General features: G+C 43.1%; 8 protein-coding genes across 33 annotated transcripts; 5 read left to right on the top strand and 3 right to left on the bottom strand.

The window, feature by feature from the left end:
• The first annotated feature begins 6,559 nt into the window (after positions 1-6,559).
• On the top strand, positions 6,560-71,373 carry FAM13B (family with sequence similarity 13 member B). 5 transcript variants are annotated; one of them, XM_019740217.2, is made up of 24 exons: positions 6,560-6,895; positions 19,909-20,075; positions 21,342-21,533; positions 21,959-22,171; positions 26,647-26,824; positions 27,123-27,264; positions 30,074-30,234; positions 36,071-36,112; positions 36,791-36,946; positions 38,834-38,966; positions 48,005-48,069; positions 52,074-52,122; positions 52,542-52,689; positions 55,440-55,505; positions 56,899-57,109; positions 57,722-57,851; positions 58,521-58,602; positions 60,141-60,370; positions 62,407-62,490; positions 62,721-62,816; positions 66,277-66,360; positions 66,459-66,622; positions 67,163-67,264; positions 68,994-71,373. In XM_019740217.2, the coding sequence occupies exons 3-24, from the start codon at positions 21,377-21,379 to the stop codon at positions 69,115-69,117; spliced, it is 2,817 nt and encodes a 938-aa protein (XP_019595776.2). In that variant the 5' UTR covers positions 6,560-6,895; positions 19,909-20,075; positions 21,342-21,376; the 3' UTR covers positions 69,118-71,373. The 5 variants fall into 5 exon arrangements, with proteins under 5 accessions (XP_019595776.2, XP_019595778.2, XP_019595779.2 ...); XM_019740219.2 differs by lacking the exon at positions 36,071-36,112 and having other exon boundaries at positions 6,576-6,895; XM_019740220.2 differs by lacking the exon at positions 55,440-55,505 and having other exon boundaries at positions 6,576-6,895.
• A 1,257-nt stretch (positions 71,374-72,630) lies between these two features.
• PKD2L2 (polycystin 2 like 2, transient receptor potential cation channel) lies at positions 72,631-103,994 on the bottom strand. Its single transcript, XM_019740238.2, has 14 exons — positions 103,814-103,994; positions 103,019-103,120; positions 101,305-101,438; positions 100,076-100,332; positions 97,249-97,470; positions 94,348-94,576; positions 92,834-93,004; positions 92,447-92,628; positions 85,418-85,538; positions 84,291-84,392; positions 82,711-82,775; positions 82,063-82,117; positions 73,168-73,280; positions 72,631-72,727 (listed from the first exon to the last, which is right to left on the bottom strand). Exons 1-14 carry the CDS (start codon positions 103,842-103,844, stop codon positions 72,631-72,633), a joined length of 1,881 nt encoding a protein of 626 aa, XP_019595797.2. The 5' UTR covers positions 103,845-103,994.
• A 24-nt stretch (positions 103,995-104,018) lies between these two features.
• On the top strand, positions 104,019-364,616 carry KLHL3 (kelch like family member 3). Of its 21 annotated transcripts, XM_074313560.1 has the most exons (19): positions 120,624-120,757; positions 127,794-127,945; positions 166,416-166,529; positions 186,996-187,071; positions 266,796-266,915; positions 280,334-280,440; positions 289,811-289,932; positions 299,124-299,286; positions 311,043-311,152; positions 325,557-325,673; positions 329,792-329,941; positions 336,674-336,730; positions 343,896-344,013; positions 344,414-344,611; positions 346,133-346,234; positions 349,468-349,596; positions 353,492-353,632; positions 355,722-355,865; positions 359,711-364,616. In XM_074313560.1, the coding sequence occupies exons 4-19, from the start codon at positions 187,061-187,063 to the stop codon at positions 359,737-359,739; spliced, it is 1,818 nt and encodes a 605-aa protein (XP_074169661.1). In that variant the 5' UTR covers positions 120,624-120,757; positions 127,794-127,945; positions 166,416-166,529; positions 186,996-187,060; the 3' UTR covers positions 359,740-364,616. The 21 variants fall into 21 exon arrangements, with proteins under 21 accessions (XP_074169660.1, XP_074169664.1, XP_074169659.1 ...); XM_074313565.1 differs by lacking the exons at positions 166,416-166,529; positions 186,996-187,071 and adding an exon at positions 263,049-263,195; XM_074313562.1 differs by lacking the exon at positions 166,416-166,529.
• Positions 105,451-120,697, bottom strand: MYOT (myotilin). 2 transcript variants are annotated; one of them, XM_019740232.2, is made up of 10 exons: positions 120,571-120,697; positions 117,432-117,995; positions 113,354-113,528; positions 112,447-112,551; positions 110,072-110,121; positions 109,351-109,483; positions 108,537-108,744; positions 106,840-107,005; positions 106,284-106,417; positions 105,451-106,080 (listed from the first exon to the last, which is right to left on the bottom strand). In XM_019740232.2, exons 2-10 carry the CDS (start codon positions 117,785-117,787, stop codon positions 105,908-105,910), a joined length of 1,500 nt encoding a protein of 499 aa, XP_019595791.2. In that variant the 5' UTR covers positions 117,788-117,995; positions 120,571-120,697; the 3' UTR covers positions 105,451-105,907. The 2 variants fall into 2 exon arrangements, with proteins under 2 accessions (XP_019595791.2, XP_019595792.2); XM_019740233.2 differs by having other exon boundaries at positions 110,072-110,118.
• LOC109451765 (neuropeptide Y receptor type 6) lies at positions 176,093-183,837 on the bottom strand. Its single transcript, XM_019740234.2, is given in 4 exon segments — positions 176,093-177,874; positions 177,876-178,044; positions 180,676-180,839; positions 182,989-183,837. Coding segments are annotated over 3 exon segments (1,377 nt in total). The 5' UTR covers positions 180,756-180,839; positions 182,989-183,837; the 3' UTR covers positions 176,093-176,746.
• Positions 221,691-224,776, top strand: HNRNPA0 (heterogeneous nuclear ribonucleoprotein A0). Its single transcript, XM_019740235.2, has one exon. The coding sequence runs from the start codon at positions 222,312-222,314 to the stop codon at positions 223,233-223,235; it is 924 nt and encodes a 307-aa protein (XP_019595794.1). The 5' UTR covers positions 221,691-222,311; the 3' UTR covers positions 223,236-224,776.
• LOC109451767 (large ribosomal subunit protein eL42) lies at positions 269,416-269,798 on the top strand. The gene has a single exon (XM_019740236.2). It carries the CDS (start codon positions 269,457-269,459, stop codon positions 269,751-269,753), a length of 297 nt encoding a protein of 98 aa, XP_019595795.2. The 5' UTR covers positions 269,416-269,456; the 3' UTR covers positions 269,754-269,798.
• Positions 364,617-457,088: 92,472 nt separating the features above from the next.
• SPOCK1 (SPARC (osteonectin), cwcv and kazal like domains proteoglycan 1) lies at positions 457,089-931,192 on the top strand. Its single transcript, XM_019740366.2, has 11 exons — positions 457,089-457,260; positions 457,911-458,096; positions 671,231-671,276; positions 785,064-785,178; positions 807,122-807,248; positions 849,407-849,521; positions 910,515-910,631; positions 914,269-914,490; positions 919,799-919,861; positions 927,002-927,139; positions 927,637-931,192. The coding sequence occupies exons 2-11, from the start codon at positions 457,911-457,913 to the stop codon at positions 927,825-927,827; spliced, it is 1,320 nt and encodes a 439-aa protein (XP_019595925.2). The 5' UTR covers positions 457,089-457,260; the 3' UTR covers positions 927,828-931,192.
• The last annotated feature ends 191,616 nt before the right edge of the window (positions 931,193-1,122,808 follow it).

Here is a 1,122,808-nt window from a genome sequence, read left to right as displayed (position 1 = left end):
AAGGCCCATGGTTTTGTGAAAGTCATAATCTCATTGAATCTCTGTGCATTTTTTTCTTTCCCTCATATGGATACAGGGAGAGGGAAGAGGAGAACAGGGTATCTATTCTTTTTTCTCTTTTAAACAATAAAAGCTCTGGTTGTGGAAAAAAATATCTAGTTGACTATGGGAATTTAATTAAGAAGCCAAAACAACTTAGTCTTGTAGCCAATGATCTCACTGGCTTACATTATATTATTGTCATACACTGAATTTTGACTTATCAGGCCAAAAATGTGGACTTGGCAAAGATGACAGTTACTGTCAATTGTTCCAGCTCCCCCAACTGGATGGCATCAGTGGCTGTGTGAGTGAACACAGAAGCTGAAATCAACATGATGTTAACTTTGATTCTATCCCAAAAATATTTGTATTCCAGAGAAATGTATGATGAAGCTTTCTCAGGGCAGAGATCATGATTACATCCCCTAACACAGTGCCTGGCAAATAATAGTTGCACTAGAACTATGTGTTGAATAAATAAATGGCATCAAGGTCACTTTGGGTTGCTAAGAGCAGAACAGTATTTGCCATTATTTTGGATGTTGGCATGGGACTTGTACACCCTGGAACAGTCTCCTCTCTTTGCAGTTAGTAATATTTTTTTTGTTTATGAAGAACATGCATTCTTGCACACTGGCACGACGATCCTCGGGCAAGGGGCACAGATTTCCGTGGCGTTCCTTAGGAGAGCCAGCAGTGCTACTCTTTAATGGGGAGTTGCTTCCTTATCAGAAGATTTACATTTCGTTGGCCTTTCAGTCCTTTCTTTTACCTGGTAGAGATGAGTACTTCAAGAAAGAAAAAATTAATTACTGAGTTTGATTGAATTTGACAGCATTTTATGGCTCAGCGGGAGTCAGAGTCCTTACAATCTTATCTCCCTGTGCAGTAGTTTTTCCTGCCCAAAAAACTGCATATATTTCCCATCCCTGTAGACACTTATGTCTTATTCTATAAGTGGGCAGTGTAAATATGCTTCTAATTAGGGAGGAGGTATGCTTGTATTTATTGTAATTCACAAGGTTCAGAAGATCTTAAAAACAGCATCAAGAGTTTGGGGGTTCTTGGTTCTTGTTTAAAAATAAATGGACAAGTATTTAGGAACTTCTGCCAAGAAAGGTTTCTATATGGGTTTCATCACTAGCAATAAAAACCCAGATATGGTGGCAAAACATTTCCAGAGATTTCTTTAAGCCTCTGAAAGAGTATAGGAGGAGTGAAAATAATTGTAGTATTATGGCTTTTATTTTTAAATTAGTTTCATGTGTACAAAACAATGTAATAGTTAAACATTTATACCCCTCACAAAGTGATAACCCCTCTCCCCCAATCTACTATCCCTCTGACATCGTATATAGCTGTTACAGTTCCATTGACTCTATTCCCTATGCTGTACTCCATATCTTGTGAATGTGTACATATATACATATATATGTGTGTGTATATATATATATATATATATATATATATATATATATATATATAAAATTATGGTTGACATTCATTATTATTCAGCTTCAGGTGTACACTGCAGTGGTAAGGCATCTACACCGTCCATGAAGTGGGCTCCCTAATAAGACAAGTGTCCATCGGATACCCTACAAAATCTTTACATTATTGATTATATTCCCCAAAATGTCTTTTGTATCCCTGTGGTAATCTTGTGGTTACCAATTTGTGCTTTCTAATCCCCTCACCTTCTCCCTCATCTCCACCCGTAGTATTATGGCTTATAAAACACTTTTTTGCATACCAATTCATTTTGGCATTATTTTCTTATTTTTATCAATGAGGAACCTAAGGTGTATTTAGGTTAAATACCTTGACCAGAGTCACATGGCTAGTAAGTGACAGGGCTGAAACTCAAGTGCATGTTCTTATTACAAGTTCTTATTATTATAAGTTCAGTGTTCTTATTTCAAGTTCGACATTTGTAAGTATTGAATGTTTGTTGTGTCTAATTTACTTTTTAAGTGATGATAGAATTGGTGAGGATGGGATATGTCTTTTTTGGCTCTTTCTGGCTACTGTGGCTCGTTTCTTGTAAACATTACATTAAAAAAGATAATAGCAGCCTTGACTGAACAAAAGTTAATAATATGTTTGTACGCAAATATCCTTGGTTAGAGATGAGATCAGTAAGGGTGAGGACACTTGAGTAATGCAAGTTTCCTTATTGATGGCACAAGAGATGGGCTCAAACATCCTGCTACATCTGGAAGAACTGAATTCAATCAAACTAATCTATGGTGGGGAGTAGGGGGAAAAGCCCACTTGCATTCACTTTGAATAATAAGGGTATTAGTTGTAAAGCGACTAGAGAGACAGAGCTACTCCCTGACTTCAAGTTCATCCAGTGACACTGGTGACCTTGAGCAGACAGGCATGCTGAAGTCCTCCCTGGCATCTAGGACATGGTCTGGGGTTGCACCAAATACATATTCCTTCTATAGTGATTTGACTTATGACTTTACTTTCTGAGAGGCATAAGTTTCTTTTCAGATAAGTTGGGTAAAATGTTTGTTTCCCTGGGCTGTAAAAGTCATCTTGTAAAGAAATAACTGAAAACAAAACAAAAGAAAAAAACCTCACCTCAAGTAACAATCTTCCTGGCAGGCCTCACTTCCAGAGGAAGTCTTAGAATTACACCAGTCACTCTTCATCCTGGACACACAGCTATGTTTTTGGCACTAGTTGTATATTAGAATGTGACCTTTACATCTACAGGTAAAACATTTGTAGGAAAAAGGAAGAAAATGTGATGCAATTTTGAGGTATTCTCATAGGGACTGCCAAGTACAGAAATTCCATTTTGTTACAAGATGGTAAATCGGAAGTTACATTTTCAGCTAGAAATTCTTTGTTGTAGGGAAAGCTGTCTTGTGCGTTGCAGGATGTTTAGCAGCATCCTTGAGCTCTACCCATGAGGTGCTATTAGCACCTCCCCAGTTTTGACAACCAAAAATGTCTCCAGACATGACCAAAAAAAAAAAAAAAAAAAAAATCCTTGTTTGAGAACTGTTTTAACCAGAGCACCAAGGTATTACCAAAAAAACCCTAACAATTTCCCCCCCAAAAAAAACCTTCATTACAGTGAGTTCTGAAATGGACTCCCCCTAGAAATGAGAGGATTTAGACAAAATTAGGTCAAGAACTCTAAATTCTCATAGCAAGTTATAAAAGGTCAAGTGAGAATTATTGAGGAGTATTTTTTTGGAGCCTGTTGCTGGTATGCTGTGATTCTTACTCGCATGCCTGCTTGCCTCTTACCTCACGCTGAGTTAGAGGGACCTAAAATGGAACTACTTGGAGTACTTGAGATGTGTCTTGCAGTGGACCTGTGTCTGATTCCTGCCAGGAACATAGAGAGGACAAGAGGAATGCTGGCAGCTGTTTGGGCAGAAGAGCAGAGGAATGATGAAGCTGCACTGGGATTGGCCTATACTCCCAAGTTAGTTTGGGCAAGCAGTGCGTGAGAGCTTCGTGTGGACCAGGTGTGGCCCATACAGAGCTGCCACTAAACAGCACCATCAGAAAAATGTTCTCCTTCCTACAGAAACTTCACTTCCATCTCTTGGAAAATAGTCACACTAATTTAGTTTGGACGAAACACTTTACTGCCACCTCCTGGAAAACTGTCAAAAAAAATACATGAATCTTCAACGAGGATGATGTGAATGGACTCTCTAGGGCATGGAGTGCACAACCTTGCACAGCCATATGAGGTGGCCCAGGGCCACTTGCAAATGCGCAGTGTGAGAGCTGTCTTAGATCCTATCTGACAGGACCCTGACGGAGAAAAACAGTTTCAACAGACAAGAAGTTGGAGGTGGTCCACCAGATTTTTAGGGGCTGAAAGAGGGAGTAAAGAACTGCCAAAAAACAGAGTGCTTTTGCTGTGATCAAGGGAACTATGGGTGGGAAACCACTTCAGAATGGGGATGGTGGTAGTTTCTGAACTAACCATTAAAGTATCTATCGGGAAAACAAGGCAACTTGAAACATCTACAGGCCCAGAGTGTAAGCCATCACATGGAAGTGGAAGTTAAGAACTTTCCTGTTCCCCTTCTTTTCCTCTCTCCTGCCTTTGGCTCTGGTTGTTAAACTAGGAGAGAACTAGGAAGACCAGGCATGATGCCTTTCCACGGCAAGCAGTGAGCCAGCTGTCCCCAGCTGGAGAAGCGGGAAAAGTTTCACTCTGTGACTCAGTGACCATAGGACTTTCTATTCTAAGAGGGACCACAGAACTCATGGAACCTGCCTGAATCAGGTGTATGCCTGATCTACTCCCATTGCACAGGTTTAAAGGGATGGCAAAAGATAAAATGTTTTTTATTTTTGTTTTGTTTTGTCTTTTAAAATTACATCCCTGAATCCTGCATGTTGAACATACTGGTTACCTATTAAAAAGTAGGATCTGGAAAGGGTATCTTCCAAGGACATGTTCTTGAGTTTTACAAGAAAAATGGTCATTAAATCAATTCAGTTGTTTTTTAAGAGCCCCTGCTTTGGCAGTAGGGCACATAAATGCAAGGGAGCCCCTGTCCTCTGGGAGCTTACAGTACTGGGTTTCATACTCAGAGTAATGTACCTATTATAGTCAGTTATGTGAACACGAGCCTATGTTGCATAGGTGGGGCAGGTTCTGGAGGATTTTCACTCTCACGGTTTACTCTTATGATTTTTACTAGCTTATAATTAAGCCTTAGAAGCAATCATTTTGGCCCTGTTCTTCAAGCATGGAATCACAGGTAAAGCTTTCATTTAGAGGGTTTAAAGAGAGATGCAGGGCTGACTGCATAGGCTACATCTTGACTGGGCTGCTACGAAACCAGAGTCTGTCTGGTCATCAGTTTGGCAGAGTCAGAAACTTACATTTCATTTCACTCAAACTTAATCAGGCTCTGAGAAATCAATTTGGATAAAACAGCTCTATAATTCAACCCAATGAACAGAAACTGACTTAGAAACCATGATACAAATTTATTAATTGAGAAAGACTATATAGATAGTATAACTAGTACCAGTCATGTGCCTTGGACAGTTGTTTCTTACTGGGTGTGTTGATTTACTCAAAACACCTTGAGTGATGGGAAGGCTACTTGATGAATATGGAATCAGAGCAAGGGCCTGTGTATGTTCCTAAAAGATACACAGAATTTAAGTTTGCTAGGATATAAACTCAGTAAAGTCAGGGATCGTATTTGCTGATGTATCCCAAGAGACTAAACCATAGTAAGCATTCAATAATTATTTGTTGACTCAAGACTGAATCTGAATTTTTTTTTTTTAAACTCTCCTGATAATGAAAATTGATCCTGGTCATTAGAATCAATAACCTCTCTCCTGGACAGAGTGGGAGCCCACACTACATCCTTATTCAGATTCTGCTGGTTCTAGATTCTTTATGGACCCCACCCTTCTTTTATGACAGCATCAACTGGGCATGTGACACTTAGGTTACAGATGATTTATTTTACTTTCTTTGATGAAATTTGGGAGCCACCCTGGCTTCTCTAACACATTTACAGATCATCTCATGGGGTGACTTTTTTTTTTTTTTTTTTAAATCTTTCCCAAATTCTATGAGGGTTCTTGTTTTACATTTTCCAGGTTACTGATTTCCAGCTAAGGCAGGTAGGGGACAACGGAATCATGGTGGTTTATATTTTCAGATACCCAGAGTTCTTGGTGCAGCTGTGGATCTACCCGCCGTCACGGAGTTCTAAGGCAGAACACTGCGTTTTACTCAGTGGAAGATCTCAAAGCCCTTAACAGAGTAAAGCAAAGCAGAGATTGGCCGAATATTCATACGCTGTGAGCTTGAGGGAGCTGCAGGGTCGGTCTGAGTGGCTATGCAAGCAAGTACAGACTCCCTAGGCTCCGAGAGAGCTCCTCATTCTTTCTGCCTTTTGGCTTTGCCTCTCAAACTCTGCTGGAGTATAGGAAGCTCCCTCTGAGCATGTTACTTACCGACTTTCACATTCCCAGACGCTCTGGGAACCAGAGGCATCTATGTTCTCTCTGGAGTCTAGGGCATGTACTTAAGTAAAGTGACAAAGTGGGGGGCGGGCAGGGTCCCGGATCTTATCCCCATCACTAGGAATAGGAATGTGAGTCACCGCCTTGGTCAGCCCGGCGGTTTTCTGTCTCCGAGCTCCTCACCTGGATAAGGGCACCTCGATTAGTCTGGTCTCTGCAGGGGACACGGCCCTTTCTGCAGAGACCAGGAGCGACGTCGGTTTTCCGGATTTGTCCTTTATACCTCCTGCGTCCCCTCCCCAGTTTTTTCTCTTTTCTTTCCAACCTCCCCACGTGAAGGACTCCCAGACACCTCCCTCAGGCCCGTGCCTGGCTTCTCGCACCCTAACTCAGGGCCCAAATTTGGAAGAAGCACAGCATTTCTAAAGCCCCTACTCTCCAAGCCGAGGGCCTGACGCTGTGGAGTACCCCCGCCCTCGCAGCGTGCTCGCTCCGCCCCCGTCAGGGGCCCGCCCCGCCCCCTCCCACGCACGTCACATCCGGCCCGGCCCCTGCCCGCCCTCCGCCCTCCGCCCTCCGCTCTCCTCCCGCTCGCCGTTAGGGAGGCTCTGCGCTTCAGCCGCTGCCTCTGTCGCCGCTCCCGCCCCCTCTTCCGCGTCTCCGCCGCTGCCACCGCCGGGGACATCCGGGGGTCGCTTATCGGGCTGGCCCCGTGCCTCAGCCGTCCCTTCAGCCTCCTGCCAGCTGCCGCCGCAGGAAGAGGCTCGCCGGCCGCGGAGCCTCCCGGGGCCTCAGTTCTCGCCGTTTTTTCGTCGCCGGGGGTCCTGGAGAAGCGGCCGCGGCCGGGGAACAGGACGTCGCGGTTCCAACGGTAGGCGAACGGGCGGGTACCCATATCTGCGCATGCGCGGGTCGCCCGTTGCCGCGGCCCTCCCCCCTCAGCTGCCCCCCAGCGCGGTGTCCCACCCGCGCAAGGCTCAAGGGCGTTGCACGTCGGGGTGCTGGGGATCCTGGGCAGTGCCCTGCAGGTGGGGCATGTCATTGAGAGGGCCCCCTTTCTCCTCGAGTGAGAGGAGATGAAGCCGTTCCTCTGGCTGTCGGGGGGTGTGGCAGTCTTCGATTTTTCAGCCGCTGCAGTGCGCGTGAGCTGGTGTGCCTTCTCACTTCCTAGCTCCCCCAAAGTGGATGGCACAGCAACCCACGCTTGTTTGCTAGCCTCTCCTGCACACCGGACCTGCGCCATCTCCCTGCCCACTTCCTTCATGCTGGGCAGTGAAGTTGATGCAGAAAAAAAGTGTGGTTTGTTCCGGGCTCAACTGCGCCCTTTTTTAAGATCACGTGAGATGAGTGGTTACTGACTTCCTTAAATTTCTCAGCGAATATAGCCAAAATTGGGCCGTTGGTGCTCAGGGGACGTGTCTAGAATGCACTCTGCATAGGTCAGACCAGAGAGGGTACAGCATTAAGTTTCAGATGGGGCGCCTGTTTCCGAGATAAGGTTGTAAGAAATTGAGTCGGTTGGCATACTTGCCCAGTGGGAAACTGGTAAACTTTTGTTTGTAATCAATTAAAAATCAAACTAACTTTTAGGCAGTTGCAGAATTTCATTCGGTTCCCCATTATGCCGTCTAATCAATGAAAAAAGGACCTAAAGTGTTGGATATTTACCTTACTTTCAAATTGCTGATAATCTGAAAATGGCAACCGGAACCACAGTATTGCCGATTGTGAACATTAAATAACTGGGGTAAATAATTACTTTTAAAGGCAGACATTAAAGGATAGTTTTGAATTACTGACTTTCTGGGTTATTGTGAGGCTGTCTTGTCAACTTTCCTTTCTGTAACCTTTTTGCAAAATTTGCAAAACCTTGATGGCCTGGCTTTCTCACAGATACTATGCATTTAGTAAGTACTTGTTGAATGGTATTGAATGAACTGGCCATTTTTTGTATGCCCATCAAGAACCCTTCTTAATCTGTGCTGCTTTTAAAATCGAGGCAGTCTTTTCTCCAATTTAATTGTGTCACCAATTAGGGATCTGACACAGCTTACTTAAATCCTTGGAAAGATGTAGAAAGGCATGTCGTAAAATTCTTTATTGGCTGAAGTAAATCTTTTTTTTTTTATAACTATGCCATTGTTTTAGGATAGAGAAAATGGCTGAAATTAATGCATTGCGACTTGTAATTTTTTCTCCACCACTAAAATGACAACTACTTTTATTATGTATGAATAATCAGTCTGTGCAATCAGTCTTTTATTGTACACTAACTTGAAATTGGGGAAATAGTAGTATAAATTGCTGTACCTATACTTTGAAAAAAACTGTGGTTAATATACATAACATAAAATTTACCATTTTAACCATTTTTAAGTGTGCAATTCAGTTGGCATTAAGAACATTTACATTGTTGTGCAACCATTACCGCTATCCATTTCCAGAACTTTTTCATTATCCTAAACAGAAACTCTCTAGACAGTAATTCCCCATATCCTCTGCCCCTTAGCTGGTAACCTCTGTTCTACTTTCTGTCTCTATAGTTTGCCTATTCTGTGTACCTCATATAAGTGGAATCGTATAACCTTTGTCCTTTTGTGTCTGACTCATTTCATTTAGTATGTCTTCAAGATCCATCCATGTTGTAGTGTGTATCAGAATTTCCTTTCTTTTTAAAGCTGAATAATATATTCTGTTGTATATATATAATATTTTGTTTATCTGTTCATCTGTTGATGGATGTTTGGATTGTTAACCACATTTTAGCTTTTGTGAAGCCAAAAGTAATGCTTCACATAGTAATACTGCTATGAATATTGGTGTACAAGTAAGTGTCTGAGTCCCTGCTTTCGATTCTTCTGGGTATATACTTAGGAGTGGAATTTGGGGTATATATATACCTAGTGTAGTTGACCCTTGAACACCAGAGTTTGAACTGTGCAGGCCCACTTATACATGGATTTTTTTCAATAAATACTGTAAATGTATTTTCTCTTCATGATTTTCTTAATAACATTTTCTATTCTCTAGCTTTATTGTAAGAATACAGTACATAATAAATATATAAAATGTTTTAATCAGCCTGTATGTTATTGGTAAGGCTTCTGGTTAACAGTAAGCTATTAATAGTTACGTTTTTGGGGAGTCAAAAGTTATATGCAGATTTTCAACCGCACAGGTGTCAGCACCACTAACCTCATGTTGTTCAAGGGTCAACTTTATATATCTTGAGTTTATATTGGATCGTCTGGTAATTCTGTGTTTAACTTTTTGAGGACTGTCCAAACTGTTTTCCAAACCTGCTGCATCTTTTACATTCCCATTTAGCAGTGCACAAGGGTTCTAATTTCTGCACATCCTCTCCTCCTCTCCAACAGTTGTTACTTTCCTTTTTTGTTTGTTTGTTGGTTTATTTGTTTAATAATAGCCATCCTAATGGGGGTGGAGTGGGGTGGGTTGAACTGGCATTTCATTGTGGTTTTGATTTGCCTGTCAGTCAGAGACAGTGACATTAAACTTCTTTTCATTTGTATCTTCTTGGAGAAATGTCTTTTCAAGCCTTTTGCTAAGTTTTGAATTGGTTTTGTTTCTTTGTTGTTGAGTTACTTTTAAAACAAGATTATTTAAAAATAATTTTTTCATGTTATTTTGTACATAAGTTAAATCTTTATCTGAAAATCTTCTGGTTCTTAAAATGAATGAAAAAATACCTGTACTGAAATTTTTAAAATAGAAATTTTCTGTTTTATAGATGGATAAACAGCAAAGAGATTGATTTTATATCTGAAAAAGGTTTCCAATTATTTATTAAGACACCCTATATTTAGCTCTCAACTAGATATCTATCAGTACCAAGAACTTATTTCATATATCACTTCAGTATTACAAAGTTGCACTCGTTAAATGAAGACCTTTTCCCCACCAATGAGTAAGAGTACTACTCTTGAACTTTCCTTTGTTTATAAAGTGTTTTGTTAATATGGTTAGGAGCCGATTAAGGGATTACTTGTTAGAGAAAAAGGGAGTGTAGTATGTACACATGAACATGACGTGAGTCAGTGTTCCCCAAGCAAGGCCTAATATGTGAGTAGGTTCACTTTGGGGCCATACAGAAGAGCTGACTTTGCTTGGAAATGGAAATAATGAAGGATGTTTGGAATGTAATGTAATAAAGGCAGTTTTAATGCACCAACTCATAACCATGTAGTACACTAAATAGATATTATTAGTAGTAATGGATTTTAAGGGTAACTCATTGTATTCATTCACTATGTTTATTTCTCTCTAAATGTCAGAAATACATCGAGGAGCAAAACCCAAGCAGTCACTTGGTGATGGTTGCATAACTGTAAATTTAGTAGACATCATTGAATTGAACACTTGAAACTGTAGATTTTCTGGTATGTAAATTATACCTAAATAAAGCTTTTTTTCTAAAGTTTTTTTCTTAAACAAAACAGTGTACTTCAAGAAACTTACATTCTCTTGTGAGAAACACATTAAACAAACAGAAAGGAATATATAATAAAACTTGTGATGTTGTTTTGGGGCCAAGGAATGATATTCCTTAAGAGAAATTAATAGGGGAGATCATTAGATTGAGTGGTTGGAGATAGCACCTTCAAGAATGGGGCTTGAGAGCTGAAGATGAGTAGAAGAAAGTAGGGGAGAGTGTTTTACTTGGATGAACCAGCAAGTATAAAAGTCTCAGGTTGAGGAAAATGTAGTGGGTTGACAAGATAATTTACTGAAATCTACTGGATTTCTACAAGAGAAGGAAATAACCCAAATCTTTTCTGTCAAATTATTACTTAGCTCTAGTGTATATTTTCTTTTCCTTGTGTATATGATGTATAATAATTCTTCTCTCTTTATTTTTAAACACTTTTCAGAGAGATGTCTGTCATGTTTCTATTGTCCTCTTTAGGAGTAGAAAAATAGAAAAAGTTGAGTTATTTATTCTTAAACTATTTATTTTTGCTTTTGTGTATAAAGCTGTTGTTACATACAATTGAAAAATAAAAATAAAATAAAAAACCAGTTGTTGATTGATGTATAGTGGGTGCTTAATATTTTTGCGGGGAGGGTAGACGGAGGTGCTTTGTGGTCCTAATTTGAAACAAACACCAGTTACAGTGGATTACAAATTTGGAAAGGCAAAGGAGCTCAAATTTAGGATCAGATGAGAATTTTTATTAGAAAAGCAGACCATATTATGGTTGGATATAGAATCACTTGAAACTAATTTTAAAAGATGCATTTTTTTTCTGTTAAGGAGTATTCTAGTGGTTGAATAATGGTTTTTGACTAGCAAGTACAAATATTTTTTTTATGAATTACCTTCTGTGTGGCTTTATACATTTCAATGAAATTTTAAACAATGATTGTAGTCATTGTTGCCTGGAAGAGAATGCATCTTAAAGACAGCAGAGTTAGAATTTTAGTCTCTAATTCGGTGACTTTGAACCAGTGTCTTCAGCTCTCTGAGAATTTTTTTGTTCCTCTTCTGAGAAAGGGAATAATCTTCCTGCTTATCTCACAGGGGATGGTTGTAAGGATTCAGTTGGATAGTGATCTTGAAAGTACCCCAGAAGTGATTGAATCAGTTTAGATAATGGGGTTCTGCTATTGTTCAGTGTTCATAACTGGGGAAACAAAGATGAAATTGTATTTTTGCTCTCAGTTCACGCTCTAGTAGAGAAGACAGATATAAAAATAAGTATAATCAGTGCTTTTTTTGTTCATGTTCCAGCTTCCTTTTTTTCCCCCAGACCAGTTTTTATACAAGTCTGTGAAAAGAGAAATGTTTTGATTTCAAGAGATCCATTTAGCTAGAGCAAGTTGTGGAATTACCTTTAATACCCCTTACGTGAAAAAATGAAGTGTGTTGTAGTTTTGTATTAATGAGCAATAAGAAGTGATAAGCTAGTCTTCTCAAGGCCTTACTCATTAGTCTAAGGTAGATGCTGCGTGTGCATGCTTTCAATGGAGAAGAGGTTGTTAAGAGTAGAGGAGTCTTGAAGAGTTCAACATTTGTCAAAATTGAGATTATAAGCACACACATATCTGACTAGAATGTGTTCTCTATTATGCATATATGCTTTCTCAGATATTTTGTATTACCTTCTAAATCATAGTTCTTTTTTTAAAGGATCAGTCATTGTGCTAATTAATACTTAGTGGGAAGAGGTAATTTAGCAGATACTCTCTTTGTCTTAATAGACAATCATTCTGCATTTAGCGGACCAGTGACATTGAAGTGCATCTTGCTCCCGCACATCATTGGCTTAACCTTTCATCAGGAGATAGTATTTAAAGTGTCACCTTTCTTCATACTTTTATAAGTAGGATTAAACATACTTCTATCATTCTTTCCTTTTTTTTGTTTTTTAATGTACTGATGTGTGAACCATGTATCTGACTGACAGATATTTCAAAAGGTCATTCTTTGGGGAAATTTCTTTTTTTTAAAAAAGATTTTATTGGGGAAGGGGAACAGGACTTTATTGGGGAACAGTGTGTACTTCCAGGCCTTTTTTCCAAGCCAAGTTGTTGTCCTTTCAGTCTTAGTTGTGGAGGGCGCAGCTCAGCTCCAGGTCCAGTTGCCGTTGTTAGTTGCAAGGGGCGCAGCCCACCATCCCTTGCGGGAGTTGAACCGGCAACCTTTGTGTTTGAGAGGATGCTCTCCAACCAACTGAGCCATCAGGGAGCTCAGCAGCAGCTCAGCTGAAGGTGCCTGTTCAATTTTAGTTGCAGGGGGTGTAGCCCACCATCCCTTGTGGGAATCGAGGAATCGAACTGCCAGCCTTGTGGTTGAGAGCCCACTGGCCCATGTGGGAATCAAACCGGCAGCCTTTGGAGTTAGGAGCATGGAGCTCTAACGCCTGAGCCACTGGGCCGGCCCGGAAATTTCTTTATCTAACCTTGCAGACTAACTTCAAGTACCTCATGGTCTCCTTGGCTTTTTCAATGAGAACTCTGGCTGGTTTCTAAGTAAATGTGAGAGTAAATCCTTTGCCTTTGTAATAGTGCTCATTTATTGTTCCGGTTTCTTAAGACTTAAATAGCTTTCATTAGATATTTAGAAATACACATACATATGTGTATATTTATTTATTTTTCTGATCAGAAAATTTGGAGTCCAGGGCTCTAGGCAGAAGAAAACAAATGAGGAATTTTTTGCAGGGGAGTTCAAGTTAGATTTTAGTATTGAGATCAGTGAGAATAGATGAGGGGACTTAGTCACAGGGAATTTTATCTCCCTCTGGCTTTATTATATTTGTCTTGATTTGAATAGCTTGAAATCATGATTGGAGGTTATAAAATAATTGACCGTGGCCATGAAACCCTTTTGAGAATTTGTGAAAATTAGCCAGGCTATTTACCAATAGATTATCTCTTGGAGTAGCCAATTTTTGCCTGAATTCTTTGAATAAGAGAGGAATAATGAGCTGTCTTGAGGTGCAATGTTTTATATTTAGTGAGTTGCAGCCTGTGAAATATATGGTAATTTGGCAAGTGTAGTCCTACAAAGTATGCTTGAGTCCGTTGTTCATTGTAGTGTTGTGGAATTCCATCGGAGGAGGATGGTCCCCTTAAGAAGTGTGCTGAAGTGCACACAGATGAACAAATCCTCAGGCACAGGGGGATAATCAGTTGAAGAAATCCTTTATACTTTTTTTGTTTTTGTTTTGTTTTTTTAAAGCAAAGAAGTTCATAAACTTTTGAGTGTTAGAGCTCTCTTTAATTTAAAAACTTTGGGTGGTGAGCACACAATGTGATATATAGATATTGTAGAATTGTACACTTGAAACCCATGTAATTTTACTAACCATTGTCATCCCAATAAATTTAATGAAAAAAAGTTTTTAGTCCTAAATTCTTAGTAATACTTTGATAGCAATTACGTAAGGGCAAAGTCAGTATGAATTTAATGACTTTTCCTGATCAAATAGCATCTATGAACACTTGACCGACAAATTTATGTGCTTTTCAGACCTGTGTTCAGCCTTTGTTTTCTTGGTGTACTGTTAAGGATCTCAGACAAATTAATGCCTTGTCAGTTTCTCAGGCCAGGAAGGAACCTCTGATTTAGTATATTGGCAGCTTTTGCAGTACCACCCTTGTTTGGTTAGAATGAAAGAGGTGCCTTTCCTTTGCTTCGGTGAATTGTTTATTGTTCACTAATAAAAAACTGAATGTATGGAACAGGGGTGAATTTATTTTCCTTAAGCTTTGGTTCATTGACGTAGAGTCAGACACAGCAATTGTGTACAAACTTAAATCTCTGTTCCCAAAGTTACCTTCTTTATTGAGACCTAGCTCCATCTTGACTTTTCTCTGTATACTAGTGATAGGGATTTTTTTTGGGGGGGTAGCTTGAGCAATTATTGAGGTATCTCGTTTAAACTTCTCTGTGTGAATTGTATCCTATTTTGTCAAAAGCATTTTGAACAAAAGCAGCTTTTCTTGTTTATTTCTATTTAGTTTGAAGGTAGAACTATTTCACACAAAGATAATAATTTGGCAGATACTGCTGTTACCACAGGTTGCTTTATTTATAAAATAATAAAACTTTCATTAGTATATAGCAGATCTGATCTTATTACTATTACCGTGTTTTGTTAAATTATTTGCTTTGAAAAGACAACTGCTGTCTAATATTTATAATGTTTTCAGTGCAACTTTATGCTGTTTTTCTTAGTTATGTTATATAGAAAATCATATACTAATTTTTGGATATGCTAGATAGCATAGAGGGGCCAAACAGGATTGGTTCTTGAAATATGGTTAAAAGAAATCTTTTATTTTTCTTTTATGGTTGGAAAAGTATACTTTAAAGATATGATATTCTGTATTGAAAATAGTTTGATATTAGTTTATTAAAGTGATGCTATGTCTTTATTTGTGCCTTTTTTCAGCTTTCTTGAAATACAACTTATATACAATAGCATTCAGCAATTTAAAATGTTCAGTTCAACAAGCTTTGAAAAGTGTATGTTGTATGTAGCCCACCACGACCACAATCGTGACATAGACCATTTCCATCATCCCATGAAGTTCTCAGTGCTTTTAAGTTTACTCATCAGTGAAATGGGCATAATGAGAGGTATCTACCTCTATAGGATTGTTGTAAAGGTTAAGTGAGTTAATATATTTAAAGCCCTTAATGGGGGCCGGCCCGGTGGCTCAGGCGGTTGGAGCTCCGTGCTCCTAACTCCGAGGGCTGCCAGTTCGATTCCCACATGGGCCAGTGGGCTCTCGACCGCAGGGTTGCTGGTTCAATTCCTCGAGTCCCGCAGGGGATGGTGGGCAGCGCCCCCTGCAACTGAAAAATTGAACACGGCACCTTGAGCTGAGCTGCCGCTGAGCTCCTGGATGGCTCAGTTGGTTTGAGCCTGTCTTCTCAACCACAAGGTTGCCGGTTCGACTCCCGCAAGGGATGGTGGGCTGTGCCCTCTGCAACTAGCAACGGCAACTGGACCTGGAGCTGAGCTGCGCCCTCCACAACTAGGACTGGAAGAACCAGAACTTGAAGCTGAACCCCCCACAGCTAGGATTGAAAGGACAACAATGTGACCATTGTTCCCCAATAAAGTCCTGTTCCCCTTCCCCAATAAAATCTTTAAAAAAAAGAAAAAATTTTTAAAGCCCTTAAAATAGTTCCTAGCATATTATTAAAGAGCTCAGTTAATACTATTGGCTGTTATCCATAGTATTGATGATGGAGTCCTATCCTTTTTTTTTCTTTCTAATTTTAAATTTTATTTTATTGGGGACTATTGGGGAACAGTGTGTTTCTCCAGGGCCTATCAGCTCCAAGTCCTTCTTCAGTCTAGTTGTGGAGGGTGCAGCTCAGCTCCAAGTCCAGTTGCTGTTTTCAGTCTTTAGTTGCAGGGGGCGCAGCCCACGATCCCATGCAGGAATTGAACCGGCAACCTTGTTGTTGAGAACTCATGCTCTTAACCAGCTGAACCATCTGGCCACCCCTCCGGAAGCTTAACGGTAGCTTGTTGTCCTCAATCTAGTTGTTGAGGGTACAGCTCAATGGCCTATGTGGGAATCGAACTGGCAACCCTATTGTTAAGAGCTCGCACTCTAACCAATTGAGCCATCTGGCTGCCCCGGAGTTCTACCCTTTGTGAAAACGCCCTCACTACTAATTTTATTAGGTATTTAAAACTTAGATTCTGTGCTAAGAAGAAAAGTGTGTTTGTTGCTATCAGACATATGTATATATAAATGGAACTGAATGGAGTGCAAAAGTACTTTGAGCCTTAGAATTCAGGTTGATAGCTTGTATATGAAGGTACACTTTCCTCAATGTACCCATCAGCTAGCGTTATTGATAATTGGTGTTTAATTGCATAATGTCAGTCTTAACTCATGGTAAAGTATGTGATACAAAATTCAAAGTTATTTCTTATTCATTTGCCAATACCAGGTGCTAGGCAACTGTCACATATTTAAAATGATTTTTAAAAAAATTTTATTGGGGAATATTGGGGAACAGTGTGTTTTAACAGGGCCCATCAGCTCCAAGTCGTTGTCCTTCAATCTAGTTGTGGAGGGCTCGGCTCAGCTCCAAGTCCAGTCACCGTTTTCAGTCTTTCGTTGCAGAGGGCACAGCCCACCTCCCTCCCATGTGGGAATTGAACTGGCCACCTTGTTGTTGAGAGCTCGCGCCGCTCTAACCATCTGAGCCATCTGGCTGCCCCTGATTTTGCTATTTTGAGTCATTATAAAATTATCCTTTTGGAAATCTTCAGTTATTTTGAAAGCCTACACATTGTATTCTCTGTGTCAAGCCTTTTATTTGATAACATTTTTGCATTATATCGATCCAATCTGCTAAGATATTTCATCAGATTTCTTTGGGACATTTTTCTGTGGTACCTGCTTTTACCACGTTTCCCCGGAAATAAGATCTAGCCAGACCATCAGCTCTAATGAGTCTTTTGGAGCAAAAATTAATATAAGACCCGGTCTTATTTTAATATGATACTTTCAGGGAAACACGATATTTTCTTTTCCTTGAGAATTGGATATTTAGTTTAGGTGTTCCATTTGTTTTCTAGGGCTTCCATGACAAATTACTACAAATGGGGTGACTTTAAAACAGTCTCTTACTGATCAAAAGGCCAGAAGTCTAAAGTCAAGGAGTGGGCAGGGTCATTGTTCCCTTTGAAGGTTCTAGGGGGGAATCCTTCCTTGCCCCGTTCAGCTTCCGGTTGCTCTAGACATTTCTTATCTTGTGAGAGCATAACTTCCAGGTTTTTTCTCCATCTTCATCTAGCCTTCTTACACATTATGTGTCCTGCCCTTTTATAAGGACACCAATCACTGGATTTAGGACTCACCCTAAATCTAGGGTGATTTCATTTTGAGATCCTTACCTGATTACATATGCAAGGATCCTGTTTCCAAATCAGGTCACCTACTGAGGTTTCAGGCAGACATGAATTTTTGGGGGACACTATTCAACTCACTACAGATATGAAGGGAATGTTTACATGATTTAAGCTCTGAAAAGAGGGCAGGAAGGAGGACTAAATAATGTCAAAAACTACTTTGCAGTTAGCAGAAATGTTATTTTGGGCCACTCCAGTCTGAATGCCCTCAGCAGTGTGCTCTAGATAGAGGTCTCAAGTGAATAATCATTGGCTAGTAGGGCTTGGAACGTAGGCCTGCCCTCATTAAGTATCTTTTAGCAAGCGAGGAATAAATGACCTCCTGAAATGTATATAAGACTGGTCAGTTTGAGTGATTAAATGTGAGATTCTATGGTACTTTAAATTGTGAAAATTTGCATAGAACAACAGTATAGTATAGTGATAAAGAGCAGAGAGTTCAGATTCTGCCTCTGATCCTTACTAGCTGAGTGGACTCTAGGTAAGTTGGTGAACCTCTATGCAATGTCCCATGAAGGGTTAAAATAATACCTTATCAACACATGTAAAGTGCATGAACTACCTGGCATGTAACTGCTCATTTATGTTAGCTGCTGCTATTTTCATCGTCATCATTTGTGCTCTGCTTCAGGAGAAAAATTTAACACGTGAAAGATTTTTGCCTTTGTTTTTCTAGTAGTAAGGATGAATTTGTACTGATGAATTCATAGATTCCTACCCAGTGTTGCCTTAGGAAAGATGCTTTCAGATTGTCTAGTTAGAGTAGGAAGGAATACAGGATGAGATAACAGGTTCCTGGTTTAACTAACAAGACACACTCAACACTGAGTAGCCATTTTCGTGATGTGCAGAACTTGCCTCTGACATACTCTTCCAGCCAGCCTTCATTTATTTGCTTCATTTATCAAGCAAATCCCCCGTTTCTTATGTCATGAGGTGTCAACCTGAATTGTAATGTAACTTCATTAAACATCTTGTCCCTGTAGTTAACCTCTCTAAAGGATCTTATACAGTCAGCTCTCTGTATCTGTGGATTCCACATCCACGGGTCCACCATCTGTGGATTTAACTAACCGTGGATTGAAAATATTTGGGAAAAAAAACTTGTTGCTAACATGTACTATGTAGTTAGGCCTATGATAGTTGGTACTGAACATATGAGTATACAGTTTTTTTCTTGTCATTATTCCCTAAATAATACAGTATAACTATATACATAGCATTTACATTGTATTAGGTATTGTAAATAACCTAGAGATGATTTAAAGCATATGAGAGGATGCATGCAGGTTATATGCAAATACTGTGCCATTTTATATAAGGGACTTGAGCACCCGTGGATTTGATACATGAGGTGGGTCCTATAACCAATACCCTGTGGATACTGAGGGTGCGACGACTAACTTTGAGGTGTTTTCAGATGAACGGACTGCATGTTTTAGCAGGCATTTCAGGATGTTTTAGAAGTAATCATCTACTAAAGATTTGTTGTGGGAATGTGCTTTTCCTTCCCCTCAGTTTTTAATGTTTGTCCTAGAGGTATATGTTGCTAATAAGACTTTAAAAAACTACACTGAATGATAATGCTCTTTTGCTTACCTGAACCCTCTTATGCAGAATACTGCAGTGTGGTTTAAAAGATTTTTTAATAGATTATGAGAATTCACAGAGGATGATGAGACTACTAGAATTCACAGAAGATTAAACACATTGCCAAACAGGTTTTGCCCTTCCTTCTCTCTCCAGCTTATTTGTTGATCTGTTAGCATTATACAAAGAAGAGAATGGAAACTGATTCTCTGTGTATTACGTGCATATATTATCTCAGTTAAACTTAGCAGGCGTGTAAGTATTCTTATTTTATATAAGAAAACCAAGGTTAGAGACATGGAAGTTTTTCAGGGTCATGTACAGAACAGTGGAGTTGATACTTGAATGCACACCCTTGTGGTTCTGTTAACTGCTCTTTTCTAATATGTGCTGTCACCTCTGCAAATCAAAAAGCTCAGACAGCTAGTTCTTGCTAACAAAATATTTGTTGTATACAAAGAAAAGAATAAAATACGTAAGTGCAATTCCAAGCTTAAAATTGTATCTGCCATTTTTTGATCTGAAAATGCTTCCGTGTTCTGAATATAGGAGGATGAAATGGAACTGGGTGGGGTGTGTATTAATGCAAATAAAGGGTCCATTGAGGAAAATGGATTATTTGAATGGTATAATCCCCAAAGATCCATACTGTCAGAGATTCGCTTGTGCAATTTCTTTATTTTTAGCAGAAAGATCTTACCCTGGTTAGCCATCATAATTTGAAACTTTGTCAGATTTTGCCTCTAACTAGGTCACAGATTTTTTTTTTTGAGGCAGAAGAATGCTTTTCGATATAGGCACCTTTCTAAATGAATCTCACTACTTATTCTAGTCTCTTCTCACAAAGTTGTGGAAAATTAAAAGGATTGTTTTTTTCTTCTAGATTAACTGCTGAAGTACTGATCGAGTTCTGCGTTTCTTCAATGAGGAACTACAGGCTGATCTTCTGCCATAATCTCAAACAGCCATAAATGACAAAAGAATGCTTGCTCAGTGAGGGTAGCTGGTGCAGAATCCGTTTTTTAAACTTAGGTGTTTAAGTACTCAAAGGTAAGTTTTCAAAATGGTAACTATCCTACGCTGTATAAATCCATAGAGATTTTGGAGTTTACGTCCTGTTACTGCTGTTTGATTATTAATTGGAGGTTGTGTAATCATTAGCTGGCACCAGATGTGTTGAAAAATGGATCTTGCTCGTCTAAAACTATTTAAATTTATGACGTTTTGCTATCCTTAAGTTAATTTCTACTGTTTCTGTAAGTTGGATGGATTTGTTTCCTAGTCATGTTGTGACACTCTCTTGATCCAGTGGGTACATATATTCTATATATGGATCTTATTTTTGTAAACTTTAGAATACTGAGCAGATAAATTTTTTTGCTCTGTTATCTTTGTCTTATAGTGCGAAAGGAATTGTTTGTCTGGGGTGATGAAAAAAGCACAATTTGTGTCATTTTGTTTATTATCAACTTTTGAAAAGTTTCTGTTTTTTAAAAAAATACTCCTTTCCCACATAAAATAATATATGTGTATTTTAGAAAATAAAATTTTATTGGGACTACTTGTTTTTTGAGGCTTTAGTTAGTGGAAACATTATTTTTTTCCCCCCCATTGCCTTTTTATAATTCCTACAAAGTTGACAAACACCTTATTTCTTCTGAACTAGTCTGTTTGTGAAGATTTTTTTTGAATAATTATGAAACAGGATTGATAAAAGAACTTTCTCTTTGAAAGTTGGTGTCTAGAACTGAAAAAACCCCTTTGTTTATAAAAATATACTATGTGTGCTCTGTTACATAGAAATAAGAACTGGTTAACCTTGTTCTTATTAGCCTATCGTTTATAAAAAGTGATTATTAACCTGTCACTTTGTGACTCTCTCCTGTTTGTGTGTTTATGAATGGAGAGATTAGATGAGTTTCGTTTAGCAGAATCCAGAAATGATTGGGTTTGGCTTTTTACCTGCATCATTAATAAGCTTGGTCAGTAAGGGTCCTCTTGGAGCCAGATTTGCCCCTTAATTTGTCTTTGGGACACTTAATTTCCTTTGCTAAATTTAATGATCAATTTTGCCATTGTTTGATAAATATACAAATGCTAAAGGGAGTATTCAGAACTAACCCGAGGTAGTAGAGAAAATGTCTTAGCTGATTGTATTGAGCTTTATTTATAGAACACGCTATGGGTCTGATAACTGGAACATAGTTAATAGATGAGAACACACTGTGGTGTAATGCCTTTTTCTTTAATGCATATTAGTCATATTGCCACCTGTTAATCATTGTAGTCTTTTTGTTGTTGTTTTTCATTTGGCAGAAAAGACAGCTTTGATTTCTGGCTGCAAAAAAGATATGAGGAAGAGCTCCTCCCCTTCCTTGAGTAACTGCAACTCCGTTCTTGCTAACAAAATATTTGGAATTCCACTTGATGAGCTGCAGCAGGGAGGACATCCAGACAATGAGGTTCCGTTCATAGTCCGCCACGTTGTGGACTATATTGAGGAACATGGTATACATTTCCTTACTTTGAGGGCTAGCTTTTGTTTAATAAACACAACTTATCCCTCTTTGACCTTGGAGTTTTCTTTTGTTTTTTTTTGGCATGGAAAGTCCATAATATAGTGAGGAAAAACAATAGAAGTTCTTTTTTATGTTTTAGTGTGTTTATACTTAGAAATGCCCAGCCTAGAGTAGATTTTAATGGGGGGGTGGAGTAATAGGAATATATTTAATGAATAACTGGGGGGGGAATAAAATAGCGAATCCCTCAGGACAGAGTTAGTATGTTTCTAGATGTCTAATTTGAAGGTGTTTAGCCCAGTCAGGGGAGCCAAAAATGCCTTTCCAAAAGTATGAATATTTTAAGTTGATTGGAGAATGAATATATGACCAAGTAGTTGAAGTTTATTTAAATTTTGCTTTGAACTCATGTAGGAGGTCTGGAGCAACAAGGACTTTTTCAAGTCAATGGGAATGCTGAGACAGTGGAGTGGCTTCGGCAGAGATACGATAGTGGAGAAGAGGTGGATTTGGTTAAGGAAGCAGATGTTCCCTCAGCTATTAGTCTTCTTAGGTTTTTCCTTCAAGAACTTCCTGAACCTGTTATCCCTGGCAGTTTGCATATTCACCTGATGCAGCTTTCTCAAGGTAACAAAATTTGATTCTTACCAATCAGTCATTTAACATTAATTTCAAATCTTTACCTTTTAGAAATCTGGACATCTAAACAGTAATTATAGTAGTTCTGAGATTAATTTCTTATGTTCTCATTTGGGGACTTTTGCTCTTTCGGGTTGTGTAGTCTAGTCAAGGGAATGGCAACTTCTTAGATTCCTGCAGTACTGTTTACTTTTATAATTGGTCTTAGGAAGCCGAAGATAAAGGGTGAGACGGAGGAAAGGCAGGAGGCATGAACAAGGAGTAGGAGGGTAGGGAGAAAGAAAAAAAATATAAGGCAATATATGTGGCAAAATGACCAATAATAACCAATGGTGCTGCTTAATGGTGATGTTACTCTAGGATATTTATCCCTGGTTTGATAGAACTTCCTAGAAAAAACCAGAAGACAACTTGAATTCTAGGTTTAAAATGTACCTGAAATTTGTTGTTGGACACCTATCTGAAGGAAATAAAATATCAAATTGGACATCAGGCCCTAAGCAAAATAAAGGAAAAATAATGTATTTGTCCTTGTTGGGTTAGTTTTTTGGTGGTGACAGAAAGTAGGCCTTAGCTGGAATGGAATAGGGACAAGAAAAGTAGAGGTAAGCAGAAAGGTAAAAGAACCAAAAAGTGAGGAAATGCTTCATGTATGTATAATGGACTAACATGTTTCATTATACAGGAATCTATCGAGTCAGCATATAACATTAAATATTTCTTGACTTTTTATTTTTTTCTGGCTTTTCTTTTTATTATGGAATCTCTTTATTTAATTTTTTGAATTGGGGCTTCTGGAGAAATTCTGTGATGTTGAGAAATTATAAGACACTTCCTTAATGCCTATCACTGTCATAGTGGGGCAGTTTATAATGTTTGTGTGTATTCTTAAGCATTATGCAGTCAGAAAAGGTGGATTTCCTTTTGGGAGTAGCTGTCCATCTTACATTTTAAACACCTATGAACCTAAATTAGTGGAGACCTCTGATTGATGTGTAAAGGTCATTACTGTGATATTTTACGACCCTCTTACATATTTTCTTCTGTACAGCTAGATGGTAGGGCTCACTTTGAACTTGCTATATTCAGGAATGAATAGCTGATAGAATGTTGTTGTTCTACTGTGACACCTGGGTCAAGAAACTTTGAAAATGAAGTGTCATCAATAATGTCACCATTTTTCAAAGTGTAACTTTATTTTTTTCCCCCAACAAATATTATATTTTTGGTTTTGAATTTGTGAATTCATTACTTGTAGGAATTTTCAAAAAATGTTTATATTGTCATCTAATAAGCATTTTGCATCATTAAATATGTTAATGAAATTGGTGTGTTAAGAGTTTTGTGAGTCCTTCTTTAATGACTAGAGCCATTCTTTTGGTTTTATAGTGATAGGGTTCCATGTTCCCTGTATTAGCTGAATTGTAGTCAAGTCTTTCAAGTTCCAAGAATCAGATAATCTTTCAGTCTTGAATGAAAATTTATAAACGAATAGTTGGAATAAGATTTAATGGTACTAAAGTCACTGACTCATTGAGACTCTCAGAAGCTGTTTTGTCATTAGGATTGTTACTTTGATTGGTATTCATTTAAAAGTATGACAGCATCATGTACTATGTTACCATTCATGGAATTACGGTATGCATCTGACTATTCTTATTTTAACATTCACTTTTGAAGGAATTTTAGGCATGCAGAATGCTTGTGGCCGGTAAGTCCTTCAGTATTAAAATATGAGAAACCCACCATTTCCTTCCATTTCCCACTTACATAATTAGCATGTGTATGTATGCTTGCATACACACCCACATACACCCATTTCTTTAATAGTTATGCAGATAGGTGTGGCAGTACTTGAGATGATGTTTGCATTTCTGTTGTAAAATAATCTGTTTTATTGTGTTTATCCATCCTTTAATTATTCTTTTGGGGAATGTGTTTAGATCTTGGGACTAAGATTCCTCTCTCCATTTATTGTGGATAAATATTATGTTAGTATTTCAATTGACATTCACAAATCCATGAGAGTATTATTGCTTTTAAGATCATGAGGGGCGCATTATTGCAGTTGCATTTGAGTTAAATGTTTTCAAAAAGTGGTTTTCATTTTCTGTGGTAGCAGGACACTGCAATGTGGCATTTCTGGTATGATTAGATCTTTTATTTAAACCAGGATTTCACAACCTTGGCACTGTTGATATTTTGGGGCTGGATAAGTCTTTATTACAGGAGGGCTGTTCTGTGAATTGGAGGATGCCAGTCTACCCACTAGATGCCACCGGCACTCCATTCCCCCAAGTTATGACAACCATTCCATTGATCATCAAATGTTGTCAACCACTGGTTTAGACTGTGATGGTTTGTCCAACTCCTTATATATTGTGTTTTGGTAGAGAAAACAGTTCCCAGTTGTATTTAAAAGAATTGCTGGTCAGGGAAAACTTCTTTGATATATACATATATTCTTCTAGGATATGACTTAACTGGGAAGTAGGCTCAAAAGGAAAGAAATTTTAGCAGACGTGTAGTGTGTGTGTGTATGTGTATTATTCTTATTCTTATTCTTCTTATTATTTTTGAAATGCTTCTCTGCTGTATTTGAAGAGTTTAGAAGCAGCCTGGTAGGTGTAAATGTTTTTGTGTAGTACAAACGTTCACAAACAAAAGTAGAGCAACATGGACTGTATTTCAAGTAAAAACAGTATTGCCCACACTCTTACCACCCCACGAAGTCAAATGTTTCAGTAGTCCAGCATCTTTTTTTTTTTTGGTTGTTGTGTACTCAGCTTATTCAGCCAATTTCTTGAATACCCGCTGTATACTAGGAACTGTTCCAGGTTCTGGGAATGCAGCAGTGAACAAAACTGAATAAAAATGTCTGCCATCATAGAGCTAACATTCTGAAGGGCGTAAGGGGAGATAGAGGAGAAATAGATGGTAAACAAAAGAAATATATGGGTACATTAGATGATAAATACTATAGAACTAGAGAGGGTGTTATGTAGAATTTGTCAGTGTTACTTTAGTCATCATACTGATAATATTAATTGCTTGCATGTCTTTTTTGAGTTGATGTATTTGATTTTCTTAAATAAGCCTTTGCAGCTAAATGCTTTGGTTAAAAATTTCCACCAATTATATTAAGGCGTGGTGGTTTAAAAAACATTAATCCAGGGACTGTTCCATCCGATTATAAAATCAAAGTACCTGGTGTGTTTGAATGGGGACAGTGGCAATATTACAAAATATAGAAGAATTGTTACTGGTTGCATTTTAAATTATACGTAAAACTCATGGGACTATAGCCTTTCTTGGTAAACTTTTTAGATGTGTGTTATTTTGCAAAGATGTCTAATGTGACCATAACTTGTTATTAAGATTTTTTTTTTTACCAAGAATTAATTTTTAAATTAATTTTAACCTGGAGAAAAATATAACATGAAAAAAACTTGGGGGTGGCCGGATGGCTCAGTTGGTTAGAACGGGAGCTCTGAACAACAGGGTTGCTGGTTCGATTCCCACATGGGCAAGTGAGCTGCGCCCTCCACAACTAGATTGAAGGACAACGACTTGGAGCTGATGGGCCCTGGAGAAACACGCTGTTCCCCAATTAAAAAAAAATTGGGTTTCTTTTCATTATTGAAGCAATAAATTTCTTCATTATTTCTAAGAGGAGCCCTCACCAATCAATGGGGTTAATACAGGCCTAGGTTTTTTATTTTATTTTTTTTAAGGAGGGCACAGCTCACAGTGGCCCACGTGGGGATCAAACAATATAGGCCTAGTTTCTGTTAATGAACACTCATTGACATGGTAAACACAGGGCCTAGCTTCTGCTAGGTGAGAATTCACTTTCATAACAGAAATGAACACTAGTTTAGAGAAGAAAAACAAAGAGGAGAAGTGGAATTCCTTTTTATTTATTTCTCTGAACTGATATTGTTGAAATTAATTGTTCTTTTCAGGATTTCAAGAGAAGAAGAAAGTCACTCTCACCCTCTTCCTTTCTTGTTTTCCCACTCATCTAAGTGGAAAAGTATTTCTGATACTATGAGCAGGTTAAATTGCTTCTCTTCTCTGCTCACTGGTAGTTGGTGTTGACTGGTATTCGCCAGTGCCTTTTGACTTTTTATGGTTGATACTAATTTGGAAGTACTGGTACCATCTTACAAGAGAGTATGGTGAGAATTAAAAAAAATAAATTAGGGAATTGGGGCCAATGAGTAATAGATGAGGAAAACATCCTCCAGCAATTAGAGATTGAATTCCTTCTCTCCAACTCTCCTTTTTCAATTACATGAAATGAAAACCCTAAGGCATTTGGCATGTAGTAGAGGAAGTGAAGAGGTTTTGCATTGTTACAGCAAAAAGGTGATGTGGGTGGAGTAATGTGAACCTGGCAAAATATCTGAGCTTTGCTTTTTTACTTCATTAAAAAAAATACCTGTCATTATGTTTTATAGATTATAATAACGAAGATGAATTTGGAAGAAAGTTGAGGTTCCTCTTGCAACAGCTTCCTCCTGTTAATTACAGTTTGTTAAAGTTTCTGTGTAGATTTTTAGCCAATGTAGCTTCACATCATGAAGAAATTTGGTCTGCAAACTCTTTGGCTGCTGTCTTTGGTCCAGATGTCTTCCAGTAAGTTTTTAAATAAATTTTTGTTCAATTAAAAAAAACGAATTTGTGAAATAGAATCATTGTGCTGTCTCCCAAGGATCATAAGTTGCTTATGAATCATTATTTTTTTATAGTAGATCTGGTTACTCCTAGCATTTTTCGAAGGGTACAGATTAGTTAGGCTTTACAGATGGGAAAGCTGAGGCAGAGAATGATGTCATAAATTGCACAGGTTTATAAAGTGACTCATTGGTTGTCTTCTAACTTAAACTGTGATTGATTTAAGAACTATCAATTCAATTTGGACTTTTATTTTTAGCATTTACACAGATGTGGAAGATCTGAAAGAGCAAGAAGTAGTGAGCAGGATAATGGCTGGACTTCTGGAAAATTACTATGAGTTTTTTGAGAATGAAGAGGAAGATTTTTCATCTAATGACTTGAGTTCAATTACTGAACAGGTGAGAATATTTTAAATATTCTGCTTGGATGGAGAATTGAAAAAAAAAATGCTCTTAAAGGCTTCACACAAACTTTGGTGGAACTTTTAAGTACTAAACTGGAAGAAATTCTGTTGGTTGTTGTATGTTATCTACATCTATGTAATATATGAGTGTGATATTTTTTCTGAGTAACTTCTTATCCTCAATTTGGGTAATATGGGAAAAGCATTAAGACCAGAGTATATGGTGGAGATTTTGTGGGTTTATTTGTCTTTTTCCATCTGTTAACTTAAACATTGTTTATTTTATAAGAATAGTGTGCTTTTTTGTTTTTGCAAAGAAACTGCTAGCATAGAGGAATGTAGGCAAAGGGCGAGAAATAGAAGGGTATGTTCAACACAAAGTTCACACAAACTCTGAAATGTGAAGTTCTTCTTGATTAAAGTAGCAAATCAACATAGCAGTGCAGTAATTGACATTAATGGGAAGCATCAGGAGAGTAACAGTTCAGGTTGCAGATAATTTTTTTTACCCCTTGTGATTCTTGACTATTGAAATCTATTTCTCAGGCTACGTTACATTTTGTTGCTGTTGTTATGCTTCGATGGTTGAGATTGTACAAGTATCCTAGTTAACTATCTCCTTTATGAAATAAGAATATTAATGCTGAGTATTGTAATTTATTGTAAAGGCACATTAATTCAGTCTTAGGTAATTTGTGATTTAGGTCTATGTGGAAGTTTTTCTTTTGCATGTCAGTGAAATGATTTGTCAGTGAAGTTATATTTTGGTTGTGGGGTAGGGCTGCTACATATTTTAAATGAATAATAAGCCTTTATTAATCAGCCATGGTAATTCCTGTTTTATACTTCTGAAAACAGTATTTTCTTGCTAGTTTTTTTCTTGCTTGTGTTACCAGATACATATTAAGTACATTTTTGACATGCACTAATTTATTAAATACATAGATGGAAAAATAGGATAATTTTCCATTTAGTCCAGTTTAAAAACTGATCTATCATTTGAAAATTTCACCTTTGTGTATAAATCTTACATCTCAGTTAATAACCACTTAGGCCAATGATTTTTAGTCTTTTTTATCACTATTATACGTAAGTGATACATGAGATGTGGCATTTACATGCACGCAAATTTACCAGAATCTGCTGCACATGCTTTATGTATAAAGTAAATGGCTCACAAATTGAGGTCATTAACTATTTTTAATAATGAATTTTTAGTGACTCATCCGACTAGTGACCTTGATAGACCAGTGGTTGAGACCTCCTGATTTAGGTAGTTTGGATGACAGACACTCTCTTCATTTCTTATAAAAGGTGAATGTTATTTGTAGAAACTAGGATCTATGCTATATAGAAATAAGGTAATTCCAGTTATAGTGATAGCTATTACTTATTGCTTATTATGTATAGACACTGCTGAAGGGTTTACATGTATTATTTAATCCTTTTAACTAGCCCTGTAAGGTAGGTAGTATAGTATCTCCATTTTATACATAGGCCTGGGGAAGTTAAGTAAGTTGCCAGAGACAGTTAAGGGCACATAGGGATGTGAACATAGATCTTCCTGCCTACAAACCTTGGCTTTTAAGTATGTCATGTGTTACACTTGAAAGCAGGCAATCTGTACTTGTGGATTAGGAATGTGGTAGAGTATCACACTGTATTTACATTTCTTCTGGTTGAAATTTTACTTTCTGAGAATATTCAAGCAACTATATTTTCCTGTCCATCAGGAAAAATACCACTGGTACCTTTAATGGTAAATTTATTCTAGGTATTTCCAGGGCACTTGGCTAAATTGGACGAAAGTATCCTTTTACTCAATTTTTGTAACAACTAGTATTAATTTATAAAAGACGTTAAGACCACTTATGGCTAGCTTATTCTTTGGGATATCTTAAAAAATATTTCTCATTTAAAAATGTTTTGTTGGTTTTTTTTCTGTAATATTACAGTCTTTTTTTTTTTTTTTTTTTTTAACTGTTTATTTAAGTGTGTTTTTCCAGGACTCATCAGCTCCAAGTCAAGTAGTTGTTTCAATCTAATTGTGGAGGGCGCAGCTTGGAGTGGCCCATGTGGGGATCGAACCGGCAACCATGTTGTTAAGAGCACCACGCTCTAACCAACTGAGCTAACCAGCCACCCCCCACTCTTTTTATTTAGAGTGATTATTTACTTATGTAGCCAGTTTGATAATGGAAGATGTTTTATAGCCTTTGTCAGAAAGAGAATTAAAACCTTGAGTTGTGCTTACTGGTCAGAACAGAGTTTCCCTCTGTTGTTAGGTCCAATCTCTTCTTGAAAAATTTAATCTGAATCATTTAGGAAGTTAGCTGACGTTTTGTAAAACAGATAACACCTAAGGCAAAATTTGTGTGCTCTCCTCCCCCACCACACACTTATTCTGTTAAAATCACTTTTTTAATGAACTTGGAAATTGGAAAGATCAGTTAGTCTTTGTAAATATTAGATTTGTAAAACTGATTAGTTAGGAAATGAAACTTTCTTAATGTTAACTAACTACAGTGTGCAGGCTTTTTCAGAGTTTGCAGTCTTACACATATTCCTAGTGGTATACTAATATAATCATTACCTCCTGCTTTAAAATGTCATGTTTGTCTGGTTTGTGATTTTATCCTAATATGGAAAAGTTGCCAATTACTTACTGTATAAGAGAAACTGGTCCTAGGAAATGAAGTGAAAAATGAGTTGTGTTTAAAATTTTCTTAGAATAGTTTATCTTAGATAATGTCAATTAACAGTTTCATTAAATTTTAATTCTTAATTTCCTTTTATTTATATAGGTCAATGAACTTTCTGAGGAAGAAGAGGAAGATGAAAAGCTGGAACATATAGAAGAACTTCCAGAAGAGGGTGCAGAAAAATCAACTGACATGCCAGAGGTGGTACAATTAAGGATGACTGAAAACATCCTGGAACCAAATAGTGTTACAGCATCAACAAGGTAGTATTTCAGTTGAAAGAACTTCAGCTTTTGAGTATGTCATTCTAGATGTGTAGATGCACTCAAGCACTAAATCACACAAATTACAATGGTTTGAGAAAGATTGGTTTGTGTGTGAAAAAGAGCAACAAGAAAAATTGAAAGAAGCAACTTTGCTGAGAAATTTTCAGTTATTAGTATATATACACCATTCTTAAAGACTATAACCTCTTACATATATTTCTTAAAGTTTGTTTTTGTATTATTAGTTTGTTAGTTGGGTTGGGTAAACTTTCAGATCCTTTGGAAGTAGAATTGGTAGAAAAAGATAAAGTGATTAATTGACTTGTATATCCAACTTCCAAGCTAGAAGTAGGTTGAACTACGCTGTAAGGAGAGAACTCTGTGATCCATTAAGATAGTGCTTTCCAACTCTTTCATATATAAAATGATAATTTATATGGCATATTGGGCAAACTTAGTAAAAGAGGTGGTAGGCTAGAGGCACTGTCCTAACATAGCTGGGACCATTGGACACACTATTTAGGAAGCTTTGGAGAATTCAAGAACTCCCACACATAACTCTAGGTTTGCTAAATTCTCTGCTAGTTCTCTGTAATGCTCCATGGTTTACTAATCTTTTCGAATTAGGGGAATAGCTATATACGTATTTAGGCCACTAGATATTTTTCATTAAATTTGTTTTCAATAGAATGGTGGTTAAAAAGCAGAGGAAATAGGGGTGGCTGATTAGCTTAGTTGATTAGAGCGTGGTGCTGATAACACCAAGGTTGCCGGTTCAATCCCCACATGGGCCACTGTGAGCTTGCCCTCCTTAAAAAAAAAAAAAAAAAAAAGAGAAAAAGGAAAAAAAAAAAGAGGAACTAAGAGTCAGAAAGCAAAATGTCATTTAAAAATAACGTAATGTCTAGGGGAGTATCTGTCCAGTGTCATTGAGAAAAATTATAAAGTAATTTAAAATGTATACTGTAAATACAACTATTACATTTCTCTGTGGGTTTCTAGATCTTTATATTATGTATAGTTTCTTCAAACATGATTGTAATTGTGATATATTAACCTATTTCTTCACTCTTTGCCCCTGATTTAACCTTTTGTTTGTGGTTTTCTGTTTACATGACCTTCTAATTTATTTTTTGATAGCCACTTAACTGTATTTTAATTATATATTAAGGTATTTGTGAACTATATGTTAAAGTATTTAATTATATCTTAATTAAAAGTACTGTTATTCTTTCTGGACATTTTGAGTTATTTCAGCTAGCTTGTCAGTGCTATACTGTGACTAAACAACTTTTGTTCTTAGGCCCTTTTTTCCTTCTTTTGAATTATTTGGATAAATTTATTAGGCTCAAAGAGTAAACTTTTCTATGGCTTTTGATAAATATTTCCAGATTATTTACAAGATTTGGCCCAATTTACATTGTCATTAGCAATATTTTCTTGAGGACCTGAATACAGTAGATTTAAGTGGGTGCATGTGTCTAATAAACCAATTAAGATTAAATGAAATTTTAAAATCACATCCACAATTGTGTAACATTTGAAGTACTCAGTAGCCATGTGTGGTTAGTGGGTACCATATTGGACAGAGCAGATACAGAACATTTGTATTATAGAAAAAATCTTTTTTGGATAGAACTGATTTAGAGGGATGAATTCGTTAAGCATTTTTAATTAGCAGCAAGGTTAAATATTGTTTCAAATGTATGCTAGTAATAGTTTCTTCTCTTTGATCATCTGTCTAATTTTGTAGAGAATCCTCCTTCCCTCCAAAACAGTCATTGTTAGATGGATCCATTGGAAATTTAGTGGTTGTCAGGATTTCTTAATTGCAAGTCATAGAAACAGACCTTATTTGAAGGAAAGAAAAAAGGCAGTTTATTAGAAGAATGCTGGATAGGTCACAGAGTCAAAAGAACAAACAAATAAGAACATGGGTAGCTCTGGAGAATTTAGTAACAAAGGGTCTTTAGCATGTGGCTGTTGCTGTGAGAGTTAACTATCTCCTTCTGTCTGTCATTCTGCTCAAGATCTGATTTCTGTGGGGTGGCAGGGGAGAGAATCTGGCCTAACTTGGGCCAAGTGTCCAGCCCCAAGGCCAGGGTAGAGCTGGTCACTATAATATATGCATCTACCAAGACCATTGGTTAGAGGGAGCAGCTAGTTTGCTACGGAAAAATGGGCCTATTACTAAAAGGGGTAGGGATATCAGGCAGCAAAAACAGGTGTGCCTACCACAGTGGTCTTCTAGATTTAGTGATGATATTTTAAATGCGTTAACCTTTCATTTTAGTTTTGACTGATTAATTGCATAAAGGTAAAAAATATGTTCTTTAATTATCCACATTCGATGAAAGAAACGAAGGGGAGAAATATCCCTGGAATACACAGGACCTAGCATATAGGGAGCTTTAATAAATTTGTTTTAGGGAATGAGTGGATACTGTATTGCATGAAACCGAAGACTGACCTTTTGGGATTCGAATTTTTCATCTTTTTGCCTTTTTCTATGAGGTAGTTTGCAAACTATGTGGTAGTTTGCAAACGCTTACTGGAAGTATTACGGAGCCTACTTTGTATTTCTCTTCAGAAGGGATACAAACATTTAGTGACGGTTTAAAATAGTTCTGAAACTTTTTGGTCTCAAACAGTTATACTCTTAAAAATTATTGAGGACTACAAAGATCTTTCTTGATTATACCTATTGGCATTTATGATATTATAAATTACAATGGCATATTTAAGCTGCTGGGGGTGTTTCTTTGTTGCACTTTGGAAGGTGCTTATATTTATAGCTGAAATGTAGCTATTTACAGTCTAACTTTTTTCTTAACTGATTAATTCCTCCTCTGTTAGTTTTAAGTCAGTGATTCGTTTTGATCTAATGACCCTGTTACGTACTTAAAAATTATTGAGGATCCCAAACTTTTATTTCTGTGGGTTACAGCTATTGGTATTTGCTATATTAGGAATTAAAACTGAGAAACTTACTGTTTTAAAGTCTCAATAAACCCATTACAGGTTAATGTAAAAGTTTTTAATCAAAAGAAACTAGGTTTTCCAAAATCTCCAAAACATTTTTAGTGAGAAATTTTTTAGTGGCATTGTTTTTGTATTTTTGAGAATTTTGTTAATGTTTGGCTTAATAGATGACAGCTGGATCCTCACATTTTCTTCTACATTTAATTTGTTGCCCTCCGCCTTTTTTTTTTTTTTTTGGTTGAAGTATGTGAAGAAAATCTGGCGTCACTCCAGTATGTAGTTGGATGGAAAAAGGAGAATTTTAATAGCCTTTTCAGATAATTGTGGATATTCTTATTTGACAGCACACCAAAAAACTAGATAAGCGGTAGTTTCTTAAAGGTTATTTGTAATGTGAAACCGTATCTGAATTTTTTGCACTGTAATCCATTGGTCTATCTTGTAGTTTGAGAGAATCTTTATCCATGCTTGGTTTGTAACATGGTATATTGGTCATTTGGACTTATTTCAATCCTCCAAATAAGGATATATTTTGTTACATAATATCAAAAGTTCATATTCTTTAGTATCCCCACTGATTGTATTAAAAACATCTTTAAGTGTTTGGAAGCTATTGAGCTTATTGTGGAGAATACAAGTTTTCAAGAATTCTAATTTTTACTTGAAATACCAGATTTTATCAGCACTCTCAGTTGTTTTTCTTGACATGACAGTCTTACATGTTTTTGAGAAAATGCCTGCCAGATATTTAAGTTGGAATAACCATAGTTTTATTAGTCTATCTTTCAAGTAAAAATGGTGTTCCATGATAAAAGTTTAGCTCTCAACTCAAGATAAGCATTATACTAAGCTGTGCAGCCAAGGTGCTTCATGTGTACTTCCCATTTTGTCACATAAAGTATTACAAAGAAGTGTACTCAAGGGCTGAGATAAAATTAATAATTTTCACTGCTTCATCAAGGACTGGCCTCTTTAAAAAAATTTGCAAGTGAGTGGTGATGAAGAATGTAATGGCCACGATACAGTTTGGTACCACTTACTTTGGATTTATGTTAAGACCCTAAACTGTTTTTACTGCCATTGATTTTTGTATCATCATGCAAATATCAACACAATGAAAAAGGCAAATATGAAAACAGTTTTGATCTTTTGGTTCACAGACCACCCTTTGAAAACCAGTGGTTTAAATATTTGTGTATGAGTTATATTGATTGGTCTATTTATGCATCTATTATTTCTATATATTGTTTGCCATTAGTCATATTTTGTTATGATTTGAGCTGAGTTCAGAGTGGAAAAATGGTAGGTTTAGGGTATGGGTACCTTAGGGTGCACAAAAAGCAGGAGTTTAAGTTACTTCTGAGCCTCAACTTATCCATGAAGTCGGTGGAAATCTAAAGATTGTTTCTAAAATGCCTTGTATCTTTAGATTAAAAAAATGTTGCTTTATATCCGCATATGTATCTGTAATTTAGCTTTGTTATTTAAATATACAAATTTACCTTTATAAAACTTAAAGAGTTCTTAACTTTTCCCCCCATGCTTCATAATCTTTTTCCTATGTTGTATTGCAAAGGTTTATTTTGGCTTGAGGTTTAGGTAATTTTAATTTAAACTCATGCTTATAGAACCACACATCAAAAAACAGTTAATTGGCATTATTATAAAGTTCATTTAAAGTTGTGCTTTTAATGCCTTGCTAAGACTTGGAATTTAGAAAGAATGAAAAATTTTATATTCTCTTTTTGGGCTGTTGATGCTAGGGCTTCATTTTTCTGAGTTTCTTGGTTTCTGCTGGTTCAGTTTTAAGTGTGATGCATGAAAGGATGTAGTGATTGAGGAAGAGCTCTGAGTTAAGAGTTTAGAGATTGGTCTCCATGTCATTCTGTGGATGCCTTATTGTTGAGGAAATGTGCCTTCAGGTAAATACAGGGGTGTGAGAAATGGAATACAGTAGTCCCCCCCTCCCCAATCCCCAGTTTCGCTTTCCGTGGTTTCAGTTACCCAGGGTCAGTGTGGTCTAAAAATACTAAATTTTCCACAACCATTGACGTATCTGCCTCTGACATCCAACCATTGACATCATCATGGCTTGATGATCCAGGATTACCCGAAGCAGGTGGTCGTCTTTCTGACAAATCATCAGAAGGTCAGTAGTAGCCTAACACTATGTCACAGTGCCTACCTCACTTCGTCTCATCACATAGGCATGTGATCATCTCAGGCTATTACCTAAATTTTTATAGGAATCAGTAGATCACATTGTGCAATACTTGCGAGGAAAATCTTACTAGCACAATGAATGAGGTGGTCTGAATTTAGTATCTATTTTGCCTTTTTGCTTGAGAAAATCCTCTGAGTAGTAGCATATGCTGTTACTTCTGGCAGGGAGTGTAGAGCCAGGATTGAGGCCGCCATACTATCCTAGATGGGGTGCTTTTGTTGCGCCGGTAGTCAATTTTTTTTCCTTAAGACTTGGAATAGGTCAGTGTTTTGCCAAGTGAGCACCAGGTGAAGTAGTTGGCTACACACACACACACACACACAGAGAGAGAGAGAGAGAGAGAGAGAGAGAGAGAGAGAGAGAGAGAGAGAGATGGGGGGAGAAAGATAGAGAGAGGAGGGAGAAGGAGGTAGGGAGGCAGGGGGAGAAAATGTAGTTAAGGGTCTTTTTGTGTGGAGAGATAATTTCTTTAGAAAATTAGAATCATCCCTCTCCTGGAGATGAGCATAAAACTCAGTGCATGCTCTCCTGGGTGTGTTAAGGTTGTGCAAATGTGGCAGTTTTCAGCACATTTTTTAGTCATTTAGTATTGAAGAATTTATAGCTACTTTCTTTCTTTGATTACAGTGCCCATATATCTCCCATCAGCATCTTACCAGCCTCTGCAGAGTAAGTAGTATACTTATAGAAGACAATTAAAAAAATAAATTTAGATATTACTAAACAGTAGAAATGAAACTCATATATTTATTGTGCTTACTTTAGAGGAAGGATTGTACATAAGATAGTGAAACTAGTTAGTATTTCATGTACTGCAGTAGGAACAAAAGAAGAAGGAATGCATTACACTAACATACAAAGTAAAGATGAACTTCAGATGATTTTTTTGATCTTTTGAAATGATTGAAAAATGTTAGAACTTTTTTATTGTTTTCTTTCAGAAGTAGACTTCATGTAAAAATACGAACAATACCCTTACTGTTTGTTTCTTTTATTTTAGCTGAGCATTGGTAAATTATTTTGTTTCATAAACATAGCTTTGAAAAGTCTATTTAAGTCGCTTTCTATATATAGTAGTGAAGATGAATTATGGGGACAACTGGTTCTTCCCATCTCAGTAGTAATGACATTATAATTGATTTATATAATGTCTACTTGAGCAAATTTCATTTTAAAATTGAAGCCAGTATCATGTATTCCTTTTATGTATTTCTTTTTACACTCTAGCTTATCATTTAAATACCATAATAATTTGTTTACTAGTCATAGGTTTTAACATTTGTGTTTATGTGGTCAAATACCCGGTTAGGGTGACTGCTTCTCACTAAATTTTGTTCTGTTTTGTAGCATTTTAGAAAGAACAATTAGAGCTGCTGTGGAACAGCACCTTTTTGATCTGCAGAGCAGCATAGATCATGATCTTAAGAATTTACAACAGCAAAGTCTGGTGTGTAATAATGAAGCAGGAAGTATTAGTTGTGATGGAGAAGGATCTAATAACCAGTAAGAAACTTTTAAAACATTTTACTGTTATTAGGAGTTACAAAATTGTTTTGTTATCTTTAAAACACATATTTTTACTTAAATAATGGGGTCCCATCTTACTTGGGGATTTCTGAAAGTCAGTGTGAAAAGTGACTTTGTATGTACTTGTATATAAGTTATATATACTTAATGTAACATTGAAAATCTCATTATTCATTAAGTCTAACACAGCCAGATTTTTCTCTGAACACCAGATAAAGTAGTTAGCTTACTTTTATAGACTTTGTTTTATGAAAAATAACTTAAAAAAAAATTAGACCTATGCTTTGTGCAATAGATGGTCACACCAGGAGAGACGAGCAGAGAGCTAGACAGCTTCCAGGGGAAGCAGGTTGACATCTCTCTGGGTGCATGTGGTCACTGAGTGAAATAGCAGAATCACCTTTGATCCCTTGCTACCAGCCTCTGCCCTCCCTACGTTCTTTTAGGGTAGCTGTCAATAGTTGAATTTGTATAAGTTAAAAATACCTCTATGTACTGTGTGATATGTGATGTTACTCTACTCTTCATCTGACCTGTTACCTTTAAATGGACAAAAGCCTCATCTCCTTTCCTATTTACTTCAGCTCTGCACTTGAGGATGTATATAGGTACCTTCCTCTGAGACCACAGGCAATGATTTCATAGTTTTCATTTATCAGTATTTGTTTGGGGGACAGAGGAGAAAGATGTATCCAAATTTGGAGGATTCATTGAAAGGTAAAAAAATACAGATGATTGGGTAGAGTGCTTTTTATTTTTTTTAACTTTTATTTATTTTAAGTGTGTTTTCCCAGGACCCATTAGCTCCAAGTCAAGTAGTTGTTTCAGTCTAGTTGTGGAGGGAGCAGCTCACTCTGGCCCATGCGGGAATGGAACTGGCAACCCTGTGTTATGAGCATTGTGCTTTAACCAACTGAGCTAACTGGCCTCCCCTAGAGTGCTTTTTTTTTTTTTTTTTTTTTTTTTTTAAGAAATAGATTTTTAAAAGGCCCAATATGTCTAGTACACTAGAATGCTATTAAATATGAAGTGAAACAAAATATTGATATGAAAACCAATGGTTCGAATATGTTTATGTTAGGATTATCATATTGGACAACTGAGGTGTGCCTGCACAGCTCTGTGGGATGGCCCTGGTTTCTGTGCTTTGAAAGCATGATTAGAACTGATACAGCTGGATCTATAGGGAATAATCAGGCTAAAGATGAAGGAAAAAGCAGTATTTAAAAGTTGTAAAAAGTGGGAAAATATTTCAAAGGATATAACATAAGCAGATTCCTTGAAGTTTGCCTTTAGCTTAGCTAGAAATCTTGAAAAACTGTGCCCATGCTCAGACAATATTCATATTTTTACCATTGGGGAAATAACTCATGTTTTGTTACTGGTAGTGGTTTTGCCTTTGTAAACAAAAACCTGCAATGTTTTGCATATTTCATGTTATGTAAGATGGGAGATCTGCAGTAGGAAGCTATTCCTGTTGTACTTGATAAGGTGTTGGATGCTGTGGTGTCTAGTGCTAGACTTGTATTTTAATCAAATAAACAGGTCATTATTATGATCCAGAGTATGCATTTGTAAGGGAGATTATTATTTTGGCACATAAATTATTGTTAAAGCCATGCATTTGTTTTTGAAAATTTTCAAAGCGGATAACAAGGTAGATTCCTTATTGCATCCCATGGAGAGACAAAAATAAACTTAGTGCATTTACTAATCTAACTTGGCAAGATAAAGAAAGTGTGGATTTTTATGAAAAGGACACTTTTTCTTTAACAAGTAGAAGTTTTAGATCATTGTTGATATTTATTTTGAAGGCATTACATATTCAGCATTTGGCCTGATTTGATTTTTTAATCTTTATAGGGTTGATATTGCTGATGATGATATTAATGCCAGTGAAAGTAACAGAGACTGTTCAGAACCTGTGGCTAGCACTAATTTAGGCAATGAAGTTATGCAGCAAGATTTTGTATTTGAGGATGAAGAAAATAACCAGGTAAGAAATGCAAAGATAAACATCTCTGTGTTAGGTGTGCTAGATGTACAACTCTGATTGCTTCATGTGCTTTTTAATTTTTCCCCCTCTTCTTCCGCCTCCACCCCCCCACTCTGGTTCAAACCGTTGTTTCTCAGTCTAGTTGTGTAGGACACAGCTCCCTGGTCCATGCTGGTATTACGAGCCTTGTGCTCCCCCAGCTGAGGCAGTGGGTCGCTGATAGTCGGTCCGTTCACAGCAGCCGGCCGTTCACGCTGGCTGCTGGCCGCTCATGGCAGCACACGGTAGCCCATGGCAGCACACAGCCGCTCACACTGGCTGCCGTCCACTCACTCTGGCCGCTGGCTGCTCATGGCAGCACATCGTAGCACAGCAGCCCATGGCAGCCCACGGCAGCTCATGCCAACCTCATCACCCATGTTAGAGGATTATGATAAATATCAAAAGAAGTAAAGTATAAAATTATTTTGTAAATGAAAACATTTCACAGAAGTTAAGCTGCTGTTGTTACTTTCACTGACTGGACTTGTATATTGCTTGTGTATTAATGCTATTACTTCTACTGGTATATTAGATTAATCCCTTTTCATGTATTCATGGTTATTGCTTCTGTGGTTGTCTCCTTGCCCATTCCTGGACTACCAATTTCTGCCTGTCTACTGGATCATTCTCATTAGTGTAAAATATTTATAGTTATTTTTCCCATGTTTAGTAGGAAAAAGCCTTCTCTTTGCCTTTCATCTCTCTCCAGCTACACCCCTATTTCTCTGCTTCCCTTTATAATAAAATTACTTGAATGAATTGTCTGTGTCTGTTTTCTTTAATACGCTTCTCCCATTCCCTCGTGAACCCACCCTCGGCCACCTTTTGCTCTGCCATTCCTCTGAAACTGCTCTTGCACGTCACCAGTGATGTCTGTTGCACCTTTTACTTGACCTAAGAGCACAGTTTTATTCAATTAATTTCTTCCACTACCCTGGTACATTTTCCTTCTTGGTTTTCAGGATATCTCCCTCCTCTAGGCTTTTTTGTACTTGACTGGCTGCTCTCTATCCCTTTGCTGATTGCTTTTTATGTTTTGAACCTCTGAAATTTTGAATGGCCCAGATCCCAGTTCTCAGATCGTTTTCATTAACTCTTTGATAATCTCCTTTAATCTAATGAGATAAAGTACATAAAGGTTTCCAAATTTATATCTCTAAATCCAGACCTCTCTCTTAAACTTTAAATTCTTAGATGTAGCTGTTTATACTCAACATTTCCATTTGGATATTTCATAAGCATCTTAAGCTTAACATGCACCAAACTGAATTTGTAATCTTGTCAGCACATCTGCTCTTCCATTTGACTTTAAAAAATCTAATTAAAGGGCAATTTTTGCTTCCATATTCAAAGGCCAAAAGCCTTGGGTCATTCTTGATTTCTTTCTCACTTACATCCAGTCTTTTCCAAAGTCCTGTTGTCTGTACCTTCAAAGTTTATCTAGAGTCTGACCACTTTTTACAGCTTCCATTTTCACCATGCAGGTGCAAGCCAACACCATTTCCCCTAGATGAATATAGCCTCCTAACCGATCTCATCTTTGTTTCCCTATGCTCTGTTCTCAGTGCAGCAGCCAGAGTGATGCTTTTAAAGTGAAAATTACATAATGGCAGTTCTTTTCTCAGAACCTTCCAATGCCATCTAGGTATAAAAATATAGCAATAGGCTCTAAGGAAACACTGACAGCTCAATTTTAAGGTTCTGTCTGGATTGCTTTTTGCCCAGATATCCCCATGGCTTGCTTCCTCCAGTGACCCTGGAGATCTTTCTGCAGTTTTACCACCTCAGAGACTGTGGCCAAATCTCCTCATCACTCTATGTATTAGCAGGCCCTCCCACTGACCCACCCCCATCCAGTTTCTGAACTTTTCTCCTTCCCTGCCCCTCTCCTTTTTGATACTGTTACCACCATTGCACATTTTAATTATTGATTTCTTGTCTTTCTCCCACCATTAGACTATAAACTTCATGAGGGCTGAGATTTTCATCTGTTTTGTTCATTTTTACATCCCCGTTATCTAGAACCCATAGTAGGTATTCATTAAGTATTTGTGGAATATACTACCAAACAAATGAATAGCATCTGGCACATAGTAGGCAGCTCAGGAAATTTGTTGAATGAAATTGGTGTATCAGCTACTTTGTTAAGAAAGTAGTTCTTTTTATTTTTTTAAGACTTTAGTTTTTAGAGCAGTTTTAGGTTTACAACAGAATTCAGAGTGAGGTACAGAGATTTCCAATATGGTCCTTTCCCTCTCACATGCAGACTCTTTCATTATAGTATATATATGGTATATTCACCAGAATGGTATATTTTTTTGACCAAGGATAAACCTACATTGGGACATCATAATCACTCAGAGTCTTGTTTACCTCAGGGTATATTCTTGGTGTTGTACATTGCATGGATTTGTTCAAATGTGTAATGACATATATTCATCATTATAATATACCAGGTTTTTTAACTGCCCCCTAAATTCTCTGTACTCTACCTGGTCATTCTCCCCTCCCCCACTGCCCCGCAACCACTGATCTTATAGTTTGCCTTTTCCAGAATGTAATATAGTTGGAATCATACAGTATGTAGCCTTTTCAGATTGCCTTCTTTCACTCAGTAATATACACTTAAGGCTCCTCCATGTTTTTTCATGGCTTGATAGAGTATTTCTTTTTATCGTTATGCCATTCTCTGGATATACCACAGTTTATCTATTCACCTATTGAAGGATATCTTGTTTGCTTCCAAATTTTGGCAGTAATGAATAACACTGGTACAAACATCTGTTTGTGTGTAGACATGAGTTTTTACCTCCTTTGGGGGGTACCTCCACAGCTGAGATATCCTTCCTGACTTTTAATGGTCACATGCTGGTATGAGACCAGCCTGTCTCACATTTCTGCCCCTCCTACTAGTCGCAATGTGGCTGCTTCTGTATGTCCATAGTTATAGGTCTTTGGTTGGCAAGACTTCAGGCAATTCTCAATAATGGTTGTTTTGTGGTTTGGTTGTAATTCATGTGGTCTTGAGAGGAGGTGAGCACAGAATTTACCTACTCCACCATCTTGACCAGAAATCTGTGTTGATTACTGTTGCTTTTATAGTAAGTTTTGAAGTCCTCCAGCTTTGTTCTTCTCCTTCAATGTTGTATTGGCTCTTCTGCATCTTTTGCCTCTCCATATAACTTTAGAACAGTTTGTTGATATCCATGAATAACTTGCTGGGATTTTGATTGCGATTGCACTGAATTGATACATCAAATTGGGAAGAACTGACATCCTTACAAGGTTGAGTCTTCCTATTTATTCACCTGGAATGTCTCTCCATTTATTTCTTTTTAAATTTTGTTCATCAGAGTTCTGTAGTTTTCCTCATATAGATTTTGTACATATTTTGTTAGACTTGTACCCAAATATTTCATTTTTGGGGTGCTAATGTAAACAGTATTACAGTTTTAATTTCAAAATCCACTTGTTCATTGTTGATATATAAGAAAGCAATTTACTGTTTTTGGTTAAACTTATTTATTTCAATTTTATTAGGGAATATTGGGGAACAGTGTGTTTCTCCAGGGCCCATCAGTTACAAGTCATTGTCCTTTAATCTAGTTGTGGAGGGCACAGCTCAACTCGACGTACGGTTGCCATTTTCAATCTTTAGTTGCAGGGGGCGCAGCCCACCATCCCATGTGGAAATTGGACTGGCAACCTTGTTGTTGAGAGCTCGCCAACTGAGCCATCCGGCCAACCACTTTTTTATTTATTTAAGTGTTTTTCCAGGATCCATGAGCTCCAAGTCAAGTAGTTGTTTCACTCTAGTTGTGGAGGGCGCAGCTCAGAGTGGCTCATGTGGGGATCGAACCAGCAACCTTGTTGTTAAGAGCACTGCGCTCTAACCAACTGAGCTAACCGGTTGCCCCAAGCAATTGACTTGTTTATTAGCCTTGTATCCTGCAACTTTGCTTAATAATCACTTATTAGCTCCAGGAGTTTTTTTGTCATTTCTTTTAGATTTTCTACATAGATCATCATGTCATATATGAACAAAGACCGTTTTATGTCTTCCTTCCCGATCTGTATACCTTTTATTTCCTTCTCTTGTGTTATTGCATTTGCCAGGACTTCTGGTACAGTGTTGAAAGGAGTGGTGACAGGGGACATCCTGTCCTTGTACGTGATCTTAGTGGGAAAGCTTCAAGTTTCTCACTGTTAAGTATGATGTTAGCTATAGGTTTTTTGTGGACAGTTTTTATCAAGTTGAAAATGTTCCCTTTTATTTTTAGTTTACTGAGTTTTTATCATGGCTGGGTATTAGATTTTGTCAGATGCTTTCCTGCATTTATTGGTAACATCATGTGATTTTTCTTTTTCAGTTTGTTGATGAGTTCATTAACTGATTTTCAAATGTTGAACTTAGCTTTGCATACCTGGGATAAATCCTACTTGGTTGTTGTGTATAATTATTTTTATACTTTTCTGGATTCTATTAGCTAATATTTTATTGAGGATTTTTGCATCTATGTTCATGAGACATATTGATCTATAGTTTTCTTGTAATGTCTTTGTTTTTGGTGTTAGGATAATACTGGCTTCATAGAATGAGTTAGGAAGTATTCCCTCTTCTGTCCTCTGAAAGAGATTGTAGAAAATTGGTATAATTTCTGCTTTAAATGTTTGGTAGCATTCACCAGTGAACCCACCTGGTCCTGGTGCTTTCTGTTTTAGAAGGTTATTAGTTATTGATTCAAGTTACTTAATAATATGGGTTTATTCAGATTGTCTATTTTTTGTGTGAGTTTTTGCAGATTGTAACCTTAAAGGAATTGGCCCGTTTCATCTACCTTATCAAATTTGTGGGCATAGATTTGTTCATAGTGTTCCTTTACTGTCCTTTTAATCTCCATAGAATCAATCTGTAGTGGTGTCCCCTCTTTCATTTGTGATATTAGTAATTTGTGTCCTCTCATTTTTTTAAATCTAGCTTGTCTAGAGGCTTATTGGTCTTCTCCAAGAACCAGCATTGGGTTTCATTGCTTTTTTTCTATTGATTTCCTGTTTTCAGTTTCAGTGATTTCTGCTCTAATTCTTATTATTTCGTTACTTTGGATCTAATTTGCTCTTCTTCTAGTTTCCTGAGATAGAAATTTAGATTATTGATTTCAGATGTTTCTTTTCTAAATATAGGTTATAAATGCTATAAATGTCCCTCTAAGCATTGATTTGCTGCATCCCACAAATTTTGATATGTTGTGTTTTCATTTTCATATAGTTCAAAATATTTTGAAATTCTCTTGAGATTTATTCTTTGACCCCCATGTATTATTTAGAAGTATGTTGGTTGTTTAATCTCCACATACTTTTGGATTTTTCAGTTATCTTTCTGTTAATTGCTTTCTAGTTTATTGTGGCCTAGAATTAATTCTGTTTAAAATTGGTTTTAGGAAAACTATGGATGTTGGTTTGTTGGCCTTGAAAGCCAGCTGATATGCAGACTGATATTGAATAAGTCAGTTCAATTGAGTATATGTATATTTAATGCAATGTGTAATACCTGGTTACTTGGAAATACAACCAGGAAAACACCAGCTTTAAGTTTTCATTGACTTGATAATCTAGATTATAATATATAGTTTATCATACAGAACATTAATGATAGGTAGAAATGAAGCTTCTGTAGTTTTGCAGAAGAGAGGAAAGAACTTCTGGTCATGGAAATTATGGAGGGCTTCTTGGCTGAGGGGTGCCTTTTAGTGGGTTAGATTTTGTTAGGGATTTGTGGAAGAGACTAAATAAAGGAACAGTATGAATAAAACTTAAGGGAAATGTTGGATGTTAGTGAAACAGTGCCAGTCATAGTGTTCAGGGTATTTGGGGAGAGTATGTTGTGGAAGGTAATTCTGGAAACTTTAATAGATTTGTCATGTGTAAAGACTAGAACACAACCTTAATTAAGAATTATGAATTTTCTAAGTAGAAGGAAATTACAGAAAACTTTAAAGCAAAGGGAATGTATAGTCAGATTTGTAATTTAGGAAGATTATAGGGAAGATTGGAGGTAAGGACAACAATCATTAGGCTTTTTGCACTTACAAACAGTCTGCACTGTGGGCACAAGTAAAGGGAGGGAGAATTCCACAGGTGAAAATCGTTTAGCTATACACTTGGGTAAGAAAGGCATTAGCGGAGTAGACAAGAGGTCAGATATCAATGTGGGTGTGACAGTAGAAATTTGGGTCTTGAGCTTTGCCTGGTGGGGGGCTCATTTTTGCTGTGAGTGAATGGAACTGCCAAAGAAGTCACTAGAACAAGAGAGGAAAGAGGATTGAGGGAAGTCTTGGGACCATCTGTATTCTAGAACTTTGGAAGAAAAGGCAGCCAGTGCCGTAGAAGTTGGGAATGTCAGAAAGGGTGTTTCTTTCTTCTTTTTCCCCTAAATCTGAAATTCTGTCAAAATAGTAAAATAAAAGGATGGGAGGTAAATGTGCAGAAATAAAATAGCAAGAGTATGTTTAATTTTCGTTCATTTGCTTGCTACGGGGTTAAAAGTCTAATGAAACATTGCCCTCCCCCCCTTTGCCTTACTGGTGAACAAAAAAATTTAAAAATACCCAGGAATGATGTTTAATGCTGGTAGGGGTAAGATAGGTGGTCTTGTACACAGACATTGGGAATATAAACTACTACAAACTTCCTGGAAAACATGTGGACAGTAATTACAAAAAATCCTTAAAACCTTTTACGTAGAAATTTCAAAATCTAGGACTGTGTCCTAAGAAAATACACACAAATCAGAGATGCATACAAAGATTTGTCTACTAGAATTCTTATTGGGGGATTATTTACAGTAGAAAAAACGGGAACCTTTAAAAATTTTCATTAACTGGGTGGGGTCAGATAAATCATGGTATGTCCATATAATGGAGTATTGTTGAGGCATTAAAAATTATGTTTTAAAGGCCTGAATAATAGTCCTGATGTAAAGTTATATTGAAAAAATTCCAATGTAGATTGCTGGAACTAATTCAGACCCAATTTGTGTGATACTGATGCATCGTCCAACGACTAAGAAGAAATGAAAGAAAATATTTACACTGGCCATCTGTGGCTGATAGGATTAAGAGTGATTTTACTTTTCTTCAGTGTACTCTGTTACATTTAGGTTTCTGACTATTTCTGTTGATTTTTTAATTAAATACTTAAAAAAATTCCAATTAAAGAAAATTCATTGGATTTAGTGATAGAAATTATTGGTAAAACAAGATTTAGTAGCATAGTGGATTTCAAGGAAGAAGGTTGATATTAAGGGTTGGAGAAGAGTATCAAATGAGCAGGTACAGAGGTAGCAAAGTGAAATACCACTTTTCCCCAAAAATAAGACCTAACTGGCAATCAACTCTATGCGTCTTTTGGAGCAAAAATTAATATAAGGCCCGGTCTTATTTTACTATAAGGCCCAGCCTTATGTAATATAATGTAATGTAATATAACATAATACCGGGTCTTATGTTAATTTTTGCTCCAAAAGACGCATTAGAGCTGATTGTCTGGCTAGCTCTTATTTTCAGGTAAATGCCTTTTGGACAAGTTTTTGCATTGAAAATAAAAGTGAACAATTGAGGCAGTCTGGTTTTGGAAGAGTTTTTATGTTGTTTTGTGTGTTTTTCTTTGTATAGGAAGGAGATTTGAACATGTTGATTGGAAGGATGATAATCAGTTACTGATAGGGAGAGGTTGAAAAATGTCGGAAAAACAGGGTAATTACCTGAAACATTGCATAGAGAGAGGGTGGGGATAGGAGATGGAAGGAAGATGATTCAGGGCATAGGTTATTCCTACATAGGAAAAGCTACTTTTAATTTTTAATTGAAGGGGGAGATACAGAATATTTTTGAAGTAAGAGGAGTTTCGGGGGACTTACTCCAGATAGTTTTGACCATTTTAAAATGAAATGCCTTGTACTTAGGAGGAGGAGACAGGAATAGGGTTTGGGTTTGGAAAAACTGGTTCAAGTTTTGTAAGAGCCTCCATGGCGAGAAATAATAAGCTCACTCCAGGTAACATAAATAAGGTTGCTTTTTTTTTTTCTTAATAAAAAGCAGCTACTTAAATTTTTTTATTTTGAGGGGTGGCATGGTTTTTCCCTACTTATAAATATTGTTAATTTTCTGTCTGACTTAATAGAAGTCAGCTGGATTCTCATATCTGCTGCATTTAGTTTGTTGCTATAGGTTCTTTTGTTTGAATTGCATGAAAGCAATTCAGCTTCACAGAGATACATAGTTGGAAAAGGGAGAAGTATTTTAATAGCTTTTTTCAGATAATTATGGGTTGTCATATTAAAACCAGACCAGTGGTAGTTTCTTAAGAATCTAAGAAGAATTGAACCTTTTGTTGATTTCAGAGGTGGTGAGCAAAAACACTAAAAGTTTACATAATTTGTAGTAATGCACAGGACATTTGTGTTAGACTTAGTAGGTATTTATTTTGGGGAGGAAGGAATAGGGATAAGATGGTGTCACTAGGAAATGGAGGAACGTTCTTACCTGTTTTTGAGATTCAAATATGTGTAATAAAGGGATCTGGTGAACTACTCTTCTGTTACCTGCTGGGAAGTTACCAACTTCTGTAGTTGTGGCTGAGGAGGAGGAGAAGCAGCAGCTGGCGAGTAGGACCACATGACCCATCATTTTTGGAGGAGAGAATTCTAAAGAAGGAAAAGGAATGTGATAGTAGTAGCAGTACCTGTTACCTAATAGGGTAATGAGAAATGCAGGATCCCCCATTACACACACACACACACACACACACACACACACACACACACGACTCAGGTTTTGAGGAAGTAAATTAATTCTTTGTAAAATGCCAACACAGACTATTATAAATAATTAAAGAGGAACATTTGACTAACTTGTAATCTACTATTGTAATTTAGACTAGAAACTTCTCATGTATGAGTGTTTGGAGCTACATTAATACAGTGGTGTTCTTTTTGTCAGTCTGTAGATATACTGTTAGAGCCATGCGGTGACCATGGTGATAGTGAAGATGGCTTTCTTGAGAGGTAAGCATTTTCTCTTGTGGCTACTAATAATTTTGAAATTTGGAGCTCTTACAGTTTTGGGTGAATTTTTTAGGTGACTATTATAACATATGAAGTGTGATCAAAACATAGGGCGAATGTTTAAATAAAAAAAAAAATTTATCATAGGTCCGGCCTGGTGGCTCAGGCGGTTGGAGCCACGTGCTCCTAACTCCGAAGGCTGCCGGTTCGATTCCCACATGGGCCAGTGGGCTCTCAACCACAAGGTTGCCAGTTCAACTCCTCAAGTCCCGCAAGGGATGGTGGGCTCCACCCCCTGCAACTAAGATTGAACAGGCACCTTGAGGTGAGCTGCCTCCCGAATGGCTCAGTTGGTTGGAGCACGTCCTCTCAACCACAAGGTTGCCGGTTCGACTCCCGCAAGTGATGGTGGGCTACGCCCCCTGCAACTAGCAATGGCAACTGGACCTGGAGCTGAGCTGCGCCCTCCACAACTAAGATTGAAAGGACAACAACTTGACTTGGAAAAAAGGCCTGGAAGTACACACTGTTCCCCAATAAAAGTCCTGTTCCCCTTCCCCCCCCCCCAAAAAAAAAATTATCATAGTAAAAGGCAGTTTCCACTAGTCCCCTTCAAAATACTTCCCCTTGCTTTGAACACACTTATATCCCGTTGTTCTTGCCACTTTCTGAGGCAGTTCTGGAAGTCCTCTTTCGTGAGTGTCTTTAGTTGTGTTGTCGTGGCTGCCTCGATGTCCTGAATCATTTTGACTTTGGGGAAGAGCCAGAACTCTCATGGTGCCAGATCTGGTGAATAAGGTGGATGAGGACATACTGTCATGTTTTTATTTGACAGAAATTGCCATGTACCAGAAGTGATGTGTGACATGGAACCTTTCCGTTGTGATCACAAAATGCAGTGAATGCTGCTGCTGAGTGCCATCCAGTGGAAAGGCAGGGATCTTCACTACTGGAAGCAGCAAGTCGAACCTTAGTAACAGTGTATGATAAGTTTCAACTTGTTTGGTGTAGTCAGTCGGATGTGAGCTACGGTTGAGAAAAGGTGTGTTTTAAAGTGTGCCATAAATCATCCTCCGTCATGACAGCACTCCATACCCCATGTGGCTTCTGGTATATGGCAATTTCTGTCAAAAACATTTATAGTGTGTCCTAATCCACCTTATTCACTGGATCTGGCTCCGTGTGACTTCTGGCTCTTCCCCAAAGTCAAAATGATTCAGGACATAGAGGCAGCCACGACAGCGCAACTAAAGACACTCATGGAAGAGGACTTCCAGGAACTGCTTCAGAAAGTGGCAAGAATGATGGGGTGAGTGTGTTCGAAGCGAGGGGAGAGTATTTTGAAGGGGATTAATGGCAATGTGTCTTTTACTGTAATATATATTTTTTTCATTTAAATATTCACCGTGTTGTTTGATCACACTTTGTATATTCTAGATAATCTAAAGAACCAAGCCTCTTATTTTAATGGTAAGCAGAAAGCATATTAAATGTCCGTAAGAATTGAGAGAAGGTACAGTTTCAGACAGACGGACAGACAGATGGAAAACTTGGAAAACATTCAGAGGGAAGAACACAACCTTGTTGGAGACACTTAAAACTTTCAGTTGATTTGTAAAACAATTGGGAAATTACTGATATTGTAAATACACCATTCAGTGCGTTAATTCATAGTCTCGGAACTGTGGATAACTGAAAGATTGTAATATAGTTGCTTCAACAAATATGTACAGGGTGTGTTTGTTCTTCTCCTTGGTGTGTCCCAGTACTGTCTTCTTTTTACAAAAAATAAATTTAGTGAGGTAACATTATATAAATTTGAGGTATACAGCATTATAATTCGATATCTGTATGCTCTATTGTGTGCTCACCACACAGTCTAGATTCCTTTCATTACCTTATATTTGACCCCCTTTACCTAATTTGCCCTCCCCCATCTCCCCCTTCCCTTCTGGTTACCACCATTCTGTTATCTGTATCTATGAGTTTGTTTTTGTTTATATTGTTAGTTCGTTACTTTTTGTTTTATTTTCCACATATGGGTGAAATCATAAGGCCATAAGGCTTTTGTCCTTTCCATCTGACTTATTTCACTTAGCATAACCATCTTATGTAGTTGGTGCTTTTTTAATCTCCTTGGCCAGCAGTAATGGGAGGGGATACCTGAGGCAATGAATATTTCAGCCGTTTGTAGTCTCCATAGATAGTTGATAGAAGCTTTCTAGAATGTTTAAGTCACTGTGTAGGTATTGGTTTTTGTTTCCCTTTTTATGATTCTTTAAGATGTTGCTAAGAAGTGTATTGTAACTTTCTTATGAAAGATAATTGATATTCTGAAAAACAAGTCAGTAATGTTGCAGACTAGGTAGTAAATACTGAGAAATCCCAAACAGTATTACTAATTTGGTCATAGCCTTTTGGCAAGGGTAAACTTGTGTTAATGCCATTGTCTTTTTTAATAGTGAGTAGGAAACCTGTTCTCTGAGGGTAAGTAAATTCTTTGGAGCCATGTCTCTGGAGCGTCCCCATACTCTGAAGGTCCACAGATTTCCTGCTTACAGCAGTTCCTTGTGCTTCCTTTCAGGAGGCAGGAATGATCCTCTTCCAGCCCAGGGAGTATTGGAGCTATGGGCTGAAGATATAAGATTAACAGCATTTAACAGGCATCCCCAGAATGATGACATCTGGATTTGGTAGAACAATAAGGATCCATTTAGTGAGGACTCAATCTTTTTGGAAAAAGCCCTTTCCTCTTCAACTTGTGTATAGGTTAGCAAACTTATTTTTAGATCCAAAGAATTTCTTGGTTAGATGGATTACATTTTGTATGTTTAACACTCATGTTTCTTGATTTAGGGGATTAGGTCTTTTGTAGTCTGTTAGAGTAGAATTTAGCTCATCCCACCATTTGCTCCCACTCTAAGCAAAGGAAGGCCTTTCAGCTTGCCAGGGAAAGTTGTTTCTCATGCTCAGCAGGAATAAGGTAATTATGTACATGAGGAGAGGCCTTGCCAAATTTCGATTAAGACCTGTGTTCTGTGAGTACATACTCCGTTACAGCAGGGTAGAAGCAGGACCTGCTGTATCACTGTAAATTGCCACAGGGTCTTTGCGAAGAACTTTCCCACTGTCGGCATATTGATAACTCACTATGATACTATGTAGATGCTCTGTTGACTGGTCATATAGGTAGAGATCATTTGTGACAGCTTGCTGTAACACTTGTTCTAAATAGGGGTTAGTTTTTATGTGGAAATCGGAGTGAATTGAAATTTTAAAAAATTTCCTGTTTACGTTACAATTATGTTTGTTTGTTTTTTTAAATTTTTATTTATTTTAAGTGTGTTTTTCCAGGACCCATCAGCTCCAAGTCAGGTAGTTGTTTCAATCTAGTTATGGAGGGCACAGCTCACAATGGCCCATGTGGGGATTGAACTGGCAACCTTGTTAAGAGCACTGTGCCCTAACCAACTGAGCTAACCGGCCGCCCACCATTATGTTTTGAGGAAGGAGAAGTTTAGAAGTAGTAACCTTGTTTTAATTGTAATAGAACACAATTAGATTTAAAATACAGGACATAGCTATACCTTTCAAATACCATATTTAAAAGAAAAAAATACCCCAGAGTGGTGGAGTGTAAAGCTATTTGGTTAAAACTAATATTTACTTTGCAAAGTCTTTTCCATTATACATTCAATCCTTTTAGTTTCTATTTATTATGGATCTTACTTTTCCTTTTAAGATGCTTTTCTTTTTTGGTGCGATCGTGTGGGTGGTGGTGAATGTTACTTAATTTTTCTAAACCTGAAGTGATTCTGTGGATCTTTTCAGTAGTGTGTGATTTTCAGATATAGGGCTCCAAAGAATGGGCGTATGTCCGGTTGTCATTTTCTTCTCTCACATTATAAATGCTAACTAGATGGGGGAGAGAGGAATCTAGGTAAGAAATATGCAGTAATAGTAACTTATTCTTAAAAGACTGATAACTTTATTTGTATTTTTAGGAAAGAATATTTGTCATTTGACAGTGATAAATTGTCACACTTGATTCTGGTAAGAATTATTTTTCTCTTATGATTCTTAAAATTTTGACTAGATTTAATCTACCAGTTATTATATCTGGCCTTTAACCCTTGGGTTGAATAGGTTCCAAGGAGATTTAAATATAGGTACTCTTACCAAATGTTCTGTAGTTAAGCAGCAACTTAATTTGCCCCTTTTAGTTGCAAGAAACTTGGTGATGAAAACACTTTCCTAAACTTGGGATCCAAACTTTGTCTCCTAGTAAGACATATTATAAAACTGCAAATTTATATTTGAAAATAGTTTGGATGGTGGTAGTGGGGAGTAGCCTCTATACATAGGCACAGTAAACTAATGAAGACTACACAAGGATATAAGCTGGTTGTCTTTTTAAGCTGGGTATGAAAAGCTTCATGATTGTGAAATGTATTCTTTATTTTAAAATTCAGGATTCTAGTAGCAAGATATGTGATTTGAATGCCAATACTGAATCAGAAGTCCCAGGAGATCAAAGTGTTGGTGTTCAAGGAGAAGCAGCATGTGTCCAAATTCCATATTTAGATCTGAAGAATGTTTCTGATGGTGATAAATGGGAAGGTAATTTTACCCACACATACTATTTTCCTGATAATATTCTTTGTAACTGAAATAACCTAAAGCAGTAATGAGATAACTGCCTTTTTCTGGACAATCTTTTTCATTTTGATTTTCTGTTCTCTTTTTCATGTAAGAAGAGTGAGTGAATGTTTTTACTCAAATGCACTAATGAGATTATGGGGCAACTATCTTGTATGAACTGGAAGTTCTTATCTGATTCATTAGCTTTGAAGATGGATGTTAGAACTGATGAAAAAGAAAAGTCACCCAGGATAGACTTTGGTTAAGTGTTAAACCAGGTGATACCTCCCACTCTCTGAAAGGCTTAGGGATCTCACCACTTTAAAGAGAGGCCTGTATATAGCTACGTCTTCTTTATGATCATCAGGAGTACTTTTTTTTTTTTAAATGATCTTCAAGGGCATTTCTAAACAGATACTGTACCATATCCCTGTATTAGGTTAGGTTATGAAAGTATGGGAACAGGGTTCTAGCAGTTTTTACAAAGGAGAGTTTGAATTTAAATTTCAAAAGCAAGCCACCTGTGTATACTTGTATGTCTTTGTCAAAACTCAGCAGATGTATACTCAAAACTTATATTTCATTAAAATGGAAGTTTTTCTTTTTTATCAAAAGATGCAAAAACTAAATAAATATTGAACTCCAGTGAATGATTTGCATGCAGAAGTGTTTATGGGGAAGTATACTGACATCTGCATTTTACTTTGAAATTCATGAAGAAAATAAGATGGTTAATGGCATAGATAAACATTATAAAGCAAGTATAGTAAAATGTTAATGGTAGAATCTCGGTGATTGATATGTGGATGTTCACTGTAAAATTTTTTAAACTTCGCTGTATAATTTGTAAACTTTAAAATGTTGGAGGTGGGCAGTGGAAGCAAGCAACGAATTTGCATCCAGGAGTCCTTCTGGATCATACACTTTCCTTGGTAAAGACACAATGAGACAACTGAGGAATCTTAAATAAAGTTACATACTTGTTCAGTTGGATGTAGATCCCTTGGTTATCTCTCCTTTGGCAAGTTAGCTGATGACATACAGTGGCAATAACAAGAGGAATTGGCAATCCCAACACCACGGACTCCTTTTGTCACCTCAAGTCTACTCACCTGATCAAAGTTGGAGTGTTTTTATTCATTGATTGATAAGATAATAGCCAACTTTTAAAAAGCCCCAGCCAAGTCATTGTCCGTGCCAACCTTTACTGCTGTCTCTCCGTCCCCTCCTTTTTTTTTTTCTCTTTCTTTCTTTTTTTTTTTTTTGGTTTAGATGTTTGACATGCCAGTGGCATATTATGTGCCTTAATTTTGACTGAATCAGGAAGCTTTCTTTCATTTGCTTTGTTCAGGACATTTGAAATTTATGAAGATGCTCCCAGAGTTAGGGGATATGTTAGTATCCTGGTGGCAGTGAAGATAAATGTCCCTTTTAGTGATGTATTCTGGCACCGTCTCAGAAAAGGAGTGGTTGTCAACAGAGCATCCCTGAAGCCGCAGTAGGAAAGGAGTCTCTGAAAGATGAAGCTGGGACTCTAACAAAGGACTTCTGTTTCTTTTTGTTGGAGGATGCAGATAAATAGCCCTTCACAGTCCTGAAGGTCCTCATCTTAAGTTTGAAGCATAAAAAAGAGCAAATGTTTCTCATTGTCTGAGGGGGCAGGTCATCTCTGTGTAGCTTCAGCTCTCTGGAGACTTCCTGAAAAAGAGCCTACTGCTGGGCTCTCTTTTGTTTCTCTGTCAGAATCTACCCCGTAACAGCTTGTGGTAGGGAGGGAAATAACTATGAACTACTAATTTCCAGTGCCTGAGCTGCCCTGTTAACCCACCTGGCTCAACAGCCTTGACAAAAGTCCACGTAGGCCTCCTTCTGACTCTTACAGGAGTAGGGGTCAGTGACTTTCAGAGACCAAGGGTAGTAGACATCTGAGTGAACTTCTCAGCCATAAATCCTGTATGTACTTGGGAGAGTAGCTGTTAGACCATGTTGTTCCTTCTAATTTTGCCACCAATACAGAGATTGATTTGCTATAAGTAGGAGTTAAGAAATTCTAAATAAAAGTCTTCCTTAAGAGACCGAATTACTTTAGCCCCTAGACACTGTGGAATCAGAGAATACCTGCTTTGAATGTGACTCTTAATTGAGAATGGGGTGACTCTAAATAGAGGCCCACCTCACTCTTCCGACGTGTGGGTTTTCTTTCTGGTATTGCTCAGAGTATAGTCAGCCATGCAGTAGGCAGCAGATAGCACATATCTACGACCAGTATGAATTTGTAGCAGCTGTTCAAAAGATCTTGGCTTTTAAGGGAAGTGGACATCTTCCCTTCAGATTCTCTCCTGCTAACTCTTGAATGAAAAACAGGGATCTGTTCAAAGAGCAAACAATCTAAATGAGATATTTTTCTGTCAAATCAATTATACTGCAAAGCTTCAAACAGTACCTGGTTAAGAGTTTCCATTTCTTTAGTTTTACATTTGAGTTTTAATAAAACAGTACTACTTTGATTTTTTTGCCTTGCTTGCTGAAATGGAAATGTATGTTTGTGTTTGTTTTTAAAGTTTGGTTAGTAGTAATTTCTTTGAATAAAGTTTTTGAGCTGAATGCCTAACTGGTTTTAGGGAAATGTTTTTGGTATCTTTGGCTTTGTGTTAGTTATGTGTATGGTTTGTTCTGACTGTGCTGTGTGTTCACTTTAGTATTTTTTGCCATTTTTTCCATTTTATTAGCGTCATGCCCTATCACTTTTCCCCTCATTGATTTCAAAACAATGCATCTGCAGAGAGATGGGGAGGGTAAGTATGGTTCACCATAGTTTAGTTTTTTTTCCGTTTTATGGTTCACTTTGATTGCCTTTCTAATAGCCCTTCTCCTGCTGTCCCCATATACTAGGAAAACTGTTCTGGGTTAAAAATGATACCCAGAAAAGATTGTTCTTGTTACTTCTCTCTTTTCTTAATACAGGAGATTCCTTGTAAAATGTTTATTACCAGTTAGTTATTTGCTGGGAAGCAGGTACAAGGGTTGCTTTGAAAATCACTTTATTGCTGGGCTTATTGTGGGATTGCACGCTTCTTACCCAATTTTTAGTTGTCAGATTTGAGCCTTAAAAATTAACTAAATTATGTTTTTATTACCCTTAAAAATGTAATGCTTTAAGTAGCTAATGCATAAATTTAAACTAAGTTACTAAAGTAGCATTCCTTACCTATTGTGTGAAGAAAAAGAAAACATCATTCTTGATTTTTGACACTGTCAAGCCAGCTTTGCATTTAAAAGCTAATTTTTGTTATTGTTACTAGCCATAGCATCAACGTTTTAAATTGTAGTTATAAATACAATTAATGTATAGATGGAAAAGTGAAAACTGTCTCCTCTCCCCTCCCAGACTCCAGTGATACTAGGAGCATAGTTGTAGACTGTGATTATCTGTATGTGTTCTGTGTGTAATCAGAGCACACATGGGTAAAGACATCAAATATGTTAACTTGGTTTCATTGGAGAACATACAGGATAACCAATAAAAATAATGCACTTAAGAAGGACAAGTGCTATTAAATTGTGTTGATCATGGTGGGTGTTTCATTATTAAAATATATGTTCACAGGAATCCTGTAACAGAAAATAACCACCACAGTTTAATGTTAGAGCCCAAGTGCTGTCAGGTGAGTTAGCTACGTGTTGGAAAATATTAGAATTCTTTTGGAGTCAGAGAGCTCCATTTGGGCATGGGGAATGGCTTCCACCACTTTTTAACATAGCCACTTACAGTGAGGGACAATTTATTCACCTGGCAGCATTGAGCTAAGTTAAATTCCTAGCTATGGACTTCTGAGTGTTCACTGTTTCTAAATGAAGACATTCCCTACTTGAAAAATAGCACTTGATATATTTTAAAGAGCTTGACAGTGTCCTTTCTTGCTTTGAGACTGGGTTCAGAAATTTAAGGTATAATTTCTTATATGAAAATGGAACTTAGGGCTAAAAAAATGTAGCTCAGGAAATTTAAATTATAGTAGACTTTGTGAAGATCCTAGTATCCCTTGTTTTTTTAAAAAATGAATTGTAAATATTATATGAACCACTACATAATGATATGATTTAAAGAACATATAGCTGATATTGTGTGACTTTTTTCCATGTGGAACCAAGAGACCCATGGCACTATTCTTTGTGTGTGTTTTCCAGAGCCATTTCCTGCTTTTAAGTCTTGGCAGGAAGACTCTGAGTCTGGAGAAGCTCAGCTCTCTCCACAAGCTGGAAGAATGAATCATCACCCCCTGGAAGAGGACTGTCCGCCAGTATTATCACATCGTAGTTTAGATTTTGGGCAAAGCCAGCGTTTCCTACATGATCCAGAAACGTTGGATTCCTCATCTAAAGCACTTTCTTTTGCTAGGTATATGATTTTTTTATGTACTTATGAGAGGTGATTCCTGTTATGTACCCAGGTCCTTGAAGAGATTTAATCCTCTAGACCCCGTAGTTCAAAGCTTTCCCCCTATTTCATGAAGCATGTTTTTGTAAGTTTAAATTTTTGAGGTCTCTAAATTCTGAGTTTATTGAGGAGTAGTGTTTGGGATTTGCTCTCTAATAGACATTTTCTCACAGTGTATTTATTCATTTAATCATTCATGGTTGAAATACAGAACTCGGGAAGGGAAGCAGAAAGTGGAGCTCACCAATCACTGTTGTTTTTACTGTCAAAACTTTAAATTGATTCTGAACGTTAAAACCTTTCATTTGCAGTTTGAACACCAAAAGAGCTCTGAGCTGCCTACGTATATCCTTTGCCTAAACAACTTTTGAATGATTCCAAATTGTTTTTCATCAACACTTGTGTTAGCTAATTTTGTGATCTGTAGCACTATAGCGTAAGTTTTTTCTATTTGTGTTTTAGTGTTAAGAATATGCTTCTTGGTAATAGTATCATGTTATATCAGGGCAATAAGAGATACGGTGTTGATAACTTGAAAATTTAACACAGTGTTCGCCTCTTGTTTTAATTCAGGATTCGAAGAGCATCCTTTAGTTCAAAAGATGAAAAAAGAGAAGATAGAACACCGTATCAGTTGGTCAAAAAACTTCAGAAAAAAATCAGACAATTTGAGGAACAGTTTGAAAGGGAAAGGAATAGCAAGGTAAGTTTGTAGCATTGCCCAGAGTGAGGTAGATCTGTTGGAACTGGGAGAGGGTTCTTTGTCGAACAATAGTCCATCTTTCCTGGGAGAATGAATCTGAGATGCCCAGAGAAGTAATGCTCGTATAGATCAGAGATTATGTAGATCCTTAGCCTCCCAATTCTAGGACAGTGTGCTTGCCATTGCATCTTTATATTTCTGTTGTCAAAAGAGCTTGTAGGATTTTTAAAGTAAATGCAAGTTACGTTAATGCTATATCTGAGTAGTACCAAGGGTGGCAGGTGGAGAAAGTTTAATAATTTTTAATAATAAATAATATTAAATAAATTTAATAATAAATACATTTATAATGTAATAACTTAATAAATAATTTAAATTTAATAATAATAATAAATAATAAATCTAATAATTTAATAGAGCATGTGAAGTGGAAAGAGTCTTATATATGGAGTCAGAAAACCCATTTTCAAATCTGGCTTCTGCCAGTTTCTAGATCATGTTCTGACAGCTTTACTTAATATCCTGCCCTATCTATTTAAAATAAGGTAAGATGAAATGAGAATTGAGTGAAATCTCTGCTGTGGGAACTAGAAAATATTACTTTGGCATAAATTAACATAACCATTACTTACCACATAGATGTCATGATTCTTTTCCTTAATTTTTCAGCCTTCCTACAGTGATATTGCAGCCAATCCAAAGGTATTAAAATGGATGACAGAACTTACCAAATTGCGGAAGCAAATTAAAGGTATAAAATGTGCCATTTTTGTAATACATTTGCATTTTTGTAATATTCATAATGTCTATGAGAATTATAGTTACTATTTTGATCATTTTAAATCTTTGATACTGTTCACCAAAAGTAAAAGTTCTCTTTTTTTTTCTTTCTTACTAGTTATGGTCAAAGTTGCAATACTATATCATAGCCTTCCAATTGCTTTTCTTGTATTTTAATTAGTATTCTTTTGAAAGGTGCCCTAAATTATATATTCATGTGATATTATAAAGTTTATCTGAAATATATTTCAGATATTAAGCAATTTTGGTTTTGGTAGGTATTTCATCTAAGACTAAGACTATCTAATCATAATGAACTGTTTATACTACAAAGACTAAATTGTAAGTCTTCTTGAAACAAAAGCTAGGTCTTAGTGTTACTGGGTGTCAGCTCAGTACAGCAGTTGCTAAAGTATATTTACTTTGTGGATGTTTTAGTGAGCATGTTTTAAAATAATTGTTAATACTTAAAAAAGGATCTGAACCAAGTACGGGTTTATAATCTGGAGCATCACATTTTGGTTTATTCACTTGAATTCACTCAACCAAATTTTTAGTATCTTTAAGTACCAAGTACTTAACTATAACTTTGAGGCTATAACAGTGAACAAAACAGACATTGTCCCTGCTGTCATTGGGTTTACATTCTTGTGGTTAAGTTCTCTTAACTCTTTAGAATTGTTTCCTACAACTCTGTTAAGCATTTCCTTGTTTAATGCCAGTTTCCAACCAAACTCATGAAACAAGGAACATTAGTTTCCAACTAATTTTTAAATTTTCTTTTACTTTTATTGCCCTATCGTCCATTCTCCTCTTAGCAGCCAGAATTACCTTTTTAAAAACTATGTTACTGTCTCGTTCAAAGCCCTTCAGTGGGCTTCCCTTTCCACTTAGCATAAAGTCCAAATTCCTTGCCATGGCTTTCAAGGCCTTGCATACTTTGCTGTTAGCCCATTTTAACACTGTCCTCTCTCATTTGCTTAAACATGGGACGCTTTAGGGCCTGTTCACTGGCTATTGCCTTAATCGGGGGAAATGGTCTTCCTCTAAATCTTCTATACTTTGTTATCTCCTTACTTCATGTCAAGTAGGATGTCACTATCTCAGAAAGGCCCTCTGTGTTAATCCTATCCAATGTAGTTGCTCTTCTGAAAAACACATCCCTTTTAGCACTTGATACCATCCTGTTTTTAGCTTTACAGCGCTTAGCACTCTGAAATTATGTTACGAATTTGATTACTTGGTTTTTGTTTTTATTTCCCTGAGTATATGCTCCACGAAAACAGGGACCATAACTTTATAGTAGGCTTTCTATGAGTATTGGCTGAAAGAATGAATAGTATAGTTATCTTATATACATATAATTAGATATTTCATGTGACGTTGAAATATCTGAGCCTCTGTACTGTTAATGTATGTTTATATCTTGTTCACTGCTTACTCTTTGACCTAGTTGCATTTTAACTAAAATCAGTATTACTAATCTGTCTTCTTGGTTCTGAAATATAGATGCAAAACACAAAAACTCTGATGGAGAATTTGTACCTCAGACACGTCCACGTAGTAACACTCTTCCAAAAAGCTTTGGCTCTTCTCTAGACCATGAAGATGAAGAGAATGAAGATGAATCCAGGGTTATTCAGAAGGAAAAGAAGCCATCCAAGGAAGCAACACTTGAGCTTATTCTGAAACGACTGAAAGAAAAACGTGTTGAAAGATGTCTTCCAGATGATATCAAAGTAATCTTGAGCTATGATGTTTGACCAGAGTAGCCTTTAGAGTCCCTAAAACAAAATAATTGCCACAGTGACATAGAGATGTCTAGGTAGTCTGACTGGCCTGAGTCTGCTCACAAGTTTGCAGATACAGAAACATGTTTTAATCAGCCCACCAAAAGTGCCCTGTAATGAGACTAAAAAACTAGAATGCGGATCTGTTCATTTATATTGGAGGCAGTTGGTAAGATGAGTGTGTGAAGAGCATGAAACAACTTGAGTTTGAGTCTTGGCTTTGTATTTTAGTAGTTATGTGTATTGAGCTCTTAGCTTATGCCTGACCCTGACTAGTTATATTCTGTGCATTCTGCCGCTGAGTCCCTTCGACAACCCTATGGCTTATATGGATGTGATTGTGTCCATTAAAATATGAACACAATGTGGTTTGTTATGAGGATTAAATTAATGAATTTTTTTGAAGAACCGTTTCTCACTAAAGCCCGTGCCTAGGTCAGATTTGGCAACCCGAATCATTTATCAGATGAGATTTGCTGAGAGAGTACAGAGGTATTTGGTCTCAGTTGAGCCTTTGTCCAGGCAACGATGAGTCCTGATGTGAAGTCCTATCTTGACAACAGAGTACATCTCTCTCCTGGTCTAAATATTAGAGTCTTTCTCTCTTTTGAACTGAGCTGGATTAGAAATTCTAATTGCTCTCCTCCTCCAACTTTTGTGTTTAGATTTTGTATTAGACCAACTTCCTTTCCCTCTTCTTCTAGATGATTTTGATTGGATTAGCTTTATTCACATTCATTATCCTAGGTTTAAGGTTCAAGCTTGAGTTTGAAATCACAATGTTTTACAGAGTCTACACCCAGCGGTCCTCTATTGAATGTATATAATCTAAAGTGGTATTTGTTATAAGAAGATACTATTCAGTGAATTTTTTTTAGCCTTTAATTTTACTCTGGTGAGAAGCAGGGAGGTATTTTCTAGTCTTGGGATTAAGTAGAGTTGATTTGGTTTAGTGTTAAAGGGTGATGTGTGGGATATCATTGAGATATTATAAGGTCCTATGGAGCTAAGAGGGAAGGTTTATGGGCAAATAAATTTGGCGAGTTCTGCCTACTCTAGTACCATTTAGAGGATCTAGTACCATATAGAGTAAAAGTTGTGAGTAGAGTATTGCAGTGTAAAGAAAGTGCCAGATGAAGGGAAACTGAGGTCATAGAGTAGGAGTCTAAGGTCACAAAATGAAGTGTTTTTTTTCAGGGTCTTTCGACTCTATTGTTGCCAGATTTTCTTCATAGTTTAGGAGAAATATTGGATTATAAAACCGATGCTGTGTATGCGTGTGTATTTTGTGTGGGTATGTGTACACACACAAAATTAATAGCTATGTCAATAAAAGACTGCAAAATTAAATAATAGGCATTTACGTGTGCTTACTGTGTGCTAGGTAGGCACTGTTGTAAATGCCTTTACAAAATATTAACTTAGTCCTTATTAGAGCCCTATGAGGTAAGGTGAAGTATCCCCATTTTATAGATTAGGGTATTGAACAAAAAGAGGTTAAGTAACCTATGTAAGGTCACTAAGCTGGTATTCATAACTTATTCAGATAAAATACAGAGGATGCCAAAAAAATGTATACATATTTTAAGACAGGAAAAAACTATTAAAATTATGCTGATGGTAACTACTTTGAGCACCTCTTGTAATTACAGAAGTCAAACATGACTTGTCATCTTTTGTTATAGGTATATATTGAGTATTACAATTTTAATACATTTTTTTCCTTTCTTAAAATGTGTATACATTTTTTTTGGCACCCTCTGTATAAATCAAGCCACCTAAGAGGATTGACAACTACTTATTAGAAGGTCAGATTCTATAGAAGACTGAAAAATGCTGCCTGTAAATCCACAAGTAAAGGATGTGTTCTTACTAGCTTTAGGCTAGGGTGGTGATTGGCTGCCCTTTCAACCTAATGATTTACATTGTGGGGATGAGGACAATAATGATGGTGCCAATGGGAGTTGTTCTTTTCCCCCCTCTAGAAAATGACAAAAGATCATTTGGTAGAAGAGAAAACTTCGCTCCAGAAAAGTCTTCTTTACTATGAAAGTCAACATGGAAAGCCGGTAATACCTCTCGCTGAAAAAAAAAAAATTTGATTTTCTATTTTAAAGAGGACAAATCAGTTCTGTGACTCATATCTTCAGAGCTGTTTTACAGAGTATTGTTTCCTACATTTGGGAGATTGCCTACTTATTTAAAATAACTGTTTAGAAATTGGGGGGGGAAGTCATAGTGCTTAATGTTTCAAACATTTTAGATTTCTGGTTACTAGGTAATTTCCATTTTTCTTCAGGTGACCAGGGAAGAAAGGCACATTGTCAAACCTCTCTATGATAGATACAGACTTGTGAAACAGATGTTGACAAGAGCTAGCATCACTCCTGTCCTTGTAAGTAAAACATGCAAATATTTATCTAGTTAATTTTACCAAGACCTACTCTTAAAAAAATTATAATGCTGGTATATGGGAGAATGACACAGCCAAGGTAGCAGGAATTGTGAGGTTACTGCTTTTAAAAAGAATAGGAAATAAATAAGTGCCTACTACTATCTTTATAAGCATTTTAATGTATAAGGATGTCATGAAATCCTAACGAGTTAAGTCACGACAGGTCACAAGTGATCACCTCATTTCACAGATGCTGAAGCTGAGGCTCAGGAGTGATGCGTCCAGGGTCACCTACATTATGGAATAAAATAACCTGTATTTCAGACCCTTGCCTGATTTCTTTTCATTTAAATTCATGTCTTTGAAAATACATTAGTTTTATGATGGCTGTCATGATGATGTTCACTTAGTGCCATACTTTATAAACTGATTTTTTTTTCAAGTTCATCTTTTTATTTGAACTACTTAAAAAACAACGTTTTTTTAATTGGGGAATATTGGGGAACAGTGTGTTTCTCTGGCGCCCATTAGCTCCAAGTCGTTGTCCTTCAATCTGGTTGTGGAGGGCGCAGCTCAACTCCAACCAAGTTCAGTTGCCATTATCAGTCTTTAGTTGCAGGGGGCGCAGCCCACCATCCCCTGCGGGAATTGAACCAGCAACCTTGTTAAGAGCTTGCGCTCTAACCAACTGAGCCATCCAGCCACCCCATCAAGTTCATCTTTTTAAATGAAGAAGTCTGTTAAAATAATGCTTATTCATATTGCTGTACATTTTTAGAGAAAAGGGAAAACTCTAATACTTACATGCAAATTAAGTGCTATCCCCAGATTAACAGATAGTATGGCTCTAGATATTTCTCAGGCTCAAGTAGAAAACAGCCTGTAGCCCAATTTGAATGATCTCATAGGAATTAATTTACTGGAGCTTATGGTTCACTCAGGCTTGCAGGCCATTTTTATGTCGATAGCCACTTGCATAGGGGTTTCCTTCATGCTTTGACCACCTGACTAATTAGAAAGTTCACGTTGGCCTTCTAAGCATGTTTTATTTAGCCCTCAGATAAACTGATTCTTTTTTTTAAGGAGGGCGCAGCTCACAGTGTCCCATGTGGGGATCGAACCGGCAACCTTGGTGTTATTAGCACCACACTCTAGCCAACTGAGCTAACCGGCCACCCAAGCATCCTTCTTTTTTTTTTTTTTTTTTAAGATTTTATTGGGGAAGGGGAACAGGACTTTATTGCGGGAACAGTGTGTACTTCCATGACTTTTTTTCCAAGTCAAGTTGTTGTCCTTTCAATCTTAGTTGTGGAGGGTGCCGTTCAGCTTCAAGTTGTTGTCCTTTCAGTCTTAGTTGCGGAGGGCGCAGCTCAGGTCCAGGTCCAGTTGCGGTTGCTAGTTGCAGGGGGCGCAGCCCACCATCCCTTGCGGGAGTCGAGGAGTTGAACCGGCAGCCTTGTGGTTGAGAGCCCACTGGCCTGTGTGGGAATCGAACCGGCAGCCTTCGGAGTTAGGATCACGGAGCTCTAACCACCTAAGCCACTGGGCCAGCCATGATTCTTTTTTAATTGGCCGCTTTTTTAGTTGTTCATCTCAACACTATTTTATAGTCAGTTTTCTTTGAACAAGGGGAAAAAATCCTGTATGGTTTATATTCTTTGTATATAAGAGTTTATTCAGATTTTATTTTCTGGTTCCAAGGTGTCAGCGACATTTTCATAATTCCATAATAGTATACTCTTTGAATTTCTTTATGAAAACTGTTTTAGAACTCCACAAGTTTGTTTTTAAAAACAGAGTCTATAGGAAGCATTTTTAGATCTTATGGCCTCCTAAACATGACTACCATAAAGAGAAATTTGAGAAACAGTAGTTTTTTCAACAAATGGTGCTTGGACAACTTGATATCCACTTGCAAAAAAGGATGAATTTAGACTCTTACTTCTCACAAAATTTGTCTTAAAATAGACTATAGTCCTAAATGTAAAAGCTAAAACTAAAACTCTTAGGAAATAGAGGAATAAATTTTTGTGACCTTGGATTAGACAATATTTTCTTAGATATGACACCAAAAACACAGTGACAAAAGAAAAGGTAAATTGAACTTCATGAAAATTAAAAACTTTTGTGCATCAAAGGATTCTTAAGAAAGTGATAAGACAACCCACAGGTTGGGAGAAAATGTTTACAAGTCATGTATCTGATAAGGGACTTAATATCCAAAATATATGAAGAGCTCTTCAATAATAAATAGCTGAATAACTCAAATAAAAAATGGGCAAAGTATTTGAATAGACATTTCTCCAGAGAAGATACATAAATGGCTATTAGGCAAATGAAAAGATGTTCATCATCATTAGTCATTAGGAAAAGCAAATAACCATATTTAGTAGCACTTTATACCACTAGTGTATTAAAAAAGACAGATAAAAACATTGTTGGTGAGGATATGGAGACATTTGAACCCTTACGCACTGCTGGTTGGAATGTAAAATGGTGCAGCCACTTTGTAAAAACAGTGGCAGTTTCTCAAAAGGTTAGACACAGAGTTACCATGTGATCTATCAGTTCTCCTCTTACATATGCCCATGAGAATTGAAAACGTGTCTACACAAAAAATTGTACACAAATGTTTATAGCAGCATTATTCATAACAGCAAAAATGAGGAAACAACCCTAATGTCCAGCAACTGATGAATAAATAAATGTGGTATATCCATATAGTGGAATATTATTCAGCCATTAAAAGAAACGAAGTACTCATATATGCTACAACATGAATGAACCTTGAAAACATTATGCTGAGTGAAAGAAGCCAGATACAAAAGGCCACATATTGTTTGATTCCATTTATATGAAATGTCTAGAATAGGCCAGCCCATAGATACAGAAAGTTTTGTTTGCTAGGGGCTGGGGAGAGAGGGCACATGAAGAACAGCTGATGAGTACAGGGTTTTTATGGGGGGTCAGGGATGAAATGTTCTGGAATTAGATAATGGTAATGGTTGTACAACTTGTGGATATACTGGAAACCATTAAATTGTGCACTTTAAAAGAGTGCATTTTATGGTATGTGAATTATATCTCAGTGAAGCTGTTATTTTTTTCAAAAGGAGTATAAGGGGGTACTTTATCAAATTGGTTGATAGCAGTTGTTAAAAAGAAAAATGCTCTCAATTAAATTATATGTCATGCTTTCTTTTATCATTTAGAATTTTAAAAATATTTACTGAATGAACTCTTAGAATTATCTAGACGTAAACTATCATTTATCACTTTTATGCATACATAAGAAAATACATATTATAAAAAATATTTTACCAAGGAATTCCTAAAAAATGAAAAGCAATTGGTTAGGATTTTGGAACTAAAGTTTAATATCTATTCTATAGTGAAATGAAGCTTCTATGAACACTTTAAATACTTAAATTGTAAACCATCGATATGTTGATTGTTACAGGGGTCTCCATCTACCAAGCGAAGGGGTCAGATGTTACAGCCAATTATAGAAGGAGAAACTGCACACTTTTTTGAAGAAATCAAGGTAGTCCTTAAGAGAAATCATTACATGATCTCTCTCTTTTCTAAAGGAAAAATTGAAAGTCATGGCCTGTTTGCTTCTCTGTTTGGATATCTTTTTAGGAAGAAGAAGAAGATGGTATTAGTCTGTCCTCTGAGTTAACTGATATCTTGAAAACTGCTGTACAGGCACAGTCTTCATTGGAGAACTCAGAATCTGATGTTGAAGAAAATCAAGAAAAACTGGCTCTGGATCATCGATTGTCAAGTACTCGAGCAGCTTCTATGTATGTATGCTGATTTGTGATTTTAGCCTATTTGTATGATAAAATTTATATGCCCAGAAATTCAAGGTTAAATAATTGAGCACTTAGAGGGAATTAATACAACGCTCGAGAGAGACCCTTTTTTAAAAATGTGATCTACAAAATATGTTGTCATTCACATTTTTTAAATTAAACATTAGTGTGTTTTAAAAATTTTAAAAAATAAAATCCTGCATTTGCTGCATAACAAAATTCAGGCACCAGCTGAGAGTTATCTGTTCGTATGTTCTCCGTCAGCTTCTTTACTTGACATGGTATCTGACTGGTCCTCAGCCCTGGCTTCACTTCAGGATCATTTGGGAAGATTTTTTTTTTTTTCAAGTACCACTGCAGAGACCTTCCTGCAGCTATTCTGATTTTGTTGGTCCGGGGTAGAGCATTGGTATATTCTGAAAGCTCCCCAGCTGACTTTAGTTTGCAGCCAGGGTTCCAACCACTGTTAAGAACATAATGAATCAACAGTACCCTTTCAATAATGTTGTTTTCCCATTTCAATTTTAGGCCTGAGTTACTGGAACAACTTTGGAAAGCCAGAGCTGAAAAAAAGAAACTACGTAAAACATTACGGGAATTTGAAGAAACATTTTATCAACAAAATGGAAGGTTTGTTGAGCATCACAGAATCGCGTCTTCTTTCTCCTTAAACTCACAAATGCCCATATGTTAAAGAAATATATAGGAATAGAAATAAATTGTGCATGTAAGGATATTAGCATTGAAAATAAAACTAAAAATAATTCCTTTATACCAGGGGTATCCAAACTTTTCAACGTTTTTTACCAAGGGCCATATGCGGTAAAATACACAAACAGCTGGGCCACTCATTCGAGGTGAAATACGTATTACATCACCTGGTTTATTTAAGTAAACTAAATATATTTTTGGAATTTGCTGCGGGCCAATTAAAAATGGATTGCGGGCCGCAGTTTGGACACCCCTGCTTTATACTATCAAGCTCTGCTATTAATGGCAAGAAAAAGTCAGAGCTGGAGTAAACAACATCTGATAAAATATTTCGAGGTTGTCTTGGGGGGGGGGCAACTATTTTATGTTCTTTAGTGCTACATCCTCATCCTTTTGGAAGCGTTTGTGGAATGAGATGTTTGTCCTTTTAGAAAGGGTCCCATAACATGAGTGGTATCTTCAATTAGTTTGAATTCTTATACTGAGATCATTGCTGCTTAAGCTGCATATTGGTCATTCCAGACTGTCGATTTCCAAGGAGTGTAATGGTGGCAGTCATGTGGCTCCTATAATCTAATATGGCAAGTTGCTGTTATCTCACTGGTTAATGCACAGTTGACTCAGTGAAGCTCTTAAAAGTACCGTGTTTCCCCAAAAATAAGACCTAGCCGGACAATCAGCTCTAATGTGTCTTTTGGAGCAAAAATTAATATAGGACCCGGTCTTAAGTTACTATAATATAAATAAGACCAGGTCTTATATAAGACGGGTAATATAATATAATATAATATAATATAATATAATATATAATATAATAATACCAGGTCTTATATAAGACTGGATCTTATATTAATTTTGCTCCAAAAGATACATTAGAGCTGATTGTCCAGCTAGGTCTTATTTTCGGGGAAACACGGTAAGAAAAATACGTTCTAATTCAAATGGTGGCCAGAAGTGAGGGCTATCTCAGGTCTCTGAAAAGTTTTTCCATGTAACTGGGTAGTCTTACCAAGCCAATGGCTATGTTACAAATTCCAAAATGTGTTTACTTTAAATTAACTTGAGAGTCTTCTATATAGGTTGGCAAAATGGTTTAAAAAATATCTCAAGTGCAAGAACGCGTTTTCCAAATATCTTCTAATTCTTTGTCTTATTGGAAGGAAACTTTGCTTATGATTATACTTAGGATGGTTTGAGCTTTACCTAGTGATTAAACTGGATTGCATTGGGTCATTAATATAAAGTGAGGAAACTGCTTTTTTGCTACAGGTAAGGTGTTTTATATCTCAGTTCACTGAAGCCACAGTTAATGTATAAAATGAGTCATTGTAGCCCTCCAGCACTTAGTATGTACTCACAGACCTGACATAGTCTAGCAGTGTATGTCTTATTAAAATAGTACCTCTAGTTATTTGTATTGATCATTGATAAGTGCATGATTTAATCTGTCAGTAGAGAAATCTATCAAAAATAGAAATATTTTAGGAATGTTCTTTGGGGATGGGGGAATTGGCCTGATATTTTTTTCTTGCAGTTTTTTTATTTGAACTTATATTTGGTAACATTGTGTCTCACATTAGGACAACTTCTGGGACTTTATTTTCCAGATGATCTCTAGAATATTATAGATTTTTATTTTCTCCCCTAGGAATGCCCAGAAAGAGGATCGAGTTCCAGTGCTTGAGGAATACAGGGAGTACAAGAAAATTAAAGCCAAGCTTAGGCTTCTTGAAGTTCTTATCAGCAAACAAGATTCTTCAAAATCCATATAAAACATGCTCCTTGAAAACAGCATAAAATCAATTGTATTCTCTGAAGCTGTCATCGTGTATACTTGGCTGGTTCTTGAGTTCATGTTGTCAGGCACTCAGAGCGTCTCATTTTGTAACTTGGTTGTGGTGCCACTAGAGAAATGATGGGGGAGGTGATAGGCCCTCTCTAGGGAGCACAGTGTTCCATATTAACCACAGACTGTCCTCTTTAGCAAACATCCAGTTTTCTTCATTGTTTTGTACTACAGATACATCCATCCTGTTAGCAAAAGACTAGTATTTTATCCTTTCAACTTCAAGAACTTTGGAAATACAAGCTTTTTGTTATTACCAAGTTTATTATTTTTTTCATTACTGAAGAAAATTGAGAGGAAAATCTTCACATTGAATTCTTCACTTGCCTTTTTCTTACAGAATGACTGAAAATTTGAAAGAAAAGCCTATAAATGTGCACATATGCAACTGTGTTCTATGTTTTCCTAGAAAACCAAAATCAACTGAAATTTCAAGTCCTGTGGAACACATTTCTGTTTAATTCCCAAAGTGACACTTTTTCACAGGTAGTATGTTAGCAAAATTTTGCAATTCAGTGGTCACACAGCTCCTGGATGAAGATAACAGAGGGTAGACCAAAAAGTGACCTTGCTTATTATAGGATAGTGAAAACACATCACACATCACACACAGAACTGAATCATATCACATGCTGCCTATGGGACTTAAGTTACTGTTTTTTTCCTCAGTTACTGTTTCTCAGCTGGTGATGATGTAATTTGTCTGGATCAGATCCTACATCCCCCCACCCCCCCACCCCCTTCAGATAATGTGAGCAAATAGCCATGTCAGTATGTAGGAATTCAGATGGTGCTCAGATTTGTGAGTTGAAACAAATGGGCCTAAATTGGCAAAAGAATCATTATGCCTGAAGTAAATCTGTTCTTAACAAGGGCTATACCACTGCATTTTTACATGTACCTTCGGGGGGTTGTATCCTTTTTTCCCCTCTTAATCAGCAAAATCCATAAAGAAAACATACTCTATAAGGACGACCTTTGCTCAGTCACATGCTGTTTAAACAGCTGGTTGGTTACAAGATGTGTAGTGGCATGCCCCTTGTCATATACTCTAAGCATATCTTTTCTTTGGCTTTCCATAGCTTTTCTTCAGGTACTCTCCTTGTATCATTCTGCTAATCATTTTCACAGGATAGTGACTTAATTTGTGCTAACAATGTAACAGTCATTAACAGCATATTCCGGTCAGGCTTAATCTAAAGTGTTAATTTTTTTCTTAGTGCTTTTTTGGATTGATGAGTGTCTCACTTTGATTGTGCCCATGTTTTGCATGCAGTGACTCATGCATGGTTTTCTTAACTAGGTAATATTAACAATTTGTTCCATATGAAAATGGACTTTTGCAACATCCTTTAGTAAGATGAGGGAAGCATGAACCTCAGACTTCTGGCACTATTACATAGTAAGCACATGAAGTAGTTTGATAATACGTAGTGTTTTTAGTACTTCACATTTCACCTGTGTGTGCAATGCCTTGTTTGCAGGGAGGGAATATTCATTGGTAGTGAACATGTAGTTGGGGAATAAAGCACTAAATCCAGCCCTTTTTGTGTGGTTTCCTTTTGATACAGCTAGGTTATTCATAATGTATACCTAGAAAAGTGAAATTGAAAATGCCAAAAGATCATTTTGATTTGAATCCATCATGCAGTGTACATTTAATTAATTTCTTTCAGTCTCCAGACAGGAGTATATCCAAACATCTAATTTAATGTGCACTGTGTATTGTTTTATATGAATGTTTTATTTTATATACCACATGCAAAAATGTCCATATGCACTATTTAAATGTTTTAAATAATATATTCCTTCTTTATAATGCTAAATCTATATGAGTACCATATTTTTATAAGTCAGTGGCCTGACTGGTTTCATTTTAGAATTAACAGCTGCTTCATGATGTTGGTTATTCACTGTTAATGTTTGGCTGCAAGTAGAGTAGATAAAAGTGGCATGGCAGCACTTATGCTATGTGACAGTATTGTGTGTCGTAGTTGAGCAGTAGGTGGTAGAAATAGGCAGTCTGTGATAGTTTTACTTTGGTATAAGTAAAAACTATATATCTATATACAAATAATATATAGATATATATGACCACCGGTATAATTGCATTGCTGTGTCTGGCACTTCATTGTATAGACTTTTGTAATAAAAGAACTTTAATGTTCTAAGTGATTGTAAATGTGTGTGTTTGTTTGTTTTTTCACTAGATGTTGAAAAAGGAAAAATAGAGACCTCAAGTATTCCCATGTCTTACTGTTCTCCATGCTTTGTTTGAATTACCCCAACCTGGGCCCATATGGGGGGACAGCAGGGTTAGTAACCACCTCACTGACTGCATCTCTAGGGAGTGGTAAGACAGGGAAAGATCATGTTGTTGATTGCCTTGTGGAAATGGAGGGAGAAGATGCAGAGAGGATAGTTAGCAGTTCTTGTTGCAGTGAATTCTCCTATTAAGAAAATGATGTACAATCTCTAAGAGAAGCACTTAGTCCGAGGAAGGTGGGTAGGTTTAAAAATTCCTTTATTCCAGTTTTAAAATCCAGGGGCCGTATTGAGCGCCCCTGTGGAAGTTGAGTACTATGTTCAAATGCTATTGCTTGGGCTAAGAACATAGTTCTTCTGGGAGGGTTTTCCAATTTCCAAAATGCCAGTCATATAGAAGTTTTCCAACCATCCAAATAGTTTTTGCAGCACCCTCATTTACACTTTTCAAATACAACTTGACTTTTTGTAACCTGGATACGCCTACCTTGCTCTTTATTTTTTAAAATGTATTTTGCTTTTAAAGTGGTCGAGGAAGCACTTTTGCGAAACTTTAGATGCGTTACGTCAGAAACTCTAGATGAATTTCCAGTGTGAAGATATTAATGAAGTTTCTGTAGGTGGTTGGGTAGTTTGTTCTTTTACACTTTAGCTTTATAGGAGACTTAAAATTGGGAAGAATGGAGGTGAGATTATTTTACTTGGGGTATTATATGATAGTTTTACAGACTCCTAAGCATTTATCTATGGTCTGAGGAAGTTGGAACATGGTACATGATGAGAACACCAACAGTTACACTTTGTGGAACACCGAGAAAACTGTTTTTACCTATTGTCCCATGAACAGCATTATTTTGTACTTTCCCTTCATATTCCTAGGATTTAATAATAATTCATTATAAAGTTCTCTGTGTGAATTGGTGCATATACTCTGGAGGCATGTTCTAATGGATTATACAGGCGTGGATTATACAGTGAGTCCCATTCAGGGGCACGTCGTTCCTTGAAATCGTTTGATGATGATTATTGACCCTGACGATAGTTTGATGATAGGTGGTTTAGTGCTTTTTAAAGTGTACCTGAAATGGGACAAGTTTAGGAAATAACTCAATACAGGGATAAATCTTTGTTAGGCATATTCAATGATTGCATCAGTTTCTCACCTCCACTCGACTCAGTAGGGTAGAGCGGAAACCTTTCTCATCACTCGGTTTAGTTTTAAACTGATGTAGTGTAATTCTTTCTCCAGCTCCACGGTGTATAAAAAGAGGCTAGAGGATAATTGAAAAGAGAATGAGTCAGTGACATACTTTTTTGCATCAAGAGACAGCAGGTTCTTAGTGTCGATTGTGAAATGCTTAGATTGGGAAGACAGTGTTTTAAGCTCCTGAAACAGGCTTAATGTGACCAGTTATGGGTCTAATCTAAAGCCGTGTGGAGAACGGTATCTGCTACACATATCAAGTATAAATGGTAGTTCTATTATTTAGGGATGTAAGGATGAAAGCAATTGGTCTCACTCTCACCTTATATTTAAACAAATGGAGCCTGTGCTTTCAGTTTAAAGTTGGGTAAAAAAAAATTTTTTTTTTTTGAAGTGGCATCTTAGCAGAATGAGGTTCTGGGTTCAGGAAAATAATGTGTGTAACTCATGTCCCCAGTCCCCATATCACGATAATCCCCCGGTCCCCTGGTTAGAGCCAATGCTTACTCTCGAAATTCTCGTTGAGTGACGGGTTGGTAGTCATCTTGAGTTTCTGTAGAATAATACTTTTTCTCAAGTCTCTCTTTCCATTTTTTCATCTGCTCTGCACTTTGAATCTCCTGGCAAGTTAGAGGAAAAGCATAAGCTGCAATCTCAATTTTTTTCTATCGTAAGTATTTGGCACACAAGCTTCACAGGGTCGAGAACCTGCACCTCTGCTCTCCGGGGCTGTGATGTTGAGCCCCACTGGCTCCCCCCCCCCCCCCCCCCAGTGCCCAGTGTTTAGGTTGCCGCAGAGTCACTTCAGAGGAACTGGTGTTAGAACTGGTGGGCAGAATTAGGGGGTTTTTAAAATTGTAATTATTCTTGTATGCCTCTTGCCCTCTCCATCTCCAGCTGACTTCCTTCTTGCTTTTCACTTGGCCAAAGCTGAGATGTTCTTTTCCGTACCCGTGTTCTTTACTGAAGCAGATGTCCTTCAAAGTACATCTGTGGATATTTGCTCTCCCAGCTGCTTCTCAGCCAGACTCCTGCGGTCTTACCTAACCACCCCAACCCCCACTTATAATTACTGCACCAATCTGTTCATTCTAATGTGTGCACATACCCCAAATAAACTCCTCGTACCAGAAAATTCCTGTGGCTGCATCCTTCTCTGATCCCATGGAGTCTTTCCTGTGCTTTGTCCTAACTGTCACCCACATTCTTTTTGGTGTCCCAATACCTTTGTCCCAACTTTAGAAAAGATGCTCCGTACATTGTGGAAAATAGGGACAGCTCTAGAAAAGGAGGGGAGACATTGCACCCAGATGTGACTCCTCTCTGAGTATGATTCTTGCCCTGCTCCAGCACTAACACTAGTAGCAAAGTGGATTCCTGTGTAAGGTTCTGATTACCTTCCTCAGAGAGGATGGTGATGCCTAAGTTAATACACTGTTTACCTGGTAAATGTGTGCTGTTCTGGTCACAGAAACTCTTTTACCAGACAGTGTTTGTCTTTAACCGATGTATCTAAAGTAGGATAAGATGGCTCTCAATCTTTCCAGTTTTCTCTTGGCTACATTACAGCACCTGCATTTTGACATATTTACTAATGCTTTTAATATCCTGTTAAAAAAGTGGTTGACCCCACAACTGTTTCTGAATGACCAGGCCTATTATAATATGGAAGCGTTCGTAATATGGATATGAATAGATTATGCCTGATAAACTTAACTCATCCTTCAAAAATCCCATCTCAACCACCACTTTTCCTGTGAAGCTTTCTTTGATACTCACCGGAAAGTGGTAGGCAGAGCATAGGCAGAGCAGCAGCTCTTTGGGGGCATTTCCTCCAAGCTTCTAGGTTCTAGTTAGCCCACCTCTTCTCTGTAGGTGGTAGCTGCCTTTTACAGTTGTCTCTGGATTAATTTAGTGTTCCACTTTGGCTCTTACAGTAAACCTCCTCCTTTTGAACTAACTACCTAGTGTGTTTTTTTTTTAGATTTTTTTTTTATCGGGGAAGGGGAACAGGACTTTATTGGGGAACAGTGTGTACTTCCAGGATTTTTTTCCAAGTCGAGTTGTTCTTTCAATCTTTGTTGTGGAGGGTGCCGTTCAGCTTCAAGTTGTTGTCCTTTCAGTCTTAGTTGCAGGGGGCGCAGCCCACGATCCCTTGCGGGAGTCGAACCGGCAACCTTGTGGTTGAGAGGACACGCTCCAACCAACTGAGCCATCCGGGAGTTCAGCTCAAGGTGCCGTGTTCAATCTTAGTTGCAGGGGGCGCTGCCCACCATCCCTTGTGGGACTCGAGGAGTTGAACCAGCAACCTTGTGGTTGAGAGCCCACTGGCCCATGTGGGAATCGAACCGGCAGCCTTCAGAGTTAGGAGCTTGGAACTCCAATCTGCCTGAGCCACTGAGCCACTGAGCCGGCCCTACCTAGTGTGGTTTTGTTTTTCTGACTGGACCCTAACTGATGAGTACTTGGTAGCAGGGGAAGTCCAAAGAAACAAAACCTCATAGAGAGATGCTTCCACCAAGGGATACAACAATTGACTTAATATATGGTGATGGAAGGAGAACTGACTCTGGGTGATGAACACACAATGGGATTTATAGATGATGTAATACAGAATTGTACACCTGAAATCTATGTAATTTTACTAACAATTGTCACCCCAATAAATTTAATTAAAAAAAAAAAAAAAAAAAAAGAAGAATTTGAGACAACCACCTTGCCATTTGGGATTCCTCAGGCTACCGAACCAGCAGGCAAAGATTCAACTGAGGTGATTGGTCCCAATTACCAAGAGGAAATTGGTTGCTGCTACAAAATGGGTGCTATGGTCAGAGGGCTATAATTGGAACCTGGGAATTCTTGAGGAGGGTCAGGGTGTGCCTCTTAAATACTTCCATGTCCAAAAGTAAACTTTGTAATTTAAACATTAACTTCTTAAGGAATTATGATTTGAGTAGAAGAGGTCTTAAGATCACCCAGAGATGGATACAATTACTATTGGAACTTTGCTTCTCCCTTTTTGAGGATAGGGTAGGAGTGCCTTCATTTATATAAAGGATAGTTCCATCTTATTAGATGGAAGCTTAAAATAGTTACGGTTGTTTTATGAAAGTTCAAATGTGTACTAAACGCCAAAAGGGTGAACTGGGCCGACTATTTAGCTAATGTCTCTCAACTCACAATTTACCCTCTTATACTCTCCTATGTGATGCTGGGTCTCAGGCTTTGAAAACTCATTCATCAGACTCTTGCTACTGGCTTTGTTAGGTTCTGCCTTATTGGTGGATGGAGGGGACAGGGTTTTGTTTTTTTCTATCAGTATTGCTTCTGGCTCTAGCAACAATGGCGGGCTTCTTTTGGCATACACAGAATCAGACTCATCACACTCCCGCGAAAGTATCAGCCCCAGTGTGGGTGGGCTAGGGGGTGCTCTCAGAGGTCTAAGAAAGAGCTCCACAGGGCCCTCCTCTCAGATACTAGGTTCTGATAACCTCCCCTTTCACAATCTTAACCCTGGGAGTGGTAGCATCTTCCTACAGGTGTTATTTATGAGTTGCCTCAATGTTTTTACTTTTTCTGCCTTCCAATACTTAAATAACCAATTCCCTGTAGTAATTTTTTTGTTTGAAATACATGTGGTTTCCATTTTCCTGATGGAAATACATCAGGAAACTGATGACATACATTGTAGTAAGTATATTTTGACTGATACATTGTAGTAAGTATATTTTCTCACTTGGTTGAATGCATTTTTGTGTCTTTTACAGAAAGTTTAAAATTTTTCTTAATCTTGGTTTTAAACGTTTTTTTATTAATCCCTGGGCATTTTCTACTTGGTCGCTTTTATAAATAGAATCTTCTATAATTTTTAATGAACTGGTTATTTGTATATGTGACATTGTATTTATGTAAATTATTTTTTCCTATTGCTTTATGAATTCTCTTTTGTCATTTTTTCAGTTCATCGTATACCTAGAAAACTTAAGGGAATCATATCTCAAATAGAGGTCTTTACAATTTCTTTCTTGATTCTTTTACTTCTAATTTATTTCTCTTAATTGTTTCGGCTGATCCCTCCAGTGTATCCTTGTCTTGTTTCTGACATATCCAGTGTTTCCCTATTAAGTAAGGTGATAGATTAGGGGTGAGATAAATGTTTTTATCATATCAAAGAAGTATCCATTGATTCCTATTTTGATTTGTTTTCCCCTCAAGATTGAATGTTGAATCTTATCAAATATCCAGCATCTATGGAAAATGATCATGTAATTTTCCTCTTTGGACCTATTAATAGAATGAATTATGTTAGTTGATTATCCAATTTTGAACCATCTTTCCATTTTTAGAATGAACCCTATCCGAATCATGATATATTATTTTGTTCTGTTAGATTCTGTTTGCTAAAGTTATTTAGGTTTTTGCTTCCAGATTGATAAGTGATACTTTCTTTTTCTTAATCTTCTGTTTAATTTATTTTTGATACAATCTTTGCCAGGTTTTAGAATCACTGTATAGTCACTTTGTAAAAATAATTTGGAAAATTTCCATTTTCTCTTCTCTGGAATAGCTTGAAATTATTCCTTAAAAATCTGGTAAAATTCCCTTGTGAAACCAACTGGGCCTGATTTATTTTGAAGGTTGTTCTTTGATGAGTTTATTTCTTCTACAGAATTGATTTGTTTAGGCTTTTAAAAATGTCTGTGCTCAGTTTTGATAAATTTTCTTTTCATAGAAAAATTCATCACCTTCAGTTTTTCAAACGTTATTTGCATAGAGTTATGCAAAAAATCTTTTAGTGATTTTTTTTCAGGTGTACAACATAATGATTTGATATATGTATATGTTGCAAAATGATCACCACAGTAAATTTAGTTAACATCCATCACCATATGGTTACAGATTCCTTTTCTTGTGATGAGAACTTTTAAGATCTACTCTCTTAGCAACTTTCAAATATGCAATACAGTATATTAACTATAGTCACCATGTTGTACGTTACATCCCCATGTCTTATTTAGTTTAAAACTGGAAGTTTGTACCTTTTGACCACATTGACCCATTTTTCAACCCTCCCTCACCGTACCTCTGGCAACCACCAATCTGTTCTCTGTATCTATGAATTCATTTTTTAAAAGATTCCACATATAAGTGAGACCATACAATATTTGTTTTGTCTGACTTATTTCACTTAACATAATGCTCTCAAGTTCTATCCATGTTGTTACAAATGGCAGGATTTCCCTTTTTGTGGCTGCATAATATTTCATTGTGTATATAAAGAACTGTTTATACCATATTTCTTTATCCATTTATCCATTGATGTACACTTCTTTGTATTGGCTGTTGTAAATAATGCTGCAATGAACATGGGAGTGCAGATATCTTTTTGAGTTAGTGTTTTTGTTTTCTTCAGGTAAAAACCAGAAGTAGAGTTGCTGGATCATATGGCAGTTCTATTTTTAATGTTTTGAGGAACCTCCATACTGTTTTCCATAGTGGCTGCACCAATTTACATTCCCACCAACACAGTACAAGGGTTCCCTTTTCTCCACATCCTTACCAACTCTTACTTCTTTTCTTTTTTATGACAGCCATTCTAACAGGTATGAGGTGCTAGCTCACTGTGGTTTTAATTTGCATTTACCTCCTGATTATTGATGTTGAGCACCTTTTCATGTACCTGTTGACCATCTGTATGTGTTCTTTGGAAAAATGTCTATTCAGGTCCTTTGCCCATTTATTAATTGGATTTTGTTGTTGTTACTGAGTGGGCTGAGTTCTGTATATGTTTTAGATATTAACCTCTTACCAGATAGATGATTTGCAAAAATTTCTCCCACGCTATGGTTACCTTTTCATTTTGTTGATGGTTTCCTTTGCTGTGCAGAAGCTTTTTAGTTTCATGTAGCCCCACTTGTTTATTTTTGCTTTTGTTGCCTTTGCTTCTGGTGTCAAATACAAAAAATCATCACGAAGACTGATGTTAAAGAGTTTACTACCTATGTTTTCTTTCAGGAGTTAAATGGTTTCAGGTTTTATGTTCAAGTCTTTAATCTATTTTGAGTTATTGTGTGTGGTGTAAGACAATAGTCCAGTTTCATTCTTTTGCATGTGGTTCCCAGCACCATTTATTTTAGAGACTGTCTTTTCCCTATTGTATATTCTTGGCTCTTTTGTCATAAATTAATTGACCATATATGCGTGGGTTTATTTCTGGGTTCTCATTTCTAATCCATTGGTCTATTTGCTTTTATGCCAATACCATACTGTTTTGATTACAATAACTTTGTAATATAGTTTGAAATCAGGGAGTATGATGCCTCCAGCTTTGTTCTTTCTCAAGGTTGATTTGGCTATTTTGGGTCTTTTTTGGTTTCATACAAAATTTTAAGAGTTTGTTCTATTTCTGTGATAAGTGCTATTGGAGTTTTGACATGGATTGCATTGAATCTGTATGTTGGTTTGGGTGGTATGGACATTTTAACAGTATTAATTCTTCCGATCCATGAGCACAGAATATCTTTCCATTTGTTTGTGTCTTCAATTTCTTTTAGTGATATTTCAAAATTTCTCCTTTCCTGATTATTTTTCCCACTGTAATTTTCTACTTTGTATGTTTCTCTCCCTCTTATTCCATTTGTTGGCTAATGGTGTCTTTTCAAAGAACCAGCCCTTTTATTTATTTATACTAATTTTTGGTTGTAGTTCAATTCTGCTTTTATCTTTATTTCTTGTTTCTGTTTTCTCTTTATTCTTTTCTAACTTTTTGAGTCACATACTAAAATTACTTTCTTTTCTGTCTTTGATTTTTGTTTATAAATTTAAGGCTATTAATTTTCCTCTGGGTATTCTTTGATTTTATCTCATAGATTCTACTATATAATGTTTTTATCATTTTGTTTTCTGGGATTCTGTGATTTCATTTTGTATTTTCTCTTTGATTCAAGAATTGTTTAATAGACAATTCTTTAGAAATTCAAAAATTTCTTGGTTAAAATGTTTTAAAAATTTCATTAATTATATATTTTAATTAGTTTCAGGTGTAAAAATCAATGTAACAGTTAGACATTTACACCCCTCACAAAGTGATAACCCGCCTCCCAATAATATATTTGTATTATGTCGTTTACAGGTAATATTTTTTCTATGTTAACTACATTTTGGAATTTATTGAGGTTTTCTTTATGGTCCAGTGTATGATCAATTTTAATGAATGTTTTTTTTCTTTTTAAAGATTTTATTGGGGAAGGGGAACAGCACTTTATTGGGAACAGTGTGTACTTCCAGACCTTTTTTTTTCCCCCCAAGTCAAGTTGTTGTCCTTTCAATCTTAGTTGTGGAGGGCGCAGCTCAGCTTCAGATCCAGTTGCCATTGCTAGTTGCAGGGGGCGCAGCCCACCATCCCTTGCAACCTTGTGGTTGAGAGGACGCACTCCAACCAACTGAGCCATCCGGGAGCTCAGCGGCAGCTCAGCTCAAGGTGCCGTGTTCAATTTTAGTTGCAGGGGGCGCGACCCACCATCGCTTGCAGGAGTCGAGGAATTGAACTGGCAACCTTGTGGTTGAGAGCCCCCTGGCCCATGTGGAAATCGAACCGGCAGCCTTCAGAGTTAGGAGCATGGAGCTCTAACTGCCCGAGCCACCAATGAATGGGTTTTTGAAAACTGAGTGTATCTTCAGAGAGTACAGAGTTTAATACATAACTGTAAGACTGCCTATTCAAAATATACATATTTTTTATCCTTTGATTTTTCCTGATCTGTCTCTTTTTGTGTGTGTGTGTGTGCTTGTGTATTTCTCCTAAGTCCAGTAGTCTTATGGAAGTTGGTGCTGTGTTATTTGGTACATAGATCATCATAATTATTAGATTTGATCTTAGCCTCATAAAGTGCCCTTTATCTCATTTAGAGCCTTTTGTCTAGAATTCTACCTTGACTTATATTAAGTTGTCCCCTGAGGTGTTTTGCTTCCCTATTATACCTTTGCTCATGCTTTTATATTTAACTTTTCTGAATCACTTTGTTTTAGGTATATATTTTAGGATACATGTTTTTCGTAATTCGATTTGAAAATATTTCCTTTTTAAGTAAATTATCCTAATTTGTCATTACTGACATATTAGATATATCTGGTCACAGTTATGTCATATTGTCTTATGGTTGTATTTTAAGTGTTTTATCATGCGGTATATTTTCTGTTCTTTTTTGATTTGGTGCTTTTGCCATTTAGGAATGTATGTGTTTTTGTTTTGAAGCAAATGTACTTCAAAGTACATCTGTGGGTATTCTTTGCCCTCCCAGGAAAACAAAACAAAAAAAGAAATGGTTTGTTTTTATTCATGTATCTTTTTATACACTCTGAGTCTTCCCTTTCTTGCTTTGGTTCCCTCAACAAAGAACCAAACAAGTTCAACAAGAAAATTAGCTTATAATTTCTTCCTCCTCATCTCCTTCCCTTCTACCACCCAATTATATTTTCAATCATCTTACCATATATCCTTGTATCTGAGAGGTGGAGTCTGTTGTAAGACATACCATTATTTTATGTACCGCTTAGGAAAAATTGCTGCCAATTAAAGTATGACACACTGTCAACCATAAGGTATATTTTGATTCCAGAGATGTTAAAATTTGAAAAAAGTGTTTTAAAACCTAGAAAACAATCTTTTTATTTACTATTGTACTCTCAAATATGCTAAAGTTTTTTCTTCTTGGTTATTAACTCTTAATCATAATTCTTTAACTTTTAGCTATTATATGACCCAATCAGTCAGGTTTTTCTACTTTATACCTTCTCTCTCCCTCCTTTTCCCAAAATTTCTCCAATCATCTCTGAGTTGGTTGAAGTTGATCCTCTTGTAGAACTCTCAGGAATATAACAGTATTCCCTGAGTTCTTGCATGTTCAAAACTGGACTTTATATTTGAAGCACAGCTTTGCTAGATATAAAAATCCTTGGCTTACATTTTCTTTCCTTGCATATATTGTGTGCTTTATCATTACTTCTTAAACACGTATATATAGAGTCGTTTATTGAATATATGTCATAAATTTGAAATATAAAAAATCATTAAAGTGATATCTCACATTAATGATTACAAGAGAAAAATTATGTAATTGTCTCAGTAGACTATACTCACTAACCCTGTGTGATTATCCCAGTGAGTGTACAGTTGAAGGACCAGGGTATCTGGCTGAGAACACCCAAAAGGGGCAGTATCTGGAATCCAAACAATTTGACCTAAACAAGAAAGGATCTAGAAACTGGGAGAAGTATTTGGAGGTGGCAAACAACTACTGCTTTGAAAAAAAACCCAAATCATTTCAATTCTTAATCAGAACTTTTTTGTAAGCTTATTTCTAATAAAGCCATTACTTCTTTATGAGAAAATTAAAATCTTACATTTTCATCAAAGCCTTCTCTTCTGGCTCGTTCAGCCAAATCTCCACCTTTCATACTGAGAATATAAAATAAAAATTAGAGGCATTTGATAGTAAAAAGGGAAATGCCAACAAAATATAATCAGATCTATAGTAAGGATCTGAATTGCATTTCTGTTCTTTCTGATAACACTAAGTACTTGGAAAATGTGGTCATTAATAAGTTCCCCAGAGTACCACATCTCTAGCTATAAAAAAAGTTTATATTATGTCCCATTGTCTGGGTTTGGGAAACATTTCGACAACAAATTGATTCAATAAATGTAAGTGTATTCTTAATTTGTGTAAAAATGTTTTTATTTTGATAGCTAAATAAATGCACTTAATGTAGACTGAAATTGCTTCCTACCTTTTTAGAGGGATTTTACTGTCCCGTCCAGCTTCTGTTAAGCCTTTTTTCAGTGGCATATCATGCCTTACATTACTTTTAAAGTAGCTTAGAGTTTCATGACATGCTCAGAAATTAGGAGGCACATTACTGGATATATTGACAACACATTTAGAATCAGCACTTTGGATAGTGGTGGTTTTGCAATCAAAACCTTTTATTGTAAATTTCTCATAATATAGAGCTTTAAAATGGTAAATTAAAAGTTTAAAGTCATCTTACTTTTTGCTGTTTTCATCTGTTTGAGGTTTCTTTAGTTTGAGTTTTTCAAGAACATCGTTGTAACTCTGGGCATAATTAAAAATAGTTTTAAAAAGTTCATCAAAATGTATCCTGTATTGTCAATTTTTGATCAATGTATAGGAAATATGGAATGCCTATCTCTAGGGACTGCTACTCTAAAGAAATGTAGAGGCAAATGCTATGATTATCCTTCTTGCACCTTGTCAGCACTTATGGTTTCTGACTGCTGGTGAAAATAAAAAGGGGGTTCTCTTGTGGGCATCACGCCTGAACGTGAAAAAAAAAAAAAAAACCACCTTGAAAAAGTATTAGTAACATTTATTGTATTAAAGATAACACTTTAATGCACATAACTAACATCATCATCAAGAAGTAAAAGATGAAGAGAACCACAATTAAGCTCACTGGGGGACATATTAATAGTTTTCTTTTACAGTTAAGTTCTTGGACAGCTTTTAAACCCCATTAACCCTAAAGTGATTAGGATCTTTTCTATGTGAAGTGCTATGGTTAGAGCTGTGGGTATGCAAAGATGGGCACATGTGACTCTGGTACAGCTCTAAGTGAGGTAGGTGTCAAGAGAACAGACGATTCTGCTCTGTCAGGGAGAATAGAGTGTCAGTGAGAGAGTGTAGGGAATATACCTGGGGTCAGAGAAGGACATGAGCAGGGGCCCAGAGGAGGGAGAGAGCACAAGTGTGGTTAGGCACTGTGCTCAAAACTGGGCTATAAATGGCCGCATAGAAAGTAGAAATTTTATAGTTAAATGAGAATGAGTAAGGATATGTTGGGACTGTGAGACTTTAGAAGGGCATTAGAATGTTTGAGTAAAGAATTTGGACTTATTTTGACAGGCTCAGGGAAACTCTGAAGACTTTTGAGCAGAGAAGTAATAAGATCAGAGCTGGCCTGGCACAGGAAAGAGACTAGAACAGGTGAGAAGATGTGATTACACAGAATTACATCTGGGTGAAAAGTCCTGAGGCCCCTAATCTGGCGGTGGTAAATGTGAGCAAAAACTGTAGAGATTAATTTTACACACAAGCCTTGGCAGAAGATCAAATGAGGGACAAAGAAATACAAAGTGCAAGGTTTTTGAGTTGGGGTGACTGAGAAAAAACTGCTGCCATGAACAGAAACAGGAAAGTGAGGAAGATAAGGTATACTGAGTTTTGAGTTTAGATTGTTTACAGAAATTTGCATCTAAATTGAAAACTTTTAGAGGGAAGAGTTACTTTTATTATAATATCCAACAGTGCTTTGTATTTAGTAAATAGCTTAATTACTGTTTAATACGTTGAACTCTGAAGTAATTTTGGCCACATTTTTAAAGCCAGAGAGCATATTTCAGTGTCCTGGTAGTGAAATCATACAAATATGAGTAACACTGAGCCAAAAACCAAAAAAACAACAACACCCCCCTAAAACCCCCAAACCCACCACCACTTGGGTTTAAGTGTTATTCACACTACAAGAGTATATAAACTGAATAAGATTTGTCTTAGAATTCTAATTAAGAAAAGACTGAAAAAAAAAAAAGAGAAGAGACTTTGACGTACCTTTTTAATCATTTTACCAAGTTCAAAATCTGGTCGTCTGCCTAGTGAATAATCAGCTTTCACTTCAAAATAGGTATTATTAATTATTGCCAAGAACATGTTCTGGGGAGAAATATTCAAATAATTATTTCAATAAAAATTTAGTTCAAATGTTAGTGATTTTGATAGGTGCTGGGATTTGTAAAACGATTTAAATTTAAAAAGTAACTCATGCTTAAAAACAAATGGCCATGAAGACTAATATAGTAGAATGGGAAATGTGTAGTGTGTGAATCCAGGCAAATATGTGGTAAATGAGAAAAACGGAATTTAAAGTAGTGCATACGAACTGGTTACTTACATATACATTAATTTATCAGTATTGCATGTTAATCTGTTGCTTAGATTAATGTCATTCTATGTTCATAAAGGGAGGTTTTGGTTTTTAAAACGTCTATAAAACTGTTTAATGGCACAATCCTACTAAGGCTTTTATGACTACTGATATCTAGATAACGCAAACAGAATTGTGGAGAGGGTATTCCTTAGCCCTAGCCCACCTCTCCACCTTTTACTGTGGCTCAGCTCTGTTACTGCGAGGATTCGTGGCCATCACCAGGGATTAATTGCTATGCATGATAGAAAAAAAATGTTTTTGTGGAGGACAGACAGTAGCAGTGCCTTGACTATCAGGGCACGGTTGCTTGATTAGGAAGGCCAAACAGATTAGCCCTGAGCACATACGAGACCCATCCTGGGGACTCCTAAAAATCATCAGGGTGTGAGCTTTCAGCTGTGAGGGCCAAAAGCCATCACCATATGGATAGGATATTAATGGCCTAATTCATACCTATTGTCACAGGCTGGAGAGACCTGGGATGTTCAAATTATATGTGTAAAAGATTTACCACATTTCTGGCACACAATTAACACCCAGATGGTAACTACTGTGATCACATTCTCCATTGGACAACTTGTTTAGACACTGGACTAGAGAACCTCGATTACTAGGAATCCACACCATTCTTAATAAATGTAAAGTGTTCTGACAGCTAAGCAATGATACCGTAGTTTCTTCTAAATTGTTAGTTTCATTTTTCATTCTGAAAAATGTAAGCAAAAAAGGGGACATATATAGTCATTCTTACCAGGAGGATAAAGAACACGAAAAAGATGAAGGTGATGAAGTAAATGGGTCCCAAGATACGATTGGCTTGCTGAATACCAGCAAAATTAAAATCCCCAAGAACAATTCGAAATTGTGAAAATCTTTGATGGGAAGAAAGAAAAGCAGTATAAAATATTATATTCCTTCATACATACATGACAACTGGTGGGGTTAATGTGTCTAAGAAAGTAGTTAGCAGCATATGGCATATGTTCTCTGGCTTTAGTTATGTTAGCACAGAGTTTTATAAAACTGGATGTAGAAAATTCCCCTAAAGGCAAGACTTTGAGGTATCTCAATAGCTGAACAGGTAGTCCAGAAAATAATAGGCTTCAATTTATTTAAACCAATGTGAACCCAATGTTTACCTACAATATTTGAATCTTGAGATACCTGCTTACTGGTTGCTCTTAGCAGTGGCCTCCTTAGCTATTCCTGTGCCCTTCTAAAGCTTAGAATATTTTGACCTTGTCCAATAAGTAATTTTCAACTTGTACCTAGACCCAGGAGCCCTGAAATTTCTGTATCAATGACATGTTTAATGTTTGCACCTCTTTTGTTAAAATAAGGATGCCAACCATTTGTCACTTGCCGAGTCTCAAACAAGTGCTCGTAATGATCTTTAAATATTATCCCGAGGTTTATTTTATTCATTTCAATGACTATAGAAGCTTGGTTTTGATGTTAAATAACATTTAAAATATTACAGATCTTCATTTTCTTAATTTTAAAGATGGAATATTAAGAAATTAAAGCATTCAATAAGTATGATAGTAGCAGAGGTAGAATTAAAAATTTCTTAACCTGAAGTCTTATTTTATTTTCTCATCAATAATTTGCAATGGCATTGCCAGACACACCAGGAATATGTTATAAGTTAAATGAGTTCTTTATTTTAAGGGGAAATCTGGGAAGGAATTTTTTTTTAAGGAGGGCACAGCTCATAGGAGCCCATGCAGGGATCGAACCGGCAACCTTGGTGTTATTACCACCACATTCTAACCAACTGAGCTAACTGGCCACCCCTGGAAAGGAATTTTTAATACTATGTAGATACTTTGCATGATTGCCAGTCAGTCAAAAGGGAGAAATGCTTCTTGTTCTTTGATGCTTTTGCCACTCACAGAAAGGGGGCATAGGGCATCTACAATGAAGGAAGAAAATGTAGTCAAAGAAATCGGCTACTTGGAATTAATCCTAGGGCTCAGAGTTATCTGAAACTTTATCCCCAGTACCTAAGACCTGATTAAATCATACTTAAAGTATTTATCCAGGTTTTAATACTGGTCTGTAATGCTCTTCGACAAAGATAGAGAAATGCTGAATTGCAAGACCAAAATTTCTCAACGTATCAAATCTTTTTTCCTCTCTGGTATACAAGAATAAGAGGTTCTGTTTTAGTGTTTCTAACTTGATCTTTTATCCTTGAGTTGTGTTTATATAAGAAAAGATAAGTGAAAGGCATCATTTCTCCTTTCCAGAAATTAGCTCATTAACTAAAGCTTCCATTCAGCCTTTTCTATCAGGGAAGTGACCGGATATCTCTGCTGTGTAAATAATAATGTGAATAACAAAACCTAAGCAATTTACTGAATAGTTAGAATCAGATAGGAACTGGAGAGAAATGGCTATGAAGACTAATATAGTAGAATGGGAAATGTGTAGTGTGTGAATATGGGCAAATATGTGGTAAATTAAGACGAACAAAATTTAAAATAGTGCATATGAACTATATATATATATATATATATATATATATATATATATATATACACACAACAATTTATCAATATTGCATATTAATCTTTTACTTTAATTAATGTAATCCAAATACAGTGTATTTGTTACTTTTCTCTTAATTGAAACTTAGTTTATCCTTTTTGGCTTTTTTCAAGCTAAAAGGAACACCATGATTCCTCCGCATCGGTTATACAGCGTTATACTGAATGAAAATACTGCTTTGTAACTTCTTGATACCCCTGCTAACTTTTTAGTTCTCTCTTGTTGAATTAAAATAGCTAACAGACTGTTTCATAATAATGTACCGTTTGTGGTTAATATCACTTCCCAGTTTCTGAGTTGGTGGCACAATTGGGTGAAAGCTATTCCTAAGCATTTTTTAAATATGACCTCTATTTCACTGTCTTCTTCTGTAATTCAGGTTAAATATATATTAAGCCTTCTCATTCTTTCCTTTATGTCTCATACTCTCTCCCAACATTTTTTCTTTTAATTGGGGAATGTTGGGGAACAGTGTGCTTTTCCAGGGCCCATCAGCTCCAAGTCGTTGTCCTTTAATCTAGTTGTGGAGCGCACAGCTCAGCTCCAAGTCCAGTCACCGTTTTCATTCTTTAGTTGCAGGGGGCGCAGCCCACCATCCCATACAGGAATCAAACCGGCAACCGTTTCAGAGCTCGCACTCCCAACCAAGTGAGACATCCGGTCGCCCCCCAACATTTTTTCTATGTTACGTTTTTGATAGTTTTTTCCTGACCTATTTTTCACTTTACTCCTTCTCTTTTCATCTATGTCTTATTTTGCTGTCAAACCTGTCAACTGGGTTTTTAATCTCAGTTGCTATAATTTTCAGTTCTAGAATTCTGTTTGATGCTTTTTCAAATATGTCTCTTTTTATACTATCCTGTTCTCTCAAGATACTGACTTGTGTTCTATTTCTCTAAATATAATAAGTATTGCTTGGTTATTCTATTATAATATCTGAAATCTCCGAGTCTGTTTCTGTTTCCTCTTGTATCTTCTGGTTCTTGCTCATGATTTTTTTCCCCCTTATGTACCAAATTATCTTTGACTATGAACAGTAAATTAGATTTGAAAAATTACTTGTAGAAGTAATTTGAGGACTAGGATGAAGACATCTTCCTTCAGAGAGGTTTTTTTGTTGGAGTCTGCAGGTTTATACAGGCCTGGGACCACCTTTAATTCAAGTTCAAGACATGAGATTCCTTGGACCTCTGAGTGATTAAACCCAGGCTTCAGGTCACTATGAGGGATACACTTTTAGTTTGAGGCTATAGCACTGCTTGATGTGTGGAGAGGTGATCAGACTATCCACCCTTGCCTTCCACCCCTGCAACACAAACACACATGCAGGCCCTGAGATTTGCTATTTGTCTTCTCCCTAGAGGTGGCCAGAAACACAGTTTCTCAGCTGTTTCCTCTGGATCAGCAAAAATGCCTTCAAGGTGGAGATTTTGGGATGATGGTGGAGTAAGAAGCACTAGGAATTGATGCCTCCCCACCTAGACAACAGTCACATTGGCAACTGTCTGATGTAATTATTTTGGAACGCTGGAGTCTATTGAAGGCTTGCCAACTTCCAGGGAAAGGTTTAAACAATTTTGGTCAATTTCAGCTTTTAGTTTGGCAGCAGCTACCCGTCTCCCACCCTCCATCCAATGGCAGGCCGTTGTGTGTGTGTTCCTGGAGCAGTTTGCCCGCAGTTTGTGGGAGCCAGGATGGGCAATAAGTTCACTGTTCTCCAAACATCAGGGGTCTGTGTTCTGACTGCTGATTGTTGCTTCTGATCACAGAAGTACAGACACAGAGGTGGGCGTGTTTGCCACCTTTGTTGCAAGGCCCTCCCCCTCTGGCTGAAGCAATGTCCTTGGGATTTAAAGGGCCAGTGCCCTTCCCTCCCCTTTCATTTTTCTCTTTTTCCTCTTTTGGGAGATACTAAAGACGAGGGTGTTCAAAAGCATATATGGAGGAAATTAGAAAGTCACTGTGCATGCCCCTGAGAAGGCACAGGCTTAGAAAATATCTGAGAAGACCTTAGATTTATGCCTTAGGCTGATCCTCAGCATGGAGACAGTCTACAACAATAAAAAACAAAACAGCAAACCCTGGGGAAGGGAAAGAGTCTGATTTCAATAGTTATCACAGTATTCCATCCAAATGTCCAGTTTTCAACAATAAATGACAAGACATACAGAGAAACAGGGAAATATGACCCATTCAAAGGAAAAAAATAAACCAACAGAAACTATCCCTGAGAAAGACCAGATGGCAGGCCTACTAGACAATGACTTTAAAACGACCATCTTAAAGATGTTCAAAGAACTAAGAAGACATGGAGAAAGTCAAGAAAACACTGTATGTATGAACAAAATGGAACCATCAATAAAAAGAAACTCTAGAGCTGCAGTAACTGAAGTGAAGTACAGTCACTGAAATGAAAATTCACTAGAGGGATTCAAAGGCAGATTTCAACAGACAGAAGAAAAAAATTAGCGAACTTGAAGATAAAGCAGTGGAAATTGTTGCGTCTGAGAAACAGAAAGAAAAAGTTGAAAAAAAATGAAAGAGCTAAGGGACCTATCAGGCACTATCAGGTTCGCCTACGCTATGAGAAGATGCTTAGTACCACTCATCATTAGGGGAAGTGCAAATCAAAACCACAATGAAATATCTCACACCCATTAGGATGACTACTACCAAAAAACAAAACAAAACCTAAAACCCCCCAGAAAATATAAAAAGTGTAGACAACGACGTGGAGTAATTGAAACCCTTGTGCACACTGTTAGAGGGAATGTAAAATAATGCAGCCACTGTGGAAAACAATTTGGCAGTTCTTCAAAAATTCAAAATAGAATTAGCATATGATCTAGCAGTTACACCTCTGGGTATATACCCAAAAGAATTGAAAGCAGGGTCTTCAAGAGATATTTGTACCTCCATGTTCTCAATAGCTAAAACATGGAAGCAACTCAAGTGTCCATTGACAGATGAATGGATGAACAAAATATGATATGGACGTACAATGGGATGTTATTCAGCCTAAAAAAGGAAGGAAATTCTGACATTCTACAACATTGTTGAATCTTGAAAACATGCTAAGTGGAATAAATCAGTCACAAAAAGACAACTACTGTATAATTCCACTAGGTAACTAGAGTAATCAAAATCATAGAGGCAAAAAGTAGAATGGTGATTGCCAGGGGCTGCAATAAGGGGAGAAATAGAGAGTTCTTGTTTACTGGGTATAGAGTTACAGTTTGCAAGATGCTTGCACAACATGAATTTACTTAATATCACTGAACTTTCCACTTAGACATGGTTAAGATGGTAAATTTGTTATGTGTATTGTACCACAACAAAAAAAATCCTTATTCTCTTGGCTACATGAGGAGATAGAGAGAAGGTGGCTGTCAACAAGCCAGGAAGTGGGCTCTCATCAGAACTTGACCATACTGGCATCCTGACTCTCAGTCTCCAGAACTGTGGGAAATAAATATTTGCTGTTTAAGTCAGTTAACCTAGGGTATCTTGGTAAAGCTGCCTAAACTGACCACGGTATCTTCTGAACACAATTTAAACGAAAATATTGGTATTTAGACTGTGTGATCTATTTATAAGGTATGAGGATATATACTATTTAGAGTAGGCTATTATAAAGTGATAAGAGCTAAATTATAAAGTTTAAGTACTAAAAATAAATCTTTATCCACTTAAAAAGGCTTCAGGGCAAAGGTAGCACTGTGTGTTGGGCCTGTTGGATGCTTTCCTTCTGATTTTGGCCTAGTTATTACTCACTTTTTGGTTGGTTTTGTAGAATTTCAATGTTTTCTATATTTAATCCAGTGTTTTAAATTGTCCTGAAGAGGAGGTTGATATGAATAACCTAGCACATCAGTACCACCAGCAAAAAATCCCCTCAATTCATTCCAAAATTCTCTGTTTATTCTGTGCCTTAGACTTCCTTTTCTCCCACTAGCGAAGGTGAGACAAATTTCCAAATTTCTGTAAATTACTATATTTATATTCAATAGCCAATACTACTTAAGTTTTATTAATTAATACTTGAATTAAGATCCTAGGAAAGGACCAAGAAGTTGTTGGAACTGCAAACATTATTCACTCAGGATAAGCTAATTAGACTTCTCAGGTTATAGGTCATTTCAAGTTGGGAAGGTATCTGAGAGTGATTTGGTTAGCCCCTTCATTTACAGATAAAGAAATTAAGGTCTAGAAATCTTAAATAGCTAATGGCAGAATTGGAAAAGTAGAATTATATCCTCTTGGTTCCTAGTCCACTCTTCTTTCCACTACTGACTTAATACAGGGTTATTTCAGAAAAATGTTACTAAATTTCATACTATTGGTACTTCAATAACTTACATGTGATGGTGAAAAGAGGGCAATCTAAGACATTTTTTTAGACCAGAGTTTCCCCAAAGTCAACTAAAAGGGTCATGGACAAGTAAGCTTGGAGAATTCTTAACTAAAGTTAAGAACGTTTTTGTGTTTTTTTTCCTCAGAGCCATGTGTTGCTATGCACTGCTAATTTCCTAAAGAGTGATGCAAAATTTCCCAAATTTAGTTAAGTATGAAGCTGTTTCCCCCCAATTTTGGTCTAAATTCCACAGAATACATTTTGACAATTGATATTTTAGGCTATCATAATTTTCTTTTATGGACAGAACTTGCTTTACCTACCCTAAAAGGGGGAGTAAATTTATTAAAATTATTCACTTTTAAAGAAAAGCCTGAATATGTTTCTAGGGATTCTAATCAGCTTCATAAGTTTTTTACCTGCTGATTGGTTTATGCTTATAAAGCTGTTTTTAAAATACAGCTTTGCCAGATCAGCAAAAGACAATCAGACCAATACCAATAAAAGGATTCTAAAGATGGAGCCCTCTAAAGTAAACACTTAAGATTTCTTTTGTCCAGGGAATAAATATTACAAAGACATGGAGCCAATTTCTTTTATCTTAGGTAAAATTTCCACTCTTACTGGGAAATCAAAATTATTTTACCAACTTGACCTGGTAACACTTAGAAAGCTGATATCATCACCCCCTTGGGTCTTTCAATGCAAACCATACTTTGAGTTAGGCATTGAGTGGGACAGATATTTAGCCATCAGTGAAAATATCAAACCAACTTTAAACTAATTAAAACTTATGTTACTACTTATCATAGACCTTTCCATGACTTTTTTGTTATAAATGGAAAATATAATTACATTTATACAAGAGCTTACATGGAATTTTGAAAAGTGGAAAAGTCATCAACCTGTGATCCAAAAAGAAGAAATCCTAACTGGGCGTAAGCAAAGAATATTATAAAAAACATGATGGCAAATCCTACTATGTCTTTGATACAGCGGGACAAGGTTGATGACAGCTGAGACATTGTCTTATTAACGCTTATGAACTTGAATATCTGAAAAAGAAACAGAATTAATTGAAATAGAATACTAAAGATTGTAATTACTTTTAGAATAAGTTTAATTTCACAAGAAACCTGCTTCAAATTAAAGGAGGTGCTTAACGATAGGGTGTTTTCTGTAATTTAAGTTCCCATTTTGATATCTAGTAAAATGAAATATATGTATTCTGTTGTGTGTAAAATAATAAAATATAAATACCTTTATCCATGCAAAAAAGATGGTAATGGCAATTATATTGTTGTAGTAAATGTTCCAATAGGCAAGAAAATAGAAGTCTGAATATTTTTCAGTATTTTTTAACAGCTGTCCAAGTAAGAGAAAAACTTGTATATTACAGTATAAGTTGAAGAAAACGGCCACAAAACACAACTATATAGGAGAAAAAGAAGGGTTAAATTAGAGACTATTTCTACCTCTAAATCTCCTGCAGTCTATGAAGAAGCACATCAAAAAGTTCATCAAAAGTTCAACAAGAAAGGAGGGAGAGATAGGACACAGGATTTTATATAAATGTAAGTAAGTTTTAGTTTACAGAAGTTTAAGGTTGCATAATCATCATAAAGACAGAAAAAGAATCATTACCTGGCCAACCTAATCTATTTGCCTGTTTGGTTTTTTTGAGTCATAAAGCACAAATGTATAAAAGGATTGTATAATTCTGACTAGACTATAAGGATTTCTGTTCCTTGTAACCACATTACCTAAAAGTTTAATATTTCTACCGTGTAACACTATAAGGAAAAAATTTTACAGTTCTTAAATAAGTAAATAAAGTCTTTTAGAGCCTTTTAACAACTATCTTAGAAGAGGATTTTAGAACCAGGTTATCTTAGGTATCAGAGCTTTATAACTGTCACAGAAATTTTCTTTTGATTTCCTTTGCCTGAAATACTCTGACAGTTAAACATTTAATGCTATGCCTGCCCTATGTTAAACATTGGGGATACCAGAAAGGTAGATGGCACACTTTCTGACTGAGAAACTTTCAATCTGGTTTTGGGAAAGAGGGCTTATATACTAAATTGGCTATAACTAAGTTACTAAGTAGTAACTAAGAGCCAATAGGATGAAAGAGCAGATTGTATAAGCCAGAAATATTTGTTCATTGTTCCTAAAACCAAGCTCTTGCCATTTGTCCTACCCTGCCTACATCTCTGTTTATTTTAGTATGTTCTAGTAATAGGAACTGGCAGTCTCTGGAGTTTCTTTCAGAGACTCTTCCCCCATCCTGGTGTCCTGTGTCCACAAGCTTACCCTCTGGCTATTGAAACCTCCTCCCTTCAGGATTCTGTCTTTTGCCTATTTTTTCAAAATTCAGCGTGAGGAGGAAAGCAGATTTTGGCAATATAGAAGAATACATTTTAAAGGACCTTGCCCCAGAAGATTTGTAATTTTCAACACAAAGCCCTGTAATGAGTATGTTTTTGAGTTGGAGTAGGGGAGACCTTTGTGTATATCAAATCATAATATCTATGGAATCACCTATTCCTCTAAGTCTCTCCTCCCAAGAAGCAAACCAGAAAAATAAAAAAAAAAGACTTCTCCCTCTTAGAGGCACACCATTAGTATGTACTGTAACAGTTAATTTTATGACTGTTACTTGCAACTTTTAAAATAAGTCCTGATGAATAGAAACTTCTGCCTTTTACACCTCTCTCATTGGTGGGTTCATATGTGATTTCCTTCAATCATACATGTGAATATATACTTACCACTAAAAGTAGTAATTCTAGCCAGTTCCAAATACTTTTGAAATAGGCAGACTTAAATTCTTTTATTTTTTTGGCTTCTTGTATTGTGAAGACAATAAGAAAAATACAAAATGTGATTTCACAGGAAGCAATAAAATAATCATAGTAGGTAACGTATCTGAGGAGCTTCACTGTGTAAAACTGCCATGAAGTAAGTATTCCTCCAGTTGCTGGGAATTCTGCCACCAATCTGTAAAATTAGATTTGTGAAAGTAACTTTACACGTCAAGCATTTATATTTTATTTGTTTATTTATTTATTGCGCCCCCCCCCGGTTTTTAAGCCGTTGTTTCTCAGTCTAGTTGTGTAGGACGCAGCTCCCTGGCCCATGCTGGTATTAGGAGCCTTGCATCCCCCGCCACCCCAGGCAGTGGGTCACCGGTCATTGGTTGGCCGCTCACAGCAGCATTTATATTTTAATACCTAACTCAAAGTGAAATTTCTAATCAGTGACGATGTGTAATTTAATGATAATCAGTTATTTTGCATAAAATATGTTTTCTTGGGGTAATAGGTTCAATTTGAAAAATTTGTAGTGACTTTACTTATTTTGTAATGGCTCCACTCTTTTTTGTACTTTGAATATTCACAGTGGTCAAACACCAATGTAAATGAGAAAGGAAGCTGTGATTTTAGCCAGACATTCATACTATTTTGTGTTTAGATTGCTTGTTCATAACTGAGAATACTAATTTATCTCCACAGGAGAATAAGATGATGTTTAAGAAAATGCTATACTGTTAGTTACTGTTATTAGTCAGGACTCCCCCAAAATACATAATTCTTGAATACTTCAGAAGAGGGAAATACACTCTCTCCCTTTAGCTTATCAGACATATTTCTTGCTTCTAAATGTCAATATAACATATTCTACTACAGCAAATGTTTTCTGTTTACTTTAGGCACTGGATATTGGATACAAAGATCTATATGCAAACAGAAGTATAACAATTTATTCTAACACTAAGTTGTTCTCTACAGCTTCAGGTAATTAAGAATTGGCAGTACTTGGAGGAACAAGCATCTCTACCACATTGTCACAATGTAATTATTCCCACATAAAGATATTAGCAAATCTTATTGGTACTGGAATAAGGTGCTGCCAAAAAACAAACAAACAACCTCCCCCAAAACAACAAAAAACAACCACTTAACAAATGGAAAACAGAGCTGTTTGTTTTACTTCGTACAATAGGTGTGCAATGTTGGATAAGTGAGTGAAGTGAAAGACACTCAGTTTTTTTTTTTTTTATGTAAAGTGTAGACAAATTAATAAAAAGGGAAAAACAGCATTCAGTGTAGTTTGCCAGATACGTGTATAAAAAGGAAAACAAGTGGATGAGGTCTTAGTGTAAGCAATATGCTTTCGTACAACTACTGATTAGATGTACTCCCAGATAAAAGTTTCAAAATATGCTGATGTTTCTAAAAAATAACATTTTAAAAGGTAACACAGAGTAAGCATAAAACCTAGAGAAAGGAAATCTGGAATGAATCTAGTATTACAAGGATTTCTTCGTATGACTCTAAGCCAGTGACCCCAATGTTTCTGCTATTATTTAGGACATAGAAATGATTTGTAGTCTTCACTTTATCCGGATAAGGACTATTGGGAAGGATGAACAATATGGGTAAGCAGCTCTGATTCCTTGAACGAGAAGAACTATAAAGTAAGAGGTATAATATCCATTGACTGCTTAAGGTAATTCACTTGTTTTATTCAGTTTTACAAATTGTAAAGGCCATCGTTGTGTTTCACCATAGCTATTGCACAAGGGCAAAATCCCCTAATCAGAGTAAACACCAATTCCAAAATCCATTCAGAGCAAAAATGTAAGACTCATGAGAGAAAAGTGGCTCACCCAGATTATAGTGGACATTATTGTTTGCCTGTCTAGTGGTCATTGTCCCGTTCCTCCTTTCTAGCAGAACTGTGATTATATCAGGCATCACCCATTCCCAGATCACTTAGAGAAAGCTGACTCAATCCCCAGACAGATCAAAATCAGGGCAATCCCATTTCCTTTGTCAGTGTTGGATTCCAGAACCCAGGCCAATTAGCACGGTCCAGATGAACTAAGGTAGTCAAACTAATGAAAAGAATTATTTCTCTTTGGTTGGTTCTCTCTCCTGCTCCTCCCCATGAGAAGATGTCTCTCAACCTCCTCCTGGGTCCACGTTGGCCCAGGCATATCCTTTTCATGCAACAGCAGAGGTGCAAGAGAACAAGTTTTAATGTACAAACTCATTTCAAGCTTCTGCTAACATTCCATTGATCGAAGCAAGTCACGTGGTTGAGCCCAGCTCCAAGGACTGGGGCAGTGCACCTTGCCTTGGGTGGCAGGGCACTTGTGAGGTTACATGGCAAAGATGTGAAGACTTGGGGCCATGTTTTCCAATCACCATAGGCTCTAATCACTTCTAGGATGCTGGCAATTGTTACATTATTGTTTGACATTTAAGTGGTTCATTCTTGAGACAAAAATTAATCACTAAATAAAGCTCATTCTGAAAGGAAATCAACAAATTTGTATGATGTGATTTAGAGGAAGAAATCATGAAGACTAAATGTTAGATCTGTGCAACTGCAAAATGACAAGAAATAAAACTATATATCTTTTAGTAATATAAAACCAGCATATTATATGTAGTTCTCCATGTTCTTGAATATATTCTGAAATAATGAAACTGAATATGATGTCACTTCACTGTCTTTTTCATTATTGGCAGAACTACATTCTATTTATTTTGAGGCTTATGATTTTAATCTCAGTACAGACATGTACAAACTGGAAACCCTAATGAGGGCTCTGGATGCTTTTTAAATGCAATATACTAATAAAGAGGTTTTGAGTCACTCACCTGATGATGCAAAACAGGTTTACATTAGCATTGTATAACGAAAAGTCAATAAAAATAACTCGAGTCCCTCTTGTAATCCAGCTGTTCAGTCGAAGGTTAACGAACTTGTTTTGGGTTTCAGATTTTGATTTTGATAAAGTGAAAATATATCCACCACTTTGGTAAACACCAGCAAATCCCCAGTGCACAGGAGTGCTGATACTGGGAGAAGAGAACTTCCATCTGTTGGATGTAAAGAGAAAAATGGAGAGATGAGAAGCCTGACTGAGAAATATTCTAAGAATTTAAGCTAACCTCTGATTCAAAGTAGTAGTTAAAAAAAATAGTACTAAGTTCATAAATATTACAGTAATTTTTGAAGCAAGACAATGAGTTAGGATAAAGCTAAAAGAATTAAGATTTACTATGTTTTCATTTTTTAGTGCTTAGTGTGGGCAAGACACTGGAATAGCTGCTATGAGAAAAAAAAATTAAATCCATTTGTTGTCTCAGCGACCTTAAAAAATCTAGAAAATAATGACTGATTTTGTTCTTGAACATATTGTGTCTGTTGTTTGATCAGATCTTAAGTCTTTGAGTAGAACAAGAATACCAAAGGTTTTGATTCAGAAATATGTCTCAGCTTGGGGAAAAAAGATGCTTCATAGTCTATCTTCTAAAAGTCATATACTTTTAAAAAAAATTCCCAGTAAATAAAAAACTTGTTGCAGTGTCTATATTGTTATATAGGTATCTTATTTTAATGAAAGTACATAAATCAAAGTAAAATGTAACTAAATTTTATTTCCATTTTTTCTACTTTTAACTTAATTGTGGGATATCAAAGAAATAAAGCCTTGATTCCTCATTTTAGTCATTCCGTCTCCCCAAAACAGATCCAAATGATTATCCAAAGATGCACTGCTTAAACTTGTTTTTCTATTAATAATGTTTGTTTTCAGTAGTGGGGGAAAAAGTGGTATCACTTAGAAAAAAATACTCATGTTTAAAGAAAATTCCGTAGTTGTATTTTTTCAATTACAGTTGATATTCAATATTTATGTTAGTTTCAGGTGTACAACATAGTTGTTAGACATTTATATAATTTCCATTGTTGTATTTTTGAGTGTTTTTATAATGATTGTTATACTGAAACAAGAACATTTGTTATAACAGCCCTCTCCTACTTCCAGTTTTTTGTGTTTTTAATTAATGAATGTTACATTTTAGATAAGCACAAACTGGTTCTTATTTTGGTTTTAGGGAATGAAAGGTATTACAATTCCAAATCAATAGTGTTGATTTTGGTATTTAAATTCTTTGTCCTTGTTATAAGAATTTGGAATAATAGAATACCTAACAGATCAGTCTTGAAATTCCAATTTAAAATGTGTAGTTAAATAATTGATTTATCTGGGGCGCCAGATGGCTCAGTTGGTTAGACCGCAAGCTCTGAACAACAAGGTTGCCGGTTCAATCTATGGGATGGTGTGCTAAAGATTGAAAATGACGACTGGACTTAGAGCTGAGCTGTGCTCTCCACAGCTAGATTGAAGGACAATGACTTGGAGCTGATGGGCCCTGGAGAACACACTGTTCTCCAATATTCCCCAATTAAAAAAATTTTTTGATTTATCATGTAATTTTTCATTGAAAGGGAAAGAATGTATAGTAGTGTATTTAAGATGTCTCACCATATTTATGAATTTATTAGATTTATAAGAATTATACAAGTACTTTTTTGCTTTCAAGAATGCTCAGAAACTCATGAAAAAATAAGTCAACAAAAGCCACAAAGCAATATGGGTGTAATCCTGGGTGGGCATAGGGGAGGTTGTTGAAGGAGATGTAAGCATTGTTAATATTTATAATATAAACACTGGGTAATAATTAACAATAATTATGGTATAACTACAGACTAAGAAGAACAAGAAGAGCGTGTATAGAGGGAGTGGCATAAGAGGGAGAGGTGACAGACACCTTCTATGATAGATAATAGGTATATAAAACTGTAAAATCAAGTAATAGCAGTGTAAGCATATTCTTTAGAAAAAGGAAGTATATACCTGAAGAAACAACTAAAGGAGCTAGAAGTGGCTGCTTCTGAATTTTGAGTAGGAAGGGGTGGACCTTTGTAAATATTTTTATCACTTTGATAAATATTAAAATTTAAAGAAGATTTATCATCTACCTCTTAAGATTTTCATAGGACCCTAAAAGCAATGATACCCACGGCTTCTGCATTAAGGGGAGGTAGCGTCGGTGGCTTTGGGCTTTCACGTTGTCAATATAAAGTGTATAGAGGAGGCTATACCAGAAGTAAGCTTAGCTACTTTGGAGAACAATGGCTATGATATCTTTGGCGGGCGTCATCAGATGTAGTGCCTAGAGAGCTAACTGCCCCTTTTCAGTACTGGCAACAATAGAGAAGAGATCACTGAAGTAAGCCAGAGTGAGATAGGAGGAAAGCGGCCCAAGACACCTAAGATACTCCTTAAGGATCCCAAGAAGCATTTGGGGTATGTTGGAGGTCAGCCCAACCAGAGCCAGAAGAGCGCGTTGAGTATTGTAAAAGCAAAATTGGATGCTCTCCTTGTGTCCAATATAACTTAGCACTTCATATACCACAGTCAGAAAAAAAGAAAACACTTTATGTCATTTGGTAAGCAAACAAAAATAACAGGTTCACTCTTCCCTTTCTAAACGCTGCATCTGAGTCTTCCTTTGATACTATTACTGAAACATGATCCCCGATGGTATTTGGAAAATACACATATTTTCACAATTGTTTAAAGATACCTAATGGTAAGCTGCTAGAAAAAGTTACGTGTAATTTTATACTACTTACTCAGTACTAAGTTTAAGGCCAAAATCAGACATGTCTTCATTTTCAGACGTGTATTTGGCGTAACATTCACTCATCAAAGACTGAAAGGATGAATAGACCTTGCATGTGTTGTTGCGGACTTTTAGCTGACGGACTCTGGGGACTCCTAAAAGTATGTTCTCATAGTAGATGCGACTGCTGTTCTTTAAATTATACAACTTCTGGTTATTGTACCATGAGTCCCAGTATAGACCTTCCAAAAGGGGTCCTTCCATAAACTTCACATAGAAAGATAAATGTTATGGGAAAAAAAGTTTCATGTCAACTGTGTAACAATCTATATTCATAATGTTATCCATAAGAGTATAAAAATCAGTGATTTTGAGGATGAGTATAAAAACAAAATTATTGACCAAGCCAACATTAATATTAATGGTTGTCTCCTTGATAAGTTTCAAATTCCTAGCATGGCATACATGATTTGACCTCCGTCAAATTCATAGTTTGGTCTTTCCCACCTCATCTTTTATATGCCTATAATGCCAAACATAGCTCCATATGTAGAATTATTTATAGTACATATTGTTTATTCTTCCTAGAATGCCTTTCCATTACTTATCCTTTGAAACTCAACTGGTCATCATTTCTGGAAAGCCTTCCCTATCTCTTCTTGTATGTCCCAATGTTTGGGATATGTGAAGCTGCTGTTCCTTTAATTGTTCTTTCCTCATAATATGAACATCTCGCTAAGTGTATTGGAAAAAACAAGTCTGTTCCAATGCTGAAGGAATGATTCTCTTATGCAATTAGAAACACTATGAAATTATATTTTGTATATATATTCTTTATTATATACTGAACATTACTGTAACAGTACAGGGTTGTGTGGTATACCCAAATCACATATATTTCACTTGATGGGCAATTTGAGCAATTTTTAAGAATAATTTTCACTATACACAATTATAGACTGACTGGATCCTAACCCCCATATAAGAAGTTTCCTGTTTTCCAAATGGAATAATGTTAAAAAAATAAGCATTATTTTTTTAGTTATAAGAACTCTATCACACTTAGAACACAGGTTCTCAATAAACACTTACTGGCTAGTTCATTCTAACAGTTTAAAGAAATAATATTTATTTTCACTCATTCCTTCAACAAATATGTACAGAATGCCTACTACGTGTGAGGAGTTTGTTTATACAATACCTAAAGCTACTTTATCCGCAGTCACACGATAACCTTACCTTCCAAAAATCAGTTACGCTGTGAATAGACTTAAAGTTGGTTCTTTCATCACCAGGCACAGAAGTGTCCAAAAACAGAGATGACATAACTTTGTTTAAGTAATACATATGTGGGTTTACCATCCCAAAAGTCACTAAGGAGAAGAATTATTTTGTTTAAAAATTTATGTTTAAAAACGGAATTTATCAGGATTAAAAATGTACTTACAATTTGTTCCCAATTTTAGTTTGAAAATTCAATTTTATTGTCTAAATATAAAAGTGACAATAAACTGAAAAAGAAATATACAAAACACGAAGTTTCCTGTAATTCCACTGCTTGAGTTAGATTTGGCATATATTCTTCAGGTTTTTCTATATGCATACACATTCATAAAGAAGTTTATTTTTTACAAAAATGAGATCACATTATACATACTATTCTGCAAATTGGCTTTTTCTTCATAGTGAGCATAGGTAATGTAATGTGGGTAGTTAAGGCTATGTATGGACTTTCAATACAAATACAATGGTTTGAGTCCTACCGCTTGGATAATCTCTCTTACTTCATAGTTTTATTAGCAGTGAGATAATGCATGTGAAAGGAACATTTAAAACTATGTTATGGCATATGGTAAGAATTTTAACAAGTACTAACCAGTATTTCTTATTCTCTTTTTTGGGGTGGGTGGGTGGTTTTAGAGTGGGGTATAGACTAGGTATGTATTTTCTTTTTTCTTTTTTTTTGCTGGAAGCCCTTTGGTTTTTAGAAACCGTGTATCTTCAACATCATTCCATGGCTCGCATTAGCCTATGCCATTCTTTAATGTTACATTATGGGATTGTATATACCAAAATGTTAAACAAATCCTGTTGATGGAGATTTGTTTTCAAGTCTTCCCAATTTCAAAAAGTATTTTTAACACCCGAATAATGGGGTTATGAATGATCTTTTTAGTTTTCCATTCCCCAAATGTTCTATAATAAGTATTTAAAAACCAGTCTAAGACATCTTAATGTATAAGATGGGCTATAGTTGTCTTTTTAATCAAGATCTGACTCAAATGTACCCCTATAATACCAATTCATTAGTTAATTGATATTTGATTTCCAATGTATAGTCCATATAAAATGAGGTAAGTCTGGACAGTTAGCTTACATCTACTGTATGTTGGATGCTCTAAAGACAAAATGCTCTTTAATACTGATTAAGTTAATGCTATTGACTCACAGATAGGAGGAATTCAGGTTGAGTTTTCCCAGTCCTTAAAGATTTGCATTGATTCATACCTTTTGTGGCTTAGCACAAGCATATTTTACTATTAACAGTGCAACGAACAGAGAAAAGAAAGACACTAAGACTAACTTCTTTGGTCTCAGTTGTAGTTTGACCTATGAAACTGAGCCAACTCAAGGGAATAATTTCACCTGATGGGCAATTTGAGGCCAACCAAATTGCACTTGGTTGGCAATTTGAACTGCCAACCAAAAGGAATAATTAATTCAATGTAAACTATGACACATTTTCACTACATTTGTGATCTAAAGTTTTGCCCCTTAATTAGAAACACTGTCAATCTAAATGAATTCAAGATAATGCCTAAAATGTGTCACTATTTTTTGAGAAGGTTTAGTAATCTGAGAAAGCCTATGGTTTTATACAGTCCATGTTTTATTTCTCATCTCCATATAACTTCTTAGTTCAAACAGGGTCTTCATCTACATGTGTACTTACATATGCATAGGTTTACTAAAAAAATAAAGTAGAGTAATAACTCCTGAAGTGTGGGTCTAATTTCTACTTCCTTTCTGAAATGCTGCTCATGTTTTGGAGTCCCTGTGAGATAAAACAAAAATTTCCTTACATTATTATGTAATTCATGATGTATAAAAATACAATGATGGGAAAAACAGCCACTTTAGCGTTACACTGTGGGAAGGAACGCGCCAATGGCTTCTGGTTATTTTTTTATTCTCACTTTATGAGGGAGAAATAATTACTAACGTTTCCCCATGGGGTTAAATGGGCAGTCATTTCACGTTTGTATACTAACGAATCTTATAATAGGGATGGACAGGGCAGGACCAGTAATATCTTAAAATGGAAAAGCAAAATACAAAACAACCCCCCCACAACTGTCCCTAATCGTTTTCTCCAGCCATCGGTACTGCTTCTTGGGAAGGATGGCTTCTGCTGGAGGCAGAAAAGGACTCGACCTGTGGTTCTGTTAAGGTCGCGACTCCCTAAAGCGACAAAGGACTTCGGACACTGGCCTAGCGACGGTCATTGCACAGCAAATGACAGCGCCCAGCTCGAGCGTCAGGCGAGTGCCATGTCCCATTACTAAGGGCTTCAGTTTTCCTGTGTGAAATGGGACCATCGTTCCTCTCCGCTTAAGAGGAGGCCGTGAGGGCTAAACATGCTATAGGTCATGTGTCTCACATGATACAGGGCAACACAGTTCCTTCCAGGGTATCTGGAATCGCCAATTCCGCCCTGCTCCACCCACTCCCTAGGAGTACCCCTCACCGCCTTGGTGCCAACGGGACGCCTCAGCCATTGCGGACCTGAAAGAGACGCCCGTTCGACCACCCCAGGTCTGCCGCGCCTGCGCGAACCGCCTCGTTCAAGCGCCTGCCTAGTTCATGCGCCTGCGCGAGCCCTCGCTCCTTGAGGGGCTCGAGGAGCGCTACAGGTTGCAAACGCGCGTGCGCACCGAGGACCTTCTGGAAGAGCTTCGCCTGAGGCGGGGCTGGAGATTGCGGCGTTTGTCTCCTGCGGAGGCCCGGCTTCTAAAGCAAAACCTGGCTTTGGGCTTGAGGTTAATCATAAAAATTATAGTAATTAATTATAACGGGCTACTTTTTTTTTTGAATACTTTTAACATTTATTGGCTTTTTTGGTCTTCACACTCCCCTGCTTTGGAAAGGTAGGTGTTTTGTCCTCATTTTAGGTCTGAAGAAAGCTAGGGTGCTGAAAGGGTAAATAATTTACCTAAGACCACGGCTTGTTGGGGGCAAGGTCCGCTGGATGCCAAAGCCCAAATGCCTGTCCAAGACCCCACCCTACTTGCTGAAACTGGTTATTATTAACTGAGAGCTGTTGCTAGAAATAGCTTCCATTCTCCTTTCCACCTAGTATAGCGAAAGGGAACGTTAAAATAGGTTTGGAAAAAAAAAAAAAATCCGGCTCTGCAGTGTTATGTAAAACGGTAGGCCAAAGCAGTAGTCCTTAGGAGCCCAGACTCACATCTGGTTCCGAAGCTTTGCAAAGATGTAAAGGAGGTTTCTAACCCAGCTGTAGAAAAGACCAAACAAATTTGGCTGTAAATGAAGGCATCCGATGCCCGCCAGAATGTGAGACAGGAGGAATCCTCATGTTGATAGAAAGGAAAATAAAAATCAGTCGAAAGGCCCTAGAACATCCACCAAAGAAAACCATCAAGCTGTTTTGAAAATAAAAAATAAAGCCACTTTTGTTACGTCCCTGAAAGAGATGTAGACTGATGTTGATAAATGCTGTTTTATGTGCAGATGAAAAGCAAAACTAGGCCACAGCAGGGAGGGTCAAAGGCTACCAATGATAAAAGAAACAGGAGAGGCCTAGCAAAAGGCCGACAGCCAGTGGACAAGAGGCCTGAGAAAAAGAAAAGGCTACTCTCCTAGCTTAAGAATAGTTTAATAAAAGGATGTGCCCTTTCTTTACTTGGACTCTCAGATGCTTACAGAATTAGGCTTTCTAGTGTAATAGGTTACCTGAATTTGAAATGGAGGGAAAAAACCCCCAAAATACAGGTATTCAAATTTACATTAAATATGAAGAAGCGCGTGAGTCTACAGACTATTATGCCATTGAGCTCAGTGGTAGTCTCAAGGATCTTGAAGAATTAGAGACCTATTTGGTTTAAACAAAATTTCTATTTCAGGAGAGATTGCATCATGATTTAAGTTACAAATGGTTGCCTTTGAAGTGCAAACCATGGAAAGTCTAGCTCACTTTCCAGAGGAATTGACTGAACTGTGAGTTTCACCAAGACACACAGTTCTAGAATATAATATTGTTGCTCTTCTGGAACTTGTTATGCATAGGTTTTGCTGAGTTGTTTAATATATAAAAACCAAAAGTTTTATCTTAAAGATCTAGACTTTTGTGAAGAGGAGACAGTCTGTTTTAAATAGTTGAAATTTTATTCTCTTTTGACATAAAACTATGGAACACTCAGATAATCTATACCATGTTAGTATTCCTATAAGAGAAAACAGGTAAAACAATATTTAGAAAGCAGTAACAGTACTCTTATTACAAGCATTAGATGTTTTTAAAATGTTGATACTACTTTATAATTCATAACCTGTAATTGTTAAATGTATATGACAGATGTTAAAACCCCACATTTTGAGATAGTCTTTTACAATTAAAAACCCATATACCCAAATTTCCTGTAGGCTTCACAAACCAAAGAAGTAGATACAATGTTCAAGAGTCAAAGGATAAATAATATAAGTGCATATTAATTATATTACCTAAGTAACGCCATCATCTATTAATACAGTTATGGATTTATTTCAGAAATTCAATTGAATATATTATTGATGATGTAATTTTCCAGTTTTGGTAAAGTTATTAGAGTTCTTCACTTTCATAGAGTCCAGATTGAGCTGCCAGACGCTGAAACTCTCCTTCAGGATTAAAAGCTTGTTTCACATCCAGACCTTTTCCGTTAAGTGCTAAATATTTGCTGAAAGTTGGCCTAACACGTAACTGCTTAGGAGGTGGAAGAGTTTGGTTTGGACGGGCTGAAATAGATAAAATAAAAATTAATTCAGAAAATCTGTTCTAAACAAATGGATTGCACTAGGTATTCATTATCAGACAGGAACAGGAAAAAGAATCGTAACTGATTATGTGGAAAATCCCTCAGATTTTATACTATGCTGAGATTTGTGTTTCTTATTAATTATTCCTGGTTAAGGCATGTGTAACACTTGACGTGACATACCTGTAACATCTAATCTTGTGTTACATGTGGTCACTCCAGCTTCATTAACTGCAGATACAGTATACCACCCAGCATCTTTCTTGTTTACATCTTTTATCAGTAAAGTAATTCTTCCAGAATTATCATGATATAAGCTGAAAAGAAATAAAAAAAAGTATAGGAATTAATTTTCCTGTCAAAGTTTATTTATGATGCCTCTGGTTTACAGTCAGACTAATAAGAAAAAGAAGCATATGGAAATTCTGAGGCTATATCTAGACATTGCCAAATAGCTATTGGTTTTCTTGTATTAAATACCCCCCATAATCTTGTTTATATCATCGATTTCCTCGAGCCATCTTTGTTTATTGTTAGTACAAAGGTAAATCCTAGGCTACTTTATGCCTTTAATTTGTGATTAGTGGAATCTGGCTTAATGAAATTTATTATATTTCTATATATGTTTTAAATACGAGACAAAATGAGATCACAAATGCATGCCATTTATAATGCATTTCAAAGTATAACTGGATTCACCCACGTAAGCTAGAGTTAAGTCTAGAAATACTTATCCTACCTTATTCGATCAGTGTTGAATTGTACCATTTCATTATTTCTTTTCCAGAAAAGTTTTGGTGGAGGTACAGCTGAGATTTGGCATTCTAGCTTCACTGAGTCTCCCTCAAAAACTTTTTTGCTCTGTGGTTTATAGATAAACATTGGTGCTCTTCTATGTTCTTTAGCTACATATTAATAAAAAGATCAAGTATTTGAAATATTATAAAAAGATATTAAGTCAAACCAAAGTATTATGAATTTTGTATGTTGATATAAAAGTTTTTAAAAGTACTAATAACAGGATTGAAAGCTTTATGTTTTAGCTTTAGTTAAAATAATATGCAATACTATTGTATTATACCATTTAGGGTTCTAAAGCAGTAATGTAATGATGCATTGAATTTATAGTCATGTTTCATTCAAAGAATTTAAGTCATATTCTCATTTATCATGTCATCTATAGGGAGGCAGCATGAGTGGTTGAAAGAGTACCAGACAACTTGGATTCAAATTCTCTATTTGCCCTACTAGCCATGCTAAACTGGGGGAAAAAAACCAGTTTTATCTACTGTAAAATAATACAATACCCAAATAATAGTGACTGCTGTGCCTACCATAGAAAATTATTGTGAGGATTAATTGAGATAATGAAGAATCACTCTGTAAACCATAAAATATTATACAAATGTCAGTAAATATTATGTCTTTAGTTTTCTTCAAATACCTGAGGGAAAGGAGGAAATGGTGCTATAATACTATAACCCTAGCTTTTCTGAAGGAGAAATGAGAAGACCGGACAGATGACTGCCAATGTCTCTTCCAGCTCTAACATTATAGTATTTCTGGAGCTGTTGGCACAAAAAGGATTTGCCTAAAGCTTAATTACTTGAATTTTATTTTATTTTATTTCCAGATCACTAGTTTTCCCCTTAGACTTAAGAATAATCTTAAGATTTTTCCTTGATCTGGGTAGAATACAAACTCAAGAAAATTTTCCAACTCGGTCAAGCTTTTGTATAATAAACAGTGAATTATATAGAAAAGTATGTCTTATGCAACATACCATGGCTTAAACCATTATAAATGTGATATATTTAAAGCACTGAAATTATTTTAAAACAACATCAGTTTTATGAGAACTTCCTTACAAAGACAAATTTGAGATATGAATTTTGCCATACTTGTGTTCTAAAGCATACTTTTGCCATACTTGTTTTTCTTGTCATAATTAGAGACTAGTTTCCTAGTAAAGGGAACATAATCTAAGGCTAAAAGTTGACATTTATTCTTCAGTTTTAAACTATACATGATCATGACAATTCTGTGAAAATGTGAGTCAGATTGATTATTTTCGATTGTAGACCAGATAAATGATTAGACTAAAATTTGTGACTTTAAAGCCGTTTAAGTTACATCTAGAAATGCTTATACTACTTTATGTGGTCTGTCTGAAATTGTACCGTTTTTTAATTTCCTTTCCAGAAAAGCTTTGTTGGTAGATCTGTCATTCTAGTTTCACTGAGTTTCCCTCAAGAACACCGTTCTCCTCTGCACCCCACCATCGGTGGCTTTTACGTATAAACTGGTGTTCTACTGGGTTGTATAGTACAGACATTAGCTTTAACTATGAAGTCCTCTGGGATTTTCTTTTTTAATGCTTTCTTTTTTAATACTGCAGGATTAAAGATACTCTAGGATCTCTCTTGGAAGGCTTACCCAAGACATCCAGCTTTACAGTAAAGGTGGCTTCTCCTGCTCTATTCTTGGCAACACATACATAAGCCCCTGCATCTGAAGTTCTGACCACTTCAAAGATGAGTGAATGAAAACCCTTCTCAGACACTATCATTTTGTGCAAGTCATCTGATTGAACTGGTCTTCCATTTAGGTACCATGACACATCAGGCGCTGGCAGTCCGCTTACCTAGAAATGAAAATACAAGGAGATGACAGGATTTTAAATTATAGTATCACTGGAACCCATTTGTCTATTTATGAATTTTAACAATTCCAGTATCTGAGTGGGTTTGTGATTGAAAATGCAAAGCAAGAGCTTAAAAAGATATTGGCTTTCAATAATTTTGAACAAAACAATGGAAATGAAAACTCTTGAATTTAATATTTTCAGACTATCTCAAACCATATCTAGCTCTTTCATATAACCTTTAAGGTCTCTTAATTCCTATATTTAGAACATTATATTTATTAGGTGGTAAGCACTATTGTGAGTACCTTATACCTGTTTCTCAGTTAATCCTCAAACAATTGTAGGCGGTAGGTACATTTATTATGCTCATTTTACAGATGAGACAAAGCACAGAGGTTAAGTGACTTATCTAAGGTTCCATAGCTGAAAGGTGGCAGAGCCAGGATTCAAACCCAGGTAAGCTTGGCTCCAGAATTTGTTTTTATCCACTACACATACTGCTTCTCAAGCTGTGTAGCAAGCTATGAAGAGGAAGAGGACATTGTTCAAAACTTAGTATCCCATTGTTCATTTTCCTTTAATATTTTTAAACTCTTTTCTTACTTTGAAGTCCATTCTGCAGAATCTTCCTTCTTCAATTGACATGTTCTCTGGCACTTGAATGAAACGAGGCGGGTAATATTTCTCCTGGATTGCATCCTGATCATTCACACCTCCCCTTGAAGATGATCGACTTCTACAAAAATATTTTAGTAATCACTATGCAGAAAAGTTGTCATTGCCCTTCCTTTCACACAAATACAGGTTAGCCATCAAATTGGAAACCCCAGAGGCTATACTATTTGATCTGATAGTGTAGTAACAATGGAGAGAGGGCTTAGGGCTGCCTTTAGCTGTGGCATATTTGATAACTGTTAGAAGTGGTAGCAATTTTAAACATCTGGTACAAATTACACATCTGTGTTTCTTTTTTTACAGTGCCATGAATTGATGAAGAAACTGACCTATTAAAATGCAGAGTACCCCATGGACAATTCTTAATCACATGCAAAGATTGTATAATTAGAATTGGGTTTCTATTATCATGAGAAAGTTGTTTATTATGGAAATGTGGTCCTGGCTTATTTGACCTAAACATTTAAAAACACTTCTTCTAAGATAGTTCTAATAATTAACAGATAAAAATTGTGATCATCTCTGACATTAGAAAATTCACATTGTTTTTTATAAAAGGTATATAGGAAGCTTACAGGATTTATAAATATATTTTTAAGCTGAAAGCAGGTAGCAAAATATATATTTTTAAAATTAAATTTTTTTTTACCTTACTTGTGATGTAGGAACTTGCAACCGTGCATGTTCTGAATTGTGCTGCTTGGAATTAAAACAAAGTGATAATGTTAACATTCACATTTTAGCTTGAAATGAAGTTGAACTAAGTACGTGTAGTTGTAGTTGAAAGGAACATTTCTATGTTGGCTGCATTTGTATGGTCATGGTTAGTTCTATACATTTAGCTTTTAAGCATTTAAGATATAGTGCACTAACCTTCTAATAGTCCAGCAAGAAATGCCACAGACATGATTTACGAAAATTAGATAGACTTTGAATTGATAGTGGTTCATTTTTCAGATGACTATTTTGTGACAGAGGATATGTCCCTCCTGTGTATTTGAAATGGGAGGACATAGTACAGATTGTCCTTTAGTAAAACAGGAATAGACATGAAGTCACTTGCGTTGGCAGTAGGTAACGGAGTATGATGCCTGCTGCTCAAAAGTGGCACCAACAGCAGTAAACATATTAGACTGGAAAATACTTCTCTTTTTATAGCTCATGACACAAAATCCTGATGGACAACATAGAAGGTATGTGTAGGCCATGAAAAGGCTTTGAAAAACAACATTAATTACTTCCTGATTAATAAAGGTGTGTTTAAGCAGACATCTTTAGGATTTATATTTGAGCACCAGAAAATTATTTCTGTTTGAGAATAAAATCAGGAATTGATGAAAATTATAATAGAATTAATAAACTGATCAGATATTTAGTCCCTGTTTTGTGTATTTCACTGTGCTTGGCATAGTGGGATGCAAAGAAGTGGAAAATATATTCCCTACCCAAATACCTTAAAAACATCTCTATAATAACACAGCAATTCAGTACAAATAATTTATTTTTGGATGAATATGTTTAATGTATTTTGTCTTTTTAAAACAAAATTCTTAAAATTCCGTAACAATTTTTGGCTAGCCTTAAGGTTTTCTAAGCAAAATGTCGAAACAACAATTCAGTGATCAAACAAATCAACTAATTTTTTGGTAAAAAAATAAAAATCCAGTTAAACTGAAAATATCCAAATTAAGTTTTTTACTTTTTTCCTTAGTGGTGGTTTGAATATGTATATATTGTATTCATAGATGTGACACTTCAGTTATACATAGTTTGCTGACATTTTGTATTATTTAGGTAGAATGCTTGAAGTGTACAAAAAATGTAAGATTTTTCTTTCCTGATTTCATAATGATATATTTTGCTGCTATCCCTTTTCCTGTTACCATCACCTTCCTTTTAAAGTTTGTAAAGAATGAATGAGAAAAACAATATATCCTTGCCCTTGAAATCATAATTTATAAGTTAAGCCATCATCAATGTAACATTACTTTGAGTTACTTCTAATAGAGGTAGAATTGTGTCTTATTGCTGTAATCTCCTGTACCACCACAGTAGGTGTTCCATATAAATTAGTTGAATGAATGAATGTATGAACTGTTCAAGAGCCAAAAAGAGATTTAAATTCTGTTTTCAGTTTCTAGTTACTTGTTTTGTTAGACCCTGCTCCATCCTTCTTAGTAGTACTATGCTATTTAACAGAAACAAAAATCTTATTTTCAGCTACTTATACGTAGACGCTTGGTATTTTCAAATGCCCAGTTTCATCCCTTTGGCTCCCAGTTTCTTGTGGACCTTTGGGGCAGGAATGAAAGGTAGCTATAGAAGGAAGACACAGCAGTCACAGTTTAGTCTGCCCCTCGAACTGTACATTTCTATTCAGGGTTAAGTTTACTTGTTAAAATGAAGTTGGTCACGCACAAGCCTGTGAGATGGATGTTCACTTTATACTCTCCATAAAGTTAATCCCTTTTTGGAAAGGATGTTTTTGTTCATCTTGGAGCCATTTACTCACAAGCAGTTTTTTGTTTTTGTTTTGTTTTTTTTGGTTGGTTGATGGTTTTTAATAAGTGTTTGTGAATACAGGAATATGACAAAAGGAATTGGATGTTTCATTGTGCCATGAGTATATTTTAAAACATTGAAATGAGTTTATGGGAAAAGGTTCTAATTACTTTGGTTTAGAGTTTCAACTTCTGTCATACTGAAGACTTACAACTCATAAATTCTCTGTCCATGCAGATAATTGTAGAAAGTCCTAGGTTTAACTGACCCATGAATGTCCAGATGAAAAGTGACTCTTTAGCTTCCTGGTTTTTTGTCTTTGTGATATTTTCTTGTGCGGATATTAGAACCACCAGAAAAATGGGGTAAAATTGAAACTATATATATTTCAGCCCATCACGGCCTCTCCCATGGAAGTGATTGACTTTTGCTTCAAATGCTATTTATAAACATTTAGAAAAGAAGACTAAAAATCACACACACAAAAAACGCTCTGGTTAGATACAGATTGTTTTAATTTACCTGTGGTGAATTTTGTGCCTCACTGTCATTTTCAGCTTGAAACACAGCAGCTGCATTCTGTGGTCCTAGCAATCTGCGAGCCATCTTCTCCTCATATGTTAGCCGCTTTAACGATCGAAGTCATTAAGGAGACAGTAATGAGAGTTAATAAAAGTTATTTGTACAGCTTTATCTTAAAGCCATCAAAAATTCTACCAAAGAAGTATAATTCTGTCTATTGAATTATAGATAGATACTGTATTTTTAAGAAGACCTTTTCTTTTATTCAAAGCATTTCCTTCCATTTTAGTGCCACTTCCCACATCTGTAATACTTCCATTTTCTTTTTGCACCTAGGAAAGGCAGGTACAATCACCCTTAGATAAGGTTATCCCAAGTAAAGGGAGAGTCTTTCCCTTCCTCCTTGTGTGCTTGTCCTATTTGGCTCTGTCTTCGAATATAGTACTGCATGTCTTCACATTGAGAAATTACTTTCATTAAATGAACACTGAATATCTGACTTACTACTGGCTGAAAGCAGTGCAACAGGTATGTTACATGTATTTGGATTAAAGGCATATAGTACTGTTTCAAAGACAGATGACTCATACAATGTGCACAGTAAGTTACCAATTAAAAATTATAGCTGTTTGTTCATCAATAATATACACCAAAATACATGAAGAAGTCACATTGATAGTATTTCCTATTAGTTATTTAGTCATCAGATGTATTTTATGAGAAGGTAATGCCTAAAAGAAAATATTAAATCATTCAGATTGATTTTTCGTTTGCTTCATTTTGCTACTGAAAACCAAGAGGTGATTTTATTGTATAGTCATAGATCTCTGAGACAGAAAGAACTTTCTTACTCAGATTAGATTTTATAGTTTAATTGGCTTTAGTACAGAAGAGAGATCTTGCTCACTTGATTTCCATTATGAAGAAGGCTGTCCTTGCATTTTAGCTTTCTCTCCAAATCTTGAATCAGAGCTTCTTTTGATCCTTGTATTTCATGGTCAGGAGTACTTGGGGTGGGCTTAGCGTTTGCACTTTGGTATGGCTTAGCATTTACAGGTTGGCCAACTGAGGGTTGTTGACAGCTTTAAAAAGAAAAAAATATTTTTTTAAAAAAGACCTTTAGAGTAAGATATGTATGTAAAAGAGATCTGGCCTTGTTTTGTCAATTACTTTTAGCTTAGGTTGAATCTATAACTTAGTAGTACTAGTGTTACTAAAACCACCAATTTTCCTAATAACAGCCAAGAATGATTTTGTAAGAATGGTTACCAGCTTTTTTTTCTTTTGGTCTTGGCAAATGCAACTTAAGTGGCGGGAGGAACAATTTATATAAGATATAAGGAGGATGTCCTTCCTTGAAGATCTTCCCTAAGGAAGTAAGAGGAAGTCTAGTTACTGGCAGCTTGCTAGCTCTTCTAAGCTTACACCTGAATTTCAGAAGTTTGATTGCTAAGTGAATAATTAAGCAGTGGTATGCTGGAGGTGACTCATACGGGCTCAGGAGAGCTGATTTTTAGCATGTCTACGCAGCTTCCTATGATTTCATGTTGACAATTTGAAATTGGTGGTGGTGGGAGTATCTACACCAGGAAAATTGGTAAATACCACAAATCGCTCCTTCCTCCAGCTGACTGTTAAACATTTACCGGTATAACTGTTGGTATTTAGCGAATATTCTATTGCTTTGAATAGAGTTTACAGGCTTACATTGGTCTCTGGCTTTTCTGTTATTTTCCCGTTCCTATTAATTTCATATTCTGGAATATCCAAGTATGGCACTATATAACAGATAGCTTCTATAATAATGGCAGTTTCTTTAACATTGTTAATGTGATTTTTTTGGAGAAAGAATGATTAGAAGAGGAGGGAGAAAGAAATGTAAACTAAAAAAAGGGGGAAGGGTTGGAAAAAAAGGGAGCAAATTTGAACAGTAGTTGAAATCCTTATTTCAAGTTCTGGTCCTAAATTTTCTTCTGAGATGTTCCTGTCCCTTCCAGAGTTTCCCTGTTGATTCCAATAGAGGGGGGCAGGGGTCATATTTAGGGATTCCTGTATTATTAGATCTGTTAGGTAGCTCACAATTTTCACAGTGCTTTGTTCAGATTTCATAGTTTATTCGTTTAGGGCACTACAGGTGCTAGCTTATATCTGTTTAATGTGAGAAAACTGACCACTACCCTCAATATTTTACCATTATAATAAATGTTTTCCACTTATCCAGATGAAGCAACATTGGTCTGTTCTGTGACATGTTCCTGTTCAGATATTCTCAAGGATCATTAAAATAACTTGTAAGCTACGTGGAGATACTTCTCTGAATGCAGCCAGAGTTTTTATTTTTGTAGGCTTTGGAGACTTTGTTAGTATTCTCTAGATGGTAAACATACTGAGAAAAATGTCTTATTCCTCACCATAATATCATTTATATCCACTGACACAGCGCTCGGATATAGGTGATTCTGTCAGTTGGATGAATGTTTTTCACTGTATTCAAGATGCTCTGTATTCAAAGTTGATGATACACATTTCTCCTCCTTACATTTCAGATCTTCAGGATTGTCTATATTTTTAACTAAAGTATGATTTGTTCTGTTAAGTAAATAATCAAATGTTTAAATAAATAGTTTTTGTTTTGTTTTGTTCATTTGCTTGTTTTAAGAGTGAATTCCCAGCTCAAAGTGGTAAAATTCCTTTGGTCTTACAGATATTTTTCTCCAACTGTATGAAGTTATAGTAACTTTTAAAAAATTTATTGTAGCTAGCCTACCATCTTTGTAGAAGTCACACATTTCTTAAAGTGAACTAGCATTAAATACTTCTGTTTTCAGGCTGTCATAATATAATGTAATGTATCTGAGAAATCTTGAGGGATTATCAAAACCAAGACTGAGAATCACTGATGTATATGTAACCTCAGTCACTTTATTCACGTAATACACCCATTATTACCAGGTTAGATGGCTTAAGTTTTAGATCTTGATATCTACTCATATTTATAAACTAATATTATACTTGCACATTGCCGTATAGGTCTTTTTTTCCCTATCATTAATCACCCAAATCCCTAATTTTGTTACAGATCAGAAAACTGAATCACCGAGCAGGTAAGGTAAAGTTGCTGAATATCACACGCGAGGTTTTTGAAAGGAATAATTGGAATTAAAGAGTTCTCTCAATTTCCAATCTGTGGTTTGATCAACTGAATAGAACGTTTGCTTAAGGGTTTCCTACTGATGAAAAGCTAAATAAAGCTTTCAAACTTCTCTGGGTCAGAATCCAAGGGATTATTTTAGCAGACATGGCAAACTTAAGCCCTTCATAACAATTGAGGGAGTTGTGCACAAATGTTCAAAGGGCCAGAGCTTTCCACCCTGTGCAGCTGGGCACTGAGTGGGTATCAAGTGGCTGCGGGAAGATTAAAAGTGTTATCTGTGGTTGCTGAAAATAGAACAGCTAAAGCTAGATCTTTGATCTCTTGTTTGGGGACCTCCTATGTTTTATTTTTTCTTCATTTTTGCCTTCTTATTCTGTGCACAGAGCTAGGCATATGGTTGAGGTTCAGTAATATTTATTTGATGGCTTTATTTTCTGGACAGTAATTTGGAGTAGGATTGAAAGACTTGACTAAGAAAAATAGAAAGGTTATTTTAGATTTAAAAATGCTCATATAGGAAATTTGGAAATAATTGAAAGTTAGGTGGAAAAAGATCATCTGGGTAAAATGTGACCAAGGAAAATCTCCCTTGTGTGATAATGGGAATAATGGGAATTTGGAGAGAAGAGAGAGGGCTCTTAATTATTCAAGGAACTTTAAAAAATACTAGACCAAATCTATAAGAATGCCATTTTTGGCTGTCAGCCATTTCAAATGGTTCAACCTAATATTGATAGGATTCTAACAAATATTTTTGGCTTTCCTGGTTTTTATTAAAGATATTGAAAAAGTTTCTTTGCAAGTTGAATTGCTATAATTTAACTAGGTTTCCAGAGTTGTCACCAACAATAGGAATCTCTAGAAAAAAATTAGCCTCTAGAGAAGACGGAGAGAAATTAGCAAGAATTTCAGCAAATCTGTCAATAAGCCCGCAACAAACAAAACACATTCCATCGGACAATTTTTTTCAGATGTCTTTGATTTAATTCTCTGATGTTCTAGCCAGCTAGGGAACAGGAAAACTGATAGCCCTAACTTTGCATAAGCACAAAGTATTCAGTTCACGTTTTAAAAAAAGCACAACCACTGTGTCCTTCGTATCATGTTCTCCTAGGACAGTTTTAGGGCTGGGAAAAGAGTACATGCTTGCATAAGGCTGCAGGTATTCTTCCCTGTATTTAGATCAGCCTAACCAATTTGAAAAAGTGTGGTTTTAATTACCGAAGGAAACCTTAAGGTCATAAACCTTTATTCAAGCTTTTCTTCTGATCATAGTAAGGAAAATTCATACTAACATTAGTGTCTGAATCACAGAGTTTCTCTTTAGCCAAGTGGATGTTCAAGATCGGAGGGGAAAATGGATAGGAAAAAAAAGACTGAAAAATTTAATAGCCTCTGCTTATGTGAGAGGAAATCCTACCTGAAGATGAGCAGACAGGTGTTCTTCATCTCAGCTAAGCCCAGAACTAGAGCGATTAAATTTATAGCTTGAGGAACTTAGCTTAGAACTGGGGGAATAGTTCACAGTTCTTGGGTATGTTAGAAAAATTTTTTTGAAGATGGAAAATAATAGGTAAATAATTGTATGGATAATAGATGATTTGGGTTCAGCTTGGCCTGGACATTGGAGAATGGGTCAGATGACCTCTTATTTCCAGTACCCTGGTTCAGGTGTTCTAGGAGAATTATGGAATGAGACGTTGAGGTCATGTAGCCTTTTTAGATAGTTAAGAATGGACTACTATCACCCCCCACCCCATCCTCATTTACAAGCTCGCTATGTATGCAATACATACCCATATGTATGTATGTATGTAAAAAATTCACTTACTTGGAGTCCACAGTGGAAGGGATTTTACTGCTACTGTAATCAGGATGTGATGGTAATATGGAGCTGAGAAAGCTGGCTGGTGACTGGTTGTAGGTGGCTGTAACCCTTTGGCCTGGGTTGGAGCCTGGAAGCTGCTGGGGAGAAGCAGGAAAAGCAGAGGAGGACATGGTGATGTGAGAGCTCATTGTTGAGGAAGCAGAAAATCTTTCCTCTGTGCACTGGCGGGGCTGGATGATAATGGAAGACTGTTTGTTCTGGCTAGAGTAGCTGGAGGTTTCTGGTCCGGGAGGCTGCAGTCTGGAGCCATATGGATTTTGGGACTGGATGAAGTGTTTTGGCCGTTCGTAGTTAAACATGCTTAGCTGGTATATGGAAGATGAAGGCAGTTTATTACTACAGTGATTTGCTCCTGGAGGGGTGGGATCCTGAATTTGGGGCTGCAAGCCTGGAATTACAGAAAGTCCCAAGGAGTCAGAAGCAGCCTTGGTGTGCCCCTTGTGGAGATCCTGGGAATGCTGTGCTCCTGGCTTTGATGGAGTGGCCTTCTCTTGAAGAATATCGTTCCTTCAAAAGGAGAAAATGATTCAGTTACAATATTTGTGTAAAAACAGTACTGTTTATTTAACATCCTTCCGGACTTAATGCGCTTTTTTTGAGCTTATATGCTTTCAAGGTCATCTCAAGGAGGAACTTTCTTGGCTTCTATACTTCCCCTTTATCTTTTATTTTGAACAAATGACTTTTCCCTTGAGAATAAGAAAAAAGGATTCATTAGTGTTTGCTCTGGGTAATTCTTAAAGCATGCCCATGGGCTTCCAGATGCAGGAGTGCAAAGTTTGTGTTTGTCAAGTGGTTATTTATGAAAAGATATTCTGTGATGTTGCTCAGTGTGGTAATTTTATGGTCTCATGATCAGCTTTTTCCCAGAGGCTGCAGTTTCATTAAGCACAGAGATTCAATGATTTAAAATTACGTATTAGCAGTTAAATATATAACATGTCAGCTTCTATTCAGTTTGAATCCTTCCCATTGCTCATCAAAAGCAATGAACAGCTCTTGTGATATACCAGTGTCCTAATGACCTGTGATGAATGATGTCATGGTAAATCAAGGGGAGCAATATGCTGCTTTTGTAAACATTATTTTAATATCCATATTTATTCCTTCACCCTTACGCAATTTCACAGAGTGAACATCTGTAATTCACTGTTGTCAACTTTGAGTGGATTTTGTTCACCTTACAATTTACTGCTTGTTTTTCTTCCCTTGATTCCAAATTTGATCAGAGTACTAAACTCGACTGTCATTCAAGAGTGACTGTGGGTTTGTGTCTCTCTGTGTGTATATAATATATGTTACTGACTGCATTCCAGAGCCATTTGTAAATTTTTTCTGTTATTTTTTTAGATTATGCTATCTAGCTATTGGTCTTGATGTTCTCTTAATTATTTAGTTTTACTTTTTATTATTTTTACCTGTTTAATATGTATTTTAGACTAATTTTGAAATTATTTCAGCCCCTCTCTTATTTTCTCTTTTGAAACAGCAAACAGGTTGTACAGAAGGAAGTAAGGCAACAACTATGAAGCCAGCCTAGATGTGACCAAGAAAAGATGGGTGCCATTTCTCTTACTTTTCTCTGCATTGATTTACCTGACTTCCTACAGTAGATCCCCATTTTTCTTTAGATGAATCATATGTCACTAAAATCACCTTAAGCAATTATATATCCCTCTGTTTCTTCCATTAGTGTAGTAAATCTAAGCAGGACTGTATACAGACATTATACACAAAGACTAGCCCTATAAATTGTTGTAGTATTGATTCTGTCTTTATTCAAAATATCAGGTAATTTAGTCCAAAATACATTTAGTTTGTTTCACATAGAGATACTCAGAACCAACACTGAGATAATGATAAATGAAACTTTTAGTTAACAAAATTAGCCAGTGTTTGTCATTATTGAAACAAAATCTTATAATTATTTGATTTCCTATCTTGAAGAAAGTATCATTTTTAATGAAAAATTTCTAGACAACTGCATTCTATGGTTGTGCATGTAGTTTAAATGAAAACTAGCAGCTTTAGGAAAGAACAAAAATGCAACTAAATAGCCAAGAGAAAGATTCTATTGAAAAGAACACTTAAAAAGTCATGTAATACTTTAATTTCAAGTTTATGATCACAAGTACATTCAACTAGAGTGCATTTTAGTAATTAACTAAATTAGGCCTTTAAATTGTTGGGGAAAAACATCCAGAAGGAGGCTTTAAATAGTTCTTAAAAAAAGACTCTATTTCAAGGCCAGTCGTTCTATAGTTAATTTCATTCCATTAAGAATTAAATCTAGTTTGGTTCCTAAATTCCTTTTTGGGCAGGCAAATGATTCAGATTCATTTCAAATAGCAAGGAATAAACTGTTTAACAAATAGCTAGCAGATATTTTCCCCAAAGTCCCCTATTTTTCTTCACAGATATTTCTAGAATGTCAACTATCTTGTTCATTTTGGTATTGGCCTACATAGTTAAAATTTACTGTTATTTTTTAAAGTTCAATTAAAAATATATTCTTTGAAAAATTTTATTTTGTTTTATCTTACCAAATTTTATACAGATATTCACACAGGTAACTCTGAATGTCTTTTCTTCATGGTTATAATTACTGTTCAACAATTCAGTTCTAGATTAGATTCTAGTACATTACAGTATCATTTCCTTCTAAATAATGTTAAATAAATTTAAAGATTTCATAAATAAAATACTATTCGGTCTCCTATTTAAAAAATCTTAACATTTTCCCCCATCTCTATTGTAGCACAGACTTGCACACAAAACTGATTGAGGATGTTTTGAAGCTGTAGGATATCACCACAATTACAGACAGACCAAGTGTCCCCTTTCAAGGAAAAACGATGACTTAAAAAATAATAACACATAACTATCTTTTCTTCTATGTTTTCTATAATGCCTTCCAGTTTCAATGGAATGAATAGATCAGTTTCTCTTCCAATCTTTGTATAATACCATTATGATGTTGTGGCTTTCAAACTCTATCTGAAGATCACTTCTGTACACACTCCGCTGATTTGGACAAAAAACAAAACAAAAAAACTGTAGCAGGAATAAAGAAGGGACTTACCGGTAGTTCCAGAGGGTGCCAGCTGGGTTTAACTCACTGTTGAAGGGAAGGAAGAGGCATCCCCTTCCCTCACAGACTAATCTAGTGGCTCTGTGCTTAATATTATAGCACCACTGACTTTTACCGGCTGCCAAACAGTGACATCTGATGTGCTTGCCTGTCTACCTACCTATGCTGGCATGTCAAAGTAAGAGTCCACAATCTAAACAATATCTCAGATGTCTTAGTGATATTTAAGGAGTGGGATTACATGAGCTTCTCTTGCAGGCCTTTTTATTTTAGATGTGAATTTTAACTATGAGCTTTAACAAGCTCTTGGGGGAAGAGCAGTGAATTGGGAAATGGGAAAAGGTATAAAGAAAACTCAATTTCTTTTATCATGGTGGGGGCTTTGACGTCCCTGTTGAAGAAAGAAGGACTATGAATCCCTTCATATATTCTACGACTGGTGGTGTATCTCATAAGACTCCTCCAGGAATTAGACCAGTGATGGATGGGGTCCAAATTGATTTGTATTGGAGAGTTGTTCATCTGAAGGCTTTTTCCCCCCCTTGCTAAACATGAGTGGGGGTGGAGCAGGGATCAAGCAGATTGTTTCAGGAAAGGGGGTGTGGTCTGGCTAAAGGCAGGAGAGCTGGGTGATTGACGGTGGTGTGTCACTGGGAAGGTGGGAGGGTGTGGAAAAATACGATTTGATATCTTTGGCAAGTTTTCTGAATCTATATGGCATTATGCTGCCTTGACCTTGTAATTTTATTCTAAAAGTTTCCGAAACACTTAAACTACCAAACAAATAATCTATACCACTAGGATTCTGTGCTGTCAACTCTCCTTTATCTCCCTTCCTTCTAGCAGGTATACATTTTCCTTTGTCATTTTACCAAGGAGACCATCGTGATACTTAGGTTTCCATTTTTTGTGCAGGGAAGTAAATACTTAAACAGAGGAAGAAAATTTTAAGTCAACGAAAGAGATGGTGGAGAAGATTAGGTGGCATGAGGATCAGGCCAGTTGAGTGGAATTATCCCCTTTTAGTGGCTTCAGTTTTGGTGTGGTTCTATTGTTTAAAGCATATGTATTTATTTCCTTCCCTCATGAGTACTCTAGTCTTGATTTGGTTACTGTGTACATTAGGGCCCAACAAATAGATGTTTGAGCACATATGAGCCACATAAAATTCTTCACAGCTGACTATGTAGGTGTATCTTCCTTTGGTGTTCAGAGAAAGTTTGGTAATTGATGCCTGGGCATGCAGCCATTACTTAGTAGAAAAAGCACACTAGACTTGATGTGTAGGTGTTTGCCTAGAAAGTCTTATTTCAGGAATTTCCCAAAATATTTCTCCACATCTGCTGATAATTCAGATTCCATTGACAGGGAAGAAGTCTTTTAATCCAAATTAGAAGGACTTAAAATGTAAATGCAAATGACAATAAAAATAAGAGTAACCACGTATAGCACTCACTATGAATCAGGCACTATTCTGGGCACTTCAAATGTGGTGTATGTCACGGATATTTGATTTCTTTCTGAGAGGTTTTGATTGGGGCAAGGGGGAGGAGACACTAGAGTCAGGTCTCTTAGTACCTAAAAGTTTGAGATATTCCCTACCAGCCAAATAGGGAAGACGCCCAGGATAAACTGTCAAATTTTACTCTTTAATCCTTTAAGGTTTGCCTCTTCTTTTCCCTAGGCCTTTGTAAGATATAACATTGGTTACAGTGTAGTAGTTCCATGGTATATCTAGGCTAAGGTTCTCATTGCAATGGGGGGTCAGGAAGTGATTTGGGAAAGGTAAGGAAGGTCCTCTTTGATGACTCCATTTGCAGACCATTAAATATAGGGGCTATACTTAGTAATCCATTATGAGTCTGTTTTTCTACTTTTTAATGTTTGGTTTGCTTTGTTGAATGTTGTTTTCTCACAAATGTGAATGGCTTATTTGAGAAAAATCATCCTAAACCTGAAAGAATCATTGAGATGTCAAATGGGTGAACCATGTTCCAACCTGCCTCCAAAGACAACTTTTTCCTGGTGCTTTCTCTAAATTATCAGTAAGAGCCTCTGGCAAGTCATTCTAATGCCCTAGAAAATGTAGGTAATTTCCTACTATCTCACTGAAACATTTCCTGCTGCATTTTAAGGGAATTCCTTTTTGTCCCATCATCAGTGGAAGGGTAGCTGTTTAACTGTCACTCATTCATTCCCTCTTCATTTATAGCCCTTGTTTTTTAAAATGTGAAGTATATATGCTATTGTAAAAAGGGTGCTGTGAGCTTCTTCTAAAGTCAGATGTGTGCGATGAAGGTAATTTCTGCTATATCAACTGAGAAGGGAAATGTCCCATTGAAGATGAAAGGACTAAAGAGTGAAGAACATTTTATTTTCAGGTTATGCTTAATGCACTGTGATTGCTGAAGTTCTGCATAGACATATAGTGAAAGGGAATCCCACTGTAGCACTTGTAATTTGAAATATCCATTCTAGCACTGACTCATAGTCTTCTCAAGCAAGAAATAATAATGGGTCTTCACTGGGTTTGGAGTCGAACGGTAAAAATGGTAGCATTAATTTGGTTAAGTTCCACAACTTTCTAGACACATTGATCTTTTTATTTTGGAGACTTGAGTCTTAGTGCCCACTGTACATACTTACTGTGTAATCTTAGACAGGTTGCTTAAACTCTCTGAGCTTTAATAATTAACCGAAAAACAAAGATAGCATCTCTTGTACTAACCTAAATCAGAGGGTTGCTGAGCGACTCAAATGAAACAGGAAATCATAATGGACTATTATGTGGCATAGTATGTCTCCTCAGTTAGGTTAACTTTTTTCCTGAGGAAGGGACTGTTTATTATTTATCTTGCCTAGTGCAGTGTAACTCATGGTAGACATTCCATAAAATCTTGTTAGCTTTTATGGAAATTTACCGTAATTTTCCCCCATAGAAGGTTTTATTAATGAAAAAGGTGGTAATCTCCTATGAAAGATATTATAAATTCAAAGTCTTTTTAAGTCTTAAAGGCTTACTGCTAAACACAGGTACTCATGGAGAAAAGTTTTAGATAATCAGTATTGGCCATCTTCCCAAGGCAAGTCCAGTAGAGAAACTGACAAACACATAGAATGTGCTTAATAAATGTTGAATAACTTGCAGTCTTATCTATTGTTCCACACTCCCGTTCTTCCTTGACCCCACGAGGAAACTTTATTTATAGGGGTAGCTACTGCTAAGGCAATTAGAGATCCCAGAAGCTAAAGGGGTTCCAGGAGACCAACCGAGAAATCACTGTTATTAGAGATAAACTGGTCCTGCTTAAAAAAAAAAAAAAATGCAGTGAAGTAATAGCTACTATCTATTGATTTCTATGACTACTATGTATGTCACATACATTGTTCCAGGTCTGTTGATCTTCAGGTCCAAACTCTTGCCCTCACTGTCTTCATTGCAAGAAATACTTGGAGAATTATCTATCCCAAGGTCAAGGAAGCATGAGGAACTAGCACTCAACGATATGAGCCAATCACCTACATTTTTTAGTCATTTGTAGAATGAGGAACTTCACATAGATGACCTCTGATTCCGTCTGTCTCTAACATGATATATTTCTCTCACTTAATAAACCCAAATATTACTCAAGAAATCTCTTCTTAAAAGAGATTCCAATATCTTTATTTTGTAATTAACAGAGGTTACACTTAGTTCTAGGTAGCTAGTCAAGAATGCTGATTTATTAAGTTATATTAAATGTGTATAACCTAAATTTAACCTAAAGGTAACTTTAGGCTGGTAAAATATTGAGTGGACTATGTTATTAAATACTGTTAAAACAATTTTTATATGACTTTTAGATTTTTTTAAAATCAATATTTTAGTTTGAGATTTGTGTTTAGGGAGTGAGGCTCGTGGTGCGTTGTATTGTTTTAAACATAGCCTGGTTGGCAGATTTACTTACTGAATTGCCTTTCCATTTATACATTTGTCCTCTGAATGCAAGGATAATTCTAAGACTGATCATGAAGAAACCTTTATCACAAAATGTTTTACATATTTATATTGAGATAGGACACTGAATTCTATTTTGGAAAAAGATTCCACTTCTTAAAAATCTTGTGCCATTTTGAGCATTGTTAATTTTTTTTTCTTCAGTAAATCCCTGTAATAAACCCTTAAATATGACTCTAAGCACCCGACTTACTGTTTCATCCTTGGTGAAATGCATGTAGGAGAACAAGAGAGAAATGACAGTTAATGTGATTCAGTTCAGAATGCAGGCTCCCTGAGGGCAGGAGACTTGTCAGGTTCACTATTCTATCTGCAGAACCAAGAATAGTTGTTGCATGAGTGAATGTTAGGTCTGTCTGCCCTTACCATTGTGGTTGTAGCCCAGAGGAATTTTCATTGATAGGGTAGAAATCCTCTTTTGGAATCTGGATCTCACGTTCAGTATGATTGGCTGGTTCAGGAATAGTTGGTTTGAGGTTTATTAGGGTGTTGTCTGGATTTTTGTCTTTTGTGTAGCTGTCACTGCTCCAGGGAAAGGAAGCTATTTTTGGAGAAAATTTCCTCTTGGGGAACTTCGGTGAACTCTCTGATTTCTCCATTTCTTTTCCTTCTGAAAAATACAATTAGTCACCAGTTCAGATAGAAACAGACACTCTTCCTCTTGGCTCAGGTTGAATTGGATGGAGCAGGGAGCTAGATCATGAAGAGTAATTACCTGGGGAAACTAAGAGTCTTGCTGTGGAGACTACAGTCCCGGCCTCATTTTTTGCAACGCACTTGAATTCCCCAGAGTCTTCAGGAAATGCTTCTGTGATAATCAAGGTGCAGACTTCCTCTGTAAAGGGAAGAGATTCAACATGACTAGAATATTTGGTGCCCTGAATTAGCAAACAAATAGTGTGGGAGGATGTCAGGGAGTGTTAGGTACTGGGAATAAATAGAGTATTCCTGAGATTTAAAAACAACAACATCTGATTAGATTTTTTGTCTTTGAATAGGCTTATGAAGATAAATCTTAAAAATACATCTTAAAACAACCAGCATGATCCCTATCACCTGCCTCTCAGACACGTTTTCTGTACTAGACTGAGTTCCTTGAAAACAGGAATCACACTTTATTCCTTCACTTCTAGATTTCTGTAGCATTAGTGCTTAGCATAAAGGTCCCATAGAAAGATTTTCTGAACTGACCTAAAAATGATCATTGCCATGGTAGTTAGACTTAATGTTAATACAGTGATGGGCTCTGTGTGATGGGCACCATACCTATTTCTTAGACCATCAGCAATTTGATGTTAGGTCACCTCTGTGTACAGCTCAAGAGGCACAAATACTATGCCAGGTGGAGTGCATGGAAGAATGCATGCTCGATGAGGGCAGGGGCTATGGGCAATAATGGAACCTGGCCTTAGTCTGTCCTCAGTAAATGCATGTTAAGTGAATGAATAGATAAATGCACTTAATAACACATTTTTTGTGGGAAATGAGTAAACTCGTCATATCGCCTCTAGTTGGAACCGGCAAAAATTTTGCAAAGTAAATAAATAGAGACCTCTTTTTAAACTAAAACACTGAAAGTTTCATAGAAAAATATCAAATAGATCGAAAGATATGAATACTTTACGGAAAGTCTAATTTTGGCGAGAAAATGTCAAAAAAGCCCTGCGTTACGACACGATTTGGCGGGAAAATGCCCGCTTACAAAGTGTTAAAGATCCCAGTTATCTTGTTTCTTGTGTGTGTTCAAGAGTTGGCATAGAGTAGCTCCAAAATGTTCATGAAGGCAAAAGTGATTTAGGAGACAAAGTCTTCTGATGCTAATTTTGATTTGATCATTTATTATCAAAACATTGAAAAATTCTGCTTACCAGGAATGGATGATAAACAAGCTTCTGAAAGAGAAAACAAGAGAACAGAGAATTTAAATCATGACAATCAGTTTAGTTGGGAGAAGGGGCCATGTGTATATGAGAAATAACTTGAAGCAAATACAAGGTTGACTGTAATCTGGAGTCACAGACCATAAATTCTGTAGAAACTCACAAAAGGAGCATAAAGGAACAAACACTGGGCAGGGTGCTAGAAGAACTGTATTTTAGTCCTGTTCTGCCACTACATTGCTCTGTGACTTTGAAAATTACTTTCCTTCTCTGGGCCTTTGTTCTTCATCTCTGAGATAATGTCTCTTCTCTGAGTGTGAACCATTACTGAAACACTAATCCTGAGGCAGCCTCTTTATCCCAAAAGAATCCTTTTCTTTTAATCTCTCTAATTAAAGTTGAATATTGCATTATAAAAATACTGTAGTAGTACTGTAGAAAAATTCACTAAAGGTGAATAATAATTGTTTCTGGGTAGTGAGAATATAGGTAATTTTAAATTTCTTTTTTATGTTATATATTTTTGAGATTTATTATAATTTGTATTACTGAGTTGCACAAAATGCAGTAAATGTTATGTTAAAAAGAAATATATTGCATAATGGAGATGTTTCTTCTTTAATGTGATGTGGAAATGTTCAGTTGTTTTGAATTCATATTTAAATGAATATATTTTCTTTACTTGGTGCCATACCTATCTTGGGCTTGAACTCTGCCTTCAGCATTTACTAGCTTTGTGACCTTGGGCAAGACATTTAAAGTTTCTGATTTTAGTTTTATTACTTATAAAATGAAGATAATAACACATACCTCAAAATATTGATGTGAGGATTAAATGAGAAATGATTTATAAAGTGTAAACTCAGTGTTTAGCATAAGAGATATCATATTTTTTACCCTTTCCTAAATTAGTTACTCGGTGGGACACACACAATAAAGTATTTAGAATGTTATGCATCAGTTTTCATTTGTTTTACTCTTTAAAAAATATATTCTCACATTTTTTTCTTGTTTGTATGCCAAGAACTCATTAGGATAGTTAAGATTAGTTTATGAAAATAGCCAGTCTTTTCACAGATATCAAAATTATTGTTTCATGAAAACAAAACAGCTGTCTTTAGTTTTTTTGTTGAGGAATCATTTGGATTTGAAATAACAATTAACAATACGAATATCTGAGTCTGGAACAAATCATCTGTTAAACTTTAAAACATGAATTATTAATAAATTTCAAAGTTAATTAGAATAAAAAGCAAATTGAGAAGTTTATCACGATACTTTTCCTCAGAATCCGGAAGTCCTCTGAGTCGGCTATCTGTTCTTTTTCTCTGTACCAGTGAACTTCAACTGTGGCTGTGGCCTGGACTCGGCATTCAAACACGACAAATTGACCTCTGGTTGTAGAGATGTCTTGAAGATGCTGAAGAACAAACAATTCACAGAATGGGAGAAACTGTTTCATGTACAATAATTTCGGACAAAAATTGAAGTAAGTGTGCAAGGTTTTTTATAATTATTGACTCACTGTATCTTAATCAAAACAAGGAGTTGCTGGGCATTTTTTTGTGCTTTATAGTGTGCTCTACAGTCAGGTATAAGTTATTTTTATCTTAATTTCATAGAGTTGTGTTTATGAGAAAGTTATTCACTCCTCCAAGAGCCATTTATCAAAATAGAAAACAGATTAGTTGAAAAATCTTCACTTTATTGTATTATTTTGTTGAGTACCTATATAGTCACAGATTTAATCTTTATTTTTGGTCAAGTAGCATGTGTAGTCTTGTAATTTGTTAAGGATTCTGAATCATGACTTAGAGGACTTTGGCCTCTCAACTCTGTCACCAGCTGGTTGAAGCTGATTATAGGACTTTTAACCCCTGTGGAACTCTGGCTTTGTACCTGTGAAATAGGGCTACCAAAATGCTCAGCCCACCTGGAGGGTTTGAGGCTCATTTCAGATAAATAATCTGAAAACTTTCTTTAAAGAATGAAGAGTTACATTGATACATAGAAAGTGTTTATTAACAATAACTAGTTTAGTCTCACAATGTGTACGTGAGCATTTGTGGTAAATTTTCTTCTTAAATCCTCATTTCCCCCCTGTCCTATTCCCAGCCCCAGGGCCCTCTAGAATCTAGAATTAACATTTCAGGTTATAAGTTGGCCCTGAGACCAGAGAGGGAATATCGGAGGTCCTTCTATCAGGTGAGAACTGGTTGAGACATAATGACCACCAGCCTAGGGCTGCATATCACAGGAAGGAATTCAGTAGGAGGGGACACTCGTGAGGTAATGGTATATGTGCCTGACAGTGTCTGTTGAAAGCAAGCTTCCAGCACTGATAGAAGTACTCCTTACTTTTAATGACATTGCTTCCTATGTCTCCCATTCTGTATCGGGTACAGGCTTAGTCCCTGCCCTGCTTCTCATATTTGGGTCAGCAATGGGCAGTGATTCCAGTTCTGTCAGGTTGGGAAATTGGTGGTGGTGTTGGGGGAGGGGGGGGCGGTTCGGGAGGGGGGGAATGAGCGAGCAGCGGTCAGAGAGCTCAGAGGATTTTCACCCTTAGTTTGGTTAAAGCCGATTGAATCCTGCTGTTTGCCGATGGGTGATAAAACAGCTTTCTCATTCCTGGTCTCTGAGTGTGACCAAAGCAGGAAATAGATATTGCTTTGCTCATTGCCTTCTTCAGAAGGGCATCTTGTAGCTCGTTGGGAGAATCTGATAAAACTTGAGGTCAGGCAAGAGCATAATCTGCTTGGAGAGGACAGTCTGAGCACTGCACTGCAGAACTGGAGGATTGACACAGAGCGAAAGTCTAAAGAGCATAGGATAAATCAGTCTGTGACAGGGGTTGCTCTGTGACAAAAACTCAGTTTTCTCCTTTACAAAATTATAAGCTCTGAGGTCCTTTCTAGTTTCCCCTTTCTTCCTCTTTATCCTTTCGATATGCCTGTAATGGATCTGTCAAATGCAAACTCCATCATGCAGTATGGATAGGTTACCTTGGTAAACACAGGGGCTGCAACACAAGTGGGTCCTGACAGGCTGCTGCAGGGACTCTGCATCTGGTTTAGGAAATAGAAGAGCTACTATAATCTGTATTGTCAAGGCCCTGAAACCTCGGTGCACCGTGGCCATGAACTAACTGGATCAGTTTCAGCTGCTACCAACCACACCCTGTTTCCATTTTGAAAAGAAAGATGCTTCTAATTTAAATGTCAGTTTGGATGTCTGCTCCAATGCCACCTTTTTTACTCTCCCCTCTAGCATTCCATCAGCTGAGATGGTGAAATAGAACACTGGGAAATTACAGTTGAGAAATGGGATTGTATATTAAAAGTTTCTAAATTTTACTGACTAGATTTCCCCCCCCCCATACAGTTGCTCTTGTATCTTTTTGGTTTTTGAAAAAGCATACCCCTCTCCCCCCTCCTTTTTAAATAGGGAACTAATTCCTTGCATAGTTGAAATACTCTGTTATGGGACTGAGCTCCTAGAAACAACTGTCCCCTTTGGACTGGCACACAGACAAATGGCAAACCCACAGAACTACCATGGAGTTATTTCTGAGACCCATGGCTTTTTTTGTTATTCTTCCTGAGGTCATGCAGCTGGAGACTCTCCTCATGTATACTACTTTTCAAGAAAGTTGCATTAATCAATGCAACTTCTCCTCTGGGCCTGTGCCTCCATTACTGGGACCCCTCAGAAGGCTTTTAAAGCCAAACCTACCCTCTGGGGGTCAATACACAATGGTTGAACTAAGGTAGAATAACTTGATCTGATGTTGGAGGTTTCATTAACGGGGGAATTGATGGTTAGCGAAACTCTGGCGGTTTTCTTCTTTATCCTGTGGGGGAAACAAAACCAAACACAATCCAGTGAAAGAAAGATTAGAGGCAGCTTTGATTGAAATGCCTAACTGTGTACATTTGAATGTATCACAATTGTTTACCTATAATCCTATTTTTCTTGTGATTTGCATAATTTCAGCTTTCTTTCTTTTTGACCAATTATTAGTAGATTATGTCTCCTAATAGTTTCACTTCAAACTTCCTTTGTCTTTCATAATCAGTGGGCTTTTACTAAACACTTACGTTGTGCATAAGAAGTCACTTATAAAAATAATCACTTTAAAGTTTGGGAATATTTTTGGTGCATTTTTTAAAAGTAGAATTTCCCCTATATTCATATACAACAAATGCACATTGACATGCACATTTTGTACTTACTCTGACATTTTTGTAGCATATTCCAAATCCTGAAGAAAATGTTTTCTTCCCTGGGTATCTAGAAAGGGAAAAAAGACATTTTTGTCTACATTTCACTGGAATTCAGTAAAATTTAGTTCAAGTATTCAAACCAGGACCAGCAAACTAGTTAGTTATAGACAGCAGGTCAACCCAGAACATATGAATTCTTGACTAAGATGGAACTACTTTAATATTCTCAGTTTAAAAACTCCAGATGTTTACCTTTACAGATCAATAGCACTTGCGCCCAGCAGGGGCACTCAGTCATTTCCCAAAAACATCATTTCAGAGGGCATCATTAGAGGGCATATATTCAGAGGGCAAGACCCCAGAAGCAAAATAAAGGAGTTTGCAGTTAGCTGACAAAGTGGCAATATATGAAAAGCTTAGTAGTGCAAAGATGTGTAATAATAATATAGGTACCTTCTGAAGTAATGCCATAAGACATCAGAAACTTTAATGTCATAAGATATTAAGTAGTGTCAGGTATGTAACAAGACAGCACATTGTCACCCACAGGCTGTTAGGAGCAAGTGTTAGGATTTCAGAGGAGACAGAAGCTTGAGTGGCTCAGGAAAGCTTCCTGCTCAGCGTGGACCTTCAACTGAACTTTGACAAATGTTAAAATTGAAAAGCATGAGGTGTGTGTGTGTGTGCATGTGAGTTGGAGATGGGCATTAGAGATGGGATGAATAGTGGTGGGGGATGGATAGAAAAAGGAACTAACATTTATGGAACACTAAACTGTGTGCCAGAGATGTGCTTATCCCTTTATCTCATATGTGGGGAAAGCATTCCATAACCATTCAGTGGTGTGGAATGCTCGGGTTAGATTGCCTGGATTTATACCATTTGTTAGGTATATTAGGTATCCCTCTAAGCCTCGGTTTCTTGATTTGCAAAATAGGTACAATAATAGTGTTTATTTCCAGAGTTGTTTGGAGGATTAAATGAGATAGCCCACCAAAGCACTTAAAACTCATACTGTGCCACATATCAAGCGCTCAATAACTATTAGCTACTATTATTGTTGTGATAGTGGTTGTTATATGTAGATCCAGGTGAAGTTCCACCTTTCCTCAGACGTTTCTAATCTAGCTCTCCTTGATTTTCTTCCCTTGTGAACTTATAACCTCTCTAATACACTTTTGTTTTTAGCTGCCGTGTTTCCCCGAAAATAAGACCTAGCTGGACAATCAGCTCTAACGCGTCTTTTGGAGCAAAAATTAATATAAGACCTGGTCTTATTTTATAATACAAGACCAGGTCTGTAGTATAATATAATATGATATGATATGATATGATATGATATGATATGATATGATATGATATGATATAATATAATATGTAATATAATACCGGGTCTTATATTAATGTTTGCTCCAAAAGATGCATGAGAGCTGATTGTCTGGCTAGTCTCATTTTCGGGGAAACAGGGTGTTTACCATTGTGTACTTTCATTTGGAAGCTCCTTAAGATCAGGGATCTTTCCATCTGTCTCCCATCCGCAAAATATGTAGCCCAGTGTCAAACACATAGTAGGTGTGGAGTTGATTAATTTTATAGATTGTTGCATAGGGAGAGGCTATTAATAGTTGTGCTAGAGGGTATGTGTTGCTTTGCGCTGTTTCCCTCAACTCCATCCCGCAAATAAAAGTAATTGATAAAAGAAAGATTCCTCCTCTTCTGACCTCGCCAGTAAGTCCTAACACCATACCGGTCATCTTGGGTGAAGTTAACCAGTTACAGAACTGCAGACCAAGAGAAGATATGGGAAATCTTCTTGTCTAACATCTTCAGACAATAAAACAATAAGGGTCAGAGAGATTGTATTATTTGTTCAAGGTTATGCAATCTGTTGGTAAGAGTCAGGATTATAATCCAAATCTCCTGACTTCTAGTACAATCCATAAAGGCCTCTAGCAAATGGACTATAGTGCTATCTGGTATCTGTAATACCAGATAAATTTAAAATTTAATAATTAAAAAAATTAGTCTGAGTAGTTGAGACTGGTGTTTTTTTTTCTTTTCTTTTTTCTTTTACCAGGATACTATGTATATATGGTTCTGAATTCATTGGGTGATGAAACAGTCCTTTTACTTTGCATGTGAGCACCATGAGGGCAGAGACATAGTCTGTTTTGTTCACTCTGGTATCATAATGCCTAGAAGAGTACCAGGCAGATACAAGATGTTCAGTGAGTTATTGTTGCATGAATGGATTTGCTTTGTTGGCAATAGTGGCTGAGACTTCAGTGGAGAATGTTTGTGGCTTCTAGAGAGTCTAACCTTTAAATATCAGACCCTGGAGAGAAACCCTATACACAGCAGGGAAACTGGCTGTGGCAGGAAGGTAAAAATGAAATGCTTCCCTCAGGGGAAGCGAAAGTTTAAGTGAGAGAGTGTGTATGAAACTTTTGGAACTTCTTGGAAAAAACATGCCTTACGAATAAATACAAGGCCAGTTGGTTCAAGAGGCTGTAATTTCCTCTAAGCCCCTTTGCATATCTCAAATAGAAGCCAGAAAACATCAGCAGAATAGTTTTGGTGGTGGATAAGATTCAGGTTTTTGCCCACCTTGAAATTGTTCCATGTCCCCAGGCTAATAAGAACAAAAAAGAGAAGATCCAAGCCTTATAAAGGGAAGGTAATACTAGGATCCCCTAATATTCCAGCTGTTTTCGAGTTCTAAACATGAACAATCAAACTTCATGGGCCAGGCTCTAGACAGCTCATGTTATCATTTAATCCATTACATGAGGAGGCTAAACAGGACTTCCCGTCTCCTATTCCTGATCTTCAACCAATGAAATGAGACAGTGATAATCGAACCAAGAAATGCCCTGCCTCTTACTTTGGGATATGCCACTGGTTAGCATGAGTTAAACAGTCTTTGTCTGAAGATTGTATAGAAATGGATAAAAATATAGAAAGGCCATCCATATAGTAGGGGAGAGAAAGCACTAGGTCAGGATTGAGGAAATATAGATTTGATTCTAGATCTGTCATTAATTAGTTATATGACCTTGGGCAAGACCGGGATCTTAGTGATCTCATATCTAATGACAAGTGAAATGGTCCCTAAGGTTTCTTTTAGGTCTGTTTGCTCTTTTTAAATATTTTTTAAACCTCAGGGTTTAATCATGCTTTAAAATCTCCGTTTTTCATAATTAGTAGAATAGATGAAATTTCATGAGAGGTTAAGAGAAAGAAAGATGAACATTGGAGCTAAAAGCAAACGCAGTCAGCACTTGGGACTGTGGCTTAGACTGCGACTCCAGATCACAGAGGTTTGAAAGATGAGCCGAGCTTTAGAATTACTTAAACAGTTTAAAATACTATTTATTTATGAAAAGAAATCTTTCAGAAATCATTTGGTAAGTGATAAAACCAAACATTCCAACCATTCCCCCTTTCATAAAAGGAATACTTTGTAAAAGAAAGCTCCCTCTTAAGTATTAAGTTCTCTTGCTAAAGCCACTGTAGTCTTTTTTTTTTTTTTTTAACTTTTAACCCACGCAAAATTTATTCTCTGGAAAATTAAACTGCCATTAAAACCTCCTTGGATTAATAATTTTAACAGTTTTTACGTTGTTTACACAGAGGTCAGTAATTTCTTTTTGTAATACAATTATACAAAAGGAAAAAGGCACTGAAGACAACCGGTATGTATAGATAATAAAAAAGATATGAGAATAAAATGCAACATACAGCACGTTTTCAATTACGTGAAATGATTAGATATATGATCATTCTGTAAAATGAGTTGTTTCACACACATATCTGTTTATATTTTTGACCAAAAATGCATACTGATATGTGACAATAATACAACACTGTTGCTAACCGTACAGACACTTGTATATTTTAATAAGATCCATTAATGGTGTAGAGTCACTGGAAAATATGTTGGAGACAATTTAAGACCAAGAGGAATGTTAATCAGCCAAGCATTTCTTCAGGTTCTTTAATAGAGTTTTGCTTACAGAGCATGTAAACGTCATCCCACTGTTATATCCATTATTAGAAAAATAAGTTAGAAAGTGCTGTAAATATTATGCTTAAGGAAGCTTCTTGCCTCAAAAAAAAAAAAGAAATGAAGGAAGGAAGAAAGGAAAAGAAGGGGAACGGAGGGAGGAGGAAGGATAGAGGGAGGGAGGAGGAAAGTAAGATTTTATTCAAACTTATATCGAGTAAAAGATTCCACTAATTGAGTTTTCCGTAAAATTACATTGTTTTGAGAAATAAAACACAATGCAAGAGCACTGAGCAGTAACAAACATCATGGTTTTAGAAAAAGGATTGATTCCCAACATTATCAAGACCCTTAAAACTCATATAATAACTGTTCTTCATCAAGACTAATTGAACTGAAAAGTAATATTGATACTTTCTTATTTCAAAATTCTAGTAAATAGCCAAAGTTTGGCTGTGACAGCTTTAAAGAGTCTTCAAAGTTGTTGCCAGTACATTATTTTCACCACAAAAACAAGTCATCTCAATAAATTTATGCAGAAACATTATAAATTAATGGAACTACTGGAAACTATTGGAAATTTTCTCTTAGTAAATTTATAGTAATGTTATAATTTCAAAACATTGTTTGTAGTATTACCATTACTTTCTAGCTGTGGGAAACCATTGTAGTCTTACATTTGATTTTCATGTATTTTCCTCTGGGAATAGAAAAGAAGGTTTTCAAAAGAAAAAAACCCTTTTGCTGGGCTGCTATGAAATACTAGCAAACGCCAGAGTATTAGGATGAAAATGTGGGTTCAGAATGTACGTAGGCTGTACATGTGACCTGTCCTGAAGTTCCTTCTTGATTTTAGGTAGCACTGGGGATGTCCTTGAGAGAAAAAATAGCCGGGGATTTTTCTCTGGTGATGAGTTACACTAGCAGGCTTCATCTCTCACGTAAATGGTAACCTTTGCTGAGTGTAACCCTAGCTCTTTGTAAAGAGAACAGAATTAGACTCCACCAAACGAAGAGTCCAAGACCTTGGCAATCTTACCCTGGAAAGATGACAAGATACATAGAGCTCATACAAATGAACAATGGTGATGCCTTTAGGACATTGCCTGAATAGCTAGGATGTTTGCAGAGTTATGCTAGCTACATGGGTATAGCGTAGGGGCAGTGGTCTGAAAAATAGAACATTAGATCTATTTAAAAGTGAACAACTGAAGAATTCGATAATAGCTACTACATTAAGCAAAAATTGGGGAAAGAGAAGTGAGATAAGGCAGATTAGCAACATATTTTTGAAATGTTTTAAAATGTCACATTAGTGAGAATACTTAGTGAAAATACACACAATAAGCTAAACTTGACGCACTCCATTTAAATTTTTACTTATTTGATTTGATGTAGAAGTTTATCGTGCTGTTCCAATTCATTTTCTTTTGTTTATTTTATGATTTTGTCTATTTTAGATTTATCTACTATTTGGTAACAGATGCCATATTAAGTAACCTTTATTCACAGAAAGATAATTAATTTGAAGTGTCCACAGAGCAACAGGTATTGTGAAAGATACTTGTTTTATTATTTTGTATTATACCTAACAAGAGCAAGAGGAAGAAGAAAAACTAGTTCAGGAAAGAGGTACATGAGTTAAGTTCGAAAAGGAGTTGTGAGTTGTGTGTCTTTGAACAAGTCCAGAGCTTCAGCTTTCTATGGCCCACTGGTCAGTTGCTGTAAAAATGAATGAATTTGACTTGTGAGCATTTTCAAGCTGTTTGAATAGAAGGTGATATTTGACATCCACTGAGTATTTTCATGATGGTTTTGAAAAGCAAGTGAGGAATTTTGGTGCGTGGGAAATTATAAACACTCACTTCACCATTTCTTCCCGCGTTTATCGAGACCATTTTCTAGCAACAGTGGGCTTTTATTTTTCCCGATCTCTTGATTTTTTTTTTTTTTTTTTTTAACCATACTGTCTTCATGTTTGGCTCTGTCTGTCTTTTGTTCTTCCTCTCTTGCTTTTCAGAAAAAGATATCACCTCTTTTTATTTTCAACACAGTAATGTGAAGGGCGAGCTATTGTTTTCTAGATAACTAGAAATTTTACTGATCATACTTAATGTTTGCCTCTTCCCCAGTGTTTTGTCCACTTTCTTGATTTTACACAGTGCCAAGGAGGAGATCTTTGCCTAGGAGATTATTAATCGTGTGCCTCCAGGGTCAATACTCACTGTCCTGATTCCTCCAATGGCTAAATGGTGTTTTAATATAAAACCACTTACTCCATTTTAAAACCTAACGACTACAGTCTAACTAGCATACAGATTTCTATTTGGATATTTAAGGGGCTCAACCCTTACTGTACTTGTTTTCCTGTTGTCAAGGTCCACATGTCCACGGCCTTTCTCAGACTGCTTCTCCATCAAAGGAAACGATGCCTGCTCATAAATTAGGAATATCACTACTTCCTCCCCCTGATGCTGAGGTCCTAGTAGCATGGAAACAACTGGGACATATCTTGAAACTCTTGCTCACTGAGGGGCTCCTTTGGAGCATATAATCTCTCCTGTGACTTGATGTTTTAGGTCAGGAATTTGAGAAGCATTAGCTGGGCGCTTCATCTCTGATCCACGTGTTGTCAACTGGGGCACCTGGGCCTAAAGAATGCATTTTTCCAAGGTGGTTTCTTTACTCACATGTCTGGCACCTTGGGACTACTTTGTGCCTGCCCGTCTGTCTGTCTGTCTCTCCATATGGTGTCTAATCCTCTAATGCCTCTCCGCGTGGCGTGGGCTGTTCCAAGCATGGTGACCTCAGAGTAGTTGGCTTTCTCACATGGAAGCTTAGGGCTCTAAGAGCGAGTGTTTCAAGAATCATCTCTCTTTTAAAGAAAAACTTCCCCCACTTTGTTTTTTAGTGATTTCTTGGGTCCTCAATTATGGCAGCATAGGAACTAATTTTAAAAGACTTCATTTGTAGAATTCTTCTAAATAAAAAATTCAGCCCTTAGGACTCAAATACTACGATAAACAGATGATTGGTTTGAGTTATGTGGCAAGCTACTTTTTACTTGTTATTGTTAGAGAACTTTTGAATTTAGCTAAAGATGGGGTTTAGGGTTTTTTTTTGTTTTTTTTCTTCCTTATTTGAGGATAAAATTTTGAAATTGAACCAGTCCTGGGGCAAAGAAGCCGTGGTGGCAGAGGCCCAGACTCCGGGAGAATAATCTACAGTACTTCCTGGTCTCATTCTCCAGCACCTGCTGTGACTGCTGATGACAGATGTCAGGAGAAAACTTGCCTGGAGTTAGGAGTCTTACTGTCTTGGAAGCAGTCAAGTTTCATCCAGCTTTTGGTGGAACTGCCCAATCGACAGTTTGTATTTTGCAAGCTCTCCCCCCTCTTTTGTCTGCTCCCTCCCCAGAACCTGTCCCTCACATTTAGTGTTTCCTTCCTTTAGATTTAGCCCTCCAGAGCTACCTCTTACTCAGGCCCACATCAAAGTTGATTTGTTTTATATTAATGCTCTGATAGACTGAGTCAGGCAAAGACATATTTATCCATCAGTACTTTCCACTTCTCCGTTTGTCTTTAAACAGGAAGAGCCATTACTTTAACCCAAATGACACTTCCTGTGGTGACACTTTGAAGCGGACAAGCCAATGATCATCATTTTGGAGGTGGGAGGTATTAATTTCCTTCTAAAGTCTTTCACATCCTGCTAAATTCAACAGAGACTGACATTCAACCCTAAAACAATGATTTCTTTTGATATGTAACCTAAAATAGAAAGGGGAAGTTTGTCCTTTTTGATGTCACTGGTGTGAGTACATAAGTTTTCATGACAGAAGATCATGCCCGGTTTTTAAAAAGAGGCTGTTCCATGTCGGCTTGCCCTGCACACACATGCAGTTATTGCATGAGGCATGCTGTGTGGGCAAGGACAGCTAGCACCACATACTGTCGTTAGCTGGGAGTCGGGTTACCCACCACATGGGCAGCGGCACGTGCGAGAGCTGTGTGTAACTAGAAGAGTCCTAGACAGGAGAGTCTGTAGCATTAAGCAGGCTTTGCAAATTAGAAATAAAGTAAAATACCAGGCACAAGCCTCTCTGAACTTGAATTTTAGCAGTTGTAAAATGAGGTTAAGGCACTGTACTAACCACTTCATATGCATTTTCTCATTCATTCTTCACAAAAATCCAAGATGTAGCGTTATTATTATTCTCCTTTTACTAATAAGGAAACAAACTTAGGGAGGTTACACAAATTGCCCAAAGTCACATAACTAGTAAGCAGTGGAGAGAGGAATAAATCCACACAGTCCATCTCTAGAGCAGAGAGCTCTTAACCTCTGCTGTAAGAAATACACTTCTTTGACCTTCTTGGGAATTAGGAGGAAAGGGGACGTAGGTCCTAAGGAAAAGCCTGAAATTCTACTTTATAAGTAGCCTTTGGGTTTGGAGGGGCCTTATAATGATATGAACAGAAATGTCCACCAAGACTGTTCTCATGCACAGGACACTGGGTCAGAAACTTAACTCTGACAGTGGTCTCTGCTTATTGCTTAGATGTACGAGAAAGTATATGTGGTGTTGAGATAAATTGAATTGGACAGTATGTGAAAATCTTTTGCACAATGTGAGAGAGATGTGTGGTAACTGTAATTATTCCATTTTGAGATGTGAAATAGCTTTAGGTCAAAGCTTAAAGACTCACACCAGAGGTCTTGGCAGAGGTAGAACTGAAAGTGTGTTCAGTAAATAAAATATTTAAGAGACCCAAAGGGTAAATTCTCACGAGGTCCTACCCCCTCACTGCAGAATGATACGCCACTTTAGTTCTTTCAAGAAAGTTACTAAATTACACAAGGGGAGGGGAAGAGGGTGATAATGGTAGGTTAGTAGGACATACTTCTTTCCTAACTTGCTTCTTTTAGCACAGTTTAGTTTAGCTCACTGTCACCTTGGCAGTGTTGGACTGTGTCAGAGACTGAGAAGCTGAGTACACAGCAGGGAGAGAAGTGTGGCAGTGACAAGCTCGTGAAGGCAAGGGGCAGTTTGAAGTGCCAGGGGGTTGGAGGGTGGTGTCATGATAGTAGACATGTGCAGAGCAGGAGCTTTTCAGGGAGGTTATAGAGAAGCTGGGCCTTAGAGAGAGCTGAGAGAGGAAGTCAGGTTTTGTAGCTTCGTGCTGAATCCCTGCTTCGTACAGTCACATCTGCGACAGTGCAGAAGTGATGTTCCCTAGAAGCATAAAAATGACCTTGGAGCCCGTCAAGTAAATTTAGCCCCTCAGGTTTGGTTTAAAGGGAATTTAGAGTGATTGTTTAAAAACAGTTTTGATATTCATGCCAGGCTATAGTATCACTTTATTTTGCATTTTTCTTTCCTGTTAGGAATCCTATCCATAAATGACCCTGTGTGTATATATCTCTTTGTGTTCGTGTGGGTACGATGTCTATGTTGGGCTTGGTTTGTCAGACAATAGAGTGAAGGAGGGTGATTTTGGCCACCCTTGAAGCTGCAGAACTTAAATTAGTCAATCTGTAGGTCTTTATTGGGCAGCCACTCAGTGTATTCCTTTGTTTCTGAGGGCTGGACAGTATATCTTAGGCACGTGATTTGGATAGACCTTTGCTTTCCAGGTGCTCACATGTTCTGGAGGGACATGCATCATGACAATAATAGCCCCTCCAGCAGCACGGAAAAGCATTTGCTGGTTTCACAGCTGTTCTTACAATTTAACATGCACAGGCGTCACCTGAAAGTCTCACTCAAATGCAGGTTCTGAACCTGTAGGTCCAGGTTGGGGCCTGAGGTCCTGCATTGCTCACAGGCTCCCAGAGGAAACTGATGCTGCTGGTCCCTGGACGAGGCTTTGACAAACAGCATGAGCAGTCTTCACACTGCTTCAAATGAGAGGCGTGCACAGGGAATAGCAAGTCAGTCAGTTTGGCAGGAGACAGAAGGTGGAAAAGATTGGTTAGGATCAGATCTCAAAGAGCCGTGAGCACCAGGGGAAGAATTTAAATGATATTATGTGTTAAGGAATCATTGCAGGTTTCTGTGCGGGTTATACAGTGACATGATAGGACCTGTACTTAAGGGGGATTTATCTGTCATCATGTATAGCACTGGTGGGGTTGAAGTTTCATATTAGGTATCAAGGAGTAGAGACACAACTCCTGGTCTTTAATGGCAAATGAGAAACATTTGCAGAAAGGAGAGAGGAGAGGACTGGCCACAAGGACGCTTTACATACTGGCCCTGGGCGGGGGGCTGGGAAGTTGTTTGGGTCATAAATCTCATTAGTCCATCCAAATTCCAAGATCCTTGCCATTCCCTTGTTTATTTAAGGATATAACCATAAACTATGTACTTGGTAAACTTTTCTGATAGATCCAGCTCAACAACATGTACTGAGTGCCAGGTGCAGCGCTTTGCTGTCTCAGGTCTCTGTGCATCTTCCAGAGTGGCTAAGACAGGGTCCTGCCCTTCAGATTCATTGTAATGTTAATGGGTGGATGAATTCTGCTTAACTCTCCTATTTTAACTTAGGATAAAATAATTCACCCTTGATTAGACTATTTAAAATGCTGGGACATAATAAATACAAAATATAGGATAGTGATTACAAAAGTTAGGGGAGGAAGACATATATAATGTGAGTTATTGGTATTGTGCTAGTTCTTGGGTTGAGTAATGGGATTTATTATTAAAAATAAATTAAATAAAGCAGTAACTAAAGTAAAGTAGAAGAGTGGCATACATATTAATTTATAATTTAATTCAAAATATGAATTATTATGTGTTATGCACCTGAGGTCCATTTTTAAAAAACTACATACATTTACATAGTCAAAAGTAATAATATACTAAAATTATATAAAGTAATAATATGCTTAATTATATTCCTTTAACATAATCATGGGGAATCCATCCTCTCTGTAGGGTCTGACAAAAGTAAGAGAAGGAAATGAAAATCACCACCTCAGCCTACATCTGTGTAGTATATCAAAATGCAGATAATTTGAGTAGTTATGTCTAGCCTGAGGCTTGGTGAGATCAGATGAGGCAGTAGCCCCAACAAAATAGACTGCTATTCTACTCTCTGATTTTCTGTTCATTTAGTAATTTACAGCATGCCTTCCCACCTCAGAACATGCTTGCCTGCCGTTTACTCAGTGTTACATCCTTGGATTCTTGAACCTGAGGTCAAAGTTCCCATTATGAATTTAATGTCCTCAGAGTATTGTCATGTTTCATAGTCTCCTGACATTAGATCTTATGATATTAAATCTTTTCAAATCATTAAAATGACACCAAAGTATGAAGATATATCCTGGAAGGTCAAATCCATTTTCAAAATAAAAGTGATAGATGAAAACAGTTCCCTTTTTGTTACATGTCCTAGTAAGTGAATGGAATTCTGGCCAATTCTACTGAACTATAGGAATTACCAATTTTCAAAGAATTACAATACTTAACAAAATATAGTCAATAGTAAAACTACTCTGAGTATAATTTAATTCTTTTGATTCATACGGTGCTTCTAGGTACTTGGGATGCTTTTTGCAAATGAATTTTCCAGAAAATTGAAATAAACCTATGAGTGCAAAAAGATTTTTAAAAAGCAAAAGTAGTAGATACTTAGGATGAAAATTAAAAGACTACGTAAAGTATAAAATGAAAAGTAAAAGTTGACCTTTTCCAGTCTCCAATTTCTACTATTAACTTTGTTTCTTAATATCCTTCAAGATATAATTATACATGCATACGATTATGTGTGTAGCTTTATTTTTTCATAAATGCAGTCATACTCTGTGTGTATATATATAATATATATAAAATATATGTTTTGTATATTATTTATATATATATTTTATGTATATATTATATATGTATATATACTATATATATCTTGCTTTCCACTTAATACATCTGTGTCATTTGATAACAGCACATAAACATCTAATTTATTCTTCTAAATTCCTACATAGTTTTTTTAATATGGTTTATAATAGTTTACTTAATCAGTTCTCTGTTGAAGAATATGTGGGTTGTTAAAAATGATACTCAAGTGAGCATCTTTATAAATATACCTCTGCATACTTTTCTAAGCATATCTGTAACAGTGGGATTACAGGGGGAAAAGCGCATGCATTTTAAATTTTAATAGTTATGGCCAAATTGCCCTTTTCTAAAGGGTACATTTTCAGTAGTTATTTGAGAATAGCTTCCTTATAATCCTTATAATATGATATCTCCTTGTTTTGTAGACTTGCATTTCTTTAATCATAAATGAGGTGCACATTTTTGTGTGTTTGTTGGTCACTTTTGCTTTCTTTTCTTGTAAAATGCCTGTTGAGAAATATGACCTTCCAAACTGAACAGAGAACATTCACAATGTAGTTTTATAGCTGCACTTTTACAATTAGACTCCATTCAAGGTGAGTATTTAACTAATAATCTTTAGAATTGTGAGATTATTCTTTGTTATTGTTATTTTTTTACACAATACATTGTCACACCCAACATCTAGCATCAAGATGATGACATTGGTCTTTCCTGTTTGATTTAATGAATAGTTGTATCTTACCCAGACTTCAGTCTAACTTGGTTGAGCCTCATGCAAATTTGGAAAATTCTGAAGTGGAAAACTCCAAAAAAAAAAAAAAAAAAAAAATTGGAGGAGGGTTGTGATAGTTGACATCACTCACTCTCTCTGTCAAAATAGTATATGCAACCCTCCCACCCCCCCAAAAAAAACCAGTGTATACTTTCTTCCCACTTCGGTCAGAAATAATCGTGGTAATAAATTTGTACCCAGGGGTATAATTCTATAAGTTTGGGGCTCATGCTTTTTTGGGGCATCTATACGGTATCTACCACATTGTGGCTGCTTAGGAACTGTCCAAGAGGAACAACATTGTTCTGGTACTTGGTTTGTCAGTGGCTCTGGGCGTCAGTGGAACATAGAGCTGATTCTTGCTGAGGAATATGATCCTCACTTGATTCTAATTTTGTCTTCGTTGTGCAGTTTTTAAATAGGAGGACAGCTGGCGTTGGATAAATCTGTCCTCACCAAGCTGTATGAGATTGAAATAAAATTAAATATTTGGGGTTAAATCCTAATGCAAAAATGTGGAAATGACTGATTAATCTTTTGATAGTTCGCTTTCTGCATCTTGGTGAAAAGGCACTCCCTGTTCATTGCGAATTCTAAGAATAGTCCAATTTGAAGTTTAAGATGAGCAGAATGTGTGCCCTAATTTAAGGTCTAGCATTTAATGAGATGTAAAGCAGAGTTCTTGCTTCTCCCTCCCTCCTTAACCCTACTGATAAAAATGACAGGCTATACATACCTGTTTTTGTTAGTGACCTCTCTTTTGTGTTTTTCTCCCTTGAATAAAAGATTGCTACTAATGAAATAGTGAGGCCCACACTTCTACTTGGGTTGGGATAATAATCCTGTGTTAACTCAGAAAGTTTATAAATGATGGGACTCCAAGCTCCTAGTAAATTTTCCCCCAGGTGACCAAATGTCTTGCCAATAGCTAAGGGATAAATAAGGGTGGTGAGCTCAGAGAACATCAGGTTGCTGGCTTTTCTTCAGCCGACTGGATTATTAAAGTAGAAAAACACTAAAAATAGACCAGGGCACCAATTCTCCTGCCAGCATTTGAGTATTGAGATAACTTGTCTTCTCGGCTGGTGTTGACATCATCCATTCTCCTAATGCATCGTGCAGATAGGAGCCAGAATGAGAAACGGATTTGGCCGTGGACTAGTGTCAGTAAAAGTCTGTAGCCCTGTCCTGATACATGGCTTCTTGTCAGGCTCAGTTAATTAGCCCCTCCAATTCCTCTAGGACATAGCTAAATACATCAAGGTGAGAACTCGAAACCAAACTCAGGGCCAATCTCAGGGGAAATCACTCGATCTCTTCTAGTTTCAAATATATCTTTCCTAGGACTCTTCCATGTCAGCTGAGTGTCAATGTTTCCCCCAAGGGGTCAGATACTACCAGAGTTGGAAAAGTGGGAAGACCTCTCAGGAACTCAGTTCTAGGACCTGATGATTTTACAATGATCCAAATAACCTACATGGTGTAAAGCTCTAAGGAGTTTAAATTCCTTTGCTGGATTTCTGTTTCTATTGTTGCTTCAGATGTCCCGAGCAGAGAGCCTTTGCCAGTCAGACTTAATCTATGGATCTCATTTGAACTAAAATGGAGGGGAACTCCATGCAAACCCATACCTTCTTTATATTTATCCCTTTTAGTTTTATAGAAAGTTGCCTTTAACTGGAATAATGCTACTTTACACTGATAAAGTGCTTGCTACTCACAAAACACTTTCACGTATTTATCTCGTGACCTTCAGAACAAGTCTGTAAGGAAGGCTGATGTTATCCCCTTGTTAACTGCTGGATTCAGAAAAGCCAATAGATCCAGACATTGGTGTTAAGAGCAATTGGTTTTAAGAGCTGTGGGAGCTCTGGGATTTCTTGGTCCACTCAGCAATGTCCAGTCTGACACAAAGCTCTCCAAGTCTGGAGGTTTATTCTATTTTGATAAAATAATTATTTAAATGTTGCAATAAAAAATTCATTCTTGTTATAGAAAATTTGTAAAATATGGCAGAGAAGTGAGAGGAAAAAATCAACCACAGACTCAGAACACAAAAACAAATTCCTTGGGCTTCCTTAGGTTTTTGACTGAATATAAGGGATAGAAGAAGAGATCAAACAGGTCTTCAGTAATGCTTATTCTGTCTCCACCTGTTTCCCTGCATTTACCGTAATGTACGTAATAGACGTTTTAATCTAGTCCCCAGGGATCCTTCACAGGTAGGTATTGGCTCTAGACTTTTTGAGCAGAGCTCTGAAAGGTGAGCCAATATCCCACCCCTGGTAGAGATCAGCTATTTATTGTTCTCCTTTCATGACTCTTTTTTTAACACAACTCTTTTCCTTTCATTCTGGCTATATTAGTACAATTTCTCATTATCTTTTCCTGATAGATAGTTGTCATTTCCAGTTTTAATGTTACCAGCAGCCCTTTTACTGATCTTTCTTCAAATTCTGCCTGGCTTCTGCAGTGTAGAGAGTCGAAAAGCCCAGATAACATTGAAGAGAATGAAAGAATAGCTCTTTCTCCAATCTCCCACACACCCAACATGGCACTTACAAGGTACATATGACTGGAGACGGGAGTGCTGCGAAGTGCAGGGGCTTTAGCAGCTCCAGAGGGTTGGAGCCAGGAAATACTGAGTTCCACTATATCTTTGAATCTCCTTTTGCATTTTCCTTAGTGCTTTAATAATAGATGTTAGATAAATGTTCATTGATGAGTGAGTGAGTGAGTGAGTGAATGAGTGAATGCATTTGGTCCTGAGAGTAGAGATGGGAAGCCACTAGACTAGCTTCCTATAAATTAAAAGCATCAGGACTGTATTCTCTGTCTTGTGCCCAATTAGGAACATTTGATTGTCCTCATTTGTAGGATCATTATGCTATGAGAAAACCCAGCCAACCAGCAGCCTTGGTTTCAAAGGTACTCACAGCTTCCACGTTGTCTGTCTGCTTTTCTGCTGTTGTCCCCACAAAGAGCCCCTTGAGGCTGGGTTTGTTTGAAGTAGATCACTGCTCTCCGGCAAGGAGGAGCATAAACTGCAATGACAGCTGTGTGCAAAGAGGCTAGGGTATCAACTAGAAAGGGTGGGGAAGGGTCTCCTCACTCCCCCACTCTGGTGCAGCCCCAGCTTTCAGTTAACCACACGTGGGGAGTGTGCATCCTCCCAACAGAAGGACAAAAAAATACGTAACCCTGAGTTAACCACTAATAATTATACATCAAATCTAAATGGAAACGAGATAAAAGGCAGGGCAGACGCCAAAGTCTCATGGTGAGCAAAACATTTTTAGCTGGAATGTAAAGAATTTTGGTATTGGTGTTTCAAGGAAATTCAAGCTGCTCTTTTAGTATAGGAGATAGGGGATAGTTATAGTTGCTTGGTCAGGATTACAACTTTACTGATTACAGAAATCTAGCATTAATTTTAGCATTGGCTTTGTTGGAGAATCTTTGTAGATTGTGAATCTTTATGGAGAGGTATGTGGACAGCTCATTTTTTTCTTGGAAGCTTAAGTCTTCTGTTTTACACACTGTTGGGAGATGTACTTTTGATTGTCCTGGATTGATCAGTACACCTAAATACAATAAAAAGACTTTAGGTCCATGGTGGTTACCAGAGGGGGAAGGGGGTTGGGGGAGGTTAAAGAGGGTAAAAGGTGTCAAATATATGGTGAGGAAGGAGATTAGATGTTGGGTGGTGAGCACACAATGCAATATACAGATGACGTATTATAGAATTGTACACTTGAAATATAATCTTATTAACCACTGTCACCTCAATAAATTTAATGAGAAAATTTAGGTCCAATAAATGAAGAAACTTCCTGTTATCATGGATAAACTGAAAATTTCCATGACAAGTATAACCTTCTACTCTCTGTAATAAATTACATGGTTAGCCCACATAAGAAAAACCTAAAGGAGTTCATTACCACCAAACCAGCATTACAAGAAATGTTAAAGGGACTTCTATAAGGAGAAGAAGAAGGAGGAGGAGGAAGGGGAGGAGAAGGAGGGGGAAGAGAGGGGGAGAGAGAGAAAGAGGGAAAGAAGGAGAAGGAGAAGGAGAAGAAGAAGAAGGATCAAAACTATGAATAATAAAATGGCAATAACTACATACCTATCAACAATTACTTTAAATGTAAATGGATGAATGCTCCAATCAAAAGACATAGGGTGGCTGAATGGATAAAGAAACAAGACACATACATATGCTACCTACAAGAGATGCACTTCAGGTCGAAAGGCACACACAGACTTGAAGGTAAAGGGATGGAAAAGATATTTCACGAAAGTGGAAACAAACACAAAAAGCTGGGGTAGCAATACTTATACCAGACAAAACAGACTTTAAAACAAAGGCTCTAACAAGAGACAAAGAAGGACCCAACAGTTCCACGTCTGGGTATTTATCTGAAGAAACTGAAAACACTAACTCAAAAAGACTCATGCAACCATATGTTCATTGCAGCATTATTTACAATAGCCAAGATATGGAAGCAACCTAAGTATCCATCGATAGATGAATGGATAAAGAAGAAGTGGTGCATATATACAATGGAATATTACTGAGCCATAAAAAGAATGAAATCTTGCCATCTTCAACAACATGGATGGATCTAGAGGGTATTATGGTAAGTGAAATAGGTCAGACATAGGAAGACAAATACCATATGATTTCACTTACATGTAGTATACAAGAAACAAACCAGGGCCAGCCCGGTGGCTCAGGCGGTTAGAGCTCCACGCTCCTAACTCCGAAGGCTGCTGGTTTGATTCCCACATGGGCCAATGGGCTCTCAACCACAAGGTTGCCAGTTCAACTCCTCGAGTCCTGCAAGGGATGGTGGGCTCTGCCCCCTGCAACTAAGATTGAACACGGCACCTTGAGCTGAGCTGCCTCCCGGATGGCTCAGTTGGTTGGAGCGCGGGCTCTCAACCACAAGGTTGCCAGTTCAATTCCTATAGTCCCACAAGGGATGGTGGGCAGCGCCCCCTGCAACTAAGATTGAACATGGCACCTTGAGCTGAGCTGCCGCTGAGCTCCCAGATGGCTCAGTTGGTTGGAGTGCGTCCTCTCAACCACAAGGTTGCCGATTCCCACAAGGGATGGTGGGCTGCACCCCCTGCAACTAGCAACAGCAACTGGACCTGGAGCTGAGCTGCGCCCTCCACATTAAGACTGAAAGGACAACAACTTGAAACTGAACGGCACCCTCCACAACTAAGATTGAAAGTGCAACAACTTGACTTGGAAAAAAAAAAAAGTCCTGGAAGTACACACTGTTCCCCAATAAAGTCCTGTTCCCCTCCCCGCCAAAACCCCCCCCCCAAAACAAACCAGAAACAAAGTCATAGATACAGAGAACATTTTGATGGTTGCCAGATGGGAGGGGGTGGTTGGGGTGTTGGGTGAAAATGGGGAAGGGATTAAGAAGTACAAATTGGTAGTTACAAAATAGTTATGGGGATGTAAAGTATAGCATAAGGAATATAATCAATATCGTAATAACTATGTATGGTGTCATATAGGTACTAGATTTACCAGGGCGATCACTTCATAAATTATATAAATGTCTAATCACTATGTGGTACACCTGAAACTAATATAATATTGTATGTCAACTCTAATTGAAAAAAAAGATTTAAAAAATTAAATGATATGATTAAACACCAAACTTTGATTGAAGATCTACTGTGTGCCCAGTATTTAGTTGCTGGAGAGTGCTATGGAAGAGCCAATAAAAGGAAGAAACATAAGTGTCATCCTACAGTTACAGTAAACTAAGTGTATCCTAAATGCAATCCTTAGTAATCTTTAGTTTTCCCGAGTAAGTTATTCCTTAAGTAAATAATACAGGATCATTACAATACAGTAAACTAAATGCAACTGATCACACTCTCTCCCTACCCCATGGTATAAAAATTTCAAAAGCCATTCAACTTAGCCAGTATTTTTTTGAGCATCTTATGTAGGCCAACTACTTTGTTTTGTTTCATAGCTCCAGACTTATTCTCTCTCTTGTTTCAGTCAGTTATTTGAATATTAAATGATGCTTATTGGTCATGACAGAAGCTGGGGAAATTCAGTATAATCCTATTTCCAGTAGTAGTGCAAAAAGGCAAATTGTCCTGGAATGATTCATTAGAAATATGGTCTCCCTCATCAAGGCATGGCATGCTTCATCAGAACAGAATTTATGTGATGTGATCATGAGTGCAGATGGCTGAAAGGGCTCTGTTACCTGTAGGAATCTGTGACTCAGCATCTGGCCTCTGGAAGCTGGTTCTTAACCAGGCTGTCAAAGATCAAGGCAAGCTTCAGGTCATCTAAGCCAACTCCTTAAATTTTTTTTTTAAACAGACAAGGACCTGAAGCCCAAAGAAGAGAAGCCATTTCACACAAATACACACACACACACACACACACACACACACACACGCAACTAGTTTTGCATCCATTAACAAATTCATTTCAGTATTTCTGGTTACCTCTTGAATCAGTTTTTAACATCTTACTGGTTCTGTCTTTAATTAATGAGTTACATAAAAACTTTGATTTGTATTTGTCTGAGTTATAATATACCGTAAAAATTTACCCTTTAACAGAAAGAAACCAGGATTTTTGTAAGTGCTCTCTGTTCCTTCCTTCACTGCGAATGGATATCTGTCCTGTTCACGTGGGTTTCTGATGGCTAAGTGATCAGCTGTAATTTTTTTCTCAACATTTTTGTATGTTTATAGGCCATGGGGATAACATCTTTTTAAAAAACTAATTTATAGAGATGAATTTCATGTAACATAAAATTAACCTTTTTAAAAAGAATGTTTCTTATAAACTAACCATTTTAAAGACAGTTCAGTGCTTTTAGTCCATTCACAATGTTGTACAACCTCTGTCTAGTTCCAAAACATTTCCGTCGTTCCAAAGTAAAACCCCTTGTCTATTAAGCAGTTTCTCCCTATTCCTCCCTCCCATACCCCCTGGCAGCCACCAGTCTGCATTCTGTGTCTATGGATTTACCTATTCGGGATATTTCATTTAAATGTAATCATACAATATGTGACCTTTTTTGGAGATCTGTTCATGATGTAGTACACGTCACTAAACCATTCCTTTTTATGGCTGAATAATATTCTGTTGCATGCATATACTACAATTTGTGTATCTTTTCATCGGTTGATGGACATTTGGTCTATTTCTTCCTCTTGGCTGTTTTGAGCAGTGCTGCTATGAACATGCATGCACATCTACTTGTTTAAGTACCTGTTTTTAGTTCTTCTGGTTATATATGTAGGAGGAGAATTGCAGCATCATACGGCAATTCTCATGTTTTACTTTTTGAGGTACTGCCAAATTGTTTTCCAGAGAGACTGACTGAGTTTTACATTCCCACCAGCAAAATTGGAGAGTTCCAATTTATCCACATCATTGCCAACCCTTGTTAGTTTTCATTTTTAAAATTATAGCTACCTTAGCAGGTGTGAAGTGGTCCGTCATTGTGGTTTTGATTTACGTTTCCCTAATAGGACTAAGGATGTTGGGTCCCTTTTTATGTGCTTGTTAAACATGTGGAATTTTGAGCAGTATATTACATTTTGAATATGCTAGGGAAACTGGCCATTGAAAAGAACTCAGTGATGGTTCCCATTATATTACAAGTGATTATCTCCTAATTTATGTTTCTTAATGTAAAAGTTTATACATTTAAGTTTTCTTAAATGATTCTATAGAGAAAGTTGTCTTTTTTGGACATAAACTGGAGAGGATTTTTTCTACCCCCTACATGACACTCTTTTCAAGGTATTTTCACAGACCATGCCTGAACCTTCCACAGTATCAAACACGTGCTATTAAGGAACTCAGAAAAATGTTGCTATGGTGATAATGTCTGTCCGTGTGAAACACTGCTGTGAGATCTGTTTTATGCACTAAAATATCGACTTGGAGCTTTCTCTTTGTAAGATTAATTTGCTGATTTGCTTTTTAAATGTGGATATATAATACATTTTAAATAATAACTGTAACAACAACTAACATGTGTTGAGTATTTATTAGATGCCAGACTCTATACGAGGTGTTTTATGTGGATGATATTCTTTAATCCTGGTAGAATGTTAGCTCCTAAAGGAAGGATCTTGTTCTTTTGGTCCATTGTTGTATCCCCAGCACCGAACACAGCACCTGCAACAGAGCAGGTGTTCAACAAATGTTGCCGAATGAATAGACAACCCTTTGAGGTAGGGTCTGTTACTGTCTTCATTTTGTAAATGAGGAAGCCAAGACTGAAAAATGTAAAGCTATTTTCCTAAGGTCATACAGATGGGCAGTGGGAGAGCCCAAATCAGAACTCAGGCAGCCTGTTCCATAGTCTATACCAAAAGCCATTTAAGCCATAGTGTTCAGAACTGCACTTTCACCTCTTCCTTCCACGTTCTACAGGGTGGCCAGGTAGTTGTCAAACAAAGAAGAAGCAATTAACTTCAGTTCAAGAAAGTGAAGTATTTATTCATGGCCATCTGTGTGCCCAGACATTTATTGGGTGTAACGTTGAGAACTAGGAGTTAGGAAAGATTCTATTATGGGATCTGACCCTGGCTGAGTGACCTTGAACAAATAATATATTCTCTCTGGACTTTGGACTCTCCATGTGTAAAATGGAAAAGTTGGACTAGATGATCTAAGTGTATTCCAGCCATAAAACATGATAACTGTAAGAAATGGCACTGAGAAGGCTCCAGTGAACTCGCTTGCTGGGAATACGGGTGGTGGGAATGTCATTGGTTTATATATCGTAATCCTTAATCTAGAAGGAAGGAAAAAGAGGAAAGGGCAAAAAGTGGTAAATATATGATGGCAGTGGTAGAGTGTATCATCCAGAAGAGAAAATAAACAGTTATCCAAGTAACAGCTCACCCTTAATTTCAAGAAATGAGATTTACTTCTATTCTGGCCCTTTGAGAAGTATAATCCCCTAAAGTTATTTAATTTTTTATAGTTTCTCATGCTTTCCTTTATGCTCTGTAACTATGCTGGGAAATAGTTAGGGATCCTAGTTGAAAAATCCAAGGGATTGGCCAAGGTTATGCAATTATCTAGTGATTCTCAATCTTGGTTTTTTGATACCCCAGGCTCTCTTATCCTGGCATTTGAAGAAAATGTGAGATTATTATTTTTTAATGTTGTGAGTTTTTCTTTTAAATTCACTTGATTAAAAAAAAATATGCCTCATGACAGTTTTTCCTTAGGTTTCTAGGAGTATAAGATATTGCCTAAGAAACAGTTAATAACAGGGTAGCAAAACTTCCAAAATAATGTGTTAACTTTTTAAGTAAAAAGATCTTATGAATAAAACATACTTTTAAAGGCTCACTTGTTTTATGCTTTAAATTGGGTTGAATGATTACATTTCTTATTCCACAAAGTTTAACCAATGATTGCTCTAAACACTCATCAGATGATTGGTGTGTACAAAGCATTGTGCTTGGATGCCTAAGATATTCGAAGATGACCCTTGGCCTCAATCCTGTAAAATTTATGAAACCTATACAACTAACCACAGCATATGTTAGAATTTTATGAGTGCCTCAAGTTAAATCTAAAGTGTTGTAGGAAATCAAGAAGATGCCCCTTGCAGCTATAGTGGTTGAGGAAAGTTTCATGGATGAGGAGGTACTGGAGCCAAGGTTTGGAGCTCTAGCTGTAGCTGTAGCTGTAGCTGTAGCTCTAGCTCTAGCTCTAGCTCTATCTATCTATCTATCATCTATCAAAGTTTAACAGGTGGAAGGAATAGTATGAACACTGGCTCAGGAGGAAGAATATTCAGGGTGTACTTGGGGGAACCATAAGTAGTTCATGGGAGTGTGGGAAAGTTTTAAGAAGATGAGGAGTGGGAAATAAGGAGAAAAATGAATTGGAAGCTGTGAACAAGTTTGTACTCCCTGACCAAAACTGTTGGAAAGATTCCTCTAACAAGTGGTTCTCTGTAGGCCTATCAGTGTTCCTTTTCTATTTGTACCCTACTCCAAAGAAAAAAAAAGAATAAACAATTCATTCATTCAACGAATATTTATTGAGTACCTGCTCTGTGCCAGGTGCTTTGGCAGCAACGTAAGCTATCACGATAAACTAGACACAAGTTTTTGTCCTCAAGGATCTCAGTCTGGTAGGTACGACCAACTTTTGGTTAGAAAAGGGGTGCATACAAAGTGCCCATTTTATTTGAAATGGGGCCACCTTGAAAAGAAGTATCTTGGCTGCACTGGGCTGATTGCCTATGCTCTGTTTTTAGTCCTTGGTAGCAACCTCAGGATGTGTGGCATACCAGAAGAACAGCTGCATACTATATTCTGAAATGATGAAAGTGGCACCTCTGTTTTTCCAGACCCTCAGCAATGACTGTCACTGGGAAGGAGAGCCAAACTCAATCTCTCCTGGCTTGTGCTGTTGGGCACATTGTTCCATAGAATTTGAGAGAGGAAGTTTCAGATTTTCCTGCTGTTGTCCTAAAGAAAGGAGATGAGAAGGAAGGGATAAGGGAATGATAAACTACAGAGTCCTTTCATTTAAAAAAAGTACAGAATTCATCTACTGATATTTCTTAGACACAGCATAAATAATAGCAAAAATGGCAGATACTATTTTTTTTTTTTTAAATTAAATTTATTGGGGTGACAATTGTTAGTAAAATTACATAGATTTCAGGTGTACAATTCTGTATTACATCATCTATAAATCCCATTGTGTGTTCATCACCCAGAGTCACTTCTTCCATCACCATATATTCGATCCCCCTTACCCTCACCTCCACCCCCACCCCCTTACCCTCTGGCAACCACTAAACTATTGTCCGTGTCTATGAGTTTCTGTTTCTCATTTGTTTGTCTTGTTCTTTTGTTGTTTTTGGTTTATATACCACATATCAGTGAAATCACATGGTTCTCTGCTTTTTCTGTCTGACTTGTTTCGCTCAGCATTACTCTCTCAAGATCCATCCATGTTGTCACAAATGTTCCTATATCATCTTTTCTCACTGCCGAATAGTATTCCATTGTGTATATGTACCACAACTTCTTTATCCATTCATCTATCGAAGGACATTTTGGTTGTTTCCATGTCTTGGCCACCGTAAACAAAGCTGCAATGAACATTGGCGCACACGTGTCTTTATCTCTAAATGTTTTCAGATTTTTTGGGTAGATACCCAGGAGAGGGATTGCTGGGTCATACGGCAATTCTATTCGTAATTCTTTGAGGAACCTCCACACTGCCTTCCATAACGGCTGCACCAGTCTGCATTCCCACCAACAGTGTATGAGGGTTCCTTTTTCTCCACAGCCTCTCCAACATTTGTTTCTATTTGTCTTGTTGATGATAGCCATTCTGACTGGGGTGAGGTGATATCTCATTGTGGTTTTGATTTGCATTTCTCTGATGATTAGTGATGTTGAGCAATTTTTCATATGTTTATTTGCCATTTGTATGTCCTCTTTGGAGAAATGTCTCTTCAAGTCCTCTGCCCATTTTTCAATTGGGTTGTTTGTTTTTTTGTTGTTGAGTTGCATGAGTTCCTTGTATATTCTGGATACTAGCCCCTTATCGGAGGCACTGTTTGCAAAAATCTTCTCCCATTCAGTTGGTGGCCTCTTTATTTTGTCAATGGTTTCTTTCGCTGTGCAGAAGCTTTTAAGTTTCATATAGTCCCATTCGTTTATTTTAGCTTTTACTTCCATTGCCTTTGGAGTCAAGTTCATAAAATGCTCTTTGAACCCAAGGTCCATAAGTTTAGTACCTATGTTTTCTTCTATGCAGTTTATTGTGTCAGGTCTTATGCTTAAGTCTTTGATCCATTTTGAATTAACTTTGGTACATGGTGACAAATAGCAGTCCAGTTTCATTCTTTTGCACGTGGCTATCCAATTCTCCCAGCACCATTTATTGAAGAGGCTGTCTTTGCTCCATTGTATGTTTTAACTTCTTTGTCAAAAATTATCTGTCCATATTTATGTGGTTTTATTTCTGGGTTCTCAATTCTATTCCATTGGTCTATGTGTCTGTTTTTCTGCCAATACCATGCTGTTTTGATTATTGTGGCCCTGTAGTACAGGCCAAAGTCAGGAAGTGTGATACCTCCATTATAGTTCTTTTTTCTTAAGATTGCTTTGGCTATTCGGGGTCTTTTGTGGTTCCAAACAAATCTGATGATTTTTTGTTCTATTTCTTTAAAATATACCATTGGGATTTTGATGGGGATTGCATTGAATCTGTATATTGCTTTGGGTAATATGGCCATTTTAACTATGTTGATTCTTCCAATCCATGAGCACGGAATGTCTTTCCATTTCTTTGTGTCTTCTTCAATTTCTTTCAAAAATGTCTTATAGTTTTCAGCATATAGGTCTTTCACATCCTTGGTTAAGTTTATTCCTAGGTATTTTATTCTTTTTGCTGCAATTGCAAAAGGAATTGTTTTTGTATTTCTTTTTCTGAGATTTCATTGTTAGTATATAGGAAGGCAATGGACTTTTGTGCGTTGATTTTGTAGCCAGCAACTTTACTGTATTCGTTGATTGTTTCTAATAGCTTTTTGGTGGAGTCTTTAGGGTTTTCTATATATAGCATCATGTCATCTGCAAAGAGTGATAATTTAACTTCTTCATTCCCAATTTGGATGCCTTTTATTTCTTTCTCTTGCCTGATTGCTCTGGCAAGGACTTCCAACACTATGTTGAAAAGCAGAGGTGATAGGGGACAGCCCTGTCGTGTTCCTCAGATACTATTTATTGAATGCTTACTTTGTGCCAAGACTATGATGAAGGCTTTAACACATAACACCCAATGTCACCAACCCAGAGGCCTGAAAATTAGCTACTGTTTTAGTCACCTTTTACAGATGAGGAAACTGAGGCTTAAAAAGGTTAAGTAACTTTCCCATGTCACATAGCTCATAAATGGATATAATGCAAAGTGTATTGGATGGGTTTTATATTTCATATTTTATAGAGAAAGCTGAAATAAGTGATTGGTCCATAGGTACAGTGCAGAATCACGTCAGAGTCAGATTTAGAACCCAGATCTCAATTTTATGTCTCTTTAAAATGTTTCATAATAGAAATTTTCAAATATGCGTATCACTCAGCTTCTAAATTACTCATTAATGATTGTATTTCATCTATACTGCTTCCTACCCGTCCCCTACCATATTAATTTTAAGCAAATACCAAACATATTATTTCATTTGTAAATAGACCAGAATGTTTCTCTAAAAGATGAGTCTTTTAAAAAACAATCGTAATACCATTATCCCACCTAAAATTGATAATAATTCCTTAATACCATCAACTAGTCTGAGTTCAAATTTCCAAATGTCTCATAATTATCATAATTTTTTCTTAAAGCTTGTTTACTTGAATCAGGATACAAATAAGGTTTACATGATAGGTAGATATATCGTTTATAGCTTTCCCGCCACCTTTTAAATTTCCTTGTAATTTAAATTGTTGAAAAAACTAGCGGTTCTTTGTACTGTAGAGTTTCCCGCAATTTTGATTATATCCCAGTGGTGTAGTTTAAGAAGTTCCTCTGTCTTCTTTATTTCCTGTAAATTGGTAGTTTGATCTACAGGCTTGGTCAGACCCAAGTTTGATGTATCCTTTTTTTTGCATGACTACTTCATGGATGATGTGTCGTCAGGAGCACATAATGTCTAGTTTTCTCACTTTTGAGATGTTAGCAATCATTGATGCTTAATGCCTAGATACATTCATTTATTTGGGGTTGCAAGGCCTTCCATTTCTAGCCATGATGGAGTATCAGGAAGAGAATTTACCCTCTCATCTTAAACAACTGAAAACCCCACTATATATAAAACAACAGTTTCCAGACATTTGGTAACTGGCATCACAATGAAGGGAAATGACATAATGTGTGGTATCGAATGAAAAATTACTGGATGTGCAAAGAAATCGGATCATACCATCATACCATGGAGAAAATTCAATTAACAGAGACAAAATCCAGACATGAGTGATCATAAAATTGTAGCTAAAGATATTAAAACAGCTATTATAAATATACTTCACTTGTTCAAAAGATAGAGGGAAATATGCGTATAGCAAGGAGAGAGAAATGGAAGATATAAAAAGACCCAAATCTAGAGATGAAAAAATACAATATGTGAGATGAAAAGTACATTGTATGGGATTAACAACAGATTAGACATAGTAGAGGAAAAGATTAGACACTGGAAGATATAACAATAGAAACTAAAATAAAGCACAAAAGAAAAAGACTGGAAAAAAAATGAACAGAGCATCACTGAGTCGTGAAACAATACCAAATTTTGTAACACGTAATTGGAATTTGAAAAGGGCAGGGACACCAGAAATGTATTTGAAGAAATAATGGCCAAAAAATTTCTAAACACCTTAAAGGACCTGGAGACCTCTTTTTCTGTTGTAATGAAAGACAAGATTTTTTCTCTGAAGATAAAGAGAATGGTTTCATGATGAGCAGGCAGAAAGCTGTAGTCTATAACCTTTTTAGACTACATGGTGGCCTTCAACATGATATGTTGTATTGCCTTTTCCTTAGGACCATCCTGGAAAATGGTTTGTCTTTTGTCTTAATCTTTTTCCCATCCTTGAATCTCTTATCCACTCTTAACATGATTCCTTTCCCTCCCCTACTGAATCACCCCAAGGTGCCCGTAGCTATCCAAGTAAGTTGTCCTGCTGCTGTTTCCTGAGCTGTCAGGCTCCTTCCATTCACATGTGCATTTACCCCAAGTCTCCCCAAATGAAATTTTGGCCCACTTTGGTCCTGCCAGCCCATCTTAGAGGCTTATCCTTGATAATCAATTCTAGTGGGTTCCAGTGGTTTAATGTACAACATTAATTGGTTACTATCTACATTTAAATGTCATCCAGAGGTACACTTTAATTCCTGTTTGTTTGTTTAAAGTACAGCTCAAATGTAATCTTCTTTATTCAATGATAGTATCTCTAGTGGTATCATGAATCATATACTGTGCTAGGTGCTAGGGCAGAATGAGTAAGACCTAGCTTCTGCCCTTTGGAGCCTCACAGACTTACAAACAAATACAAGTCGATGTCACATAAATACAGTAAAGGAGGTGTGAACCGAGGTCCTGAGCACTCAGTGGGGAACAGCTAGCAGGACCTGGGGCGCTCAAGAAAGGAGACCTTTGTGATGCCTCTAAAGGAGAAATAGGGGTAAAACAGTTTGAGAAGGTGAAAGGAATCTCAGGCAAAGAAAACAACATGATCAAAGGCACAGAGACAACTAACAATATACATTGCTATTTACTAAAATTTTTCTGTGTGCCAGGCACAAAGCTAGGTGCTTTGCATACATTACACCACTTGACTCTCAGAAGAACAACCTTTTAAAAAGAGTATTTCTATAATCTCTACAGATCAGGAAACTGAAGCTTGGGAAGTTCTGTGACTTGCCTAAGGTTACCTCATGTGTCAGAACTGGCATCAGCACCAAGATCTATCTGATTCCAACACCTAAACTCTTCATCCTTAAATTATGGAAGAAAGCATGTTCAGAACATGGTAGCGTGAGAGCAGGAAAAGTAGTAGCAGGAAAGAAGGCAGAGAAGGTTTGAAAAGGCCAGGGTTTTAGGTGTTATATATCCGTGAAATTGTTCTTTATCCACTTCTTTCCCCAGTCCCTTAAACCCCCAGCCAGAAGGAAATCTTGTTTTCCCTCTTGGCCCCCAATCACTTAATACGTATATCTCACATGTTATCTCCTTATTTCCCTCTGTTCACCACTAGGCAGCAAACTCTTAAAGGGATTATCATAGTGCTTTACGCATTTAGTGAATGTGTTCTACTTGTTTAGTGAATGAATGAATGAATGAAAGAATGAATGAATGAAACTAAAAGAATAGCTATGGTGGTGGAAGGTTCAGGCTTTGCAATTCTATATAAAAAAGTTGTGATTGCTTTGGAGAAATTGGAAATTCTCAGATGAATTTTAGGTCATTCCTGTATGCCAGTTTGTAAATTATATATAACTCCAGCATTGTCCCTTATTTCAGTGAGCATGACCTTATGGGACAAGCCAACTAGACTTCCCATCAAAACCTATAAAAATTATGGGATGAGCCACAAAATATTACGAGCTCTAACCCAGGGACAGAGCAGCACTCCTAGCAGTTCTTAATGATTTCTGGATGTTCTGGCTCCCTTGTCTGGGATCCATTTGGTTTTCAGCAGTTAGCTATAAATAAGTCTTGAGCCCCAATGAGTAGGCTGGGGTTGGGGAGCAGAGACAGGGAGAGCAGCTGGAGAAGCCTAGAAATGTTAACCAAGAATGTACAAAACAGGAAGGCAGGAATCCAGGCTTATCTGGATACAGTTTTCTGTAGACGGGCAGCCTGATTGTGGCCTGTGGCCGGGTGTGTCTGCAGAAACAATTGATTTTCCTTTTCCTAAGCCTCCCTCTCAAATTCCTAGGCCTAGAGCATACCTAAACCTCTTTCATCCCCACCTCTACCTAGTAGAGTGAGTGAATCACCTGATTTAGAGTCAGGAGTTGTGGGTTCAAGTCCTGAATGCCAGTTAGTAATTATGTAACCTTAGCCATGTCCTGTTGCCTGGGCTTTGGTTTCTTCTGGGGTAAAATGGAGTTACACCTCCTTCCCACCGCTCTGCAAAGTAGCTGGGAGAATGAAATGACATCACGGAGTTGAAAATGTCTTTTGAATTATCCAGCTCTGTAACTGTAAGGCTGGAGGAGGCTGTGGCCTGCGGGGGATTTGGACTGGGGGACCCAGGTGAAGGAAACCTTCTTTCTAAGCTGCCCAGTGTGCCACAAGGTGGCAGCAGGATCCTATCTTTGCTCCTGTGTTTAACAGAAAAAAAAATAAAAATGCTGCGTTGCTCTATTCTGCAAAGGTGAAGAGGATTTATTCCTTTACCACTACCTACATTTCTCCACCAAATTCTTCAACTCGATATCAAATGACTCACAGTCTTTTTTATACACTAATTAAAAATATGTTTTAATATAAATACCATTGCTTTAATTATGTATAACAATATAAAAATACATGTAAATAAATAGCTTCATATTATATTTGAATATGAAACTTCATAGGCAGGATCAAAGGTATTTTATTCAGTCAACTGATTTTCTTTTTGACATCCAATATTATTTTATGTTAAGTTCAGGTATATAGCATAGTGGTTAAACATTTATATGATTTAAGACATGATCCCCCTGACTAGTCTGGTACCCACCTGGCGCTATACATAGTTATAACCATATTATTGACTGTATTCCCTGTGCTTTACTTTACACCCTCATGACTATTTTGTAACTACCAATTTGTACTTCTTAATCCCTTCACCTTTTTCCCCTTGCTCCCAACCCCCTTCCCATCTAGCACCTCATAAATCTAGTACCCATCTGACACCATACATAATTATTTCAATATTATTGACTATATTCCTTATGCTATGCCATACATCCCCATGACTACTGTGTAACAACCAATTTGTACTTTTTAATCCCTTCCTCTTTTTCACCCACCTCCAACACCCCTTCCATCTGGCAACCATCAAAATGTTCTCTGTATCTATGACTTTGTTTCTGTTTCATTTGTTTATTTATTTTGTTCTTTAGATTCCACGCATAAGTGAAATCATATGACATTTGTCTTTCTCTGTCTGACTTACTACATTCAACACAATACCGTCTAGGTCCATCCATGTCATTGCAGATGGCAAGATTTCATTATTTTTTATGGCTGAGTAATATTCCATTGTACATATGTACTACTTCCTCTTTATCCATTCATCCATTTGGGGACACCCAGGTTGCCTCCATATCTTGGCTATTGTAGATAATGCTGCAGTGAACATATGGATGCACATGTCCCCTTGAAGTAGTGTTTTGGGTTTCTTTGGGTAAATACCCAGAAGTGGGGTTACTAGGTCCTTCTTTGTCTCCTGTTATAGCCTTTGTTTTAAAGTTTATTTTGTCTGTGGGGATGTGAAATACAGTATGGAGAATATAGTCAATAATGGTGTAAAGACTGAGTATGGTGTCAGATGGATACTAGACTTATTGGGGGATCACTTCATAAATTATATAAATGCCTAACCACAGCACTGAGCACCTGAAACTAACATAAAATAATATTGAATGTCAACTATAATTTAAAAATATAAATAGTCATGGGATGTAAAGTACAGTATAGGGAATATAGTCAATGGTATTGGAATAGCTATGTATGGTGTCAGAGGAATAGTAGACTTGGGGGGGGGTTATCACTTTGTGTGTAGTGTAAATGTCTAATCATCATGTTGCTTTGTACACCTGAAACTAATACAAAAAGAATGTGACTCACATGTAAAATGATACAACAAATGAAAAAAAAAAAAAAAAGAAACACACTTTGAGAAAAAAAAGTTTATTTTGTCTGGTATAAGTATTGCTACCCCAGCTTTTCCCCCCCATTTCAGTTTTCATGAAATACTGTTTTCTGTCCCTTTACTTTCAGTCTGTGTACATCTTTCTATCTGAAGTGAGTTTTTTATAGGCAGCATATGTATTGGTCTTGTTTTCTTATCCATTCAGCCACCCTAAGTCTTTTGATTGGAGCATTTAATCCACTTACATTTAAAGCAATTATTGATAGATATGTAGTTATTGTCCATTGATAGATATGTAGTTATTTCTTCAAATAGGTTTTCAGTTCCTTGCTCTCTCTCTCTTTCCCTTTTGGTACCCCTATGATGCAAACGTTGGTATGCTTGATGTTGTCCCAGAAGCCCCTTAAACTGTCTTCATTTTTTTGGATACTTTTTGCTGTTCTGATTGGGTGTTTTCTGCTACTTTATCTTCTAAATTGTTGATTTGATATTCAGCTTCACACAATCTACTGTTGATTCCTTCTAATGTACTCTTCATATGCTCTTTATTTCTGACTGGTTCTTTTTTATGTTTTCTATCTCCATTTTTATGTTTTCTATCTCTTTGTTGAAGTTCTCCCTGAGATCATTGAATATAACCAGTGTTTTGAACTCTGTGCTTGGTAGTTTGCTTGTCTCCATTTTGTTTAGTTCTTTTTCTGGAGCTTGTTCTGTTCTTTTATTTGGGACATGTTTCTTTGTTTCCTCATTTTGGCTGCCTCCCTGTGTTTGCTTCTATGTACTAGGTAGGGCTGCTATTCTCCTGGTCTTAGTAGAGTGGCTTTATGTACTACGTGTCCTGTGGGGCCCAGTGGTGCAGTCTCCCTGGTTACCAGAGCTGGGTGCTCCAGATGTGTCCCTTATGTGGGTTGTGTGTGCCCTCCTGTAGTAGTCGAGCCTTGGTTGCTGTTTGCAACTCAATGGGAGGGATTGACCCTTGGGCAGCTGGTTGATGATCTGGCTTGGTCTGAAGCTGGCCACTGGGTATGCCAGCCCTGGAGCCTCCTAGGAGGGGACCAGTGCAGGCCAAGTTCAGCTACAGCCTGTGTCCTGCTCGGGGCCACCTGGCATGAGCCACAAAGCAATCTATAGATGGCCGCCGCCTATGCTGTGCTTGGCGGTACCTGGAGAGACCAAGCCACAAACCAAGGCTGGCTGTCACTAGTGTTGAACTTAGGGCTGCTCAGCCAGAGGTACAGGACACGCCAAAGCCAGATGCTGCTTGTTTGGGTTTTGTGAACCTTTGAGAGATTTTAGGAAAGTCTGCAGCGTGAGCCAAGGCAGGCTGTTTGTACGGAAAAGCCACTGGAAACAGCTTGGGTGTGCCTGAAAGTTTGGTGGGGCAGAGTCTCAGAATCACCAGGGCAGGATGAACAAACAGTGTTAGCCAGGCTGATGGAGACTCAGATATGGTAGCCACCTGTGTCTGCATACTGGGAGGGGGAAGGCTCAACAAAGAAACAGTGACTTCCACCAGCTCCTCCGGCTGGAGAAATCTTCCCCTCCAGCCCTTGCCTTAAGCCAGACAACTCAGTTCCTCCCCATATATCCCTGGAGCCCTTCGAGCTGCTGCCCCAGTGCTGGAGCTCAGAGTGAGTGAGTTAGTCAGAGAGTAAGTCCATGCATGGGCCCTTCAAGAGGAGCACCTGAGACTGCAGCCGTTTTCCAGCTCACTCAGCCACAATCTCCACCGGTTTTCACAGCCAGAAGTTATGGGGACTTCTCTCTCTGGCACTGAAACCCTGGGCTGGGGAGCCTGGTGTGGGGCTGGGACCCCTTGCTCCTTTGGTGGTGATGTCTGCAGGTGAAATGTCCCTTCCAGTTTTTAATGGTCACACGCGGGTGTTGGACCAATGCATTCTGTATTTCTGCCCCTTCTACTAGTCTCAAGGTATCTTCTTCTGTATGTCTTTAGTTGTAGGGCTTCAGTTTAGCTAAACTTCAGATGATTCTCAATGATGGTTGTTTTGTAGTTAGTTGTAATTTTGATGTGGTCGTGAGAGGAGGTACGCATAATGTTTACCTACTCTACCATCTTGAACGGAAAATCAAAGGACTCAGATTCTTAAATTAGAATCCCAGGGCACTTTCTTTACTGTTGAAGTGAAACCAGCCCTGGCAGGTTTGGATTAATGGTTGCAAACCTGTTCTGGGCTTTGGGCTTTTATACAACCATTGCCCTCCTGGGATTTCATTGCTATCAACTCCAAACTCACTTTCATTTTTATCCTTGAATCAGAGCTCTAGTGGATCTGGCAAATCATCTAATCCAATTCTTCATTTTGCAGAAGAGGAAACTGAGGCAGAGAGAAGAAAAATAATTTGTCCAAGATTAAACAATCAGTTCATTAAGACTTTAATCCAGGTTTCTTCCTATGCGTTCAGTCCTTTGGCAAATGTGAGTATTTTCAAGGTGTTTGGGAGGCTTGAGGCAGCTTTGTTTTTCCCAGTGGTGAGAATTTTGAGGGCTTTCTGAGGCAGAAGGAAATAGGAGACCTCTCTGTATATTTGAAAAATCTTTTGAAGAAGAGATACCAGAAGCATCTGATCAGGATTCCCCAAGTATTTGAAAGGGAGGCCTTAGAAGGTCTCAGTATGCATGCTAGGAGAATTGCAACAGATAATGCCTCAGGAGAGATCAAGAATTGTTTTAAGGGTTGCATTTCAGTATATTGGCTTTTGTGTTAGGCTTGACTTCCCAATTATATTTTTCTCAGAGGTACAGGTTAAAATGAGACCATTCTCACTATACTGTGGCCTGTGGCAGAAGGCAAGAATGAGGGAAGCCAGCTTTAAACATTTACTAGCTTGTATAGGGCGTTCTCTGTACAGAAAATCCACATAAAGGTGGCAGAGTGGTAAAAAAAAGAATGTGGACTTGAGAGTTCAACAGATACTGATTGAAAGCCTGCCCCAGTTACTTACCTTTATAGGCAATTTTCCTAAGTCTCAGTTTTCTTATTTATAAAATGGGTATAATAGTATCTACCTTATTAGCTATGTAATCTTGGACAAGTTATTTAACCTCTGTGTATCTTGACAATATTGTCCATAAAATGAGGATAATAGTAAAATGAAAAGCCCTGCTTCATAGGTTTCATAGTGAATAATGTTATTAGCTAGAACCATGCATGATACACACCGTGTTTCCCTGAAAATAAGACCTAACCGGAAAATAAGCCCTAACATGATTTTTCAGGAGGACATCCCCTGAACATAAGCCCTAATGCATCTTTTGGAGCAAAAATTAATATAAGACCCGGTCTTATTTTTGGGGAAACACAGTAATAAGCACTTGGAAAGGATTAGTTATTTTTGTTGTTGTTATTATTGCTACCACCATACAGGGGTGTTGTGAGGATTAAATGAGACAGTATATATAGAGGATTTAAAGAGAATAGGTACTTAATATGATGGTACTTAATTTTTACTTATATGTAATTAATAACCACAATGATGTAAATAGTATTCACAGTAAATGAACCTGCTTATTTAATGATCTAGGTACAGGAGTTTTATTTAGGTATTTGTTTTATGCTTATTCTTATTCTATTATTTGTGGATAGTTATTGGCTTTTTGAATTATAGATTCATCTTCTTTTAGGTAATCTGAAGGCAATAATAATGACTAACAGTTATTGAGCCTTCACTATGTGCCAGACCCTATGCTTTATGTGTATCATCTTAGAAGGATTCAGTAACTTGTTTATGTCCATGCATCTAGCAAGTGGTAAACTGGGATTTGAACTCAGGCAGTCTGGTACCCGAGTCTGTTTTCTTGTCTATTTCTTACTATTCTGCCTGCCTTTAAAAATGTTTATCATATGGGGACTCCATTTCTTAGCAGTAGAATTACAATATCTTCGGGCCAAAAGGTGTTTAAGAATTCATCATGGATTTATAATATGTGTCAGGCATAATAAAAATGTTCAAAACCTTTGACCTGACAGATCCATTTTCAGGAATCTATTCTAAGGAAATAATCCAAAATACAGTCAAAGTTTTATTAAAGTGTCATTTATAATAATGGAAAACTTTAAAGCAATCTGAACATCTAACCACAGAAATCATGAGTTATTATTCAGATCTGAGCAATTGTAAACAGTGATGCTGTTCGTTGGCTTTGTAAGAAAAAAGGTGCTGTATGTAAACGCATGAGAAGATAAAGAATAAGTATTTTCATTTTCTTTCTTGAATACTAATCTTTAATTTCTTCACTCTGGCAAGATTAATAGGACAAAGGGATTGTCAGTCCTCTTATGTACCAGGATTTGAGGAATTGGGGTAATTTCTGAAGGTTGAATCTTCTCTAGCTGATAGAAAGTCTCTAGTTAATTTTTTCCTCACTCAGCCAGTAGATCTGGCCCCATGCTGGACTCTCAGGGAGAGTCAAGAGATGGAAGGGCCTGAATCTGTGGGTGATGTGCTAACAGTTTTGTTAGGGATAGGCTGTACTCTGCGTAGAATTAGAGAAAGGCTGGGCGGTAGGAATAGATGACTTTGTGCATATGCTGAGGGGGCCCGAAGACTGGGGGCTCCTGGCTGTGTGAACCAGTGCTGCTGTGGGAAGGCTCTTTAGGGGGCGTGAGTCTTGGACTAGACCTTGAAGGAAATTATGGATCAAAACTGGTTACTTTCCAGACCAGAGGAAGAGCACCATAGGAAAAGGCCTGGAAACCGCAGTGACCATATGCTATGGACAAAATAAATGACTGTCTTAATTGGAATGGAAGGGCCACCTTGGAAGATCAAGAGGTGAGCTTTGCTTTGCTTTTTTAAAATACAAGATCATTGAAATATACATAGCGTAGATCATTAAAACACATAATGGCTGATCATTTTGTCTTGGCTTTCTGGCCCAGACTCAAGAATAGTGAATTTTATTTCAGTCATCTTTTTCTTGACCATTTTTAGGAATGTGTGTGAGATGGGTGCTGTGCCAAGAAGGTAAGAGTCAGGACAAAATGAAGTAACTTAGGATGGAAAGAAGCCTTTTCATTGCGCTGGGAAGAAGCTGTAAAGTAATGCTTTTGTAAATTACTTAGCGCTTCTATGAGCCCCAAAGTTGGGGGTCGCCCAGGGCAAACTGGCGATTCATGAGAAGAGTCAAGGCTTCCTGTCAGCCAACCTGTCATCCTCAGAACTTCAGAAAATGAAAAATGACAGAATGATAATCAAATAATGATAGAATTGTAATTGTTTTCATTTAGAAAATGAAGAACAATAATCAGGAGATAGTATAAAGCCTTTTTAAATCCTTTGAACAAGATACAGGCTAACCCATCTGAATTAAGTTACCAGTAACCCCAGATCTGTTTGGTAGAAACTTCTGCTATTCACCCATATCTGGGCACACTGGAGGATTATATTTCTGCATCTCTAGCATTTTGGTGGGAATATGTGAATAACTAGCCAGAGAGCTGTGAGTGGAATTGATGTTCATGTCACTTTTAGACCAAAGCATTTCATTGCTGGTATGAGACTCTGGCTCTCCGTGTCCTTGCCTTAATAAGTGAGAAGGTCATGTAATCCAGATAGTATAACTACAAGATGGTGGAGCCTCATTATCTTGAGTCCCTGAGTGATTATATGAGCAGAACTCCCCCCTCATCCCAGACCTTGACCTGAGAGATTTGGTGTTGTTTGTAACCATAGCACATACTAGGCATTCCTGACAAATGCAGAGAGTGCCAAAAAAATGTATCAACATTTTAAGAAAGGAAAAAAACTATTAAAATTGTAATATTAAAGATATACCGATAACAAAAGATGCATACAACTCACGTTTGACTTCTGCAATTACAAGAGGTGTTCAAAGTGGTTACCATCAGCGCCCAGACACTTCTGATGACGGTGAACTACTGCTTGAGCAACTGTGGACCAAAGTGTCCACTTGTATCATTATTTTGGCTCCCCTGGTATATACACCCTGCTTCATTTCTCTCCTTATTCTTCACTCCTTTCTTGGGATTAGAAGAAGCTTGTATTCACCCCCAGGGAGTGGAGTGAATGAGTTGTAGGGGTAGACCTGGGAAGAGGGGATAAGTGAGAGTGTGGATTTAGCTGGCAGTAGTGACTATAGAATTGCTTCAAGGTGTGTGTCATAAAGCAGGAGAAGAAGGAAGAAGGAATAAACAGGTTGCTCATCATCTCTGTGGGTGTTATGCTCTGTCTTGGGGGGATCACGTGTTACAAACGCTGCTATCTGCTAAGATTTCTCTATGTCTACCCCTTGACCTGAGAATGCTGTGAGTGGTGACTTAGCAGAAGGAAAATTGATCTGGAAAGCTTGACAGTAAAATAAATCGACGGTCAGCAGTAGAGGCTGAGGTTCTAGTGGCTCTGATCCTGGTTGTCCCTAGAATTGCTTTGAAGACTCAGTATGGAGGAAAAAGTTAGCTCATCCAGCTCTGTTTTATGTGAAATCTCTGTGAATTTGAGAATCCTCAGTCATTAATTGCTAAATTCAGCTCAGAATAAATATTGTTATAATGTAATTTACTCCTAAAATATTTCTCAACAGGAGTCAGAAGCCAGCCTTCTTGATTTAGTTCTGCCACTGACTAGCTTTGTGGTGGATACCGTGTTTCCCCAAAAATAAGACCTAGCCAGACCATCAGCTCTAATGCGTTTTTTGGAGCAAAAATTAATATAAGACCCAGTCTTATTTTAATATAATGTAAGACTGGGTCTTATATAACATAATATAAAACCGGGTCTTATATTAATTTTTGTTCCAAAAGATGCGTTAGAGCTGATGGTCTGGCTAGGTCTTATTTTCGTGGAAACATAGTAGCAAGTCATTTTTCCCCTCTGAGCCTTAATACTCCATATAAACTGTTCCAGCGCTGATATTCTGAAGTTCTGAGATGAGAGAATGTAGAAAAATGTTCCTAATTTGGGGGTTGAGAATTCTCAGGGGGAGAGAGGGAAGAGAGTTCACACTGATCCATGCTGTACATTTTGGTTCCTCTCACTGTCAGAGCTTTTGGTGATCCCTCCCCCAGAGGATGGTGACAATGCAGTGTGTGCATGAAATTGCTTTAAAGCTTCTTCCCTGGAAGCTGAAAGCCTTGAGAACCTGTTTTGTCTGTCTCTGCCTCTCCTGTGTCTGGCGTAGTTCTTGCCAGAGAGTAGATGCTTGATAAATGTTTGTTGACTTGAGTTGGAGTGAATACTTTATGTTTCTTCTTAGAAAAAAAAAAGTTTGCAGCTTTATTGAGGTACAGGTATAGTGATGTACAATAAGCTGCACATATTTAAAGTGTGCAATTTGATAAGTTTTGACATACGTATACACGTGTGAAGCCATTACCACAATCAAGATAATTAACATATCCATCACCCCTAAAAGTTGTCTCATGTCCTTATGTAATACCTCCTTTCTGCCCTTCATCTTTAAACAACCACTGATTTGTTCTCTGTCACTATGGATTAATTTGCATTCTCTAGAATGTTATATAAATGGTATGAAGTACGTACTCTATCTCTCTTTTTCGGTCTGGTTTCTTTCAGTGTAATTTCTTTGAGAGTCATTCATATTTTAGCCTTTGTCAATAATAGTTCATTTATTTTTATTCCTGAATGGTATTCCATTATATAAATATACCATGGTTTGTTTATTCATTCTCCTGTTAATGGACATTGGATTGTTTTCTGGGGTTTGGCTATTAACAGCACATAAAGCTGTTGTGAACATTCATGTACAAGTCTTTGTATGGGCATATGTTTTTATTTCTATTAGGTGAACATCTTGAAGTGGAATAGCTAGATCAAATAGTTGTCTGTTTAACTTTTAAGTAACTGTCAAACTGTTTTCTAAAGTGGTTGTACCATTTTAGATCCCACCAGCAGCTAACGAGGGTTCAATTCCTCCACATCCTTGCCAACTCTTGGTATGTATCAGTCTTTTTAATTTTAGCCATTCTGACAGATGTGTACTAATTAGTATCTTGTGATTTTCATTTAGCTTTCCCTAATAGCTACTGTGTTTCCCTGAAAGTAAGACCTAGCTGGACCATCAGCTCTAATGTGTCTTTTGGAGAAAAAATTAATATAAGACCCAGTATTATATTATATTATATTATATTATATTATATTATATTATATTATATTATATTATACTGGGTCTTATACTATAGTAAAATAAGATCGGGTATTAATTTTTGCTCCAAAAGACACATTAGAGCTAATGGTCCGACTAGGTCTTATTTTCAGGGAAACAGGGTATTATCGTCCAGTTTGGCTTGGATTTCATTCTCTTATCAGTCTTTCATGAGCAGAAATTATAAATTTTGATGAAGTCCAGTTTATCACTTTGTTCTTTAAAAGACATTGAGTCTCTGAGGGGTTAAGTGTCATGCTTAGGGCTATAAAATAAGTCCTTGGAAAAGTTGGGATGAAGGCTCCTCGCTTCTAGGGATGTTGTTTGACAGTCCATGTCCCACCAACGCCAGAGACAATTTTATGGTAGGTTCGAATGGATGAGCGAGTGGATGCTCCTTGTGGCCTCTCAGAAGGATGAGTAAATATCTGATATCTGTGAACTGTTTCCCACCAGTTGCTTGTGGAGGAATTGAGGTCCCTCCGCACAATACTGTAAGTTAGGTTCCACTGAATTATCGACTTAATCAGCCATATTCCAGGCTCATTCTACTAAGCTAGGTGTTTTTATTACGCTCCCAAATGAGATTTAACATCTGTTTCTGAGAGCACCTTGGCCGAAGTTCTTCCAGGATCAACTCTGAAATCCTGATTTTGTACTTTTTTTAAAAAAATCAATTTCTGAAATCAGTGAGATAGGGTGTTTTTCAGAGACATATGGATAAAGGAGGGGTTTTGACTGAAAATTTTCATAAGTGTTCCATGGTTACGCCAGGCGTGTACCTCTCTCTCTCTCTAGGAGCCCACAATGCTACAGTTGAAGTTCCTCCTCAGTTAGGGCTGTCTGAGAGCATACTTATTCTGTGCAGTAGGGTGAATGGCTACCATTTGGATACCCCTTCCCCTGGAAGGTTTTCATCTGAACAGACTGGCAGGACTCAGTGCTTTAGCAGACAGAGCTGTTGGTCAGTGCCAGTCAGCTATGGCTTTGCAAATTTACTGATTTGTATAATTTTTGTCAGTGATCAGGTACCCTCAGGGTTTTCTGGAGGAGCTAGGGAATTCGATTCTGATGCAAAGGCATAGTTCCACTGTGCCTCTTTCTAAACACTTAACCATGTTGTAATTGCCTGGATTTCTTATAGTCCTCAAACAGTCCATTCCTCAAGGGCAGGGACCCAGTCTTACTGTTCTCTTTCTCTGCAATGTCTGGCAAAGAACTTGACAGGTATTCAGAAATGATAGTTGAATGGTGAGTGAAAGAGGATGGGCTTTTAAGCTGGACCAATCAGCACTAACAACTGTGTGACTTTAGGCAACTTGCTTAACTGTTTCCTCGTTTGTAAACTGGAGTAACATTATCTACCTATAAGAATATTTTTAGGATTAAGTGAGTTAATGAGTGGAGGGACAAGATGAGTGACAGATGGCTCTTTGGACTCTGATTCAGTAACACAGCTTAGAACACAGAATTAAAAAGAAGTTCAGAGCATAACCAGCCTCATCTCTGCCTGACTAAATCCTAATCATCTTTTGGATCTCAGTTTAAAAATTATTTCTTCCAGAAAGCTTCCCTTTCTACTTCCTGTGCCTGTTCTTCCCCCAAACAGGTTAATTTCTTCTGCTAAGTGCCTTCATAAAACATTATTCTTGATTATAGCACTTGTCCCAATTTACTTTTTAAAATAAGTATCATTTCTGATAGACTGTAAACTCCATGAGGGCAGGGAATTATGTCAAGCTTGCTCACTATTGTATTTAATCACATGGGCAGTGCTTAAAATACTTATTGAATGAGTGATGCATTTTACAGTAAGGAACTGGAAGCTTAGGAAGGATAATCAGTGTGCCCAAACTCTACGCCACACCGGGTCTCTTGACGTCTTGTACCACAGCTGCCTCATGGACGGGCACTTTAGAGTCTCAGTTTTCTTTCTTTCTTTTTTAAAGTTTTTATCTTTTTCTCACCCATTTGAAAAAATTATACAAATAATACACATTCCTAGTAGAATATTTAGAAAATACAGATAAGTAGGCAAAAAGAAAGACAGAGAAAGGGAAGTTAGAAGGCAAGATGGAACAAGGAAGAAAGAAATAGAGATAGGGTCACCCAAAAGTCACCTGGGGATAAACACTGTTAACATTGTGGAATATTTCCTTTCAGACATTTTTTAAGTGTTACGCAAAAACGTGTACACACACACGCACACACACACACGTCTTTGTTTTTAAAATGCAGCAAATACAAAGGTGTAAAACTTGAATCATGCAGGAGACTGCAGTGTGGTAACGGTGTCTAGGAGTCAAGGACTCGTGTTGCTGTGACCCCGGATCTTCTGGGATCCCAGGATGAGGAGTTTTCCAATCAATGACTCAACAACTTTTGCTTTACATTTTATGTTTCCTTAGTGGAGAAGAATTGGAAAAAGACAAAGTTCTTCCCTGCCGTGGCCTTTTATAGAGAGTCTGGTTTTGCTTCTAATAGAGTCATAATGTGACCCACTGTCCTGGAGGCTGTTTGCCCTGGAAGACTGGCCTTTCATTCCTAAAAGCTATTTGCTCCAAAAACCTGTCACCTTGATTAATTGGAGGTTAACGGAGCATTTTCTTCCAGTCCTAGGATCTTCCCGGTTAGCTGACTCTTATTAGCACAACTCTTATTGGCAAATAACATTTGAGCCATGAAAGTGCCCTTTGCCCTTGAGCCTACCCTGGGACCAAGGTGCGTTTGTGTTTGTCTTCCTGTCAGCGCCGATTTCCTGAGTGCTGACTGCAGGTGGAATTTGGCATTCTGCTTCTTCAGGTACTGAGTCCTAGGAGTTTAGGCCCCATTTACTATTCAGGTCCACACACCACTTCCAAGCAAAGATTTGTTATCCCAGATTTATTCTGCATCTACCGCTTGTAAATATTGCTTGAGCCCCCACTTTATGCCTGATGGTATACTTGGCACTGGAGCCATTACAGCGACTCAAGACCCAGTCCCTGCCTTTAAGGAGCTCATGTCTGGTAATAGGCTTTCGTGCTTTTACGTGGTAGGTGTACACGGGGTGCTATGAGAGCAGTGAGTAGGGGTTCCTAACAGCCCTGGGGGATCAGGAGAGGTTGTTCGGAAACATTGATACTGAGTCCTGAAGGACTCAGGATTTGGCAGCTTGTTGACATTACTATAATCTTTGTGTAATTAGGATTGTGTCTTTATACTGTCACTGGATAATTAATAAAACGTAGGTTTGAAAACATTCAGGCATTCAGTAAGTAATTACGGCCTAGCTTGTTTTTTTAAGAAATAACTTTTAAAATCTATATGTGTTAAATGGTTTTTCCTTGTCTAGTCCTATCTTAAATATTTTAAGGGGGCAATCGGGGGCTAGTATAGAAGGACTAAAAATTGTAGGTCATGGCTTCGGAAATTTCAGTCTAGTTGAGAAGAAGATATTTATCTACATAAAATAGAGAATAGCAGGAACCAGTCAACGACCACATGTAAGAGGCATGGTCCCATCACCAGCACCACATACCCTTTCACTTCTCCCACAGGGAAAGCACTATTCTAGCTTCAACAAGGAGTTTGATTTGGGCACGAAACAGGGGCCTTCCTTAGCCTACTGGAAGTATTCGTGGTCATCTCTCTCCAGTTTCTTGCAAGAGCACTTGTGTTGCATAGGTGACTTCAGGGAGGATTTCAGGAATTCCTGGGCATATCAGTCTTGAAATACTTCTTCCTAGCCCCTTCATCTAGTATATGTCCTACTCTCTTCCCCAGTATGTTGTCACTTATGGGTATAAAGATAAATTGAGTCCTCCTTTGATATTAACTCGGCCTTCAATTACTCACAACTTTCCTTTAGGCAGCTTTCAACCTAGCCAGAAGGAAAGCCTTCAAAACCCAGACATGGAATTACCCCTCTGGTGTATTGTAAACTCTTTAAAGCCTGTTACATTGTAAACTCTTTAAAGCTGTGCCTTACACTTTTCCGGTACCTAATAAGGTGTTAAGTACATAGTAAGAACTTAATATATTTTTCTTGATTTATTATTTTACAGAAAACAAAGCTTGCAGGAAGGGAGACTGCCTCTTCATTGGGCTGATGAACTATGCTGTTCCTGCTCAGTTGAGTCGGGTGCAGCTTCTTTGAGTTGAAGCCCGATGCATGTTGCTTTGTCAACTTATTTCTGCCTTTTTCAGAATGCCACATTTTTCATTGCAAAAAAATGGGAACCATACACATTGACACCATATTTGGGTATTGTTTATTTTGTATCATTTATGTTATTGATTCTGTTAGACGTTGTCTGGGTATTACTCCTGAGGGAGCCTCAGAAATAAGCAGAGAGAACACTTAAGGGACTTGTTGCAAGGCTGTGTTTAGCATTTCTCATCCAGCTCTGGTTCACTGGACAGACACATTCAGAATAGTTAATTTGTTGATTTTTGAGGGCATAAATATTTATTAATCTCACTAATAGTCTGGAAACTTTTGAAGATATGAGACATTACTCTCAAATCCAAAACGATTTGAGGTCAGGGGATAGAGGAGCAGACTTTTGAGGCACTGACTAGAAGAAACTGTGTTTCTAGGGCTATATGTCAAACATCATGAAGTTTTGATCTCAGATAGATTCCTAGAAGGGAGAATATAGGCCCACCTGGCAACTGGGCAGAGGCAAGTGAGACAATGAGGCCTTATTTCACTCACCAAGTGGCTCAACAGTAGACCATATTGGTGTGAACCATCCACAAGCACTGCAATAACAGGAAATCAGGTTGACTTCCCTTGTTTCCTCTCAAAAATGAGTTTTATCCCCCACTGGGTCCCCACAACACTTGGTTTGTATTTCCATTATACCTTCTTAAGTAATTTCGATTATACCTCCTGTGCTCTGCTGCTTGTCAGAATGTAAGCCCCTTAAGGATATAGACATTCATTGAAAAGTACATTTAATTCACTACTTTTTTGAGGTAAAAATAAACACAAGAACGACTGTTATTGATAGTTACATCATTAGTGACTTTTGTTTCACTAAAGCTCAAGAAAAGTTTAGAAGAAAAGATAAAACAGTTTTATAGTAGAAGGAAATAGCCCTTACCATGAAGCCAGAAAGAACACCGTAATATTTAATCATAGTTTGGAAATCTCTTCTGAATGTTTAGGATTGGGACCAGGGTTAGAGGAGACTGGGTGTATTTCTGGGGGTGAGGGGAAAAGGTGCTATTAGAGTTTGATGAAAGCCCTTTCCTGCTTTCAGTCACTTAATCAGAATCATTTTAGTAACGGAAACTAGAATCAATATATCTTTACCAAGTAAGTAAAATATTACATTGGTATTACTGGTCTTAATTACAGGGCTAATCACCATCTGTCAGAAGAGATAGGAAAAGTATCTAGGGAGTTGATTGCTTTCTGGGTGAAGGGGCTATAGTCCTGTACCTTTAGGATTTTAAACGGACACCATTTGAAATTGGTTTTTAGATAAAAGTTTTTATTTGCAGCTAATATGAGACTGTTACATTTTATTTCATTTTGGTATCTTGCAGTGCTTTTGTTGTTCATTTTCCCAAAATGATATAACAGAAAGAATAGAAATTCTGAAGAGAAGGAAAAGATGGAGGGAGGGAGGAAGAAAAGGAGGGTGGCAGAAAGAGAAGGAGAAGGAGAGAAAGAGATCTTTCAGGAGAGGAAAGCATGAGGGCTAATGTATAAGAAGAAACATAATAGAAAAATCACGGGTATTCAGAGAAACATTACCTTTTATTCAAAAGAAAGAAAGAAATACAGTTACATTTTAAACATACAAGTCAGCTGTAGTTCAAATTTAATAGTATAAGGGACATTTATTGGAAGAGATAAAGCTGGTCCTGATTTAGTAGAAGTCACTGAGCTAATGGCTATTTGAACAGTAGCTGAATATTCTTTATGAAAGCAGTCTATCTGATTCTTCTATATAAGAACTCTGTGAGGATGAAGAATAGTTTTTAAATGTTTAAGTCATAAGGTTTAAGAAAGGTTTTAAAAAATCTGGAAGTAATTATAAAAGTGCTATTGGTGGCATTTCTTAGACCCAATGATAGAGTCTTAATGACCTCTACTTAATATACATAAATAATTAAGGATAAAAAGGCATTTTGAAATGAAAGCTCTATCTACATTGGCCATTAACAAGATAATTAATGTGATTTCTAGTATAATCGGAGTGTAAAAGAATTTGTGGCCGTTTCTAGTGGTGCTAATAGCATTGTTAGTGAAGAAAATGTGCTGTTATCATAAACTAGAGAATCTGATTCAGGCATTGGAATTAGTTATAATTACAATAGTTACTTTAAATGTTAAGTTAAAACCATTCCTTTACCTTTCAATCCAAACTTACTTTGTTAGCTAATTAATAAATTATGGGGGGGAGCTTTCTGACTTTGCTAATTAATTGAATAGTTACGTTGTTGAATGTTTCAATATCCATATCTTCAAGTGAAATTGCTTCAACACTAAGGAGGTATAGCATTGTTTTTATTAGGCATATCATTAGCAATAACTTTTGTGGATGTTCCATTGAATAATAGTATCTGGGAACTTTGCTTCCCAGCCGTCAATGCTGCTTGCCTCCCTTGCTTTCTCACTGTCAAATGATGGCAACTAAGTGGTTTGAGTTAGTCTCCTAAGAAAAAAGAGGTGGTGTGTGTGTGTTTGCGCGCGCGTGTGTGTGTGTATGTGATATATGACTCAGACAGGTCTGTCCTAAAGCAAAACTGAGTAGCATAAAGTTGTTCTTTTTTTGGTTCTAGCTTCTTCATTATGCATCTTGCCCTATCCTCAGCCATACCTCTCCATCTCCCGTTCAGCAAAGGCTTTAATATTAAGCATTAACAATTTTTAGATGCCTGTTGATGTAGGAGCCAATCTTAATGATCCCTTGGATTCGTCTGTGTGTATAGTGGAGATGGCAATATTGTCATATCTTTCCCGAGATGTAAAGCACTGGCAGTGGTGAATAAGCACCACTAAGTCCTTCTGGAAGTTTTTGTTGAGAAAGCCATAAAAGAGAGGGTTTATACATGTGGAAACCATAGCAACCAAGTGGCAGACTACAAATACCAGGTCATGGTGGCAGCTCATCAGCACCTCGTGATACCAGTCAAAGATGACATTGAAGATGTTCAAGGGCAGCCAGCAGACCCCAAAGGTTACCACGATGGAGATCAACACCGTGTTGATCCTCTTGTTCTCATTGAGCCGGCTTTCACTTTCCCTCTTCCTGTCCACTTTTCCATTTCTCCTGCGGAGGCAGATGACAATCTTCAGGTAGCAGATGAGGATGAAGCTCAGAGGGACACAGTATTGGAGCATAAATAGGGACGTGGTAAAGAGGAGCTGGTTCATTTTGAAGGGCCAGTTCTCCACACAGGCCACGCGGTGGGTGTAGAGGTCAGTGGGAAGAGAGAGGTTGTGGAAGGGCTCATCGGTGAGGCGGTAGGACAGGAAGAAGGGAAGAGACAGCACAAGGGAAAAGAGCCAAATCAGTGTGATACCCCAGTAGGCGTGAGACGCATTGGGCTTCCAGCCACGAGGGTGTACAATCAGCTGATACCTTTCAACAGCAATTAACACAAGTGAGAATATAGACACAGAAATGGAGACACTCTGCACATAGGAGGTGAGTTTGCACATGATATCCCCAAATATCCAGTGGTCCATCAGAGTGTAGATGACAGTAAAAGGGATGCACATGACACATACCAAGATGTCAGAGAAAGAGAGATTGGCAATCAGTATGTTGGTGACATTCTGAGCTTCTCTCTGCTTCTTGAAGATGATAATGATGAGAGAGAGGTTTCCGACAAGGCCCACAATTAGGACCACAATATAGGCTATGAGTAATAGGAGCAAGGCTAGAGAAGGGGGTCGACAGGACTCAAAGTAGAAAAATGCAGAGTTGTTGCTGTTTGCATTGGTTTTGTTAGATGCTGGATGGTTTAGGGAAAGTTCCATTTTGTCAGGGTTGTAAGAAAGTTTTTCTAAGCTTACTTGTATTATGAATTGATATTTTGACCATCAGTTCTTGGGAAGTACTTTGCTCTGAGGCTTCCAATGAGTAATTAGTAGGGTTTAATCTTCCTTGATCTTTGTGCTTGATGGAAATGCATGAATGACTTGAATATGCTCTTGAAATCCTAAAAACATTAAACATAACCCAGAATATTAATGCAACTTCTTAAACCTGAACAGTTCTATAGTTGGAACACTGTGGACATAGAGAGATATCCAGAGGGTCTCTCTCTGTCCTTGCCGTCCTCCCAAGGTGCTATTTTTGTCCCATCAGCATAGAGCTAATGAGTAAGGAAATGGACACCATTCTGCTAACTGTGTAAGGCAGCCCATGTACACATTCCCATCCCCGTCACACTGTGTCTTGTGTGTGTGCTGTGCGGTGGAGGCCAGAAGTGCTGTTGGGAGTTGAGTTCCAGTTGGAGCACCACCACTTGACATCTGTATGACTTGGACATAAATCAGGTACCCTTTCTGCTCAGTTTTCTTATTTGTAAAATGGGGATAAACAATGTCTTTTCCAGTTGTTGTGAGGATTAAATGAGATTACGCAACTGAATCTGTCCCTCAGCCCCAACATAGAGCACATAGTAGGTGTTCAGGATATGTGTGCTGAATAAAATGTGTCAGCGCCACTGCCCAGAGGTAGTCTACAGCCTTCAGTCCGGGGGCTAGAATCACAGGTCATTCCTGCAGTGGAGTAGCTACGGCTCCTCTTTGTACTTCTTCCACTCCCGAGCTGAAGGCATATTCTGCTCAGGCAGTTTATGGGTACGTTGCTCAGATTCTGGAGATCAAGGCAAGGTAGCCAGGGCCTAGTGGGCTGTTACTCAGAATTAACTTTGTTTAGAAAGCGTTTTCCAACTCCCCCGCCCTCTGGGTCCCTTATTCTGACCTCCAAGAGAAAGGGAGGCCCTGGTCCTATTGCTCAGCATGGCTTAGGGTGGTCGTATTCAGTGGAATTATTCACACCGGGATATACAACAGGTACAATGAATCATTCCCCCGCCATTCTAAGTGCTGAGATTTCTGGCCCAAAGAGGACACGTTGAAAGAGGCAGAGGAAAAAAACACACCCCATTGTCTTGGTTTATTCTTTAGAAATTTGAGGAAAACAACATGAATAACATTGCTAAAGGAAGCTGAGCAATAGGAATGAAAGAGAACAAACGTTTATTTGCTGTTTGAAATTACCCTGGCCTGCTCTCACATTCTTCTGAGTTCAAAGGCTTAGCAAATTCTTATTGGAAAGAAATCACCTTAAGAATACCTGTTGATGTCTGTTGTGGTTTTAACAATAGATACCACAGTGAGGAACACCATAAAAATACTGCAGATGAATAGAAACTGTTGATAAAGACGGTATATTTTATAAAGAAAGACCCAAGGAACTGATCTGTAGCTTGGATGTGATGCAGTGGTAAGTAGAAAGAGCAAAATTTAAAAACGGTGGTATTTGCTGTGAAGGTTTAAGGCTTGGGTGATTCAGAGGTTCCACAGACCTAGAGTTCACAGGTTGAAGGGGAATGTCAAGGCAGACTTAATTTCTTTATGACAGTCAGTGGACTAGAGCTGTAAATAAGAAATAGAAAGCTTTGGTTGTTCAGTAGAGACCTTCTACCAAACAAACTTCAGTTGGAGGAAGAAAGGAATGAAAAGGAAATGGCAAGCACTACATATACAGGTTGGTAGGCTAGAATGAGCACCTGACTTTCTGTCAGAAGACATGTCCTGCTGCTAACTAGCTGTTTGATTTTGGGTAAGTCAGTCCCCTTCTCTAGGCCCCAATTTCTTCATCTTTAAAGTGAAATTTTTAAAATGGCCTCCCTATTTTATACCTCGGTATAAGCATCAATGAAATAATACATTTAAAACATCGTATAAATTGTTAAACACTGCAAATTCACGTGCTCATAGTGTTATTATCCTTGTTGAATGTTTCAGTCATTTGAACTGAATTCACCTAACCCCCAACCTCCAGAGAGCTATGAGTGCTTTCTTATCTGCTGCACTATTTATGTCTCCAACATCAAGTTTGCTGGAAAGAAGTGGGATTTTTTTTTTTTTTTTTTTTGCGTTTCGTAGACAAGAAACCAAAATACAGAAAGGTCCAAGAGCTAAGCTAAAAGCAAAACAAAACCGCAGAGTCTTATGCTTTTTTTCTTTCCTTGCTCTTATTGTCTACAAGAAAGAAAAGCTTCCTATGGCTCCTGCAAAGATAGATCTGAATAATGGTTTCCTCTTTACAGATGTGGAAATTCATACAGTTTTGCAGAGTTCCTAGCAGATTGGTAAGAGACATGGGAATAAACATCAGGAACCCTTGGTTGCCCATTCACAGTGATATGGGTTGTCTGGGCTCCGTGAATGGGATTCACTCACCATCCTGCAACAGCAGGTCTGCAACTTCCTAGAGACCCTTCCACTCTCCCCTGTGCTGACTAATAGCAAAGTACACATTAGCGCCCCAGTCTGTAAGTTGCTGTAGAGGTGTGAAGCTCAGAAAAGCCAGAAGGTCAGATGGGCCTCATCTGGGAGGGAATCAAAGGGGAATGCTGGAGTTACATTATCCAGTACAGAGAAGATTAACAGGAAAATCCCCAATAAAGGCTTTTACTGGCAATGTGGGATTTACATTTAGATAATTGGTAACTGTTAAGTTAAAATAGTAAATCCTGCCTATCTGGAAGTAAAATAATGTTAAGCCTTGATTAAAAAAAAATCTTAGGATACATTTCTATTTTAGGAAAGTTTACCTTTGGTTCTTTTGGTTGGAAATGAAGGACGTGAGATCTCGAATTACAAGTGATATTTTGCCCCCAAATATGATTAGCATATGGCAGAGACAGGCAGTCTTCAACCTTCAACTTGATTGTATCTAGCTCATGAGGCACATACCTTCAACTGGCTCCATTTATGCCTGTTAACGTAAAAGTAAAACATTACATTACACATTTTTTGATAGTTTTATGTTTAAAAGTTGCGAGATGAACAAAATAAGAGCATTACTCCACCAAAGTCTCTATATGCATGTTTATTTCTGTATCTGAATGTCTTTTTGTTAGTGCGTGTCCTTTTCTATGTCTCTATTCAAACAACTTTTTTTTGGTTGAGTATAGCGTTAGGGGTAGAGTTCATGTGTATCTTTCCTTTGGTGTCTGTGTTTTTTTCTTTACCTCTCATTGTCTTCCTCTCTTTTTGTCTATCTGTCTCATTCTCTTCTGTTTCTTCCTTTAATTGTCCATAACACAAAAAAGCTGCAGCATATTTTAGATTATCTTTTACATTTCATTTGGTGCTATGGTGTTTTGACCTGGAAGAGACTCTAGAGGTATTCTAATGTACCCTCTCATGTGACAGATGTTGTGGCTTTGAAGTTAATTACTGGCAGAACTGGGACCAGAATCCAAGTCTCCTGGCTCTCAGAGAGTTCCATGCTCTTTCTGCTCTTTTTCCTGCCTCCTGTTTTATATTTTTTGAATAAATTTCTGTGTTTCTTGCTCTTAGTATTAAAAGCATATGAGTAGAACATTTTCTGTTTCTTTTATATTAAAAAAAAAAACTTCAGGGAGTTTTATATTTTAAAAAAATCACCTCATGTAACTTCAGGGAGTCTGTGGCCTGTGCAAAGTGAAATTTTGTGTATCATCACTCCCCAAGTATGTATGTGAGGGTCCCAAAACAGGGCAGGACCACACTGAGAGCATCCCCCAGTAGAACCCTCACTTCTTTTCCTTAAACCTCTAGGAATATGGATTCTATGGCTGTGTTGAAACAACGTCTCACACTTGTTTAGGGCTTAATGGTTTTTAAAGTACTACCCCATTCATTAATTCACTCAAGAATTTAAATGCTGACAATGTGGGCTGTCTTACTTGATCTCTACAGCTGTCCTGTACTCTAGATAGGAATGAAACTTTTATTCTATCTAGAGTAGACAAATAAGTCACTGGCCACTAAGACCTACTGGCTTTTTCATTGTTGCGTCGTTGGTAGCAGAGCCAGGAATAAGACTTCTACTTTCTAAACAATATACAAAGTAATAGTTCTAGTATTTTTTATCATTTCATTAAAAAATCAGTTAAATTAATCATTTGTGCTTCATGAGAACAAATAGAACTAGAATCTCTGTAAAGATGCATCTTACAGCTTTCTGTGAGAACAAAGTAGTATGTTAAGTAACCATAAGAAGCATCAAAAAACAAAAGCCTCTTCTGTCAGTCTTATTAAAAAGTGTAATTGGCTTGGTTATTCCACGTCATGCAAATTCCTTACCCTATTCAACTATTCACCTATTTTGAAAAATAAAATTTCATGTCTATCTATTGCAGAAGTGTGTGCTGTCTTTCAAGATTTGAGTGTAACATTTGACTCATCTGTTCTTTTATGGCATGTACTTTGATTTTATCTGCTGCAGATGTTTATCTGTTTTTCCTTGAACGTGACAATTGCCTGAGACCATATAAAGTGTTAGTGGAAAATGTATACATTTCATCTCCCAAAATCTAATAGTTACTTTTAAAATCAAGCCAACACAGGTTGTCTGAATTGGCTTTAATTTTCTGTGAACGCTAATGACTGAGCTTGTCATTATAGGGATGTTGAGGTTTATAATTCTTTAAAATAACAACACCATAAATGTGTCAAGAATGGAGAGCTAAACTCTGCCAATGAAAATAAGTATACCAGATTTTTAAGTTTATTTACAAACAAATAAACAAAAAGTAATTAAAACCCCATTGTGCCAATACTAGCATTTGCTTATTTCTTTTGATAATTTACAACAGGGCGTTGTAAAACTACGGGGTGGTTTCACACATCACATAAGCAAGAAGACATCTGGTATAATTAGGCCTGAAAGCACCACAGCTTTAATTTTTAATAATCTTTACATATTTTCACTATGTTGTTTTGTACACCTGAAACCAATAATAAAAATAATAACTGAAAATAAAAAATAATCTTCGCATATTTTAAAACTGGATTATTTAACATGAAATAAACATTTGAAAAACACGTTTGCAAGATTTTTCTTTAGCATTTTAGAGGCTTGTTTCCCAGTTTCTTACCTGTTGGAAATTTTCTAGCTGTACTGCTGTTCTTTTCATCTACGTGTTTTCTTTCTTCATTTCCATGATTATTTTTTTAAGTTTATTTCTCTGTCTAAAGATGACATATTTGCCACCTCTCCAAGTCACAACATCCTCCTCTCCCTTTTTGGCCTATTTGTCCAACAAAAATCTATGGCATCATTTCAGAAGCTGTTCCTTAGAGTTGAAATTATCACGCAGAAGATTGAGGTCTGGAATCCAGTAGGATCTGAGGCCACTGAAGAGCCAGAAGGGAGGAGTCAGAAATTTCAGCAGCAGTGATATTAGATGGAGCTGTTTAAAAGATGTGTTCAAAATGTCACTTTCAGTCATCTTATAGCAACGGTAATAAGAGGGCATTTTGAAAATCTGGCATTTTCTGACACACATGTATATATATTTTACTTTTTAAAAAATTGCTTTGCCAAAATCAGACATTTGAGTTAATTATTCCTGTAAAATTATTAGTAAACATTAGTAATTGTTCTTAGAGAATTTATTATCAGTTAAAAGATGGATTTTATTCCTAATTTTGCTATAACTTATGATATTAATTAAATGATATTAAAATTAAAATTAACCCCAGGTTCCCCAGGAAAGTGTGGATTATTATATAAGATTTTCATCACCCACTTTGAAATTGACAACTGAGCTGCTTATATAAAAGTGGGAACTGAAAAGCCCTCCTCTGTATTTAAAAAATTTTTACAAGAAGGGGAATATTTCTCATTGTTACAAAAGACTGAAAAAGTGAGATTTAGGTTAAATATAAGAAATATTTCCTTATAGTGAAAATGTTTGAAGGCTTTGAGAAACAAGGTTGTAGAATATAAAGGGTGTTTGAAGATATGTTGGCATCACTTACTGGATAGCCTAATGACATTTTGGAATATTTCCTAGCCCAAGGATTCAGTGATGGAACCCCAGATTTTAGAACTAAGCCATGTGAATTAATTCTATTTCCTCACCCAATACACAAAACTCATAAAAACTCAAAATTCTCAGGCAGTCAACAACATTGAAATTACATATATGTATTTTATAGACCTTTGCTAGGCTGGGTAGAGTAGGTGGCAGGGCAGAAGGGGTTGTGGACTACAGGAGTGGCAGCCAATCTTCTCCTCTGTGGGAACTTGAAGAGTAAATGTGGTCAAAGGAGTTCAGGGACCATACCTCTTCTTAACCCAGTCACCTTGTAGTGTATCCCCATTACTTACCTGTTTGTACTTGAAGTATAGAGAGTAGCAAAATTTGGAAGACTACAGGGCTTATTGAAAAACAAATATTATTTCCATACATAAAATACTGGCGGACACTAGCGGTGGCCTCAGGATTGGTAGATACTAAGAGATCCTCTTAGTCCTCTGGGATGGTGGTGAAGATTTTGAGAGGGAGCCTAAGTCATGGCTCTGAACCCAGAGTCTCCCATATTGCCTCGCTGGGTCACCTTGAGCTTCTCTCTGAGCTTTTGATTCCTTTTTTTTTTTATAAGGTGAATATTGCCATCTATCTGGCAGGATTAATTTGAAGCTTAATGATGATAGCACATAGTCGATATTCAGTAAGTGGTAGTTATGTGTTTTTTTTTTATTTTCTGTTAGTAGAAGTATATAATCTAAGTTAACCAAAGATAGTCTAATGAGTATGAGAAATTGAGAAATGGTGAAATCAGAGTCGTTTTATAATTTTTTAGGGGATGTTTGGTATAATCCTGTGCTGTACTTACTGGTGATAAAAGTTAGCGAACATTGGGGTTTTGTTTGCTTCAGTTAGAATTCAGTGTTTTAATTGCAAAAGTTAGTTCATTGGCTAATAGGCTCAGATAGCAGACAATGTAGTTGATAAACGTATCCAAAGAAAGAACTAAGTTTGTGATTTCTCCCGTCTCTCCAGAGCCCTTGCAGCCTTGATATTTTCTCTCTCATTATATGCTTTATTTTTAATTGTATGTATTTTAGTTATAAACCACATTTGATCTGATATACCTTGATAAATGCAAACTAAAATATTAGGTGATTTTTTGAGCCCACACTTTTACCAATTTAGGGAAAATCAAGATTGAGGAGCATCTTGAAAAATTTTAGTAGTGTCCAAACTCAAAGTCCCAGTCATCCATGTGACAAGTGATAGACTATACCAGACGTTTGGTAAAGAAAGGCTTTCTATTTTTCTCTCACCCAGCTGCAGCTGTCTTTACCTCTGTAGGGGACTTTTGACTTTGTTAAATATCACTCTCATTATATGCATTTAAAAAAAGAAAAGCTGTTATGATTAACCTGCTTGAATTAATTGTTTTTTCCTTAGATATTAGTAGATCTTAGATGATCTATTCACATAATAAGCTTAGAGTGCCACCTTAAGACCTGGGCGAGAGGGGCCCCTACCTTGGATCCTGTACTTAGAGGACTCATATATCACAAACATTAAAAAAATGTGTCGGCCGGCTTGGTGGCTCAGTCGGTTAGAGCTCCATGCTCCTGACTCCGAAGGCTGCCGGTTCGATTCCCACATGGGCCAGTGGGCTCTCAACCACAAGGCTGCCAGTTCAACTCCTCGAGTCCCACAAGAAATGGTGGGCAGTGCCACCAGCAACTAAGATTGAACATGGCACCTTGAACTGAGCTGCCCCTGAGCTCCCAGATGGCTCAGTTGATTGGAGCGCGTCCTCTCAACTACAAGGTTGCCAGTTTGACTCCCGCAAGAGATGGTTGACTGCGCCCCCTGCAACTAGCAATGGCAGCTGGACCTGGAGCTGAGCTGCGCCCTCCACAACTCAGACTGAAAGGACAACAACTTGAAGCTGAACGGCACCCTCCACAACTAAGATTGAAAAGGACAACAACTTGACTTGGAAAAAAGTCCTGGAAGTACACACTGTTCCCCAATGAAGTCCTGTTCCCCTTCCCCAATAAAATCTTAAAAAAAAAAAATGTGTCTTTAGGGATCCAGCACTCCGTACTGGCAGACTCCAATTTGTAATCCAGATATTTAATGACTAACACTATTCAGGCCCCAGATACGCTTCTCTCCATCACTTGCTCTATCCCCTTGAAACAAAAGGTGATTATTTCTGAATGCCACAAAGGTTATTGGGCTGTTGATGTTGGTTATGGACATTGCTTTGGAATATGGAGAGGATTTGAATGGCAAAAGTTCTTAGGTGAGAGAAAAGACAAATGAATTAACTTAGCATAATTGCAATGGATTCTTCCATAATGAATTATTTCCCAGTACTGCTAACTATTTTCTTGTTTCTCTTTGTATTTCACTTTGTTGTTCTACTCAGAAATTAGGTTGGTGTTTGTAACAGTGTTCCATGACAACTGACGAATATTTTGCAGTATGAGACAATTCACGTTACTCTTAAATTTCATACATGAAGGCCCACATATACTGCATTTCCCTGAAAATAAGACCTAGCTGGACAATCAGCTCTAATGCATCTTTTGGAGCAAAAATTAATACAAGACCCGGTCTTATTTTACTATAATATAAGACTGGATCTTATAATATAACATAATATAATATAATATAATATAATATAATATAATATAATATAATACTGGCTCTTATATTAATTTTTGCTCCAAAAGACACTTCAGAGCTGATTGTCCGACTAGGTCTTATTTTCGAGGAAACTCGGTAACATATGTGATATCAGTTGTTGACATAGGCAATGGATGAATCTTTAACCCTAGAATTGTAAATAGCTCTATTTTTGTAAAAATATACAGTAGGATTTAGTTTTTTAAAAAATTACATGAGTCTCAACTTTATTGTAATAATTTTAGTTAAAATTTGGTGTTTGTTAATTATAATTTGTACATTGCTTTTCAATTTTAAAGATAATTTTGGGCAGTTTAGAAAACAGATGTGAAAATAATTTTAATTTTTGATTTTTCACATTTAGTGTATATTTTTTTCATGGCAGTATCTTCAAATTTTATACACTTTGAATAAATTACAATTTATTTTTAATCCTTTAGATCCTTACTGGCAATATAACTCAAATTATGAGGAAAGTTTGTTTAACAACATAACTGTGATTTTGATGAAGTCAAGGTAAGAAAGTAAATTTTATGGAACATATTGTAATTTATGAATTATGTATGTCTTCATTATTCATCCATACATTGCCAGCTCATCAACATTTGCTCCAGACATATGCAATAATAACAAATTCAATTGTCTATGATAGTTTAACTTTTAGTCATATAAATATCATAGCTTTACACGTATTTTTTATTTTGTCAAGTTATGTGGATTAAACATTTTATTTTAGATTGTTTTATGAATTTCACATTTTTAGAGATGGTATGGGCTTTTTTTTTAAATTAAAGTTTATTGGGGTGACAATTGTTAGTAAAGTTACAAAGATTTCAGGTGTACAATTCTGTGATACATCATCTATAAATCCCATTGTCTGTTTACCACCCAGAGTCAGTTCTCCTTCCATCACCATATATTTGAACCCCTTTACCCTCCTCTACCACCCTCCTCCCCCCGGTAACCACTAAACTATTGTCTGTGTCTATGCGTTTTTGTTTCTTATTTGTTTGTCTTGTTCTTTTCTTGTTTTTGGTTTATATACCACATATCAGTGAAATCATATGGTTCTCTGCTTTTTCTGTGTGACTTATTTCGCTTAGCATTATAATCTCAAAATCCATCCATGTTGTCACAAATGGTTCTATTTCATCTTTTCTAACCGCCGAATAGTATTCCATTGTGTGTATATACCACAACTTCTTTATCCATTCATCTATCGAAGGACATTTTGGTTGTTTCCATGTCTTGGCCACTGTAAATAAAGCTGCAGTGAACATTGGAGTACACGTGTCTTTAAGGATAAATGTTTTCAGATTATTTGGGTAGATATCCAGGAGAGGGATTGCTGGGTCATATGGTAATTCTATTCGTAATTTTTTGAGGAACCTCCACACTGCCTTCCATAACGGCTGCACCAGTCTGCATTCCCACCAACAGTGTATGAGGGTTCCTTTTTCTCCACAGCCTCTCCAACACTTGTTACTATTTGTCTTGTTGATGATAGCCATTCTGACTGGGGTGAGGTGATATCTCATTGTGGTTTTTATTTGCATTTCTCTGATGATTAGTGATGTTGAGCATTTTTTCATATGTCTATTTGCCATTTGTGTGTCCTCTTTGGAGAAATATCTCTTCAGGTCCTCTGCCCACTTTTCAATTGGGTTGTTTGTTTTTTTGTTGTTGAGTTGCATGAGTTCCTTGTATATTTTGGATATTAGCCCCTTATCGGAGGCACTGTTTGCAAAAATGTCCCATTCAGTTGGTTGCCTCTTTATTTTGTCGATGGTTTCTTTTGCTGTGCAGAAGCTTTTAAGTTTCACATAGTCTCATTCATTTATTTTAGCTTTTACTTCCCCTGCCTTTGGAGTCAAATTCATAAAATGCTCTTTGAACCCAAGGTCCATAAGCTTAGTACCTATGTTTTCTTCTATGCAGTTTATTGTTTCAGGTCTTATGCTTTAGTCTTTGATCCATTTTGAATTAATTTTGGTACATGGTGATAGATAGCAGTCCAGTTTCATTCTTTTGCACGTGGCTATCCAATTCTCCCAGCACCATTTATTGAAGAGGCTGTCTTTTCTCCATTGTATGTTTTTTGCTTCTTTGTCAAAAACTATCTGTCTATATTTCTGTGGTTTTATTTCTGAGTTCTCAATTCTATTCCATTGGTCTATGTGTCTGTTTTTCTGTCAATACCATGCTGTTTTGATTATTGTTGCCCTGTAGTACAAGCTAAAGTCAGGGAGTGTGATACCTCCAGCATTGTTCTTTTTTCTTAAGATTGCTTTGGCTATTCGGGGTCTTTTGTGGTTCCAAACAAATCTGATGATTTTTTGTTCTATTTCTTTAAAAAATGCCATTGGGATTTTTGATGGGAATTGCACTGAATCTGTATATTCCTTTGGGTAATATGGCCATTTTAACTATGTTGATTCTTCCAATCCATGAGCTCAGAATGTCTTACCATTTCTTTGTGTCTTCTTCAGTTTCTTTTAAAAATGTCTTATAGTTTTCAGCATATAGGTCTTTCACATCCTTGGTTAAGTTTATTCCTAGGTATTTTATTCTTTTTGCTGCAATTGCAAAAGGAATTGTTTTTTGTATTTCTTTTTCTGAGATTTCATTGTTAGTATATAGGAAGGAAATGGACTTTTGTGCGTTGATTTTGTAGCCAGCAACTTGACTGTATTCGTTGATTGTTTCTAATAGCTTTTTGGTGGAGTCTTTAAGGTTTTCTATATATAGCATCATGTCATCTGCAAAGAGTGACAGTTTAACTCCTCATTTCCAATTTGGATGCCTTTTATTTCTTTCTCTTGCCTGATTCCTCTGGCGATGACTTCCAACATTATGTTGAAGAGCAGAGGTGATAGGGGACAGCAGAGGTGATTGGGTTTTTGTTCTTCTTTTTCTAGTTCTTTAAGGTGTAATGTGAGGTTATTTATTTGGGGTTTTTCTTGTTTCTTGAGATAAGCCTGTAATAATATAAATTTCCCTTTTAAAACTGCTTTCGCTGCATCTCAAAAATTTTGGTAGGATGTATTTTCATTCTCATTTGTTTCTATGTATCTTTTGATCTCTCCTCTAATTTCTTCTTTGACCCAGTCGTTCTTTAAAAGTATGCTGTTTAATCTCCATGTATTTGTGGTTTTTCCTGCTTTCTTTTTGCAGTTGATATCCAATTTCAAAGCCTTGTGATCAGAGAATATGCTTGGTATGATTTCAATCTTCTTAAATTTGCTGAGGTTAGTTTTATGTCCCAATATATGGTCTATCCTTGAGAATGTTCCATGTACACTAGAAAAAATGCATAGTCTGATGTTTTAGGATAAAATGCTCTATAAATGTAAATTATGTCCATTTCATCTAATGTGTCATTTAGGGCTGCTATTTCATTATTTATTTTCTGTTTGGATGACCTATCCATAGCTGTCAATGATACATTTAGGACCCAAGTATAATTGTGTTTTGGTCAATTTCTCCTTTTAGTTTTGTTAGTAGTTGCTTGGTATATTTTGGTGCTCCCTGATTGGGGGCATAAATATTGATGACTGTTATGTCTTCTTGTTGTATAGTCCCCTTTACCATTATGAAACGTCCATCTTTGTCTCTTGTTACCTTTTTCACCCTGAAGTCTGTTTCATCTGATATCAGTATGGCTACACCTGATTTTCTCTGGATACCATTTGCTTGGAGTGTCAATTTCCACCCTTTGACTTTGAGTCTATGCTTATCTTTGTAGCTGAGATGTCTCTCTTGGAGACAGCATTTGGTTGGGTTTAGTTTTGATCCAGTCTGTTACTCTGTGCCTTTTTACTGGGGAGTTCAGTCCATTTACATTTAGGGTGATTATTGATATGTGAGGATTTCCTGTCATTCTATCTTTAGTTTTCTGGTAAGACTGTGTTTCCATTGTTTCTTTGCCTTTTTGTTGTTGTCTATTATTTCTATGTGGTGGTATTTTATGATGTTTCCCTTTTTTTTCTTCTTTTATTACAGTATATGTTTCAGTTCTGGATTTTTTTTTTTTTTTTTTTTGAGTGGTTACCCTTAAGTTTATGTAAAGGAAAGTTTGATATTTAGAGTATTCCATTTTCTTCAGCATGCCTACTTTTTCCATTCCCATATTCCGGTTCAGGCCTTTGCTCTCCCCCTTTTTATGTTTTAGTTGCCACAAATTGTCCCAGTTGATGGTGGTCGAATAGCCTCCTTTAGTATTACTTGTAGTGCAGGTCATGTATTAGAAAATTCCCTCCGTTTTTGTATGTCTGGAAAGGTCTTTATTCCTCCTTCATATCTAAAGGATATCTTTGCTGGGTATATTATTCTTCGCTCATAATTTCTCTCTTTCAATAGTTTGAATATTTGGTTCCATTCTCTCCTGGCTTGTAGAATATTTGGTTCCATTCTCTTTCTGCTGAGAAATCTGATGATAATTTAACGGGCTTTCCTTTGTAGGTTACCGTCTTCTTTTCCCTGGCTGCCTTGAGGATTCTTTCTTTGTCATTGATTTTTGACAGCTTCAATACAATGTGCCTTGGAGAAGGCCTGTTGGGGTTGAGGTAATTAGGTGTTCTATTTGCTTCTTGGATTTGAGGATCCAGTTGTTTCCACATGTTTGGGAAGTTCTCATAGACTATTTGTTTGAATATACTCTCTGTTCCCTTCTCTCTTTCTTCTCCATGTGGTAAGCCCATTATTCTTATATTGCTGTTTCTGATGGAATCAGAAAGTTCTTGTAGAGTTCTTTCATTTCTTTTAAGTCTCAAGTCTCTTTCTTCTTCCATCTGTGTAATTTCCAGGTTTCTATCTTCGATGTCACTGATTCTTTCCTCCATCTGGTCAACTCTAGACATCTACAGGAGTGGGTTCTGCAGCTGGTTGATAGGAAGAGGTCTTTCTTTTGTTTTCCAGTATGTGTTTATAGAATGTTTTATTTTCTCTCCGACTGCAGCATTTTTTTGTCTCACACTGTAGTGTTATGTTATCTCTGCACTATTCCAGCTTCTCACACAATGGGGAGATTCCCTGGTAGGCGGGCTTCTCCTCTGTTAACAGTTCACCTGGGTCATAGGGCACCACATCCCTGTGGGTATGTGGAGAGCTTTTGAAGTTCCAAAGCTCTTCCTGCACCAGATTCAGAGCCCGTATGTTTTCAGCAGTTCTGTTTACTCCTGCAGGGATCCGACCAGATAGGTGGCCCAGAGCAATGGCAGTGACCACCACCACAGCCGGTCCTGCTTCCACAGCTCCCTCCCCTTTGCTGGAGCTAGTTGGGCTGCAAATCTGTGTCTGCGGAACACAGTACTCAGAACTGCAAATATTCTGTTCTTTTGATCTGACACTGCCTCTGTTCCGCCTCCAGCACCGAGCAGGTGGGGGCGGGGCGAGCTCTGGGAGCGTGGCGGGGGGGGGGGGGGCGGCTAGTCTCAATGCCTAAGGCTTCCGTTCTCTGCTCAGCAGTGAGGGCTTAAACCACTGTTTTCAGCCTTCTTCCCTCAGTCTTTTCTCCGAGGTCTCTGCCGTGAGCGTTGGGTTCAGCCGTGTTATGTGCTGTCCCCTCAGCCCTGTGGGCCATAAGCGGAGCCCTAGCAGTCCGAGTTCTTCCCTCTCCTGCAGCTGCGTTCGTTCCGGGATGCAGCGAGCTCGGAGCACTGAGTTAGGTCTGTGTCCTGCGCCTGCCTGGGTGGCTCTGTATCCGCACTTCTTCCTTCCCTCCTCCCCTGCTCAAGTGATTCGCCCACCTTTAGGTGAATTCAGTAGTGGGCCTCTTCGTCTTGCCTGTCTGCTGTGCAGGGAGTCCTTTGTGGGTTTATTGTTTGATTAGTTGTAAATTCCAGGGGAGCTTTACAGAGGCTCACCTCATGCCGCCATTTTGATGACGTAAACTCTGTTTTTTTTCCTAATTAATGTTTATTGGGGGAGACAATTGTTAGTAAAGTTATATAGGTTTCAGGTGTGCAATTCTGTAATACATCATCTGTATATCACATTGTGTGTTCACCATTCCAGAGTCAGTTCTCCTTCCATCACCATATATTTGATCCCTTTTACCCTCATCTACCATTCCCCTTCCCCCAACCATCTGGTAACTGCTAAACTATTGTCTCTGTCTATGAGTTTTTGTTTTTTCATTTGTCTTGTTTCTTTGTTGTTTTCAGTTTTATATACCACATGTCAGTGAAATTATATGGTTCTCGACTTTTTCTGTCTGACTTATTTTGCTTAGCATAATAATCTCAAGATCCATCTATGTTGTCGCAAATGGCACTATATCATCTTTTCTTATTGCAGAATAGTATTTCATTGTGTATATATACCACATCTTCTTTATCCAATCATCTATCACTTTGATTATTTCCATGTCTTAGCCACTGTGAATAAAACTGCAATGAATATCGGAGCACATATATCTTTAAGGATGAATGTTTTCAGATTTTGGGGGTAGATACCCAGGAGAGGGATTGCTGGGTCATATGGTAATTCTATTCTTAATTTTTTGAGGAACCTCCACACTGCCTTCGATAGTAGCTCCACCAGTCTGCATTCCAACCAACAGTATATGAGGGTTCCTTTTTCTCCACAGCCTTTCCGACATTTGTTATTTGTCTTGTTGATGATAGCCATTCTAACTGGTGTGAGGTGATATCTCATTGTGTTTTTTATTTGTGTTTCTCTGATGATTAGTGATGTTGAGCATTTTTTCATGTCTATTGGCCGTTTGTATGTCCTTTTTGGAGAAATGTCTCTTCAGGTCCTCTTCCCGTTTTTCAGTTTGGTTGTTTGTTTTTTTGTTGTGAGTTGTATGAGTTCCTTATATATTTTGGAATTAGCCCCTTATTAGAGGTGTTGTTCGCAAAAATCTTCTCCCTTGGTTGGATGCCTCTTTATTTTGTCAATGGTTTCTTTTATTGTGCAGAAGCTTTTTATGTTGATATAGTCCTATTCATTTGTTTTAGTTTTTACTTCTCTTGCCTTTGAAGTCAAATTCATAAAATCCTCTTTGAACCCAAAGTCCATAAGTTTAGTACCTGTGTTTTCTTCTATGCATTTGATTGTTTCAGGTCTTAGGTTTAGGTCTTTGATTCATTTTGAGTTAATTTTGATACACAGTGATAGCAGTCTAGTTTCATTCTTTTGCCCGTGGCTTTCCAATTTTCACAACACCATTTATTGAAGAGGCTGTCTTTTCTCCATTTTATGTTTTTTGTGGGCTTTCATTTATATTCTTGCCCTGCAAATATTAGGCACCAGTCTGCTTAAATGTATCTTATTTTATTTGTTAATTTTAGTGTTTAATTATTTTAAAGTAAATGTTTTTTATTTCAAATCTAAGAACATTATTTTTAAGAACTTGGGAAATAGTATGAGGGGGGAAATAATCTTAATATCACCTCTGTAATATAATCAATTTTAGCATTTTAGAAAACGACCTTCTCCAAAATATGTCTTAAAAACATCCTTTTCTCTCTGTCACTATTCTGCCCATCCTAGTCCAAGCCGTCATCATTTCTCGCCAGGACTAAAGCAATAGTGTAGTTACTTGTTCCCTTACATTTTCTTTTACCTCCTCTTAATCATTTCTCCACGTTGTATCAGAGTGAATTTTGAGAAAATATAAATTACGTTATGTCACTTCTTTACCTAATGCCTTTTGACACTAATTGCAATTGTAACAAAATAAGAGTTCTTTACTATTGCTTACAAAGTCTTATATGATGTAGTTCCTGTCTGCCTCTTCAACTTTACCTCATATCTTTTCCCTTTCCCACAATCCAGCAAATTCTTCCCAACTCTAGTTTTAAGGAGAAGTTTTAATAGAGGACAGGGGTGTCTTCACTCCACAGGAAGAACTCTGTGAGCTAGTGGCTAGCTTGATTGTTAAATGGCAGCAAAAGTAATCCTTTATTTTTTGACGTGCCTACTTTTATACTTTTATTACAGGATCCCACCTTCTCCTGCCTCTCTTTGATGATAGCTGATCACGTTAGGAGGGGGAGGGTGAAAATAGGGGCGGGAATTGGTAACAAAAATCAGGAGATACTTCAAAGATACTACTCTTTTAGCAATAATAATGCGTTTTATGGATAGAGCATAATTTAACAAGTTTCCTATTGATAGTCTTCCCCACCCTTCATTACAAACAAAACCATATTATAAACAACCTTATTTGTGGCTAAACATTAGCCCACATTAATTTCTAGGAATTATCCTAAGGGAGTAACAGTCTGGGATGCCATGTTTGAATATATTGGCTGTATCCTCATATCCAGACCTAATTAGTATCCTATGATGCTTTGGCAGACAAATATGAGTGAGGTGTGACAATTAAGTTCGCGAACTCATCCTAGAAAAAGTGCTCCATGCCTCATTGCTGAATATCACTATGGTCACCTTTGAAGTACTCCCCTTGGGAAGCTATGCACTGATGACAGTGCCTAGTCCACCCTTTGGAGCAATTTTGGAACTCTTGAATGGCCATCAGAGCTGTTGTCATATTATCCTAGATGTCTTGAATGTCATCAAAATGTCTTCCTTTCAATATTTCCTTTATCTTTGGGTAAAGAAAGAAGTCATTGGGGGCCAGATCAGATGGGTAGGGAGGGTGTTCCAATACAGTTATTTGTTTACTGGCTAAAAACTCCCTCACAGACAGTGCCGTGTGAGCTGGTGTATTGTCGTGATGCAAGAGCCATGAATTGTTGGTGAAAAGTTCAGGTCGTTTTCATCTTTTTCACACAGCCTTTTCAGCTCTTCCAAATAGTAAACTTGGTTAACTGTCCAGTTGGTACAAATTCCTAATGAATAATCCGTGTGATATCAAAAAAGGTTAGCAACATCGTTTTGACTCTTGATTTGGACTGACGGAACTTTTTGATCGTGGAGCATTGGCTGGCTTCCATTGTGCACTTTGACACTTTGTTTCAGGGTCTTATTAATACACCCATGTTTCATCAACAGTGATAACATGGCCCAAAACATCGTCTTACCTCTCGAAAAGGTCTTGGCAAATTTCAACTCTCCTTTGCTTTTGTTCATCGGTGAGCTCCTTCGGGACCGTTTTTGCTCATACCTTTTATTTTTTTTATTTTTTAAAAATTTATTGACAATTGTTAGTAAAATTACATAGGTTTCAGGTGTACAATTTTGTATTACATCATCTATAAATCCTATTGTGTGTTCACCACCCAGAGTCAGTTCTCCTTCCATCACCATATATTTGATCCCCCTTACCCTCATGCACATACCTTTTTCATGCAAAGATTTTCAGTTAAGATTTTCCTAACTGTTTCTCTATCGATGTTTACTTGGTTGCTATGCTTCTCATAGTCAGTTGATGATTTTGACACACACTTTGATAAAGTTTTGTAATGTTTTCATCAGTTTTGCTCATTATTGGCTGCCCTGACTTCTCTTCATCAGTGGCGCATTCTTTCCCCTCAGAAAAGTGTTTAATCCATTTGTACATTGGCGTTTTCTTCATGGCATTTCCCCATAAACTTGGACTAACATGTCCTTGATTTCACTTTCACTCTTGCCAAGTTTAACAAGACATTTAATGTTTGTTTATTTCTCTCATTCAAGCTCAGACATTCTCGCGATGGCACACAAAAGCATGCAACAACAATAAACGCCACTCAGCAAGACAGTGTCACATGGCGACACACACACAGCTGTGAGACACTGATATACACAGGTTATGAAACCTTCCTGAGCTGTTTCTACAGTACAGCTAATGTCAGCGCATGGTGGCAAGTTTATGAACTTAATTGTCAGACCTCGTAATGGCAAAGCATAAAAATCTCCAAAAGAACCTTTTACTAGATTTTCATTGGAATGTTGGCATCAGTTAATTCTAAATATTCCTTTCATCTCTGTTATTCCTTGGGGATTCCTCAAAATGCAAGTCCCTCTAGGCATTGTACCCCTCCCACACCCACTTGCTTGTTTCATCTAGAGCTTCACATGGTGTTTCTCAGAGAACATATATATGTATGTTCAGTTCATCCTCAGTCAAGGAGTCCATATTTATGAATTCACTTTCTCATTAAATGTGTTTGTAACCCCCTAGTCTAAACTCACAGTGCTTTCAAGGTCATTTGAGGACATGCACATAGTGGTGAAAAATTTGAATCATCTGATGAGCACATTTCCAGTTGAGGTCAAACAAGGCAACTGTTTTACCTTCCTGTCTCATCTCTTGTACTGTAAACAAGTGTCTTTTGGTATGGTCTATTTAGTGCTATTATATTTTTCTAATTTTTGTGCTTTTTGTTTGCAATTTTACTGTTTAAAATAGTCACCCAAATGTAGTGCTGATGTGCTTTCTAATGTTCTTAAGTCTCAGAAGACTGTGCTATACCTTACAGAGAAAACATACATGTTAGATAAGCTTCATTCAGGCGTGATTTGTACTGCTGTTGCTGCGAGTATATTAAATAAGTTATCTTTAAACAGAAACACTCAAAACAGGTTATGTATTGATTCATTGATGAAAATATAGCTACAGGCTCACAGGAACCTAATACTATATTTCTCCTTAGGATCAATGTTTTAGTATTCACTAACTCAGTGTTTATGGCAACTTTCTAGAACGTAACTACCACAAATAATGAGAATTGGTTCTATCTATCTATCTATCTATCTATCTATCTATCTATCTATCTATCTATCTATCTATCTATCATCTATCTATCATCTATCTGTTTCTAGATCCCCATTGCTATTTCAGACCACTTCTTCTCCAACTTCGTGATGTTTCAGTCAATTTGGATCCAGTTCATTATCTTCTCTCTCACCCCTAATGTTCAACAAAGATTAATGTAGTTGAATGTATCAATCTTTAGTGCTTTTTGTGTCCAATTTAAGACATTCTTCACTATCCCGAGGTCATGAAGATATTCTGAAAGGTTTTCAGTCTTCACTTTCACATTTAGGTTTATAATCTACTTAGAATTGAATTTTTTATGGTTTAAGATAAAAGTACAATTTCGTTTTGTTCTCAGCTATATTTGATTGTCCCAGAATCATTTATTGCAAAGACAGTCTTACAGACAATAGTTTCGTGGTTACCAGAGGGTAAGGGAGGAGGGAGGTGGTAGATGAGGGTAAAGGGGATCCAATATATGGTGATGGAAAGAAAACTGACGCTGGGTGGTGAACACACAATGTGATATATAGATGATTTATTACAGAATTGTACACCTGAAATCTATGTAACTTTACTAACAATTGTCACCCCAATAAACTTAAAAAAAAAGTCTTTCCCCTACCACTTTGCAGTGCCATCGTCATTTATCAAGTGTCTATATATGCATAGGTCTATTTGTGGCTGTCTATTTTGTTCTGTTTGTCTTTTTGACCACTCTTGTGTCAATATCACACTATATTAATTACTATATTTTATTAATCTTGATATAAAATAAGTCTTCCCAGCTTATTCTTGCTTCTTCAAGAGTATCGTGGCTATTCTTTTTTTTTTAAGTTGCTTTTTTAAAAATTAAATTTATTGGGGTGACATTAATTAATAAGATAATATAAGTTTCAATTGTAAAATATTATAATACATCATCTGTATATTGCATTGTGTGCTCATCACCCAAAGTTTAGTCTCCTTCGGTCACCGTATATTTGACCCCCTTTAGCCTCTTCAGCCTCTCCCCACCCCTTTTCCCCTCTTGTAGCCACCATATTGTTGTCTGTGTCAATGAGTTGTTTGTTCGTTTGTTTTGTTCATTCATTTGTTGCTTTCAGTTTTATAACCCACATATGAGTGAAATCATGATTCTTGTCCTTTTCCTTCTGACTTTTTTCGCGTAGCATGATACTCTCAAGATCCATCTATGTTATTGCAAATGGCAGTATTTCATCTTTTCTTATGTCCGAGTGGTATTTCATTGTATATGTGTACCCCATCTTTATCCAATCATCCATCAAAAGACACTTGGGTAGTTTCCATGTCTTGGCCACCATGAATAATGCTGCAATAAACATAGGGATACATACATCTTTATGAATAAATGTTTTCACATTTTTCTGGTAGATACTGTTATGACTATTCTTGTTGATCTTTGTGTTTCCTTATAAATTTTAGCATCAGCTTCTTAAGTCTTATAAATAAACTACTAGTGATTTTTATTGGAGTTACACTGAATCTGTGATTCATTTTGGGAGAATTGAAGTGTTTCCAATGTTGAGTCTATTTGGGTATACCCCCTACCCTTGATAGATATCTCCATGTTTTCAGGTCTAAAAGTTCTCTCGTAAAGTTTACATTTTCTATATAGAGATTGGCATAGATTTAAAGATTTATTCTTAGATACTTCATATATGTTATGCTAGCATAGTCGGTATTTACATTTTTTCCCCATTTTTTAATTGTTGCTGATATATAGGAAACACACTTGATTTTGCAAATTCATTTTGGGATATTTCATTTGCTAGTATTTTGTTTAGGCTTTTTGTGTCTGTATTCACACAATGGTCTGTAGTTTTCTTTTTTTGTGTTACCATTACCAGATTTTGGTAGCAGGGTAATGTTGGCCTCATAAAATGAGTTAGGAAGTATTAGTGCATCTTCTTCAATCTTTTGGAAGAGGTTGAGGAGGTCAAGTATTAAATCATCGTTGAATGTTTGGTAGAATTCACTAGTGAAGCCATCTGGTCCTGAACTTTTGCTTTTTGAGGAACTTGTGGATGATTGTTTTAATTTCCTTACTGTTGGTCGGTCTATTTAAATTTTTCAGTTCTTTGTGATTCATTCTAGTAAGGTTATATATTTCTAAGAACTTGTCCATTTCTTCTAGGTTATTGAATTTGGTGACATATAGTCCTTCATAGTATTCTTGTATGATCCTTTGTATTTTTGTGGTGTCCGTGATAACTTCTCTTTCATTTCTGATTTTTGTTTATTTCTCTTTTTTCCTTAATGAGTCTAGCCAAGGGTTTGTCAATTTTTTAAATCTTTTAAAAGAACGAGCTCTTTGTTGCGTTAATTTTTTCTATTGTCTTTTTGTTCTCTATTTCATTTAAATCTGTTCTAATTTTTATCATTTACTTACTTCTGCTTACTTTGGGTTTCATTTGTTCTTTTTCTAGTTGTTTAAGATGTAGTGTTAGGTTGTGTATTTGGGGTTTTTCTTGTTTCTTGAGATAGGCCTGCAATGTATAAATTTCCCTCTTAATACTACTTTCACAGCATTCCAATAATTTTGATAATGATGTATTTTCATTCTCATTTGCATTTTGTTTTCAGCCATCTTGCTAAAATGTCTTACTAATTTAATAATTGATTCTTAAATATTCTTATGTTTTCCACATTTGTGATCTTTTCATCTGCAAATAATGATAGTTTTGTTTCTCTGTTTATAATCCCTATTCTTTTATTTCATATTCTTGCCTTACTGGGCTGGCTAGGGCCTCTGGTACAATGTTGAATAAAAAGTGGTTTCAACAGGCATCCTTTAAATGCAAAGCTTTAAATATTTCACTGTTAAGTCTGTTGTTTACTGTAAGTTTTTTGTACATACCTATTTCAAGCTAAGAAAATTCTTTTTTCAGTTCACTAAGATTTATTTTTTAAAAATCTTGCATAGGTATTAACTTTTATAAAATACATTTCCGTCAGTATTAGATGATCATTTTCCCCTCCTCTGTTCTGTGATTGTGGTTAATAATATTAATTGATATTCTAATGCTAATTGACTTTGTGTTATTTCAGTAAACATTAATTAATCATACATTATCGTCTTTATATGTTGCAGTTTTCTGTGTGCTAATATTTTGTTTAGGAAGTTTGCATGTATGTTCTTCAGTGAGCTTACCTGTAAATTCTCCTTTTTCTTACTGTCCTTAGTGAATTTTGTTATCAGAGTTATGCTAGTCTCCTAAAATGAGTTGGAGAAAATACTCCCTTTTTTAATTCTCTGAATGAATCTGGATAGTATTGGAATTATTTCTCCCTTGAATATTTATGGAACCTATTGGTGAAGCCATCTGGGCCTATAGTTTTCTTTGTGGGAAGATTTGGGAGAAATAGAATGATCTTTGTAGTGTGAGTTATTTATTGTTGGCTGCATTTGATAGATAAAATATGACAAGAAAGAGATGGGCTTAAAAAAGAATTGGCTGATTTACAAGCAGAAAAAGAATTGAATTCCTCATCTTGAAAGCAAAGTACGAGAGAAGAGAAATTTAGGACTTGCAGGTTTGGATGATGCGAGTGATTCTCGTCTCTATCAGGCAAAAGATAAAACTATCACATCAAGGATATGCGCTCATAGTTAAAAACCTGTGGCTGGATTAAAGTGATGTTTATCAAGCCTTTTTTAGTTCGATAAAATGATCAAGAAAAAGAGACAAAGGGTGTGTGTATCCCAACAGAAGCTTGACACGCTCAATTGCCTGAATGAACTCCAATGAGGCAGGATTGTCCTGAAAAGAATTGTGGGTATGGCTCTTAGTATAAGGAGCTGATTAAAATAAAATAAAGAAAGAATCAAGTATTTTTGGAGAAAGAATTATGCATCAAAAGTACCCACAGCCTGGATGAAAAGAGTCTGCAACTGTTGGCCCCAGTGTTCTATGGAAAGGAAACATGCAGAGAAAGCTCCTGAGTCCCCAAAGAGGGAATATTTTCCAATGACCTCTTCACAGTGACCAAGAATAATTGAAAAGGAACATCCTGCCAGAGAGCAGAACCAAGGGCCACGGTGAACAATAGATTAGGGAGTCACTCCTAAGGAGTGAAATCAAGACCTATTCAAGAAATAGTCCCCTTCCCCAGAGAGGAACCCTTGTAGTTATCTACCCAGTGGGAGTTTAGAATCGTGACTTCCGTCTTTCTACTTTACAAGTGGGAGTATTATTGTAATTTTCCTAACCCTATTTCACTATTTATATTGAATGGGGTGGAACAGATACTGTGTTTTATTAGTTCATATAGTGTCTAGGTTAAAATGAACATCATCTAGCCCTGATGTGGAGACGGACATATGTCACTCAGAAATCTTGGACTTTGAGCTCAAAGCAGGGACTGTGTGGGACTTTAGGGTTTTCCCCTTCAGGAGGAGGTAAGTGTATTTGTATGTGACAGGGAGTGGGAGCTGCATATTTAGTAATGAGAAGTCTATGATAGACTAATTATTATTCATGAAATTGGGTGCCCCATCAAGTACAAGAGAATTGTACTTGAAATGTGAGCAGAATGTGACATGTATTGCTTCCTGGTAGAAGATTTAAGAGTCAGCGTGTGTTTGGCCATACTTTTTTCCCCTTCACCAATGACAAGCATTGATATTTCAGATAATAGCTTATCTGTCATTGTTGGTCCCTCAGCAAAAAAGATGTGGATCAGTACTGCAGCTGACCCACAGTGAACATAAAGGGAAAGCAGAAAGCAAGTGCTTGTGGTTATAAGCCATTGGGATTTTGGACTCACTTATTATTGTCACATAACCTAGCATTCTGTGACTAATCCAACTAATGCAACGATATTTAAAGAAATAAAATACAAGCCTAAAAATATGTGCAGGGCGTAGGAAATTATAAAAAGGAGCAGAAAATATGTGAAAAAGAACCAAATAGAACTTCAAGAAATGATGAATAAGTAACCTAATAAAATTTCAGTTGAAGGGTTTGACAGAAGGTTGGGCAAAGCTAAAGAGAATTTAGTGAACTAGAGGATAGATTAGAAGATACAATCTAGAGAGACAAAAAGATGGAAAATATGGAAGTGAAATTAAGATGTGCGGTGGGTAGAGTAAGAGGATTTATCATTCATTTAATTGGGGTTACATAAGGAAAGGAGATAAAGAATGGGGCAGAGGCGTTATCTGGAGATGTAATGACTAAAAATATTTTAGAACAAATTAAAGAAGCTCAAGAATTCCAAATAGGATAAATAAAAAGAAACCCACCCAAGACACATCATAGAAATTACAACAAATAAGAGGCAAAGAAAAATCTCAGAAGCACCAGAGGAAAAGAGTAGATTACTTTCAGTGGAGCTACAGTTGGATTAATAGTTGGCTTCCTAACAGCAACAGTGGAAATCAGGTGACAGTGGAATGGTATCTTTAAAGGGCTGACATAAAGTATCTGCCAATCTAGAACTTACACTAAACAAAAATCTTTCACACCAAGAGTGAACCATAATGTAAACTATGGACTCTGGATATGATGATGTGTCATTGTAGGTTCATCAGTTGTATTAATAATAAATGCACCACTGTGGTGTGGGGTGTTAATAATGTGGGAGGCTGTGCATGGGAGTGGTGGGAAAAATCTGCACCTTCCTCCTCATTTTTCTGTGACCCTTCCCCTGCTCTAAAGAAATAAAGTCTTAATTTTTAAAACTGTAAATAACGAAAAAATCTTTCAAGAATGAGGGCAGAAGAAAAGACTTTCTCAGACAAACTAAAGCAAAGAGGGTTCATCTCCGGAAGATGATCACTGTAGGAAATTGTAAAGGAATTTCAGACAGAAGGAGAATGATTCCAGAGGGAAGATCTGAGATGCAAGAAGGAAAGATCAAAGAAGGTGGCAGATATACCGTGTTTCCCCGAAAATAAGACCGGGTCTTATATTAAGTTTTGCTCCAAAAGACGCATTAGGGCTTATGTTCAGGGGATGTCATCCTGAAAAATCATGCTAGGGCTTATTTTCTGGTTAGGTCTTATTCTCGGGGAAACAAGGTATAGATAAATCTAACCAAACCCTGATTGTGTAAAATAGCAATAATAATGACTCAGTAGGGTTAGAAAATTAAAATGTACAACAATGACAGCAACCATAATATAATCCAGGAGGGGGATAATGCATTTTAAATGATCCTCATGTCACCTAAGGATAGGATAAAAATATTCATTAACTTTAGGTTTGATAAATACTCGTATGCATGTGGTAATTTCTGGGATAACTACAAAAGAATAGAAACGGTGCATTATTTCCAAACCAGTATGGGAAGAAAAAGGGATTCTTTATAAGTTCAGGGTTATTGAAACAGCAAGGATGACCTGAAATTTCTGGTTTTGGCAATCAGCGTGATACTATTCTTAACTGCAATAAGGCACAGGAGGAAGAGCAAGTGTGGAAGACGGTCAGCTTAGTGTGGGACAAATTGAATTTGAGGTGCTTGAGGGACAACCAAGTGGGGACAGGAGGCAGCCAATAAGTTTCCTCACAGAGGTCAGGGCCAAGGTAATGGTTTTAGTTTTAAATTTTCTTTCTTTGTTTTTGGTAGCTTCTTTTAAAGCTAAAGTTGATTCTTAGTTCTTTCCAAACTTGTGAATTTGCCTAACTATTTTGAGTTCATCTTGACTACATTGTCTTGATATACATTTTTAACAAGTTTCCAAAATATCATTCAGAGAAAAATTGTAAAATTGATATCTCTGAAAACCTTTAAAAATAAGGTGCTTTTCTATTCTAAGATGTTTGGGTTTGCCTTCTATTCCGAGGGCTGGACTTCTCTAAAAAAAGGAGGTTTGGGAGGGTTTTTTTTTTTTTTTTTTTTTTGTATTTAGGAATTTGTTCTCTGTTCTTCTCTGCCATCTGGTGGCATGTAAATGGAACATTGCATTTGGAAGGAAAATAAGTAAGAATTTGAGCTGTTTTGAAATATGTAACTTACAAAAGAAAAGCAACATATAGTTGTGTTTGTGTGTGATTCCAAATTTGGAAACCACCAAATCACAGCAATAGTTTTAGGACACAGAAGCTTGTCTGTCTGTGGTATTTTTTGGATTTTTTATTCTCTTACCTCCCTTGTGCTGCTCCGACATCTGGCATTTCAACCTCATATGTAGTGCTAAGTAAACTGCGTAATCAAAGTTAAAAATTTCCTTCAGCACTTCTCTTAATTAAATCAGTGTTGGCTTTATGACCTGTACAAACATGTGGTCTCCTTTAACTCCCATCTGGGAACCTTCTCCTTTTTTATCTTGTGGTAGGCAGAGCCCCCAAAGGTGTCCATGTCCTAATTCCCAGACTTAATGAATGTGGCAAAACGGTACTTTATAGGTGTGATTAAGAAGGTTAAGGACCTTGAGATAGAACATTTTTGATTATCTAGGGGGTACAATCTAATCATATGAGCCCCTTTCTGGTTGCAGTCATAGGAAGAGAAAGAGAGACAGAGAGGGAGATGGAAAGATGGTACAATGAAAGAAGGGGCAGGAGGAGTTTGAAGTGTGAAAGGACCTAGATTTACTGTTGCTGACTTTGAAGATGGAGGACGGGGACCGTGAGCCAAGGAGAGTTAGTGGCCTCTAGAAAGAAACAGTTTCCCCTCTGCAGCCTCCAGAAAAGAATGCAGCCCAGCTGACACCTTAATTTTAGCCCAATGAAACCACTGTCAGACTTCTCACCTACAGTGTGTAAGATAATAAATTCATGTTGTTTTAAGCCACTAGATTTGAGGTAATTTGTTATGCAATGATCAAAAATAATACGAGCCTCCATTTGGGTAGAGTTGGGTCCGGAAACCCAGGTTGGGAGGAGTACAGAGCTAGCTTGAATTTGGGCTAGTGGAAAACCTAGAGAACTGGAGGTGGGGTGGTAGTAAACTAGTTTCTCTGGCAAATTTAGTGTCGCTCCTTTCTTTCCAGGTTCTGGGGTGAGCCTTCAAGTGCCCATCTACCCTCCTGTTTTCCAGGGTGTGTTGTGGCTTCTTTTCTCACCTCCCCCCTCCTCTTTTCTTGTCCAAAGGCAAGAGCTGATTAAATTATATTACAAATATTAATTGAATGCCTATCATACGAGGCATAGTTCACACAGTCCCTGACATTGAAAGGTTCTTCATTTATGGGGAAACAGACAAATAAACGAATTCTGCAAATCTGCCTGATGAAAGCAATAAAAGGGGAAACCATAAGATGCTGTAGGAGTATGTGATCGAGGCATCTAACTTAGCCAACGAATTCAAGGGCTGCACCATCCTCTAAATTCATTATCACCGGTCTTAAATGGGAATGTAAAGTTTCTTGGAAATCCTACTAAATTTTCCAGCGATCTTATATTCATTCTCTCACTCTCAGAAACAGGTATTTCTCATCTTCTCTCTCCACCAGCCTTCTCCATTCCTTCTTATGATGGTTTAAAATACGTCCACAAATTCTTTGATAATCTTCCTTTCAAGAGCTGGTTGTCAATTATACCTCAATGAAGTTAAAAAAAAAAAAAAAGAAGTGAGTGTGTATGACTTCTGAGTCATAAAAAGCATTGGGGCTTCCCTTCCTCTCCCCTCTCTTGGCTCACTCACTCCAGGGGAAGCCAACTGCCATGTCAGAGCATCTCTGTGGAGAGTGACGTGTGGCAGGGAATGAGGCCAGCTGCCAGAAGTCATGTGAGTGAGCTGTCTTGGAAGCAGATCCTCTGGCCCTGGCTGCCATCTTAATGACAACCCCTAGTGAGACCCTGAATCAAAGTCACCCAGCTGAAGTACTTTGCAAATTCCTGACTCAAAGAAAACTGTGAGATAAACATTTGTTGTTTCAAGCTGCTGCTAAGTTTGGGGGTAATTTGTCATAGGTAAATAATACAGATCTTGGTACTTGGAGATGGGATTTCTCTATAACAAAGACCTAAAAATGTGGGATTGGTTTTTGGAACCAAGCGGTCAACAGAAGCTGGTAGGACTTTGAGGAGAATGTGAGAGAAAAGTTGAAGAGTCTTGAAGAATCTATTAGAAGCCGCATGGCATTTCAGAAGACTGTGGGTGAAGGCTTAAAGGGAAATGAGGAAAATATTAGTGGAAACTGAAGGAAAGGGAGAGAGTACAGGCAGAGAGTTTAGCAACATTGTCTGTTGTATTAATGTAGAAAGTAGCAAATATACATAAAGAAGTGGGTGATTTCACTAAGGAAATTTCTAGGCTGAATGTTGAAGATGCCACCTGGATTCTTCTTGCTGCTTATAGTAAAATGTTGAGAGGAGAGAGAGATGTTACAGGAAAGATGGTTAAACACAAAGGATCCAGGACTTACTGGTTTTAAAAATTTCCGGGCTTTCCTAAAAGCAAATGATACTAAATTAAAGAACTGGCTTCTGGGCAGAGATCAAGTCCAGGAAACTGTGAAGAAAACATGATCTAATGAGCTAAGTTTTGGGGGTAACCTTATTATACAGCAATATAATTGATGAATCTTTTTGTCCTTATCCTAAGTTGATCACCTTGCTTCAGGCCTCATGGAAAAAACAGCAGCTCCTCCCTCGTTTCCCTAACACTATCTACAGCCTACTGACACCTGTGCCCTGGCTCTCTGCCTTCTCCTCTGTTGAAATGAATGCATGTCAGCCTTCCATTTATGCTTTTTAAACGTCTCCTTTTCAAGGACTTTGATTCAACAACGAACATTTTCTTTCATCATCAGTTTTTCCCTCCATATCAATTCATTCTTACCGAACATGCCCTGTTATCTCCCATCTTACCAAAAAATGACCCTCCCTTTATTCTCTGCAGTCATTACCCCACTTCTCTGCAACCCTTTAAAGTAATACTTCCTTGACTCTGCTTTCTCACTTCTCATGCCCTCTCAGTCCACCCTATTTGCCGACTGTCTCCATCACTCCACTAAACATCTGTGGGTCACCTTCACAAATGACCCAATTCAGTGGTCTCTATTCTAATCTTAGCTGATCTCTCAAAAGTATTTGTTTTAGGTGACCTCTCCCTTACTTGTTTAAATGGCTCTATTGAAATGTAATTTACATACCATGCTATTCACCTATTTCAATTGTATAACTCAGTGTTTTTAGTGTATTCACAGGGTTATGCGACCATCACCACAATCTAATATTAGAACATTTTCATGCCCCTCGAAAAGAAACCCTGTACCCATTAGCAGTCACTCCTCCTTTCCCCCTCTTTTCCTGTTCCAGCTATAGGCAACCTTTAATGTACTTTCTGTTTCTATAGATTTTGCCTATTCTGGACATTTCATGTAAATGGAATCATACAATATGTGGCCTTTTGTTTCTGACTTCTTTTACTTAGCAAAATGTTTTCAAGGTTCATCCATGTTGTACCATGTATCAGTACTTTGTTCCTTTTTATTGCCAAATAATATCCCATTGTATGAATATGCCACATTTTATGAATGGGTAACATTCATTGGTTGATAGACATTTAGGTTGTTTCCATTTTGGGGTTCTTATGAATAGTGCTGCTCTGAACATTTGTACTCAAGTTTTTATGTGGATATATGTTTTCATTTCTCTTGAATTTATACACGGGGTGGGATTTCTGGGTCATATGGTAACTCTATGCTTAACCTTTTAAAGAACAACCAGACTGTTTTCCAAAGTGGCCACACCATTTTACATTCCCACCAGCAATGTATGAAGGTTCCAATTTTTCCACATCTTCACTAATACTTGTTGCTTATCTTTTTTATTATATCAATTTGCTACCAACTGAACATTTTTGTCCTCCCCCAAATTCATATGCGGGAGCCTAACTTCCAGTGTGATAATGTTTGGTGGTGGGACCTTTGGGAGATAATTAGTGTTATATAGGTCATGAGAATGGAGCCCCCCTGGTGGAATTGGTGCCCTTGTAAGGGCATTAAGAGATCGGAGCTCTCTCTGTTTCAGCCATGTGAGGATACAGGGAAAAGGCTGTACACTAAGAAGAGGGCCTCACCCAACCATGCTGGCAGCCCGGTCTCCGACGTCTAGCCTCCAGAACTGTAAATAAACAATAAACAATATTTATTGTGTAAGCCACAGTTTAGAGTATTCTGTTATAGCAGCCCTCATTCTTTTTTTTTAAATTCAAGTTTATTGGGGTGACAATTGTTAGTGAAGTTACGTAGATTTCAGGTGTACAGTTCTGTAATACATCATCTATATGTCACATTAGGTGTTCACCACCCAGAGTCAGTTCTCCTTCCATCACCATATATTTGAACAGCCCTCATTCTTGAAACACTTGTTTGGTTTGACTTCCAAGACATCACACTCTCCTGGTTTTTCTTCTACCTCATTTGCTGCCCTTTCTCAGTCTTATTTGTGTGTTTACCTCATCTTCTTTCTCTTTATTCTCCTTTTCTTCCACTAACCTTCTAAATATTGGAGTACGTAGGGCTCTGTCTTAAGGTATCTTTTTCATCTGCACACTCTTGCTGTGTAATCTTGTCTCATGTCTACTGTGTGCAGATTACTTCCAAATTTTATTTTTAGCCCTGACCCTTCCCTGATCGTCAGACCCCTATATCCATTTGCTTAGTTAACTCTTGTCAGATATCTAATAGAGATTTCAGATATAAATGACAAAACCGAACTCATGATTTGCAACCCCAGCCCTGCCTCCTCCCACTCTCCCATATTTCAGTAAATGGAATTGCTATCCTACCAGTTGCTTAATCCAGGAACCTGTGAGCTGTTCTCGGTGACTTGTGTTTTCTTACACTCTAGACCATGGGTGTCCAAACTTTTTTCAACGTTTTTTACCAAGGGCCATATGCGGTAAAATACACAAACAACTGGGCCACTCACTCGAGGTGAAGTTCGTATTGCCTTACCTGGTTTATTTAAGTAAACTAAATATATTTTTGGAATTTGCTGCGGGCCAATTAACAATGGATTGCGGGCTGCAGTTTGGACACCCCTGCTCTAGACCAAATCTATCAGCACGTTACTTTTGACTCTGCTACCCCAATGTATTTGAATTCATCCACTTCTCATGTTTCCTACTACCAGACATGTCCCAGACGTTATCTTCTCCCTGGTCTACTACAGTAGACCCCTACTGGTTTTCCTGATTCTGTTCCTTGAGATTTGGAACAGGCCTGTGTCTGTCTTGTTCAGGACTGTATTTCTAGAACTTAGCAGGGTACCTGGTAGACACTCTGTAAACATTTTTTAAAAAAATTGTTTTATTGAAATAATTGACATATAACATTGTATTAGTTTTAGGAGTACAACATAATGATTTGGTATATGTATATATTGCAAAATGATTACCATAATAAGTTTAATTAACATCCATCACCACAGTTACATTTTTTTTCTTGTGATGAGAACTTTTAAGATCTACTCTCTTAGCAACTTTCAAATATGCAATATAATATTGTTAACTGTAGTCACCATGCTGTACATTACATCTCCAGGACTTATTATTTATCCTATGACTGGACAGTTGTACCTTCACCTGTTTCACCCACTCCCCCCGCCCACCCCAGCTCCCCATGTCAGGGAACCACTAATCTGTTCTATCTATGAGTTTGTTTTTTTCTTGTTAAATTCCACATATGAGTGAGATTATACAGTGTTTCTTTTTCTCTGTCTGACTTATTTCACTTAATATAATGCTCCCAGGGTCCATCTATGTTGTCTCAAGTGGCATGACTTTCTTCTTTTTTAATGGCTGAAAAATATTCCATTGTTTCCATATACCACACTTTCTTTATTCATTCATCCATTGACCTACAACTTAGTTTTCCATAGTGGCTGCACCAATGTACAATCCCACCAACAGTGCACAGGGGTTCTTTTTCTCCACGTTTTTGCCAACACTTGTTATTTTTTATCTTTTTGACAATAGACATCCTAATGGGTGTGAAGTGCTGTCTCCCTGTGGTTTTGATTTGCATTTTCCTGATGATTAGTGATGTAGAGCATCTTTATATACCTGATGCCCATCTGTATGTCTTCTTTGGAAGAATGTTTATACAGGTCCTCTGCCCATTTTAAAATTGGATTGCTTGGTTTTATTTTATTCCTATTGAGTTGTAAAGTATTTTATTTATTTTGGATATTAACCCCTTATCAGATACATGATTTTCCAATGTTTTCTTCTATTCCATAAGTTGCGTTTCTTTGTTGATGGTTTCCTTTTCTATGCAGAAGCTTTTTAGTTAGATGTAGTCCCTACTTGTTTATTTTTGCTTTTGGTCTCAAATTCCAAGAATCATTGCCAAGACTTATGTCAGGGAACTTACCCCTATGCTTTCTCCTAGGAGTTTTATCGTTTCAGGTCTTACGATCAGGTCTTTAATCCATTTTGAGTTAATTTTTTGTATGATGTAAGATAGTGGTCCAGTTTCATTCTTTGCATGTGGCTGTCCAGTTTTCTCAACACCATTTATTGAAGAAACTGTCCTTTCACTTTTGTATATTCTTGACTCCTTTGTCATAAATTAACTGACAATTTATGCATGAATTTATTTCTGGCCGCTCTGTTCCATTGATCTATGTGATTGTTTTTATGCCAATACCATACTGTTTTGATTACTATAGCTTTGTAATACAGTTTGAAATCAGGGAGCATGATGCCTCCAGCTTTTTTTCTTTTTTCTGAAGATTGCTTTGGCTATTCAGGGTCTTTTGTGGTTTAACATATATTTTAGGATTGTTTGTTGTATTTCTGTAACATATACCGTTGGAATTTTGCTAGGGATTTCATTAATTGTAGATTGCTTTGAGTGGTATGGATATTTTAGCAATATTAATTGTTCCAGTCAATGAGCATGGTATTTGTGTCTTTCAGTTTCTTTCATCAGTGGCTTATAGTTTTCAGTGTATACGTCTTTCACCTCCTTGGTTAAATTTATTCATAGATATTTTATTTTTTTGATGCAGTTGTAAATGAGATTATTTTCTTAATTTCTCTTTCTAAATATTTGTTAATTCAATGAATGAATGCATGAATGATTTTGAACTCACTTTCAAGCTGAATTCTGAATCAGGATAAGACTTATTTAGACAACGAGAGGAAGAAAAAGGAGCCAGAAGTATTCAAGCAATGTGTTTTAAACGGATTATAGGCATGCAGGAGCTGTTAATCCCCTCAGCCCTTGATGTACTCAGGTACAACCTGGGCATAGCACCAGGAGCATCCCCTTGCTGAAATCCTCAGAGGACATTCATAATGGGGCAGTGTGTGACCACAGCCCTGCAAATAGCAAATACTTTGAAGGATAGCTGGCATTTGCTGCTCCACCGCAAGGTGCTCAGTGCATCCCAAGTAAGTCATCTACCAGCTGGATGTCTGTTTTAGGAGCCAGCTGCTGCTTATTGAGGACAAGGGAGAGTGCGGTCAATGGGACACATAGAGATGCAGGCGCGCCATGAGTGTAGTGTATAACTGGTCTGGAGGATGAAGCAGAGGAGCTGGGCGGGACTTCTGGAGGGTACGTGTGGGCCAGTGGCTCTGTGTGTATACACACACACACACACACACACACACACACACAGACACACACACACACACACACACACAGGGCCAAAAAAATGTGTACACATTTTAAGAAAGGAAAACTGTATTAAAATTGTAATACTCAATATATACCAATAACAAAAGATGAATACAAGTCACGTTTGACTTCTGCAATTACAAGAGGTGCTCAGAGTGGTTACCATCAGCGTCCAGACACTTCTGATTGTGGTGAACTACTGCTTGAGCAACGTTGACCAAAGTGTGCACTTGTATACATTTTTTTGGCACCCCTAGTACATACATATATGTATATGATGTGTATGTGTGTGTGTGTATGTATATATATATATGTGTGTATGTATGTGTATATATGTATATACATATACCTATATATAAATATATATTATACATAATATATATTAGGTATTATATATAGTATATATACATACATATATGTGTATAAAACACTTCTGTTTCTGAAGCTGAGATACACTTTTGGTGGGATCTCAGGGTAACTAGAAGGTAACCATTATAGTATAGACTACAAATAAAACTTTTCATTATTTTAGAATTCTTGATAGTGAAAAGTTTGATTGAATTTGAAATCCTTTTACATTAGCACAGGAAATCTTCCCTGCCACTCTTCTCCTCTGTCAGCAGTCTCCACCCACTGGACTTCTTTCTTCCTTGGAACCTTTACACTAGCCGTTCCCTCTGCCTGGAATGCTTTCAATTGCCAATAAATGAAAAGGCAGAGGTATTAGATTCTTTAAGTATAATTTCAGTTGTGGTTCATTTTAGAATAGTTAGAAAAACTATTTAAAATTTTCCTTCTCCTACCCATGAATAAAGTTTCTTGAGGACGTGGATGTCAAAAGTTGAAGAGATTATCATTAAAAAACATCTTGATCAGGAATTGCATGGGGCCATTCCAATTATAAAACCGGTTTCTCCCTTCTTCCCTTCCTTCCTCCCTCCCTTCCAAAATAATGCAATCAAAAAACCATTAGGTAGGGCTGGGCAAGGTAGGTATCTGCATGGAAGTGTGGGGGTGGGGCAGGGGGGCAGGCTGCCTGGCGTGGGGTGGAGTGAGAGGGTGTCTGATAAGGGGAGGGTGGTAGCAGCCTGCATGGTTGTTGGGAGCCTGAGAGAGGTGAGGAGATTTTCTGTACAAGATGGTGATGACAGTGGCAGCCTGCCACGAGGTTGTTACAGCATGAGTGAGGTGAAGAGGGCGTCTAAGTTGGAAGTGGACTTGGTAGCTCAGTGATGAATGTTGGATCCTGCCGGTGAGGAGGGTGCTTGCTGGCCTGGACATGTCACAGCTTGATTGGGGTGGGGAAGGAATCTGTGCACAAGGCTTGTGCTGGCCTGGCATGGGGTACTAAAGCCCAGCTAGATGAGGAGGGCAGCTGTTAGACTGGTGCGAAAGTCATTGTGGGTTTTGCAATTATTTTTAAACTTTTCAACCACAGTGACTTTTGCACCAACCTAATACATGAGGGTCCTGTGGCAGCAGGGAAGGGCCAGCACTGTTTGAGGCTGAACAGAGGAAGGAGGACAACTTTGTGAGAAGGTGGTAGGCAGGACAGAAAATTGATTACACAGCATTGAACTAACAAGTAAATATATTGAGAATAATGGGAACCAGCTTCTTCACTGTCAAAGAAAAGAGTTATAAATATGGAAAAGGAAAAAAAAACTAGAATGAACTCTGTGGTATTGGATTGGAATTGGAGGTAGTGGTGTGAACTCATGGTTTGATAGACAGATGTAGAAATAAATGTAGATACAAATGCATGGATTATATAGATGTAATCTATGTGTTTACGTAATGTACCATTTGTATGTATACATACATATATTCTCTATCTCTGTCTGGGAGCAGCAATGGACACATCATAGCTCATATCTTGGTTTCTAAGTACCATTGTCCACTAAAAGGAACCAAGACTCCTTGGAAAAATAGCTGATTCCAAGGCAGGGCAGTGAAAGTCCAAGATGAGCCTGAAATACCTTGTTAGGTGGGAAAGTCAAAAGTGTTGAAAGAGTTATGGGGACATGTCAAAAGAACACAGAAGTAAGCTTGAATGAGTTCCCAGTGGCCAAATCTGGGATCGTCAGAGCATCAAAATAATGATAATAGCAGATTACAATCCATTGAGTAAAATAGGAGTTCCTGAGTCAATATTGACATAAAGAAATGAATAAATAATCGGGGGAAAGAGAATTAATAAAGATAGAAGGAATAATTGTTAGAAAATCACCATTTCAAAAACATCACAGTAATAATGAATTCAGCCACGAAGCATCAGTGAATATTAAAAACTAGTGGATAAAAGTGTGATGGGGAAAGAGATATTATAGTCTTAAAATACCTATGACAAAATAGTAGTTACAAGAGGAGAAAATCCAACTTTATAGTGGAGAAATCTAGTAGACACCACATTAATCAAGTGATCAAAGTTAACATAACCAGTAATGAGACAAATAGAAATTATGTGTCACCTGATAGGATGCAATGTCACTTTAGTGACATTCCTGCCAAAAGTACATAATTTTAATTTAATGATGAAGAAATGTCAGACAAATCCAAATTGAGGGATATTATACAAAAATAAACTGATCTTACAATCTTCAAAAGAGTCAAATTTATCAAAGTCAAGGAAAGACTGATGTACTATTATAGATTGAAGGAGACTAAAGAGACGTGACAACTAAATTCAATGTATGATCCTGGACCAGATCCTTTTGCGTTACTGGGATAACTGTCAAAACTTGAATAGGGTTAGTGGATTAGTTGATAGTAATGGATCAGTGTTAATTTCCTGATTGTGATGGCTGTATTGTGGTTATGTAGGAGAATATCCTTGCTTGTAGAAATTATACACTAAAGTTTTAGTGTGGGCACTGGGGCATCATGATGACAATTTACGCTCAACTGTTTCAGGAAAAAAAGTTACTTTGTCCACTAAAAGGAACCAAGATTCCTTGGAAAAATAGCTGATTCCAAGGCAGGGCAACTATTATTGTTGCAACTTTTTAGTTTGGAATTATTTTAAAATAGAAAGAAAATGTTATGTTTAAATGAGCAAACTCAAGTTTCTCATTAAAATGTTTTGGTAGCTTATTAAATATCTTTTCTATTGAATTTTTTTCAACAAGGCTCATACAGATAACCCCAAATTCTTTGCAGTTTATCCCTGTGTTTTGTACAAATATTTTTTGTTTGCACCATAATATGAAAAAGGCTATGAAACATTATTTTAGGCAGAGGGAGTCACATATGCAAAGGCCTGGAGCTCAGAAAGCATGACTTTTAGGAGAATTGCAAGCAGTGAAGCATGTCTGGAAAGTGTAGAATTAATGGTGAGGCAGCTGTCGAGGGAAAAGACATCCAACAACCTCAGCTGGATGATGGTGCCATTCACTGATGTAGGGGACATATGATAATTCACTTCTATGGTCCTGACACTGATAATCAAGAGCATAACATGAGCAAGGATGCTCCCCAACTGGTATAGACAATCATTTGTCTAGAAACTGCCCGAGGATGCTTCTTGACCTCAGAGTTCAATCAGAAATTGCCCTAAACTTGTGCCTGTAGGAGGCACTCCTTAGAAACGTGAAGAGGGATGGAGAAGGTGGCCTCTGTTATATCTACTTTCAAGTAATTTAGCAAAAAGGACACCTTACCACAGACACGTGATAGGATAATTTATTGAAATATTAATTTGCCTTTTCTTCTGTTTTCCTGCCCTATTCTAAGAATACATCTCTACTTTCTTTCCTTGAACCGTTGTTCAGCCAGGACCGAAGTAGTACAATGGCCTTTTATTTTTTTAAAGCCTAAAGTCACTGAAGGATTTCTATTAGGTGGTCCCATAGGAGAGGGGAAAGAGGCAAGAGCCCAGCAGGGAGAGTCTCCTATGGAGACCTCAGAGATTTTGGGGGGAGGGTGGGCTCCGTGGAGTTTGCAGGGACCAGGATCCAGTCCCTCTGTGCTTCTCCCTTGTACCCTCCTGGGGATGTGGCCTGTTCTGTGTGGAATGGCTTTGTGGTACAGTGGGAACTTGAATCTTTGGTGTTGGGCTTCCTAGCCATGGTAAAGAGCCCCAGCTCAAGCTGGGAGGTAAATTTCAGGAAGCAGCTGAGCCAGCTTTCTGCAAGGGACTCTGTGTCTTGGACAAAGAGCCTATAAACAGTGACAAATCTGGGCCAAAGATCAGAGGCCTGTCCCTGAATATCCTGGACTGTGTCAAACCTGAAGTCTTTGCCCTACAGGTGCAACTTGACCCCAGTATTGACTGAAGTTAAATTTTCATCAACCTGAATGGTGGTTCAGGATGAGATTTAATTTAGTAATAGAAAAAGAATATGACATTTCCTTCACCTAGAATTATGAAGTAACTTTCATACTCACCATCTACATTTATAGCTCTCAAGATAAGGAAGAAATTACTTACATATGAAAAAACTTTTTTTTAAGAAGAATTCAGCATATGTATTAAATTGTGCCTTTTCAGTGAAAACACTGAGATGTTTCAGTTTGATATATGCCTCCAGAAATTACTGCCAGATGAACTCAGGATGCCTCAACAAGCTTGGTTTTTCATTATTCTCTCTAACCCAGAAGTTGAACTGGTAGAAAGGAAGGGACAAGCTAGTCTGACATTTGGTAGACATAGGTACCTTTCTGTTCTCTCCCCTTTCCCAGTGCTCTATTAGCTGACTTGGGGCTGAGAGCAGGTCTAGGGTGAATACCAGTTTAATTCCAGTGTTCTTGCAGCTTTATCTTCTAGTTGCAAAATCTCATTCAAATACCCAAACCTCGTATTTCCTATCATCTCAATTTCAGCCATGAGAAATTGAGCCCTGAGCCTTAGTTTGTGAAAAGCTGTCAGTAGTCTTTGGATAAATGATGACTAAAAGGATAGAATGATGACCCAAGTCCTGTTTTAACAATGTTTTTTATTTTCTGTATAGGAAGCCTATACAGAAACTACATGAGCAGGAGTGTTATGGGCTAAGTCATGTGTAAGGTGGCTAGTTGATCACAGATTAGATAGAAGTTACTACTTGTGTGGGCCTAGGCATATCGTTTCAACTCTCTGGGCCATATCTGTCACATGCAAGTTTTGGACTGGATGACCAATAATGGGTCTCTCTATGCTCTATTCTTATGATTCTAGAATGCAGGGTAAGAAAATTATTTTTAAATTGAAATACAGGGTGATAAGGAGCCTTATCTACAGTAAATGCTTCAATATAAAGGGGCTTATTTTTGGTGGAACTTTGAATGTGCCAGTAAGGTCAATGCTATGATTTTACAAAACCATGCTCAAAACCTTGCAATAAAACTTAGAAAATGTATTAGTATATATTTTGGATGCAGTGGATAATCATATCAGAGCTTGGTGAAAAATAAATCTCCCCAAAACAATGATGGGAATTAGCAAATTATTAGAATTTGAACTGAATTATATACAATTTAATCCTTGAAAGAAACCCATTTAATTAATACTGATGAATGAAAAGTGCTTCATATATTATTTCAGCAGGTGGAAAATAGATCATATTTAGAATCATGGGCAGCAAAGTAAAATAGATGTTTGGTAAATTAGGGTGTTCACAAACCAACCCAAACAAATCACTGCTATATATACTGAGGGATTTCAGCCAGTGATTGATTATCTTATAGAACAGGTTCCTTACGGAGCATATGATTCTTGGTTTCATAGCTGCTTATCATCATTATTACACTGTTGCTCATACAAATCCTGGCTAATTTTCATTTTTTCCATTGTTTTTCTCCTAGTTTTAGTGGGAAAAAAGATGTGTGTAATTTTCTCTTTCTCTAATAATGTGCTGAAATTATGATAAAGATCATTTAACTAAACATGGTTAGATCCTGAATGATCCAGAAAGGCTTTATATATAATCTGAACTCCATGAACAACTACAACTAAATGCCACTCTTGCAGCTTACTGAGTAGACTAACCTGTTCTTTGCTCTGTTCAGTATGTACTTAGAAATGAAGAAGGACCAGATTCTTTTTTTTTTTAAATTAAAGTTTATAGGGGTGACAATTGTTAGTAAAGTTACATAGATTTCAGGTGTACAATTCTGTATTACATCATCTATAAATCACATTGTGTGTTCACACTCAGAGTCAGTTCTCCTTCCATCACCATATATTTGATCCCTTTTATCATCATCTACCACGCCAGGACCAGATTCTTAAGGACTCTAAGTGTATGTCGTAGCATGAATATTCATTGCTTCACTCACAGGTCTGAGTATAGAACACTTCACAAATGAAATCTCCCTCTGCGTTGCCACTCTTTAGGTTGATGGAAATTTGATCTCAATCAATGCAAATTATTTTCCTTTTCTGTATAAGTTAGGAAGAGAAGCTTTATAAGTTGTTATTCACATACCCAGCTATATTATAGGCTGAAACTAAAGTTGAAAATGGACTTAATAGATAAGATTAAAAAATTGATTTTCACATCGATCTAGCACATACCTCATGGAGAGGAAAATATTCAGTATAAAATTTGCTGAAGAAAATATTCAGAAATGTTTGAAGTTCTTACTGGACTGAGTAAAAACAATGCACTAAAATATAAATGTCTGGGTAATATAAGTAAAATCATAAAATTCAAAACCAAAACTTAAATAATTTATTTAACTTTAAGGAATATAATTCTGTAACCTTGTTATGGAATTTACAGGTAAATCACTAAATCTAGTGTAATCTTGCCTAGAGAAATCCAGGCAAGATGTGTATAGGCAGCTTTACACGTACAAATGAATGAGGTCTTATACCCCAAACATAGACACTGAAAACACGTCTTTTCTAGGTGGATATGTTAGGATATGTTAGATTGCTAGGACTGCCATAACAAAGTACCACAGACTGGGTGACTTAAACAACAGAAATTTATTTTCTGAGTTCAGGAGTCTCAGAGACCAAGATCAAGGTGGCAGCAGGGTTGGTTTCTTCTGAGATCTCGCTCCTTAGTTTGCAAATGGCCACCCTCTTGCTGTCTCTTCACATGGTCATCCCTCTATGTACATGTGCCCCTAGTGTTTCATCCTCTTCTTATAAGGACAGCAGTCCTATAGGATTAGGGCCACACCCTAATATTCTCTTTTTAAGTTAATCACCTCTTTAAAGATCTTATCTTCAATTATACTTAACATTCATTAGTACTGGGGGCTAGGGCTTCAACATATGAATTTTGGGGTTGGAGGAGACACAGTTCAGTCCATAATAGAACCCTACTGCAAAAAGACATTCATGGGTGTTATAAAAAGTTGACTTAAAAAGAAAATCAAAGTTGTTGCTTTCTGGAAATATAGTTGGCCATAGTTTTCCCTTTCTTTCTCAGTTTATTCTTTTCCCCTTTCTCCAGTTTTCTTTTTCTAGGTATAATTTAGGTACAATAAAATACACTCTTTTTAGTGTGCAGTTCTGTGAGTTGTTTAACCACCACATTCAATGAGGTTTTTGTAATCAAGCTTAAAGGAGGGATGGAAACCAAAGGTTGTCTAAATTTGTTATAGTAAAAAAAAAAAAATTTTTTTTTTTGAAGGCTGATGCACCTCTAAGCAAGGTAAAGCTAAGATACAAACTCAGGCAGTGATTTCAAATGTAAAGTAGAAAGAAAAAGTTTGTCTCCCTGAATGATCTGAGAGGTAGGAAATTGACTGCATCATTTAAGTATTTACATAACAACTCCTTATTCACCATCCCTACCTTTGCCAATCTCATCTCTTGAAAAGAGTCTAACACCCAATTATCTTACATTTATCCTGGCTTCTTGACTGTCTCTCAAACATGCTTGTGTTGTCTCCCATCATCCTACGCCCCTTCTATATGTCAGGATTATACCAGACATATGCCTCTATGAAGCTTGCCTAGTCAAAAGAAATTAAACTCATAATGGATTCCCAATTCGGTGGTATGATTATTTTAGAACAAGGTAGGAGAAAACTGTTACTTTAGAATTTACAGTTTAGATGGGAAAATAAGCCATGGTCTTATTCTCTTTCCTTCAGAAATTCATCATTTAATGTTTCATGGATGACTCTAAAATATATTTAAGGTCTAATCTCTCATATGAGCTATAGTCTTTGGGCATCCCAGAAAAACAGTTTCCCATGAATACCAGTGTCACCTTAAAAATTAACAACTATATTCATCATCTTCCCCACTCCCTCCAAAATAGTTTCTTAGATTTTTTAGTTCTACCATTGCTGCTATTTTAGGCTTCCAGATTTCAATCACTAGAATGCTTTTATTTCCCTCATTCTTATCATCAATCAGTTAGCAAATCCTAACTTACATGACTTGTTTCTTGCAACACGGTGATAACTTCCTGTTGTCTTCCACCCCTCCCCCCCAATCAATGGTACTTATCACTAACATTCCATGTTATCATGCTTATTTATTGTCTGCTTCTCCCCACTAGAATGCAGGCTCCATGATGGCAGAGATTTTTATCTATTGTTTATTGCCCTTTCCCTGGCACCTGGTATAGTATTTGTTGGATAAACTGAGCACTTACTATGTGCCAGGCCCTGTGTGCTGTATTTACATGCAGACTATCATTTAATTTTTACGACACCTGGGAGGTGATTTTATGGTTCTGATTTTCAGATAATAAAACTGATTAAGTTTTAAAAAAGATTAAGTGACTTGCCCAAAGTCACACAGTGAGTAGATGATAGAGCCAGACTCTGGTCTATAAACCTTGTAGCCTGCCTTTGGAATAATATTGAAACTTAATCTAAAATTGAAGACATTCCATAATATCAAAGACCCTCAACTGATCTTACCTCTTACTGTCTTCTATCAAAATTTTCCTGCACGGAACTGGTCCACTTACTGCCCCTTGAAACTTATGTAAGCTTTGTTTCCTCTGGCTTTTGTTCAGATAAACTCTATAGAAATCTTGTCTAGCTTTTGACCCTGAAGTTCAGTGCAACTTCCACCTCTTTCACGAATCACTCCTGAATGCTCCAGGACACAGTGAAGAACTCTTCTTCTTCAGTATTTACATGGTTTTGGGGGCTCTTGGTCACGTCATGTCTCATCCTGTGTCCCACTTCATGTATCTTGCTTGGCACAAAGATTCATTAAATGGGAGCCATTATAATTTTCTTGCATTCCCACCTGAGTGAGGGGCTGTAAGGCAGTTAACGGGTGCATGATATTTGTATATAATGTTCATGTGGTATCCAGTGCCTTTAAAAAGCTTTAAAGTTGGGAAGGAAACAACGCGTAGATATGTAAACTAAACATATAAATAGATGTGTTCACTGAGATAAAATGAAAATGTCTTCTGTCGGAGTGAGGGAAGGGAGGCTGAAAAGGACGTCGCCCGAGGGCTTCACGGGTGGCCCAAGGGATGGCCTCGGTCTTAAGCTCTGAAGCGCTTTTGGCGCACTGCTGTCCTCACGTTGCCTCTGGCTCGATTTTGCGCAGGGCCACGTGCCAGTGTTTTAGTTTAACCACGTCTCGGGCCCACTGTAAACGGCTAATAACCGCCGTCGCCGACTAGGCCTCTACCCTCCATCTTTGTGCGGACGGGAGGAGCGAGGACGCCAGGTGTAGCGGCCCGTTCGAAACGCGGCGGGTAAATCCAGGCCCCCAACCCCAACAGTCAAGTTTTCAAAAAGCCCGCGCGTGGCGCCCCAGGCCGCATCCGTTGGGAACGGGCCCCAGCGCGCCCCCGCTCACCCCCACCCCCAACTCAGGGCGGGAGGAGGCCGGGGGGTGGTAGGCAGGCTCCTGGCACACGGTGCGCCTGGGCCAGCGCGCTCCGGGGAGCGCGCCCGTCCAGCGGCTGCGGAAAACGGAAATGGGTGCCGGCGGATCGCAGTGATTGGCTAGACTGACATGTCTCTCAAGGGGCTGGCGCGAACGCCACTGCGGAGTTGGGCGAGGGGATACGGCAAGGGGAGGGGTAAAACCACTGGGAACAGCCGCGGTGCTGGGAGGAAGTGAATCGCGGAGGTGTGCAGAGGGCTGGGAGAATGTCTCGTCACGGCACGCTGCAGAGCCCGGGAGTGAAAGCGGGTCGGTAGAGACGGCGGCAGGAGCAGTGCAGGCCCAAGGCTTGACTAGGCCGCGGAGGGCGGCGAGGCCCTGACTGAGAGCGGCCCTGCGGCGCGGTAGGCGGGACTAAAGAGAGCGAGGCGGCGATTGGCGGGCAGCCTTGGGCTGCCGTACGTCGACGGTGACGCACGCCTCGGGGAGGGTGCGCGCGCGTTCAGCGGCCTCTTTGTGTGGTGCCCAGATACGGGAGCGGAGGTGGCGGTAGCGGTAGCGGTAGCGCTAGCGGCGGCCTTGGTTGTCTTCCAGTCTCCTCGGCTCGTCCTCTAGCCGGCACCTCTCCCCTTCCCTCCCCCTTCCTTTTTTCCTCCTTTCCTCCCCTTCCCTTTTTCCCTTCCCCGTCGGTAACCGGCGGTGACGGCTCCAGCAACGGCTGGGCCCAAGCTGTGAAGAGGCCTTAGCCTACGGTCACGGCGACGGCGAAACCTCGGAGCTCGCAGAGCGGGGGGAAGGCCCGGGCCGTAGAGATGGAGAATTCCCAGTTGTGTAAGCTGTTCATCGGCGGCCTCAATGTGCAGACGAGTGAGTCGGGCCTGCGCGGCCACTTTGAGGCCTTTGGGACTCTGACGGACTGCGTGGTGGTGGTGAACCCCCAGACCAAGCGCTCCCGTTGCTTTGGCTTCGTGACCTACTCCAATGTGGAGGAGGCCGATGCCGCCATGGCCGCCTCGCCTCATGCCGTGGACGGCAACACGGTGGAGCTGAAGCGGGCGGTGTCCCGGGAGGATTCGGCGCGGCCCGGTGCCCACGCCAAGGTTAAGAAGCTCTTTGTCGGGGGTCTAAAGGGAGATGTGGCTGAGGGCGACCTGATCGAGCACTTCTCGCAGTTTGGCACCGTGGAAAAGGCCGAGATTATTGCCGACAAGCAGTCCGGCAAGAAGCGTGGCTTCGGCTTCGTGTATTTTCAGAATCACGACGCGGCAGACAAGGCCGCGGTGGTCAAGTTCCATCCGATCCAAGGCCATCGCGTGGAGGTGAAGAAGGCCGTTCCTAAGGAGGATATCCACTCCGGTGGGGGTGGAGGCGGTTCCCGGTCTTCCCGGGGCGGCCGAGGCGGCCGGGGTCGCGGCGGTGGTCGTGATCAGAATGGCCTGTCTAAAGGCGGTGGCGGCGGCTACAACAGCTACGGTGGTTACGGCGGCGGTGGCGGCGGCGGCGGCTACAATGCCTACGGCGGCGGCGGAGGCGGTTCGTCCTACGGTGGAAGCGACTACGGTAACGGCTTCGGCGGTTTCGGCAGCTACAGCCAGCACCAGTCCTCCTATGGGCCCATGAAGAGCGGCGGCGGCGGCGGCGGTGGAGGAGGCAGCAGCTGGGGCGGTCGCAGTAACAGTGGACCTTACAGAGGCGGTTATGGTGGTGGGGGTGGTTACGGAGGCAGCTCCTTTTAAAAAAATTTTTTAAATGCCTGGGAGTGGCTATAGGGGTAGCTCTTTTCAACAGCCCAACTAGGGTCAACTCCTGAGTCCCTTCCTCTCCCGCTGCCTTCCCCATTTTGCCCTTGGGGGAGCCGCTTCTAAGGCTGCTTACCCTTGGGTGTGTTGCCCTATTTGCCTGCCACCTCTCTTGTCTCTCCCTCTGAAGATGGACTCGGCCCCACATACACATTTTTGTGTTACAGTCATTGATGGACTCTATTTTTTTATTATTACTTGGACTTTGGTCGTTTTTATACTAGCAAAACGTCTTGTTTTAATTTGTGTTTTTTTGGGGGGAGGGAGTGAACTTGCTGATTCTGTAGCAAAACCTGGGCGGGGGTTGGGGTGGGGGGTAGTTTACTTTGTTGTAAGGACTTGATACCTGGCTACAGCGTTTTCTATGAAATCTACTTGGATCCCATGCCTGAAATTTGGAAGCATATGTACAAAAATCATTTTTACGTTTTATTTTTAATAAATCATTGTGTTTGACCGTACATGTCTAACATCTTTTTTCTAGGATCCATTCCGTACCGTTTTAAGGGATATTAGTTGAAAATTTTTCGTGTTAATTAGTTTTTGACGTGTACTTAGAGAAACTTTTAAAAGGTCCTGTGGTTTTCTTTTCTGTTGCCCTGCTAGTGATGTTGAATTTTTATCCCTTCACAGGCAACTTTTGAAATGGTGGATGTGGCTTTTTAAAATCTTCAAAGTTTCTGTGCATCCATCTCTTGTACTAAGCGATTTGCTTATCATGACATGATTAGTCACTTCTATGAGAATTCAAAGTATGTACTGTATAGTTCTAAAGAAATAGTTTGTGTTAAGCATGTATTTTCATTCATATAAACTGTTTAAAAGCTTTCAGATGATCTAGTTTCATCCCTCTTATTGGTTTGTCTGTAATGAATCGTTACAAATAAGGGTTATATTTTACCCTCAAACTAAATGCATTTTTGTCTTTTCAGAGCAGGTTTAAATGTTTTTTCCCTATAGCTGAACTGTCCTCATGGAAATCCTTTCCCCAACCTTTGTAGCGCCATCTACTGGCAGAATGGCAGTATATGTGCAAAACAATTTGTTTAAAACTTGTTTTAGGACAATTTCATTAGATTAGAAGTTTTGCCATCAAAAATCTGTGCAGACTTTGGTTACACATTTACTTGTAACTAAGGTGGGCTTTACAGGAATATAATTAACAGTCCGTATCACAATTGCTCTTTCTATATGAGATTTGAACATGTAAACTGCTATGCATAGCTTGGGCAATGGCCCCAAATTGCTATGACAACTAATGAACCAGCTCGGTGTACTGGTATTTTAGGTGCAAGTTGTAAAGCAAACTATTTGTGTATTCTGCTTGGTTAAATGTATAGTTGTAGCCCTTTCATGCAATAGATTTCAAGTTGTTGTTTATAAAAAACGAAAACGATATAGGAGAAAATTGACTTCCTGGTTAGAAATACAGAATAGCAACGTTTATGGATATCACAAATAAAGAATTCAATTCTTTACATGATTGAGTGAGAGTATGTATAATCTGCTGGGTGGGTTCATAGTACCTATTAATCTAGTGTATTTAATGTTACCGTAAAATAATTTGACTTGAATCTTGCAGTTGAAAGCCATATTAAGAATCGTTCTGAAGAGATTATTGGGCTTTAACAGAATATTTTAACACTGACCCTTTTTTAGTTCTTGTCATATATTAATTAAGATTTTTTTTTTTTTTTTTTTCCTAATTGCCAGGACTCTACTTTCAAGAGATAGGAAATAAGGTCAAGATTGCTAGGCTAGATTATGTCTACTCAGTCACTTTGACAAAAGACAACTGATGGTATAAATATCTAAATATACCTCTGATAAATGGGATAGATGTTTTTGCACATGAATAAACAGTCAAATATTTTGCTCTCAAGTGGCTCTACAGTTTCCTTAATGTTTTATTTTTCACTTAGTGAAACATACATGTGGGCTTTTTCATTTGGTAATTTGGGGGCCCTTTGGGATACAGAAAATGATATGCTTAAATTTTTATGATTGTCATTCTGCTTGCCTTTTACTCAGTTTTAGTGGGGAGATCTAGTTCTTCTGGATCAATTGTAATACACCAATTGATAAAGTTGTCATTTTGTATTCCCAACATAGACTTCTAAGAAGTTAAATGAGTTATGTAAAAGTGTTTAGTCTTAATTAGAAAAGTGACTTAGTGTTCTATTCAAGGTATAGGAACATTTCATTGTCATGTATTTACCTTTACAAATTTCTGTAACTTGGACTGGTATTTAATGAATGCAAAGACATAGTGGTATTTACTCTTTCCAGAATTCCTCTTGTCGATTTTTATGCAAGCATTTTTGTCACGTGGGACATTTTTTGGCAACCAGTTGTATGTTTTGACTTATCACCTGTAGAATTATCTGAACATTTTTCAAATTTAAGAATTCATGGAGGTATATACAGTCTAGTCAGTATTGAATACAGTTTGCCCCCTGCTTAAATCTAATTTGAAAGATTAGCAAAATAAAAATGAACCTATTTTTTTTGTCTCCTGATTGTGAACTTTTGCATTGACAGTATTTTTAGTATAAACTCAGTGGAGATCATTAGTTAAAAGTGGTTTGAAAGGTCTTTCAAGATTGATGGTAATTTCAGATATTAAAAAGCTTGCAAATAATTGATGTTCATAGTGATAACTATCAAGTCAATGATAAACTGATTGTTTGCTCCTATAACAGTGATTTGGAATAGATTTCATATTTAAATCTACTTCACAATGAATTTTTGTTTTTAACCAAGGTTAAAGGATTGAGGATACTTGAGAATTTGGTATTTACGATTATTACCCTCACGACCAGAAGTGAGTGTTAATTTAAGTTACTTGAATTACAGGCTTATTTACCTTTTAAGTGCTTAATTTTCTCAAATTTGAGAATTTGCATTTAATGTTAAATTTTGTATGCTGATTGAAAGTGGGTGTTTGGATGTTGGATTGATTTGAGCAGATCCACATCTTAGACAATATGGGTCTTACCCAAAAAGACAACATTTGCAGTTAGGATAAGTCTCTTTCACTTTAACCAATTTACTGAGTCAGTGTAGGGTTTTGGTCACGGGGAAAAATTCCTTCTATTCCCTGTTTCAGAAGGCCCTATTTTGTTTCCTTCTGAAACGGCAATAAAGACTGTCTCTAAACCAAGGGAGGACAATGCTTTCTCCTAGTGTCTTACTGCAGGTTATTTTTTGATGTGCCTTTGTCTCAAGCTTTCTATTAAAAGTGAATATACATTGTAAATTTTTTTTCCAATAAAAAGTCCCTTGAAAGAATAGGTAAAGCCTAAGGAACATACTTTCTGCTGTATGTTACTTAAAATTACAGTATTGCACATAACATTTGGATTGTACTTGACAGAAAATACCAATATTACTAGGGAATAGAAAATACAGAAATCTTACTCTTGGGGCTGGTATATTTTTAAAAATAATTTTATTAGAATTAACTGCTTATAAACCAAACTAAACAAAAAGTAGGTGAAAACCCTTCTTATATGAGCAAACCCCCTTCTCAAGGATAATCGTATTTTTTAATAGGTACCGTATATATTCAGTTAGATCTTTTTTGTATGCACTTAATTTTAAAAAGTAGGGTTACATAGTTCTGTAGTTACTAACATTCTCACATTATCAAGACATAGACCGTCATTCTTTTTAATGCCTATATAATGTTCCGTAGTATAGCTGTATCATAAAACATTTCTTCTTGATGAATGAGTTTTCTTCCATTTCTTGCTGCTATGAATAACATGGTTATTATTCTTGCAGATGTTTTTGATCGTCAAATATACACTTAGTTGATGAGATGGCTACCTCAGAGTTAAATGTGCTAGAAAATGAGAAAGCAGTTTTCTGATCTATTTTTCAATTCTCATTATACATAGAAAAGTACATACTCATTGGTGGCTGTTTTAAAGCCTTGGGGTAAATTCAACTAAAACATTTTACTGGAAAATTTCAAAGCTAGAGTACACATGATAAAGTTAATAACTTATGAGTACCATTATATTAATGTCCCCTTTTGTTATCTTCAGTAGTTTTACTGGAGAAGTACTTGCCACTCTCCATATGATGTCTGCATATACCAAATAACTACTGTCTGATGAAATACAGTTAAGAAAAGTACTGTTTTGTGCCTTGTGCTGTTAAGTACTTTGTATGCATTTTATTTATTTTAGAATAATTTTGTGAGGAGATTTATTATCTGTTGCATTTTAACTACAGGCTTACCGAATTGAAATAATTTGCCTAAGATTATGTAGCTATTGAGAACAAGAAATAGGGATCTTTTTGCTTATATATTTAAATTACACATTGTAAAACTGAAAAAATAAATTGTTCACCCTGTTACCTCCTAGTACCCAGAGATAACATATGTTAAGTTTGTCTACTTCTAGATCTTTTTGTTTGCATGCCTGTGTGTGTGTGTGTGTGTGTATTTTAGAACAAGAATTGGATCAGTTTATATCTACATGGCTATGTATTTTAACTTCAAAGATGTCCTTCGATATCTGTACATATAACTAATATAACTATGTTACACTGTAGTATAGCTGCACCGTAATTTATTGATTATTAACATGTTTCCAGTTTTTCTGCTTATAATTCAGAACAACTTTTGCAGGGCTTGTTTTGCCACTTAGAACATATCAAAGATGAAAAAGTACAGGAGCCTGGCTGAAGCCATAGGTTATACTGGTGTCCAGACAGTTCGCTAAGAAATCTGCTAGAGCCCTGCAAGATATTGTTGGATATTCTGCAGTCTCAACATTTCAATTTTGCATTGTCATTTTTCCTCCCAAATTGTATTTTTATTCTTTATGAGAAAGACTTTATTTAAAAATACGTAACTCATCTCCATTAAAAGCCTTAGTGCCCTTTATATTCCAAAGGGAACACACACATATACATAGATACATACACACACATTGAGGTCTGGGATTTTTTAGCAATAAGTGCCATTTAACCCATTTAAAAAGTGATCTTTTTTGGTTTATCCTACTTAAAAACTTGCAGCATCATACTTGTTATGTGTTAATAGAGGTTTTTCACTAGAAACTGTCTTTAGTTGAATTTTAAATTATTTACTAAGTCATTAACTCGTGGGAAAGGGAAGAAAATAACAGACGAAAGGATTTCCTGGGAGAAGTTTGCTCTTCACCAGAGGTGTGGGCAATACCAAAAAATCTAAATTTCCAGTTGAAATAATGGATTCAGATTTTAGTATTTAACGTTGTTAAGTTAAATTATTTTCTTTGGACTTCATTTTCCTATGATTTAAAGACTGTAATTGTTTAAATCCTTTCCAATTTGATACTGTTAATTTTTTAGTCATATTTGGTAATTATTCAGTAACAGTCTTCAAGAAGAACTCTTAGACTAGTTCTTGTAATTCATTCAACCAAAATGTATTGAGCATGCCTTAACTAAATTAATAAGGATCAGTCCTTGCTCACAAGGTGCCCACAATTTAATTGGATGGTGGGAATTTAAACAAATCATTGTGATAGAGTGTGAGTATTTTAGTCAGAGATACATTATATATGAGCTATAGTGGTGACTTTCTATGTGGTTCAAGAAAAATGTTAAAAGGAGACATTTGGAGCTATCTTGACATTTGGATGGCAAAGGGCATCCATCCCACAGCTTACGCCAAAGCACAGAGCATGAAGTATTGGGCTCGTTTTTTTTTCTTAGATTGCTAAGCCACAAAGACCTTTAAAAGCACATCATTTGTATTTTATCATGTTTTGCATTCTTTTATGATTCATGATTTTTGCAAAGTTATTGATAGCAAAATCAGCTTAAGGGAGGCAGAAAATACTCAATGATAATACAAATTAGTTGAGGTCTTAAATGGGAAATGATTATAAATGAATCTTTTCGAAAGGATTCATATTTTGGAGAATACCTTTAGTATTTTTTTTACCCTTTAGTAAGCTGCTGTTAGCATTACGCTTGCCATTCTTGCATTTTCTTCTTAAGTCTTCACTATATTTTGACTTACTAGCTGATTTTAAAATACAATTTTGTTAGAAAATAACTTTTGGAGTAATTAAAGTAGTTACTGTTGAAAAGTGAATTTGCTGTAATTGAAAGGTTATATTTGCCCTAAATTTTATTTTTAAAATAAAGTTAATAGTTATATAATTTAGGGAAAGGTTGGATTACTTTGAAAAATAGTAAGTGGACATGAACTATTAGCCTCAAGTTGAATTTGAATTCAGCACATTATGAATGTTCTTGATGATTAAATTTATTCTTTTTTTTTTTTAATTTTTATTTTTATTTATTTTTTTTTTAAAAGATTTTATTGGGGAAGGGGAACAGGACTTTATTGGGGAACAGTGTGCACTTTCAGGACTTTTCTCCAAGTCAAGTTGTTGTCCTTTCAGTCTTAGTTGTGGAGGGCGCAGCTCAGCTCCAGGTCCAGTTGCCGTTGCTAGTTGCCGTTGCTAGTTGCCGTTGCTAGTTGCCGTTGCTAGTTGCAGGGGGCACAGCCCACCATCCCTTGCGGGAGTCGAGGAATTGAACTGGCAACCTTGTGGTTGGGAGCCCACTGGCCCATGTGGGAATCGAACTGGCAGCCTTCGGAGTTAGGAGCACGGAGCTCTAACCGCCTGAGCCACCGGGCCGGCCCCTAAAATTTATTCTTTTACTAAATACAATGTGTGGAAGTGTCTTACTGGGGAAACAGAATTTATTGCTCGTTTCAGAGAGAAGAACACAACTGGTTAGGGAAAATTAGTCTTTGGCATTGGAACCTGCCTTTGGGTGAATTTTGAATTCTCCCTAAATGAGAATTTAAATGTTACCAGATAAAACATTTATCATAAAGAGGAGATACTTGAAAGCTGCTTTTTAAAAAGGAATCCCAAAGAAGGAGGGATAAAAAGGGCAATTGAGTCTCTCATGTACTGACTTTTTCCACTTACTTTTTTACTTGCACTTGAAGTTAGAGGATTTAAATATTCAGAGAGGAAAAGGGTTCAAGAAGAGACCTTCCTAGGCTTTCATTCTTTTCCTAGCTGTGTGCTCCGTTTTCTATTCAGGCAGGTTTTCTTTGGCTCCTTTGATTCTTTTACCGGTTTGTATGATTTGCTTAAAAAAATTACCTGAAATAGGTTGGTGTCATCATCTCCTGCTGTAAAATTCTGTGATGTGAACTTGTACCATTTAAACAGTGTGCTTATTTCTCCATGTTTACCATTAATTTCTTCAGGTATTGATTTACCTTCTTTGTGCAAAACACATCTTGGATCTGGAGATACACAGCAGGGAGACAAACGTGGTTCCTGTCTTCAAATAACTTGCATTCTGGTTGGAATTTGGTTTCCTTTGAAATGATATACCCATTCCTTTTCAGCATTGTGGCACCATCTCTGATTGTTCACACCGTACAAACAAATTGGAGTTAGTCCCATTGTCATTTAGTGTATGTTCTCTGATTAAAATTAAAGCTTTGTTCCTTCATTATTATTTGGATACCATATGAAAGGTGCATTTTTTCTTGATTCTTATATTGCAAAGTAACTTGCCTCAGAATAGGCATCTGATTCAATATTTCATAGTTCTTAAGGACATAAATTTTGGCATCAAATAGACCAGGTTCCATTCCTGACTCTCACATTCTAGTTCTGTAACCTTAAACAAAATGGACTGAACCTCAATTTCCTTGTCTTTGAAAAAGAGATACTACTAGGAATAGTTGTCTAACAGGGTTGTTAAATAGATTCATTCAGTGAAACAATGCATGTAAAGGGCTCACTGTTGTCTCTGGTGCATAGTAATATTAATATTATGACCTCTGATAGGTGTGACTGACTACCAAAAGGTGTACCTTTATTTCACCCCCATCCCATTCGCATGGTATTTGCTCAGTTAATGAGGTGAATGACTAATTGTTTTGAAGGGTAGTGACATAGCAGATGTTGTCCATAGAGCACTTTCAGTGACTGAGTGTTTAACCTAGGCTTTGCCCTTGACTTGCTAGATGAGCTTGGACGTGGGAACTGCCTAAACCTCTGCTGCTTCAATTCTAGTAGGAGATACCAACCATACTAGCTGTCTGTAAGTACTTGGTACTCTAAGGAAGGTAGAAATGTGAGTGTTGAGAGGTGACTTCCAGGTAGGTAGAAAGATCAAGAAAAGCGTTGTGGAGAATACAGGATTTTGCCTAAAAAATTGGCCAGATAGAGAAGGTAGGGGGAGAAAGAGGCAGAAACATGGAGCAGATACAGAGAAGTAGGCCTACTGTGTGCTAAGCACAGTATGTACGACTGTTTCCCCGAAAGTAACACCTAGCTGGACTATCAGCTCTAAGGTGTCTTTTGGAGCAAAAATTAATAAGACCCGGTCTTATTTTACTCTCATATAAGACCGGGTCTTGTATTAATTTTTGCTCCAAAAGACGCCTTAGAGCTGATAGTCCGGCTAGGTCTTACTTTCGGGGAAACGCGGTAAGTACATTAACAAATGTTCTCATGGGTCCATTCAGTAACCTTCTGCTTCATAGATAAGGTAGCAGAAGCTTACCTTGGAAAGGTGAAGTAACTTTCCCAAGGCTACCCAGCCGATGAAGTGATTGAGCTGGGAGTTAAATCCAAGTCTGACGGATTCCAATGGTCATACTCTTTCCATTAACCTTCATTTACTTCCAAATACAAGTGGCTAATTTGTACTAAGAATAAAGGAGAGTTGTGGGAAATAAATTGGGAAAAGTTGGAACCACATGCCGAGGTTTTCTTGTTTTTTTTTGTTGTTTTTAAGGAGGGCACAACTCACAGTGGCCCGTATGGGGATCTAACTGGCAACCTTGGTGTTATTAGCACCACGTGCTAATCAACTGAGCTAACCTGCCGCCCCTGAGGTCTTGAGTATTTACAATTAATTTGGACTTTCTCTGGCAGGCAGTGGAAGACAATAGTGGTAGTGAGACTAATTTAGAAAGATTAATCCAGTAGCATTGAGTCTGAATGATGTTTCAGGTGGCAAGGCTGCTAAGACAGCTGATGTTAACCAGGTAAGAAAATGAGAGTATGAACAAAGAGGTAGCACTGGAAATAGACTGAAAGGGAATTTGAGGCAAGTTGTGCAAGTGTAATTGGCAAATGTGGGGAATCAGGAAGAGGGAGTAGATGAGTCAGAATTGCTGTGTGAGTAGGAGACTGGTGATGCCACTGGAATGGGAAGAGGTTTAGAAGGAAGGTTTGGACATAGTTGAGCACCTGGAAGCATTGTTACAAATGGTTACTCTGCTGAGTCTTCTCTCTTTGCCCTTCCTGAGCCACTTCTCCACCTTTCTCTTCTTTGCTCTGTTCTTAGGAGGTTGATTCTCAACTGCATACTCTCTTCTCGCTTCATATTTGGACAGTGGGAGAAACTAGCAGGAGACCTGGTGAGTGAGAGAAAGGTGAGGTGAAGGTATTTGTTCCCTGTCTCCCAAACACATGTTCAGACAGGTTATCAGTGGCCAGAGCTCTGCCGCAGTGGCTCTCACAGCCCTAGGTCTTTTCTGGCTTCTGGTAACCACTGCCTCCTATTGCTACTTCAGCCTCCCTGTTGCTGGCCCTAAGATGGTTCTCCAAATCTTGTTGGGTTTCCTTAACTGTGACCACACCTTTGTAAATAATTCTTTTTATTAAAACTCTTCAGTAACGTTGTTTGAATGCGCCATCTGTTTGCATTTCTTCAGTGAAAAATTTTAATCCCTTCCACCTTTTTAATGACTTGAACTCCCAGGCATAACCAAACTTGGAGAAGACCTAGCTGTTTGCACTAGGTTACTCTGTCCACCTGTCTGTCATAAGTTTTCCCACATTGTTTGAAATTCAGTGTCTCCTTGATCTCCTACTATGTCCGGTTAAATTTATGACCGTTCTGCTAAATGATTCAATTGGATCTAGAGTAGTGAACAAGAGAAAAATCCTTGCCCTCAATAGAGCTTATATTTTAGTGGGGAGAGATATAGACAATGAAACATAATACATTATACGGGGTGTTAGAAGATGATGAGTGGTATGGAAAAGTTAGGGTAAGGGGAGGGGAGAGCTGCAAGGCAGGGTGTTCGTGAAGGTAGTGCAATTTAAGATAGGGTGGTATGGATAGGTCTCTGATAAAGTGACATCTGAGCAAAGACGAGGAAATGTGGGGGTGAGCAGTGCAGATACTTAGGGGAACAGAGGTCCAGGTAGAGGATTAGGGGAGAGCAAAAGCTCCGAGGCAGGATTATGCCTGACCTTTTTGAGGAAAAGCAAGTTACTTAGGGTGGCTGGAGCTGAAGGAAGGGGAGCAGAGGCGTAGCTGACCAGGTCCGCTACTCCTTTGCAGGATTTCAGCTTCCCATTTCAGGGTTTTGAGCAGAGGCATGTCTTGATCTGCCTTAAATTTTAAAAGATTCTTCTGGTTTTCCCTTTCATAGATCAAAATTCCCATTTCTTTGGTATAGTTGCTTTCAATGAGGGTTTATGAGGAAAGTAATCAGAACAACTTGGATTAAAGTATAAAAGACCCACAACCTCTTTATTTCTGCTATAGGTATAGACTATTTATTTTTTTGAGAGACGTTATTTTTTACTGAAATGAATCTTTAATTGGTGGTGTGCTGTCTTCAGAGGGCCTGCTTGCTTTGTATGGGCAGTTGGATTTATGGAGTGTTTCCACGGTTCCCTGACTGGTAAGGGTTCACTGTCTAGACTGCAAGCAATATGATTTTTGTTAAACACCTGCCTTCTTTCTAGGAGTCTGGAATTTTGATACGAGTTAGGTAGTGAGTGCTTATAAAACCTCGAGTACTGAGTCCTTGGGCAGAAACATCACATACGAGTGTATTTTGTGTGACCCCTTGTGCCTCATGGCAGGGAGAGACCGTAAAGAGGCCTGCACGTGCATTCCTGCAGACTGCTGTGTCTTTCCCCCATATGATCTGACTGTATCTTTACTTTGAGGCTGTAATAAACTTCATCTTTGAGTACATCACTTAGTTCTGAGTTCTGTGAGTTCTTCTAACTAATTTCTGAATGTAGGGTTGGTCTTAGGAACCCCTGATAACTAACATTTTTTTAGTGTACGCAAGTTAACTCAAAAACATCAGGTTGTGGTAGAAGATGCAATTTTGGAAAGCCTATCGGATAGGTCAGCCAGCTCTGTGTCTGGTGGAGAGCTGTTCTGAGCAGTTTCTGCTTTCACTCCTTTACTTTCTCCAGAATCTCTAGGTCTTCTCATTCCAGCTTCTAGCAGTTTTGACCATGGGGAGAATCACTGCCATCATGTAAATTCTTTGTAAGCAAGTTTATGAAAAGGACTGTCTGTATAGGGCTGTAAAATGATCTAAGTGAAGGCAGTTGTTGACACAGGCATCATAAGTAATTCCTTAGGGAGAAAGGAAGTATAGCTACTTCATCTTCTAACAGTGGTAGGAGGTATGTCATTATGCTAGAAGGATCATATTTTGTTTGCTTGTAAACTCTGCAGTGAAATGCATAGCAAGCTGGTCTGATTTAACTGCTTCATACCACTCCCCTGAGAAGGAAGTTACTCTGTCCTGATCTTATAATAAGATTTTGTTATAGAGAAGATGAGACTTGGGTCACAGAAGGGAGGTTGTGGCAAAAATGCCCACGTGATATATCTCTTCTGAATTTCTACTGTATTCCTGACATCAGAGTCACAGACAGTTCCCCTCAAATCTCTGGATCCATATATCCATGAACTTGAAAGCTTTTATTTTCATTTGATAGAACTATCTGTTAATAGCCTCAAATGATTTTAATCACAGTTTTGTAGTTTTATAACTGAAATTGCAGACAGTAACTTCTCCATCAGGCTGGAAAAGATGATGAATGAGGAGGGTAAATAACTGATTTATTTAGGAAGAACCATTAAAGTATTCATACCCTTTGATTCTAGGACTGCAATACTAGGAATTTAACCTAAGAAAATCCAATGAAAGGAAAGCAGTATTTGCATAAAGGCAATCATTATAACATCTATAATAAGAGATTGGAAACTATAGATGTCAAACATTAGGGAAATGTTTACTAAGTTGTGCTCTGTGAAAAGGTGAAATGTAAAAAACCCAGTGTTCATCAACCAATGAATGGATAAACAAAATGTGGCGTATCCGTACAATGGAATGTTATTCAGCCATAAAAAGCAACGCAATTCTGATACATGCTACAACGTGGATGAACCTTGAAAACACGCTAAGTAAAATAAGCCAAATACAAAAGGACAAATATTGTATGATTGTACTTATATGAGGTATCTAGAATAGGCAAATACATGGAGAAAGTAGAATTGGAGGTTATCAAGGGCTTAGAGGAGGGGAGGATGGAAAGTTCCTTTTTAATGGGTACAGAGTTTCTTTGGGGGTGTTGAAAAAGTTCTGGAGATGGTGTTGGTGATGGTGCACAACACTGTGTATGTTCTTTTTCTTTTTTACTGTGAATGTTCTTAATGCCACTTCATTGTGCATTTAAAAACGGATAAAATGGTAAATTTTGAGCCGGCCCAGTGGCTCAGGAGGTTAGAGCTCCATGCTCCTAATGCCAAAGGCTGCCGGTTCAATTCCCACATGGGCCAGTGGGCTCTCAACCACAAGGTTGCCAGTTCAATTCCTCGAGTCCCGCAAGGGATGGTGGGCTCTGCCCCCTGCAACTAAGATTGAACACAGCACCTTGAGCTGAGCTCCCAGATGGCTCAGTTGGTTGGAGCACATCCTCTCAACCACAAGGTTTGACTCCTGCAAGGGATGGTGGGTTGTCCCCCTGCAACTAACAACGGCAACTGGACCTGGAGCTGAGCTGTGCCCTCCACAACCAAGATTGAAAGGACAATAGGTTGACCTGGAAAAAGTCCTGGAAGTACACACTGTTCCCCAATAAAGTTGTGTTCCCCTTCCCCAATAAAATCTTTAAAAAAAAAGGTAAATTTTATGTATATTCTACCACAGTAAAAAATTATAAAAATATGTAATAATAGTATGCTATTTAATGTAACACAATATGTAAGTACACTAAAGTAGTAGGATTAAACAATTAAACCTTTTCAATTATTTAAAACAATTTTAAAGTTATGAGAAATTGAAATTGCATAACAGCAACTATTTGTAATTATGAATACCCTTTTTAAAGCTCCACAGAATTATTTACCAAATTTGCAACTTTATTTTTATTCCTTGTATCCTACTCCCTCCCCCAAAATGGAAGCTCTCTCTTCCTCCACTGAGTTTCCATAGAACCTTTTCTTGAGTCTCTTGTTTTTTACTGTTATTTATATTTATCCCTGTGTAATTTCTCCAATTAGTTTGTAAGCTCTTTGGTATTCTATTCATGTAAGATGTATTAGGTTGGTACAAAAGTAATTGAGGTTTAAAAGGTTAAAAATAATTCCTGAAACCACGATGACTTTTGCACCAACCTAATATGTTGTAGCTCCCTGGTACATCCCATTGCACAGAGTATGATATTCAGTGAGATGAATTACAAGCATGCAGTTATATGAAGGTGGGGAGAAACCAGAATGTTTGAACAGATATGCTCATGGGTTTTACATTAAGCCTGTTCCTGCCTCGATTCTCAGTACCTGCTAGATGTGTGCACCTGACCTCACCCCCACACACATCGTATTCTTGACTTTGGGGCTCTGTCTCATCTACTTTTTACCTTTTCATGTAAAACAGCTCAGTTTTCTTTATACCCAGAAAGGAAAGAACCAGGAAGGTGAGGCAGAGGTAACAGATACAGGACCAGTGCAGTCAATTTAAACTTGCAAGTACCTATGAATAAGTTGTTAGTAAGAATGAATGCTTATTCTTGAGTAGAATGTTCTGTGAAGGAAGCCGACTTTTTCCCCCTTCTAAGCCATTGGTGTAATAATTAGATTTTACTATTTAAATGAAGAGATGCACATATTTACCAGCAGAGGGCACCAGTTGCAGGTTGAAGATTCGAGAGAGAGAAAGGAATGGGGAAGACCTTGAAGGACTGTTTGCAATGTATTGGCCTGTGTGAAGCACCCTGCTTGCTGCTATAGTTGGTCTGACTTTTCTTTCCCTTCCATGGGGTCTAGTGGTGTGCATCCAGCTTTCTCCAAGAGCAGTCTTTGGCTAGGCCTGGTTAGTACACTAAGGAACCAGAGGAGTCCAGAGGAAAGGACTTTATAGTAAGTGTTTGGAAGCCTGGCTGCCAGCCTGTATTAATATCTTTAAGGGTTCAAATGCTGTTGTTCCCCATCTACAGGTGAGGTGGAAAGGGGCATTAGGCCAGGCATCTGAAGATCTGGTTCCATACCCTGATTGGCTCCCAACTTCCCTGGGTGATTATTGAGCTTTCTTTCTCTCATCCTCGTTGACTTATCTCTAAAATGGAGGTAGTAAGATAGGGGTAGTGCCTGCAATGCATAGTAAATAGTGGGCTCTGAGGTCAGGCAGACAGACCTGTGTTCAAATGTATGGGACTGTGGTCAAGTCATTTAGCTCTCAGAATCTCAGTTTCCTCACATTTATTTATTTTTGTTCTAGTGGAGCGTATATTGTATTACATTTGAAAAATATTTTTTTTAACCTTTGACCCCCTTCACCCATGTTTCCCTCCCTTCACTCCCTGCCTCTGGCAACCATCAGTCTGTTCTCTGTATCTGTGAGCTTGTGGTTTTCTTTAGTGTTTAAAAATTTTCTTTTTTAGAGTCCACATATAAGAGATCATAGAGTGTTTCACTTAGCATAATGCCCTCAAGGTCATCCATGTTCTTTTTAATAGCTGAGTAATATTCTGTTGCAGTGTGTGTGAGTGTGTGTGTGTGTGTGTGTGTGTGTGTGTGTGTATCTATCTCAATTTCTTTATCCATTCATCCATCAGTGGACACTTAAGTTGCTTCCATATCTTGGCTATTGTAAATAATGTTGCAATGAACATGGGGGTGCATACGAGTATATCTTTTCAAGTAGTATTTTCATTTTGGATAGTACCCAGAAGTTGAATTGCTAGTTCTATTTTTAATGTTTTGAGGAGCCTCCATACTGTTTCCATAGTGGCTGCACCAATTTACATTCCCACCAGCAGCGCACATCCTTGCTAACACGTGTTATTTCTTGTCTTTTTGATAATAGCCATTCTAACAGGTGTGAGGTGATATCTCATGGTTTTGATTTGCATTAATCAAATGCAAATGATGATTCATGATGTTGAACATCTTTTCATGTACCTGTTGGCCATTTCATGTACCTGCTGAAATACCTTCTTTGGAAAAATGTCTAGTCAGGCCTTTTGCCCATTTCTTAATTGTATCACAGCTATTGAGTTACATGAGTTCTTTATGTATTTTGGATATTAGACCCTTATCAGATATATGATATGCAGATATTTTTCTCCCATTCAGTAGGTTGCCTTTTCATTTTGTTGATGGTTTTCTTTGCTGTGCAGAAATGTTTTAGTATGATGTCCCACTTATTTTTGCTTTTGTTGCTTTTGCTTTTGTTGTCAGATTGAACAATCATTGCCAAGACCTATGTCAAGAAGCTTACTGCCTATGTTTTCTTCTAGGCGATTTATGGTTTCAGGTTTTACATTCAAGTCTTTAATTCTTTTTGAGTTAATTTTTGTGTATGGTGTAAGATACGGATCCAGTTTCATTCTTTTGCATGTGGCTGTCCAGTTTTCCCAACATCATTTATTGAAGAGACTGACCTTCCCCCGTTGTATATTCTTGGCTACGTTGTCATAAATTAACTGACCATACATGTGTCGGTTTATTTCTGGACTGTACTCTTTTTCATTGATCTGTGTTTCTGTTTTTATGCCAATACTATACGGTTTAATTATTATAGCTTAGTAATATTGTTTGAAATCAGTGAATGTGATGCTTCCAGCTTTGTTCTTCTTTCTCAAGATTGTCTTGACTATTTGAAGTTTTTTTTTTTGTGGGTTCATACAAATTTTAAGATTATTTGTGTTATTTCTGTGAAAAACGCCACTGAAATTTTAAAAGGAATTGCATTAAGTCTATAGATTGTTTTGGGTAGTATGCACATTTTAATAATATTGATTTTTCCAATCCATGAGCATGGAATATCTTTCCATTTATTTGTGCCTTTATTATTTTTTTCCTTTAATGTCTTACAGTTTTCAATATATAGGTCTTTCACCTCCTTGGTTAAATTTATTTTTAAGTATTTTATTTTTAATGCAATTTTAAATGTGATACTTTTATTTCTCTTTCTGATAGTTTGTTATTAGTGTATGGAAACACAGCAGATTTTTGCATATTGATTTTGTATTTTGCAACTTCACTTGTTTATTAGTTCTAACAGAGGACGGAACTCTTCCAAACTCATTTTATGATGCCGGTATTACCCAAATACCAATACCAGACAAGGACACCACAAGAAAAGAAAATTACAGGCCAATATCCCTGATGAACAACTAAAATCCTCAACTAAATACTAGCAAACCAAATTCAGCAGCACATTAAAAGAGTCATTCACTGTGATCAAGTGGGATTTATCCCTGGGAAGCAGGATGGTTCAACATATGCAAATCAATCAATGTAATACATCACATTGACAAAATGAAGGATGAAAATCATTGGATCATCTCAATAGATGCAGAAAATCATTTGACAAAATTCAACATTCATGATAAAAACTCTCAACAAAGTGCATATAGAGGGAATGTACTTCAACATAATAAAACCCATATATATCAAGCCTACAGCTATGGTGTTTCCCCGAAAATAAGACCTAGCCAGACCATCAGCTCTAATGCATCTTTTAGAGCAAAAGTTAATAGAAGACCAGGTCTTAACTTACTATAAGACCAGGTCTTATATTAACATAACATAAGACCTGGTCTTCTATTAACTTTTGCTCTAAAAGACGCATTAGAGCTGATGGTCTGGTTAGGTCTTATTTTCCGGGAAACAGGGTAACATCATACTCAACGATGAAAAGCTGAAAGAGCCTTTCCTCTAAAATCAGGAACAAGACAAGGTTGCCACTCTTGCTACTTTATTCAACATCATATTGGAAGTCCTAGCCAGAGCAAGAAAAAGAAATAGAAGATACCCAAGTTTGAAAGGAAGAAGTTAAACTATCACTGTTTACAGATGACACAATATTATGCATAGACCCTAAAGACTTCATAAAAAAAACTGTTAGAACTAGTAAAGGAATTCAGTAAAGTTGCACAATACAAAAGAAATATGTAAAAATCTGTGGTATTTTCATATACCTCGCATTTAAAACAGAAATAATAGTCCCTTCTCATAGGGTTGTTGTGAGGATGAAAGAAGAGGGGTACGAGTCAAGTGTTGAGTACAGAGACGGACCCAGAGCACATAGAAAAGGGATGGGAGCTGTTATTGCTGTTGAAGGGGTATTGTCTTAAAGATGAGGGACGTGAAGCACTTTGTACGCTTTAAAGCACAACACAAATACCACGGGTGATTATTCTCTTGAATCTCCTCAGGGCATGGGTCCTTCCACCCTCAGAGGAGGAGTCCTGAGGGAAGCCAAGCATTACTCTGGATAAGGTGCTAGTCTGTGTACCGTTTGACTTTTGAGCCTCAAGTTCATGTTCAGTTTCTGCCTGGCTTCCTGGGCTGGGGGCACTCTAAGCAGCTATACGGAGAGTCTACCAAGCAGCTCTAGGAGAGCGGTCCAGAATCTGAGGGGAAGTTTTGGTGATACAGATGTGGGTGGGCCTTAATTCAGCTCTGGTTTTGCCTAGTCCTGGGTGACCTGTTGGTAATAGTGACTGCTGGAGATGTGGAAATGGCTCCATGGAGGCCCTCCTGGCACAAGTTACCCTGGTGACTTTCTTGTTTACCTCAGAATCAAGGACTCACAGAGCTATAGTTTGGTCGCATTGGCATAGGCAATGCAAATAATAGCTTCTAATGGTTACTGAGTACTTATTACAGGTCAGGCTCTCTGCTAAGTGCTTTTTTTTTTTTTTTTAAATTTATTGGGGTGACAATTGTTAGTAAAATTACATAGATTTCAGGTGTACAATTCTGTAGTACATCATCTATAAATCCCATTGTGTGTTCACCACCCAGAGTCAGTTCTCCTTCCATCACCATATATTTGATCCCCCTTACCCTCATCTCCCACCCCTTACCCCCCTTACCCTCTGGTAACCACTAAACTATTGTCTGTGTCTATGAGTTTTTGTTTCTCATTTGTTTGTCTTGTTCTTTTGTTGTTTTGGTTTATATACCACCTATCAGTGAAATCATATGGTTCTCTGCTTTTTCTGTCTGACTTATTTCGCTTAGCATCATACTCTCAAGATCCATCCATGTTGTCACAAATATTCCTATATCATCTTTTCTTACCTCCGAATAGTATTCCATTGTGTATATATACCACACGTTCTTTATCCATTCATCTATCAAAGGACATTTTGGTTGTTTCCATGTCTTGGCCACCGTAAACAAAGCTGCAATGAACATTGGAGCACATGTGTCTTTATGGATAAATGTTTTCAGATATTTTGGGTAGATATCCAGGAGAGGGATTGCTGGGTCATATGGTAATTCTATTCATAATTTTTTGAGGAACCGCCACACTGCCTTCCATAACGGCTGTACCAGTCTACATTCCCACCAACAGTGTATGAGGGTTCCTTTTTCTCCAAAGCCTGTCCAACACTTGTTACTATTTGTCTTGTTGATGATAGCCATTCTGACTGGGGTGAGGTGATATCTCATTGTGGTTTTTATTTGCATTTCTCTGATGATTAGTGATGTTGAGCATTTTTTCATATGTCTATTTGCCATTTGTATGTCCTCTTTGGAGAAATGTCTCTTCGGGTCCTCTGCCCATTTTTCAATTGGGTTGTTTGTTTTTTTGTTGTTGAGTTTCATGAGTTCCTTGTATATTAGCCCCTTATCGGACACACTGTTTGCAAAAATCTTCTCCCATTCAGTTGGTTGCCTCTTTATTTTGTCGATGGTTTCTTTTGCTGTGCAGAAGCTTTTAAGTTTCATATAGTCCCATTCATTTATTTTAGCTTTTACTTCCCTTGCCTTTGGAGTCAAATTCATAAAACACTCTTTGAACCCAAGGTCCATAAGTTTAGTACCTATGTTTTCTTCTATGCAGTTTATTGTGTCAGGTCTTATGCTGAAGTCTTTGATCCATTTTGAATTAATTTTGGTACATGGTGACAGATAGCAATCCAGTTTCATTCTTTTGCACGTGGCTATCCAATTCTCCCAGCACCATTTATTGAAGAGGCTGTCTTTTCTCCATTGTATGTTTTTAGCTTCTTTGTCAAAAATTATCTGTCCATATTTATGTGGTTTTATTTCTGGGTTCTCAATTCTATTCCATTGGCCTATGTGTCTGTTTTTCTGCCAGTACCATGCTGTTTTGATTATTATAGCCTTGTAGTACAAGCTAAAGTCAGGGAGTGTGATACCTCCAGTATTGTTCTTTTTTCTTAAGATTGCTTTGACTATTTGGGGTCTTTTGTGATTCCAAACAAATCTGATGATTTTTTGTTCTATTTCTTTAAAAAATGCCATTGGGATTTTGATGGGGATTGCATTAAATCTGTGTATTGCTTTGGGTAATATGGCCATTTTAACTATGTTGATTCTTCCAATCCATGAGCACGGAATGTCTTTCCATTTCTTGGTGTCTTCTTAAATTTCTTTCAAAAATGTCTTACAGTTTTCAGCATATAGGTCCTTCACATCCTTGGTTAGTTTATTCCTAGGTATTTTATTCTTTTTGCTGCAATTGCAAAAGGAATTGTTTTTTGTATTACTTTTTCTGAGATTTCACTGTTAGTATATAGGAATGCGATGGTTAGTATATGATACAATCAACTTTTGTACGTTGATTTTGTAGCCAGCAACTTTACTGTATTCGTTGGTTGTTTCTAATAGCTGTTTGGTGGAGTCTTTAGGGTTTTTATATATAGTATCATGTTATCTGCAAAGAGTGATAATTTAACTTCATTTCCAATTTAGATGCCTTTTATTTCTTTCCCTTGCCTGATTGCTCTGGAAAGGACTTCCAACACTATGTTGAAAAGCAGATGTGATAGGGGACAGCCCTGTCATGTTCCTGAACGTAGAGCAAAGGGCTTCAGTTTTTCACCATTAATTATGAGATTAGCTGAGGCCTTGTCATATATGGCCTTTATTATGTCACGGTATTTTCCTTCTATACCTATTTTATTAAGTGTTTTAATCATAAATGGATGTTGCATCTTGTCAAATGCTTTTTCTACATCAATTGATATAATCATATGATTGCTGTCCTTTATTTTGTTTATGTGATGTATCACATTGATGGATTTGCGGATGTTGGACCATCCTTGTGCCCCAGGGATGAACCCCACTTGGTCGTGATGAATAATCTTTTTAATGCATTGTTGTATTCAATTTGCTAGAATTTTGTTTAGGATTTTTGCATCTGTATTCATCAGAGATATTGGTCTGTAGTTTTATTTTTTTGTATTGTTCTTACCAGGTTTTGGTATCAGGGTAATGTTGGCCTCATAAAATGAGTTAGGGAGTACTGTCTCTTCTTCAATTTTGTGGAAGAGTTTGAGCAGGATTGGTATTAGATCCTCTTTGAAGGTTTGGTAGAATTCACTAGTGAAGCCATCTGGTCCCGGACTTTTGCTTTTGGGAAGGTTTTGGATGACTGATTCAATTTCGTTACTGGTGACCGGTCTATTTAGATTTTCCAGTTCTTCATGGTTCAGCCTTGGAAGGCTATATGTTTCTAAGAACTTGTCCATTTCTTCTAGGTTATTGAATTTGGTGGCATATAGTCCTTCATAGTATTCTTGGATGATCCTTTGTATTTCTGTGGTGTCCGTGATAACTTCCCCGTTTTCATTTCTGATTTTGTTAATTAGTGTCTTCTCTCTTTTTATCTTAGTGAGTCTAGCCAAGGGTTTGTCAATTTTGTTAATCTTTTCAAAGAACCAGCTCTTTGTCACATTAATTTTTTCTATTGTCTTTTTGTTCTCTATTTCATTTAGTTCTGCTCTGATTTTTGTTATTTCCTTTCTTCTGCTGACCTTGGGTTTCACTTGTTCTTCTTTTTCTAGTTCTTTAAGGTGTAACATGAGGTTATTTATTTGAGATTTTTCTTGTTTCTTGAGATAGGCGTGTAATGAGATAAATTTCCCTCTTAAAACTGCATTTGCTGCGTCCCAAAAATTTTGGTAGGATGTATTTTCATTGTCATTTGTTTCTATGTATCTTTTGATCTCTCCTCTAATTTCTTCTTTGACCCAGTCATTCTTTAAAAGTATGTTTTATAATCCCCACGTATTTGTGTTTTTTGCTGCTTTCATTTTGCAGTTGATATCCAATTTCAAAGCCTTGTGATCAGAGAATATGCTTGGTATGATTTCAATCTTCTTAAATTTGCTAAGGCTGATTTTATATCCCAATGTATGGTCTATCCTTGAGAATGTTCCGTGTACACTAGAAAAAAATATATAGTCTGATGTTTTAGGACGAAGTGCTCTCTATATGTCAATTATTTCCATTTCATCTAATGTGTCATTTAGGGCTGCTATTTCGTTATTTATTTTCTGTTTGGATGATCTATCCATAGCTGTCAATGATGTATTTAAGTCCCCTAGTACAATTGTGTTTTGGTCAATTTCTCCCTTTAGTTCTGTTAGTAGTTGCTTGGTATATTTTGGTGCTCCCTGATTGGGGGCATAAATATTGATGACTGTTATGTCTTCTTGTTGTATAGTCCCCTTTACCATTATGAAATGTCCATCTTTGTCTCTTGTTATCTTTTTCACCTGAAGTCTGTTTCATCTGATATCATTATGGCTACACCTGATTTTCTCTGGGTACCATTTGCTTGGAGTGTCAATTTCCACCCTTTCACTTTGAGTCTATGCTTGTCCTTGTAGCTGAGATGTGTCTCTTGGAGACAGCATATGGTTGGGTTTAGTTTTTGATCCAATCTGCTACTCTGTGCCTTTTTATTGGTGAGTTCAGTCCATTTACATTTAGGGTGATTATTGATATGTGAGGATTTTCTGTCATTCTATCTTTAGTTTTCTGGTAAGGCTGTGTCTCCATTGTTTCTTTGCCTTTTTGTTGTTGTCTATTATTTCTGTGTGGTGGTATCCTGTGATGTTTCCCTCTGTTTCTTGTTTTATTACAGTATATATTTCAGTTCTGGATTTTTTTTGAGTGGTTATCCTTAAGTTTATGTAAAAGAAAGTTTGGTATTTAGAGTATTCCAGTTTCTTCAGCACGCTTACTTTCTCCATTCCCATATTCCGGTTCAGGCCTTTGCTCTCCCCCTTCTTATGTTCTGGTTGCCACAAATTGTCCCAGTTGATGGTGGTCGAATAGCCTCCTTTAGTATTTCTTATAGTGTAGGTCAGGTCGTGTATTAGAAAATTCCCTCAGCTTCTGTATGTCTGGAAAGGTCTTTATTTCTCCTTCATATCTAAAGGATATCTTTGCTGGATATATTATTCTTGGCTCATAATTTCTCTCTTTCAATAGTTTGAATATTTGGTTCCACTCCCTCCTGGCTTGTAGAGTTTCTGCTGAAAAATCTGATGATAATCTAATGGGCTTTCCTTTGTAAGTTACCGTCTTCTTTTCCCTGGCTGCCTTGAGGATTCTTTCTTTGTTGTTGATTTTAGACAGCTTCAATACAATGTGCCTTGGAGAAGGCCTGTTGGGATTGAGGTAATTAGGTGTTCTATTTGCTTCTTGGATTCGAGGATCCAGTTCTGTCCACAAGTTTGGGAAGTTCTCATCAACAATTTGTTTGAATATATTCTCTGTTCCCTTCTCTCTTTCTTCTCCTTCTGGTATGCCCATTATTCTTATATTGCTCTTTCTGATGGAGTCAGAAAGTTCTTGTAGAGTTCTTTCATTTCTTTTAAGTCTCAAGTCTCTTTCTTCTTCCATCTGTGTAATTTCCAGGTTTCTATCTTCGATGTCACTGATTCTTTCCTCCATCTGGTCAACTCTACTACCTAAGCTGGTTATTTAATTCTTAATTTCTTCTATTGAGGTCTTAATCTCCAGAAATTCTTTTATTTGGTTCTTTTTTAAAATTTCAATCTGTTTCGTAAAATGCTCATGTTGTTCTTTGATTGTGTTTCTGAGTTCATTAAACTGCCTTTCTGTGTTTTCTTGCATCTCATTGAGTTTTTTCAGAACTGCAATCTTGAATTCTCTGTCATTTAAGTCACATATTGCCATATCTGTAAGTTCCTTTTCTGGTGACTTTTCACTTCCTTTCTGAGCTGTCTTGTTGCCTTGGTTATTCATAGCCATTACTGGTTTATTATTTTTCTTCCTAGACATCTACAGGAGTGGCTTCTGCAACAGGTTGATAGGAAGAGGTCTTTCTTTTGTTTTCCAGTACTTGTAGGTAGAATGTTTTATTTTCTCTCTGACTGCAGTCTTTTTTCTCTCTCACATGGTAGTGCTATGTTTTCTCTGCACTGTTCCAGCTTCTCGCACAATGGGGCGATTCCCTGGGAGACGGGCTTCTTCTCTGTTAATAGTTCACCTGGGTCACGGGGCGCAGTGTCCGTGTGGGTATGCGGAGAGCTTTTGAAGATCCAAAGCTCTTCCTGCACCAGATTTAGAGCCCGTATGTTTCAGCAGTTCTGTTTACTCCTGCAGGGATCCGCCCAGATTGGTGGGGCCAGGGGTGGGGTGAGTTGTGAGAGGTGGCACAGAGCAATGGCGGTGACCACCACCACAGCCGGTCCTGCTTCCACAGCTCCCTCCTCTTTGCCGGATCTAGTTGGGCTGCAAATCTGTGTCTGCGGTCCACTGTTCTCAGAACAGCAAATATTCTGTTCTTTTGATCTGACACTGCTACTGTTCCACTTCTAGCACCGGGCAGGTGGGGGCGGGGCGAGCTCTGGGAGGGTAGGGAGGGCGGCTAGTCTCAGTGCCTAAGGCTTCCATTCTCTGCTGCAGAGAGGGCTTAAACCACCGTTTTCAGCCTTCTTCCCTCAGTCTTTTCTCCGATGTCTCTGCCGTGAGCGTTGGGTTCAGCCGTGTTATATGCTGTCCCCTCAGCCCTGTGGAGCCCTGGCGGAGCCCTAGCAGTCCGAGTTCTTCCCTCTCCCACAGCTGCGGTAGTTCCGGGAAGCAGCGAGCTCGGAGCACTGAGCTAGGTCTGCGTCCTTCGCCCACGTGGCTCCGTCTCCGCACTTCTCCCTTCTCTCCTCCCCTGCTTGCGCGATTTGCCACCTTTAGGTGAATTCAGTAGTGGGCCTCTTCGTCTTGCCTGTCTGCTGTGCAGGGAGTCCTTTGTGGAGTTATTGTTGTTCGATTAGTCGTATTCCAGGGGAACTTTACAGAGGCTCACCTCACGCCGCCATTTTGATGACGTCCGGAGTTGCTAAGTGCTTTATATACTTTCATTGAAACCTAACAGCCCTGGGAGGTAGGTATTATTATTATCTCCTTTATACAGATGAGAAAATTGAGACTTGTAAAGTAACTTGTCTGGAGTCATATCTTGGACCTTGGTCTGCCTGATTCTAATAGATCTTTTCATTGTCCTAAGTGATCTTTGCATTTAGCCGTGCTTTAGAGTCACCTGTGAAGTTCATTCAAATTCTTGCTCTTTGGGCCTTAACTCCATAGGTGTGTGGTGGAGCATGGTCCTGTAGTGCATTTATTTCCCCAGATTTATTGAGGTATAATTTACATAAAATAAAATTCACCCACTTGAAGTGTCTAATTTGATGAAATGTAGTAGTTGTATATAATTGTGTATCACCACAGTCAAGATATGAAACATTTCCATAACCCTAAAGAGTTTCTTGTGCCTTTTGGTCCCCTGATGCCTACAGTATTTGTCAGCTGGGCAGAAGGTTCTGTTGCACAGCTAGGTGTAGGACCACTCTGCTGTGTTATGGTGCCTGCAAATATGAGGAACTGAAGTCCTGGAGGAGGAGGAGGAGGATAAGACCAAGAGAAGAAGGAAAAAGACACTTAAAAGGAAGAATGATTGGCCTGTCTCCAGATAAGCTATGCTGTACTAGCTACTTGTGGAGAGACGGAGGGTGGAGAGGAGAACTTTCTAGACCAAATCCACTTAAAAAAACAAACAACAGCAAAGATTCATCCCCTACCATGGTTTCTTCCTGAGCCACATAGACCTGAAGGATTCTGAACAAAGTTGATGTGGATGGCTGGGTATATTGCTTTGGGATGGAGTGGTGGGGCCACTGGGTACTATTGGTAAGCTGTGGGAGGGACCCTGGGTATGGGGAGGAGAGCTAGGAAGGGGGTAAGACACTATTGCTAGGCATCCCAACGATAGGACCTCTTCCTCCAAGCAGACACTACTGACTTGGGTTCCTTTGGCTTCCCTCTACTGCAAGAATCCAGTAGCAACTCTTCTTAATCTGAAATCCATTTAGAACAGTTAGCCTAGAGTAAACAGGTTCAGGCTGTGACCCAGAGAACATTTGGATAATAAGGTAGAGAATGTAAACCGTAGCTCTGAAACTAGAGAAGATTAGGATGGGAGCTTTGTGCCAAGAGTCTGGAGACTTTGATTCTTGGCTTAGCTCTGACCCTGATTTTATTAGATGGCCTTTTCTTGGTGCCCTTCTCTGAGTTGTCTCTGTTCTGTATACCTCTTGTGGATTGAGTGGTGAATAAAGTGTGCAGGTGGTGGTGGTGTCGTTCCAACACATATATTGTACTGAGGGCAAAAGCAGGTTGCAAAGGAAATTCTGTAAAATTTTAAACTGGCTCTTAATGGCTGTGTATTGAAACCTGAATATGCTCAGCCCTTAAGTATTTCCTTTCCTGGCCTTTTTTTTTCTTTTTTTTTTCTGGTTTGTTAGATGTAACATTTCCCCCTTTTCTTGTATGGTGGAGTTGTGAATGAGGGTATGAAGTTGTGAAAGAGACTCATCTAATTATGTCCCTTTTATGAATCACCCAGTTGTCTTCCTGGTGGGTGCCTGTACTCTCGCACAGTTCTGGGATTCGGTTTCCTTATTTGTGATGTTCAGCTTCTCCTGGTTGCTGTGATTCACCTCAAGAGGAAATATCTGGAGTAGAGCCACAGGCTGATTAGAGGAGGAAGGGGACAGAGAGGGCAAAGACATGAGGAGTATTGTTGTGAAAGGAAGAAGTGTTGACACAGGACTGGGGGTGGGGGGGAGGGCGAGCGGTAAAGAAAATCACCCAGGCCTCTTCTCACTTGAGAAAGAGTGAATTTGGGCAATGGCTGCATCTAAGAGGACACTGCGATGTAGGGAGATAATCTTTGAGAATGACACCCTCGCCAGTTTGAGTTCTGCTGGTTATAGAAAGGTTATAAAAAGTTTAAGTTTCTATTAACGTCAGTGTCCCTCCTTCCCCACTTGGTTGTAGGGATTTATAGCAGTGAAGAAACTTTAACAGCTCAAAATGATAACAATAGTAGATGTACTGAGCATTTCTTGTACTTTAATATGTGTCATGTTGTCCTACCTGAAGCCCCCCACAAAAATCTAGAGTCCAGTAACATTTTCTTCTTAAACAACCTTACAGATTACTCTAATGAGAAGAAAAATGGAGCATTGAAGACATTTTTAGAATCATGTTATTTTAGAGCTGAAGGGGACTCTAGAGGTTGTTTGGTTGGACCCTGTCTTGTGGATGAGGAACTGAGGTCCAGTGTAAGGAAAAGACTTGCCGAAAGTCACTCAGATAGCTCGGAGTAGCCCGCATGGGTCCTGATAAGCGCCGGTGTTTCCCGGAGGGTCCCAGCCTGGAGGTGCTCACGGATGATTTTCTGAGGCATCAGGGAAACTCCTAGACCCGTTTTTGTGGCTAACCTACCATCAGTGCTGATTGCCTGAACGGCTGCTAAGCCTCTTGGCTGTGGCGAGGAGACAGACTGGACTCTTGTCTTTCCTGAGATTAGGTATGAGAGTTCAGTTAGTGCAAATGGAGTCTCGACAGCTGGAGATTACAGGGTGTAAGAGATCTGCAGCTGGAAATGGGGGAATCAATGGGAGACTAACTAGTTAGAGACATACTTAAGTCAAATTTCAACAGGACAGACTTCAGGAAGATATTTTAGGTTTGTGCTATGGCATTGGTGGTGTTTCAGTGTGGCGGAGGAAGATAAATGTCTGCAGTATTCACTGGGATGGCTTTACGGCAATCGTCTTTGGTCTTGTGCCATAAAATCGGGTTTGTTTCAGTTGCACCTATTTTTACCAGTTTCCCCCCTTTTCTAATTTCTCTCTGCATTTTTCTCAGTTTAATCAGGCTCTTTCCCCCTAACTACTCTGTATCTATCAGATTCTCAGAGCTACTGCGGATTTTGGGAGGAGGAATTGGAACGTGAGCGGTGACCTACAAGTCAATTTCCCCAGGTGGATAAACTCCTCTGCAAGCCACAGAGGGGCCTCCTCATTCCAGCAATCCGGCGGGGCTGACAGACTCATTCGTGGCCTGTGGGGGCAGGGCAGGAGGTGGGGGCCAATGTTTCCTGGGCTAGTGAGGAGCTGCCAGAGCCTTTGCAGTCTAGGCAGAGGAGACAGGAGCCCCTGGGGTGGGCTAGTCGCCTGGACCGGGGATGCCTGCGCAGATGTGGAGGCAGCTGGAAAGGTGGCAGTGCACTGGGGTTGCGGGAGCTGCGCTGTTCCTAGGAGACGGAGGAGCAGCCAGCCTGCGGGGGAGGGGGAGCAAGTGGGTTGCTGCTTTTAGCAGCTGAAAGGGCTGCAGGGAGCTCTGGGTAAGACATTTTCTGCTGCTGCTGCTTCTGCGGTAGAAGCTGCCGCTAGTAAGTCAGAGGAAGGAGGATCGAGAGGGAGGAGGCTTCATTTGCAGCCATGCTGAATCACTGTTGCTGATCAGATCTCCCGCTGGTTGGCTGCCAGCCTGAGAGCAGAGCTAGGATCCCTGGGTGCATGCACAGTTCAGCAGCTGCCGCCCCCGCTGGGCCTCGCACAATGGAGGGTGAAAGGTATGTATGCATGTCTGTGTTGTGCTGTGTGTGAGTATGTGTGTAAGTAAATGTGTGCTCTCGGGGCAGCCACCAGCTTTTGTGTTTGCGTTGGCTAGGCAGGGTCTGAAGACCTGGCCACTGATGGATCCCAGTGGGCAGCAGAGTAGAGCCGGGAAGCCCCTTTCTCCAGAGACCTAGCTTCCGCAAAGGCAGGTCTGGGTTTGCTGGGCAGCGGAGCACCCTGAAAGAAGGGACTTCCTGGCTGGTGTTTGGTAATAGTTTCAGCACGGGCTGAATCAGGATTGCCTTTCTCAGGCTGTTTCAAGGAGGCGTTTCCCTTTCCTGGCTACTTTCCCGGGGTGTTTTTTCTTTGGTGGGGGGTTTTTTGATGTCATAGCAGGGCTGGCCTGGCATAGAGTGATTGCATTTTCACATCGAATTGCTCAAATCTTCAGCAATCATGCAATGCTGATGTCTTTCCTAAAAGTGTGTGCGTATGTGCGTGTGTACGTGTGTGTGCGTGCGTGTTCCTATATACACGCACAAGTTCAAGTAAGAAGGAGAGAAACCTGTCAGATGATACTTGCTTTAAACTGATTTCCATTTGCATTGGAAAGTTTATAAATGTTACTGGAAGGTATGTGCTAGAGAGGAACTCTTGCTTCTTCCACCAGGGGTTTCTTACGAAATAGGAATCAACAGAAGGGATTTTAAGTACTTTTGTCGAGCTGGATCTTACTAGCAAGGGTTTGTTTCCTGGCAGGCACATGCATGTAAATTTTAAACTATTATCTGAGGATCTGCTGTTTTCATTGTGAAGGTGCTCAGTACAGCGCAAGGGCAGGTCATTCCTCCGTCTTTGTGTTAAAACATCTCCTCATGTTGGGCCAGCCTCTTCATTCTGTGGGTCTGCGGCTGGGAAAGAACAAGGCTTGCCATTTTCCTTGAGGTGAGAAGAGAGCAGGGAGGGGTCAGGCCATGGAAGCCACCACTGGGAGGAGGGCGGCTGCTCTGAGCTGCCAGTCTGATGCAGATGGTAACCGGCTGGTTACATGATAACAGGTTTAACTAAATCAACACTGTCTGGAGAGAACCTCAGTAAACACTTGCCTTTGCGTGGATTGTCCCAACTCTTGCATCTCATGCTGCAGAATGACGTCATTAAACGTCTCTAGATCCCATTAGAACTGGTATGATTTTTGGGGCCCCAGGGACTGTGTTTCTTGATGTGACTCCCACAGGCAGAGTCTGGGACTTTTTAGACTGAGTGTGCTGCTGGTATATCCTCTCCCTGGGTGCTCTTTGTAGCAGGAGCTGTGTTGGACTCCATGTGGCCTGTTTCCTAGGCTTGGGGCAGACGTGGGCAGTGTCCTCACCTCCTATTGGCCTGGTAGCTAGCAGAAGGGCACGGGTGATGTGAATGGAGGTTTAGAGATTCTGGACCAGGCCTGTCTTCTTGACCCATGTTATAACAGGGCTACAAGATCCATATGAGACCAGCAGCAGCAGCAGATCCAAGGACTGCTTCCCACGCATTTTGGGCCCCAAATGTGTTCCCAGTACTGTGTTCAGAAATGTAATGAGTCCTTGCCCTCAAGAAGCTGTCTCGTTCTTCAGTGCTCTGGTGACTCAGCTGGGATGGCTGATGTCTTTGGCTTTATAACACCTGGTTTTTGCACACGTTCTTTTGCTTTTCCCTTTTGGAGACAGAGACTAGGAAAGAAATCCAAACGGAGCAACTTCCAACATTCAGCAGGTCATGCAGCTCACTGCATTTTGTTTCCTCTCCAAGTCTAGCTTACCGTGCCAGGCATTCGTCTTCTGAAGTCTGCCTCCAGTCTCCAATCCTCTCATAGGCTCACCCATACCCCACCAAGGGGTCTACTAGTCTCTTGTGGTCACCCATCCTGTATACAACTCCATCCAGCCGTAGATCCTTATCTTCCAGAGTTCCTTTTGCCTGCAATGCCTTTTCCTTCCTCTTTTCCAAAAGTTACCCATCTATCAAGTTTTAAAATTCTTTATCCAAGAAATCTCAGCATTTCTAGTCCTGGCTGGTGTTCATATGAATTTCAGTACCTCTAGTTTGTATCTCATAGTTGGATATTGAATAATAGGCCCACCCACAAGGTCTTTTTGTGCTTTTGTTTCATATATCGTGTAAGTCCCCAAACTTGGCGATAGGTCCTCAAGGACGATACCTGTACCTCTGAATAGTCCACATTGCCTACTGTGTGACTGCATGCACAGTAGGTGCTGGATAACTATTTGCTGATTAGCTGACAACTTCTGCGAGAAGCTCTGATAACTAAAAAGAAAGTTGGTGAGAGAGAAGATTGAAGCCTTTGGCCAATGGGTTCATCCTTGGATATCGGCCTTATTATCTCAGCACGGGTAATTGACCCCATGGAATGCTTTGACGTAGGGGGAGAACGGGGGAAGTAGTCTTGTTTTACAAGTTCCCTGGGAAACCCAGGGCCAGAGAAGCCGAGTGACTGGCCTAGGATCACATGTCAAACCTCCAGAGACTGGAGGGATCCTGAATCTGGGGCTTGTTCCACACTTAACCTGCTGAAGCTTAATCGGGGCTGTTTTTAAGCATTAAAATTTTTCAGCCAAGAGATTTCTAATGAACAATTTTCTTTCTTTGCCATGAGGGTATGAAAATAACTTCTACCTTGAAAGGCTATTAATTGAAATCATGGGCTTTGGAGTAACAGAGACCTTTCAGTGAGTCTACTTCATAAACTATATGACCTTGAGTGCGTCACATTTTTTTTTTTTTTTTCAGAAATACTTTTTCTTTTTGGTGCAAAGGGAGTAATAACAGTATCTATGCCTCATGGAGTTGTTGTGAAGATCAAATGAAGCAATATGTATGAAGTACCTAGTATAGTTTTTCTGGCACCGAATAAGTACTCAGGAAATGAGAGTTGCCGTTATCATTGATATTCATCTGTTGCCCTGTTGTACCCCAGGACTCATGCTGGGATACTAACCAACGCTTATTTTATGGCCTTCCTATAAGCAGGTTATACGGGGTCATTCATGAGAAAATTTGGGAGCGTTTATTGGGCCATCATATTGCTTCTACCTAAACTATCTTCTCAGAGTAAGATACCACACAGGGCTTGGTATTTCATCTTCTAGGTTTCATGAAGACCTACCTTAATCCTTTTAATAGACACCCTGAGGCTTCTGGATGCCTTGGTGGTTTGGAGCCATGAACTGGATACACCTTTGTTCAGGCCGAAATCTTTAGAACTTGTGAATTTGCACTCACCTTTGCTGTATCCTGCAAGCTCTCTAGCTCCCTACAGGACCTTCTGATGCTAAGTGTGTGTGTGTGTGTGTGTGTGTGTGTGTGTGTGTGTGTGTAGAGCAGATAGACATTGAAGATGGTAGTTGCTCCTGCTATTAGGATTTTGTTTCAGTTCTGGAAATCAGCCTTGTGAATGGATTAAAATAAATTTTCAACTTATGTGAGGTACCTGGAATAGTCAAATTCATAGAGACAGAAATTAGAATGGTGGTTGCCAGAGACTGGGAAGAAGGAGGAATGGTGAGTTATTGTTTAATGGGCGGAGTTTCATTTTGGGAAAATGAAAAAGTTCTGGAGATGGATGGTGGTGGTGGTTGCACAACAACATTCGTGTACTTACTGCTGCTAAACTGTTATACTTATAGATGGCTAAAATGGTACATTTCATGTTATGTAATATTTTACTACAATTTAAAAAAATTTCCCAGGCCTGCTTTCTGGCATATCTGCAAGAGTTGCAGAGAACCACAGCTTTTGGAAGAAGCATCATGAAAAGGGGAAGGTGGTTTTCCATTTTTCTTAAAACTGTGGTGGTTTTCTTTATCAGAAGCATCAGGATGCCCCTGCTTGAGGGGGACACCGTGTGCCCAGCATTATGCTGTGAATGTGTGAGCAGTCCCCAGACGGAGAGGGCCTGCTCCTGGGTCTCAGGGAGGGAGCTTCTTTTGGAGCTGGAAGAAGCTTATCTTTTTGCCCTTGATCTAGGAACAGATAGATCGTATTTTCTGAGAAGACATGACTTAGAAAGCCGATGCTCTCTAAATGCTGAGTTTTGCAGCAGGTGAAATGCTGGCAAAACCCAGGGAAGGGCAAGTGTTGAGTGCTCCAGCCTTTTCTCTCTTTCCCCAGCATGTTGCTGAGTCCTCTCCTACCCATAGACGTCACAGGTAGAAACTTCTAAAGACATTTTTGGGCATCACTACTGCCTGAAGCAGATGTACATTTCATCTATGATAATTGAAACCAAATTTTCCATTTTGGAAATACTTTTTGGCTAAGTAAGGTTTTCAGCTGCAAAAAAACAAAGTCAATGAAAGAAACCACTTATTTCCCCATACTCAGATTTGGGTGTTTTAGGATCTTGCGTGCTAGGTTTTAGGTTGTTATTATAAATCCAGACAAGAACATTTTGGGGTAAATTTTCTAGAGCAAGTGCATTATTTGATGAAATTTGGCTTTGTAGACACTGACCTAATTTTTTTTTTTCAATTGCTGGATGAACCCTAAAACTAGGTTAGACTGAAAAGAACATTAATAAACTATATTAAAAAATGAACATCTTTGTTTTTAGATTTTTTCCCCCCATTAAATAAATTCAGCGGTCTTCAAGCTAGAAATCTATGACTTTTTATAATTTGGAAGGGTTTTCAGAGCCAGAGCACAACTTTCCTGGATTTTCTTTTTAACTTTCATGAGTGTTGTAGCTTCTATCAAAACCACACACATGGGAAGAGCTCAGCTTCCTATTCAAACCAGTCAGAAGCTTGGATTCCCGAATGCCACATAAGGGATGTGTTTTCTTTTAGTCTTTTTCTCGCTTCGTCTAATTCTGCATGAACTCAAGCATTTATCTTGTTTTACATTTTTACACAGTCTCCTTCAGAGATTTCCCCCCTGGGTTTTGAAGGAAGCGATCTGTGAATTGGACTCTTAGGAATGCGATTAGTAACATACCTGTTGTTGAGCACATTAGAAGAATGGCTGCAGCTGCTGGTCAGCTTTGATGAGTCATGATGGGCTTGTGTGAAAATTCCAAATTCAGTACAATGGATAATACTGATTCCAGGACATGGCGCAGTTTCCCACAATCAGTGGGGTGAAGTAGTGTTGTGTATGTCACAGGTCCTGGAGGATTCAGGTGTTTTCCATTTGGCCTGGTTTGGCCACGCAGTAGAGAACCTCAGAGAGCAGGACCTGAGAGATGAGCCCCGCCTTGGCCTGATGGGCTGCGGTCGTTATCCCACATCAGTGGGCATTGCTGTGATGGGCATGGGCCCGGGGTCAGAGAGACCTGGGTTTGAGTGTTGCCTCTCCATGTAGTAGTTGTGTGGGACTTTTGGGTAAATTTTATCTCAGTGCCTCCGGGGATAATAATACCTTGCTCAGGGTTGTTCTGAAGATAAAATGAGACAGTGGAGAGGTGGGGACAGAGCCTCAGAGAGCAGTTTCCAGGCTCTCGGCCGCACATAGAAAGGTGCTGGCTCAGGTAGTAAATGGCCATCAACTGTGATTGCATGGCCATCAGCTGTGGCTAGTTGGCCGTCAGCTGTAACCAGTGAGCCATTGGCCACTAATATAACTGTCGTGGCTATGCTAGCAAAAAAATGGGGGCTAACAAGAGGATGGTGGCTGACCTAGCAAGCACGGATTGCAGTTAGGACGGCGGATTGCAGCTAGCAAGGGGAGTCAGTCAGTTGGCAGAAAAGCGGACAGCAGGTCACACGTTGTGTGAATCCAGCCACCAGCGAGAATATAGTGGTATGATTCCCCCATCTATGGCTCCATGGGTGTTCCTTTTTGGCCTCACCATGTCCTGCGTTCTCGTGTGGGGAGCGGGAGCAGAGACCCCGCAGGCCGCCCCGCACGACAGGAGGTAAAGTGCTGTAACATATCATCGGCTTTCAGTAAATGCTAACTTACTAGCTGCAGCCCAGGAGCTGTCGCTTCCGGATGTGTGTCCCCCCTGGACTGAGGCATGGCCTGAACGGGCACCACTGAAGGAGGATGCAGAATATGGGGCGTTCTGGCTGCCTGTGTGTAGGTGGTGTTTCCTGGTGGCAGGACTGCTGCACTATCAAGTCCTGAAACCTGCTGCCTGGACGGTTTCCAGTTGCCAGGTCCTTCCTGAATTCAGAAGGAGAAATATCAATTCGGTCATTTTAGTCTCGCACTTTTGGTTTGGGATACACACTAGATCTGCCAGTTCCCCAGAGCCCTGTAGGTTCTGAAAGCCTAGCTTGTCAGCGTCCCATTCCCGGCCAGACTTGGGAAGCAGTCATGCTAATGAACTCATCATGAGAACCTGAAGTACAACGGTCCGAAGGGCAGTTTGTTAATTTGCCATGAAAACTATTACTAGCAAGGTTTTCCTGAGGGCCTGCCACCGCTTTGTTGCTTCCTGAAGGAGAACCATGGGGGAGGCCAAAATGATCAAAAGACTTCATGGTAAGCTAGGGACTGAGTTATGACATTTGAGTTTTGGAGACTTTAAGCTCCACAACAGGGATCTGACCTGAGGCTGAACCAAATGACTATGTCTGATAATTAAATCATTTTCTTTCCTAGATAGTGGGAGATGAGTGGGACTGAGGGCTTTCTCTGTCCGAATCTTGTTTTTCGGTGTCCTGTTCTAAAAGATACTTTTTTGTTGAGGGATTTTAATGCATTTGGTATAGTCTTACTCCAACTCAGAGTGGTTTTGCCTTCTTCAGGTGACTGCCTTTCTTCTGTCTCATGTAGCTTGAACATAATGTTCCTGGGCTCTGTATGTGGTCCTGTATCAGCCCACCCTGCCTGAACGTTATTTGCATCTCTTGAAGCGTGTTAGAGGCGGTGCAGTTCAGTTTCCTTTCCTCTCCTCTCATCCCCGGCTGCTCCGGAGCGCCTCATCTGACAGAGCCCCAAACACGTCTGCACACTCAGCCTACCTAGAGGTTTTTCCTTCTCCTGCTTTGCTGACATGCTTTCCAGTATTCGTTTCTTTCCATTCATTGCCTGAATTTTCCTCAGCAGTGGAAAGAGCTTAAGAGCTGACACAGTAAGCAACCCTGGTTGCTGCTTCCTTCCCCCTTCTTCAGTTGATGCTGCCTTTGTCTTGCCTTCCCCCACCCCAATGCCCCTGATTCTTCATCGTGAATGCAGGGAACTGGACTGGCTAAGAAAGAACCCCCCTTCCGTGGAGGAGGAATGAGGGGAAGTTGAGAAGGACAAAGCCGCCATCATTTTAATACGGGGAAGTGAGGAAAGAGGGACTAGTTGGTAGTTATGCCTCATTTATTTACCTGTCCATTCATTTACTCAATAATCCTTTACTGAGCACCTGTCATATGCCAGAGGCTAATTGAGAGGGAAATAAGACACCATCCTGGCTCTCAACTCAGATTCTAGGGTGGGCAGTGCTGTGCTAGAACCAGCATTTACTCACTTCTAAGAGTTGCTTATTAAAAATTTCAGGAATTTTGTGAATCAGTTTTTAAATACAGCCCTTATTAAAATCAAATGATGTAACTTACCAATTAATTGTATTAAAAACAATGTAATAAACATTCAAAACTCATCACTTCCTAATTATTTTACTATGGTCTGGGCTTCTTAATTCTGTCTCTTGTTATCTCTGTGCAGTGGAAATACTCTCTGGTGGCATAATGACGTGCCCTTACACAACTCTTCCCAACTCCACATACTCAGTGACATTGCGTCTGGTAGCTTGAAATCTACCATGGTGGGAGTATTTACACCTTGGAAATTGGCAAATGTTACAAATGAGGGCTCCCTTCCTCCCAACCAACTGTTAAACATTTACCAGCACACACTGTGTGGGGGAGACAGAGAAGTAAGAGGTAATCGCATTATTATACAGAGGGAAGCACAGAGTACTGTGGGAACACAGAAGAAGGGAAATTAATCTAGTGGGCACCGGTGGGTGACAGGGAAGACGTCCAACAAGAAGCTTGAAGGACTGGTAGGAGCAAGCTAGACATATGGGAGAGTGGGTGGGGACAGGGCAAAAGAGCCCTGTATTTAGGCAATTTCAAGTATCTCAGTACTGCAGTAACAAGAAGTCTTCAGGGCAATGATGGGATTATGAAGGACCAGGCTAGATCTCTGAGATTTGTTCTGAGTGCAGTGAGGACCCAGTGAGAAGTTTCACTTAGAACTTGCCTTGCTCACACGGACATTCTGTGCAGACCACTCTGGAGTCTGGCAGGAGGTTATCGCAGTAATCCAGACGAGAGATCACGATGGCCTGGGCTGAGGTGGTGCAGTGACTGTGAGAGGGAACGAGTGGAGAGATACGAAAGGACATGGGCTTGATGGGACTCGTGGCTGTCTGCAGGGGATGTGAGAGAGGAGAGAGGGAAGAAGATGTCCAGGATGACATCCCAGTGTCTGCCTTGGGTAGGTGAGTGGGTTGGTTATACCTTGGAGATAGAAAATACAGAAAGAAGAGTCAGCTTGAGGGAGGGTGGGGGGCATTAATTTTGGATATATTGAGTATGAGTTACTATGCAAAACCTAAGTGGGGGAGTCAAGACATTGGGTAGGTGGATCTGGAATTTAGAGGATCAGGTAGGGCAGGAGAAAGGGCCTTGGGTGGTGTGCCAGGGGAAGAGGGCCTAATATTTAGAGCTTATATATTTTTATTTATGAACTCTATAATTAATATTTTATGGGTATTGATTTATAGTTCAACTCTGAAGGCCAACACTACTTGTGTTTTTTTAAGTTGTTTGGATTGGAGGCAGTGGTTGGGGCAGGCTATCCTACTCTGCTCTGCTATCACTGGTAAGGACAAGTGAAAGAGTTTCAGGTCAGAGTTTATTGATGACAAATATGTAGTGAGGGCCTGCTGTGGGTATGGCTCTAGGCTGCGCAGGCCAGGCCATACAGATAGTCCTCAGACCCATGGTCTTTGCCTACGAGGAATATTGAATCTAGTGTGAGAGGGACGGGTGGTAGGATGGGTTCCATGAAAAGGTAAGCAAACACAGGGCAATATTCTATGTGCCAATTGAGTTCTAGGCCAGAAATACTGTAAGAATTTAGGAAAGACAGAGATCACTTAGGACCGAAGGATTCAGTGGGTTTCATAGAGGAGATAAAGCTTAATTAGTCTTGGAAGAACAGGTATTTAGAGTTTGATACAGGAAGAGGGAGGGGGAATCCCCTGTAGTGGATGGTTCATCTGCTCCGTATAGAATAGGTATTCAGTAAATATTTAAATGAGTGCGAGGTAAGACTAGCATTTATATTCAGTCCAGGCCAAGGAGGGGCTTGGATAGTAGGCAAGAATCATGTCTTTACCCTGTAGACTGATGATTTTTCAGCTTTCTAGCTGTAGAATCCTGTGAAAGGCCATCTTACATGGGCACCATATATATATATATAGAGAGAGAACAAATGGGAGCAGAGGGCTATGACTGAGCCTCTAACTTATATGTAACTCTCATGGCCCCTAAGAGACCTATTGGCAGTGAGAATTTGAAAGATGTGATCAGAGTGACCTTTAAGAAGGATCACTTTGTCAGTGGTGTACAGGCAACATTTGGAAGGAGAGCAAGAATGGGGAAAACATACCTAAAACAAAGAAGGTTGAAAATTAAGGGATGAAGACAGTGCATGTAGCAGGCAAATGTGTACCAAAAGGAAACAGTGATGGGGGTAAAGAGACATGTAACATGATGACCAGAGCGCCTCTGATAAGCAGCGACATTAGGACCAACGAGAGTCTCCCATGAAGTTACCCGTGCTTCCAGTGAAGTCCCAGCCCTTACGAGTCTTTGGTAAACTTGGTGATCTCTTCTAATTTCTAAGACCAGCACAGACCATTTCTGAAGTTAAACCTGAACATTTAACACAACACGAAAACCAGGAAATTGACATTGCCACAGTGTGTGTGTGTGTGTAGTTCTGTCATTTTATCACATGTGTACAGGCATACCTCAGAGATATTGTGGGTTCAGTTCCAGACTGCCACAATAAAGTGAATATCTCAATTAAAAAAAAAAAGGAATGGGGAACAGCAGGTGAGAGGCCATGGTAATGGTCTAGGCCAAGGGGGAAAGAGGAGCAGAGAGCCCAGGAAGGAAGGGCCAATGTGTTCATCCTTCTTATGTCTGTGGGCCTCGACTATCTCACAGGTATGACTGCTTGAATGGCATCAGTGAGAGTGCAAACTATGTCTGAGCCAACTTCTAATACTCTCTTTCTGTGGGTTATTGGCCTTTTAACCTGCTGGGTTGGAGGAATTCCTCACTGCACCAGTTCACCATGGCACCAGTGGTGGTTCACATAAGTATGTTTAATAATAACAGGACAGTGTGTGAAATTAATTAAATTACTGAGCCAGATATGTGGTGGTTTGACAAAGTTGACTAGATGTGTTCTGATTCTGCTGCAGCCTGTGTGGGAAATTGCTTGGGTAACCCATTTCTGTATAATTCTATAGGAAAGAACTAGGATTCTGGCCGGCCCATACTTTCTCACCACATCTATTATCGGTGATTCATTTGAATCTTAAATATGGCTCAACTTAAATGTTACTGAAACTGTGGACATAATGAGCAGTGATGTCAGCAGCCTGAGCTTCAGGTCTGGTTGCGAGGGGGAGGGGGAGCACATATAAATCAACATCCGCTGTGGAGAGAATTTGGTAGGCTTTCATACCTCTTGCCAGATCATGAAACGCTGAAGACTAGATCACCTCAGTTGGGCTGGGTGGTAGTTCTTGAAGCTTGGTGTGGTTTTAATAGGGGCTGAGGCTTAAGGGTTGAAGCTGGAGCCAGTCTTTGCTCTTGGAGAAATTGACCACTTTGTGCTTAGAGTATTTACTGATAAAAACTTTTCAGCAGAAAACATATTGTAGCTGAGTCTGCCTACAGGTGTGGCGTGTGTGTGTGTGATTTTGGCTGGGTCTGGGTAGGCTAAAAAGCATGGTCTTAGACCTTGAACTTGGGCAAGAGAGGGAAATATACCTCATTGTGGTCTGTGTTTCACAGGTAGGGAGGGAAATCCACCAGCCTTGTCTGGGATCAAGAACTGAGCATGCTGGGGATGGGTCCTTGAGAGAGTGGGATTGGCTATCTGTTGGGGAGTAACTAAGTTAAGATCTCGTATGAATGGAGGGAGACAGCTTTAGGGGAGGGACTGTTGGGATCCAGCAGCTCTGCCTGAACATGTGATCCTAGGCTGAGGCATATCTACATATGTGTGTGTGTGTGTGTGTGTGTGCACGTGCATATATATGTACTTATATTGCTGAAGGATGTAGGCTGTTGGGAAACAGCTTGGGCTGATTCCAGTCAAGGACACCTAAGCTCAGATCCTATTGCTGCCGCTTATTATCTGTGTGACTTTGTACAAGATTCTTAACTTCTCTGAGCCCTCAGATCCTTTCTTTCCTTAACTTCCTGCTCTCTGGAAGGTCAGTGAGTTTCCATGAAGCTTGTATCATCTGGAAACCAGAGACCCCACTCCAGATTTCCCCCGTCTTCATAGCCAAGCAGAGCAAAGGAAGACAGAGATGTTGGGTTCCTTCTGATGTTAAGCCTTGCCTTTGCATCAAGGTTGGGAAGGACTCTGGATAGAAGGAGGAAGCCAGATGTCTTTTCCTTCACCAGCCTTGTGGTCATCACCTTGTTCTTTCAGGGAAGCTTTAGTGTGAATTGCATTTTGTTGAACTTTAATCCTCTGATAATAGGCAATCTATGTTTGAGATCTTTTGGTAAATACAACATTGTATTAACAGGGATTTATCATTATCTGACCATTCTGGAAGCGTGGAAAACGTCAAGAGCAACACACAAGGAAGAGCAAGCCTTTCTGATCACTAGTGACAGTGGATATTGTCGTCCGTGCTTCCAAGATGGGTCTGTTTGGTCTACATCTATTCCATGTATGTGAAATGGGACGAATAACGTCTGTCCATGGGGCTTTTATGAGCTCTAATCTTATTAGTTCCCTGTTAAAAACCTTTAATGGTTCCCTGATCAATATCAAATTATATTTTCTCTTTCTGGCTTTTAAGTCTTTATACAATTTAAAGACAACATTTATAATGAATATTTGTGCGTTGTTTTACAGTTTCTAGATTTATCCCAGGAATGCAAGTATGGTTTAGTATTAGAATATATATTAGTATCATTTACCCCATTAAAAGAATAAAGGGAAAAATCCATATGATCATCTCATTAGAGTCACAAAAACATTTGGTAAAATTCAGTATAACTTTATGATTAAAAAAACAATGTATGTAAGGAAATGTTCTCAATTTGATGAAGGGCATCTACAAAACTCCTTCAGTAAACATACACAATGGGGAAACATTAGAAACATCTTTAAAATCAGGAAGATGACAAGAATACGAGTATTCATTAGCATACTTTCTGTTCAACATTGTGTGGTTATCCTAGCCAATTTCTTTCAAAAAAGAAATTAGAGCCCTAAGAATTGGAAAGAAGGGAAAAGAAAACCTCTGGCTTTATATTCAGGTAAAATGATTGTTGGGTGGCTGGATGGCTCAGTTGATTAGAGCACGAGCTCTGAACAGCAGGGTTGCTGGTTCGATTTCCACATGGACCAGTGAGCTGCGCCCTCCACAACTAGATTGAAGGTAACGAGCTGCCGGAGGGGCAGCCTGATGGCTCAGCTGGTTAGAGCGTGAGCTCTCAACAACAAGGTTGACAGTTCAATTCCCGCATGGGATGGTGGGCTGCGCCCCCTGCAACTAAGATTGAAACGGCGACTGGACTTGGAGCTGAGCCACACCCTCCACAACTAGATTGTAGGACGACTTGGAGCTGATGGGCCCTGGAGAAATACACTGTTCCCCAATATTCCCCTCCCTGCCCCCCAAAATTTTTTAAAAAAATTAAAAAAGAAATGATAGTTTACATAGAACACCTCACTAGATCTTCAGACAAATAGAAATAATGGGAGCATTTGGTAAGGTGGTTGGATAAAAGATCAGTTTGCACAAATGAATTGTATTTTATAAACCATAATTAGAAAATATAATTTAAAAAAGACATCATTGCTATTATAAAATGGCAACAAAAACCATCAAATATGTAAGAATAAAATTTAATTTAAAATTTAAGAATTAAAGTTTAAACGTGTAAGGTCCTCATATGGAAAAAACACAAAAGTTTGAGTGACATTAAAGAGGACCTAAATAAATGAAGAGATATTCCATGTTCATGGATAGGAAGACATAATATCAGAACGATGTCAGTTCTCTCCAAATTGATCTATAAATCCAGTGCAGTTTCTATCAAAATCCCATGAGAGTCTTTCATGGAACTTGACAAGCTGATACTAAAAATTTGTATGAAAGAGTAAAGAGACTAGGACATTCATAACACCTCTGAAGCATAATGATAGGATTGGGACTTGCCCTCTCAGATATCAGGCCTTGTTATGAAGCTACAGAAATGTGTTACTAGTACAGAGACAGATAAACTGACCAAAGGAACAGGTTAGAGAGTCCAGAAATAGATCCCTGCATATTTGGAATGTTGATATGTGACCTAAAGTGTCATGATAGGTGAGTGGGGCAAATAAGAAGTATTCAATAAGTGGAATTTATGGGGAAAAATTAGATCTCTGTTTCACATTGTGACATAAAAATCAACATCAGATTACAAGAAGGACTTAAATTTATCAAAAGGAAAAATGTTAAGCTTTTAGTAGAATGTAGAAATCCATATCTTTCTAGCCTTGGAGTAGGAAAGGACACTAACTATAAAAGAAATTATGCTTGTGGGATTTCTTCCATGAAGTTTTTCATCTTTACTGGGTACTCCTCCTTATCACATTTTCTGTTTTGTGAGTTTCTTTACCTCTTTAAACACATGACTCTAATCAGCTGCCTTTGTGCATCTCTTTATATGTTTTTTGTCCTGTGCTCATCTAACTTCTTTGCACTTGGAATCCAAACAGTCCCAAAGTTCAAATGTCCATTGCTTACGTTTGTACGCTGAGCTGAGGTGTGGAAGGCAGCCAGAGGAGCAGTCTGTCCTGGTCAGATGAGCTGTGGGTCTGGCATGCCTGATTGTATTTGAAATTTACAAATCCCAGTGTGAGTGCTGTTGAGACTCTTAGATCTCTGGAACATTCTCTTAACCACAGCAGCTCCTTTCTCAAGCCAGTTTGCAAGGCTGAGTGATAGCATGGACAGAGGGAAAGGCAAAGGAAACTACTCTCATTGTCTTAGAGTTGGAGTGAACTGTGGGTCCCCAAATCTACACAAGTAGAGAAGGTTCTGTTTTCCGACTAGCAAAGCAAAGCTTAGCCTGGTCCAAACAGAGGTAACTCCACTTGATGACTGTGGAGCTGAATAGTTGCTTCCTTGCTCATTCTTTTGATTTTTTTCTTTCCCACCCCCATTAAATTGAGACATGTTGCTCAGGAGTAGTTGGGCATCTAGATGGCATCCCGTAAGGATTTGAATGTTTTGCCTTCAGTACAGAGGGTTCTGAGATTATGGGTGACGCTTGCTAGTTACCACCTGCTTATTTAGCTCACACAGGTAGACTTTCTTTTCATAACACATTGCAGCCCCTTGTCTTTTTATGGGATTGTGGTTTCCCAAAAGCTTTCACTTCTGTGCCACCGTTCTCCATAGCCAGTGTAATCTTTCCAAAGCACAGATGTGTTCACCTGCTTCCTGCCCCACTTCTCCACTTTTAGCCCTTTGATGGCTTCTCATGATTTCAGAATGAAATCCAAACTCCTTAGCTTTGCTTATATGACACGATGGTTTGGTCTTTTACCCTTGTCTCTTGATCCTCTTCTCTGGTTTGACTGAACTTCAGTACTTTCAACACACTTGACTCTCCAGGGCTTTGTGCATCCTGTTTCCTCTGCCAGAATGCTCTTCATCTTCCTTTGTACTGGGCTCATATCTATTCTTTCTCAGAAGTTTTCCTTAAAAGTTCCAGTGCTGGGGTCATTGCCCATCCTCCATGCTTCTGTAACTCCTATAGAATCTTGTACTTACGATGTCATGGTTAAATGTTTACTTGGTTTTCTTCTCCACTGAACTCTAAGCTTTGTGAAAGTGGGGTCTGTACCTTGTTTATTATTGTGTTTCCCTTAAATTTAAATACAGTGTCTGGCACTTAGTAGGCTCCATTAGGTGGTTGTTGAACGAACAAACATCTCCGTGAATTGAGTGCTTAGTGCTTAGCCTCCCCTAACCCTTTAGGGGATGGAGAAATGGAGGGTAAGGACCTTGTATAAAGTCACGAAAGTGCTTGGTGGGGAAAGCTGAGCTGGGACCTGACTTCCCCCAGAGGAATGCACTTTGCACTGGAAGATCCTGCAAGAATGCCTGACTCAGTGCATTCCTTCTCTGCTGGTCTGGGGTTAAGAGAACAGGCTGACAGAGATGCCCCTGGTGGGTGGGCAAATGCATGGACTTATGGCAGTTGGATGAATGGGTTTACCAACGTGTGATCTTCCTGTTCCCCTCTCACTCCCTTTCTGTTCACAGTATCAAGCTGAACTCCCAGCCTCCGGTACAGGCTGGGGATGACGAGAAGAACCAGAAGACGATCACTGTCAACCCTGCCCACATGGGGAAGGCGTTCAAGGTTATGAATGAACTGCGGAGGTACTTTTCCTATTTTGCCTGTGCTCTTTTGGAAGGAACTTGCTGGGTGAGCGTCCTCAGGGACTGAGACACCAGGGCACCACCTCCTAGTGAATCCTGACTCATCCCCATCCACTCTCAGACAGTCACTTGGCTTCCCCTTTCAGTCTCTGATCCAGACAGAACATCTTTCAGAGATCTCTCTCTTTCCTTTGTATGTAACACCTATCATTTTAGTGCTTAATCACAGGGCAAAAATCCATTATGGTTACAGAAGTTCTGTTCATAAACTTGATTTCCGACAGAACTAGCTGCTCCAAGTCCAATAATAGAATGATGGCAACACCTACACACAATTGCAGATTGAAGATTGTGGGTGCCATGCATTTGCTTTTGGCCTCCCTCTCAATTCTTGGTCTGAACTTAGTTTGTCAAGACAGCCACGTGAATGGAAGGATGCCTAGCTTCTAAAATGCAATTTAATTCCATAAAGAAATAAATAAAATGCAAATGTACTCATCCTCGCTGAGCTAAACGGTGATGGGTGTGCAGGCGATTTGTAAGGCCAGTGTGCATGTTTGATGAACTTGTTGCAAGACAGGTTCAGGGCCCTGAACATGTTTTTCTGTGGAAAGGCTGTGCTGACACACTCTCTTTCCAGACAGCTCACAAGCTTCCTCTGCCCCTGCCAGTATTTACTGTATACTGCATCCTACTTTGAGCTGTAATTGTTTATCTCTTCTTTTCTTTGTAGTTCATGAGTTCCCTGAGGGCAGGGGCAACTTCTGAATCATTTGATCTCTAGCACCTGGCACTTCCTAGGAACTTTGAGTCATTCACCAAAGATACACAGAGGCACTGGCTAGGCTCTGGGATGGGTGAGTGGGGATACAAGATAAAAAATTTAAATAGGTCAACGAAAATGATTTTCTACAGCAATGAAGGTATTTTACAAAGGGGGAACGCATCAAGTACTTGCCACGTGGTAGGTGTGCAGTAATTACTTGTTTCTTAAAGGGCGCTGTGGAGCAAAGTGTGTCCAACTGCAGCGTTGGAGAACACTTCCTAAAGGGGGTGATGCTTCAGCTAACTTTTGAAGGACAAATAGGAATTAAAGAAGTGAAAGTGGTGGGGTTAGGGGAAAATCCTCCAGGCAGAGAAAATGGCATGAGCAAAAGCGTGTATAGCCAAAGATGTGTTTGTTGACTAGGGGGTTGAATTACTTCTAAACAAAAGTTCTGTCTGACTCTGTATTTGTTTCTTCATTTCTACTTTCTTCAGGGCTCAGTGTTTAGCATGAAAATCAAGTTAAATTAAATTTGTTTTATGCCCTACTGCTCAATTTTTCTTAGGCTTCCTGCCAAATTTCCTGGAAGCTCTGTCCATGGTTGTATTAGGCAGCGTGCAGTGCTGATGTTCATGTCTGTGGATGTGGTTCTCTTGTCACTGAAGCATCGCTGTTGTGTGCTCTGGCCACTGTTGAAGTTCTCCATGTAGTTCCCTTGAGTATGGCTTGTGACCTTTGTCTGATTTAGGACTCCAGGTTGCCAAATAAACAACCTAACTTTACACCTCGTGGAATTAGAAAAATAAGAACAAACCAAGCCTAAAGTTAGCAGAAGGAAGGAAATAATAAGGATTAGAGCAGAGATAAATGAAATAGAGACTATAAAGATAATAGGAAAAAAAATCAATGAAACTTAAGAGTTGGTTTTTTTTGAAAACATAAACAAAATTGACAAACCTTTAGCTAGATTAACCAGGAAAATAGAGAGAGGGTTCAAAATTATAGATGAAAGCAGAGACTTTGCAACTGATGCCACAGAAATACAACTGATCATAAGAGGCCATTATGAACAATTATATGCCAAAAAATTGGATAACCTAGAAGAAATGGATACATTCTTGAAATACAGCCTTCTAAGACTGAATCAAGAAGAAGTAGAAAATCTGAGCAGAACAATAATGATTAAGGAGATTGAATCAGTAATCAAAAATCTTCCAACAAAGAAAAGCCTGTGACCAAATGATTTCACTGGTGAATTCTACCAAACATTCAAAGAAGAATTAATGCCAATCCTCCTCAAACTCTTCCAAAAACTTGAAGAAGAGGGAACAGTGTCAAACTCATTTTAACAAGTCCAGCATTACCCTGATACCAAAGCCAGATAAGGACACCACAAGAGAAGAAAACTACAGGGATGGCTGGTTAGCTCAGTTGGTTAGAGTGTGGTGCTAATAACACCAACATTGCCAGTTCGATCCCCACCAGGGCCACTGTGAGCTATGCCCTCCTTCAAAAAAGAAAACAAAACAACAACAAAAATACAGGCCGGTATTCCTGATGAATAGTGATGCAAAAATTCTTAACAAAATACTTGCAAACTGAATTCGACAGCACATTAAAAAGATCATATACCACGATCAAGTGGGATTTATCCCTGGGATGCAAGAATGGTTCAAGATATGCAAATCAATAAATGTGATATACCACATGAATAGAATGAAGGATAAAAATCATATGATCCTGCTTCTTTCCTCGCAGATAGCGCTCTCACAAACATGGTGAACGTTCCTAAAACCTGCTGGATTTTCTGTAAGAAGTGTGGCAAGCACCAGCCCCACAAAGTGACACAGTACAAGAAGGGCAAGGATTCACTGTATGCGCAGGGAAAGCGGAGTTATGACAGGAAGCAGAGTGGTTATAGTGGGCAGACTAAGCCAATTTTCCGCAAAAAGGCTAAAACTACAAAGAAGATTGTCCCGAGGCTTGAATGTGTTGAGCTCAACTGCAGATCTAAGAGAATGGTGGCTATTAAGAGATGCAAACATTTTGAACTGGGAGGAGATAAGAAGTGAAAGGGCCAAGTGATCCAATTCTAAGCTTCGTATTTTTATTCTGAAGACAAAATCTTGAGGATGTGTTTACTTCATGGGGTTGGTCTTTTGGGGAGGGAAATAAACTAGTGTCATTAATAAAATTTCCCTTGGGAAATTTAAAAAAAAAAATCATATGATCCTCTCAGTGGATGCAGAAAAAAGTGCTTGACAAGTTCAATACCCTTTCACGATAAAAAAATATCCCAATAAATTGGGTATGGAAGGAACATACCTCAAAATAATAAAAGCCATATACTTGTATGACACACAGCTAACATCATACTCAATAATGAAAGGTTGAAAGTTTTTCCTCTGAGGTCAGGAACAAGACGGGTACTCACTCTCACCATTCCTATTGAGCACAGTACTGGAAGTCCTAGCCAGAGCAGTTAGGCAAGAAAAAGAAATAAAAGGCATCCAAATCAGAAAGGAAGAAGTAAAATTGTCTCTGTTTGCAGATGACATGATCTGAATATAGAAAATAGAAAACTCTACCCCAAAACTGTTAGAACTAACAAACAAATTTGGTAAAGTTGCAGGATACAAAATCAGCATACAAAAGTCATTTGCATTTCTATACACTAAAAACAATCTAAAAAAGAAATAAAGAAAAACATCTCATTTACAATAGCATCAAAAACAATAAAATACTTAGGAATAAATTTAACCAAAGAGATAAACGATCTGTACACTGAAAACTGTCAAACATTGATGAAAGCAATGGAAGAAGACACACATAAATGGAAAGTTATTCTGTGTTCGTGGATCAGAAGAATTAGTATTGTTAAAATGTCTATACTACCCAAAGCCATCTATAGATTCAGTGTAATCCCTATCTAAATTCCAATGGCATTTTTCACAGAAATAGAAAAAACAATTCTAAAATTCATATGGAACCATAAAAGACCCTGAATAGCCAAAGCAATCTTGTAAAAGAAGAGCAAAGCTGGAGACATCACACTTCCTGATTTTAACTATATTACACCGTTATAGTAATCAAAACAGTACAATAGAAACACATAGACTAGTGGAACAGAAGAATTGAGAGCCCAGAAATAAACCCATGCTTATACAGTCAACAGATATTTGACAAAGGAGTCAAGAATACTCAATGGGGAAAAGATAGTCTCGTCAGTAAATGGTGTTAGGAAAACTGGACAGCCACATGCAAATGAATGAAATTGGAACTCACAAAAATTAACTCAAAATAGATTAGAGACTTAAGTATTAAGACCTGAACCCATAAAACTCCTAGAAGAAAGCAGGGGAAAAGCTCCTTGTCATTGGTCTTGGCAATGAGCTGTTGGATATGACACCCAAAACATAAGCAACAAAAGCAAAAATAAATAAGTGGAACTACATCAAACTAAAAAGCTTCTGCACAGCAAATAAACCATCAACAAAATAGAAAGGAAGCCTGCAGAATGAGAGAAAATACTGGCAAACCTTATAGCTGATTAATAGCCAACATATATATGGAACTCATGCAACTCAATAGCAAAATATAAATACTATGATTACAAATTGGGCAAAGGACCTGAATAGACATTTTCAGGTCCTTTGAATAGATAAGAAGACATCCAACTGGCCAACAGATAATGTGAAAAGGGGCTCACCATCCTCACCATCACTGATCATCAGGGAAGTGCAAATCAAAACCACAAGGAGATCTCACCTCATATTTGTTAGAATAGCTATTATAAAAAAGCCAAGATATATCTAGGGAATCACTTTATAAGTTATATAAATGTCTAATCACTAAGCAGAGTGGTATACACCTAAAACTAATATAACGTTGAATGTCAACTGTAATTGAAAAATAAAAAAAATTGAAAAAAAAAAGATGTGATAAATGCTGGCAAGGATGTGGAAAAAAGGGAACTCTCGTGTGCTGCTGGTGGGAATGTAAATTGGTGTAGCCACTATGGAAAACAGTAAAGTTCAAAAAATTAAAACTTTATCTTCCATATAATCTAGCAGTACTATTTCTGGGTATATATCTAAAGGAAAAAAAAAAAAAAGAAGGGAATCCTGCCATTTGCAACAACATTGATGAACCTTGGGGCATTATGCTAAGTGAAATCAGCCAGATAGAGAAAGACAAATACTGTACGATCTCATTGTATGTGGAATCTAAACAAGCTGACCTCATAGAAGCGGAGAGTAGAGTGGTGGTTTTCAGGGGGTGGGGGTGGGCGGTGGTGCAGGACGTGGGGAGATGTTGGTCAACCGGTACAAACTTCCAGTTATAAGATGAGTAAGTTCTGGGGATCATATGTACAATATGGTGACTGTAGTCAGCAATACTGTACTGTAGACTTGAAAGTTGCTTAGAGACTAGATCTTAAATGTTCTTACCACAAATAATAAGTAGTAACTGTGTGAGGTGATAGACGTGTTAACTAACTTTACTGTGGTAATCGTTTCACAATATGTATGTATATCAAATCATTTCATTGTATATCTTAAACTTATACAGTGTTATATGTCAGTTATATCTCAGTAAAACAGAAAAAAAAAAAAAAGACTTCAGGTCTCTCACCAGACCTTATTTTGCCTGGTGTAGCCAAATCCAGTAACTGTTGAAAGGGAGAGCTCAGGGAATAGACGTGCACACAGAATTCCCCCTGCCCCCATTTTCCTTTACTAGCATCTTTTTCTTTTTCTTTTTTGGTTTTTGTTTTTCGTTTTTTTCATTTTTTAAAATTTATTGGAGTGACAATTGTTAGTGAAATTACATAGATTCTTTTTCTTAAATAACTTAAAAAGGGAAGTCATCCCGCTACATCCTTAATTGCTTCTTTTGCAAGTTACCACATTTTTGCATCTTTCCCCAAAAGCATTGACTTGGATTTAACCTCTTTCAACAGTCCTGTTTCTTCTTTTCTTTTGTATAATCAACATTTGACAGTCTTTGCTGAGGCAGATTTCCGCAAGATTCTCTGTGGGAAAAAAGAGCTCTGTACCTAAATGAGTTTGAAAAATGCTGTATAAAACTGCTGTGCCCCACACTGAGATTCATAACGCATGTAGGCATATTAGAATCCCTGAGAAGTCCTGCAGCAAACTTGTCTAACTGACGGTTTCCCACACATGTTTGACTATAGAATCCCTTTTGGTTGTTGTTATGTATACACCGACTGTTTTGTGAAATTTGTTTTGGGAAACACTGGTTCTTTGCCAAATTTTAAGTGAATAACCTTTGTATTAGTCAGGGTTTTCCAGAAAAACAGAACCAATAAGATTGTGTGTGTGTGTGTGTGTGTATACATATTTTATAGATATAGATCTATCTATCTATCTCTATTTATATCTATAGATAGAGATATAGATAGAGAGAGGTAGAGAGAGAGAGAGATTCATTATAGGACTTGGCTTACGTGTTTATGGAGGCCAAGAATTTCCATAATCTGCTGTCTGCAAACTGGAGAACCAGGAAAGCCAGTATTATATAATTCAGTCTAAGTCTAAAGGCCTGAGAAACGAGCCACTGGTGTAAGTCGTGCAGTCCAAAGCCTGGGAACCAGTAGCTCTGATGTCTGAGGGCAGGAGAAGATGGACAGTCCAGCTCAAGAAGAGAAAGAGAGAATTCATTTGCTTTTTTGTTCTGTTCACGCCCTGTGTGGACTGGATGACGCCCACCTGCATTGGTGAAGGAGCTCTTCTTTTCTCAGTCTGCCGATTCAAATGCTAATATTTTCTGGAGAAACCTTCACACAAACCCCCAGAAATAATGTTTTACCAGCTCTCTGGGTATCCTTTAGCCCTGTCAAGTTGACACATAAAATTAACCATCACAATCTTGTTCTTTTTGTTTTTTTTCAAACAGATCACAGTCTGTATATGTTTTGGCTGGGGAAATTTTAGTTCAGGTTTAGGCATGGGTTTCTCTTTCATTTAAAAAAATTTTTTTTAATTAAAAATTTTTCTTTTGTTTTGGAAAAAGGAATATATTTATTATAGAACATTTAGAAAATATTCATCTATAATTTTGATACTCAGTGGTAACCATTGTTAACATTTTGGAGAATAGTTTTCTTTAAAATATATGTCTCAACCAGATTTTTTTCTCTTACCACTATATTGAACACGTTTTTCTATGTCACTAACTGTGCTACAATGTTATTTTTAGTGGAAGAATGATATTCTATCTTTGGTTTGTTTTTTTTAAACAGTTCCCTGTTGTTGGATGTCTAGGTTTTTCAATCCCTCTTATAAGTAACACCTACAGTGGTCATGTTTGGAGCAGTATTGCATAGTGGTTACAGGCATAGATAGGAGCCCGGTTTCCAATCTTGGCTCCAGTGCTTACTAGCTGTGAGACCCTGGACAAGTTAATTAATCTCCCTGACCTCACTGTTGTCAACCTTAAAATGAGGTTAATAACCGTTCCAGTCTTGCTGGCTTATTAAGAGGATTAATAAGTAAAGGGCTTAGAACAGTGATAGAACGTATGTCACTGTTGTTGAATATTCATGCACATTCATGATTATTAGCATAGAATTAATTCCGAGAAGTAGCGTGGCGATTTCAACTGCGTGCAGCATAATCATAACAATGCCTATTCCTTAGATATTGTTATGCGGCCCTGGCATATAGTAAGTGTTAGCTGTTATCCTGATGACTGCGGTGGTTTCCTAAGCGCTGTGCTCAGCTGCAGGAATGTGGCGGTAGATAAGTGAATTAAAGTGTTGCCCTCAAGGAAGCTTGCATTTGAATGTGTTCTATCACATTCTAAGGTATTTAAATGGCTAATTTGAAAAACCAGAGTGAAATGGGTGAGGCAGGAGGCCTGCATAGACCCTTGATTGATCTGGGTGAGTTTAATGGGAACTGGAGAGAGGCATATTTTGTTTTGATGAAGGCCTGGATAAAGCATCTTGCCATCCGGGGATTAAGCTACTGAAATGTTCTGTGTTACATGATATTCCAGGGACCTGGATTATTTCTTGCATTGTTTTCACATTCCCCTCCCTCAATTTTAAGCTATTTTAGTTCAAGCACACATGTTCTTTGCAATTTATGAATCACACAATTCATGAGTTTCCTATTCTTTTTACTTCCCTGATAGAGAAAGGGCTGTTGGCATGGTGACTACCTGGCCTTCCTCCTCCTTTTGCACTTCTTAGCTCTGTTCTGGTCAGACCAGCAGCTACTGCTGGGCAGCAGAGCCCTGTGAGCTCTCTGGCTCCTGACCAGCCAGCCAGCAAGTGGGGATGTGGTTCTTTTTGGAATAGCACACCCTGAAAAGGAGAGACAGTCTTTTTCTAGGTCATCTTGACAGTTTTAACCTCTCATTTCACAATTGCAAACAGTTCTCTGTCCTCATCTTTTGTTTTCTTTGGATAGTCTGCCACTGTGCCTTTTATTACTTGGAATAATCGTCTAAGCACATTGATTTCTTTTTCTTTCCTTTTTTTTTTTTTTGGTAACATCTCTATCAAGATATAATTCGTATGCCATACAAGTCACCCATTTAAAGTATACAATTTAATGGCTTTTAATATATTCACAGTCGTGCAACCAGCAGTTAATTTTAGAACATGTCCATCACCCCCCAAAAAATCCTGTACACTTTAGCAGTACTCTCCCTATTTTTCCCTATTGCTTCTTCCCCCCAGCCCTAGCCAACCACTATTCTACTTCCTGTCTCTATAAATTTGCCTATTTTGGAATCATACGATATGTGGTATTTGGTGACTGGCTTCTTTCACTGTGCGTATTGTTTTCAAGGTTAATCCGTGTTGTACCATATCTTAGTATTTTTTAAATTAAATTTATTGGGGTGACATTGGTTAGTAAAAGTATATAGATTTTAAGTGTACAGTTCTATAATACATCATCTATATATTGCATTGTGTCTTAGTATTTTATTTCTTTTTATTGCTGAATAATTTTTCATTATATGGATATACCACACTTGGCTTTTGGCTATTACAAATAATGATGCCATGAAAGTATCTGTGCAAGTGATTGTGTGGATGTATGCCTTCATCTCTCTTGGGTATGTACCTAAGAGTGGGATTCCTGGGTCATATAATAACTCTATGTATAACCTTTAGAGGAACCGTCAGACTGTTTTCTAAAAGCAGTGATACCATTTTACATTTCTTTCAGCAATGTAGGAAAGTTCCGATTTCACCATATCCTCACCAACACTTTGTTATTTTTTGTGTTTTTGATTACAGCCATCCTAGTATGTATGAGGTGGTATCTCACTGTGGTTTTTATTTACATTTCTCTGATGACTGATGTTGAGCATCTTTTCATGTGATCATTGGCCATTTCTTTATCTTATTTGTAGAAATGTTTATTCAGATCCTTTGCATATTTAAAAATTGTATTATATGTCTACTTATCATTGAGTTTTAAGGATTCAAATTCTTCATGTATTCTATATACATGCCTGCTATCAGGTATATATGATGTGTAAATTTTTTCTTTCATTCTGTGGGATTTTTCAGTTTCCTGATGTCTTAATCGTGTCCTTTGAAGCACAAAAGTTGTAAATTTTGATGTCAAATTTATTTATTTTATTTTTTTTAGTTTTGGTTTGTGTTTTTGGTATCATATCTAACAAACTGTTGCCTAATCCAAAGTCATAAAGATTTACCCCTGTGTTCTCTTCTAAGAGTTTTATAATTTTAGCTCTTAAATTGAGGTCTTTGACCCATTATGAGTTAATTTTTGTATATGATGTGAGGTAGGGGTTCAACTTCGTTCTTTTGCATGTGGTGATCCATTTGTCCCAGCACCATTGTCTTAAAGGCTATTCTTTCCCAATTGAATGGTCTTGGCATCCTTGTCAAAAATCAGTTTACTGTAAATGTGACTGTCTATTTCTGGTCTCTCAATTTTATTCTATTTATCTACTATATATATCCTTATGCTAGTACTACACTGTCTTTAGCTTTGTAGTAAGTTTTGAAATTGGGACGTGTGAGTCCTTCAATTTAGTTCTTTTTCAAGATTGCTTTGGCCATCCTAGGTCTCTTGCATTTTCATACAAATTTTAGGTTCAATTTGTCAATTTCTGCGAAGAACCCAGCTGGGATTTTGATGGAAATTGTGCTGAATCTGTAGAATAATTTGGGGAGTATTGCTATCATAGCTGTTAAATCTTTCAATCCATGAAAACTGGAGGTCTTCTCATTCATTTAGGTCTTCTTTAATTTATTTCAATTGTGTTTTGTAGTTTTAGAGCACAGGTTTTGTACTTTTTTTTTTTTGGTTAAATTTATTCCTAAGTGTTTTACTCCTTTTGATGCTATTGTAAATGGATTTTTTTCTTAATATCATTTTTGGGTTGTTCATTACAAGTGTGTAGATTTTGTTTGTCTGTTGATTTTTGTATGTCGATCTTATATTCTGCAACCTTCTTGAGCTCATTTATTTGTTCTAATAGTTCTTAGTGAATTCCTTAGGATTTTCTACTTACAAGATTAAGTCATTTGAGAACAGAAATGGTTTGATTTCTTTCTTTCCAATTTGGATGGCTTTAATTTTATTTTATTGCATAATTGCCCTATCTAGCCGCCCTAATCTTATCTTACTTATAAGTAGTAAATGATACAGTTGATCATTCCTTCCTCCTTGAAGCCCTGTCTTCACTTGGCTTCGTGGACACCACACTCTTCTGGTTTTTCTGTTATCCCATTGGCTGCTTCCTCATCTTTTTTGCCGGTTCTTCCTCTCCTTCCAACCTCCTAACCATCTCCCACCTCTGAACTCCAGACTTAGGTATCCACTTGCCTAGTGGATAACCCTGCGTAGATGTCCAGAAGGCAGCTCAGACTTAACATGTCCAAAATCTAACCTCTAATTTTAAATGAAGTCTCTTGTGGAAAAATGAAGAAAAGAAGTACGTTAACATTTACTGAATGTTTACTACTAGCACCATTCATTGTTTTGGTTGCCACACGTCTGAATTCTGATACTAAACAGACATGAATGCTGGTCAGTTTGATTCCACGGCCTGAGCTCCTTCCTAACAGCTACACTGTAATTCTCCAGAAATCATAACGTGTATAGCTCTCCTTTTCTCTCCTCAAGGTTGTCCTTTGGAGTAGTGGGGTAGCTCCAGAAACAAGGATCCCTTAGGACTAAACACTGGTGAGCCACGCAGCGTTTGGGAACTGCCCTCCCCTTTTGCATGCTGAGTGGGTGCACAGAGATGGCCGCAGTGTATAGCTAGGCTTTTCCACACCTAGGGCAAGCCTACCTGGAGTTTTTGGCAAGTTTCTCTTGGTCACTTTCCCAGGTTAGAGTTTCCCTGGCGTTGAGATACACTTCCCGCCCATCAAAACTGCTCTCATGCCTTCAAAACTGGATTCTCCGTCTTTATTCCTCATTCCTTCTTATCTTTTTCTCATTTGTTCATGAACTGTCCGCTCCTCTGGGTTTGTGCAAGATATCTTTCTCTGACATTTGCTTGTTCAGCACCTAGCACTGAAAATTTGCTCAATATTTCTGACCCATCTGTGTCAACACTTTCCTCATTAAAATACTGGTTATCAAAAAAAATTACGTGTACTTTTAAATAGCAGTGATTACTTTCTTGCTAAAATCTTGAACAGAAGTAAAAATGTCCAAGATGAGTCTATTCATGTTGGAATACATTTTTACAATAAATTTTTTCCAGGTTAAAAATGAATCTGTTCCCAGGTGGCATCTGCAATCTCATTTGGTCCCCTTGATGTATGACCCAAGGTAGCTAAGAAAGATGAGAAAACTGTGGCGAAGTCATTTGTCCTCATAGCCATTTAGGGGCAGAGCCAGTGATGTTCCCAGTTGAGCCGGCTTATTCTGATATTGTGTGTAGCGTGTGCTGTCCACTGCAGGGTGTGGTTCCACCCCCAGGTTTTGGTGCTCAGAGGTCTCAGTCTTCCCAGAAGCCCCCTCACTGATACGTTATGCCATATGCTGAACCTTTCCTGACCTCCTTTCCCTATAATGGAGCAGACCCATTTCTGTCTTATCCCCATTCTAAGTGTCAGCCAATCATGAGGCATCGTGGTACTTTATCAGGATTTAAGACTCGAGCTTCTGTCACTTTGGGCCACCTCTCTGAGCGTCACAGACCAGATAATCTCTAAGGGCATATGCAGCTCCAGCCTTCTCAGGCTTTATGATTCTGTTGCTCTGATAAGTGAACCTGGGCTAATAGCTTAATAGTTGGCAGGGGTTTAATATGGTACACCAGGGGTGGCAACTATGTAGCTTCTCTTCCATTTATCAACCATGACAGACTCATTACATTCATCTCATCCCTGTCACATGAAACCCAGTCATGACCGCAGACTTCCCAATCCAGTAGAGTTATTCTAAGTAACCACTACCAGTAGATCATTGTTGGAAAGTGTCCTCCCTGTTTCCCTCCCACTTACAGTGCTTCAGTCTAAAGGAGGAGTTAGTGGTGACAGGATACCATAGAAGTTAGGAGCATGGGTTCTGGGGCTCAGCTGCCTTCATTCAAATCCTTTCTCCTCTGCTCCCTTTCTGTGTGACCTTGGGAAAGTTACTTAGCTTCTGTGGACCTCAATTGCCTTGTTTCCTTGTATGGGGGGTAACAATAGCCCTACCTCATAAAGTTACAGAGAGGATTAAATAAAGTAATACGTGTAGAAAAGTGCTCAGACCAGTGCCTGGCACATACAGCTCCATAACTGTTACCATGATGTTAATAATAGGCATGACAAGAACTTGGAAGGTGGTAGAGGGCACAGCCTTGGGTCGACAGGGCCTTGCAGCATGCTTTCACTCTCCAGAGTTGTCAAAATACCCATCTGTCTATGAGTGTAGATGGATTCCATTTCAAAATTCATTCATTTATTTCGTAAAAATTTAGGGCCTGCTATGGGCTAGGCATGTAGCCAGGTGTCTAGGAGGTAATAGTAAATAAGGCAATCCATGTCAGAGTCCACAGTGCAGTGGGGTGACAAACGAGTAGAAAGGCAGGTACAGTATTCTTAGCAATTGCAGTGATGGCGGTGTGTGCAGGGTCTTTAGGGCTCATGGGGTGCAGGCAAGGCTTCTTGGTGATGGGGTTAGATCTGGGTGGGAGGAGAAATAGGCGAGTGCTCTCAGTCTGGCTGGCCTCTTACCAGTACTGCAAAGACAGGGGATCTCTTGGGGACTTGTTCATACTTCTTCTTGCTGGTGACACCCCTCAGTGCCATGATCATGCCCCTCGGCATTTGTTCAGTCACTTGATTGACAGCCCCAAGCTGTTCCCACCGCTCCCTGAGCTGCTGTCCCGCTGTCTCAGTCCGAGTTGATGGGATGGGGAGCAGAGAGGTGAAGACAAATGGAGGAGCTCTGAGTTTGCAGCCGCAGACTAGTTGGATCGCCCTGTGTGCCGTAGGAAAGCATGAATGTCAGGCTTGTCGGGGACTTGGACACGTTGATGAGTCCACTCTGCTGTCTAAAGATGGGGCAAGTCTCTACGACAGCCTTTTAGGGTGACAGTATGGAATCTGGGTGGGAGAAAAAAATACCTTGTATGGCCGGGGGTGTGCTGGTGCTGTGACCCATCTTGTCCCCTCACTGGTGTCTTACAGTAAGCAGCTGTTGTGTGACGTGATGATTGTGGCAGAAGACGTCGAGATAGAAGCCCACCGTGTGGTCCTGGCAGCCTGCAGCCCCTACTTCTGTGCGATGTTCACAGGTATGGCGAGGGGAAACAGTAGCCCAGTTAGGAGGCTGCAGCCCCCCTGGGAGGATATGAGGGTGGTGGCATGAAGGGAGGGTGGAAAGAGAGGCCGTGACACCCGCCGTGAGGAGCTTCTATGTGCCAGATGCTGTGCTTGGAGAACGTGAAGGACCCGTAGTCTCAGCCGGCCAGTCAGGCATGCAGCCCCTTGTCCGCCATGAGGCAGAAAGAGGTAGAATCCTGTAGTCATTAGTTCCCAAACCTGAGCATGCTTCTTTAACCATGTGGGGAGAGCGTGAGAAATGCAAATCATGGGGCACATCCCCGGGCCTTCTGGTCTCTCATTTTGCAGATTGGGGGACACTAAAGCTGAAAGAAGAGAAGGTCACATGCAGAATGAGTGGAACTTGGATTCTTGGTGGTTGGCCCAGTGCTCTGCTGGCTGACCCACATCTTGGCCTTTCCCAGCCCTTCCTTCCAGGCAGGGCTTGTGGGCCTCTTCTGGCCTTTACAGGCGTGTGGGAGAGGTGATAGTGGGGGCTGGGGTGGGGGAGAGTAAGACATAGGAATGTTCAGTTTCAGCACCTTTGCCAGCTTTCCAGGGAGTCCCTGTTCCCTGAGCATATACCTCATAGCCTTGGCCAACTGTTTCACATGTGTTACTTCTGAGAGAATTCCCTGAAACCCATGGGCTGAGGTTCCAGCCTGGAGAGCCTCACACCACCCGCCCTGAACCAGGCACATGCAGTGCCCTGCAAATCACTGCTGACTGAAGGCCAGCTGCGCTGGGGAGACCCCTCCACGTGCTCGCCGGTACCCTGGGCTTCTTCTGCGTGTGGCCGCTGTCACTTTGCGTTCTCCTCGCTTCCTGTGTCTGCAGTGCCTGTGCTCTGGCGTCCTGTATCGGCTGCTGCTTGTCCTGCCCTTTCCAGCTCCGATGTCTCCTCAGAGCGGCCTCCCCTGACCACCCTACCTATAGTTCCCCCCTAAGTCTCTCTTCTATTCCATAACTTGCCTATTTTTATTTCATAACATTTATCACTATCTGAAAATCATTTTGGTTGGTTGGTTTACATGGTTTTTCTCCCTGTCTCTCCTCACTAGAATATAAGCTCCATGAAGTCAGCCATCTTGTCGGACTTGTTTGTTACTGTACCCTGAGGACCTGGTACATAGAGGGACTCATAGTTTTTAAATGAATGAATGAAATGTCTCTGACACTTGATTGTGAGCTTTGGGCACTTGGGGACCATGTCTTGTCATTGTTAAAACCACACGGCTTGGTATTTAGGAGAGTAAATAAGACGGAAAGAATGAATGTGGGCTTGCTAAGAATGGTTGTGTGCAGGCACAGTTTTGTTTAAATAGGCTCTTACCTTTTCCGAATATAGTACACAGCCTCTGCTGGGCAAGAGTGGTTCCTGTTGGGGGAGACATGGCACATGTATTTTGAGGGTTCCTCTTGGCTCATCATACGAAGGAGCTGGTCTCAACTCAGAGCCTTGCCTCTCTAAGTGTGGACTAAGCCCCTCTGACCTCACTGCGAGCCTTGGGCCAGGGATTTCAGTGTCACCTGGAAAACCAGATAATTTCAGCTACCTAGAAATTTTGAGCCGCATTCTCTTTGGAGAAGTCTCAAACCCTAGTGGTAATATTTTTTTGTTCCTCCCCCCTCCCCCCCCCCATTTATCCATCTCTCTTTTTAGAAAAATAATTTATTTTGTTAGCAACTGTTATTTAGCTAAAATTTCAAAAAATATTTCTGCCAGTCATTCTTCTCTCTGTGTGTGGTTTGGAAAGTCCAGTGTTGAGAGAGGGGTTTGTTTGGAATCGCAATGACTTACTAGTGTTGCCTTTACATTTTGCTAATGAACTTCCTCTCCCGTAGTGGAAGAGCCTAAGCAAAATCAAGGTGATTTTACAAATGGAGAAAGAAGATGCTTTGGGGGCAAGTCTTGGATTCTAGAAATTGAAGGCAGGAGAGAATCAACAGAAAAAAACAATCTAATGTGATGCCCTGCCATAGCTTTCCATTGAATCTGGTTACTATCCATCCTTCTCCCATTCATCTGTCTGTCCGTCCATCCATCCACATATTCATCCAGTATTGACATATGTTCATTGCAGAAAAAAAAACAAAACTAGAAAATGTGGGCAAGCAAAACTTTAAAAATTACACGTAATACAACATCTAGATAAGATTATATTAGGTTGGTGCAAAAGTAATTGCGGTTTAAAAGGTTAAAAGTAATTGCAAAAACCACAGTTACTTTTGCACCAACCTAATAATTCATATCCTTTTAGATTTTGTATTTATAAATATATAGGTACAAAATATGTTTTTAACATAAAAAAGTTGATTTTATAAATACATAGTCAAATAGCCTTTTTCGATGTGTGTACTTAAAAAAATTGCTATCCATCTTCCTGGAATGTTCTTCAGGCCCTTCTCTTTGCCTGCCTAACGTCTGTTCATCCTTCGTTACTGCTTAAGCATCGTTTCTTCAGCAAGGCCCTCCATGACCTCCCTGGATTAGGTTTAATCCCTTTGCTATTTACTCTCCTGGTACCTTGTGCTTTTCTTTAGTATTACTACTTACTTATCTCATTACTTCTTCAATATCTGATTTCCCTGGTTCATCATAAGCTTAATGAGAGTAAGAACTGTACCTTTTTGATATACTACTATGTCCTCACTGCTTTCCATATAGTGGGTGCTCAATGAAAATTTGCTTAATTGAACTTAACAGGGTATTGTGAATATCTTCTCATGTCAATGAAATCACATCTACGTCATAATTTTAATGGCTTCATAAGAGTCCATCACACATATCCTAATTGAAGATCCATTTCTTTATTGGTTGAAAATTATAGTTCTTTCTAATATTTTGCTATTATAAATTATACTGTAATGGGTATCTTTGTATCTTAATCTTTATTTACATTCCTGATTATTTCCTTAGACTAGATCCTTAGACTAAGAAATATTTGGTTAAAGGGTATTCTGAAGGTGTGTGAGACACGTGCTACCACTCCACAGCTTAGAACAGTTGTAGCAGCTTATGCTTTCATCAGCAGTACATGAGATTGGTGTATTTTTCAGGCCCCTGGCCTTTGCTTACACCTTGGTAAACAGGTACATTGCAAAATTTTGTTCTAAGTATCAGGTTCAGCTTTAAAATGCATAAAATTAGTAATGGAAAGGCCCAGCTGACTCAGGTGAAGTCTGTTTCCATCACCATGTTTAAGGCCCAAAAGAAAACAAAATACACGTGACTTTCTTCTGACTTGAGGGATGTGATTACGATCTTTGACTCAGGCTTAAAATGTTTTTATTTATTTTTTCCCTCTGAGTTTATATTGCCCAAATGTCCTCTGCTGGTTCCAAATACCAGCTCCATTCCTCGACCATGTCCTGCTCACAATGATTTGGAATAAATGTCACACCAAGGCCTGAGTGCCCACAGGCAGCCGGCCCGTGAGAAGGTCTGGGCCGGGCGGGCAGCCTGCGGTTCTGTGTTCCGGGAGCGTAGTGAGCTCGAGGCCCAGCAGTGCTGTGTCCTGTGAGTGTGGAGGACTTAAGATCCCCCCACCCTCCCATCTAGCACCTCCATCCCAGGGGTGGCTCATTTCCCCAGAATAGCCTACTCAGTTGTTTCCTCTTTTTATCATGCCCTGTACTATGGGTTCTATGTACTGTAGTATTTATACTCCATATAGGTCCCTACATGTCTTCTAAATACTTTAAAAATAGCCCCATCTTATGGTAGTACAGGAACTGAGCTCTAAAGAATACGTAGCCTCAGGGTCTATGCCCGTCATCATGGCTGCAAGGCATTGGGCTTCCGTCCCAAAAGAAGCCCCTGGAGTGAGCTGGCCCACCCTTCTGGTTCTGTGTACTGTACGCAGAGGCTGATTGTAGATTGGTTTTGCTTTTCAAAGAAGAGTTATTGTCCAATTTTTATTAGATGTAGGCTAATGTTAAACTGGTGTCTTTGAACATGCGGTGAGTAGAAATAGGAGAGTCAGGACGTGCTGGGGTAAGAGGCGAGGGGCTTGGAATCTGAGTGGACTCAAGCCATCTGCTAAGCAGAACGACGAGGGCCCGACTCTCTTGCTCGCCTCCCAGGCATGCACACATTTCACGGGACCTTTGTCTCCACCCTTCTTCATGCCAACTGCCAGGCCCTGGTCCGTGTCTGCTTCTGAGTGTTTGCATGATGTATTGATGCTTTTGAAGATCTTTGCATAACATGCAGCTCAGCAAGACTTAATCCAAGGTAGTGGGGATGTGGGTGGGGGTGGGGAGGGAGCGCAGGAATTGAATCGTTTCTTGGGATGAAGAGGGCCTTAAGGAGGTTGTGGAGTAGTAGTAGTCGATAAGGGCTGGCTTCTGAGGGTTTTGCCCCTGTGGAGTCAGGGTTCGGGTAGAATAGTTCAGAAAACAGGGTTGGAAGCATCAGAGGCTGTTTGAGAGTAAGGGGGAATGGCCTCATCTTCCCTGTGACTGTCTTTTAGTGTCAGTTACCTCTGGGCTGAAGCTTACAGTGACATGGGGTTTCCTTTTCCTGTCCCTAGCACACCACATCAAAGTCAGGCATCTTTTCTGGCTTAGGAGACCCAGATTGGAGGACGAGGGGTGCAGTAGGCATATCTAAAAACATGTTCCTCTTGATGCAGAAATGGTGAGTGTTTTCAAGAACTGATTTAGATATAGTTCAACAGAGTCCTGTGTGGCGCCTGGGAAGAGGGACAGCTATTCACACACCTTCAGCCCCTGTTAAGGTGCAGCTGTTTGGAACAAGATGGTTGGGGTAGACTTGTTTGGGGTAGCTCAGCCTTGAAATTCAGATCACTGGAAAACTATCAATAAGGAATGGTTTATGAACGTTCACAGAGGAGGTGGGAATTGTTGATGCAGAGATTTCTTTGCTAAGGATTAAACGCAGGGTGGTAATGCCGCCTTGCATTGGGAGATGGCGTGGTGTCTTAGAAAGAGCTTTGGAGCCATAAGGACCCAGGTTCCTGACTTCAGCACCTAATACGTTTGTGGGGAATTCACGTAACCTCTGTGATCCTGTTTTCTTACCTGTGAGACTAGAATAGTAACCATAATCAGGGAGCAAATCTAGGTACTGGGAGTAAGGCACCCAAGACAGAATAGGTCATAAAGTTCACTCTTACGATGAGTTGAGCACATGATAGTTTACGAAGCTCCTGTGGATGGAGGGGTGGCCCTGGGCTCGATGGGAAACGACTGTGTGTCTGTCCAGGCTCCGTGTGCCCCAGCTGAGCAGGAAGACCCATCCAGGTGGAGGAAGGATGCGATTCCAGGGCGGGTGGGTGATGGCGTGACAGCCGTCCCTGCGCCCTGCTGAGGCCTGCTGGCACTCTCATTAGCTCTGATTCTCATACAACCTTGGGATAAAGGCAGGGCAGGAATGTCCTCATTTCACAGGAGACAGACGTCAGCCTTTTGTAGTTAAATGGCCTGCACTCACCTACAGGAGGGTTGTCCAAGATTCAGGGAAATGGCAGGTTAATGTGTGGCATAGGCCTCAGCTCTCGTCCGATGAGTTGGCATCTCAGATACTAGGATTTAGACAGAGGAGGATGGTTTAATAACTATCTTAACACTCATGAAAGATCACGTGCAACAGATAAGGATCTTCTGTTTCCTTTCTGCTCAGAACAGGAAACTAAATTGCAGCAGTAACTATTCAGGTTAGGAATGGGGAAGGATCCTGTAAGTTAAGGACTCCTCAGTACACTCTTGCTTCCCTTTGACATACAACTTTGTCAGGGTGCTTGGCGGCTTAGCGCTGCTTCCCCGGAGACCTGCCTGCCACTTACCATTCTTTCCTCATTCTTGAGGCTTCTTTTGCTGAATAATAGAGTGGGGTTATACCAATGACCTGGGAGGTGAGCCAGTGATTTTTCTAGACCTCCTGGATATCCTGCGACAGTGAGAGGTTTTCTCCTTTTGCTCCTCAAGTCTCACCTCCTCCGCCTTGTTCCCCTTTGACTGTCTTCCACCTTAAAGAGCTCAGCTGTGCCCGTGGAATGCTTGCTAGGATCGAGGATTATGAGTTGCACACATGTACCTGCTACAGGGTGGGATTTCTTGCTCTCCCGGACTCGCCATGGTTCTTGGAGACTTCTCGGTGCGAAGTCCAAAGACAGAGCCTGAGGAATTAAAGAAGTTCAAGACACAGTCCCTTAGTCCAGGCCACCATCATCTTTGAATGAATGAGCAAATACCTGGGTGATGTCCTCTGTGGAGGACCAGGGCACGCATGCTAACAGGTGACAGCAGAAGATGGAAGCGGCTGAAAAGATGTGTACCCAACAGACATTTTCTGGAAGTTCAGAGTCTGAGGCGGCTGTGCTGGGCTGTTGGGCCAAACCAGCAGAGGAGCAGGGCTCATGTTCTGTTTTCTAGAAACATTTTGTCAAAGTAGAGGTGAGTGAAGGAGCAGGAATGACCAAGACTTCGATGGTTTCTATCTTGCAGGAATTACTGGAGTCCATGGAATTATGAGATGTCACGGGAAAGCCTCTCTTTTCTCTTTCCTGCTCCAACAAGTATTTTTAAGTGCTCCTTATGGGCCACACACTTGGTTAGGTGTTGAGGATAGCTTGAAAAATCAGCTTGACGAGATCCCATCGCTCTTGGTTCTTGATTATAAGGCATTAAGTGCCTAGTTGTTCTCAGAATTTGGACCAAGGCCTTGTTTAGGAATATTTTTGTCAAGTTCATTAATTAGGGTCAGGTTTAAATTATAGAGGGAGGCATGAGAAATGACATGAAGTTTAGAGTTAGGTCAAGGTTCAAATCCCAGCCCTGCCTCTGACCAGCTATGTGCAAATACCTTCTGAAACGCCAATTCTACAATTTGTAAAATGGAAGTAATATCATCTACCTCCTGGGGTTGTTACAGGGATTAAATGAATTAGCAGAGGGCCTGGTACGTAGTAGCACCTATTATCACTACCACTTTCAGGGGCTATTCAGGCTGAGGTCTTAGTTCGGTACATCATTTCTGCTGCTCTGTGAGAGATAATAAGATTGGATTTTACAAGTCGGTAAAATTAGTAATTTCACAGTCATGTAAAGAAGCAGGAAAGAAATGTCTCCCCCGAAGTTTCATCATCTAGAAAACTGTCTTAATGTTTTCTGGACATTTGAGACTGATAAAAATGATTTGTCATCCCCCCCGAAAATTCAAGCGTTTGCCCATATATAAAAATATTTTCATACAATTTCAGGAATTTCCACTTGTTTACCTCAAAGTTACAAAACCCTAACTTTGACTCCCAAGCACACATTCCAGAGAGACAATCAGGCCAGGCTCTGTTTTCATACTCTCTAAGGGCTTCTGAATCTCTTGGTTCTTGCAGTCAGGTTGTTCTTCTTTTCAGTCTTTTTTCCTAAGGCACAAGTTCTTAAATTAAGAATTGGCTGTCTTTTATTATCTTTTGCAATATAATTACCAACTGGACTCTTATTAATGAACTTAATAGCTGTTTAGAGAAATGAGTTTAACTTCTGATTTCCTTGTGTGTGTGTTTTTGTTTGTGTGTTTTGGAGTATATGCAAGAGAGAGACTGTGAGAACCTATCTTATGGGTAGAGGAGAAACCCCCCATCTTTTCTTGTTTTGTCTTTGCCTCTGGGTCCTGCCTCAAGGCTCTTGGTGCTCAGGCCTTTTGTCTGGCTTCTGTTGGCTCTCAGAGAGAAGAGAGAACAGAGTGGAGGATCTCTGGTCTACCTAATCTGGCAGTGAAGGGGCGGGCAGGGTTTGGAATGGTTTTCCAGAGTCATTCATATCTAGAGCTGTGTCAGGACGGGGACTGTGGATTGGTGGAGGACTCATATGCAGTCCACGAGGCTTGGAGGTGGGCGTCTGCAGCCCACATGCTGTACTGAACTTACTTTCTTGGCTCCAGTGCACAAATTCCACAGAGAGAAAACAATCTCCCAGGCTGTTTTCACACTCACATACGGGCTTCTGAATCCCTGTTTCTTGCAGTCAGGTTGGCCTTTCTTTCAGTCTACAAAGACACATGTGTTGCCTGTCTTTTCCTTCTGAAATCAGCAGCCCCTGTTGGAGGAGCCTGGCTCTAGATAAACCTCTGCACTGTACAGAGAGGGCAGGCTGAAGTACGGGGCCTTCGGACTGCACATGTGGTGCTGCCGCCCTAGTTCACAGGCCTGCGTCCTCTTTCTTGGGTTATTATCAGGGCCTCCCAACTGTCCTCCCGGCCTCTGATTCAGCTTCTACCACACGCCTAAAATTTCCTTCAGAAATACCCATCTGTTGATGTCATTCCCATTTAAAACCTTTCAGTGGTGCTACTCTTAGCATAAAGTCCAAAGTCATTTGCATCACTTACAGGGTTCAGTAAGTCCTGTCCCCTACCTATCTCTTCAGCTTCCTTCCTCACTCACCCTGTGTACCAGTCATACCAGCCTCTCACTGGTCCCCATTTTTATCCTTTTGGCAGTTTCCTCTCTTTATACTTACGGTTTCTGCATCCAGCTCCTCTTTGCGCATCTTTGCTGCCTGTGGAACACTCCTTTATCCTCTAATACCCAGTTCCACTGTGACCTCCTACTAGGATGCCTCCCTTGGATCCCTAGGCAGAGTTTGTTGCTTTATTTTCTGCATTCTTGGGAATTAATATAGTGTATTGATTACAAGTGTGGGCTCTAGAGTCAGAATCCTTTGTATCAGTCCCCGTTTGGCTCCTTCCTAGATGTGTGACTGTGGGCAAAATGAATTACCTACCCCCTTGTGCCTCAGTTTCTTCATCTGTAAAATGGGGGAATAGTAATTAATAAACCACCGGTGGTTGTGAAGATTGAAAAAGGTAATGCTTTAAAGTGCTTAAGAGAGAGGTTGGCCATACTTAGCAATAAGTGGTACTTTCTATTATTGTTTTCATAGTACTTTGTGTATATCCCCACCAGCTCTTATCACCTCTATTTATAAATGTTTTTATGTGTCTGCCCTACTAGACTGTGTACTCCTTGAGGACAGGTGCATATCTTGTTCATATTTTCTGGCCCTCTGTGTAAAAGTTTACAGTAAATGTTGGTTGAATGAGTTATTGCACTCAGATTTGCCTTCACAATGGGAATGGACAACAGATAGAGTGGGGCACGCTTAAAACCAGGTTTGTGGAGGATCACACTCCCAAAGTGGATGTCACCTGGATGCCAGCTCGTTTATCCTTCTCCACGCCTGAGTGAATCCTTTCTGCGGCCTCCTGGAACATAGTCAGTCCTTTTATGTTGCCAAGACAAGGCGGAGACCACGCGAAAGTTAAGCATATGCTAGATGCCAGGTTCATGTCCATTTTGTTTTTGTTTTGAACCGTAGGTGACATGTCTGAGAGTAAAGCCAAGAAGATTGAAATCAAGGACGTGGATGGACGGACGCTGAGTAAGCTGATTGATTACATCTATACGGCTGAAATTGAGGTGACCGAAGAGAACGTCCAGGTAAACTCAGCCCCAGCTAAAAGCTCAGTGTATCGCACACTCAGGGCCCACTGCTTTATAGCATCATTTCATTTAACCCTCGCAACTTGCTCTGGGTCACATGGTCAGTAGGTGGGTAAACGACCCTCAGACTCACGCCTGTGTGACCGCAGCACCCATGCTCTTCACCACGTGGCCGTAATACCTTGGAAGGAGCTTGGGACACAGAACAGAAAGTCTTCAACTCATGTTGGTTCAAAATCTTGGTAGAGGAAAAACTAAAAGCCTCAGTGACCCTACTTCTCCCCATTCATCCTCTTATCTCAGAGGTTTGGAGCATGGGATTGTGAAGCTATTAAAAATGTGTTCCCATTTCAACATTAGTCCACTGAATGCCTCTGAGAACGTGGAGGTGCCAAGCACCAGGCCCGAGTCTCAGCAGGGCCGTGGGGGTGTGAACAGTGTTGTCGGTGCTTTTTTTCTCCTGCCACTGTCCTGCCCTCGTCTTCAGCCATCTGGAGCCTTGAAAAGAAGAGCAGTCGAAGATGCTGCTTCACGCAAAGGCATGCGTCTCCTGTGGGGACACGCGGCACTGGCAGCACGCCGCAGTCGGCGAGAACCCCACAAATCACCAGGCTGCACACAGACACGGGCACACTTGTTCTTGTCCTTAAGGACCTCGCTGTTTGTTTATTTCGAGTGCTGGAAAGTTCATGTGATGAGAAGGTTTTTTTTTTTTTTTTAAAGCACATTCCCACCTTTCTTGTTTATTGTGAAGCAGATACCTCCCTAGTGACCAAAGTACTGACTACCCTTGTCCAGACCATCACCCCCTTTTCCAGGAGCGAGGCATTTGGGAGGCCGAATTGATAATCATGGACTCATTCAATTCAGCCCTAATGTTTGAGTGCCTGTTATGTGCCAGCCACTTTGTTGGGCAGTGTGATTGTAACAGTGAGCAGTGGCGATTCCATTGCCTGTTTTCAGGGGGTTTGTGGTCTCAGGCTGAACACAGGTACTCCTCAAATAAGCACACAAGTGGGTCTATGCACAAATTGTGATAAGTCCTTTGAAGGAAAGGAACATGATATACAATGAGAGAGTGTGTCAAGGGGATTCAATTTAGATGGAGGAAGGGACCTGGAAGGCCTCTTCCAGGAGGTGAGATTTAAGCTGAAGCCTGGAAGTGACTGGGAGTTGGCTTGGTGTGAAGGGTACTGGTAAGTGGGTGAGGGGTCAGGGTGCAGGCAGCCCGGGGTCTGAGGTGTACTGCACTGGGCCTGCAGGGCCTGGCCCACAATAGAACCCGCCTTTGTTCCTGGCCCCTGGACAGACCCTTGGGTTGTGTAGTGATCTGGTCTGACCCTCCCTCCATCCTTTACATAAAATGTAAAATGAGGTATATTTTATACACAGTAAAATGCACAGCTATTCCATTTTGTTTCTGGTCTTTCCCATTTGGAATGGAGTGGGCAATGCAATGGTTACATCCTAGGTCTAGCAGCATAATTTAAACAGCTGAATGATTTTGGGGCAGTAACAGTAAATGCAAATAATGTAGTTATCACGCAGGGTGTCAGGCGGGGTCGCAGCTACCGCTCCCCACATAAGAACGCAGGACATGGTGAGGCCAAAAAGGAACACCCACGGAGCCATAGATACAGGAGTCATGCCACTATGTTCTCAATGGCGGCTGGGTTGGAGACACAGGAAGCAGGAACCACACGATCCGCAACCTGCCGTCCTAACTGCAATCTGCGCTTGCCAGCCACCATCTTGCTAGCCCCCATTTGCTCCTAGCATAGCCATGGCAGTTATATTCGTGGCCAGTGGCTCACTGGTTACAGCTGACGGCCAACTAGCCACAGCTGATGGCCATCCAATCACCATTGATGGCCATTTACTAGCTGAGCCAGCACCTTTCTATGTGAGGCCGAGAGCCTGGAAACTGCTCTCTGGGGCTCTGTCCCCACAGTAGTATACAATGAGTGTAGGGCATGTATTGAAAATTTTTTTTTAAATGAATGGTGGTTATATCAAATCACAATCACGTTTAAATAAATTCGTTTAGGCACTTGATATAAATATTGAGATTTACAAAATGCAAGAAATTACATTCTTTGTAACTCTTAACAAGAAATGCTAGATGTCAACCTAAGAACGTGCATAGGGTAAATAATTAAAAAAAAATCTCACATTAGGGCGTATCAGTCATTAAATAATCATATAGCATGGTAGGTGGAATAATGGCCCCCAAAGATGTCCCAACCCCTGGAATCAGTGAATATGTTAGGTTAAATGTCGAAGAGGAATTAACGTTGCAGATAGAATTAATGTTGCTGATCAGCTGAACATGCAGTGGGGCGATTACTTGGGGTTGCTCAGGTGGGCCTGATGTGATTGCAACGGCTCTTCAAGTGGAAGTGGGAGGCAGAATAGGAAGAACCAGGGAGACGTGACCGGATAAGAACTCAAGTCCATGTTTCTGGCTTTGAAGATGGGGAGGTGGGGCATGAGTCAAGGAATGTAGGTGGCCTCTAGAAGCTTGAAGGACAAAGAAACATCCTCCCTCAGAGCTTTTAGAAGGAACTCAGCCCTGCTGACACCTTCATTTTAGCCTGGTGAGGCCCATTTGGGACTTCTGACTTCTAGAACTATAAGACAATAAATTTGTGTTGTTTTAAGCTACTAAAACAAAACAAAACAAAACAAAAAACAAACCCCCAAAACAGTGTGTGTAGGGAGGAGGTCGTAGAATTGTATGACTGAAACCAGCTCTTTTCCTCCCTTTTCATCATATATTTATTTAATAATTTTTTTTTTTAAAGTACAAAGGGTTTACAAACTTGAGAATTAAAAGGTGTTCCACTCTGGATCCTTTTCACCTGGCTAGATATTTATCTTTGCAACTTTGGTCTAATCTAGTGGTGGTCTGTGTAACACCAGTTATCTTAAAGCAGGTAACAGCAGATGGGCTAATTAGAGGACTGGAGAAAGTGACTTGACCATTGGTTTTTAAAAAACTACTTTGTAGGGGTGGCAGCATGGGGCCACAGGTTCAGAGCACATGCAGAAGTAGAGATGAGGCAGCAACTGAGTTTGAATGGAGACTTGGGTCTGAGCCTCAGCTTTGCCACTAATTCTCAGAGTATGGTATCTTATTCTAGTCCTTTCCCACTGTAGGGTGTCAGTTTCCTGTCTGTAAAGTGAGGGCATGTAACTCAGTGCCCTATGGCCAGAGAAGACACTTGCTCAGCTACCTTCTGACTTGTTTTCTCCCCCTCCTACTAGAGCTTCTCTGAGGTCCACACTGACATCCTGCCTTAAGGATCAGTTTTCTCATCTGTAAAACAGGAGTCAAAATAGTACCTATTTTATTGGCTGGTCATGAGTCAGACTGCCTGCCTGTAAATCCTGGCTGTGCCATTTTCTAGCTGTGTGATCCTAAGCAAGTCAATTAACCTCTCTGTGCCTTAGTGTTTTCATCTGTAATATGTGCATAATATTAGTATGTGACCACATCGGGTTGGTGTGAGGATTAAATGAATGACTTTAGGTAAAGCACGTAGAAGAGCGCTACCCTGTGCCAGCAGACAGTATGAGCACAGAGAGGACTTGGGCACAGAAACCCTTTCACCAAGGACAACAGGGTCTGAAGCTGGAGACAGATGGCTAAGCATGGGTGCCCTCTAGTGTGGCAGGGGCCAGGGTGCAGATACCCAGGAAGCAGGGAATGGTCCTTACCACCTTGACAAGGATGGCCAGGGCAGGCCTCACTGAGGAAGTGTTGTTTGGGCCAGATTTCAAGGAAGACTGGGAGGTCAGGCCTGCCTCCTCTTCCTCCCGGCCTGTGTCCTCACGGTGCCTGCACCCCTGCTGGGCACATTGCTGTGTCCAGGGTGGAGAGGGGGCAGCGTTGTGCAGGGGCTCCACGGGAAGGCGCAATGTGGAACCTTGAGGGACCGGCGCGCTGGTTGGAATCAGGGAGATACACTGTTTTCCTTTTTCCTTCTCACTTTAAACTGTGGTTTGGTCAGGGGTGACCTTGAGGGAAAACAAAACAAAAAAGACTGAGACGAGAAAGCTGGATCAAAATGTGGCTGCTTTTTCCTACTGTTACATATCTGCGGAGGTAATCGCTCCCAAACTGCCGATGAAGACAGTATCTGTTGAGGGTTTGGTGCACCGAGGAGGTGAGCATGGAGGCCGGGCTCCTCTGCAAGCCTTAGACTAGAAACAAAGGTCGGAGATTTATGGCTTTGTTAAGTAGCTGGGAGAGCTACGCTCCTAATGTCATCCCAGCCACACATTCCTTGGAGAGACTGAGTTGCCCTTCTCTGGTGGAGGTAACAGGCGTCATAGCTGATGCTTGTTAGAACTCACTGTAAGCCAAGCACGTGTTGATCACTTGACATACATTATTTCATTTGTTTCTCATAATCACCAATGGAATGTTCGACTGCAATCCTTCTTTGACAGTTGAAGAAACTGATACTCGAAGGGGTTAGGTGGGTAGTACCCGCGGTCACATGGGTAGTAAGTGATAGAGTTGGGATTTGAATCCAGCTCTCTAAATCACTGTGTTCTATTTACGTGGGGAACGCGTTTCTTGTTGAATGATTAGAATCGACTTGAGCTCAGAATCATTAATAATAACTGATTTAACAGCACTCCCATGCGCCCAGCTCCATGTCAGCTGCTCTCAGTGTATTATCTCATTTGATCCTCACAGCAAGCCCTCAAGGCAGTGCCATTATTCCCTTCATTTCACTGTTGGGACAGAAGCACAGAGAAGTTAAGGAATTTGCCTTTAGTCCCATGACTGCCAGTGGAGAAAGCAAAATTCAAGTGACACTTTTAATCACATTGCTATTCTGCTAGCTCTCCTGTTGATACCCCTCCCTCCCTTTCTCCCCCTCTTTCACCTCTACCCCACTTTCTTCTCCCTCGCTTCCTCCCTCCTTCCTTCCCTCCCTCCCTCCCTCCCCTTTTCTTCTTTTTCTCAACAGATTTTTAATTTAGCACTGTTTCTATGCCAGGCCTCATGCCTGGTGCTGGCAGGGACAGACCAGCGGTGTGGCTGGGCAGACGCCTCAGGCAGCCCTGTCACCTGGCTCTCTGGCCGGTGCCCTCCCTTTGGACCTGGATGGCCCTGCCTTGCTGAAATTCCAGGAGTAGGTGCTTTGTGAGGCAGGGCATTTCCTTTTGTTTTTGTTAAAGGAAATAAACTCTGTGACGGGATATCCTCTGCTGTGTTTTCATGTTTTCCGAGGGAGAGAAAAAACAAAACGGGGCCTGCACATGAAAAATGGACAGGAGGCCACTAGCAAGCTAGAGAGGAACCTGTAAACTTTGCTGAGGGTCATTCCAGGGCCTGTTTTCCCAGACTTAATGCTGAGGTGGTTGAGAGGCAAGCAAAAAGCTTTTTCACTTAGGGCCCTTGTCCGTCCCTGCAGTGGTTCCAGCCAGCTACTTCTCCAGGTTCAGCCGCCTCCGTCCAGGGGCCGAGCAGTGCTGCCCTAGTGGTTCCGCCAGGACAGTCTTGCTTCAAAGCTGAGGACCCGAGCTTGGCCTTTTGTTCACAATCTTGTTACTGCTGCCACTTGAGGGAGTCGAGTTGCAGGCAAGATAAGGAAAGAGGAAATCCTCTGAAAGCTCTTGTTGATGTGGGAGAGGGAAGTGAAGACAGCCCCTCATGGGCATCTGCGCTGTTTTCTTTCACAGTCTCTGGGGGTTTGTGTGTGTTCCCATCATGTGCAGCCCCCAGATTCCCACTGGACCGGGCCCTGGTTTATCCCTGACACTCAGAGTTTGAGCAGTGATGTATCTCTCAGCCTCCAAACCTTCCCCCTCAGCATTCTGACTTCCTTTACGTTTCCTTCATGCCTTTCTGTACTAAGCAAGTAGTGGGAAGAAAAGGGCCATTGACTCATAGCTAATTGCAGAGTAAGATCAGAGAGGGAAGGAGCAGTTAGAGAAACCACCAGCCCCGTTCATTTTAGGAACTCAGCCTGGGACTGCTTCTGGGCGGGAGTAGACCCACACAAGCTGGGGCTACATGGGGAGATGGAAAGCCTTATAATTTTTTGCCTACTAAGTGGGTTTTGTGATCAGTAGGGAAGTTGAAAGCATTGCGGGTAGCTCTATACAGGGAGGTTTTAAACACTGAGAGTGATAACCTAAGACGTATGTTCAGGAAATATTTATTATTTCATTTCTTTGGCTGGTTGTCATGAGCGTGAGAGTTTAAGCACCAAACTGTGCCGCTGTCCTTGTGGTGAAGAAGAGGACGAGGGTGGGGTGGGGATATATGTCCCTGGTATGATCTCATCCTGGCTTGGCTGGGAACACAATCTGGGGGTGGTGAATTGGACTCTCAGAAGTCCTCCTCCTGGGGCTAGAGGGCTGCTGTCCCATTCCTGCCTCTAATCACCCCTGACCCTTTCGGGGCTTGCCGCACTCCTGAGGAGGGAGTGTGTGTGCTGGTCGTTTAATTCCTCCTCGCCACCAGGGCTGCTTAGGGTAACTGGTTAGAAGTTCCTTCTCCCTAGGTGAGCGACCGTCCCAGGTTGCCCAGTACTGAGGGGTCTCTTGGGACACAGGACTTTCAGTCTCAGCAAACCAGGGTGGTTGGTCAACCTATGGCCCTAACTGTAGGTCTTGTAGCTGGTGTTGGTAGGAGGGTGTCATGGAGTTCATTCGGGAGTTTGGAACACAGCTTTCCATTCCTGGTGTGTATTCAGCAGCAGTGGTTAATGGTTCTCCACTTAACTAGCAGGCAGAGACTAATCTGCTCCTGGAATCTGTTTGGCTAGGCCAAGCAAGCTCATAGGTTAATTGAGTTTCCCAGTTTATGGCCGCTTAGTGGGGATGGTGGCTGCCTAGTGAGGATGGAGCTCAGGTGGTCAGATTGGGAGGCTGGCTTTGTTCACTTACGGTTTAAAACTCAGGAGCGGGTGATTTTATCTTTTTCCTTCTCTGGAATGAATCAAGGTTCGGAAAATATCCAGGACACAATGTTAATTTACTGCTGTCCTGCTGGGGACATTGGAGAGTGGAAGAGAGAGGGTGGAGGAAGGAAGAGGAGCATGTTTTCAAGAACTCAGCCATTGTGAGGGAGAAGTCTCATAAGCTTGTGGCTTGGAAGAGCTTTCCTCGTTGAGAGCAAGCATTTATTTAGCTCAGGAGCAGGCCCACCGATAGTGGAAGCTCTTGGTGGTTTCTGATGTGGGCAGGGATGAGAAAGGGTGACCCACTGTCCAAGTGTGGGCAAACCTGGTCAGCTGGTTACCCTAGTGGAGGGACAAGGCCCAAGAATGAGCAGTAGGGCAGATTTTAGCCTGAGCACCTGGAGGTGAGCAGGGTCAGAGCTGAGGCTCGGAACTGTTTTGGGAGATGGTCAGGGTCCATATTTAAATCACCATAAACAAACAAACAAACAAACAAACATACAAACCACTGAAAAAAAGAGACTTTTGTAGTGCCCTGAGCCAATAACAGAAATGCATGCCTTTGAGGATGGGAACAACTGGAGTCTGGCTGGCCGCTCTCTGAGAGCAGCTGAGAACAAAGGCCCAGGACCTGGCGGTTATTTTGGGGTACTGTGGATGCTGGGGGCCCTGAGCTACGTGGCCTCAAGTCAAACTGTTGTGCTCTGTTATTTAAATTTCTTTTTCTGAATTTCTCTTTGGAAGGTCACTCTTACATTATTTACCCCCTCCATGGGATGGGGGTGAGGGGAAGCAGAGCTGAGGTCGCCTGGATTTGTGACCCAGAGGACAGGCCTCTCCAGCGGTGGGAAAGGCCGAGAGAAACTTGACAGGGTTTGGCAGTCTGAGAACCCATCTGGCCTGCTCAAGCCAGTCTTCTCTGGCTTTTAGGAAAAACACATGCAAACACACCTGAGCAGGAACTAGTATAAATCCAGGAAATAGTATAAATACTCATGTCCTATGACCTTTTGAAAGGAAAGTCAGCTCTCCTTTCTCTGAGAGTGTACATGAAGATGGTCTTTATTGTTTATCTGTTGGCTGGGAGAATCAAGTATGTTTGTCTGAGTCCTGAGGATTTGTTCCAGTAGATTATAAGCTACATTTAGAGCAGGGGTCTGGTTTATTGTGCTTATCACTGAATCTTAGAGTCTAGACCACTGCCTGACACACAGACACTCAGTAATTAAGAGGTGAGTCAGCTAGTGAACGACTCAGTAAGTACCTTTCTGTGTGAAGACAGTATGCTAAAGGCTGTAGGGCAGTGACTCTCAAACATGGCCAAACATTGGAAGCATCTGGGGAGCTTTAGAAACCTCTCCCTGTTAGGCCACACCCCCCATTCCTGTTAAGTTAAAATCTTTGGGGGTGAGACCCAGGCATCAGTATTTTAAAAAGTCTCTGGGTGATTTCAATGTGTAGCCAAGTAGAAGAATCAATCTATCTTAGTCTGCTTGGGCTGCCATAACAAAAGACCACAGATTGGGTGGCTTAAACAACAGAAATTTGCCTCGCAGTTTTGAAAGTTAGAAGTCCAGGGTTCCAGCTGATTCAATTTCTGGTGAGATTCTTTTCCTGGTTTGCAGAAGGTCATTTTCTTTCTGTGTCCTCACATTTGAGAGAGAGAGAGAGAGAGAGAGAGAGAGAGAGAGAGAGAGAGAGAGAGAGAAAACACTGGCATCTCTTTCTCTTCTTATAAGGGCACCAACCCTTTTAGATTAGGGCCTCACTCTTATGACTTCACTTAACCATTATCGCTTCCTCACAGGCCCTATCTCCAAATATAGTCACATTGGGGGTTAGGGCTTCAACATATATATTGGGGTGGGGCACAAGCATTAAGTCCGTAAGGGTCTTGTTCATCCAAGTGCAGTTCATGAACCAGCAGCTGCAACTTAACCTGGGTGCTGCTTAGAAATGCAGGCTTTCACATCCCACCCTAGACCTAGTCAATCAGAATCTACATTTTCATAAGATCCCCAGGGAATTCGTACACACATACAGAGAATCTGCTGGTTCTTAGGGTCCATGAAGTGGAGAGGAGTGGGAAATAAGCTTGGGGTGGCCCTCAGGGTCAGGCCAGGACGTTTGGGCTGATATGGACAGGCAGTGGGGAGCCACGTAAGGACCGCAGGCAGGGGAGTGGTATGGTTAGAACAGCGCTGCAGGGAGATGCGACCCTGCTGGAGGGGTCCGGTGTCTCAGTGTCACCTTCTCCTCCAGGTGCTGCTCCCAGCAGCCAGCTTGCTGCAGCTCATGGATGTTCGGCAGAACTGCTGTGATTTCCTGCAGTCTCAGTTGCATCCTACCAATTGCCTGGGCATCCGCGCGTTCGCAGATGTGCACACCTGCACCGACCTTCTGCAGCAGGCCAATGCTTACGCAGGTAATGGGAGCCGGGCTGCCACACCTCCTCCAGGCTGGTGACTTCATAACCTGGTCTGCTGGGGACTGCTCAAAGATGGTGAGAAGGGCACTCCACTGTGAAGCACTTACAACTTAGTCAGGGAGACAAGACACAGGTGAAAAGATCATTGACAACAGAAGAAGTCAGTTCATTGCCAAGTGTAATGTGATTAATTGCCAGATGGGTGGCACGCACCATAATTTTCGTGAGAGAAGAAGGAGATCTGAGAAGAATTCGTGGGGGAAGAGTAATTTGAGCTAGGTTTGAAATAAATCTTTTTTGTTGCTGTTTAAGAAAATTTCTATTTTGATCAAAGTGTTCTTTAAACAGGATTTTTAAAGTTAAATGCTACTGCAAGGCTTATCATGACAAACAGTCACCTGCTCTGCCTTTCCACAAGTCTTGCTCTCTAGAGCCACTCACTTTCAATTCTAACAGAATTAAAATGCGGGCTCTGATTCAGCTAAAAGCCGTTTCATTTACTATTTATGTCCATTTATCTAAATAATATGTTTACACCACTGTTTTACTGGTTTTGGATATTATCAGTTGACTTTCCACAGAAGAATAATGATTGAGATTTCATAGACTTTCCCCTTATATACGTACACTGTTCCCCTCTCTTTGTTCTCCTAATATCATTTCTACAACTGAGCTGTTATGTGTTATAGTTTTCTAATCTGACAACTTTTTTTTAATGAGAAAAGCAGTCAGTAATTGCCTTTTTCTTTTGCGTAGTGTCACTACCATTAATTCTTGTAAGACAGATACAACTGAACAGTCCTCTATACATCCGATAATCTGTTGATTCCATTTTATTTTTCTTGGAGACATTCTCCCTGCTAGAGCTTGTCATCCTGTTATTTTAGGATCCTGCTGTTTTAATAGGGTTTTGGGAGGGAGAAGAGATGAACATGAAAGTTCAGTGCAGGAAAGAAATTTTCCCTGATATTTATTTCAACTAGAGGACAAAAATCATGAGTGACCTAGGAAATGAGTCTAGTCATTTTAATCGATTCCATCACAGACACCTCCTCCCCTTGCAGTAAAGCATCTCATTCTTCTCCCTGCCCCAACACCGTCTGTGTTCTGTCTGCATCTCCTGTCTGCAGCCCACGCCTGCAAATTAGCTGAGGGCCTGCTGACTGCCTACCTGCCAGCTCCCCAGCTGCGTTAGCCCCTCGGTCCACAAGGCAGCCAGTGTTTGCTCCATTCCTTGGCATCTTCTTGTCCCTGATCAAGTCCCAGACCCCAGGAGCCTGCACCGACTCTCATTTCCCCCCAAAGTCTGTTTCTGAGGACACCAGTGGGGCCAGTTGTTAAGATGCTGCTGCTGCTGCTGCTGATTTTTGAGAAGGACATCCCCCAGACGCCCTAGTTCTGAATTCTGACTCTGCCCGGCTCAGAACCTTGATTCTCCTGTTTCTCTGCTGTCCGTCCCGTGTCCTCCTTTCCCTGTATATTCCCTACTCCCTTTCTGGTTTCCCCTCAGGGAGCCCTTTCTCCCCCTAGGCCAGCCTTTGAAGAGGCCACTTTCCTGAGGGATGTGCTCAGGCTTTGCTTCAGCAGGAGCCCAGAGCTTGGCCAAGGCCCAGGCCAGCCCGTGAACACCTGCTGGGGCAGTAGCAAAGGAGGAGCGCTGTGATGCCAGGGATTCTCGGCCTCTCTTCCCCTCTCCCGCCCCAGCCCTCCTTCTTCATAGCGTGTGTGTGCACGCAGCACATATGCCTTCCTTTTGTAGATGGTTGAGGCTTGGGGAGTACACTGAACCCCCACCTTTAACAAAGGCTCCCAGGTTCTGGCCTGGCTTTCCCCCACGTTTAAAACCTGTGTTTTCTCCCTCTGCCCCTTTCATTTTCTGATGGCGAGACTCACCTGTGGGAGAGTAAGGAGGATGCCTTTGGGAATACATTGTCATCTTGGTGCTCCCTGGTCCTGATGTTGTCATGGTGACGGGCTTCTGTCATCATTGTAGGTGTGTGTGCACATGTGTGTGTGCAGATACCCTGATGAATTAGTTTTAACTGGTGTTTATGGAGCTCTCCCTTTGGGTCATACCCTATGCTAAGCATTTTATGTGTGTCATCTCACTTAGTGCATATAACACCTAAGGAAACTAATGCACAGAGAGGTGAAGTAATTTGTTGAGGTCACACAGCTGGTAGAGACAGAAGCAGGATTTAAACCCAGACAGTGTTGACTCCAGAGCCAGTGTTTATAACTGTGACATTCTGTGGCTTCCAGGCCGTGTTTGGACATAAGGTGGCTCTGTGAATTGGAAATTGAGGAGTGTTGGTGGCTGGAGTTGGCATTTTCCATTGGAAGTGTGAGCCTGGAAGCCTGTGCCACAGTCACCAGATGCCAACAACCAGACGTTGTAGACAGGCGAGCAGCTGTCTCTGCTAGACACAGGGTGTTTAGTCATCTGAGAGTGGGGAAGCGAGACGTGGATGCCTTCTCTTTCCTGGTGGGAGGCTGCTCCTCACTGCCTGTGTGGGGCCCTCCCACTTTCCCTGGCTTGGCCAGTGCGACTTCAGGCTGAGCGCCTCCTCCCTGTCGCACAGGCCTTCTGTGGAGACTGTGACCCCCTCCTGTTGGAGCTTTCTTTGCAGTCTGCAGCAGAGAAGTCATGGTAATACAGAGGTTGATAAGCCCATGATGAGAAGACATTAGAAGAAGTAGTGTGAGGTAAGATTCTGCAGTGGAGAAGGAAGTACAAGATGGCTGTCTGCTTACTCCCTTGCATCCACCCACTGATGTGAGCCTGCTTTGTTTCTTTGTTCTTCTCTCCCTGACTTGAGATGGAATCTGGTGCTCTCTGCCATTGCTGCCTCTTGAGACCTAGCTGCTGCCTCATCCCACTGTAGGTGTGGAGGGCTGGGTATCCACTGGGGCCACATGAAAGGGACAGTGACGGCCTTTGTGGTCACTGGCTTCTCTGGCCCCATGCCTCGCGGTAGGAGGTGTTTTAAACCAACCAATTACAAGGAGACTCTCCAGATCAGAGCTAGGGATCAGATCACTTTGGAGCCGAGTGACCCAAGGCCTGTTTTCTCTGTGATGGGGGTAGTACATCTTGCCCTGTTTTCAGGACGGTTTGGGGTGGGGCAGGACAGGGAGGAGATTCTCCTGCAGAAGTAGGTGCCACCAAGGCCGTCTTCTGGAGCCTTCTTGCTAATGTGTCCTCCACAGTAAGTGTCTCAGAGCTGGGTCCTGGCAGGGAGGGGACTCCATGGGTCACTACCACCAAAGCATGTGCTTCGGGGGAGAGGACCATTTCCAGAGCTTCTGCTTTTGGTTTCGCTGCATCCAGATGCACAGGCAGGTATGTCCTGCTTCCCCACCCTCCCTAGTCTCTGGCCAGCTGGCTTCTGCTTCACTTGTCGGTGGCCCCAGCTTTGCCTCTGAATTCTGTTCTTTTTCCTTCTCCAAGACAAACTTTCTCTTGCTGGTATAATTCTTGCTGTTGTTATCGCTGTTAATCCCAAATCACATGTGATTATTACAGAAAAAGCAGACAGGCAGGAAGAGCAGAAAAGGTACCACAGTTCTACCCAGAGAGAACCGTGGGCAGCACCTTCATGTATAGCTTTCCCGATCATTTTTGTTGCCTGTGTATGTTTTCCAGCTTAAAAAAACTTTTTTTTTGCAGTATATTCTGAACATCCTTCTATGTTAGCAGATACATTCCTATGCCATTGTTTTAAAACTTTACAGAATGTATTAAAAAAAAATTCCAAAAAAAGCAAAACAAAACAAAAAATTCAAACAGTACACAAAGGTATAAAATGCGAATTCAGTCTTTTCCCAAACCCTCTCTGAAGCGCGCAGGGGCCCTACAGAAAAAAATGTATGTATCCTGCTTTTTAACTTACCCCAATAGAAACATTCTGTACTCATTGTACTTTTGTTTGACTTAATACAAAATCTTGGAGTTCTTTACAGACCCTTGTGTTTGGGTATGTATATCCTATTCTTTTGATCGTGGGTGAACTATAATTAATTTAACCTCAGTCCTGATTTATGGGCATAATGTTACTCGTCTTTTTCTTTTCTATAAAATGCTTGAGTGAGAAGTTTTCTACCTAATATTCTGGAGTACACTTGCTGGTATGTTTGTAATAGTGATTGTACCTGTAGGGTAACATCTTAGTACCATCAGGTAGCTCACAGAGTATATGCCTTTAAACAATTTTTGATAGATATTGCAAATTGCTCTCTAAAACATGGAACCATTTTTAAGGTCAGCTCCTGCCTTCTGAGAAGTCTTCAGCCCCCCTGGTGAAGGCCCCGAGAGGCAGACATATCTGCTGTGACGGGCTGGAGCACCACCTCTGGCCACCCAGCTGCCTCTTTGGTTTCCTGTTTAGAATGGCCCTGTCTCTTCCTGCTGTGGCAGTCCCTCCTGCTTCCTCTGGGGCAGATTTCCCCGCTCAAGGTTGTGCCTCCAGGTTTTTGCTGTGATAATGTCATTCTGGGGTAGGGGAGTGTGTGTCCCGTATTTAGAAGCTGACTGCTTAGACCCTTGGCCCCAGCTGATGCTGTCAGAGTCCTCCTGCGTAGCTAGTAGCTGGGAAAGGGACCCTGGTGTTTTGCACAGCTTGTTTCTTATACCTCATTATTGTTTCCAGGGACAGCTTAATCTTTAACCTCAGAGGCCAGGGCAGGTTTATGGGGACTTTGTTGTTTGGTAATTGGACGGCCATGCACAGGGCCATCAGCAGAGCCAGTTGGGAGGGACGTTAATGGGACCCTGTTAATGAAATGGCAATTAAAATTCTTTGGACATGTTGTTTACATCAGGCTGCCAAAGCCTAGCTAAAACCCTCCAGCCATGGGATGGAAAAGCCATCGGCTTTCAAGTGTTTGTGGAGAGAAATGGCCTTTTTTCGACTGATTGAGTCATTGGAGATCACAGAACAAAGTGATTCAACTAAGGGCAGCAACGAACTTTGACAAATCATTCAAACATAAACCTCTGACCCAGGGAGGGTTGTCTTGTAAATTGCTGCCTCCAACTTGGCATCATAAAATAATGAAGATGACAGTGATCCTCGTAGGGGTTTCAGTCATTTCTAAACACTTGCTAGATGCCCGGCCTGGTGCTGCACATGCCGTAGGCATTCCTTCCCTTTGGCGATGTAACTGGGAGAGGTAGTTGTTATTTTCCCAATTTACAGATGAAGAAATGGAAACTCCAGAAATGTTTAGTAACTTGCCCAAGACCACATAGTTTACACGTGGCAATGCCAAGATGCACGACGAGGCTGCCTGACTCCAGAGCCTGTGCTCTGAGCCCACTACTTCTTTTCGCATCCATCCCGGCCTCTCTCTCCGTGGTGGTGGCCTCCTGCCTCCCCCTGATTTTCGGCTGCTTGCTGGAGGTGGCAAATGAAGCAGTAGTGTAGACACAGGTAGTTTCTGTTGTTAGATGTTCTTCACGTTGGGATTTTAGGAAGCTTCTCTTATTCCCCCCATTCTCTGGGTAACAGGGAACTCTGGTGTTGAATCAATAATACTGATAAGTAGGCAGTTTGATATAGCCCTTGGCCGTGTGTGTGTGTGTGTGTGTGTGTGTGTGTGTGTGTATGTGTGTGTTAGAGAGAAAGGGGGAGGGACTACACATATATTAGTGGAATTAAGTCAATATGGAGGGTGGAGGTAGTAATATTTGGAGTCTGAGGGCCCACGGTCATGACCCTTGTGGAAAGAGGTTGAAGTAGGTCTCTGTTACTTCCCTGGGGGAGCTGAGCCTTCTCCTGGAGCAGGGAAACCCGGGGCCCCAAAAGCCAAATATTGATTCAAGGAAGCTTACCTCTGCCCTCAAAAAAATAGGGCAATAGGAGGTGAGAGAGAGAGGGAGAGAGAGGGAAAGAGAGAGATTTAAGACAGTTGTTTTATTTTTTTCCCTACTAAAATGTTTTGATTCTGTTTGTGTGTCCACCTGTGTCAGCCAGTTTTTCCTGGGGCGTATAACCGGTGGTTCAATTCAGAGCCACTCATACCTGTTCCCTGGGGCCACTGGCCCTGGAATAATGGGATTCATTTCATCTTTGCAGGTCAAAGAAGTCACAGATGGGTTTTTGGTTCCATTTGTTCTGGGCTTGTCATTTAGATGAGTCTGCTCAAAGGCTTGGGTTTATTTTATCCCATCAAGAGGGTGGAATGGACTTGGGGTTACCTTGAGCGATTGCCTGAGCCCTAGGCAGTCGTGAAGAACAGGCAAGGAAGAGCAATAATTATCTTAGAGCGGACGTGCTGGGCACTGAGGAGTCAGCTTCATGCAAGACAGACCCTGCCCTCCTGAGGCGCACAGCCCGGTATGAGAGAAACTCATCCGATGATAAAACAGGCTCATTAGGGCCACGGTAATTTTTATTTCCTGTTTTGGAGCCTTTGGGAACACAGAAGGGCATCACTTCACCTAGCCTGGTAGGGGGATTAGGGAAAGATCTCAATTCAGAGATTAGGTCTGAGATGTGAACATGTAAGACTGAGGCCAAAATGTTTAGAACACCACTATGCTGAGATGATTTTCTTTTGGAAGAAAGGTCATTAGATTCATATTCTTTTTGTCTCCGTATAGCACCCCTAACGGGGAATCTCAGGGTGCTCTGATGTCTGTTTTGAATTTTACTCCAATGGCCTGCTTAGGACAAGTTACTATCATCTTCGGACTAAAATACTCGTCAGAAGCTTGTTACTGTGATCAGACAGCCTTGGTTTCAAAACCTGGGCTGACCACTTACCGCTGTGTGATCCTAAGCACATGACTAAATAACTTTTTGAGCTTCCATTTCTCCATCTGTAAAATGGGGATATTGACATTCACTTCAGCAAGACTTTTGGGAGAAGTAAGTGACATAACACATGTAAAATGCCTGGTGTAGTGTTAGCTGCTATTAGGAAATACCCTCAGTTTTTCCCAGGCCTGCTTCCTTGAAAAGACCCAGCTCTGCCCCTAAAGCAAGCCCTATCCTGGGAAATGTGCCAGCCAAAGACATGTGCCATCCAAATGTTTTCATCTTTTCAAGGTTGGGAAGTTTTGTGTGGCTTGGTGTGGGGAAAGGACTTGAAGTTACTGAGGCCCCTCCCCTTCTCCATAATTTCTCAACCTAAGGGACAGGAACAGACACATGCTGTTTCCTTAATCAAAACTTGGAGCTTAAACAGTATTTGTTACTTATAGTAAAGCCTGGTTAATTAGGACTCTTAACCAGAACTCTTAATTGACTCCCCCCCCCGCCCCCGCCTCTGTTTTCATTTCTCTTTAAGGAAAAAGAAGCAAAAGGACAAGAAAAGGTAAAGTTTATTACTGGAGACTCCCCCTTCCAGGGGCTAGCCCGTGGTTAGAAGACCCTATGCCCCCTGCACACCCCACCTGTCCCCCAGATCGAGCCTTGCCTGCCTGTCCATTGCATCTCCCGGAGCCTGGCCCAGTTCCCCATACTTAGTGGGCGTTCACTGAACATTTGTTAGATGAATGAAGACGTAGCCTAGGCTCTAGCCAGACTGAGCCATTGCTGTTCTCTGCACATGCTCTGACTTCTCCTGCTTCTATTTCTATTTTCCTTTTATTTCTATTTGGAGTGTCTCTCCCAGTCATGGCCCTGGGGACTTCGGGTTGGAGTTACTGGTGCCTGGTCTCACCCCACTTATAAGCCAGCAGGTTCCTTGTAGGCATCAGCTGTGCTTTCTTTTTTTTTTTTTTTTTGGAGAAACACTGCATTTGGCACATGATACGTTAATAGTTACTGAGCACTTGCAGTGGCCTCGGTAAGTGTGTTAACTATATTTGCTCGTTTAACGCCTGTACATCGTGTGAGTTCGTATTATCATTAGCCCTATTTAATAGATGACAAAACCGCAGCCTTTAGACATTGAATAACATATCCCTAGAAAGTTTGCTGAACTCAGTGGCCTTTGAGGCCCGCAGCCTCGCCACAGGACCTGCCGCCCCAGTGGTGTCTCTGATGCTGTGGAAAAGCTCTGTTGCAGAGGACTGCTGCCCACAGAACTGAACTTTGTGAGGCAGGAACGTGGGCCGATAGTATTCATCTTTCATTTCTAAAGAGGTTTTTAAAGATCTTAAAATGGACTAACATTATTGTCTTTGAGCTTCAAAACAACCTTGAGACCTCGGTCAGGTATTATGGTCCCATCTTACGGATGATGACGCCAGAGTCTGGAAAGAGTTGCTGACTGTAAGAGGTGGAGCTAGGACTTGAACCCAGGTCTCTGACCCTTAGCCAGAGCTCTTCACTACGTGCTCCTTTAGTACATTAACAACAAAGCAAAACAAACACAGAAAAAATAGCCAAATCAACTAACCAACAAACAAGCGTTAAAGGTAGAAGCTGATTCTCAGGGAGGTATCTTCTGGGAGCAGAGTGGGTTCTTTGGGGGAAATGGCCAGGAAGAGGGCTAATTTGAGAACAAAGTCTTCTGGGGAACTCCTGTTTCCCAGGAAGTGCAGTTGGCTAGAGCATCCTCTTCCTGTTGTCTCTACCTCCTTGTTTCTTGAGTGTTGCTAACAGAAAGGGGACTCTGGTCCCCAGATTCTGGGGGCTCAGCCCTGTCTCCTCAGATTGATGGGAAGGGGTTTTCCTCTTTGTGCCCTCTCCTCGTCCCTTCTGCTCCTGCCCTACAAATCTCCTGGGTCCTGAGTGCTTTCTCTTTTTTTGGAGAAACACTGCATTTGGCACATGATACGTTAATAGTTACTGAGCACTTGCAGTGGCCTCGGTGAGAGCCCTGGGTGAGAAGCTGCTGCCCACTAACTCCCTTGTTGTCCCCACCCCACCAGACACGGTGTCACACGGGGTGGCCTGCGGGGTCTCTGCTCCCACTCCCCACATAAGAACGCAGGATGTGTCTAGGCCAAAAAGGAACACCCACGGAGCCATAGGTAGGGGAGTCACACCACTATATTCTCCCTGGCGGCTGGGTTCACACGATGTGTGACCTGCTGTCCGCTTTTCTGCCAACCGACCGACTCTCCTCCTCAACTCCCCTCGACTCCACTCCCCAGCGCAGCCGCGGCAGTTACATTAGTGGCCAATGGCTCAAAGGTTACAGCTGACGGCCAACTAGCCAAAGCTGATGGCCATCGAGTACCCGAGCCAGCACCTTCCCATGTGAGGCCGAGAGTCTGGAAACTGCTCTCTGGGGCTCTGTCCCCACACACGGCTTCCTGGGAGCCTTTTTGAAGGGACATCAGTGGGAGGTCCCATACGAGCAAAGCAGCAGCACACATGAGGAAGAAGGGACCTAGATTCATCCTGAGAGATGGGAAGGTGTCGGGGAGTTGACTACTTTCTGCCTCGAGTTATCGTTGAGAATTTCTGGTTTGTTCGCCAAGTCACCTAGAAGATGTGTCACCACCCTTCCGTATTCTTCCTTTTCAATATCCAAGTCCTTCTACTTTTAGCTTCATGAGCTGTGAGAAAGTGTTTTCCGCAACCCAGAGTTTTACTTTCTCACTTCCAGTTCTCTTCACTCTTTTCCTTCCTCCAAATGTAAGGTTTTTGGCCACAGAAGATAAAAGCGGGAAGGCTGAGTGTGGCTCTGGCCCCCAGGAATGGTAGCGGCAGTTCCCCTGACTCGCTTGCTTAGCTCTGCCTTGGTGGGCGTACTGCGTTGGTGCGCCGTGGTGTGGTGACTGCTTCTCTCTCTGCTGTTTCTTGGATGTGGCCAAGAGAAGGACGACTCTGGTCCAAAGACTGCTTGGACCAGAAAAGGCATGCAGGGGGAATCCTGTTAAACCCTCAGACCGGGAATGAGTTCTCATCATCCAAAGAAGATTGTTCATTTTCTTTTATTTAAAAATCTTTAGGAATGGACACTTTACAAATAATACTATCTAGGCTTAAATATTCCCATAGTTATGGAGGTTTTCTGCACATCTCACCTAAAATCTGAGCTTTAACTAACGGCTTTTTTGTGTTGACGTATAAGAGAAGCAAGACCAGCTTCTTACTTTATGACAGTTGCTTCCCTTCATAAAGGATCTGACATTTTTTAAAAATTTAATTTAATTTTATTATTAGTTTTAGGTGTACAAAACAACATAAAGGGTCTGACATTTAAATTTGCTTTGTTATGTACAAACATTCCTGAGCCTCAGGGTGGACAAGCTTTAGCTGCAGGCTCCGTGATGTTATTGAGCTGATGGGGAGTAAGTGGGAGCCCTTTTTGTCTAGTGAAAATGGAAGAGATTGTTTACAACTTAATCATTGAGGGTAAAACATTAACATTTAGGGAATCTAGATGAGGGGTATAGGAGAATTCTTTGGGTCTGAATTATTTCAACATAAAAGTTAAGAAGGAGTTTTTTGCAAGAAATGATTTAAATCTTCTTTGGTTTTTAAGAGGCTGATGCCTATGAGAGAGAGGCTTAGCATGCTCTGATTTTTCCCTTTCGTTATATAGCGACAACAGGATTGATACTGCAGCAGCCTCTGAGGGGCTGGCCAGACCAAGTGGGGTAGCCCTCTGTGGGCCTGGGAGGTACGGCCCTCTAGAATTATTCAGGAAGCTTCCAGGCCAGCGTAGGGCCACCAAAGAAGGAAGGGGGGAGTCCTGGAGCCTGGAGGGCAAGGAGCACAGCTGCCCCTTAAGGCGATGACTCAGGGCTGTGAGAGAACTGAGAAAGGAGCCAGGTCTAGGCCAAGTGACAAAGGATCCTGTCATCTCCGGGACCCCTTGGGCCAGTTCACCCTGACATAGCTTGCGAAACACTTCTACTGTTCCTTTCCCATCAGAGCACAAGAGGGAGGCAGGACAAGCGGTTTTTAATTCCCATTTCACAAATGAGGATGGTGAGGCCCAGGGAGGTGATGCCATTGGCTCATGGACACAACTTGCAAATGGCAAAGCCAGAATTTGAGTCTAGGTTCCTTCTTTCCAAAGTGCATGCTCTTTCACTGACATTTCACTGCCTCTGTAACAGCAGGATGGTGACCTGGGCAAATGTCAGAGTAGGAGTTGTCTTTGGCATGTCCCTTGTGTGGACCTCAGACCTGTCGGTTTTGTCTCGTTTTAGCTGTCCCCAGACTCCCCTCCATTTTAATGGCCTTTGCTGATTAGCTGTTGTGGATTCTTCCCAATTGTGGTGGGGCCAGCCGTGTTGTCACCACACCTGGCCCAGTGCTTAGCTGGGATTCCTTGTGAACTGGAGACTTGCTATGGTAGACTTGACTTTGGACAAGGAAGGATGATGCCTTCCGCTAACCTTTAATGTTGACTGTCTACCAGACCCTCCTGAGACTTCCAGCCACACAGCAGCTCTGACCCACTTTTGTTTGGCTGAACTGCAGGGGTCACTGTCTGCAACTCTGCCAGCTTGCGCTTTGAGGGGAAATGAGCTCAGTTAAGTAGGCAGGTCCCAGGGAGACTTTTCTGCAGTGCCAGATTAATCTCATGGAACATGGAAGAAATATAACCGCACATCTCTCTCTGCCCTGTTTTCATCTGTGTTGATGTTCAGGACAGGATCACACGGAAGGTTGGGGGGAAGGATGCCTTTGCTGCTGAATTAAAAGGCTAGTTTCTCTCCAGCCAGGACATGCTGTCTTTCTCTCTGCCTCTCCCTCTGCTTCCCACCTCCCCTCAAAACCTGAAGGACTCCACTCTAAATCCCGTTGTTATCATGGCCTTGGTTCATGGAAGGAAGGACAGGAGTGTTTTATAACTTTGTTCTCTGAACTTCTGCTTTTTTTTTCCTTTTTGAACAGAGCAGCACTTTCCAGAGGTGATGCTAGGGGAAGAATTTCTTAGCCTAAGCCTGGACCAGGTGTGCAGCTTGATATCCAGTGACAAGCTGACGGTTTCATCAGAAGAGAAGGTATGTATGGCATGGCCCTTTGGTGCAACAGGAGCCTCATGGTGTGAGGCCTTTTCTCATTTGCAGAGAAGAAAGAAGAGAGCTTATTTCTTGTCCTTTTAAATTAAAAAAAAAAAAAAAAAAGGCTTTCTGAGCCTTGACCACTACATTCACTTTCTAGACCCTTTAAAGAAGAAGTAATGGTGGTGATGATGGTGGCGACAAAGCTGCCTTCATTTGCTGGACGTTTACAGTTTGCAAGCACTCTGCTAAGTGGTTTTTGTTCTTCAGTTCACTGAACCTTCACCACAGCCTTGTGAAAACGCTTTGCTGTTGTCCCCACATTACAGATGAGGAAAAGGACTTGGGAGTTAATTAGCTTATCCAAGGTCACTCAGCTGGTCACTGCAGATCGGGGGCTACCTGTCACCTGGCCTTAACCACTGTCCCACGTGGCCTCCTGTGAGTATCACAGAGCATTTAAGCGAGAGCAGACCTTTCGGGAATATCTGTTCCGATAGGGGGATTGGAACTCTTACTGGTGACGAGGCTGAAGCACAGAGAGGAGATGGGACCTGCGAAAGGTCACACAGTCGGTCAGTGGCCGTGCCCCGGCAAGAACCCGGGGCTCTTGATACCCAGCCCTCTCCCTCCCTGATCACACGCCTCTTCCTTTGTGCTGGAAGCTTGACGTCTGCCCACTGCTTTAACTGACCTGTGACTGCTGAACTGTCCTACTTCCAGGCCTTCCCTCTCAGTGACCCTTTATCCCCCTTTCCATCTTCACCTGGTTGAATTCCAAACCAGTTCAGATTCTGCTGTTACCAGGGAGAATTCTTTACTCCAGGAGGTGTAGTCTGTCTACGGAACTGAAAATAACATGAGCTTTGGTGTTAGCCAGCAGGGTCCAAATCTCATCTCTGGTATTTACAAAGTGGTTGTGTGACCTTGGGCAAGATACTTTGCTTGTCCACCTGTTTCTTCATTTATAAAGTGAGTATACTAATAGTACATATTCCACAGGGTGGTTGTAGGAATTAAGTGGGATGAGGTTTGTACAATGCCTGGTATGGTAGTTGGTACCTACTAGGTGCTCCGTCAGTCAGTGTTAGTTGAGTTTCTTATCGATCTTACATCTGGCATTAAGTCCTTTCTCCTGTGTGTTCCAGGATAACATTCATCTTGTGCTGCTTTTTATTAGAGTGAGTTCTGAGCTGGTCTTACCTCCTTCACTCAATTGTGAGTTCCCTGATGGTAGGGATCACATCTCATTCATCTCTGTATCTTCAAGGAGGCTTCAGTAAGTGTTTCTTGAATTGTCCTGGTCCATTCTTAAGTGTCCAAGCTTGAGGTTATTTCCTGAGGGAATATTTAAGGAAAAGCCCTTGAAAAGGATTTTACATTGGAAATTAGACTGTGTCCAGAGGCACATGTCCAGACAATGGGGTGAAATTTACAAGCCCTGGCCTGTCCTCCAGCAGAAGTTTGATCAGGAGGAAGAGCCGTTGTTTATTGGCACCGTGGGCTGCCCTGAGGCTTCAGAGGGCTCCCCAGAAGGGGACTGGCACAGTAAGCTAGACTCTCCCTTGGGCTCAGGGAGGCCTCTGTTTCCATGAACTGACGTGGAACAGCATCTTCAGGGAAAAGAATGCGTCTGGCCAGGCCGAAGGCTCCTTCCTGCCCTGGCCTCAGCAATGGACAGGACTCCCGATCTTCTTGCCAAGCCTGTTTAATGTGTTCTCTTGTTTGTGCTACCAAATTGGCACAATTTGAAGGAATCGACTAGTCAGTTGATTGGCGGTGAATGTTGTGGTTGGTGTGTTTGGGGTCTGCCAGTGCGTGTCCTCAAGTGCAGTTTGAGAAAGGAAGCAGTCATAAAGCAGCAGGATTTAGATCAACTTGGGGGTGTTTGGGTTGAATTCATGCTGGCCCATCCTGTTCTGGGATCACAGTAAGCTTTCTTCAGGTGAGGACTTACCGATGTGTTCTGTGCCAGGGCAGGTGGCAGTGGGTTTAGTGTGGGTTTAGGGAGAGGCATTAGTGTGCCCTGGAAGTCACTTGAGCTTTAGACTCCGGCAGAGCTGCTTCCATGCTTGGCTTGATGCTGACTGGCTGTGTGACCTCGCAAAGTCACTGGTGACTTTGAACCTTGATTTCCTTACATGTGAGATAATGGGCATCAAATAGCAAATACAGTGTTTGGCAGGTGCTCAGTACATGGCAGCTGTCATTGTGGTCACCATAATACTCTGTTTTGAGCACCACTCATAACGGTAATGGTACTCAATTTTGCCATTGGTAATGGTAAAATAAGCCATGGAATTAATTACATCTTTCCAGAAACAAATACACATGACATTAAATCTATACACTTAAAAATTGTCTATAGTGGCCCTCATTTATTTGTTTGCTTACATATGAGTTGCTTGTTCTATATAATCAGAGTTTGGAGTGTAGGTGTTTTTCACATTAATGAAGTTGTGTGTCATATCTGGTTCTGAGAAGTTATGGTAACTTCAGTGTGATGCGATGCTTTTCAGAAAGTAGATTCCTCATGAGCTTCATCACTGTGGTACCTCTGAGGCTGACAGTACAGTTTTGAGGCTTATCAAAGTATAGTGGGGTTTGGCCTGCATTTTCTGTTTGGTGAAACCATAGTTTTGTTTCCCCTCAATTGGTCACATGTTGCTAGAAGTTAGATGTTCAGTTAGATGTTCGTCAGTTGAATGCGAACCCTTTAGGCTTTGAAAATTCTGTGATCTATTCCAGGAAATTTGGCCATTTCTACTCCCTTTCATTACATTGCACGCGATAGGCAATGTTGCATACACAGTATTTTTTCCTTCAGTACTGCATTATAGTGAACTTATTGGAATGTATTTGAAGGAATATCAGGGATCTTAATTTAAGCTAAAATTCAACTGCATTTGCAGAAAACTCAACTGAGTCAGTAATCAAATAACCTGTATTCAGCTACATCCACAGTTAAACAGCAATAGCAGTGATATGATGACTTAGTCCTTTGCCTACAGCCCCCAGGTTTCTTTCAAGATATATTTTAAAATGCAGACATTAAAATGGGAAAAAAAACTGTGCATCTTTAGATAGAGGAAATGTAGTATTTTAGTGTCAATGATGATTATAATTGACAATGGCTGCACCCAGGCAGTTTGCTTATTGAGAGTTTGAAAGTGTAGGTTCTGTAGTCAGAGTGGCTGTGTTCAGATCCTGGCTCTACTGCTATGACAAGCTGAGTGACCTTGGGCAAGTTATTTATCTACCACAAGAATATATGCACTATATACACTCATGGATTCTGTCTGTCTTAAGGTCCCCGCTGGAGTGGTATTGGGTTCATGGTAGACACACACAGAACTTTCTTGAATGAATGAATAAAAAAAAAACCACACACACAAAAAACAAAACCTCTCTAAGTCTCAGTTTTCTCATCTGTAAAAGGGGAGTAATGATAGTGTAGTATTTACCTTACAGAGTTGTGCTGAGCACGAATCACATGAGAAGTGCTTAGCACACAAACTGTGTTCATTACTGGGAGATACGATCATTGCTGCTGCTACTACAAGTAACTGTTGGCTGGGTTCTTTCTCAAGGAGAAGTTCTTCCCAGGGCCCATAGTCTGGGTGGTTAAATGGCCTTGTGCTTGGTGCCTGGCAGGGGGAAGAATGGTCATGGGCTCTGGGTCCCCAGCATCCCCAGCACTGTCAGCCCTGTCTGGGCTTCCCGGGGCCCAGAAACTGTCCTCCTACATCACCTGCTTTTGCCTATGCGTTACCTCCTCCGCTGTCCTCACACTCCTCGAGTACTGTGAAGGTACCTTAGCCACCTTTGTCACGTACAGTGCCTGACACAGAGCCCCTGCAAGCACCCGTGGGTGCTGAGCGGATATTCCCTGAGGGAATGAAGAGGCGGATTGGGGCTGGACTCTGCCCTGAGCCAGCTGAGGTTATGGGAATAATTTTTCCAGATAATCAGGACAAATGTACGAAGTAGAGGTCAGAGGGAGGGCACGGATCTTTGCTATTTTCTCTCCTGTTTTGCCTTCATGTCATTTTTGTTCTAAAATTCCTGTTATTTGAGAGAGGACAAAAGGATCTGGTCTGGTAGGAGTCACAGAATTACTATTTCTCTGAATAGACTCTTTCCCTGTACCTCACCCTCACCTCCACCCTCACCTGTCCCCCGAGAGAGAGCGAAGACCAAGGAGCAAGCCCCCCCAGTCACCCGATTCCTCTGCGTGGGAGGTGCTGCTGGGTCCGAGCTAAGCCTGTGAGCGGCCTGTTTCTTGTATTCCCATTTGAGACTCACCACGGACCACCTCAGTGACCCAGGGGCAGGGTGAGCAACCTCCGGGGACAAACACACTCTACGGAGAAGAGAGATGACTCCTGGGTTCTAGTGCAGCTCTGCCGCTGAAGTGCTGGCTACTGGACTTGCCTGACTCTTTGCTTTCTTAGCTGGTAAATATGTTTCTACTCCTCAAGAATTCCATATGAAACACTATTGAGATTTTCAGAGTGACTGCTAATGGGGAAACGGTCCACATTTTCAATACAGGTCAGGAGGAAATCGTTTAGGTCTCTTAAAAAGTTAGATCAGTGTCAAGCATGTGTTATATTGAGACCTATAGGTTAGTTTCTTTCTGCATGATCCCATTTTTAATGTGCTGTTCTCTCCTGAAACTGGAGAGAGGGACCACATTCTGGTATCTCCTAGATGGGATTGGTTCCTGTCTCCCAGGGTCATCAATGTGCGTCTCCTCCTGTCTGAACTTGCAGCCTCTCCAGCCAGCGGTAGGTGTGGAATACGGGGCTGGAGCTCCTTGGCCTGCAGCTTAAGTGCTTGCTGCCCAGGCACTATCCGGTGACTCAATGGGCATATCCTTGGCCTTGGCTCTGGCAGCTCTGCTTTTCTCTGAGGTCATCATGAGCGTTGCCAACTTCTTAGCCTGCAAACAATGATCAGGCCTGTGCCCCTGCCTCAGCGTTACTCTTTTCACTCTTCTCCTTTGGGGACCAGTAAGCAAATATGCGTAGAATACCACAGCACTAAATCCACCCTGACTGCCCACTGTTCTCCAGGTACATTTCATACATACCATTAAAAAAAAAAAGTGACGTTTGTATTAAAGTTAAGCTCAGGGACACGAACGAAGAAGAATTGCACAGCTCAACTTTTTACAAAGTGAAACACCCACATAACTAGCACCCAGATCAAGAAACAGAACCCCAGAACTTCCTTCCGGTCACGGTCCCCCACCCTGAGAAGCATAACTACTATTTTGACTTCTCATAGATCAGTTTTGCCAGTTTTTGAACTTTATATAAATGGAATCCTGGCATGCGTATGCTTTTATGCTGACTTCTTTTGCCCAACATACGTTTTCGCACATCATTTTCTAATTCTTACATCTTGCCAGGCAGAGGTTATTGTCTCCATTTGCAGAGGAGGAAACTAGGGCTTGTTAACAATAGAGAGCTCCCTGACTTGCAGCTGACTATGTCTGCCTCCCAGGCCCCAGCTCTTTATTAATCCATGCCCACCCCAATGGGAGACAGAGGGGAGTGGCACTTAGTCATTATTATTCAAGAGGCTGGTGGACAGACAGACCGAAAACATGTATCTATAACGTGTGGCCGAGAGAACTGGTGGCCTGTAATCAAAGTTCAAGGAAAACACTGTGGAATATTTTACTCCAGATTGTTGGGTGGGGAAGGACTCATAGAAAGGGGGCTATTTGAGCTAAAACGTGGAGAATGAGAGTAGAATTTTGGAAAGCCATTCAGGTTGAAGGAATTACAGGACTAGATATGGAAGTTTGCCATAACTTATTGTACTTTGGGGAAAAGTAACCTGTGTGATGAAAATCAAGGGTCTTTCGGGGAGGTGGAAGAGGAGGCTGGGAATGGCTCTGGGGTCTGTGGGGAGTTGGGAGCGAGGATTTTCATCTCTAGGTCAGTATTCACCCAACTGTGTCCTATAAAGCTACGTTGTTGTGAGATGTTTGTAGGAGTTCAGGTGAAGGAGAAAAAGTTCTCAGGTCAGATACGTTTAGGAGACAGTGGCTAAACAAAGGAACCAGGTTAAGAAACTGCAGTGCTTGTCAGAGCTTTTATATACTGGAGGTGCCAAATAAATGTGTACCAGTGGACACGTTCGTCAACATTGCTCAAGCAGTAGTTCGCTGTCATCAGAAATGTCTGGATGCTGATGGCAACCATTCTGAGCACGTCTTGTAATTGCAGAAATCAAATGTGACTTCTATTTATCTTTTGTTATCGGTATATATTATTACAATTTTAATACAGTTTTCCTTTCTTAAAATGTGTATACATTTTTTTGGCACCCTCTGTAGTAATGAGCTTTGTGAATCTCTAAGGGGACTTGAGTGTATTAATGATGTGTTCCCCAGGCTCATTTGGTCTCAGAACCCCTTTGGTCTCCTGCCCCTAGTATTTCCAGGAACACATTATGGAGAGTAGTCTTGAGGCTCTCTTTCTATGGTTGCCCCAAATGTTCTATGATTTATTGCATCTGTTTATTTTCCTTTTGGCAATTTGTTTCATTACTGATCTTTAATTTTTTATTGTGAGGCCATCTTCAGAGGGTGTTATGTTCATGGGAGTCTGGGTTGCCCTGAGCTGTGGAAGTGCCCTTATAGGGCAGGTTTACTGGTTTAGAAACAGATTTTATATTACTTTTTGTCTTGACTATCCCCTGTACTACCTGAATAGTGTCAGTTCAAACCCCACATCTACACAGATGTGTGGTGTGAGCCTGGTGTTTCAATTTCTTGACGATTAAGTTTTTATTCCCCAGATGAGTCTCCTTACCCCTTCCCGCAGCAGAGTGGTGGGGTCCATCGAGTCCTCGTTTTACAGCTGGGGCAGGACTGCCCACAAGGAGCCTGTGGCCCAGACACTCAATCTGATGGGACACCAGTTCTGAACCATTAAAGCCCATATCGGAACTGTACGGACCTGTGAGCCATTTGGCCTCAGCTTCCGTTCAGCTCCCAGAGTTGAATTTCTTTCATTTAAGGCACTTGGACATTTCCCTCTTGTTTTTGAGTATGGCTCAAATCTTTATTATTATTATTACTAATTTTTTGTAATAAGTCATTTTCACATGTTTGGAGCTTTGGGGAAGATTCCTTCCAAGCCAGCTCAGTCTCTCATATTGACTGGAAGACATTCTCCATCCCTGTGTCATGCTCTAATCATTTGTAGGATTAGGGCTACTGAGGAAATCTCTCAGCTTGCAGGCATTTCTGTCAACCCATCGTGCTTCAGTCCTTCTCCTTACCCTTTGCAGAAGGATAGTGAAAATGTTTTTACTGGCTGTAGGCAGTAGTGGAAAGCTGAAGAACAATTTCCAGGCCAGGCGATGTTACTGTGTTTTGTCGTCATTTTTGTTGTTTGTCTGAAGTCAGATATTTGGCAGTGTGCTGTTGTAGGAAGAGAACCACACACCCAGTCATTCCTGCTTTGGTTAACTTATTCATGCTCTCAATAAATATTTATTGAGTGCTTTCTGTGTGTCAGGCAGTGTGTTAGTCACAGGAGAGACATTGGTGAACAGAAAACACAAGAGCCCTGCCTTCGTGGAACTTAGAATCACATGAGGGAGACTGATTTTATGAAACGTGTACACAGATAAATAGATGGCTACAAACCGGGAAATGCGTTGTGGAGGAAATGTACAGGGTGCTGTGAAAGTGTAGATTGAAAGCCAGTGGTTCTAATGCTGCCCTGTCACCAGTTAGCTGGCTGACGTTGGGCAGCCCACTTTCCCATTCTCGGCCTCACTTTTCCCTTTTGTCAGTGACTCGAGCTGCTTCACGGGGCCCTGGCGGGTCTGAAATGAGGCAGCTACAAAGAAAGAGCTTTTATAAATGCTCTATAAAACCTTCAGATGACGATACTGTCAGAAAGGTAAGTGCAACTAGGTAGGCTTTCTGGAGTCCCGGGAGCTTTCAGACCAGGACATCTCCCAGCCAGCAGTGTGCTGGTAAATATTTAACAACTGGCTCTCCAAAAAAACTCTAAAAGCTCCGATTTGTTTGCTGATTCATTTGCTAATTTCCATGGTGTAAATATTTCCACTAAGCCTGATTTCAAACGACCAGTGTGATGTCACTTAAACACTGGGTTGGAAAGAAACACGCAGGATTTAACTCCAGCTCCAGCGCCCCTCTGCTCCCAGCTGTCTCCAGTGTTGTGTGTGACAGTGAGGTGGAGAATGAGTAATGTAACTCTTGCTAAGCTTTGGTTTAAGAAACAACAGAAATCTGACAGAATCCTTCTCACATCTAGAAGTGCTGTCTTCTTGATTTAAAATCATGGCAGTGGACTTGGCAAATGCTAATGGCTCAATCCCTGGGAAAGAAGAGGTTACCTAGCGGGGGTGTCCTGGGAGACTTGGAGGGTGTAATTAGGATTATGGGTTCAGGAATGTAGTTTTTCAACTCAACAGTCTGCCCAGGGTTTTCAACTAGTTGTGCGTCTGAGATGCAATACTGCATAATGTTAGAATTCAGGTTTTTGGAGTTAAAGGTGAATTCACATCCCAGATGCACTACTTCTGGCAGTGTGACCTTGGGCAAGTTGCTAACCTCTCTGAGGCAATTTTCTCAGCTGTAAAATGAGAACAGTGATCCCCACTGTCACTGAGGTTTTGGTGGATTAAACGAGATCATGCATGTAAACTATCTAGCACTGAGCCTGTTAATCATAAAGTTAGTCCTTCTTAAATCTTTTTTACCCTGCCCTTTCTTCCGCCTCCCGTCCCCCCCACTCCAGTTTTAGCGGTTGTTTCTCAGTCTAGTTGTGTAGGACACAACTCCCTGGCCCATGATGGTATTCTGAGCCTTGCCCCCACCCCCACCCCCAACCCCCGGCTGAGGCAGTCGGTCGCCAGTTGTTGGTCAGCCACTCACAGCAGCAGCTCACGGCAGCCCACAGCAGCCCAGGGCAGCACACTCCAACCTCCACAGCCCAGCTGCAGGGAGAGCTGTTGTTCACAGTCTTAGCTGTAGAGGGCACAGCTCACTGGCCCATGTGGGAATCGAACCAGCAACCTCGGTGTTAGGAGCACGGCCCTCCAACCACTTGAGCCAGCGGGCTGGCCCCCCGTTTTTTATTTTTAAGTAATACAATGGTTCAGTGTTTCTTCTGTTTGTTTTAATTAAATTTTTTTTTTATTGGGGAACAGTGTGCTTCTTCAGGGCCCATCAGCTCCAAGTCGTTGTCCTTCAATCTAGTTGTGGAGGGCGCAGCTCAGCTCCAAGTCCAGTCGCCATTTTCAATCTTAGTTGCAGGGGGCGCAACCCACCATCCCATGTGGGAATTGAACCGGCAACCTTGTTGTTGAGAGCTCGCGCTCTCACCAGCTGAGCCACCTGGCTGCCCCTCCGGCAGCTCAGTGGCAGCTCATTGTCTTCAATCTAGTTGTGGAGGGCGCAACTCACTGGCCCATGTGGGAATTGAACCAGCAACTCTATTACTCAGAGCTCTTGCTGTAACCAACTGAGCCATCCGTCCGCCCCCCTTCTTAAATCTTGAGTAACAAATTAGATCCACGTGTGGGAACCTAGTTTTTCCTGAGATTGTCAAAATTAGCTTCTTTCCCCCCATACTGTGTTTTGCTGAGAATCACCTTCAACTGAACCTTTTCCTTTGCCAAGTTACTACCCTGCCTATTTTAACTTAAGCCCCCCTTCTGGAGACTCAGAATGCATTTTGAAAGCAGGGCTACATTCCCCAGGGCTCCCTTTCCCCCCACTTTCCTCCAGGGTACAGGTACAGTCCAGGCTTGGCTGCCTGTATAACCAGAGGGGTGGAGTTAGGAAGGCCAGGTTCATCTGATGCTCTCTGGCCAAGGCTTGTGCCTACATCAGAAGTAGAGTAAGCAGAGGATGATAAAATCTGATTTTTTCCATCTCTTTCCACATAGCAACCTTGTAGCACTTAATAAATTGGTTTTGGAATGTGAAGCAGTAAGGAAATGATGCTATTTCTTTGTTTAAAAGTGAAACCCTAAGCGTGCCTTGTGGCAGCTGATTATCTCATTATGGGACCGATGAACAGTGTTTTCGTCTGAGTAGACATCACCTAGCCCATGATCGAAGCCACAGGGTCTCTGCTTCCAGACCAGATTTTACAGACCAGGAGTTGACATACTTCCTATAAAGGGGCAGATAGTAAATATTTTAGGTTTTGTGGACCATGGTCTCAATTCAACCTTCTGCTGTTCTCGTGTGAAAGCAGCTACAGACAGTACATAAACGAGTGAGAGTGGCTGTGTTCCAGTAAAATTTTATTTACGAAAACAGGTGGCTGGCTGATGTGGCCTGCCGGCTGTAGTCTGCCAACGCTGCTATAGACGGTTGAGAGGCAGCTGAGAACAACGGGTAAGAACATGAGCTTGGAGGTGGGTTCGTGTGGACCCCAGCCCTGCTGTTCTCTGCCTCTGGACTTGGGCGAGTCACTTACTAAGGGGCAGGAGTGTCTGCTTGCTGGGCTCTCATGCCGAATGGGGCGCAGGACTCTGCACGGGGTAAAACAAGCTGCTTTTACTTATTGCCCCCTTGCCTTGGTCAGCCCCTTGATGGGAGGAGCTTTTGAGAATGATTTCAGGCACACTGAAGGCTAATGCTAGTTGGAAGCTTATTTGCTTGTTTATTTTTCAAGCATGAAGTTAAATGAAAAAAATATGTGGCCTTCTCTCGCTGCTGAGAAGGTCACCGTTGTTGCCGAGTGCTGTGGCTTTCACAGCTGAGTAAGTAAACAGTGCAACTAAGCGGAACCAGTTGGACAAGTCAAGTCAAAAATAAAGATAAGGTTAAATATCGACTTCATTAGACTCAGCTTGCGTTTCAGCTTTTGTAACAAAAACTAAGCTGGTTGACGGGGAAGGGCGTGATCAGTAAATGCCACCTACGCAAGGACTGCGGTTCATTCTTCCGCAGAGCTTTCTCAGCCAGCTGCCTTCTCTGTGCCTGGCATGTACTCAGCGGTAGGAGGTGCTGAGACAGAGCAGATACACTTCTTCCCCCCCCCCCCAAGAGCTCACAGTCAATAAACGGGAGTAGAAGGAAGTGTGGATAACCACAATGCAAGGCAGGACGGGACAATAGCTGCCCACTGGCTAACACAGCAAAGTCAGACTTAGCCAGCATTGTGCGGTCTGTGGCCTGGCTCTGTTCTCCCCACCACGGTTCCAGTCCTGCTCTCTGCCGCGGCCTGGGCAGGCTCCACTGCCTCCTTACCTTCTCAGCTCATTTGTCCATTCATGCATTGGGAAAGTATTTGCATGTGTATTATGTGTCAGCAAATAAGACAAGGTCCCTGTTCTCACGGATCTTATGGGCAGGTTGAAAAATATACAGTTATTCACCAAATAATGCTATGAGGGTGAGGCGTATAGCTCTATGAGAGTTAATATTTTAAAACAATGAACTAGACAAAGAGGATTTCCATGATATGTGTGTGTGTGTGCAAACTATACATACATACTGTTCCTTTCCTTTTGTTCTATTCCCTTCCCTTTCTGATTGATTCCTTTCTGATTCCTTGCCCAATTCGAGTATACCCAGCCTGACTTAAGTGTATATGTAGGAAATAGGGCCAAGCACTTTAGGGGCAAAGCATCATTAACATACCAATACTCACAAAACATATAGTTAGGTTAAGAAGAATTGGAATTTTCCCTTCCCCACCCCAGGGGTGGGGGGGAGATATAGTTTGTTTTCATTTCAACTTCTTGCCATATCATAAATTTTGTTACAGTATTTTTCCTTTTCTCTTCAAATTTATTTTCATCTCGCATTTACTATTTTGAAAAATTTCAAACCTATGGGAAAGTTTGAAAGAGTGAACAGTCATGTATCCTAGATTCACCGGTTGTTAACATTTTGTTTCGTTTGCTTTCTCTCTCTCTCTCTCTCAACATATTTAATCTTTTATTTTGCTGAAACATTGCAGATAAATTGCAGATATCATGACACTTCATCGCTAAATATTTTATCATGCACCCCCAAAGAACAAGGAAGTTCTCTTTTCTAGACAGAAAACCATTACCACAACACGGAAAGCTAACGTGCATACAATAATATTATCTAATCTATAGTGGGTATTTACATTTCCTAATAGTTTCAAAAAAGTCCTTTATGACTGTTTCTTTTTAATCCATGACCTAATGAAGGATCATGCACTATATTTAGTCCTCCTGTCTCTAAATCCCCTTCTTCTAGAACTGTTTCCCTGCCCACCTTTCTTTGGTCTTTCATAATATTAACAGTTTTGAAGAATCCAGTCCATCTGTCTTGTAGAATGTTCCAAATATGGAGTTGTCTGTTTCCTCGCCAGAAGATTCAGGTTAAACATTTGAGGAAGAGTGTTACTAGGGGTTACTGTGTCCTTCCCATTAAATGACAATCAAGAATATTATTTGTCCTATTATTGGTAGTGCTAACTTTGATCTCTTGTTAAAGGTGGTATCTGTCAGATGTCCCCATTTGAGGCTGTCTTTCCCATCCCCATCTAATTTTATTAATATTTTTATTAATTTTATTAATTTTTTTTATAACCTGTGAGGTGATACTTTGAGAACTAGGAATATCTGGTTTCCCAACAGCTTTTCACCCAATGATTTCAGTATCCATGGATAATCTTTGCTGAATCAGATATTACATTGGTGGTTGCAAATGATGTTTTTCTTAATTCTCTCATTCCTTCTACTTTTATTAGGTGGCATTTTTCTGTGAAGAAGAGCCCTTCCCACAGTTTTTTTTTTTTTTTCTTCAGTATTCTTACGGACTCATGGATTCTTTTTTTATTCATTGTTATCATTCATTACTACCATTTTCTTTCAACTAGGAATATTTTTAATTGAGGTATGATTTACACACAGTGAAATGTATAGACATTAAGTGTGTCATTTGATTGGTTTTAACAAGTGCATGCGTCCATGTAAGGGCCACATATCTATCCATAGCCACAAAAGGTTTCCTTTGGCCCCTTTCTCAGTCCTCACTCCCACCATCATCTCATCCAAGCAGTGCTGATCTGAGTTCTTCATTATTCTCTTTGATTTTTAACTTGCTCCAAATGTTGGCAATGAAAACCCCATCTAGTAGCCTCTGTGTCCATTTGTTGTGTTCCCCTAACCTCCGAGTGCTTTCTTGCTTTCTGGCACACGCTATTTTGTTGTATTCTTTTTTAACAGCTGAAAATATCCTATGGTATGGATACTAGTTTAATAATTTCTCCATGAGTGGACTTTAGGTTGTTGCCTTTTTTATCCTGTTATAAAAACGTGCAGCACATATTCTTTTTTTAAATTAAATTTTATTGTGGGTGACAGTGGTCAACAAAGCTATATAGGTTTCAAGTGTACAGTTCTATAATACATCATCTATATATTGCATTATAGGAACACATATTCTTGTACCACTTTTGTGAGTATTTTTATAGGCTAGAGCTCTCGAAGTATTATTTTTGGGTCAAAGAGTATGCGCATTCAAATTTTTAATTGGTGTTACCAAATTCTCCATTTCTCTCTTAAAAAGCCATGCTAATGAAGTTTCCACAAACAGTGCAGATTTTCCCACAGCCTAACCGACGCTGAAGTTTATCTTTCTGTGTATACGATGGTGCAGAGTTCAAATTTGGACTGATACTTGAGTAAGGTAAACACTAAAACCATAGGTTTTTGGTGCCAAGCCCAGTTTTGTTTTTTTTCCCCCTAAACCTGTAGAGAATTTTTATAAGAGTTTATTTGAGCCAAACTGATGACATATGCTGGGGAGCAAGATATCAAATTTTCCCTTCAAGCCCAGTTTTGATTTATATAGAAATGAAATCTCTCCTCTAAGGAGAGGTTAAACCCAAGGAGAAATTTTTGCCATTCAGTGTTAGAAATTCTATGTCATTCAGTGTCACATTCATCATTACCACCAACTTTTGGCAGAGAATATTTTTATTGTTTTTATTCTGCATTAACTGAACATGGGAGATAAATAAGAAGGGTGTGTGTGAGGGGGGTGATGACATTGCCCGCAGGGCTTTTGGTCCTTTTGAGCAGTCTTTATAAAATTTGGTTCAGAGTTCTCTGTATTTCTACTCTTACATAACTATTGGAACTGATTTTTATTTTGCAATGAACCTTGACGATTCTACATTTGAGATAGTAGGTTTATTGCTTGTAAGGTACGTGTGTGTGATTGATCACTGTCGCACATCAGCTAGTAAACAAAGATTTTCTATCTTTGTTTTATTTTAAATATTGGACTTTTCTAAATTAAATACCTTCGTGGATGACTTTTAACTTATTTTTTCTTTTCTCCGGTTGAGGAACTTGTTTGAAAGCTATTGTCTCTGGTAATCTGGGTTGATTTTCTTTATAGGTATTCGAAGCTGTGATTTCGTGGATCAATTATGAGAAAGAAACCCGTTTAGAGCACATGGCAAAGCTGATGGAACATGTCCGTCTCCCTCTTCTACCTAGGGACTACCTAGTCCAGGTGAGTCCTGCGTGGAGAACCACGCTCTTCCCTACTTACCCAGGCCTCTGGGAGCAGTGTGGGCAACGCTGGTTGTATGGCGTGGTTGAGGCGTTTTCTGGGTCTTCTGTATGGGTTGCGGGCATCAATCCATTGGGTTAAGTACGAGGTGTGGGACTGTAAGGCTTAAGAGCATTGGTCTGAGAATAAGACACTTGGGTTCCAGTCCCTGCTCTACTGCTTGTTAGCTTGGAGTTTTTATTAAACCTCTCGAAGCTTCAGTTTCTTCTTCCGTAGAAGGGAGATTATAATAGAGCCCAGCGGAATTGTTATGGGGGCCAAAGGAGCTGTAAGTATGTAAGTCAGGTGTTTAGCGTGGAGCAGGGCAAAACAAATGTCCAATAAAAGTTACCTGCTTTTATTGTAGAGGACCAAACAAGAAGGGTCATTTCCAGAATGTTGCTATGTTCCCTCTTTGCCTTAGTTTTAGGCAGCTTGATGCCCAGCTTGGGGCTGTAAACCAACTCCTCACAGGTGCCTGGAATGTATGTTGCGTTGCATCTACCTCCTCTGGAAACATGGTGCCACGTGTTTCTCACTCAGTCCTTATCATAACCCGATGAGAAGAGATTACAACCCCTGTTTTACACATTCGGGCCTTGGGGCTTATGGAGGTTGGAATGTATCTGGAAGCACCAGCTGGTAAGAGGCAGGTTCAGGATTCAAATCCAAGTCTGTCTGGCTCCAAAGCACACACCTTGCACTAAGCAGGCTGCCACCTTTAATACTCTGTGTTCTCTTTATCCATTACATGACTTATTTTGTACAGTAAATCACATTACATACTCTTACCAGTAGGCAGAGGATAAAACTTAAATATATGGACAAAACAAAACACCGAGGCAGCAGGCTAGCCCTCAGCTATCCCTGACGTCTTAGGAAGAAATGCAGAGCGGAGGAAAGATGCGAGGAGGCTCAGCAGCCCCGCCGCCTAGCTCTGTCCCTCCCCAGCCGTCCACGTTGGGCAGATTCTCAGCCTTTCTAAACCTCAGTCTTTGCACCTGCCCGTATGGATTGCTTGGGGATAGAATGCAATAACCCATGTAAAGCCTGCTACTGTTGGCGCTACTAGCGGCCGAAGCAGTGTCCTCACTAGCTTGGAAGGTCCTCAGCTGGTGACATTGTTGTCCACAGGCCAAAGGGGTCATAGAGAAATGTTCTTTGAGTCTCTGAACCTCAGCCCCCTTCTCAGGGGCTGAGCCCTGCATTTGGTGCTTGGAATGGTGCCACTGCCACCTGGTGGCAGCATATCCTTCCTGTAGAAAATGTCCCCTAAGCCGAGACACTGCACCCGCCAGGCTTCCCATGTCAGAGTCTAACCTCCCACTGTCCTGTGGGAACCTGATCAAAGGTAGACGTGGACATCTGGCCTCCAGCAGTCGCTTCCACAGGGAGGAAGGGCGGCCTGTGGCCCTGGGTTCCAGAGAAAGTATCGGGGCCTTGGAGACTCCTAGTTGACCCTCCATCAGGTGTCCACAACCACAACTTAACAGAGACATTAGAAGATAATTCCTGGGTTATTATGGCCAAATAGGTTTACATTGGAGAAGAGGGTCAGAGGCAATGAGCGTGAAAAGTGTTGTGTGAGACCCTGTTTTAAAAAGGGCTTTTTTCAGAATACTTCATTAATAGTCATTTGACCTTGAACTTCAAACTGGTGTAACCCACTGGGGATGGCTGATGGGAGAGGAGGAGCAGGAGAAAGGGGAAGCCCTGGACAGACCTGTGCCAACACTGTCTGACTTCTGGGGAGGTGTCTCCTTGTGTTGGTTTTTTAAAATAGTTAATATTTATTAGGTTTTATTAAACATTTAAAAATATTGTACTAAGTGTGTAACATGCAATATCTTTAAAATAATTTTTATTGTGATATAATATATAACATAAACTTCATAATTTTAACCATTTTAAGTGTGTAATTCAGTGGTATTAATTGCATTCACCGTGCTGTACAACCATCACCATATCCATTTCTAAAACTTTTCCCTCCCCCCAAATTGAAACTCTGTACCCACGAAGCACTAACTCTCCAGGGGAGCTTTTCATTCAAGCTGAGTGAGTTCTTTGGGAGAAGTAGTTTTTCATGCATTTCTCTTTCCTCCCAAGCAGTTGTAGAGATCCTCTCTCACCCTTTTAATTTTTTCTTTTTTTACGATTTTATTGGGGAAGGGGAACAGGACTTTACTGGAGAACAGTGTGTACTTCCAGGATTTTTTCCAAGTCAAGTTGTTGTCCTTTCAATCTTAGTTGTGGAGGGCGCAGCTCAGCTCCAGGGCCAGTTGCTGTTGTTAGTTACAGGGGGCGCAGCCCACCATCCCTTGCGGGAGTTTAACCGGCAACCTTGTGGTTGAGAGGACACGTTCCAACCAACTGAGCCATCCGGGAGCTTAGCAGCAGCTCAGCTCAAGGTGCCGTGTTCAATCTTAGTTGCAGGGGGCAGAGCCCACCATCCTTTGTGGGAGTCGAGGAGTCTAACCGGCAACCCTGTGGTTGAGAGCCCCCTGGCCTACGTGGGAATTGAACTGGCAGCCTTCTGCGTTAGCACGGAGCTCCAACCGCCTGAGCCACCGTGCTGGCCCCTAATTTTTTTAACTGACCCTAAAAGTTTATGATTTGTCCCAACCTACCTGAGTCCCTCAGTGGGACTGAGAGAAACAGAGTGTTCTTGGGAACCGTCTCTGGGGAAGGAAGTGCCCAGCGGTGACAGAGGCCCTGTCTCACCAATCCTTTCCCTGCCAGCTCCAACACTGCCCTGGCTGCGTTTCATTCCTAGTTACAGGCAGGGACCAAGGAGATGCTCCCAGGCCTTGTTTCTGACCAACTTGAGGGCTGAGGTCATTGAGGTGGGGAGGCCCTTCTCATTCTCTAACTGGGCTTGAGTGCTACAGGGTCAGAACCCTGTCTTGTTCATCACTGTCTTCCTGCTGTCCAGCCCTGGGCTGCCCAACCAGGAGACATTCCATCGTTGTTAGCTATTGAATGGAATTGACCTTTCCCAATAAATCCTAAACTGCCGCAAAGGAGGTGGCCTCTGGAGATCATACTACCCGTTACAGATATGCCACATAGCAATCTGACCTGGAGCACAGGATGGAGATTTGAGAGAGCACCAGAATGTTTCATCCTTGGCCTTGCTCAGGAAACATTTAGGCTTACCCTTGCTGAGCACCTACTTAGATCAATGGCTCCGGGATAAGAGGTGAGGAAGCCCTCATCCCAGCTTAGATGAGGTTCAAGGTGAGGTCAGCAGGTAGGACTTTTGTGCAGGACATTTCTCTGATGTCATCCCTCAGTTAGAGAGTGCCTGACTGGCTAGTTTTCTGTGAGGATTTCACTTAAGAACATGGATACGAGTTCTTCTTGACCATCACCTTGTTTTATTTCATGCCTCCAAAGGTTGGCTGATGGATCCTGCCCTCTTCCTCTCCCTTTCCTCTTTTCAAATATCTGACCATTTGCCCTGAATGTTACAATGCATTCAAACCAGGAGGAACGTGGGAAAAGACTTTCAGGACAACTCATTGTCTTTGTTTTGCATAGTCTCATTTAAGCCTCAAAACAAACAAATGAACACACACAGTCAATGAGGTTGTGGGTAACTTTAATGTGCCCATTTAAAAAAAAAAAAAATTATTTAAGTGTGGTTTTCCCGGACCCATCAGCTCCAAGTCAAGTAGTTGTTTCAGTTGTGGAGGGTGCAGCTCACAGGGGCCCATGTGGGGATTGAACCGGCAACCTTGTTGTTAAGAGCACTGTGCTCTAACCAACTGAGCTAACCAGCTGCCCTATAGGCCCATTTTACAGATGAGAAAACTGAGGGTCAGAGGAGTTAAGTAGTAGAGCTGGGATTTGCGTCCCTGTCCAATGCCAGAGCTTAATCATTTACTCTTTGACTCTCTTGCAATGCAGAAGGTGACCACCAAGTTGTAACTGTGGACCTTTCTCTTGAGGTCTGAGATGACGTGTTGTGGGAATGAATGAATGAGTGTGGGCGTGCAGGAATGACTCATCCCAGGTGACAGCCTGGCTAGTGTGGCTGAGCTCTGCTCTTGGGATCACCTGTGGGTTATTACCTCTAGACGGTTGAAGAAGAAGCTTTGATAAAGAATAACAACACCTGTAAGGACTTCCTCATCGAAGCCATGAAATACCATCTGCTCCCTCTGGATCAGAGGCTCTTGATTAAGAACCCAAGGACCAAGCCCAGGACGCCAGTCAGTCTGCCCAAGGTAAGCCCCAGCCCAGTCGCTGCCAAGAGTCAGGACTGTCCTGGGAAAGTGGCCTTCCACTCCTGCCTCCAAGTCTTTGCTCACCCATGGCTGTCCTGCATCTTGGTTGCATTTCGACCTAAGAGATGGAGTCTGCTGGTTCCTCTTGAATCTGCTGCTACCTCTCTCTTCCGGGCTCCTCCTTTCTTAAGAGTTTGAAGGTAATCTGCAGTGTCACCAGAGCGGAGTGAGAGTAACTGAGTGTTCTTCCCTCCCCCTTCTTGTTACACACTGTGCTTCGAGCTGTATTGCTGTTGGGAGCTAAAGGATGACTGTGTGGGCTTAGGTCAGTGATGGCCATAGCAATCCTCTTTCTAGGCCATTCTTTGAGTCAGAGCCATCCTAATCTGCCTGCTTCCCTCACCACAGAGCCATAAAGGACAGTTAGGGCTGCCAGAAAAGAGAAGGGGCCTTAAGCAGTCTGACAGGCAATGAGGCAGGGGACAGAAATGGGGAACTGTGGCCTTGTGAGGGGGCAGCCAGGGGAAGGGAAGGATGAGCATGGGCGGGGACCCTGTGATCTATGCTGGGTACTGGCTGCTTTGGTTCCCTGCAGGTCCCCTCCCCTCTCTGGTCCGCAGTCCCTCATCTGCAGAATAAAAGATGCTGCACAAGACCATCTCCAAGTCCTTTCTGGCTTGGCGTTCGAGTAGCCTTTGTAGGCTCCTGACATACGGCGCTGTGTGGGAAGGTCCCAGCCAGCCCTGGAGGAGAGGTGGGAGGAGAGGAGTGAATTGTGCTGGCAGCACCGGGAATTCCTGAAGCCTTTGCTTCTCCTCCTCTTCCTTCCGGCTGGCTGCCCTACCCATCACCGGCTGCTTCCAGGAAGGGTTTCAAAGGGCTAGGGAAGTATGTTGTCCAAGACCAAATGTTTGGCTTCTCCGAGGTTTGCAGTTCCTTTTCTCCACTCTGCTCTGTGACCCTGGATCGCGGAGAATAGAGTGGTTGCAACGTAAACAAAGGCTACAAAGGTCCCATATAATAACACAGGCAGCTGACCTCTCCTGAGTGCTTAGTGCGTGCCAAGCAGTGAGCTGAAGGTATGGCACATCCAGCTCATTTTATCCTCTCAACAGCTGTATAAGGCAGAGGCAGTTATCCTCGGTTTATAGCGAGGGAACTGAGGGTCAAAGAGATGAAGTGACTCGGTCAAGGTGAGCACAGCTGATATGGTGGAACCAGTGTTTGCTTGACTCTTTCTCACCCTCCAAACCTGATCCCTGAACCCGCGCCTTGCTTCACCTTGGCAAACCTCAGAGTACATACTTATCTGTCTGCCTTCTGTTGCCCAGTGCTGGAAAAAAGGGGCAGCCGCAGGGCAAGGGTCTTGGTCTGACGGGGTCACTTGCTTTAGTACATGTTGACAGACTTTTGTTTTATTTTGTTGCAATATCGCACTGAAACTTCTTCATATTTTTCAACATTAAAATAATGGTTTTCTTTAATTATAAAAACATGTGCTCCTTATAGATTATTAAAAGGATGCTGTAATTTTGAAATAAAGTAAAAAAAAAATCACCTGAAATTCCTCCACCCAGGGGCAATCACTGCAGTCATTTTGGTGAATTTTCTTCCAGACATATCTCTGTGCACAAATAGATAAAAATGTACTCTTATAGATAAATGGAATCTTGCTGCATAGATTGTAATCGTTTTTTCTCCTTCTCAACCATATGCTACAGACTGCTTTCAGTGTTACCAGTTTGGTGAAATCTGCATTTAAATTGTAATAGGCACATGGTATTTAATTAAATTTATGTACCATTATTTATTTAACTGTCCTCTATTGGTGGGTTTGACATAATTTCTATTTTTTAATATATAAACATTTCTGTGTCAAACATCCTTTATTTTAGTTGGCATTTCTTTAAGTGTGGGTAAGATTTAATCTTGGTTTCGTATGATTATTGGCATTTGTATTTCTTGTTTTTGGAATTCTCGTTCATGTTCTTTGTGCATTTTTCTATTGGATTGTACATTTTTTTATCAAGGGTTTTTAAGGGCTCTCTTTGTGTAAAGAGGTTAGGCCTTTGTATTTAAAGCATTGTTTTCTTAGTTTGTAATTTGCCTGGAAACTTACTACATTTTTTTGAATCCCCCAAAATAGTTTTTTAAGTAGTCAAATTGATCTGTTTTTGTTTTATAGCTTAGGTTTTGCATCGTGCTTAGAAATGTTTTCCTTACTCTGAGATGAAAAGAAAATACTCCCATGTTTTCTTTAAGTACTTTTATGATTTCTGCTTTACATTTGAATCTTTGATACACTTAGAATTTATTTTGGTATAAGGAGTGAGGGTAGGAATCCAGCTTTATCAGTATTGCAAATCATGACCCAGTTGCCCTAAAGTTATTTTATTAAATAATCTCTCTCTCTCTCCCATCAATTTGAATACCACTTGCAATTATTATCTAAATTTCCACAAGGTTTCTGTCTTGAGATTATTGATTCTAAGGTGCACTGTTGTTTTATAGGAGGAGGCTTTTTCTATCCCGGAGTTTCAGCTGGGCCTTGTTGCGTGCCTGTACTTTTCTCTTTGGAAACTGAAGTTCCCATCCTATATGATATCAGGTTAAGGACATCTTTTCCTGGGGAGTGTATTCTGGAGCTAAGGAAATGGTGCAGAGCTGGCCCAGTTTCTTTGTGTGGAGACCATACCCAGTGACCTCTCCTTTTTTAGATTCCACATCTAGCTTTTACCACATGTACCCAAAAACAGACAGTTTTAAAAATCAAAGCTGAGTTTGTGTCTGAGCCTCCACTAAGCATGCTAAGACCCCTGCCTCCCCACCCTCCATATTGAGTCTATAGTTGAGAAGAGTCTGCTCCTTGTTTCAGGAGACCAAAGTTGGCCCCCCGTGGCCGCTACTCCTCAGAAACCATTTATTTTCAGAATGAAAATGTTTAGATTCCTGGGCACATAGCCTTCTGTGAGCACCTGGGACATCTTTTGAATCTGTCGGAGGAATTAAAAAAAAAAAAAAAAAGGCATTGCTACTCTTTGCCTCACTGTTCCCCCAATTTTAATCCTTGAATGATTTAAGGATAGATTGTCCAAGCTGCTTCTCAGACTCTACTCCTGTCACCATTGTTTGGGCACTTAAATTAGTGAGGGGGATCCCCATGTGGGTTTGAGGAATAGGGTGTGCTGGGGGAGACTAATGCTTTGAGGGTTATCAGGTTGTACGTTATTTCATTACATCATCACAATGATAGGCGAGTACGGTTCATACCCCTACTTTACTGGGTTTACTCAGAGAGGTTAAGTTGCTTGTACAGTTACGTAGCTAGTCAGTGCAGAGCTGGGATGCAGACTAAGGTCTATTCCACTCCAAAGTCTGGGCGTGCTTTTTCTTATACCAGACTGCCTCCCAGGGACAAGTTTTCAGGTTTTAGTGACTGATGAAAAGGATTATTTTCTTTTTTTAAATTATCAAAGTCTCCTTTATTTAAAACATAGCATCCCATTCATCTCATTAATAGATGGCATTTCCAATACATTTACTTCATTTTTAAAAATGAAGACTTTATATTTTTTTAGCAGTTTTAGGTTCATAGCAAAACTGCGGGGAAGGTACAGAGATTTTCCATATACCTCTGCCCTGACACATGCAGTTTTCCCTTATTATCAACATCCCCTATTATTTACTTTAAAACTCAGATTAATCAGGTACAATAATTTATACACCAAAAAGAGTAAAAATTCACTCTTTTTAGGAATGCAATTTGATGAATTTTGACAAATGCATTGTGTCATATAGCCACCATCCTAATAAAAATATAGAATATTTTAATCACTCCAAAAAGTTTCTTTGTGCTGCTTTGTAGTCAAGCTCCCTCTTCCACACCCCAACCCTTGGCAACTATTTTTGATTTCTGTCCTTGTACCTTTGTCTTTTCTAGAATGTCATTAAAATGGAATTATGGCATATCTAGCCTTTTGAACGTCTTTCTCTTAGAATAATGCTTTTGAGATTCATCTATGTTTTTGCATGTCTCAGGAGTTTATTTCTTTTTATTGCTAAGTAATATTCCATTGTATGGGTGTACTATAATTTGTTTATTCATTTACCAGTTGATGGACATTTGAGTGTCCAGTTTTTGGCTAATACAAATACAGCTGCTTTGAACATTCATTTACTGATCTTTGTGTGGACATATGATGTCTGACAATTAAGTTTGCGAACTTGTTGCCCCGATGTTGCTAACCTTTTTTGATATCAGAGGGATTATTATTATGAATTTGTACCAGCTGGACAGTTAACCAAGTTTACTATATAGAAGTGCTGAAAAGGCTGCGTGAAAAAGTTAGATGACCTGAACTTTTCACCAACAATTCATGGCTCTTGCATCACGACCATGCACCAGCTCACACAGCACTGTCTGTGAGGGAGTTTTTAGCCAGTAAACAAATAACTGTATTGGAACACCCTCCCTACTCACCTGATCTGGCCCCCAATGACTTCTTTCTTTATCCGAAGACAAAGGAAATATTGAAAGGAAGACATTTTGATGACATTCAGGACATCAACGGTAATATGACGACAGCTCTGATGGCCATTCCAGAAAAAGAGTTCAAAAATTGCTTTGAAGGGTGGGCTAGGCACTAGCATCAGTGCATAGCTTCCCAAGGTGACCATAGTGATATTCAGCAATGAGGTATGTGGCACTTTTTCTAGGATGAGTTCGCAAACTTAATTGTCCGACTTCATATATGTTAATTTCTCTTGGATAAATAATTTAGGAGTAGGATTGCTGGGTTGTATGGTAAGTATATGTTTAATTTTACAAGAAATTGCTAAACTGTTTTTCAAAATGGCTATACCATTATACATTTCCATCAGCAATTTAGGAGAGTTCCAGTTACTCCACAGTCTTTCCACTACTTCTATTATCTATTTTCAAAAATTTTGGTCATTCTAGTAGGTATGTGGTAGCATCTCACTGTGGTTTTGATTTGTGTTTCTCTCATGACTGATATTGAACATCTTTTCACATGCTTATTGGCCATTTGTATATCTTCTTTGGTAAAATCTCTGTTCAAATCTTTCCCCCACCTTAAAAATTGTATTATTCTTATTGAGTGGTAAGAATTCTTTATATATTATAGATACAAGTCTTTTATCAGATAACTATTTTGCAGATATTTTCTTCTAACCTGTGTCTTATCTTTTCATTTCCTTAACAGTATCTTTGGGAGAGCAGAAGTTTTAAATTTTATCAATTGTTTTTCTGTTATGATTTATGCCTTTTGTGTCCTAGGTAAAAAATCTTTGCCTAATCTAACACCACAAAGATTTTCTCCTATGTGTTCTCCTAGAAATTTTAAAGTTTTAGGTTGTACATTTAGGTCTATAATCCATTTTGAGATTTTTGTTTTAATATGGTATGTGAGGTAAGGGGTCAAGGTCCATTTATTTTGTATTTGAATGTCCAGTTTTTCCACAGCATTCATTGGAAAGATTCTCCTTTCTTTATTGAATTACTTTGGCACCTTTGTTGTAAATAATTGACTATCCACTCGTATGTGTTGGTCTATTTCCTTACTCTGTTCTGTTCCTTGTATCTGTTTGTCTATCTTTACACCAATACCATGTTGCCTTGATAACTAGCTTTATAGTAAATCTTGAAATCAGGTAGTGTGAGTCCTCCAATTGTGTACCTCAAAGCTGTTTTGGTTAGTCTAAGTTATTTGCATGTCCATATACGTTTTAGAATCAGCTTGCCTATCTCTGCAGAAAAGCCTGTGGAGATTTTGGTAGGGATTATGTTGAATTTTTAGATCAATTAGGGGAACTGACATTAGCAATACTAAATCTTCTCTGATCCATGAACACAGTGTGTGTGTGTGTGTGTGTGTGTGTGTGTGTGTGTGTGTGTGTATTAGGCCTTCTTTAATATCTCTTAGCAATGTTTTACAGTTTTCAGTATATGGGTCTTGCATGTCTTTTGTTAGATTTATTCCTAGGTATTTCTTAGTTTTTGATGCTATTGTAAATGTTTTCTATTAAAATTCTAATTTCTAATAGTTTATTGCTAACATGTAGAAATAAAATTGATGAGAAAGCTTACTTAATGGAGAAGGAGAGGTCAAGTTGGTGATGGCTTCACTGATTGCTGCAAAACATGGACGGGATTACTGAGCACCTCACTTCAGGGAGGCATTTAGAGTTCTAGAGCTAACTGGTTCCAGTTAAATGGCTGGCATTCTTCGTTTGTGTCCTTGGCACACAGCCTAGATTCTGACACAGGGTGGGAGACAGTAAAAGTTTCATGAATGAAAGCAATATATTTTTAAGGAAGAAACAACCTATGGAGATTTAATAGTGACCATTTCTGTTACCTCTAGTTGTTTTCCAATGCTTTTCAGCATCCGTACATGTGTTTTTGCCTAGTTATAGTGAGGATTTCTGTCCTACTTCATACCTTCTTTTGGTCACTAATGTGGATTGACCCTAGAATGTTTGGTTCAGCCCACAAATCCAATATTGAATGAATCCAGTTGTCATTCCTGGTGGTGAGATGGGCTGTGAAACACTTAGATTAAAAAGAAAAAAACACTGGCAATAAACTGTCATGCATGCATCGATTCATTAATTTATTAACTTACTCATCCAACACACTTCACTAATTGCTAGGCACTGGGCTCGGTGCTGCAGCCACAAAGACTCATATGAGCTGGTCTCTTCCCCAAGGTGCTCCAGACTACGCAGAGGGGAGACAAATGTAAAAGGACAATTACAATGGACTATGTAAGTGCCACAGTGGAGGTCTGGGCAAGACCCTCTATGAGCAGAGTTGGGGAAAGCTCTCTGCAGGAGCCGAGGCCTGAGCTGCCTCCAAGGTCAAATGCAAGTAGTCTATGAGAATGAACACCCAGAAACTGGCTCAGGACTGGCTCGCACAGCTCATGGCCCTTCAGTAATTTTACCTTGTGCTCTGTTGTTTCCCAGGTCATTGTCCTTAGCACCAAAAGGCATTGATAACGATTCAGCAGAATTGTTTCAATACACTTCCTTGTGTTTTAGACAAAGCACTTTATCTACGTTGTCTTATGTTATCTTCATAACAACTCTGGAAGTTCTAATTTTGGAGAAAACTGAGATTTGGTGAGATTGAATGACGTGCCCAGGCTTACACAGCCCAGTGGCAATGCAAGGGGTGGGTGTAGGTCTCACCAACTCAGAGCTGCGCTTCTGAGCACGGCACAGCACTAACCCCACAATGATGCTGATAACAGATCTCAGTGGCTGAGCATTCATCACGTGCCAAGCACTAGGCTGACATACGTTTTTCATCAAATGGGATTTTCAAAATTGTAATTATCCCCATTTTACACACGAGGAAATTGGATCTTGGGTTGTGTCACCTACTCATTATGTATTAGTTACCAATTTCTGAATTACAGATTACACTCACCAGGGTGGTTTAGCACAATAGATGTTTATTATTTCACACTTTCTGTGGGCAGGAATCCCACAGTAGCTGAGCTGGGTCATCCTGGCCCAGGGCCTCTTATAATTGAGCAGTTGGTTGGGGGCTGCAGTCACCTCAAGGTGAGTCTCAGCCCACTCTCATGGTTGCTTATGGGCCTCAGTTCCACACCTGATCGCCTCTCTTTAGGCTGCTTGAGTGCCTTCATGACATGGCAGCTGGCTTCCCCCAGAGTGAGTGATTCCACAGCAAGACGGGAGAGCACGCCTAAGACAGAAGCTGTAGTCTTTTGTAACCTCCTCTCAGAGTGACGTCCCATCACTTCTGCTGTATTTCACTTGCCAGGTGCAAGTCAGTAAATCTAGCCCACACACTCGAGGTTGAGGGGAATTAAGTTACATGTCTTGAGTGGAGGAGCATCAAAGAATCTTTAAAGCACAATGAGTAAGTAGCTGAGCTGAGAGTTAAGCCAAGGGTGAGTGACTCCAGACCTGGTGCTTTGGACTGTTGTATTATGTTATACTGCCTCCAGATTTCACAAACGCATCGTAGTGGGGTACTGTGTGGAAGGAAACCTGATTCCTACCCTCTGGGGACTTTTCATTTTAAGAGGTCCCTCTAAGAAAGTAAGATAGAGATATATAAGTGGCCAAATAAGTGAAGAAGAGGAGCAGTTAGGAGATAATTGGCCTAGTTGGAGGAGCAGCCACAGGAATTTCAAGGGCAGGCTAGTTTGGGCTTTCATAATTTCAGTCCAGATAGGCTTGCTGACAGAGCCGATTTTGAGAAACAGAGTGGTGGAGAGAGGTTTGGCCTATTCTCAGCAATTTTCAGCAGTGAACCTATTTGCCAGCCAGGCCGCCTCCCTGGGAAAAATAGGACTCTGCCTTGAGATGGCTGCAGAGGCTAATAAGGGTGTTTTTTCTGAGCCTTATATGCACAGATCATACTGACACATTCGAGCAGGAACAGCTAATAGCATCATCTGGGCTCCCACACGTTCACCACCCAGCACTTTCCCAGAGGCTGGGTTGCCATGGACGACCAGAGGCTGTCTCCCAGCTGCTGGAAACACTCCTTAGTTACCCTGTTCCACAGATGGCAGTAGAGAAATGAGGTTCCAGGAAGATGCAAATGAAGCCCTTGGAAATGTACTGAGCCTGGCACTTTCCAGGCATTTTAGTTCAGTTCGCATCTCTGTTCAACTCGTTCTAAATGACACCAAAAAGCCATTTGGGCTAAAAGTGGGTGGCTTCCTCCTGACTTGGGCTAAAAGTGGGTGGCTCCCTCCTGGGCTGTCCTGCTTTCAGCAGACGGTGTTGGGAACAAGGCGGCTGGCACGGCGGGTAGGATGACTTCTCACCTGTGCCAGGCCCCTGCTCGTCTTCCATCTTGGCCCTTGAAATGTACCCAGGCCACCCCTGGGAAACACCCCTCATCACTCCTGGAATTGGTGGTGCTCACTCTCCCAGTCACAGACTCTAAGTGTCCCTTTCTGTCATTTGTTGAGAGTCTGTTTTTTGACAATTGCTGTAATAGTGGCGGCAATAGTAATGATGTTGGTTTTGATCTAATAATAGACGCTAACATTTCGTGGGTGCTATTTACCAAACACGGTGCTAAGTGCTTGACACCATTTAAACCTCCTGACACCCCTGGAAGAAACACCCTATTACCCTGATACTACAGGTAACGAAAGTAAGGCTGAGCAAGAGTAAGTGCCTTGCCCATGGTCACACAGCTGTTTAGCGACTGGGCTGATATTTCGAGCCAGGTGTGCCTGACTCCAAAGCCCATTTTCCCACTGCTTTCCTCCCCGGGTCTTGCTCTCACATCGCTGGCTCGCTGACCCCCGTTGTCTCTGCACCTTGGCTGTCAGTCCTTGCCTGGAGCACCTGTTGCTCAGGGACCTGCTGGGACAAGACTTCTGCCTCGACCTCGACATGCTCCTTCGGACAAGTTTTTGGTGTTAGCCCTGCGGCCCCACGCACCAGGGTAAGAGAGAGTCTCACTTCCTGCCCTGGCCCGAGGGACCGACTGGCTGGGCCTGCCTTCTGCCCAGCTCACCCGTCATGGAAGAGAGTTTGGACACACAGTCTGCTCTTGCCTGATGAAAAACATGTGCCGAGTCCTGGTTGCTCTCTTACCCTACTGGAGAGTGTGACGACTTACGGGTTAGGGACGCGATCCACAGCCATCGGAAAGCTCTGCTATGCTCACCTGCTGCTCCTTTGCCTGGCTTGTCTCTGGTACCCGATGGCTCTCAGACACGGAGTAGCTGTCATATCGTGAGGAGGGACCAACATGCCTTCAATGCCACAGTCATACTGGTAGAGTCAGAATCATCTGTCTGAAAGAGAAAACATTATGTAATTGTTTAAAAACCATCATGTTATGCTGGGAGTGAAGTTTCCTTCCTAAGAAATGAGGTAGTGTTTCCAGGGTCTCACTAATCTCCCTCAAGTGAACGAGCAAATTGTTTTCTTGGGAATTGTCCAATAACCATCCCCTCCCCCGCTTCACCCCCCACACACTTGAGTCTGGCTCACCTGTATTCTGTCACCCAGAACTCTCCATTCGCCAGAACTTATGCAGTTTTCAACACAGTGACGACCAAGACTTGGGGCCAGGTCCCTGAGGTGCCCGCAAGATTCCCAGTACATTGCAGTTCTTGAGTGTGATTAAATCACGTTCAGTCTCGCGCAGTTGTTATCCTGGAACCGGCTCTTTGGTTTATTGTGATTCCCGTGTGACCACTGGTAGTTCTTACTCAGGGTCACCTTGCAGGATAAATGTTAAAAACAGTGATCAGCTGATTTGACTAGTAATTGCTACTAAAGACATCACAGATCTTTAGGTAAATTGGGATTTCAGTGTGTTGGGGAGGGAAAAAACACGCCTTTTGAACTCCTTGGGCCTGAGTTTTTCTGGAAATGTAAAATGAGGGTTTGTAGGAGAGAATGGTTCAGATCTCTTCTTGCCCTGACATCCTGTGGTCTCTAGTACTAGAGGTTTATAATTTTAGAGATGTAATACATGTTGACTTTGGGGAATGCTCATTTTTGTCTAATTGATTGCTAAGATCGAGTACCTATGAAAACCATCTGTTGGTATTCAAGCTAGGAAATCACACGATCATGAGTGTATTTTTCTTTGTATGATGCCTTCTTGCAAGAACTGCCATGGAAACTGGATTTCTCATGCCTGGGAGAGAAGCAGAAAGTACACCTACCTCCTCCCTCTGCCTTAGCTCCCTCCACATTTTTAGAAGCTGATCACCAGATCCCACAAAACCTCATAATTACTCCTCCCAGATCATTGTACAAGTTTTGACTATTAAAAGTGTTCTCTCACCAGTGCTTTTATAAACTCGAATGCAAGTTTATTTTGAGAACCTTGTCCTGTGTTATTTTTGTGTTTCTACTCATGTTTTACTTGAACATTAACATTTTTGCATTTCTATAATTCTGTTACTGTAAAACTCAGAGATGGGTGCTAGATTTTCTTCAAGGTAAATGTACCTCCTGGTACTCCTGGTGGAAAATTTTTCTGGGGACGGTGAGCTTCCCTGAAAGCTTCGATTTATTTTATTTACAGAAGAAGCCTGATAGCTTGTGTAAAGAATAAGAAGCCTTTCTTCTGGTACTTGAGTCAGAGGATGGGAAAAACTCTCTCTCTGTTTGTTTGTTTTCCTCAGCATCCCCAGAATTGTAATCTGGTGTCCAACATATCTTAACCCAAGAACGTGACATTCTGGCCTGTGTATTTTTTCCATTTAACTCTTTGTGCATGCTATTTACTATTCATTCATTCTTTATTCCAAATAAATATTTGAGTCCTCAGTTTTATCTAGCACCATAAGGCCCTAGGCTTATCTTGGTGACTGAGATGGATAAATTTTCTGTCCTGGCAGGGCTTACTGTCTAAGAGGAGAGACAAAATCGCCAGTGTTAAAGTATAATGCGGGGGCAGTTTTAATGGGAGCACACAGTGCATGTGTGATCTCAGAGAAGGGACATGTCACTCAGAATCGGAGGTCAGAGAGGTCCTCTTGGAGGAAGTGACATGTAAACTGAGACCTGAGGAAAAGCAGATGTTAAAGCAGAGGGATCACAAAGGGGGAAGAATGTTTCCAGGAGAGGGAACAGCATGTGTGAGGATGTTGGGTGCCTGAGGTCACTGCAGAAAGAAAACTAAAAACTGGTTTTATTTTTATTCAGCCCCCAAAACTGGATTTCAGAGAAAATCCTTGCAATAGTTAGACTTCATTTTAGCTTGACCAAGTCGAAACCGGAAGGACAATGCGTGTTCTAGATATGTTTGTGAATGCAGGGCAAGTCGTCTGGCCCTGGAGCCGTGAGTTGGGCACTGTCTGGAGTTGGCTGAGAGGCTGAGTTCGTTAACACTCCCCTTAAACTGTCCATGGATGCCTGTCTAGGCAAAGAATTACAGAATGGAAGGAATGCGGAGTCAGCTTCTCTCTGAAAGGGCTGCTGTTGGCACAGAGCAGTGGGCCATCAGAGCCGAGGCAGGAAGGGAAGTCAGATGGAGAACATTTATTTCCAGCAGCAGCAGCAGCATCCCTAAGCCTGGACTATGTGTCCTGGGTTCCTCTGGGATGTTCCAGAAGTCAGAACTGAATTCTGAGTTGAACATTGATCACCCATATGGCTGCAGACAGCTGTGGACTCACTCTGATGACTAGTGATGACCCACATGGGCAGTGGGTGAGCCTGAATCTGGAATCTCGGGCCCTACATGGTTGTCAGCCCTGGTTCCGCCTCCTCGTACTGTAGATAACGTCCACCTGAGGGATGTACTTCTGTGAGGTATGCAGATTCTTATAATCCCTCTTGTTCCCAGAACTACATGGTGGGGAAGGAAAGAAACTACAGTAAGTCATAACGGCAGGAATTGTTAATGGCGCATCATCAGGAAATCCCTGTGGTCTGTGGGTTAAAACAGTGGTTATCGAAATATGAGTCTGGAACAGCAGCATCAGCCTGCACCGGGAACTTGTTAGAAATGCATGTTCTCAGTTCCACCCCAGACCTCCCGAATTAGAAACTCGGGCCCAGCAATTTGTGTTTTAAGTCCTCAAGGCGGTTCTGCTGCACGCTGAAGCTGGAGAACCCCGGGGTAAATAATAAGATGGGCTACAGGTGATAAGATCCTGTGACTTGTATTAACTGGCTGCCTGTGACTTCCACCCCTTTCTGTCCACTTAAGGAGAGAGAAAACGTCCTGGATTGCCAGTGAGTGAGAGTGATATCGTTATGGGGACAGCGATGAATTTGCACAAGTTTATTAAAATATGTAAACTATTGTTAACTTTGGCACCTTAATTTTTATTTATTAATAGCATGTGACAAAGTGACAACAGCAGTGCTACCACAGTTAAGTACTGCATTTCCATTACCACAGCCAGAAGACTGGCTTGTATATATTTATGTATGTATGTGCTCGCATGTACGTATGTTTAAATTGCTATCTAGGAGACACATATATGTGTGTATAACCAGAAAAAATATTTTATACTATATTTTATGTGCTGTTCTATTAAAAGTCTGCTGGTTGCAATCCATTAAATTGATCTTATGACCCACTAATGAAATGTGACGTGCAGTTTGAAGACCATGGATGTAGTGAGCTGTCTTTGCATGGACCCTGTTTCTAGAGCAGGAGAGTGGTGGGGCTGGCCTCATTTCTCTGTCAGGTAGACTTGGCTTTCGGTCTCTATTTGGCCACTCTTCGCTGTGTGACTTTGGGCAACTTACCTATGTTCTCTGAGCTTTACTTTCTTTATCTGTCAATGGAGTTGATCATACCTACTCGCAGAGTCGTGACAAGCACATGACAACATACTTCACACAGTGACTAGCAGTGGTAGCTACCACCTTACTTGTGGAAATAGTATTGTTAGTACTATTTTCCAGAACATATCAGTTACATACATTTCTGTGGTAACCACCACAAAGGAGTGTTTCACAAAAGTTTTACCCTACTGCAATGAATAAGTACCCCCTGTAGTCTATGAATTCAGAAATACTTTTGAAGTAATTTTTCTTAAAAATGCATCCAAATTCTGTACTCTATTCTAAAATATTGATCTATTCAAATTTTGATACTTATTTGGGAATGTTTTGTTTTGATATGAAATTTAGTCCCCCTTCCCCAAATCTTTGAGGGCATTGAAATTGCAGAAGATGCCCTGAGTATCTCCATGCACCCTGAACATAGCCCTGGGCAGGGCTATTTGGGAAGCGTAGGCCTTATGATTGTGTTTCTGTGGGAAGGTGCTCATTAGCCTTTTCTCGAACATTCGTGTCTGTTGATGATCAGGGGCAGCATCTTCATGTACGTAGCTCTGTAAACTGGCATCTCGGGTCATCCCTGGACCCTGGGCAGTTAGCATGTGGAAGTACCGGGGATCGTCACCAGATATTGGAGAGACCCAGCTAATGTCCACTTGTCTTTCTGGAGGTCATGATCGTGGTTGGTGGCCAGGCGCCCAAGGCCATCCGCAGTGTGGAATGCTATGATTTTGAGGAGGACCGATGGGACCAGATTGCTGAGCTTCCATCTAGGAGATGCAGGGCAGGTGAGTAGCACTGTCTCACTTTGCAGGCTGCCTTTCCCTGGCTTGTCTGTCCTTGGCGCTGGAGGTCATGCATTGCTTCTTGTTTCCCCAAACGTCTGCACATGACAGACGCCCTTTCTTCCTCTTCCTCACCTGCCCAGTGTCTGGCTATGCCTCATGTGCTTAGGGATGTCAAGCTAAAATCCAAGTATGCGAATTTGCTTGAATTGAACCAAACTGGAAAAGCAAATGTGGAAAAAAAATCCAGTGAGGCCCATAATGACTTCCAAATGTCTAAAGTTGGAGATCACCTTCGGTGGCCAATTATTCACATGCCTGCCTTGCTCCCCCATTGTCACTCATCCATGTGAGTAATTAATTGCCTGAGGTGACGTGGGTGCGTTGGTTTCCTGTACCTCAGGTGTGGTGTTCATGGCTGGCCATGTGTATGCAGTGGGTGGGTTTAACGGCTCCCTCCGTGTGCGGACAGTGGACGTCTATGACGGTGTCAAGAACCAGTGGACATCGATCGCCAGCATGCAGGAACGCCGCAGCACGCTGGGTGCAGCCGTGCTCAATGACCTGCTCTATGCCGTGGGGGGCTTTGACGGCAGTACTGGTAGGTCCTGGACTCGGTCCCCACCAGTCCCAGCCTGGAACACACCCTCCATGCAACCCTGGTTTGCTCAACCAGCTCTGGGGCCAACCTTCTGCTCATCCATAGCTTCCTCCCCAAGAACATACCCATCCTTCCTCCTCTCCCAGCTTGGGTGCCAGAGCCAAGCCTTCCTACACAAAGAATATGTAACAAAGAATATGGACCCCAAAGTTAGAAGAGGCCCTTTTCTCTTTCCAGTGGCTGGGAACCCATTTACTCAGAAGATGAGACTTAGAAAGGGAGTGTGCTTAGTTGGAGGGTGTCTCAGGACAGTGGTCTGAACCCCATGTTGGACAGATGAGGGAGCTAAGGGTCAGCCATAGGAAGAGACCAGGGTCAGGCCACGCAGTGTTTGTCCATTGCCCTTTGTACTGCTCCACTGAATCTTTGCAAGGCTGTGTCACTGCAGGAGCGCCCCCTTGCTCCCGGTTTTTATCTAGCTTCAAAGAATCAAAGTATTAATGGCTGTGGACTTGGAGAGCCTATTTCATCTCGCCTCATGTCTTCAGGTGATGTCTCTTTAGACACTAACTCTATTCAACTAAAATGACATCTTTTGGTCCCCAAGGACATGAAAACAATAGCTTTTACTTCTATGAAGTTTCATTTGTGCCTTCACAAATTGGTAACCTTTTCCCAGCTTTCTCTTTGCCTCCATTCATATAACTCCAGGTCTTTAGCTCCTCTAGGGGCTGCCTCTAGTAACAGGACCTGGGGGTAAAGAGAACAAAAGGGTTGTGGGAGATTGTTTCTTTTTACAATTCTTTTAGGATTTGCTTTCGGCTGTAATTAGAAAAACCAACTAAACCTTGGCTTAAACAAATGAGAAATTTTGTTTTACTCATGAAACAAGAAGTCCAGATGTTTGCAGTTGCTGACCTGGTCAGATTAATCAAAAATATTGGGAGTCTCTTGGCCTTATCCTCATGATCACAAGATGGCTGTTACAGTTCCAGCCAACATATTTGTGTACCAGGTACAAAAGCAGGAAGGGGGGGTACTTATATCAGAAAAGCAAAGGCTATTTCAGAAATCCTCATCAGACTTCTGGGTAGGTCGCATTGACTTAGTCCCTCCTAGCTGCAAGGGAGTCTGGGAAAGCAAGTTTTCAGCTTTCTAGCTTCCAAGATAGAGGAAGACAAGGGAAGGGAGGGTTGCAATAGGTATTCAGTGAAGCAACCTTAGATATCTATTCCATTCTGTAGGTTTTAACAATTTATGTTTGCAGGGCAGTTCAGTTATAACCCCTGTCCTCTCACAACCCACCCTCTGAGTCAGGTCTTAGTGGTCCCCTCAGGTAGTCACAGTGCAGATGTGTTGCAGGCAGGTACCATGGGTCACATGGTGAGGCAGAGGTGGTGCTGAGCCGTACATGCAGGTTCCCAGTCCCCAGGTCTGCGCTCTTTCCCATCCCCACTGTTTCTCGGCACAGCAGGGTGAGGCCTAGTGCCGTAGAAATCTCACGAGTCTCTTATCTCCCAGGCCTAGCATCGGTGGAAGCCTACAGCTACAAGACCAACGAGTGGTTCTTCGTGGCACCAATGAATACACGGCGGAGCAGTGTGGGTGTAGGTGTCGTGGAGGGTAAGGAGCAGCAGTGGGTGGGGCCTGTCTTAGCCCCAGCCCATGGGCCTTTTCCTGGTTCCCTGGCTCTATTCCTTGCATCTGCTCTGAGTCAGGTACTAGTGTCTTGATTTCAGAGAAGAGGAAAGTTGAGACTCAGAGGTAAAGCTACTGCCCCAGGGGAATGACTGTCCGCATGCTAATTTCATCCAAAGATGTCCTACACTCATGAGCTGTCCCCCAAGGCAAATAAGCAGTGAGCTAGAAGGAGCCTAGAGGGCTAACACTGGCGTGTCACTTTGGCCACTTGTCAATAACTTTAGGACAGGTTGGGGAGGGGAGAAGAGTGGGCATTTCAGAGTCAATGTGTAACCCAGGAATGTAATGTGGAGGGGTGAGAGTTAATTGTTTAATTAATTTTGTTCTCATGTTCACATGTTGAACATAACAGAGCCCTGCCTGAGGTGGGTACCTCTCCCCCAGTCTGACTAGTGCCCTCAGGGCAGGTGGTGGTAGAGCCCTGCTCTAGTCAGGAAGGGTGTGTGGGGTGAGGTCTGGGGCCTGGTTAGACAGTGCACTGTAGTTTATAAATGGCTTTCACATCCAATTCCTCATTTTGTTCCCAAAACTATTCTGAGGAGATAGGCAGGGTTTAGAGTTTGCTCCATTCTCCCGAAGGGGAAACTGAGTCCCAGAGGGGTGAGTGATATGCCCCATGTTAGTAAGTGGCACAGTCAGCCCTTGAACCCAGGTCTAACTCCTAACCCCATACTCTTTCTACCGTGCTACACTCCTTCAGACCATTAGAAATTGCTAATGTGAAATTTTATAAATATGTGGGACTTCAATGTGTTAAAGCAGATAGAATATTATTTGTACTAAAACACTCTACTTTGCAGAACAACACTGATTGATTAAGCTGTCCTAGGTGGGAATTTAGCTGGAATATCTGTGCATTCAGACACGTACGTACACAGGCGTTCTCTCTTTGGTGTGCGTACACAAGAACACACACTAGTGCTTTGGGGAGAATGTAATGTGCAGGGAGTTAGACATTAATAGAAGGATTCTCTTTTCTCACTGCATTTCTTGGTCTGCACCAGTGTTGTGTAGTTTACATTTTCATTTAAAAGTATATTATTCTAACTTCTGACAAGTCATCTTAGTGAATGCAAGGATTTTGCCCTCCTACAAAGATAAATTGTTTCTTGCAATCTCATCCTCCTGGTGGAACAGAAATTGATTTGTCTGGCAAATGTAAGTGCTTTGTCTAGCCACCTTCCCATCCCACCCCCTCCCTTGTTCCTTAGCCAGGAATATCAAACAATAGAGTAGGGGTTAAAAATAGCATATCCATGTTAATAGAAACCTGAGCGGGTACTTTTTCAGCTGACACAGGCTTGGAATGGTTGATGAGGGTACCTTCATGGTAGTTATTTGAAATGCTTCCCTTGACCAACGGCTTCTGTGAATGGTTCTATGTGTAGAAGAAATGCTATCTTGTAGCATGCCCGATTGGCACGGAGGATGGACTGGGAGTTTATCTTATCCATCCTGAATTTGCCTGCGGGTCATCCTGGGGCAGCAGAGAGGCCAATTTACAGCTTTGGTGAGAATGTTGAGGGAAGGCTCTCAGGTGGACGCTGCTTCCCTTTAGTGGCTTTGTAGGTACAGCCCTCCACATCATTGCCACGTGACTCTCCCTCATCCTCTCCTTCCCATGGCTGTATAGTCTGAATGGCACGGGAAACAAAAAGAATGGAAATCAGAACCCTTTGCTACTGGCTGCCTAGAAGGATCCCTACTTAGGAAAAGGGACAGTGAGGGTCGGAGATTAGGCTGAAGCTCCCACTAGCAGAGATCGTGTGTTACAGGGAATGAGGTTTCTAGTCTGCTGGGGTTGCCGTGAGGAGCCTCTTGTTGCCACCACACCCAGCCTTGCTCCTCCCCTAGCGGCTCAGGCTTTGACGAGTGCCAGGCAGCCAGGGGAGCAGGTTGTTGCATCTGAGCAACGGACCCTGGAGGAGCTGCTGAGTCAGGATTTTCCTCTGACTTAGGTGAGGACAACTGGGGAGGAGAAGTTCCTTTCTTTTAGAAGGGCCGGTTGGGAGGACTAGAGCAGAAAAGAAAACCAGGCTCAAGGATGGAAGAAGAAATAATTTTACATTTGACACGGTAATAGTCCTGATGATAGAGCATAGTTTTGAGCCTGAGAATATCTTTCTAATTTAAAATAATTGTAGGTTTTTACATACTAGCTGTGGGGGTACTCTGGGTATTTCTCCATTAAGAAAACACATAGTGACATTTTGTTTGTTTGTTTGTTTGTTTGTTTAAGTAACCCTGTTAAGTAGATTTGCATCTGGAGGTCTTTATTTAGTCTATAGGTAGTGTTCCAGATCTTTGTTATAACTTCATGGTCCCCCATAGGTCTGAGGGCCACGGGTAAGGTAAGACTCCCCCGACACACATACATACACACGCATGCACGTGCACACACACGCATGCATGCATACACGATCCTCCCACTGCATTCTAAGATTACATGTTAAACCCAAAATGTTTGAATCCCTGTTTTGGAAGAACTCAAATTACAATTTCCTGCCCCCTTGCCCAACCTCACTTCCAGCCCCAGGCAGAAATGGTGCGCTTAGAGAACAGCTTCTGGTATTTTTATTTTAAAAATCAGTGATGGTGCTTTAGGCTCTTGTGCGTGGCTCAGAGATCACAGGGGCTCTGCTGATCAGTTCCAGCCCTGCCAGCCCAGAGTGCACACGGAACCCTCCACTCACATGCAGGAGTTGTGGACGGAGCATAAGCCATGGTTACGACAGTATTTGGGTTCTCGCTGAAGAACGTTTCCCCACATTTGTTCTGTCTGCTAGTGTGAGCTTTTAGCCAGAAAGTCAGCTGGGCTGCCTGGAGCTGGTGCCCTCTAGCTTTCCATCTCATGGTGCTGTTTTCTGGAAAGATCTAACAGTTCACTAGCAAGAGCACACTGAGCCCAAGCAGTGCCAGGCTATAGCTTTGCACTGGGTATTTGGGGTGCTTGTATAGAAAGAGGTTCAGAACTGCTTCAAGAAGCCCAGGATGAAAGAGGAAGTAGAAGACTGAGATGTGAGGGGTGCTTCTCCTGGTTGGGGAGAACTCAATGAGGCCAGGGTGCCTTTGTGGGATAAAGGTGGAGATACAGCTGTGCTCCAGTTCCTTGTTGGTGTCCCAGCCACCATCCTCAGTCACTTTGTCTGTTCCAGGGAAGCTGTATGCTGTTGGGGGCTACGATGGGGCTTCCCGCCAGTGCCTGAGCACTGTGGAGCAGTACAACCCAGCAACCAATGAGTGGACCTACGTGGCTGACATGAGCACCCGTCGCAGTGGTGCAGGTATGGGGGTGGGGTGTGGGGGGGTGGGGCTCAGGATGCAAGCTCGTCTATCCGCTCACAAGTGGGGTGGGGTGGGGCTCAGGATGCAAGCTCGTCTATCTGCTCACAAGTGGGGTGGGGTGGGGCTCACGATGCAGGCTTGTCTATCTGCTCACAGCTGGGGCCTGAGACCAGCAGCTAGCATTCTGCCTTCCCCTCCCTCTTCTTCCCTCTTCTTTCCTTGTAATGTAGTGTAATCCCTAGCACCCTGGCAGCTCCACACAAGCACTTATAAGTTCCTCTTTCCCTGGGGATCACTTTGCTAGAAAACGGATGAGATTATATTATCATCATCATCCCTTTTGTGTCTGTGGAGGTATTTGCATCTCTTGAAAGTGAAGGTTTGCTGTGTGCCAGGTGCTGTCCTAATAAAGCATTTTCTGTGACCAAATTTATTTAATCCTCACCATAGCCCTAAAAGGTAAATACAATATTACTGTGTTTTCCCGAAAATAAGACTGGGTCTTATACCATATGTCCCTGAAAGGGTCTTATATTAATTTTTGCTCCAAAAGACACATGAGTGTGTATTTTTCAGGGGATGTCGTATTTTTTCATGTACAACAATCTACATTTATTCAAATACAGTCATGTCATCTTCTTCTGGCACATTGTCATAATGTACTAAATGCATCCGTCTGGCTGACAATCTTAACTGGGGCTTATTTTTGGGGTAGGTTTTATTTTCGGGGAAACACGGTAATTCCACTTAGCAGATTTAGAAAGTAAGTCGACCAGAGGTTGAATAATTTGCCCAAGGTTGTATCATTGGTAACTGGCAGAGTCAGGATTCTTGCTCAGGTCTGTCTCGCTTCAAAGTTAGCTTTTTTGACTCCCAAATTATTGGCACCTCATTCTTACGAAGTAATAGGATAAGCATGGCTGTCCTACTCGCCAGTGGAAAAGCTAAAGCTTGCCTGTCTAGAGTCTCTGTCTTGGGGTTTGAAAGTCAAGCTATTAGTGTTCATATTTGGAGACAAATTTATGTCTCCCCCCATCACTTTGCCCACTTCACCCTCCTCACCTACATGGGAAGAGAATGACTTCCCAAATGTAGCCCACTTTTGCTTCCTGTGGGAAGATTAGGAGCTGTGTGGTCCTTTGGGATTTTTCTAGGAAGCAGAGCAACAGCCCCTTCTTCCTTGCCCTGTCTTTCCCCATCATCTAGAGGCCCAGAGGAATGAATCTGAGAGGCACTGGAGACTGGGCATTGACTCTGTTTCATTTCCCGTGGAGGTTGGTGATTGATGACCAACCTGGGCCTGGCGGGAAAGCTGTGTGACTTCTGGAAAGGGAAGCCACAACTGGGAGCTTTCCCCCACAATTTTGTTCCTTTCTCTGTTTTGTATCTTTGAAGATTGAGTTGTGATTTCATTTTATAGTACTAAGCACATGACCACTTCCTCGGCATTCCTTAAAAATTATGCTCTTTTAATATTTTTTTAAGAACCTTTGTGTGCTCACTGGTTAGAAAAGAAAAAGCTGTATGATTCCATTTAAGAAGCATTGGTGTCTGGAATGTAGTTTTTAGGGAGCTTGTCTCTGGCACTTTCTGAACAGGCAGCAAATACATGGAGATCAGGAGGCCTGGACCTTAATGCTGGCTCTGCTTGAACTTACCATGTGACCTTGGGCAAGTCCTTTCCCCCTTTCTGGCCTCTGATTCCTGTGACATGAAATGAGGGGGTTGCAGTAGATGTTCCCTTGGAGTCCATTCAATTCACAGATCCCACGGTTCTCCCCTCACAGAGGTCTTTTAGTAATTTTGGTTTATAGAGCCTTGGTAGTCTTCTTTATACTTCTGAGAAATGCTATGTGACTTGAAGTGTGAGAGCAAGTGTTTAAAGCCCAAGGATGTAGGGACCGCTCAGCAGGAGTGGAACAGCAAATACTGAGATGTGTGGCTGCTTCTAGAAACATCCCAAGCAGAAAGTGTAGGAGGGCCGCCCTGTGTGGAGCCACGAGCACAGAGCTGCCTTAGAAAGTTTAGCCTTTGGAGGCCACTTTACTCTGTCTGCCAGGCTGCCCAGGGGTCATTGCTGAGTGGAGGTCATTTTGGCTGCTCCTGACTCTCCCTTGGGCTAGAGGCCCTGGACAGGGAAAATTCTGTCTGTCCCGAGGAGGCACCATGACCTCGATTTAGGGAACGGTCTTGCTCCCAGAGGTGGGTTCTTTCCTCAGGTTACTCTTAGAGCCCTGGCCCGGGCTCCAAGGTCAGCCCTTCATCAGAGCCTCACATCCGTAACATCCGGGTAGCCTCACCTCTGGAGTTGGGGACCCACATACTTGTCATGGTGAGTGCTCTTTGGTGGCTGAAGACCCAGGGGCCCTGGCCTCTGGTTGCCTGAGACTGTTTGAGGTGCCAGGAGCCCCTGTGGTTGTAGGAAACCTCTGTGTGAATGTTTGTGGGGGAGGCTGCAAAAGGGCAGTGGTGCCTGTGTGTGGCGGGAAGGCTGCCTGCTTCCTCAGCAGATGGTTGTGGGGAAGAGGCCATCTCTGGGTCCCAGCGTGTGCTTGTTCCTGCTGTGCGTGGAGGAAGGGAAGGTGAGGTAGCTTTGGAACACGACTGAATTTTATTATCCCGAGCCCATTAGATAGCCATTGTTGATTCAACACCACCATCTGCTGTTGGTTTAGGGCAACGGCGAAGAACCACCGGCATAATCGCTGGTGAGATTTTACATATTTTGTCATTCAGACAATATTTGTTGAGAACCTCCTCCCCACCTTCAGGTACAGGGAAACAGATGCGATAAGACAGACATGGTCTTTGTCCATGTGAAGTTTATACTCTAGAAATTGAGTGTTTGGGTCTGAAACCTGGCTGTGCAGCCCAATTACAGGAGATGCTTTTCCTGATTCCCAGCCAGTGTCTCTGGGAGTGAGGCCCGGAACTGCCTTTTCAAAACGCTCCTCAGCTGATGGACATGCAGCCTGTCCACGGAGGAGTCCGTGGTCCACTGAACTACAGATCTAGTCCCGCCCCCTCACTTACAGGGGGAAAACTGAGGTCCAGAAAGGGGGAAGTTAGAGACGCAGGTCCTGAGCCAGGTGTCCAGGCCACCAGGTCAGTTGCTCTCCCGGTGCCACTCTCCTCCTTTCTGGCTTTTATTCCTTTGATTTGTATTAAAGGATTTTTACAGGTTACGTAAAACTTGTAAATGATGTACTTCTAGCACTGAGCTGAGGCTCATCAACACTGAGTGACTTAATGCCCCTCAGCCATCTAGGAGGAGAACAGGTGGGTGCGTGGAAGGAACAGCTTCTGCTTAAAGAGAGGAATGATCTCAGCACATCTGCTGTGTGGCTCATTTATATTTTTAACTCTTTCTACTCAACTAATATAAGGCTGAGTAATGAAAGGAATAGAACAGCGAAGGAGAACTAGGCAATACAGCAAGATAAAAAGGAGAGCAATGTAATTTTACCACTCACAAATAACTACTTTTAATGTTGTGGTTGAGTTCTTTCAATCATTTTTTTTCTTTGTATATGACTGACCCCCCATTTATGTGTGTGTGTGTGTGTGTGTGTGTATTATATATATGTATACACATTATGTATACACACACATATATGTATACATATGTATGTAATATATTTGTATCTTCTACGTATCTTTAAGTAGAAATGGGGTCATATTTGCTTTTCATTTTGAGGTTTTCAGGTTGACAATCTTATGAGGTGGCGGGTGTCATTGTATTTGTTTTACAGATGAGGACACTGAGGTCCAGGGTGAAAACAGCGCTCGCCATGTCACCCTGCTGGTGATGGCGTCCAGGCCTGGAGACCAGGCCTCCTGGTTTCTGGTCAATATAGCCAGCCTGAGGCTGGGACACTGTGCTCTGCTTTTCAGGGGTTGGGGTCCTCAGTGGACAGCTGTACGCCACCGGTGGGCACGATGGGCCCTTGGTGAGGAAGAGTGTTGAGGTTTACGATCCAGGAACAAACACCTGGAAGCAGGTGGCAGACATGAACATGTGCCGCCGCAATGCAGGTAATGTGACAGCTCTCTCCATCTCCCTTGGGGGTGGGGTCGTGGGTCTTTTCCCTGCAAATGCAAACTCTGAAAGGGAAGAAACTCCCAGGGCCCAGGGCTGAGTCTGCACCCTGAACAGGGAGGGTCCATTTTCTGGGCAGGCTCTGGGCTAGGGGTGGGGAGCACTTGGGACCCTGAAATCTAGCCACAGGGTCCCCCACTTGCAGGGGCTTCCTTCCCTCCTAGTCAAGGGTGATGAGTTTCACTGCACATAGATGGACACAGACCCAGCAAAGCCGACTGATGGCCGTCAGTGCCCCTGCCCACCACTGACTTTGTTGGACGCAGGGCTGGATGGACATGGCTACACAGTGACATTTGGTTTTGTCTTTTCTTTGCCAGTTCCTGTCTATGAGAACCTCTCACTTCCCACCTGAAACCCATCTCCTTCCTTGCAGGGGTGCCTGTGAAAGGATTTATGACTCATTCTTCTGACTCCTCACTGATTCATTCTCCAGTAGAACCACTTTCCTTATTCCCTTTTTTGTACTTCCTGTCTCTCCTTCCCTTCCCTTCCCCTTTTTCTTCTTGTAGGAATGATTTACCTTAGAGTGTTTAGGTTTTTATTCCTGGAGCCTGATACCCCTGTTTTGTTGTAGAACTCTGCCCTGTGGGCCATGTCCTATTTGGTATATCTTGTTTTATGCCTCCTTCCTCTGGGAATACATTGGCTTAGCCCAGCTTCCCAGGCTGGAAAGACAAACCAGGTGACTTGCAGGTTGATTTATATCCTTTATATCCTTCAAATTACCTGTTTGCTAAACCCATTTGTAGCTGACTTGTTGAACTATAAACAGAGGAGAGTTTATTAATTTGCTCATTGTCTAAGCCTGCTGTGATGTAACTTGTGATTTAAACCACATGAGTGAGGAATTACAGAACCCTCAAGACAGCTAGTCTATCTGGAGTCTGAGAATTAAGTTTAGATATAAATGTATATGTATACATACATTCACATATAGATATTTCTATTTTTTGTAACGAAAAAACTCACTCTGTAATACTGTTTTATAACCTGCCTTTTTAATCCACTTTACAATCTTTTATGAATGTCTTATTATAACACTAAATATGTTTACATGATATTATTTTAAATGCCTGTATCATAATAAATAACTAATCTGTTAGACATTTTAGGTTATTTCCATTTTTTTGATAAATAATGCTTTGGTTATTATAAATGGTCCTTATAGTTAATCGATGCATGCGTCTAAAATTATTTTTTCTAGAATAAAAGGCCAGAAGTGGAATTTTTGAGTCAGAGGGAGCATATATGCTTTTAACACTATCTGGGAAAGTTGGTGCATTTTACACTCTCACCAGTATTTGGCAGTATCTTTACTAACACTGATAATTACTGCTTTCTGAGCATTCTCAATCTCTTAATCTAATTTTGAAAAAAGTACACAGTATATGACACTATGGCCCTTTAACGTTTTGATGAGCAGTAATTACATTTTCCTGTTCTTGAGTCCCTGCTGATGACAACTCGCCCCCAGACTAGCTCGCTCTGCGATCAGGGTGGACCCATCCCTGGGAACTGTGTGTGGATTTAGACCCAGGCTGTGTGAAGGGATCAGAGACACTGCCGTGGGTGCCACACAGTGTGGCTACAGTAGGCTTTATCAGGGAAACACTTACTAGCAGGATAGTAGTAGCATACATGAAATGTCTCACTCCATAGCTCAGGCTGGGCATGGGAGGTCAGAGCACACCGGTGGGTAATGCCCCCAGTAGAGAGGGGCACGTACCCATAATGCTCTACATATTTTTAGGGCCAGGGCAGGGGACATACATAGGACCACGTAGTAGTGAAAGCTCCCTGGTAAGAGAAGTGACTTTGTTAGAAAGGGGCTCCTTGGAGCCCAGCGCCTGTTGTCAGTATGTACTTTCGCTGAGCAAACTCAGACCTGTGCAGCAAGTTCTCTTTTGTGCGACCGCGAAGGGGAGGAAAAGAGCCTCCAGGGAACCCGGGTTTGTCTCTGTCTGCTCTGATCCCTGGGTGCTCCTGCTGTACTGTCGCCTGTGGCTTCTGTTTGATTCCCAGGGGTCTGTGCAGTGAATGGGCTCCTGTATGTGGTTGGAGGGGATGACGGATCCTGCAACTTGGCTTCGGTGGAGTATTACAATCCTGTCACTGACAAGTGGACGCTGTTGCCAACCAACATGAGCACGGGGAGGAGCTATGCAGGTCAGTGTGCTGTCCCCACCCCCACCCCTACATCACTGGGGGTGCCGGCTGGGTGGGGTGGGCAGCTTGCTTAGCTTGGGACTGAGTGCCTCCTCCAGGGGTGGCAGATCATCATCACACGTCACCATTCCTTCCCTCTCTGCCCAGGACGGATCTACATAATTAGCACTGTTTCCTCTGCGAACCTGAATGTAGCCTCAAAATTCTAAACAGTGTTCCAGGGACCCACTTCCAATTTACCTAAGTGGTCATAAGAGGCTTTAGAATTTCATTGCCGTTCCTGGTTGGTTTTGTGTCAGGCTCCTAGGTGAAATAAGATACAGTTCTTGCTTTCCAGACCTCGCATGTCTAAATTGGAAAGATAAGACCTGCCTACACAAAATAGGAAATACAAGATGATGTACATGTAAGTTCTAAGTGGAATGCTCTATAGAGGCTTTAGGACATGGCAGGTGAGAACTGGCAGTCAGGGAACACTTCCTGGAGGAGGTGGGGCTTGATTAAACTTTGAGGGTGGATTGCAGTCACACAGAAAGCTGTCCTTTGCTGGTGCCTCCCGCCCTCCTCCTCCCATGCCACAGGGCAGTGTGTAGGTATTTGCTTGCATCTTTTCAACAATGCTTTGGTTGAATGGGACCATCCATTTATGTTCCAGATGATGAAACTAAGATTTGGAGGGGTTTGAGTAAACTGCCCAAAGCCACGTAGCTAAAAAACAAACAAACAAAAAAATGGCAAAGTCAGAATTCTAACCCAGGTCTGACTCCTAAGTCCATGCTCTTTGTACCACTCTAGCTCAGGGCTAGGGGAAAAAGCATTCCAAGCAAGAGGCTGGTGTACAGGCTTATTCCTGGGGAGTGCGTGATGCGTTTGGTGAGGTGTGGGGTCAGGATCAGAGCTGGTGCTGCTGTGGTTGGGGGTCTACAGGGAGACAAGCAAGCGTATCCATCACGTAGCCCAGCTCCTTGTATCTGGTTTTCCAGAAACTGGAATAATCCAAATTTATATTTATTTATTGAGCACATACAATGTGCCAGGCATAATCCTACATATTTTACAACCATTATTTCATCTGATCTATACGACAAAGACCTGATGGTATTCTTATTCCCATTTTGTGTTGGAAAGGTCAGTCATTCCTTCCTGTTTAGATTTCATTGCAAAGGAAGATTGTGCCTCAAAGGCTCAAGGGGGTTTATGTCACCTTCCACATTTTGTCGCCCAAGGCTTCAATTGCCATGAATTTATTTCACTTTTATTCCCTCGTGTATGATTTTTCTCGACTACACATAAGAGATTTTAGAGGCATTTTGGTCCTAGAGTGAGTCTCTTCTCATGGTTAATTATTAAAGCCAGCACTGTCATTTTTGAAGTTGTGATGGGAAGAGCAGGGCATTTTCTAGTAGGAGGTAATGAGACCAGTGAGGGACCGCTCCATGCATGCCTTAACGAGAGGGGAAGACTTGGTGTGAGTGATTAGAATTCCGTATATGTGCCGGATAGTTCATGTCCATTTCTTTATTGTCTGCCCACTCCACAAGTATGGTGATTCCCCGAAAATAAGTCCTAGCCAGACCATCAGCTCTAATGCGTCTTTTGGAGCAAACATTAATATAAGATCCGGGTTATATTACTATATTATGCTATATTACATTATATTATATTATACCCAGTCTTATATTATAGTAAAATAAGACCGGGTCTTATATTAATTTTTGCTCCAAAAGATGCAGTAGAGCTGATGGTCCGGCTAGGTCTTACTTTCGGAGAAACACGGTAGGTGGGAAGGAGACAAGCGAATTATGTCCAAACCCATTGACTGAGTGAATCTGTTATCTTAGAATCTAAAGAAATGGCCTGAAACACAAAGATTTATGGACAAAGTTATTTATTGGAGCCCTGTTTATAACAGCAAAAAAACAGACCTACTTAAAGTCTGACGTGAGGGAAATGCTTAAATAACTGGAATGTTGATACAGTGAAAGTGTTTTTAATGTCATGAGAAAATGTTTGTGACAGACTGTTAGGGTGAAAAAGGGGGGGGGGCAAAATATATGCAGCATGTGAGCTCAGTCCTGTAGTCCTGGGGTTTGAACAGCTGCCGTTTAGGGAAGTGAATTTGAATTCCCGCTCTGCCACTAGCCCTGGGACTCTGGGCAATGTAATCAATCTGACTGAATCTTTGTTTTCTCATTTGTAAAGTGAGAATAAAACTGTACCAAACCTCTTAATGCTGTTGTGTGGTTGAAATGCGATTATAGTTGAAAAGTGCTTAGCACGACGCCTGCCTGGCTCGTAGAAACCACTCAGAAAATGATTGTGATTGTTACTAGAAGCTAGGAAATATTCCAAAGAGATAATGCTGATTCTCTTTGTGTGAGGGTACTAAAAATTTTTTATTCTGTGTTCCTCTTCATTTTCCAAAATGAGAGTATTTTACTTCTATAATAAAAAGAGAAAGTTTATATTAAAAAACTTTTTATTGTTTTCTTGTTTTTGTTTTTCAAACTACCTTGTGAAAGGGAAGCCCGAGGTGCAGGCATGATGTTCTCAAGGTCAGGCTTTTATGTCTGTATGTTTATCCAGGAATTAACATGAAATGGATTTCTTAGCAGAATCTCACCATTGGGGTGTCCTGGGGTTTCTTTTAGCAAGGTTCTCTTAATTTTATCTTCAACCAGAAGATTTTACTGTGGGACTATATTAAATTAAGGCTCCCCTTACCATTTTATCTGTAGACTCTACCTGTAAGTAAGGATTTTGTTCAGCTGTGGGTACCAGAAAAACTCACAGGTACTTGCTCAAATACGAAAGGAGTGTATTTGTCTCAGGCAGAAAGAAGTTCAGGGCTGGCCTGGTGGCTCAGACTGTCATGGAAGAACCAGGTTTCTCCCCTCCTTTCGTTCTGACAGCTTTGTCAATAGCTTCTGCTGCCCCTTGGGCCTTGCGTGAGCACTCTGGGCAGATTGAGGGACAAAGTGTGCACTGCCAGGCTTGCATTTACCACCATGTTGGCCAGGACTGGGTCACATGGCACTTGCAGCAGTAAGGAAGTCTGGGAAGCTGAGATCATTACTTGCTGGTCTCCATAGTAGAGGCCAGCGAGGAGAAGGGACGCTGCCTGAACCCACCCACAATGTCTGCCACGTTGCCCCAGTCCAATGTAGTGGGATTTCAGGATCGTACCTGGATTTACACAGTTAGCTCTTCAGTGTGGTTCAACTTGGCCACAACCCTGACACATCCAGACATGTCTGGAGCATTTATCCAAGTATAGAACTTAGCACTGGAGTGGTCTTTCAGTTGGATGACATTGAATAATATGGGAACTGAGCCTAAATAGGTAATGAGGCTACAGTGTGGCTTGACTGGTCGTGGAGGTAGGATTGGAATTCAGTTTTTCAGTTAGTCTACTGTTCTTTCCAGTTCATTCCAGTGTCTTCTGAGAGCAGACATGAATCACTCATCACTTCTCGTAAAGTGATACAAACGTAGAGCTGTGGCGCTGCCACTGGGTGTCCAGTGAGGGTGCAGCGTGTCGTTCCGCTGAGTGCTAGGGTTGGGAAGAGGCGACATTGCAACAGGAGATGATGCAGGGTGAGACCACTCACCTGTGGTGTTGAGACTGTGCTCGTGGCTTCAAATGTCTTGGGGGGACTTGGCTGCCAGAGTGGGCAGCAGCCAGCTGCTGGCAGCCTGAGTCCACAGGCCCTTCAATGTTTGGATACAGATTGTGCCCTATTTCGTTGGCTGCAGCTTAGGATGTCTTGGATTCATGGACTCCTTGGGATGCTGGATAACTTTGGAGAAGATAAGGTGATAACTTTCTCCCCCTTTCGTCTTAGGTGTTGCTGTGATTCACAAGCCCTTGTGACCCCAACTCCCACTGCCAGGAGGCGGGGGACGGGAGGGGTGCTGCCTGGGACTCAGAACAGCGGGACCATGATGGCTGGATCCCACTCACTGGCAGAGTCTGCAGCGGAGCAAGAACAGCCTTCCTTGGACTTGGCAGAGTAGTGTCCGGAGCGAAGACTGGGTCCCACCTCCTGCTCCCCTGAGGGGTTTGAGCTCTGGGCAGTGGGTTCCTGATAGCTTCGGGTGGCACCTCTGGGCTTCTCTTGTGTTTCTACAGGGACTCGTGTGTGTGTGTGTGTGTGTGTGTGTGTGTGTGTGTAACATGGGGTCTCCCTAAGTTGGGTGGGCTGTGACAGTCTACTGGATTTCTGTACTACTGATCCTTCAGCTATGCTAAAAATCAAACCACAGAAACCTTTCTTCTGGATTTGCCCCATGGGCATCCTGAGACTACTAAAGCTGCTGTCTGTTGGAGGTCCAGTTGGACAGGGATGTCCAGAAGTGACCGGCGAGAGGGACAGTGCTCTGGCTACGCCCACGCAGGCTTTGACTGTGGGCACTGTGTGCAGAAGAGCTGGACGTCCTCTGAGCTGCACTGCGTCCTCCGTGTGCTATGATTAGGAACAGATGGGTTCCGCGGCCCTTTAGCGTGCTGCTCGTCCGTGGGCTCTCCTCCAGGAAGCACACGAGAACTGCCCGTTCTGCTGACCACTGGTCTTTGATGTCATGGATTCCAGGTTTTGGAGATTTATGTGTCTTCAGCTGAAAAACTAGATTTTCAGAGAAGCCCTGAATAACACACTGGGGGATAAAATACATGGAAAACAAAAAGAAGAACAAAAAAACCAGAGTGGAGGTCAGCTGGTTAGCTCAGTTGGTTAGAGCACGAGCTCTGAATACCAGGGTTGCTGGTCGATTCCCACATGGGCCAGTGAGCTGCGCCCTCCACAACTAGATTGAACACAACTAGATTGAAGACAACGAGCTGCCGCTGAGCTTCCAGAGGGGCGGCCTGATGGCTCAGCTGGTTAGACTGTGGGCTCTTAACAACAAGGTTGCTGGGTCAGTTCCCGCATGGGATGGTGGGCTGCGCCCCCTACAACTAAGATTGAAAATGACAACTGGACTTGGAACTGAGCTGCGCCCTCCACAACTAGATTGAAGCACAACGACTTGGAGCTGATGGGCCCTGGAGAAACACACTGTTCCCCAGTATTCCCCAATAAGATTAAAAACAAAAAACAAAAGAAAATAAACCCCAGAGTGGAAAGGCTTTGGTCCCTGCCGATAATGGTCTCGGAGAGGATCCTACTTCTGGATTTCCCAGGATATGAAAGTCCCCGTTATACTTATTATCCAGGCTTAATGATTCACAACATCCCACTTACCCTTGAAAGTGTCCTGATTTGGAGGAAAAGTAAAAGGTCACCCTACCTCCAAAACCAAAGATAGGTTTGTCCCTGCGTTGTTTGGGGTCATGAGTTATTCAGATGAACATGGATGCCTTCAAAGGAATGTTCTGGCTGGGGCTGGCCCTCAGCCCTCTGTGATACCCTTGTCTTTCTTTCCTTGTGCCCCCCCTTATTCCAGGGCCTGTACCCTCTCTCCAACCCCCCTCTTCCTTCTCGCTTCTCCTGGGGATAGGCCCTGGATGTGTGATCTCTCTCAGGAGTACTTGGATTTTAAGAGAGGAGCTAATGAGAACTATGCTAATTTTCAGGTAAAAATTAATAGTGACAGAACTTTAAGCATCTGGAAGGAGGGGGGTATTTGATGGCTCACAGAGTAACTTGCATTGAAAAAAGAGGAGCTTAAAGCCAAGCTGTGCTGTTCCTAAACTAGCAAGTTGCTAATGTTAGAATTTCTGGCATAAGAAAGGGAGGTCTTGTGTCTAGAGAACAGTCTTACAGCTTGGGGCTGGGGTTTAACCCTCCATGACGTGAAGGTCCACCTACAGGGAGACGGAGGCTCTATGAACCCTGATACTGGACTTGTTCTCCCAAGCATTTATTGCAGGAGCCTGGCCTTCCTCCCACCACACTTCCGCAGTGAGAAACCCAGGACCCTCCACAGCTAGTTGGCCCCTTTGTGTATTTACTGTATATTTATTGTGCACTAAACACTGAACTCTCTTGAGGAGGAAACTTCATGTTGAGCAGATGTTATTTCAGTGAGACATTTGGAGAGAACCAAGGCACCCAGAATTTTTAGTAGCCTTGGGAAGAGGCGAAAATAGCCAGGTTTGGTGTACCTGGAAGAGATGTCTCTAAAGGAATTAAGACGTGCTTTCAGTTGGGTGCTGTGCTCTCACCCAGCCCTGGAGATGACTGTGGTTTCAGAGCTCTGCCTGGCTCTAGATTGGAGGCTGATGGAATGGGCTTTTGGTTCCAAATGTTCTTCCTCCTCCTCTGAGGAAGATTTGGGACTGTGTGTGTGTGGGGGTGGGTGGGGAGTGGGGGGGACTGAGTTGGGGGTCTGATGTGTGCTATTCACACAGCTGCTGATTTCAGATGAAAGGTGAATTCCCATCCCGTCCCCTAACACATAGGAGTTAGACTTTCACGCTTATGTGGGGGAAGGTTATTGTTTGTGTGTCATCTTCACAGAAGGCTCCCTTCCCTGAAAGCTAGCCAGCCGTGTTTTCTGCTTTTGGATTTTTGCTATTGATTCCATCTCACGTCTCCCTTCCCATGAAGCACCGCCCCTGCTGGTTGTGCTGCTGAGGCCATGTTCATTTCATCCTCCTGTGTCCTTTCTCATGGGGACGACAACACTGGTATGTCATCACCGAAAAGCCACACTGCTCTAGCTGCCCACAGATGCCATCCAAAACCTGCTGTTTCTTTATCACCAGGTACTATTCTCTCTCCACAGTGGGCACAACAGACTTATTTTCAAGTCTATGCTGGTTACGTGGTAGATGAACCCCCTCACCCCCCCCATCCAGGCCGCAAGTAGTTGTGAATGCGGCTTTGCCAGTGGTGTCTCTGAAATCTGATCACAGTGGTGAAATGGAATTGCAGCCCAAGGTTAGAAGCAGTGTAGATGCTGCTTGGATGCTGATTTGAACAAGAGTCAGACTCTGAATTCCAAAGTTATTTCTCATATATAACCAATGGCATCGCTCCATCTAAAAAAGTTGCAGTATTATGCAAATGAAAGTGACCTCCTTTCCTGCTATGCAAGAAGAATACCTAATTCTATTTCATGACAAACCAGTGGCAACATCCCCTAAGATGCTTTTTGAGCTGTCTTACTTTGATACCTGTTGTGTAATGTTTGTATATTCCTGAGCCAGATCCTTTTAAAGATTGTCTTTTTATAAAATTGAAGCGATAGATTTCAGGCTAAAAATTTTAATGTTGATATTTTTATAAGATAATTTTTCAGGATATTTGAATTGCTTTTTATTGTCCATGATAATGAAATGTTATGTTGTGTATGTCATTCATTCTCAAACATAGTTCATGCCTGTACCTATCCTCCCTTTGTTATTTACCCTCTAAAAACTGATTTTTCAGTGGCTCCAGGTAGAAATGTCTGGAAAACACAATCACTGGTGTCTCTTTAATCACTTAGGGAGAAATATTAAGCCAGACTCAGCACTTACCCAACTCGATTGTGTGTCTGCTATTTTGGAGTCTGTTTCCTGCAGGGGTGAGGCTGGTTGGCCCATCTCTTGGTGGCTTTCTCTGCCTGGCACTGGGCCTGGCCTGTTGTGGCGTGAAAAAGCTGCAGGAAAAGGCCTGCTCTCCAGCACATGCTCCCAGCAGTGTCCTATGTCCAGCAGACCAGTCCTCGTTCTCTTCTGTCTCCTTATTCTCCTAAGGCTTCCGACCGCTTAAGGCCTTTGCTGTCACGTGATGTTCCTTTTGGAAGCATGTTGTCTGTGAACTTGAAAAGACGGGTCACTGCTCGTGATCCCTGTTAAGAATGCATCAAGCATGTGCTTCACAGATAACCACACCACACTTACAAAATTACTTGTTTTTTGAGCTGTGTCCACACTCCAGGTTCTATTTTGTATATTAATCTATCATTAGCCTCGTTAAAAAAACTCGATTTTTATTATTATTGGGATAGGTGCCATTTGAATGGCCTCCAAGCTCCCCATTTGCACCTTGAATCAAGTTGGGAGGTTGAACAAACTCATATTCCGGTGAGCTGGACTTGTCAAGGCTCTGTTTGCCTGGAGGAGCAAGGAGGTTGGAATGTATTTTTTTTTTCAGTGTTTGCACTACTTAGAGTCCTAAGCCTCTCACGCTCAGCTGTGCCGTGTACCTACTGACCAAGCAGGAGAGCTGGCGGCGCTGCCGGCGTTTGGGAATGGAAGAGGCCTCTTCTGTAGTGGACGTAATCACAACCTCATAGTCCCGTGCAGCCTGTGTCACGGGACTCAGTGGCACATGGGTCAGCCACGGCAGGAACATATGGGACTGGGGCATTCGGGGGAACAAACTGCTCTGTGCTTCGTTCTTGCCTTTGGTTATGACGTTTCAGATTATTTCCCCCATTTTCAGTGGCAATAAATGGCCCTTGTTGGACTTCTTTAATTTGTAGATGATGATGTGTAAAATACTTTCTTTGAAAGCAAACCCGTGACACTGACTGTGTGTGTCTCTGTGGGTGCTCTGTCTGTGTGGCTGTCCACAGGCAGGCAGGCTCAATCCCTGACACCCTACAGCACACTGCGTGGGGAGGGCCATCGATCTGGTGTTCTCCGCTTGGACACCAGGGGCTGTGTTTCTGCTAAACGAACACTTGCCACATGCTCGATCAGTTACAGTGCTAGCTGACGAAGCAGTTCCTCCAGTGTATTACTTTGCCAGGAATCGTGTCCTAGTTCCCCATACTTTGTTACTTACATTTTAATAAAACCTGAACTGTGAGAACCTTTTTCAGTCTCTCATTTCTATAGTCCAGCCTCTCCGTTATGTCTCAAACGTGAAAAGGACAGACACATTCCTGCGTATCTTCCGATTAAAAAAATGTTCTCTCTTAAGATTTGCTGGCAGGGTCTGGGTTCCTTTGGTCTCTGTCCTCTGGCCCCAGCACAGCCCGACCCACAGAGACCTTCTTCAGGCCAGTTCCTCCAGTCGGCATTTGGAGGGGGGGCAACTGCCTGTTAACACTGGGAGGTGGGCGTGCTGGTCTCGGGCGTGGGGAGGAGGAGACAGATGCAGCTGTAAATAAATACTGATTTTAAAAAGTTTGTTACAAGACTTAGAGGTTTTATAGGTATTTTGTTATGGTTTTATTATGAAATATACAAATACTACATTTTATTAAATGTATACAACTATTGACTTGGTTTATGAGGTTTCCACATATATGAAATAATAATAATAGCTAACATTTATTGAGTATTTACTATGTGCCAGGCACTTTTCGAAGTGCTTTACTTACTATCAATGCATTTAATCTTCACCACAGCCTTCTGAGTTATTATTATCTTCATTTTACAGATGAAGATACGAAAGGCGGAGAGGTTAAACCACTTGCCTAAGGTAGCAATGGAAGCAAAAGGATGGAGCCACTCCAGAATCTGTGTCCTTAACCCTGTGTCACTTCAGCCTTGAGGTGATAAGGGGAGAAAGGCGTGCTGAGAAGCACCAAGGAGAGGAAGGCACCAAGGGTCCCTGGGAAGTGCAAACATGGCTCAAGAAAAACACTGAAGCCCAAGTTTTCAGGCCAGTTGGACTAACAGTGTCCCCATCCTCTATTGATGGTAAATAATCGTATTTGTTACTGTGACGATAGCAGCAGTAGACACTGCTTCCTGTGTACTTACTTTTTGCCAGACCCCCTGCTAAATGCCCTGTATAACTCGGCTTGTTATCTACAACCTCCGAGGGAGGTGGCACTGCCCCTTTGCAGGCTGGCTGTTTCCTATTGGCTGCACTGCTCCCTTTCTGGACTCCTCCTTTCGAATACCTGAGGGCACCGGGAGTCTGACCTGGGTAGTAAGATGCCCGGCTAAGCTGGGCTTCACCGTGTCGGGGGTGAGCCTCCTATGACATGAGCCTGGAGGTTTGGCTGGGCTGCGATTCTCAAACCAACTCAGTGGCCTGGGCTCCCACTCTGGCTAACAAACTGGACGGTTGCAGTCCCCTTCAGGACGTTGGTGGCTGTGTCCTGTTCCAGGTGACAGGTGGACAGCAGAGAGGGGTCAGGCTCAGCTTCCAGCTTCCAGCCGGAGAGACCCAAGGAATGAGTGGGGCCTCTTGGCCAGATCCCTCCCCACATTCGAAAAAGGAAATTTTGAGCTTCGGGAGGGCGTGGCCTGCTTGACCCGCGGTGCCTGGCACTCAGTGGGCACTCAGTGGGCACTCAGAAGGCAGAAGGCATGTGAGGAGGGCTCGGCCAGCGGTGCAGTCACCGCCCCACCTACTCCCCACCCTTGGGCTGGCCTCCAGCTATAGCCTCTGGTCTTTTGTCCCCGCAGTGAGTGGAGAGAGGGACGCCATCTGCAGAACACTTAGCTTTCTCAGAGTGATGAGGGCAGGCCTCTTTGAGCTCCACAACCGCCCTGTGGGCAGCAGGCAGGCAGGCAGACAGGGAGGAATTCGTGTCTCCCAGGGCAGGAGGAGGCCCAGAGAGGGGAATCCAATTATCTGAGGGTGAACCGTAGTGAGCAGAGGAGCAGACCCAGATGGAAACCTCTTGCTTTTTTGACCCACACAGTCTGAGAACCAGCCTGAGGAGAGGGCTCAGGCTGCATGTTTCAGTGATGCTAGTAGCTGGCATTTACTGTGCATTTGCTGTGTGCTAGGCCCTGTGTTCAGCACTGTAATCTAGCTAATCCCCTCAACGTGTCATTGAGGCAGGCGATGCCCACTGCACAGGATTCCGGGTTCATTAGCTGGCCCAAGGTCACATAGGACCTGGAGAGGAGGTGCAGCTCCCATCCTCCTGTTGAGGCTGCTTGCTGAGTTGTCATTCTCACATCTCAGAGGGCTGTACCCGATGGGCCGGCAGTGAGGCCGAGCCCAGAGCCAGGCTGGAGACAGGCTCTGCCGCCAACCTGCTGCGGGCCCACCTGCTCTGGGCCCTGCCACCGCCTGGGAGGGGGTCCTGGGGAGGGGCTGATGAGCCAGTGAGTGCTTGTGTGAGCACACACGCCTTCCCCTCCTCTTCACCCTGTTGGCCTGGTTTCCCTTTACTCAGGAGATGTTCCAGAGGGAAATCGTATTTGGCAGTTTTTCTACCAATGTATTTTCCTACTGTGTACAAACAGGGTCTTTTGACCCTAATTAGCTAGTTTATTTTCATACAAAACGTTCTGCTTCTGCCTCGGGATTTGCACTAAGCAGTTGGCATCCCCCACTGGCTGTCCTTTTCTGTCCAGGCAGCTTTTGCCACAAAGCTCTAGGTCAGGACCCATGGGAAGGGCCACCTTGTTGAAACTTCAGACATCATCCAGTTCAGCCCGTGTTTGCAGCTGGGGGCCTAGGCCCTGGAGCTGCAGAAAGGCAGCTGGCTGTTGTTCATGGGCAGTTCCTGACAGGCCTCGTTTTGCCTGAGGTGGAACCAGCTCCCCTGTGATCCCAGTGGAGGCTCGGGGCCCAGGCCTGCCTGCCTGCCACTCTGGGGCAGAGGAAAGGCAGTGACTGCAGGCCTGAGGCCACAGCTCTTTCTGGGCTGGAACAGAGAGGAGGGGTGGGCCTGTCATGGTGGGCCTGGTCCCTTAGACCCCTGTCCTGTGGTCACTGCTCCAAGCTCTAAGCTCCAATCTCCAGGTGGCTGGAGGCCCTGACTCCTCAGGTGTCAGAGTCCTCCATTGCCTCGGGCGGAAGGAGGCTGTGTGACCTGCAGGGGGCCACTTCCCTTCTCTGAGACTCAGGTTCTCACCTGTACACTGAGGGCTCTTGTGTCCTTATGATCATTTACTCCACTTGTGAGGTCCTATTCTTGCCCTCACTGGGCTGGTGAGGGGATGAGGCTCAGAGAGCCAAGCAGCAGTGAACACACGTCTTCTGTAGAAGTAATTTTTGACGACCATGCCACAGATGTTTTTAAGCCCTTAGGCCACTGGGCCCTGCCTGTAAACATGCGTGATGCAGATGATTTGACAAATCCTCTGTGAGGACTGGACAAGTTGGCTTTAGACCCAGTTCCCGGCTGCCCCTAAGACAGACCCCACTGTTTTTCCCAGTGTTGGAGGTCTTTCATTTTTCCTTCACAGTATGTTTGACAAACAGTTATTCATTGAACAACAATACATTCCACATCTATGCTGTACACTGTGCTAGGGGCTTGCGATGCAACTGCCAGCAAAGCAGATGGTCCCTGTGGACATGGAGGTTAGAGTTTCGTAAGGGACACAGTTGGTGAACAGCAGGTACAGTGTGGTGTGTAGTGGGGCAGGCTGGGGGAGGGGAGGTGGACATGCATCCAGAGAGAGAGGGGCAAACTCACAGAGACCTGGGGAAAAGCAAGTGACAGTCACACAAAGCAAGAGAGACAGAGGCCAAGAGAAAGAGACTGAGACTCAGAGAAACAGGGAGAGGGAAACAAAATGAGAAAGAGATACACATACACACGTGTGCACACACACAGCCGGAGAAGAGCTACCTCTCATACAGAAACACGGGCAGAGACCAGGCTGAGAGCCAGTCAGTCCTTAAGGGGGCAGAAGACAGGTCAGCCTGGTGCTTCAGCTCTGAAGCTGGCGTCAGGAGACTGGTTCAGATGGGACCTCTGGTCAGGTGATCGTGAGGCTTTGAGCCAGTCTCTGCACCTCAGCGCCAGTGCCCTCAACTGTAAAATAGGGACAATAACACCAGTTTTGTGAGCTAATGGAGAAGGTGACACGAGAAGGCCCTGTAACAGAAGACGGTCACTCTAGGCCTCAGGGAGGCTGGGCTGGGCGGAGCCGCCTCTGGGATGAGTGACGGGGTCTCCCGCAGTGGCAGACAGCGCCGAGAACATCCTGACAGCATGCAGGTTCCCACAAGCTAGGAGTGTGAGTGGAGGGCCGGAGGACACAGAAAGGAGACAAGCTCTCTGTCCCAGCACCTTGTCTGGGCTGGGGATACACCTACACACCAAGGGTCAAGTGAAGGAGGCCCCTGAGAGAAGTCATGCGGAAGGGACTTGGTTTCACCCTATAGGCACAACTCATGGCACAACTGTATTCAAATCCCCTTTGTTTCTTCTTTCCCTCTGGAGGGGCTGGGGGCATGCCTCTGGAGTGTACTTACTGCCCCAGGAGTCGGGCATTTTCCAGGCTTCAATCCCACTGATTCCAGGGAACGTGGGATTTAGTAGACGTGTGTAGCTCTGTTACCCAAGTGGTCCCATTTGGTTCTCAAAAAAGTCCAGTGAGGTAGCCAAGGCAGGTTTTGTTTTGTGCAGTATGTCTCTGCCTATTGTGTACGATGGTCACTTTCTCAGTGCGGTGGGCGGTGCATGCAAAACTCTGCACGGTGCCTGCACATAGTGGGTGATTTATTAGTGGCAGTGAATATCACTCTCATCATTTCATTTATACATATGGGGTAACAGGCTAGAAACAGCTTAAGCAACTCATTTAAATCCCCAGAGTCAGTAAGAACTTGAGCTTTATCACCCAGGATTGTGTTTGGCTCCTGTGACAGCAAAATGACACTAATGGCTTAACCAAAGAGTGGGTTATTTTGTCCATATAACCACAAGTCCAGAGGTAGGCATTACAGGGCTGGCACAGCGGTTGCATGATGTCCCTGGGATCCCGAGTCCTTCTGTCTTTCTCCTCTTCCACCCTAAGTATGCTATGAGATAGACGATCCACAACTATTTTCACATCTGCAAAAGAGCATGAACAAGAGAGGGGAAGGTGGAAGAGCCAGGGCCTGTAACAGGAAATTAAAACCCTTCCAGAAATTCCTAGTAGAATACCACTTACATAGCTTACAGCATCCCTAGCTGCAAGGGAGTCTGGGGAATGGATCCTTTTTACGGGGCACACCGCTGCTCCGAACAGAGTTCTGCCTGAAAGAGAGAAGGGGAGAATGGACATGGGGTTGGCAGCTTGTGATGTTGGCCAGTCGGGGCTCCTGTTAGCCTCCAGACTCTGAGTGCTGTGTGGCTCCCTCTCTACCAGTCAGCTTGGACTTTGCCTTCTTGGATCCAAAATCCACAGCCTTTTGGTCCACTGTCCAGCATATGCCCCTGCAGTTACTTTGGCTGGACACTGACCATTTATAAGGCCCCTTGTCCTAGAGGGCGCTTGGCATCTGTTGAGGGGATACAGAGGTGTGGACCCCGGGACAGGGCTGGGCAGGGAAGGCCTCTCAGAGCCCCACTCAGCCATATTCCTGGCTGTATTGGCATCAAGGGTGGATGCCCCTCTTGCAGGATGAGCGAGAAATCCTAAGATGTGGAGACCTTTCAGAGCCTGTCGCTGAGGTTTTAGGGACAGCTCATTTATCAGCCACACACATTCTCCTGAAGCGCTGATGGAGGAGGCCTGTCAGCTGCAAGATCTATAACCTTTCTCTCAAGAATGGCCCAGGTGTGCTGCATCATCAATCTCTCTGAGCCGCCAAGTGGGAGGTGGAGGCAGGTGAGATTTGACGTTGGTGTTGTTGAGGCTGTTTCCCCAACTCCCTTGTCCTCCTGTCCTCCAGGACGTCCTCACGTTTGATGGTGGTCCATCGAGCGCGTCTGAGCTGTGCAGAACTAAAGGAGGTCACGGAAATGCTGTTCACAGTCTGGGTGCCACGGGGCTGCCTTAGGGCTGCTCTTCCCAGGTGAGGCTGCAACTCCAGCCTGGGCCATGGAGTGATGGGGGATGATTTGAGCTGGAGAGCAGGGTGCACGGGATGGGTGGCAGCATGGGGAGGGGCGAGGGGGAACCGACCAGAAGATCTAGTCTCAAAGTATGTTTTGACAACATAGCATAATGGTTAGGAGCTCAGGCTCTGAGTTGGACAGTTACGGGTTTCAACTCCTGCCCACCAATTACTAGCAGCCGTCTCCTGGTCAGCACAGGCAGAGCACTACAGCGGGGAGGGAACCTGTGCTCTGAGGAGCTAACAGCCCTCTCGGGGACCTTGTTCCTGGTTCTGGGCCTGACCTTCGCCTTCAAGCTGCAGCCTGAATCTGAGGTGAGGGGACCCAGTGGGGAAAGGCCGAGGCTACAGAGATCATTCCAAATGTATTTTCAGCCACAGATCCATCATTTTAATGTAACCTGGCCTCCCATTTGAATGATTAACTGGGGAACGGTCTGTGCTGGTGCCTGCGACTTCTGCAGAGCCCCGATAACGGAACCCATAAAACCATCACCAGGCAGCCTGTCGTGCGGTTTCAACTCCTGCCCACCAATTACTAGCAGCCGTCCCCTGGTTAGCACGGGCAGAGCACTACAGCGGGGAGGGAACCTGTGCTCTGAGGAGCTAACAGCTCTCTCGGGGACCTTGTTCCTGGTTCTGGGCCTGACCTTTGCCTTCAAGCTGCAGCCTGAATCTGAGGTGAGGGGACCCAGTGGGGAAAGGCCGAGGCTACAGAGATCATTCCAAATGTATTTTCAGCCACAGATCCATCATTTTAATGTAATCTGGCCTCCCATTTGAATGATTAACTGGGGAACGGTCTGTGCTGGTGCCTGCGACTTCTGCAGAGCCCCGATAAGGGAACCCATAAAACCATCACCAGGCAGCCAGATGAGGTTTATGCATGTCCCAGAAAGGGCGTTTTGATTTCTAGCAGCTTCTAGTAGAAATTTTCTACCGGTGGGGGTGGGCGGGATGAATGAGAGACCGGGGCTTCGCTGTGGTGCTGACTGCACAGCATGGGGGTGCCAAAGTGGGCTCCAGACTCTGGGGTGGCGTCAGTGGAGGCCTCCCTGCTGGCCTGGGTGGCTCCTGTGCACAGGGAAGCCCTGTGCAGGAGTCCCCAGTTAGTCACTGCCTTCTCGGGGCTACCTCTGTACTTTGTACGTACTCAGTGCGTATCAGCTCATTCAGTACATGCTTACTGAGCTCTTTCTGGATGTCAGGCTCTGCACCAGCTCTAGAGACGTGATGTAAACGAGAGGGTCTCGATCCTTGTGGGGTTCATGTTGAGTTGTGCAGACAAAGTAATAGAGAAGGAATTATAATACAACATGGTAAGCATAAGAAGGGGGGAAGTAAAGGGGTGGGAATGCACACGGAAAGGTCAGGGAAGGTATCCTGTCGGGAGGGATGATTAGCTAAGACCCCACTTTGAATAGATGATGGGTGTTAGCCAGGTGAAGAGATAGAGGTGTTGGGAGAAGGGAAGAAGAAATAGCAAGTAGAGAGGCCCAGAGACTAGAGAGATGGCCTTTTTTTGAAAATTCAATATGGCTGGGTCATAGTGCTCTTAGCAATGATACCCATGAAGGAGAGAGGGAAGCGGGTGGGGCAGAGGGAGAGGTTGAACTGTCATTGTGGGGACAGAGCCCTAGAAAGCAGTTTCCAGGCTCACGGCCTCACATAGAAAGGTGCTGGCGCAGATAGTAGATGGTCATCAGCTGTGGCTAGTTGGCCCTCGGCTGTTATCGGTTAGCCATTAGCCACTGATATAACTGCTGTGGCTAAGCTAGCAAGGTGGTGGTGTGGCATGGCGTGGTGTGACATGACATGACGTCACATGACGTGGCATGGAGGAGTGTGGATTACGGATTGCAGAGAGGCGGATTACAGTTAGCAAGTGAGGTTGGTTTGCAGAGACAAGTGGATGGCAGATTGCGGATCGTGTGGCTCCTGCCTCCTGTGTCTGCAACCCAACTGCCAGTGAGACTATAGTGGTATGACTCCCCCATCTATGGCTCCGTGGGTGTTCCTTTTTGGCCTTACCATATCCTGCGTTCCTATGTGGGGAGCGGGACCAGAGACCCCACCTGACACCCTGTATGACAGTGGTGCAGTTGCAACAGAAGCCTCAGCCTGGGGAGCTCGAGCTGAGATGGCCTTTCAGTACGGTCCTGAATTGACACAATGGGGACCACCTTTTGTATCTCTGCAGAAATCAGTCATTGACAAAATGTAGGTAAATTGGGCTTCATTAAAAGTAAAAACTTTTGTTGTTCAAATGATACCCTGAAGAAAATGAAAAGAAAAACCCATAGAATAGGAAAAAATATTTGCAAATCATACATGTGATAAAGATCTAACATGCATAATATACAAAAAATTCTTACAACATAACAATAAAAGATAAATAAACCAATTTAAAAATGGGCAAAGGATTTGAATATACAATTTTTCAAAAAGTTATACAAATGGCTAATAAGCACATGAAAAGATACTCAACATCATCAGCCATCAGGGAAATGCAAATCAAAACTACAGTGAGATACCACTTCACACCCACTAGCATGGCTATAATAAAAAAGACAATAACAAGTATTGACCAGGATGTGGAGAAATTAGAGCCCTCATACATTGTTGGTGGGAATGTAAAATGCAGCTTCTTTTTAAAACGGTCTGGTAGTTCTTCAAAAAGTTAAACATAGAGTTACCATATGACACAGCAATTCTACCCAAAAGAATTGAAAGCATATGTCTGCACAAAAACTTGTACATAAATGTTCATAGCAGCATTTATTCCTAATAGCTGAAAAGTGGAAACCTAAATGTCCTATAGCTGATGAATGGATAAACATAATAAGGAATGGAGTATTGACACATGCTACAACATAAATGAACCTTGGAAACATTATGCTAAGTGAAAGAAGCCAGACAGAAAAGGCCACACTTTGTACGGTTTCACTTATATGAAACGTGTAGAACAGGCAATTCCAGAGAGACAGAAAATAGATTAGTGGTTGCAAGAGGCTGGGGGACAGGGGAGTGGGGAGTGACTGCTAATGGGCACAAGGTATCTGGAGTATTTGGGGGGGGTGATGAAATGTTCTGGAATTAGTGATGATGGTTATACATCTTTGTGAATATATCACCTCCCCCCCGAATTTAAAAGACCCCCTTTTAAAAGGTCTTTATAGAATGTGAATTATAACTCAATAAAAAGGTCATTTTATATGCATGCCCCTACCTCCCACCCCCACGGGTCATGTCACATTGGGTGAGACAGCTTCTTTTCGCAGACAGCAATTTCTGGGGAGGGGTTCAGCTGGGAGCCATTAGCAGACGACACTCTAGGAGGCTGGGGGAATGAGTGCCTTCTGGGTCCGGGCTGCACACCACAGCATCCATTGCCGAAGGCTGTGAAGGCAGAAGTGGCACAGAGTTTTACCTTAGCGTGTAGCCTTCCTGACAACCCTAAGAGCAGGCATTGTTATCCCCCCTTTTCAGATGAGTGAACTGAAGCTGAAAGAGGTTAAACAACTTGTACAGGGTCTCTCCATAGGTAGTGGGAATTTGAACAGGTATGTGAACTCATGTCTATCTGAGGCTGAAGGCCATGTTTTTTGCTAAGATTCTATGCTGTTTTGTGCTTGCTCATTCATGGATTTGTTTTCCCTGAAAAATTAATTGGTTTGAAGGCAGGGACCATGTCTGAATGTATCCTTAGCACCGAGTACAGGGCATAAAGAGGGTGCTCAAAAGTGTTTGTTAAACTGAAGTAAGAAGTTCCCTTTCCAGCCACTGAAGACATGGTGCGACTGCTAACATTCAGCAAAGGTCGTTTTCTTCGTGTCACAAGAAAAAATTAATGGAATGTATAGAATATACTCATTTCTAATCCTATTTTTTGATACAAATTTTATACTTTGACAATTTGTTCTAAAACCTAGTATCAGAAGGCATCTTATTTATCAAAAAAATTGTAGACTTCATCAATATTTCAGTTTCCCGTCAGCTGCTCCCACACCTAAACACATGCCCTTGAAGACATGGGAGAGTTACGGATTTCACGAAAACTGAAGTCAGGGCTGACGGAGATGCAGTTTGCTTGCTGTTTTCCCCAGGTTTCCCGTGAAGCTGCTTCCTTGAGGCTGATGGAGGACCATCCCTGACATACTTGCGACCTACTCCCCCTGTCAGGTGTGCTAATTCAAGGCTCCAACTTGCTGCCTCTTGGATACACCCTGGCTGGGGTGGCAGGGGCCTCTGGGCTGCCTTGGTGGATCTTCTCCCTGTGGGGAGATTGGGAGCAGGCGCAGGGGTGGTGGGGTGTGACGTGGGAGACAGAGTGAGTACCTAGAAAGGCACTTTTCAGGCCAGGTGACTGTAGGGGGATTTTCTAGAATCCAGGAAGGACCCACACATGTCACTCATCTCACTTGAGTCTGAAGCGTCAGCCTTAGAGCTCAAAGCGGAGCTTGATGCTAGTAAAGTAATCACACCCCACCTGTCAAAGTTAGCAGCCTCAACAGTTATTCCTATCTGAGCATGAGTGCCAAATCCAGTTTTGAAAGCGAAGGGCACTGGGGACCTGAATGGTGGCCAAGAGGGCAGGGAGGGGAAAGCTGGGGGCAGAACAGCATAGAGGTGAGGCAGCCAGGGACACGCTCTGGGACGCAGTCCTGGCCCTGCTGCTTATGGGCTGTGTGACCCTGAGCACAGTCTCTCCAAGTCTGTCCCTCATCTTTGAAATGGGGGCAATAATAGTCCTCGACTCGTAGGGTTGTTGGAAGGAATAAATGAGCTAATACATAATGGCAGGCATAGATGGAAACAGAGTCATATGAACAGAGAACATGCAGCTTCGGTTTCTCTAATAGTGCTCTGATTTTCCTCTGGAATCTCCCACTAGCTGGCTAAAATTGAGGGAAAAACCCTTCCATTTTAGTCCAATCTGGTAATTTTAGTCTTATTTAAAAATTCAAACAATTCCTTTAGGTAGTTCTCAACCTCTCACATTTGTCTGGTTCTCCTTTCTCCTACCCAGGCTGGCCTCTACGAATGTGAGGGGTGGACCAGTGAGAATTTGTCCTTGTCTAGACAAGTGTTCAGTGGCAGAGAGAGGGCTGTAGAGCAGGATGCTTATTGGCTCATGAAAGCATTACGAGAGGTAAAGAAACAGGCGCAGGGCTGCTATGGCTCTCAAAGCTGTGCTGCAGAGCCAGGCTGCTGGAGCGGTGCTGTCTGTGCCCCAGGCAGGAAGCTGCAGATTCAGAATCATCCAGCACAGCTCCTGGCCGTATGCTTGTCACCTCTGCCACAATCCACACCAGGGACATGGGCGTACCCTCCTTCCCCCTCACATCCTTGGAGGCCAATCCCTGTTCTGCTTCAGTGCATCTTGTTAGCAGAACCTAATTCCCATCCAGAAAGCCTAGCTGCAAATGAATCTGGGAAATGGAGTGTTTAGCTTTTCAGTCTCTGCACTATAAAGGGGACTTGAGTTATTAGCCCTCATTATCTGCAACATTCCTTCCATTTGTCTACTCAACATCCATAAGCACCCTTCTTCCCAGATGTTTAAGCAACCACGGCCAATAACTCGCTCCTTTCTGACCTAATGCAACTACTCTCTGCAAAAGTTTAAAATGTGCTTACCCCCCTTTTTCCTGAAGGGGAAGCGCCAAATTTCATCAGTCACTGAATCTCTAGGGGATATTATTCCTCTTCTAGTTCAGTGACAATTCTGCTCTGATATCCTATAGCCTGAAGGCTAAACAGTTAACCATAGTATATACTAAAGCCTATATTAAAGTAGGAAAAAAAAGGTAATTGGGGTATCCTGTATGTATGCATGTGTGTTATGTAACATGCATATACATATACTCGTGTATGCATATATGCATCGCACACACACATACATACACACACACACGTTAGTTTTTGCTTCATAACAAAGGACTTTAAAACGTATAGTAGCTTAAAACAATCACCATTTGTTATTTCTCGCCATTCTGTGGATTGGCCAGGCATTCTGGTCCAGTGTGGTTTGGTTGGTCTCGGCTGGGATAGCTCATGCATCTGTGGTCAGCTGGCAGGTCAGCTGGTAGCTGGATGTCCTAGGATGGCCTCACTCAACTATCTGGTGGTTGTCAGGCTGCTGGGGGCTGTCTCACCTTCCAGCAGGCTACCTCAGGCTTCTCCACATGGTAGTCTCAGCGTTTCAGGCACAGTGAGAGGTCAAGCCCCAAGTGGCAAACCCTTCTCATGTGCTTGCTTATGTCACATTTGCTAATGTCTTATTGGCCAAAACAAGTCAGCCACATGCCAACCCTGACTCAAGGGATGGAGAAGTAGAGTCTACCTTTTGCTGGGCCTTTTTTCTTTCTTTTTTTTGCCATCTTCTATAATATATATGTACATGTATATATGTGTATGTATATCTATGTATATGTGTATATATATATATATATATATATATATATATATATATATATATGCCATAGATGAGACCATATGCAGGCCATTACAAGTCCCAATAAATTTAAAATGAATTGAAATCATACAGAGTACATTCTCTGATTGCAATGGAATTAAGTTGGAAATCAATAACAACAGCATACACAGGGGAAAAAAACACACCCAAATATGTGGATATTGAACCAAAGGTCCTTATCAGGCTTAGAAGAGGCTGACAGGAGCCTGTCTTCACTTTTCTCCATCTCCTTCTGGTCTTAATTTTCCCACAAGAATGGCAGAGATTTGGGAAATTTGTCAGCTAATGGCTCTTTATGCTCTGGGGCACGACCTGTTGCCACATTTGCAGATTTTTCTTCCTTCAAGTTTTCTAAGGATGACTGTGAGCAAACAGCTTTTTGTTAAGATATATTAGAATTCTCCAGAGAAACAGAACCAGCATCTTATATATATAAAATTTATATAAATATATGTATTTTTTAAATTTATCATAGGAATTGGCTAATGTGGATCTGGAGGCTGAGGAGTCCCACAATTGTATTCAATTGTGGGTGTATTTCAGTCCTATTCCTAAGATATGAGAATCGGGGGGGTCTATGGTGTAAATCCCAGTCTGGGTCCAAAAGTCGAAAACCAGGAGTGCCAAAGTCCAAGGGCTGGAGAGGATGGATGTCTCTGCTCAAGGCAAGAGCGAATCCTTCCTTTCCCACCTTTTTGTTCTCCTCGGGCCCTCAGGGGATTGGATGACATCCACCCACATTGGTGAGTGTGATCTTCTTACTGAGTCCACCAATTCAAATACTAATCCCTTCCAGAGACACCCTGACAGACACACCCAGAAATTGTGCTTTACCAGCTGTCTGGGCATCCCTTAGCCTAGTCAAGCTAATGCATAACATTAACCATCACAGATGCCTCTCGTCATGTCCCAATTGTCCAAGCGTGGTTCTGCCTCCTCCTGAACTGTGCATTTGCATGAAGCACTAAGCATTAGATCACCATCTTCCTGAGCAGCGCCTCTCCTCAGGTCACCCTCCCTACTTTAGCAACTTTTGGGCAGAATCTGGTCATTATTCTCAGTCTTCCTAAGTAGCTGGGAAATTAGCAGACTCTAGTCATATTAAAAACATCATGGGAGCCCTTAGTTATCCTATTCTGAGCCCAAAGCAGACATCACTAATCAGTTATGACACTGTCATACTGCCCCTGCAGGACAAGGTACCAGGCAGGCTCTGCTAATCAATCTGAGTCGGCACCAGAGATGAACCTGATTTGTCATCTCAGTTTTAAGCACTTGTCCTTATGTTCCTTTGCCTGGGCAACCCGAAAATATTGTCCTGATATCTAGGTATGGGGCAGGAGGCAGAAAATCGTGTCTTAGAAATATGCTGCATTTGACAAACGTGCATAAATTGGCTATATAAGAAAGTGAAACAAGTCATGGCTCCTTTCCCTCCCTGTAACTGTAAATTTGCAATGTTTTTCAAATTGGAAGAATTTCTTAAAATTACCAAAGGCAGTGTTATGTGGGGGAGACTTAACACCAAGCTGTCTGTGCCTTCCCCACATCTTTTTTCCCCATAAAACACTGTCTTCAGCTCTTAATCCCACATCTTAGATCCTAGAAACTTTTCCCTTTGTGTGTGGAGGATCTCAAAGATTTTAAGTCAGCTCTGTCCTACAACTTGAGAAAATACCTCACTTGCCCACTAGAGGCCCCTCTTTGATTTAGAAATACAAATAATTTAACAGCTGCCAGCTCCTGAGTTTCTTCTGCATGCCCGGCATTCCCCTGAATGATTTGTCTACACCAGCTCGTTTGCCCCTCACAACAGTCCTGAGAGCCTCGTGTGAGTGTGCCTATTGTACTGACGATGGAATGGCTCATAGTGGTCAAGTCATGTGTCCAAAATTGCACAGCTAGGAAATGGCAGACGTAGGATTCAAAGCCAGGTGGGTCTGGCATCAAAGCCTTAACTAACACTTTGCCTGGCTGCTCTCATAGGGAGTGTGGGCCTCTTGGTTTTGAGGCTTATGCCTTTCTTCTTGATTTTCACTTACCTTCTTTTTCTCAAATTAAGTTGCTTTTCTTTCTTTCTTTTTTTTTTTTTTTAATTTCCATGCTAGTTGGAAATTTTTCTCGCCCCCCCCTTCTTCTGCCTCCCCTGTCCTGACTCCAGTTCAAGCCATTATTTTTCTCAGTCTAGTTGTGTAGGACACAGCTCCCTGGCCCACGCTGGTGTTATGAGCCTTGCGCTCCCCCCACCCTCTCCTGGCTGAGGCAGTCGGTTGCTGGTTGTCAGTCGGCGCTCACAGCAGCTCATGGCAGCTGTCGCAGGCCGCCGGCCGCTCATGATGGCTGCCGGCCACTCATGCTGGCTGCTGGCCATTCATGCTGGCTGCTGGCCACTCATGGCAGCACAGCAGCCCGCAGCAGCACACAGCAGCCAGCTAAGATTGTTCACAATCTTAGCTGTGGAGGGCTCAGCTCACTGCCCCATGTGGGAATCGAACTGGCAACCCTCAGCATTAGGAGCATGATGCTCCAACCACCTGAGCCACCGGGCCGACCCATAAGTCACTTTTCAACATCTCTTTGTTTCTCTCTTCTTCCTCCTTCCTCCCCTCTTTCTAATCCTTCCCTCTTCTGTTAGACTGTAAAAGCTGGATATTCCTCAAATAGGGACATTAGGGACAGTGCCTTTCATCCCAGAGACCCAGCTTAAAATGCAGGCATCCCAGGGCAGCGAAAATGGCCTGAGAGCTACGTAAGTGATGGCATCAGGCTTTTTGGGAAAGCAGAATTTGAGGCAGGAGGAAACTCAATAGGGGAGGAATGGGAATGGAGGAATCTGAGTGGCAAAGTCAAGTTTGCCTCTTTATGTTAACCTCACAGACTTCAGGCCTTAAACCTAGAGATTTATTCATTGTTTATCCAGTCCCCAAGCCGTCCCTAGAGCACCCATTTGTGTGCCAAGCCCTGCTGGGGTAGGAAGGGCAGGCGGGGGCCAGATGCTGTTGGCGTCAGCTCTTACCTGCACTTTAGGCCACGCTCTACGTCTTTCCTCTCTGCTCTCTGGCTAGTTATGAAGACCAACCAGCCTCCCTTTGAGGCTCAGGTGAACCATTAAACACCATGGAATAAATTCCTGGTGCTACTCACTGCCTGGTAAGAAACTGCCCATCCCAAGCCAAACCCTGCAGGCCAGGCCCTCCGAGTTGGAGACTTTTGGTTTAGGACCCGCACTGAACATTCCTATTTATTTTCTCTGCCTATAGTGTCTTCATATGTATGCAAATATTTCACCTGAGGGCTTGCGTGTCAATAGTTGCACTTTGGAGGAGGAGGAGGAGGGGAGAGATTGAATATATCCTTTTGGTGCTTTTAAAGTGACTAGTGTGGGACTCTGTGTTTTAAGTGACAGTATCTCAAACATACGTTAAATATAAGGAAAAAAATATCTCCAGCCTTTTTGCTTCGCTAAGACAGAAACTAAATTTTCTTTCCAGACATACCTCGTTTTTTTTTTTTTTTTTCTTTATTGACTTCCCTGATGTTACGTTTTTTTAACAAACTAAAGGCAAGACCATCCACCAGCACAATGACGACAGCTCGCTTTATTGCAGTGGTCTGGAACTGAACCCGCAATTCCAGCTATGCCCATATGTATGGACTTAAAGACATTCTCTGTCCAGTTCCTTTCACGGTAACCTTTGGAGGAGCCTTGTAAATGGTTGGCTCAAATCCCTGGTTCCAGCAGAATTCAATTCTGGGGCACCCTGTGGGCTGCCTCCCTGCTTCCCTCACAAGCCCCATCTCCTGCCTTTCTCTGCTCTCAGCCCACTGGGGTCCAGTCATTCATAGATTTGCCCCTGGGCCCACTGCATGCAGGGATCCCAAACCTAATGGGGAAGCTTCAGCCCACTGAATGCCACCCCGCTGGTAAGGACAAAGCAGTGGCTGCCACTTCTTGTGACACTGGTTGTTCTGAATTTGTCCAGGCCGGACACAGCTGGTTTTGACTTCCTTGGCGTTGGCCAGGCTCTCTTTGTTCTCCTATTGTGTGTGCACTTGCTTGGCACTTAATCGTACACCTGGTCCCTGTGTTAAAACTGATGGCAGGACCGGGCCATGTGGGCCTCTGCCTCCCCCCATGCCTCCGCCTCCCATGTAAACGCTGTGCTGAGAATTCCAGCACCATTTTTTTTTTTTTTTTTTTTTGCAGAAGTGCTGTCTCAAAATGGCAGGAGAGAGGCAGGATGCTCCCAAGGTCTCAGCATAATTTGGTTTTATTACAAGCGTTTTCATTTTGATGGCAACATTATTCTTTTCACGGAAGAAATTATCTTCAAATTATTTAATCTCACTCTTTTATCTCTGGGGATACTTTGGGGTATATTGCTGCTGTCTTGACAGATTGCCAGAAAATAGTGGGACTGTCTACCATTTTAATCATTATCACAGGCCCGCGTTTGGAGAGGGAGAAGGGATCTTGTTACCACAAAGACAATTGGTCCCTGAAATAATCCTGAAATATCTGTGCTTTCCGGAGTAGAATCACTCAGGTTTTTTTTTTTTTTTTAATCACTCCAAAGGAAAATATTAGCAGCCTATAAAGAGCTCAAGTTTCCTGTCAAGGAAGGTTCTGAGGGAGATAGACTCAACTCTCTTTCTTGGCATAATGTGTTATCATGAACTGCAGATTCTGGGCAGAACATTCACTTTAATTCAAAAACACCTTTTTTGGGGCCTGGAATGTAGTAAGCGTTAAAAAAGAGTAGTAGTTGTTCTTGATAATAATAAAGCGGCTGAATAACGTGGCTCCGTGAAGCCTGTAGAAGCCCCTGGAGCTGGGAGCGGGAGAGGCCTCCCGAGTGAGTGGCATGGCTCAGCCTGGCCTCACCGTGGCCTCACCAGCACAGGTATGACCATGGTCCCCAGGTCCCACCCAGAAGTAGCCATGGAAGAAGATACGAGACAAGGGTTTCAGGTGGAGCCTCATTGGCTCAGGAGATGCTGAGCATTCTGGAGCCACTGTGACCGCCTAGAGCAGGGGTGTCCAAACTTTTTTCAATGTTTTCCACCAAGGGCCATATGTGGTAAAATACAGAAACAGCTGGGCCACTCACTCGAGGTGAAGTACGTGTTACCTCACCTGGTTTATTTAAGTAAACGAAATATATTTTTGGAACTTGCTGCGGGCCAATTAACAATGGATCATGGGCCGCAGTTGGCCCGCCGGCCGCAGTTTGGACACCCCTGGCCTAGAGGGCAGCCACACTTATTGGGTACTGTGCCTACTGGCTGGAGGAGTGTTAGGTGGCCTGAGAAGAGAGCTGGGATAGCTGCTGGGGACTCCTAGGAGAAGGGACTAGGACCCCACACAGACACAGAGAGACAGGAACACAAAGTGTAGGTGGCCATTCCAGGGTCAGGCCCTTGAAGTAGCTCAGGTCTGGATTGTTTTCCCCAGCCCCACTTGTCTACTTGGCTGTGGTGTCTCTCCTCCCAGCAGCCTTTGCTTTCTATCCTCCTCTCCCCAGCAGGGTTGATTGCTACCTCCTGTGTGTTCCTCATGGACCTTGTGCAGACACTTGGCAAGATACCTTCACCAGGAATGGCAGTCACCTGTTTGCACTGGCACACTCATCTTTGAGGGCAGAGCCTAGTACAGGGTCGGGCTCAGAATACACTCTCAATAAACGAACGGTCAGATACTCATTGGCATGCTTTGTATAGGGATATACAAAGGGAAGATGTGAAACGATGGAGCGCACACGGGATCAGGGTTCAGTTCTTCCTGGAGCAGTGCTCACTGGCTGTGTAGCCTTGGGTAAGTGACTTTGCCTCTCTGAGTCTCCGTTTCCACGTGGGTTGCATAGAAAGGGTGATTGCAAAGGGCTCTGGTGACGCTCCAATGGACTCACGATTGTGCTGGTCAGGTGGAGGGCTGGTGCTTAGCCTTGTTCTCCTCTGTGTGAGCACAACCCACATCCAGAAAGGCTTCTCGGTCAGTGTCATTCTCACCAGATGGATGAGCCCTTTCCCAGGGTAGAAGGTGTGTGCCAGGCTTTACCTGCATTGTTTCATCCAGTTCTAGCAGCACCCCCATGCAGTGCCATGATTGTCATTCCCATTTTGCAGATGGGAAAACTGTGGCTCAGACAGGGCCAGTGGTCTCAGGGTTCCCAGGACTGGAATCCCAGTGGTCTGCCTCCAGGGCCTTGCTCTTAACCACCATGCTCCACTAGCTCTTTGTGCCTTGCAGGAACCTGCAGTCAGTGGAATGATGACAGGTCAGACCTTGTTGCCAAAGGCCCAGATGGGTAATGGTTTCAGCTCTGGAGAAAGCTGGAGATGTGGCTGGAAGAGCCATCAGCCTCAGCCCTGGATTCTGGGTTCCAGGGCTGTTCCTTCCGAGAGCTGCACTCCAATAGCCTCACACTGCCTAGTGCCCAGGCCCTTGGATTTCACCTCTGAGGTTGTTTCTCCTTGTTTCAGCTCAGCAGGCAATGGGGGGCTCGATGTCTGGCAGAACACAGGGTAAGGACTATCATTCCCATTCTCATTGCAGAAGAGGACACTGCCAGCCTTCCCTCCATTCCCCGGGTCCCTGGCTGACTTAGGCAAAAGTTTCTTGAGTGGTGGCCAAGGAAGGTTTAGCATAGTGGTTACGGGTGGCTCAGAAGTCAGACAGACCTGGGGTTTGAGTCCTAGTTAAGTCACTTAGGAGTTTCTTAACCTTTCTGAGTCTCAGATTCATCATTTGTGTAACTAGATAACACTACTTATCTGAAACGTTGGTCTGGTTCCCAATAGATACTCCAGAAATTGTAGCTATTATTGTCATTAGTAGGTGATGATGGAACCCACAACCCTGGGGTGGGTGTTGGGGGAGAGACAACAGGGAGCTGCTCTGTGAGCTATTGGTGGAGATGGGCTTGGGGCTGGTCCAAAAGTGGGGACCAGCCCCTTTTGTCAGCCTGGCCCCTGGCTCTGCTAGGCACGGTACCTCCCTGGATGGCGTTACCATCCCTTTTCTTCTTCCTGGATTCAAGCATTGGATAAGAGCAAATGTATCTGCTGGTCCTCCCTAGAAAAGCTGAGATGAGATAATGGATAGCATTTAGAAATGACTGGGTATATATTGCTAATAGTATCGGGATTTTTCTTTGATTAGAAAGCATTTATTTGGAGTTTGGGCTGGGTTTGGGTTGGGTTTCCTGCCTCTTGATAGCTTAAGTTTCTCCCTTCTGTGACACCTACTGGAGACAGACTTCTTTTTCCCTCTGCAGAGCAGGTAAGTTTGCTTTTCATCTGTTTTCCTCTCAGGAGTGCCACCTCCTTCCACCTGCCCCAGGAGCCCTGGCTGTGGACCACCAATTAGCTCACTGTGAGGAGGGGTCCAACATGAGGGAGAAAGCTGGGGGAGAGGGAGCAGGTGCCTGGAGCTTTCCTTGGCTTTCTTCAAATGTGAGGGAGTGGAGTTTGAAGAGGCTGAGACCTCAGGTACCCCCTACTCCCATTCCTAGGACTTACTGTTGGGCCATTGCCCCTGGAGCTGCTGCAAGGTTTAGGTGGGAAGGTAGTGGCCTTCAGTTCTTCTCAGTCTTATTCATAACCCCCCATCCCAATCCCTTCCAAAATGTCACCTGGCTCAGTGCATAACTCATCACCTCAATCTGCCACCCTCTCCGGGCCACCTTTCACTCTTACCTGGATGACATTAGCCTCATAACCAATCTTCTTGCCTCCAGCTTCCCCAAGTCCCCATGTATGTTCTGCACCACAGCCAGTGTGGCTTTTTCAGAATGGGAAACTGACCTTGTCTGTTGCCAGCTTAGTGACTTCCCATGGTGCTTGCAACATAGTGAGACACCCTGAGCACGGTCCCCGGAGCTCTGGGTGAAGCCCTGCTGGCCCATCTCTGCTTGCTCACCTTATCACAATTTTCCACACCAGCCTTTCTTCAGCTCCTCAGACTTCAGGGCTTTGCATATGCTGTTCCCTCATCCTGTAATGCTTTTCCCACCTCTACACTCCCTTGGTTTAACGAATTTCTATTTATTTTTCATGCTCCTGCTTAAGTGTCTTCAGTTAAGCCTGCCACCATGCCACCAAACCAAATCAAATTGCTCTATTAAATAATCTCATAATTCACTTTTCCTTCGTGGCACCCATCATAGTCGTTAATTCCATAAATTTGAAGTTGCTCTGTTCAGGGTTTCTCCCACTGTGGGTTCTGTGAGGATAGACTTGCCTAGAGGCTGGTGCATAGTAGGTACTCAAAATTGTTTGCTGAGTGAATGAGTGGGAACTTCTCCCTTTTCCCTATGTTGGGCTTCCCCCATCCCTTTCCCCCTCAAGGCCTTCTCCGGAGATGACTCCCTTGTCTTTTTTGGAAACGTGTGAATTTTAACGGTACAGTGAATGGACAGACACTCAGGAAAAGAAAAGCTCACATGAGCGTAAACACCATGCCCAACCTCCCCTGTCCCCATTCCCTTCCCACCTCTGGCAAGCGCCTGGCTCTGGCCCGTTTCCTGGCGCTGTGTGCAGGGCTTCGCTTGCGGCCTGTCCCCGGACCCGTGTGAGTCTCCTCCAGTGCCCAGGCGCTCTCTTCTTGAAGGGCTCCCTGTCCTTCCACCATCTGGACATGCTCGCCTTTCAGCAGGCGCGTGGGGAGCACCAGGCACAGTGCCAGGCCCTGGGGGGGGCACGAAGAGTGCAAGCTGTGGGGTCAGAACGACGAGGTCTGACCCCACAGCCCTTCCCTTCCTAGCGCTGTGACTTTAGGCCTGTTATTTAACCTCTGAGCCTGTTTTCTGAGCTGTAAGGCAGGGATGACAGCACGGTCCTCAGCACAGCTGTGGAAAGCACTTGGGGCCGTGCGTGGCGAGAGGGAAGGGTGTGCAGCTGGCAGCAGCTGCTGTTGTTAGGATCAGGAAAGGAAGTGCACCTGGCTCGGGCCAGACGCTTCCACACAGCTCTGCGCAGTGTGATTGGGCCTCTGGTGGTGAGGGGGGCGGGCCCAGGCAGGTGGGCTGTGGGAGGTGGCTCCCTGGGGCTCCCAGGAAGTTTGTTCTGGTTGTGTGTGTGGGGGCTTCCCACTCAGCATATGGGGCTGCTGGGAGCCCATTTCCTTGGGAATCTGTCTGCTAGTGGGTCTGCGCTGTGCGCTGAGACCTGCAGGGATGTTTTACCTGGAGGAGGACCAAAGAAACTTGCGTTGGGTTACTTGCTTCTCAGAGGACACCTCTCCATTTCTGGCCTGGGAGGGCTTCAGACAATGGGGGTGGGCCCCCGCACACCAAGTAGAGAGTGGCTGGTGACGGTGGTAGAGATAGAGGTAAGCATGGAAGATATGCCTCAAGTGTTCTCCACTGCGTGCTGGAGGTGGCTTGTTCACTGGGAATCACAGATTCTTCAAGATGGAAGGGACCTTAGCGATTGGCAAGTTCAGTTCGACAATTTTGTTGATGAGGAAACTGAAATCCATGCAAGTCATTTTGCTTTGCTATGACCCAGTTTCCTCATCTGTAAAATGGGGACAATAACATCTCCTTTGCAGAGCAGGTGTGAGGATTTGGTATATGCAGTGGTCCCAGCATAGTTCTTGGCTCACAAGCCAAGTAGGTGCTCAACAAATTTAATTTCCTTAACTTAGTGCAAGCCAGTCCTTTTTCTGATAGATTTCTCTTATTGAATTGAGGTGATAGGGAATTTTCGGGGGGATTTCTAATTGTGTGTGTGTGTGTGTGTGTGTGTGTGTGTGTAACAAAGAGCTTTAGTACCAGAACCACAAAATCTGAATTTGAATCTTTGCCATTACTATTGGGACAAAAAACACCTTGGACACATCACAGAAACTGTTGGGAACTCAGCTCCCTCACCTGTCACTCAGGAATACCTGTTCACCGACCTCACAGAGCTGGTACAAAGCTTGAGTAAAACGTTGTGCGCTAAGGGTTTCACAATGTATAAAATGCCCAGCAAGTGGCAGGCACCAGCTCTCCCTCTGCTCTTGTTGTGTCTTGTATGCCCTACAGTGGATTTTTCTGCTAGAAGAATGAGGTCGTAGGGAATGAGCAATGAGTAGGATTATGAGTTGGAGTTGAGTGTGGTCCTTTGAGTGAATCTCAGAATATGCAAAGGCCATGAGCTGGTCTAATTGATTACTACCTGCAGATTTCCCCCCCTTTCTCTTCCCCCTCCCCTATTTGTGCTGAAAGTCAGTCCTTTCCCCCTATATTTTAATTCTGGCAATGATCTATATAACCAAGAGTGAGCAGCTTCTGAATTGGCTGGAGATAATTCCAGACTTACCAGGCGAGAATGTTACAATCTGATCCTGATTCATAAGAGCCAAGGGCTGAATTCCATTACAGAGGAGGGAGGCCTCTGGTTTACTTGCAGGAAAAAGGGGAAAATTTAATCTGATGCATGTCATGAGGTTCTTCTGAAAAACAGCATTAGCAATTGTATCTTTCTCATATACAGTCAATCTTTTAATATTTTTCCTCTAATGGATTTCATTCTTATATCTTCCAGGCGCCCTTGGTAAATTCGTGTCTTCTTTCTTATTAACGTGTTCATTAATCATCAGACATTTATTGTCCTTCCTTAATCAGGTTAGAGAATTAACAAAAGGTAAGATTTTGAGCAATTAAAGTTATAGGCAGGTCAGATTCATGAAATAGAGAAGAATTTCCATTTGCTGATGGCTTCATTGCCCAGCCTGGATTTTGAGGATGGTGAAGCTGAGTGTGAAGGGCAATTTGAGTTCAGTTTCCTTCCTGGGTGTTGGGGCTCTCAGCCCAGCCCCTGGGACACTGGGGGTATGGGAGGTATATTCTTGCTGGCTTCAAATCATGTTTGTCCTAAGAAGCATATCCCTGATGAAAGTAATCATCTCAGGTCCATATGAGGGTTTAGAATTCTAAAGCAATTATTTTAAAATTGTATTCTCTTGTCAGGTCCTCTTAAAACTAATACCTAGTTTCTTCACACCTAAGAGGAAAATGTTAGTGAATGACATGCGTCATTATAATGAGAATTCTCATTTGTTAAATATTTACTGTGAGCCAGACTCTGGGTTAGGCACTTCACATAAATTATCTCATTTGGTCCTCGTGTGAACTCAAAGAGAGAGGGGCTAATTATGTCCCCATTCAACAGATGAGGAAATTGGGGCACCGAGAAGGTAATTAGCTCACTCATGGACACAGTGCGTGGGAGAGCTGCAGAGACCATATGTACCAGAATAGGCAGCACTTTGCAATCAGGCACTTGGTTGGGTTCAGCCTCGATGACTCACTCACTCTGTGACCTTGGAAGTCCTCCAGCCTCTCTGGGTTTCAGGGTTTCATTGTTGTTTGCTTGTAAAAGAGAATGTTGGAAAACATGGAATTTATTTAATCCCTTGTTATCTCTGACAATCTGGAATACTGAGAAATTATACTGAGAATAAAAAGGGCCATCAAAATGGGCTGAATAGAATTATCTCCCATGCAGAACACTCCAGCTGGCCTTGGTTTTAGCTGTGACCCCTCTGCACCTCTGCTGGTGCCTGCGATTGCTTTGCAGAGAAATCCTTACCAGGCTCTGAGCAGTTCTCAGCCATTTCACACTCCACGCCCCTTGAACACTGCCCTCAATTTTTCTGTTCCTCCTCATGTGCCCCAAAGCCCAGATAATGTGTAAAAAACCAGACCAAGAACAATCATTCCGCTTCTTGGTATTGAGGAGTGTATCAATTTTCTGTAATTCCTTGTAGCAGAGTGAGCATACATTATAGAGTTCAAGTGTTTTGAAAATAATTTGAAGAATTATTATCTGATGAAAGAACTGGCAGTGTGTCAGTTTTCAGCAGCTGAGTGGCTGAGTGTGTTTTCTGTGGTGTGTGCTGTCAGTGCTGGTCTCACAGCGGTATGTAGGGGCAGAGGAGGAGGGGGACAGAGAGGGGTACCCCTCAACCTCTCAGGGAAGTAATTTAGTTGTTGCAGAGGTGGCAGGACTTTCACAAGAACTTGAAAGAAGCTATGTAAATTGTGACACACAGGTCTCAGTTTACATCAAGATGTAAAATAGAAACAAAGAAAATCATAGACACTCTGGAACAGTACAACTCACCAGGAACTTATTTACTTGTTTCAACACCAGTAAATCTCAGCATCACTTAGTACCCTTGATAAGTTTCCTCCGTTCCTTCAGTAAGTTTGTAATTTATATTTCAGCTATGGGTGGTCATGGCTTCTTGGTAGCTACAATTTTTTTGAAAAATAAAACAGAAGCCTTCCCTTTTTCAATTGGCTAATTAATCTTTCATAGCGATCTCTGATTTTGCCATTGTCTTTGTTTGTTTTCCCTCTCTCTTTCCTTTCTCTCTCACCACTGCCTCTTCCCTCATTTTTAAAAAGAATTCTTGGAAGAGGTTGCTCAGTGATTACCACTGTCACAGGTTAGGAGAAAAAACTACGGCAAGCAGGATCAGCACCATGGATAGCACCCACCCAGGCCCATCTCCAGGTCCCTTGTTCTTTTCAATTAAAATGCGTTTTTATGAATAGAATTACCATATAGCCCAGCAATCTCTCTCCTGGGTATCTACCCCAAAAATCTGAAAACATTTATACATAAAGACAAGTGTGCTCCAATGTTTATTGCAACTTTATTTACAGTGGCCAAGACATGGAAACAACCAAAATGTTCTTTGATAGATGAATGGATAAAGAAGTTGTGGTATATATACACAATGGAATACTATTCAGTGGTAAGAAAAGATGAAATAGGACCATTTGTGACAACATGGATGGATCTTGAGAGTATGATGCTAAGCAAAATAAGTCAGACAAAAAAAGCAGAGAACCATATGATTTCACTGATATGTGGTATATAAGCCAAAACAACAAAAGAACAAGACAAACAAATGAGACAAAAACTCATAGACACAGAGAATAGTTTAGTGGTTATCACAGGGTAAGGGGGTGGGGGTTGGTAGATGAGGGTAAAGGGGATTAAATGTATGGTGGTAGAAGGAGAACTGACTCTGGGTGGTGAACACACAATGGGATTTATAGATGATGTAATACAGAATTGTACACCTGAAATCTATGTAACTTTACTACCAATTGTCACCTCAATAAACTTTAATTTAAAAAATGCATTTAACAGTATCATCTTTTAACAGGCAAGATTGAAACTTGTAGAAAAAAATGTATGTATTCATTTAGAAACTACAGAGTTGAACATGGACTATTATGTCCCCTGTTGTTCTAGGACATGTAACATTTTTATTTTGGCCCCAGCCGAAATCTGTAGCAGGAAGTTAATTGTTGCTCACTTGGAACAGGGAGGGTGGTTGTGACACCTGGTGAGATTGAAAGAGAAGAAAAAGCCAGAGTTGACTTTGACCAGAGGTTGTGAGGCTGGAGTTGGGGCTGTGTCATCCTTGGTGGAGGGTGGTTTAACTACGGGTCTTGGTCCGCCTGCCTGAGAAGGAGACATGGGAGCATTTATAGCAGTAATGGGTAGGAAACTGCTGTACATTTTGTTTTCATAGGAATAGAGCATCAAATGACATGCAAATTGGCTGCTATCCTTTCACTGCTATTAGCCCATGTTGTTTATGGAGTGTGTCACAGGGCTGGGAGAACAATAACCTGAATATCAAAAAGAGATAGAGAACCTTTTCCTAAGCAGCCAAGATTAGGGGAGACCCTCTGTTGAGGGGCAAAGGCTGAGATGCTTTACTGCCCAGTGGAACCGGTCCTAGGTTGGGCACTGAGGTACAGAGAGGGTCAGGGATAGTATGAGGACCACGTAGCATCAGAGATTCAAACACATTTAAATACTAACTATTTTACTTATTTTTTGAATAGGTACATGCAAAAGATGTGGTGTTTTCATTGTCATACAGGGTCATTTAACTTTTGGGTATTTGAATTTGTCAACTTGTACTTTTATGATATCTGGGTTTTTGTGTCATATTTTTAAAAGGCTTTGACTGTAAGATTATAAAAATTATAAAATTAAAATTACAATAATATATATGGTCATATATTTTATCAAGCAATTTTATGGTTTTATTTTTTTAAATGTTATGAAAATTTCAAGTCAGTCTCTCTTTTTCCTGTCTCACAGTCATCCACTTCTCCTACCCAGAGGCAAACATGATTATCAATTTCTTGTGAATCCTTCATTAGATATTCTACGCACACAAAAGTATATACCTATCGTACTCTCTTCCTCTTTAAACAAAAGTTAGCTTACTGTACACATTATAATGTTTTTTATAATTGCTTTTTTAATTAATAAAATGTCTTGGAGGTAGTTTCATATGAGTATACATCAAGTTGCCTCATTCTTTACAGATTTCAAAGATCTTTAGGAGATGAGGTTGTATTTAAGCTCTGTATCTGCTCTGGGAGGTAAGTGGGCAGATGCACCTGTGATCCAGGTGAGGAACAGTTATGAAGAGGTTCTGTGATTATCCAATTTCCACCCCCCCAATAGTAATAGGACCAGGATTTAAGTTCAGGTCTGGTGGTTCAAGTGCTAAAGTTCTTCTATTATACATAAAAGCTGTCTCATATACCAGATATTCCCCAAAAAGCTCCCTGTCACTTTATTCCATTAGAGATAAATTCTCTCAGTTTCCATGTGTCTATTTTTTTCAACTCTAGATTGGTCATAATTTTCTTTCAGTACATTTTACATATAATTCCTTTATATTCAAACCTCTATTGTCGCTACTGGTAAAGCAGCTGTTGTTTTTACTCGTTCCTCTGCCATTTTCCTGGGTGTCTTTATGGTTTTTTTGTCTCCCTCTTTATCTTTGGCATTCTGTGGTTTGACTGGACCATATATTAGATGATTTCTTTTTTTACTTTTCATTCTTGAGATTTATTGGGCCTATGGATTGGTATCTTTTACATGTTCTGGAAAATCTTCAAATGTAGCCTCTGACCCATTTTCTCTTTTCTCTTACTTTTGGAACTCTGATTAAACTTGTTTGACCTTTTCACTTTATCCCCGTCTCTTTGTTTTAGTAAAGTTTTATTGAGATATAGTTCACATATATTCACCAATTTAAAGTATGTAAATTAAGAGTTTCTTAGTGTGCCCACAGAATTGTGAAGCTATCACTAAGTCAATTTTAGAACCTTTAATCACCTCAAAAAGAAAGCCCTTGCCCTTTAGGTGTCATCTTCCAATACCTTATTCCTCTAGTTATGTACTGAATGTTTGGGTCTCCCCCAAATTCGTATGCTGAAATCTAAGCTTCAGTGTGATGGTATTTAGAGCTGGGGACTTTAGCCACATGAATGGAATTAGTGACCTTATTAATAAGAAACCAGAAGCTAGCTCTCTCCTTTTTCAGCCATATGAGAATACAACAAAAAGTCAGTAGGCGGCAAACCAGAAAAGGTCCCTCACCAGAACCTGAAAATGCTGGCACCCCAACCTCAGACTTCCAGCTCCAGAACTGTGAGAAATACATTTCTGTTGTTTATGAGCCACCTGGTCTATGGTCCTTTGTGATAGCAGCCTGAACTTACTACGACAACACCCAACCATAAGCAACCACTAATCTACTTTCTGTCTCAGTATGTTTGCCTGTTCTGACATAACACATAGAATTGCATAATATGTGGTCTTCTGTGAGTGGCTTCTTTCACTTTGGCCTAATGTCTTCAAGGTGCACCCGTGGTGCAGTAGGTTCATACTTCATTCTTCTTTATGGCTGAATAATATTCCGTTGTGTAGACATTCCACGTTTTGTGTATCCATTCATCAACTGAAGGACATTTGGGTTGTTTCCACCCTTGACTATTATGAGCAATGCTACTGTAAACATTCACGTACAAGTTTTTGTGTTGATACGTGTTTTCATTTCTCTTGGGTGTATTTTTAGGAGTGGAATTGATGGGTCAAATGGTAAGTCTATGTACAACTTTTTATAAAACTTCTACGTTGTTTTCCCAAGTGGCTGTGCCATTTTGCATTCCCACCAGCAATGTATGAGACTTCCAGTTTCTCTATATCCTTATCAATACTTGTTATTATCTGACTTTTTGATTACAGCCACTCACTGGATATGAAGTGATATCTCCTTGGTTTCAATTTGCATTTCCCTGATACTAATAATGTTGAACATCTTTTTAATGTGCTTACTGGCCATTCACATCTTCCTTGGAGAAATGTCTATTCATATTTTTTGAGCTTTTTTTTGTTATATCTATTTTTTTAATTAAAGTTTATTGGGGTGACAATTCTTAGCAAAGTTACATAGGTTTCAGGTGTACAATTTTGTAATACATCATCTATATCTCACATTATGTGTTCACCACCCAGAGTCAGTTCTTCCATCACCATATATTTGATCCCTTTTGCCCTCATCTACTACCCCCTCCCTCTTTACCCTCTGGTAACCACTAAACTTTTGTCAGTGTCTATGAGTTTTTGTTTCTTCAGTTGTTTGTTTTGTTCCTTTGTTGTTTTCAGTTTCATATACGACATATCAGTGAAATCATATGGTTCTCTACTTTTTCTGACTTATTTCGCTTAGCGTAATAATTTCAAGATCCATCCACGTTGTCACAAATGGCATTATTTCATCTTTTCTTATGGCAGAATAGTATTCCATTGTGTATATATACCACACCTTCTTTATCCAATCAGTTATCATTTTTGACCATATTTAAATTGAGTTACCTGTCTTTTTATTGAGTACAGTGTTTTTATATATTTTAGGTACAAGTCTATAATCAGCTATGGTTAGTAACCATTTTCTACCATTTTGTGGGTTGTTTTTCATTTTATTGATAATGTCCTTTGAGGCAAAATAATTTTTAATTTTGATGAAGTCCAATTTATCTATTTTTGTTATTGTTATTTGTACATTTGGTGTTATGTCTAAGAATCTATAAGCTAATCCAAGGTCATGAAGATTTGCTCCTATATTTTCATATAAAAATCTTATAGTTTTGGCTCTTACATTTAGGTCTTTGATTTATTTTGAGTTATTTTTTTGTCTATGGTATAAGGTAAGAGTCCAGCTCCATTCTTTTGCACTAGCAATCCAGTTGTCCCAGTACCATTTGTTGAAAAGACTATTCTTTCCCCATTAATGATCTTAGATCCTGTTGAAAAATCAATTGACCATAAATAGATTTACTGTGGACTCTCGGTTCTAATCCATTGATCTGGACGTCTATCCTTATGCTAGTGCTACATGGGCTTGATTACTGCAGATTTGTAGTAAGTTTTGTGAAATATCTAAGTAATTTACTCTTTGACACTGTTATAAATGCAATTGTGTTCTTCATTTCATGTCAGGTTGTTTATTGCTAGTGTGTAGAAATACAATTGATTTTTTTGTATATTGATCTAATATTCTGCAACCTTGCTGAACTCATTTATTAGTTCTAGTACAGTTTTTTAGTGGATTCCTTAGGCTTTTCTATATATAAGATCACGTCATCTGTGAATAGACATAGTTTTACTCCTTTCTTTCCAATCTGGGTCTTTTATTGATTTCATTTTCTTGTCGAATTGCCCTGGCTAGACTCTCTGGTACAATGTTCAATAAAAGCAGTAGAGTGGACGTCCTTCTCTTGTTCGTGATATTAGGGGGAACACATTCAGTTTTGGTACCATTAAGTATGATGTTAACTGTGGGTGTTTTTTGTAGATACTCTTTGTCATGTTGAGAAAATTCCCTTCTATCCCTAGTTTGTTGAGGTTTTTATCATGAAAGGGTGTTGGATTTTATCAAATGACTTTTTTGCATCTTTTGAGATATTCATGTGGTTTTTGTTTTTTTATTGTATTGATATGGTATATTTATAGTCATTGACTTCCAGATGTTAAATATCCTTTTGGTCTCTTGTCTATAATTTACACCTTATTATAACACTTGCATTTTATCAAAGCCTGTATCTCCCCACTAGAATATAAGCCTAATAAAAGTAGAGACTGCATCTTACAACAGATTTTAGGAAGGAGATCTTTGTGGATCCTGAAATATGTGACCCCCACCCCCCGCCCACTATGAAATACCACTGCAGAAAAAGGACAGGAAAACTAAGTTGAACTGAGGTGTGTATTCTGGATAGTCACTGGGGCCCAGTGACAGGGAAGTGTCTTTTTGTTACATACCAGTCTTTAAGCAAGTAATTCAGATTTGTGCCTCAGAAAAATAACAAACCATGGACCTTGAGGATCACTCTGAAATAGAATAAACATGCAGTGCTACATTGCTTAGGGCCACAGACCACTGGTGTTCATCCCCATAGTGCCTGGCACGTAGTGGGAGGACAAAGAAATGTTTGTTCATTTTATTATGACCGCATACCCTGTGGTTGGCGCTGGATTAGGGGCCGAGGTTATAGAAATGCATGAAATATGATCCTTATCTCAAAGAGCTCAGAGTCAACGGTGGTAGAGAGACAATTAAAATATAGAGTGAAAGTGCTATGGTGGTGTAAGCACAGGGGAGGGGAGAGGATGGGGCTTCCTGTGGCAAGTGAGGTCTGAGCTTTTCTCTCACCACCTCCACTGTCATCCCCTGGTCCGAGTCACCATCACCTCTCTCCTAGAATAATGTCGGAGCCTCCTGACTGACCTGTCAGCTTCTACCTTGCTACCCTTGCCGTTCATTCTCAGTACACTGTCGGAGTGCCCCCTTAAAAAGCCTAAGTATACTAGTCTCTCTCTTCTACTCACAGCCCACACTGACTGCCTATCTTTCCAGAGGTAAAGCCCAAGGTGCCACATGGTTCACCAGTTCCAACTGACCTGGCCTTCCACTATCTCTCTGACCTCTTCTCCTGCTTTCACTCTTGATAACACCACTGCACACACTTCTCATCTGCCTGCTGGGCTTCCAATGCATCAGACTCATTCTGCTCCCACTTGGGGCCTTGTATTTACAGTTTCCTGTTCCCGGAATGCTCTTAGCAGATATCACTCCCTCACTCTCTTCAGGCCTCTGCTCCAAGCCTTTGGGAGCAAGGCTTTCTCCGATTACTCTGCAGAAACTGGGATCCTCCCTCTTCCCTGCTCCCTCTCCACCCAAACCTGCTTCATTTTGCCCTGTACCACTCACGCATTTGTTTGTTGTTTGTCTTCTCTGACTAGAATGTAAGTTCCGTGAAGTCAGAGAAGTTTTTCCCACTTGGTTCAGTGCTGTTCCTCCCATTGCCCAGCATGCTTCCTGGCACATAGTAGGTTCTCACTGCATATTTGCTGACCCGATTAATATACTGCCATTCTGGAGGATGATTGGGACTGACTTAGAAAGAAGAAATAATCTGGGATATGAGTTAGGGTGTTTATTGAATTGAATGACTTAATTTCCCCGTATGTGGGGTTTGGGTTTTATACTACATGGTTGCTGGCGCCCATTTTCATCCAATTATATCTGAACTAACATAACAAAAGGGAAATTTGGGAGCCCAGAGTGGACTAAGAGTCTCTGTGAAGGATTCTGACAGCTTTTAACAATCTGAGGGCAGAGGGGTGAATGGTGGTGGCACCGAAACCATCACCGGGCAGTGAAGATGGTTTCCTGAGGGCATAGCTGAATCAAGGACGCTACCCAGCACTATTTCGGCAGGCACCCGATCCTCTCACCCCAAGAACAGCCCCTGTACCAAACCCCGAAGCTTCAAGTTTACAGAGGCATCCCCAGCAGAATATGTAATTATACGTTCTAATTATAGTTAATAGCTGTTATTTCTCAAGTGCTCCCTTTGTGCCCTGCCCAGTGCTGGGAGCTGTACAATGTCCTCTCATAATCCTCTGAGAGAGGCCTGTTGTCATCTCCATTTTATAGATAAAAAACAAAACAGGTGCTCAGAAAAGTTCGTGATTTGCCTCAGGCCGTGTGGCTGGGAGGCGACTAAGCCAGTAGATTTGAACTCCAATCTGATGAGTCTTGAAACCCGGGTTCTTGGCCATACTGTATGGCCTCCGGATCGTTCTCCTGCAACAGACATTTTGCCTCTGAGAGCAAGAATACATCCCTCCAATTCTCTCCTTTTCTGCTTTTGGAATTGAGGTTTGAGATGTTCCAGAAGTTGCAGGTGGGTGTTTGTCCAACAGCTTTGATGGGAGAAAGGCAGAGAAGGTCAGTGCAGGCCAGGACCTGCTCTACCATAGTTGTTAAGGCTTAACATACAGTATCGTCAAGACTCCATTAGGAAAGCCATCAGGACTGCAAAGGACAAGGCAGACGAAGATGTTGCTTCTTAGAATACATACATTCTGGCCTAGGAAATGCATTTTCTGGAATCACTTGGGAGTCCAGGTTTCATAGCTTTTTTGAAAGAAGCCATATATATTTGGGAGAGAGTTTGGAATAGCACAAGTTCCCTTAGGGAAGGAGCAGGGAGGTGTGTGCTGAAGTGTGACTGAGTTTCCTGTAATTCTCTGATAGAGAATTAGGGGGCTACATAGGAGGATGTGAGCTTCAGAAAGAGAAATGCAGACCACAGGCTTTTCAGAGTGCTTACAGACATTGTTCACAGGTCAGATAATAATGGGATTCTTCTTTTTGGGGTCTGGTGGTTCTTTTCATGGGCAGCTGAGGATGGGAGCCTGGGCCACAAAGATTGTTTTGGGGATTGAGGAACCAGGTATTTTCAGCAGAAGCACTGGTGCAGCTTCTGGATTACAGCCTGGGCAATGCTGTGACATCCTTGGAATATGTCAAGGGACAGTGTTGCGACACCCCTAGATTATATCATGGGCAGTGGTGCGACAGCCCTTGGTTTTCGGCCCACTGTGAAGAATTGTGGAAAGAGTTGTGGCATTTTGAGTTTGACAAAGCATTCGTGGGGGCCAAGCTTGTCTTAGACCAGGCGAAAGCCCTCTAGTATATTGTCCTATGATAACACCCAACCGGGGGGGGGGGTCCCCAGAGTCTTGGCTGAGGCTGGAGGGGAGCCGTGGGCACATTGTGAAAGCTGCACCATTGTCCAGCCTTCAAGGAGTTGCCACTGATCTTTAAGGCATAAAATCTGCTCAGGATTGTCATGAGGCTAAAATGAGTTTTGTAGTCTATTAAGTCAGTTGTCAACAAGTTCAACAAAGTGTGGGTGTGTGAAGAGAGGCATGACGTTTTGGTCTCTGTTTCAGACTCTTAGTCTTCTCTGTTGGGCTGGGGCTGTGCCCAGCCAGCCATGCACATTCCAAGGCGAGTCTGAGTCTGGTCAGCTCAGGCTCATGAGCTTTGTCAGTAACCTGTTTCCTGGGGTAAATGTGTGTGTGTGTATGTGTGTGGGGTCTGGTGTGTGTGTGTGTGTGTGTGTGTGGTGTGTGGTGTGTGGGGTGTGTGTGTGTGTGTGTGTGTGGTGTGTATGGTGTGTGTATGTGTATGTGTGTATGTGTGTGTGGGGTGTGTGTGTATGTGTGTGTGTGTGTGTGTATGTGTGTGGTGTGTGTAGTGTGTGTGTGTGGTGTGTGGTGTGTGTGTGTGTGTGTGTGTGTGTGTTTAGAAGGCAGTGGGGAAGAGTCAAGGCCCATGACTGTGAGACCGCCACACTGCCTCCACATGGCATAGGTGTGTGTACCCCCGACAGGGGAACTTGGTCTTCATTCTGGCCGCTGGCTTTAACAGTCCCCTAACCCACCACACATCCCAGCCCTGGCTGTCCACTCTACAGGTTCATCTTTACACATTCCTTTATTTGAACTTGAGTTTGGTTCCTATATTCAGTGTCTTAATTGAGTTCCCCTATGAGTGATTTCCTTGCGCCATCGGACTTTAACTGTCAAAGCCAGCTTATCTGACATACCATTAATACTGCTTGATGCTCAGGGTTCTTCTAACAGGGTATTTACGGAGACAAGTCCTCACGTCATGGAATAACTCGAAAGATGGCTACTGTAGTCACTGGGCAGGCCAGTGGTTCCTTGAGAGGAAGATCTGGTTGGTGGAGTCATGGGAATAGGAGGGAAGAAATAGGGAGTGGGAAGGAGAAAAACTCCATTACGTGGGAGCTGTGGGAGATGGCTGGAGAGAACGCGATTGTGCAGGAGATGTTGGACTTTGTGTATGTATCACAGCTAATTAGGAGAACAGATTAAGCTGTTTCAGTGTCAAAATAGCTGTGGGGAAAACAACCTTAATAGCAGGTTGCAGATGAAAGAAAATGAAATGAGAAAGAAATGAGGAGCATTTAAAAGAAAACAATCAGGCTGGAGGGAATAGAGAGATGAGGATAAAGCAGAGCATTTAACAAATTTAAGAAGTTGGCATAGGGTGGCATATGCATTTCTGATGAGCAACAGGGGAAGAGAGCCTAGTCCCACATTTCCTCAGCCTCAGTGCTTGTCATGTGTAAAGCACCAGGATTCCTAGGGGACAGGAGACAGGAGCAGGGAGGTGGCAAGCAACTTTTGGGGGGCACTCAGGTGGGGCAGCTTCAGGAGGCCAGGCTGTGCTCTGCCCCTGATCAGTCTGAGGTCTGCTACTCCCTGTGGTTCTGCCCTCTGTTTCCTTCTTCTCATTCCTCATAGTGAGATCCCTGGTCCTTTCATCCCTCTCAGGGCTTCCATCACCACCCCTGAGTGGATGGCTCTCAAATCCAGGTCTTCGCCCAGATGGATGTCCTGAGTTCTCTTGCTGCTCTTCACCCCATCCTGCATTACCTCACCTAACATGTCTAAAATGGACTCACTCCTCTCCCCATGCCAGCCATACATGCTTCTCCTCCAAACGTCCCCATCTCAGCACAGGTGCTACCATTCACCCAGTTACCCGAGCCAGAAACCTGGGACTCCGTCTTGACTCCCCTCTCGCCAGTCGGTCACTGTATTCTGTTGACTCTACCTTCTGCATATATCACAAATCAGCTCAACATTTCTCTTTATCTTACTGCCACTGTCTTGGCCATCACTTACCTATACAACTGCAGTAGCCCGAGTCGTTCTGCTCCATTCTCCCCACTTCCCAATCCATTCCCTACATAGCAGTCCAAGGGCTTTTTCCAGAATGAATGTAATCCTGTCACTCTCCTTCCTATAAACCTTAAATGCTTCTTTGCTGTTATGGTTATCTATTGCTTGATATAAATACTACTCCAAAATTTAGTGGCTTAAAGCAACAACCATTTTATTTTATTTTTTATTATTAGTTTCAGGTGTACAAAACAATATAATAGTTAGACATTTACACCCCTCACAAAGTGATAACCCCTCTCCTCCAATCTACTACCCCTCTGACATTGTATATAGCTCTATTCCTTATGCTGTACTCCACATCCTGTGACTATATATGTATATTAAATTATAACAACCATTTTATTATTATCTCAAGTTGTAGGTCAGGAATTCAGGCAGAACTCAGCTGGGTGATTATTCTGTTCCACGGGGCATCAACAGAAGTCATGTGGTGATATTCAGCTGGTAATGGGCTGGTCTTAAGTCCAAGATAGCTAAGCTCACATATATGGCACTTCGGTGAGAAGGGCTGGAAGGCTGGGCTTAGGTGGGCCTGTCAGCGGGAGCACCTACATATGGCCCCTCTTGCCTGGTGGTCTTAGGGTAGTTGGTCTTCTCACATGGTGGCTCATGGCTCCAAGAGTGAGAGTTCCAATGAACATGGTAGAAGCTGTATGCTGTTTCATGGCTTAGCCTTATTTCCACAGTACCATAATGACTGAAGCAATTGCAGGTTTCAAGGAGAGAGGACAAAGACCCTACCTCTCAATGGGAGGAGTGCAGCCTTGTCTTCAAACTACCACCAGGGTGACAGTTTGAATGACATGTGTGGCCCTTCATGGGCTGGCCCCTGCTGGCCTCTTCTCGACTCACCATTCCCTAACTCATTTTATGCTCCAAGGCTCCAGTCATTTTTAGCAACTTAAAACTCCTTGAGTAGCCTGAGCTCTCTTGCACTATTGGATTCCTTGTTCTGTGTAGAATGGCCTTTTCACTCCTTCAACTGACAACCTTCTATTTCCTTTCAAGTCTTAGCTTAAGTGCTATTTTCTTCAGGAAGCCTTCCCCGAGTCTGTTAGTCTAGGTTAGGTGGCTTCCCATGCGCCACGTAGTACTCATTACACAGTCATGTAATGCTTAACTGCCTACAGCTCTCACTAAATTGAAAGTCATTAGAGCACAAGACTAGGTCTTGTTCATCTTTTTATCTTGGGATGTAACACAAAACCTGGCACATATTAATTGCTCAACAGATGTTTATTGAATTCCTCCCTCTGTCTAGGTCTCAGTTTCCTCATTTGTAAATTGGGAAGATTGATTACGGATGGCAAATAGGTTCATCCAATGAGCTGTTGTCTCACTCAGTTGCTTCCTCAGCATAGAATTGAAAAGGGTTCTAAACAAATGAGAAACAGAAACTCATAGACACAGACAATAGTTTAGTGGTTACCAGAGGGTAAGGGGGTGGGGGGTGGGAGATGAGGGTAAAGGGGATCAAATATATGGTGATGGAAGGAGAACTGACTCTGGGTGGTGAACACACAATGGAATTTATAGATGATGTAATACAGAATTGTACACCTGAAATCTATGTAATTTTACTAACAATTGTCACCCCAATAAATTAAAAAAAAAACAACTAAGGAAATCTGAATAAACAATGCACTTTAATTAATAAAAAAAAAAAAAAAGAAAGAAAAGGGTTCTAAAGCTACAACTAAGCTCAGCAAGAAAGAGGACCATGATCCATTAGTGATGTCTGCCATGGGCACAGCGTAGGAAAGATGCAGCTTATATACTGTGTGTTTGGTATACCTCTATTAGATCACCTCCAGGGCTGGCTTCTTCAGCTTTCAATGTCTGTCCATAGTACTATCTGTAGCACATCTGTCTAGAATCCTAGACTATAAGAGGTAGAAGTTTCCCATGGGATCACTCAGACCGGTATTTTCATTGCATAATTGAGAAAACTAAGACTCAGAGGGAAAGTAATTCACCTGAAGTCAGAACCCGAGTCCAGGACCAGATGTAATATAATGAATTAATGTGCATTCATGTAAGCAGAGCGGGAATTGCGGTTTAGTGTATTACATAGTGTTAATTTTCCTCCCTGGTTTTCTTTGAGGTTTCAGATAACTTGGCAAGAGAACAAACTGGGTTTGAATCCTGTGTTCCTGAGGAATTTACTTGACTTTTCTGAACTTCAGTTTCCCCCATCTGTAAAAGGTGGGTAATAGTAACATCAATCACATACGTGAAATAAAACAGGGAGAGCACTTTCCAGTTGTTTCTGGAACATAGTGAGGATTAAAATGTTAACTATTAGTATTATGACCACGTCTACTATTGTCACAGGCTGTTCCTTGGCTTACTCTCTGCAGTTAGCACAGAGGTCCGGGCAGCGGGGCTTGTGAGGCACAGGGCACAGACAGGTGAGCTGAAGTCTCAGGGGCGACTTGAGACTTCGTCGAGGACGATTTGGAGAGGCCCATTTTCCCTAACCAGAAGGCTTTGGAACTGAACCCAGTGACCAATTGTGGCTTCCACCTGGGAAATGTCTCTAGACCACTATGGGAGCGGTGACATTTTAAATCAGGATTTCTGTAAAGGGGAAAGGGAATCTCATCTAACAGGCCAGATGCTTTATCAGTTCAACAAAGTTTTGTCTTTGGGGAAGAGAGGAAACAAATGGTAAAAGGCAACAGAAAACAATTGACTTAAAGCAAATTGTGTGTGTGTGTGTGTGTGCACGTGCGTAAACAACCTATTAGGGGACAGAATCAGCGTCGCCTGGGGTTTAGAAGTTTGTCCCTAAATGGTGACTAGTAATGAATTAAGGTAAGTTGATTATGACATTTAAAAAATAAATAATTTGGGAAAAAACAGAGAGTGATTTTTGCAGAGGCCAGTGGTATGGTGAGGAGTTGGGGGTGAGGGGAGCTGGAATGGTGAGGTGTTGATCTAATTTCTGGAAGGCTAATGCACGAAGCTCTCCAGGCAACAATGACAAATGCACTTCTAATCACCTCCATATTAAATTTAGTATCAAGGAGAGGGGCACTTCTCTCGCTTCAATTTCAAAGGAATGTGATTAACATGGCTATGAAAAAAATTAAAGGAAACAGAATTTGATTTGTACTTCATAGTCTATTTCAGAATGAAAATTAAGATGTATTTGTAGGGTTTTTGTGGGTACGTTTCCAGGGACTCTAAATTATAATTGATCCAATTCCATCTTGTACTTTTCCTCCCTCCCCCTTTCTTTCCTGGAGGTTTAAATCGATGAGAGTGAAGCAGAAGGAAGGAGCTAAACCTAGGAAGTGCGAGGCTGGTGCCATGCTGGGGGTGGGGAGGAAGACCCGTAGGTAACTTGGCAGTGTGAGGGATTTCAGGCTGGTGTAAACGGGAGAGGAGCCCTTTGTCTGCGCGAGAATGGGCCTGTCCGAGTTTGGAACAAGAGAATTGGACACAACCAAGAAGGAGGGTCTGTAAAAAAATTATAAACCTGGTGGTCAGCAGTTGGCTTTAGTGCTGACATGTAATTGGCCGATTCCACGGGGACAACTACAATTCCTCTTCCTCTGGCCCCTCTCCATCACCTTCTGACTAAAATGTTTGGATTCAAAGCAAAGACTGAGAGCTTGAAAAGCCATCTGTGGCACGTGCATCTGGAAAGGTTTCTTCTTTCCTAAAATTCTCCCCCTCAATCTGATACCTGGGGAATAGTGAAGAAAAAAAAAGGGAGAGAAAGGAGGGCTTCCCTGGCTTCAACGGTGAAGGCACCTCTAGCTTTCTTGTCTTAAATCTTGAAAACAGGCTGCGCTTTGTAGCTCTCCCCCTGTGGTGTTTCAGATTTATTTTTTATAACAGAGATTTTTTTTTGGAGTATGCTTACAAATTTATGTCCTTGTTTATTATTTCCCTCTATGGGGAGGAATCTTCTTTGAATAGTCTCTATCTTTAGTAAGTAATTTAAGAAACACAGACCCTTGGTCTGCCTAAATATTAGAAAACAGTATAATTAAAGGGATGTGTTTAATTGGGAAATTGACCTAGAGCCCAATTTAGCATCATCATCTAGGCCAGACAGGGCCAAGCTGATGTCAGTGGAAGTCTGGCTGCCTTAGGAGTTTGGGACAGAGTCTGCTTGATTAAGATGTTTGCTGGGAAATGGAATTCAGCCTAATGATTTCCAATGGAAGGGACTGCTAATTGGGGAGGCAGTGCAGCTTAATTGGGACACCTGCAGGTAATTAAAGCCTCCCTCCTGATGGCCTTCTCTGTACTTAGGACTCTGGGAGAGTAAGACAATGTGGGGAATCCAGGCATTCTCAGCCCCTGTGCCACGTCACTCCCTTGACCATCTGTCCAAGGCCACTCAACAAGGTCACCTTTTTACTCCTTGGCAAACAGTGTTTCGAACAAGGCCTTCCATGGACCCTCAGGAACTTGGGTGGGTTTAAGTATCTGGAGCTAAACTATTGCTAAGGAGTCTAGTAAGCTCCCTGCAAATGGGACAAAAAGGCAGTGAGGTTATGTGGCAGTGCCTGGGAGGTGCCCTGTATTTTGATCTTGACACCCAGACCCCAGAGACCTCTGTATCATGTGACTCTGGCTGAATGGGAATTAAGGTTGAAGATGTCACCTTCTGCAGAGATGGGCAGGCCCAGCCCCATGTGGGAAGGAAACCCTGGTGGAAAATATTCTAGATTAGCAGTTAGATAAATTAATTTCTGGATCCAGGTCTACTGCTACCTGGTGCTATGACTCTTACCTCTTTAGGCCTCAGTTTGCTCAACTGTAAAATGGGAATGATTCTACTTAATTACAGACAATGCTCAAAGATCCTTTCATTCTATGTGCATGGTAAGGGACTGGAGAAGGGTGAAATTTTAATCTATGTTCTAAGGAATCTGTAAATCAGTATTTGCCATTTGGTATTACAGGTCCTACTGGACAATGGAGGAGGAGATCAGTTATCAGAGAAGATCAGAGAAGGCTTCAGAGGGAGGTAACATTTAAGTGAGAGTTTTGAGAGAAGTTTTATAAACGGATAAAGCAGAGGAGAAAGCATCCCAGGCAGAGAGAACAGCATGTGCAAAGGCACAGGTATACAAACCCTATGGCACATTCTGGAAGTTGTCACTGGTTGTGCGTTTTTGTTCCATGAGAATGATGTGCACTGTGGGGAAGGAGAAGAGTGGCGGGGAATACGAGATAGTGGCGGTCACAGGAGATGGATCACAAACAGCCATGTGTGTCCCTTCTGGGACCTTGGTTGGACTTTTTCTAATAGGTAGTGGGTAGTTGTTGAAGAGTGTTCATGTCAGGGTGGTGGTGACAGAGTCACACCTGAGTTTGAGAAAAGTCACTCTGATAGCAGTGTGGTCCCAACCTGGGAGCTGGATTGGGGGGACAAGGCTGGAGACAGGGAGGCCACAGCAGTAGTCCAAAGAACAAGTGGCAAGTCCCCCCATTCAGGCAAAGGCAGTGGTAAGTAAGTGAGAAGAGGGAGTAACCTGAGTGTGTGTCATGGATTTCTTTGTTTGTTGAAGTTGATATTTTTAAGCTTCTGAGAACTCTGGAATAACAAGCCTCATTCTAGCCCTGGCTTCCTTTCAGCCAGAGGCCCCTTGTTCACACTTCTTTACCTGCTTTAATACCTTGCTCTACAAAGAAAAGCTCCTGGGACCCAGTTTTCCAAAGCAAACTTTGGCAAGGCTTGGGACTCCCCACCCAATGTCCTCAGACAAGTGGAGTGAGATAGGACAAGAATTTGGGGCCTCTGGCTTCCTCAGGGGGCTTAGGAAAGAAAGCCCTGACAATCGGCGGGAACCAACCTTAGTGCTAGAGTTTCAGGAGGCTTGGAAAAAACACCTGATTGAAAAGCAGCTGAAATGGGGAAGCACAAAGGTGAGCTGGAGCCATTGGTAATTGCAGCTTTCCCTGCGACTATCATCTCTTGTTCTCTCCTTTCATACCTGGCAGTTTGGGTAATAGGCATGGTATTCACGCCTCAATGCCTAAGATAGGGGTCCATTTCCAATTTTTTTTGAAAAGCAGTTTTTAAGGTTTGGGTCACCTCAAAGGCTCCATACAGGCTGTCGGTGCTGATGCAGATTGTAGGACTAAAACTATTACCTTCTGTGCCCAATCCAAAAGCATCTTCAGTGTCGAAGAGTTTTTGAGGGTTCAGCTATGAGTCTCTATACAGTGTTTCTGTGAATAGCCCGTGTTCAGAGTGTGAGTTCATGGGGGCGAGAAGGAAGCTAGCTGGGGGCTTTTCTTGCTTTTCCACCTGAAAAAGCAGAGATCCATCCCTTCTCGGAACTGTTACAGCCTGACTATCTGGACCACCCCTGAGCCGAGAATGCCTTCCACTGAGATTGAAATATGTGTGTGTCCATGTGAAAAGTATGGCGTGGACATTTTTAGAAACTCATTTCAAAGTGAAGGTTAGTTCCTTTCAATTTGTTTTGTTTCCTTCTGAAGTCCTCAGTTAAAAGAACCCTATTACTACAGGAGTCTGAAGGGGCCTTTTCCTGTTTGGGGGAGCCCAGGTTGACCCACTGTTTCTCTCCACCCTCTTGTGGTCAGGCCCTTGTGTTTTCTCCTGTGGCTTCCACGTGCCTGGGCAGGTGCGGCACCCAGCAGTCCCTTAGGACCAGCTTTACTGTAGACCACGCAAGACAGATTTCTCTCGTGGCGTGGGAGAATTAGTCTTATTCCCGTGGTATGTACCAGCTGAATGAATGGATAAATTTACTTTATTGTAGGAAAGTGTTTCCAAAAAGGGAAAGGTAGGGGCTGTGCTACAAGACTTTTCCCAGACATCTTTCCCAGACCACAGAAAGAGCAGTCCTGCATTAGTAAATAATTTCCCACGATGCTGAGGGTGAAATCCAGTCCCCTTTACGTGGCCTATCTGGTCGGGCACGATCCAGCCTCTGTGGGTGTCTGTGGCCTCATCTCGATCTGCTGTCCCCTTTGCTGGTTCTGTGTCAGCTGCACTAACCGCTTGTCATGGTCTCACCCTGGGGACACAGCACAGACTGTTCCTCTGACATGGATGCTGTTTTCCTCCATGTCCACCTAATTCTCACTCATCCCGCAGTTGGCCCTAGGGAGGTCTTGTCTGACCCCTAATTTAAATTAGGCTTCTGCTCTCTGCCCATCATGTACCTCACACTCTCACTTCAAGCCGTTTGAAACTTTGTTGGGCCATGTCTCCATGCGAGTTATTGGCTTAGTCAGGCTCTCTGGCTAGACTCCAAACTCCAAACTCCTGAGCTCAAGCACCTTGACTGTCTTCATTCTCCACTAAATTCTAATGCCCAGCACAATGCCTGGCACATAGTAGGAGCTAAAATACCTTCTGAGGAAATGAATGACTGGTATTGACATTTAGTCCAGTGTGGCAGCCAAGGTGGGCAGAGCTGGGAAGATTTAGCCACAATACAGACAGTCTAGGGTTGGCCCATTCCAAACAATGATGGCCACAGTGCTTCTCGGACTTTCCTGTATCTGCCCCATGGATACAGGAGGGGGGCGGGGTGGGGTGGGGGGGGAAAGAGACACATGCCAGGGCGTTGATACTTCTGACTTGATAGTAGTTTTGCTTTCGTGCCACTCATCCTCTTTGAGCCCTGAAACTGCCCCTGGCATTTTCTCTGTCCCTGCAGGTTGGGGTGGTCTGATGGGCTGGGAGCAAGGGTGGCCAGGGAGGAGGGAGGAAATTGTTTGGCCAGGTTGGAGGCTGGCAGAGCAGTTTTCTTAGCAGGATGTCTGTTGATGAAATACCTCGAGCCAATTGTGAGAGGTTATTAATCTCAATTAAAGCTGATTAGGGTGTGATTAGATTTGGGCTGAGCCTGCCTAAGTCAAGCCTGGCCCACCTGATAGTCTACTCAATGGCAGGCTTGTATCACACAGGCTGGCATCCACACCAGGACAGAAAGAAAGCCTCTGGCACCCCTGAGAAAGGAGGGTTTTGGTGCCTTGAATATTCAGGCCCCCACACCCCGGGGGCTTCACAGATTGTAGGGGCCTAATTGCTTGCTGGCTTCTTGGGAAGATGTGACATTCATTATGAGGAGATTATTAATTGTCACAATTATGGGACTATTACCTTAAAAAAGCCACTTTTATCATCTTCCTAGTGAGATTGTACTGGGAGAGGACTTGGTATTCTGTTGAGCCAGGGGAGCAAGCTGGCAGGAGAAGCTTCCTGGTTCGTGTGGAGGGGCCAGGGGGACGCCTGAACAGACAGGAGTGTTGGCCTGGCTGACTGCTCAGGGCTCCAGCTGTTGGAAGTCACAGCTCAGCCCATTGTTATCATAGGGAAAAACAAATGGGGTCATTAGCATGTGGGCCAGACAGGCTGGGCCAGCCAATGAACTATTCGTGCTAGCCTGGACTCAACTGCAGAGGCCAAGGGAGCCATCAGCTGCCGAGTGGCAGAAAAATGTTAACAGTCAAATCTCTGCCTTTTTTCATAACATGTGCCTGAAAACATAGGTGAAAATCAAAATCGGATAGGTAGACGTTAAACAGTAGGCTTATATGTTATAAGAGTGTCTGTTCTCAGAGAACTGAAAATATAACAAAATCCTTAAAACCTCTTACCTTAAATATGTAATGTTTCATGTGTGTTATTTTGAAAAATAACATTTACTTTTGTCAAAGTAATAGATGATCAGTTCATTAAATGCTTATAATGAAAAGTAGCAGTCAAATGTCACACCCCTCATTCCTTTTCAGTTTTGTCCCCTAGGGTCAACTACTTTCAACGTCTTTCATGTTTCTTTGGGAATTTACTTCCATATTAATAAGTAATATGTTAATACTGGTATTTCTTGATTTACCCATTGAATTCCTATTAGAGGACAGGTAGATTTAGTGCTTACAACACACCCTCTGCCCACCTTTCACGCCCCACCTCACTGCCACTTCCCCATTCTTCCAGTATAACGACATTATGTATTTTGGTTAAAGTCTATGGTTACATTATTACGATTATGTTAATGTAGTTTATTGATGGTCCAAGTACAGAACTATGGTTGTTTTCTTCTTTTGGGGATTTTAATTTTGTTTTTTTCCTGGAGTTGGTGTCTTTTTTTTTTTTTTTTTTTTAAACTTGTAGAGTTTTCTTTTTCCTAATTTCTTTTTCATTAATGATCCTTTTACTTCTATCAAAAATTATCATCCTAAATACTTGCACACATAGCTGTTCTAACAATTCTGTCTTGTTCCATTCCTCTTAAAGCCCTCCTTCCTAAAAATGTCCATCTTTTTGCTTCTGATTTATATTGACTGTTCTCTAGACCCGTGGTATAGCGTTACTCAGGGATATTATAGCTTTTCTGCTTCAGATTCCCTACCTAAGTTTTGAGTTCTTTCAAGTCGGAAAAGGAACTTATTTACGTTTACATGAATGAAAGCTTAGCTGGTTATAAGATTTTAGGGTTAAAAACTCATTTGAAAGCATTGCTCTCTTATTGTCTGCATCCCATGTTCAATTCTCTCCCTTTCTTTGATCTCTCTTTCCAGAAAAGAGGAAACTAGGTAGAAAATCTACTTTTGGGGTAAATTCTTTATTTTTTTCCAAGCTTCCTATGTAATTTTTAATTTGGGCTATCTTGTTTTTAATTTTAAAGTTCTTTTTGGCAAGAATGCATACGTGTGTATGTGTATGTGTGTTTGTGTATGTGTGTGGAGAAAGAGAGAGAGAGAGAGAGAGAGAGAGAGAGAGAGAGAGAGAGAGAGAGAGAGAGAGCGCTATTGGTCGATTAGTCAGAGTCACTGTAGTGATACCAGGCAAATTTATAGTCTAGCCATCTTTTCTCTGGACATCAATCCTCTAGTCTCTAGCCTAGGAGGAGAACGCCTTGATTCCAGCTTTCTGGGAATGGGCTGGGGGAATGGGGCCTGGAGACTTTAAGTTAACCTACCTTTGTCTGCAATATGCCTGATGTGCTTGATTAGTTTCTCCAGAGAATAAGCCCTTGACGGTGGGGTGCATGGAGTTAGTCAGCTGGCTGTTTGGGGTTGTGGAGGGAGTCTTGGGGCACAATACTTCTGTACTGTGACCTTCAGTAAGTCCTCCTGTTTTCAGCTTTGTGCCTCACGCTCCCTGCCTCTGCTTTTCATGGCACCTAGGACCCTAAATCCTGAGCCTCTCTGGGGTTCTGTGTTGGGACAAGAGAAGAAGGAGTTAGTTTATGTATCCCAGATATTTCCATTTTGTGGGCACCTTGGTGTTAGCTTTTTGTTTTTTTGCCCTGCTGTGCAAGTTACCAATTCTGTATCTATTTTCTGTCTTCCCAAAATTTGTGGAAAATTTTCATTCACTGGTATCTCTTCAAATTCTCTTTTTTTCTTGGGTAGTTACACTTAAAAAATGACTATTGGGGGTGGCCGGATGGCTCAGTTGATTAGAGCGTGAGCTCTCAACAACAAGGTTGCTGGTTCAATTCCCTCATGGGATGGTGGGCTGTGCCCCCTGCAACTGAGGTTGAAAACAGTGACTGGACTTGGAGCTGAGCTGCACCCTCCACAACTAGATTGAAGGACAATGACTTAGAGCTGATGGGCCCCAGAGAAACACACTGTTCCCCAATATTCCCCAATTTAAAAAAAACCTTAAAAATAAAAAGTGCTATTAATTTAGTGAAGTTTTCAGAGGGAGAAGAGATAAATGCTTGTGGTTAATTGGTCATATTGAACTAGAAGTCTTTTTTGTTTATATTTTTGTTCTTTTTCAAAATCGAACATATAGTTGATTGGCTTAAGTCCAATGAACACCATTGAGGCTAAAAATGTATTGCTCTGGCTCACCAGATAATTCTCATCTTTTTCCAAAATTGTGCAAAGTTTATATAATTTTTTCTCTTTAGGAATAGGCCTTTGTTCCCTACCCCCATAATTTAATATTCAAGTGCCTGTAAAAACAAGGAACTACACCCAAATGTAGTAAGGTTTACAAAACGAAACTGTTGTTTGGAGAGAAAGGCCACCCAGTAATAGCTTGAAGTGTTTGTTCCTCAGTTAGGAAAGTTCACCTTGGGAGTACAAGGAAAGCCTAGAGATAACGATGTATAAGGTACAAAACTCACGGGCATGCATATTAAGGACTGTTCGTATAATAGATACAAGAGTTCAAAAATGAGGTTGGCGTTGTGCTTCTCACCAACTGCCTTCACTTCCAGTTTGTCTACATGATTCTAGCAACCCCACGAGCTGGGGCTCTTCTCAGCCTTTAGCACAAAGCCCGAATAGTTCTTCCACAGGGAAACGACACTTCTGTCCTGGGCAGGCTCAATTTCTTCTTATATATTCTGCTCAGGTTTTCTTTTTCAAACCCTCTTGTGTTTTGAAAATGCTCTCTGTGAACTGGCGCTGAGCGGTGGCGAAATTTCACTATTCTTTAGAAAAAGTAGAGAAACAAAGAAATGTAAATTATGCATGTGTGTGTGTTGTGGGTGCACACGTGGTGTGACATTCCAACTCTTCTTTCTTGGTGAGGCGTATCATCTATTTTGAGGCTGGCCTCAATGTTATTCTTAACTAATGTGGAAATGTCTTTTCTTTTATGAAATGATCATGATAGTAGATTGTAGTCAAACATATGTTTACTTATAAACTAACAGGTTGGAAACAGCAGAAATTGAGCTCTGAATTAGGGGGCTGATATGTCATATAGGAGCAGTCATCCCGATAAACCATCAGTGGTCTTAACTACATCCTCTCCCCTTAGCTTTTGCCTTTCTTACAGCAGATGTCTCTGTCATGAACTTACATTCCTGGACTGTGTACGTAGGGTCCCTAGAAGACACCCAGTATATCCCTGGTAATGACGGCATGAGGCGGTGTGTTCTCTGGCCTCTGGGCTTGTCTTCAGGGAGTGGGCATTTCTAGATCGGGCCTCAGGTCTTGATATCAATGACACTGGTGCATGTCTGTGCTGAGGTCCTTCCCTGTCCTCCCGCTCCCCCTGCAGCTTTCATAGGTTGGCAAGGCGAAGTCTGGCAGCATCACAGGGACCAAAATTGTTCCAGTGTTTCCGCCTCCTCCTCCTTCCTCAGTATAACACACCCCCCGCCCACTTTGCCTCTACCCCTGAGTTTTGGGTTCCTTAAGGGACCCTATTTGCTCCATCACCACAATCCTTGCTTTCTTCTGGCAACTTGCCCAGCACCTAGAACATAGCAGGCACTCAGTCAGTGTTTATAGAATGAATTATACATAATCATGCCTAAAAATTTCATAGTGCATATATTTTGCAAGTGCCTTAGTGCTTTAGTCATTTACTAGAAACAAACAAATGGACATGGGTATCTTGCAAATCATGAATCTTAAGGAATTCATGAATGGCCCACTGAATGTGTAAACCTCTTCAAATTGTATGTAAAATCTTGTGTATGTTTGCTGTACGTGCATTTACATGGGGAAGAATTTTCATAGCTATGCCTTTAAAAGGGTAAGAACCACGAAATAAAACGAGGCTTGGAGCTACTATGCACAGATACATCTGAATGTACATTCTAAGATGGGAAGTGCTATATCAATGCAAGGAATTATTATTGTCTGCGGGAGTCTTCTGCTTTGGAATGCCCATCCTTCTGGCCTTTTTATTGCCATCCTTTCCTGGAAACTCCATAGCTTTTGGGTCTATGGAGCCTATAAAATAGGTTTGTGGTTACTGGAAACTAATCCTGGAATCTTAGATTCAGGGTCACTGAACTTGGTGCACGAAGCTGAAGTACCACGTGACCCAAAGAGATTTTTAGGTTAATAACTAACTGGATTGGAAAGAGTGTTTTGTTTAAAAAACATGATCACAATTTGTTCGTATTTACTTATAAATTGTAAATGATTATAAGTCGTTTTTTTGCCTCCTTTTTAAATAGGCTCTTGAAAACATTGCTTTAATGAAAAATAAAACTTAAAAGCAGCGTGGTGTTGGGATGTAATGATTGAAGTATAATTGAGAGTTGTAATTATTCCCAATTAGGCAGTTGGAATGCCAAAGTGGGGACCCCACTCAACTCAACCCAGGCAAGGGAGCATTGGGCCTGAGACAGGTACAGAAGACGGGGTCGGAAGGCTTTGACGGGTGGACCCTTGAGCATATAGGTTTGGTCATAGGGTGGGACAACTAGGGATCGAATCCTCATCTGTGGTGGGATCATAGAAGGAAGGTCCCAACTTTCTAGGCTCAGGGAGGAAAGAAAGTTCTGCTCAGGGGAAGATGTTTCTAAAGAGTACCCGGGGTGCCAAAAAAATGTATACAAGTGCACACTTTGGTCAGCATTGCTCAAGCAGTGGTTCGCCATAGTCAAAAGTGTCTGGATGCTGATGGTAACCACTTTGAGCACCTCTTGTCATTGCAGAAGCCAAACGTGACTTGTATTCATCTTTGTTATTGGTATATATTGAGTATTACAATTTTAATACAGTTTTCCTTTCTTAAAATGTGTATACATTGTTTTGGGGCACCCTCTGTATTTCCCTGAAGACTTCTGCTCAAGAAGTCTTCCCTGTTTTCTCTGCTCAAGAGCAGACAGACAGCCTGGAAATACTTCCTCTCCTTATGAAAATGTAACTCACTTTAGGACATATCAGGGGCCAGTACCCCCTTCCCTGATAGCCTACAGAGGACCCAGGACCTGGCACAATTTGCAAGCTGCCAGCCCTCCTCAATCCCATCATGTCATGCTGCCTCACTCATACCTGCCTTCCCCATGGCCCCTCTAGAAACCCTTAGTAGCTCCACCTTCTTTTTTCACTGTTAACATGACCAGGGTTCCATGACCCCATGGCCTTGCTCTTAGCTTGTAAATGAACCCAAGCTATGACTCGATGCCATGTTGTTAACACTGAGAGCAGTGGGTAATTTCTGAATCTTCTGGCTTATTGGGCTGGTCCTCCTGATAGTCTTATTTCCCCTTGACCCCTCCTCCTGCAATTGGGTGATAATGGTGCCTGGACCAGGGTGGGAGTAGGAGGCATATCTGAGAAATGGCATGCCTGGCAGACCTATTTGTGGGGGGTTCGGGCATATGTGGCAAAACGATGGTGAGATGTGGCTGGAAAGGTTCCTTACTACCAGCTCACAGCAGTGGACTTTCGACGCTCGGGTTTTATGTACCAGTGTGTGGGCTAGTAGGGGCTCCCTGGAACATTTTGAGTGAAGAAGAGACCTGGCCAGAGCTGGACTTTGGAAGATTTGTCAGGTATTCTATTTGTGGAGGTTGATAGGTGGGGAGAACCTGGAAACAGAAAGATGTATGGAGACCATTCTTGCAGTTCAGGGGAAAGTGGTGATGAACTGGGAGCAGGCTGGCCTTGAGCCAGTGGAATGGTGGCGTCCAGGGGTGAGGTGTGGGGAGCAGCTATAGAGGGGACCAGGTGCCTAGGAGGATGTTATGGGGGAGTGGAGAGGAAGGCCAGGCAGTGATGGCAAGGTTGGGATATTTTGAATTTAGCTAATTAGAAGGATTAAGAGAGGGGGGGAGATGAGACAGGGAGAGAATGAGTTTGGGATGAGTCATATTATTTGAAAATGTCTATTTGAAAGTGTCCATCTATAATACATTAGGCGTATGGGAGCTGGGTTGCGGCATCCTTGGTGAGAGCAGAGTGGGGATAAGAGAACTTGGGACCAAGTCCCTGAGAGATGCTTTGTGAACCCACGGCCTATAAGGAGCCTGGGGAGAAACAGTCCTGCTATGCAGCCTAATGGCTGTCTTTGGAGCTTCATCCCTAATGACTGGCCACAGCTGTGCGTTGGGTCTGTAGCCTCACTGTGACTGTTGTCTGTCAGGCTGTGACGGGGAGCTACTCCGCTGGTTAGAGGCTCTGACCCTGGAGTTGGGCAATCTGAGTCCTAATCCCACGCCTACCACTTCTAGCTGTACAACGTTGTCTAATTCATTGAACCTTCTGAATGCCATTTCCCTTACCTGTAAATGGAATAATAATAGGACCTTTCTCATAAGTTCATGCAGCAGATATTTTCTGAGCACCTTTTCTGTTCTGGGTTTACAGAGATAAGATGTGAGACGGTCCCTGCTCTCAAGCCACTCACCAGGACAGAGAGAACACCAAATGCAGTAACATGCAGCTAGTGCTACAGAGACTGGACCAGGGAGCTTTAGGAGCTCGTGAGAGGATCGCCTAGACTCTGTGTGTGTGCTGGTGTACGTGTGTGTGTGTGTGTGTGTGTGTGTGTGTGTGTGTGTGTGTGTGTAGGGTGGGGGCAGGAGGGTGAGAGGAAGTTTCCTGTTTCCTGGAGGGGATGTTTCAGATGAACTTGAAGACCGGCTTGGAAGTGAGTCCAGTGCCTCTCAACTCTGGTTGCACAAGAGAATCACCTGGGAGCCAGGGTTCCACCAGGATGAATTAAATCAAAATCGGGAGATGAGTGGGGAACGGGGGTCCAGGCATCGTTTTTAAGGCAGCCTGTGTGTCTCCAGTGTGCAGCCAAGGTTGAAAACAACTGAATTAGCAAAAGAAAGGGGGAGAATAGGGAAGAGAAAGGAAATACCACCAGAAAGAGTTGCCTGCATGAAATCTTAGAGAAGGACAAGAGGGAAAAATGATTCGAATGGACTGCAGAAATCGGTGTGGTATATTGTTTTACAAACTGTGGTTCATGATTTGTTAGTGGGTCATGAAACCAATTTAGTGTGTCACGACCAGCTTTAAAAGCAAATAGAATGAGATGGAATTGGAAAGATCAGGGCTTGTGGTATATGGGAAAGATCACTGTTTCTCGAAAAGTGCTTGACAAGCCGGTGTGGGTGTGCGCTGGTCTCCTGCCCACATCTTTTTTGCCAGGAGCACAGTCACATGTGTCTGAGAAGCGCTGGTTCAGGGGAATGACTACAGGGGGTGGGTAGTGAGGGGGAGGCTGGACGGGACTGGGAAAGCTGCTTGAGCTCAGGCCCTAGGGCGGCGGGAGACAGGGTTTGCAGCGGAGACCAGCAAGGTCCCAGCTGCTTGCAGAGTGCCCCCTTCACCTACCGTGTGGGCTGCTGCGGGCTGATGGGCCACGTGACAGAGGATGGCTGCCTAGGGAAGAAACAGAGGGACTGAGATTTACAGACACTAGGGCCGCACTCGTGAGCCTCTTCTGTTGTTCCTTCTGGAGGCAGGTCCCTGGGACTCCAACCAAGGCGCACACTGTCCCCTCAGGCCTAGTCACAGGGGCCCTATTCAGGCCTCAGTGGTGTTTTCCTCTCGTGTCTCCACCCCCTTGATGTTTCCATCTGAGGAGCTCAGCATCACTTTAATGATTCAAGCTGGGAGAGCGAAGCCTCCGGAATCTGCTTTAAACTGAGGCACTAGGGCTTCCTGCTTCCCTAGATGCACAAATAGCAGAACAGATGTAACCGATGCTTTGAGAGAAAATTTCTTTTGAGCTGGTATCAGACATGTTAGGCCGGAAGGGGAATGTTCAGAAAGTTCTGTGTTGGAAAACACCCCACTTTGTCTCATCGAAGGGTGGGTGCTCTGTGGGCTTCTTCTTTTGGGTAGGGTTTGTGGGGTCTTAGTGGTGCTAGGGGCTTGGAGTAGGGGTGGGAGCAGCTAACGTGAGCCTCCCCCTCCCGTTTTCTCTGATACTAGGCACAGGTGTGGGAGGGTGGAAGGGAGGAGGGAGTGTAGAAAGACCAGTAAGGGCGGGGCTGCTCCTGAGCGCACATGTGGTTAATGAAGTACTGAATGGCAACAGTGTAGCCCCGCCCCCCAGACGCACCCCGCCCCCTTCAGCCACATCGGCCTTCCTGCTCTTCCTGTCAAACCGACTGGTAGGCCTTTCGTGCCTGCTGTCCCCTCCACTTGGACCATTCTCCTCCAGATCTTCACGAACATCTCTGCTCAGATGTCACTGTCCTGCGGGTGACCATCTAGATGTTTTTTTCTTCCAATACTTTTTCATTTTCTCCTCCTGCTTTACTTCTCTTTAATTGCCCTGATCCCTACCTGACATGATTCATTAGTCAGTTTTTGGTCGTCTTCTTTCCTCACTAGAGGGCAAGCTTCATGAAGGCAGGGACAGCTGTCTGTCTATGTCTGCCTAGGTCCCCGCCATATTTCTCAGGCTAGCGCAGTGGCAGGGCATGTGGCATGTGGCATGTGGCACGTGGCACGTGGCACGTGGCAGCTGAGTGAATGAGTGGTAGGGGGCCTCACCGATCGATTGACTCATTCATTCTTCTTTCAATCATGTGCCAGGCATGTTTCTTGCTGGTGAAGGGGGTTTGGGAACCTTGGTTCATGTCCTGGAGCTCTTGAGGGGACAGCCACATTAATTGTGACATAGCATGGTTTTGCACCCTCGTGTGTTCCCCTGGGGCTAGGATTCTCTGCTCAGAGGTGCCTTGCTTCCATGGGGACTTCTGGGTGGCCTTCAGTGGTTTGTCCTAGGGGACTGACAATAAGGGTCCAGGCACCTACTGAGGCCAACAGGGAAATTATATTCAAATAGCCCCTGTGTTTCCGTGAGCACACCTATCCCACCAGTCCCAGACTGCGACACGCTCACATTCTCTGCTCCTGGAGACTGTTTTGCAGCCTCTTCCCACAGGTCCTCAATCCCTCCCTGCTCTGTGTTGAGGCTGAGAACCTGTACTTCATTTCTTGTTCCCTGTGTCATTCATTCAGCTAGATTTGAGGCCAATGGGAATTTTCTGGCCATAAACTCCAATGTGTAGCATGTCTCATTTCCTGTAAATCTGAGTCTCCATCTTACCAGGCTGGTAGAAACTCTGCGTCAGTCTTTCCTGGGCACTGCCTCTCCTCTGGGGAGTGCCAGGGTGCCAGGTCTTAGGAGGTGCCAAGAGATTGGGAAAGCCCTGAGCCACATGGTCCCGAGGTCCGTGTTCCTGTTGTTTCTTTGCTGCACTTGGAGCACCTGAGTCTCTTGTCCCCAGTGCCTGCTGCGTAAGGGTGACCGTTCCCTCTGAGCACCAGCCACATGTGCATTTATTTACAAAGAGAAACCAGAGACCCTGTCCCACCTTGAGGGACCAGCCTGGTTAGCTGCCAGTCACAAGGATACACATAAAAAGGATAAGTAATAATTCAAGGCAGCAGATCAAGTGTTAAAAAGACCAAGGACTCCAGCAGTTGGGAGGAAAATTAGAGTGGGGAGGGTTAGAGAGATGGTGGAGGGCTCCTTGGAGGAGACAGTGGGGAATGTGCACTTGGAAGACGCACTGATTTCAGAGTTCTCTCTGGGGAAAAACGAATCCCCAGACCAATACAATGCCTACCAGTCGGGCCAGCTCCACAGCCACTATGAGGGGAATTTGCTGGAAGAAAGAGCCAACTTGAAGTACTGAACTCTGAAGGACTTGCAAAAGCGTGCCTGGCTCTTTCTGCCTCAGTGCTCCCCCCCCGCTGCCAGCCAGGCCTGACAAAGTTGGGCTTGGGATGTTGCTGGTCCTGGATGGAATTGCCTCTTTCTGAACAGTGTGCAGCTTTGAAATGTAATGTAACAGGTTCACCTGTCACAGGCTTGAGCAGCATCTCAGCTGTCACTGCCAACTCTGCTCCTGCTGCAAAGGGGCCACGTTAGAATCCAACCCTGGAGCAAATGAATCTGGAGTTCACCGAGGCAGCAGGTGCTTTTTATAGCTTTCAGTGGGTTTGGAGTGGTGCATGGAACTGACAAAACACCTCTCTAGGCAACGGCTTCGCTGGACACAGTGTTTTGAAAGGGATTCAATTCTGTTTAAATGATGGCATTCTGAGTATTTTTCATATTCTGTACCCCCTCCCTTCCTCTTTATTTTCTACGGGAAAAGTGCAAATGTGAATGAAAATTGCCTGGGAAAGTCTAGGCATAAATATTAAAATGTTTGGCTGCTGGTTAAAGGGAATTTGTGTCTGCATTTCTCTTTGTTGCTGCAACTTGCTTTTATTTTGGGTGGTGGTTGTTATTCCAGACTTCAGAAGATGTCCTTCCTGGTGCTCTGTCCCTCTTTCTTTACATGTTTCTCTGTCCCTCCACTCTGCTCCCACCTCCATGTCTGGTGGTCTTAGAAAGAAGTGCCCTTCATCTACAAAGGAGGGGCAGTGCCCCCAGGGCCTGGCAGGGAAATCAATGAGTGACATAGATAGCGGGCAGGGGCTGGGGTGAACTGGAGGGGACGTGCCAGTCTAGGACGCAGCTGCTGTGCCACTTGATGTTGCCACAGGAATGCAGACTCAGAGTGGCCAGGTATCCTGAGTTTTTAAGAGAAGCTGGAATCTAGATTTTAAGGTACAATTTTTTTATTTTAAACTGTAGGCAGCTACAAAACAACCCCACTGTGTGGATGGAATGAAACCCACATACCAGGTTCGGCCCCTAGGCTACCAGGTTGCAGCCTGTGCCACGGATGTGTCAGGTTCTCCTGGCCCAGGACAAACTGGGGTTACCTCTCTGTATAAGGCAGTTCTCTTCTGTTTTCCCGGGCCTGCTCGGGCCAGCAGCTGTCTCTTCTGGGGGTAGTTTTAGTTTGAAAGAGTGAGCTTGTCATATAGAGGGAAGAGCCTCAGCTGGAAAGGCAGAAGATCCGTACTTTGTTCACACTTCGCAATTTTGGGGCTGGTGACCTTGAGCCCGTCACTTGAACCCAATGGGGCTTGGTTCCTCTATTCTTTTTTTTTTTTTTTTTAAAGATTTTATTGGGGAAGGGGAACAGGACTTTATTGGGGGACAGTGTGTACTTCCAGGACTTTTTTTTTCAAGTCCAGTTGTTGTCCTTTCAATCTTAGTTGTGGCGGGCACAGCTCAGCTCCAGGTCCAGTTGCCATTGCCAGTTGCAGGGGGCTCAGCCCACCATCCCTGTGGGAGTCGAGGAGTTGAACCAGCAACCTTGTGGTTGAGAGCCCACTCCACTGGTCCATGTGGGAATCGAACCGGCAGCCTTCGGAGTTAGGAGCACGGAGCTCTAACCGCCTGAGCCACCGGGCCGGCCCGTTCCTCTATTCTTTTAAGTAAGGAAAATTGTATCTGAATTACCTGCTAGGTTTCTTGTGAGGCAAAAAGGATGACATCCGTAACTGTGATTTGAAAAGTGCAAATGCCAGTTGCTGCTCTTATTTTGTGTGGCCTGCACATGTTGTAAAGGAGTCATGAACTTGAAAAGGACAGTCTGCTTTTGGCATGTCCAGGTTCCACCTTGGTTCTTAGTTCGGGCTTAAACCCAAGAGAAGTGAGCCTTGGGGCTTTCTGTCGTATCTGTCAGCATGGTTTCCCAAACTGGTCAGGGCACAGACCACGGGAGAAAGGGCAGGAAGGAGAGCCTGGGTCAGCACATCCCTTCACACCCCACTGGGCTGGTACCGCTCAGCAGCCTTGAACAATTGTGAGTTCGTCAGTTTGTTTAAACGAATGTTTAAGAACAGAAACATCCTCCAGGATGGCGTTTCCCGGACTGGTGTTCTAAGGCACACGACGCTCGCTAGGATGGTGAAAGGCATGAGAAATGGATTTCATACCCAGGTACCCTGGGAAATGTGGGATTAACGTTCAAGGAGTTTCTTTCGTGCAGGACTCCTCAGGTTTTACAAATAATACGCGAATGTGACTGTGAGGGTGAGAGTAAAGATTGTTTCTCAAGCCCTTGTGTATTGAGTATGTGTCAACATTTCCTTAGGACGCAGTTTGAGCAGCGCTGACCTAAGCCCGGGGATCATTTCTTCCCTCCACGGACTTTTGTGCTGTGCCGTGTGAGTGAGTGCTAGGCACAGGGGATACAAGGGGGAGCAAAGCAGACCCAGTCTCGGCCCCCCTCGTGGTATTGACAATCTGATGGGGGAAACCAGCATCAGTCAAGGAAGCACGCACTCGGAATGAAATTGCAGCAGGAGAAGGTGTGTGCAGGGGAGGAGTGTGACCCCAGGGGAGGATTTGGCCCTCTGTGTGGGGGACTCAGAGGGAGAGCGGAGGCTTGAGCGAGCTGTGAAGGAGGCAGAGACATCTACCAATGCGAGAGGCCCTGAGTCCATGGTCTGGGGGCTTCCTAGGAGTGGAGACAGGCCGCAGTGGGCAGAGCTCTGGGAGAAGGGCTGGAGGGAGGCTGATGGAGTGAGGAGGCACTAAAGCCCTGTCCCCGCCCCCACAGGCCTGACGTGGTGCAGCCATTGCCTCATGTGACTGGGGGTACGACCTGGGGCCCATGGGAATGTCTGCACAGGGGGGCCCCTGCCCCATTCCCACCCCAGATGCAGGCAGCCTCCTTGGATTGAGCACATAGACTGAGGAATAAACTCTGGCTGCCTGGGCAGTCCTGAAGTTCTTGCTGCTGCATCTGGTCCCCGGGCCCGTGGGTACACAGCTTTCCCTGCAGGTCTGTCTCCCTGAAGGATGCTGCTGCCTGCTGGGAAACCCGCGCTGGGTCCGCGGGCAGGTGACTCAGTTCACAGTAAGGTTCTTCTTGCTCCTGTTTGCTCTGGAATCAAGAAGCTGTTGGTTGTGTCTCCCTGGTGACAAATATCTCCTGATTTCAGGTTCCTCAGCATGTAAACCTGACCAGCACCGTGCCAGTGCCCTCCACATCTTCAAACTTCATTGAGTCAATATTTACTGAGTGCTATGCCGTGCATGGGAGGTAGCGGGTGAACGGACAGTTGGGACCTCTGCTCTCACGAGCGGGTGGGGACAGGCAGCAAAACACCCCCAGCAGACGAAGGGCTGTGGGAGCCGCTGGCCTCGTTCAGAGGGCTTCAGGGAAGGCACCTGGGGGAACTGCTGTCCAAGGGGAGACCTGGAGAAAGAGAAGGTGCTAGCAGAGTGAAGCCAGGGACAGAGAAGAGGAGAGAGGATGCACTTCTAGAGGGGACCGAGTGTGGCTCGTCCTGTGGCTGGGACGCGTGCCTGGCTGACGAGGACACTGTTCCTTGCTCTCCTGGAGAAGCTCCCCCAGAATTTGTGGGGGATTCCTGAGTAGTCTTGGTGACAGTCACCCAATGCAGTTGTACTTTCCTTCTGAGCACACTTGTATTAGGGGATTGTGACACTTGCAGTGTTAGAAATTGCAAGAGGCAATTATTGCGAACGCTTGGAGCACGCTTCCCTCTAAGAGGCCTTTGCATGGACGCCCTGAGTCCTGCACAATGAACTGACACGGCTGCAGTGACAAGGGATGGCTCTTTTCATTAACTGGAAGGATGAGGGTAGTGGGACTCTATTGGCTGCAGCGACCTTTCATGGTAAGTGGAGATATGCCAGTGTTGCAACAATTATCTCCAGTGCCCGCGGGTACCAGCTTCCTGTTGCTAACATGTGGTGCTAATTACCTTGAAGGATTCAAGGCAGATGTTGGTGCCAGGAATTAATTGGCCAGCAGAAGGGCTGAATCTGGCTCCAGACCCCAGTGAAGGTGAGGCAGCTGCGCCTTCCTGCTCCTCCCTTTCAGGGCTGCGGCCTTGGTTCCTCTCCTCCTGCAGCCACTGCTCTGCTGCGCTCGCTTAACCTTCTCAGTGACCCCAGGATGGGATTGGCGGCTTAGTCACCCCGTCTCTGTTTATAGCCTTCTGCACCTGCAGGGGAGGAATAGGGTAGCCAGTTAATCAACATACTCTGTGGAAAAGGTTACCCTGGTGGGCTCCTGCTATCTATTTTCCCAGAATGGGAGGTATTTGCATTCTGCCTCCGCCTTCCTTTCAGTATTGCCCAAGTGAAACCATGTGGTCAGGAAATTGCATCAATGCTATGGAGCCTTGGTGGCTGCAGTTTTAATTAAAGAGACTAGTGGTGCCAAGGACGGTCGCATTTCGACTTCTTCCTACTGGACCACTGTAATCTGGAAAGGTGGGCAGTGACCCTGGGGCCTGCTCCGTGCCTTCCCTGCCACGCACTCTTGGCCTCTGCTCTCTACACTCTCTTCTTTTACAACAGCTCATTGCCAGTGTAAATGCTTATGCCAGTATTAGTGAACCCTCACATGGGGCTACACAGTGCCAGGCCCTGCAACAGGCATAGCACATGTACCATCTCATTTAATCCTCACAACAACCTGAGAGGTGTATTATGTCCCTTTATAGACAGGGACACTGAAGCCCAGAAGCATTAACCAACATACCCAGGCCACCCAGCTAGTCAGTGGGACACTGGGACTTGAACTCAGGGAGTTGGACTCCAGAGCCACCTTTGTTGCAGCATTCCCCCCACCCCTCCTGAGTCCCATGAGGATAGAGACAGCACCTGTCTTGCTCACCTCTACACCTGAGACCCTAATGGAAACCAAGCGTACGGGGGAGGCTCAGTAAGTGTTTGTTAAGTACGAAATGAACTTAAACCCTGAACCTGGCTTGGGTGTGAAAGCAGAAAAGGCCAGTTCCAGGCAGAGAGTCAGGGTGGAGTGGATTTGCTGTGTGTTTTGTAGACACAGTCTGGAGGGCTGGAGCGTGCGGGGCCGGGCAGAAAGGTGGTGCTGGGCATTGCCACCCTCGTAGAATCAAGTGAGGGCTGCTTTGTTTAGTCAAGGGAAGTTCACTTTTGCAGAATGAAGAAATGTTGCTGTTAATGGTAGTGAACCCAGTGGGCCATTTATATGGTTTCTTATTTACCAAAATCTTTAGCTTTGAAAACTCCGGTCCATAATAGTGAGCTAACCAAAAATGGGAGAAAACCCTAGACACAGTCTTTCACCTTTCAAATAAATATCCTTAGAGAATCTTGCACTCTGAGTCGTGTGTGTGTGTGTGTGTGTGTGCGCGCGTGTGTGTTTCCATTACTGAACTTAGCACGTTAAATTTTCTGCAGTGAGTGCCTTTCATTTTTACCTTAGAATGCTGTTCTCTTTTGAAAAAATTAAATTGTATAAGCAAAACAGAAAGGCATGAAGGATAATGTAAAAATCACTTGGAAAATGCACCCCCCAGAGCTAATAGTAGATAATTTGGTGAACATCCTTCCAATGTTTGTGTGTGTGTAAAATATAATTTTATAGAGAGGAAAATACTGTAAATACTGCTTTATAATCTGCTGCCCCCCCTCCCGTTTAATATACTGTGGAGATCTTTCCATGTCAGTGAATATGGTACTCTATCATTCTTTTTAATGGCGATATAGGACTCTATTGTATGGCTGTTTCATGATTAATTTAACCTGTCCCTTATGACGTACACTTATCCACATTCGTAAGGCAGTATAATTATCCATTTAATCATGGCTCTCCCTGTAGGCCGTGAGCTCATTGAATGCAGGGACATTACTGAATTCACAAGTATCCCATAGGTGTCCAATAACGTTTGGATGGATGGATGAATGAGTGAGAAAGAGAGGAAGAGGTTTTGTTTTGTCATGGCCGTGGTTCGTTCCTGGCTAAACCTATGTTCTGAATGGCAGCCTGTTAACCCAGGGCTGGTGAGGGCATTTTAGCAATTATATAACTGGACATTCACTGTTCTTTTGGTGTCATGAGTTTAAATCCTGGTGCCACAGGGAAGTATTTCTGACACCAATCAGATTGTATTTTGCTCTTCTTGAGGGAAATTCCCTGGTTGCTTAACACTGTGGGTTACTTTCCATGCAGTTACATCTTCTCCTTGGCTCATCTCTGCCAAAGCCACATCGGCTGCCCAGAGGAGAGACCTCTCACACATTTAGGGAAACAGGGATTGACTTTTCCAGGGGTGCTGGAGGCAGTACCAGCCATAATGGCTTCCCCCTCTTGTCTTCACAGTTATGAGCTAGATGCCTGAGCGTCATTCCAGGGGTACAGAATGAGCTGAAAAATAAAGACAAAAAACAAAACCTCCATGATCATTAAAAATAAAGTTAAAATTCTAGATAATTGCTTCTGGAAAGAGTGAAAGATATCGCTAAGATGGGGTTCTAAACCAGGGGTACACCAATTGGGGGGCATATGGATTTCTTCATCGTGCCTGCTAATCTCCTGAAATACTATGCAGGACTTTGTATTATATACATATATACATATATACATTATGTATAACACATGAGGTCGGACAATTAAGTACGTGAACTCATCCTAGAAAAAGTGCTCCATGCCTCATTGCTGGGTGTCACCATGGTCACCTTCAAAGTACTCCCGTTGGGAAGCTATGCACTGATGCCAGTGCCTCGTCCACCCTTCAAAGCAATTTTGAAACTCTTTTTCTGGAATGGCCATCAGAGCTGTCGTCCGTATTACCCTTGATGTCCTGAATGTCATTGAAATGACTTCCTTTCAATGCTTCCTTTATCTTCAGGTAAAGAAAGAAGTCACTGGGGGCCAGATCAGGTGAGTAGGGAGGGTGTTCCAATATGGTTATTTGTTTACTGGCTAAAACTCCCTCACAGACAGTGCCATGTTAGCTGGTGCACGGTCGTGATGCAAGAGCCATGAAATGTTGGCGAAAAGTTCATCTAACTTTTTCACGCAGCCTTTTCAGCACTTCCAAATAGTAAACTTGGTTAACTGTTTTTCCGACTGGTACAAATTCATAATGAATAATCCCTCTGATATCAGAAAAGTTTAGCAACATCGTTGCAACCAGTTTGTGAATGTAATTGTCAGACCTCGTCTATTAAATTATATATATGCATTTATGTTATATTTGTATTATAATTTTTAAGCATGTGTAGTGTTGTGGTCTAGGGGTTTATAGATCTTGTCAGATTCTCATATGGGTTTTGAGACCTCAAATAGCTTTAGAACCTCTATTTCAGAGGAAAAGTAATTTAAGTACATGAACCTCATGTACTGTACAATGGAGCAGTAGCTCCCACCTCACTGAAGATTGGTAAAATAAGATATATAAATTGCTTGGCTCAGGTGTACATTAAATGGCCACTTATTACTGATACTCACAGGGTAATAGAGCATGACCTTTCTCTGCTCATGGGTGACTGTCCATCCCAGAATCGCTGTGTGTGTGTGTGTGTGTGTGTGTGTGTGTGTGAGAGAGAGAGAGAGAGAGAGAGAGAGAGAGAGAGAGAGAGAGAGAGAGAGAGAGAGAGAGAGAGAGAGACTGAAAAACCAGTTAGGGGCTGTTTCCTGGTCTGTGTGTGAGGATGGCAGTGCTGGGGCTGGTGGAAGAGAGAAGCAAGCAGGAAAGACTCATTAGGACTTAGTGACTGAGAGTGGAGTTGAGAATGGAGTTAAGAGGACTCTGAGGGTCTGGTTCCCTCTGAGGAGAATGAAAAGTTTGCTGACAGGCACAGAAAGGGGTAGTGGTAGGGAAGTCAGGTTTGCAGGAAGGGCTCAGCTTCTCCATGTTGAGGCTGGGGAGAGATGGGCCATATGAGTGGAAATATCTGGCAGGAAATATAGGTCTTAGAGATAGTATGCTTCAGGTCCCTTTAGTTCTTTATTTGCCTGAGTTGCAATATATGGGCCTTTTTGGATTTTGGCTGAAAGAAGGGAGCTCACTGCTGGGTGGAGGGAGAATCTGGAGCAGAGTGAGAAGGGGACAAGCGTGGTAGAGGGAAAGCTCTAGTGTCCCAGCCCAGTCCTTACGTTTGATGGTGAGAAGGCTTAGAGATGGAAGCTGAAATTGCTGTTTTTGCAGAGGACCCCAGGAGCCACAGTGGGGTGGAGGATGCTCTGGTACCCACACGATAGAGTGACACAGGGTCCTGAAGAGGGCATTCTCCCACGTGGGTACGGAAGGTGGCAACTGTGAGCTGTGGGGCATCAGGAGAGAGTACTTTGGGCGTGGACATTGGCATGGATTGGAGTGTTCTCATTGGCAGTGTCAGGGGCAAGACTTTCTCGCTGCGGTGGGAGGGCAGATGTTGCTAAGGCAGAGGAGGGACGTGGTGTGTCCTGCACCATGGCCACAGATGATAGGCGGGCCTGTGAGCCTCTAGGGGACGCTCCTTGGGTGCTGTTGGGAGACGGAAGATCTCCAAGCACTGGAGGACTTTGGTGAGTGGGAGGGGCCAGGGAAAGGAGTCAGAGGTTTCGTGGCCAATGTGTCTTCATCTCCATCTACAGGTGGGGGAAACCAGGGGAATTTTGGATAATGAAAGTAGCTATGTGAATGTTGAACTGAAGGAAATTCAATTCAAGAAAGAGTTTGGGGGACTCAATTGATAACTTTATTACTTTTTCATGTCTTTCAGTATCAGTCAGTTTTTTTTGGAATCTCTCTCTCTCTCTCTCTCTCTCTCTCTCTCTCTCTCTCTCTCTCTCTCAGCAAGAATCTGCACTTCAGAGCTGTGTTCTAGCAGGAAAATCCAGAGTATCACTGTTGATTAGCTTCCCAGTCTTTCCATGCCCATTGATGGCGACCCATCTCCTGGGGTTTCATCTCTTCACAGCCTTCCTTGGTATGTGTGTGTGTTCCCCTGGAATGTGACTCTGGGTAGGAACATCTGGAAGCCTTCTGTTAAGACAAGGTCATTCATTTCCTAGCCCATCACATGAGGCTTGGGCTCCAAATGGCCCACTGGGCAGAGGGGCCCAATCAGGTCTGAAACCGCTAATTCTGTTTACACCGTGGCCAGTTCCCAGTGAGTCAGGCTGGACATGCAGCCTGGGGGCTGGGTTCTCGGGTGTCTTTCACTCTGCTAAAGCACCCACCTTCTGCTGCCTCCCACTCTGTGGGAGGTCTTCACCTTTCCATTATCTTCAGTAACCATTCCCTACCCTCCCAAAGGAAGAATAAGACAAGAGGAAACTCGTCCCATGTGGGCAGATTTCTTGGCTTTTAGGCCAGAGGTGAGGTGTGGGCTAGCTGCAGGGCTCACCTCCTTTTACAGTTCCTGCATCTCTTTTTTGGGAACGTCGTGCACGCCCAGTGTGTGATGGGGCTCTCTGGCCCCTGTTCTCAGTCCTCCTGGGCAGTCTCTTCTGCTCCTGCCACCTTACCTTCAAGCGGATCCTCCCCCGCCCCCCAACAATGCCATGGGGCCCTGTGCTTTGCTGGGTGACAGTGAGTGCTGTAACATCTGTTAGTATTTCTACATCTTCCTTAAATCTCTTTCATTGTTATATGCCGCCTCTTGGCTAATAGGTTCCACACGGGCAGTGGCCTGATAGCATCAAGGCATGTATTTCTTTCTGGATAAAAACCTTTCTACTTCAACCATCTTTTGATGGAAATCTTTAAGAATTGTTTTGTAAACTTTGTTTCCTTTATAATCAGTGTTGATATTATTAGGAACAAATGTTGTTGATCCTATTGTAAGACAGACCCCCATCCCCAAATCTGTATCAATTGAGTTGGACTTTTTTAGCTGTGTGGCTGCTCTTTTGTTTGTTTGTTTGTTTGTTTTCTGTGTTGGGCCTGGTTAGTACTTGGGTAGGAGGCTGCTCAGTTTCAGTCTCCTTTCTCTCTTGTAGGCATTTGGCTGTCACTTCTCATGCCTTGGATTCTCATTTTTCCTTTTTGTACTCTTTCAAAAAATGTTAATGTTTTCCTGATTGTAATAAATACTTTTACATAGAAAATTTGGAAAATGCAAAAAAAAACAAAAAAACAAAAAACAAACAAATAAGAAGAAAGAGCATTTTGTTTTTTTCTATCCAGTCCTCCCTCCTATTCTTCTTCCCTCCTCTCTCTTTCCATGTGTGTTTGAAAATCCAATCATACTGAATATATGCATCCATATGTGTACATGTATACTTGTATATTCGGTATGATTAAACATTTTATAAAATGATGGAATAGTATTTTATCATAAAATATAAAATTTTAATGTATCCTATGTCTTATGATTTAACAATTACGTGATTTGCTTTTAATTATATGGTGAACATTTTTGAGTGTATTTATCCTCATTTTTAATTTTTTTTTTTTCTAATGAGTGCCCAGCTCAGAGGCCCGCGTGAGGATCAAATGGGCTCCCTTGGTGTTATTAGCACCATCTCTAACCAACTGAGCTAACCGGCCACCCCTCATTTTAAATTTTTTTAAGGGATACATTCTTAGATGTGAGGTTAATAATCAGATTATAGAATTTTTTGTTTGTTTTTTTCTAAGCTCTTTTTTAAGCCACATTTCTTTGACAATACCAATTGCTGGTGATGGAAGAACTAGAACTCATATATTGCTTGTGAGAATGTAAAACGTTACAATCTCTTTAGAAAATAGTTTGGCAGTTTTTAAAAAGTTAGACATGCACCTACACTATGACCCACCATTACACTCCTAGGTGTTTACTCAAGAAAAAAGGAAATGCATGTCCATACAAAGACTTGTACACCACTGTTAATAGCAGCTTTATTTATAATAGCCAAAATTTGGAAATAACCCCAATCCCTTCAACTGGAAAATGGATAAACAAATTGTGGTACATCCAGGCAATAAAATACTACTTAGCAATAAAAAGAAGAAAACCATTTCTAAACTGCACCAACATGGATGAATCTTAAAATCACTATGCTGAGTGAAAGAAGCCAGCCAAAAAAAGAGCACATGCTGTATGATTCCATTTATATAAAATTCTAAAAAGTGAAAACTAATCTATAGCGATAGAAGGCATTTCAACGGTTGCCTAGGAATGGGGGACGGGTGGGAATAAGTAGTAGAGAGGGTTTATAAAGGGACACAAGGAACCTTTTGGAGGAGTGATGTCTGTGTTTACTGTCTTGATTGTGGTGATGGTTTCACAGGTATACATGTATGCCAAAATGTATTAATAGTATGCTTCAAATATGTGTAGTTTATTGTATGCCAATAATTTTTTAAAAACGATCTTGTTACATTGACCAAATTTCTTTCTAGGAAAACAATACCAGTTTATATTCCAACTAAAAGTATGTAAATGCCCTTCTGGACGCTATTAGGTATGATCATTTCTAAGCATCTCTGACTAGTTGGATAGGTAAAAAATGATATCTACTTGTTTAATTTTGTACATGTTTGATTTCTGGTGAGTTTGAACTTTAAAACAAATTTTTTTTGTCATTTGTCCTATGTATTTTTGTGCATGTCCTTTATTACTTCGGAGCTCTCTGCTCTGTTTTATATTACATATATATATACCTTGCGCTGTGTGTGTGTGTGTGTGTGTGTGTGTGTGTCTGTATGTGTGTGTGTGTGTGCGTGTGTGTGTATCTTTATGTATTGTGATTAACTCTTTTGCTTATGTTCATTTCATATACGTTTTCCCAGTTTGCGATTTTAATTTTTATAGAGAATTTTTGACACATGGGATTTTTTCAAAGTTCTATGGTCAAATCAATTGTTTCTTTTATGTTTTCTCACCTTCCTAATTGGTAACTTTTCATTCTGGAAAAATGGGTAATCGAGCTTAAGATGTCTTACTAGAGAAGAGTACTGAGGCTATAGTGTAGGCCTGTGAGAATTTGCACACAGTAATATATGTGAGTTTGGTGACAGCTGTTCCAGCCCTTTCGAGGTCATTGCTTTCCAAGTTTATTACGTTGAAGAGCTCTTTTTAAGGTAAGAAGCATTGCAGACACCCACACGATAGTGCTTTTTACTTTCAGAGTCTGTCGTTGGAGAATATATAATAACCAGCAACTACAAATTCAGTGAGTTGAAATATAAATTTGCATTGTATTATTGGCCACAGCACTTAAACATGTTTGAGATATGGTCTGCCTATGTGGGAGCATGTATTCTGTCACAGACAAGGTTTGGCGTGCGTGTGGATGCTCAGTCTCCTGTAATAATTCTAAGGTCCCCCAGGTTTGGGAACCACATCTGAGAAGATGGAGCAGAGATTCAGACCTTTTCCCTGTGCTGCAGTCTGCCCCTTCCTCTAAACTGGCTTGAGCTGGGAATGACGGGGCTGTGGGCTCAGGCTTCTGGGGGCCTGAAATGAGGTCAGTGGGAGCATTAGTAGACTTTTAAGAAGCTTTGTCTTCAACCCACCTTTTTCAATTTTGAAGGAGTATCTTATTCAAGTAACGAGGGGGTATGTGAAAAAGACGTTAACTCTACTCTTGTATCTCTTTTCTTTCCAAATGGAATTGTCTTTACCCAGCGTCATCGGCTTGTGGCTTTCCGGGTCCTTTGGTCATTTTGTCTCGGGGAACTTGGAGCATGCCTGCTTAAACGAGATAACACAAGTGAAGCTCCTAGCACGGGGCCTGGCCTGCAGCTCCTGCCCAATCACTCTCTGTTCCTCTGTTCTTCTCATCTTCCCCCCCTGTTTGACAGCAGATTCCGAGCTCACTTGCAAATGGAGCTTTGATCCCACAGCAAATATGTTTTGGCTTAGTGATGAGTCCACTCAAAAGAATGAAGAGAATTACTTAAATTATTTAAACACCTGAATCCATAAGCTCACATAAACATTGTTTTGAACTAATAGTTTCATGCACTTTGGCATCTGGGTTTTATCTTATGGGTGGTTAACGTCTCCTGCTGTCACATACTTAAAAATTTCAGGCTTTTGAAATTTTCTATTGTGTTAAATTTGCAATGGAGTATTGGATTCCTTGGTTCATTTTTTAAAAAAAGCCCTTTATCAAAATGTTAAGCTTGGTTAATTTGCATAAAATATTTCCTCTGCAATTTACTCTCTATTACTTTTGAAACGCAAATTGCCTCTGCTGCCGTGTGGGGTGGTTGTAATGGCAGGCAAGCTATTAGAGCTTTCGATTCTAGGGATGAACAAGTCTTAGGTTTAAAGCTCAAGGAAACAAATTGGAATCCTGCCTTGTCTCACTCTCTTGGGTGATCTGAGCTCATCCTAAGAAGAAAAGGGAGAAAAGGAAGCAGGGATCACAAAGAAAGGGTTCAAAGGCCCGGGTTAAGAGTGTGGAAGAGTGTGGCTGGCAGCTGGGTGTGGCGGTGTGCTCAGGGAGAGAAGGAGGCGGGAGGGAAAGCCTTGGGCTGTCTCCAGGAAGAGGCTCAGTGCCAGCAAATCTCATACACAGCCAGGTTCTTCTGCCTACACAGCTCCCATCCCACGGTTCCTCTGCCCCACAGCCTCTATGGCCTCCCCACCAGCCCACAATCAGATCTACTCAAACAGGGATTCAGAGTAGCTGGTGGACGTCAGTGCTGAAGAAAATAAGCTTCAGTGCCACAAGCAGGCTGTCGGGAAACCGGAGGCCGGGAGACCTCCCTGGGGTGGTCCTGCCTGTGTCCCGAGGTACCCATCTCAAAGCTGGGCGTCCACACCCCCTTGAGAGTAGTGGAGTGGAGCCTTTCTGCACTTAGTAACCTCTCATGAAGGCAAAGCTGCTTGGCCTGAAAAGCACTGATACTCACCAATAGCAGGAGGGCAGGCCAAGCTGCAATTAGGCAGCTGCTGGCTCGTCATACCCTCTTTCCTCAGAAAGCGGAAGACTCACAGAAGAGGGGGGCGCCTTGTCGGGCAGGGGAGGGTCTTCCCTTTGCACACAAGAAGTTCCTTCCCTGACTCACCCTCAGCTTTTCTCTGAAAGCTCAGAAGCAGCTGATGTTAGTGGGAGCAAATGAATGTATTCCGTGAAAGGTGGGATTCGAATGGAAGGAGATGGTTGGGGCTATATTTAGACCCGTGTAATTAAAGATCCATTTATGGCTGAGCATCCTTAAACAGACAAATATAAAACTCATGAATACCAAATTCTATTTGGGTAACTGGCTGGAAGTACGCACACTCACACATATGTACTCAGCCTGTCTCTGTCTATTGAAGTTCAAGGAAAAGCCACCATTAGTCTCTACTCAGGTCTAATGAATTGTGAGCCTCACTACTTAGGGCTATGATAAAGAACTTGGTATTTTTGGCTCTTTCTGATCTGTCTGATTGTGAGGGTCTGATTCCTTGTTGTAGCATGAAACCCAAGATGATTTTAGATTGATACTGACATGGGACAGACCAAAATATCTTCTCAATTTCTTTTTCTTTGAGACCCAAGTAGATGTGATGTTTGAAACTTAAAAAAAAAAATATTCGTACCTGTGATAAATAAAAAATATATTCGGTCTTTGTCCCTGGTTCTAGCACAGAACTCTTAAAACCCTTGGAATTTCCTGAGTGATAGGAATAGCTTTTGTTATTCATAACAAGAACCTTTTAACCATACCTGAGTTTATGCTAGTAATTTCAGGATGGGGGTCGTTGCCAGAGGAACCAACCATGTAATTAGAAGGTTGGACCTTTCAATCCATCGGCTTAACCTTTGGGTAGGGAAGAAGGGCTGGAGGTTGAGTTCAGTCACCAGTAGCCAATGATTTAATCAATCATACCTACTTATGACACCTCCATAAAAACTCCTGAACAACAGGGTGGTGAATATATTGAGCTGCCAGACGATGGTGCACCGGGGGAGAGCATGCAATCTCCGTGCTCTTTTCACTGGACCCGGCCCTGTGTAGCTCTTTCATTTGGCTGTTCCTGAGTTGTAACCTTTATAATTAACCGTAATAGTAAGTAACACACTTTCCTGAGTTCTGTGAGTTGTTCTAGTGAATTATGGAAACTGAGGAAGGGGTCCCGGGAGCCCTCAGTTTATAGCCGTTTGGTCAGAAGTATGGGTGGTCTGGGACTTGCGACTGGCGTCTGAAGTGGGGCCGTCCTGTGGGACTGAGCCCTTCAACCCATGGGGTCTGCTGCCAACTCCAGGTAGGTAGTGTCGGGGCTGAATTGAGTTGTAGTGCACCCAGCTGGTGTCCGGATTGTGGCAGGACTGGTTGGATTGAGAAAAAACCCACCATTTGGTGTCAGAAGTGCAGTGAGTAAACACAGCTCAGCACCTACTGAAAACAATTTGTTTTTCACTTAAAAACACTTCAAAAAGAAGAAAAAAACCACAAACTTCCAATCTCTCTGAAGCCCAGCCAGCCTAGAACCTGGAAAAAGTGTCCATTTTCAGTGACTTAGTAGTAGTGAGAGAAAAGTAGTGATAATTGCCTTTCTCCATCCAATATCATATCCGAGGTCATCATGTGGAACAGCTAGCGTCATGTTGTGTCCCAAAAAAGAGGGTACAGGCACATGGTTGGATTTCAGATGTGCTGGCGTTGAACTGCTGTGTCCTCTGCCACACAATCCAGCAGAGGCCTTCCTCCCTCCTCTGAACGCTCTCAACACGGGGACACGTTCCACACCGTGTGTTCTGTCGTCGTCTGTGTAGTGTTACACCCGCTGTGATGCAGCGGCCGAAGGAGAGAGAAAGCAGCCAGGACGATCGTGACTCTGGATGTCACTCTGAACCACACAAGGGACCGCATGGCAGAGTAGGAATGCTGGGGACCAAGTGGCCATGGCCTCCTCGATGTTTCTGATCAAGGCTTTGGATGAAGACAGAGCATCTGCTCATCAGTTATGGCTGGAAAGGATGGGAGGCGTGACCAGGGCACTGAGTGACAGATTCAGGAATCAGACAGGTCTGGACTGCATGGCACCAAAGCCAAGCATCTAACGAGGCAAAAGCTAAGGGGTAAAGATAAGGCCTAAAATGCCCAAGGCACAGGCGCAGGGTGGGAAGGAAGGACTTAGCGCGTGTGGATATCATGTGGGGTTTTAGTGGATTGTGAGTGCGCTCGGAGTCAACAGTGGGATGTGGGTTGCAGGAAAACACATGCTTTTTGTCAGTGTTTATAAGAAGCAGGAGAGCCTGCCTGCCGTGTGCGTTTACAGCTCATTGTAGTCCACGTTCAGGTACTGCTATGCTGCTGCATGCGTAGCATCTTCCACTAACAAAATGTTCCTCTAGCCTCCCTCCTCTCCCTAGTTGCGTTGCTGTCTTTCATTTTACTTATAAAGTCATAGGCATTGAATACACTGTTGCTATTATTATTTTGAACATGCTGTTGTCTGTAAGATCAATAAAGAACAAGAAAAATGAAAGTTACTTTACCTTCACTTATTCCTTCTCTAGTGCTGTTCTTTTCTTCATGTAGAGCCGAGTTTGTGGCCTATTATTTTCCTTTTCTCTGAAGAGCTTCTTTTAACATTTCATGCAAGAAAGGTCTATTAGTAATACATTTTCTCAGTTTTTTTGTTTGTCTAAGAAAGTCTTTATTTCTCTTTGACTTTTGAAAGATAATTTCACAGAATTCCAGGTTGTTGTTTTTTTCTTTTTCTTTTTTCAACACTAAATATTTCACCCCATTCTCTTGTTTGAATGGTTTTTGAGGAGAAGTCAGATTTAATTCTTATCTTTGTCCCTCTTTGGTAATGTGTTTTTTTCCTCTGGCTTCTTTCAAGACTTTTTAATCTTTGATCTTCAGTTTGAATGTGACATACCTACGTGTAGTTTTTTGGGCGTTTACCGTGCTTGGTGGTCTCTGAGGTTCCTGGATTTGTGATTTTGTGTCTGACATTCATTTGAGGGAAATTCTCAGTCATTATTGCTTCACATATTGCTTTCATTCCTTTCTCTCTTTCTTTTCTTTTCAGTGTTCCCTGTTGCATGTATGTTACACCTTCTGTAGTTGTCCCTGCAGTTCTTGGATACTCTATTCCTGTTTTTTTCCTTCAGTTTTTTTGTCTTTGCTTTTTTAGGTTTGGAAGTTTCCATTGACATATCCTCAAGCTCAGGGATTCTTTCCTTTGCCACATCCAATGTACTAATAAGCCCATAAAAGGGATTCTTCGTTTCTATTGCAGTACTTTTGATCCCCCCATTATATATATATATTTCATTTCATTCTCTTTTAGAATTTCCATTTCTCTGCTTACCTTACCCATTTTTTACATGTCTTTCTCTATTAGAGCCCTTAGCATATAAATCATCCTTTTGAAAAGTTTCTGATCTGGTAATTCCAGCATTCCTGCCATGTCTGACTCTGGTTCTGATGCTTATTCAGTCTCTTCAAACTGTGTTTTTCGCATTTTGGTATCCCTCACAACTTTTTCTTGATAGCCAGACATGATGTTCTGGGTAAAAGAAACTGTGATAAATAGGCCTTTAGTGGTTTTGGGGGAAGGGTGTGGGGAAAAGTCCTATAGTCCCGATGATTAAGTCACAATCTGGTAGTGAACCTGGGTCTCTGGACTCTGAACTTCACTATGTTTCTTAGAATTTTTCCCCCTTATGTGGCACAGGATGGTTAGAGGAAGTTGAGTTGTGTATCTCCCTTCCCCCATGTGGAAGGCTGGAGTAGGCTGGAGTTGGGTATTTCCCTCCCCCAGGGCATTGGGCCCTGATAAAAACCCAGTAGTTTAGGGTCTGGTAAATTAGTTTCTCTTGTGGGCAGGGCTTGTTAGACAGAATGCTCTTGTGTATTTCAAAATGCTTATTTTTTTCTTTCTTCCCTGAGCCTCCGCAGCTGGAAGCACGAGGGGATTTTTCTCCCACCTTTACTGTGGGAACCTGGTAGGGCCCCTGAAGGAAAAACTGACGAATGTGTGAGGACCTCCTTAGGACTGGCTCCCCCTGGAGCTTTTCACTCTCAGACTCACCCACAACAAACTGTCAGTAATTCATCCTGCCCCGGTACTGGTTTCTGTAGAGATTTCTCCTTGTGGGTTTCTACTCCAGGAAATTAGATTTTTTTTTTTTTAAAGATTTTATTGGGGAAGGGAAACAGGACTTTTTTTTATTGGGGAACAGTGTGTACTTCCAGGACTTTTTTCCCCAAGTCAAGTTGTCCTTTCAGTCTTAGTTGTGGAGGGCGCAGCTCAGCTCCAGGTCCAGTTGTCATTGCTAGTTGCAGGGGGCGCAGCCCACCATCCCTTGCGGGACTCGAGGAATTGAACTGGCAACCTTGTGGTTGAGAGCCCATTGGCCCATGTGGGAATCGAACCGGCAGCCTTCGGAGTTAGGAGCATGGAGCTCTAACTGCCTGAGCCACCGGGCCGGCCCTAGATTTTCTGTATCTGCCTGTTTATCTCTCCAATTTTGGGTGCAGTGATTTGCCCTGTGACCTCACTTCTCTGACAGATCAAGTACAGTTGTTGATTTTTCCATTTGTCCTGCTTTTTACTGGTTGTTAGGACAGAGTGACAACTTCCAACTCCTTACATGCCAGAACCTGGAAGTCAGATGAGGGCCTTGCAATATTAAAGGGAGTACTTCTGGGCAGCCAGGATGGTTGGGCGTAAAGAGACATGGGATCTTATCTTGGCTCTGGTGAACCCCGTGTGCATGGCATCCAGTGACCTGGAGCCTCAGTTTCCTCTTTTGTGACGTGAGAGAGGCTGACTGTGCACTTCCTATCAGCTACCTTTTCAGCTCATAGGACCTGGACTTCAAATAATGGTGTCTCCTTGCTCAGGGATGAAACCTAAATTCTCTTGTTAAACAGCTTCCTTTCCCGTGTTTGACTTGGAATGGTCTTGGTTGGGAAAGCCCAGTGACCCTGTGCCCTTCGAGAAAGGACTCCCCGCTGCTTTCCTCATTATGATGCTTGTCACCCAGCAGGGGCTTTTCTCTCCCTCTGACACCATCTATTTGACAACAGAACAATCCTTGTTAAAGACAGACTTAGGAGCTTGTCTCTTCGTTGAATTTGGCTTAAAGGATCCAAAGTAGAATAGGAGGGAGGTGAGGGCGTGGTGTGAACTTCCCGCCCAGCCTGTGAATCTAGGACACAAGTCTCAGGACAGCCTCTGGTGTAGTTCTTTCCAAGTACCTTTCAACGCCCGCTTGCTTCTCCAGTCATTCCATGGACCCCAATTTGCCCAGGAACATAATCAGAAACATTAAGCACATCATTATTTTCCAAAGTCCACAGCAGAGAAATAGCTAACACAAGTTTTATGAAATTGTAATGTCCCCACTTGAACACAAACCCTAATTTCCTGAAGTCTAACTTTAGTTTGAAGAATTGCATGATTTATTTTAAAATTGAATTTTGGTGTCAGGGAAGCTGCCAGTACTTACTGCCAGAGTTGTTATTTTTCTTTACATATTTTAGTCTTAGCTCTTGAGTATAAAAAGCTCTCTCTGTCCTTTTCTTCCAAGAATTGAGTTTCAACTGCGTGACCAAATTGTACAATTTCGTATGGGTTTAAGGCTTCTCAGGGCTGTGGAAGGTGTAGCTGGCTCATTGTCTCTTCTTGCAAATGACAGATTTTCTAGTGGCAAATAAATATAGGGAGAGGTTAAACAATTCTAAAAACTAGAAAGGGTCTTAAGAGGTCTTCTGTTCCAACTCTATCCACTGTCAAGACTGTATTCAAGTCATTACAGATAGAAAGGGGGAGTCATAATGTCCTTTGGGAATCACTTCATTCTCCAGATGGTCTGATAGAAGGTCTTTAATTTTAAGCCATTCCAGTCAACAACTACCATGTTTTCCCGAAAATAAGACCGGGTCTTATATTAAGTTTTGCTCCAAAAGACGCATTAAGGGCTTATGTTCAGGGGATGTCATCCTGAAAAATCATGCTAGGGCTTATTTTCTGGTTAGTTCTTATTTTTTGGGAAACATAGTATAGAGGACAACACTATTTAATGTGTCAGGTACGGTTTCAAGTACTTGGGACACAGAAGTGAGCAGGGCAGGAGAATAAATAAGAAAATCAGGGATACGTGCTTTCAAGAAAATGAAAGAGAATGGGCAAGAAAGGCTTGGGTTAGGTAAGTGGTGATATTTAAGATGAGGTCTGGGTGACAGTCATTTAGAGTCTAGTCTATAGACAGCTGGGAACCAGCAAAGATTTCTCAATTGGGTGACCACAGTACAGTGTAATCAATAATCTGTTACCACACCAGGTGAGTGTACGTCTTATTTTCTTAAAAGAGACTCTGTGAGGTAACTAGTGTTCCCATTTTACATGTAAGAACATTGAGGTTCAGAGGCCGGTGGCCTTGTGTCTGAGGAGACCTGCAGTCCCTTATTCCTACTGATCTCAAGCATCGAAAGTACGTTTCCTTTGCTCATTCCTTTCCTTTGCTCGAGGTCACACAGGTAGTCATAGGAACTGGCTCTTTCACACGTGTGGGCTGTTTGACCTTGGGTCACTCACCTTTGGGACTAGTTTGCCCATGTGTAGATGGACGCATGCCCTTAAGAGACCTCACAGACCTCGGACATTTTGAATATGAAATTCATCCTTACACTGAGGCCCCCATTGGCCCGCTGGAAGCAGCATGTCTATACTGAGCCCTTTGCCTCACTATCATCTTCCCCAGTTGGGAGACGATAAAATGGGAGGCCGTTTCTTCTCCTCTTGGCCAGAAAGGAGAATAACACAATGCTCCGAGGTCCTTGCTGAGGTCCCGCCAGCCTGCTTTGGGGAGTTCATCCTCTTTGGAGAGCCCACATTCCATCTGGTCCTTGTAATAAATAGGTACCCACACATTTATCTCTCCCCTCACCACAATCCTCATTATAGTCAGTTTAACACTGACGTACTAGGCTGTTTATTAAAGGTGATGAGTGAAAAAAGTAAATCTGTATTTATTTCTCAAAAAGTAGGTCAAACATATCAAAATCTGCTATCATGGTATTTAATCTTCAGCTATTAAGTCCCATCTATTTTGCAACCTTCTCTGGGGAGCCTACAATGAGAAGGGATGTTTTATAGCTTGAAATGTGTTTGATGATCTCTGCTTCATTAAATTGGAATAGAACCTGTCATTTATTCTTCTAATAGATACTTGAATAACACACCATATATTAGCACTCTTTGTTACAGTTTCTCATTGAGACACCTAAACAGAAAGAAGTTGAGGCTTCTAAGCCTCAGATACCCTGGAATTTTCTGGGACTGTTTACAGTAGGTGTGAGAAGACTCACCCCTCTGCCTCAGAACAAAGGCTCTGCCTGAGAGACTTACAACCCCTCAGCTCCTTTCCTTTTTTGGGGGGCAAGGGGAGGGGTTTGGTGATGACTAATTTTTTTTTCATTGTAGTAAAACACATGTAATATTTACCACTGAACCATTTTTAAATGTACAGTTCAGCAGCATTAAGTACATTCATCTTGTGCAATCATCACCACCATCCATCTCCAGAACTTTTTCATCTGGCGAAACTGAAACTCTGTACTCATTAAACAAAAATCCCCCATTCCCCATACCCCAAGCCCGTGGCAACTACCATTCTACTTTCTGTCTCTATAATTTTGACTATTCTAGGTACTTTGTATAAATGGGATCATACAGTATTTGTCTTTTTATGACTGGCTCATTTCACTTAACGTAACGTCCTTCAGTTTCATCCATATTATAGCGTGTATCAGAATTTCCTTCATTTTTATGGCTGAATAATATTCCATTATATGCATATACCACATTTTGCTTACCCAGTCATCTGTCAATGGACATTTGGGTTGCTTCTACCGTTTGGTGTTGTGAATAATGCAACTATGAACATGAGTGTACAAATATCTGTTTGAATCTCTGCTTCCAATTTTTTGGGTATATACCCAGAAGTGGTACTGCTAAGTCATATCAGAATTCTATTTTTATTTTTATTTTTAGAAGATGCCATTCTGTTTTCCATAGTAGCTGCATCATTTTACTGAATTCCTATATAATTGTTTTTATTACTTCAATTTTAGTGATACAGTATTCATTATATAGTCAATTATTTTATGGAAAAAAATTCCTTTACCTTAAAATATTCTTTGTAACTTCCTTTTTTTTATTCTTATCAGTAGCTCTTCCTTTGGAAGATCTTTTGCTCCCATGTCCAACATCCAAACCATGAGGAAACTGTCAAGCCTGTCTTCCGAATACCCCCAGAGCCCTACCTCACTTCTCCCACGTCCACTTGCCTGCCTTGCCAGTCTGTTCTCTGCGCAGCAGCCAGAGCGTCTTCCTAGAACCTCATTGCATCATGTCACTCCTCACTCAAAATGCTCCTAAGGTTCTTCCCTTTTTGTAAACTCCAAAGTCCTTACAATGGCCCTCAACGTCCTTTGGGATCTTGTCTCTCCTTCTGAGCTCACCTCTGTCATCCCCTCCCTCCTCCTGTAGTGACATCAGTGTCCTTGCTGTTCTTTGAGTACACAGGGCATCCTTCCTCGGCACCTTCCAACTTAAGGCTCCTCGTCTGTGGAGCACCCTATTTCCACCACCCACCCCGATCCCAGCTGCGTGGCTTTGTCCCTCCGTTTCCTCTGCTCAGATGTCACCCTCTCAGAAATACCTTCCTGGAGGGCCCTATTTAAACATTTACACGAGCACCCTCCCCAACCTCTCCCCGTCCTCTTACCTGGTCTGGTTTCTCCATAGTCCTTATCTCCATTGTCACGTTCGTCTGTCTTCTACCTGCACCCAAATGTGAGCCCATGAGAAATATTACCTCGTTTGTTTTGTTAATTCTCTGTCTCAGAACCCTAAAAAGGGCCCAACATACATAGGCATTCCTAGATGGTTGTTCTTGAATGCGTGTTTTTAGCTGCGTTTTCACGTAATAGTAAGTGATAAACATGTAAAAGAGAAGGCTCTGGAGAGAAATTACCCGAGCTTCTAAAAGGGGTTGCAGTAGAATTCCTTTGGACATTTTATTTAGCCTGACCCTGAGTTTCCTCATCTGAAAATGGGGATGAATAATAACTCCTGCTTCACAGAGTTATAGTTGAGGGTTTAATGCGATGACCCAATGTGCTAGTGACTGTCTGCACACAGCACGTGACCAAAAAAGTTATTTGGTTGTAGTTGATGTTGGTATTCTTTTGGTTCCTGTTTTTCCTTTTCCTTCTGCTTGATTTTGTTTAAGGTACACAATAATGAATATCAATTTTTAGGGCTACATGATCTCTATCCTCGTGATCGATGGCACTTGGCTCAGCCATTCCCCACGTGGATGGTTCCAGACTGTTTTTCTTCATTTGAAATAGAGCTGTGATGAGCCCCTTGGTACCCACTGGAAAGCTGTGCTTTTTATTCATTGTTAATAGAAACTGTTTGGGATGTAGTTTTTCATGTGGACTGCTGGGTGAAAGGTGTGCAGCTGGTTGTCTGGTGGTTTCTTCATTTGGCAGACCCCGCACTCCCAGCACACATCCAGCGATAAGACCTGCACACAAGAGCTCCTGCTTGTGGCTTTTCTGGTTAAATCGGAAGCCGATAAAGAGCAAGAGTTTCTGTGGAGGAACAAGATGTAGAGGAAAGGGGAGGAGCTTTGTGGCTAGACAGACCTGGATTAGAGTAATAGTGTTGGCATTTTCTCCTGTGGGCTCTCAGTTGGGTTATTTAACGTTCTTGCACTTCAGGTTTCTTGTTTAACAAAGGATGCTAAAATGACCTGCTTTAAAGAACTGTGGTGAGGATCGGAGATACTGCTAGTAGCATGTCTAGTATAGGTCCTGGCACATAGTAGACACACAGAAAGTGTTTATCAATGTTCTTTGTCTGTAGGGAGATGGTGTCTACCCTCTACGGGGAAGGTAGGTAAAATGTTAAAGTTGATTACCACCATTGGGATTCAGTCTTAGGAAATGAACGTTTGTCTAGTTTTTTTGTACATTGGAAGATTGATTTTTCTCCTTGCAACTTCCCCTTCTAGAGGATGATCTGACTTGTTTAAAACACTGTTGGCAGAAAAAGTTCCCTTTACCATCTAGCGTGACACTTCCTTGCATGGCCCAGGAGCTGGAGCTCGTACTTTAGGTACCTTGTCCAAGATGGCTGAGCTTGTTGGAGGCTGGCATGAAAACACAGGCATGGCAAGTAACTTCCATTCTGGCTGCCTCTCCTGTTAGAATAAATCTCCAGGTTTAATTCCAGAATGACTACGCAAATCTCTCTCTCTCTCTCTCTCTCTCTCTCTCTCTCTCTCTGTCTCTCTCTCCTCCCATTTATTTTAGCGCTTAGAGAAAATTCAAAGTCTGAGTCAAAGAAGTTTCCGGTTTGTGACACTTGGGGAAGAGGGCAGGTGGGACTTAATTGCTCTGGGGAGAGATGAGATTTATAAAATTTGTTGAAGTGTAAGGTGAGAGGGAAGACCAGAAAAGTGAGAAGGAGGATAACTAAAATAATTACAAAGATAGGATTATTTATAAAGGTATAACAGAGTGGGTAAATTTAGAGACAGATCTGGTGCTGAGATTTCAAATAAAAGATTGTTTTTTTTGGCCTGGAAATCTTTATTTTTAATTGTTTACTGTATTAGCAAGTATTAGAAACCCAACTAAAGTTGGCTTAAGGAAAGGAAGGAAGGAAGGAAGGAAGGAAGGAAGGAAAGGAAGGAAGGAAGGAAAGAAAGGGAAGGGAGGAAGGAAAGGGAGGAAAGAAGGAATGTGTTGACAAATGTACCTGGTTGCTCACCATTTCTCTCAGCTCGGCTTTCCTCCCTGTTGGCCTCATTCAGAGTCTCTTCCAAGATGCCCCCAAGATGGGCACCCCCGACTCTGGGCTTACTTTCTGTCATTTTAGTATCATCCATGGAAGGAGAAGCCCTTCTCTGTCCTAACGTCCTACCAGAAGTCCTAGGATGGAGCCATGTTGGCCAGGCTTGGTCACGTGCTCATCCTGGACCAGGACACTGTCACCAGGGAAGTCAAGGCTGGGGTCATGTGCCCATCTCAGGGGCGAGGGTGTGCCACCTACCCTCCTGAATCTTATGGGCTGAGAGAGGGGAAGAGGTGGTTCCTCAGAAGAAAGTCAGGGCATATTTAGCAGAAGAAAGAGAAAAGAATGCCAGGCAGGCAAAAGCCACAGACCTCAGCTCCATTACTTGCTGATGTTCATTCACCTGAATGTTTCCCTTGGTGCAAATGCAAAGGAGCCCGAGGAATGGCTTATGTCAGGTGAAAACACCCAGTGCTCATAGAAATATAATGTGTAACCTTTTATAATTTTTCTACAACCTTCGTGCATACCATAAATAGAGGAATTATACATGACTATTGAATTTGAGTTCAATAAAGGATTTGTACCACCTGAATTACACCTCTACACACAGGATAGGATACATTAACTTAATTACTGTTGCATTCAATAACATAGGCCATTGCCCTGGGAGTTTATCTTGTTTTGTACCCAGAGAGAAACTGGGCATCATTTCTAAAGGCAGTCAATTTCCAATTATCCATGCTAATGGAAAAATACAGCATGCAGCGACTCTAAATACAGTTTCTGTTTGGTTTAGAGAGTAGACATGATTTTTTATTTTTCTACCTGAGTTATTTGTTTTGCTTGGGCTCAGGTGACACTAAAAAGAGTTTGCATTATCTGCATTTGCACTTTCTTTTTCTCCCCCTGGTTTATAAAAATGTGAAATGTGTTTTATTGATTTATTTTTGAATGCTTATTTTTTAACTTTTTCCTTTTGAACTCATTTTAGACTTATAGGATAGTTGCAAAAATAGTTTAAAGAGTTCCCGTATGCCCTTTATCCAGCTTATCTTAATGTGCACGTCATACATAATCAGAGTAGAAAACCAGGAAACTAACACTGGTACATCACTATGAATCAAACTGTAGATTCTATTTGAATTTTACAAATTTTCTACCAGTGTCCTTTTTCTGTTCCAGAATCCCACATTTATTTGTTGTTTATTTTTAGTCTCCTCTAATTTTTAACAATTCTTCAGTTTTTCTTATTTTTCATAATCTCGACACTTCTGAAGAACACGGATCATTATTTTGTAGAATGTCCCTCAGTTTGGGTTTGTCTGATGTTTTCTCATGTTTGGAGTAAGGTTATGCATTTTTTTGGCAAGAATACCAAAGAAATGAGTGATGTTTTTCTTGTTCGCCATATCAACAGGTTCCTGATGTCAATATGTCTTATTACAGTTGATGTTGAGTTTCGTCACTGGGTTAAGGTGGTTTCTCCACTGTAAAGTTACTATCTTCCTTTTGTAGTTAATAAATGTCCTTGAGGAATATACCTTGAGATTACTCATGTCCTGTTTGTTTGTCTTCAAACTTTCACCTACTAGTTTTCCCCATTGGTAGAGCTCATCTGCAATAATGATTATTGTAGAGTTGGACTAATGATCATTTTCTGTTTCCCTCTTTCCTTCTACATTAATTAATTGGAATTCTACTGTAAGGAAGAGTTGTCTAGTCTCCCTAATTCATTCATTCATTCATTCACTCATTCATTTCAGTATGGATTCATAGATATTTATTTTATTCTGTAAGTTAAATCTAATGCAGTCATTTTAAAATTTTGTTTCCAGAAATTTTCCAGCTTTGGTCATTGGGAGCTCCTTCGGGATGGACTCTGTTCTTTGGACAAGCCTACATGTTTTTGAGCACTTTCTTACTTTCTGGCACTTGCCCATCTTCTATTTTCTGCTCTAGCCTTATAATTAACCATTTCTTAAGGAGCCCTAGTTTCTTTTTTTGGAGAATAGTGTTCAGAAACCAAGACCTGGGCACTAGGTATGCTCATTCCAGCTAGTGTGTGACTATTCTACACCTTCTCAGTAGACAGACCTAGGACATTTATGTACTGTGTTTCCCCAAAAATAAGACCTAGCTGGAACATCAGCTCTAATGTGTCTTTTGGAGCAAAAATTAATATAAGACCTGGTCTTATTTTAATAAAATATAAGACTGGGTCTATAATATAATATAATATAATATAATATAATATAATATAATATAATATAATACCGAGTCTTATATTAATGTTTGCTCCAAAAGACACATCAGAGCTGATGGTCCGGCTAGGTCTTATTTCTGGGGAAACACGGTATGTGCATTAGCCTGTGCATGTACATGCCTCTATATTTCTTGTGCAATGGGCTGATGGATGGAGTGGCCATGGTGGCAGAAAGGAAGGCCCAACAACATGGATTCCCTTTTCCTAAGGTTGATTTAGCTGCTGCCACAGCTGGATGTTTGACCTGCCAGAAAGAGGAATCGTTGCTGAACTCTTTATATATCAGACCTCTTCCACCTTGGAATGGGCAGTGTTTCTCTCTGACTGGGACTGTCACATATTCTGGGGTCAGATTTGCCTTTGCTGCCTGCAATGTGTCAGCCAGCACCACTAGCAAATATAAGGATCAAATCAGTGTTTGATGTCCTGACATTGGATACCACACAGCATTGCCTTAGACCAGGGACCCCCTTTATGGCAAAGGGGATATGGTATTGAGCACGTAACCGTGGGATCCACTGATCCTTTTGTGTACTGCACCATCCTGACGCTGCTGGCCTGACTAAAGATTGGAATGGCCTCTTCAGGGGGTAGGTGAGGTACCAATTTAGCGATGATGTCCTGAAAGGATGAGACAACATACTTTGGGCTAAGTATACCTCTTAAATCAATGGCAATTAAATGGTGCTGTGTCCCCAACAGACAGAAGACTGAGAATCAAAGCGTGTAAGAAGGTCTGAGAATCAAAGCGTGTAGAAGGAGCATCTCTGTTCATGTTTACTCTCAGTAACCCATCTGGAGAATTTGCATGTCCTGTCTACAACTTCAGTCTGTCCATCTAGAGATCCTGGATCCTGAGGGGGATGCTTCCACCAGGGTACACAGAAGGCGTTCCACTACACTTAAGCTATGGCCGCTGCCTTGTCACTTTGGGCTCCTCATCTCACACCAGGAGGCTAGCAAGCCCAGAAAGGAGTAGTTGATCGTTCTCATCATGAGGAAGTAGGACTGCTGCTACGTGACGGCAGTGAGGAGAAATCTGTGTTGCATCAGGTGATCCCCTGATGTTCCTTGTACTTCCATGGCCAATTGTAACTATAAGTAGGCAAGCACAGCAGCCACAGCCTGATAAAAGCATGGTGGTAAGGGGCTCAGTTCTTTATGGAGAAGGGTCTGGGTTTCCTCACCAGGCACGTCACCTACACTGGCAGATGTGCTGGCCAAGGGGAGGGGAAGGACACACATCAGTCATCACTTCAAGACCAAGTGCAGCAACTAAGTAACCTTCCTCTATGTGATTTCCCAGGGAGTAACCTATCAGGATCCTGGAGAAGCTGTAGATGGATGGGGCAACCTTACCTTGAGGAGCACTGAGTATAAGGGGTTCCCCTTCTCAGGAGACTAATTCTTGGGAGAGATAGCTGGAGAGGTTGTATACCCTCATAACTACCCCCCATCCCCTGGCCAGCAGTCAGCAGGCAATGCCACAGGGAAACAGAAGACTAGCCCCTCATGGGGCACCAACCAGGGGGTACAGTTCTATGTTCCAGAGCTCCCCATGGGACCAGGCTGAAGCTGCTCTCCCCACCGAGACCACACCTGTGCTTGGCTTTCCTTCCTGCACTCTCTTGTTTCCTGTGCTTCCCTTCCCACAGCACTTCCTCAATAATCCTTGTCCCAGCCTCTGCTTCTAGAGAACCGACCTAAGATAATACTGGTTGATTATTTTTATTCAATTGATGTCATATGTTCCTGGCTGTTAGACATTCCAAATAACATGACTTCATGGCCACATAATGTCCTATTATCTAAATGTAGTTTAGTTCACTAGCCTTCTGTTTCTAGACATTTAGATTGTTTTCAAATTTTCTCTATTCCCGTTTCCCCGAAAATAAGACCTAGCTGGACAATCAGCTCTAATGCATCTTTTGGAGCAAAAGTTAATATAAGACCCGGTCTTACTTATTTTACTATAATATAAGACTGGGTAATAATATAATTAATATAATATAATATATAATATAATATAATAATACCGGGTCTTATATTTTTCTTCCTAAAGACGCATTAGAGCTAATGGTCCGGCTAGGTCTTATTTTCGGCGAAACACAGTATTTGTAATGCTGAGAAGAACATTATTGTTGACAAATCTTTGTAAACATTCCTAATTCTTTTATTAAGTTAAATTCCTATGGGTGAAGTTGCAAAGTCAAAGGTCACAAACATGTTATGGCTCTTAATAAATATCATGAACTTGGCTTCCAGGAAGATCGTGCCAGTTCATGAGCCCACCAATGGCATAGGAGGGTGATTTTTCTCCATACCTGCCAACTAGAGAATAATGATTAAAAAAAATCTTTGCAAGTATGACAGGCAATTTATTATTTTAATGTGCTTTATTTTGGTTACTAGGCAGTTGACTCATATGCGAGGTGTGATCAGAACATATGGTGAACGTTTAAATAAAAAAAAAATGTCTTACAGTGAAAGACACATGGCCATTAATCCTCCTCAAAATACCCCTTCTTGCTTCAAACACACTTATCCCATCATTCTTGCCACTTACTGAAACAGTTCTGGAAGTCCTCTTTTGTGAGTGTCTTTAGTTGCACTGTCGTGGCTTCCTCGATGTCCTGTTGATTCAAAACGTTTTCCTTTCATGGTCATTTTGATTTTGGGAGAGAGCCAGAAGTCGCCTGGTGCCAGATCTGGTGAATAAGGTAGATGAGGACACACCGTAATGTTTTTGTTTGACAGAAATTGCCCTACCAGAAGTTATGTGTGACATGGAGCGTTGTCATGATGGAGGATGAGGTAAAGACACCTCACACCTCCTCAGAGTAGAACGCTGGGGTAGAAGTCTGTAGCTCTCTTCCCTCATTCTAGGAGAGGAGACGTGGACTCCTAGGAATAGCCATGAACATATGTCATTAATTGGGCCTCACAACTCCCAACCTAATTGACTCTCAACCATCTTCATCGGAAGTGAGGACTGAGAAGACTCGCTGGAACAGCGCCACTACTGGCCAGTCCCCATTGAGGAGGAGGAATGAGGCTCTGCATCTTCTTGTGAATATTCATTTAGAATTAACTGAGCACTTACTACATGTCAGAGATGGTTCAAAGCCCTGTGTATATATAATATTTTCTCCAAATCCTGATAGGTGTGTTCTATGATGACTTCATCCTACAAATAAGGAAACTGAAGCATATAGAGAGTGAGAAACATGTGGCAATCACACAGGTCTTAAGTGATGCAGCTGAGGTCCAAACCCAGGTCTGACTAACTCCAAAATATAAACTCTTAATGAAGGGTGTACTGTTGATGTCACATTTCTACGTTAAGATACCTCTGGAAGAAGAAAGAACATTACCCACAGTTGTACCCCAACATAGCCCCTCCCTGTGTTTTCTTTCACCCTTCCTTCCTGCTGAAATCATTCTGTACATTCAATTCTACAACTTGATTTATTTTCCTCTGTGTTTCTCCATATTGCTTCATGGATTTTATAGCCCTCATTTTAATGACCTGCATAATATTCCTTTGTTGGGCAGATGCTGACTTGAATTTAGTGTTTTCCCAGTGAAGATCTTGGGAGAACTTCTGGGGCCCCCTGCTGTCTCCCCTACAGTTCTCCCTGGCTTGATAACTCTCTTTTTACTTTACGACCTGAGTGAAATGATAACAGATTTAATTTGCAAATTGCCCGGGGATGTTTTTCATAGTTGTAAGCATCTGTAAATTACATGCGAATGTGTGGGTAGCCAGGAAAATTCTCCCTAACACTTCAAGAAAAATCTAGTGGAGAGGAGTGCGTAAGTGATTAACATTTCTTCTCTGAGTCTAAGTTTCTCAGGCTTTAGAGCTGATCTGCTTATGTGTGCCTCATACGCGTATGTGAGACTTCAATAAGAAATCACACAGTAAGCTGTGCAGCGCCTTACAGGAAAGGCAAGGACCCTACCTTGTCACGTTTACTGTGTTTCTCATGTGCAGACACTTGGCCCTGTGAGTTTGACATACCTCTCAATCCTCCCGCAGCCCTGTAAAGAAGGTACACCCTTGTTATCTACACTTTACAAACAAGAAAATGGGTCGAGAGGGGTTAATCAATGAGTCTGAGAGTCCACAGCTAGTATAGGCTGAGCTGGTGTTGGAACTCAGGTTCACAGAAGCTCCGTGTTTTGTGCACTTAACACAGTGACAGAGGTTTGTGTCTTCCCATGGGTGTGTCAGGGCCCTCAGTCTGCGTCTGTCCTGCCTTGAGATGATGGCTTCCCAGTGTCATTCCTTCTTGGGGGCTTGAGATGGTTCCGTTTAGTGTGTAGGGCTTTGCTGACCCATCTGTATTCCATTTTGGGAGCTCTGGTAGGAAATATTATAGGGAGTTGGGCTTTGGCTCACGCTACTTTGCTGGGTGGTTTTAGAAATCCTTCTGAGTTAGTGCATGCTCCAGGGAGACTGTCAATACTTGTGCTTCTCTGAGGGCTCAGCAAACGAGTCTGGTTCATACTGTGTTTCCAAGGCCCGCCTGGCTTGGTGTGACTTCTCCAGCTCCAGTTTTGCTCATTTGTTTCTATCCCAGCGTGAAAGCTTCTTGGAGAGCTTCCTCCAGAAGGAGCTCCATTTTGCTCTCAGCCTTGGGATCCTTGCTGATTTGGGGCCTCTCTCAGCAGCCTTGCTCTCTGGAGGCACAGCCTGCGTTCCGGCCTCCATCTCCCCAGCAAGGGAACCTGCATCATCCCCAAACCGAAACCCTTCTCAAAGCTGTGGTCTTGACCCTGAGGGAGAAGAAGGCCCCTGCCAGTCTGTTTCCAATCTTTGTAGTGTTCGTACAGGCTGACGCCAACACGTGGGTGCATTTCTCTTTTTGTAATGAACACACAGCTAATGAGAAAAAGAAGAGGAGCTTGGATGATTTTTCTGGGAGAGAAAAAGAAAATTGCCTTCAAGTCTCTGAGGGCTTGTTATGCAGTCAGCAGAGATCAGGTATCTTCCTAGTCTCCATTTCAGAGCATCGCGTGAGGGGAAGACAGTGAGGCAGCCCTGCAGCCAGGTGTAGACGTGGCCTCAGGAGCCAGGAGGCCTGGGTTCAGACCGTGTAGAATCCTGAGCAGGCCACTTAGCCTCTAACCTCAGAGTCCTCAGCCATCAGGTGGGAGGACTGAGGCATCTGGTTCCTGGGCTGGGTGAGGGACTTTTAATTTAACAAAGCACTTAATAGCATCATTATGTGTAAGACACTGTTCTAAGCATGTAACAAATGTAAACTTGTTTAATCCTCTTGATAACCCCAGGGCGTAGGCATTGCACTGTCTTATTGATGCTAAAGTGCATGCTGTTTTAGCGACTCTGAAACAGGATGCATCTGACAGCTGACAGCGTCTCAGGAACTCCAGGGGTGGTTGTAGCCATTGGAGAACTGGGAGGATGTTCCAGGCGGAACGTCCTGGATGTCAGAAGGCTTTTGGAACCTGCAGGGGAATGAAACAAAGATGAATTCTTTCCAGCTGGGCCAAGCGAGCTTGTCTCCAGTGCTGCAAACTGGTATTGAGGTCTTTCCTGTTGGAATAAGCTCCATGAAGGCAGGGACTGTCTCTGTCCCATTCACCTGTTTTGTCCCCAGCACCATCTAGCCTGGCACAAAGGGCCTGCTCTGTGGCGGTTTGTTGCTTGGTTAAATGAAGATTTTGAGGTTGTCTTCCCCAGAGCACCCAAGATCCTTCCTTCCCATCCTCAGGGACTTTTCACAAAGACGTCAGTGCCTGGAAGTCTCTCACCCATGACCCCCGGCCCTTGGGAGAAACACAGAAGTAGGTCACCAGGCATCTTGTGAGCAGCCATCCCTATGAGAGGTAGAGGGACCTCTGTGTTGTTGGGTGAGGACCAAACATGTGGCCCCTGGCAGCCAAATACTTTAGACGCCATGATGATGCAGTTACACCATCATCGTGGACCCTGGGTCATATTAAGTCCTTTGGTACCATGTTCAATAAGTCACAATTGTCAGTGCCTTTTGAAGCATCCACAATCACAATTGTAAATAATTAGTGTGATTCCCCATTTAACATCTTGCCAACTAGATCATACATTCCATGGGAACAGATGCTAAACTTCATGAGAACAGCATATACCTCGTATTGTGTATAAATGAGTAATAGCCCATTTATATCAAAATGTGACTTTTCACTGGTGTGAGACTTAGTGTGGGAGGTGAGGAATACACAGAGGCAGCGAGGCAGAGGGAGCGGTGGGGTTGAGTGTTGTGGTGGGTCCTAGTGGGAACTTTGACATTCAGAAGTGCTGGGTTCAATCCGGGCTCTTCCATTTACTTACTGACGGATCAATTCTGGGACTCAGTGTCTTTGTCTTTGAAATGGGTCTTATTTCAGAGCCTACTTCATACAGAGTTGTGACGATTACATTAGATAAAATTCAGGACTGCCATATCTGACCCATCATAAGTGCTCTGTGCACATCAACAGATGTCACTAGTATTGTCATCCTCGTGCTTTTTTCTCTGTGGTCAGGAATTTGGCTCCCTCTGCTCTGTCCCTAGGTAGTTGCTTGGCCATTAGGCTTTTCTGACAAGTTATTTTCGTTTATTTGTGAAGTATTCATTTGCTTCAAATCAGTTCCTCCCAAGTTGGGTTGCCCGTTTGCCATGGCTCTGCATGGGGAGAAGACAGCAAGAAGGTGTGTGTGGGGTGGGGATAGCAGTGGGGGAGGGGGAGACGCAGTGAGCCTGGCTCCACTGAACACATATAATCAATAGGTGAAATCGGCGTGTTTGTAAAAGTTATAGGCCCTGCTGGGTGAGCTGTTTTCAGTGGTGCTAAGAAATGCATCTCTTTCGTTTTTCCTCTTCTTGGGGCCAAGATATGTTGCAACGTCACCCTCAGACCTGCAGAAAATCCTGGGAGTGGGGAAATCATATCACTCCACTTTCCATCCAGAGTGTTCTGGGGTTAAGATGTCAACATAAACCTGGGGGCTTTTATTGTTTTCAAGAAGGGAAGGAAATAAAGGCATTGAGCCGTGAGCATTCACTGATTTACTCAATATTTATTGTGTACCTACTATGTACCGGATGGTTTTGTACCAGATGTGGGTTTAGCAGCAAATGAGGGACACACATATGGACTCTGCCCTTGTGCTCCTGAATGTCTGGTGGGAGATGGACATTATACAGCGGTGACGAGTGCCACGAGGCTGTCGGAGGCAGGAGAGCCTTTTCTGAAGACTTGGAGTGAAGCTGTGACCTGAAGGGTGGGGTGGGGGGGCTGGCCAGGAGAAGGGCATCATGTTCTCCTGGAGGAACGCATCCAGGCTGTAGGGAGCCCCCCACAGAAAGGCCCGGGTGGAGGGGGCGGGGTGCAGGTGATAGGGGGGAGGAGGAGGGATGTTTGCATGGAGGGTGTCGGCAGCCCCTGCGTAGTCATGGTGAGGTAGCTGGTCTTCATCCTGAAAGCGTGGGATGGTGACATTTATACTGAGACAGGACCGCTCTGGCGCCTGTATGGAGAATGAATGGCCGGCCCAGAGGCAGAGACCCTTGTAAGGGGCTTGGTGGTGGGAAGTGGACTCTAGAGGTAGAGCAGTGAGGAAAAGTGAGTGGAATTAGCAATATTGGAAAGACAGTCTCAACATATTGGTGATTCATTGAAAGTGAGAAGGAGGTCAGAATGACACTAGCATTTGGGGTGATGCTGGGGGTTGTTTTCCTGGGGTGGGGACATGGGAAGGGGAGTAGGTTTGGCTGGGGGACGCAGCTGAAGCATTCAGTGTTGGACACACTGAATTCAAAGTGCCAGTGAGACAGGCAAATGGAGATGCCGTGTAGTAGGTAGATATACGAGTTTGCAGCTAAAAATAAATCTACGTTGATGACAAGGTAAGTATTATAGGCAGCTCTTTTATCAGATGGAGCCCATGGGTGAATCTCATTCTAGCCAGCACAGCATCGTGAAGTGGGGATCTACACCTAGAACTTTCCACTACTAGATTCATCTCTGTCTCTTTCTGTGACCTTCAGCAATTCATCTAACCTTCTGTGCTCCCCTAGTCTCAGCATAAAATGGTGATAGTTATGTCTGCTTCAGACTACGCGGTAGTTCATGGTTGAAGATCCATTAAACCGAAAGTGAAACATGTGGGGGCTCTTTGGAAATAAGAACTATGTTAAAACAAGGAGTTATTATAGTTGTGCGTAAGCCAATGAAAAGCAGCAAAACAGCCTCAAGGCTCAGTATTGATTTTGGTCCTGGGTGCTTCCCGCAGCTGAATAAATCTGACATTTCTCCCCTCAAGTGCTGGCTGAGCTGATGGCGAGTCTCCAGCTTCCAGCCTCCTTTCCCCTGTTCCAAGGTTACATCCTTGCTCTGCTCAGGCCAGAGCCAGCAGCCCCTCACCTGCCCATGGTGTGCTCACTGCTCTTGGTACCCCGGTAGGTGGTTACAGGGAAGATTCCAGTTGTGAGGTTGGAGCTTGGCCAAGAGCAGATGCCCTCTGAATAAACTGGAGATGTCCCCCCACCCCCAAAAAGCAAAACTTGGATCTGCAGAACAAGGGCTTTACAGCGACCAAAAGAAATGTCTCCATACAGAGTTTTCAAACTTTAGAACGCATGAAGCGTTGCGGAATTTGCTTCATTCATTTGTGGGATAAATATTTATTGAATGCCCATTGAATATCAGGCTCTGAGATAAGCGTGGGGCTACAGGAGTGAAAAAGACAATATATTTGTCCTCCTGGAGTTAATATTCAAATTGGGGAAGAGAGAGACAAAAGAACAAAATATTCTTTTTTTTTAAAAAAACAAGATACTCTTAAGGGAACAACCAGGTGCAAGGATAGAGTAGAGACTTGGCTGGAAGTGGGATGGCTCATTTTTGAAGGGGTGGTCAGGGAAGGCTTCAGTGAGGTGGTGACATTGGAGTTGACAGCTGACGGCTAAGGAGCTAACCTGTGAAGAGCAGCCACAGGGCCATTCCTGGCAGAGGGCCCAGGCAGCACAGAGGCCCTGAGGTGAGACCATGTTTGGCATCTGTGTAAAACCATGACAAGGAGTGTGGCTAGAATCCAGGGAATGAATGGGAGACGGAGGGGGCCAGATGGTGCAGGGTTTTACCAGTCCTGGGAAGGAGTTTGGAGTTTTGTTGTCATGGTGAGCCATTGAAAGGTTTTATGCAAGGGAGTGTTTTCTCTTTTAAAAAGATTGCTCTAACCCCTGAGTGGTTAATGGGTTGGAGGGGAAAGGAAAGAATCAAGGAAACTAACCAAGAAGTCACTGCAGTTCTCTGGGTAAGAAGTGACACCCAAGAGGCCCTGGTGGTGGTGGCGGTGGTGAAGTGAATTGGGTGGGCTGGAGGGGTGTCTGGGAGTGGAACGGACCGGCTTGCTCTTGGATGGGAAATGAGCGGCAAGGGAAGTGGAGGGATTGAAGAGGACGCCTGGGTTTCTGGCTTTCCCTGCCACTCGGATGAAGATACAGTTACTGGATAGGGATGACTCAGCACAGGTTCATGGAGGGTAACCTGGACCTCTGTTTTGACCTGGGAAAGTATGACAACCCCTGGGGCATATGGAGGAGGTGCCAAGTGTCAAGTTGGACGTAAGGCTAGAAGTCATCAGACACTCTGGGCGGCAAATGCAACTAGAGAATCTTAGCACAGGACTGGATGTGAGCACCGGGGAAAAGGTTTAGACAGAGCAGAGGGCCTAGGACTGAGCCCCGAGAAGCCCTGTATATAAGTCGGAATGATCTGTGGGGAGCAGGAAGGCCAGGAGGAATGGTGCCACCGGAGCCTCAAGTAACTTCTCAGAGGCCTGGTAGGGGAGGAGTGAGGCCTGCCTGCTTGCTTTGGTGACTTGGAGGAGGTTTCTGATGGTGACAAGTTATTTCAGTTATTCAGTGAGGATGAAGAGCAGATTAGAATGGGTGAAAGAATGAACTGGGGCTGAGGAGGCAGAAATGACATCCGGGTACAACTGTTTAGAGAAGTTTTGCAGTCAAACTGGGCAGATAAATGGGGAAGTAGCTGCTGCTTTGGATTTCTATGAAAGTAAAATATGTTCTCTGCATTATTTCTAAACCTCTCTCCTGCTCTGATATACCCAGGACATGACACTGAAATACCGAAAATATTTCCATGATAAAGTAAACCGTGGATGACATGTAGTCCCCAATATATAGCTGTGACTCCACTCCCTTTTCTCCCTCTCAAGAATGCTTCTAGGAATGTAAATCAGTCAGAGTGATGTCAGGATAAGCATCTGCTACTTTTCAGGAAAAATCATAATGCAACTTCTACACATTACATTACACACAACCAAATTATTTGCAGTACAACTTACAACTGACCGCATCACACATGTTGGGGGCATGTTGGCTAAGTGTGGTTCCACACCATCATTGTGTGCTATTCATTCATTCATTCATTCATTCATTCATTCATTCATTCATCCATCCATCCATCAGATATTTTCTGAGGACTCGCTGTGTGTCAGGAGCTTGGCTCTGGGTGCTAAGAGCAGTGGAGAACAAGCCAAACACAGCCTGCCCTCACAGAGCTCCAGTCAGGCGAGGAGCACAGATGTGTGGAGCGAGTGATTTCAAGTGCAGTGAGCTTATAGCTGGGGAAGCATAGTGTTCTCAAGGAAAGTGTCACAGGGTCCTGACCTGGTCCATAGGCTCTGCAAGAGTTACTCTGAAGAGGTGCTAAGGGGGGAATAAGCTAAGGGGGGAATTAGCGAGGCCTGTGTTGGGGGTGGTGTGGACAGTGGCCCAGCAGGAGGGAACACGCAGTGCTGGAGGGAGCCCATCTCCACTGAGGTCCACACCAGGGGCCTCCTGTACAGGAAGTCAGGGAAGGAGGAGGGAGTGGCATGACAGGCAGGCAGGGGCCACATGTGCAGGGCCTGGGGGCTCCTGCCAGGGCTTGGATCTTTATCAAGAAAGCAACACGAAGAGTTTGAAGTGTGTGCTGAGAGAGGGGCGAGTGTCAGACTTACTCTAAAAGAGCACTCAGGTGTCTGGGGAATGGGGTGTGGTACAAGAGAAAGACGGCAGGTGAGTGTCACCTGTATGCAGACAGTGGGACTGCATTAGTCCCCTTCCAACCCGATTTGACCACACATGGCTGAAGATTTGAAAAGTGAGTGGGGGGTAGAGGGTAAAGCCAGCCTCCTGTTTCAGTGCCCTGTCCGAGATGCCTGGTCTAGTTTTCCTCTTTCCTCTCCCTCCCCTCTGGGAAAACCCAACTGCTGGGGCCAGTTCAGCAGATGAGGGCTTGTGTGCAGAAGGACACCAAGGTATACCCACAGGGACATAATGTGGGGACACGGGATGTAGAAATGATGGGAATGGAAGCCAGAAGGGCCATCTTAAGGGACTGACAAAAAGCGATGGGTATGGAATGGAGCATGGGAGTAGGGAGATGTGGGTGGGTGCACGCCCTGGGGTGGGCAGTGCAGAAATTCACTCACCTCCGGAGACCCTCCTAAGGAATGCTGATTCAACAAGTCTGGGGAGTGAGCCAGGAGCCCCCATTCTGAGGAGCCCCTTCCTGCCCGCACTGAGGTGATTCTGACTTAGGTGGCTCGGACAGCCTTCCTTTTGAGAATGCCTTAGTGCTGGTAGGCTTCTTGGCCTTGTATCCTCAGTTCTCTCAGCTGTCTCTCACCAGCGTGGGCCTGAAAGCTTGTTTCAGTCCTGCATTAAGATGTGGACAGCCACATCCCGGGCTGGGCTGAACCAGGGACGGCGGGGCTGTCGCGCGGGCGGCACAGCAGCGTGCGGCCGCCAGGGGTCGCCAGAGCCCTCGGCTCGTGTGCTCGGGCTCCTCCGCCCGACGCCGCCGCGCCCGAGCTAGCCAGAGAGCGAGCGGAGCCAGAGAGCTGCGGACTCACAAAGCGGCCGGACGCGCGGCGGCGGGTGGCAGGAGCGCAGGGGAGCGAGCGGCCCTTCAGCCTTCCCTGCGACCGCGCCACAGGAGCTCGAGCAACTCGGACGCGGGGACCTGGGCCGGCCCCCAAGGTATGTGTCCGCGGAACCCCGTGCGCCCCAACTTGGCGTACTTGGTACCTCCCCGCGACCACCGGGGGGCTGGCACGGTCAGGGGCCTGGGGGTATCTTCACGCGCCCTTCTTGCCCAAGCGGCAGGGTGGGCTAGGAGAGACCACCCCCCAGCTGCGGGTACGCCCCCACTCCCCCGCCCCATTCTGCCTGAGCCTGGACTGCTGCTTGGAGCCCTGTGCCCCCCCTCCCTGCCTCAGTGCTGTGGGCATAGTCTATGGGAGTGCGGCTTGCGAATCGAGGGCTCCCCGTTATTGGGGAGGGGTACTGAAGCCCCCGAGCTGAGAGTAGCGGTCTCTGGGGCACCCAGAAAATATGTGACAGGGGTCCTCTATAGTTTGATAGCAGCCCCTAATTTGTGACGCAGCCTCTTCATTTGTAACTGAGCCTCCGGCCCCTCCCCCCGACACCCCATTCGTGAGAGGTATCCCTAGGTCTCTAGATCCGCGACAGGGGCCCCAGGTGTGCGAGGGATGATCCTGTCCCCGCTGTGAGATCCCCCGCCCCTATAGCTGGGGCCGGTGGCGGAGGCGCTCAGACCTCGGTGCCAGGCGAGGGGCTCGTCGCCCTGCCCTCCCAGCTCACCGCCCTGCGTGCCCCCTGCCCCGCAGATGCCAGCGATCGCGGTGCTCGCGGCGGCCGCCGCAGCGTGGTGCTTCCTCCAGGTGGAGAGCCGGCACCTGGATGCGCTCGCCGGAGGCGCGGGCCCCAACAACGGCAATTTCCTAGACAATGACCAGTGGCTGAGCACCGTCTCCCAGTACGACCGGGACAAATACTGGAACCGCTTTCGAGATGTGAGTACTGCCTCCGCCCGACCCTGCGGGCAGGGGAGCCTCTCTGAGAGGAGGCGTCCGAAGAGGGTGGGTAGGGGACTGGTGCAGACCTCCCACGGCAGCTTGTTGGTCCCGAGTTCCTGGGCTGCGTCTTGCCTGAGAAGAACTTTAAAGAGAACTTCAAAGGCTTGATGCTGTTTGCCTGTTACCTGTGGTGTAGGTGTGTGTATCTGTAGGACTGAGGGAGGTGACCGTACTAAACATGCTATGAAACAGCGAGCAGCGGCTGAGAGAGAGGCTCCTGAAGCTTCTGAGTTCTAATGGGTATGGTTGTCTTTGCCAAGCGCCCTAGAGAACCTCCCTGGGGCAGCAGTGATTTGGACCATCTCCAGGGTGTGCCAGAAGACTTTGCTGCAGAGGTTAGGTTTGGGGGTGAGCCTAGCTCATGTATTAGGGAGCCAGTTGTTCCAGGAGGTTCAGAGGGTCCTAGCAATGTGCCCGATGAAATGTTGGGAGAAGGGGAGTATGGTGGTTTTGACCCTTGGCGTCTTTAGGGGAAGGGGCAGAGGGCAGGAGCCTCATGGAGGTGGTTCCCTACCGTGGAGCCTGGGTGGCAGAGGACTGCTCCTCTTGGGGAGCCCTGGGAGGAGAGAGAGCTATTCCCGGGCACCCAGAGGCACATCTGCTGCCTGTTTCTGCCCCAAGGCTGGCTGCTGCTCCCCAGGTATGCTCCAGATGATTTGGGGCAAGAAGCACCCAGTACGGTCTTCCAGCAGATGGCATCCCCTCTGTGCAGTGGGAGCTGCTGCCAGGTCTTTTATAGGCTGCCCCAGGTGGCTGTGGCCGGGCACTGAGGGAAGGAGGAAAGAAGTTTTATGATACTTAACATGAGGAATTCCTGCCCTTGAGAGAGACCCATATCCTGGAGCCCCCATTCTTGTTGCAGGGCATCGGGTTCTTGGAGGTGGGAGATGTGTGGGTCACCTCCTCCACTAGATTCCTCTCAGACCTGTTCGGGGTACCCCCAGCACTTGCAGGGGGAGCATCTGAGGAGGCCAATGAATCCAGATGTTTTCTGGTACTTTCTAAAGAGCATCTATCTCTCCAGGTCCCACTGCAGAGAAGCAGGTGCACCCATAGCCGTGAGTGGGGGCTTATGTCTCTCTCTTCCTTCTCTGTTCCTTTCCCCTCTGGCTCTAGTTGACTGGGGGCTGCTTCTCTTTGAAAGGGAATTTCAAATGCTTTCAATAACTCTCCACAGCTACTTGGGGTCTTAATATTGTAGTAGATATTCTCCCTGACTCCCCTCATGAGATCCCTGCCACCCCCCCATCACTCCCCATCCGTGATCTGCCCTGTTAACTGTCTTCAATCACCTTTCTGACCAACTCTGAGGGGCCTGCACTGACTGTGGCTGAAAAAGATGCCCCAAATTGCCCAACATATACCCAAAAGAAGCGTCCACTCATAGACTCACATCGAGTAGAAATCATTTTCCTTGTTTTGTTTCTTTTACCATTATGTTTTAGATAGAGTTGAGGAACAGGGCAGATGTTGAACTCTGCTAGAGAAGGGAGAATTGAGCCAGGTATAGAGGAGAAGGGGCCCCTTTGTGGGGGGCTCGGTTCCTGCAACAGCTGGGCCACATGGAGAGCAGGTGTGGTCTTTGAGGTGTGGAAAGGTTTACTGTGCTTTCTTGGGCCTGTTTAAGGTTTTCTAGTCTCAGTGTACCATAAGCATGCCATTATTCTTATTTCCCATTCAACTTTCAATTTTTAAAAAGGGGACTTTTCTTCATTTCTCATCTTTCTTGCAAATGACATTTTTTTTATCCTTGCATCAGTATTTTCCAAACTTGCCTGATGCTGAAGCTCACCTGGGATGCTTGTTAAATCACAGTACCCAGCCTCCTCCCTGGAGATTCTGGTTCCACATTTCTGAGACGAGCGCTGGAAATCCATATTGTAAACCAACATTCTAGGTAATTCTTATGATATTAAGGAAATACTGCCTTGAATGTTGTAAAAATGTCCAAAGCATAACAAAAAGAGTGTTCAATGTGCTACTTTTTAGTTTCTGGAACAATTTGAGGTATGAAGCTAATTTTTAGAGTATATGTTCTTTTAACATGAGAATTTAATCCATCATGCCACTGAAACCATCCTAAAATGTTTAAAAAATCTCCAACATCTTTAATCATCAACCATTTTATATGCTTCATGGGGTCTTCTCTTGCTGGGGGTGGTGGCTCAGACATAATTTAATGACATTAACCTCTTCAAGGGTGCTGTGAAACTCTAGATAATCTTTTAAGGCAAGTCCAAGTGTCTTTAGTTGGGTCATTCACTTGGAATGACCACAAAGCTGCAGTCCCGTGGGGCCAGGGAGTAAAAGGGTGCTTCCTAGAGATGCCACCTGATGAGTGGACAATGGACAAGGCCCCAGGCCTTGCTCGAGGGTGACAAAACTCAGCTTCTCTGCTATTGTTTCAGTTGTTTTGTTGAAGCCACTGGTGACTTTGGAAGCCCACCATGAGACTATTGTTATGACACTTGTCCGTTTTTGAACATCATTATGAAAGAAAACTTCTTGCCTTTCCCCCGACTTGTCACTTTTTGTACTTGGAGGAGAGAGATTTAGAAGTGATTTTTGAATTTGTGAAACTGAAAGCTAAGGGCTCCTTTTAGAGAGTTGATGATACCCATTGGTGTTGTTACTGGGCTAACCGAAATAGAAATGACGGTGGGCTGTGTGTGCTGTGCTCCTCTGCCTGCGGGGTGTGCTGTGACATTGCCAGAGATGACCCGATGGCCTACTCATCACTTTGAAGTGGTCCTATTGCTCAAATAATCACGGTCTGTTTTCTAGAAGTAAAAATTTCAGAACTACGCCATGTCTTGTTACCTGGAGTGATGGATGCAAGAGAAACGTTACATTCAGATGTTCTTGCTCCTTGCGTGTATTGGTGGTATGTTAGTTTGGTCATCATTTCTTTCCTTTTTGATTAATATAATTTATTTTCCAATCACAGAGTTCATCATTCTTTTTATAAAAGACACTAGCAATTGGGATGTTCGGGCCGGATGGAAACCCAGACTTTTGCACGAATACAGTGTTAAGGAGAAGAAGACGGACTGCTGTTTGTATTAAGTCGTGCAATAATTTCCCACTTCAAACTCTCCTGCCTTTAACTTCTCCGTGATTTGAGGTTGAAGGGTCAAAGTGCCACAGCCATTCTCTTGATTTTTTTTCTGAATCTTTCTTGGCTCTCCATAACCGTTCTTGTAAGGGAAATTTCCTCTGTTCCTTCTTACATTCATTTGTACATTCATTCATTCCAACAAATATTTGTCTGTCTACCATGTGCTAGAGTGGTTGGCTCTCAGGGTGAGCAAGGTAAATAATAATGATTTCTTTACTCTGGTAACCTCTTGTCTACTGGATGAAATCCTTTAACTTATGTTGTCACGCATTTCTTTCTTACCGTTTTCTTTTCTTAAATAAGCTTTTGTTTTAAAAAATTAAAACGTTGCAGAAATAGTTAATACCTAACATTAATGAAGCATTTTGTGTGCCAGATATGGTTTAACGTACTTTACATATATTATCTCATTTAATTCGTAACAATCCTAGGAGACAAATTCCATTATTACCCCCAGTTTACCGGGGGGTGAAGGCTCAGGCCCGGAGCTGTAGAGCCGGGTTGTGGAGGAGGCTGGCCTGGGATGAGGCAGTCTGATTTTAGCCTCTCACTGTGCCAGCAGCCAGGCAGGAGTGGAGGAGTGGATTTTGGGTGTGAGCCTCCACTGATGTAACGTTGCAAGTCTTTCCTGCTTTATGTCTGGAGGCAGTCAGTGAAGAACCTTTGGTTGAGACAAAGTGGAATGGGAAGCCAGGTGGACACAGTTTACTGTAGGGGTCACATCAGGGATTCTCTCCTGCTAAAATGAGCTTCTGATTTGATTAAAATAATATTGTTGCTTACACCAAACATGGCATTTTCTTTCTTTTGCACACACGATACTAGCCCTGACATTTAATTCCAGGATAATTACCTTTAGCAGGCCCGAAGAATCAGAAATGTTGCCTTGGCTGGCATTTATCTTCCTCCAGAGTGACCCAAGTTTGTAATTCTAATGAGACACAAGGCCCAGCCCGCAGTCTTTTTCCTTCTGGCACACACTCGGTGGGATTTGGGGGTCTCTGTACAAGAACTGGGGTGTCGGTGAGCATCTGATCTGCTCATTTGATCTTACCAGCTCAGCCATAATGAGTTTCAAGGGCAAGTGGGGCTTATTGACAGAACAGTGGCTGGTGCAGATGGTGGCGTTGGTGACAAGAGAGGTGGCATGGCTTCGTGGATCAGTCATTAATCTGTCACCACAGAAAGTCGGTTTGTAATAGAGAGTAGCAGAAAATCATTTTGATTAAATATCTTCAAGGATACTGAAATGAGTTTGTGATCCTGACTCTTTTTAATGAACCCACTCTCTTAAATCCCCTGTATGAGATGACCACTGATAGAAGTAATTATTTCACAGGAACCATTATAAAGGGACACTTTGAAAGTTGATAGACCTAAGACCATTTTTGTGTTCTCTGTCCTTACCTTGCATTTGTCCTTCCCAGAGAAAACCTAGTTCTCGCCTGGCAAGGGTGTCAGAGCTTCTCATCTCAGGTGATCTTCCCAGGGGGTATTGCCCTGCTCCGGGCCCTCCCCCAACCCTGCTCCCACGCTATTTCAGGGGAACTGGACTGCTGGGAGGATAAACACTCTCCTATATACCGATGAGATTACTTTCAAAAGCAAGAAGTGGTCCCAAATGGATCTCTGGACCTATAATACTCCCCGCGTGGAGTGGGACCTAATTATTAGCTCAATTATTTTATCTTTCTAGGGGAGAGAAAGTCATGTTAGTAATCAGATATTTTATAATAAGCAATTTCTCCTTCATTTACTCAATATCATTTATTTCAAACCAAACATGCTCAAAGCCCATGGGGCTGACTCATGTCACAGCGCAGAGCCCACTCTTAGCCTGAGTTACCATCCCAGTCCTGCCAAGTATAAGCCTGGGTCTTGGCTAGAGCGTCGGTTTCCTCGTCTGTAAAACTGGAGTGATCCCATCTGCTTTGTGGGGTTTCGAGGAGGACCGAGCGAGCTCATGGCACAAAGTAGATGCCCATGGTCTTTCAGCGGCTGGTGTACCTATTATTCTGATTCGCCTGCTGAGGGTCACTTCTCTTAACTTCTGCTCTGTGAGCAGGAGTGAGTTGTTGGCGCACAGCTATGGATGTTGCTTTCTGCCTCATGTCTTAGAGAAATGTTGGGGCAATTTGTTCCGTTATCCTTGAGCCTGTCTTCACTCCATCCCTTGCCAGTCGGGAAGGCCGTGTGAGGTTCCATATGGTCCAGTCTCTGTTGTTTTCCAGGCGCAGCTCCTGGCACAGGAGTCCTTCCCTTCGTATTTCACATCATCACTGGACCGCTCCTGAAACTGGCAACTCTCATCCTGATAGATCTGAGAGGAGGTCTGTGCCCAGCTGTGCCTGAAATCCTAGTTATGGGAAGAGCTCCCCAGGGAGCCCTGTTCTGCCCACTCAGCTCTAATTGGTTTCACTTTGCCTGTTAAGCTCTGATCCAGTAGCCTCCAGCCCATGTCAAAAGGTAAAAACTTCATCTTGTTCTGCAGAGTGGTCCCCGGGCTGGCTTTGGGGTGGCGAGGGTTCTGCCTCACTGTCCGTGGGGAAGCTCCTGCCGGGTCTAGCAAATGCTTCTTGTTGGCTTTAGAATCAATAGAAAAATACAAGTAGGATTGGCCAGGCCTTTGGTCCTTCTATCAGAGTTCCAACTCGCCAGTACCAGATCATTACAAGCCTTCAGAGCACCTATAACTCACTACAGCCGAAGCAGGTTAGGTGTGGTTCAGGAAAACCCAAACAATAACAAACAGTTAACGCAGGTCATGATGATTTGTTGGGGCAAAAATGTTCTCCAAATGCCAGGTATGTGCCAGGCCTTTGCTAGGTGGTGGATGAAGAAGACAGATGAGGTCAGTACCCTCCTGGAGTTTACGGTCTAGCACGGCAGACAGAAAAACCGTCACAAATAATCATTTGGGTACAGTTGAGGAAGTGCTAACAAGGTACAGATACAAGTGCTCAGAGAATGTGTTATGGGAGGGGAAGGGGCTAATGAATTTTTCTGGTCTGGGAAGGGCTCCCTGGGAAAGGCATTGGATGCCCGGAGCGAACCAGGTGAGGCGAGGAGGTGCTTGTGGCCCAGGCAGCGCGTGCAAGTGCAGGTCCAAAGGTCCTGAAGTGGGAAAGACCTCGCTGTGTTCCTGTCAGATGTGTTTGTCCCAGCATGCCCTTAGGTAACAAACTCTCTCCCTGTTGATTTAAAAAGCATGCTTTGCACATTTTCAATTTAACACACATTTTGGGGGCAGGGGAATGAGTCACCTGTGACAAGTGAGGTACACAGATGGGGCACGTACTGGGAGGGATGGCCTGTTTGTGGTTTCCCCTCTGTGCCTCTGCGCTATCTCCACAGCCATCTCTGTTGTGTAAATATCCCTCGCCCCACCTCCCCCTTTCGAACAATACTTCCTACTCCTAGTGTCTGTGACCTACAAGTTCTCCTTCTCTCCGTGGTGAAGCATCCTGGGCTGTGGAGCTCCTACAAGTCCCATGCTGCTTAGAAATGAGGGTACCATGGGGTTCCTTGGATGGAGTGATGACCTGTGAAGTTTCTTTCAAAAACGAGATTGGTATATACGGGCTGCTCCTTGTTCTCCTCCCCCGTCCCTCCCCTGCCACCAGTGCTGAGAACCAACCGGGTGCCAGGCTTGGAAGCTAAAGATGAAAACTAAGATTTCTACCCACGGGGGTCACAGTTTGGGGGAGAAACACGAGCATTCAGTTCCTCCAGCACGTGCATCAGAGTGCGGAATCGTTTGTGGCATTTCTAGCCCCTGGGTCTGGATCCTCCCAACTTTACTGGGACAGGAATCAGGATAATGGTTTCTTTTTGGGGAAGAGGAGAGGTGCATCCACACACTAGAGATGTGAATTATTGGACATTTTCCTGGAGGCAAAACACTAATGTCCAAATTAGTTGGATTTGGGTGCTTTTCTTAGGATTCTATGCAAATATATGTCCCTCAGGAGATGCTCCGTCTCCCTTGATCCTTTAAAATAACTTCTTTGGCGCAGCAGGGAAGGGAGGAAGGAAGGACATATTATGCAACTAGTTGTGATAACCTGCAAACTCTTCCTGTGTGACCTGCGACCCGTCACACAGCAGAGGGCACCGTCAACCATTCCCTGGTGTAATGACGTGGTGGGTGAGCAGGCATTTATGCAGAGTCTGTCGGGGCCTGTGGCTGGAGCAGGGAAGCAGAACTGCCTGCAGGTGTGCCAGGCAATCTTCGCACAGGCAAAACACGGAGAAAACAAATCTCTTCCAAACAGCAGAAGCCTCTACTTTTCTATGTCCGCTCTGCCCATGCTGTTCCACCATGTAGATGGAATCACTCTGAGTTCTGAGAGAGGCCAGGTTAAGTTGAGGTGACCCTGACCAAAGGCCATGGCCAAGGTCAAAAGGGAAGATGCCCAGAGCAAGGTGCTAGAACAGTGGTTCTTGGACTCACACCTTTATAAGCTTGGAAAAAAATCCCTGGTAGGGCTTGTTTAAAATGTGGATCTCAGCCTGCGGGTACCGGGCATGGGCCTCAGGAAGTCAGGGTGACACCCAGGGACCTGCAGTTTAAATAAGTCAAGGTGATCCCGGTGCAGGTAGTTCTCAGACTGTGTTTTTCAGAAAAATCCTGGAGAATTATTGTTCATCCCAAATAGTCAACATCACTAGCGCTAATGAATAATAACATTTTAGACAAAATGAGTACTTTGTCTTGTAGTAAATTATCACGAGTGCACTGTTGCCCACTATGCCAACAGGGCTACCACTGATGTCAACAGAAAGTAGGTTCTTGGTTTCCAGTGTAGTTGTCTGCGTAGGTCTCAGCCAGATCCTGAGGTGCTCCTTGGGGAGAAGGAGATCTGACTCTTACCTGGCTCCTAGGGCATTAGGGGCGCTTGTGCACGTGAGCTCAGTGGAATTGATGTGGGACCTTCTACCTGACAAAGTCCCAAGAGACCATCTCAGCAAATCTTCCCGTCTCCAGACGGGCCTGAACCCAGCCAGTTCGGGGCTGACTTCTCTAGCAGAATGGGTGTTTTGTGCACAGATGAACTGAAGGAAATTGACTCCGGCATTGGCTTCAGTTTATAGAGAAGTGGGTATTGAAGCTGAAGAGGAGCTCAGAGTGTGTACTGGATGAGTGGGAGGTAACAGAGAGTGTCTGCTTTCAGAGGAGGTCTTCCCCGGGGCGTGGCATGCAGAGCCTGGCAGCCGCGAGCACAGCGGTCTGAGTGCTATGGGCGGGACAGTGACACTCCCTGCAGTTCTCTGTTTGGAATATGAAATCCCTTTGCTTGGTGGGGGAGATCACGTTGGAAAGATCAGAAGACACCAAAAACAAAGACGCACCAAAGTTTAGAAAATTTAGGAGGCTCAGCAAGACATGGAAGTATTTCTTGTTTCAAAGCCATTCGGTTGCCCACTGAACAATCTCTCAAACTTGTTTAGCCCACGTTGCTGAACTTCCTCTAATGAATGGTAACCAACATGGAGAAAACCACTGCCAAGAGGGAGAGAGAAAATAGTTAAGTGTATGGAACAGACTAGTGTGGCTATTTGGGGTCTTTCCATAGCTCATTGTTGAGCGACAGTTGGGTATTTTCCAGGTCTTTCTATGCTCATTGGACATGCCAATTCCTTTGTGACTTTGGTGGGCTTGGTGTTCACCACTTTTATTCAGCCAAGGTATCACTTCGCATCCGAGCCAGCTAGCCTTGCTGTGACTTTGGACCTGGTCTGTAACCTGTGAACAGCCATCTTGTATGAGGCCTATGTTATCCTTCAGTGAGTGAGAGAACAAAAATGCTGTCCAAGGTAAAGATAAAATAATGCTGTTTTTACTGGTGTTAGATAAATGGTGTGATTTTTATGTGACAGGGTTGGTGGTTTAAATTGTTTTCCTGTCTCAGAAAGACCTTTGTATGTGTGTTCTAAAAAAGCCTTTTCTGTCCATAGCCATCCTGCACCTAGGCCCTTACCTTTCTAGTGTCCAGATCCTGGTACACAGATGCGGTGATTCTGTTTGTTCGTGTGTTTGCACATTGATATTGCAGGTATTTATTGGCCAGGCTGTGTAGCAGGCTCTGTGCAGGCCACTTTGGAGGCAGCAGGGAGCAAAACGAACCTGATGCCTGTCCTCTGGAGTCCACTGGCTTCTCGTCTGAGACAGAGTGAGAAGAACGGGTGCTTGGCGGTCAGGGACCTGTTGGGGGTTACTCGGCAGAGAAAAAGGCCTGGTCTGCAAAGGAACCAGCGCAGTCCTTGCAAGCTGGATGCCCGAGGCACTGTAACCTTTGCCATGTCTCTGTGGGAAAGCAGCATAAGCATTGACTCTGAATCTGTCTGGGGGACAAGCCACTTCAGCTTACCTCAACTCTTACTGACGTACGTGGGTGGCCTCTGCTATTATGACCAAGTTTAGGGACCCAGACCCTGCCAATGCCAGAGTGCTGGTCTGTGCAATTGAGACAGGACTTGGTGTGCATGCATGATTCGGTGGGGTGAATTTAGCCTCGTCAGGGCTCTAGGTCAAGGCTTGTCGCATGTGGATAGAGAGTCACAGCTGCCTTGGGTTGGTAGTAAGTGTGTTCTATTGGAGTAGAACCTCGTGGAGCAGAGGGAGGCATCGTAAATGCAGCGCAAGGCACACATTCACAAGTGGGGACACCCGTACAACCGGTAACCAGATCAAGACACAGTGTTATCTGCACTGGAGAAGTCCGTCCTGTGCTCTTGCAGTCACTACCTGTCCCCTCCCAGGTAACCTACCCCTGACGCCCAGCACTATAGATGACGTTTGCTTGCTTTCATACTTTTATAATGGAATCATAAGGATTTTTTTTGGTCTGGCTTCTTTTGCTCATCATCAACTTTGTGACATGAGTACACTGTGTGTGGCTGTAGTTTGTTCATTCCCAGTGCTGTGTGAATATTCCTCCCTGTATTTACCTGTGCTGTTGTTGAAGTGCGTTTGGGTAGTTTCCAGGTTTTGGCTATTACGTAATTGCACTTTCTTGGGCCTGTCATTTGGTGACCCTACGTATGCATTTTTCCTCAGAACATCCCTACGTGTAGAATCTATTGGTTGTAACGTAGGTGAATGTTCAGCTTTTAGAGATGCGACTAGTTTTCCCATGTGGTTGTGTCAGTTACTCTCTCACCAGTAGTGTATGAAAGTTCCCTGGGAACAACGTTTTTATTTTACTGATTGAGAAGAAAAAAAGCCCTACAGTCTAACTTGTACATTCAATTCAACAAAATCTATTGAGTGTCTATTGCATATCAGGCAGTTGCCTACTCTTGTGGAGCCTGTGTTCTAGTCTGGGGAGAAAAACAATACGGAGATTAAGATACAACTGTTGGCTGTTCTATAGACAAAAGTATACTAGAGTAATTCAATCAGGGGAAAGGATATTCTCTTCAATAAATGGTGTTGGGAAAATTGGATATTCACATACAAAAGGATGAAATTGGGCCCTGTCTCACACTACTCACAAAAATTAACTTGAAATGGATTAAGCACTTAAATGTAAGACTTGAAACCATAAAACTCATAGAAGAAAATATATGGAAAAAGCTCCTTGATGTCGGTTTTGGCAATGGTTTTTTAGATATGACACTAGAAACACAAGCAACAAAAGCAAAAATAAACAAGTGGGGCTACATCAAATTAAAAATTTTCTGCACAGCAAAGGAAACCATCAACAGAATGAAAAGGCAATCTACTGAATGGGAGAAATTATTGGCAAACCATATATCTGTTAAGGAATTACTGTCCCTTATGTAAACAACTCATACAACTTAACAGCAAACAAAAACAAAAACAAAACAAATAACCTGATTGAAAAATGGGCAAAGGACCTAGATGGACATTTTTCTTAAAAAGATATACAAATGGCCAACAGGTACATGAAAAGATGCTCAACATCACTAATCATCAGGGAAATACACATCAAAATCATGAGATATCACCTGCCACTTGTAAGAATAGCTGATCTCAAAAAGACAGGAGATAAATGCTGGCAAGGAGAAAAGGGAACCCTTGTGCATTGTTGGTGGGAATGTAAATTGGTGCAGCCACTGTGGAAAATAGTATGGAGATTTCTCAAAAAATTAAAAATCAAACTACCATATGATCTAGTAATCCCACGTCTGGGTATTTATCCAAAGGAAATGTTCACTATCTCAAAGAGGTATCTACACCCCACGTTTCTTACAGCATTATTCATGATACCAAGACATAGAAACAACCTAAATGTTTTTTGACAGATGAATGGATAAATAAAATGCAGTATTATTCGGCCATAAAAAAGAAGGAAACCCTGCCATATGTAATAACATGGGTGGACCTTGAGGGCATTATGCTAAATGAAATAAGTCAGACAGAGAAAGACAAATACTATATAATCTCAAGTACATAGGGAATGTAAAAAAGCTGAATTCATAGAAACAGAGAGTAGATTGGTGTTTGCCAGGGGGATGTGAGGGTGGTTTTGGGGGAATCAGGATATGCTGATCAAAGGAGACAAATTCCCAGTTGTAAGATGAATCAATTCTGGGGATCTAATGTATAGCATGGTGACAATATTGTATTTTAAACTTGAAAGTTGCTAAGAAACTAAATCTTAAGTGTTCTTGCCCTAACAACAGAAACAGCATGGTAATAATGTGTGGTGAAGGAGGCGTTAACCTTATCTCGGTCATCATTTCTCAATATAGATGTGCATTGAACCATCACATTGTATATGTTAAACGTACATAAAATATTATATGTCAATGATATCTCTAGAAAGCTGGGGGAAAAAACAGGATAAAGGGAATATGGAGGGGATGTATTTATGCCCTAGCTATGGGTTTATCATATTCTTGTGACTTTAAATTGTTTTTTTCCCCAATTTAAAGAAATAGACAATTTAAAAGGGGAATTTAGAAGATACAGAAAAAAAGAAATAAATCACTTCCTTTCCATATGCAGTCATGGTTAATACTTTTTTGGGAGGTCTGTTTGCTTCCAGAAGACTTTTTAATGCCAAAGTTTTTATTTCCATGGTTGACATCCTGCTGTTGATATGATTTGATGTTCTCTCTTTCTTTTTTCATTTAATGACAGAGCATAAACATTTTAGTATAGTAAGCTGTTTTTCTTTGTAAATGACATTTTAATGGTGTACATTAGTCCAGTGAATGTATATACTACAATATACCAAACTAAAATGTCTTTCAGTAAACAATTGGGTGTTTCCATTTTTTCCTTATTCTAAATAATTGCATGATGAATATTTTGGGCACATGAGTCTTCTGCAGTTAGAATTATTTCCTTACGATCTATTCCCAGAAGTAGAACTACATGGTGTACTGGCTTGTGCATTTTAAAGACCATTGATGTGTGTTACCATGTTGTATTGACTCTCCCGCAGCGTTGTAGGATGTATGTGTACTGCACCCTCACCAGCATTGGCTGTTAGTGACTTTTGGGTAAAGAAGAGGGATGGGATAGAAACCCGGCCTGCCAAGTCACGTGCGGTTACTGAATCAGCACAGAGAACACGATGGGTGCAGGGGTCCTGACCAGGCAGAGTATTTCTCTGATCCCTCTTGCTTTTGTCAGGGAAATGGGCATGAGAGACCCGCCACTCAGCCAGAGTTAGGGAGCAGGGGCCGCTGCCCTTTCTCACATTTGTACCTGCCCTCATGAATGCTCTGCAGAGTCTGTTCTCTGAAGAGCCCTTTGAACTCGTTGTGCAGATACTAATGAATCCCAGGCTCATTCATAATTAGGAGCAGGAGCAGATGCTCCAAGCCAGATTTCAAGTCAAATTGCTGCTGACGGTTCCCCTGCTACTGGAGAGTGTATAGATTCTTTAATGCCCTGTGGTGGAGGGGGGAGAGGAGATCATTAAACACCAGTTCCACGGCGGGAAAGTGGTTTCTCCTGTTGAATACAGACAAGGCCCGGGCCCACATCTCAGCCTTCATTTGTGTTCAAGACATCTGCCTGACTTTCACTGCCCCACATTTCCTCCCACTGCCCTCACCGCAGGCCTCTGTGATGCGCTCACCTCAGCGTAGGCAGGGAGGAGGGTTTCCCCTGGCTGCTGTTGCAGCATTTTGAACAAGATGGAAAACACAGCAGTTCTCTGGGTCTGGCGGCTCTTTGGGAGCTCTCTGCAGGTCTAGAGCAGTGAATCCCAATGGGGTAAGGCTTTGCCCCTCAGGGGACACTGGCAATGTCTAGAGATATTTTTGGTTGCCACATGGGGGAGTGTGGGTAGGGGTGCTGCTGGCATCTAGTGAGTAGCGGTCAGGGGAGGCTGCTAAACACCCTACTATGCACAGGACAGCCCCCCCCCCCCCTTCCTCGAATGTACATAGTGCCAATGCTGAGAAATGCTGGCCGAGAGACATGGTTGCTTCTTTTATGATTTTTATTCTTTCAGTGCAAGGTGCACTCCAGGTGGGTAAAATGGAGCGTGAGGGGGCATGTGACGAGCCATTCTTTCTGTCGTTCCTTTCATAAATCAATGTGCCAGGTACTGTCCTAGGCTCCTAGGCTCTGGGACACCGCCGTAAACAAAACAGATGAAATTCTGTGCCCTCCTGAAGCTCACATGCTAGGGCACAAGCTCCTCTTGTCCCAGATACTTGATTTTTCCAGAGCCAAGAGAACGCAGGATCAATCAAATAAATGTATGGTTTTCTGTATCCCCAGGAAACCGGATGCATTATTGCAGCCAATCAGTTATAATAAAAACCATATAATTTTTATGATTTTTGCCAAGACAAACAGCCACAGGGAGTTTTCGTGTGAGATGTTGTGTATTTACCTGCGAGTCCCAGTAAATTGGTTACACTGTGACTCAGAGAGGCTGTTTGATTTTGCTTCCCTGAGGAGTGGGAAAATGCAGCATAAAAATAGTTCTGTTCCCAAAAGAACTGACAGTCTCCAGACGGATGGGCTGGTTACTCTCCCTTGACTCTTGTTTCCCCACACATCTCAGGTAGGAGCCATTATTTCCCATACGGTGAGCCTCGTTCATGACTCACTTCTTCCTCATATACTGCACGGCAAATTTGAATGACCCACTCCTCTGAATTCTGTAGCAGTGCCGGCCAGTGCCACGCAGCTCTGTGCTGGGGAGCGGATGCCTCACTCTTCCTTGGGAAGGGAAAAGGGACACAGCCCAAAAGGAAGTCAGCGAGTCTACTCAGCCCCTCAGAGGGTGTTTGGTCAAGCCATGACTTCCGGTTTGAATAGCCACTGAGTTCACATGGTAGTGGAGATGGAAAGAGTAACGTCTGTCACCTATATGGATGTTTCTAGCTTCTGTTCATGGATGTGAAGCCCTAGTTAGTTTGATTACGGGGTGTACCGTGCACCCTTGGGCATGTCCACCATGTCCCCTTCCTCCCTAATGACCACCCTTCTTTTTCTCCTTTGTTCTGCACCCTCCTCAAGTTCCTTCCCTGCGTGACCTCCTGTCTCTGCCCTGTGTGGCATCTCTCCTGGGAGGGTTGGATGTCTTAGGCGTGGGCAGGAGTGTGGTCATGAGGTCTTTTTGGTGTGGTCCGAAAGACCCTTCCCACTCTGAAGACAACTTTCCGCCAACACAGCTCCTGTGTAATGCTAAGCTAAAGGTGTACCTTTCTCTTTTCCAGTCTTGAGTTACTTCAAAAGGCCCACTGAGTTCTTGGGGGTTCAAAAGCCCGCTGAGTTCTTCAGGGGTGTGGAGGAAAGGGAAGAAACCCCACACGCATCGCCACACCTCTGCTCACCTTTCCACAACTCTGAGGACCCTTCCTTTGTGTGTTTCTGTAGAACTGGGGCAATGACTAGCTGTCTAACACCCAAAGGAATCTTCTGCAGTCATTTTTTAGATCTTTTCTTCAGTCAGTTTTTAAACCTCACTTTTCTCGACCCTCTTCCCCCCTACACAGAGTTAGTATTTATGTGAGATGTTTTCATAGCCCCTGCATAAAACTGGCCTGCAGAGGAGCTGAGCCTCTGCAGAGGTAACAGAGATGTTGCTACCTAGGTAGGAAGCTCAGTTTGTGTCATACTGACGAGGGGAGCAGGGAAGAATCACATTCCTCCCATTATTTTGGTCACGGAAAATGTGAGTTTCAGAAAGACTAAGTCACCTTAATTATTATTATACCTGTGTGCTGTGTGTGGGGCCAGGCCCAGAAGTGTGGACGTTCAAGGCTAAATCTTGGTCCTAAGGAGCCGACACTCTCCTTGGATAAACAGGTAGTAGACAGTTGTAACATGGTGATGTGAGGTAATGCAGGGGAGCACAGGACGTTTTGGGAGCCCCAGAGAGGATCATGCGATCCCCTTGGAGAGGTCAGGGAGGTTTGCAGGGAGGATGTCTGCTCTGGCCTGTGCCGTGCCTTTTGGGGAGGGCTGTTGTGAGCAGAGAAGTTTCTGCAGGAGAATCTGTTGCCCAAATAAATACCTGGGTCCCACACAGCCAAGGCTTTGTTTAAGGTCCCATTCACAGATGCACAGTTTTTCCTTCTTTCAAAGCATATTAGGGAAGACCCAATTCATAAGCCACAACTTCTGTTCTCAAAAGCTCTGTTCTCCTCAGACTTTTGGTCCCCACATTGCTCGGGAGTCTCTTATAGGGCAACCCCATAAAACTCTTCTTCTCTTCCTTCGCCTTCTCCCAGCAATTCCTCATGTAGCTTGACTTCCTTTCTCCTGGCCAAAGACCTCCCACTTCCTTCTGGCTTCTTCGGGGCTTTCCTGCCCTCCTGACTTCTAGGCTGGAAAAAGACAAACTTGTTCTTGAAAGGGCAGGGGTTGGGTAACATGGAGTGAGAGGTTGGGGAACCTTTACATGTTAATGACTCTCCTCCCTGTCATACCTTGGTCCACCCTTTAGCTATTCAGGGCACACCCCTCCCGCTGGTGGTAGTTGAGCTCTACTCCACTTCTCTTGGGCACACTCTTCAGATCTCCAGTTCGCTGCTGTCTCCCTGTAGGGTGTACTCTCTTTGTGCAGAGAAAAACAACTGTATCTCTCAAAGAAGCAGGAAGGCCGCATAAGTACACAGGCCGTGTACTGTGTTTGGTAGGTTGATTAGAACTGATGGTCTTGAGGCAGTATTGATTGTCTTTGAGAATTATTTCAGAAATACGTGTGTGTGTGTGTGTGTGTGAGAACAGCTGCAGCTTTCTGGGACCAGTCATGAACATATGTCGTTGTTTACCAAACATGCATGGGCAACCAGCTTATTGAGGAGTTTCAACTTGGGAAATAAACATAAGTCAATTTTGTGTATTTTTAATTGCTGCTTTCCTTTAATAACATTTTGGGTAGATTCCATAGTTTTTCATCATTTTTAGCTTGAAAGCCATGTCCAGTTGAGTTTAAAACTTCTATCTTGTATCCGATTTGGAGTTTTCTCCTCCTTGCCTGCGTCGTCTGGACTTGTGTCTTGAGGAGGGGTGTGGTGCTGAGTGTATAGCTCATCATTTAACCCTCTTCCTCCCGGGGTCGTCATCAGATGGGCTCTGGCCGGTCAGGCGGGGACCTGACTGCTACATAATTCCTTGACGTGCTGGTTTGACTCCAGGTTACCCTCTTGCTTCCTATCCCCCTTTTATCAGTAAGGATAGTCTAGGTTATGCTGTGGTAACAAATAAGCCCAGAAATCATACTGTTTGGCTTAAAACAATGAAGGCTTACTTCTCCCTCACAGGTTGGTAGAGGTCTGACCTGTGTTGTCCCCAGGACAACAGTCTGGAAGACTCCATCTCCGTGTATTCACAGTCACTGTGGCAGGAGGAAGAGTGTGTGGCAGAGCCTGGCCTTCGCAACTCGGGCATCTTCTTAAATGAGACACTTGTTTCTTTGAGCAAAGCAAGTCACCCGGCCACATCAGGGGGACAGTTAGGGAAATCCTACCAAGTACCTGAAAGGAGAAGCCACGTGATTGGCCGATGACATTAATAACGTCCCAAGAGCATCCTCTCCTAGATGTCTGTCTGTCCCACAGCCAGGTCCTCTCATTGACAGGGTGGCACACGCGATGGCTCCCGCTGAGCTGCCTTCTCCGTTCTTTTGTTCCCTAACTTCTCATCTCGCTGCCCTACTAAGCAGTGGGGAGAGATGCTTGCCCAGTGTTGCTCTCTCTCTCCATTTGGCCAGGCCCCTTGAATTCTCTTTTCGCTGTTCAGTTACTCACTAGCAAGTGTACTGCCTGAGACGGTTTCCAGTGGGCGAAACAAATATTTTTCTCTTGCAGGCAGCCCCAGGTTTTAAGCCTTCTCCTGTGATACGTCCTTAAGTTGCACTTGAGAGGGAAGGACACTTCTCTGGGGAACCTGGTGAACATTACATGTTCCGAAAGGCAGCTGATTGCCTCCTCCCCTCCCTAGTCCTCTTCTCGTGCGGACTGGGGGGCAGGCGAGGGCCCTGTGGGGTGATGGTGGGAGCAGTTCCCTCTCACTTTATGAAACACTCTAGATGAGAATCATTCTTTAACTTCTGCAGACTTGTTGCCAGACACTTTTTTTCTTTATTGGCAGGGAGAATATATAGGAATTTGGAGTCAAACTTTGGTCCCAGTCAAAATTTGGGCGGGGGTGTGGGTCGCAACAAAAGTCCCATTCAGACAACACACTCTTGATATAAGGGGCCTAACCCTCTGTTTGGCAACATAGTAGCTCATTGATAAATTGGAAATCTTACTAATATATTCTAATTTAAAAATCTTCTAAACTTGCAACCTCGCTTATGTCAGTTAACACTGGAAACTGTGGAATGCAAATTTCTTTTTTGTGTGTTCAAATTAACTAGGGACTTGAGAGAGTGTGTGTTTAATTTCTTAAGCCAAACATTTTATTGGGTCATTTAGTTTATGTTCCATCTAAAGTAAAACCGGTGATAATTTTGAATCTGAATGTCCCTGATGTACGTGAGACTTGGATGTGATTATTTTTTAATCCAGTAACTGCCTCCGTTTCTGGGATATGGATGCCAGTCTTACCTCCTGGCGATTTTGAGTCTAGCCGTAGGGGATTGGGTCCGAGGCCCTCCTATTTGGGTTATCTGATCTGTTGGCGGATGGCTCTAGCTCACTAATGTTTGCTCTAGCAATAATAACAGCTGATATATATGAAGACTCGGTATGTGCCAGGCGTTCTTCTAAGATCGCCTTGTTACCATCTTGCTTTATGTTTATCACTCCTCCTTTTCGGCACGTGTATCCCCACATATACACCAAACCTATACACTGCGCTCTTCACGCGCAGCTCATTTAATCTTCAGAGCTCTACTAGCGATCCCTGAGGAACCGAGACTCTGAGTGGTTAAGAAACTTGCTAAGTGAAAGAGCTAATGAAAAGAAGGGGAGCTTCAAATTTGGGTTGGACTCCAAACCTGCATTCTTGAGCAGAACTGTGTTGATGACAGAAGCGAGCCTCATTCTATGAACTGTCAGGGCAGCCCGCAAGTGGACGGGAACTGGGATTTTTTTTTCAGTTTCGGTACAAGAAGCCAGCAGCGTCCCTCTTTCCTGAGTCACAAGGATATGCTGATATGTGCTTCTGCCAGCTTTTTACAGCGGTCCTTAGCTTCAGGTGCCATCTGAGCTGACATGTAGAGCTTAGCAAGGGGCACTCTGTTGAGATGAGGCTGTGTTTTCCCCCTCAAGTGTGATCATTCCCCAAGGAATTTAGTGGGGGGAGCATTGTCATGGGCCAGTGGACTCTGACTTGACCTCTTCTTGTGCAGAGCTGCTTGGGGCTGTGAACAAGCTGACAGGTTTGCTTTGATATCCTAGCCAGTGGGCTGCACCGCCGGCCCCACCCGCCCCACCTGCAAGTTATACTGAGAAATGTTGCAGGAGCTGGAGACACAAGTTGGCCGTCCCCAAACTCTGAGTGGTCTGCAAGCCTCTTCCCAACCTTGAAGTTGGTGGGGAAGGTGTCTGGATTGTGTATCTCCACAGCTTTCTGCACAGGGCTTTTCCAGTCCTATTTACAGAAATAAATTCACTATTAAATATAGTTATAAAATCTCATTTTTTGAGGAAATTAAAAAAAATAAGCAGGAGGAGGAAGAAAATGAGTACCTGTAATCGCATGAGCCAAAGACAGCTACATTGCTTTGTGCCTTTATATACCTACCTGTGTACAACTTTAAGGGAAAGCCTGGAATACATGTGCGCTTTTCATTTAAAAATGCTACCTAAACATCTTTCTGTGTCATGGCATATACTTGGAATGCATCTTTGAAGTATGCCATAATTTATTTAAATAAACCTGTATTGTTTGCTTACATTTGGGCTGTTTTCAGTTTTTCCCTATTGTAAGAATGTTGTGAGGAACATGTTTGGTGATTAAATCATTGTTCATCCTTATAGTTATTTCCTTAGGATAAATTTTAGAAAAAGAATTGCTGAGTTGCTGGGAAACAAGAATATGCAAAATTGGAACACTTTTGAGAAGTTCTGTTGAGCCACACACCTCCTCTCCCCGACTCAGCCTGAGAAGACCAGGTTTCGTGTACCATCTAGAAAAAGATTAGGGCCTCTCCCTGAAGATTCCTAAGGTTTTATTGGCCTATTCCTTCCATTCTAGGGTCTTATGTTTCTTTTCTAAAAAAACAACATTCACTTTTTTTTTGAGTACATAATACCTACTCATGGTTTCAGATATTTTAAAAAGTACACACTTGTTTCCACCTCTGTTCCTTTTCTGCTTTCTGTTTCCGGTTCCTCTTTGCTACCTGCCACAGGTAACCTCTGTTACTGCTTTCTTGTATATCCTTTCCAGAATTACATGTGCACATACAAGCAAAGAAAACTGTATAATTTATCTTCTTTCCCCAACTTTTTAAACCAAGGTAGCATCCTATATATACACTGATCTGTATCTTGCCTTTTTCATGTAAAATATTCCGAAGAGATTTTTAGAAACATATTAGGACATAGAGAACGTCTTCATTATTTTTAAGACACTTTGGCAGATACATTTCCTAACAACCCTACATTAAAAATAATAAAATGATCCGAGCCCCCAAAATTACCATTAGTGCAATGATATTATCTAATCTACATTAAAATTTATATTTTCTAAAAATATCATGTATAGCTTTTTTTTTCATTCCAGGATCTAGTCAGATACTGAATTTGGTTGTCATATCATCTTTTGTTTAGAAAAGAGAGAAGTCCCCCCGTCTTTTTGGGGAGGGGGATCTTTTAAAACGTAGATATATTTGAAGAGTTGAGGCCAGTTGTTCTATTGACTGTCCCACAATCTCTATTTGTCTGATTGTTTCTTCATGGTTAGTAGATTCCCATTGACATTGGGGCAAGGAGACCACCTCGGTGGTGTTATTACTTCCCAACGATCACACAAAGCACCTAATGCCAATTGGTTTCTCTCCTGGGGATGCTCAGTTAGATGACTTGGTTAAAGTCATGTCGGCCCGATTCCTCACTGCCAAGGTCCCCATGCCCTTTGCATTCAATACATAATCCATGGGATGAAATTTTGAGACCATACAAATATTCTGTTCTTAAAAACCTTTTACTCAATGGGCCTTGCGTGTATCAGTTATTACACTGGGGTTTGGAAAGTGGTGATTTTCCAATTATATTCTTTCTACGTTGTTTTTGCTGGTGTTTTTCAGTAAGGAAGAGCTTCGTCACTCTCCCACCTTTTCAGTAACCCTGTGGCACAGTGGATGGTGAATTTTTAAAAATTCAGTGTGTTACCGTTCAGTATGATGTCATTATTTCTCTCGATGCTCCGTTTGTTTCAAGTTTGGCTGGGAATGTACTCAGGTTGCTCTTACATTCTTATAGCACTCTCTTGCTTTCTGGCATAATGAGATGTTCCAGGCTTATCTCATATTTCTCCCTCCCCAGTCCTGGAGTCAGACATTTATTCAAAGACTCCTGGTGCCTTCTCATGGGAACTGGTAGTTAGAAACCAAAATCTGGGCGCTGGATGTGCTTGTTATTACTGGGGCTTGTCATTCTTTTTAGACTCTTTAAGTACATGGAGGTAGTAATTAGGTAAGTTAGGAGCTCATACTGATACTTTCAATTTAAATCTAACACCACAATGCTAGATGCCATAAATCTGCTTATTTTTCCCACAATAAGAACCCTGATTGCTAATTATATCAATACAATTACTCATTGATTTTATTGTTACACATACACAAAAGAGTCTAGGAATTATAGCACTAATGTTACTACACACCACAAACCTACCAAGTAAAGTACAAGGTTTCTTTGCAGTTCGTGTTGTCCTTAAACTATGTTCCACTAAAGGCTTATAGTCACAGTAACGTGTTCAAAATTACTTGAACAAACTCTTTTATTTCTAAATGATTTTGTTACCATTTTAATATACATTTAGGTTTGTTCATTGCTATTTGTATTCAACTTCAGAGTTTGTGTTTATGCTGTTTTAAAATTACTGAAAATGTGAAGTATTTACATGTTTAAAATCAAAACTACATTAAAAAACTACTTGAATCTCTTACTCTGTATTGCAGCCCTTTCCTCTCTGTTCCATCTACCGCCCACAAGTAACCATTTTCATTAGATTCTAGTTTATTTCTGTGTTTCTTTTTACAAAAATAAGTACATATATGTGTATATTTTAATTTCGTGTGCGTGCGTGTGTGTGTGTGTGTGTGTGTGTTGCACCTGGCTTTTTCCACTTAACAATATATCCTGGAAAGAGTCCACAGCAGATGCTAATGAGCTTTCTCACTCTTTAATATGGCTGCAGAAGTTTTTCACGGTGTGGATTTACAATAGATTGTTTAGGCAATCTCCTGTGGATGGGCATTTAGCTTGTTTCAACATTTTCTGGAATATTCACGAAGGCACGTGAGTAACTTTGTGCATCTGTTATTTCATGTCTGTGGAGTTGTATCTTTGGGGTAACTTTATCACTAGAAGTGGGATTGCTAGGTCAGAATAAAAGCATGTGCAGTGTTGTGAGATACTGTTAAATCCTTCTCCAGGGGTTGAACCATTTTGCACTCTTAACCAGTGACATATGACAGTCTGGTTTCCTGACAGCCAAGCTGACAGAATATATGAGGAAGCTTCTGAACTTTTACAACTGTGATAGGTCAGAAATGGTGTCACAGTATAGTTTTAATTTGCATTTCTCTTATAACAAGTGAAGTTGAGCATTTTTTCATATATTTTGTGTGTCGTTTTCTGTAGTTTCTTTATGAATTTTTCTCTTGGGTCCTCTTTTTTTTTTTTTTTTTTAAGTTGCATAGTGTTCCATTGTCTGGATATACTTTATTTACCTAGTCTACAGGTGGGAGTTGGAGTTGTTTCTTATGTTTTGCTGTTAAAAATACTGCTGCAGTGAATGAGCTTATGGAAACCTCATTTCACTCATGTGTAGCTGTACCCATAGGTTAAATTTCAGCAGTGGATTTGCTTGGGTATATGGCAGGGTCTATGTATTGGTAACGTTAACAGGTAGTATTGCCAAATTACGCTTCTCTCCCAAGGGTAGTTCCAGTTAATACCTCCACCAGCAATGTATGTGAGTGCCTATTTCATCCCAGCTAATGAGCAGACGGGTTCTTATCTTCTGGATTTTTGTCCTGAGAGGTGAAATCTCAGTGAGTGTTAATTTGCATTGAGCATTTTTCGTATACTTGAGATATTTCTATGTCTATTCCTGCATTATCATCTCCTACATTCTTTTGAGGTTTTCCTGGCAGACCTCCCTGCTTCCTGGACAAGGTCGTGATGGGGTTGTCAAAAGGGAAGACAGTGACAGGGATGTCCCCTGTCTGATCAGGAAGGGACTCTGTCTCTGGAGAACTGCAGCCCCAGACCAAACCATTCCCTGAGTGTCCTGTTCCTAGGGTCCACTCCGAGCTGCACATGGTCTGCAGGCACTGCCAGGCCCCCCGATAGGCATGGCTGGTATATTGTCCCCTGAATGCATGGCAGTGAGTCCTCGGTGAGCTTATCTCCAGATGGTGTCCTTAGTGGGGAGAGAGCCTGACTCCAGGACTGTAGCTCACAGGACATTTTCGTCACTCCTCTCTGCTTACTCTGTTAGCTGCTTTCTTCTCTCCCGCCCAGTCCACCTGCACCAGCTCACTCTGCCCATTATTTCCATGCCCTCAGAGCCTACGGACATGTGATTATCTCTGTGGTGGTTGCCAGACTGCAGAGTTCCCTGATCCCCATGTTCTTAGCCTCTCACTTCCCCGCTGGGAGTGGAGAGAGTGGAGGGAGTGCCAAGGCCGCCCCCACTCAGGCGGTGTCGGGTTCTTGCTGCTGTGAAGCTGTCCTCCCTAGCTTGGCTGACTTTTGCCCTGGGTCTCATCTACTCACTGCTGGTCCCCTCAGGAGCCATCATTTCTGCTGGGTGGTGAAGGGACTGCTTCTGGGTTTTCACATTGTCTTACAATGGCCACCAAGACCCCACAGGTTTCAGCAATGTTTGTTAGCCACACTAGGGCAGCAGAAGCAGCTGCTGTGGGTCGTTCCCTTGACTCTGGCAAATACAGCCACACAAGTAGTAAAAGCAGCCTCACTTGTTGGAGAATTTACTATGTGCCGGTTCTTGACATACATTTCCATTTAACCTTTGCAACAATGGAACAAAGTAGATGCTATTACCACCTGCATTTTCCAGTTGAGAAAGCTGCCTAAGCCCCCGCGGCTATTATGGGGTGAAGCAAGAGAGCAAACAAGTGATTTGACTTTGGGGGAGTATTATAATTTGGTGAGAAGGGCAGCAGAATCCATTATTCTAATTATGTGAAAAATAATTCTCCTTCCTTGAGCGTATATCACCTGAACAGATCAGCGCTGGATCACCCCATGTGGCTGTGGAGACCTCAGCCTGCCTTGGAGAATCGAGCAGAGAGCTAAGCTTTGCACAAAGAGGTTAGGACGCGAGGTGATTAACAAGGGCCAGTGTTCAGTGAGCATTTACTATGTGCCTGGTGCTGGGCGCAGCACCCCATGTAGTTATATCGTATATTCTCACAACAGCCTTATGGAAAAGAAGCTATTTAAGCCCAATTTACATATGAGGAGATTGAGGCTCAGAACATTAACCAAGTTGCCCAAGTACAGATGGCTAATCTCTAGCGAGCCATGATTCAGACCTGGGGGGCGGTCTCCAGACACCCATGCTCCTAGCTGTCATGCTACACTGCCTCCCACGAGGCTTGGGCAATGCCACCAGACGTCCGGGCAGATCCTGCCTTCGGGTAGGAGGGGGAGGGAAGCCAGGATCTGTTGCTGTTCCGTATCGGTGATCCACTGGACCAGTAACTTTAATCAGGCAGATTCCCAGGTGGTCTCCAAACGCTGCAGAGTGCGTGGCTTCTCGAGCAGCGGGAGGCACAGGCTGGATTTGGAGACAGCTGACCCTCTGCCAGGGCCTGCTGGGCCTTAGGGGTACCAAACTTCAGCAGCCGTCACTTCAGAAGCTTTTCCCACATGTACCTGGGGCTTCCTCTACCTCTGTTGGAGTTTGGCCTTCTCACAGCAGGGCACAGCCTCACCTCCCACCCAGGGGTAACACAAACAGCGTAGCTCCTAGGAGGGCCAGTGCTGGGCTGGCTGACCAAGCTTGGCTGAGCTCTTTTCATAACAATACCTTGCATTTTTCTTTAATTGTTTTCTTGGTCAATCACCAAAATTGGAAAGCTTGTGTTCTCAGGGCCACAGGAAGATAAAGTCTCTGCCCTTGTGGAATGGATTGTCTAGTTGAGGATGTGCCCACAAATCCTTCCACAAAGAAGTGGTCAAAGAGGACAGTAGTCATAAAAGGCACCACAGGAAGTGCCTTAAGGCGATGCCCAGGTAGGTGCCCAGAACATCTTGCAGGCCAGGTATTCTCTGAGTGGAGCAGGAAAAGGTCAGTGTGGTCTGGAATCTTCCTGAAGGGGGTGGAGCTTTTAAGGTGGGGGTAACTTGCAGTGGAGCAGCATATGGGGGCAGAGTGTTCTAGGCCCTGAGAGGTATTCACAGCCAGCCTCTGCTCCAAACTCGAGTATCCAGGTCGAGCTGCTCTGAAAGCCCACACGAGCTGCACAGACAGTCACGGAGCATGACTGGGTGCCATCCAGAGCTGCCACCATGACACTGTTGATTGTGCCAAGGCTAGCCAGTGGAGGGAAGGCATCTCCTATGCGGCAGCCCATCACGATGACCCCGGCCCTCAGCGAGAGCACTCTGAGCCATCACGAGCATTCACTGAAGGAGAAAGGCAAGTGGAGCGCACAGTCTGTCTGAAGTACAGAACCTTCATGAGAAAACTGCTTTCCTGGAGAAGTACATCATGTTGCCCAATTAGATGCTCGCAACACACATTCGTTTTTTATAGGCTATAAGTCCTATAGTAGAGAAACCCACTTCATTTTTCAACCCATTGTTTCCCAGTATCAGGGTGGGTTGAGTCCTGGGGGTAAAGTGTCTGGGTCTTGGGGAGCCGAAGGAAAAGTAGACATACTTTATTCACAGGCCTCCGGGGATACAGCCAGGAGTTTTTACTGCTGTATACAACTGGACGTTCTCAGGTTACAACCTGAAGCCAACAGCAGCCTCATAACTACAACAGCCGCCTTTGGGCATGGGCCGCATAGGGCATTCTTGGTCACAGCCAGCAACACAGCACATACAGCACAGCCCAAGGTCTCCCCCATGTCTCTGCTTCAGCCTCTTTGTCCCTGTGCCAGCCTGGTCTCCGTCCCCGTCCCCTAACATGGCCAGGCCCTTTATACCCCACAGAGACAAAGGTGGCTTACAGCCAAGGTGTTTCCCTAAGGATACATACAAACAACATCTTCAGGATGGACGGCACTTGTGCGACCTTCTATCTTCTCGGATTGGCCGCCCCGCTAGTTAAGGTCACCAGCTGGCCTGGGGGAGGGGGACGTGTGTGTGTGGGGAAGCCTGACGAACTCTATTCTCCCCACACCCAAGCTTATTGATTAGGAGATATTCCAACTTTTTTTTGCAAAATTCTTATTGATGTTCAGCAGAACCAGTGTTTGAACAACTTTGGAAATGCTTATGTATTTCGGAAAGATTTCCATCTTAAAAGCACTTAACTTTTCACAACTCCTGCACTTAAAATTTTAGGTTCCAACTCACAGAGGACTGAGTAACACTCATTCCCGGCAGGCTCTGGACAGCTGCGGTTTTATTACATGTTTGTGTTTTGTCTTGAGTTAAAATGTGAAGTTCCCTGCGGGCAGCGATGGGGCCATGGCCTCCGTGGTGAGGACCCCACAGCCGGCTCAGCATCGACCACATTGTCGCTACTCAATAATTACTCGCTAATTACTGGATGAAGATGTTCGCTTCTGGCCAGAGCATTAATTAGTTGAGACTGGAATCCAGTTCTTTCAACTGGATTGTTTGTCGTTCGCCAGCCAACAAACTAAATTGAGGGGCCTCCAGTCTCCTGCGGTTTCCTAAAGTGACTTTAAAAGCTTAGCAAACTTTTCTCCGGGTCTGTCGTTCTCAACTCCCTTTCTTTACATTATCACGGATGAAGCTGTGAGGATGTGGGTAACGGGACAACCTGTCAGAGGGCTTTTTTTTTGGCAGCCTCTCTTCCTGTTTTATCCCGCTACCCCTTCCTTCACCAGGAAAGCGTGCCACTTTGCCACTTTGATCACATCTGCTTTGTTCTGTCTGTGGGTTTTACCTTGGAATTGCATCCCCATGTTAGTTGTGAGGGAAGTGGAGATGGAGATGTGCTGTTCCCAGTGCTGGCTTACAGCTCACATTCACTTTTGGAGCATTATAAACAAGCGTCACCCACCCCCAAACTTTAATGGCATTATTGTGCATGTATCAACTACCAGCAATGCACCAGGAGTATTCCCAGCGTCAAAAGGAAAGATGGTCCATTGTCAATAGGATTACAATGTAGGCCACTTGTCAGAACTGTCTCAGCCCAGGTTGCACATTTCTTTTCCTGTGCGTATGTATCAGGTTTCAGACATCCTGGAAGGTGTCCTTCTGTGATTGTTTGGCCTTGACCCTGCAGCTTGCTGGTAAGCGAGAGGGCATAGAGCAGAATTTGAATGCCTTTAAGGAAAGTTCTTTATTTAAACCCCCCTCTGGGCTGCATCTGTTTCTGGGTCTGTTCTCTAACCTTGGGAATCAAGAGAAAAGCATCTTTATTTTGAGTGTTTCCACCTCCGCCTTGGATCAGCTTTCTTGTCTTCTCTTTAACCCCAGGAGTCATTTAGCAGCCTTACTTATGGACAAATTGATTGGATTTAATGAAACGGAACAATAAGGAGTCTTCATTGTTTTCAGCGAGTGCTTTTGGTTTGCAGTAATTCATCAGCATGAGATCTGATTTGGGTTAGGGGTAGTGTGTCCTGTTATGGAATCCAGTCTTCGTGGACAAACTTATTAAATAACTCTAAGCCCCACAAACACTGGAGGCTTGAAAGTTGGAAAGATTGAGACCAGAGTGGGTTTTATTAACTGTTTATGTGGTAGTTTGTAGATCTACCCCAAACCATGGAGGGCCAATATATCAGAATTGTGTTCTGTGAATTTAATTTAGTTGAGAACACGGCCAATTATTAATAGAAACTCGTTCGTTCAGTGCTGCTTGGACATCATCCTGCCTCCATCCCTCCATTTATTGAGCCCACCCTGTGCAGCTATGTCTGACCTCACAGCCCCCCTATAGTCCCTGCCTTTGTATGCAGACCTCTGTTCCCTTTCCTGGCCCTGCCCTTTGCCTCGCTAATGTTTCCTTGTACTTGGTCTCAGCCTGGCTCTCTTGCTCAGGGAAGCCTTCCGTGAATCCTGAGTGGATCACATTCCCCCCGCAATTTTACATGATGTACTTTTTCTTCATAGCACCTGTCACAATTTTAATTCAATACTAATTTGCCTTATTTCTTTAATGTCTGTTTCCCCTGCTAGATTATCAGCTTCACAAATGCAAAGCCATGCCTCTGTTCTCTAATAGCTTCTCAGGGCCTTTGCACAGTGCTTGGCACAGAATGGGTACTCAGATATTTGTCGAAAGAAGGACAAAAAGAATTGGCAGCTCATTGTGAAGATTTTGGCTTTTCAGACTGTAATAGGCAGAGCTCTAAGAGGGTCCTCGGTTATCCCCACCGCCTGGTATTCATGCCCTTTTGTCATCCCTTTCCCTGAGTGGCTTATTTCTAACATATAGAATGTGGCAAACATATGGGATGTAACTTCTGAGATTAGGTTACAAAGAGAGCGTCTTCCATCTTGCGTGCCCTCCCTTGCTCTGTTTGCTTGCTCTGATGGGAGCCAGCTGCCGTGTTGTAAGCTGCCTGGGCCAGGTGCAAGGGACTGAGAGAGGCTTCTGGTCAGCAGCCAATGCTGAGCTAGAGACCTCAGTCCCGTGGCCTGGGAGGACCTGGGTCCTGCCAACAGTCACACACTGAGCTCTGCAGCGTGTCCTCCCTCGGTTGAGCCTTCAGATGACGTCCTGGCCGATACCGTGCTTGCAGCCTGTGAGAAACCTTGAGGCAGAGGCACTGAGCTAAACTGTGCTTAGATTCCTGACCCATAGGAACCGTGAGATAATAAATGCTTGTTGTTTTAAGACACCAAGTTTTGGGGTAATTTGTTACCCGTCATAGGTAACTAAATACACAGATTTTTGTCTATTAGGTTATTAGATAATATTAAAGATGATCATGAGAACTTAGTATATGTCAGGTCTTGTGCTAAACATGTAATATGTATCCTCTCTCTTACTCTGTGATGTAGGTTCTATTGTTATCTCTAATTTACAGTTGAGAAAAATGAGGCAAAGAGGGGTTGAGTAACTCGTCCCAGGTCTTGGCAGAGCGCTGGTAGTGTAATCCCGGGGCTTGTGCTAACGGTAGCCTATAGGCTGGCATGGCTTTGGGCTGCTCCATCACCTAACGACCAGGGCCCCTGAGTCTGGGCTTCCAGGACCCAATACCTTGGGGTGGGTGTGACTGAATGTTCAGTCTGATGATTGGGGCATTGGCTCAGCTGGGGCCCTGACACTTGAAGGAGCTAGAAGCAGCCCCTTTAGCAGAGAGCCAGCTGTCGCCTCGTTTAGGCGTGCCCTCTCTGTGCCCCGTGAATTAGCATGCTTGGTGTGGAAGCCTGCTCCTCTTGTGGCCAAGAATAAAATCCAATCAGGAACATAAAAGATGGTGGCTTTTGGGATAAAATGAACAACATCCACTGTGATTACAGCTTGTTTTTCAACTCCTGCAAGATGAAATTAAATTGAGTAATTGCACATTTAACCACATGACTCTGATCTGTCGGCGGCAGATTGTGGCATTGTGAGTATTTAAACCCGCAATAAAGCCTTTTAAGCTTATGTTCCATTTTATCTCATTTATCTATAGACCTAAAAATGCAACAGAACAGAATGTAAGATGTGTTGGGGAGAAAGCTAATGTTATGTAAGATCCCTGTAGATTTAGGTTATGACGTTCCAAGGCTTGTGCTAGGAACTAATTTTGTGAGCAGAGTGATTCCGAGCCCTGGCTGCTGGAGTATACGTTTTGCCCAAGACGTTTTGGAAAACCAAGACTCCTCCACTGTCTGTCGTTCTGTCCTCTGGTGTGCTTGTGTGTCTCCAGGCTCAGAGTAGATTTTTGCCAACTTCTTAGGCGCCATGGAGTTGCATTACAATTGCTTCATGTTGACTCGCTTTGAGTAATGGAAAACTGACTGGGCATATACAGATTGCAAATAAGTGTTAGGTACAAAACATATATCGAATGTGTCACTATTTGAAAGGTTACTTCAGGGAAGACCTTACATTCTGTGTGTGTGTCTGATGGTAGAAACCTCCGACGGTTCAACAGAACTTTTGCAGCTAAACAAGAATCAAGTTTGGGCTCTTATGAAAAGATCAGTTTACACTTTGTCAAAAGTATGAGCTTGTATATCAGTCTTCCTGCTGGTAAGAGATGGAACTTAGATTTTCTGTTCCAAGGCTCTGCTTTGCCCACAGTGTTCAGCTGTCATGATTTGAATTTGTTTTCAGCTGTCATGATTTTGGCAGCCTTTTGACATTTAAGTTGTTTTCTAATCTCAGTGAGATCACAAGCAAATTAAATGAGTGTTTGATTTGGTGGTCTCTTCCACCACCTAAATTTGGAGAAACATGTTAATTTAGGTTGGTAAGTTATATTTTCCTCATGGAAGTGTTTTATGTATATAACCAAAATTGGTGGCCTGGGTGCTTATTAGTTCTTTTTTCCCATTCGGTCATGATCCTGGATTCTGGTATTGCCTGGAATTTCCCTGTTTTCCATTGGCTTCCACAGCACCATTCTCTCCTGATTTTCTGACATGGCCTCCCTGATCTCTCTGTCTTCTGGGTCCTGTTCGTCCTCTTACCCTTTAAATATTGGTGGTTGCCCCAGGTCCTGTCCCCAGGCGTCTTCTTACCTTATGCATGTCTCCTGGATAATTTAATGCGTGAGGGTAGTTTTTACAAACACACACTCGTATATGCTCCTCGCATTCTGAATATTTGTCTCCAGCCCCTGTCTGAGGTTCAGGACACTGAGGGTCCAGTGGCACAGTGACAGCTCCACTTGGGTGGCCTCTGCCCAGTGTCAGTTCAAACTCAGCACATGCGAAAATGAGCTCCTCTTCCTCCTCCTTCTCATCATTGAGAGTGGCACTGCCATCGTCTGTCACTCATGTCTGTGGGCTGGTGTTACCCCTGGATCCCCCACCTCCCTGCCCCATACCCGAGCCTGTTCGTTATACCTCCTGTGCTCTCAAATCACCTTTTCTTCCCTGGCTTCTAGTCCGTCTTCAGTCCCCCGCCCCCGCCCCATTTCTTGTCACACCATCTTTAAGCCAGCTTGCTCCTAGCGTCCTATTTCTGAAACCCAAATTGGATCTTGTCATGTCCCTGCTTGTTGTCATGTTCCCCACTGTCCTCCAGATAAAGTCCCGTTTCTTCCTGTGGCCCATGAGGCCTGTCTGTGTTTGACTCCTGCTCACCCCGCTAACCTCATCCGTTGCATTCCCTGAGTCATGCTCCATCTGCCAGCCACATCAAGTGACTTGTAGTTTCCCAGACCTGACGTGCCACTGCCAGCCAGGGTGCCTCGGGCACGCTCTTCCTTTCACCCAGCACTTCTCACACGGAGCTGACTTTTCCAGGAAGAGGGGGCCTGTGGAGGCCAGAGGTACTGCTGAATTCCCTACAGTGCACAGATAGCCCCACAGGAGAATTATCTGGCCCCAAATGTCAGCAGTGCCGAGCCTGAGAAGCACTGCCATGCTGCTCAGTGCGTTTGTTTTGCTTTTTCCCAGGTCAGACACCATTAATGTCTGTAGCCTTTGACTAGCTCTATCACTTTGGGCAAAGGACCCAACTGCTTTGGACTCAATTTCTTCATCTATAAAATGCAAGTACGAATAATTCTACTTCATATGTACGTTAGGATTACATGAGTGAAGAGTACATTAGGACAGTGTCTGGGAAATAGTAATTACTCAATGAAATGTTAGTTGCTGATCTCATCAACATCATTGTTATTTTAAAATTTTTTATTTATTCTTTTGACCTCAAGGAGAGTTGATCACCCCGTCCTTACTACAGGCCTAGACTGTGAGCACCTCGAGGAAATGGTCTGCGACGTGTCCGTTGGTGCATCTTAGTGTCTGGCACAGAGTAGACACCTAATAAATGCTGGATGAATGACTCATCCCATGAACATATTTTATATTATGAATTCAGAGTTCTCCACTGATGCAAAATCAACAAAATAGTAACACTGCTAAACAGGGGCTTCATAAACGTTAGCTATTGCCATTAATATACAATTATTAGTATAATTTGTAAATATGTAATTCTCTGCTAATATGTTTCTCAATTTTCATACATTTTTTTCCCCATTGAAATGTTTTGATGTCATTTGATGTCACTTCTTTACAAGTGAATTTTCCCCATGAAGGCTGTGGCTGGGGAAGCGATTTCATAGTAGACCGTGGGTCCCTTGGGATCACGGCGTTTGCTGGGGGAGGCCGTGACATGGTGAGAGGACATTGGGGCCAGCCCTGGGAGGATGTAGGCTAGACCTTGCCAAGCAAAGGGAACAGCAGGTGCAAATGTCCTGAAGCTGGAATGAGCTTGGTGTCCTCAGTGAAGCTTTGTCTGTCTCTTCGGGCGAGTCGTTGGTTTTGTATTTGGCTCCTAATCTGCTTTGTTCACCTCTCTGAAGCATTAAGCACACTGCATTGTATAATAATTTACACATGGGCAGCTTTCGCCCATCCGTCATACTCTGCAGACTCTCTTAACCTTTCAAGAACATTGTGTCTGAAAGGAGAGCAATTAATGGCCACATTTATTAAACCCCGGCTTAGCAGAGCTCGACACTGGTCTAAGTGCTTTGCTGGTGTTTCCTCATTTAATCCTCTCAGTAACCCCACGAGGTCAGTGTCTCTATCGTCCTCATTTCAGATGAGAAGATGGAGGCACAGGCGAGGGAACTTGTCCTGAGTTATACAGCCAGGAAGTGGCCGAGCTTGGGTTCTGAGCCAGGCAGTCTGACCATGAATCTGCCCCCCGACCTTTCCAGTGCTTGTGGTGTGTAGGAATGGGTTTGACCCCAAGAGGCATTTGTCTCCTAAGCCTATGACCTGCAGTCTTGCCTACATCCTGCCACAGGGGCCCCAACAACCCGACTGACTGGAGATGCTGGGCTCTGGATGCTGCTGGAGGAATGGCAGGCATAGCACACACATCCGCTGCTTTCTGGGCCTTTCTGTGTCCTGGTTGTTCGGGAGAAATGAGCATACGAATAACAATTGGAGGAAGTTATAAAACAACAAATTCCACTGATGAAAAATAAGAGAAAATCAAGGCCTCCCTGAGGACTTGGAGCAGCCCAGTTGGGGGTCTCACGGTGCCCTGGCCTGGGGACCTCTCCACGTACTCTTGCTCCCGCTGTTATAACGTGAGTGAGGAGGTGCAGGTGCAGGTGGGGAGCTGACCCCCCTCCGCAGGCACTGGGTCTTGGTTGTCATTCTGCTTCCTGTCTGGGACTCAGGCAAGAGATGATGACGCCAGCGCCGGCCTCGCAGAGAGTTACATGAGGTGATGGCATGTGAAAGTGCTTCGTGAGTGATCAAATGCCACAGACATGGTATTCATTTTTAGTATCAGACCATAGGGAGGTTTGCTGGAAGATGTTTCTGAATTATCTGAGTGAGGGTTTCACTTATTGTCTCGTTAGTCCCAGTAAGTGAGACTTGGCTGCATTTTGCTGCTTCCAGTTTAGGCTGAAATTTTCTTAAAAGACAGCTCTGCTTTTTAGAAAGCCTCATTAGAGCCCAGTCACAGGAGCAGAACACAGACGGAGGCCTGAGCCCAGGCCGTGACTCATGGCCTATGCCTTCTAGAGACTCTCTTATTTCAGTTGTACTGGGATTCCAGTTGTCTGACCCCTCTCTCCCCTGCCCTTAACTCCACAGCTGGGGGAGTTTTATTACCAACTATGACAGCATTTCAACGGGCTGCCCCCCAAAAGCCTCTTCGTTAATGAAGACATTTCTAGAAGTTTCTTTTCTCACTGACTGTGTGTTCAGCAAATGCCCCATTGCTTTCCCCCCATTTGATGTGAACACCTACAATACCAAGCTGCCAACATTTTTGGACGCAGAGGGTTTAAAGGAAACTAGTAACTAGTAACTCGGTAGCTCTAGTTTCTTTAAGATTTGCCTGAGTATCACATACTTTTAAACAAATTTTTCACTCAGGGAAGTGAAATTTCATGGATCTCCCAAGACATGGATTGATTAATTATTTCACTCGCTTGACGGACATTTATCGAGCACTAATATGTGCCCGGCACTGCTATAGACACTGGAGAGAAAGAAGTACCCAAGACTGAAAAGGTCCCTGATCGTCCGCGTTTTAAGTTCTAATATAGGTACACAGACAACCAACCAGACATTTAGATAAGTTAGAATTTCTGGTAGAGCTAAGTGCGACTGAGAAGACATCACAGGGTGAGAATATGGGGGTGCTGGTGTCGTGTAGCTCTTCTGCAGACACAAAAGTTAAATAAGAGTGGCCAGGCAGCCTTACTGAAGAGCTGAAAGTCGAGTGGAGGTAGCTGAGTTAGATCCAGGGAAAGGCATTATAGGTGGAGGGAACAGCAGCTGTGAAGGCCCAGAGGTGGGAATGAACTTGGCACATGTAAGGAATAAAAACTCGTATGTCTTGGGTATATTAAGTCGGCAGAAGTGTGGTGGAGTAGCTTATGTAGGGCCTTGTAGCCAGTGCACAGAATTGGATTTTGTTTGAAATTGGAGAGCACTTTCTCTACTCCTCAAGTGTGACAGGTAGAAACCCACAGAGTAAACTTGCATAGAGAGTCTGTGTGACCCTGTGCTCCCTATTGGAGACAGTCACCTTTGTCCCCTGTGTGTGCAGGGTCTGCCTGGACCCTGACCTTAGTTTGTTGGCTGGTGGGACAAACTGGCTTTGTCTCATGTAGGGCTGGGGCCCCTGGGGAGGGGCGGGACATAGCTGCTGAGCCCAGCTGCTGGCTGCTCTGTGTCCCCTAAGTTTATCAAACAGCCTGGTTCTTGCCTTGTTCTTTGACCTGGAAGAGTCTCCCTGGGGATTTCGCATCCTCGGAGCCTTGCTCCACTGCCAGGGAGATGGTAACGCAGAAGGGGCAGGGAGGTTCAGGCGAACCATGCTCAATGACCTCCTGAGCCCTGCAGATGCTGGAGCCAAGCATCCTAGGCGTCTGGAGCCTTTCCCGTTCCCCAGCACAGCTTTTCCCCACCTCAGACCATCTTGCAGGTCGCTCATTATCCATCTTCCATTTCATCCTTGAATGGACCTGTTTGGGTGCTTCCAAAGACTGCTCGTTGCTGATGAATTAAATCCACACCTCTTAGCCTGGCTTTCAAGGCGCTTTACAATTGAGTCCTACTTACTGCCCTGCCCGTATCACTCTTGTACACAGATCTGTTCCTACACCAGGCTTGTTTACTTGTAATTTCTAAATACCTCTTGTGCTTTCTGGCCTCATCCGTGTGCCTGCCACTCCCCTCCCCTGGCACACCCTTCTATTGTCCTAACACCCCAGGTGCACTTTAAATTTCTAGTTCCAAACCTGCCCTTCCAGGAAGCCTTTCCTGTTTACTTTAGTTTGTGAAGTTCTTTCGTATGCCTCTGAACAGCTCAAGCGCTTACGGTGTTCGTTTGTAATAACTCACAAGGTTTTTTTCTTTGTGTCTCCCCAGTATATCATCAGCTCCTGAAGGAAGCAGGTGCCTTCTTGATGATGTTAATAAAAATGTCAGGGGTGGTCAAAATCTGTGAACAAGCTGGAAACCACACGTACCTCCTTCCGGTCAGGGTGAAACAATCCAGAAAGAGGGAGCGGCATCATTTAATTTCTGGGCAGTCCCGATGAGTTCTCCAGGTAGTTTCCAAAAGGAATCCCTTGCTGAAATATCACCTCAGGACTCCAGCTGTGAGGAGTGATGCTTCAGGTGCGCATTGCACCCTTTGTGGAGTGCAAGGACGTCTTGCTCTTGGAACCACTGATGGGAGAACTCCCCCAAGGCTTGGTGTTGGAGGTGCCCTTTTTGTCTGAGGAGAAAGGTCAGTTCTAGAGATGGTTGGGCCTGCTCGCAGGGTCTGTCTTGTTGCTTCTGGCATTGATTTGATAAATGTTCTTGTCTCAGAGCTCAGGGAGCTTTCCCTGCCCTTGAATTCAGTAATGAGTCTGGTTTTTAGTTCCTGAGAGAATGTGTGGCACATACATCCACACCCACTCATCTTGAGCAAGCGGAGGGGCCATCTTGGTCAACATGCTGTCACCGGCACATTCACTGGGTACAGGGCATTTAACGGCTGCTGCTTACACAGCTGCCACCGAATGGAAGTGGAGCGTGCAGCGTCACTGAGCAATGGCAGCACATGGCCAGAATATGAGGGATACACACTCTGGTCTCCTGTGTGTATTCTATTTCCCTGTTGGGAAATATAATTTCCATCAGCACAATCACGCTGATGATCTACCCTTATGGGCTTAAAAGATAGCAAAGCCATCCAAATCACCTTCCTCTCAGATCCACTTCGGCATAAGCTTTTCTGTCGTATTTGATATTCGCTGAGGGGCTAATCAGTGTATTTTTGTTTGGTGGCCAACTCCTTCCCTGTACTCATAGATCACATGTGTTTTCTCAAAGGGACAATATGGCATGCTCAAGAATGGTAGATGTTTTCCTGTCTTTATTGGTAAAAGCAAGAAAACAAGAAATACAATTCTGACCCTAGGAGAAACTTAGATAGAGGAAAATGAGGTAATTGAAGAACAGAAATGTTTCCTAAATTTTATAGCCCGTGAGTTCTTACCATAAAATCTTGACTGAACGCGAAGACTCACTGACTTTTTCAAGAATGGCTTGTTTTGCAATGTTAAGGCACCCAGGACTGAAAGATGTTATGTTGCCCCAGGTAATATTTAACGTTTTCTGTTTTTTGTTTTTTTAAAATTGTTTCCCTTATTACAAAAATAGCATAATCATTGTAGGACATTTAGAAAATAGAGACAGCTCTTGATTTTTTCCTGCGACTCTTCCAGGCTCACTGAGAGAACCTGATCTTGGAGCCATTTTTGGAAATGATGGCCACAGCGTGTAGCTTCTGCAGGATCGTTGCGCTGGCTCAGCGTGCCTGTCTCAAGCCTCACAATAAAGGGTGTCTGTTTATGTAGGTCCTCTGGCAGCCGCGTGGCCTGCTCCCTCTGAAATGTACTGCCCTGACCGATCAGGGAGAGCTCAGCCAAATCTAGAACGAGGAGAGGCTGGAGTGATGCTGCTTAGTCCACAAAGAAACAATCTGTCTTTAGAAGACACCTCAACATTTCTATTTCCTGGCAGTGCACTGACTGCCACCGTTTTCTTTAACCACTGAACAGGAGTGAGTCATTTCTGTGGATTTTCTCATTTTGTGTCCTTTGGTTTATCCCCCACAGGCGGCTCCCACTTTGTTTAGAACTGAAAGAGATGTATCTTGTTCGAGGAACACATGCCTCTTTTTGTTTCTCTGAGATAATTAGAAAGGCCAACACATTTGTTCTTTTTGAAATAAAAAGGATGTGGTAATTCTGTGAGTGTGGACTCAAGTGCTTTTTAATCTTTGCATCTCCAGTGTCTTTCACACATAGTAGGTGTGTCTTTCACACATAGTAGGTACACAAACAAAGCTGTTTGAATTACTGAATTAAGCACGAAGGCATATTTTATTGGCTTATTTCCTTGATACAGGGCTCTCACATTGTGTAACTCTAGGGACACCTTTCACATGTGCCGTCTGGCCTGTGTGGCTGAATGCTGCAGCCTAGTCTAGAGGCAGCAGTCAATCCAGGGAATGAGCTTTGAATAGCTGTCTGATTCTTGGTATGGTTTCAACAATCCATAGTGGCATTGACTTGGAATGTTTGGGAACTGCTCATACTCCCCCCCTGTCCCCCACTGATATGACTCAGTTGTCTCCTCGCGCCTAAGAACACTGTATTCTGCTCATGCCCATCCTGCACGGAGAGACTGTATCCAAACCCCAATCTGTGCCAGCGCTGCTTTCACTTCCTATCATTCTGCTCCAACCCATTCATGTCTATTTTCTCTTTGATCTTCCTCTGAAAAATTCATCAGGATCTCTGCAGGTATCTGCTCACGTGTGGGTTTCTGCTCAGAACCAGCCATATGTGACGCTCCTCCTTGATAGTGGGGCCTCAGCTTACCAGCAATTCCTCTGTCAGAGGAGCTGCTCTCAGATTTCAATTTCCTCTCTCCTAGATACCAAGCTAAACCGAGAAGCCCTAGACCATTAAATGGAAGACTAGTGACCAAACAATTGCGGACTTATTTCATATTTACTGAACAGCCTCTTGAGACAAGGTTTATATACTCACTAGCAGACGTACAGGAGTTGGTAGTGTGTGCTAACAGTGCATTTCTTCTGTAGACGCCAAGCTGTCTTATATGGAAGCAGCATATTTTCTATCATTATAATCTCATAGATAAAATAAAATTTACACTGGCTTAGGGGGCCAGTTATTATTTGGGCCCATCATGGCATCCGTTATAGACTTCTGTTGTAGTTCCGATAGGGCCTCATTTTATTGGTTATGGGTTCTAATTCTATCATTCATCACTATCTCCTTGAGGACAAGAATAGTCTCATTTTCATAAACATTCCCAGTGGCAATAATTACGCCAGAACATAATTCTGTTCAATTAAGTGTTTTTTGATCGAATAATATATCAAAAGTCTTAAGCTGGTGGGTCAGGACACTTCTGGGTGGTCGGATATGAACATACAATGGGATCAGGGGTTACTGAGATTCTTGAGCATTTAATGTAGTTGGGGAGTCAGAGGGAAGGCTAAACGGCACGTTGCCTCCCAATTCGCCAAAAGGGGAGGAGAAATCATTATATTAGTAAATATTAAAAGATGGTCAAGCAGCTACCTAAATCGCGATGCATGACTTATGTTAGTTCTGTGGTACAATCCTATTTGTCTCTCCAGTCAAAGGAGGGCTATGAGCACTGGATGCGGCAGGAATCACCAGTGTCTGAAGATCAGGAGAAGGCATTGAGCACCGGGGAGCAGTGATGACCAAGGACCGTGGACAGCTCAAGAGCTTGCTCAGGCACAGCCCAGGGCCCCTCCTGTGACCGGGAGGGTGTATTAAATGAGATGGGGGAAAGAAAAGAGCCCGTGAATTCTAAGCTGTGAGGAAAGTTGGTGCCTGGCAGGAAGGAGTGATTCCATTTCAATCATGAACCCTCCAAGTGTCTCAGAGACAACTAGTGACCGATTGTGACCACATCCGCATACACACCCGTGGACAATGGTTTCTACCATTCCACGCTGTCTCCGGGCTATGACTTTGGCCACTCACTCTTTAGCATTATTTTTATTAAGGCTCCATGAGAAAGCTCTTCCTTTCTTATATTCTGTTAGGCCAGCATGGCTCCTGTCTCCTAGGAGACACGCTCGATATTCTGAAAGCAGATACGTTAGTTTGAGTCAGGCTGCCTGGTATCTTCTGTGCTGCCCTGGGAACAAAACTATCTGTAAGGAAGGATCCTTTCTTCTCGATGAGTTACTGTGGGACTCTGGGCAAGTTCCTCCACCTCTTCTGGCCTCATGTCCATCTCAGAAAAGAACTTCTTTATTGTCCTTAAAATAAGGTGGTCTCTGACAATAGACCCAGATCTTCCAGGAAGGATGCGCTGGAAGATGGTAGCTAAACAGTGTTATGTTGAAAAATGGGTGCGTTCTCCTCTGTAAGGTGCAAAATCTGTTGTTGATGCTTCAAAACTTGGCTTGTTTCTCCTCAGTTCCTAGCTGAGTGAACTCATCATACAAAGACTGGAGAATTGAACACGTATCTGAGAAAACTCTTTAAGATCATGGAGATCTGGCTTGGGGATAAGTTTAATTCAGAAAAAAGAGACCGTTTTCTTGTGTATTATTTTCTCTGCGTTTTTTTTTTATTTAAAAAAACGGAACAGATAGATTTATGCTTTATCTTCAAGTGCTCCAAATTATGTGTGACAGCTTTTCAAAAAGCTCGTCTCTGAAGGCAAAAAACACACGCTTCCCATATATATGATATGACAGCTTTCTTGGCTGGGGATTGTAGAAGACCTGTCATTTATTGCTGTAATTCACCACTTGTGATTATTTGTTCAAGGGCCTTCATTGTACTTTGCCAAAACAAAATTAAGGGAAAACAACGTTCTCATCATGTAAATCATGTAACTTTTATGTTTATTAATCCTTCCATGAGGAATCAATATCCACTTGTAAATGAGAGCACTAACCACTGTGACCCGCTCCCAAACACTGCCGGGAGGAATCATTTTGAATGTTTCTAGGGGCCTCATCTCATTGTCTCAGCAAGTTAGAACCTTTGTGCACCTCCCCCAGAGCAGGCTTCTGAGGCACTTGTGTGGATTTACAGGAATGTGACGTTTGCTTCAGACTCTATTGGTCACGGAAAAGAGATTGTAAATGTTCCTTCGTGTGTTGTTATTGAACCGCATTTAAGCAGAAACTCCACGATCCTCTGAATGCGTTTTCCACTCTCCTAGGTATTTTGGAGGTTTTTGTAGTTGACTTACATTCCACCCTGGTGGGGCCAGAGTTGGTGTAGGGACAACTAGTCTCTCAGACCAGCTTCCTTTCTGTTGCCAAGTTTCATCAACACTCACCAGGGCCAGGTTTTGCTTGTCAGATAAACCAGCCTTCAGTTGCACAGATTGGACCCCACCAGTAGAGACAAACATGATCCTATTTTATCCTGTGGAGATTTATCTTCACTGTTCTTACCTACTTTTTCCTTGAATACAGTGGATAGACTCAGAGATTTTGTTTTCCCTACATTTTTTTTTCTGATCCTAAATAATATCTTTCTTCTCTTCTTACTTGTGACATCTCTCTGTGCACCATAATATTTGCCGCTAGGGAGCATGGTGTGTGTGTTTTGCATTACTCTATACACAAACAACTACATTTAGCTTGGAGAAGTGACACCCAGGGGATAAGGGGCCTCCACCTCAGTCACAGGAGAGTTCTAAGACCTTGATTTCTCGTTAACTTTCTACCCCCCTCCCCCATTATGTACTCTCCCAACAAAACAGGGCAGAACAAAATACACCCTGGCTTCTCAATCCCCTCGCTACTCCCTAATTGCATCACTGTGGTGACGTGGATATCTACCGCATTGTAGTAATTATTTCTCAGTAAGACTATTTGGAACTGTCCATGGTGCTGATAAACTTACACTAAAACTGTCTTGAACCGGAACACAGCCTCAGATGGAATGAAACCTTTTGCTCCTGGAACTTAAAGCTTTAGACTCCCATGGCTGGGTTTTGTCACACTGAAAGAAGTAGAGAATTGAGGACAATTATTTAACTGGTTTGAGTAAAATAATGGTGTTAGCTGTCAGTACATTGATATTTTGGGCCCAAGTTCTCTTGGTCTTAGACATTGGGAGAGTTTCTAACTTCTGTGCTGTTTTTGGTAGATACAGCTCATGTTTTCACTTTTCCTTTCTTGTATCTACCCCGGAGGATCACAGAGAGCACACGGGGAATTGACAATTATTTTTAATGAGAGGTGTATATAAAGCGGCTTCTCATTCTGAATTCTCTGCACTGCTTTTTAGTGGAATCAGGGGGTTTGAGATACGATTCTGGTGCTACTGGCATCGACAGTGAATTCTGTAATCACTTTCTTGCAGGGCCAAATAGGTTTTAGTTTTGAGTTTTATTTCAGAAGCATGCCTTATTTTGCTAAGCAGACCAACTAGTTGTGACATTTGAGGAAAACACAAGCCCTCTAATATATCTTTGGTTTGCATGGAACGTGAAGAACATGGCAAAGTAGAAAGGGATTTAAAAAGTAAACATTTTTTGACTTCTCTTGTTCTAAAACTCAGATGCATGGACTTGAAGGTGTCCTGGATTCGTGCTTAGAAGATGCTCAGAAAACAAGGGAAAGTTTTCTTTTCCACCCACATAGCTGTACTACTTTGATCAAAAGTGATACTGAGTTTTACATATACTTATGATTTGTAGCTGGGCCCTCATGGAGCTGACAGTGCAGTAGAGAAAATAGATACAGGATCAATAATTGCCCCTGTACTAAGGATGCCATTTAAGCAAAGAATGAGGCTCTATACTTGTATCTGAAATGCTAGTCATAACAATGTAAATACCATTGTAAGAACTGTGCCCTGGGATTTTTTTTTAAACTAAGAATTATTACATGAATGTTAGATGGGGCATGTTACCCATGTACATTACAATCTCAACTATTAGGATATCTACTAGACACATCCAATTAAAAAGGGGGAGTTCTTCTCACACTATTGCGTTATAAATCTTGACCTCAAACCCACCTTTATTATGTTCCCAAGTGGCAGTAGGCAATAGCCAACTCAAATGGGAGAAAGGATAACTAAATCACTTGGGATTCGATAAGCCCCACCCTTTCAAAATGACAGCTTCACAATAACTTGGCAAAACATTCGATTTTTATTTATTTATTTTATTCTGTGCAACCATAAGCAGCAGAATTGATACAAAAACATATTTCCTTGGCAAAAAGCTCATCTAATAAGAGTACCGTTGTTGTGATAAAAACACATAGGTATCACATGGTGGTGAGATTATGTGCCGCAAATGTAGCTCATTATGTTTTGGTTTATTTTTACACAATAAATGTTCAAGGTCCTCTATTGACTACTGGTCTAAAATACACAGTTATTATAGTGTCTGAAGTTATCGTAATCTGTAGAAGTAGAAAACATACACGCATGTTTACTGTGCTGAAAAGTTATAGGACCCACTGAAGGAAACCAATATAAATGGATAAAGCAAATCAATGGGTTCTGCTGGTAGCATTTCATACAAACCAGAAATAACGTGCTGCAATTGGATTGAGATTTCAGATGGAAGCATCAAATGTATGTGCAGGACCAAACACAGTGTGAATGGGCTAAATCCATTTTTTATTTCTACATAGATCACCAAGGGGAAGAGGTTTACCAAGATGATGCTCGTTAAATATTCAGTTGAGAACTGGATTTCAATGTGTGTTGGCCGGATGGCACATTAGCTGGATTAGTGAAGGTCTTTCATATTACTTTGAGGTAGATTTCAAGTGTCTGTGTGTGCTTAATGTAATTCCTCTGTGTTTATTGTCCCCAAAAATGGAAGGAGAAAAAGAGGTGTCAGCTGTCCTGCACAATCGAGTACATTGAATTGAGTTCATCCCTGCTAAGGCTGAAACATGAGCTTGGAGCAACAATGATAACGTGTATTGTGAGAGGTAAACTTTTAAAAATTCTGCACTGTGGTGGTGTGCCTGGCGTAAGTGGAGATGGAGTGAATCAAACATGCATTGTGACTGCTGGAAACATGCAGTATAATGAGGGTGGTCTATACATCAGAAAGAGGGTGCCGTTCTGTTGTAGGGAAAGGGGACTTAGCCTCTGGCCTGTGGCTTTCCTAACAGGTTTAAGAGTCCTGGGCAGGGTGGGTCTGTTCCTAGACTGGGCCAGGGGTGGGAGTTATTGAGGGAAGAAGACACCGACCTTTGTTTGGATGTCTACCACGTTTGTGTCCGACACGCTGTTCTCTAAGAGGGTGTTTATGAATGCCACCTCCTCTAACCCTTCCATGTGGGCATCATTACCTCGTCGTACAGATGAGAAAAGTGGGCTTTTCTGAGGCAAGACCGTAAAGCCTTACAGCTACCCATTGGCCGTGTCCATCTTTCCCTGTGATACTTCCCTCTTTACTGGCCATGGAAACACAGATAGGCTACTCAAGATTTTTTAAAAATGTTGCAGCAGAACTAATGTTAAGACTACCTTGTGCGGGAACTGACTGGTTTTTGGATGCAGGGCCTAGGGAAGAGAGAAGAGGCTGAGAATGTCCTGGGGTTAACATCTTGGTCAGGTGGTACCCATCTGTGACGCGCTGGCCCAGGAGAGTCTGTGGTCTGCTGGAGGAGATGGGCTCTCTTTTCTCCTCATTGGGCCCTTGGGTTGGTTGAGGAGAAACCATTTTCCAGCTTGTGGATGGTGATGAGCTTGCAGGCTGGAGGGAACACCAGGCAGCTGGTCCTCCAGACGTCCTGGAGCCCAAAGCCAAGCTTCTCCTCCTAGGCCTCGTAGCTGCTCCAGTGCCTGGGAGCAGGCCCGGAGGGAGGCAGATCCTGGGGAGGTTGTGGGAGAAAAATCACCTGAATGAAAGGGCTGTCTCGTCTGTTTGCCTGGGCATGCAGCTGACGAGTCAGCAGAAATCAGGTCTCAGGCTAGATTCCTGCTTTTCTGAATAGGGGCCCTGCCTGCCCTGCGTGGGGAACATGGTGGGGGGAGGGGGCATAGAAAGGGGAGCAGCTGCCCAGTGCAGGAGGCTTTTGTACAAAGTGTCTGCTGAATCTATGAATGTCAGAACAACAGAGAAGCTGATGATTTTGGAATCCGAAATCCATCATTGAATTAATTCTAAATTAGAGGTTCAAATTGACTGAGAGGAAAAATAGGTTTTTAAACACACTGCTGTTTGAAAACGTAAAGCTCAAAGAAATATCAGTAGTAAAGTTTAAAAACATGCCTGATTTTTTTTTTCTCTCTCACACAGTAACTGTATTTGGATTCCACGTAGTGGCAAGTGCCTAGTGGAACGCAGTCTGCTGAGTCCTGGCTCCCCTAGCCCAGGCACAGAGGGGCTCAGGAGGCCTCTGGAGGTGTTTGGGCATCTCAGAGGTTGCACTTTAGTGGAATTTGTCCATCAATTTTTTTTTTGTTTGTTTGGCCTGGGGGATCTGAAGAAACTGCCAGGTTTCTTATCCATTGATGTTTAGGAGAAGGGGACTGGACACTGCCTGCTGTCAGAGTGACTGCCTAACTAACATGAGGTCAGAGGTGGCTTTTATGTAGGAACCAGTAAACTTGGACTTATTCTTTTTATTGCCAACGTTTGAGGCCTACTTGATGTTAGAGACTGAATATGAATATTGGGGGAAACCCAGCATCAGGCCGCTGGGCTTTTCAGCATAGCCAGAGTATGTCCTATACCTAGGAGTGGTCAGTGTTTCTGGCTGGTCTTTCAGGTGTGGGTTAAGTTTATTTAGGCATTTTCTTGCAGGCAGAGATTGAATCCTGTCACTTCTCCAGTAGGTATGGGTGACAGGCTCACAGATTCCTTAATGGGTGGGTAGGGATAGTGTAGGGAGCTATTCCCCACCCCTGTACCTTGCATACCTGGTGAGGTGGTGGCTGGGGTGATGGTGGTGTGTCATCTGTGGGACGATTTCAAGTCTGTGACTCCATATGCCTGGCAAGTTTTGTTTATATTTATATTATTGATATATATTAGTAGATGCTATTGCTGTAATAGAATATCAGTTTATTTTAAAACAACTCTGAATTACTAGTAGCTTTTTGTCACTGTGTGTTTTCTAAAGATTTTTTTTTATGTTTAAAGGAGTCTCTTTGTGCAAACAAACAAACAAATACTACAAGTAGAGCACTACTGGTTTAGGGAAAAGCTGTACCCCTGCTGCTGGGCCGTGGTCTGGCCGCTGCATGTGATGGCGTGTTTCAGGACCCACCGTGACACTCCTTCAGCGCACAGCCTCCTTGTTGACGAGGTCTTTCTCGGCTGTTGCCTTCCTCTTCCCCATTGCAGGCAAGAAGGGTGATCGTTTCTATCAGGAAACTTTAAGAAAAGTTAGGCTGACCGTTTGGTCCAAAGCAGGCATTGTACTTATGAGAATCTACTTCCAAGAATCATTGCCACGTTCATATACTCAGGAGGTGACCCAGGATTGCTCACAAGGGAAGCTCCCAAGTGTCCGTTGACAGGTGAATGTGGTGTGTACGTACATACGGTGCGATAGCACTGAGCCTTCAACAGGAAGGAAATCGTGACTCAGGTTACAACGTGGCTGAGCCTTGAGGACATTGTGCTCGGTGAAAAACGCCAGCCCCCAAACAGACAGGTCCTGTGTGATTCCGCTTACATGAGGTACCGAGAGTACTCGAACTCATGCAGACGGAAAGTAGAATGGTGTTGCCATCGTGTGGGGAAGGGGGAACAGAGAGTTGTTGTTTAAGGGGTACAGAGTTTCAGTTTTGCAAGATGAAAACGTTCTGGAGATGTGTTGCTCCATAGTGGGAATGTGTGTTCACACTGCTCACTTAAAGATGGCTAAGGTGGCAAATATTATGTGTTTTTTTTGTTACCACAATAAAAAATTACCACCTTTTTCAGTCTCTAAGCCATGTTGACCTGTGCTTATCTTCCGTCTCTTCCCCAGTGTTGGCACGTTCCCATTTTTCTCTTACTGTGTATCTCACGTACCTTCTTCCTGTGGGAATTCCTCAGAGTCCAGGTTAGACTTATTTGGGGATCTGTCACCTGTGACATCTGATAGAGGCCAAAGGGAAGACTGCCTTCCCCTCTGGGCCCTCCTGTGGGGGTTTCTACTCATTGCTGGGAACCATCGATGGCCTGTTTCTTCCTGGCCCACCAGCTCTCTGATCCAAAGACGTGTGGTTTTCTGCCGCTGCGTTGATAAGTTGTATCACTGGGTTTGGTTTAATTGCCACTCTGCTGTTATACAAGGCACAGAAGGAAAAGTCTGTGGCTACTTCCATCTCCCCAGAAGATAACATGTAATCGTGTTTCTGCAGGATTTGAATTTTTACTGCTAGGAAGTGCCTGGCACTGCGCTTTGGTGTGATTTAAGTTCAGAGGGGGTAGTGTGGAGCCTGTGTGTACATAATTTAATGTACAGCATAGACTTTTCACGCTGGATGGGATCTCTGACAGTGTTTATTTCAGCCTCCTCCTGAATGAAAGAAGTATTATAGAGGCAGAATTTGGGGTCCTAATCAAGGAATTGGTAATGGCGGAGCCAGAGCTAGGCCTTGGTCCCAGTTTGTGTTGGGGGCGTCTTGCATGCCTTGGGGCACCCTCTTGGAATTTATAAAACTGCATTTGGTGTCAGGGATCTGAACACCACCCGGCTCAGAGCATATGTCAGCTTGAACTGACTGTGTGCTGAGTCACTCAGTGGCCAGCACTGCCGTTTACCACGTGTAAAGTCTTCTGTGGGGCGCCCTCCCTTTACCCAAAAGATGCACTTCTGATGCCATGTGCAAAAATCAACTTTTTGAACTTCATGATTCCAAGGAGCTGCTGGATTAAATCATTTTGAAAATGGAAAACTTCTTCTGTAACATGAAAAAGAATCACCCTTGAATTAACCTTTCTTGGGAAATACTGCACACATCCCCCTTGCCTGTACGCACTCCAACGTGTGTGATATTCTTTAGTTACTTGCTTTAAGGTTAGAAGCTTCCAGAGGCTCTCCTGCAGCTGCTAGCTCCTGCCCAGCATGCAGGAGGGGACCTGTAAGTCTGGTTGTACTGAATTTCAGTAGAGCTTTCCCAGGGCCGAGGGGAAAGTATGAGCATGAATAAAACGCAGCTCCCACAAGCAATGTGAATGAATAGCGTTTTGTAAGCCGATAGAAATAGCCCCACAAGGGTTCGTGGATGAAGTGGGATTTGGTCTTGGTTCTGAAGAATGGGCAGAATGTTCATGGAGACAACTTTGGCAGAGAAAATACAGCCTACTTAGGAGGAAGGGAATATAGAGAGGGGAGGGAGAAAGCAAGTTGTCCAGGGTGGGGATGGGCAGTGAGTTTCCTTTGTGCCGTTTACCTGACTCACACCCTCACTGCCCACCAGTGCAGTCGTGGGCCCCTCAGGGAAGCATCGTACCTGACATCTACAGGTGGTCAGACTAGGATGGGTCCCTGACCCATGCAGGGCCAATCAGAGCCTCTTTGCTGGGAATTTGGGCTAGGAACTGGGAGGAGCTTGCATCACTGGGTCTGTGTCGTGTGAGTTTGGGAGCTGGGAGGGGGCCGTCTGGTACTTGCCTGGCACCTGGCGGGGAGAAGGATGGTTAGCAGAAGGAAAGGAGAGAGACGAGAATGATTTGAGTGATTTTCCAGCCCCGGGGACCCAGCCCCGTTCTAGGGCCAGGTTCACACCCCCTTCAGCATTCCTGTGGCTGCTCCGTAGATTCTCCTTTTGTGCTTAGGTCACCACTGGGGTCAAGTGAGGCTGGTTCTGGACCTAAGAGTTAAGGACTAGAGGGGGCCTTGGCAAGAAGAACTAGGCTTCTGGTTGCATCTCATAAGCTTGCTGGGGAGATCCGGGCTTGATTTCCTTGGCAGCCATGCTTAATGGCGTGAGTCAGTCTGTCACCTCTGCTGTGACGTAGCACCCCGCTCTATCTGAGCTCAGAACCATGAGAGGGGGTCATTGTTACAGGCTTGTGTATTCATTTAATGAGCCTTGGGTCCTTACGCTGCTTTCTGTAGTAGGTGCGGCTGGTACAGCTGGTATCCAGTGGGAGCGTGTGGGTGGAGCCCATGTGACGAGCGCTCAGACAGAGGTGTGTGTGTGGCCCGGAGGTGGGTACATGGGGGTAGGGAGGACATCACAGAGAGATAACACGACAGTGGTAGCTATAGGAACTGCCTGGCAAACAGTGGGAGCAGAGGTAATGGCATGCCAGACAGGGAAGACAATGACGATTTGAGGAGGTGGGGAAAATTCGTAAGGCCGGAGCACGTGGTGTTTGAGCCAGAATGGGGGGTAAGGTTGTGAGCCTGGCCTGGGACAGGGCCAGCTTGTGCCTGTTATCCTGGTGTCATTATGAACAGTGCTCGTCATCACTCTGCAAGGGTCCAGGTTTGATAATAAGTGATGTCTTCATCCTACTTGGGGGAGATGAGACCCACCACAGGATTTTAAACATCAGGGCGACAGGGTGACAGTTCCAGTTGGGGAAATGACTCAGGAGGCAGGGGAGAGGATGGCAGGGCAGGCAACATGATTGGAGGAAAGCTCAGCAGGAATGGGCTCCAGTCAGCACTAGTCATGGCGCGGGGGAAGAGAGCATTAACGGGAAAGCCCGCAGGACAGTATGGACCACAGGACTCTGTGAACCTACGGCTATCTGGTGTGGGGGCTGCTAAGGGAGGCTGAGTAAGAACAGGCCCGGTGGGGTGGTACTGAGGTTTGTTTTAGACATGTGGTTTAAGGAACGGGGCAGCCAGATAAAGAAGTCAAGTACGGAGCTGGAAACAATGCGCTGGGCCTAGAAGAAAGAACCGGCTGGACCCGGCCCCTGGGGAGTCATCAGGCTGTGCATGATCTTTGAAGCCTTTTGTGTGGTTGCAACTGTGCAGGCAGAACATGTGTTGAAGAAGAAGAAGAAGAACTCCAAGACTGAGCCTTGGGGATGCCAGTGCTTAAGGGGAAGGCTGGAACAGATGGGCGTACAAAGGACTCTGAGAAGGAGAGGCGGACGGAGTCTAAGCGCGTGGCTGGAGTAGCTGTTACCAGTTATTGAAGGCCTGGTATGATTGAGGCACTATGCTGGGAGCTGCATGTACCTCATTCTTTAAACCCATGACAGCCTTGTACGTGGGCTGTATTAGGCATGATTTATGGGCTCAGAATTTAAATAACATGTCCAAGGTTAGCCGTCCAGCAAAAGTGGCAGGTCTGCTGTTTTTCAAAGCCTGTGTTCTTTTTTATCTCATGAAACTGGTGGCTGCTGTAGACAGGGAGGCAGCAGAGTCCCGAAAACCCACCTCCTTCAGGTGACCTCAGCAACTCGGGCAGATGCCAAGTTCAGGAAACTTGACCACTGCAGGTGCCAGTCTGAGGGGGCCGGGGCGGGTGCTGACCTCCATCCTCTGCTGGCCCCACTGAGCAGGGCACGCAGTAGAGACCTGGATTAGGAGGCTGTTTAAAATGGAACAAGGAAAACAATGCCAGGGATTTAATTGCACCATGAATTGTGGCCAGAAAAGGAGCCTAGCAACAAACTCATTTTCTGTTGGGCGCAAGACACAGAGGACCTACTATAATTAGTTCTGGGTTTTTTTTGTCGTTGTTTGCAAGTGTCTCTTTCGTTTTTCTTCCTTGAGTGAACATGATGGACCCAGTTTTATTGAAGTTCCTGGAGTTAGGATTGTCTTGCTGCATTGTGAAGTGTTTGTGGGGGATCCCCAGTTTGTACGAGTATGGGTGCACACGCGTGTCCAACATTTACTGAGCACCTGCTGTGTGCAAGGCAATGTAGTTGAGTGTTGTACATGTGTGACATTATTTACCTCTTGGCACAACCCTGCGAGTTAGGTGATACTATTATCTTCATTTTTCTGGTGGAGAGATTGTACGGAGGGAAGTTAACTTGCCCACAATCTATGGCTAATAACTGGCAAATGGGGGATTTGGACCCAACTCTCTCTGACCATCCCCGGTTATTCTCCACACCTTCCCTCATTTGCTGTGGGCTGGCATCTCATCAAGTCAGAGTCTCCTTGGTCTGAATCTATTTTTTTTTGGCCCTGAGCCACGATTGTCCGTGAAGATGCTGCAGGGCTAGCAAGGCTGTTTACTAGGTAACTGGCTGAATGACCCAAAAGGATTGCAGCCCTTCATGCAGAGGCCTCCTCAGCCCAGGAGTGGTGGACCAAGGGCTGCAGGCACATCAGCAGGAAATGCGCAGCCCAGCCATACCCCTGACAAGGCTTCATTTTTCTCCTTTAGCAGTGGACCGAGGCTGTTTCTGAGACTCAGGGAACTGGGAGGCCATTGAACAGCCTGTGGCCTGTAGGGGCAGCTGTAGGGCACCTTCCCCGTGCAGCGAGCATGCTTTCTGGCTCTGCTGGGAGCTCTACATCTGCCTGGTCGGAAACAGGTAACTTCTCATCCCCAGAGACCTGGAGTGAGTGTCCTTTACAAAGCCAACTTCTTAACACTTAGAAACATTTCCTTTGTGGGATGCCTCTTGCTTATAGACCTTCTTTTGTCACCAGGGCGGCTCTGTGCTTTCCTGCTAATGGTTATCCGGGAGGCAATGGCCCATGTACAGTGAATTGGCAGTGCTGTCCATGCAGCACAAGACACAGCTGCCAGCCTTGTGTGACTGGAACCCGAGGTCAGAGCCTCTGAGGTGATTACAGAGTGGTGCCATTAGCCACTTTCTTCTGGTACATGAGTCGTCCTGCAAATGCCCGTTTGCTCACTGGCCTGTGGTGAGCAGTGGTTTAAGCCTGGCAGGCAGCTAAAGCTGCTGATTAGATGTATCGTTTGATTTGATAAAAGTAGGATGATTTGATAAAAGCTGGAATCACAGACGTTGGGAGCAGAAAAGGACCTTGGTCCAAGCCCTTTATCTTGCCACTGAGGAAACAAAGGCCGGGGAAAGGAGGCTGTTTCTGTGGTTATGTCATGAGGAGACTCACCGGTGGAAGCTGAGTCTGCTTCTGCCTCGTGCCCCTGGGTTTTCTGGGCTACCACTTCAGATATTTCAGCGGCAAATGCATCTAAGGTTTGTCTTGTTGGCCGAGAGAATTAAAAAAGAAGATCCTACAGCGATTGGAGGAACCTTCTCAGTCTTCTGCTGAACGGTGGGTAGGTCCTTTCTCAGACACGCTGAGGCTGAACGTTTCATTTTGCCTCACTTATTTCTATCCAGAATCACAGGAACCGTTGTGACGAATGCCTAAGCAATTTCAGCCCAGTGAACGAGGATCAGTTGTCATGTTAGAAAACTCCCTCGCTCTTCAGGCTATTACAGAACTATTAGTGCCCTCAGACAGGCCTATAATAAATGAAGCCTCCCGAGTCTGGAATAGCGGTAATAAGTGCCTCATTTGCACCCAAGCATTCGCTTGCTCACTCAGCAGGATCTGGGTCAATAGACATCATTTTCATAAGACATTTATCTTTCTTCTTTATATTAGACAGGCCTTGTGTTTCTATTTTTATTTTTTCTGGAATTCACTTTTGGGGCCCTAGGCTCCTGGCAAAGAAAGAAAACTGGCAGATTATAAGAATCTAGCTGAAATCAAATTTAGGTATTTATTACAACTATGTAACTTGCAAGGATCCAAGTCCATATTTCACCATGATGAGGCCGAGATGCAAAATTCAATTCTGAGTTCCATCGGACGATTGCTCATGAGGAAAGGTGCAGATAGGCCTACTGGATGGTACTCAGGGGTCCTGGACGGGCATCTAAGAAAGATGGTGAAGGGCAAGTGGTAGAGGTTCACCCTCGTGTTATCGGAAGATGCTGTGTGTGCGTGTCCCAGGCATCTGCTCATCCCCATGGCTCTTGATTTCCCTCTTTGATGAACATTCTTCCAAAGCTCAGTGTATATATCCTGCCCTGTAGTTACGTTCTTGGGCCACATCAACGCCCCCCTCCCTCCCTCCATCCCTCGGCATGGACTGTATTGGGTCTCCCCAAAATTCACGTGTTGAAGTCCTAACCCTAATGTGACTGTATTTGGAGATGGGGCTTTTATAAGATAAAGTTAAATGAAGTCATCAGAGCAGGTACTAATTCAATGACACTGATGGTCTTTAAAGGAGAGGAAGAGGGATCTGTTTCTCTCTCTCGGCCATGTCAGGTCGCAGTGAGAAGGCAGGCGTCTGGAAGCCAGGGACAGTGTCTCACAGAACCAGACCATGCTGGCGCCCTGCTCTGGGACTTCCAGCCTCCAGAACTGGATACTACATCCACCATGTTCAGTTTAAATGGAGAGTTTTATTTTCCAGCCGCCCATCTCCATCCATTGTTTCTACTGTTCCCTCCCCAGATAACTGGTTTTGTTAGTTTATGTATGTGTATGCGTGTGTGTGTATGTGTGTGTGTGTGTGTGTGTGTATGTGTATGTGTGTGTGTATGTGTGTGTGTGAATGCATGTGTTTGTATGTGTGTGTGTGTGTATGTCTGTGTATGTCTGCCCTTCCACAATTCTAGTTCAAGAATGAAAAGCAAAACTAATGTACATTGTACTTTCTCCACTTTTTCAAAAAAAAGCGTACCCTATTATAACAGACTATTTTGTCTCTTCCTTTTTTTCCCCACTTCACAATACATCTTGGATTTCTATATCAGTACATGGAGAGTAGCCTCATTCTTTATTATAGATAGGTGTAGAGCACCCCGTCTAATTTAACCATGCAGCAAACCATGTTTACTTTTTTTTTTCCTTCACAGCTTATTTTCTCTGGTACTAATGATTGTGTTGCCCTTTTTATTTGCTTGGTTTTATACATTGTTTATCACTAAGTTAACCCCCGAACCATTGCAAATTACAAATCTCCTCTGGAGCTATTCAGATACATCTGGATTTCCATCACCTCCATCCTGGAGCTGTTGGACCATTGTCATGCTGGACTAGTCTCCTTCTGGGCCTGGTGCATAGCTGTCATCCCGAACTCTCCTGTCACCATCACCTTGGGACTCACTTTGGATTATTTAAGAGACGCTCCTAAAGGCTAGTTGATTCTTTCTCCCCACCTCCCCCCATGTCTGTTCTCTGCAATCTTCCCTCTCTTAGTCAGTCAAGGTATTATCTGGAGTATTCAAATCTGTCCGCAAGTCCTGCTATTGTATCTTTAAGTATAGTTTGTTAATGCAAAATATATCTGGCATGCATCTACTACCCTCCATCTCCCCATCACTGCTTTAGGGCAGGCCATCATCTTCTCCTGCTGAGACTAGTGCCCGAGCCTCCCAACTGCTGGGCTCCCTCCTCCTTCCCTATTTCTCTCCTTACCGCCTTCTCTTCCCTTTAAAAGAGATTTTAATTTATTCATCCTTAAAAAGGGAGGAAATCCTGACACATGTTATGGCATGGAGAAACCTTGAAGACATTATACTAAGTGAAATAAGCCAGTCACACATAGACAAATATTGTGTGATTCCACTTACATGAGCCATTCAGAGTAGTCAAATTCATAGAAGCACAAAGCAGAATGGTGGTTGCTGAGGCTGGGAGGGGGTAGTAGGGGGAGTTGTTTAATGGTACAGAGTTTTAGTTTTGCGGGATGAAAAGGCCCCAGAGATGGGTCTCACACCAACGTGTCTGTATTGAAAAACTACTGAACTGTACACTTAAAATAGTTAAGATGATATGTTTTATATGTACTTTAGCATAGCTTTAAAAAAATCTTCTAATGGTTATAGGGTTTCTTTCTGGGGTGATACTTGCACGACTCTGTGTACAAACCATAGAATCATACACTTTAAAGGGGTGAATTGTATGGCATGTGGATGGTAGCTCACTAAGATTCTCTCTTCTGTTTCAAACCACCATTTTAATATCCATCAGGGCTGACACCATCCTGACCCAGCACCAAAGGCCAGTGTCTTTCTGTTCAAAACGGAATTTCTCTAAAAAGACCTTGGCTTGGTTTTGTCCACAGCTTTGGATGGGATGGACAGATCAGGAGTTGTGGGGAGAATAGACCAGAGGTAGTCGCGTGACTATTTTAAGATGATGTATTTTACTTCGAAAATATAAAGTTGGTATTTAAGCATGAGAGAACATTGTGGTGAGTTTGCTACAACCCAGTTCTCCATCATGAGTTTTTGGACCCATACATCATTCATTCATTCATTCATTCATTCATTCATTCATTCATTCATTCATTCAACATTGAGCCTCTCTGTCAAGTCCTGGAGAGACAAGCATATCTTTTACTATGTGGCACTGAAATTTAGGCATATTGTTTCAGATCTTCCTTGGTTGGTGTAGCTTACTTGGGAGTAAAAATATATAAAACATGCAGGAATAACATAACAAGAATTGATACAGAATCTGTATGAAGAAAACCAGAGAAATGTATTGACTGACATAAAAGAAGACATGAATAAATGGAGCTGTCTGATGCCAATTTCTCTTCATGTGATAAAGATGTCAGATCTTTCCAAAATAATGTATCATTTCACCCCCTTTCCAATCAACCTCTCAGCTGGGCTTTTCTTTCTTCTTTTTTGGGAATGTGTCAGATTATTCTCAAATTCTTGAAGAATAAGCGTTGGGATTGCCAAGAGAATTTTGAAAATGATGTATAATCAGAGGACATTTGCATTTCCCGATATAAAATGGAATCAAACTATGCTAATTATGACTATGTGGTTATTAGTGCAGGAACTGTTGAATGGAACAGAATAGTCTGGAGAAAAGAGCTTAATATGAAAGAGGGTTTAGTGCATGATGAGTTATTTAATAAATTGTAAATTAACTACTTGAAAAAAATATGGTTACAGCCATTCCTCACACAATATACCAAAATAAATTTTAGTTGGATTAAAGGGTTAAATCCAGAGGTTACCATCATAAGAAATAAAAACTAGGACAAATTATAGATGACTCTCTGATATTAGGGGTGAAAGAAAATTTCAAAGGAGGAAAATGAATGATTCCATGAAATTGACATTTCCAGAAGTCAAAAAACTTCCCCAAGCAAGTTAAAATGTTGATACAAAATTGGAAAAGCATGCAACAAAAGATTAATTTAGTTAATATATAAATAAGAAGAACGACAAAACCCTAGTTGGAAAACTGGCAAAAGATGTAAGCAGGTGATTAATTAACTAATTTATTAGCTAATAAATAGCTAATAAACATGAAAAAGTATTCAACCTTTCAACACTTTTCCCCTTAAAGAAATACATTTTGTATGATGATCTATGTGTACTCATTAAGAGAATCCAGTTATTAATGTTTACGATCATAATGTTAATTGAAAACAGGATAAAATCGTGTATCAAAAATTTTAAAACAGGGAAACATACAGAAAAATTAGGTAAGGCATTCACTGAAAATTTAATAATGCTATTGGAAAGAAAAACAAAGGATAGCTCTCAATTTGGGGTATTCTTTACACCATTCTAGAAATGCAGATTAGTATAACTTTGAGTTAAAGCAATTTGGCTGGTGTTATTAGGAACCTTGAAAAGTCAATGAGCAATGTCCCAGGAGTTTGTTCTCAGAATCCCTCCGAAAGAATTAATCAGAGATGCAGATATAGGTTTAAGTACGAGGATGTGAGTCAGTTTATTGATGAAAAGTTTAAACTCAGGAACAAGCTATAAATTCAGAAGTAGGGAATTGTTTAAAGAAATCATGTTAAATGTGCTTGACATAATGTTTAATGATAAAACAAGATGTAAGATTATAAATATAACATGGTCACATTGTGATAAAAAAAATATGTGGGCTTGGAAAATACTTTGGAAGGAAAGAGACCAAAGTGTTAACCGTGGTTACATATGGTTGGTGGGATCGTTGGCCATTTTAACTTTCTTTTTTGTACTTTTATGTGTTTTCTATATTTTCTTCTTTCAGCATTTATTAGTTTTATAATTGGAATCTTATCCTCATGGAATACTTAGTATTTTAACAAGCAACTCATTGATATTCAGGAATAATAGAATTTCTCGAGGCTATTAATATTTGGCTGTTCACATTCTTAAGAAATTGAGGCAGGAAATCTTTTTCTTAACCATTTAACGATTTGTACATACTTCCTTGAGACCTGATCCAGTTTGGATGTAAGACCTGAAAGGTGAGGGAGTTTCCATTTATCCTGGAGATCTATTGAAGATTGTTGGAATGGGTAATGTGTTTTAGGAATTGAAGTAAATTCTATTGTGAAGGACTGAGGATCAATATTGAAATGTCTCTCTTTTTTTTCAAATGACAGTTGAGGAAGAAAGATAGATCATTACTTACTGCCTATTTGGAGGCTGTTCACGAACTGCTTTTAAAAACCAGTGCACGGTTTAGCAACTTTGCCGTTTCTTCGGATGGCCAGTTTTGGTGGATCTGTTTAATGAGATTTCAACACGGCATCTGTAGCCCCAGTAAATTCAAATAATTAAGCGTCATGATTTCTTGTGTGTTATAAATGTCACTAAAATTGCTGTTGCAGAACAGATCATTTCTTTGGTAATTGCAATTTCTGTCATGAATTGTTTCATCACTTACAGCGATTAGAACTTTGAAATAATTTCTTAAAATTGGACTCAAATTGGACTCAATTGAATAAATTTTTTATTATTTATTTATTTTTCTGCGTTTGTTCTCCATATCCATTTTCCCTTCAATTATTGATGCTAGTTTACTTGCCTTCAGTGTAGGGAAGGACATGGGCAAATGCTCTCAAGGAGCCAGATGCCCGGATTTGGAGATGTGCTGGGAGGAGAGTGGGCCAGTGTTCCTTTAGAAGGACAGTCCTGCTCTGGTGGGACAGACCCCACCTGGGAGCAGGCATGACAAAGGCTTTTGGGGGTTGGGACTGGCCTGTGGAGTCCACCAGTAACTGAAGGCTTAAGAGGTTGTGGTTCTTCAGAAGTAGCCCAGGTAATAGACCATGTAGGAGGTGGTCTTGGCAGCTGAGAGGGGCCTGCCCATCCTGATAACCAGTGCTAGTCATTTGGGTGACCTCTTCCGATGCTGCTGGCCACTGGGTGAATTGCCAGGTTTTGAGAACTTGTACTTAGAATAGTCTTAGGTGCCGTGGTTCAAAAACACGTCTTTATGTCCTGCCCTACTCCATGAAAAACAGATACGACTTCCTTGCCTGGAGCTTTCGGCTTCATCTGGCTATTGTCTTTCCTGTCGTTGCAATGCAAAATTTCCTCCACGCAGGCAAGATGCTCTGCCCTCTCAGCCTACACTGCTGTTATTGCCAGCTGGAAACATCTTTAAAACGCCTTGTATTTCAGCAATAAATGTTCTCATTCTTCAAGTCCAGCTCCAGTGCCATTTCTTCTTTGGAATTTTTCTCATCTCTCAAAGCCAAGAGCAGTGGCTCTGACCTCTGAAGACACTGCATTGTTTCCACCTCTCTCTGGGGCAGGTCTCACATTCTACCTTAAAGTGTGGCTATTGGTAGATATCTTTTTTCTTTCTCAGGGCAGGAAGCCGTTTGACTCATCTTTGGTTTCCTAGAGAGACAAGTAATTGTGCCTGTTTGCTACATGAAAGAAATACCTTTTAGATACGTTGATCTGGGACAAATCCACAGTGGGACAAGCATTGCAGGACTTAATCCAGGGTGGTGGTCAGCCAGTGGTGTAGTCTGACAACCTATGAATTCATTAAAATGTTGACTTTTATTTACTTTCTAAAATTATTTTTTTTCTTAATTTAAAAAGCTTTTGTAAAAATCATGGCAAAATACATATAACATAAAATTACCATTCTAATCATTTTGAAATGTGCAGTTCAGTGACTTTAAGTGTAGTCATGTTAAGAGAAACCATCATCACCGTCCATTTCCAGAACTTTTTTTATCTTGCAAAATGGAAACACGGTCCCCCTCACCCCTTAGCCTCTGATAACTACCATTCTACTTCCTGTCTCCATGAATTTGACTACTCTAAGCACCTGGTGTGAATGGAAATCATACAGTATTTATCCTTTTGTGACTGGCTTATTTTACTTAGGATAATATCCTCAAGATTCAGCCATGTGTCAGAATTTCCTTCCTTTTTAAGGTGGACTAATATTCCATTGTATGTACACCACATTTTGTTTATCCACTCATCTGTTGATGGACACTTGGGTTGCTACCACCTTTTGGCTTTTGTGAATAAGGCTGCTATGCACACGGGTGTACAGATATCTCAGCAAGACCCTGCTTTTAATTCTTTTGAGTATATGCCCAGAAGTGGAATTGCTGGATCTTATGGTAGTTTTATGTTTAATGTTTTTGAGGAACCACCATACTCTTTTCCATAGCAGCTGTACCCTTTTTACATTCTTGCCAGCAGTTACAGTATTTTCATTTCATAGAAGATGGAAAGTGAACGCTGAGGAATTAAATAACTTGTTGTGGGGACAGAGCCCCAGAGAGCAGTTTCCAGGCTCTCGGCCTCACGTGGAAAGGTGCTGGCTCGGGTAGTAGATGGCCATCAGCTGTGACTAGTTGGCCATCAGCTGTTACTGGTTAGCCATTAGCCACTGGTATAACTGCTGTGGCTGAGCTAGGAAGCACGGATTGCAGTTAGCAAGGGGTGGGTTGGTTGGTGGGTCGGTCGGTCGGTCGGTCGGTCGGTCGGTCAGTCGGTCAGCCGGTCAGCTGGCAGGCAGGCAGGCAGGCAGGCAGGCAGGCAGGCAGAGAAGCAGACTGCGGATTGCAGCTAGCAAGTGCGCTTAGCAAGCGCAGATGGCAGATTGCAGATCGTGTGGATCCTACTTCCTATGTCTCTCCCGGCCGCCAGCGAGATGAGGGTGCAGGAAGACCCCTCGTTGGGGTGCTGGCAGATGTTTGCTTTTGTGTCACCACCAGCCGCCATTGAGAATATAGTGGTGTGACTCCCTTATCTATGGCTCCGTGGGTGTTCCTTTTCCGTCTCACCATATCCTGCGTTCTTATGTGGGGAGCAGGAGCTGAGACCCTGCATGACACTTGTCTAGACTCAAGTGTCTGAGTAAGTGACTGAGCTAGGACATAAATCCAGTTGTGTCTGGTTCAAAGGCATGTACTCCGTCACGCCATGAACTATGTATTCCAGGACTGTGTGGCTGCAAGTAACAGAAAACCTCTCCTACGATGGGCTAAACATCCAGGGCTTGGTTTTTCCTGATATATAGTCTGTAGGGATACAGCTGCTGGCATTGTCTCAGCGGCTCCACAATCTCAGTAAGAATGACTCTGAGTCTTTCCCTCCTCACTTACTCACTACCTCCTGTTTGCAAGATGGCAGTTGTCGTTCCAAGCATCACATCTACATGAAGACAGTGAGAAAAACAGGGCCACACCAGCTGGGAGTGTTTTCTTAAAATCTAAGCAGAAGCTTTTCTAGAAATCCTGGAACAGATAGATTCATACAGACGTTATGGTGGCTGGAGCTGTGTTGTATGATGACCCCTCAGTGAAAGGAGGCTGGCAAGTGGCTGCCTGTTCAACTTCTGTCACGAGAGGCAGAAAGGGAAAGGGGCCTTTATAGTGGCTTTTGAGCAGCTGCTCAGCAGTCTGCCACCCTGAGTATATTTCTAGAGGAATCCATGATTTGTGCCTCCCTTCTTAGAATTCTAATGCCCAAATGACGGTAATTAAGCTCCTCTGCCTGATTTTAACTGGAAACAAATCTTACATCAAATTCTTCTCAGGCCAAGGAAGGCATATACAACCATGATAAAAATACCCAGAAAGATGGATAAAGGCTTAAGTGAAATCACTTAGTTGATTGAAAAGTGCTGTACAAATGTTGTTCACTAGACTGTGAGCTTCCTGGAGCAGAGGCTGTGTGTCATCATTGCTGAGTCCCGAGGGCCTAGCACAGGGCCGGAAACGTCATGGGCAAAAACAAAAAAAATATAGTGATTGCAGAATTAGCTGAAACATCATTTTAACATGCCAGTGGTGGCAATGCTCCTAGGACAGCCAACTTGCCTGCATGAAGCTGAGGGTCTCCGGGCACTGGCTGAGCAGGAGCTGGGATGATGGATTGTCTTTTTGCCCACGTGATGCTGAGTACATTCAAATCAGAATTTAAATTCCTCGTAATTACGTGGCTGGCAGAACTCAGGTAGTCAGCAATGCTGTCTATTTGGGACGGATCCCCTGCCATGCGTCTCTGTGAGCCCCGTGCCGAACACACACCTGCCAGGTAAGATGGGTATCCTGTGTTTATCACCTTCATCGAACACTGTTTGCGGCTGCTTGGGGGGAATAGTGACGCTCGCTATGAAGTGTTTCCCTGCCTTCCCGAGGACTTGGCTATTCTGGCCTGACTGAGGTGGGTGCCGGGGATTAAACACACATCACACGCTGTCCTAGAAACAGCTACCTCTCTAGAGAGACCATATGTGCCTGATCCTGTGCAGTCTACACATTGCCATATTTAATTTCGACGGCAACTTTCTGAGGTTTAAGTGGCAAATACAGGATTTGAATATAGTTCTCTGGTCTCTGTAGTTTACATACATTATAGTTTGTTCAAAGCACACTATAATGTATATTCTATGTAATGAGAAAAATGATGTAATAAGGAGGGTGGGCATGGGGTGGCTGGAAAGGCGACACCGAGAAAGCTGTGCCTCAGAGATGAAGGGTAGTGGGAGCAAAGAGAAATTGAGGGAAGCGGTCACAAGCAGTCCCAGAGACCGAGCAGTAGGAGAAAAGGCCTGCAGCATTTCAGGAACAGAAAGGGGGAGATCACTCTGTGGGAGCAGAATGAGTTGAACATGAGAAAAACAGAACGACTGTCGGAAAGGTAGGCAGGCACTAGATCGTTACGGTTTGTGAGTACCATATGGACACTTGGTATTTATCCTAAGGATAAAAGGAAACCCCTCCAGGTTTTAAGTAGAGAGTACCACGATCACGTGGAAATTTTTAAATGATCACTGCCGTTGCAGAACAGAAAATAGGTTGGAGGGGAGCAAGGGGAGATGTGCGACCTCCAGGATGGAGGGGGTTTCACCAGTTCATGTCGGAGAATTGCTACCAGCTTGGATTATGGTGGCAACACCAGAGGAGGATAGCAATGGAAGGCCTTGAGACGTCAGGAGGTAGAAGAGAGGAGTGAGAGCAGAGAAATTAGGGAGAAAGAGGTGTTGAGAAACTCCTACCATTCGGATTGGTCACCGAATTAGTGGTGGGCTGGGGGTAGGCTAGGGGCCAGTGAGGAGAATGAGAAGGGGAACTGGGGGGCTGGTGGCTGGATACGAGCAGATGGCCTAGTAGCTAACGAATGGATGACATCTCCTTTCAAGTGCCTTTGAGGGAGAACAAAACTCCCACTCAGTGAACAGGGCCTAGGCATTCTTCAAGGGAAGATGCAGAATGAGGAGGGATGATGCAGAATGAAGGAATCTCAGATCCCAGCATGAATCCAGAGAAGCTGAGGGAGTGCTCGGAAGGGCCGGTGGAGGACTGGTTCCCACGTGGCCGTCTCTCCTGGTTGCCGGTGACAGCCTCCTGACCCGCTCTCTGCCTTTCTCTTTTCCTCACAACACTTTCCTAGTCAATGCAGATGTCAGTGTATTTGAGGATCTTCTTGCTTAACACGTCTGAAGGCTGCTTGTTCCCTAAAGGACCCAGGCTACCTCCTCAGCTTCTCCTCTGCCACGGCCTTCCCCACTTTCTCCCTCACTTGCATGCAGTAACCTGTTAGTCGGCTGAATCCAGCCCAGGTTATAGAGATTGGAATGTCTGGTGGCGGTCCCAGGGAGTGGCTTGTGGTAGGTCGTGGCTTGGCTTGTCCATGGAAAGCCCTGAAGTGGACAGAAGTGGAAAACGTCTGGGTTCTGAGATGCAGGCACCAGTGAGGGGAGATCACTCCTGGCATAGCAACGATTCAGAACTTGGAAGGAATCTGCACTGTGGCCAGGGCAGCAGGACTTGCCGAGTAGCCCAAGAATTGCTTTTGTGACGGCTTAGGTTATTTCTGGGTTCCTGACGTGGTTGGAGATAGTAGTGAGACCACAGTTCTGACATCCCTTGTTCTGGTGGGCCTCTTCCTCCACAGAGAGTCCCTGGCCACCAAGCTCTGTGTAGGCCTTTGTGAGAAGACAAGGGAGACGAAGGAGAGCTTGGCCCTGACCAGCATCCTTACCCTTCACCTGCACCCTCGCCCTTCACCTGCACCCTCGCCCTTCACCTGCATCCTTACCCTTCACCTGCATTCTTGCCCTTCACCTGCACCCTTGCCCTTCACCTGCACCCTTGCCCTTCACCTGCACCCTTGTCCTTCACCTGCATCTTTGTCCCTCACCTGCACCCTTGCCCTTCACCTGCACCCTCGCCCTTCACCTGCACCCTTGCCCTTCACCTGCACCCTTGTCCTTCACCTGCATCTTTGTCCCTCACCTGCAACCCTGGCACTGCTTGTTTGTTTCTTCCAGAGTGAACTGAAGCAACTCAACCTTGTTTTCATGGGGGTTTTAGGAATCTTGTGAGCACCACCCCCACTGCGCTGGGGCCCAAGCATCACAGAGCCTTCTCTTCACTCCAGTAGTGAACACAATGCCTTAGTTCAGGTAATGTAAGAGATAACTGTAAGAGATAACTCCCCCATGGGTCTCAGTGGCTTAGGGGGAGGCTCTGCCTCCCAGAGTCATTCAGGGACCCAGCTATTGGAGAGTTTACTATCTTTAACATGTGCCCATTGACAGATGGGGAAAGAGGCAGCATGGAGAATACATACTCACTTCTTGCAACCATTCAGCCGGGAGATGACGCACATTGTGCCTCCTTACTCCATTAGTGAGGATTAGCCACACAGTCCCACCTAGATGCAAGGGGGCTGGGAAATGAGGGCCTGGCTTGGCAGCTGCTACCCAGCAACACTTCTAGTCTGTGGAACGGGAACATGAACATTTGCGGTTTACTAGCTCCTTCTGCCACACACAGGAATGTTGTCGTAGACCTGGCTTGGTGGCCTTGGGAGCCCTTGGAGACTGGACTCTTCGCAGAAATACCAGCACTCTCAAGGTGTTGCTTGGTAGAACACAGCATAAGGGGGAGGATTATTTGTGAGCTCGGGTATTTCACTCCCAGGGATTCCTAGAGATAACTGGAGGAGACTTCTGGGAGCCGGAGGTCTCATGTCAAGTTGGACAGGCGCTAGGGAAAAGCCCACACGTGGATGAGGTTTAAGGAAAATCAGGTTACATGTAATAAGAAGAGTGTTTTGCTAGGGGAGATTCTCTAAATTCTTTAAGTAGAACTAGTTTTGCAATGGAGGAGAATAACTCATCAAGCTGACATTGTTAGAAATACCTCTCAAAACCGTGACGTTGTCTTGGCTCTCATTCCGTACTCATAAGGTAAACTGATCAGTGCTTTGGCCCCACTCAGTGTGAAGGGGCCTCTTTGGGTGGCTGGCTGGCTGGCTCTTGATCATAGATATTCCCGTTGTCTATGAATATGTTAGGTGGAAACTCTGAGTTACAAATCGGCACGATGTTTGTTCAGAAGGACGGAGTTCATTCTTAAGCTCATATCTCCTGCAAAACTGAAGACCAGAACTTGCTCAGATCACTCTTTGAATCTCAGCCAGAAAAAGCCCTTCTTTCTTTTGCAGATGTCAGTTGCCATCCAGGGAGTATACCCCGTTTGAGTAAGAGTTCCTGAAAGGCTGTGCATCCAGATTGGGTGTCCAGAAATCTCATTACCTCACTCTGCATTTGAGAGTGAAGAGTCAATAATCTATTACTGAAAGGATTATAGTTGATGTGTAAAAAAGGCTATGCCATGGTATCTAGAGATTAAAAACAATAACGAAACAGCAATAATGATGTTAGGTAGCTAACATGTATTGATCGCTCGCTACTGGCCAGGCAGTTGAGCTGCACAGTACTTTATAAACCGGGTACCCTTTGTCATCTCTGTTTTATGGAGGCAGAAACTATGGTAATTCTTCCGAGATGGTAATGTGGAGATGTGGACAAGCCAGGGTGGGAGCCCCCGGTGTTGGGTCTAGTAGCTGACTTCTGCATAGGCACTGCGTTGGAATGAGTTGGGGGGAGACCAGTACGATGCCAGGAGCTGGGTTTTCTGTTCCCTATCAGTTCAGTGGTTTTGACTATGCTCTGGTTCTGTGGGCAGCTTTTTTTTTCCCCCTTCCTCCTGGAATTTACCCTAAATGATATAGAAAAAGAAACATATACCCTAAAGGCATTTGAGAATTTTGGGAGTTTAACCTGAAGGAACTATTGCAGGTAGGAAATGTCTTGGAAGTATCTTTTAAAAATCTTAACCAATTATATGAATATTGCTTTCTATTCCATAATACCGCATGACTATTTACCATAAAAATATTTTCTCCTTTTTAAATTTCCATGTAAAATTGATGCTCCAGAAAAGACACACCGTGTTATTTTGTGGGTTGCTGTGCTCCCTGGTAAAATGCAGGGCACTGCCAGGGTAAGTAATTCCCAGCTTGAGAAGGTCTGATGCATGGTTTGCTAACCCAGAGGTTAGAGATGTGTCATCAGCTTTCAAGAACTGAGGTGTGAACACAGTCTGGGCAAGGCTCAGTATTCTGCAGTGCTGTGCTGTATTTTGATTCATCAACATTACTAGAATTGCTGTTTGCTTCAGAAAAGGCAAACCATATTTCTTTTTCTTTCTTTCTGGAAATGCATTTGGCTCCAGAATTCCAGGTCATTCTCTTTTGTAGGGCAGGCTGGGAAGGATGTTTGCATTGTGACACACATGGGAAAATACACATGCGAGTAGAAGATGTTATACAGTGGGCTATGTCTGTGTGGAATATTCCTGCCGTGTCTCCAGCGTCATAGTCTTTTGCCATACCAATGGCTTCATGGGACTCCAGAAAGTAAACAACCAGAGCAGATCAATAAGTACATTAGTAATAAATGTGTCTCCACTAGGTAAAACCATCTATTGTGCTAAGCCCAATCGTAAGTGTTAGTTTAAAATATTAGCCTTGTGAAAGCATTGTGGAAATAGTCAATAGAAATGAGGAGCAGCTGAGCATCTTTATAAGTGTGATCTTTCATACATATGAGTGTAGACAGAGCCTTTGGTAAAACTTTTGGAATAGGAAGCCCATACTGATAACAGGGAAGACTTCTTTGTAAAAATCAGTTTTATTGGGGAATAATTTACATGCGATAAAACACACCCATTTTTTCCCCCTTGTTTTTAATTAAATTTATTGGGTGACAATTGTTAGTAAAATTACATAGATTTCCGGTGTACAATTCTGTATTACATCATCTATAAATCCCATTGTAAAACACACCCATTTTAAGTGTACAGTTCAGTTTTAACAGATGTTTACAGCCATATAAATACCACCACAATTAAGATTTAGGCTATTACCATTACCATGAGTTTCCTCTGGCCCCTTTGCAATCAGTCTCCCCACCCTAGGAGACCTGATCTACTTTCTGTCACTGTACATAGGTTTTGCCATATAAATGAAATCATATAGTACGTAATCTTTGGTCTGGCTTCATTCTCTTAGCACATTGTTTTAGATTTGTCCATGTTATTATCATTAATTCATTAATTAATGTTATGTATCATTAATTCATTAATTTTTATTGCTGATTAGAATTCCATTGTGTGGATATAACCTAATTTGTTTATCCATTCACCTATTGTTGGACATTTGGGTTGTTTCCAGCTTGGGACTATTATGCATAAGGTTGCCACGAACATTTAGATACAGATCTTTTGTGAACATATGTTTTCATTTTTCTTAGGTAAATTCCTAGGAGTAGAATTGCTGAGTCATACTTATAGGTCAATGGAACAGAAGAGAGTCCAGAAATAGTGTTTCACATATATGGTCAATTGATGATTTTTTTTTAAAATAAAACCATTGAGGCAGTTCACTGGGGTAAGGGCAGACTTTTCAACCAACAATGATGGAGGAACCAGATATCTGTATGGAAAAAGCAATGAACCTTGGCCCATACCTCACACCATATAAAAAAATTGAAATGAATTACCACTTAAACATAAAAATAAAATTTTAAACTATGAAACTTCTAGAAGAAAACATAGGGAGAAAATCTTCATTGCCTTGAAGTATGCAAAGATGTTTTAGGTAGGACACAAAAAGCACTTATCATATAAGAAAAAGAAATTGAACTTTGTCATCATTAAAAACTTAATGCTTTTTGAAAGACTCTATTAAGAAAATGAAAAACAAATATATAAAACTATATATATGACAAAAGACTTGAATACAGAATATGTAAATTACAACTTCATAATGAGAAGACAGCCCAGTTAGGAAATGAGCAAAAGATTCGAACAAAAACTTCACAAAAGGAGATCTACAGATGGCCAATGAATGCATGAAAGATATTCAAAACCATTACAATTAGGGAAACGCAAATTAAAACCATAATATTGTACTATTTCACATCCATTATACCCTCTAATATAAAAGAATGACAATTCCCAATGTTGGTGAGGATGAGGAACATCTGGAATTTCCATGAATTGCTGTCAAGAGTGTAAAATGGTACAAGTGCTTTGGAAAATGTTTGCAGTTCCTTGTTCATACTTTTGATAGCCTTCTGATTTTTTAAAGTGAATTACAGGTTACTTTATCCTTTGCATGTTTTATTTTATTTCCCCTGCCCTCATTTCTGTAGCACTTTGGGGAGAGTATTATATTTTCTTGAGTCCTGAGTATTGTTATCTTTGAGCAGGATTATGCCGGCTAGCATTAAAAGGTTAAAATATTTTCAACAGGATAATTACAATAAGGAAAGCAATTCATATACCTGACAATGTTGATTCTGACAGCCCATATAATTACCATTTCTGAGTTCTTTGTATCTTTGTGTAGAAACATGTTTTTAACAAAAACTCATAGACACAGACAATAGTTTAGTGGTTACCAGAGGGTAAGAGGGGAGGGGAATAGTAGATGAGGGTAAAGGGGAACAAATATATGGTGATGGAAGGAGAACTTACTCTGGGTAGTGAACACACAATGGGATTTATAAATGATGTAACACAGAATTGTACACCTGAAATCTATGTAACTTTACTAACAATTGTCACCCCAATAAACTTTAATTTAAAAAAAAAAGAAATGTGTTTCTATTTGGCATCGTTTTCCTTCTGCCTGAAGTATTTTCTTTTCTTTTCTTTTTTCTTTTTTTTTTTTTTTTCGGTAGTTTAGGTCTGCTGGTAAGGAATTCTCTCAGCTTTTTCTTATCTGAAAACATCTTTATTTCAGCTTAAAATTTAAGACATTTTTGCTGGGTATGGAATTCTGGGTTGCCAGGTTTTTCTTTCAGTACTTGAAAGATGTTGCTTCTTTGTCTTCTTGTTTGCACTGTTTTCATCAAGTAATTTGTTCTTTTCCTTTTCCCTTGTTCCTCTGTATATAACATACCTATTTTTCCTCTGGCTGCATTTAAGATTTTCTCTTTACAATTGGTTTTGAGCAATTGATTATGATGTGATTTCAGATGACTTTCTTCATATTTTTTATGCTTGGGGTTCATTGAGGTTCTTGGATCTGTGACTTTATAGTTTTTATCTGCTTAGGTTTCTGAGAGCTAACAAAATGACCTGAGATTTTAGAATGTTTAGGAATATATGATTTCTCAGGGTTGCCAAGGTAATCATTAAGTGTGCCAGCTAATGTATTTTCATTCAGTTGAATCAGCAGGGAGGTAAGTGGATGTGGTTCAGTAAAAGGTTTTTTTTTTTTTTTTTTTTTTTTTTTTTTTTTTTTAAGCAAAGGTGGGCTTGCTGCCAGACTCTGGGTTTAGAAAATGAGGGTCTTCATTTTAATTTTGATTGATTTGGTCAATTGAGAAGTTAGAGATTTCCTGCTTGTGGCTTTTCGGCTCAGTACTTATTGAGGCAGAGCTTCTGGGATGTGGTAAAGAGCTTGTGTTAACCAAGGAATGATTGCCTGCTTACCCCATTATGGGGATCAAGGAAGTTTTCACTATTCTTTGCCATGGAGGGAGAAGGGCAAGACCTAGCTGTCACCTTGATCCCATCCTAGAGATCCCTTCCCACTACCTTTGGTACACGTTATTCCACCCTTGGCCTATGGAGTTTGCAATTCTTCCTCAGCTAGTAGCTTTCAACAACCACACAAACACATAAGTTGGATTTCTCTTCCTCTTTCATAAATCATATTTGAAATGTCTGCCTAGGCAGAGGTTACCAGTATCACTGATTCAGCTCAGAAGTATCTGTGTGATTGTAATAGGAAAGGACTGCCTTTTGTTATAGGAATCTCAAAACATTTGGACTCTTCTCTCTCTCTCTTTCTCTCTCTCTCTCTCTCTCTCTCTCTCTCTCTCTCTCTCTCTCTCTCTCTCTTTCTGTCTCTCTCTCCCCTCTTCCCTCCCTCGCTTCTTCCCTCCCTGCCTCCCTTCCTCCCTTCCTTCCTTCCTTCCTTCCTCTCCTCTCTCCATCTCTCTCCCCTAATCCAGGAATTATTCATAAACCTCTATTTACATATTTACCCTAAAATACTTTTTTTTTTCTTATCTACTTAAAACTTAACCCTCCAAATGGCTCTTAACTTCTAATTAGGACTTAGAAATGTCACCCTGTATCTTCTCTTCTGGTTTACTTATAACTATGTGAGTTCCCAAATCTAAATGCTTCCTTGGTCCTAAGTGAATGTTTCTTTGTGGATTCATGTCAAATTCAGAACTAAGGAGGTTTGGTAGAACAGGCCTTGATCAGTAAAGCTATAGCACATGGGAGACAGAATGTGATATCCTCGAGTTAGTATGGGTGGGTGAGAAATATTGGGGGTCATCTTTGACTGTATATAGCATCACATAGTGTAGCATTTGAAGCTCTGGACCTTAGGAGTTAAAATATGAAGTCTTGGAAAATATTTTCTAACACCTCCCAGGAACACAGAACACTTATTGTAGGAATTACTGGAAATGTAAGTCTCTGTTGTTTTCTTTTCCCAATGATATAATTGATAGCTAGGCACATGGTCACATCCCAATTTAATAAAATTTCTCCAGCAATAAATCATGACCAGAATGGTATTTTCCATGTTTTGCCACCAGCAAGAGAATGTCTTCCATGTAATCTAGGGAAATGTAAACAGAGCAAGCGTTCCTGTTTCTTCAGGTTTTAAAGTCATTAATAAAGATGTCTTTACTCTCGAAGGGAAGGGTTGTGAGCAGTCACGTTTTTATTATTCTACTGAATAACATGAATTTATCCAGCACATAAATTAGCAAATACATTTTCTCCCTGTAGCACATGTTGACATTTTCCTGCAGATGGCTCAGCAGAGGAGAAATGAGAAAGGTGGTTAGTAACAAAGGACAGGCATGTTTGGTCACTGTCTTTCACCATCCAGAGATGTTGGCCTGCTTACCCTCTCACCCAGCCAGTTGGGCTTGTTGGGAGGGGAAGGGCTTGAAACTGCAGATAACTGTTGTAAAGGACGGAGTGGGCATAGACAGGAAATCAAACCTGCCTACCCCTTAGAATTATGTTTTCCCTCTTCTATACTGAATTTGTTCATACTGTAATGCGTTGGACAAAACATTTTCTGTGTTTTCGTTCCATTTGGAATTATTTCTCATAGTTTGTCTTTAGATGAGTTTTTCTTGAACCATTAGGTAGGGGCAGGCTGTTTGACCCACAGGTGCTCAAATTTTGGTTGCAGGCAAATTGGAGGCAGGATTTAGGGAGAACAGATGAGTGGAGTAAGGGTGATCTCTGTAAAACAAACAAACAAACAAAAACAAACAAAAAGCAACCCCAAAAAACCAAGTTGGCACAGAGATGAGTAAATATGGCCTCTTGTCTTCTACACATCTGTTGGACCCTTGTGATTGACAGACTGGTCGTTTATGGGAATAGGTATAGGCTAAGTATTAGTTGTTTGGTATTTCAGGATTGTGAGGGTAAAGGTTTATTGAGGTGTTTGGGACTGAAATCTGTCTCGAGATAGAAGATTTCCAAATAGGACAGTGGTTTCTATTCAGAGAAGCCAAGAGCTCAGATCTTGGTTGGAGGGTTATGGCTGATGCTCAGGCGGGACTGAGCTTCTCCCAGGAGCTGGGCAATGGGGAGGTGTGGCAGAGACGAACCTTCAGGAAGGCAGGACAAGATCAGCTGGAGTACTCAGGTAAGTGAGTGTAAATACCACCTGTCTGTCCACTCACCCATTACTTAACAACTTATTCAAAATGTTCAATATCAAAATCACTTTACAAATAAGTTAGTAAAATCATAGATTATGGTATATATGTGTTTGTTTTTTTGCTTGTTACTTTTTTTACTTGTCATAAGCAAAAAAGAATCAGTATATGCATTTAAAAATTTTTTTTTTGAAATTTCATATTAGAATGTAATATCATCTTGGGTAAAAAACAAAAAGCAAAAAACTCAAAATAAACTATGAGTCCCTGCACTGGTCGTGAGAAGCAGTATAGTTCTGTATTCGGCAGAATTGCCTGAGGAGAAGAGAGTTTTGAGCTAATGTCCTCGGTTACAAAATGAAGGAAGAGTAGTTGCTTCTCCCATAAAGGATTAAATGAGATGACAACTATAAATTCTTGGTACAACACCCAAAATATGAACTCTTAAGATTTTGTAAAAGTAGGAACAGACTGAAAACATTGTGTTCAAAAGGAACTTTTTTTTTTTCACTTTAACTACATTTTGAACCACTTTCTGTTATCACATACGGATCTACTCAGATGATCCGAGTACGCTTGGACTGTAATTTATTTTCTAGATTTTCTGTTGCATGAGCTCTAGATCCTCTGCCCTTGTCTCCAGTGACAGGATGGTGGAGAACTCCCTTGCACGTGTATCTTGGCGCACCTGCCGCACCGCTCTGTAGGGTCACATCCCTTCCTCTTGTGCCTGAGGCCGGTGTGAAGCCTCACACAGGCCCTGCCTTGGGTCGCTGGCCCTGGTGGGGACTCCCTGGAATTCGCAGCTTCCTCGGATGTGGGAGATTGGTGACAGTGTGTCCCCTTCCTGTGTTGCTAACAGGGATTCTTCCCATTGGCCTGTCCAGGCAGAGACCTTGTGCTTCCCCTGGGCTCCTTCCTAAACTGAAGTGGACAGCCATGCAGTTGTTTTCTAATTCCTTACTGTCAAAGTTGCAAGTTCTGTTTGGGAGACATCGCCCCTTCCTTCGCTATCTCCCATGAGTCACCTGTTTCAGGCTTGTCAGCTGTGAAATGGAAATACAACTAATTTTTCACTCTGGCCCAGCTTCTGTAGGGACTGCCAGATGTTCGGCTTGGCTCACAGCACCCCAGCTGGCAGAAATTGGATGACAGCGTCCGCTCTGCACCGACCACTTGTCAGTGAGGTCCCGAGGCAGAATGGACCTTCAGGGCACCAACCTGCTCTTTGATGAATTAGCAGTTGCATGTGAGCTGAGTGGGGCTCTGTGGTCCCGGAAAATGATTGTCTGGTAAGAGAAGTAATATATGAGGTCGCTGTTGCACAGGGCTCACACACTCCATCTTCATGACATGCGGTTATTTCCCTCAACTCTCTGTTGTTGGGGTGGATTGTTTATCTTGGGGGTCATGTGGAATCTGAGGACTCTGCATCACAGAAGACTCGAGTGCCTCTCTCCCCGTGTTCCTCCTTCTCCTCGGTGGCTGCCTTAGCCACTCAGACCTACTCCTTACTGTGGGGTGAGGGCTGGAGAGGGCAACGGAAACTCAGAGTCAATGGGTTTGCTTGTTTGTTTCTTTGTTTTGGATCTACATAGATTTTTCCCCGAAGAGGGTTAAAGCTATGGGAGCAGTGGGACTTTGGTGCTCTGGGGAAGTGTCATGTGTTACATTTGTTTACCTTGCCGTTTGCGATGTTCTCATTCGCGTGGCTGGAGCCTCCCCATGCCTTTGTGAGATGAGCAGGGCTGTTGTTAGGTCCGTTTTATAGATGATGAAAGGAGGCTCACAGAGGCAGTAAGTTATCCAGAAACACAACTGGTGAGTGGCGGTCAGGAGAAGCCCCAGGTCTCCTTCCTGTGAGTCCAGGGTACATTCCAGAACATCTTGTTGGTTACCCAGAAGGAGTGTCTTAAAATGCCAATCTAATCATATCTTTCCTCTTCTTGAAATCGTTCATGGTTCCTTGTTACCTTCAGAGTAAAGCTCAAACTCTTAACCAGCCAAACGAGGCCCTTGGTGGTTTGGCCCCGCCTCCCTCTCTGTCCCCATCACTGTCACTCACCCCTTACAGCCTTGCTCCAGCCATGGAGAGGCTGCCTCATCTTGCCTCCTGCCCTGTGAGCATGCTCACTGTCTGCTCCATCTTTCCTGTGGATAATGAGGACCCATCATCCTTCAGGCCCTGGCTCAGAGGCTCCTTGGTCTGGAAGCCTTGGCCAGATCCCGATCTGGGTTAGTGAGTTCTTCCAGCTGCTCACATAGCACCCTATTTCCATTGTGTTGTACTGTTCTGTGCCCCCCATGGACTTTGAGGGCAGGGACTGTGCCGTTTTGTTCTCTACTGGGTCCTCAGTAGGGCCCAGCTCCATGCTTGGCCCATAAGAAGGTGCCGGCCAGAGACCCTGCTGCTGGAATCCACAGTCACTGGGACTGAGGAGCATGGGTATTTGTGACTTGACTCTGGGTTTTATCCAAGGCAAGATTCTAGGAAACATCCTTGTCTGGGGTCCTCAAGGTTGGTGTGCTTCTCAGTGAAGCTTGGTATTTTTCTCAAAGCGGCATTTCAGGCTTTCCCACTATGTTCCCCCCCCCTTCCCATCTCCAGCCATATACCTCATTGTATCCTCAGCCTCCATCCAGGCCTCTGAAGAGAGGAAACCGCCCTCCTGTGTGCATGGGGTATCTCTGGCTGTGCCCTGGGTGGTGCCCATGAGACGGCATGGCTCACTCCTTCCTACCTCAAGCTTCTGCTCAGGGCTGGAATACCAGTCAGCACCCAGCTTGCTTGTTCGCTGTTGGTGACGAGCCCGAGGCTGTGTGGGGCTCAGTCTCTACTTAATACTTCTTGGCTCTGCTAAAATGCAGAGATGTCTTCTTGGCCAGTTATCCAGTGGGCATAAGATGGAACTTGTTTGGAATAAGGAAACCGACGACAGACCCCGACAGTGATGATCTGTGCAGCCACCGAGACAGTTATCAAAAAGCCGCCATTGCCCTTCTTCCTGTAGCCAGGCTGCTCGTAACATCTTAAAAAAGCCAAGTTGTCACAATAAACCTGCATGGCCATCCGTTTCCAACGTCTGGTTCTTCCTCACATCTTGATCAGTTCCTAAAATTAATTATCATCAGGAACAAGTGAAATGATACCTTGGAAAGATCTTTCCAAACACTAACAGGCACTGTGGTGGAGTTCCCAGATAAGGGAAAATACACTGGCGGGAAGATGTCCTAATAAACCCGCAGAGCAGCGTGATTAAGTGCCCGTGAGTGCCGGATAGCAAGACCGTGATAATAAGGGCATAAAGTGGGAGACGAGAAAGGGCAGCCGGGTGGGTGTGATGCTGCTACAGAGCCGAGAGGGAGTGCAGTTTGCAGGCTGGAGGCAGCTGGGGGCCCAGGCCATCCATGTGAAGGCTCAAGGAGGCAGTGCACGGTGGTCCACCGCCAGGCCATCCCCTTGCTGTCGGATTCCCCTTGCTGTCCCTTCCTCCCACCCCCGTCACTTGGTCCCAGTCTGAAACGTGGGGGTACCCGGTGAATGCTGACCCGAATGCTGCATCTCCACTTAACTGTAAGCTCCCAGGGGCCAGGGCGCCTGGTTTGCTCAGCACCTTGTACTGAGCCTGGCACTTTATAGATGTGGAACAATTGAGTGAATGGGGATGCCTGCATGTATATCCTCCCGCCCTAACAGAGAGACAGAGGAACATCAAAAAAAAACACAAAGCACAAAACTCACTTTACCAACCGAGTGATCGCTAACCCAACAGCTGGTCTCCCATGAGCAGCTGCTCTCTGCCTCTGATCCGCGTAGAAATAATTGTGTGCCATGTGCTGTGCATGCACTATCTCGACCCTCACAACAACCCTGTGAGGTGGGCACTGTTATTATTCCGTCCCACAGAAAGGGAAACGGAGGTTCACATAGCTAGGATATGGCAGACGTGGAATGTAAGCCCTGTCACGCTCCGAATCATGTGGCCAGACTGCCTGCTGCAGACGTCCTCTGGCCTTCAGCCCAATCCCACGGAGGTTTGGGGGCCTCATGCCCGTGTGCTCGGTACCGTCGACCTCTCCACCTGTGCACTGCTCATGGGTCGAGGATGTCTCCCCCCTCCCCCCCCCGGTTCTGACACACATAGCGCCTATGAAGGGCATAAGCAATAGGACTTGAACATACCTTTTTATAGGCTTTGAATGAAGAAAGGGAAAAAGCCTCTTGAAAGATGGGGAGGTGGGGGACCATGTCGGGCATTTTCTGGATGGAGTTGGGGGTGTATTTTCATGACACTTTGGAGATTTTATGGGGGCCTCAAGGTGGCTTGGGTTCCGTCCGACTTGGAAGTTCCTGGTGGGCTGCGTTCTAAGGTGTGTGTTTGCGGGAGGGGTGGGAAGGACATGGGTCTGTCCTTCATGGGACATAAGTTGTGCATCGGGCACAGTTCCCAGGCCTGTCCTCCCATCTACCCAGGGTGGACAGTGGAATGATCCTCCTGTTTTATAGTTGAGGGAGCTGAGGCTCACAGAGGCTAAGGAACACGGTCAAAGCCACACGGTTAGGAAGTGGTAGAGCAGGGATGTCCCCCAGTCCGTCTCATGCCAGAATGCATACTCTTTCCTTGGCGTCATGTTCCACTTCCTTAGGGAATCAGCCCTTGGTGGAGGCTGGTGTCCTTCTACCATGACATAAAACAAGCAAATATTTGAGGTGCAAGTGACCTTGAAAAGTCATGCAGGCTGAAAAAATAACGTAAGTGGGGTCCAGAGAGGGTAAGTCTCTTCCTCACACAGCTGGGAGTTAAGGCCTCTCTCCTCTTCCTTTTCTTACTTTTTTTCAACGATGGGTTAGAATCAAAGACAAACTCTTTATCCTGAGGAAGAGAGCAAGGAGTGATGTGTTTCCGGGTCAACACGACTTAGGGGGTATGACGTCGCAGAGGTGGAGCTTACAAGGCTATGGTCACAGCAGAGGCGTGTGGTCTCTTTCTTCTTGGACAACAGTGGGCCGCCGATCCTGGCTGAGCCATAGGAGAGGAAGCCCAGACTTCCATCCTTGTGTTTCTGTCTGTGTCTGTCTGTCTCCGGTCCTCATCCTCACTCTCTTCCATCTGGTCGCCAGACTATACACCATCACGGTGGTGTGGGGAGACCTAGCCACTCTGCCTCCTGTACTATATGCTGAGGGCTGGGGACACAGCAGTGAATGACACAGACAAGGCTTCTGTCCTCATGGGACTTATGGTCCAGTAGGGCAAACAGACAATGAGCCAGAGAAACAAATAAATCATATGTGTGTAGACAGTGGAAACTGCTAGGAAGGAAATAAATCAGGATGAAGTGAAATAACCTTCTGGGGAGATGACATGGTGTTTTCAAAAGCTCCAAGGTGGCGAGAGCTTGGCCTGGCGGGGGGCGGAGGGGGGGGGTGGCAAGGAGGCCTGTGTGGCTGGAACAGAGCTAGTGAGGGGAGAGAGGTGGATGAGCAGGCACAGACCCACAGTGCCCTGTGGCCTGGCAGTAGGACTTTGGATGTAATTCTATGCATGGGGGAAACCGCTGATGGATTTTAAGCCAGGGAGTGATGTATGTTTCAGATATTCTCATGGTGTCTGTCTCCATTTTCTCCAATGCTAGTAGGTGGACAACAGATTGTTTTCCTGCAGAGAAGAAGGACTTGAGATCCAATTTTATGTTGTGGGGAGAGTGAGGTTCTCTGTGTCAGCCCGGGGGATAGGCGTTCTCTGTGCTCTAGCCTGGATCACTGGTACTTTATGTTGTGGTTTGGACTCAGGAATGTAGTACTTTGTGCATTTTTATTCTCGATTTTTCCCAGGGTCCTGGAGCAGGAAGGGAAGAAGAGTCCAGACAGGATTTAGGCATCCTTGGGTCACTATCTAATAGGACCATCAAATAATTCTCTAACCTAATCACCACTATCCCTGGTCTGGCGCGTCAGCTAGTGAGCCACTACAAGAACCCGGGGTCCTGGGTCCCAGGCAGGGATAATTTTCATTGTAAGATCTTGCCCTCTGGGTCAGTCAAGCCTGTCAGTTCTGCCCTTTCTCTGTCTCCCGTCTCTTCTCAAGTTTCTCCCCAGTTGTGAAATTTAGCTTAAAGTGAAAAAGTACAGTCTTGTCACCTTTCCCTAGAGAAAAAAGATCAATTGCTCTAAAATTGCATGTTCTCCTTGGATAGGAGCTGATCTAAAGTGACAGCTATGGAATCGAAGTAAAGATATTATATATCTTTCCAGACCATGAAATGATGTCCTGCTCCAGTACATATTTCACTGATACAATTAAGATGTTAATTCTGAGTTTATTTCAGCCATATTTCAGCAGCGTCCCAGGATGCTGTTAATGTTTAACTCCGGCTGAGGGTCAGGCCTCCATTCAGGGCCCAGCTCTGCCACTTACTGTGTTTTCCTGAAAATAAGACCTAGCCGGACCATCAGCTCTAATGCGTCTTTTGGAGCAAAAATTAATATAAGACCCAGTATTATTTTACTGTAATATAAGACCAGGTATAATACAATATATTTAATAAATATAATATAATATATAGTATAATGCCGGGTCTTATATTAATTTTTGCTCCAAAAGATGCATTAGAGCTGATGGTCTGGGTAGGTCTTATTTTTGGAGAAACATGATACTAGCTTTTGAGCCTTAAGTAAATTACTTTTTTCTGGGAGCCTTAGTACCCTCAGTGTAAAATTGATAGAACAGCAGAAGCTGGTAGCTAACATTCACACGTAGGCCATTGAAGCACTTACTTGAATAATTCATTTAATCCTCTTAACAGCTCGACGTGGCAAGTGCTATTATTATTATTTCCACTTCACAGATGCAAACACTAAGGCCTACTTCAGTCATTAGCCCAAGGTCACTCAGTGAGCCGGTAGAAGAGCTGGGATATGAAGCCAGAATCTGTGCTCTTAGCACCTAACTAAACCTACTTGTAGACCCTCCCTTAGAGGCTTCAAAGGAAAAATGCATTCATTGCCCTGTCACAGTGCCAGGCATGTAGTCCGTTACCTTCCCGCCTGGCTTTCTCTGATTCAGAAGGGTTGTCCTCTTGGAAGCCTTCTAAGGAGAAGGGCAGAGGCTTTGAGCTCAAATGGGCTTTTCTGCCGATGGCGACAGTCCCTTGGCACCCAGTGCTCAACATGGAGTGTGTGCCAAGCCTGTGGGTGTGGACAAGGTACCGCTGTCACAGAACTGGTGTGCTGCTGTGACCCCCAGTCACGTGGGCTGCCTTCAGGGTGTGGGCAGGCACCGCTTCTGCTGGGCCTTACTGCTCCTGGCGGAGCCCTCACTTACAGACATACGCCTTTGCCAACCAAGAGTAAAGACATCCTCTCAAATCAGGACTTTAAATGTATTTGGCTAAATTGAGAAAGGAATTGGCCAAACTTTTCTCTTTCCCCTGCCCACTGCAGTCGGTCTTGTTAGCAGGCTTGCTCTGTTTGGTCCTTCTCCCTGGGTAGCTGGGGGGCAATCTGAAGCCAGAGAGCCCCGGTGGAGAAACAGGAGCCCCCTTTGGCTTGGTGGAGATCAAGGCAGTTCCTTGGCTTGCTGACGGTGGGGAAGGTGGGGGGCATCTGTGGCTGGTACTTGCCCGTTTGTTGCCCCCAAGAGGACCTTCGTTTCTGCCTGGGGGAGAGGACGTGGAGAACAGTTGCCACCTTTGCTTTCTGCCACCCACCCCTGGCCCTTCACCCGTGAAGCATGCCTCCAGCTCCTCTCCCCGTTCCGAGACTTAATAACTTGCAGTTCAGCTGATTTATGGGGCTAAGATAAGCTCATTATGTGAGTTTTCAGTAATTATATGAGGGGATTGATGAGGAGATTTCCTGGCTCTTTCCTTGCACGCTTGCAAAATGTTTTCAGGTTGATTTCGCGTGCTTGACCCACACGGTGATGGGTTTAGACATTAGCTTCTTTCAGTTCATGATGACTTCTGATCTCTGTGTTTGTCATTTTGGACCGCGTTTGTCATAGGTGGGGTTTCTGATGACGTTTTCCAGCACCTCAAATGACACAGGCTCCGTGCATCTTTTGATGAGGTCGTTATATTTGTTTTCCTAATTATTAATTATTTATTAACAGCATTACCTGGAAGGATGTCAGCCTGCTGCCTTCTGATGTTAAATGCTTGCTGCATTTGTAGCCAGAATCAATGTGAGTGATGGGGTGTTCTGAAGATAAAAAAACTCAGAAGCACCTGGAGACTAATTAAACTATTAGTGTAAGCGCACCACAGGTTGCAAAGCCATGGGTTAAGTCTGGCTTGCAGATGTATTTTGTTTGGCCTGGACAGTATGTTAAAAAATGTTTTTAGACTTAGTTATTAACATTAAAAAAATTAGAAGCTGTCATCCAAAACTCCGTGTATCTGGACTTCCTGTTTCTCCTGGAAAATCCTCACACACGGCCTGACTGGCCACGGTCCATTATGGAGATACTTTGCTGTCGCTACGTAATGGCTGCCTGTTCCAGTGGGGCATGTGCTCGAGCGCTGTCTAAATTGCCTCTGTTTGTACTTGATCTACTTTGTTTATTTAATTCACCAGTTTGGCCTCATCTGGCATTTGAGTTTGTGATTCTGGGACCAGACTAGCGCGTGTTGATGTGCTCGGTGATTTACTGCTCATCAGCTGTGCTGCACCCATCCTGGCTTGAGCCACCGTCTCTGATCTCATTCGTGCACATGCCTTCCACCAGGTCTGCCTGCCTCTCCCTCGGCGTCCTCACTGCTCTGTCCACCCCCAGTCTGTGCTCAGCACAGGAGACAGACTGGTCTTTTTAAAACATGCCAGGCCATTTTACTCCTTTGCTAAAATCTGTGCTATAGCTCCCCATTTCTCTCAGAGGAAAAGCCAAAGCGCCTGCTGTCCTGCAGGCCCCTCATGATCCAGCTTCCTCTTCTCTCGCCTAGCTGGTCCCCTTCTCCTCTCTCCCTCACACACTCTGTTCCAGCCACCCGAGCCTCCTTGCTGCTCCCTAAATATGGCAGACCTCAGGGCTTTGCCCAGTTTCCCTGGAAGCGCTTCTCCTGGATATCTGCTTGGCTAATTCCCTCAAGTCGTACAAGTCATGGCTCAGATCGCACCTCACCAGTGAGGCTTCCCATCACCATCTTTTTTATTCCTGCAGCCTCTCCCACCCCACCTCCTGTATTTCCCATCCCCACATACCCAGCTCTAGGTTTTTGTTTTTCTGTAGTCCTTACTCCCTTTTAACACATTAGATGCTTTTAAAATAACATTTATTGTTTGCCCCTTTTCTCTGTAGCTTTCTCTATAGCTAGAATGTGAATTCGATAATGACAGGGAACATTGTTTACTGTTTTATCCCAAATATCTAGTACAATGCCTGGCACATATAGACATTAAGAAATGTCTGTTGTGAAAGAGAACATATAATCCTAAAATTTGTATGGAACCATAAAAGACCCACAATAGCCATGGCAATCTTGAGAAATAAGAACAAAGTGGGAGGTATCACAATACCTGACATCAAATCATACTACAAAGCTATAGTAATCAAAACAGCATGGTATAGGCATAAAAACAGACACATAGATCAATGGAACAGAATAGAGAACCCAGAAATAAATCCATTCCTATATGGTCATTTAATTTATGACAGTGGAAGCAAGAATTTACATTGGGGTAAAGACAGTCTATTCAATAAATTGTGCTGGGAAAACTGGACAGACACATGCAAAAAAAGGAAGCTGCACTACTTCCTTATGCCATATATGAGAACAAATTCAAAATGGATTAAAGACTTAAATGTAGGACCTGAAACCATAAAACTCCTAGAAGAAAATATAGGAAGTAAATTTGCAGACATTACTCTTAGTAATATTTTTACTGCTATATTTCCTCGGGAAAGCGAAGTAAAAGAAAAAATAAACATGTGGGATTACATCAAACTAAAAAGTTTTTTCAGAGCAAAGGAAACCATCAATAAAACAAAAAGGCATCCTACTGAATGGGAGAAGATTATTTGTCATTTATACAGCTGATAAGGGGTTAATATCCAAAATTTATAAAACAAACTCATTCAATTCAACACCAAAAAAACAAACAACCGAATTGAAAAATGGGCAGAGGACATGAAGAGAAGTTTTTCTAAAGAGGATATGCACAGACACTAGTTTAGTGGTTACCAGAGGGTAAGGAGAGAGCGGGGTGGTAGATGAGGGTAAAGGGAATCCAATATATGGTGATGGAAAGAGAACTGACTCTGGGTAGTGAACACACAATGTGATATGTAGATGACATATTACAGAATTGTACACCTGAAATTTATGTAACTTTGCTAACAATTGTCACCCCAATAAACTTTAATCAAAAAGAAAAAAAGGACATACAGATGGCCAACAGACATATGAAAAATTTTCAACCTCACTAATCATTAGAGAAATGCAAATGAAAACCACAATGAGATACCACCTCACTCCTGTCAGAATGGCTATCATCAATAAATCAACAAACAACAAGTGCTGGTGAGGTTGTGGAGAAAAGGCAACCCTTGTGTACTGTTGGTGGGATTGTAAATCGGAGCAGCTACTATGGAAATCAATATAGAAGTACCTCAAAAAACTGGAAATGCAACTACCTTATGACTCAGCAATTCCACTCCTGGGTATCTATCCAAGAGAGAAATACAAGACGCTAAATTGAAAAAATATATTCACCCTATGTTATGGCAGCACTATAGCCAAGACATGAAAATAACCGAAATGCCCATTGGTAGATGACTGGATTAAGAAACTGTGGTACATTTATACAATGGCGTATTACTCAGCTATAAAGAATTAAATCTTACCATTTGCAACAATATGGGTGGACCTAGAGAACATTATGTTAAGTGAAATAAGTCAGTCAGAGAAAGACAAATACCATATGATCTCATATGTGAAATCTAAAGAACTGAATAAATGAGCAAACTAAAAAGAAATCATCTCAGAGATTTAGAGGAAAAACTGGTGGTTGCTTGTTGGGAGAGGGGTGGAGATGAGGGAGAAGGTGAGGGGATTAGGCAGCATAAATTGGTAACTACAGTGTTGTCATGGGGATATGAAAGACAGTTTGGGGAGTATCAATAATGTGGAGATTTGGTAGGGTGTCCGATGGACACATATCTTATTAGGGAGCCCACTTCATGGACGGTGTAGATGCCTGACCACTGCGCTGTACACCTGAAGCTGAAACTGAATAATATTGTGTGTCAACTATAATTTAATATATATATATATAGTCATGGGATATGGAGTACAGCATAGGGAATAGAGTCAATGGAATTGCTATACACGATGTCAGAGGGGTAGTAGATTAGGGGAGGGGATTATCACTTTGTGGTGGGTGAAATGTCTAATTCTTACATTGTTTTGTACACCTAAAATGAATAAAAAAAGAGAAATGTCTGTTGTTGAAATCATGGAATGTTTCCCAAGAGCTCCAAGGTGCTTGGTACTTAGAATGGTGGAAATTGGGAGTTGTTTTTCCACCTTAGTGTACACCACCCAGGAGGTCAGCTCCCCAGAGTAAGTGGCAGTGTGAGTGCGATCGAACCTGAGACAGCAGTGCCAGGATTCCAGAGAGTTACCTGGGTCTTGTTTCCTATATGGTCATCGTGCTCCTCTCTTTTCCTCTGTCACTGAGAGTTAAGGTGGCAGCATTTTTGTCAGAGCAAAGAGAGAATGGAGACGAGGGAAAGGAGAAGAGACAAGTGTAGGAGTCTAGTTTAGAGGTTATCTGGCCGTATGACCTTATGCCTGTTTCTGGGCCTCGGTATTGCCATCCGTAAAATGGGCCTGTTGTTTGAGGTCATCTCTGAAGTTCTTCACAGCTTTCCAATGCTATCGATCAATAGTTCTAACGAAGTCTTAATACACATGACTGTATTTCACAATTAGTAGGACCTCCAGGTAAAATGTGTGCCTCTTGCCTACACTGTAGGATTCAGAATTGTCGCTTCAATCTGGATTGATGCTATTAAAAATACACTTTTTCTTATTTTTTATATTTCCATGAGAAATTCCAGTTGGGATTCAGCCATTTTTCCCCCTCCACTCAGTGAAATACAGCATGATTCAAAGTGCCACCTGACTCAGCTGTGATTTTAATGTCATTTTTGGGTGGGTGGGTCGGGGGGGAGTGGGTAGGCTGAGTTCTGACCTCCTGGGGCTGCTTTTGGGAGCTCCGCCTTCCCCCTGTGGTGTCTAATAGTGTCACTCAGGCTTTCACCCCCACTCCTACTTCCTAATAGAAAATTAATTACAGTCAAATAGAAAATCACACAGGCCAACCATCAGCTCGGCCAAGTGGCATAAAACACACCTCATTCCCACTCCAGATGGTTGTCAATAAAAAGTGACATTTAAAAACGCTGACTAAATTCAAACCTGTGAGATGCTTTCTTCCATAATTTAAGTTCATTTGGGGAGAGATGTGTGAGTCTGTTTTGTTATAATGCCTGTAAGGATATTAATCTCACAAAACTTGAGTATCTGCAGCAGTTGTACATTTTCCTAAAAGCTTTTCCAAGAGAAACCTAATAGCTTCCATTAAAACAAATGAAAACCCCCTCTGACTCAGGGGAACTGAAATAAATGTGCCTATTTTCTCCCAGACATGACAGTGTTGTACTTGTCACCTGTCTTTCCTGGCTTTTCGGTGCTGGCCTCAAGGTGGAATCTTCATGAGCAGATTGGGTTCCTAAGAACTCCTTGGGAGGGAGAGAGAAATGCCTCTGAGAGAACACTAATAAATGTGCTATTTCAAACGTGCCCCTTTCTTTCTGGAAAAACCTGACTCTCAAATGTTGAGATCTCAGATGGAGTAGAAGCCTTTCTTGAGTGAAGACCCTTTTAGGTTTCCCCTAAAATAGAGAGATGCTAGGAGTCCAGGGGTAGCAGGTGAGAGTGCAGTGTGTGGGGAGGGACATGGAAAGTTTGTGCACATATACACACGTGCTCCCACAAGCAGATTTTTTCTTGGTGCTAGCTGTGTGACCTTGGGCAAGTTACATAACCTCTCTGAGCCTCCATTTCCCAACCTTAAGATGAGACTGTTAATGGTATCTGCTGCATAGGATCATTCTGAGGACTAAATAAGATGATGTAGGTAAAGCCAGCATGTGGCTAGCTCTTAATAAATCTGAGCTTTTATCAGCTGTAATTTTGTCAAGTTCCCCTCACCCCCCCATGCATTAGACTGTGCCTTATCATTGTTGGAACAATAAACTCTCCGCACTACTGCATTTTCTCCAACTGTAGTGTTTCCGTGAGTGGGACTTGGTACACATCTCCCCTCGTGACTGGGCCTGCTGGAAACATCAGGGGTGGCCCCTGGTTTCCAGCCCCTGCTTGTCTGTTGGGTTTGGTGCAAGGAGGCCCTGTGGCCTCTGTTGGGAGACAGGCCCTCTCTTTGCTCTGCCCCCATACCTGCCCACTGACTCTGGCTCCAGCAAAGGCAGGCCATCGGGGGAGGGGGAGGGAGGGGCGTGCCCACAGTGGGCACTCTGTTGGGAAGTCTGGAAGTGGCTGTGGAAAGGCCTCCCTCTGGGCAGTGGGAAGCACCCATGATTTGTCTGGAGCTGAACTTTCTTCTCTTTGATCCACCCTTTTCCTCGCTCCTTGCCATCTGTTGGGACCATCAGCATTGGGTGTGTGCCCATACCGCACCCAGCTCCTTGGCCGGGAGCCTCGAAAGCTCTCAGTGCTGTGCTGAGGGCCCTGCCAGGACAACTTGGATGGCCTCCATGGTGATCACCCTGCCATGCTCTCTCTGCAACCCTGCAGACCAGTTATGTTGAAAGCTTGCTCTCGATCCCTCAAAGGAGCAGTAGTATGCTGTAATTCCAAGGCCCCCTTTTCAAAGAAATGCAGTATGTCTTTCATAGTGGCTGTTCTGGCTGGACGAGGTGGACAAGGAGAGACCAGGCAGCTCTCGGGCCCAGGTGGGGTTGGGACCACATAGCTTCCTTGCAGACGTCAGTGGTCTCCTTGTCCAGTTGTGAACCTTCCTGTCCAGAGCTGGCCTGAGCCCCTTCTCAGTAGAGGCTCCACTAGTCATGAAGGTCCTTCCCTGAATCACTGGCTCGTGTCATAGGAACGTGCAGGGTCTGCACAGGCTGGTTGCGGGTATGGTGGGCTGGTTAGTACGGCCCCTAGCGGTGGGGACAGGTAACACGAATTGGCCTGTATTGGGGCTGTGCTTGGAATGCTGTCCTCTTCCACCCTTAGGCCTGGTGGTCAACGGAGCTGGCCAGAGGCTGCAGGGTCCATGGGTGCCGCCTGTGACACATGGCTGCCCACAGAGGGGCGAGAAGACCAGGGTCGTCTGAGAGCCCATGTGCAAAAACCAGGCCTTTGCAGATGAGTCAGCTTATTTGTAGCTTAGTGGATGAGACTTGCTCCAGGACAGACAATTCTGAGAGACTGGAAAATATCCTGTTCAGTTTCAGAGAATGTTAGCCTCAGAGATAGTCCAGAAAAGAAGTGAAACTCTCCTGGAGTTAGCCAGGCTTTTTTTTAAAAAAAAATTATTCTTTATTAAAAACCATTTTTTAAATAAAAATAAATTGTATTAATTTCTTAAACACAGTTTGAAAAGGCTGATTTTTAATCCCTACACAGAGCTTTCCCCTGCTATTGGTGGGGTCTTCTGTTTCCAGTGTAAAGAGTGAGGTCTCCACCCCAGACTGCATTTGATTGGGAACTGCTGTGGGCGGGGTGGACTCCTGCAGGGAATAAACATTTTCAATGGCAGAGACAAAGTCACAGGTTTTTGTGTCTTAATACTGAAAGAGGCAATATAGCCCAGGAGCAAAGCCCTGGGCTCTGGGTGCTCCCTAGTAGGTTTACTAGAATTAAATAAGCTCTTGCTTGCAAAAGCTTGCAGCGCACAATGCCTAGCCCTCGATAAGTACTCATTTTCACGGTTACATTGTACAGTCCTTCCTTGATGTCCCCAGTCCTGGCGTATTTCAAACACTTTCTGGTGTTACTCTCAGCATCCTATGTGCGCTACTGTGACTCAGAAAAATAGAACTTTCAGGAAAAATAAAGAGCTTAACTAAAATATAAATGTGTATCTCTCAGGTTGTACGCATGTTCTCCATGCTGCCCACGGCGCGCCCTTTGGTAGGCATCCTTGGTACACAGATGGCCCTCTCCCACCCACCCACTCTGGCTAAAACCCGTGGCCCTCTCTGTTTTCCCAGCTGCCCGCAGTGTCAAGGTGTTGGGAAACCCAAACGGCTTGGAGCACGACGTAGCTGCTGGCTGGTCTCTCGGCCCCGTCTGCGGACTCCAGGTTATGGCAGGGTGGTGCGTTTGGGGTCTCCATGCAGCATTTGTCATGGTGCTTGTTCATTTTCAGGAACAAACAGGTGCTATGGTATTAGGTTTTTATCGATCACTTAACTAGGAAGAAATTATGGAAGGGTTATCCATAAAATGGCCATTAAACCCTGTTAATCTGCCAAATTCCCAAATTAGAGAATCAGATTTGTTCAGTTTTGTCTAGATGCGGTCTCCAGGTGACTCCTGCTTTATTTACTCTGCTAATTTCCCCAAAGATTTGTTTCTGTCTTCCCGAGAGAAGAATGTGTTCTGCATATTCTACCAGAAGCTGTGCAAAGGGATAGGGGCAGAGAGATAAATTAAGCAAATATTTCAGATTTGTTACTGTATTTTCATGAGCCGTATGAGTTAATGATCCAAGGCCAGCTCCATTGCTTAATGCCAGACACCATCAGGGTAAGCGCTGCTTTTCCTGCGGGAGCTGAGGATGGATTACAGTTCAGGTTTCTCTGGCCTGTCTCCTGGGGTGACGGCCTGGGGTGACCTGCCTGCCTCACGCCACTTTGTCTTGGACCGAACACTTAGTCTCTAGGCAACAATTATTTCAAAGGCAGCAGTTCTTGTCATGGTGCTACCTTGTCTCACCCCGTCAGTAAAGAGGCTGCCCCACTGAAGTTTGCATGTACCCGGACATTGCAGGCAGGTGGACTGGCCTCATTGAAAGTCCCATCAGCTGGCAGAACGGGCCCACGTGTGGGTGAGATAGGCAGTCACCTGTATAGTGTAAGCTGAGAGGGAAGGGGTGAGCTGGACAGGCTCCCTGTTCTACCAAAGACGGACCCTCCCATTGCCATTCCAAGAGTTGGTCTTTTGACTTTTAGGATCTGATAATTCTCTTTTTTTTGGAAAATGCTCAGTAAACACTTGCTTGATAAATATTTAGTGGGTGTTTACTGTGTGTAGGGTGCAGTACTAGCCTTTGCGGACAGGAAGGTAGGTGTGTCCAAGAAGGCTTCCTGGAGGGGGTGGTGTCTGAGCTGCATCTTGAAGAATGTGTAAGAGAGCCAGGTGAAATGATTCATACCGATGAACGCAAAGGACCCCTTCTAGTCATGGCTAGTAGGTATCAATGTTATTCCCATTGGATGGAGGAGGAACTGAATTTCAGAGAGGGTCACTTGCCCAAGGTCATCAACGAGTCTGTGAACTTAGGACGTCTTCCTCTAGAGCCCACATGCTCAATCACTGTAAGTTACCAGTCGGCAGACAGGCAAAATCCACAACTAGACCCAGTCGGCAAAGAAAAGGAGGCTTTTGTGATGAGCAAGAGGACGATGAATAAACCTCAGCCCCTTCAGGGCTGGCTGTGTGAGAGGAGAGCTTGGGGTGAAGAGAAGGAGAACTTGATCTCCTTCCTGAAGCAGTTTATGACCCAGTTAGAGAGACACGGCTGGAAAGCTCTAGCTGACAGAAATGGATAACTACAGCCATCTGTACAGCCCAGATGCCAGTCTCCAGGGATGGCAGTGAGCAGTCCATAACCACGGCTATCAACACACACACCATGTGGGGGCACCGTCCTCACATGGGAGAAGGGATGAGTGTTGCTCCCATCCACTCTTGGGCCTGCGCTCTCTGGGTGGGATGCCACTGCTGTTTTAGAGGCCACAAGACATCTGTGGAGCTCCCTGCATCCCAATTCCTGAAGGAGTTCCTCGGAAAAGCTCTGGCCCTTTGACCTGGCATCCTGGAAGGAGCATGGAGCAGGATTTTGAGCTTCTGAACCGAGTCGGGAAACCTGAGTTCTGATCCTGCCTCTACTGTTCACTTGCTGGGTGACCTCGGGCAATTTGTTCAACATCTCTGGGCCTGTTTCCTTCATCTGTTAGATGAAAGTAATGCTTACCTTCAGGTAAGTAGATGTCGATGGATGTGGAAGTGTTTTGAAAATTTCAAAGTATGAAAGGGTAAGGCTCTTTGCAGAGTTCCTGCTTCATGTTATAGTAGTTTCTCCTTCTGCCAGGTGGGAGGGATTAATTCACCACAGAGATGGCCCTCTCTTGAGTGTCAGTGAGTCAGCCCAGTCACATTTTGAGGCCAGATGAGCCACTTCATGCACTTGGGATTCATACGTGTGTTACTTTGGATGACTGCTTCCCCGGTCTGTTTCCCCCTGACTTCAAAGTGAGGGGACTGAGTTCTCCCTTGCAGGGCCATTGCAAACATTAAACGAGATGATGCATGACAGGCTGCCAAAGCAGAGTAGGTGCTCAGATAATGGTAGCGGCCCTCCCCACTGTGACCCGCCGGCCCTCCCCCATCACGACCTAGCTATCGTGTGTGTGCTCACAGGTGATTGCCGGTGCAGCAGGTGTGGCTGTCCGATCTCATGGCCAACTCAGTGTCCCCCAGACTTGTGGGTACCACGGTCCTGGTTTCTGCCACATTGCTAAATTCCTGAATTCATTTAACAAATATTTTTCTTTAAATCAGTTCTTCTTCCTCTCCAATGTAGGCTTAAGTAATACTACATGTGAAACCACAGGTTTCATATGCATGACAAATTATTTAAATAAAAAAAGTGTGGTACATACCCCCTAAAATGCCTAGTTGTGTATGTACCGGACGTGGAGAAACACTACTGATTCGACTTGTCTGAGGGACCCTCATGCGGCTGGAAGTGTTTTCTCTGCTACGTCTCATGGAGACATAACTGGAGGCATTTTGGAGGTTGGTTGGTGGAAGGAACATTCTTTTATCTGAGGAAGTTTGAGGAATGGAACTGGCTGAATTGCAGTGGGGAACCCCAAATCCAGTTTGGCATTTGGGTACTGAGGTTTGAAATCTCCATCTCTGGGTCTGGAACCCAAGTCTCATCGGAGGTCGTCCTTGACAAAGGTGCAAAGAATCGAGGAGTATTACAGGCTGCAAAGAAATGTGACTTGTGTAGGAGAGACTTCCAGAGCTCTGAGTGGGCACCCCTAGCATGATGTCATAGCCTTCACGTTGGTTCTGGGGGTTCTGGGATCCTTCGGGGATAAAATTAAGTGAATGACCCTTGGTTGACATTCCTATCCAGGGCCAAGTGCACACCCAGGATAGACTCCCACCCGGGCTAGCAGTGTGCTTTTGGACTGCCCCCCTTGGCTTACGTCCTCATCTCTCAGGACTGCCAACCCAAGGCCTTGCAGCTGAGCTGGAATGTTATCTCTGTTCCATCAACCACCTCACCTCACCATAGCCCGGCCTCCTCCTTTTTCCAGTGCGTACACCATGGAGCAGTTGCCTGCCATTTGTCTGTAGATGGGTGATTACTGTAGTTACTAAACACCATCAGTTGGGAAGGAGTTACCCGGCGCTGAGTGGTGTTGCTGGGATGCGGGGAGATGCCCAGGCCTGGATGGAGTGTCCTCCTGTTTGCCACTTTGCTCGCTGACTGAGACCTGCTCATCCTAGACCAGTGAAGATGCATCCTGTTTGTGAAGGCTGCACTTTCATTCTCATCTGAAGAGAAATGTGGTTTTAATTCCAGAGATCAGATGGGATGAGTTGTGTTCATAGGGCTGATAAGTCATTTCAAAGACAATTACTTTGGCATGCCTGATGTTTGTATGGTTTGCTGATGAATTAAAGGAATGGATCCCGATCATGTCAGAAATATTTCACATTACAAAATATTGTGGTCTGTGGAAAACAAAATCCAATGAAGCTACGAAGTGGCCTGACCATCCTCTGAGCTGCAGAAATGCAGTCTTCTGGGACCATGTCATCTGGGACATGTGCCACACAGTGGGAAGTCTATAAGAAAGAGAAGACCCAGGATAGAAATGAGGAGGGGAGGTCCGGGTTCTGGCCCCAGCTCTGCCCACTGACCACCATTTGCCATGGGGCAGAAGTCATTTCATCTTGCTGGACTGCGGTCTTGCTTAGCTGGGTCTTTGACTCCACTTGAATATCTGATAACAAGCTTTGCCCTCTCCCTGGAAAACATGGACATAGTCAAAAAGTGTTTTCACACCAATGCCCAGGCATGCTGGACTTCTTGAAGCCCATCCATGGGCCTTAGGTTAAGGACTCCTAGATCCACTGAGCCCTACAGGTTCTCTCTGTTCTAGAGACTATCCTAAAACCCTCTTGGCTTTATAACACTCTTCTCTAGTGGAGAAGATGCAGAGATCTGGCCCTCCGAGCTGACTTCCTCAGTTCCCATGGGCTCTGTCTCCTGGTTCAGCACAGTGACCATATATAGAGCATCTTTTGTATGTGAGGCAGTGGGCTGGATGCAGGGGTGCAAAAATGTACAAGATACGGGCCGAGTCTCCTAAGGGAGGCTGTTCCCGTGGTCATGAACATTACCGTTGGAGAGTCAGGACAGAGTCTGATTCTAGCCTTGTGATGAGTGCTAATCCTGTCCTTTGGGATCCTAGACGAACCACAGTACCTTTGTTTCTTCACGTGTACAATGTGGTCAATAATTCTAGGATTTTCTACCTCTGAGAATTATCATGAGAACTGGATATACTCCTGTATTTAAAAAAATCGATCGTTAGCTGCTATGGGGTTAAGTTGAAAAACTCTTGTTATTAATTAAGAGTTTTGTAATCGAGTCATTGAAACAAGATCTTTGCCAATAAAAAAGCAAATACAATGTAAGAATGGATGACAGCACACACTGAGCGTTTGGAGAAGGAAGGGATTACCCGGGATCCAGCCAACTGAATCGAGGGATCTTCACTTTGAAGGATTTATTTTAACTCTTATTTATTATGTAAATCATCATGCTAATTGTAGAAAAAGAGAAAATACTACTTATTTAAAAACAAACCGAAAACACATACCATCTATCATCTAAACTGTTGGAGACAACCAACCACTTTTGATCATTTGATGCAAAACCTCTAGACCTTTGGATGCATGCACTACATACATGGAAATCCACTCATTTATTCATTGAACAGTATTTATTCAGAGTATACAAATGTTCCTGGCCTTGAATTAGGCACTTAAGTCTACTAGTATAATGGTAAACAAAGCAGATGGGTTCCTCAAGGACGTAATCCTCTAGGTTGGGAGGCATTTCTAAGAATCATAATTGTAAGTGTGTCACTTTCTGTGGACATAAGTCTGCACAAACATGGGTGTGCGTTCTCGCTCTCTCTTTCTCTCTCTCAGCTGGGACCATGCTCTCTTTATTTATTGCTTCGCTGTTGGTCACCTTCTATCCACAATGTACTGTGAATTTTCCTCCATGTTGGTTCATTCATGTATCAGTTATCCGTTGCATGTTAAACAACCACAGAAAGTAAGCATTGGTGTGTGGAGGTAGCTGGGGTTGACGCCTCCTGGCTGGTCTCTCTGGATGTCTGCAGGTCCTCTGGCTGTCAGCTGAACAAGGATGGCCTCAGCTGTCCTAGACAGCTAAGACAAGTCTCCCAGCAGCTACCTGAGGATCTTCTCATGGCCATGGCCAAGGCACAAGAGCAGGAATGAAAATTCTTGAGTCTCTTTCCAGCATCTCCTTGTGTCGTGTCTGCTAACAAGTCACATGACTGGGCCCAGTGACAGACAGAGTGTGAGACCACTACAAGGTGATGTGGTCAAGACCACGTACGTAGGGAGGAGAGGTGACGTGGGGCATTTAATATGACTCATCCTCATCTTCCTCCTTAGTTCTTGCCCACGATTCTCCTGGACCGGGGTGGGATTTTAGACACGGAGTATTTTTTTGGCAGAGGTGTGGAGACAGCACTGGATTTGCAGGGCTGGGTCTGCCCATCTGCCAGGAGCAGGGCGTGGAGAGCAATGGGTGCCGGGAGGAGGAGGTTGGACTTCCCAGTAACTGGGGGATGATACAAGTAAAGCAAGGCCTCAAAAGGTCAATCTAAAAGTGCTATTTGGCATGCATTTGGGTGAAAGGGGCTGGAGAAAGGGAAACAAGGCAGCATACACCGAATAATCCAAGTATGAGCCTAGAAGTAGCAGGAGATGGAAGGGATTGAACAAGGCAACATAATCAATAATTGTGACTGTCATTAACGAATCCACACTGGGTGCCGCCAGGTGCTATGCCAAATGCTTTGTGTTGTTACCGGTCATCCTCACAGCAGACTATGAACTCAGTACTCATATTATCCCCCTTTTACAGAGAAGGAAACTGAGGCACAGCGATTAAGTAGCTAGTCTAATGAAGGTCCCACAGCTACTTTGTGGCAGAACTGGGAGGTGAGCCTCTCTCCAGAGCTTACGCCCGTCACCGTAACTCCAGGATTCACTTCTGGTAGCCCGGGATCCTATCAAGGGACATTTGGTGAGACTTGGTAACGATTTATGGCAGAAACGAGGAAAAGAGATAAGTTGTGGAAACCATTGAGCATTAGTACTCCTGACCGTAGTAGGAAAACTAGATGAAAGTCGTTTAGTGTGTTGGGGGTGAGGTTTTTAAAGTTGCTGAGGTTGAGATGCAGTTGGATGTCCACTGGGCAGTTTGAGGTCCCTGGACTGCAAACGGGAGCAGTGGTGAAGCCACGGACCTGCGGAGTCTGTCCAGGGGAAGGAAAATGTGAAGAGTGGAAAGGACTGGTAGTGGGGCCTTGAGGCCAGTTTTCGTTTGGGAATTAGGAAAAGGAAGTAGAGTTAGTGAAGGAGTGATCTGAAAGGTGGGGCGAAAACTAGCTAGGACTTAGTCATTCTGTTCCGACTAAAGGAGGGAAGTTTTAAGAGGGAGGGTTGGTCTGTGATCAAGACCTGGAAAAGCCACTGGGAGGAGGAAAACAGAAGGGTTAAAGGTTTGGGGATGTGGAGGTGAGTGGGGATGTTGGGCAGAACAATTCCCGGGAAGCTGGGGAAGGCAGGTCACGTTGCTGCCTGGACAGAAGGACTGCCGAGGACAGGACCTGAGTGTCACCTGCAGAGCTTGTGCTTAGGGCGCTTGGCTGCACGGACCATTGTGGGTGGCGGGGCCAGGGGATCCCCGTGCATTAGAAGTGGGAGGTTCAGAGGAGACAGTTGAGGAGGACTGTGGATGCCGGAGAGAGGAGGGCTAATTAAAGGAGAAAATTCTGGGAGAAAGCCATGAAGGATGGAGGTCATTAACAGGCAGAGGGGGAGGAATTAAGCATAGAGCGGAGGGAGAGATGGGTGAAAGTGATCTGGAAAGACCTTGAGTGGCTTTGAGGTCAGATGGGGCTGGAAGAAAAGGGGAGCCTCATTCAGATGCGAGACAGCACCCTCATTGTTGTGTCTTCTCTTAGCTTAACTTTCTCACAGTCTCCTGCTTCCCACACAGTAGTCAGATGATCTTTTGAACAGAAAACCAAGGGTGTTCTCCTTTGCCCTCAGGACAAATCCTTCTCTCCTTACGGTGACCTGCAAGCTGGCTGCCCTTCCTGTTGGGGTTCCTGCTGGCTCTTCAGCCCCATTCAGCCCCACCCTCCCCTAATGCTCCCACCTACTCTGTTCCTTTTGCCCGGAGTGTTCTGTTCTCCCCTTCCTCTACTCCCAGTTGCTGTTTCCTAACTCCAGGCCTTGGTTCAGACAGTTGACCTTGGGCTTCTCTCCTGCACTTGTCCTCTGGAAAGTGCTTTGATCTCTGCTGAATCCCCAGCACCCAACACCATAGCTGACACACAGAGGGGGCTCAGCACACCTTTCCTGGAGGAGATGGAGACCGGTGGTGATAAAACACCAGAAGCAGCCCTGGTGCCGCCCATAGCCGAGAACGGCTATGGAGGTGGGGCTCCCTCTGGTACTTCTGCCAGCCCCTTTGTCATGCTCACCCTTTGTCGTACTGTGTGTTTTTCAAGCCTGACCAACTGACCTCTGCCCCTCAGTCCTCCTTTTCTCCTTTCTTTTTAAAAATAGATGTAGAATAGGCAAAGCAGACCTCTCAAGGACCTTTCTTTCTTTAGACAAATCGGTGGTGTTCCTATTAAAATGGTAATTTCCTTTGTTTAAAAAGGCAGATGTGGTCAAATTAAACTAATCTAATTTGCAATTTTTCATTAAAAATATATAAGACTTAGGCTGGGAGGCTATTTGGGTCCCAGGGGTCATTGCATTCGCAGTCACGGGAACAGATGTCCTTTATTTGCTTGTAGATACATATAGCTTCCAGGCGAGCGTCATTTCCTCACACTGACTTCTCTGTGACCTTGTTTCAGACCATGGGGGATCTCTGTCTGCCAAAATTGTCTTGCATTTTGCCCTTTTTATTAAATAGAAAATCCCTAGGTACCCCTGGGTTCCAGAGTCCCTTGTAGAGAAAAGAGGAGAAAGGGTCTCCTCTAATAGGAAACATTGGACAAAGATGTGGATTTTATACAAGCACAAGGAAAAATGCAAAATCCAGTGTGAAGCTGGGAGGATATAGAGATGTCGCTTGACTCACATGCTTGGATCTGCGTGGGTGGGGCCCTGGAGTGTGGCGTAGGGTGGGGCAGTGGTATTCCTGCATGTTGAATGGGCCCTTGACAGTCTCACATCCCAGAGTTCATTGGTACCCTTCATAGCCTAGGATTTCCCTCACGAAGTGCCCTCAAGTATGCCTGAGACCTATGTGTCTCCTTCTGAACCTTAACGAGAGTTCATGTGCTCTTGGCGGTTAGGACAATACAACGAAGCTGGGTGGGGCCCAAGATGATGTGGTCAAGTGCCTTGTCTTTCACACTCCAGCCCTGGTGGGCTTGGGTCAAATCCATTCCTTAGCAGTAGTTTTGGCCTGTCAGAGACCTGGATTCGAGCTCCGGTCCCGCCTCTTGCAGCTCTGTGGCTCCATGCATATGAGGTGGGGATGTGCTGTGCTGAGGCCTGGCGTTGAGTGCTCCCAGCAAGCTTGGCACATAGCAGTAGTCATAAACGGTGGCCCATGCCATCTCCACCGGCTTGGGATTGCTTGTTTGGGAACTTGCATGTGAAATCCACAAAGCCAGGGGTCCCTGCTGCTGCTTCTGTGTCACCTCAGCAATGACACCCTAAAACCTGATGAAGGGTGTGGTCCGGTGACTCACTGTGCTGTCAGAACTTAAAGGAAGTCCAAGCAGTATTAGAGCACAGGGAGAGAAACGTTTCGGATCCACAGAGTCATTCAGGCCGTTCCTACCTAACAGGGCAGAGGGCTAGAAGCTTCTGAGGGCACAGACAGGACTTGAGCAAGGTGTTCTTGGAAGTCTAGAAAGCTCTTTGCCCTTCTCGTAGTCCTGTGTGACGCTGGAGCTTGTGAGGAATTAGAGGCACTTCTATAGCATTTTAGAGGGGACTGATACACTTGGAACTACATGCTGTATTTGAATTATAATTGTAAGCCTGCGATAAACCATTTCCCAGGAAGTATGTGTGGTGTGCTTCACGTCCTGTCTGGATTCATCTTTGGAACGAGCCTTGAGTACTTTGCTGTAGTTGGCCTATTTTCTTGCCTACCTAAATTACACCAATTTGTGCAAGCACAGGCTGCAGTGACAAGGGAATGGTCTATGGCGAATTCTCTCTTAGGCAGCCCTTCTCTTGTCAGTGACACAGTGTGCAGGTTGGCAAGTCCTCCAGAAAGATTTTCTTTTCCCCTTAAATTTTGTCTGAAATTAATTTTGACTGTTTTGAAGAGGTTGCTGAGCCATCAGAGGGTTTCAGAGGGTTTTTGCAGAGCGAATCTGCAGCCTGGCACGTGAGTTGAAAGCTGCAGATTCGGTGTGATGGGTGAGCGTTGCGGCACGATGGAACCTGGGGCCACAGATGTGTAGAGCTGGATGGTGAGAGTAGCCTTTGTGCCATTGAATGGACCCGGAGGGGAGCCCTGGAGGCTGAAGCCTTAAATGCTGTCACACTGTGTGGACTTCAAGGGCAGGAGATGGCATGGGTCATTATAGGCCCACAAACCCTGAACATTTGGCTTCATATCAGGAAAAACAGTAGTTTTATAAGAATGTAATTTTGTGACCTTGCTTTTGCCATACGACAGCTAGTGAATGCAACATGAACCCCCCCCCCCCCATGTCCCTTACCCATGGAGATCACATCAAGGAACACAGGAAGAAGTTGGCTCAACATTTGAAAAGGATGTCAGTGTCTGATGGCTTTCTCAGTGCGCCAGGGCTTTGTATGGTTTGTGTGGCTTCAGTTAGCATCCAGCACAGCGCTTTCACCAGGAGATGGAACTGTCATTCACTAGGCTGCGGGCCCAGGACAGATGGGGTCCTCTTTGCTTGCTGATCTACCCACTGCCTGGCAGAGGCCTGGCACACAGTAGGAGCTTAATGAGTCCTTGTCAAACGTGCATGTGAACAGTCTTCCTATTTGATGATCAGATTCCATATTATAAATATTTCCCCTATGCTACCGACAAATAGTTGTGGTTTAACTGTTCCTCCTTTTCCCCTTGGTTTTAAGTGTACTTTTCATCGATTGTGGGTACACAAGGTAGGACATAGTTCAACAGCCTGCAGTGGGAACGGGAGACCTGGCTTCTGGCCTCAGCTTGTCCCATATTCTCTGTGGGAGTTTTGTCCATCAGTGTGTAGATCTGAGTCACATTCGTTTGTACATCCTCAAAAGCAAGGGTCACCCACTGTAGCCCAACACCTGGTTTTGTAAATAAAACTGCCCTGGAACATAGCCGTGCTCGTTTGTGGACACGTTGTCTAGGGCAGCTGTCATGCTGTAGCACAGAGTTGAGTAGTTGCAACAGAATCCACGTGGCCCAGAAGCTCACGATGTTTACTATGCGGCCTTTCACAGAGGACGTTTGCTGACCTCTGCCTGAGAGCATCCAGGAGGTGCTTGGCACAGGCTGAGTGCCTGGCAGAGCGTGTGTTCAGCGACTGTCTGAAGAATGGATGAGGGGAGCGGTTTATCTGTATGCAGGTGGGGTGTTCATTTCTAGGGGCTGTGGAGGAGGGGAGGGGCCAACACCACCTCTGAGGGCCAGGCGTCCAGCCAGGTGTGGATGGCTGGGTGTGTCGTGGCTCCTCAACTGGACTTTGAGGCATAGCGGGTGGTGGGCATTTACTTACTTATCTGATACTTACTGAACCAAACAATTGCTGAGCACGATGAAGAAACGTTATTCCAGTTACGGAACACATGCTATTTGCTGGTTACTCTGCGCCCTACTTGCGTTGTCTGAGGTGTTCGTAGCAGTCCTGCAGAGCTGTGATATTCCTGTTTCTCAGATGATAATGGTGAGGCCCAGACATCAATGCACATGCCCAAGGTCACATCATTAGCAAATGGCTGCGCTGAGTTCCAAGCACAGGTCTGTGTGTCATGGAAGCTCGTGGATTGTTGCCGAGACCATGTGCCCCTGCACTCTTGGGAAGTGATAGCAATAGGCATGGTCCCTGCTCTGACAGAGTTTGTAGTCTACAGGGGAAATCTGAATTATCTCAAATTCTTTTTGGAATGAGGTATGAGACGGTGAGAAGATAAAGATGACTGTGAGAATAGCAACATGTAACGTTATCATGTACCGTGTGCCTGACACCACGCAAAGGATGTTATAGACATTATCTCTCTTAATCTGAACAATCCCATGTAATAGGTATTGCAGAGTTGAATTGCATCCTCCCGCCACCCTACCCCTAGGTTATGTCTGTATCCTAACCCCTGGTCCTTGTGAACGTAACCTTATTTGGAAATAGGGATTTTTGCAGATGTAATTAATTTAAGGAGCCAATGACTGGTGTCCTCATAAGAGAAGGGTCATGTGAAAATTGAGGCAGAGGTTGGAGTTAGGATACCAGAAGTCAGGGAATGCCAGGACCTACCAGAAGCTGGAAACGGCACCGAGAATCCCCCCTAGAGCCTTTGGAGGGACCGTGGTCCTGTTAACACCTTGATTTTGGACTCCTGGCTTCCTGAAAGGTGAAAAAGTAAGTTTAAACCACCGTGTCTGTGGCATTTGTGACAGCAGCCATAAGAAAGGGATGTAAGCACAATTATTGTCCTACTGGGAGAAGTAGGGTCAGCTGCCCAGGGTGGAACCGCTGGTGAGTGGTAGAACTTGGACTCAACCCACGTTAGTCTACTTTAGGCTGCTGGGCAGGGTTTGGGTTCAAGGTGGGTGTTGCTGTGGTCAGAGCCCCACTGGGCAGCTCTGGTGTCGATTCTAGGTGAGCATTGGTAGTTGTTTCTGAGGCCTCGTTCCCAGCCTCAAAGGGCAAGATAGGTTTCTGCCTCCTGTGTCCCCACAGGGAGCTTCCCGGGCCATATGTCCCTGCCGTGCTGGCAGCCCATGGCCACCGCCTTCGTCTGTGGAATTGAGTCTCTGTGGCTTAGGCCAGCTGACGACGCAGAAGGCAGCCTTGGAAAACATGGCCTGGATCTTTATCATTCCCTCAGATGCACAGGCCCCAGAGATGGCAGGAGAAAGTGGCTTCTCTTCTTGGTCTGGGAGATGAAGAGGTCGGCCCACACCTTCTGTGGTCCTTGAAACCTTGGTTTGGCTGGTGAGGAGGGAGTCAGGGGCTGAGTTTCAGCGGGTGCTTTGACTGTTTAAAATTGCTACTGACTCAGTGCTGCTCAGGGAGGTAAGAGGTGGATGGACCCCAGCGTCTGAAAGGCTGAATACATTTCCTGAGGGGGAGCTGCTGGCCGACCTTCTCCCTAGGCGGCAGCCTGTGAGAGGCTGTCATAGGTGCCTGCTGGCGGAGCATGGGCAGAGCAGCGCCTGGGGCCCGGGCGTCAGGACCTTCACATCCTAAGTGTGGCTCAGACTCCCCAGGGAAGCCGTCTGGCTCTCAGCCAGTGCTGACCCAACTTCAGGACGCACCCATCTAATCTGAGCCTGTGCCACTGCCATCTTCAGTCACAGACTATGTTCTCCAGCTGGCCAGAAGGGAGGAATAAAGTCACCCTGACCAGATGGCCTTAGGAGGCCAGCCTACATTCATGGGGGTGAGGAGTATGATTAGAGAACTTCCAAAGGCTCCCCCCAAATCGCCCTCCCCATCCCTCTTCTTCGGGAGGAGATTGTTGGTAAAACTCAGCCAGCCAGTGAGCTGCTGGTATTGTCAAAAAAATTAATTTTTCAGATCAGCTGTGGAAACTGAGAGCTCTGTGGGTCAGCGGGTGGGAGGAAGAAAGACAGTGAGAGCTGTGGGACACTGCCATGTGCTGGGCAGTGCACTAAGATTTTTTTTTTTTAAATTTTGCATGTTTTTGTTGGCTTATGCATCACAGTAGCTCTTTGAGCTGTTCTCCTATCCCCATTTACAGGAGGCTTGAGGGTTTAGGTGTCTGATCCAGGACTCACTGTGTCTATGCTGGGAACCTTCTTGCTCCAAACAAAGGCCATGCTCTTTGCTGCTGCTTCTGGAGCACAGGGGAGGGGCAGGCCAGGTGGGGCCCTGAGAGGCTTTCCAGGGTGTAGCCTGTGCTGAGATTGGAGAAGAGGGATAGAAAGACGTGACTGTCTTTACCTGTTGGACAGTTTTAACCAGTCAATCTGGCAGCTAATCAAACTTCTGAGACCTTGTTACATTATCACATGCTTTTATTTTAGGGTGAACATGTGTAAGCTACTTTCCCCCCACTGAACAATGCTACCCACTCTCTGCCCCCCTGGGGTCCCTCTTCCTAAGCCATAGTCTCTTTCAGAAGCTCACACTTTATATATTAACTACACACAGACCATTTGATTACCTGCTTAGAAAAATGAACCCAGAAGCTACTGTGATGACTGTGCCAATAAAGCAATTACATGAATGAATTTTCTGTTGAGTTGCATCCATTTTTAGTGTTGGGTGTTGTCGAACCAGTCACTTGACCTCTCCCCACATTTTTCCTTCTCCCAGCCCCCCACCCTGTCTAGTCCCACCTCTCTGCCCTTAGTGGGTCCTTATGGTAGAGGGTAGATACCTGGCACCACAGATGGTGCATGATTCACACATGTGATGTTTGCTCCACCGAGCTCTTGGGTCTGGTAAGTTTATTTGGAGTGGGTCTTAGGGAGCTGTTATATGAATATCTTAGAGGAAAAAAGGGAGAATGATGAATGCTTGGAAAGCTCTTCCCTGACATTCTAATTCTTACTCACTAAGTGTTAAAGTGGCAATATTTACTCTGATGATTCAGTATGGGTCGGGAATTGGTTTTAATGCTCTCCCCACTGGGGCTCATGAATTGATCCACCACTAAGGTCTGAATTACCTGAGAGATGAGTTTCCCTGGAGTCTGGAAAATAGAGATAGTCTTCAGTCCCATTCACCCCACAGTTTCTGTTGTCACATCAAGCTGTGACTTGCATGATGGTACTGTCACGCATATCTTGGCTCAGGAAAGGAAAATTTTATATTCTCATCAGATGCTGACTTAATGTCTGATTTGTGGCCATTAAGCCAAAGAAATGAGCAAAAAGTTAGAAATCATTGGCTTGTCTTGTGTGATTTTTTTATTAGCACCAGTCCCTTCCAGTGGGCGAGAGATACTGCTCAGAAGTATTTGCAGCTTGCTTGGGAAACAAACAAGCAAACAAACAAACAAACAAACAAACAAACAAAAAAGTGTATTAAGAGACCTGGTCATGTGAACAGTGTTTTTGGAACACTAAACCCTCCTATTTTGTTAGTTAAAGCCACGGGATGGCACAGAAAGACATTTGCATATTACTCAGGATTTTTTTTTTCTTTGCAGTATAGATAAATCTGTATATGTTTGATTTCTCTTGTGTTTGAAGGAGATTAAAATGATTCATTATGATGAAACTCTTTTCAAATGGTTAGTCTTTGTTGTGATAGAAAGCTAGAATCAGTTCTCCTTCTAGTGCTTTAAAATGTGATGCTGACACTCCCCAGGAGCGGGGAGTGGGCTGGCAAGTACTCGGTGCTGACCCCCGCCAGACTTAGCACGTCCAGCTTGGACGCATGCCTTTGAGGTTAGATGGTGATGGGGGAGAATTCTGGTCTCTGTTAGGTGGCTGGGAGCAGAGGCTCGCCCAGGGGACACTGCAGGGCTCCAGGAGGGGGCGGGGGCAGAAGCTCAGGCTCAGTTGAGCAAAGTCCAAGCCTGTGGAGAATGGGGAAGAAGCTCAGGATGCACCCGTCTCGTGGGCCTGAGTCTACAGACACCTCAGGATGTAAGACGTTAAATCTTCCCGGTGCCTTTCTAGCCTTCTGCTGCCTCTCTCTTCCCAGCCGCCGACTTTCCTCAGGCCTCACAGTCCCACTGCCCAGGAGGGAGCTGAGCCATTCTAGGGACAGTCTGTAGAGGACAGCCTTTGCCTCAGTCATGGAGCCCTGGGCTGGCTGCTGAGACCAGGGAGCAGGACTGCCTGTGACAAACACACTGGCCTATGGTCACGGAACCCTGTCTGGCCTCTTTGCTCCAAAAGGGGGCTGTCAGCAGGTAGCTCTTGGCAGTATCTTCATCTCCTCTCCAGCTCAGGTGGAGACTCCGACCTCCTCTGTGTGAAGGCCTTTGCGTTCACTCGTTCATTCGTGTTTCCAGCTCCGAAACCGGAGCCCTCCAAGCCTGGGACTAAGTGCTGCTGTTCCGCCCAACCTTCACGGAGCTGGGGTGGCTGTGCCTGGCCCCCTGCCCTCCCAGGGCCACCTCCTCCTCCCCTTCCCCATACCTGTTCTCTCTGTTCTCCAGCCTCAAAGCCATAGGGTCCCAAGCATCTGCCTGTGACTGTCATAGGTTGGGTGACCCTTAGACAGCAATTCTTATGCAGAACAAGCTACAAAATGGAAGGGAAGAGGGGATTGTGTGATTGCGTTGTGTTTCTTCAGCTCTGTCTCCTGGTTCTCATTCAGTCTCGCCTGATTTCTTTTAGACCCTATCTGATTTCTCTCTAGGACAGCCATGTAATTTCAGCACTGATTTGACTAATTTGTTGACTTTGGAACCTGTCCATTGTAGAGAACGTTGAGGGGTTTCTTCTGAGCACAGTAGGAGAGACTCCTGAATTCTGCTACAGCTGGTCATGCAGAAGCAGAAGTAGCCCCCCCCCCCACGCTTTATCTGTCAACTTATTTAATTGCTTATGTCTTGCCTTGTTCCAAAAACTTATTATTTCACAAGTAATACATGTTCCTTATAGGAAAAAAAAAGTAACAGGAACAAATTATTTCCTGATACTTGGAAAACAAGACATCTCCCATTAAAGTTTTTGCTGAAAGTTACATCAGCTTTACTCACAAGTTGCTGAGAAGGTGAGAGGCCCCGTGTCAGGCAATGATTCATTGTTCAAGGCTCCGTCCCTGGGGAGAGACTTAGGAGATTCAGGAGGGAGGGAGGAGGGCCCTGAGGCCCTGTGTGCCCTGGCACTGAATGCCCCCCTTTGTGGGGACCCACACAGCCTGCCCCACGTGGGTTCCTCCCACACCAGGGCTCTGGTCCAGAGAGCCGGCACCCCTTGTGAGGCCTCTCCCTAAGTCAGTGCTCGAGTGGATGCCTTCCTCTTCCCATGTGGAGACTCTTATTCAGGTCATTTTCCTTATTGGGCCAAGAAATCCAAAACCCAGAAATCGGAGTAGGGCTTGTCTTCTGCCTCTTGGTTTCTCCCCTCGTTCTGAAACCCACAAACAACATTATTTATACTTCTGATCTTTAGAGGTTCAAAGCTGGTCTCTTCTTGGTGGGTTAAGGAAGAAAGGTGCCATGTTGGTGAGAACCCTGCTGCAGAAACAAACAAATACATAAACAAAAGACAACAATAAAAGTCTTAGGAATGCGTGCCTCTTATGTGTAAGGGCACAAAAAGAAACAGGCACAAATCACCCATGAGTCTGTTACCCACGCCTCACGGCTGTTAATATTTTGTTGGTGACCTTTTTCTATGTGCATCAATGGAGACACACCACAAAGGTTGGGGACAGAGGTCCACGACACAGCAGTGTTTTTAAAAGAAGAAACTGATAGGAAGGGGAAACAAGGGCATGAAAATAAAATGAATCCAGGCGTTACTTTTCCCATAAGGCTTATTCGCTTCCCCCAGTGCCAGAAGAGGGTTTCTGTGAAAAAGACTCTGCTCCAAGGAGCTTGGAAGGTAAACTTGTTCGTATGGTGAGTCTAATTAGTTTTTGAAAAGTCCCCTCCCTCCAAATCCCAGGGGAGCTCCCCTGGCTGAGGACCTGGTAATTGCTGAACCACAATTCAAATCGCTGTGTTTGTGATCAAACCCAGTGACTCAGGGCTCCGGAGCCTGCCTCCTGCAGCAAAGCAGCTCACAGTGAGAGCAGCAAAGGCCGCAGTGCACATGACCTGGGATGCTCGGCAGGCCAGCTTCACTTTTTTTTTTTTTAAATTAAATTTACTGAGGTAACATTGCTTAATAACATTATATACATTTCTGGTGTACAACATTATAATTCGATATTTGTGTGCTCTATTGCCTGCTCACCACCCAAAATCTAGTCTCCTTCCGTCACCCTGTATTTGACCCTCTTTAGCCAGTTGCCCTCCCCCACCCCCTTTTCCCTCTGGTAACCACCATTCTGTTGTCTGTATCTGTGACTTTGGTTTTGTTAATTCGTCTGCTACGTTTTGTTTTATAGTCCACCTAGGAGTGACATCATACTTTTTCTCCCCCGACTTATTTCACTTAGTATAACACTCTCCAGATCCATCCATGTTGTCAGAAGTGTTGGCGAGGATGTGGAGAAAAGGGAACCCCTGTTGGTGGGATTGTAAATTGGTGCAGCCACTATGGAAAACAGCGTGGAGTTGCCTTTAAAAATTAAGAATAGAACTACCTTATGATCCAGCTTCACTTTCAATAAGCAAGAGAGTGCAGCAGGGAGAGGTGACAATGGTACTGGCTGCCAGAGGAGGCAGGTGGCGAGATGCCGCCTCTGTTGCTCTCATCCTGGGATCAGGAATACCCAGGGCCCGGGGCGGCTTTGGGGCCATAACAGGGCAGGTCCCAGGCTTTTATTCTAAGCCCAGCTTGTTCCCGGACCTGGAAATAATCAGAGGCGGTGTGCCTGGAGTGGTCTGCTGTGTGTGAAAGCCTGGCGACCGCTGGTTTCCTTTGTCATGGATGCCCATTTTACCTCGTGTACTTGGTTGCTGAGATGGCCAGCCACACTACCATTGCATTCAGCGCTTTGGAGATTGCTTTTGAGTTTCTCTTGGGGCCTTCTGAAAAGACCCCATGCTTCTGGGCGCAGAGGAGGGGAACATTCTTCTAAGTCCCTTTGAAGTGGCTGCTGTGGGCTTTGTTCTCTGCAGATATGTCTTTCTAGAATCAAACTGTGGATCTCCCCAGCAGGGAGGGCTGGGGGTAGCGGGAGGTCATCTATAACCTGTGCAAACCTGGAGCATAAGACTCCTGCGAGCTAATTCCACTGCTGGAGTGTTTTATTGTTGTGGCTGAATGTTTGTTTGGGGGTTTAAAAAAAAATCCTTGTTTTGGTTTTTATTTTTATTTTTAACAACCCAGATAGGCAATTCTCTTCTTTCTTAAGTGAGTTTGGGTTATGTTCTTACCTAAAGGCAGGATCCTGGATAAAATAACTTACTGAGATTTTTCTTGACTTTTTAGTTTATATTTTTATTGAGGTAGCATGAAGAAAAGTACACAAGCCTTAATAGTATGGCTCCATAAATGCTTATCTCTAAATATTCCTCTGTGACCTGAGATATAAGAACATTCCCGGCACTCACAAAGCGTCCGTCATGGTCTTCCCAGCCTCTACCCCCTTACCAAGGGGAACCGCCATTCCAGCTTTCATTACCATCAATCAGTTCAGCCTGTTTTTGAACTTGATATAAAAGGAATTCATCTAGTATGTATTCCTCTGTGTCTGTCTTCTTTCACCCATCATCTCTATGAGATTACCATGCTGTATATAGAAGTAGTTCTTTTTCATTGCTGTTTCATATTCCATTATTTGAATTTATTAGCTAGATGTATTTCTCTATTCTGTTGCTAGGCATTTGGCTTCTTGACGTTTGTTACCGCTTGGCATATTAGCCATCTTTTGAGATGGGCCAACATTTATTCCCAGGATGTAGAAAAATTAGCAATGGCGTGTTCCTTTCTTCAAATAAATTTCGTATGGAATCTGTTCATAGGAAATAGATCGACCATGAACCACTATGACTACGTTCGGGGTTGGTGGCTTTGAGTCCCCGGCTTCTTTGCCGTCCCTTCCCCTTGGGGTGGCCATCGGGTGAGGCTGTTTAGCTCACGGGGTGAGGACTGGGCCTTTGGCAGAAGACTACCTGCCTGCTTTCCCCTTGCTGTGCACCACTGTGCAAATTACTTAAGCTCTGTTTCCTTATCTACAGAATGGAAATTGAAGAGAGTGCTTACATCGTCGGGTTATTGAAAACATGGTGCTGACATTTAGCAGGGGCTTAGTAAGCGGTATGCTGAGTGCTGCTGCCATCATCGTGGCCATCGTCATTCCATCTCACACAGGCCCCTACTCCCTGGGGACCATGGCAAAGCTGGAGACTCATGCAATGGCGGGATCACAGCCCTTCCTCTCCCTCCAGCCCCATGAAGCTGTGATAAGCCACGGCATGTTGGCAGGGCCCCTACTTGCTTCTCCCGGCCACTTTGTGAGCATTTTGGAGGCAGGCACATTGCACCTTGGGGGGTCTGGCAGAAAGCTGGTGCCCCACTGGTTAGTGGAATCGAATCCCCCAGCACCCAATTTCCCGGAGCCACCGATTGCTGTGTACCTGGCGTGGTGGCACTGTTGATCTTGCTAAATGAAGATTTTGTGGGGTGCATCCTTGTGGCAGGATGTCCTCTTTGTGTGAATCCAGAAAAGACTGAGGATGGGAAAAAGGGAGCCCTTCCAGGCCCCCCCCGCCCCGGCTTCCAGCCAAATGGAGCTTCTGGAGCTAGGCCCAGCTGGAAGGATTAGGTGTAACTATTATTACTGCTCTCATAACAATAGCTAACATTTACTTAGTGCATACGGTCTGCATTCGATGTGCTCTTTAATTGAATCTTCACAGCGGCCCTTGAGGTAGGTAGTGTTAGTCTCCATGTTTATACACGTTGATCCGCCTAGAGGCACCTCCTCCTCCAACTAGAATTAAGTTCCATGTGGGAGGGAGTGTTTTTCTTTCTTCCCCCTGCTGTATTCCCAGAAGGTAGACTAGTACAGGCTCAATAAATATTTGTTAAACGAATGTATGATTCTCTCTATTAAAGAAGAAGAATTTGAGGCTCAGAGCAGTTAAATCACTGAATCAAGATCACACTGGCAGAGGCAGAGCCAGGTCTGTTAGACCCAGAGCTCCTGCTGGTGACTATCTGTTATGGAAGAGATGGAGGCCCCTTCCAAAAGGACAGAGGCTCAGGTTTGGGGTGGAAGGGAGAGCTATTCCCTGAGCTCAGCATTTGTTTATACCTGTGGTAATGAACCCAGCATACTTCAGGGAGGACATGCCACCTGCCACCCAGCAGGGGTCACTCAGGACTCTCACCTGCGTGGGTCCAGGTCTTCCTTGCCCCCAGATAGCTTGGCCAGGCAGAGGACTGGTGATGGGCTTCAGGCTTGACCCTTTACCCATGTACCACATGCACCGGGCAGGTATTTCTGTCTTGGACCATTTTACAGGGATGCTGGAGGGGGGTGGGGCACAGGAGGTGGAACCCACCCTTGTCTGATGGGGATGTTGGATCAGTCTTGTGCTTAGTTCAAGACAAAGCAGTTCATACTTGGGGGCCTACCCCCCTTTCTTTTAAAGCTCTGGCTATTCCCAGCAGCTGTCTCTGGGCTGGAAACACTCTTTTGATTGTGTCAATCTTATGGAGGCCTTTCAAGCCATATTGGTTCTTGAATGCACTTTTACTCACAGTAGAAATGGCAGCAAGTAATTACCATTATGTCATTATACTGCAAATTACAGCTGCAGAGTTTTGGTCCTGAATAATTTCCATGTCTGTGCGGAGACACTGCAGGACTCTCTGAGCTGAGATGCAGGCCGGTGAGTGGCTGCTCACCTCCAGGCCTCTTTACCTGCCACTTAAGCACTCCTTACTCTGTCTCCACTTAAATACACATTTACCCATTTCCATTTAAGTATTATTACCTCTTTTACTGCACATTTTTCTGTGCTTAGCGTTGTCATTTTCTGGTATTTTACTTTGGAATCCTTATCAAGTCATAAATAATTTCTGTAACACACACACGCTCTCTCTTCCCTTCCTGGGAATTCCTGACACAGAGTTGGATACTTTTCTTTCTTCTGTGACAGTTTTGAAACTCCCCTCTGACATCAGTTGGGTGCTGTTAAAAAATGCTTGCCTCTTCTGAACTGTTTCTCCCCCTGGGGTCATTTTCAGCAGGTTTTAGAGATGGTGTCTTGTCAGTATCTGTTCTTTAAAAGCGGAATAGCCGGTGTCTCTCTGCGTTTTCCCTCAGCACTCAGGAAAGGATTTGCCTGCAGTCCTCGGGGTGACGGACAAAGCCCGTGTTCCTTGGGGCAGGTGGCGGCCGGCAGAATGTGGGGTTTCATGGATTAAGCAAATGGCCAGGAGAGGACAGCAGCTACGAGCTTGGCTGTGGACAGACTGCCTGGGTCTGTGTGGGGTCCTGGCCGAGTTTCTTCATGTAACGTCCTCATTCTTTAGACCTGCATGGTCCAGGATGGTAACCACCAGCCACAACTGGTGGCTACTGAGCACTTGAGATAAAGCCAGTCTGAATTGAGATGTGCTCTGAGTGTGAAACACACACCAGATTTCAAAGTCTTTGTATGAAAAAGGAAAGGTAACGCAGACCACTAATATTTTAAAATATTGATGACATGTTGACACAATATTTTGGATATGTGGGGTTCAATAAAATATTAAAATCCCACCTATTACTTTTTGCTTTTTAATGCTACTGCTAGAAAACGTAAATGACACACAAGGCTCACATTTGTGGTTCAAATTATATTTCTCCTGGACTGCGCTGAGGTAGACTGAGGATGGCAACGACCCCTTCATGAGTTGTTGTGAAGGTTAAAGAGGCAAATACATGACAAGTGTTTAGTTTGGACTTGGTGAGTAAGCATGCGTGGTTTCTTAGGGGCTGTCGCAATCACTGTCATCATCATTTTATCAAGGATGGAAATCGAAGCTGAGAGGAAATTTGGTTGCGGAGAATTCGGGATTATGGTTCCTGGTGAACGAATCCCCTTCCTTCTAAGAGGCTGTGTATGATTTGGGGGCCCTCTGGTGTTACGGAGAATCCTGCTCCTCTCAAATTCCCAGTTATGCTTATAATGGAAAGTATGTATACGTCATGGTGAACCCTGTTACCTAAAGGGGTGGCCACTTACTGCCAACTGCTTTGTAGAACCCCCTGAGGCTTCCTTACCTACTCAGCAGCTTTGACTATTTTATTGGAGTGAAAAACACATTTTTACAAAACCAACTATGATAACTAGGCTTTATAAAGTGCCTACTATATGCCTATAGCGTTATGCTAAGTGCTTTTCATAGCACTGCCCCAGCCTCCCAGTTTCAAATGGAGTAAGCCAGGGTTTTAGGGTAAGTATTGTACCTGACGTTTCATAGCCAGGAAGTGAGGGTGCTGGGCCTTGAATCCAGAGCTGTGTAATTCTCAAGTTACGACACTCTTTATGTTGCCTTATTAGCACTCAAAGCAAGTCTCTTTCTTAATTGGGAAAACCCAAAGCAGCAGGTGACTGGGTATTTCAGGATGTCTGAGACCCTAAAGAGGGCCTATGTCTGAAGGCACAGAAAGCCCAGAAAACGGCTGAGGACCCTCAGGCCAAGACTGATTCTGGAACCAGCGTGAAGTGCCAGGTGGCCAGCGATAGGTTGTGGCCAGGTACGGTGAGTGCAATCGAGGGCAGTAAGGCCTGGTCCCTGGCTGTCCCGTCAGCTCAGCCTGGCGGTTTCACGTGATTCTTCCCTGGACCTGAAGTCCATCCACCAGAAAGGCTTTCCTGAGGTCCTAGAGAGGCAGAGAAAAATGCAGCCCCAGACACTTGACACATACATTAACTTTGCCAGTGCTGCTTCAGGGAAGGCATTTGAGCTGAGATTTCCAAGGCCACGGTGTTTTCGTGGAGGAATTTCACAACACCTGAAACTCTAATGACTGTGCATCAGGACAGGACCGATCTCGTTTAGGCCCGATGTAAATTTGCTCTTCACTTTACCACGTGAGCTACATGCTAGGAACGATCCATGTCACAGCGCTGGGTGATTTTGCTGCTGCAGAACAACGAGTGGGACACATTCTTTAATGAGTGTGTGTCACCGATTGGAGCAGCTGCCTTTCAGGGGAGCTGTTCCTCTTGAATAAAAGATTTCTATTTAGTATCCCAGTTATTTCCTCTTTGACCCCCATTCAGTCGAAATATGCAAGGCTTATTCCTCACCTCTTGACATCCAATGCCTGTTAAAGCCTTATTAGCATTTGTTCTCATTGATGTTCATTGCATTTTCAATCCAGCCAGGACGTGATTGAGAGGTGGAAAATCACTGGATTTGGTCCACTTGTGGCTGCTGCCTCGTGGCATGACGACCAGCTCAGCATTTAATCACATCTCTCATGTTTTCAGTTGCCTTTCATACAGCTAGGAGGAAAAAGTTCATGCCAAGTCACGCTCTGGCTTGGCAGGGGCGGGGGTGGGGGCGGGGTCAGGCAACTGGAGGGGGGTGCTGAGTTGGTTAGTCCTTGAGCTGGGAGGCAGGCTGGGGCCTGGGAGACACATTCCACCTACCATTCACTGGAAGCACTATCCCTGGATCAGGCACCGTCAGAACACTCAAATGGGCAGTGAGCCACCATCTCCGGGCACTGCCATGGATACAGCTCTCTGTGAAGTGTTGTGCCCAGGGGATGCCAGTGAGTTCCCACACGAGTCCTACCAGGTTGATGGTTGCTATGGACTGAATTGTGTCCCCTTCCCAAATTCATATGCTGAGGCCCTACCCCCCAAGATGATGGTTTTTGGAGAAGAGGCCTTTAGGAGGTGATTAGGGTTAAATGAGGTCATGAGGGTGGGGCCCTCATGAAAGGATTAGCGTCCTTTTAAGAAGAGACCCCAGAGATCTTGCTGCTTCTCTCTCTCTGCCCTGTGAACACAGTGAGAAAGGCAGCCATCTAGAAGACAGGGGACTCGAACCTACTGGCACCTTGATCTTGGTCTTTCAGCCTCCAGGACAGTGACAAATAAAATCCTGTTGCTTAAGCCATCCAGTGTATGGTACAGCAGCCCGAGCTAAGACAGGGGTCCTGGTTCCGTTTTACCTCTTTGAGAAGCTTACCCAAGTTTCCCTGTCAGTCAGCACCCCCGGTCAGTCGAGTGGGGACCTGCTGTGTGGTCTTCCTGGCTCCTCGTCACCTCTGTGGGGTTTTGCTTATGTGTAGTCTCCTTGAGAAGGTCTCTCATGGCCTCATCATTTGTCTTTGGGCACGTCACGGAGCCTGCACAGAGTTGCCACTGAGAAGATACCAGCAGCATGAATGAAAGCATGGCATGAGTGCACAAATGAATAAATGAGTATGACAGCCTGGGTTGGAAACCAACTAAGGAAAGAGGGGGGTGGAAAGAACCACGGGTCACTCACCTTCTCCCTTCACTCATATCTTGTGTGTGAGTCTCTGTGAACAAAGGTTCCCACAGAAGTCTCCTGTGCTGCAGCTGGCCTACCCAGAGATACCCACCCATCGGGGTGCGTTGCCCTGGTCGTCTGGAACAGTCCCGAGGGGTCTCATGTTGTCCTCCCCCACATGGGCCCAGCTCAGCGCACTTATCAGCTCGCCTGACACCACCGCACCAGTGCCCAAACCTCTGCTTCCACCTGAGCCCTGGGCTGATGGGAAAGAAGGAATTAAAGCTGCACGTGTGGGTCTGTTGTACAGAGCAGCATCTAGGTCACCAAGGGAATGAAACGCAGCTCTCCCAGCTGCCACAGACTGCTCTGTACAGAACACCAGGCAGGCTTCAGGCCGTTTTAATAACTACAGCAAGATGAATACAGCAGAGCTCCTGCAGAACATGCAGTCCTGTGCCTAACTGGAAAGGGAGACTCAAGGGGACACGCAGAAGCAGCAGGGACAGAAGCTGTGGAGACAGGGAGAGGGTGGCACCAGGGAAGCAGCCCCAGAGAAGGCTGGCTCAGGAAGCTTCCTGGGAGGAGGGAGAATTTGGCAGCCATCCTAAACCTGGGTCTAGCCTGAATGTGCAGCCATGTGAGGACACCCTGAGCGTGTGTGGAGTCTCTGTGTGTCCCCTGAGCACGGCACCCTAGCCTGGCCGGCTTTGTTTCCGGTTGCATGGGACCTTTGCATGTCCTGTTCTCCCTGCTTCGATCATCCTCTCCCGTCTCCACCTGGGTAGCTCCTGCTCTTCCTTCAGGTCTCTTTTCTTGGGGGAAACCTTCCCAGACCCCCAGACTAGGTCACAGGTGCCCGTTGTCCACTCTCAGAGCCCCGCTGTCCCCTCCTTTGTGGTACTCTGTGGAGCTGTCATTTCCCTTAAGCTGTAACATGCCCCCCACCCCCTTCTTTGCTCGCCTGGTTTATTCTACTTCACTAGGTAAACTGGATTTCTCTGCTTCTTTTGTTAGTATGTTCATGTCTGAAAACAATTCTCCCAGCCCTGGCTCAATATCACCTTCTGGTTAAAAAACACATCATTAGCTGACCCCAATCTTTGTGACAATTACGTACAGGTATTGGAGGGAGCATTGGGTTGGATTATTTCAGGCTATTGAGTGTGTCTTCTAGGATCAGGCATTCATCTCCATTCTAACAGTGTTTTCAGGGGAGGGTCATGAGGTAGTGAAGCTGCCTTTTGGGGGTGCTGGCAGGTTGGGCAGGGCAGGTGGCAGGCATATGGGCTGAGATTCCCACCATGGTTTCCTAACCAGAGGTGGGCCATTGACCCTTTGTCCAGACCTCCATTATAGCCCTTTTCACCGTTGCCAAAGCAACAGTTTCTCTACCTCCTGTCCTTGAATTCAAGGGCAGAGATATGTTCTGAGCATCCCAAGAGCTTAGCACAGTTCTCGGCAGGTAGTTGGTACTTAACAGGTGTGGTTGAAACAATATGAAAGAGGGGAGAAGATATAAAGGGGGATTTCCAGACTTTTTGTGCTGAGAAACTTTGTCGGAATGTGTGGTTTATGCTGGTCGGCATGAGACTGTGGGCAGGTAAAAATGGGGTTAGGAGCATAACAGTGATGGGACAGTAATGGAGATACTAGACCCCATGTACGAGAATGGGCCTTTCCCACGTCCTCCTCACTGTTTGCCTGTTAACTCATTTAACATTCCCGTTAACATTCCTTAGTGAGGTTAGTTATATTTTTTCCGTTAAGCTGTAAGCAGCAGTGTATCCCATTTGCATCACCGGGACCCTGATCCCCTGGAGCTGGTCTGGAAACACCCAGGGAGCTGATTTCTTTACACCTCAGCTCTATGTCCTCTCATGGGTGGTGCTCGGTGGCGGGCGCTTCTTGCCGATTGTTGACCATTGGCATTGCGTGTGACTGTTGAGGGCCTTTGGAGGCTTACGGGGGTCCTGGAGAGCCCAGGGGTCCTCCTTGGCATCGTACCTTCCACACCAGTTGTTGCCCTCTGGTGACTGTCAGCAGTTCACTTTGGGAGACAAAGGAAGAGCATGTTCTCAGGCCCCGGGAAACTGTAGAGGAGGCAAAAGAAAGAACCACAGGCAAACTCCCCACCCCTGAGCCAAGACTGACACAAAGTAAGTGTGAGCCAAGTTATATCACTTCATCTACTTAAAAGCCTGCGAGAGGGTGAACACACAAAACAAGGAAGAACTCTGGAAGCATAGCATCACTGCCGTTTGCCTCAGTGGTGACCATGCTGCCCCCCCCCCCCCACCCCGTAGTCCCTGGCTCAGCAGTTTAGGACTCAGTCTAAGGGCTGGTGTTTAAAAATTGCAGCCACAGTCATTTGCTATTCTCCTCATTGGCTTGGCCTGACTTCTCCTTGTTTTGCTGACAGTTGGTCCACACGTACGTGGAACATCTATCTCCCTTCGCTCACCTTCTCTAGAGCCATGCTCTTCCCCTTCTGATTCTCTCCTCGCTTCCACACTGGACGACTGTCATGGACTCCCCTGCCCCAACTATCCAAAATTAAACTCCTACTCAGTCATTTCTGTCTCACCATCACTCAACCACCTGCCCGTTCAAAGCTAAGCAATTTTGGCAAACAGTGGCCCGGTAGTAAGTGACAGTGACTCCTTAGTCCCACACACTGTGGGGCGGGACTCTAACTTCGACCTTCTAGGCCAGTTTGGTGTAAGGATTTCGGGCGTGGGTGTTAGCGTCCAGGAGGCCCCACTCCCGGCCTGGCTCTGCCACTTGGTAGTAGTGTGGCCGTGGGCAAGTTTAACATCTCTTTCTTGTCTGAAAAAGTGGAGGTGATAATGCCTGTCTCATAGGATGCTTGTGAGACTCAAAGGCAATTTTATATTTCTAGCACCACACCTGGCAGTGAGCATTCAGTAAGTGGTAGTTGTTTCTGGGATTATTCTCCATCTTGTAGATTTTCAGGAGTCAGTTCCAAGTTTTCTATTTTGAAAGCATTGGAATTGTCCTGTTACCCATGTGCCATCCTGGATCTTAATAGGATTGAAAAATGCTGTCTTACTTGGGTGGATCTTGAGAGAGTAATGCTGAGCAAAACAAGTCAGACAGAAAAAGCAGAGAACCATGTGATTTCACTGATATGTGGTATATAGACCAAAAACAACAAAAGAACAAGACAAACAAATGAGAAACAGAAACTCATAGACACAGACAATAGTTTAGTGGTTACCAGAGGGTAAGGGGGCTGGGGGGTGGGAGATGAGGGTAAGGGGGATCGAATATATGGTGATGGAAGGAGAACTGACTCTGGGTGGTGAACATACAATGGGATTTATAGATGATGTAATACAGAATAGTACACCTGAAATCTATGTAATTTTACTAACAATTGTCACCCCAATAAATTTAATAAAAAAAAATTAAAAAAAAAATGCTGTCTTGTCCTTGGAGCATTTGGAGAGTATTCTTGGAGACAATTCAGTGAAATTCTTGATGGAAGTATACAAATCTCTGGCTGTTTGCCTACCCACCGAACTTCGGTACAGAGAGATCTTTTGGGGACCTGTCCCCTCTCTCTGCTTCCTGTAGTATCTGGTGAGAGTCCACACCAGGCTCAGAGCATGTGCTGTCCTCTCTGGGACAGTTTGTGAGTATTCCCTTTTCCCAGTGCTGCGAGCAGTTTGGGGACTGTACTTTTGTATGCCATTTTGTGTACGTGGTGCTGCAGCATATTTAATAAGGGCAGCTCTAATACATGTTTGAAAACTGTATAAGTTAAGTTAGGAAAACAGCTTTGATTGCATGAGTAATATTTAAAGTGCCTGCTAAAAATGCAGTAACTTTTCTCTCAATAACAGGAAAACTTCTGAGCTCTGGAGAGATTTGTAAAGCAAGATCCAGTGGCTCGTGCCCGTCTTGGTGAAAGTTTCCATTCATCAGATGATTCATGGTGTGAGAGTGGAATGATTAACATGAATTGTGGGAAAATTATTCTACGCCTTGAATATCTGATTTATGAATGGATTAGGAGGCAGGTGCTCCACAGTTGGCTTTTTTGTTTAAAGGAAGATTTTGCCTCACTAACTGTCTACGACCCTCAAAAAGGAGGTTTTCCCCAATACTGGTATTTCTTGTAAGGAGATGTCTCAGGGTCCCTTAGTTAAAGAAGGGAAACTTGTTTTCAGGGAAGAGGGGCTACCTACTTCTGGCAATTCCAGAGGAGATTCTAGAATTCCTCCCAAACCTTCGCCTAAGGCCGAGAAGGTCAGAACTCTTGTCTTAAGGGGTGAACCTTGTGTTCAGTTCCTGTGCAGAGGGCTGGGAAGAAACCAAGGTGAATTCTGTTGGCCAGACTCCTGTGCGATGAAGGGCAAGGCAGAAGCTCTCCTTACCTGCTCACCAGCCACAGTCCTGCCCTTAGGAGGAGGGTCTTAGCAGAGAGCCCTGGGCTGGGAACTGCCGCCAGGAGGAGAGGGGGAGGCTGCTCAGGGAGCAGCTACTGCAAGCTGGGTGTTCTGCAGATGCAGCCTGCAAACTAGGGTGACTGTCCTCATCGGAAGCATGACCTGAGGCCCTACTGTGTGCCTGGACCTGCACCGGGTGCTTGGACACTAAGTGGAACCTCACGTGATTCGTCCCCATGAGGAACTCCTATTCCATTGGGGACTCCAGAAAATGGGGTGACAGTTGTCATGCAGCGAGCACCAATGAACAGTTTGCATGCATCTAAGTCACCTCACTGTAGCAGCATCTCTTTGAGGGAGGCACTGGGGTTAGCTCCATTTTACAGATGAGGAAACTCAAGGCCAGCCTGGTGATAGAGCCACACTTTGAACCCAACTTTGCCCAACTCCAAGCCTTGGCTGTTAAATCCTGCCTGATCCTAGGAATAAAAGCGCTAGGCACGTCCCAATAATGTAAGTCCTGGGAAGGGGAGGGGTCCAGATTTTGCGTTCTTTATACATCATCACCGTAGGTGTTAGTTGACTAACAGGGTGAATTACCCCATTGTCTGTTTGCCAGCTGTCACCAGGGCTGTGTGAAGGCTTTTTGCTTTGTGTAAAAGCTCTGATGTTCTAAAGCCTTGTGTATGTTCATCCATCACCCAAGTGCTTTATAAAAATGACTCCACTTTTATTTGACTTTGTGTGGATTCTTCTATTAAGTTATTGTGTAGCAATGATAGATAAAACAAAGCACTAGAAATGACATGCACAGGGTTCAGTATAGATACTGCAGGGTAGGGCTGTGCTATAATCTGAAAAGAGTGATGGGTGATTGTAATCTTGCTTTTCAAGAACTTGACGTGGGTGGTAAATGGTGCATATGTGTGCATGCATGTGTGTGCACGTGTGATTAATGCTTGTCCTAAACTCAAGGAAGATGATGTTTGGGCCTCCTGAAATGTCCAGGGAATATATGTGGGTAGTAGTTTGGTCATTCATTCATTCATTCATTCATTCATTCATTCATCAGATACAGCTGCACAGCAACTCTGTGTCAAACACTGTGGGAAGTACTTAAGTTTAGTCGTGTAAAACACAGACATTTTTTATTAGTTACTGCCTTCCTGGAACCCACTGTCCTGGTTGGGAAGCAAATCAGAAACGAATAGTCATCCATCTTATCATTGGATTACAATTGCTTTGAAGGAAAGACCCAGGGCCACAGGAAAAGAGAGAGTGATAAGGGGTGAGGGTTAACGTGAACTCTAGTCATGGGTGATGGCCAGGGAGACCTTCCTGAGCAAGTGTAATTGAGCTGAGATCCACAGGTCGAATAGGTATTAGCCAGGTAAAGAGATGGGGGAAGAACATTCCAGGCAAGGAGGACAGAAGGTTCCTGGGATGGACAGGAGGCTACTGCGGCGGGTATGTAGTGGGCAGAGGGGAAGTGGGGCAGATGGACATGGTGAGGGGGCAGGGACCATCCAGTGCTGGGCATTGGGTGAAGGTGGGGTGGAGCGCCCTTGGATTCCAGTGGACCTGGATTTACCATCTACTAGCTGTGTTACTGCAGATGGATGCTGTAACCTCTCTGAGTTATGGGCCCCTCTTTTTAAAAAGTGGATGGAAACAACCACCCTCGCAAGGCTGCCATAAAGATGAAATCAAAGAATGTGACTGTTTAGTCCCTGAGATCCCTGGCACACAGTAGGTGCAAAAAAAGTCACTTATCTTCCCCACTCCGTCAGCTTTGGAGTTGATGATGCAACCACAGGTATGCAGATGGTGATTAGGCATTAGGTAAAACTGCTTAAAAATCTCATGTTTATTCTTCAATTGGGTGCCCCTGCCCCCCAGAAAGGCCTGCAGAAGGGGAGTAGGGGGAGGGGTAGCTAATCCCAGCCTTTGTGTAGGTCAGTCGTCTCTTTGGAGGAAGCGTGAGGAATCCTGATATACGTTCTCTTTGGAATGGTAGGCAGTCTTCTGAGAAACGTGCGCTTGAATGGGATGGAAGGAGAGGAAATTAGTAGTTACTGATCGTGGCAGGACCCCAAATATTGTTGTTCTATGCTATTATCAAGATTGACTTCCTAGCGTGGGGCACTTTAGAAATACAGTGAGGCAGGCACTGCAGAGATAAATGCAGGCAGACTCATTCGGAGATACTGGACTTATTCCTGAACTCCGAGGCAGCGTTCCACAGAGAATCCCCTCCTGAGACTTCAGGGCACATCCTTGGGCGGGTGGTTTGTGGAGATGCTCTTGCGTTTTGAAGACCCAGCTGCACTGTTGAGAAATCATGGCTCGTCTGCGTCCTGGTGGTTTTGGAGATGACCGAGATCCCTGTGGGTCCAGATGGCCACTGGATTCAGGTGGAGAAGGCTGCAGGCCTTGCAAGAGGTTGTGTGACACAACACTGTGAGCAAGGGTAGAACTCAGACCCAGTCTTATTCCAAAGTACCGAGCACACAAATGCCACCTTCCTGTGCCTTTTGTCTTGCTTGTGGTGTGTGTTTGTTTTCCCATGTTTCCCCTGAGGAATGACAATGTGAGAGATGGCTGTTGTGACAAACTGATTGCAGACTGAGTCTTGCTTATTTATGTTTGACAGCTGAGCTGGGCCCTAGAGTGACGCATCTATGAGAAGGAGTAATGGCACCAATTGCTGTTCACCTTAAATCCTCTCTGAATGATTGAAATGGAAGTTGGCCCTCTTTGTTCCTCGGATGTTCAGGGTTTGGAATTGGTCAGACAGGCTTGTGGGTACTGAGTAGTGCGTTTGTCACCACAAAGACCTCTGAAGTTGTTACAGGGGGAGCCGGTGGGTCACAGCCACCTCCCAGCACAGAGGTGTCAGGGGTGTGGGGTGAGTTCAGCACTGTATTATGTCTGTCGCAGAAGAAGAAAAAAAAACCCGGAAATGTATCTGTGTATTTCTTCTTGGCTTTTTTTTTTTCACCCAAGTTGGGCAAGCATATTAAAACGCTGACTGCATTTGCTCCTTAGTGCGGAATGCAGTGTTTTATAAAAATGACTTTTCATTAACAAAGGCCTGCCAGCAAGGCAGAAACTAACAAAATTAGCATTACCTCACCTTCATCCGTAAAATGTGGGAGTTATCACTACCCTGCAGGGTTTGCTATTAGGATTAAATTAGCCCATGTCTTTGACCTATTGCCTGGTATACAGTAAGTGTTCAATAAACGGAAGCTATTATTTCTATTGCTATAATAGCTAATTTTGATTCAGGTTTCAAAGTGCTTTCTTCATATTAACTCTCTTAATTGATGCTGTGTGCTCTGGTTCACCTGTCTTTTGTTCTTTAATGAGAGATGGAGCTGTGATGAGAAGGCATCACGTGCCTTGCACACCTTCCTAGGGGCATCTGATGTCCTGAAGATGGCATGTCAGAAAAATATTTTATAACCAAATGAGAGTGTCATTCAAATGCACATTTCTAGCTTTGTCCCTAGATTGCTTTCTAAGATACGGTGATATTACTGTAAAGTTACTCAAAGTTTTATCTTTAAGAGGGTCCTTTGCCCCAGTTAGAGGGAGCATTCTTATTTCATATGGACACGATGCTCCAAAGATTGCTCCTAATATAGGTCTTATATCACTGGCTCCCTACTGGGCTTGATTTATTTAGGGTTCCTTTGAAGCTCACTGGCTGCCATAGACAATTTTTAGCCTTCATCCCAGGATGATACCTTAAGAGGCTGTCCTCTGTTCTCCATACTGCAAGCTTTGTGATGAGTTCATACTTTCAGTGCCATCTAAACGTGTCTATTAAATTGGAGCTCAGGGTATCTAGATTCGTGATTTGATCGTGTAAGTCGTGAAATTTTGTCCAGGAGGCACAGAAAAACCGTTCAAAATTTTGAGTGTTTAATCTGAACACTGTCCCAGAAAGGGTTTAACCAAAGAATATCAAACTCTGATATAAGCAGTTTATGAAAAACCAACAGGGAATTTCCCTCCAATACACAATCACCTGGGGCATTCAGAGTTTTAGAGGACACAGCCGAAGAACTGCTGGGTAAATTTAATATCTTATCACTTATCATGGTTGGTGGAAAGTTATGACTGGGGAGATATGTTATTGCAGGAAAAGCAGGTGTCTGTCTATCTATCTATCTATCTATCTATCTATCTATCTATCTATCTATCTATCTACCTACCTACCTATCTATCTAATTTGTTGCATGAAAGTAAACAGAGCTAAATGTGTTGTACAGATGAGGGGCAAAGACTAATGCCCTAGGTTGGCACTGTGTCCCTGTTCGCTAGCTGGGCAATGGTGATGGCTGAACTTCGCTCGGATACAGTACCTTGTACAGGACACACTGGGCAGGTATGAAGGGAGGCAGCAGATGTTGGGCCTTGGGGAAGTGACTGGTCTTCCTCGGTCATTGCCCTGTGATGTCTCTGATGAACACACCGCATGTAGCCACAAAGCCCCTTCACCAACCCTCCCAACTAAGCAGGCCGAGTGGGGTTACGTGTTGCTCTCTGATCTCTGGATTTGCAGAGACCAGTCCCGTGCTCAGGAAGGAAACAGGGCTCTGGAAGGCAAAGCTTCTGTTCTTTTTTTCACATTAGTATCTCACGACGCGGTGAGTCTGGCTATGATTTCTTGGTTCCCAGGTAGATCCACAAGGCTTAAATGGGTTGGTACCTTAGAACCATAATATTTCACTCTTATGGAAGGTAGATTATTAACAGAGGGTAAGGAGAGGACCGCAAGGATACCAACTATTGTGTTATCAAAGAAGGAGAAAAATTCCATTTCCTTCCAACCTCAAGGATTCTGTGAGATCCATTAGTCACAGATGAGGTGGGAACACACTGCCTTCTTTAAAGGGATTCGCACATTCGTAGCCTGTCCCAGCTCCGCTCAGGGTGGCATCATGCCCCTGAAAGTATTGATGAATGTTAACCCATGTGCAGCTCATCGTATGTGCATGCAGTTATATTGTGGGGCTCCTCTGCATATGTTGGTCCTTCTTCTCAGAATACCCTTTCTCTTTGTCTGCCTGGCAAACTCCTACTCATCCCTCAGCACCCAGCTGTGGCTTCTCTTTCTCTGTGCAGCCTTCCTTGTTCCTTTCCCCCAACAAGCAGAGCTGATCACAGACTCCTTTGCATCCCCACTGATCTTGAACATACATTTGTTACATACAGTTCTCAAATGCTCAGACTATGCCTAGAACAAAGCCGGAATCAGGGCTAATTGGTTTTGTAGTGTGTGTGTGAGCATGTACCCTCTGGTTTGTGCTCATCCTGATAACATCTCTTTGTCATCAGCAAATACTATGTTGTCCTGTGTTATTATCGAGACTGTCTTCCTAGCGTGGGGCACATTACTGTTTGGTGACAGTACCTGGATCTAGCAATAGATGTTCAATTATGATTCATGGAGCAGGTGGGTTCAGTACAGTGGCCTAAGAGAAGGATGTATTCGTATTGGATGTCAAACTCAGCAAATGGTCCTTCCTTGGATTCCGCTGTAAACTCTTATCCCCTTTGCGGGGGAGCTTCCATCCAGAAGATTGAGCTGTGGGCGAGCGAAAATCAGTTCTTTGTATCGACTTGAGGGGAAGAGAGAAAGTCTCTGCTAATTACCAGGTCAGCGGTAGGAGATGTTTCCCTTTGTGCTTTGGGAGACCAGACAGGCTCCTGTGATAAATGTGCCCTGTGGCTGTAGTGAAGGTGGAGTGGAGCAGGGATCTGGGGCGGGAAAGGGAACGGGATAAGTAGCCAACTTCAGGGTGGACAGCACAGGGCTCTCCAGTTGTTTTCGGATGGAATCCAGCTGCTCAATTTCCTGGCAAATGGTGGCAACCACAACCAGCGCGAGCACTTTGCTTTCTGGTGTGACGCTGGGCAAACGCCCACTTCCCCTTTCAATGTCCTACCAAGTTCCCTATAGTCCAGATGGCAATTAGAGGGTGAATAATTGATAACAAGATACCTTATGCATTATGCAGTGCAGATTTAAATTATGAATTGGCCTCGCTTGGCAGTGAGGGTGGGCTTCATGGCGGTTGGCTTGAAAGGCTACATTGGGGCTTGAGTTAGTGTTGGTGAGATGGAAACGGGGTGGTTGGCCTGGTTCAGCCAGCAGCAATGAGGTAGAGCAAGTGGAAGGAGCTCCCAGCGCTGGGGCGCTGTGACTCAGTCGATCCTCTTTGTGGGGTGAGCTCAGGGCAGGCTGGTCCAGGTACCCCAGTTATTGTGTCGCCAGCACCCAGCTTCCTTCCCGCAGGAGGGTGTGGAAAGAGTTACGGCTGGAAGAGCTGAGCTTCTCCTGAGCCTGTGACTTTCCCAGGAGGCGCACGCTGCCCCTGCAGGACCTGTTCTAAGTGGGCGAGGTCCCAGAGCCTGGCCTGTGACCCGTTTGGTCTGTTGTGTTCTAGACTTTCCATGAGGGAAGGCACAGGACTCCACTAGGGGTGGGGTGTGATCTGAGATAAGGGAAGGAGAGGGGACATGAGGACAAGAGACCTTGCCAGAGAGGAGAGTGGAGGGTGCTGGGGGCACAGCCCAGAGCCATTCCAGGTTCATTAAAGGATCCGGTCTTGAAAGCAAACTGGGGAGTGAAAGAGGCGTGGCGGGACCCTGGGATGGTCGTTGCAGACGTTTACCATGTGCAGTCCCGCACCAAGCCCTCTTCTTACATTACTTTATTGACAGGGGAATGAAGATGTAAAGGGAATCATTTACACAAGGTGACACAGTACATGGCAGGCCCGAGACTTGAAAGCAAATCGTTCAATTAATAAAATATTCAGTAAGTGCCTCCTAGGGGCCAGATCCTCTCCTGGATGCTGGATACAGTGGGGACCAGGCAGATAGGACTCTGTCCTCAGGAAGGTTACCTTCTGGAGACACACAGCTGTGAACAGACAAAGTACCTGGTATCTGTGGCCAAGGCCCTCACTCTACACATTACACTGTATCGATTGATTAGAGTATGTTCAGCAGTACTGATTGAAAGCCCATGGTGTGTAAAACCATGAGAGGTGTATGCAGAGGTGAATACGACTTAGTCCTCCCTTTAGGGAGCTCAGAGCTGGGGGTTAAGGGGAGAAGCAGAGCACACAGTAAGGTGGCATGGGGCAGGGGCAACTCGGAGAGGCCTCTGCAGGAGGTCAGCTTCCAGGTGGCCCTTGGGGAGTGGGGCAAGTACCAGTGAGGGCACGGCCACCCAGGGGCAGGGAACCATGGCAGGTGATCTGGGACGGCGTGGCTAGCGTGAAGGTGTAGGTAGAGGCGTACCAGAGACTAGACAGGTAGAGGCCAGGGTCAGTGCTTAGTATCGTGAGGGGTGAGGAACCAACCACTGGCTTTCCTGTGGCAGTGGGTTAGAGGCCCATTTAAGATGAGTGTGGGCAGGCGTGGGAAGCAGGAGGATGCTGGAGTCAGGGAGAACTGGTTTCAGAGCTCTTGGAGGTCTGGACTTGGGTGAAGATGGTGGGAGGAGAAAGTAAAGGGCAGATATAGGAGCTTCTTGGAGGCAGCACCCTTGAGGCGTTTTAAATAATGTGGATGCCTGGGAGGGGGGATCCTCAGAGAGGACCCTAAAGGTACCTTTAGCAGACACTGAGAAGTCAAGCTGGCAGCGTGGGATGGGAGAGAAGACTTGGGCTTCAGCTTTGCCACATGGTGCTGGCGAGGCCAGCAAGTGTCTGCAGAGTGGGGACATGGACAAAAGAAGAAAACTGGGCATCGCCCACCTGGAAGCATGTAGGCTTGCCAGGGAGCCAGCCTGGGGACAGAACGCTGCAGAGAGAGTGCTGCGGTAGCCCTTCCCATCTAGGAAGGAGGGTTAGGTCATGAACTTGTGCTCACTGAGTATGCCGCATTCTGGGGACTCCTGCTTTGTACGTTGCTCCCATCGCTATTGGTTGGATCATAAAAGAGTTCCCAGGGGGGGCCTGGCAATGGTTAGAGTTCTAATGGACTGAATAATTTGTGTCCATTAAATGGACCACCTTGTCTGATCACAGACATTTGTTTCTCCTGTGTATGGAGAATCCAGCTGCTGAGGTGTGTGGGGACAGGTGTGGAGCCAGCAGAAGGCTCCGTGACCAGGCTGCCTTCGGGTTTACTGGGAAGAAGCCTGTGTGTTCACTTCTCATCCTGTGTCCCTTTCGGGAAAGTGTTCCATGATTTCCATATGTATCCTCTGGCAGTCTGTCTTTTCAGAATTCACCAAAACGACAGTGGTACTTAATACACCCAGAACTACAAAGCCAGAAGACAGCCTTCAAAAAGACTCTGTGCGTTTTTTTCTTTTTCTTTCTTTTCTTTTCTTTTTCTTTTTTTTTTTTTACAAATACAGGAAATAGTGGGTGTGGGTGGATGTAAAAAGAGAAGAAAGTATGCAGATGGGTCACTGTAATGCCCCCCCCCTCCAACCCACATGTGAAAAATCAACCACTCTACCTTTCCCTATCTTTGTTTTGAACTAGAGAAGTTATTTCACTCACGTTGATAAGAAATGAGACGTGTTCCTTGGCTACATCCTCTCAGTGTGTGGTATGGCTGCTTTCCTCAGGGAATGTCTGACATGATACCTCCCCCTCTTTCTCCTGCTCTCCCTCCTCCCTTTCCCCACCTCCCCCCTTGCATCTTGCTGAGCTCTGACGTGGGCTGTGCTGAGCACGGGTCTAGCTCTGTAACAGATGTGGTCTGGTCCTTCCAGCGCTTTTTTCTTTAGCGGAAGCCATTGTCATAGATGTAAAAAAGAGTAATTACAACTTGATGAAAAAATACAGAAAATTCTTCACAAATCACGTGTCCAAGAATGGAGCATCTTCAGCAGTCACGACATGATAACTACCTGGAGATGAGACAGCACCCATCTTGTTTGTTTTTCTCACCCCACAATATTTGACTATATTAGGGGCTCATTAAATATTTAATGAGTGATTAACAGAGATGTCCTTTTAGATGGGATTTAGTTTCGTACCTCGAAGAAAAACATCTAGTCTGTTAAAATATTTACTGGCACAATGATAACAATAACAGTAGGTGCCATTCGTTGGGGACACGCAGTGCATCGGCTTTCAGTCTAGATGTTTCTCCTACCTTTACTCACCTTCTCAACAACCCGGTAAGGCTGGATTTTACACACAAGGAAGAGAGAAGGCACAGAGAAGTTAAGAGACACACTGCAGGTCACACAGCCAATAAATTATGGAGAGGGTTCCACACTTGTTCTTTCTGATTCCAGAGCCTGAGTCCTTCATGACTCTCCACATGGCCTTGCCGTTGATTGGCCTTCAGCTCTTTCCAGAGCCTCAGAGAGGGAAGCTTCTCATGCAGGTTCTCAGCTATGTTCTTCTGGAGAATGGCTGATCAGAGGCTGATGTTTCTCCATGGCTGTCATATAATTTTGGTTTAGGTGGGCCCTACTTATATCAGGGTTGTATGGCTATTCTGATCTACATAACAAAATTAAGTGTCCTTTTCCAGTTTTCAAAGGTGCTGCTTGAAAGGGCACATGAAGGCTGCTGCCATTTGGCATGTTGAGGAGACATTTTATTTCCATATGATCGTGGCAATGTATGAGGTGTGATAAAAAAAATACGGTGAATGCTGCTGCTGAGTGCCATCCAATGGAAAGGCAGGGATCCTCAATATGGGAAGCGGTGCATTGAACTTGTAACAGTGTGTGACAAGTTCCAGTGTGTTTGGTATAGTTAGTCGAGTGTGAGCTACGGTTGAGAGAAGGTGTGTTTTAAAGTGTGCCATAAATCATGGACCATGAACAATGCATGAAATTTTGTTTCGAACTGCAAAACAGTGCTAAAGATAAACACAAATGTTAAAATTAGTTTGTGGTGATGCTGCGGTGACCATGACACTCACGAAAAATGACTTCCAGAACTGCTTCAGAAAGTGGCAAAAATGATGGGTAAGTGTGTTCAAAGTGAGGGCGAGTATTTTGAGGGGGATTAATGGCAATATGTCTTTTACTGTAATAATTTTTTTAAATTTAAACATTCACTATATTTTTTTTATCACACTTGATATGTGCCCTCTGATGTGGCCTCCACTTGAAACTGTCATGGCTATGCATTGACACCACTGAATGTCAGGTCTTCTTACAAAGAGGATGGCTGAAATAGAACTGGGAGGGTGTTGATGGAAAGATGCCAGAGTATTTTCCTCTCAGGGACTGGAGGATGTGATAGTTCCCAAGCTGGATTCTTGCCCAGCTTGTGTTCTTCTGTCAGGAGGAGGTAGACAACAAATGGATTGCAGTTTTTTAAGGAGGGCCACTGGAGTCAAACAAAATAACCATTGCAATGAGTGTATCTCCCGTAGAGGGTGCTTTCCACACACCAGCTAGTTGTCACCACGTCCTAGTGAGAAGAGTACAATGTACTTCCCTTTGGTCATTGAGGATACTGAGAGGCTGAGTGCCCTGCTCCAGCCACAGCTGGTGAGGGACAGTGTCAGCAGTCTGGCCGAGCTCTTTCTATGGCCTGTCTGCTCTGCTGGGAGGTGGGACTCCATCCTTTCCAGCCTGTTTCCATCACCACATCCTGCTTCTCTGATTCTCTGGTCTTCATCCAGATTCTACTGGCTCTTAGGTCATCTCAAGTTCTGTGATCTTTGGTGGGTCAGAGCTGTTTCTATACCTTTTATTCTGGCACTGATATGGCCACTTGCTTAATGTGCCACTGAGTCCGAGTTGGAAACTGTGACCACCTGCACTTAACTTTAGGGTCCTGATGGAATTGGCTGTCCTGACTTAGAATGAAATCCATTCTTCATATGGAACTCAAGAAAGCATGCATATTGATAAAAAGAGAAACATACGTCCCTGCCAAATGGCTTGAAAACTTAAAAACTTAATGTTTTTTGTGTGCTGGTACTTTCATGCCCACTTTGATGCCAAACTTTATTTTATTTTTTTTTTTTACTTTTGAGTTTTAAAAATAACATTTAACAATGTAAACTAATGTCAAATATATTTCAACATAAAACATGTAACTTGAAGTGTTCTAAATATCATTTTAAACCAATATGTTTAAGTAACATGGGTGCTACTTATCATGCCTAAATAAATTAAATTTCTTACCTCTAATACGCTCAGTAGCAACGATGTTTCTCACAGTAAGAGCTGTTTCCTTTCAGGGAGAGTAGACAATCCTCTAGTTAGCTGGGAATTGAAGATTTTCTTTAAGATTTTTTTTTTGTCCTAACCATTTTTAAAGCTTTCTGATTTTTTAATTTTATCTGGCTTATTCCCTAATTCCCTTTATACCCCACCCATCCCTGATGTAGGATACTGCTGGTTTATAAAAATTGCTGCCAACATGCCTCTGGGGAACGGCCTCATAGAACTGATTAAGTTCTAGTTACCATATAATGGATGATTAATACGTGCCAGACTTTGTTGAGAGTTTTACTTGGGTTTTTCCTTTTGAAACACATTTTCCTTTCTATATTAGTGTTCCATGGTTGATCTTCTTTTTAAAAGATTTTTATTAAAATATAGCTAACATACAATGTTATATTAGTTTCAGTTGTACACCATAGTTAGTCAACATTTACATACCTAGAGAAGTGGTCACCCTGAGAAGTCCAGCAACCGTCTGACACTGTACCACACTATCACAATATTATTGATTATATTCCCTATGCTGTATATTACATCCTCATGACTTATTTGTTGTATATGTGGAAATTTAAACCTCTTATTCCCCTTCACCTTCCCCCCCCTTTTTAAATTTTTCAATTACAGTTGACATCCAATATTATTTTGTATTAATTTCAGGTGTAAAACATAGTGGTTAGATATTTTCTATAATTTAAGAATTGATCTCCCCCTGACTAGTCTAATACCCACCTGGCACTATACATAGTTATTACCACATTATTTACTGTATTCCTTATGCTTTACTTTACGTCCCATGACTATTTTGTAATAACCAATTTGTATTTCTTAATCCCTTCACCTTTTTCACCCTGCCCCCAATGCCCCTCGCATCTATCACCCAGATAAATCTAGTACCCATCTGACATCACACATAGTTATCACAATATTATTGACTATATTCCTTATGCTGTACCCTACATCCCCATGGCTACTGTGTAACAACCAATTTGTACTTCTTAATCCTTTCCCCTTTTTCACCCTTCCTAACCCCCCTCCCGTTTGACAACCATCAAAATGTTTTCTGTATCTATGAGTTTGTTTCTGCTTTGTTTATTTATTTTGTCCTTTAGATTCCACATATAAGCAAATCACATTGCATCTGTCTTTCTCCGTATGACATACTCCACTCAGCACAATACCCTCCAGGTCCATTCATGCCACTGCAGATGGCAAGAACCCGTTCCCTTCCATGGCTGAACAATATTACATTGTATATACTGGGGGTGCCAAAAATGTATACACATGACTTGTGTTCATCTTTTGCTATCACTGTATATTGAGTATTACAATTTTAGTACAGTTTTTCCTTGCTTAAAATATGTATACATTTTTTTTGGCACCCTCTGTATATACCACCTACTCTTTATGCATTCTTCCATCGATGGACACTCAGGCTGCCTCCCTGTGTTTATTTCTATTTATTAGGTAGGGCTGCTGTGTCTCACGGTTTTAGTAGAGTGGCCTTATGCAGTAGGTGTCCTGTGGGTCCCAGGGTACAGTCTCCTTGGTCACCAAAGCTGGGTACTGCAGGTGTGTCCCTTGTGTGGGTTGTGTGTGCCCTCATGTTGTAATTGAGCATTGGTGTCTATTTGCATGTCAGTAGGAGGGACTGACCATCAGAATGATTGGTTGTGAGGACTGACCATGACTGCAGTGGAGAAGCTGTGGTACAGGGGCTGAACCTATAGAACAGGATTTGCTTTAGTGGGGCTCTGGTGCCTGCCCAGTCTGCCCTTTGCGTCTGTCATCCTTGGAGGCAGCTAGGTGATGCTCCGACCTGGTCCAGAGCTGGTCACCAGGTGTGCCAGCCCTGGGGCCTCCTGGGAGGGGACCCACTGCCGGCCAAATTTAGCTGCAGCTTGTGCCCAGCCTGTGGCCACCTGGCATGAGCCACACAGCAATCCACAGACTGCTGCCACCTGCATTGGGCTTGGAGGTACCTTGAAAGTCCAAGCCATGAACCAAGGCCAGCTGTCACGAGTGCTGGGCTTAGGGCTACCCACCCAGAACTATGGGACATGCCCAAGCCAGATGCTGCTTGTTTGGGTTTTATGAATCTTTGAGAGATTTTAGGAAATTCTGATGCATGATCCACGATAGGCCATTTGTATTGAAAAGCCACTGGAAGCAACTTCAGTGTGCCCAAAAGTTGGATGGAGCAGGGTAAAGGAACAGTGTTAGTTAGGTTTATGGAGACTCAGATATGGCGGCTGCCTGCGTGTGCACACCGGGGGAGAGGATTCAACAAAGAAATAATGGCTTCCGCCAGCTTCTTTGTCCAGGAGAAAGCTGCCCCTGTAGCCCTCTCTGTGAAGCCAGACAGTTCATTTCCTCTTTGTATGTCCCTGGCACCTTTCAAGTTGCTGCCCCAGGGATGGAGCTTAGAGTGAGTGAGTAAGTCCATGCATGGGCCCTTTAAGAGGAGCACCTGGGACTGCAGCCACCTTCCAACTCACTCAGCCACAATCTCCGCTGGTTTTCACAGCCAGAAATTATGGGGACTTCTTTCCCTGGTACTGAAACCCTGGGCTGAGGAGCCTGGTGTGGGGCTGGGACCCCTCACTCCTCTGGGAGGGTCCTCCACAGCCAAGATATCCCTCCTGATTTTTAATGGTCACACAGGACTGTGGGACCAGCCTGTTCTGCATCTCTGCCCCTCCTACCAGTCTCAAGGTGGCTTCTTCTGTGTGTCCTTAGTTGTAGGGCTTTGGTTCAACTAGACTTCAGGTGATTCTCATTGATGGCTGTTCTGTAGTTTAGGTGTAATCTTGATGTGATTGTGAGAAGAAGGAAGCACAGTATTTACCTACTTTGCCATCTTGACTGGAAATCAGGATTTTTTCATTTAATCTTTCTTTTTTTTAAAATTGTGGTAAGAACACAACATGAAGTCTATCCTCTTAACAAAATTTTAAGTGTATCATATATATTTTTTACTTTTAATGACATCTTTTCCTGCTTTTTATATACAAAGTCCCACATTTTCACTTTGCAACCGAAGATTGCTTGTGCCGAGACCAGGCAGATAAAGAAGCATGAACCAGATAGAGCCTGCCCCTCAGCTCTACCCTGAGACCACGTGCTGGAGAGATCGCGTGTGGGAACTCTGCTTGACCGTTGCCGCTGAGTCCAGCCTTTCCCCCTCTCCACACCCCCAGGTGCCAGACATGCGAAGGAAGCAATATTGGACTGCCCAGACTAGTCCATGCCCCAGATGAACACCAACCAGTGACCACAGTTATGCCATGCGGTGCAGCATTGCTCCGTCAAGCCCTATCGATATTCCTGACCCACAGAACTGTGAGAGAGAAATGGCGGTTGTTTTAAGCCACTAAGTTCTGGGTAGTCTGTTATATAGTAGTAGATAACTGCGATCCCTTCATGGAAACAGTGACCCTTCCCTTCAGACCTTTTCCCTTGGCCTCAGCGATGTTTTCCTCCTGGGGCTTCTCCTACCTCTGCGGGCTCCTCTTCCCTCATCTGCCTCTGAAGAGCTGATGTTCTGAGGGTTCTCTTCTTAGTTCCCCTTCACTCCAAAGCACTGTAACTTCTTTGGGGGCAACTTTAATCATATCTGTGGCTTCAGCCATGCTGTCCTCACCCCGCTCCTGACCTTCAAACATATTTCTGTTTGAGTCGATAAATATATATCTCTCGACCCGCTATCTCTTATTGCAAATTTTTCTTCTGATCTCAGGATCAACGCATGTACAGACAGCACACCCTCAACATGCTTAGAACTGGGTGTAGCCTCTTCCTCTATTTCTGTGGTAGAGGATGGGTTGTGTCCCTCAAAATATATGCTGGAGTCCTAACACCTCGTACCTCAGAATGGGATCTTATTTGGAGATAGGTTCTTTATAGAGGTAATGAATTTAAAATGAGGTCATCAGGGTGGGCCCGTAATCCAGTGTGACCGGTGTCCTGATGAAAAGAGTAAATGTGGGCACAGAGATAGACATGCACAGAAGGAAGACTATGTGAAGAGACTCAGGGAGAATGTCATGTGAAGATGAAGGCAGAGATCAGGGTGATGCGTCTACAAGCTAAGGATGGCCAAAGACTGCCAGCGGACACAGGAAGCTAGGAGAGAGGCCTGGAACAGTTAGCTCCTCCTTCACATCCCTCAGAAGGAACCAACCATACCAACACCTTGATCTTGGACTTGTTGCCGCCAGACCTATGAGGTAATCCATTTCTGTAGTTTAAGCCACCAAGTTTGTGGTAATTTGTTATGGCAGCCCTGAAAAAAGAATACACCTACACCATCCACGTTGTAAACTTGTTCTTCCTCCGATAGTCCTGAGCCCAGTGAATGGCTCCCCCATAGCTCCCCCCATGTCTTCACTTGCTTAAGCCAGGAACCTGAATTCTCAGCCCCCAGGAGCACAGCTGGCTTGGAGTTAGGTGCTCAGTAATATCAACTGTTTAAATAGATACCTGCAAATGATGCAGGTGTCTTGGCAATTGTGGATGTTACCCTGAGGATGTGCAGAGTTGAAATTAAAAAAGAGATACAAGCTCCAAACATCTTTTATGTCCATCCATCCTCTGTACTTCTGGTTTTCTGAGAGAAATGATTGATTTCTTCTTTCAGCCATGGGGCAGGCATATATGGAAAGCCACGCATATGTAAATAAGGATTCAGCAGCCTGCCTGCCGTTCTATTTTTGAGCGAAATATAGATTTGGACTTGGGAGAGTTAGCTAAAAGTTCCCTTTTCACCAGTTTCTTCTTCATTGTGTACGACCCAAACCAGTGTGTTGAAATATACAATGTGATCTTTGTAAGGAATTTTGCAAGTTGGGCTGAACTCTTTGGAAGGCTCAGGGCGAGAAAGGCAGTTTCAGAGTTGTGTTGATCCCATAGCCTGTTATTAAAGTTGTTGCAAATGCTTACCTCCCTTTTTCCCATTCAGTGGTATTGAAATCACGGGCCTGCAGAATTAAGAGTCAGCCTTCCAAAGAGATGTTGTGCTACTTTTCTCTTAATGGTGATTTACACAAGTCCCTATACTGCATCCTTTCATCTGGATTACCCATGGCAACGGAGGGGCAATTTTGTTTTATATTGAGACTGCGTCAATGCATTTCCAATACTTGGTCTATGCAAATTGTTTCTTCTTTTTTTCCCCCTTTTCTTTCTGGCAAAGAAATTATAGTTCTGTGTGGAAGCCCTAAGCAGGGCACAAAGACATCAAAGTCAGCCATAATCATAAAAAGCACATGCAAATCTTTCACATGAATAATGCACAGTTAAGTACAGGCGCTGTGAGCCCCCTCTTCTCCCGTCCGAGACTGCAGCAAATAGCCATGGTTTAGCTTTGGTAAAGGGCACAAAATCACCCAGTTCAGATGTTCTATTTTGGTCTTACTTTTGCTCTATGGATTGGATTCTGGCAAATAATCAACGTTATAAATGGCTACTTACATATTCTTCAGGAAGGTCTGATCTTTAAGGGACAGAATTGGTTTTGTGGGCATTGTCAGTTGTCATCTTCTTGGGCCTAACGAAATTATTATCTGAACTCCAAATTCCTGTGTATCTACCTCCACCTTCCTCATTTATTCATTCTGTAAAAATTGACTGATGCCACCATGTGCTAGATGCAGGTTTGGTGCTAGGGACGCGCTGTGAACAAGACACGTGGGGCCCTGCCGTGATCTGTGGCTGACAAATCATGGCCCACAGCCCAGCAGTGATAGCATTACTTGAGAGCTGGGTAGAAACTCGGCTGCGCAGGCCCCACTCCAGACCTACTGAATCCATTTTAACAAGATCACCAGGCCGTGCCTACTCCTATAGAAGGGCAAATACCCATCCAGCGAGGAATTACATTATGGTGTGGAAAATTCTCACCTGAGTGGGCAGAGAATGTGATGCCTGTGCTAGAATGGGAGGGGCTTAAGAAAGGCTTCAGAAGGAAGAGACTGTTTCAGCTGAAGTCAGAAGAATAAACTGGTTGGAGACTGGGTGGGTGTGTGAGCCACCAGGTCCATGTGTGCTTAAACTCTGAGGGAAGTGCCTGCAGCCTGCTGGAGGAACAGCCATCTTTATGGCCAGAGTTCAGAGCCCAACAGGAAACAGAGAAGAGCAGTGGTGAGCTGCAGGCCCCCAAAACAAGAAGTTTGAACTTTCCCCAGAAAGTTACAAGGAGCCACTGAGGCATTTAAATGGGATTGCATTGAAAAACATGATGGATTGCAGCAAAATCACTTTCACTACAGTTTTGGAGATGGGTTGGTGCAGGGGAGACTGACACGCTGTCCAGGCAACAGAGGACGGGCCTGGACCAAGACAGAACAGGGGAGGTAAGTGGATGCCTGTGAGACATGCTTAGGAGGCAGAACTGGAAAGACCTGGGTTCGGGGAGGGAAGAATCTAGGGAGCAGCCCCCAGGGAGGGGCTGGGGGCCAGCACAAGGTCTTCTGTAACCTTTTCTGAATCTCACCTCCTGTAGACCATCCCAGCAGGCACTTGCCATCCGGGTTTGGGGCTTGAAGACAGGGCCATACCTGCAACATTTTCATTTTCCTTCCAGTGCAGAGCACAGGACCTGGTACTGCATGCTTTCTCGGGTCTTCTTGAGTTGCGACCTCCTTTTCCCAAGAACTTGCCTGTCTTAGGTTGAAGATGAGTCTCAGAGGAGAATTGGCTGGAAAAAGCTGTTTCCCTTTTTGTTTGTCTTTCATTTGAATGATAACGGCTGTTTGTGTGGCGCTTTACAGTTCAGGCAGCATTTTCATATCCACCGTCTCATTTGCATTCTTCCCCGTCCCTCTGTGCAGCTTTGGAAAAGGTTGTGTGTTCGCAGCTCGGTGTTAATCAAGGGCTGATTATCTCAGTCTTTTTCTCCACTCTGTTCTGGCTTTTGGCCTTTTGACTCGGGAGTTGTAACTGGAAGCAGGTTGGGGGCAAACAGTGCACAGTTGAGTCAAATCGATTCAGTGCATTTGGATTAGCCATTCCGGAGAAGGAGGGTGGAGGAAGAGGCTGAGCCAGGAGGGGGAACAGGTTCCCACTCACTCCGTGGTTCAGGCTCCCAGGTAACCGGATCCCAAGGCAGGAGGAGAGCACAGGGAAATGCAAGTAATACCCACCTCTGTGGGGGTATTTAGTGCAAGAAGTTCACACCGATGGAGACATGTTCTAAAGGCAGACAGGTTCAGCCCACAAGTGGGAAGAGCTCATCAGGGTAGAAACTCCGTCTTTCCTGAAGCGCTGATAACTGGGACTGTGGGTGGGCACAGCCTGGCAAGGGTGCAAACCCTAGAAACCAGTCTTTTAAAATGAGACTATAGGATGGGATGACTTTAGTTCTCCCAGCGTTGCAATCACTTCATTCTTAAGAGATTCAGCACAAGTTAAATTAGGCAGAGCTGAATATTTGTTAGGGGATGCCCCCAATGTCTGGTGTTTGTATTCCTTTTAAACGTGGCACTATGTTATGAGAGTTTATGCAGTTTCTATATTTAGTCCATGTTGCTACTTAACTGTGGTTGTATTTTTGTGAAGAAATGTAGCATATGTGGTCTATGAGACTCTGCCTAAGAACTGTATAGGAAGCGTTTGTTACCCAACTTAACAGCACTGCTCCCTAGTGGCAGCTCCTGGAATTGCAAGCCCATTCTTTTGAGGAAATAGCAAAAAATGGCTCAAAATAGGGAAGGGGGAAGAGGTCTTTGTTTTTAAAAAATGCAAATTCTCGCTCCAGACCAGCTGAAACAGACTCTCTGGGGGTGGGATCCAAAAACCCGCATTTGTAGTAAATCCTTCATGTAAACCTTATGTCCAGTGTCGTTTGAAAACCTATTACTCCTGAGCAGTATTTCTTAACCTCGGCACTATTGACTTTGTAGACTGGAAGATTCCTTGTTGTGAGGGGCTGTCCTGTGCAGTGCAGGATGTACAGCAGCATCCCTGGCCTCTGTCAGTAGCACCTCCCACTCCCCATTTGTGACAATCAAAATTGTCTCCAGACGTTTCCAGTGCCTGACCCCCACTACGTGTGTGTGTGTGTGTGTGTGTGTGTGTGTGTGTGTGTGTGTGACAGAGGGGGGGGATTACTCCTGTTTACGCACGGCTGCTCTGAAGTGTGCCATGAACATGCAGCCCATTTCAATGACAGCACATGTCACAGGGTCAGTAAAAGCTAAGGCATGTCAACTGTCTTCACAGGAGGTTATTTATGCAAATGTGAAGTACTTTCAGAGTTGTAGAATAAACATCTGGCTTTATGACCTTTGTTTTGATTATTAAGTAGTCATGGAGGCGAGTCATGCAGGCTGAGGATGGACTGGCATTAATGACTCCCCACACTTGACCAGGACATCTGGCCATCCCACAGAGGCCACCTGTGTTCCTTCCTCAGGTTCCTGCTGGCGCATGGGAGCCCCAGAGGAGCGGGTGGGGAAGGCTTACCTCTTTTCTCTTAGCATCTCTTGGAAATAATTAAACTCTATTAGCTTTTCTATTTGTGGGAAAGGGCTGCTTATTGTGTGATACATACTTCTGTACAGCAAATGCACATTCAAAAGTGTTACAGACACAACTCATTGTGGGCAAGGGAGTATATAGGGCATCTGCGTGGGTCACAGTCTCCTTAAGTGATTTTCCTGCCACGATGGGTCTGCCTCAGCCACCAGTGTTGTTGCAATGCCTTCTGTGGAACTCTGGTCCCTCAGGATGTTCTCTGGGTAAGATTCTGCCTGATTACAGACATTTTGGCAAACCTTTGCTCACCCCACAGGGTTGGGCAGGCCCTGGGTGCCTGGCTTCCCCTTGGTGAGTCACCACCGGCATTTGCAAGATAAAGGGTGGGAGAAGGTCAGCAGTAAAAAACAAAAAAACAAAACAAAAACTAGTGGTCCAGTTTTAAAACCAGTCATTCTTAACTAATTTGGCTAGAAAAGCCTTTTGTTTTCTTCCCTTGACACCTTATTAGAAGGAACAAGTTTTCAGACATGTTGCTCCCTGAGATGATTTTCTCGTGGGATTAGCTCTTCCCCACCTTCTTGTGAACATGGAGTTTTTGCAAACCTGTGCGAGCTGCGGGCAGGGGATGCAGGGCCTGGGGAAGCCTCCTATCTACTCAGTGGGAGGGTGAGGGCGGTGTATTGCATATTCAGGGCTGTAACCTGAGGGACTTCACAGGGCCTGGCACAGAGGAGCTCAGTGAAAATTGACAGAACAAATGAATGGAAGGTTTATTTTTAAATTATGAAAATCTTGTAAAACTCTTAGCGGTTCACCCCCAAACCAGGGAGTTGACACGTTTCATTTTCCTCTTTTTGCCACGATTGTTTCAGAGCGGAGGCAGGACAATTGCATCCCTCAGGCCTGCTTCCTTGGCAGCACCTTCATTTCCTTTGTGTGGTGATACACCTATTTGATTGCTGGGGCATCTTGATGCTTATGAAGAGGAAAGGCTCTGGGAACAGGTTTTGTTTGTTCTGAGCAGACCTTAAAATACAGCTATATGTATAATGCACCTGCAAGGCACTCTGAGACCTTGCCTCGTGCAGCATGAAGTTTCTGCCAAGTGCATGCAGGACAGAATGCTTGCAGTTGTCTCCCTTGAGGCGACTGTAGCCTGGATGTCACAGCAGGTACGTCAGTAGACAGGGAAGAAAGCATCACAAAGGTGGTCATGCATGCTGACTTCAGAGTCTTGGGCGCCAGAGGGCCAGGCTTGCCGTGCTGGGGAGGGTGCAGCGGGTACACACTCTGGTGGTCAGACCTGGATGCAAGTCCCCAATCCTCAATTATTCGATGCAGGACCTTGGGGAAGTCACGCCACCCCTCGGCCTCAGTCTGCTTGCATGGAGAACTAAGTGGAGACTTGCTACCCATCCAACTCCTCATTAAATTCTCACAGCAACCTGTGAGAGGGTAGTGTTCTTAGTGGTATTTTATACGTGCAGAACCTGAAACCCAGAGAGGTAAAATGACTTACTTGGGGTCATAGTTAGGAAGTAGTGGTCAGGAACCAGTGCCTGTTGTGCTGCAGCTACAGAGCGTGGGCCTAACCACTCTCCCACCTTGCCTCTCCATAAGGACCTGTTGGAGGGGGGACCTACGGACAGGGACAAGAAGGGATTGTCAACAGTTCAGATGGCTGTCATGTCAGGAGAGTGACACATTGCACCTGTGTGGTGGAGGACAGCACTTTATCCCCAGTGTTCCAAAGTTCCTTTTTCTTGTAACAATCTAGGATAAGATCTCTTTCAGCAATGACAGCTGGAGATCGAAAGTCCCTTAACTGTCTACCTTCTCCTGTGTGTGTCTTACCAAGTGTTGTTTATTTTTTTCCCTTCAAAGCAGTCAGTAAAACAGAATTTATGAGGAGTTTCCACACTGTGTGCTGCAGAGAACGAGGCCCTTGTAAATGTCACGGTACCTCCCACCTGGAATGATGGGATAGGCAGGAAGTGAAAAGAGACTCTGTGAAGGGGCACTCTGCACATCCAACCCAAGCTGAACCCAGGGCAGACTCAGGTTTGCAGGGTAGAGAGGGTCCTCCTTAGGTTAGGAGCACACATCTGTGCGCTTTTGGATTTGCTATTTGTCAGGCCCGGTTCCATCTTCAAAGCCTCTTTTCTACAGTCCTGAGTGAATCATGGCTCACCAAGCATAACGTGGGCACCCCTGCTCACTCCTCTACCTCTGACCAGCCCCCCAACCCTCCCTCACTCCATGTATCTATTAGGACTCTCCCACTGGCATGAGACAAAACTATTAACTCAAATTCATTGAACAACAGCAACAAGAAAAGGAACTTTAAGACAAAACCAAGAATCCCAGAGGTAGTTCCGGCTTTAGGTTTATCACGATGCCTGGGCTCATAGATGCCATCGGGGCCTGATTTTCTACTTTCCATCTCTGAGCTCTATTTCCTTATATGCATTGGGTCTGTTCTTGGGCAGGCTGTGTTGTCTTGGGGGTGAGCTGGCTGTGCCAGTTCCAGGCTCACAGCCTCTTACATTTATATTTAGTGGAAAATGTCGTCCAACCATCCTGGGCAAACATCTCATTGCATTTTGTTGGCTCTGATTACATCACATGCCCATCCATGAACCAGTCACCATGGCCAGGGAAATGCAGTGCATTGATTAGCTTAGGTTTGGGTCACTCTCATTCTGGAGGAACTCTCATTCTGATCCATTGAGTGAACCAATATCTCTGGAGGCTCCACTGGGCTTCCGGCCTGAACACCTGCCCTGAGACCCCTTTCCTTAGGAACTTGGGCTTGAAGCTCTCTTAGCCTCTAGTCCTGGGGAAGAAAACATTTAATTCCTCTGGCTGCCCCTTTGCTAATGCTTCCAGGGAGGGAGCTGAGAGAAGTAGTTCCTATTTTCAGAGCGGAGTGTTTTCTCTAGATCCTTTATCCACGGCTCCTTCGGATGTGAGTCACAAAAACTCAGGCTGGGTTAAGCCAAAAGGAGAAATAATTAGGCTCAAGGGGTAGTTTGTACAACCTGAGAGCTGCCCACCAGGACCTGGCAAACTATTGAGGGTCCAGAGGGGCCCGCCTCTTATACCTGTGTTCTCTCCTGAGCCTTGCTTTACCTGCTTCACCAGGTGAGCTGGTGGGACATGGCTGCCTCAGAGCTCTGAAATGTACAGTTCCACGTTTCAAAGGACCAGTGGAGTGAAGAGTATTGCAAACCCCAGTTGTAATGTCAGGAAAGAAGATACCTGGATCAGGGGTCCGTCCAGAGCCCCTGCAGCATGGTCTGGGCTAGTGCAGGGTACTGTAGTGTGGAGCAGGCTGCAGGGCCCGGACCTGTGTCAGCCAGAGAGGCAGCTCTTGGGAAAATGCTGACAGGCTGAGGATTCACCCTCAAGGTTTCCTACGGGGCGAGGTCAAGGAAACATGCCGTTTGCCTCAGTTTAGAACACTTCTGCAAACCTGCAAACTGTAGGAATGGCCTCACTCAAAACTTGTTCTCCATCTTAACAGCCATGGTGGAGAAACTCCTGTGTTAGCACAGTCCCGAATATTTATTGTTTAAGAAAATTGTGTATCAGCAAAGTACCTAGAGAGTCAGTGTCTGATATTAATTCTGAAGGATAGAAAATCAGTAATTGGGGCCAGTAAATCCTCTGTTACAGTAGGACTGTACTCCAAGAAAATAAAGAGCCCTTCTCATGGGGGTGGGGGAGGGGACAGTGTTTGTACAAATATGCAATATTCTGGGTTGGGGTTGGACACCTCAGGGCTCATGCTTGCTGTTATCATTTCAGCTACGCTCGTACATATTTAATTGAATTGAACACGTTGAAATTTGTTCCAGTGTATTAACAGGGAGCTGGTGAATGCATATGCAATATGTGACTTAATTAACGTTTGCTTTCCCTGTACTGACCCTCCTCTGCGAACACCCACGGTGGACCCACTAAGGAGAGGGGATGTGCTGACTTGAAAATGGAGGTCTTAACTCTTTCAGGCCCCCCGAGTTTCAGCACTAACCAGGGAATTAAGACTCTACTCAGTCACTGGGGCCGGAAGTGCTATCCTCCTAAACATTGCTATTAGCTTTTCAGTTATGTACACGGGGCCAATTACTTCATAGATGCATTACCGAATAAATTTCATTTCTTAATTATGAAAGCAGTATATGTTCACAATCAAAGTTTGGAACATACAGAAGGTATAAAGAAGAAAATTAAAGTCACCCATAATCTCACTACATAGAAAATAATCATTATAAGCATTTTGGTATATTTCTCTCTCTTGTATCTCCTAAGCCTGTGTGTGCTAGTATGTATGTTTAATAAATTAGGAACATGTGATTTGATATTTGATATTCTAGTTTGTTGTTTATTCCACATATCATGTTTCCCATATCATTAACTACTTAACGAAAGCACTTCTTTTTATTTTATTGCTGTATAATTTAATATCATAGCATTAACCCATTTTAAGTGTACAATTCAGTGAATTTTAGTAAAATTTTAGAATTGCGCAGCCTTTACCATGATCTAGTTAGAGAACATTTCCTTCCCCTTCCCAATTCTCCCAAGTGCCCACTTCTACCCCTAGTCTCTCCGTCTCTGCAGTGTGTCTTTTATGGACATACCATGTAAGTGGAATCATGCGACACACAGTCTTTTGCATCTGAGCACCATGATGGTATCCCCATCACTGAGGGGGTTCCTTCGGAGGTGGCGCTGAAGTGCCAGCACGATACCAGCACTTGGTTTAAACGGGCACTGCAACCTGAATGTGGCAGGCGTCTCTCTCCAGAGAAAAGCAGGACAGAACACATGTCTGTCTTCAGGATCGGGTTGGATTCTTGCCTAAGTACCAAGAGGGCAGCGATTACACATGTTAACAGGATTGTGAGGAGAAAATGAGGTGCCTGTGTCAGCATCTCGTTGACCTCAACAGGGGACCTCCACCTTAGGGCGGAGGCTATTGCTTTATTCCGAACCAAAGACTGTGTTACAGCTATTGATTTTCACCATGAAGGTTATCTTTGAAAGCAGAAGGCCAGAAAAGCATTGTCTGCTTTGGAGAGAATGTGTGGCAACCGGGCAAGAAGCACAGGGACCTGCTTCTGCAACAGAATCCTCCTGTGGGCCTGGAATGGAAACGTTTTTGCTCTTTCTTTGCACTCAGCTAATTGGAAAGACCTTTCTCAAACCATTTCCTTTCTTGCGTGGAGCTTAAAAGACTCCCCCCAAAATCTTGCTGGAATGTTTACAGCCTGTCTGCTTTCAGACAAGTGGAAACGATGTAGTTTCTTTCAGCTGGAGCCTTGTTCATGCATTTCAAAGAGGGAACCTTTTGAAAAGTCACCTATTCCATTTATCTCAGCACAAAAGAAAGTTGTTTGGAAGTTTATACACTTTACCATTTTGAGTCAAGTTATGTGTCTACATGTGAAGAATCTGTGTACTCTTGTGAAGACAGTAAATTTTGCATAACTCACAGTGTGACAATCATGTAGACATGGGAGGGCGGGAAAGAGGGATGGCTACCTTGGCAGAGACCCCTGGAGAGTGGAGCCCTGCTCTAATGGGGCCTCATTTAATTAAACTCCCCAGGTAGGACAGAAACCACCCACAATAGAGATGCTTTGCATGTGATGTTTACATATCCTCCCACTTCTGGTTTCTTTCTTTTTTCTTTTTTTATTGAATAGTAGGGTTTATTGAGATTCGTCTTCCAATAAACAGATGCATCTGTTGAGAAAATATCACACTTACATTTAGTGTTCACGGAAATCTTTGTGTGTTTATAGATGCAATGTGCACGTGCCAGCTTTCCCCAAAAAAGCAGGTTTGTCAGCTTTGACCAGATTCCAGCTACTATTTATTTGTTTCCAGGAGTTTTGGGTGCCTGGCATACTGCACGTCGCTTCTAATGCCGGTGCTGGAGCACTTGAATGCTGAAGGATCTCTTATCTCTTACTCTCTTGGCTCACAAATAGGACTTTCTCACGTGTGCCTTGAGCTCCTGTGTGTTTCTTTTGTCAGTGCATGCTCAGGCCAGACTTAGCAGGAAGGCAGAGCCTGTGACGAGGACTGCGGAGTCTTCTCGTTGTCTGTGCTTGGTCTCCAGTGGGGGCCAGTGCCGTGAAATCTTGCACTGGTGCCTGGAAGACAGGACTGTGGGGGGCGGCCCCACTGGCCGCGTGTCTGCTGGAAGCTTCTATGGCCCCTTGACCATCTCCCCTGCTCTCACTCAGCTCTCTTCCCCATTCCCCCGTGATTTTCTGGAATATTGCATCTTCCATGTCACTCCTTTACCCCAAAGTCCTTTTCCTATAAAATCCAAACCTAGAACTCTTAAACCTGACATTCAAAGTCTACCCCGCCGCCCACCCATTGTTAGCCCTAAAAACATGTATTTCCAACTTTCTATTCCCTTTATTCTAGGTTCTCCCAAATTACTGCCCTATAAACACAGCTAGGTGGTGGCAGGCACTTTTGCCTGGTGGGCTTCTGTTTAGCTGGGTGATTACTTTTTTTCATGTGCATCAGAGTCACTGGGGAGGTGATGAAGAGTACAGACTCCCAGAGCTTAAGCTGGTGGGTCGGAATGAGGCCCAGGGATCTGCGCTCCTCACCAGCGCCTCCAGTAACCCCTGACGCTGGCTGGGAGGGACTGCACTTCCGCTGCTCCTGCTTCGACTGCTGACATCTCCACGTCTGTGCTGCTTTTAGGGGCTGGCTGAGGTCCCATTTCCCTGGGTAACCCCTCCTGCTCCCTCTAGCACTGTCTCACTTTCAGTTTTGCAGTGTGCTCATTATTTGTGATGTTCACTGTGCACTTAGCGTATTTTGACTTGGACCGTGATTTGAGTGTTATAGTCCTGTCACACCAGTTATATGTATACAAAAGAACCACCTTCTACTTGCATGGCAATGTACAGCCCGGGAAGGCTATTGTGTGTGCTGCTTAGCTCCTACAGAGCAGAGACCTCGCACCCGGCACAGCTCTCAGCGCCATCAGCCCTCCCAGCCTGCCAGCGCACAGTGGCTGAGAAGGACCCAGGGGGTGGCTGGCCAGTTGCTGCAGCAAACAGATAGGGCTTATCGAGGAGAGCAGTGTTGTTCTTTCAGACACTCGGGGAGTCTTTCCTGAGTGCTGGCTTTGTGCTTGGCACTCTGCTGGGTGCAGATGGTGAGTGAAGCAGAGTCCTCAGGAGGAGATGTGAGCCACGAACCTCGGTAGAAAATGACTAATTGTGGAAGCTGCTGTGAGGGACCAGACAGGGGTAGAAATAGAGAAACTCAGGGGGATGTCCTCTCAGATGAGGGGACCTGTGAGCCCAGGTCTAAAGGATTGGGGCAAGTCCTGTGAAGAGAGAGGCGAAGAGTGTTGGAGACAGAGGGGAGACCAGGAGCCAAGGACAGAAAGGGGCTGAAGGACTGAGCACCTGAATGGTTGAAGGAGAGAGGCTGGGGGCGTGGCCTAGGTGAGGCCAGAGAGGGAGCAGGGACCAGAGTGAGCCCCTGGGGCTGGCAGGCCAGGCGGTGCTCAGGAGATTACATAAGCAGCAACGGGGGTGGGGGGTGGGGGGTGCTGCCATTAGTGCAGGGGAGTGGTGTGACTGGAGCTACGTCATACTCGGACATGTACAAAACAGTGCTATATGTCGGCAAGGAAGATGAGGTGGGGGGGAGCACACAGGGCGTGGGGCTTGGTGTGGGGGTACCTCTGCCTGGGATGAGGTCTGCCAGGGCTGTGTGCCCGGGGAATGAGCCAGGACGTCTTGGCCACACCTTGGCAGGTCCTCCAGTGGCATGGATTGAGGAGACCCTGAGGTTGGAAGACATTCTTTGGATCCCTGTGTTCCACTTCCTCATTGAGCAATGCCGAGAGGGGAGGCAGCTGACCGGGACTTCAGCTACAGGCTTGCTGCTCACCTAGCTGTTCCTCTCGCTCAGACAGGAACGAACAGCCCCTCGGCCTCACGGACAAAGTGGTACGAAGGGCTTGTACGGCTGTGTGAGAAGCAGGCCTCTTTTGAACCCCCTGGGAATCACCGTGGACACCCAGGAAGACCAGCGCTCTTAGACAGATTAGGAATTTGAATCTTGACTCCACCACCGTGTGCTGGTTGTATGACTTTGGGCAAGTCATTGAAGCTCTCTGGCCCTCACCTATACACTACTAGTCCTAACGGCTACCTTGCAGAGATGGCCGGTGAATTCAGTGATGTAGTGCCTGACGTAAGCGGTGCTCAGTACATGGAACGGTGACAGTACAAGTGGCTGAGTTGTGCTCGGCACGAACCGCCCTTAGATGAAAGCTGTAAGTATCAGGGTACACATTAGGCTGGGCAGGTCTCTGCAAGGATTCACAGAACCCTTTCCTGGCAAATTGAGGGCGTTTGGTGGAGTCTGAGTGAACGGTGGGCCCTCATCAGCCTCATCTCCATCTCTGTGTCTCCATGGCCTGTGCCTGGCACTTCGTAGTTACTTAACGTGAATACGCTGAAGGATTGCATAGATGAGTATTTTTACTCTCAAGAACTTCAAACAGGCTACATACCCAGATATCAGTCCCGTATTTACATTCTTTTTTCATAAAATCTCCGCTCCTAGCTTTCCATGTGAATTTTCACAATGCATCTGAGGGTAGGTTTGGAGCAGGTTCGTCTTGGGATCTGAGAGAGACGTGGCTTTAACATAAGGCGTTCAGCTGGCTTTGTTCTAATCTAACTATAGGGGCAGTGCCAGTTTGCATTTTGGTTGAAGCTGGTGGGAGGCGCTGGGAAATGCAGGATTGGAGGTGTGCAGCCCTCATCCTGGAAGCTGCCCACAACTGGGAATTGCGATTACAATTTCCATTCCCACAATGTCGGGGATCTCTGATTCAGCCAGCCAGTTGTGCCGAGCAGAGATAGAGGGCAGGGAAGTGGCAGAAACATAAATGTTATGAATAGGGCCCATAGGTCATCTCTTAGCTCCTGTGCTTTGGGCAGCTCATCATGATGAAGGAGCTAATTTTCAGGAGCAGCAGCCTGGTGGGAGGCCTGGCAGAGCAGGGGAAGGTCCCAGCTCGGCTTCCGAGGCAACGTGCAGTAATGGCCAATCAGGCTCCAGCCTGATGACAGAGTAATCCCCACGGAGCCTAGGTGAGGGCCGGGCGAGTCTGTCTCGTACACAGGGGACAGAGACAGGAACTGCAAAGCAGGTTCCGACCCAACAATGACTTGTCCTCCGATGGCTTGCTCAGACTCTTCCAGACCCTGCTGTGGACTCAGTACTTCGAGGAGAGCTTTGGGGGCCCCTCTGGGTGAGCCGAGGAGAGGGCCTCTCAAGCTTGCGTGTGGGGCAGTGTTTGTGCTCAAAGGGATGTGCTGTGTCCGAGGAGCCAAGAAAACACTGTGTGGAATGGTGCTGCACGGGCACGGGAGCACAGCGCATGCCTGTATCCCCCTCTGCCCCGGGTCCTCTACTTCAATCAGCTCCCATTTGATTTCCAAAGCCGTTCTTCAGGCCAAACGTTTCCCTAAGGTTTAGTTTAAAAAACTGGGCTGTTGGATGCTTAATGTCTCTAAACAACCCATACAAAAGCTGCACTGTTAGTGAGGGCTTTAGTTGGACTTCTGGGACACTTGGCATCTGTATTAGTCATGGTTCTCCAGAGGAACAGGACCAACAAGACAGAGATTTCCCTTTCATATCTATCTGTCTGTCTATCTATCTATCATCTATCTATACCTTTATCCATAAAATAAGGAATTGGCTCATGCAGTTATGGAGGCTGCATCCCAAGATCTGCAGTCAGTAAGCTGGAGACCCAGGAGAGCTGATGGTGCAGTTCCAGTCTGCATCTGAAGGCCTGAGAACCAGTGGTGTAAGTTCCTGTACAAAAGCTGGCAGGCTTGAGATCCAAGGGGAGCCAGTTTTTCAGTTTAAGGACAAAGGCAGGAAAAGACCAGTGTTTCAGGTCAATTAGTCGGGGAGACGGAATTCCTTCTTATTCAGCCCTTTGTTCTGTTCAGATCTTCTGGATTGGATTCCAGAACCGATTGGATGAGGCCCACCACACTAGGGAACCTGCTTTACTCAGTCTACTGATTCAAATGTCAATTTTATCCAGAAACACCCTCACAGACACACCAGAATAATGTCTGGCCAAATGACCGGACATCCCTCGTGTCAGGTTGACACAAAATTAACCCTCATAGCTTCCAAAGATTGGTGTGGGGGAAGCCTGCCCCCTTAAGGGTTCTTCCTTCCTTCCTTCCTTCCTTCCTTCCTTCCTTCCTTCCTTCCTTCCTTCCTTCCTTCCTTCTTTCCTTCTTCCCTCCCTCCCTCCCTCCCTCCCTCCCTTCTTTCCTTCCTTTTGAGGGCGCAGCTCACAGTGGCCCATGTGGGGATTGAACTGACAACCTTGGTGCTACCAGCACCATGCTGACCTACTGAGCTAACCGGCCACCCCATTAGGGCTATTTATGAATTTATATACCATTTCCAATTCCCCAAAGGCTCTCAAGTAGCAAAATAATTTTTTTTTAATCACTTGGTGAATGGGGGTGTATAGTTTAGAGGTGGTGATGCAGAAGGCTTGGATCGGTGGTGTAGCTCTGCCATGTACTAATTTTGTGATCCTGGCAAGTCTCGTAGCCTCTCTAGGCTTCGTTGTCTCAGCTGCAAGTGCCCATGATAACAGCACCTGCTCCCTAGCGTTCTCACGAGGAGTAAATGCAGTAATGTCTGTAATGCACTTAGCGTCCTGCCCGTGGCCTGTGGCATGCTGGCTGTTGTTACAGCCGTGACCTGCACTGAGGAGGGTAATGACGAGAGTCCGCATTCGCGAAGGGAACAGTGTGTACCTGGTGAGCTGTGAGGCGCTTTCTCCCGAGCATTCCCCTCGTGGCCAGTCTGCTCGGGAGCGAGGTTCAGGTCTTAGCATCAGGTCTGTTCTCTCCTCTCCAGGCCACGTGGATCATGGTTTCTCTTCCGAGATTTTTCTTTGGTCATTGAAATGAGATGAGATTTGTTTCTTTGTGGAGGAGGTGGGTCATCCTTGGGATGGCCTTGGCCAACTGTCAGTGTCCCCAGGCCCGTCATCTTGCTGTCCTTGTCTTCAGGGTACAGAGGCGGGTGGGGGACTTGGAGGCAAGGGCCTTGATGACGACACGGCCTAGGGATCGAGGTCCCTGACCCAGGGACTGTGGCACGTTTGCCATCAGCTGGGTTGGGTTTGCAGATTCTGTAAAATTGCAAGATCGTCCTTCAAGTGGGTTTAGTTTAAGGACAAAGGCAGGAAAAGGCCCACAGGCCCTGGTCAGTTCAATCACGTCTCACCGTTGGTGCTCCATTTACTGGCAAAGAGGAGCTCAGCTATCGGTTGGACGTCAGGCAGCAGAAAGGGCTATGATGAGCTGCTGCTGTTCCCACCTTAAATGGCATCACAGGTGGGCATGGACAATGGGCAATTAATGCCAAAGTGTGAGCTTCAGAATAAAGGGGTCTCTGCAGGAAAATGCATTGGTGTCCTTTTTTCTTGCCAAGACATTTTCCTCCTGATTCTTTCGCTTGAGAATCTGGCCTGTTTCCTGAGTTGGGAAGACCCAGTCCAGACAAGGCTGGCGGAGGCAGCTTCCCAGCTGCTCATGCTGGCGAAACCTTTGTCTGTGTGGCAGGACTGTCTACTCTGATCCTTTAGTTCATTTTCTTCATGGCAACTCTGGGAACCATGTGTTTTTATTATTCCCCACCTTGCAGTTGAGGAAGGTGAGGCACAGGCAGGTTATTGGCTTTGCCCAAGATCACACAGCTTGTATGTAAAATTATATTTGAAGAAGGAACTGGCCAATCGGGATAGAAACCCCTGAGGCACCATTAAAAGAGTTGTGAAAAGCTGGCCATCCTCCTCCGTATTTCCTTCTTCTCTTCTGGGAGGTTGAGAGCAAGTTTTTCAACCAGTGATGTCTCACTTTTCCTGATGGCAAAATGGGTATAGTTGTGTTGGCTTTTGCCTATGTCCTAGGGGTATTTAAGATTTCATCATGTTACATTTAAGAGTTATTTTCTTATTTGTTCTCGTGGTTTGTTAATATGATTAAGAACATAAGCCTATGTTATTTTTATATCAGAAAAATAAAAGGTTATTAAAAAACTTTGAGTTCTGTGTTTTGGCTAATATCACTTTGCGTTATTGAGATGTATCAAACAATAATAGTTGCAGCTGACTCTTACGAAGCACTTACTATGGGGCAGACAGCATAGTCAATGATTAATGAAATCTTTAAAACCATCCTGTGTGGCGCTCCTGTGGTTCTCCTTTTACAGTTGGGAAGTGGTGGAGCTGGGACAGGAAGTCAGTCTGACTCAGGAGTTTGTGTTCTTACCCTCCCACAACAGAAAGCATAACACTTGTGCTTCTTAAAAGCTTCCATTTAAGTCAATGATGAATGCATATGATTATTTTTTAGAATGTAGGTGAGGTGTCTTCGGAGTAAGGCTTTTTGGAACAATATCTCATCCGGAATAACGAGGTTTAATGCAATATATGTTAAACTGCACCCCGTTTGAGGACATCCTAAAAGAAATGACTTGGTTGACTTTTACAATGGGCACAAACACAGTGACAGATGAGACGAATTTAGGTAATCTCTGGATTAAAATTCTGAACAGTCAAAGAGCATCTTTCACAAAAGGTTGAATCTCCTGATAAGCTCTGGATGATAGTCCCACCTTATTTAAGAATATGTGTTGGCAGGTTTAACAAGATCTTGGCACATTCTAATTTGAGATTTATTACAAGATGTGTGCATGCGTAATAGGGGCTTAATTATTCATATTCACATCTTTCTGACAGTAGCTTACTTCCGCTGTAGATAAATTTCTGGTGCATTGGGAAATACTGGCTTCTACTATTGAACGAATCTAGTGAAAGGAAAATTAAATGCATACGCAAGAAATTACCCAGGATAACCCCCTCCGCTCAGGCAGGAGAAGGTCCCCATGTCCCTTGTATGCGATTGCCAAGAGAGCGCCTCCATGCCCCTGCACTGGGAGGTGGCCCAGCAGGGAAATCGCCCAGGCTCTGGAGTCAGTTTACCTGAGGTCCGTTCCAGTTATGTCCTAAGGATTGAGTGCCTTTCCGCTGATTTCTTCGAGTCTCTAGGCCTCAGCTCTTTTGAATGCAAAAGAGGGTACCTAAGGCCTCTCTCAAAAGGTTGCTGTGAGGCTGAATGGAAACAGCTGTAAAGAAAGGAGCAGAGCCATGGTACAGGAAGCACTGAACGGAATTTCATTTCCTCTCCTCTCCTTCCACCATCCGTTCCCTTTTAAGTCCATCTATCCAAAGCTCTTGAAGAAAACAATGGTAATTATTTTCTATAGAAAATGAAGGAAATATGGATCAATGAGATGCTGATGAAATGTAGGGAAATAAGCATTCTCAGATGTTGCTGGGAAGTGTGAATTGGCACAGCCCTTTTAGAGGTCAGCTTGTTGATATCTACGAAAATAAAAGGGCTCAGAGCCTTTGCTCTTGCCGTTTCCTCTGCCTGTGCAACGCTTTTCTCACACTTGTCTGCATGGCTGGCTCACTCTTTCTTTATTTCAATCCTTGGTTTTAATGGGACTTTCTCTGAGGTGCTGTACCTAACACGGCTCATCACTCTGCTTTGCTTTCTTCATAGCCATTCACACTCCCTGATATTGTCACATAGCCGTAAGTGTTTGTGTGCCCATCTCACCCACACATGTGAGTTCCAAGAAGGAGGGTCTTTGATCTGTTTCTTGCTGCATACCTTGCATTATGTATGGCACAGAGTAGGTGATCCATAAATGTTGAATAATGTAATTACGAGTTACTGCCTTGAAGTTCTGTTTGCACCAACACTCTATAGAGCTGGGCCTTTAGCTCTCAGGAACTGTCACTGGAGGCCCAACGAGTCCGGGTCTCATGCTGCCTGCACTGCTCAGCCAACAGATCAACACACGAGTTGGGTCATAGACTAAGTATTTATCAGAGCCCCCGTGGTCTGAGAAGGAAGTGGGTTAACACCTCCAAAAACTGCCTTCCATCCTCAGACAGGCTGGGGGTATTTAGGGGAAAATCAGGGCACTCTCCCAGAGGCTGCATCACGTCTAGGAGTTCTGTTCTCATTTCATGATGCCCCCTCTGTTATGGGTGGAAAAGTAACCTGGGAAAATGCAAAGCGATAGAGTTTGTAATTAGCATGCATCTACAAGGTGATCTTCTAAGATAAGGAGCCAGAACTGGGGCAGGGCATCCGGGAGGCGTTCTGAGTACAGGGGGCCCAGCTGGGCTCTGCTTCAGAACCACGTATGTGCTATTAGCTTGAGCAAAGACATAGGTACTCTAAAGGAAGAGTCTGCACGCGCGATCTGGCTGCCTTGACAAGGAGGGAGTGGGGTACTTTGTCGTGGTCCCAGAGAACAATGGACAATGAACCTAGGTGCTAGAAACTGTGTGCTTGTCTATGACAGAAAGGGGATATTTTTCTGACTTGCAAAGGGGTGTCATGCAAAGGAGGGCTTGTGTGTGTTTATATATCAATGACATATATTGAGAGATGGGTAAATAATTTTTTTAATCCAGAACTTTTCAGTATTTTAAATTATGCAATTATTAACGTTTTTCTTTTAAAAGAGTCTAATATTACTCATAAGGTAGAAGTGTCCTTACCACCTCTTACTCCAGTTGCCCCCACCTCCCTCTCCTCCCTGAATGTCAGCACTGTTGTCACTTTGCCATATGTATTTGCAGACATGCTTTTGTGTGTTTACGTACATATATATCAAACTCAAGGTCTGAAAGTGGATTGGAAAACATTTAGCTTCTTTGACAAGCGCTGACTCCTCATGCTGCTTTCAGGATTGAGCCATCAGACTTTTCTATATGGCTTAGTGATGATGGTACTTTGTGCTCTGTCCCTTTGGATGCTAAATTTTGGGATGGGAAATCCTGCTTGTGAAACGGTTTGGGGTCCAGATTCTTCTGAGACTTTAGCTTGGACAGAAAAAATACACACACACACACACACACACACACACACACACACACACGAGATCTGACAGTTAAGTTCACGAATTTATTCTAGAAAAAGTTCTACATACCTCATTGCTGAATATTACTATGGTCACCTTTGAAATACTCCCCTTGGGAAGCTATGCACCGACGCCAGCACCTAGTCCACCCTTCAAAGCAATTTTGGAACTCTTTTTCTGGAATGGCCATCAGAGCTGTCATCGTATTACCCTTGATGTCTTGAATGTCACCAAAATGTCTTCCTTTCATTATTTCCTTTATCTTTGGGTAAAGAGAGAAGTCATTGGGGGCTAGATCAGGTGCGTAGTGAGAGTGTTCCAATACAGTTATTTGTTTACTGGCTAAAACTCCCTTACAGACAGTGCTGTGTGAGCTGGTGCATTGTCATGATGCAAGAGCCATGAATCGTTGGTGAAAAGTTCAGGTCATCTAACTTTTTCAGGTGGCGTTTTCAGCATTTCCAAATAGTAAACTTGTTTAACTGTCCTGTTGGTACAAATTCATAATGAAAAATCCCTCTGATATCGAAAAAGGTTAGCAACATGGTTGCAACAAGTTCACAAACTTAATTGTCAGACCTCGTGCGTGTGTGTGTGTGTGTGTGTGTGTGTGTACAGAGGGTGCCAAAAAAACGTATACACATTTTAAGAAAGGAAAAAACTGTATTAAAATTGTAATACTCTATTTACTGATCACAAACGATGAACACAAGTCACGTTTGACTTCTGCAGTTACAAGAGGTGTTCAAAGTGGTTACCGTCAATGTCCAGACACTTTTGATTACGGCAAACTACTGCTTGAGCAGCGTTGACCATAGTGTCCACTTGTATACAGTTTTTTTGGCACCCCCAGTATGTATGTGTGTATATATATATATATATATATATATATATATATATATATCACCAATTATATATATATAGTACTAAACAATATATAATATGAAATCTACCTTTAAAAATGTTTAGTATACAGTACAGTGTTACCTCTATGCGTTGTTGTACAGCATATCTCTAGAACGTTTTCACCTTGCATGACTGAAATTCTGTACCTATTGAATAGCAACTTCCATTTTTCCCTCCCCCCAACCCCTGGCAATTATCCTAATTCATGCTTCTAAGATTTAACTATTTTAGATACCTCACAAGTGGAAGCAGGCAGTATTTGTCCTTCTGTGACTAGCTTATTTCACTTAGCAAAATGTCCTTAAGGTTCATCCATGTTGTAGCATGTAGCAGGATTTCCTTCCTTTCTAAGGCTAAGTAATATTCGTGTGTGTGTGTGTGTGTGTGCGCGCGTATGTCTTCTTTATCCATTCACCTGTAGATGGACACTTAGGTTGCTTCTACCTCTGGGCTATTAGGAATAAATAATGTTTCGATGAACATGGGAGTGCAAATATCTCTTTGAGATCCTGATTTCAATTCTTTTGGATAAATATTCAGAAGTGGGATTGCTTGATTATATGCTAATTCTATTTTAATTGCTTTGGAAAGATCCATACTGTTTTCCATAGCAGCTGCACCATTTTACATTCTCACCAACAGGGCAGAAGGATTCCAGTTTCCCTGCATCCTTGCCAGGACTTGTTATTCTGTTTTTTTGATAATAGCCATCCTAACAGCTGTGAGGTGACATCTCTTTGTAGTTTTGATTTGCATTTTCTCAATAATTAGTGATGATAGTCATGTGCTTATTGGCACTTCGTAGGTCTTTGAGGAAATGACTATTCAGTTTTTTTTGCCCATTTAAAGAAGAGATTGTTGTTGTTTTTTTCCTATAAGTTATAGGAGTCCCTTACTTATTTTGGGTATTAACCTCCTACCAGATATATTGCTTGCAAATATTTTCTTCCATTCTCTGATTGCTTTTTCATTCTTGTTTCCTTTCATGTGCTGAAGCTTTTTAGTTTGCTACAATCCCAAATTGGTATTTTTGCTTTTGTTGTCCAAGATATGATATCCAAGAAATTATGGCCAAGATCAATATTATGAGATTTTCCCCTGTGTTTTATTCAGAAGTTTTATAGTTTCAGGTTAAATTTGAGTCTTTAATCCATTTTGAGTTGATATTTGTGTATGATATGAGATAAGGGTCCACTTTCATTCTTTTGCATGTGAATATCCAATTTTCCCAGCACTATTCCTTGAAGAGCTTATAGTTACTCACTGTGTAGTCTTAATACCCTTGATGAAGATCATTTGGCCATATAGGTGTGGGTTTATTTCTGGGCTCTCCGTTCTATTCCATTGGTCTATATGTCCTTTTGCCCCTACCATACTGTTTTGATTATTGTATCTTTGTAATATGTTTTGGAATCAGGAAGTGTAAGGCCTCCAGCTTTGTTCTTTTTCAAGATTGTTTTGGCTATCTGGGGCCCTACATGGTTCCATATGAATTTTAGAATTATTTTATATTTCTGCAGAAAAATCTATTGGGATTTTAATTGGGATTGCATTGAATTTGTAGATCACATTGGGTAGTATGGCATTTTAACAACATTAATTCTTCCAGTTGATGAACACGGGAAGTCTTTCCACTTATTTGTGTCATCTTTAATTTCTTTCAACATATTTTATAGTTTTCAGTGTACAAGTCTCTCACCTCCTTTGTTAAGTGTATTCCGAAGTATTTTATTCTTTTTGATGCTTTTGTAAATGGGGTTGTTTTCTTAATTTCCTGTTCAGATTGTTTGTTGTTGGTGTATAGAAATACAACTGATTGTTGTATGTTGATTTTGTATCCTGCTGCTTTGCTGAATTAGTTTATTTGTTCTAAGAGTTGTGCACTCTTAAGGGTTTTCTACATATATGATCTTGTCATCTGTGACTGTAGAAATTTTTTTCTAAATTAAATTTATTGGGATGACAATTGTTAGTAAAGTTACATAGATTTCAGGTGTACAATTCTGTATAACATCGTCTATAAATCCCATTGTGTGTTCACCACCCAGAGTCAGTTCTCCTTCCATCACCATATATTTGATCCCCTTTACCCTCATCTACCCTATCCTCTGGTAACCACTAAACTATTGTCTGTGTTACTTCTTCCTTTCCAAACGGGATACATTTTATTTCCATTTATTTATTTATTTTGCCTTATTCCTCTGGCTAGGACTTCCAGTACTTTATTGAATGAAGTGCTGACAGTGGATATTCTTGTCTTGTTCATTATCTTAGAGGAAAAGCTTTCAGTTTTTCACTGTTGAGTATGTAGTTATTTTTTCATATACCTTTTTTATGTTGAAGTAATTTCTTCCTCTTCCTAATTTGTTGAATGTTTTATCATGAAAGGGTGTTGAATTTTGTCAAATCCTCTTTTCTGCATCTATCGAGATGGTTATGTGATTTTTTTATACTTTACTCTATCAGTCACATTGATTGGTATTTTGATTAGGGTTTTTGCATCTGTGTTTATCAGGGACATTGGCCTGTAGTTTGATTTTCTGTAGTGTCTTTGTCTGACTTTGGTATCAGGGTAATGCTGGCCTCATAAAATAAGTTTGGAAGTGTTCCCCTTCAATATTTTGGAAGAGTTTGAGAAGAATTGGTGTTAATTCTTCTTTAAATGTTTAGAATCCTCCAGTGAGACCATCTGTTCCTGCGTTTTTCTTTTTAGGGCAGCTTTTGATTACTGATTCAATCTCCTTCCTCATCATAGGTCTTTTCAGGTTTTCTATTTTTTTTCTATTGATTCAGTCTTGGTAGTTTGTGTGTTTCTAGGAATTTGTCCATTTCATCTGTTATCCAATTTGTTGGCATACAATTGTTCACAATACTGTCATAATCCTTTTTATTTCTATAAAATCATTATTCCTATAATGATTTTATAAAAATAAAACATGAACATTTTATTTAGAAGTAAAACATTATAGAAATAATGTCCCCCACTTTCATTTCTGAATTGAGTCTTCTTTTCCTTAGTCTAACTAAATGTTTGTCAAGTTTGTTGATCTTTTAAAAAACCAGCTCTTGGTTTCATTGATTATTTTCAATTGTTTTTCTCTTCTCCATTTTGTTTATTTCTGTTCTAATCTTTATCATTTCCTTCCTTCTGCTAACTTTGAACTTAGTTTGTTCTTCTAGATGCTTGAGGTGTAATGTGAGGTTGTTTATTTGAGCTCTTCTTTTTACATGTAGGCACCTGCTGCTACAAACTTCCCTCTTAGTACTGCTTTTACTGTATCCCATAAGTTTTGATATATTGTGTGTTTTTTGTCTCAATATATTTTCTAATTTTCCTTTTGATCGCTTCTTGACCCATTATTTGTTCAATAGTATGTTTAATTTTCTCATATTTTTCACATTTTTTCTCATATTTTTAAAATTTCCGTTTTCTTTCTGCTATTAATTTCTAGTTTAATTCCATTGTCTTCAAAAAGATATGTGATATTTTCAAACTTAAATTTGTGAAGACTTGTTTTATGACTTAATATATGATCCATCCTCAAGAATATCCTGTGTACTTTTGAGAAGATTTTATATTCTGTTGCTGTTGGGTGGGATATTCTTTACATATCTGTTACATCTATTCGATTGGTAGTGTTGTTCAATTCCTCTGTTTCTTTATTGATCTTTGTTTTGGATGGATGTTCTATCTGTATTGAAAGTGGAGTATTGAATTGAAATGTTTTACTATTATTACATTGCTATTTCTCCCTTCAATTCTATCAATGTTTGCTTCATATATTTGATTGCTCTGATGTTAGATGCATATATATTTATAATTGTTATAGTTCTTTGGTGACTTGACCCTTTTATCATTATATAATATTCTTCGGCTCTTGTGACAGCTTTTGACTTAATGTCTATTTTGTCTTAAGTATGATCATCCCAGCTTTCTTTTGGTTACCATTTGCAAAGACATTCACGTTTTTCCATTCTTTCACTTTCAGTCTATGTGTGGCCTTAAATCTAAAGTGAGTCTCTTTTAGACAGCATGTTGATGGATTGAAAAAAAAAAAAAAAGTCCATTTAGAGACTCTTTCTTTTGATTGGAGAGTCTAACCCATTTACATTTAAAGTAATTACTCATAGGGAAAGGCTTACTGTTGCCATTTTAAAAATTGTTTTGTCTGTCTTGTAGCTTTTATTGTCCCCCTTTCCCTCTCATTGTATCTTGTTTATTTGTGTGTGTGTGTGTTTGTGTTTATAGTGACATTCTTTGATTCCTTTCTCATTTTCTTTTGTGTATCTTCTATAGATCATTTCTTTGTGATTACCATAGGACTTAAAACATAATTATAACAACCTGTAATATTTTGAGCTGATAACTTCAATTATATACAAAAACTCTATTCTTTTATTCTTCCCAATGAACTTTATATTATTGTTACAAATTAATTTTTATATTGTGATTTCATTAACTTTATTGTTATTGTACTTTTGTCTTTTAACTCCTAAAGCAGATTTAAAGATGATTTATGTGCCACCATTACAATGTTATAGTATTCTGTATTTGTATGTATATTTACTTTTACCAGTTTGTTTTATACTTTTATATGTTTTTGTGTTGCTATCTAACATCCTTTCATTTCATCTTGAAGAACTTGCTTTAGCATTTCTTGTAATGCGGGTCTAGTGGTGATAAACTCCCTCAGCTTTTGTTTGTCTGGGCAAGTTTTTATTTCTCCTTCATTTTTGAAGGACAGTTCTGTTGGATATAGTACTCTTGGTTGGCAGTTTTTAATTTTCTTTCTGCATTTGGACTATATCATCCCAATGACTTCTGGTCTGCAAGGTTCTATGGAGAAATTCACTGATAGTCTCATGGTAGTTCCCTTGTATATGAGTCACTTTTCTCTTGATGTTTTCAAAATGCTTTGTCTGACGTATGACAATTTGCTAATAATGTATCCCAAAGTAGGGTCCTTTGAATTCATCTTAGTTGGGATATGTTGGATTTCTTGAATCTGGATGTTTATTTCCTTCCCCAGATTTGGGAAGTTTTCAGCTATTATTTCTTCAGATAAGTTTTCTGCCCCTTTCTCTCTCTTCTTGTTCTTCCAAGAACCCTACAATGTGTGTATTGGTCACCTTTGTGATATCCCATAAATCCTTTAGGTTTTCTTCCCTCATTTTAATTTTTGCCTTTTTGCTCCTCTGACTAGATAATTTCAGATGACCTCTCATTGAGTTCCTTGATTCTTTCTTCTGCTTGATCAAGTCTGCTGTTGAACTCCTCTAGTGATAATTTTCAATACATTTGAGTTCTTCAAGCTCCAGAATTTTTATTTAGTTCTTCTTTAAGTTCTATATAATTCTTTGTTGATATTCTCATTTTGTCCATGCATCGTTTTCCTGAGTTTGTTGAGCATCTTCATGATGGTTATATTGAATTCTTAGTCAGGTAATTCATATACTTGTTTATTGAGGGTTAGTTTCTGGAGATTTTTTTTTTTAATTTATTTGGGTGACAATTGTTAGTAAAATTACATAGATTTCAGGTGTACAATTCTGTATCACATCATCTATAAATCCCATTGTGTGTTAGTTTCTGGAGATTTGTTTTGTTCCTTTGATTGGGCCATGTTTCGTTGTTTCTTAATGTGCCTTGTAATTTTGTTCTGGGATCTACACATTTTCAAAAACAACCAAACAACCATTTCTATCAGTTTTTATAGACTGGCACCATACAAGGAAAGAATATCATCAATTAGTGGGCCTAGAGAGGCTTCTGGGAGCCTCTCGAACCTTTCCTGGGATTGTGCGTGTAATTTCCCAAATAGAAAGGTTTGTCAGTTTCTTTATCAGGAGTTTGTTGTTATTTGATTTCCTCTGTTGTCTATCTGTAGCACTGCAGGTTCTCCAGTGCTGCCACAAGCCACTGAGCTCTCATTTGTGCTCTGCGGCCCCCAGGTACCTAAAGTATGCCAGTTTTTTCAGTGCTCTGAGTCATAAGAGATGATGGAAAGCAGTCCCTCAGGCAGCCCTCTAAAAAGTTGGAATATTTAACACATATTTCACTGTTTTCTTTTGTTTCCAAGGCAGAAGACACAGCCAGGCACTTTCCCCAATTGCATTAAGTTGTGTTGGTTTCTGTTTGTAGTATTACGAGTTCTCTGGTGTTGCCATTAGCTGCTGAACCCTTTTATGTTCTCTGCAGCCCCCAGGCATCCAAGGTATGCTGTTCCCCATCAGTGCTCTGAATCAGATGAGACAGAAATCACTCCCTTGGGCAGCCCCTGAAAAGCCAGAGCATTGATGTATATTCTACTCTTCTCTTTCTTTCCCAAGGGAGAATCCACAAGTTGGACTTTTTCTCCTAATTGTGAGCAGTGTCAGGTTGAGGGGGAGGGCCTGACATCATTGAAATGAATGACTTATCTTACCTGTTTCAATGCAGATATCTTGACTTTGAGCTTGCCTGGGGTACTGCAACTTTCTAATTGATTTCAGGAGTTCCTTAAAGGCTGTTTGGACTGTATATTGTTAAGTTGGCGTTTCTGTAGGGGGATGAAGCCTGGGGCTTCCTGTTTTGCCATCTTGCTGGTGTCACCCAAACACAAAGTTTTGTTTTATGGTATTTCCTAAAATTGTAACTCCTCATCACTCTGGTGGTATCATAGCTGGTTTCATAATTGATGCTGTCCAAGAAACCATTTTATAAGTTTTAAAAAGACTTTCTGTTCAAGGGATGTCAATTGACTTATAATTAGTAATAAACATATTGGGAAAATGTATTGCTTAAAAGAAAGGGGTAATAAATGATGGTAAATTAATGGGGGTTTCATCTAATTCTAGCCATATAGTGTTGCTTGCAAATCAATTAAAAGCCAAAGGAAAGCTCAATCATTGAATTCTCTCTCTGGATTTTTCCTTACAGAGAGATTTTCTTCCAAATGCAGTTGCCCTGGGAATCCATGAATCCTCAGTTCCCTGGGGAGATGCAGCTTAAAATTCAGCTGGGTAGTTTTCATGATGTCTCAAACAGGCTCTCTAACATCTGTGATGTACAGCCTTGGAATTTGTCTGAGTGCACTTCTTTTTGTCTGAGGCAGAGATTGGAGAAACTTGAATTGCCGAAGTGGAGAAAGTGACGTATTATGTTTTTTAGCTTACAACTGCATCGGTGGGCAAATTTGAGGGGCTAAAATGTGAATTGTATGCCCTGGGCAGAATGGCGTCCATGAAGCCTCCTATGTAACTGAGCAAGTCTGTAAATGAATGAAGTGTTTATTTCCTGCAGAGAAGCAGGTGAATCGGTCAGCGAGTCCACAATACTGAGTATCTCTGCCTGTGACAGCATGTCTTGGGTTTAGGAAAAAATTTCTAGACCAGGTGAAGTGTCCAAAATGGGCCTACTCTGTGTTTTCCTAAGCATGTTCTGGTTTTCAGAGTCCTCTGGCTTTCAGAGTTCTAGCTTTCCTCTTAAGCACCCTACTTGTACCGGAGGGGAAATTCCGGAATAAGCAATGTTTGTGTCATCTTTCAATTCCTTTTTTTGCCGGGGTGGTTTTCTTGGTGACATCCTGAATTGTTTCTTTTTCCACTTCAGATCCACTTGGCCATCTAAACAATTATCTGGTTCACCGCTCATAGGAACCTAATTATAGGAAGAACCACCCTGAGTGCTCATACCTCTTCTCAAGGTACCGGCAGCGGTTCCCAGGAGAGAGAGCTGAGAAGACCAAGCCCCTCATGACAATCAGCTGGCTCCTCCCTGTTGCTGACTGGAAATAGGAATTCTACTTGACATTCTAGACAATAGAGTGGTACTTTTTTTTTATTATTTAAAGACAGCTTTTTCTTTCTTCTCAGTTAGGTGACAGCTAGCAATTTAAATGAGCTAGGTTTATGGATGGCTGCAGAAATGCTTTTCTCTCAAACCCAGTATCTATCCATCAGGTACCATGCAGCACTTTGCAGTGGAGGCAGCAAGGGGACAGCTCATCAGAACCACTCCAGTGGAATGTTATGATAGAAACTGAGAGGAATAGATTCCATATTTATGTGGTCTTTGAAAATGCAGTGGGACAGGAAGATTGCTTGTAACGTTTGCAGTTACATTAAATGACTATTAACCTTCACTGGCTGTGAATGTCTGGCGAATACATTTGTGCCTGTGTGTGTGGCATGGCTTGAAAAATTAATGAGACTTTTAAAATAAGCAAATGAAAAGTAGTTTCTACGCTAGGTTCTGGTGAGCTATCAAAACAAAACTTGGCACAATTCACAAAAATAAAGTGTCCGCAAGAGAAAGAAAAATATAAATTGTGGAGTGGGAGGGGCAAATTATAGCTACGTAGATCTTAGAAGCAGTTTTCATCCGATGGAGTAAAAGAGGAGAAAATAGGCCTATTGGAACTTGGTTTCACTTGCAGTTTATGGCTTGGTGAATTACTTCTTTTGTCGTAAATGCATCACACTCTGGAGGAAAGAAGGTAGCCCCTGCAGGAATGTTTGATTTCTCCAACCTGCTGACTTGTAGGGTTGGTTTGCCAGACATGGTGAAGGATGGTACCTTCTAAACTCAGAGCCTTCATTTCCGAAAACAGGATGTTTCAAAGATGCTCTTTTGACAAGGACAGTTTGACTCTGCTGAAGTTCCGATCACACCATTATACTTTTTCTTTTTTTAACATTCTCACCTGACTTTTATGACACCACCCTCCATTCATTTTTGAAGCACACCTGTTCTGGATAGGCGGAAGCCCACGTTCTCCTGAGTACCCTGCACTACAGCAAAGCAGCCGCAGTGAAGGTCAGAAATGCATCCTTGGAGCCCCTGAAGGTCAGAGACCACGTGTTCTCGCTGATTTCATTCTATGGCCACGAGATAAGAGGAACAAGGGTGTAAAGGATTCCAGCAGTTTCATTGTTGGGGCTAGGAACAAAGGCCCTTTCTGCTTCCCATTTTAACAGTTTTCACAAAGCCCTTTGAGTTTATTTAGTTACAGTAGAAGCTGGGGAGGGAGACAAGGGCTGTAGGTTGGTGACCAGGGACACTGGAGGACATCAACACTCAACTCTGCCGACAGAGATGTCCCTTTACCTCAGCCAAGCCGTACAGGGAGGGAGCAGTCATCTTATACCCACAGGCCTCTGAAAAAAGTGGGCTGCTGCGTCTTCCTGGCTGAGTGACCATTCAAAGCCGTTATCAACTTGGAAAAAAGAGTAATCCTCAGAAGGATCCGGGGTGTCACCCTTTTACATGACATGATACCGTGGGGGCTCTGGCTCTTTCATGGGTCTCCTCCAAAGGCAGGTAGATTTATTCTCCCGTAGGCACACGGCAGGCCCATGCTGAAGACAAAAACCGTGTTATTCTGATTGTTAAATGAGAAAAATGACATGTTGTGAATTAGGCTAATCTGTAGGATTCTGGTTTCCTGCAATTTAAGACTCTGTCCTGGGGATGAATGAAATGTTCAGAGGACAGAGGAGTGAGAGATGAAACCTGCAGGGGAAAAGATGTAGTTAGAATAAAAGTTGGCATGTATGGTTCTGAATTCCAGGATTTCAAAGCAGAGGCATTTGCTCACGCCCCTGTGGCCATGGCCAGGTTGGTGGCAATGACCTGCAAGAGTCCGGGGCCTGGCTGTGGGCCTGGGAGTGAGCAGAGTGGGGATTGAACCTGCAGGGTTCTCCGGCCCTCCGCTCTTCAGGACCGAAGCTTTATTCTGAAATTTTATGACATCAAGGACCAGGAGGCAGGACTCATCCTTGACTGAAAGGACAACTCCAAATGCCCAGGGATGAAAACTGGAAGTTCTTTTGAAAAGAAGATTGGCTCTCCCTTGCTGAGCTGCCCAGGACCTCAGCCTCGCTTCTCAGAAGCTGGTCTGGGTCCCAGCAGCCTGGATGTCCCTGGGAGCTTATAAGACATACTGACGCTCAGGCCCCAGCCCCGCCTTCCCAAATCAGAATCTGAGTTTAATTCGATGCCCCGAGGATGTGGAGGCACAGTAACGTCTGAGAGGCATGAAGGGACAGGTGCGCTATCTGCATTCTTGCGGCAAAATCGGTCTGGGACTGTCACGTGGCTGCCCCGCTAGTGCTGAGCACAGTGACAGGAAACACTGTGCTGCCTCAGAGAGCTTACTGTCTAGGAGGCAAATAATCATACAAGATAAACTGGTCTCGTAGCTGTGTTTAGGCCGTCAGTGCAGCGGGAGGCTACCTGGTATGCTCTGGGGGCATGTGGCCTAGCGTGGAGGTGTCCGTTCCCTCCTGTGTAAAGCAGCGGGGCTCCTAGGTTAAGTGCTCAGACTCTCTCAGTTTCTGTTTCCTCATGTACAAAATGTGGGGGGAGAGCAGTGTCTGCCTCACAGGGCTAAGATCATTTGCTAAACGATTGCTAAGCATCATTCTGTGCCCCACAACGTACTTGGTGCGGGGCTGAAGGCAGATCACAGCTCCAGCCTCACGGGAATGACGGACCATGGACTATGAACTGGGGGCGGGGCACTGAGGATGAACATCGGATGCCGTCCAGCGTGGCTCCTGGAAGGCTTCCTAGTGGAGACAGATGGACTTGTAGTGGGGCAATGAAACTGCCCATAGACTTAGTTCCAGCTCTAGCTTTTCTGATGCTTTGTCCCTCTCAGATCTGCCTGTCGGTACTGACCATCTCCTGCAAAGGAGGGCAGGGGCCTGGTGGCATTGGCAGAGGACGGTTCTGATTTTAGAGCAGCCAAGGGATTTCACAAGCAGTGGGTTCGGGGCATGCAGCACCTTTCCCAAGTGTTCCTGAAGGCAACTCAGTTTTGCTGGGTATTGAGACCGAGCCAGTACACGTGGGTAGACACGTAGCTTTAAATGTGCTGACTTCACTAAAGCCAAGTAAAGGTGTGGAACTGGCTGGGGAAGTCCTGTGAGCCTTGTTTATGGAACGCTTGCCCGATGCTGAGCTCAGGAGGAGATGGGGCTGGGGAATAAAGAGGAAAAGGAAAACGTTGTCCATGTGCTCTGAAAACTTAGGCAGGACAGGGTCCCGTATGTCCTTTTACACAGAGCCAGGCTGTAAATCAGTAGCCGTAAATGCTGCATGGGGATTAACAACAGACATGCGACAAAGATTAATCCTAACTACCTTTCATAGAGGATGGTGTGTGTGTTCCAGGCACTGTGCTGGGTACTTCATATACGACATTTCTAATCCATTTCTAAAAATTCCCGAAGTAGCTGTTACTATCTCTGTTGTACAGGTGAGGAAGGTGAGGGAGGCTTAGAGAGGTCCTGAGGGGCAGAGCTGGGATTCCAAGGCAGGTTTGTCAGACAGCAGACAAGTCTTGTCTTCTTACTGTACTGTGTGCCAGTTTTAAATCAAGCGCAGAGAGGCTGGTGGGGTTGCTTCCAGTATCACGGGAGGGAATGATGTTTCCTTGTCCTAGTCACCTGAGTAGTGACATGTCTGGGTGCCTTGCTAAGTGAAACAAACCACGCAGAGGAAATGAGGTGGGGCTGCTTGTCTGCAGAGCCTGTGGGGAGCAGAGAGACGCTTATGACCTCTTCATGGCAGGCTGTGGATGGCTGAGGAGAAGAAAAGAAATAGGATCCAAAGGATCAAGTCCCAGGGCAGAGAAGCCCGAGGGGTGGGGCTCAGAGCCGGAGGCCAGACTGAATTGAGACAATGGCGAGACCAGGAACTCTCTCCTAGAGAGAGGCTGGATGATTGCAGGTGGAGTGTGGCAGGATCCATCTGGATCCAGCTCTGTACCTCCCTGTGGGGAGCTTCTGTGAATTCTGCTGCTGCGTCTTCCATGGGAGACATTTGCAAAGGGGTTCTTCATTTCCCCTGGAATGTGGAGCCTCTGAGTCCTACAGTGGATGACTGGAATAACCAGGGAAACCAATCCTTTTCCTGTCCCTCCTGAACATAGCCTCTTAGTCCAAGGAACTCTGGGAGAACTGCAGGCAGCAGCCCATAGGGCAGGGTGGGCTCCTGGCCAAGGGGTGGATGGTAGCTGCGATTGACTCGAACAATTCTTTCCCAGGGCATCAGTGTTTGTGCAATGTGACAATGTGTTCTGGGAGCTTAGAGGAATGGACTCACTTTCATTTGGAGGGGACAGATGGGAGGCTGGGATTTTCCTTCTGAGGTTGGTGGAGTCCCTGCCATTGGTTGGGTAACCCAGGTGCCCACCCTGCTGTCCCACTATTTCCAGAGACTACCACTTGCAACAGGTGAGGCACCAGATTCTGCAGCAAGCTGCCATACTGGGCTCTGCTGTTTCTCTCTTCTTCATTCTGCTGTCAAAGCCTGCCTCTGGTGTCACCCTACCTCATCCCTGCTTCCAGCGAGACGATTGTAGTGTCCTACCAATGGGTTCATTGAATTAACTAGTTTAGCAGGGACTAGTTTATCTGTTACCCTTTAATTACCCAAAAGCATGACACCTCACACTTATTACAACTCACACGTTCCAGCTGGGTTCTCAGGAGAGACTCTAGCTGTGGACTTTCGGCTACTGCTGAGAATAGACGGCGGGCAGGGGCACGTTTTGGTCCAGGATACTTAGGCTCAGCCATGTGTCACCCCATGTAGGTAGAACTGTGTCCTTTGTTGGGTCAAGCTTTGCCTTTAATCTATGATGCTTCAAGGGGATGACAGTAACTCAGGGTCCTCTGCATTGGGAGTTACGTCTAGCGGACAGTGGAAAAGCAGGCCTGGCCAGGTTGACTGTTGTCTGGGGGTTTCCTCTGCCCTTCACATATACTCACAAGTGGGTATTTCTCCTCCAAGGTGTGTTTACTCTTCAAAGAAGACCTCCTCCCATACATGAATCTCCCGTTGAAACAGTTACCAGATGGGAACGGGAAAGAGAGATGGAGGTAGATTTGGGAGCAAAGAAATAATTTCTTCTCAGATCCTCAAGACTTTGAGCCCCATTGGGCACCTTCGCTATTTCCTGTACCTCTTTCCAGGCTGCCAGAAGCCTGGGCCATCCATGCTGCTTCTGAAAGAGCCGATTCCCGACTGGAACCACCCTGCAGCCCCACCGGGTGCAGGCTCCTGTGCTGGCATTGCTTGGTGGAGTCTACTTTACAACAGAGTTTCTGAATTTGGATTAAGGAAAAGAAACCAACAACACTTATCTTGCTCCTTCCTCACTGGTGTGATAAAAGGCCTTGAATGTTTATGGCATGGTTTTCCTGAGGGGTTCAGTGATTTTCCGCTTTAGTCTCAAACGCTCCTGCAGGAGGCACTCACTGGCTGAGGAGTGATGCTCTGGAGTGTCGCAGGGATGAGACCGAGTGGATACACATGACCCTCTGAGGTCACCAGTCGAATGAGAGCAGAGCCTGGGCCAGAACCTGGTCTCTGGAACTTACTATGTTCCTTTCTAGCCACCTCGCAACTCTGCCCAAAGTCAGGTGTGAACTCTCAGAGCAGTCTTGCTGTGAGAGATTTAAGAGAACCAACTTTGAATATTGAGACACATCCCAGGGGAATTTCCAGGCTTTTTTTTTGAAATGAGATGTGACTAGAATCTTTTTGAAAAGAAAAATATACCAAAGAATTGGGGTATTAATGCAGCTACTTGTCAAGTAGTGAATTTCAGGGCTCCACATTTTCAACTACCTGGGCACCTACTTTTTCTGGGGTGGGTATAGAAATGGAAGACTAACTTTTGTCAGACAATAACACCTAATTAGTTCAGACAAACTACCTAAATTAGGGCACAGGCCTACCTTGCAATACTAGGAGGCCACTAAAATGATGCTGTGGAATATTTAATGACATGGGGAAAAGTTCATGCTTTATTAAGTGTGAAAAGCAGGTTACAAAAAAGTGGGTGCAGAATTATCCTATTTTCTTGTAATTGAACAAAAGTACAGAAAAAGACTGACAAGGCAGATATCAAAATGTTAACAGTGGTTCTTCCTGGAGTTCAGTTGGCAGGTAATTATTTTTTCTCATTTTTATGTATTTGTTAATTTTAGTATACATGTGATAGTTCTCAAATAATAGGTGAAAAGGCAATAAAAATGTGTGTGTGTGTGTGTGTGTGTGTGTGTGTGTTAAGATTAGACTTGAGGAAAAGAGGAAAGAAGTAGATACTCTGAACTTACTTAAAAATATGTTCTAAGAATCAATTTCTTAGGCTTAAAGATTCTCAGAGTGGGAATAACCTTATCTGGTCTACAGGGTGGTTGTAATTACCAAATGAGAACATCCTTTGTAAAAAATCTAAGACATCAGCATTTTTTAATGCTCTCTAGGTGGCTTTAATATATAGCCTGGCTTGAAAACCATCCATTAGCTGGGGCTCAGGAATAGACATCCATTTGGACTCACCCTCCATCTCTCCACCCAGCCCCCCAAAAAGAATCTAGGGTGATGCTTAGCACATAGTAAGTGCTTTGAAAGTGGTCAGCCATCTTTTTCTGAAATCAGTGTTTTACTTCTGGTTACAATAAAACCATGCCATTTTGAAGCACATGGAAAAAAAACTACCTTTGATTTTGTCCCTTTTGGATTAGTTATGTTTGTATAAATACCCACCAGAGGTTCTGTCTCGTGGCCTGAGAGATTAGTACCCACTTTGAAACATGTGCCTCTTAAGATGAAAACAGCGTAGATTTTTAGATTGGCACGTAGGAGGTTCTCCCTTGGGTGAGAGGAGGGTTCCCTGAGGCCTGTCCCCTCGTGACGAGGGCCTGTGTTTGGGAACAGAACAATCCTTCTGTTACTTTCTAATCAGTGCCAACTTGATTTTAACGTTGTGGGGGAGGCAGCTTTTTCTCATGTTCAGTGTCATACCCTCTCATTTCTTGGGTTGCGTTGGGAGTATTTCATGGACATTACTCAGTAGAAAATAGCCTATAAATGTTCACTAAATTATTAATTCATTAATAAATCCATTAAACTCTTGGCACTTTGCAGTGATTAATGATGGGGACCCATCCTCCATCTGAACTGTTGTTCTCCAGCACAGACTCCCACTGCTGTGGAGTGAAGCCAGGCGGGGATGGGAGAACGCTGGTGAGTAGGTTGGAGGGATGACATAGCTATAGATTTTTCTACAAATTCACCTTTCGTCACAGAAAGGAAGCTCTGTGGAGGCCAGCTCGTCAAATGTATGTTACTGTTTTGATGATTAATGATTCTGGCGTGTTGTTCCACCCTGTTTTCTTCAAAACAATTATTTCAACTGTAATCTCCCCTGGGGAATTGCTTCTTATGGCTAATAAATCAGTAGACAATAGAAAATTCCTAAATGAAGACGACACTAGTGTGGTTCCACCTCGGTGCCATTATGCTGTAGTGTTTATAATTGCAGTGAGGTTTGCTGGCTTTTTTCCCTGGAAAAAAAGGAAAGTCGTGGTGTCGTTCGTTTACATGGGAGGGATGGAAATTCCTATCTGTAGAGCCCTCCCAAGCCAGGAGCTGTGTTAAGCACCTTACATACATTTTTTCTCGTTTAATCCTCACAAGAGTCCTTTAAGGAAGGTAGTATCATCTCCATTGTACAGAATGGGCTCAGAGAGGTTCAGTAACTTACCTGAGGCACACAGCTCGTGAGTGGTGCAACCTGGATTCAAAACACAGGACCCTGGCTCCAAAGTGTATGCTCTTTCTAGGCTTTTGTGCCTATGGGTTATTGTGCAATGAGGCAGGCATTTTCATGTGACGGCTTCTTGATGACTAGATTAGTGACGTCTACCGTGAAAATAAGACCTAGCTGGACAGTCAGCTCTAATGCGTCTTTTGGAGCAAACATTAATATAAGATGTGGTATTATATTATATTATATTATATTATACCCGGTATTATATGTTATGTCATGTTATGTTATATTATATTATACCTGGTCTTATATTGTAGTAAAATAAGACCGGCTCTTACATTAATTTTTGCTCCAAAAGACGCATTAGAGCTGATGGTCCGACTAGGTCTTATTTTCGGGGAAACACGTTATGTGTACAAAGTGACATTGAAAAATGACTGTTTACAGAATGCCTTCAATGTGCGAACCCCTCCTGATAAAGGGTGGGGAGGTCCCACTGTCTGAGTCCCTCCTACTTGATAGGCATGATACTAAATATTCTGCCTGAGTTTTCTTATTTCATCTTCATAATAATCCTTTTGGATAAGTGTCAGTAGCCTTCACTCACAGTTCAGTGAAGAAAAGTAATCTGCTTGAGGACACAGATTAGAAGGGGCAGAATCAGGATTTGAACTCAGGCTGGAGCTTTTATAAACACATACTTACGTCGGTGGGGTCACGGCACAGCATGTTCACCCCAGGCTAGAGGATCAGTGCATTTATCAGACACTTGTGTTGTGCTTTCTACTTGTGCCAAGAAGAAAAGGAGCAGACACACTTAGGAGAAATAGCAATTGGCTGAGGAGGGTGGGGAGGCCTCTGGAGGAGGAGACATTTGATTTGGTTCCTAGCTGGAGGCAGGTGGTGGAGAAGCGGTTGATAAGAATAAAGTCCTCAAGACCAGTCTGGTGCGACCAGGGTGCGGGAGAGGGTGCAGAGGGGCACGTGGGGCCTGTCACCCTGGGCAGGATTTCTGGTGACTCTGCCATCCTCCTTTTCCGTCGCCTGCACCGTCTTCCTGTGGGCTTCCTGCTTCCCCGTGTCCTCCTGCCAGGAACCAGGTTGGAAGGCCTTCTCCATTAGGAGTCTCTGAGTTATGCCGAGGAGACGGCTAGATGCCGGTGGAACAGATGCTTCTTCCCTGCTTCCGGAAGATCGATCTCCTTTTAGATGACATTTTTCCCCAAAATGGAATTGACTTTTTTGGTGTTCTGATATAAAAGGAATTCACACTTATTACAAAAGAATCAAATTCCTCAGAAAAGCACAAAGAAAAAGTAAAAAAAAAAAAAAAAATAAGTATAATCTCACCACCTGGAGACAACTAGTCAAAATTTCATATATGTCTCTACAGTCATTTTTTTAGTATATATATGAGCATACATCTCACTGTCTGTCTTTTTCTGAGTATAATACTGTTTCCAGTCTCCTTGTTCTCTTAACCATAGCCCTCACTCATCTTTATATGTCAATACACTTAGATACGTAGCATCGTTTCTAATGGCTGCTGAGTGCTCCATCAAATGGTTGTATAACAATTCTTCTTTAGGTGGTGTTTTGGTCAGGGTTCAGTTAGGAAAACAGAAACCACTTGCGGTGTTTTCAATGGATAAAATTTAATAGAGAGTTGGTTACACAGGAGATGGAAGAGGTGAGAAGGGCAGGAAATTGTTCCACTCCTGGGTGGGCAGGGGGGAGGGGAGGGCCATGTGAGAGGAGGTGGGGGTACCAGAGGTCAGGAGCCAGGACCATAGCGAGGACTGCTCCGCCCAAAGTGGGACCCGGGGACGACTGTCCACAGGAGTTGGTCATGGAGGAGACATAATTACTGTTGGGGTGCCACCGGCAACAGGAAGAGAGAGGTGGGGAGAAACACCCTGACCTCTTCCTGTCCCCTGCCTTTCAGCATCCCACTGGTACCCCCTATTGGACAAAAGGCCTTGCTGCAGCCAGAGGTCCAAGAGTTGAGAAATGTCTTTCCCTCTGATACAGAGCAGAGGAAGAGCAAGGAATTGTTCTGAGATCAACAGGCAGACGACTTGCGCAGATGGGAACTGGGCAGCTTAGTCCAAAGGTATTTTGTGTGCCTGAAAAAACTTGGTAGAATTAATCAAATCTTTGTATCACTGTTGTATGCCCCGCACTGGGGGAGGTCCAGTTGGGAGTCCGAAGAACTGCAGGCCATAATCCCTGCTTTGTTGTACAGTTCAGCACTGGGACAGTAAGAATGCAGCGGATGCTGTTTGTTGAGCATTTACTCACTGCCAGGCACTGTGCTCAGCACTTTGTATATTACCATTTTAATTTTTTTTTTTAAATTAAAGTTTATTGGGGTGACAATTGTTAGTAAAATTACATAGATTTCAGGTGTACAATTCTGTATTACATCATCTATGAATCCCATTGTGTGTTCACCACTCAGAGTCAGTTCTCCTTCCATCACCATATATTTGATCCCCTTTACCCTCATCTCCCACCCCCACCCCCTTTACCCTCTGGTAACCACTAAACTATTGTCTGTGTCTATGAGTTTTTGTTTCTCATTTGTTTGCCTTGATCTTTTGTTGTTCTTGGTTTATATACCACATATCAGTGAAGTCATATGGTTCTCTGCTTTTTCTGTCTGACTTATTTCGCTTGGCATTATAATCTCAAGATCCATCCATGTTGTCACAACTGGTCCTATTTCATTTTTTCTAACGGCTGAATAGTATTCCATTGTGTATACATACCACCACTTCTTTATCCATTCATCAAAGACTTAAGCATAAGACCTGAAACAATAAACTGCATAGAAGAAAACATAGGTACTAAGCTTATGGACCTTGGGTTCAAAGAGAGTTTTATGAATTTGACTCCAAAGGCAAGGGAAGTAAAAGCTAAAATAAATGAAGGGGACTATATCAAACTTAAAAGCTTCTGCACAGCAAAAAAAAAAAAACATTGACAAAAAAAAGAGGCTACCATTTTAATCTTCATGGCTCATAGAGCTGCATTCCATTTCTTCGCAACACCTCCTTCTGTCATTATATGAATGCATACCCGGTGAGTGCAGGATGTGTGCCTGGAGAGGAACGCGCTCGCTGAATCGGCACTCTGCAAGGTCATGGTCCCTGGGCCCCGTAGACCATGATCTAATCTTCAGATGCCGCAGTCACCCTTCAGTGCAGACTCGCTTGCGAGGTTGTGCCAGGCGTCCAGCTGCTGCGCTCGGTCCGCTCTCCGTTTCTGACAGCTGTGGACTAGTCCACCCAGGCTGCAGCAGTTTTTATGATGTCCTCTCTAGTCACCAAGGTGGTCACCAACCTTGAAGCGTCCACCCATCTTTGCTCCTTGTATCCTAGAAGTTTTCATCTGTAAATCTTGCGTTTTATCATCACGTGCCAGGTCTTTCCTTTGTTACACACCTTTTGCCAACCATTATGGGTGTAACCCACCAGGAGTAAAAACAGTTGACCAGAACACAAACTCCATGGTGGAAAGGGAGGCCACAGCAGAGTAAACCCACCGTGGAGTAGAATCGACTCCATATTGTATGATGGTACAGAGGGTGCTTGTTTGCCCTGGCTGGGGGCAGACCTAGCTTCTGGGGGAAAATAGAAGTGTATTAAAAGTGTACTGTCGAGACTTGTGTGAATGCATGCCTTTGGCTGTTAGGAAAAGATTTCAGAGGCAGGCGTTCAGTGGATGGACGATTGCTTGAACCAAGGCCTGCTTCCCTGCAGTCTGTATGTCTCATGACAACGAGGATCATGCCCTTATGTCGGTTTTGCTCATGACTGTATCTCTCCCTCCTAGCACAGTACTTGGGAAAGCAACAGATATTTACTTGGGATTGAATACCCAAATTGCCGTTTAAACTATCCCTGTTTTGCAACCAAGAAAATTGACACTCAAAGGGGTAGAGAACCAACCAAGTGATCGAGCTGGATAAAGTTGGGGTCTGTCCTGACACCTGAGGGGTCCTGCCTGAGGATTTTGTGTGCATAGTGCATTCCAAGGCTATTCAGTTTTCCAGAGAGAATAAATTCAGAGACCCACAGTAGTACAAGCATGGGCAGAGCCAGGTTTTGTGGGGCCTGGAGCTTATACGGTGCAGGGACCCTCGTCATGAAAAAGAACACAAAATTATAGATACAAACTTTGGAGTAAAGTTATTTGTTGTTTAGGCTGAGAAAATAAATCAACATAAAATTACAAATTTTAAAAAGCTGACACACATGCCAAACATGACCCAGTCCAGAAAAGAACAGATTTAGATTATAAATGAACTACCTGAAACCACTAGAATAAATTTTCCTCTGTATGTTTTTTGCTGTATGTTCATTGATTGTCTCCTTATATGACATTAATTTTGTAAGATTTTTTTACAGAGAGATTAGAAAGATAATTCAGCCTTCCCTCTAGCATGGCTGATGAAATTTGCTTTTTATTTTTTGGTGATTGGATGAACAGAGCAGCCGACTTCTCACTCAGATGTGCTTTACTCACTCTTTGTAATGTTGTACCCCTCAAGCACAGGGATTCTAATTAATTCTAGGTCATGTAACTCACCAAGAAATAAAGGAAGGAAGCGTGCACATTTATAACTGGGTCTGCTGCATTCTTGTGGTTGCTTCTATTGGGAGAGAACTTCCATTTTTGAACAGGCATTAACAAGCACCGTTTTACACGTCTGATGGCTGGAGGATTGTTCCATGGCTTGGAGTCTGTCTCAGGTCCTGTGTCTGCTCCACCCACGTACTTCCAGTGCAGGGCATGTTTCTACCTTGACATGACTTCTGGCCCCGTTCTTATGTGTTACCATGACACTGCGTGAACGGGAACATTCCTGAAAGCCACCCCCATACCATGATGGCTGGGCATAACTTATCTGTATACAGAAGTACCCGCCAGTGACAAAATGCATCCCAGTGAATCCTCCCTGTGTATATATCCACTGATTCCTCTATGCTGGATTCCAGTGCTAGTTGGAAGAAGGTGGACTGTGACAGAGGTGGACAAGACATGGAAGGAGACAGAGGTCTTAGTTGATTGTAATTGAAAGATCTTACTTTTGTACATTTTATGCAAATGCATTGCCATATGAGCACGTTGCTAGGCCTGTCCCAAGGCTTTGGAAGGGGCGTGTTTGAGTCCCTGAGGCTTCTTACCTTCATAGCACACCCGTCTTGAGCCCAGGGGAACTCAGGTCTTTTGGGCTGCCTTGGCTGACGTTTTCATGGAGCAGTTGGATTTGAGCTGGGCGTGAAGGCGGTAGGACGGGGAGCCCCCTAATGGGAGGAGCCCTGTTTTTACGGTGAAGGTCATAGTTACGCAGTCCATAAGCAGCAGAGCCGACGAGGTGGAGTAGGGTAGATGATGAGAGCGGCCGTCCTGAAACCTGTCCGTGTCACTAATAGCAGTCACCAGGGCTGCTGATGTTGATGGAGCGCTTCCTGTGGCCTGGTACTATGCCAAGAGCTCCTCCAGCTGCATCTCGGTGAATCTCCCGCTCATGTGTTGAATTGTGGCCTCCGGAAAGATCTGTTGAAGTCCTAACCCCTGGTATCTGTGTGACCCGATTCACAAACAGTGTTTTTGCAGATGTAGTCAAGTTAAGATGAGGTCATTAGAGTGGACCCTAATCTGATGTGACTGGTGTTCTTATAAGAATAGAAAAGACAGAAGGACGCAGACACAGAGGGAGAATGCTGTGAGGCAGAGATGAAAGCGCCGTAGCCACAGCCCGAAGAACGCCAGGATTTCCGGCGAACACCAGGAGAGGCCCGGACGGCTTCTCCTCTACAGGCTTCAGGGGGCCATGGCTCGGTGGACACCTTGATGTTGGTCTTCCAGACTCTGGGACTGTGAGAGAATCGCTTTCTGTTGTTTTAAGCCATCTGGTTTGTGGTCTTGTATTACAGCAGCCCCAGGAAACTAATATACGCCCCCACAACCACGAGCTAGATAAAATCCTAGTCCTCACTGGCAGCTGAGGAAGCTAAGGCACAGACAGGTTAGCTCGCTTGTTCCAGCCACACAGCCAGTCATGGGAGAGCCTGGTCAGCATCTCTTCCACCTGTCCAGAGAGAGGCTGTCCTGGTGGCATTCGAGCTATGAATGGATCGCTGGTCCAGAGCAGCACGTGGATTTTGCTCCCTGGTGAATGAACCGAGATAACCTGCCCGCTCACCGGTCAGGGTGGAAGTTGCTTCCCTCCTCTGCTCAACTGGTTTCCATGGCACAGACCTCACCACGGTGCCTTCTGGGGAGACATTCCTAATTTCCTGCCACTATAAAAATTCTGGTCCTGACTGTGCCTCACATTCTGTACTTCCTGTCCCCCAGCCCTGCACAGCTTGGCTTACATCTCCCTGGGCATACTTAAAACTGCTGAACCTGGCAAAGTGTGTGCCTGCCCTTTGAGAGCCTCCTAGAAGACTGTGGAAGCCAGAGTGTCAGGAAGCCTGAGAGGAAATTTAGCTGCCGCAGGGCTGTGTACAGCTGTTGACAAGGGTTTATTGCAAACCAGCTGTGTGCCATGGCCTGTAGGAGGTGCTGTGGGAGGTGCAGAGATAAACAGAACATTATCCCTTCCCTACCTTCAGTGTTAGATGTGAATTCTAACCTTTGAGCACCGGAATCTAGTTTCTCCTGGATAAAAATATTTCAATAATTTTTTTATGATCAATGATGCTGTCTTTTCCATTTTCGGTAGCTAAAGTCTTTTAATGTTTAAATTTTTTTTTTACTCTTGTTTTAAATTTCTGTTTTGTGATTCAATAGCAGTATTTTCAACTACCTGTATTTATTGAGCACCCATCTTGTACCAGCCCTGTATCTGTTCAAGACTCCGAAAATAGAGTGGTGAAAGTGAGTGGAACAGTCCTAGCCTTATAACTCCCCACTTTTATGCACTGGGACAAGTGACACGGTGGGAAACAGAGATGCATTACTGAGTTCTTTAACCTTGAGTCATGAACCCCTAATGGATGTGAGAGTTCATGGACACTTCACAGGGTGTAACAAACCCCTGAAACAATTTGTGATGCATGTGTGTACATAGGTGCCTTTTTTCTTCGGAGAGAGCATAGTTTAATTAGACCTTTAATGGGATCTGAAATGGAGTTAAAGGAACCTCAGGGCTAACTCATTTTGTAAAGTGAAGGAGTCTTCTACACTGTGCATGCCCTCCCACAACTTATCTATTCAAAACGATTTCAAAATCTAACTTGATTTTTCCCTTAGCATTTGCATTCTGATTCTAAGAAGCTGCATTTCCCTGGAGTAGGGCTACCCTGAATTTCTGTTAGTCTGTTTATAGATCCTTTAGTAATATTCAGTGGTAAGTTCAGGCCATTTATAAGATGTCTCTTCAATGGCCAATTCAATTTTATAGTGGTTGGGAGCACATTGTTTTAGAAACATGCCCCTCAGCACTATGGGCCACCTAGCGTGTACTCATGGGTGTTAGTCGCCTTACTTACAGCCTTTGCTATCCTCCCAGCATTTCAGTTATTCACCTATGAATCTGAATAGTGCTATTTAGAGAAAATTTGTGAAACTGGACTTGTCAAAATACAGACTTGAAATCAGACTGATTTCCTTCGTTCTCTAGATGACCTCTGCTGATGTAAGCCACAGAATCATCTTGCCAACCGAGGTTAAATAACCTGGGTGATTCTTCTTCCATCTGTACCCTGACTAGTCCTTGCCAGAAGTGAGAACATCCTTAGAAAAAGAATGATGAAATGCTTGAATGTGCTTGCTGATGGAGTCCCTAATGGTCTTAACCAGACTTCATACCTAAGAAAAAGGAAATGAAGTATTGCTTTAGTTTCTACTATTGTTCCAGAATAGATCAGGAGGAACTGATGTGGGAAGTGGAAGGGGGTTTCATGTGGAGCTCTTCCTGGTTCTGAAGGTGCTCACAGCTGGTGTTGGCAGAGAACATGACTACACATAGTCCTGCCCCAAATAATACCCCCTGTGCCTGCCCCAGGTGTACATAGTAGGGTTGTCATGGATGCCTCTGAGCTAATAAATTGCTTTGAGTGACAACAATCACTAATGGATCAGGGCCGGCCATGGGCAGTTTTAAGGATCTGCTCTTTGATCACTGTGGGGGCAGAGCCCCAGAAAGTAGTTTCCAGGCTCTCGGCCTCACATAGACAGGTGCTGGCTCAGGTAGTAAATGGCCAGCAACTGTGATTGGATGGCCATCAGCTGTGGCTAGTTGGCCGTCAGCTGTAACCAGTGAGCCATTGGCCACTAATATAACTGCTGTGGCTACGCTAGCAGAGAGAGAAGAATGGGGGCTAGCAAGAAGATGGTGCTGGGCTAGCAAGAGCAGATTGCAGAGAGGCAGATGCCGCCAGCGAGAATATAGTGGTATGACTCCCCCATCTATGGCTTCCCTGCACGACAAATGGCGCAGCGAGCAGGGTCTCCCGCACGACAATCACGTATCCTGTGAGTGTAAGTAGACAAGCGTCATCTCCCTTTGTTGGGGAGAGAGGTGAATTTCCCTATGTGTGCTCTGGCCATCGCAGGTGGGGGTTCCGAGGCTGTAAGAGAGTCCAGAGGAAGCATGGATAAGAGAACAAGGAGTTAGTTAAGGGACTGGAAGTTTCTCAAAAATGTCTCTTTCTTTCCTGGTTGGCTGAGGATGAGTCTTAACCTTTTTGAAGACCTCATAATTTTAGACTAGAATCCTAAAGAAGTCTCTTCACTGTGCCAGAAGAAACTAGAAGGGATTGGTCCTTGAAAGAAGATAGCTGCACCTGGTGAAATTTGTGTTTACATGGCTTTTTGCTTGAGGGCACTCAGTTACTGGAGCACAGGGTGGTTAGAAGTCAAGCAAAAAAAGAAAAACAAACAAAAAGTAAGCAAACAAAAACAACTGTGCTATTAGTGAGTTGAGGAGTTGGAGGACAGAGTTCAGAACTGCCAGAACAACTGGAAAGTAAGGGAGGAAATTTCAGAAAGGAGAGTAACCACATAAGGAGGCGCATGAAAATCATTGTGAAATTTGCAGAAATCACTGACTGGTTTCTGAACTCAGATGAATGGGGGTTCTCATCAAAAGGTTCCCAGCAAAAAGCAACAGCTGAACAGTAGAAGGAACTAAGAAGTTTTAGCCTTGGGCAGGGGAAACTGACTTTGGAGTTTAAGTCTAGCCACATTAACAATCTGCTACAACATAAAATGAATATATATTTTAAAAAGGTCAAAAAGCCCATAGCCTTTTAATGTGTCCTATATAATATCCACTACATGATAAATATTACTAGAAAAAACAGGAATGTATAAGTTATGGGTACGAGGCAAAGCAGTTAAACAAACTAACCCTGAGATGATCGAGATACTGGAATTAGGAGATTCATACTTTAAAGCAACAATTATAAATATTTTCAAAGATTTAAAGGACATAGCAGTCTTAATGAATAAACAGATTGAGGAATCTAAGCAGAGATATCGTGTTTCCCCGAAAATAAGACCTAGCCGGACCATCAGCTCTAATGCATCTTTTGGAGCAAACATTAATATAAGATCCAGTCTTATATTAGAATAAGACTGGGTCTTATATTATGTAATACCCACTCTTATATTGTATTAAAATAAGACTGGATCTTATATTAATTTTTGTTCCAAAAGATGTGTTAGAGCTGATAGTCTGGCTAGGTCTTATTTTCAGGGAAACGTGGTATGAAAGCTATTTTAAAAAGTGAAAATTCCACAAAGCATTTGAGATCTTGCTCCCCAGAATATGTCATCAGTTTTAGCTCAAATAAACTCTTATAAAAATTCCCTACAGGTTTGGACCCCAAAAAGTGAAAATTACAGTGTTGAAATGTGTAGTATCTGAAATTAAAAGCTTATTAGGTGGGGTTAACAGCAGATTGGAAATGGCAGAAGAAGGAGCCACTAAACCTGAGGTTAGATTAATTAAGAAATATCCAATCTGAAAAACAAAAGTTAACAGAGCAGGAGGGATCAGAGGGACAATATAAAGTGGTGTAAAATATATGTAATTGGAATCTCAGAAGGAGAGAGGAGAGAGAGAGACAATGGGTCAGAAAAAATTTTTTCGAAGGAATAATGGCCTACTATTTCTAAAATTGGTGAAAATAATAAATTTATAGATTCAGCAAGCTCAGCAAACCCAAAGCAGGATACATGCAAAGAAAACTGCCCTTAGGCACATTGTAGTCAAAGTGTTAAAAACTAAAGAAAGAGAAATCTTGAAAGCTGCCAGAGGCGGGGGAAGTGACATATTATATAAGATGAGAATAATGATACAAAAAAACTGACTCCTTATTAGAAATAATGGAGACCAGATGACAATGGAACATTTAAAATACTGAAAGAACACTAAAAAATCTGTCAACTCTTAAATCTGTATCCAACAAAAATATCCATCAAAAATGACAGTGAAATATTTTCAGAGAAGTAAAAGCAAAAATTTTCACCAGCATAACTGTACCACAGGATATGCTAAAGAAAATTCTTCAAGCTGGAGGACAGTGACTTGAGATGACAACACAGATCTGTAGGAATTACTTTGTGTGTGTGTGTGTGTGTGTACACACACATATATTTATAGGACTGTTTATGTATTTTGCTTCTCTTGATTTATTTAAGAACATAGCTATTTGAAATAAAAGGTAAACCACTGTATTTGGTTTATAATGTACATAGAAAATACACCCATATAGATATGTTCACATATATGAATATCAACAATAGCCCATAGGGACAGAATAGGGGATGGGGTAAATGGAATTATGTATATTTTTTCTTCTTAAAGGAAAGAATTTATTTTAGGGGTAAAATGGAATTCTTATTAAATGGAATTATTTTGTTTCTTACCTTACGTGGTAGAATTTGAACTAGACTGTTAAGGATAAATTAAGGATACATATTGTAACCATCATATCAGTCACTGAAAAAAGTAAAGTAAAAAATACAGTCAAAATAGCCAGTAGAAGAGTTAAAATGGTATACTAAAAAAAAAAAAAAAAAAAAAAAAAAAAAAAATCAAATAACTCAAAGGAAGGAAAAGTGAGAGTATTAAAGAACAGATGGAAAAGAGAACACAAATAGTAAAATGTCAGCTCTGAGTCCAACTATTACAATTATTAGATGAAATGTAAAGAAACATTTTTATAAAAGGCAGAGGTTGTTGGACTGGATAGAAAGGGAAGACAGCTAAATGCTATGTACAAGTGACCCACTTTAAATATAGATGGATGGATCAGTTGAAAGTAAAAGCACGGAGAAAGGTATGCCATGTGCAAAATAAGCATAAGAAAATTGGAGTGACAGTCCAGACAAAGTAGACTTTAAGGCAAGGAATATTACCTGAGATAAAGAAGGACATTTCATGATAATAAAAGGGCCAACTTATCTAGAAGACCTAACAATCATGAATGTGTTTGTGCCTAACAACATAGCTTCAATATAGTTGAACAAAAACAGTCAACTCAAAAGAGAAATAGATTCTTCATCGTAGTTGAAAATCTCAACACTGCTCTCTCAGTAATTGATGGAACAATCAGATAAAAAATATCAGAATACAGAAGATCTGAAAAATACTATCAGACATCTTGATCTAATTGATTTTATAGACCATTCCACCCAACAGAAGAATATATTTATTTTTCATGTGCATATGGAATGTTTGCCAACAAAGACCATTCTGTCTCATAAAATAAGACTCAAATTTCAAAGGATTGAAATCTTAGAGTTTGTTCTCTAACCACAGTGGAATTAAATTAGAAATCAATGTTTTAAAAATCCCAGATAAATGGAATTTAAATCATGCTGTGCCTATAATCCACACAGGAACTCTGGGAAGGCCCCATGCTGGTGTCTGAAGCAGAAGGGCACCCTGCATCCAGGGTTGATCAGTCCATCACAATGAGAGAAGAAGGCAGTGACGTTTGCCAAGTTCTCACTGCACACATAGCACGCTGCTAAAAAGTACCTTAGATACACTAACTCATGTAAACCTCAAACAGCTTGTTTGAGAGCTGATGCTTAAGTGACTTTCCCTAAGTTTCATAGGTAGTAGGAGGGGGAGCTGCGCTTGGGGCCAGGTCTGTGGGACGCCCCAGGCCCCTCTCTCGAGTACATTTAACTGTGGTCTCTTAATCATATTTGGGCAGTTGCATTTCCTTTCCTGATGAGCTTTTGGAACTCTGGTCTTTTCTGATGAAAATTTGTCCATTATCTACCCTTACATCTTATACCTTGTTTCCCCGAAAATAAGACCTAGCTGGACCATCAGGTCTAATGTGTCTTTTGGAGCAAAAATTAATATAAGACCCAGTATTATGTTATGTTATGTTATATTAAGACCTGGTCTTATATTATAGTAAAATAACACTGGGTCTCATATTAATTTTTGCTCCAAAAGATGCATTAGAGCTGGTGGTCCAGCTAGGTCTTATTTTTGGGGAAACACAGTAGCTGTACTTTTTCCATTTCACATAAGTTTTATGTTTTTATAAATATTAAGTATGTGCAGAAATCTTCCTTTTGCACCTCAGTTGAAGGCACCCACTGACCTCCATGTATGTGTGCATATATGTTATACAAATATACAACTATGCAAATGATATAATTATGTATATATATAATAAAAATATATTTTTGTCTCATCTTTGGTCTTTACTTGAGGTTCACTTAAGCTAAAATTCTTTAAGCAAATGTGTTAAGATTCATCGGGGTTACTGCTGCCACTCACCCGTGTGCTAGAGGGCACAGATGGCCTCTTGTGGGGAAGCCTGGGAGGAAGGCCTATGAGCTGTGATCTTCAGTCTGTGCCTCATCAAACCCTGGCTCCCCAATCCCTGCCATATGAGCCTGTGCCAGGCTTCTGGTGGTGCTGAGTGTACCTTTTTACCTGTCTCCCTGGGATGATGCATCAGACAAGTGGAGCGTCAGTCACCTCCACCAGCCAGCACTTCCAGAGGAGGGCCCTAAACCAGGATTTATCTGTGATTGTCACAGATGAGTGCTGTTTACTTACTAGGCCTGCATTAGTGTCAGGCTAGTGGGGAAGCCTTTCCATCTACCAATTCAGCGGGTAGCACTTGCCAGGCAGTGCCGTTCATGGGCAGAGCCAGGAGCACTTTCACAGCTGGGATGCTGCTTTGCTTCATGTTCTGTCAGCCACGCTGCACGGGGCTGCCCATCACAACTTCTCTGTTGTCTGGGCACCCTTCTTGGCTGCTGTGCTCACAACTCTCAGAACAACAGAGAATGCCCTTCAACCAGCATATGCCCTGCATTTGAATCCCGGCTCTACCTCTGTCTACCTGCATGACTTATGACATTTGAGAAGTCATATTGCCTTTCTGTGCTTTAGTTTCTTTTACTTCTGAACAGGAATAACAATAAAACACCCCTTACTGTGTTGTTCAGAAGATTCAATGAGGTGATACATGAGGGAAAGCCCTCTGTAAAAGGAAATGGTACACCATGTGCATTTATTATTCTGTATACGATGTAACACCACAATACTAATATAACTCAGAGACCACATCCAACAATGCTTTTTGTTTTTTCAGTAAAAAAAAAAGCAGTATCTAAGCATGCTTGGTCAGTGGAGGTGAGTACCCCCAGCTTCCTGACGCCAGCATTATAAACAATGGTTACCGTTGGCCTTTACTGGTGGGTGGGGTGAAGGGGAGTGTAGCTACTTTGGCAAATATTGGGACCTTTAATTCTTAGCCTCGGATGCAATTGTAAAATTGTCAGAAATGATAGAGTTGTATTTCTTAAATGAAAGAAGTCGAGTATGATTCACTGGCAGGCCCCTGTGGTCGAGCTCCTTGGATCCAGCCGGTTTGATGAACTATAAACATGACCATCTCTTTTTGAAAAGGAGATTAGCTCTGTGCCATTTATAGTGGAGTTCAGGGGAGGAAGAGTGGAGAGTATGGGCAGATAGCGGACTGTGGAGGTGGCTAACTTGAGGGCAACCTGGTGACAACTGAGTAGAAAATGTTCTGTGAAGAACGTTTATTGATTCACAACTGCAAGGGACATAGATATTTATTGTAGAATATTGGGGAAATACAGAAAACTGTGAAAACAAAAATAACACCTATATTGCAACCATGCAGGTAAACTTTTGTTTTGTACCTATGTATTTATTCAGAGTATTAACTGTGTGCCTCCTATGGGCTAGGTTTGTGGATATGTCAGTAAACAAGTTCCTGTCGTCATACTTCTATCCCCAGGGAAGTAGAGGAAGACAGACAATAAACAAATGCTACAGAGAAAAATAAAGAAGAGAATCTGTGCTCAGAGTAGAGGCTTAAGGGAGTAAAAGAGGAATTAAAAAAAAGATAATAGTGAAGGAAGGACTCACTTATAAAGGACAGTTGGGCAGAGATCTCAAGAAAGAGAGTAAGCCTTGTGGCTATCTGAAGAAAGATCATGTCAGGTGAGAAAACAGCTAGTGCAAAGGTCCTGAGGCAGGAGAGTGCCTTATGTTGCTGCAGCAGAAGGCTAGTGTGACTGGAGCAGAGGGAGCGGAGGGGAAAGCTGCAGAGTAGGAAGAGCAATGAGGGCGACATCCTCCAGTGTGTGGTTGGCCCCTGAAATGTTTTTCTTTCTCTGTGTGATGCTGTGTTTATTTGTCGATAGAAACCTACATAGTAATGCCAGTTGATAATGTGAAAAACAATGAAAAATTTTAGGAATTTAGGATAAGGGAGGCAACAATTCCATTACCTCTTCTTTGTATTTTTTTCTTTATTATTAGTTTCATGTGTACAAAACAAGGTAATAGTTAGACATTTATACCCCTCACAAAGTGATAACCCCCCTCCCCCAATCTACTACCCCTCTGACATCATATATAGCTGTTACAGTTCCACTGATTCTATTCCTTATGCTGTACTCCACATGCTGTATTCCATATATATACACACACATATATACATACACACACACACACACACACACACACACATATATATATATGTGTATATATATATATATATATATATATATATATATATATAATTATATTTGACATTCATTATGCTTCAGCTTCAGGTGTACACTGCAGTGGTCAGGCACCTACACCGTCCATGAAGTGCTCTCCCTAATAAGACAAGTGTCCATCGGATACCCTACAAAATCTTTACAACATTATTGACTATATTCCCCAAACTGTCTTTCGTATCCCCGTGGCAATCTTGTGGTTACCTATTGTGCTGTCTAATTCTCTCACCTTGTCCCTCATCCCTACCCTTCTCCCATCTAGCAACCCTCAATTTTTCTCTATATCTCTGAGACTGTTGCTGTTTAGTTTGTTCATTTATTCAGTTCTTTAGATTCCACATATAAGTGAGATCACATGGTATTTGTCTTTCTCCGACTGACTTATTTCACTTAGTATAATGTTCTCTAGGTCCATCCATGTCATTGGAAATGGTAAGATTTCATTCTTCTTTATGGCCAAGTAATACTCCATTGTATAAATGTACCACAGTTTCTTAATCCAGTCATCTACCGATGGGCATTTTGGTTGTTTCCATGTCCTGGCTATTGTGAATAGCGCTGCAATAAACATAGGGGTGCATAAATTTTTTCGAATTAGTGTTTTGGATTTCTCTGGGTAGATACCTAAGAGTGGAACTGCTGAGTCATAAGGTAGTTCCATTTCCAGTTTTTTGAGATACCTCCATACTGATTTCCACAGTGGTTGCACCAATCTGCTATCCCACCAACAATGCACCAGGGTTCCCTTTTCTCCACATCCTCGCCAGCACTTGTTGTTTGTTGATTTATTGATGATAGCCATTCTGACTGGAGTGAGGTGGTATCTCATTGTGGTTTTTATTTGCATTTCTCTAATGATTAGAAAAATTAAACATTTTCTCTAATTCTCTAATAGGAAAAATTAAACATTTTTCCATATGTCTGTTTGCCATCTGTATGTCCTCTTTAGAAAAATGTCTCTTCATGTCCTCTGCCCATTTTTTTTTAATTGGGTTGTTTGTTTGTTTTTTTGGTGTTGAGTTGAATAAGGTTTTTCTAAATTTTGGGTATAAACCCCTTATCAGATGTATCATTGACAAATATCTTCTCCCATTCAGTAGGATGCCTTTTTGTTTTATTGATGGTTTCCTTTGCTCTGAAAAAACTTTTTATTTTGATGTAATCCCATATGTTTTCATTTTTCTCTTACTTCCCTTGCCCGAGGAGAAATATCAGTAAAAATATTACTAAGGCTAATGTCTGCAAATTTACTTCCTATATTTTCTTCTAGGAGTTTTATGGTTTCAGATCTTATATTTAAGTCTTTAATCCATCTTGAATTTATTCTTGTATATGGTGTAAGGAGGTGGTCTAACTTCATTTTTTTTACATGTGTTTGTCCAGGTTTCAAAGTACCATTTATTGAACAGACTGCCTTTACCCCAGTGTAAATTCTTGCTTCCGTTGTCACAGATTAAATGGCCATATAGGCATGGATTTATTTCTGGACTCTCTATTCTGTTCCATTGATCTATGTGCCTGTTTTTATGCCAGTACCATGCTGTTTTGATTACTGTAGCCTTGTAGTATAATTTGATGTCAGGTATTGTGATACCTCCCACTTTGTTCTTATTTCTCAAGATTGCCATGGCTATTCAGAGTCTTTTATGGTTCCATATAAATTTTAGGATTATATGTTCTATTTCTGTGAAAAATGTCCTTGGTAGTTTGATAGGAATTGTGTTGAATCTGTACATTTCCTTGGGCAGTATGGAAATTTTAACTATATTAATTCTTCCTATTTATGAGCATGGTATGTGTTTCCATCTATTTATATCTTCTTTAATTTCTCTTTTCAGTGTCTTATAATTTTCTGAGTACACATCTTTTACTTCTTTGGTTAAATTTATTCCCAGGTATTTTATAGTCTTTGAAGCAATTGTAAATTAGATTGTTTTCTTAATTTCTCCTTCTGATAGTTTATTATTGGTGTATACAAATGCAACTGATTTCTGAATATTAATTTTGTATCCTGCTACTTTACTAAATTCATTTATCAGTTCTAATAGTTTTTTGGTGGAGTCTTTGGGGTTCTCTATACACAGTATCATGTTATCTGCATATAATGACAATTTTACTTCCTCCTTACCAATTTGGATGCCTTTTATTTCTTTTTCTTGTCTGATTGCTGTGGCTAGAACTTCCAGAACTATGTTGAATAAAAGTGGAGAAAGCAGGCAACCTTGTCTTGTTCCTGATCTTAAGGGGAATGGTTTTAGCTTTTCCCCAATGAGTATGATGTTAGCTATGGGTTTATCATATATGGCCTTTATTATGTTGAGATATGATCCCTCTATTCCTGCTTTCTTAAGAGTATTTATCATAAGTAACTGTTGGATTTTGTCAAATGCTTTTTCAGCATCTATTGATACGACCATATGACTTTTATTTTTCATTTTGTTAATGTGGTGTATCACATTAATTGATTTGCAGATGTTGAACTAATCTTGCATACTAGGAATGACTCCCACTTGGTCGTAGTATATCATATTCTTAACGTATTGCTGAATTCTGTTTGCAAATATTTTGTTGAGGATTTTTGCATCTATATTCATTAGGGATATTGGCTTGTAGTTTTCTTTTTTTGTAATGTCTTTGTCTGATTTTGGGATCAGCATGATAGTGGCCTTGTAAAAAGTGTTTGGGAGCCTTGCCTCCTTCTGGATTTTTTGGAATAGTTTGAGGAGAATAGGTGATAATTCTTTTTTGAATGTTTTGTAAAATTCACCTGTAAAGCCATCTGGTACAGGGCTTTTGTTTGTTGGGAGCTTGTTGATTACTGATTCAATTTCACTGGTAGTAATTTGTCTATTCAGAGTTTCTGTTTCTTCTTGAGTTAGCCTTGGAACGTTGTATGCTTCTAGAAAATTATCCATTTCTTCCAGATTGTCTAATTTGTTGGCATATAGTTGCTCATAGTATTTTCTTAATTTTTTTTTTTTTGTATTTCTGTGATGTCTTTTGTCACTTCTCTTTCATTTCTGATTTTATTAATTTGGGTTCTCTTTCTTTTTTTATGAGTCTGGCTAACGGTTTGTCGATTTTGTTTATCTTCTCAAAAAAATCTTGGTTTCATTGATCTTTTGTATTGTTTTTTTTTTGTCTCTATTTTGTTTATTTCTACTCTGATCTTTATTATCTCTTTTCTTGTACTCCGTTTGGGCTTATTTTGCTGTTCTTTTTCCAGTTCCCTTAGGTAAGGATAAACTGTTGATTTGATATTTTTCTTGTTTCTTTAGGTAAGCCTGGATTGCTATAAATTTCCCTCTTAGGACTGCTCTTGCTACATCCCATAGATTTTGTGTTGTTGTGTTTTCATTTTCATTTGTCTTGAGGTATCTTTTGATTTTTTCCTTGATTTCATTGTTGACCCAGTCATTATTTAGTAGCATGTTATTCAGACTCCATGTATCTGTGTGTTTTCCAGTTTTTTTCTTGTAATTGATTTCTAATTTCACAGCACTGTGGTCAGAGAAGACACTTGATATGATTTCAATTTTTTAAAATCTACTGAGACTTGTTTTGTGGCCTAACATGTGGTCTATCTTGGAAAATGTCCCATGTGCACGAGAAGAATGTATGTTCTGCAGCTTTGGGTGAAATGCTATAAAAATGTCGATTAAATCCAACTGGTCTAATGTGTCATTTAAGGCTACTGTTTCCATATTGGTTTTCTGTCTGGAGGATCTGTCCCTTGTTGTCAGAGGTGTGTTGAACTCCCCTACTATGATAGTGTTACTGTTGATCTCTGTCTTTATGTCAGTCAATATCTGTTTTATATATTTAGGTGCTCCTATGTTGGGTGCATAGATGTTTACTAGGGTTATGTCCTCTTGTTGGATTGATCCCTTTATTATTATATAGTGCCCATCTTTGTCTTTTATATATTCTTTATTTTAAAGTCTATTTTGTCAGATATAAGTATTGCTACTTTGATATTTTTTCTCATTTCCATTTGCATGAAATATCGTACTCCAGCCCTTCACTTTCAGCCTGTTTGTGTCTTTTGATCTGAGGTGAGTCTCTTGTATACAGCATATGCTCGCTCAGCCACCCTAGGTCTTTTGATTGGAACATTTAATCCATTTACATTTAGAGTGATTATTGATATGTACATAGGTATTGCCATTTTGTTATTTGTATTTCTGGTCTTCATTAGTTATATTGTTTTCATCTTTCTTCTGTTTAAAGAAGCCCTTTTAACATTTCCTGCAATGCTAGCTTGGTGATAATGAATTCCTTTAGCTTATTCTTTTCTGGGAAGCGCTTTATCTCTCCTTCAATTTTAAATGATAGCCTTGCTGGATAAAGCAATCTAGGTTGTAGGCCTCTGTTTCTCATCACTTTGAATACCTCACGCCACTACCTTTTGGCCAGCAATGTTTCTGTAGAAAAGTTAGCTGATAGTCTATGGGAGCACCTTTGTAAGTAACTCGCTGTCTGTCTGCTGCTGCTTTTAGGATTCTCTCTGTCTTTAACCTTTGCCATTTTAACTATAAAGTGTCTTTGTGTGGGCCTGTTTGGGTTCATCTTGGTTGGAACACTCTGCACTTCCTGGGCTTGTATGTTGATTTCCTTCACCAGGATAGGGAAGTTTTTGGTCATTATTTCAAGTATGTTCTCCATCCCTTGCTTCCTCTCTTCTCCTTCTGGTATTCCTATGATGCACATGCTGTTGGACTTGATGTTATCCCACAGGTCTCTTAAACTATTTTCATTGTTTTTTATTCTTTTTTCTTTTTGTTGTTCCACTTGGGTGATCTCTGCTATCTTGTCTTCTAAATCGCTGATTCGATCCTCTGCTTCATCTAACCTGCTGGTAATTCCTTCTAGTGTGTTCTTTATTTCAGTTATTATATTCTTTAGTTCTAACTGGTTGTTTTTTATGATGTGTCTATCCTTCTTTATGTTTTCACTTAGTTCCATAAACATTCTTATCAGTGTTCTAAACTCTGTCTCTGATAGGTTGGTTAATTCTATTTCATTTAGTTCCAATTCTGGAGGTTTCTTCTGTTCTTTTTTTTTGGGACATGTTTCTTTGTTTCCTCATTCTGGCTGACTCTCTGTGTTTGCTTCGATGTATTAGGTAGATCCCCTAGGTCTCTCAGTCTTTGCAGGGTGGATTTATGTAGTATGTGTCCTTTATATTTGAATTGCACCTCCTCCCTATTCTCCTGTGCATGTGCTCCAGAGGTGTCCCTTGTGTTGTGTGTATTCTCCTGTTGAAGGTGAGCTTTAATTGCTTTTGGCTTGTCAGTAGGTGGGATTGACTCCCAGGGTGACCAACTGTGAAAATTGGCTCTGCTCGTAGTGTATGAGCTGCTGTGTGAAGGTTGACCCCTCAGGTGATGCTTGGCCTCTGTGGGCTCTTGTGTCTGTAGAGAATTCCCTCTGGGTGTGTCACTTGTAGGTCAAACCTGGCAATGCTCTGGTTTGGTCTGGAGTTGGCCACTGGGTGTGTTGATTCTTGTAATGCTAGGGCTGGGCCCTGGTGCAAGGCGATTTCAGAACAAAAAAAAATCAACAAGCACAACAATAACAACAAAATACAAATACACGCACATGTAAAAACAACTGACAACCAACACTCAACACAAACAAAAATATCAAAAATACAAAACAAAACAAAACAAAACAAAAGAAACAAAACAAAAAAATAACAACCCCCCCAAAAAAAATCAATTCAGAAAAATGGAAAGAAGGAAGAAAAGTAGAGCAAGAAAAGTAAAAAGGAAGAAAGAGAGAAAGGGGAATACACACACACACACACACACACACACACACAATGATAATAAAATAAGAACACACAAAAACGGTGCCAGTGTTGGCTTAAGCCCTCGAAGCTATCTCCAGGATGTCCTCTGCTGTACAAAGACTCCTCTGCATCTTGTGGAGGCAGAGCTGGCTACCTGGTGCCCAGAGTGACCCTGGCAATGGAGTTGTAGATGGGTGGGGCTATGGGGTATGGTTGTTAGTTTCTACAAAGTCAGTGCAGATTTTGCTCTCACCTGCACAAACGTGCGCTGAGAGCACCACAGTGAGCCACTGGGACGGGCTTCTTCCCTATGCGCAGGTTTCCTGGGTTTTAGGTGGGGGCTGGGCAGGCAGGTGCCTGGCCAGCCCAGGAGTGTCACACATTTCCCAGCCTCTTCCCTAGGTCACAGCTGTAAACCTGTTTTTTCCAGTTCTTGAGGGCTGTATCTCCTCTGTAATCTGACACTCCTCCTCGGTTGAGGGACCAGTTTAAGACTCTGGAAGGGCTGGGGTGGGAGAGCTGTGGGAGAGTGAGGGGAGGAGCCCAGGTATGGAGTTTGCTTTCCGTCTGACCGAGAGAGCCCAGCTGCAGTTCTCAGCTGAGGTTTCTGCCTCAAATGCTGGACACCACCGTCCTCTATGCTGATCTCTCGACAGGACTGTAGGGCACAAGGAGGGAGCCCGCACCTGGCTGTGCGATCTCTGGTCTGTGTCCTGGGGCCCCGCATCTCTGCAGCCACAGATGTGGGCTGCGGCTCCACACTGCTCGCTTCCCTCTTCCCCTGCTCACCTGATTTGCCCACCTTCGGGTTATCCTCATGTGAGTCTCTTAGCTGTTCTGTGTGATGAGCAGAGAATCCTTTGAGTTACAGATGTTTAATTTGTGGTAAGTTCCAGGGGAGAACTCAAGAAGTCCACCTCACTGCCGCCATTTCTGTCCCTTGTTTGTATTTTATGTTGAGCTCATATATATGGAGGCAGCATGTTGTAATGGAAACAGTGGTGTTGGCATTGTAGGGCTTGTGTTCACATCTTGACTCTGCCATATCCAGTCCTGTGACTCGGACTTTGGGCACATCATGTAGCTCTTTGAGCCTCAGACTCCTTATTTAGAAAACTTTCCTGATAGGACTTTTTGAGAATAGAAGGTACTGAGACCATCTATCTATCTATCTATCTATCTATCTATCTATCTATCTATCTATCTATCTATCTATCTATGCACACATGTATATAAACACACACACACACAGAAGAAAAAGAGAGAAGAAATTGCTGAAAAATCAAAGATGAAAAGGAATATAGTCTAATCCCATTAACCTCCATTTTTTCCCTTAAATACTACTGTTCCATCTAGAGATGCATAGCTCAATAAACAAGATATGTTTGGCCATTTAAGTTAAAATTAATTTAAATGAAATAAGATGAAATATCCACTGCCTCAGTCATACGAGTTATACTTCAAGTGCTCATTACCACATGTGGTTACTGCAGTGGGCAGTGCAGACTACAGATTATTTCCACCATCACCAAACGTTCTTTAGGACAAGTGCCACTCTCAAGCAGGGGCAGGCCGCCACTTATCCTGAGCGGTTGTCCATGTGTGTGGTGAGGGTGGGAATACCTCTTTTTGTGGTGGCATTTCGTAGTGCTGTCTCTGGACCTCCATGATCTGAGCCCCAGGACAGCATTCCTGAATCAGAATTTCTGAGGGTAAGGCCAGGAATCTCTCTTAACCACTTTCTCTGGGATTCCAAGGAAGGCTAAAGTTTGCAGTTTGGGGCTGTTAAAGGGCACTGTCAGAATTAATTAAGGCACGTTGCATGCCTTAAGGTGCTCCGATGATGCGAGCCACAGAACGGCACAATATTATTGCTAATTGCATATTGCTTCGGTGAGTCAGCGGTGGTCCTCCTGGTCCCCTTGAAATTAGACTAATTTGTTGGGCTTTGTTAACTCCCCTGCAGATAGCATTTTGTGTGTTTTCATAAAAGAGGCCTACATGTTATTTGTACTTACAGCATGTTCCTGAAGTGAATGGTACTCAGTGTTGGTTTATTGGATTTATTTACGAAAAATAAGCCCAATACCCCAAAGCCTGTAGTAGACATAGAAAAAAAAAATTTCACAAACCAACCACAGAATTGAATTCAACAAGAGGGGCCACAGTTTTCTTACAGGAATGTGCCAGATGGGCAGCGGCCACAGAGGATTACTAGACCAAGAAGATAAACAAGATTAAAATGAAAGTATTTCTCATTCCAAATCAGGATTTTCCACTGTGTTTGCAGCAACGGCTCTGGGGGAAATACAGCCTGCGAAGAGTTTACTGTCATCGTGCCCGTTGTGTGTTTGGGCTGTGATAAATCAGTGGATTTATGGATTTAATTTCCTCTTCCTATCTGAAGATATGAATTTAAAAGTTAAGGTGTACCTCTACAGGTAGTAAAATACCATTTTGTTCTTTCTCACTGGCTGAGTCTTGCACAGAATTAAAATCGCAGGAAAATCCTGTTAAAGATGGGTCGATTCATTACGCCGTGGAGATTCAATTGCTGGTGACAAGCCTGGCTGTGCATTCAGTTCTTCCAGGGCAGGGCTGCGTTCTGACAGCTATTTGCTCTGGAAGATGATGGTGACTCAGCTGTTTCAGGTCACGTCTGCACTCGTGGTAGCTGCCCCAGAATTTTGGTCTGGCTCCCCTTCACCTTTGTTTTCGTTTGTTTTTTTAAACTACACCAGTGAGTGGGGGCAGCATAGATATTTTTTTCATGGACCCGTCCTGCCTTTCTTTTCTGGAAACTGAACAACAGTTTGGGGGGGTTCAGCTTAAGATGGTTCCCATTTGAAACTCTCCTTAGAGGTAATTCAGAGACCTCTGCTGGCTTAGACTCTGATGGTTGCCCAGGGAATGACACCCCGCTCAGGCTAGCTTAAGGCAAAAAGCAAGTCATGTTCCACGTGGTCTGTAAGTCCAGGGCTGGACTCCATCCAGGCGGAGGGAGCATGGACTGCACCCATGGCCTGCTCTCACCTTCGCTTCATCTCTTGGCTGCAGGTCCTTGGCACATAGGCTTTCTCCTCAGACATGCTTCTCCCATGTGGCCGGGAAGATGTTCTGGGAAAGTTCCAAGACAGCTCTTCCTAATAGAGTCGTGTGGAGAGAGAGCTGTCTCTCTCCGGCATCCCTGTGCAAACCTCGGGGGTCACGTGCTCGTTCCTGGGGGAATCGCCCTGGCATGGCAAGGAGGGTGAACTGACGTTGGCCAGACTGAGTCCTGTGGCCATCTGTGGGCTGGGGGTGTGGTCAGCCAGGCCTGAACCAAAGTAAAGGGTTCTCTTATGAGAAGGGGGGCCCTGTGGGACAGACAAAAGAGATGTGTATGCCACCACTCCAGATGCAGCATCTTCAGGCCTCGCTCGAGCGTTTGTCTGTGTAGCCCACTCCTCTCCCAGCTCAGGAGCACTCCGTTCTTACTAGCTGGGTTTGGCGCTGGCCTGGGCCTATAAAGCAACCATGCAGGCATGAACTTCCCCACCTATACCCCACTCACTGATGATGGCCTCCCCAGAGTTGCCATGGAAACACCACGCTGTCAAGGCCTATTCTGGATTACCTACTTGGCTGACCCTTTAGGTGAGGGCATTTGGGGTTTAGATTCTGCCGGAGCCCTTCACATTTTGTTCATCTCTCGAATAGGGTAATAGTAGCTGCTTTATAGGACGGTTGTAGAAATTAAATGTGGCATGGAGAGAATACTTAGCCCACTGCCTGGCACAGAGTAGGTGCTCTGTAAACAGTGGCTTGCCTTCCCCCGGCCTCTGTCTTCTCTCCCTCGTTGCTGCCGTGAATGCCTCTGTTGAGGCACATGGTTGGATTTCTTGTTCTTCCTTAAATTGTCAGTTAGTTTAGGGAGGTGGCCTAGCACGTAGATTCTAGAGCAAGACCACCTGGTTGGAATCCAGCCTTGCTGTCTCTCGCTAGCTGTGTGACCTGGGGTCGGCCACTTAATTCCTCTGTGCTTAGTCACCTCATTTGAAAAATGATACCGGGACTTATGAGGATCACATGAGTTAATACGTTGTAATTGTTGAGAACAGTGTCGGTGCTTAGTAAGTGGTTAATACTGTGGTTCCCTGAAAATAAGACCAGGTCTTACATTAATTTTTGTTCCAAAAGACGCATCAGGGCTTATGTTCAGGTGGTGTCATCCTGAAAAATCATGCTAGGGCTTATTTTCCGGTTAGGTCTTATTTTCGGGGAAACACGGGACGTGCATTACTGTTTGTACCAGAGCTAGGTTTTCCTTCTGTGTTTCTGGCTTCCCAACCTTCTCAGGTTTGAGACTAGGAGACGCCCCCCCCCCACCCCCCTTCACAGACAGTGGGGTGTGCCCATCCAGGGGTTCACCTGGTGCCAGAAAATCACATTCTGCCATGTGAAAGAAAACTCTTTTTCTGGAAGAGAGTTTCTTTCTTTCCAACTAAGCAGTGACCTGACTGGATCAGATAAACACACCAGAGCAGACTATTTCTCTGCTTCGCTCATTTCTGAAACTTTGTTTTATTGGAGTATAATATGTGTATATGCTAAGTGCCAATAAAACAGGCTTATCACCAGGTGAGCGCACCTGTGTGACAGGCACCCAGGTCCAGGACATGGCTGGCACCCGGAGCCCGAAGCATCCGCCCCGACTCTCACTTCCTCCTGCCTTCTTTCTGCTCCCTTCTTCCCAAGGTTACCACTATTTTAACTTTTCATTAATCATTAGTTTCACCCTTTTTTGAGCTGTATGTAAATGATGTCATCCGGTTTATGTTTTTCTCTGTCTGGCCTCTTTTCACTCAGTGTGAAGCATGTGATGTCATCCATGCTGTAATAGTAGCAGCGGTTCATTTGTTTTCACTGCTGCCTAGCATTCCCGTGTGTGGACAGACCCAGATTTACCCGTTTTGCTATTGGTGGATATATTTGAGCTGTTTCCTGTGAAGGTTGAGTGTCACTGCTTAGAGCATTCTTGCATGTGTCTTTCTGGATGCCTGCACTCGTTTCTGTTAGGTATATTTGAGGGGTGGAGTGTCTGTGTCACCAGGTATCTGCCCAGCGGTTTTCTGACGTGGCTGCTCCATGATAGTGCTACGCCAGGCGTGCGTCCGAGTCCCAGTGGCCACGCGTCTTTTCTCACACTGGGCCTGGTCATCATTTAATATTTTAGACCGTCTGGTATATTCTGGCCTGGGGGTATCCTCTTCTGTGAACTGCCTGTTCAGAACTCGTGCCCCTCCCATTCATTTGGGTTGCCTGTCTTTCTTATTAATTTATACAGTGTCTTTATATATTATGGATGCAAGCGATTTGTTGGTTTTAAATGATGCAAATATCCTCTCTCACTCTGTGGCTTGTTTCTTTCACGTTCCTTATGGTGTTTTCTGATGAGGAAGATGCTGTATGAGTTATCTTCTTTGTGTACCATATCCTTTACATATGTTAAAGCACATCTAGGGAAATGTGGTTTCCTGCTCTCGGTGAGAGAGTGTACAGCTCTCTGTGGCTTTGTTCTGGCTTCAACCAACACATTTCCAGCTTGGAGGCTTGTGGTCTTTCCTCCTGAATTGCTTTTTCTTTATGGTGAAACAGAACCACCTTCCCTCAACTTTGCCTCTGGCTTACAGGTTAGGGCTTTCTCTCTTTCTCTCTCTCTCTCTCTCTCTCGCTCTCGCTCTCGCTCTCGCTCTCGCTCTCGCTCTCGCTCTCTCGCTCTCTCTCTCCTTTTTTTAAGGACTCTAAGTCACTGACTCTTTGGATTTGTTTTCAGACCAAGGAGCCAGTGAATGCTGTGATCTAAAGAGAAACAACAGGCCAATCAATCATTCCCTTTAATTTTTTTTCTCCTAAAATGGTAATATGAGGGGCAGGCTTTGAAAAGTAGAGGAATTAAAAATGCACATAACTGAGAATCATCTAAAAAACAATACTTCTATGAGTTATGGCTCCTCCTTGAGAACATGAACTAGTCCTTTTGCTGAGCACTTTCCATGGATTACCTCATTTGGACTTGGTAAGGTCTATGAAGTTGGCCCCATTAAAAACCTCATTTAAAAAACAAACAAACAAACAAACAAATCAAAAAAACTCATTTTATGGATTGGAAAAGTGAGGTTCCATACCTTCCCAAGGTCACACAGTCAATAAACGTTGGGGCCAAGATTCAAAGTGGGCTCTGCTGGGCTCCAAGACTGTGTGCCCTGCCCTCTGCCCTGCTGGTGGAGATGCCTCCTTGTTCTTTGCAATTTGGGTCAAGGCAGTCAAACCCCATTTCAGGCCTCCTGATACAAATAGTTCAGTACTGGTTAAAAATGAGGTAGCGTCTCCTCCCTTACGTCTCCCTCTCAGAAGTCAGTCAGTCACTGTCTCACAGTGCCTGCTAAAGTTGTTTAGTTTCCCCTCATTCCGGAACTCTTTGCATCTTGTTCCCCGGTGCCATCAGGAGGGCCCGGACGTTTTGTGTACAATATGGTGGGCTTGAGTGCTTAGCAACAACCTGGCCTAGAGTTATGGCTGCAAAAATCACTGAGAGTCCAGATTTCCCTTTCCAGTGTAGCGTGATGTCCAGGCTGAGCCACAAATGACCGCCCAGTCTCGGCAGCCTATGTAGGAGAGGTCAGTGATTAGAATCTCTTTCTGCTTCTAGATTCTCTTTCATTGGTTGAAAACCTTTACTTCCCAGCCCACTGACCAAATCCTCCCAGCTGTGAGGGTGGGAATTGGCCCTGGTTGGGAAGCCAGGACTCTCTTAGGGGAAGCAGTGAGTAGGATTCAGGACGCTGTACTGGGGTCTCTATGTGGTGGTGGGCAGCTTGTTATCAAGACTTGGGACAAAGTCAGGGTGGGGTATGTCGAGGGGTCCCCAAGTCTCTTGGATTCTTGGTTTGTGACTGGAATGGAGTAACAGCTGCTACTGCTTGTTCTTTCAAAATGTCAGTAGCACTGTGCCTTGAGCAGCAGCACAATTTTCCACAGTTGATTCAGAAGCTGCCTCTACAATGCGGAGCTGTGTGCATGGAAAGAGAACAGCACACAGAAGCTGGGGGCTGGGCCTGGCTCCCTCTTACTGAGTGGAGGAGGCACCTCAGTGCTTTGGGGACCCTAACAGTGGGACTGGTGTAGCTTAGTGTCTTGTCGCTCAGAGGTGACTCTTGCCACTTTCCTTCTCTCCTTAACCGGAGGGTCTTGTCTTATTGCGCTTCCACTTGACTATTGATTACCTCTTGCAAAGGGACTTCCCTTCACATTTAACTTGAAAATAGTATTTTCTCAATTTTATGGCTTGTGACTTCCACCCGCCCACTGCTTCTCTTTCCATGTAGGTACCGCCTAAAGCATAAACAGCTGTTTTCTGGGTAATTTTCCACATTGCCTTTGGAACAATTTAGCAGTCGCAAAGGGCCCTGGGAATGATTGCCCTAGCCTGAACCAGTCGTCCGTAGACATAGCTCCAATGGCAGCATAAAGATTGGCAGTTTAGAGAGTTCAGAGCTTAGTAATAGCTGAGAGCAATTTGCTTTCTCTCCTCACTAGTGTCTGTCTACAGACAATTGCAGAAATTTTTAGGGGCATCTGAGAAAAATCTTGTCCTTGGAGTTGGAGGTGAAAAAAAGGGGAAAGAAATGCAGTTTCTTTCATTGGTTAAATAATTCCCAAGAAGTGAACTAAGTTTTTGCCCACTGAGCTCTTGGGAAGACAAGTATAAGTGTATTTCCCACCCCCACCCCCGGTGGGTAGGATGTGGGAGGAAGGAAGTCTCATGGGTCCTCTTTCCCTGTGCTGTCACTCCCAGGAAGTGTCACCGGGTGCTGAGGCAGGAGTAGGCCTCTGTTGTGGGGCCACCTGCAGCATGTGGCTTAGCTCGCCTCCTGCAAGTAAGGACCAGGGAGTCTGAGCCCTGGAGGTGGAGCGTGTGGCATAGCACCCATGGGCCATCTCGGGGCTGGGCCCCTGGCTGTCTTCTGCCCAGGAACTCTGGGCAGAAACAGTTTGTGCCCCGACAGCTGTGCGGGGCCCTTGCAAGTCCCCCATTTGAGTGGTGGTGGGGGAGGGGTGATGCCTTTGGAGGCAGCAGTCATGAGAACTGTGGCGGAGGGGCCGCAGGAGCTCCTGAAGAGCAGTCACAGTGGGTCTCACCCATTTTGCTTTCAGGTGAAGAGTCTCTTCTTGTTAAGGCTGGAACACACCACACAGATTTTAAGATGTTAGGGAAATTCTCCAGCTGGTCCTGGCTTCCTTTAATAAACTCTAAGGTAATGATCACTAAGGGAGTCAATAAATGTCCATTGAGCTCAACAGAATCTTTGTAAATCTTCCTTTGAAATCCCAATTTCCCCCCGTTATCACCTTTTGGAAGAATGAAGCCCGTTAATTCACACCGTGTGTGAAATTGTGGTCTTTCTTTCTCCTTATGACAAAAGTCTATCATAAAACATCAGGGTGAGGGTGACTCTGGTTCCCTTAGTGACTGAGGCTTGGTGCCGGGGTTCCTGTCACTGGCTTCCCCACCACTCTCCTGCTCTGTGAGTCTACACACGTGACTCTCTTCTGTCTCCCTTCACTGTTCCACGGGGTAGGCTCACCTGGCTTGTGGTGAGGTTGCGCCTCCCTCATCCTGCCCCTCAGGAAGCACACTAGCCGGGCTGCTGCAGCCACCCAGGGCCCTTAGTGAGAAACAGAAGGAGGAGTCGCCTCTGGTGGGTACAGCCCTGCTCCAGGGTGCAGCTGATGCACATGGGATTTCAGCCCCCTCTCCTTTTCCTGACCTGGCATTCTTGAGCAGTGAGCAACCTGTGCAACCACCCATGGTGGCCCTGTGCAGTCTCATGTGTAAAGTCCATGGCCAGGGCTCAGTACACAATAGACGTTCAACAAATATGAGTTCCTTTTACAGCCTTCTTACCCATAATATAAATTCACTCTTGGCTGAGAAGAGAGTTGCCGTGTTTAGAGTATTTTTGAGGCCATGCGGTATATTGGGAAGTGTATTACCTTTGAACACTGATGAGTGTAGGCTTAGATCCTGCCTGGCTTTGCACTTTGACACTCTGCTGAGTGTGTGAACTCAAGTGGGCTCCCTAACATCTCAGCACCTCATTCCCTCTGTCTTTAAAATGGATCCACAAATAGCGTCTACCACATGGAGTGGTGGAACACTTGAAGAGTAGTCTGCTTAGAGCAGGTGGACAGACTCAGCCTGCAGGCCAAATGCAGCTGAGGTCACTGGTTTAGAATAGTTCTGTACATTTTTTAAAGGGTGGGGGAGGGAGAAGAATTTGTGACAGTCTGTAGTTGGCCCACATAGTCAGCCCTTATAAAGTCTCTGGCCCTTTATAGAAAAGTTTGTGGACCCCTCATTTGGGTAGCTGCTCTACACGTGGTATTTTCCCAGTGTCCATCTCTTACAAATCCTTCCAGAGGGTTCTTCCCTGCCTGAGCATTTAGTGCACGCACCTTCCATCACCAAGATGAGCTGTGAAGGCTGAAGTGGGCCTCACCTGGAGACCCGTTCAGAATGGAAATCTGTGGCAGGTCTGTGGTTTGCATCTTTTTCCCGCCTTTAGGTATAAAACTCATGGAGGACCACGTGTGCTTACAGTTAACCACAGGTGTGAATAGCGTTCGATAATTTCTAATAAATCATCATGTTTAAGCTGAGTGTCGGAACATTTTTCTGACAGTCGTTAAACCGGTTATTTATTTTCTTGGAGAAATGTAGCCCAAAAATGGCTTGGTAATGAACGACCGCTGTTGTCACGGAACTTGTTCACATTATGGTGAGGAAGATTTATGCTCCCAGGTCGGTTGTACTTGGCGAAAGATTTAAGAGTAATGTGGCCTCGAAGAGCAGAGACAGTGTTAAGAAGCACAGAAGGTCTGGGAGCTGTGGTCCAGAATGTGTTCATAATTTATTCAATAGTTACTCCAGTTCTACCATCCAGGCATAATAGTGTGGAAGAAGGCAAGCAGTGACCCACATCACATTTGCATCTGAGTTTTAGGGAGGTGGACCCCAGGTTCATTACGCTGTGTGTGCTCCCACACATGAGTGCTAAAGGACCCCCCATGGCCTGCGTGGCCATTGGGCTGGGTTCGAGCTTTCACTGCTGCTGGGGGAAGAGGCACGTTAGTTTGGGGTGATGGACAGATCAGACTGGAGACTTCAGCACAAGGCGGTCTTGTTTAGAATGTGAATGGCCCTCCTGGAATGTGCTGGACACTGTGCATCTCCTCGGCCATTCTCCTGTTTCATCCTCTGTCCTCCAGCCCCAGCTCCACCCTGGCAGCCATTTGGAGGCCTGGTGTAATAACATGTTTCTCCTGAGATTTCACTTCTTCTCTCTTTCCGTACTCTGGCTTCACCCACATCTTAGCCCTAGAGGCTCCGCTTCCCTGGGCTTTATCAAGGGTGGGCCTGTCCCTTGAAAAGAGTTAAGTCACTAGTTGCCAGGAGAAGTCATAATTGTTCCCATACCAGCTCTGATTCAAGCAGTAGCTGTTCTGAGTCTCCGCTGGTTGCTCGGGTCTGAGCCAGGACCAGCAGAGTTCATCCTTCGGGAGCTGATGGTCCAGAACTTGGTGAGGTGCTTGGCCAAGATGGGTGCTGGGCGCGTGGAAAGAGCCCAGAGCTCTGTGGTTGGACAGAGCTGGATTGGAATCCCGCCTCTGCTGCTCCTGCTGTGTGACCTGGAAGAAGTTACTTAACCTGTCTGAGCCATAGTTCCCTCAGCTGTAAGATGTAGAGGATAACTTCATCCTTGCAAAGTCATTGTGGTGATTGTAAGGGAAACTCGATGTCAAGTGCAGAACCCAGGGCTCGGCCAGTGGTGGATATTCAGTAGACATTTGCTGCCTCCCCTTGTGGGTTGAACACAGGCATGAGTTGCTGTCTCTTGAACTCCCCTTAGAAAATTGCAGGGTCCCAGCACCTCCCTAAGACCCAAGTCCTTGTTCTACTGCCTACTGGGTCCATTTCGGGTCTATAGTAAAAATGTGCTCACATTGCCCGTGTTCATTTTCCTGGTCACTCTATCTTTTCCCTTTACGGCTCTTTGCAGACTTTTCATTCCCTTTTCCCCTTTCCACTAGTTCTTAGTCCTCCTCCCCTTCCTTCGTCACCTGGACCCAGGCTGACCAGTGTGCCACGTATTCAGGGGCCAGCCAAGGCCCTCCCCCCCCAAATTTCTTGTCTTTCTATTGGAAGACACCCTGGCAGGATTTTGTCGCCTTGGGCTTGGATCCCTTATTGAATGTGAGGGGTCTGGGAGCTGGCACAGTCCTCTTTACCTGGCTGGGAAGGAAGCATACAGGAGTGTAGGGGAGACGGCCATGAGGGCACAGAAGCCCTGACGGGCAGTGCAGGCAGGAAGGGCAGAGTCTCTTGAGGACAAGCCTTGCCTCAAAGCTACCCATGTGTATGGAGCTCTGTCCCCAAGAAAAGGGAGAAGGGGCCTCAGTGAACCTAGATTTAACTGTAAGAACTGACCCTCACATTTCTCCCTGGGGTTATTCCAGCCTGTGCCCCTGCAGACACCCACATCTGTAGAGCGCATTTGCAGCTGGATTCTGAAATGGCTTTTCTAGAAGTTCTGCCTTTATCCAGAGCAGAAATGGTCTAAGGACCTAACGTATCCTCAGTTACTTCTTGGCACTTGTCAGGATGGCTCTAGTCAATGGAAACCCCTGGTATTTCAGAGACCCTCCTCCGAAAGGACGTCGATTCAGGGCAGCGTTGCCACTGGTGTTTGGTCTGGCACTTGGCACTGCTGAGTCCAAAGTAGGCAGTGTCACGGCATCTGAGAAGGCTCTGCGCCTACCTGGCAGGGGCCAGCGTGATTCAACTAGAGATTTCTTCTGGCCCAAATTATTTTGAGAGCCCCTGCGAGCTGAGGAAGGGACCTTAATGGCTGACTTAGAACCTGGTAGCTCTTCCCCAAGCACACATGTCTGTTGGTGTCATCACCTTATTATGAAGCCGTTGCCTCTTTCCTGTTGAGTCTGTTCCCACTGATAGCAGGAGTGTGGGTCCCATCAGGAGCGAATGTTGACGTTTCCAGGCAGGATGCCTGCAGATGGCTGGATGGACTGCAGTGGCAGCCAACAGATAATAAGAAATCCATCACACACGCATGCTTGCTCGAAGCTCTACATCACATGCATGAAGCTGTGAGTAATGTGATTACTTAAGTGGCATTTTATTTACACTTTTGCACAGAGCAGTGGCTGCTGCTTTTCCAAAGGAGCTGTCACCCAGATTTGATTTTTTAAGTCTTCTCAGAATCAGGATGACAGCATCACAAATACACTAATCCAGAGGAACCTACCAGTCTGTTTTTTAAACTCTGTTACCAGCTTAGAGCAGAGGATATACTGAGGTCAATTTAAAAATGCAGTCACCATTTTTGGTGCCTATTCCATGCCGGGCATTTTGCATATGTCTCAAATAATCATCCCAGTTAATCCTGGTAAAGTCGGCACCCTCGGCCTCGTTTACAGATGAGGAAACTGAGGCTTCGAGAGCACTGAATTGTTTTTGAGCCCAGTATCTCTTAGGCAATGGTAGTGCAGATGCCAAGAGAGGTTATCAGTTAAAAAGCTGCCATAGGTATTTACGTTTTTTATGTTTCAGATTGGGAAGCAGAACCATTGATTTCAGCTCCAAGCTGGGTTAAGAGCTGAATTTTGTGAAAAGAGAGGTATGAGCAATGGACGTACGAGGCTTTGATGGGCAACACCAAAGTAACCCATGCAGTGTTGTCCCAAATAATTCCAGCAGGCAGCCCTGACAAGGTGTCTCCAGTTCTAGCCGTGATTTGTGTGTCCTGCTGGTAAATCAGATGAGGTATCTGAGCCTCGGATGCCTTATTAAATCAAGCCACAATTTGGGTTTGTTGCAGGAGCTGTCAGCGCCTCGTGGGTAAATGTATGATTTCTACTGTGAGCTCTGGGCCCTTCCGAATGCTTCTGGCAGGGGCCATGGCTGTGCGTGGGTGAGTGAGCTGAGCATCTCCCCCCTGCTTATTCCAGATTTTTCATTCCTTAATAGGGTAGCAGACATGCCTGGACTGAAGGAATAAATGAATGGTGACCTTGTGTGTCGGCCCAGAAAGCGGCTAATACTAATGGTCTGTGGTTCCCTTCAGCTGCCTGGAAATGTTTCTAGTCACTGTCCTAGGTCATGGCTCAGGAAGCTCTTCCTATTCACCTCCCACTGCTTCAGTCTAAGCTATTAGTGTATGTGAATCTTATGCTGCAGATTTTTGTGCTGTGTCAATTCCTGTCAAAATGATTCCACCTCTCTGGGCTCGAGTTTCCCTGGCTAGTGGTCGGGTACCATTGTCTTCATTTTCCCTCTCCCATAGGACGTCAGATGAGTGAATGAATGTGTGAATGAGTAGACAACATACAAATACATGAAGTGATCCATGTGAATTTTTTTTTAAATTGAAAAATACTTAAAAAAAAAAAAAAAAAGTAGCAGCAGGAAGAAAACTCTTGTATTTGCCCAACTGTTGATAACCATTGGTACCATTTTGATTTTTCTCTAATCCTTTTATATATTTTTGTTGTTGTTGTTCCTTCTTACAGTGGGTTGTGGGCACTGTTTATGGATAGTTCAGAAAATGTGACCATGCAACTGACTAAATGAAATCAATTTTAATGACCAGGACCCAGCACCCCTCCAGTGTGGCCATATTATTGTGGCTTCATGCATGTCAGTGGCCTGGCTGCCTCTTTCTTCACAGGCCTCTGAGGAGGTGGGCTTGGGACACCCAGAGGAGGTAGAGCGATCACTGCTGCTTTGGTTCTCTTTCTGCTTCTTGGGTTTTGGTTTTCTGTTTTCTGCCCATGCTTTTGTATGTGACTTTCTTTTAGGAGTCTCTAACACTCATGAGAAGGTGATTTGGCTGAAGAATTTGATCTTGGGAACTTTTTTTCAAGAAAGTCTCTCTTGGGTGGCCAGATAGCTCAGTTGGTTGGACCGCGAGCTCTTAGCGATGGGGTTGCCGGTTTGATTCCCACATGGGCCAGTGAGCTGCGCCCTCCACAACTGCATTGAAGACAATGAGCTGCTACTGAGCATCTGAGGGGCGGCCAGATGGCTCAGTTGGTTAGAACCTGTGCTTTTAACAACAAGGTTGCTGGTTCAATTCCCGCATGGGATGGTGGGCTGCAGCCCCTGCAACTAAAGATTGAATACAGCGACTAGACTTGGAGCTGAGCTGCGCCCTCCACAACTAGATTGAAGGACGACGACTTAACTTGGAGTTGATGGGTCCTGGAAAAACACACTGTTCCCCAATATTCCCTAATAAAAATTAAAAAAAAAAATAAAAAGAAATAAAGAAATTCTCTCTTAGTAGCTCTGAGCATCATGTGAAGAAACCCAACTGGACTCTTCTTTAATGTTCGTAAGTTATTTCATAGGAAAGGGACTTCAAAGACCTAGGACATAATTACTGGCTGTGTTCATATGAGGCCCTTACATTTAAAGGAAAAGCACCATATTGCTTTGGTTTACCTTGGATTCTTCCAGTACATTGTAGTCTTTGCCGGTCTGTGAAAAATTGCTCCTACTTTATTTACACAGAGCTTTTGGGCATATTTGATTGATTATTTGGCATAACTAGAATCATTGCATTTTAGAGCTGGAAGGGACTTGCATTGTGATTATTAACACTCCTGTAATTCCCTCAAATAATAAATGAAAAGAAAGTGTAAAAATCAAAGTATTACATGGATTCTGCCAGCTGAGTGCTCCTCCACAAGAAATAAATATGTCCTTATGGATGTGTATTTTGTTGCCATATAAATGAACTTATCTGATAATTTTGCCCTGGAGGGTTTTGATTTTAAAAGATGGGTACCAGGGAACCCTGGTTTTTCATCTCATCTCCCCTCCATACCCCTGTCCCCTGCAAATAAGAGTGGGATGTTTTAAAGGCTGAGTGAGTGCAAGAGGCTGTTAGTTGTTTTCACTGCTGGGAGTTGGGAGGGGGACCTCCAGCGTCCTGGTTCCCAGGGCCTGGTCACACGGCATGGCCCTTGTTCTTAGGGAGCTCCCCTCCTAAGTGAAAGATGTTTAATTATTTAATAAAGGAAAGGTGTAGCAAGCTGACAATATGTCTCTGCAGGATGGAGAGAGGGACAGACACACAGACTAGCTGGTTCCAGTCGTGGTCCATAATGACTCACATGTGTCTTTAACAGGTGGCATGGCAACTCTTGCTGATGTGGTTGGAACGGCTGGGGTTCGAGCTGGCTGTTATCTCTGGGGTGGCACACGTGGGCTGGTGTGTTTCCTCCAGACATAGTGACGTTGCTCGGCCTTCCAGCTCGAGTGGATAGAGTGTAATGATGCCAGTGACCAGCCACAGAGCAAAGGGTAGACTGGGCATTGCGGGAACCTGAGCAAAGCTGGCAGATGTCTCCTTTGTCTTGTCTCCGTGGCTGCCCCTGGGCTCAGGCTTCATTGCCCTTTGCTCGAGCTGAGGGCTGTCGCAGTGAAGACTTGTGTTCATGCTCATTGCATAGGCTGGTGCCCCTGCCTGCAACGCCCTGTCCCACCCCGTTGCCTGTTCCTGGCCTGGAAAACTCCCTGTCCATCCAGACCCAGCTTGAGTCCTGCCCACTTCCTCAGTAGAGTCGGCCCTGGTTGCCAGGCAGAGTTGGTGACTATTGTGTTCCTGTAGCTTTTATTATTATTATCTTTTACAATGACCCATTACCAGGTAATAATACTATGCTTCATTTGCTTTCATTTTTGGGTCTCTCTTCCCTGGTCAGACTGTGGGCTTCCTGAAGGTGAGGGCTGGGTGTGACTCATATCTTTTTATAGCACAACGACAGATGTCGAGTGATCTTCTTTTCTGGTGTCCTTCACGTGCGCTCCCTGTAACCTGTCTCACACTCAGGGAGCCCAGTGTGCTTCAGAAAATACCAGCTTGATGGTGTCAACCCCCAACTAAGCCTCCCAGTGGCTCCTTAGTGCTTACAGATAAAGTCTGCATGGCTCTTTGGGTATTGAGGTCTTCGAGCCTCTGCCAGCTTCAGCCCCTCTCTCTGGGTGCCCCAGGCCCTACCTGAGCATGGCCAACTGTAGAAATCCCCTGGCAGGGAATAGGACAGCCACACATTCATGGAGTAGACTCACCCATGGATCCCCTGGTACTGGGGGCTGAACTACCATTACGGGACTCACACATTGTTCTTGGTGTGAGGACAGTTCTCTTGTCACTTCTCTGGGCTCTGCATCTTGTCACATAACATAAGTACATTATCGACTGGACCAAGCGGCCCAGTGAGCAAGTTCCCAAGTGTGGAGCCTGGCTGAAGGGCTTTATGGTTGTCTCTCCAAGTCTCCTGCATCTACCAGGCACCTTTTTGGCAGTGCTGGGGGTGAGAGACTGCATTCGATCAATCGCAGAGCTGCATCAAGGCTTGTGGGTGAGAAGAAAGGTAGCTCGTCTCCATGATCTCGTGTTCGTTGGACCCAGCAGCCTTTGGGAGTACGGGTCCTGGAGAGTCTTCAGTCAGTCTCAGAGGAGTGTCCCACCCTCCTGGTGAGCCCCAGTTTTAACCGTGGCTGCACCTCAGAGAGGGGATTCCCACCCTTCTCCATGGAGGCCATGCTGGTGATTGTAGAAGTAAACTATGGCTCGGGAATGTTTCCTACTCTGGTTACCTCTTACCATGGGGGAAATGTCACTTCAGAAATTGCAAACTTCAAATGAGCACTCCCAGATGCTGATTGTAACACCAGTGGCTTGAAGTGGACCAAAGACCTTGAGCGGATTTATTTCTGGGGCTTTGGTGAGGAACACCTGCTGTGTACGTGGCCCAAAGGCCAGAACCTCAGGATGCAAAGGAGGGCAGGCAGGATGGCTGCTAGGGCACCCTTGGGGACATAGTAATATGAGTCTTTATTGCTGCCCTTCCCAGATGTTCCCTTGAAGAGAAGAGGCTGAATGACAGGGCTGGGAGAAACTTCAGCAGGCCTAGCCATGCAGCGAATGATAATTTCAGGCAAAGTCTGCGGCTGTAGGTTCCCGGAGTGATGGCTGCTGCCAAAGCCATCACTTTCTCCATGTCGTGCCTTCATGTTGGCACAGGATGCTCCACTTTGAACTGGGCCCCAGGGAGTGCTGCCGGCAGACAGTGCATAAAGGCCGAGGGCTCCTGAGGCTGCTGTCATCGGGGCTGATGGCCACGATTCTGGATGCCAGGGAGCCATCTGCAGTTGGAGTAGGTCAGAAAGGCACATTGTCCCGCCTGCTTTCCTGAAGCCAGGTGCATGACAGATGGACTGGCTGGCCAGGCTCACAAAGATCTTATGAGGCAGGTGTTTTCCTCCCCCATTTCACAGGTGGGAAAGCTGAGGCGAGACACACTAAGGCATGGCAGTGGTAGAAGGGCCCCTTGGGAGGCATCTGGCCTGTGCTCATCTCTCATCCCTTGGCATCTCCTGCCAGCATCTTCACAGGGCAGCCAGCCGCTGTCTGTGTTCAGGGTCTCCAGTCTTCTCGTACCTCACTGCTCCTCACTTCCTATAGCACCACGGAGGTGGTGAGTGTGGTGGTTAGAGCATCATCTTTGGAGCCAGGCAAAACTGAGTTCAGATCGCCCTCTGGCTTCTCAGTAGCTGTGTGACCTTGCGTAGTCATTTCGTCTCTGTCAGCTTCAGTTTCCCCAACCGTGTCATTGGAGTGCTGATGCTGCCTATCTCGGAGGGGGATTGTACGGGTTCAGTGAAATAAAACACAGTGAGGGCGTAGTACAGTGCCTGGCACATTGTAACCATTCAGAAAATGGTAGCTGCTGTTCTTACCATATGATTAATATTAATAGTACAATACTTTGAATATTTGATTTGATTTCAACAAGTCCTGAATCTTGCATCAGATTTCAGTTTCGCTGTGGTGAGCCAGGTCATGAAGTCTCCCTGTCCCTGGGGTTGACTCAGGGCCTCAGTAGGTGTGGGGCGAGGGCGTGGGTCAGAGGGCCACCTGTCCACCTCCTGCGCAGCTTGGCTGATTCCTCCAAGACCTTCCACTGCCATCCCCGCTGGTCCCAGGTTCTGGTTACTGTCCCTCTTGAGGTCACGCTAAGGGAGTTGACCATTTCCCTTTCCTCAGAAACCTCCAGGTCCCAGAGCCTGTGGTTAGCTGGGCAGTTGTAGCCCAAGGTACTGGTATAAAAAAAGCAGCAGAGTTTGATTTTTTCCCTTTATTCCTGAATTCAGTACTAGATGTTTCTCGACTACCTTTGCAAAACAGGCACTGTCCTGGGTCCTGGAGGTTTGGTGGCAAAGACGTCCATCTCCTGGCCTTCTGTGTGGTTGAGTTGCAGGAGTGGCCAGCTGCTGCAGTGTGGGAGTGTCACTGCTCAGGGGACAGCACGGGGGGCTGTACACAACACAGCAGAGACACTGAGGTGTGGAGGGACTGGGGACAGGGAGGGCGCCCCTGAGAAGCATTGTCTAAACTGGGATTTGATAGCACAGTAAATGTTGACCAAAGAGGGGCGAGGAAAGGTGCTTCAGGCAGAGAAGGGGCGGCACGTGCAGTTTCAGGGGTTGAAGAGAGCACGACTGCTGCAGCGCCAAGAAGTCGTTCATTTGCAGCTGGAGCGAAGCACGTGAGATGGCATGTGGCTGTAGGGAGGCTGGAAGGCCCAGCAGGGGCTGCAGCTTGCTGGGTCCTGTAAGCTGCTGCTGGGCTTGGCCTTGGTCCGGGAGTCAGGGGCAGCAACTTGAGTATTTTAAGCAGAGGGGCTGATGTGACCCGAGTGTCCCTTCAGAAGGTCACCATAGGAGCAGCGTGGAGAGCGCCCTGGGCAGGGCAGGAGGAGGCAGAGGCTGGTTAGGGCATGTGGTGTAACCCCAGGGGAGGCTGTGGAGGACTGACCTGAGGGGGGCGCTGTGGGTGTGCAGACAAGCGGGAGATGAGAGAGACCCGGGAGTGAGAAGGAGAGGACTTGGTCATTGTCTGAGTGCAAAGGGAAGGAAGGGGGAGGACTCCAGTCGGAGACCTGCGTTCTTGCCTGGGCAACGGGTTAGATTGGGCTCATGGAGCAGACCTGAGAGTGGAAGATGGAGACAACTCTGGAAAGCTCTGGAAGCTGGGGGAGAAGGCCTGACTTGCTATTTGTGTTGGCCCTGACTGTCTCCTGGTCATCTCCCTGTCACTGTGATTGAGTTAGTATGTAGCTCCCTTTAGCTAATGGGGCTACACCTTAGAATCATCTGGGGAGCTTAAAAAAAAATCCCCTTGGGGAGGCCACACCCAAGACCACTGAGTCAGCATCTCCTGGGTGGGGCCTTAGTGTTTGGAAAGCTCCACAGTGACCCTAGTAGTCAGCCAAGGGTGAGAACCACTGCTTTCCCCAATCCCTGTGGCCGGCACCTCCAGTGAAGGATGGGTGGAGAGAAAGGGGTGGGGTGATAGCTACTAGCCGGTGTTTTATACTCTGAAAGGCAGCATCTGGATGTTTATGGAGGTCTGCCGGCCTCGGGGGAGTGGTAGGAGTGGCATTCTCAGAAAGATGACAGGAACTAATTAATTTCGAATTTGTGATACTTGGGTAAGGCTGAGCCTCAGGCCAGTATAATTTGTATTTTCTGTGAAGTGAAGGTTTACGAGGTGGCAAAGGTCTTGTTTGGTGTGCCGATGAGATAGACTCTTTCAGGGTTTCTCCACCTATTTAATACATGTAAATGAATGGTTATGCAGAAATGTTCCCTGTTCAGCCCCATCTCCTTATCAGGGTATAGTTAGTTATAATTACATGTGTGTCATGTGACATGGAATACCTGACAACGGTTCAAAACACCTCACTAGATGCACAAAATGGCTCTGTGGTATAAGTATTACTTTTTTTTTTTTAATAGACAGGGTCACTAAATCTCGCAGAGACTTAAACTAAATCTGTTTAAGGAGCCTGACCTTTAAACAGAGATGTGCCTGCAGCTGAAGTTTTCAAATTTCATTGAATTTTTTTTCTCAGCCACTCTTCGTATGTGAGACTAACACAATTACATGCATTTAAAATATTTCATGATTATTTTTCCCAGATGCAATTGGTCTCCCTTCACTTGGGCCCACTCGATAAGGTTCAAATGCACAAGAATTCACATCATGGAAATTTTAAACATATTATTTCTACAAAGCCCATTTCTGTCAATGTTCCCGGGACATCTCAGTACTGTAAACCTCTGGAGATGGACACAAAAGTGCACATCTTTTATTTGTGGAATAATTCTCCTCAACTCAATTGGTTGAGTAAACATTTTATTTGTCGAGTAGTATACCAGACACTTTGTCACGTCATCACAAATCCCTGTGACCCATCCTTCAAGGGAGGTGTGGTGGCCTTATTTTACAGATAAGGGAATTGCAACTCAGAGAAGCTAAGTGGATTGTGCGAGGCCACACAGCTGGCGAGTGCTAGAGGCAAACTGGAGGTACATCTGCTGCTGGGCCTGTCCTGTTGGTAGTGGCCCCTGTGCCTTTGATCCTGTAGGACTGGCTGCTTCTCTCCTTGCTGGATGTTCCGAGGCTGCTCCTGGTCAGCACAGACATTTCCGTAATCTTGCTAATGAGGTCTAAGGGTATGGATGGCTTTCAATCTAGGGAGACACCCCTTGTCTTGGTCAGAGGACAAATGGACCATTGTATACCCATTCATTTCGCACAAGTAAAAGCGACATGCAGTGCATACTTTGTGAAGGAAATTCAAACTCAGTTTTTCTCTTTGGGAAAAGACCAAATCCGCAAGTCACTCCTGCCTCCCTCCCCAGCTTGGATGGACAGGGACAGACAGACAGTCCTGAGGATGGGGTGTTCTTTGTGGTGGTTATAATCCTTGAATTGGTTGGAGGTGCCATGGCAATCTCGTTCATTTTACATATTTCTAAGACCATAGGTCCATGTCTTTCTCAGGTGTTAGACCCCTGCAAGTTATTTTGGAGCTGCAAGGCAAAATAATTTCTTTGTAGAAATGTTAGTCTATTATTCCTGGTCTCTGATGTTGTCTCGGGGTTTTTATTGAAGTTCACCCTTTGGACCTACGCCACAGGAAATTGTTCATTGGAAACTCTCATAGATAGTAATCATGACTGAGAGTTGGATTTAATCATCATTTTGCTAGTTGTTTGTCAGTAATGACATAGATCACTAGAGCACACTCAGATTTCTCCCCACTTCAAGTATCCCCCCCCACCCCATAACCTGATGTTCTTTCCCGTGAATTTAGTGAATGGTGGGAACTTTTCAAGGGAGTGATGGTTGGTGACTTAAGGGAAAATATCTGCCTATGACCTTTCTAATTTTATGATAATATGAAAATTTGATGCAATTATAAAAAATGTTTGCATTCCTTCCTATTTGATGTGATTCTTTTATTTTTTTCTCATTTATAATGCTTTCGTACTCAGGAAGTTGAGGTAGGTTTTTGACTTTTCAACTATTACGTAGATATAACATCGAAATAGTTGCCAAATAAAATGTAAATTTCATTCTAAATCCTAAATCTCAGTGGTAAATATTTGCTTTAGTTCAGTGAACCAGCACCGCACACATTTATTTTTCAATGGTATATCCAGGGGATGCAATTTATCAAATGCATATAAACAGTCCATTTGCTGCTTTATCTTTTCTCATTAGTTACAGTACAAGTATGACTGTCAGTTATTATCTGTGTTTTACTGGTGGGTTATTTATTGAAAGAGCAGAGCAACTGACATTGTTATTTTCTGAATCAGTTTGTCTGAGGCCTGCAGGACTTTATACCAAATGTCAGACCAATTTATCAAAGAATAACCTATTCAGGAAGAAAGTGATTTAGAGTGTGTGTATAAACATACACCCACCTGTATTTACATACACACCAGTAACAGTTATGGATACTTCACAGGGATACAGAGATGTTAAAGCTGGAACAGCTTACTTGTATTTTATACAGTTTGGCCAGGACTTACTGTGTGCTTATTACTCACTCCTGGTTGAGATAAATGAGGCTCCCATTTATTTTCTAGGCTGGTAGTTTGTATTATCTCAGGTGATCTGCCGATGAAACTGCAGGTTCAAATAACTTAGCTAAAATATTTATGAAGCAGAAATGATCTGTTTCATGTAAGCTAAGTGTCTTTGATTTGTAGTGTCCGAAGCTGTAAGGTAGACAGTCTATTACATCATCTTCAGAGGTGGGAATACAGCAGTCGGACTTCAAAAATGGTTTCCCTTTGGTTCTGCCACCCATCTCTTCCTCAGAGTCTGCTTTGACAATCTTTGGAGCCTAGATAAGCAGCTCTGGAAAGGCAGATCCCTGGGGAATCGGCAAACTAAATTGCATCAGCCATTTTGGGGCTGTCGGATGGTGGAAGAAAAATTCAGGTTTCCATTCAAAATGGGCTAGAACCATAGACTTTCCAGTTGCTTATGAGCATCCATGATGAAGAGACTTAATCACTCAAATTATAGCAGGAATATTTTTGCATCGTTTTATGTTATTGAGGCTTAAAGATTTTATTGAAAGATACTATGTAGAGCAGAATGCTCTTTGGTATATATGAATATATATGTACATGTATCTTTTATTAAATTATGTATTGGTAAATATTATGGCCTTCTTAATATCTGTTATGTATGAGAATATACAATATGTTATACATATATACATTTTAAACAGATTTCCTTTCCATGAATGCTTATCACAATGAATGTCTTTAAAGTAGCTGAAAATCCAGAGTTAAATTCCTTTGTACCAGCCACTGGGTGCCGATAATTTCATAGGGCCCAATTCTATGTTAGTAAGATATTTATTTAGTGAGATAAATGAAGAAATATGGTTTTATGTATATTGATCAGCTGTGGAAGATAAAAAAATAAATTGGAGCCATGCCAGTCTCTGGTTCTCCCTTTACCCCAGTATCACCTCCTTCGTCCTCATCCTAAATGTGTAACAATTTGTCACTTACTTACTGTGATCTTTATGCTGACTTTTTATGCCTTCTTACTATGACTTTATGTTACTCTAAGACATTTCATGATTTCAGACATACGTCAGTTTGCTCAAGTTTGAGACTGTGTTTAAATGGATAGGTTCTTCCAGATTTTAACAGTCCTTAAAGAGTGGGGCAATTTTCATTTATGAAGTGGCACGGTGATGTGCAATCAGCCTTTCCTCATATGGGTCAGATTTAGAGGAAGGCTGCTCTCTGCGCTGCCCAGTAGAGGCCTGACATAATCACACTGTGCCGTGAAGCCCACAAAATAGACGTGTGTCCTAACACTGCCATCCTTTACGCCTCAGCTATCTTAAATGCACTGAAAGGAGTTACTGAATTTAGCAAATAACTATATTTAGATCTGCATCACCCTATTTAGGTTTCTGTGTTAAAAATTAACTGTCGCCGAGGCCCTTGCAAGTCCTTTTTAAAAGCTTCATCACTAGATGATAAAATTACCAGTTAAGAGGCCAACTCAGACAGATACACGTCTCCTGGCGAGTTTGATCTAACACATCTGACAGGCTTTTTAACACAGTCTGAATTTTAACAGGCCACAACTATATTGGGCTAGAAGGAAGATCAGAGGCAAGGGCTCTTAGAGTCCTACATGTTCCTGGGATCTGGACAGGACCCTGGGGTCCACGCAGCAGGAACACAGCTCGATCCAGTGCAGCCCTGAGGTGGTGTGCGGGCAGGCACCCGACTTCCCAGGGTGGGAATTATCCCTGTTAGAAAACTGATACAACTGTCCACAGAACTGTTTTAGGATAATATAAAATATACACTATATATTTTTATTTAGATAGAAAATAAAAGCTGGGATGGTACTGCCCCCAGACCTTAGGCCTTGGAGAAATGACCAGCCCCGTTACTGAGTGTTGGTTCAAGGCCACCGACAGCTGTCCTTATGTCCGTTGAGCATCCGGATGGTTAAGTGGGACTCATGGATGAGCACATTCTCGGGAGGTGAAGCTCCAGCAGAGGCATGCTTTTGTCTTCAGCTCTTTTTGTGTGGATTTGGATGCTGCCTCACCAGAAATTCCCTCAGGTGCAGAGTGAATCGATGGATACAGCTGCAGCCTGCTTGGACCTGCCATATGTGCCCGCCCGTCAGACCTGGCTAGGACAGTATGGAAGGGTGATCCGTGTGTCTGGGCATCGCACACGCAGATCTTGCTGCAGAATGCCCATGAAGTAGCCCCCTCCTCCGGGCTCAGTGACCATCCCCCAAGTGGGCGTGGTACCCAGTGTTTTCCTCATGTTCATGATCTTGGCCCCTGATATGGGCTTTCGCTCTCAGAGAAAATGTAGCCAAAGCAGTTAAAAACCCAAGGTTTTATCAGCTCTTGGCTCATTGGTTTTTGCTTTGGCCATCCACTTTTCTAAGACAGCAAAAGCAATCAGATACAAGGAATCATTTTCTTTCCCTGCTTGGCCTTGCTGAGCAAGGGGCTATTTGAAGGACTCATTTTGCATAATGAGCTTTCACTCAAGGTGTACTTTCACATTGTAGCAGCAATTAGGCAGTGTTACTACATTTCAATGGGTTCCAGATATTCTAAAGCAGATATCTGCTTTTAGAGGCTTTATATTTAAAACTATGATTTCCCCCCAAGAAATTTGTTAAAACGACAATTACAGTTAACCTGGAAAAGTGACGAAGTCCAGACACATGCTTCAAATTCCATCCAAGTTATAAAGGATGTTACAATCATTCGGGAATACTCAGTTCTTGAGACTGGTTCAAACCTTGCTTTGATATCAAAGAGAATGTGACATGTTGGACACACATCCGAAGCTTCCGATGACTTGTATTAGAACAGCATACTCAAGTAGAAAGCATTTCCCAGATGCCATGTTGCCATTGGACATGATGCCGCCCTCTGGATGTGAAGAGGGCACTGATGAACCACTGTTGGAAGGATGAATATTTTGTTATGTTTTTTCTCCAGTGGTGAAGATGAGTTCATCTGGGGTTATCTCTTCTCTTACCCCGTGAGCAGCATAACGTGTTGACACCATGTTGGTGTCTAGGACCATCAAACTGAGAAATCAGGACCTAAATTTTCCACCTGCCATCCAGCCCTTAACTTACAATCACTTAACACTGGCTGCTGAGTTTTAAGCCACGTAGCTCCAAAGATTTGGATTGTATTTTAAATCGTGGCTGGAGAGAGATGTGGCAGAGCAATTATTTGAAGCTTTCTCAGTGATATTTCAGGGTGCAGACATCAGAGACTTCCTAAACAGCTGCGTGAGATGGCCAGTGGTACCATAAAATTAAAGCCATAGCAGAATGAGCCAATTCCTCGGAGTTAAAACTAATTTAGTGGCTAGTCATCAGGACCCAGAGGAACCTGTTCATGTTTATTCATGCTCGGGAAAATGGAATCACTGCCCAAAAAGCGATATGTTCTGATTTTACTCAAAATCCAGTTTTCTAAAATCTACTTAAGGGCTTAGGTGAACTCAACAAGGATCTAATAAAGCCAGGTAATTGAACGACACGGAGGCCGATAAAATTCACAGGAGATCGTGTCAGAGATAAACTGCAGCAGGAGACAGCATGGACAATAATTTGAACTAATTGTGCACTTTGATGTAAGTTAACTTCTCTGGAAGAGAAATTGGACAGCTTTCTGAAACCGACTGCAGCATGCAGAGTACCTGCCCAAAACACATATAGCAAATAATTTGGGTATAGTCAGGAGAAAATTAACAGACAAAGGGGCACATGCCCTAAAAATAGTGTGGGGAAGACATACCTGGGGGAAGCCTCTGCACCTTGCAAACTGTTCAGGTTTGCTGATAGATTGGGTGTGCAGGGGAACAGTGGGGGCTTCCCTTTACCGCTCAGGGGCTGGAGAGAGTGGACAGCAGTGGTTTGGAGGGAGAGGGTTATTAGAAGTGGGGGAGAGATTAAATGTAACTAGGAAGGAGTAAGTGACCCAGACCCTTGCGATTTCTAAGTAATGGAGTGTCTAGCCTTGGAGCATAAATTGATGCCAGCTGCAGGCAAGGAAGACATAGTTATGAATCAACCAGATTGGTCAGCCTTTGGGGTTTTTCCTGACACACCCCGAACAAATGGTATTAAGCTACGTGTATGCCTGTGGTTAATTCCAGCATTGGAATGGCCTTCTGTTCTTAGGTTTTGTGAGTGCTGGAAAACTGGAACTGGGCACCACGAGTTACATGTCTACACATACAAGAAATGTTGACCGTTGACTTATCAGCTGTTACAAACAGGCTTAATGATCAGTGAGAGCCACCAGGCATCACTTGCAGAATAATTGATAGAACATACACTGTGCACTGAGAAGGTGTCTTGGTTTATCTGTCAGACCAAGGAGAGCAGTGCTGTTTCCATACGAGGCAGAAATGATTTTACTTGTCCCAGTGTTTAATCCTTACAGTTTGAAACATAAGAATTTAAAAGTAAATTGATATTTTTGTTTGCATGTTAATGTCTGTCTGTTTTGGAAAACTGTTCTGAGCTATTGTTTTCCTTTGTGTTTTGGGGAAATGGGGAGAAAGGCAGCTTTTTATGCTGTTATGTGAGAAGCTTTCTGAAATCTGACCTCCATTTTCTATTTTTTTCCTTATATAGGATGATTATTTCAGAAACTGGAACCCCAACAAGCCCTTTGACCAAGGTAAAGGATATTTCTTGCTGTGTATTCTCTGAGAAACGCTATCTCATTTTTCCTTCCTTGCATGCTCAGTGACAGTTTGCACACAGGCCAGCTAGCTGTCTTATTTTATTGACTTTGGGAACTGAATTGACTGGGGTGATAGAAATTGTTTTTATCAAATTAGTTATTTGTTTGAGATTGCCTAAGACAGATTAAGAAAAAAAAACGTAATTGAATTGACCACAATAATCACTGGTTGCCTCTGTTAAAACAAAACAAAACAAAACAAAACAAAACAAAACAAAACAAAACAAAACAAAACAAAACAGTAAAATGGTTGTCAGACTAACCTGGTGCCTTGTTGGGCTGAGTCCAGTGATTTCATTCATGGGAGAGACTATGCCTGAAGATGTTGCCCAAATCACACGAGCCATAAAAATGAAACTTTCTTTCTAGAAACAGGTTAATCCCGAGAGGCTTTCAAAGGCACCGATATTTCATTTGTTAAGCAAAAACAAAAACAAAACACTTTGTCATGGTTTCTAAATAGAAACTAGTTTCCGAGTTGGCTTGCTGACCCCTTGGGTTTAAGTTGGGTCCTCAGAGGGAGGGCTGTTCCACTCACACCAGCAAGCGTAAAGCCAGTGTCCTGGTGCCATTGTAAGTCACCACCAGTCCCCCTGGGAGTGATTTAGGAGACAGCGAGGACCGCCGTGAATCATATCCTCTTCCCTTCGTCCCATGTGTGGCCCCTGCTGCTGGTGTGGCACAGACCTTGCTGCTGAAAATGATGGTAGATTTTACTTCAAGTCTGCATATGCAATGAATGCTGAAACGTGGAGGAAAAATATTATCCTGCAGGTCTCAAAGGTTCATGCTCCTGGGGTGACTTCAGTTCTGCCGCTTGAGTATTTGACGTGATCGTGGTGGTAAACTTGACACAAAGAAGTCAAAGGAGGCATTGACATGTGACGTGGCGGAAGGTGCCCTTTCTGCCCTCTCCTTTATCATTTTAATGGGTCTCTCTCTCTCTCTCTCTGGACTCGGGTTTTCTTATAAGCAGAATTGGTATTAAAATGTCCACATATGCCTTTTAGCTCATGCCTTCAAATAGGGCAACATTCTCTTCTTTCATACATACATGCATTCGTTCATTCTCAAACATCGAGCGCAAGCACCAAGCTAGGTTCTGGACATAAAACAAAACAACTGTGGGGCCCACCCTGGAGGAGCCCAGAGTTGGGAGTTGGGAGATAACTCAGTCAGCAGTTGCAGTGGGGTGTGTTGTTATAGCTGTGACCTAGGGGGTGTGGGGAAGTACTGAGTCTGTAGGTGACGGGCTTACTGCGTGTGTGTGTGCGTGCGTGTGCGTAGGGAGCAGGTGCCAGGAAGGCTTTCTTTGGGAACATCTGGCTGGGCTTAGATGTATATTAGTGGCCTCCCAGGACTCACTCTTACAATTTTAGCAACGACTGAATCATCACAATACATCACATTAAGTATATGAAGGTATTTGTAATTTAGTTTAAAAATTTTCCATCAAAAATGGTCAACATTTTTAAAAATTTGTTTTGAAAGGATATGCCCTTGTTTTGGAAAAACACTCACATGCAGAGCAACACCTTGCTTGTGCCTGATAAACACACCCCTCTATCAATGTGCCTACCAGGAGTTTGCTTACGGAGGCGCCTCAGCTGACAGTGGCAGTGAGCTGATTCTTTCTAGCCCAGAACCGGAAATAGGTTCTTGTCCAATAAGGATCAAACGTTGCCTAAATAACTGCCAGATTTATTCTTCCCCAGGGCTTGCGAGTAAATACAAAAGCTTTACCCAGGGAAGACATTTTTATTGTTACTAATACATATGGGAATGCTAACACATGACCGTGGGCTTCATTTTCCCCTTGGGGATATAAACAATAACTTCTCTTGATTTGAGGAGTTAACACAAAAACTTTGAGCACCCAAAAGAACATGGTTTTCAAATCTGCTTAACCAAAAAGTCCAAAGAATGATGGCAACTATTTGCAGCACAGCCCTGCCCTCTGTCCCCTCTTTTTCTAGCATTGCAGGCTTGCAAGCTGGATCTGCTTCTATAAATCCTCCCAGAAAACCTCCTGACTTTATGGGGCTATAATTGAGGACCTCAGCCAAGAAGCCCCACTTTCCACTTTGTACCTCAGGTGTAGCTGCTGTTGGCTATTTATACACAGAGCCACGGGGAGAGGAGGCAGAGCTGAGAATAGCCTTTACTTAAAATATCAGGCCCAGCAGATGTCATCAATTACATTGTGTGCTGCTCAATAAAAATGGGAGGTTACTGTATCAGCGCTGACACCACCGGCTGAAATATAAACCACAGGCGTGGAAGATGTAGAGCATTTCATCGTCCAGAAAATAGGAGACTCGCTGGATTCCAGTGGAAGTTGTCAGCTACGGAGAGGTCATTTCCCCTCCTCAGCTGAAACAGAATCAAACATGGTTACGGTGGTTTTGTGGTTGGGGAAAACTTTCAGTTTGTAGAAACCGAACATGTTGAAAGCATTTCAGAGTTTCACATGACAAATATGCACCAGGATAGAGGTGGAAGGGGCCTCGTGGTGACGGTGGGTGTGGAGAGGGCTTGAAATGAAAGGGAAGAAAAGGGGAAGGAAGGCTGCCCATGGGGATTCAGGTAGAGTGCAGCTGGAGGTGGACCTGAGGTACCGTGTTTCCCTGAAAATAAGACGTAGCCAGACCATCAGCTCTAATGCGTCTTTTGGAGCAAAAATTAAGATCCGGCTACGTCTTATTTTTGAGGAAACACAGTAGGTCGTGAAGGACATTCCATACCAACCCATGAAGTTTGAATTTTGTTTTATTGGCACTGGGGAGCCACAGAAAGTTTTTGAGCAGAGGCGTGACATGACAAGGACAACATTTTCGAGGACTTAGTTTGGTGACTCAACAGCTGTGATTAGGAGCCCAGGACATACCTGCTAAATGATGCTCCTCCTCCAGGACTCGTGAGGAACTTCTCCATCGTCTGGTCATTTCCTTGGAATTTGGCTGTCACAGGTGGTCAGACTTACCATTCAGCTTGCAAGTTGACCTCTGAAATGGTCATAGCTCCTAATTGTCTTAGGTATTGGGGTGAATAGTTAGGACACTCACTGTATTCAAGAAATAGTTAATTACCTGTAATTGCTCTCTCTGCTTAAGGATATTTACCGAACTTTGAACAATAGGGCTTCATAGACCGAGCACTTATCATGTAATTGACTCCAAGACACTCAGCAGAAAAGTGCCTCACCTGTCAGCCTCCTGCCACCAGACTGAAAATGTCTTTACCTTATCTTTAAGTGAATCATTAATGCTTCCATCAGTGGTGTACAACCGCCCTCAGCTTCAGGCTTTTCTAAGAGGAATTCTTTCTGAGATTTGGGTAGAGTAGGATATCCTTTTTGATTATAATGATTTAATGCCAAGTCTCACAGAAGGGACAGACATGTGTTCTGAATTGAAAGGAATAATTAACGTGAGTAGTTTCCTTTGTGAAATCCACAAAGACGGACAATCTACAGAAAGAGTTGGGCAAGCTGCACAGATTGAGAGTGCAAGGGGCAGATGTGAGTGGTTTCCTGTCTTGCACAGGCAGGAGAGGTGGAGGCCCTTGGAGGACCTCTGCATGCAGGGGGCTGGCTGAGGCTTGTAGGGCTCTGGGGTGATTCGAGTGTGGTTGTCATGCAGGGTGTCAGCTCCCGTTCCCCACATAAGAACGCAGGACCTGGTGAGGCCAAAAAGGAACACCCACGGAGCCATAGATAGGGGAGTCATACCACTATATTCTCGCTGGCGGCTGGGTTGGAGACAAAGGAAGCAGGAGCCACATGATCCGCAACCCGCCGACCGCTTTTCTGCCAACTAACCTTACTTGTCAACTCCAATCCGCCATGCTAACTGCAATTTGCGCCTCTCTGCATCCTGCAATCCGCGCTTGCTAGCTTAGCCACGGCAGTTGCATTAGTGGCTAATGGCTAACTGGTTACAGCTGACGGCCAACTAGTCACAGCTGATGACCATCTACTACCTGAGCCAGCACCTTTCCATGTGAGGCCGAGAGCCTGGAAACGGCTCTCTGGGACTCTGTCCCCACAGTGGTCTCTGTATCTTTTCTCAACTGGACCTGGCAAACCTGGGAGCACAGAATGGGGGTTGAATAGATACTTTATGCTTCTGAAAGCAGCGTCTGATCCAGTGAGATACTTCCCCAAGAAAAAAAATCCCTAGTCAAATAAGTTTGGTTCATACATGTACTCTGTTCATCTCATTAGCAAGTCAAAAGTTCTAAGAAGTCTTTTAGTAAAGAAGCCCATTTAACTTACCATTTTCCAAATTTACCTTGACCGCATGTTTTTATTTTTTCACTCCACGCACACCTATCACACCTATTAGGTACCGAGAGAGTAGTGTATTCTGTGGGATACGCTTTGGCAAGCGCAGTATGGGTTCTTGGGCTTTGCAGTGAGACTCTCCAAGTTCAGAACTTGACTCTGCCAGTTACTAGCTGTGTGATTCTAGGCAAGTTGCTTAACTTCTCTGGTTCCAAGCCTTCCCATCTGGAAATGGCAACAGCAAAAACAATGAAGAGCATGAAATGAGGTAATATGTCTGGCATCTAGGAAGTGCTCGATAACAGTTGTTCTAGTAAGCGATTGATCTTTTCATTCCCTCCTCTTCCTGTTCAGCTGCCTCTCCCTGTTGCTCCTCTCCCTTCCCACTCAGATTGTCTTTCTCCTTTTATCCCCCGCTCAGGGCCCTCAGAGTTGTAATGCTCTGAAACTCTCAGGGCTCAATTGCAGCTGGCTTGTTTTATATTAGGTGGGTCATGGTAGTGGTATAGCCTGCACCCTCATTACTGGGGCTGAAGAGATTCAGACTCTTAAATTGTGTTCATTCATTCATTCATTCATTCATTCATTCAGGCATTTATTCTGTAAACAGTTACCAAATGCTCCATGTTTAAACCTGCTGTGTTAGATAATGGGGACCACACAAAGGAAAGCCTCTCTGTGGGACGTTCCAGGTTGTCATAAGTCATCCATCCAAGGTCTTACACAGGCATGGAGTATGTGTAAGTACAGCGGTCCCCCCTTATCCGTGGGGATTTGTTCCAAGACCCCCAGTGGATGACTGAAACTGCAGATAGTACCAAACCCTATATATACTGTTTTTTCCTATACATATGCCTATGATAAAGTTTAATTTATAAATTAGGCACAGTAAGAAATTAACAATAGTAATAATAAAACAGAACAATTATAATAATATACTGTAATAAAAGTTATTTGAATGTTCTCTCTCTCTCTCTCTCTCTCTCTCTCTCTCTCTCTCTCTCTCTCTCTCATATAACGGATTGGGTAACCAAGGCAGCTCCTAAGTGACTAATGAGTGGGTAGTGTACACAGCATGGAGACACTGGACAAAGGGATAACTCAATCCCGGATAGGACGGTGCAATATTTCATCACACTTCTCAGAACAGTGCACAATTTATGAATCTTATGAATTGTTTATTTCTGGACTTTTCTATTTAATATTTTCAGACTGAGGTTGACTATGGGTAGCAGAAGCCGTGGCAAGCGAAACCATGGGTAAGGGGGACCACTGTCCTGGGGGTGATGGGGATGGGAGCAAGAACAAGTGGGGAAGGGAAAGGGGGTTGGTCTGGGAAACAGAGAAACCTGTAAGACGTCAAGTGCTTGTATAAGTTACACAGGTCAGTTTTAGCTGAGGTGACGGTTTTTGTACCACTTGGCTGTGGTGTGTGGATCAGTGCACCACCAGCCTTAGCTGATAACACGTTCAGTATGATACATAATAAAGGTGCTGAAGGAAAGATTCTTTTCCCTTGGAGGGAGGGGGCTGGTTGATGAGGAAGGTTAACTAAGGGGCCTGGAGGGGACAGAAAGAGAGAATTTAATGAACCACAATACTGTGCTAAAATAAATAAATAAAAGGTGTTGCTTTGGGGATTCACAGAATAGGGAATGAACAAGAAGGAAAGCGAATTCTAACAAGTTGTTTCAAAGCTGCTTGGCCAGTCCGTTTGGAAGAAGAAAATTGGAATTATTCAAAATGCTTGTGTTGACTAAAAGGTTTTCTTATTGCATTGGTCGGTTGGGAAGGTAGTTTATGGATATAACCAATACGTCACTTTAGTGTGACATTCTGATTACCTGAAGATGTCCTGAAGTGATGGGACACAAGTTAGGTTCTGTACTGTAGCCATGGTTCACTCAGGAAGGAACCCACTGATTTTTTTGGCTATGAAGCTCCACTTGATGAGACAAACCCATTTTAGGAGAAATGGCTGAAGGGGGATTTATCATAGGGAACTATTTTTGAGACAAGTGGCATTCCGTTAATGTGGAATAAATGAATGTTTCAGGTAAAGTATGTACCTGTTGGTTTTCAGGATAATGTTTTTTCTTCTGGAGTAAAATAAATACTAATCACTGTTCCAGAACAGCGACTAGAACTAAATCGCTTGGAACTAAATTGATGGGAACTAAATCTCAGGTGATGCTGGTGATTTTAGAGCAGAATATGAACTTGTAGAAATTGATCTCCAGATAAAAATAAAGCTCAGAAAGTCAAGGGCCCCGTTCACTCATGCTGTTCACCTGAATAGAAGAAAAGAAGAAAAACTTGCACTTTGACTTGCAATCTGTTATACCAAGATCCTGACAAGCTCAAATCCCGACCAAGGCCCTGACTGTTTTAAGGTGAAAATTCTAAAACTCAAAAGGAGAGAGTTCTTCCTGTGTCCCAGCGGTGTTTCTGGAGCCAGAACCCCATGGCTTATCTCGGCATTTGTGTTTTGTTGTAGTTTTAAAGGGCTTATGGGGGAGGCAAGATTGTTGATTTCAAAAATTGTCCTTTAGAAAGGAATTTTTTTCCCTCCAGATTAATCTGAAATGTTACATGATAGATTTAATAGGAACCTTAAGTCCCCACTGCTTTCCTCTTGATGGGGAATTTAGCCTCACCCCACAAAGAGTCTCTGATTTGCACTCATACAGCCTTAAACAATTTCATTTTTTGTGTTTAAGGACCTATTCACCTTATCTCATACTTTGAGCTGTTGATTTTCAGAGGCAGCTGGCCTGGTTTGTGGGAAGCATCTAAATAATTGTTTCCTGGTTCCCTCATGTTTCACCTGGTTGATTTCTCCCTCTTACTGTTGCTGTTCCTCATAATTCAAGGACTGTTCTTCCCCCGATAGAAACAGTTCCTCTTGCTCAACCTGCCCCAGACCGCCACAACCTCTCTAGACTTTCTCCCACTGCTGTCTCTTCTGTTTTCTTGATTATGACAATAAAATACTTAGTATTAAAATTTTTTTAATTAAATTTTTTTTTGAGTATTGACTTTTAAATGTTCCAAGTCATTTCTTCCAGGGAAGAAACAGAAAACCTATTAATTCGAATATGGGTGTGCTCCTGCTTTCACTCAGGCTATCCTCTTTGAAGTGAGATGAAGTTAAAACTTTTATCTTTCATTTCTGGCTGCCTTTGACTATTTGCTTATTTTAGGGAAAGAAAACGTCAGATATAAGAGTGAAATCCCATGGGTGCCCCTCCTTGGTCCTTTTTCCCATTTTCTTTTCCGTAAAGGTGACCATATCATTAACATGCAATTTTTTGTCCATGTTCTTATACTTTTATAGCATACATGCTTATCTACAACAAACATGTTACATATATGTTGTACAACAGAAATAATTATTTTCTCCAACCTGTTTATTTTACTGAATATTGTTTTTGATTTTTTTGTGTGGTTTTTTTTTTGTGTGTAATATTCTGTTATAGTATAGTTTATCTACTCATTCCCATATTGGTGGACATTTATGTGGTCTCCATGTGTTTTGCTGTTGGGGTTGCTTTTTTGTAGCATTTCTAACACACTGATTCTTCCATCAGGCAACTTGGCCTAGAGCATAGGGCATCTCTGGAGGGGGCTTAAATGGGACACGCCTCTGCCACTATTAAAATGTGCAACTTCAGGCAAATCACGTGGCCTCTCTTGAGTTCAGTTTGCCCATCTCTTAAATAAAGTGGGTGGGCTAGATAGTTCCTGGGGTCCTTCCATCTATGATAGTTAAGCAGGCAGTGTAGAGTCTTTATGTTTTCCTCATAAAAGTGGAAAAAATGTGAAGCCTGATGCTCTTATGTCAAAGGTTGCAGTTTAACCAACGAGGTAGTAATGTAACTTCAATAAAACCAATGAAATTAAATGGGCCTTTTAAACATCAGGACTAGGGAGGGGGGCTCACAATAAAAAGCAGAAAAGGCCCAAGGAGGAGGTACTTGCTCTTCTCCCTGAGTCTGCAAGGTGTAGAGGAAAGAGTAGGTTCAAGTCTTGGCTCTCCCGTTAACTCGCTGCATACATTTGAGTACTTTGACTTATCTCGCCTCCATGTTCTCATCTGTAAAGTGGGGCTGCAATATCTGTCATGTGGGGTGTTTGTGAGGATTGAGTGAGATCATGTTTGTGAAGGCCTGGAGTTGGTGTGTGGTGTGTGCTCAGTAAACCTCAGTTTCTTCCCAGCTCAGTCAGCTCTGTCTGTGTGGGCGCCGTTTCTTCATGAGGTGCCAATGGCTGTGTCAGCATTATGTTCTGGCTTCCCCATGGCTTCTCTAGGACCTCCCAGTGCCTCCAGAACCAAGGAGCAACAGCCATTCTGGGTTGTGAAGGGTAGTAAAATAGGGGATTGTGAAGGGTAGTAAAATTTTCCTTGCAATTATGGGGCACTGTAGCCTTCTATTACTATGCTTAAGAGGTTCTTTTAGCACAAACACATCCATTTTAAAGACATGTTTATTACCTTTTCCCCATATATGTGAAATGTAGTGTTAGTTTTATAAAAAGAAAAAAAAAATCCTTCCTGCTATTCCACCTGCTAGAACAACAGCCCCTGAATTAATTATATTGTATTTGTTGAGTCCTAATGAAACAGCCTTGGTTTGAGGAAATTCTCAATAGGGAAAAAGTCAGTTGAATTTTAAAATCGATCAATAATGCTGTTTAAATTTTCCTCATTTGAGACTGTCGAGTGGATTAGAGCAGTTTCACAATAGGGAGATAGCTGGTTGCAGAAACACTGCCAGGATCACCTCTGTCCCCATAGCTCTTGTGCTTGAGAGGGAGAGGTTTTCTTTTGTTAAGGTCTTCAGTTGTATTATATAGCAGTTTATCGCTGGAGGCCTATCAAACATTCATTCTGCCCTAATAACTGTGTATGATGAGAGGCATTGTGATATATTGGAAAGACCCTGAGCTTTGCAGTCTCAAAGATTGGGTCCAATTCCCAGCTCTTCCTTTTAAGAGCTGTATGTAGCTAGGCAAGCACGTAACTTCTCTGAGCCTAAATTTCCTAATCTGTAAAATAGAGACTATGACTTTTATGACACCTCTGACTGAGGGGTCAGTAAAACTCCTGATGTAATGCCTGATCCAGACTTACTACAATGACCGAGATAAAGGCAATCAAGCTTTGATAAAAGATGGAGGACTGATGTTTTGTTCAGGATTCTCAGGTTTGCAGGGCTCTTAGAGGTTTTTGATGTGCCCACTAACGCCATCCAGTGTGGGAGGTAATTGATCAGTGTGTTCAGTCAAAAGCTGATCACTTAGTAGATGCTGAGTTGGTTACATGTAGGAACTATAAAGAGGAATGTGACAAAAACTTTCCTCAGGGTGGTTATAGTCTATGTAGGAGGGAGGGAGGGAGGGAGAGAGGGAGAGAAAGAGAGAGAGAGAGAGAGAGAGAGAGGAGAAATGGGGGAGGGGACATGGGGAGAGAGAGGAAGAGAATAGAATAACCCTGAGAGTGTGTCTGACATGCCCTGACAGAACCTTGTAGCTTGGCGTTCAGGGGAGGGGACAGTCAGCCTTTCCTGGGTGAGGGTCAGGAAAGGGGTCTTAGAGGGAGTGACTCGTGAGCCTTGCTAAGGATGGATTGATGTTTGGAGGTAGGCTGGAGGGGCAGCATCTGATGGGAAGAGTGTTTCCTGATAGCTGAGCATTCAATGGCTACAGAAGTGAAATTTGATAGGACACTTCTTTTAAAAATACATTTATTAAGACATAAGAGGAAACGGTAAGTCATTACTTTAGCAGGCTGTTTCATTTTACCCCATTGTCTCTGAAGATCATTCTGATGTAGAAATACTCCTCCAGCAGGGACTGCAAACAGCGAGGCAGACCTGGTGCAGGGACACCGGACAGGGTGTGGAGTCTGTGACAGGCCAGGGGTATGGTTGTGAGGTGCTGGGACCCAGCATTTCCAGGACTTATAATTTCTGAAGGGGAGCAGGAAATGAAGTTTTTATATGTGTGTAAAACCTCCTAATTCTTCAGTGTTGGCAAATAAATCCATTATTAAACAAACAAACAAACAAACATGTCTCTAGACTGTCTGTGGCTTCTCTCCTAGAGGGAAGCCAAGAGCCTCGTTGTCAGACCTGGCCTTCTGCCTGTGGCTCAGGAGGCTGATGAGTCCTTGGGGTCCCTCTGACCTGGAGCAGTGGGGGAGCCCGAGGGTGCAGGCAGTGTCTGGCAGAGTTGGGGACACACTGCCTGAGTGTGTCATTTTGCCTAGGCCGTCATAGATTCCATGAGGCCTGAAGCCACATGTAATGAGCACAGGAACCCCGAGGCTGAAGCGGGCCCCAGGCAATTCATGGCGTTATTACAGCTGTTGTTCTTGGCGGCCTCCCCGCACCACCTTTCGATGGATTGTTTTAATCTCCAGAAGAGGAAAATACACCTCTGCCCTCATGCATGCACACACCCACACTCTTACACGCACACAACTCACATGAAATAAGGTACCACAGGGATTTAGGACACGTACCAGTTGCCACAGAGCAAAAATGGAGCCCCTTTGATTTTGCGAGTGATATCATTAGGCGTTGAGTTTCCTTTCTCTCAGGATGGCTTGGGCAGCACCACGGACAGGGGCAGCCTGGTCTGGAGGAGCCATCGGCAGGAAATGGGTGGTGCAATGAGCAGTTGGCCCTAGCCTGTTCCTGGTCTTATTTAGCCAAAAATAAATAAACAAATAAATGATGGTAGAAAGGGATAGAAAAGGTGGAAAATGTCAGATGCGCTCACTGCCAAGGGGAGAAGACCCCAGAAAGAGTATACTCAGCCCACTGGAGCCACTGTGACAGTCTAGCCCTGAATTTGCCCAGGGTTTGTGCTGCCCAAGAAACCCTGCCCACACTTGACTCCAACCCCTCTCTTTCCATCTAACTTTAAGACATAGAGGTAAACGTTCTTGAGTTCTGCCACACTCACTCCCGGTCCATGAAGGCTCACCTACCCTCTAGATACATACGTGAAATGTCACTCAGCTGTCCTCAGGTCTGTAACCAAATGCAGATAATCTGGCATTTCTATCTTTTTAAAATAATTTATTTTCTGTGTCTTATTCACTAGCAAGTAGCTTTCAGAAATATATAAGTGTCAGGTGATAAAATGAATAGATTGACAATATTTGGATATAAGCAAAAACATAAATAAATAAAGCTACAGCAAAGGGGGAACTGAAAGCACATGCACGATAAATTTCTGTGCGCTTCTAGAGCTGGCCCCAGGGTTTCCTAACAGCCAAAGTAAGGAAGGAAACACACAACCTTATGTGCCTGTGAACTGGAAATAAGGCAGGAGGCGTATGAAGTGTTCTGGTACTGAGGCCAGGGTTGCCTTCCTCCAGTGAGTGCTCAAAAAGTGAGCTGTGTCAGAGTGGACCACACCCTTGACAGTCTTACAGTAAATATCACCACGGTTAAGTTTTTATGATTGCTTCCTCCAAGGTCTGTCAGTGCACACCAGTGGCTTACAGCCAAAGTGCAGTTCTGTAAGTTAACTCAGTCATAGGCCAACATAGTACAGAGTACACAGTCTTTTAAAGTCTGGTTTGATAAATGGGTAAAATTGAGAATACCAGGAGGAAGGGAAAGCCTGCATCTCCATCGGGAATACTCTGATCGTGTTGTTTCTGGTAATAGATGAGCATTGGGAACAGAGAGTTCTGGGCTTTTCCTGGCAGGAAGGAGGAGTCCGTGCTGCCAATCAACAAAAGCAAATGGATCTCCTCTCATCAGCCCATTGGCGGTTAGAGCCAGTGTCATCGTCAGACATTCAGAATCCAAACCCAAACTCTGATACCTGCATGCATCGTCATCCTCCTCCACACCAAGACTGAAAGTCAATTCAAACCCCATGCTCAGTAAGAGTCACATTTTATTTAAAGACATCCCCAAATTTCTATGAGATTTTGTCGTTATGAAATCCTTTGCCACCAACAGAACTGTAAGCACAGTGGCTGCCTTAGGAGGAGTGCAGGGGAGGGTGCAGTTCACAAGTGTTTTCTGACCTCGTGGTAGAAGAAGTTGGGCACACTGCCCCAGCATCTAGATGCCACACTTTCATTCTGGAATATTTTCAAGCCAGTATTATGAAGCACTCATTAAAAACTCAACAGAAACAACATAAAATGCCCAATTTAAGCCCTGTGTCTTCTTAGCAATCCTGCTGACAGAAATTATTTGTAAAAATAAAAATATATACCCTTAGGTAAAAATATAATTTGGGGGGTATGAGCTGTATAAGTATTGGCAGGCATCTGCTAATAAGTACAGTTTTTGCTTTTAGCGAGGTCAGTCCTGAGTCCTGCTTTCTGTCAGTGATTAGTCAGGAGGAGAAATTCCCCGTTTGTGATGGCAAAATGACCCTGTCCGCTGAGGGGTGAGCATTTGTCATTCTGTGTTTACAGCCAGGCACAGATTTCTTCATCCAGAAATAGTTTCAAGGGCTTCATGTATAGTTTTAAAACTAGAGGTGGGGTGTGGGGACACTGAGGGGTGTGTGTCAGCCTCCACACGTGCCAGCGTGGTGCATGGGGTTTTGAGCTCCTTCGGTGTGATTGCTGCACTGGGACTTTGGTTGGGTTGCTGGTGGAGAGGGAGTTGAGGCTTCTGTTTGGCTCCAAGTGATAGCCCAGGCAGCAGTGGGTGGGGGACTGCAAAGGGACGGGTTTGGACTCCGTTCAGCTACACCCTTTTCACAGTCCAAGCTGTGTGGGGATGGGGTAGGCGGCCTCAGGGTGGGGGTGGGGGGCAGAGTCACCATCGCTCCGTGTACACCTGGGACTGGGGGATCGCATGGTGGTTTGCTGTTGAGGCAACCGAACATTGGGTGGGGACAGGAGTACTTACTGCTGACATTGCGTCTGACCTTGAGTTTATGTAGTTCTATGATAAGGCAAGCAGGTCTGTTGAGAGGTGATAATTTATTTTATAATAGAGATTATTCCCTATAGGGTTTCCTCAAACAGCCTGCCTAGTTGGCACATGTGAGGTAGATTCCGTTTACCAAAGTTATGTCTATGCAGCTTTGCATGAATACCTAATTACATTGGGTTGAAGCCTCATTCATTGCAAATACGAGGGACTGAGAAAGAAAAATGACCGGATTGCTGGGTGTTCTATTCCTAGTAAAGGAAAGTAATAATCCAGTCAGTTTAGAGCTTCAGTTCCATGCATTTGAAACTAACCTCTTCTGAGGAGATTCTTTTGTCTTTGGCAAGAATGGCAAGATAACAAATGGCTCTGGTGCCACGTTTTGTCTTGCCAGAGCCACACATACAGGCATACATTTCCAAATGCAGTGCGATTTCTCAGTGTGAGGCTCAGAGTAGAGAGATGGGTGTCCTCTGTGGAGAAAGAAAGGTTTGTGCATTACAGGCAGATGCTTCAGTAAGGGTGAGTGAATAAAGGACACGGGGACCACTGCCTTGACAGAGAAGTCACTGCGGGCCTGAAGGAGTAGGTTAGGCTGGTCTTCTGCTCTCAGGGAGAGCCTGGTCCCTGAATATGAGACAGAGCCCCATCCATGACTCTCTGCCACAGCCACAAAGGGCATGCTCGTACCAATTTCTGTCATCTGACAGCTTGTATTGTTGGGGAAATCGGAAGTGGATGCAGGATTAAATGCGGTTTCCTTAGCGCATCACATAATGACTCCCTCGATGTTGAGAACGTCATGCTATCTCAGATACCAAAGAAAAGACCCAGCAACTCTCAGACAAAGAGGGATTACTATGTACCTCGTGTTCACATGTGGCCAACACTGAGCCAGTCTGCCCTGGAAGGGAAAGGGGAGAGACCATCTGTGCCTCCAAGGACAGTTAGGCTGAACCATCAGCTCAACAGGGTAGGGGCTCCGTAAGAAATCATAATGCCAGCTGTTGGTCATGATGTGGCTGTTTTTCTATAGAATATTCTCAGTGGCTGCTGCACTCATGACTCTACGATTCACACTTTTCTTCTTTGTTTCTTTTCCATTTTCCTTAGAACTGCGCTTTTTTCTATGAGGTTGATTCTTTCAGTGTGCAAAATGGAAAGTTGTCTGGGTGGTGTAACTTTTCAGATAGTATGGAGGGAGATAGGAGAATTGTAAGGAAGAGAAAGAATTATACTTAGCTCATCTCTGAGCTACTTGACTGTTCCCTTAAGTGTTTGCTATAAGATCATAATAGTTAGCAAATAGCTCGCACTGGGACCTTCCCACAATCTGCTTCCTCTGCTTAACACGTTCTTGACCCCTTCACGTGGCCTGTCCACATCCTGGAGGTCTCCGTTTATGCCACTTACAGAAGGAAACCTTCTCTTGACCCTAGACTAGGTCACTCTCTCCTAATAGTTCATGGAATTGTGATTTAATAAGTTTTAAGAATCTGCTGTTTGTTTCCTTGGCTAGACTGTGATTTCCTTGGAAGCAAACCTACCTTTACCTTGTGTACTTTTGTATTTCCAGGGTCTAGGGTAGAATTGGACACAAAATAAGCACAGAGTTAAAAAAAAATATGAATTAGCATTTATTGCGCACCTACTGTATGCCAGTCCTATGTATTTCTCTTTAAAAAATGCGTCGGTATACACACATAATCTTTGTTAACACCGACAATAACTCTATAAAAAATGGTTGCTCCCATTTTATAATTGGGAAACTGGGTTCAAATGTCCAGAGTAGAATATTCGGCAGCTTTTAAAAGGGTTCATGTTATTCATACATAAGTCATCTGGAAAAATATCCATGATACAGGTATAAAAAAAGCAAAACCTTGTATGTAATATGATTTTACTATGTGTTTATATATGTACATATGTTTATATCTGCATACAAAATATCTGAATCAACACCAACTTGTAACCATTTATCTCTGATAAATAGGCTGAGAGGAGCATGAGGAATTTTACTTTGTATTGTTTTTATGTTGTTATTTAAAAAGAAAATTAGTGTGAGCTTCTCTTTTAAATCAAAAGTAAAAGAAAGGTAAGGCCTTGCCCAAGGTCACCTCGGCAGTGTGGTGGCCGAGGGGGCATTTGACCTCCAGCCTGTCTGGCTCTTATGCCTGGGTTCTGTTCGTGACACGCTTTTTGTGGCTAGAGTAGTAGTTTCAAGTGGGGAGGTTTTGCCCCCTGGGGGATAAATGACAATGTCTGTAGCTATTTTGGGTTTTCACATGAGGGGGATGTGGGAGGGGAAGGTGCTGCTGGCAGCTAATGGATCGAGGCCAGAGATGCTACTAACATCATCCTACGTGGCATAGGACGCCCTCTGCAGTTATGCTGCCTGCCATGCCAGTAGTGCTGAGGCTGAGGAAACCTGCTCTAGAGGGGCAGCAGCCCCAACTAGATTCTGGTGAGCTTGGTGCCCAGCTCAGCACCACGTGGCTGTGGGATGCCCAGCACCAGCATAATGAGCACCGGGTATAGAGCCTGCTCTAAGGCCATGTCATTTCAGTGCCCAGTGGAAACAGCAAATGTGAAATCCTGTATCGGCCCTATCCCCAACCAAAGTTTTGAAGAGCCAGAGCCCGAGAGTTGGGCACTAATTGGGCTTTTAGGGAGTTGATCACCAGGAGAGAGAGAAGGTTCTGAGCACGATGCGGGTGTGGCAGGGAGCCTCTGTGTGCCTTAGCACACCTTGAGGGAAAACGAAGCATTCTTTCAGCAGAGACGACAGCGTCTGGATTTTCCCATCATCTCCTTTAATGATTTACACGCTGATTGACTACATGGTCTCAGGTGTCAAGCAGCCATCCAAAAGCAGACCAGGGGCACGGTTCTGCTGTGTCCTGCGGTCAGTCCCCAGTTCATTTGTTACCTAGAGGCCCCTCTGAGAGCTGCATGATTTACAGTGAGCCCAAGGGCGGGCGTCTGCTCTGCCAGATTTGGAGCATCAGCCTCTATTGTCATGCTGGGTGGGCTCTTGAGAATCATGTCATGGCCTTTTCACTTACGGAGGGGAAACTGAGGCCATAGAGGGGATATCATTTGCCAAAAACTACCCAGCCAATTACTGGCCAGTCAGGACTGGACCACAGGCTCCTGGTCTTAGGAGTTTAGCCCTATTCAGACAACAATGGGAAGGAAGGAGTGATCTTTTTCTGAAAGACAAAGAGGCTAATAGATGAGACAGTGTTCTCCTTGGGCAGGTGGGGTTGGGTAGGATTTGCTTCAGGGAGCAGGAGGTAGGAAAAATGATGAGGGGTCAGTGCTTTATTTTTTCAATGACTCAGTGATTCTCGAAGTGTGGGCCTCAGAAGAGCTGCATGGCATTGCTTGAGAACTTTTTAGAAATGCAAATTCTCCAGCCTCACCTCAGACCTACTGAACGGGAGACTATGGGTATGGTACCCAGCAATCCATGTCACCAAGAAGCAGCCCCTGGGTGATTCTGAGGCATGCTCACGTTGGAGAACCACTGGTGAAAAGGAAAGAAGATGGTACTTTGCTCTGTGGTGTTGCCATTCCATTAGCTGGGATCTGGGATATGTCACATGACTTCTCTGGGCCTCAGTTTCCATTGTCTATAGAATGGGTATAGTGAAACCTAACCCACAGAATTGTTGGGAGAGTCAGTGAGCTAATACAGGTGAGTGTGACTGGACAGCATTACTCAAGTAATCAAGTTGGGGCATGCATTTACTCCAGTCCTCTTGGACTGGTAAATATCACTGTCACCCTCTCTTATCATGTCCCTCTGAGGCTGCTTTGGTTTTCCTTTCCCTGTAGATTAATATAGCCTATTCCTGAATGTCGAGGCTATTCCATGTGTCTTCCTGAGGACCTCTCTGAAGTCTTGGCTTCCAAGGCTCCGTCCATAAGAGTAAGGAGCTCATGTTGGCTAGAAAAGGGGAAGGATGTGGCTGAGGGAGCAGCAGGAAGGCTGTGTGGTGAGTGACCCAGGTCCATGCAAGACCTGGAAGGCTGCTTCTGAGAAAGCGGGTAGTCATTATGAGGGACAGGTGATCACCAGCTGAGTAGGATTAGAGTGTGGGGACTTATCGGTGAAGGTAATGGTTATCATGATTATAAACAGAAGTATTAGGTAACCAACATGTGATGGGCTTGGGGCCTTCTTTCATCTAATCTCAGATACCATTGATTGAAAGATAGATTAGTTTATATACCATTAAAAAAAAAACCCCAAAACTAATCAAACTGACATGCCATTGATTGTTTAAAAAAATCTTGATTTCATTGTGAACATGTGAAAAAACAATATAAAAAAGAGTGCTGAGTGATAGTCACACAGTATTACGTTAAATCTTCACAAGTACTCTGTGAAATTGGGGCTGTTAATGTACCTATTTTACAGGTAAGGAAACTGAGGCTCAGTTAAGTCATTCAGATAGAGGAGGAGCCAGGAAATTTTTTTCCGTAAAGAGTCAGGTAGTAAATATTGTAGGGCCCCATATGATCCCGTTACAATTGAGTTCTGCTTTGCAGTGTGAAAGCAGCCATAGATGATATGCAAATGATGGGCGTGGCTTCTTCCAGTAAAACTTTACTTATGGGCACTGACATTTGAATTTTGTAAAAAGTTCATGTGTCATGGAATATTATTAGTTTAAATTCTTCAACCATTTAAATAGGTAAAAATTATTATTAGCTCGTAGGCCATACATGAACTGGTGGCAGGCCAGATTGGCTCTGGATTTGGTCCCTTGGTCCTTGGACCATAGGCTTTGACCTCTGGTTTCAAGTCACCTGTGGTCAGTTTAAATCTGGTGTGTTTGCACAACCAGGTTTTAATCTCCACCATCTTATGCTGGGTATGATAAGGAGAGGTAGCTGACTGTTAACTTGTTTATTCTAAAAACAACCACCAAAAAAACAACCCGGTACTAAAAGTGCTATTTGCCTTAATCATGAAGTTTGTCAAGTTTTTCAAGAAAGGTCTAATTTTAATTTCCTCAGAACTTGTTTCTTCTTAGCTCAGTGTTAATTATAATTTGGGGAGGCATTTTGGCTTTTGAACTGACAGCTTGAAATGTACAGTTTCAAAAAGTGAAACAAACATGTACATGGTGTAAAAAAATTCACTTCAAAAGTGTATAAAATAAAAAGTATTTTCACTCCCTGCTCCCTTTTATTTCATAATCCTTCCCATAGATAACCATTGTCAACAGCTTTTTGGGCCTCCTTCTAGAAGTTGACTGTGTGACTACAACAATGTGTGTATGCATATTCATTTTTATCTGCATACTTGCTTTTTATGTAATACATCTCAGAGAACGCTCCTTATCAACTGATCTATCAATATGTTATTTTCAGTGGATGTGTAGTATTCTGTTGTGTGTGTACTGCTGAAGTACTGTTATTTATTAGGTTGGTGCAAAAGTAATGGCGGTTTTTGCAATTATTTTGAACCTTTTTAGCTGCAATTACTTTTGTACCAATCTATATTTAACTATGGGAATTTTTTGGATTTGAGTTATTTCCAGTTTTTTCTTTTCTTTTATTTTCTTTTTTTCGTGTGTGTGTGATTACCAAAAGTGGTTCATTGAATGTTGCTGTAAGTAAAGCTATCATGCTTTTGAAAGTATTTCTGTAGGATAAGTTCATAGAAGTGAAGTCACTGCATCAAAAGAGATGGGCATTTTTGATGTGTTAATGTTTTTCTTACATGAATTTTCAAACAAGCTATTTGCCTACGCCAAGAATGTCTACAGAGAGCAAACAGCCTTGCTAATGGGAAAATTGACTCCCTCCTGCCGCCTGTAATTTTTCTAGTTATCTGTTGTTTTTTTGTTTGGTGAGGAAATAGGTCATGTTTCATCTTCAAAAGAGTTGGTAGAGAATTAATACATGGTAACAGTAAGGTTTTGGGCTCTAGATCTCATTATGATCTTTGACTTCTATTTAAAGAACAGCCACCTTTTAAAAAAAAGAAAAAGAAAGAAAGAAAAAGCAAAAGAAATGTGCTTTGGGCATGTCTGGCCAGGATTCTCTGATGGGAAGCAACAGTGGTTTGTGAAAACTGTAGTGAATTTCCATGAATTTTTCTTAAGGCCTAAGGGAGGATTGTTACTAGCTTATATATCGATTGAGTATTGACTGTTCCAGCTTCTGTACTAAGCCCTTTATAGGAATTATCTCCTTGAATATGCACAGTGACCCTAGAAGGCAGGATCTATTCTCATCTCTGTGTTCAGATGAAGAAACTGAGGTTCAGAGTGGCCCAGCGTCACGTCGCAGCAAACAGTAGGGCCAGGCTTTGAACCCAGTGCTGACTCCCAAATTCGCTTCCTTGACCACCACGTACACTATTTTCTATCACTGGTCATCTAAAAATTTTTACGTGTACCCTGTTCTTCGTGATAGAGATTGGTCGATCAGTAGTTACGAGGGAACCCATAGAAGATGTGGCTTCTGCCTCCTCCTTCATAGCTGGTGATGGAACTAGGCTTTTCTACTAGACTGAGTTCCAAGGACAGGATGGTGTGTCACTTACTCGCATACCTGTGACCCTGGCACAGAAGGATGCTCAGCAAATGTTGACTGAACGAATGAATTAAACAAGTACATATAAAATAATTAGAGAACCCTTTAAGACTGTATATTATCAGGGGCTAAGTAGTATGGTGTATCGATTAAGATGCTATACAATTTTAAGGGTGAGAAGGGCTCAGAAGACATACACTTCTCTATATTCCCTCACCTAGAAATGAACCCAAAGGAATAGTGAATTTAATTTTAGTATGCTACATCTTTGCTTGGTCACTAACTCTTAGCCTCCAAGGTATGTGTAGAAAAATAGAAGAGTTAATATAAGGCCTTTTTTTTTTTCCCTAGTAAAGAGACATTGGTTTTTTTTTTTTATTGTCCTGTGAACTTTGACCTGGTTTATGCCTTTTCATCCTTCAGACCGCCCGTCCTCATTACTTTTCTTTTTTAGAGTTTTTTTCTTTTCGTGATCATGGATTCCATTCTTGAAGATTATCTCAGGGTAGTTAAAGCTCCTTAGAAGACTTTTTAATTTTAAAAAATTTTTTTTTACAAATGTGACTGTGAGAAAATTCATGCTTCCGAGGATTCATGACTGGGCCATCTGACCACAGATCCCCTAAGACGTTGTTAACGTCTCTGAGATTTCAATTCCGTAACCAGCTGGGCACCTTTGCAACCCTTTGTGCCTGGGCAGTTTCAAACAAAACACATGCTTTTCTCACGCCCATGATGCTCGCATTGCCTTCAATTTTGCTTTCATTTTTAAGGAGCAATATTGAATGTGTAATTAATTCCCTCCTCTGCTTATGTCCTTAACTATTGATTAGAACCAACAATTGGTATAATAATCATTTGAAGCATAATGATTTCTTATAAATGTTGTATGAGTCCTGGGAATGGCCTTGTAATGTTCCAGAAAGTAATGGAAAGATATACTCGTACTTACACCCATGTGTTTTTTCCATTTCTGAAACCAATTATTTTTCTAAAATTGCTTTTCAGATTGGCTATTAAGTTGAAAAGATCATTGATTTCTTTTTAATATTAGCATCAAGGAGAATCATAATGAAACATGATGTGTTTACAATTAATTGTTAGCTCTCACCTGGCAGCTTAATGCCAGTGTTTATTTTCTAGTTCTAGTGGGACAAGTGGTCATGTTCGCTAATGTCTCCTAAATTTTTTTTGGGAGGGAGAGTAATTATCTTCAAAAAAACAAAACTGTGTGCAATGTCAGTGGGGGGGTAGTGGATTGGGGGAGGGAGTTGTCACTTGGTGAGGGGTATAAATGATAAATTTCTGACTATTGCATTGTTTTGTACACCTGAAACTAATAAAAAAAAATTATTGGAGGATTATTTTGTATTACTCAGAGTTGAAAATCGTAACTTAATTTTTATGGTTAGTTTCTCTTATTAAATGCAGGTAAATTTTGTCCTGGACATGGGTAAGTTGTAAAATTAGCATTTAAAAAATAATTTGTCAAAGGTCTTTGTTGGAAAGAATCTGACTCCTCCATCCGGTAGAGGGTTGGATCTTTAGTTTCCATGTTGGAGGGCACCAGGCCAAGGTGACAGGTGCTGGCATGGCAGAGCATCTGGTGGGGACAGGCCTGCCCAGTTGCCAGCAGTCACACAGAGCCTTGCTCAGTGGAGTCACCTGCTGTCGTACCTGGAGGTCTAGCCGCCCCGATTCCTTTTTTCTGGGTATAAGCACCTTCCATCGAGGATGGAACAAAACCTTGAGGACCAGGGTGGGGTAGCACTCTGTCTTCTGGCAGATCACCCCTAAATGAAGAGCCACAGACTTGACCTCCTCCTGATTTTAAAATTAAGACTGCTTACCCCGTTTTTTATAGTTCTCTCAGAAATCATTCCCCATTTCCCCCCACCCCCATTTTGGTTCCTTGGCTTTGGGAAGACACCGAGAAATCAACTCTAATTTATGCTGAGTCCTTCAAGACACCTAAAAAAAATTTTTTTTCCCCAAATTATGTGTTTTTCCTCCTCACATCCTTCATTTTGTAAACACTACGTAAGAGTTACAGGCTTGCAATTCCATGAAGGACAGTGTGTTTTCTGGGGCATTTGCTCTCTCTTGGTCCCAGCGTGAAGTTGCATTTTGTACACGTCGAACTTTGGGGTTCATTTTCTGTGGATCCCTGTGCCACTAGCAGTCTCCTTAAGTCCCTCACTTTGTGCTTTTGCATACTATATTGAACACAGCATAGTCTCTTTATAGCCAACATGTTATTTTTATGTGCCTTTTTTAGTACACATGAAATGAAACCATCTCTGACATTTTTTATGCTCACTGAATTTTTATTAGCGTTCTATCTTTCATCAACAACAACATGAGCTGCAACACCCTGCTCTGGAATGTTTCCTGAGCTTGCTGCCACCCTTTGGAAAGAGTGCTGTGGCCACCTTATTAGAAAAGGTTTCATCTCCATCGCTTTTATCTCCTTAGATAATCCTTTAATCCCTGTTCATTGCCCACAGATTCTGACTCTCCTTGCCAGCGCTGTTCCTACAGCCCACAGAACGGTGTGGTGGGTGAGGCTGGCCCACTCGTTTGTCAGTTTTGAGTCATTACAGAATCATTAGTCTGGTGCCTGCAGTGATGAGAACTGGAGGTCTCATACCTGAGGCCGGCTGTGTTCATTCCTAATAAGGGACGTAACAGCTATGTATGCAACCAGAAAATTGAATCAGTAGCACCATCAGTGCATGAAATGATGGCATTTTCCTGCAGAACTTCTGTAAAACTGTAATAGTGGATTTGGCCAGAGCCATTTCTTAGGCAAGTTGGTTGAGGGTCTTTGGGCAACACTGGGAGAGAGGTCTCTCCATGAATAAGGCTTCCATTCTCTCAGAGACTTGAGACCAGCTCATTCCGGTCTGTACTCTCCTAGGAACGTGGCAGTCCATATTTAGATCCTAACATTGTTTTTCTACCAGTATTGGAAAATTACCTTTTTGAATGACATGTCTTTGGTCTTAGGAAAATGAGACTGAAAACACAAGAAAATAGAAAGGCTCTGGTACGACATTTAAAACATAAAATACTAGCTTGCTTTTGACATTTGGGTGAGTTTTGCTGTAATTTCAAGAGATTTAAAATAGCTCCCGATTATGTGGCATCCTAAGACTTTGTCATGCTTTCCTCCAGCTGCTAGCTGTTGTGAAAAAGGAACATGGGCTCAAGGGAGAGCCAAGGGGAACACCAGAGACTCAGTTATAAGTGGGGTGAAGCACCGCCCAGGGCATGTTTGGATAGCAGTTTCTAAAAGATCATCCCACAGAAGATGATCACATTCCTTTTTATTTTCTTTGTCGTTTAAATATAGTTTTTAAGTAGGGGATACATTCAGATGGTTCAAAAATGAAAATTAAATAAAAAAGAATAAAGTAAAAAGCCTCCTAGTGCTCAGTTTTCTCACCCTATAAGCACCGTTAATTAGGCTCTTGTGTATCCTGCCAGGGATATTTTTAAGCATTCATTAGTGTGTGTGTGTGTGTGTATTCTTTTCCTCCTTTTTAAAAGCATAAGAGATGCGTAGACTACAAGGTCAGACAATTAAGTTCGCGAACTCATCCTAGAAAAAGTGTTACACACCTCATTGCTGAATATCACTATGGTCATCTTTGAAGTACTCCCCTTGGGAAGCTATGCACTGATGCCAGCGCCTAGTCCACCCCTCAAAGCAATTTTGGAACTCTTTTTCTGGAATGGCCATCAGAGCAGTCGTCGTATTACCCTTGATATCCTGAATGTCATCAAAATGTCTTCCCTTCAATATTTCCTTTATCTTTGGGTAAAGACAGAAGTCCCTGGGGGCCAGATCAGGTGAGTAGGGAGGGTGTTCCAATACAGTTATTTGTTTACTGGCTAAAAACTCCCTCACAGACAGTGCTGTGTGAGCTGGTGCCTTGTCGTGATGCAAGAGCCACGAATTGTTGGTAAAAAGTTCAGGTCCTTTATCTTTTTCATGCAGCCTTTTCAGCACTTCCAAATAGTAAACGTGGTTAACTGTCTAGGTGGTACACATTCAAAACAAATAACCCCTGTGATATAAAAATAAAGTTAGCAGCATCGTTGCAAAAAGTTTGTGAACTCGATTCTCAGACCTCTTATTGTTGGCAATGTCCCGTACCCCACTTTTTACAAGTATCAATATATCTTGGAGATCTTTACACAGCTGTGTGTGGAGATCATTGCTGTACTTCTCCTTCTCGTCCTCCAGTGTATGTCCCAAAGTTTATTTAACCCATCTCCCATGGATGAGCATTTGAGTTGTTTCCAGTATTTTACTTTCAGAAGCAGTGCTGCAATGCATAACCCTCTTTCTATGTCCTCTCACACATCACGTGCAAGTTCTTCATATGCTGAATTCCCAGAAGGGGAGCTACTGGATCAGAAGTTATATGCATTTATAATTTTGGTAACTATTGCCAAGTTGCTCCCGCCTCCACAATGGTAAGTATTGAGAATAACTGTTTCCAAACAGCCTGGCCAGTTGGTATGGCTGTTCAAGTCCTCTGCCCATTTTTCTGGTAGGTCTTTGGCCTTTACTGGTTCATTTCTAGCTTTTTATACATTAGGGAGATTAGCCCTTTGCCTATAATTTGAATGCATGACACTGGTAGTGTTTGCCTTTTGACTTTCCTTATAGTGTATTGCCACATAAAAGTTTCATTTTTATGTGTTCATATTTGTGGATTTTGACTTTTATGGCTTCTGGACTTTTAGGCATGACTCAAAAGGCCTTTTCCACTCCAGAGTTAATAAGGAATTTTCCTATGTTTTTCTCCCATCCTTTTTCCCCCCTATTTGGAAATTATTTTGGTCTATTCTATAAGATACTGAACGACTGTTTTTCTTTTTTCTATGAACCAGTTGTCCTTATATCACTAGTTGGATATATATTCCTCTACACACACACACACACACACACACACACACTCTGATATGAGATGCCAGCTTTACTGTATACTGAAATCTCATTTGTATTCGGATTGATTTTTGGACTTTGTACTGTCATCCATTTGTTTGTCTTTATAGTCATATTCCATTACCAGTGCTGCACTATTTTAATCAGTAAGCCTTTATAATATGTCATATTCTCTGATGGAGCTGCCCTTCCCCGTTACTTTTCTTTTTCAGGGTTTTCTTTCTTCTCCTGATAGTCCTATATATATATTTTTCTAAATATACTTAAGAATAAACTTGCGTAATTCACAAACTACAAACAATGTTTTTATTAGAACATTACATTTATAAATTACCGTAAGACAAATGGACATCTCTGTCCATGTGTCTCCCTGTCCAGGAACGTGCTACGTCTTCCTGAGTATTCAAGTCTGTTGTGTCCTTCAGAGGGTTTTAAACGTTTTCTTCTTAAAGGTTTTGCACATTTCTTATTTAGTCAGTTTCTTGGTATTTTATTTCATGTGTGCTATATTAAATGGAATTCTTTTTTTCTTGGAATAGGTTTCCTAACTGGTGGAGGTTTATCTGTTAGGAAGCTATGGATATCTCCAAGTAATTCATGTTTTGCTGACTTTGAGTTGTCTTGTGGTGTATGATAGTTTTTCAGTTGATTTGTGGTGGAGGGCACTTTCTAATCTACTGTAATCAACTTGTCTTTTAATGGCCCTAGTTTTATTTACCCCTTTTCAATTTTTATACTTCTCTAGGCTTTCCCTGGTTCCCCTTCACATGATGTGAAATAACAGTGGTGGCAGCGAGCATCCATCCTTGTCTTGGTCCCTTCCTGGTCCCGATTCTTGATGGCTTGTATTCTAGTCTTGTCCCATTAAGCATGAGCCTAGCTTTGGGATTGAATTGAATATATTTACCTTGTCAAAGAATTATATATCTATTCCTGTTCAGTGGAGTGGTGTTTGTTGTTAAGAATGGTTGTTGAATTTTGCCCCGTACTTTTTCAATGTCTGTGAGATGCTTACATGATTTTACTCTGGAGCTCTGTTAATATGATGAACTCATTTGATGGAATAACTAATATTAGGCAATCTTTGCATTCCTTATTTAAACTCCGTTAGGTCGTGATCTAATATTCTTTTATTGTGCTTCGTGATTCTATGTGCTGATATTTTTGCATTGATATTTATGAATGAGATTGGTCTTGAGTTTTCTTTAATGCATAATAATGATGAGGTTTTGCACTTATTTTCAAAAGGTTACCTTTACTTTTTGTGTGAAGGAGGGTTTTCGAAATAATTTTATGTTGTGAACAAGATTGTAGGAAGCATATTTGGCTTAAAGAAACACATAGTTTCAAGGACTACTTAGGAGTACGTTTATGTATGTGGATACAAATTAAAGCTATTAATAAAGATAAGGTTTGTCTTTTGGGGGAGACAAAGTATGGAAAATAATTTGTTAACATTTTGTTTGTATTAATAGAAAGCTATACTGAATGATCATTAGTTATCTAGTTAAACTAATTAGTTTAATAGGTAGTAGGCTGACTTTACATATATTAGCTCATTTTAATCCTCTCTATAGCCCTGTGAAGAATTGCTTTTAACTTACAGAAAACTGACTTTGAGGAGGTGAATGTGACTTATCCAAGATCACACAGCCAGTATGGATGGGATCCTGCTTTAAACCTAGTGAAACTCTGCTTCACCCAGAGTCCACACTCCCGACCACCATGCTGTGTTACTTCGTAAATAAATTTGAGTTGTTATAGGTCATTGGAAGTAAGAACACCATTTCCTAAAGCAGTGGCCTCAAAGTGTGGTCCCCAGACCAGCCGGGTCTGCGTCACCTGAGAACTTGTTAGAAATGCAAATTCAATGACCAAGCCCTACCCAGACCTCCTGAAGCAGAAACCACAGGGAGGAGGCCCAGTGCTCTGTGTTTTAATAAGGCCTCCAGGCAATCCCCGGGCCCACACACCAAAGTTTGAGAACCACTGCCTTCAAAACTGCAGGCTATTCTTCTCCTTCAGTCTAAATATTAGTAGTTGTTAACTTGTTGACTCTGTGAATAAGGGCAAATGTTCTTTATTTCCTCCATTTACTCTCCTCGAATAAAGGTTTATTGTTTGTTTAACACCTTACAGCTTGTTCGGCTTGTTCACAAAAGGGAGTATTTGCTGAGCCAAGCTCCCTGTGAAACTTGTGAAAATTAAACATTCTTGTGAAATGTCAATAGAGAGCATCGTTTACTCACAGCCTCTGTCTAGGCAGAGATCTCGAGCAAACTAATGAGACTTCATTTTAGGAGTGTGAGCAGTTCGCAGATTTGCACGTTTTCTACATATACCCTCTATGCATGATGTACTTTCCTGGAACTAACTAGATTTGGGGTGGAGGCTGTTAGGGCAGGGACCCAGCAGCCTCTGCTCTCTGCCTCCTTGACAGGCACATGAGACCTTTGTTCTGTTTCCTTGAATGAACGAATGCTGGGAGGAAGGTGAAATCTTGGTGGGCTGCCAGCTCGACTTCGTCTCCACACATTGTCACCAAACTGAGGTAATCATGATGATTCACTTAACCAAAAAGGCTCAAGCCAATTAGGCTCAAACCAATTGATGATTTCCGTGCAATTGCCAGTTGCGTGCCCTTCCCTTCTGGGTGCAGAATCCATTTCACTGGCATCGCTGATTTACAAAAGGCAAACTACTTGTAAGCTAATTGGGTAAAGTCATTTTAGAGGGCAGCGTGGCTGTGAGCTGAAGCAGTGCTTAAGTGGTTTTCAGTGACTTACCTCTCGTCCCTGCATTTGTTGTTACCCCAGGGTAATTAGATCTGAGTGGTGTTGGCTTGGGTCTGTGAGGATGCTGTGGGTTTACCAGTGACCAAGTATAGTTTGCTGAAACTGGCTGTCAGGTATCTTGTCCATTTCTAAGAGTTTCCAGACTGACGTATTTCTGTGCTTAGTAGATATTTCCCTGGGGTGTGTGTGTGTGTGTGGTGGGTTAGGATACATGTGCTAAATGAACCACTTCCCAGGGACTAAAAGATGTGCCCCTCTGTGTGAGCTGACTGTCCGTACTCACTGCTCTAACACGTGGCTACCCTTAGTTCATCTGGGATGTTTTTCTCGTTAGCAGTTGTCATCATTGGTATCATGAAGGACCAGGTTGAAACTAGCAGCTAAGTTAAGTCTTTAGGATTTTTGGTGCAGTTATTTGATGGAGGGTCTACTTATGACACATTAGTGAATAATGAAAACTGATCACATTTCATTTACTAATGATGGCAAGGTAATCTGGACACAAACACCCAGGCATCTGCCATGCATCGGTAGGTGACACATGTCCCCCAGCCTTGCAGAGGGCTTGGTCATGGCTCCCTTGTCTGGATGTTTGAGAAGCACTCAGGGTTCCTTATAGCATCCTATGTCGTAGCTCAACACGGAGAAACTCATACGGGGAAGACTGAGTGACCCTGGATCTTGCCATGGGCTCAGCTCCCACTTAGCCAATGACTCAGCCCCGGATACGTGATCTCCAGGTCACTGCCCACTGGAAGGCAGACATAAATAGCTCGCCCTTTTTATTCATTTCCATAGCAGTCCTGTCTCTGCGATGGAACAGAATGTGCTTAGTGAAACACTTCCAGGTCAGCAGTATTTGGGCAAAAGCCCTTGAATGTGAATGTCTCGTTCTGCCTTAAATTAGAAGATGCCCGACTGTGTGATGAGAAATTTTTGCCGGAAATAGGTTTAGCATTTAGTAGTCGGATTGTGCTTCATTTGACATTACTTTTTAAAAAATGAACTTTTATGTTGGAATGTTTTTAGATTGACAGAAAAGCTGCAAAGATACACACACAGAGAGTTCTCATGTATCCGTCACCCAGTTTTACCCGTGACAGCATCTTACGTTACCACGGTACGCTTGTCAAAACTAAGAAACTGGCACTGGTACCTGACTGTCAACTAAACGCCAGCCTTTCATCACTCAGTAAAAGTGGTATTTCCCGGTCTTCTCTATCCAGCTGCTGTTTTCCCCTTTCCTTACTCTCCTCTTTGGAAGCAAGTCACCACATCTGGTCCACCCTTGGGGCTGTGTGGCAGGGAGGGCCAGGAACTAAGCGCTTCCTCCTGTGGGGAGCAGTATCTGCATATATTATTTGGAATTCTCCTGAAGGAAAGATTTCACTCACTCCAACTTTTAACAAGATAAAAGGTATTTAGTGCAACTTCTGGTCTGGACTAAGAGTGGTTTCTCCCTGCTCCTCCCTGTGAAGTGTGACCACACACCCTGGAAATAGCACAAGAGGGAACCAAAGAGATGTAAAGGGTGGCAAGAGGAAGGTGAGTTGGTTTGGGACCCCAGGAGTGAAGAACAGCAGAACAGCAGTACATCTTATATCCTCTTCCCTCCGATACCTAACAGAAGAACGTGACTTGGGCATGGAATTTCCCGGCCTACAGCTTAGCATCAGAAAGCAGCCCAGGTACCCAAGTCTTATCCCTTCAGTGATGCAACAGGAGTCCCTTTGACAACACTAGGTGAAGCCAGCAATGGCTCCACTAGCAGGTGGTGCCCAGGGGAAGTGTTCTCCTTCCCTTCTGGGCCTGAGATTCCTGTCCCCCCCAAGGGTCACCAGGCTGACGGGAGGTGACCAGCAAGAAAGGCAAGGCTTTTTGTCCCTGGGAACCTAAGATGTGCCTCCCATACCCAGAGACACCTGGGCAGCTGGGGGAGGCTCAGCACAGCACACAGGCAGGGACATCTCCCACGCCTATGGGACCAACTCTCCTTCCCAACCGAGAGACACCTGCTGGCCTGGACTGGGGAAACCCCTTTGTGAGGACGGAGGCAAAAAAGTTTGTTCTCACTACTCTTATTCAATATAGTACAGGAAATTCTAGCCATAAGGTGAGAAAAAGAAAAGATATGGGAAAGGGATGTCACACTTATACTGTGCCTGTTTTGTAGACGACATGGTTCTCTGTGTAGAAATCCCAAAAAATAGTTTTAAAAAACCTCATAGAACCAGGACGTGAGGTCAGTAAGGTCACAGATACAAGATAAACACAGAAAAACTAATCCCATTTCGGTATATTGACAATGAAGATGTGAAAACTGAAATTAAAACACAATACCACTTATGATCACTCCAGAGAAAATGAAATATTTAGATACACCCTTAAATCATGTATAGGATTTATGTACTGAGTATTACAAAATATGATGAAAGAAAGCAAAGAAGACCTAAGTTAGTAGAAAGGCATATCTCATTCATGGATTGGAAGACTCGACATAGTAAACATGTCCATTCTCCCCAAATTGATACACAGGCTTAAAAAATTTTTTTATCAAAATCCCAGCAAGGTTTTTTGTAGGCATAGATAAGTTTATTCTAAAATTTATATGGAAAGGCACAGGTCCTAGAACAGCTAAGCGAATCTTGACAAAGAAGAATAAACCAGCGGGAATCACTGTACCTCATATTAAGGTTCACTTTATGGCCACAGTAATCAAGACAGTGTGGTATTGGCAGAGGGATAGACATCTGGATCAGGGAGCAGAACCGAGAACCTGGAAAACGAACCAGACAAATATGCTCAACTGATTTTTGACAAAGGTGCAGAAGCATTTCAGTGGAGGAAACGGCCTTTTCAACAAATGGTGCGGGTGCAGTTGGCCATCCCTAGGCCAAAAAATGGACCTCAACCCAAATCCTCAAACCTTATATAAGAGTTCGCTGAGAGTGGATCATGGGTTTAAATGTAAAACCATAAAACTTTTAGGGGGAAAAAAAAAAAAAAAAACAGGAAAAAATTTTCAGGTTGTAGAGCTAGACAAAGAATTCTTATACCTGACAACAGTCCATAAAAGGAATATTGGATACATTGGATTTCATCAAAATGTTAAAAACTTGTCATCTATAAATGACCTGGTTAAGAAGGAGAAAAAACAAGCTATAGACTGGAAATACGGATTTACAAACCGCATATTCAACCAAAGACTAATATCTGGAATGTATGTATAAAGAACTCTCAAAACTTGAATTAAAAAACAAGCCAATTAGTAAATGGGCAAAAAATATGAAGAGACCTTTCATGAAGAGGATATACAGGTGGCAAATAAACACATGAAATGATGTTCAACATTGCTGGCCATCAGGTACAAATTGAAATACAAATTGAAATAACAGTGAGATGTCATTACAGACCTATCAGAATGGCTAAAATTAACACACATATATATATATATGTATAGTACATATATATACTATATATACACATATATACATATTAATATATGTGTATATACATATACATACACATATATACACATATATATGTGCAACACCAAATGCTGGTGAGGATGTGGAAAAACCAAATCACTCATAATCATTGTTGGAAATGTAAAATGATGTGTCACTCTGAGATGCAAGTACCATACAACCCAGCAATTGCACTCTTTAGCATTTATCCCAGAAAAATAAAAACTTATGCTCATCAAAAACCTGTACACAAATGTTTGTTTTAAATGTAAGAGATTGTTTTATATGAATGACCAAGACTGATTATATAGGGTATACAAGGTCTGAAAATTACATTCATGAACTCATCCTAGAAAAAGTGCTACATACCTCACTGCTGAATATCACTACGGTCACCTTCAGTGCACTCCCCTTGGGAAGCTGTGCACCACATCAGCATCTAGTCCACCCTTCTTTGGAGCTCTTTTTCTGGAATGGCCATCAGAGCTGTCGTCGTATTACTCCCTCACAGATAATGTCGTGTGAGTTGGTGCATTGTCGTGATGCAAGAGCTCCTTTAGGACCTTTCTTGCACACACCTTTCTCATGCCAAGATTTTCAGTTAAGATTTTCCTAACTGTTTCTCTATTGATGTGTACTTGGTCTGCTGTGCTTCTCACAGTCAGCTGACGATTTTGATGCAAAATTAGATGAATTTTTGCAATGTTTTTTTTTTAGCTCTGCTCATTACTGGCCCCCTTGACTTCTCTTCATCAGTGATGCGTTCTCTCCCCTTAGAAAGAACATTTTATCCATTTGTACACTGCCGTTTTCTTCATGGCGTTATCCCCATAAACTTGGACTAACATGTTCCTGATTTCACTTCCACTCTTGCCAAGTTTAATGTGTGTTCGTTGCTCTAACTGAAGCTCAGACATTCTCGTGATGGCACACAAAAACATGCACAAACAATAATGAACGCCACTCAGCAAGACACCGCCACACGTCGGCACGAACACAGCTGTGAGACACTGATATACCAAGGTTATGAAACCTTATGGAGCTGTGAGTCAGTGCTGCCAACGTAAGCGTAGCCACCCCACAGAAGGCAATAAAACAGGAACGTGCTATTGATACCTGCAACGATCTGGATGAATGTCCAGGGAATTTTGCTGAGTGAAAAAAGCCAATTCCAAAGGTTACATAATATATGGTTCCACTTATATGACATTGTCAAAGTGCCAACAGTTTAGAAATGACGGAAAGATTCATTGTTGCCAGTGGTTAGAGATAGCAGGGAGACTAACAAAGGTCAGGAGGGAGGATGGCATGGTTATAAAGTGGTGATCCAAGGGATTGGGGTGATGGAACATTTGGTCAATACATGAACCTACACATGAAGAAATTATATAGAACTAAACAGACACACACACACCTATATACACGGTATAAGTAAAATTTGTAAAATCCAAATAAGACTGATGGCCCGTGTCAGCGTGAAGGTCTGGTTGTGAGTTTGTGCTGTAGTTCTGCAAGGTGTTCCCATTAGTGAGACTGGATAAAGGCATATGGGATCTCTCTGGAATATTTCTTGTAACTGTTTATGAATCTACAATGATTTTAATAAACATTTCAATGAAGAAAGATACAAGATATTTTGAAAGCATTAAAAATGATCGAACAGGCCCAACTATGAAATTTTCAGAAAAGTATATAGAAAAGGACTGAGCAATATGCCATCGAAAATTCCTGTCCCAAAGTTGATAGATTAATAGAAATTATATATATATAATATATATGTATATATCAGTTTTGTTCTGATCAGATAATGATACTTCAAAGATATTTTTAAAAATGAAACTGTTTTTCTTCTTACATGGTACTAAGGTGCATTGTATTTAGAATTTGCAAATAAGCCCAAAGAAGAACATAAACATTACCTGTATGTGTGGCTTCTCACAGACAGCTCAGGCTGCAGCCTTTTCTTTTGCTTTCACTGGTTCCTCCTCTGATTCATTTTACGGTGGGTGGTAGGGTGGTCTTTTCTTTTCAAGGAGAATCCCCAAGTCCTTGGGTGTGAGGCCTTTTTTTCCAACTGCACTGGGCCTATCTTTCTTCAGGGATGCTACTGTCTGAGACAGGCTTTTGTGCAAAATTACAGAAGCTGACAAACATAACCCAACATGCTTCCTACATGCCCTCAGCAGCTCTGAGCTGACGTGAGGTAGTTGCTTGAGGAGTGTTTGTATATAAAGAAAGGTGGGGATTGTGTAGGGTCTGGAATATCCAGGCCTGTCTTTGACTAGCCCCTCTCGTTACAAGGGCTTCTTGTTGCTTCTTATGAGTGGAGAACTAGGGAGTCTTGGATTGCCTTTCCCTCAAAGGTCAAAAATTGTCTTCACTGTCCACCACTCCACAGCAAGGACAGGCTGCTCTCAGCCTAATCCGTCTGTCCTCTGAGCTCTCTGTCCTGGACATCTGTTGTTTCGTCTTCCAAGAACAGTAGCCGTCCACTTTGCTAGCAGATGTGCCTCTTCGCCTCTGTAACCTAGCAATTCAGATGAGATTGTCATCTTCCCATAGAATCAATGCCCCCTGGTGGCACTGGGAGCCTGAGACCTAGCAGAGCTCATGCTTCCAGGACTTTGTGGTAGACCAATCACCCCAAGACCAGCCACTCCTTGAGCTGCTTATATGAGCCCGTGTGGTGTGTGCCTTGGCTCAGAGCATCCTTGTCGAATTTTCTGCATGTGCATTCAAGTGTCCTGGTTCATCCTCTCCAAGATGGATATTCATGGTTTTCCCTCTTTCTTCTCCCTGGTAGCTTATGTCCTTAGCTATAGAAGGAGAGGGCAAATAAGCACACCATTGTATGTTGTTCTTCAAGGTCCCTGCTGTGTCCTAGCCACAATCAGGTGAAGGTTCCCTTTTCATGTCTAGCCAGGATCGCGTGCTTCTCCCCCGAGTCAGACCTGAAAGGCCTGGAGTAGGGCAGCCCGCGTTGCCAGTGCCTTGATTTGCGGTGTGTGAGCTTCTCTCGTTGCTGAAGGGCTTGATGTCATCACCCAGACTCAGTCCTAACAAATTCATGTAGCGGGACTCGTGAGTGATTGGAGAGGTATATTTAGGTTGTTCCTAAATTCTGACATTGCTCCGAGGTAAATCCATTATCTGGGAAAGAACTGCTATGTCGTAATTAAGCTGAAAATACTATATTTATATATGCTTTCTGCCCGTGGCAAAAAACATATTTAAAATGTTAATAGAGGTGTTGTTTTTTTTAAAAAAATATACTTTTATACTGTAGTTCCACTTGAGTAACATACAAGTGGTATTTTTTTAATTATTAAATTTATTGGGGTGACAGTGGTTAGTAAAATTACATAGGTTTCAAGTGTACATTTCTCTAATACCTCATTCATATACCCTGTTTCCCCGAAAATAAGACCTAGCCGGATAATCAGCTCTAATGTGTCTTTTGGAGCAAACATTAATATAAGATCTGGTCTTATTTTACTATAATGTAAGACCCAGTCTTATATCATGTAATATAATATAAGACCAGATCTTATATTAATGTTTGCTCCAAAAGACGCATTAGAGCTGATTGTCCAGCTAGTATCTTGTTTTCAGGGAAACACGGTATCACATTGTGTTCACCACGCAGAGACAGTTCTCCTTCCGTCACCATATATTTGACCCCCTTTACCCTCATCTGCCATGATTAGTGTTTCTTCAAATATTGGGTGGGGTCTTGCAAAGAGGTGCTTCTATGGTGTGTGCAGGCTGAGGGCTGGCTTGGTCAGCCTGAGAGCCAGCTCTGCAGAGTGCATGTAGTTGCGCCTTCCTCAGTCACAGATGTTGGCAAGAGCCCTCTCCGCACTTGTACCAGCCGTGTGCCATTTATAAATCCTGAAGCTTCTTTGAGTCATTCCAGCCTCTCGGGACTGTGGTCAGAAAGCCCCACATTCCTCTCTGCTAAGTGAAAGGGGAGAATGAAAAGTAGAAAAACAGGCTTGATTTGCTCATCTTGGCATTTTTGTCTCGTCAGCTTGGTTAAGGAAATGGAATTTACACTTGTTCTGTGTTGGGTAGGGATGGGGAATAGTCCAGATTGTGGGGTTTGGCGGTTCCTGTTCATAGGTGTATCTGCCTCATAACAGCCCCTGTTAACCATGGAAATCCCCCAAAGATCCAGAGGGCAGGAGGGACTGAGAGGCGTGCTGTTATTACGTCACAGACCCACTTTGGTCTGTATTCTTCGTGCTGGTATTGGCTTGTGCTTTGCTCCTAGGCGCCCGACCTTTACTTTCCCTCATCTCTGTTTACAAAGCCCAGGGTTCTGCTCTGCAGCCATGGGCCTTTCTTCTAAGAGTGTCACTTGGTTTGGGTCATCACCTGTGTTTCCGTCACTTGACAGATGTTGCTATGCAGGTTAGTTTGTTCTTTAAACCAAACTGGAAGGCTCTCAACGCAAACCTCAGCACCAGGTGCCGAGTTGGGAAATAGGTGCCAAATTCCCCCAAATTCTTATGTTATTTTGATGATACCAGAGCCAGAGGGTCATCAGGATTTCAGGACCCTTATGAAATAGTCTGACTTAAGTTGTAATATGTTAAACATTTCAACTTTCTATCCCTAGAAAGCGCTTCTCCGTGAGGCAAGGCCAACTGATGGGACTAACGCTTTAGAAAAGAACCATGACTTTCAAATTTTATTTTTTGTTGTTGTTTTCAGTAAGCAGCAAAACCCATTTTTCTCTCAAATGGAATCTCACCTAGAACCCTGTACATACAATTGATTAAAGCAGCATTTCTCAGGTTAGTTCTACAATAGGTTCTGAGGCTCTTTCTTGGAACTCTTGGTTTCAGGGTTCCTGCTTGGAGGGTCGTAGGCTTTAAGAGATATTCTGCACTGTCTTAAAGGCTGAAGTCTGAGCAGCTCACGTCGCTTACATAGCACAGAATTGGCCTGGAGTAGGGTCTCCTGATTTCCTGCCTGCTGGAACTTCATTTCTTGCAGCTGCTCTGGAGCCCCTGCTGTGTCCCCTGCCACAAATCTTGTTAGAAATCCTTGGTCAAAATGGCTCATTTAATAGATGGAAAAGGGAGGCTCTCCAAGAGGCAGGGTGTTGCTCCAGGTTAACTGCTCATTGATTCATTCGTTTGCTCATTAATTTATAAATGTTTGCTGAGCACCTATTTCATAGCTGTACAATGTTCTGGAGAGATCCTGGTCAGTATGTGTATAAAGCTTACAATCTGGATACAAATAATTATCAGAAACATGAGTGCTCTGATGGGGAGGAATAGGGGCACTATATTAACCAGCTCAGGCTGCTGGAACAAATACCGTAGACTGGGCAGGTGGAACAACAGACACTCGCTTCGCACAGTTCTAGAGGCCGAAAGTCCCAGATCACAGTGCTGGCAGATTCAGTTTCTGGTGAGACACTCTTCCTGGCTCACAGGTGGCCGTCTTTCTGCTGTGTCCTCATATGGCAGAAACAGAGCTCTGGTCTCTTTTCCTCTTCTTATAAGGGCACTAATCCCACCCTTGTGACCTCATCTAACTCTAATTACCTCCCAAAGGCCCCATCTCCAAATACCATTCACATTGGGACTTAGGGCTTCAACATGGGAATTGGGGGGCGGGGCAGGATTCAGTCCATAGAAGGTACGATTGGGGCACATATCAGTGATTCTTAAACTGATGCCAGAAGGATCAGTAGGAGTTAAACACAGAGAAAGCAAGAAAGCACAGTCTTCCAGGCAGAGGGAACAGCCTGTGCAAAGCCCGGAGATGGGGGTGTCGTGAGCCGTTGGGTACAGGTGCCCAGAACATGGAGAATGAGAATGGAGGATGTGGAAACTGTGGAGGTACATGAGAGTCTGATCATACAGGCCTCGTGTGTATGTCATGAAGGTTTGAACATAGCCCTGAGGGAGCTGGGGAGCCCTGGAAAAGAGTAAAGCAGGTTAGAGGGTTGCTTCTCTCTGTGTTGCTTCCATAGCATTGAAGACTCCGCCTGTGTATGTGGCACTTGGTGGCCCAGCTCCTCTTACTGATAATAAATGTAGATACCGCTGTGGCATGACATTTCAGCCCTCAGGGCAAGAAGATCGAGCCACAGTGAATGTGGTAAACAGATTAATTTGGTCACTAGATTAATTCTGGCGGCGGCTGAATGACATTATAAAGAATGCAGTGGCATTTCTCCTGGAAATGTCTGCCATCATTTTCTTCTTGATGTGAGGAAAATAAAAGCCTCCCAATTCCAGAAAGAATTTGCGTGAAATGTGCCCATCAGTCTCCCTGAGCAGAAGCATTGTGCTGTGGCATTGTGTTAACACAGAGGAAGATAACTGAGCAGGGTGGGTGCAGCCCCCAGTAATCTTGTTTCCGGAAACCTGCCTTTCTTCAGAGCCTGGCTGTGGTCTGGATGTCCCTGTTGGGCTGTGATCTTGGGTCGTCCCCACAGCCCAAGTTCTAGCAGCCCGGTGAGACTGCCTTCATGGGATATGCCTGCCTGCAGCCATTCTTCATGCTCTCGTGGGGGCCTGGTCTCATTGAGGGCTGGACTCCCTTTGGTTCTGAGTCTTTCAAAGGTGGCTTTTATATCTGTGTATCCCTTTCTCGGTTCTTGAGTTTGTCTCCCATTTCTCTGTCCTTTAGCCCAGTGGTTCATTTTCTAGGAAAATGTGGTCCTTGGATCAGGACATCAGACTTGCAAATTCTTGAGTCCTCCCAGCTCAGACACATGGAATCAGCATCTGAGGATGGGGCCCAAATACCAGTGTATTCACAGCCTTCCAGGTGATTCTGACGCTCGCTCAAGCTGGGAACCCCTGCTTCCGCAGGTGTGCATGTGGGGGCGTCATGCTCCATGCCTTTGCAGCAGACAGGCGTGTGGAAGATCTAAGTTTGTGTTTGAGTGTGGGTGCCCTTGGGGAAGGTTCTGCACAGAGAGCCCCTGGGTGGGGGCCGAGTGAAGATTAGGGCTTCTTCATACCTATTAGCATCTCAGTGACGTCGATGACAGCTAATTGAGCGTGGGCTCCATGCCAGTCTCTCTGCCCAAGATTGTGTGTGGGTGATCTCGTTTTATTCTCACAGTAACCTCTATGAGGTAGCTACTTTTAGCTCCATTTATAATGAGTAAAAGTGAGGTGAGTTACTTGCTCAAGACCACCCAAGTGGCCGCGATGGCACCTGAGACAGGTCTGCACACTTGCCGGCTGCAATGTAACCCGCCTGTCATTCTGCTCACGACCCTGCACTCCTGGGGATGGCAGCTTCCAGACCTCCAGGTTTTCCTGTATATGCCTCTTGGGCCAGCTTGGTTGATTGTTTTAGCGTAGAGCCTTGTGAAAGGACTGAGGTATGTTATCTCCTCTCCAAGAGTAACGTTAGAAGCACAAACAAGAACCAAGAAAATGAAGTGAACTGTTTTGCACTTGAAATGCACACTGTGTGAACAAGTGACTATTAAATTGGGTCGGGCCAGCACACACTCCATTCACAGGAGCTAAACTGTAGGGGTGGGCTGGTTAATTGTCTTCCCAGGTGGTGGCAGCAGCCTGCAAGAGGGACCAGCGTCTCATGCTGCTTGCACATCTTTCTGTGGAGTCCTCTTATTGTTAAACAAGTGGCAGTAACAACTTAATTTTATTTAAGGGGAAGAAACAACCCCGGGCTGAGATGTAGAAGGCTGCATGAGGGCATGTGTGTGAGGTTGCTGTTTATTTGGCTCAGCGGAGAGAGACAGTTCTGACTCTCCCTTTGCTGCCTACAGGGTGATTGGTGAGGGTTTTCAGATTTCTCGTTGGCTCTTAAATGTGTAGGTAGATGGGCGCTTTGGGACTCAAGTATGAACTGGCCTTTTGATTTTACACCGGCTTCCTTTCCCAGCTAACATTCTTTAAGGATTTCTGTTTGGCTTTTTCCTCCTTATGGACCATGATTTTGCCATCTGCTTCTTGGAAGCATGTCGCTTATTCCAACCAAGTGTCTGGCTCCATGCACAGTAAGTCACATGTGTCTACATGATACTCAATTCTCTGTCCGCAGAGTGTCTCACCATTTTCCATTCTTATACTGGAGACATCCAGAAGTAGACTGCGTTTCCCTGTGATTTTTTCCCCCCCTCTTTCTCAATTAGCTTGTAGCCAAGTTCCAATAATGGATTAAGCCAAGAGCTTTACTTGTTAATTTCCCCATAGAAAAGCTGTGGCAAAGCTGGGAGGCTGAACCCAGCCTAGGAACAGTGCTGAGCGATGCCGTTCTTCCTTCCAAATCAACACCTGCTCCCTTGGAGGATAACTTTGTTTGCCATCTGTAAAGATGTTGGAGTGTTACAGGAAGTTGGAAACTTTGCAGCCGTATTAGTGAAGGGAAAAATTCCTCTGGAGTCAACTTGATGAAGTGACTCTTGAAATGTCTCTTATTACCAAAAAGGTAAGTGCACTCAGGTGGTCCGACCTTTTTCAGATTCAGCGTTTGCATAAACCTCACTGGTATTAGGTTGGTGCAAAAGTAATTGAGATTTTTGTGTGTATTTTTAAACTTTTAATCCGCAATTACTTTTGCACCAACCTAATACATTATGAACTGATGCCCATGGAGACCCTAACTCACTAGTTATATATCATTGTTCAGCTCTTCCCTGACACACAGACATTCTGAGCTCTGGCAGGGCCTGCCAGACAGGAGTTCATCTTTTGGGTAGAATCATTACCTTCGCTTGTACAGCCTTACATATTTGAGCAAATCTTCTAACTTTTTGTGCATTGTTTTTGCTCCTTATTTCATAAACGTGTGTGATAAAATGAGAATAATGGTGTTGAAGCTTAGGGCTCATCAAGGTGAAGATACCACTGGGAATTATTAGGCATATGCCCCAAATGGCAGATCATTAGTCTCACATGGACGGACACTGGAATAAATATGGCCAACTGGTATTCAATTGTGAGGAAAGAAAACCAAAGGGCATATATGAATGGCTGAAACTATGTCATCAAAGATGATGTTTCAAAATGGTGTCATTAGGAATTTCATAATGTTTTTCAATACTAGGTACCAGACAACCTTCTACCCCCTCATAATATGTAGATCTGTTGTTTGACCATCACACTTTTTACTCTCCCCCTCCATATTACAGCACACGGACTATATACACATCAGTATGTATTCTATAACTGGGTTAGAGGGCGACCCTTTTAATTTGTCGTCAGAATTTCATTTTTCTCATATTGGCATCACAGATCTCATTAGCAGCCACAATTAGGAGGAAAATTTAGTAATTAATAGAAGTGGTGGTTTCCTCCTGTTTCCATCCTCTGCTCCTTCCTGACCAGTCTTCTTTCCCCAGCTTCATTTTTCTTCATAGCACTTATTCTCAATAAACTACACATTCTACATGTTGCTTATTGTCTGTCTGCTACCAGTAGATATTAGCTCCATGAGGGTAAGAATTTTTGTCTGTTTATTGCTCTAGACCAGTGTTTCTCAGCTTTTTTCCCCCATCACCACTCTCCTAAGAAGACATTTTTGACATATTTTTCCTAATTGCCCCCTTCTGTGAAATTTTATTAGGTCGGTGCAAAAGTAATTGCTGTTTAAAAGGCTAATAATTGCAAAAAAAAACCCTGCAATTACTTTTGCACCAACCTAATAATACCAGATATACCATATATCTGTTTATGTACTCTATGTATGTCTGTGCTTTATCCGTAAAAGAGGAAGAATTTTTTTCCATCCCTCAAAAGCGAGTTCTCACCCTTGAGCAGTGCTGCTGTCTTAAGGATGTACATTCTAGACCTAAGCCAACGGTGGGACCTGGAGCTTAACAGGTGCTCAGTAATAGTTTCCAAGTGTCTATTCCTAAAATTCCATAGAGGTTTGGTTTTGTTTGTCTGTTTTTGCAGTAGAGGTCAACACATGTTGGCTAACCTCTTGACGGGACTGGAGTACTTCCCACAGTTGTATTGAGTCCTTATTCTTTTTTTTCAGTGGCTCTGATCACCAAGGACGGAATGCTTTAACCAAGGGTCTTATTTAAACCTATAGACAATTATCCTGGATGATCAATGCAAAAAAAGGCAATGCACAAATTTACTAAAGACTCTTATTGGCTACTGGCATTAGCCTTTGTTCCCACTTAAGCTGTGGTGCTGAAACTGACCTGGTTGGTGACTAGAGCCCCCGATAGCATTTTGCTGGGTCCCATGGTGGCTTTACCCAAACAGAGGTTTTTTGATGTGCTCTGGAGCAGGGGTGGGAAACTCACAGAGGCATTTCAGCAGATCTTCTGAATATGCCATGAATTTACCCAGGCACCTTGCATGTTTTCAGATCACTTGGTAATGTGCAGCTTCTCTGTCTGCCTGCCTACCTGATGGCCTATGTATATGGCATGCTAAAAGCCAGCCATTTCTGTTGCATGAAACAAAACACGAAAACCAGAGAGCTCATGCCATCCCGTGTGATGGGAATAGTAGTAGAAGCAGGGCAATTGGTATATGTCCTTTAAGATGCCAGAGACCAGGAGACCCTCGCAGGCTGGAATCTGACCAAGGCTGTCCCATCATGCAGACAAACCCAGTGCCTGAAGCCGTGTGTGGGGGTGGATGCTGCTTTCCTTGAGATGCCTTAGGAGAAATGACTGTTTATGTTCATTTCCAGAAAGGGAAGTATTTATTCATCATTTTAAGGGTTTTTTTTCCCTCCACAGAAATCATTCAGATGCTAATTTTCTTGGGAGAGAAGATGGACATTCACACTTACTTGTCTACCAACAATTACAAAAAAATATGAATATTCATGTCAAAGTGAATTTAATTACTGCCTAAGCAGAAATAATGAATGGTTCTGATAGTCTGACCCTCGTGGCTGTAATCATAATGTTAAGCTCCTAAATTTGGGAGCTTTTGTCATTGCAGTTGTTGACTGAAAGTGAAAAGGCTTTGAATTTTTAATTTGCTTTGTTGGGTCAGATTCATTGAAATGAGACCTACACGTGTCATGCAATAAATACTGCCTTGTAATTCTCATTTTAGTGGGCTTAGGGATGTTGTTACATCTTCTGGAGCTTTGTTACAGCCAGAGGCACCTGTAGGTTTCTGATACTGGTCTGGACTTTTATAACATGAAGCCCTGTACTCTTTTTAGTAACTACAGGCATACCTCGGAGATACAGCTGGTTCAAGCCCACACCACCACAATAAAGCAAGTATCGTAACAAAGCGAGTATCGCGATAAAGCGAGTCACACGAATATTTGGTTTCCCAGTGCATATAAAAGTTAGGTTTCCATGCTACTATAGTCTATTAAGTACCATGATTCCCCCAAAATAAGACCTAACCAGAAAATCAGCCCTAGCATGATTTTTCAGGATGACATCCCCTGAACATAAGCCCTGATGCATCTTTTGGAACAAAAATTAATATAAGACCCAGTCTTATTTTCAGGGAAACACAGTATGTAATAGCATTGTTTCTAAAAAAAACGATGTACATATCTTAATTAAAAATACTTTATTGCTAAAAAATGCTAACTGTCCTCTGAGCCTGTTGCAAAAATGGTGCCAGTGGGCTTGCTCGATGCAGGGTTGCCAGAAATTTGTACAAAACCACAGTATCTACGAATCACAATAAGATGAGATACGCCTATGTAATTGATTGGTCATTTTCCTTAGGATGGACAGAAGTTAAAATGATGTGTTTATTGGAAGGTGTTAAAATTAGACATTTAAAACTGAAATTTCCAAGGCAACAGGCTATTTGGAGGAACCTTATGGTGAATCCTCTTTATAATTGAATGCCTCTCCCTATATATGTTTCCAGATACATATTTGGGATTTATATCCCAATTTTTCTTAAAGTGAGGCATACCTATCTCAGCAGATGTGTTTCTGTGACCATGTTTTGATGGCTATTGTTTTACTGTAATGGGGTGTTAATTTAAATGAGTCATTTTAAAAGACAATAATTGCAAACATGCTTTGAAAAGGTATACATTATGTCAAACATCTTAATAAAGTTGGGAGAGTTTTTCACTTGTATTTCATTTTGATGTTACATTTTTCCTTGGAATTGTTTTAGGTGGCTGAGGCTTCAGCATGAAGACCAGCAACGTTCACTTATTCAATCATTTGCGTATCCACTCACACATCCACTTGGTGACCATTTGCTAAGTGCCTACTGTGTGCTGGTCCCTCTGCAAGGGGCTGGGGAGGCAGAGATGAATCAGACTCAGCCCTGGCCTCCAGTGTCCTCACAGTAGAATGGAGACTCAGGTAGCCCGACAGTTATACCTGGAGGCAGCGGAGTTAATGTGGTTTGGACTAGATGGAGTGTCAGCCCTGTGTGACATTGGCCGAATGACTTATATACTCTGTGGCTTACTTTGTTCATCTTTAAAGTGGGGTTAAAAATAGACCCAACCTCACAGGGTTCATTAGGAATTAAATTGTCTCAATCCATTCCAAGTATAGCCCCCACCTGTGGTGATGTCCGGAAGATGATAATCCATTTAATAGGTGCACAGACAGGTGCTATGGAGATGGACTCACAATGCATCCAGTGATGTGCCACCAGGTGGGGCGACTCCAGTGAAAGAGTCACTTGTATGCCCAGGAAAAAAAGATGGAAAGAGCATTTTCTTTTTCTACAGACTTACTGAAATAGTGCTTTTGGGGAGTAAGGGATTGTCAGTATGGGATGTGTAGGTCGTGATTTTGAAATTGTTTGATTTTGTTCTTTACTGCTCTGTCTTCTTCCTCCTGCACCCCTCCCCCCAAAATTAGCTCTTACCAGTTTGCTCAGGGTCCGGAGATGCAGGCAACCCTGCTAGAGGAGGGCCTGGTGTTCAGATTCTTCCAGAATCGGTTGCTGAGGCAGACGGAGGCTGGCTGTGTTGTCCCAGGCTGAGACTCGAGAACGAGAGAATCTTGAAAGTTGTGTCTCTGTAAAGGTTCACCTTTTTTTTGGTGGCATCTTCAGGGCCTGCTCACTTTTAGGAGGCAAAGCAACTCTAAAAGACGGGGCTCGAACCCTATAAAATCATCATTCTCTCCAGAAAAAAAGCCATACTAGCTTATTTTCTAGATAGAAAACTCATCTGGGGCTGAGCCTTCAGCTTCCTTAGTACTTAACACAGGGCCCCGTGATTGACAGACACGTGTTGAGTGAGTGAATGAATGAATGAATGAATGAGAACTTTGATCACAGTGAGGTGTAGAACATTAAATGGAGGGACTGTGCATTATTGTTTCTCCACCTCTGTGTGTGTGTTTCTGGTAATAGGTGCATTTTCTCGTGGAATTTGACCTTAGATTTTGTTTGGCAGTATTTTGAGCTGCTTCTAATTCATTTGGAGAAGAAAAGGCAAGACTCTTAATTGGTGTAATTTTACCTTCATGAATTTAGAAATGCAATTCCTGGAATAATAAATTTCCCTTTTAGAGAGAAACTTATTTGCAAAATGCCAATTCCTGGCTCGTTAGGCCTGTCCTAGCTCTGGAGATCCATGACTTTCCCTGGGGCAGGCCCTGCAGAGTCTGGGGACACTCTCCCAGTTTCCCATCCCTTCCATCCCCATCACTTCTACCTCTCACTCGTAAGAGTTAATGTTTAATGGAAGGGCCTTTGAGACACCCGCCGCCAGGACCCTGCTTGCTTCCCACTCTGCAAATAATTTTGGATGAGTGAGTTTTATACTGTTAGCATTACTATTCCTGCTCCCACAAAGGACACTGTGTATTTGTGTAAACAGGCCACTGGACAAATTGATAGAGTGATGATAGCATTTCCCGGGTGCAAATTTGTCAGCAGTCATCTCTTTGGAGAGAGTCCAGATGAGCTTCCAGGAAAGACAGCTTTGTATCAAATAGATTTCCTCTGATGTGCCTCCTTAGGATCCCCTCCCACCCAGGGATTGCAACGAAGGAGTGCCTTGGCGGGAACCCTGAATTTCCCGACTGCCCCGTTTCTGCCTCCTTGGAGCCAGCTTGGGTGCTGCTTTCCTCCTTGATGATGGTCTTCCTTGATATCTCAATGCCTGCCTCTGCCCAGGTGCTCGGCAGCTGGTGCCTTGTTCCTGACTTTTGGGGGTGCTGTTGGGGCACCTCCACTTCTGAGGAGGTGTTTGATGAGGAGGAACTTTTTCTGGGCAGGTCTGGGACCACCAGCTTGTATGCTTCAGGGGAAGGGGCCGCACGTGACTGGTTCCTACAGAAATCGATTCTGCCGTGTCCCTGGAACGGGATGGATGGCTCCCCCTTTTGATGTAGCTGAGTCACATAACGTGTCGAAAAAGAAGAAAATCTAAGTCCCTCCAGAAGGAATGACATGAGTAGCATAATTGTTCTTTTGTTTAATTAATGAGCTTTCTGGGATTTCCAGTTCAAATATTTGTTAGCGTGAAAAAAAAGTTAATTTTCCAGCTTTACACATATTCATTTCAATCAGGAGTAAGCAGAAATGCTATTCTGTAGTTGGCCTTTAGTTGGGTGATTTGTACTATCTGAGAACCACGTGTTAGGGCTAGCCTTGGGACATTCTCCTTCTGGAACTTGACGATGTGGTCATCTGAGGTGTAACTCTCCTACTGCTTATCTCTAGTCTGTTAGAAAAGGCCCTCTCCTTTGCACAGGGCGGTTTCACCATCAGGCTGCTAGACTGGAGTCAAGAGATGAAGTTGCCAGTGCCAGCTCGCACTAACAAGCTCTGTTAGCTTAAACAAATCACATCCCTCTGATAGGATCCAGCTTTCCCAAGGCCAAGATGGACACAAAGGATCAGGCTTTTCATCTTGAACTTTGCTTAGTTAGCAATTAATCTGTGGTCCTGTCAGCTGGGAAAAATTCTGTGCTTGATTAGCCATGTCTGCCACCGGTAAGGAAAGGCTGAATGGTGACATCCCTGAGCCAGGCAATATCAGAGCCCCTTCCACTGCTGATATTCTCTACCTATATACGTAGTAACATCAGAGCAGTGGGACTGTGCAAGTGAGATGTTAGCTTGGTGCAAAAGTAATTGCGGTTTGAAAGGTTAAAAATTGCAAAAACCGTAATTACTTTTGCACCCACCTAATATTACAACATAGAGGAGTGGGGTTGGAGCCGTGCAGACTGATTTCTGTCCCAGCTCTGCCACTTATTAGCTGTGATACCTTGGGTAAGTTACTGTCTGCTCTAAGTTGCAGTTTTCTCATCAGCGAAAGGAGAATGCTGTAGTCCTTACCTCATAAGAATGCTATGAGGATTGAGTAGACATTTTGAAGTATTTTGCATAGTAGGTAATCAATAAAAATGTGACTGGGCTGGTATTAACTAATGTAAGAAGTGTGGTTAGTACTTTCTCCAGGAACAGTGGCCGACGGCCAGGCAGCCTTTGTTTCTAAACCACTGTGAATTTGACCACGTCATGGGTGTGGGTGACAACTTCAGAGCCGTCCAGAGGTGACATGGCCAGGAAATTCCATCTTTATAAGCATGGAACAGGTGAGTTAGAGGGGATTGCAGAGGCCATGTTTTTCATATGGGAACATAAGCCTGAGGCCTCTAGGGAGTGGCATGTCTTGTCCAAGGTCACCCGGTGACGTGGAGGCAAAGTGGACTCTGTCCTCATACTCTAGCATGTCCTTGCCCTCTGTCCCTCTCCCCTCTTCTTAGAGCTGACCTTAGAGCTGCCCAGGTCAGTGGTCCCTACAGGGAGAGAAGGAGACACCTCCGTCTGGTGCGCCCTCACTCAGGGCTCTCCACCTCTCTGGGGAGCAATTTAAAGGGAAGCCAAGTGCTGCTTTGTAGTCATTGGAAGCACAGTTATTTATTCATTATGTTGGAGAAGAGCCTCCAGGACCGGAAAGAAATGCTTCAGTCAACAGAGTTTTATTTTTTCTGTCGGTTTATCTTGATTCCCTGTGGCTTCCCACATGCCTCCCTGCCTTTTCTCTATTCACGTGTCCAGTCTCAACTCTCCACTCCCTTTTGCAGGATGACATCTTCAGAATCTCACTTCCCTACCCACCTCCCAGCCTCTGGACTCCCTTAAGCCCCTAAACCCCTGTCTGATCCCTGTTTTAATAACATACATCTGACCATATCGTGCCTCTGCTTAAAACTTGGCTTCTTGCAGCCTCCTGCAACCTGCCCCTACCCCCAACACAGGCTTCCCAAGCTGCATTCTCCAGGCCCCGGGCCTCTGCCCATGCCATCCTCTCCCCTTGGAGTGCCTTTCCCCCTGCTCCACTCCTTTCCTTCTGATTTCCTACTTATCCTGAAAGCCCACATGTCAGCTCTTTTAAGCCTTCCCTAGTGATGGATTCACAAACCACCCCTACCCCGGGCCCTTCCAGGCAGAATTGGGTGGGTTTTGGTTTCTCTACTCTCTGCTCTCTCATTTCATACTTGTTTATTTATTTTAAATCAATATATTGCATGATCCTTAAAGGAAATAAGGATATATTATACAGTTGTTTATCCCCTATCATTTGTACAGTGGCTGGAGCAAGTATTTAATAAATGTTTGAATGTCTTAACTGAATGGACTGTAATAGCTCTTGCTAAGCCATCTACAAATATCTCATCTGATTATCTGGAGATCGTGGTGTGGTTGTGTCAATTAGGGTCTTCATTTGAGAGCTGAGAAAACTGACCCAGAGATTGTAATAAGTTGTCTGCAAGGCTCTGCTGGTGAGTGATGGAGTAAGGATTTGAATGCAGGTGCTGAGATTTCAGATCCCCTACTTCTTATTTTATGGTGAATGAAAGTCACAACTGGTGACCAGCTTTTGTCCAAGATAGTCTTCACCTGCCAAATGCATCTCCCATCTCTCACCTGTCTGTGTCCTGCCTGTCACTTAGGGTTGACTTCGGTGCCCCATTCCCCTGCCACGCCTTGGATTGCCTTATGCTCACCACTCAATCCAAAACTCATTTGATAGGAAGCGTGTTGTGACGAGTCATCTTTTCGTTGTACGTTTCAGTGTGCCACCTGGATCTTTGCTCCTATAAGAGAGGGACCATATTTTGAATTTGAACGTGGATTGAGCCCCTGCTCTGCCGCTTTTGGACCTTGGGCCAGCTGCTGACCTCTTTATGTCTCAGTTATTCTAGCTCTAGAATAGGGAGTTATGTGTTTCCAAGAATTTGTAGCTATCCTAGTGTCTGGGGTTTCACCTCCAAAATGAACCCTCATGCATCAGATCAGAAATGTGCAGTCACCCCAGAGATTGTTTGCAGCTTCCAGATCTGCAAAATTTGACTCACCCAGAACCTTATAGAACTTTCCACCACAAACCCCCCAGGGTGGAGGAACATGAGCCATACTGGGAGGTTTGAGGTTATGGCCTGAAGCAGTCTTCCAGAGACCTTAAATTCCTTTGAAGTCTTAGGTTTCATCTTAAAAAATTCATACATATTTTGAATTCTATCACTTAATATGTCTTTCTTTTGGTGTGTAAAATGTGTAAAATTGCCACCCACTAAAATTTGCATTCCAGGACGGTGGTCTCATCACAGCTGCTCTAATTTTTACACTGGATATGGTGGTGCTCTGGCTTTCTCTGTTGTTCCCTAGAGATTAGTTGATGGAAATCTTCTCTAGGTGACTGGGGAAGTCTGACCTCAGGGAGCCTACAGAACCAGACTCTCCCTTAATAGACTCAATGGCCTGACCTTGGTGGAGGGTGAGGTCAGGTCACCAAGGGGATGAGGCTACTTAGAAGACAGTTTACCTCTTTGCTCAGGAGGAAACCAGATTTTTGACAGTCGTTGGAAGGAGTAAAACTACTTTCTGTAGGTCCTAGATGAAAAAGCCTATGCAGAGCTTGGTTCTTGGCAAACAACAAATGTTGAAAGATTTGTTTGCTTTCATTGAAATTGCAGACCCTGCCACCCATCCCTCCCAGCTCATTTATGCAGTACCTTCAGAGAGCTGGGTTTTATCTTTCATTTGCATGAGTCATAGTGCTTGCTAATGCTTCGAACATAGTATTCCTTTGGTCTGCACCTAATTAAGGAATAAATATGTATTTTTCCCTGGGAATGGAAACATTGAGTTGTTTTTTTTTTAAAAACGGGGGAGGACTTGCTAATTAAAACATATATTTGTGTTGGAATGGAATATTTCTGCAACAAAATGATCAAGATTTAATGTGCTTTGAATTCTGCCTCATGTCGTTTCTTACTTAGATGCTAAGTTCCTTCAAAATTCAGCTCATGTACAGTTTCCTCCTCAGGCCCATCTGATCCCTCTCTTTGCTGCCGTTCACCCTTATCAGTTGTGAAATCTACATTCCGTGTGTGAGACATTGTTTTTATCTTTTTATGCTTTTGTCTTATTATTTGTCCTGGTTGGTTTGAGGGTGTAGATGGGGGCTGTCCATACAGGCTCATTCAGTCGCTGGCCATTTGGCTGTTGTCGAGTGCTTGCCATGTACCGGAAGTGTGCTGGGTTCCAGGGAAATGCTGGTGAATTAGATAAAGATGATCTCTTCTTTCTGAAGAATGAAACCATTGTCCCTGTGAGGGCACTTTTCAGTCTCTAGAAGTGACATAACTTTCTGGTGTCTGATGGTTCTGGTTGTACTTGGTGGCAGCATTGGAGCGAGCTCTGGGCGTGCTTCAGACAGACTTGGGGTGCACTTCTGGCTCTACCCCTTACCGCCTCTGTGACCTTCTCCTCTCTGAGTTTGGGTTTTTTTCCTTTGTAAAATAGGAATAAAAATAATCCCTCTTTCATACGTTGGGGAGGTTGCTTGAGATAATACAGCACCTGGTTCATAGGAGTAAATAATAGTTAATGTGTTAACTGTTTACTGTTAGAAATATTTGTGCTCCTATTATGTGGTAGATTTCGGGGTGATGTGATGCTAAGTATTGGGGTATGTGTGTGCATGGCAACAAAGCTCCTTGCCATTAAAGACTTCTGATAGCAGTTTTCTTTGGCCTAAGTTTCCTAGTGCTGGTATACATTGAATGCAGACGTGAATGAATGCACATTATGTGTTATATATGTAATATATTAAATCTTTGGCCTTTTTGGCAGCGTAGTCTGTTGATACTGTTCTTGCTTTAAGAGTAGAATGAGTTAAAATGATAGTCCCAGGATAATATTTGGGTCTGGGACCCTGCTGCATCCAGCAGCACCCCCGGTCTGGAGGAAGGTCATTATCACAGAAGTCACTGCTCTCCCAGGTGTGTGTGTTGTACCTTGCCCTTGGAACCTTGCTAGAGCTCCAGGAAGCAGGCACTGCTATCCCATTTCACAGATGGGGAACCAGAGGCTCAGCAAGATTATGGACTCAGTGGAGGACATGTGATCAGTGAGTGGCGACGTGGGGCAAGAACGAGGTTTCCTGATTCCTAATCTCGTCCTATCCTGAGCATGGCGCTTAGGGACTCAGGGTTTAGAGTCAGACACCAGCCTTGTCACCCACTTGTGTGACATAACTTGAGGTTTAGTGTTCTCTCCTGTAAAATGGGAAGCAGCACCTACTTGATAGAGGTTTGATAGAGATGAAATGAGAGAGAGTAATTTCGTAATTTCTTTGCACAGAGCTCGGCTATGGTAGTTCTGTTGTCAGTCTTGTCACGTGGAGAATCTGAGACCACCTGCAGCTTACTTGTGGTGTGACCTCGGGTTAGGGTTAGTTACTTGTCCTCGCCAAGACTCAGTGTCCTCATGAATAAGACGGAGACGGCCCTGATTCACACCTGGGTCCAAGCAGAGAGTGCTCAGGAAGGATTTGTTATCACTGTGATGGTGATGATGCTGGTGATTTTCCTTTCCTCTCTATTCTTCCCCCCTTATCAAGAATGAAACCCATGACCGTGTGCGTCTGACTTACACCCTTGGTGATCTCTAGCTGCTGCGTCAGCTGGCTCTTGCCATCCTGAAAGGACCCTCAGTGAGGTGCAGAGGCCACAGCAATGCACTGAAACCACGGCTCACTGCCTTTCCCTCCCCAGACCCAGCTCGGCGCCCACCTCCCTGCCGGCAGCAGCCAGAGTCTGGCAGGTCAGAGGCAGAGTCTGGGGCTGTGGATGCCTCCCTGCCCCCACCTTCTCCTTCTTCAATAGACAGTGCAGTGTCCTGACCAACCCCTCACCAGGAGCTGTGATCTGTGTGCAAGGAGCTGAGCCTCTGACCTTGTCTCCTGCCAGGAAGCTCAGAAGCAAGAGAAGCAAATCTGGCAACACACAAAATACATATTCAGGAGGTTTTGGAACTGTAGCCGAATAGAACAATGAGTGCTTGTCCTGGCCCAGGGCTTGTAGTCAGTCGCGGAGTCAACGGGTATCCACATGGGCTCCTCACCTGACCGAGAGGAGATTGTTCACCAGGCCCACGCAAGCACTTCAGGCCGAGGTCTGAATTGAGAGATGAGAGATTCCTGCTGTCTGATCTGCCACTGCTGAATCCAGTGCCTGGCACCAAGTACGTGTCCAGTAGGTATTTGTTGAGTGGAGAACGGTCATCCTGAAGGACTGTGGTCTGAAGGGTGCTGAGAAGTCACACCATCGGCATCGTGTTAGCTACGCTGTCTGGCTTGCCTGTTCTCTCCCAGGCACCAGGCCACACGCTCTCGGGGACCCGTCACGCACTCTTAATAACAGCCCTCCTGAGGTAGGTGCCGTCAGTCCCCTCCTGTTACACTTGGGGGATGGACCTGAACCTCTGGTGCTTAGTGACTTGCTTAAAGTCACACAGCTCAGGCGGAAATCAGAGAGGTGTTTAACTTTGAAGATCTTGCTCTTAACTCTTAGGCTAAACTATGACCCAGGGTCATGCGAGCTCAATTGTGGGGTTATAGTCCCTTCCACCTCTGGGCCCCCCGTTTCCTCATCTTTAAAGAAAGAGCACTAGAGCGGGGGCTTGGAAGTTCCCTTCCAGAACTTGGTCCGCTTTCTCTGTGGGCCTCAGGGGTGCGGGGGCTGTGTGTTCACTCAAGCTCACCTCCCTGCGGCTGGCGTTTGGCTGCTGGGGGTGAGGAGAACTGCGCTTCCCTATTGGCTCGGCTCATTGGCGAAGATCACAGCTAAGTGGCTGTGGAGAGACTACGAAGGGGAATGAACAGCCGTAGCCGTGAGCCCACGGGCTCCAGTCACATCCGGCCAAGCTTATCGGCAGTTCTGGGCCTAGACGTCTCTCTTCCCTAACTGGCATAAAACAGCACTGGGGGAGAGAACTGAGACAACTAGAGGATGAGTGCTGTGAAGTGGGACCCTGAGAAGACCCTCCCCCCACCCCAGCTGTCGCTGCGTGCCTTGTCCGGTGATTGGCTCACCTGAAACATGAAAGCTCTGGACTCCCAGTGATGGCAGATGGTGAAAAGGCTTGCTTTACCTCTCAGGTGGCCTCTGGTCCCACACAAGGTACCCAACCTGGGTTATAAATGCCTTTTATTCTGCGTTCTCTCCTGTACCTCCCTGAATTAATAAACAGAGCTGCTAGGAGGCTCTAAAAAATAAAATTATTTATAAAACAAAACCGATTATTTGAAAGCATTTCGGAAACAAGTATAAGTGGTTCAGGCTTAATCCTCCAAAGACGAAGATGTGATGTTGCTTTAAGGGTCCTTAGTTTACCCGGTTCTAGCCTGGGAAGTAACAAGAAGCTGGGAGCTCTCTGCTTCTTTTGATCACCCCATTTTCAGTATTTGAGATGAGTTTATATAAAACTTGGGGCAGTTTCTTTTGTCTGGGGTGTGTGTGTGTATGTGTGTGTACGTGTGTGTGTGGACACACACGTGTCTGTGAAAGAAGAGGGAAAGTTCACAGAATGTGGAATGAAACTGAAACTCAATTGATTTTATACAACTGATATCTCCCATCCCTTTGCTTAACTGTCCTATATATAACAGAGGGAAAGGGGTCACCCTCAGAATTGGAAATGCAGGACAAAACTTGGCTACCCTGGATCACGTATTTGGTTCTAAGCTCTTTTAGTTCCTGGCTTTGTAACAAAAATTCAGTATCAAATCTAGTTGTGTTGGCAAATACACAAGTTTGAAAAGGCTACAGTGGAACATTGAAAGCACTGCAAGTGCTTAAGTCTTAATGCCCAAGAACACACAATATGGATTTATTGCATTTAGTGTTTGGAAGACTTTATATTTCCCTGCATTTCTTGTATATTTGTGTACAAAGTGTATTATATGTATCTTTTAAAACTTGATCCCAGTAACCATATGCTAATTGGCTGAATCAATTTTCTACCTTCTAATATAACTTTCCCGGCCTTTCTCAGGCTGGAGAGTTGGGTTCTTGTTTTGTATCTGATTTGACTGACACTGCGACTCAACTCTCAGGGGTCCCATAATGGAAGCAAAGCAATATGTGGTTAGTCTGATTCAATCAAGCCCAGTGCCTTCTCATCTGTCACACAAGCCACTCTTGCGGTTCTTGGCTCAACAAATTATTATGAAAATGGTTTCACATTTGCTGCCAATGGTAATGTCGCCTGCTTCCAACTTGGGGAAGAATATTTACAGTGTTTCTATCAGTTTGAGTCATATCGGAGCAAAATCAAAGTATCTCCATATCTACTTACATTTAGAAGCAATTCATTTATAGCGTGCGGGTCATGCAATGCTGGCTCTGATGGGGCCTGGTTATTTAAGCCTTTGGCAGCCTTAATAGCTTTGAATTACCTAATGGAAAATGTATTTTGGAAATAGGAAATAGTAAACACTCTTTGCGAGTAATTCTTACCATGGAGTGAGATTTGATATTGAAAGGGCGAAAAAGTTGTTGCTGCCATGTTGAAGGAGGAGGCTACATAGAGATTTTAAAATTTTTTTATTTTTCAAGCTGGCTCATCAGATTGAAGGGAGGAAATAACATTTATTGAGTGTGCTCTTTGAATTCTCACAGCAACCCTATGAAACAAGGATTATTACCCCAGGTTTGTGAATGGGGAAAGGGAGGTGAAAAGGGTCAAGAAGCTAGCGTGGTCACCACATCAGGAAGGAAAGAACCGGGCTCCCCACTCTGGCAGGGCTACCTCCACACCCAATGTCCCTTCCTCCAGTCCGTAAGGAGAATTCTGTGTGGTTTTATAACTTCTTTTAGGGAAGCAGGATGGAGTCTCTCCCATCTATGAGTTTGTGGCCTGGGCACTTGCCTTTTTTAAGTTAAATTTATTGGGGTAGCATTGGTTAATACATTGTATAAATTGGAGGTGTACAACTTTATAATACGACACGTGTCTACTCTGTTGTGTGCTCACCACCCAAAGTCTAGTCTCCTTCCGTCACCATAGATTTGACTCCCGTTGCCCTCTTCATCCTCCCCCCAACCTCTTGTCCCCTCTGGTATTTTTCTTAATCCCTTTTAGGCTTTATTTCTGCATCTATGAAAATGGGGACAGTATCGCCAATTCACGTGGTCATCTCATCCATATTAGTGGTACTAGGATAGGACAAAATAGTTAACGTGGGCATGTCCGTAGAGCTCCCTGCTTTGTCAACCATGAAGAGCACCCTGCAATTGTTGACCCCATTTTTTCTTTCTTTATTCCTTGTAGATGGGGGAAATGTTTTTCTGGTTGGGGGAGAGGCTAACCCAGTCAAAACAATGAGGGACAAAGAAAAGTGACATTTAGACTAGAAGCAGATGAGGGATTTGGCCGGTGGTGAGGCTGGTGGGGATGCGTGGGAAGGAAGGCATTGGGGTGCTGCTGGGAGCTGTACAAGCAGCTGTTTTTAAAATGCCTTTCAGGGACATTAAAGGATGGAGTTCCTTTTTTTAAGGTAAATGAGTAAGCTGTGCTCTGATTCTAAACTGTGTAGGGCTTTGGATTCGTAGGGCATGGTGCTAATTAAAGGTGAGAATCACAGTTGTAAGGCACAGAAACCACAGTCAGTGTTTGTGGAGTGTGTGCTGAGCAGGCCCAGTGCTGAGGCCTTGACTCGCATTTGCTCATGGGATTCTCAGCCCCAGGGAACACCTAGCACCGGGCCCAGCACCTGTCCTGTGCCCTTTCCTCAGTCCCTAAGTCACAACGCAGGTTAGCTGCCTCCTCCACTGTCCCTGCTCCTGCTGCAGGCTGTCCTTCACTTGGCACACTGGTGATGCCCCCATTTGCCATGTCACGCTGGGCCAATAGAAGCCCAGGTGTTGGGTTTAACCTGGAGGTGAGGCCAACGCACGCCCAGGGCCAGTCTGCAGTGAAGTGCTCTAAGGGAAGCCTGGACCTCATTCCTAACAGTTAAAGAGAAGTTTGATTGGCAAGACCATGAAGGAAATATGTGTGCATCTGTATGTGGTTTGTTCGGCATCCCTAATACGTAACAGTAAATCAAGGGAAGGCCGGAGCTGATGCTTTGGTCCCAACGTGGAGTAGCTCCATCAGAAAAGCTCTCCACTAGTGGGACTGTCCGCTCCTGCAGGCGCCCTTCCTGGGGGGTGTGGGATGTCAGCCACCCCAGAAGAATGACGGCTGGGCTGGTCTGTGACTGGCATGGAAGGGACTTGATGACGGGCCACTCAAGTTGCCCACGCCGGATACCAGAGAACCTGGGTGAGAGAAGATTCGAAGACCTGAGACTGGATCTGAGAAAGTCTCAGGACAAAGGAGTATGCTTTTATAATATGTGTGCTCAGGGACAACATGACATCTTCTCCTGTTCTGGATGGGCTGGTGATGTGGGTTAGCATACAGCTTCCGGGGTTGCCTAGCTGGGTTCGTGTCTGGGCTCTGACACTCATTAGGCATTGTGTCCCTTTAGCAAGTTCTTGAATCTCTGAGTCTCAGTTTTCTCACTTGTGAAATGGGGGCTAATCGTCCTGTCGTTATGAGGCGATTGAGAATTAAATAAAACAACGTACGTGTATGCCATAAGATGTCGCCTGGCACATAGTTAATGCTTAATAAATGTCAGCTATGATTATATTTATGTGACGTTTCTCCTGTTTATATTAATAATGCTGGTTGTAGGATATTAAAAGCGACTTTAATTTGTAGGGTTATATTAGCATTGCCTAAATACATCTGTCACTTATATTTCATAACTGCCCTAAGAAGCAGTTGGTAACACAGGTGAGTAAGTAGAGACCCAGAAGGATAAGTCACTTGCCTCATATGCCTCAGCAGGGCCAGGAGTTCACTGCGTGGCCGTCCGCGCTTCTCCCACTCTGCTGTGTTTGGCTTTTCTACATAGTGGGATTCTGACCTGTCTCTCGGTATGCTTGGCAGGCCCGTGTAGTTGGGAAGCCCTTGGGGGGATGTGCACGTGCCCACAGTGTGGGCCATCTGGGAGGCCAGCGTCACATGTGCAAGGAGCTGCAGGCGTTTGACCAGAGTTCTCAGGCCACTGTGTGACTGTGCGTTCTCAGGAGCCTCTTCCTGTAAGCTGGGCTTCAGCGTTCAATGTGCTCTTCTTGGAATCCAGCCCCACCTGGCTACCTTAAGAAGGATGTTCAGTGGATGTTTGAATACCACCAGTGGTTCTGCCAGAGGAATTGAACAGGATGATACGTGCTGACTCTCGCCTTCCGAGTTCCTGTGCTACAGGGTAGTGTTAGGGTTCTGAGTGTGTTTTCTGGTCGGCCTGCCTGGGTCCTCGTCGCGGCTCTGCCATGTGGAGAATGTTTGACCCAGGGCATTGTGCAGTGCCCTCTCTCGGCCTCTTAATGTTTCCATCCATTCATTGGTGGCAGTGATAACGCCTCTCACCTAGGGCTCTGGAGAGGCCAAGGTGAGTTAACACTTGCAGAGTGCTTAGAACCATGCCAGGCACAAGTAAGTGATCTGGAAACTTAGCTAGCTGTTCATTTTTTTTCTTAACCGTTTTTCATTTCAGGCCAGCCTAGGCCAGCCTGGCACAGGGACATACTCAGTCTGTGTTTGCTGAGCAAGGGAAAGGCGTTGCTTACCTTCAGCAGTGGGTGTGACTTGATCCTGCATCTCCTTTAAAACTGAAGCCAGGTTTCTGGATCCAAGGAACCGGGGACACTTGCAACCCCAGCCCCAGGGAGAGCCGCTGGATCCCAAGTGCACGGTCTGCCATCTCCTTTCCTGCAACCCCACTTGCATGATTCATCGCTGCTAAGGGCTGACCTTTTTCATCTCAGAGTCACAGAGGTGAAAGCCACTTGCCAGGTGGTGCAGTCCTATCTGTCATTTCCTATGAGTTGTTCACTAGTCCTTGCTAGACCACTCTCAGAGACAGGAACCTCACTGCTCACAGGGCAGGCAGCTCTTGTGAGTCAAGGATGCCTTCCTTTCACTGAGATGTGTCAACTGCCTCAAAACTTCCCCTCATATGGTTTTTCTCTCTACTCTGAACCATGCAAAATAAAGTCCAAATCTCACTGCCCCGTGACGACATTGGAATAATTCATTCTTTCCCATGTTACAACTATATGCCAAATGTTGTGCTAAGTGCAGGCAGCTCAGCAGTGAATGAAAGAGGGGTTGCCCTAGCTGCTCGTGTCACCTGCAGTCTAGTGGAGAGATACAGGTAAACCAGCCAAAGCGGCATTCAGATGGAGAAAACTGTTGTCAAGAAATGCAGGGGGTACTATGACAGGGAGTAGATCATCTCTCCTGGGGTGAGGATTCTCACTTCTCAGGAGGACATGTTTCAGCTGTATCTTGATGACAAAGAGGGAGCCAGCCAGGCAGAGGGCGAGGCTGTCGCCTGTTGTACAGAGAAAACAGCCTGTGCTGCACCCCAGGGGTGGGAATAGCTGAGCGCATCAGAGGAACAAAGGCAGTGGTCCTGGAGTGGGCTGAGTGAAGAGACAGTGGCCGGATGTGACTTGCAGGGGCTGGCAGAGGCCTGTTTGGGATTTAGACTTTACTTCAAAGGCAATAGGGAGCCATTAAATGTTTTAAGCAGACAAGTCGTTTGTTGGATGGAACTTGGATTTGGTGGGCCGGGGAGTGACATAGGATAAGAAGTGGGAGGCTAGTTGCAAGATTGCAAATGAGCAGATAGATGATGGCCTGGGGTAGAGCGCTGGAAGTACAAATAGAGAGGAGTGGGAACCTGGGTTGTTTCAGAGGTAGAATTTGTGGTACAGAGTAATGGGCTGAACAAAGAGAAAAGAGGTGAAATTAAGAACGGCTCTTAGATTTCTACCTTGACTACTTTGATCATGAGGTGGAGATGGTGCCATTTATTGGTGACTCTTAGAAACCAGCTGGTGTGTTTCCCTTCTGTCAGCCTGCCACCTTCCCCATCAAGGATGAGCCGTTTCTGGAGGGATGGATATTGCTTTCTCCTCGACACAGTGAGGGGCATGCACTCAGGTCTTCAGGTTTTGTTTGATGGAGTTAAAAAAAAAAAAAATTTCCGTTCTTTTGAAAACTGTTGTGCTACTGGCTGGACGTTACTAATAATATTAAGAATAAAATTAAAAATAATACGAATATTTAACGTTTATCAAGCCAGTGCTGAAGACTTTATAGTCATGATATTAATTGATGCCTTATCACAAACCAACAGCTGGTGGTAATGATTTCCATTTTACAGAGCAGCAAACCAAGGCTCGAGTTGATTAATTAACCAGCCCAAGGCCACCTAACAAATGCATAGTACCATGTTTCCCAGAAAATAAGACGTAGCTGGACCATCAGCTCTAATGCATCTTTTGGAGCAAAAATTAAAATAAGACCGGGTATTATATAATATATTATATAATATAATGTAAGACCCGGTCTTATACTATATATGATCGGGTCTTATATTATATAAGACCCGGTCTTATATTAAAATAAGACTGGGTATTATATTAACTTTTGCTCCAAAAGACGCATTAGAGTTGACGATCTGGCTAGGTCTTCTTTTCGGGGAAACATGGTATGAAATTGCAATCCAGACTGGTCAGAATCTAGAGCTTAAACTCTTACCTACTAGCTAGAGCTAGTCCACATGTTGCCAGCATTCCAAGTCTCGCAAGAGTTCTCCTTCCCCCCCCCCCTTTGGAAGAGGCAGTGCATCATTAATCCACATTGCTTAAGAGGGGTTTTCCATAATATCCCTCCAATCAGCCTGATTAATTTCTGAAGGAGAGACAGTTATGCAAGAGTGACATGCTCCCGATCCGCGTAGTTCCTTGTTTACATGTGCAACGTGAAAAGCACCTTGTAAATCACAAAGTGGTAAGCCAGCTAGAGTAAATAATTTTTGTCGATGACTTGGTGAGATACTTTAAATTCATTTAAGCGGCACCATATGCGAAATTCTTACGGATTTGAGAGACAGAATGATTTTCTCATTTAGCTAAAGTGCGCATTACCCTTCGGTAAATATGGTAATGGCATCCTAAGGAAAAAAAGGTAAATAGCAGTGATGATAAGGAAATCGTATACTGAGCACCAGTAATTAGGAGAAGTTCATGGACTTCCCTAGGGAGGTAACAAGATGCTCAGGCCTGGAACCTGTTCATTACCCCTTTTTGCTTCAAGGGAGTGTCTCATGCCTTCAGCTTTGCCACCTTGAGAAATGTTCTCATCTCAAACACACAGTGATACTGACACTCTCATTAAGGGGACCGGATTAGGCATCACTGTCCCTCCATCGTGAGGCTGAGCATTCATTTTGGGGTGGGGGGGCATCCAATCAATCCTTTGTCAATTCCCAACCCCAGAAAAGTGTTCAGAGTTGATCAGCTATGTCCACAGGTCAGTGACTAGAGATCTAGGGCACTGAAAGACAGGCTGTCATCAGTTAGTTATTTGTTAAGCCAAGGTAATCATGAGCTGAAGTGAAGTTTCATTAAGGGCAATGTACTCATTAGGCATAAAATGGCTTGAAAACACTTAACTATCGTCATTTCTTAGAATAACTCAAACCTTGGCGGAGATGGTTGCCTTGCACCCTTGTGCAACAAGCAATCAGCATTTAATTAGTCGAGCGCTTTGATTTGTTGATTAGCGTGCATCCAGGACGTGAATATGGATGGCAGTCCCCACGCAAAGAGTTCAGATCAGCCATTGCTTTTCTGAAGCTCTTTGGCCAGCGCTTTCCAAAGGCGCACAATGGATGTTAGGGAGTATTTATAGAATCACTCTTCTGTTCCCACCCTTAGTTTTTACAGCGTTACTTGTGAGTTTACTGTGACCTGATTTTTAAATCCAGGAAAAGAATGCCTTGCTGTGATTTTCCTTTGCAGATTCTGAGCTCCTCCAATGCAGGAGTTGTCTCAGCCTCTGAACAGGTAATTCATTTACAAATAGAGGAAAGGAGTTTTGAGCTCAAATAAAGCCTCTAAGTGCTGTTCCGCACTTTTTTTTCTCCCCCACTCTTGGCCTTTCCTGGAAACATTTATATATGCTGGAAACACCAAGAAATTGATGCGTCGTGTGCATTTGTGTATGTATGTTTTTGGGTACATCTATAGCAGGATGCGTGATAGCAGGTCTAAGTGTAGCGCACACCAGCTTTTCCTGAGCTTCTGCTGGTTTGTCATAGTGCATGACACCTTCTGGTTTTCCCTTTTATTTCCATTACAAGGGGAACATTTTTTAAAAATTCAATATATGTTAGCACCATATCCACATAATGAGCGTTTCGTCTGGATGATGAACAACCAGGTAACCATACCGTCCCCCTCTACTCCTTTCTTCATTTCGCTGTCTCCGTCTCCCCATTCTATGACTTGCTTTTCTTGTGTTGGGGCTGGAAGTCGTGAGGATGGGCTGAGGCTGAGTCAGCCGCAGAGGCTGAGTCATAAGAACCGGATCAGGATGATTTGGGAATGACTGAACCCCGTGATGCAGAGCCTCATTCTGCTCCCAGGATTGGCAGCATATTGTGCCTGGAAGCCCGGAGTGGCCCTGAGCAATGGAATGTGCAAACACAGGCTGTGAGGCTGCTGGGTAGTGAGCCGAGGCACGGGAGCCACAGCGGGGCCTCGGCTGGGTTGAGGGTTGTGTGGCCTGCTGTAATGCAGTTTCAATCCATATGTAAGTCGCGTGGGTGTTCTCTTTTCATTTCCCCCTCCGTGGAATGGAACTGGCTATATTTATAGCAGAGTCTTTAGAGCTGAGGGAGAGTGGCTGCTGTGAAAACAATGAAGAAAAAAGAGACAGTATGCATCATTTACTGGACTCTTTGTCCAAATTAGGATTAGCAGCCTTTCTCATTGGGCACAGAATACCTTCTTTTTTTCAAAGGGAAAGCTTATATTGCCTTCCTTCTTCAAAAGAAATGTGCACACAACGTGTTTTCAAACGTTAACATTGGAATTGGCACTGGGCCCAAGATTACTTCCCAAACATGGCATCTCTGGGACTTGGTTAAGAAGGTTCTGTTTATATCAGCAGGGAGAATATTAAAATTCTCCCCCAAACAGCTTGAAATGTTATAGCAGCTGTGTCTCTGGGGCCTAACAGGAACGAAGCACATTATTAATGTAGAAACTGCTAGGTGGAGCGGTCTTCCTCCCCAGAAATGAGGAGAACGGGCATTTGTGAAATTGACGGACTGCTCTTTGGGGGGTGCTTGTTAAAATCCTACCATTGTTCCAGAGTTTTGTTGTGAATTCACTCTCAGCTGTAATCCTATTAGGACGGTTTTGTTTTTTAATCACCATTCCATCCATGGGGCGCCTCCATGTGCATCCTGTTTGTCTGCTGGTCCAGCCCTTCTGCTCTCTTTTGTTCTGATGAATTAATTCCTCTCCTTTTCCGTCAGTCAGATCCCTCACTCTCTCTCCTACTTAGTGTTGGGCATTGTCCGGCTGACACCTTTTCCTCTTCTTGAGCCAACTCAAGAGGACAGTGGCCTTGATGTCTACATTGTTCCTCTTTGTCTTTTTCCAAGAAAACTACAGTGGACAACTTGTCCTCTACATTGTAAAACAGAGCAGGCCTTGCTAAATAGATCCAGTTTCCAGTCCTAGTGTTACCGTCTTAACCCCTCAATTCCTATTCACAGTGTTATAAACAGAGGCCTCTTTATAGAATCAGTTTTGGGTTCAAATTCCAACCTGGGGAGGCTTTCTAACTATGCCAAGCCTCTGCTTTCTTGTTTGTAGAAGAGGGATTTGTTGCTCCATCCATCCATCTATGCATCCATTCATTCAGTGAGTAGCTAAGTAGTGTTATGTGCCAAGCACTGTTACGGTAGATGTGACAGTAAACAGAAATGCCTGCCTTCAGGGAGTCTAGTTTCTGGTGAGGCAGCCAGTCAATAGTCAAGCTAAGTAAGGAAAATCTAGGGCCTGTTGGGATAAGTGCCAGAGAGAAAAAATAAGGCAGGGAAAGGGGACAGAAAGTGGGGAGTTGATTTTTTTTATTTATTTTGGGGCGAATGACAGTTTCGAGAGGGCCAGGGAAGGCCTCGTGGAGAAGGTGACATGAGCAAAGACCAGATGGAAGGAGAAGTCACATAACATTCAAGGACCATCCACAAGAGGGGACGGCAGGCCCAAAGGCCCTAAGGAGAGTGTGTATCCTGGCTGTTTGAGGAATCGCAGGGACATTGGAAGAGAGGGCACGAGGACAGGATATTAGGAAATGAGAACAGAGATGATGGGCCATAAAAAATATAGTAAGGACTTTACTCTGGAAGGTAAAAGGGCAGAAGCAGGGAGACCGCTTAGGAGACGGCAGTTCTGGTTCAGGCTAGGGGTAATGGTGGCTTGGACCGGGGGTGGGGGAGTAGGGGGGCTAGGGTGGTCAGGTGCAGTTGAATTCTGGCTGTATTTTGGTGGATTTGCTGGTGGACTCTGATGGGGAAAGATTTCAGGAGGAGTTGGTTTGCCAGGGGAAGGTCAGGAGTTCACTTTGGGACATGTTACAAGTTCAACTGTTGATGGTTGGATATACTGGTCTGAATATCAGGGGAGGGATCCAGATTGGAGGTGAGCAAGTTTTGAGAGTCATCAGTTGTACTGTGTTGGGAACCATCAGATTGGATGAGATAAGTCTGGGAGTAAGTGCAGGCAGAAAAGCAAAGCGGTCTGATGACTAGGACTAATAACTCAGATCTCCAACATTCAGAAACTGGGAAAGGAAGGAGGAAGCTTCCCTAGGCAAGTTATATTCGAGCTGAGACTTGAGGGAGCTGGCTGGGTAAAGCAGAGAAGGAAGAGCATTGCATCCAAAGGGAACAGCATGATTAAATGTCCTCTCATGGCAGGTATCAGGGTAAGTAAGAGGGCTGAAAGGAGGCCAGAGTACAGAGAGCGAAGGGAAGCCTGGCAGGACACGAGACAGAGGGACTGGCTGGGGCCGGAGCACAGGGGGCGTGCAGAGCACCATAAGGAGTGTTGGCATTACCCAAGCAGCAGTGCGAGCCCAGGGAGGCATGGAGGGTCACATGACAGACTTGTATTTTGAAAAGCTCCCACTGGCTGCCGTGTGGAGGATGGGTGGGATAAGGGGTGCTGGGGCTTGGGTCCGCAGTTGGGAGATTGTTGCTGTTGACAAGTCTTGGGTTGGAATAGAAAGGAGTGGTGCTGGAGATGCAGGCAGGTGGGTGGACTCAGTGTGGGAGGGGGCAGAGGAGGGACTGACAGGATGATCAATGAGATGACGCTGGTAAAGGAGCGTTTCAGAGGCTCCTGCTTCTTAGGACCCTGCATGGCAGTTAGCACTGTTCTGGGCACCGGTTTATGGTAAAGGATATAACTCAGAGCAGCCAGACGGAAGCGATGCGCAGGGCGAGGTATAGGGAAGGGGTGGAGTGTCTGTGCCCTCTCCAGGTGTGCCCCTCGCCCTGTGTCTCCATGTGCTCACCAACCTGAAAGCTCCCTTAACCCTGTCCTCTTGGATTTTTATGGAGGCTTCATTACACAGATGTGATTGATTAATTAATTATCTGGCCATTGGTGATTGATTCAACCCCCAGCCTCGCTCCCCTCCTTGGCGATTGGGGGTGGGACTCAAAGTCACACACTCTGATCACATGGTTGGTTCTCCTGACAACCAGCCTCCATCCTTAGGTGTTTTTCAAAAGTCACTTCAATTATAGAACAAAAGATACTTCTATCGCTCTTATCACTTAGGAAATTCCAAGGCGGAGCTCTGTGCCAGGCACAGATTGAAGACCACAATATATATTTCTTATTGTAAATCACAGTATCACAGGGGGTACCAGTGATTCTGCATATTTACTGACCCCCCCCTCCCTGAGTGCTGACATCTGTATCCCTGGCTTGGAGAAGCCTAGACCAGCCGTCAGTGGAGGGATGTTATCCCTGGGGCTTCCAACCAACATGTACTCGGAGTCTCCTCTCCTTTCCAACTATAGAGGCAGTGAACTTGGCTGGGCCGAGTCACCTCCCTGGCCGCTGACAGTCTGGATGATGACTGGCATAAAGTTCCCACATCTGGAGCTGGGGGCTGCCCCATGCCATGCCACGCCCACTGATGGCTGTCCAAGCTCCAGGCTGGCCTAGGAGGCTGGGCCCAACCTTCCTCCACTTCCCCCGCTCCCACATGTAACTCCACCTCTTGTCTGGTGGGGGTGACAGTGATGGTAGCGCTGGGCCTTAGCTAATTTCGTGGCCATCTGTATGCTTTGTTAAGATATCTTTTTTAAAAAAATTTGATGTTAGGCAAAACCGGAGCACTGCAAAGTTCCCTTTTTAAATGTCTGTGAGATTCAGGTTAATGGCTCATTGCCTCTATCAAGGCACGTTGCTATGGTGGTACCTCAGTGAGAGCCTTCCCTGGAATCTGAACCATTTAAGTGAGTAGAGAAACATTCAAGTTGGAAAGATATATAGTGACAACTCAGAGGGGGGATAGTGGAAACCTGTGCTCAGGTAGGTATGCTTTCTGTGAAGGGGAACTAAAAGGAGAGGCCGAATCGGCTTACTTACTTCAGTTTTTTAAGAGGGTCATTTTACATTGTTAGGGTGAGTAGAAAACAAAAGAAGTGATGGATGACCCCTTTGCTGCATGGAGAATTTAATCACGGACTGCTGCCAGCCATTCTGTCTTCCTAATGCACATGTTGGACGTGGAGGGAGTCTGAATCGCACTGGGAGAGAGTGCTGCTGCTCTTAGCGTTTTGTTTTCGTTGTGGTTAAACCTGTCAGCTCTGACCAGACAGGACTAGGGTCCCCTGTGCTGCTGTACACAGTGTCAGCATCCTTTATCAGAAAGCTCTGACCAGAAACGGGAGTGCAGTCTGCTGGCGAGGGATTAGATGCGATCTTGCCACTGAATCCTGGTTTTCGTCTCGACCTGGGAGGACAGTGATCAACAGGGACCCTAAGGCAGAGAGGGAGAACCACGTGCCACTCTGCAGTGCCGCTGACAGGCCACGTGTCCTCCTACTCCTGGGCTCTTCTCATGCTGTTGCCACTTCCTGAAACACCCTTCCACACCCTTTGTCTGGCTAAGACCCTCTTGTCTTGCATGCCTCAGCTTCCCTTGGGAAGCCTTCCCAGCTGTGAAGTGGATTCCCCTGGACACTCTGTGTCTCCCCTGTGCTGTAGCCCTTCACACAGTGCTCTGTGGCCTGCTCACTTGTCCCCTGCACCTTCACAGCTGGACACAGTTCCAGGCATGGCCAGTACTTAATACCTTGTTAATGAATGTGAATGACCGAGCCCTCAATGCTGCTTCTCTCCCTTTGGTGATGAAAAACGGGTTATTGATTCTAACGCGTGAAGGAAAAGAAATTGCTGTTACATCCATCTCTTTTTCTGTCTTGTCGGTGACACTGTGTAGAGTGGCAGGCCCAAACTCTGTCCCTGACTTCTGGGAATATTCAGTCTGAAACAGAGTGTGGTGTGCCTTTGGGTGGGGGTGGGGGAAGAAGCTTGCGGGGGCCTCAGAGCTGTCCATGGGAGAAGGGCCATTTGGGGCTGGGGGAGCCTGAGGTTATCTACATGGTTGCAATGTCTCTCTCACCCATTCTCATTTCCACACTATTAAATCTGCCTTTCCTAACATATCCTTAAAGGGGAAATAAATTACCAGCATCCTGTACCTATAGCCGCGGAGTTATTACCACTAATGTAACTTCTCAGGGGCAGCCAGGCGCTGTTCATATTTCATAGTCATTTGCACCCCCAAAGCTATATTGAGCTATCAACTATTCATGGACACCATCTAGATCTCCCTATTTTTTTTTTCTGCTGGTTGTACCCAAAGATTTGAGGGCAGAATTAAGACAGGCTGCATTGCTACTTGGGGCTTCAGCTCTGTCCTTTCCATCCCTTTCTTAATTGGGTTATTTTATCAAAGGCAGGTGCCAGGCATGGCTTATGAAAGAATTCTCATGACACTCTATGGTGACGGCCCATTATGGATCTGGGGAGGTGCCTGTGCTAGAGGATTGTGCTGGATGGTTGGTCCTGGGTTGGCCAGATGTTTCTCCTCCACTGCCTTCTCCAATGCTCCCACTATCCTGGTATTCCCACCAGGAAACTGGACATCAAAGTGCCTCCTCCCATCCTAAAAATCCCATCAACATCCAAGGCGTGTTGGGTCACCTCCAAGGCATATGCAGAGTCTGTCCCCCTCTCATTATCTCCACTGCCACCCCTCCCATCATCTCTTGTCTGGACTATTGCAGTAACCTCCCAATTGGTCCACCCACTTCCTGTCTTGCCCACCTCCAGCCCATTTGCCACACAGCCATCAGAGTGACACTTTCTTCTTTATAACTGGTATATTAGGTTGGTGCAAAAGTAATTGCGGTTTTTGCAGTTCTTTTTAACCTTTTAAACCGCAATTACTTTTGCACCAACCTAATATTTACAAATATACCTGAGTATCTACCTGCTTATCAGCTTTAACACAGCCACGCCGGCTTCAGATTATTTACTTAAAGAAACAAAACAACATAGATATGTTAGTGAAGGCCCCAGGATGCTGTTTCCAGGTCTCATCCTGTCTTTACTCCCCAGAGGCAACTACACTCCTCAATTTTTCATGCCTGTGTGTGTGTGTTTACTATGTATGTTTCTGTAAATAAACACCCATACTGTTGTTTTGCATGTTCTACACCTCATGTAAATGGTGTCACGCTGTGCTTTTTTTCATCTCAACACATTTTTGAGGTTTTTGCTGATTCACGTGGTTCTAACACATTCACTTTGGTCTATTGTGTACGCGACTTATTTGTCCATCCTTCTTTGGTGTATATTGAGTCATCATTTCGAAGTATAAATCAGACCGAGTTTCTCCCTTGCTTACAACCCTTCAGTGCCCTAAGACGAGGCTGTCCCAGCCCTCGTGGCCTCATGTGGCTGTCCCCACACGAGTGACTGCACAGCCCCACACAGGCCAACCCCAGGCAGAAGGCAGCCTTGGGAGGTGGAGAAATCCTAACTTAGGCTAACTCTCGGCTGTTCTTTATTCCCAACTGGCAGTGGCGGCTCGTGGTGGTGACTGACAGACAACTTTGGGCTTTGTTGCCTTTGGCACCAGGTCTAGCGAGCTCATAGTTCTGTGTATTCTGGGTCCTCCTACAAGACTCCCTCCCCATGGACCCTCCATGCAGGACGCAGCGCTGGGGAGGAGCTTGTTTCTCATACTGCTCTCTTTATGATCACCCCTTTTCTGTATCTCTTCCATAAGGGCAGATGGTGAGTTTGTTGCAATACATACATCGGGGATGGGCTTTTCTGGAGCCAAGCACCTCAGCATTAAGACTCATGGACTTTGGGGACTACTCCCCCCAAATTACTCCTCTCCCATTGTCTCCAGTGACCTTGTCTAAAGGCAGTGGGACCCAGTCAGTATTGTGGTGGCTCATAGAAAGCCTTTTCCATAATGAAAAGGCAGCTCCAAGCCCATTCTACCTGAGAGACCACTGATACTATGGAGATAGAAGGGTGTGGTTGACCTGTTGACACCACGGGTCAGGTTCTACAGTCCTTGCAAAGGAAATGTATGATTCACACAAAGGTTTGAACTACCAGATGCAACCTAGCATATTTTAAACAAAGGTGTATATGTCCCAAATCTAAGTGCATTGAACTTCTCAGGATAGCTCCAAAGTACGTGCTGTTGTGGAGTCCGCTGCAGCAGGGTTTCCTGCTTAGAGCAGGTGGGTGTGAGATGCTGTGGTTTGCTGGCTTGGCGAGGCTTACTGAAAAGGGGGAGAGAGGGAGGGAAAAGAAGGTGACATTAAACAAGGACTTGCTATGTGCTTTGTAAGCCAAGTGTTAACTTATTTAGCTTTTATAAAATCCACTTGTGGGATGTTTGATGTTTCTCATTTACAGAAGCAGAAACTCTCAGAGAAGTTGTAATAAATAACTTGCTCAAGGTCACATAGCCAAGAAGAGTTGAAGTCTTTCTTCTGTGTCTGCTAGGTCTTGGCCCTCTGCAGCCTCTAAGTGGGAAGATAAGACAGAACAACCAAGAGAGGAGAAGAAAAAAAGAAACAACCTAGAACATTCTATCCTCAGATGCAAAGTGGGGACACAGACAAGAAGTTCTTTCAAAGCTCCCTCCCTCATTCCAGGCAGGCTTGTTTTTTAAGGCCCTGCAGTAGGGGGCCCCCAAATGTATTCTCCTTGGTTTGCTCAGGAAATGTGTATGGAGCTGCATCCATGGCCAGGGGCTGACGTGGGCTGGGTGCAGACAGCGTAGGGTCACACACTGCCCGCACCCCAGCCCTGTCCGGGATCACAGGAGGAGCAGGGAAGGGAGACTATAGATACTGGGGCCATGAAGGAGGGAAGCAGTGGCTCAGGCTTTCTAGGGCTGTAACATGTGGCCTCAGCAATGGTAGGCAGTGTGGGAAAAGCGTTTCAGGCAGGGGATAAGAGGATGAGAAAGGCACCCAAGTCTTGGGAGAACAGAGTATAGTCAGAAAATGGTGGGCGGGTAGGGCTGGAGCAACACTCAGGTTGGGGACAGGTATGAGGTGAGGTGGGCTGGGGCCATGTTATAAGGACGTAATGACAGCAGCTGAAAGGCCACTCTCATTAGAGTCACTGCGCCTTTTCTTCTGCAGTGACTACCTGACTCAGCACATTCTGACTGAGCTCATACTCACCTTGCAGAATAGTAGCTTCTCCCTTCAAACTGCAACTAAGTAGGAGGGTTGTTATTGCCAGACAGCGTTGTATCTGAGTGATCTGAAAGGTCCCGTTCTTGGGCCGTTACTACTCTCACTACTTTGTGCTGACAAACTAGTTGGGACACCTCACACTGCGTCACCGCCTCCTGTGTGTCACGATGCCACCACTGGTAGCTCTGTTCAGTGTGCTTACAAGGGGCATCCCTGAAGGTTGTTGATGGGAAGTGACACGGATGGCCTTATTATTCTCTTTCCCAGGCTTCCACAGAACTCCGTCTAGATTCCTCTGTTTTATATACTGAAGTGTAATGGCTTGTTTCCATCTTGTGTAGAAGCTACCGCCACCAGGAACGTACCTAGAGGCTGTCGTTTTGTCCTTAGTGCCCAGTATACAGTGGAAGTCCCACGCATGTATGAGTTATAGACAGATAATGATGGCAGATTGGAAGGTGGGTTGGAGGGAGATTAAGCTTGAGCCCAGCAAGATCTCGCTAAGGAGGTAGTTACTATAGATGAGATGAGATTCTTTTTTTTTTTTTTCAATAATTTATTTATTTTTTAATTTAGTTTTTAAATTTATTGGGTGACAATTATTAGTAAAAGTACATAGAATCAGGTGTACAATTCTGTATTACATCATCTATAAATGCCATTGTGTGTTCACCACCCAGAGTCAGTTCTCCTTCCATCACCATATATTTGATCCCCCTTACCCTCATCTCCCACCCCCTACCCCCCTTACCCTCTGGTAACCACTAAACTATTGTCTGTGTCTATGAGTTTCTGTTAGATCAGATGAGATTCTGATGGGTTGGTGGGGAAGGGGACTGACGGGGCATAACCGAGGGTAGGCTGAAGGGTGAGTTTGGGTGTGGGGGTTAGAGAAAGGAAGGAGTTACAGGTGACTAGTTTTCTGGCTTACCTGACTAGATGGGGACACAGAAAGAAGAGGTGGTTTGGGGGAAGAAGGGATGAGGTTAAGTGTAGGGCCCAGGCTGCTGTCATACTGCTTGTGGACTGTCCCTGGGATGAGGGCAGCAGCTCCCTGGAAGGATGGGCCTGGAGAAATGTTTGGGAGCCCCCAACGTGAAGAGGGTATTTGAAGCCATGGAGTGGGGTGGAGCGTCGCTGTGTTTTCAGGGAGAGCAAGCTAGGATGAGAGAGAGAGAAGTGAGGAGAGAACCCCAAGGAACGGAAACGTGGAGGGACTGAAAAGCAGGAGGCATGCACACGGGTGACCAGAGAGGTGGGAAGTTGGGATGCGTCATCACTGTACTGTGGAAACCGCAGGGAGACTCTCACTCCGGAAGGAAGGAGGATGGGGTCAGGGTTTGGAGGGAGCTGAAAGCCAAGCCAGGTGAGGACGCAGATGTGGCCTTTGTAGTTAGCGGCCTGGAGGTCACTGGTCCCCTGGTAAGCATTGTAGTATTCTGTGGAGTGACACGATAGGGAAGGAAGCTGAATGAGGGGGTGGGTGCTAAGGTAGTGTAGGCAGGAGGACTCGACCAGGTGGAGCTGAGCAGCTGGCTCCCTGCCTCCTGCCTCCCCCAGGTGGACAGCTGAGGATTCTGAGGTAACTGAAGGGAAAACAGAGAACACCTGGCTCACGACAGGGGATCTAACCATTGCACCCCCCTCCCCCGGCCTCTGTCCCTCCCAATGTCTCTGGAGGCTAAAGGAAAGTTACTGACGTTACCTAGTGCAGGTTGGCCCAGGGCTTAAAAGGTGTTTTCCTGGAGTGGAATTGAGTCCTTCCAGTATAGTGCTAGTGACAAGTACATTCCAAAACCCATAGTTGGAGCAGGAACAGCGATAGCTGCTTCCACTAGCAGGAACCCAGGGGGTCGGGGGCCCCATGAGAGTGTTCTGCCTGACTTACCAGGCCTCTGGGTGGTCATCCATGTGATTTCGTTTTCCACAGTCTCCTTCAAGAAGGTTGGTTGCGCAAGGTAAACGAGAGGAAAGTAGCTGAAGGGGACGAGGGTCTGAGAGCTCTTCTGTTAAGGATGGGGGGACTTGCGCCTGTCCAGCCCTACACGGAGCTCTGAACCAAGGGAGGCCTTTTGCCTGCGAGGACAGGGACTTTGGGATCTCCAATAATCACTTTTGTTCTGCGGTGCAGATAAATTTGGTCCCAAAGGGAATTTGCTTCCACACACTGCCATCTCTGCTTCTGCCCCTTTAGAAGACTTCGTTTCTCATGGCTTATCAGGATGGAGCGCAGCATTTTGTTAGTGCCTGTCTTGTAGCAATACCACATTCATTTTGTTTTCAATTACCGGGATGTACCTTGAAAGGTCTTATCTCATGGAGACACAGCTTGCATCTTCCCTGTGCAGTATTTCTCTGCAGTCCTGCCAGGACAGCCTTAGATTCTGGCCTGGCTCACATCTATTTTCTCTCCCCTTAGTGAGATGGCCTCCTGTGGGCAACGTGGCACCACTCGGGTCCGTCCCCTAGTCACACACCAGTCCCCACTGTGTTCACCTCATTCCCCTCTGAAAATTGTCTTTATTTCTTTATTAAGGCCTCAGAGCCTCAGTGGGTCCTGGATTGAAGAAACAATTGTTACAAAACTGTTAGATATTAAAGTCATGCAAGTGTAGTTAAGTTGTCTGTTTCTGCTTCCTGAATCAGAAAGAGCAACTCCACAAATTAAAGTCGTTGCTAAGACTCCTTCAGTGCTGGATCCCATGCCAGCTGCTTGAGAAATTTCAGGGTCTGGCCACTGCTCAGGACCCACAGGTTTCTTCCCAGGGGCAGCCAGGCAGTGGGGGCAGCCGGCGGCTGTTGTCTGGTAGCAGGAACTTCAGAGGAGGCGTCCTCTGCCCTGGAGCAAGTATATTTGAAATGGACGGAGTGGAACTTGTGTGCTGCCTCCATCAGCCTCCAAGACAACGGAAACAAGAAATAAAAATAGGCCTGGCCAGCCAGGACACAAGAAGTGCAGTTTCTGTTCTGTTCTGTTTCAGCATCTATTTCTTCTCTCTCTCCCTCAACTGAACCTTCTCATTAACTCCTCTTTTCTGCGTGCGCTGCCCCCTCCCTTTGTCCTTTCATTTATTCAGTCTGCTGGGTACTGGTGCTACAGCGGTCAACAACATAGAGAAAAACAGAATAATCACAGGCATAGTTAAGTTTTGTGAAGGGAATATAGTAGCCCCACCTTCTCCACGGTTTTGCTTTCTGCGGTTTTAGTTACCTGTGGTCAACCGCAGTCCGAAAATATTAAATGGAAAATTTCAGAAATAAACAAGTCATAAGTTTTAAATTGCTTGCCGTTCTGAGTAGCGTGATGAAATCTCACAGCGCCCCACCCACTCTGGCCCACCCAGGACGTGGATCATCCCTTTGTCCAGCGTACCCACACTGCACGTAGAGTACAGTAAGATATTTTGAGAGAGACCACGTTCACATAACTTTTATTCCAGTATGTTATTATAATTGTTCTATTTTATTATTAGTTGCTGTTAATTTCTTACAGTGCCTAATTTGTAAAGTAAACTGATGTATGTATGTATAGGAAAAACAAAATATATATAGGGTTTGGTACTATCCATGGTTTCAGGCATCCAGTAGGGGTCTGGGAATGTACCCCCTGCAGCCAAGGGGAGACTACTGTATGCCGTTTACCATGATGGAGAATGAAAGGGGCAGGGTGGTCAGGAGTAGCATCTGTCAGATGGGGACGTTTATGATGAGGCCTGGGCGGTGAGAAGGAGCCTGGCATGAGAACATCTTGAGGGTCAGGCCTGTAAGAGGGAGCAGTGGTCCTAAGGCCCCCGAGCAGGAAAGATCTTGGAATGCTTTGGGAACACCGCGAGGCACTGAGCGGGAAGATAAGAGGGGAGAGGAGAGGGGTGGTAGAGGAGGGTGGAGAGAGGCTGGTGCCAACATGCCTGCTTCTCGATTCTTGAAGTCCATTGCCGCAGTGTCGTTTGCCTTCCATGCTCATCCCGAGCTGTGGCTGGGATGTGACTGCCCTAATATTCTCTGCATAGGGCTGTGAAGGGCCACGTCTGGTTTCATCAGTTTAGGGACGTGGGTGTTGAGTTTATTTGAAACCCTGCTGAGCTCCAGCCAGCAGCTTGGGGAAGGAGTTTTCACCTTCACCCAACGTGGGCCATGTTGGGTGGCCAGGAGCTGCTGGAATGTTCTGGAGTGAGACAAGGGGCAGCACGTGTGGTCAAGAGAAACGTGTGCGGGGCCAGCAGAGAGAAAGGCTTTCTGTGGCTGGGTGCCAGCATCAGGAAAGGAGAGCAGCTTAAATGCGCCTGCACCAGGCTGGGGCCACCTCGGTGGCTTCCTTTGATTCTGGCTATCTGATCGTATCTTCTCATGAGCTTATTTTGCTAGCCTCCTAAACACAGCCTTGCGCCTTTGGGAGAAAGCTAAACCCTAAACGCTCACTGGAGAAAGCGAACTCTACATAGTAATTAAAGAGCACGATTTTAAAACTCTGATAAAGTTTGTTCCAGTCCTGGGGAAACCTTCTGTTGGTGGTCAGTCAGTGGACTAAATACTAAAGCCACACTGCCATCCCATGGAAGTGAGGGTCACAATAGCAGGTAAGCATTTGGTAAATGCCAGGTGTCAGCCACCGAGCTAAGTGTGTTACGTGGATTATTTCCTCGGGGGTAGCTAATATTCATAGCTCATGTTATGCATACAGAAAGCTAAAGCACAGACAGGGGATGAGTGACACGCTCAGTCACCCAGCTGGGAAAGAGTGGAACTGGGATTTTCACCCGCTCCATCTGATTCTCAGAGACGTACACCGTGAGTAACAGTTTGCAGGCCAGGTTGTCTTCTGTGTCTTTCTTCTTGACCTTCGTCTTTGTAGAATTGGCTGTTTCTCTATTTGCAACCCCATCACGTCACTGCCGTGCCATGTGTAGACTTGCACATCTGCTCAGTCCCCTTGCCAGATGCTCACTGAAGGCAAGTACTGGGTCTTACTCATTTTTTATACATAGCCTCTGCCGTGTGGTGAGTACTCCATAGAGATTTGTGGGGTGAAGGGATGTTTGAAAGGATATATTTATAGGTAACCAATGTCATGTGTTTACATAGAGTCTCCTGATCTTTCCTTGTGAAGGCTATGGGGGATCTTAATCTTAATGGGCTTCTCACGTCATTCAGACCAAGGACATAAGTGCTGGTACCTTGTACCTAATAAATAGACTAGGAGTTGTTTCTGAAATGATGGGAGTGGCCCTCCACTAAACCGTTCACGTTCCTTCACCAAGTCTCCATGAAAATTGATGTCATGGGCCAGAGGTGGTTGGCCAGAGGCCAGGGCATGTGGGTCTAGAGAGGAGGGCATCTGGAGTTTCGTGCTTAGCCTGGTGGTGCCAGGGCCAGCTTTCCTGGCCATCTGGCGATCTTCAGCTCAGGCTAGCATCCCTGCGCCGGCCAGAGGGATGGGTCCGGCCATCTCTGCCCTCAGGGACTTCAGTCTGTTGAGGAATACAGACAAGAGGTTAGTGTCGACAGGGAGGTCCTTCAGACAAGGGCTCCAAAAGCCAGACTGGAGTGTGGGGTGAACCCAGGCATGGCTCTGTGACCGCCAACAAGAGGACCTCTCTGGTGGCCCTCATTGTAAAGTAGGGGTCGTAATGGTACCTGTCATGTCCATGCAGTAAACACTGACACGTGTGTGTTGAATAGCTGAGAGCTGACACACTGTTCAGGAAAAGCTTCCCAGAAAAGGAGATTCTGAGTTGTGTTTTACAGCACGCATACAATTTATCCAGGAGGAGAGGGGCACTTCAGGTGGAGGGAACTGTAAGGGCAGAGCCGTGGAGGTGTGTGAGGCCTTCAGGGAGAGGTAGGCAGTGCCTGGATTACCCAGGTGGGAAGTGGTGGGTGGTGGAAACCACTGGTGGTGAGGGCTGGAGAGGTGTGCCCTTCTGAGCATCCTAAATGCTGATTCTGAGTTGATGGCATCCATTGGAAGATGGCCAGCAAAGACGTGCTTCATATACGGTCCTGCGCTTCATATACGAGCCTGTGCTTTATGTATGGTCTATATACAGAGAGAGACTCTGAACTCTTTAGCTGTGTGTTAATTAAGCTGTGGGATTCTTTCCATGAACACACTCTTAGGACAAAATTATGTACAGACTATTGTCCTCATGTCCCTTTTAGCCACCAGTGGAGGTTTGGGGGATGAGTGCTTGGGGACTGGAGCATGGGGTGGAGGGTGGGGGGAATATGTCAACTTCATGACCAGGTCTGGTTTGCCATGTCCCGCAGCCTCCTGGAGGGTGAAAGGGAATCATCTAGCAAATCCTAATCAGATTTCCCAGGCAGGCATCTGCCTAACCCGATTTCGATTATCATACATTATCTTCAGCTTGGACAACTTGTGATGGTGGCAAGATTAGCTCACATTTTGCAGTTGCTCTGGGAGTTTACGCAGCGGCAAACCTGTTTGTCATCTAATGCTCCAAAGTTTCCTGCCTCCATGGGGATTATGCTTCCAGCTCTGTTTGATGTTTTATTCAAATGCAGCAAGTGAAAGGTGCAAAGCTGATAACAAGCTGGAAGCTTCTAGGATTGGGAAGCTAGCACTGGGGGCCCCTCTCAGTCTTGCCCTGGGACCATTTCTCTCATTTTCTGAAACCAGCCCAGAATTTTCCCCTCTGAGGCTGGAATTTGAGAGAGCCCCATTCTGTGAGCTGAACCACAGTCCCCCGTTGATTGTCACCTCTAGTCCACCCTGGTCCCCAGGGCTGATGGAGTGAAGGACTCTAAAGTACATCCCTTTGTGTCACTCCCTTCCCCAGAAACTGTGGCTCTCACTGAGTACGGAATAAAGCCCAAACTGTCCAGCACAGTGTTTATGGTTCTTCTGTTCTCATTTCAGACTAGACTGCCCTCACACACATCCGGACTAGAACATTCCGTGCCACATCTTCAATTTCCTCTCCTTCCCACATTTCATCATGCTTCTTCTTCTACCCAGAATGCCTCATTTCTATCTGCTAGAAATCTCCAGGGCTCTTCAGCACTCAGGGTAACACTGTCTCCTCACAGAGCCTTTCCATTTCTGCTAGGTGTCATCTGTGTTTCCCACTTGGTGTTTTTGGACTCGGTTCGAGTCGTTCGTGAGGTTGGCACTCTAAGGTGGAAGATCCAAGGATATGATCTTGAGGTCACCCCGAGTCTCCATCTCCTCCCCCCGTGCCCAGCCCAAGACCTCACATGTGAATAGGATTGGATTCTATTCCAGGCCCCACCTGCCCAGACCTTCCACTTGATCGCATGTTATTTCAGTGTTTTGTTTTGAGGGGCAGGCCAGTGAGCAGCTCCTTCATGCCTTCATGTGGTTTTCCATTTTTCCAGTGCCTGATCCCTGGGGCTTTCTATTTTGAGACTGTTCCTCAGCATGTGGGAAGGAGAAAAGCTATGGTAGGAGGGGGAGAGGCCCCTCACAGCTCTGACCTGAATATTCTGGAGCCATTGGCTCACCTGATATTCTTTTAGCGAAACAGTAGAGCGTTGGCCATAGCTGGAGGCATCAGTGCGTGGCCAGGGGAGTGGTGCCAGGGAGTCAGACAGCCCCTTGCAGCAGGGACTGTAGCAGGTCTTTAGGAAATAACCCACTCCCCAACCCCAGCTTCAGGCTTAGGAAGCTGGAGATTTCTTTGAATTTGATGTTGTCTCCTATAAAATGAGCATCATCATGTGTCACCCAGAGTCACTGAGGAATAACATATGATAACTCAGATAACTTCAGTCAAATATCCCTTTTTCCTCCCCTCATCTCACCCCAGTCTCACCCCCTTATTCAAACTGCCTCAGAACAGACTTACAAATGTTATTACAAAACGTAATATTAAATAATGGCAGCATCTTATACTTTCTTGCTTGCTTTACGTAGTATGTTCTATTCAGCTTGGTTAAGTGCTCATGTGTGCCCGGTGCCCGGTTCTGGGACAGCTGTACAGGAGGGTAGGATAGGGTAAAGCTGGAGCTCTCGCTTCTGCAGGATCCCACACATCTCAGCTCAGCCACCCCGAGGCTCTGTGACCTTGGGCAAATGACTTAACCCTTCTCAGCCTCAGTTTCTCTACTGTAAAATTGAGATACCGGGGTTAATTCTGAGGGTGAAAGGTGATGGTTTCTGTAACAGTCTGCTGCCTGGCATCTGGTGAGGGTACAGCCCATGTTAGTGAGGGGTCCTGGAGGAGGGGGGCAGGGCCTTAGACCTCACGGGGTGTGCAGCCCAAGGGGGAAGAGGGCCTCACCTGTGACTATTCCCCACCAAAGCCCTGTGAGGTACACAGAGCCCGTCCCAGGCATCCCTCCTTCTCTGCAAAGTAAAGGGCCTGCCCTGATTCGCACAGCTGGGAAGTGTCTAAGCAGGGGGCTCAGAGAAGGTCGGCTGCCTCACACTCCTGCTCCCCGACCCGTGCAATGGACTTTGGGCCGTCTCTGCTGGAGAAAGAACAGGCAGACACTCTTACTATAGTGCTGTGCAGGACATAGGCTGCTACTAGGAGGGATTGGGGGCTATAAAAGTGGTTAGAAAAGTGGGTATCATGAGAACGTGCCCCTCCCTTAAAGAGCGGAGTGGTTCCAGGGCTCCAGGATGTCCCAGCAAAGCAGAGAGGGCATAGGAGACCCCTGCAGGCCCACCAGCCCTGACAGCTTGTAATTCACCCTGTGTCACAATTTAAATGTGTACGTTAACTAATTGGTGGCTTTATGCCCTAGTAAGGGGAGCAAAACGCTGCCTTTTCTGAGACAGAATCAGAGCTTGGATCAAATGCTCTCATAGGAGCTGAGAGCCAGGCTTTTATTTTTAGAACAAATGGGGAAAGGGGGACGAGACCTTCTTTTTTCACTGGGTATGGATAGAAAATTGGTCCCTTTCATTTTTAACCCATTCTGGGTCTGGTTCTTAGCAGACTGGAGATGGATCCTACCTTTTCTGCATAGTCCCATTTTCGTAATCAAAAACTATTTTTAATGCTTTCGGAAAAGTAATACCAGAGCTGAAATAGCCTGGATGGCCTTAGAAATGCTCCCTAGCCAGCCATTTATTACCAACTTGGAAATGGATGTCACCGTTCACTACCCAACGTGTCGTCACTTTCCTGCACACCTGCTCTTCTGGGCCAAGTGCTGTGCATTTAGTCCCTGGGGGCACCTAGCCCTTTGTTAAGGTTATACTGAGCTTCTGCCTCGTTCTAGGCACTTTCCTAGGCCCTGGGGATAGAGTGGTTTATACAATAGAAAAGATTACTGATCTCCTGGGTGTGCATTCTACTGGGAGAGATAAACGGGAAAATATCAAATAGTGCTGAGTGCTACAAAGGCAAGTCAGGATGATATTACAGAAGTGGCTTCTTTACAAAGGGTGGTTAAGAGGGTCTTGAGGAGACAGGCAGAGTGTGAGTGAGAAGAAGGAGCCAGCCGTGCAGTGATCCGGGAGAGCATTGCAGGCATGGCAAAGGCCCTAAGGCGCGAACCAGCTTTCTGGCACAGGGTCCAAAGGAAGGAGGGCTGCTGTGGCTGCACCAGCGGGGAGAGGGCCAGGGATGAGGGCAGAGAAGAGGGCAGGGTACATATCGTGTAGGATGTTACAGACCATGGGAGAGGCTTTCCAAGTCACTGGAGCGTTTTCAAGCAGGAGAGGCTTTCACGTTTCTAAGGATGATTCTGGCTGCCATGTGGAGGGGAGATCGCAGGACCCAAGGGGAGCCCCGTTAGGAGTCTGCTGCAGCTGTCTAGAGAGGTGGTAGGGATGGAGAGAGAAGAGGCCACATGTGGGACATGCGTAGGAGGAGGGCCACTGAGACTGATCGATGGTGTGAATGTGGGAGGCGAAGGAAAGAGGAATCAAGGTGGCCTCTTCTGTGTCTGGCTTCAGGGCCCAGTGGGTGGTGCTGTCATGTCCTGATATGGAAAGGGCTGGGTGAACAACAGGTTTTGCAGAATCAAGAATGTTGTATTTGAATGTTAAGTGTGAGCTCCCGACTGGACAAGTGGAGGGGTCAGATCAGCCCTCAGTCACACAGTTTGACACTCAAGAGCTGTCAGGCTCAGAGATGTAGACGTGAGGTGCAGCCCTGCCCTCAAGGAGCCCAGTCTACTTGCTAAACCCAGGGTGCCTTCTTTCCCTTCTCCGACTAAAGTAGCACTACATTGCCTCCCATTTCCCCTCTCACAAGCTCAGTTGTCCTGTGATACTTGCTGTAGTTCCAGAATTGACCCATGCATCCACTGGGGGTGGAAATCTGAGGGCATGGGACTGGTTATGAGGGTGGCTCCAGCTCTGCTCTCTCAGAGGAGGGTGAGCTGGTCGGGCTGGTACTAGACCCTGCCATTCCCCAAACTCCAAAGAGAAAAGACCTTGGGCTTCTAAATTTGATTCTTGCTCTTGAGTTATGCAAAAATTCAAGCGCCGTGACCTCCCTGAGCCTAGTCTCCTTTCCTCGTGGGAAGGTGTACGGATGGCTTGTATCAAGTGCCTGGTGCAGAGCAGACATTGCAAACACGATGGTTCCTCTCCCTAAAAGAAGGTGGTGCTGGCGATGCTACTTGTGTGACTAAGGATTGGAACAGGTGAGCAATTCTTTTGCCTGTTCCACAAAGTGTGTTTACCATGTGCTGAGCACAGGGGATTGAGAGGTAAACAGACAAAGTCCTGTTCTTGTGGAACTAGCAGGGGAATCAATGGTAAATAAACAAATAGATGAGCCAATTTCCGGGCAGTTTCACCTAAGCCACTGGATGGTTGGAAGCCTGTTGGAGGCGGTGCCCCTGGGGCTGCGAGCTGAGCAGTGAGATGGGCTTACTGTTCCAAGGGCTGGAGGTGAAATGGCCTCAGATTCATCTCTCCAAAGCTGCTGCCTTCTTTCTCTGCTCACCTGGTGATTTCCAGAAGAGAGCCACAGTGCAGGCACGCTTCCCTCTCAACCTGTTCTCTTTGAGGCTCTTCTGTTTCCTTGGCCTCGTGGCCACACCTTGTCTTACCTGTATGGCTCCATATAGGACGGGATGCTATGGGTTTACCTGACTTTCTTCTTTAACCCCCCCCCCCTTTTGGGAGGCTTTTTGGGTGATTCTCCCCTTCCCTTGTTCCCTCTCTTGCACCTTCCAGGTACCTCCATTCCCTCTGACGCCTCCTCATTTTTCTCTGCTGGCTCACACCAAACACAGCTTTTTAAAAGACTCTTCAAATTAAATGCTTGGGGCTCCCCTTCTTCTTATCTTGGAGCCCACCAGCATTTTTGTGGAAACCTTTTTTTTAAGGTGCGTTAATGTGAAAGGGAGTTTTAAACTTGATTTTACAAGCCCTCCATTTTCGTCCCCCTCCCCAACTCCTTAAGTCTCTTTTCCCTAAGTATATTGGCTCTTTCCTTATCTATTTTCCTCTGTTCCCTCTTGATTCCCACCTCTTCCCCTCCTACATTCCCTTCAGGTTTTCTCTTACCCTTACTTTCTCTTTCCCCAAGCCGAACATCTCAGCTCCTTAACCCAATGGCCGCCCGGGGCTGTTTCCCAGTGAAGTGGCCTCTGGACGCCCGCTGCTCCAGATTCCTTTGAAGATGCCTTTGATAGTGTCTGGATGACCCTTGGCACACCTGGGGCTGCTTTGCCTGCTGGCTGAAGTTGCCCTGATTTCAAAGAAAGCAAATGTTGTCTTTATCGCCACATGGTGGATTTTTCTCTGGGAGGACTTTCTTCAGATACTAAGAGAAATGCACCCCCAGCATTCCGTGACGGCGGGGCAGACACTGCTCCATGAGGTCATTCATTCACCTCCCTCCTGGGCACACTGTATCCAGCCTTCTGCTAATTAAGTCGCTCCTCTAATCTCTAGAGGTTTACTCCCTTCTATCAGTTCCAGGCTTTGGGTGCCACTGCCACACTCCTGGCAGAGGAGTACATGGACTAAACCTGCAGAAGTAGAAAGCAAAGGGGTGGCGGCCATGCTCTTAGCCCTGTCACCTCTCCCACCAGGAATGCACCTGAGCAGGATGTCATCAGAAGGGGGTGCACAGTCCCTAGGGCTTTGTTGGCGTGTGTCATCGAGGGGTGCATTTGATGAACCTGTATCGCTAATTAGCTCCATATGCAGTCTTTTTATTGGCATCATGTTTCTTTTCCGTCCATACCAGCCTTCAGCCTGTCCTACTGCTGTGGCTGGTTTGTACTGATGAAAACGTCATTTTGAGTTATTGCCTTTTCCGAGGAAGGAGTCGTCTTTCTGACGACTTAGGTGGTGGGTTCGTACAGTCGATTTTCATTCTTGATGAAAAAAGTGTTCCTATATGTATATGAAACGTGTGCTTACATATGTATACACAAACACATACTAGATTGTGGCGAAGCAGATTTATGTAATCACTGGGAAGCCTGTCAGGATTCTGAGCCTTTCAATGACATTTCAAGCTCATTTTACCAGTGTCTACATGTCCGCGAGATGTGCAAGGGTTTTTCCAGCTCTAGGGCTTGTGCCAAGTCGTGTCACCACCCCACTTGTTATTGCGTCCACTGCCGAGGAGGGGCCAGGACTCCTTCCTCCAGTTGTTCCAGGAGGTCAAAGGAGAGTCTTCACTCTGAGCCAGTACAAGATGACCTTGATGGCAAACACCTAAGAGAATTGAGGACATACGGGCCATTCGTGTGATGCAGGAATAGGCTTTTTCTCCCTTGAAAACAAGTAGAACATCATTGTGGGATTTGCTGGGAACTCTTGCTTTTATGAGCTTATAAAGCAAGATGCGTTGGCGGTGTTAATGATTATTGCCTTAGATTTAATTCAGTCATTAGGAAGATAGAGTAAAGGTTTAATGCTGTTGGCATTTCCCTGGGGTTGATATCCAGGTCCAGAAGTCCCTTTCTATGGCGTTAGACTTAGGATCAGTGTAGTTGAAAATAGATGTGGGCAGTGCAAGCCTCCTGCCTTTACTATTATTACAGATACGTTTTAATGTTGTGAGTTTTGAACAAATTACGCATTTTCCCCAAGGGAGTCATTGCTTATTGGTTGTCATAAACAAGTCTGTGTGTGTGTGTTTGTGTGTGTGTGTGTGTGTGTGTGTAGGTATATTCACATTACACTGATCTAAATCTTGGTCATACAAATGGATGGTCATGGCGGGGGGCAGGGAGGATGGTGTAAGAGCTGTTTTGAACACATTCTGTATGCCAGGTACTCTGCAAAGTACTTTGATTACCTGCTTGTGTTATTGACAACGCTATGAGATGGCTATAATTATTTTTCTACTTCCGAGTTAGAGAAACTGAGGGTCAAGAAAAGTAAGTGACTTGTCCAAGGCCACACAACCAGTAAATGGTGACACTGGGATCGGAAGTGAGAGCCTAGCTCCTAATCTCTCTGCTATATTGACTGGCAATAATGCGTAATAGAACAATCCAGCAATTCCCAGTAGTGCACAGACCATAGCATACATGTATCAATCTCCTAGTGAATGTTTCCTGGCATAACTGTTGTCTGTCCCTAAGCAGCTTGCATGGCAATTACAGAGATCAACATTTGTACCTGTAAAGGTGTTCTCTTTCATTTACTTGTAAATCATGTTCAGCTCCAGGCATATCACGATTTTGCTCAAAGACCTCAGTTGCCCCCTGCTTAGGCAACCTACCAGTGCTTGTATTGTTGCCTCTGAGCCACTGGTCACATGTTTACCCCACAATTTCTACTTGTTCTCATTTTGGAGGGGCCCATGTAGGGGCTCACCCCCACATCCCCACTTGCAGTGCCTTCTTTGCTATAAGCCTTCATCATGCCTGGTGTAGGTCGTAATTTCTCTTCATGACTCATTTCCATAGTCATCTGTCATTTTTCTCTCTTGTGACATCTGTCACCTTTATTTTTGTAATCTTATGAGCTCCTTGAGGGCAGAGACTACATCGTAGGCAGCTGCAGAATGAGTAGGAGTCAGATCTGCAGAGGGGTGGTGGTGGTGTATGTGTGGTGAGCCGTAATGTTTCAGACACAGCGTGTGTAAGAAGGTGGTAATGGCCTTGTCCTGGCAAGATACCATTCCTTGGGCAATGCCCTCTTGTTAGGACCCATAGAATCCCCTTCTCCTGCGTTCCTCTCTGTGGACATGTGCTGGACACCTCTTTTCTTTCTGGCTATCTCTGTCATTCCCTGGAGGACATAGGACTGGTGAAGGGCCAAGACTTCCCTGATGCCAAGCCTGGATGGTTTTTCTTCCCTGTCCAATATGAACTCCTAGGTCTTTGGACCTGCCAATGAACCAGCTTTGGGGCAGAATTTGTGATGAAGATACTCCCTTTGGGAACAGAGACTGTCACCCACCACCTGGAATGAAACTCTTCACCTGTGCCAAACTGACACCGATACCTGAGTCAGGCATAAGAGGACAGACAAGACCAGGTACGGGCGTGATGTCCATGTGTTAGGACCACTAACTGCAAAAGACAGCTAGGACACCGTTCAAAAGAGAGCAACAGATTTGATTGTGGAGCTGGAAATTAGGACATGTATGAAAAATAATTAGGAATTGTAGCCTCAGGAAAAGAAGCCTGCAGGGAGACCTAGTAATTGTCTTGAAGCTTATGAGAGTCAATTATACCACCGAGTTAGGTCAGCTTGTCTCTTCCCCACGGAGAGGAGAGAAGTATGTTTAAACTTGAAAAGGAAGGGTTTCAGCTAAATGTGGGTTGTTACCTGTTGGTGTGAGCTGTTGTGGAGGTGCTCACATCCAGGTTGGAGAAGGTGCCCCCCTTTCCAGAAGGAAAGCTTAGGCAGAAACTGGGAGCTGGCTTAGGTATGGCTCAGGGGACTTTTTTTTGTCCCTAGGACCTGGTCATCAGATTTGAAAGCTACTATATATAATATGTGCCTGAGAGTAACCGTGAGGTGGCGTAATGGGGTTAAATTAGACACAGGAGCTCTTAATCTCTTAGAGTAGGTTCAGATCTCACTTTTGCCTTTCATCAGCTGTGCGAATTAGGGCCAGTTACTTGACTTCTCTGGGTCTCTATCCCCTTTACTCTAAACTGGTAATAATAATGCATACTTTGTGGTGAGGTTGTGAGGATTAAATGGTAACAGGTATACACACAATTTAGTAACCACCTAATACATGGATGGTGCTAGATATATGCTAGCTAGATATTTACTCTAAGAAATGTTACTTAGCCTTTACCTTAAAAGAGTCAGTACCCTGGTTAAGGAGATTTGATAAATGCACAGATATTTGCTCAATGAGCAGAGCCAGGCTAGAATTTTTAGGATCTCTCAGCTCTGACCCATAAGCAATTCAAAATAAAAACAAGGCCAAACTACAAATAAATTCAAGAAAGACCAATAGAGTTTTGATAGTTATCATCCACATCTTGATGGTGTTTAGCTTTTTTTAATTTTTTTTTTTAATTTAATTTTATTAAATTTATTGGGGTGACAATTGTTAGTAAAATTACATAGATTTCAGGTGTACAATTCTGTATTACATCATCTGTAAATCCCATTGTGTGTTCATCACCCAGAGTCAGTTCTCCTTCCATCACCATATATTCGATCCCCCTTACCCTCATCTCCCACCTCCCACACACCCCCCCCCGTTACCCTCTGGCAATTTTTTGTTTTTTTAATATTGCAGTCTTATAAAAATGTTTTTGGTACCCTAAGCGCATGCTCTGTCTGCTGGCTGGATAATCCAGTCCTGCTGATGAGACAGAGCAGCAATTGGATCCAAGCTTCGATCTCTCCTCCAACAAGCAGTTCTTGAGTACTTGATCAGGCTGTGTCTGGTTGCAAGAAACAGAAGCTACCTCTGTTGACTTAAGAAAGCTTATGAAACAGCTGATTTATTAGAAGGATGGCAGGAGTGCAAAGCACTGCTGGGGATGGAGGATGGACAGCGGGCAGAAACTCAGGGCCCTACTGAAGGGCATACATTGGAAATGGCCAGGTGCCAGTGCTGTCACCTTGGCTGTGGTATTTGGTCTTCGGGTTTTCTCTCAGTCACTCCCTGCAGACTCCATGCTCGGGTAAAAAGAAGTATCTGGTCCCTTCACCAATAGGGTGAAAGGCAAGTGTCAATGGAAACTTCATTCCCATTAACACTACACAGAAATGGGAGACTGGGTGCTAGAAAGGAGGGAGTTGGATACTGAGCAGGAAGACAGGTGTCATGCAGGGTGGCCTGCAGGGTCTCAGCTCCCGCTCCTCACATGAGAACACAGAACACAGTGAGGCCAAAAAGGAACACCCACTGAGCCATAGGTAGGGGAGTCATACCATTATAGTCTCGCTGGTGGCTGGGTTGGAGACACAGGAAGCAGGAGCCACACTATCCGCAACCTGCCGTCCACTTCTCTCTGCCAACCAACCCCACCTGCTAGCTGCAATCCGCCATGCTAACTGCAATCTGCGCTTGCTAGCTCAGCCACCATCTTCTTGCTAGCACTGTTTGCTGCTAGCGTAGCCACGGCAGTTATATTAGTGGCCAATGGCTCACTGGTTACAGCTGACGGCCAACTAGCCACAGCTGATGGCCATCCAATCACAGTTGATGGCCGTTTACTACCCAAGCCAGCACTTTTCCACGTGAGGCCGAGAGCCTGGAAACTGCACTCCTGGCTCTGTCCCCACAGCAGGTGTTCCCCTGCCAGTCACCTGCCAGGTCTCGTGCACCACCAGTGTGACAGTCATGGCCTTAGCTGGTTTGCAGTCTCCGTCGTTTACCTATCCATGTGTTTTCATCTTGTCTCTACAGGGGGCCTTTAGGTTCCAGGAGGGCAGTGACCCCAGTTTATAAGCTTTGTAACCCCCAGCGTGGTGCTCAGCTTAAGGTCTGGTGATCTGGTGATCGATCGCACCAGTGTTTATTGGATTCTAAAGTGCGTACACTTCCAGCAGCACAAACAGATGCTGATTGGGTGTCCCTGGAGTAAGGAGTGTGTGTTAGATGCTGGGAATGTGTAGTTAAGACGAGAAACAAACCTTCGGCCTTAAAAAATTGGCACATACATCTCTATGATTGCCAGCTGAGTTCCAGCATCATGTATCATAGGCCTGGGTCTCTGGTGGAAAGGTTGAAAAATAAAATAAACTCATCCCCTCAATTGCTTTATTAAATAATGCACAGATGACAGTGCATGAAATATTGATGCACAGAGAGCTTGTCATTTTGCAGGGGAGAAGGCCCTCTGGATAATTGGGTTTTCTACATGGCAACTGAGATAGCTCGGAAATATTGTTACGATTTCCCTCAGCATATCTAGCGCCGTCTATTAATGGAGGGATGGACCCAACTGAGTCTTGTTTTCCAAATCTTCATTACCCTGCCATCACGTAGGCATTAAAATGAATGGAAGGGCACAGTGAAGTATCGGCATTTTCATATAAGTCAGTGTGGGGGCGGAGCCCCAGAGAGTAGTTTCCAGGCTCTCGGCCTCACATAGACAGGTGCTGGCTCAGGTAGTAAATGGCCAACTGTGATTGCATGGCCATCAGCTGTGGCTAGTTGGCCGTCAGCTGTAACCAGTGAGCCATTGGCCACAATATAACTGCTGTGGCTACGGAGAGGAGAGGAGAGAGAAGAATGGGGGCTAGCAAGAAGATGGCGGCTGGGCTGGCAAGCGTGGATGGCGGTTTGCGGACAGTGTGGATCCAGCCTCCAGTGAGAGTATAGTGCCGCCAGAGAGAATAAAGTGGTATGACTCCTGTGGGGGCGGAGCCCCAGAAAGCAGTTTCCAGGCTCTCGGCCTCACATAGACAGGTGCTGGCTCAGGTAGTAAATGGCCAACTGTGATTGCATGGCCATCAGCTGTGGCTAGTTGGCCGTCAGCTGTAACCAGTGAGCCATTGGCCACTAATATAACTGCTGTGGCTATGCTAGAAGGAAAGAGAGAAGAATGGGGGCTAGCAAGAAGATGGCGGCTGGGCTGGCAAGCGTGGATGGCGGTTTGCGGACAGTGTGGATCCAGCCTCCAGTGAGAGTATAGTGCCGCCAGAGAGAATATAGTGGTATGACTCCCCTACCTATGGCTCCGTGGGTGTTCCTTTTTGGCCTCACCATATCCTGCGTTCTTGTATGGGGAGCGGGAGCAGAGACCCTGCAGGCCTCCCAGCACGACAAATGGCGCAGCGAGCAGGGTCTCCCGCATGACACATGGCGTAGTCGGCAGGATATGGTGCCGGCCAAAGCTCTCCAAAGGACGGTGGAGCAGTTTGTGCATGTGAACACTCAGTCTCAGGAAGACCAGGAGGAGCAGCTGCGGAGAGCTGGACCCCGTGGAGGGGTGGGAGGGCGTGGACGGTTCTCCCACCAGCACAGGAAAAGCCATGCAGCTGCTGCAGAGATGGACCCCCGTGGAGAGGTGGAAAGATGTGGACGGTTCCCCAACCAGCACAGGCCGGAGAAAGCGAAGGTCGTTGCAGCCCTGTGGGCCGGGAAGTTCCTGCTCAGGCAGCCCAGATGCAGGACTTGTAGTCCCAGGAGGTAACGCTTGCTGAGTCCTCCGTGGGAGATGAGGGTGAGGTCAAGGTCGTCCCTCACCCCCAGGACAGCCCTGGTGAATGACTATGGACTATGGGGAATTGCCTTCCATCCCTAATTTAATGGACCGCTTGACTGTTTGTTTGGGAATTGTTGTTAGTGGAACTGGGGGATATTTGCTTTTGTTTCTTGACTGGCCGCCATTGAGAATATGTAAGCACCTTGATTGTGAGTCGCTGTTGTTCCAGCAGGGTACCCTGAGAGGCACAGAGAGAGTGGCAGTGCCCTGAGAGCCCTGGCTGAGTCCAGGAAGTCTGGCTGAGCCCTGAAGATACCCTGGCTGTGCCCAGGAAGTCGGGCTGTTCCCAGAGAGAGTAGTAGAGCCCTGAAGATACCCTGGCTGTGCCCAGGAAGTCGGGCTGTTCCCAGAGAGAGTAGTAGAGCCCTGAAGGTACCCTGGCTGTGCCCAGGAAGTCGGGCTGTTCCCAGAGAGAGTGGCGGTGCCCTGAGAGCCCTGGCTGTGTCCAGGAAGTGTGGCTGTGCCCACAGAGAGTGGCGGTGCCCTGAGAAGCCCTGGCTGTGTCCAGGAAGTGTGGCTGTGCCCACAGAGAGTGGCAGTGCCCTGAAAGCCCTGGCTGTGTCCAGGAAGTGTGGCTGTTCCCAGAGAAAGTGGCAGTGCCCTGAGAAATCCTAGCTGTGCCCGGGGAAACTAGTGGTACCCTAAGAAGTCCAGGAAGTCTGGCTGTGCCCAGGAGTACTGGTGGTGCCCTGAGAAACCCTGGCTGTGTCCGGGAAGACAGGTGGTACCCTAAGAAGTCCAGGAAGTCTGGCTGTGCCCAGGAGTACTGGTGGTGCCCTGAGAAACCCTGGCTGTGTCCGGGAAGACAGGTGGTACCCTAAGAAGTCCAGGAAGTCTGGCTGTGCCCAGGAGTACTGGTGGTGCCCTGAGAAACCCTGGCTGTGTCCGGGAAGACAGGTGGTACCCTAAGAAGTCCAGGAAGTCTGGCAGTGCCCAGGAGTACTGGTGGTGCCCTGAGAAACCCTGGCTGTGTCCGGGAAGACAGGTGGTGCCCTAGGAAGTCCAGGAAGTCTGGCAGTGCCCAGGAGTACTGGTGGTGCCCTGAGAAACCCTGGCTGTGTCCGGGAAGACAGGTGGTACCCTAAGAAGTCCAGGAAGTCTGGCCATGCCCAGAAGCACTGGTGGTGCCCTGAGAAACCCTGGCTGTGCCCAGAGAGCCTGGCTGTGTCCAGGATATTGCATTCACCCCAGGCTCCTCGCACAGGTCCCTCATGGAAGACGCTTGTCGCGTGGGTGTGAGGCGAGAGCCTGTAGGGGTGGAGTGTGGGGCGGAGCCCCCAGAGAGTTTTTCAGGCTCGGCCTCACATAGACAGGTGCTGGCTCAGGTAGTAAATGGCCAACTGTGATTGCATGGCCATCAGCTGTGGCTAGTTGGCCGTCTCAGCTGTAACCAGTGAGCCATTGGCCACTAATATAACTGCTGTGGCTACGCTAGAGGAGAGAGGAAGAGAGAAGAAGATGGGGCTAGCAAGAAGGGGGCTGCTGGCTGGGCAAGGGTGGATGGCGGTTTCGGACAGTGGATCCAGCCTCCAGTGAGAGTATAGTGCCGCCGAGAGAGATATAGAATATGACCTGGCTCTACCTACCCTGGTGGTGGTGTTGGGCCTCCTTTTGGCCTCACCTCTGTATGGGGGCAGGGAGGAGACCCCAGAGACCCTGCCAAATGGCGAAAACAAATGGGCGAGCGAGCAGGGTCTCCCGCATGAGCAGACAAATGGCAGGAGGTGGGTGGAGCCAAAGTGTGTATGAACACCCAGTCTCAGGAAGACCAGGAGGAGCAGCTGCCGGAGAGCTGGACCCCTGAGGAGGGGGAGAGGGAGGGGACTGGACTCCCACCAGAGCAGCAGAAGCCGGAGAGCTGCTGAGCAGATGCAGCCCGTGGAGAGGTGGAAAGATGTGGAGGGTTCCCCAACCAGCACAGGCCGGAGAAAGCGAAGGTCGTGCAGCCCTGTGGGCCGGGGAGTTCCTGCCTCGGCAGAGCGGATGGAGGACTTCCTGTCCCAGGAGGGGCCAGGAGCTGAGTGTCCTCCGTGGGATGAGAGGGTGAGGTCAAGGTCGTCCCAGGTGAGGGGAGACAGGACTTATAGTCCTATGGACTATGGAGAATTGCCTCTGATCCCTAATTTAATGGAGGTGTGACTTGTTTGTTGACTGTTTGTTTGGTTGGTGACTGGGGATATGGGCTTTGTTCTCTTGACTGGCCGCCATTGAGAATATGTAATTGACTTGATTGTGAGTCGCTGTTGTTCCAGCAGGGTACCCTGAGAGGCACTGAGAGAGCAGCAGAGCGCTGAGAGGTGTGGCTGAGCCCTGAATGAGCCCTGGCTGTGTCCAGGAAGTCGGGCTGAGCCCTGAGAGTGTGAGAGAGCCCTGGCTGCTGGCTGTGTCCAGAGAGAGTGGCTGAGCCCTGCTGAGACCCTGGCTGTGCCCAGGAAGTCGGGCTGTGCCCAGGAGCCCTGGCCCTGTCCAGTGGTCCAGGAAGAGCCCTGAGTCCCCTGAGAGCCTGGCTGTGCCCCAGAAGTGTGGCTGTTCCCAGTGAGAGTGTGGCCCTGGCTGAGTCCAGGAAGTTTGGCAGTGCCCTGAGCTGTGTGGCTGTGTCCTGAGCCCTGGGCTGTGGCAGGAGAGTGAGAGTGCCTGTGAGAGAGTGGCAGTGTCCTGGTGCCCCTGTGGTGTGTGTGTGCTGCCCTGGCTGTGTGTGTGGAGTGGAAGTGGTCCCAGAAAGGTGGAGAGTGGCAGTGCCCTGAAAGCCCTGCTGTGAGGAAGGAAGTCTGGCTGTTCCCAGGAAAAGTCTGGCTGTGTCCAGGAAGTCTGGCCGTGCCCAGAAAGTCTGGTGGCCCCCTGAGAAAGGAGAGCTGTGCTGTGAGAGCCTGGCTGTGTCCAGCCCTGCCCAACCCCTGCAGTGTCCGGGAAGACAGGTGGAGCCCCTGGAAGTCCAGGAAGAGTGGCTGTGCCCAGACAGGTGTGTGGTGCCCTGAGAGGCCCTGCAGGTGCCCAGAGAGCCTGGCTGTGTCCAGGATTGGGCATTCACCCCAGGCTCCTGTGACAGGGCGGTCAGGTAGAGGCTGGTTTCCAGCTCAGGCTAGAACATGCCTCATGGCTGGAGGTGGCGGCTAGCTGGCCAAATAGCCATGCAGGCTTGGGAGAGTGGGGAGGAGGCTGGCAGCTGGTAGGCAGAGGAGGAGAGAGGAGGAGGAAGGGGCTGGCTGGGCTGCTAGTTGCGAGAGAGAGAGAGGGTGGAGGGCGGTTTATGAATAGTGTGGGTGGAGTGGCCAGTGAGAGGATATGAGAGAGAGAATGGGGCTAGCATCCAGATGGCGGCTGGGCGCCCAAGTGTGGATGGCGGTTTCCCGAGATGGCTAGATCCTTGTCCCATGGAGTGCAGCAGCCACCCAGAGGCCGTTTGGTTTTTGTGGGGGTATGGTCAGGGATGACCAGGTTGGGGTTTGGCTCTTCCATTTGGGTCTTATCTGTTTGGACTTTTGGTTTGGAGGTCATGTTTTGGTTGGTATCTGTTTGGAAGCAGGTAGAAGGGGGTTTTGTTTTTGGGTCATGGTTGAAGTGCAAGTGCAAGAGGAAGTTGTGTAGGGTTGTGTTTGAGGGTGGCAGACGGTACTCAGGCCATTCCAAGTGAGGAGGGCACCTGTGACCAGCCAGGCAGTAGAGTCCAATGCACAAACCTGCAGCTCAGGGGATTGGTTTCCAGGCCATTTAAGGTGAGGGTAGAAGTGCAATTTTAACATGGGCCTGCACAGAACAAGTCCAGTTGCAAGCGGAGGTTGATGGTTGTTTTAAGGGCATAAGTTAGGAGAAAGGTTATTACCATTGCATGCGCACGTGGGTAATATGGTTTAATAAGAAAAGGCAGAGTGGCCTCTGCGTGCTGTCATGGAATTTTTTTGCCTGTTTATTCATGCCTCTCTTCTTTTTTTTTTTTTGTTACTGTTTTGTGTTTTTTTGTTTTTCTCTCTTGTGCCTTTTTTTTTTTTTTTTTTAATTTTCAAAGTTTTTTTCTTTTTTTTGGTTTGGCTTTTTTTTGAGTTAACTTTTTTTTTTTTTTCTCACAGCTCTTTTTTTACTAAAACTGATGAGTGGCTTTTTTCTTTTTCTTTTTTTCATGCTTTTTTCAGATTGCTTTTTTTTTAACTCTGACTCTCCCATTTCAAGAGTTGCTTTGAGACTTCTTCCCTTTCTCTTTCCCCTTCATGAGTTCAAACTCCCCTTCCTTCCATCCTTCCTGAATCTAACCCTTTAAAATATAGAGGAACAGCCTCCCCTGTTCTTTCCCCAGTCAAAGATCAGAAATAAAAACATACGAGTCAGAGAGCTTTAGCAAACAGAAATTCCAAGTGGAAGTTCTAGTGCACAATTCAAAGTTTGAGAAGGGCTCTGAGAGGGGCACCTGGGGTGTTTACTAGTCAAGAGACAGAATAGGAAATAGTGAGAGTTCCTGGGGCAATTAAGAGTTTGTAGTGGTAGAGAATGCCATAGGAGGGGAGTGTAGTTTGGAGACCAGGGAATTGGGCCGGAGCAGGTGGTAATGGAGGTGGGGTGGGAGGAGGAGAGAGATAGGAGGGGAGAGGGGTGGGAGGTGATAGAGTGCGGGCTACTAGGACACACGTGTTTATACCCCTCCTGGTGACAATCTCATGTCTGGTTCCCTGTACATGTGGTGGTGTTAGAGCCCGTGCTCGGGGGTAAGGGCCTTGTTGCCCCCACCGGGAGGGTCTGAGTCACAGCATATTACTCTGTGCACCTAGGAGGCTTTCATAGCATCCTCTGAACTTCAGTTGCTTTATGTTTAAAATGGTCATAGCATTAGCCCCTGTATTACTCTACTGGGGCTGCCATAACAAAATACTGTGGATGGAATAACTTGAACAACAGACATTTATTTTCTCACAGTTCTGGAGACCGGAAGTCAGAGTTGAGGTGCCAGCAGGGTTGGGTTCTGGTGAGAGCTCTCTTCCTGGAGTGTAGACAGCCACCTTCTCACTCTGTCCTCGCATGGCCACTTCTCTGTAGGCACCAGGGGAGAGAGAGTGAGTGAGTTCTCTGGGGTGTCTTTGAAAAAGGTCACTAATCCCATCATGGGGACCCCACCCTCATGACCTCATCTAACTCTAATTACTCCCAAAAGCCCCACCTCTGAATACAATCAGATTGGGTCTTAGGGCTTCAACATAGGAATTTGGCGGGGGACACAATTCAGTCCATAGTAAGACTTCACCTGATTGCTGTTAAGTAATGTTTGCAGAGAGCCTGGCCAGTGCCTGGCGCATGGTAAGTATTCTGTAAACGTTAACTTGTGGAGTTGCCTCGATTTATCTCTTTCCCTATAGGATTTTAAGTTCCTCAAGGCTAGGGCTGTATTCTGTGTATGGCTGCCTCTCTTGAATGACTGGTTAAATAGAAACACCTGTGAAGGGAGAAAAAGAACAGAATTTGGGTTTAGAGCAATATATTTGAATATTGGCCTGGTCATGTCCTGGCTGTGTGATCCAGGGCAGTGATCAGTCTGCTCTGAGCCTCAGTTTTTATTTTTTTCTGATCGGCGAGATGGGAGAAATAACTCTTACTTCCCAGACTTCTGGTGAGGTTTAAACGAGGCAGCCCATGCGAAAGCACCTGTATTTTCCAATACGTAGCAGGAGTTCTCTAGATGCTGGCCGAGTGAAGTAGTCACATATTTATCCCTGAGGTGTTCATAGAGCTGGGGGAGTTGATCCTCTTGTGATCTTTCCTCCCAGACCGCTCTGATTGTGCTGTTCTTCCTATGGGCCTCCATGACCCAGTGGGCATGTCCCTGAGCAGACGGCCCCTTGATGAGATTCTTGACGGGGATTAAAAAAATACAATGATAAACTTAATCTGGTAGAGAAGTAATGGTCCAATATTCACATAGGAAAATGGGTTATTGTGAATGAATGTTCTTGGTGCCATTAACAGGATTTAATCTAGTGGTGAAAATTTATGGGGCAGCAAGCAATCTGTCTTGCCTGAGGGTGTTCACAAGTGCAGATGAGAACTTCACATAACCTCCCGGCTTTGCAGACTTTAGCAGTGTACGGACATTTACATTTCAAACAAGGTGGTCCTCACAGCAGCGTGTCCTTTTGTGGTCTGTATGAAATGCATGAGTTTGAAATGCATGGTTTGTTGACAACTTAAATTTTCAGAGAAGCCACGCGGAACAGAAAGACATATAATCTATATTAATGAAGGTAGTTGTTCGGTATTGATCTTACGGGCAGACTGCAGGCATGCCATTGACGCCATGGAAAATCAAGTCACACATTGGCATGGACTGGCTGCCATGCTGGCTGGCAGGTCTTAGCTCTGAAAGCATAGAAAGTCTTGGCACCATCCAGCCTTGTCATTAAGAGTATAGGTTGTCTTGGAAGCACACAGACCTGGATGTGAATTTCTCCGACTGTGTGACCTTGGATTAGTTATTTTGCTTCACTGAAGTTTCTGCATCTATAAATTGCAGAATGGATACCTACATCATAGGATAGTTAATGAAGATTTAATATGATGGTATATGTATATACAGCACCTGGCCCAGTGTCCTACACATATACCCGTGTCCAGGCATATTGGCCATTATTATTATTACTACTATTACATTACCTAGTAATGCTTTAAGTAATTACTAGGGTAATTCTAGGTAATGCAATAGTTAGTGACCTATGAAAGTTGCAGAGCCTGAAGGAAAGTGCTGCATCGTCCTAAAGCATCCTTTTTGAAGGTACTAAGGAGTTTGCCTTTCTATAGGTCTTTGAGCCCTGGTGGGAATACTAGGGTACAAGACTTACCTTGAATGTCTTTTTATCTTTGGCTTTAGCTTTTGTGCCTTTCTCTGGTGGCCATGCCTGCCACTCGTGCACATGTCACTAGAAAGTAAGCCCTGTGGCAGTAGGTACTTTGTCTTTCCCATTCACTGCTGTATTTCCAGCACCTAAACCAGTGTCTGGCGTATGGTAGGTACAAAATACATGTTTGTTGTTGAATGAATGCACTGCCTTCCAGTCTTCAGATTGTGCATCTGGTTCCCACCTGGGCCAGAAAGTTCTCTTCTTACTTCCTATCTCCCTGAATGAATGTAAAGGCCGATGGTAGTTTTGGAGATGCATTTCCTTTTCTGTTTTCATTTGGATCAGTGAGATTGAGTAGATAGAACACTGGGCTTGGGAGATGAGTCCCGGTTTCTAGTTTTAGCTCTGTAGCTAGTTTGTTTAGGAACTTTGGACGAGTCAGTCTCCCCTCTCTGGACCCCAGTTCCTCAAGAGTACCATGAGAAAAATTGGTTTATAATTTCTAGAGGACCCTTCCCATGTACCATGGGATAAATATGCTCCCTGGAGAGTCTTTAGTGACAAAGCCCCCTCTCCTGCTTCCTGTTTCTTATGCCTCCAGGTCCATCCAGGCTCACCTACTTCCCATCCTCCATATAGAAATGAATGCAGCACCAAAGAATATTGTAAACAACAGCTCCTCCCAGCATACCTTGCATGTCTAAACTAGGGTATCTCCACCTCGGAACCATTGACCTTTTGGGCCAGATAATGCTCCATTGTGTGGGGCTGGCCTATAGTTGTAGAATGTTTAACGCCACCCCTGACCTCTACTCCAAAATGCCAGTAGTATCCTGCTTCCCTTTCCCACATCAGTTGTGACAAGCAGACTATCCCCAGATATTGCCAGATGTCCCTTGAAAGGGTGGGAGGCAAATAATCCCTGATCTAAGCACATATGCTTCCCAAGTCTTACTTCAGATGGCATTATAAGGAGACAGAAGGTTTTCTCAGGAGGCTAGAGAAATGGGAATAGTATATTGATCAGAGGACTTTCCCCTAGGGATGAAGGAAAAGAAAAAGGAAAAAAACTTTCTTACCAGCATGAAAGTAAAAATAGAAAACTAGCTCAAATGCTGTGCGAGGGCCCTGGATTTACACTGAGATAATTCTGTGTATAATATATCACCAAAGATGATAATAGGGAGTGACAACTCTTAGATCTTACCCAGACTGTGATAGCTATTGGATCTTATTCTTACATCATGGAAATTGGGTAGCTGTGGCACTGAATACTTGATGAAAAAGATAGGCTTTTAAAATTTTCTACCTTGCTTACAGCTGAGATGTAGGCACATCTTAGAGATTTTTGAATACAAAAACAGTTGGGAGAAAACAGCATTTTCAGTGGTGCCAGAATATGGTAAACAAGATGTTTATTATAAATTAGTTGGTAATATTGTTTCAACAAAATGTGATACGGGCTGCTGTTAGAGAAGTCAACGATATTTATAAGACACAAGCTCACAACTTGGTAGGTGACACAAGACAAAAATAAATCAAAATATAAATCATAACTAAATTTATAAACGAAAGCAATGATGATTTTATAACATAAGCAGTAATTGCCATTGGAGCCCAAAGAAATACAGGTGTGAGCTCAGGTTGACAGGACCGGTCAGCCTTACCTGGGGAGAGAGTTTGGAGGCTCCAGAGGAATACAGGGTACCTGATGTACTTTATCTAAAGCATCAGGAGGTTGATTATGACCCTAATTAGCTCTATTTGGAGACTGGTGAGATAATAGACACTTGACCTCAATTGTCAACTCTAAGGTATTTATTCCAATGGCTTTGATTATTCAAAACAGAGGTGGTCCCATTTTAAGAGGCTCTTATCTACTTGTCTCCTATAACTCTGAGATTGATATCCTGTGAGGTATCCTTTCCAATCAAAACTAACATTCTTCAGAAATATTGTTATCCCCATCAAAACAAAAGAAGGACATCCCCTATGGGTGGGCTACTGGTCGCGGTGTTTCCTCTCTGAGACCTGCCTCCTACCCCAGGCCATGGCTAATAGGGTCAAGGTGGACAGCTGACGCCAGCTGGACCTGATTCCAGGAGGAGGATTTGGATGTAGGACTAAGACACATGCGTCTCTTCACGTGATGGGAGCTATGCCTGTTAATCTGTACTGCTCTCAATTCCCATGAAACCTGGAGAAGCTGTGGGAGAAGTTGGTGGTTTGCCTTCTCTGAAGGAGATTCTGCATGTGCTGGTCACCGATGCCCTGAGAAGCAGGCCATCACAGGGCCACCCTGTGGAGGATGAGGTTTGCCTAGGAGCCTTCTCAGAGCCCAGCCTGTCCTCTCTCCACGGGCCCTCCCTTGTCACAGGGCCCTCAGGACTCTTGCTCTTCTGTGGCACAGCCAACACCCCTACCCCGCTAACCTCAGGGAGTGTTCTGTGTAATTCTCGCTATCCATGTTCCAGGGACCACCACGGGGTTTTTTATCTCCAGGGAGCAGCTTGCTGTGGGCTGCGAAATTGAGGAGGGTCTGCTCACCAGTCCCTCTGAGCTGTCACAGCAGCACTGGTCGTACTGGGTCAGTGCTTTACTGCTCCAGGTGTGGCTGCATCCCGGTGAATGAGGACTGTTCAGTACCCTAAAACTGTGGCTTCTAACCACAGGCCCGCTCTTGTTCAGCACCCCTGTGATATTCTCTAGACACCATGAAAGTATTGCAGGAAGGACGTGCAAGGTTCACAGAGGCTGTGAGAGGCTGGAGTGGAAAACCTGGCTTGGAAAGGACTAAGGGATTTCCGGGGGGCTAGACAGCAAGCAGGAACCACAGGCTCATAATGCCTGGGGTCCCCTCTGCCCTGGTGTCCCCTCCCTCACATTGTAGAGTCACAGGAACGTCCCTGGGATTGAGTGAACCAGGACAGGGAGAAGAAGGACCAGCTGGCACCCATCAGCCCTGTGTTTTTTAGCAGGAAGTGGGCCATTTGAACTGCCATCCTGCCCAGCCTGAGCCCAATGGGGAGAGAAGATTCTGTGTAAGGGAGCAGGACGCTGATAAGAAGGGGGACTGCAGGATTGAAAGCAAACGTCCACTCTGGGTCACTCACATCGCAAAAATGCATGTGACATTTTGGGGGCAGGTTTTAGACCCTCTGAAGCATGTCCACAGACCCCCCAGTGAGCAGGCTTGCATCCAAAGGAATTTCCGTTTGTTCGTATCATTTTAGACGTTTGTGCCCAGGGAGTGGGATTTCTGTGGGCTGTGATATTGAGAGGATATTAATTGTGGACCAAGTGATTAACAGAAAGCTCTGCAGGGAGGGAAGCCAGGTTGAAGACGTCCTCCTCTGCCACTTTGGGATACATGATGGTGACAGCCCCACCCCAGGGAAATTGGGGTGGGGGGAGAGGTCCTTGTTTTTGCTCCCCTGTCATGGAGTCACCTCTGGGATCTGACAGCACTATGACTGATCTTCAGGACAGTCCAGACTCTAAGAAAAAAAACAACAAAAGAGTAGAGCCTGTTAAGAAAATTCTCCAGGGCCAAGGATTGCTGAATTCGTTATACAAATGTGAAAATTCAAAGGAAGAATAATTAGTCTGTTAAAGCTTAAAAAAAAAAAAAAATTATCATGTTGCTTACCAAACACTGAAGTACCCATGAAAACTGCCTTTAAACTAAAGAAAACTAACCCTTCTGTCTCAATTGTCTTGGGAGTCTGTGCTAAACGAAGGATGTACAGAATTTGAATGGTGTGGTTGTTTATTTGGTGAAGAAATGGTATATTCTTATGCAGCTGTGGGTGGTACAAACAGCAGTGCCTTCGGGACCAGGCAGGCAGTTAATGTCAGAGAGAAGGAGAAGGGACAGGACTGAGGCAACGCAGAGGATACAAGGGAACAGAAGCCGATGACAGGCCAAGGAGGCAGCCATGGGGGAAGGCAAACCCAAGTGCGGCCCACTCTTCCAATTAGAAATAACCCAGAAATGCATGCTGGATTTTTATATGACCTTCCCTAATTTTTTATTGCTAGCAACTGACTCAAAACTTTAAAAGCACTGTCTGGGCCAGTCACACGTACCTGTGGGACGACTGGGCCTGGGGCTGTGACCCTGCTCTGTGGCCTCTGGTGCAGGGTGGCTCTGGGTCCACTTCTGTCTGAATTCTTGCTCGGCACCTTCTGGATCTAGATGCTTGATAAGTTCCTCGTTCTCTCTTTACACGTTCCTCTGTGATCGTGGCTGTAAAACAAGCCTGATGGCAACACCTGCGTCATGGGGTCGCTGTAAGGATTCCATGAGATCGGATGCAGCAGGTAGCTGGCAGCTCTCATGGGCCTGTAAGTGCCACAGGCATGGGGAGAGGCCCGCTCTTGTTCAGCTCCTGAAATGATACCTGTCACGTAAGAGCACGCCATGAGGCTCTGTGCTTAACAAATGGATGAATTATTGGATGCCAAACTACTTTAGAGTAAATTCTGTTCTCCTATTGATTTCCTTTTTGAAGTCCAGGGAGGGAGTTGCTAAGGACATGGGTTCCTGTGAAGCATTGTCCCCTAAGAGATGAATATGCAAACTGTTCGTGAGGGAAGGGAAGGGTGGACGTGGTATTTATGACCCTGGAAGCGTACAATGGCAGATGCCAGCTGAGCACACGAGACCATGTCCAACAGGTCACTTCATTTTTGCAACAACACTTGGCGGTCGTTCTGCCACGTGTCTCCCCCACCCCACCCCCTGCTTCTCAGGGTATAAAGGCACTTTTCTTGCCTCCCCATGGAAGTAGTCCTGGGGTCCCTTTGTGGTTCTGGGAATTTTCTGCCTTCTCTAATGAAGCTTTGTTATGCTCCATCTGTTAATGCCATCGCCTGAAATAGTAGTGAACTTGTTCTACAATGTGGTCAACTTGCAATTTAGAAATGAGTTAAAAATGAGTGGGCGACTTCATCCGTCTGATTCTGTATCCTGGATTTGGGCTTGGGCTTGTTACGAGGGAGCAAGACAGCCCAGCATGTCTGCCTTTGTGATGGGGGCTTGGAATTGTCACCAGGAGCCTCTTGCCCTTGTTGATTGGACAGGACCCACAAAGAGACCAGACGGAGTTTTTGTTTGTCAGAGGAAGAAACACACCAGGGAGATTTGTTGCCTGTTTGAAAAAACGATTGGGCATGAAATGGATACTGTTTGGATTACACAGAAACACATCCTCTCATTAGCTTTTCAGGATCACAAAAGGCTTGATGGCTGCTTTAGCTCCAGCCAGTAGGATCGGGTGCCAAAAATCTCTGTTACACATTTGCATAGGGAAGCAGTGTGTAGGGGAAAGGAGATCCCTTTTATTCATTGTTTTTCTTCTCCTTTCAGTCTGTTCTGTACATTTCGGAGTGCCAGGTGTCGGGTTCCCGCTTGACCTCACTGCATGGAGAGCGTAAACCATTGCTGTGTTGGCGCCTGGGAGATGATGGAGGATGAGTGCAGGTTTCTGATGCAGGGCCTGGTGAGGGTGGAGTCAGGCTGACTGTGGGCGATGGGGACCATCGCTGGAGGGGGTTGCTGCAGAGAACAGGACCAGGCTGGCAGCAGAGGCAGCGCCCTGGAGGTCTCCTGGGAAATAGAGATTAGGGACAGGATGATTTCAGTGGTGTGTCTTGGCTCGAAGATGACCTGGTAGTAAAACCTGGAGGAGAAAAGGGGTCCAATGCAGACCAGAACAACTTTAAGGAATGTTTAAGGGAAATCTTGTGGGAAAGAATGAAACTAACGTTTGTGGAGTACTTGCTAAGATCAGTGTTCAGCATTTGACACATTGTTTCAGACAGTCCTCCTAACCACTATATAAGGGAGATATAAGCGCACATATACAATAAGGGAGATATACAGCTCAGAGACGCTGCATAACTTGCCCAAGCTCACACAGCACCAAGGGGCTGAGCTCAGATATGATGAACTGGATCTGTGGAGCACAAAGTCCATGCTCCATCGACCTTTCCACATAATCCGTATCACGCACATCGGCGATTTGCTTGTATGAGCAAAGACAGTGAGTGTCTGGGAAGCGTGAGAGCCAGGTTCTCTCCAGCCTGTTTACCTTTAGCTTCAGCAACCTGAACAATAGCTGGTCAAGACCCCTGTGCTGAAGCCTGTCATGGGATGGAGCTGGTCATGAAGGTGAGTCCAGGTCTGGAGCAAGGCCCGCATGTAGTGGCCAAAGCACCTCAGACTTCAACATGTCGGTCAGATAGCTGGGGACTCATTGCTCTAAGGATACACAGCTGAGAACTGGTCTCTCTAGAGATAAGTCCTAGTCCTACCCTCACTGTGTGTCCCTGGGAAAGTCATGCAGTCTGTCGAGACCTGTCCCTTTATCCAATACTCCGTGTCCCGCCATGGAGCCTTTGCATTCCCTCTCCCGGAATGTTTCTCAAATGATCTGCAACACTGATCTTCAAAAGAAAGTCTTCCTTCTTGTGAGATCGTGGTTTAAATGTCACCTCCTCAGAGAGGTCTTCCCGGACTACTCAATCCAGTGTGACTACTCAGGAGCCCTCTATTGCATCACTCCTAAAACTAGCTGCTTAACTCTTACTCCTATCTCATGTTTTCTCCTTACCTTTCTCCCTTCTTTCCTCTCCCTCTTTCCTTCCTCCCTTCCCCTCCCCACCCCTTCCCTTCCCTTCTGTCCCCTGTCCTTTCTTTCTCTTTTCCTTCCTTATTATCCCCCTAATAGAATGTCAGTTCCTTAAGAGCAGGAACTTCTGTCTTACCCATTTCTGAACACCCAGTGCTTGTAATAGTACTTGGCATGTAAAATTAGTTTCATAAATGTTTGCTGAACTGACGGGTTAAAGTCTGTCCTGTGTTAAATATGAACGTGTTGGCCTGGAGGCAGACATTCCAGGGACTCTCCTAGCTCTGAATCTTTGTGACTTAGAAATCCCAACTTAAAAGATTCATCCAAAGATGCTCCTTGCACAGACATTTTACTCAGCATTAACTGAACACATCCCTCAGAGCAGACACATGTCAGAGGCCTTGGGGTTCAGAAGTGATGAGTCAGACTTGGTCCCTGGCCTCGCAGCGAAGGACGGAGTAGTGATTACATCCATGGACCAGGGACCATTGACACAGTCATTCAATAACTGAGTCCCATGGTATTCCAGACACTGCTGAGGTGGCACGCATGCTGTGGCGAGGAGCACAGGTACTGTCTGTGTTCACCTGAGGCTTCTACTGGATTTTGACAGACTTGGAGTCACATCCCAGCTTTGCTTCTTACTAATTACATGACCTTTGGCAAGTTCTGATTTTTCCCTCCTCATCTTTCAAGTGGAAATCATATCGGCCTCATAAGGTGATTGTAAGAATGGAATGGTTCTTTGTATTGGACACTGCAATCTAGACTCTAGAGGAGTGAAAGCATACGGAATGTTGGAGAGTTTGTGAGTTGTCTGATGTAAATGAAAGCAGGGTAAATACTGAGGATGAGGAGAATACAGGCTGGGAATGGGGACTAAATTCTGGAAGGGAAGTTTGAGGGCAGATTGTGGAAGACAGAGTCATGAAGCTCTTTAAAAAAAAAATGAGAGGGCCGGCCCGGTGGCTCAGGTGGTTGGAGCTCCATGCTCCTAACGCCGAAGGCTGCCGGTTTGATTCCCACATGGGCCAGTGGGCTCTCAACCACAAATTTGCCGGTTCAACTCATCGAGTCCCACAAGGGATGGTGGGCTCCGCCCCCTGCAAATAAGTTTGAACATGGCGCCTTGAGCTGAGCTGCTGCTGAGCTCCCAAGATGGCTCAGTTGGTTGGAGCACAAACTCTGAACAACAAGGTTGCCGGTTCAATTCCCACATGGGATGGTGGGCTGTACCCCCTGCAACTAATGATTGAAAAACGGCAACTGGAGTTGGAGCTGATGGACCCTGGAGAAACACACTGTCCCCCAATATTCCCCAGTAAAATTAAAAAAAAAAGAGAATACATAACTTTAACAAAAACAAGAACATCAATTCCTTTTCTTTAGTGAAAAAAAAATTGCAGCCATTATAGTATTTAGAGATGATTATCTCCCTGCTCTGTCTTACCTGCTAGGCACTCAATATTTATTGCTAAAGAATAAACATGAAAGATTTTCCTCCTTGTGTTTATTCCATGTTTGTTTTAGGAAACCTCATAGGCATTTGCCCGTTATTTATTGGTGCATCTGTCTCCCACGTGTAGTTAAGACCTGATTTATGTTTCATATTAGCACTTTGGGCCTTATCTTAGAGTAATGGCAGGGAGGTAATTGACCATTGAGTGGCACGTTGGTGAAGAGACAGGCAGGAAAGAGAGCTGGTTGTGGGAAAGGTTAAAACTGTGAATTGTTCAGCTTATTTGGATGCATAAGGAAACGTATTTTAGCAATGATTGAACAGCATGGGACTCAGGAAGAAAAAAACAGGGAAACAAGAATATACAAGACTTAATTGATACAGCACTTACTGAAACCTACAGTGGGAGATGCAACCATTCTTTTCTCAGCTTGAGGTGGTTTCTAATAGCTTCGAAGGTGCCCCCAAGAAACCCCAGGTCCAATCAGCACTAACTTTGTCATGATTGCTTTAATGTTATCAGTTAAGGAATGGAATTTAATAACCTTGGGAACCATCCCAAGGAAGCAGAACTGAACCTTCCCTAATTGGAGAAAGAAAGGACTTGGAAATGAATAGTCTCCAATTACCCATTTATAAATCCAGAGCCAAATGTTTCTGAAAAATTAACAGTGGGAGGGATGAAAGAAATAACAGCTTTAATATTGAGATTCATACCTGGGGAGCCACAAATACTTTGTAACTCATTTGTAAACCTCACCCAATACTTGGCACGTTGAACATTCTCAAAAAACTTTAGACTATGCAAGGTCAGTTCTTTGAAAAACCCGGGGGCCTTTCACCAGTGGGACTGAGTTCCCTGGGAACAGATGGCATGAGGATTCTGTTGCAGGGGCACGGGATACATTTTTGATTAACCAGCTTGAACTGGAGCTGCGTTGTGGTCCGGTAAGAATGAGCAATTTGCTTGTGAAGGTCTTTGTATGTACTTTTACTGCTATTGATTTTCCATCTTAGATATCAGTACCTTGGAGAGCTCTCTGCTTCATTATAGGACCCTTTAAACTTGGTAAACACTTTCAACACTTCTCAAACTTTTCTACCAAAGAACCCCAAAGGCAAGTAAGAACAAACACCTATTCTGAGGTTCTGGGGGCAGAACCCACTGTGAGCACATACATTTTTGAAGTCTCTTTTAGACAAGTTTATATGAATTTTGTGTTCTATTCCATAGTAGACCAGTGATTACCTTAATATAAAACAAAGTGTTAAATTACCTACCATCTAGTAAAATACATGCTGCAGTGAGGTCCACGGTAGCTTTGCATTCATTTTCCGTGGCCTACCACAGTGTGAGAAACAAGGATTAGGTTAGATTATGGAAATGAGGAAAAAGAGACCCTGCTATAGTGGATACATCTGTGATGGAACGGCCTGTATCTCCGTCTGCTGAATTTTGGACTTGTCATGGACGTGGCCAGTGAATGAGCACCGTGTTGCCTCGGGGAGCTCTCGCTAAGGTTCCCTGCCTCAGGATGCCGCACTATGGAAGGGACAGCCTCACTGGAGGCCCTCAGAGGTTATTTTAGCATCTCTGTCTCCAATCTGGGGCAGGCTTTCCCTGCAGACTTTCTTATTCTGTTTTCACATAACACCTGACCCTGCCAAAACCTATGGAACAGGGCAGAAAGCAGCCAGATGCACAGGCTCTGTCAGGATCAGAAAGTACCAACCTTGTACACCAAACCTGCCTTCTGGAACCCTCCCTGTCCATTTGTCCCTTATGTACCACATTCCCACAGGTTTCCAACTTCCCTGGACCCAAGCCCTTGTCTTCTTGCCTCAAGAGTGTTTGCTGTATTCTTTCTCCTTAATTATTCCTCTTTCTGTCCTAGCCTTTTACCAAAGATGCCTGAATATAGGACCTTGGGATACCTTGACACACTCCATGACTCTCCAGTAGAGGCTATTCAAAGCCCAAAGGCCTTCTCTCTCTCTCTCTCTCTCTCTCTCTCTCTCTAGAGAGAGAGAGAGAGAGAGAGAGAGAGAGAGAGAGAACGACCATGTAGGTCTATGTACAAGGCTTTGTTGTGTGCTCTTAGTGCACAGAATTGGGGGTGGGGGGGTGGCAGTTCATTCTTTATTCCCAGACCTCATAAACTCTGACGTGAGACAAAGCAGAGCACGACTCGACTAGAGGTGGATGAACTTCTTAGCTGTCATACAGTGGTGTCAGCAGTGGTGTAGATCTGGTTAATCAGCAAACGTTGTCTGAGTAAAGTGGCCCCTGAGCTTGATATTCAAAAAGAAACATTAGTGTTTCTCACTGTGGAGATGAGTCTACCAACTTGAGATGGGAAAGGCTGACCAACATCCGGGCTCCAGGCTCGAGAGTCTCTGAAATATCCAGGGTTCCTTGCCCTTTGTATGCATCCCCTTTCTGTATTCCAAGAGCAAGCTAAAAAGAGCTGGTAAGACTGAGGAGGATGGTACCTGAACACACGCTGTGTGCCGGGCCCTGTGCGAGGCAGCTTTCATGCGTCCTGCACAGTTGAGGGAAGCAGGTCTGTCTGCAACTGAATCCTGAAGAGCTGAGTAATCTGTCAGGATGACATCAGCAGAAAGTGGCACAGCGGTGCCTCTCCTCTCACATCCACAACTCTCTGACCCGCACCCTTGGGTTCGTTTCTTCTAGGTGCACTTTATTTATTCATTTATTTAATTTGTGGAATGTCTGAGTGTCCCCATTCACATGGCCCACAGCCACAGCTGTTGAATAATGACAGAATCATGCTCGTTGGCACCAGAGGAGTTCGTTCTCTGGATCCCTTTGGTCTGGGAAAAGCTCTGAGTTTTATAGTAATTTTAATGGCATTAAAAGTGAAGCCCGGGTACAAAAGATGGACTTTTATGAGCTACAACACTTTTAAGTATACCGTTCTCCTGGAGTATTTTATTTTTATTGTGCTTTTTATGTCCTTTTATTCTCCTAGATTATAGAACTGGCTCTTATGTATTTTAAGAAATTCTCTCTCCTTTGTTCATAAATGTCTTGTGAATAATTTCTGTCAATTACAATGAAATAGAGCCTAAGTACTTTTACTGTTGCAACAGTTTAATAAATCCTGGCCATTTTCATGATGAAGAAGGTTCAGCCTTCTCTGAGGGTGGTGCCTGGTCCCTCTACTGAGAACTGAGGCTGCTCTCAGGACCTCTTGGTCCCGTCCCCCGTCAGCACCAGGCACTGTGTAAATCCCCATCAGTGGTGGGGCCATATACACACTTCATAAAACCCTTCACAGAGGGAACCACAAGGGTTACCTGGTCCATGTTGGGTGTTGTTTCTTCAGTCACAGAGAGACTTAAGTTCGCTGGGCATTGATATTGTCTTGAAAAGAAACTTGACTTTTGTATGCATTAGAAAAGTAATATAAGCTTATTCAGATATCCAGCAATCCGGCTTTGAGTTCGGATAGTGCAATGTTTTCTTCACAATAAGAAGTTTTTCTGGGATCCTACGAGTGACATGATTCTTGGGGGAGGTGACAGAAGCCATCTGTATGATGATGCGTGGCACTGTAGCCATCACCTTTATCCCCCTTATAAGCCATTTTCATGACTGGCCAGTGGCTCTGAGTATCAGCTTTGGTGTGAGACTTGCCTAGATTGAAATCCAGACTTACCAGCTGTGCGACCACAGACAAATTACTTAACATCTCTGTGTCAATTTCCTCATTGGTGAATTAATAATAAACTGATCAGTTTCCTCCTTGGTAAATGGGAATAATAGTGCATTATTCTGTAGGTCGATGGATGTCACTGTCTCCCTGGTCAGCCCCCTAATGAAATGATGCATTATGTAATAAAATGCTCCCTGCTTCCCTTTCTTTCCCCTGCTCTTCTTTTTCATCCTCTCCCCATCCCACCTGTAAAGGGAAATCAGTTTCTTGGTGAAAACGTGGAGTGAGGCGCCTTGTTGTCACCGTCCCAGAGTAGCTGGGGAACAGGAGGAGGTGGGAGAGGATAGCTTTGAGATGCAGGGATTGGCTGGCCAAGCTAATACAATTTTGTGGCCTATGATTTTATGGGCCATATTCCCCCAGCTCCTCTAGTAAACCTCTCTTAATGCATTATTTTCTAATGATCAGAACGTTTACATTAGGCATGTTGGAGTTACCAGTGTTTGCTTATCATGTCTTGTCTTGGGCACGTGAGCAGAGGGGCAAGGCTCTTCCTAGCCGCTGCCTTTAGTTCCGGCCTGGCATGGGGCGGCTTTAACTCGTATCTCAGAGACAAATGCCAGAATCTCACAGGGCTGGACACTTGCTCATGCCCCCAGTGATGGGCATGACTTGTCGTGGTTTCCCTGCGGCAGGCAAGATTCTCCAGGAAGGGAAGGTGTTGGCCTGGAGGCATGGGGAGTCTGAATTAATTCACAGGGTTACTGCAGGGGTAGCTCCGGGAGAGGAGAAGCTGAGGGCCCTGGTGTGTGAGTGGCAGGAGCGGGGGTGGGGGTGGGGCTAGGGCTTCTTTTCGATAGGAAAGGGAAAGGACATCTTTGGAAGTGGACAAACCTGGTTTTGAATACTGGCTTCTTAGCTGTGTGGTGTCAGGAAGTCACTTTGCCATTTCAAATCTGTTTTCTCATCTTTAACTTGCTTTTTCACGTAGTGTATCACAAACTTCTACCTATGTTGGTATATACATACCTGCTTCCACCTTTACAATAGCTGTAGAATGTGTCATAAATGGACGTCTTGTAATTCAAGGAACCATTTCCCTGTAGACGGTCTTATGGACTGAACGTTGTATTGAAGCCTTAACCCTCACTGTGGCTGTGTTTGGAGAGGAGCCCTCTCAGGAAGTAACTGAGGTTCAATGAGATCACAAGAGTGGGGCCTGATCTGATAGGATAGGTGTCCTTATAAGAAGAGACATCAGAGAGTGAGTGTGCTCCCAAGTGCACCTAGAAAAAGCCCTGTGAGGACACAGCCAGAAATGGCTGTCCGAAAGCCAGAAGGAGAGCTCTGGTTAGAAACGGACCATGTCGGCACCCTGACCTCAGCCTTCCAGCCTCCAGAACTGTGAGAAAATAAATTCCTGTTGTGGAAGCCCCCGGTCTGCGGTGCTTTGTTATGGCAGCCTGAGCAGACTAATAGAGACGGACATTCAAGTTGTTTAGAATTTTCCCTCTTTATGACCATTAAGATGCACATTTTTGCCTAATGCATTCACTTGCTGGGTCATAAGATGTTTCTTTTCCCCTTCTTTCTTTTTATTATTAAAATTTTTATATCTACCGAAGCGTTGAAGGAATAATATCATAAACTCCCACACACCCATCCAACTGTGTTTAACAGTTGTTATCATTTAAAAGCATGGTTGAAAAATTGCCCTCAGAAAGAGGCTGTTAATAGTTGATACCTACCCCCCCCCCACCACACACACACACACACACACACACACACACACACACACACACACACACACACGTAATGTAAGAGAGAGAATCTTTTTAGTTTTAACACAAAAAGTAAAGAATCCTCAGGCCCTTGGTTGGAAGGGAAAGAAGAGGTCTCTTCCCAGGGTGAGTATTATTGGTCAGATGCATTATTTTTATCCTCTGCCCCTTTGTACTTGTCTCTCCCATGTCCCTGCCCACTCCCCCACTCCTTGGACACATATGTTCTGCATCATTTCACTGTCAGTCTGATTTAGACACATGGCCAATTGGCACCTTTGTTCGGCCTTAGAGAACCTGGGCAGTCCCTTGATTTGAAAGCTGAGAATGGTGCCAGAGGCTTTCCACACTCCCATTCTCTGGTTCCAGCAAAATCCTATGGGCGGAATCTCCTGTTTTGTATTTTGTGAGGCTCTGCCGTAGGCCCCTCTGGAGAGAGGGAAAGAAGCAAGATGCAGGCATGGGTTACCATGGGGACAGACAAGCTGTAATACATGTTTGGGATTTTAGCTTGACAAGGTTTTAGCAGTTTGGAGTAATTTCATTGTCAATCATCCATTAAGTCACTGGTAGTGAATCATTGGGGGTGACTCTTCACTTCAGATGAACCTCTCGGATGAGGATTATTCGGGCAGAGAGCACACTTAAAAGCAATAAGGAGACAACAAACAGTCTTTAATTTGTCAGCTTTTTGCAAATTGAATGGCCTTTTGTCCAGGGAAGTTTCCAGGAGTCACCAGAGTGGACCTCCAGTGGGCATGGCTGTTTAGACCAGGTCTTTGCTTATCAGTCTCACCAGGTAGGTTTGCTGCCTCCCAGAATCCTGTGCAGCATAATGTCCCCAGGTAGAGGGAGCATGGGGGTTCCTCAGAGGAGGAAATGGAGCTCTAAGAGTTGGCCATGGGGACCTCTACCCTGAACCTGCCTCTCATTTGGAGTGTGAGGGTGTGCAACACATCTCTTCTTATCAAAGTGCCACGTTCCACATAAAATGTGTGGAAAGGGTTCTCTCTTCCTACCCCGTCCCACCAATTTCAGCATGGAAGGGTGTGCCAAGGACCCCAGGTTCTACCATGGTGCTTGTCACTGTGGAACTTGGGGGCCACGTGGTTGTTAAGGCCTTCCATGATGCTGCTGCCGCCCGCTCCAGTCTTCTCACGCCACCCCTGGTCAAGTTTAGGGAAATGCCTGATGAAATGCCACAGTTCCCCAAACTTGCTATGATTTCTCTTGTGCCTGGAAAGGGAGCTTTTTATCTGGAATGTTCTTCTTCATCTTGTTATGTGGGTTAAACCCACTTTTGCATAGATGTCAGTCTCTCCAGGAAGTCGTACCTGACCCCTGGGTGGGGGTGGGTGTGGTACCTCCCCTGTCTCCCATGACATACAGAACTTACCCTCCCATTGCACTGCCTGTCTCCTCTGTTGAGCTGTGAGCTCCTGGAGGTCGGGAGCGACTTCTTGTTCACTCTAGAGGTGCCGGCCTCCAGCCTGCAAAAACGGGCCTGCACAGAGTAGGTGCTCTGCAAACATTAATGGAATAAACACAGGCATGTGTCACTTCCCCAGGTGACTCTCACGGACCCCAAAAAATGGAACATCCTCTCCTCTCAGCATCTTTGCGGTGGTACCCCACTCTGCAGTTACAGCTCTTAGGCCTCTTGGCCTGTGAGCTTATAGGATGCTCCCAAGGACAGCAAAAAGGCATGATTCAGGATTTTTTAAATCAATGTAGCTAATTAAAAAATAACTCGAACTGAAAACAAGTTCAGCAACAATTAAGATAATTAAAATATCGCTACCTTAATTGAGATCAAGCAGTGAGCTTAAAATATAAAATTAATTTTAAGAACTTACACGTAACCTGTAATTAATTGGCTTTTGAATTCAGTGTTTTTCAGCCCAACAAATCTCTCTTTAAACGAATCATCCTTGTTTTATTCTTTCAAAAAGGTTTTTGTAAAAATTATTTAAAAATTAATTGGACATGTTTCATGGGCCAGTTGGGCACTTGATGGGTTTCTGTGCGTCGGCAGGAAAGATGGAAGTAAGCTCCTGTGGGTGTCTGCCGTGTGCTAGGCACATTCTCCAATGTAAGTCCACGTAAGAGGTAGAGGGGACACAGGACTTAGCTGTCTTAAGGGGACCGCTGCATCTTTTCACCAAGCATGTGCCCGGAGAGAAAAATTTGGACCACAGTGTCCAGTAATCATTCTCACCTTGACAAGGAAGCTTCTAACCCTGGTCTGGGCTTTATACTGACACTGGGTTCTCTCTCTGTCCTTTTCTCCTCACCTGCACGGTCTCCCCATACCTTATTAAAGGGCCGCTCAAATGCCACTTATTACTCTGGTGTTTTATCATTCCCATTAGAAATCCAAGCCAAGCAGCCCTGTCCAAAAAGGGGGCTGGGTGCCTTTCAGATGTGAGCTGTGGGCTACTAGGAAAAGCGTAATTCAGAGGCCTTGTTTAAATTGTAATGACACATTTCTTTACCATCTATATCCCCTTGTAATTCCAGTGTTGCTGTTTTTCAAAAACAAGATGCGTCCTGGTGATTAAATAAACGCTGACAGCTTGATTTGTTACTGTTTTGTTGTTCTGTGAAGTTCATTTAAATAATTCGCATCCATGTTTGAAGTATGCAGTTCCCAGTAATTAATTTTAGCCGCCATGATTTCTAAATGCAAATTGTTAAGGAAGCACGTGTATGGAGTTAAATAACTGATGGTTTTTATTTAGTAGTATTTGGGGTTGGAGTTCTTTGTTTTGTTCTAAAATGTTAGCTTCAAGCATTGGAGGAGGGGTGATCTGTGGTATCAGCCCAATGGTAGGGGGACAGATGATGGTAAGGTTGAAATAAGGAAATTGACCAGATCATTGGTCAGTTGACTCATTTCGGGGGTTGCTGTATTCAGAGGGAGTAGGCAGAGGGCGCACTTGCCAAGGGCTGGGCACCCCACCTTCTGGGGGAGCACTGAAGCTGTGTGTGTGGCAGGTTGGGGCAGTCCTCTGTGGCCCAGCCTGGGCAGCACCAGGCCCCTTGGCTGCCCCTTACTTTAACCCCGTCAGACTAACTCTGCCCGGAAGGCTTCTCAGGTACATGGTACTCTATACTTGGTGTGAGGTTGGGTCCGTGATCAACTTTTTAAAGGAGGTGCTGGGTGACTCTCAAGCTGCTGGCTTGTGGAGGTAAGGAATTTGGTTCTGCAGTCAACCCCCCAGGTGTTCAATGCCCGCACCTCTCAGGGACTTCTCTTTTAGGGCTTAGTTCACTGCCTGCATGTCAAAAGCACTGGGTAAGTGTTAGCAATTGTTCATGTTATTATGAAGGCTTAGTCTTCACTCTGGGAACAAAATACAGACACAGAAAAAATTAACAAGCACCTAAGAGGTGTGTTCTAAGCACTTGCATTTACCAGGTCTTTTCTAATTACAAATATTAACTCATTTCATCCTCCGACAACCAAAAGCAATCAATAGTAGGTAATGTTATTACCCCATTTAACAGAAGGGGCAGCCGAGGTACAGAAAGGTTGGTAAGCAGCAGAGCCAGCATTCAAATTCAAGTACTGCACCGAGAGTTCGTGCTCTTCCTACAGAGCTCGGCTGGCTTACCTGCCTTGAGGTCACACTGTCCACTGAAGCCATCCGGGGCACAATGTGGACATTGCATGTTTGTAAAGTTGACCACAGAGGGAAAGTGTAGCTCGCATTTGGCCATAATGCTTGTCATGTCGTACAGCTGATTTTGACACCCTAGGCCAGCCTGTTAGTCTTCATGTCTGAGCTCCACTCCAGTGAAAATCCCAAGGGTTCTGTGACACTTGGCACCTCTCAGGGAAATGCCTCTCAGCTGGTACCTGTGGCCGGAGTTGCCAGTAGTCTGGTCCCAAGTTTCTTGAGATCCAGAAGTGTCTTCCTTCATCCTGTGGTGGCTGGAAGTGTGAGCGGGAGCAGCAAAGAACCGGCATGGCCATCATGAGTGGACAGCTGGTAATCAGCCTCCATTGTTGGCTCACTTCTGGCTAAGTCTTGGAAAGCAACTCAAAGTTGGTTGGACTGCCACCTGGCTTGGGATGGGGCCCAGGGCACAAGGAGATCACTGGCCTGAGACACACCAGCCTCCTGGCTTCTCGTGTGGATGTCCCTGGGACCAAGAGACTTCCATCTGGGACCAGGAAGTTCCTGGTGTAAATTTCTGGAAGGCCCAGCCTCAGAGGACTCTGAGGGCAGGCACAGGCCCCCCTGCATCCCTCTCCAAGAGGCAGACCTCAACTGAAGAGCTCTGAGTGAACACTCTGTCCCTGGGGCTCGAATCAGCCTCTTTCATCTTGCAGCCCGGTTCTTTCTGCTCAGCTGCAGCAGGCAGACACATCCCTTCGGGAGTAGGCTCTGCCAGAGGACTCCCCTGTGGGACATGCACCAGGGCTGAGGGCTTGTTGTTGACCTGACTGGCCTAAGAATGTACCTGGTTTCTGTGTATAGCGGCTGAGGCTGCTGTAGGGGAGGAAGCCACCCTGAGCTGTTCATGCCGCAGAGATGCCTTTGGATGTTTGTGTTCAGGTTCCTTGCAACCTTCCCGGCAGCCATCTGAAGAAAATGGAGCTGAGATTCTGGGTCTGGGTGGGCTGAGGGGAGTGATGACTTCCTCTAAGTGTGTGGGGGGTCATGAGGGCTGAGGGGTGAATGGTGGAGGGGACGATGGTATTTCTCATAGCAGTTTTGCTGTCCCTGCTCTGGATGCCGATTTGTTTAACCTCATGCTTGCGTGGGGAGAACAGGGAAACATCACCTCCCTGGCTGCAGAGAGCAGTTATGAAAGATCTACCGCCTAATATGCTTCAGGCCCCAGAGCAGGGAGATGGCACAATTGCTTTTGTTTTGCAGAGAATCCCCTGTGGCCACTTCTGTGCCATCATGAGCGTGGCCATTCAGCATGTGGACTGCTCATGAGCCCAGGGCCTGCTGCTCTGCCTGTTCTCGGAAATGTTGCAATATATGTACTGCTCTCCTTAGAGACCCTTTCTCGAATGATGTGGTTGAATCAACTCCCCCCCCCACCTCATCTCATTTATTCCCACACACAAAGCACATCGACTAGTCCAATAGAATATCTTATGATTGCCCAGACATGCCTCCTTCATCGACGTGTGCTCGCCGGACTGCCTGGAGTGTCTTTCCTCTCTTTGCTTTTCAAAATCGTGCCCATCCTTCAAGATCCAATTCACATATTAATGCTTCATTAATCCTTGCCCCAGAAATTGATCTCTGTTTTTTTCTCCGGCTCTGTTATCACTTTATATGCCCGTCATGGCCCTTATCTAATTCTCCCTCGCACAATAAATATTTATGGGTACGCTTTCTTCCCTCCCTGTTGTATTGTCACTTTGTGTGGCACGAAACTGTCTTGCACATCTAGAAGTTCTTCATAAAACTTAAAAGAGGCTTATTTATTCACCTCGTCCATGTGGGTTGAACTGAAGCCAAAAAACAAACCTCTGCCCTCAAGGACTTTTTATATTCTAGGGAATGAGTAAAATTAGACATGGAAGAAGTCATAAAAAGCAATAGCGGACAAATAACCAAAGAGGGAAAAGTAACTCTTGGTCCTTGGAGCAGGAGAGATTCTAGAGGGTTTTAAAAGTGATTCCTGCCCCAGATGAAGATGCTGAAACTCCCCATGGCACAAAGCAATTGCTCTCCTGTTAAAGAAAACATGCAGTAGACACAGAAGTACCGGGTTTGGATTTTCACTGCAATCTCCACCAACCTAAGAAAAGAGCCGAGTACAAACACACAGTCTGTTTATTTCCCACTCGTCTATTTGAGTAGAAATAAAAATGAAATTTTCCCTGGAGGTCCTAACTGCCCTGTTCTTGTTATTTTCACCTTAGCCCTGGACCCATCCAAAGACCCCTGCCTGAAGGTGAAATGCAGCCCTCACAAAGTGTGCGTGACCCAGGACTACCAGACTGCCCTGTGTGTCAGCCGCAAGCACCTGCTCCCCAGGTAAGGCAGGGGGCTGGGAGGTGTTCTCCCGCTGGTGGGACCAAGGGTACCCCATCTTTGACTGGGGACAGCAGGCAGAGGGAGAGCCGATGTTTGTGTGGCTGTTTTTTTATGCTGTTTGGTGCCTGCACGCCTGCTATGGTTCTCAAACACAGATTTGCAAAGAATGTCAATATCTTTCCTTTCTTTAAACAACTTGATTTGCCTCTGAGCCCTCAGCTAAGCAGAGGATCAGAAAACCCTTTCGCGGTCATTACTGGCACTGTTCCCCCCACCACCACCAATGACCCCAAGATCAAGGAGGCGCGTAGCTAAAAAAACAGGGGCTGAAGCTTTAGTCTCCTGGTTGCCACTGACATCCTTTCTGTGGTGATCCTTGAGGGCCCGTGAGGCCCAGGGGCTGTCTGCTTCCAGGCCCCTATAGATGGGGCAGCTTTGCCAGGCTAGGTGCCCTGGTTTGGAGTCCTGCCGCCTCAGGATTACCGTAGCACTGTTCCTTCTGAGAACTGTCTTGCTCTTTCCTCAGGGGGCAGCACCTGATACCCCCTCCTCTCCCGCCCAGGGGAGGTCTCCACGTTTCTTCCGGTTCCTTACAACCTGTGCCCCTTACCCTCCACCCACTCCCAGCATCATTGCCCAGTGGGCTTAGGCTTTTGCAAAGGACAGAATGAGCCTTTGATTTCAGGCTACTTCTGCCTTCGGTTCTGTAAAAGTGCTGAAAGCAAGAAAGCAGACACATAAACACAAAAAGCAGCCTTTCTTTAACAACAGGGTTGGATGAGGCAGAGGAGGGACAGAGGCACGTATTCTGTCCCCTCCTTGTATTGCCAGGACAACACAGAGAGGCGTGGCCGAGGGGATGGGAGTCGGGACCCCGGTTCTGGATGGGGCAGCTTGCTGTGCCATTCACCTGCACTGCACCGTCACCTTAGGACAAGAAAGCGCCTTTCTGAAACTCGCTTCCCACTGAGTCTGCCTCCCTGTAACTTTTGCTGCTTAGTTTCAGTTTGGCCCTAGAACCAGAAAGAATGTGTCCTGTCCCATCGCTTATTTCTTGAAGGCTCAGTAGTGCTGGTTCCTTTGGCTACTGCTCTTGGGATGTTTTAATTACCATCTGTCCCGTCAGTGGTTTCCTTTGAGCAGAACCCCTGTCTCCTCTGCCTCTACAAACATGAAATCCACAACAACAGACCTAGCTTCCATGTTCACCTAAAAATAGTCATCCTTTGTCTCTGTAAAACCGAGATGGAGGTTATTATAATCTGCTTTGCTCTTCCCCAGACAGGAGTGTTCTCCCTGGAGGTAAAGAGAGATCTCACCCCCAAAACCCTAGCACAACCCAGTCATTGGGCTCAGCACCCATGCCCTTGAATTCTTCCAGCCATTCTGTCATGTTGGTATTTATTTTTGTCTCCACTCTAAAAAATGAGAGAACAGGAGCAGAGAGAGGCATTGGTAGTTTGCTTGTATATCTAGCAAATGGCAGTCATTGATTCACACCCAGGACCATCTAGCTCCAAAGCTTATGTTTGCATCACTACCGTGTGTTGACATCTTCATTTGACCTGTCTTGTCTATCCATTCATTCGTTGTCACTCAACAAAAAGGCATTAGTACCTGCTGTGTGTCAGGTTTATGTTAAACACTGAGGCTAGAGAGGTAAGCAAGAGACCTTATTCCCACCCTCAAGGAAAATCAAGTTCACCACAGAGTGGGATATAAAAAAAATAACTTTTTTATATTAGAAATTCCTTTTAGGGCATACATACTATGAGGAAAGTATCCTAGATTCTCCTGCCACACTTAATTTCTTCCTTCTCTGAAGGAGGGAAGATATGGCCTCTTTTGCTGCAAATACCCAAATACCCTTTGGGGTGTTGCTCTGGGTTGTTCAGCCATTTGGTTCTCTCTCTCTCTCTCTCTCTCTCTCTCTCTCTCTCTCTCTCTCTTTCTCTCTCTCAACGTGGAGAGTCCATTCCCAGTTTTCTCCTAGAATATAGCCCTTTCTGTAAGTGCCAGATAAGAGGTTTTTAGTTTTAAGCTCAGATCTATTTGAAACAGAGGCAGCAAATTTACTGGTTCTCAGAGAGGTCCAGGTGTAAATGGTATTTTTCTGGGCATGCCATGTTTCTGTGTTGGCAGTACTAACACCTTATTGCTTGTGTTGAGAGTATAATCCTCATCTCCCACATCTCCTGGTGACCACAAAATTGCAGTGGCTAAATGCATGGATTTGGGAATGACACCAATTAGGACTCCATTCCAAGGTTGGCTATTTCCCAGCTATGTGAAATTGGCAAATTACTTTACCTTTCTGAATCTGTGCTTCTTCATCTGTAAAAAGGGTTTAATGAAAGTATTTACCCCATTCCTCTTTTCTATTTGCTGGAATACATCCTCTAGTAATTCTTGCAGAAAGGGTTTATGGGTAGTACATTTTACTAACCCTTGCATTGGGTATTTGTGTATATGTTTGTGTGAGAGTTCAATAAGATAATATGTATAAAGTACACAGTCTAGTGTCACATAATGACAGCTATCTTCCAATTCCTAAAACAGCTATGATAATAGTTATTATTGTCTGATTCATTCTGGAAAGGCAGCCAGAAAGCCCCAGAGTTGCATGCTCCTGAAAAAAAGGAACTCATTCCAGGTACACTGCCCATTCCCAGTGTGATCCTTCCTGCTCTTGCTGTTCCTGCCTGAGGAAGCCTGCGAGGTTTAAATTGAGGGTGACAGTGTTATTTCTGCGGCCCCTTCTGTGATTCACAGCAGTTAAGGACTAAGGAGATGACTGCATTTCTGATAACAGTGTCCGTTGGTTCATTGGAAAAACAGCCCAAAGAATAGGCTGGTTAGGAGGCATGCCACTCCCTTCTTAGGATTTGGGGGTGGCCTGAACCGGGGAGGCCCTGCAATGGTGTGGGCTGCAGTTGTGGGGTCCAGCTTCCCTCCTGTCTCTCTCAGATCCTGAATTACTCAGCCCATCACATCAGCCAAGTGCATGCTTCTTCTTAGGGTATTGGACACCTTCCCAGATGAAACATCTGCCCGTTCACATTATACTTCAGGGGTCCCCCCTGAGCAGGGAGACCCTGTTGACAACTCTATATATTCATCAATCAGGAAAGTAATCTTTTTCTCTGTGAAACATCTGTAGGCAATTCCATGAGCCAATCTGGCCTCTGCAGCAGCTCAAGAGGCAAATCCTGCCTACCAGACGGTCAGGAGTGCACACACATGGAGAGGCGGCTGGGTCGGCCTTGGGCTGATTATGAGGGTGCAGACTTAGGCTGTCTTTACAAGCAGATTGCGACAGAAGCACAGTGAGAGCATTTCATTAGCTTTCCTTGCTTGTGGAGACTGAGTGAGTGGACCAGCTAGTGCTTTGATACACACATCTGTGACTGCAGAATTCAGTGCAAGCAATTTTGGTGGTGGTGGTGGGGGGGGGGCAAGGGGGGCAACCAGCCCTTCCTTCGCGGGAATTCTTTATCTTTATTAGGGTTGTGTTTGGATTTGGGTTTGTATTCTGTTTCTTCTAGAGGCTTCAGCTAAACTCACATTCCCTTTGGAAATTCTTTGTTTCGTCTCTTCCTGCTGTGAAGCTTGGGAAAGGAGGAATTTGGGATGGTGTGTTCACCTTTCTGCCTGGTGTCATTTATGCACTAAAGAGCAGTGTGAGGGCAGCTTGGCATCAGGAAGCCCTCTCTTAAGTGACTTTTTAAAAATATTGCAATTTATTATTTTTATAATGATAGTTGATGCTTGTTACAGAAAACTGAAAATATAGAAAATTTAAAAAAGAAACCAGAAATAGGCAATGGTTGTATAATCTAAAAACAGGAATGAAAACATCCCAGCATACTTCCTTCCATTCTTTTTTCTAGTCATAGGTTTTGTTCATTGGTTTGTTTTTGTCAAAACTTGATTATCGAGTGGTGCTAATACTGTATATAAAAATTCATATTGGGCTCTCTTTAGTTAATATTGATAAATGAGTCTTTTTATGATCCTACGAGCCCTTTACATATATAAATTTTAATGACTGTGTACCGTACTCTGCAAAAAGTAACTTGAAATGAATCATCGACCTAAATATAAGAGCTAGGACTACAAAACTTTCAGATGGAAGCAATAGTAGCAACCTTGGGTTTGATAAAGACTTCTTAAACAGGACATAAAAAAACATGAACTATAAATGCCCCTCCCCCCAAAGAGAACATCAACAAATGGATTTCATCAAAATTAAAAACTTTGATCTTCAAAAGACATTGCTATGAAAATAAAAAGACAAGCCACACTAGGAAACAGTATTTGCAAAACATATGTCCAACAAAAGATTTGTATGTAGAACGTGCAATGAAAGTGTATGTCCCTACAAAGATTCCTGAATGTTCATAGCTGCTTTGTTTGCAATAGCAAAAAGCTGTAAACAACCCCAATGTCCATCATCAGATGAATGGATAAACTGTGGTATACTCATTACAATGGAATACTACTCAGCAATGAAAAGAAATAAGCTATCGGTACATGCAACAGTATGGATGAATTTCATAATAAGTATACTGTGTGAAAGAAGAGAGACCAAATGAAAACCAAAGAGTATATGCTCTATGATTTGCATTTAGAAAAACTTCTAAAGAATGCAAGCTGATCTGTGGTGACAGGAAGGCAATCATTGGTTTTCTGCGGGGAGCAAGTGGATGAAATGCCTGAGAATTCTCTGAGGCTTGCTAATGGAAAACGGATCCTTAGGAAAACTGTTAAGTCAAACTCTGGTCTTAGATGCCAAAAATCCCACTGGCAAATGAGTTTGTTTGGGGAAGAAAGTGTTTAACATAGCAATGTGTTGTTCTGCCTGACTTAGGTTTTAAGAATATTCTCGGGTCTTCTTAAAGAAAATACCTTCTGAAGGGATAGAGGGATGGACAGTCATACAACCTGCAGAGGGCTCCTCTCTCAGCGATTGGCCGCCAGTCAGGATGGCTAGTTCTGATTTATTGTTCTTGGTGGGTAAGAGATGGTGGGGGGTGGGGCTGGTTTCTCCCTACAGAGCACTGAACATTGATTTTACCTCTCTGTTGTCATTGATTTTTATTTGGAGAATGGAAAATTGAAGCATTTGTTGTAAGCCTTGCAGACAAGCCATATTCTCAAATTCTGCAAGTGTATTGTGAATGGGAGGGAAGGATATCAGAATGGGACTTTCAATATCTGAGTGCACCCTTGCAAACCTTCTGGGAGCAGTGGAAACTAATCTGGTTTTAAATAAGGAGGCTGCTGTTCAATGGGCTAGGCCTCTAACGTAATGGCCCTTTATCTCTACTTCCTAATTATCTGGAATAACAACACATTCTCTGCACCAGCAAAGAATTCAGATTCACTGAAGGCTCGTGGTGTAGTAGACCAATGTGAGTGCTTTCTGTCTTTTATGGGAATTGGAAAAAAAAAGAATCAAAGCGTTTGAGGTCAGAGAGAAGTACATCACAGAATGTGCCTCAAATACCAAACTCTCAGAGGATATTTGAAAGGATGATGGTTATTTCATCTCAGTTTTGTTTTACAACAAAGCACTGCCTCCTGCTATAGGGGCTTTGAGCGGGTTGATTATACAAACACGTATCTGTCTTGGTTTGGAAGACACATGGACACTTGGAAGGTGACTGATTCCTAGGATGGCTTTCTGGTATTTTACAACTCAAGGCATTGGCACTTACCAAAGTGTGAGTGTGCCCACATCTCCTAGTACAATTTTATATTTATGTAGCTCACACCCTTTCTCCAAGGGGCCCAGGCATTGCCTTGTGTTCTGGTTTAAATTTGGGGGAGCCTCATTTGCCACACTCTGGGTCTGGGTAGGTTGTCTATGAGAGCTTGGTGCTATTTCTAGGCTGTTTGTGGAATTAACAAAGCTGAGTTTGGGGGTTGGGCCCACTTGTCACTCCGTCATCTTTATAAACAGAAAAAAATCACCACTGTGATCTGTTTTGCAAATACCTGCCACTGGGCACTGTGAATAACAAAGGGAGAGTAGTTGGTTCAAGAGGTGCCACTTACTAGCCACCTACCATGTTGGGCACACATGGCAGAAGGGATCTTGCTGACTTTTCCCAACAGTCAGTTAGGTCAGTATTATGATCCCCAGTTTTCAGATGGGACTCCTGAGGTTTTATAATGACCCCCTTGATTGCACAGGAATAGTAAGGGGCAGATTTGGAACCAGAATGGAAGAATGCCATGCAGCCTCCCCTGCTGCAGAGTCAAGGGTTTGAGCTCTCACTGGCTAGTTTAATTTTCCCTGCAGTGCTGACGCCCGCCAGCCACCAGCCCATCTGCTCCTGGCCCAGAGGTGCCGCTGCTGCACGCAGGCCTGAGCCCTTCTCTCCCAACTCCTGCTCTTTACAGAGTGATCGACAAATGGATATTAAACCTATTTCCTCCTTTCTGTGCCAAAAGCATAATTCTGGGTTCATTTTTCCCTTTTGTAGTTTTTTTTTTAATTTAACCCTTCAAACCACAAGTCACTCAAACAGAGATATTTAATTACTTTAAACTGCAGCTTTTTTCTTTTTCTTTTTTTTCTTTCTTTCCTTCTTTCTTTTTTATTCCCAAACAATAGAAAGACTATATGCCTCTGCCTGTAAGGACCCAGCTACTACTGGGGACTTCTCTGAGTAAGATTTCTTAACTCATGCAAGCCACTTGCCTTCTCTGTTCCTTTGTTTTTTCTGGAACTGAGGGTATTGATTAGACGATCTTGATGACAGGAGCAGCAGAGAGTAGAAAGCCGTTCACAATGGAGATGTGAATAATTGGGTGGGATTTTTAGTCCCTTTGGAGCAGGGGGATTGAGTGAGAGGCAGGTCTTACACTGTAAGGCAAATTCACTAGGCAAGTTTTAAAAATGCATTGAAAAATATATCAAAGTCCTGACAGCCAGTAAAATTTACCAGACCCACATCTTTCCCTTGCCCTGCCTTGTTTCCCTTTTTTTTTTTCTTTAACCAGGTGGGGTCTCTCAGTAAGTCTAATGGCCTCCTGCCTGGCGGGGTGGTGTCTGGGTGTGGCTCCAAAGGACCCCAGCCTCTGCCCACCAGAGCCGGCTCCAGCACCGCCCACCAGCCTGTCACCTCCCGTCCCAGGCTGCCCTGCTGGAGAAGTCCTGCCACCACAGGGGCGATTCCTATTTCCAGTGGGCCCCAAAGCGCGGGATCAAGTTCTTTTCTTGAGCCGCGTTGTAGCTGTAGGAGAGTGAGTTGTTTTATGGTGGAAGGTCCAGAATGTGCGTGTGCCCAGATGCCAAGTTGCTGGAGAGTAAGAAAGCCCAAGAGTCTGTGGGGCTGGGAGGGACTGCACAGCATGTCACTGCTCACCCACTTGCTCTGTGGTTGTGCCTGCAGGGGCAGGCCTGCCTTTGTTCTGTTTGTTGGTGTCTTAGACACGAAGGGATGCACAGCGTCGCATATCGCAGGCATCAGATATTTATTCCAGGCATCAGATTTAAGTCGATTAGAAATCGGAGGGTGAGGTGGGTGTGCCAGTTCTGAAGAGATGTTCCCTGGGTACGATCTCCCCCAGGGCTCGGGGCTGGCTGGGTACCACACAGGTGTGACTCATTACATTAGCACGTCTGGCCCTAAACGCTGAGTAACAGACACCCCCCCACCCTGCCCCCCAGCTCACTAAAGATGTTAGGGTGCCCATTTTACAGCAGCCAGGAGTCCGGGAGTCCAAGGCCTGCGTGACCCCTCACAAAGTGGTCAGATTGAATTTTCCCACTTTCACTAACTTCTGTTTTAATTTTCTGAAACCTCTTTCCTTCACCTTTGTTACTTATAAATCTCCGGTGGCCTTCGTTGTCGCCTTGCCTAAACTCATTAAAATCCCAACTCACAGATTTTCAGTTCAGACGTTTTATATCAGATTAATTCAACCAGTGAACTGTGAAAGACATTCTTTATGAGTATCGGGCGCCACCATAGGGCCCGTTTCGGGCACAGACCATGCGGGTCCTGGGGCCAGAAAATGAACTCAGGGTGATTTAGATGGGCATCCAAGGCTATCTTTAGAAGTACTTTCATTTTAAATAGCATGTTCTCAAGCTAATGTCCTGCCTTTAATGTTCCTCGTGGAGAGAGTGGGCAGAGGGCGAGGTCCTCCATGCACAGAGGGACAGGGAAGATGAAAGTTAATTAGTTTGGAGACCTTTCCAAGGCACTCTCTTAAATGATGTTTTTCATGGGCACACACTGGAAGGGATGTGGCTTGTTACCGAGGAGTGGAAGGCCCCTCTCCTGGCCTCATCCATGATCCTGCCACAGCGGGAGGTGCTGCTGTGCATGCTTCCCCTGAATTGCACGTCTAGCTTCCCATTTCCCTGACGGGAGGGAGGGCATCGTGGCTCAAACCGCCCATGGTTCTAAGGAATTCCCAATGAAACACAAAGGGGCAGGGCTCCCCTCCGGCCTGCAACTAGGCTCCTCCTCCTGGCAGATGTCAGGGGAGCCCATCTCCGAATCCGATGATGGAGATGAAGGCCTTTAGGTCTTGGGTCCCTCCTGTCATCATTCTGGCAGGACTGGCTCTTAGAAAATGATGACCCACATCTACCAGTGATGATGGGATAAAGGTCATTAATTCAGACTCCACTCAGTCGGAGTCTGAAAATTTCTTTCCCTCACAAATATTTATGGTGCCTTCCATTTGCCAGACACTGCTGTGTATTTTGAGTTCTGTGATGAATGGACATGGTCTACCCTTGTGGAGATGAAAGTTTATCGGAAAAGACAGATCGGAAGAAATTAAGTGTATAATAAATTGTGATGCGCGTTAGGTAGGGTAAGAGCAGGGTACCGTTAGGCTGGGTGAAAGGGGGAGGTCAGGAGGGGAGGTGCCAGGCAGGCAGAGAGTAGGGAGAAGTATTCTCAGAGGAGGGAGCATCCTCTGCAAAGGCCTGGAGTCAGGGAGGGGAAGGTCCTTGGTATCTCCTACAGGAAGTGAGAGGAGAAGCGTGTGCTGCAGGGACACTGTGACAGGAAGCATAGCTGCACGCGGCTGCAGAGGAGGGGCAGGGCCATGTCCTGCAGGGCCTTGAAGGCCGTGGGCAGTGGTGAAGGGACATCTTGTGTGGCTTTAAGCAGGAGAGTGACAGAATCGTGTGGCTTAGGGTGGACTGAATTTTCTTGAATAATTGTTCTTTAAACCAGACAATGTGCTGTGTGAGAGAAGCTGTGGGGCCCCGGGTGTGAGTGTGAGTGTGCCTGTGCCTGTGCGTGTGTTTTTATGTGTGTGTTGCACATGCTCACGTGAAGAGCAAGAAGATCTCTTCACTGAAGCTTACAGCCTAATAAACCAGCTTACGGACCCAAATGTGTATAACCTAAGCTAAAAAATAAAAAGTCCCACAGGCTAAAGTTCCAAGAGGAGGGCAAGCATTTGCAGCTGCAGTTGGGCGGGAGGCAGAGAAGGGGCAGCATTCACTAATGGTTTGAGCGCATGTGCGGACACTCTGGCTTGGGCACATTGCGACTTGCTCAGTACTGCACAGCCTTATGGGGCAGAGACAGGGGACAAGAGTAAGGCTGCCCTCACACCCATCTTCTGTGTGAGAGCCACTCTGCCCTCGAGACACGTCCCTATACTGAATATCCATGTCTTTATCAAGCGATGACTTTAAAACCCACACTGAGGCATTGTGGTAAGGATAATGCTGGCACATAATAGATGCTCAATAAAGTTAGTCTCCCGTGTGAGCTGCTTGTTTCTAAGGGGACAATTAAATGGGGGAACAATCCTGGCCAGCCCCACCGAGACCTCTATGAGCTCACATATGCAAAAGCCCTGCTGTGTTTATTGATCTGGGTGGTGTCAGTTGTCATGATTTCTAAGTCCTCCACTGGCTGAGTGTGCACTGCCCTTGGTGTTATGCTTATCCACTTACTTAAAATTTCCAGGTTCCCTCTGGAGGGTAAGTCTCAGGTCGTGGCACCATGTAGGGGTTCACAACGTATTAATGGATGGAAGAATCAATTAAGTCGAGAAAAGGGGCTGGAGATACAGGTCCAGGCTGATGTACTTAACTGGGAGTTCTGATGGGCCAGCCAAGTGGCAAAGCAGTGCTCCAGGTTTGCTTCTGTCACGAGGGCAGAGGTGTATCTTGTTTCCTTTTGTTTGCTGCCTAGAACTTACCACATTCCTGGGCACTCAGAAAATGCTCAGGCAGTGCCTGTGAGATTCCACAGGGAAATGGGGAGAAACGTGTCAGTCTGGTGTGGAAGTGTCTCTTAGAGTAGTTCTTAGGATAGGTCAACATGCTGCAGACGCTGCACCCTGCCCCACCCCAGTAGACTGCTTCTTTGGGGTCTTGTCCCTTTGCCCACCCTTTCTCTGTGCTGAGTGACTGGACAGTTCTAAAGGTTCGCTGTCTGGGGCCACAGGCTTGAACTTGCTGGTGATAAGGTGTCATCTGTCTCATTGACACCTTGAGTTTCTCAAAGCTGGAGGTCTGTGTGGTTCCGACTGCTGCAGAGTGGCCTTTGAATCTGCCTTCAGGAAGGAAAAAGGAAAGGGACACACGCTGGGCACCCGCTCTGCCGGCAGTCACGAGAAGAGCCTGCTTGGCTCTCTGCTCCTCCCTGATGCTCACCCCCCCCCCCGGGGGAGTGGGCCCCCCCCCCGGCACTGGCCCACATCCATCCATCCTGCTTCATCCAGGAGGCTTGCAGCCTCCAGGTCACTTCTGTCTGAGGTCTGACTCCTCTGTCCCTTAGAACCCTGGGACTGACCCTTCCTGCCCTTCAGAACAGGACAGGACAGGACTGCCTGCAGCCCACATTGCCCGCTCAGCTAGGAGGAAGCCTGGGGAGGCAGCAGGCAGCATTCTTACCAGCTCGTCTTCTCTGCCCTGGGGAGAAGCCCAGTGCAGAGGTGCTGGGTGATGAGCCGCCTGTGCCCTGGGACGGGCTTGGGCCCACAGCCGCTGCTGTCTCCCCTGTGTGTGCCCGCAGTATGCCTGCAAACAGATTGGAACATGCTGGGGTGACACTGGATTTCCTGATAATCTACCCACTCTCCAATTTAAGCAGTGTCTCCGTGTGCCAGTTTTTTTTCACCTTGTGTATGAGGCCAAGTGGCTTGTTGCTCTTAATGGCTCTGTTGATTACTTGTGGACCTTTGGTGGTGTCTCCAGACACTTGGCTTCATAGCAGCCCTCAGAGCAGTACCTGGTAGGTCTCTACAGAGTGAAGGTGGTGGGAAATGGATAACTCCCTGAAGATGCTATTGATGGACGTGCAAGCTGGTACGTTTCTGGTGGGCATTTTGGCCTCATTGACCCTCGACTCCATTTTGGAAAATCTACCTCATGGAAGTAAACAGAGAGTCACTTAATGATTTATGTGCAAGCATGTTCAGTACCCTTGATGATGCTATTAAAGAAATGGAAGCAGTCCCTTCCCTGTTCATGCAGAGAAGAATGCTTACACAGATCTCAGTGTGCCTGCTATAGAACCCCCTTCCTCGAGGTGACCTCAGCTTGAGCTATTCCAATATTGGGAGCCTCCCTCCCTGACCTTCTGAGTTAGACCCTCGTCTTTGGACAGCTCTCCCTCCCTGTGCGAGCTTCTTCCTTACATCGAGTCAGAAGGTTTTCTGTCGGTAATGTCTACACAGTGGCCCAGGTTCTGCTGTGGAGCAGCCCTGGGACACACTGGGTTACTATTCCCTGCAGCAATGTATTCTTGCTCATTTTGTCTGTCCATGAGACGGTGGCATTGGAGCTGGCCCATGGGAAACGGCAGGAAGATACAGGCAGGAGAAGATCTGTGTTGGAGAAAGCACAAGGGGCATGGAGTCGGCCTTAGTTCTTGGCCACCTGTCCAGAAAATTCCCCACTAGTGAAGCCCACAGAGGCGGGCAGGAGCTTGTCAGGGCTCCAGCTTCTCTCCTCCGACACCGACTGTGAAGAAAGCTGTCAGAGCAGGGGAAGAGCTGGGATGCTGGGGTGGCTGTCCCTGCCTTCTGCGGCGCTCTGAGTGAATGGCCAGTGTTGACGGTGTGTGCGTGTTGGTGTGTAGCTGGCTCTCTGAATGCTACGTCTCTGCCAGCTTCCTGCCTGTCCCTGGGCCTGCACTGGAAACAGCAGTGACCCCGATGCTATCTACCCTCTTCTTTGTTTTTCTGACTTGTTCTCCCTAAAGTAGATTAGATGATATACAGCTCTCCCGGAATGGGGTGCTTTGCTGCTGGTGACTAGAAAACAAATACAAGTTTTTGTTTTTTTCTCTCATACACACATCTCATAATAATTAATCCCCCCTCTCCCGGAATGCAAGCACGTGTGTTCTGAGATTATAGCAGCAGAGCCCATGGTGGAACTGCCTGAGCTTGCACACACCTTTGTGTGCACACCTGAGCTTACACACAATTAACTAGAAGCTGTGTTAGCAAAACCCTCAGTTCTCTGGCCCCTCCTGTAAAGAGGCAGAATCAAGAATGCTCAGGGAGGAAGGCCAGAGGAAACTCTTGGTCTTGGGCCTGCTTGCTTTTCGCTTGATTTTTTTTTTTCAATTAGCATGTCCATTGCTAGAAATTTCCTCTAAGGTCTCAGGACTAGAAAGGGACTTTTCTTTCTTGGGCCAGTGAACACAAAAAGATGAAGCAGGAAATCAAACGGGGATGCCGAGGGTCAGTGGATAATAGTAACAGTCTCCCCCTTGCCCCCCACCTTTTAGGAAGAAATGGATTTTTAAAACAGAGTATACTGCTATCCATGGTTCTAAGGGAATAAAGAAAGCTCAGCTGTTCACTTATATTTCCCTAATAGCTTGCTATGGCATTGCTGGCTTGGCACTTTTCCCTAACGAAGCAGAATGCTAGTTGGGGTGTGTGTACCTGTGTACGTACACGTGTGCAAACTGTTTTTGCCTGTCGGTCCCTGTGGCTGTGCTCATTCAGCAAGTTGAACTTCGAATTAAAACCCCATCAGTCTCTGCCTCACAGAGCCCTTTGGTGCCACTGGCCATGCTCTGTCACTCTTGTAATGGAAGGTGACTACCAGCTGCCGTCTCCCACCGGTTAGTGGAATTTACATAATCACATCAGCCTGCTAATCTCCATGATCTGGTCAGGGAACACTCGGGGCCTTGTGAGTGGAGGCTAGGAGGAGGTTTGACGAGGATCTCTGAACATATGTATTTCATTTCAAGTATACGGAAACCTGGATTCATGTCCAGAAATGTGTGTAACACCAGAGATCTGGGGGAATGACCTGGCAAGTTCCTTTTCTTCTTGTCGTTTGCCCACTGGCCATGCAAATTGCGTGGGTACTCTTAACTGGAGGATGGTTTGGAGGAGTCCTGAAATTAACAGCAAGTTTCTTGTCCTGTAGGGATTTTCTTGGATAAGTTAGCAGTCTGTGAGACTCTCTAGTGTCTCAAGATGTGAATAAAAATTAAAAAAAAACACACACACACAAAAAAAACAGTTTAGGGAACACCTACCCTGAATAAATTCAGCCACTCAGGATAATATGCTCATTATGCGTAGCAATAATCGTTGCATGTAATGTATGTTACAGGAAGTACGTTTACTGCTCTGCTAGCGTTCTCTTGGAATTCTTTGCCCAATTCCTGGTGCATCGTAGGTGTTTATCAGTGTTCGTTGGACAAGTAAAGATTATCTCTAGTATCCTAACCGCATTTGGATCATTTTACAGCTTCAGTTTTGATAGCTTTGCTTAAACAGACCCTCAAAATATAGTAATACGGAAATTTAGTTCAGATTGGTTGGTCTTCATGGAAACCTTTGAGGACTGGTCAAGGAGCTTTTTTCTAGGTGAACTCCTTTTTTTTCCAGCCCTCCTTCCTATACCTGGGAGGCCTTTCTTCTCTTCCAATCACTTTGGTTTCTTTATATACTACTGGAGAGATGGGGGGCGGGGGGCTAGCAGACAGGTGTGGGGCTGGCGACATGCGTCTCTTTAAAAGTTCTGAAAATGCACTTCTTTTTTATACGTTGAATAAATTAGATCAGCAATACATGGTTATCAGAGAGTCAAATGATAGAGACACACAGTCACAAAGTGGAAGTTCCCTTTCTCATAGCCTCAGCCCTCCCTCACTCAGGGTGTCTTCCGTGTTAGGAGTGTGCCTTCTTATTCATTTTCAGTTCACTTACACATGCACATACAGTGTTTCTGCAAACTCTCATCCAGCGATTGAATCTTCAGATCTGTGCAAAGTAGCTGATGCCCCAAATTACACAGCTTAAGTGAAAGGCAGTCACAGATGCTCGAGTTGAAATGAACCAAAGTCCAGAGTGTGGTACTCACACGCATGCAGAGAGGTGCTCATGCTTTTAGAATTAGACCTGGACCAGGTACATATCTTTTTGGTGGCCCTGATTCTGCTCCAAAACTTTTAAAAATATGTACTTTTCCTCTAGGATTGAAGGTGCTTTAGAAACCTGGCTTGGGGATGGTTTAGAAGCGTGCCTGATGGCTCTCTACTTATTCTGGGGCCTGCGTGTCCCTGCTGATGTGTTTGAGCCTTGACCTGGAATACATCATGAGCCTCACGCTCCTTACCTGGGTCAAGTCAGGTGGGATGAAGCCACACGAAGGTGCTGGCTTTCCTGTGGTTGATATGCCAGCTTGCATCAGTGGATCAGTGGGGGCTCTCCTCTGATGACTGGGGCCCACCTTGTGAGTGGGTCCTCCCATCCCCACCAGTCTGCTTTGCTCACGAACTCTCCCTGACTCACCCCCCAGCACACCTTCCCAAGTTCTGCCATGCTTTTCCCTCTCTTGGGGCTGTCGGGAGGAGTAAATAAGATAATTAGTGTAAAGAGCTTAAAACAGTGCCTGAAACATAGTAAGAGCTCAAAACGTGGTCGTTGTTATTGTTGGTATTAATAGTAGCAGTACCAGCAGAATAGTTAAGTTCTCAATCAAAATTTAGCTGCTATTATCCTTATTCTGTATTTGTCCTTTTAAATTTCGAGCTGCTCTAGACAGCGTGTCTTGTAGCAGCGGAGAGCCCAGACACGTGGGATACTCCTGGGAGGATGAGCTCTCTTTCTACAGTTCTATAGTTCTCTCAGAAACATCTGTTTATTAGGAAAATTGGACTGTCTTCCGACAGGATCTCATGTCTGGGACCTTCTACATTTGGAAAAGGAAGGGGAGTCATGGGCCTGTGTCTCTCATCAAAGCAGCTTTTGTAAATGACAAAGGCCATTATACCCTGCCTGTGTAATTTTATGACTCAGTATAACGACTCAAATAACCCTAACAACAGAGGAATTATAGCATCATTTTACATGACAGATTATTCCAATGGTTAACATGTTTTTCATTTCAATTAACACTCATTATTTTGTCTCTGGTTCAAAAGAGCCACCCTGTCAGCTATCTGAATATCTTCCATCCTTGTTTTAGAAGCAATTACTTCTGATTTTCCAAACAAATTTAATCTTGTTTCTGAATGGGCAGTTTGATATTAACAGGAAAATAAAATGCATATAATGCTGGCTGTCAGCAGACAAACACTGTGAATCCTGGAAAGGGTTCTTCTCCAGTGGGTTCTTCATGCCTCTGAGCTGGCGGGTCTGCCTTCGAGATCTGATGTGAGAACAAAGGCAGGACGGACTGGTTACGTATGCCTGGGTTCTTCCTGTCAGTGAGGGTAGGACTGGCATGTGCCATCAGAGGGTCATAGTGTCTGAGGACTCGGGGAGATGTTTAGGGCACTGAGGCTGGCAGGGAGTGGCCACACAAAACAGCTGGAGTGTGGCTGCTATTATTCATTATCTGCAATTGCTTTACTCTTTCACCAGACATTCAGAGGTGCAGTAAAACCTTTCTGTCTAAAGTTAGACACACGGTAGAACGCACAGTGTGTTGTATACAATGAAAGCCCCCTCTTCAATAAATGAAAGGGAAAAAAGGTGAACAATTCTCTATGTATTCTTAGCAGCCCCCAACCCCAGTGCATCCTTACAATATTTTTGACACAGATTGTTAAATTTCATCCTGTGGGATTGATGCCAGGACATTTACACCTGCAGATGTATTTGCTGCTGACAAAATGACTCAGGACGTCTCTGTCCTGCAACGGTTTTGCACTGGGCCCTGAATGTTGCCCTGCTCTGCCCATGGTTCAGTGAAAGCCTGGGTCACAACTGAGGTCATCAAAGACTCTCGGTATCAAGTAGGGAAGAGTCAGGATATGGGACTTGCTTTAGTTGGTGAGGGTAGGGCCATCTGAGGAAGGAGTGGCCTGGCATGGTCCAGGAAGCGAGAGCAGGAAACACTGAGGTGTGGTCTTAAAAGTCACCGTGGACATGTCCAGGAACTAGGACAGGGACATCTTGGAAGAGCCGTCATGATCTGGTCAGTCTTGCTTGTCGCTGCGGCCATCTTAGAAGCACATGTTTCCAGTACAGTCTGCTCCCAACGGTGAGTTGCTCTTGTAAATAAAATGAATATTCATACATTTATTTGCATAGCATACTTTATCGGAATCCTGGGCCTGGTGTTCCAGAGAAGTGTTAGAACAAAATAAATGTTTAAACTGACAATACCAACATGTGGTTCTGGGCAGTACTGTGAACATGCTAGAAAACCCAAATGTCACCTTATTTAAGTACTACCTACCCAATAAGGTTTGCAACAATTTCCAGTGTTTGACTTTTCGCGCTAGGCTACATTTCTTAAGAAATACTACTAAACTTAGTATTTCCTATTTGTTAACAAACACATAAGTAAAATGTGGTGAAGAAAACGGAAAAGTTTATTGTTTCAGCAATTTTTGAGGATTCCTGGGAATTCTGACTTCTCAATCCTGAATCCTAAACATTACTACGTGTTGCCAGTTTGGAACCATGACATCAGAGGCTGTCCCTCGGCTTTGGAGGCAGCCTGACTTCTGAAGTGTGGGGACCCTGCAGCCCTCAGCTGCCCAGGAGAGCTCCCTCCACCCATTTTGCAATCGTCTTTAGGAACTTTGGCTAGTTGTTGTTTAAAGTCTGAATTAGGATTTCTGGAAACAAGAACCTGTTGAATTCTTCTTGCTTAAAATAACGTGCCATTTTTGTCCTTGAGTTAGTGCTAATAATTTCCAGAAATAGAGGGAGAAAATTCTAAAGGTCCAAATGAGTAAATTCACTTATTTCACTGAGCAAATAAACCCATGTATCTTGAGGGTCACTCTTGTTTCCAAGGACCAGGAGCACAGAAACAGTTAAGCCCCCATTGCTATCCTTGAGAATATTGAGGAAGACAGACGTAAAAGAACTGCTTTCTGCTGCAGTGAAAGTCACAGTTGGTTCTGAACAAGGTGTCTGAACAAGCTGTCATGGTTTCTAGTGTGATAGGGCTCACGGGGGGGCGGGGGGGGCGGGAAAGATTTCATAGAAGGCAATTGATCTGAAGCTTGAACAAGGGACAGACATTTGTTATGCGGATAGTAAACATTTGCCAAGTCATATAGACTTTAATTTGCATAGCAAATGTAAGAGATGTTTAAAGAGCTGATATGACTGGCTGGAGATAAAATCAACAGGACTGAGTGATGGGGGGAGGTGATAAGTATGGGAAAGGAAGGTGTCCAGGATGGGTTCCTTGGATTTTAACCTGGGTATATCCCATGTCCCATTGGAATACTAGTAGCCTCTTAACTTTTGGTCAAGCTGAATCAAGGTGCTTGTTTGAAGACTAGTCAGGGAGCCTGACCAGAAGCAATCACAGGACCGTGGTGGAATGGGAGTGCAGCCGGGCTGCTGTGGAGGGGCCGCGGGAGACTTCCTGGGGGAGGGGAGTTTTGAGCTGGGCCTTAAAGCAAGACTCATGAGGCAGAGAGGAGTGGAGGATAGTGGGGAGAAATGTAGGTAGGAATGAAGTTGTGTCAGATGGAGGAAAAACCCACATGATGGCACAGAGATACAAAGATCCTTGGTGGGCCCGGGGAAGCAGCAAAGGTGGTTGGAGAAAAATATGTGATGGTGGTGGTCAGTGTATGTGTATGCGTGCATGCATGTGTGTACATGTGCATGTGTGTGCGTGAAAGTGTGTGTGTGTGTGTGTGTGTGTGTGTGAGTGTGTGTGTTGGGGAGAGAAGTAAGGCAGACAGTAACCCAGTGAAGGTAGGCTTGGTCAGTTTAATACCCAAACTAGGAGTTTAAACTACGCCCTAGGAGGTGGGCAGAAGATGAGGTTTTCATCATGGTAGTCACATCATCAGATTTGTACTTACAAATCATCACTTTGCTTCAAAACCATAAGTGCTGTTATTTTGATAGACTTAAAAAAGGAAGCTTGAGAATAAGCAGTTGAGCCAAAGAGAATAAGAAATGCCAGTTATCTGCTATGTCTGTCTTCCTTCCATCCTGAGGGCTTGTGGGTTGGGATTGTCTGTGTCCTGCTGTCAGTAGGGGAGGAGGTATGGCTGCCCCCAGCACTAGCCAGGCTGGGGTAGAGTTAGGACTTTGTGGCCAATGGAAAGGATGGGAGAACCTGCCTCTCAGACTAAATTGCTTGTGTCACCCCAGTTGATGAATGTCTGTGACATTGGGAATAGCAATCCCATCAAGATACCTTTATCGGATTTCACTCTTCATTGACTCAAGAAGTGAAATATCTTACAGTCAGAAAGTTTAGTCCCTTGCCTCGACTGGGTTGGTTATTTTTTACGGTTTGCACTGAATTGTGGAGATTGAAATATACACATAATAAGCAGGAAGTTATGCTCGTTGGGCTCACATATACTAGGACATAACTTGGCATAACTTGGCCTCTGGATAGAGACCACAGGTTTGGGTATTGTTTCCACTAGGGTCCTCGTGAGGTAAGGAACACCTGAGTGTGCCCAAATATAATAGGTACGCTTGTTTTATTAGAATTGGGAAAATGCAGGATGGCTTGCCTTTGTACTTCTAGTCCCCAAGGCCTCCTAGGAGGGTCAAATGTAATTCCTCTTGGGCATAATCCATGACCACCTGACGTTGACACTGGATATGGGAGCTTGCACCTCTGTAGGTATAGAACTAGGGAAAATGTTTCAGAGGGGCTTGATTTATAAAACTGAGCCCTGATAGTAACAATGCAAATTCTGAAACCGGGAACTAAAATGGTCCCACAGCAGCGTCGTCATTTTCAGTTTGATCAATATATATGAAATAATTTTGCCATATTTCTCGTGTGACACTGGGCAAGTCACTTCCCGTCTGTGTCTCTGATTCCTCATGTATAGATTAAAGTGTTGGACTAGATTTGTTTTAAGGTATTTTCTGGTTATGACCGTCTGTGATTTTGTGATTTAACCACCCAGGAACCAATGCTGTGGTGCTGGGCACACAGAGACTCACCCAACAGAGATACACTGAGCATCAATGATATGCACTGGGCTTTCTAGCACACGCTGGCCAGCCTCGCCTCTTTGCCTCCCCTTAATGAACTGAATCCAATCGTTAAGTTCGGGTCCAGAGACAGGGATGACCTGTCAATTACTGGTGATTCAAAGTTGGTTCCACCTTGTCTCCAAGCTGTTGGCTCTGTGTTCATTTCTCCGCTCTCTGCCTTTGGCTAAGCTCCTTCAGGCTTCTTTCCTCTGGGGCATCATTGCACATGGTTATGTCTGCTTCGGCAAAACTGCCCACTCTTTGGACTTTATAGCCCCTTTCTGGGAACTCAGAACAAGAATTGCTTCAGCCGTGGGCATGCACGCTAGGGACTGACCCATGAGAGGGGCTGCTAGACACAACTGCTGCCTGTACTTTCTGATTCATTGTCAGTGTCAGGCAATCTGCTGTGCGAATGATGATAAATGTGTGGTGTTCTGCTGACGGAACCATGTCCTCGAAGATTAACCCCGTGCTGACAGCCTGCTTGTCTGCTGCGTGGAGTCCCATCCCCCACCACCCATTTTTTTCCAAAACAAACCTTGAAAGTCTAAAGTGTGTTCGACAAAGGATAGTAGGAAACCTCCTATCCATGTGATTTAGAAATGCAAGTAATAGAGGTTTTTATTCCAGACAGAGAGGCCAGGACAAGGTGGGTGGCTGCTATGGAAGCAGAGAGTTATTGGAGAGAGGACCCCCGGTGACAAACATGTAGGTGACCCAAAATAATTTCCTAGCCAGTCATCTAGGTGGGACTGAGATGGGCTGAAGAAGAGAGATCCATCCCTGCACGTGCTGTGTGGGGACGTGTCATCACAGGGCTCGCCACCAGTCATCTCCATGACTTCTGGCAAGGCTCTTCCCCAATGTGGGCTTCAGTTTCCCCCACTGGTAAAAGGAGTAAACTGTGTCACGTGATCTCAGCGGGCCCTTGTAGGACTAGCTTTTCTGGTGCATTGGTCAGACAGGCTAAGCCCTGTGACCCGTCCATGCCGGCATCCCCATCGTCCCACGGGGTGTGCTGTGGGTACACGATCTTCCTCCTGCATGTAAACTTCAAAGCTAATTCCCCAAACAGACCTTCCTCTTCTTTCTGCCCGCCACCCCCCAAATCACTAGGGCGGGTTTAAGGTAGGATAAGAACCAAGATGGTGGGTGATCTTTCTCAGTCATTTTTCTTCATTTGGAAGAGGGCGGGTTACCTGAGACACCAAACCATAATTCCTGAGGGGATGGATATCCATTCCACACCTGGTAGAAAAGATTTCCTTCTTGTAGCCTCATGAGTTCTTCTGAGGAATTAAATGCCAACAAACCTAAGGCCTTCAAATTAAGTCACATTTCTATGGCAGTGGTAATTTCATCCTCTATACCCTCATCTTTTGGGGCAAATAATAATTATAACAACACCTACCATTTTTATTGCTTCCTGTGTTCCAGGGATTATACTGAGTACTTTACCCATTATACTGAGTATTTTGCCCACCTCAGCTCATTTAATCCTCATACGATATGCTTGAAGTAGATTCTGTTTCCCTACTTTACAGACGTGGAAACTGAAACTTAACAATCCTTACTCACACAGTGAGTAAGAGGCAGAGCTGAGACTTGAACCTGTGTTTTCTGTTACCAGGGCCCAAACGTTAACCACCATGCAGGACTGCCAATGCAAAACACTCCAAAGGCACATTAATCGCCTGATTGATGGGCAGTCCAGAGACATTTGTCCTCTATGGGGAATGCAGCCCCATAGCCGTGAGAGTCATACGCAGTGGTTTGCTGAGAGAGCAGCTTCGACTCAGGGAGAAAGGGTGGCAGTAACTGCAGGCCTTTCTTTTAGTGGTTTGTGATATGGGGATGGGGTTCCTTCCATGGACATAAGCCATCCTAATAGCACCATTTATCATTATGACAAAGGTTAAGATGGGGAGGAACTGGAGCTGGAATGAAAGAGTAAAATTCTGATTACTTTAGCAGTTGAAAGTGACATCACCCCAGAGCTTCTATCAGATGGCAAATTGGAAGCTGGACTGAGATTGCTTTAAAATTATCCAGAGATCGTTTTCCACAGCTGTGATAAAGTCATTTGGTTGAGTTTGGAGATGCGTTTCTATCTAAGATGCTCGCTGAGTCGTCTGTGTGTCATCCCATTCAGGAAGCTCCTGGTCAGCCCCGGGGGAGTCTGAGGCTGTGGGTGCTAATTCTGGGCACCTGGGGTGTGCCCCGCCCTGCACGGGGGCTGGGTAAGCGGATGGAGCCACACTCCTTTGTCATATTTTTAATGCATTGTGGAGTTCTTTTCATGTCAGTAAGGGATGTCTTACAGCATTTGTAATGACCACATGGCTTCCCTCGTCCATCTGGAGGGCTGACCCTAGGCGTTCAGAACTGTCTCCTGCCCCTGATCAGTGAGTCAGAATGAATGGGGTGCTGGCTGTCTGACCAGCCCTTTCATTTATTTGGCCCTTGTCCAGGTAACGTGGAGAACAGACCCATGAGGATGGGAGCTTTAGTTAATTGTTATCTCCTCTTTTTTCATCCTCAGGCAAAAGAAGGGGAACGTGGCCCACAAACACTGGCTTGGACCTTCGAATCTGGTCAAGTGCAAGCCCTGCCCCATGGCACAGTCGGTCATGGTCTGCGGCTCCGATGGCCATACCTATACATCCAAGGTCAGTCACCTTTGTCTTTCCTGTCATCAAAAATACTTAATGCCTGCTTGTTCTGACAAGTTTCAGTGACCACGCTCAGTGGGCTCTGGCCCTTGCCCTCGAAGCTGCCACATGAACAGACCTTCCCACCAAAGAGACAACTGAGATGAAAACGTTGCCTCCTGTGTTCTGGAGTGGGCAAGGGCTGAGGGGAGAGGGTGACTCTGAGAGTGGTGTGTGATCCTGAAGTTAATCTAGAGGACCTTCCTGGAGAAGGTGAGGTAGCAAGCTGTTCCAAAGATGCGAGTCATATAGCTCAGCGATTGGGGTGCAAACCTGTGAGGGAGGCCCAGGAAGCTGCCCTACGGTGGTGTGGCCGGTGAAAGGAAGGGATAGATGTTAGCATGCATTCCAGCGGCATTTGTTGTGCATGTAGAACTCATCCAGCACGGCACCAGGCTCCGGGGCTACCTGGGCCACTGTTCCCTCCTCAGGGGATGGGTCTCAGGGGCTTACAGCCCAGTGTGAGAAGGGGGGGGGGACAAGTGTGGTGACTGGTCGTTTTCACTCAAACCTATGAAAAGAATATGGTTTCATAGAAAAGGAGACTAGGGATCAAGTGGGCCTACTTATTGGAAGGACTGGGAAGTTTCACGGAGGCGGGGCGTTTCCTCTGGGCTGTAGTAATAGGATTTATGGGCAGGGAGGCAGGGGTTATCAGGGTGAAGAACGGAGAAAGGAAATGATAATTCATTCTTGGAACTTCAAACGTTCTTCTCAGGATAAGGTATCTGTACGGAAATGGGTCCATCTCACTGGCGTAGTGAATCAAAGAAAGGGAATCCACAGACTTGACATGAGTTTGCTTATTTGTCCTTGGATTCAACAAATGTAAATCAGTACCCCCTTGGTGGCTGACACTGCGCTGGGTGGGAAGGAGTCAGTGTGTGTCTCCAGTTTTCTGTAAGACAGAGGAGGGGGCGAGAAGCGGGGCTCGGACCCTCTCGTCTCCTCCGGCTCCAGTCTCACCCCCCCCCCGCCCCGTGTTTTCCCACGTAAGAGTCATTCACAGAATGGAATCTGGGGCTAAAGAGAAGTGACACCCCGGTCACTTCTGGTCACATGGCCATGTGGTTCTCAGGCTCCAGAACTCAGGCTGTTCTGCTGGGTCCCCTTTCTGTCCCTGCCCCACTGCACACAGCTGACAGCTTCTGTTCTCTGACCCTGTCACCATCCTGTCCCTTATGCCTGGTAGATTCCACAGGCCTGGGAGCACTCTCCCGCCTGCTCCCCTCAGAGGCTTATTCGAGGTATTTTGAGGTGGGCTGTGCTTTCCTACTGATTCTATGTTGCACAGGTCACATATTTTCATTCCCTGAAAATAGAGTTTTATCCTCGGATTTTCACATTTTCCTAACCAAAGGTAACATATTTAACAAAACAGGCAGTCAGAACATATGTCTAGCTTGTATCCAGACCCATGTAATCTGCTTTAGGACCTCAATATCATAATTCCTACTGGATTAGTTTCTTTGTTCTTTAACAAGTACCATTTGAGCCCTCCTTGTATGCCAGGCTCTGGGCCAGGTGCTGGGGAAACTTACACTGGACATAAAAAAGTTGGCTTTTCTTCACAGCCAGTCAGTAGTCCTTACCTCCCAACCTGCCCTGTGAATTACAGCTTCTCTGCCCAAGGTCACGACCAGTACATCCTGGCTAAGTAGCCCTGGCCCAACTTTGCCCAGCAGCCCTCTGCCCCCTTTCTCTTTCCCCTACCGTCCCTGACCCCTGATGGAATCACAGTTTGAGAAAGTTTGTAGAAAAGGGGCTTGTTTCCAACCACCTGAACACGTCTGGAATAGTGAATCTGTGGGGCCTGAGATTCTGCATTTCTAACAAGTTCCAGATATGTCCATGCTGCTCGTCCAGAGACTACGTTGATTAGCGAGGACCTCGGTTTTCATAGGGGCCTCCTGATAGATTTCTGTATCTCCAGTCAGCCCTTTTCCCTGCTCCATAGTCCATTGCCACATGACAGAAGGGGGGCATAGTTCTGTAATCGAAGTCTATTTGTGTGTCTCCCACACCTAAAATGCTTGGGTAGCTTTCCTTTTGCCGCCAGGACGAAGCTCAGACCCTTTCTTGTGACTCACAAAGCCCTCCAGAGCCTGTCGTGTTTCTGCTCCATCACCACTCATCCTAGAAAAACCCTGCATTCATTTGCTCAGCGCCTGTGTGGTGAGCACTTCCGGTTGCTCTGGGTGCGGTGGAGAACACAGCAGGGGCCGTGGGGAAGGAGACAGACACCATTGGAGGTTATAGTTTGGTAGGGGAGACACAAATGAGTAAGTCACCAAACAAGTAAGTCTGTAATTTCAAATTTTGGTAAGTGTTGACAAGGAAATGAGCATGGCGCTGAGAACAAGAGTGAGAGAGGCCTGCTTTGTAGGGGGTGGTGAGGGAAGGCCCTCTGAGAAGGTGTTCTTAAAACTGAGTGGGAGGGGAGAATGTTCCAGATGGAGAAAAGAGCATGGGGCAAGGCTCTCTGGCAGGATGATGTGTTTGAAGAACCGAGAGGATGCTCGTGTGGCTCTCCTGGTGACAGGAGAGGCACATGAGATGAGGGGAGCAGGAAGGATGTCAAGAACAGGACAGATTCTTAGGACATGATATTCAACCAGAGCTACATAGAAGGTGAGCAGATAGTTGGGCAATGCCAGGCTTGTGGGACACTTATTACGGTAAGTGCCGCCTTTTGCCTTACAGACATGAGATCCTAGAGGCAGACACAATGCCAGTTACCACCTTACCCAGGCATACAGCACATAGTAGGTGCTTCTCCAGGCACAGGCCAGTGCACAGTGGGTGGTCAGTAAGAGGAAGGACAAGAGAGGGCCACTGGGGACTCTAGCTGAGCAGGAATGGCGAGATTCTGGTCTGTGGAACACGTCTAAGATTTGACTGAATGGTTTGGAGAGAGCTTCGTGAATGAGAGAAATAAGCCATCCCCACCTGGGCCAAGTTGCTTAGCTAAACACCTAGCCTGGGGCTCTGTAGAGAGTTAGAGGCTCCTTGCAATGACTCTCTCTTTGTGCAAATTCAGTTTGTGCTGCTGAAGTCATTCCCTCCAGCTCAGGAGTAAACTGTCTGATCCTCCAGCCTGAGAGTTGAGACTAACCATGAAATGTCAGTGAGTAATGAGGGCTGTTTTGGGCGAGTGGCATGTCGCACAGCAAACCCCAGCAAAACACGGCCCACTCACCTCTGCCTTTCCTTCACAGAAGGAGCTTAGAATGCCAGCTCCCCGTGACTCCCACCCTACAAGGAGCAGTGGTCTCCTGTCAGACGTGACCTGAAATGCTGTCAGTGGCGGGCCCAGCTCGCTGGTCGAGGGCCCCCTGCAGCCTGGGAAGGAAAATTGGCTTTTTGTGTTCCAGAAGGTTGCCTGTTACAGACGCTGGTAAATAGCTTGTTTAAGAGGCAGGATCAGGATTTGGAAGAGTCCTTTGCAGTGATGCCTAAATCTTCAAAAGAGGACTAACTTCCAGATACCCCTGGGCAGAGTGCTGAAAGGCCTTCCCCAGTTCCAGCCTGCTGTTCCTCTAGTGTCCTTCATTCCTACACCAGCCCGACTCACTCCTCCATTTCCCAGACCTGCTCACCTGTCTTTTCCTGGAGAAAGAGAAGAGACCTAAAGCCTTCTCATCAGAAACTGTAGTGTCCATCTCCCCATTCTCCATACCAGGTACACTGAGGCCCAGTGAGCCAAGGACAGTGGCAAAGTTTGGCACCCATGATCTCCTGCCTTCAATGAGGCTTCCTTCCAAGAAGGGTTTAGTATTGGGGTGTTTTAGTTATTGCTCCTACATACCTGACCACCTGCTTTTTTTGCGGTTTAAGAGGACATTTTAGTCTCACAGACAAAGCTTTTGTAGGCCGATGGTCAGTTAATAAGAGTGAATGAGTTAATGAACAGATGATTTTCCATCCCCTGGAGCTTTGGCCTCTTTTGGGTCAGTGGAGTCAGGAAACAAAAGAGAGATGAGACCATGATGCCCGTACAATGGGAGGTGATTTGATGTTATACGTCAGATTCACAAAAATTAGTGTTGGTAAAAGTATATTGCAGCCCCAGTCCCATCACCACCAAGGACACCGATACCCGTAATAAACAATCGAAGGCCGTAGGGAGCGCTGTCAGAAGCAGGAGACGGGGGGAGGCTGAACGTCAGCTCTAGCCTTCACGCCGGGTGTTTGTCCTTGGGTCATATCAAACAAGCTTTCCTTCTGCTTCTGGGCCTGAACAGTCAGAGGCTTCTAGAACTGGGGGGATGCATTTAGGACGCCCTGTCCACAGCAGGGTTCTTCCAGTGGCCTGGCACCAGGGACAGCCCGCAGAGCTCTGTGACTCCCCCAGGACCAGAGATAAAGTGGACAACAATGCCCAAGTTTTGAGATGAAAGGGTAGAAGGTGTTACATGGCAATGCCTGTTTATTCAGACTCTGTGAAGGATAACCCATACAAGATAAGGGGCAGCAAACCTCCACAGGGAGGAGACGGGTGGAAGGTCAACGCTGAAGCTGGTTTGAGAATGTGACATAGATCCTGCCCCTTGACGTGGCTTCTAGGTGGTAACGATCACCCTGGTCATTTAACTGCCCTTGATGTCCCATTCTCCTGGACAGGAGAAAAATGCAGGAGTCCCGACATTCAGTAAATACTGAGTTCTTTCTGACTCTGGGCCATGCATTGTGCTAAGTACTAGGGATATGGCAAAGGACAAAATAGATGAAGCCCCATTTTCATGGAACTTACAAGGAAGGTGGACACATTGAAAAGCAATCTCTTCTCATTAGGATAGGTATTCCGATAAGGGGTCTTTGGGGTGCAGCAGGACACAGAGCAGGGCCACCTCAGTTCGTGTGGAGATGTGAGTGGTCTTTTTAGAGGAGGTGAAGGTTCAGTTGAGATCTTGAAATTGGAAGGAATCACCCAGAAAAAGAGTGGGGGCAGAGGGCGTGGGCAGCTCATTCATCAGAGGGAAGAGGTGGGGTGAAGAGATGAAAGAGCGTAGCCCCTTGAAGGAACCAGTGACAGTATTGTGGTGTCTGGGTCACATGTGGATTGGGGGCAGAATTGACTAAGCTACAGAAATTAGGCTAGAAAAGTGATCAGGGGCACTTTTCTGCAGGGCCGTGAAAGCCATATGAGGGGGGATGGACTTTATCCTAACAGCTTCGAGGATCCTATAAGGATTTATGTTTTAGAGTTTGCTTACACTGGCTGCAGGGTGGGAGAGGCTGTGGCAGGACTGGAGGCAGGGTGGCTGAGGAGCCTGCTGGCGTGGGCCAGCCCTGGATTTGTATGTGGTTGCAGACGTGGATTGAAAATAGTCTAAAGAGGCATCTGGGAAGTCATAGCTGGTCTGGTGACTGAATTTCAAACATAGGAGTTATTTCAGCTCTGAGCTCAGCAGAAGGACGTCTTCACCATCCTAGTCCTGGTAGGACTTGCAAATCCTCCTGCCAACGGCTCTGTGGCTTCAGCCTATACTGGCGGGGACCCCATCATCTGTGAAAGCCTTGCCTGTCTCTCCTGTTATCCACATGGAAAACTGAAAGCTTATGGGGTCCTGGCTGCCAACTTCTGATTTGCCTATAAGAAGAGAAGCATTATTGCTGTTGACTAGACTCTGGCCAGCCCAGGCTTCAGGTGGGCAAACTCAGCTTTCACTCCCTGGAGGGAAAAGCTGTTCTGAAAAGTGTGAATGGATCTAGAATGCTGCTGGGGTTGGATGCTCAGAAGGGAGCAGGGGAGGAGGTCCCCAGAGCTTCAGGTCCTGGCCCTTCTAGGTCTCTCATTGCCGGGCCTCTTTGAACAGGACTCCACTGACCTCTCTTTCTACATCCACTTGACCAAAGCTCAGATGTCAGAGCTAGGACTGCTTCTTTTCTACCCAGAAGCTCTCCGGTACCTGGCCTGACCTCTGAGGAGAGGGGCCTCTTGGAGTACAGCTGGGAGCCCCGGAGAACCAGCCCTTTTCTCTGGTATCAGCCTTGCTGTTGGTAATTGGGAAACAAGCAGGCAAATACCGAGCTGCTCTCCCTCCCTCCCCACAACGTTTACTTCCTTAATCGCTGTTAAACAATTAGCAAACGGCTCGTTTATGTCTAGACGCAGAAGAGCGATGCAGAGTTAAGAACTGCTGTGGAGGAAAATGCTTCTCTTCTGTATGTGCACACATTAGGGAGGGGGAGAGGGAGAGCTTGCTTTACAGGGTTGGCATTTCTTTCAACATACTGTCGCTGCAGATTATATTATTTTCAGAGTCATCTTAATAGTTTTCAACAATCGCTACCAAGTAAAGGTCATGTTTGAAGTTCTTGGCAAATGGAGTCTCTGTTGGCTGTGTTCCCTCCCCCACCCCCCACCCCTGTTCCCCAAACAGGCTGTTTGATGGTTAGAGCAAATCTAGGGGTGTGGATTTATAAGACTTCTCAAGATAGGTTGGAGTTCAGTACATCTCCTCCGTCACCGCCCCCCAAACCCCGACTTTTCTGGCCCTGTGATCATGACAGGCTGAGAGGTTTGCTTTGCTTTTTTGGCAGAGTCGAGGCTGTCAGGATTTTCAGGGACATTTGTAGATGGCCCTGCCTCCATAGAACCTGCTGGGTGAGAATTGTCTTCAGTTGCAAATGGCTCATGGGTGAAGGCCTTGCTTCTGACTAAGCAGAAAATAAAATGATGGGACACCGAAGGTGGGAGGGTTACATTTGCATGTCTTGCACGCGGGAGACTAAAGCACCAGAGCAATGGTAATGGCACTAAGACTTCTAGGAAGAGCGGCAATTAGGGAAGTCATTAGATGCTCCCACCTGGGGACGGAAAAGAAGTAGGAGAAGCCCCCAGCTGCACCCGTGTGTGCTCGCAGGTAGTAGGGAGAATGGAGTCCTGCACCCAAAGACCACATGCATGCACGGAGGAGTCAGACAGCAGATTGCATTATTGTGATTTTCTGTTGCTTAGGAAAAACTAACAAAAGAGGTGTTATGACTTTGGGTGAATACTCAGTGGCATCTAACCAAGTCGAAGCAACTCTGTTTTATACATTAAACAGTTTGAGATTTGGGAACAAATCCTCCATGGCTGATGCCCCAACCTTGCCTTTTCCCCTGAGGCCTTGTTTGTTTTCAGCCTCCTCCTCAGTCTGAAGTCGCCAAATATTATCTGGTAATGAGAGCAAGTATTCATAGTATGAAAACCCTCCACTGTCACTTTAAACAGAGTTCTCACCTTAGTTTTATTATCATCCTTTCTCCACAGGGTTTTTGGAAGGAACAACTATGAATATTTAAAATGTTAATTGTGTGTTAGTTAGGATATAGGTTCTGTTTGTTAAAACAAAAACCCCCAAATGAAACAGGGCTTAAATAGGATAAGCTTCTGTTATTCCTCTCTCATGTCAATATTCCAAAGATAAGCAGCCCGGGACTGATATGCTGCCTCCAGACTCTCAATGACCAGGATCCTTTTAGCTTGTTGTTCTGTCATTCTCAGCAACTCTAATTGTAGAGCTTCTGCATGTGGGTCCAAGATGGCTGCTGTTCTCCAGCCAGCAGGAAGGAGGAAAGGAAGGAGGCACAATCCAGGAGTCACTTGTATCACTTCTCACATCTTATTGACCCCAAATGAACCACAAGACTACACAAAGCTGCAAAGGTGTCTGGGAAACGTAGTTTTTATTCTAGGAACCCATGTGCCCGGCTACATTTGAGAGTTCTATTATTAAAGGCAGGATAGAGTGGATATTGGGGTTATCTAGCAGTCTCTACCATAGTAATATTTTAAATGATAATAACACCAACAAAAGAACTGCACATATAATAAGTAATATGACCTTGTGCTAAGTGTCAGAGTATTTTATTTCCTCTGTTAGTCCATCTAATTCTCACAACAAGTCTATGAAGTAGGTACTATTATTCATCCTCGTTAAAGATGAGGAAACTAAAGCTATACAACTTTTCCGAGGTTAACCCAGCTCATCAGTAGCAGAACAGCTATTTGAACGTGGGTCTGTCTGACTCTAGAGTCACAGACTGTACTTCCATGAGCGAAAAGCCATCCAAAGAGTCATGTAAACTACCAGCTATATCATCGGGATGCTTTTCATTTCAAGTGACAGAAACATAACTCAAACTTAGCATAATCCAAAAGTGGAGATTTGCTGGCACTCAAGACTAGAAAGCAGGCCCCAGAGAAAGAAGGGGAAATTCAGTGTTGACAACACTCCATTTCCTTCTGTCTCTCTTGTCTGTCTGTCTCTGCTTGGTGCTTGTCTTCATTTTGCAAGGAGGCTTTCTTCCCTTGGCAGAGGATGTGGATTTTGACAGTCCCAGATTCATTTGCTCCTAGCCTGGAAATGCCAAAGAAATTTGCCAGGGTCTGTGTTTCAATCCCAGGGATGGATTCCAATTGGCTCATTTTGAATCATGTGTTCATCCTTTAATCAAAGACTATAGTCACATGACCCTCTTGACTCTTACCCTTCACTATGATCAAAAGTAGTTTTTTCTGTTTTTTTTTTTCCCCCCACCAGAACAAGTGGGAGGGAAAGACTATTTACTGGGCTGAGTGAAATTTTAAAAATAGCATAGTACATCATCACCTTCTAAAATATCAAGTATAAAAAATAAATAAATAACAATAAAATAAATAAAATATCAAGTATATTAGTCTCATTCGAGGCTTCAGGTAAATAAATGACACTAGCTTGATCCTGTAAGAATGTATTAAGGCATGCTATTTCTTGGAATGCCAAGCATTCCAAGAAAGGCAGGTAAGACAAGTCTGTAGGACATATATTAGTTATCTAGTTAAAGAGAAAGTTCTTCTAAAATGAACTAGATTCAGCATCATTTAATTCAGATTTTTAAAAACCATTTGGACCAATGTTATAATACTTTCTTCTGATTGGGGGGACATCTGTCCTCAGTTCTATTAAGCATTTATTTCTTCGTGGAACATGCCAAGATAGCACAGTCTTGTTGTCTCCCGAGGATACACTTTCAGGCAAAACGGTTATTGTGACATTTTCAGAAAGCACAGATGTTCAAACACCGTCTGTGGTGAAAACGCATCCATAGAACTTCCACAGACTACTTCAACATGCAGATAAGTTATGAAGTTAGAGCAGAAGAAAGCTATTCACCTAATTATTTTACCACATATTTCTGTGTCCTATATGCAAACGTGCATTTAACCAAGATTTGAAGAATAGGTTTCCATTTCTTTTTCTCAAATGCCCTGAGTAGAATGCCATGTAATTAGTCAGCGCTTTTGTTAAAAACGCATTAGGAAGAAAACCCTTCTTGTTGTCAGTTCTGTTGAACGCACAATTAAACCATTTGATAAAGCAATTACCTGAACACAATTGTGCTCATCCTCACCTCATTGGGAGATGAAATTAAGGATTAGGTAAAATTGCAAAGCACTTGAGATCGCTGCCAACCAAGCCTTTAGAAGACAGAATGGTCCCCGGCCAGAATGAATATGTACAGTGCTAAAAATCTAATTAAATCATTACAAACAACTTTAATTAAGTTCACAATCATGTTGCTTTTGTTTTTCTTTAAAAGACAACCCAAATATTCCCTGTTGGCATACTACTCAAAAGAGTACAGAGTTCTTCATGACATTTTCCAAGAGAAACTTTCAGCACCAGATATAGCTAATGTTCACAGAGGCTGATAGTATTTTCTAAGCCTTAGACTAGGAGCTATATGCTGTACGAGGGAAGGAGGGAATATTAGCTGGTGAGAATCTACCGTGCACTGAACCGTAACCGCATATTGAGAGAAATAGCCTTAGTGATGCTGTGACTTTTACCAGCGCAAGTTGTTGGGTTTTTTTCCTTTATAAAACAAATGACACATTTTGGAATCTTTACATGGAACAGAAGTGCCTCAGCCTTTGGCCAAGGGTGGTCGTCCTGAGATGCTGGGATCTATCCAGCGAGGTGCTCAGAACAGTAGAGCTTCAGCAGCAGGGAGGACCCGATGTCCAAAAGAGCAACATTTCCCAAGTTCTTACCTTTGGCACTGAGGACTGCTTTGGAATCCAGACATGCCCAAAGGTAGGCTGCGTCATGGTGTCCAGACGAGAGCAGGTGCTGTAGGAACCTGGGGACCCTGACCAGATTGATCATAGAAAAAAAATCACTCATTATAAGTGATTATTTGCTTTCTCCTCTTCCAGTAGCAAGACCAAAAGAGGATATTATGTACGTGGGGTGGGGCGCCCCAAACGGGATTCTGAGCAAGATCTGCTACATCTCTTGTGTTATCTTCCACTATTTTCTGCTGGAAGCTCTGTGGACCAGCCACATAGCCCCCTCTTTACAGCACACCAACACAACCCAGTTCTCTGGTACCACACAAAGGACAGCTAAAGGTGGAATAGAGAGGATGGGTGTGGGTTTTTTTGGCATTTACATGCACGTGACTGGATAAAATGGATTGAAGCTCCCTTACGCACATCTATCCCGACGGAAAAAAGGATTTCAACTTTAAGGCTGAGCCAAAGCTTATCTCCTCAATGAAGTTGGGCCGATTCTTTCCTCTGAGCTCCAGTAGCACCAGGCATATCGTTTTGTTGGAGCATTTATTGTATCACATTGGAATTATCTGTAGATAAGTGTACATACCCAGCCCTATGGTGGGCTAGAGATCCTGAAAACTCCGTGATACAAAGCTCCTAGATATAATAAACATCCTTCTAAATAGCTGAGTTTGTAAGATGTAAGGGACAGCCCCAGTTGGGGGATGGGGAGAAGAACAACCAGAGTGGATAGTGCCCATGGCCCTGGGGGTGGGAGAGGTGGACGGTTAGCTGATCTGCCCAACAGGCTTTGGGGATGACAGCTGCCTGCAGACTGGGGACAATGCCTCAGTCCTTACAAGGTGGGCAGTTGGAGCTGAGGCCTCACATCTAAATCCAAAACCTTTACATGTTCCGCCTGAGTTAAAGAGTGGCCTTAATTTCTTAAAAAAAAAAAAAGAAAAGAAAAGAAAATCTGCCAGTTGTTAAAGGGAGACAACAAGAACACTTGTCAGTTTCAGCTTGGACTCTAGTTAGAGAAAGAAAAGGTCACCTAGATAACTTGTTAGCAGAGGACCTGCATTCTTTCACAGAGGGCAAGGGTGGTGCACAAACCGTGTAATGACCTATGTAGGATACAGACACAGACCAGTCAGCTCAGGCAATGGCTGTTGAGCTGTCCGGTGGCACACAGTATGAACAGCAGCCGGAGTATGTGCTTCCAATTCACACTCGTTATGTGGTCCAGGAAATCTGAAGCTGGTTAATTCACTTGAAGTGGTCCTGGGTGGGGGATGCACTGGGGTTCCTGGAAGAAGCAAGTATGAATCCTCTTTGTGGGGCTGACCCATCAACTCAGGCTTCACATGTTTCCCTCAAAACCCTGCCAAAAAATGACTCATAATTCCTTAACCATAGAAGGAAATAAGCCACCATGAGCAAGAGGCAGCAGAGACAACAACCAGCAGAATTAGACCCCCGAGAACTTGAGAGATGAATTTTTTCAGGTACAGAATATAAAGAGAGTTCAAATGTTCAAAATGTGTACGCAAAAGGCAGTTTAAAACTTAAGCAATGAATGACATACTATCAAAAATACCAGCTCAATTTGAAACTTCTAGAAGGGAGGAATATAATCTTTAACAGTACATTGTAATGAAGAAAACACACATGGGAAAGAAACCAGGGCTCCAGCTCCTTATTCTAAATGTCGCACTAAAAACAAATAATTAAACATTATTTCTGTTCAATCCATATTTCACAGTAACCCTAAAGCTCTACTCAGTAGGGAAAATTCTTTACAGAAGTATGGCTAATCAGTGCAGAAGTAATAATAGCATTAGGAAATTGCCATTTTTCAGCCCCTAATGAGTATGTGCTTCCAATTCACACATCCATGGAGTATGGATGAAGACATTAGACAAAAGGCTGACGATGAACTTCAGGCTGTCGTCACCTGAGGCCCTCTGATGCATCTCAGACATTGTTTGTGCTCTCGTGTTATGTGGTAGGAAGCACACAGCAACGCACGTGCTTCGTAGGTATGGGAAGTAGTTTTGCCCAAAGGCGTCAAATCCAAATCTAGTCACGCTTACAGCTATAATTTTCATTTACAGGGTATGCAGGAGGAGAGACATTTGTTAAGGGAGGCCACACAGAGGCACACGGACAAATTCAGAATGTGACGTATTTGGGGAGCCAGAAAATGGATGCAGTTACTTCATGAAATCAGATGGAGTGGGAGACTGCTGCCATATGTTTTGGGAATGCCAGTTGAATCCAGATTGAAACCAAGCAACCAAAATTTAAAAAGAAAAAAAGATGTTTTGGGGATTTTCAGGAAAATTGATCATGGACTGGAAGCTAGATATGGTAATAACATTGTATTTGAGTAAGAAAAACACATTTTTAAAGAGATATACTGTGAGGAATTGCTTTAAAATAATTTAGCAAAGAAAAGAAGGGTAAAAGGGTACGATTAAGCAAATCTAGCAAAATCTTGAAAATTGTTGAACTGAGGTTATAGAGATTCATTGTACTAAATTCTCTACTTTGACATATATTCAAAATCCATCCTAAATTTTAAAAGTATGTTTTTTGGGGGAGAAACTGTTTCCTGCTAATCTTATCTCCAATGTTGAACACATGAAATGAATATTAGCAGAAAGAAGGAAGGAAGCTGTATTTACAGGAAAAACGAGAGTGTTAGGAGAAACAAAAGTGATAAATTTGTAAAACTATAACCATATATAACTCATAGACTAAAAAATAAAACCGAAAACTATTAAACTTCCAGGAAATAAAAACCAGGAGAAAATCTTTGTGACCTTGGGTTAGGCAAATATTTCTTAGATACAACACCAAAACCATGCTGCATAAAATAAAAAATTGATACACATTTTTTCAGTTCTGCCCTCAAAAGGCACTGTTAAGAGAATGAAAAATGAAGCCACAACCTAGGAGAAAATATTTGAAAATCATATGTCTGATACAGGACTTGTGTCCAGAATATATAAGGAACTCTCTAAATTCAGTAATAAGTAAACAATCCAATAAAAATGGGCAAAATATTTCAGCAGACATTTCACCAACGGAGATATGTGGATGGTAAATAAGCACATAAAAAAATGCTTAACATTATTTGTCATTAAGGAAATGCAAATGATAACTACAGTGACATACCACTATACTAGAATGCCTAAAATTTAAAAGGCTGATCATATCAAATGTTGGCAAGGATGTGGAGGAAATAGAACTCTCAGGCCCTGTTGGTGAGAATGTGAAATGCTCCAACCACTTCGGAAAATGGTTTGGAAGTTTCTTTAAAAATTACTATATGATCAGCCATCTTAATTCTAGGTCTTTACCCAAGAGAGATGAAAGTGTATGTCCACAGAAGCACTTGTTCTCAAATGCTCATAGCAACTTTCTTTGTGATAGCCCCCAATGGCAAATGACCCAAGTGTCCATCAAGTGAATGAATGAACAAATGTGCTATATCCATCCAACTGACCACTTCCGAGAAATAAAAGGGCACATTACATTGCTAATGCATGTAACAACTTGAATGGATATTAAAACAATTATGCCGAGTGCAAACCAGACAAAAATAGTGCATGCTGTTTGATGACATTGATATGAAACTTCAGAAAAATGCAAACTAATCTATAGTGATGGAAAGCAGATCTGTGGTTTGCTGGGGGGAGGGGAGGTGGCGGTGTTGCAGGGCAGGATTATAAAGGGGCATGATGCTTTTGGGGAGGATGGATTTGTTATCTCGTTTATGGTCCTGGTTTCATGAATGTGTGTATATTTATATTTATCAAAGCTTCATCAAATTGTACATTTTCAATATGTGTCGTTTATTGTTTGCCAACTCTACCTCAATACAGCTGTTTAAGTTAAAAAAAGAGTATGTAGGCCTGTAGAGTATGTCTCAAGATTAGCACATTCTTCCAATTACCCACGTTTTTCTCTGTGTATCTTTTTTGATGCGGTATCCTCCGTTATTTAGGAAGATCCCACTTTGTAGTCTTGTCTAGCCTGAGGAATGTCAGAAAATAGAGTTGACACTTTTCAAAGATTTTTTTCCTGGGAAACACTGAAAGACAAAAAGATGCAAGTTACTCTGACCACTCAATCAATTTGTGTTCTCCTTTCCTGGAGAATCCCCTGTATTTAAAGTGAGGCTTGGATTGTAATATCCCTTTGGGTACAGAGCCTGGTTTTCATTTGTTGGTATTGCTCTACTGGCCCCCTTTGAGAAGCAGAAGTCTTGAGGGGCTGAGCAGAAGCGAGAAGAGCCACACAGGGAGTGACTGGGATGGCAGAGGTCTCCAGGGGTGGCCCATGGAGCCTGTGGACCTAGTGGCCTTTTAAAGGTTGCTTCAAAGGGCAGAAGGGACAGATAAGTTTCACTGTGTGTCAAGAAGAAACTATGCAGAGTATGTAGTTACCTGGGAGACAAAAATCAGTGATCAGAGCAGGTGAGGGAAGAGTGACATGTTGACATGGCCTTGGGACTGATGTGACAAAGCCATCAGTCCTGTAGCTGATAGGGGAATGAGAGAGATGGCACCTCTGAAGGTCACGTGGTTGGGAGAGGCTGCTTCATCTTCTGACTCCTCACGTGTCATCTCCACTCACTGATTCCCATCTCAGACCGCCAAGTCTTCAGAGCTGGAGGAGGCTACAGACTTTTCAGGTGCCGCCCTTGGGAACCTCTTCTAGGGCAGCCCCTCCAGAGTCACCAGACACACTCACCATGTTCCAGGGCCATGCAAGACACTGGTTCTGTCTCCAGGTTGGTCCCTGAGTCTGGGGAAGACAGATGTGTGAACATAGATAGTTTCCTAGGTCAGCGGGTTAAGGAATGTGATAAAAGCACGGACAGGGTGAGGTGCCATGTGGGAGGGCAGAGGAAGAGTTGGCACATTGGTGCCATGGTTAAGAGCCTGCCTGGTGCAACTGTGTGGTGTAGCCCAGGTCAGCTTGTCCGCAGCTGTGTGACCCGCCCACGTTAGGAAGCTTGTCAGGGCCCTGCTATCCTTGTCCACAAAATGGGGTGATGCTCCCCGCCTCAAAGAGTTTTTGCAAAGGTTAAATTAGTGATTACATACTGAATTCTTAGAGCAGCATCTGGTACATAGAAAAGCCGCCTGTAAATATTAATTGCCTCCTCCCCCAGGAAGTCGGATGGACCTCTTCTCGAAAACCAGTTCTCTCTCTGGCCCCAGTGGCCCAGCTTTTACATCCCACTTTCCATTTTCTTTCTGAGGTCTTCTCTGCCTCCTCCCATTGCTCTGGTTCTGAACAGCGGAGGCGGTGATGTGACAATGGTAGCTGGCATCTTTTTTTGAGGGCATGCTCTGTAGCAGAGGCTGGCACAGGATCTGCTTCATCGCTAATCAAGCAGATTCCCCACCTGTTGGTGAGGAATGGCACACGCGTCCACTTTTCATTCATTCCACCAACAGGTACTGAGCAAGAGGCCACAGCTATTCAGGTGTGGCTGAGCTCCAGTTAGTGAAATCAGGGTGGGCCTGAGTTCAGAACGATCTTACAGAGATCGTGAGGTGGTAGGACGTGGACACAGACCTGCGCAGCGTTGCAGGTGGGGATGTGTTGTGCCCACTCACTCCTCTCCCTGACATCACTGCATCCTCACTCCACTATTCATTCATTTGTCAAATGCTTGGGAGCCCCTCTGACCCGTGTGGCACGTGTACAGATTGCTGAGGCAGGTGGGCTGAGCTGGCTGCACTTACTAGGGCGTCGGTGTAGCTCTGCTGAGATTTCTAAGCCAGGGTTCAGGTACCTGAGATGGCCCTGTGGGAGGACTAAGGGGACAGCAGCTTTGGTTGCTGGCCTGACCGTTCCTGGGCTGGAGGAGATGGACAGACATGTGACCCCAGCCAAGCCTGCCAGATGTGCAAGGGGAGAAGATAACTGGGTGTAGGTCTGTTCCTTCCTGGAAATCCCCCACCCTAAGGAATTAAGCAGAGGCAGCCCCTGTGCTTAATCACCTGGTCGGAGTCTAGGATTTGCCCCTCTCCAGGGGCCAGTTTTACGTCTCCTGACCTGGGCATCATACCCCAGCTCTCCCCAACTTTTGTTGACCACTAACTTTTGTTAGGTGTGGTCCACACCAACGCCAGTGCCAATACCACATGACTTTACCTTGGGCCACCGCCGTGCTATGCACATGACATGCCAAGGTCTTACTTAATTCTCACACTGCTTATAAAGCCAGACTTGGCTGTTCACACGTCTGTGGTCCCTCAGCTCCTGCATGCACAACGTCACCCTGACGACTCGCCGAGCCCGACAGTCACAATCACAACACTGCTCAAGCTGATGTGACAGAACTGCCTGATTCAGACTAATCCAGGATGGGTGGCATTCCATCAGAATTGGCAAGAAAATTGGATTTTAATTACAAATCATTTTAAAAGATTTTTGTTTTTCTTAACTTGGAGGAAATACTCCGGGGGTCTATTAAGTCCTGCCTTGGGAAATAATAAGTACAAATGATGACGGGGCCAGCTGGTGGATTTCTTAGCTACGACTGTGCCGCAGTGATGATTTGTTTTCAAGTATCGTGAGTGGCCCCTCTCTCTGAGTGGTGGAAATGTTCCTTGTGCAGTTGTGTTTGCATTAACTCCTCCCCTTCAGCAGACCCCTTCTGCCCCAAATTGGTGATTGGATGACCCCAGGCCCAGCTCAGGATGGCATTTCTCAGAGCCCTGAGCAGGGTGTCTGGGTGTTGGTGGCCTGAGGTGGGGGGCTCAATCTCCCTAAATGACCCCATTCGTACCGTGTGGTGCTACCCTCACTCAGAGCGGTCGTCGTGCAAACCTGTTTTCTTTTTCTGTGACTTGGTCATTGTTTTACTACAGCCACGTGGAAGGAGAGGAGTGCCCAAGCCATGGAAAATGAGCACAGCTTGGAACTGAGCAATTCTGGGGGCCACTGCAGACAGGCAGAGGCTGAGGGTGGGGCGGGCCTGGGGCGTCCTCAGGGAGGCCGCTGTGCACACCACCCGTTTTTGTATCATAGAAAACAAAGCACTCCTGTCACTCGCCCTGGGTGCCAATAGCGCTGACAGCCTCCTCAAGTCGGGTCTTCTAGGTGACACAACCTCCTCCATGAGGGCGGCGCTCCCTCCCTCCTGCCCACCCACCACCCACCACCCACCCGTATGCTTCTGTACTGTTGGGAACTGTGGGAGGGAGTAAGAGTTCCTTAGGTTACTTGGTTTTCACAGCTCACAGGTTTTCTTGATTGCATGTTTCATAGATCCACATTTTTATCCCTGTAGCTGTCATTTTTCTTGACCTGCTATTTCAGTCACTCAAAACAGTATTACTGTATTGCTTTGGAATTTCTCAGGCTTTTTCCTTCATAAAGTTCCCATCAACCTAGGGAGAATGATAGCTGATGATAAGAATGGAGAGCCACGGCTGACTTTACCCAGCTCCTGCCGGCAGGCGGCGACCTGGCTCTCAGGAATGAGCTGATCAAGATGCATGCGGGCCTACTGTGTGCCTGACGCCATCCTGGGTGTGGACTGCTCACCGCCGAGTCTGGTTCTCGCAACCCTGGGCTGAAACAATTCTGTCCTCATTTCTACAGATGAAGAAACAGACACTCACAAAAAGGGGTTGCTCCTTGCCTAGCCTCCTACACCTGTAAGCGACAGAGGAGGAACTGAACCTAGAGTTAGCTGAGCCCGAATAATTTTGGTCTTTTGTCAAAAAGTATTAAACTTTCCTGGTTTAATGGCGTTGAACAGCACTGGCACGATCCATATATAGAGTGGCTTCTGAATGGCCTGCTAGAACTATTTACTCAGATAGTTGGCATCTCACATTCATGGTGGCCAAACAGAGCTCCTGTTCCCCTCTTCCCCAGGGCCGCCCGCCATGTGCCATGACTCTGCTTTCCACCAGTGACTAAGGCCAAACCGTGGGTGTCATCTTTGACTCCTCATTTTCTCTCATGCCCTCCAGTCAACCCATTTGCAAGACTTGTTGTCTTTGCCTCAACACTATATCCCGATTTGACCACTCATCACCAGTGCTGTCCCCATGACATGGTGTCACCGTCTTCTTGCTCCTGGACCACTGCTTGGCCCCTCACTGGTCTCCCTGCTTCCATCGGTGCTCCTTGTCGGCAGTTCCTCACAGAGCAGCTTGCATAACGCCTGGCTCAGGAAAATGACTCTGTAGTCACTTAGGTGTTGGAAGGTAGGTGGGTGAGGATGGGAGAGATGAGGCTGGTGGGGGGAGGGGAGTGGTGAGCAGGGAAGGTCATGAAGGCCTCTGTGGCCTATCGAGGGACTAGACAAGACATTAATGGGAATGTGAGTTCAGGGTATCTCTAGAGACTCATGTGGTTGAGTACTTTGGCGATTCTTTTTGGTCTTGGTGGATAGAATGCTTTGTAAGTATAATAAGGACTCTCCAAGGTCTGATGAACTCCCATGTGCAAAGAGTTTTGGAGAAAGGGGTTAATAAGCTTCAATTCTCCAACAGTGAGGAAACTTGGACTGCTGAGATGGAGGGAGGCTCAGAGAGCCTGGGAGCCAAGGGGACCTGACAATTAAATATGGCTGTCTCCAAAGAATGTTATTTTTATGTGCCGCTACCCAGGACCCAAGACCTAACTGCAGAGGCTGCCCATGGGCACGTCGCTCAGGGGACAGATGCACAGGTCTTGTCCAAGTAAAGCCCAGGGCCTTTAGCTGCCTTGTATTGATGCTTTGAATGAAGGAATTGTTCCTCAGCTTCAGCTCCAGCCAGGGTTTTGTCATTTCGGTTTACTCTAACCCTTGGGAGTGTCTTCTCACCCTGGCATGGCACTGTTTCGCTAGAGCCATTACTTTATATCCATAGCACATACTACAGTGTCTAGTAGCTAGTAGGCGCTCAATAAATGTTTGTGGAAGGAAGGGATGGAGTAGAAAAGAGATAGCTCATCCTTGGGAAGGTGGAGGAAATGAATTATAGGCGGCCAGTGTAGAAACACACTTGTTAGCACCCTTTATGTCCATCCCCTCCTCTTTGCCTCTTGGCCACTGAACAGAGAGCGGCAGAAAGGGAGCCTGTGGGCCAGTTTTCAGTGCTCTTGTGTTGCCTCTTTCCTTAGCTCAGTTCCATGCCTGTATTAGTGTATAAGGAGACGGGGGAGGGAGTGAGACTGGAATCTGAAACCCGGCCAGAGAGTACCATCAGAAAGAGAAACTAACTGCTCTGTGACTACAGGTGCCCAAGAGTCTCAGGAGAATCAAGTTGCATCTTATCAAAGCCCCTTGCTTAAAAGCCCAGGGGAACAAAGGAAGTTTCCTTTTACAAAATCTGCCTATTCGGTTTGTGCCGTGACCCCTTTTTCTCTTCCAGCTTGGAGACAATGGAACACTTGAGAGGTGTTTCATGCTTTCAAGATGAAACTCTATATAGCCTTTGACCTGGAGGGGTTCTGCTCTTTCATTAACTCGGCCAGCGAAAGTGCTGGCTGTGTCCTGGTCCCTGGGCTTGGCTGTGCTGTAGGTGGGGGGGTCTGGAGAGGAGGTTGGACACGGTGCCTGCCCTCGAGGAGTTGATAGTCGTAGCTGCCACTGATTTCTACACAATGAGCTGCACTAAAGTGGAAGTTCAAGTGTCCCGAAGCTGTCTGTAAGTCTGTGCCAGATGCTTTCCTGTACAGAGGGAAGAAGGCCTGCATATGGCCAGAGGCAGAGCCCATGGGATGAAATTTTCTCTTGCAGAGGGTGCTCTGGGGTGGAGAACAGCTCATGGATTCTTCTCCCCCTCCCACTGTGTCATGAGGAGGGATGGAGTCTTTGGCTAATTGCTTCTCTGTGAGAAGCTAGGAAATTATGCAGCAGTTTTGTTGACAAAGAATGAACTTCAAATTGCTGTTTTGCAAAAAAGTTGTTTGTTCTTGAGGCAAGCTCAACCCTTTTTCATTGAAATAAAACCTTAAAAGTAGCAGCTTGTCTCACGTGGGGTTTGCACATTTTGTTAGAGAAAGTATTGCTTCCATTTCTGTTGTAAAATGATGAACCCTCGCTAAGTTGACTCCATTTCTCCTCGGAGCCCCGACCTGGTTGGAGAGCAAAAACATGTCTGGTACCCAGATGTTAGAGCCTGTGCTTCTACCCTGCCGATTATTTGGGGACTGGACTTCTCCAGCCTGCTGGTGGCCTCTGTCACATGCGTGGCTCACCTCCTGGGTGTATTTCAGAAGGCGCTCTTCTTTGCCTTGTTCCAGCTCAAACCTTGGAGCCGTCTCTTGTAGTTACAAAGCCCCCTACCTCAGGGCTGCACAAAGCGTGTTTGAAAAGTTGAGTTTCTGAAAGCCTGCTCTCAAGTTTTGTGCTTATTTTGTGACTAAAAGTTAGTGTACATTTTGATGTTTTTGTCTCAGAAGGAGATGATGCATCTGATGGGACTTTGAAGTTGACCAGACGTCCAAGTTTAGTGGCAAGTATTTCCTTGTTAAAGCCCATCGGCTCCAGAAGTCGGCCCAGTTTTCTTGGTGACTCAAGTCACAAGCGGTGGCTGGGCGAAGTCACTGAGGAGGTGCTGAGAGCCAGCAGTGGAGCTCCCCAGGTCCTGGCTGTGAAGGGGACCTTGTTTGCGTCCCACTGCTCTCAGGGCACTGGCACCAAGGTCCTGTGCCATCACATTGTGGCAGGTATGGGAGCAGGAGGAGGGTGGCAGTGAACATGTCAGCCTCTAGGGTGAGTGCAGTCAATCTGAGATCCGAGCTGCCACCACAATGTTTAGCCTGGGGCCTGAAGGCATATTTAATTGCCTTCTCCACCAGCGCTAATCTGAAAATTAGAAGATGCCATTGAGACACGGTGGTTTGGAATGTCAACGACTTTGACCCCAGGAGCAGGACAAGGACGGGGTCGGGAGCCGGGACGCGTGGTGTGCCGGCTCTGTCCGGAGCAGACCCTCTCCTCCTCTCTCTGTGCCTGCGTGCCTGTGTTGGCTCCTGGATTCTGTCCCTCACCAGTTCTCCAGGACGTCCTTTTGGCTGTGGTCACACTGCCCTTCCCGACCTCCTCTCATGGAGAACCTGTAGCAGCTCCTTCCTACTCTTCACGGCAAGACCAGGATCCAGCTGGGGTTCTGAGCCTCCTCCCCAATCTCTGTCTTTGGTCCTGGACTCCCCCATGCCTTGTTCTTTCCAAAGCTTCAGAACTTTGCACCAAGTTGCAAAGCTTCCTGGCAGACTTCTCCCCACAGGGTATTCTCTCTTCACCCCCACAATGCTTGAGCTCACTGCCATACAGCTGTGGCCAGTCTGGTATAACATGCTAGTTGATCCATTTGTTAACCACTTGAAAATTCTTTGAGGGCAGGGACCATTACCTTGTCCCTTCTTTGTGTATCTTTCAACATACTGTCTCCACCATTGGCATGAAAAGCTAATGGCATCCAGAGGGTAGGAGTGATGTGGGTAAGACGAGAGGCAGGAGGGTGAGCAAACGTTCTGTAAGAGGCTGATAGATTTTACATTCCCACATCCCCATGTCACTCTTTCTATTTTTTTATTTTTATTTTTATTTTACAAATGGCTTGGAGTGAGCCTATCAGGTGATTTGAATCCAAAAGTGGAAACAAGCCCATTTGGGTGACACACTGCTCATCTTTCAAATCTATGAGAGACTGCGAAGCAAATTAAAAAACAAACACACAAACATCCAACCGATCACATTGATAAAATCAATGGGGCTCGGAAGTTAACTTTACCTAATGAATATAAGGATGTCACTTCAGGTCCATGATGGTGCTCGGAGACTTGAGTCACATGCCCTGCAGGCATCTGCAGGAATAGAAGGTGTAGCCCCTCGCTGGGGAGCGACCCATTCAGTCTGGAGGTAGGGCGTTCTGTGGGCTGATGAAGGCAGAGTGGACGGAAGCATAGGACACAAGTGGTCCAGCCTCCCCTGGTCCCATCTCCCCAACCACCAACAATGTGGAAACCGAGACCTCAGAAGTCAGGTTATTGTCTAAGCAGAGTCTAGAACCTGAGTCTCCTGGCTTCCACCCGAGAGCTTTTCATGGGAGGATGGTAGATGCCTCTGGGTACCAGTGAGCTTAGAGAGAACATGGGGTGTCAGTCAGTGTTAGATAAGTGCTGGGTGGAAGGTTCCAGTTAAATAGAGCCACTCATGCATTTCCCTGGATCCTGTGCTTCCCCTTGCTTCCTTTTTTTCTGCCTGCTCCTGACCTCCTTCCTCAGGCACCTCAGTCTCCTCCCTCCCATGGGGTTTGGGGAACTCCCTCTGCACCCCCTGAGGCTGATGCTGAGCTTCTGACTCCAACCTGTCCTGCATGTCATGGTCACAGGGCTCCCGGGTCCCCTGCCCTGGCACACATGCTGTGCCATTCACCAGGAGAGATGCCCTGGCTCCTGCTTCACAGAGAAGCAAACTCTCCTCTCTCCCTGCCATACAGAGGCCCAAGGATGACAGATTTTTGAGGGTGAGAAGCCTTGAGGGGATAGATCTTTTGGATGACGCTGATGATATGAATACCGATGATGATGATGACGATGAGGCTGAAATAGCTCCTGTTTGAACGCGGCTCTACGCCACGAGTTTTACCTCTGTCGTCTCACCTAGTACATATCCCAAAGGTGTCAGTGGCAGTATTCCTATTTTCCAGAGGGAGGCAAGGAAGCTCAGAGAGGTGAGGTGACGCGTCTGAGTTCATGCAGCTGGGACTCACGCCCAGACCTGTTTGAGCCTCTTGGGAAGAGCAGAGGTCTGGGGGGTGGAGACCTCCAGCCTCCAGCCCTTTTAGATGCAGCCTGCAGATGTGGCCTCCCCTACAGTGAAGCAGGGAGGTCACTCAGTGACCCTTCTGCCCTCTGGTCCTGCTGCAGTTAACCAGTTGGGCGGGAAAGAAAAACAGTCTGTGCCCTGCTCCCTTCGTCTTTCTTTTTAGGAAACTTTTCCTGGTACTTCTTGTTGTATTGATTTCATTCATTTCAACACACATCTACAAGGACTTCCCCAGCAGCTGCGGAAATGACAGCTTGTTACATAATCAGAGCATTTGGTTAGGACCCAGAAAACATTAGTCACGTCTCAGCTTCACTCCGAATTATCCTGGTAACCTTGGACAAACCATGTGATACCTCTGAGTCTCAGTTTCTTCATCCATCAAACGAAGCGAATGCTGGCAGAAACATTGTGACTGTCCTTGCTCAGTGTCTGCCCCGAGGTGGAGGCTGGTAGGGGGAAGATGAGCCCTTGGCACCTTGTAACCTTGGGGGTGGCTTATTCTGTCCCTTACGAAGAAACCTTGTGGTTGGGCAGAGTGGATCGAGGAAGACAGATGGTGGGGAGGAGTAGAGGGAAGGAGCCAGGAAGAGCGTGGGGGTCATCAGCTGTCAGGGAGCAGGTTAATGCAGGCCCTTCTTAGTGGGGGAAGGGGAGGACGGCCAGATGGGCAGTCCCTGAGCTGAACACTGGATGAGCATTTGTAATTTCATTTGTCTTAAATGTACAGCCCTGCAAGTAGGGATTATAACCAGACTCAGCTAGTATGTGGCAGAACCGGGACCCAGCTGAGAGCTGACTGCGTAGCCCATGCCCCCTGCCCCGAATGGCACTGCCTGGTGGGAGCAGGAAGGGAAGGGTTTTACGTTGGGTCCAACAACAGTGAGGTGCGATTTTCCACCCATCCGATTGGCAAAAATTGTAAGGACCAAGCATGTGTACCTTAGAGGTTTATTGTGAGGATCGAATGAGCTAATGTCTGCAAAGCTCTCCTTTCAGTAGCTATTGTCGTCATCATTTCTGTCATTGCCGTCATCGTTGGGCATTCTCAGTAGTAATGGTTTCACAGGAGTGGAGTTGGCCATTTTCTTCCATATGGGCGTGCAGCTGGCTTTCCCTTTCTTCGTCCCTTGTAAATGGTAAGGCTCTGGCTCCCCAGCGTAGAGAGCACAGCTGTTCTTAGCGTTCACCAGGACACTGCCCTCTTTCTCTAAAGCCATGTCCTCCCAGCCCTCTCTGTCTGTAGCCTCCTCCCTCCTTTGAATGGGAAAGTCGGGAGAGGAGGGCCAGCTGGCAGCTTTATACCCCTTACAGATGGTGAGGGGGGTCATTTCACTGGAACTGAGCTTCTTGCTTGGGGAAATGTCACGTCCTGCTCTTGCCTCTCAAATGCCTCAAAACTGTGGTTCGTAATGGCCCTAAATTTAAACCTTGGTTTTTCCTTTCTATATGACTCAGGCACTCTGGGCACAGTCTCAGGAGTGGAGTGGAGGCTCCAGAACAGCTGCAGCTTCCTGAGTCGGCATGTGGTGGAGGGCGGGGTTGGCAGAGGGGGATGAGCACTTAACCCATGCCAAGCACTGGGCTGAGCCCGAACCATCATTCTGGCCAATCCTCACAGCTCTGGGAGGCAGGTGCCGTTAGCATCCCCATTTCACAGAGGCAGAAACTGAGCCTCAGAGAGTGAAGTGACTTGCTCTAGGTCATAGAGTGAGCGAGCAGGAGGGGGGATTTGAGTCCGGGTTTGTCTGCCTCCACTTCCTTCATTCTCCATGCCATTGCCTCACCCCTGATCCTAGTAGGATTCTCTTTGTGGTATCGTTTATTCCTGTTACACTAGAGGGATAGAAGCCTGGCAAGTGTCCCCAAGATGAAGGCTGAAGGAATGTCATTGCTCATCCTCATCTGCTCCGTGGGTAGGCGTGGTGGGGGAGATGTGTTCCCAAGTGTATTCTGCGTGTCCCAGCTGTCACAGAGCCTGTGCTTTGTCTGTCCTTGTGCCAAGCATGGTATATACGTCATTTCATTTAACATTAATTTTTTTTCTAGTCCCGGCAGACCTTATATTTCAGGTTTGTTTGCAGACCTGCAGTAAAGTGAGTATCACAGTAAAGCAAGTTGTAGTCTTTTTGCTTGTCATGGGTCATGACTTCAGTGTGTTAAAAAACGCAACATCTTTGAAGCGCAATCATGTGAAATGCAATAAAATGAGGTATGCCTGTATCTAGCTTCCTTCTCTACGATGTAAACCCCAACAACCTTGCCTGCTTCATTCACTGCTATATCCCTAGCAGCTAGAACACTGCCTGGCACATAGTAGGTGCTCAACAAATATTAGCTGAATACATGGAGTACAACAGCCCGTTGAGACCGGTGTTATTATTTCCCCCATTTTACAGATTGGGGAGCAAAGGCACAGGAGGGGGAATGACTTTTCCCGGAGCTAGGAGGTCAGAGCCAAGGAGGATTTGCACCCAGGTCAGATGATTCTGGAGCTTCTGCTCTCCCTGCTCTGCTATTCTGGGAAGTCAGCAGTACAGTTCCCGAGGATTTGAGTGGCTGATATATTGGCTTCCCTGGGAGCTTCACAAGTAGCATCCTCCTAATGCAGCAAAAGGAAGGAGATAATTGATGAGCTTAATTATCTGTGGCAATGACATGATGAGGGGTGCCACAACGTGAGTGCTCGTTATTACTCTGCAGCCCAGAAGTCCCTGACACGGGAGGGAGTGTGCCCACGACAGCGAGCACCGTGAGATGAGAGCTTTACCATTACGTTCACGGGCATCCCCCCCCAGAGCTTGGTGTTATGGTGTTTGAAAAATCGCTCAGCTGTAGGAAACACAAATTATGTTAGATGGAGAGCAGCTAGCTTCCTGGAGATCACAGTTGGCCTCCGTTAATGAATTTTGGCCTGATTAACACAGGTTCTGGAGTGACATCAAAATATGCAAGAAGAAACTTGGTAGGGGTGGGAGGAGACTAGTTTGAACTTTCTAACTTTGAAATCAAGGGAAGGAAAGGCTTGTGTGAGGCTTGGAGCTGAGGGCTGACTGTGTAATGAGCTCTTAAATCTTTGCAGCTGCACCATTTTGCTCAGACCTCTGTAGACTGGGGCTCAGCCCAGACTCAGGGGGCCTTCCTCACCCTGTTCCATGCCCAAGGACATGAGCCAAGGTGCAAATCTCAGGCTGATTGACCTTGAAAATCTGCACCAACTGCTTCTCTTTTGTCCCAATGCCTCCGTACCTAGATAACTGTCATGCATCCTCATCTAAACCCATCATAGTCTATAGTCTTCACAACGACTTCTAGTGGCTTCTTGTCCCCAAATGCCCACCTCCTTATACCTGGGTCCCTACTCCTGCCCCTCCTCTCTGGACCCATGCCAATTGCTTACCCCTTTGATCTATTTATATAACCATCTCACTCATTTGGTTGGGATCTTGGCGTCTCATCAAAAGACTGAGCTTTTCGCACGTGCTGGACATGTCTTTTGCAAGTGCTTCCTTTGTCCCCAGGGCTGAGCTCCTGGTTTCAGATCTGCTTTTTTTCTGTACATCTCCAAAAGTTACCCAGGTACCTACATCCCAGCATCAGATGCCTACACCTCCCATGGCCTTGAAAGTTTGCCTGTGTCAAGTCATGGCTGTCTCAGTGTCACTGGGGCCCTCGTTTTAGCCTCAAGAGAATGTATAAAAGGAGAGGGGGTCCTCACGAATGACGAGACGTACACATTTCTGGCCAGGGGATGAGCAGTGGGAACCAGCAGCTCACACTTGCCTCACGGGGCAGAATGACCACAAGCCTTGCGGAGTACCTGGCCTAGCTTGCTCACCTTTTATCGGGTTCTAGGAGAAATGAGATGAGACCTATTTGGGGGGAAACTGTGTAATCAAAAGGAAGGAAAAATGACAGACTTTGTCCAGCCCCCATCAGTTTCACAGCCTACCTCCATCAGAGAATGAACTTTTGCAAGGGCATTTTATTACTTAAATGTGTTTTTCACAGAGGTGATGCCAAGCAAAGAAAATCCTCTTTGAGTTATATGGCTTTTTCGTTCAGCACTACAGGGTCTTTCATCTCTAAGCAGTAAAATCAGGCAGTAATTCAAAGTTTAAGTTACTGTTTCATTTTAAAAATATCACCTTAATCTTGTTGCGTTTGGTCAAAAATCTGCTTTGGCGTTTTTGGCCCCCTTTATCTATAGCTTCATTTTTGCCAGCTCTTATGAATATATGCGGGCTTTATTCAGAAAGGCATTTGGGGTTTATTTTCTAGAGAAAGTAGAGGGGAGAGAGGAAGAAATGGGGCTGACGCACAGACATAAAGTGAAGCTGAACGGCTGGCGATGGTTATCTTGTGTCAGGCGGTGGTGAGATGTTAATGGTTTTTTTTGACCTTGTGAAGTGTTAGCTTTGGAAAAGAGTTGGTGGAGATGCTTAGCTGGCATCTGTTTTCTCGTTTTTCAGAATGTCAGGGGCTGCTGGGGATCGACATGGACTCTATCACTCTAGAAATCTACTGCTACTCTTTCTCTGTCTGCACCTTTTCCCCTTATCTGTGACGTCTGTGTATTTAAGGGAAGGGGGCGGGGTTATGCAGGGGCTCTCAGAGAGGTCACCACTTCAGAAAGCAAGAATCTGGAGCTTGTCTCCACAGCTTGTTAGTAATGACAAAGAAATGCAGACAAATGAGGAAAGAGACCTGAGATGCCCCTCAGAGAAGCTTTGGAACAGGAGGCAGCCAGCCCTCCTGCTGAGGGGATCAGAGAAGAGAGGTGGCTTCACCACTGTGTGAGCTGCAAATGATTAAGTTCCTGGGGAGCCTACATCCTTAGGAGTTAAGAACTAGGAGAAAATTGTCACCCCAATACATTTTAATTAAAAAAAGAAGAACCAGGAGAAAATGAGTCGGAAGCCACAGAAGAGGTCTTTGCTAGGCTGCTTTGTAGACGTTATGAATTTGATATACACTTCTGTTTGCTCCGACCTTCCTTTTCATTAGTGACGTGGTCATCCCACCCCCACCGGTTAGGGGCTGTGAAGTGCTCTGTCTGCTGTAGCCACTTAGAATGTCTGTGGTTTTCGTCCCTCATTTCTCCAAGAAACTCATTCTTCCTTTGGTGACATGTCTGACAGAGCTTCCAGGGGCTTGTTTTAAATCTCATTCATTTATTCTTTCATTGAACAAATAAGGGTCCCTACTATGTGCTGGGCACTGTTCCTAGGTGCCTGAGACACATCAGTGAATGAAAAGACCAAGAGCCGTGCCCACGTGGAGCCCACGTTCCAGTGGCATCATGACTGTGGCCCTACTAGACACCTGGGAAGATCACCACCTCTCTGCCTTTCCAGATGCAGGATGATGCAACCATAAGGGCATGTGACCTTGGCCCAGTTCTTGGAGAATACCCCACAGTTTGTGTGACCTGGCTTTCTTTGTAAGACAGTAGTTCCTTGGGCACCATGGGCTGACCCGGAGGGACCATTGGGTGAACTTGGTAAACACCTTGACGTGGGACCATATAGTTCACCTCTTAAGAACACAGGCTGTAGAGTCAGGTAGCCTGGGTTGGGATCCTGGCTCTGCAACTTAGAGCTGGCTTCCACTGGGCAAACATTTCTGAGCCCGAATTCCTTCATATGTAAGATAGCTGTCACAGTATTTCCTATGGTGTAGAGGCTGGGGAGAAAATTAAAGACGAAAGTGTAGGTAAACCTTTTAGCACAATGCCTGGTTCCATGACAACTAATTATAGTGAACAATTACATGTACATATTATTAAGACTTAATAAGCCATTTCTACCAGCACTGTGGAGGATACAAATATCCTTCGTGTTAGCAGCTTTACTCTGAAGGACACGCAGGTCTACTCCACACAAGCCCTAACATCCAGCGGCTCAGTTACTAGGGGGGAGGAACATTAGGGAACAAGAGCAAAGCAGAGGAGCCGGCTCAGAGCTGTGTGGGTCGAGAGGTGTTGATTGGAAATGTGCCTGGAGCCAGAGCGGTCTCAGGAGCAGCAGTGGTCAGGGAGTGTCCCAGAGGAGCGTGGCCTGAGTGGGGAGGCTTGGAATAGGAACAGAGAAAGGCTTTTAGGTGAGCAGAACCTCAGAGTGAAGCAAGAGGGCGGAGGCCAGCTGTGCAAGGATTGGGGCGATGCAGTAGAGAAGACCGATCCGGACAAGATGGGAGGGGCCTCAGAGGGGGAGAGGCCTCAGAAACGAGGACTTGAGTTTTAACTGGGCAGTGAGAAAAATGTGAGCATTGGGGGACCTTTGGTCTGACTTCCCAAGAAGCAGGGAGAATCACGTTGGGTCCAAGCTTTGCACCTGGTAGACTGTGAACCCAGCTGCTGTTACGGGGCCAGGGGCTGTCGAAGCCTGGAGTTGTGTAGTGAGAGACGTCGTTGGGCAGCTTGACTGGAGATGAGGACCCCTGAGCCATGTGTACTTGCGCAACAGGCAGCCAGATAGGTGGGGTTACCATCCATCCACTCATCTGCCCAAGCCTCCATTTGTCAATCAACGTTTATTTAGTGCCTGCTATCTTTTAGATGTTTTACTAGGCACTGGGGCAAACAAGTGAATTAAAACATCACGTGTGTGGAGCTCCTAAGAAAGACAGGTTGGGGTTGAGGTGGGCACAGGTGCTCAGAGCCCTCAGGGACCCTACCACAGGCTCAGGGGCAGGGGTGGGGGCTGCAGACAGAGCAAGGTGTTGAGAAGGAGGGGGCCAAGGTGGAGCATGTGTCATTGATTGGGAGTCTGCACTCTGGAGCAGAGTGGGCATGTGTTTAGGAGAGAAGCAAAGGATGAGGGCGGAGGGATATGTGGGCCATAAATCACCAGGGGGCTTTTCTGCTGGGCTCAAAAGCTTTACTTTTCATCTGAGGATGACAGGCAACAAGCAATGGGTGTAAACTGGGGCGGAGTATCCCACACAGATTTGCATTTTACAGAGATCGCACTGGTGTGGAGAGGCTGTTGGAGGAAGGGAAGAATGAAGGCAGGGTTGGGAGGGCTGGAGGAGGGAACTAAGATGCATTCTCTGCTGTGTGCCAGGAATGCTGCCAGGCACTAAGGATCCCTCCGTTATCCATTCCGGTCTCCTGACAGCTGCAGGGGGCGGGGGCATTATCTTTACTTAGTGATAAGGAAAGGGAGGCTTGGGCAAGGTGTGCAGATGGCTCAGATTCTCGCCTCTTATGAACCTTGGAGCTCTGAGTGTCAGATAGCCTTCTAGGTTTGCAATGAGGGAGGCAGAAAAGAACCTGGGCAGAAAGCTTCTCTCCTTCCATCATCACAGCTGGAGAGGTGAGAGTCATGATACAAATTAGGTGTCCCCTAGGTTTGCCTGCTGCCTCCTGTGCATCCTGTCTGTGGGGGGCACTGCCCCAGCCATGTGGGGGATGGGCAGAGGGAGAGATGGCTTCCAGTGGGCGAAGCCCTCCAAGGAAGCCGGGATAGCTGGAGAGTCAGGCATCCCAAGGGCATTTATAGCAGCGGAGACATTTTTATTTTAAGCAGATGCCAGCACTTCGGAACATTCTCTTCCTTTCTTCTGGAGCTGCCTGAGCCCACACACCCGAGCTGGGCGAGAGACTGTGAAGGAGACCCCTGCCCACACCGCACCTGCCTCTCGCACGTCCTGGAGCCTCTACCGGAGGGCCTCTGCCTTTTCTTGCTCTTGCAGCACCTCCTCCGTTCAGTTCCTTGTGTTTCTTCTCACGTTGCTTCCCTCCTGTCCTTCTGCCCTGCCTCCTTTGCTGATTCCTTTCCTTCCTCTCTCCTTCCGTCATTCTTGTGTTCTTTCCTTACCTTTGCCCTCCTCATCTGTAAAATGGGAGTGGCAGTCCCTAGCCTCCTGGAGTTGCTGGGAAGAGGACTAGCTAATTTCAGCAAGCCCTTTCTACCTACTTTCGAGATGCAGGGCTTATGTCTGGCCCTGGTGGGCGTGAGCATGGACAGCGTCCAGTTCTTGCTCTCAATGAGCTTACTACCAGATAGAGGAGTCAAGTTCAGATGCCCGACGCCCTTTTTGAGGCCCTGGCTGGGCCACTCTGGACTGCCAGCCCTAGAAAATGGTTTGTTCAGCAGAGTGCCATTATACTTGACAGTTACTCTGTTAGCCAGGAATAGCTGCAGGCCCTTACGCCTCCGGAGGTGACCAGGCCGGGTACGCTCAGCTTCTGGAACACAAAAGGAAGGTGTGCAGGCCCACATCTCCTTAGCCAGCCTATTGGCTGATCCGCTTGACTCCTGTAAGTGATCTTAGCTAACTGCAAGAATTGAAAGTGCCTTTTGAATAACATCTTTATCACTAATGCAGTTGACAAGCGTGGGTTTCATTTGGCACAGTTTAGGGAGACGTGTCAAGCTGGCTTCATGTCCCCAGTGTAGCTCAGCTCAGTGACAGCCTCCAGCAGGGGACTTCCTTCCTCTCTCCATCTCGCCTTCCTCTCTGTCCTCTGCCTCTTCGTTCAGCCATCCAGGGATGCCAGGAAAGGCTTTGCCAGACCCCTTGCTGTTTAGGAGTCTGTGAGTCCCCACACACAGCAGTGGAATAGGGAGAAGTTGAATGATGGACATTCAGAATAAGACCTGCCACTTACTGTCCTTGTGTCCTTGAGGCAGTCATTTGCTTTCTTGAGATTTTCACTTCCTAATCTGGAAAAAGGAACTTGCCAACATCAGCTCTCCCATAGTATTGTATAAGGGATCTCCTGTAAGTAAACAGACATGTATTAAGTACTAGCTGTGTGCTGGGGGTCTAGACAAAGATGCATATTTCCTTCAGGAGGCAGCTGTGTGGGCAGGCAAGTGCAGTGCAGTGTGGTGAGTGAGTGAGAGAGAGTGGCACTGGGGCGCAGAGGCAGGAAACCCGGAGGCCTGCCTGGAGGGGGAACGAACTGGGCAAGAAAGGGGCAAGGTCTGAATCTCCTGTTCTCCCACTCAGGTGCCCTGAAGTGGCACACTTCTTCATTGCTATATTAATCAGTTTCATTTCTACTTGGATCCCCTTTCCTGCCGGGCTGGCAGGAAACCTGGACTCCGTCATCTTGTGAATTTCTCCCCCTTGCTGAGGTCCTGTTAAGGGTCCGAGCTCTTGTTTGTAGTCAGACATGGGGTTGGGTGGAGGTGCCGGTCTGCTGGTCATGTCTGCACACACACCCTTGCTTTTTGGTTCACTCATTCCTTTACTCAGCATGTTTTTATTGAGCACACACTGTGTACCAGGGACTGTTCTAGGTACTTTGGATATAGCAGTGGACAAAACAAAGATCCCTGTTGTCATGGAACCCATAGTTTACCAAGGAAGACAGAGAATAAAATAAGCAAAGCAAAAAAGAAATTTATAGTGTGTGCGAAGGTGATAGGTTTTATGTTCAAAAGGCAAAGTAAAACAGTGTAAGAGGATCAGGTGTGCGGTTGTGATGTTAAAGTGGTTCAGAAGGAAGACGCCTTCAGTGAGCAGGTGCCATTCCAGCCAAGGCCTGAAGAAGACAGGGGAGCAGGGAGTGGCATTTAGGTGTCCCTGTTTCCGGGGCCCCTTTGGGTCTGGGACCCTCTGCTGCTTCCAGGCCTTGCGTGGCAAGGTAGTACGTGGCCCTGCCTCTCCTCATGCTGTCCTTCCTCCATGAGTCTGTGCATCTGTGCGTCTGCCGACTCCCTAGGAGGCCGACAGGAAGCAGGGCCTGGGAATTCCAAGTCCTTTCTTGTCTGCACTCCCCAAATCCCAGACAGAGGAAAATTCCCACAAAAATTTCAAATGTCAAAATATTAGCCAGCCTTAAGAGGATCCCAGGCAAAGCAGAGAGCAGGGTGAAGTCCTAGCAGTGAGAAGCCATGGAGGTGAGGCAAGGAAGCCCCAGGTGTGTGCTGAGGGGGCGCCCCAGGTGTGAGCTGAGGGGGAGCCCCAGGTGTGAGCTGAGGGGGAGCCCCAGGTGTGTGCTGAGGGGGAGCCCCAGGTGTGAGCTGAGGGGGAGCCCCAGGTGTGAGCTGAGGGGGAGCCCCAGGTGTGTGCTGAGGGGGAGCCCCAGGTGTGAGCTGAGGGGGAGCCCCAGGTGTGAGCTGAGGGGGAGCCCCAGGTGTGTGCTGAGGGGGAGCCCCAGGTGTGTGCTGAGGGGGAGCCCCAGGTGTGTGCTGAGGGGGAGCCCCAGGTGTGTGCTGAGGGGGAGCCCCAGGTGTGTGCTGAGGGGGAGCCCCAGGTGTGTGCTGATGGGGAGCCCCAGGTGTGTGCTGAGGGGGAGCATACCGCATGGACCAGGGAGGGGGTGGGGAGTCGGGAGCTGAGCCTGGAGGTGTTGGGTGGAGCACACACCCTGGGGCAGGGCGCTCTCCTCACCTCAGAGTAACTGAGATCCAGTCACTGGTGGAGGCACTGCTTGGCGGGCTCCGCAGATCAAAGGCTGGAGGAGTTGGCTCAGACCTGTCACGTGTCACATGACTCCGGCCTCAGGGAAGATGGCATCTCTGTCTTAGGCTCCCTCACCTGGATTTGCCCCATTCCTTTGGCATTTCATGTGCAGGACTTCCCATGGGTTTTGTTAAGCGAGTCAGAGAAAGTTTACTCCGCCTTGCCTCTGAAAGCAAACATGTGACAGTTCGCACACGAGCTGGGCGGAAGTTTGACTCCTTGTTTGCTGAAAAGGGTTTGCTACTCTCATCCTGGACAAGATAAACAAGGTCAGGAGAAGTTACTTAAGAGAATGACCTGAAACAAGGTGCCTGTCTTCTTCCAGGCTCAGTTTCCCCAGATGCAACACGAGCATCTTTGCAAGACCTGAAACGCTGCAGTTCAGGGAGCCTCTGTTTAGCTTTCTCATTGCAGTGTTGTTTGTTTACCTCAATTAAGAGAATTGGTGCTTCGGGGAAACCTCAATCATTTGTCTTAACAAATCCGCGTGGGAGGCCTGCTCTGTACAGTTCTAGGCCAGGTCCTGCAGGCCTTGTAAACAAGATCTCAGTGTCCTCCAAGAGCTCACCCTCTAGTGGGGAGGCCCAGGAGGGAAAGTTATTGCAGTGTGGGGGGACGGGGTGGGGGTGGGGGGCATGGAGAGCTGTAGACGGAGCCGTTCAGGAGAGCAAATAGGAGTGGTTTCTGGGTAGAACTTTCCTAGTACCCCCGGGCAAAGCAAGTTACATTTGTTTTTCCCTAGCTGTTGATTATGAAACATAGAAGAGTTTAAAGACTAATGTGATGGTTACTTGTATACCCATTACCAAGATTTGGCAGTTGTTAATCCCCTCCTCCATCTGTATGCACGTACACGCTTATTCCCCTGAACCATTTAGAAATCATTTGCAGTCATTGTGACATCTTATCCCAAGAAAAGAAAACAGACATTCTCCTCTACGGCCACCTTAGTAGGTATTATTGTACCTACGAGAACAATAATTGAATATTACCTAATATACAGTCCATGTTAAAATCACAACAGTTTTTCCCAGAATGTATTTTATAGCTGTGTATAATTACTATTTTTCAAGATCCAGTCAAATCTCACCCAGTGCATTCGTTTCACCTATTTAATTTCTTCTAATCTAGAATAATGACCTACTCGTGCCAGGGTTTTTTGTTTATTTTTGAGAGTTCAGGCAGTTATCTCATAAAATGACCTCAATTTTGGATTTGTTTCCTAATGAATAGATTCAGGTTAGTCCTTTTTGGCACAGGTACTATTGTGCATCCCTTTTGTAGCACATCAGATGGGACACACCAGCATGGAATCGGCCCCTGAGCCCCTTTGTTAAGGGGCAACTGCCATATTTTTGCAAATGTACATTTTCCTCTTTTAATAACTAGGTGTTATGTGGGGGGACACTTGCAGGCTGTGTTACTGTCCTGTGCCCCACTAACTTTCACCCAATATTTTCAGTAAACATCAAATGACTCAGTTATTACATGGCAAGTTGCAAAATGATGATTTTCTAATTTTAGCCTTCCTTCTAAATTTATTTAACTGACATTCTTCTATAAAAAAGAGCTTTTCCTGCTTTACATTTTTAGCAACTTGGTTTTAAAGTTTAGGGTTCTGCCTTCTTTGGAACTCTTAACTCAGAAAAGTGTGTGTGTGTGTGTGTGTTTGAGAGAGAGCGAGCGAGGTGGGGGGAGAAAGATTGAGAGAGAGAGAGAACAAGAACTAAAGACTGAGTCACACACACTTCTGGAGAAGGCCAGCCCTCAATAGTTCACCTCAGATGGCCCCTTCCTTTCTCCTGCCTGTTCGCTCCACTCCAGCCACACTGGCTTCCTTGCTGTCTCTCACGTACAGTCAGCATCTTTCACCTCAGGACCTTTGCACATCCCTTTGCCTGGAACCCCCTTTCCCAGGTAGCTGCATGGCTCACTTTATTCTGTCCTCTCACATCTCTGTCAGAGATGTCTTCATCTTGCCAGAGGTGTCCTGATCACCCCTATAATATACCATTTGCACCCCATCATTCTGTCTCTTACACTCTCCTATGTGCTTCTCCGCAGCCCCTGTCAGCACCCACCATAGAAACGGCACGAGACGGGGCCTTTGTTCTGTTGTTGGCTCATATCATAGCCTAGAACAAGGCTAAAGGCATGTTTGGCAAAGCTCTGAGTGAGACCAAAGCTTTGCTCTTCGGGGCTCCTTCCTGATGACCACTGAGCCGCTCACGGCCCGGGCAGAGATCGACGGCTGTTTTTGCATCCGCCAGGCGTACCATGTGCAGTCACTCTGCGCCCAATTATTAAAGCCAGCAGAACCTCGAGATTATTCCCCCTCCTTTGCCATGATTTTAGGGGAATAAAAACAAATTAGAATCCATCAACTGTGAACACAGTTGTCAACTGTGAACTGTCAACAGTCTGGTTTAAAAATAGATGATAGGTTGATGAAAAACAGTGGAGGAAGTCATTTAAATAACATGTTAAAAAATAATACCCAAAGCACGCAAAACAAAGCGAAGAGTGTGGAGAGGTAGAGAATTGTCCTCGGTGGAGACTTGCGTGAGCAGTGAACCAGACAGGGGTTATTAGTTTTGCGTTACAAATCATAGAGGAGAAAGATTTACTGGTCATATGCAGGAGAACATTCACTCATTCCGACGTGTTGGCGTGTTGTACAAAACGAAAGATTGGGTGGAAATCTGCTGGCACATTTATTTTTAAGTAGGTCAACGTTTTGAATATTTCTGCCCATTTGTGAAATCTTTGGCTCTCTCCATCTTCTCTGTTTCTGTGATGATTGGGAAAGGCATTTTTGTCCAGCAGGTCAAGGGGTCTAGAAGCTTCCGGGCTTTGTATTTATATTTAACTTGTGTTTTGTATTTATATTTATACTTGTGTGTGTGTATTTGAAATGGGTTCCAGTATAATGTTTAAAAGTCCTTCACTAATTTCCTGCTTTCTCGGCTCTCCTCCTTTAAATAGTTATGGCTAATTATTTATTTGACTGCTTTATCATAAAAATCAATATAAAGGCTTGCATTTTTCATATTTCCTCTTTTCTGGGCATTAGTCACAACTGATGTAATTTGGCCAAGTTCTTTATGTCTAACTGCTCTATATCCCGAGGCTGCTGTTCCATGTTATTTACTTTCTTTCCAGGAGAACTGAGCCACCTTGGCACAAAGATCTGTGCTTTATAAACTAAACACAAGGAGTTTCCATTCCTTGGAGACTCTTTTAAAAAACCTGGATGGAAGGTATATTAGTTTGCTAGGGCGGCTGTAACAAAGCACCACAAACTTGGGGTTTTAAACAACAGAGATTTATCGTTTGCCAGTCCTGGAGGTAGAAGCCTGCAATCAAGGTGGCAGGGTTGGTTCCTTCTGAGGCTATGAGGAAGAATGTGCCTCCTGCCCCTCGGCTAGCTTCTGGTGGTCCCTCGTCATCCTCCCATGTCTCTTCACACTGTCATCTTCCCTCTGTGTCCAAATTTCCCCTTCTTATAAGCATGCCCATCATGTTGGAATAGGACCCACCCTAACGAGCTCATTTTAACTTGATTATCTCTGTGAAAACCCTATTTCTAAAGAAGCCACACTGAAATACTAGAAGTTAGAACTCCAAAATATCTTTTATGAGAGATATAATTCAACCATTACACAAGGTGCAAAGCTTTCTCCAGAGGGAGAGTGGGGGCCAGAACAGGAGTGGTTTCTCTCCGCTGAGGCCCACTTCCAGTGTGGACCAGGGTGAGGCAGGCTCTCCTCCCCACGTAGCAGTGACCATCTGATGAGACTGCGTTTATTGCCATGTGTCTCTTTCCCCTTCCGATGGAGGAGCGCTGGGGCGTGCCTTTTGCTTGGGCTCTGTGTGAGTTTTGAGGCATTGACTGGCTCTCCACCCCAAATCCAAGACATTTATTTATACTTGTTTCCTCCTTTCCACCCCCCTCCCCCCCAAAGGGAGGAGTTAGGGTGTCCCTCTATCAGTTCCCAAGAATGTCATTTTGTAGTTTGTTTTCCGCTTTTCCACCTGTGGGGTGCAGACTCTCAGAAGGAGGCTCGCAGTACACCCTCTGTGACCTAGAGCTCCGCAGACTCTGTTCTGACACAAGTCACCGAAGCTGGGTGGGCCGGCTGACTGCCTGGAGCCTCAGGACCTGCAGGGCAGGTGGGGAGGAGGTGGAAGATACTATTTGAGCAAGTCCTTACTGCAAAGAAATCACCATCCAGAATTTTGCCAGTTTTTCCATTCCTGCTTTGAGCATATTTTAAGAGAGAAGGTGTGAGGATTCTGAACCCTTGATTTGGGGGAACAAGGGATGGCCTTGTGGTGTTGGGGGAACACTTATTTCCCCTCCTCACATCTCTCTAGGAGAATCCTTTCACTTTCCTATTCTCTGTTCCCCACTACCTCTTTCCCAAGGGAAGCTGCATGTGTCCTGATGGTGGGAGCCTCATGTCTCTTGGGTCAGTTACATACTCCCTGTAAGGAGCAGAATTGCCGCATTGGGAAGATAACATGGGCCGCCTCTTGTTCCCTTGGCAGCCCTGTACTCAAGGGGCAGCATGCCCACCTCAGGTTTTCGGAATCTGTGTGTACACAGACCAGGGCACACTTTTGCAAAGTCCACCCAGTTCTGTGCATTCTCCCCATCTGTGATCCACAGGTAAGAGGCCAGGGCTTTCCTGGGCCTCTGTTCTTCGGACCTACAAGTTGGGAGGAGGCGCCGGAGGTGTGTACTTGGGGTGATGGTCTCGGTCACCCTGCCCAGTCCCACGCAGCAAGAAGCCGTGTGCTCTGAGAGGAATTTGGCCTCTCTGGGTAAATCTGGTACGCTGATCACCTCTTGGCTTCTATATCTGTTCTACTGTGGCAGGAACCCAGGGGAGAGGGGATGGGGTAAGAGACTGGGTGGGACTTAGAGAAGCACTGCCGGAGGGAAGGTGCATGCGATATCTGAGTTTCAGGGTACCTCTGCCCAGCGATGGGCAGAGTGCTGAACGTGAAGTTCAAGGAGAGGCCTCAGGAGCAGATGACGGTCAGGTACATACCTGTGTGCCCTCTCCCATTCCTAGAGATGCCCACGCAGGCTCTCACTTACTCCTCCTAACAGGTGTCCCCGGGAGGGGTGCTTGTAGCTTGGTCGTCTCCTCTGTAGAAACCTATACAGTTTGTTTTGTATTTTATCATAAAGCATTTGACACGTACACATACATGTATGTGTTATTCATGTAAGTCGCCAAACCTAGTGACAAAACCAAAGCCTCAGCACCTAACACCCACCTGTGAAACATACCACTCCCAGTTTTCACAGTGCTTCTGTGGGCTGACGTTGTCCTCCTGCCCCCCTTCCCCAAGGTAACCCCTATCTTGATGGTGTTTGTCACACACCCCGTTTTCAAGTTGCTTTTACCACACATCTATGTAGCTCTACCTAGCGTGTTTTGAGCATTATACAAAATGTAATTACAGCCCTTGAGCTTCATTTAAATGCCACATATTGTCCTAGAAGACAAAAAGCAGATCTGTGCCCTTGAAACATGGATTTTCATCGGAGCAGATAAATCTTGTTTTCTCTGGTGGCATCTTTCTGAGTCGGGGAGGAAGCCCAGTTGTCTCCACAGATTGCGACAGTGGCAGTACAGGCGATGGGGCACTGGGGCCAGCCAAGGAGCCCGAGTTACTAGAACGATAGTCCACAGGGGCTCCTAGGGAAGGACCCCCAGGCAACTGGTATTCTGGGCATCCAGGAAGCAGATGGACTAACTCGGACTCCAGGGAAAGACTGAGGTGAGCAGGGAGGCTGTAAGGCCAAGTGCTGCATGTGAAGTTCCAGGAGAGGGGTCAGGAGCAGATGACAGTCAGGGATGGCTCCCCACACACATCTCATGTACTGAGCTCCAGCACCTGCACTCCTGTGCAGCCCCGTTGGTAGCTCGTGGTGGCCGCAACAGAGGTTTAGAGCAGCAGAGGGAACCTGCCACTGTTCCTTCTGCATTTATCATTCAGCAGCTATTCCCTGAACACCTACTATGTGCCAGGGGTGTACATAGTACATAGGTGTGTCATATCATGCTAGAGATTAAGACAGTGACTGAGACCTTTTCCAGCTGTTAAGTACTTCATGGTATTGCAGGAAGTCAGTTGTTCTGTCCGTCAGCTTTTGCTCAGTTGTGCTATGGTGATAAATGGTCCCCAAACATCGGTGGCTTACAAGAGCAAACAGCCATCCCTTGTGCATGTTGCATGTTAGCTTTAGCTCTGTTCCATGTCCTCTGCCTTCTGGGTCCCAGGCAGAAGGAGCAGCCTTTATCTGGCACATGTCATTTTCACGGTAGAGGGAAGAGCAAGATAGTTGATGAAACCAAGCGGTGGTTTTTAAAACAGCAGACCTGGTTGCGTCACTCCTGCTCACAGTCCACTGGCTGGAGCAAGTCATGTGGCCACGAGGACTGATGTCACTGGGGAGAGGAAGTCCACTTTCCCACAGGACGGTGCTGTGCTGTGAGACACACAGGGCAGTGAGTAACGTGTAGATTCCTCTTTCGGGGGGCTGGAGAAAGTTGGGAAAAATATTACAGCCTATCACAGATAGAAACAGGCAGTTACAGTAGCAGTCTGATAAAGCTTTATGGTAAGTAAGTGTAATCAACTTTGACTTTACAAAATAAATTTTTATATAAAAATATAGTTTTCCCTAAATTAGCTTTAAGGGATTCCGTTGACAAAACAGTTTGAGAACTGCTAGTCTGAAACCGAGGATTGTTCCAGAAAGCTGATCCAGGGGAGAAGAAGGAGGTAGGCCGGGCCCTGGGCACCTGCACACACGCTCTGCGATTGGAAACAAAGCTTCTTATAGTGGTGACCCACCTGCCACCTTCCAGCGCTCCTCTTGGCTTATCTTCTGTCCATTTGACTGTCTGCAGGCCTGTCCATATTGGCAGGTCTCTTTTGTGCTGCATCCCTATATAGACCCATAGCCTGCCTCCCCTCACAATCACGTCCATGTGCCTTTAGAAGAACACTCTGTTTTTTGCTTTCTCCTTAAGTCAGTTGATGTTTGAGGCCTGAGCCACGGCTTCCTTTCATACAGCCTGCACACCCGCTGCTACCACACCAGGCACATACGAGACACCTAACAAATATGTACAGAAGGGAGTTTTGCATGAAGAGGAAGCCAGCACCCTGCAGACCTGTCTGTTGCTCTCTCTCCACAAGGGTAGGCAGCGGCTGTGTGGGTGACAGTGGAATTACACCAGAGTGACTCCAGCACATAGAGAACTGGGTGAAAAGCACACTTTGCCTTAGTCTGTCATTGGTATGGAGACTGAATAGCTCTTCCTCTCACGACGAGCCACCGTTCCTCTGCATTCACGTGTGCTGCTTTGCAAATGCCTTTTCCAAAGATATGCATTAGTGTTTTCCAAGGGCGAGGGCTGTATCTCCTCTTTTCTGTCTTTTGAAAGATTCCCCTTGGCACCTGATAAGGGCTGCACACACAGGGGGTAAAATTTGCCTATCTCCCCTTCCTTTGAAGCCTCACCAGCCAGATACAAACACAGTCCCGGACTTGTGGGCCTTTGCAGAAAACTGATTACACACAGGCCTTGATCTTGAGAATTTTACAGTAAAGGAGTGAGCTCTCAGGCAACTCAGATCCAGGCCAATAGCAACACAGAGGACAGTGCGGCTGTCTGTTCTCTCCAGCCCACCCACAAACTCACCCACGTGACAGAAACAGTGCAGTGGGGCCATGAGGTGCTTACTCCTGGTGTCAGACCGGCTGTGAATCCTGGCCCCACCCCTGTGAGCGTCAGGATCGGTTACACATTATTTGACCTCTCTGAGTCTCTGTTTCTTATTCCCTGATGTAGGAATAATAAACAGCCTCTTAATTGTTGTGGCGTTTTGCGCCTGTAAATAACATCCTTCTTTCTTGCTTGTGTTCTGAATCAGTTGAGACTTAAGAGTAAAAAGCTGGCAGAAAGGGGCCCAAATACTACCACTGCTACTGAGAAAGGGTTGACAAGGGGACAGGTGGCTTTGGGCTTCCATGGTGAATGGAGAATTAGGCAGACACTTCCAGTACTCACAGGCTACCTACACAGCCACAGGTGTCCTCCAGGGAGCAGGGGAAGACGGTGCAAACTTAGGTTTAGGGGGTTGAAGCAAAAGCACTCAGTGCCCACTTGTTCCCAAGGGGCAGCACGGTAGATGATGACGCTCCTCCCCAGGAAGAGCGTGTGAGCAGGAGAGGGACGAGGGGGTGCTCTGCTGGCAGACCTTTCCTACCGTGTTTCCCCGAAGAGAAGGCCTGGCCAGACCATCAGCTTTAATGCAGCTTTTGGAGACATTAATATAAGACCCGGTCTTATTTTAATATAATACTGGGTATAATATAATATAATATAACAATATAATATACTGGGTCTTATATTAATGTTTGCTCCAAAAGGCTCATTAGAGCTGATGGTCTGGCTAGGTCTTATTTTCAGGGAAACACGGTAGGTGGGAACAAGGAAACTGGAGAAGCAGCCTCCCGCTGTGAGGTCAGGGTTCTTTGTGGGGCTTGTGGGATTCCACGACGTCCTTTCAGACTAATACTTTTATTAACAGTTCCAGTTGAGTTGCCAATTATTCAAGTCAGCCTTGCAGTGCTTCAGCTGTGCTTTTAGACATTATCCTATGCATCTGGAAAAACATAAAAAGCCATTTCTTATTTAGTGTTCTGTAATCCAGACTTTCAACTGAGATGGACCCCTCTGTTCTCTGTCTTTGCTCCTGTGGACCTAACGGTGGTTAGAGGGGCACAAGCTCTTTCCTGAGGCCTGTCCTGTCTCTCTTTTGCAGTGCAAGATGGAGTTCCATGCTTGTTCTACTGGCAAAAGCCTCACCACCCTCTGCGATGGGCCCTGTCCATGTCTCCCGGAGCCTGAGCCACCGAAGCACAAGGCAGAAAAGAATGGTGAGTGGGGACTGCAGGAGACTCCCCGACGGAGGGATAGGTGGTACGAAGGGCTGGTATGGCTAAGCTGTGCCCAGAGGCTGGCAGCGTGGCACACCTCAGAGCCAGGCTGGGGAGAGGGGCTTACGTGGCACGTACTGCAGATTGTTTATGGACTGCCTTCAGCTACCATTAAAAAGCAAAAGGAGAGCCTAGAGTCTTTGAAATTAATTCTGTTAGACCAACATATGCACTAGGTCCTTTGCGAGGTCAAATTGGCTGTGGTGTGGGAAGGTCAGGTGTTTTCCGCATCTGAGACCAGGGCCTGCCCTGGGGTACATCTTGGTCTGCCTTGAACTCTAATCTCTAAATCCTTTGAACTTCTCAAGGCCAAATTTCAAAACAGAGACTGCAGAGATGTCATAATGGTGGAGAGTACCCCCCCTCCCCCGCCCCCAAAGGCATTTCCTTATTTATACATTCTGCTTGGAATACAGCACAGAGCCAAAGGACACATGAACGGAGACTACCTCCCTGGGGGCAGCTGTTTCCCCTCCATGGCAGAGAAGGGCAGGATGGTTGGGCTTATTTGTATGTTTTTATGGTGGAGAAAGTAATGTCGTCCCACTGGTCTCAGTTCCTTTTTGAGGCTTCCCTAATGAGACCCACGATAGAAGTTTGCATTTTCCTTCTGCGGAGCTGGGCTTTTTCAGTTGTGACTGGCTAGTCCATGACAAATGTTGCATGTCTCTGTGTGTGCACGTGTACGCACGCACATGCCTTCTAAAGTGTCTTCTGTTTGTAACAGGAAAAGGAATAGGGTGTGTTTATCCACTTGCCTCTTTTTAAGTCGTATTGTGTTTTCTAGGGCACACAGACGCTGTTCCAGTCTAAATGTGTGCATGGCGGTCACTGTGGAAATTGTGTTAACAGGCTCTTTGGGAGGTTTTACTCAGATGTGGAAGGATGTTGTAAACCATAAACCACTGTGGTCACAGCTAATCTCCATAGAGTCCTCTTGATTACCAAAAAGCTCATCTCATTGCACTGTGACCTGATTCATTTCTACAGCTGCATAAATATTAACTAATAAGTCCCTTGTTGTATGGACAGAAGACTTAGAGCCCTGTGCTGTTAAGCAACTAGAATCCAGACAATTAACTTCTGTGTGGAGATTTCTTAAGAATCTTCATAGGAAGTTTCAATAGCCTCTATTCAGGTATATCGTTTATTGCTTTTATTTACGCTTCTATTCTGAGGCATGGAGACCAAACCGAGAGACTCATCTCCACCATGTCGCCTGTAGTATCTATAAATGGGGGTGAACGCATCTCTTGTCAAGGGTGTCCAGCTCTGCTAAGGCTTCCTGACTTGCCATCTTAAGGCAACAGACCAGTTTTCTGGGAGGGTTTTGTGGTTCTCCAGACAAAGTATGGCCCTTATTTCTTAGTGGTGGGCTTGTCATACCTGATTAAATGGATTCACTCTCAAATTCCAGACTGCACCATCCACGTGGTCAATTACGTACTGGCAAAAATTAGAACACGTTTTTCTTGGACCTACGCGAGTAACTGCATTGCCATTAAAAGTAAAGAGACTCAGAAAACAATGCTGTTCCTGAATTTGGAGAGCTCAGTGGGAAGAAGAATACCGCCTAAAAGGGTTTCATTTCAAATTGTTTGTAAAAGCAAAGACTACTAAGTTAACAGTGAGAGCTAGCTCAGGAAGGAAGAGAAAGAAGCTCATCATATACCTCTCCGAAATGAGAGCAATAAAATATTATAACAACACTGTTCCAAAACAAATAATCCAAATTATATTTCCCTTATCAGTCCTTTCAGTTCTCTATAATCATTTTGTATTCCATTGGCTCTTGGGTCAAGTTTGGTTTTATGAAGTCATCTGCCTCTGGAAGGAGTCCTGGAACTCCACACCGAGTCTCTAATACCATCTGGAATTTGTGTGAGAAATATCACTGTGGAAGCCTGTGACAATGAATCTGTTGCTTGAAGTATGGCTCAGACTTGGTACAGTTCTTTCCATGAGGCTCTGAGACTGTCTGTCTTGGTTAAAGACCCAATTTCTGGGCCATGACTTAACAGTAGTGTTTTTATATAAGCATGAGGGGAAACAGAAACTGTCTGGAGGGTAAGGACATATTATGGGCAGTGAGGGCCCTGATAAATCCCTAGGGATGTTATGTGAAATGATTAAATTAATCACATTTTTACCTGGACCAAATTAATCAAGGGAAGGCTGACCTTTTCCTTTGATTTGACAGTTCTTTCCATGCAGCTCTCACCATAATTTGTGATAGGCAATGAGTACTGAGCTGAGGTTGTAGCACTTGGAAGGAGGAGGAAGGGATGGGTGGGAGAGAGAGGTCAGAGGTGAAATGGCAGCTTTCTTTTGGCCACTCAGCTGTGGGGGTGGAGAGAGGGGGAAGAGGGACCATGCAGTCCACCTCCCCTTACCTGCAGCTGCAGGCACTGGGAGTAGCAGTCTTTACCTTCCTGAGACACACCTTGGCTCTGGACCGCGTCAGGAGCCATCTTGTTTCTGTGTCTCTTGCAGAAATGATGTTTCATATAGTCTCACAAATACAGGTCTATCAAAATGTGGCGTTATTATTGCTGTCCATATTTTCTTTTCTTAGCTGTTTTGAACCTTGGTTCTATTTGGTAATAAAAGCATTAAAGTAATCCCCTCCAGGTCCATTCTGTCACTTCAGGGTTTTATCTAAATTCTAGGAAGTAGGGGGTGGGTGGGGGCTTATGAGCTGTGATATTGGTAGGAAGTTGGCTCCTGGGGTTATCTTTTCTTGGCACCCGCCTTTGCAGAGTTCTTGCTGTCTTCAGTTAGTTGGCCTGCAGTGTTCTTCCTCACTGCGTCCAATGAGAGACGTTTGGATCCCAACCACGACTTCTGCCCACCATGTCCATTAAGGTCACACTGAGTCCTCTCTCTTCTATGTCCTACGCTTCTGGGTGTGCTAATCCTCACACAACCCCTCCCTGGCTCCCTTCAGGGCCACAGGAAACTTGAGGATGCCCTTCTGTGATCTCCTGGTGTCAGGAAAGACTGTAGCGGGGTTTTATCTCAAGCTCTCTTTCCTTGGATCTGCCTGGCAGCCATTTCTAATCTATGCAGAGGGTGTTTTTATGAGGCTTGCCTCAAATTAGATTTCATATTGGTAGCAAAACGCAGGTCCTTTTTGCAGCTGGGGTTCTCCACCTGCCTGGGGTTTCACAAGTGCCTCTGCCCTATCCAGGACCCAGAGTTGGATTGGAGATGGGGAGAACTGTGATGAGCAGAGCCTTTCCTAGGGACTCACCTGCCTCTACCTGTTCTCCTTCCCAAAATGTCACTTCTTATAGTCCCAACTTTGATCAATACTGGATGTGAGTATATCGCAGGTGTAGGAGGGCAGGGTCTAACCCATTCTCTTTCCACTCTCTAGAGTGCATTGCTTCTTCCAGCCTTTGGCATTTTGAAGCATAACATGCCCAGCTCTTGCAAGTCAGATGTCTCTTATCTCAGCTTTAAGTGTCAGGAATATTTTTGGGAAGTCAAAGCCAAGTGGTTGATATTTTTTCTTCTCCTTGTTTTTTATGTCATCTTTTGATGTGGCCTCTGAAGACATGGTAGATGGTGGGACCGTCCCTTAATATCTCGGAATATTTCCTCTCACACTTCCAAATTACTTCACCACCTTGGACAAGTTACTTAATTGCTTTATCTCTTTTATCTCTATGACACCAGTCCAGCCTCAAGAGTATCGAGTAACGATTGCCCAAAAAAAAGGAAAAAGAAAAAAATAAATTAAAAAGAGGGAGATGAAATTAAAATCTAGTGTTAAGCCTGGGTTTCTGGGCTTTGTCACACAGTCTTCCGGGAAAGATCCTTCCCAATTTCTCTTGGTATTTTCTAGTATCCAACAGCCAGCCCAGTCAGGAAGTCATTTCTTATATCAAACATTAACTCTTTAGCTCCCAGGTATTGCTGCTGCTTTTTCTTTAGTCCTCAGTGAATATTATGAGGAATGCCTGAAGTATTCATTTCCTGATTTATTTACAGTGGTTGAAAATCTAAGGGGAAAATAGAGATCTTTTACAATTAGAGTCTTTAAGATACATTTTTATGTATTTCTTTTAAGATTTTTATTAAAATACAGCTAACATACAATATTATATTAGTTTCATGTGTACACCAGTTAGTCAACATTTATATACCCAAAGAAGTAATAACCATGAGAAGTCCAGCAACCATCTGACAACCAGACCATGCTATCACAATATTATTGACTATATTCCCTATACTGTACATTACATCCCAATGACTTGTTTGTTTTATACCTGGAAATCTGAACGTCTTATTTCCCTGTTAAACTAGTCAACACTTCTCCCTTTCCAAACCTGAGCCTGTCCCCACTCTGCCTGCCCTCCCTCTTTCACAGAGACAAAACATGCCCCCTTGGCCTGGGCTTGGCAGCTTTGTCCATCTGGAGGAAGGGTTTGGAGCTCCCTCATTGCTGAGGTGAAAACTTTGCAGTTGTAGGATGTAGGACATCAGATCAAGAAAGACCTCACTTATCTTATTCCATACGATGTTGAGGGTACCCTTGTGTTCTTACAAGGTGCCTCAGGTGTCCCCATCAGGACCAGGGGAGAGCCTCCAGCCTCCCCCCTAGTGACTCCATTTTATGCCTTACCACGTTAGGTGACATCTCTAGGAAATGAGTTTGACCATTAGTGATCCTTATTCAGTCCCCATTTACCAGAAGAGGAAACTGGAGACCCACTAAGAGAAGGAATCTTGCCTGAGGTCAGACAGGGGGTTGTGGTGGAGCTGGGGCAGAGCCTGGGCCTTGGGACCCCGGCCTTTGTTCCCGCTGTATGTACATCCTTAGGTCATGGTCAGCAGAGTCTTCAGTCTGAAGATGGTAGAGGGTCTGCAGCTGAGTTTGGTGGTAGTTAGACTTAATTTCTCCAGGGTCTGATGTCACTTGCCCAGATCTTAAAGTGTCAGTCATCAGGCAGAGAATGTTATTGTGTCCCCCACCAGCGATGTTTTGAATAACATTTGAGGAGGAAGTAAAACAGCACGATCTCTAAGGACAGTTCCCTCTTTGCTTCTGTTGTCACAGATTAGCTTTTGGAGAAAGGGTATGGGTGGAGCCAGTGAACCTCAAATTCTGGAGAAAGCTGTGGAATTGTAACCCTTACCGGCCTCACATGTGCCGGGGAGGTGGGGCAGAGTGGGGCCATGTTGGGTCCAGGCAGGGGAGGAAAGAGGGATGCAAGTCTTCCCAGCAGGACATGCTAAAGAGAAAATAACAACTTCCCTCCAGCTGAGCTATTTGGAACAGTAGAAAAATAGCCTGTGTTGACTTTCTTTTCTCAACTGGTGATTTCAACCTGAGGGCTAGTTTCTGGGAAAAAAAGTCTTGGGTTGACGGATGGTTGTCTAATTCCATTACTTATCACAAGTAGAGTTGGGGAAATGTGTTTAAATAGGAACAGGAGGTGGTGCCAAAGAGATGGGATAGAGTTCTTCCTAGCTGTGATGTGTCGATGGAAAAATCCTACAAGAATCCTGCTGCAGACGGCTCCCAGCAAAATGGAGATTTATCTTTGCATCCAGGAAAGAATAGTTTTTCTTTCTTGCCTATTGTATAACAAGGTGAAGGCCTCAGGCTTGCAGACTTGCAATTTAAAAGCAGTTTATATTAACCTTTCCATACCCATTCAGCTTCGTTCACTTATTATTCAGCACTACATTATAGTCAGAAATTAAACATAAAAAGGAACATTTAATTTTTAGGGCCTTGTTTTTCTAAATGTCACAACTTAAAAAAAATAATAAAAGCTTTAGAATTAAACTGGCAACTGCATCAAAGAAGAAAAACTTACTGTCAGGAGTCTTGAGGTAACCACTGACTTTGGCTTTGAACTCAGGTTCTTCTGCTTCTGTGAGTTCAACTCTGTGAAAGTAGGCCAGAGATGAAAAGAAAGAGAAGGGTAAACTGAGGCAGAGGGTGGCCTTGGGCATAACTGGAGCCCAGAGAAGGGGATAGAGGTTTGTGCCAGAAATTAGTGGCTTTGATAGTTCACCCAAAGAGTACTCTCCTCTGCCATTTTTTTAAATCTGTAAATTAATACACATTCTAATATAAAATCTAAATATTATGGCAAAAGCTTCTCATATTCCCAGTTCCACTTGCTTTTTGTTGCATAAGCTTCCAATTATTTTTGGTATACATATACTCATGTACTTTTTAAACTTTGCTCATCCAAAGTTAGAATCCTATTCTACATAATATTTTGTACTCTGCCTCTTTTGTATATCATACATATGTTTTCATGTAAATACACAGAGATCTACCTGTGCGTCTGTCTCCCTCTAGCCAACCTGCACACGCTGCTCCCTTGAACTCCAGACGTAAGTATGTCATGACTGCTCAGTATTTCTGTTTGGATGCCCAGAGGCATATCAAGCTTAACACATCCAACATCAAACTCCTGGTCTTCCCCCTAAATCTGCTCCTTCCTTCCTCCTGCAGTATTTACCTGCTTAATGAATGGCAGCTTCATGTTTGATTTGCTGAAGTAAAAAAAAAAAAAAAAAAAAAGAAAAGAAAGAAAACCCTCTTTTTCTCACATGCCACATATAATATTGACTCTACTTTCAAATGGATTTTCAAACATGTCGCTTCTTCTCACCTCCACTGTTACCACCCTTGTGGTCCAAGACTTCTTCCTCTTTAACTCGAATGGTTTTGCAATTGATCTCCTGGCCCCTACATTCTTATCTGAGCACCGATGGTAAACTGATTCTGTAAAGTGTAAGTCAGACTGTGTAACCCCCTGTTCAGGGCCTTCCAGTGACTTCCCATCTTGTGACGAGGAAAAACTAAAATCCTTTCAACGACCTGCAAGGTGCAGCATGCTCGGGTCCCCTGGTATGTCTCTGTCCCCACCTTTGTTACTATACTGCTTGCTAACTCAGCTCCAGGCCTCCGTGGGGTCCCTCAGATGTGTTGATCTGCCTCAGGACTTTGCACAGATGGTCCCCTCAGCCTGGACCACCTTCCTAGACATCTACGTAGGTCACTCCATCAGCCACCTCTTGAACTCTCCACACAGATGTGACGCCTCAGGAACCGCCCCCTCTGCTCGTCCCAGTACTTCTATCCCCCTTCCCTCCTTTATTTTTCTTCATACCACTTTTCACCTTCTAATATAGTTGATCATTTGTTTACCTAGTGAGTTTATCATCTCTCGCCTCACTAGAATGAATAAGGTCTTTGAGTCTGGATTCTGAATAATTATCTGTCAAAAGTTGAATGACTCTACCTCATTCTTTTTAAAGGATTGTCCGTTTTATAGATGTACCATAGTTTACAATGTTGAAAATAGCCAAAAAAAAAAAAAAAAGATTTATTACGTCAAGAGAGTCTGTATAAGGTACTTAAGATATAGTGCACTTTGCTAAGCACTTGATTATATATTTAATTCTTCTAACAACCAAATCATGTCATCTCTATTGCTGAGGAGAAAATGTGGGGTTGGGAGCCTTCCAGTACCTTGCCTGAGGCCACCCAGCTAATAAATGACAGAGCAGGGTTTGAAGCCTTTCCTGGAAGTTGTGCTGTTACCTTCACATTCTGCTGTGACTGTCCATTGAAAGGGCAGGCTTCCTTTGGAAAAAGAAACGTGCACCACACACACACATTGTAAACTGATTTTTACCGTGTTTTCAGTACTCACAGAATGCATTCCTTCATGGGTATCACAGCCTCTCTGATGGGATTTTGCTGAGGTGAGAGAGTTCACGTCCTCGCTCATTTTCTCCTCTTTCTTTCTGTGAGCACGCTTAGCTCTCTGAAGTTTATCAACACACCGGCATCGTCTCATCGCTTCCCACCACGTTATGCTTCTTTGCTAGCCTCAAGTTTGCAACCTCGCTCCTTAAAGATAAAAACTCATTTGTAATCTGTCCTGACTTCGAGTGTTCCATTGCCTTGTTATCTGTTGCTGTGAAAAGACAGCATTACAATAAAAAGTAAATTGAAATTATAATTGAAAGAAAGCAAATGGCTGCCACCTCACAAAGTCAGCTGCTCTGTAAAATGCTGGTGGGCCTGCTTTCTCAATCCAAGTGTGGTCGTGGGGGCCTGGGCCCTTGGCAGGGCTGGGGGCAAAGGAAGGTGCAGCCCCACTCTAACAGGTGTCATAGTTACAATTTTTACTATAGACATAAAGTTAGAGTTAAAAAATATAGCTGTTTTATCATCATCGTCATCACCATCATCATCATCATCATGAGACTCTGTTTAAGAACTAAAAGTGGTGATTAGACAAGGAGGAGGCAGGGATGGCACTTTGATGAATCAACTTGAGGACCATATAACGATGCCAGATAAAGCCCAGAATAAGCAGATGGTAAAAAATATAGTAATAGATATTCAGATCGGCTGGGACTGCTATGAAAACAAAAACACAAGACCACAAGTCAGATCTCTTCAGTCTGAGGAGGCCTCAGGAGAGGACAGGCCTGGGAGACGGCTGCAAATCGCGGTGGTGTCATGAGGGTGAAGCCTTGTGGTCCTTCTTGATCCCAGGAGAGGAGTCCCCGGGCCTTCCTGCTTGAACAGAAGGAGCTGTGTGGCCAGAGGAGGCAGACCTGCTCACACAGTGAAAGTTCTACTTGTGAGTCTCATTATTTCAAGGCCTAGAATGAACTAAAAGGAGAAACAGCGTCAGAACAATTTAGGGGAAGTTCTGGGAGGGACAGTGACATGGGGGCAGAGGAAAGTGTATGGGGGGGTGTCTGCAGAATTTCATATTTCCCAATGTTGCAATAGCAGGCCATGTTGCTGGCAAGCCCTTCCCACCTGATGAAGTTTCCCATGTGTAGGAACCAGGCCTCTTGTTCCATATCTGCCTGGGCTCCCCAAGAAAGCAGTTACATAGGCCTCTCTCCTCCCAATCCAGCCTGGAGAGTATCAGTTCATGTTGGCCTCCTTGGCCTGGCTATGCTGTGTCCAACCAAATAGCTCTTTCTAGCACATCATATGTGGGGGTGGGGCAAGGCTCACAACCAGGTCAGTCCTCTGGGTCCCACCCTAGTAAGGGATGTGACTATCCCCAGCTTCAGAAATCACTGAGGCCATGGTCACAGATGCCGTGAAACCAGATGTAGAAGTTGAATGTCATAGAGCGGAAAATTAGTGTGGGCAGCAGCTTTGATCAGAATTATGATTACGTACCAATGCACAGGACCAAGAAATATTTCAAAAAATGACTTTCAGAAAATTATCTTGAGCCAATTTTTGTTTTAAAAGAGCCCTTTTTATGGGGGCTGCTAATCCTGTGAGAGGTGTTACCGAGGCTGAAGGGGTCTGGGTTCCTGTCCCGATAACTCTCTGGATCTTAGAACTTCTGAGGCTCCGTCCTAAGCCATGCTAGTCCCCGGGGAGTGTTCAGCGTTAGAGGGGAAAGTATCATGTGCCCTCACTCCCTTGGCCTGGTGGGTGTCTGGATCCCAGTCTGTGGCCCTGTTCCCAGGCTTGGGGGTACTGCTAGCTTTGCCCAGGCTTCAAAACCTGACACCTGCACTTCCCCCAGCCACCACCCCCCATCCCTCCTCCCCAGGTTGAAGGGTGGCTGCTGTGGCGACCCTTTACCACCAGGCTCCTGTCTGTGGTTCTGCACTGTCCAGTCTGTCCTCTCCACTGGGTCTTCTGCCCCCAGCTGTCCCTGTCACTGCTGGGAGCACCACACCCAGCACGTGTAGGCTCAGTACATGGCATAGATGAGGCCGTCTTTGATCATTTGTGGAATGAGTTAACTGAGGGAATGTATAGGCTTTACAGTTCTCAAAGCGCTTTCATGTACTTGAGCTTGGGGCAGCCGCAGCCCTTGAAAAGGTTGGGTATCGTAGGTCTGGATTCCTGTTGAAGAGGCAGGCTCCGCCATTCAAAGATGCCCGTCTCTGGCCTTCCTTGTATCAGTCACTGGGGGGCTTAACCTCAGGTTGGAACATGACTGTTGTGTGTGTTTCTGGCTCCTTTGGTTGGGAACAGATGGCATCACCACACCGGGATCAGGCAGGTCTTCCCTCGTCCTATATCCTGCCTCCTCGACGGAGGACGGGGGCTCCAGGTATCTCAGGAAACAAGTATATTTGCCTCAATAACAGAAGTGTAGTATCCTTTGGGATAGAACATTCTGTTCAGTGTTTCCTCGGGCTCTCATGAGAACACAGAAAACATGGCTAAGCCAAGGAGGGCGTATCTGGAGATAGCAAGAGTTTGCTCTCATTTGGGTTGAGAGCTTCGGGTACAAGAAACAGATGTTTCTGTGTTGTGGGACAATTGGATTAAATACCGATCATCTCTGTGCCCAGTAGGAAACTTGTCTATTTAGGAAAAAGGTAGTGAACTAAGATAACACTGGTCTGTGGCTTTGCATACCTGGCTTCTGAAGATCTCTAAGCCCTATTTAAAATTAAAACTTAAAGCATAAGGTAACACTGACAGCTGTTTTGTATTCTAAAATTGAGAGCAGTGATTGAGTCTGGAGGTAGTGAGTAATATGCCTTCATCCACCCATAATCCATTCATCCATCCACCCACTCATTTGTCCGTCAATCCGCCCGCCCATCCCTCCATTCATCTGTCCATTCAGCCATCCATCATCCTTGCATCCAGCATTTATTAAATGCCTATTTTATGCCCAGGTCCTATGTTGTCTCTCCCCTAAGTGGGATGTCAAGAACTCTTAACACCACATACATCAATAATATGTTATTCGCGTGTCTGCCTGTGGAGCTCACTTATGTCCCAAGGTAACAATTGTCTAGAGCTGAGCTGTTTTCCATCTCGTTTTTGGAGTTGTATGTATAAGTCTCAGACTCCAGACACTCCAGAGTGCTTTGTTATCATTTTGACCTGCTGTTGCTGTAGTCTCACAGTCAGGTAAGCTAGACTTCATCTAATATAGGGGAGACAAGGAAACTAACTGAAAAATATGGGCATACTAACTATTACACTATTACTATTGCATATCCACTAGCTAGGATTCTGTTTTTGCAGCTAACCACATTCTCTAATTGACACAGAGCACATCCTTTTAAAGATCGTTTGCTTAGAGACAGGCAGTACTGGTGTGAGGCCAGGAGCTCCCAAGAAGCCAGGGATGATGGCATCTTAGTATCTAGGGAAAGGGACACCCCAGATGGCCTCTAGAGCGTCACTCAGAAGGGAGTGTCTTAGGAGCTTGTAGTTCCCAGGACTATGCTCAGGGGCTTGGATTGGCCTGGAGTGGGAGGTCAGATGTGTATCCGACCTGACCTTTACTCATCCCTTTCAAAGACTACTGATAAGGAAGCAGAAAGGGTATTCCACGGTACCAATTAGCTGGGCAGGTTGGACTAAAACATGGTGTGCATGAAGGTGAGCAGAAGGAGCCACCCAGCTGGTCAGAAGACAGGTCGGTATGTGGTGAGAGACAGTAGATACGTGCAAGTTTTTAACTAGAACTAGAAAAAAACAACAAACTGTTAAAGTTATACATGTTTGTTATAGAACATTTAACATTACCCATGGTCTCCCCAACTGAGTATAATCACATACTACTTTAAAATCATTAGTATTAGCTTAATAGTACTTAATAATATTCCCACATCATCAATTATTCTTTCAAAACAAATTTTTAATGGCTACGTGGTGTCTGATTCTATAAATGTACTATAATTTTTATAACCAGTCCTCTATTGAGCATTTAGCTTCTCTCTGATTTTTCATTATTACAAACACTGCTTTTATGAACATCACTGTGTATTAATTTTGCACACATCTTAATCATTTCCATAGGATACATTCCTAGCAGTGGATTTTCTGGGTAAAAATACAAGCCTATTGTAACTCTTTTGTTACTTATTGGCAGAATTTCTTCCAGAAAATGTGTGCCATAAGCAATATATGAGAATGTCTATTCAGAGGGCACTCGTCAACTTTGGATACTATAATTTTTCTACTTGGTTAAGAGGAAAGGTACTTTTATGGGGGTTTGGCTGCAGTACATAATAAATACACCAGTGCTCAAATAACAGTGATTCAAGCAGAAGAGGGTTTGTATCATTTTCATACAAACCAAGTCAAGTGGGAGGATGTCCGGGGCTGGTGTGCAGCATCTCAGTCCTCAAGACCTTTCCACGTTGTTGCTCTAGCAACCTCAGCATCCAGCCTCCTGGTCCAGCATGTCTACCAGAGCTCCAGCCATTCCATCTGTCATCCAGGCAACAGATAAAGGGTAAGAGCAAACCAGGTCATACTAGTTTCTTTCAAATAGACCTTGGTGAATTTGTGTACAATTCTGCTTGCTTCTCACTGGCCAACTCGGTTTGAATTCAGCATGAGTCTAGTTGCATGGCCCTGCCTGGTTGCTGGAGAATATAAACTTTTAAGCTGAAAGGCTAAAAATCATAGTTCTTGTTACTAAAGAAAAGCAGAATGGATCTTGGGATGCAATTACCTGACTCTATCACAGTTTGATTTTTTCACTTCTTTGATTACACTGCAGGTTTAACTTTCTTTCTTTTTTCATATATATATATATATATATATATATATATATATATATATATATATATATATATTGGCTATTTGTAATTCTTCCTGAATTGCCTCGTACAGTCTGTATTTTCCTTCTTAGGGTGTTGGTCTTTTTCTCACTAATTTATAAGGTGGTTCTTTTACATATTAAGACTATGAATCCATCAGATATATTTCACCTTTTTTTCTTCCACTTCGTCATTTGCCTTTAATGTTGTTTTCTGATAGACTAAGATTTTGATTTTTTTTTTAATCCTTTCAGGTTTGTCATTCTTTTCTTTTGGAGTTTCTGGCTTTGATGTATGTTTAGAAATCTCTCCCCACTCTGAGGCTGGGTAAAAACTTCACCTATGTTTTCATTTTGTTCTTTCATGGATTGAATTTTTCATGTTTGATGCATTAGGCTAGTGGCATTCAGACAGGAAGAATAACTTACACTGTGAGCCAGTACTTAAAGCTTTCACCAAGCAGCACTCATTGTTACTCTGTATAATATGTGCTATTTTCTATTCTTTGCCATTATGCTTCATATTTTAGATCGATACGTTCATGACCCACTCATGGATTGTGACCAGGAGTTGAAAAAATAACTGTTTTAATCAATCTAATACTTATTCTAGAGTATTCAAAGGGAAATGGAACTGTACTTTTCTTCTTTTTTAAATAGCTCATTTTCTTAATGATTTTTTACTCTGTAATTCATCTTTTTATCTAACAATGTTATCCTCTTTCTCAGATTTTTCAATGGCTCTTCTTACCTATTCTCCCAGATGACATTAAAAATCATCTTGAAAACTTTCAGAAAATGAGATTTAGATTGGCTTTACAAAGTAATTTGAGCAGAATGGAGGATGTTACAGTTAAGTTGTTCCATCTGGAAACATGGCATGTCTCTCTTTCCAAGTTTCCCCAGGAAATGTCTGCAAGTTGCTTTCACGTAGGCTCCCATAGTTCTCATTGTATCTATGACTAGAGAGTTGATGTTTATGATTGCTTTTTATGAATGAAATCTGTTTTTCATCTTTGTTAAATGATTATTTCATTCAAGTAGGATATCTTCTACTTGATATCCATGCTGATAGTTATTTTATTTGATCATTTTGGATCTTTAATCTCGTCTGTAGAGAATGGGCATTTTATCTTCCTCTCTCCCATGTAAATTTTAAGAAATAGCTGCCATTAATGATTACTCACTAGTGCTAGACACTGTGTGTCACACACGTATGTATGATTCCAATTAATCATCCTGAAAGCCCCATGATGAGAGGCAATGCCATCCTTATTTTCAAAAGGAGACAATGGACCTTGTGAATTCAAATTGCTCAAGGTCACCCATCCAGCAAATGGCAGAGCTGGGAAGTGAACCCAGATCCGTCTGACTCCTCAGCTTGGAGTTTTAAAAGTACTTTACTACTAATATGTATGTTACCTTTGTGTGTGTGTGTCTTAATGCTTGGGCTAAAGTTTCCAGAATGGAGGAAGTAATATTTCTTTATTAAGAAGCCCATGGTATGGTTATTTTAAATTTTGCTGGGGCACCAATGTCCATGGGCTTGTGAAGGCCGTTGCACAGTGTGTCTGTGTGTGATTGGTCTGGTGAACTCCTCTTGTATCACCTCCTTGGCTTTCTCAATTTTCGGTCACTCTTCATGCTTAGTGCACTGTGCCTCTCTGGTTTTCAGCGACTGGTAACCAACAAAGTTCTGTTTCTCGAAGTCATGACATCTGTATCCATTATTTGCATAATCTTTTTTTTTATTTTGGAAAAGTTTTAGATTTACAGATATATTGCAAAGATCGTACACAGAGTCTCCATCTATCCTGCACCCATTTCCCCATTATTGACATCTTACATTGGTATGGCACATTTGTCACAATTAATGAACTAATATTGATACATTATCATCGCTTAAAGTCTATACTTTACTCAGATTTCCTGAGTTCTTGCCTAATATCTTTTTTTTTCTGCTCCAGGATCACACTGAGGACACCATATTACATTTAGTTGTCATGTCTCCTTAGGCTCCTCGGGCTGTGACAGTTTCTCAGATGTTCCTTGGCGTTGATGACCTTGACAGTTTTGAAGTGTACTTGGTCAGTTATTTTTTAGAAAGTCCCTCAGTTGTGATTTGTTGGATGTTTTCCTCATGAGTAGATTAGGGTTACAGATTTTTAAAAGGAAGACCACAGAGGTAAAATGCCATATTCATTACATCATATCAAGGGTACATACTGTTAACAAGACTTAGCGCCAAGGTGGTGTTTGTCAGTTTCTCCACAGTAACATTACTTTTTTCTCCCCCTTCTCATACTGTACTCTTTGGATGGAAGGCACTAGGTACAGCCCCCATGTAAGGGTTTGGGAGCTAATGCCACCTGCTTGGCTCCTAGCATCTGCCATCTCTTCACTTAATTCTTGGATGGAACAGCTGCATAAGTGTTTGGAATTCTTCTGCACTGGAGATTTGCCTCTTCTTCCCATTTACTTATTCAGTCATGGATTTATACACTGATAGAAATGTATTTTGTACTTGAGGTTTGAATCCAATACTATTGTATTAATCCAGTCCAAAGATTTTGTTGTTCAAATTGTTCCATCTTTGAACATTGGGAGCTCATCCTGTGGACTCCTGTGTCCCTTTGATATAATCTCACTGTAGTGTATTTACGTATTTTTCAGTATTTCTTTACTTTCTGGCACTACAAGATATTCAACGTTTACCCTGCTTATTCCTTATCCCAGTGGTAGAATCAGCCATATCTCCAAGCAGCCCTAGTTCCTTTTAATGGAAAACGGTATTAGAAATCAAAATCTAGGTGCTAGATGTGCTTATAACCACTGGAATCTGTAAGAATATACAAATTCTTCTATATGTAGCCACCTGTATCCGTATTAAGCTAAATATGAGTTCATGCTGATGTCTCAAGCTCTAACCCATTACCATATGGATCACTGTCCCTCTTGCCTTGCTGGTCTGTAACCTCCCACTCCAACAGTGAGAAACGTGGCTCCCAGCAGCTGCCATCCATTTACCTAATTCTTCAATTCCAGTACGCATGTAGAGTAGTGTCAGAATTGTGACTCTCTTCTCTGTGGGAAAGAACTTTATCAACTAGAATGCAGTGCTTATGTGTAATCCTTTTGCCTTTAGTCTCATAGTCTGCACTCATTTCCAAAGCTACTCAGGTCAGCATCTCTGTAATACGGTTACATTGTTTTGTCACTTTCTGCCCTTCATCCTAGGATCTCCCAACCTCCTAAACGATTTCTTAAATTTGCATACATTAAGGTTCACTCTTTGTGTTGTAAGGTTCTGTGGGTTTTGACAAGTTCACAGTGTCATAGATCTACACTTATAGTAACATAAAGAATAGTTTCACCACTCTAAAATAATTCTCTGTGCTTTACTTTTTCAACCACCTCAAACCCCTGGGAACCACTGATTTGTTTACCATCGTATAGTTTTGCCTTTTCCAACTGTCATATAAACGGAACCATACATTATGTAGCCTTTTTATTTTATTTTTTAAAATACATTTTATTGGGGAATATTGGGGAACAGCGTTCCTCTCCAGGGCCCATCAGCTCCAAGTTGTTGTCCTTCAGTCTAGTTGTGGAGGGCCCAGCCCAGCTCCAAGTCCAGTTGCCTTTTTCAATCTTTGTTGCAGGGGGTGCAGCCCACCATCCCACACGGGAATTGAACCGACAACCTTGTTGTTGAGAGCCCACGCTCTAACCAACTGAGCCATCCAGCTACCCCTCTGGAAGCTCAGCAGTAGCATGTTGTCTTCAATCTAGTTGTGGAGGGCACAGCCCACCATCCCATGTGGGAATCGAACCAGAAACCCTGTTGTTCAGAGCTCGCTTTCCAACCAACTGAGTCATCAGGCCACCCCTATGTAGCCTTTTTATACTGCCTTTTTTCACTTAGGAATATTCATTTAGATTCATTTGTGTCTTTTTGTAGTTTGATATTTTATTCCTTTTTATTACTTAATAATAGTATTGCATTGTATGGATTTTTCATAATTTGTTTATCCATTCATCTATTGAAGGACATCTTGGTTGCTTCCAGTTTGGGCAATTATGAATAAAACTGATATGTACATTTGAGTGCAGGTTTTTGTGTTGCCATAGTTTTCAAATCAGTTGGGTGCTATTACTGGGTCATATGGTAAGATGTTTATCTTTAAAAGAAATTGCCAAGCTGTCTTTCAAAGTGGCTATACCATTTTCTACTGGGACTTTCTGTTGCTTTGCATCCTTGCCAGCAATTGATATCAGTCTTGTTTTACTTATTTTAGATATTTTAATATGGGTGTGGTGGTATGTCATTGTTGGTATGTGTAATTTGCATTTCCCTAATGACAAATGATGTCGAGGATTTTTTCAGATGGCTATTTACCATCTTACTTGGTGAGTTATCTATTCACATCTTTTGTACATTTTTCAAATTGGGTTGTTTCTTTTCCTGTTGTTGAGTGTTGAGTATCTCATTTTGGATACAAGTCTTTTGTCAGATATGTGTTTTGCAAATATTTTCTCTCAGGCAGTGGCTTGTGTTTGGGTTCTCTTAGCAGTCTCATTCACAGAGCCGAAGTTTTAAATTTTAATAAAATCCAACTTATCTCTTTTTTCTTTCATGGATGTGCTTTTGGTATTATATCCAAAGACTTACCACTAAACCCAAAGTCACATAATTTTTTTTCCTATATTTTTTTTATAGAAGTTTTATAGTTTTGCAATTTACATTTAGGCTTATCATCCATTTTGAGTTAATTTTTGTGTAAAGTATAATGTCTTTGTCGAGGTTCATTCTTTTGCATTTCAACATCTAATTATTATAGCACCATTTACTGAAAAGACTATCATTTCTCCATTGAATTGAATCCATTTCCTTTGCTCCTTTTTCAAAAATTAGTTGACTCTGTCTTTGTGGATTTACATCTCAGCCCTCTTTTCTGCTCCACTGATCTATGTGTCTATTTCTTTTTTCACCACTCCCACACTGTCTTGATTATGGTAGCCTTTTAGTAAGTCTTGAAATCTGGTAGTATGAAAACTGCTACGTGGTGTTTCTTCTTCAGTATTACAATATTCTTTAAACATTTTGTAATATAAAATTGTTTTTGAAAAGTAAATATGTTTGGTTCCCAGCCTTTTTGCCTCAAACCTGTCTGTTGTCTGGGTAATCCTGTGCTGACCGAGCACATAGTAGGCCCTCATTATCTTGTGTTGACTGCCTGGGAGCGCAGGGTCAGGACAACTCCCTTAGCTAGCCAGTGAGTCCAGCAGATGGGCTGACATAGCCATCTCACTGGCTCTTGTGTCTCAGTATCTCTCATGAGGTGACACGCACTTGTGGTTCCCCAAAGAGCTGATTCCTAGTGAAGATCATTAATATGAAGAGATGTGAAGAGGTCTGTGACATTGATGGTTCTTAACCTAAAAACAGAGATTTGAGATAAACTGGAGCTCAGAATTGAATGAGAATGAGAGCGCTGACCGTGCCATACAGAAACAAGAGAAGCAGTCCGGTAAATATTTCAGGTACAGCTCCAGCCAGTGTAGACTTTTATGGATCACTTTTATGCTCTGGTGTTGTCTGGCAATTTGGGAATTGGTGAATGTCTTAGGAAGTATCCATCCCTTAGGCATTTTCTGGGTCTATATTTGCAGAATATTCCTCTCCACCTGCCTTCCTTTGCTCCCAGATATGCTTGGAGACTGTCTCCGGCATTTGTCTCCTCTCTGCAGTGCATGTACATGCGTTGTGATGCATTTTCCAGCCAAAATGTAATGCTGAAGCGAGGAGACATATGCCCAGTGTGGATTGGCAGCAGATGGAGCCCATCAGGATGCATTAGAACAGTTGTCCAGCCCTCACGAAGTGCTGTTAACACGTCCCTCCCACCTCTTTGGCTTGCTGGGCAGGCCCACTTCAGCTGGAAGCCAATCAGTACTGATGGCCCTTTTGCTCCCAGGTCAGAGCCCAGTCTCTGCTGGCACCACTGCCCAGCATGCACTGGGCAGCAGCTGGACACAGCCAAAGCGGGGAGACAAGTGCAGGAGGAGCCACAGAAGCCCGAGTGAACAGCTCCCTGTTAACCTCCGGAGCAGCTCTCCTGGAAGGCAGTCTTGGCAGCCCCAGGCCAGCAGCTGGTTTTATTACTTTTCAAAGCATCTGAGCAATGAGTCGGTTACTTGTTGAGGCATTTAGTCCTAACCTAACCTGAGGAAGGCTGGCATGGGAGGGAAGCTATTGTTCAGGTGGCCAACCAGCCACCTGTGCACCTGCCGGTGCAGCATTGCCCTGGAGGCAGCAGCCAGTGTCCCCTTTGAGTGAGCCACTCTGTCCTTCTCCTGCAGGGCCAGCCCGATGTGATGGCTCAGTGGAAGCTGCCAGCAGCAGAGGGTGTTTAGGCTAAATCACACTCGGGCTCTGCCCATGGGGCTGAGGAGGCCTGCTGCCTGGATGCTCTGGGTTGGGAGGAGCCTTAAGGGTGACAGATGAACAATTGTGATCTGAATTTGCATGCCCCCACTCGGGTCTTCTGCAAAGGCAGCGTGCGGGGTGGAGTGGCAGTGATGAGCAGTAGTAACGGAAATCCAGGCACCCAACATGCTACCATCATGGACAGGGGCATTGGGCCCTCGGGGTCAGGAGCCTACACGTGCCTCAGGCTTAGCCCCATCTCCCCAGGGCTCCAATGTGAGCAGAATGTCCCTGTTGCAAAAGGCATGGCATGGCCGGCAGCAAAGGAGTGATGCACTGTCTACACTGTTACTGGTAATCGGACGGCCCATCGAACAGCATCCTTTCCATTCTCTGTCATCAGCGCCTCACATTCAACGAAAATCAGAAAACCCTCTTAATGCCTACTGCATGCAGGAATACAGACGTGTACGCACACCGTTTCTCCTCTCGTAGAACTTAACACCTTCTGAGGTGAAAATTCATAAATTATTAAATTTCAATGATTAGAAAAATAAGCAATGCCACATGCAATTACTCATTGCTAGGAAAATCAATGGAATGGCTTTCAGCTCTGCACCAGCCGCCCTGACGCATGAGGTCTTCCTTGGTTCCTGTCATTGTCAGCGTGCATCACAGGAGCCCTGTTGCTGTGAACAGTGGGGACAGAAGCCAGAGAGGACAGAAGCCACTGCCCAGCTCCTCACTACTCTTTTGTTTTGCCATCAAGTAGAGATTCCCTTTCTACTACCTCTTAAATCCTCCCCCCACCTCCAATTCCACCCCTCCTTCCTTCATTCCCAACCCCCTCAGTTAGTTGATATCGTGGCACTGAAAAGATTTCTGTAGGAGGAGAAGCAAGGGGGCAGTCACATCTCCTCTTCGCAGGTGCACTTTTAGGCAGGCATCACCTGCCTCTTCCTTGCCACATGCCAACATCCTGGATCCAAGGCAGTTCCATGGGGGCGGGTGTGGTGGTGGTGGTGGTGGTGTCAGAGGTGCCGAGTTCCTCTGAGGCAGAGTCCCGTGGCATCTCCTGAGCTCTTCCATGAGTCCCAGAGTTTGGTGGCCAGAAGTGTGGGTCCAGAATAGCTGCTTCAACTCTCTTACCCTCTGCAAGTCAGAGGGGACAGAGAGGATTCTGTGTCTTTTTTTCCTTCCACCCAGTCCTGAGCAAACTCCCAGGAGGGATGTCTCCACGCCAAGTCAGGAGTACACATCTCAGCCCCCCTTGCAGGTAGGCAGAAAGGTGTGCTGGTCCCTAATACCTAGTTTCCCGAAGGCATTTTCTAGCCTGTGACAAACCTGATGTGGCCTCTGCCACAAACCCCCATTCATGTGATCATTAAAATATGTAAATGCAGCCACTGGCAGTGTTCCACCAGTGTGAAATAGGCCAGTCACTCTGGGTCACCTCTCCCTGCTCCGCTGTGCCTTGGCCGTGAAACATCGGATGTAGGTGACGGGTGTTTTGAAACTTCATTTCTGTTTGTTATTTCCGATGCATATTTATGTATCAGGAGACTTTTTTTTTTTTTTTTAAGCTGGGACATCCGTGGGCAGAACCCACCCCAGAGAAATCTGTAAATGAGGCCGAGAGTATGTGCATGATGCTCTTGCTTCCTTTTTGTTTTAGTTGGAGGGGACAGTTAGTTGTTATATGCTTTTATTTTTTTATATTAAACCACTTAGATGTTAGGATTATCCATGACAGCAGCTACCATTACCCTAACTGATACAGAAATTAATTTAAAAAATGTCTATTGAGCACCTGCTATGAGACAGGCATTACATCAAGTGCTGGGACCCTGTCTCAGCTTGTGTTGCTAGAACAAAATACCACAGACTAGCAATGACTTACACAACAGACATTCATTTCTCACATTTCTCGGGGCCAGGAAGCCCAAGACCAAGGGGCTGACCAATTGTATTCTTGGTGAGGACTCTCTCCCTGGCTTGCAGACGGCTGCCTTCTCACTGTGTCCTCGTGTCACTGTGATGGAGGAGAGACCGGGCCCTGGCCTGTTTCTTATCATACAAAAGCATTCACCCCATCATGGGGATTCTCATGACCTCATCTAAAGCCCCACCTCCTAACACCATCAAATCAGGGGTTTGGGCTTCGACATATGGATTCTGGGGCACACAAACATTGAGTCCCTAACGGACCCCAATGACAAAGAACAGGGTGGAAGGGTTTGCTCTCGTGGGCTGATATATTCTAGGGCGGCAGTCGTACAGCCAGTATGTGCTGTACACAGCTGTTCTTCCCGTACACACATTGACCCAGAGGGCAAGCTATGTTTGTATGCACCTCCATGTTCCTGCTGCCCAAGCCCACGTGTTCCCATGTCCAGCATCTAGTGAGTGCTTGAAAACCTCGTCCACGATGGCCTGACGTTGATCCGGAGGTTACGGATCCTGGCTCCTGGAGAGGTGTGGCTGCCTGCCTTTTTTCCTAAATAGGAGCGAAAGATGCCTTGCAAGCAAGTACACTGTTTGAAATCAGCTTTATTTTTAATGGTCTTATAGAAAAGGAAGCTCCAGCCTCTAATTGCTGCTGTCGGAGCCAGCGCACCTGCTGGTGAGAGCAGCTGCCGCTATTAGTGTGTAGCGTCTCTCCCAGGGCTGCCAGGCTGGTAATCTGAAAGGGAAATAACTCCTGGCCGGGGGTGGAGGGGCCTCATTGTTGCTAACTGCTCACTGTGTCTATCACTGGCTCACCTCTCCTTTCGAGGAGAGAAATCAATAGCTTTTTAAATGTCTTGCTAAGTAAGTGTTTATGAAGCAGTTTCCCTAGGGGCTTAGCTGGGGTAGCACTCAGGGTAGCATGAAAAGCCTGGAGTAGGGAAGTCTCTGCGGTCTGGGGAGATGGGATAGACAGAGAGGGCTTCCTGATTGGAGAGAAGGAGGTCTGCAGATGTCTTGCTGTTTCATTGCCATCCGCTTCTTACTCCATTGCTCCAGAACTTCTGATTGGGGGGAGAAAAAAACAAAACAAAACAAAACAGTGGTCAGGGCTTGGCGAGGCAGAGAAATGTAGGACTGTACAATCAGCCTCTACTCAGGGTTACTTGGTGGACAAGGGTTAATTAGAAAAAAATAAATGATGTTGGCCACCTCTCTGGTGCCCAGTAGGTGTTAGGTCCCTTCCCTTCCAGAAAACAGATACTACTTCTCCTCAGCCTCTGCCCCGGAGGGTTGCTCAGTCCTTCTCTGCTGCCAGCACACATTCCTCCCTCACTCCATCTTCCCTCCTTCCCTCCTCTGTCCCCTTCCCTCTCTTCCTTCCTGTTGTTGGCAATACTACCTATAGTTGTCAATACTACCGGTGTTTTTCTGAAAATAAGACCGGGTCTTATATTAATTTTTGCTCCAAAAGACGCATTAGGGCTTATGTTCAGGGGTTGTCATCCTGAAAAATCATGCTAGGGCTTTTTTTCCGGTTAGGGCTTATTTTCTGGTTAGGTCTCATTTTTGGGGAAACACGGTATTAGGTTGGTGCAAAAGTAATTGCGGTTTAACAGGTTAAAAATAATGGCATAAACCACAATTACTTTTGCACCAACCTATTATATTGGTTTTAGGTGTACACACGATTTCTTATAGAAGCCCAGGTTTCTCCCCACCCAGGTGTGTTCTCATGCTACCCCCCACTTTTGTCTGGCTCTGCACTCTCATTCTTGTGGGGAGTTTCTTGGGGGCAGCTCCACTTTCTTGTTCCCTCGTTAACTCCCAACATGGAGCATGGGTCTGACACATAGAGGGCGTCCAAGCAGAGAGAAAAGGCCGCCCTGCTCCCATTCTGACTCTTGGTTTTCCCTCTCCGGATGTTCTCACCATCCTGGTTTGGCTTAGCCAAGAGAGAAAGTGAATGGGGCGTCACCTGGGCACCGTGGGGCGTGGAGTTGCAGCAGACACATGCCCCACCTTCAGGGCCCCAGCTGGCCTTAGGCAGGTCCCAGCAGGGCCTGGTTAAGATTCATTCATGTGACAAGGGAGGCCATGGGTGACCTCAGGACCCTGCTTCCCTCTCATCAAGTCACAGGCACTGGACACCCACCCCACCCCCAGGGCATGGGAAATAAGACAGGCCACCTGTGAAGGGCAGCGCTGGCGAGAGGCCCCAGGTGAGCATGCTCCCTGGCCATGGCCCACCACCCCTCTCCCTCCCACCTACATTTGCCCTGCCCCAGGTTTGCCATCCTTTTTCCCATCTGCCTGTTCCTTCTGGAAAAGCCACCATCTTGCAGAGAGAAGTCTGTCACTGTGCCTCTGCTTGGAGATGGCTTCCTGGAGGGTCTAGATCCCTGGCTTCCTCAAGGCTTCTCTGGTTTGGAGGACAGGGCACTGTTTGGGGGTGCTGTGGGGGGCTGGCAGGCAGCAGCTCCCGTCCCAATGAAGCCGTGCTGCTGAGCGGCTCTCTTTCTCCCTCTCTTCCTCTGGGCAGAGGGAGAGAAAAGAAGTAGCCATACAGACACCTGCAGTAATGGCACTAATTGGACTGATGTCAATTCAGGTGCCAACTTGTGCAGCCCGGTGCACGCCAGACCCCGGTGTGAGAAGCTGTTCTGTGGTCTCACTCACTGACAGGGAGGCTCCGGGCAGTGGCAAGCCGCCAGCTGCTGCATCTGCCTTTTCCCACCGCCACCCTCTGGACTGCCAGCATGTATGCCTTTGTGCCATCTGACTTTTCTCAAGCTTCATCAGCTGGAAAAGACAGCTGCCCATCATCCATGCCCGTTGTCCCTGCCCTGGATGCCCTTTCTCAACTACTGGTCTGTCATCACCACGTGGTTCCTCCAGGGACTGCATGTTTCCTTAACTACAGCCCAGTGGTTCCCTCTGGAGTCCCACACACCTGGGTTTCACGCCTCGTTCTGTCACAGTCACATCTGAGCTTTGTGCCTGGACAAACGTTTGAACCTCTTTGAGCCAGCCTCAGGTCTCTCAGCTGTAAAAGGACATAATAACACTTAGTCCGTGGGAGTGTGACAAAACCATGAGGTGAGGCTGTAAAAGACTTCATTTGGGGCCTGAACTCCAGCAGAAGCTCCAGCATGCGTGGTTGTGATGGACAGCTGCCTGTAGGGATGGACGGTCCCCTTAGCGAGCGCCACCACTTGGTCACTCAGAGGTATCGTCAGGAGTTCCATGAGGCCATCTGTGTGAGGTTCTCACATGGAGCCTGGTGCCGGCAAGTACTCCCCAAGTGGTAAAGGTCCCCATCAGTGCTGTACATACTCTCAGTGTCTTCACCTGGATTGAAAAGCCATGTTTCTGTCTGTCTCCATCCTTAGGCCCAGGCGTCCTCGAAGGCAGGAGCTACTTCACTGTCCACAGTCTCCCTACTCCCACAATGGGGCCTGCCCCTTAGGAGTGGGCACTCAATGTGGAAGAACTTGATTCTCCCAGTCCCTTCTAGCCACAGACAGGATCTGAGAGCTCGGGGTGTCCAGCTGTCCTGTTACCAAACAGGGAACGGAGGCCATTGGGGTTTACTGCCACGTCCAGCCAGGCAGGCAGCCCATCCACAAGTAGACACTTAGGGAGGACTACAGATGCTCGAGACACCCCCGCACCCCTGCCCCCTACAGAGCCTGCCATGTGGGAGAGAGCATAGCACGTGAACAATCAGAATCCAGCTCACTCACCGTTGTTTATGTGCAGGGACTTCCGAGTGCCCACTTGGGGACAGCCGCTGTGCTAGTACCTGGGGTGTGACGTGAGTAAAAAATGAAAAAAAAAGGTCTCTGCCCTCATGCAGCTTACAGTGTGAAAGGACAGAGGACAGTCGTGATGCAACTATACAGCACACCACAAGGCTAGGAGTGTGGTAAGCGTGCAGGAGAAGACCTGAAGAACAAGGCTGAGGGGCCGTGACGAAGAAGAGGGCAGAACGTGACCTTGTTGGGTGCAGTCAGGGCAGGAGGACTTCCACTAGGAAGTGACATCGGACCTGAGGTTGGAAGGATTAGTAGGTGGGTGTTCATGAGGCCGAGGGAGAAGTGTCACCTGAGGCTGCTGGGTGGGAGGTACCTCCATGCATTTGAGGGGCTCTAAGAGAGCTCACAAGGTGAGTCCCTGGGAATGAAGGAAGGACGATTGATTCAATGCACCAGAGCAGCGAGGGAAGAGCACCCCCTTCCCTTCCCTGCCCAGCCCCAGGCCTGCTTCCCCTCCTGCCCTCCTCCCTTTAGCAGGTGGCTTCCTCCTGACGGCGCTGCCCTGAGGTTGTAAGGGCTGAGCTCTGATTCACAGCCTCTGGGAGCCCATCCTTCCCTTTTCTCAGGAACAGGAAGAGGAATTCCTTCATCCCTGATGACTCTCCATCTTCCACCTTCCTTTATCCCTGTCCCCTCCAAGTCCCCCATCTTGAACACCTGGTAACTATCAAGCTTCTTAGTTCTTTCTTAGTCCCTTTTCTCCCACTCACCCTTTTTGAATCTTTACACTTAGTCTTCAGGACCGACGCAGAATCCTCGCCGCTAAATTCTAGGATACTTCTCGGTCTTCTTCCTCCATGACTTCTCTGTGGAATTGGGGCATGTTGACCATCACCTTCCTTCTGCAAACTCTTCTCCCTTCTCTACAGTGGAGTGCTGGGCTTCGCCACCTGATTGTGCTGACTTTTCCTTCCTTGGTTTTTCTCACTTATGCCATCGTTTTCCACGTTTGACTAGTCCACAACTTCTGTTCACTGATGACGTCTCTTACCCGTTTTTCTGCTGACATCACCTCGGTCCTCCTCACCTCTCACCTCCTGCACTGCAGTGGTCTGCTCCCAGGCTTTCCTGACTCTTCTCCTTAACACCCCACTGTACCCCACCTCCAGATTAATCTTTTAAACCCACTACTTGAGGGAACAGCTGTCCTTCCCTTTTGGTATAATTGGGCTCATCAACCAACTTTCCGCTGATCTTGGTTTGACTCTTGGTTCTGTTGTTCCCAAGACTTGGAATACTTTCTTTCTTTGGTCAGCCCACAAAGCCACCCTAGCCTACGGATTTCTCCTCTGGATTAAAACCTCTGTGGAGGGGTGAGAGGTGGAGATCTTTTTCACTGGTATTCACAGCTACCCAGCAAGCATTTATCAAGGTCTTACAATGTATCAGACCATCCAGAAATCTTCAGTGTGTTTGAAGAGATGGACAGATGCAGAGGAAGCTAGAGAAATAATTTATCTGGAGAAATGATGATGTATATTGATTATTCTAAATTCCTCTTTGAAGGTTCACCTGCAAGCTAGGCCTATATTTATATAGTTCATTGTTCTTGCCACTGTCATTTTCAAAACTCTCTTAATTCCTGATCTTATGATTATCATAAAAAGAGTTTTTCAGGAATAAAGCTAGGCTTTGAAAATATGATGTTAACCCCACCACTATTATATGTACCCTTTAAAAATACTGTCCATTAATTCCAGATAGTTCCACAGTGGAGGCTGCGAGTGTTTTGTGTTTATTAAAGGGAATGCTTTAAAATGGAGCCACTTTGAAATGAGACCCAAAGCATGGCCCATCTATTTGTAATTACGCCGTGTATAATTTACAAGGAAGAATGTGCTTTCATCATTCTGGAGCAAAACACTTAAAAAACAAAACTCTTTCATTACTGTACATATTATAATTCTTTTAAAAAAATCTTTGGGAACAATTAGAATTAAAAACATGTGGTAGCTGCTAGGTATTCTCATTGGGGAATATTTACATCGAGACAAATGGCATAATTACATTTGCGATTTTCAAAGGCAGTTGTGTCATATGAACTCTGAGTTCGCCATGAGATCTGATCAGTTTTGGAAATTGGCACTGGGATTGGCTGGGCACATCCAGCTTTAGTGCAATGGAAACAATTCTGCTTTTGAAGTGAGGGGGCTGAGTGTAAGACCTGGCTCTGGAGTTTAGTTAGTAGAAAGCATTGAACATGACATTTCCTCTCTCCAAATCAGAAAGAAGTACCGTGGATAACAATGAGAGAGTGAGGAAATGGTGGGAGTTTTCACATGAGTGTCAGAGGTTATTGTCAGTTTTATTTGTAAGACTTATACTATTTTCAAAATAAAATTATAAAATAATGTACAGCAGACCGTCGAATAACATGTCATTCAATGTCATTTTGTTATAACACTGATGACATGACCTGGAACTTAAGTCTTGTTTATATCAATTAGCCTATGCAGAAATTGGTTTTGTTAGACTTTGTTTCACTTGTCACAGAACCTATTGACAACACTGAGGACTTACTGTATATTAATTATTGGATGCAGAAAAAAGAAAATACAGAAAATGTGGATTTTTGTTTTAAAAAAAAAAATCTTGAATGATTTTCTGGATAATGCTTTGAGCCTGCTTTTTTCTCATTGAGATGTATTGCACACTTTCCACAAATCAATGTTTTGAGAAATGGTTGTTGATGGCTGCATAGCATTCTGTTACATGATGCATTTAACCAGTCTCTTGGTTTAAGCTGCTTGCTTTTTTTTTTTTTTTTGCTACTCTAAATACTTCTTTTATAAACATCTTCACACATAAATTTTTGTATACGTCTTCAATAAGGTAAATGGTTATATTGAAATTACTAAGTCAAATATATAGATAATTTTAAGTCTTTTGATCCACACTGCCAACTTATCTGCCAAAAAATGCTGTACCAACTTACAGTCTGTCGTATCCGCCATTAACCAACAGCCTTTCCAAACCTGACTATTGTTTTAAAGGGGACAAACAAATTTTTTTAAAATGTTGCCTATTTGCTAGACACCCCCCTCCCCATCAATTCTTATTTCAGTTTGCATTACTTTGATTGCTAGTGAGGTTGAACACTTTTTCTTTTTTATTTGGCGATCTGCAGTTCCTTTGTGAATTGCTGTTTGGGTCCTTTGGTTTAGAGGTCATGTTAAACATCTCCGAACATCTTGAGTGCTCCTGAACTGAATTGCCGAGGGATAGTCACGAATGGTTCATTAAGCTGCATTGAGTCATTTTGGATCAGATCTTTCAACTGGCCATTTGTCCAACAATAAATGTTTGCTGAATAAATGCTAAATGAACCATAACATAGTAGTTTGATGTGCGCAGGGCCAAGAGCTCATGGCTGTGATTCCCAGGACTGGCAGGACATTGCTTCATGTACTCATCCTGTCAGCCATCATTCTGCCCAATGTGCTTTTTAAGTGTGTCAGGCTGTGTAGTAGGCTTTTAAGGACTTTAGTCTAAAAGAGAGGCGTTTACAATACGATTTGCCAGTTCATTCAAGGCAACCCTTCAGAACACACGTCCATCCTTAAGAGGATGCATTTTGACCCATAGAAAGGGCACGTGATTTCATGAACGAGCAGAAGCTTCATAGCTCACCTTATTCTGGGGTGTGTGTGACCCTTCTATTCTTACGTGCTTCCTCTGCGAGGCAGTTTTCACCACACAGGTCAAATTCAATCTGTAGAAAACAAAACAAAACAAAAATCTCTGCCAGCACCTTTTCCATAGAAGCTAATAAATGTGGTTTCATCTTGGCCTCTACCTTACCCCTTAGCATGAACTCTGACCTCTGCCAAACTAAGCTTGGAAATCATTGCTAAAGCCTGACGTGCAAGGACTGTGGAGCCAGGTAGACCTGGGGCTGAATCCCAGCTCTTGGGCCCATGACTCATCTTCTATGGGTCTCAGTTCATTAGTATTTAAAATTGGGAAATAAACCTTTTAAAGGCCAGTCAAAATGATGATGCAGAGTGTCTGGTATAGAGCAGATACTAAATAATAGTATCATATTAGCAGTGAAGTCACATGGGTTTACCGTTAAGGAAGTGTATGTAGCTGGTTGTTTCTGACAAAAGTTGGTTTTTACTTCAACACATCTGCCGTGTTCTGATTCTGGTTGGAATTTAGTTTTACAGATCTGAAACATGATTTTATTTTCTCATCAAGAGTGGCTCTGTCTCTCAGTTATGAGGTCACGTTAGCCAGGTTCTCAAGAGACCAGTGTATAGACCAAGAACAAGATAATTTATCAAGTCTGGGCAGTTATTACATAGATGGGGAGTAGAATACTCGCGCCATAGGTCAGCTCTTCTCCCCTTTGGGGAGTTCAACAAGATTATAAGTAGTGCTTGTTGGGTAAGCAGGGAATTGGAGCAAGGGGACTTAGCTGATGGTAAGAAGCCAACCCTCCCACCCATACCCCAACTAGGATAGCTTGAGGGCCTGTTCTTCTTATAGGATTTGTCTTGTATGGCCATCCATGGGCCACGACCTCCACCTCCTTCACGGAGAGTTTTGATGGGCACTGCCTGTACTTGCCTCTCAAACTCATTTTCTTCTTAGTTCTATATAGGCCACTTCCTTTGCTGATTGACACATCATTTATCTGGCTGCGCTGTTGTCTTTAAATCAGTTATTAATTGCCACTAAGTCTTTCATTGTAGAGTTGAGTGTCAGTAGATTTTTCATGTGTCTTTACTTGCATATTGATTCTGTCATTCACCTCCCTGAGGTCAATTTCACTTCCAGAGTGAGTGGGTAGGTGACAGGTGTGTACGTCACTGCCCTCTCTACTCCATGAGTCATCTGCAAACTTTTTACCATAAGCTGTGGTATGGAATGCGAAACCCACCCCCAGGGATGGCATCCTCACCAACATATACAAATTGTCTTGTGTCCCCAGGGAGCTCTTGTGCTCACAGGTGCCTTGAACATGTTTGTGGACACACGAAACACCACCGGCCCCATGTTCCCATGTTGGCATGCTGGATGTGCAAACATTCTTGGCCAGGTCTTGTAATCTGTCATTTAGAGTCAACAAGTGGTAGTGGTATGAAGCACCTTTCCTCTGGGACATGGCATTTTGTTCAGTGAGAGTCTGGCTGAGATTATTTTTCTACTCTGTTTCCCATGGCCAGAGAACATTTGTCATCTCCTGTAATTGCCACTCATTCAGCCATTAGCAACTTGCTTTCCACAGAGGAGATTCACAGCTGTGACATGGGGACAACCAGACCCTCTGATGTGTCAGAGTCACCCTGACTTAGAGAGAGGAGCAAAGGAGGTGTGGGTATCCCAAGGCAGAAGAATCTCCTCCTCCTCAGCATCTGAGGAAAATGGAAAAGGTGGCTTCCTACAGTCTGAAGGAGACAGGAATTTGAGGGTGATGAGTTTATTCTGACCATAGAGCTTCCTAGACACCCCCTCTCTCCATCACCCACTTTGTGGTCCATCCCCTCTTCCTCATCAGTTCCTTGTCCAGCAGCTTTTCAGCAGGGCAGCCACCTGGTCTCCTTTAGGTTTATCTGCTGCCCGCTCATGTGTAAAGGAGGCTGAGGGGCACAGAACGGTGGTGGGGACTGGGGCAGGAAGGGGAGACCACGGCCAGCCAGACTGCTAATGCACTGATCTGCCCGTGGGAGTGTTGACAGAAGTGTCCCCATGCTGGACAGGCACACTCTGTTAAGATACCCGATTACCACATTGTTCAGTTAGTCTGGAGCTGTGCTGTCCAATGTGATAGCTACTAGCCTCATTTGGCTACTGAAGTGAATTAAAATGAAATAGAACTAAAAGGTCAATTCCTTGGTCACATGAGCCACATTTCAAGTGATCAGTCATTAGCCTTGGCTGGTGGCTACCATTTGGGCTGGGTGACACAGAACGTTTCCATCACCACAGAAGGTTCTGTCAGCACCGCTCTAGGCACTCACCTACACACGAATCCACCTCGGTGTTCCTTGAACATGGCAACAAGAGCACTGCATGTATACAAAGCTGGCCTTAGAGCTTTTGATGATTTGTGTAAGTGGGGGCCTGTTTGTCTCTGAAGGCGCTATCTCTGGGACGCACACGTTCCCACTCATAAAAGAATCAGGTTCAAAAGATAGAAAGCACTTCAGGAGAAAACCTCCAAGCTGTGAAACAGGGGCCCAGGACCCTAAGTCTGTCCACTGTCACCGTGCCCAAATGTGATCTTTGCCCTCCAGGTCTCTGGACTTGGGTTCCAGATTCAGTCAGCTGGGAGTTCTTCAGAATATGTAACAATCATCATAATAAGTGAGTTTAATTTCTTTAGCATGAAGATTATATTCATTCAGTAGGTATTTATTGAATGCCTGCTGTGTACCAGGAACAGCCCCGATTCCCCAGCATCTAACACAGGGAGGGCATGGCACAGAGTAGACATTCAATAAAATCTACTCAATGAATCAATTATTCACCCTAAAGAGAGTCCACTAAGCCATGCAGTCTGCTTTTCCTCTTTGCCCCCCATGGACTTTCTGGGGGTGCCAGGCCCAGCCCCTCAGACCGGCACCTGGGAGACAGTTCGGATTCATCCTGTTTTACTAGATGGGGTGGGATTCTCAGGGCCATGAAGCTGGTTCCTAGTTCCATATTTTGATGTAGTTGTATTAGGGTTCTCCAGAAAAATAGAACCAATAGGGTGTGTGTGGAGATATTGATTGATTGATTGATTGATTGATTGATTGATTGATTTTAAGGAATTGGCTCAGGCGATTGTGGAGGCTGACAAGTCCAAAATCCACAGGGTAAGCTAACAGCCTAGAGACCCAGGGAGAGTTGATGCTGCAGTTTGAGTCCAAAGACAGATTTCTGGCAGAATCCCTCCTCAGGGAAGGTCAATTTTTTTTGTGTATGTTGGGCCTTCAACTAATTAGATGGGGCCCACCCGCATGTGGTGCATAATCTACTTTTACTCAAAGACTACTGATTTAAATGTTAATTCATCTAAAAAAATGCCTTCTAGAATCATCTAGAATAATGTTTGACCAAATATCTGGATGACACGTAAAATTAACCATTGCAGTCGTCTCGTCTTACCTCTGTTTGGTAGTTAGGATGTCGTTGCTGTGCAGGTCCCTGCCACACTAAGCATGGATGTTTTTCCCTCTGTGGTTCCTTACCTGGGGCAGTCCTTCTAAGTCTTACCCCATATGGCAGCTAGATGACCCGAGGCACATAGAAATGCACATCTTGCAGATATGTTTCTCCACGTGTCTTTTTACTTAGGAATAGTCTCACAATTCATCAAGGCAGCTTCCTCACCTACGTGTTATAGGTTACTCCTCAAGCCCAGTCTTACTTGTAGTCCTGAGTTGGGGTACCGTCTTTCCAGCTACCTTCAGTATTTTCTCCTCCCTCCCGCAGCTGGAAGGAAGCTGACGATGGAGTGGAAATATCCCAGGTTTGGAGTCAGACAGGTTTGGATTACAGCCTTGGTTCCATCGCTGGCCAGCTCTGACCTCACTGAGTCTCAGTCCCCTCATCTGTGAAATGGGATACTAATTGTCTCATTGGCACCCTTTGTAGCACTTTTTATTCCATTTTTGAATTTCTTCTTGACTGTTTGTCCTTGTTGTATTTAAGGACCGGGAACTGTGTTTGATTTACCATCATGTAAATAGAACAATCCTTACAATCTAATAGATACCTGTGAAATATCTATTGATTACATGTTGAATGAATGAACGGAAAGGAGTGATACAGGCAGCGGTATTATTAGGGCTATTGTTAGTATGTGGCAAACATCCAAGTCCTCACCATTCTGTGCTGCTTCCAGCCTTATCTCACCAGAGATGATTCACACATCATGACATCAGCAACTAGTCGGTCTTTTCCATTTCTCTGCCAGGCTTTCTGGTTCGCCTACTTTTCTTGCATGCTAGGTAGCCCCCTCCTAGAATTGTTCTATAGCAGGAAACTTGTTTTCGTGATCAAGATGTCCAAACTGTAGAGTCCCAATAGGGCAGGTAGCAGTCAGCGGGGTATTTTTCTTCCAGGAGCTACATTAATACCTTCAACATTTCTATGGGCCCAAAGGTTGGTGTTCTTTTTCTTCCAAAGACCCGGTGAGATTTCATTAGTCACAGCGAAGTTCCAGGATCCCAGCTTTAAATCAATGGTGTATATAACAAGAAATGAGCAATCAGTTGTAACTTTTTTCAGTAAACTGATGCAATTTAGTGCTTATGGAATTTATCTATCTGGCAGATCAGCAGCTGAACATAATTTTAATTACACCTGTCACCCTCAGCTGCACTCCCTCACTTTGTGCCACCTTATCAGGGTAGCGGTACGTGTGCTGCTGGATCTTGCAGCTCCAAAGCCAGCCTTTGCTTTCTTGTCACTTAGGGAGCTGACTGGCACTTGAATTTCAGAGCAAAGCTACCTTATTAATATAAAGTGACTTAATAGGAAGTACAAGGGTGCAGCTGTTAACGTGAACAAGGAAACTCTATCGACACTTGCTAATTAGATCCAATCTCATCACATAACCTGCTGTGGTCATGTGAATTTTACTACCTTTATTTGCATTGTGCTATAGAAGCATTTCCTACTAATGATACTCAGTGTGTTGAGGGGAGCAGTCTTTCACAAGGGCCCAATCAGCCTGCTGTCCCTCACTCCCATAGGAGCACAAAGGGTGAAGGGACGGGATGAACATCACTTAGGAGGACAAAGAATTGGCATTTTTCTCCTGTATTCTAATGAGGGTATTGAAATGTTTGGACACTGCATTGCAGATGAAAGCGTGCCTTCCTTCTCCCCATCCGTGGCTCAAGTTGCCTCACTTTCTGCCCTGTTCTCGAGGCATTATCTGGTATATGAGTCACCCCTTCACGTCAGTCATTTCGAGGCGTGAGTTGTCTGTTGCAGACTTTAAAAGCACAGCAACGGTTAGCAGATCACATCCTGCCCTCCTGTCTCTTTCTAGTGGCTTTTGAGCAGTGGCCCCTGGGGTTTCTTTCTGAGATAGCCTTGCAGAGGCACCCGGTCCTCTGGCCAGATCCCAGTTCCCACGCGCTGTCTGGTGGTGGCTGGTTGGGAGTGACACCAACCCTCCTGTTCTCACTGAGTCCGACTCTTTGCATTGCCAAAATAAGGCACTTCCCTCCAACTGAGTGACCAAGTGCTCTCAGTGCCTATGAAGAATTTCCTATGTGCCAGTCTAGGTTCTAAGCACTGCATATGTCAACTCATTTATTCTCATCTTTGTAATACCCCTACGTAGTAGACGGTATCATTAATTTCATTGTTCAGATAAAGAAGTTGAGGCACAGAGAGGATACGAGTTGTCCAAGGTCACAAAGTGAGTAAGATGCGGAGCCAGGATTCGAACTCAGGCAGCCAGGCTCAGAGTCTGCTCTTAGCACTGCACTGAGCTGCCTCTCTTACTTGGTAGGCTTTGCCATGTGGGAACCATGACCAATTTTGAGGAATGGGAGAAAAAGAGAAAACTCTGAGATGAAAGTTTAACCGAATGGTCCCTCATGTCAGAGTTGCAGACACAGTTGATGCATTCCCAGCCTATAAGCAGTGGAGAATTCTACCCATGGCTCATAGAATGACGGAGGAGGTCTGGAAGGGAATGGGAACCAGCTCTAATATCAATAATAATGTCAATATCATTAGCTAGCCTTCATTGTTTCCTGTGTACAGCATACAATATGGTGATATTGATTCCCTTGCTGGAAAAAGCTTTGAGAAATATAAGTTGATATGAATCCCCAGTTTTTCACTTAGGGAAATTGAGGCTCACAGAGGTTCACTGGGCACACAGCTACTCAGTGGCAAAGCTGCATTTTGTACCCTGGGTTTCTGGCATCATCTTTCCTCTACTTGCTTTAAGGGAGCTTAGCATCATAGTCTGTTCCAGTTATCTATGGCTGCGTAACAAGCCACCCCCATTTTGGTAACATAAAATAACAACAAATCACTTATTGTTATTATCTGTCATGGTTCCTGGAGTGGACTGGGCTCAACTGGGTGGTTTACACTTGGAGTCTGTCGTGTGGTTATAGTGAGATGGTATTTGGGCCTGGAGTCCTCTTGAAAGCATTGTGTGTTTGATATTGATGCTGGCCATCAGCTAGTACCTCAGCTGGGGCTGTGGGCTGGGACATCCACATGTGGTCTCTCTCGGACTTCCTCAGAGCTTGGCAGAGCAAGTGTTGGGAGAGAGGTGGGGCGGGGGGAGAGGGGTGGGGAGAGGGGGTAGAGAGGGAGGGAGAGAGAGAAGCTCTATCCCATTTTAGGACTTAGACTCAAAAGTCACAGGGCATCACTCCTTCCATACTCTATTGATTGACAAAGTTCTAACTTCAAGGAGAGGGACTAGGGACTCCAGCTCCCTATGTGAGTTGTGTCAAGGTCATATTATAAGGAAGAACGTGTTTGGGCCATTTTGGGGAAATACAATCTGCCACATAGCCTTTTCTAAGACTGTTTTTCCTTCTAGGGATAATACTTCTGCATCAAGCCAACATTTCAATCAGCACAGATATTTCTCTTTAAACTCATGGTTGATATCAGCTGTTTTCTCAGTGAGACATTTTGGGTATCCAAAAAAAAAAAAAAGTATGCATCTCGAGCAGTACGGATCAACTGAAAATATTTTCTTCTTTGTCCCAAGCATACATAATCCAGCCTAATTCCAGGGATGGTGACTATAACCAGAATAATTTGTAGTATAACAAAGTTGCATTTTGGTATTTTCTAGTTCACAGAGAGATGGCCTCTCATGGTTACCATATTATGTGAATAGGGTTAGGGCCAGGCCTGCCTTAATGAACAAACATTTTGAACTAGCAAACTCATTATTTTCAAATTCTTTTAGAATTGTTTTTATTTAATATAAATAATCATTTTTATCTATGAAACACATAAAAGGAATTAACAGTTGACAATACAAAAAACACCCAGGTAAATAAAATCATTGCCATTAACTCTGATGTCACCTTGTGTCATCCCCTTTGCTCCCCACTTGGAGGTAACCATTATCCTGACTTCTGTGTTCGCTGCGACATTAATTTCTTTATAGTTGGGACATATTTGCATCCTTTAGTGCTATTTTGTTTAGCTTTACTTGCTTTTTTTTTTTTTAGAACATTTTATGGTTGGAGTCATACTATATTCTTTCATGCAATGCAATGTTCTCGAGATGAATTGGTGCAGCCACATGTAACTGGATTTCACTCACATCCACTGTTGTGATACAGCATTCAACACTGTACGCAGCAACATATTCTGCTGTTTGATGGACGTTTCTTTTTTCCCATTTTTTAAATCATAAACAGCGCTGATATTAAATTCTTATACTCCAGGTATCCATGTGCAGATGTTTTCCCAGGGTGCATACCCAGGATGGAAATTGCTGAGGAATAACAAATGCTTGCTTTCAACTTTATTAGAAGTGCCAAATTGCGTTCCACAGTGATTGTTCTATTAATATTTACTGTATATGAAAGTCCTGGTTATTTCACATCCCTGCCAACACTTACTTTCTGGTTTTTTTTTTCTTTCTTTAACTTCTGCCAACCCAATATACGTTAAATAGTGACTTATTATGGTTTTATTTGGCATTTATGAACATCTTTTCTTATATTTATTGGTCTTTCTGGTTTTGTTATTCATTAAATTCTCGTTTGAGTCTTTTCTTGGATTTTGTATTGAGATGTCTTTTTCTTATTTATTTTTTTTATAGGAGATTTCTTCTTCTATTCTGGATACTAGCCTTTGTTCTGTTATGTGCTCCAGATATCCTCTCCCTGTTTGTGGGCTGCTGGCTTTTTACTCTGTGATGTCTTTTATTATCTAGGCATTGTTAATATTGCCCAATTTTTCACACTTCTCTTATTGTTTGAACCATCGGGTCTTACTTAAAAATCCTTCCCTACCTTGAGGTTGTCAATATATTCTGTTATAGATTCTCCTGAATCCTTTATACTGTTTTCTTTGATGTCTGAGTGTACAATACAGCTGGATTATTAAGTGCGTACATGTTGAGGAAGACTGCTTTCCTGGTGATGTGAAATGAACCTCTGATCACTGTGCTTGGACCCTTTATTTTCAGTAATCTTTATGCTTTAAATTTTTTTTTTTAAGTGTGTTTTTCCAGGATCCATCAACTCCAAGTCAAGTACTTGTTTCAATCTAGTTGTGGAGGGCGCAGCTCACAGTGGCCCATGCAGCAATCAGACCGGCAACCTTGGTGTTACGAGCATTGCGCTCTAACCAACTGAGCTAACCAGCCGCGCTTTTATGCCTTATATTTTGATACTTAAGAATTCTGGTGTTAAAGTTCCAGTATTTCTGATACGATAGCTACATCAGCTCTCTTAGAGTGTGATCTTTTTTAAAAATCTTTTTGTGTTCAACCTTTCTTTAATTTTAGTCTTAGTTATCTGTTAACAGCCAATCGCTTGGGTTAGTTTTTCATTCTGTGTTACAAGCTTTATCTGAACTAAAGCATTCAACTCACATATATTTACGGTCATTCTGCTCTCTTATTAATATTTTCTTTTTATTTGCTTTGCCTTTTCCACGGTTCTTTTTCCCTCCCCTTTTTTCTTCTTTTGGATTATTTTGTCTGTAATTTTATTCATTTATATTTTGTCCATCAGTTTTGAAGCTAGTCAATCTATTTCTATCCTAGTAGTGATTAATCCTGAAAATTTGATGTGAATATTTTACTTATCAGAGTCATTAAGTATCTTTGCCCTCCTCCCAGATAATATACGGAAGAACCTTAGGACACTTACATATGCTATTGTTCGTATGTGTTTGAGTTCTAAATTCTCTTAACTTCCAAGATATCAGTTTTATACAGTTAATTTTTGTTTGCTTTAACTCACATGTTTGCCTTTTTTCTTTGTCCATCATCCCTGTTTCATTTCAGAAGTTCTGTCTGGGGCTCTTTTCTTTCAGTCTCAAGTGTGTCCTTTGGAAATCCCTGTAATGATGATCCATGTGTGACAAAATATCTGACTTTTTGTCTCATGATATCTTTGTTTTCCTGTTATTCTAAAAAACAATGTAGGCAAAAAGCAATTACTGACAATGCAGGAAATACTGACTCACAATGATGTTTTCACAGCATTATTTATGGCAGACAAAAAAGAGTGAAAACCTACATGTCCAATAGGAGGGGAATGGTTTATTATACAAATACATCCACATGACATATTATACAATCAAATTTCTGTGTTTTTAGAGCTAATACGATGGTATAGGATCATACTCACAGGCAATACTAAGTGAAAAAAGCAGCATACCAAACTATATATACAATACGGTACACACACACACAGACACACACACACACAGACACACACACACCCTGAAAAATGCTAAAGAAAATATAGCAAAAAAATAAGTTTTGTTTGTTTGTTTCTCAAGTGTTGAAGTGCTAGGCAAGTCTGATTCTCATTTTTGCATTTTTCAATATTTTATAAGCTTTCCACCAGAGCAAGTACAGCATTTATAATTAGAAACCAGTTATTTATTTTTTTAAATTACCCATAATCAAAATGATTTTCAGGAAGATTGGATCATTTACAGTCACATTCCACCTCAGCACTGCATGAGTAGAAGTTATATTTTTAATGTTTGCCAATTTTATAAGTGTACTCTAGTATTTCATTATTATTTTCATTTACACTTTTTTATTAGTATTGAAGTCAGGTGCTTTTGGGGGGGTGTTTTTATTGGCCATTTGTATTTCTTCTTTCAGTAGCGCCTTTTTTTCCTACCCTTTGTCAATTTTTCAATTACATTCTTAATGGTTTCCTATTGATTTGAAATAACTCTTTATATATTAAGAATATTGACCCTGCCTTTTTTCAAATTGTTTTCCAACCTGTCTTTTAAATATCGTTTATAGTAACTTGGTTGTTTGTAATATTTAATTTTAAAAATGATTCAGGTATATATTTTGGAAAAAGGGAAGGCGATCATTGTAAATAGGGTAAAACATAAATTCAAAAACATCCTAATATACATGTTGATAATAAAGAGAGAAAAAGTAAATAAAATATAACTCTAAAAGAAGTTGCAAAAAACCTTCAGGAGAGGAGGCAGAGGGTTTTAACTGACGAGCGGATGGGGTGATTTGTCTCATCAGTCATTCCTCTCTGGACGTACAGATCCATACATTATCTCTATATATTTAATAGGCCATCATTACGCGTTTCTAAGGGCTGTGAATATTCATGATCATTCTAAGGTCCACTAGAGGGAGTGGGCAACGTGAGAGGAAATGAAGACAGCAAATTACAACTACATGCAAGATAAAGATTTATGCAGCTTATGAAAGGAATTAACTCAGTAAGTTTTCCACTTTACACTGGTAGTGCTGAGGTTTGGGCCTTTGTGCATTTCTTCGTCTATGTCACCTGAGCAGGCATCGCTCTGTTGGTCATGAGTACTACAGAGTAACTGTCCTTCCTCCTCCAGGCCAGGGTTTCTCAAGCTTGGCACTACTAACACTTTGGGCCAGGTGATTCCGTGTTATGCGGTTTGTCCTGTGCACTGTAAGATGTTAGTTAGCTGCATCCCTGGGTTCTACCCACTAGATGTTAGTGGTTCTGGTATAGTTGTGACAGTCAAATGTGTCTCCAGACTTTACCAAATGTCCCCTGGGCTGCAAAATTGGCCCTGGTTGAGAACCACTATACTAGGCTAAATTGACATGGGCCCGAGAGCGCTAGAGGTTTCCTTACAGGCTTTGGGGCCTTTGAGTTGAGTTGTAATTTGCAAATGGTTCAGGTTTATTTGTTTTGATGACAATTGGTGGGATTGTCACTGGCTGAGTACAGCTCTCTCTTCCCCAGTGTGGGGCTAGGGCAAGTCCTTTAATGAATATAAACCTTTCATTTTTACACACATTTTTGTTAACACTTCGTTATTTCTTTGGTTGCTTTGATTTATGCAGAATCCTCCTTTCTGCATCCTCTAATAATTGGTACTGTTAATTGTTTTTACTGTAAGCCTTTAATCCATGTGAAACTTACATTGATGTGTATTGTGAGGTGAGCCTTTAACTTTTTGCCTTTTTTTTTCTTTTAAAATAATAAATGTAATGATGCCATTGGTTGAAAAATTCCATTGTGATATTCCTTGAGACATTAAGTTACTACTTTTACAGTCATATTCTGTTACTTGATTCTGTCTAAAGATTCTTGCAAATTATCATGCATTTAAAAAAAAATATCAGAGTAAAGCAGCTCCTTACATGTTATTTATACACACACACACACACACACACACACACACACACACACACCTAGGTGTTGGGAATAATATATAGTATAATAATATAGTCCCCTAGTTTTCTTTGGGGACTTTTTTAAGTCATTGAAATATTTTTCTTGGAATTTGGCTTAGAAAAGAAGCAAGCATGGCAGCCTCAGCCTCTCCTAATTGGTCACCAGTGAAGCTCCTACCACATCAAGGTGCCACCGTAAGAGGGACAGAAATATAACGCTGTCTGTAACTGCTCAGGTCTTTGTAGTCTGGTAGGGAGACAGACTCAAAACCAAAAGCCACATGTGCTGCCCCCTCTGGTCCATGTTGGCTCTGTTTCACTCCCACCCGGGAGCCCAGGGCCCTGCCTTCACGAAAGCATCAGGAAGCCCTGCGAGCGCCCATCACAGGCCACCTCAGGCAGAGCCGGGTGTGAAGCTTCTCCCTTTCCCAGTCCTTCGTTCCTCTGGTCCGTGGTGTCAACCAGAAGAGCAGGAGAGGAAAACTATGCCACAGCACGATTTCGGGCCTCACAGACTTGTCAGAGCTGCAGCCCCCCAGCACCCCAGCTGTGCTTGAGCACACAGGACTGGAGCCTGAATGAAGCCCCCTCAGCCTCTCTCCTCAGACCCCCGCCTCCCCCCAGGGCAGGCTCATATACTGTCTATGCGGGGCCGTCCTGGGCTGGTCATTCTGATTCTTTTGTTCTTTTTTGGTCTGGGTCCTGGCAGCCTCACTGGGTGCCTGAGCAGTCTTTCCTTTACCTAACTTTTTACCTGAAGGCCGGTTAGTTGGCTTCTTTCCAGAAGTCTAGAAAAGCATACCAGATCCCTGCGGTCAAAACTAGAATATGTCAGAATTCAGTAACTCCTTCCAGTTACAGCTGGTAGACACTAGTGGGTATTAAGCTGACAGAGCTAATTTTTCCAAGTCCTTCTAATCTGGGTTCTGCTTTTGGTGTGAACTTGTTTTCCACAGATTTCTAAGTCTGCTTATTTCGAAAATAACCATTTGAATATAAATGTTGGCATGTACTGTCTGCTCCATTCCTCACTTGTGACGAGTCCTAAGTAACTAAGGCAAAGAGCGAGCGTTCCAGGTCCCGAGACAGAATGCACAGGCGTTAGTGGTTTGGTTTTACAACGCACAGTGGCGTTATTCTAAAGGGGCAGCGAGATCCCGATTCCATAACCCTTCTCTGCCTAAGGTTCTCTCCCTTCCCTTTTACCAGTGACCTTGGCCTGCCTAACGCTTGCCATTTCAATAAGAGTATCCTTCAGGCTCCACATCTTGGGTCCAGGATGTGGACGTTTCCTTTGTCTCCCCCTTCCCTCCACAACCCCTCGGTCTGGCTGGATCCCCTTCAGAGCCGTATGTTGTCAGGCTCAGTGTCAGGACCTTTGCAATGGTGTCCAGACATGGTGACATTAATAAACAGTCCCCTCATGTCTCCCTTCTTCCCCATCCTCCAGAGGCGTGGACCGCACACATGGCCCAGAACAAATCTGTCAACCTGTGGGTGTGTGAGCGTAGAGGGTGGGATGGGACGTTGCCTCTGTGCAGTCTCCTCTTAGGTTGGTGCAACAGTCATGGCGGTTTTGCAATTTTTAATCTTTTAAACTGCAATTACTTTTGCACCAACGTAATACATTCACACATGTGCACACAACTAAACAGTCCCCATTTTCCTTCCCCGTTGAGACCTGGCGAGGGGGCGGCCGCATCAGAAGCCCTGACTGTTCTTCCCAGCAGGTCTCCAGGCTCCTTCTGCCATCTGTCTGGGGGCGGGGGAGACGTGCCCTGAACGTGAACATGAATTTACCAGCACTCGTGTCTGGATCCCTGCTCTGCTCTTTAAAAAGCAGACTGTTACCTCTTTCCCAAAACTAATGTGATAACCACAGTATAAACTCTTCTCCACAGCGACTTAAGGTGCCTCTTGGTGAAAGTAGAAAAATGAGTCTTTCAGAATTGACTTTTACCGAAAGAGAGTTTTTTAATCAGCCCCAGCCTGATTTCATAGGATTAGAATCATCTGCCTTGGAGAAGTCACTGTCAAACGAGTCTGGCCTTTGCTCACCCTGCCAGGCTTTCTTGCTGAGACCCTCGCTGCATATAGGATAACTATTACCAAGGCAACAGGGGTTTCTGTCGGAGTCATCGGGAGCTCTCACATCACTACACAAGATCTAAAAAAGGAAAACAAACTAGATGATGTGTTGTGACCCTCTTAGGGATTCGTTCCTGGCAGGATTTTTATCCCTTGAGATAGGATATTGGACTAATGAGTCTCAGCTATGTACATGATGGGTGATGAGCTCAGGCATATGAGTATTGATACAGAAAGACCCTGTCCCAGATAGAGCTGAGACCTAGGAGGGCCTCTGTCTGATCCCTCTATCTTGAACACTTAAAATCTGGATGCTGCAGGTTTAACTAGCTGCTAAATTATGTCTGAGGCCACATTCGCAATAACCCCACATATCAATGCCCTGAGCCCCGACCCATGGACTAGCAAGGACATACGTTCTTTAGGCCATACCCTCGCTGGGGACCCCATGGCCAAGGAAAACTGTGTTCAACAAGGAACCCATCGAATCAGAGCCACTATTGCTGCCCCACTGCACATCACTCCAGTGCATCAGGCAGCCACTGTCTCAGCCACCTGCTCACCTCTTCTGAGTAGACCTCACGCTTGCTGATATGGCTCCAAACCAGTTCTCAAAAAAAGTGCATTACTCATTGATAACACGCATGTTAGCAGCAGCACTGAAAATAAAGGGTTTCATGCATCACAAAAAAGGTATTTTGACTTCAGATGATGTCTACAAATCCAGATGTCCCACGTCTAACAGGAAATAGAATGTTTCTTTTTTATAAAAAATTACGTTTTATTGAGGTAACATTGGTTTATAACATTATACGAGTTTCAGGTATGCAGCATTATAAATTGACATCTGTATGTACTATATCATGCTCACCACTAAAAGCCTGTTTCTGTCATCCTGTAATTGAGCAGGGAGTGGAGAGAGGGTGAAATAGGTGAAGGGCTCAATGCTATTTCTTCTTCTTTTAAATTCTGAAAGTATCCTGGGGGGATATTTGAGAGGAAAAAACTTATGAGTATCACAGGTGTTAGAGAAAGGGAATTCCTAGGAGGGAGAGGCTGGCATCTGGACTGTGCCCAGATTGTAGAAATGAATAAATAACTATCTTTAGGCAAACATTTCCCAAACTGGGTTCCTCAGAGCTGCAAGATATTATGTCATACACACAAAACGTCTTCTGTGGTCATATAAATTGGGGACCTCGAAGTTAAGCAAATTTAAAAGAACTCTCTTTTAATTGAGATTCTGCAGTGCAAGTCACCAAAGAAAGAATATTTACCAAATGAATTCCACCACAAAACCCTTTTCTGGAAATAGCCACACACTCCAGACTTTGGGAAATTCTGCTCTGACCTCCAGCAACCTTCTCTGAGCCTCGTTGGACTGGTTTATCTTCCCTTCAACTCTGTATACCTTCTTAGGCCTAAAGAGCAACTCTTTAACGATCACAGAATAATGGATATTTGTTGATTGTAGACAATTAGGAAACATCAACAGGCAGAAGAAGAAAAAGGAATAACAAAGATCCTCCCACATAACAGAACCACTGTGAACTTTCCCCGTATATTTCCCCTCTGCTTCTGTCACTGTCACTCTCTCTCTTTCCACATGTCCATACGACCTATTTCTTGTTTCAAAAGTGAGCTCAAACAATAGTTTTGTATTCTGCTTTTGTTCACTTAATATATTACAAACATTTTGTATGTCATAGTATCCTACTTTGTCATACTTTTTAGTGGCTTCTCAGTCATATTTTTTAATGACTTTTCTAACATATTTGTGAACCATAATTTACTCCCTGTTATTGGACACTTGCTTCTGGGTTTGTTTGTTTTTTAGTGTTATAAGCATCGTAGTTGTTTGTAACATACAACTAAATCTTTGCAGCCATCTGTGTTTGGTTGATTTAGGTCTCAAATAAAATCTACTAAAGGGTCATAATTTTCAGTGTGTGTTGCTCATCCTGAGACAGAATCTTAATTAGAACCAGCTCTTGGGCCATCAATAACATGTCTCTAATGATTAGATTAACTATTGCAAGACCTCCTGGCTAAGAGTACAGGACCCAGAGTCAGACAGCCTTGGTACAAACCTGACCCTGCTGTTTCATATTTTGCTGTATTTGAGTAGTTGACATAATTTCTCTAAGCCTCAGTCTCCAGAGCTATAAAATGGGAATAATACTAGTGCTGCCTCAAAGAGTTGTGAGGGTTTACAAGTCTAACACTTGGAATCGTGTGTGTGCGTGCATGCATGTGTGTGGTATGTACAGGAGGAAGTTGGGGAGAACGGTGACGTTTGGGTTCCGGAGACCAGCATGCCTTCTGCATGCCCGAGGTGTTCCTTCCTCAGCTCCTCCTCCTTTTCTGGCAATGGAGACCGCTCTCCAAAAGGTGAAGCGTGCAGGACACATCAGGACAGACACGGCAGTGGTCGTGACCTGTGACTCCCAGCTCCACCATTTATTAGCTTGACTTAGACATGTGATGTGCCTTCCTCCTGGTGGACAATCTGTGAAACAGACATTAAGGGAACTCCAAGGAACTCCCTCCCTCACAGAGAGATGGTGTGATGAGTCGGTGAGGTCGTGCTTGTGTGTACAGCACCTGTCATGTAATAAGGACTCAGTGGTGGCCAGACAAAAAGTCACTTAACCGCCCTAACTTGTTTCCACACCAGGAAGTTAGAAATAATGACTCCAACAAGTTATCACCAGGATTAAAGGACAACAATGAGACAACAATGAAGGCTAAATGCTGGCGTGGTTCTTGGCAATAGTACGTACATGTTTAACCTATGGCAGCTCTCAGGATGTATTATCACCACTGGTCTTAGTACTGGTGACTGTAGCACAGGCTGAGCTGTGCTGGGGCCATCTGCCCCTAGTAGTCGATAGCTGGCCATTCAAGCTCTGTCAGTTACAGGGCCCCTCGGCCACGACGCCTGTAGACAGATGACCCGCCTCTACCTTGGGCTGCGGACTGGAAACCCTCCCGACCAGTTCTCTAGCCTGACCTGTCCAGGACTTCTAACGTCCACGGTGCTGGCTTCGAGACTGCCCTTAGCGGAGTCCTATTGTGATTACATTTTTCGTGCACTTCCTGCGCATGAGCTATTAGAAGGCCCTGAGGCAACAGGTCGTAGTGGAGAATGCAAGAGCGCCACAATAGGTTGCAGGGACACTTCACTGCAATGTTTCTGAGCTCAAGGTAGACCTAGAATTCTCTCTCTAGGCCCAAGGAGAACACCACACGCAGGGAAATTGCATGAAGCATGATGAGTCGCAGTGGAATGGAGTTTGAAATGAAGAGGTTACACCATGAATTCAGTCTCAAGGCACGTGATGGGCTGTAATTCTTTGAAGTCCTTAGAGACACCTTAACACCCCTTAAAATGAGACCTGTTCAAATTCTGCTTATGTCCACCCCATTTTCTGCCTTGAAAACCATTATTTCCCTTTCGTATCTGAGTTCAACTATTCGTACAAACCCACAATTCTGTGTTCCTTTCAGAGGGATTCTATTGCACTGAAGTTTCCTGGGAAGGCACCTTTGTTTTCTTCAGTGCTCTGAAGTGTGAAGTCTACATAATTTGCTAAATGCATCATGCTTACATATGCATAAGCCAGTTAGCTCCAAATCACCGTCTCCTGCCTGCACTGCTGGCTGAATGCTTAAAGAAAATGAAGCTTAATTTTCTGTAAGCAGCGTTCCATGGTTTCCAAATATGCTCACGGAGACACGGATAAACTAAATTACTTAGTGGTAACCATCCAGACAGGAATGAGAAGCCAGGGCTGAGACAAGCCAGGTGTGTGGAATCGTTCTAGCATCCTTCAATCACAACAAGCAAAGAAACAGGAAAAAGAGATCTCAGGGACCCCCAGCCTCCCCCCGGCTGGCTGAGGTCCAGGTGCTAGCAGGTGGGCAGGTGCCAATCTGTAAGCCTGTGTGCCTGATACTGGCCTGTGGAGCCCTGCTCTCGGAGCTGCGAGGCTTCCTGGTTGATTCCTTTTTGCGGGTGGGGGAGCCCGTGTGACGTCTGGGGCAGAAGAATGAGGCCGTCCTTCCTTCCCAGAAGCAAGTCAGCTTGGGCGGAGTGAGGAGCATGGGCGGGAAGGACTCGGTCCTGGGTTTACATGCCACATTTGGCATTTCAGTGACATTTAAACTGAGGCAAGAGCGGGCAAGGTCCCTAACCTACCTAGGCCTAGGTATTCTCAGAGGTGGAGACAACAGGATCAGCCTCCAGGCTTCATCACAGAGACAGTGTGTGTCTCTTCCGTCAGCCTCAGAGGCGTGTCCCCTGCCTCTTCCCCCACCCACGCCCAGTCTCCTTTTGGCTGGAAGTTATTTGTCTCAGTGCTGGTTAGACTCTGTCCCTCATCCTCAAAGGCACACAGCAGCCACGTTCTTATTTGACCTGTTTTGTCATGTTTATTCTTGGTGCTTTTATGGTAGTGGGAGCAGTTCTTTCTCTTAGCTTGAAGTATTCATGTGACCTAATATTTTCTTTTGTGTCTGCAAACATCTGTCAGTGCCTCCTTTTAACTAGACACTCTGCCATAACTGGGGGAGGTGTAGAGGGGGCTGCTGCAAAATCCTTGTTGTATCAGCTCTCAGAGTCCAGAAGGGACATCAGGTTGTGACATAGCATGTAAAAGTGGAACTGCCAGTAGAGGGCCCTGGGGACACTCGGGCAGGGGTGGGGGATGGGGTGGGGGAATGTCAGATCTTCCTGGGTAAGGTACCACAGATGAACACATTTGAACCGAGCTTGGGTTCTCCAGGACAGAGCATTCTGGAAGAGGAAACAGCTCAGGTCTGTTAAAATTCCACCAATTCTGTGGAGGAAAAATGTTCTCTTTTTACAAATAAGGAGAGGGCAGGCTGAGTGCCAGGCCAGGCCTATGTCATAATCACCTTTCTGTCCCCAGAGTGTCTGAGTCAGGAGTGCTGGAATCAGATTTAGACCTGCCCAAGGTGACAGGGAACGGGTAGAACAGCACACAGACTGCGCTGATTAAAAAATCCCACATTGAGGGGTTACTTTTCCCCTTTGGGTGAGAAAGAAAAATGTTAGCATGTGGCATTAGAACTGACGGATTGGTGCAAACTGTCTTGGGTTCCACTGCTAACAGTTCTCTGGAGGTCTTATCACTGGGCTTTTTCCGCCTCGGGGCAATTGTCCCGCAATGCTTTGTTCATTCATTTATTCATTTGTTAATTCATTCACCAAACCTCCACCAGCCACCTGTGTTTCCAGGCCTTGCCCTCGGTGCTGAGGTGACAACTGAGTGAGTGGGACACAGGGTCCCTGCATTCAGGATCACACAGATTAGTGGGCAGAGAGACAAGAAAACAGACTTTAATTTTTCTTTCTTTCTTTTTTTCTTTTAAGGAGGGCGCAGCTCACAGTGGCCCATGTGGGGCTCGAACGGGCGACCGTGGTATTATTAGCACCCCGCTCTAATCAAATGAGCTAACCAGCCACCCCCGACTTTAATTTTTCAAAGAGGTGTCTATTCACATCAGAAGCAAAAAGGAATACAGGAATTCTTCCTCTGATTCTTGTCCGCAATCTGTCCAGTTCCCACCTCCCCACAAAACAGAAGCCATTAGTATTAATTTTATGGAACCCTGGAAGGGGGTCTCGATGCACATAGAAGTAAACACAATACAAATTCTTGTCCACTGCCCCCCCACTTTGACAGAGATAGTAGCATGTGACACATACTGTTCTACACTTCGCTTATTTTACGTCGTGGAGATCCTCGCCTACCCTACAAATAGCTGCACAGTTTTCCATTGTGTGGATGTATTATAAATGACTTAACCACGGACATTTGAATTCTTTCCCGCCTTTTGCTATTTCAAATAATGCTGTAACGGATTATTTGTGCCTTATAATGCGAGCTCAAATGTGTGTATGCATCTCATACCTTAGAGTCCCAAAGTGGAATTTTGGAGTCAAAATCCCTAGCCACCTTTCTGAAACACTTTGTCATTGTTATGTCTCTTGTCATCTATATGGACTTAGGTTTTTCTCTGTGACCCCATCTAAAACTAAATCTTATTCTTTTAAGAGGTGAATTTTAACTCATTTAGTTTTACTGATGTAAAAATTATATTTGGTCCTATCCGCTCTATTATTTTTGTTCTGTTTTCCTAAATGTATGCTTTTCCCCACTGTGTGTTCTAGTTTCTTTGTGTGTGTGTAGTTTTTCATATTCAGGGATGTTATCACTTTAAACACTGCTAAAATTAATACGATACTTCTCCCCTTTTCCTTCCCCCCTTTTTTTTCACTTCCCCTACCTTTCTTCTATCGCTTAATAATAGTTAATACATTAACCTTCTTAGAGTTTACCTTCGTTCTAGCAAATAATTCATTTTTATGATTTATTATTATATTATTTGATTTGTCATTTTTTGATGCTTTTATCGGACCCCCAAACTACTATAGGGGAGGCTGTCAGCACACTTGCCCTACTTTTTCTGGTGGTTGTATCATTTCTTCATTGTGGGGAGATGTGGAATTTGCTTTCTTTCAGTCACCCTAATTGCCACCTTCATTTGTTCATAAATAAATGCATTTCCTGTCATCTCCACAGATGGCTACAGGGAGTCCCCCAGTAGCTCCTCTGAAGGGCTCATGGGAACAGTGTTTCCCGAGTCACTGTGTGTCCAAACTAGTTTTCTGGATTGCTTTCAAAGGTAGCTCAGATGGACATAAAAGCCGTGGTTCCACTTTCTTTTCTTGACTATCTTATAGATATTAGTCGGCTGGATTCTGGCTTTGAATGTTGTTGGTTTGAAATCTGAGGTCAGCCTTATTTCTCTTTCCTCTCCTAAATTACTTGGATATCTTTTCGGCTACTTGGTCAGTATTTCTTTATTTTTAAAATCCAGGAGTTTCATTAGGGCAGATCTTAGTATGGACCATTCTAGGTGGATTTTCCCTGGCTGACACTGTGCCTTCTCAATAAGTCCATTCAACTCTTCTTTTATTGCAGGAATGGTTTAACGGATTACATTTTAAATGTATGTCCTGTTCAATTGTTTTCTTTTGTTTCTTCAGAGGTTCCAATTATGCACATGTAGGAATTCCTTTGCCTCTGCTCTGTAGCTGTCGTTTACTCTCTAATCCTTTGCAATTCCTTGTTGGTTTCCTCTTCCTGTTGCTCACGCATCTCACTTCTAGCACCCTCTCTCCTACTGAACTTCCCCAGCGTCTGTTCTCCCTTATGCTTCTGCCACTTTGGCTTCATTTTAATGATGACTTTGGTTTTTCTTTTTACTTCTTTCCTGGGATCTAAATGCTCACATGCCATCTCCTCTATTGTCTCTTCATCTCTTCCCTGAAGTCTTATAACTATTTCATTGTCTTCCTTCAAGTGTGATTTTTTTTCATTTCAATCAATGGTATTAGATTTTGGTCCCCATTTTCACCTTTTCCATTCTTTTCCTGCTGAGTGTTCTGTGGTACATTTTGCTGCCCTTTTCCACAATTTTTCCTCTACACACACAAACACACACACATGCACACACACACGTATATAAAATTTATATTTTAGTCTGTGTGCCAGCATCTTAAAAAAGTTACATGGTTTTTGGAATAAGTTAGACCTCACTGGCCTACCTATTCAGATGGGCGTCCTGTGATGGCAGAGGACAAGGCCATCCTTGACTTTACAATCTGAAAGCACTCTGCTCAGTTTGTCACCAGTGACAGACGGCTTCCTGCTAAAATGGCTGCATATTGTCCATCTTTTCTGTTTCAATGCACAGATCAGGCCCATCATCAGCTGTGTTCACTCCGTCTCCAGTTCTCTTGCTGCCCTGAAGCGGACCTTAGGAGTGAGCCTCTTTCTGTAGGAAGAACAACTCGATGGGCATTTTCTGAGGCCAGCAGTGCCCAGGCCACTTCACTCTTTCTCTGCTTTGTTAGTTTTCCTTCCCATGCAGCACCTGCCCCATCTGTGCCCTGTCCTTTCCTCCAGATCCCCGAGTTCTTGCTGAACAGGAAATGTGGGTCTATCACGGTAGGAGGCACCCTTTACCGATAAGAAACATAGTTTTGATTCTTTTTTTATTGGTGCCCCTGGAAATTTACTTCCATCTGGGTGGCTTCTGCCATATTGTTCAAAACTGGGAGTATATCTCTCTTCTAAAGATTTTACTGAAAATGGAATTTATGATTTTTTTTCTGTTTACGCTGTTGATTATATATGATATTTAGGAGGGACAGAGGGAAATTGTTGTCATGCTGCCTTGTTAGATATTAGCCCTCTGAAACAAGCAATTTTGATCAAATGTAGTATTTCTAGAAATAGAAATAATAATAGCAACTATTTCAGTTTTGTGCCAGTCACAGGGTTCTCTCTAAGCCCAATGTCCCTTGAGGCTTGGATGCCACATTCTTCTCATGTCCAGTTACTATACCTATCCACGCCCTAAGCCTTCCAGGGAAGACACAAATTTAGAGTGAATTGCATGACCTGAAGAGTGAGAAGAATAGTGTCAAATACTGAACCTGGCAGGATTTGAAATAGTTTAAGATACCCTGTATGGTTTCCGAAGGCAGTTCTTCCTCAGATCCTGTTTAATTTATGTCCCTTCAGTTTGTCCTGCCTCCTCCTGGAAGCCTTCCCTGACTATCATTAGCCACTTGAGCTCACACATTAACAAAAGCATGAAAGGTGAAGATGCCAGGCTGTGCCTCCTCTAGGCCTCTCCAGGACCATTCTGTTCTGGCCTTAATTCCAATTCCAGCTCCAACCTCTACCCCCATCCTAGGTTCCAGCACCTCTGGAGGTGCTGCTGGACCTTTGTCACAAGAAGAGTGTGGTGCTATTATCCTTCCAGTCAGTCATACACCTGTGTCACCAACCACTCTAGACCAGCAGAGGGAGGAGCGAGGGAGGGGAGCTAAGAGGAGCTCCTAGTTCTCTGCATTTGGCCCAAATCTGCTCCCGGTCCCCAACCTGATCTGTGGATGCCAACGTCCTCCTCTCAAATTAAAGAGGCATCTTAGGGTCCATTGGTCCTAGGCCATCAGGATCAGATCTCAAATCCCAAGCTTGGCGTTCATGGTCCTCTACCAATCCTTTGAGGCGTCCTGCCCCATGAAATAACAATACAAGTTTATTTCATGTTTAAGGATAAAAACATACGTGCATGTATTTATTGGTGGTGCTTTAGGACTGAAAAACGTAGAAATTTCAATTACATTTCATAATGCTCAGATTTGGACACTGAATTTGAGCACATTAAACTGGACACAAATTGCCAATTAGGAATGAAGGTTCATCTTATATGTGCCCTAGACACGTTTTTTTGTCACTAAAACCTCTTGCAGAATAGGCTTATTCTGGAACAGTCAGTGCCACCTAGTCTGAAGATGGTCCTTCGACTGTATACACACTTATATGACGTGTAATATATTGGAATATCTCTAAACAAATATACAGAAAATTATATATATATACATATATACGTTTCTATATATTTGATTTTTACATGTTTGTGATTTAGAAGTAGAGCTAATCATGCCAAAGTTGGTGTGTTTAATTGAAGCAGAGCTGACCTTAAGTATAAATCGGCTTGAAATATCAGTCAGTTCATTCACACTGGCTTCCTCATTATTTCTAGGACCTGCCTAGAATGTCTTCTCCTTTCCTAAGCCCTCCCTGCACAGGAGCCTTAGCTCAAGTCCTGCCACCGCCTCCTCCCGGAAGCCTTCCCTGAATGTCATCAGTCACTTGAGCTCCAACATTAACAAAATGTAATGTCCGCCTCTCTGCAGGGGGATGAGCTCACACAGGGGTCACCGTCAGCAGCCCAGCCCCTTTCCCAGGGCTCTGCCCACCCCTGGTACTTTCAGGCCGGGCTGAGCCTGGGTCCCACACCTTGTCCCAAAGCACCTGCCACTGTTGATTTTAAGTGAGAACAGCAGTTGTCCTAGTTGAGTGCCTGAGACATCTGGTTGGCCACAAAATCCTTCCGTGAAACTACTGGGCATGATGCTGTTTTCTCCAGTATGGCTTAGTCTGGGTTTCCCACATAGGGAAATGCTTCCCCACAGCTTGGGACACACAGCGAAAGCCAGAGCCCACATTTCTAACCAGTATTTTGCATAGGTAACTATTTTCTTTTTCTTTTTTTTTTTTTTTTTTTTAATCCCGGTGTGTTGAAAACGCAAGGTATGGATATTATCAGAAGCTTTAAAAGTTTATTTCATCTGGCTGACCTCCCTGCTCTGGATTATTCAGGGGGAAAAAAATAAGTGTTACTCCACTAATGCACATTTATAAATGTTGTGTAAGTTCCAATTGTATTTCTTTCTCCAGATGAAGGATTATTATTAGAATCAAGGGGAACATTAAAGCCTCCTCAAGTCAGGGTACTAAGAATGGGCTTTAATGGGCTTAATAGGGAAATTTATGCATCTTTGCTCGTAGGTTGTACCATTAATTAGTTTAACTCATTTTCGTCCAAGTTTAATGTCAGTATTTTAAGCTGTTTCAAAGATAGCTGTTTAAAAAGGACTTTATTAGCAAGCTCCTGCATAAAGGGGCCCTAATTCCTTTGCTCATGGCTTGTTTTTACATAAAACGATGTATTCTCCAAGGATAAGAGAACATGCATATATATTGATGTCTTAGGCACTGAAAAGTAAAAACCTGAATTACAGATAATAATTTAATTTGAGCAGGTGTAATGTGGCTAAAATCTCTGTTGGATGATCTCCAGTGAGAAATGGGGATTCACCTTGTATATTTTAAAAATCCCTTCAGGAAACCCGGCTGTGTTTTCTGTCACTAGAACTGCTTATGGCTGGGAGTTTATTACCCATTAGCCTCTCAAATGTAAGTGCTACCTGAAGCTCCTAGAGGACATGGTGGTAGCTGCCTGTTGGTTTTTGAAAGCTTAATCTTCACAATAAATCCTCACCACAACCCTGTGAGGTCGATGCCATTTTACAGATGAGAAAAATAGAGGCTGAGAGAAGAATGGTGACTTGCATGAAAAACAGCTTGGACACTTAGGAGCTGATGTTCAAACCCTGGGCTGTCAGACACACAAGCCTGAACTCTTAACTGCAGCACTGGCCACCTGGTTGTGTTCGGGGGGGAGCGCGGTCCTGACGCCCACATCGTGTGGAAAAGGTGCTCAGCTTCCGTCTGCCCATGGGGCCTGGGTAGAAGCGCAGGTGTAGGCACCTGGGGTTGTGTTGTGTGTGCAGATCAGGGAATTCCACGTTAGGAACTTGGGTTTAAATCTCAGTTTTGCTACTTACTATCTGTAGATCTTGGAGATGTCACCTAACTTCTGAAAAGCAACAGGAGAATCGTATCTTACTGGCTGGCTTCAGGTGGTCGTTTCATGTGAAAATACTGTGTGCATGATCTTAACTCCCATACTGTTCCATTTAGTGGGTCACCATGCCGCCCCGTATCCACAAACACGAATAATATCAGAGCTGCTGAGGGCTGAGCGCCTAAGTCCATTCCAGTCCAATCCTCCCCATAATGCTATGAGCTAGTTCTGTTCTCACCTGCATTCTGCAGATGAGGAAACAGGTTGGGAGAAGTCACTTGTCCAGTGCCAGCTAGGATGGCAGAGCTGGCATCTGAGCTCAGCTCTGTCTTTCTCAGAGTCTGGTTACTCTCTCCTGCTGTCCCAGAATTCCTTTAAAGCAGAATGACTCTGGTTACTGCTCCCCGAGCTGTGCTACACAGAATCCACCCTCACCTCTCTGAGTTCCAGGTAGTACGAGCCCAGCTTGCTCTCCTTCGAGCTCCTGGCGAGTGTGGCTCCGTCCTCAGGGTTCCTGCACATTCCCAGCAGTGGGGCACTTGCTGTGTGCTAGATAGTCCACGACACGAGGGACCCAGTCCCCGCTGAGAGCAGAAGCCCTCCTGTGCCCGAGGCCACCTGCTAGCAGCATGAGGACGGCAGAAGGAAGGGACTGTACCCTGGGAGCAGTGGCTCAGGAAGGCATCCCTGTGTTTGCACCAATCCAGGCTCTGCCCTAAGGGGGCTCAGCTGGCCCGCTCCTGGGAGGTGCTAACTGCACACACTCTGCGAGCACCGGCCCAGTGCTCTGATTAAGTACTCGTGCACGGTAGCACCTAGGAGCGTTGGAGGACACGGCCAGCACAGCACCGTGTCTCTGTTCCTGGGACGCCTCCTGGCCTGCTCCAGACAACTCCAGGCTGGCCCAACTCTTTAATTACCTTCGGAGGCACGAAAGTTTAAATTCTGGTTGTTTCCATATTGGCTTCTAGGAGAGCTAAGTGTTAGTGAGGCTAGGGCAGGGGGGAAGGTCGATCGTGTGACAGGTGGGCACTGGTCTCCTTCGGCTCTTTAGCTGTAGGGTTCCATGAGTTATACGAATACTCCAGTAATTTGTTCCTTTGCAGAGGTTTACAGATATCTCACAATGCTTATGTGTCAGATTTGCCATTTTCAAACGTCCTCCATTGGGTGTTCAGTTAGGATTTGTAACAGAAAGACACACACACTCACACTTACTCTCACACACTTTATTAAACACTGCATCTTCATGAACAAAGCATTTCCATACTCTGTCTCCACCTCTGCCTTTTGTATCGTCTCCTAAATATGTTTCACGCCTGACTGTTTCCTTACCTGCCCCCTTTCTGTCTGGTCCTCTGAGAGAGCTTTGTAGAGTGTTATTCAGCCCTCAAAGTCACTGATAAGCCAGGGCCAGTTTGGAACCCCCGTTATCACCCTTGGGGGCACTTTTCAAAGCAGCTCGCTGTCCTGGCTCCTGGCTCTCCCCTTCCAAAACCACTTCCTGTTTTGAAACTTCCTCACTAGCTCTGCACTAGCCCTTGGCTTAGTCTGAAGGAGGACAGAGGAGCCAGGAACAATGGAGTGCTGGGGCCCAAGGAATGGACAGAGACAGACTATGGCTACTCATTCAGTTAAGAAGCAATCCTCTCTCTCCATCAACATCTGATACCCAGGCTGACTGACTTCCCCATGAGCAGCAACTAATGGGTCCGATCACCCCTCCCTCCCTCCGTCCTCACCCCACCAGGGCTGCGGTGACCCTGGAACCGCTTCTCTGCCCTCCAGTATTGGCAGCAGTGCATCCTTCTTCCTCCTGTCACCTGGGTGACTGTGATGTCCTCCTGGCTTTGTTTGACTACTCTCTGCATTCAAATCCGTCTGGCTTCAAGCCCCTTAAAGCTCCAGGCCTTGGGTGGAAGGGAGCAGAGAGGGTTCCCAGGTGGAAAAAGCAACCATTTACTTCCCAAGGCTATATCCCTCCACGGAGACTGTATGTGCCTTATTTACACTTGCTTATAGCATTTTGTTCCTATTTTCCAGACAGGCAGGAAGTCTACTGGGAGGGCACCAAATTACCTGGGCCCTCCCTCCTTCTGCCTGAGCGCTGTGCCGTCCTGGGGGAGGGAGCTGCGTGTTGCACATGTCAGAGTAATGAGCAACAGGGCTGTACTTTTCCCTAATGAAGCCCCAGTGGCTTCACATGTGACACGTGCTTCTGGGAGCGTGAGAGGAGGGCAGCAGGCTGGGCACAGTCCTTCGAAGGACCCCTGTTTTCAGACCAAAGCTATGAAGGCAGGAGCCTGACAGGCCCCTCCCTCCATCTGGCCTTTTAATACCTAGCCAGCTGTCTCACCTGCGGAACCGCCTTTACATGTGACGGCCTGATGTTTCGATTTTTTTCAACCCAGGGTATGGACCAAGTAGGTGAATTGCCTCAGTCAGTACAGGCTCCCCCCATGCTCAGTCTGTGCGAGCAGACAGCCCAGTACCCAGGGACGGCCCAGCAGGGTAAGAGCCTGGATCCACGTCCTGTCTCTGCCACCTGATAGCCATTAGACTTTGGGAGTCTGGAAGCAGTGTGTCCGTCCATTCCTCTTTCAGTCCATGTAACCTGAACAACTGCCAACTCTGCATCCATCCTTTTGCTAAGTGCTGAGAATGCAGGTGTGGGGAAATCAGGCCAGTTGTTCCATCACAGAGCTTTTCCACTTGCGAGAGGGCAGAAGCTCCTGGACTTCTAGTATCCCATCTGCAAACTAAGAAGAGAGGTTGTTCTTTATCTCCAAAGCATCTCCTCAGGCTTTTTAAAAACATACGATAAAATTCCAACATATTATGTTGGGATATGGGAAGGGGGGCCATAAATTTATGCCGGTAGCTATGATCTGTGTTTTACTGATATTATCTTATTTCATGCAACCAGGGTATGAGCTATGCTCTGTTATGCCATTTTATAGATGGACAAATTCAAGTTTACAAAAGTCAACACAAGGGTTATTATAGTCGATTAATACGTGTGTGTCGAGAACATTCTTCATGCCAGGAACCGACTGCAGAAGATGCCGCCCCCAGGGGCTGAGCCAGGCTCTGGGCCTGTCTTATGTTGCTGCGATGGGGGTGGGGTGGGCTGGAGGTGGGGGGGCACGGAACGGGAAGTTACAGGTGTGACACATGCCATCTGAGGAGCAAGGCACTGGGAGCCTATAGAAAGGAAAACTCACCGAGTCTGAGGGTTAGGGAAGTCCTCTAAGACGAAGTGCCTTTGAAGCAGAGATCTGATGGAGAAGAGATGTGCTCTGGGCAGAAGGATGGCAGGGTGGAGCATGAGGCCCAGACGGAGAATAGAGACAAAGGCTGCAGGGACCCTGGGGTCAGATCCCACAGGTCACGCTATGGAGTGTGGACTTCCCTGCCCAGTGCCTGGAAGCCTCGGAAGTAGCTACGCAGGAGAAGTGACTTGATCCAGTGTCGTTTTACACAGATTGCTTTGGCTGCTGCGTGGAGAAGGGAATGTAGGGAACAAGACCGGTGACCAGGTAGGACTGTTGCCGTGGTGCTGGTGGGAGGTCGTGGTGGGGACATGGACGGAAATGAAGGCAGCACAGAGAACGAGAAGCGGTGAAGCTTTCGTAGGAACTCAGGGCTCTTCCCAGGTGTCTGCCCTGAGGAGACAGTGCCTGGCAGGGCCATTCTCTGATGACTGGAGGACTCAGAGGTTGGGGGTCAGTGGATTTCAGAGATGCTGCCAACACCCCGGCCATGCTGGGGCCGACTGAGGTCGCGTAAGAGAGATGGGGAGTACCCTGTAGGAACAAGAGGCGATGTGGGAAGACTGAGGAACGGCATGCTGGCAGCCACGACTGGGGGGAGGACAGCTGAAGCCATGGCGGAGGGCGGGAGGAAGCAGAATGGCAAGTGGGAGAGCAGAGGACTGGCTGGCACTTACCTCGGGAAGGTGACGCAGTAGCAAAGGGGATCCAGTCCGAACCGTCACGAGTGAACCAAACCCTCTCCCAAGACAGACCCTTTTCCTCCGAAGAGGCTGATACTGGTGGCCTGAGTCCCCTGCTTCTCTCACCAGGAGGAATGGAGAGACCATCACACACCCCTCTCTTGAAATCACAATGATTGGCCCAGTTCAGGGCACAGTGGGAACACGGCAGGTGGATACAGTTTTATGGTTTTCTCCCCACAGAAATCACTTTTCCCCAGGAAGGAACTGAGGGTGCAGGATGTACCCTCTGGGCCCCCTTTCTTAAAGCATTAATCCTTTTTGGGGCTACGAAAGGCACTTTAAAAGGCAAGCATTTTTCTCCCATTGCCAGTTGGTCTGTTGTGGCTAGAATACCAAATCTGAACCAACAGCTCTCTGCAGGTAGCTGGCTTTCATTTTTCTCTGGGATGTATCTTGTTCCAGGCAGACTATGCCTGACTTTGTCCCCATAAGGACCATTCAGATGAGGACACCATGGGGGAACAGGGCCCAGTAATTGAGTGCCTCCCATCCCTACTTGGGCTTTCTCATCTTTCTCTACGCACGCCACTGGCATCCTGCTGTGGACGTCTCCCTGAATGACAGAGTTGCTCTTTCGGGATTCTAGTGCCTGATTTCATCAGCCATCCAAAGCCTGTGTACTTTGGGAAGCCTGTGGGAAATTCAGCAGTCTTCTAAAGATATAGATTACCTGCACATCTGTCGGGCTTTAGTTAAACATGACTGACTAATTTATCCTACAGTGTGAGATGGGGATTCATTCCCTTTGCAGGGTGACTTGGCAATTTTCTCTGCTTAGAGAACATTTAGAATAGATGGCAATTGAGAAGAAAGAAACGCTGTTAATGTTTCATTTTCAAATGTGAGATTGGCTATGGAGTCCACATCATATTCCCTCAGAAAAACAGACCACATCCTGTCCTGTTTCGACCTGTGCAGCCTCTGAGAAGACATAGGAGTGAGCACTGCCCCACCCCCACCCCCCACGCCCCGAGCTTGTGAGTTGGGGCCAGGAAGCTTGTCAGCACAGGTCAGCTCCCAAGGACCCGTCCTGGCAAAGCCATGAGTCGCAGCTGTCGGCAACAACTCCTTCCCTCCTGTGTGTGTACGTGGCGTAAGGTGACACGCTGGCTCCTGGCTTAGTGGGCTTGGAACCTTCCCCAGCCCACCTTTAAAGACTGAAGGGAAGTTGTGGAGCACAACCCTGATGTCAGGATATCACGATGAACCTCCAAAGGCTGGAAATCTCAAAGAGATGGCTGACTTCACCCAGCGCTACCCGGGGCAGCCTTCTGTATGATGGAAATACCTGTGCTACCCCGGAGGGAGTCACGGCCACGGGGGACAGTGTGTGTGTGGGGCACTTGGAATGGGGTGCGTGCAACTGAGGAACTAAATTCTAACTTTGATTTTAATTAACTGAAGTGTAAACAGCCACATATGGGTACCAGCAACTATACTGGTTAGCACACGTATACATTTTCACCTCTTTCCTATGTGGCCAAAGCCAGTTTCGTTTAGGTGCATTAGTCTTGCTGGTTTTTTGAATGCTGTGATGTTTGCTCTAAGCTTTCTTACAAATGTTCAATTTAAAACTAAAAAAATTAATAACAATGCTATTAAAAACCACAGCTGGCATATGCCGAGTAATTACTGTTTACCCTGTGCTCTGCTTAGCAATCTAGACAGCCTGTCTAATATCTCACGGTCACACAAGGATATCCTGACTTTGCAGACGAGGAAACCCAGGCACCGAGAGGCTGCCTTGTGGGAGTCAGCCTGCAGGAAGTGGTGAAGCGGGGCTTCCAGTCCAGGCTGAGAGCCCACAGCTGTCACTCTCCGCCACCTGGCATGTCCGTTCTCAGTGTCCTGTCCTGGCTGGTGTTGTAAGATACAGCCCTGTCCTGGTTGTTGAAAGCAAAGCAGTGTCTTGAGGTCGTTAACAGCTCAGGTCTAAACAACAGCCACACCGTCACTACATGCTTTGCCGAGTTTAGATCTGGATCGTGGCTGGAATGCAGGCAGCAGGTATAGCGAACGCTGAGCTTGCATAGACCCCTCCTGGGTCCGCTTACCTCCCCTGCAGTGGAGGGTGGGAGAGACTTTTCCTGCCTGAGGTCTGGGAAGTTTGGCTCTGTTCTCCACCAAGCCCCCGGCTAAGGAAAGATGGGCTTGTCAGAAAGCAGACACGGATGGTAAGGAGGAGGAGAGGGCCTCTGTATGATGCTGTTTCTCTGGAGACGATTCACCCTGCTCTCTGCAAAGCAGATAGGGCTTATCACTTCAGTTCAGTGATGTCCTGCACTCACTGGAGGATGGACTGGAATTTTGGCGAGACAGTCTACTCATTCGTCACTGCCGCATGCCTTCCAACGGAGAGCCTGGGGTGCTCGCTGGGGTCTCTGCACTGGTAGATTCCAGCCTTAACCTAAGTCTGCTCAGTGCCAGGAGACGGTCAGAACTTGGCTCTGCACTGCAATTGTTTCTGCTTGGCTTCTTCGCAGCCTGTGTCTCCTAGGTTTGGAATTTGGGAAAAGTGACAGTTATAGGGTTCACTTATTGGGATTTTGGCCTCTCAGATCTCTAACTTCTCTCCCTCCAGATGCTAAAGGTTAAAATACATTGCGGTTTTTTTTTTGTGTGTGTGTGTTTTTTTAATGTCTGTTGGTAGCGGCCCACTGCCTGGACCGTTTGTCAAGATTCTCAGTACCCAGAATTTGGGTAAAATCAGGGAGCTACAGAAAGTCAGCTGGCTCCCTTCTCTGCACCACTGGCCCTCCTTTGGGATTTGTTTTCCCAGGTTCTACCTCCACACTCTATGAGGCTTCTAATAGCCCACACCTCCACCCATCCAGCCATCGGGAGTTTCTTCTTGTTCTCAGGAGTATTCCTTGGCTCCAATTACTCTATCCTAACTAAAAGATGAGCTGGATAGCTACAGATGGTCAAAGGGCCAGCAAAATGCCCCACATCCACAAACCCAAACCTTGGGCTAACAAAATTGAGTCGGCTATTCCTGGGACATTGTGGTGTCCCAGGCTGCCTCTCCCTAAGAGAATTAGCCATTCCTGAGTATTAATCTCTTAGCATGAGGTTAGTGAAAATACCATCTTCTCTGGCAAACTGCAAGAGCCAGTTTTATTGTGTCAGCAAGCGGCATCCGTGATGGTTTGAGGCTGCTAGACAACTGTGAGGCTGACAACTTGCTTTAACAGCTTGGAGGCAGCACAAGTTCAGTTCTGAACAATGCTGCCTGCCCTGCCCTGGGGGTCTAGGCTCTGTTGTACTCCTGACCTGTGACAGCAGCACTTTTGGGGGGTTTCAAAGTGGGGTAAGGCGTTCTAGCATGGCGGGGCAGGGAGGTTGGTCTGGGCTTGGCTTTGCTGATGGCACCGCGTGGTGAGGACACAGCTAAGAAGAGCAGCAAAACCACGAGCTGACTGATTCTCCCCGTTGCCTTTCTCCAGCCTGCACAGACAAGGAGTTGAGGAACCTGGCTTCCCGGCTGAAAGACTGGTTTGGAGCCCTTCACGAGGATGCAAACAGGGTCATCAAGCCCACCAGCTCCGACACAGCCCAAGGCCGTAAGACCACTTTACTCTTGCTAATTTATTTCATTTAAAATTCCACATTTCCTAAGTTATTAGACATTGTTGACTGAGCGATAGCATTTTGGGGTGAACAAAGAAGCACTAACTGAAACACACACTGACTTAAAGTATGTCCCAATGTCAGAAATATTAAATTATAGAGGAGGGGAAAATGCCTTAGAATGAAGACAGTACAAAGACGTATGCATGTTTTGGATTCATGGTTGGAAATCCGCGTATGCAGAGCTCAGACTTAAGTTATATGTGGATTTTCAACTCTGTGGGTGGTCAGCGTCCTAAACACCTGGTGTTCAAGGCTCAGCTGTAGTTTTAAAAGTCTGGTCGCAAAGTTATCATGTGTTTAGTATAGACATTTTGGAAAATACATATAAAAATACACAAAAATCTGTAAACCCACCATTTTAACATCTGTTAAGCATGTTGTGGTACATACTTCTATTTCCTTGTCATATAGGGAAAAAAACGTGTGGGTGTGTACACACATACACATTGCAGACTGTTTCATGACCTTTTATCATTTCACAATAGGCTATGACTACCGTTCTATGTTGTCGAGTAGCATTCTGCTTTGTAATAGCTATACAGACACCCAAAGTATGGCTAGAACATAATTTGTGTAAATAGACGTTTAGTTTGGAGCGCTGAACTTGTTCTTAACGTTCAGCTATTTTAAACAACATTGTAGCAAACGTCTTTGGTGATCCAGCTTTGTGAACAGGAGTCAGACCGCGTTTTGTTCTCCATAGAAACGCCCCAAACGCCCAGACACGTGTCCTCCCCATCACTAAGCTGGCAGAGACCACACTCAGAGCCTCTTCATACACTGGAGAGAAAACTCACAGTGGTCCTCAGACTGGCACTCTGGGGGGCGCTCTTGATGCCTCTGACTCAAAGGCAGCTAGTTGGGGACAGGTGTCTCCACACGGTGGCCAGTGGGCACAGAATGCACAACTCAACAGCACAATGTAATGATTCAGCCACCGGGAGTGTTTTGCTGCTGGAATCCACAGTTTAACCAGGGCTTCAGCCTTAGTTTTGGGTTATTGTTTGTTGCTCCTAGCCATAGATACTAGTGGAGAATACTGATCTAGGGGACAGTTCTTTCACTAGTTTGGAATTTTTGCCTTAAGGGGAAACGTGTTTGTGTCCTAGAATCTAAATGTCCATAGGGTGGTTCTCGGTGGTTGTGTCTGAGGGGAAGGGAAAGTAAGATGGTTTCTTTGTGTTGCTGCCAGGGCTTCCTTGGGAGTTTGCAGACAATTAATTCACAGGTGGTCTGGAGAAACTGTTCCCGGGATCCCCCAGGAGCAGCTGGCCCCTTTCAGCAACCTTTCAGCAAAGAGCAGACTGACGTGCAGAGAGCTGCTTCCACAGCCTCCAGTCCCAGGAGACCCTCCCTGCTGCAGACAGCTGGGGAGTCTGTGAAAGACCTGCCCTTGGCCAGAAGTGAACTGAGTCCCTGAAGAGGCTTTTAGGTTTGCTGTCCTGAAGCAACTGTAGTGAAAGTAACATAGAGGAGTGACGCTGAGTCAGCCCACAAGGCCAGAGGTGGGAGAGGCATGTTTGTCAGTTCAGGAATTCTGAAGGGGAAACCATAGAACCCTCCAAGTCCCACATGCGTGGGGCCAATCAGAAGGGCTGCTCTGTGCCCCCCACCACCCCTTAGATGTCAGATGCAGGTACCTCTTTTCTAGAACCTTCCAAATGGGTGTGAAGTGCACCTGACCTTTAGATTAGTGCCCAGTTCTTTATGGTGGTCAGTCAGCAGTAAACTCCTCTTTCCCATGTATTAAAATATGAATACCCTATAAAACTGATGCACGTTACATAAACTGTTCTATACAAAAAAGTGTGGAGCCGCTTAGTGCCAGAGTAAGTGACTGTCCTTAGACTCTAAGGACACCATTGTCACAGAGATTGTTCAATCGTGACCTTCAATCAAAGAAGAGGCTATACCATGTCCCTAGAGTCTCTCTTCTTGAAAAAGAGGATGTTGTAATATATGCTCTAAGATATCAAAATGAACCTATTTAACAATGGAAAGATTTTAATGTTTGCAGGCATGAACTTTGCAATAGCTAGAAAATTTCTCTCGACAAATACTTTTATTGAGAACTTACTATGTGCCTGTATTGGCTGAGGTTACTGAAGGGAAGAAGACAGTCTCTTTGTCTAGAGTCTAATAACAGGCATTTACAATAACCCGAAGCTTGGGTTTTACAGGAGCTCACGGGGAGGTCCTGTCCCTGCTTTACATGCTTCTGGACAGTGAAGACCCTTTGGTAGAGACACAGCTTTAAAAAGGGTGGGCACACTTTGCTGTGGCTTATGTTCCACTGGCTAAGCAGGGGTTGGTGACGCAGCAGAGAACCCCAATGACCATGATGTAGGGAGGAGCCCCAGGAGCAGGCGGTCGACTCTATCAGGACCCTTACTTGCAGTCACTGTGTCCCCTCCCCCATGCACTGCCCACCCTCAAACATGGCACCCTCGCCAAGTGGACGTCCTCAGGGCAGGAGGGTCATGCATGGGGCGAGGCAGAGACAGCCCTGGGAGGGCGGGGGGAGATGGAGGATGTACCCTTAGTGTTGGCTGCCTGGGTCTGCATCCCAGCTCCACAACTGTCAGACCCTGAGCAAGTCACTTAAGCCTTGAGAGCTCCCAGCATCATTTCATAGGACTGTTAGGGGGACTCAGTGAGATAATCATTCATAAAGTGCTCAGCAGAGCACCTTAAGACGAAAGTTCACTTTTGGCATCATTTTTTCCAGGAACATAAAGCCGGCCCTAGAAATCAAGCTTGTGGAGTAACCTGAAATTGAATGGTGCTTTGGATTCTGAAAGCAAGCCGAGCGTTGCGATTTGGCGCGTGCCTTCTTGGGCTTTGGCTACAGTAGACTCCATATCCCAAGTGTTAAGCACAGTGTTATTATTCGAGTACATACAGTTTCCATTGTGGAAACCAATAATTCTTTAAGAAAACTACTCCTACTCCTCCAGGGAAATAAGAAAGAAATTATTGTCTGCGTCAGTTTGGATTCCGTATCATGTACCTCTTGAGGGGACTGCAGAAAAGAAGCGTGGGGACCCGAGGCAGGAAGCTGGCTTGTTTTCCCATTAATGTTCAGACTGCTTGGGTTTAACAGTCCACTAGGATATAATCAGTGCTTCTGGATTGTGCCACACAGTTTCATTTTACTGCCATCCTTTTTACAGTCGTCTCTTTGTTTTGGTTTTTCCAATATTGCTTTCCCCCTTAAATATAAAATATAGTTTGCAGTACTATCAGGTAGTCCCACAACTCACCATGTTTGCACTCTTCCTTTCAGGCCCTGTTTTAAGGATCTAGTACATGAAAACCCGTATTTACTCACAGATAAATTAGCATTGGGGATTTATTCCCATTAGAACATATTTTCCTCAAATGCTGACTTCCGTTTTTGTGCATTTTAAATTGTCTCATGTAAAAAGCAACGAAGACATATTCTAGGAGAGTGCCGCTGAGACCATACCCCTGGAGGGGGAGGTCCTGGGAGTGGGCCCTGGGCCTCTTCCTGGGGCAGGAGAGACCCAGCTTGGCGGCAGCTGACAAGTGCCTTTCTCTCGGCAGGGTTTGACACCAGCATCCTGCCCATCTGCAAGGACTCCCTAGGCTGGATGTTCAACAAGTTGGACATGAACTATGACCTCCTGCTTGACCACTCAGAGATCAATGCCATCTACCTGGATAAGTACGAGCCCTGTATCAAGCCTCTCTTCAACTCTTGCGACTCCTTCAAGGATGGCAAGCTCTCAAACAACGAGTGGTGCTACTGTTTCCAGAAGCCTGGAGGTAAGGGAGTGGGGAGGTGAGGTCCAGGGCAGCTGTGCAGGGCAGGGAAGGACCACGTGCCACATACTGGGGAGGAAGGTAGAGATAAGCGGGCAGAAGGACACAGCTAGAAAATAAAGCATTCATCCCATTTAATGGCAGACCCAAAGGCTCTTTTCTCCGATCATATTTCCACTTTGAGCATGGTATATTAGAAAACCCAACAGCATAATCAAGGAGTCTGTTATTTCAGTCTTCCTTTTGGGAAAATCTCTAAACCATATTATGCCTCAGCTTTTTCATCTGTAAAATGGGTATAGAAACCTTTGCTACGTAATTCCCATTGTCACATGGATTCTCCACGATCCCCTTTAGACCAAGCCTTTCTAGGATAGCATGGGTTTATCCTGAGTGTCTTAGACAAGGATATTTTGGTTATAATTAAACTCTGGCTAACTGAAGGAAGGAAGCAGAAAGATTTGAGGAATGTATGGAAAGAATACAGGGCTTATCTCATGTAACACAGCATCAGGAGAGGCAGCCTGCAGGTGTGCGGACGAGGGACTAGAAGACTCTCCAGAATCCAGAGGCAGGAGCTGAGTCTCCCTGAGGGGCCTGGGTCCGGCTTTATTTCCCTTTGCCTCAGCTCCCTGGGGGGAAGTGGGGGGACCCTACCTGTGGTTTACCACAGCTCACAGGACTGGCGCAGACCAGTCCCAAGTCCCAGAAAGATCTGGTGCAGTGTGGGTCAGGGCTCCAGGATAACATATAGTAGGCTGTCAGAACCCACCCGCAGGAAGGGAACATAGCTACTAACATTAGAGCATCTAAATTGGGTACACAGGTGTGCGTGTTCAGACAGCGCACACACACACACAGCAGAAGATGTAGGCATCACAGAAGGGACATCCTTGGAAAGTGAGGACATGCATGTTTATAGGATTATAAGATACAGTCCTAAAAGCAGAATCACTGGTCAGAAGGGCACATGCATTTTTTAATTTTAGCATTGTTTCCAATTTGTCCTCCAAGAGGTTGTAACATTGCAACAAGTAAACAAGAATATCTATTTTTCCATGGTCTTGTCAAACTTTGTGATTGTTTTCAAATCAAGGGAAATTATATTTCCTCATAGGCTTTATTTCATTTCTCTTATTATGACTTAGGTTGAACATCTTTGTTTGAGAGACTCTTGAGTCCCCTTTTCCTTGAAATGTCTAGTTTTCGTACACCTTTTTTTCTATCAGGTTGTTGTGTTTTTTTGTTTGTTTTTAATAGGCATTTTCTCTAAGGACCTTAGAACTGTTCTAGTCATACATATTGCAATCTCCCCCCTCCCCCACCAATTTCAACTCTGTATTTTTGCTAGAAAGAAAATTTTAAGATAGTCCAGTTTCTCCATCTTTTATTTTATGGCGTCTTAGACGCCATAAAGCTTACATTATGTTTAGCAAAGTATCTCCCACTTTAAGATAGTAAAGCAATGTTTTTGTGTTTTCTCTTCAGTACTTTTGGGGTTAGTGTGTGTGTGTGTGTGTGTGTGTGTGTGTGTGTGTGTGTGTTTATTGCAATCTTGGATCACTTTAGATTCTTCAGATGGTCAAGTAGGGTCCCAGCCCCTCCCCCCTCCCCAGAGATGGTGGTCAAGTTCTTCTGTCACTTGTCGACTAATCATAATTAATCCATCTTTCTGCCTCCAATTGAAATGCTTCTCTATCATATATAAGATATATACCAGATATATGCATATCTGTCTATTCCTGGGTATTCTGTCCTATTAACCAAACTACTCATAAATCAGTTCTAAACTGTTTAAGTTACAGTTGTTTTACAATACATTTTAATACCTAGTAGTGCAACCCTCCCTTACCATTAATTTTTCAGAATTTTCCTGAATAGTCTTATATATTTTAACTTTTAGAGCTTTAGAGTTTATTTAATAAAAAAAATTCTTATTGGTATTATTTTTAGAATCAGGCAAAATTAGATTAATCTAGTGAGAATTAATAGTTATATAATATTGAGTCTTTTTATTCCAGAATGGTATCTATTAACCAGTGGAGTTACGTGTTTTGTTCTCACAGATAATATACTTCCCTTATGTTTACCGTTGTTGCCGTTGTACATGAAATTGATGATATCCCATTATCTTTCCTCACTGGTGGTTGTTTCAATATTAATTGTGTTCCCGGCCACCTTACTAAATCCCCATTTTGTTTAGTTATTCAGGTTGGTTTCCTTGGATTTTTCAGCTGTGCAATCATGTCTGTCATCTGCAAATAGTGATGATTTTTTTTTCTTTTCAATTTCTATACCTCATTTCCTTCTCTTTTCTAATCACATCAGCTAGTCCCTCCAAATTGATGCTCAATAACAGCCATGTTTTTTTCTTTTTTTTTTTTTAACTTCAGTAGACATGCTTGTAGTGGATCAGCATTAAACTTAACGATAGCTTTGGGCTGGAGTTCATATAAAATCCTGTGACTTTAGTCAGGGTTCAAGTTCAGCCTGAGTGAAGCCTCTGTGTGAATGCTTCCCATGGGCGTGTAATGCCCTGATAGTGAGGCTACAGCCTTAACCAATAGACAGAGCTGGCCACCTGGGGAGTCTCTGGGTAGGCTGCCCCTTCAGCAACCACTGAAGAAAGCCAGGACCCCACCTATGGCAGGACGTGGCATGCAGAAGGAGTTGAACAAGGTAATTTGTTGTGGTTCTCTTTCTGTTTGTTTCTCATTTTGTGTATTTCTCCCGTTTTTCTTAAGTTAGTTTCTTTATTTTTTTGTTAGGTTCCTACCACCTCCGTCCCTAACCCAATTCTGGGACTTTTATTTTACTTCCACATTTCATTATGATTTCCTGTTTATTAAGGTATGTACTTGAGGCTAAATTCTTTTTCCAAAGTAATTGTTTAGCTATAGACCATAGGTATTGATATCTGGTATTTTTGTTATGTTAATTTGTAGATAATGCTACAGTTAAGACTCTGTGTGCCTCTAAGATGTGCACTTTTAAACTTTTCATGTGGTAGGATGATTTGTTGGCTGCTTTTGATATTATTCTCTTTAGTTTTGTAGCTAAGTTTGAGTTTAGGTGTGTGTTTTTTTGTGTGTTTTTTTTTTTTTTTTTCCAAAAACATCATCAGAATTATATTCTTTGAATCAGTCCTTGAATATTTGAAAATATATTTTCTTTATACCAAAAAGATGCTAAGTATAAGCTTTCTGGAGTCAGTTTGTCCTTGATATCTTTCAAAAATATTATTCTCCTAGCACTGGGTGTAAATATAGAATGATGTGACCCCATATTAATTTTTCTTTCCTTTTTATTGGTGGTGTAACCAGTTGGCCTGGAAGCCAAAAGGATTCTTTACCTTTTAAGGATACAAATTTCCCAGGACATGTCTTCGTGTTTCTCAGTCTGTATCACTTTTTCTCGAGATACCGTCTTTTGCGCTCCAGCAGTAAAACTTCATTCCATTTGATGAGTCTCTTCTCAGGATGATCGGGTTTTGTAGCTTCAGACGTGAGCCTTCATGTCTTTAATTGTTTAATTTACTTTCTATGTCATTTTTATCCTTGAGCCTTTGTATCTGTGCCTTCCTCTCTATTCTTACACAGCCCTTTTTCATTAGTGTCCTTCACTACTTAGAGAAATCTTTGGTAATTATTTTCATCGGCTCAGCAGCAAACATTGTTCTGTTATGAATTCTTCGTCTGGAGTTTTGTCTTGTTCTTTCCTCTGGTTTTCTTGCAGCAATTTTCAGTAGGTCTCAGTCTGATTTACTTTTCCTTATCTTTCAATAAGCAGAGTTTTAAAAATTCGTGTAGGACAGTTTGAGGGAGGGGTCTTATAATTTAGAAACTCGTTTCAAAGAAAACTGAGACAGTGTTTTATATGTGAATGACTGATTTTTCCTTCTCTTCTGGAACAGCCTTCTGAATGCCTAGTTTCTTCTCTGTATTTCTGTACAGTTACAGAGATAAGCATTTCCATTTGCAAAACAGGAATAATATGGGTACCTACTGAATATGGTTGTTGTCAAGATTAAACTAAGATGTAAAGTTCTAGCACACTGGTACATTCTTAGACTTCAATAAATGTTCATTATTTGTCATCGTAAATACTACCCTTAATCATCAAAGATGGAACTTATTTTCCCTTCTCTGAAGATGGAACTTGTTTTCCCTTCTCTTTGTTGTTTTCAGTTGGTATCTTACACCAAGAAATCAACAAAATGCATTTTACAACCAGTTTCTCTCAAGGAACATGCAGCAAGGCCAGGTGGCACTGGGAGATCCACAGGGGAGGAGCTGTAAATAGGTGCATAGGTACTTATGCTGCCTCTGTAGATGCACGTGTGGGGTCTGCAGAAAGTCAGTGCCCTGAGAGTTAGAACATCTGTGTCTGTGGAGGACCCTGAGCAAATAGCACAACCTCCCAGAGCCACAGGATCTGCAAAAGCAAGTCGTGGTAAGATTCAAGAACGAGCAAGGTCACCTTTCTTTTTGCCTGTAATGGAAGTAAGTTCTTCTTTTGGGAGGTAAAAGAGAACCACACACTTTTATATGCCCCACTTAACCACGTGGCTCGTGGCTCCCACCATGTCAGTCCTGCATTGAGAACTGACAGTTTTGTGCTCATTCATAACATAACGGGGGACTGAGAAGACGAGAGCGATACAGAAGCTTGCCCAGAGCATTCAGCTATGAGGTGGCAGAGCCTAGAGGTAAGGCCTCACAATTCTATACACGCTCTCTAGATCTCTTGTGTATCTTCATAGCTGGTTCGTTGAAGTCTGTGTTTTGCTTTCCCTGATAATGAGCCAGAAGGTTTGAAGTAGCAATTCTAATCCTGTTTTTCTCCTACAGAAAGACATGGTGGCATAGATTAAGTATTTGTCACCTTCGTGCTGGTTAGTTGGTCTATGGATTCAGAACACATACTTATTAGTACGTAAGCTTACTACTGTAAGCTTGGGTCCTGGTTCTCAGCTCATGGAAATCTTAGCTGATTATTTACTTCCTTCTATAAAGGAAAAAGCAAACCACCTATTAGACACCTGCTATTTGCTTGCTTGATGGTGGGAAGAAAAACTCCTGTACAATGCAAGTAGCCCCCAAATACTATTTTAAGTACCTCGTGGTACAAGTTGTTATTTTAATTAGTAACACTAATGGCTTGAATTTGTTTTGCTACATAGTAACAGCATATGGAGTAATTCCACTCCCAGGTGTGTCATTGTCTACATTTCACATTAAGAGTGAAGCCAATCATTAGAGATTATATCTCATACCATCTGGAAACTGACTTTCATAAATTATTTTTTTAGGTCTCCCTTGCCAGAATGAAATGAACAGGATTCAGAAGCTGAGCAAAGGGAAAAGCCTGTTGGGTAAGTACAATTTCTTGCCACTCATTTAAACACCTAATTAAACCATGTCTCTTGTAACACTGAATGCAGCAATGGTTATTCAGTTAGGGACCAGTGTTTCATGAGACACATGCGTCACTTCACCCCCGACAGGCAGCTGGTAATATGCCACCATCAGTGGGACACAATCTGAGGACAATTTAGTTGATTGAGAACTAGCAAGAGGAGAGGTCAGCCCATGACTGGTGGACAAGTCCCCCAGGGCTGGAATCTCCTCCCTGATCTTTGGCTCCAATGAATCTTTGCTTTTTCTTCTTTCAAGTACAGCCATTGACTGGAACTCTCAAGTGTCCCTCCAACTCTAAAACTATGACACCTATAAATTATAGAATGTCTTGTATTCCCCAGATCAGGTTGTCCATTCAGGGAGACAGATGAGTTGTACTCCCTTCTAAATCTATCAGAGATAGGATTCAAGGACGTGATTCTATTTACTTGACTGAAATGGGCAAGTTCGCTTGTCAGATGGAGGTAGTCTGTGAACTCTGGCGATGTCTCCTCTTAATTTTGGGGTCACCTCAGAGTGCATACTCCTTCTACTTTGGAAAATGACTCATTTCAGTGGCTTGCCTCAGACTTTCGACATCTGACAACACTCTTAAACTCAGAAAGGACTCCAAAGCTGTGAATTTGACCAGCCTAGGTTCTGCTCCTCCGTAAAAAGATACGAGGCCTTTTTCTGATCTGAAGCCAATTGGCTAGATCCCTCTTCCATCGGCCTTTCCAGGGCGATGACTTGTGCTTACAGATCTGAGCCCTCCATGGGGCAGGTTATCTTGGGTTTGAGTGATGTGTCTACGGTCCACAGGTAGTTACAGTAGAACTAGTATAATGCTATTTTTAAAAAATTGTTTCCATTGGTTATAGGTATCTTCTTACTGCTTCATTAACTGACACTGAATGAGACATTTATAAGGCATGTGGTCTGAGAGAAAATGTATTTTTTTTCCAGATCACATGAATGAAATGCCTACCTTTGTCCTAGCAGGACTCTGACCTTAACACATCTCCCCATAGACGTGTTACTCTTGGCTGACTCATAAAAATATGATTGATCTGCTTATAAATTATTTTTCAGATAGTGAAATCTAATACATGTGTATTCAGGGGCATTTCCATTAAAAAACTAAATAAAACAACAAATTACAGACACTTTATAATGCTGCCTACTTAGAAAAAGTGGTAATCCGCTGGCATTATAGATCTAGAGCAGCACCTGCTACTTACCAACCTGGGGTTCGGCCTAATATGTTTTTGTGTATTAAGTGCTACTGTTTTCCAACTGCAGCTCAAGGAGGAGAAGCCACATTTCCCCACCTCTCTACTTGTTCTCCTTTGCAGATCTTGTGTGCGAATCTGTTTATATTAAGTTGGTGCAAACGTAACTGCAGTTTTAAAAGGTTAAAAATAATTGCAAAAACTGCAATTACTTTTGCACCAACCTAATAGATCTCTCTGCCTTCTGGTTATTGAAAGCATCTCCTTTTCCTTCTCTGAAGACTAGCGGTGCTGAGCCCCTAAGTTAGAGTGTGGCACCACCACTGCAATTGTGGCATCAGCAGACTCACCTACCACTTAGGAATGGTTTTCTGGGGGGACCTTCCTATCCTGATCTCAGAGCCTGGTCATCTTGGAATAGCCAGGATTGCTCAGGGTTTATAGTATTTAGAATCACCTGGAATCGGGTTAAATTCAAATTCAAAATCTCTGTCTAGGAGCAGACGGGTGGCTCAGTTGGTTAGAGCTCGAGCTCTGGGCTACAGGGCTACCAGTTCGATTCCCACATGGGCCAGTGAGCTGCTCCCTCCACAACTAGAATGGAGTCAATGAGCTGCTGCTGAGCTTCTGGATGCCCACATGGCTCAACTGGTTGGAGCGCGTCCTCTCAACCACAATGTTGCTGGTTCGACTCCCGCAAGGGAGGGTGGGCTGCGCCCCCTGCAACTAACAACGGCGACTGGACCTGGAGCTGAGCTGCACTCTAGAACAACAACTTGACTGTGAAGGAGCAGATGAGTCCTGGGAAAAACACACTACTGTTCCCCAATAAAAAATCCTGGAAATACACACTGTTCCCCAATAAAGTCCTGTTCCCCTTCTCCAATTGAAAAAAGAAATCTCTGTCTCCCATGCCACCCTTCTTTCTGGGGTCTAGTCCATGAAATAAAAGGTAAATTCAAAACCAGTTATACTCAGAAAGTTAGGGAGTAGAAAGGCACAGCAATACGCAGAAACCTCTGTCTCCACTGGGTTAGACACTGTTGTTTCCTCAGCTCCCACTCAGAATTCCCTGTGAAGACGAGTACACAGTCATGAAACAGACACCCTAAGAAAAACGAAAACTGTAATAAATAAAGATTCCCTGTAGTTAAATGAGAACCAGATGAGCAACACTGATTTAAGAAAAGAAAATATCTTTAAAGTGTGGAGAGGAAATCACTTTGAACCTAGCACGTCAAATATATCCCAGTGAACATTCAAATGTGATGACAGGTATTCTCAAGCCATGGATGCAGTAAACTTACTAACCCCAGACTTACTAAAGGATTTACTCTACAGACGATAAATGAGCCCAGAAGGGATTAATTGTGAAAAAAAGACACACTGCTAAATCTCTAAATAAATATGTCCTATATCAGTGTTTTGATAGTAAGCTGACATTGCAGACTGTTGGGGACAATGAGAAAATGTGGTAAATGTCTGGTTTATTCAGGCAGAAAACATAGATTAACTTTAGATCTTATTAGGAAAAATATGCTTCTTAGTGGAACATTTAAATAGCAACAAGAATATAAGAAATAGAATATGTAGTTTTTAAACCTCTAGAAGAAAAACATGGCATAAAGAAAGCATGATAGAAAACATGATCATTTCAACAAATGGCAGGAAAGAGGGGAAATGAAAACTAGAAAGCACAAAATAGAGCAGTAGAAATAAGAGCAAGCATATCTGTAATTATAATAAATGTAACTGGGTCTAACTTACTAGATACTATCAACTGGTATTTTTAAAGTGAGTTACATAGAAAACAATTATATAGAAACTTTAAAAGATAGTAAAGACTTATTTTCATTATGGATTCTAAAAACAAAGACAATATCATTTTGCTGAAATTTCCTTTTACCATATTATATCATAAATTGGTGTATACAGAAGAACTGAACATGATTAATTAGCATTCATATATGTGTATTCCTGTAAGCATATAACATCCAGTCTTTTCAAACACACATGAAATATTTGCCATGGTTTATGCCACAAAAGAAAACTCAACAAATCTCAAAAAAAATCAGATCAAATTCACTCGCTACAACACAAGTAGAAGTCAAATATTAGATTGCCAAATTTTTATAAATAATTAGAGATGAAATAAAAACCACAAAACACTGTGTACCAAAATGATTAAGACTGAAGCAGAAAACAATGACATAGATAAACCTTTGGCCCAAATACTTTCATGAATTTAAAAGTGGGGTGAAACCTCAGCTATAGGAGAATACCGGACACTTTGGGTTCTGCAACTTCAGCCGGCATCACAATCACTTCAAGAGTTTTTTCAAGCAGTTTGTTGGGTCCTACTCTTAAAGTTTCTGATTCAGTAGGTCTGGGTGAGGGACCAAGAATTTGCTTTTCTAAGATGTTTCCAGCTGCTGGTCCTGTATGAACACTTTAGAACCATTGCTATAAACCAATTTATAGAAATCATGAAAAACTAGTTGAAATGGATACTGAGTTACCATGGATACTGAGTTAGCACATTTGGGTCACAAAGAACCAGAAGAACCAACTAGATTTAAAAAAAAAAAAAATCATGAAATTAATTTAAATCAAATGCTACTCTCAATAGGCACCAGGCCCAAGATATTTTTCTGGGTGAATCCTTCATGGAAGAGATTCTAATTTTATACAAACAGTCTCGAGTATAGAAAAAGATAGAAAAATACTTGAATCATTGTATGAATTAATTGTTTATGCCTCTATCGCTTAGTAACACAGATGCAGAAAGATTAGCAAATCAAATCAGTAGTATTCCAATAACAATGTATCATGGCCAAGTAGTATATTTATTCCAGGAAAGCGAAGACATACATTTTTTAAATTGAACCACTGGTAAGTCATCTCATTAAAAGTAAATAAAGGATAAACATAAAAGTATGTAAAGGATAAAAAAAACCATGATTTTACCAATTGTTAAAAAGTTATTGAATCAAGAGGTAATAGAAAATATGAACAGACCAATTACTAGTAAGGAGACTGAAGTAGTAATCAAAAATCCTTCTTAAACTCTTCCACAAAAAATTGAAGAGGAGGGAACACTCCCAAATTCATTTTACAAGACCAGCCTGCCAACAAAGCCAGAAAAAAACACTGTAAGTACAGGCTGATATCCCTGATGAATATAGATGCAAAAATCTCCAATAAAACACTAGAAAACTAAATTCAACATTCGTTCATGATAAACACAACAAATTAGGTATAGAAGAACATACCTCAGCATAATAAGGGCCACATGTGACAAGCCCACAGCTCACATCATGCTCAATGGGGAAAGGTTGAAATCTTTTCCTCTAATATTAGGAACAGGACAAGGGTGCCCACTCCCACCACTCCCATTCAACCTAGTCCTGGAAGTCCTCGACAGAACAATTAAGCAAAAAATGAATAAATAGAAGGCATCAGAATTGGAAAGAAAGAAGTAACATTGTTTGCATTTGCAGATGACGTGATTTTATATATAGAAAATCCTAAAGATTCCACCAAAAACTGTTAGCTCTAATCAACCAATTCAGTAATTTGTCAGGGTGAAAAGTTAGCATGCAAAAATCAGTAGCATTTCTATATACTAACAACAAATTATCTGAAAAAGGAATAAACTGATCTACTTACAATAGCATCAAAAATAAAACGCTTAAGAACAAATTTAACCAAGGAGGCAAAAGAGCCTTACCCTGAAAACCATACGACATTAATGAAAGAAATGAAAGAAGACACAAATACATGACAAGATATCTTCATGTATTTGTGTCTTCTGGATCAGAAGAATTAATAATGTTAAAATGTCCATACTACCCAAAGCCATCTATAGATTCAACATAATCCCTATCAAGAGTCCAGTGGCATTCTGTACAGTAGAAAAAGACAATCCTGAAATTTTTATGGAACCACAAAATAACAGCCAAAACAATCCTGAGAAAGAAGCACAAAGCAGGAAGCACCACATGTCCTGGTTTCCAGCTGTATTATAAAGCTATGGTGCTGACGTAAAGGCAGACTCACAGCCCAGTGGGACAGAACAGGACTAATGGCCCAGAAAACTCCATGGAGAAAAGACAGTGTGTTCAGGAAAAATCAGAAATTAGATATTTACATGTAAAAGAATGAAACTAGAACCCTATCTTGTACCACTCACAAAAATTAACTCAACATGAACTAAAGACTTCAATGTGAGTCCTGAAACCATGAGACTCCTAGAAGAAAACATGAAAATAAAGCTTCTTGACTTGGGTCTTGGCAGTGACTTTTTTTGGATGTGACACCTAAAGCACAAGCCACAAAATAAACAATAAACACGTGGGGCTATATCAGACTGAAAAGCTTCTGCACAGAAAAAGAAATGATCAACAAAGTGAAAAGGCAACCTGTGGAATGGGAAAAAAATATACACAAACCATATGTCAGATAAGGGGTTAATATCCAAAATATATAAAGAACTCATACAACTTAATAGCAAAAATCATTATCATCATCATTCACTTAAAAAATGGGCAAAGGACCTGAATAGATATTTTTTGCACAGAAGACATACAAATGGCCAACAGGTACATGAAAATGTGTTCAACATCACTAATCATCAGGGAAATGCAAGGCAAAACCACAGTGAGAGCACCTCATGCCTGTTAGAACGGCTCTCATCAAAAAGATAACAAATGCTGGTGGTGATGTGGAGAAAAGCGAACCCTGGTGCATTGTTGGTGGGAATGTAAATCATTGCGGCCTCTATGGGAAACAGTAGAGAGGGTCCTCAAAAAATTAAAAAGAGAACTACATGATCCAGCAATTCCACTTCTGGTTATTTATCTGAAGAACATCAAAACACCAACTCGAACGGATATCTGCACCCCCATGTTTATTCCCGTATTACTTACAATAGCCAAGATATGGAAACAACCAAGTGTCCATCAACTGAGGGAAAGATAAAGCAGTTGTGATGTGCGTGTGTGTGTGTGTGTGTGTGTGTGTGTGTGTATCTCCAAAGGAATATTATTCAGCCATAAAAACAGAAAATGCTGCTAATTGCAATAATGTGGAATGGAGCTAGAGGGCATTATGCTAAGTGAAATAAGTCAGAGAAAGACAAATACTGTATGATCTCACTTATATGTGAAATCTTAAATTAAAAAAAACAAGTCCATAGAAAAAGCGGTCAGATTTGTGGTTACCAGAGGCAGGGGAGGGGTGTCAAAAAGTACCAATTTCCAGTTACAAGATAAATAAGTACGAGGGATGTAACGTATGCATGATGACTGTAGTTAATACCGCTGTAAGGTATTTATCTCCAAGAGTAGTCATCACAAGGAAAACTTTTTTCCTTTTTTTGTATCTATATGAGATGATAGGTGTTAACTAAACCCACTGTGTTATCATTTCGCTATGTACCAGGGGTGCCAAAAACATGTATACACATGACTTTTATTCATCTTTTGTTGTCGGTATATGTTGAGTATTACAATTTTAATAGTTTTTTCCTTCCTTTAAATGTGTGTACATATTTTTGGCACCCTGTGTATCTAAGCTGAATCATTGTACTGTGCTCCTTAAATTTAATGCAGTGCTGTGTGTTAATAAAACTAGAAAAAAATGAAAGTTATCAGTCAGAGTAGTACATATTCATGATTTAAAGAGGAAAAAAAAACTCATCAAAGAAGGAATAGAGGACCCCTGTCCAACCCTGAGCGAGTCCTAGGGCCATGTCATCTTACTAATAGACAACCACCCCATTCTGTCCTGTGAGTCCTGCAGCCAATACCCTCTGACGTGTGGCCCCTTCCGTGTCTCGGCGGGCAGTAACGCTGAGTATCTCTGTACTTCTGCTTCCCCTAGGAGCATTCATACCTCGCTGTAATGAGGAGGGCTATTACAAAGCCACGCAGTGCCATGGCAGTACGGGGCAGTGCTGGTGTGTGGATAAATACGGGAACGAGCTGGCTGGCTCCAGGAAGCAGGGCGCGGTGAGCTGTGGTGAGTGCGGCCTTCTGTGGCAGCCCCACGATGACCTCGAGGACCTGTCAGTCCTCACGTGTTAGCATCTGAGGGGGAGAATTTCAGAAGGTGCCTGTGGCCCTCAGTGAGTTCATGACGGAAATCCCCTGAGAGGGTGTACAGCTAGCGCTTCCAGTGGCAGGAGCACACCACGACCTCCGTGCTGGACAGCAGTTTCTGAGTCAGGAACTGCTGCCGGCCAAGGGCCACTGAGTTGCCTTCACTTCTCAGTTGGGATCATAAACCTCCCATGAAGGTAGAAGCACCTCAAGAATTCTGGGGTTCCTATCCAAACAAAGCTCGGGGTCCATGCCATGTAGACTAACCCCACTGGACAAGGATGCTCCCACATTTGAAAAATCAAGTACATGGCTTTGCCCTGTGGTTAGGTCCCATGCAAGGGGAACCCCTGCCAGGGCTCATGAAGTACAAACAGAAACTAACCTCAAATCCGTTCTTCCTTCTTAATGTTTCAGAAGAGGAACAGGAGACCTCAGGGGATTTTGGCAGTGGCGGCTCAGTGGTCCTGCTGGATGACCTAGAAGACGAACGGGAGCTGGGACCAAAGGACAGACTGGGGAAGCTGAGGGTGCACACCCGGGCAGTGACAGAGGACGACGAGGACGAGGACGATGACAAAGAGGACGAGGTCGGGTACATATGGTAGTCCCCACCAGGAAGAGGACACAAGGGTGGCACACAATTGCAAGTCACTTCCTGTTCCTGCATTTGTATCTAAGACTCCACGGCACCAAGGTCTCTTCTCCATTGTTGCTCTCTCTACCCGACCTAAGGTTTGGGAACAAGCCCTTGTTCCCAGAGCATTCTGATTTTGCATACGGTCATGTGGGAAGAAAGGTGTTGTGTAGTGTTTTGTTTTTAGACAGGGGAATGGCTGGCTGAATTAGAGCCTCCTTCCCTCCCATGAGACGTTTGCAACGAGCATGTGATGTGTGTGGGATTCTGACAGTGCAGGGAGCCCCACCCTCTAAATGTCAAAGACCCTTTTTGACTACCCACGCTGGTGGTTATTACAGCATGGTTCCCAGCCTCACGGTGTCTCAGTGCTTTTCTTGTGTCTTGTAAATGTTGTGGAAAACACACCACAGTGTACTCTAGTCCCTTTGCTCCCCACCACCCCTGGTGTCTATTATTAAAAGTTAGTTATTCACGTCACTATATCTGGCTTCCTGCAAACAACAGCCTTAATTCAGTCCAGAATCCCTTCGGGCAACTGATTTTCTTTATTTAAAAAAATGGTGTCTGGATGCTTCTCTCTGTACATGCATACATGCATACAAATGTATATATGTACAGAAGAGACTATGTGTATGCAAGGTACACACACCTCTCCGCAAACCTGTTTGGGTACCTATTAAAAACTCATTGGAAAAACAATGATAAGTTTATCAGCTTGTCCAGACCTGGATCCCAATTTCTGGAATACAAAATTTGTATCAAGTCCTTTTTTGCACTAACGGTTGGCACTTGTAGCCTGCAGGCGGAGGGGTTCCTTGTCTGTGCACCAGCAGAGTTACTGGGAGCCTCTGGGATTGGGATGAGCCTCTGTCTGCCTAAATCACTTTGCTCCCACAAGCCATGCGACTCCCACGTGGGCAGCTTCACAAGCCATCGCTTTCATTTCAGCTCAAAGCCCCCCGTGGGCTGAAGCAGTCCTATCCGCTGCAGGTCCTTCCTCCCCTACCTATTCAAGGGCTCTTTCTAAGGCATGTGCACATACCCCCTGCTCACCGAGAACACGGTGCCACGCTGTTCCTTAGGAGAAGGAAAGGCAGGATTCTGAACTCAAGGTTTTGCTTTGGCCCACTTTCTATCTGCCAACCATGATGAGGGTACAACAGCAGCGTGGATTTTATACCACTCGCCATCTGTAAAGAATCCCAGGGGGAGGCCTAGGAAGGGCTCCATAGCAGCACATGGAAGCTAGGGTTGGATTCGTAAGAGCGCGTCCTGTCTCCATGCCCTCACCCACACCAGTGTCCCGATACGAATGAAGGAAGTGCTTCACCATTTGCGTTTCTTTTCCCTAAGTATTATTAGAGTCCATCTCCAAATTCGGTGGGGTTTTCATCTCTGTAGTCTTTAGGATTTCTTTCCCTATCAAGCTGGCCCAGATACAAGGACAAGTACCAAAGAGTAGTCTTCCAAGTGGTCCCGTTTAGTTCAGCACTGGCCCTTAAGCTCTTGTCCCACACGGTTTCCACCTGCCCGGATGCCCTACTCAGCCACCCAGCAAGGCCCTCTGGCCCACGTGGATTTTTCTTCCCTACTCCATGAGCTCCAGCCAGTCCGTCCACGAGAAGACCACATAAACTCAGGCAAAACATATATTTAGCCAAACCACGATCTCAGCGGCAGCTGACCGGCCCTCCACCCCAAATGACCATTTCTTTGTATTTTACCAGCCTGCCTCAAACTAGCATTGTCCAATCCTTGCATTGGCCGGACAAAGAGGCACTGTCCCCAAAGTTAGTCTCAGATGGGAAACGAACATGCTTGACGTAGCAAATCCCTTAGGCCCGACAGACACGAGTACCACCAGGACCCTAGGTGTAGGGAGACCATGGGCAAGCTCTGCATTGGGATCTCAACTCCATCACCTCTGCTTTCATATTGTTTTCCTAACTTGCACAGAATTTTTGAGATCATAATTTAGAAAACAGGTGCTTAATTGCAGCTAAATTACAATAGAGTATATAAAAGAATCAAGACATTAAAAAAAAAGATCTCAGTTTAGACCCTCAAAGAAAACCACTGTTACTATCTCCTCTGAGCCTGGAAAAATGCACAAAAGAACAAATTAAAATTGACACATTGCTTTCACTTATAGAAATTTGTAGAAATAGAGCGAACCACTGATTTTAATTTGCCTAATTATCTTATGACAAGTGTCAAATTAAGATGACACTTAAAAATCCTTAGCATTAACTCAATGATGGAGAAGAGTGCTCAGGAGTCAATTCCCAGGAAGGTAATGAGATGCTCATTTTCAGAGATATTCCAAGAATATATTTGGATTCATTAAAATATTAAATAAAAAGCCCTCCTACAACCAGAACCCCAAACCAATGGAGCAACATTAACACCACTTTTCACGCCTCACTTTGGCATGACAGCGTTTGATTTGTTACAGGTCTTTAATACTTTTCACTTGTGAAAAGTAGTTTCACTTGTGAAAAGTACTAAAGATTAGATTTTTTTTAGTTACTTTAGCCTTAGAAGTAGACTCTTTTGTTTCCCTCCTTTTGGCAGGAGTCCTTTAGCTAGTGACAAGGTATACATAAAAATCGTTATTTAAAAAACTGCTTCAGTAACAAAGTAACAATCCATTCCTGTGTTTGCAACAGGTATTGAGTTGAATCCTCACTAACTCATTTTTGGAAACTCCTTAGTGAATAGTTTTATTCTTATTCCATAAATGCTTCTTTTATTTAATATCATTTCCTTAGCATTCAACTTAAATCCCAGAATTTTCTCCCACCATGGTTAGTTGTTGGCCATATTAATGTCTTTTTGTTTCCACAAATATTCTAGGCATGGAAATACCTTAATGCTGAACTGGAGGTTTTGTATCAGTTTCCCCTTCGTGAATCCCATTTTCCCGGGCCCAGCACTGAATGACAACGTGTCTGTCCAGGTCTGCCCCTCTGCTTTTCCCAGGATGCCATTCACATTTGTTTTTTACCTGGACCACATTGTACAGTAACATCCAAGAGCCCTTTCTACAGTGGGTGGTTTTGGTCTTTTTATACCTTTTTCTCAAAGTCACTGATGTTTGTCCCTGTTCAATGTGTAGCAGTGTAATGAGAGCCCACCAAATCCTGAGTGTCAGTTTGTTGTCCCTATTGTAGATGAAATAGTGAAGTAGAAAAACCTAGTGAATTCTGAATGCTTTTCCACGTAGACTTATCTGGAATGTGAACACGACTTTTTGGTTAATAGTAATTGCTTAACTGTAGTCCTGAGTAGGTGCATTTTTGTCTGTCTCAATAAATTTTAATTTGTCTGCAATATCTGGGTGTTTGTGTTTTGTTAGGTTGGATGGGAACTCACCAGGCCATGTGCACACATGGTCTCTGGAGAGCACTATGAACCGGCACAGGGTGTAGCCAAAGCATGCCCCGCTGTCAAGGCTTCTGTGTCCGGGAGGGCGGGCCTGTCCCAGCTCCTCCCCGTGTACTCGGGCGCGTGCGTGCTCTGTACCCGCGCAGTCTAGAGCCATATCACCTGACCCTTCTTTTTTCCTGCTTTCCTCTCTCTCAGGCTTCAACTTTGCTACCTCGTCCTTACCTATCAGACTTCACTGTTGTCGTCCGCTGACAATCTTAAGCCTTTTCAATTCTGCCTCTTCCTTTCCTCCCCAGTCAGTTATTTTCCAATTCTCCTGGGGAAAAACAACAACAACAACAACAACGAAAAAAAAAAAAAAACAACCTCTATCCTTTACAGGGACACTGAGTTCTCCTAAGTTCATGGATCAACATACCAGATGCTTGTCAAGTATCACAAAGCATCCAAACTGGAGCAGGAATGATTTCCTTTCCACCTTTATGCACATTTAGGCCAGTGTGTCTATGACTTAATTATACCCGGAGTGAGTAATTTCACCACAGGCTGAGGTAGAAACTATCTTATGAATAATTCAATTCCGTTACCCTATGGACTGTATTTTACAGACAATCCACGGTCTGACAGTTCAAGGAATGGTGCTTCATAAATCCACAAACTAACTAACCTCAGGAGAACAACAGCCAATCTGAAGCCTCGGAGTAGTTGCAGGGCACATGAAAGAGAAGTTGGCCTTTGTGAACACACCCCAAATTCCTCCCAAACCAGCCCAGGTGTGCAGGTCAAACATCACATTTCTCAAGCTGAGGCTTCATGGATGCTGTCTTGGTCCATTAGAGGCCAGGACCCAAGGACAGAGACCTGGGAGCTAGTTCTCCAGTGTTAAATATACTGTGTAAGCAGGTAGGGCACAGCACCTTATCACAATTCTTAGTCAGTTGTTAAGATTTTTGTTGACAAATTGGTTCAAGGAAAGGGGAAGATTTTGAAACTTATTCACTCAATAAGCCTTTACAGATTTTATTAGATTTGTAGAGTTATAGATTATATGTGAGATGGATGAATGCCGCCATGCGCAGAGCCCCTCCTCCATTCAGTTCTAGGAACATAAATGAGAATAAAGCCAGGCGCTTGCTCTGTAAAGTTATTGTCTCCTTGAAAAGAAGACAAATAAATGTCACAATAGAAGTGGCTGGACGTCATCATCAACACCCATGACGACTGCAGCTTTGTTACAGGCAAGGCTGTGACAAGGTTCCTTTTATCTAGCATTGCCCGGGTTTCCTCCTACCGCTCTGACCAGTCCTTCTAGGTCTCTTGAATATCCTTTGGTTCGCTCACTTTTGTCAATATCGCTGCTCCTCAGGTTTGTGTCCCTGGCCCACTCTCTTTAACTTCACGTGCTTTCTTCTGGATAGTCCTATCTATGCCATTGGTGTCCACCGTATCTTCCACGCTGAGAAACCCCCAAGCTGTATCTCAAGTTCGGTTTCGACTTCCACTCCATCCTGAAATAATCCCTGCCATCTAGATCATTCTACTCAAATGTCCCACCAACACCTCGATTTCAAACCTTAAAAAAGTCAAAATGAGAGACTAAAACATCCCTATGACAATAAGTCCTAAAAAACATGAGCCGTAAGGGAACAACACACTGATAAATTTTTCTCCTCCATAAAAGTTAATAACACATCATAAACAAACTTAAAAGATAAACACGGGGCTAAAGAAGACATCAGTGACATAAAACAAATAAAGGATTGGCTATAAAAATATTCTTAAACTCTCACAAATCTGTAAGAAAAATACAGCCCAACAGACTAATGGGGAAAAGATAAAAACAAGTGACTCATAAAAGACACACAAATGGCAAGAAAACCAATGCCTGCCCTCGCTCGTGATCAGAGAAACATAAATTAAAGCAATGATCTATCAGTTTTCACTGAGGGAAAATAAAAATCTTGATCATGTCAAGTTTTGAGGAGAGAATGGTGTAAAGAACACGCTGTACACTGTCCAGTCAGAGCAGCCACGTGGAGGGCAGTTTGGCAACAGCTATCAAAATAAAGGTATACACCTAGAACCCAGTAATCCCACTTCTCAGTAATTATTCTTAGAGGGGAAAAACAAACACAGCAATTTACTTGTACAATCATGTAAAAGTCCATTCATTGCAGCATTTGTTAGAACAGGAAATCTGGGACAAAACTATCCGTCAGTGGGTACGTTGAGTTACTCTGTTATCTGGAATACTCTGCAGCAAAACAAACTTAAAAAAGAATGAAATAACTTCACGTGCACTGACTTAGCAAAACTTCTAAAACGTTAGTTGTATGAGGACAAAACTCAAGTGATATATAGATTATTAAATATTAAGTTATGTATCTAAGGCAGCACTCTCCAGTTTCTCCAGGTAAGTATGGAAATGCACAGAATAGGGCTTGAAAGGACACACACCAAGCTGGTGGCAGTGGTGACCGCTGAGGGAAGGACTTGGGATTGGGCCTGTTGGCCAGTGGGGGCGACGGCCTCATCTCTATGTTTCACTTTTGTTTTTTATCACCAAAGCAATACGCCATCATGTCTTGTGTAATTTAAAAATTAATGATTTAAAAATATCGGCTGCCTTTCAAAATTCCACCCCTCACATTCCTTAGCATCAGGAATGACACCACCATCTAGGCCACGCTCCTCAGTTCCCAACCTGTAATAAGTCACTAAATCATGTTAATTCACCTTTTGAAATGTACCTCTTCTTCTCTATCTCACCACCACTGTCATGGTTCTAACCACTGTCATTTTTCAGGACTGTCCTAGGGATTTTTTAACTAGTGACGCCGCTTTATTTTTGACTAATTCCAATCCACCCTACATGCGGCTGCTGCCGGAATCACTTATTCTCAAGGCAAATCTGATCATGTCACTGCCATACTTAATTTTCAAGGTTTCCCATCACTTTGAGATATAAGCTACTTGGTTTGATAAACAAGCTCCTTTTAAATTTATCCCTTGGCATCTCTTTGTCCCACTGCATTCTTCACTTCTCAGATTCCATGTTTTCCAAGCACCCCCATCCTTCTCAAGCCTCTGCCTATGTTCTTGATAGTTCGTTTACCTGGGATCCCTGAGACTCACTCAATTATCACCCCTCCAGGAACCTTTCTCAATCGCTCTCAGAAGGACTAGGCACTTCTTGTCTTTTCCTCCAGCACCCAGAGCTTGGTAACTGCCGCGTTCCAATTCTCTCGTCAACTATAAACCTTTCCAAAGAAAGAGATGGAACAAAATGGCAGTGTAGGAAGCGCCAAGCTCTGCTTCCCCACAGAGACATCAAAAGCAACCAAAAACTGACTAAGATAACCTTATAAGAGCACTATGAAAGTTAAAAGTTTATAGAAACCAAGTGAACAACCAACCAATCAACAAAAAACCACATTCAAAATAGTCAGGAAGTTCATGGTGTTTTTACCTGCCCTAGTCCACTCTCCCCAGTGCAGCATGGTCTTGATCTGGAGGAGGTGGCAGCCCAGTTGCCAATTGCATCCCATAAACCAGAATGAATAAAGAAGACTTTTTTTCCCCCCCAACATTTTGTCATGCCTGGTGTCTGCCTAAAGGACTGGTCTCTGCATCAACTAAATCAATTCTCAGGCAAGGAGAAGCCGCAGGCACTGCTCATGAAAGTGCAGGGAGACTACAGGCCTGCAAATGACTAGGACAAAAAATTAGGAGTAAAAGAACACAACAGATCAGCTAAGGCTCTGAAGAGAAGCTGAAGGGAGACTATTCAGGAAATCAGGACATTAAAAAGCAGCTGTGTACTTGGGGTGGGGGAACCATACAGAGGCCCAGGCAAGATGCATGCTGAGACAGGAAGCATGAGAAAACCATACATTTTCACCCGGGGCTGATTCTAAGCTTCAGACATACCTAATTAATAAAGGGCTGCACAGAGCTAGTCTGCAAAGACTGAGAGAGGTGGCTGAGTTTCTTTTTTCAAAAGCCCTATTTTCAACAACAAAAAAATCACAAGGTACATAAACCATCAGAAAAATATAGCTCATTCAAAGGAATAAAATAAAATAGCAGAAACGGTTCCTAAAGAAGTGCAGGAAGTGGACTTACTAGACACAGACTTTAAAATAACGGTCATGAATATGCTTAAAGAGCGAAAGGAAAACATGAACAAAAATTTTTTAAAATCAGGAAAATAATATATAAACAAAATGAGAACATGAACAAAGAGACAGAAATTTATATATATATATGCAAACAAATTATGGAGCTGAAAAACACAATAACTAATTATAAAGTTTTACTGGAAGAATTTAACAGCAGATTTGAGCAGGCAGAAAATAAAAATCAGTGAAACTGAAAATAAGATATTTTAAATTACCAAGTCAAGGGAACAGAAAGAAAAACAAAGCAAAGTGAACAAAGCTGAAGGGACTTATGGAATACCAGAAAGTGGACTAAATTGTACATTTTGAGAATCTCAGAAGAAGAGAGAATGAAGCCGAGAGATTATTTGAAGAAATAATGGCTGAAAATGTCCCACATTTGAGGAAAGGCATGAATTTACGAATCTAAGAAGCTCTATAAACTCAAGATAAATCCAAGGAGTCACACACCAACACACATCAGAATCAAACTACTACAAGTCAAAGAGAAAATCTTGAAAGCAACAAAGTGACCGGTCATATATAAGGCATCATGGGTAAGAATATCAGCTGAGTTTCCAGCAGAAACCTTGGAAGCCAGAAGGCAGTGAAGTGAAATCATTTTAAGTAGTTAAAGAAAAATAAACTTTCCAACCAAGAATTCCATAGCAAAAGTTTAGTGATTACCAGAAGGTAAGGGAGGAGGGGGGCGGTAAAAAGGTAAAAGAGATTAAACATGTGGTGATGGATGGAGAACTGACTCTGGGTGGTGAACATACAATGTGACATAGAGATGATGTAATACAGAACTGTACACCTGAAGCCTATGTAACTTTACTAACCATTGTCACCCCAATAAACTTTAATTAAAAAAAAAAGAAAACTCAAATTTCTAAAATTAGAAATAGAAGTGAGTCACATTATTACTGATTTTATAGAAATAAAAAGAATTAAGAGAGAAAACTCAAATTTCTAAAATTAGAAATAGAAGTGAGTCACATTATTACTGATTTTATAGAAATAAAAAGAATTATAAGAGAATATTGTGAACAATTACACAACAACAAATTGGATAGCATAGGTGAGACGACAAATTGATAGAAACACACATCCTACCAAGACTGAATCATGAATAGAAAATCTGAATAGACCTAATTAGTAAGGAGATTAGATCAGTAATCAAAAACTCTCTCAACAAAAAGAAATCCATGGACTATAGAGCGCCACTGGTTAACAAAGGTTAAAAGGCAAAAGTAAAAATCATGTGTAATTACAACAATAAATTAAGGGATACACACAAACACATACCCACAAAAGTAAAAAAATCATGACGAAAACCTAAATGTGGAATGAGTAAAAATTGTAGTGGTTTTAAAATGTGTTCAAACTTAAGCAAACATTAACTTAAAATAGACTGCTATAAACATAGCTTGATATGTAGGAAGCACATGGTAACCACAAACCAAAAATCTACATGAGATGTACAAGAAATAAAGAGAAAGAAATCCAAACATAACAGGATAGAAAGTCGTCAACATACAAGAGAAGAGAGCAAGAGAATAAGAAAGTAACAGAGAATAACTACACAAACAATCAGAACACAATTAATAAAACGGCAATAATACATACCCATCAATAATTACTTTAAATATGAATGGACTAAATGTTCCAATCAATAGACATAAGGTTACTGAATGGATAAAACAACTAGACCCATACATATGCTTCCTACAAGAGACCTGCTTTGGATTGAAAGACACACACAGACTGAAAGTAAAGGGATGGAAAAAGATATTTCACACAAATGGAATTAAAAAAAAAAAAAAGCTGGGTGGCAATACTTACATTAAGACAAAATAAAATTTGAAACAAGGGCTGTAACAAGAAACCAAGGACATTTCATAATGATAAAGGAATCAATCCAATGAAAGGACATAATTCTCATAAATATCTATGCACCCAACATAGAAGCTCCTAAATACCGTGTTTCCCCGAAAATAAGACTTTGCCAGACAGTCAGCTCTAATGCACCTTTTGGAGCAAAAAATTAATATAAGACCTGGTATTATATTATATTATATTATATTATACCCGGTCTTATAGTAAAATAAGACTGGGTCTTATATTAATTTTTGCTCCAAAAGACGCATTAGATATGTCAGGCTAGGTCTTATTTTCGGGGAAACATGGTGTATAAAGCAAATATTGACTGACATAAAGGGAGAGACTGACAGTAATACAATCATAGTAGAGAAATTTAACACCCCATTGACATCAATGGATAGATCATGCAGAGAAAACTCAACAAGGTAACAGTTGCCTTAAATGACACATTAGACCTAATTGATACTTTTAGCATCAACCAACACAGTTATTTAGTATCAAATGACACAGACTTAGTTGATATTTTTAGGACATTTCACCCCAAAATAGCAGAATATACATTTTTTTCAAGTGCACATAGAACATTTTCCTGAATAGAACACATGTTAGGCCACAAAACTGTCTCAGTAAATTTAAGATTGAAATCATATTGAGCTTCTTCTCTGATCACAATAGTATAAAACTAGAAATTAATTACAAGAAAGCTGAAAAACACACAAACACATGGAGGCTAAATAACATGCTGCAAACAATGAATTGGTTAACAAGAGCAGGGAAGACATCAAAAGATACCTTGAGAGAAACGACAGCCAAAGCAGTTCTAAGAGGGAAATTTATAGAAATATAGGCCTACCTCAAGAAATAAGAAAAATGTCCAATAGACAATCTAACCTACATTTAAAGGAACTAGAAAAAGAACAAACAAAGCCCAAAGAGAGTAGAAGGAAGGAAATAATAAAGATCTGAGTGGAAATAAATAAAATATAATAGAATCTAAAAAAAAAACAAAAATAGGAAAGATCAATGAAATCAATACCTGGTTCTTTGAAAAGATATTTTAAAAATGATAAATCTTTAGCCAGACTCAATAAAAAAAAAGATAGAGAGAACCCAAATAAATAAAATCAGAAATGAAAGAGAAGGTACAACCAACACCACAAAAATATGAGTACAAAGAATTATAGGGAAACACTATGCACAATTATATGCCAACAAATTGGACAACCTGGAAGAAATGGATAAATTCCTACATACATATAATCTTCTGAGGCTAAATCAGGAAGAAACAGAAAATCTGAATAAATCAATTACTGCTAAAGAAATCAAAACAATAATAAAAAAACTATGAAGAAACAAAAGTTCTGGTCAGGATGGCTTCATAGATGAACTGTACCAAATATTTAAAGAAGAATTAATACCTATCCTTCTCAAAGTATTTCAAAACAATTGAAGAGAAGGGAAGGCTCCCAAACTCATTTTATGAGGCCAGTATTACCCTGATACCAGAACCAGACAAGGGCACTACCAAAAAAATAAATAAACTAAAATAAAATAAAATTTTAGGTCAATATTCCTGATGAACACAGATGCAAAAATCCTCAAAAAATATTAGCAAACCAAATTCAGTAACACATTAAAAAATTATATACCATGATTAAGTGGGATTTATTCCCAGGATGCAATATCCACTAATCAATTAATGTGATGTACCAAATAAACAAAATGAAGGATAAAAATTATATCATACCAACAGATGCAGAAAAAGCATTTGACAAAATCCAACAGAGATTTATGATTAAAAACTCTTAGCAAAGTGGGGATAGAGGGAACATACCTCAACATAATAAAGGCTGTACATTTCAAACCCACAGCTAACATCATACTCAATGGGGAAAAGTTAAAAGTGTTTTCCTTAAGATCAGGAACAAGACAAGGATTTCCACTTTTATCACTTTTGTTCAACATAGTATTGGAAGTCCTAGCCACAGTAATCAGACAAGAAATAAAAGGCACCCAAATTGGAAAGGAAGAAGTAAAACTGTCATTATTTGCAGAAGATGATACTATATAGACAGAACCCAAAAGAATCTATCAAAAAACTATTAGAACGAATAAATGAGTTCAGTTATGCAGCAAGATACAAAATTTTCAGAAATGAGTTGCATTTTAATACACCAATAACAAACTAGTAAAAAGAGAAATTACATCAAAAAGAATGAAATACCTAGAAATAAATTTAACCAAGGAGTAGAAGACCTATACTCAGAAAACTCTAAGACATTGAAGAAGATACAAATAAATGGAGGACTATACCGTGCTCATAGACGGAAAGAACTAACATCATTAAAATGTCCATATTACCCAAAGCAATCTGCAGATTCAATGCAATCCCTATCAAAACACCAGTGGCATTTTTCTCAGAACTAGAACAAATGATGCTAGAATTTATATGGAACCACAAAAGATCCCAAATAGTCAAAGCAATCTTGAGAAAAAAGAACAAAATTGGAGGTATCATGCTACCTGATATCAAACTATATTATAAGGCTACAGTAATCAAAACAGCATGGTACTGGCATAAAGACAGACACATAGATCAATGGAACAGAACAGAGAGCCCAAAAATTAACCCACGCCTACATGGTCAATTAATCTATGACAAAGGAGGCAAGAATAAACAATGGGGTAGAGAGGCTCTTCAATAAATGGTGTTGGGAAAACTGGATAGACACATGAAAAAGAACAAAACTGGATCACTTTCTTTTACCATATGTAAGAATAAACTCAAAATGGACTAAAGACTTAAATGTAAGACCCAACACCATAAAACTCCTAGAAGAAAACATAGGCAGTAAACTCTTTGACATCACTCTTAGTAATATATATATATATATATATATATATATATATATATATATATATAAATTTGGATATGTCTCCTCAGGCAAGGGAAACAAAAGAAAAAAATAAACAAATGGGACTACATCAAACTAAAGAGTTTTGCACAGAGAAGGAAACCATTAACAAAATGAAAAGACAGCCTACTGAATGGGAGAAGATATTTGCCAATGATATATCTGATAAGGGGTTAATATCCAAAATATATAAGGAACTCACACAACTTAACACCAAAATAAAACAAAAAGCAATCCAATTAAAAAATGGGCAACGACCTGAATAGACATTTCTCCAAAGAGGACATATAGATGGCCGATAGACATATGAAAAGATGCTCAATGTCACTAATGATCAGGAAAATGCAAATTAAAACCACAGTGAGATATTACTTCACACTTGTCAGAATGGCTATCATCCATAAATCAACAAACAACAAGTGTTGGTGAGGATGTGGCAAAAAAGGAACCCTGTGCACTATTGGTGGGATAGCAAATTGGTGCAGCCACTATGGCAAACAGTCTGGTGGTTCCTCAAAAAATTTAAAATAAAACTACCATATGACCCATCAATCCCACTTCTGAGTATTTATCTGAAGAGATCCAAAACACTAATTTGAAAAGATATATGCACCCTTATTTGTTCACTGCAGCATTTTTACAATAGCCAAGACATGGATGCCATCTAAATGTCCATGGATAGATGACTGGATAAAGAAATTGTGGTAACTGTATACAATGAAATATTACTCAGCCATAAAACAAATGAAATCCTGCCATGTGCAACAACATGGATGAATGCAGAGGGTATTATACTAAGTGAAATAAGTCAGACAGAGAAAGACAAATACTATATGATTTCACTGGAATCTAAAAACAAAATAAATGAACAAACAAAATAGAAACAACTCATAGACACAGATAACACATTGATGGTTGTTACCCACTTTTTAATTGGATTGTTTGGGGTTTTTTGGTGTTAAGTTGTATGATTTCCTTATATAGAGGGTGTCAAAAGATGTATACACATTTTAAGAAAGGAAATAACTGTATTAAAATTATAATAATATATACCGATAACAAAAGATGAATACAAGTCATGTCTGACTTCTGCAATTACAAAAGGTGCTCAAAGTGGTTCCCATCAGCATCCAGACACTTCTGATTATGGTGAACTACTGCTTGAGCAACGTTGACCAAAGTGTCCACTTGTATACATTTTTTTGGTACCCTCAGTATTTTGGGAGGGGTGTTGTGCATGTGGGTGAAAAGGGAAGGGATTAAGACGTACGATTTCTTAGTTATAAAAACAGTCATGGGAATGTAAAGTACAGCATAAGGAATACAGTCAATAATATTGTAACAACAATGTATGGTGTCAGATAGGTACTAGACTTATCAGAATGATCACTTCGTAAGTTATATAAATGTCTAATCACTACATTGTATAACTGAAACAAATATAACATTATATGTCAACTGTAACTGAAAAATTAGAAAAAAATTTTAATTGAATATTTAAACTTTTATCAAAAGACTTAATGAAGGATAAAAGTAATATTTGAAAATTTGGAAATATTTATTTAATGTTCTATGCCATTAAAAGTGTAAGGGGAGTGGGTGGTGGGAGATGAGGTAAGGGGGATCAAATATATGGTGATGGAAGGAGAACTGACTCTGGGTGATGAACACACATTGGGATTTATAGATGATGTAATACAGAATTGTACACCTGAAATCTATGTAATTTTACTAACAATTGTCACCCCAATACATTTTTAAAAAAGTATAAATAATCAAAGTTAAAAAAAAAAAAAGAATGAAGGAGAAAGAACCCCAAATCGTCATCTAGACGCAAAAAAACCAAAAGAGAATTTCAACACCATTTCATAATTAAAAAACAGAAAACAAAAAAAACCTCATACGAGGAAAAGAATCTACCTAAATGTAACTAAAGCCCATATGTGAAAACCCCACAGCTAACATCAGACTCTGAAAGTGATAAAAGACTGAAAGTTTTCCCTCTATGTTCATGAATAAGACAAAGATGTCTGCTTTCACCACTCCTATTTAACATTATATAGGAAGTACCCACCAGAGTAATTAGACAAGAAAAATATACTAAAGGCATCCAAATGGGAAAGGAAGAAGTCAAACTGTCTCTGTTTGCATATGGCATGATCTTATATGTAGAAAACAAAGATTCCACACAAAAAACTTAGAACTAATAAACTAAATCCACAAAACTTCAGGATACAAATTCAATACATGAAAAAAACAGCTGTGTTTCTATACACTAACAATGAACAATTTGAAAGGGATTTCAGAAAATAATTCCATTTACAATAGCATTAAAAAGAATAAAAAACTTAGGGAGAAACTTAATGAAGGAGAGGAAAGACTTATAGACTGGAAACTACAAAACATTGCTGAAAGAAATGGCGAAAACATAAATAATTGGAAAGACATCTGATTGTTCATAGATTGGAAGACTTAATGTTGTTAAGCTGTCACTATTACCCAACGTGATCTACAGATTCAACACAATCCCTATCAACATCCCAACAATTGCAGGAATAGAAAAATCGATCCCCAAATTTATATGAAATCTCAAGAGATCCTCGATAGCCAAAACAATCTTAAAAAAAGAATAAAGTCGGGACTTCCACTTCCTGATTTCAAACCTTATCCAAAGCTATGGTAATCAAAACAATGAGAAGCTGGCATTAAAACAGGTAATATAAGCTAAGGGTATAGAACAGAGAGCCCAGAAATAAACCCTTGCATGTATGGCAAAATGATTTCCAACAAGGGTACCAATATCATTAAATGAGGGATGGACAGTATTTTCAACCAGTGGTGCTAGGAAAACTGGGTATCCACATGCAAAAGAATGAAGTTGGGCCCTTTCCTTATACCATATGCAAAAATTAACTCAAAATAGATCAAAGACTTAAACGTAAGAACTAAAACTATAAAACTCTTAGAAAAAAGCATAAGAGTAAAACTTTATAACATTGGATTTAGCAATTTCTTGTATATGACACCAAAAACACAGGCAGCAAGAGAAAAAAATAGATAAATTGGGCTTCGCTGAAATTTTAAATTTTGTACATCAAAGGACACTGTCAACAGAGTGAAAGAACCCATGGAATGGCAGAAAATATTTACAATCATATATTTGATCAGGGATTAATATCCAGAATATATAAAGAATGCCTATGAGGCAACAACAAAAGAACAACCCACTTAAAAAATGAGCAAAAGACTTGAACAGGACTTTTAAAAACATATACAAATGACCTCTAAGCACATGAAAATGAGCTCAACAACACAAATCCAAACCACAATGAGATACCACTTCAGACCATTTGAATGGCTATTATTAAATTAATTAATTAATTAATTAATTAATTAAATAACAAGGGCTGACAAAGAGTGGAGAGATGGAAACACTCGTGCATCACAGGTGGGGATGTAAATGGGGCAGCCTGTGAAGACAGTATGCCAGCTCCTCAGAAATTTAAGTGTGGGATTACCATTATGGCCCAGGAATTTCACTCCTCCACATATGTCACAAAGAATTGAAAACAGGCACTTGAACAGATACTTGTACACCAATGCTCACAGCAGCATTATTCACAATAGCCAGAAGGTAACAATCCAAATGTCCATGAGTGGATAAACCGGTAAAGAAAATGTGGAAATTCTGACACCTGCTACAACTTAGATGAACCCTGAAAACATGCTAAATGCAATAAGCCAAATACAAAAGGACAAACACTGTATGATTCCACATATATATATGAGGTACCTAGAAGAGTCAAATTCATAGCGATGAAAACAGACTAGCGGTTACCAGGGGCTGCGGGTGCAGGAGGGGAAATGGGGGGGTATGGTTAACGGGCACAGGCTTTCAGTTTAGAATACTGACAACGTTCTGGCGGTGGATGGTGGTGACAGTTGCACAACGCTGTGAATGTACTCAGTCCCACTGAACTGTATGCGCCCTTAAAATGGTTAAAATAGTAATTTTTATGTTCTGTATATTTACCACAGTAAAAAAAAGGGTAAAATAAAGCAAGAGATGTCCTATCCTGCTCTCATTCCTGTGTCCAATACATGGTTACCAATTACTGTCTGTTGTTTGAATAGTGGATATAAGTAAATGGTAACGGAACAAAAAAGACTGACGAGTAAATTCTGCCTGGAAAGCATTCTTTTTTTCTTTTTTTTTTTTTTAAGAGACCTCATAGAAAAGATGACATTTGATCAATACTGTCACACAGGTTGGATTTTTCCATTTATTCACACAGGTTGGATTTTTCTACTAGCTTTATTGAGGTATAATTTACTTAGTATAAAATCACCCATTTTAAGTGTGACATTTATGAAATTTATAGAGTTGTCAACCACATCACATCTAATTTTATAACATTAAAAAGAAACCTCATACCCAGCTAAAGTCTTTCCTCTTTCCCATCCTGAGCCCCAGGCAATCACCAAACGACTTTAGATTTGTCTCTATAGATTTGCCTTTTCTGAACATTTCATATACATGAAATCTTATAGCACGCAGGCTTTCTGTAGGACTACTGATGACAAATGCATCATGTCAACGAGATCCAGTATTCATAAGCCTGAAGTTACAATTCCTGTGACAAACTTGGTGCCAAATAATGACTTGCAAGTCTTCTTAACAGTGGGTTTTCAGACTGTAAGACAGCTGATAGATAGCACATGCTCTCCAAAATCAGGCAGCCATTCTCGTTTCCTGACACTCGCGCTGTTTTTTTCCACCCTACTATTCCTAGTTTTACTATTCACCCTTTTCCTTTTTCTATTTCTTTCTTTGTTTAAGGACTTAGAGACCATTTGATTATATACAGAAGAGTGTTTTCATCCCGTTTATTTTTCAGAAATTTGAACTCCATTCATATAAATCTAAGCCTACTATTAAAAAGGTGTACTATTAATCACATTCTCACAAAAGAAACAAAGAAACTGATTAAAATCTAAGTCTTAGTTCTTATGTAAATTCTGGCCACTGCTTAAAATAAAAACCTGGGTGATTCTGTTTCTGTGGCTTGCGGAGTTGGGATTCTAGGCAGCTTTGGCTCCAGGTCTTCAAAGCCAATTAAGACATCAACTTAAGTCTACTCGATGGTTCAGACTCTTCTCCCATTGAGAAGAAAATTGACTGGAGCCATCTACGCAAGCTCGGAAGAGAGTGAGCGCTGTAAGCTGGTGCTAGAGAACGTTGTGTCACAAATGGATTAGGTTCACCTGCGTGTTACAGTTTGTCATGGGAGGACTGGTGTGGGAATGAGTCAGGACGAGAGAGACAGAAATAGTGTTAACCATTACTAGATGCCAAGGCTGAGTGTTAGCTGCTTACCTATAATCTGTATTATCTCGTACAAGTCTTACCACAGTTCCGTAGGTAGATATGATTACTTTTCCCATTTTACAGAAAGGTTAAGCATCAAGTCTAAAGCCACACAGCTAGTAAATGGCAGAGTGAGGATTTGAACCCAGGATGGGCTGCCTGTCCCCAAAGCCCATGTTCTTAGCTATCATGCTGTAGGGCTGTGTTCTCTTGACTTAAAAAAATGAAATATAGATAGGTAAATAAACGTAAGTACACACACACACAAAACAACAACAAAAACGAACAAAAAACAGACACCTTGGATCATGGAAAAAGGTCAGGCAATTATCGATTCACATTTATCAGCTACCAGGGACCTAGCACTGTATGATGAGGAAGTCAGACCTTGTCCTCAGAGAATTCCTGACTTTTATGCTAAAGCAGAGGACAGAGACCTAGGCATCCTGGGCTCAGTGCTGGTCCAAGCAGAGGCCATTATGAATGAAGAATTTCACTGGCTCCTGGGATTCCTTAGGCAAGTCCCTTGCCTTTCTGGACCTCAGCTTTCTCACTTATGAAATGAATGGGCTGTGTCTGCTGGACTCTGAGGTCCCATGAGTCCGCACTTGGCCCATGGCCTTGGCTTCCTGAGTGATGTCATTTCTACACATCAAACCCTTACCCCCCGGGCTTTCAGCTGATTTCCACAGCTTCCAGGACAACAAAGCCAAACACATTTCTTAAACACCTAGCTATACTATCTGGTGTAGCTTTTGCTAATAAATGGGGGTGAATCAAGATGAATTTTGCTTGGAATTACTTTACACTTTCCTCACACGCTCGCTGCCCTCCTCTCTCACTTGATCTTAGCCTCCCCACCGTTTCCCCAAGTCAGGATCTCAACTTAACGGCACTTGGCGCCTCATTCGCCATAAGCTGCCGTATTTCACTGGTGGCGGAGTGAAGAATTCATTTCATTTCGCTGTTCAGTCTCAATAGTGCAAACATATATTCAGGGCTGACATATTTTCATTATGGAAAAGCCAAGCTCTCAAACAGACGCTGCCCATAGGGATTAATGAGGGGAATGGTTATTTATTCTGCCGCCTGACATTTTGTGCAGAATAATTCCTGAGCCATTTTCTACTTTAACAAATAGTTCCCCAACAAAGGATCTGAGCACCTGGATGAGCTCCGAGCCGGGATTGAGGAGCCGGCTAACATTAACCAATAGCAATAAAGCCACTTTCCAGATTCCCATTTAATGGAATGACACTACATCATGTCACAGCCAGCCGGCCATGGGAGACAGTCATTCCTGATACCAGACAGTACCTCCTCACCGGAAACCAACCACGCCACTCACTCCTAGAAACACAGGCAATCCCCTGCCCCAAGGTAAACTGCCTGGCCTGTCCCTCCACAGGTTTAGTCAACCACCTCTGTTAACATGGAAACATGATGGACCATTTTGGGTCAGAAGTCCAGCTCTCCCTTTTGCTACATAAATAATACACAAAGCACAACCTTCTCTTCAATGGACTAACACCATCAGCCCTGACCCCCTTTTCCATTTGAATCCTTTCCCTCAACCTGCTTTCCTTGTGTCCTACAGTAGTTTTCTCTGTTTCTGGAATACGGCCTCTTCTTCCCACCTCTGTGCTTGACTGAAGCACTTGCCTCCTGCTTGATCTCTTTCAGGGGATGTCCCTCTCACCCCTCCTGGTCCACTCAGCTGTCGGAAGGGGCCACCTCTCTTTTGCTCCCCAAGAACATGGCCTTGGGCCTTTGGAGCTGGCGCTTGTTCAGGGAGTGTTTTCTGAACTGAGCACACTAAGCTCCAAGCAGCAAATACCACATCTGTGGTAATGCAGCTTGACCAGAACACAGTACATGACAGGTGTTCAATACAAACTCTTCTTGAAAGAACAGAGAAACAGAATTAATAAAACAGAGGCAATCAATTGCACTAGAACCTCCAGTAAGGTACCATGGCTCAGAGAAATCTCTGTGAACTCATCGATTCCACAAATATTTTTTGTGCTCTTATTTTATACTATTAGTTGACAGGTTGTGGGTCCCCTCCATGGAACCCCCTTCTTCCCCCTCCCCACTGTAGGATCTGTGATACTCAGAACAGAGAATTTCTAAACTCTGGGGCCATATCTGTGGGTACTGCACTTGCTAGATCCAGGACACCCAATGATTGTTCCCTCTATTCCATTGCTTCTGACAGGCAGCCAGTCTTGCCTGTGGTTCCCTGATGGCATTTGGGCCTGCGCCTGCTGAGCTGAGCTAGAAAGGACAACGGGAACATGATCCCAAAAGTCCACCCCTGTGAGTTGGCTGCTGGGTTATCTCAGGCCAGGGCACTGTGGGGGAGCCAGGCTGAGGCTTGGGCTCGTTTGGACAAAACCCCGACAGCTCACCCAAGGCATTTGAACCTGCCTACCACCCCCCCTCCCAAGCCTATGAGCAAGTGAATTCTCCAAACTACCCATCGAGTCCGGGGCTGGCACAGTCACTAGTTCCAGGATACCCAGTGAGGAGCGTGGACAGTGAAAAGAGGGGTCAGCATAAACAATTCAAGTGAGCTCAACGTTTGGTAGTAGGGCTGACAAGATGCACAGAGAAAACACTCCTGGTATAGCATTTCCCCAAATACTGAATTAAAATCAACTGACTTTCCTGATAGCTCAGCCATTAAGCCATATTTGATCATACATTGGTCAATATATTCATTTCTCAATTGGCATAAAACCAAAGGAGCAAAAATCCACAGGGTTAAGCTAATACTAGAACTCATTTTCGTGACTCCTTTGGTGGTCTCTAGCTGTGGTTTAATAGTCTGCGGTACAGGAGACAAAGACTAGGCCTCAGCAGGATGGGGGTAAGCTCAGAAACTCCAGGAAAGCCAAGACCTTCAAAAGGCAATGACCTCAGTGGATGAATTAAAAAACAAAAAAAAAATGGGAAGGGGGTGGTACACATGCAAGTCTTGGCCTTGGCTCACTATAGGGTAAAGTGACAAAGACCGAAGAAAAAAAAATCATTTCCATGAGAATTTCTAACACATGGGTTTGAGAGCAGAATTCATATTACTTACGTGGTCCACAAACCCAAGATATAAATCACACTCAATGTGCCTCTAGCAGAAGCAAATATATGTTTTTGGGGGATAGCTGAAGAAATGACACCAATATATATAATAAAGGTAACAAAAATATATAGAATACGGGGAAACATTAAAAATAAGAAGTGTCAAGTGAGAAGGTCCTATATAAGTCTAATTGAAGTTTCAGAAGACTCTATAGAGAAAAAATGGTAAAAGCCATATTTAAAGAGTTACAATATTCCAGGATCCATGGAAGACACACATCCTTAGACTCGAGATCAAAAAATATTAATCAAGATAAAAATAAATCAATTCCTAGACTCATAATCTATAGAATACCAAAGACAAAGAAAAAAACCTGAAAAGCAGCTAGAAAGAAAAGATGGATTACCTTTCTCCTTCAAATGAATAAAGATTAGATCAATATTCATTGATCAAACTTTAGTGTGCATCAAAATCACCTGGAGGATTTTTAACACACATATTCTTGAGCTCCCACTGCAGAATTAGATTCAGTAGGTCTGGAATAAAGTTGAAAAAATGCATTTCTAATAAGCTCCAAAGTGAGATAAAACTTTGAAAACCACTGAGCTAGTTTGAAAGTTGCATTATAAAGGACAACAGTGTAAGACAAACAAAACTGCAATGATATCTGCAGAGCACCAAGAGAAAAACCACTATCAACCTATAACTGGTATCCAGGAAAACTACCTTTCAAGAACAAGTGCAAAATAAAGATACTGTTAGACAAACAGATACTGAAAGTTTATTACGACAGACTTTCACTGAAATAACTTCTAAAATATGTGCTGCAGGAAGAAGTAAATTTTATCCCAGAAGTAAGATCTGAGATGAAAGAAGAAATGTGGAAGCACAGAAAACGGTAAAATTTAAAACAAGATGTATAAATTTAAATCAAAATTAATTGTGCAAAACAAAAACATTATTCTCCAATTTGTAGGGCTACAAAAGTTAATTACGAATTCATATCCTAGAATGCACAAGCACACAAGTCAACACTGGAATGAAAGATTTAAAACACTCTAAAATCCTTATTTTATTTGAGGAAAAAGAATACACATTTATTAAATTTAGACTGATAAAATGAAATGTAAATTTAAAACTTCCAGTGCATTCACTGAAAGAACAGTAACAAACTATATGACAACCAAATTAGTTGAAGTATGAAATGAGATCAAAATTAAAAAAATATAATCCAAACGAATTTACGAAAAAAAAAAAAAAAAGATAGTAGAAAAGGCTCCAAATATATCAGTAATCATAGTCAGTACACATGGACTAAATTCTCCAGTTAAAATAGACTGCCAAATTGGATGAAAATTAAAATTTAGTCACCTGCTATATATGATATAGCTAAAACACAAAGATTTAGAAAAGTTGAAAGGAATATGATAGAAAAAGTGTATCAAGCAAATACAAACCAAATTTTATTATAGCTACATTACTTTCAGACCAAATGTATTTTACAAAAAGAAATTACTAAGATTTATAGGATTACTATATGTATTAATAAAAATTTCAATTTATTTACTCAATGAGTATTTTTAGGTTATACTACATTCTAACCACTATTTTAGACACTAGAGATAAACCAGAGAACAAAATAGAAAAATTCACAAAACGTGAATTTAAAATTCTAAGTTTGTATGTACCTAATAACATACTTCAAACACTAGAGAGCAAAATATTGAATGAACTACAAGGTGAAATTCACAAATCCACCATAATAATAGATTTTCAAAAAACACACCTCTCTGATAAATCAAACGGGAAAAAAGAGGAAGGCCTTTAAAAGAATTGAGTGCCACAATTAACAGCTGGATTTAATATACAGGTATAAAACTACATTCTCAATAAGAAAACATATGCATACACCAAGCCATAAATGACATCTCAATAAATCTCAAGAAATAAATATCACACATACCTCATTGTATGAGTTCAAAGTTAGAAATCAATCAATAACTAAAAAAGAAAAAGAAAAAATTCCTAAACTCCATGTATTTGGAATTTAGGAATTACTGAGAGAAAAGAAGATATAACAGAAAAAGTGAAATTGAATAAAGATCAATACTGATTCTTTTATAAGATATACAATTGACAAATTATCCAGCAAGAACAAAAAAAGAAGAAAAAAATTCAAATCTAAATTAGGAATGAAAATGGGACATAACCACAGATGGAGCAGAGATTTAAAAGCAATGAAAATAATTATGAACTTTATGCCAATTAACTTCAGAACCTAGATGAAATGGGACACTTCTTGTAAAAAATGTAAACTATAATAGTTGACTCAAGAAAAAAAGTTAGAACTATTAAAAAATTCAATAGTTAATTTAAAAAATAACTTCCCTTCAAGCATACTCAGGCTCACATGAATTTACAGAAGCATTGTATACAGAAACACTAAAAAAAACCCAGATTATAATATTACACAAACATTTTCAAGAGTAGAGAAGAGGGAATGCATCCCAAATTCTCCTACAAAGTTAGCATAACCTTCACACCAAAACCAGGGAAGGATATTACAGGAAATAAAAATTTGCAGACCTGGGCCGGCCCATTGGCTCAGGCGGTTAGTGCTCCATGTTTCTAACTCCGAAGGCTGCCGGTTCGATTCCCACATGGGCCAGTGGGCTCTCAACCACAAGGTTGCCAGTTCAATTCCTCGAGTCCCGCAAGGGATGGTGGGGAGTGCCCCCTGCAACTAAAATTGAACACACGGCACCTTGAGTTGAGCTGCCTCCCGAATGGCTCAGTTGGTTGGAGCGCGTCCTCTCAACTACAAGGCTGCCGGTTTGACTCCTGCAAGGGATGGTGGGCTGTGCCCTCTGCAACTAGAAATGGCAACTGGACCTGGAGCTGAGCTGCGCCCTCCACAACTAAGATTGAAAGGACAACAACTTGACTTGGAAAAAAAGGCCTGGAAATACACACTGTTCCCCAATAAAGTCCTGTTCCCCTTCCCCAATTAAATCTTTAAAAAAAAAAAAATTGCAGACCAATCTTATTCATGAACATAGATGTGAAATTCCTTAAAAATAAGTGTTAGCAAACCAAATAAAGCAACATAAGAAAATAATATAATACCAAGTATTAAAAGTGAGATTTATTCCTAGTAAACCAAGGCAGGACCAAGTCAGGCTTATCCCAGGACCAAGTCAAGTTTACCCCAGGAATGCAAGGCTCTTTAATTTTAGAAACCATTAATCCAATTCACCATATGAATTAATTGAAGATGAAAAACCATATGATTTCATCAATAGATACAGATAAATAAAATATACCAAATAATTTAGTATCAATATTTAAAAACATTTTTAAATTAGTAAACCAGAAATAAAAAGAAACTTTCTTAAGATGATAAAGAAAATTTCCCCTCATAAAAACACATGTGTACACACACACCATAATGAGAGAAATATTAGTTTTACTTTTCAAATCTGTAGCAAGAAAATAATAAATGACCATCACCAATATCACTAATTCTAGTTAATGTTACAGGAATGGACATAACCTGAGCAACTAGACAACAAAAAAAGATACGGACTGAAAGGAAGACATTAAATTGTTATTAGTTGCATATACAACTTAACAACAAATTATTAGAATAATTCAATAAATATTTACTGAACACCTACTATAAGCAGAACACTATTCTCAGTGCTGGAGAAACTGTGCTAAACAAAACAGACAAAATCCCTGTCCTAACATAGTTTGCATTTTAGTAAAGGAAAACACACAGAATGCAAAATAAGTAAGAAAATTATATATTACAAAGTGGTAAGGACAGAGAATGATAAAAGAGGAAAGAGATAAGTACTGAGGGCAACGTGGAAAGAGAGAGGTTTAGCGATCTCATTGCATTTCTATGAACTCTAGCAAATCCTTAGAAAATGTAATAAATAAATATACTATTTATAATAGTAAACAAATATATGTTACCTATATAAAAGTAACTAAAATAGACACAAAACCTTGTTCAAGCGTATTAGCAAATTCTATTGAAAGACATTCCTAGCTGACCTAATAAATGGTGTGGTACCATATTAAGGGGTTGAAAGACTATAATTATAAGGATGCATTCTCCTTACACAGCTTTAGTGAAATTCCAATCCTTCCAAACCTTTATGAAATGTTATAAGCCATTTCAAACTTTGTACATGGGAGGGCCAAGAATGGACAAAGGCTCCTGGGACAGAAAAACTAGGCTAGGCACAAGAGGGTAGATTTACTCATCCAGATATCAAGATTTATTGTACAGTTACAGTAATGAAGGCACCATGTAATTAGCACGTTGGCTAATGACAGAACAGAGAGCCCCAAAGCAGAGCCACACGTAAATGGACACCTGACATATGATGAAACAGACGCTGCATATTATTAGGCATGGAGTATAGAATGTGATCAAGAGTGTTAAAAATACTGTGTATCCATTTGGACACAAGTGAATTTGGATTCCCACCTCACGCCATGCTTTAAAATAAATTCCAAGTGGATTAAATACAGAGGAAAAGCCCGTAAAATGTTGAGAATGTAATGTAGGAGAATAGACATGAGAATATTAACCATAAAAGAAAATATGAATACATTTGACTACATTAAAGATAATCATTTCTATTCAGAAAATGGTTTTAAAAAGGCCATGAAAAACCAAACCACAAATATGAGATGTTTAAAATGTTTGTATGTGACAACATTTAGTATCCTGGCTGTAAGGCTCACTAGGCAGAGGACAAGCAACCCAAAAGAAACATGACAAGAGAGTTGGACAGGACAGCACTAAAGAAGCAAAATGGCAATAAACATGAAAAATGCTAAAGGAAGCAGAAATGAACCCTGTGAGATATCATTCTGTACTTCCCCCCAAATGGAGCAAATGAAATGTTAGACATTATCAAGTGTCACTGACAATAAGCAGTAAGCAGAGCTCTCCTACCCTGACGAAGACACTGTCACATGTGCTTTGGAGAACAATCTGGTGTCACCCAGCACAGGTGAGGTTTGTAGATGCCACAGCCCAGCAAATCCGCTCCTGGGTGTGTACGTCTGCAGTACTCGTGTGTGTACACCGAAAGGACCTATAAAAATGTTCATAGATGGGAATGTAAAATGGTACACAGCCACCCTGGACAACAGTTTGGCAGTTTCCTACAAAACTAAACGTGCTTACCATACAACCCAGCTATTGCACTCTGGAGCCTTCGTCCCAGAGAAATAAAAGCGATGTTCGCACTAAAACCTGCACACAAATATTCACAGCAGCTTCATGAACTAGCCCCAAACTGGAAACAACCCAAATGTCCTTCACAGGTGAGTGGTTAAACTGGGGTACATCTATGCCCCGGGACTCTTCTCAGTAAAAAAGGAACAAACTATTGGTACAGGCAACAACTTGGATAGATCTCAAGGAAATTATATATGATGGGTGAAATAAAAGCCATCTCAAAAGCTTATAAACTGGATGATTCCATCTATATAGCAGGCTTGAAAATGATAAAATTAGAGGGATGCAGAAGAGACTAGTGGTGACCAGCGGTTAGGGAAGGAGACAGGGAGGGTGGTGGCTGTGACAATAAGAGTACCATAAGGGATTATTGTGATGCAGCTTTTCTGTATCTGGACTGTGTAAGGAAGTTCCATAGGGGTAAATACATACACGCACGCACACGCACACGTATGCACGAGTGCACAAACACCAGTGAAATCTGATTAAGGTAAATGGATTATCTCAATGTCAGCTTCCTGTCTGTGACATTCTACTAGTTATGCAAGACGTTACCACTGGGAGAAGGACTTAGAGATCTCTTTGTATTACATCTTACAACTGCATGTGAATGTACAATAATCTCAAGATAAAAAGTTTTACAAATGTTCATAGAAAACTGTTGATGATAGTAAAAAGAAAATCCTGTACAAAATCTAGATGTTATTTTGGTAGAGGAGTGGATTAATAAGTCATGATACACAGAGGATGCCAAAAAATGTATACACATTTTAAGAAAGGAAAAAACTGTATTAAAATTATAATTCTCAATATATAGGCATCGCATTTTTTTAAATATTAGATTCAGGTGTACAAAACAATGTAATACTGAGACATTTTCAATATATACCGATAACAAAAGATGAATATGAGTCCTGTGTATACATTTTTTTTTTTTGGCATCCCCAGTATTTATGCACCAGAAAACTACAAAGCAGGAAAACTGTGGGAAAAAGAAATCTGCAGAAGAACTCATATAATATGATTCTGTATATGGTCATAAATAGGTAAAACTTAAGGGAATATTTTGGTTAAGGATGGCTACCTACATATGTGGTAAAATTATGAAAAGAAGCAAAAAAATTATAATTCTATATTCAGGAAAGCAGTTAGCTAGGGGGTGGGATACAAGATCAGAAAATAGACTTAGGGAACGATAATCTTTGATGAGCTTGTATCATTCAGTTTAATTTTTCTTTACGCTTTATGCTTATGATATACCCCTTTGTAAGTATTCAATATTTAATAAGAACAACACAGAACAGCCTATGGGGAGAGAAAACTTGCAAACACTATGGAATCTATGAAACTAAGATGTCAGTGCAATTAAGCTCCAATTCCACAGTCCAATATCAGAAGGCATTAATAACAGAGCAATAAACAATTTCTATTCCCTTTACACACACACATACACACACACACACCATACACACATGCTCTACTGCGGCATGAGAACACTTTCAGTTTCTCTGGAATAAAATCAGTAAAACAAACAAACAAACAAACTATATATATATGCATGCAGATAATAGGAAGATGACTGCAGTCATACATATGGGGGTCTCTGTACATGAGCTCTGCAGTCAAACTTTGTGAGTGTGGTGCTTGGTGCCCCATCCTTCAGCTAAAGACTCTTGTGTAAGGGGTCTCACATGTAAGATGGGATTCATGTAGCAATTCTCAAACTTTTTCGTTTCAAGACCCATTTAAAATTCTAAAAAATTATTAAGGACCTCAAAGATCTATTGTCTATGTGGATCATTATATCTTATTAATATTTACTGTTTACTATTTCAAATAACGATAAGAAACCTATGGCATGTTAATATCCATAACATGTTTTCTGAAAAATATATGTCAAAACAAAAAATTAATGAGAAGAGCAGCACTGTTCCATATTTATGAATATCTTTTTACTGTCTGATTTAATAGAAGACAGCTGAATTCTCACAGCTGCTTCAGCATTCAATCTATGGCAATACGTTGTTTTGGTAGAAGAGAATGCAGCTTCACACAAACACAGAGGTGTAAAAGAAAGAATGTTGTGAAAAAGACGCTGAAAGGGTCTCGGGGACCCCCAGAGATCCTAGGACCACACTTTACAACCACTAGACTAAAATTTTCCAGTTTCAAGATTGCAAACTCAACACAAGTAACAATCTTCTGTTTCCTAAACCAAACTGAAATAAATTACCAAAATGTTATTAAATAAAAATGTACGGTTGCACTTAAAAAACTAGGTGTGCATGAGGAGATGGGCAAATTCACTGAAGGAGATTCTAGATAAAAAATTGAAAATGGCATTTTTAAAAGTCCCATGTATTAGGAGTATGGAAGCGAGAATCTGAAGGTGACCCAGAAACAATGAATTGGATGCCCATAGCTAAGTTGAGGCACTTCCGGCATATAAAACCTTGTGCATCATTCCCAGTCTTCCTCAGGGATCAGGCAGCAGCAATGAAGGCGATCTACAGGTGGGGGCTGAGATCCAAGAGGCAAGGCTTCCGGTGCCAGGAGAAATGGGGTGCCCAGATACACAACGCCGACCAACTACCACCCAGCCCTTCAGTCCACTCGCCCATCCTCACTGTCCACAGCTCACTTAACCCAGCACCACCAGCTGAGGCCCCGTATCATAGAGACACTGGCTAATTTAAGAGAAAATTTCAATTACTGAGATAAATACACAATCAAAAATCATCCAATACTGGAGGAAATTTAGGATAATCATCCAGTATTGAAAGAGGCAACACACTCATCCAATGGCAAAATGTATATGAGGACAAAGAACGAGCATGGCACTCAGAAGAGGACGTTTTAAAAAAGATAGAATGTGCTCAGAGAGAACATGTATAACTAAGTACATTGTTTATTAACTTCTTAAAGTGAAAAATAAAATTGATGGGGGAAAAATTCTCAATAGATGGACTGAGAAGTCAAATAAACATAAAGAGAAAGAATTAGTGAGCTGGAAGACTGAGTTAAGGAATTATTTCAGAATGCAGCCAAAGGGAAAATAAGATAAAAAGGAGGAACGGTTACATTTAAAAATGAGAACGGTAGATTGAGAAACCAAGAAGTTTCCAGTGCAAGTTCTGGAGAGAGTGAGAATTAATCAGAGGGAGACTGCAGTGAGGGAAGGAAGAGCAACAGCCGAGACAGAGAATGGGCACTGATCGGTGAGTCTGCAGTTTGAATGAGACCACTGAGTGTCAAGCAAGATAATATCAAGGATACAGATAAAACTCTAAACTCTGCTAGGAAACAGACTGGATACCTACATAAGAATAAACATCAGACTAGATATACAAACAATGATCAGAAGCTATATAAATATAGAACTCTCACCCACAAACTACAACAACCAGCGCAAGAAGTCAATATGTTATCTAGAGTAACCATCCTAGGAAACCAGACTGCTTTCTGTAAGTTGGATTTATAGGAAGTCCAACTTTTTAAAAAATCATCCCCACATGGCCAGGACTTTATTAATAACTGACAGCTTCCCTAATTTTGTCCCTACTTCTCACTTAGGAGCAACAAGAGGAAGTAAAATATGTACCCCCCAATATCACAAAGGGTGCTTTTAGTGAGCGCATCTACAGCCTCTGATCAGGGCATAACACCTTCCCTTCCCCCACCCCCCACTATAAAGCTTCCCTACTCCTCCGTCTTTGAGTCTCTGCCAAAACGCAGGTGGCTGAGTTCCCAGCTCTAGCAAACTCTGAATAACCTTTGCTTGTTCTAATTTGGTTGGTCCTTGTGTATTTCCAGTTATTGTGGCGACTGCACTGAGCCCTACCTGCACTGAGCACTACACATACCTCACCTTCAACCAGGTGTGGTACCCACGGGGTCCCCTCGTGCCTTGCTGCTTGTCCAGTCTACAACACAGCACCCGGTCTGAACTCTGCTCTCTTTGTGTTGAGTTCCTTGGCCATGTATTCTCAGTTTGGTATATGGGTTTCGTTATTGGCTTATATTTGGCGTTCTTGGTTGAATCAGACCATTCCTTTTCATCTCTTTTTGTTGTCTTTTGTGTTGTGGTATCTTAAAGTGCTATTTGTCCTAAGCAAGAGACTTAGGCAGAATGCAGGCAAAGGCCTTGTAAGCCTATCGCGTGAGGCAGCCTTATAGACCTTGGAGGTTTCAATTCTCACCAGATCAGCGTCCACTGGACAAGTTTTGCTGTGAATCACCAACGGAACTGGATAAGGTTTTCCTTCTGTCTATTTTGTGTCCTGAGAGCTTGACTTTTTGATTCAGAGTGTTGTCTTTGGTTTTCCACCTGCTGGGGGCACCGACTGTCGGGTCCACATTAGGAGGCAGACAACTCTCAGGTCGGGGGCCCGAGATATGAAGAGAACAAGTGTGATGTTCCTGCCACCATCTCCAGCTCTTATGGGATCATCTAAGTTTACATCCTCGCCTCTACCTGGAAGAAAAGCCTGCTTCTGATATGTTCTCTGCTTAACACCCTCATTCTTGTGTCTATCTTTCTAAATGGTACACTTTTACCAAGGATGATATGGGCCTTCAATGGCAACTTTTGAGAACATTTGATTTGAACAAAATGGTTCATTTTGAGAGGTGCCTTAGAAAAGAAACACAATAAGATTTTACAAGCCCAATGAGCAGCACTTTTCTAAAAAATAAGAATAGGGGCCTCCAAACGAAATTCTGCAAAACCCCTTCATTAAAAGATTCTTTGGCCAAAGCTAAAGAAAGTTTGACAAAGTTGCAAGAACAAAGAAGACTCACTTCCCCAGTAAATCCTCCCCTCCTTGCCCTCAGTTGCCTCTATATACCCAGCCCCCCCTCTTCCCCCTTGTCCTTCCATTCTTCCTCCTCCCACATTTTCTGCCCTGCTCGTCCCCTTGTCCAGACCCCCGATCTTTTCCCAACCACTTTCAGAAAACCCTCAAATACCAGAGCCTTTAACGATCCATCCCTCTCATGCCCTAGGCATACAGGCAACTGTAGAACCTAAGCCTTGGGACTTGAGCTGAATTAAGAGCTGAATTAATTTCCCTAAACCCAAACAAGATCAGCAAATATTATATTAATAGGAGAATTTAGAATTATTTGCATATATATGACCTATAATCCTATAGGATTACCCAACCTGTATCAATTTGTACACAATTTGGTCCAAACCTCAGATGCTAAATCCTAGATGGCAAAAGCTAATTGGATTGGTCTGGAAAAGGACCCACAAGATCCTTTTCCCACAATCAACCCGAGAGGGCCCACAGGGATGGGGGCAGAAAAGTACATTGATGTCTCATAAAAGCCACACCTGAAACATTTTTAAAAACCAACCAAACAAACAAAATTGATTGAACCATAATTCAATCATGCAAACAAGATGAAAGTATCGGATATTTTCTGAACTGACTAGAAAATCACTTCCAACAGCACTCAGAGTTAAAGAAGGTGCTAATATAGCAGCTGTCCTTTTAGCTCATTTTGTCAGTGGAGTTAAATGTGCAGTTAAAGACCTAATTTGAAAACAGAAATTAAAATGACAAATAGTCCCTTCCCAGCAGAACATTTTGATAGGGCTTTAGAAGGAAAATGAGACAAGACCCAAAGTAAACTTGGCCCTGCAGATCAAAAAGCTAGGTGGCCCACTCACCAAACAATCACCTACTGACAACAAGGACTCTTATAGATGTTAACAGAGGAACACTGGAGGAAAGAGGATCTCAACTTACCAAAGAAAAATCAAGACAGGAAAATCCCTCAATGGAAATCAATGAGGGCCCTCCAAGGAAGGAAAAAGTGCTCAATATTCTATCATACTGTTGAGAGTCTGTTAAATTAACATCTCCAAGTGGAGCCCCAGGGGTACTGGAAGGAGTATTCTGTGTATCTCCAGGTGGGGAGTAAGCTGGAAGGTCAAGGCAGGGTGCAGGTGGAGAGAGTGGCAGGACGTGGGCACATGCCCTTATCACGGTCAGGGCTGGAGTGCTTTGGGGTTCCTGGGCTAAGGCCAGATTGGTCAATTCAAACCAAAAAAGGTGGGGTTTTGTAAACTCTGCAGAGGTCTAATCTAAGGAGCTCACAAGGGGAAGGCTTTGGAGGCAGGGGAATCTGTCCCAAGGGCTGTCAGGGGAGTCATAGCAGGAACTTACATTTATTTGTGACTCTGCAGGCTGTAACTTAGGGAATGCACTTGAGGGGCTAACGTCAGTTCAAGGACCCTTCAGGCCACTTGGCCACACAAAATGGATGCCAGAGCAATGATTTGATGGAGTTTAGTTAAACTCTCAACACAGACCCTTCAACACTCAAGGTGAATTAACTGTAGATAGTTAGTTATCCGCATCAATTCCTGCTACTCATATTCACAGACAGATGGGTGCTACTTTTTCTGCATCAAACCCTGCCACCTTTGCTCAACCTCCTCAGAATAAGCCCAGGTGGCACATATTTCAAATAACCCACAGATTTTCCCAGTCTCCATGTCGTTAATGTGATGCTTGGATGCAGGACTGAAAAACACTTCTTCCTTCTCTGTGACACCACCCTTGCAAATTTAACAGAAACATTGCAAATAGAACCGTAAAATCAAATTCACACTAGAGGGACTATTTCTTGAGGTTCTAGAGAACTCTTCTATTCATAATCAAGTTGTATCTGCTTGGATATACCTTTGCTTCCTCCATCATATTTAATGCATACCCCAAATAAGATCTTGATGCTGTATCTGACACTCTTCGGGCTAAAAATTTCACGGACATAGGCAAAATAATTGGAACACAAACTCCAAAAGTTCAGTGAGATCTTATCAAACCATGACCTAAACTAACCCAATATTCTTTGAATCCAGAAGCAAAAAGCAAATCAAATCTATTCAGAAGAAACCTTACAAGGTCTTGTTTATAAGGTCTTGTCTACTACACAAGTCCTGGTAACACGTCCGTCCCGGCAGTAGAGAAACCAAGTGGACGAGGATATCCATTTTTCGAGACTTCAGAACCATGGGCAGCATTACTATCCCTCGCTTCCCAGTAGTTCCCAACCCAAATCCCTTCCTATCGTGAATTCCTCTTGAACCACTTGCTTCACTGTAGTGGATTTTGCTCCGCCTCTTTGCACGGTGCCTCTAGACCAGGATGGACCATATCATCTTTCCTTCTCCTGGAGATGAGTCACGCCCCAGGGGTTCACTGAAGCCCTCCCTTACATTTCCCAGCTCCTCAATCAAGACTTCAAAGCTCTAAATTCCGCTGTGATTCAGTCCCGATGCAAGCTGCAGATGCTTGCTCTCCTGCTTTGTTCAGAGAACGAGCCTATGAAAAGGATATGATTTACTTGCTCTCAGTCTTAGAAGAAAAGGGACATGAAGTTTCAAAAGGTAAATTCTGCCAAACAGTTTATCATTTAGGGTGTGAGCTATTTAAAGAGGAAAAACACTCTCTCCTGATAGACTGTTCAAACATATCTTACACTCCCCACAAATGACAACTGAGAAGAATTCTAGGTGTAACAGATACTGCAGATACTGGGTGCCAAATTTCCCCCAAACTGCAATGCATCTTTATGAATTGACTAAGTCCTTAGTAAGAGCCCCTCTGCTCTTACTCAAATGTGAACAGGCCACCTACATCTTGGAGGAGGCTCTCCAACAACCTCCCTCGCCAGGCATCCATCCCTAACTACAAAAAGCTGTTTCATCTATTTGTGCTCAAGCAATCTGGACAAACCCTGGGGCTTTTAACTCAACCTCACCGGAACCATCAAAAACCGTGTTTCCCCAAAAATAAGACTGGGTCTTATATAATTTATATTAATTTTTTGCTCCAAAAGATGCATTATGGCTTATGTTTAGGGGATGCCATCCTGAAAAATCATGCTAAGGCTTATTTTCTGAGTAGGTCTTATTTTGGGGGAAACACGGTATGTAGCCTTACCTTTGACCCAACTGCAAAGGCTTATCCACCTTGTCTTAGGACAATAGCTGCCTCTATAAAACGTGTTGCTGCTTCTGTTGAACTAGTTCTAGGCTCTCTGGTTGATATCGTGGGTCTCATGCAGGACAGACGTTACTGCAGATTGAGAACACACAGCACTTTTCAGTCACCGGTGAACAGCTTATGAAATTCTGTTGTTCTGTCCCTCTCGCCTTACCATTCACCGCTGCAGCGCCCTGAATCCTGTCCCTCCCAGAAAAAGGGGAGCTCCATCATTGTCCTGCCTCAGTGAGGGACGTCTCTGAACTCTGCTTAGATGTAGCAGAGACTTCTATTGAGAACTTCAAAGCTGACACTGAAGGTTATCAAGCAGACACTGTCACTAATCCAAGCTCTCCTTTAGAATAAAGTCCTCTACCTGGCGTAAAATCAGTCCAGATGGCCAAACTTATTGCATGTACGAAAGCCTGTCAACTAGCCAACGACAAGAGAGTAAACATATATACAGATAGCATGCTGTATATAAGTTAGGGACGCTTTGGAAACAAAGGGGAACCCCCATCAAAAATGGACAGCAAGCTGAGGAACTTTGGGATGTATCCTCCTTCCTGGAGAGGTGGCTACTATAAAGGTGGAGCCCACGTGAAAAGAGATAATATGAAAGCTAAAGGAAATGCTCGAAACAATCATTATGCCAAACAAGCTGCTGTAACCAAGGGTAGGATCTGATCAAAACTCTCAAAAAGTATATCTCTGAAGGGATTCAAAGAGGCTATTATCAAATATCAACACAGCAAATACCAACAACAAACAAAAGCAGCCCTGCGCTTTTACCAGAAGCACATCTAAAACAAATGAGGCAAGTAATAACAAAGTTAATTACAAGTACAGGAAGTGAAATAGGGGGCAAAAAGAAGATGAAACATAAATATTTTCTACTCATTCAAGAAAAAACACCATGAACCTGTTTCCATCATGACTAGTCCTACCCTGTTTGGGGTGTAAGCTCATTCAGGAGCGTTTTCTCCCTGTCTGCTTCCTGCTTGGCTTTGGGTCTCCTTTCTTGGCCCTGGGTCTTCCCAGGGGATAATCTCGCTCTTGTGCTTCTCCTGTGTGGATTCCTGTTATTTTTTCTTCACATGTGTGAGTGTGGTGGTGAGAGATACAGGGACAGAGATGCTCTCTGATCCTGACTGGAGCCTGGGTCTCTGGGCATTGCCTGCACACCTGGGGCTGGGGACGTGGCCTCACAAGTGGTCCTGTCCCTCCTGAACCCTGGAGCTGCACTTTGCACTGTCCCTGCCCTTCCCCCAGGGGTAGAGCGTTTGTTTTCTTCTCTTCTCCCCAAGCCCAGCTGTAGTGGATTCTCTCCAGCCCCCTAAGGCTCCTGTGTGTGTTACTCTTCCACCTGAAGACTAAGGCTTTTGTTTCACAAGGGAGATAGGTCTCAGTAGAGTGGAGCAAGGGCAGCTGTTCATGCCCGTCCCCCAGCCAGCACTGAGCTGAACACTTCCTTGGTGGGGGTTCCTGAGGGAAACACACCTGTAAGGATTTGCAAGCCTCCTCTAAAGTCTGCCATTTACACTCCTAACAGCCCAGACACAGCCTTTAGGAATGCCTTAAAAGTTGCCACCCGAGTATCCTATGGACTTCTGTGGTGTCTGGTAGTCTTCCCAGCTAAGCACCTGCAGATTGTTAGATACATACAGGCACCTGTCTTTCCAGCCACAATGTTGAACTCTACCTGAGCCCTGTGCTCCCACCAAACAGCAAAGGTCAAGGAATCCCTCCACCATTTTGTGTCCCAGGAAGTGGCTTACCACAAAGAACCACCCTTGCCCTGTGACTCAGATAAGATCTGTGATCTACTGTTTGTCATGACTGGCATAAGACTCAAGATGACTCCGGTGTTTACCTGTGACAGAGCCAAACACAGACCTTTCCCCTTTAGCCTGAACCCGCTGATAAATCCAGACCTAGACCCGTCCCCTTCCACCCCTAGCCAACTTCCTGTTGTTTGAGTGAAAAGCTGAAGTTAGAACTGTTTGTCCCTGTGAGGCATAGACACAGAAAGAAACATTTCTAGTTCAGCTGACTGAGACTTCCCCGGATTGCAAAGCAATCCCATGGGTAACCCACCACTTGTTATCTGTCTACCCCTCTCTATAGAAATCTAAGGCAAAACCACTCTGCTGAGGCTCTGCTCTTTGAATCTGGGGTGTTCTCGCTACTGCAATCATCTCAATAAATCATCTCCTTCATTGTCTGGTGCATTTTGTCTTTGTTGCCAGATTTCAGGTTAGTTAGTTGCTCTGTGACCTCAGTAATCTGAGAATTCAAGACGTCATTCATTTGCCGTTTACCCAGCTTTTTTCCTGCTGTAAGTGTGAGAACAATGCGGCTCCCAGTTCTTTCCAACTCTGCGCTAAACTTGGAGGTGTCGATTCTTTCCTTTGACTCACCACTTGCAGAATAAAGAGCTTCCTCTCTACCATCTTCCAAAGGTGACCGATCAAGCTTTTTAAAAAACTACCGTTATGAACTAACAGATTTTAAGACTTCAAGGTTTTCTGTCTATTGCAGTTATTCTTTTTACATTTATGTCATGCAGGGACTCTGGTCCCGCTCCCCACATAAGAATGCAGGACATGGTGAGGCCAAAAAGGAACACTCACGGAACCATAGGTAGGGGAGTCATACCACTATATTCTCGCTGGTGGCTGGGTTGGAGACACAGGGAGCAAATATCCGCCAACACCCCAACAAGGGGTCTTCCTGCACCCGAGTCTCGCTGGTGCCCAGGTGAGACACAGGAAGTGGGATCCACACGATCCGCAATCTGCCGTCCGGTTCTCTGCCTGCCAACCAACCACCGTAGCCACGACAGTTATATCAGTGGCCAACTGGCTAACTGGTTACAGCTGATGGCCAACCAGTCACAGCTAATGGCCATCTACTACCCGAGCCAGCACCTTTCCATGTGAGGCCGAGAGCCTGGAAACTGCTCTCTGGGACTCTGTCCCCAAACTTAAATAGTCCATGTGTGGCCAGTGGGAGCCCCTTCAAGTTGACCTCTGAACCCCTTTGATATAACTCGAGTTGTCTTTGATAACTTCCTTGCTTTCTGTATAACCAGATGTTCCAGATGTCTCATCCTGTACACTTCCCTCCACCCCAGATCTGGAAAAGCCTTTGTTCATTTCACTGGGAACCAGCATTTTAAGACCATATTCCTGACTCTAGTGGGTATTTTAATTCATTTGAAAAACACATACATGTGATTTTATTAAGTAAAAAATATGGGAATAATAAATATTTTTACTCACACTATCGTACTAATTAAATGAGATAAAGGATATAATCAAGACTTAATAAAGGTTAGCTTTTTCATTTGTTCAAAAAAATATTTAATGAGTACATGCTTTGAGCCAGAAATGTTTCAGGTACTATAGAGGTAGTGAAAAACTAAACTAAAATAAACACAAAATCCTTTGCCTGTATAGGGTTTACATTCTAGTGGAGAAAGGGAAACAATAAACAAATAGTAAACAGTAAATCAGATGATAAGTACTGTGGAGAAAACTAAAGCAAGGAAGGGGGATTAAAGTTTTATTGTTATTTTTAGTAATGTTATTATTATCATAATATTTATGTGACCCACTCAGAGCAATACAATTGGGCAGGCAGATCTGATTTACAGATACAAGAGTCTATTTTCCATGTCCTATCAGGCTTCCTTATTTAATAGATGATAGATGAATCATTGTGTAAAGTCTACATAGCATCTTCCTCCTCAGCCATACCCAGTGGGTCAAGCTATTGTCGCGGACTCAGTTGGCTTGAAGAAAGGGCCACCTGCTTACTGCTGGGGTCTGAAGAGGTGGGACGCATGATCTGCAGAACCTCCCTCCTCTGCTGGCAGAGACGCGAAGCATACGAATAGGACAACCCTCCTCTGCACAGGTGAGCGGGCATCTTAACAAAATTCTATTATGATCCCTCCTTGCCAGTAAAGGTGAAGTGGCCAATGGACAGAGACAGCCTTTTAAGAGGTAATAACCCCCAGCTCCGCGTCCTGCGCCCACTGACGGGTCCTTAGAGACCCTCCAGCTCCCCTTGAAAACATTCTGGAGGGGATATAGCACCTCAGTACAATGAAGTTTTCATTTTAATGCCTACTGACACATCACGAAAGCAGCAAATAAAAGCATTTTATTTGGTGACGCTTTAAGGCAGCGACTATGTGTGAAAAACATTTAAGTGCTAGGGATGAATGACAGCCCCTACTATATTTCCAATGTTTCCGCATGAGAAATAGGAACATTGGTGCCTGAATGCTATAAAGTATTTTTATGGAGCTCTAAATTCTGTTGGTGTATAGTAAACCAGGCACTAGAGACAAATTTCCGAGATTGTGTATATATCAATATAATAGACAGTCCAATCTATTTCTCGGGTAATCGTTGTGTATATCTTAAAGATACATTTTTATTAAAAATGAGATTTATTCTATATGAACAGCATTGCAAAGTTGCTGTCCAATGGTATGGCATCTTTTTGGGAATATTATGCAAAGTTGGTGCTGTAAGTTAGTGTCTTCAGCATGCTGCTGTTTGGGGTACCAGGTCACCGTAAAATCCCCAAAGTCTTGGCTATTAGATTAGACGTTTTTTTAAAAATCTCTTGGTGGTTGCCACAGGGTAAGGGGGGTGGGGGGTGGGGGGTGGGGGTGGGAGATGAGGGTAAGGGGGATCGAATATATGGTGATGGAAGGAGAACTGACTCTGGGTGATGAACACACAATGGGATTTATAGATGATGTAATACAGAATTGTACACCTGAAATCTATGTAATTTTACTAACAATTGTCACCCCAATAAATTTAATAAAGAAAGAAAAAAAAAACCTCCTTAGGTGCCCTTTAGAATGACAGCGGCACATGGGACTTGCAGTACTGATGTCCTGGGTTCAATCCTCTGCCTTCACTATTTGTCATGGCAAAGCAGAACCCACGGGAGATGTTTCTGGAACACGTGGACAGCGTGCCTGCTATTTCCATCACTTCTTTCTCTGTCCACTGCACTGTCACTTCTCTGAGTTTGAGCTGCATCCATTCATCTCTCCATCCCCAATGCCCAGTTCCAGAGACTGACATCCCATGGTAGGGATGGGGAAATAAACCGACTAAATGAATGGTGGTGGTTTTATGAGGTTGTGCTCTTATTAAGTGTCCTTCCCACAAATTCCACCCTTTCCAAAGCATTTCCTAGTGCATTCAGTCACCTGAATCTCCCCTTCACAGACCATGGCTTTTCCTTCTGCCTCGCCTCTCTCGTGCTATTGGCACCACCAGAAGGCCCTTTCCTTCCACCCTCCAGGATGTTTTTTTCACGTGAAATTTATCTTACAGGATTGCTGAGAGGCTGGAATCAGGCAAAACATGTAAACACATCTCGTGCATGCGTCTCAGTAAGCTTGACTTTCCTTCTCACCATCACAGGCCCCAGTCACTGTCTGAGCTACTGAGGACTGAATCTAGGCCACGTCATTTAGCTCTTGAGTAAACATTAGTTCCCACTGCTCAAGAACTGTCTCTTCTAGGTCTGTCTAGTTCCCCCAACTAGGCCCTTAGAGGGTCACACTTCATGTCCTGAATTCCTCAGAGGATCTAGAACACAGGAAGACGTCTGGTAGGAACTCAGCGAAAGCTGGCCGTCAGTCCCTCCCTGTGCCCCTTCCTCCCCTTGGCCTGTGGTGTGCACTTTTGGGGAGAGGTCTTTCTGTCCCCAGCCCATTGCCTTGCTTACTCTGTGATCCTGACTCTCTGGGCCACAGCAACCTGGACCAAGGGTGAGAGGCTCATCCAGGCTGGGCCAGTCAGGTCCTCTCTCACAGGGATGCACGCAGGGAACTAAAAGAGAGCCCAGAAGTCTCTGGACAGCTGAGAACATGTGACCTTGACCCTGTGGGGCACCCATGTTCCACCCGGTAGACTGGACAAAGCAAGTGGTACATGGCAAGAGAGGAGGATGAAGCATGTAAGCAACAAGGTCAGAGAACAAGAGCTGGAGGGTGCCCTGTCCAGCTCCTGGTCCCTAGTTATGCTGGTTTTCTCCCCAAGGCCCGGTCACTTTTCCGCTGTTGCGTTCTGAGACACCTTTCTTTGTTAAATCCCTCACACGCCCTACCCAAGCCAGCTTGCGACTCAAAGATACTTGCTTGATGTGTTTTACTTCTTTTACTTCTTTCTCCACGCCCTCCCACCCTTTCCAATACATCAAAGAGCAACCTTTGGGAGCGCTCAGGTCTTGGAGCACCTGGGGTTCCTCTATCTCCTTTGTCTAACGGATCTAGATCTGGGGGGGTTGGGGGGGTGAGAGTAGAAGTTCCGAGTAGAGCAGTATAGCCACCTGGAAGTCTACTTGGTCTTTGAATGCCACCTGTTCCTGGCCACCAGCAGCTCCTGTGATAAGTGGCTCTTGAGAGTATGACTATGTGGGCAAAGAACTGTGACAAGAGCACTGTCTCCAAAGCCAGGCACACCTAAACTGTATTACTTAAAAGAGGTGCAGTCTGGGGCTCCTTTGTTATGTTTCCACTAATGAACAGATATGAGGCTTAAAGGCTGATCCGGGGCCGTGGTGTGCCCAGCCCCGAACCTGGCACACAGAGGAGCTCACTGTCCCATCCACGGCTCTGTACATGCAGAGGGTGAAGGACAGGAGGAGGCGGCAGAGAAGAGAGAGAGGCTGATTGCAGACAGCAGTGATGGCTGTGATCTCTATGCAGAGAAATGTACACAAGCCCTTGGACCCCTAGAAGCCAGTTCAAAGGACACAAGTAACCCAGCATTCTTCCCTGAGTGGGCCAAGTGCTGAAAGCAGGAAAGAAGGTTTGGACGGGAGAAAAAAGACAAAGCTGTGTTTGTTTTTTCCTGTACTCCCAGCTACCCCTTTCCCTCCTCTCTGCTGAGTATCTTAGCTGCCCACCTCTTGCTGTGTGCTCACACAGCCTTTCTTCAGTGTGTGGACATGGGGGGAGGGGCGGAGAGAGAGAGAGAGAGAGAGAGAGAGAGAGAGAGAGAGAGAGAGAGAGAGAGAAGTGGCCTCTTTTTATAAGGCCACCAATCCTATTGTATTAAGACCCTACCCTTAAGGCTTTAATTACCTCCTAAAAGTCCTATCCAAGTACAGTTACATTGGGGGTTAGAACATGAACATATGAAATTTGGGGGACACAATTCAGTCCGTAGCATTGGGATTTGGGAGAATGGGCAGGGGGTGTTGGGGAAAGAACGAAGTGAATTCATCTCATCTCGCCTCTTCGCCACAATCATAAATAAACATTAGAAGGGAGACAGATGCAAATACAGGAAAGAGCACGATATCGCTATCCCAGGAGGGAAGAGACTGTTACATTTCAAATTATTAAAGATTCAACCGCAAGCACGGAATAAATGTATCTCATTTAGGTCTAGAAGTTTCCTGCCTTTATTCTTATTTAATTAGAGCATCTTCCATGTAAAGACCTCATATTTTTGTGAGAAGCATCATCAGCAAATTTAAGTCCAGAAAAAAAAGTAATTAATTTCAGAAGCAGAGGTTATCAGTCAGTTATATGCTGGCATAAACCATGTCACTAGTGAGCAGCCACAGCCCTTGGGGGTTTCTTTCTGTTGCTTCTGCCAAAGCTGTTGGGCTGAGCTGACTGCAAGGAATAGGCAGAAATGGTGCTTGCGGTACCCTGAAGTCGTACGGATACTAATATAACCTGGAAGAGATGGCTAGTTTACACACACACACACACACACACACACACACACACACACACACATTTCTGTGTTACTCACCTTAAATGTTTGCTTTTTTAATCATTATACTTGGTAGCCAAAGCCTGGGAACTGCAGGCAAACTAACCACAGCAATGAATAGTAAGGAAAGCCTTATTCTGCATGTTAAACACAATGAAAGAATTTTTCTATTTGTAGGAGATGAGGATACAGTCTTTCTCCTTTGACCAACTGATAGCACACATTATATCACCAGGTTTCTTCATGTCAATCCACCTTTGGAGTCTGAGAAGAAACCCATTTGGTTGTGGTGAATTATCCTTTTCAAATGCTGAAGGATTTCATTTGCTAGCATTTTATTTAAGGGTTTTTGTTTTGTTTTGTTTTTAAATCTAGTGACCTGTAGGCTGGGTGTGCGTTCCACTACTCACCCTTTTTGGTCAGATTAGAGCATCAGAGTTAGGCTAGCTTTGTATCAGGACAATGGATCAACAAGGTGTTTGACCAAGTCTCTTTTGGTGCCGTGTCGTGTGGATGGGAACAGGACGAGCCGATGGAATTGCCACTTTTCTGACTGAATCATCTGTTAGTCCCTCTCTATCATCTCATCACTCATGTTCCTGTGACACTTCTTACATTTTATAGCTATGAATCCATTAGTTTTCTTTCTTGTTTTTCTGCCTCTCACTGAACCTTAAGCACCGTGAGGACAAAACCATGCCCTATTGATTCACCCCGCACACTGCCTGAGCATAGTAGGGGTTTGAGAGGTATTTATTGAATGAATGATGGATGTTAGGCAAATTTCAATTTGACCCAAGGTAAGCTTTATTACTGGGCTAGAAGATAAGGCATTTATACCAACTAGTACTAACTACTACCGTGTTTCCCTGAAAATAAGGCCTAGCCGAACCATCAGCTCTAATGCGTCTTTTGGAGCAAAAATTAATATAAAACCCGGTCTTATTTTACTATAATATAAGACTGGGTCTTAGATAATGTAATGTAATGTAATATAACATAACATAATATAATATAATAATACCGGGTCTTATATTAATTTTTGCTTCAAAAGACGCATTAGAGTTGATTGTCTGGCTAGGTCTGATTTTGGGGGAAACACAGTACTAAAAGCATTATATACTAATCCATTGATATGTTTTCTCCTGTGATCTTTCAAAAATCCTTTAAAGTAGGCTCAGTAACAGTAAATAATTTTCTTAAAGTCACCCAGTAAGCTAGGATTTGAACCCAGGTCTTTCACACTTCAAAGGCTGTAGTTTTCACAACTATGAGAAATTGTTTTCTCCCTAAAACAAGTTGCAGCAGAGAGAGAACGGAGCTCAGTAAGTTTTCACTAAAGTGAGGCCATATCTTGGTTTACTTATTCCAAATGTGAGGTTCTTAAACCAATGGTACATTAACATTTAGAAAGATTTTCACTACATATAATGAAACTATTGTTGCATGTAGAATAAATATGATTATTTAAAATGCCTAAGGAACTTCATTTAAAATGCAGCATTCATCACAAGAAAACAATCTCCCTTCTCCTTCCTTTGTTCATAATGTGCTCAGAGAGAAAGAGGTGAGGGTCTTCCTCCCTCCCACTCCCACCCCTGGGTAGGGAGCCAGGCAGGCAGGGGACCAGAGGCTGCAGAACTGTGTTCCCAGCCAGGATGGGAGCTCAGGGGAGATGAGCTTAAGCTTGTGGACTCGGACATGTCAGCACGATGGAGACCAGGGGCCATTCCTGCATTTCTTCCTCCTAAAACAGCCCTCCCCACTCCATGCATCAATGATGAGCATGGGCCGGCTCAAGAGAGGAACAATTCTATGGCAGGCATGTTAATGATTTTCTCTACAATGGGGTTGGAAAAGGGACTCAAAAATGAGGATGGTCTATATTGGCTGGCAGATAATATGGAGTTTATTCATGTAATAAATATTTATTACTAGATGCTTGAATTTAGGGATACACTCAGGGATGAAACCCAGTGGAGTGGGAGTAGGCCATACATCATCGTATTTGATGAGCACACATGTAGTCTACACTGAGATGGAAACAGCAGGAGCACTATGAGAAAGGTAAGCTGGGGACCTGCTTACTACACCAGGGCTGAGGATGTCTCCCTGAGGCAGTGACATTTAGAGTAAAGTCTGAAAGAAGAATGGTAGGTGGCCAATAATAGGGGATTGGACACAGTATTCTAGGCGGAAATAATGTGACGGGTAAATTCTCTGAGCAAAGGAAGGCATAAGCCAACATGAAGACCAGAGATGGGGCCGGTATTGCTAGAACAGGAAGTGAAAACAGGGTGAGTGGCAGGAGGCACAGGCAGAGCCTTTTACATCCTCCTAAAAACTGTGATTGTCAGGAGCATCGGATGGCCAAGGAAAGGGTTTGAGCAATGGAGTCATAGTGCCGGACGTGTTATAAAATGCAGTCAGATTGCAGTGAGGAGAGCCAACAAGGAGGGGCACGCAGGGTGATATTTGAGACCAGTGGGCATTTCACTAGAGAGAGAGACATGGAGCACCAGGAGAGATGGAGAGAAAAGGGAAAGCTTGAAAGTTATCATAGAGATTTGGAATTGTTAGGTCCTGATGTCCAATCGGATGTAGGAGGTAAGAAATATACAGGTATGAAGGGCGACAGTCAGCATTTTGACCTGAGCATTGAATCAGGTAGGTAGAAATGCTGCTGTTGAAATAGGGGGACACTGTGTGAAGGGGAAACCTGCAGGTTAAATTAAGGCCTTGTTTGACTGTGTTTTGGTTGAAAAGCTTGAGACATTATGTGGATCATTAGACATATTTATCTGGAGCTTAGAAGTAAGGTCAGGACTGGAAAGTTAAATTCAATTGACTATAATAAATACTGAACACTTACTCTGAGCCAACCATCACGCTAGGACATTCTCTTCCCAGAATCGGACTCAAGTATGAGACCATATGCTGCAGATGCCAAGATATTCTCTCTCTCTCTCTCTCTCTCTCTCTCTCTCTCTCTCTCTCTCTTTCACACACACACACACACACACACACACAGGAAAGGGCCCTAACGCTCAAAACTAATTGTAACCAGTAGGGAGGGGGGAGGAGAGAAGATACGAGGATGGGAAAGGAATCCAGGAAAGTCCTGTGGATGAGGTAAAAAGTCAGTCCAAGTCTCGAAGGTTGAGGATGGTTGCAAGAGGCAAAGAAGGAGCAGAGGTGTTATGAAGAGGAGGAAAACTCCTGAGCAGGGCATCGTGTAAGTGCAGGGTGCTGTGGTGAGGATAAGACGTCCTGTCTGAGGCTACGACAGGAAATCAGGCTGGAAAAGCATGTAGCGCCAGACTACCCAGACCTTCACGTGAGAGCAAGGAAGCTGGATTTTACGATACCCACTGATTTCCAACCCATGCAGCACACAGAATTACTTGGGGACATTATTAAAATTCCTATCCCTAAGCTCCAACCATTGAAATTCTGATTCTATAATCTTAGGAAGTAGACACCCCTGGAGGCTCTCATAGAACTGACCTGGAGACTGTCATGTGGGTACCATGGATGGCCACGCTGGGAGCCAAAAGTCCATGGCCACCCTCGGTACCTCCTGTAACTAGGATCACGGAGCATTTGTCTTTTCGTGACTGGCTTATCTCACTTAGCATACTGTCCTCAATGTTCATCCAGGGTGTATCATGTGTCAGAAGTTCCATCCTTTTTAAGGCTGAATAATATTCCATTGTATGTACATTCCACATTTTGTTTATCCATTCATCCAAGCGATGAATGGATAGAGAAGCACTTGGGTTGCTTCTACCTTTTGTGAAGAACGCTGCTGTGAACATGAGTGTACCTCCAGGGAGTTTTTAAACAATTCAGTGTTCAGGGTGCAGCCTCAACTATCCAAGTCCAAATCTCTGGGGATGGGACCAGGCATTAGTATGTTTAAAAACTCATCAGGTGATTCATTAAAATGTGCAGCCGCTAATGGAGAGAACCACCATTTAATGTAAAACGAGGGTGTTCACAGTGGAAGCAGAGAGAAGAAATATAGCAGGACAGTTGGTTCTTGAACAACACAGGTTTGAACGCAGTTCCACTAACATGTGGATCTTTTTCAATAAATATTGTAAATGTGTTTTTTCTTCCTGATGATTTTCTCAGTAACATTTTCTTTTCTCTAGCTTGCTTTATTATAAGAATACACTATGTAATACATAGAACATACAAAATGTGTAATCAACTGTTTTATGTTATCAGGGACGCTTCCTTTCAACAGTAGGCTCTTAGTTAAGTTTGGGAGTCAAAAGTTATACACGGATGTTTGACTGCCTAGGGGGTTAGCACCCCTAAACCCCACCTTGTTCAAGGGTCACCTGTATTTGCATCTTGGTCCCTCTTCCCTCCTTTCTGCCATGCCCCTCTTCCTGACTAGCCAGGACAGGAAACAACCACCTTGAAATAGCCCTGGGATGAGCCAGATGGTACGCGGGGCGGCTGTTCTTTAAATTCCTTCATTACTCAACTCAACTGCATGCCAGGCCCTTGAAAAGTGCATTTACATGTGGTTTGATTTGCCCAGGTGATTTTCATTAGAAAGAGCAGGGTATCTTTGGTTTCCAGGGTATCTTTGACCCAAGATTGTGACACACAGTTGGTGGCAATGCAGGTTTCATGGGCTTTCACAAAGTTTCCCTACCCTCAGCAGGCACACTGAGGCTTCAGGAGAGGGGGGAGAATCGAGAGGGTCAAAGTGGGGAGGCAGGGGCAGTTTCTAGCAGTGCTGTCCTGGGTTACCACAGTGTGGCTACCAGGATTGGGGCAGATGCACAGATGCAATGCTGAGACCCAAGGACCCTGGAGGGGAGGGTTGCAAGCACACCTTAGTTATCTGATAGCCTGGTGAAGCCTTCCTAGTAGGACAGCTGCAGCGACTATGGCTCCCAGTTCTAACAGGCTGAGTACCCCTTTAGTAGAAGACTAGTCCTTCTGACATTGGTGGTACAGACACATCTGCTGTATACCTAGAGAACTGACCTTTAAGTTATCCATCCTTCTCAAAGTAACAGTTCTGCTTGGGGAGAACCAGCCTTTGCTAGGTAGTGCTGGACAAGTCCAGTTGTGGTTAGCTTGTAAATCAACTACTTACATTATTTTGTTCTCACATGATTGTGTTGATTTAATCCCTCAAATATAATCCAGAAAATAATAAATTTTCCCCAATTGCTGTTTTTTTATTATCGTTTTGCAGCCCAATGCCCCGACTCCCATATTTATATAAAGGTGAGAGAGAAAATAGATCAATATTTATAATTTGCTACAAACACAGTGGCTTCTATGAAGACACCAGCAGAAAAGGGTAAAATGCAGAGGGGGAGAGACTGCCCAAGAGTAAACTTGCTGCATCTCAAAATTCTACAGGAAAAAGCAATGAACCAAAGCTACATTAAAGAAAAAAATGTGTCCTTCCAATCCAGGCGCAGAATTGGGAGATGGCTAGGCCAGGGAGAAGAGCATAGATCCAATGAGAGCAGCATACAAATGACCTAATTCAAACTCTCTGAATAAACACAGCGTCCTACACAATGCAGAGCAGAGGTGGATCAGGGACCTAAAGTCCTCCACACCTGGGTTCAAGCCCATGCTCTGTCACTTATCAGAGCTCAGGAAGGTTATCCTCTCACCCTCAGTTTCTTCATCTGTAAAATGGAAACAACCCTATCTACCCTTCCAGGGCTTGTGAATTTGAATGCGATAATCCACGTGAAGTGCTGACACTGAGGGGTCTGCTCCAAACCCCTCTCACAGCAGGCAGACGTCTCTTTATTTGGGGCTGACTGTGTGCTGGTGACTGTTCTTGGTAAGCGGAGGAAATCCTGTTTTCGTTTTTCTCTCTGTTTCCATTTTCTAGCATTTTAAGGATGCTCAACCTCAATCCTAAGAAAAATGCAAATTAAACTACCCTGAAATCACATTTTTCACCTACTAGATTGGCTAACATCCTCAAGTATAATACCACACTGTGATGCAGAAGCTGTAAAGGATCAGGTGTTCTCAAACTGCTGACGAATGGAAATTGGTATAACCACTAGGAGGGTAATTGGCAATATGTCAAAATTACAAATGCACAAACCCTTGGTGTATGTAGAATGTTAGCCACTAAAGGTTATTTTTTTTCTAACATCGAAAAGATAGAAATAACCCGTTGTCCATCCATAATGGGCCATTTAATTAAATTACGTTGCATCCATCCAATAGAATACTTTGTAGCTAAGTAAAGGTAGTTATTTTTGTATTGATAGGCTTCTCCAAAAAATATTGTAAGTTAAAAAAAGTAAGATGCAGATCACTATCTGTAATATGCTACATTTTGTGTACTAAAAAGGCGGCAAATAAGAATATTTACTCACATTTGGCTTGTATAGCCATCAAGAAACTCTGAGAGATACATAAGAAACTACAACAGTATGTACTTCTAAGGTGGGTCATAACTGACCTGATGGAGGACACTGCAGGGGAGTCTTCTCACTACCTATTTATTTATACCTCATTATTTGTTTAAGATTTGAAATCATGGGATTGTGTTAACCTATCAAAAACTAATCAAGTAATAATTTAGAAATTAAATTTTCTACAACTTACCCATGTGTTCGGTGGTCAGTCTTAGGGGCTTGAACCTGGCCCTGTTAGAGTCATCGTGGCCCACTCTCTGTTTATTGAAAGGTATTTCTCATATAGTTGCTTGTGTCCCAAACCTTGCTCGCTTTGAGAGAACTGAAACAGGGACTGCTCTCCCTGAAGGAGGCAGGAGAGTTCCCCGGGTGGAAACAGAACAGCGTACAGCACAAACCTAGTTTCTGACCCTAACTCCGCCTCTAACTGCTCAACCTTCACCTTGGTTGGACAAGTTGCTTCCCTTGCCTGAGTCTGGGTTGACCACTCCGTAAACTAAGGATGTTGCTCTAGAATTCATCCTTTTTGGTTATTAAATTTTATGACAAACAACAAATGACAAATGCCCTTTTCCATTTAATCTCTCTCTTTCCATTTCCTGACCACATCTTTTTTTTTTTTTTTTTTTTTTCAAACATTTCGTAAGTACTTATCACACGTCTCTGTGGTGCTAGGTGCTTCAGGAGTACAAAGATCAAAGACAAAGACACTGCCATCAAAGAGCTCCTGTTGAGGAAAGAGAAAGGCAAAAGGCAATTATAATACAAAGGGAGAGCTCTATGATAACGAAATCCTGCCAACAAAGCTCTCAGAAATACAGAATGCCAACGTGACTCAGAGTGTGGGTCAGACAGACGACTGCAGTCTCTGTAAGTACTAAGCCAAAATCCCTATTGCCCCCAGAGCCAAATAGTCCTGCTGTCTTCAAGCGTGAACTCTTGACTTCTTTTCCCTACTCTTTGGCCCCTTTCATCCTTTCTTTTTCACCTCCACTGCCCTCATGTGCATCCAGACCCTCTTCACTTCCTGCCCGAATTACCCTGGGACATCATCCCTGGTCTTATGCCGCTCCCCTTTCTTCTTAACTCTGTCTACCATATATACACTTGCTAGGCAAATATCCCTAAAACAGTTCATTCCACTTAGTCTTCTGAACAATCAATCTCTGACCATGAAAATGGGAAATGAGCAAAATGCATAGTGAGCTGTTGCTCCTCTGCATTGGGCTGATGAGAGCTCTCGGATGCGTTTTACTACCACAGACCTGCTGTACAGTAAGAAATGATGAACGGCGAGCCCCAAGGCATCCTGACACCTGGAGGGGCCTCCATAACATCAAAGAAAAATATCTGTTTGATCTTAGTGACATACACGTTCCTGTATTCTGGTTGCATTGTATGTATGGTAACACTTTAGTAACCGGCGTATCCATGAACCGGGAAACCCACTTCCATGACTTTGAAAGCAGAGTTTATACCACCTATTTAATATTTATGTTATGATACACAAACAATTTTCAAGACTGTGGATGTGTATATTTTGTCAATGGAGAAACCAAATTAATTCTGATTTTAAAAACCAGAAGAGATTTATTATTTATTATAATACCTTACATGTGATTTCTATTAAGGTGTTATCACCCCCTGAAAAAGAAAAAGAAAAACAAAAAGCCGACAACAGGCGAATAACAACTACAGGTAATCGCTAATAACAAATCCACACGGACTAGAATAAATACCACCATAATCACTCGTTCAGGAAAAATGCAAAACAACTGCTTAGCAGATTATACAACGGGTGTTTGGGAATTTTAAATGTGTCTCAATGGAAGTGCACATATTTATCTTTCCTATTTCTCCATGTACTATATGGTACATGTTCCTTCTGATGTGCACGCTACCTGCAGTATCACTCTCTGGAATTTAATTCATTTGCAAATCCTTCCCCACTGTGTGGGAACGGTGTGCTTCCAACCTGACTACTGGAGTCAAAGGTAATCAAAGGTATTTCTTCTTCCTTTGATACTTCAGACAATGACCAACGTACTTCTGTGCCCTGCGAGACACTCAACACTTGTATTCAACATAGAGAAAAAAAATGGGTATTTTAACCAGAAAGCTCAGAGACTCGCAGAATTTAGAAAGCAGGGAGGACCATAGCTCTGCCTTCATTTAGCAGAATTTTCCTTGGTGGTGGCTATAGGAATGCTCATTCAAAGCCACATTTGAGGAAATGAGGCTGCTTTTAAATGCCAAAATTATAAATTATTGTTTAGTTCCAGACTCCCTACGTTAGCCCCTGAATCCCCATTTTTGAGGTCAAATCTTATTAAGTGTCCCTTGGTCTTCTGAAGCCAGCGATGCTGACACCAATGCATGTTTAGGTCCACTCTCAGCCCATGGGACCCTGGCTGGCAGGGGCCTGTTAGAGCTCTGCCCAAACAGAGCGTTGGGGGTTTGGGGAAAGAAAGCTCCTTCTCTCTGTGGCTTCTTATCCTCTCCCTGCTGGGAGGGTTGATGGGAGAGGAGCCCTGTCCTCTGGCAGAGAAAGTACTCTTGCTTCTTACTCACATCTTCTCTTTTTAGACAAATACCAAAGCCATGATGAACATCAGAGTGGGTACCACCTCCACTGCCAACCACCATCAGATCTACAGATCATTGATTTCAGCTAGGCAGTGTCTACAGCCTATTTTAAAGAGGAAGAAACAGCCTTAGAGAGGTTGCGTACAGAAGGACACACCGCAGGCAAGGGACCAGGCCGAGGTTAGAATCCTGGCTTGTCTGCTATCAAACCAGCTTTAAGACTCCTGACTCCAGCCTGACTCCGGACTCGTGGGGCATAAACGTAACCAGCAGACCTCTGCTGACCATGCAGTCACACCCATGCAGGCAGGCTAGAACTGCAGGCCCATTCCCAGCCCCACTCTGCCTCTTGAGGATAAACCTATGTCTTCAGCCCACTTCCTGCACTTGGCCTGCTTCCTAGAGGCTTCCTGGGGTGGCGTGGTCCACTGCTGATTGCTGGGCTCTAGCTTTTCTCAGGTGGGGTTTTCCCCTCTTCACACAGGCTCTTATATCCCAAGTCTCCATGATGACCACTCACTTGACTCTTTATTCTAGACCTGCACATGCTCCTGAAGTACAAGGGGTCCACATCCGGGTTACAACTGACCTGCTGGTCTGGCTGCTCCCTTCTATTTACCTCCTTGTGCCCCTGAATACTGAGAGTCTGTCCCACGGTCAAGTGTGTCTGTAATATTAATACTTTAATATTCTTCTTGGAGTTTGTTTTACTTTCAGCTCAACCCTCATAAACCCAACTAGGTCTGGACAATGGAGACATAGGTATCTGGGCAATTATTCCCATACATGCTCAGTTTCTTTTTGTACAGTTCCATTCAACAGCACACGCACCAGAGAGAGAACCAATCCATGTCCCCTCACTGCGAAAGTGTCCTGCCTCCTTCTGAACACTTCGGGATTTCTCAGGTCATATTTACAAATTTCCACAAGTGCATCAAAATAGGTAGAATGTACCTGCTCCTCCAGCTTACTTGACATGCTCAGGTCTAGTTAAACCAGGTAATTTAGGGGTATAATAGCCTCATGCTGGGAAAATAACTGCTGATTCAGTATAGAAGGCCACTGACCAAAGCTAAGCTAACTGCCCAAACCCCAGCATCATCTGTTTTCACGTCCCCATAATACTGTGCTCCAGTTGGATGGAATGTTTTCATTTCTCCAGCATCGGCAAGAGCTCTCTTATTTCCAAGTCTTTACCAATGCTGTTCCCTCTGGCTTAAACTTCCTCCCTTCTCCTGTTGTCTTGCAAACTCCTACTCATTCCCTGTGATTTCTTAGCACAGTCATTATTTCCTCCAAGAAGCTTCCCCTAATCATACCTCCTAAACCAGGCCCGCAGGATTTCACCCTTGCTGCTACTGCTAACGCGTTTTCCCTAGACCTAAATTCCTATAGGCTTCAGACCATATCTGTCTGGCTCACGGCTGTGTGAGCCCAGGGCTTAGCCTGATGCCGGACCTGTAACAAGCCTCAAAACAAAGATTTGGGGGATAAATGGATGAGGCACTGTGGGAATGAACGAATGGTCAAATGTACCACACTTCCGTATGACTGATTACAGTTTAGTCAATAACAAGGAGAGAGCACGTCTATTAGCATTATTAAAGAAAGGTATATAGAACATGCGGATGAGTGTAAAAAAAAACTAGCTATAAAAATGCATGAGTGCTATTTTTTGAAAATTATGTTTCTCAGACAATTGAGAAAATGCACTGACTAGAAGATGTTTACCAAAAAGTAAATTAATGTTGGGATAGAAAAATTGGGGAAGATTATTATTTTTTTTTTTTAACTTTCTTCTCTACACACTTCCATAATGCTTAACTGTCTCATATGAGAACAAGTCAGATTTATAATAAGACCTGCTAAACGATGCTACTAACTTTGAAAAGATAAACCCATGCAAACGTCTGCTTTGCTCTTCCGAAGGCTGCAGGGTAGAAGTGCAGCTACTTGAGATCTGGAGCCATGAGGATGGCAGCACTGATTGGAGCTGGTGGGGAGGACAGGAAGTAGCATTTACATCGAGTGTCTGGAAAGAAATGGGCTCTCCACATACCTAATACACTCTGTTTAATTAAGAGTTTGTTTTCTGCATCTCTACAGAAGGTTTCTGCAGGCTTCTAATTAAGAACATAAAGAAACCAAAGTGAAAACAACGACTATGTGTTTCCTATGGTTTGGTTTTCCTTTTTATTGTCTGAAAAATATGTAACTGATCCCAGAGGTGATATCTCAATAGTTATTGTTTGAGCTTTTAGCTTTTTTTCCTCCCCTCCCCCTTCCCCTACCACCCTTGAAATAAAGTGTGGATAATCCTGTCGGTAATGTAATACTAGAAGTGAGGTTTTGAAATCTGTCTGTGTAACACACTCACTAGGCTTGACTGATTTTTGCCATCCTCTTATTGGAAGCTATTAAACACTAAATACCTAAAGAATATAAAAATTTACCCTGTGTGTAATAACATGAGAAAAAAAACCCTCAAAAACCCAAACAACCTAATTCTGCTTTAATAGGGAACAGTTAAATAAAGTTATGGTGTTGCTCTGTTAGGGAAAACAAAATAGAAGATAAAAAAAAAAAAAAGCCAGAAGTCTCTTGCCAACATAGGGAAATATCAAAATATTATTACTGAGTGTGAAAAAAAATTGCAGCATGAAACATACTGATACTTCTATTTATATAAAACAAACACACAAAATAACATGGTACTTTATTTCTACGGGAACATATATATGCAAGTGTGTAGAAAATTCTGGAAGGACAAAAAGACTGAAAAAGCTGTCACTTGTTGGTAGGACAACAGAATCATGAGTGAGTACAGGGATTGAGGTCAAACTGGACTTCAGTGTTATTGAAATTGTTTGGATTTTTAAAAGGAGAATGTATTTAGGTATTATTGTTCCAACAAAAAATTAAATTGTGAACTTCTATAGCATTTGTAAAGTGCCTAAATATTGCCTCGCACAAAGTACATACCCAAACAAATGGTAGCTGCATTTATTATTTTTAAAAATAAACAAGCAATGCTAATTTAATTAGCCTTAATGTTACTTAAAATACATTGTGAAAAATTAGTTAATGTGTGTCAAAGACGTGTGTTAGCAAAGAAATTTCACTTGCCCATTTATGTACTTTTTAATACAGGTAGAAAAACTGACAGAGAAACAGATAATGAAAGATTAGGCAGTGACGCTATCAGTGAAGCAAACGGCCTCAGCTTCTCAAGGAACGCGCATTTCCATTCCAGCGTTAGCAAAGAGACGTGTCACCTTTGCATCTCTCTTAATGGGCTATTGAGACTGAAAGAGTAGTTTAGATATTTCATTCACTCCCCAGACGAGCCAATATGATATTTCCACGGAAAAGAAACCCTGTATTACCTCTTAGAAGTATATCAGCTCACGACTGCACAATTTAGTAATTGACAACTCCAACGGGCTCTCTCTGAGGCGGGGAAAATAGATTTGAGAGGATATGGAATTTGGGCAATGACTTTCAGGCAGCCAGTCAATGGCACTAAGAGGCCAGACTGATTGCAGGCAGGAGTGAGCCAAGGAGGTAGAGAGGGGCTGGGAGTGGAGGGGCGGAAGCGGGCTTCTGATTGGTTGTCTCTCGCTGCTGCTTGGGGCGGGGCCCAGGAGAAAAGCCTCTGATTCAACCTCCTTCCCGCTGAGTCCCCGCATCCAAATATAGTCCATATCCTTTAATCCAGGTTAACATTCCCCAGACCTTGAACATGTTCACCCTGATATGCAGGGTAAGGGATGAGGTGGTGGCCCAAGCAATTTGTGGTGAATAATGATCAAGATACTGAAATGTGCAAATGATTGATTTTTCTTAAAGAAATTGAGATTCATGGTTAGTCTTTAACCATGGCATCCTTGCTCATTTGCCTTTTAATTTGCTTTCTTTAGTGGTGATAAAGATCCACTATATGTCTTATATATACATCAGCCTGGAGGCCCAGTAAAGGCTGAGAGCCTCTGATCCAGAGAATGGTTCAAAGTTCTCTACCCTGACTTGACTTCCTGCCTATCCTGAGGCCAAGCAGACCCTGATTCACGCCCTGACCCCGCCGAGGCATTGGGCAGGTGATAAAAACTGTCCGAGGTTCAGCTTCTCTCTGTCAAACAGGGGCCCTCGCATCTCATTGTCCCCTCTCTCTGGAATGCGTGCCCCACATGGAACACTGAGCAGCCCCTCATCTGCTCAGAATTTGCTCCTGACTTTATTCCCAGATAGTTCAGGAAGTCAATCCTTAATAACCCCAGTGCCTTCTCTGTTTCTGTTTCCCAATGTGAATTTCATGGTGGGCCCTCCCATTTAGGGTTTCCAGGAAGGAATTCGCGCCTGTTCTCAGGAATTTTTCTCGGTTTCCCATTCCCAAATCCCGAGCTATAAACTGTTTTCTGTTCTCCGTGATGAATCGTTTCCACAAAGTGACGGCCAATACTACCAACCACCTGGGTTCAAGGAGCCGATTTTCCCGATTTCCCGACCAACTTATCTTGGGATTCGGGAACAGGAAAGAGAAAAAATTCCTGAGAACGGGAGGGAATTCCCGCCTGGAAACCCTACTCCCAGTCTTCCCTAACTGGCTAACTCTCCTGCCTCTGAGTTCTACACAACCATATATACTGTCCCCACTGGGGATCATTAGTGACAAGGGTCAGTGACGGTTCTTCCTCATGGAACATTCGATTCTAATTGCCAGACTTAAGTCATGTCCTAGTGAACGTATCTGAAAGCCAAGAACTTTCCAAATATAGATAGTGTAGGTGTGTGACTTGGGTCCCCTTTGAGGCCATCTGCTCAGAAAGCCAGGATGGCTGGGCATTTTGGAGAGGGAAGGGAAGTGGTCTGCTCCTGCTGCCCACATCCTAGTGTCTGAAACAAGGAAATGTACTGGTCAATTACTTATATGATGTGGCGCAATGGCACTGCAGAGCAGTGGAGGACGTGGCAGGCTTTTTAGTAACTGGTACTAGAACTACTGGCTATGCAGTGAGGGGGACACTTGACCTTACTGCACACAACCATGAAATAAATCTCAGAAGGGCTGGAGATCTAAATATAAAAAGCAAAATAATAAAGCTTCTAGAAAACAGGGGAAAAAAATATGACCTCAAGGTACAGAAAGATTTCTTAACCAGACACCAAAAACACTAGCCATAATGAAAAAGAATGATAATTTTCACTACATTAAAAGTAAGGACTTCCATCATCAAAGATGCTGTTAGGAGAATGAAATGGCAAGCCATGGAGTGTGAGAAGATATTTGTACCACAGTAATGGACCAACTCTATCCAGAATACAGGAGTTCTTACAGTTAATAAAACAGACAATGCACATTTTAAAGTGAGCGGTTTGAACAGGTAATTCACAAAACAAGTTATCCAAAGAGCTAAAATCCTATAAAAACAGTGCTTCACTACGTTAGCAATCAGGAAAATGGTGATTAGTAGGTGTTCACCCACCAGAATGCTAAACAGCGATGAAAACATTTCTCCAAACAACAATATGGTTGAGTCTCACAAACATAATATTGACCAAAATAAATCAGACGTACAACAATACATGCTGTACAATTCCATTTATAAAAAAAAAAAAAAAAAAAAAACACTTCCAAACGGATAATACTAAACTGTAGTATATTGGGATGAACTTAACTAATACAACTATACAAATGGTAACAAACTGACAACTACAAAAGTCAGGGTGGTTTCTTTTGGTGGGGCTGGTAAGGAGAGAGATTAGGCAGGAACCTAAAAGAGAAGTTTGGTTGTGGATCTCGGTTACATGTTTGTTTGGTTTAGGATCATGCATGGAGTTGTATATACTAAGTATTTTTACATTTTTTCTGGATGTGTGCTACATTTCATAATGAATAAGTGAAAAAAGAAAAAAAGAGTGAGAGGGCACGCTTCCTGCTTCCTTGATAATAATGGAGGAGGGCGACTCAGTACAGATGGCAGAGGGCAAACGGGGATCCTGAGTGCTTGTCATGGAGGTGGCAGGTCAGCCCTGGACTGCCTACCTCTTAACCTCTTTTACATAACAGGGAAACCATCGTCAATCTTGTTAAGACACCGTTTAGGGGATTTCTGTTCCTTGAAGCCAACTCTTATCCTAACATCTATAAGATGAGACTCCGATTTAATTCAACACACATAGCAACTACCTATTATATATTAGACCCAGTGCTTGGTTCTGGCAGACAGCAAGAGGAATAACGAACTTGTAGACTATGAGGGCTCAAGACAAAGTGAGACATACAGTGAGAGATCAGAGAGAGGCATTTAGCCCAGCATGGTTTGAACTGGGCCATAGTCAAGTGTCTATTTCCTGGAAGAACTTGGATCAGCTGCCAAGTTTTCAGGGTAGTTGCCACTCTGTGAGTTTCTCTTGTGCTATGAAGGCTGATCTTATGGTCATTACCAAAAGTAAAGGCGTTTTTATTAAAACTGGCGGTAGGCCTACTCTTTGCTTAAAATGAGCTTTTTGGGCCTTTTCAACTCTCCTTGATCCCAAGCACAGTCAGACAAGGACTGTGGAAGACTTATTTTTCAGAACTGAGCTTCATTTAGCTTCACGTGTGGGACATGGGGTCTCGGACTGAGCACTGAGCAGAAAATGGGACTAGGTCACGCTCATTTCCAGAATCAGGTGGAGCCCAGGTCATTTTAAAGAGCGCAATGAAGCAAATCAAAGTTGTTTTTAAATACATAAATCCAATAAGCCATTTGGAGGCAGGACTAAACCTATATCTTTTCTAGAATTATTCAACCAGAAAATCAAAATATTCCCTAAACTGAATCCGAATTGAATTGTACTGTGATTTCATTTCGTTCAAGTACTCGGATTGTGGAAGGAGGTAAGGGCTGCATTTGTGCAGGGGGAGCTTAAGAGTGCAGCCTGCGTGGGTGGCAGAAGGTTCCATGAGCCTGCCTGTGCTTGGAATGTAAAACAGAACCTTGTTAGGGAACTGCCATGCAGGAGCTCGGGCTGCACGACAGCAGTTCAGCCATCAAAGTGGAAGATGACCTATATTTGTCTGTACAGACTTTGCATTTGCTGTTTAATCAGTGCTCTTGAAATCAGCTGCGGTCCAGGGAAGATAGCAGAGAGTGTGGCCTCCTGCTTCACGCTCCCGGAGATGGGCAGCCTACCTGACAGGTATGATTTGTTACACAGAGAAAGCGATGTTTTCTTCTGGAAATACACTCCTCAGGCATGGCAACGAAAGTGTGCCCATCCGAACACTAGACAGTAGTTGTGGTGTTTGATCAAGGGATGGTTTCACCAGACACCTTGGCTGGGAATACATCGTATGATAATGCAAATGGTTCAGTCCTTCTCAGGGAATCAGGAGCTTTCAAAGAGGTGCGAGAGGAAGGAACAAATGGCTGCTAAAAGCGAAATACAGAAATAAAACGAAGCTGTGTCACAGCATCTTGTGTCTGTGAACCTCCCAGCTGCCTTAAATCAGAAATAACTTTGGCTCGTGCTATTCCAGGGCTGCAGGGAAGGAGTGCAGTGAGCAGGCCCTCTGCCCCATCCCACCTGCTACAGCCATGAAAGACCAGCGTGCAAAGGGCACTGGGGGTGCTGTGCTGAGCTCCGGGGACGCCAGCACCGGGCTCACTCTGCACACCCACCATTTCCGGTGGATCGATGTATGTTACACTTTACACTGTGTCATACACTGATGAGAGAAGAAAAAGTATGTGCCATCATCACTTTCTTCCACAAGTGTGTGTCCTCTCCTGGGGAAAGTCAAACAGGCATGACTGAGGACTTGGATGTCCAGCCCCAGAGTTTTCCCACGTGTGTCCCTGGTTTTGGGACTCCTGAGATGGAATGCTAATAGAGACGTGCTGAAGGAAAGCATTAGGACGACTCAGTGGCCAAAGGGCCATGTCCTAACCTCATTTTGTGGCTCCAAAGGCAGTGAGAAAGAGGCCGTATCACTCCCCACCCCACCCCAACCCCCCCTGCCCTTAAACCCCTGGTAGCTTCTAATGCTCTTTGGATCGAGCCTAAACTCCTCACCTGACTCTGAAGTCTGCAACATCTCCAGCCTGGTCACTCTGCCTCCTTGGCCATATCCCCAGCCTCGTCTTAGTTTCTCTAACTCACCACGGCCTGTGTGCCTGCTACCAGTACAGAGAATGCTGCCTTTTGCCCAGACAAATCTCCCAGTCCTCAGACCCCGGCCTGACCGTCACTGTGCTGGGATGTCTTCCCTCAGGCCCTTTGTGCAGCCATTCCAGATCAAGTCTCAGTTCCACCCGTCCACTGCCTCCTCTGCACTACCTTCTGACCATTTGCTACAACTATAAGAATGTTTGCAAAATTATTTAGAAACTATCTTTGGCTGCATTGTAAGCTTTGTTCCGAGATTGCGTCGATATTTACTTACATTGGATTCCACACTCTCCTCTAACACACAGTGCCTGGCTCATAATGGCAACTAACATTTACTGGGTCTTTCCCACCCTCTTAATGCATTAACTTAATTAATCCTCACAATCACCTAAGAAATAAACACTATGATACACTCACTTTGCAAATGGGAAATAGAGGTTAAGTAACTTGCCCAAGGTGACCAAGCCAGTAAATCTCTGAGCAAGAATTAAAACCCATACAGTGAAGCTCCAAAATCTGTGGTCTTAGCCACTACACTGCAGTGGCTCCAGAAAGATTTGTCTCGTGAATGAGTTTATAAATGAATGAATGAAATTGGGTTGGCGTAATGTTTATGAGACTAACTGAGCAAGAGAGGCACGTGTGTGAGGCGTGTTTTCTCTCTATTACATATGCTAACATTTATTGAATGTTTATTACAAGCACGTTCTCTTGTTTTGCTGATAAAGAAAGTGAGGCTTAGAGAGTTTAGTAACAAGTCACACAGCTAACAAGTAGCAGAATTTGGATCTCAAATCCTTTTAAACACTGTATTATACTGCCTCCCACATAAAATTGAGAATAACAAATGCCAGAAAAAAACGGATTGCTCCACACTTCTGGATTTTAGTCACAGGCATCCAGGCACACAAAGCCCTTTCGAATGAAAGAGCCAAGTGGATGGGATTTAGATTCTTTTCTCCCCCTCCTTTACAAATTCGACCTCAGTTACGCTATAGAAAATGGCCATGGATGGCAGCTGGAATCTTGTCCTTAATACTCAGGAACGCTTGGCATCTCAGGCCAGGACACTTCAAGCTAGCTTCCTCTCTTTCCATCTCCTCCCTTTGCTAGGTCACACCTGGTTCCCCAAATCCTTACCCCTCTTCTCCCAATTGCTCATCAGGGCTGCCCCAGTCTCTAGAACCCGTTCTAACCCTTGGATGAGGACCTGAAGAAGTGTCATTCAGCCTTCCCGGATTTGGGAGAACTCACTTTAGTGGGAAGGCAGGTTCTGACCTTGGGCCCGGGTTTGATGGCTTCTCCATTCATTCAGCAAACATTAGCTGAGCACCTATGGCGTGGCAGGTCTTGTGCAGAGTGCCAGGGATAGAACAGTGAGCAATCTCTGCCACCACAGACACACTGCCTTCCCCAGCGGACGGGAAAATGACATGGTATAACTGGTCACATACCTGATTATGGAATTCTGGGGCAAGGTGATTGCAGTGTCACAGAAGATGCCCTCCCTGCTGTAACTGGTTGTCCACTAGTCCCTTCTCCCACCAGTGCCAATTATGGAAAAGAAAGCTTACACCTGATAACCAGAGAGATGAAATCCTTCATTTTCTAAATGAAAGGAAATATACTTCCTGGGACCAGACTCTCCCCAACTGCACCAAGTCAAAAATGAAGCACAACTGGTTTAGTGGGTTTTGTCACCAAGACAGAGCATTAAAAAAGGACTGGGGAAGAGAGGAGAGGAGCTTTGGGGAGAGTCAAGAAGAAGGCTGAGCTACATCCGGGGTTGTTTGCTCTGCTTTGGGTGATCTCCAGAAAATGTTCTTGACAGCTCAGGGGGGACCGTCCACACAGGGTCTGGGACCTGCTTAACTGTTATTTCCTAAGCAGCAGCCCGGGGGGGGGGACGGGGGGGGGGAGCAAAGCAGCCGATGTGGCAGGTGGCTGAGTGAGAAAGGAAGTGGCAAAGCTTGGTCCCCAACCTCCTCCAAGCCAGAGCGGGCGTGGCAGTTTCCTATGGGCCACACCTGCTCTGGTTTGGGAGTGAGAAGGTACCAGGGACATGGGCCAGTGTACCCAGGAGCACTGAGGACACTCAGCAGGGCAAAGGTCAAGTCAGAGGGCATAACAAAGGCCGGTGGACACTTCTGCCTCCAGTGCTAGGAGGGTGGGGGAGGGACTGTAGAGGTAGGCCCCTTCTCCACCTTTCCGCACTTTCTATTTGGTGGGAGGACTCAAGAATCTTGGAATCAATAACTCTGTGTGTGTGTGTGTGTGTGTGTGTGTGTGTGTGTGTAGATAGGTAGCCTGGAGGAAAATGTCTGAATTGAGAATAGTTCCTAAATAATGACAGAATGTAAATTTAACTCAATACCAGGAAGAGATTTTTAAACTGCAAGTGACTAAAATGCTATATATGGTGAATTGAACACAGCGGTTAGGCTAAATTTAGTTTTCTCTTCACCAAGCGGAGGCCTAAGGGCTTATCGAAGCCAGTCCTTCCCTTTCCTAGAAGCCAGATTTGCCCCCAGCCAGGTCCCAGCCCCATCCCTCCCACCAGCCCCTGTCAGTGCCGCTGCGTGTATAGTGCTGGCCACCTGTGGGTGCCACCACCAGTACTGAGATGGGCCAAGACTTTGGGTCTTAAAATCAGCTCCGTTTCTGCACGTGCCAGAGGCAGAGGATATGGGAAGAAGGGGGCAAACTCAACTCCAGGAAGCAGTTTCTGAGCAGCTGAGCCTGCAGATCCGGAAAGGCAGCTTGTGACAGAAATTGTCAAATTGTATACTAGACTTACCGGGAGGCCATTTTGGAAGTTACAGAAGTGTCTAGCCACTGTGCTGTACACCTGAAACTAGTACAATACGGAATGCCAACTGTAATTGAAAAATAAAAATATTAAAAATACGACATTGAAACATAAAGCAAAGTGCAATAAAACAACAAACACTTTCCAAAATGGCTTCTCCAGAGTGAAACCAGAGTTCTCCTCTTCTCCAGGGAAGAGCATATTTCCGAATTTCCTGAGGAGACTAGTGGAATAAAATGACCCCATCAGGATGGGGCAGCGTAATCTCCCAGCAGGTAGAGCACAGCCTGGTAATTATTTACATAAGGCCCTTGTGTAGGGATTGCAAAGTCCTCTTATAACTAATACTTGGTCATAGAAATGACCACAGGCTCCCTGAAGGCCAGATCCAATAAAACGCAGAAATGAAAACATGCCTTCAATGTCCCCTCGTTTCCAGGTCTGTCAGGGCTGCGAGGAGCAACTGCATGGAGGAGGGGCAGGGACGGGGCTGGAGACAGAAAGGAGAGATGGAGAGAGACAGAGTGGGGAGAGGGGAGAGAGGAAACTGAGGGCAGATGGCGGTAGAATGCCGGAAAAAGTAATGCAGAGTATGAGAGGTCATCATGGATTCTGGTTCTCCCATTCAAACGATGACATTACAGGGGGCCCAGTTTTATGCCTATAATACAATAATAATGACAATATGCTAGAGAAACTAAACTACAAACAGCCTGACTTTCCATCAACAGGAGTAGTTGAGGCAATTATGGGAGCATATATTAAATACTGATTATATTATTAACAAGCTGTTTAGCATAACGTGTGGCTCTTCAAAAGAATAAGAGTAGCTGTACTATTGGCCTAGAGACACACTTATGAAAGCAGAAAGAGCAAGTCTGAGGACAGTATGAGCCCATTTTTGTAAAACCACACACATACACATTTAAGGGGGGAAAATCCTGATACCTCTGTAGGTGTTAATGTGAGCAGAGAGAAGGGTGTAAGGATATGCCCACAAAACTTCATGGTGCACTCTTCTAGGAGGATGGATGAGATGCTGGAAGAGACAGAGGGAAGAAAAGGGTTTTTTTTGCACACCTCTGTATTGTTGGACTTGTGCTAATGAGCACATATTACTGGAATCTGAGATGGAAAGAATATTAAACTGCTTAGCATGTAAGCCAACAATGAGAACTCGGTGAGAACAGTAAGCTCTGCCTTTGCAGTCTATTTACGAGGCACCTTGCCCACTGCAAAGTGTTCCACATGCGTTTGCATCTCACAAAGACCTCATGCTCCCATTTTACAGGCTTAGCAATGCTTAGTAAGTTGCCTGAAATGGCACCGCTGGTAAGGGACATAGCTGATTTTTGAATCCAGGTCAGGTTTCCTGCAGGAGCACTGGGGGGAGGGTGCCACTAAGGGGCTGCCAGGTACCAGGAGGTCCAGCTGGAGACCACTGTACAGGAGTATCTGCAAGGTAAGCAATTCTCTTCTGTGCCCAGGGACAGGGCAGGGATAGCAACAGCTTTGAGATGGACCCAGGGTTAAAATTGCTTCCCTAGTATATCAAACTTTAATATCTCAATTTTCATGACTGGGCTCGGCCGAGTGAGCTGCTATTACCCCTCAGCTTCTTATACAGCATTTCCCAGGGAGCCGGCTGTTTGGAACATTCTATGTCTGGAAGCATTTTATCACTGAAGAGGCATTAAAATCGCCTAGCCCACTTTCCAGTCCCCATGGGCAGGGCAATTAAGGGCAGTCAGGTCCAGCAGGCCTGTGGCGTTAGGCATCAGATCTTATTAATTTGGGGTTTTGTGACAATTTAACACAAGCCTGGATGAAGTTTTGCCTTTGCAACATCGGCAGATGAAAGGTTTGCCAGGTTTCTTGATGAATAAGGAAAACAGACAAGTGAGAATGGGAAGTGTTTAACCTACTTAAGAGATTTAAGTGGTTTTTTTGTGTTGTTTTATTTGTGAAGAACTTAAGCAAGGTGTCTGCCTGAAAATGCCAGCTCTTAAATAGCTGTTATTAATGGCAAAAGTGGAATCAGCAAGATTTCTAGGTCATAACGTTTTAGAAATAGCCAAGTAACTATATCTGCTTTAAAGTAATAGTCTGGTTCTCCAACGATATTTCCCGAAATGACAACATTCTCCAATCAGAACTGAAGATGTCACAACCTAGTAACTTTGAGATGAAAAACAGGAATGTAGTAAGTGTCCCAAACTGCCTTACACTTTATTCATTTGTCTTCTAGAATGACCTTGGCTACTGGTTTAGATTTTGGCTTGAAAACTTCAGGTTTCCCTGTCTCTACAAGAATGTCTCAGTACACTGCACACTGCCGCAAAAAGAAGAAATATCTCCTTCTCCTTCTAGAAGACAAAACTGCTTGTCCCTTCCCTCTTAGGCTCTTCTGTGTTTTCAAAACAGTGTTTTCTCTTGCCTTTCCATATTGACTGGACTACATTTCCCTGCCCCCACGGTTGTTCCCACCTCTTCGTAAAGTTTTCTTCCCATTTCATCCTTCTGGAAACTTGCAGACAGGAGAGAGCAGCCCTCAGACCTACTCACTGATTCTTCCTCTGTCTTCTGTCCCCCTCGTCACAGCAACTGCTCTCCCAAAGGTCACCAGTGACATTCTATCAGCAAATGTGGTGACCTTTTCTCCATCTTCATGCTGCCTGACCTTTCTGAGTGTCTCATTCCACGGGCCATCTCCTCTCTGCCTTTTTGGAAAATCCATTTTTGCTTCCTTATTCATTCCCTACTTCTGGTTGTAGTTTTCGTTCTCTTTCCTTGCTTCCCTTTCTTCCCTCTACTCCCTTAATCTTAAGGTTTTTCAAATTCTCTCCCTTCTGGGGGCTGAGCGGGTACCTCATTCTCTCCCATGACTATAAAATGCATCTTTGTGGGTGGACACCTCCCAAATCCACAGCTAAAATCAAGTCCTGTTTTCTACCTAAAATCTTAGCCTGCTCTTCCTCCTAGTGGTACCACCACCTTCCTGGTCAGTGGGGCTTGGCATCTTGGGATTATCTTTAAACTCTCCCTTCTTCCTGCCCACCTGCCCCAAGAATAAGTGAGCCCTGTTGGTTCTGACTCTGAAATGTCTCTGGCAAAGTAGCATTTTGCATTTCTTCACTAAGTGACCTCAGATCAACTCAGCAATTGTTTGAGCCTCAGTTTCCCAATCTTTGCCAAGCAGATCATGGCAAACACACTACATGTATTGTAAGAGTTAAGCGCCATGACACGAAAGCACATAGAAACTGCTACAGAATAGATACTTCCGGTTGCTGGTGCTACGTTAATTACGATTGATTCTTGTTATTTCTGGTACTTACATTCTATGAAGTCGCCGTGGACACTGAATTAGTGAACACAGATCCATTGCTCCCCCGGAAATACAGAGGTAGGTTCCTACAAGCCTCTGATCACAACGTTTTCATCAAATGACCAATACGTAACCTTGTTTTATGTTTGTCTGTGTTTTGAACGCCTCATTTCATATAATTCCGTGTACATTGTTGATTCATTAACACTGAACTCATGCCCAACAACACTATAACTCCTGTTGAAATGAAGTTTATCTAACACACATGTTTTGTCCAGAAGTCACATCACAGCCTTCTGGAGCTTACGGACACCAGATAGCACTTTAGCACCACATGTGGGGGCCATTTTAAACAGATAAATAACCAACAGAAGGCACGGAAATGAAAGAAAAAAAAAGTGGCACAACTAGGTAGGTTGCAAAAAGGACACGTTTACAGTATGAGAGCTGAAATAAGACAGAGTGTTGCTTTGCTTCATCTCAGCTAAAAACATGCGTGTTGGATAATTCAAATGTTTCACCACTCTCTGCGTGTCTATGACTATCAGCAAAACCACCTTGAGTATCGATTTTGGGGGTTACAAATACGTTTCAGTGAGCAGGCGAATTTGCAAGTATGCAACCTGGGAGGGCTGAGAAGGGACTGTCCTTTCTCCTTGCCTAGATTAACTGCAGCAACAACGCTCCTGGGCAATCTTTCTGCGCCAACCTCAGGCTTCCCACGTCTACCTCCTACTTGCCATCCTCTGGGCCCAAATGTACAAGTTCCGGCTGACAGGAGTTTTCTTCCCATGTCCTCTTCCCTGCCTAGCTCCTTCTCTCGGAATAACACCTTTACCAGCGGCTACATTATAAATGTGCCATCTTAAAGAAAACCACCTAGCCTGTCCTATGTGCATTTTCCAAGTTTCTAGAATGGGCTGATGGTGTTAGCCCTACCTAATTTGTAGGATTTCTGTGAAGATCATGTAACATAGTAGTTTTCAAATGTCCATGTGCATAAAAATCACTGGAGAACTGGACCAGAAAGGAAAGAGAGAGAACTTTTTTAAAATTGAGGTTTTTGAAGTCTAATCTCAGAGATTCTGATTCAATAGGTTAGGGTCAATCCCAGGAATCTACTTTTCACAATCTAAGTGTTTCTTGGACCACACTTTAAGAAAGAGTGGTATAAACAAATGGATGTGAATGGAAGGTGCTTTGTAAACGAGAATGCATGCTGCCTCCATCTATTGGCAAGCAGTAACTGAGCACCTACTATGTGTTGCTCAGTGGCAAGTGTGGGGACATAATAGTGAAAGGGGCAGAAAAACAAACTCAAATAGGAGGTGAGAATAGGTGGCTAGTACATTTTTATTGATGTTTTTTTAACAATAACACCACAAAAATAAGCCAAAGTTTTACAAAGGAAAATGTAGACAAGCACAGAGAGCCAACACACCCCCAAATCAAGCTCAGATGCTCCTTCCACCATCCACCTTCTGTGAAAATGGTTTGTGTGCACCTCATCTCCCATCAGTGCTCTCCTTGAGGACAAGGGGCCAACAGTTCGTGTCTCCAGGGACCACACCACAGGCCTCATACCTAGTGCATGCTTAGCAGATGTCTGAACGAATAATCTGTTTACACATATGTCAGTTGGGTAAAGCCCCAATGAATACAATTAAACAGATGGCCATTAAAAAAAGACAGAACAAACAAACAAACAAAATAGAAACAAACTCATAGATACAGAGAACATTTTGATAGTTGCCAGATGGGAGGGGGTTTGAGGGATGGGTGAAAATGGGGAAGGGATTAAGAAGTACAAATAGCCAGTTATAAAAATAGTGAAGGGGATGTAAAGTACAGCACAGGGAATATAGTCAATAATATGGTAATAACTATATACGGTGCCAGGTGGGTACTAGACTTACCGGAGTGATCACTTTGTAAGTTATATAAATGTCTAATCACTATGTTGTACACCTGAAACTAATATAATATTGTGTGTCAACTGTAATTGAAAAGATAAAAAATTATTTTAAAAAATAAAATGAAAAAAAACAATAATTAACTTATTTTTTTAACTGGCATATAGGCAGGGATAGCTGTTGGCCTCCCAAAAAGGCAGGTAAGGAAAAGAAAACATACCTATACTGAATGCCTACTGTGTGCCAGCCACTGTGCTCACACTCTCGTGCCCCGAAGCTCTGATCCCCATTTCAGCCTCACGGCAAGAGGCCCCACGGAGGATCTTAGAGGGCCAGAGGTGTCTTCCGACTGTGCAGAGCTGTCTGATCCACAGATTTTCCATCAGGGATACTTAACCTATCCTGTGCCACGGAGTCTTCTGGCACTCCATGAAATCTGTTGACCCCCTTCTCAGAACCATATTTTTACACACATAAAATTGAGATATACGGAATTCTAAAAGAAACTAAAATATTGAAATAACAAAGTATTTTTAAAATGTGATATGGCCATGGGTATGCTTGTTTATTATTGCATTAAATAATAAGATCCAGGAATAGATCTAGTAACTATCATATATTCAAAGTAACAATAAAGTAAATAATATAGGCATCTGTAATAGGACAATATATGGGCTCTCTATCACAGGTGCTGCTAATGGTGGTTTGTTGCCTACATTTATAATTGAAGGAAATTCTAATTTGTAGCTAGACATGAATGAAAAGAAAGATGCCGCTGCCTCCCACCCAAGTTCATGGACTCCCTTAATTCTATTCAGGGTCACGTTGGGCCCAAGTTTAGAATCTTTGTTCTCGATGGAGGCACTTGGGTAAATGTGCAGTTCAGCTTCCGAGACCCTCTTATTTTCTCTTTATAAGGCCATGCAGCTCTACAATCTACCTCAGCTGTGTACTTCAACTTTTACTCACTGCTAGTCAAGAAAACCTTCATGAAGTCCAACTGAAACCTACTTCTCTTGGGTCTGTTTTGTTTTATTGTCCACAGAGCTCAATGCCCTGGTCTCTGCTATTTTTCACTTAAGATAAAAACTAACAACTATTAACTTTGTTCTATTTTAAAAACAAAGTTCAGGTTGGGGAGCAACTTTATACAATGTATTAAACAAGTAAAAAAGTGTTCAAGGCAGAAAATATTAAAATCAACAAAAAGACTATAAATGCCATACACAATCCCACCCTCCAGACATAAGCTCTTAATATTTTGATGTATCCACTTCGAAGTTCATAAAAAATGTTTTGGTACATATACAGGAAAACATATAGATACCTATTTTTTTAAAAATGAGATCGTGTTGTATACCCTCTCTTGTAACCTATTTCTCACATTTAATACATTGTAGACAGCTGTGTATATCTACCCCAATATTTTCATCATCAAGATAGCTGAATTTCATTGTATAACTGTGATCTAATTTAACAAATTCCTATCTTAGAATTTTAAGCTGTTTCAATGTTTTAAATATAATTAAAACAATACTTAACCGGAAGCAAACACTTCATTTTCTAACTACCAACTGGTTGGTGACACTTTCTTTCCTCATATGAACAAAGAATAGGACATAACAGTCCCTGCCTCATCTGATTTGTGGGAAGATTAAAAGGGATAAAGCAGGTAAATTGCTTGGCATGGAGCCTTGAACACAGTAAATGTGCAGTAGGCATTAGCTGTATCTACTATTTTATTACCCCATAGGATAAATTCCTAAGTCTGAAATTTCTGGGTCAAAACATAGACTTAAATTTGAAACGTGCTGCCAAATTGTGACCCAGAAAGATTTTTTTCCCAGCACCTGTGACTGCAAAAGTCTATTTTTCGTAGGATTGCTACTTTTTAATGTTTTTCTGTTTTACTAAATCTTTGACAGTATCACTAGGGGAGTTGACAACTTTGTGTACACTTATTGGATATTTGAATTTCTTTCAAAAATTATTTTCCCCAAAATTTGTCCATTGTCATATGTTGTCAACTTTTTTTTCAGCTTTTATAATTTTCCTTTTAGTTTTACTTACAGTGTCTTTTGTATGGAGAAGCTTTAGTCATAATTTAATGCAGTCAGTTCCATTTCCTCCCTCCCCACTTCTTTGGTGGGTTCATTCTTTGGAGTCACACTTGGAAAGACCAGCTCGATCCCCAGTTTATAATATATTAATTATGTTTTCTTTAAGTACTTTTAGCTCATCTGGAAATTACTTTAATGTACAATGTTAGGTAGAAAATTAACTCAGAAAAATTTAATAGTTATCCAGCGGTACCAAAGTAATTACTGAATATGTGGATTCTTTTCAACAAAGAGACAGTTGAAGAATTTATACTAATCCTGTATAAAGTACATTTCAAAGAAATAGATTTGATTATGCTTTATTCACTTACATCTTATCTGATTTCTTAGTTCACAGTGGTGGGGAGGAGTGATTACGTTAGACAGTATAACACTAATTAATCTTTGCCACAGCCTATTTCCACTCAACCCTTGAATGTATTTCATCATTCTTTTCCTTCTATTAATCACCGCTACATTTCTAGCGCTGGCCTAAGCCTCCACTGACTTCCTCAAGAAGACTGAAAGAATGACATAGAACTAAAATAGTGAAACTCACTTGGCCACGCTTGCTAAAGTGTTGATTTTTTTTTTCCCCTAACACATCAAAATATAGCCTTATGTGGACACTAACTTTGTTGAGATGATTGGCTCTTCTTGAACAGAACTGTGCCGTTGACTTATTTGGAAAGACATCTTGGGCATAGGTAAATATTTTATAATTTTCAGATAAGGAAAGCATGAACCTACCTTTTTAACATGAGATATTTTATTTTTGCTTTTTTCCCCTGCCACCTGGGGCAACATTCTGTTTAATTCAACCAGAATTATTGCTATGTGTATCAACTCAGTATCAACTCAGCTGAAACGGTTCCTGAAGAAGATGGGCCCAGACAGTAGCTCTTTTTGTCACAAATGGACTCAGACTACTTACTCTTGGGTTGGAATGTAATGCTGGTCATGGTGAACTGAACGACAGCAATGCTGGAAGAAAGCTATTTGAGAGACCAGGGGTGTCTCAAAAAGCAATTTTATTGACCAAGAAGACATCTGTCAAAAGGCAGTAAAAGGAGAAAGCACAGCTTTCCACCTTCCCAACAGAAGGTAAGGTGTTCTTTTTTAATGTATTCTAGTTCACTAAGTTGTATGTGTCAGTGGTCTTCTATTTCCATAGTTTACTCCACCTGTGAACACCAGAGTTATTTCAACCGAGTTACCACCATGACTGGCAGAGTTGAGCTCTCCGGAATTCAGTGCATTTATTGGTCACCTGCCAATGACATCCAAGCCACATACCGCAGAGCCGAATTTCAGATGGAGTAGAGAACTATTTAGAGCACCCACCTCGTCCCTCTTCCTTCTGTCCACACCTCTCTGATTTGTGTAGGACACCCCTCACAGCCCTGCCTCCAAGCTGCTTTCCTAGAAATAAGAGGAAGAACAACCGGAATTCCTGGATGCTCCAGTTCTCATAGAAACAAACGTGTTCCTGGTTTCAGCTATGATTGAAGCTAATGTCCAGATTGTATCCCGGGTCTCCAAATCTAAGTTCTACCTTCACCAACTGGCCCTCTGTCCCCCGCCCTAACCGCCGTTGGAGTGTGCCACATTCAGACAGAACTGAGCTCTCCAACACTCGATGTGTTCATTGGTCTGTTCAACCAGTGATGGGAGGAAACCTACCAACCAGGTAGATGAATCTGAAATGGAGGGGAACGGCAACAGCCAGAGAATCAGTGGTCTACTTTAGTGTCTCCGACACTCTTCCTTCTAACTTACCCTTCTCGGAAGTGTTGACTTGAAGAGGGGCTTAGGGATACATTATGATTGGAAGTTAGGTGGGGCGAGAAGGACGTTTACACTTGCATTTGTCAAAACTAAGAAAATGTCCACTGTGCATATCCAAAATAGAGAGGGGCAAGTAAAGATGAAGGTAGCAGCTCAGTTTTTCTTTGCCTACCACCACTTCTCAAAATCCTGCCTCCTCCCAACCCCCACAGCCCAGGTCATCTCTGGTGTACGACCTTCATGATGTTACGTCTTGGTCTCTTCATCCACCTCAAGTCAGACACTGATACAGAGAGATCTTGGTTCAGTTATCTGAATTGAAATCAATGTCACCCTTCTAGTGGATGCAGGATTGGTTTTATTTCCTCTGCTCTCTTCTTTTCCTAGGAGTCCCTTGTTCTCCCTTTTGCCCAGGTTTTATTATCAAAGGTCTATCTATACCCCCATCTCCTCAAGGAAGCCTCCTTGGCATTTTGAGACCCTGAAATCCCAGAGCCCTCCATTATCTGAACTGCTCATCCTAATACCACACCAGAAGAGACCCTATAACTCATCTGCTCCATGCTTCTTGACCTCTGTCTTATTAGTGAAGAATACAGATGGAATTCTTAAGGCTCCTTGACCTACTGATGTCTTCAAACTCCTGAAACCAAAATCATAACCTCTTCTTCTCCCTGAGACCTCAACTCCAGAGCAGATCAGACGTAAAATGATGTACCACGAAGTCCAACAGGGACCCGGGTGATCCTTAGTGCTAATAGTAGCCAAGGTCCCAGGACCAGTAAACTATTGACTCTAAGTCTTAGTTCCCTCATATTAAAAGATGAGTAATTTTAGTCCTTACCTCATAAAATCTATTTTTAAGATAAGCTACATATGTGCGTGCGTGTATGTGTGTGCACACACACGCACACACCCACCCACCCCAAGTACAGTGCCTGGTCTAGTAAAACGTTAACTGCTGTTCTTTTTTTCTTCCTTCTACTCACTACTCCCCTCATTTTCCTCACTCACTTTTACTGAAAACACAGTCCCTATTGATACTTACACTACTTTCCACTGTTTTTGCCATTTCAGGCCATGACTCAACACGTCCACTGTACTATAACTGAGCCTACTATGGGCATGGCCCACATCCGGTTCTCCTGGCACCTCCCCACCCCCTGCCTTGTGCATCACGTGGACTGACATGAATGAATGAATGAATGAATGAATGGAGTCATTACCAATGACTTTAGTTCTAAAACTGGTACCTGCTTGAATATATGTTTGGCTCAAAATTGGCCTTTGCTTTGCCTGCTCACATCAGTGGTCTCTGTGTTCTAAGGACAGGGATTGTCACAGTAAATTGGTTTCATACCACAGAGCATGCAAAAGAAAATAAGGCCTAATTGATGATGACATTTCACTAGCCAACAACTCTTGAAGTCAGGAAGATTTTTTTTTTTTTTTTAAGCATCCTCTTTATGTTTAATGAAATGCTGAATCTTCCTCTTTAAGAGTTTTATTTTCTAATTTCCCCAAACTGCATTTCTGGTTTCTACATGTTGCTTGTCTCATGGTGACAGTTTCAAGCATATTCCCAAATGTTAATGATACGAAGGATGAACGATAACGTGGTAAATTGCTGTGGAGTTATGCTTTTGAAAAGATAAAAAGAACAAGAAATGGGACTTCTCCAGCTTCTGTTCAATTTCAATGACACATTTCTTATTAGCTACTTTTGTTTTTACTCTGTGGGTATTTAAATTTTAGCAAACTGAGTAGTTTTTCCAAGAGAACTACCAATTGAGCATTTTTAAGCAAAGGCATTTTTCTCATATGAAGTAGATTACAGTACTGCTCCAGGATGACTGAAAACACTCTTGCATTGTTGAGGTATGGCTTTTGCCTATAGGGAACCTGGGAAAGTGAGCCCCCTTCTTAGTTTTAGATTATATTTCCAATATCTTCATGGGCCTCCCATGCCCTCCAACTGTAGTCCACATTGCTAAGAGAGTGTGCTGTCTAAAATGCATATCTGGTCACATCACTCCCCTCCTAATACCCGGTAACAGCCTTTACCTTCAGCGTAACAGCCACATTTCTACCTCTATGGGCTCAGCTACCATCTGCACGTTCTGTTCGGCCATCCTGAACTCACTTCCATTATTGTTCTCAAAGTGTACTTTCCTCTTCGTGGCCTTCGGAACTTATACATGTGTTCCCACTGTCTGGAACCTAGAAAGGACTCTCTATACTCCTTCCCAGCCCTTGTCCAGCTCACTTAGAATTCACTTAACTCTTGGTCATCATTCAGAACTTGATTTTGATGCCACTTCACCAGGCAGCCTTCTAGCATGCCCCGCTAGGCTAGGTGTGCCTCTCTGTGAGCATACATTTCAGTACCTCCCACACGATAACCACACCATAACCCTGTATTGTCATTACCTTTTGTTGGTCATTACCTATTTGATACCCTTCAGAGGACTGCTTAGAGGAAATGGATGTCTTACCCACAACTGTTCTGCGGGATCTAGCTTCATGCCCGGCTCACATATTTGCTGAACGATGCTATGGTGGTATGTTAGGGATAGAAGTAAGGCCTGAGAAATATTAGGATCCTAGGCTCATTTTGCTGAGGCTAGAGCCAGACATTGAGCTTTATACTACATTTGTACTTGATTACGTCAATGAGAACATAAAAGTCTGCTGAGTAGACCCCCTGCATGCAGGGGTCTGCATGCAATAGGTAATCGATACATACTGTTAACTATGTGAATCTTACTTCTCTATAAATAATTACTCTCTTTCAATGGTCTATCAGTGATTAATAGACTTGAACACCTAGTTACCAGTTATTGTTGCAACCAAGGACAAAACGAGATAAAAAAATAAATTTAAATTATAAAGGACGTTCTTGATCATAAGGACGGTGATCATTGGGGGAGTTTTTGTACAGGGAAATGATCAAATATCGCCTCAGGCTAGACGCAAATGAAGTATCAATCTGTCCTTGGCTTCCATGATGGATCACTACCTTGGAAAAAGTACAGGCCATCACTCTAGTCACAACTAGTCACCTAAGTTAAAGTCGTGACAATGTCCAGGATAATATTCCACATCAACGTAAGGACTTATCCCATAGGTTCTAATGCAGCCTTAATACTATAGGATTCCACTTTGATGTTCAAGATTTCTAAAGCAGCATCTGGACCAGAAGCTGTTAAGGCGAGGATCAGATCACAGTGATTATCCACTTAATGTGGCATTTATCTGAAAACACTAACTCTGTGCAAGGTCATTTAGACAAACCATCATTTATTTCTCAAAAAATTTCCTGAAACTAGCAATAATCATAAAGATAGTAATTTATTGCAAACATAATCAATTCCAAAAAGATAATTAGCATGAACAATTACTGTAGAAAAATATTAGCTGTCCATAAAACATATGCCTCAATCTGTTTCATGCTCCCTTTGGAAGAGATGAGTTACATATGGTTTATATGCTATGCCTCTTCCAGATGTTGACGCTTAAAAAAATGAACTAGCATTATTAATCTTTTTGTGAAGAACAAAAGAATTAATTGAGACCTTCATTATCATAGATGATTGAGGTTTTAGATGATAATGGCATTTTATTTCAAAAGTTCATCAAACATTAGATTTTAATTGTGAGGCTTGACTAATCGCGACCACTTTGACTCTTAATTATGTATCAAGATGGAAGTTTTTAATGAGTCTTCTTGAAATTAAGTGTACATTCTGCCATTGTGTATTTATTTGGCACCAAAAAATGCTCCGAATTCTAATATTTGAAAATGTCAAAACCTACTTTTAAGTATACGCGCTCTAAAAATACATCCTAAGAATTTAGATTAGAAGTAGATGAGCTGAGAAATAAGACTGTTAGAGTGGTTTTCAATCATTGAGAGGGAACAGTCGTGGGCCAACTTAAATCATTAACTCACAAAAGAAGTCAACAGATGCTCTGCACAAGGAATGGCCTTCTAACTCAAAGCAGACGGGTTCAGGCGCATGCCAGAGGATTCTAAATGCCCATCCACTAGTTAGAACCACTAAGAAAACATTCCGCTGCAAGTTTTTCTATTACTCAAGCTCTCGGTAACATCTGCCTTAGAAGAGCAAGTTCATTCTCATTTCAGAATATTAAATAGGTGGCATTAATGGCTCCATGGCTGATACCTAACCTCTGTGATGCGCACATACAAATGTGCCTGTGTGGAAGCTTCTTCCAGGCTGGTGTAACCTTCAGAGCTGCAGCTAGATGAGGAAGGCACTGATTTCCCTGCAAATTGATGACCTCTTTTGCTGCCCCCTCTCTCCTCATTTTGGTTCAGATATAAACATGATTAGTTGGGAAACTGATCGGCTATTAAAAAGCTTTCTTTTATAGGAGGTATTTCTAAAACGGGACTTGAGAAGTGAAGTTCTCTCTCTTTCACATAAAGAAAGAGAAGCTCAAAAAGAGGATGAAGAATTGGGAACTCTAGGCCCTCTCGAAACCTTTTCCTGGGATCCTACCAGCCCCGAGTACAGGCATACCTGGTCTTACTGCACTTTGCTCTATTGCACTTGACAGATGCTGCATTTTTTTTTGCAAATTGAAGGCAAGACTCTCTATCGGCAAAAAAGATTATGACTTGCTTTATTGCAGTGGTGTGGAACCACACCCGCCATCGCTGACGTGTGCCTGGACAATCAACATTTCAGTGGTGGGATATAATCCCTGACCAACCACATTCTCAACCAGTTGTCACCAAGTCAAACATCAGAAGAAGTTCAGAGCTTACTTAGGTGTCAACTGGATTCATATTGCTGGAGAATACTTTTGTTTTCCTATGGAGCTTTTATTGGGACTTCCCTACACTGACAGCTTATCTGGAACTTGGTTTTCCAGAACTGAAGACTGAGAACAATTTGGCGTCATGCAGCACACTATTTCCATTAGATAGCAGACATCCCTCTGAGATAGGACAAAGAACTTGAGATGCAAAGATCGTAGCTGGGTGAAGTAGGCTCTGCTAGCTAACACTGGGAGCAAATGCACCCCAGGGCGAAGCAGGAGGATATCAGCGGATTCCACAAGACGGAAGAAAATGCACAGAAGCTCCAACACTCCTTGCCTGAGCTATGTGTGTATGGGGTGGATGGGGGTGGTTCAGGCTCTGTTTAAAACCATCCAGGGAACATGCAGACTCTTCCACTCCATGAGTCTTCCATCTCTGTTTTAAGCCACAGTCACCAAAGGTTACAGAGGCACTAGGATTTGGATGAAGATGGATATTAGGAGAAGGGTATAAGCCCAAATTGGGCAATAAGGGGAACACTGAGTGGAGACTGCCACTGATCTATATACAGTGCTTTTGTGCAAACTAGAGAAGGCACACATCCCATGCTGAGGAATCCAACCTTAGCAAGCTGAGCATGTGTGTGGGATGGCCCTGCTCAGAAAACATGGTGTGCAGTCAATTTAGGTGACACGGGCTCAGGGCTGAGGCCACAGTTAAAATCAAGGAGAACAGACACACACTTGCTTGTCTGTGCAGTTACCTAGTCTTAGCAGAAGGCAAGATAGGTTTACAGCTGTAAAGCCAACAGCTCACATTTGACTCCAGAATGTAGCATTTTATGTTGACTCTTAACAAGTCACTGGTCTGTTCGGTCCTTATAATCACACTGACTCACCCACACGCAGGGATGGCCACTTCTCCTCGGCCAGCTATACAAGAAATCTGTGTGTTCGCTCTCCCACCTGCCAGTCCCAGCCCTCACCACCCACCTGCCACAAGCACAGACACCGTCTTGGTCTGACCACCCTGGATCCCTGTTTCTCTCATTTCTGCTCTGTTCCTCACCTCTGATCGGTGGGAACTACCTCTGGACCTTCGGGTTGATTCCCTGTGGCTTCTGGGCTTTATCTTCTGATCTCTTCCTCAGCTTGTCTCCATCTGCCTTAAACGTCCTACTCTAGATCTTACCCCACAGAAGTCCCCCTTCCTAATGATATTCTCCTCAGACTGGCCATGGCTGAGTTGGCATTCCCTTAGCATCCACCTTTGACAAAGGAGATAGTCCTAGCCCTGGCATGCATAAAGTAGTCACACAATAAGTAGTTGTTGAAATATTGCTAAGTGAATTGGGTAACTGAAGATTGCCCTAGTCATTTCTGGACTGCTGGTTGATCTTATAGACTTCTGGATTCATCTTATTTATTGAGCTTCAATTATGGCTTTGCTAATCAATCTATCTCAAGACCAAATTAGCTGCATGGTTAAGCCTATGATAAGGACAATTTATCCATTGGTGAATGGGAACTGATTGAATTAGCCAAAGATGGTTGGACTAAATTAGCTGAAACAAAGAAGAGCCTTAGTCACTTGGAATTAGTTTGTCATCCCCTGAACAAGTTATTGAATCTTCTAGGCCAAGAACTTATCAGAGCCACCAATGCGATTGAGCACCAAATAGCTATCATTCATCGAACAGGCAATATGCTCCCTGTGCCTTAATAGAAAAACCTCATAGCTGAAAGATAAGCCTTATTCTGCCCACTTCACAGATAAGAAACTGAGGCAAAGACATGAAGTGACTTGTCCAATATAACTAGGTTGGTAGATGCTGCAGCCTGAATTCAAACTCAGATTTGGATAATTCCAAAGACCATATTCCCTTTGTATTTCCACCCGGCTTCCCTATTGTCAGGTATACAGCAGAGGCCAAAATTTCAGAATCTAACGAATCAGAGCTCTAGGTCTCAAGGAATTCACAACCACATTGAAAGAGGGACACAGCCAGAAAGAGGCAGAAAGACAGTCACGAGGTCTGAGGTGATCCACTGTGGGGAAGAAACTCAAGGACGGTCATTGCATCCCCTCTGGTTTCCTTGCAGTTTTCCCCTTTCTACTCTGCCACTGACGCCCGGGGGTCCCTTTCAGCACAGCTGCCTGAAGCCACACCTTTCCCCACTGGTAGCTTCCATGTGCTTGCACCTTTGCTTGGCTTTCTGCTCCCTGCTGCTCTGTCATAGGTAGCGGAGAGATTCATGTCACCTCTCTGAACCCCTGGGCTTCTTGCAAATCTCTCTGACCCTCAAAGAACAGACTGCTACAGGAACTTCACAGAAACTGCATCAACCAACCCTCACAACCGGGCTTCCTGTCCCTCCAGTCAGCATGGTTCTCAAAGCTCCAGATCTCAAACTTGGTTATTTTCCTTTCTGCTGAAGTGCTACAATAATGGAGCCATTTTATACCCCTCCATCATGAGCTTGAGTGACTCGCAGTAACCTCAAATCCACCCATACCACGGGTGCTCGTGTGCTACGGTCCTCCAGTTAACAGGAAAATGTGACTGCCATGAAGGAAACTAGGCAGGGGGAGCAGTAAGAGGGACTCCAAAGAAGTCAGGTCCCTTCCCTCAGGTGTGAAAGGGAAGACACCATAAAGTAATTCCAGAAGGACACAGGCAAAACAGAACTAAATGTGAGAATGGTTGGCAGTGATTGGATGATTACAATAATTACCTCGTGAATATTAACTACGAGCCAACCACTGGATTAGCTCTACTCACAGTAACACTGCTAGTATTTTCCCCCATTTTACAGATGAGAAAACTGAGTCTGACATGAATAAGCCTCAGATATACAGTTTCCATGTGGCAAAGCCAGTTTTCATAACTAGATCTACTAGGACGCTGTTTGTGTTGGTCCCACTGTACCACGCTGCACAAGAGAAGGGCAAACAGAGCTGGGCCTGCAATCTAGCAGGGGTTTTAGAAGGGAGGTGAAGGGAGATGAAGCTGGACTGTGCAGCTGGACTCCGGAGTCTGTCCTGAAGACCAGACAGGGCATCTGGGCTTCAGGAGGAGGGATGTAAGCTGAGGGAGGAGAGAGATCGGGGATCAGACCAATCTTCCCTGAATGGCCCTGCCACCCTCTTCCTTTTTCACAGAAGATGAGGGGACAGGCAACCTTGGTCTCTAATGGGCATAAGGCCTGGCTACAGAGCTCAAGCTGACACACACAGGGAGGATGAACTGCCTTGAACCCAAAGGCAGAACAATGAGGAAAATCCAGCTCTAATTCCCATCTACTGGAACCCAGACCTAATCAAATGCCCTCAACAGTTTTAAAGAGAATGTTAGTTACAATCCAAGGCTAATTAAAACTTTCCATAAAATGACTCTAAATTTTAAGTGGCCTTGAATGCTAGCAGCCTAGGCTTGTCTCTAACTGCAGAATTATTATTAACACATTAGCACAGCAATATCAGCCACTGAATCTGCTCGGCAATTGCGAAATAATGATGTTTTCAGTGCTTCCAGCTGAAATGATGTGCTCCCTTCAATTCTGACCCAGCAGGTCATCAACTTCTTCCCTCCATCACTCCTTCAGTACTGATGCCCTCCCTCGGAGGCCATCACTTTCTTGCAGCTCTGCTGGCATCTGTGCACAGGTCCCCGGTTTATCTCTGCCATGACGCCCACCTGCTTAGTCTGGACTTACGTTTATATCCCCTTGAAAGCAGATTCTGTCCATGTGAGGTACAGTGTGATGTATGGTGAAGGCAGGGCAATGAGCAATGGCACAGCTCATTCCCGTCCTACTGCTGAACCTGACTGGCCCTGGGACTTCAGAACAAGGTATTATCACATTATTGTTACTAACGGTTAACGACTGCTAACATTTCTTGAGCATTCACTATGTGCCAAGCACAATTTACATGTATAATCTAAATTCCCCCAACAGCCCTTATTTTTATTTTGATTAACAAGCAGCTATAAAATACTGTAACTCGCTATGTGCCAGGCACTATTGTGTTTTCTGTATGTTAAATCCTCACAACAATTTTGATGGGGTAGGTCCTAGTATTACTCCCATTTTACAAATGAATAAAACTAGACTCTGATTAAATAGCTAGAGATTAAGTAACGGCGGTCAGCTTGGACACTTACTAAAAGGCAGAGCCTTGCCAGAATTCCAATCCATGGGGTCAGGTTCCAGAATCCACGCTCTTCACTTTTACACGGCCGCTTCCTCCCCGCTCCACTGGGCTTCAGAATCACCGGGAGGGCTCGTTAAAACACACACTGCTGGGCCCAAACTCCGAGGTTCTGGTTCTGTGGAGCCTGAGCACATGCATTTCTAGAAAGTTCTCAGGTGATCCACATGCTGATGGCGTGAGGCTGCCCTCGACCCTGCTGCCAGCGCTTCTACTTTCCTCCCTTTTTCACAGATGAGGGCACTGAGTCTCGAGTTACTTAAATGACCCGATTACACAGCTAGCAACAAGCTAAATGACAATTCCAAAGCAGGTAGATCTGACATACTTGAAACACCCCGAATCGCAGCTTCCCCTCTCCATAATGGGGTGTTGATATTACCTAACTACAGGCTTGTTCACACTAGCTGAAATCGTGAATGCTACAGGCGATGGCATTTAGTAAGTACTCGCTGAGTGCTTTCCTTGCATTCTGCAGAGCCTTGCGTACAGTGTGAGCCACAGAATTGTGGCTGGAATGGAGTTGAACCCATCCAATCACTCCCAATCAGACGTTACTGTTGCTGCCCAGATGCTCCTGACTTCTCCAGTTCTAGTGACAGCGTAGGACCCAAATGTCAATCATCAACAGGACTCTTCCTCTCTAGAGCCCAAGTTCCCAGGGCTGTCATGTGTCATAACTCCTGGGGGACATTATTTAAATTCTATCCCACATGAATAGCACTCAAGGGGTTGGCAATGGGGCAACTCTGCTGGTCCCCAACTTGTTGTTTGTTTTGAGGTCCAGAGTGAGAATAAATCTTGTTTCCTCATTGCTCCCAGTTTTAGGCCTGCCTCCCGATACAGTTCTACAACAGGTAAGTTAAGCATTTTAATTATTACACTTACGGAGTTAACGCCTCATTGCCTCAGCTTTGACAATTCTGCATAACCAAAATATTCTTATATTCTTCCCTACACCACCAAGATACAAAAAACAAAAACAAAAACAAAAATCTGCTTTCAAAATTGAGCTTAGGCGTTCCTGTCTAGTGAGGGGGTGGGGGAGGGAGCTCGAAAACCCTTTGACCCAGCAATTTCACTTCTAGGAATTTATGCCAAGAATATAAAAAACAAACTTCCATATGAACAAGATTATTTGCTGGGGCATTATTTATTATAGCAAAATACTTGGAAATGAACTAAATGTCTAGTCTTAAAATTGTGGTTGCATATGCATCTGTAAAAATAAATAGGGACGGTATTTATTATGAACTGATATAGAGTAATTTTCAGGATATGTGTCTTTAAGTGAAAAGAAGCAATATGCAAAAGATTATATATAGCATTTTACCTTTTGGGTAGAAAATTTTAAAAAGTAAGGAATAAGAAAATGTATATTATTTTTGCAAAAGGAAATACAGGAAGGATAAATTAACCAGAAACGAATGACATTAGTTACCTAATTAATAACCCTGAGTGGATGGGTGGGGATAGGGAAGGAATCAGGACATCTATGAGTATACTTTTTTATATAGTTTTGTCTTTGAGTCTATGTTAATATTTTACATGTTCAAACAATCAAAATAAATTGACAAAGATGGAGAGGAAGATAAAATTAAATTTAAACACAGACAAATGATCTTATCTTAAAATACAGATATCAAAATCACACACACATACACAAAAACAGGATTGGTTCAAGTAACTTTTGAATACATTACTCTAGATACCCTCATTGAAATTTATTCTAAACACAAAAAGGAGGGCAAAGCAATCTTGAACTTCATTGAGGAGATTTGTTGTTGGTAGTGGCATTGATGTAGAAACTCTGAAACTACTAATGTGTGTATTATAGATTTGAGCAAATGAGTAACTATATTGATACTAGGAACCAGAGTTATCACTATGCCTACAGTATTGGTTCTCACTACGGGAGAAGGGAGATACAAATATGGAATGCAGGAACAAGAATAAGAATTATGTGGTGCTGGGTTGAATGAGGGATATTAGTACAAACTCATAATTTTAAAATATGTTCTAGCTTTATACACAGAAAGGGGCTAGAAGCAATGATACCCCAGTAGCAATGAACACATTTAGTGCCCAGATGTTGGTTTCTAAACACATTTCCTACTAGATCACTTCGTAAACCATATAAATGTCTCACCACTATGCTGTACACCTGAACTAATGTAACATTGAATGTCAGCTGTAATTGAAAAAATAATTTAAAAAAAATACATTTCCCCCTAAAAGTAACCAGGGCTCTTTGAGAAGTGGTTCATTCTAGGTCTTCTGTATAGAATAATAAAGCAAACCTGGAACATCTCATTGTAATGGAAAATAAGAATTCGTTCAAAGAGCATGTCAAAAGGATGCTCAAGAGTGAGTTTAAGGGATACTCACAGGCCAAATTAGAGTATACTTGAGTATAAAAATGTAAAATAAAAGGAATGGTTAATGATGGATTTAGTTCTAAAGGGCCTACGAGTCCATGCTGATAATGTCTACAGCTGCAGGTGCCAGGAGCTTCAAATTCTTCCAATATCCAGGATGTATATACACACACATGCATACATACATATACACATACATACATACTTACTGCATATATATATATATATATATATATATATATATATATATATACACATATATATATACAAAATATACATATATAGTATATATATATAATATGTATATATTTTATAGATGAATGCCAAGTAATAAACATAGAAGATATGAGAGAAAAATCACCACTATTCTACAGCCAAAGAGTAACAATGAATTCAGTGGATCGATGGATATTTAAACTATTGGGGGAAAGAATGTTGGGAAACAAAAGATGCACCACACGTCCAAATGTTTCCTCACCAATAACTTATTAATATTAATTACAAATTAGAAATGATTCCTTTATAATGGAAAAATCTGATGGACATCACTTTAAACAGGTGATCAAATTTAATGTCCCCAATGGAAGGAAAAATTGACATCCTGTGTTCCCTGAAGTGATTCCTTAAAGAAAAACACAATACCGTGTTTCCCCGAAAATAAGACCTAACTGGAAGATAAGTCCTAGCATGATTTTTCAGGATGACATCCTCTAAACATAAGCCCTAATGTATTTTTTGGAGCAAAAATTACTATAAGACCCGGTCTTATGTTCGGGTCTATGGTATAACCAATAACCCGGTCTTATGGTATAACCAATGTAGTATTCCTGCCTGATATGTTTAACATGAAAAGAATGATCAGAAAACAGTCAGGATAAAAGAGGGTAAAGGGGGGTCAAACATATGGTGATGGGAGGAGAACTGACTCTGGGTGGTGAACACACAATGGGAGATATAGATGATGTATTATTGAATTGTACACTTGAAACCTATGTTATTAGGTTGGTGCAAAAGTAATTGCAGATTTTGCGATTATTTTTAACCTTTTAAACTGCAATTACATTTTCACCAACCTAATAATTTCACTAACCATTGTCACCCCAATAAATTTAATTTTTTAAAAATCAGAAAAATCCAAACTTAGGACACTGTAAAAAGAAAAATGTTCTGAAATCTTTAAAAATAATTAATGTTATAAAAGACTCCCCCCCAGAAAATAAAAGTTTGGGCAACTGTGTTAGATTGAAGAAAATTAAAGACATGTGCCAGTTAAACGCAAGTCATTATCTTTGATTGGAAAATGGATCAAAACACTGCAATAAATGACCTTTTGGGCACAACTGGGAAAATTTGAAATGAACTCAATATTATATGATCACATTGAAACTAAATTAAATTTTCTGAGTGTGATTTTACTGTAGTTATTCAGGAGAATTCCTATTCCTTGGAGATACATACAAAAGCATTAAGATAGCTTCAAACTAACTCTCCAATGGGTCAGAAAAAAAGTATCTGTCTACATATAGAGAAAAGAGTATCTGTCTATACAAAGACAAACATTAGCAATTAATAAATAAATTTGTTTGGCTTAATAAAAAAAAGGAACAAAAAATGCTAGCAAATGAGAACAGTATGTTTTCCAGCTTGAGGTATCTGCTATAGCACCCAGAGATAATATGACAGATATCATGAGCCGTTCACTCTCTCACTCCATAGCACATCTGAGGAAAGCCTACAAAATCTGTCTCCTCTGATTTTTAGTTACCTCAAATTAGGTGAACTGATGTCTAGCCATCTTTATGGCTGAACAGCAAAATCTTATGCTGTATGCTCACAGCCTTCTGTATTCGATGAGAGAAAAGGAAAAGTAGGGCACAGCTGAAAATCTTTTTGAGACTCAAAATCAAAATCATGAATCTGCATCTAACTTGTGATTTACTTCCTTGTCACAGTCTCCCAAGGTCTTCCAGTTTCAGCTCCATCATGTAAAAAGCTTGGAAGTGATCACTGCCGTCCTTACAACAATAGCAAAAGCTGAACAAACTGAATATCAACAACTTTTCTTGGACTCAGCAGAGAACTGAGATTGCAGGGCAAATGACCCCCAAATCTGGACAGGTGAATTCAGAGAATTACAGCCAGGATTCTGCTTCCCTAAAGTGGAAGTCCCTGGAGCCACAAACTGGTAGGAATATTTATATATTAATTTTGATGAATTGCCTGAGGCTGAATGTGGACTAACTTGAGAGTGAGAAACCCCGGGGGGCTGTACTCTTGAGTGGGCTACGTGTTGGTGGGTTTTCATATCAGGTACCCACCAGGCTCTCACTGTGAGGAGCGGGGTGGGGGTGGGGGGATCACCTCATAGTTCTGGCAGGAGGAGGAGAAAAGCAAACACTTTGAAATGCACTCAGAGCATTCTCTATAACAAAGACCTACTCTCCACTGGAAAAAGACTATCAGAACCTTAAGTCACGTAGGCAGGAGGTAGAAAGGTAGTTACCCAACTGTCACCCCCTTTAGACTTGCTCTCTTATCTAAAGAGGTGGGAGTTGAAGAAACATTTGTGATGGTCAGGCCCTGGGAATATTATTATTTTATAATAACAGTCTTTCTTTACAAATAATAGCCTTGTAAAGAAACAAGACTGCTATTTACCACAGAACATTTTCTCTCCCCTACTCTTTACTGCCAACATCAACAGTGCTCCAGTGTAATAATGGTGGACTACAACTCCACCAGTTGCAAGGCACAGACTCCATTTAAGAAGGAGTCCTCAGGGAAACCCAAAGACACCAGGTTTTCGCGGAGGCGGGGTGGTAGACAGACACTAGAAGAATCTGAAGCCCCTGACATCCACAGCTACATCAAACATTAAACACATCCCAACTCATAGTCGGATTAATACAAACCCTCACATGAGGCCGATTTACCTTATTTTCTATTATCTGATAGACCATGTACAGCTTTCAACAAAAATTACAAGTCATGCTAGGAGGCAAGAAAAAACACAGTTTGAAGACACAAAGTATCAGAATCAGGAGACAGATTCTGGAATAATTCAACTGGGAATTTAAAATAATCAGCAGAATACACATTCTTATCAAGCTCCCACAGAACATTCACCACGGTGGACCACATCCGAGGCCATAAAATATAACCTGACAAATTTTATATGAAAAGAAATCATTCAAAGTGTGTTTTCAGACCACAGTGAAATTAAACTAGAAATCAATAATGAAACAACAGCTGGATAGTCTCAAAATATTTGGAGATTCAACAACACATTTCTAAATAACACATGGATCAAAGAAATCTCAAGAGAAATTTTAAAACATTTTAAACTTAGTGAAAATGAAAACATAACATCAAAATTTGCAGGATACTGTAAAAGCAGTGTTAAGTAGGAAATTTATCATTTTAAATACATATATTAAGAAAGAAGAAAGAACTAAAGTCAACAATCTATCTGAAGTTCCACTTTAAAAAACCAGACAAAGAATAGTAAATCAAGTCTAAAAGCAAGAAGGAGAAAAGAAATAATGAAAATTAGAGCATAAATGAATGAAATTGTATGGGGGGGGGAGCGGGCAATGGATTATTTGACTAACCAAGAAAAAAAGAGAAACAGGTATTACTAATATCAGATATAAAAGAGGGGTCATCACTATGGATCTCATGGACATTAAAAGGATAATAAACAAATATGATGAACAACTCTGTGTGCACCAATGAGAACTTACATGAAATGGACTGATTCTTTGATATCCACAAACTATTAAAGTTCACTCATGGAGAAATAATCTGAAAAGATCTATATCTGTTAAAGAAATTCATTCAAGAATTAATAATGTTACTCCCCCACCCCCAAGAAAAAAAAAAAATAAAAAGCACCAGGGCCATATGTTTCACTGGTGAATTCTATCAAACATTTAAGAGTGAAATAATACTTATTACAATTTCTTGGCTAGGCTGTAGTGCCCAGTTATTTGGTCAAAGATGTTGTCTAGATGTTGTTATGTAAGTATTCTTTTTTAAAGATGTGATTAACATTTAACTCAGTAGACTCTGAATAAAGCAGATTACCCTCCGTAATGTGGGTGGATTTCATGTAATCAGTTGAAGGCTTTAAGAAACAAGACTTATTTACCACAGAACAGGAAAGTTAGCCTCAAGATGGCAACATAGAAAATCCTGCCTGAGTTTCTAGCCTGCCTGCCACGCCCTGCGAATTTTGAACTCAAGACTGCAACGTTAACGCTTACCTGAATTTCCAGCCTACCAGCTTGCCCTACAGATTTTGGGCTTGCCAGCTCCACAATTCTGTGAGTCAGTTCCTTAAAATCTCTCTCTCTTCACCTCACTGATGCAATCTCTCAGTTCAAGCAAATGATTGAAATTTTAAAATTTAAAACACACTACCATTTACAATAGCACAAAAGTAAAATACGTATTTATAAATTTAACAAAATATGTACAAGATCTATAAGCAGAAAAATATAAAGCTCTGCTATGAGAAATAAAAGAAGATCAAAATAAATGAAGAGACACTCTGTGTTCATGGATAGGAAGACAGAATATTTTGAAGATGTCAATTATTCCCAAGATTTCTTCTAAAGAGTCAATGCAATATCGATGGGAATGTAGGCAAGCTATTTTACAGATATTGACAAACTCATTCTAAAGTTTATGGAGTATTACTCAGCCATAAAAAAGAATGAAATCTTGCCATTTGTGAAAATGTGGATGGACCTAGAGGGTATTATGCTAAGTGAAATAAGTCAGAGAAAGACAAAACCATATGATTACACTTATATGTGGAATCTAAAAAAAACAAAATAAATCAACAAACAAAACAGAAACAGACTCATAAATACAGAGAACAAATTGATGGCTGCCAAATGGGAGGGGGTTTGGGGGGATGGGTGAATAAGGGGAAGGGATTAAAATGTACAAATTGCCAGTTATAAAAACATGTGGACACAAAATACAGCATTGGGAATATAGTCAATAATATTGTGATAATTATGTATGGTGTCAGATGGGGACTAGACTTACTGGGATAATCCCTTCGTAAGTTATATAAATGTCTAATCACTATGTTGTACACCTGAAACTAATATAATATTGTATGTCAACTGTAATTGAAAAATAAAAATCATTTTAAAAACATGAAACAAAAAGATCCAAAGTTTATACGGAAAGACAAAAGATCCAGGATAGCCAGCACAATACTGAAGAAAAACAAAGTTGGAGGACTGACACCACATGACTTCAAGACTTTCTATAAAGCTATAGTAATCAAGACACATAGATCAATGGAACAGAATAGAGAGCCCAGAAATACACCCACACAAATATAGTCAACTGATCTATGGATCAAAAGCAATTCAATGGAGAAAAGACTGTCTTTTCAACAAATTATGCGAGAATAATTGATGTCCAAATTTTTTAAAAAATGGTTCTAGACACAACTTAGCACCACTCACAAAAATTAACTCAAAATGGAATGCAGATCTAAATGTGCAATACAAAACTATAAAACTTCTAGAAGAAAATACAGAAGGAAATGTAGGTGACCTTGAGTTTGATGATGAGTTTTTAGATGCAACACAAAAAGCATGATCCATGAAAGAAAAAAAATTGATAAATTGGACATTATTCAAATGAAAACCTCCCGCTCTGTGAAAAACACTGTTAAAACAATGAAAAGACAGCGACAGACTGTGAGAAAACATTTGAAAAGTATGTGTCTGATAAAGGCCTTGTATCCAAAATGAAAATACTCTTAAAGCTCAAGCAACAATAGGAAAATAGCAACTCAAGTAAAAATATGGGCAAAAGATCTTAACATACACCTCATCAAAGAAGTTAAACAGATGGAAAAGAACCATATGAAAAGATTCTCAATATTGTCATTAAGGAATTTCAAATTACAACAACGAGATATTACCACATACTTATTAAAGTGGATAAAATACAAAGCAGGGAAAAAAGATACCCGAAACCTGACAACACCAAATACTGGCAAGGAAACAAAGCAGTAAGAACTCTCATTTATTGCTGATGGAAATTAAAGACAGTATTGTCATTTTGGAAAACAGTTTGGCAGTCTTTTACAAAACTGAACATATTCTTACCATATAATCCAGGGATCATGCTCCTAGGCATTTACCAACTTATTTGAAAACTTATGTCCACAGAAAAAAACTGCAAGTGAACATTTATGGCAATTTAATTCATAATTGACAAAAACTATAATAGAAGTCAACAATACGTGATTCAATAGGTAAATAGATGAACAGACTGCAGGTTGTTCCGGGTGGAATATCATTCACTGATAAAAGAAGATGACTTATCAAGCCATGAAAAGATATGGATGAACCTTAAATGCACACTGTTAAATGAAAAGAGCCAGCCTGTTAAGGCTACATGCTGTATGTTTTCAATTAAATGATCTTCTGAAAAAGACACAACTATACAGTTGGTAAACAGATCAGGGGATGCCTGGGTTTTGGGGGTGGGGGGTGGGGACAGAGGGTAAAATCAGTGAAGCACAGGGAATCCTTAGGGCACTGCAACTGTTCTGTATGATACTGTAATGGTGGGTACATGGCAATATTTTCATAACTCTTAGATTTTACAGCACAGAGTGACTATTAACGTAGGCAAACAAAAATAGTAAGAGGTCAAGAGATCTCAGGAAGGAATTCAGACTTTGACAAGAGAATCTCACTGTATCCCAATGAAATGAAATGGCCTCAATGAAGGGGGTGACCTATGTAACTTTGGAGTCTCTAAGGAGAGTCTATGAGACTGAAGCCAAAAAGAACTGCACATAGCACTGTACTCTAGATGACAAAGTCATTGCCTATGGGGTTCAGATGAAAGATTCAGATACAGGAATTGAACAATTAAGTAAATGGATGGTGGACAGTGGGAACTGTTTGTGTGGAGATTACAGATAAGCAAAGGGAGGAGGCTGGAATAATCCATGCGGTAAGAGATTAAAGACATCAGTATGAACTCTGTTAATACATGTATAGATGGCTGCATATAGAAATATTTATAGATAGATATATGTGGTTTAGTATATATACGTATTCCCATATACTCGTTCTGTCAGCTGACACGGCCTAGAAGCAACAATATCCCAGAAGCAAAGAACAAATCTAGCACCCAGATCTTGGTCTGTAATATTATTCTCTATTAGATGGAACCAGGACTCCTTGGAGAAATGACTGAGTCTAGTAGTGGAGCAGTAAGTATGCCAGATGAGCCTGGAGCATCTTGAAGTGCCAAAAAGTAAAGAAGTGCTCAAAAAATTTAAAACAACACCGACAAAAACCAACATTAATTAGGGGACACGGGCGCCAACCGAAAGAGCTCCTAATGGCCAGGCCAAAACAATTTGAGCAACAGAATTAAGTACTATTGGATTAGAACCCAAAGTATAAAATAAATATCCATGAACCCATGTTGATATAAATAAATGATTCAATAAATAATGTACGAAGAGGAAACAAATTTCCCTTGCAGAAGACTTTCAAATTAATTATGTAGATACTGCACTCTCAAGGGGGGAGAGCATAAATCCCCACTCAAGTGTGGGCTTCACAGAGTGACTTCCTTCCAAAGATACAGAAAGGAAAAGGGGTAAAGAACAACTTCACAGCAAAAAACATGACAATCACTCTCCCCGTCAGGGGATCAAGGAACATCCACAGTGGTAAACCATGTTGATCCCACGGACCTTTGATACGATGTGATGAAAATGGCACTTTATCCCTGGTTTTCCTCCCCAAAGCTCATAAACCTGGCCTAATTATGAGAAAAACATCAGACAAATCCCATTTGAGGGGCGTCCTACAAAATATTTGACCAGTACTCCTCAAAACTGTCAAGGTCATCCAAAACAAGGAAAACCCGAAAACCTTTCACAACCTAAGGAGATATGACACACAAATGTAATGCGGTATCTTGGATGGGATCCTGAAAAGGTATTGCATAAAATTAAGAATATTTAAATAATGTATGGACTTCCAGTTAGTCAATAATATTGTGTCAATATTATCTTGTTATTTATAACAAATATACCGTGGGAAAATGGCATATAGGACTCATGGTAGCCACAAAGAGAAAATCTACAGTAGATTCACAAAAGACAAATGTACTGAAGTGAGCCATTAAAAGAATAGGGGGGAATGAGTGTGGGATTTATGGGAACTCCCTATCTTAATTCTTTGGCACATCTAAAACTGTTCTTAAAAATAAAGTTTATTTTTTTATTAAAAAAAACCCAACTCTCTTGGTTCTGATTCCTTTTATGTAGAGAATTTGAATCAGGAAAAAGAACCCAGCTCCACAGTCTTTGACCTACTTCCCTTTTTTTCTTTTTTTGTCCCAGATGGTTCTTGCTGCTACTATGTCTCATTTTGTTCTGCTTCTGCCAGCCCTGATTCAATCACTGGGTAGTTCTAATAGCTTGAAAATTCTATCATTGTGCTTACCTTTTTATGGCTTCTGCCACACTAGAACAACAGGATGAATTTGCTTTCATAAAGTAGTTTTTCAGTCATTCTAAGACATTTTCCCAAAGCCTTCCTCCCAGGATTAAAATTAGGCTAAACATCCTCTGTCATTCTTCACATGATTCAGTTTCTGAATACTTCAACATCCTGGACACTTTCCCATGAATTTTTATATTTGTTAAGAAGAGAAGCCCAGATCAAAATGCATTTTTTCTATTGTACTCTGATCAGAACTGAGCAGAATATTATTTCTTGAATTGTCTTTGCTTTTATCTACTGCTTAAACAATATATCGTGTCACTCTGGTTTTAGATCTCCATTTCGAGAAAGTGAGCTAAATAAAATTAAGTCTCCTTTATACATCCTCCCACTCCTTATTAAAACCATTGCACTGGTGAATTTCAAACAATTCATTTAAATTCCTTACCTCACCCAAATGTTCCCATGGTTTGAAATCAACAACTGCTTTGACCGATTTTCTAAATGAACTGACAGGTTACATCAACAACATGACTGAATAATACATTCCTCGTCGTGTCCCTGCCTCAACAACAACAATCTGGCATCCAACCACAGACAAAAGTGCCACCGTGAGATCTGTGGGATCAAGCACCATATGCCAAGGGACCCAGGAAGAGTCTCATTCACCCGTGCATGGGTTAATAGGCAGGAACTTGTGAACCAAATCCAGCCCTTCTCAGGTGTGGTCTAGGAGCCCCTAGACAGCACTGTTTTAGGGAATCATCCACGGATAAGAGAGCCTTTATGGAAGTCCATGTTTCCAGCGGAGAAGTCCCAGTACACTGCTAAAGCACACACAAAAATTAAGTTTGGACACACTGAAAAGGGTAAGAGGAACAGATTGACTTTTCCTGCATCATCACTCCCCCAAGGCAACACAGCTCAGAACCAAGAGACATTTCCTCAGCCTGTGATTTCCCCCACCGGGGAGGTAAGATCAAGTGAGCGAGCTGTGCAGGATGCTGCCCAGAGGCCTACATCCCTGTTGCCCCACCCAAAGTACTGATTTGTGAGTTGCATGACTGGGGGCATGGAAGATGTGAAGCGTGTGGCAGATAGAACTCCTGGTAACCACAAAGCAAAACTTACAGTAGAGTCACAAAAGATAAAGAGAAAAGAATCAAAGTATATCTCTACAGAAGATCATTAATTCACAAAGAAAAACAGCAAGAAAAGAATAAGGGAACTACAAAACAGCCAGAAAACAATAAGGTGGCATTAGTAAGTCCTGACCTATCACTAATTACTCTCAATGTAAATGGATTAAGTTCTCTGATTAAAAGGCATAGAGTGGATGGATGAAAAAAAAAAAAAAGACCCAACTATACGCTGCCTACAAAAGACTCATTTCAGTTATGTGTTTAAAGACACACAATAGACTCAATGCTAAGGGATGGAAAAACATTCCATGCAAGTGGAAACCAAAAGAGACCAGAGGTAGCTATTAGTTACATAAGACAAAATTGACTTTAAGCCAAAAACTATTAACAAAAGACAAGGAAGGTCATTATATAATGATAAAAGTTTCAATTCATCAAGAGGATATAACATTTGTAAATATATATGCACCCAACATCAGAGCACCCAAACATATTGAACAGATACTAACATATCTGAAGGGAGAAATAGATGAGAATACAATAATAGTAGAGGACTTCAACACTCCAGTTTCAATGATGGATAGAGATCATCCAGACAGAAAATCAATATGGAAACATTGGACTTGAACTTCACACTAGACAAAAATGGACAAATTAACAAATATTTGGAAATTAAACAACACACTTAGAAAGAGCCAAAGGGTCAAAGATATCAAAAGAGAAATTAAAAACATATCTTGAAATAAATAAAAATGGAAACACAACATACCGAAGCATATGGGGTACAGCAAAGGCAATGCTAAGAGAGAAATTTATAATGATAAACATCTACCTTAAGAGAAAAGAAAGATCCCAAATAAATGTATACTTCAAAGAACTAGAAAAGAACAAACTAAGCCCAAAGTTAGCAGAAGGAAGTAACAAAGATCAGAGCAAAATTAATGAACTAGGGACCAGAAAGATGATAGAAAAGATCAACAAAAATAAGAGTTGGTTTTTGAAACAATAAACAAAATTAACAACCTGTGAGCTAGAATAACTAAGAATAAAAGAGAGGACTCAAATAAAATCAGAATGGAAGAGGAGACATTACAACTGATACCAGAAATACAAATGATCAAGGCTACTATGGACAATTATATGCCAAAAAATTGGATAACCTAGAAGAAATGGAAAATTCCTCAAAACATACAACATACCAAATCTGAATCATAAAAAAATAGAAAATTTGAACAGGCCCATAACGAGTAAAGAGATTAAGTCAGTAATCAAAGATCTTCCAACAAAGAAAAGCCCAGGACAAGATGATTTCCCTGGTAAATTCTACCAAATATTTAAAGAAGAATTTATGGCAATCGCTCTTTAACTCTTACAAAAAATTGAAAAGTAGAGAAGACTCGCAGTCGTTTTCTGAGGTCAGCATTACCCTGACACCAAAGCCAGAGAAGGACACTACAAGAAAAGAAAAACTGCAGGTCAATCCCCCTTATGAATATAGAGGCAAACATTCTCAACAAAATATTAGCAAACTGAATTCAACAGTACCTTAAAAGGATCATAGACCATGATCAAGTGGGATTTATCTCTGGAATGCAAGGATGGCTCAACATAAGCAAATCCATAAATGTAATACACTACATTAATAGAATGAAAGCTAAAAATAATATAATCATCTCAATAGAGGCAGAAAAAGCATTTGACAAAATACAACATCTTTCATAATAAAAACTCAACAAGTTGGGTATAAAAGAAACATACTTCAACATCAAAAAGGCCAGATATGGCAAGCCCACAGCTAACATCATATTTAATGGTGAAAGGTTGAAAGTGTTTCCTCTAAAATCAGGAACAAAACAAAGGTGGTTACTGTCACCACATCTGTTCAACATACCACTGGAAGTCCTCGCCAGAGCAATGAAGCAAGAAAAAGAAATAAAAGGTATCTACAATGAAAATGAAGAAGTAAAGTTTTATTTGTTTGTAGATGATATGATCTTATGTAGAAAACTGTATGATTCCACCAAAACACTATGAAAACTAATCAATAAATTCAGTAAAGTTGCCAGTTACAAAATCAACATAGAGAAATTAGTTGCATTTCTGTACACTAACAATGAAATAACTGAAAAGAAAATAAAGAAAACAAGTCCCATTTGCAATAGCATCAAAATCAAAACAATACTTAGGAATAAACTTAACCAAGGAGGTGAAAGATCTGTACTTGAAAACTATAAAAACTTTTGTGAAAGAAACTGAAGAACATATTAAATCAATGGAAAGATATCCTATATTCATTGATCAGAATAATTAATATTGATAAAATGTCCATACTATCCAAAGCCATCTATAGATTCAGTGCAATCCCTATCATAATTCCAATGGTATTTTTTCAAAGAAATAGAAAAAAAAAATCTAAAATTTGTGTGGAACCACATGTGACCCCAAATGGCTAAGCAATCCTGAAAAATAAAAACAAAGCTAGAAGCATCACATTTCCTGATTTCAAACTATGCTATAAAACTATGGGAATCAAAACAGTATGGTATTGGAATAAAAACAGACACACAGATCACTGGAACAAAATTGAGAGCCCAGAAATAAACCCTTACATATACAGTCAATTAATATTTGACAAGAGAGCCAACAATACTCAATGAGGAAAGAATAATCTCTTCAATAAATGGTGCTGGGAAATGGGGTAAACACATGGAGATGAATAAAATTGGAACTTTATCTTACATAATTCACAGAAATTAACTTGAAATGGATTGAAGACTTAAACATAAGACCTGAGACTTTAAAATTGCTAGATGAACACATAGGGAAAAAGGTCTTTGATGTTGGTCTTGGCAAAAAAATTTTGGATTGACACCAAAAGCAACAAAAGCAAAAACAAATAAGTGGGACTACACCACCTAAAAAGCTTCTGCACAACAACAAAAAGCAGTCAACAAAAGGAAAAGGCAACCTACAGAATGGGAGAAAATGTTTGCAACTCATATATCTGATAAGGGATTAATGCTCAAAATATATAAGGAATTCATACAGCTTGATAGCAAAAAAATAATACTTTGATTTTAAAAATGAGCAGAAGAATTTAAGAGACATTTTTCCAAAGAAAACATACAAATGGCCAACAGATACATGAAAAGAAGCTCAACTTCACTAATCACAAGGAAAATGCAAATCAAAACCACAGTGAGGTATCACCTCACTTCTATCAGAATGGTTCTCGTTAAAAAGGAAAGAGATAATTTGTGGTGAGGATGCGGAGAAATGGAAACCCTTGTGCAGCATTGGTGGGAATGAAAATTGGTTGTCATATGGAAAACAATATAGAGTTTCCTCAAAAAACTGAAAAATAGAACTATTATAGGACTCAGCAATTCCACTTCTGGGTTTTATCTAAAGGAAAGGAAATGAAGAGATATCTGCTCTCCCATGTTCACCACCATATTCGTAATATAGTTATTCATTATAGCCGAGACAGGAAAACAACCGAGCTGTCCATCAGTGGATGAATGGATAAAGAAGGTGAGGTACATACACACACACACACACACACACACACACACACACACACACGCACACTGGTATATTATTCAGCCAGGAGGAAAAAGGAAATCCTGCTAGTTGCCACAACATGCATAGATCTTGAGGGCATTATGCTAAGTGAAATAAGGCAGAGAAAGATAAACATGATCTCATTTATATGTGGAATTTGATCTCACATACAAGTATATGTGGGATTTTTTAAAAGTCAAAATCATAGAAACAGAGTAGAATGCTGGTTGCTAAGGGCTGGGGGGATGGCAGAAATGGGGGGATGGCTCAAAGGGTACAAACTTCCAGTTGTAAGACAAATGAGTTCTGGAGATCTGACATACAGCATGGTCACTATAGCTAACAATATTGTACTAGATACTTGAACGTTTCTAAGATGAAACGTTTCACCACAAAAAAGAAATGGTAATTATGTAGCGCGATGGAGGTGTTAACTAACCCTACTGTGGTAATCGTTCCACAACATGTAAGTGTATCAAATCCACACGTTTTACACTTTAAACTTACACAACATTATATGCCAATTCTATCTCAATAAATTTAGGACAAATAAATTAGAAGTTAATATTTTAATAAACAAACTGATGAACAGATAATTTCCTTATTGCATAGACAGCCTTACACTAATCCCAAGGATGTAGAATAAACACACTCAAATACTTCAGCAATGGGCTTTGTGTATATTAGCAAGATCACAGCTCTCCCAAACGGGAATATATTTCCACAGTACTTTCCCCAGAGGAATTAGCAAAGGTATAAAAAATATTGAATCAGCATCATGGCATTTGGTGGCTCAAAGTCAGGTTTGCATGCCATGCATACAACTGAACATAGTAATAAAATAAAACTATGGTAGAATAGCTCCCAGAGGAACATAGAAATTATAGAACTCAGATACAAACGCTGGAATTAGTTGGTACGTTTCTGTGTTTCAGAGCAAACCTTTCGGAACATTGCAGAGAAGTTACCTGGGAATATTGGTATTTGGGAAGAAGATGTCTTATCTGTTTGAATGATCTTTCTTTCAAGATTTGCCAGTCTGACCCATCCTTGACTGTCTCCTTGGGAAGGCTGCTGTAGGTGCAAGCTATACAATGTCAACTAAGATTTTCTGAATACGCTCAATGAACTGACCTATGTATCTACTGGATGACCTGCTCAAAAGTTCAACATTTTTTTTTTTCTTTTCAAATCTCAGGATTCATCTTAGGTTTCCCTCTTCTTCTGAGCTTGCAGCCTTAGTTAACAATGCTATACACTATTGTTACACTGCATTTTATTGCCCTGTATTCTGTGCTGTATTGTTAACAACGTGTACTGTACTGGAACTAGGTCTTGTTGGTTCTTCCTCACCATCCAAACGTTTCTGTTTGGTTGTTTGATGTTATTCACTACTTCTGTTTATTAGAATCATCCATGTGTTTTCCTCTGCTGAAGTCATATGGATAAATAAAATGTGACTTGGTTTTATGGCAATGATTTTGAGGACAGGAACTGTGTCCATAGTTTCTTGCTTATCCTTCTTACCACTAGGACTCAAAGGAAACTCAAATACAGGAGTACTCAGTGGTCTTTCTGAGTCTACCAAATGGATCCAATTTAAATGCTGATTTAGGCTGAGTCCACATAACTCTAAAATAATAATACAGTTGATTCATTCAGACACATAATCAATCTCATTTGATCACCGTCATGTATCTATGTGTCCTGAAAAATGCTTTTATCTTAAAAAGACTGACCAAATATTGGATTTGGCAGAGTTGGTGGCAAATCCAGTTTTATCATTCACCTCTACGTATGTGTTAGAAACAGAAAGAGAGTCTGTTCTTTTGTAGAAACAATTGAGGGAAAAAGGAAGGTGACTCTCATGCTGCTGGGAATCTTGCTGGGTTCAGAGATACAGGAGTAATTTTGCACTGTTTGACAATGTATCCATCTCTGTCTAAGTGTCTGGCAGCTGAAGTTGCCTGCTTGCTAAGTTGTCTTTCTGAACTGGTTTCAGTCATCCTTCTTCGCAGACCCAGAGGCAGTGCTGATGGATCAAAAGAAGAAATCATTCCTTGAGAAGGTGTCTGCTGATCTTCCCCCAGGCCGCTGGTGTCTCTGTGAAAAGCTCTCAGAGCGGGTATCCCTTCTCCCTCTTCTGCTTGGGGGGCCTGCTGTGCGACCCTCACTGCCTCAGGTGGCCAGGCTCCAAGAGGGTGTGATTCTGCTACCATCCTGGAAAGGTATTCCCAGCAATTAGGCTCGCAAGACAAAAGGATCCATGGCAAATACATTTGAAGCTTCAGAAATGTTGACTGTTGCTGAAATTCGTTCTCATGCCTCGTTCAAAGAAATTGGGAGTGGCAAACTGATTCGATGTTGTGTGTCAGTTCACATCAGTGGGTATGCACTGGAGAACTGTGTGGAGTCTCTGGCCATGTCGAAACTCAGGGAAGAGGAGCCTGCTCGATTAGAGATGATTGTCACAAGTAGAAGCTGGTCCCACTGACGCTCTGTGTCTGAGTGCCTCAGAGGTGCCACCATGGAGGGAGCTTTCTGTGAGCCATGTAATGATGACGGGACATACTGACCACAGTGTTGTCCCAAGAGCACGGAGGAAATCCAACACAGTAGCAAATGCAGTATTGCTCTCAAGGAGAGTGTACGTAGGACATTACGTGCTACCATTAACGAGGTTTCTTTGATAGGATTTATTATCATCTCAATACATGCACGTACACACTTAACACAAGTGTTTCGAGTTGATGTCCCACAGTTGGCAATTGCTACACTACCCAAAAATGTTCTAAAGAGGTGCTTCTCAAACGTTAACATGCACCCGGGGAAGAGTGTCTGCTTCAGTAGGTGTGGACTGGGCCTGAGTTCTGCCTTCCTATCGTGTCCCCCAGGGATACCCAAGTGGCTGATCCATGAGCCACACTGCGTAGCAAACATCTAAACTCACAAATGGCTTCTCATTTCTCATGGACAAAGACAAAACTTGACATGGCTGACAAGGTCCTGTATGGGCTCGCTGCCATCTAATTCAACAGCCTCTGCTTCCCTCTGTCTTGCCTGGCTCTTTCCACAGCACTGACATTGGGTTCTATCCAGCACTTTCTACTAGTCACGCTGAGCCCATCTCAGGGCTGAGGTGCGAGCTGTCCGTTCTGCCTGGAACGCTCTTTACTCCCCTGTTCACCTAGATACATTTTACTCCTTCAGACCTCAGCTCGAACATCTCTTCTTCAGGACGACCTCCCTGACGAGAACAATTCTCTTTATTAGCCACTCTCCTGATAAAGAACACCTTCACCTGGCATGTGGTGATAACCAATTGAGGTCTGTCCCTCCTATTAGAGGACAACCTCTCTCAGGGCAAGAGTCTTGTGTCGTTATCCACCACTACATTCCCAGCACTTAGCATATGGTTTCTTTTTTCTTTTCTTTTCTTTTCTTTTTTTTATTGGGGAAATTGGGGAACAGTGTGTTTTTACAGGACCCATCAGTCATTGTCCTCCAATCTAGTTGTGGAGGGTGCAGCTCAGCTCCAAGTTCAGTGCTGTTTTCAATCTAGTTGCAGGGGGTGGTGCACCCCACCATCCCATGCGGGAATTGAGCTGGCAACCTTGTTACTAAGAGCTTGCCCTCTAACCAATTGAGCCATCCGGCCGCTCCAGCTCATAGTTTCTTGCTTCAATTCTTAGCCTTCCATTTTCTTGGAAATAGCAATCCTCAGAGTAGATTTTTCAGGAAAATGAAGCCCCTTATTCTGCAAACTGCCGTGGTCAGGCACGAGGCTGGTGGAAGAAGATGAGATGAGGTTTGGAGTAGCCACTGAGGGAGGGAAACATGTTCCCTGGCTGTGAAATAAGACGTGGGTTTGTGTGGTTTCAGAGTGGTATTGATTTATATCCATCATCCTTTCAACCTTCAAAGGACTGAGGACACGATTCTTTTCTGCCTTGCATCAGTCTGTCATAGGCTTGTATGAATGCCCTCCATTGATTACCCCACTACTGGACTAGAAGTTCTTTCTGAACAGAAATTGGGTCTTTCCTTATTTCTGCTACTGTGAGCCTTGTGCCCAGTACACATTTAATAACATAGGAGGCTCAGTCGCATCTGGGCACATGCACAGGGAAACATTGGGCCCCTGGGAGTATATAGTCGGGCCCACTAGTACCTTCCCTAGGATTGCCAGGAAGAAATTCTGATCATTTTCCCTGTGCTTACATGAGACACATAAAATGCCATATTTCCCTTTTGCATTGAATGTTGAAAAGCTTAGCATCAAGTTCTGTGCAAGTGTGTCATGCTTCATGGTAAGAATTTGTTAAGTCGTCTCAATTTATTTTCTGATCAAGGCAGGATACAGAAATAGATAACAGATAGTGAGGTGCCTATTAATGCTTATGATGCACTAAATGCTCAACACGTGTTAACACCAGTTTTCTTTTATTTAAAAAATTAAGTTATATCACTGACCCTCATTTTAAGATGAGAAAAATAGAGTGATTATATAGTTTATCCAAAGCCATAGACCTAAACTCGAGTCCTAGACAAAGAAACTGAGGCTCAGAGATGATAAACATCTAGGTCAAGGTTACTCAGCTCATTAGTGCCTGCATTAGTTTTCCAGGGCCACCGTGACAAATTACCACACACTTGGTGGCTTAAACCAACAGAAATGTATTCTCTCACATTTCCGGACACTAGAATGCCCCCAAACAAGGTATCAGTAGGGCCACGCTCACTCGCAAGGCTCTAGGGAAGAGTCCCTCCTTGCCTCTTCCTAGCTTCTTGTGGTTCCTGGCCATGCTTAGCATTCCTCGGTGTGTAGCTGCATCTCTCCAATCTCTGCCTCCATCTTCACACAGCCTTCTTCCCTCTGTATGTCTCTGTGTGCCTCTCTTCTTGCAAGGACACCAGTCATTAGAATGGACCGCCCTAATCTAACATAACCTCATCTAAATTTAATGAAGTACATCTGTAAAAACCCTATTTCCAAATAAGGTCACATTTTGAGGTTCCGAGTAGACATAAATTTGAGGGACACACTGTTCAATCCATTATAGTGACTGAGCTAGTACTAAACGTTAGCTATAACTTGAGGCAATGTTCTTTCTACTACATCTCACTAATTATCTCTGGGATTCCCTTGTTTTGGTGAGATTTCCCACAATGCCTCACAACTGATTGCTCCTACCTGTGGGGAAAATGGCTGTGGAAGACTCGAGAGGTAATTTGGCAGCTTCTCTTAAAACTGGATTGGTGGTTGATTTGTGTGAAAGAATTGCTGAACAGTCAATTTAGAGAAGATGTAATTAGTGGATTTAGGTTTAAAAATAATTATATTTTGAGTAGCCAAACATTCAGAGAACAGGGCTGACTAGATAGGGCTGGGTTTAGTCAACAAGAAGTTTCTATCCTCACGGCAATGGCTTCTTCTTCCATAATGATTTACCCACCACCCAGCATCCAAGCCCCATGGGCAAGAAGGGTGCTTACCTTGCAAAATACCTCCTCATTTTCAGGGCCAGAGCAACGCTGCCTCCAAATTGCTTGTTTGATGTTAACATTATTCTGAGAATTACATCTCGTCCAACATGATATTTTAATGAGCCTTTGTCTGTTCTAGTTAAGTCAGTTGGAGCAGAGCTAACAAAACACAGGAATGGGAAGAGATGGTCCTCAGTGATGTTGGCCGCTTTTGTAATTTCATGGTTGGAACAGCAGTTCCCTTAGCCTCTCTGTTCACCCCCGCAGTGAGACGTTGCATGAATATCTCTGGGAATGTTATTTACTAGGTGTGATTTGCCCATATCATTTCTTGTGGTGAGGAAGGAGGTGGGGAGAAGGTAGGGTGATAAATCCTCCTTGTCCAGGGTCTAGATCCATCAGTCATGCTAGAGGAGGGGGGAAGCAGGCTGCCTCAAGAGTCAGGCTGGGCCCTGGGTCAATTAAAGAAGGACGGCAAGAGGGGAAGGAGAGAAGACAACCTGGCCATTTCCTGGGCTGGGCTCTAGGGAGGCAGCCCTGGGAGAAGGGAGAGTGCTGCCAGCTGGTGGATTAAAAGTCAAATAAGGAATTTCATATACTTAATCTACTAAGCTTCTCTTCTCCCCACACCCCACACCTGCTGGAAAAGCATCCTTCCTCTTGGCCTTAGATGACACCCTCAGTTCTGCTCAGTGATTGACTCCTTTCCTTGGTGACTTAATCTCCATTCTGATCTGATTTCTGCTGTGGTTCTCAACCTCTGGGTAATACTTCTTTATGGACAAATCTTAGCACCCCCTTTATGAGATGCACCAATCATTTATACTTTACTGTAAATGTTAGAACCTTGAAAGAAAGTTCTGATAAGCAAAGAGTTGGAAATGATAAAAAGAAAAGAAAGGATGGACCTCTGTCCCCAAATAGGAAACCTTTTGACTCAGGGAACCAAATATTTGTTTCAACAATACGGTTGGGGGCCAGGGAGAACTTCTACAGAGATGTAGAGGGAAAGAAAAAAAGGAACGAGAAGAAGGACAAGAAGAAGAGTAAGAGGAAAAGCTGAAGGGAGAGAAGGAGAAAGGACGCATTCTAGAACATCATAGAACATTCTAGATCATAAATGCTCTTCGAGTTGATGAGAAAGCCTGGGCCCCTGAACAATTCCAATGGCAGCATCTAAGCTCGGTTACCAACAGGTAACTTGGCAAGTTCTTGTAAACACATTGCAAGAAATAATTAGCACAACGATTTAGACTCTGGGTTCTAGGGTCAGAAAGACATTGGTTTAAATCTAGGCTTTTCTCCTTTACAGATGTGTAAATTGAGGAAGTTATTTAACTTTGCAGAGTTTTGCTTCTTCGTTTGGAAAATAGGGATCCTACTAACCTTCTTAACAGGCTTTGGGGGAAGATGAAAGGAATGCCTAATGCATGGAAAGCGTGCCCAGTGCAGCAGCAGGGGAAAAGCCGAGACCGCAGGGCTTCTCACCGCTTGTACAAAGCAGTGTGAGCAGAGTTGGGGGGGTTTGGAATGACCCTTCGAAGGACCCAGCACTGGCGCAAAGGCTGGTCCCGAGGTCCCTGATGTCTGATTAGCTCTCGTTTCCGAAGCCTCACTTCCTTTATCCCAAGGATTTACAAGTTTTGTTCACAGCCGTCCGCTCCTGCCTCTTGGTTCTTTCAACCCACATTCGCCTGCAAATGCCTGTACACGGGCAGGGGGAGCCTGGCAGGGCCTGACGTTTCTTGACACTGTTGAACTTCTTGCCCAGTGGGTGGCTTCCGTGCTCCTGGCCGTGGCAGTGTCTCTCCCTCTTGACTTGCTGGCTTCTTCTCAGCTTGTTATTCCACTTCTTTTGTAGTCTTGCCTTCTGCCTCCCTCCAATGTGAAGGCTGCAGTTGGGGATTTGAATGACAAGCCAAGAGAAGCTGAATGGATCATGTCTGTTCGAGCTAACATTGTGCTTTCAGGTCAGTTACTCAGAGGGGTGGACAAAGTATTGGTTTGAAAAGTGGCAGCCTTTCTCTTTTTCTTAAACAAGTTGCATTTCTTAAGCCAGGTCTCAGAGGGCCTGGAAACATTCTTTACAGACCCCATCAGCGATTCACGAAAGCATTTGTCCTAGATTTACTTGGCTCCACAGCTGAAACGTGCAGCTAACTTTGGAACAGTTGGAGGGTTTAACCCCTGACACCAGCATACATTTCCCATCCTAGCGGCAGACCAATTATATAAAGGACCATATGGAAAAACTTCACTGGAAAAGAAAAGAAAGTATGTCTAAGTTTAAATCCAGCCAGCTGAGAGGGGTCTGTTGCAGTCTGGGGCTGAATTGAGCATTGGCAAGATAAGGACGTGGCTTAAGGAAAGGGGAGCAGCACGGGGCTTGGTATTCTGGGATGCTAGACGTCCAGTCTAGCCTCGTCCAGGATCACTCTGGGACTCTGGGTAAGTGGGTCCCTCGACCTGCTTGGGCCTCAGTTTCTTTGTCTGTAAAGGAGAGGGTTGTACCTACCAGTTGATGTCCCTGAGAGTGTAAATATGCCACAAGGCAGAAACAACAATCCCGCTGGCCAGAGACAGGTGAGAAGGGGAGTTGTATTCAAAGTGCCCTTGTTTCAGATAGAACATTCCTAAAAATGTGCTATTAGTAAGTCCTGTTTAATATATACTTAGGGAGCTCAGTTTGCAAAGAACTAGCCCTTCGATTCAAAACTGTTAGTTAGGTAGAGGAGTCGGGTAATGGGCACGTGTCATTTCTGGTGGGGAAGACACAGATGCCGGGACAGACTAGGAGCTGGACTCCTAGGGGCGGGAGATGGAGACAGAGGTGTATAACACACATGTGCACACACACAAACACCCATACCAGTCAGGGCTCACTGAAAGGTACCATTACTTTGATCAAACAAAAATGTCTTAGTCAGAGATTATGCCAGTGAGGAATAGACCACTCCCTACATTAGGACGCCTTTCCGGGCACTCATCCCCGGGAGGTAACCTCAGTCTCCCGGTGCCCAGTCACTGCACATGGCCGTGGAGTCTGCATGTTTGGATCTCTGGACTTCTTTTTCTCCTTGCCCTCACTCCCCACAAACTCTCCCCCAGCTCCTCTCCCAGCAGCCTGGCTGCCTCTGTTCACTGCCCAGGCCTGCCCTTTCAACAGGCCAGGTATGGTGAAGGGCAATCCCAGAGAACAGGGATGTGGGTAGAACCAGAAAAACTCATGAAAGCTTACTGAGAAAAATGCAGCGTGTACAACAGAAAAATTTAGAATCACTTTTTCGCTTCCCTACCTTCTGATCTCCCCAAACCCTCTCAAAGGGAAATTACTGATGTATAATAATCCTCTAAAAGTCAAGTAATAATGAGTCTAATGCTTGCTATCCAGCCTCCAGGTCTCCAATCTTATTTATAAATAGGGCAAAAATCATACACTGAATCCCAAAGAGCAATTCAGAGATAAGAGATACTCAAACTTTCTGTCTTTTTTCCCCATCTTCCAAAGCTACTTATCATTTTCAAATGAAGGACCACCCCCTTCTTTCCATGTGGGAAGAAAAAAAAAAAGTCATCTAATATTATCAATTCAATGAACGTGTTTTGATTTCCTGCTCCATCCCAGCAATGCCGGGCGCTGGAGCACCAGACAATTCAGATTTCCACAGACCGGTGACAGGCAGGTACAGAGGGAATTCCAGCTCACATAGGAATCACATTATACACTGGTCTGATAACTCTGCCTCATTCCCCTCCCAGGCGTCCACAAAGCCTAGTGACGCACTGTCTGCTAGAAATACATTCAAACACGACCAGGGGCAGGCCTGCAGATTAAGACAAAGACAAGAGGGTTCATTTTACCCAGTTTCCCCACAAGCTCCATCTGTTCTTACCACATGGCACGCTTCCTCCCAACACCCACGTACGGCTTTCTCCCTGTCTGGAAGCTATCATTACCCATAATGATAACTTATCTCCTACAGCCTTATATGCTCTAACAAATACAATTTCACTGAAGTGGGTAACCTCTCAGATCTCTTCCGCCCTGAGGTACCGAGGTTCTCTGGTCATAATACATTATCTGCGTTTACAGGAAAGCATTTCTCCCATTGTTTATCTATTTTTTGGAACCCAAACTTCACATTATCTTTGCTTACTTAATTTTTTCTTTTTCCTTTTTAAATACTAGTTGAGGTATCAGTATTCACCTTGATAAGCTGAAAAAAGAAAAAAATCTCTCCCATCCCTGGCTGTGTTTTCTCCTCTGAGAGTTTGCATATCAGAGGCATGAAGGAAAACCAGGTGAAGCCCTGAAAAGTAGAGACAAGCAGCTGACCTCTTCTCATTGCACATTAGAGAAAATACAGCGATGCGTGTAATTCCTCTGAGGAGGGTGTTTGTGAAATAGCCCCACACTTTGTCACATGTGAATTTCTTAGCCTCCTCCAAATAGTCATTTGATATAAGGGATATTATTTGTTTATTAGCAATGTGTTACTGTATTGCAATGTTGCCTTTTAAAACAGAGTTATTTATTCATTCAAAAATATTTATTAAGTACCTGCTGTGTACCACGTATAGGGTGAAGTCTTGGGGTTAGCATATATTCGTACATATATAATGATCCATGTGAGTGTGCATGTGTGTGTGTGTGTAAAACACATCAGTCTATAACATTGTTCCACTCTTCTGGAAGCCAGTATAGAAAAGAGAGTTTGAATGAACAATTATGATACAGAAGAGGGAAGCAGAAGTACAAAGTGCTATGAGAACACACAGTAGGAAAAGAAACTTAGAAACTAGTTAGAACCTAATTCTGTAAGTGGTATGCAAGTGCGTAAGTACATGAGTGAGTGAGTGAGTGTGTGTGTGTGTGTGTGTGTGTGTGTGTGTGTGTACACTTGTATGTATTTGTGTGAAGGAGTCAGGGAGAAAGGAGGTAGGTTCTTCCTTGGTTTTGCCTACTTTGGACACAAGACCTTCTCCCAAGTTATTCCGGGAGAGCTTATTTGGTCCAGGTACCTAAATATCACAATGTTCACTGAGTTCCATTAACTTGGGATTGTCTGAAAAATGTAATAGGATCTACTGAGAAAGACAGAGAATAAAAGAATTTCTTGAAAATGGCCACATTCCATATATCAGTTAGATTTCAGTTCAACTACATTACGGTAAACGGGAGAAAACAGAAGACAATACTAGTAGCTTGAACAAGATAGAAGTTTCTTTCTCATACGAGAGAACAGTGAGGGCAAGCAGTCCAGAGCTGGCATGCACTTCATGGCATCAGAGACCAAGGCTACTGCTGTCTTATCTTATCATCCTCAACACATAGATTCCTGCTCATGGTCCAAAAGGCTTGGGCTCCAGCCATCCTGACCACATTATAGGCGTCAGGAAGGAAGAAGGAAAAGATGGGAGGAAGCCCCCTTTCTTTAAGAACACTTCACTTTATACTTACGTGGCTAAAATGTAGAGGCACGACCACACAAGCTGCAAGGGAAGCTGGGAATTGTAGTATTTATCCTAGGGCACCATGAGTTCAGTTAAAAATTTGGGTTTTATTACTAAAGAAGACGAGGAGAACAGGAACTGGAAAATAAGTAGCACTCTCGGCCACATTCCCTACTGAAGCCTCTGCAGAAGGTTTACTGCATGGAGTAAATACAATGACACATTACAAAGAACCTGCAGTAGTTTTTCATCCCCACTACTGCTTCTCCTCATTAATAGACTCGCCATTACCCTTAAATGGAGAAGCCGTGGGATTAATTCTTGTAGACTCTAAACTCTTCCCTATGTAACCAACACTGTTCTTGTTTGCCCACAATGGAATACCTAGTTCTCCCTTTATATCCTTGTTATTGAGCTCAGAAAAGTCTTTTAAAATTATTCCTTAAAAAACAAAACAAAACAACAAAAAAAAAACTATAAGGCATTCTGTGTTCACTGTAGAAATTTTGGAAAATTCAGAAACAATATAAAAACTAAAGAAGCCAATCATCTCACCATCAGAGATAACTTCTATGTACATTTGGAAGCATATATTTTCAGTCTTTTTTTTTTTACCTGTTTACTAAACATTATAAAAGTAACACATAGTATATCCTTTAGATAAAAGATTTAAACGATACATAAATATACAGAGAAAAAACATGAAAGTCTCCTTCACTTTGACTCATTCATGTATCCATTCATTCATATATTTTTGAATGCAAACACACGGAGCTTTACCTATGGGAAACCCTGGGGTTCTAGCAGTAATTAAGACAGACATGTACCTGTTGCTGTGGCGCTTACGTTCTACATTCTACATTCTGTGTACACAGACAGCATGTGAGAAGACACAAAAGGCAAGACAGAGGACCCACTTTAGATATGGGTGGTGGTGATGCTTTGGGAAGTAACAGAAAGCCCAGGCACTCTAACCAAAACATCCAGAGGCACAGATTCATCCAGTGGTTCCAGTGACATCGCCAAGGAACTGGATTCTCGCTCCGCTTTCTGCCTTAGCTACCTCAGCACTGGCTCCATTCTCAGGCGGGCTCCATTCACCTGGACCCAATATGTCTTCCAGCACCTCTTGGGGCTGCAACTTTTCTTATTCTTAGCCATTATTTCAACAACATTGCAAAACGTACTCCAGTAAATTGAATTTCACTGTGTGCTTGGGCCAACTTGGTCCATCCCCAAACCAGTTGTTATGGCCAGGGAGATGGGACACACTGATTGGCGTCAGCCAGTTAGGACTTTCTCCAGGAACTGGACATGGGATTGGTCCTGCCAAAGCCACATAGTGAGGAAAACTGTGGTCCAGTGAGGAAGAGGAGCAGGGACATTATTGGTAGGGATGAGGGTGGCCAGCTGACGAATAACCACTCTAAGTATATGTAATTGGATACCTCACGGCTGAGAAGGAGGCAAGCTTGTGAAGTCAGAGGAAGAGTGTTTCAGAAGAGTTCAAAGGTTCTGAGCTGACAGAGAGACTGGCATGTTCAAAAAGATGTGGAGGCCAGAACTGCTGGGAGACAGAGGGCGAGAGACAGAGAGAAACATGACGTTGTGGCAGCCGTCCTTTCAGGCAAGTTTCCATGCAAAATTATTTTTGTTTTCCCTTCAGGTAATGGGAATCATGTTCTATGAACTATTTTCTGACTGGCAAAGACAAATGCCTTGGAAACATTTTTGTGTCAATACATACAGATGTGCCACATACTTTCTAATGACCATAGTTTATGTATATCAACAGGTAATTTAGTAACTGTTCCTCTAATGATGGGCATTTTCCCTAGTATTTTTACATGAATCTTAAAGAAAATGCCTCTTCCTTTAGAATAAATACTGATACAACATTCCTGGATTAAGGGGTATGCACATTTAAAATGTTGATAATACTGAGAAGGTTCTCTAAGGGGTCCATTCTTTTTCTACCCATGTGAAATCCCATCTTTCCATTAAAGTCTTGCATATACATGGAACCATTTCTGTATCCTCTGTTTTATTCCAATGATCTATTAATTTCTCCTGTTTTAATTACACTACCTTTATTGTATATTTTGATATAAGTTAGGTCAAATACATCTCTCACTGTTCTTTTTCAATGGTTCTTTCATTTTTAGAAAAACAAACAAACAAAAACAAAAAACCAGCTTCATTTCCACAGAAACTTTATCATCAGTTTGATGCTTCTATGAAATACCCTGCTGGGACTGATTTGGAATTCACTGAACTTTTAGAGGAAGTCAGGAGAGTGCTGCCATCTTAAGCACACTGGGCTTTTCCTTCCAAGGTCACTATGCATCTTAGTCTTGGCTCTTTATTCCTGAGCAAGAAGCAGCTCCGGTTCTCTAAGGGGACTATGCTGGGTCTGCACAGAGTGACTGCCTCCATCCCAGAGGGCTCAGCACCCTTCTGCTCTCTTGACTAGAGAAAGGGAAACATCTCCCAGTCTGATAGAAATGATCCCTTCTCCCATTGCCCCCCCAAAGAGACACCCCATTAGACTGAAACTGAGGTGCCATGACACCCTCCGTGCAGGTCTTTGTAACTCATCCAAGGCAACAGGGGCTGCTCGAGACATCGCCCTCTAATCTCTCCATGCCCATGAGTTGTGAGGGTGACCAGTGCTTCACGGGGTCACAAAAGGAGACTGTTACCTGGCTGATGCTTAACTTAATTCAGACTAAAATTCTTGCACTCCTTTCCCTGCTTGTTAACTTGCTCGTGGCCTAGTTTCTGCAGTCATTCATACATTCATTCATGAGGAAGGGTCCACAGGAACTTGTAAGAACTTGTCCTTTCTCATAATCTCTTCTCTGGCTTCTTCTGAGGTGTTTAGATCATTTCTATCATCACCCTGCTCTCTTCTCCGATCTTAACACCCTTCAGCTTTGGGGTATATATACAGAGGGTGCCGAAAAACAATGTATACACATTTTAAGAAAGGAAAAAACTATTAACATTGTTATACTCAACATATACTGGTAATAAAAGATGAATGTTAGTCACGTTTGACTTCTGCAATGCTGAGAGCTGTTCTAAGTGGTTACCATCAGCGTCATTTTAATACAGTTTTTTTTCTTTTCTTAAAATGTGTATACATTTTTTTGGTACCCTCTGTGTGTGTGTATATACATATATCTCACTCTACCTCTGCCCATATCAACCTAATGGTGTAACAGAACTTATGCATGTGTGTTGCATGCATATAATTTTTCCATGTTTAAATTTCAGAAGAGTATGGAGAATAACATAACTAGGGAACAGAGTTTTACAATTTTTCTATAATTAGGCAGTGCTGTCTAGTTGAACAATTTCAACAATACAAGGCATAACTTCTCACCTACATGTAAAATAAAAAAAGATAAAATCACCCTCAGCCAGAGGGAGAGGAGTCCTGGTCTCCCGGGCAATGTTCGCACCCAGATTCCTCAAATGGTTGGATTGACCCGTGTAATAGTCGATGCAAAGATTACAGATAAAAGGTCAATTCAGTTTAAACAGTCCAACCATGAGTTTGAGTCAGCTCCAGACCATCCCAACTGTATTTGCAGGCGTGGGTAATAAAATCACAGAAACCAGGGGAAGGAATCAGACCTCACAGATGAAGACATAGCTGTAGACTGAAGCCCCTAAAATTGGGTGGAAGTCAGATTCTGCACAGACCTTAGACTAAAGCAGCCGGAGGGACCAGATAGTTGCCTGTCACGCCCACCATGAGGAGACGAAGTACAATGTAGTAACTAGCAACAAGGACCCTGGGACAAACTGCCTGAGCTCCAACCCTGGCTCCACCCTTTACCAGCTGAGTGACTTTGGGCAAGTTCCTTAAACTCCTGCAAAATGGAATCAATAATTGTACCTATCTTACAGAGGTTTTGTGATGATTAAGTAACATTTTACATGCAGAATGCTTAGAACAGTACGTTATTCATAGCAAGGACTCACATTAGGTTAGTGGTTATTACTCCATAATTAATGTTAGCTATTCTTCTTCCACAATTATCACTCCGGACAGGTCATAAGATGAGTTGGGCTTCCAGCAAGGAATGGTGCTCATGCTGATGTCCTATGCCTGGCTTTTCTGTCAGAGTTGTATTGTGATCGGGCAGCTGTTAGGATCCCGTTAAATGTTCCTGCACAGTAAACACCACAAATGGCCCACTCACAGACCGCAGGTGGTCATTGATTTAGGGCACGGAGAACTGATTCAGGCAGAAATAAATGGAGATTCTCTGAGGATGAGCCCTGCAAACATCATATCCACACTGGCTCACTTGAAATGGCAGAAGGCCTGAGATGACAGGGAAAGAATGCTGAACAATTTTCTAAGGCAGTGGGAGCCTCTAATGCAGGTTGAATTAGGAAATGGCTTACTACTGTGTTGCCAGAATCTTCCACAGGCTGATTATCTCAACCAGTGTATCGCTGCTCTCAAAATCCCCTTGACATGTTTTCCATTCGAATAACGAATTGCTAATTTCTATGCTCTCTCAGGCTGAAGTCCTGCATAATTTTCTCATTCTCTAATTGCTCTTCCCATTCGACCCTGTAAAATAATAGGAAGGTTGCCACGGTGCTACCGGAATTTGAAAAAGTGAGGCGAGATCCTTCCGTTGCGGACTTCACTTCAGTTCAGCCGATTGCTTGTTGAGGGCGGTTTGAAAGTACACTCAGGTGAGTAGTGTACTCCTCCCAGGGCTCTAACATGGACTGTCTGTTCTATGAGTTGGTGAGATGCTCTCCAACGCAAGGGCTGCCTTGACCTGGCTGGTCAACGGGAAGCATGGAGAGACAGCCTAATGACCACTCAAACCCCAAGTCCTGGGTGCCTGTGTCTCCCCCAAGTTTACTCGTGCTGATGGCTCCACTCGAATGTCTTCACCCCACCCCTTTCTGCTTTCTCATTTGCTCACTAACCCTTTTATGTCTTTCCTATGCCATCTGATGAATAATAAGCTTTGTTGTCTTTTTCGAGGGCTTCCTCTAAGCACCACATGGATATAAACCCAGTGGTGGGGCGGGAGAGCACGATTTTTGCCTGCTTTTATTCACTGATGGATCCTGGCACTTAGAACAGGACCTGGCACATTGTAAGTGATCGATGCACACTTCTGAATTGTGAATGGATGAATGAGTGAGTGAGTGAGTGAGTGATGCTAAGTTCTTTACAAGGATAATATATCTCATGGAATTCTACAAGAATCCCATGTTATATGAGGAAACCAAGTAACTAACCCCCAATCGTACAGCCAGCAAGTGGTTCCAATGGCCCTACACCAAGCTGTCTGATTCCAGAACCCGAGCTCTGAGCCACCTTAACCACCCAAACTACCACACGGTACTTATGTTTTTTCTCATCTCTGTGCTGACCTGTCGCGCAGGATTTATCAGGCTGAATTTTACTTGATTGCTTATGTGGGTAACTTGAATCACAGAGGCGTGTGCCCCCTGAGTGTCCTTTTCTGTCAGGAAATGCCCCCTGCTGCCTGTGCCTTGGCTGACGCCTGTGTGCCCTCACAGGTCCTCACAGGGCCTTCGGTGCCTCTTCCCGCTGCTTCCACCACCACCACTCAGCCTCAGGGGACTTTCTGCCCGCGCCCTGTCTGCTTCCCCATTAGGGGGATCTGCCCTTCCGTTCACTACATGCTGCAGGGCACGGGCCAGGCTGTAACTCTGACAGTTCACCAAAGTCTCAGGATGGATGAGAGAGAAGTTTAATGCAAAGGAACAGCATTCAACTGCTGGACAGGCAAGCCCCATCCCTGGGGTTTCTCATCCCACTGCCTTTTTCATAACTGAGCAGCTTTCTTTTGGCAGGGTGAGCTCACCTCCCCACAAACCTCCCCTAAATCAGGCCCCTTCCATGCCTTTGGGTCGGGGTCAGATGGACCCTGAGAGAGGGGCTAAACCATTTTAGGCCCTGGGTGATGGGCAGTGCATGTTTTCAGCCTCTCCAGGGAGACTCTATCACTAGTCTGACCTTAGGGGCCTAAGCTGAAAACCATGCTAGAGACTAGCATCAATACACCCCCGAGTTTGGGTTATTCAGTCTCAGGAAGGATCTCAGGGGAGACACAAACGGTCCAGTCCGGGCAGCACCATGAACCCAGGCTGATGCCTTTCCAGACCCCCCTGGAAAGTGAGGTTTGACTTGCCTCACTGTCCATGTTAGTTTCTCAGAGTGGCTATAAGTCCCCTGAGGGCAGCGCTCCCGTCTCCTGTGAGTCCTGCCCAGCCCCCAGCACACAGCATTCTGCAGACGCTGCCTGTGGAAACTGAGTGCCCACTGTCTCTCCTGCCTCGGCGGCTCTCTCACCCTGGGCCTGGACAAACATTAGGTCTCTGCAGCAAAACACCTGTGCACTTGGCGGCCTGCAGCCAGAGGACTCAATCTGAACACTTACAGCCCTAGAGAGAAAAAGCCTTTTATTCATGCTGCCCTGGGGGTAGGTGCCAGGCATACCCCGGGATTCTGCACACGAGGTGGAGGACAAGATGTGGAAAAGACAGGGTTGATAGAGCTCAGATTTAATGTTCTTTTCCTGGTCTGTGTTGACAAGACAAATAATGGCTCTCACGCAGTATTACCCAAGGATGTGACAGAGACAGATTCAGGTAAGCAGACAGGTTCAGGATGAAACTCTGAATTCTCTGCCAGTTAGTTCATCTGGAGGATATCCAGGGACCTGCTCTGATTTGTGCAAAGGGATGAGGCCAGTGTGGTCAGCATCCGTGCACTGTACGTGAATTCTTCAATCCTTTTGCCGTCTGTAGGGACTAGCCGCAAAAAATTACAAGGGAGAATGAAAAAGGAGTTTGTCCTCGGCAGGAAAATGTTTTTAAAAAAATTAACCATGGAGATGTGACCAACTTGAGAATCTTCTACATATATTTGTTTATATGAGCCTCCATTGACTCAAGGACTATTAGAGGGTATTGTGGGTTGAACTGTCTCCCCCTCCCAAATTCATATGTTGAAGGTATTGACAGTTTGTATCCTTTACCTGCTGCCAATCCTGATGGCAGTTACATGTCTACTTAGGTTCTGTGACTTTCTTACTGTATTACAGATAAGAGACCTGTCCTGCCTCCAAGGGCCTGAGGGCTGTTATTCTCAGGACACAACTGGGAAAGGGCAGTAAACCACAAACATACACACTCCATAACCAGTCGCACCAAAGACAGGCAGTCTTTTCCGGATTTGTCTTTTTCCCCTTTCTGGTGGAAAACTGAATACAGCTAGACCTGGTTAGATTGGCCACTCTATCTTGGTGCTGCCTTTGCTAATAAATATCACCTTTCACCTAGATATCTACAGTCTAAACCAGTCAGATGGGATATTTGCTGGCTGTGGCCTTGGGCCGACCACAAATGGTCCAAGGCTGGACGCCACTCCAGCTCTCTGGCCCTCCAGCAGTCCCAGCTCTATGAAAATGCCCATCACTGCGCTTACTTTTGTGAACTTAATTAAAGTTGAATTAGAGAAAGGGATGCCCCGACATGTTTGCTGACAGAAGGGAAGAATACCTTAGAGAGAATAAAACTGCAAAAGCAAGAGGGAATGTTGACATGATTAAGGCACACAAAGTTTGGATAGCTGCCATTTATGGAGGCTTCCTGTGTGACAACAGCCTCAGAACAACCCCGTAAATAGATATTATTATCATCGTTTTGCAGAGGTGAAAACTGAGATACATACAGATTAAATGCTTTGCTCAAGATCATACAGCAGGTAAGTAAAACTAAACCAAAGACATCTGTCCGTCATACTATGCTACTTTTCTTAGAATAAAACAGTCACTCTATTCTTTTTCTCCAAGTAAAAAACAAAGTAGGGTGAGATGGAGAGTGTCATGGATCGTCTTCTCTTCGCTCCTCCAGACCCATCCCCCATCTCCCTTTGCCACCCTGCCCTGTGCCCAGGAGCCTGACCGCTGTGTACTGCGGCAGTCGGATCCCTTGCCTTCCGGCTGCTGGGTGAGTGAAGCCTGCAGAGGAAGCCAACTGCAGGAGATCGGGAGACAGGAGGAGAGTGATGTTGGGGTGTCTCTCTTTGCCTCTCGCTCTCTGCTGGGTGGCCCATGGGTTGCCTATGTCCCTTGACCACAGGCCACCATTTCTATCAGGTGGCCCTCTCTGTAGAGCTCCCTTCTCCAGGTTTCAGTAACACTCACTTCTGTTCCCCGTTCTGGAAGACTAGACCATCCCTTGATCTCCCTTTAAACCCTGACCACACCTTTGAAAAACACCCCTGTGTCAAATTATCCATAAATTATCCAGTCTGTGTACGCTATTTTGTTACCTGCTGGGACCCAGACTGGTACAGAGACCACAAGCAGCTTTCAACAGAGAAGAAGAGAGGGTGTTAGTGAAGTAGGCATGTGATCGTCCGTGAGGGAGGTGGCTGAGGGTGGCGCTGGGGTCCCTGGCAGGTAGACAAGGTGCAGAGAGGTGCTGTGGGGACGGGGTGGGGAGGGGGTCATTCAGAGGAGAATAGGGGTCATGTGGGCCCCTTTCAGGTTATGTGGCAAGAATATGAAGTAGAACTAATCTGTCTGACTTCTGGGCATGTTAACTCTGAGAACAGAAATAGAACCATGTGTACCAAAGAGATAGGCTCAGAGGCCTAGGACCTCCTGGTCTAGCAGAGGGGATAAATGTGAAGGGAAGACTCCAGCGATTCGAGCACGGCCACAGAGCCACGCCCACAGCCTGACAGGTGCCCTGGAAGACGTGTGGTTTGGGCAGGGCTCCAGTCCTGGGTGCTTTCTCTCCCATAGCTAGGTTTCCCCAGACTGCCTGGGAAGAACCAGCGGCCTCTGCCCCAGTCACTCAGATCCCATGGTTCTGGGATCTGGACTCAGACAAGCACACCTGCCAAACTGGCGACGGTGAGTTACTGTTAGATAACATTTTTACTAAGGATTTGGGAACTCCTTAATCCTACTGTGCCATTCAACGTTCCTCCCTTTAAAGCCCCAGAGGGAGAGATCAATGTGGGAAAACACCTGGCAAAAATAAAATACAGCAAATATAACAAAACAATATATTGTTAGCTGTGGTTTTTGCCTCAAACCCCCAAACAGGGAATTCTAGTAAGCTGGTAAACACCCTTTTCCTAGGCTGGTTAGGCCTAAAGAACTGTAAATCAAAGGTCGATCCAATACAAGCCCATCAACTACAAGCGGAAGGTAACTAGAGAGGTGGCGGTGGAAGAAAGGTTTGGGTCCCAGTACTTAGCACCCAGCTATCCCGGATCTCACCTGAGGCAGGTGATGGGGGCCAGCTGACTAATGGGAGGAGGAGGCGCATCGGAGAGAAACACACCGCTGAGCCAGCTGAAGGGAGCCACCCTGTGACTGCTGCCACTCTGCCACAGACAGGCAGACGCTGAACAGCGAATCGCACCCACTACCAACCATTTAACTCACAGCAATTCTACTCCCATGGTCCTAGAAGCTACGTTACTATTTTTCTTTCTTGGTAGGACCCCAGAGGGCGGTGAGGTGGAGGCTGGAGAATGTCCCCTCCAAAGCATCATGTCCCTTCCCCTCCTCTATGACCAGGTCGTAAGGACCCAACAACCAGACCCAACAAAGTACCATAGCACAAGGATCCAAAGGCACTGGAGACAGGAGAGTGAACGAAATCAGGCAGATTCTGGAAGGGACGTGACACTCAGAACAAAGGACTCGTGTTACGTGAGGGTGAGGTGTTTATGGCGTTTTGAGCACGAGGGCAGGCTGACACTGGCCCTCTGTGGAGTGGTGTGGGGGCAGAGCCCCAGAAAGTAGTTTCCAGGCTCTCAGCCTCGCATAGACAGGTGCTGGCTCAGGTAGTAAATGGCCATCAACTGTGACTGCATGGCCATCAGCTGTGGCTAGTTGGCCGTCAGCTGTAACCAGTGAGCCATTGGCCACTAATATAACTGCTGTGGCTGTGCTAGAAAAGAGAGAGAGGAAGAACGGGGGCTAGCAAGAAGATGGCGGCTGGGCTGGCAAGTGTGGATGGCGGTTTGCGGACAGTGTGAATCCAGCCTCCATTGAGAGTATAGTGCCGCCAGAGAGAATATAGTGGTATGACTCCCCTACCTATGGCTCCGTGGGTGTTCCTTTTTGGCCTCACCATATCCTGCGTTCTTGTATGGGGAGCGGGAGCAGAGACCCCGCAGGCCTCTCCCGCACGACAAGTGGCTAAAACTCCAATAGAAACCCCACAGTCTTACTGATCTGAAAAACCAGAGGGCTAAGTTCAGAGCAACCACAGCTGCTAGAAAGCAAGGGGGGAGCCCAAGAAAGAAAGAGCCCCAAGAGTCTGGCTGAGCCCTGAACCACGCACCCACACCCACAGAACAGACTTCAGAAACACTGCAAGCTGCCGCCCTGGAGTGACCTTGAGCTGAGCTCAACCAGGTGTGCTGTCTGCTGGGGGGTGGGGGGAACAGCACTCTTTTTAGGATATAACATACTCCACAGTCTCCTCAATGTGACACCCACAAGGTCCAAGACACAATCCAAAACCACTCCAAATGGGAAGGACTAGCAGTGTCTGGCTTCGGAGGCCTGCACTTCCTGCTCTGGGACGGAGAGTGAGGAAGAGCAGTTCCCTAGGAGCACGATGGTGTCCACGAGTTAAAACTATTTCAAGAATGATGCTAAGATGTTGCTTGGCTTTTTCTTTCTCATTCTCTTACAAGTGTACAGTAGAGTTTTCTAGAAGCTACGTGCCGTGATATCAAGACAGAATGAATGTAACAGTAGGTATTAGAATACAGCCGTATTCCATTAAGCCAGACGTTAAAGAGGTTGGCAAAAATGTGAAGCAACGCCACTTTTCTTATTAATTTGCTCCTAATTTTGAAAATACAATTATTTTTCATAAAAATTATGGGCTCATTATTGTTATTTTAAATAAATTGATGAACTATTTTTAAACCTCTTCATTTTAATTTCTAATGTGGTAAATATAGGTCGATATTACCCACATAAACAAAAGCTCTTTGGGGCCCAGGTAGATTTTAAGGTGGGAAGGGGTTCTGAGACCAGAGTTTGAGACTTTCTGGTGTGAGGCAATTATTCAGCTCCAAACAGCATCAGAATAACCTGGGAGTTGTTAAAACAGATTACTAGGCTCCAACCCCTGAGTTTCTGATTGAGTAGGTCTGTGGTGGGGCCTTAAAAAACGCTTATTTCTAACAAGTTCCTTTTTTTCTTCTATTATTATCTCTTTTTCTGCATGAATTGATTTCAAGTTTTTTTTTTCCCAAACTGTGTCAGAAATCTCCAAAAAACACAAAAAGTTGATGTTTTGACTATTTTATGCATTTAATGACAACAATTTGAGCTACTTTGTATATAAATGACATTACTTTTATGTATAAGAAATGTCCTATTGCTATTCATTCTTGAAAAACACAAAAATATAGAAAAATGTACATCTGCTTTCCTAAACTTTTTTGCTGGAAGTTTCCATCCACAGTCTGCGGATGGAAATATTCATTCGGATATATCCGACCATCATAGCAAAAGGGTAATTATTATTATATTAGCTTCAGGTGTACAAACAAGTTCCAAGCTGCTGCTGGTCCGGGGCCCACTCTGGTGTAAGGGATGCTGTGGGGTCCAGACCAGAGCCCCTGCAGGCACTTATTTCCCATCCCAGCTGCTCTGAGCGTGGTCTGCTTGATGGCGCAGGCTGAGTCCTGCCTCAGGCACTGCCCTAGGTAGAGGGAGCTGTGCAGGGTTCCACCGCCTCTCCAGGGCCAGGCCACACCCAGTGACTAGCGCGTGGCCTCCAGCAGGACGAGCACCGTGAGCCCTCCCGGGTTTGGCGCTCCCCGTGGGATCACTGGGACCCTCGCTGCATCTACAACCCTTCTCCCTGGGCCTAGTCCGGCTGCCTTCGCTCCCCCACAGGTGTTCCCAACAGCACTCTCTATAAACACAGATCCCTGTTTTGGAGCCGCCCTGACCCCAGCAACCCACGTAGAATGAAAGGAAAAAGGACTTACCTGCTCTGCGGCCTCAGGGGTCTCCAGTCTCTGATGGCAGCGTGGCAATTCTTCTGACGTCCGGACTGGCTGAGCTTTTCTGTGCATGTGAACACGTTGGAGGCTCACGTCTCTGGTCCTGGGCATGTGGATTCTCCCGCCAAGCTCCCCACTGGTGTGCAGTCCTGGAGGGATGGGCCAGGGTTCATCATCCTGACCATGGTGTGGACCAGCCCCTAGGTGCTGTTGCATTTTTAGGAATTTTCCAAGCTGGTTGCTAAACACAGCATGTTAAAATTCAATTATATCAATTTAGTATTAAATAAATTACATTAAGAACAAAGGTACTGTATACTCAAAACATCCCTTTCTAGTTATTTTGCTACTTTATTATTTTCCATGTTCTTAAGGTTGTTCCCATCTTTGGTATCTGTATGGTGTGCCATTACATGTTTTTACTTACAGATACCGTAGGTGTAAATTCCGTTAAGAGCTTAGATAATAGTAACATGTAGGAAGACAATGAGGAAAAAGGAAAGCCAGTAGCCAGGAGATAAAAGAGTTGCTAAACTCTGGGGGAAACAACCAATCAGGGGTTCAGGTGTTACCTTTCACCTCAGCTCAGAAGCTGCCCGTGTTATCTCCTATCACCTGAGCGACCATCGGAGGCTCTTCCATCCTCTTAGCTCTTAGCTCTAAGCCTTCCCCACTGACGTGGTTGGAACCGTCATTTCTTATTTGTTCATCTGGCCCCACCTATTCATATCTTCTCCTTCCAACTGTGTGCTGACCTTTGGAATGGGGAAGACACGTTCCTGCTTTCGAGTAGTTTAAGTCTAACAGACATGAACACAACTCATAAAATGTAGTGACATGGGCACGTCTAAGGGAAAAGAGAACCTCCTACATTGAACAGACGAGGAAACATCACCTGGACTGATGGTGTATTAGGGAAAACTTCATAGAAGAGAGGACACATAGACAATGTTTTTGCAGAACAGCAGGGATGTGCCGAGTAGGCAAAGGGTGCTAATTGGAAAGGACATGATGTGAAAAGGCACAGAAGAAACTCAGGATCTCACCTTTGATTTTTGGTCGTGGGGGCTGGACAGAGCTCTCCCCTGATCCCTGAAGATCTCATGTTATCCGACCAGCATTAGGTCTGCAGGCATCAACAAGAGGCCAGCTGGCTTATACGGGAATCGCAGCCCCGACGAAGGCCATGCTCACAGGCTGTTGTAGTCTCCGAAGCTGCCGGAACACTTTCTGTATCCGTGTGTTCTCACAGCTTTGTAAGATGATTCAGAGGTTTTATGATTAATCTCATATTGGAAGGGGCGTTGGTGGAACTGACTGCCCTGAAAATCTTTTAAAAGTCAGGACTTAACTTATTCCTTGTTTGGGATGGTTTAGATAGACCCGGTGGGTAGGTGGTGCTGAGAGGGCGTCAGATGACCTGCAGCCTTTGCTGTCTGACTCTACTATGTATCAAGTCCAGAGTTGGTCCACTGACCCTCACCTTGGAATAACTGGTTTGGATGGATGAAAATCCTGGAAAAAGTCCTAGAAGCTCCAGCAGCCTGTGTGAAAAAATTGTTCTGTTTCCTGTACAGCAAAAAGAAAACATTATTGTGGCACTGAAGTCAGGATATAGCACAGTCCTCTCCAGGCCTCTTTGTAGCCATAGCTTCTAGCTTTTTCTCTGGGACCAAGAGGCTTCAATGAGCAGCCAGGAGCAGCGAGGAGAGAGAACACTGTAGCCAAATGAGGAAGCGCTGTTTAAACTGTCACATCAATGGGAAAGACTGACAGTTTCAAGCTGGCAAGGCTTAAGCCTTTCAGATATATCACATCATATTAAACATGTTTGCATTTCTGTCTCCCTGATACAACTGCCAGCTCCTTGTGGGCACAGATTGGGTCAGCTTTATCTCCAGGTCCCAAGTGTTGGTTGGTTGGGTGGATGATCAATCTTGTCCTACAGGAACTTAGAGTGGGGAAAAAAAAAACGTAAGTAACAAAAATTTTTATTAAATACTTAACTATGTACAAGACACTTTTCTGTGTTCTTCGTAGATTACCTTAGTTAATCTTCATAGCACTACGATGAGACATGTATTGTTAGTATCCCTATTTTACAAATGAGGAAACTCTTCCTTAGAAAAGATTAGTTACTTTCTCATGATCACTCAACTAATGAGAGGAAGAGCCAAGACTCTGATCCATTCTGTATGACTCGAGTCTCAATTCTCCAACACAGATGAGTGAGGGCGGTAACCTAGTGCCACGGATGTTGAGGGAGGTAGGATATGCAATGGGCCAGCACAGTGAGAGAACGCTTGTTGGGGGAACTGGGATCGCAACAGAAGTCTAAAGGATGGTTACCATCTGGAGACCCACAGGGGATGTAAAAATGTTCCAGAAGGAAGCGTAGGGTAAGCAGAAGATTGTGGATATTATGATGGTCTGTGACAGTCAGTGAGAAGATGAGAGATGGATAGGGTTGGAGGAGCAGTTTGGGGCCAGATCTGACTCCGATCCAACCTTCCTCCTTTGCTTTTGCCCAGAGGCCTGTCCATTAAGCTGAACAAAGATGTTGGTCCTGCATATTACTTCCTCCATCAGGGAGTCTGGGCCTTGCATGACTTAGCACAAGGGAGTAAGTACAGCGGGAATGCTCACACCCACGCCCGGCTGGTATGGGAGTTATTTCCATATGAGGTAGCTGTCTGCTCACTGCTCCCCACCTTGCTTGAGGTCTCCATGGGCCTATCATTGACATTGTGAGAGGCAAAGAAAATAGGTTCAATTAGAGGCAGATTTGCAAGTAAGCAGGAAGCCACTTAGAACTCCTGCCAACAGGAACTGCAGTATTGAGTGTTCAATTAGAAAGCGCAACAGAAGAGGGCACATGGAGCACGTTACAGGGCAGAGCAAAGCCATTCCATGTGTGAGCATGGGGCGCAGAGTGCTCCCCATTCCAGGCTAGGAGGGCTGGGTGTCAATCGGATCATCGGGATGGATGCTGAAGACTCGTGAAGGGGTGGACAGAATCCATAGATATAATCAGGGGCTTTACATGCCAGGCAATGTGCCAGGAGTTCCTTACGTGTCATCTAATTAAATTCTTAGGACACGTCTATGGGGATAGAGATTCAGAGAGGTTAATGGACTTACCTAAAATCATCCAGCTTTTAGGGTGTTGAGTCATAGTTGAAAGCCACTTCTCTCAGGCTCCAAGTATTTTGTATGGCAAGTCGCCCTGTGCAGAAATATTCCACATATTCTCCTCCAGGGGACAGAGTACAAGCTCCTAGGGCTAGTAGTTGGGACACCTCGTTTTCACTGGAGTAGAAAATGTTCTTCACTTCTTTCCTTTGAACCATCAAGTTCTCAAATATTCCTCTCACTAAGATGAATCCTATGGAACAATAAAGAGATCTTCCTGTAGCAACGAGTTGTGAGAATAATCGTTTTCTCCTACATGTCTCTAATTCACAAAACACAGATATCATCAATTTCTAATGCAGTGGATAGTTACGCTTAATTATTTTTTACATAATTTTCCACTAATATGTTTAGGAGAAGTGATTATTGGAGACGTGATTGAAGCACTAGAAATGCCATTTGGGAGACAGATGGTTCGTCTCAACCCAAGAGCTCCATTCATCAGTAGGAAAATGGAGGCCTCCCCCATGTGGGACAGTGGGTGTGTGAAGCTCCACATCGGTGTGTGTGCACGCACATGAAGGCATGTGGATAGAAAGGCTGTTGGTTATGACTCTCTGTGGCTGGAGGACCAGCACAAAGCATTTCAAGACTCATTCAAATAGTATACATTGTGAAGTGACACGCTCTATAGATCTCCGAGTGAATAATGTTCCCTTAGTGATTTTCTACATTTCAAGATGTAACATCATTCAGAACTCATTACCATCTAAGGAATATGGGAAGTTGGGTAGAAATTTGGCAACTGTCTTCCACCAATTTTAATTCCTGCCATTGGGAGCAGAAATGGACGTTGTAGGGGGAGGACTAAATCCCCAACCTCAGGCCTCTCGCTCCTTCCTCACTCACTCCTGCTCTGTCACCTTCCCTTTCCTGTCGTGAGACGGACCTGCTCTCAAGGACCCTTGCTTCCTTCTCCACTTGAGCCTTTCTGCTTTCTTTTGCCAAATGGTCTGAGGTTTCCCTTCTTGCCCATTAGAAAATCTCCCTCATTTCACTGAAATTCCATCTCTTTTAAGAAACTTATGCGAGCTGCCTTGGCCCAAATTCTAGCCTCGGATATCCTCTTTCCAAATAAAATCATCGAGAAGAAGAAAGGAATACAAGTATATATAACAAACATCATCATCTTCGGTGTGAATTATAAAATTATGAATAACGATAGCTTAGAATCTCCAAAAAATTTGTAGAATGGTATATATGTTATGTTTCAAGAATAGCAAAATTCATGCAAAGCCTCTCTATCCAAGTGCAAAATGCAAATAATAATAATAGTTTATTGAGGATTTATTACATACCAGGCATCAACTTGGATTTAGAAACAAAATGATAAATGATATATAGTCCCTTCCCTTTAGGACATCTCTGTACAGAGAGAGGTACTGATGGACCAACAAGAATGAGAAACAGCATGATGTGTACCTACGATCTCCCATGGGGCTACCAACAGATGCGTGACTATACCTAGAAATTTGGAGAACACACCAGGAAAGGTAAGTTGTTAGCTGGGTTTTGAAGAGTGAGCAGGAACTCGATAAGACAAATAAAATGGTGAAGAACTTCCCAGGCAGAGGAAATAGCAGGTGCAAAGCTACAGAGGTGTACACAGCAAAGCCTGTTTGGGAAAGGCATGAAGTTCAGTGTCTCTGGAGCACAGCAGAAGGTCAGAGTAGGAAGAATGACATAAGAGGAGACTGGGGAAGGGGGTAGAGGCTTGATTGTGAAGGTACTCTAAGAAATGTAATGGCTTTTCTCTTACAGGTGGTGGGAAACCACTGGCGGGTTCTCAGGAGAGGAGCGATGGGATCCAACTGTTTCTTAGAAAGTTAATTCAGGCGGCAGTGTGCAGACTAGCAGGGCGGGGGATGGAGGTGTGGCGATGGGGGCAGGAAAACCAATCAGGAAACTCTGGCTACCATCCAGGCAAGAAAGGAGCTCAGCTCGCAGCAGGGGAGGGATGTCTCTGCATCAAGGAGCACAGACCAATATCCCACTTTCAGCTAACAGTTACAGTACATCAACAGGGTCCAAGGAACAAAACGTGAAAATGTCGAGAGTGTTTCTGATCTTTTCTGACACACTCAGTTCCATTGAACTCTACAGGGAAATTTTGCATTTGGCTCTATTTCCCCATTTACATTTCATTGTTTTCTGCAATCATGAGAACTATACTAAGAAATGTCTGTGATGGTTTTCATTTAAAACAGTTCAATGTCTTATCACGACTCCCCTTTCATTTTGAAACAAGTAGGTTTGTTTGTGTCGGTAAATCACCTGAATAGAGAACTCCAATGAGTCTCATTGGAAAACAGCTCTGTACTCCAAACACCAGCTTAATATTCCTTCAGTAGAAGGTCTCTCTCAAAAATTGTCAGCCTCCGTCCACTTGAGAGCTTTTCTGTTTGTTTCTGAAGCCGATAATGGGCTAGCAGTGCCCTCTGCTGGCAGATTGAAGTATGAAAGAAGCCATTGTTAGTACCTTATTAGCAATCCGTACTTGGAAACGTAAATTAATAAATTATTTGGGGCCAAGATTTGAGGGGAAAACAGGGATGATGCAGAAGGCTATTTTCTCCTGGGCAGTGTAAAGGAGACAGCTGAAGTATTAAACAAAATAAACAAAAAGCCTAAATTTTTGGTCTGGAGCTGGGTTCAAACGTCAGCATTGCCTCTTTCCTACCATGTGACTCTGGAAGGTCACTTTGTCTTTGCTCACCTCACAGGACCCATGAGCTCTAGATGCAGTAATGCATCGGAAAGCATCTGCCTATGGTAAATATTCAATATGTCATATAAAAACCTGAAATTTCCCTAGCGGGAACTTTTTCCCTAAAGAGACGACTTTTCTGGAAAAAAAGAATCTGCTAGCAGATATTAAGAACCTTAAAGTTTATAGGCCTTTTGACCTGATAATTACACTTTTAGAAAGTATCCTAAGGAAAAAGAATTGAAATGTAGAAAAAATGAATGTATAAAGATGTTCTTTATAGTGCTATGGATAATACAAGTTAGAAATAATCAACTGAACAAAAATGAAAGAAACAGTTAATCTCGGTATAGCCATACAATGTTTTTATGCTGCCATTTAAATACAAGCTTTATAAAAAATTGTAATTAGATTAAAATGTTTATGATGTTAAATAAACAGGCTATGCACTACATCAAGTATAATAGCAGAGCTGTAAATACAAAAATAAACGTTGAAATAAAAACAGTTGATGGCCTTAGGGGAGGGGTAAGGATATGGAGGAAAGGGTACTTTCAGGTACTGCTAACAGAAGTAAGAATTTATAGTCAATCTGGGTAGCCTTTTACATATATTAATATTTGTTAAAATAAAAAAGTTCACATATGATTTTATTCTTGGGTAATTACCCCAGAGAAAAACTTGCATGTGAGCATAAGAAATGCACCGAAGGATGTTTACCAACACATTTTTATACTGGTGAGAAAAACTGGAAACAACTTCCTGTCCATCCATAAGGAAAGGATTAAAGGAATTGTGATATGTGTGTCTGTCTGGACAGACCAGGTGACGCTGTAGGAGGAAACAACATCCAAACCTTGAGGCCTTAAGAAAACAAAAAAGCTTATTTCTCACTGTACGCCGATCACACCTTGGCTGTGGACCCAGCTCTGTGTCATCCTGACATCAGGTAGAACTGTGCTGTCCCTTATGGTGGCCTCTAGCCATATGTGGCCATTGAGCACTTTAAAATGTGGCTGGTTAGAACTGATGTGTGCTATAACTGTAAAATGCACGCTGGATTGCACAGGCTTAGTGTAAATCAAGTAAAACATCTTAATAACTTTCATCTTGATTGCACACGGAAATGATGATAATTTAGATATAATGGGTAGAGGATAGATACTGCCAAAATTAATTTTACCTCTTTTTTAAATTTAAAAAAAAAAATGGTGGCTTCTAGAACATTTTAAACTACAGAGCAGCTTGCATTATATTTTTATTGGACCTCCCTAGTCCGGGTGGCAGAGAAAAACTGAGAGGTGGTGAAGCTGTCGTTGGCTGTTAAAGCTTTTTCCTGGAAGTGACACATGTGACTTCGATTTACATGTCATTGCCTGAAGAAGATGACACTGGCATGCCTGAGTTTGAAAGTGTGGGGTACTACATCCCTGCCGTGTCCCCAGAAGGAGACAGCAAGAACGAGGATATTGGGGGAAAGCCTTCCCATGGACCACACTGTAGAACACCTTGTAGAGGTTTAAAATAAAGTGTTAGGTCCCTAGGAGCTGACATAGAGTCCAAACTATAGCGTTGAGTAAAAAAGCAAGCTGTTTAACAATACATACCGTATTGCAGCATTTATAAAACACACGCCCACAGAGGCAGAACAAAATTGTGCATTTTTTATGAAGGCATATATTATACCAGTAACTACCTAGAAAAAAATCTGGAAGGATCTGTACCAAACTGAAACCAATGGTCATCTTTGCAGAGAGGGGCAGCTTCATCATGATTAGTTTGAGTATCAGACCACAGGAACGTGCTCCTGTTTGGGCTGCATGTCTTCCATTTGACCCTCCTGGTCAACCCTCCGTCCTTGCCCACCTGTCTGGTGCTTGGGGAGGCCGACTGTGCCAACAGACAACTATGCTCGCTGGTCTCTGGGGGCACTGGCAGGGAGGGGGGAGAGCGAGGACAGGGTACGTATGCCCTTCCCATGATGTCCCGTCACCCCTCTTCCTGTCGGGGTCCTCCCCACACAGCGTCCTGTTTGCCTCTGGTCTGACCACTGTTTCTCCCCCTCCCCTTAGGCTGTGGGCGGAAGGGCACCCCACTGTTACTAGACTCTGCCCCCCTCTCCCCTCAGTCTTCCCCCCACCGCTCTACCTTCTCCTGCGGTTTCCTTACATCCTGCCCACTCCCTTATAAACACTAACGACTAAATTCTCTTCAAGTTACTCATCGTAAATGTATTACCTAATTTTTTTTTTTGGTTTTGCTGGGACTATAATACAGAATTTTACATATAAATTTAAAATAAGTAAAAATCACAAAAGAAAAAGACCTCGATAAAATTAGGACAAAAATGTCCAATTTGCTTGATGCACCTTCTTTGGCAGTAAGATTATTTGTGAATTATTTTCTATGTTGTGGCACTTCTTTGTAGTTACTTTCTCTATAATAAATGTTACCTTTATAATTCATTTTAAAAGTAACAGTCTAAAATGAACAAACCCAGTAAACAAAAGAGGCTACTCTAAAATGGAATTCGTTCAGAAGTGGCTGACCTTTGTTTTATGAAACTGGCTAACGGGGAGTAGGTCCTTTCTTATCTGACAGAGAACACGCCGCCTCCTTTGTAATGAGCAGAAGAAAAACGCGACTGGCGTTCCCTGAGTGCTCCTGATAGGCTCAGCTCTATCTTGTTTCTGCTACGTGTGACCTTCTCATGACCCACTGCTAACAGCTCCGTCTCTCACAGAGGCGGGCGCTTCCCGATGCGATGCATGAGCCGACTCACATCACACAGAACCCCACAAGGACAGCCTGGAGCGTCGCCACTGTGGCATTTCTCAGGGTGCACGTCCCACGGTGGGGGCATCCCCGAGCGTGTTGCCCTGCACCGAGACACACCTGCCAAGCCCCTTCCCGGAGGCATTCCTAGGGACACAGCACTTACACATTTTTCCGAGCACCATGACCACAAGAGTCCCCTAAATGGCCCATCACAACGCACTGGTAACATGTATTTAATGTCTCCGTTCATTTAGATCACTGAATAATACACTGTAGGTGTCTTCCCGAGTCCACAGGGGCTTCCACATGCAGTAAGACAAAGAGCTGGGGCAAGTCTGTGATAGGAATTGCTCCCGTCTTGAATTTAGTGTGTGCGTTGCTGAATAATAAGACAGGCAGCACGCTAGGCAAGCAGAGGCAGGAGACACACACCAAGGCGGCCTATGCACCTGAATTAACCTCTCCCCAAAGAGGTCTTCCCTTAGGGCAGGGGTTCTCAACAGGGGCAACTTTGCCCTTCACGGGGCATATGGCAATGTCTGGAGATCCCTGTCTTAGGACAATGGACAGACTCCCCTATTCGGTCTCCTCAGAGCACTTGGGGCATCAGAAGGAATGGCAGCTACCCAAGACAGAGCCTGGCCTGATGCAGTCACCCACCCCTCTGGATGGGCAGGGTGTGGTACAGCTCAGGGCTAGAGCATTTGACAAAAGCTAGTCTTTCCTCCTTAGCTCAAGGAAGCCCATTCCAAGTGCACCATTATTTGTATAGCAGTCTTGTCAGCAGGAGATCTGATTGGCCCAGAGAGCAGACGCATTTCATTAGAACTTTCCTGTTACCTTGATTGTAACTGCTTTCAAACTATACACAGTCTTCGGGTTCAGGAGACCTTGGAATCTCATCAAAGCTCATCTTCCGGTAACAGCTATTAGTCCACCCGAATCAGGGTCCGTGTGGACTGAGGGTGCTTTCCTGAGAAGCCTCTGGAAACACAGTCTGCTGGTATTGTTTATGTCCAAGATCTCAGTTCATGTCCAGGCTCTCCAGCTGTGGAGCGGAGAGGGAAGCCCTCACATTCTCTTCTGTGTGAAACAGAAATAACAGCTTCCATCCCGGTGTCAGTAACGAATGGACTAGTGCCTTTCCAAACGTGGGACATATTACTAGTAGTGAGAGTGGCAACGTCAATGAATCAACCACAGCTTGTCGTCACGAAATGATTTCCTTATTTTTATCCTACAGGTCTGTCCTCTCAGACTATTTTCTATGCTTTTGCAACAGTGCTTGTTTTCCCAGGATGTTTTTTTTTTTAATTTAAAAAAAGTTTATTTATTTATTTATATTGTGGTAAATATACATAACATAAAATTGATCATTTTAAACCCATTTTTAAAGGTAATGATCCAGTGGCATTAAGTACATTCACAATACTGTGCAACCAACACCACTATCTATTTCCAGAATTTTTTCATCGTCCCAAACAGAAACTCTGTACCCATTAAAGGATAGCTTCTCAATCTTAGAGACGATGTGTCAAGCCCAGTTTAATTATCTCAGGAATGTTACTTAAGAACAGTTTCTCATTCTCCCCTCTCCCAAGCCCCTGGTAATCTCTATTCTACTTCCTCTCTCTATGTATTTAACGATTCTAGGTACCTCACATGCTTGAACAACGCAGTATTTGTACTTTGATGTCTGGTTTATTTTACTTGGCATAATGTTTTCCAGGTTCATCCATGTTTAAGCATCCACCCCAGGATGCTTTAAGTCAAGCCAGTGTAACTGAATTCTAGCACTTTCTTGTGCCAGGTGCTAAACGTGAACATACTTGGCCTTACCTCATGCAGCTTCCTCTCCCTTGATGTGGCCTCACCCCTGCGGCCCATCACCACAGAGAGAGCAAATGCAGGACTCAGGTCCTATCCTGACTCGAATCCAGATTTGTTCCACTCAACCGAACTGCCTACTGAGGGCCACACATTTTACCTGGTGTTCTCTCTGTATTCTCAGTCCATCAATTTTGGCTTTAGAGTCAGACAGACATGGATGTGGTGGGAATCTCCAGCTCTGCCATCTACCAGCTCATCTTCAAATAATACATGGCACTGTGCATTTAGCACAGTGTCTGGCATAATAAGCACTCCTAAATAACAGCCATGTTTTTATCCATTCATCTCGACGTAACCCTGAAGGCGCCATGAGGCAGGAGTATGCTTGTCCTATTACCTTGACAGCTCCCAGTGGCAGCTTGGTGCCCTGCAGCCAGCGTGTATTGAATGAGAGCAAAGCCGCAGCCCCAGAGCTGGGTGGTGACAAAAGTCTGAGCTCCGTCCATGACTGTTCACTGTCTCTCCAGGAGCCTCCAGCCACCCCAAGGGGAGACAAACGGGCCAACAAAGACTGGCCACAGCATATGACACTAGCCATGCTCTTGTGACCCATGGGTCAAAGATGCTGCCTCGGCATGTGGAAGGGAGGCGATCTCACAGTGCTTAACTTCGGTCCCTGCTCTGACGTTGATGAACAGGGCTTTCACCTCACTGCCCCTGTGCTGTTAATAACTTCAACCCTGGCTTATGAGGAGGTACTTCTGCAATGGTAAGATCAGAATGAAAAGAAGAAGAAGTGCACCAACCCAAGAAACAGGAAGGGGTCCAGGTGGCAGGACGCAGGGGGGAAGGTATCTAATCACTCTGCCCAGCTCACCCCTGCTGTGGTTCTGCTGTATAGCTCTTGGCTTCAACAACTCAGTGCCTCAGGCTCCTCACCTGTAAAATGGGACACACAACTTGTACTTTCACCATTCAACATATGCTTTACTCTAATTACATCAAGCTTGAGAACCACTCCATAGATTTGAAGGCAGAGGATTCAAAGGTACTTCAAGAGGAATGGTGAAGGCACGGTCATTTATTTGATAAGCATTTAATGATCACTTACGATGTGTGAAGCACACAGAGCCTAGTAACACACAGCCCCTGCCCTCAGAGACTCACTGTTTAGCAGTTTTCACTTTAAAATGAAGACACTGACAGCAGAGGTCACTGTGTGACTTCAATATCCTTCCCACAAACTGCCATGTGGAATGATCATTAAACTCACTCTGGCGTTGCAGCTGGAAATTCTAAAGCACCGACTACCCCGGAGAAGTTTGGGATGTGCTGGGAGGGAACTGAACTTTCTTTGCCCTTTCGTGGAAAGGATTTTAATTCCATGATGATAGGATGGGTGACAATTAAGAGCATTAAGTTCTGTCACTTGGAGAGTGATAGTGCCCTGAAAGCATCAGCTGTGAGAATTCACTTTGCAGAGAGCTTTGGGGCAAGAGCAGGGAAGTCAGGCAGGGCAGCCCGACGGGGAAGGACAGGTGGCCTCCTACCAGGCTCCAGGGACACCGTGCTCTGGGCCCGCAGGCCAGGAAAGTCAAGGCCACCCTCTCCGCCTACCAACCCTCACTTTATGAATAGTGGGACAGGTCAGACTAAATCAATCAGATTCCTCAAAGGAGAGGAGCCCATGGAAAGAGAAAATCAGTTTCGCGTCAGAAAGATAAGAGTTCTGATCTGATCCTAATAATTAGTAGGTGTGTGTCCTTGAGCAAGTTATGTAAACGTTTAGTTCTGTTTTTGTGTCTATAAATGGGGGTATCAGTAACTACGAATCTCACAGGGTTATGAAAAGAGTATCCTAGTGTTTGATCAAGGTACCAACTCAGTAAACAGTTCATATATATACTATATATAGATAACTATAATATACACAATTTTATATATATATATATATATATGTGTGTGTGTGTGTGTGTGTATATATTATATATATACATACATACATATGAGAGTGTGTGAGTGTGTATGTGTGTGTGGGTGTGTACAGAAGTGGTTCATAGGATTATGGAGGCCTGGCAAGTCCAAACCCTGTGGGGGGCAGGGGGGCAGACAGCAGGCTGGAGGTCCAGGGAAGAGCTGCAGCTTGAGTCCAAAGGCAGCCTGCTGGCAGAATTCCCTCTCCTTCTGGGGAGGTCAGGCTTTTCCTATTAAGGCTTTCTACTGATTGGATGAGGCTCAACTATATTATAGGGGTAATCCGCTTTACTCAAAATCTACCGATTTAACTGATTCTCATCTAAAAATTACCTTCACAGAAACATATAATATTTGACCAAATATCTGTGTATTGTGGCATTGTCTAGTTGAACCATCACAACCTTCCTAGTTGATTCAAACTGTTATCACTATGAAATGTCTCTCTTGAGCTTTAGTAATGCTTTCTGCCTTAAAGTGTAATTTGTCTGATTTTATTATAGCTATAAAAGCTTCTCTTTTGCATAGCTGTCTTAGTCTGTTCAGGCTGTTGTAACAAAATACCACAGACTGGGTAGCCTGTAAACAGCAGTAATGTATTGCTCACAGTTCCAGAGGCTGGAAGTGCCACCATGGTTGAGTGGGGGCCTCTTCCTTCTCCCAGTGTCCTCACATGATAGGAGGACAGAGGATCTCTCTGGAGCCTCGTTTGTGACAGTACTAATTCCACTGATGAGGGGTTCACTCTCATGCCCTCTTCACCTCACCTACTAACACCATCATGTTTGGGGGTTAGAATTTCAACATAGCAATTGGGGGTGGGGTCACGAACACTCAGACCATGGCACTAGTGTTTACATAGTCTGTCTTTTTCATCTTTTTACTTTTAATCTTTATCTATTAAAGCACATTTCTAGTAAGCAACAAAATAGCCTTTGAAAAATTTTCACCTAGTCTGACAATCTTTGACATTTAATTGGAGTATTTAGTTTATTCATATTTAATGTGATTAATGACATACTTAGGTTTAAAATTCATATCTTTCAACATGTTTCCTATTTATCCCATCTACTCTACAGTCTTTTTTTCCCCTCTTTCGTCTTGGTTTCTCTTTGGGATAATTATTTTTTATTATTTTATTTTTCTCCAATATTTACTTGTTCGTTGTATACTCTTGATTTTTTATTACCCTAAGTATTAAAACATTGCTTAGTATTTTCTAATACGAATTGGCATTTTTTACACTTCTTGGACAATCCAAAGACCTTAGAATATTTTAACTGCAACACTTTAACTCTGTCCTGCCTATTGGATATTGTTACTTTAATATATATTAAATCATCTTATAATGTTTTTATATTAAACTTTTATCTCAATACATATATGTAGATAGGTGCGTACGTGTGCATACCCAGCTATATTTAAATTCCACATGGCAGTATTATTGTTATTGTTATTTAATGCAACCTTTGTTTACATTTAAGCACATTTTACCTCTCCTTCTCCAGGCGTTATTATCCCTCCCAAAAGTTAACCACTGTTCTGGTTTCATTCACTATAAATCTACGCTGATTTTCTTTTTTATACTTTATGATTTTTATGGATTCAAAAATATATATGCCCCATTTGGGTCTGGCCTCTTTTGCTCAGCATTATGCTAAAAGATTCAAAAATATTCTTCCAAGTAATTATAAATTCTTCATCCCTACTGCTGTATAATATTCCATAGTGTGAATATATCACAAATTACTTGTCCATGCTTTTTCTACACTATCCCTGAACCCTTTTCCTTTGCATTTTTTTTTTTTTAATGAGTTTTACGAGGATGTACTTAGATGTGGTTTTCTTTGTGTTTATCTTACTTTGGATTTGTAGAGTTTGTGGGATGTGCGGCTTAATGTCTTCCATCAGTTTTAGAAAATTCTCAGCCATTGACTCTTCAAATACCACTTTTGATCTGTTCTTTTCCATATCAATTTCTGGGACTCAAATGATATGTATGTTTCCTACACTCTTTTCTACATTTGGCATTATTTTGTCTCTCTGTGCTTCAGTCTTGGTATGGTCTTCTGATTTTTATTCTGGTTTATTAACTCTCTCTTTAGTTACATTGAATCTTTATTTCAGTTACTGTATCTTTCAGTTCTACAATTTTTATTTTATTCCTTTAATGTTTTATTGCTATCCACTATAAGTCTCCATTCATTTTTTAATTAATTATTTGAACACAGAAATCATAGCCCTAATTAAAGTCCCCCTCTGATAAGTCCAATACCTGGATCTTCTATGGGGTCTATTTCTATTGCCTGGTTGATTTTTTTTATTTTTTTATTTATTTATTTTTTTGGTCATGTCTTGCATTCTGTTACGTCTGGTTAGTTTTGATTGAATATGACGCTTGTGCTTAACCAACTGTAGAGATCATTTGTGTCTCTGGATGATGTTATCCTCCTCCACAGAAGATTTACTATTACTACTGGCAGGCAGCTAGCCTGGGTGCAAATAATTTTAATGCAGTTATTGATTGAGCTTCACTCTTTGTGAAAGTTAGTCTAATCCAGTATGAAGTCCTTAGGTTCTCAGCTTCTCATCTGTTTCTTTCTTCTTATCTTTTCAGCCTTTGTCATAGCTTTCCAATCTCCAACTGTTTCGGGAAGGGGATCTTTGCAAATGTTGGGCTCACCTCTTTGAGCTTCTCATCTCTTAGAAATCTTGAATCTGTCAAGTTTTCATTGTTTCTATAATTCTAATACCTTTAGACAGATTTTTTTCCCAAGTATTTTTTTTTTTTTTCAGCCTTTCTAATTGTGGGAAAAGGGTTGGTCTGAAATATGTTAGTCTGGTATTTCCAGAAGCAGAAATTCACAACTCTATGCTTTATATTTCCCAATTTGACAGGTTAAGTGGTATATCATCATTATCCTCTCCCCATGTCTAAGATTAGAACTAGAACACTGGAGAAGTCCACTTTCGAATGATTGGAAAACTAAATTGCAGTATTTAAAAGTGACCAGAGCTCATTTTCAAATGTGAATGTAACCACTAAAGTCATAAAACCTACCCTAGACTTAACCACTGTGTGGAGGAAAAAACAAAAACAAACAAAACAAAACAAAAAAAATAAACTAGCCCACCAAGCAGGTTTGAAAATACATAGTTGGGAAACAATTGTTTTATAATTGTGTCCTGTTAAATTCTGCTCTTTTGACAAAATTGAAACACTTATAGCAACAAGAACAACAATAAAAACACCACAATTAGTATTTCAACAATATCCTACCATTCATTCATTTGTTGATTTATTCAACAAATACTGATTTAACACCTAACATTTGCCAAACTCTGCGAAGTACTTGGAATAGAGCTGTGAGTAACAAGATGTGGTCTTTCCTCTCTCCTAAGGGATATCAAGGAGTTTAGGAGCAAAGGTTGAATTAAGAACTCTGGCTCTGGAGTCTGCAAGATGTAACTTTGTGCCCTCCGGGACCTCAGAGAAAATGATCTAATTTAGGGAACAAAGAATGTAACTTACTTTTTGCAATATTGTACAATAAAATGAACATCAGCTACAACTGAATGAATGAATTAGATGATTAATCCTTACTGTGCTGTCTCTAGTTTTGGCAGATTGAGCAAGTTCTTTCCTCTCTGGTCTTCAGTTTCCTACCTATGCAAAGGTTGATGGTGTTCACTAGATTATCTCTAATGGTTTTTTTTCACTGATTTCTATAATAATATTTTATTTTCTGTGAGTCTGTAAAACCTATGGCCAGCAAGGAAAAGGCATTTTTTTTAGGTTCAACAAGTTCTTAACACTCTGAGGCACTAGAGGGCAGGAAAACCACACTCATAAGTAAATGCACATCCTAATGTTGGGGTTATCACAGTAAAAAAAAAAAGAAAGTTCCTGCTAAATTGCATGCCTTCTTCTCGCCTCGGTTAATTCTGCCCTGACTACCAAGCATAGATCTTCCTCATCGCTTAAATCTCTGACATGGGTCAATTTCACAGCCATTTTCTGCTCTTAATCCTCACTGCAGTGACTATTGTTTTATCATAATTGATATACAACATTATATTAGCTTCAGGTGTACAACACAGTGATGCAACTAGCTTACAAAGTGATCACCACGGTAACTCTAGCAACTGTCTGTCACCACACAAGGTTATTACGACATCACTGACGATATTACATCCTCGTGACTTATTTATGTAATAACTGGAAGCTTGTACATCTTAGTCCCCGTCACCCTTTTTACCCAGCCTCCCACGGCCCTGCCCTCTGGCAACCATCAGTTTGTTCTCTGTATCTCTGAGTCTGTTTCTGTTTTGTTTTGTTTGTGTGTTTTAGACTCCACATATAAGTAAAATTATACAGTATTTGTCTTTCTCTGTCTGGTTTATTTCACTTAGCATGATGCTGCCCGGGTCCATCCATGTTATTGCAAATGGGAAGATTTCTTTTTTTTTTATGGCTGAGTAATGTTCCATTGTGAGTGTGTGTGTGTGTGTGTGTGTGTGTGTGTGTGTGTGTTATCCACACCATATCTTCTTCATTCATTCATCTGTCAATGGACACCTACATTGCTTCCATATCTTGATTATTGTAAAGAATGCTGCAATGAACATAGGGGTGAATGTAACTTTTTGAATTAGTGTTTTCATTTTCTTTGGATAAATACCCAGAAGTGGGATTGTTAAGTCATATGGTAGTTCTAGTTTTAATTTTTTGAGAAACCTCCATACTGTTTTCCATAGTGGCTGCACCAGTTTACCATCCAACCATCAGCAAGATATACCATGCTGATGGACTGGAAGAATCAATATCATTAAAATATCCAAACTACCCACAGCGATCTATAGATTCAATGCAAAACTGCCAAAATACCAATGGCATTTTTCACAGAACTAGAACAAATCATCCTAAAATTTATATGGAACCACAAAAGATGCTGAATAGCCAAAGCAATCTTTGAAAGAAGAACAAAATGGGAGGTATGATGCTCCCTGATTTTACACTATATTCCAAAGCTACAATAAACAAAATAATATGGCACTAGCATAAAAAGCAGACACACATATCAATGGACAGAACAGAGAGCCCAGAAATAAACTCATACCTATATAGTCAATTAATCTATAACAAAGGAGGTAAGAATGTACAATGGGGAAAATACCGTCTCTTCAATACATGGTGCTGGGAAAACTGGACAGACACATGCAAAACAATAAAACTGGACCACTTTCTTACACCATATAGAAAATCAATGTCAAAATGGATAAGGGCTTAAATGTAAGACCTGTAAACATAAAACCCCTAGAAGAAAACATAGGCAGTAAACTCTTGACATCAGTCTTAGCAATACCTTTTTGACACGTCTCCTCGGAAAGAGCAACAAAAGCAAAAATAAACAAATGGAACTACATCAAATTAAAAAAGCTTTAGCACCATGCAGGGAACTGCAGGGACTATTTTCACAGTTGAAATTTAGAACTCATCGTTTGTAAATAGAATATCTGGAATTGGGACGATTCTGGGAAATCCCTGACATGAGGCTGTGACAGCTAACAGCCTTTAGCTTCTGATCACAGTTGCTTCTGGTTCAACTCACGCACTGAATCCGAGTGGATTCAGTATACTGTGCACCAAATACTTGTTTGTGCAAGCAGTGGAAGACAGGGCCAGAACAAAAGTATTTCAGGGGGGACCTAACACCTGCTGTGCTGACCACCAGCTCCCTGCTGGTGTCATAGCTGAGGCTGGGAGCCTCCGTGTGAATGTGCACCAGGAAATCAGAAACCAGAGGAAGGAGGGTCCCGGGAGCCCGTAACAGTGAAAAGCTGTTCCTTGTCTGCTGAATGAACCGGGAGTGCAGGGGCCGACTTCAAGTACTGCAGGAGTGAGTTTGATGTAAAGTCGAGGGAACAGTTCCCTGATCCTGAGGGCGACGTTGTCACGGACAAAGGCTTTGCCACTCATCTATAGGGTGCAGGGGAGGGAGGGGCTCTCACATGAAGGCCCAGTCTTCTCACTGTGTAAACGGGTCGATGGGGCCCAGCAACGGGCCCTGGTGGTGAACTCTCACAGCAAGCCTATGACAAAGGTCATCTTTATTGACAAGTCTTGGTCCAAGATGATACTCCTTTAACTGAAAGTCCTAATTTAGAGAAGAAATCATTTGGGGTGACCAGCTGATATCCAGTTGTTGCCATGCTTCCTAGCATGTGTTGCGATGGCCCACGCAAAGCCAGATGGTGCAAGTTCTAGGGGGCCATGAATGTGAGACTCGGAAAACCATCATGCTCCTACCACATACTTCAGACAAGCGTCTCCACTCAGCTCCTTTTCTTGTGTTTACCAGTCCTTTCATTGCTCAAAAGGTTCTAAGATCACTGAGAGAGGCTGGGAGGCTTCTGTGTGACCAAATCGCTCCCCTTTGTTTTGATAAGGGACTGACATCTTAACTTGACAGTTCCACCTTTTGTCTTATCCAAGAGAATCTGCTTTTTGTCTTCTCCTGTTCGTAAAGATGAGCTTTTCAAGTATTTGAGATCACTTAAGAGGAAAATGGAAGGGAATTAATGTATATCTTACACTAATTATGAACCAGATAGTAAGAACGCTACTTTGAGCACATGGCTTTATTCAGTCCTCAAAAACATCCTTGTTGGGGAGAGACTATCATCCTATTTTACAGATGCAGAAACTGAGGCTCAGAGATGTTAAGAAACTGATCAAGGGTCAAGGAAATTCTAAGCTGCAAAGTCAAAATTCAGAACCTGGGAGGCTTGATTCTAAAATCCATCTTTTTGTCCAAATAGAATGAGGATCTTGATTAAGGAAGTTGGGTACTGGAACATGGGGCACCCACAGCAGGGTGGAGAGAGCCAGAAAAGAAGGTGTTCTCCGATGGAAAGAGTATCTGTCCAGCTTGACTCAAGGCTGAACCCACAGGCCCTAGGAAGTACTCTTAGGGGGACAGCGTGGTGCTTACAAAGTGGAGGCCTACCGATTTAATAACGTTAGACACTAATGTTGCGTGACGCTTTGTGCTTTGTGAAGCACTTTTATGTGCATTATCTCATTTGTTTCTCACTGCAATTCTGCAAAACAGGAGGAAATAGCATTGCTAATGTGAGGTTATGTTTGAATGGATTTTTATATAATTTGATATAGTTTGATAATTTTTCAGAAGGAAGGAAATACCAGGCCTGTTGTACAGTCTTAATGTGCTCAAGGTGGAAAAATTGGGGGTCATAAAAATCAACTTTACTGCTCTGACAGGAGAAGGCAATGTTGCTATGTGATAGGATCTTTGTCAGCCTCAGAGAAGAAAAAATACTTTGGATAATGCCCAAAGGCTCTTCTATTTGCCAAGTGTTTGGGTGACATGTGCAACACACAGCACGAAGGCTCTTCCGTGGCTCATTTCCATTCATTTATTCACATATTCATCCATCTATAAACGGGCACTGAGCACCTACTAGCTGTGTGGCCTTGTGCTAAGCTTACAAATAAGATGGGGAACAAAAACAGCGCAGTCACTGCCTCATGGATCTGGGATTTTATATTTTGTGCCAATTGGACAGGCATGTATTGATCTCTAATTGTGGTTTTAATTTTTGTTTCCTAGGTTGAGTACCCTTTCCTGTGGGCAGCCATGAAAATATCTTATGTGAGGGGATGAAGTGAATAGACTTGTGTTTCTGTAAGGTCTCTCTGGCTCCAGTACAGAGAATGGCCTGAAGAGAACCTGTTTAGAGGCTGGTTCTAATCCAAAGGGGATGGCAGCTCAGGCAAGGGGGAAAGCTAAGGGCAACGGACTCTAAGAGAGAACGTTGGGAGCAGTGTTTCCAAATTCCTAAAGGTCTTCAGGGATTTGGAAACCAGAAATTGGAATTCCTGGGAATTCTCTGAAATCATAAGTGTTTCTTAAAATATTCCTAATTTCTTTATACTCTTTAATCATTATTATGGTTATCTGAAAATTTGTTTTGATGTGTAAGAATAAATACTAAGAATAAGAAATGTGAAGTTTAATATCTTTACGAAGAACTGTAGCTTATAGTAATATTCAAACACTGGAAAAAATGCCAACAAATGTTATAAGATGGTATTCCAAAATTGTAGAATTCAGATCTCCTAGTAAGATTAATGACACTGCACAGAATCATAGAATCACATGTCAAAATGGACAATTTAAGGAATTCATTTGTTTGCAAAACTTGTTTTTTTTCTTGGAACATTACTCGCAGGATCTCCATAAAGTATCCTCTGTATATTAGCTTATTAATATACATTTTATTTGCAAGCATGACTCACCATCAGCAGCAGACAGGACCGGTGACACCCACTGACAAAGATGGCAACCGTTATAAAAGGAACAGATGAGACTGTGACCACTTGGTTTCCCAGAAATGTCCTCCTTCACCTTTCTCTCCCCGTCAGCTTCTCCTGATGGATTTCAACTGGAAGTCAGTGGATTCCTTCCCACCAGGAATGTCTCTATTAAGTTTTCATTCAGAGGAGATTTATAATATGTGTTTACCATCTTCATTGATTTTTCTGAGACTTGGGAATTCAGAAAACTGTAAATTCCCTGACAAATGCCAAGAAAAAATCCACTATGGAAGCACAGGGCTTGTGGTAGACTGGCATATTGGAACAGTCCACCTAAGAGGAGGCTGATGAATTCCACGCCTACTTTTTTCAGGCTTCTCTCCAAATTGATCAGTCTCCCTAAGACTGGTCATCGTGGGGTAGGTCAGCGATGGGCACAATCAGATAAATCACCAACTTCACCTATGGGCCAAAGTGAGAACTACATTTCCAAACACTGCTCTTACTCCTCTTTGAAAAAGTAAAACACCTTTCAAAACAACAGACAACAGACGAAAATGCAAGTCTTTCCAAAATCTGGGGCTTTCCCAACTCTGGACTTGGAATGGACACAAGATGGGTCAGTGAGAGATTTGAGAATGACTCCTGGAGGTTGATTTTCTTTTAGACATATTACCAAATTATTCTTTGATTCGTTCCTGAAACAAAAGATTTTACTCCCTCATTAGCTAAAGACGAGGTGGTTGACAACTTGTAAAGCATGGTTAAGTATGTCATACTGAAGTACGCGTGATTTAAAAGATAGGATCAAGACAAAAACATGAATGCAGAAATAAGACAAATTGATTGAGATTTAAAAAAAAAAAGGATCTGATCATCTCAAGTGGCAGGAAACAAAATCCCTAAGTCATCAAATTGTCTCAATCTTTTTTCTTTTGGTTCAGAATCCAAACATGTTTTCCCCAAAATGCATTAGAGACTCAGAACCGAGATGAAAGCAGAGAGTGACTATTCTATCTACTGGCTTTAGCAGTGGCCACTGGCAAAGTTTCTAATAGCGCAGTTTTCTCTTGATGCTTTTCCAGAACTGTGCCATGTACACTTATCTAGGAACATGTGGTGATGAGTGGTGCTGAAATCTATACCTGACCTGGAAAGACAATTTGCTATTTTTCCATTCATTCATGAAGTAATTATTAAATACCTTTGGGCACTTGGCATGGACCCTTTTGTTTTGGTGCAGGTGTCATAGCTTTCCCCTTGGGGAAATATTTTTCCGGCTGTGTAGGAATAAGAAAAAGAGAAGAAAAGAAACACTGCGGAGAACAGAGGAACACAATGTGCTACAAGAATCTTAAAGAGCCACAGCTATTTATAGATCCTGAAATAAAGGGCTTTCCTTTGATTGGAAGAGGCTGGGGGAGGGGGAGGGGGAAGGTCACGGGGGGGGGGGGGGGACAAGACTCATAATACCAGCATGGGACAGGTTGCTGTGTCCTACACAACTAGACTGAGAAACAACAGCTTGAACCAGAAGGGAAATGGAAAGAGGGGTGGGGGGAGAAGAAAGGGGGAAAAAAGAAAATGAGAGGAAACCTTTGTCTTGCTGCTGTTTTTCAGGGTTAAGGTTTATTTTGCAAAGGCATTTGTGGCTAAAGAAATTGGATAGAATGTCATTGTAGTCTTTGTGGACATTATATGCTGGGAGGACTGGGAAATGCTTTCACAGTTTTATGCAGTTTTTAAAGTGTAAGTTAATTACTTGACTCCAGTTCATGCTCATTCTGAGGAAAGCAGGGCAATTAAATAAGGATGCAGAGTATCAGGGACGGGCAATGAGGGGGATTTGGAGCCAGGTCCTGACTGAATGCATGGATGAGGGGCATGAAGCAGATTATCCAAATCTGCCAATAATCTAGGAAATTCAAAGGACGATTCTACAGCAGAGGGTTTGGTTCTCAGCCTTCGCGTCCCATTAAATCACTCAATGAGGACGACTTCTGCTCCTTTCTCTTCCTCTTCCCCTTCCCCTTCTCCTCCTTCTTCTCCTCCTTCCTCCTTCTTCCTCTTCCTTTTAAATTTCTGAAGTGTGGTTCTCATCAACTTTCATTTAATTAGTCTGGGACGTGACCTGACGTTAAGATTTTGAAAAGCTTCCCAGATAATTCTGATATTCAGCCAAGACTGAGAACCACTGATCGAAGGCTGGTCGGGGCAGTGACTTGGTGTATCTTTTTTTCCCTTCACAGTTTCTTGTCATCCTGGGAAATCTGGACTCTAGACTTGTCTCCTGGGCCAGACAGGGAGACTTGCTGCGGACTGTGCCTCTCCCTACTGCGCCCCGACTCCCCTGTTGCTTTCTGTAGATTTAAAACTGTGTCTTTGTCCTTGTTCCCAAGTATTTCACCTTCATCTGGGCGATCAAATGCTGAGCATGACCTTCGCAGTGTGTGGGGCAACCACACAGTTACACACATAGTTTTTCTTCTTTTCTTTTCCTGCTCGTTCTTTATTGTTTTGTTTTGCTTTGTATTTTTCACCTTGATTCAAAAGTGCTGTGAATCTTACACCGACATAAAACAAATGGAAGTGTGTGTGACTTTTGCTTCCCAATCTGCATAGCTGGCTTCCTGTAAGGTCATGTTTCATATACTAAAAGGTTTTTTTGAAAACCATTTATTATCCCACCAATGGCCCCTAACTGCTGTGCTTACATTTGACACTCAGGCAGCCAAGGAACTGTAACAGGTGGCAAGTTCAAAGCAATGGATTTTTCAACATAGGTCAGACAATTAAGTTCGCAAATTCATCCTAGAAAAGGTGCTATATACCTCATTACTGAATATCACTGCAGTTACCTTCAAAGTACTTCCCTTAGGAAGCTATGCACCAACACCAGTGCCTAGTCAACGCTTAAAAAGTTTTGGAACTCTTTTTCTGGAATGGCCATCGGAGCTGTTGTTGTATTACCCTTGATGTCCTGAATGTCACCAAAATGTCTTCCTTTCAATATTTCCTTTATCTTTGGGTAAAGGAAGAAGTCACTGGGGGCCAGATCAGGTGACTGGGGAGGGTGTTCCAATACACTTATTTGTTTACTGGCTAAAAACTCCCTCACAGACAGTGCCGTGTGAGTTGGTACATTGTCGTGATGCAAGAGTCATGAATTGTTGGCTAAAAGTTCAGGTTGTCTAACTTTTTCACACAGCTTTTTCAGCACTTCCAAATAGTAAACTTGGTTAACTGTTTGTCCAGTTGGTACAAATTCCTAATGAATAATCCCTCTGATATCAGAAAAGGTTAGTGACATTGGTGCAACAAGTTCACGAACTTAATTGTCAGACCTCATTGGCTTTTAGCTCCACCTCCTATAAATTACCTGCATCCTTGACTTTGCACTGCTGAGTGATGAAGGTCCATGGGGGTCATTAGAAAGCGTGCTTGCCGGCTGGACAATGTGCACATACAGCATACCTGCCCTGGACGGTGCATTCACATTAAGAGCCGAGGGTCAACCGAACCTGAAGCAGAGCACAGAGAAGCAGCCACAGGCAACGATGGTCATCATTCCTTTACTGTGAATGTAAATCTCTTGCCACCACCTGCAACTTGAACTTGGCGGGGCCTCAGCAGAGAGAGGCAGCACAGAGGACAAGAAGGCGGGGAGGGTCTTCTGAGCGCCCACATTCACCACCTGCTGGCTCTTCTTCCTCCCTTTTCTTCCTCCTGCCAGTTGTCACCTTCTCCTGTTGGGCTGTGTGAGGTAGGGGTGGGGACGAGGCCAGGTGCCCTCAGAGCTGCAGGCAGAGCTAGTAAGTCTGCTTCTTGAACCTGAGACAGTGAAACCAAACCTCCAGGGGTGCACAATTCAGAGTTCTGTGGTTGGGACTCAATGAGGAGTAGAGTCCGGCTGCCCCTGGTTGTGTGAATGGCTGCCTCCCTGGGCTGGGCGTCCAGCACGCACCAGCCGTCACAGTTCCTGAGGGCCCCCCCACTCTGCTGCTGTGCTCACCTGACTCGTCAGCCTACAGGAGTTCCCTGTCTGGGGTCTTCAAAGGCTCAGCAGTGCAGAGCCCACTGCTCTGCCCTCGCTGCAGAAGCAGCCATGAGGGACAGGCTCAGGTTCGGTGTAGCCTACTGCTACAGCTCAAGAGGCCCACAGGCATCACCAGCCCGGTTACCCCCCAATGCAAGATGATACTCACTGAAGGGAGCAAATCCCTTTTGACATGAACTTGGGTTGGTTTTGAGTAAATTAGTAATTAGCCATCCCAGCTCTAGAGCAGTGGTTCTCAAAGTTCCCAGGCCTGGGAACTTGTTAAAAATGCAAATTCCCATGTCCCAGTGCAGACCTAGTGAGTCAGAAATTCTGTGGAAGGGCCTGCTAGGGGCCTCTGAGAGCCACTGCTTTGGGTACTGTGATTAGCAACAGAGGGGAGGGAATCAAACTGCCTGGCTTCTGAACCCTTGAGCAAACTACCTGAGCTTCCTGAGACGGTGTGTGTGTGTGGATCACCGTTAGTATCTGTGGTTGTTCCATAGTGAGCTGTGTGTCCTGTATGAACCCACACACCCTCTTCCACTCCCCAGCATTCAAAACCAAAGACCAGCTCCGAAATCAGTTACTGCCACAATCAATTTCAGTAAAGGTTCTTCAGGAAGCTACGATACCAGTCAGCAAAGTGAGTCAGTTCTTTCACGCTATGCCCCCTGGCTTCAGACGTTTCTTGGTTCTGCCGGCCTCCTACATTGACTGCTTCCTTGGGACCAGAGGTCTTAAAGCTACTTTCTGTTGCCCCTGCATAATTTTTCCTTTCTGGGCAGCTTTGAGGCCAAAGCTTTGAGGCCAAAGCTCAGATGGACCCAAACCTGAACTTGGCTTAGCATCAAGGTCCAACCCAGCACTTTATTTCACTTTTATTCTAGCTGTTACAGATAACAACGACCAAAGGATTGTCTGTTTAGTATGCTTCTTATTTTGCATTTCCTTATATATCTAGTGATTCAACTCCTCAGGAGTTGGATCCATCTCTAAATTCCATTGGTACCTTTTGCCATTAGTAACTGAGTACAGCACAGCTGCTGTTCCATACCACAAGTGACCGTGTGGTCACCCAAGGAACAAAGGCTCTTCATCCAGCATCCTTTCATCCTTTCTCTTCCCAAACCATGTTTGTGAAGCCATGGCTGGTCTACAAATCCCACCTCTGACACCACCTTAAAGGGTTCTGGGACTCGATTCCAATGGCTGGGGGCAAAGGGAGGTGGAGTCCTCCACGCCACCAAGCAATTACAGAATATAATTACTACAATTCAACTCCATTATGACACTACCCACCTGAAGAAAGCATCTAATTATACAGGTTAAGAGCTCTGTCCTGTAAGACTGCCCCCCCAACCCCCTACACACACCAGTCACAAGCCCAGGTTGTTACCCTGTAGATGGAAGATTCCAACCACCCCCTCCTTGGGTTCAATTAATTTGCTAGAGCAGCTCATAGAACTCAAAAAAACAAGTTACTTACTAAATCACTGATTATTATAAAAGGATATAACTCAGGAACAGCCAGGTGGAAGAGAGGCACAGGGCCAGGTCTGTGGGAAGGGAAAGGGCACGGAGCTGTCGGAGCATCCACGCTCTCTCTGAGTGCCCCACTCTCTCAGATTCTCCACATTTCACCAACCCAACAGCTCTCTAAACCCAGTCCTTTGGGGGTTCTTTGGGGGCTTCATTACATAGGCATGATTGATTAAATAGTTGGTCATCGGTGACTGATTCAACCTCCAGCCCCTCCTCTCTCCCCAGAGGTGGGGGGTGGTGCTGAGACAGAAAGTTCAAACCCTCTAATTACATGATTGCTTTTCCAACCTCCAACCTTAGGTGCATTCCCAAAGCCACCCCATTAACCTAAAAACCATCACCTTTATGGCTCTCATTATTTAGGAAATTCCAAGGGGCTTAGGAGCTCTGGACCAATAACAGTGGATGAACACCAAATACATATTTCTTACTCTAAATGGCAATCTCATACTTTACCTGAGAGCACATGCGGCCTTACTTGGTTCCGTTGTTCCCTTGTGGATACACCTTCACCTCCTGGGGAGACTATGCACTTTTTTAGGGCAGGCACTGTGTCCCTTACAGCCCTAGTGAGAGGGTTAGGCTAATGGTAGGAATGCAGTGTCTACCTTATTTAAAGGAATTAGGGAAGTAAATAAACAGCAAGCTGAGCAGTCATGGTGCAGTGAACCCAGAGAGCCACTGGGGGGCAGTGGAGGACCAGGCTGTGAGCATGGTGGGGCTTCAGGCACCAATGGCACCGTCACAGCCCTGCCAGTGAAGGTGATCCAGGGAGAGGCTCTCCAACAAGGTCTGGAAGAGGACTGTGATCCAGAGCCAGGCCCCTCCAATCTTCCCACACTTGTATGCCCCCTATCGCTTCCTAAGTGCCTGAGGCTGCCTCTGGGGTACCCAGAAATCTGGGGCAGGGGATATTTCTTCTATATGAGCATGTCCCTTTTGTGTCAGACACAGCATGGATACAGAGGTGCCCTATCCTTCAGGGAAGCCAGCTTAACCCTGGCAAAGACATCAGCCAGAGTCATGGGGAGAAGAGACCACGGGAAGTCAAGAAAAATCCCCTGGAACAGAGGACTCGACGGGCTCAACCAAGCTTTGCTCTGAAAGCTGCTGCCAAACAAAGCAGCGCCAGCAGTTCCCAGGACATATGCCAGACGGGCTGTATCCCTGCTGGTGTTCCCAGCACAGCTGTCCCATCCCACTGCAGGTCCCTGCTCCGGCTCTGAGCTGACACACACTGCCTCTTTCCATGGCAATGTGGAAAAGTTGCCCCCATGGGGCCCACCCACACACAGCCTCAGAGAAGCTTCTGGGCGGGGGGCGGGGGAGGGTTGCGGGGTAGGTGGAGGGTAAAGCACAGAGAGGGTTACAGTATCTTTCAGTAGCTATATTTCCTTTAGGCTGTGACCTTGTCAGGAGGGCTACGTTTTGACTGTTCAAGGCGAGGGTTTTTGAGGTCAGAACTTGTCAGTGGGGAAGCTTTGACTGCAGTTGCAGGAGTCAAGCAAGGGCTGGTGGGGTCCGAACACACAATGGATGGTCCCTGGTGGCTGATCCTAGTGGGGTTTCTTTCCTCTGGTTTCTGTAAGGACACACTGGGGAAGTACCCTCTGCACGACAGCTGCAGTTAATTGTGATTTATGGCCGCTGAGCCTCCCTCTGCCACCTGGCTCTGTGGCAGATGATGCTGTAGTTCCATTGTCACGCTCCCTGCCCTGGTCTGAGTGAAGCACTGCACATTCTCCCTCTGCTGGCGACCTGGGGGACAGAAGGCTGGCCAGCCTGGCCCTGCCTGACTCTGCTCCCCTCCCGTTGGGCCTGGCCTGTCTGCCTCTGGGTCTGTCAGTCCAGGACCCCTTCCTCCAGCCTGCAGCACAGCCTGTGACAGTTCCCCCCGCCCCCTGCCTTGCCAAGCAGAGGGCACTCCCTGCCAGCCCCCTGTCTGCCCCTTTGCTACTAGGTGTTTCTTTGGCCCCGACTACACTTGCTCTTTTTCACGTGCGACTAATATTTAGTGACATCTCTCAGGCTGTGAGCCCTTGGAGTACAGGGCAATAGTTCCTATTCTTTGTTAAATTAATTTCACAAATGTTTATTGGGCAACCAGCATGTGGCAGGCACTGAGCTAGGTGCCTTGGTTCTGACTCTCATGGAGCAAACCGACTGGCAGATAAATAAACAAATGAAAAGAAAGGTTATGGATAGTGATAAAAGCTACCAAAAAAAAACAAAAAAAACACACACAACTTATGTGATTGGGAGATGGTGGAAGCTACTTTCAACACAGCAGCAGGAAGTGACAGTCCCGCTGTGACCTGAAGGAAGAAGGTGTGAGGGTCAGGACCCTGTCTGTCAGGGCTGCACCCCACTGCATGCGCAGAGTAGGGGAGCAGCTGGCTGATGGTGCAGCGAGCACAATCGCCCTAAGGTGAAACAAGACGTGCTTTCTAGAAACTGATCATTGACCAGCGTGAGAGCACAGTGAGCGCAGGGCAGCGTAAGAAGTGACATGTTGAACTTGGCACGTCTCAGCAGAGCCAAAAGCTCTCCTTACACTGCCCGGATCCCAAACCCGGCAGTTATTCCCCACCCTCTGCCACCCTGTAAGCTCCCATCAGCAAGTCCAGTTGGCTGCCCTGTACATTTAGACTCTGACCCCCTCTCCCCACCTCCACTGCTGTCATCCTAGTCCAACCTGAGCCGCAGGATGCCTACCTGGCCCCCCACTTCCCCTAACTCCTCACCCCACACTAGCCAGACACCCTTTGAAAATATTAGTCAGATATGGCGTTGCTCTGCTCAAACCCTCCGCAGCTCCCATCCAATTTCGTGTCATTTAAAGTTTGAAAGGTGACCCACAAGACCCTACAAACTGCTGAATTCTTCCCCTACCATCCCCGCTCACTCATTCTGCTCAGCAGAGCCTCGGCCAACCTGGTGGGGGGCGTGGGAGCCAGCACCACCCATCCCATGTTGGGCCCAAAAGGCCGTGCCTTACACCACTGAATACGTGTGTGCTGCTCTGGGAGGCTGCAGCCACAGTGAGGCGCGTCCACGGCTGAGGCAGAACCCGAAGGAGCCGACTGCTGAGGCATTGCTGCAGCGCTCCCCTGCTGGAGAGCAAGCTCCCCCTTGAAGGGGTCTGGGTGGGGCACCTCTGCATCCGCAGTGGAGAGTTCCCAGTGGTTGTGGGCTGTCCCCCCCGCCTTCCCCCGTGGCTCCCAGGAAGAGTTTCTCCAACAGGTTGGCTCTTTCTAGGCCTCTGAGCCAATTGGGCTGATTGGGCTCATGAACAAGCCAAAGGCCTTCTATCAGAGCATCTCTTCAAACCCCAGGAAATGCTTACAGATGGAGGTAGGTAACCTGAAATCCATTTAGAGGACCACTTCAGAGTCATTTGAGCATCTCTTGTGTCGTGGGAAGATACAAGCTTTGTGGTCAGACAGTCTAGTGTTCCAGTCCTGCATCTGCCTCACACCAGCTCCATGACCCCTGGTGACTTAATAAGTCTCCTGGAAGTATTTTTCCTCTTTTATAAAATGTGTGGAATAATGCTCAAAAGACAGGAAACTTGAGAGTAAGGGCTGTGTCTTACTAGTCTTGTGTTCTCACAGGCCTACAGGTGTTTGCTGAATGAGTGAATGCCATCTGCTGTCAGGTATTCGTGGCCTTGTCTTATGCGAGCCACGGCCGCTGTCGGCTCTCACCTGTGCAGGTATGAACAGGACCTACCCTGACTTTAGCACTTCTCACTCTGCATGGGATTTATTCGTCTCGCTGCCACGCCACCAGCCTGTGGGCACTGCCAATTTCATGGCTAAACATGTAAGCCCAGCCCAGAGCCCGGCCCCAGGTTGATGCCCACCACACGTCAGCTGCCACGACTGAAACCCGCCTAGCACACTGAAGTCTCAACGGCAGTCCGAGAGTCAGCTCACGGCATCCTCTGGGAAGAAGTCCCCATTTCACCCCGACCTCAGCCCATCTTTCTGGAGTCGCATTTGGATGGCGGACAGCACACTGCCCCCAGCTGGATTATAAAGTTGCCCATGAGTGAAGCATTTGCCATTGCTGGCTGGTCCACTGGAGAGTTAGTGTCACCCTGGTAAGCCCTCCCAAGCTTTTTCCTGTCAGTTCTGTCCCACTGGCGGATGTTTGTTTTCCCTTTAGGTCATGAGAGGAAAGGCTGTAGTTCCACAATAGCCTTTGGTAAGACTGCAGAGAATCTGGGTTTGTTCACTTCAGCAATTTTCCCTGGTTTTCCCAGACAGAGCCCTTCATTTTGCTCCATAAATTCTGATGTAGTGGGATAAGCACTGCTATGGATCTAGCAAGACCTGAGTTCAAATCCTGTGTGGTCTTGAGCAGGCTCTTCTGAGAGCTTCCATACCCTTATCTGTGATGCTTAGCTCACAGGTTGGTTGAGGGCTTAGAAAGTAATTGCCTGAGACGCAGCACTTGCTCAGTAATACACAGTTATCATTTGCTTTTGCTGGGGCGGGGGCACAAAGGGTGAGCCATGCTGGTGTCAGTCCTGCAGAATGCTATGTGATTTGCATTCAAGGGGCAGATGGGAAGTTCTAGCATCTGCTGCCCTAGACCATGACCACAGAGGTGAGCAGGAGAGCAGGGGTCTGGAAGGGTACATAGCTACAGTGTGGTGCCGAGAGGGACTGTCGCAGGCGGTGGGAGCCTCGGAATAATGACACAAAAGACAGAAGGTTTTGCTTCCCTCCCACCAGTGCCACCCACATTTACATCATCCTCTGTCCAGGTGGGACAGGGAGGATGGCCCAGACATACGCTCTGTGCTCCACCTGCAGTACAGGCTGCCGGTATATCCCAAACACTGAGAAGGAAATCAGGTGGATTTCTCCAGGTGGGAGAAGGAAAGGAGTGGAGCTCGTAAACTTATAAACCCACTGGAAACTCCGTAAAGGCAGGGACCAGGACTGTCTGGTGGCTGCTGAGTTCTTGGCACTTCACACCATGTGGGCACCTGGAGGTATTCAGTGCCTGTTGAGGGCAGGAATTGTGTATAGATTTTATCCATCCGCCCATCCATCCAGCAAACACCTGATGAGTATGTGCTCTGTCCTTAGTGTTGGGCTGGGTGGCCCGCAAGACCCTACAAACTCCTGGACTTATGGAAACAGATAAAGCCAGTGTCTTGTAGCTCCCAGTTTAATCGATGGGGACAGGCCCTCTAACTGACAATTCCAGTGACAGGCCAAGTGTTCTGACAGAGAGAAGGCCAGGGAGCTGTGAGAGCACAGAGGATGATACTCAGCCTGCAAAGCGGGGAGGCAGGGAAGCTTTCCCAGAGGAGGGGCAGCCAGGCCAAGCCCCAAATGAGGAGCAAGCAAAGGGAATGAGGGTGTGGGGTCAGCTGACTCATCCAGTCCAAGCTGTATTTCTCCGTTGCCTCTGTATACAATTTTTTTTGGATAGGAACACAATAAAGTCTGTAAAATGGTTGGCACATGGTATTTGCTCTCCAAAAGTCTGCTATCACCATCATCATCATCACTGTTTCCTTTTGCAGGGAAGGGAGAGGAGAGCGCCTGTGCCTTCCTGGCCTTTGCACAATTTGCACCATCCTGCTTCTGCTGAGTTCAGGGCCAGGGCTCTCAGTTCCCTGAAAGATTAGAAGGGCTGGGAGAGACACGTGTGCTGGGCAGGGTGGGCGGTGGGGGTACTTCCAGGGCCATCCTTAGTATCTGGAGGAGCTGGGCGCGTAATGAGGCAGTGCTCTGAGGGCCCAGGGCTTGGTCTTGGCTCTTGACCCTCCTGCTCAGGTCACCCCCTCCTCAGTGACAGTTAGGCCTTATGCCTGTAAACTCATAGCAGACAGGAGAGAAGTGGGGGAGGGAGTCCAGCTCTGCTGTGGACCTTTCATTTCAAGAAGGGAAACTGAGGGACACAAGTACTGGCTTTGGGCAGCACACTTTTTCAGGGGGCTGGACATATACTGCACAATCTAGGTTCTCCCCAAGAATTCTGGTTCTGAGGCCTGTCCCCCGGTAGGTGGGAGACTCTGCAGGCAGTCACAAGGGAAGACTGCAGGGGAGCCAAGTGCTGAATTTCCATCCCCTCAGCCTCAGCATGCTGAACAGCACCCATGGCCAACACACGTCTGCTTCCTTCTTTTGGCAACGTGGCTGTGGAGGTGTGTAACTGACCCAGTGCCAACCTACAACACCCGACCTCTCAGCAGCGAGCAATTTAGCAGAACATGAGGTCTCCCATGACTGGCTGTGCTCTGCTTACATGCAATCGGGAATCCAATAGATTTACTTATGCTATTCAAATAAATTTACTTCTGCTCAGTTCGGAACAGAGGAGCTACAGTGTTCAATGTCACCATTCTCTTGGCATTGGACTTCTAAAATCACCAACGTGGTTTTTGTGAATTCTAAACACAAATTTGTTTTTTTAAAAACTTGATCTCTGTATGTGTGTTTGTGTATTTGGTTCACAAATTATTTTTGTGTCTAAACTGACCTTTCATTTAAATGAACATATTGTTAGATATACACTTTTGGTCTAAAGAGTTTGGAGGCAAGAGATCCAATACTCAGCCTTTCTGCAGTAAATTAGTGAATTATCAAATGAAAAAAAAGAGTTCCAGCTGGTAGGAAAAGTAAATAATTGTATGCCCTTGACAAGATTCACTATGTTTCTCGCTCATGTTCCCACGATCTCATGTTCTATGTAGGTCTCTGGCTGTCTCTCATGTGTGTGGTAGGAGGTAAGGAGAAAAGCATTTTCTGGAAGTTTCTAAAAGCTTAAGGAGCTTGTTTCTCTTATTCAGGTTTTCAGAGATGGAAATAAGGCAAAATACTGCATGTTTTTGATGTGGCTGTGATGGGACATCGTCGTATTTTTTTAAGGCATCTTGCCCACACCGATGAACCCTAGTGAGTGGTACCCATTTCTAAGTAGCCACTCTGAAAGGCTGCGTACTTATTGCAAAGATGTTTTGTTTGCTTTAAACACACCTTTCAGTAACTCTTCTTTTAAGATGGTCTTCAGGGCCGCTTTACAAATTATACAAGAAATTTAGCTTCATTACCTCACAATTGCAGGGGAGTAAGAGAAGTGGTGGGATGGGATAATTCAACTTAACCATCAGATTTGACTCTTAATGACCTTTGCGTATATTCCAAGATCTAAATCCATCCTCCAAAGACAAAAATTAGGCATCATTAAGGAGATATTAAGGAGAAGAATGTAGCATAAGCTTGGGAAGTAATTTTGAATCTGCAGTTGGTCAAATATTTTGAGCAAAGAAGCATTTTTAGAATAAGTATCAAGTCTGCCAAGGAGTCTACTTTGAACAACAGCACTCATTTCATCATGTGATTTTTAATTCTGTGTATTAAGTTTCCAGCTTCTTGGTCTATACCTGCCAGGGATACTCTGGGATAACGGGCTGGGAGATGGAAACTTCTAGAAGGCTCCTTTGAGTCTTTCCTACCTTCTTGAGCAAAAACAGCTGTTGCTGATGAGCCAGGCTTTGATATGCACTGCTATCTGAGACTTGTTGCCTCTTCCTGGCCCTACGTAGAGGACTCAGTCAAGCAATAGCAGAGAAAAAGCATCACAATTTAGTAAATGCCAGAGATAGTTATTGTTGGCAGTTGCCTAAATGGGGCTAGTTCAAGAACCTTCAGACAATCTCCCTTTTGGTTATCATGACACTTTTATATTAAGATGTTATCTCAATGGACAACCTAGAAGAAATGGATCAATTTCTAGAAACATACAACCTTCCAAGACAGAAAATGTGAACAGACTACCAGTAAGGAGATTGAATTGGTAGTCAAAAACCTCCCAACAAACAAAAGTCCAGTATCAGACAGCTTCACTGATGATTTTCACCAAACATTAAAAAAAGAATTAATATCTATCTTTCTTAAATGCTGCCCCAAAAATTCAAAGAGGTGAGAAAACCTCCAAACTCATTTTAGGAGGTCAGTATTACCCTGATACCAAAACTAGAAAAGCACACCACCAGAAAAGAAAATTACAGGTCAATATCCCTGATGAGTACAAATGTAAAACTCCTCAACAAAGCATTAGCAAACCAAATTCAACAATACATTAAAAGGATCATATATCATCATCAAGTAGGATTTTTTTCCAGGAATATAAAGGTGGTTCTACATCATAAATAATAACGTGATACACCACATAAACAAAAAGAAGGATAAAAAACATACGATCATTTCAACAGATGCAGAAAAAGCATTTGACAAAATCCAACATCCACTTATAAAATAAAAAACAAACAAACAAACAAACAAAACTCTCAATGAAGTGGGTTTAGAGGGGGACTGTATCTCAATATAATAAAGGCCATATATTACAAGCCACAGCTAACATCATACTCAATAGTAAAAAGTTGAAAGTTTTTCCTCTAAGATCAAGACACTTTTATTCAAGATAGTATTGGAAGTCCTAGCCAGAGTAATTAGGCAAGAAAAAGAAATAAAAGGCATCTAAATGGAAAGGAAGAAATAAAACTGTCATTATTTGCAGCTGACATGATATTATATATAGAAAACCCTAAAGACTCTAACAAAAAAACAAACAAACAAACAAACAAACAAAAAAAACTGTTAGAACTAATAAATGAATTCAATAAAGATGCAGGGTAAAAAAATCAATGTGGATAAATCTGTTGCATATCTATACACTAATAACAAACTATCAGAAATAGAAATTAAGAAAACAATCCCATTTGCAATTACATCAAAACGAATAAAATACTCAGGAATAAATTTAACCAAGGAAGTGAGAGACCTGTACACTGAAAACTATAAGACATTGATGAAAGAAACTAAACACACAAATAAATGACAAGATATTTCATGCTCATAAATTGGATGAATATTTTAAAAATGTCCACTGTACCCAAAGCAATCTACAGATTCAATGCAATCCTTATCAAAATAACAATGGCATTTTTCTTCACAGAAATATGACTCCTAAAATTTGTAAAACACACAAAAGACCCCATATAGCACTCTTGAGAAAGAACAAAACTGGAGGCATCATACTCCCTGATTTTAAACTATATTACAAAGGCAATAGTAATGAAAACAGTATGGTATTAGTATAAAAATAGACATATAGATCAATGGAATAGAGAGCCCAGAAATAAATCCATGCACATATGCTAAATTAAATTATGACAAAGGAGCCAAGAGTACACAATGAGGAAAGGACAGTCTCTTCAAAAAATGGTGTTGGGAAACCTGGACAGCCACATGTAAATGAATGAAACTGGATTATTCTAACATCAAAAATTATGTCAAAATGGATTAAAGATTTGAGTGTAAGGCCTGAAACCATAAAAACTACTAAAGTAAAGCATAGGCAATAAGCTCTTTGACACCGGTCTTGGTTACAATTTTTTGGATTTGACAAAAGCAACAGAAGCAAAAATAAACAACTAGGACTACATCATCAAACTAAACAGCTTCTGCACAACAAAGAAAGCCATCAATAAAATGAAACGTTAACCTAATGAATGGGAGAAAATATTTGCAAATTATGTACTGATAAGGGGTTAATATCTGAAATATATAAAGAACTCATACAACTCAATAGCAAGATAACAAACAATCCAAAGAAAAATGGGCAGAGGCTCTGAGCAGACATTTTTCCACAGAGGACATACAGATGGCTTACAGGTCCATGAAAAGGTGCACAACATCACTAATTAACAGGGAAGTACAAATCAAAACCACTGTGAGGTATCACTTCACACCTGTTAGAATGACTATTCTAAAAAAAGTCTGCAAAAGATAAGAAACAACAAGAGTTGGTGAAGATATGGAGAAAAGGGAACCCTTGTGCACTGTTAGTGGGAATGAACATTGATATAGCCTCTATGGAAAAGAGTATGGAGGTTTCTCAAAAAATTAAAAATAGAACTACCATATGATCCAGCAAAGCCACTTCTGGTTATTTATCCAAAGAAAACAAAAACACTAACTTGAAAAGACACATGCACCCCTATGTTCACTGCAGCACTATTTACAATAGCCAAGATATGGAAGCAACCTAATTGTCCGTTAATGGGTGAATGGATAAAGAAAATGTGGCCTATATATGCAATGGGATATTATTCAGCCATAAAAAAGAAGGATATCCTGCCATTTGTGACAACATGGATGGACCCTGAGGGCATTATGCTAAGTGAAATAAGACAGAGAAAGACACAAACCATATGGTCTCATTTATATGTGGAATCTGAAAAAAAAAAAAAAAAAAAAGAAACAAACAAAAACCCCCAAGTTCACTGATATAGAGAACAAGTGGTTGCCAGAGGTTGGAGTTGGGAGTGGGGTGGGGAGGCAAATTGGGTAAAGGGAATCAGAAGGCATAAACTTCTAGTTATAAAATAAATAACCATGGGGATATAATGTTAGGCATGGCAACTATAGTTAATATAATAATAAGACTGTATTGCGTATTTGAAAGTTGCTAAGAGAGTAAACCTTAAAAGTTCTCATCCCAAGAAAAAATATTCTATAATTATGTATGATTACAGCTGTGAATGAGACCTACTGTGGTGATCACTTAGCAATACAGCCGACCCTTGAACAACACAGGTCTGAACTGAGCGGGTCCACTTATACACAAAGTTTTTCATCTTATAAACAGACAATGTACACTTACGGTATCGATAAGTACAGTATAGTACCATAAATGTATTTTTTCTTCCTCATGATTTTCTTAAAAACATTTTCTTTTTTCTAGCTTACTTTATCATAAGAATACTGTATATGACACATATAACATACAAAATACATGTTAATCAACTATCAGTAAAGGCTTCCAGGCAACACTAAGCTATTAGTGGTTAAGTTTTTGGGGAGTCAAAAATTGTATGTGGACACTGGACTGCATGGGGGTTCAGTGCCCCTACCTAATGCCTGTATTGTTCAACTGTATATACTAATATCAAATCATTATGTTGTATACCTGAACATAATATAATGATTTACGTCAATTATACCTCAATAAAAACAAATAAATAAAAGTGAAATAAAATAATAGGGACTTCATGATTTAAAAAATAATAAATTAGACATTAGTGGTAAATACCAAGAAAGATGTGATAAAGATAAAAAATAAGAAAACAGAAGCATAGTATCAGATCATATATATTTTAAGGTCCTACTGGGAAGTATTTTAGTTAGATTGAGATTTCTTGGGGAATACACATGGGAGAATCAATCACATCAAAGAATAAAAATTGGAAAGTGCTTCAGAAGGAATGGTTTTAGATCTGTAATTATTTGATATACAGTAGGGGAAAACTAACATATGCCATAAAAGCCCCAATGATTTTCTTCTTTCATATAATTTCTGTCTTAATCAAACTAACACACGTACTTAATTTCAAAAGGCAGGGGATAAAAATGTTGTCTCCAGAAGCCCCTGTTAAAATAGGAACACATACCTGCATTACCTGGCAGGTAGAACATACTAATCCATACCACCTACTGTTAGGCAGGAAGTAGATCACATACTCACCAGAAAGCTACCTCAGGATTCTGTGGCCACAGAAGCCAGGGTGAGTCCTTCCCAGGTGGGAGGGAGGCAGCAAAGATGTCAAAGGTCCAGCAGACAGATATCAAAGGTCCAGCAAGGCACTCCTGGGGGCAGAAAGGGGACAATGAGACACTTTAGGCTAGAGGGTGAAAGAGGCCTCTGGCCAATTACATCCCTCTCCTCACTTACAAAGGTGTGGCCTTGATCATTCTGCAGCATCACTTACTTCCCTCCTTCCCCCCTACCTGGAAGAGCTGCTGAGGCCGGAAGTAGTAGGAGGGAATTAGGTTTGAAAAAATTCTACTTCCTGTTCTTTCCTGAGATAGACCCAAGGTTATATTTCTCAAAGGGACAATGCCCACCTAATCTTTGCAATTGCAGTGTAGTATTGCTAGAATGCCATCTTTTATTCAAGTCACGAGGTGCCTGGAGCCAAAGGGTAAACGTTGTGCCTTTTCAACTCTGTCTTGTGATTTCTGGCTGTGCCTGTGGTCCCACACAAGCTGTTTTCTGTGACAATGACCTTTTAGATGTCAACAAACCACTCTCCTAGAAAAATGAGAGGAAGAAAGTCAGCCTGGGCATGACATTGGCAATACCCTCTGTCAATACTGCTCAGCTTTTTAAATATCCTTATCTTCAGTTAAAATTTTCTCAATCACGTGGGTGTGCAAATTTCCAACTATGTTTTTTCATCAAATATCTGCTCTCAGAATTCAGTTGCATTCCATTCAAGAGAGTGCTTCCTTCATTCCACATTGGTTGGAATAATAGCACCCCAACTTACAGATTGAGAATAAGATGAGGTGATGTTTCTAGAAATCTGGAACATAGGAGTGTGATCTTTGTGGCTGTCATGTTATATGACCTTTGACATTTTGTGTAACTTTTTTTGGCTCACTTTTCTCAAAGGCAAAATAATAATAATTCCAGGGGGTGCTGTTTTGTTTTATTTCATTTTTCAGTGCTTATGTTTCCAAGCTCCTCAGCGTTAGGCGAAAGAAAAGCATTAAAATGAGAATTGCAAAGGCAGTGATATAAAACCTTATTCAACAACAGATGGAAGCTAGGAGGCTGCAGACTACTGTTGGTGAGGCTTTCTCAGTAGCTCATCTGGATGGATGCAGCCCACACCAGTTCAGCATGTAATAAGACCAGGCCTTTAAAAACTCCTACTAAATCTCATAGTCTCTGTCCACGTACAAATTCCATGCTGGCTCAGGGTAATTTCTGCGAAGTGAATGTGCCTTTCTCATAATTGATGTTCTCTTTTCACTGTGTGGGGGCTGAACGCAGATGCCTTTATGAGAGTGAGTTTGATTAAGTCAGCGCCACTTACGGCCTACATGGGTGGCTCTACGCTGTTCCTGGCTGGCCTGCTGCTTCCAGACCCCACTGGGCAAAGGGCGGAAGGAGGAAGAGTTCTCAGTCTTTGCACCATAAAGGGTGTAATGGCCCAGCTAGCAACCCCAATAACCAAACAAGGAAAAGAGGGGTCCTACATTCCCTTAGCCAGAGTAATCTCTTTCATATTCCTCCAAGGGACACCCTGGGCCTGAGCAAACTGTTGGAAAATTCAAAGGCTGACCCCTAGGGTCAATGCCATGTGTCTCAAGGCGGCTAGAGAATTTCCTGACCCAGAAAGCATGGGAGTGGGGTGAAGGGAGGTTGTCTGCGCGAGTGCGCCAGTGCAGGAGTGTGTGTGTGTGTGTGTGTGTGTGTGTGTGTGTGTGTGTGTGTGTGTGTGTGTTGGAGAGGTAGGGATGGAAGGTTCTGCCATTGCTGTGAATCCATGGTCCTTTTAGGAACAGGCTGTTTGCACCTGTGATGTGATGAGACATACATCCCAGAAGACTTGAGTCCACAGCCCCCTCCCAGGAAGCTCCAGGGCCAGACTTTGATTCCTAGACATTTCAGAGGAAAGGTCTCTCCTGGCTTTGGAGTTGAGCCTCTCTGGGTAGCTTATCTCACTATAAAGACATCATTTTTTACCTCCAATTCTGGTCCCACAAAAGGGTGATCCTCATTGCATCGTGATTCTATTTAAGTCACCAAAGGATACTGAGCACCTACTCTGTGTCAGGCATTCTGTGTCAGAAGCTGAGGACGGTGGTAAATAAGATGGTGGCTCTGATGTCAAGGAATTTACAAAACAACAGTAGCTTCCCATGTGCCAGCCACAGACCAAGCTCCGTCCTAGCCCTTAACCTTTAATCCTCACCACGGCCATATATAGAAGATGTACGACTATAACTATTACCCCTATTTTACTGATGAGAAAATAAGGTCACAGAAAGATCATTTAACTCACCTAAAATACTAGTTAGTTGCAGAGCCAAGATTTGAACCCTGGCAGTCTTTCCCTGGAAATGATGCTTAAACTATTACAGTTTGCTGCATTAGACCATCAAGGTAGGGGTGGGGGAGTCTGTACAAAGCAAATAGAATGTATTATGTGCTGTGGCGTTAAGTACAGAGGCTGAGAGAGCAGGGAGAATCATGTGGGGGAAGATGAGGCAGCCAGACACTACTTCCCAAACAAGGGACGGTCTACATTGAGACCTAATGTAGACTGTTCACTAGCCAAGCCGAATGGGGTGTGGGTTCCAGGCACAGGGAAGGACAAACACAAAAGTCTCATGGTAAGAGAGAGCATGGTTTGTTGATATTTAAAAAAAAATAGAAGGAGTAAAGTGCAGCTGAATTATAAATTTCACAGCAGGTAATATTTAGAGAGGAGTTTGCAGAGGTTTATTCATCCATTCAACAAACATGTATTTAGCACCCGGTATTTTCAGGCATGATGGCAAGGCATTAATTGATACAACTAAGGTGATGACCTCATGGAGTTTATAGTGTAGAAAATGAAATGATACTTCCTTGTCTCACCTGTTAAGAAAAAACTAATTAAACTTGGAAAGTAGGCAAAAAGGTGAGTAACGTGTTCTTTCAATGTCAACCGGGGCATCATTTAAAAGATTCACTCAAAGATTATTTAATTATCTAATGTGCCTGTGTTTGGTTTTGCTTTTACTATTAGTTATGAAACTAGACTCACGAAGTTAAATACACCACACAGGTACCTCTGGTAGAAAAGATAACGCCAAAGGTTAGTTTCAATGGCCTATAGGATATTAACAGATTTTATCTGCGTCTCAGTGTGTTAGTTTTCTGTTGTTGCCATAACAAGTTATTACAAACTTAGTAGCTTAAGATAACACCAACTTATTATTTTACAGTTTGTAGGTCAGAAGTTCAGTTCAGGTCTCCCCAGACTAAACCAAATTGTAGGTAGTCTGCATTCCCTTCTGGAAACTAGGGGAGAATCCTTTTTCTGCCTTTTCCAGTTGTTGGAAGAATTCAATCCCTTTCAGGTGCAGGACAGAGGGCCCGCGTTCAGAGGGCCAACTGCAAGTTGAGGGAAATTCCCATCCTGTAGAGGCCGCCATGTTTCTTGGCTCAAGGCTCTTTTCCTCCCTCTCCAAAGCCAATCACAGCAGGTCCTGCTCACGTGGCATCATTCTGACTTCCCCTTCTGCCTTCCTCATTCATTTTTAAAGACTCCTGTGATTAAATTGCACCCACTCAGATAATCCAGGAAGATCTCCCCATCTCAAGATCCTTAACCTAAATCACATCTTCAAAATCATTTTTGCCACGTAAGGTCACATATTCACATAGTCACATTAGAGTGTTGACATCTTTGGGGAATCATTTTTCAGCCTGCCACATTATAATAACCACCATTACTTAAGAATGCCTTTTTGGGGGTGGGGGAGAACTACATAACCCCTGTTGCGCAAAATGCAATTTTAACTAGCTTTACTGTTTTACTACATTCCCTTATTAATGGGTCAGTAAATCTTTGACACATGTTCATTCTATATTTGTATGTTTTTAACTTTCTGAAAATTGTAATAATTATAATTGTCAGTTTTGGCAGATTCACTAAGATTGCCAGTGCAATTCAACTGTGCAGCATGCAACGTGCACCTCACAGATTGTCCAGCTGAGCACGTTTGGGCTCCTGGAATGGATCCCACACGGTAATAAAACTTTATTCTCTCCCCTGCCCACCCTCTCTAATTCAACCTTTTTCTTTTTATTTCTATCCTTGACCAACTTTAGTTCTGCTTCTGATTTGAGCGTGCATGATAGGTACGATAGTCACCATTGATAACTGCAATGTCAGGGACTCCATCTTATGGTCTAGTCGTTTGGTGGTTTCTACGGGGATGACGGGATCTAGTGTTTGTTGGGTGGGAAACACCGGAGAATCCAGTTGCATTCCATTCAAGAGAGTGCTTCCTTCATTCCACATTGGTTGGAATAATAGCACCCCAACTTACAGATTGAGAATAAGATGAGGTGATGTTTCTAGAAATCTGGAACATAGGAGTGTGATCTTTGTGGCTGTCATGTTATATGACCTTTGACATTTTGTGTAACTTTTTTGGCTCACTTTTCTCAAAGGCAAAATAATAATAATTCCAGGGGTGCTGTTTTGTTTTATTTCATTTTTCAGTGCTTATGTTTCCAAGCTCCTCAGCGTTAGGCGAAAGAAAAGCATTAAAATGAGAATTGCAAAGGCAGTGATATAAAACCTTATTCAACAACAGATGGAAGCTAGGAGGCTGCAGACTACTGTTGGTGAGGCTTTCTCAGTAGCTCATCTGGATGGATGCAGCCCACACCAGTTCAGCATGTAATAAGACCAGGCCTTTAAAACTCCTACTAAATCTCATAGTCTCTGTCCACGTACAAATTCCATGCTGGCTCAGGGTAATTTCTGCAAGTGAATGTGCCTTTCTCATAATTGATGTTCTCTTTCACTGTGTGGGGGCTGAACGCAGATGCCTTTATGAGAGTGAGTTTGATTAAGTCAGCGCCACTTACGGCCTACATGGGTGGCTCTACGCTGTTCCTGGCTGGCCTGCTGCTTCCAGACCCCACTGGGCAAAGGGCGGAAGGAGGAAGAGTTCTCAGTCTTTGCACCATAAAGGGTGTAATGGCCCAGCTAGCAACCCCAATAACCAAACAAGGAAAAGAGGGGTCCTACATTCCCTTAGCCAGAGTAATCTCTTTCATATTCCTCCAAGGGACACCCTGGGCCTGAGCAAACTGTTGGAAAATTCAAAGACTGACCCCTAGGGTCAATGTCATGTGTCTCAAGGCGGCTAGAGAATTTCCTGACCCAGAAAGCATGGGAGTGGGGTGAAGGGAGGTTGTCTGCGCGAGTGCGCCAGTGCGGGAGTGTGTGTGTGTGTGTGTGTGTGTGTGTGTTGGAGAGGTAGGGATGGAAGGTTCTGCCATTGCTGTGAATCCATGGTCCTTTTAGGAACAGGCTGTTTGCACCTGTGATGTGATGAGACATACATCCCAGAAGACTTGAGTCCACAGCCCCCTCCCAGGAAGCTCCAGGGCCAGACTTTGATTCCTAGACATTTCAGAGGAAAGGTCTCTCCTGGCTTTGGAGTTGAGCCTCTCTGGGTAGCTTATCTCACTATAAAGACATTGTTCTTTTACCTCCAATTCTGGTTCTACAAAAGGGTGATCCTCATTGCATCGTGATTCTATTTAAGTCACCAAAGGATACTGAGCACCTACTCTGTGTCAGGCATTCTGTGTCAGAAGCTGAGGACGGTGGTAAATAAGATGGTGGCTCTGATGTCATGAAATTTACAAAACAACAGTAGCTTCCCATGTGCCAGCCACAGACCAAGCTCCGTCCTAGCCCTTAACCTTTAATCCTCACCACGGCCATATATAGAAGATGTACGACTATAACTATTATCCCTATCTTACTGATGAGAAAATAAGGTCACAGAAAGATCATTTAACTTGCCTAAAATAATAGTTAGTTGCAGAGCCAAGATTTGAACCCTGGCAGTCTTTCCCTGGAACTGATGCTTAAACTATTACAGTTTGCTGCATTAGACCATCAAGGTGGGGGTGGGGGAGTCTGTACAAAGCAAATAGAATGTATTATGTGTTGTTGCGTTAAGTACAGAGGCTGAGAGAGCAGGGAGAATCATGTGGGGGAAGATGAGGCAGCCAGACACTACTTCCCAAACAAGGGACGGTCTACATTGAGACCTAATGTAGACTGTTCACTAGCCAAGCCGAATGGGGTGTGGGTTCCAGGCACAGGGAAGGACAAACACAAAAGTCTCATGGTAAGAGAGAGCATGGTTTGTTGATATTTAAAAAAAAATAGAAGGAGTAAAGTGCAGCTGAATTATAAATTTCACAGCAGGTAATATTTAGAGAGGAGTTTGCAGAGGTTTATTCATCCATTCAACAAACATGTATTTAGCACCCGGTATTTTCAGGCATGATGGCAAGGCATTAATTGATACAACTAAGGTGATGACCTCATGGAGTTTATAGTGTAGAAAATGAAATGATACTTCCTTGTCTCACCTGTTAAGAAAAAACTAATTAAACTTGGAAAGTAGGCAAAAAGGTGAGTAGCGTGTTCTTTCAATGTCAACCAGGGCATCATTTAACAGATTCACTCAAAGATTATTTAATTATCTAATGTGCCTGTGTTTGGTTTTGCTTTTACTATTAGTTATGAAACTAGACTCACGAAGTTAAATACACCACACAGGTACCTCTGGTAGAAAAGATAACGCCAAAGGTTAGTTTCAATGGCCTATAGGATATTAACAGATTTTATCTGCGTCTCAGTGTGTTAGTTTTCTGTTGTTGCCATAACAAGTTATTACAAACTTAGTAGCTTAAGATAACACCAACTTATTATTTTACAGTTTGTAGGTCAGAAGTTCAGTTCAGGTCTCCCCAGACTAAACCAAATTGTAGGTAGTCTGCATTCCCTTCTGGAAACTAGGGGAGAATCCTTTTTCTGCCTTTTCCAGTTGTTGGAAGAATTCAATCCCTTTCAGGTGCAGGACAGAGGGCCCGCGTTCAGAGGGCCAACTACAAGTTGAGGGAAATTCCCATCCTGTAGAGGCCACCATGTTTCTTGGCTCAAGGCTCTTTTCCTCCCTCTCCAAAGCCAATCACAGCAGGTCCTGCTCACGTGGCATCATTCTGACTTCCCCTTCTGCCTTCCTCATTCATTTTTAAAGACTCCTGTGATTAAATTGCACCCACTCAGATAATCCAGGAAGATCTCCCCATCTCAAGATCCTTAACCTAAATCACATCTTCAAAATCATTTTTGCCACGTAAGGTCACATATTCACATAGTCACATTAGAGTGTTGACATCTTTGGGGAATCATTTTTCAGCCTGCCACATTATAATAACCACCATTACTTAAGAATGCCTTTTTGGGGGTGGGAGGAGAACTACATAACCCCTGTTCCACAAAATGCAATTTTAACTAGCTTTACCGTTTTACTACATTCCCTTATTAATGGGTCAGTAAATCTTTGACACATGTTCATTCTATATTTGTATGTTTTTAACTTTCTGAAAATTGTAATAATTATAATTGTCAGTTTTGGTGGATTCACTAAGATTGCCAGTGCAATTCAACTGTGCAGCCTGCAACGTGCACCTCACAGATTGTCCAGCTGAGCACGTTTGGGCTCCTGGAATGGATCCCACACGGTAATAAAACTTTATTCTCTCCCCTGCCCACCCTCTCTAATTCTACCTTTTTCTTTTATTTCTATCCTTGACCAACTTTAGTTCTGCTTCTGATTTGAGCGTGCATGATAAGTACGATAGTCACCATTGATAACTGCAATGTCAGGGACTCCATCTTATGGTCTAGTCGTTTGGTGGTTTCTACGGGGATGACGGGATCTAGTGTTTGTTGGGTGGGAAACACCGGAGAATCCAGTCTGTTAGCCTTCTTGGCCTTTGGTGAGCTCAAATCAACTGAGAAAATAGTTTGCGTTTCCTTGAACTATAAACAGCCCTTTGAGGTCTGGACCAGTGAATTTTTGTATTTCTGTGTGTTCTTGGTCTGTGACTGAGTTTGTACAAGTGCAGTTGCAAATTCTCTGTAGGTTTGTGTGTCTGTAATTAAGGAAAGCCTTTACTTTTCATTATGTGAATGTGAAGTATTTTCCTTCTCCTGAGGGTATTAATAAATTAGATTATAATGTCTGTAAAATTAAATTAATTGGTTCATAGAGATTTTAAGTACTTATATAAATAACACAGTATTCCCAGAATTCCCCCAAAATAAACAAACTGAATTCATAATATTTTAAATGGGCTTAATATTTTAAACGATTTACAAAAATCTTTTCTTACAGAAAATGCTAGCTAAGAAGCATTTGTATAAAGACTCAAAATTCAAGTAATCAAGTTGAATCCTTAGACAAATCAGATTGATTTAATGATTTTTTGGCTTAATAATAGCTATATATATTTTCTCTGGTTTATCAGTATGGGGTATGTAAGTTTTTTTAAAGTAAGATTTTGGTATGTTTTTCATGAGCAGAGCAATTAATCTGAACTTCCAAAACTTTTTACACTAATTTACTCATCAGAAAAGCTAATATTATACTACATAATATTTAGAATTGTGGAAAATATAAAAATTACAACTAAATTGAATTACAAATCTGACAAACTTTTTATATCAACAGCAATTATGATTATAGCATGTCAGTTTGAACATCATTCCAAATACATTAACTTTAAAACCATAGATGAATATAAAATTGAGTTAATTAATGAATAATTTTTGGATACCTGGATAATATCTAAGTAAAATAGAATACATAAATCTTGGTTATAGAGTATAGTCTTAATATATAAATCTACATACTTTTGCTTTTTTATTTTCATATACTATAGAGTGGCTGTACCTTTGGGTCAGGTGAATGGGTGTGTTCTCTTTGTCACTTTGAGAAGGTATAAAGGCATGTGGTTAGCTGTAGGGGGTCATATTATATGTTCCTGGGAACTTTTTGGTCTGTTTAAATGCTAGTGTATGAAAAGTAAGTCTCAATTATCTATCTGTCTCTCAGTTATCTCTTTAAAATAGAATTTGGTTACTTGAGATAAAATTTTTAATGGTTAAGACTATATACTAGAAGTAATGGCAAAGCAATTCAACTGCTTGCAAGGATAATGAGGTGTGTCCTCAAGGGGAAAAAAGGGTAATTTTGACCTAAAGTGTCTGCTTGTTACTGAATGTGAAAAAGAATAATGAAAGACAAAATTTGGATACAGAAGTTTGTAGAAATAAAATTTAATGAGTCTGAAAAAATTCAAAGGAGCGTGCTAAAATTCTGGAAAAGTCTGTTCAGTGCTGATGGGCTTATTCATAAGACATGTTTAATAAAAGGAGTGGGAGGAGTTGGAAGAGAATCCTTCCTGACAAATCTGATATTAAGGTAAAACTGGAATTTGATTTCTCTCTGTTAAAATGATAAAGTGATCTTACAGCATTTAGTGTGCTTTTACAAGGGAGAGCAAAAGGTCATTCTTTACATTTTGTGTTATCGGTCTGGATAGCAAGGATTCCAGTTCTCAGCAGAATAAATTTCTGTCTTTGTGCTGACTTTATCATGCCCTTGATTCATAAGGAGCTGAGGTTCCATGAAGCTGTCACCTTCTATGTTCATTTAAAATATGATATTGCCACTTTGATTAATAGGTAACCAAGCCATTCTTTCTATCTTAATCAAGTCCCCACATTTCCTCTCAGAACTCTTGATTTTTGTCATCCTCAAATTAGACCAGGATTTCTTTTATACCTAAACACCTTTGCAATGTCCCAAAGATTCCCATGGGAATTCACAAAGATTTATTCTCTAATCGTATTTTAAATAGGGGAGGCTAGAAATAATTAGATTTGTTTTTACATATTTCTTAATTAGCTACACACAGTTGTAAAAGCCGAATGATAAAAATTGCTTTGTCAGGTCAAAAAACAGTTCTGTGTAGGTAAAATGTTATCAATATCAATATTTCAGAAAGTGTCCTCGTTACAGGAAGGATTGGGAGGTGCTAGCGACCTGTCAGTGCTGTCATCGTGTCATCATGCATAATATGCTCTTGCCCAAGGGGAAACATTAGTGGAGTTCTCAGGGAAAAGTTATGCATTACGTCCCAACAGAGAATGAACTCTCCTCTATTTTGATATTATTACTTACGGTACAAAGTGAACCGCAGACACACAGTCTCATCTACAGGTGGTTTCCACTTTCCTCTGACACTTTCCGGTAGGCTAGAATCTGCACCTTCAACAAAGAACGAACTCAGCCTTGAGGAAAGGATTGGACTGGGTACCAATAACTATTGCCGTTTCAAAGACTAAACTATATGTACACACTCTAAAGGGTAAAGCTGGCACCACTTTGACGACTGCCAGGCTGCCTCAGGAGACGGGTCAGAATGTCCAGAATGCCTTTAGTTCCGAAGCAGACAATGTCAGGAAAGCAATGCCTGACTCAGGACCCAGTGGAATACACTTAATTACCTAGGACTGAATTAAAGTTATTTACTTTGGCATATTGTTATTATTTTTTAAATATTGTTTCTGATAGGTATATGAGGAAATCTTTCTTCTTTTTACTCTACCTCTAATTTAGCAGACTACACTTTGATAAACTGAAATATGATACTTTTCATGGTCTCTGATTCTCACCGACACCTCAGAACACAGAAACTAATACCTTTACTGAGCTGCTTTACTCTGCACAGCAATATAGTTGTTTGCGTAGGATCAATGATAATTTGGTCTCCTTTTCACCAAGATACACTCGGACAAATCAACTGTGCAACCAAGGTGGTATCTGGTGTGTCTTGTTGAAAATTAACCATACTTAATCAAGTATGACAAGCTCAAAAGGTACACTTAACACGTCATGTCAATACTTACAAAGCCCCCCAGGAAAGTTGGCCTGAGACAGGGCCCCAGCCAAACAAGAGGTGCGGATGAAAGGGCACTGCCTGCCATGCCTGTGATCTTAATGAAATTCGGAGGATTTTTGAAGAGAGAATTCACCAGCATCTAAAGCTACTGCATGTGAAGTCTGGTGGCATTTCCTAGGCCTGGTTTCTAGCCTCAAGATATAAGAGCAAATAGTCAAGCCTTTTAAAAAGCCCAACCTGAGATGCCTTAATGAAATTTCCAGATAGAAGTGAATTCTCTGGCCTCAATTATTTGCTCAGTACTCTGTGCTCAAGGAGTTTTACGTGATTAATTGATACCTCGTGCTTCACCTTTCTCAAAAATCAGGCTACAACATAATGGGACCAGCCTTTGTGTGATCAAGAATAACCTTTGGATATTATACATGATCCAAACATGAGGCTGTTAGGAAAAATCTTTCAAAACTTGGAACTAAGGCAAAGAGTGGGGGCAGCATGTCTCCTCAATGGTATCCTAGAGAACTGTTTCACAGGCTTATCTGAGGATTAATTCATTACCTAAAGGAATATACCTGTATTTGGCTCTGCTATTAAGGGATTAGACCCAGTGAAGTTACATGTAACATGTAGCTTTCTTGCAGGTTAAAAAGATAACCCTAGAGGTTATGTTTTATTGCCCTGTAGAATAGTCCAGTTTTGTGTCTAACTCAGTAAATTTATTTCTGAATGCCTTTTCTGGTAGATTGTATAACCCATTCTTCAAAATGCCCTTTGAACCACCTTATAGGTTCCTCTATTATTTAGTTAACAATCTTTGACACATACTCATTGTATATTAACTTTCAATTGTTTGAAAAACTGTAATTGTACACAGCTTACCTATCAGGATAAAAAAATGGAGAGGAAACAGCCTCTCTTTCCTTGCCAGTTCTGGGAGGTATAGTTGCCCTGGTTTCTGATTTCATGGCCCTTCCTCATCTCCTGTCTCCCTCCTACCTGCGCAGGAGCTGGGCAGTAGCTGTGGGTCAGCTGATCTCCTTCTGGGGCCCTTGTTAAGGGCCACGGACAGCCCCTATGCCTACATGGCAACATCTGCCTCACTTTTCTGGGAGTAAGTCAGTGGTTGCTCTAAGCTGTTGCAGACACGCTAGGAAGCCACAGGTAAGAAGACTTTTGAGCCACATCTTACCCACTTCTGACAGGGCTGATTATTGATTTATTTATCCATTGATTTATTCAGTATTCATTCATTAAGACCTCAGCAACTAGAATCAGAACCACAGTGGATGGTTTATTGAATTAATTAGGTGAAACCTTAAAAGCTGCCATTTCACTAATTGAATGCCATAAAGTAATTAACAATGCAAATACCTTTTTTTATATATATATAGGCAGACATTTTTACACGCAGCTAACGACTGTAACAAACTCCAAATGTTCTGCAATTAAACACAAAAGTTTCTTTCTTACTCTTGCAGGATGCAGCCTGCGGTGGAGGCATTCACTCAGGAATGCAGGCTACAGCTGCCATCATCAATGTGTGACTTCTTCCCAAGTTGCCCTGGGCATCAGTATGCAGCGGGCAGATGGGTGGAGAGACTGGTGGATTGGGTGACAGGTTTCCATGGGTCAGGCTGGAAAAGGTATCTTCCACCCACATTCCACAGGACAGAACTTGGTGACAAAGGCCACCTACCTGTAAGGGAGGCAGGTCACTTAGTCCAGCTATGTTCTTAGACAGAGAGGGAAATGGCCTTGGTAAACAGCTGCCATGTCTGCCACAGCTTCTAGCAATAGCCAGAATCCCAGAGTCCATTCATCCCTCGCTGACACATTGACTCTGGAGGTCCCCAGAAGGACCCTGAGGTCATGCCTGCTGAAAACCTCATTCTGTTGAGCTGCTATGCTCAAAAGTATAATGGTGCAAGTGACTGCTTCTCACGTAGAGATCCGGACGGCAGAGACAATCCTTTCCTTCTTCTTTGCCTTTATCCTCAGAGACAGAAAACTTTCAGTGTTATTCTGGAACTTTGTTCAGTAGGAACTGGGACATGGCGGACAGTTCTGGGAGGGGGCTGAGATGATCACAGCTGAGCTTCCTGAAGGGACCTCACAGCTCATGTCTCTGGCTTCTTCTGCCGCCCCAGTAGGTGATTCAGCACGTCTACAACTACAGGGTTTCAGAGAGCCTCTAATTTGACACCTTGATTTTCCGGTTCCACATTCTTAGCCGCAGTTACAGGAGTTTCCTTGACCCACCAGACTAGCTCATGGCGGAGCACAAACCAAGCGAGTTTCTTTGTTTCCAGCCCACACTATTATGCTGGGCAGCATTTCCATCAAGCAGTGAACGACTCAGCTTTCATCTTAATGCAAAATATGATGAAATGTTGAGTCACCAGAAATATTAATGAATATAGTATTTTCTGAACTGAATTTTCCAGTTAACCCTGTTTTAGTTATAGAGACTTTTTATTTCAATGTGTGGGGTTGAAATTCATCCTAAGACATACCAAGTTGGCTTTCCTGACTTAAGCAATATTTCAAAATGAGGAAACAACGTTGCCTTGGTGTTGTCCATAAGGACAATTATTATTCCAAAGTGGGGAAGGGACTGACAATTTTTGATCACCTAAAGCTCAATCGCGGTGACCTTAATAAATTGAGCAAACTTGTTTGGGGGTATTTTTTCCCCTCAATAACCTTTAAACTCAGAATTCAAATCAGAGCACAAACTGCCTACTGAGTGTACCTGACAGAGTATTCCTGCTATTACTAAGAGAACCTGGGGAATGAATATATATTCACCTCGGCCACTGCCTCACCCAGAGTTGGAGGAAAGGCCTATCTATGCAGGTCTCTGAGTACCTATCAAACTTAACAAGAGTTTGCTTTGTGTCTTATTTTTGAATAACATTCATTAAATAAGAACCATGCTAATTATGATTCCCATATTCATAGTTCATGATGACAATGTAAGTTTTAGGTCAGAAATCCATTCAATGACTGCATATTGAATAATAATGATTAAAACTTTCTTACGGTTATCATTGCTTCCTGATACTTCACATTGCTCTATTCTTAAAATTATATTATTTTATTGCTATGAGAGACTTTAGGCATGGTTCTTTCTAGCCATGGAAAACCTGACACCTGGAAATGTGAGGCAACTTGCCCAGTGTCACAGAATGTGTGACAGCCCAGTTTTCCTGATTCAAGTTCAGTGTCTGTCTCTCCATTTGGAATAAGGACGACACTAAATTGTCCATTTTCGACTAAAGCCCTGGAACGCGTCATCCCCCTTTCCCTGGTACTTAGACAATAATCACCTCTAATCCCAAGGCCATATAACTCAGCACCGGGACACTGTTCTGGAATTTCCCCTTCCAAGAAGGGTGCCAAAGAGAGAAGGAAGAAACGTTTAGTGCCTTCTTTGGGCCAGGCAGCTCTGCTGAGCTATATTACCTCTTTTTATTTTCAGAATGTTATAAGAGAGATGTTGTTACTGCAGGCAGAAAGGGCCTTGGGGGGTGGGGGGGGGGGGAGGAGGTGAGGGGAGACAAAAGAGGAGATGACATCATCCTTAAGACAAAGTGCAGCTACCAGACCAGCCAGAACTAGACTTTGGTGGCCAGGAGCAGACCCACGACGCCATCTTGCCCGTCAAGGTGAACTCGAGCTAATTGTAATGGATTATAATATTATTAGCATTGCAGTTAGGGGAACTCTCCACCTCCTGTGTCGCCATGACAGTTCTGACTGAGCCAAATAAGGACAGAAATCCCCCCTCCCAATGGGGAGGGGTGATCAGTGAGGACCCGCCTAGGAACCACCCCTAAGTCTTTAATATTTCTTGCACCTTGATTTTTAGTGAAATAAACTCCCAAGTCTCATGGTTCTTCGGGGCGGCTGCTCTTCTGTGGGCCTGCCTGCTCTCGCCATCTTGACAGTGTACTATCCTGTTAATAAATCCGCTGCTTGCTTGGCTTATTCGGTGCGTCCTTGAAATATTTCCTATAGGGGACACCAAGAACCTGTTTTCTGGCAACAATGTCATCATCTCTACTTTACAGAAGAGGGAACAGTAGCGCTAAGTTACAAACTTGCCCCAAATCATGAAACTGGTACGTTGGCCTGCCTGGCTATATCTTGGGGTGAAACTCCTCCCTCCCCTTCGAGACATCAGAGGGTTCTAGTTCTTCTCTAGTTCCTGTTAGTCTCTAGCCCAGCTGCACTGCAGAGAGCGGCTCCTAAACAGTGACTCTTCCCCACCCCAACCACTAGGCCGCACCGAGAAGAACACTTCCCCAAATCCTCTTACTGCCTAAAAAGAGATGAGTGATTTTTAAAGCTCCTGAGCAATGGGAGGATATTCACCCAAACCTGACATCAGGTATGTATTCTCAAGACAAATCTCCTTGCTGAGAAAACCTTGTAACCGGGGTATGTGTGGGAGTCTTTGGTACCAAGGATTGGGTTAGGAAATGGCTGAGCAAGATCAATTCAAAATGAGCAGAATAAGGATGGATAGGCCGTCAAGGGTGGAATACTGGAGGTCTGCTTCCCCTGAGGAGGGGTCTCCGAATACTTTAAGCAGGGCCATGTTGCCCCTCCCCCAGCCCTGGGCCACAGCAGGTACGCTCCACTCCTGGCTTGTCTAGCTTTCATTTACCTAACCATCGCCTAACATTTGGGACAAAACTGAAATAAGTTGTCTGATGTGCATGTCAACATGGGCGGAACTCATAAACAACAAATTGAAGCTAGAAACCACGTGAGGTTTTTCCTAGTTGGGTTTCCAGATTTTCCTTAAGATCACATTTCTAGAACCAAGCGGTAAAGTGGGTGCGGCTTTTGCCGTGTTTGTTTTATGGTGAGGAGGGGTTGGGGGTGGGGATGTGACCTGAGCGGTGGAAGAGCTTCTTTTTAACAGGAAAGGGCCTCAGGCCTCACCTCCACTGTTGGAGACACCAGTTCTTATTTGAGAAACACAATTAATTTTCACTGCTCATTTGATCAGTGTTTTCTCGAACTAATTAATACGGAAAAGAAAATTCATTTTGAGGAGTTGCTATTTTATTTGGTTTTCCTGGCTCATGCTCCTAAAAAGAGGTTCCCCTAATGTAATTACATAAAGTTGGGTTTCAGCACGGCTGCCAGGGAACCGAGGGTTTGCCAGTGGCAGCCTGCAGGCAGGATGCTTTGTCACCACAATGGAATTAATTTACTGACGGAGCTTATTTCTACCTGCTGTTAAAATCACCTGTATTATGACAGGCCGAGGAACAAACGCCTTCTGTGGGCTCCTTTCCTGTTTTTCCCACACACATCCTCACCTGGTTGTTTCTCACTGCGGTAAAATGGGGAAAGTAAACCTACGTGTGAGTGAGACCTGCCAAAGCTGCCTGTCTCTTCGCACCTGTGTCCCTCAGTGGTCTGGCCGCTGCTGACCTGCTCAGGTGTGTTTGCCTGGATCCTCCTGTTGGACTCCCCCCGCCTCCCCAGCTGACTGTAGAAAGGCAAGGCTCTTTCTTCTTTTCCCCTTTCTGTCTCTACCCAGAGCTCAGAGTGTAAGAGGTGATTTTCAATATGCCACTCTTGCCACTGGATGCTGTTCTGAAAAGTCCCGCCTGGAAGTTGAGTTTTGCTAACAGAACTTACGTAGTTAAATAATGAACATTTATTGAACTCACTGGGGACAGTGTACTAATTACAGAGAAGAGGACAAGAGTTCCTGCTCTTTCCTTGGCTGCAGAAGACCAAACTAAGAAGGCTAAGTGAAGTGAATCGAAAAGAGTGAATTTACACCAAACTGAAAAGAATACAGTATGTCCTCGTGACATAGAATAATTAAATGGATGATAAGCACTCATTTTTGAGGGAAGAGTGTTTTTTGAGATGTTGTCTCCAAGTGTAAGCTCTATGGGGCAAAGGACAAGTTTTTTTCTGGTTGTCTGCTACACCCGTAGCATTTAGCTCAGCTTCCGGCAAAGAGAAGTGCTCAGGGAGCTTGTGCAGAACAGCAGGAAGGAGAAAGGCTGCACAGGACCTGGTCCTGTTCTTTTGATCCTCAAAGCTACCCTAATGCATGCTTATGGTTTTCAAATTCAGTTCTAGGAAGTAGCTGAGCAAGATCTTCTTGTCACTTCATTTCATCTTTCTAACAAATTGTTCAGGAATAAGGGTCTCGAGTCCAAAGCCACACACCTAACACACATCAGCGGTCGGATTCGATTCTGAGTGCTTCTGTTGCCAAAAACTGTGCTGTTCCCCGAGTGCCAGCTGCCTCCCAGCAAAGAATGACTGGGGCGAAGTTATAGGCGGCTGCTCTGAATAAGGGAGGACCCTGTGAGAAGATCAGGGAGGAAAGCAGGGCTGGGTGGCCCCTGGGATTCACCCTCTTGGTGTTCTTTGCAGGTCATGATGGCACAGGGCTGGAAACAGGTATTTCATGATTGCACAAAACGAAGAGAGTTGTTCCTTAAAAAATACCCTCACCAGTCCCAGCTTCAGCGCTGGGGGATTTCCCATATATGAGCATCTGATGGTTCTAAGCTTAGACTGCAAACACTTGACTGATAAGAGCATCCCTTCCACTGATGTTCAAGGTCAGGTACAGGGCATTGCAAATCAAGGCCATTAAAATTAAGGATGATTCAGTTCATTCCGTGGGAAGCTAGACTGCCCACCTCTTTTTCCTGTTGGATCACATACTTAAAATTGTATGAAAGTTCTCCTCCAGGCAAAGAGACATTATGGAGAGAAAAAGAATCAGAACAGAAACACTCTGCTTATCTGGCATTCCTGAGTCATGCAGATGGTTATCTTGTCTTTTTGCTGGCTGTTTTGACCCTAAAATAAAGCCCATTTTATGGCTTTGTTCTTAACATACAGAATGAGTACGAAAAGGTCAGCCAGCCCTGTGGGTCTTTGGAGAGCTGAGAGACTTGAGAGAGAATGCTAGTGTTTTGAGAAGCTTGTCTCAGAGTGTGTGCTTCCTGGGGAAAAGTCACCCTGGCGCAGAGAGGTGTTTAGTAAGTATTTCCAGAGGCCCAGAGGACAGCAGGAAGAGAAGAGGATGCACGTGGCACTTTCACTTTGTTTGTAGCCACAAAGCTACCTGGATGCTGGTCAGGGCTGTGCTTTTCAAATTTAGTTTTACAATGCCTCAGGATAAACAACTGTTTAAAAATTCATTACAGAAAATTGTGAATGTTTCTGAAATAAAAGGCACTTGCTACCGCGTACTCCTTCAACCCAAAGAGAGGCTGTGATGCCCAGTTTACCCTGCTCAGCCCTGCACGACAAGGTTACTTCCTCTGCTGAGATGTGGCCCCTTCCTAGGCTCCCCACACTGTGTTGACATTTTTTGATTGCATACTGGGTGCCAGCACTTCAACCTCCAGCAAATACGAGCTTTGGATGTCTGTGCCTTTCAGACAGGAAGAGGAAGAAATCCTCAGGAGGAGGAGACTGCAGGGGGGCGTGGCCTCTCTGGGCTTTGCCCTGGAAGTGATTTTTTCCCCACCCCCAGCTGGCCAAGAATCTGTCCTGAAAACTGGCCCTGACTTCCTAACAAGCTCTCCTTGCCCTTGAAATCTGACTCCAAATTCTGATTTTCACACACTGCTCATATTAGATGTCCCTGTGGAGCTGACCTAGCCTCAGACTCCCGCACCCTCCATCCTCCCTGCCCAGCTGGGCCTCACTTCAACCTCCCAAGTCTGACATTGGGCCCCACTCCCCTAGCACCGGCCCTTGGCTCCCCGACTTTGGGGTTCCCTTGCCTCAGTCCTGACAGCTGCTGTCACTGCTTCCAATCCAACTGTTAAGAAACAGAGGCTCCTTCCCACTGGGTACCTCTGGTTGCTTCTTAATCAGGCCCAGCATCCTAGAAGGGCAGATGGGGCAGCCTCTACCCTCCAAGCCGTGCTTCTGGCCTCACCCAGAAATTGGAACAGACCAGCCTGCCCTGCTGGAGCCCACAGGCCCATGATCCTGTCCAAAAGTAAACCTGGAATTCTCTGCGTGGGAAGAGACCACATGTGCACTTACTAAATTCAGAATATGTCATCACATAAGGATTGACCTATTTTGCAAAACCTTTAGATTTTTAAATTTTCTTCCAATTGTTTTCTAGTTCTTTTTCATTTTTCTGCTCATGATCATAGGCCACCCCCCACCCCAGGGGCTGAAGTACGTGGCTCTGTGTAAGAACCCAAATCCTCTAATAAGCCATGGATCGTGGGCAAGCAGGAGTCACTCCTCCCTAAGCAAGATCCCTCCTCTGATTCTTGTCCCAGAGCTCTGCATGTGTTTCCCCTTTCTAAGAGGACAGATATGATCAGATACAAGTTGCATAAAATCACTTGGCTTCAGTGCAGGATGGATCAGAGGAAGACAAGGCTGGAGAATTAGAGGCTTGTGAAGAGTCACATGAAGAGTCCTGATAAGGGACACTCAAGACGCCTCTTGTCCCTGAACATGTGTGATGACTTAGTTGAGCCTAAGTAATTTTAGATAAAAGAGGCCATCAGACCCTCTGCCTATTCCCCACCTTCCAGTCCCCAGCACCCAATCTTGAATCTTATTATTAGCAGTAAGAAAGACATCCTTCAGCTACAGCAGGGAGAGACTCGGCCTGTCCACTAGGGCTTGTTTATATCTTAAAGGCTTGTCACTGGAAAATGAATCCCTGAAATCTGACCAATCAGATTACTACCTCCCTGGGAGTACAATCAACAGAGTTAGAGGGAAACTGATTTGAATTCCATCCTCTAAAGGGAGCAGAAATTATCAGTCAATTCCTAAGAGCCTTTGGGCTTAAGAGTAATTGAGGCCACTTAAGCCCATTCACTGGCAGCTTCCCCTGACCTCCTACAAAGGCAATACAGAGAGATTTAGGCCCAATCTGGGGAGCCAAGGAAGTTTTCTAAAGGAGGAAGGAAGGTTTGAGAGACTTCATTGAAAGGAATATTACTTAACAAGCGCCTCAGAGGCATCATGAGATAGTGGGACATAAAATATCCCTGAGACAGTGGGTGACAGCATTTTTAGTTATAAGTTAAGAAGCATTGGAGTCAGAGGTACAAGCACATTTAGCACATGAGACTCTGTGCTATTAACAATGAAACAAAAGGTTTCAATTACTCTTTGTTTAAACTTTCCAAAATTTGGTTTATATGAAAAACACTGGAGAATATGAGCTGGTGGGGAGAGGACAAACAAATGATAACCCAAGTAGAGGGGTATGACCCAAATCAGAGCAAGGAAAAGACACAAGCGGGGGAAGACCAAGAGGGCACACTGCTTTCTCATTACTCAGTTGGTAGGAGTTAAGGAAAGAAGGAAAAAGGATAGGAGATATATGACAGAGCTTTGGTGACCCAAATCCAAGTATGTGACATCTTTCTTAATAGCATGAAATCTCTGGGTATGCAGCCAAGCTTAGAATAGCAGGAGAATCCAGTAGGAAGCAGCAAGACAAGGGCAATACAAAGCAAAGTTCACTCATCCTCTAGTCCCAAAATGGCAAACAGGATTAATCTTTGCACTAATCTTATGAATTAGGAGTGGCTTCTTAAAACTGTGTATTGAAAATGAGTCTGAAGCTTACCTGAGATCAACAGTAGAGTATTGCAATTGATTAGTGATGTCTGCCAGGGGCCCAGGGTTGGGAGTGGGGTCAACCAATGTGGGAGACAGCAAAGCTACGTGTGACCCAGTTTTGTTTAGTGGTATTCTCTGTACTGGGGCTCAGGGTAAAAGGCCCAACTAACACTAAAGTGAATCTGTCTTTTCTTTATCCTGTACATTATTTCTCTTGGGGATTCCTATGGAGGGTGATGTATTGTGGGAAGGTAGTGTTCCTGGATCCCTTGACCCTGAAAAACCTACTCTTGATCCCCCAAACTTTATATGCAGATACTTTTGGAATTTTTAAAAGAGTTTCCCTTGTAGGGGGAAATTGACCCTTGTAGGGTCAGATAGGGCTTCCAGAGGTCTTGGGGGTAACTTCAAGTGAGAAGTTGGGTGGGCTTCAGTGAGAAAGATTTATTCCTAGGCTCCTGCCCTATCTCCCATCCAAGAGAAGTGATGCTCATGTTTCTTGTCCTTCGGTAGAGGACATCACTGATCCTAGAGACCACTGGCCCCGACCAGGAAGGCCTAGGCAGACATAAGGACTTGAGTTGAAATGACATGATTCACCTTCATTTAACACATACAGCATCATGTGGAGCATGCTGACTTTATCTCTCTGGATCTAATCATTGCTTTTCCATCTGACAACCAGACATACATGTTCAGGCATATACATGGAAAGCTCCTTGGCATAAAAGTAGATTGAATATTGATACTCATTTATGGATTCAGGGGTCCCCTTCCAGGAAATAGGGCAAGGAGTCTACATGGCAGACCCAACACTTTAACTGCAAAGGTTGACCTTTCTCAGAATGACAGACCATGTTACGTGGCCTAAGAGTGAGTACAAATACAACAGCTCCCAATTGCCTTCTGGTCAGAGCTCATTTTGTTTTGTTCATAAGAACATACAAATCAAAACCTTTGTCAAGTGCTAAGAATCAGGCCAATAAAACTTTAGTTTTGTTGTAATGTTCTCACTTTGTCACCGGGAAAATAAAACAAACAAAACAAAATCAAACCATGATTTTTTAAAGATAAAATTACAAAGCTGAAAGACTACATAATTATTTATGCCTGTATATAAATTCCTTTCCTATATAACATGTATATTCTGAGGGCAGCATTGTATAAACTCATTTCTGTATTCCCCCAAATGTCTTGTGCATAGTAGGTATGCTTGATAGAACTGCTGAGTTGAAAAGACAAGGTGTAGTGTGGAGAGGACCTTGCACTTGCATTTGAATGTTTCCTGCAGTATCCCAGGCCCTTGAATAATACCTGGTAGAAGCTCTTATGAGCAACATGAGCAATAGGGTCATGGGCAAGATTTTAACTTGATATAACAGGACGAGGGTTCCTATAAGAGGAGACAGCAGAGCTCACCCACTCTGTTACCATCCCCCTCCCCCTCCCCGCTATGTGAGCACACAGTGAGGAGGCAGCCAGCTACAAGAGGCCAACCCAACCCTGCTCACACCCTGATCCCAGACTTCCAGACTCCAGAACTATGAGAAAATACATTTCTGGTGCTTAAGCCGCAAAGTCTATGGCATTTTGTTACTGCAGCCTGAGCTGACTGATACATCCATGAAACCACTGTAGTCAAGATGCAGAACGATCCCACCACTCTCCTCGTTTTTTATTCCTTTTTACAATAGACTGAAAAACTCTAATCTCAACACTAGGAAAGAAATATCTGCTGTAGAAAAGAACACAATCCTTTCCAAAATGTCCCTTGAAATGTTTTGTTGCCTATGATATCGTTATTTGAATAAAGAAAAGAAGCCATTATGCAATTAAGGCAAATAATTCATGGTAATTCAGCCCTAAGCATCCAATTAAGCTGGTCACAGTTGCCAGCTCTGAACTGGTGGTTCTGGTAACCTGCATCTGTTTTCCCGCTGAAGCCTGACAGCTGTTCATCAGAAGCAACAGGTTCTCTGAGCATCGAGAATTCCAAAATGTTTTGAAAAAAGGAAAGCCTTTGATGTTTTCTGGCTTCTTCCTCCCTCACTTCCCATGAGCCAAATTCCCTTCTCCTGGAAATGCTTTCTTAATCCTGGTCCTTCCTCCCCCTAAACCCCCACCCCATAAACCCTGTCAGCTACCTGACAGGCCTCCTGTGGTTTCCTGCCGTGGGCCCTGGGCCTGAGACAGTCTCCAGCAAAAGCTGCTGCACAGGAACAAATTCTGATTAAATAAAGTAAAATGGAATTGACCAAAGGAACGGCAGCCATTTGAGGTCACAGAGCTTGATATTTAATGCACCGTAAGGCAACCCAGAAGGTCCTCTAGTAAGCCTTCTGATTTTTATGAGATCTCTGAGCAGGCAGGGTTGGCAGGACAGAGGGATTATTCGCACCACCTAGAAGCAGCAGCCTGACCACCATATCACGACATGGAAGGTCCCTCTCTGGTCCAATCTACATTTCCAGTCCCAGCTCCCACCTTCCGTATATGTACCTGGCAGTCCAGACAGCACAACTGCTTGTCGGAACTTAAATATATCGTGTGTGTGTTCTGTCTCTGCTTTTATTGATGTTGTTTCCTGTTGTAGAACCAAACTAAACTGGAGTCACTTATGTCAGGGACAAAATAGAGTTGTCCAATGCAGGCACATCAAAGAAAATGAAACAGCCTTACCTAAGTTGCAGGAATGTGTAGCTCTTCTCAGAAATCAGCAGAGAACGTGCCAGCCAATCTCCAGATGCCAAGTCTGTTCCTGCCATCTCTGGACTTCCTTGTTCCCTGGACTCAGCTATCCTGATCCAAATAAAGAAGAAGACCACTAGGCAAACGAGCAGCTGAAAAAGCCCACAACGTCCACATTTTCCCCACAAAAACCCCCTAGTCTGTGAGTAACTTGGAACTCACTGCTGCCATAGCCTTGAGTTTCCCGGCTTGCAGATCAAATCCCTTGCAATAAGCTCATTATTTGAATAAAGACTTTGTTTTCCTCCATGTGCAGTTTGGTTTCTGACACCTTTCACATTTGCACTTCCCACTGTATCTTCTGTGGCCTCCTACTCGGTCTTCAAGTCCAAGGTCAGTCTCCTTTCCCCTGGTGCCTTCTCCACACATCTGCCGCCGGCTTGCTCACACTGTTCCTACTATCGGCCTCTTGTTTGTCTTTCACGCTACACAGTGAGCCCCTTGAGGAATGCTGTTAAGTCTTAATCATCTTATAAAACCCACTGTCTGATGCAGGGCTATGTATGTAAAGGCTCTCAACAAACACTCGTAGAATTTAATTGTCCAGTAAGCCCTCTCACTGTCTCTTCCCCATGGAGTGGAGGGCCGGGGAGGCAGCTGCTGGAGCTGGGGGACCACGGCAGGTCCAAGCAGCCTTGAGTTTAAATTCTGGTTCATCGCCTTCTGTATCCGTGTTCTGTCACTGTGTGAACAATTAACACAACTAAGCCGTCCAAAACAACCTGCTTTTTATCTCCTGGTTTCTGGGGTTTTTTAATCTCCTGTTTTTAATCTCCTGGACTTCATGGAAGTCCAGACACAGCTGAGCTGGGTTGTCTGCTCAGAGCTTCACGAGGCTGCAATCAAGGTGTCAGCTGGGTTGAGGTCCGATCTGGGGCCCAAGGTTTTCAAGCATATGCACTGCTGGCAGAATTCAGTTCCTTGAGGTTTTAGAATGGGGGGCTCATTCCGAGGCTGGCTGTCAACTGGTAATACTTCAAGTCCTAAGGCAACTGCCTTCCTTCTCACATGGCCTTCTCCAACTATAAAGCCAACCAGAGAGTCTCCCTCACGTCTCATCTCTCTTTCTTCAAATCCCTGACCTCGTCTCTCTCTGCCCTCTCCAGGCAGAGGTCAAGGGTCACGGGATTAGGCCGGTCCACTGGAGTTTCCCTGTCTATTATCTCAAAGTCAACTTTGTAACCTTAATGACATCTGCACAATCCTTCTGCCATGTACCATAACCTAGTTTTGAGAATCTGTCCCATCATATTCAGTTTCTGCCCACACTTAAGGGGAAGGAATTACACAAAGGCAAAACTCACTGGGAGTCATCTTAGAATCCTGCCCACTACACCTCCTCACGCTGTTACCCCACTTTGATGTCAGTTGCCTTGGCTTGAACACAGGGACAAATAACCTACCTCCCTGATGTGTGGTGAAGATTAAATTAAATAAAAAAATATGAAAGAGCCACTCAGTGACTGCAGGTCTCTTCCTGTTTAGTCTGGGCTGCTGTCTCATAACTGTTCCCAGGTTCTCCAGAGAACACATACCAGCTGGGCTGTATGCCTATGAAGTGACGCTATGAGATCCTTAGTAACCCATGCAGATTTAAAAGAGAAAAGACTAATTGATAATATCCAGTGATCTGATTTTTGGAGAGTGGTAATAGCTGAGATCATCCAGGATTAGCCTATGACACACGTGACGATGATTTTATAAAGACTGAAATCCAAGCTCCTTCAATAGAAGATTACTGCTTTAGAAGGCTTAAACCATTATTTGTCTTGATAAAACAAAAACAGAAACACGTGTGCATGTCACTTGAGCTTTAATAAGTTAGATGCCATGAGAAAGGAAACCCATGGCACTGGGTTTTACTAGATGCTCTCTATGCCTTCAGTTTTCAGGATACAGCTGAGGCAGGATAAGGCAAAGTGAGCCCTCTTCAGCTCTGCTTCTCAGTGCATCTTTGCCGCAAGTGTCTACTGTTTCTGCTGACTCCCTGCCCAGCTGCCTGGGGGCCATCACCGCAGTGTCACACCTGGGCACGTTCTCCTCCAGACATTGTTTTATTGTTCTCCACAAACTTGTCACTGTGTTGTGGCCCTTCAATGCCCCGTGGGGTCCCTGACTACTTAGGTACAGGAGGAGCGGAGATATCAGCCAATGAGACTAGCCGAATATGACAGCCTCTTCCTGGTTGGGTCTGCACTTTACAGAGGCCTTCCGTGTCAGTGAATCAAGCAGACTTCTTTCCCTTTCAAGGGCACAGAGCCCTAACTCCCCCTGCTGGAGCAGAAACCTGGGACACACCACACCTACAGAGGTCAAGTTCCATCACTCCACCCCCTTGCCCTAGACCTGAACTTACCATTTATTTTCCAAAGGGTCTCTGTTCTTCATCTCACACCTATGAGACAAGATGGCACCTCTGAGTCACAGAAATACAAATAAATAATAGTCAAAGGCATTTTTTTAAGTGTGAATTGGTACCAAAATCATTCTATACCAGTGGATTTTTAGGTGAAAGAAAACTTGGCCATGTCCTCTAAAGACTGGATTTTATAAACATCTGTTTTATTTAGATAATGAGGAGGACTGAAACACCAGGCATCCTCCTTTTTGGCCTTTCATAATGAATTTAGAAACACAAAAATCCAATTAACCCCCATCAAAGGTGTGCATGCGTCATTCTAGCCGTGCTCAGGGACCCTCTCTGGCTGAGCTCCGCAGCAGGCTGTGCCCAGCTGGAAGCATGGAGAGGCCTGGATCGCTAAAGCCCTGGTTGGGGGGCTGGAGAACGCTAAGGCTGAGCCATTGGAGCTGTGTAGCTTCACGGTCTGCTTTGGGGGTTCTTTGGGTGCCGTCTGGAAGCAGTAAGTGGCACCTCCTTAGAACTCTGCAGCCCTATTGGGGTTAGGGAAAAGAAGGAAGGAGAAGGGAAGGGAGGGGAGGGGAGGGAAGGGGAGAGGAGCAAAGGGGGAAGGGAGACCATAAGGACATTAGACTGACATGGGCTTTGAGGCAAAGCAGTTGTCTGGGGAACGTGGAGGAGTGACAAGGCCATCCTGAGCTCTTGGAACATCCTGAAGGAAGCGCTGCCAGTCACCCTGTCTTAGCACTTCAGCCCAACATCAAAGGCAGGCAGCCAGCTCTGGCTGACAGGCTCTGCCACACATTTTCTGCGAGGTCCTGGACAAATCCTTTCCCCCAAGAAAAGTCTCAGCTCCTCCCTGGAAAATGTATGGTTTAGCTGGAGTCTCTGGCTCCTGCCATCCAGGAGGAATTCAGTAACAACAGTGCTCAATCCACCAGACCCGAAGCATCTCCCTGCCCAAAGCCTAGCCCTGAGTTTTCTGCTCGCTACTTAGTCTGAGGGGGCTCGTGATTGGGTTGATGAATGAGCTTCTCAGACCTGAGCTTTCACTAATTAAGATCGAGGTTCACTGCAGCCCCTAAAATGGCCAAACAAGCCATAGCAAATGAAACCTGACGGGAGTGATCAGGAGATGTTTTCTAGGTCAGGTCTGTTTCTCCGTTAATCTGTTCCATCAGCAGCAGTGACATAAGGTTTTCAGGAGAGAAGTCCAGGTCGGCTTCTCACAGCTACATCTGCCTCTGAACTCGTCCTAAACTGGCACAAAATGCCCAAGTTTGTGGGCAGAATGTGGGTTCTCAGGGTTCCACACCAGCCAGGGAAAGAGGGTAGATGGCCCACCATTTGCTCTTCCATCCCTCAGAGGAGGAGGGGCTTTGCAACAAAGCAAGTGGCTCATTTCATTTAGCTAAAAACGCCCAATAAAAGAGAGCGACAAGTAAACTAGGAACCATGCTCTTAGGTTATGTCGTTTAGTTCTGAAAATGTTAGATAAAACATAGGAAAATGCTTATAGTGTTACATGAAAGAACAAGATGCAGATTTGCATTTGTAATGTGGTTATAATTCTACAAACAAGAGCAAAAATCCCAGAAACCTACATATACAGGACAATGGCAGAATAATTACTGAAACATTCTATTTTCTCTACTTTTCTAATTTTTCTGAAAAATGTCTATTTTACTGTGTTAAAATATAATGAAATAGTTTAAAATATAATCCTCTGGGGAAAGGTCCTTAAAGGTCATATGGTTCAGTGGCTTCCAAACATGGTTTTGCTGAGTTCCCAGCTGGCTGCCTCAGCATCTCCAGGGAAGCTTATTACACATGCGCGTGTCCAGGCCACAGCCCTAGAGATACTGGCATCAAGCTTGGACAGCTGCATTCATTAAGTGAAAAACAAAAAAGCTCGCCAGGTAACCCAAAGTGGAGTCAGGGTATGAGGAGGTTGTTTTAGCGCAGCCCACCCTCTCACTTTGCAGAATGATGACACTGAGGACCCAGAGGGAGGCGTGACCTGACAGATGACAGACAAGACCAGAGCTTAGTACCCATTGTGGAGCGCAGTGGACTTTGGGTAATTAGATAAAGAATTCTGAGCTGCGCAGAGCCTTTGCCCCTTGTGTTTTGCTTGTCACTGTGTGGTGCGGCTTTCTAAAGGCAGACCCTTCTGGAACGGCTGGCCCTTGGGACTGATTAACAATGCTTATTAGAGTCCATGTACTCTTCTTGTAACCTTTTATGAACAAAGGCATCTGGCCGTCTGGATCTGGAATGTTAATATGGAGGAACTGGAGAAAAGGGCTCTGATTCTGCCCCCACCCCTAAGGCCTGGCATTACGATGTCTGTTTATTTGGGCCTTCAGGGCAGAAAGTGAAATTGCTCATCCTCCTTTGACAGGCAAGGCTGGTGTGTCTAAATGGGATGGGGGAAGGGCAGGTGGGCCCCACCTTCCAGCCAGACCTGCCTCAGTCAGGAGGCTAACCTTCAGCCTGGGACTGAAGCACAAAGGGCATCAGAAGGGGAGTTGGCCTGGGGGGGTGCGGCAGTAATCAGAGGGGCTGTCAGTTCTGCACATGCCCCTCGTCACACCCCCCTACCATTGAGCCAGGCCCCGCCCAGCAGAGACCCATCAAAGCTGCCTTCTTCCTCATGTATTTCTCATTAAAAGATGTCTTTGTAGATGATGGGTATCAAACCACATGTTTTTGCCTCCTGTCGACACAGCTGCACCTGGACGGTGCTTCCTTCTCATCTCCTGTAGCATAAGCATCGCTGCCCCACTGTGAGAAGAAGATCAAGGGGGTTGGAGATCAGCTGGTGTCCTGGCCAGACGCTCACTCAAGTTACTTCAAAGGAAAAACTGGTTTATTGTTGGACCACCCAGGATAGGGGACGAGGACAGATAAGCTGTCAAGAAGTGTGCACTTGTCAGTGCCAGCAATAGCAACAGTGACGATAACAATAATAGCGAATGGGGCAAGATAGGGTTTCCTTTCATCCCCATGATCCCATGTCTTCTTTCCTTCCAGTCCTCCCTCTGGAGAATAGGGTGTCTGCAATAAGACAGTGTAAAGAGGCAGAGGTTTCCCGAAAGTACTGCAGGGCTCTGAGACGCATCCACACTGCAGGAGCTGAAGGCCCACTGAGACAGCCAGGGGGAGGCTCTGCGACCGCAGAGCACAGCGGTGCACGTCTGGGATGGAGATGAGGGTCCTGAGCAGAGGACTGAGACTTGGCTCAACAGTATAAAGAGATGGAAAAGCAGTAAGGGTAGGGTGAGTGGAGAACACAGGGAGAAAAGGGTCTCCTGGACAGCTCTCCAAGGCAGACTTCACATGGCAAGTGAATCAGGGAAAGTTAAGAAATACTCAGTGTGTTTAATCTGCTTTTCTTGTTGGTGATGGGGTACCTACGTGTCATTTCAGACCTTGCGGACAGAACTGAGGGGTTACACAATACTGTTTGAGTCACTTAATCCTTTAACCTTTACCTAAAACTGGTTCAGATTCCAAACCCAAGTGTAATAGGAAACTACTTCACAACTTCCATTACCACCTCCACCATCACCACCAGGTCATCTGGCAATTCCTGGAAGCACTGCTTTGGACCTGACCACCTCCCCTTAAACCCTCTCATTCTTTTTAACTACCAGTTTACTTCTGGCGTCTCATAGCAGCAAGCATCAGTCCACTGACCATTTTTTTTTAGCCTTATTTCTTTCAAGTACCAAAACACTCCAAGATCTGCATACTCTATGTTTTAAAAAATGATCGACTTCATTTTTTAGAACAATTGTAAATTCACAGAAAAATTGAACACATAGTACCGTGTTTCCCCAAAAATAAGACCTAGCTGGACAATCAGCTCTAATGTGTTTTTTGGAGCAAAAATTAATATAAGACACAGTATTATTTTACTATAAGACCAGGTCTTATATAATATAATCTAAGACCTGGTCTTAGTTTACCATAATATAAGACCCGGTCTTATATTAAGTTTTGCTTCAGAAGACATATTATTGCTGATTGTCCGGCTAGGTCTCATTTTTGGGGAAATAGGGTACAGAGAGTTCCCACATCCCCCCACGCACACTTTCACCTATTAACATCTTGGGTCAGTGTGGTACATTTTTACAATTAATGAACACATATTGATACATCATTATGAGCCAATTTATATTTATATTATGAACTAATTTATGTCATGATTTACTCTGTGTTGTACAGTTCTAAGGATTCTGACAAATGCATTATGTCATATATCTACCATTACAGTATTGTTTTTATTAGGGTTCTAGTCCAATACAAGATACATAGATATAGGTTCAACATATACACAGTTGACTCTTGAACAATGTTGGGGTTAGAGGCACCAAACTCCACACAGTTGAAAATCCATGTATATCTTCTGAGCCCCCCAAAACTTAACTCATAGCGTACTGTTGACCAGAAGCCTTGCTGATAACATAAACAGTCAATTAATACATATTTTGTATGTTATATGTATTATGTATTCTTATAATAAAGTAAGCTAAGCTACAGAAAAGAAAATGTTTAAGAAAATCATAAGGAAAAGAAAATATATTTATTGTATTCATTGAAAAAAATCTGTTATAAGAGGACCCGCACAGTTCAAACCCAGTGTTGTTCAACAGTCAACTGTGTGTGTGTGTGTGTGTGTGTGTGTGTGTGTGTATTCAACAGAACCAATAGGAGACACATATTATTTATATTATTAATGGTAAATATTATTTAATTTCTATGCAATTTAATATATATTCATGTAATATATATTATGTAATATAATACATATACTTTATATATTATATATACAAAAAATAGAGAATTGGCTTATGCAATTATAGAGGCTGACAAGTATCAAGATACTTAGCCAGCAAGCTTGAGACCCAGGAGAGCTGATGGTGTAGTTGTAGTCTGAATCCAAAGGCCTGAAGGTCCAAAACCCAGAAAGAGTAATGTTTCAGTTTGAGTCCAAAGGCAGGAAAACACTGATGTCCTAGCTCAAGGCAGTCAGGCAGGAGTAAATTCCCTTTTACTCATGGGAGGTTTGGTCTTTTTGTTCTAGTCAGGCCTTCAACTGATTGGATGAGGCCCACCCACATTAGGGAGGGCAATCTGCTTTACTAAGTCTACCAATTCCAATGTTCATCTCATCAAAATGCCCTCAAAGACATACTCAGAATGATATTTGACCAAATATCCAGGTACCCCATGGCCTAGTCAAGTTGACACATACGTATGTTTTGCAAATATTTTTTCATAGTCTTTGGCCCCTCTATGTGATTACTGTGTGATTCTACATAAATTACATCCTGGAAAAGTCAAAATCACAGGGATGGTAAACAGATCAGTGGTTAACGGGTTGGGGGAGAGGAGAGGGATGAAAGGTTTATGCACAGGGGAGGCTTAGGGTGGTGAAACTATTCTGTGTGATACTTGTGACGTTTAATTTTATGAGTATGATTCAGCCATCGTGTCCTAGGTATTTACCCAATTGAGTTGAAGCTTATGTCCACACGAAAACCTGCACATGAATGTTTATGGCAGCTTTATTCATCAGCACCAAGAGCTGGTGATACAACCAGCTTGGTGAAACAACCAAGATGTCCTTCAGGAGGTGATGGACAAACCAACTATGGTACCACAGGGAGGAGGGAGAGAAGAGGGTGTATTTGTGAGCTATCCCCACTAGAAAGAGGTCAAAGCCACACCTTATGCCTGTGAGTGATATCACTGGGCCCTGAAGGATGGTCTGTCCTATTGGAAGCTCAGCACCTCAGCCCACGTCTGGAAAGCCCTTAGTTCTGCCTGGAAAGCAGTAAGTGTCTAATGTATGCTAGCATGCTTTCCCTTTCTATATATTCCAGAAGTCAGAGGGAGGGGCTTGTTGCCTTCCTGAGGTGCTGCTTACGCCTCATCAGCTTCTTGTTCTCTATCTTGTCTTGTCACCTGCAGGAGAATGCTGGAATAACCAAAGTCTGACTTAAGAGACGCCATAGGCCCACCATTCAACACCATTCAGCTCACCCAACACCTGCCGACACCTGCTGTCTTACCAAGACCAGTCTCAGAGTATCTTTCCCACAGGCCAGAGTCTCACTTTGGATTTTAAGGGCCTCAAACATGAGCTGTATTCAAGTGAACTAAAGGCTTCCATTTAATTCAACGTTGTTATTAAGCAGAGGTAAGAGATTTATTCCCACTGAACCAGGAGGAATCAGGATGTAGAGAAGATGAAAGGGAGTATTAGGAGCTGGCTGTAGAAAGGTCGAGCTCAAAGGTGGGATGCACAAAGCTGAGGCTGGAGGACCCTCTAGATCTAGTGGCAAGATGTGGGCTTCAAATAAAGAGTATGGATTTCAGGAGACAAACCTGACTGGCTCTCTGTTTGCCAACATGTAATTTGGGCTCTGGAGACTCTCAAAGAACATTTATCTTGCTAATTTTAAGAAAAAAGCCAGGGGACCTGCTCAGGATTACCAAAGGAATTCATTGTAGGTCTAGGTCAAAAACCCAAGTGTCTACTCTCCATCCAGTAGGACTGCTATTCTCACTTCTTGGGATGTAATTAATCTCTCAACTGGCCCTTTTAAGATGTGATGGAGGCATGGATGGAGGGATTGAAACTTCTTTGGGATGGGAAGAAGAAGGAGTAAGAGAACGGTGAAATAAGAACTTGGTGAGGAAGAAAAGGTAAGTTGCTTGAGTCTGACAAAGACCAGGACATTGAAGAAAGCAGCAGGGTTCACTGGGACGGTCTGCGAGAGGTGCCCAGGGAGGGGCTCAGGGCGTCACTCAGGCCCTGCGAGGGAGGCCTCCCTCCAAAGTACAGGTGTCGCCACAAGCTGCCACCAGGGTGTGAGTTTCTGGTTTGGTCAGTCACTTGTTCCTTTCCAGTAACAGACAACTTGAGGCTTCAGAGAGGCGTTTGTTACACATCAGTTCAGGTTAGGTGTTTTTCATTCCATTCTGGCCCAAACTGATTTTATATTTCTCTGATGTAAATTAAATTGGAGTACTCTGAAAAGCAAATTCTGCCTCCCAAGTTCAATTTTCAACACTCAGAATGTATTCATTTCTGCCACTGATAGATCTAATGTGACTGGCTGAGTATGAATCAGCATAAAATAGATAAAATAGATTATTTTCCCCTAAAAGAGGAAAGAAGACCAAGGAGCCAAATTATGATTCACAGAGTTGACATGTTTAGATGTTTATATCACATCTACTAGAGATACGTATGCTATATTTAGATGAATTGCAGGATAAAATGATCATTGGAAGAAATGCTGCATGCAGCTCTATTCAGAAAGAGCTCATTCAATCAGTTGCGATAGCTTGTCTAAAGCCAACCAACTCCCTGGGAATTTCTTCTAACGGTCTTACCTCCCAAGAAAAAGAGCAGGCTGTCAGAGGTGAGGTTAGGGGTCACAGAGCAAAGGTTACTGGACAGAAAGCAGAGACTCGGGTCCTTGACTCAGACCTACAGTGAATTCCTTTGTAAGCTGAGCAAGTGCCCTCCTGCCTCCACACCGCAAGGCTCTCCTGTCAGCCAAGGTGATGGAGCAGGTGCCGGGACGAACAGGTTTAGTGCTTGTCCCTCCTCCAGGGAGTTCAGAGCAGTGAGCCGGAAGTGGGTGCAGATATTACTTCCCAAATAGATGCCAAAAGTTGTCCTGATCAACTAGTGGTGTCAGCTATGACCAGGAGAGAGGGATATATTTGCCTCTCCTGAACTGTATAATTTTTACAGTGTCAGCCTTATGATCTCAGTATAGATGATGAATTCGTTATTTATGAGCTTGGTGAGTTCCACATTGGAATCCTGGCTCTGCTTCTTACTAGCTGTGTGACTACGTCCACCTTCTGAGCTCTGTAAAGTAGGACTGATAATGGAACCTCCTTCACAGAGCCACTGTAAGGATCACATGAGTCAGTAACTATTAAGTGGTCACACTGTAAGTGCCTAAAATTTCTATCTACTGTTACTGTTGTTAATGACAGTATTATTAGAGTGGCATCAGTGCAGACTCTCTCCAAACTTCCTTCCAAAACATACCTCGTGGAAGTGAAAGAGCCCAAAGCCTACACAAGTGCTTCCAGAGGTGCTCGAGGAGGGCCGGAAGGGGTACAGTGACAAATCAAAGGAAGGGAAGACAACTTTGCACCGGAGCTCAGGAAGCACTTCACGAAGATGGACGTGCATGGCCTTGAAGGGTGAGTTCACCGTGTGTAAGGAAGAAACACATTTTAGGCTGGAGTGACCGTTAAGTTCACCAGCCTGGTGTCTTGCCTTGGTCACAGAGGGGCACACAAGTCAGGAATCTGGTGGCAAGACTGGGCCATGGAACAAACATGAAGAATTTGAAATCATTTACTAGTGATTCCCATAATCCCATCCATCCCCTCTGCTTCCCTCAGGCAGGTAGTTTTACCCGAAGCCAAAGCTTTAAGTCCCAGGAGGGAGTAGCATGGCCTTCACATTATCTGCCATGTTTCTGTGACATTTGAATAGGTATTTGAACAATTGGCTGAAACTGCTGTCTCTTCCCATGCCAATGTCCCTTCCGTCACTTTTCCTCTTGTTTTGGGTGGTGCTAGAGTAGCTGTGAAATTTTATTTTGGACCTGGCTAAGGAGAAGTTGGCTTCTGAGTACATTCGGTTTAGGTCTAGTGGGATATGAATCTGGGGGTGCCATCACCTCTGTGTATAGCTAGCGCTCGCCACCTGGTGTCAGACGGTACCCAAGCACAGGGCTGAGGCCCCTCTGCTGCCTCACCTGTCACAGGACAGCCACGGTGCAGGGTAGCTGCACAGGAACATGCTTTGGGGGCCTGGCGCTGGATGAGTGTGAGCAGTAGAGGAAAATACAGAGCCAGAAGCTGGTCCAGGAAGACTTCCTCATAAGATGTGTGAAATTCTAAGCAGAGCATTTGGTTCTCATCGACACCTTGTCAAAATGGAAGTTCTCTCTTGGCAGGAATAGACTCAAAATGCAATTGTAATTACACCATAATGCCTTTTCTGAATGGAATTGCGTGAAAAAGTGTTCAACTGAATGCTATGTTTGTGGGGCACATGCCAGAAGCAGAGCAACAAGCAGTGAAGTCATCAGTGTCTGAAGCCGTTTGTTTTGTGTATTCCAACTATAATAAAAGTATCTTTTTCTTACCAACTATGCTAAAATATTGAATTATCCTTCTGTACTTTCTAATAAAAAATACTACAAAACTGTCATCATATGAAGAGGTATTGAAGAGTATACAGGTAAAAACCAAGGGAAATATTATTAAAGAGGTCTGTCAGCCAGTTAATAAAAATAATGTTCTTCTTACTGGATTTTTATTTGTCATAGTTTTTACATTTGTAATCTGTTTGGATTTCTTTCCTTATTCTAAATAAATATTCACTTTCATATCTGATTTGATATTGATCATTTTTTTCCTTAAAGAAGGCCCTTCGAATTGTATAAAGTTCAGTCCCATACGGCCGGGGGGAGCCCGCCCCCGGCCTGAGGCCTCTGTGTACCCCTCGCCCTCATCATCTCACTTCCCCAGAGGAAACTGCTGAGAACCTCCATCACCTTTTTACTATGAAAAAAAACTTTTTAAATCTCACTTCTGCCCTCTGAGTTCTCCACTCCCCCCTTTCCTTTTTCCACTTCATTCCTTAATTTCCCGTTCCTTGGCTCTACCCTTTCCCTGTCATGCTGGGTTGTTTTTCTTCTCTGTGGTCTAAATCTCACGCTAAGGTGTCTCAACCAGTGGATCAGAAAACTCACACAGGTCTTAAAGCCTTACCTCGTATGTCTCCAAAAGGACGCCATAAAGTGGGACATTTCCTGGGCACCACCCTCCACCCTTCAGGTACCGCTCTGGGAGCTCTGTGGCAGATGCCCTCCCTCAGCCACCTGCATCTTTGCAAACGGAACCAGACTTTGCAGGCAGCAGGTGGGCAGCAGTGGGTTCAGGGAGGGCTGGTATCCTCACACTTCTGGGATGAGTGGTTTAAGCTGGCCCAGCGAATCCCAGTCGTGTCCACTGTGACTGCACTGGCATGGGTATGAGATACGACTGGCCAGGAGACTGAGGCAAGATCTTCTCTTTCATAATAAGAGAACAACTATTGCAGGAAGAGTATCGATCTCCCCTGCCGACCCCTCCTGACTGCCTTCGGGGGATATCATTACTTAAGGATATGCTGTTTGAAGCTTCAGTAAACATCTTGTCACTCTCAGTGACAGACACAGAGCCCTGATATTGCTAGTCCTGCATCAGCCCAGGAATCACTTGCCTCCAGACATTTTGTATTTGTTGTAAACAACAAACACATTTACAGATTGAAGCTACCTTCTTTGTTACTTGCAGCCCAAAGTAATCCTAACAGATAAAAGTGCCCAGCACAGATTCTTCTCTGAGACTAAAGTCACTCCCAGCCTGGCCTCGTCTTCTACGTCCATCAGTTTGGAGGATCTGCTGTTTCCATTGAGCAAACTAGTTACCCGGATGGTGCGGTTGGAAAATACTTCACTAATCTACTGCCTATTGTACCTTAGCACAGAGACCGTGTGCCAAAAGAGGCTGTTTCTTTAAAAGAACAGTGGGGAAATGCAGGCTTTTGATATGTTTTTAACAACATTTTCAGCTTTCAGCAAAGTCTTATGAGAGGTAAGTTTAGTCTTAACTGAACTCTAAGAGCAGAGAGAAAAGACAACGCAGCTTTACTAAAAGGAGGCCCTTTTTGCTCATGTCCTAAAACCCAAGTTGAATGTGTGTCCCAAAATTTGGAGATATTCAAGGTCAGAAAGGCACCCCAAGCTAAAGTTAGCCATAGAAGGGGCAGAAGATTTAGCAAGAAACAATACTTGGGGAAAAGATAAGCCTTTTGCCGTCAGCCTCTTCCTACCATCTTCTCCTAAGTATTCCCAGTCTGACAGACGGGGTATGGCGTCCACGGGGCAGGTGTATCTAGGATGAAGCTGGGGGTCAAGGAGAGGATTACTGTGGTGTTTTCAAATGAGGCCACTGATCTGACACGACTCAAGTTAGGGAAGTTAAACTCTAGGCCAGGGAGATGAACGTGGCACAGCGGAAGAGATGTCTAACTCTGGGTACTTGAGTGCCCACTGGATATCCTAGAAGCAAACAGACTGGAAACTAGCAAGTTTACAAGGGATCTCTATTGCCAAAGAGAGCCCTGGGCTGGCTGACACTGGCCTACACGCCTAATTCCTAAGCAAGCCCTTGACCTTAGAATCTGTTATATCGGGAAGTGGTCTGTAAAAGCTGTGTAGCCTCATAAGGAGCACACGTGACCCCCCCCCCACCCTGCCCCAGGGCACATGTCACATATGCCATCAGGGATCGGAACAGGAGCACTGTCCCAGTGAGCAGAATCACGTGGCTGGCCAAAGAGTCATTCCATCGTCCAGGCAGGTCATTACCAGTTCTGTGCAGGAGCAGCATTCGTACTAGCAACCGTTATGCACTGTTTCTTTTCTCTCCTTTCTAAATAGAAAGTGTTATGATTATTAACCCATTCCTTCTTCTTATTGAATAATGGTTGGTTTGGGAATTTTAAAAATAGTTGTCTTTTTGCCATAGGCAGAGAAACACTTACTGTGAGGTCTTGGTGTCAGGGACCCTCACTTGCATGGGCCGCTTACAAGACTCAGTGTGTTCTCTTTGGTGTCATAGGACAGACAGGACATGGAAGCTGGAGGCATGGAGTGCTGTCCAGTCTGGGGTTTTACTCCCTGCACTCAGGTGTGGTCCTGATGCTTCAGGAAGGGTCACCGGGCTATCAGCTCTACCTCTGTATCTGCCTGGCCCCCACGAACACCCTACCCCTGCTGGACCACTCTTCAGCATCTGGAGCTGCTGATGGTTCATTTTATGTGTCAACTTGGCTAGGCTATGGTTCCCAGATACTGGCCAAATATCACTTACATGCTGCTGTAAAGGAATTTTTAGATGAGATTAATATTTAAATCAGTAGAATTTGTGTAAAGAAGATAACCCTCCATAATGTGGGTAGATCTCATTCAACTCATTGAAGGGTAGAGAAAAAAGATGGAGGTCCCCCAAGAAAGAAGGAATTCAACCAGCCTCCAGACTGCCTTTGGAGTCCAAGCTCCAACACCAACTCTTCCCTGGGTCTTCAGCCTGCCATCCTACCCTGCAAGCTAGAACTCACCAGCTGCCGCAATCGCGTGAGACAATTCATTAAAATATATACATACACATCCTATTGGTTGTTTCCCTGGAGATCCCTGATAAAACAAGAGCCTATCTTTCACCCAAAGGAGAACTATTTGATGGAGAGACTGCTCTGCTCCTTGCCTGGAGGCCAAGACAACCCAGCATTCATCACAATCTGGCCACCCACTTACCCCAGGTCAAGACTGCTGCAGCCACGAGGAACTGGGGGTGCCCAGGAGTGCGCTGAATCAGCGGGTATGGAAATTACAATCTGGACCTGTGTCCTGTGAGATCAAAAGGCTGGAATTCTCCTGGAGTTCATCTTGCAGCAAAAAGACCTGCCTGAGTAAGAAAATGCAGAGTGTTACAACAGTGGTATTACAGATAAGCAATGTAAAGTTGAAATTTCCTAAACTTTCAATAACAAAAAGGAAAGACTGCATTATCTTTCTGTTCTCGCTATAGAAATTTGAATTATGAAATTTCTGTCATCTAAAGAAACGATAAAAGAGAATACAGACAGAAAAGCAGGAAAAGAGTTGAGTCAGGCAGTTAATGAATAAACATGTTCAGTACGTAACAGTATGTTTTTTTCTACGTTTTTATGTTTGGGGTATATGTCAGCCTTTTAAATTTTATAGTTTGTGATTTGCTCTCTCATTCTAAGTAATGTTTCC

This window comes from Rhinolophus sinicus, linkage group LG10 (assembly GCF_036562045.2).
Source record: "Rhinolophus sinicus isolate RSC01 linkage group LG10, ASM3656204v1, whole genome shotgun sequence".
In the NCBI taxonomy this organism is placed as follows: Eukaryota; Metazoa; Chordata; class Mammalia; order Chiroptera; family Rhinolophidae; genus Rhinolophus; species Rhinolophus sinicus.
This window is presented reverse-complemented; position numbering and strand designations above follow the sequence as displayed.

Excerpts from the sequence above, each read along its gene's own strand:
- FAM13B (XM_019740217.2), top strand. The coding sequence starts at position 21,377 with ATGAGGAAGAGCTCCTCCCCTTCCTTGAGTAACTGCAACTCCGTTCTT. Across the intron at positions 27,265-30,073 it reads TGAGTTCAATTACTGAACAG|GTCAATGAACTTTCTGAGGA; the intron begins GTGAGAATATTT and ends TTATTTATATAG. Across the intron at positions 67,265-68,993 it reads TTTTATCAACAAAATGGAAG|GAATGCCCAGAAAGAGGATC; the intron begins GTTTGTTGAGCA and ends TTTCTCCCCTAG.
- PKD2L2 (XM_019740238.2), bottom strand. The coding sequence starts at position 103,844 with ATGGCTGAGGCGTCCCGTTGGCACCAAGGCG. Across the intron at positions 103,121-103,813 it reads GTCCCGTTGGCACCAAGGCG|GGACTCCAAAACATGAGCAG; the intron begins GTGAGGGGTACT and ends TTTATCTCACAG. Across the intron at positions 82,776-84,290 it reads TTGGTAAAATGATTAAAAAG|AGTTACAACGATGTTCTTGA; the intron begins GTACGTCAAAGT and ends AATTATGCCCAG.
- MYOT (XM_019740232.2), bottom strand. The coding sequence starts at position 117,787 with ATGTTTAACTACGAACGGCCAAAACACTTCATCCAGTCCCAAAATCCA. Across the intron at positions 112,552-113,353 it reads TTCTTCATAATGGAAATCAA|CGGCTAACATATGAGGAGAA; the intron begins GTGAGCAAGATC and ends CGATCGTTAAAG. Across the intron at positions 106,418-106,839 it reads TTCAACACTGATCGAATAAG|CTTATATCATGATAATTCTG; the intron begins GTAGGATAAGTA and ends ATTTCTTTTCAG.
- HNRNPA0 (XM_019740235.2), top strand. The coding sequence starts at position 222,312 with ATGGAGAATTCCCAGTTGTGTAAGCTGTTCATCGGCGGCCTCAATGTG.
- KLHL3 (XM_074313555.1), top strand. The coding sequence starts at position 251,222 with ATGCACAGTTCAGCAGCTGCCGCCCCCGCTGGGCCTCGCACAATGGAG. Across the intron at positions 289,933-299,123 it reads TGACCGAAGAGAACGTCCAG|GTGCTGCTCCCAGCAGCCAG; the intron begins GTAAACTCAGCC and ends CTTCTCCTCCAG. Across the intron at positions 336,731-343,895 it reads GGACAATTACAATGGACTAT|GTCATGATCGTGGTTGGTGG; the intron begins GTAAGTGCCACA and ends GTCTTTCTGGAG.
- LOC109451767 (XM_019740236.2), top strand. The coding sequence starts at position 269,457 with ATGGTGAACGTTCCTAAAACCTGCTGGATTTTCTGTAAGAAGTGTGGC.
- SPOCK1 (XM_019740366.2), top strand. The coding sequence starts at position 457,911 with ATGCCAGCGATCGCGGTGCTCGCGGCGGCCGCCGCAGCGTGGTGCTTC. Across the intron at positions 785,179-807,121 it reads CGCAAGCACCTGCTCCCCAG|GCAAAAGAAGGGGAACGTGG; the intron begins GTAAGGCAGGGG and ends TTTCATCCTCAG. Across the intron at positions 849,522-910,514 it reads GCACAAGGCAGAAAAGAATG|CCTGCACAGACAAGGAGTTG; the intron begins GTGAGTGGGGAC and ends GCCTTTCTCCAG.